Raw genomic sequence first — 1,126,915 nt, 5'->3', positions numbered from 1 at the left:
TCCAAGCCTAACAACATTACATGCTCATTGTTAGACCTGTCAGCCTTAGGGTGGGCTAATTAGGAGTGGGGTTTCACCCTCCTCAACCAGTATCCCAGCTTCTTACACTCACCTATGCCAGAGATCCTGCTAAACAGATTCAGAGGCTTACACTGGTGTTATCAGTGTTGAAATAAAGATCGATGACAGTCAGGGAAACAAATGTTAATTTGTAAGTAAAAGGTAGAATATTTGGGGCATTTCATCACATAATCTGGTATCTGACAAAAATTTAATTTGCTACATGCCATAAAAGCTGCTCCACAACCCACTGGTGACAGTCTTTTCTCCTCCTTAGGTCTAAGCCAATTTGTCCAAGGGTATTCTTAGTGCAACCTATGAGGGTTATACTGAAAAGGAAGCAAGGTTTGTACAGAGACTGTGAGTGAAACATTTGAGAAAGTTAAAGTTTTAGTTATAAATGCACGGTTAGTGAAGATGCCACCTCTGTGGAGTTAAGAGCTTTGTTGAGTCAGATGGCCATCTACAAGGAGAAAACTATGGCACCTGCAGCAAGGTCTCTCAGGTTTGCTGAATTCATAATCAGAAATATTGAGACACAGGCACTGGAGCATTCATGGGCTGTAGGAAAATTTGAAGCATTTTAGGGGGATAGAAGCTTGAGATGTTCACTGATCACAAACAAATCATCAATATGTTAAATAGGAATAGCAATCTTACAGTATCTTTGAAACATATCAGTCTGTTTACAAGAGTTCAATTTTGAACACAACTCTGTGCTGCATGGAAATAACAATTATAGGGAGATTTGCATTTCAAAATTGCTGGTGGTAGAGAAACAATACACTTGTGAGGAGTGTGTTCAGCAAGAATGTGTGGTATCACTGCTGGATGCAGTGATGGTGTAATATGTTTACAGAGGACAAATGATTAAACAAATGGGATTTAGATCCTGTTGTAGCACACACCAAGAAGTTAGTGACCAATCAATGGTCATGTGACACAAGTTAGCTGTGTGATATGCTCAAGTTGTACCTGACTTGATGATTGAGCATTGCATGGTTTTAAGGCAAGAGAGTGAATGTTCCAAGAACACATCACAAACTCCTGGTAGCAATTTGGGACCAGTATTTTTGCAATCAGTGTAGTATTTTGCTAACCACCCTTTGTACTAATAGGCCAGTTCACAAAATACTGCACAATATTGTGTTGCAGTTCAAACTACCTCATGAATAATAATGAGAAAGATCAAAATTTGCAACCCACTGTGATTCACAGCCATCACAGGGACAGTAGCCTGCTGGGGTAAGCAGGCCAAAAGGTCTGCAATTGCTGATAAATAAAACAATCACTTAAAAAACATGCATACACATACTGTTTTCCTTGACGAAGAACATGTTTAAAAGAAAATTAAATGTTTAACTAACATTTGTTTAAGAGTAGACCCTGGCCTGCTCTAAAAAGGGGTTTATTAGGCAATGGATTGCCAATACATTTGATTAGTCAATAATAAATTAATGTTTGTTTTATGACTGGATTTCGTTCGCAATACATGCCATACAGAATCAGTATTTGGACGGACAACTTAAACACACCCAGTCCAAATGCTGATTCAATATGTGCTTGCAAAAGAAATGGCACCAAGGCTTTAGTTACAGATACTGCATCTATTTTGTGTTGAGGGCAATGTAGAAGTTTTTAAGGAATAAAAACTTCTCTATCTGCTAGACTGGATGTGGAGTCTTACTTAAGAACCAAAGATTGGTGCTATGTGACCACTTAGCAATGCACTATAGGTGTGTCACATCACCCTTCTTTGAGAGGTAGGGAACCCAAAACAAGTTTAACTCTTGAATGGTAATGGAGGAATCTCTGAAATCGCTTTCAGTACCATTTTTCTGAGAACAAAAGAGAAACTGAGTCACGGAGAAACAAGGTACTAGAAAAAAAGCATAAGAATGTAAGGAAAAAGGATCAGGATATTGATTTTAAGGTTTGTCACTGGGTCAAGATTTTGAAACCCATGAGAGACCGTAAGGGAGACCGAGGTTTACCAAGCCAGTGAAGATGATGCGTGCTGCTGTGCGTCTGAATGGAAGAGGATGGTGGAAAAAGAGGCATATCCTGCCAGTGCCCGCACATTTTATTCCAAAGAGACCAGATTGTAGATGACAATAAGAGATAAAGACAAAAGGGAATCACTAATTTGCAGCCAATAAGTATGTATGAGAGTGAAATAGCACAGAATAATTTTAAGTGCTAAGGGTTGAGTCAGATGCACAGACTAATGTTAGATATGATGATAATGCAGTTACAGTTCTGGATATCCAGTGAAGATCCTAGAGAAATATGAAGACTTTACTTGTTCTAATAACCTCACATTAAATATTTCCTGATTGGATTTCTCCATGGTTTCTCTTTATTTTGCGTCTTTCAGTTCTGCTTTGTAAATAGATAGGTGATGTAGTATCCTCCATTATGTGAAGTTAGTTGTAAGCCATTTGCCTCATGGTATTGTAATGTTCACTCACCCTCTGATTATATATTCCATATTTGATGTTTGTGTATGTGCAAGTTGGCTCTGCGCTTGTGGCATTGGACCACCAATGTTCTATGTTCGTCCAGTAGTTCTTTGGTCAAACTGATTCCCTCATTAAACACAGAAAGCCCTGCGTCATGGTGGAGTGGAGACTATAAGGGACTCCTCTAGTAATAAGGATTGATGTAATCAGAAACAAGAAGTTCCCCCACCCCACTGGGCGCATGAGGTGAGACCTCGAGGTGAGCAGAAGTGGGATTTTACTTATCATTCAGTTTAGAAGAATTCAATAATGAGAATGCTGGTATAAAGTCAATTCCTTATTCAAATTGTTATGGTAATTAAGGGCCTGATTTAGAGTATGGCAGAGGGGGTTACTCCGTAACAAACGTGACGGATATCCTCTCCGCTGTATTACAATCTTATTATAGCCTATGGAGGTCGTAATACGGCAGAAGTGTTATGCGTCAGGTTTGCGATTGAGTAACCCGTCTGCCAAACTCTAAATCCGGCCCTAGGTTGTTTATTAGCATCTCATATTATTTTCAATGCAATTACAGAACAAAGCATGATTGCATTCCAGATATTTGTCCAAATCCTAGGCTAGATATAGTGAAATAGAATATCAGGAGAACCCAGAAAGAGTTTGAGGTTTGAGAGGTGAAAGCATAAGAGCTGTAATAGAACTTCCCATAAAGAGAAATTCAAGAAACTCAGAAAAGTGTCGGAACAGCATAAATTTAAAGTTTAAAAATCACAGGGCCTGATTACGATCTTGGCGGACGGAACACTCTGTTACAAACGTGACAGCTCTTCTGTCCGCCATATTACAATTTCAGTGGGATATGATGTAATCATAGTACGGCAATGAGGATATTTGTCACATTTGTGATGGAGTAGCCCCTTCGGCCAAGATCGTAATCAGGTCCATAGTCTTCCCAGAATGAACCTGAGAAATATCAGTCAAGAGTCTTAGTCAGAATATATCTATCTCTTCTTGTCTCAACCAATGGGATAATGATGTCTTTGTGGGAACAGGTCAGTTTCCTTTGATTTTGTAAGTTTAACAAAGAATGTCCTAAACACAAGATTCAACTGCTTTTCGCAGCACGGTTATTAAAATGGTTTCATGGAGTTTCCTTCTATAAGACAAAACAAGTCAAGGTAAGTACAACACATAACTTCATGAGATCACTACCATTCCCAAATGCTTCTGTTAACAAGCTCTAGTCATAAAGAAACAAATTCATAAGATTAGACTAACATTTTACTACATTATAAACTTTAATTCAGGTCAAATGGGAAGGCAAGCTGAATCCCAAACACAATCCCCATTCATACTGTAACTTCAAGAATGTATTTGCGTCATTAAAAGATATACACTACTGACTGTGAAAAAATGTGTCTGATATTTCATTTTTACGCAGTCGTAGTACAGTACTTGGATTCAAAATCTAAAATCTTTTAAGCGTCACATTCTCGGACGGCAAAATTTCTTGCTCATACTTTGTGAGCCTTGAATTGGTCACATATTGGGCTTTGGTTCTGGTAAGCAAAACCTCCACCGAGTGAGGGGCCATAACAGTTAAAGGATGTTCCCTTCATTATGTTTCACACCTCTCTAGGCAGATACTAACCGCTGGTACTAATTTTAGACAACCAAGCAGTCCTGCTGTGACAGGCTTTAAGGTGACTAAAAAACAGGCTACAGGTCTTCTTGCATTTCCATGCAACGGTGTATGCACTGCAAGAGTGGAGCCTTTCTCTCACTACAAAATAATGTGAAGTTCTTTGAATAATAAGGCATTCCCAGTGCTGGGGCATTACAGAGACTTTCTCTCAGCTCTAGTAAAACATTAATGCATTAGTTGACCCATGGAATTGAAGCAGGCACATCTCAGTGTGTCAGCCTCAGTAAAGACTTTGCCACCAAGGAAAAGTTGGGTATCCACTCTTTATATTAGCCAACCTTTCCTAAATGCATTCTGAATCCTCTTTGTGTTTCTGGAGGACCCATTTGCAGTATAGAATCTATTCTTTCTCATGGGACTTTTCTTGTTTCCTTTTCAATGAAATGCCCCAAATATTGGACTTCTCTTTGACAGTATTGCAATTGGCTTGGGACAGTTTATGTCCAAGGAGGGGTGGTTCAAAAAAGCAATGGTGTCTTATTTACAGAATTATTTTGTGCTTGATGCCACCAATAGGTCATCAATGTCCTGAACAAGGACTGAATTACAGGCCATTGTCAATGTTTCCAAGTTTTTGTTTAGAATTTGATGAAAGATTGAAGGACTCTCAAGTGTCCTCAAATGAACCTATTTTTGCCCTTCCCAATGTACCTTATAAAAGGGATTACTCTCTGAATTGTTGATGTCTTCAAATCAATCCTCAACACCCTTGATACCGTAACAAACCTTTCGACTTGCGTATTTCACTGCATAGGATTTTCCCTCAACTTAGAAAAGTTGTTTTTTAATAATGGAAGGTCTCCAGTACTCCAAGGTACATTGACATACTCTCCACTTGCTATTTCTCTTAATGGAAAAGATTAAGCTTGTTCATCATCAGTAGCATCTGAGAGTGACATATTCTCTAATTCAGTCACCTCTTCTGACTTATTTTTAGTTTCATGGTTCTTTGCCCGCTTATTTAAAAAAAAAAAAAATTCACCCCATCTGCAAGCATATCTCACCAACTCGATAATGTGTAGTCACATTCCTGAAGAACACATAATTTCTTTTGATTCATTATCTATCTGTGTTCTTAAACTTTTCTGGAATGGGACCCGTCTTGAAATATCAACATCACATTTATTTGCCAACCTAGTTAATCGTTCATGTATAGTTGCAGCTCATCTGGTAACTTCTTTGCACAAATACATTAATTATTTTTCTTGATACTCACATGTTCTACATCCAAACATCCTATAATTATTTTCTCCAATTCTCTGTTTTTGTTTTGTAATATTTAATGTTTTTTTCCCTTTCTTCACCTCATCTGGTACTCTGACTTCCTGGTCTTTCTATTTTAGCATTTTCTCTGACAGTCTCATTAAGTTCTGGTAACACAGTTTCACCTTCAAGCAAAATTGTCACACCTTGTCTTGGTTGTGTCATAAAGACAATTCTCTCTCCTTCCCCAAGTGCCTACGGAAGTGTCTATACAACAAGTTGAGAATTCTGTGAAGTCAAAATGAACCTGGTCACAGTTGCTCTTTGAGCAACTCCTAGAGCTACTACATTTGTGACAATAGAAGCGCATACCTCTATTGGTAGTGCTGATACAACCCTAGCAACAGGTTTTGGCACAGTCACAGTGGATTTATTCACATTAGGAGGCATTACTGCTTGAACAGGCTCAACTAGAACAGGTATATTATTTGAGATAACAGGTTGTGCAGCAGACTGTGTCATAACAGATTGCACTATGGCGGAGTGAGCTCTAACAGGCTGTGCCATTGGTAATGGTCTCTCACTTTGATGTGTGTTTAGATTGACAGGAGCAGTAGCTACTGTTGCTTGACCAGCCGTTGTCCCATCAATGGTTGTTCCAGCTACATCTGTCCTGGGACCATCACAGGGTGGTGGATGTGCAGACAATTCCTTTAAAATATCATCCACTTAATCAGTATCAGTATCTGATATAGCTTTATCATTTGTCCCTGATTCTCTTTTATTCTTTTTCTTTTAAGGATTTTCATGTTTTTTAGACTGCTCATTTTTCTCTTTTGTAATTGCAGGATATAGTCTAGCTCCCTCTACCACATTTTACCTCCATCCCTACTGCTGATTAGCCCAAATCACATCTGTAGAATTTCTCATTGCCCCTGTGGTTTATTTCTGATACCTTTCTCCATCCCTCTGGCAAGCCATTTTTTCCCATGAATTTAATGGTTCAAATTGTGCTGGTCTAAAAGGAGGTTTAATTTCAGAAAGTGTTTCTCGTAATCTGTCAATAATTCTCAAATTAAATGTATCCAATCTAGAAAAACTCATTGGAGCCTCTTTCTCAGTGATGTTACACCACTGGTGAAGCCATACACAAGTGTGTAACCCTTCCTTATCATATGATGTACTGGTGTACCCTCAGGAGTTGCCTCTTTTTCCTCTCAAACAGGAATAGTCACATGATCCCTCATTAAACTTCTAATAGCTTTCAAATCCAATTCAACAAAGCAAACACATAAAACACAACATTTTGAATGTTCGGTAATGTCAAATTTCAGTATGCCAGTCTTCAAATCCCAGTGCGGCTCAATGCTCTAACAACCAATCCCTGTGTTATTCTCCACACAGTTCAACCAATCTCAGCGTTGACTTTCACACCAACCGACCAATGCCAGTACAGCACAATATGATGCAAAAACTCACTCCCTGCAGCAGCTCACCCTCCTTTAAATTTTTTCTCATATTCACATAAGCATTGGTTATACAAAACTAAGCACCATAAAATAAAAATCTTTGTCTGCCTGTCTGCCTCTTCTAAAGAAACAAATGAATAACTAAACGACCAGAATTGGTAGGTTTTTAACACCTTCTAACCTTTCAATCAAAAGAGTTTTGTTACACACTGATGAAATCTAGACCTGCAGAAAATCACCTGATCAATGCAGTGTCACCTTTGCTCATCAGGTTTAGCTACACTGAAAGATTTTAGGATATTCACAACAATTTACTGCTGCCCCTATCTTAACAGAGCAGTTGACAACATCTCAAGACCTGCACCAAAATGTATTGTCAGACAAAAATACCATAAATCAACTTTTTTTCATCCATCCCAGGATCCTGGACTACTTCTTAGTCTGCAAAAGTGCATTAGCAACAGCAATTCATGAATTCATAGGCACAACTTTGTGAGCTTTGGTAACATTTTCAATGCAATATCAAATAATACAAATCCTGTAAACAAAAATACAATGATCAATAATTAACTAGAAATTTCGACATATCACCCTATTGATAATCAGTCACACATCTGAATCTGCAACTGCCTCAGAATGTCGCATATTGAAGCTCAGGCTTCTTGTGCATTGAAAATGGGCATTTACCTTTCTTGGGGCACTTTTTAATTTATGCAGCTCTTCCTTTCTCTCACCTGCATCCATCCTCTGCTACCAACGTTTGGTAGAGGGGGACTATGAGGGACTCCACTAGAAAGAAAATTGATGTATCAGGAAAGATGAAGTTCCCAGATCCCATTGGACCCAGGAGGCCAGACTTTGGAGGAGAGGAGAAGTGGGATAAAGCTGCAATTTACTCAACAGATTATCAACATTTTAATTATTATTCAGTTTAGTAGGAGTCAGTAATGAGATTGTTGATATAGTTTCAATTCTTTATTCAAATTATTTATGTAATTAAGAGCCTGATTTAGATCTTGACAGTGTTACCCCAAAGCCTCATTGGCAGTGGACCTCAAAACACCATCAGTTCAACGGTGTTCCACCAGCCGTATTTAGATGTATTACTGCTGAGCCGAAGACCACCATGACAGAGCGTTCTTCCCGTCCACCAGACAGGCGGGTTCCTGCTGACCATATTTAGCTGTTACAGCTGTGCAGGTGGTGTCACAACAGAGGATTGCTGACTGAGGGACCCCGTCGCTGGACCCAATGGACATTGTACAATGTCAGTGGCTATGAAATACAGGTAAGTCACACACAGTATACATTAGCCATACATTGCCATTCCAACACCACGTAACCTGTACATGCTGAAAACACACATTGCCATACACCCATGACACAACACACACACACTATTGACACTGCACCCACACACAACACAACCAACACAACTGCACACTCATTTACACGAACACAATCAAATGAGGCACAATTGCAAACATCACAACAACAGCCACCACATAACACTCACCTGAATGTGTCACATGGCAGCGCAATATACACAGCAACATCAAACTCACATGCAAGTGGCACACAACCACATAATCTACTCCAGCTCCCTCCACCTCAATCAGCCAATCACATTACACATACACACACTGACTCACATGCACACCAGGAAGGCACAACCTTATTGCTACAAGTCCCGTTGCAATGCACACACATGGACACAGTTGCTAAATATGATTGTACCATCATTGTGGTACCAGACTTCATTTGGCAATGAATGACACCACCATGGCAGTTGTGTATGTGTGCGATATGCGTTTTGAGCAAATGTGTCCCCATCCATGTGTGACACAAACATGTACCCGAGAGAATAATTAAAAAAAATTACTGTGACTGGTATATATGCCTGTAGTGGTCCCGAACTCACGTGCAGTCCCCACCCAATGTACCCTGGCAATGTGGCATCCATACCTTCAAGTCCAACCACGGGGGGAGGGTGTTTTCTCTGAGGTTCAGTGGCAGCAGCGATGGCAGGTCTCGTTCAGTCATGTCCAGTCAAAAACAGAAGTGGAATCGGGAGGGAAAAAGGAAAAATGTTATCTCATTTACCCCTCAATCCGCCAAACTCAAGAACTGACACCAACTGGCACATTTTGCTTGGTGGGAGGCACATCCAAATCTGTACAGTAGTGAAGTTAGCTGGAGTCCCACTGGAAGCCACTATTTCCAATGGCGCCATCAACTCGGGTGAAGTTTCTTGGTGGAGAAGGGGGCGATTTTGGGCTATCGTCGACATGTAAATCAGGTTGGTGGACCATCATGGCACTGGATGGATTTTCAGTCGAAAAAGCGACAGCGGGCCATTACAGCCAAGATCTAAATCACGCCCTAAGTTCTTTATTAGCATCTTATAATATTTGCAGTGTAATACAGAACAAAGAATAAAGGTCATACCAGAAAATTGTCCCTATTCTAAGGTAGATATAGTGAAATAGAATATCAGCAGAACCCATAAAGAGTTTGAGGTTCCAGAGGGTAAAGCATAAGAGAAATTCAAGAAACTTAGAGTGTCAGAACAGCAAAAATGTAAAGTATAAAAAGCATAGTCTTCCCAGAATGAATCTGAGAAATGTCAACAAAGAGTCTTAGTCAAAATGTATCTGAGTCAAAGTGCTCTTAAGAAAGTCTTGCAAAGGACTCACAAAAGGTCTAGAAAAAGGCTCCCCCAATCTCTAGTCTACAGACAAGCATGTATAAATTTTCAAAAAGCAGCATTCTGCAAGTCTCACGAGGATAGCTTCTGGCCCCCAATGGGATGATGATGTCTTCATGGGAACAGGACCGTTTCTGTCGATTTAGCAAGTTTAACAAAGAATGTCCTAAACACAAGATGCATTTAATTGCTATTTGCAACAAGGTTATCAAAATGGTTTCATGCTTTCAGCACTTCCTTCTGTAAGACAAAACAAGTCAAGGTAAGTAAAAAACTTAAGTTCATGAGATCACTCCCATATGCTTCTGCTAACCAGCTCTATTCATAAAGAAACAACTTTATAAGTTCAAACTAACATTTCAAAACATCATAAACTTTTATTCAGGTCAAATGGGATGGCAAGATGAAACCACAACACAATCACCATTCATACTGTAACTTGAAGAATGTATTTGCATCATGAAAATATATGCACTAATGACCATGACACAGGTCCGAACAAAATGAAGACATAAAAGAAAGGAAGAAAGAGAAATGCACTGCTCAGTGTTTTAAGCTAGATACATATCTTCATGAAAAGTATGCGTGCCACCTTTCTGCCTAGTTTAAACAGCATTATTTCCAGGTCTACATGGAATATCGTACAGATTAATTATGCCAATCTATTATTAGTAAAACGCTCTGAGAGTCACGTCTGGGCTCTTCCCTAATTTAACTTCTCAACTGTTCCTGGGTATTCATTTTCTATCATTGCACAGAACACTGTCGAAAGTCACCTCTATTGTTCCTGGCCACCTGAGAAGTCACCATGCTATGGACAGAGCCTATATGTGCAATTAGTGGCATGCTGGACAATATTTTATTTCTATTTGGAAAGCCATAGGGATGGACATATTTTACATCTCCTGAATAGTATGAAAGTCTACATAAGTGCTGGTTTTATGCATTTTGGTGATTCAAAGCAAACCGAAATTTATTTTAAATTATAAATCCATAACGTTTTGAAATTATTTAAAATCGGGGTTCAACTTTTTAATATTGCTAATTACCTGTAAGGTTATCGACTGAAGCTAAATAGGCACATTTTTGAAAATGAATTATATGAAACTGTACTCTAAATCTTTGGAACTGAACCTTACAATTTCCTCTTCTGTGGAAAATGGTTTAATTCAAAACGTTTGGAGTGCAGCAAAACAATGAAGTATTTGGCATTTTGTACAGTTCTATTAGATACGGACTGAATCTAAAAACGGGGCTTTCACTGGTCTTTAATAGCCTTCCAATGTAACGGGTTCTGTCACTAAATACTGTCCCTGTTGCTGTTGTGATTGTCACTCTTGTAACAATTCACTGAACTGAGTGGAGTAGATTCAAGCGTGATGCTGAGTTGCAGGATTTAAAGTGTCTTGTGATCTTTTCCTACAAACCAGGATTCTAAGCAAACCACATTATGATGTGGCCAGCTGTGTGACGTCACAGTATAGAATAGTAAAGCATTGGTGACAAACTTGAAAATGCTTTGATATCCATATGCAGATTCCAAAACCCAGGGACAAGACAGCCAGTAGAGGGAGGACATATGGAGGCCTGTAAAAATGTTTCTAAGGATGATCCCGTTTCCACTCCCAGCACATCTGAGAATTTTGCCATCCTTTGGCCTTCTGCTCAGGAGTTAACAGGTAACATGTCTCACTGCCAGCTCAGATTCTGCTTACTTCAGATTAGTGCCCCAAACATATGCAACAGAAGCTCGAACAGGGCACAGGTGATCATGAAATGTAAATACGAACTTTAAAGCAGTAAAAACATCCATTATGAGTGGTAGTTAAAGCATGCTAAAGGTTTGAAGTGAAACAAAGCACTTAAGTGACTATCTCCTCAAACGCGTGTCTCCTGGCCCAAATTTAGCTTATCGTGGCCCTCCTCCAGACAAGGAAAGACTTATGATGATACCGGAGGAGGTGATCTGCAGCTGAATACCCAGTTCACCTCTGTCTTGGGCAGAGCCTAATTTGTGAGAAACATTTGTGACGGGCCCTTGTTAGGAGGCCACTGCAGCTTTGCTTCTGCAAGCACCTCCAGTGAGAGAACCCACACAACTAAGAACCAACAAACCCTACAAGCGTGACACTTCAGATAATCCAGAGTCCCCAACGCTATAGAAATGGCATGGAAGACATGAAATAGCCATTTTAAGGTATATTGAATTAATAAACAACCGTTGTTGTGCTCATCTCTATATTAGACAAACAGCGCCACCATGTGGAAGACTGTCATAACCACCAGTGTTGACAATAAAGTGCTGGTGCTGAGCACCGGAAACCACCAGCTCAAATTAAGCACTGGCCTTGGGGCAGGAGAATTTCGAGCATCAGTGCTGCTGGCAGAGTTAATGCAACCCTGTGTTACTGCTTGCAAACCCAGTAAGCTGCTTACCCAGTGTCTGTTATTTATCCAATTAAATTAGATAAGTCTGTCATCATCTATGAAGAGCAGTAGACCATGCAAGAGGCATCCATGTATCAACCGTAGTGAAAGGCAGATAAAGGATGTGAGAAAAGATGACTATAACAAACTCTTGACTGGACTGTGAAAGGAAAGAAGTGACACTCCTAGTTTTCATTGGAGCTTCAAGCAGGCGTGCTTTGAGCTGTTTTCTTCTGAGAACAGTTTGAAGGCACTTGTCCAGAAATGTCAGCATCAATAAGCATTGGCAATGCCAATGGATCTGGCTTTAAAGGAATGTTGTATGGTAATGTGAAGCATTACAAATAGCATGGGAAGGATGTGTGTTGTATGAAAACAAAGAGCTGTAGAATAATACTGGTGTACGTTAAAAGCTCAGGTGACAGTTGCACTATCAAGCCAGACCTAAAGGTCTTGCCTCCTCCCATCTCTACTGCTGCCAGAGAAAAACACCATACATTGTCTAGTTATCTAAGACAGTTTAATAATAGCATTATATTAGCATGTTTATGCCCCTGAAGGTTCAAGCTCAGGCAGCTGTATAAATAATCAAAATGATCACAGCTGTGTGAAGGAAAATCACTTTTTTGAGGAAACACATAACCTCTGCCCAATCAAAACATTTACTCTTGGCTCCCAGCATGTGGGCAGAGCCAAAGCCCACCTCCTTGTGGTTCCCACATAATTGCCTCTCAACAGCCCCATTGTCAAGCCAGACCAGAAAAAGGGATTGTATAATTGTACTCTCTCCTTCTTATTAGAAGGAAACGGTGCATACATTGTCCTCTGTGTATTTGCATGCTTTTAGGGGCATCCATAGAGGTCTTGCAGCATCAAGAGCATGTTGTTTATTCCAGGGTAAGGTGTAACTATCCTAGTTATCTGCTTATGTATAACCTTGTACCAATGCTTTGGGATGAGTCAGAATAGAATCAGATTTTATTGTTAAAATAATAGCATGCAAAATACTTAAATACGTTTAAAACAATTATCTACGACTGAAACTAGTTTTGCATTGTCCAATTGCACAGACATTTGTCTTGAATATCTTGGAGATGTTAGCAAAGCACCTGTTGTATATGCTCGCTTGCACTGGTACTTCTCTGAAACTGCCAACTTTCATATAATAAAATAATTTACATATGTGCTTTGGCACCATCACACCATGACAGCCACAATTGTGAGCATGATTTCACCGATTACAAACACTGTGCCTGAGCTGTCATGCTGCCAGGGAAATGTCTATGCTTGAGCCGCAGCAAGAATAATGCAAGGGAGACCACCACTGTAGCAGTACCAGCATTTTACTGGTAATAACTACCAATGTACAAGGGTCAGAAATTTGCCAGGGATTACCACCATTGTGCAGGACCAGCATGTTACCAGGAATTAGCACAGATGTGCAACGGAACACGTTCCCAGGCGTTAGCAGGGTCACCACGTTGTCAGGGATAATCACCATTGTGCTTAGGCTTGCATTTTACCAGGAATTCCACCATTGTGCCACAGCGAGCATGTTCACAGTGTCAGGTGCAGTATTATACCAGAAATTACCACCATTGACCCAGTACGTTGCCAGAAAATACCACAATTTTGCCAGGGCCAACAGACTGCCAGGAATTACCACATGTGCCCACATCCGGGATTTGAGGCCAGGTGCAAAGGGTAAAAAATTTCTTCTGCATCTGCACACAGACATTCATGCACACTCACGAATGCACTTGTGCACACTGGTGCTGGAGGAATATTCAAACTGGGGGTGCCAGTGAGCATTGTCAGCTCACTCAATCATAAGATTTTTAAATTTCTTTATGTTAGCGGAAGATAATTGCCCACAGAACTCCAGTAGAAGGGTGTTGACAATGCAATTCTGCACAAGTCAATTACGTGAAAATAGAGTATAGCACAGGGCTTTTGTTGGCAAAATATCATTTGATAGCACTAAAAAATGCATCCTGGTAAAATAAAATAGTGTAAGGTGCACTGGTATGGAAAATAACTACCATCATAAGTACTGTGCAACCGTTAGAAATAATGGTCCATTATAGCCTTAGAACCCGCCGTAGCGGGCTTTTAACAAGGGAGAGGGACTTTAATAGCCGGTAGAGCCCGCTACGGCGGGTTCTAAGGCTATTAGAACATTCTGCCACACAGGGCAGAATGTTCTATTAAAAAAAAAAAAATGTTCACGGAGCCTGAGGGGATTTAAATCCCCTCGGGCTCCCTGAGGCTTTGTTCACAGCTGTTGCTGTGAACAAAGCGAACATTGGAATGTTGGTGCTGCGGGCTTTTACCGGCCAGTAAAAGCCCGCAGCCCTCCATTGTTTTCAATGGAGCCTCCAGCATTCCAATGTTCTAATATAATGTTGCATAATAGTCCTGTGCAGTGAAATAATATTCCTTAGAAGAATACTGTGCTACTTAACAATGTCCTTCAACATATTCGTCCATACCCTACCCATAAATTACAGGGACACCGAAAAATGCATTTGAAATATTCTGAAATATTATGTTTTGGAACGTAGTCCTCCTCAGCTTTATGGCAGTTGTTTCAGCCATGATTTCAACAGACCATTCTTGTCACCTGAAAACATTTCGAGTAACACTGAAGACTGTCAATGTCTTTAAAATATTAAGGAGGGTAATCTTTTAATATTCAGCGAATTGTTTATGCCATTCTATCTAGGCTATAATACAATCTTTAGTCTTTGGAATCGTCTACGCTACATACATATAATAATAAGCGTGTGTTCTTGTTGTATTGTTCTGTACTGCACATAATCAATCACATAGACATCAATTAGGATTATTGAGAGGTAGCTGTTTCTACCCGAGGCTAGTAATTTGATACCCCTGGCTCTACCCAGGATACTACTGGCTTTGTGCATCGTGTTGTGTGGGCAGGATGAGAAAGTAAACAGAACTTTGAGCCAATTTTACATGCTGTACTTTACTCATTTCGTTCATCTTCCTTTTCAAAAACGAGTGGGAGGCTAGTGAGGGGCCAAGTGTGGGATAATGGGTCAGCTTTGTGATGGAATTGGCGGTCACATGGTGGGTGGCCTCATATGCTACTCCTCGCATTATGGGGAGTCATTACATGTAACATGCAAAAAATGGATCAATGCATCACTCTTTGGTAAATTCCAGTCAGGTTTGAGGAATTTACCTCATGTTCTTTCTCTCTGCCCTGTGGTGTCCCACAAGGACCATTGATGAGCCCCACACTTTTTAATATAAATGTGGCTCCCATAGCCAAGCTGACCAGGTCATATGGCTTTTTAACCATTTCTTACGCCCACGACAGTAGACGATTGTAGTAGCCATCTCAAGTAAAGAAGAAGAGGTGGCACAACATTTCAACAGTTGTATGAGCTCAATAGTTACTGTAGAAGAAATTAGTGCCTATGCTGTATGTTCACAGATCCTCTGATTCAAATAAAATGGGAGTACCATTTTTCCAAACAATAAGTAAATAAGTCCAAAAGTAGCAAAACGAGTCCCCAGAGTGGTGCTCACATGGTAACAGCACCCAGCCACCTCAGGTGCGGAATTTAATTCTTAAATCAGTCTGAACAGCTTGAAGATAATTGTAACAAAGCACACACTATAAAGTGTTTCCATGAGTCCCTTGATAAGTAAGTACTCATCAGTCACAGGATCAAGTTTATCAACTTCATTTGTTTATTCATCCAAATCTTCTGTACATACCATGACAAGCTTGCTCCCAAATACACCCGGCATGTGTTTCGTCCACAGGATTTTTTCAAGACGATGTATGTTAAATGTCAAAAAACGACAACAGTAAGAAGGGCACCATCTGATAATGTTCAAAAATAATCCGACAACACAAACTGGGGTACTCAAGATATGGTCATGTAGAAAGTAACAAGTAGACTCAGAACAGCCACTGAGGCACCCTCAGCCTCTCCATTTGTGTTACTTTAAAGTACCGAAAGACAAGGAAGTATTACATTGAAATGCAAGTATGACGATCCGTAAAACCATGATAAGCTCAATTGAAGTGGTAGACAAAATGCCAAGTGACTCAGGAAAAAACTTTGTAGTGTGTGCTTTGGTGCCATTTTATTATGAGGTCAATAGTTACCTGGATGAGCAGTCACTGTTTGAAGCTAAATTCTGAGGTGCTTATTTTTGGGAAGGACTTCTCTTTCTCAAATACCTGAACGGTGGCCTCCTACACTGGGTTCGCTTCCTATTCCCGTGTCTAAAGCAGGAAATTTGGAGCTAATTTTCAACATACAACTTTATTTTACAGACCAGGCCAACAAGCTTATGTCATTGTGATTTTCTCTTTTAAGAAGTCTTAAGGAAATGTTCCCTTTCATACCACTTGAGTTGCAGATAATTTCACTACTCTTGTCAAGACTTGACTGCTGCACTACTCTCTATGTGAGCATAAAACAAGACCCCTAAATAAATTGCAGGGGTTACAAAATGTAGCTGCAAAGCTTCTCAGACAAATTCTGATGTTCCACTAGGTCTCTAATGCATTAAAGGAGCTTCACTGACTTCCAGTAAGAAAGAGAGTGGCTTTTAAAGCACTTTGCACAGTTCACAAATCCCTCTATACCTCTGGCCCAAAGTATTTGAACAACACATTTCTCTGGTACATTCCTATCAGATGCTTGCACGCTGGATCACCTCAAGAGTATTGTCTCTAAGATTAAAAAAGCTTCGGGGGGGGTTGTCTACTCCTGCTGCCCACTGTTGAATCGGTTGCCCAGCTACCTCTAACCTCAGCCAAACTTGAGTATGTTCAGGAAACATTTGAAAACCTGGCTCTTCTCAAGCTCCCTGTTGTTTTTTGCTCCTGCAATCTTGCAGACTCAAGTGCCAAGATGCTTTCAGGCATTCACTATGCTTTATACATTTATCAATATCATTATCATTTTGTGCTAAAATAGTGAGGAATATATATTTGCCACAAATAACAGCTACTCACGTTCTGGCTGTTTATATTTTTCCTGCACTCTCATGCTAGTGCTTTGCTGCAAACAGTGTCATAATGACGCAATGGGGCATGTTTTAGGAATTTCATGTAACAAACATAACCCAAAATTCCCAAAATAATGTGAAATATGCCAGCATAATATACATTTCAGCCAGGCCTACTTTTGTTCCATATATATGACCACTTCGCACACATGCATCATGTACAGCCTCCTTCATGGTGCATTCTTATCTTATGCAGAAATACTGAGGTACTGGGTTTTTCAGAACCGGTACTGATCCGGTAACCCAGTGGTGCCAGGGTACACCCAAAGACCTCTGGTACTTTCCTGATTCAGACCACAGAAACTCAGAGTCTTCTAGGTGAAGTCAAAGATCGAATTTATTGGCTGCAACCAAGTAACAAGCGTCCTAGAAGTACAACAGCACGGTTTGTATGTTCTCAGGAGACTGTGTTTCAATGCAAAGTCAGGTTTCCTTATATACAGTTTTTTAAGCTTCAGGCAAACATTCTTGACATTTTGGTTGGTCATTCACATGTTTTCATTACAAAGGAAAAAACAGTGTCATGATGAAACCTCATATTTCATGTCATCCAACCCATAATAAATTACCCGGCAAGGCCTAGTATTTTACATCAGATAAGTGTGGACCCCCAATAAAAACGGGCACCTCCCCCTCGTAAAGTAAGAAGAAGAAAAGAGCAGGTGCAGGTGTGAGCAAGATTAAGCAGGGTGTGTGAGCGATAATAAGGGTTTTATGGCATGGTGTGCCTTGATGCTATCTGATTCGGCCACTGGGAGAGGGACTGACCAAACAGGTTTGGCCTGAGGCAATGGTTCCAGCTTGCCCAGGTCAGAGAAAAGTCAATCAAGGTGTACGTGTCCTTGGAATCAAATCTGACTGTATTATAAGCCTATGTGAGGGCAACTTTTAAAAATGGCTGCCGTGTATAAAATGGGAGCCACGAGTGCAGGACGAAAATGGCGATTTCGAGGTGAAAACGCTGCTGGAATTGAGCGAAAATGCTCAAGCTTAGTGTACTAGTCATTATCGGTCTTTTGATACTAAAATCGTACTGCTGTGGCAAAGTAAATTACATGGGTCCAGAATTTTTAGAACCACAAACCCTCCTTTTGCCCTTACATAGGCAATAAACCTATTCTCATGCTAACCTGAGTCCAGGTCTATGTTTCTAAAGTCGTTGAGATGTTGCTGTAACATCATCCTAGTATTTAGCTCGTCTCTTGGTGCAGGTTTCCTTATGCATGATGTAACACAGAGGCCACATATCGCAGGAGCACACTGCACGCATAGACAGAACAGGAAAAGAATGGCCAAGATCATCCCAATGACCATCAGTATCTTCCATCCCCATGCTGATATCAGTTCCCAGAACTATCCCATTAATGACCAATCTCCTCTATCTAAATGAATAGATTCGGAAATTCTATGCAGTTTGGAGATGGCCTGGTATACTGTTGGAGCGTTATCTGGGACAAAAACACAGCAACTCGATTGGATCAATGTACATACTCCACCCCGGTCTGCAAGTATGACATCTAATACGACCCTGTTCTGAAGGGTCATAAGACGATCCGACTGGAGCTCAGCAGTCAAGTTACCAAGGGCACCAGCGGTTTCAGCCACGGTGGATTCAACCACTCTTATCAATTGCCTTATGCTCCTGCTGTTACCTATTTGTCCCCAGAACGGCAGAAAACCCTTTACGAAGTCCCCAAATTCTTGTCCTGCAGTGTCTTCTTCACTGAAGACGCCTCTAACTATCCTTGTCTTGTGGTAATCTGCCGCTGCTGTGTAGGTAGGGGGCAACAGGAACGAAACGAAGCATGTGCCCGAAAAGTCAGGGGGCAACCATGTAAAGGCTCTATCATGGCAGATGAAATAGGTACCCTTAGCTGCCAAGAGCGGAGGGGAGGTCTGAGATGCGAAGACATATGTCTCAGTGCAGACGCTTTCCCCTAGCTGAGCTCTGGGATTCTTGCCAGTACCTTGCAGACACAGGTGACCCTGATGGGGTATAACCCAAATCAGGGAAGATATCTTAGCTTGCTGTTTCTCACTCATTGTGGCTTCATATCCGGTCATGTTCCATCCTATATATGCTATTGTCTCATCTCTGGGGATAGTCTCGTAGAAGATATTGTCCTTCATCATGTCTATGATACCTTTAACTAAAGCATTTTTCTTAGGGTTGTCTTCCGCAAAACGTAGGGGGTAGTGTGCATAGATGAATATCGTTCTGAATGCCCACACGGAACCATTGTGGCTGAAAGGCAGGATCAGATAAGGGATACCTTTATCTGCTGTGTGAGGCATAAGGCCACACACCCAACAGTTAGTTGTATTTATCACTAGTTGGTGTTGGTGCAAAAGCTGGATGAAGGAGTTATTAATGAACTCTAGTCTCCTAGCAGATTCATGTTTAGGGAGGAGTTGAAAAGAATGTGGGGAAACAGTGGAAGGAGGAGGTGTAGACGAGGTAGTGGGTGCCAATATCACGTTAAAACAGAATAAAACATATCCTATAAAAAACATCAGTATACTAAATAACATAAAAATGCACAGCAGCAAAAACCGTTTCCTGGTTATCGTTTCACATATTCTCTTCTTGAAACTCAGTCTTTCAACTTGTTCTCCATTTTGGAAAGATTCCATCCTCTAACCGTTGCCGTTTGTGGCGGTTGGTTTACTTCACTTAGGAGTGTTCTGAATGTTCCAGGCCGCTCTAGAACAAACCAGACCTGTAGACCTTGTGTCCACAGGCTACCCCCCAAGTCTTTTCAGCCACGATCCTACAGCTGAACCCGGATGGAGGTTCAAAAAACACAAAAAAGCAAAAAGTCATTCAAAAATAATTTTCCATATTGGAGAACTTTGCTAAAGGGAAGAAAAGTAAACTGCTTTATTTGTCCTTTATTCTTGGTCGTAGATTATAACGGTTAGTCCCAGGTATCGTGTGGTCCTGAAAAAGGAGTTCAGGTTCTGTAGTGTCCAATCGAACTGACGGTGATACTGCTGATTGTAAAATGTCATCACTTTCTTTCTCAGTGAGTGTTCCTTTTATTCGTGCATCGCTGAAAGGCAGAAAACGTGGCACGGTTTCAGTCTCTCAGTCGGCGACACCTTCCTGGACCCACCGGTCATATGGCAGAGGTAGGGGTACCCTTTTGCAATGGGTCCCATGGATCCAGTGTTTCTTCCCTTCTACTCAAACAGCTGATCTTGTGGAGAGAAGAACGAGGTGCGGTCCGGTCCACCTGGGCTGCTCGTTTTTGGTTCGCTGAAAGTTCTTTATTAAAACCCAGGATCCAGGCTCAATGGGATGACCTGGAGATTCAGAGACCGGAGGCAGGGTGTCGTGGACCTGTTGATGTAAAACACGCAATTTAGCCGTCAATTCATACAGATAGTCAAGCAAAACAGGATGCTCTATCTCGCTAAACTTCTTGGGCCTGGGCACTCCCCATATATTGGCCGGGCGGCCAAAGACTATTTCATAAGGACTAAGTTTCACTCGTGAATGCACAGTCATTCTGGTTGATAGGAGTGCTAAGGGTAGAGCGTCAGGCCATTTAAGACCAGAGCTCGCTTGTATCTTGGCCAATTTTAGCTTTAGAGTGCCATTATAGCACTCCACTAATCCAGCTGATTGGGGGTGATTTGCAGCGTGAAACTTTTGGTTTATGCCTAGCCCTTTGCATACTTTCTTCATCACTTGACCCACAAATTCACTTCCATTGTCACTCCAGATCATTCTCGGCATTCCGAATCTAGGGAAGAACTCTTTCACAAGGGCTTTGGCTGTGGATAGCGCAGTATTGTCTTTTAGGGGATAGGCTTCCACCCATCTTGAAAAGGCACAAACAACAACGAGTACGTATTTTAAGTTGTTGCACCTCTCCATGTGGATGAAATCTAGCTGCAAAACCTCAAACGGATACGTAGGAGGTGCAAAATGACCAGCTGGAGTTGGGGTTCCTCTACCAGGGTTGTGTTTCAGGCATACCATGCAATTTTTAACCACATTTCCTGCGCACTTGGGAATTCCTGCATTTTGCCATACTGGGGCCAACAACTTACAAATCCCTTTCACACTGATGTGAGCCATTCCATAAGCCATTGTAACTACTGCAAGCACATACGCATCGGGTAGCAACCATCTTTGATGTTCTGACAACTCGACCCAACAACCATTCGCATCCAATTTACCTGTACTTTCTCTCCACACACTCAATTCTCTCTCTGTGGCTTCAGCTTGAATCGATTTCACGCTTTCTATCGTGTCTTCACACATTCCAACATCACCAATCCATCTTGCAGGGCCCGCGACATACATTCGGCTCATCACATTCCTTGCCGTTCCTTTTGCGACCTCGTCAGCAAATGCATTCCCACGACCAACATCATCAGTCACCTTTTTATGTGCGCTACACTTCACAATCGCAACTTGCAACGGTAAAGTAAGTGAATCAAGGAGCTCATTTACCAACTGACCATGCTGTATTTTAGTTCCATGCGAGGTGAGGAACCCACATTCCTTCCACAAACGCCCAAAACTATGGGCCACACCAAACGCATATTGGCTATCGGTATAGATAGTCACTTTCATTCCTTTTGATACTGTACATGCTCTTGTTAGGGCTATTAACTCAGCTGCTTGGGCTGAATTGTGTGGGATACGTGCAGCTTCAACAATCGTACACAAAGTTGTCACAGCATACGCCGCAGTCGTGTCACCATTCGTGAGCTTAAAGCATGAACCATCCACCCACAAAGTACCATCACTCTCTGCAACGGGAGTGTCCAGAAGGTCTATTCTCCCTTTCGTTTCTTCTTCTGTTCTATGGAGACAATCATGTTGTTCAGAAGTATCTAACTCCGTCACAATTGGCAATAACGTAGCTGGGTTAAGTGTAGTGCATCTTTTTATATGTACATGGCTTGCTAACAATGTCAACTCGTAACCTGACAATCGAGCACTAGTTAAATGCTGTGTCTTGGTTCTGTTTAACAACGTGTCCACTGCATGTGGAACCATTACGATTAATGTGTTATTCATCACTAAACCAGCAGACTGTCGGATAGAAACAGCAGTTGCCGCTGCCGCTCTTAAGCAGCTTGGTAGTGCCTTAGCTACTGGGTCTAAGGTTGAAGAGAAATAGGTGCATGGACGCTCCCTGTCTCCAAACTGTTGTGTCAAAACTGCTAACGCACAACCTTCTTTCTCATGGACATACAATGTAAAAGGCTTGCTGTAGTTGGGGGTACCCAACACAGGAGCTGAACATAATGCATCACGTAATTCGACAAAACTTTTCTGACAATCTTCAGACCATGGGACGGGATTTGGTGTATCTTTACAAGTTAATGCCACCAAGGGTTTGGCTATTAACGAAAAATTAGGTATCCATTGTCTGCAATATGATGTAATACCCAAGAAAGCACGCACTTCTCTCTGTGTTCTTGGCACACTCATTGCTGCAACAGCCCTGATTCTCTCTGGGGTCAGTTGCCTTCCCTCCTTCGAAAAGAGATGACCTAAATAGGTCACTTCTTTTTGACAATACTGTAACTTTGAAAGGGACACTTTGTGGTGTAAATCAGACAAATGACGCAATAATGACAATGTTGCTTCTTTGCAGATCTCCTTAGTATCTGCAGCAACTAGCAAATCATCGACATATTGAATGAGAGTGGCGCCATCAGGTAACATAAGAGTGTCAAGTTGTGCTTTCAAAGCCTGACTATAGATAGATGGACTTTCACAATAGCCTTGAGGAGCTCTCTTAAATCTGAAGCTTCATCCTCCCAAATTGAAGCCAAAAATGTCCCTGCTCTCTTCTGCTATAGGGATGCTGAAGAAAGCATTTTTCAGGTCTATCACTGAAAACCAAGTGGCTGAAGCTGGAATCATTGTCAACAATGCAGTGATATCGGGGACGACTGGAAACTGTGGCACAACTATTTTGTTCACCTCTCTAAGATCAATTACAAACCTATAAACATGTGGCTGAGTAGGGTCAGTATGCTTCAAGACAGGCAAAACAGGACTATTACAAACGTTGCCTCTTGTCTCTTCAATTACATCCTTCTCAATCAGATCACAAATAATTGCTAACAACGCTTTTTCCCCTTCACTAGAGATCTTGTATTGGGGAATACGTGGCATTTTAACATTGGCTTTTAATGTTATCACATATGGCTGAATTTCCAAAAGACCTACATCATTAGGTCCAGTAGCCCAAAGAGTATTAGGAAGAGACGAAAATTCTGGTGGAAATCTGTCCTTTGACAAATACATTGGTGAAACCACTTTCTTACCCAATGTGAGTTGTACTCCAGAAGGAGAGCAATACAATGTTGCATACAATCTCTTTAACAGATCTAATCCTAACAAGTTCTCGCCACAACCTGTCGTCAAAATAAGGGGTGTTTCAAATTTACAAGGTCCAACAGAAAGAGATATAGGGTTAGAAATCGGATTTCTAACTGGGGCGCCGGAAAACCCTACTGATACATTTGTTTCGCCAGACAAAGGTGCGCCAGGGAGTTTTGAGTGCATAATAGAACTCTTGGTAGCACCAGTATCCAACAGAAAAGGTTCTGACACACCTGATGCAATCACCTTAACATAAGACCCACTCTGATCTACTGGAACTGAAACAACTCCCTCTCTTTGTCTATGGCTGTCCTAGCAATCATTACTGTCCAAATGCTCATCCTCTGTATAGTAATCATCAGTATAGTACTGAGCCGTCCTACCAGATGCATTAACCTGTTGATCAAATCTGTTCATTGAGTTTTGAGGGAGGAATGGGTGCGCGCTCTGGGGAACATATCCACGTCCTCTTCCTCTAGGTGCAAGTGGAACACCTCGACCTCTTAAACCAGAAGTACCATTTGCGCGCTGTAGCAAAGCAGGGCAACTATACTTGAAATGACCCTCTTCCTTGCAATATGAACACTGATTGGGACCTACTGGGATACGTGGTTGAGCATACTCGGCTCTTTGCGAGTTTCTCTGAAACGGTTGGGGCTGATAGTTATTCTGATAGTTGTTCTGATAGTTACTCTGTGCACCACTATTTTGACCACCACGTGGCGGGTACGCTTGTTGTAACAGAACCTTCGTTTTCAATTCTTTAGTTTTCTTCTCTACTCTATCTCTCTCATCTTTATCTCTATTTTCGTAGTACTGTGCAGTAGCCAATATCTGCGCTGAAGAGGAAACTGCCCAAGAACTTTCTGAATCTTTTAACTTTTTACACAACTCAGGAAGCAGATTATGCACAAATTTATCGACGAACAAACGTTGACCACCTTGCGTGCTCATATCTTGACCACTGTGGTCCACAAACGTTTCTTCAAACCTGGTGAAGAAATCTGATACCGTTTCTTCTTTCTTTTGCTTACATGCAGACAATTTATCCCAGTTTACACGCATCGCAGGCATTATAGTTTTCATGTAATCAATAATCCTACCAGGAAGCTCTGTCACTAAAGGCTCAGGTTTAGCACCACCAATTTGTCGGGCATCTGCAGCAGCAATATTAGCCCATGTGTCACCTAACTCTTGAGCATGGTCTGTATGGCGAATCTTTCCCCATAAAGGCTGTGGAACAACATTCCCAAACAACATGTCTATGTCAGCTAAATTCATAATGCAAGACCCCGCAGTCTGTGACAATTCCTTGTAATACCCTGTAGGATTCTTACGGGGATCAGGCAATGTCTGCTTAAGGGCTAAAACTTCAGCTCGCTTCCATGAAACGTGTACCCATACACGCTGGAAATGAGGCAGGACAGGTGGATTAGCATTTGGGTCCCCTTCCCTCCATTGTGGGGGAACTTCTCTCATGGGGTACTGTTTCCCTTTCTTTTTAGCAGAAGAATCATATTTAAACAATAACCTGGAAACACCTTCAGTCCTAAACGACAATAACATCGCAACTGCTTTCTCGACATCTGAACCCACAATCAAACCTGTCGCAAAATCGAACCGTACACGACACAACTTAGGCGGATTGGGCTCCAAACCATTTTCCTCTAAATCCTCAGAAAGAAAAGTACACATTTTCTCAAAAACGTATCTCTGTTTCGGTTCTTCCCACTGATGGAAGACATCCATAACAGACTCTAGTTCATATCTCGCTGGTTCAGTAACCCATTTATGCGCCAAATAATTCAGTGTCTCTTTCTCCCTACCATCAGGCAATTGGCTACGCAATTGTTTACGCTCTGAAACTGGGATCGTAGCTAATGACCCAAAGAGAGGGGATAAAAGACTAGTCACAGTGTTTGTGTTAGGGTTTGTACACAGCAAAGAGCATGTCCCCTCTCACTGCACTAGTGGGTTCTGTAATAGCTCCCTTTTAAACTTACTATTGAAAGCCTTTCTTGTTATCTCACCTTCACCCCCCCCCCTAGGCTTCTGTGTATGTTGTTTAATGTTCTGTTTTGTTTACACATTGGGCCTTGCTTTTACCAAGGCTTCTTTAAAACACTCCTCCTTAGGCCATGTGTTAATCCAACTCATTTGCATAATAACTGAAAACTCTGCACACCTTTCAAGAACATGTGCAGCATGTGAGGACCACACCCAGCTCTTCAAACCACACCCAGCTCTGCACACCTTCCAAGAACATGTGCAGCATGTGAGGACCACACCCAGCCCTGTCTATAAAAGGCAGCCCCCGAGCCTCACCCAGTGCTTGTGCTCGTCTACCTCCCGCTTACCTGAGAACAGATCCCTCAGCGCTGGCACTCCTGCTCTTTACAGACTTTCATTGACTTCAATGGGCGCAGCTTCTGGCTCTTCCTTCATCCGGTTTCCGGTTCCTCCTTGCTTCAGCCTCTCTCCTATGAGTAACCTGCAAAAGAGAAAGAAGACAAGGTTAGACTGATCAGTATCTCTTGCCAGCAACAAGTAAGTGCAAAACCTTTTATTACCTGAAAGAACTTTGACAACAATTTCTGGATTCGTGTATAGACAATTTGAAACGAAATACCTTCCACGAACATTGTGATTCAAACTCTTTGTTACAAGAATATTTTGCAGAACTTTGTGAAGCAAACATTGTTTTTTCTCATGGAACTTTTAAGAATCGAACAGTGGAAACCATTAACAGCAAGGCAAACAGTAAATCAAGGACTTGCACAAATTACATGCTGTATTTTGATGTAAAAGTACAGTATTTGTTTTATAAAAGATTCTGGAAATATGGGAAAAGTGAGTCTGCTATTGGGAATTTAGGCTTTAGTTATATTATGATGAATGTTTGATATTGGTAATTCTGATAACGGTATTTGTTTAATGTTTTAGAAGCTTTACAGTAATAGAAAACACATCCTAGAGCAGTAACACATTCCAAACCTGGAAACTAGAGACCAGGATCCAAGAGGTACTTTTAAAAGAGAATTTCTAATAAATAAAGGGATAGTCAGGAACCCATTTAGGAATAGGTTGCACTTATCTGTTCTTTGTTTATGTTTCATTAGGCACCAGTTTCTACAGAAGTCAGAAAGGGCCGCAGATTTGTGCAGCACTTCAACAGTGGAAACGCAAGAACGGTGTTGTCTCTCTTTTTTATTTTATCCACTCCCCCCCCCCCTTCCCTTGAGCTTCTGTTCTTAGTGCACTGTTTTAAAAACTAGTGTGCTGGAACAAGCAGTTTCAGGGTGGGGTCGGATTGTCTTCAACCTCCATCAGAACTGAACAAGAACTCAGGTGAGCTGGGCTTTGACAGAAGCACAAGCCTTAAAAAATTTCAGTTCTGGTGGACGATGAATACCGGGGAAGAAATAGAGGGCATTGACGTCACGGATATGGCGCAGGCCCTAAATGAGGACTTGGCTCATAATGAATCAGTGTCTGGCATCTTGCAACATATGCAAGAGGAAATAGAGAGATTAAAGATGGAGAATACCTCTTTAAAACAGGATTTAAGCAGGTATAAATTTAGGGGATCTCAGTGGAACACAGCTTCTACGCCTTTGTTTAAAACCTCCTCAGAGACAGGGGCGCCATCAAAACATACAACTTTGCCTTCCCCAGTTGAGGTTACTGTTAATGTTCCTAATGTTGTGCCCTTAGCAGCACCTGAACGTTTTCATGGAGATAGTAACAAATTCCATGTTTTTATCAATCAATGTCAATTACACTTCATTTGTAAGCCACAACAGTTCCCTACTGATGATACGAAAGTGGCATTCGTCTTGTCTTATTTGGGTGGCACAGCAGCCAATTGGTCAATTCCTTTCGTGGATAGAGATGATCCCATCCTCCATAATTGGAATCAATTTAAACGTACCATGACCAGCCTTTTTGCAAAACACACTTTCATGAAGGCAAGTGATAATGAGCTTTTAAATCTTAAACAAGGTAACAAGGATTTATTGACCTATCTCACTAGTTTTAATCGTTTACTCACCGAGACACAGTGGCCAGAAGAAAAGCGTGTCTCCCTTTTTTATAAAGGTTTGAGAGACGAGTTAAAAGACGCGCTGGCTCATATCGTTGATTTGCCAAAAGACTATTCGGACTTTGTAGATTTAGTTGTGAAATTAGAACATAGACTAGGAGAAAGAAAGGGAGATAAATACAAACTGGAATCACGGTTAACTTTTATTAGACACGAGAAGAAAGACACAGATAATAAACTCCCTGAACCAGAGCCTATGCAAATAGGGACACTCAGAGGTCCACTCACATCAGAGGAAAAAGAAAGAAGGAGAAAATTTCAATTATGTTTATATTGTGGCAGGGCAGGTCACTTTGCCAGAGAATGTCCAGTAAAGCCTAAAACTCCACGAAAGGGTGCTGTTTCCTCCACCTCCTCAACTGAATCGGGAAACGATTAAGCTCGACAAGGGGAGAGGTTACTTGTTCGAGAAAACATCTTAATCAAACCTCTAATGCTGCAGCCTTCAGGGTACCGCACATACCTAGACATTTCATAATTCAGGTCGTTTTAATTGTTACTACCCAAGTGAGGCATTCTCTCTCTGTCCTACTGGACTCAGGCGCGACAGGAAATTTTGTGGATAATAAGTTAGCTGAAATCTTAGGACTTCCTATGTGCCTAAAGCCTTGTCCAGAAGCAGTATGTGCAGTGGATGGGTCAGAATTGACCTCTGGATTAATCACAAAACAAACAAGTCCACTTGTTATGGTCTGTCAGAACGGGCACACAGAGGTGATTAGCTTTGATCTGATAGATACTCCTAATTTTGGTTTGATTCTCGGGGTACCCTGGTTAACAACTCATAACCCAAAAATTGATTGGGTGAATAGAACTGTTACTTTGGATTCCTCTTTCTGTAGAACCAATTGCTATCAAGAAGCAGGTACAGAACAGAGCACAGTATTACACTGTGCTAGTGTTACACAAGATGAACCAAGTCTCCCTCCTGAATATTCTGACTTTAAAGACGTCTTTGATCCAGTAAAGGCTAGTGTGCTGCCCCCACATCGGTCTTATGACTGCCGTATAGATCTTATCCCAGGGGCCCCTTTACCTAATAACAGAGTATATGCTTTGACTGACGAAGAAACCAAATACTTAAGAACCTACCTAGATGACCTACTACAGTCTGGGTTCATCCGTCATTCCACATCTCCGGTGTCATCTCCACTCTTTTTTATCCCGAAGCCGGATAAATCCCTGCGCGCGTGTATCGATTATAAAGGACTAAATAAGGCTACAATAAAGAATAAATATCCTCTTCCTCTAATACCTGTGTTGTTGGATCAATTAAGACATTCTACTGTATACACTAAACTAGATCTGCGGGGAGCTTACCACCTGGTCCGAGTAAAAGAGGGGGATGAGTGGAAGACAGCTTTCATGACAAAGTTTGGTTTATTTGAGTACACAGTAATGCCCTTTGGGTTATGTAATGCCCCTGCGGCCTTTCAGTTCTTTATAAATGAGGTCCTACACGAATTCCTGGACGTTTGTGTCATAGTATAAATAGACGACATCCTCATTTACTCTTAGAACTCAGAAGAACATATCCAACATGTTCGTGCAGTATTATCAAAGTTAAAAGAAAATCATCTTTTTGCTAAGTTAGAAAAGTGTACTTTTAATGTCAACAAGGTGGACTTTTTAGGATACTGCCTGTCACCTCAAGGAATAACTATGGATGTAAAGAAAATCAGTGCTATTGCTGATTGGCCAGAACCATCCTCTGTAAAAGATATTCAGAAATTTCTGGGTTTCGCCAATTTTTATAGGAGGTTTATTGCACATTTTGCAGACATTGCGGCCCCAATAACTACCTTGTTGCGGAAAGGGCAACGATTTCTTTGGACTGATGAGGCGGCACACGCCTTTCAACTCCTAAAACAAAAGTTCACTTCAGCCCCAATTCTGAAACATCCTGATCCTGACTTGCCCTTTTTTGTTGAAGCGGATGCTTCACAGGTAGCTTTAGGAGGAGTTCTCTCTCAACGAGATGCAGTAGATGGCCAGTTACATCCTATAGCCTTCTATTCCAAAAAGTTATTGCCAGCTGAACAAAATTACACTGTGGCTGAAAGGGAACTACTAGCTATCAAAGTAGCCTTTTCAGAATGGAGGCACCATTTAATGGGAGCCAAGTACCCAGTTACAATCTTTTCTGACCATAAGAACCTACAGTTTTTTGGATCACTTAAAGCACTAACACCACGTCAGATGCGCTGGTTACATTTTTTTAGCACATTTGACTTTGTTATAACCTATAGACCAGGTGCACAACAAATTCAATCTGATGTGTTATCTAGATACGGACATACCTCAGACATGAAACAAGATAAAATAGGAGAACCCATTATTCCTCCCCAAAAGTTGTTGGCACCAGTACAACAGAAGGATTTCATCACAGATCTATATAATGCACACATGCAAATAGCACCTCAGGATTGGTTAAAGGATTCCCATAACACAATACAACGAGGTTTATTGTATCACGACAACATGCTGTTAGTGCCCACCTCTGAATTACAAACACAGGTGATAATTTGGCATCACGCCTCACCGTTGGCAGGTCATCCTGGTTGGGTAAAAACCCTGGAAAATGTGCAAAAACACTTTTGGTGGGACACTATAAGAAAGGACATTAAGCAATTTGTCACTACCTGTCCAATTTGTGCAAGACATAAATCTTCTCATAAGGCTCCTGACGGCTTGTTAATACCAATGCCAACACCCAAACAACCTTGGCACACTGTGAGCGTAGACTTTATTGTAGGTTTACCACCTGTAAAATCCTTCACAACAGTGTTGGTTATAGTAGATTTTTTATCTAAAATGGCACATTTTGTACCATTACGGAAATTACCCACGGCGGCAGAATTTGCCGATATTTTTATAAGGGAAATTGTGCGTTTACATGGTTTGCCAAGCAAAGTGGTGTCAGACCGAGGGAGCCAGTTCAACTCCAGATTTTGGAAAAAATTATGTGAAAAACTGAAAATAGATGTGGCCTTATCCACTGCTTTCCACCCAGAGACACTTGGACAGACTGAACGACTGAACCAAACCTTACTTCAAACGCTACGTTGTTTATTGGCTGATTATTCTAGTGAATGGTTGGAAGCTCTCCCTGTAGCAGAGTTTGTTTATAATAATACTGAGCATTCAGCTCTACTTTGCTCACCATTCTATTTCTTGCAGGGGTATCATCCAAGAGCTATACCCATTTTGTTAGAAGATTCCCTGTTGCCTACAGTAACGGATAGACTAACGAGGTTAGGTGACATACAAAACAAAGCCAGGAAACATTTATTAAAGTACAAGGAAAGCATGAAAAGACAAGCAGACAAACACAGGTCTGAGGCCCCAATGTATAAAATTGGTGACAAGGTATGGCTCTCCACAAAGAACCTAAACATAGAGGGATCCCGAAAGCTGCAACCACGTTTCATTGGACCCTTTAGTATAACTGCCATAGTAAACCCGGTAACAGTAAAATTAGATTTACCAAAAGAATATCCAGTACATACTACATTCCATGTGTCCTTGCTTAAGCCGTACAACTCAAAAACCCGACCTGAACCACCACCTCCACCCGTACCAATTAAGGGAAATCTGGAATATGAAGTGAAAAGCATAAAAGACTCAAAAAGAATTAGTGGACGTCTGTTTTATTTAGTAGAATGGAAAGGATATGATGAATCTGAGAATTCATGGGAACCAGCATCATATGTACATGCCCTACAGCTGATTAGACAGTTTTATTTAAAAAATCCAGGAAAACCCCGTCCTGTAGGAGGGCCTTTGAGGGGGGCAACTGTTAGGGTTTGTACACAGCAAAGAGCATGTCCCCTCTCACTGCACTAGTGGGTTCTGTAATAGCTCCCTTTTAAACTTACTATTGAAAGCCTTTCTTGTTATCTCACCTTCCCCCCCCCCCAGGCTTCTGTGTATGTTGTTTAATGTGCTGTTTTGTTTACACATTGGGCCTTGCTTTTACCAAGGCTTCTTTAAAACACTCCTCCTTAGGCCATGTGTTAATCCAACTCATTTGCATAATAACTGAAAACTCTGCACACCTTTCAAGAACATGTGCAGCATGTGAGGACCACACCCAGCTCTTCAAACCACACCCAGCTCTGCACACCTTCCAAGAACATGTGCAGCATGTGAGGACCACACCCAGCCCTGTCTATAAAAGGCAGCCCCCGAGCCTCACCCAGTGCTTGTGCTCGTCTACCTCCCGCTTACCTGAGAACAGATCCCTCAGCGCTGGCACTCCTGCTCTTTACAGACTTTCATTGACTTCAATGGGCGCAGCTTCTGGCTCTTCCTTCTTCCGGTTTCCGGTTCCTCCTTGCTTCAGCCTCTCTCCTATGAGTAACCTGCAAAAGAGAAAGAAGACAAGGTTAGACTGATCAGTATCTCTTGCCAGCAACAAGTAAGTGCAAAACCTTTTATTACCTGAAAGAACTTTGACAACAATTTCTGGATTCGTGTATAGACAATTTGAAACGAAATACCTTCCACGAACATTGTGATTCAAACTCTTTGTTACAAGAATATTTTGCAGAACTTTGTGAAGCAAACATTGTTTTTTCTCATGGAACTTTTAAGAATCGAACAGTGGAAACCATTAACAGCAAGGCAAACAGTAAATCAAGGACTTGCACAAATTACATGCTGTATTTTGATGTAAAAGTACAGTATTTGTTTTATAAAAGATTCTGGAAATATGGGAAAAGTGAGTCTGCTATTGGGAATTTAGGCTTTAGTTATATTATGATGAATGTTTGATATTGGTAATTCTGATAACGGTATTTGTTTAATGTTTTAGAAGCTTTACAGTAATAGAAAACACATCCTAGAGCAGTAACACATTCCAAACCTGGAAACTAGAGACCAGGATCCAAGAGGTACTTTTAAAAGAGAATTTCTAATAAATAAAGGGATAGTCAGGAACCCATTTAGGAATAGGTTGCACTTATCTGTTCTTTGTTTATGTTTCATTAGGCACCAGTTTCTACAGAAGTCAGAAAGGGCCGCAGATTTGTGCAGCACTTCAACAGTGGAAACGCAAGAACGGTGTTGTCTCTCTTTTTTATTTTATCCACTTCCCCCCTTCCCTTGAGCTTCTGTTCTTAGTGCACTGTTTTAAAAACTAGTGTGCTGGAACAAGCAGTTTCAGGGTGGGGTCGGATTGTCTTCAACCTCCATCAGAACTGAACAAGAACTCAGGTGAGCTGGGCTTTGACAGTTTGTCATTCTCTGACGGATAGAGGGAGAGGTTGACAAATGAACAGGAGGAAAAACAGAATGAGACAAGGCAGAGACAGAAGCAGTGTCAGAAACAATACCAGGAGTGGTAGTCGCTATAGTAGTCAAAGTTGTAGGAAGTAAAGGCAGAGCAGATTTCAAAGCCGGTGGCCCTTGAGGAGGCTGCACCGGAGGAATAGGAACCAACTGAAGAATAGCTGGTGGGTGCTGTGGAGGAGCAGGAGGCAATGCAACCACTGGTTATGCAACTAGAGGTTGCGGAGGTGCTGTGGCATTCTGCGCATAGGGTGGTGGCGAACTTAGCAAATGCGACATTAGGGGATCTTTTTCAGAGTCTTTTGCTGCATCTTGCTGAAGAGGCGGCAAAACTGGATAGCATTTATCTACTGTCATTTTATGTCGCCTATGCAACTGCTCATTCAACTGTTCTACTTCGTTATCTTTAAACTGTATAGCAGCTTGCATAATCGAAATACCTTTTTCTCTCTTATTTTTCTTAGCTAATTTAATTTCCTTTTGCTTGGCTTCCTTACGCCATAAGCGGAAAGAATCAAACATTGCCGGCCGGGCTTTCTTCTTAAAAAGTCTAACTTCGAGGTTATCTAAGATTTCTGTGTCAAAGCTACCATTTTGGGGCCATTTTAAAACACCATATTTTCTGGTGTAACGGATCCATACTTCATTATATGTGATGGGGCCTACTCCGTGCTTCACATATAGTTCATAGGTTGGAGTTCCAATCGGAGGAACCGGACATGAGTCCTCCAACCGGGAGTCCCTTTTACAATCAAGACAAAACAAATTTCCAAGTCTGCTAAGACCAGGCATCTTCGCTCACTAGTCTAGCTTCAAACTTCAAAGGATTATCGTTTACGATAGTCTCGTGAATACACGAGTCCTTCGGCTTTGGTACTTGCAAGTTCCAAATCAAAGTGATCCCGAAGGGATACCAAACCAAATGTCCAACTAAGGACCAAACCAAGTGTCCAACTAAGGACTGGGAGACGCTCCACTTATACTTAACTGAAAATATCGATGACGTCACCAGAAGACTCGTCTTATCGTTTCGCTCTACCAAACATCAAAGGTCCAAATCAGGGCGATAGCCAGGGTAGCAGTCCTTTGTAGCCGTCGGGAAGCGGGGAACCTCGCAGCAAAGACTTTCGGACCACGTCGACATGCAGGGGTCAATGAAGTGGCGGCCTTCCTCCAGAATTTTCACACGAAGCTCCTCACGGACCTCAGGCTTGGACCGGTACCGCTGGTATCGCCCCACGTTGGGCGCCAACTGAGGTACTGGGTTTTTCAGAACCGGTACTGATCCGGTAACCCAGTGGTGCCAGGGTACACCCAAAGACCTCGGGTACTTTCCTGATTCAGACCACAGAAACTCAGAGTCTTCTAGGTGAAGTCAAAGATCGAATTTATTGGCTGCAACCAAGTAACAAGCGTCCTAGAAGTACAACAGCACGGTTTGTATGTTCTCAGGAGACTGTGTTTCAATGCAAAGTCAGGTTTCCTTATATACAGTTTTTTAAGCTTCAGGCAAACATTCTTGACATTTTGGTTGGTCATTCACATGTTTTCATTACAAAGGAAAAAACAGTGTCATGATGAAACCTCATATTTCATGTCATCCAACCCATAATAAATTACCCGGCAAGGCCTAGTATTTTACATCAGATAAGTGTGGACCCCCAATAAAAACGGGCACCTCCCCCTCGTAAAGTAAGAAGAAGAAAAGAGCAGGTGCAGGTGTGAGCAAGATTAAGCAGGGTGTGTGAGCGATAATAAGGGTTTTATGGCATGGTGTGCCTTGATGCTATCTGATTCGGCCACTGGGAGAGGGACTGACCAAACAGGTTTGGCCTGAGGCAATGGTTCCAGCTTGCCCAGGTCAGAGAAAAGTCAATCAAGGTGTACGTGTCCTTGGAATCAAATCTGACTGTATTATAATCCTATCTGAGGGCAACTTTTAAAAATGGCTGCCGTGTATAAAATGGGAGCCACGAGTGCAGGACGAAAATGGCGATTTCGAGGTGAAAACGCTGCTGGAATTGAGCGAAAATGCTCAAGCTTAGTGTACTAGTCATTATCAGTCTTTTGATACTAAAATCGAACTGCTGTGGCAAAGTAAATTACATGGGTCCAGAATTTTTAGAACCACAATACAACAAATACTTTCCCACTCTCACATTACACAGAGACTGTACTCTCGCACACAATCCCACCCTACTTCTCCTTTAACATGCACAATTCACCAGTCTTTCTCACTAAAATCCTACACCTCAAGTCACTACTAAAACAACAGATAATACTACCCTACAAAAAACAAACCAAAATATCTGAACAAAATCTCACACATTCAATAACTCCCAACAATCTGAACATACCTACCCATATCCCCTCTACTCTGGAAACCAGCATAAAAAGCACACATTTAAACCCATCTCTACTTCACACTCTCCTTGCAACAAATACACCAATCATTCAGTCCACAAACAGACAACACTCACTCACACTTCTATCACCCATTGCTCAATTCAGAGCAATAAAATATGACCTTCATGTTCCACCACCACCCCTCACCCATACACCTTCCACCTTCAATTTTCACAATACAAGAAATCAAAAACACCCTCCATAACCTTGCATTCCCTTCTCTACTGCAAAACAAGCCTACCTTCCACACACAACTCTACTGCACACCCCATACATTTCAAGCAGACTCACTAGCACTCACATCACCAGACCCAAAACATGTCTTCTAAGCCTTCTGGAGTAAGATAATGATAAAACAAAAAGAACACTTTTTCTATCTCCATGCAGTTAGCACCACCAAGAAAAGCACACCACCCACAACCTCAAATGGCAATACTCAACTCACTCTCCTGCAGGAGAAACTCACATCACTTGCAAAATACATACTTTAGACTGCCTACGGATTAGTGCTGGTTCCATTTAGATAAAAACAAGTACCATCATCCTATTGATAGGCACGGAACCTGACTAAATTTTCATAGCTTAATCATTGGTGGGAGAAGATATGGCACTGGAATTGCATAAAGCTGTTCCACTAGGTTATTAATCTGTAACACAAAATTGCACAGGCAAAACAGTAGGTGGCTTAGCCATCATATAAAGGAACAACAAATCTCACCAAAATTGAGGATGTTTCTTTACAATGTTGTGAGGCCCTCCTTACCAGATGCAACCCTATCTCTACCTTATCATTTTACTTTCTCCTCCTCTACAGACCACCGTCCAGCAATGGAAAATACACATGCACATTGGTAGACACAATCTCCAACCTCAAAACTATACATTCTCATTGACCTCAAGATATGGTTTAATAAACCTAATATGCTACATCACAGAACCATCCTTACTGGTCTAGACACAGACAACTTCGCTCGTCCCCAATCCCACACACATCGCAGAACACAAATTTGATATCATTTACACTGAACCAGTCGCATTCAAAAGGATCACTCCAGTCACATGGTCAGACCACTACTTCATTGTCTTCTACCACAAGACACCACAACTCATACCTAACTAAAATCATTGTACCTTCAATTACACATTGACTTTGGAATACGCTGATTTTGGAGGAACTAGAAAACCTGCTTACCTACAACACAGATCTTGTCCCAACCAATTGTGTTATCAAAGCAAAACCTACCCTTGAGAATTCAAAACTCAGCACTTAAGAGGAACCAAGACAAATCACTCACCTCTCTACAACAATTTCACACACTTATCTCTCCTTGGAGCAAACAGAACTTATATTAAAAACATCCAAATATATCATAAACAGATAAAGACAAATTATACATCAGATTCCTGTCAACGTTATTTCTTTTTTTACCCTAAAATTAAAAACATCTCAGTTATGGCTCAAATCATTCAAAATCCTTCTACATAAACAATTAATTAAAAACATACAAAAAGGGAGAACCCCACAAGACAACCGTCATGTGTCTTTGACTTCACTAATCTGTTTGAATTACAATTCAGGATACAAGATGTACATAGATAATAATCATCTATTGTATTCCACAGTTCATCACATCTAGACCAAAGGTATCTGCTGATGTGTCTCCGTGGAATATTACAATGTACCCACCTTCTTCAGGACAAGAATCCAAATATTATCTCCCAAACATAAACTTAAAAACATGAAAACCTGTACAAAGAATATTAGTAATTTATACATATAATACTCTTCTAAGTACATTAAAAGCCTACACAACCTTGACACAGGAGTGGTACCACAAGCCAAAGATGAAACTCTAAGGAAATTTACTGTCATCTCCACTTTCATTAGCATTCACACTTTCCTCACAAACTAGTCAAAGGGGATTACCCTCATGTTCCACTTCACCCATGTCTTCACTACTTCACCAATGGAGGGCTCATTTAGATGTTCTGTTCATATTTCCATCATACCAACCACTTGACATTCTGCCACTTACACCCACCTTTAGTTCTTAAATGATCCTATTTGGGTTCCACCTCAATGTGCTGGAATCCCACTGTGCATGATAGCCCAATAATATAACAGTTTCAATTTCAAAGCCAAAAAGAAACCGTCTACAAAAAGGAAAGAGAGTAAAAATCTTACAACCCATGAATTAACATCCATCTTATTCTACTTCTCTTTTCCTTATTTATATTATTTACTAGGTCATACCTGATTAATGTAGTGTGTAAGTTATAATCAGTTATGATGTTGCCTCAACTATGGGGTCTAAATTTTAAGCAATATTTGAACCTTTCTTAAATAAGAAGTATAGGGTATGCCTTGGAAAGAACCTGTTCTCTTCATTAACAAGCTAATAGGGTTCCTTCTGCCTGACAGGTAGATAACAAAAGACAGACAGATCTTCATTTTTGTTTCTGTCAGTAAATTACCACTATCAACATGTTTCTAGCTTGTTAGCATTATCTATTTGATTATATAGAATAGACCGTTTTTAATTCTATATTTCTCTCAGTTTCTTATATTGTGTATTTTGATCCAACATATACTCATTTTATTAGTTTAACCCAATTACAGACATTCTTTGATCCATTACTATCCGGATCCTCTATCTCGTTTATGATCTGTTATTCTCAATTGATCTAAAAAACATTTTCATATTTAACATCTATTAGAAGCAATGTTTAATGAATTGTGTTACACAGTACCTGCTGAATTATCAAATTCTTTATCTCCTCGAACATTATCTTTACCTGAGAGTCTCACTAGATCCTAACCGCTATTGTCAATGAATCACCCAGAGGTTCTGTACACTTCTACATACTGTCTCATATATGTTCTAGTACACAAATCCTTAGCAAATCTAAGACAGAGTTTGGAACATAAATTCAACCGCATGCTCCACATAACTGTGTCCAATTTTCCACCGCCCGGTGTTTTAACACCAAACGACACCCAACCCGAACCGTATAACTTCAGCTCCCCTTTTTTGTAGTTCAGTCACCAAACATCCAACCACGTGTTGTATAATCAACTCATATGCGGCCTCGAACCTCATTTAAATACTTGCTGGGTTTACACCAATGTGGTACACCCACCTATACCCATGTCTTGTGTTTACTCAATCTGCCCACTTGTTTCAATGAGTGCCATCTTAAATTGTCTTAGGAGCTATTAAACCAATTCCTACTTCAATGGTTAGTTACATTACACTCTGTTCATATCAAAGGAGCTTCTCTTAAAGTAAAGAATAATTTGATAATTATCTTGTATGTTCCCTGACTACAAACCTACTGTTGTAGCTATGCACCTTAAGCTCATTCCTGCTAGTCTTATGGTTGCCATTTTGGGATAAGGTGCAATCCTAACCAAACTTCATAAATGCTAAAACTTTCTTTTAATACCTCTCCCAAATGCATATTCCTATAATGTGTTAATTCACTGTACACCTCCAAACTGATACAATATTGGGATAGCCCAATTCCTTCGCCTTTCTGCTAGTGTTAAAAAAATGTTTATCTTGCTTTGGTTTAAGAACAATTTTTGTCAATCGCCAGCCCACACATTTTTAAAAATCCATTCTATAATCATAGACAACATAAATCAAAAAACCCCAGGCACTAGCAAAGGTAAGGGAAGTAATTCATTGAGTCACCATATGCGTATTAAAAAATGTACCCATACAAACACATGTTAAATTACATGTTAACACACACTGTAAAAAGTAGCCCATGCCACACTTTCCATGCTATCCCACAATGCCTTATGGGAGTGGAAGTCCATACTCCAACAGTGCACTTAGAACAAATATTGCAGCATTATATCAGGGAAACTGTTTACTAAATATTGTAACTGTGAACAGAGACATAAAAAAGTATATTTTAACTGACATACTGCACATTGATGTTGCAGATAATCCTGCACCAATGCAGCAGAAACAGAAACAGAGGGGATTAAGTAAAGCCAGAACGGTCTGAGACCAACATCGTTGTGTTCATTACACCTACACCACCCAGACACAGGGCAACAGTGGAACCACTCGCTGAGTTTACTCAGGACTAGGATGACTTGCCTAAAGACACCCCCTTCTGATGGTAGCCATACCTGCAAATGACAGTCCCTTTTCCAGCACCAGTACACTCCCCTCTGGAGACAAAGAACAGATGTCAGACAGAGCTGAGAGGAAGGTGAGGACCCATCTCTGTTTGGTGGTCTGGAGGCATCCATGTTAAAGGTGCAGTGCCTACAATTTAAGCACATGAAAACAATGCACAGTCAGTTGGTGTTTCACAATCACAACTTGTGCCAGCTGAATGCAACAGTTCAGAAGGACAGAAAGCTACAGCAGACAATCTAAGGGAGATGACAAATGCAATTAAGGAACTCTGCACAGTAATGCAGCAGGACCATGTCACCCACTGTCGGCACCGTCACCAATAATTGGGCAGATTGGATGGGTTCAGCAGATCTGTCAATCACCTAATGCAACTGCTTTGCTGTCACGATGTGCTGTGGGCATGCCTGTGGAAATGGCACATTGCAGTAGGGACATTACACGGGGATTGGTGCAGGTTACCAATGCACTGGAGACCATACAGACAGCTCGGAGTGCCGCGAATAGGAACCTTGGTGGTGGGGATAGTGAGGAGCTCTCTAGCCTCAGTAGTGTGCCTGCCCCTGTGATGGATCCTATGCGTCACAGTTCCAGACACAGTACTGTCTCAGAACCTGCAACAACAGATGCCACTGAGCCTACTAACCATTCTAGTGGAGTGCGGGCGCAAAAAGTAATGTGGACATGTGCTGGGCCTTGCATATTTTGGGACATTGCATTGCTTATATGATGTTAATAGCATATCATTTGATTTGAGCACTGATAGTGCTTTTGCACTACCTATGTTCTATACCCACATTTTTGACTTGAAGTTAAGGCAATAAATGTGATGCCTGTAGCAAAAAAGGAACAATATGTGGTGCTTTCATTACTTACATCAAAAATAGTTGCACATCATGTCTGCATGTCTTTGCCTGCTGTAGGTGGCAATGAGCTGCCACCCTCATCTGACTCTGTATCTGTGGATTTCAGGGATATGTCTCCTGTTGTTGCGATGTTGTCCAACGTAGCACATGTGGCCACAATCTAACAGCACGCTTCAGGACTGTATTGCAGTGCCCGACATTTTTGCACAGCAATCGGAAGCAACTCTTCAGCAGGCCAAAGGTCCTCTCCATGACACTTTGCGTTCTCCTATGTGCTGCATTGTAAATCCGTTCACTTGTTGTGGCTGGATTGAGGTATAGTGTGAGGATGAAGGACCTCACTGCATATGTACTGTCTTCTACAATGACAGGAGTGAACATTGAGTTATTCTCATTTCACACCTGTGCAAAATGCAGCATTGTTCTGTTTGGAATTACCGAGTAGGTATCCTCCAAATTCTCCATCAAGTATATGCCACTATGTCTGAAGATATACGAGTCATGTGTTCTACCAGAGAATCTGGCCACTAAACCAGTGATGATGTGTGAAGCACTGCAGTTGACCTTGATGTTCATGAAATGGCTATTGTTTCTATTCCTGTAGATTTATTCAGTGTCAGATGGGGGACAGATTGTGACATGTCTACCATCAATGCAGCCAATGACGTGGGAATTGGGCTACCTCCTAAACATTTAATTTTGTGAGCTGCAAGTCCTGTGGGGTGTTGGGGAATTTTATGTGCTCATTGATTTGGAAGAAGCATGAGAGCGCATTGTTGAAAAGGGATGATGCACTCTGGGCCTCTTTTTATGGGTTGCACCTGATTACCACCTGATTTGAGTTGGTGGTAAACTGCACATGCAAAATCCTAGTTTTGTGACCAATCGCAATTTGCGAATGGTTCATTCATTTAATTTGCGATTCCTTATTTGTAAATCTCACTTTGCGATTTGCAAAATTGAGTCACAATTTTAGGGAATCACTGGTTTAGTGATTCCTTAATGTTGCACTGTGAATGCCTTTTATACATTCTTAATGGCTATTTTGCATTCGCAAACAGTGGAATTTTGCGATTTGAACCGTTTGCAAATGCAAAATCGTTTGTACATCTGGCCCTTAGTCTTTAAATATGAGGAGATTGTACAGAATGATCGGTCTTTCTTTCACCAGGATTGTTTACGTGTCTATGCTAGGCAAGGAGTACCACTTGATGTAGCTGCATCTAATAGTAGCTACGTTACTGGGGAGATATTATCAGGGTTAATGTGTTTTTAGTTTCAATGGATTTATTATTAGAGGGGTGGGTGGGCCAGGAAAACACCTTTGAGGTTTCTTGCTTGGCAGTGTCAATTGGAAAGTTGTTGTGATGAGGGAGCACACAGGGTGAATGAGCACAGCCCAGTGAGGTCAGGGCTACGGTAAGGGAGCAAGGAGATAGATTGGGCAAAGGTAAGGGGGTAGCTATTGGTGATGTAATTGGGTATGAGTAATATGACAGGTTTGGGTATATAAAGTGTAGAAGATTTTAGGAAGGGGCACTAAGAATTTAAATTTAAAAGAGATGGGTTGGTTTAGGAATTTTAGTGAGGCTAATTTTAGTTTTTAAGGCACTTTGCCTGGGAAGCTGGATATGTTTAGTCTTCCAGACCTGTTCTATTAAAGTGACATTTTACCCTTAAGATAGCGTGGAGACTCTTTTTGTGTGCTGTCCCACCCAAAAGAAGCCTGGGGAAGCTAGAAAACCTTCCCCTAGAGATTACAGGCAAATGCTGCTTTCTTGGGGTATCCCATGCCCACACTGATTGCCTGGGGTATGGGTGGAACACAAAATGGATTTAGGTAGGTATGGAGTGTTTGGACAGCCTCTTTGGCCTTTGTTACATCGAAGGGCAGAGCAGCTAGTTTGTGTCATCTGGTCCACCCTTCCCTCTTTTTCCTACTATGTTAATTTTTTTTTTTTTTCAGGTAGTAAAGTTTCATGCTCCCTTCATTGCACTTACTTATTTGTGTCTTTTAGGTGGTGACAGTTTTTTAAGTCTGTCATTTTATGGGCATGTGCATTAATGATAACCTTCAAGGTGTGTACTCAATAAGGCAGATCTATAATTTGTAAGTATTTTTTTATTTTTTCACTGGCAGGCAGGCCCGATCGGGTGAATACAGCCCAGTGACGTCAGGGTGGTGGCCAGGGAGCAAGGGGATGGATTGGGAAAAGGCGACAGAAGAGCATTTGGTGGCATCATTGGGTGCATGAGCAGTACGACAGGTTTGGGTGGGTGAGAGGTAATACATTAGAGGGAGGGCATTAAGATTTTAGAATGAGTTGGTTGGTTTAGGATTTTTTTAATGTATTAGTAAGGTTAATATAAGTTTGTAAGGCATTCTGACTAGGTAATTGGTTGTTGGTAAGTCTTCCAGACCTGTTCCATTAAGCAGCCTATTACCCTTAAGATGGCTTGGAGTGTTTTTTATACGCCGTCTCACCTGATGCCAGCTCTGAAACATGAGTCAGCTTGGTGACTATTTTATGTATGGATTATGCTTATGCAGATCACCTGTTCGAATTTATATATTTCTTAATGACACATGGACTTGAAATAAATAATTGCTTTTTATGAAATCCTGTGACACTTTAATGTACTTTTATTAAGAACATTATGTGATGAGTGTATCTTGAATAAGCAACTTGTTGGCTACGTGGATTACAATTGTGAGAATTGTTATCTATACCCACTACTCTGCACCAGCAACACCGACTAGGCAAGTATCACCATGTTGATTTGGATTTGGGATGTGAGTTGTTTAGATGTTTTATTACCCCTTATGTTTGACCCAATATGTCAGACTTTTCAACAGTAAATATAAAACTCATGTAACATATTGTTGGTATTTTTGGCTTGATATAATGTGAACTCAGCATCATTTCAACTCATATAAATACAATGATCTGCAGAAGCTCTGCAGCGCACTGGGGCTAAAGGCAGTGGTCTATTATGATGTGCTGGTGGGTTTGTAACTCAAAAATTCACATAATTAGATGAGGCAGCTGTAGTTTCATCATAAATACAAGGCAGGTGAAAAAAGCCAGGAATTAGAAAAAAACATGAGTAGTCAGTTCACCCCGGGGTTACTTATACAGTAGTTGAGGAATGGAAAAGAAGAGTTTGATGGGGTAAAAAGATAAGAATGTTACACAGTTCTACCACTCACTGTGTTTAGAAAGTAATAGTGATCTAGAAACAGAGAAAAGAGAGCATATTACAGTAATTAAAATGTAAAGGGAACTTGAAGTGCATCAGTTAGGTTGGGGAAGAAGGATGGACTTTGCAACCCGGATTTTTAGGGGGCACCAGGAAAAAAATTGCAAGAGGAAGTCTGATATGCATTTGTATGACATTCTATATCTGAGGAGCCAGAGAGGTTGAAAAACTTGTTTTAAGTCTTGAATTTCTTAGGTTTGAGAATTTCTAATGGGAGAACAGTTTTACTTTCTGGGTAGCTGAATGGTGATACACCTAGCTGTGTATGTGAAACAAGAGATCTTGAAGGAGATGTGTGTGCTTGGAAAATGCCATTGAAGAGAGAAGTGAATTATACATTACAGTATAAATTCCACATGATAGTTGTTGCAATTGGGTTCCTCCCATTTAGTACTCCTGGATGTTTTGCTTTTTAGATCACCTATTTTTTGGACTTCTTTCTGTGGGTGAGTCTCACTACAGGTGTCTCACCCACGGTAATCACATGGCAAATAGGCTGCCGTGTTTATCGCCAGTGGCCACCTTTTAAGATAACCCTGCTGTGAAGAAACAAGGGCACTTGGTTGTTTGCATGAGAACAATTGTGCACACGTGTGGGGCTGCACATGAGACTACGTTCATGCGCAGCCCAGTATCTACGCACAGGTAGCCTGGAACAGTGAGGGCTCTGCAGAACTAGGTATTGGCCTGGGGTAGGCCTTATAATGTTAGTGTTCACTAATAGAGAAAGTCAATGTAATTAAGTGAGTGTTTTGCCATAGTGACACTTTACTATGCACACAGGGAGAAAACTGCCTTAGAGTGCAATATCGCCTCCCTTTGGCCTACAGAGACAAGTGACATGTCAAACTGAGGTGCAGTCTGTGCTGGAAAATCAATTCTGGAAGATCCAAAAGGATAGTTGTATAAATTATGAGTCATCCATAATTGTCTGTCTCTGCTTCAGGATCACAGTCCAGATCTTTTGTCACCCTGCTGTGCCAGGAGCAAAGGCCTCCCCACACAAAGGAAGCAATTAACAGTGCTTCACTAAGCTCCTGAGGAGGTCTGCTCCAACTTCCCCTTGTGGCTAGAGCTCGCCATTAGGAGTAAAATGAGCCCATGATCGTCAAAATTTACCCTATGGGGCCTGAGGTATGGCATTTTGAAGAATGACAACATTTGACATTTGCCATCACAAATCGGGTGGTGTTCTTCTGCCATTTAACCATTTACACCCAGGGTAGGCCAGCACAAGATTTATTTCTTCTTTTTTTCTTAGGGAGGGGGCATGCGTGGGGCCCTTTCCTGGACTCTCTACTAGCCTGTGAACCCCAACCCCCAGCCCCCCAAAAGCAGAGAATGATGGTAGAGTGCAGTTGTGATCCCTAGTAGTGGTGGCCTGGCCCCCCGCTCCCAGTGCTGGCGTCTGAGCAAAGCAGGACGGACACAGCAGAAGACTGCACCTTGTCCCTAGGAGCGGGCAGGAAGTGAAATGCTGATTGTTCTTGTGGGCGCACATGGAGGTGCAGGCCTCTAGAGAGCTGGTGAGGTGGTGAGCGGAGGGCTCCCTCTGCCGCCCACTACATTAGGAGTCATGGGGGTAATCGGGTGGGACCAGGCACCCCCACAAAAAAACTGAAAGATTTTTTTTTTTTAAAAGACACAGGGCCTCCTAGCAAAGCTGGAGAGCTGGTGTTACAATATTCACTGCTCCAGGAGGAGCTCCCTATAATGCAGTGCGGGGCTCCTCAATTTTGCACATTTTCTCTGCTCATGCTAGTCACAGGATGGCAGGGGCACCACCAATGAAAGAATAGAAGTGTTGTGGCTGCAGGAGCGCAGCAGCGCGCCTTATGAGTTTATTGAATAATGATTGTATGTTTGCGTGGTCCTTGAAACCATGTAATATAATATAATTGCGATGGTGAGGGGCTGTTTTTATTATTGCAGTTTCACAGTTGAAAAAGTTACTAAAATACACAGATGCATGTTTTGCTCATTTTAAATGCTTTATTGTGACAATCATCTGGACAGTGTTTATTGGTCACAGTGACTATTCTTTATCAACATTAGTAAGTGCATTTACAAATGAATATTATTATTGATGGTTGCATGTACGCACTAAATTATGTTTTGGACATGTGGTTTGTGACATGTAAACCTCTGACCGAGCAAATAGACTTAACTTATATGTTTATATGACCCCCTATAGGGGTTCAAACATGGTTATGTAATGTCATCTGTGGTAGTCCATCTACCAATGTTTATATTTGTAAATTACTGCGTAGTATTCAGTGTGTGTGTGTAATAAATGTACTGCTTCTTTTTATGAAGAAAAAGTACTGACTGAACAATCATTTATTGGATGTTAATATTACGTGCCAATGAATGGAGATTATTACCCCACAACACCTCCCTTGAGTAGGCCTTGGACTGCTCTGCTTCGTTACCCAGAGAGAGTCAATCACTACAATGGGGTGCTTGGTTCCCATTAAGGAGAATTTGGATATATTACTTGTTAACCCCTTCTGTGCCCAGGACGTAATGGTTACGTCCTGAGGCACAGTACTGCTGTGCCCAGGACGTAACCATTACGTCCTGTGCACAGAGCCCAGAGGGAGCGCTAGCGCTCCCTCTGTGGGGTTCCCCCCCACCCCCCGAAGTCAGGGATGGAAGGGGAAGCCCTTCCCCTCCCACCCCCGACCCGCCCAACCCCCCCTGTGACGTCAGCGCGCGAGCGCACGCTGATTAGTCACAGGGTCTCCCCCATCGCGCTGGAAGCAGAGCTTCCAGCGCGATTGAAAGAGAAATGCTTTTGCATTTCTCTTTCAATGCCATGGGGGAGGCCCCGAGAGGCTTCAAAGGGCAGGAAATGTATTTCCTTCCCTTTGAAGTCTCTCACAGGTTTCAAAAGCCGGATTGCTTGCAATCCGGCTTTTGAAACCCCACAAGACAGCAGGGTTTTTTTTTTTTTCAATGAAATTGGCAAAAGGGAGCGACCCCTTGGGCAAGGGTCGCTTCCATGGGGGGCATTTTTTTAGGAAGGCCTTTTCTGCCCCCCCTGGGGGCAGATTGGCCTATTATTAGGCCGATCTGCCCCCAGTGGGGGCAGAAACCTCTAGGCACCAGGGACCTTTTTTTTTTTTTTTTTTTTTGTGATGTTTTCTTTTTTTTTAGGTGGGGAGCGACCCCTTAGGCAAGGGTCGCTCCCCTAGGGGGCAAATTATATTTAGGCCATTTCTGCCCCCCTTGGGGGCAGATTGGCCTATTTTGATGAGGCCAATCTGCCCCCAAGGGGGGCAGAAACCATTAGACACCAGGGAGTTTTTTTTTTGCATGAATTTCACGCAAGGGGAGCGACCCCTTAGGCAAGGGTCGCTCCCTGGGGGGGGGGGGGGATTATTTTAGGCCATTTCTGCCCCCCTGGGCACCAGGGATTTTTTTGTTTTTTTGTTTTACAGATGGGGAGCGACCCCTTGGACAAGGGTCGCTCCCCTGGAGGGGCAAAATGTATTTAGGCCATTTCTGCCCGCTTTGGGGGCAGATCGGCCGAATTTAGGGGCAGAAACCACTAGGCACCAGGGATATTTTTTTGGCGCCGTCATGCAAGGGGAGCGACCTTGTAGGCAAGGGTCGCTCCCCGGGGGGGGGGGGATAGGGGGGAAGCAAAATTATTTGCCCAGAAACCTCTGGGCGCCAGGGCAAATTTTTTTTTGGTGTTTTTTTTTTTTTTTTTCTTTTTTTTTTTTAGAGATGGGGAGCGATCCATCAGGCAAGGGTCGCTCCCCTGGGGGGCAAATTGTATTTAGACCATTTCTTCCCCCCTTGGGGGCAGATTGGTCGATTTTAGGTCAATCTGCCCCAAGGGGGCAGAAACCACTAGGCACCAGGGATTTGTTTTTTGTCGCCAATGTCATGCAGGGGGAGCGACCCCGTAGGCAAGGGTTGCTCCTGGTGGGGGGGTGGGGGTTGGGGGGCAAATTTATTTTAGGCCATTTCTGCCCCCCCTGGGGGCAGATCGGCCAGGGCAGAAACCTCTTGTTGCCAGGGCAAATTTTTGTTTTGTGTTTTTTTTTTTGTTTGTTTGTTTTTATAGAGATGGGGAGCGACCCATCAGACATAGGTCGCTCCTCTGGGGGGCAAACTGTATTTAGAGCATGGGGGCAGAAGTGGTTGATTTTAGGTCAATCTGCCCCCAAGGGGGCAGAAACCACTAGGCACCGGGGATTTGTTTTTTGGCGCCAATGTCACGCAGGGGGAGCGACCCCGTAGGCAAGGGTCGCTCCGAGGGGGGGGGATGGGGGTTGGGGGGACAAATTGATTTTAGGCCATTTCTACCCCCCCTAGGGGCAGATCGACCTATTATTAGACTGATCTGCCCCCAGGGGTGGCAGAAACCTCTAGGCGCCAGGGCAATTTCTTTTTTTTTTTTTGTTTGTTTGTTTTTTTAGAGATGGGGAGCGACCCATCAGACAGATTGGTCAATTTTAGGGCAATCTGCCCCCAAGGGGGCAGAAACCACTAGGCACCGGGGATTTGTTGTTTGGCGCCAATGTCACGCAGGGGGAGCGACCCCGTAGGCAAGGGTCGCTCCTGGGCAGGGGGGGTTTGGGGGGTGGGGGTCAAATTTATTTTAGGGCATTCCCCCCCCCCCCCGGGGCCAGCTGAGCTAGAGGTCAAAATCCACAGGTAGGCACTTTGCAAAAAACACCTCTGTTTTCTGTGAAAAAATATGTTGTGTCCACGTTGTATTTTGGGCCATTTCCTTTCGTGGGCGCTAGGCCTACCCACACAAGTGACGTATCATTTTTATCGGGAGACGTGGGGGAACGCTGGGTGGAAGGAAATTTGTGGCTCCTCTCAGATTCCAGAACTTTCTGCCACAGAAATGTGAGGAACATATGTTTTTTTAGCCACATTTTGAGGTTTGCAAAGGATTCTGGGTAACAGAACCTGGTCCGAGCCACACAAGTCACCCCATCTTGGATTCCCCTAGGTCTCTAGTTTTCAGAAATGCACAGGTTTGGTAGGTTTCCCTAGGTGGCGGCTGAGCTAGAGGCCAAAATCTACAGGTAGGCACTTTGCAAAAAACACCTCTGTTTTCCTTAAAAAATTTGGCTGTGTCCACATTGCGCTTTGGGGCGTTTCCTGTCGCGGGCGCTAGGCCTACCCACACAAGTGAGGTATCATTTTTATTGGGAGACATGGGGGAACGCTGGGTGGAAGGAAATTTGTGGCTCCTCTCAGATTCCAGAACTTTCTGCCACAGAAATGTGAGGAACATGTGTTTTTTTAGCCAAATTTTGAGGTTTGCAAAGGATTCTGGGTAACAGAACCTGGTCCGAGCCACACAAGTCACCCCATCTTGGATTTCCCTAGGTCTCCAGTTTTCAGAAATGCAAAGGTTTGGTAGGTTTCCCTAGGTGGCGGCTGAGCTACAGGCCAAAATCTACAGGTAGGCACTTTGCAAAAAACACCTCTGTTTTCCTTCAAAAATTTGGCTGTGTCCACGTTGCGCTTTGGGGCGTTTCCTGTCGCGGGCGCTACGCCTACCCACACAAGTGAGGTATCATTTTTATAGGGAGACGTGGGGGAACGCTGGGTGGAAGGAAAATTGTGGCTCCCCTCAGATTCCAGAACTTTCTGCCACAGAAATGTGAGGAACATGTGTTTTTTTAGCCAAATTTTGAGGTTTGCAAAGGATTCTGGGTAACAGAACCTGGTCCGAGCCACACAAGTCACCCCATCTTGGATTCCCCTAGGTCTCTAGTTTTCAGAAATGCACAGGTTTGGTAGGTTTCCCTAGGTGGCGGCTGAGCTACAGGCCAAAATCTACAGGTAGGCACTTTGCAGAAAACACCTCTGTTTTCCTTCAAACATTTGGCTGAGTCCACGTTGCGCTTTGGGGCGTTTCCTGTCGCGGGCGCTAGGCCTACCCACACAAGTGAGGTATCATTTTCATCGGGAGACGTGGGGGAACGCTGGGTGGAAGGAAATTTGTGGCTCCTCTCAGATTCCAGAACTTTCTGCCACAGAAATGTGAGGAACATGTGTTTTTTTAGCCAAATTTTGAGGTTTGCAAAGGATTCTGGGTAACAGAACCTGGTCCGAGCCACACAAGTCACCCCATCTTGGATTCCCCTAGGTCTCTAGTTTTCAGAAATGCACAGGTTTGGTAGGTTTCCCTAGGTGGCGGCTGAGCTACAGGCCAAAATCTACAGGTAGGCACTTTGCAGAAAACACCTCTGTTTTCCTTCAAAAATTTGGCTGTGTCCACGTTGCGCTTTGGGGCGTTTCCTGTCGCGGGCGCTAGGCCTACCCACACAAGTGAGGTATCATTTTCATCGGGAGACGTGGGGGAACGCTGGGTGGAAGGAAATTTGTGGCTCCTCTCAGATTCCAGAACTTTCTGCCACAGAAATGTGAGGAACATGTGTTTTTTTAGCCACATTTTGAGGTTTGCAAAGGATTCTGGGTAACAGAACCTGGTCCGAGCCACACAAGTCACCCCATCTTGGATTCCCCTAGGTCTCCAGTTTTCAGAAATGCACAGGTTTGGTAGGTTTCCCTAGGTGGCGGCTGAGCTACAGGCCAAAATCTACAGGTAGGCACTTTGCAAAAAACACCTCTGTTTTCCTTCAAAAATGTGGCTGTGTCCACGTTGCGCTTTGGGGCGTTTCCTGTCGCGGGCGCTAGGCCTACCCACACAAGTGAGGTATCATTTTTATCGGGAGACGTGGGGGAACACTGGGTGGAAGGAAATTTGTGGCTCCTCTCAGATTCCAGAACTTTCTGCCACAGAAATGTGAGGAACATGTGTTTTTTTAGCCACATTTTGAGGTTTGCAAAGGATTCTGGGTAACAGAACCTGGTCCCAGCCACACAAGTCACCCCATCTTGGATTCCCCTAGGTCTCTAGTTTTCAGGAATGCACAGGTTTGGTAGGTTTCCCTAGGTGGCGGCTGAGCTAGAGGCCAAAATCTACAGGTAGGCACTTTGCAAAAAACACCTCTGTTTTCCTTCAAAAATTTGGCTGTGTCCACGTTGCGCTTTGGGGCGTTTCCTGTCGCGGGCGCTAGGCCTACCCACACAAGTGAGGTATCATTTTTATCGGGAGACGTGGGGGAACGCTGGGTGGAAGGAAATTTGTGGCTCCTCTCAGATTCCAGAACTTTCTGCCACAGAAATGTGAGGAACATGTGTTTTTTTAGCCACATTTTGAGGTTTGCAAAGGATTCTGGGTAACAGAACCTGGTCCGAGCCACACAAGTCACCCAATCTTGGATTCCCCTAGGTCTCTAGTTTTCAGAAATGCACAGGTTTGGTAGGTTTCCCTAGGTGGCGGCTGAGCTAGAGGCCAAAATCTACAGGTAGTCACTTTGCTAAAAACAGCTCTGTTTTCTGTGATGTGTCCACGTTGTGTTTTGGGGCATATCCTGTCGCGGGCGCTAGGCCTACCCACACAAGTGAGGTATCATTTTTATCGGGAGACTTGGGGAAACATAGAATAGCAAAACAAGTGTTATTGCCCCTTGTCTTTCTCTACATTTTTCCCTTCCAAATGTAAGACAGTGTGTAAAAAAGACGTCTATTTGAGAAATGCCCTGTAATTCACATGCTAGTATGGGCACCCCAGAATTCAGAGATGTGCAAATAACCACTGCTTCTCAACACCTTATCTTGTGCCCATTTTGGAAATACAAAGGTTTTCTTGATCGCTATTTTTTACTCTTTATATTTCAGCAAATGAATTGCTGTATACCCGGCATAGAATGAAAACCCACTGCAGGGTGCAGGTCATTTATTGGCTCTGGGTACCTAGAGTTCTTGATGAACCTACAAGCCCTATATATCCCCGCAACCAGAAGAGTCCAGCAGACGTAACGGTATATTGCTTTCAAAAATCTGACATTGCAGGTAAAAGTTACAGAGTAAAACGTAGAGAAAAAGTGATGTTTTTTTCACCTCAATTTCAATATTTTTCTTTTTCAGTTGTTATTTTCTGTAGGAAACCCTTGTAGGATCTACACAAATTACCCCTTGCTGAATTCATAATTTTGTCTACTTTTCAGAAATGTTGCGGTTTCTGGGATCCAGCGTTGGTTTCATGCCCATTTCTGTCACTGACTGGAAGGAGGCTGAAAGCACAAAAAATCGTAAAAATGGGGTATGTCCCAGTAAAATGCCACAATTGTGTTGAAAAATTAGGTTTTCTGATTCAAGTCTGCCTGTTCCTGAAAGCTGGGAAGCTGGTGATTTTAGCACCGCAAACCCTTTGTTGATGCCCTTTTCGGGGGAAATACCACAAGCCTTCTTCTGCAGCCCATTTTCCCCATTTTTTTGAAAAAAACTAAATTTTCACTGTTTTTTGGCTAATTTCTTGGCCTCCTTCTGGGGAACCCACAAAGTCTGGGTACCTCTAGAATCCCTAGGATGTTGGAAAAAAAGGACGCAAATTTGGCGTGGGTAGCTTGTAGGCAAGGGTCGCTCCCCAGGGGGGGGGGGATAGGGGGGGGGCAAAATTATTTGCCCAGAAACCTCTGGGCGCCAGGGCAAATTTTTTTTTGGTGTTTTTTTTTTTTTTTTTTTTTTTTTTAGAGATGGGGAGCGATCCATCAGGCAAGGGTCGCTCCCCTGGGGGGCAAATTGTATTTAGACCATTTCTTTCCCCCTTGGGGGCAGATTGGTCGATTTTAGGTCAATCTGCCCCAAGGGGGCAGAAACCACTAGGCACCAGGGATTTGTTTTTTGACGCCAATGTCATGCAGGGGGAGCGACCCCGTAGGCAAGGGTTGCTCCTGGTGGGGGGGTGGGGGTTGGGGGGCAAATTTATTTTAGGCCATTTCTGCCCCCCCTGGGGGCAGATCGGCCAGGGCAGAAACCTCTTGTTGCCAGGGCAAATTTTTTTTGTGTGTTTTTTTGTTTGTTTGTTTGTTTTTATAGAGATGGGGAGCGACCCATCAGACAAGGGTCGCTCCTCTGGGGGGCAAACTGTATTTAGAGCATTTCTGCCCCCCTTGGGGGCAGAAGTGGTCGATTTTAGGTCAATCTGCCCCCAAGGGGGCAGAAACCACTAGGCACCGGGGATTTGTTTTTTGGCGCCAATGTCACGCAGGGGGAGCGACCCCGTAGGCAAGGGTCGCTCCGAGGGGGGGGGATGGGGGTTGGGGGGGCAAATTTATTTTAGGCCATTTCTACCCCCCCTAGGGGCAGATCGACCTATTATTAGACTGATCTGCCCCCAGGGGTGACAGAAACCTCTAGGCGCCAGGGCAATTTCTTTTTTTTTTTTTGTTTGTTTGGTTTTTTTAGAGATGGGGAGCGACCCATCAGACAGATTGGTCAATTTTAGGGCAATCTGCCCCCAAGGGGGCAGAAACCACTAGGCACCGGGGATTTGTTGTTTGGCGCCAATGTCACGCAGGGGGAGTGACCCCGTAGGCAAGGGTCGCTCCTGGGCAGGGGGGGTTTGGGGGGTGGGGGTCAAATTTATTTTAGGGCATTCCCCCCCCCCCACCCCTGGGGCCGGCTGAGCTAGAGGTCAAAATCCACAGGTAGGCACTTTGCAAAAAACACCTCTGTTTTCTGTGAAAAAATATGTTGTGTCCACGTTGTGTTTTGGGCCATTTCCTTTCGTGGGCGCTAGGCCTACCCACACAAGTGAGGTATCATTTTTATCGGGAGACGTGGGGGAACGCTGGGTGGAAGGAAATTTGTGGCTCCTCTCAGATTCCAGAACTTTCTGCCACAGAAATGTGAGGAACATGTGTTTTTTTAGCCACATTTTGAGGTTTGCAAAGGATTCTGGGTAACAGAACCTGGTCCGAGCCACACAAGTCACCCCATCTTGGATTCCCCTAGGTCTCTAGTTTTCAGAAATGCACAGGTTTGGTAGGTTTCCCTAGGTGGCGGCTGAGCTAGAGCCCAAAATCTACAGGTAGGCACTTTGCAAAAAACACCTCTGTCTTCCTTAAAAAATTTGGCTGTGTCCACATTGCGCTTTGGGGCGTTTCCTGTCGCGGGCGCTAGGCCTACCCACACAAGTGAGGTATCATTTTTATTGGGAGACGTGGGGGAACGCTGGGTGGAAGGAAATTTGTGGCTCCTCTCAGATTCCAGAACTTTCTGCCACAGAAATGTGAGGAACATGTGTTTTTTTAGCCAAATTTTGAGGTTTGCAAAGGATTCTGGGTAACAGAACCTGGTCCGAGCCACACAAGTCACCCCATCTTGGATTCCCCTAGGTCTCTAGTTTTCAGAAATGCACAGGTTTGGTAGGTTTCCCTAGGTGGCGGCTGAGCTACAGGCCAAAATCTACAGGTAGGCACTTTGCAAAAAACACCTCTGTTTTCCTTCAAAAATGTGGCTGTGTCCACGTTGCGCTTTGGGGCGTTTCCTGTCGCGGGCGCTAGGCCTACCCACACAAGTGAGGTATCATTTTTATCGGGAGACGTGGGGGAACGCTGGGTGGAAGGAAAATTGTGGCTCCCCTCAGATTCCAGAACTTTCTGCCACAGAAATGTGAGGAACATGTGTTTTTTTAGCCAAATTTTGAGGTTTGCAAAGGATTCTGGGTAACAGAACCTGGTCCGAGCCACACAAGTCACCCCATCTTGGATTCCCCTAGGTCTCTAGTTTTCAGAAATGCACAGGTTTGGTAGGTTTCCCTAGGTGGCGGCTGAGCTACAGGCCAAAATCTACAGGTAGGCACTTTGCAGAAAACACCTCTGTTTTCCTTCAAAAATTTGGCTGTGTCCACGTTGCGCTTTGGGGCGTTTCCTGTCGCGGACGCTAGGCCTACCCACACAAGTGAGGTATCATTTTCATCGGGAGACGTGGGGGAACGCTGGGTGGAAGGAAATTTGTGGCTCCTCTCAGATTCCAGAACTTTCTGCCACAGAAATGTGAGGAACATGTGTTTTTTTAGCCAAATTTTGAGGTTTGCAAAGGATTCTGGGTAACAGAACCTGGTCCAAGCCACACAAGTCACCCCATCTTGGATTCCCCTAGGTCTCTAGTTTTCAGAAATGCACAGGTTTGGTAGGTTTCCCTAGGTGGCGGCTGAGCTACAGGCCAAAATCTACAGGTAGGCACTTTGCAGAAAACACCTCTGTTTTCCTTCAAAAATTTGGCTGTGTCCACGTTGCGCTTTGGGGCGTTTCCTGTCGCGGGCGCTAGGCCTACCCACACAAGTGAGGTATCATTTTCATCGGGAGACGTGGGGGAACGCTGGGTGGAAGGAAATTTGTGGCTCCTCTCAGATTCCAGAACTTTCTGCCACAGAAATGTGAGGAACATGTGTTTTTTTAGCCAAATTTTGAGGTTTGCAAAGGATTCTGGGTAACAGAACCTGGTCCGAGCCACACAAGTCACCCCATCTTGGATTCCCCTAGGTCTCTAGTTTTCAGAAATGCACAGGTTTGGTAGGTTTCCCTAGGTGGCGGCTGAGCTACAGGCCAAAATCTACAGGTAGGCACTTTGCAAAAAACACCTCTGTTTTCCTTCAAAAATGTGGCTGTGTCCACGTTGCGCTTTGGGGCGTTTCCTGTCGCGGGCGCTAGGCCTACCCACACAAGTGAGGTATCATTTTTATCGGGAGACGTGGGGGAACACTGGGTGGAAGGAAATTTGTGGCTCCTCTCAGATTCCAGAACTTTCTGCCACAGAAATGTGAGGAACATGTGTTTTTTTAGCCACATTTTGAGGTTTGCAAAGGATTCTGGGTAACAGAACCTGGTCCCAGCCACACAAGTCACCCCATCTTGGATTCCCCTAGGTCTCTAGTTTTCAGAAATGCACAGGTTTGGTAGGTTTCCCTAGGTGGCGGCTGAGCTAGAGGCCAAAATCTACAGATAGGCACTTTGCAAAAAACACCTCTGTTTTCCTTCAAAAATTTGGCTGTGTCCACGTTGCGCTTTGGGGCGTTTCCTGTCGCGGGCGCTAGGCCTACCCACACAAGTGAGGTATCATTTTCATCGGGAGACGTGGGGGAACGCTGGGTGGAAGGAAATTTGTGGCTCCTCTCAGATTCCAGAACTTTCTGCCACAGAAATGTGAGGAACATGTGTTTTTTTAGCCAAATTTTGAGGTTTGCAAAGGATTCTGGGTAACAGAACCTGGTCCGAGCCACACAAGTCACCCAATCTTGGATTCCCCTAGGTCTCTAGTTTTCAGAAATGTACAGGTTTGGTAGGTTTCCCTAGGTGGCGGCTGAGCTAGAGGCCAAAATCTACAGGTAGTCACTTTGCTAAAAACAGCTCTGTTTTCTGTGATGTGTCCACGTTGTGTTTTGGGGCATATCCTGTCGCGGGCGCTAGGCCTACCCACACAAGTGAGGTATCATTTTTATCGGGAGACTTGGGGAAACATAGAATAGCAAAACAAGTGTTATTGCCCCTTGTCTTTCTCTACATTTTTCCCTTCCAAATGTAAGACAGTGTGTAAAAAAAGACGTCTATTTGAGAAATGCCCTGTAATTCACATGCTAGTATGGGCACCACAGATTTCAGAGATGTGCAAATAACCACTGCTTCTCAACACCTTATCTTGTGCCCATTTTGGAAATACAAAGGTTTTCTTGATCGCTATTTTTTACTCTTTATATTTCAGCAAATGAATTGCTGTATACCCGGCATAGAATGAAAACCCACTGCAGGGTGCAGGTCATTTATTGGCTCTGGGTACCTAGAGTTCTTGATGAACCTACAAGCCCTATATATCCCCGCAACCAGAAGAGTCCAGCAGACGTAACGGTATATTGCTTTAAAAAATCTGACATTGCAGGTAAAAGTTACAGAGTAAAACGTAGAGAAAAAGTGATGTTTTTTTCACCTCAATTTCAATATTTTTCTTTTTCAGTTGTTATTTTCTGTAGGAAACCCTTGTAGGATCTACACAAATTACCCCTTGCTGAATTCATAATTTTGTCTACTTTTCAGAAATGTTGCGGTTTCTGGGATCCAGCGTTGGTTTCATGCCCATTTCTGTCACTGACTGGAAGGAGGCTGAAAGCACAAAAAATCGTAAAAATGGGGTATGTCCCAGTAAAATGCCACAATTGTGTTGAAAAATTAGGTTTTCTGATTCAAGTCTGCCTGTTCCTGAAAGCTGGGAAGCTGGTGATTTTAGCACCGCAAACCCTTTGTTGATGCCCTTTTCGGGGGAAATACCACAAGCCTTCTTCTGCAGCCCATTTTCCCCATTTTTTTGAAAAAAACTAAATTTTCACTGTTTTTTGGCTAATTTCTTGGCCTCCTTCTGGGGAACCCACAAAGTCTGGGTACCTCTAGAATCCCTAGGATGTTGGAAAAAAAGGACGCAAATTTGGCGTGGGTAGCTTGTAGGCAAGGGTCGCTCCCCAGGGGGGGGGGATAGGGGGGGGGCAAAATTATTTGCCCAGAAACGTCTGGGCGCCAGGGCAAATTTTTTTTTGGTGTTTTTTTTTTTTTTTTTTTTTTTTTAGAGATGGGGAGCGATCCATCAGGCAAGGGTCGCTCCCCTGGGGGGCAAATTGTATTTAGACCATTTCTTTCCCCCTTGGGGGCAGATTGGTCGATTTTAGGTCAATCTGCCCCAAGGGGGCAGAAACCACTAGGCACCAGGGATTTGTTTTTTGACGCCAATGTCATGCAGGGGGAGCGACCCCGTAGGCAAGGGTTGCTCCTGGTGGGGGGGTGGGGGTTGGGGGGCAAATTTATTTTAGGCCATTTCTGCCCCCCCTGGGGGCAGATCGGCCAGGGCAGAAACCTCTTGTTGCCAGGGCAAATTTTTTTTGTGTGTTTTTTTGTTTGTTTGTTTGTTTTTATAGAGATGGGGAGCGACCCATCAGACAAGGGTCGCTCCTCTGGGGGGCAAACTGTATTTAGAGCATTTCTGCCCCCCTTGGGGGCAGAAGTGGTCGATTTTAGGTCAATCTGCCCCCAAGGGGGCAGAAACCACTAGGCACCGGGGATTTGTTTTTTGGCGCCAATGTCACGCAGGGGGAGCGACCCCGTAGGCAAGGGTCGCTCCGAGGGGGGGGGATGGGGGTTGGGGGGGCAAATTTATTTTAGGCCATTTCTACCCCCCCTAGGGGCAGATCGACCTATTATTAGACTGATCTGCCCCCAGGGGTGACAGAAACCTCTAGGCGCCAGGGCAATTTCTTTTTTTTTTTTTGTTTGTTTGGTTTTTTTAGAGATGGGGAGCGACCCATCAGACAGATTGGTCAATTTTAGGGCAATCTGCCCCCAAGGGGGCAGAAACCACTAGGCACCGGGGATTTGTTGTTTGGCGCCAATGTCACGCAGGGGGAGTGACCCCGTAGGCAAGGGTCGCTCCTGGGCAGGGGGGGTTTGGGGGGTGGGGGTCAAATTTATTTTAGGGCATTCCCCCCCCCCACCCCTGGGGCCGGCTGAGCTAGAGGTCAAAATCCACAGGTAGGCACTTTGCAAAAAACACCTCTGTTTTCTGTGAAAAAATATGTTGTGTCCACGTTGTGTTTTGGGCCATTTCCTTTCGTGGGCGCTAGGCCTACCCACACAAGTGAGGTATCATTTTTATCGGGAGACGTGGGGGAACGCTGGGTGGAAGGAAATTTGTGGCTCCTCTCAGATTCCAGAACTTTCTGCCACAGAAATGTGAGGAACATGTGTTTTTTTAGCCACATTTTGAGGTTTGCAAAGGATTCTGGGTAACAGAACCTGGTCCGAGCCACACAAGTCACCCCATCTTGGATTCCCCTAGGTCTCTAGTTTTCAGAAATGCACAGGTTTGGTAGGTTTCCCTAGGTGGCGGCTGAGCTAGAGCCCAAAATCTACAGGTAGGCACTTTGCAAAAAACACCTCTGTCTTCCTTAAAAAATTTGGCTGTGTCCACATTGCGCTTTGGGGCGTTTCCTGTCGCGGGCGCTAGGCCTACCCACACAAGTGAGGTATAATTTTTATTGGGAGACGTGGGGGAACGCTGGGTGGAAGGAAATTTGTGGCTCCTCTCAGATTCCAGAACTTTCTGCCACAGAAATGTGAGGAACATGTGTTTTTTTAGCCAAATTTTGAGGTTTGCAAAGGATTCTGGGTAACAGAACCTGGTCCGAGCCACACAAGTCACCCCATCTTGGATTCCCCTAGGTCTCTAGTTTTCAGAAATGCACAGGTTTGGTAGGTTTCCCTAGGTGGCGGCTGAGCTACAGGCCAAAATCTACAGGTAGGCACTTTGCAAAAAACACCTCTGTTTTCCTTCAAAAATGTGGCTGTGTCCACGTTGCGCTTTGGGGCGTTTCCTGTCGCGGGCGCTAGGCCTACCCACACAAGTGAGGTATCATTTTTATCGGGAGACGTGGGGGAACGCTGGGTGGAAGGAAAATTGTGGCTCCCCTCAGATTCCAGAACTTTCTGCCACAGAAATGTGAGGAACATGTGTTTTTTTAGCCAAATTTTGAGGTTTGCAAAGGATTCTGGGTAACAGAACCTGGTCCGAGCCACACAAGTCACCCCATCTTGGATTCCCCTAGGTCTCTAGTTTTCAGAAATGCACAGGTTTGGTAGGTTTCCCTAGGTGGCGGCTGAGCTACAGGCCAAAATCTACAGGTAGGCACTTTGCAGAAAACACCTCTGTTTTCCTTCAAAAATTTGGCTGTGTCCACGTTGCGCTTTGGGGCGTTTCCTGTCGCGGGCGCTAGGCCTACCCACACAAGTGAGGTATCATTTTCATCGGGAGACGTGGGGGAACGCTGGGTGGAAGGAAATTTGTGGCTCCTCTCAGATTCCAGAACTTTCTGCCACAGAAATGTGAGGAACATGTGTTTTTTTAGCCAAATTTTGAGGTTTGCAAAGGATTCTGGGTAACAGAACCTGGTCCAAGCCACACAAGTCACCCCATCTTGGATTCCCCTAGGTCTCTAGTTTTCAGAAATGCACAGGTTTGGTAGGTTTCCCTAGGTGGCGGCTGAGCTACAGGCCAAAATCTACAGGTAGGCACTTTGCAGAAAACACCTCTGTTTTCCTTCAAAAATTTGGCTGTGTCCACGTTGCGCTTTGGGGCGTTTCCTGTCGCGGGCGCTAGGCCTACCCACACAAGTGAGGTATCATTTTCATCGGGAGACGTGGGGGAACGCTGGGTGGAAGGAAATTTGTGGCTCCTCTCAGATTCCAGAACTTTCTGCCACAGAAATGTGAGGAACATGTGTTTTTTTAGCCAAATTTTGAGGTTTGCAAAGGATTCTGGGTAACAGAACCTGGTCCGAGCCACACAAGTCACCCCATCTTGGATTCCCCTAGGTCTCTAGTTTTCAGAAATGCACAGGTTTGGTAGGTTTCCCTAGGTGGCGGCTGAGCTACAGGCCAAAATCTACAGGTAGGCACTTTGCAAAAAACACCTCTGTTTTCCTTCAAAAATGTGGCTGTGTCCACGTTGCGCTTTGGGGCGTTTCCTGTCGCGGGCGCTAGGCCTACCCACACAAGTGAGGTATCATTTTTATCGGGAGACGTGGGGGAACACTGGGTGGAAGGAAATTTGTGGCTCCTCTCAGATTCCAGAACTTTCTGCCACAGAAATGTGAGGAACATGTGTTTTTTTAGCCACATTTTGAGGTTTGCAAAGGATTCTGGGTAACAGAACCTGGTCCCAGCCACACAAGTCACCCCATCTTGGATTCCCCTAGGTCTCTAGTTTTCAGAAATGCACAGGTTTGGTAGGTTTCCCTAGGTGGCGGCTGAGCTAGAGGCCAAAATCTACAGATAGGCACTTTGCAAAAAACACCTCTGTTTTCCTTCAAAAATTTGGCTGTGTCCACGTTGCGCTTTGGGGCGTTTCCTGTCGCGGGCGCTAGGCCTACCCACACAAGTGAGGTATCATTTTCATCGGGAGACGTGGGGGAACGCTGGGTGGAAGGAAATTTGTGGCTCCTCTCAGATTCCAGAACTTTCTGCCACAGAAATGTGAGGAACATGTGTTTTTTTAGCCAAATTTTGAGGTTTGCAAAGGATTCTGGGTAACAGAACCTGGTCCGAGCCACACAAGTCACCCAATCTTGGATTCCCCTAGGTCTCTAGTTTTCAGAAATGCACAGGTTTGGTAGGTTTCCCTAGGTGGCGGCTGAGCTAGAGGCCAAAATCTACAGGTAGTCACTTTGCTAAAAACAGCTCTGTTTTCTGTGATGTGTCCACGTTGTGTTTTGGGGCATATCCATGAATTGCTGTATACCCGGCATAGAATGAAAACCCACTGCAGGGTGCAGGTCATTTATTGGCTCTGGGTACCTAGAGTTCTTGATGAACCTACAAGCCCTATATATCCCCGCAACCAGAAGAGTCCAGCAGACGTAACAGTATATTGCTTTAAAAAATCTGACATTGCAGGTAAAAGTTACAGAGTAAAACGTAGAGAAAAAGTGATGTTTTTTTCACCTCAATTTCAATATTTTTCTTTTTCAGTTGTTATTTTCTGTAGGAAACCCTTGTAGGATCTACACAAATTACCCCTTGCTGAATTCAGAATTTTGTCTACTTTTCAGAAATGTTGCGGTTTCTGGGATCCAGCGTTGGTTTCATGCCCATTTCTGTCACTGACTGGAAGGAGGCTGAAAGCACAAAAAATCGTAAAAATGGGGTATGTCCCAGTAAAATGCCACAATTGTGTTGAAAAATTAGGTTTTCTGATTCAAGTCTGCCTGTTCCTGAAAGCTGGGAAGCTGGTGATTTTAGCACCGCAAACCCTTTGTTGATGCCCTTTTCGGGGGAAATACCACAAGCCTTCTTCTGCAGCCCATTTTTCCCATTATTTTGAAAAAAACGAAATTTTCACTGTTTTTTGGCTAATTTCTTGGCCTCCTTCTGGGGAACCCACAAAGTCTGGGTACCTCTAGAATCCCTAGGATGTTGGAAAAAAAGGACACAAATTTGGCGTGGGTAGCTTATGTGAACAAAAAGTTATGAGGGCCTAAGCGCGAACTGCTCCAAATAGCCAAAAAAAGGCTCGGCACAGGAGGGGGAAAAGGCCTGGCAGCGAAGGGGTTAAGGCCACACAACTAATAACCCAAGTTTCTATAGTTGTAAATTGTCATGGCAGTAGGAAACACAAACTGACATCTTTGAAAAGCCCACCATTTGCTCAAAGTTTTCATTAGTTGTTATCCGATACTCAAATTACATTTCGATTTTGCAATTTCTAACCTTGTTATGAAGTCTTCTTGATGTTATGGTTTGGTAGGTAATACACTGAAGAGGCAATCATGTGTGTGCTTAGGAAAAACATTACTTGAAACACTGTGTAGACTTCACAAACAGCACAGTGCTGCTCCTGGGATAATATTTACTCAAATATATAAATATTTCAAGAGTAGCCCTTCAAAACTGCATTTTCAACCACAGCTTGTTTTCCAGAAGTCACTTCATTGGTACGGTTTTGAGAAAGCACCATTGCAGTATTATGTGTGCTGGATGTTCTAGACAAAGAAGAGGTATCTTCAAAATCAAAATTATCAAGAGCAGCAAATGTAAATCCTTTCCTGGTAGAGTGACTTGGAAGTGGTGTGCTGTTGGATTCACAAGATTTTACAGCATGAGCTGCTAGCAAGTTCCTGCTCTATACCATGTCATTATAACTTGTTGATATACCAATCCTATTCATTGAAGTGATTAGCTCTCTACTTTTGTACTTGTCATACATTGTGTGGGCAGTCGTGTGTCTTTTTGCCTTGATGTATTTCAGAAAACATGATTTGGAAAAGACAGAATATTTGCACAGCATAAGCCTGTCAGTTCATGGGATTGCCTTCCACTTCTTCGCTGATATCTTCGAAGCCATCATCCATGTTGTCCACATCTGTTCACAACTTTAGTTTATAACAGTTTTGCTTTGTTGATATTAAACAATCATGTAAAAAAATGTTAAGACATCAGACATTCTTGTTGACTTACATGATTTGCAGAGCTCTGGGCCATGATATAATTTGGCATTAAGTTCAAAATCTAAATCTTTCAGGACATTTCTTAAAATGGTTCCTGTTGATTTTTTTGCATCTTGTGATCTTATTCTGACAGGAAGAGCTTCAGGAGCCAAATCAGCTGAGAAAACCATAAGTGGCTCATTCTTTTTGTTATACTGACAAAAACGAATTCTGTCATTGTACATTCTCACCAGAAGAATCTTAATTTCATTATTGTGGATTAACACAGCTTCATCAATGTTGACCATTTTTTCTCTGATCTCACTGAGTGAACCGATAGCCAGCACTCAAAAGTGGCTTTACAACTTAATTTGCTTTTTCAAACAGTGCAAACTTAACTGAAGGCTGGTGGTTACGTTGCTGCTGGGAGCTCAATGTACATACATATTTTCGAATGTAGGCATGCATGAAGTTCGGATGGGCATACACATCCGCTGCAAATACATTCACCTCGCCGTTTAAATCATCTACTCAGCTGAAAACTTAATCTTGGAAGAAACTAGCCGCAGATAAAAGCATGTTTGCCCTTTGAGCCTCACATACTATGTACCTTGATCTTACATCAATCTCTTTGGCCCTTGTTCAGGCTAATTCACAGATAACACATTGAAGACCCTCTGTTTTCCTATCAGTTGTTGGAGATGGCCGTGGGGTAACCATTGATCTTCTAAGTGGATGGGCATTGGGTTTAGTTGTTGTTGCTTTCTCAGAAGACTTGGAATCTTGTGATTCACTGGTTTCTACTATTTTTTGATGATGTTTTTTGTCCAGTCTTTTTTCCATTGTATACACTTATTGTTACAATGATAAATATTTGATCCTCTTCACCCATCAGTTTCAATCTTTTGTGAACTTCGCCTTGCCATATTTCTGCAGCATCTCAAACTCTCTTCTATCCAGCCGCAGTTAATTTTAGCTTTTCTTTCAGATTAGTTTGGCATACAACACATTTTTATTGCTGAAGGAGTCCTCAGATTTTGTAGGTAGTACACTCTGTCGGAAGGTAAAGATCCTCTGCTACCACCTGTTTTGCTCAAGTTTACAAATTTGAATCAATAGAAAACCTGAAACAAAAACAATATTAAAATAAATTACCATTCTAATGGCTAAAACACCTCATTATAGAGCTACCATTTTGGAAAATGGCTGAAGTGTTGCTCTGAGGAGTTATTTTCTGTCTCTACAAGACTACTTGACCTCGCAAAACCTATGTTTTGACACCAAAATGAAGTATATGGGTCACATGGTTCCTGAAATATTACATCATCACTGCAACACATCCGCCATTTTTTAAAATGTTGTCTAGAAACAATTGGTCCGGATTAGCAATGCCGATCCAAGCTAAATTTCTTCTCTAATGATACAAAAACAGAAATCTAAAATCTCTGGACAACACTTTTTTTACGGCAGTATATCAATGGGGCCGCAACTGTTATAGCCTTTACTTGGCTGGTCTCGAGATACAGTGAAAGGACCAGCTTACCTAATGCCGCTACCAGTCATGAAGGTTGGAGATCATTTGCAGTACGGAAATTAATTTCTCATCTCTTCTGATTCCACTCCTCATGCAGACAGGACATTTCATTGCTTAGGTTGAAAGCTCCCCAATGCTACTCTTAGGGTATGATCTGCAGACTTTACAGAGTTTCCTACAATGTTAGCGTTCTTGTGAAATTGACAGAAAAAAATTGATTTAGATGAAGCCATAGTTCCGAAAAATCCTAGCAAATTTTTAGGATTGGGCACAGTTATTAGCTAAGCAAAGTACCTTCCCGTGGACTAACTAGCTTATCCATAACCATAAGTGATAGACTGACTAATGGACAGCATTTCCATAGAACCCGCCACCCTTTAACACACTCTTTGTGTCCCTGTCACTATCATATTAGTCTATATACACACACTGTGGTTTAAAAAAATACAATTGTTTGATTTGATCACTTGAAGTCTGTCTCTCAAAAAGGACACAAGGAGCTGGAGTTAAGAAGCCAGAAGCCAACAAGAGTGCGAGTGTCCTTACAACATTTTTGTCTGCTTTCAGGGACAAGATATATTTGAGAAACTGTGGGGTACAGTTACTTAGCTTTGCACAGAAGCACACAGTGTGTGCATAATGAACTAATGCTTCTTTCAGTGTTCTCTTGCACCACACGAGTGTCCGAGCCACTCAAATATACCACAGTGACTTATCTTTCACACGCAAACGACATTTTAGAGTTGAAGTGGTAAGATGGAGGCTTTCACCCAGTGCTTAATTTGTGCTTGTTGTTTCCGGTGCTGAGCACCAGCACTTATTTTTTAGGGCTGGCGGTTATTCTTCTGCCTCAAGCATTTGCTGCGAGCAAAAGACACATATGGGAAAGACGGAGGAAGAGAAAAACGAAAAAGCGTCTCAAAGGTAGAAAGCAGAAAGCTGCAAGACTGAGCTGTAGGGTCAGGGAGTGGCTTTAAATGGATTAAAGAAGCCCGAGGAGGCTTCAGGATTATGCTGCTCGCACATTTAAATGCGGCAGCCCCATGTTTAAGAGGAGGGCTTTGGGCACCGGCACGTTTTTATTTACAAATTAAGCACTGCATTTACATTTAAAATAAGACAAGAAATTTCTTGTAGAATAATTCGTTGTTGCTTATTCTAACTGTCCTGTTGTCATGTTATTGGAGGCGCAGTACATTGTTTGGAAATATACAATTCCTTAAATATGTGTAAAAGCTGTGTTGCGTTTTCCATCGTCGTCTAATAAGAAAGTCCGAACAACTTTTCTCTTCTTTTTTTAGGTGCTGCTCAGATCCAAGCCCCATGCTGCTCTTACCCAGGACCCACACGGCGTCGTCTGACACGAGCTACAGCGCGCAACCAGACTACCTCAGAGGAAGAAAGGGGTGCTACGGGAAACTTTTCTGGGTCCGGTGGCAATGAAGGTATAGTTCTGGAAACAGGAGGCATTAAGGAGATCGGCTCTGAAACCATGGGTTTGCAGGACTGGGGTGCTGGAACTAGGCTCACAGCTTCCTCAGTATGCCATGAGGTAGAAGATTCCGTTCTAAAAACAGCCCAAGAGCCAGATGGGGCCCCAGCACAGTGTTCCACATGTCATGCCTCCGCTCACAGTCTGAGCCCCCGGCAATCTTCTGAGGATTCAGAGAAGACAAAGCTTATCCTTTCAGGAAAGTGTGAGAGGCAGTCAGAGCACAGAGAATTCCCATCTGTTTCTTGTGCAGGCCCTAAATGCTGCCTCCGGTCGAACTCCCCCAGCTCCGATAGATCCACCTGCCTCAGTAGCTTGGACATTTTGCATGCCTTTCCATCTTTGGTCCGACCAGGTACCGACTTGCCGTACAAGTGCGCTGCTTGCTGCAACTACTACCCAACAGGGGAGTTCCTGGTGTGCCACGTGCTGCAAGGGGTGAAAGGGGACTTCAGCTGCCGTGTGTTCTACTGCAAATGGAAAGAACTGAGGTGGAAAATTTACATGAAGGAACTGAGAGACAACATGGCTCACTACAAGGCTCAGTGTCACGAGAACAGCAACAGGCAGAAGAGGAAGCAGCAAGGTGGCAGCAGTCAGCACCCCCCAGCCAAAAGGCCTTTTCCGGAAAAGTGATTCTGCAGACCACTTACGCTGACAACCGGTAGCCAACTCAAGATCTTGTGCTCTTGGCAGTTTCGTCTTCTTCCTGCTGATGCGGTGTTTCTTAAATACATTTTACAACATTTCTAATGTTAGTAGATTTATAAAGCCCTTGTAATTTAGAAAATGTTAAACTCAGTGGTAGCCTCAGAACCAGCCATTGTCCCTTGGTGGAAACAGATAATCCACAACCAGCGAATCATAAGAAATCCTTCACTTTGTTTTATTCCTATAGTTTGAGGCCGCTATAATGCTGACATGATTTTGACGGGAGCAGCAGATTACCTTTAAGAAATAAGACAAAAAACAAGATTTGACTGATTTAGAAATAGAAAGACACTTTTAATAAAATTAGCCCAGCTCTCTTTCTGTTAAAGGTCCTGCTTGCAGTATGCAGCTAAGATAGAGTATCAAAATTGGAATTAATATAATTGACATTTCCAAGATAGATGTCGGGTAAAGCTATTTGACAGAACCCTGAGGTAAACAGTGATGTTCTTGTGAAAAAATTAGCATTGACTATAGACGGTGATCATTAACCGAGTCCCTCTAGGCTTTTTAGCTTATTAGCATTTTTGGCCTGGTCATGCTGGTGCACCATTTTTTTGGCAGTTTTATATTGAGCAATGTGCTTTTCTGGTCTCTGAGTACTCTCTTGTGGACTAACTAGCTTAACCATAAACATAAGTGATAGACTGACTGATGAACATCATTGCCATAAAACACGCCCCCATGTATTGTATTGTCTGTTTTTAAAACTACTGCATTTGTTTAATACCGTAAAAATGGCGGAAGACATGGACGTATCTAGTATGTTGTAGAGCAATCATAGCAACCCTCAATTAAAGATACTTGTAACCCATCTGTATTCTATGTAATTACCATTTAAAGGACTGAAACATACAGCTTTGTTTTCTTCAAGAAGATTGCCAGACAATTGGCAGAAGTACACCACACCTTCCTCCCATATTATTCAATATTTACTTGTGTGTTTTTTTCTTGTTCCACGATCTCTCCTGTGCAAATTAATACTTCTTCATCTTCTTGGCAGGTAGGTCGAAAACAAGTTTATAAGGACAAATGTTCATAAAACATTATAAACAAAGCATTAAAACAGTTTAAAATTGACTTAAACCCCAACCACCCCACCCATCATCCCTACCCTACAATAACCCATCATTAAAACTCTGTTTAACCTACGTAAAAATTGTGGAATTCCAACGGCTACATTTAAGTAACGCATTTCTGACAGCAACTCTACTTCATTCGTCCTTTGAAATGTTCTATATTTAAAAAGCAAAGGTCTTAAAAACGTAATCCTGTTAGGAAGATAAAAAGCAGAGTCCATAAATATATGCCACAAAGAACATTTTACATTCAGGGGCCAGGAACAAAGACTGTTATTATCCTGGATCATGGCCCAATGGGAGTGGGATGAGTAGATTGGATTGCATCTCACTTTGGCCCTTAAGATTTCATTCCACAGGCCGGGATCCAGTGCCTGCGACAAGTAGGGAAAAATTGTGTCATGGCCTTGGGAGGGTAAGGAAAAACGAATTGAGGATTTCTGACTCAGGTAGGCCAGGTCAAGAGTCCCAACCACCTTTGCTGTCACTCTTTTAATACTTGATGACCCCGGAAAGGGGGCCAGGTCATAATCATACCACATTCAGAATGTAGGCTCTTAATATCTCTTAGTCTTTTCCTTACTTCCCTTGCCCACCTTGTTTCTCTACCTTGGATCTCATCCCAACAGAGTTTGGAGACCTTTATCGCTTCACCATCTTCTGAGTGCCTGGTTAAAGCCTGGGAAAATGCTAACAGATTCCAGGAGGTAAGTTTCAGCTGCCTCCTTATGCCCTGGACCATGGTGCCTGGTGAAAGCGACAGGAGCCTCCGAAGACTTGCCCCCTCTAACCTGTCCCACTCACAGGAGAGGTCAAGAGAAGAGACCTTGGTGCTGTACAAACCCAGGGGGGTAGTTTTCCTTCATAGGCTGTCAATAAAGGAGTAAGGGAAAACTCTCCAAATTTCCAGTTAAAACTAGACAAGTAGTTAGCTTCCAACAACGACTTCTGCTTAACATTGTCCCAATGTGTGTCCCATTTTAATCTCCTAGTAAACCTCAAATCTAAGCATTAATAGGAGTCAACTAATTCCACTTCCCCAGCAAATAGGTAGCAGCTATTTTTTTTTGCTCACTTACCGAAGATCAACCCCTTAGTCTTAGCTAAATTGATTTTCAACTAGTTCTGCTTACTATATGTTTCAAGGAAGTATAACTTCGTCTTCAAGCCAATTGGGCTGCAGTCCGAAAGTATCAGGTAGGTTGCATAAAGCAGACAGGCAATACGCCGATTCGCGACTTTGGGAGAAAAGGACTTTGAGATATGAAAGTAGGAAGGTCAGCTAGGAATAGACTAAAATGTAGGGGGGCCAAAACACACCCCTGTTGAAGGCAATTCTTGATACAAATTTTCTGAGATAACCGTCCCGATTTATCTAGCTCCACTTGCGGCCAGTTGTCGGTGTGTAGAGTTTGCAGAAGGTCCACAGGAAGATCCCAAGCAGCAAGTTTCCTCCATAGGGTATCGCTGTCCACTGAATCAACAGCTCTCTGGAAATCAACAAAACAACAAGACAGCTTCTGATCCACTCCCAGTGCCTTCTGAAGGATAGTCCATAGAGCAAAGCCATGATCTATAGTCAAATGGCCCTCCCAAAAGCCCCATTCCTCAAATGAGATGATCTTAGATTCTAGAGTCTAGTCCTCCAACTTGGATAAAATGATTTTGGAAAACACCTTGACTGAAATTTCCAAATCGCTAATCAGCCTATAATGTGTAGGACCTGAGCCATTCCCTTTTTTTACTGTGGGTTTCACTATTGATCCTTTCCACAAAGGGGGGTAGAGGCCCATTTGATTTAATTATTACTACCAGAATATTATCAGGGCCGGAAGGCCCTTGAGAGCTTTATTCTATCAATAACTGCCCTTACCTCCTTTACTGAAACCCAGGAGAGGGGAAGCTTCTTGTCAGCAGTACCCTGGGGCCTATCTAGGGAGGAAGGGCTGCCATAGTAATCTACCAGATATGCTGCCCATATGTCTTCATGAACCGTACATACAAGAGTCCACCTATTTTGGCTACTGGACTCCTTAACGTTTGCCTAAAACCTTTGTTGATCTACTGATAAGCTAATTTCCTGCATCTCATCATCCCACTTACTATGATAGAAAGAGGCCTTTTTCCCTTTAACCAACTGCTTATATTGGGACTTAAGTTTGACCAACTCCTGGGATAGAGCACTGCCTGGGCATTGCCTGGCTTTCTTGGATGCCCATCTCACTGAACATTTCATCTTCTTGCAGGCTATATCAAATAAACCCTTCCCCTCATTATGACGGGTGGCCTGTGATCCACACTTTCTCACTTTTATAGCTATACAGTCCAGCACACTGGACACAATTTAATTCACACAATTCTGTTTTCAGAGCACAGAGAAAGCAGCTTGGGGTTTTCTGTTAATTAATTTGTAGGCAGCTAGAAGCTGGAGATGGGCCGAATCTAGATGAGATGTGAGCCTCCGCAGGTAACATACTTCCAATGGCAGTACCCTCTCTGCAGCCTCCAGTTCACAAAGGTTAAGAACTGCCACTGTGCCACTTTGAAATCTGAAAAAAGACCAAAGTGTCATGTGGGCATAAAACATTTAATCAATTGGATACACCAATAAGGCTCTGCTGGAATGTTGCAGCTGCAAGCATATCATTTTATTAAAGTAGGCATATAAGCAGATCAAACCATTATTCACCAACCTCTAACTGCCTACCAAATTTCATGCAGGTCCATCAAACAGTGCCAACGTTATTATCAAATAAACACTTTTATGACACACTGAGGCCCTCATTTTGAACATGGCAGTCTGCTCCATTACCACCAACAGCATGGCGGTCCAGACTGACATATTCTGAACATGGGGGAAGTGCCTCAGTGGAAATTCCACCACCACCAGGCTCCCACCACCAAGCAGCCTGGCGGTGGCGGCATTTCAGATTCCCTCCGGATAATGCGTCGCATTCCGCCAGCCTTTTCCTGGCGGTTTACACCGGCAGGGAAAAGCTGGCGGAATGAGTGACTCTGCGCCCCCATGCACAGCCCCGTTGCGCATTTCACTGCCCGAATTACGGGCAGTGAAATGCGCAACGGGTGCTTCTGCACCTGCCGCACTGCCACATTGGCGCCGGCTCCATTTGGAGCCAGCGTCAATGTTCAGGCCCTGTTTCCTGCTGGGCTGACGGGAAACCCTGGGCCGCCCGCCTGCCCAGCGGGAAGATCATTATGTGGCCGGGGGGGGTCTGTCAGGCTGGCAGTCGTCTGACGACCGTCAGCGCAGATCTCGGCGGGTTACCCCGCTGAGTTCATAGAGAGGGCCTGAGTGCTTAATATGAGACAGTTGTGGCTGGTCTGGCCCACCAGCATTCATTGTTAGGAACTAACACCTATTTTTCCTCAGAAGACTTTGACCCAGAGCCAAAGAGAGAAACACATACCAGGGGAAAATAAAGTGAAAGAGAAAGATGTAAAAACCGTGAGAAAGGGAAGAAAGCAGGAACCTGCAAGAGTGAGATGAAGGGAGAGGCAGAGTCCGATGGTAGATTAAAGAGGCATGAGGTGGATTAGGACTACAAAGCCTTAGTATTCTGCACACCAACATTCAACTACACCAGCCACAGGCTTCTGATCTAATATTTTGCTTTGGCACTTATTCTTTTACAAATCAAGCATTAGGCACACACCCTTTTAACTCTGCTCCTCTTGATGAAACTGCATGAAATTCAGTATATCAAGAGAATGCCTAACATGCTCAGTATGTACCAAAGTTCATTCAGATTCAGCATGCTGTACCAAATCAAATAACTGTGCCCTCTCCATCCCACTTAATTTTGTCTCCCTTGTCAGATTTATATTAAACCTGAGATTCCCATATTGAGCTTCACTTGACAACCTAGTGATAAATGTCATGCAGATTTTTCAAACAGTGCGTTCAGAAATAGTGTTAACGCTGAATTTACTAATGAATATTAATGTATTTTGAGTGTTGAATTTGCATAGAAAATGTATTAACTTAGAGAAAATTAATGCACGCATTTGAAGGAGTGCCCACCAGTGGCTGCGAACGTTCATGAAGTGTACTTATTAATGGCTTATTAATGTAAAATGTGGAGCTTATGTTTGAATAATGTAGTAATATGTCATATTAAAGGTTATGCATTATGTATTAGCTTTATTAATCGTAGGCCTTAACTTAGTGAGGTCTTGGCTTAGTTGCACGGCCTCATGTCAAGCTGCATTTTCTTAGGCGTTTTATAAATTGGCTGCTTAGAGAATTAAATTGTGATTTTCCACTGAATAGACCATGTGCACGGAGCTGAAGTTAGTTCTCATGAGAAACTGTTTGCTAGAAGATGCTGTACTAGCCAGAGAAACATTGTATATCATAGTATGTGTAAGACTGACCATCCCAGGAGAAGAAAATGGATGGCCTGACTGGAGTATAAGCTGCAACAATATTGATACCTGACAAGCACAATGGCAAGAGTGGGAGAAGAGGAGCCAATCATGGACATGTGAACCATGCACTAGAACATTTTTAGATTTTGGGGTTCATTTTCATTAGACTAAGCATAAACATGTAATTCTTTGACCAATAAGGACGTGGGAAGTAGTTTTAGGCAATCGAACTTACCCAGACTGCATCGAGAGAAGATACACTCTTATTTTCCTTGACAGTTTCGAGAAGAGACATGTTTAACTTTATTGCTTAAAGAGCCTAGGCTTTTTCTGAACATTGATGCTGAATCCTGATGTCTTGCTGACCAAAATGATGTCCTATTGACAAAGACTGTCACAGCTTGCTTAACCATACTGAGGCAAGGTATAAGACGATCTTACTGATTTTTATGTCTATTTGCTTTTGTCTCTAGGTACCAACCACTATTTTGATAGAGCTATCGTTAAATGTTTTCCGAATTTGTGTGACTAAATTGTTTTTGCATGAAGTCCAAACATGCTATTCTAATCTGATGATAGTTAGGGTTCTCACTGATGAAGTTCGCTACATGTAAGAACAGTTGATGCCTTTTCTTTGCTGAATCTAAATGTATGTTATTTTGTTTGGGCGGTTATTCTTGCTATTAATTTGTACTGTAATCTTAGAATGTGTAGTAGTTCGAGCTTTGATTAGATTGCGATTCTTTTGCCGCTTTGGTCAGCCAGTATTGTTTATGTATGTCTATCATTTGATTTTGAGACTAAGTTAAGTGACATTAGCATTGTTAATATAAGGAAATTAATATTATAGCTTTATATAAAGGTGTGGTTATTCATGGCCTAGAGGTCATGGCGTTTGGGCATTACTGACTCCTATTGATTATTGATGTAATTGATTGTTGTTGTTATTGATCTGTATTGGTACGGGGTTCATGGTGGGAAACACTCGAAGCACAGCCAAAAGGTCCATTGGCGATACACATCTCCCTTGTTAGTTTACTTAATAAGGTCTGATGCGCTCACAGAGATGGTAGCAGAGATTGATGGTTTGTCTCTTTAAGAGCCCATCATAGATGTCCGGTACATGGTTTGTTTCCTTAGGAGCCCATCATAGATGTCCAGTACATGGTTTGTCTCCTTAAGAGCCCATCATAGATGTCCGGTACCTTGTTGGTCTCCTTAGGAGCCCATCACACAGTCCAGAGATAGGTAGAAGAGTATTTCTCCCAGAGAATTTAAGCAAGAATGTAACAGGTGGTCACAGAGATGGTAGTGAGGTAAGGGTTAATATTCCACGAAGAGCAAAATAATTCACATATTTGAGGAAATTGATGAAAGTTTGGATTTTTAGATTCAGTGGTACAAAGTGGAAAGAAAGTGTGGCCCTAAGTACTTAAAATGACTTTCCCATGATCTTGGAGCCTGCCCATGATTGTTTGAGGATGTTCCTGGCGTTCTAGTGAATGATGTAGGTTTTGCACTTGCACAGCTTATGCAAATCGCAGGTGAATTGTGATGTTTGTGAGGGCTTAGGGAGTTTACGTATTCCAAATTAAGTTGTAGAAGGAGTGTACATACTCCGAAGTGTGGGAGTAGGGAAGTCTTCAAACTTCACATGTGTGGCGCTTTGTGCTGAAAAAATTTCCATGTGGTTTTTGGTATACCGACCCTGCGCGGTCTAAGACTCCGGAGTGTATTGAAAAGTGTATGGGACACTTAGTTTTGTTATAATTTGTCTGGTTTAATAGGTCGCTCGGGCGTGTTCGACAAGTCAGAGTGTGAGTTAAAGTGAGTGGAAGAATTTTTCGACTGAGATCTGGCGAGTCCTATGTGCACCAGGACAGACCCTCTGATCAGTTGAGAGTGAAATTTGCGATTCGAATTTTGCTTGAGAATCAGGGAAACTGAGAATGAAGGAGTAGCTTCTAGAGCGAAACTGTCAGTGAAAAATCCGTAAAGTTTCTGAAGCAAATGTGTTACCCTACCTGTAGTAAATGGTCAAACTGGGTTTTAATTTTGTTTAGTGCTTGCAATAATTTTGAATTAGTTTCGTGTGAATCTGAGTGTAGGAGGACAAGCCGCAAGACTTTGTCAGCCACTGTGCGTGTGAGTGTGATATCACTGGAGCCGTGCTGAGATAGGTTGGTTAGTGAGAAGAGTCGTGCACGGATTGGCAGCGATCTGTGAAGCCGAATTGGTCGAGAAGGTGAGTAAAGAGAATTCTGGAATTAAAAATCACTACCTGGTTTGATTTGAATAACATAGAGGTCGCAAAGATTAAATTTTCCAAAGCTTTATAGAGTGCTTTAATTGGAGATACGTGCATTACAACAAGCATAGGGAATATCGCACCACCAGAGGGTACACCAAATTGTAAAATTAGGAGCAGGATGTCGCAGCATGCCTTTAGCTGAAACAATGGTGCAACGTGACAGTGAAGGATGGGAATTTAGCGTTTTCTGCCCACGGAACATTTAATTTGAGGAGCTTAGAGAATCTGAGGAGGGTACTGTATGATCTGAAACCCCCTCCGAGACCAGCACAGTTCGAGGCATTAACAATCTGGGAGTTAATAGCCAGACAGCAACAGCAACAGAAATTTGAAAGGACGATGAGAAAGGCCGAAAAGACACTAACAGAGACCTTACAGGGGATTAAACTATTTCCAGCAATTACACAAGACAGCGAGAGCAAAGGAAGGAAAGCTACCAGAAAAATAAACAGGAGCCCTTTTGAGAGTAGGGAGCGGAGATCAAAAGAGTCCAGAGGATCTTTTATTCTTGAGGAAGAGTCAGACGATGAGTTTATTTTGCAGTTATTGAGAAATCGTCCCACACCATTTGCAGCACAAGAGAATGGTCCAAGCACCAGTGTAAATCCTTCAGCTCAGACACAGGTTAATGTAACAATGAGTCCAGAACAGATTACTCCTAGCATGACATAGAGGCTTATGCAGAGTAGCCTCGATGCCCCTATTACTCTGGTAGCACCAAATCAGGTGCCACAGTCAAATGTCCAGAGAAGTTACCCTGATGTACCCATAGTAGAAACTGCCACAAACCTAATAGTGTCAACAGTACAGGTTTTCCCGAAACTGATGCTGGTTCAGACACAGCCACCTCCACTTTTACTGCCTCGAGTGCAGTCACAAGCAGTGTCAACATACGTGCCAATAATAGGGACACAGTCAGATAGATCGGTACTGATGAGCCAGAATACGGGAACTAGGCACCCAGAGAACTTGAGTATCGAACCAAGGCCGGATGCTGTATCTGTAAGCATCACTATTGGTCTAGTTGTACGTTTGGTCGCACAAGAAAATATCAGTGCAAATGGACAGGGAGTCCTGAGTCAGAATTCAATGAGGGGAGGACTTAATGAGATTATCCAAGTAGTCTCTCCTATGAGACAGGCTTTTGACAGATCAAGATCATTGCTAGACCTTAGCCCATTCAAAGTTCTACCGGATACTATCATAGGGTTGAATGTTAATTAGAGCCTGAAATTACTGATGTCGCAGTCCCCAAATACAGTAGTGCAACAAATGCCACATGCCCAGGACAGCAATATTTTGCTGCAAGGTTTGACTGCCCAACAATTGACCAAAAGGTTAGACAAGCTGAAAGCCCCGCAGAATGCTCCTACGAGAGAGGAGTACTTCAACTATATGAGATTAGGAATGGCAGCATGTGAGCTCATTGAAGGAGCTATGGGTGTGAACAGACTAGAGTCCCACACAGAAGCAGAATTGAGATATCCATGCCCGAAAATTACGAGGGAAGTCAGCAATGTGCATCACAAGTTTGCAGACCTGGCACAGAAGTACGGCAGAGATATAAAGAAAACAAAGCATTTGAAAAGGAGTTACAAGTTAGATTTTGGCACTAAGGACTTCAAAAACACATGAGTTCTGCAGGGATGAGGGCACACCTTAGGGAGTTACTCCAAAGTGTCCAGACATGGGGAGCCTTAGACAAATGGGAAGGCAGATGTGTAAAGAAAAAAGACAAAAGAAAAAGGGATTCTGCAGAGTTGACTGCAAATGTGCAGCAGAGCAAGGATCCAGTCAAAATCTTACAGATGAAAGAGATTCATGTTCATGTCCCTTGTAGCACAAGTGACATTCTGGGGGTCATTCTGACCCTGGCGGCCGGTGGCCGCCAGGGCCACCGACCACGGGAGCACCGTCAACAGGCTGGCGGTGCTCCCACGAGCATTCTGACCGCGGCGGTTCAGCCGCGGTCAGAAGCGGAAAGTCGGCGGTCTCCCGCCGACTTCCCGCTGCTCGGGGGAATCCTCCATGGCGGCGGAGCGCGCTCCGCCGCCATGGGGATTCTGACACCCCCTACCGCCATCCTGTTCCTGGCGGGTCTCCCGCCAGGAACAGGATGGCGGTAGGGGGTGCTGTGGGGCCCCTGGGGGCCCCTGCAGTGCACATGCCAATGGCATGGGCACTGCAGGGGCCCCCGTAAGAGGGCCCCACTGTGTATTTCAGTGTCTGCAATGCAGACACTGAATTACGCGACGGGTGCAAACTGCACCCGTCGCACCCCTGCAACTACGCCGGCTCAATTCTGAGCCGGCGTCCTCGTTGCAGGGGGAATTGAGCCGGCGTCCTCGTTGCAGGGGCATTTCCTCTGGGCCGGCGGGCGCTCTTTTGGAGAGCGCCCGCCGGCCCAGAGGAAATGTTTGAATGGCCGCCGCGGTCTTTTGACCGCGGTGCGGTCATTTGGCGGCGGGACCTTGGCGGACGGCCTCCGCCGTCCGCCAAGGTTAAAATCACCCCCTCTGTCTTTTACAAGTGACTGTCCCAGGTTGAGAGAGAAGCCAGTAGAATGGTACCAGCAGACAGACATGTTTGTGAAACTTGCAAAATGACTGTGGAAAGACTTGAACACTCTATTAGAGAGAGTAGTCCCAGCTGATCTGTGGATGGAGTGTAAGAGGAGTATAGATTGGCTGACAAAAGAACCAGAGTCAGATCCGACTACAGGTGTGCCATCTCCTGAAGTAATGAAATATTATTATAAAGTGATTGAATTTTTAAAGACGAGAAAGTCACCCAAAAATATTGACTGGCAGAGAATTGATAAGACAGCTCAGGAAGCAAAGGAGTCAATACATGAGTATTATGAGATATTGTTACAAGCATTTAAACATTACAGTGGTACCGAAACGATTGACCAGAAAGACATGATTCATTTTGTGTTTAGATTTGTGGAAGGATTGAGACCTGAAATTGGCAGATGATTAAGAGTCATTTGATTTGCTGTCAAGCAAAGCCGATTGATGAGGTGTTGCAGTATGCAACGGTAGTGACGAGATTGAGTTGAAGCAGAGAAAGTTGAAGGAAAAGGCAATGGTGATGCAGATTAAAGCGGCACAAACAGGGATGCAGGGACATTTTCCACAGAAGCACCAAGAAAACATGTTGTTTCAAAATCAGATGAGAGGTAGAGGTCGCAGAGGAATTGGTGATAGAACCGTAGTCCCGATTTGGGTACTGTAGTGGTCCAGAATGATGTACAGGGAATGAAGAGATTGTTGCCTTGTCTCGCTTGTGGAGCGGTCAGATATTGGAGGCGGGAGTGTGCGATGATGGTGCAGGAAGATGTTATTCAGCAAACAAGTGACATCCATTTGTTCCAAAACATGAGAGGACCGAGAATGAGAGGTCATAATCCATATTTTCACAATAATGTGAATCAAATGCAGAATTTTCAACCCATGCAGCAGGTGCAAATGCCACATGTACAAATGACACAATTGCAGCCAATGCAACAGCAGGTTCAAATGGTACCTAGACGGCAAATTCAAATACCACAAGCCCCAATGGAACAGCAGCAGGTGATGCTTTCTCAACAGGTCGCAGGTCAGAAGTTTAACCAAAGTAATAACACAGTTCACTAATTCCCGTTACACAGTGAGAATGGAATAAATGACATTTGGGTGAGCAAGAGTTCAGATGAAGAGGAATGTGTTCTTGCAGCTTCTTTAGAAGTAGATCAGAAAGGCCCATATGTGAAGGGAAGGGTAATGGGTCACAAGGTTTCATTCCTGGTTGACACAGGAGCTACACGCTCTACAGTGAGAACCGCAGAAGTTCCAAACTTGCCCCGTTCAGGAAAGACAGTCCAGGTTGCAGTATTTGACAAACCCAATAACAGAACCGGTTCAGGTTAAAATTGGGAACTTTAAAGGATTGCACAAATTCATAATCTGTGATTCAAGTTCGGTATCCCTATTGGGAAGAGACTTGCTGTATAAAACCAGGTGCTTGATTACTTGTTCAAACGATGGAATCGAGATACAGATGAACAGTGATGATGAGGATGTCCCAGCTCCAGAGACAGAGTACTAGACAATAAATGAGAAGTACCCCCTGATTAATTTCTTTCCAGTGTTCACTGTGAAGGAGCTTCCTCCTGATTTACAGGGAATGGTTAAAGAAAAAGGGTGGGATTTGACAGGGAAAGAGATAGGTCTGATAAATGGAGTTGAGCCAGTTAAAGTTCCTGTAATTTTCCCCCAGATTCCTCAGTATCACATGTCACAGGATATCCTTATGAAGGTTGCTCACATAATTGCAGGATTTGTAAATCATGGGGTCTTGAAAGAGGTGTTGAGCAGCCCATGTAATTCACCAATAATGGGATTGAAAAAGGCCTGTGGGAAAATTCAAATTGTCCAGGATTAGAGAAAAATAAATTACACTGTGATCAAATGTTTCCCCGTGGTGCTAAATCCAGCCGTGATTCTATTTCAGATCCCATGTGATGCTAAATGGTTCACTGTTACAGACTTGTCACAAGCCTACTTTTCTGTGCCTCTTCACGAGGATAGTCAATTTCTCTTTTGTTTCAAATTTTTAGACAGAGTTTAATGTTGGTGTTGAATTCCTTAAGGGTTTTCTGAGTCACCTTCCATATTCAATCAGATCTTGAAAAATTATTTGGTGTCATTAGAATTGCCTTTCCACTCGACATTGGTACAGTACATTGATTATTTGCCGATTGCATCCAAACAAAGGAAGAGTGCAAGAATGACACGATTGCTTTGCTGAAACATTTGGGAAAGAATGGTCATAAAGTGTCTCCACTTAAATTACAATACTGTCAGAAAAAAGTAAAATACTTGGGTCACCAGATAGAGAAAGGAATAAGGAAAATATCCAGAGAAAGAATCAGAGCCATACTACAGATAAATCCCCCAACCACCCAGAGAGTTGTCAGGATGTTCCTAGGGATGGTAGGCTATTGTCGCCAATGGATTCCCTATTTTCAGTCATTTCCAAACGATTGCACAATCTGACCCGCAAAGAGGCTACCGATCCCCTAGTGTTCGACCAGGCTTGCATGAAAGCGTTTTCTGAGTTGAGAGAGAGTCTGTGCAAAGATCCAGCTATGGGTATGCCGGACTATACTAAGTCCTTCATGTTGTTTTGTCATGAGCATGATGCATGTTCTTGGTCTGTCTTGACGCAGGTCCATGAAGGTGTAAAGCGCCCAGTAGCATATTTTTCAGCTACTTTGGACCCAGTCGTAGCAGCTTTACCAGGCAGTTTGGGTGCAGTTGCAGCGGTTGGACAGAGCCTCACATAGTGGCACACTCTTTGACAATAATGATCCCTCACTCGGTTGACGTTTTACTTACCCGAACCAAAACCAAGTACCTGACAGGAGCAAGATTGACTCAATATGAGATGAACATTCTAGGGTCACCTAATGTGCCATTGAAAAGATGTACATTGCTTAACCTGGCAACCTTACTTCCCAACAAAAATGTTGAAGTTGAAAAATTGGAAGACATTGAACATGACTGTCTTGAAGTAACTGACCTGTGCACAAAACCGAGACCTGATATTAGAGACACTGGATTGGAAGAAAATGACCAAATTATCTTTGTTGATGGTTCCTGTCTAAGAGACAATACAGGAGCACTGAGAGCAGGATATGCCGTGTGCACAATTACGGGTATACTGGAAGCACCCTGGCTTCGAGGAGTATATTCTACACAAGTAGCAGAACTTGTAGCCCTTACTAGAGCTTGCCGTGTTTCTGCTCAGCTACAAGTTACCATCTATATGGATAGTCAGTATGGATTTGGAATAGTCCATGACTTTGGCCAATTGTGGTCACAGAGAGGTTTCATGACCTCTTTTGGTTCCCCGGTGAGGAATGGTGAGAGAATTTGAGAATTGTTGCAAGCTATCCAAACTATCCAAATGCTGGAAAAGATTGCCGTGGTGAAATGCAGTGCACATCTGAAATCGCAAGATTTTGTGTCAATGGGAAATGGATATGCGGATCAAGTCACAAGGTTTTGCGCATAGAACTGTATATCATTCAAGAATAAGTGGGAATTGTTACCTGAAGAAGATGAAACATGTCCAAGCTATGCATTGCATGTAATAGATACATTGGAAGAATTGAGAACACTGCAGAATAATGTTGATAGGGAGGAGAAACGATCATGGACCAAAATGAAATGTGTACAGCACCAGGATGAATTGTGGGTTTGAGAAGAGGGTCAATTGGTTTTTGCTGAACGGTTTATTGTCTCAAATGTGGTCAAGCACATGTTGGGAGGGATGCCATGATTCACCTTTTTAAGCAGAATTGGTTCATTTCAAGGTTTAGACAAGTTGCTGAAGCAGTCTGCCATTGTTGTGTCATTTGTCAACAAATGAATCTGGGAAAAGGGACAGTGGTTAATTTGAGCCACATTGGAAGAGCAGGAGGTCCATTCAGCAGAATGCAAATGGATTTTATTGAGGTGCCTGTGTGTGGAGGATTGAGATATGTGTTGGTGATTGTCTACACTTTAATCATTGGATTAAAGCATACCCTACACGTAGAAATGACAGCCTTACAGTAGCAACACTACTGCCTTGGGAACTGACACCACGTTTTGAGTTTCCGATGTCTTTAGAATCAGACAGAGGAAGTCGCTTCAACAATGAAGTAATTACATTACTATGTGCAGCCTTGTACATTGAGCAGAAGTTGCATTGTAGTTACCGCCCTCAAGCATCAGTACTAGTAGAACAGATGAATGGTACCTTGAAATCAAGAATGGCGAAAATGTGTGCGTCCATGAATCTGAAATGGCCTGACACACTGCCGTTAGTTCTGATGTCAATGAGAAACACACCCGACAGGAAGACAGGGCTGTCACTGCATGAAATCCTCATGGGCAGAGCAATGAGGTTGCCAGTGGCTCTTGCAAATGCTCTTGTGAACATAACAGATGATATGGTGTTGGACTACTGCAAAGGTCTGTCTGATGTGGTTCGCTCTTCCTCTCAGCAGGTGGAAGCCACCACACTGCAACCATCCCAGGATCAAGGACACAACCTGAGAGCTGGTGACTGGGTTGTGGTCCGAAAACATGTGAGGAAGACATGTTTGGAGCCTCGGTAGAAAGGCCCTTTTCAGGGAGTGCTAATCACTACCACAGCTGTGAAGTGTGCTGGAGTTCCAAACTAGATACACACAAGCCATACAAGAAAAGTGGCATGTCCTTTGGACAATGAAGAGGAGTTGTTGAGAGTACTAACAATGACCAAACAAGCCTCAGAGCCAGAAAGAGAAGAAAGTGGACCAGAGACCGGATCTGAGCACAATGAGAACGGTTCAGTCACTCCTGTGAGAGACGAAAGAGAAGACCTCCAGGAGAGTGATAGTGAGCCAAAATCGATTGAGACAGCAGGAGAGTCTAGTCAGAGGGGGCCTGTCCCAGAAGCAGCTGATTTTGAGAGACAAACAAAGCAACCGTCAGACCCCGAGGGGGAAGGAGTTGAGGCGGATCAAAGCCAATGTAATCCGACTCCTCCTGACCCAGTTCCAGGTGCGTCAAAAGAAAAACCTGCAGAGCAAGAAGTTTCAAGTTCAACACTGAAAAGAGCATTGACAAAAGGTCCACTGAAATGAGATAAGTGGCCAGAGTCACAAGCAAAGAGAAAGGAAGAAGTTGTTGTGAAATGAATTGAAGAAGTAGATACGACAAGAAGGGAAGACCTATGTGAAGGAGAATTGAATGGAGATAGAAAGTTGAAAAGAAAGAAAATAGCAGGTCGAAGGTACACAGGTCCTTAATGGGCATATGCAACAACAAGTGAATGGCAGGGAGAATTTGTTTGTTTTTGTTTTAATAGAGGCATTCCAGGTCAATATTTTGGCACATGAAGGATAGTAATGAACTGAACTGTTGAGACAAATTTGAGATAAGTACAAAGAAAATAGACTGTTGTGACCGGAAAATACTTTGATAACCTGATTTGACAAGCTGCTAAATTGATTTTGATTTCTGATTCTTTACAGATCATGGGTAACATTAGCCGGCAGGGGAGAAAGAACAGGTGCTGTAAATCCATGACTATTCGTTTAGCAATTGTATGTGTGATATTGTGTGTATGATATTGATTGTGAGTATGACTGTTCTAGACCAGAGTAAAGCCAAACATACTTCAGCTTGAGAGACAACTACTGCATTAACGGCGATTGAGAAGTTTAGGTTAGATGAGAAGTATTTGCACATAGACAATGAACAAGAAGAACTTTCTTCTACTGTCTTCTAACGCTTATTGAGTGAGTATGTTGAGGCGATGGATGTGAGGAATTGTTATGTATGTACGCAGATTCCTTCATCAGTTGGAGAAGGAGTTATCTATCATAGTTTGCCCTTCACTTACGGGATAAGTTGTAGTCTTTTACTAACAAGATTCTATAACCAGTAGCACATTCAGTATTTCTACTCCAACCATGATGTTGTATTTTCGTTTGTCCCCATAATTAGGTACCTGACTAGAGTAGCTAAGGACAATGACATAGTATTAGAAAGGGGTTTCTTTGAACCCACATTAACTTTTGGCATGGCATATGTGCACAAGAGTATTCTGACATGCTTGCTTACACCTTTAGAAAAGAGCGTCTTAGATCAGATAGATGACAGGAGAAAAGCTTTGAAGGAGAAGTAAGAAAAGGGCTTAGAGAAAAGGATTTTTTAAAATGATTATGCTTTTAGTGAAATAAAGACACAAGGGAAATTAGCTTTAGATGCGCCACACGTAGGGAAGCTTTGTGTATATAGACCTAAATTTAGTACTGACACTTTGTTTGTGGGAACGAGTGAATGTGAGCATGTGTTTTTGTTTCAGAGTAAATGGACATTTATGTTGAATGCACTGGATCCAGCGATTCCTGGTATATATTACATTTGTGGACCTAATGCTTATTACCGTCTCCCGAGAGGATGGTATGGCACATGTTTTTTGGGGATAGTGTTCCCAAAGATATTCTAGCTTGATGACTTGAAAAGATTACCAAAATTGACTGAGTTACATCACAGTAGAGAAAGGTTGAGTCTACTTCTGGTATATTAGGGGATATATTTGGGGCAATGATTCCCGCGGTAGGAGTTGTTCTGAATTCTATAAAGGTTCAAAAGTTCTCTACTATTGTGGATAACATATTGGCAAATTTGGCAGAAGCCATGATACTGATAGATACAGAATTGGCTGTAGAAAGAGCTATGCCTCTTTAGACCCACCTTGCGTTAGACATTCTGTTAGCAAAGGATGGCAGAGTTTGCAAAATGCTTAATTCGAAGCATTGCTGCTCGTATATTCCTGATAATAGTAAAAAAAATTGAATCTTACTTACTAATTTGACTGAGAGTGCTGATTTGAAAGAGTTGAAAGAGCCAGGTGTTTGGAAGAAAGTTGGCACAGGATTTGTTTCAATGGGAAATTGGCTCAGCAACATTGGGAAAGGGATATTATTGAAAATAATAAAAGGGATTTGATTATTTTGATTTGCATAATTGGAGCATGGGGAATGTTTAAATTGCGTAGGATATTAAATTGAAGAAAATGAAAAATGATCAGAGGAGGGAAGAAATGAAAAGGGAAATTGGTTCAGAGAGAATTCAAAAAGGGAAAAATGATTTCAAGGGATAGGGATGACAACATTTTAGCTGTAGCGAAGGAAAATTTTGTGTGGGAAAATTTAGGCCCTCATTCAACCTGGGCGGTTGGACGAGGCTGACCGCCAAGGCTGTTAAATCCGCCGGCTGCATTTGGATCTCCCCACTGGGCCGGCGGGCAGAAAAAGAGTTTCCGCCTGCCAGGCCAGCGGGGATGTCGGCCGTAACATTGCAGCCAGCTCCTAATGGAGCTGGCGGCAATGTGGCAGGGCTGCGGGTGCAGCAGCACCTGTTGTGCTTTTCACTGTCTGCCAGGCAGACAGTGAAAATCGCGACAGGGCTGTGCCTGGGGGCCCCTGCACTGCCCATGCACTTGGCATGGGCAGTTCAGGGCCCCCCAGGGGCCCTGTGACTCCCCTTACCACCAGCCCTTCCATAGCGGTGTCTACCGCCATGGACAGGCTGGCGGTAAGGGGAGTCAAAATCCCCAAGGCAGCGCTGCCCTGGTGGATTCTGACCGCCGGGACATCCATGGGGGTAAACCGCCGGTCCCGGCGGTGTGACCGCGGTGGTACCGCCGCGGTCATAATATGGCAATTCGTACCGCCAGCCTGTTGGTGGTTCGAATGCCACTTTAACCCTGGCGGTCGGTGACCGCCAGGGTTGTAATGAGGCCTTTAGTGTGTTGACACTTTTAGTCATCAGAGGAGGGATTAACTAATTAATATTCATGTATTTTGAGTGTTGAATTTGCGTAGAAAATTTATTAATTTAGAGAAAATTCATGCGCACATTTGAAGGTGCGCCTACCAGAGTGTCCGTCAATGTTCACGAAGTGTACTTATTAATGGCTTATTAATGTAAAATGTTGAGTTTATGTTTCATTAATGTAGTATTATGTCATATTAAAGGTTATGCATTATGTGTTAGCTTTATTAATCATAGGCCTTAACTTAGCGAGGTCTTGGGCTAGTTGCACGGCCTCATGTCAAGCTGCATTTTCCTAGGCGTTTTTATAAATTGGCTGCTTAGAGAATTAAATTGTGATTTTCCACTGTACTGACCATGTGCCCGTAGCTAAGGTCAGTTCTCATGAGAAAATGTTTGATAGAAGATGCTGTACTAGCCAGAGAAACATTGTATATCATAGTATGTGTAAAAGTGACCTTCCCAGGAGAAGACAATGGATGCACTGACTGGATTATAAGTTGCAACAATATTGATACCTGACAAGTGCAATAGCGAGAGCGGGAGAAGAGGAGCCAATCATCGACATGTGAACCATGTATTAGTAAAATTGTAGATTTGAGGGTTTATTTTCATTGGACTAAGCATCAATATGCAATTTTCTGACCAATAAGGACGTGGGAAGTAGTATTAGGAAATCTAACTTAGCAAGACTGCACCAAGAGGAGATACACTATTATTTTCTTTGACCGTCCCGAGAAGAGACATGTTTAACTTTATTGCTTAAAGAGGCTTTGCTTTTTCTGAAATTTGATGCTGAATCCTGATGTCTTGCTGACTGAACTGATGTCCTATTGACAAAGACTGTCAAAGCTTGCAGAACCATACTGAGGCAAGGTATAAGATGATGTTACTGATTATATGCTATTTTCTTTTGTTTTTAGGTATTAATCACTATTTTGATAGAGCCATAGTTAGTTATTTTTCCAAAATTTGTGTGACTAAAAAGTCCAAACATGCTATTCTTATCTGATGATAGTTAGGGTTCTCACTGATGAAGTTTGCTACATGTAATAACAGTTGATGTATTTTCTTTGCTGAATCTAAATGTATGTTATTTAGTTTGCACAGTTATGCTTGCTATTCATTTGTACTGTAACCTTAAAATGTGTGCTTTGATTAGATTGCGATTCTTTCATCACTTTGGTCAGCCAGTATTTTTTTTGTATGTCTATCATTTGATTCTGAGACTAAGTTACGTGACATTAGCATTGTTAATATAGGGAAATAAACATTCTAACTTTTATATAAAGGTGTGGTTATTCATGGCCGAGAGTTTAGAAATTACTGACTCCTATTGATTATTGATGTCATTGATGTCATTGATTGTTGTTGTTATTGATCTGTATTGGTACGGTGTTCATAGTGGGAAATACAAGAATCGCAGTCAGAAGGTCCATCGGCCTATACGCGTCTCCCTTGTAAGTTTACCTAATAAGGTCTGATGTCACTTTTTACTTTGCCACCCCTTAATACAGCTGCACTAAACTTGACTTACTTATTAAAAATAAAACATGCTAAAGGTTTGTCAAATTTCGTGCACAAAAGTTATAACTAAATTATTACTCTGTTTGATTCCTCCCTTTCAACTGAAACTTAACAGGTAAAAAGTGAGCCTGTTTTACCATTTGACTGGAAGGTTTTGTGCAGATTTGTCAGACACTGCCAACATTACAAGCAAAGAGAAAATTATCTTTTCAATGGAAACTCAAATCTAACCACAGCAAAATGTTTTCATTTTTTTTAAAACAACATTTATGTTGAGCCTAAAATGGCAAGCTTTCTGCAGATTCACTACTTAGTGGCAAATAGGGTGGTAGTAAAAGAATTCCATTTCCAGTTTTCATTTCCATAGTTTCCTGTGTACTTCTACACAGAAAAATCAGCTAACTAGTATTGAACCAAAGTTATTGGGAATGTACAACTTTCAAGCAAGAATTGTGTCTTTCTTAGCTAGGTTTAAATCCATTTAGTAGGTTTTGGGAAATTAGCATTTAAAAAGGTGCTCCAGGTGGACATAAAGAGGTTACATTTTAGTGATATCTGGCCCATTAACTTGCAGAGGACCCATTGCACCGGTATCACATTACATAATTAGTTCCTCCTCGCCACATAATCCTCTGACAATGGTAAAACTCTGCACAGTGTTTGGAGCACTGTTTATGGATATATATTTTATGCTAAGACAGTGAAAATAAATTTGGCTCAGTTTCTCATTATTTAGAGCAACTGTACCAATTAACGCATATCTGCAGATTTATTAGTGCAGGTCAGTGATCATACCCGACCTTTTTACCACAGTGCTGTAAAGTTGACATGAAAAAAAACAGTTTACTGCCTCACAGAATAGTTGTAACAATTTCTTTACTGTCAGGAGTCCTCTTCCATGTTGTTTTACATCACTGCACAAATTTAACCTCTTGAATTCTGGTTTTGGTAATAGCTTTTGCTAAAACAAATACACATGAAAATGTGTTTGAGGTGAGCAGATTCAGTGTGTCAGTGACCTTCTCCCACCTCGCCGCCAAAACCTGGAACTCCCTCCCCACCAACCTACCCAAGAACCAGGACCTCCTAACCTTCAGAAAGCACCTCAAAACATGGCTTTTCGAGCAGTAACCACCCCCCAGCGCCTTCAGACCCTACTGGGTGAGTAGTGCGCTTAAGAAATTTGTTTGATTGATTGATTGATTGATTGTACGATGCTCCATATAGAGGAGCAGCATCCACCTAAACATGGGACCTACCCAGAATTCCCTGCTTCCTAGGATTGTTCCTAACACTACATCCAAAAATCACCTGAAGCTCAATCAAAAAAAAAAAACAGTTAAAGCAAATAAAGCCATGGTTAGGAAATAAAAAATAAAAGTAAACAATCATCAGCCATGGTTAGCTCTGCAATCCGTAACTCACAAAACAGTCATGCAAATATAACTTGCATACTAAATGTACCTCTCATTACCTCCCCTTTAAGGGAACAGATGCAATTGCTTACAGGTTAGATTTTATTACATTATCATTAAAGATGTCACTGATACAACTTTAAATATAACATTGTTTATTGTTTTGAGTGTTGTGTAATAATGCTGCACTTTTACCTGCTGTCACTTATTTGTATAAGTATTGTGACATGCTGTCACATTGCTGAAGGTCTGAGGTAGTAGAGTGTCCTCTGCACCCGGGAAAGCTTTTCATCATATACATTTCAGGTTACCCTCCATGTGTTAAGCTGCTTCTCACCAGTAGATGTGTGAAGAACACCTACGTGCCTGAATATTTGCTATATTTTTTAACCTCTTTACTCTTCCCAAGGCATTTTACTTCTTCCTCTGGAACAGTAGATGTTCAAAGAATTTCACCATGACGTTCCCTGTCACAATAACTTCCCAAATGTAGCTGTGAATAAAAGTTGCACTGGTCCAGAACTGCATCTCTTTACGAAATGGTGGATGTGCCTACCGTTGCCAAGGAGGAAGCTACTTTTGACATGGTTAGCCCCCACTTTTTGCCTGATGTATAATGTAGCCTAGAAGTTGATAGTGCCCAGGGCCCCTGCCATCCAGGTTCCCTGGGCCAGAGCTCTTTTAAACTGCTGTGATGCATTGAAACATTTGGAGACACCCTTGGCTACCACCACAAGCTCCTAGTAAATGGTACTTAGGTGCCCAGTGCCTCAGCATCACTGATTGTGCCACCCTCTACGGCCGAGCATCCAGGTGCACCCAGCACTTCCATTGCAGGCTGAGTGTCCTGGTGCAAACCTAAAGTGACAATTCGACATGGCACACTGTGTGCCCTGTCCACTCCACGCTGCATACCATATAGTTAAGTCACCCCTCTGGCAGGCCTTCAGCCCTAAGGCAGGGTACATTACATTGAATGTGAGGGCATAGCTGCATGAGCAATATGCCTCACTGTGTCCTTGCCAAACCTAGGACAAAGTGAGTGAACAGAGCAACCATTTTAAAATACGTGTTCTGGACATTGGTCAGTACGGGTTTCACAGCAACATGATGGCCATTTTAAACCCTGCATTGTTTGGTATCAAACAACTCTGAATTATCAATTAACACTGGTCCCAGTGTTGGATTTATTGTAAAAGTACCCATGGCTCACATTATAGGTACCCCCTACAAAAGCTAACTACCCTGGCATAGTTGCTGACTGGTTCTATCCAGCCTGCCACCTCCAGACAGCCAATCTACAAACCTTAGGGTAGAGACTCATCTATCTGGTTTGTAAATCAGAGCCCTTCCTGGGTGGAGGTGCCAACACCCCCTCCCTCAGGAACATTCACTGCCCCGGCGACAAGCTTCGAAGTGCTAACTGCCTTTGAAGCTCGACCACCAGGCCTGCTGCTAGCAGCAGATGGTAACCCCCACGTTTGGTGGGAACAATGGTGGGAAACTCAAACAAAGGGTAGGAGGAGTGGCCCCACCTGGCATGCACCACCCCTAAGGTGTTGCCTGCGAGGTGGGTATTCCATTTCATTATCCTCCATCTTGGATGGAAGGAAATTAGCCAATCAGGAAAAGGGAAGTGACCCTTCCCACAGGAAGTAGTCACTTTAGTGGTGTAGCCACCCAAAGGTAGGTGACCCATTGGTCACTAACAGGTTCCCCCTAAAATGCCCACTAAATACAGTATTTAGCGGGCTTCCCTAGACCAGGAAATCAGATTTGATGGACAAAAGAAGATCTGCACAAAGAAGATCCGAAGCACAGGAACTGTGGACCTGCTGTTCCCAAGAAAAGGCTCCAAACCCTGCCTACTGTACCCAGGACCCGACAATCACTACTGAGGAGCTGCTTGACAGCTAGACAACTCTACAAGAACCCCAAAGGACCTCCATGCTTCACAAATCACCCAAGAACTCCGTCCAGAGTGGATGTACCACTCTTCAACAGCAAGAAACCCACAAGCCAGCGAGTGTCTCTTCACTGACCAGCCACTAGCTCCTACTCCAGACACTGCAGCTAGACCAATCTTCACCCCAACAACTAAGGCTAAGCTCTGTAAGGTTGCCAAGTTTGGTGACACTGTGACCCCTTGCAGCCAAACCGTGCCAATACCCTGGGTAACAGCTAACAACGGACAGTGAGCAAAACAGCCTGCCCGGCGCTGCAACCGAATCAAGAGGAAGCCCCAGTAGAGGGACTTCAGGAACACCCCAGTTCTACCACTAGAGTGCCCCAATTTTCCTGAAAACGACCCTTGAACCATTTTAGCTCCTGCCCCAGAGTGCATCCTTGTGCACAGTTACTGGCTCACCGATTTGCTCTGTACTTGGCAGCCCTGTGCCCTGCACGTAAGAACCTGCTGTGCCCTAAGGATTCCCCACTCCTTGCAAGCTTGATACTCCAATGGACCCCAAAAATCCAACGTTAAACTTACCTGTGCAGTGCTTTTCAAAGGGCTCCCCAGCAGTGTCTCTGCTCCAAATCCAGAGACCGTCTCCCTCTGCTCCCGCTGAAACTGGGCACTACCCAATCTTCTCTAGCTGGCACAGCCTGCCCACCGATTACATCAACCTTCTTACATAAGAAGAACTTGGTAAACCAACTGTGTGATTTTACGTGTATTTTTAAAGTTGATCCACCATTGATTCCTATGGTACGTAATTACTCACAAAAAGACCACTTTCATTAAAGTTTAAAAATTCATAACTCGAAAAGTACTTAACCAATTTTGTTGTTTTGGTCTTAAAAATTAAATAAAAATCTGAAGTTGTTTCATAAATTGGTCTTGAGTTATTAGTTTGAGTGTGAGAGTTGCAAGATTGATGCTGTGAGTACAAGAAATACTTTGCACTTCTCCAAGATTGGCCTAACTGCTCAACCAATCTACCTTAAAAATTAGAACATTAGGTGATCTAGTTTTTACCCCTGTAAACCAAGGGGTGGTTGCCTGAACCCCCTGCACACCGTGCCTAGCTGTGCACTCTACATAGAGGGCCAGGCTCCCACAATTGACAGATTGAAAATGCATCATCAAGATACAAATCAATACAATCAATATCTCATAAAACACAATTGATTAATTAAAATAGTAATAAAAACATTACCATCTATTGCATAGATAATTACAAAAATATATTGCATTACAAGAGCATCTCTATACCTCAATTTATTGCATTTTTTTCATTATTTTTGGCCTGACAGACCTTGACACATAGAGAAATTTGGAGACTGCCACCACAACCACAAATGAGGAATCACTCTTAAAAATATTAAGGGCATTGACTCAGTGTCTAAGAGATAAACTCCTACCTAGGGGAACAAGCCACCAATGCTTAGGAGTTACATATTTGGGACAAAAGAACATCAAGAGTTTCCCAGTTTCATCAGTGGAGGGGCAAAAGTTACACCTGTTTTAGGAGAATCCCATAGTGTGGTAAAATCAGCAATTGGCAAAATCCTGTATCTGAACTGCAGAAACAAAGCACAAGCATGCACTGGATGAATATAATCAAGAAATTCCTCAGCTTTAGGTACCAAATTATACATTAAAAAGCACCTTGAGAGCCTCCCTCTATGACTAAACTGTTCATTTTGTAAAGTTATCTTCTGCCAATACCTAAGTTTAATCATTTGGGCTGCACTGGCTTGAATGGATGAGCGTTCCTTCCAAAATTCTCAAAGACCCAGCTCTTTTTATGTGACTCAGCCACTTAATCTTGTAAGACAATTGCAGTGTCATAATATCAATAAGGCCCAAACTGCAATCTTGGAGATCCCTCTTAGTCCAGACGCGCACCCAGTATAACAATCATCTTAAAGCCACCAATTCTGCAACAAAATCAATGTCAAGAACTAATGATAGGGACAGCAGAGGAGTTGCCTTTCCTAACCCAGTAGTAGCTCTAAAAAAGTTGTACTCTTTGGTAGCCAAGGTGCTCAGATTACAGTAACGCCATAATTCCATCCTGTACAGTGCCACTCCTTGCGCCTGCATCTTATAAATCATAGCAGTGGTGAACCACTGAGTCTTTTTGGCCATCCGAAAGGTAGCCCCTGCCCTATGGCTTACAAAGGGGGAACTTTTTGTAATATGTGGTGCCCAAGATCTGGAATAAGCCAATCGGACAGCTAAGTAGTCAAATTCGGTTACCCTCTCCAGGACTTCATTACACAATTTTACTGTGCCATTCATCTGCTTCCTCTTGGTAAACTATCTGTTCAGTTTTGGCAGTATTCACCTCAAGCCTACAGTCTTCACAAAATGTATAAAGGCTGTCAACAAGGTTTTGATGGACACCCCTCGTTTTTGCCAATAGAAGTGTATCATTAGTGTAAAAGAGGCCCAATATGTTCTACCCAGCAATATAGGAGAATCATTGGCACAGCTAGTTAGGTATTTTACACGGATGTTAATGTACAAAATAGAAAGGGTAGGAATCAGGTTGCACCTCTGGTAAACGCTCTTATTAACACAAACTATTATGATCTTTAGCAGGTCACATGGACCCCCAATTCTCTGCAGGGTCACTCATAGCTTTTCCCTTGGAAGTAGATTGAAAGGCGGCATTAAGGTTGACAAACACCACATATAGGTCACCCTCCACCCCTATATCAACTATTTTCCACTTGACCTGTAGAATGAATACACCTGGTCAATCGAGACAGTCTTTGTTCTAAATCCTGCTTGCAAATTAGAGATTACATGGTTATCATGTATCCCCTCCAATAATTGTTCAAAAATTTGCTGACAAAAATCCTTCTGGGGATTACCCAGAAAGCTAATGGGGCGATTACTGGATGAAACACCTGGATTTCCCATCTTAAAGACAGGAACAATCTTGGCCCCCCCTCCATTCAGGCGGTATTGGTGCCCCTGATGCAATTGCATTAGTAAATGTGTTAACATAAGGACCCGGATGCTATCAGATTTATAGAGATCACCTGGGATTTTATCCAAGCCCTGTGCTTTCCCTTGCTTCAAAGATTTGATTGCTAGAGCAGCCTCTTCTAACGAGAACTCTATCTGAGCAGAGGGCTCATCCCAACTAGTTGAAACAGTAGGTGCAGTTAAGGGCAGATCCATGTCTAATGTGCATGAATAAAGATTTCTAAAATAGGGAACCTGCTCACAGGGCAATATGGAATTCTCACCAAGCACTAACTAACCGCCAGAAGTTTTTCTGGTCATTGGCCAAAGAGGTCTCCAGGTGGTTTGTCCAAAACTTGCATTCCCAGGTTGCTTTTGCTTGGTTTATTTCCCACCAATACTGTGCTGTACTCGCCCTGATCTCCTGACTATTGTCACTTTTAATTCCTTTTAGTAGTCTATGTTTAGCCTCTCTGCAGAATTTGTTGAACCACACAGACACAGTGCTTCCTCTTCCCATCTTGCTAGGCATAAAAAGGAAGAAATCCCTGATCCTATCAAAAAGTTTACTTTGTTCAACAATAATCCTTTCGCTATCCTCCACACTTGTCATTCATGACCTTCATCTGTGTAGCGAGGATTGAACACAAACTTGACAAGGCATTTGGAGAAGAATGCATTACCCCCATTTAACATTCCTGTGGTTGTTTCTGACCTTCAACTGCTGATCATAAATACCAATTGAGGATAGATAGATTAATGATAACATCTGAGAAATATAGGGCACTGGGGGATCATTATCACTCTCGTCACACGCAGTTACTACCACGTCATCCATTTGTCTCCAAAATCTAATATCTAGGAGAACATAATCAATAATACTTATCTAGTTCCTGCATGTAAAGTTTGGAGCAGGTATTGCATCAGAGGGCAAGAAGTCATTGCATGCTCTTAACCTTTATTCAGCACCTGAAGGGCAGCCCTGGATAGTCTTGTCCTCAATGGAGTTAACTCTGGGATGCCCCATAGTTAGTCTTCTTAAAAAGGATACATTTTGTGATATGGCATTTAGCTCATATGTAAGATTACAATCACCCACTACAATTCAGTAATGAGAGCCCAAAAAAACCACTAAGATTTTGTCAAATTTTTGGAGAGTTGGAGACTCACTGTCCATTCCTACACTTCTATTATAGATTACACAAGAGGTGTACCCTTTAGAAAATAAAATGAGTAGCGATTGGATGTCCTGAGACCCTGTCTGAAGTTTGACTACAAAGTGAAGTGCTCACCCAGGTGAGCAACCCGCCTCAGAGACTTCCCCCTACATATCCACTAGCTGGAATCCAAAATCTACCAAAACCACACCTAAAGATTGGATCTATAGCCCAAATCTTCTGGAAAAGGCATATTTGATGTTTGCCAATAAATTGCCAATAAACACAAAAGGGTATGGGGTTCACTAATGATACGGAGCTATAACCACGGGAGATTATCCACGGGCTCCTAGACCTCGCTAGGTGTCAAAAAAGTGGAGTGTGAGTGCTGTGGGATGGTGATTGGTAGGGGGAGGGGGTATTTCCTTTACGTACTAGGTGGCCTCACACACTATATAGTGTCATGCTTCATCATTAGACCACCTAGCCCCACCCAGGTAGGACAGTGCCACCTGGGCAGACTCAACCTCACTGTTAAATGAACGGGAGGGAGTGTTTAAATATATTTTTATCTTGAGTTAGTGGGATCCAGCTAAGCTAGGGGAAGATATAAAAACACCTAGGCAGCTTCCGGTATGTAATCTACACTTTTAATAGTGGTGTCTGCTGGTGTATTAAAAACAAGGATGGGACACCAAGGTGAGAGTAAGGACTCACTGGATCACCTATCTAAAAATTGGCCGGCATGTTTCTGCCCTCTACTATGAGCCAAGGAAGGTCTGGGGGCATTCTTCAGGGCCTAGGATCCCTAAACGTCATGCAATGCACAAACAGACAGACCACCCTTAATAAGAGAGTGGGAAGGATTTTTACCTGTGGCAAGGAAATACCTCGGGAGGCCCCAACACCTAAGGCTACTGGCCTCAGATTCCAGGAGAGGGTGTGTCCCCTTATAGTCACACTTACATCAAAGGAGGTGCTCGCTGTGCACCTAGCCCAACCCCTCGCTGGACCGCTTGAGGTGCCAATAAATTTCCCCAATGTTGGGTTGTCCGCCTTGGACCTGATCCCCGCAATATTCCAACTCAGGATACCTGCTAGACTAGCTGATGGAGTAACAGGAGGAACATCTGTAGCTGTAGCAAAAGAAGATTCCTGTACACTGAGACGTAATGCTAACAGACATTCTCAATCCCTTCTGGACTAAGATTAACTGATGTACCCTTAATAGCTAGCTTAGATCTGGCTGTACCATTAGTAGATGGCAGTAACATACATGGACATAAACAATTCATGAGTAAGAGGGGGTTAGTAGGAGTGGGAAATGTTGGACTGGGACTTCTGATAATCGGCCCTAGAACCAGGGGAATCAAGGTGTTCAAGGAGCCGTTACCAATATGTCAATCAATCTCGATCAGAAGGGAATGATCCTCACTATGAGCAGGAGTAACTTGGGAGTGTTTGCCTCTGTTTCCATTTCTGGAAGGCACCAGCAGCCTAGGTTGATAAATTATATTAGGAGTTTCAAGATACTCAGGAAGATAAAAATTATTCTGCGGTCTGAGAGACATACCAGAATGTGCACTACTGCCTATTTGGCAATTTAACAATAGTTTCTGAACAATAAAGAGAGAGCTGAAGTTGACAATCACCTAAGAACATACCTCAAGGGAAAGATCAATAACAGAATTGAGTATTTGTTTAGAATCAATTCTCCCATCCCAACTAACTCCCTGGCTCCCACATTCAACATCATTCCTTTTCTCAATCAAATATGTCTGTGTACCCCCCCTGTGCACACTTCTAATAAGTGGAGGATGCTGAGTGCTACCCCTATCGGAGGAACAATTTCCTGTGCAAGTAGTAACCCTTTCCTTTGTGATAGCAGATACAGGAGAGAATGAACCCATGCCATGTGAGGCAGTCGCTGCAGCCACAAAAGGCAACAATGGCAGCTTAAGGCTAGTAAGTTCAGTTTATATTACCAGTCATGTATTGGTTTTCATTTTGCTTCTAATTCACCTACAAGCCTTCCATAAAGATTCTTCAACCAGTCCTCAATCTTGTCCTTGCTAGAAGCCTCAGCTTCCTCTTGCAAGTGTTTAGGCATTGTCTGCTGGTTTTTGGACTTGTTGCATGTTTCCGCTCTTTTTCTTTTCCCTCTGGAGCCACTGCAGGCCAAAGGGACAGTTTCAATTTGAGGCTCCAGTGTCTCAAAGGATGCCAAGGTAGATGGAACAATGGGAGGAATATTAGCACTTGGGCCCACCAGACTACTTGAGGTTGCAACTTCCTAGCCAGAGCCCTACTGAATAAGGTTACAGAGGATCCAGGCAAGGAGGTGAGGAAAGAGAAAGATGACCCTCTGCCAATTCAACTTCCTTGCTGAGCACCCACAGAGCCTGCTGTAAAAACCCAACCTGGAAAGTGCTAGTGCAGGGTTTAATGGTGCTGACAGGGGGCTTGCATTTCCACACTGCGAAGTAAAATGTAGGTGAATGCTTTCTTACAGGACAAAGGTTTGTCCAGGAGACGTTATAAATTTTGAAGACAGTTTCCCCACCCCAGCCTCCTCTAATCAACAAATGGAATCAAGAGTTTTCCAAAGAGGACCTGTTACTGGTAACAAGTAAAAAAAATGTGTTCCAAGTTTAAGGTCTACCTTCTGTTCTTGCAGATTTCAGGGGGGGTTGCCCAGACCATCCTCCTCTAGGTGATTACAGGTGCAAGACGGGCCTACTCTTGGCCTGGGCGTGTCCCGCTTGATTAAGCAGAGTACTGAATAGTGTGGTGGTGCAGGGATCCAGCATGTGGCACCTCCTCCTAGGGTTCAGAGTTGTGAGACCTCAGAATCCTCTTTATGTTTACAAATAGTCCATAGACTCGACCAGAAGTCCAAAGACTTTTGAGGAATTCCTTACCTCATTGCCAAGTATGCCAAGTCGGCAATTTATTTTGTATACATTTATTTTTACATCTTTTTATTGGTTTCAACAACAAAAACAAATCAAAATAGAGTACTGTGAAGGAACCAAGGCATCGCGTGTTGGACTTCTTTGAAGCCATTTCTGTCTTGCAACCTTCACCTTTTTTGTTTGAGTCTCATCATTGCGTAGGGAGTTTCCCACAGCTCACTGGTCACAGGTGGCCACCGTACTCAAGGTATTACAAATAAACCCTCTGTAGTCATTCCAGTGCCCCATATCCTAATCCATTTGTGTGGGCAGCCCCTGCCTTCATAGACCACCTTTTCGGCCAACATGCATGAGTCTGTGTAGTGTTTCCAATTGTCCAACTGGGGCACTTGTTCTGATCCCCACATTTTGGCAATGTTTGGTTTTCCAATGATCAGCCCCAGAGTTAAGAAGATATACTCCATACAGATCAAGTCGGTTCTCCCCCAAACATTCAAGAGAGACCAGTAAGTACAGGTAGACCAAGGCACACAGAGAGGTAAAAGTTCAACAATGTTTCTGGGACGAAAGTAGAGCCCAAGTACAATGAATCCAAAGGCGAAGAGTAAAGCGATGATTCCGGGTAGGTGTTATAGGTAGAGTCTTTATTCACAGGTGTAGGTTTGTGTCGTCTTACAGGAAACAGCCAACACGTGTTTCGTCACACAAGTGACTTTATCAAGGCTGGGCCCGTCCGGCCAGAGGCAGAAGAAGACAGTAAGTTCAGTAAATAAAGAAATCGATGATTCCAGTGGTCGAGTAGAGGGTGATATCAGAGCCCTGATAAGCCCAAATATGTGAACCTGTATGCTGGTCCGGGAGTGTTCTGTTCCGCAAGAGAGACCATTTCACTGTCTGGGTGAGGGCCATTCCTGACACCCTGTACCCATACTCAATTATCACTTGCCAAAAACCCCATATTTTTTGACACTCTCAAATCATTTTGCAAAAAGGTACCCTTCTGGCCACAACCCAGTCTGCAACTGGCATTTGTTGTTTTACCTATTTTAAACAAAGTGATTGGGAAATAGTATGAATTTGGAGGACTTTTAACTGTACTAGACAAAAGGCTGAACGTATGTCTATCTCTCTGGGGGAGGTTATGACCGCCTGCCAGCCGTTTTCCTCAAAGCCCCCCAGATCATGAGGCGAACACTCATGCAGTTGCGTCAGGGCATCAAGGGTGTTTTGAAGTATTTTTTTGTATGTAAGTGAGATGGCCTTTCATGACATGTATTCGTCAAGCAGTCTGTCCTCCAGCAGTGAGGACTCTAGAAGTGCCATGGCCTTTGGTAGTACTCTTCTAAGAGCATGTCTGACCTGCAGGTAGCAAAATATCTCGGTAGGTGCCATCTGGTAGACTTGCTGTAAATCTGCAAAGGGGACAACGTCACCTTGTTGCCATAAGTCCCCCATCTTACAGATGCCAATTAGGTCCCACTTAGCAAACAGTGGGAAGCACCTAATGTTCCCTAAGTGGCAGTGACCCAGAAAGGTGTGGCCTGTGGGATTTTCCCCTTTCAACTCAGGATTGTGTGACTGTGTGCCAAATGTCTATCACTACTGTTGGACCCTTGAATTTCAAGCATCTGAGAGGTCTGTATAGCATTCCAAGGTAACCAACAGTGCAGTACTAGTTTATCAATCTGGTAGGCCATGTTCTTGGGTGGCCCACAGATCCAGCCATTGATAGTAGACAGCTCAGCTGCCCAGTAGTAGTTCTGAATGTTCGGCAGAGCCACTCCACCATCGTACCAACTCTTCGTCAGTTTGTGTTGCGCAAAATAACGCTGGGACACCATCCCATAGTAGTATTCTAATCTTACCTTCTATGGCTTTAAAGTGTTATCTTTGAACTGGGAAGGGCATATTTTGTAACATATTTAAAAGAAAGGGCAGGGACATCATTTTAAAGAGGGCAGCACGGCCCAGGAGCGTCAGTAGGAGGGATTTCCAATGTTGGACATCTCACTTTAGTCTTCCAGAGGCAGCACCAGGTTTGCATTGGGTTCATTGTGATACAAAGCCCAAGATAGCAGAAGCCCTCAGCAACCAGTACCGCATCACAATTGGGAGGTAATCAGGGTGGTTCTCCTCGCAGGTTCTAAATTTGGGATTTTTGCCAATTTCCTGTGTATCACGAGTGGTGGCCAAAGATATGGAATATCTGCATTAACCTGGCTAATGTGAGCTCAGGATCAGTCACATACAGCACTTGAAGGGAGATTCTGTCCTCCCATTGTTCAGTCCATTGCAGACCCCGGACCTATGGGTTGTATCTTACCCTGGCCACCAGGAGTTCCACTGCTAGTGAAAATATCAAAGGTGATTGGCAGCCCTGCCGCCTGCCCCACTACGGTTTAAAAACTCAGGATGTTCCTCCATTGACTCTCACCTGTGCAAGTGGATCAGTGTATAAAATGTACACCCACCTAACGTAGCTTGGGATGAAACCCATTTTAGCCAGAACCTCAAAACCCCCATTCAACTAAGTCAAATCCCATGTGTGCAACCAAGGAGAATACTAGAGCCCACTCTTGCACTTGGGGGACCCTGCTCAACACTTTATGGACTATGGAGAGCGAGGCCCCCCCATGGCCTATTAATTCACTTGGTTTTCACTAAACAAAACAGCCAGCCAATCGTGTGTTTAAATGTATCCTTTTTTATCTCATTGTATTCTTTCCCTAACTTTTCTTGTACAAAAACGCAGGACGCGGCGATGCTGGCTCTCCGATACCTGGAGCGGCAGCTCGACCGCGACTCGCAGAAGGGACGCTGTAGTAGAGCGTGGTGTCACAGTAGGTCCCCTCCCCGAGGCCCCAGGTTTGTCAGGAAAACAAGACTAAAAAAGGCGAACCAAATGGAGTGCATGGACTGAAGATGCATCCTCCCAAGAGCAGTCACTGAGAGGATAACCCTTCCAGTGGATCAAAAACTGCAGTTTGTTCAGAAGAAATCGAGAATCACAGATTACTTGCACCTCATACTCAGGATGACCATCCACAGAGAGGGGAGGAGGACATTGAAAACTTCAGTGATAGGGGTCAGGAATGAAAGGCTTCAACTAGGATACATGAACGATGGGATGAACCCTCCAAGTAGGAGGCAACTTTAGCCTAACAGAAACAGGATTCAACACCTGCAATATCTGAAAGGGGCCATTAAAGCGAGGTTTGAATTTGTTGTGAGAGAAACGTGAGGGCAGAAATCCGGATGAAAGCCATACTTTGTGTCCTGGTTGATACAAAGGTGCCAACGGGCGTTGACGATCCGCCTTCCTTTTCATGGCTTGTTTGGAAGCTAAAAGGATCGTATGGATTAGGCCCTGGATATGGCAGATTCGATGTGCAAATGAAGTGACTGCAGGAACAGATGAAGATTTACGGGGAATATTGGAAAAAGCCTTAGGATTTAAACCTTAGGTGTAATAAAAAGGTGTTGCTCCAGTTGCACTATGTACTGTATTATTGTAGGAACATTCTGCAAGAGAAAGAAAGTCTGACCAGTTACTTTGTGTGGCATTACAGAAGCATCGTATTGTTGGAGTTCTTGATTCAAGGGTTCAGTCTGACCGTTGGTTTGTGGATGAAATCCGGATGACAGTGACACATCAATATTCAATAAAGCACAAACATCTCTCCAAAAATGTGACACATATTGTGATCCTCTATCCGAAATAACCTCTTGTGGAAGGCCATGGAGGGGAAAAATATCTTGCATAAATATACAACTCATTTCAGGGGCTGTGGGTAATTTATTGAAGGCTGTGAAATGTGCCATTTTGGTAAAGGAATCCACAGTCACCGTGATGACATGATGACCTGAAGAGGACGGTAGAGAACATATAAAATCTGTGGACAGGGTACACCATGGTACTGAAGGAACAGGTAAGGGCATCAATAATCCTGCAGGTTTCGTTCAAGGTATTTTAGTTTGAGCGCATAAAGGACATGCTGATACATAAATTTCAGCATCGTCCTAAAGAGTAGACCATCAAAAAGAACGTAAAAGCAGCTCCTGGGTCTTTTTAACTCCTTGATGTCCAGCTACAGGAGAATCATGACACATCTGTAATGCCTCGGTATGAACCTTTTTGGTAGGTAGGAAAAGAGTGTTGTGATGATAGAAGTAATCTTGATCCTTTTCCTCTTCAAGTGGAGGAAACTGGTACTCAGATTTAACACGATCCAGGAAAGACTGAGGGGCATATTTATGCTCTGTTTGCACCGAATTTGCATCATTTATTTTTAAGAAAATCCGGCGCAAACCTAACTCCATATTTATACTTTGGGGAAAGACCCGTCTAGCGCCAAATTTATGGAGTTTGAGTCATGTTTTTACCAGTGAAACCTACCTTATGTTATTGAGATGCAAGGTAGACGTTCCAGGGCAAAAAATGACACACTTAAAAAGTTACTCTAAACCGTTTTTTAACGCCTGGGTCAGGGCAGGCGTTAAGGGTCCTGTGGCTCATTTCCATGGTCATCGACCATGGAAACAGTCCACAGGTGCCCTTCCCTGCCCCCAGGGACACCCCTGCCACCCTCGCCCACCCCTGGAGGAAACCCATGAATGGGGGGTACCATCTACGGGAAGTAGAGGGAAGTATTATTTTATTTACGTAGAAGTGGCATAGGGGGGACTAACTTGGGCCCCTCTACATGTCACTGTGCCCAATGGCCGTGCCCAGGGGACATGAGTATGGCTCTTGCGGACATGAGTCCCCTGGGCACGACCATTGGGCAGGGGGGCATGACTCCTGTCTTTGCTAAGACAGGAGTCATTTACATGGGGGTTGTATGTCAAAAAATTGCGCTAGTCAGGTTAGAGCCAATATTTTTGACTCTAACCTGACTTGCACCATTCTTTGGCGCACAATCCCCAGTCTTCCCTTCGCCTCCGCTGCCCGGTTACCGTCATTTATTTTGATGCTAACCAGGCCACAGCGCCGGCTACCACTGTTCCATAAATAAGGCACCCGGCTCGTGCGTTGGAATGTTGGTAACCTGCGTTAAACTTTTTGACGCAAATCTGCGATAGCGCAGGTTTGCGCCAAAAAGTATAAAAATGGACCTGAGTGACCTCGATGATTCGACTAGATTCAATGATGTTTGGGGAGGAGGTATTGGCACTTTCAGGATACCCACAGGATATTGCATCAGCCACCAAGTTCTGGGATCCAGGAATGTAGGTTATCACAAAATCATGTTGACTGAAAAAGAAAGCCCATCTTGCTTGACAACTGTTACGGCATTGGAAACTTCGGCGAGTTTGTAAATTACGATGGTCAGTTCTTGCTGGAAAAGGTTCTCTAGTACCCATTAAGAAGTGTCTCCATTCTTTACTGGCTACCTTTAGAGCAAGTAACTCTCGTTCTAATTCTGAGCAATTGCGTTCTGCTTCTGTCAGTATGTGTGGGAGGTAGAAGATAGGATGTTCCAATCCATCGTCGTCTTGTCTTTGAAGTAGAACTGCTCCTATGGCTCTTTCTGAAGCATCGGTTACTACTATCAATGTTATTTGTAGTATCAGGGTGTCGCAAGATAGGTGCTTGAGTAAAGGATCTCTTTAGATTTTGAAAGGCCAGTTCTGCACTATCGGTTCAGACAAATCCCTTCTTCGGATTTTCTTTTTTAATAGTCTGGGTGATATAACTTTGTTGATGGGCAAAGTCCTGAATAAATTGTCAATAAAAGTTCGAGAGCCCAAGGAAACACTGAGTTTCTTTAACAGAAGAGGGAGAGGGCCAGTCCAAGATGGCTCTTTCTTTGTCTTGATCCATGGCTTTTCCTGTCTGATTGATGCAGAACCCTAGATACTGTACTTCAGTCTTATGAAATTCACACTTCTCTGGTTTACAATATAATTGATTTTGTTTGAGTCTTTCTAGAACCTGCAGTACATGTTCAGTATGTTGTTCAGGGTTACAGGAATATATTAGGATATCATCCAGATTAATCACCACACATTGATTTAATAAATCAGAAAACACGGATTCCATGAATAGTTGGAAAATAGAAGGTGCATTGGTTTAGCCAAAGGGCATGACTCGATATTCATAGTGACCAAATGGAGTAAGGAAGGCTGTTTTCCATTCATCTCCTACCTTGATACGCAAAAGATGATAGGCACCTCTTAGATCTAATTTAGTGAACATCTTGGCTTCTTGGATGGCGTCCAGTATATCCGTAAATTAAGGGTAAAGGATAATGATCTTTGATTGTTATTTTATTGAGTCCATGAAAGTCAACACAGGGACGCAAGTCCTTTGTCTTCTTAGGAACAAAGAAGAGAGGAGCCCCAGCAAGAGATGAAGAAGGAGCAATTAAACCATTCTTTAAATTGTCATCTAAGTATTCTTTAAGTACCTTCTTTTCTTGATCAGTCAAGGAATACATCCAACCAAATGGAACCACTTTGTCCAGAACCAATGGAATAGCACAGTCATAGATACGATGAGGCGGTAAGACAGGGTTGCAAGGCTTCTTGAAAACATCAGAGTATTCCTGATAGCAACAAGGTACTCCCTGTATCGTATTAATAGCGTTATCATTATTCTTAGGAGAATGACAGAACCCTTTGGGAGACCAATATGAGTTTGTAGAATAGCAATTTTGTTGACAAAACTGAGATGTCAAAGATATGGTTCTTGTTTACCAATTGATATATGGATTGTGCTGAGTCAACCAGGGTGTTCCTAAAATCATTGTATGGTTTGGCGAGGATATGAGATCAAAAGCGATATGTTCCTGGTGCCTCCCAAAATGCTGACAGAGAGTAGGAGTAGTCTCCACCACAGGCCCTGAGGTTAAGGGGGAACCATCTACAGTGTGTACCTGTTCTGGCCTGAATTTTCTAATTACAGATTGCTGACTTATGCTCACTGAATCTATAGCGGAATTCCTACCCAATTTCTTCCACATTGCCAAGGCCACATGGGCACAACATTAGATGAACCATACTGGATGTTCTACAGTTGGTCATCTCTTTTAATGCTAATGGCAAAATGATATATCTCATGTCAGCAGTTGCAACAGCTCCTTGACACGCATGGCAGTGCCCACAGCAATTATTACCTATCACTGGAACCTCACCTGTAATACATGTTGGTAAGATGGTAGATTCAGTAATGGTTCTTGATCTCACTAATCTATCCTTCATTTTCTGGTTTCTGCAAAAAGCAGATAAAGGTTTGGAGACCTTAAGTTCTTCGCAGCTGTTAAGAATGTGCTACTGCAAATTGATGATTTGTCTAATCTTCTGATTCAGGCCAACATGCCATGTGACACACACCAAGCAATCCCTGTTTTCCTCTTGTGTTGGTTAAAACAAAGTCCCTCTTGAGGTATTTAGTTATTTTAAATGAGTCATGTCTTAAGAGTCTAGAGTAGCATCTTTCCAATAATTTCTCTTTTAGGATGTTGCAAATATAATGCTGTAAATCAGAACAATTTCTCCAAGTTCTCAGAAATTGACTAAATGATATACCTTGTTTACCACATCCGGGATGGAACCTTTCAATGTAGAACTATGTGTTTCTTGCTGTGGGCTTCGTATATAAAGAGAGCTCCAACCTGTGTTCCTGATGTTGACTCCATATGCCTAGAAATTAAACTTTGGTTCTACTAACATTAGGGGAGAATTTTAGGTGAGTACTGCATTCATTTATCCATGCACAAAATGTATTAAATTATTCTTCCTCTCCCTCCCAAATGAAGAAGATTTCATCAATGAAACGCAAAACAAAGCCTGATGTTTTTGAAAAATAGAGCAGTTTTAATGTAGAAGTACCACTCTTAAAAGAGGCCTCTATAAATGTGCACTACACTCTGGGTACACGCCGCTCCCATCCCAACTACTTTGATCTGTTAGTACTTTTTCCCATCAAATTCAAAATAATTTTCCCCCAGTACTATTTCCAGACATTGAAGGAGGAACACCCCTAGATTGTTAGGTACAGACCATACCAAGACAGAACCAAAAGCTTGAGATGTCCCTTGCTGAGGTTTATTAGCATACAGAGCCTCAACATCCATGTGACCAAACCTTCTCAACACTGATAAAATTGCAAACCCTCCAGCCAAAAGATCATGTGGCCTATATCTTTTACATATAAGGGAAATATAGTCACCAGTGGTTTTAAAATTAATCAACTTATTTGGACAATGGTTCTATTACTAAGCCTATAGTTGACACTTTTGGACATAGAGGGGGATCCTGTTGATCTTTATAGGTTTGGGACACCCCATAAACAGCTGGAGTCCTTGAATCACTCCTGTTCAGGAAATCAAATTCCAGCATACATGTGATCCATTAACCAGAGTTTGTATACTAATATTAGTAATTCACTTGATAATTTTCTTCAAGGGGCTCCCCAAGCTTTCTGATAATGTTCAAGAGACAGCATGGGTCTCAATTTCCTCTTGTAGTCTTCAGTGTCTGATAATACAATGCTGTCTCCACCACAAGTCCCTCCCCTTATCTCAATGTATTACTGTGATATGTTCCTTATGTTCTACTTTATTGAGTGTGCAGTTTTCTTCACAGCTAAGATTCAGCTCAGGTTTAGGTATATATCTGAAGGCCTTCTGTATTTTGCTTAAGTAAATTCTTTCAAATATGCCCACTTCCGGTCCTCCTGGGTCTACACTAGGAGCAAAGTCAGATGTTGGTTTGAGTCCTGTTTTATTGTACTCTTGCGGCAAACATCACCTGCAAAAAATATTTTGTAATCTAATGTGTTGAAAAAAGGCATGCAGATCTTTCATGAGTTCAAATGTGTTGACATTCTGACTAGGTACAAATGTGAGCCCTTTAATCTGTAGATTCATAGCAGAAGAATCAATTTCTGCCTTAGTGAGATTGAATATGGGGATATTACCTAAGGTTTTCAATATTGTTGTTGGCAAGTCTGTAATGAATGATGTGTCTGGTCTGTATTTTTATACCTACCCCACACCAGGCCCTGAAAGTGACCCAGATATCCTCCCATCTGTGTACTAAAAAAGACTTATTGGAGGTCTTTCCAGGACACCTTTCTTTATATTGATCACACTGATTCCCTCGCCCTCTGATTCTGATGTATCCGAGAGCATAACTACTTGTTTCTTACTCCATCCATAATTAGCCGAATCTTCAATGGGACTACTAGTAGTACAATAGTTTTCTTTCAGATATGGGTATAAAGATCTCTCTGGCACGAACGTGCTGCCATGGAACGAGATCTCTCTGGCACGAACGTGCTGCCATGGAACGCGACCTGCTTTCAAGGTCTGTAGAGTCCAACCCAGCTGCATGATGGACCGCGTCTGACTCTGCCCATGATATAAAGAAGACATGTCCGATTTAATAATGTCAATGGCAGAGGAAACAATGCTGTCAATCGTGTAAACACGTTCAGAAAGGGTATGCATGCCATTATCAACAACAGACAAAGTCTGCATCCGATTTTCTTGATCAATCTGCCTCAACCGGGCTGCAGCCTCCTGTTGTGAAAGCTTCCAAATCTCATTATAAACCTCGTATAAGAACCTTTTCTTTCGTGGTACTTTGGGTCCTGACAAAAAATCTTGTAAATCAGTATCATTAGACAGTAACGTGAGATGTGACTTAACTGCATCCAGCGTGGATGACTTCAACCATTGCTGACAAAGCTTCCCCACACTGTATGTAGTTATAATATCAGCATGTTCTGGTGAAACGTAACGAGGGTCTGCCCTACTAGTCCTGAACCCCCCTGAAGAGGTGACAAAACGTTGATGACACATATTAGTGTCCACAGGCCATAATAACCACCCGCCAGGATGTAACGATGAAGTGTTAAACGTACCATTCTGGACCCAATGTGTAAAGTCACTAAAAGTAGCATTCACATAGTGCTGCCAATTTTTTAATTTAGAAGTGACAGGTATACTAGGCAAAGTCAACTCCCTAATCGTCGCTAAGCCCAAACAGCTAGTCTGTTGTACTGTGTCATTGAGGAAAATCATCTGCACAGGGATAATACATGCTCTAAATAACGTGTCCCTGCCTTGCATCTGCCAATTTTTCGTACCCCAAACACTTTTCAAGTCAACAGTTTTGAACCAGTATTCATATCCCTCGACCGACAGTTTAGATACAAACAAATTGGAATACAGTAATTTAGTATCGGTCAATAACATTTGCTTATTAGAATACGGTGTAACTTTAAAATAGTAGGACCTAGCATTACGTGGATCATGCCCAGCAAAATATGCAAATTTTTCATAATACGTTTTTGAACTCCCTTGTGGAGGAGTCGAGCAATGTTCCCATTGCACATAATTAAACATGGGCTTAGGGCTACTAGCTTTATGAATAAAGTGGTGTCCATAATAGTTGTAACAAAACATGTCACCATGATTATCTCTAAACTGCATCTTCATCGTCATAGACAGTATAGTATTGCAAATAGAATCTACTGTCTTCACATCCCAATCATCAGAAACAATGCCAGGTATAACAATATCATTCATTGATAATTTGAGGACATACGGTATTTGAATCAATTCAGTGGGACCATATATATCAAACATTACTTTATCCCACACAATTCCATCCGGAACTGGTATAGCAGAAATGTTCACTGTGGACAAGTCTCTTCGAACCATATGAGACGAAAAATGCGGTTTTAACACAGTCTCCACGTGCTCAATGTCAGATCGATCAGGAAGAAAATGACCATGTATTATCAGAAAAAAAGTAACCACAAATCCCAACCATAATAAAATAGTCATCATGGCCAAAAACAGCCAAAAATAGTTCCAAGGAAAAACAAAATATGTTCGTTTAAGCCATCCCAGCAGCCGTCGTGGACCGTGGACAGAAGACATCGAGGACGAGGAGCCAGACCCATCATTATCAGCGTCGTTGAAGCAGCCAGAGCGGTTCTAGCAAAAGGTGCAACTGTGAACGAAGAAGCAGATGGAGGCTCTCGCCGTGGCACGCTATAAACCACATGTTCAGAAACGTCAGTAGAACGTACAGCAATTTGATCACAAGATTCCATATTAATCGCCGTCGGTGGAACAATCGCAAGATCATCATCCACCCTCCCCAAGCTCGGAGATGAAACAGTGTCGGTGAAAATCACCTGCAGCGGGACTTCTTCCCCAGTAGTGAGAGGGATTCCGGAACTACTGGGTGTCCCTCTTGGTCTGCTGTGCAGAATCGGCCACATGTTGTAACTTGACATTATCAATGGAAACAAAGCGATTTCCTTTGGCCCCTCGCAGCGGCGGTAAAATCACAGTTCTCGTGCCGCTCACCCCTAACACAGGGACAGGTTCTCGATAAGAAGGACCAAATTCTTTTTTAACTGCGACCTTTTCACGCACTAGATCCCCAATCCTGGGTATCCAACCAGTAGGTGTTACTGGCTCATCCTTAATTCCTGAGGAGGCAGCACTGGCAGAAGAGTTATCATCACGGAATTGTTGTAAATCCTGCAAAACAGTGACACGATCATTTATGTCAAAGGGCGTATCTGCCGCCTCCACACCAGGGCCATCTAGATCAGGAACATACATTTGTGTTCCAAACAGGCACTCATATGAAGTACGTCCCCCCAGTGACCTTCTAGGCAAGTTATTAAGTGCTCTCTGTACTCCATAGAGGTGGACTAGCCAACCACGACCCGTACCTATAACTCTGGCCGTTAAGGACTGCTTTAAATCACGATTTAAACGCTCCACGACAGAATTTCCCTCGGGATGAAATGGTGACGAGAATTGGAGTTGGACCCCCAACGAAGCCATGGTGTCCCTGAATGCCTTAGAGGCAAAAGCAGGGCCCTGGTCCGAATGAAAAGCCGCAACTGCAAATATATCGACAAAGATGGGCAAATCTTTAATAACAGTGCGAGCGTCAGCCGAGCGTTGTGGCCATACCCATACAAATCTGGAGCACGAATCTACAGCAACCAATATATATTTGTATGCACTATCTGGTGTCAGTGGACCACAATGATCCAAGTACACACACTGTAATGGTTTATTTGAAATCAGAAGGGGCGTCTGCTGCGGGCGTCTAGCCGACGACGCTTTAATTTGTTGACAAACGTCACAACAAAGGACATATTGCTTTGTCTCTTTATAGAGACCAGGCCACCAGTAACGAGCCTGTAAAAGTGAAATCGTGGCAGCCACCCCAGCATGTGCAGAAGCCACCCCCTCATGTGCTGCAGAAATCAATCGAGGTCTCTCAATTTTATTGGGAATTTCACGTACACCAATGCCTGCAATTGTAACAGTAGCATTTAGCGCACCATTCAAGCAGTAACTATATTTTGAAGGAAATCCTTTAGGAAAGGGCGTGCCATCAGCCGTAGCCTTTATGGCAGCTGAAATTTCTGTGTCTGGTTTGGAACTCGAACGAGTCACTGCGGCCACAGTGGCGACAGCCACTGCCGATTTCGCGGCTTCATCAGCCAATGTATTCCCAGCAACGTGTATTCCAACGCGCTGGTGTCCAAGTGTATGCACAACATGGACTTTAGGAAGCGTTTCCTTCAGATCCGCAACCTTACCCCACAACATTTTATGCTTAATGGTGTTGCCTTTAGAATCTCTGAACCCATTCATCTTCCAATAGTGTAAATATTCATTGAAAGACTGCACACAGTAGTAGGAGTCACAGACCAGCAAGGTTAAAAGTGCCGGATCCGCGTGCTCCAACGCTAACAATAGAGCTTTGAGCTCAGCCAGCTGTGCCGTGCAATTTCCCAAGGTTTTAGTATAAGTATGTCGGGGGCAGAACACTTCCCCCTCCATAGTGCCGCTCACCACCGCACATGCAGCAGAATACTGTTGTTTAGTCCCAACCGCTGGTTGCGCAGAGCCATCAGTATACATTACCACTTCATATTGGTCAATAGGCAATGTACCAGCAGGAACAGGGTATTCTATTTCGTATTGAAGAAACTCTTGAGTCTGCAGTTTAGGGTCAAATACATAATCTACATCAGTGGCTGTCAAAGACGTAGCCCATTGTATCCATCGGGGGTGTAAAGCTTTCTAATTAGGAACAGTCGCTTTTGTAACAGCCTCTAAGGCCGGAACCGGGGAAACGACAATTATGCGTTGACCCTGGGCCAGCGGTCTTTCTTTAATAACAGCCATCTGTACTGCAGTGAGAATTTTCTCAGTTTGTGCAAAACGTTGCTCTGCAGCAGAATACAAGTGAGACTTGTATGCAATCGGGACAGTCTCCCCTTCATTAAAGGTGACATAAGTAAACCCAACAGCCCCAGGTATCACCCTGATCACTAAATGTGTCTTATTGTCCCGTGTGTGTAAGTGTTTAACTGCTAAGAGATCACTCTGTAATCCTCGCAGTATGTGTGTATGTTCAATCGTCCAAAATGTACTCGAAAAATTCGGGCGAATCAACTCGTATAAGGGTTTTATACGCGTTGCATAATCAGGAATGTAAGTTCTGCCAAAATTCAGAAACCCCAACAATGACTGGAGCTTCCGAACCGTATTAGGAGGCTGCAATAAAGCACATTTCTCAAAAAAATGAGGCGCTAAGCTCTTGCCCTCACTCGACAACTCATATCCCATGAAAATGACGCTGAGGAAGGCAATCTTTGATTTCTTAAAATTAAACTTATAGCCAATATCAGCAAACCCCACAACAATGCGCGATACACGCCTTAGATGTTGTAGAATCTCATCATCAGTCAGATATATGTCATCAACATATGATAATGCTTCAGGGTCGAGCTCATGCAGCATTTCAGTCACACAAGCCGAAAACAGTCCTGGGCTATTCTTATACCCCTGAGACAAACGACAAAAAATTTTCTGAGAGCCAAACGCACTGAAACAGGTATAGTCCCGACTCTCGGGCGCTATATTCTGGCAGAAAAATCCATTCGAGATATCTAATGTTGATTTGTATTTTTTACGCACTATATTATTCATAAGCGCTGCGCTATGTGAATTCTGTATTGCATATGTGCGTGTATGACTATTCAAATGTCGGTAATCCACCACTATCCTATATGAATGGTCCGGTTTAGCAACCGGAAACAAGGGATTATTCATCGGCGAGACACAGGGCTCAATTACACCCTGATACTCCAATTGTGTAAGAATTTTCCTAACCGATGCCCTAGCTTCAAATTTGATAGGATATTGCGGTTGTGGCTGAGGTTCGCTCTTTATCGGAATTACATGATAAGGTGATTGTCTGTCCCACCCCACGTTATTTCTATACAAGGCGGGAGCCTGTGCTAGAGCCCATGATTTACTATAGGACTCCGCAAGTTCTCTCGGAACAAGTGGTGAGAAGGAAGGTGTAATAACCTCCTCCCCAACTGGACAGTCGCGAACAAAGTCAGGTGGCCAATCTTGTTCGGCCAACAGAACATCATATGATTTTACCACATGGTCCCAAAAAATGGCTTTTATAACACGGTCAATGTCCCCTTCCAATCGCAGAGTCACTTCATATACTCTATCAGGATCAGAGACACGCATATCCGCCGTCTCGACTTGTATGAAGTCATCAGTTGCTTTCACCTCCAGATGCTCTAGAAGACTCCGGCAAACTATTGTGACCTCTGCCGCGCTGTCTAACAGTGCTAACGCCCATTTCTTGTTCGTCAAGAGAACTCTCTTCTTGAGCGGCATGTCTAACTGAGACAGCTGCCACTTTCTTCTTTTTAAATTGCTGTTTCTGTTGCAGCAGTTTCTCTTCTTGTTTAATAGAAACCTCCGCTGAGCGTTGTGAATCCTGTCTCGGTTTCACGTACTCCGTCCTCCGCTCTGACCGCCCACCTCTCTCACTTCTCTTTTCCGAGGAGTCCTGAAAGGAACGAGATTGGCGTGTATCAGTATATTGATATCTATCAGGCGTCTTCAAAGTATCCCTATTCCTGGGATTTTACTTATTCTGTGGGGTCTCCGGTTGCGGAGACTGCCCACCATCTTTCTTCGGTGTTTGCTGTTTCTTTTCCCAGCGCTTTTTCGAACCCTCAGGTTGTTGCTGTTTAGCATTTTCTTTATTATTTTTACCCTGTAACTGGGGTTTTTGTGTTCTAGCCCCTAAGCTATCATGACTAATACTAGAATATGTTTCCGCTATTATTCTCGGAAGCTCCCGCTCCTGATTAAGCAGCGGTACATCCCCAAGACGCATACGCACTGCTAGTGCTACTGCCTCTCCTTTGAGATTACTCAAAATAATAGAAGAAACTGTGGCAAAATTGCCCAGCAACTGCATGCCCAAATCCAAGGCAGGGGCAGCCCCATATTCATCCTGAATCTGTTTAAGTAGGTCCGGTAAATTAGCTAATGTCGGTGTACCGTGTGCCGTAGTGTAGAGCGCGGCAAATACCGTGCCCCAGGTATTACAAAGGTCCACCGGAGGAACCATCCCGTACGGCAAACACATCGTCAAAATTCTATGTTTATCCTGAGGTCCCGTATGGGGAAATACTGCTTCCAGCGTATTAATTTTTTGCGCCAGCCAAAACGGAGTCTCCTCTCGTTTAGCCGGTACCTTACCCATAACTGAGTGTACAGTGGCCGGATTAAGACCCGGAACCACAGCCTGTGGGTGCGCTGGAGCAGCACGCGCTGCATTCGTATTTAATGTCTGCATCACAAACTGAACTAATCGTCTATATGTAGCCGTTAATTCCGTATATAAACGACGAACATCAACCACTGCCAATTGAGCAACCGCAGGATGTGGTGTATATGTAGCCAATAAAGGCCAGGTAGGACCATCATTACTCAGTGGACCTAACCTAACTTGTGCTATTGTGTGTGGGAGGGCGCCATCAAGCCAATTATGGTGTTCTTGATAAGATAGAGGTATTTCTAAATAAGCGTAAGCCCCGTATTGTCCAGGGACATTCGCAACTGTGTATTCGTGAAAAGTATTTGTTCCCCCATCCACTGCTGGAAATGCGACCCAAGAATAAAAAAAGTTCCGTTCTATAGGCTGCATGGGCGTCCACCACAAAAGTGACTGGACCCCCCTGGACTGTCAGTCCATGTGTCATCAGATGTCCCGTGAGCGGATGTCGCATATTAATTGCTATGTTCACTACATTAGGATTCGCCATTTTATAAAAAACGGCTTCAGGTTAGAGAAGGCACACCAATATCGGGGTCTTTCCTTTCAAAGTTCAAGCTTGAACAACCAACCACTAGGCAATAGGAAGCACCTATGCCGTGGCGGCGGAAACCCTCAGCCCCACGGACGTCTCCGTATACGGAACCGAGGAGTCAAAATATATATGAGACCATGTGAGTCAGTCGGACCTAATCATTAGAGCCAGACCAAACGTTGGCGGCGCCATGTCGCGTGGGCTCTCATTATTCTAAATGAGACTACTGGATTTCTAGGTAGCAGGATCTATAACAGTGTGGGGGACTGAGTCTGACCCACGTGTAAAGAACTCTGTCACCCTAAGTCCGGTTTTTGCTCTGGCTAACTAGCAGTGCCTCATTTCTCCCATGTGGAAGGAATGATTTGGCAGCCGAGCGCATGACATCTTTGGAACTTCTCAGGGAAGTCGTGGTTACTCAGATCCAAACCAACTCTCTTATTTCCAATATGATCTCATATACAAATGACAAAGACAGTATAAGTTTTATATAATGTTTTGATAAAACGACTGTATTTGAGATATTAAGGCGTGAGCCGCAATAACCAGAACGATACAACACAGTAGGATTGTAATAGTTACCAGGAGAGTAAAACATAAAAACAAAGCTATCATATTGTCAAACAGTTTCTACTCTCCCTCTGCTTGTTTTATCTAGAGCACAGCATGTTAAGCTTGTAGCTTGCCTATTAGAATCACTGTGGAGACATCAGCCCTCATACCTGAGCAAAGACCTGTGATCTTGGTTCAGCATCTGCAACGAGGCAGTCAGCGTCAAGTTGTGGTTCCCTGGTCGGAATCTCCCTCTTGCGTGTATTGGGACAAGGAAGTGATTTTATAACTAACATGTCATCGTGATCACAAAATGTCCCTACGCAGGAATGCCAAGTCTAAACTCTTACCACGTCTATCGGCAATGTACCAGACTGTATCCTTGACTGAAGCACAGAGTAAATATGTTATGGAGAACTCCAGTGCTGAAGTAGGCAAAACAGTGTGATATGAATAAAAAAACAACACCGTAGAACTGGCTATTTGAAAAATAACAGTACGAAGCCTAATAAAAAGCATGTAGAGCAAAGTGCACAGAGGCTCTAAGCTGTCAGCAAATGAATAAAATACATTCAGGGCAAAGTGCACAAAGGCCTAAAGCCTGAAGCTAAAGCGCAATGAATACATAAAACTAACCACACTACAGTCCTTGAGCAAAGAACTTTATAGCTTCCTTTTAATTTCTCAATTTTCTTCTTCAAAAGATAGTCATTAAATGAGTCTTACTCCACATTGACCTCATCCAGTTCCTTTCAAACACACTTCATAAACATGCCACACCCCATGGTTCATAAAGCAAAAAACATTTCCATAGACATTATTCTTGCTGCTTCCCAAACATCGTCACAGGGTACAACTTTGTGTCAATCATAGATATCACAAAGGTAACTACATCTGCATTCAATTCCAAATCAAACCTTTGATTGACTTGTCTCCTTGCTCTGTTCCTAACAAGCTACTCTCTCACCTCCTGATAATTGTTCTTCATGGTGAATGCCACCAAGGCTTCGGTGAGCTGTAACATCATCACAGCCCTAGGTTCCACATGTCCTCCATAATGCTGGTCTACATCTGATTCCAACCCATAAAATATTGTCCAGTGAAAGCACGCCAATGCACCCACCAGTTAATTAGAGTTAGGAAGTGCCATACTCAGAACATGACATTCTAATGCATACACTTCACCACCAATTCCCTCAACAGCCATTGCAACCAACAATCACTGGCTGACTCCTTGTTGATCACCCTCGCCACCAGCTCATTGTCAATGACCATTTCCTGTTCCTATGGGCCAGATGTAGGTAGGGAAAAATTAGCGACTCGCAAATTGCGAGTCGTTGCAACTCGCAATTTCCGACTCGCTAACTGCAATGCAAGAAGAAAACGCAAGGACAATTTGCGACTCGCAAATGCAGTTGCACCGCAGATAGCGAGTCCGCTGTTTGCGAGGTCGCTTTTTGCGACCGCGCAAAAAACGGACACGCAATTTGCGAGTGGGTGTCGCTAATTGCGACTGTGCCGCAAATTGAATGCAGGTGCTGCAGAACACTCTGGAAAACACTTCCTGGCACATGATGATGACATTACAGCCAGGAAGTTTACAAATACACCTGGGAGGAGGGAGGACCACACCCATTTAAACTGCAGCACTGCAAACACACAGAGCACCAGCTACCATGGCAGAGACCCCAAGGAAGCGGAAACTCAAGTTTGCAGAAAAAGAGTTGGAGGTGTTGACCGAGAAGTGTTGTCAGCACCATGACAAACTGTTTGGAAGGGCAGCCCTCACTGTGCCAGAGTCTGAGAAAAGGAGACTATGGATGGACATCCAGGAAAAAGTAAGCTCCCTGGGTGTCAGCCACCGGAGTATTGAGGAACTCAAGAAAAGGTGGTACGACCTGCGCTCCCGGACCAAGGAGAGGGTGGCAGAGCGGCTCCGGGAGATGAGGGGCACAGGAGGAGGACCATCAACAGTACCACCACCCACACCCCTGGAGGAAAGGGTAGAGGAGACCCTTGAGCCTGAGGCAGTATGCGGGATGGGAGAGCTGGACGCATCTGAGCCAGGACCATCAACCGGTGAGTACCATGAGACATTTATGTACCCTCATTAATGCCATACCCCCACCCACCTTGTACACAGGAGCATGCACAACCAAAACAGTTCCATTTCACAGTAGCAAACACCAGAATGGTGCATTATGGGCAATGTAGTCAAGTAGGCAGTTTATAGGCAACAGTTTATTAGGAAGTTGACAACAGATAGTAGATACTGACAGTGTGTTCCCTATGTCCCACAGGTCTCCCACAAGACACCCCTACCAGCCAAAGCAGCCAGGGGCCACTGGTCAGCCAGCAGCCATACGAGGGAACAGGACCAGCCACCACTGCGACCTGCACCACCGACACCATGTCCCCTCACGAGACACCAGTTGGCATATTGGTGTGTGAGCCTGCACCAGGTCCCAGCCAAAGTGCCACGGGAGACGTCACAGAGCCTCCACTGCGTCGCAGGCGACGTGGAAATCCATCCTCACAGTGGCAGGCAGAGTCAGGGGATGCCTCCATTTCACATACTGAGGCCGCACTCCTACGGGGTCAGCGCATGCAGACACAAGAAATCAGGAGGATTACCGGGGCATTGCGGCGCATTGAGCGCAATCAAGGAAACAGCATGCAGCTTGTACATTCTGAGTTGCAACAGATAAGTTCACAAGTGGGCGACCTTGCACTCTCCATGCGTCAACTCGTGGCAGGACTGCTAACGCAAAACAAAACACAAACGCTGTGGGATAGCGTAACTGGATGGACGGAATGCGGAACCAATCAAACATTCACCCCCAGTCACAGATCTGGGTTTAATCCATCCATTATTTTGCTCACCATGCCACCCCAGTTTGAACCCAGCCATATGCAAATCAGTCTTGACCCTGTTCCTCATGGGAACAGTCCAGCCCGAACTGCTAGGCCAGGTTCTCCCTGGACCGGAAACAAGCATCCTGGGACCGGTTTCAGGGTTTCACTCCTCATCAGCCAGGCTAGCTTAAATCCAGTGGCACAGTGAGCCCGGGACCCACGTCTGGGCATACCCGGCGCACTTAGGGCGGCAAAAGCAAAGCAAAACACAAACGCTGTGGGATAGCGTAACTGGATGGACGGAATGCGGAACCAATCAAACATTCACCCCCAGTCACAGATCTGAGTTTAATCCATCCATTATTTTGCTCACCATGCCACCCCAGTTTGAACCCAGCCATATGCAAATCAGTCTTGACCCTGTTCCTCATGGGAACAGTCCAGCCCGAACTGCCAGGCCAGGTTCTCCCTGGACTGGAAACAGGCATCCTGGGACCAGTTTCAGGGTTTCACTCCTCATCAGCCAGGCTAGCTTGAATCCAGTGGCACAGTGAGCTCGGGACCCATGTCTGGGCATACCCGGCGCACTTAGGGCGACAAAAGCAAAGCAAAACACAAACGCTGTGGGATAGCGTAACTGGATGGACGGAATGCGGAACCAATCAAACATTCACCCACAGTCACAGATCTGGGTTTAATCCATCCATTATTTTGCTCACCATGCCACCCCAGTTTGAACCCAGCCATATGCAAGTCAGTCTTGACCCTGTTCCTCATGGGAACAGTCCAGCCCGAACTGCCAGGCCAGGTTCTCCCTGGACCGGAAACAAGCATCCTGGGACCGGTTTCAGGGTTTCACTCCTCATCAGCCAGGCTAGCTTGAATCCAGTGGCACAGTGAGCCCAGGACCCAAGTCTGGGCATACCCGGCGCACTTAGGGCAGCAAAAGCAAAACACAAACGCTGTGGGATAGCGTAACTGGATGGACAGAATGCGGAACCAATCAAACATTCACCCCCAGTCACAGATCTGGGTTTAATCCATCCATTATTTTGCTCACCATGCCACCCCAGTTTGAACCCAGCCATATGCAAATCAGTCTTGACCCTGTTCCTCATGGGAACAGTCCAGCCCGAACTGCCAGGCCAGGGTCTCCCTGAACCGGAAACAAGCATCCTGGGACCGGTTTCAGGGTTTCACTCCTCATCATCCAGGCTAGCTTGAATCCAGTGGCACAGTGAGCCTGGGACCCACGTCTGGGCATACCCGCCGCACTTAGGGCGGCAAAAGCAAAGCAAAACACAAACGCTGTGGGATAGCGTAACTGGATGGACGGAATGCGGAACCAATCAAACATTCACCCCCAGTCACAGATCTGGGTTTAATCCATCCATTATTTTGCTCACCATGCCACCCCAGTTTGAACCCAGCCATATGCAAATCAGTCTTGACCCTGTTCCTCATGGGAACAGTCCAGCCCGAACTGCTAGGCCAGGTTCTCCCTGGACCGGAAACAAGCATCCTGGGACCGGTTTCAGGGTTTCACTCCTCATCAGCCAGGCTAGCTTAAATCCAGTGGCACAGTGAGCCCGGGACCCACGTCTGGGCATACCCGGCGCACTTAGGGCGGCAAAAGCAAAGCAAAACACAAACGCTGTGGGATAGCGTAACTGGATGGACGGAATGCGGAACCAATCAAACATTCACCCCCAGTCACAGATCTGAGTTTAATCCATCCATTATTTTGCTCACCATGCCACCCCAGTTTGAACCCAGCCATATGCAAATCAGTCTTGACCCTGTTCCTCATGGGAACAGTCCAGCCCGAACTGCCAGGCCAGGTTCTCCCTGGACTGGAAACAGGCATCCTGGGACCAGTTTCAGGGTTTCACTCCTCATCAGCCAGGCTAGCTTGAATCCAGTGGCACAGTGAGCTCGGGACCCATGTCTGGGCATACCCGGCGCACTTAGGGCGACAAAAGCAAAGCAAAACACAAACGCTGTGGGATAGCGTAACTGGATGGATGGAATGCGGAACCAATCAAACATTCACCCACAGTCACAGATCTGGGTTTAATCCATCCATTATTTTGCTCACCATGCCACCCCAGTTTGAACCCAGCCATATGCAAGTCAGTCTTGACCCTGTTCCTCATGGGAACAGTCCAGTCCGAACTGCCAGGCCAGGTTCTCCCTGGACCGGAAACAAGCATCCTGGGACCGGTTTCAGGGTTTCACTCCTCATCAGCCAGGCTAGCTTGAATCCAGTGGCACAGTGAGCCCAGGACCCAAGTCTGGGCATACCCGGCGCACTTAGGGCAGCAAAAGCAAAACACAAACGCTGTGGGATAGCGTAACTGGATGGACAGAATGCGGAACCAATCAAACATTCACCCCCAGTCACAGATCTGGGTTTAATCCATCCATTATTTTGCTCACCATGCCACCCCAGTTTGAACCCAGCCATATGCAAATCAGTCTTGACCCTGTTCCTCATGGGAACAGTCCAGCCCGAACTGCCAGGCCAGGGTCTCCCTGAACCGGAAACAAGCATCCTGGGACCGGTTTCAGGGTTTCACTCCTCATCATCCAGGCTAGCTTGAATCCAGTGGCACAGTGAGCCTGGGACCCACGTCTGGGCATACCCGCCGCACTTAGGGCGGCAAAAGCAAAGCAAAACACAAACGCTGTGGGATAGCGTAACTGGATGGACGGAATGCGGAACCAATCAAACATTCACCCACAGTCACAGATCTGGGTTTAATCCATCCATTATTTTGCTCACCATGCCACCCCAGTTTGAACCCAGCCATATGCAAGTCAGTCTTGACCCTGTTCCTCATGGGAACAGTCCAGCCCGAACTGCCAGGCCAGGTTCTCCCTGGACCGGAAACAAGCATCCTGGGACCGGTTTCAGGGTTTCACACCTCATCAGCCAGGCTAGCTTGAATCCAGTGGCACAGTGAGCCCGGGACCGACATCTGGGCATACCCGGCGCCCTTAGGGCAGCAAAAGCAAAGCAAAACACAAACGCTGTGGGATAGCAGAGAGAGAGTGCACGGCGTCGGGACAGACAGCTGCTGAACCGCCTAGACAGGATGTCATCATCAATTGTAAGACTGGCCTGAACACTACAGGTCTTTCTAGGCGCACGGTCAGCCTCCAAGTGGACATGGGCCACTTTGCCAGTGACGTGGCACTTGGACTGGGCCATCTCAGCCACGCTGTAGACTTAATGGAGGCATGGCAGGTGGCCAGGGGCACAGGCGACACGCCACAAGATAGTGAGGAGGGCTCCACTGTCAGCAGTGTCTCTGCCGGTGACACCAGGGTGCTTCGCAGTGGAAGCACAAGGCAGGGCACTGCTGACCCCCCTAGTACGAGCCATGCTGGCCGAGCCCGGCGTAGGGTTTGAGCTCCACACAGTCCTGGGGTTGGGGCACATGAAGTCAATATGTCCCATGCCAGGTGGACTTTTCAAGCCCCTGACCTGTTCCAAATGTATATAGTTTTTTTGTTTGCACTTATTAAATCACTTGTTCTTTCCACTTAACACATGGACTCTTTGTGTGTGACATTAGTGAGTATGGTAACAGTTAGCACGTACCTTCCAAAGTATTGGATTGCAATGTGTTCCTGTCTCAGTCTGCCTTGATTTGCTATGCTTCTATCCCCATGATGGCGATGTGGTAGCTCTTGCTCTTCATCCTAAGAATCAGGGTCTTCAGGGGTGAGAGGTAGCCCACGTCTGGTGGCAATGTTGTGCAGTATAGCGCATGCGACAACGATCTTGAAAGCTGTTATTGGGGTATACTGGAGGGCACCTCCACTTCTGTGGAGGCATCTGAATCTTGCTTTCAGCAGTCCAAAGGTCCGTTCAATAATATTTCTTGTTCTCTTATGTGCACTGTTGTATCGCCTCTCTGTCTCATTGCTGTGTGTTAAGTACGGGGAAAGTATCCATGGTCGGAGTGCATATGCACTGTCACCTGTTTGGCAAAAAATGTACAATGTTAGCTGGGCATGGATGGTTTCCACATTGACCTGTATGTATGTCTGCAAGGTGTTTTCAGCTATACCTAGGAGGTATCCGTCTCCAAACTCCCCATGTTCTAGGCGTTGGTGTATCCCACTGTGCCTAAAAATGTAGGAGTCATGAGTACTCCCTGGAAATTTGGCAACCATGTCAGTGATGACATAATGGGCGTCACATACCACCTGGATGTTGAGTGAGTGGGTACACTTACGATTGCGGAATAGATATTCCAGGATTGCAGGAGGGCATATTTGTATATGTGTCCCGTCTACACACCCTATGACATGGGGGAAGTTGGCAATCCTGTAGAATTCCAACTTGGTACTGTTGATTTCTGCCTCATTCCTGGGTAGGTATATGTATCTGGACATGTGTGTGAGTAAGGCGTCTAGGAATGCCCTAAAGAACCGTGAGAGTGAACTTTGGGATACCCCACCTGCCACAGCAATGACCCCCTGATAGCTACCCGAGGCCAAGAGGTGCAGTGAGCATAGCACTTGCACATGCGTAGGGATGGCGCAGCCACGCACAGTCTGGCGTTGTAGCTGTGGTTTGAGTAATTCTATTAAATCTAGTATAGCTGCGCTGCTGAGTCTATTTTTATCATAAATCTCCTCCTCAGTTTGTTGGAAAAGTGTCTGCCTGGTTCTGTATATCTTCTCCTGTCTCTGGCTCCTCCTCCTCCTCTGCTGTGCGGCGTGGGCTCTCCTCCTCACTGCTATCACATATATCTCTGCCATCTTGAGTAACCCAGATGCCTTCTGGGTCTCCTTTTATACTTTGGTAATGGTTAACCCCTGCTCTGAGTTAGTGGTAAATTGGAAGTGCAAAATGGGGTTTTTGCGACTAGTCGCAATTTGCGAGTTGCTGTTGCATATGGTTTGCGACTCGCGAATTGCGACTTCCTATTTGCGGGTCGCAAATTTTGCGAGTCGGTAATGGATCGCGTCGCATTTTGCGAGTCGGAAATGGGATTTTTGCATCCCATTTCCGATTTCGCGGGGTTGCAAATTGCGAATCGGGCCATTTGCGACTCGCAAAAGTTTGCTACATCTGGCCCTAAATCCCTACCCCCATTCTCAAATCCAGTACTACTGAACAAAATCCAGAAATGCAAAACAAAGCTAAGCTTGCACCTAATCTAGTCCACTAACCAAACCAATATCCTCTCTTGTATAGGCCAAACCATTGGCCTCTGATCAGTTGAGAGAGGTGTAAACCATCCAGGTAAACAGGTTCAAATGTAGCCACATTGTCTCTCCATTGTAGTCATCCAAGAATATCATCCATGGCAGCATGTTCTGCCTTGTCCCCTCCAAATCTTGATCTGATTATGTGGCTTCAAGGAAACCTGTGATATTCATTTTAGTTTTGCTGTATTAAAATTCCTTGCACATCCATATTCTTATCTGGAATGTTTAAGGCAGGGAGAGTTCTGGTCTCTTTGTCATGACTGCACTGACAGCCTCTCTGTATGGAATAAACCAAGGTTTATACCATAGAGTCTGCTTCATCATTTCTAGCTATACACTACCACAGTTGATGACAAGCAGAAAATTGAATTACGTGATCTCCATCAAGTTGACCTCTTCAACTCTGATGTATTCTTTACCAGTTCCATGGTGGTATAATCTTTTCCAGTGTGACTTTGCTTCAATCCTTCACTATGCCATTATTTGAGTATAAACTATATTGACTGTACTGGCGGTTATATTTATTGCTCATATAAAACATATTAAGTGTAAAATGCTCCTTGCACTTCTCCTGAATTCAATGTATTTAACTAACTGTAACTGTACTTTGCAGTCATTTAGTCAAAACTGTTTGGAGTGTGTGTGACTCTGCTTCTGTTCCAGTATGAAGCTGTTTCTGACTTTGACACTTTTCACTTAAGCATTCTTTTTATTTACACTTCCCAAAGACATTGGATGGGTTATTTTGCAGTCCAGTTTTTGAAAGCTTGTGCCTCAAGCTTTTACTGTGCACATCACCACATGCCTTTAGGATCATTAACATCCTTATGCAAACACCTACTTTGGAATTGTTAGAAATGGGGTTTTTGGTTGGCAGTCAGGTTGCCCTCTGTCCAAGCAAGAACCCTCACTCTAGTCAGGGTAAGTCACACACAATCCAAAATCAGCCTGTGCCCACCCTCTGGTAGCTTGGCACGAGCAGTCAGGCTTAACTTAGAAGGCAATGTGTAAAGCATTTGTGCAATAAATCATACAACACCATAGTATAACACCACAAAAATACACCACACAGTGTTTAGAAAGCAAACAAAGTCTCTTTCAAACACAAAGTACCTGGTTTCTGGTGGAAAATCTCCTCAGAGGGCCACAGGAGAAGAGATACGTGGAAAACTGGTGTGTGCGTCGATTTCTCCTCAGCACACACAGACTTGCGTCGTTATTTTCCACGCGGGAAGTTGTGCGTCGTTTTCCGACGCGCGGACAGTCTCTTTCTGTGGATCGCGGGGAGTACCAGATGTCCCGGGTCTGTGCGTGGATTTTCCTGCTTGTTTTCCGGCTGCGCGTCGTTCTGCGGGACTGCGCGTCGAAGTTTCGATCTCACGGCAGGCGTCGCGTCGATTTCTCTTTGGGAGTCGGGCGGCGTTGTCCTTGCGAGGCCGTGCGTCAAAGTTTTGATCTCACGGTAGGCGTCGCGTCGATTTTCCTGGGAAGTCGGCGGCGTTGTCCTTGCGAGGCCGTGCGTCTAAGTTTCGGTCGTCCCGAAGGCGTCGCGTCGATCAGCGTCGGTGTGCGGCGTTTTTCTTGCCGCGGAACAAGCTGTGCGTCGAAAATTTAGGTGCACGGAGCGTCCAAGTGGAAGAGAGAAGTCTTTTTGGTCCTGAGACTTCAGGGAACAGGAGGCAAGCTCTATCCAAGCCCTTGGAGAGCACTTTTACAGCCAGACAAGAGTTCAGCAAGGCAGCAGGCCAACAGCAAGGCAGCAGTCCTTTGTAGAAAAGCAGACAGGTGAGTCCTTCGAGCAGCCAGGCAGTTCTTCTTGGCAGGATGTGGTTTCTGGTTCAGGTTTCTTCTCCAGCAAGTGTCTGATGAGGTAGGGCAGAGGCCCTGTTTTATACTAAGTTGTGCCTTTGAAGTGGGGGTGACTTCAAAGAGTGTCTAAGAAATGCACCAAGCCCCCTTTCAGTTCAATCCTGTCTGCCAGAGTCCCAGTAGGGGGTGTGGCAGTCCTTTGTATGAGGGCAGGCCCTCCACCCTCCCAGCCCAGGAAGACCCATTCAAAATGCAGATGTATGCAAGTGAGGCTGAGTACCCTGTGTTTGGGGTGTGTCTGAGTGAATGCACAAGGAGCTGTCAACTAAACCTAGCCAGACGTGGATTGAAGGGCACAACAAGATTTTAGTGCAAAGAAATGCTTACTTTCTAAAAGTGGCATTTCTAGAATAGTAATATTAAATCCGACTTTACCAGTCAGCAGGACTTTATATTACCATTCTGGCCATACTAAATATGACCTTCCTGCTCCTTTCAGATAAGCAGCTGCCACTTCAAGAGTGTATGAGGGCAGCCCCAATGTTAGCCTATGAAGGGAGCAGGCATCACAGTAGTGTAAAAATGAATTTAGGAGTTTTACACTACCAGGACATATAACTAAACAGGTACATGTCCTGCCTTTTACCTACACAGCACTCTGCTCTATGGGTTACCTAGGGCACACATTAGGGATGACTTATATGTAGAAAAAGGGGAGTTCTAGGCTTGGCAAGTACTTTTAAATGCCAAGTCGAAGTGGCAGTGAAACTGCACGCACAGGCCTTGCAATGGCAGGCCTGAGACAGGGTTAAGGGGCTACTGAAGTGGGTGTCACAACCAGTGCTGCAGGCCCACTAGCAGTATTTAATCTACAGGCCCTAGGCACATATAGTGCACTCTACTAGGGACTTATAAGTAAATTAAATAGCCAATCATGGATAAACCAATCAATAGTACCATTTACACAGAGAGAATATGCACTTTAGCACTGGTTAGCAGTGGTAAAGTGCCCAGAGGTCAGAAGCCAACAACAACAGGTCAGAAAAAATAGGAGGAAGGAGGCAAAAAGTTTGGGGATGACCCTGTCCAAAAGCCAGGTCCAACAGGAATGCACTCGGAATAGACTCTCTTCGCACTCATACTGTTTACTAATCACCTCACAAGTCCTTCTATGCAATCTGGGCTTCACCTGGTGACTCCCTGTAGCTTACTGCTGCATCCCATCACTTCCCAAGTTTGTCACGCACTGGAGTCTTGATGCAGCGACTTCCTGAGGTCATCTTGTGCTACACAATCCCAGAAGGACTTTGACACCCCTCTCTACATTACACAATGGAGACTACATAATGTTTTGAAACGTATCCCAGCAAGGACAACTAATGCTTTAATTAACCATTTTTGTTTCACAGGTTTTTATACAGAATTTGGTATTAAACAGATACTGGAAAATACCTATGGTTACTTTAAAGCTGTGTTTGGTGGTTTACAAACCATTTTTTAATTGGTTTACATTTCTCTTTATGATGCAAACTATTTCTTCTCCTCCATTTTTTACCTTCTCCAGGAGAACCCATTTTTTAATTTTCAAAGTTGAAGAAGTTGTTTGCCAATTATTTACATTTAACTCCAGATAAAACATTGCTACATCTCCATTGTCTTGTCCCAGAAGGGCAAGAGTTTTTTTTTAAACTGCCAGATTTATCTGATGCCGATGATGATAGTGTTAAACCTAGTTTAAATTAATATGATGTTTACTTAAAAAAATCAGATAAGCACTATTTACCTAAAATGTAAGTAATATTAGAATTATATCATTTTGGTTTGGGTTCTCAGAGAAAAATTAACATCTCCATGCACTTTTGGAGATAATGTCAATGAAACCATTAGGGACTGATTCATGGTGAAAATGACAGGAGAAGTGTTGGGTTGTGATTATTAGAGGATCCCAAACTCATTGACAATGCAGTCGTGGCCAAACATCTTAAACAGTCATCAGCATGCATAGTAGACAAACCTTGAGTCCAACCAGTTCAAGTTTAAAAGTTAAATACAGTTTGAATGTTAGGAGCAGGAATCTCCAAAAATCCATTGGTGCCTGCTTTGTGTGTGGTAATGTTGGACATTGAGCAAATCCAGCAGTCAGGATTGTGGTTTGTGTGTGGAAAAGGGGACACTTTGGTAAATGCTACAGAACTGGACAAAAAGATAATGTGGAAATCAATGAGATTACATATGATAATGGGCAGTTTCTTTTACAAATCACTGACACTATTAATGGTATTCAAAATAATAACGAGCATGCCTCAGACAGCGGTGGTTAACAATATTGCAAATAAAATGATGATGGATCCAGGTGCACATTTAACTATATTATTTAATCTATATTTGTTTTAAAGGCAAAGGAAGTATGTCTGAATCTAATGTAAACCGTATGTGTACAGAGAAAGACTGATTGAGATGATTGCTATTTTATGTGACTTTTCAATTTCTGATGGAATAGGGCTGATGGTAAAGTCTATGTCCCTATCACTCGTGATACTGTTTGGAGATGGCTCCATCAAAAGCTCTTGGGTATTTTCTTGAATTCGAGTGCCACTCCACAAGTTCAGTTCAACAAAGTTAATCAAATACTAGAAAATCTCACTGATTATTTTCTAGTGTCTCCTCTGAAAAATGATGTACACGACACAGAAGTTTAGAAAGTATGCCATTTTTTCTGTTATAAAGTCAGAAATTTCTACCAGTGCCTTCAAAATGTAGCTAAATAGACTGTGCTCTGAAAGTGACATTTGACTGGGTGGAAGCCACAGAGTGGTTTGCTCCTGTAGTTGTGGCATGTAATGGTAATTGTGAGATTAGAGTCTGCAAAGAACTGAACAAAAGAATAATTGTGGCCACGTTTCTGCTTACTAATATTTCAGAGATGGTAGGTATGTTTGCTGGGCGAAATATTTCATCATGTTAGACCTCACATCTGCCTATTATCAGATTAGACTCATTGAACAATCTAAAGACTTTAATAGTTCATTATGCCATTTGTAATTTTTCAGTTAACCACATGCTGTTTCGTCTCTGTTCAGCTGCCTTTGTGTTTCAGAGATTGATGGTCAGGATGTTTGATGGCATTACTGGATTCATGTTTTTTCAAGACAATATTTTATTGTTTGGTAGATACATGAAATACACAGAGAGGGTCAGATCTGTGCTCAAGATTTTCAGTGAGAATGGTCTCATGCTAACAGTGAAGAAATGTAAGCTTGACTGTTGGGAAATCAATAAATATGGTCAGATAATATCTGATGGAATAAGAACGAATGAAGATTAAGTCAAGATTAAGTCAAAGCTGTACAAGTGATGTCAACAACTCAGATGAAAGAAGAAGCACATAGGTTTCTAGGCATGGCTGAGTTTTATTCATAATTTGTGCCAACGTTTACCAGTAGGGCAAGTGCTTTGTGAAGTTTATTGAAGAAAGAAGTTGAGTATGTTTGGGATGACGAATGTGAGCAAGACTTTGAGGATGTCAAGAAATGTCATAAAGATGCACAGAGTTTGGGCAGTTTCAACCTGGGCTTGCCTTGTTCCTTGGTTACTGATGCAACAGACAAAAGACTTTCATGGAGTCAAAGACAAGGAGAATGTGATGTGACAGTGGTTATGGCTTCTAGGGCAATACATAGGTCTAAATTTAAGTATTTGTCTATTTAAAAAGATGCCTCAGCTGTGTTCTTGGACATACAAATGTCAAAAGGTTTATATGTGGAGACAAGATTGAAGCATATTCTGATCACAGATTATTTTAGGAAGAAATTGGGAAGAAGAGTTTAGATGAAGTTTCATTGTGCACATGTACATGAATTGTCACTTTGCAAGACTTTCAAATTACAATGAAATATAACCTTAGTGTCTCAAATAGAGTGGTTGTTTACTTTCGAAGATTTGTAGATGAGAGTAGAGAAATAAAAGCATGTGATATTTGGTGAGTGGAGTGAACATAGATGGTTGGAGGAGTTAGATACTAGTAGAGTTCTTACAATGTGTACAAGAAGCTTCAGCTTGGTGGACATTGAACAAGCAGTAATAAAGGTAAGAAGATTTAAAATGAATTGTCAGTAAATAATGGGTTGGTTTTGAGAAGTTTATGTCTGAGAGTGTTCTTGGTAAGTTTAGCACACATTGGACATCTGGGTATGTGCAAAACCTAGAGAGGGTGAGGAGTGATTACTGGTTGACTGGCATAAACATTCAAATTGAACAAATAGTGAGGGAATGCCTTGGTTGTTGGCAAAATGATATAGTCACAAAGGTGAAACTCCTGCCAGTGGTAGGCAGAGAAATGTCTGTTGACTTTTGGAAGGTGTAGGATTGAACATTATTGAACCCTTATCCTTTAGATATTTAACATTATCCTTTAGTGCTGATGGACTTGTTTTCCAGATGGCCTGAGGATGTGCTTTCGAGTAAAATTACCACATCTGCATTCAAATGTCTAGCAGATGTTTTCAGTACAGAGAGCTATCATAAAACAGTTTCAACTGATAATGCAGTTTAGATTATATGAAGCTAGATGAAGGCATTTTTGAGAGATAGTGACATTGCTCAAAAGAAATACTCTATTATGCTCAAAATAGTGGGTTAGTGTAGAGGTTCAATAGGACTTTGAAGGAATGGACCTAGCTGTCTACATGTTTTAAAGATTTGAAAAGTGAATTGTGGAAAAGAGTGGAAGCATATAGGTGTACACCCTATTCAACTACAGGAGATACACCAGTCAAACTGTTTTGAAGAAAAGAGCCAATTACTAATATGTGCCCTTCGTGGCATAGAGTTCAAAATAATAATGAGCAGATACGGCATACCCAGAAAATTGCCAGTGATGTTTGAGGAAAAAATGAGATAAACAAATTCAGAGGAAGGTACATTACAACATACGCAAAGGTTTTCCTGATTGAAGTTTGACGTTAGTGACCTTGTGGTAGTGAAGTCTCCTGCACATCGTCAAAATGTTGATAAAGGGCTGGAAAGGGACGGAGTGATAGCAGCAGGGACAGCCCAGAGAGGCCAGAGGGCCCAGACTTTGCAACATTACAACAACAAGTGTAGGCCCAGGCAGGCAGGCACGCAGAGGTGAAAGACACTTAAAGGCTTCTGGGCTCCCAGGGGCCTCCAGATTGCACAGCTCAGATCCCTGGGGCAAAAGGACAAAGAAAAAAGAATATAACACACAGAGCACTGCAATACAGAGCCCCAGAGACCTAGAAATGAGGCAGAAAGCAGTGTAGAGACCGGTGGCATTTCCTTAAAACGCTTGGCTGTAGGCAGCCCTCTCAGCAGAAGTAGAAAGCAATATTTTGACTCATTGCGCAAATTTAAGCGTCTCTCATCTGAGAAAAGAGTTGGCTAGAACACTCAGACCCAGGGTCAGTAGCAGGAAGACATTAACACGTGGAAGGAAAAAGCAGCAAAGAGACAAAGGCAAGGCTCACCAGGGGAAGGCTGGTATGAGCCAAAAAGTGAGTCTATAGAAAGGAAAATACCTCCTAGCCTGGCGCAATAAAAGGACTCATTCCACAAATACCCAAGCCAGGGCAGAAAGGTAGGATATAAAATTATGGATTTCTTGCTTACAAAGAGGGAGTCGAGTTCCATCAACTCCTCAAAAGATTTGTTTTTCTCAAACGATACAGATATAAAAGACTTGGTTGTTGTGGAGACAGCACAAGACGTGGAAAGTTCTTGCGCTGATTTGGGAATAACAAATATACCAAACACCTTGCCTAATAAAACCGGCTTAGGGATCAATGCAGAAATTCACAGATGCGACCAAAATGACACTTTCTCTACTTTAAACTGAGCAACTGGAACAACTGGGGGGACAGGTCGTGCTGTACCTTATACCCTAAACAACCCTAGCAAGAAGATAATGATACTGACTGCATCATAATAGAGGAACATCCGCTAATAGACCTCTCTATCCACCAGACACTCAGATCGCAAATAACAAAGCAAAATTGAGTCCCAGCTGCAGATCAAGATTACGAAGGAAAAATTACTCACTTTGTAAAGCAACAACTCCAATGACACCTGACATGCATGTAACTCAAGTAGTCACGGTAAAGGAGCGACAACAGGAATCTGATGCCCCAGGGTCCACAAAATGGGGCCCAAATCAAACGGTGATCCATTAACATCAGGAGACAGGTGGAAAGCTCTGCTATCAACAATGGACGCAATGTCGGCAGCCATTCAATTTCAAGCCGACAAACAAGATACTCAGGTAGACTTACTTAATATTCTGGCTGTCCACATTGTGAGAATTGATTATAAGCTTCAAACATTGAATGACCTGACAAAGAGGGCTCAAAACCATTCATATACCCAGCAGGTGACATGCCAGTGTGTCACTAAAGGTGACAACTCACAAAGAACCCTTGAAATTTTAAATGACATTTTAAAAGAGGTAAAAGTCCAGACCCTTAGAACTCAAGATCACTTAAGCAGTAATTGTGATAAAACAGTAAGCAGGACAAAAGCCAAACAGACGATGGAAGAACTGCCAGCCGGCAAGGATAATCCTACGTGTGAATCATGCGCTCCCAGACATCAGAGAACATCTCAGCAACAGTCACCTAAAACTCCAGTCGGTGAGCGGGGCGGCAGGCCCGCAAAAGGAGAGGTGGTTTCAAGAGAACCACAGGGAAAAAAACAACGATCTGTCAGTGCCCACAACAGGGAACTCAGTGGGCTAATAGCAGGATGGAAACTGTCAAAATCGGGGAGTACAACCCCCAATGTGCAAGCACTGAATATAACACGATCACAATAAACCAGTCTGGGGGAAACAACAATCAGATTTTAGGCCAAAATCAATATCCTTGGTCAGACGTGAGTTTAAACAACTCGGCACAAAAAAGAATTCCAGGACACCAGACATCACACAATAAAGCAGTTTTAGGGGATAATAAACTACCCTTAATCCCTTGCTACAACATGAAGGGGGCATTCAATATTTTAAATAGAAGTACCATACTGAAGTTAATAAAATCAATTCCGCACCTGGCTCATATTTCTTCAACAGAATTGATGGCCTTTGAGTTTATGCCAAACCCCAGAAATAAAGACAAAGAGTCAACACTGACATCTTGGGCTATGTCAGCTATTATTGACCAAATTTTAGCATAACAAGAAACGTTTAGTGCATGGGGCATTGTCTTGCAAAAATTAGAACCACCTCGTTACCCCAACCCTTTGATACCAGAACAAAAGAAGAGCAACTCGATTTTAAAAGGGGCCGTGGGAGTAGTAACTTCCCAAAACAGAAGGGAACATCTAACAATAGTAAAGCACCAAAGTCTGCTTCATCAAGGGTTTCATTGGTATGCCCTCGACAGTCAGACAGGATGGAAGGCAACACTCAAACGATATTAGTCAGAATTGGTCCTGACGAAAAACCAGAAAACATCCATATATGCTCATGGAATACTCATGGTCTAAAAAACCTGGTTATTGATGAGGTAGCAGTAAGTTTCCTACAGCAGTTTGAAATCATCATGCTGCAGGAAACATGGTGTATGGAGCCAATACAAATTCCAGGATTTACTGGGACAGATGTCCCTACAAAACAACCTAAAAAACATGGACACCCTAAAGGGGGCCTCACACCATATTGCTCCACAAAAATCAACTGGGTAATAAAAAAGATTGACTTGGGAATCGATTGGCTGCTACCAATAAAGTTGGAACATCTGGTTTCATTGGGTAATTATAGAACTTTATTACTGATCAATGTATACATTCACCCAAATAAAACAAAAAACAGTGAAAACATGGAAACATTGATCAGCATCATAAAAACGCTACAAAGGTGAAAAAAGAATGCAATTTTTATTGTGCCCGGCGATTTCAACCTAGACTTAAGAAAGGTAAGCACAAAACATCTAAACGGAACAAATGTGAACACAAAGTTTGATAAGTTGTGGCTGTGCTGTCTTTTTGAGGATGCCAAATCCGCACATGTAACCTTCTCAAGCGGTTCCAAAAAATCTAATATTGACTTCACACTAATAAATGAAAGTGCACTGTCATTGATTTTGGCATACCGGATTCAACAACGCACAGAGAACGATCATTTCCCACAACTCATTATGATTAGGAACGAATGGAATCGGCTCCCCTCGGCAAATATTCTGCTCCAGTGACTTATGATATAAAGAAATTGAAATGGAAGGGATACGGGCTAGGCAAAGTAATGGAAGAAGTGCACCGCAATGCAGGCACACTTGTAGAGCTTAAAGAAATATGAAGAAATTGGGAACAAAAAGATAATTTACCAGGAGAACGAGTGGCAGCTTGGAAACAATTGAGCGATTCCTTAATTGCCAAATTTTCCATCAAAAAACGTCCCCCAATTTCGGTCATAGAGATAAACCAAAAGTTAAGAGTGGCGGAACAGAAAAGCCATAGTATAATAATGCATTGTGTTATCAGAAAAATCAAGTCTCAAGCGAATTTTAAAAAGTCCAAAAGGACAAACAATGGGCAGGAAATCTGGTAACACCAGGCTATTTGAATTAAGAGCCAAATACAAGAAAAATTGCTGGATGGCAAAACAGAGATACCAAGAGGACTTGTGGACTAAGCTACTCATGTCTAACAAAGAGAAAAATAATAAAAAGTTCTGGGAACTGATAAACGGATTAACTCAGGGAAAAAATCAACACATGAATGCAGGCATCAATGCTGCTACATGGGAAGCCCGCATACAAACAATGTTCTCACTTTCAGAGCTCCACGAGAAGGAGGAGGCCATTAAGGCAGCTGGTAACTTAGGTAAGATGAATTTTGCCTTCAGAGTGACAACACAGACTGATCTATCTCTATCAGATAATGAACTAAAACATGCGCTAATGAATATACACATCGAAAAGCTGCCTAGTCTCATTAAGAAACTAAAACTGGAAGGGGCATCTGGCTAAATAGGTATTCCAAATGGCTTTTTAGAGGCGATCCCTCATACTGGGCTCAGTTTCAGGCGTGGTTTTTAACAATCTTCAGGGCACCACGGGGCTACCAGAAACATGGAAAGGTAGCATTATTCATCCAATATATAAACCAGGAAATCCAGAAACTCCCTAAAATTATATGCAAATAGCCCTGATAGACATGGAAGCAAAACTCTATGCAGCCTGTCTACTGCAACAACTTGCAGAATGGATTTACGACAGACATCTAATGCCACAATGCCAGACAGGCTTTAGAGCAGGCATGGGAGCTATCACCAACCTGGCTGCCCTGGCCCTGCTGGGAAACAAAGCCAGACTAAAGAATAAAAGGCTATTTGCATATTTTATTGACCTGAAGGCAGCTTTTGATTGGGTACCAAGGCTCCATCTATGGGAGAAACTGCAAGTCTGGGACTTACCCTGCAGCCTTCTTAATGCAATGATGGATTTATATATGGGTACTTGGGTGCAAGTACAAATCAGAGAGGGCGGCCACCTTACCAACAGAATATCAACAGCAGAAGGACTAAAACAAGGGTGAGTACTAGCTAACACGCTGTTTAATTTATATCTTGCAGACCTAGTGGAGGCCGTCGCCCCTGTGAATAGTCATCCACCAATACTGGCCAGGAAAGGAATAGCATGGTTGCAATACGCAGACTACATAGTTTTACTCAGCCAAACACCAGTTGGACTACAGCATAGTATGGTGCATTTCACCTCTACATAACAAAGCAAAGTCTGGAACTGAATTTGAGTAAAACAAAAGTTGTCCGCCTGGTCGATAAGAAATTTTAATCTGCGTCATGGTACTTAAACGGAACTCGGGTGGAGGTCGTCCCCACATACAAATACCTGGGATTTACTATTGATCGCCTCTTGTCTTTTAAACCACAGCTTGCTGTCACTCACACCAAAGCCCACTCATTGACCTTTGGCTTCAAAGTACTAAAACAAAAATTGAACTGCCGTCATACACTCACCTACTTTCGGTCATGGCAGCAAGGCTAATGCCTTCCGTCACCTATGGAGCTGAAATTATGCTGGGGAAGGAGGTAGGTTTTTTCAATTGAGGCCAGACGAAAGCCTACAGATTGTTTTTTCAGATTAAACATTCAGCATCACCAGCCCAGGTTCGCTCAGAATTGGGTTTAAAAAACATTGAACATCAGAGTGAATGTGCCTTCATTAAACTATGCTGCAGAATGCGTGCAGCATAGACTGAGACCATTAACAACCTATGTTGGACTGAAATTGAGAAGCAAGAACGTCATAACGACAAAGGCACTTGGGGTCACAACCTAAACAATTGCATAAATGTGAGAGGTTTGCGAGACGCTTGGGAGCAGAACCTGGGTAAAGGGGAGTTTTATCAGAAGGCAAACGCTGTCACTAAAATTAAGTCTTTCACTTTTGATAAACATAAACTGCCAAGAAGACAGCATACATGGACTGTTTTAACATCATATAAAACTTTACGGGCTCGGGAATATCTAACAGCATCCGTCAACCAGTCATTGAAACATCGGTTTATGCTTTTTCAATTCGGGTTGATGGAAACGAAAGACATGGTCCCCTCATGGAGACAGCAATTACAGACACATCTTTGCCGACTGTGTGGGTATAGATTTGGATCATTAGAACACATTTCTTGTGTGTGCCCGGCTTTACTAGGCCTCAGGAAATTGTATTTGAAAAATACCCTGAGGTCATTAAATATTCGTTCATGTAGGCCAGCCATTATTAGTTGGCTTAGCGTTTGCTCAATCCCATTTTTTTGTTGAGGGACCATGTTTATGGTACAGGCCCAAAAAGAACTAGGTAATAAACTCTAGTAAACAATGAGTGCATGGTTTATTGATTGGTGTTAGAAAAGTTTTAAACGGCTAACTGCAGCCAAAAATCAGCTATAGGAACGGGTTAGGGAAATCTATTTTTAGCATTTAACAATGCTGTTGCAATATGGAAGCAAGAAAAAACGATTAAGAACAAGGCTGCAATTAGTGGAGCAGGTTTTAAAGACGTGCAATTTAATTATCACGATAAAGGATATAGGACCGATTTAGTGTTAATTATTTATGAATGCTCCCTGAAACTTATTTTGAGCCATTAATAGTGCAGCTGCAATATGGGAATAAGAAAACCGATTAAGAACAAGGATGAAATTAGCAGAGCAGGTTTTTATGACGTATAATTTATTATTATGATATGATTTAATTTTAAATAAGCAAATCATGTCTTTAAGAGCTTTTAATTTATTTAGTGAGTTGTTAAGTATTTATATTGGATGTACGCTTGAATTGTGATGGTTTTAATTAACCTTGTCAATAAACTTTTCTTCTTCTTCTTATGACCTCTTAGAGTCATTAAGTTGTTTATTGGTGTAGTCAAACTTCAAGATGGAGTTATTTGGAATTTGAAAGGTATTGCTGTAATTAATATATAATTGTAGTGGCTATTTTTAGTTTTCTATAAACATATATTTCATGTCATTCATTCTATGTGTTCCTCTTCTTTTCTTGTAATTTGTAGTTTCCTTCTTTTGGTGTTGTTTTGGTGGAGGCATGTGGTGTTCGTGGTATTTTTTTTCTGTCTATAGACTACAACTCTAACTTCATGGCAAAAGCCATTGGTCTACAGAAGGCTCCAAGTGGGACAAACACCTTAGATGCAAAGTTCAGATGTTTCAGTGTCATACATTATGGTCTTCATTACGATTTCGGTGGACAGAAAAGCCCGTCCGCTGAAATTCCAATGGGGAGGTTGCCACCATTGTGGCTGCCTCCCCGCTGGGCCCATTGCGAGTTTCCCACTGGGTCAGCAGGCAGAAACCTCAGTTTCTGCCCACTGGCCTAGCGGGAAACTGCCTACAACATTGTCTCTGGCTCGTAATAGAGCCAGCAGCAATGATGTAGTGTGCAGGATGCACCAGCACCCTCGCAGTGTTCACTGTCTACAAAGCAGACAGTGAACATTGCAGCGGTGGTGGCCAGGGGGGGCCATGCACTGCCCATGCCAAGTGCCTGGGCAGTGCAGGGTCCCACCTGGTGCCACCTGCACCTGTTCTCTGCCAGTCTTCTCATGGAGGTGTTACTGCCATTAAATCGCTGGCTGAGAAAAAAGTGATAATCCCCAGGGCAGCGCTGCTTGCTGTGCTGCCCTGCCGGAATAGGACTTCCATAACCGCCAGATCGTTGGCATGACTAATCCTGGCAGTGCTTGCAGTGCTTGCAGTGCTGGCAGTCTGACCACAGCCCGGCCACGCGGTCGTAATATGGTGACCACCAGGTTCGTAATGAGGGCCTATGTGTTCTATGTCTTTTGAATGCCTCACAGCAGATGTTGTGAATTTGTTTGTTTGCTTAGGCCATATAAGTAGTTATTAATTTGCAGAATCTGGTGCATTTGTTTTATTACTGTGAAACAATGTGCATTACATTGATTGCGTGTATTTTTATGCTTCTAGTTTGTACATTTATGTAGTCATTTGCATGGGTGGTGCTTATTTGAAAGCATAACAGCTTTAGCCTTTAAGATGAGTGTGAAAGGGAATTCTCACATTATTTCTCTCATCTTACACCACAATAACAAATGCTATTTTTGTCAAAATAAATGGTTTAGAAAGTTTATAATAGCTGTTTACAGTCCTCCCCATTGCTGGAGGATTTCTCTGTAATTAAACACATTCTGAATTTGTTCAAATTGCGGATGGGATTGTACGAATAAGAGTGAATGTTAGAGGTCCATTAACTCTATTGACAGCACAAGGATTTCCTGCTACTGGTGGGGAGGTCATCCTGGTAGTCACAGCGTGTCCAGCTTATCCTTTTGAAATATTTATGGGTAGAGTTTGCACCAGTTGAATCTGCTATTGGACATTTTTCCATCTAGAACTCATCATGTCTTCTTGAACAATATTTACCATATTAATGACAAGAGATCCTCATAAGATATCAAGAACATGCATTATGATTCACTTGGAAATTACCACCTGCGGTGGAGCCAATTAGAACAGATCCATGAAGGCTTCTAGGTTCTAAATGGCAAGTGTTAGCAGTTTATTTTCCACACCCAGAATTTGATTGGATATCAACTAAGGGACCTCGAACACAGATGATGAGTCCCCAGATTGTATAGTACAGTAGTGAGAAAACTACTGTCCACTAAACAAAATAGAATCCCATTCTGGATTGCTCAATTAAAATTAAAAAAATCAATTACAGGCGGTCTATCCTTGTACAAAGCCCCAAGACAAACAGAGAAAACTGACCAAGTGCCTTCCTTGGATGTATGACAGAAAATTAAATCCAAAAATATCTCTGTGGGCAGAATATCATGTCAAAAATATCAAGGGCCAAAATATTGAGAAGGTAAGTGGAAATAGGTAAGTATAGATTTACTGTTCTTAACCCTAAATGTACATACCTTAAAGATATACATATTTTGTCAAAGTATTTATATGTGGGTATAAGTCTTGTAAAACTTTGCTTACCCAAAGAAAGCTACCCACTGAAGAAGGCGATACTTAAGGAGCCATATTTACTAATGTATATACCATTACACACGTACCATTTTTGGCAGTATTACCAGATGTTCTAAACAAATACAAAATTAAATGGGGTCACTGGTATAAAACTGATGAGTAACTCTGAGGCTGTGTCTTTAACAGGTCTTAATAACATTTGAGGGAAAGTGGCATTGTTGTCATATGCCTGCATCGTTCTACTACATTGTTGCCTGAATGGGAAGGGAGTTGCTTAATATTATTTGGGAAATATATATCGCTGTAGTCTGAGACATGTTAGGTACTAGTACTTCAAAACTGCAACACAAGCAAAGTTTAAGGCTAAAGAAAACAACTTCTAAAGAAAAAAGAAGCAGACAGTTAAAAAAAGAACATTGACTGGATCACCACAAAAGCAGGAGTCTAATGGGGAAAGTTATATTTGAGGGAGTGTGTTAAAATAGAAAAGCCTAATTAGTATCAGTGGACTGATAGCAGTTATTCACAGGACTCATTGGATAGTAGGCATTGAGGGAAAAACTCTGGTGACAAAAGGAGCAGACAAACTGAGGATCAAAGAAGAAAAGAGTACGAAAGTTGGAAACCTGAAAAGGGGGAGTGCCAGAATACCAAGCAGTGTGAAAAAGGACAAAAAAAGGTTTGGATTCAAAAGCTCACTATAAAAAAAAAGAAAGTGGCAGGTTCAATCATGACAAGGAGGAACTATGCATCAGAAAATGAGAGTCATACTGGGGAGAGGGACATGGGTAGCAATGCTTCAGGACAGAGAAATAACAATAGTTTTGCACACATTCAAGAAGCATCTAGTCACAACTCCTGCTGATGAATACATTTGAACAGAAACCCCTGAACCCCCCAATACCGGTTATAATGTAAAAATACAAATTGAGGGTTTCTGTTTGTATTTTGCACAATTAACATAGGGTCTCATTATGAGTGTGGCGGTCCGAGGACCCACACACTCGCGTTGATGGTCAGACCGCTGCATTCTGAACGGTCCGACCGCCCAATTACAACCCTGACGGGCAGACCCGCCAGAGGACTACCGTCCCCATGGGAAACATGGTCCCTGATGTGGTGACGGTGGTTTGAGTTAAGCACCGCCTGGCTGATTACAACTCCCCTCACCACCAGCCTTTCCATGGCGGTTTCACCGACATGGAAAGGCTGGCGGTGAGGGTGTGCTGGGGGCCTATGGCATGGGCAGTGCGAGCTCCCCTGCCCAGCACCAGTGGATTGTGCACTGCCTGCTTTGCAGACTGCACATTCCGATGCTGCTGGTCCACTCCCTCTTACTATGAGATTGCACTGAGCTCCTTTAAGGGAGTCGAGTGCTATCTCATAGCATTGTTCCTGAAGTCTGAGAAACGTGAATGCTCTATTACAATGTTCCTGCCAGACAGACCAGAGGAAACATTGTTATAGTGTGGGGGAAGCCACTGCGCTGGCGTCCTCCCCGCAAGTTTGGCGGTCCTGCTTTGGGACAGCCAAACTCATAATGTGGCCATTAGTTTCCTGGTCATACCTGTCCGATGCCTATTCCTTCGTCCTAGTTGAGGATGACTGATACTCGTACTTTATAAGGGACACATACCTTGGACAAAAAGTAATACTTGAAAATTTTTCCTTTTTAGTACCGGAAGAACTCCAGGTCAATTATCCACGCAAGTGGAATTTGAATTAAGCTACAGTGTTGTATCAAAACTAGATGGGGTGGGCGAAAGACTCTGTGCCTCACCTTATTCCTGTTCAGTGTGTGTCAAAGGTATAGGTTTCATATCTGTTGAACATGGAGACAAAGAAGTGTAAAAACAAAATGACCCGGACACTATTGAGGTATCAGGAAGTGTTACTTTCTTATCTTTCAACCATGAAGTGGTTATGCCAGACAATTCCTATCACATTATACTGAATGATGTATATATATATATATATATATATATATATATATATATATATATATATATGATTTAAATTCACACAGACACGTGCAGAGCAAAAATGCTCGCACTACTAGATTGAATGTAGTGCCAACAAAAATACAATATAACTCTTAACATTGGTAATGGTTTTTATACTCAGAACAAAGCACCTAATCACAAAACTTGACAACTTTCACATTTGGTGGTATGCAGTATGCATAAAGAAGGTCCCTACAAAGTTCAGGTTCATTTGTGGTAAAAATAATAGAAATTCTCCAAAATCATACAAACATGCTGTTATACATTCATGACATAGATTTCACCAATTACTTAGGTGAATATTTAGAAAGGACAGGAAAAAGTGTGACTATTTTAGCCTGACTCCTACATGAAATAAACTTCCATAAATCAAAGCGTGTGCTTTCTCATCTTAATCCGCAAACAATAGATGACAAACGTCACTCACAATAAGCCTAGGCTTTCCAGTTTCACCATCTGCCCTATGTGGTTAATACGCTGTAACTAAAAGTGTACATTTACCTTCAACCTTGCTTAAAGACAGACCCTGCTTTGCTGGTGTTAGCACGCCTGGTCCTTAATAAGTAAACTTACAAGGGGACGCGTATAGGTCGATGAATCTTTTGATTCGCATGGAGTATCCTAGCTAGGCTAATGGCAGTCACACTAATGATTAATATGCAATTCAATAAACACTAGTCATCATCACCAATGAATCAGAAACATAACAACCCATGATCCTCCAGTCATGAATAACCACAACTCACTATACGTTTTAGTAGTTTTATTCCCTATTAGTTACAATACTAATTCATAAAACATAGTGCAAACTGTGAGTCAACAAATTCGTATTAATTCATTAAAAGGTACCAAAAACATAGCCCAATCAAAACTTGCATCAGAGTACATTCTAAAGCAGTTGCATAAGTCAACAATAGAATCAGGAATAAATAAGTCAACATAAGTAGCAGAGTTCAGCAAATCAGTTTGTCAATCATTTGTCTCTGTGTTTGTCAATGTCATAGGGTAGGAACCTCACCTAACCCAGATTAGCTTCAGCATGTGGGACTTCATGCGAAAACAGTTTAGAACATGAATTTGGAAAAACATCTAGCTAAGAGAACTAGTATTTAAAACAGCGCAGGTGGTACCTAGAAAGAAAAGGCACAAAGGTTAATTTAGTCACATTGTCATATCTACCTATCCTCGGTATGGATCAGCAACAAGTCAGTCTTCATCCTCAGGTCATTAATCGATCAGCATCACATCAGGCTCTCAAGAGCATGAGCCTAATGAAAGAATCTCAAATTGCCTTGACATCTCTCTCCATTCGTCCCATCTCATCTCATCTGAAGATTTCCCTCTTTGTCAAGGCATTACATCAAAGTCACCCAGACTATCCCCAATTCCTAGTTGGTCAATTAACCACACAATTTTACTCTAACCAATAGTTTTTACAATTCAAATCTCTGAATTCCAATATTACACAGTTCTCAGAATGTTGATTGGTTGACTTTGCAGTGTCCTCATCATCCGGCTAGTCAGGTATCGAAAATGTTGCATATTCTTCTCCAGTCAGTGTCTCTATTGTTCGAGTCCTGGGAAAGTACACTCTGAGCGCTTTACACACTACTGGATACATTTGTTCCATCGTCTCCTGTCTGTCGGTTCATGCAAAGGTTTCTGCTAAGCAAATTTTATTAGACAATGAGCAGTTCACGGTTAGTCTGATTTGTCAGCATCTTTTCATTGAACGCTAATATTCAGCTTCTGCACGAGGCCTGGCAAAACTAGGCCACGACTTTGGCTAAGTTAAGCTCTACAATATAATGCAAAACATAAGTTATATCTCTCAATATGACATACTACTATGTTATTCTAATAAATTTTCAATATTTCACATATGTTAGTCGTTCTCTTAATATAATTCGTGCCTTAGTGACCACTCTCCGAGGTCACAATTTCAAACGTGCACATTATTTTCTACGTTAACCATTTTCTATGTTATTCAAAATGTATAAACATTCATTAATAATTTCTTATTAAGACATTTGCGTTAACAATTCCTCCTCTGATGACTAAATATGTCATCACACTACTTTTACTGCCAATGGTTTCAAAGCTCAGTTTCATCAGTATTTTGCCTTCTCCTCAAATCTTCCCTATAGATTCTTTCTCTATTTCATTCTTCCCTCCTCTGATTATTTTTAGATCTTCTCAATTTAATCTTTTGACACAATTTACATAATCCTCTTATTCCTAATATGCAAGCAATTACAATCAATATTCCCTGTATGATTTTAGTAACACCCCATTCCAAATGTAACTAAGCAATTCCCCACTGAAGCAAATCCTTTCCCTACTTTTTCCCATACACTTGGTTCCTTCAATTCCTTCAAATCAGTACTTGAGTTAGTCAGGTTAGTAAGTAAGTCTCTTATCTCCTTACTATTGTTAGGAATGTATGAGGAACAATGCCTAGAGTTAATCATTTTACAGACTCCGCCGTCCTTCGCTAGAAGAATGGCTAAAGCAAGACGATTTTCAAGAGTCATAGCTCTATCCGCAGCCAATTCAGTACCTATCAGGAATATTGCCCCTGTAAAATTTCTCAGCATGTTATCCACAATAGTAGACAACTTTCGAATCTTGATCAAATTCAGGATGACTCCTAATGAATAATCACTGCACCAATATATCTCCCACTATTGCAGAAGAGGATTCCCTCCTCTTGGAAGATGGTAATAAGCATTAAGTCCACAAATATAGTAAATTCCCGGAATCACAGGGTCTTGTCCATTCAACATAAGAGTCCATTTACTCTGAAACAAAAACACATGCCTACATTCACTCATACCCACAAATAAAGTGTCAGTGCGCGGTTTTGGCTTGTATATACAAAGCTTCCCTATGTGTAATGCATCTAAAGCTAATTTCCCTTGTGTCTTGATTGCCGTATAGGCATAATCATTCTTGTAAATCCTTTTCTCTAAGACTTTCTAATTTCTCATTTAGGGCCAGATGTAGCACGCCGTTTGCATGGCGCAAACTGCGAAAAACGCAGTTTGCGCCATGCAAACGGCCTCACGCGATGCACATTCCCAAATTGCAAGTCAGTACCGACTCGCAATTTGGGAATGCGACTCGCAAATAGGAAGGGGTGTTCCCTTCCTATTTACGACTCGCATCGCAATTCAGAGTTGCTTTGTGACCGCGAATGCGGTTGCAAACCAACTTGCAGTTACCACCAGTGTCACACTGGTGGTAACACATTCGCAAAAGGGAAGGGGTCCCTATGGGACCCCTTCCCCTTTGTGAATGTCGACAAAAATATTTTTTCAGAGCAGGCAGTGGTCCTATGGACCACTGCCTACTCTGAAAAAAACTAAACCAAATGGTTTCGGATTTGTTTTCATTTTGCAACTCGTTTTCCTTTAAGGAAAACGGGCTGCAAAATGAAAAAAAAAAACTGCTTTATTTAAAAAGCAGTCACAGACATGGAGGTCTGCTGACTACAGCAGGCCACCATCCCTGTGAGTGCAGGGACTCGCTATGGGGTCGCAAAATGTGACCCACCTCATGAATATTGATGAGGTGGGTCTTTGCGACCCCATAGTGAGTCGCAGTCGGTGTCTGAGACACCGTACTGCATCCAGATTTGCGATTCAGAAATTGCGAGTCGCACCGACTCGCAATTTCCGGATCGCAAATCCAGACCTTCCTACATCTGGCCCTTAATGCCTTTCTCCTGTCATCAGTTTGACCTATGAAGCTCTTTTCTAAAGGTGTAAGCAAGCATGTGAGATGATTCCTGTGTGCATATGCTATTTCAAACGTTTGTGTAGGCTCAAAGAATCCTCTAACCAATATTATATCATTATCCTTAGATACTCTATTCAGATACCTAATAATAGGAACAAAAGAAAATACTACATCGTAGTAAAAGTACTGTATATATTCTTGATCATAGTACCTTGTTAGTAGCAGACTATAACTTATCCCATACGTTAGTGGAAGGCTGTGGTACGTAACTCCTTCCTCTACCGATGAAGGAATTTGCATACCACTAGACAATCCTTTGCATCCATCGTCTCAACATACTCACTCAACAATAGATAGAAGATATTAGAGGAAAGTTCTCTTTGAGCATTAGTATAATCATGCAAATATTTCTCATCTGACTTAAACTTCTCCAAAGCTGTTAGTGCAGTAGTTTCAAAAGCAGTAGTATGGATGGCTCCTTTCGTATCAAAAACAGACATTCCCACAATCACTACATTAAACAAAATCCCACTCATAATTTCCAATCCAGTGCTCAGGTATTTACAGTGCTTAGCATTCCTAACTTGATTATTGAACTCAGCCATGATCTGTAAAGAATCAGAAAGCAGAAGTAACTTAGAAAAGTGCAGCGAAAAATAAAAAATTAAAATATTCTTCTTTCAACAGTTCAGTTTCACATCCAGGAACCCTTATCCTTGTCAATATCGATTAGCAGCTTGTCACATCCGGTGTTCAATGTCAAATCAGGTTAGCAATGTTTCTTCCAGTTGTATTTCAACAGTCTCTTTTCTCAAAAAGGTTTTTCAGATTGGCTCAACAGTTCATCTTCTTGATCACCTTCAGGTTACATCAAAATATTCACTCAGAACCTCTCTATCAAAACAAAAAGACATACAGTTGTGCTGCCTTTCGTTTGTAGCTGCATATGCCCATTCAGGACCCGCATGTCTTCGAATTGCTATTCTCTTTCTTTTCAACTTGTGGTCACCATTTAACTCTCCTTCATTTAATTCTTCTTTTCTCGTGGTGTCTACTTCTTCCTCTATTGTTTCATTTATGACCACTTCCTTTCTTTTCTCTAGTCGTGACTCAGGACAATTATCTCCTTTCATCAAACTTTCTGTCCATTTTTTTCTCAGGATTTGACTTTTCTCCTTTTCTTTTTCTATGGTGTTTTCTCTTGATGGACCTGCAACAGGCTCAGGAGGAGTTAAATCACTTTGACTTTGATCCAACTCTACTCCCTCCCAATCTTGGCCTGGCACTTGCTTTGTTTGTTTCTCAGAACCATCTGCTTCTGGGAGAACCCCTGCTGAGCTAGGCTCTCCTGCTGTATCCGTCAAGATTGATTCTTCAGCACCCTTCTGTAAATCTTCACTCTCGTCTCTTACAGGGGTAATAGAACAATCTTTCACAATCTCTTGATCAATTTCAGGCTCTCTTTCTTCCTTTTCTGGTTCAAGTACTGCGACTTGTTTCAAGATTGTTGGTGCACTCAACAATGTTTCTTCATGATCCAGTGGACATGCCACTTTCTTCGGGTGACTCGCATGAATCCAATTCGGAAGTCCTGCATACTTTACAGCTATCATGGTTGTCAGGATCACCTGGTAGGGTCCCCACCAACGAGGCTCCAAACACACCTTGCGCACGTGCTTGCGGACGACAACCCAATCGCCAGCTCTCAGGTTGTTCCCAGGAACATGAATTGGTGGCAGTGTGGCAGACTCCACCTGCTGAGAGAAAGAGTGTCCCACATCAGCCAGACCCTTGCAGCAGTCCAACACCATATCATCTGTAATATTGACAAGTGCATTGGCTGGAACTGCTGGTAATCTCACTGCCTTGCCCAACAGAATCTGGTGGGGCGACAGTCCTGTTTTCTTGTTGGGTATGTTTCTCATTGACATTAACACCAAGGGCAATGATCAGGCCATTTCAAATTTGTAGCTGCACACATTTTTGCCATTCTCGACTTCAGGGTACCATTCATCTGCTCCACTAATCCTGATGCTTCAGGGCGGTAACTACAATGCAACTTCTGCTCGATGTTTAATGCTGCACACAATAACTTAACTCCCTCGTTGTTGAAGTGACTTCCCCTATCTGATTCTAAAGAGATCGGAAACCCGAAAAGTGGTATCAATTCCCAAAGCAGCAACTTCGCTACTGTGAGACTGTCATTCCTACGTGTAGGGTAAGATTCAATCCAGTGACTAAAGATACACACAATCACCAACACGTATCTCAGACCTCCACACACGGGCATCTCAATAAAATCCAATTGCATTCTGCTAAATGGACCTCCTGCTCTCCCAATGTGGCTCAAATTTACCACTGTCCATTTACCCGCATTCACCTGCTGACAGATGATACACCTGTGACAAATCACTTCTGCGGCTTGTCTGAACTTTGGGTTAAACCAGTCAATCTTGAACAACCTGATCATGGCATCTATCCCAATATGTGCTTGTCCATGGTAAAACCTTGCAAACTGTGACAGAAGACTGTTCGGCAAAACCATTTTCCTTTCGTCTGAAACCCACAAATCATCTGGTCTTTGTACACATTGCATCCTAACCCAAGAACGTTTCTCATCTTTGCTGGCACGTCCCTGCAACAATTTCAATTCCTCCAACGTGTCAACCACCCTTAGTGCGTAACCTGTGCATGTCTCATTTTCTGTTTCTAGTAACAATTCCCACTGATCTTTGAACGATATACAGTTCAATGCGCAAAAACTTGATCCGCATATCCATTTCCCATTGAAACAAAGTCTTGTGATTTCACATGAGTGCTGCATTTTACCACGGCAATTTCATGAGGTAACTGAATCGCGTGCAACAACTCCTTAATTCTTTAGCCATTTTTCACTGGAGAACCAGAAGAGGTCAAAAAACCCTCTGTGACCATAGTTGGCCAAAATCATGAACAATTCCAAATCCATATCTGCTATCAATATAGATAGTTACCCTCAATTCGGCAGCAGCATGGCAAGCTCTGGTAAGAGCAACCAATTCTGCCACTTGAGCAGAGTATACGCTCTCAAGCCAAGAGGCTTCCAGGATTCCAGTGATTGCACACACAGCGTATCTGACTCTCAGCAATCATACTGAGTCTCTCAAACATGAGCCATCAACAAAGATAATGTTGTCATTTTCTTCCAATTGGGTATCTTTAATATCAGGCCTCGGTTTGGTGCACATTTCTGTTACCTCAAGACAATCATGTTCTACATCATCAGCATCCTCAACTTCTGTATTTTAATTTTGAAGCAAAGTTGCCGGGTTCAGCACTGTACATATTTTCAACATTACATTTGGTGACCCCAATATGATCGTTTCATATTTCGGCAGTCTTGCATTTGTCATGTGCTGCGTTTTGGTACGGGTTAGCAAGATCTCAACTGAGTGTGGGATCATAACTGTTAAAGGATGTCCCATCACTATGCCTTCACATTGTGCGAGGCTTTGACCAACTGCTGCTACTGCACACCGACAACCCAGTAAGACTGCTGCAACTGGGTCCAAAGTAGCTGAAAAATATGCTACAGGTCAGTTTACACCTCCATGGACCTGTTTCAGGACAGACAGAGAACATGCATCACGTTCATGACAAAACAGAACAAAATGTTTTGTGTAATCAGGCATACCTAAAGCTGGAGCCCTGCACATGCACTCTCTCAACTCGATAAACGCCTTCATTTCTTTCTCTTTCAGCGTTAGGACATCTGGCCCATCCTTAACCGTCAGTCTCACCAATGGCTTGGAGATGACTGAGAAATTCGGGATCCACTGGCGACAGTAGCCCACCATTCCCAGAAACATCCTAACGTCTCTCTGTGTCATTGGGGGATTCATCTGCAACAAGGCGGTCACTCTTTCCCTGGATAACTTCCTCGACCCTTTCTCAATTAGATGACCTAAGTATTTCACCTCTTTTTGACAACACTGCAGCTTCTTTGGGGACACTTTATGCCCATTCTTTCCCAAGTGGTTCAGTAAGGCAATGGAATCGTACTTGCAGTCATCTCTCGTTTTGGATGCAATCAACAAATCATCAATGTACTGTACTAGAGTCGATTGAAAAGGTAATTCCAATGACTCCAAATCCTTCTTCAGTATCTGATTGAAGGTGGAAGGTGATTCTGAAAACCCTTAGGGAATTCGACTCCAACTGTAGACCTTGTCCAAGAATTTGAAACTAAAAAGAAATTGGCTGTCCTCATGAAGAGGCACAGAATAGAATGCTTGGGACAAATCTACTACTGTGAACCACTCTGCATCACATGGAACCTGGAACATAATCACAGCTGGATTTGGCACCACCGGGCAACATTTCACCACTATGTTGTTAATCTTTCTCAAATCTTGGACAATTCAAACTTTTCCCACAATGCTTTCTCAGTCCCATTATAGGTGAATTACATGGACTGCTCATCACTTTCTTCAAAACTCCTTGCTTCACAAAGTCCGCAATTAACTGCGCTACCTGTATAAGGACATCTTGCGCCATTTGGTACTGCGGTACCTGGGGGAACACAGCATTCGGCTTCACACTAACTTTAACTGGTTCTACTCCTTTTATCAGTCCCACTTCCTTTCCTGTCAAGCCCCAAACTTTCTCTCTGACTGTCCCCTGCAAGTCTGCTGGCAGATCAGTCACTGTGAACATTGGGAAGAAGTTAATCTGTCATCTCCGTCTCAGGCTCTGAAACCTGACCATCATCTACTTCATCGTCACTGTTTGTCTGCACCTTAATCCCCTCATTGGAACAGGTGATAGAACACCTTGTCTTGCACAGTAAGTCTCTTCCCAGTAGGGACACAGGACTCGAATCACAAACTACAAACCTTTGCAACCCCTGGAAGGTACCAATCTCAACCTGAACCGGATCTGTGATCGGATTAGCCAAGAGCTGATTCGCCACTCCTACTACCTTGACTGTACGTCCTGAAAGAGGCAGCTTTGGAACCTCTGCACTTCTGACTGTAGAGCGTGTAGCTCCTGTGTCAACCAAGAATGAGACTTTGTGGTCCATCACTTTCCATTGCACGTGAGGGCCCCTTCTGATCTACCTCTAAGGACACTGCAAGCCTGCACTCCTCACCGTCTGAGCTCTCATCCGACCATTCATCGTTTATTCCATTCTCACCACACAATAGGAATTGTTGTACTGCGTTATTTTGACTCATTCCTTGACTTGTGACCTGTTGAGGAAGCATCACCTGTTGCCGTCCCATTGGTGCTAAGGGCAACTGCATTTGCTGTCTAGGTATCAAAGGAACTTGCTGTTGTATTTGCTGCATCTGCATTGGTTGTACACGTGGCATCTGCACTTGTTGCATAGGTTGAAGACCCTGCATCTGAACCATGTTATTCTGAAAGTTCGGATTAGGACCTCTCATCCTTGGTCCTTTAACATTCTGGAATGCATTCACATCATTGCCTTGTTGAACAACACCCTCCTGCACCATCATCGGGCACTCCCGCTTCCAGTGTCCGACGCCCCCGCAAGCATGACAAGGTAACACCTTCTTCATCCCCTGCACATCATTTTGAACCACTACGGTATTCAAATCTGGACCACGGTTCACAAAACATCCTCGACCTCTGCCTCTCACTTGTGCCTGAAACATCCTGTTTCCTTGCGCCTGTTGCACTGTCTGCTGTAAACCATTTCCCTGCATCCCTGCTTGCGCTGCCTTAATTTGCATTACAATCACTTTCTCCTTTAACTTTCTCTACTTCAACTCAATTTCATCACTACAGTATTTCACATACTGCAACACCTCATCAATTGGCTTCGCTTGCCAACAGATCAAATGATTCTTAATCATCTGACTAATCTCAGGTTTCTGTCCTTCAACAAACCTGAACACAAGGTGATTCATGTACTTCGCCTCTATGACCTCTGTACCACTGTAGTGTTTGAACGCCTGCAACAACCTCTCATAGTAGGCATGCATCGACTCTTTGGCCTCCTGCGCTGTTTGATCAATCTTTTGCCAATCAATATTTTGCGGCGACACCTTCTGTTTCAAGAACTCATTCACCTTATAGTAGTAATTCAGGTACTCTTCCCTTTCCGACCGCTCTGCTGTCGCAGGAGTAGTCTGTGGTGAATTTAACTTGTCTAACCATTCATTCAGCTGTTGCGCAGTTAAACCTTGCAAGGAGATATTTCCAGACTGCATTATCGGTGTTTGCAGTACATTCGCACTTGAGATCTGCGGAGTCAGCAGTCCCAAACCTGATTGTCTCATGGTATCTGGAGGAACCCCAATCGGACTGAAGTCTAACAGAGATCTAGATCTTTCTATTGTCTGTTCCACTGGAGTCATCCCTTCAGAGCTCCCTACGAACCCTCCTCTTGTCACTTCTTGGGTCATTACTCCCTGATCACATACACCAGACTTTGCCTGTGCATATAATGGTACTGGCGGACCAACTGTAATAGGTAAGGATATGGCGGCTGGCAGCTGCCTGCTTCCCAAACCCTGTGGAGCTTTAGCTCCCATATTCTGATTCATTATCGGTGCTGTAGCTAACTGCGATCCTGTGACCGAAGTGTAATTCAGAACCATCTGTTGCTGTGCCTGAGGCAGTAAAAGTGGAGTTGGCTCAGTCTGTATTAGCTTTGGTCTTGTATATGCCGGATTTGACGGCACCATCAAATTCGTAGTAGTCTCTCATACTGGGACATTAGAGTAGAGCCTCTGAACCTGTGGTGGCTGCAGCTGTGTCTGCATCTCTGGAGCAGTAGACACACTGACACTGTTCAGTATCGGAACTGGTGTCGCAACAGTATTAACCTGTACCGTGTCCCCTGGTTTTGAGTCGAATTTATAGGACCTGCACTAGTAGTTGGTCTATTATCATCTAGGGCATATGTCGGTGGTCGATCATGTAGCAACTGATTAAGGAACTCATCATCAACTGAGTCATCTGCCTCTGCCCATGACTTCGTAGTCTCCTTTTCTTTACTAGAACCCTTATCCATCTTACAAGTGGCTTTACCTCCTCGGGTTCCGCCTTCTGGAGTTATTGCTGGAAACATCCTAACTCCCTCTACTATTTCTCGTCTCCAAACCCTCTGTGCGCTATCCCATCTAGCTTCTGCTAGTGTCTTTTCTGCTTTCCTCATTCTCCTCTCAAACTTCTGTTGCTGTTGTCGTATTGCCATAAGTTCCCAAATTGCTAGCGCCTCAAACTGTGCTGGCCTCGGAGGTGACTTTTGCTCATTTAACACCCTCCTCAAATTTTCTAAAATCCTTATATTGAACGTTCCGTGCTCCGGAAACGCAAAACACCCTTCTTTCTCTGTTGTTTTGCACCATTGCCTTAGCCAAAGACATGGCGCGACTCCCCTCTCCTCCATTACTGCATAAGCCGGTGTATCCTCTGGGGTGTAGCCTCCCCTACACTCACGGTAATGTACACATCTTCCCTCAAAGCGCTCTTTAGAGCCTTGAAAACTTAATTTTTACATCTTTTATTTTCTAACGATCGAATCAGGAAGTGACTTTAATTCCCAGAACTCTCTTCGCCCACCTTCTCAACCAATTGCCTCTCACGGACGGCTGCCAATCCGTGCGCGACCCTTCTTACTAACTGACCTATCCCCGCACGGCTCCAATGACGTCACACTCACACACTGCGGCTGACAAAGTCTTGCGGCTTGTCTTCCTCACTCTCATTCACACAAAAACTAATGCAATATATTGCGAACACTAACAAAAACTCAAACTTGCCGGTTTACTACAGGAAGGGTAACACAATCGCGTCAGATCTTTCCAGAGATTTAGCTTAGCCTCGCCCGCTACTCTCTCCTTCTCAGATCCCGCACTCGCAAGAAAAATTTGACCCGCAAATTATACTCTCGACTTGTCAATGGGTTGTCCTAGTGCACTTTAGAACTCGCCAAATCTTCGTCGAAGTTTTCATTCACTCACCTTGACTCAAACTCGACTTGTCAACCACGCCCGATTGACCTATTAACCCCGCAAATTACAACATAAACCATCAGTATACTCCGGAGTCTTAGACCACACAGGGTCCCTACATCACCAACAACCATGGGGACATTTTTTTAGCACAAAGCGTCACACCCACATGAAGTTCGCCGACTTCCTTACTCTCATACTGCGGAGTACGCACACTCCTACTAAAACATTACCTGGCCTAAAATTCTCACAAACCTCACAATTCACCTGCGATATGCATAAGCTGTGCAAGCGCAAACCCTACGTTACTCACACTATCACTAGAAAGCCGAAAACATACCCAACTCACTTCAGCAAGCTCTGAGATTCCGGGAAAGTCATTTGGGACTTAGGGGCACATCATATCTCCAATTTTCATTATTTCAAAAACAATTTTCAAACAGTGGTCCCTCATCCTAGGGCCCCAAAGGGCCGAAACCATCCTCTGCTACCAGAACTGATAATGCGTCAGAACCCTGATAAATAAACTCACAAGGAGACACGTCTAGGCCAATGAACCTTTTGACCACGTTTGGGGACTTCTCAGGACGAGATATCTTTTGGCATCACAATCAAAAGATCACTAACCTCATCAATATGCACAGTAACTAATCAATCCAGTTATTCAATAACCTTTAATATAGATCAATACAACGAACGCACCATGACCTTTCAGCCATGAATAACCACACCAAGCTAATTATGAGTTAAGATATTTATTCCCTATTAGTTACAATCTAATATCATGTTTATTCGTCTCAACAATAGCAAGCACATCAAAACCACTATAACTTGGCAACTCGAACAAAACTTTATCAAAGCATAGATCATGAACATTAGAATAAAGCACGACGTTAACATGAATCAACTTTAGCAGAGTATCATTAGTACATTATTCAACAAAGTAAGAATTCAGCCATTTGTCTATTTGCATCCGATATTGGTGAACTCCTTAACTAACCTCGAATTAGCATCAGCATGTTGGGCTTCATGCAAAACAATTTGGTAACATGAATTTGGAAAACATCTAACTATGGTCTCTATTAATAGAGCAGTTAGCACCTAGAAAGAAAAGGCAAACAGACAACTACAATTTATCATCAGATAGTTACCCATCCGAATGAGTAAGCAAGCGGCGTCAGTCTTCGTCCTCAGGACATCAGTCGATTCGCCATCAGCCAGGATAAACAGGTAAGTCTCAGTAGGGCATAGCAAGAAATGGCTCTTCCCACATAAGGAGAAGAAGTGCATAACAGGCAAGGAATAAGGTGAGGATGGTTTAAGGTATGAGACAAAGGCCCTCATTCTGACCCTGGCAGTTCTCTACCACCAGGGCCAACGGGGGCGGGAGCACCGCCGACAGGCCGGCGGTGCTCCCTTGGTCATTCTGACCGCGGCGCTTTGGCCGCGGTCAGAACGGGAAAACCGGCGGTCTCCCGCCGGTTTTCCACTGCCCCTTAGAATCCTCCAAGGCGGCGCAGCTCGCTGCGCCCGAGGGGATTCTGACCCCCCCTACCGCCATCCTGTTCATGGCGGGAAAGCCGCCATGAACAGGATGGCGGTAGGGGGGGTCGCGGGGCCCCCTAACAGGGCCCAACTAGGCTTTTCAGTGTCTGCGATGCAGACACTGAAAAGCGCGACGGGTGCTGCTGCACCCGTCGCACGCCTTCCACTCCGCCGGCTCGATTCCGAGCCGGCTTCCTTGTGGAAGGCGCTTTCCCGCTGGGCCGGCGGGCGATCTGAATCAGATCGCCCGCCGGCCCAGCGGGAAAGTCAGAATACCCCTCGCGGTCTATTGACCGCGGGGCGGTATTCAGGCGGCTTCCGACGGGCGGGCGGCAACCGCCGCCCGCCTAGGTCGGAATGACCACCAAAGTCTCTCAGAATGGCAAAGGGATGATGAGGAAGAATGGCGAGGAATGGCAGAGTAATAGCTCAATAATGGCTGATTTTCTCCTCGGGTCACGACGGTGTCTCAAAACTGTCGAACAAGTCTCTAATTTCCCATTGGGCAATATTTGGTGCATCGTTATCTCTGTCCAATAATCCTTCACACACCTTACTAGAATTTTCACCTAACACAGTTTGCATGCAGTTGATTGGCTCCTGTGATTGACGTTGTCATCGGGTGGAATGTCAGGTAAGAAAAGTTACACTTGTCGCTCCAGTCAGTAGTTCCATTGTCTTCTCCTAGTCCAGGCGACCTTGCACCTGTTGCGAATGTCTCCTTGAGCAAGTCGGGTCCCATGAGAAATAATTTACTACAGTTACACACATATCTCTAGCTTCTGGAAAAGTACAGCTTCGTGTCCTTCAGGAAAGCAGCACATTGCACGTTAGAAAAACACAATTAATATGAATCAAATCAAATCAAATCATAAACATTTATAAAGCGCGCTACTCACCCGTGTGGGTCTCAAGGTGCTAGGGGGATGGGGTTACTGCTGCTCGAAGAGCCAGGTCTTAAGTTGCCTCCGGAAAGCGAGGCGGTCCTGGGTGGTCCTGAGGTTGGTGGGGAGGGAATTCCATGTCTTGGCCGCCAGGTAGGAGAAGGATTTCCCACCTGCCGTGGTGCGGCGGATGCGAGGTACGGCGGCGAGAGCAAGGTTGGCAGAGGGAAGTTGACGGGTGGGTGTGTAGAAACTGAGGCGGCGGTTGAGGTATTCGGGTCCCTTGTTGTGGAGGGCTTTGTGTGCGTGGGTGAGGAGTCGGAAGGTGATCCTTTTGTTGACGGGAAGCCAGTGCAGGTGTCTCAGGTGGCTGTTGCGGGGTATGTCGAGGATGAGGCGGGCGGAGGCATTTTGAATTTGTTGCAGATGTTTCTGGAGTTTAGCGGTGGTTCCTGCGTATAGGGTGTTGCCGTAGTCCAGGCGGCTCGTGACGAGGGCGTGGGTCACGGTCTTTCTGGTGTCAGCAGTAAGATGTCGGCGAGGGGGCTCATGTAGACATTGAAGAGAGTCGGGCTGAGCGAGGAGCCTTGTGGGACGCCGCAGATGATCTCGGTGGGGTCTGAGCGGAAAGGTGGGAGGTAGACTCTTTGGGAGCGGTTGGAGAGGAAGGAGGTGATCCAGTCTAGGGCCTGTCCTTGGATCCCGGTGGAGCGGAGGCGGGATATTAGGGTTCGGTGGCAGACGGTGTCGAAGGCAGCCGAGAGGTCGAGGAGGATGAAAGTTTCTCCGTTGTCCATCAGAGTTCTGATGTCGTCTGTGACTGAGATGAGGGCGGTTTCTGTGCTGTGATTGGCTCGGAATCCGGACTGAGAGGGGTCGAGTAGGTTGTTGTGTTCAAGGAAGTTGGTAAGTTGCTTGTTGACGGTCTTCTCTATGACTTTGGCAGGGAAGGGGAGGAGCGAGATGGGGCGGAAGTTCTTCAGGTCGCTGGGGTCCACCGTAGGTTTCTTCAGTAGGGCGTTGACTTCTGCGTGTTTCCAGCTCTCGGGAAAGGTGGCAGAAGCAAACGAGCTGTTGATGATGGTCTGGAGATGCGGGGCGATGATGTCGTCGGCTTTGTTGAAGATGAAGTGTGGGCAGGGGTCCGAGGGGGCACCGGAGTGGATGGAGTTCATGGTGGCTTTGGTCTCTTCCGTGTTGATGTGAGTCCAGGCGTTGAGGGTGATGGCTGGGGTTGTAGGTTCTGTGGTGGTTGGCTGGGTCTGGTGTCCGAAGCTGTCGTGTAGGTCGGTGATCTTACGATGGAAGAAGGTGGCGAGGGAGTTGCAGAGGTCTTGTGAGGGCGTGATGGCGTTGGCGTTAGGGTTGGAGAGCTCTTTGATAATGTTGAAGAGTTCTTTGCTGTTGTGGGTGTTCTTGTCCAGTCTGTCTGTGAAGGAATTTCTTTTGGTGGCGCGGATCAGTTGGTGGTGTTCGTGGGTAGCGTTCTTGAGGGCAGCCATGTTATCTGCGGTGTGGTCCTTGCGCCAGGCTTTCTCGAGGGTGAGGCAGTTTTTTTTAGATTCCTTGAGGGTGTCTGTGAACCAGAGGGGTTTTTTGGTGTTGGTCTGTCTTGGGAGGCGTCTGAGGGGAGCGAGGTTGTCTGCGCAGTTGGTGATCCAATGCGTGAGGCTGAGGGCTGCGTCGTTGGGGTCGGTGGAGAAGGTGGGTTGTTTGTCGCTGAGAGTGGAGAGAAGCTGTTCCGCTGGGATTTTGTTCCAATGTCGGCGTGGGATGGGTTGTGTGCGGAGGTGGTGAGTCTCGAGTCGGAAGGTGAAGTGGACACATCTGTGGTCGGTCCAGTGTATAGCGGAGGAGTGGCTGAAGGATACGTGGTTGCTGGCGGAGAAGATGGGGTCAAGCGTGTGTCCGGCGATGTGGGTGGGAGTGTTCACCAGTTGCTTGAGACCGAGGTTGGCGAGGTTGTCGAGCAGGGCGGTGGTGTTAGGGTCGTTGTTCTGTTCCAGGTGGAAGTTGAGGTCACCGAGGAGGATGTAGTCCGGCGAGGCAAGGGCGTGCGGGGAGATGAAGTCAGTGATGGAGTCGCTGAAGAGGGCGCGTGGTCCAGGGGGTCTGTAGATGAGAGTTCCTCTGAGGGTGGTCCTGGGGTCGGTGTGGATCTGGAAGTGCAGGTGTTCAGCGGCGAGGGGGGTGTCTTCGGTGGAGGTGGTGACGTTGATGGAGTCCTTGAAGATGATGGCGATTCCTACTCCTACTTGGTTGGTGCGGTCTCTCCTGGAGATCTGGTAGCCGTCGGGGATGGCTATGGCGATGTCGGGGGCCGAAGAGGCGTTCATCCAGGTCTCAGTGATGAAGGCGACGCCCGGTGCAGTGGAGTCCAGGAGGTCCCATAGTTCAATGGCGTGCTTGTGGACGGAGCGTGCGTTGATCAGGATGCATTTGAGGTGGTTGTTGGTGCGTGGGCTGGCGGACGTGGTGGTTTCGCGGTGGAAGGAGAGTTTGCAGGTGTGACATGCGAAGGGTCCGTGGGTACGTTTCGGGTTGGCTTGGAAGCAGGTGCTGGAGCGCCCCGGGTTGAGGGCGTGGAGGGTGATGGGGTTGTAGCGGTGCTGCAGGGTTTGGGAGTGCTGGGGGCCAGGGGTCGTGGCGCTGGGCGCGGTCCAGGCACGGACGGGCACAGACGGGCTTGCCTTTGGCGCGCCAGCGGCGCGCCTGCCGCGCGCGGCCGCGCAGCGGCTGCCATAAGAGGGAGGAGGGGGGGAGGAGGGGTCAGCTGGGGGCAGGGGGCGGGGGACGGGAGGGGGGCGACGAATGGGAGCAGGGGGGGCGGGCCGAGCAGGAGGTGGCAGCGGGAAAGCGGAGGGTGGGGGGGTCAGGTAGAGGGGAGGGGAGAAAAGGATAGGGGAGGGGGGGTTAAAGGTGGAGGGGAGTAAGGAAGAAAGATAGGGGAGGGGGGCTTAAAGGTGGAGGGGAGTAAGTAAGAGAGATAGGGGAAGGGGGGTTAAAGGTGGAGGGGAGTAAGGAAGTAAGATAGGGGGGGTTGAAGGTGGAGGGGAGTAAGGAAGAGAGATAGGGGAGGGGGGGTAAAGGTGGAGGGGAGTAAGGAAGAGAGATAGGGGAGGGGGGTTAAAGGTGGAGGGGAGTAAGGAAGTAAGATGGGGGGGTTAAAGGTGGAGGGGAGTAAGGAAGAGAGATAGGGGAGGGGGAGCGACCTACCCTCGGAGTAGGGAAGAACAGAGAGAAGAGTCAGGAACATAAGAACAGAGGAGAGAAGAGTCAGGAACAGAAGAACAGAGGAGAGAAGAGTCAAGAACAGAAGAACAGAAGAGAGAAGAGCCAGGAACAGAAGAATAGAAGAGAGAAGAGCCTAGAAGAAGGGTAAAGAAGAAGAGGAGAGAAGAGTCAAGAACAGAAGAACAGAAGAGAGAAGAGCCAGGAAGAAGGGTAAAGAAGAAGAGGAGAGAGGAGTCAAGAACAGAAGAACAGAAGAGAGAAGAGCCAAGAAGAAGGGTAAAGAAGAGGAGGAGAGAAGAGTCAAGGAAGAGGAGTCAGGCAGATGAGGAGAGACCTGAGAAGCAGAGGATACGAAGAACACAGATGAAGAACACAGAAGAAGGACAAAGAAGAAGAGAGAACACGCAGGACGGGGTGCAGGGAGGAAAGAAGAACACAGATGAAGAGAGAAGAAAGCACACGCAGGTCGCGGTGCAGAGGAGAAAGAAGAAACACAGATGAAGTATACAGATGAAGAACACAGATGAAGAAAGAAGAAAGAACACGCAGGTCGGGGTGCAGAGGAGAAAGAAGAACACAGATGAAGAACACAGATGAAGAAAGAAGAAAGAACACGCAGGTCGGGGTGCAGAGGAGAAAGAAGAAACACAGATGAAGTACACAGATGAAGAACACAGATGAAGAAAGAAGAAAGAACACGCAGGTCGGGTGCAGAGGAGAGAGAAGAAACACAGATGAAGTACACAGAAGAACACAGAAGAAGGACACAGAAGAAGACCACAGATGAAGAAAGAAGCAGGAAGAGAACGCGGTGAGGAAGAGGAGCGGGGCTGAGGAAGAGCAGAACATGCAGCAAGAGGGCTGCAGATGTCGCGCTGCACCGCGCGGCGCGAGCCGAGCGTTCGGCACAAGCCGCGCGTTCGGCACAAGCCGCGCGTTCGGCTCGGGCCGCGCTCCGCGTCTCTAAGACGCGGCGCGCCCCGAGCCTTTCTTGCACCCTGCGAGGCCCCAGGACTTACTGGGGGCCTCGCGCTGCGCTCTCCCTCCGTCTTGTTGGGGTCTCCTGACCCCTCTTACCTGTTGGGGCTCCCTTTTCTTCTTTTCTGTCTTTCTTCCTTTTTGGGTCTGTTTTCTCCTCTGTCCTTTATGTCTTTTCCCCTTCCCAGGTTACCTCTGTCTTCCCAGCATTCCTCCTTTCCCTATTCTCTATGGTTTCTGCTCCAGTCTATTCTATCTACTTTTCCCTATTCAAGATGGTGTCCTTTTTCTTCCTGTGGGTCACTTCCTGTTTTATGGTATTTAAGGGTGGTTTTTCTTTTCCTCTTTGCGCTGCAACACTCTCTGTTCAGTTAGTGTCCTCGCTCCTGATTTCCTAGTCCTTGGCTCTGGATTTCGCCATTTCTGTGTTACGTCAGTTCCTTTGATTCCTGTTCCTCTGTTCTTGTTCCAGGAATCCCCTGCGAATCATCTGGGAGGTTTTTTCCTCTTCTTCTGAAGGGGTTTTTTCCCTCTGGCGCTACTTTCTCACGGTCACGGTCTGTCCTTGGCGTTTCCTCGCCTACAGCACCGTGGCTACCAGAAAGAGTCGCCCCTTTTTGGGCCAAAGTCGAACCCTCAAGATCCACGCCTCAAGATCTGCAAACTCCAGGCGCAAGCAGCACGTGAGTCGTGACAGATTGCAGCGCCAAACCATCCCGACGTCTTCTAACACCATGGAAGACACTGTGGTAGCTGCGGCGGATCCGGATCAAACTTTGCTAACTACAATTCAGCAACAAGCTCAAGAATTACAGCAACTACGCAGTGAGAATGCTGCGCTGCGACAGGCCTTGGCTTTCCGCAGTGGTGATGTCCCGACGCTCTCCGCCTCTACCCATCGTTTTTCGGGTGAACCAACCAAGCTGCGAGAGTTCCTTGACTCCTTGACAGTGTACTTTGCCTTCCGACCCACCCAATTCTCCCATGACAGAACAAAAGTGGGTTATCTCATCAGTGCCTTATCTGGTCCTGCCTTGGCCTGGGCAACCCCGATGGTATCATCTAACGATCCGGTATTGTCGGATTATTCCGCCTTTGTGAACCGCTTCAAGCTGATGTTTAGTCGTCCGGGATTGGAGGCTTCAGCAGAAGAGGCCTTATGCGATATTCATCAAGGTTCACAAGATGTCCTTCAATACATCACACGCTTTCGTCAACTAGCGGCAGAGACCACCTGGGTGGAACGTACTTTGGTGACTTTGTTTCGTAGAGGACTCAAAGAAGAAATCAAAGACGAACTAGTACATTCCACCAGAGTGGAAGATCTTCGTGGCCTGATGGATCAAGCCCTCTCCATCGAGTATCGCCTTCAGGAACGGAGAGCAGAGAAGAGAAAAAGCAGAGGGTCTTTTCAACCAAGCACCTCACGAGTTTTTCCGCATCGTTCTGAGGAACCTCGCCCTCCTGTCAGAGACACCGAAGGAGAACCCATGCAGGTGGATACAACTCGAGGCCCTCTCTCCCCTAGCGAACGAGAAGATAGACGAAAGAAGGGTTTGTGTTTATACTGCGGATCTGCCGGCCACATACTGCGTACCTGTCCAGTACGTCCATCAAGGCCATCGGGAAACGCCGCTTCCCGTCCTCTGTAAGAAGGGAGGGGACGGGATTAGCAGCTATACCTTCCATCAGTTCTTTCAACGACAATACCACATCCTTGTTCATTTTACCAGTAATGTTACAATTACCTGATGGCCGTCAAGAGAAGACTATGGCACTACTAGATTGTGGAGCTAGTGGCATTTATATGGATAAGAAGTGGGCCACCACTCAACAAGTTCCTATACAACCTAAGGAGGTTCCAGAACAAGTTCACACGGTGGATGGATCTTTGATATCATCGGGTCCAGTAGATACAACTACCCTGATGCTGAATCTACAGATCAGTAACCATCAGGAACACATTTCCTTTGATCTTATAACTTCCCCCAACCATACCATCATTCTTGGAATCCCGTGGTTCATCAGACATAATCCATATGTGAACTGGGCTACCCGGACGGTTTCCTTGTCTTCACAGTTCTGTCACGAGCACTGTTTTGCTTCAGACAAGTATTGGTCGCCTAAGAGGTCAATAATCACGGAGGGTACCACCGGTTCGACCATAAATACAGTCCAAGGAGTTCCTGAACACTATTTGGATTTTCAAGACGTCTTCCAAAAACCTTCCAAACCTGTGTTACCTCCACATCGAGATTACGATTGTGCTATTCCCTTGGAACCTGGCACTATCGTTCCTTTTGGCAGGATGTATTCCCTCACGGAAACTGAAAAGGAAGTACTAAAGGAGTATTTGGATGAAAATATTCAAAGTGGTCTTATTGTTCCATCGTCTTCTCCGGCCGGGGCTCCTCTCTTTTTCGTACCCAAGAAGACAAAGGACCTTCGCCCTTGCCTGGATTTTCGAGGCCTGAATAAAATAACTATTAAAGATCGTTATCCTTTGCCTCTCATAAGGGACATTTTAGAGGCAGTCAGAGGGGCCCAACGGTTTACCAAACTAGATCTACGGGGAGCCTATCACCTCTTACGCATTAAAGAAGGAGATGAGTGGAAAACGGCCTTTAGGACTTCATTTGGTCACTTTGAATACAGGGTAATGCCTTTCGGTCTTACTAATGCCCCGGCAATTTTTCAGAGATTTATGGACTCAGTATTCTCGGATCTCCTGAATCAGACAGTTGTAATCTACCTTGATGATATTCTTATTTATTCCAGAAATCCCGAACTCCATTCTTCCCATGTTAAACAAGTCCTTCAACGACTCCGGGCACATCAACTATTTTGCAAACCCGAAAAGTGTGAGTTTGACCAGACGGAAGTCAAATATCTAGGATATCATTTAAGTACCACCGGAGTAGCCATGGATCAAGAAAAGGTACAAGCTATCCTAGATTGGCCTTCTCCATCTTCCATTAAAGAAACACAATGCTTTCTAGGATTGGCGAACTTCTATCGACAATTCATCGCAGACTTTGCTAAACAAACTAGCCATATAACTCACACTTTAAAGAAGGAAAATCTTGTTAAAGGGTTTGTCTGGACTAAAACTGCTGAAACAGCTTTTCAGGAATTAAAGAAGGCATTTACACAAGCTCCCATCTTAAGACATCCAGAGACCAACAAACGATTTATTGTCGTCACCTATGCTTCTGAAAAGGCCATTGGTGCCGTTCTACTCCAACAACAAGAGGACGATGGTCTTGAACATCCTGTTTTCTATTTGTCTCATATACTCTCTATTGCAGAACAACATTACTCAGTATTGGAAAGAGAATTGTTGGCTCTGAAAACAGCTTGTATTGAATGGAGGCAGTTTCTGATGGGTTCCAAGGAACCTTTTGAAGTGAGAACAGACCATCGAAACTTACAATGTTTACGAAATTTCGTATGCCAAAATAGTCGTCAAGCTCGTTGGGCCTTCTTCTTCAGCCAGTATGATTTCTACATTACATATATTCCTGGCTCCCAAAACATTCTGGCTGATGCTCTATCGCGTCGTTATCCAGATTGTACTCCTGTCCCAGCTCAACCCCTACTGGAACCCAGTAAGATCATTGGGGTAGCCCAGTCTTTTCTGGAGGAGGTACAACTGGAGTACCCCAATCTATCTGATGATGAAATAGAGAACTTAAGGCCTCTTTTACATAAGAGACAAGGATACTATTATTATCACGATCTGTTATTCATTCCCACTAACAGAGTGAGAGAAAAGGCATTACAAATGTGTCATGATTCACCGGTTGCTGGTCATAGAGGCATCAAGGCCACACAAGAACTGTTATCACGATTTTTCTGGTGGCCTACTTGGAAAAAGGATATTGAAACATACGTTCAGGCTTGTCCCACATGCGCTCAAGTCAAGATTCCCCGAACCAGACCTGCGGGTTTACTCCAGCCCTTGCCGGTTCCGCCAACTCCATGGCACACCATCTCCACCGATTTCATGTGTTCGTTACCACTCTCAGCAGGAAACCGGGTAATCATGGTCACTGTGGACTCTTTTACTAAGATGGCTCACTTCACTGCCTTGAAAAAGCTACCTACATCCCAAGAATTAAGCCAGATATTCATTGAACATATCTTCCGTCTTCATGGACTTCCTCATACTCTTATATCTGATAGAGGACCTCAGTACATTTCCCGGTTTTGGAGGTATTTTTGTAAGACACTAAACATCGATAGAGCTCTGTCATCGGGCTTCCATCCTCAGACCAATGGACAGACCGAGCGTCTGAACCAAGGCTTAGAACAATACCTTCGTTGTTTTTGCAACTCAACTCAAAGCAACTGGAACACTTATCTCCCTATCGCTGAATTCTCTTATAATAACTCAGTCCATAGTGCCTCCAAGACCACTCCTTTTTTCTGTTCTTATGGTTTTCATCCTACCTCTTTTCCTACTTCTTCTCTGTCTCCCACTCCCTTACCCGCTATTACTCATTTTTCCAAACGTCTTCTACAAATCCATAGACTGATTCGTTCTAATCTCTTACACACCAAGAGATATATGAAGAAAGTAGCAGACAAGAAACGTAGGGCCACTCCGGACTACCATCCACAGGATAAAGTTTGGCTTTCTTCTAAATTCTTACCCTCACGTCTTTCTCAGAACAAATTCACACCTCGCTATTACGGGCCTTTCCGTATTCTCCAGTTACTTAATCCTGTCACTGTCCGTCTTCACTTGCCTCACACATGGAAGATTCATCCAGTCTTCCATGTCTCCCAACTCAAACCTTATGTACCAGATCCGTACTCCCGTCAGTTTTCCTGTCCTCCTCCTGTCTTAGTGGATGATGTTCCTGAATATGAGGTTCAGGAGATTTGTGACTCTCGTCTTTTTCACACCCGTCTGCAGTATCTGATTCATTGGAAGGGTTATCCTCTCAGTGAGTGTTCTTGGGAAGATGCATCTTCGGTTCATGCTCCTCTTCTGACTCAGCGCTTTCACCGTTTATTTCCTTTCAAACCAGGGCCTTCGGGAGGGGGGCCTACTGTCGCGCCGCACCGCGCGGCACGAGCCGAGCGTTCGGCACAAGCCGCGCGTTCGGCTCGGGCCGCGCTCCGCGTCTCTAAGACGCGGCGCGCCCCGAGCCTTTCTTGCACCCTGCGAGGCCCCAGGACTTACTGGGGGCCTCGCGCTGCGCTCTCCCTCCGTCTTGTTGGGGTCTCCTGACCCCTCTTACCTGTTGGGGCTCCCTTTTCTTCTTTTCTGTCTTTCTTCCTTTTTGGGTCTGTTTTCTCCTCTGTCCTTTATGTCTTTTCCCCTTCCCAGGTTACCTCTGTCTTCCCAGCATTCCTCCTTTCCCTATTCTCTATGGTTTCTGCTCCAGTCTATTCTATCTACTTTTCCCTATTCAAGATGGTGTCCTTTTTCTTCCTGTGGGTCACTTCCTGTTTTATGGTATTTAAGGGTGGTTTTTCTTTTCCTCTTTGCGCTGCAACACTCTCTGTTCAGTTAGTGTCCTCGCTCCTGATTTCCTAGTCCTTGGCTCTGGATTTCGCCATTTCTGTGTTACGTCAGTTCCTTTGATTCCTGTTCCTCTGTTCTTGTTCCAGGAATCCCCTGCGAATCATCTGGGAGGTTTTTTCCTCTTCTTCTGAAGGGGTTTTTTCCCTCTGGCGCTACTTTCTCACGGTCACGGTCTGTCCTTGGCGTTTCCTCGCCTACAGCACCGTGGCTACCAGAAAGAGTCGCCCCTTTTTGGGCCAAAGTCGAACCCTCAAGATCCACGCCTCAAGATCTGCAAACTCCAGGCGCAAGCAGCACGTGAGTCGTGACAGCAGAAGAGGAGCAGAGAGCGAAGGGAAGAAGGACAGCGGAGGTGCGGAGAGAGGTAGGAGGGGAGAGCGGAAGGCAGAAGACAGAGGTACAGAAGAAGAGGTGAGTAGCGCGGGCCGGGCGAAGGGCTGGGCGGGGGGAGTACTGACTGTTTTTTAGCAGGACTTGCTGGGAGGTTTCAGGAGCCTGGGCTGGTGGAGCTGCAGCGGCAGGGGGAGCGACCTACCCTCTGGTCAAGGGTCGCTCCAGACCAGGAGAGCAGGAAGCTAGGCCCAGACCCTTGCTAGGCCCAGACCCTTGCTAACTAAGGCCTAGTGATTAATTTAGCATAACCGAATACAGAACTCTTAATGCTAATACAAAGTCATACATTAGTACATTGTTAATTCATTATTAGTCCGTTTCATTAATCATCGCATACATTGGTGGCCACTCCCCGTGTGCACATTTCAAACGCATACATTATTTTTCTGCCAAGTTAACATATCTTCTATGCGGCTTCATTACACATAATATTGCAAGCTTTTCATGTTAATATTAATTTTAAAAGTCACACTCCAACGCCAACCAGTGGGCCAGGCTGCGAATGCAGTGTTCTGTGCTTGTTCCCCTCTATGAACAACTTACCGCTGTGAGGCCTCCCAAGGTAAATAGCCAGTCTGTCACGCTGCGGTGGCCTTTCAAAAACACCATAAACTCCAATCACTTGCCTCTTTCACCGCCATGCTGCAACAGTCCTTGTTTGTTGGGTGAAGGGAGGTGGGTCTTACAAAATCCAGGGACACTGTCCCAGCCCAAATCAGTGGCTGACCCCGCATTTGCAACCTTTTAGTATGGGCACATTTTCAAAACATGCTCAGCCTCCTATTGGCCGGCAATTTCACAGGCTCTGCTGGCTTTTGTCACCGTTGCCCTTCACCCCTCTCCTACCCACCTGAGGGGGAGGGGGTTCCACTTCGGCCCCATTGCCCCTCCTCCTATCAGGAAACACTGTTACCGGGCCTTTAGTGCCGTTTATTGGTCCGGCCCCTTATGCCCCCGGCACTTTGGTGGGCACCATAAAGGAAAACAAAATTTAAGGTGCTGCAGCCCGCAGCCGGAGTGGCTGTCTCTGGCTAACTATAACCCTGTATTGTGGTGACAGCGTAGGGCAGGCACGTCTTGCCGGAAAAAAACAAGAGGCAAAGCACCACCGCCTGGATCCACGTGGCCTGTGCGCTGTCTGCAGGTGATGGCAGTTCTGTTTATCAACAAAAGCACAGCAGCCACGCACTCCGAAAAGACACAAGTCAGCCTCAGCTACTCATAAAGATGTATTCATTCTTCTGTACTAGGGCAGAGTTCATTGTTGCTAGAAAAACACTGACATAAAATAAAGAAGTGTCTCACGCACCCCTAGGATTCACATTGTGTTGGTCTGACCATGTACGGTGTGTCTTACATCACGTTACATGGTTCACCCCAGCACTGATCATCTGTTTCATTAGTGTGGCACTGTTGTGTGAATATTAATGATATCTAATCATATCCCATGGTGCGCACCAAGACTTAATTAATGTGTATTGAGATGGCATGTATGCTCAGAATAGTGCCGACCAGAACTTGAGTCGAGGGTAGACCCTGGTAGATGGCATCTACCCATTTTTTCACAGGGTGGACGCTGTCTACCCTGCAAAAAATGTATGCCCCATAGAAATATGCTAACCTTGCCCCCGATGTAATTTTTGTAGACACGGGGGCACATTCAGCAGAGCCTACAGTTTGTCTGCTTTTCTTCCGAGCAAAGATGTGCAGGCTGGGAAAGGGCTTGTAAGATTCCAGCTAGGCGCATAACAAAGGCCTAAGTTAAGGGGCCATCAGGCCTCCTTTTGTTGAAGTATTGAAGCTATTGGAAGCCTCACACCTAAAAGCAAACTAGGAGAAACAAAGGCACACAGCTTATCTCTTCTAAGGTACTTGAGAGGGATGTTGTTTTGCTTTGTTCAGACCCTGTATATAAAAAATAAACATGCACTGTAAGAACGTCGGATGGATTGGTTCGTCCCATTATTTACACAAATAAAGATATAAATACCACTATTTTGTTTAATTTCTTTTGTAGCGCATTAGCGATACTCATCCCAACGCGGGGTGTAAGAGCGCTTTACATCACACATATATTTTATGCACGAACAATCAATCATATGTGAGTAAATCAATGTCCTGAATGTGTTACATAAGACAGCAAGGGTTACAAGGTATAGGAGTGACGTGCTTCATAGCTCACTGTGACTTATGATTTATTAACTGCAAGTAACAAAAGGATCTCAGTGTTGAAAGAAGTAACCCACTTACCCATTTATATAAAACAAAATGTGGTACATAATGTGGTTTGCTAGGGACATATTATCTCTCTATGCTACTTTGATTCAAAACTGGAACTAGACAAAACACAGATTTCTCTCTCCAGCAAATGTGTTAACCACCAGAGTTATCCTACCATTATTAATAGTGCCTGAAATTCAGTTGCCACACAAACATCTCTGCAGCAGGGAGCTCAACTCCATAAGATATAGATTTACTGCCACATTTCTCCTTTTTTCCAATTTCTTTTTGGCAGGGTTTAAAAAAATATACATAAAAGTTGAGATCAAGATTTTGCGTTGGGGTTGCTTTGCTTTTTTTGGCACAACCCTGATGCAAAATCTCATTTGTAAAAAAATTGTAATGTGCGCAAATGTACTTATGTTACACCTGCTAAACATAGGTGTTAGGTCTTAGGGTCTGATTTCACTTCTTGTGATGTCAGTTCCTGAGAGGTCATAGGTTGTGATGCTATTCCCTGTGATTCCACATGCGATGTCACACGTCATGATGTCAGGCACCATGATGTCACTAACATACCATCTAAGTTGGTTAGTCCCCCCACTTCTTTTTTTAGGACTTGTTCCCTGCTACCGACGCACTGGCTGCAGCTCCTGTAGGGTGGCTAGGGGATGACCCTGGCCGCTATAAATGCGTAACTAATGGATTTTAGTGAGGTGACGTGGACACCAGCATTAAAATACATTAGTGTAACCCCTGATGCATGATACTTGGCAGGGCTGAATTAGTTTAGTGTTTTATGTTCTAAGCAGCCCAGCGGTCTCATGTCATGCATACTTCTTCAGCCGTTTTATGATATATATATATATATATATATATATATATATATATATATATATATATATATATATATATATATTATGAAATGCACTGAGCAGAAATGATGGAAATAATGTGATCACCCATAAAGTTTGAATGTCAGCAAAATTAGCAGAAAGTGGAACTTTGGAGAAAGGGCTAATTAGCTACAGCGGAATAAGGACTCTGAGAGGAGGTACCTTGTACTATAAATCCCAGAATGCTTCTGAGATGATAACAGGCATGTTAATGAAAACCACTTGAGAAAGACGGAATGTTGAAACTTGTGGTGTTTGATGCTGCTCTGTGGATGAACGGAATCTGCTAAACAAAGCCCCAGGGAGTGCAGCATTGATTGACTGAAATATATATATATATATATATATATATATATATATATACACATAATTAATTATGGGAGGTAGCAAATCATGTGCTGCTGCACATCAAATACATATGTTATTAATGAGTTAAACTTGTGAAAACATATCATCATAAAAATAACTTTACAAAAAATATGCCACTTTACCAAAAAGAAGCACTGTTGCGAATGATGTAAATGTGTTATTAATGAGTTAAACTTGTGACAACATATCATCAAAAAAGCACTCTACTAAAAATAAGGCACTTTACCGAAAAAAAGTACTGTTGTAAATTACGTAAAAATGTAATTTAAGAGTTAAACTTACGCAAACATATCATCAAAGAAAAGCACTTTACTAAAAATAAGACACCTTACCAAACAGAAAGAAGTATTAAAATAGGGAATAAGTCATAGTAAAATTGTGATGTTGTTATGAATTATGCAACCATGTCATTAGTTAGTTTAGTTTGTGATACACTTTACCAAAAGAAACACTGTAAGGAAAAAGGAGCGTTGTACTAATAAACAAGTTAATTTAAGCTAAATCATTTACATGTCATTTTACATGGTCGTTGTATGTATATATACCCTTAGGAAAAAGGTGTGGACAAAAGGGAGGATGTTCCTTTAAATTTGTGTTTTGCACTGCACTATGGGATGGCCAAGTCGAAGGCTTTTGCCGAAATGGGTAGGCCATTTTTCTTAGGTGATACCTCGCACTTTGCACTTTTGATTGTTAAGAAATGAAATAATAAATCTCTTGTAAAAGCAATAATTCCTACCGGATTTGTGCCGTCTCCTGGAAATGCTCGAAGAATAAGCTACGGAGTGCAGCAGGCTCCCTAGGAAAGGACCATAACGAATGCGGTTGTTGGACCATACGAGACAGCACCCAGACATGAGGGATGGGCTTCTTTTCCGGCGCAGAGGAATTGATTTGAATCGGAGTAAATGTCCATTGTCTCTGGCCAGGCCATGACCCAAGGATTGAAAGGAACTTTTCCATGCAAAACAAAGAACAGGTAATGGGATAAGGGGGAAGTTATAACTTTCGTCGAAGGAGGAATCCTGTTGTGTATTGCATCACGGGAACTTGTAGAAGGAGAGGCGGCCACAGTCCGGAATCCCAAAATATAAAAAAAAGTATAGATGAAACGGGGCCAACTAAACACAGTGTGGATCAAAGTAACACCACAGTGTTTAAAGAAGGAAATCTGGTACGGTGTGCTAATTTGGGAAAATAATAAACATTACATGATGTGAGGTCAGCCGGAAGTAATAATGCAGACCACGGTCAATGTCATAAATTGAAAGGGAATGAATGATGATAAAAGGAGAAATAGAGATCAGAACCTAAAATCGCAGGACAAAAATAGTAATGGGCACATAAATATTTGAAATGGAATGTGACAACTGCTCTTGTAGAGAAAACATGTGATCTTAAACAGAAATTTCATCGACAGTGAAACCTTAGCGCCATATGAATTGGGGATAAAATTAGAGCTGCACTGCCATCTACAGTCGAAAGGTTGAAAGGAAGGACTATTCACTAGAGTTTATGTTTCTAATTTGAAGTAATAAGGAACTAAAAAGATATTAGAGCAACGTTTTGTTACACTAATACTCTTGGAATAATGGCTGAAAATAGAACAAAGCGTGATGAGTTCATCAGTGAAATGTTTGATACAGATGGCAGCGAAGTCTCTCACAAAACATGGATGCAAGGAAATGTAAGAGGAACTGATTTCAAAACATTACTGAAAGAGTTGGAAAAAGCACGCACTATGGAAATAAACAAATGGTGGGAAAGTGTTACTCTCAAAAAGTACATTGAATGTAATCGAATCCCAAAAGGATTACCAATATTTATTTTGCAAACATTGAATGATATGGATCCTGACTTATTGAAACAATGTCAAATAGATACAGTGGAGTGTTCAAACACATTAATGAATACCTTAATCATTCATGCTGAAAGGAGGCTTGCACAAGCCACAGAACAGAAAAAATCAAGGAGCTGGAAAAAGCCTTGGAAAAATACAAGGGCACTGAAGAAGGGGCTAGAGGTCTTGAGGAACTTGAAAATAACTGGAGAAGCATGAAAAAGAAGTCCAACCGAAAAAGTTTTAAAAATTCGACAGAGATAAAACTGACTATTTGGCTGGGTAGGTGTATACGTTTGCAAGATGATTTGACGCGTATATAGCAGGCAAGTGATGGATCAAGTCCAGGATAAGCCAGGAAGATCTTCCAGGGTGAAAGGCTCTTAACCTGATCTGTGCCGCGGACGTAATGGTTACGTCCTGCGGCACAGTGCTGCTGTGCCGAGGACGTAACCATTACGTCCTCGGCACACAGCCCAGAGGGAGCGCTCCCGCTCCCTCTGTGTGCTTCTCCCCACACCCCCAAAGGCAGGGATGGAAGGGGAAGCCCTTCCCCTTCCACCCCCACCCCCCCACCCTCCTGTGACGTCAGCAAGCGAGCGCGTGCTGATTTGTCACAGGGTCTCCCCCATCGCGCTGGAAGCTCTGCTTCCAGCGCGATTGAAAGAGAAATGCTCGGCATTTCTCTTTCAATCATGTGGGGGAAGCCCGGAGAGGCTTCAAAGGGAAGGAAATGTATTTCCTTGCCTTTGAAGTCTCTCCCAGCGTTTCAAAAGCCGGATTGCTTGCAATCCGGCTTTTGAAATCCCACTAGACACCAGGGATTTTTTTTTTCTGAAATTTACATAAGGGAGCGACCCCTTGGGCAAGGGTCGCTCCCAGGGGTGGGCATTTTTTGGGAAGGTCTTTTGGGCAGATTGGCCTATTTTTATGAGGCCAATCTGCCCCCAAGGGGGACAGAAACCCCTAGACAGCAGGGAGTTTTATTTTTTTACGTGAATTTCACGCAAGGGGAGCGACCCCATAGGCAAGGGTCGCTCCCTGGGGGGGGGAATTATTTTAGGCCATTTCTGCCCCCCCGGGGGGTAGATCAGCCTATTTTGATTAGGCTGATGGCACCAGGGATTTTTTGTTTTTTTTGTTTTACAGATGGGGAGCGCCCCTGGAGGGGCAAATTCTGTTTAGGCCATTTCTGCCCGCTTTGGGGGCAGATTGGCCGATTTTGGGTCAATCTTCCCCCAAGGGGGACAGAAACCACTAGGCACCAGGGATCTTTTTTTTTGCACCGTCACGCAAGGGGAGCGACCTGGTAGGCAAGGGTCGCTCCTGGGGGGGAGGCAAATTTATTTTAGGCCATTTCTGCCCTCGCGGGGGCAGATCAGCCTATTGTTATTAGGCCGATCTGCCCCCAGGGGGGGGGGGGGGCAGAAACCACTAGGCACCAGGGATCTTTTTTTTGGCACCAATGTCACGCAGGGGGAGCGACCCCGTAGGCAAGGGTCGCTCCCAGGAGGGGGTCGGGCGGCAAATTTATTTTAGGCCATTTCTGCCCCCCCCGGGGGCAGATCTGTCTATTGTTATTAGGCCGATCTGCCCCCAGGGGGGGCAGAAACCTCTAGGCGCCAGGGCAATTGTGTTTTTTTTGTGTTTTTTTTTTTTTTTTTTTAGAGATGGGTAGCGACCCATTAGGCAAGGGTCGCTCCCCTGGGGGGCAAATTGTATTTAGACCATTTCTGCCAGGGGCAGATCGGCCGATTGCAGGACAATCTGCCCCCAAGGGGGCAGAAACCACTAGGCACTTGGGATTTTTATTTGGGCGCCAATGTCACGCAGGGGGAGCGACCCCGTAGGCAAGGGCCGCTCCCGGGGGTGGGGGTGGGGGGGACAAATTTATTTTAGGCCATTTCTGCCCCCCCTGGGGCCGGCTGAGCTAGAGGCCAAAATCCACAGGTAGGCACTGTTTTCTATGAAAAAATGTGATGTGTCCACATTGTGTTTTGGGGCATTTCCTGTTGCAGGCGCTAGGCCTACCCACACAGGTGAGGTATCATTTTTATCGGGAGACTTGGGGGAACGCTGGGTGGAAGGAAATTTGTAGCTCCTCTCAGATTCCAGAACTTTCTGTCACCGAAATGTGACGAAAATGTGTTTTTTAGCCAAAGTTTGAGGTTTGCAAAGGATTCTGGGTAACAGAACCTGGTCAGAGCCCCACAAGTCAACCCATCTTGGATTCCCCTAGGTGTCTAGTTTTAAAAAATGCGCAGGTTTACTAGGTTTCCCCAGGTGCCGGCTGAGCTAGAGGTCAAAATCCACAGCTAGGCACTTTGTAAAAAAAACAGCTCATTTTTCGTTCTGAAAATGTGATGTGTCCACGTTGTGTTTTGGGGCATATCCTGTCGCGGGCGCTAGGTCTACCCACACAAGTGAGGTATCACTTTTATCAGGAGACTTGGGGGAACATAGAATAGCAAAACAAGTGTTATTGCCCCTTGTCCTTCTCTACATTTTTTCCTTCCAAATGTAAGACAGTGTGTAAAAAAGATGTATATTTGAGAGATGCCCTGTAATACACATGCTAGTATGGGCACCCCGGAATTCAGAGATGTGCAAATAACCACTGCTCCTCAACACCTTATCTTGTTCCCATTTTGGAAATACAAATGTTTTCTTGATAGCTATTTTTTACTCTTTATATTTCAGCAAATTAATTGCTGTATACCCGGTATAGAATGAAAACCCACTGCAGGGTGCAGGTCATTTATCGGCTCTGGGTACCTAGAGTTCTTGATGAACCTACAAGCCCTATATATCCCCGCAACCAGAAGTGTCCAGCAGACGTAACAGTATATTACTTTTGAAAATCTGACATTGCAGGAAAAAGTTACAGAGTAAAACGTAGAGAAAGATTTATGTTTTTTTCACCTCAATTTCAATATTTTTCTTTTTCAGTTGTTATTTTATGTAGGAAACCCTTGTAGGATCTACACAAATTGCTGAATTCAGAATTTTGTCTACTTTCCAGAAATGTTGCGGTGCCTGGGATCCAGCGTTGGTTTCATGCCCATTTTTGTCACTGACTGGAAGGAGGCTGAAAGCACAAAAAATCGTAAAAATAGGGTATGTCCCAGTAAAATGCCAAAATTGTGTTGAACAATTGGGTTTTCTGATTCAAGTCTGCCTGTTCCTGAAAGCTGGGAAGCTGGTGATTTTATCACCGTAAACCCTTTGTTGATGCCCTTTTCAGGGGAAAAAACACAGGCCTTCTTCTGCAGCCCCTTTTTCCCATTTTTTTGAAAAAAACGAAATTTTCACTGTATTTTGGCTAATTTCTTGGCCTCCTCCTGGGGAACCCACAAAGTCTGGGTACCTCTAGAATCCCTAGGATGTTGGAAAAAAAGGACACAAATTTGGAGTGGTTAGCTTATGTGAACAAAAAGTTATGAGGGCCTAAGCGCGAACTGCCCCAAATAGCCAAAAAAAGGCTCGGCACAGGAGGTGGAAAAGGCCTGGCAGGAAGGGGTTAAATAAGTTCCGGGGACGAAGGATCATTGGTGACACAGACCACCAGGCTTCTTTAAATGTACTAAATGTAAAGCCTGCCGGTATGGCAAAAATATTACATAACTCAAATGTCTTGACGGGTCTATGAGAATTAAAGAACAAATGTCATGTGAAACACCATTTGTCGTCTATATCCCAGAATGTTGGTGTGGCAGAAAGTACATAGGGAGTACTGTAAATAACCTGAAATGATGTATATTGTAACATTTGAGAGCTATAGCAAAAAGAGACTACTCATGTGTCATTGTCAAACATATTTGGGAACACCATGCTGGAGATTACAAGGATTTCCGTTACTCTGGTATCCATCATGTGAGGACTAATATGATGGCGTGGGGATCAAGCACTAACCCTTAGGAGAGCAGAATCTAGGTAGATCATGATGAATGGAAAGGAGATACCTTGGGGTCTGAATACAGGTGCAGAACTTCATGTCCATCTGTAAATGTATTTGCTAGGTTTGACAGGACATTTCTCATATCTTATTGGTGAATATCTGGAAATTTGAACTGTAGAGAAAGTGAAAAAGATGCTATTCTTATGCTTATGTTTTTCAATATCATTTAAAGTAGATGATGTAGCTAGGGTAAGCTTGGGAGAACCTCACTGGGAGTGTAATTATGGAAGGGAGTAACCCCATTATCAAAAAGAAGTTAAATTACAAAACTGGTGTATGGTTGTGTCTCATGAAGCTAACTGATAATTTAGTGAAGGACTAACTCCTGGTACTTTACCAGGATTGTAATTATGGGAGACAGCACAACATGTGCTGCTGTGAATCATGTAAATATGTTATTAATTAGTTAAACTTGTGAAAACATATCATCATAAAAAGCACTTTAGTAAAAATAAGGCACTTTACCAAGAAGAAGTACTGTTGTGAATTACGTAAATATGTTATTAATTAGTTAAACTTGTGAAAACATATCATCATAAAAAGCACTTTAGTAAAAATAAGGCACTTTACCAAGAAGAAGTACTGTTGTGAATTACGTAAATGTGTTATTAATGAGTTAAACTTGTGACAACATATCATCAAAAAGCACTTTACTAAATATAAAGTACTTTACCGAAAGGAAGTACTGTTACAAATTATGTAAATATGTCATTAAGGAGTTCAACTTGCACAAACATATTATCAGAGAAAAGCACTTTACTAAAAATAAGAGACCTTACCAAACAGAAAGAAGTATTGAAACAGGGAACAAGTCAAAGTAAAATTCTGATGTTATGAATTATGCAACCATGTCATTAGTTAGTTCAATTTGTGATACACTTTACCAAAAGAAACACTGTATGGAAAAAGGAGTATTGTACTAAGAAACATGTTAATTTAAGCAAAATCATTTAAATGGCATTTTACAAGGTCATTGTATGCTTATATACCTCCTGGAAATGCTCGAAGAATAAGCTACGGAGTTGGGCAAGCTTCCTGGGAGAGGACCATATATATATATATATATATATATATAGCTTAAAGCTCACAGATGGGAGAGGACCATATATATATATATATATATATATATATATATATATATAGCTTAAAGATCACAGAATCCAAAGTGTTATTGAACAAAAGGATTAAAAGGTTGAATATGTCACACAGAAGGGGAATCTATATTTATTCTTGTTATTCACAATTGACAGCAATATGGTTGCTGGTTGATGCTTGGTCAACAATCCCCTCGCATAAACTCCCACTGGAAAGAGGGACGTTATCATTATTTCCCATCCTTAATATGTACTTACTTCTGCCCTTGACAGGATTGGATTTGTCTTCACATCCAGTGAGATAAATACCTTGCAAACAGTTACTACCCGCAAAACTGATGTTTGGGAGTGTCGTTTGCTATGCCAAACCCTTGGAGTTCCAACAGTCCCATCATAAGCACCACAAATTAAAATGCAATCCATTACTATCAAAAGGGTCTTTTGCTCACCCAAATTCAACATAGATACTCAATAGCATTGACAATCTGAACAATTAGGCTACTTTAGTATTTGGAGAATAAGCAGAAATGACTTTAATAGTTTTAGCTGAATTGTTGCCTCAGGATCCATTGAAATTTCTCCATCTTATCATTGGTGCAGTTGCTCGGTTCATACCACTTCCTTTTCATTTGGACAGTTTGACTTTTATTAGTATGTCTATGAATTAACCAATTGATACCAACAAATGTCAAAAAAATATAAATAATTTCTTTATGTTGATACACACATTTTAGGATTGTTGGGCGTTATGGTTTAGGAGATGATTCACCCCTGAAAAAATACTGATCCCTTCTTAATTAATAAACCATGTGCAATTTTCCACAGTCACCCTACTGGATCTAAGGAGTTACTGTGTTCATACCTGTATTTACCTGTACACTGGATAGTAAGGGGTGAAGACCCAGCTGAGTAACTGCCAAAAAGTCCTGTAAAAAATGGCCTCTCAACTTCTCATACTATGGTAGCACTGCCATATGAATTTTAAAACTCCTTTCTAAATCAGGGAAGTGATGAAGGGTGGTGGAAGGAAGTTGAGAGAAGATGGTGTGTGGGAGACATTAAGAGAAGCTCCATCCACAAAAGGGCAGACTCTCTTGCATCCACAAAAAAGAGGCCTGCCATGCGTTTTAACAGCCAGTTTGTGCTCACTGAATAGATGTGGCAGATGTTGGAGCAAAAGGGTAAAAAAAAGAAGATATGCCAAGCAAAGCTGGTTCGAGTAGAGTGCTATGTTCTCAAGAAAGGCACAGACTGAAATGAAAAGGCAATCATGTGATGATACGTGCTGAACCTGAACAAGGCAATAAAATATATATGATAAATGTAAGAGTTTGGGTTATTAGTTGTGCAAGATGTGAGGCCTGCACCAGTAAAAGGTCCACAATGTCTCCCTACTGAGAGCAAAGCACCCCATTGTAGCACTTGACTCTAAGTGTGGAGAAACAGAGCAGTCTAAAGCCTACTCAATGTAGGAGGTGTGGGCTAGTAATCGCCATTCACTGGCACACAATAATCTCACTCAATAAATGATTGTCCAGTCAGTGCTTTATCTTTAAAATAGGGAAAGTACATTTATTACACACACTACTAGATACTATGCATTAATTTCCAAATATATACATCAGGCAGATCGAAATAGCTTTGGTGACAGGCTGAAATTACATTTAACCTCTAAAGGGCCATGACCCCCAAAATCACAGTACCCCCCCAACTATCCCAAATAGAACATAATATTGAGGCTCCCCCTGCAGTTCCCAGCAGAGAAGTGTTTATAGACACACACAGGTCACTGGAGATGTTACCTCAGGTTCCTTTACGTATCTTTTGTGTAGAATATGCACTATACATTTTACCTATCGAGGTAGCACTTACTAATTAGCCAATAGAAAGTACTCTAGTTGGGTAGACATTTTGCACAATACTGTGGCCTCTTCTAAGCAGGTCATAATTCGTTCTGTCAGTGGTGCTCACGTCACAGAAATTAAACCTCAACAGGAAGCACTTACAGTATAAACAAAGCATGTGCACCAGTTGAAGTCTGCTTCCGTAAACTGCAAATCATCCTATCTTCTTGCTCTTGGCCAAGGCGAAGCAAGTTTGTTTTATCTGCAGTTCCACCCTGAAAAACTATCCGGAATCCTTGATGGAGATGAATGCATTGTTGCTCTTTCAAAGCGCAATATTATCTATAGTGACTGTGACAAGTGCGTTTTGTTCTTGTCATCTCTTGTTGAAAACAGAGAATGACAGTCTCCTACCACTACGAGTATGCAAATGTGCAAAATAACCTAGAAGCCCATCCCCTTGGCCAAAGGCCCTGTGTGGCGTGGGTTTGGATGCCGATGAGGAGTTGGCCCTTGCAATGCACAGCTAATTACCCCACATATTCCATCATTGATGTCATCTTCTATGGCATCATTGATATTACCACTGCAACATTTGCAATAAAATTTTATGTCAAGCCTGGATCCTCCTATTATGCTTCTCTAATCTTGCTTTAATTGAATAGCAGCAGTCAAGAAAACTACAATTCCCATGAGGCAAGACAACAAATAGCCAATGGGAATGCAAAACGTAGCGTAAGAAGTACTAATCATAAATCACCGTATAGTATAATCATAGTACTTGACTGCGACCAGCCCTCTTTTCTTGCTGCTCGCACTCAAGATAAGTACTCCCTTCTCATATTTTATACACAGTATAGATCGTTTTCTTCATTTATTTTAGTCATTGGTATTGTCTATTTTATAATTTGATTACTGCTCTGTTTTGACACGCTCTCTGGGTGATATGGATGAGGCCATTGATCATTTGGGTACTAATGACAATTCTTACCCTCCTCCCAAAAGAACTATGTTGTCGTTTTCTTCCCCTGCCCCTTATGTTGGCAAAACTGTCTTAGACTCAGAAGACACCCCTATGTTTGACCCCTCCCTTTTACACCATTCTCATTCAACAGAATGGTTTACTTCTTCCCAGTTTAGGGATTACATTTCCTCCCGATTAAGACTACCATTAGATAAGCAGACAAGGGCCAAATTAAAATCTGAATGCCCTAAACCTTCTTTATCTTCCAGTATTACATTCACTCCTTCTATATACCAAACCCTCCTTACCTTCTTTTCCAAATTCATCAAAAATCCCTGTAAAGGGGTAGGTAAAGTATGGTCGACTTGCCAGGGCAAATTGCTCAGCTTAGTAGGTCCTTTGGCCCGTAGTTTCGATATGGTGGAGTCAGCAAGGCTAGAGAATTCAGACATTGATCCATTAGACCTTTCTCTGTGGATTCAGAGAGCTTTCTGCCTTTTTGGGGAAAGCTAATGCAGCCATTACTCATGAGAGGAGAAAAGGACTTTTGTGAAATCTAGATCCGAAGTTAGCTAATTTAGCGACTCTTGATCCTGGCATTGAGGCACATGGTCTACTATTTGGGGAATCCTTAAAGATCTGAGCAGACATGTGTTCACATTTTCCTCTATTGATAAAGCTCAGCAATCCCTCAAGACGTTTTCAACCGGCACGTTTTTGCATGGGCTGGTAGAGGCAGGAGCCACTTTCCCGCCCGTTATTTTAATTCACAAGGACACAGAGCTCTTTCAACTCTTTGTATAGAGTGCAAGAATGCAAACCCCATTTCTACCCTCAAAGGGGCAGAGGTTATCAGGGTCGAAGACAATGCAGCTTCAGGACAGTAACCAACAAGGTAAGTCTTCTTTCTGGCCTTCCTCCAATAGGGGGCCGTCTTCAATTGTTTTTAACAAAACAAAAAATGATAACTGCAGACCTGTAGGTTCCAAATACAATACAGGGTTACCTGATTGAGTTTTACTCTATCCCATTTCAGAGGCTCTTTCCTCCCCTCTCCTGTTTCTCAACGGAAATGTCCACCCTAGCTTCAGAGAAAGTCAATTCTCTTCTATCAAAGAATGCCATTCAACTCACACACCCAGACCCTTCAGGTTTTCTAAGTTCCCTTTTTCTGGTAAAAAAGAAAAACAACAAATTGAGACCAGTTATCAACCAACGAGATTTCAACCAATTTGTTGTCTATTGTCACTTTAAGATAGAAAAGATAGCACAGCCCAGAGATGCTCTTCTCCAGTACTATTACATGGTACGTTGAGGCCTGCAAGATACATACCTTTCCATTCCAGTTCACACAGGAAGTTCCTCCAGTTCCAGTGGCACAAAAAACTTTCTCATTTTTTTCCCTTCCCTTCCGCCTTTCGTCAGCAACTAGGTGCTTTACAAAGATAATAATGCCTGCGGTAGCATATCTCAGATCTCTGGGCACTAGGTTAATCATATATCTAGTCGACATTCTTCTCATAAACCAAAGTCATCACATGCTTCTATCTCATCTCCACCATTACTTGTTCCCTTCTTTCTCAGTTGGCTTTCATAATAAACAAAGGAAAATCCATTATGATTCCTACTCAACAAATAGAGTTTCTAGGTTTCGTGGTGACTCTTCAACCACTACTCTCCATCTACCTCAGCAAAAAGTAAAAATTATCAAAACAGAGATTCTTCGAACATCTCTCTCAGATCTCTAGCCAGGATAGTAGGTTCATTGATTCAAGCTATATTTCTCAGACCTCTTCCCTATAGAGCCCTTCAGGCATTAGAAATTGGTAATCTCAGAAAAGGTCTCACCTATTCAGATGTTATCGGTTTTGATCAAGAGTCTCATTCAGAACTCCAGTGGTGGATAGACCATTTAGATGCCTGGAATGGCAGGACTATCTTCCTATCAGCCACGGATCTTGTGTTGGGATCAGACGCAAGCCTGACGGGCTGGGGTGCCTGTTGTGGTCCAATCTCAACTGGAGGGACTTGGTCCATTGAGAAGTCCAAATTGCATTTCACCTATTTAGAGATTTTAAAGATGCTTGCAGGCTCCTTTGCAATCAAAAGCCTAGCAAGAGATAAAATTCAATGTTCTTTCCTCCTTCACATGTACAATGTTTGGGCTGTCCATTATATCAACCATTTCGGAGGTACCAGCACAAAACCTTAGGTGTATCTCGCAAAAACCCTGTGAGATTTTTGTCTCCACACCTGGATGTCTCTTATAGTGGAGTATCTCCTGGGCAGACTCAATGCAACCGCATACTGGCACTCTCATTCCTCAGAGATTTCCGTGACTTGGAAACTTCATAATTTACTATTTCGGTCTCTTCTCAACAAATGGGGTCCCTTTTGCATCGGCCTCTTTGCTTCACACCTGAATTCCTAATTACCTCAATTCTTCAGGTGTCCAGATCTCCAGGCTTTGGCCACAGATGCTTTCCTACAGGACTGGTCCACTTCAGTCAATTATGCCTTCCTCCCTTTTCTCATGATCACCAGAGCTCTTGCCCAGGTCAGACATCAGAGAGCGGCATTGGTGATAGTAGTACCTTTCTGGCAATCACATGTGTGGTTCTCTCCTCTTCTAGAGCTAGCTGTCGACTTCCCAGTCCTGCTCCTACCCTTTCATTCCCTCCTCCTAGACCCCTTAAGTCATCACCACAACTTAGTCCTCAACAAATCTCTCACCCTTTCATCATGGTCAGGTCAGACCAATCTGACATCCCTATTTCAACGTACGCTTCAGACTTTATTAATAAAGCCTGGGCTCCACGTACTAGAAAGGCATGGAGTCCCATTTGGTCTATGGGAAGGAATCTCAACCCCACTTCAGCCAATATAAATTACATTATAAATTTCTTAGTTACGGAAGTCAGTGCAGGTAAGTCTTACAGAACAATTAATCTTTACAGATCTACAATTTCCATTCATCACACTTACGTTAATGGGAAATCAGTGGGAGAAAATCCTCTCCTTTGCTGTCTCTTAAAGGAAGTAACATTTTCTATTCCTCTACCCAAATATTCAAAATCATGGGGTGTTAATGTTGTTTAATTTTTTTTTTTATCTTGGCTGGATAATACAGATCATTTGCTGAAAATGCTTTCTGACAAACTCACTATGTTGTTATGTTTTCTTTCTATTAAACGTCTGTCAAATGTTAAAGCTTCAGATATCTCCTCTCGTCAGTTTACTCAAACTGGAGTATTGTTTTCTGTCAACAAACATACTAAAACTAATCTCTGTACTGTGTTCTATCCTTACTTTCCTAATCCACCTAAACTTTGTGTAGGTCAATGCCTAAAGATTTATGAAGAGCACACAGCCAATCTCATTCTCAACTTCTTTTTTCTTTCAGCAAACCTCACAAACCTGTTTCTTCAGCTAGCATAGCCGGATGGGTCTGTTGGGCAATGTCCTTGCAGTCATTAATACTTTGGTTTTTGGGGCTCATTTCTCTAGGGGAGCCATGGCCTCCAAGGCCTTTTTGGTGGGTTACAGTCTTGAAGACATTCTGAGATCGGCTCATTGGTCCAATGTTTATGTTTTTAGAATGTTTTATTATAAACCAGTACATACAGGCACTTCTGTAGTGATTAACATGCTTTAAAAAATCATAATAGGAGCCTCCAGGCTTAATTTTCCTATAAACTATTATGGAAAGTATTCATTTTGAGCACAGGATTGGGTGGTTATAAGGGCTTGGCTGCATGGGGCTGGAATAACGAATAGTAATTAAAATTACTTATGTTAAAAAAAAAATAGATATTCGCTGAAAAAAACCTCAAAGGTTACAGGGAGGTTATAATTAGCAGGTAGTTGCAGAAGCATGCAGAGGAAGAAACTTCTCAGATCCAGAACTTATTCCAAAAAAGCAATCTATAGCATGGACGTTTTTTGCTACCCTTCAGGGGAAAAAACTGTGGCGAAGCTTGTAAAATGCACTGTATGTGACAAATACTTTCACGACTACAACAAGTATGCTGTATCATCTCAAGGCATATCACAACCGGAACTATCAAAGAGCTGTGAGGGAGGAGAGAAGTGGAGAAAAGTCACCTTGTACTACTGCACGTGTAGGGAAACGTGCCAGAAGAGTTAGAGAATCATTTGTCAGACCTTGCTCCAGAATTCAATTGAGTGGGGAGCTTCTGCTTGGATTGCGAAAGTGTGCTAACAATAGGGGAGCAGTCAATTAGTTACTTTGATGAAGAAAGATGATAAAGATCACAAATGTTATTTTTTTTGTTTTGTCATGTCCTTTTCCTACTTTTAAGGTCTTTGTTATCGGCTAGTTGCCATTTGATTAAAAAGACATAACAAAAAAATGTACAAAACTATAAAAAAATAAAAAATCCCCAAGTTCCACAAAAACGATTCTCTTTACAACTGCCTTTCCTGGTTTAAAAATAGGTACGATATATATGTGTGTGTGTGTGTGAGTAGATGTATTGGTGAGTAAATGAATGTATGGGTGGAGTATGTGTGAGTGACTGAGAGTATGAATGTTGCATGGGTGACTTACTGTGTGTATAAGTGCATGTATGGAGGAGTGGCGGAGTGCAAGAGTTGTGCATGGTAGCTTCAGTGAGTGTATGAGTGAGTATATGGGTGAGTGAGTGCATGAGTGCTTATATGGGTGAAAGAGTGCATGATTGCTGTATATGTGAGTGATGGCATGAGTGCTGCGTGGGTCAGTGAATGAATCTGTGAGTGGTGTATAAGTGAATATATGGATGAATGCGTGCATGAGTGGTGCATGGTGCATTGAGTGATGTGTGGGTGAGTGAATAAGTGTGTGAGTGATGTATGGGTGACTGAGTGACTGCAGACTTAGTGTACGAGTAAGTGAATAAATGTATGGTGGCTGTATGCTTGAGGGACGGAGACTACAAATGTTCCATGGGTGACTTAGTGTGTGCATAAGTGCATAAGTGCGTGAGGAGTGCATGAGTTGTGTATTGTAGCATGAGTAAGTGCATGAGTGCGAATATGGGTCAGTGGCTGAGTGTATGAGTGCTGTATGAGTGAGTGAGTGCATAAGTGGTGCATAGTGCACTGAGTGAGTGAACGAGTGCATGTATAGGTGAGTGAATGAGTGCATTTGTGGTATGCAAGTGACTGTAGAACTGCTGTTTGGGTGAGTGAATGAACATGTAGGTGGTGTATGCATGAGTGTTTTAGACTATGAATGTTGCATGGATGACTTACTGTGTGTATAAGTGCATGTATGGATGAGTGATGGAGTGCAAGAGTTGTGCATGGTAGCTTATATGGATGAGTGAGTGTGTGAGTGCTTATATGGGTGAGTGAGTGCATGACTGCTGATTGTGTAAGTGAGGGCATGAGTGCTGTGTCAGTGAGTGAATGAATCTGTGAGTGGTGTATGAGTGGGTGCGTAATTGCACAAATGGTGCTTGGGTAACTGTGTGTGTGTATGTATGAATGTATGGGTGAGTGAGTGCATGAGTGGTGCATGGTGCATTGAGCGAGTGGATAAGTACATGTACGGGTGAGTGAGTGGTGTGTGGGTGACTGAGTGCAGAATTAATGTTTGGGTAAGTGAATGAATGTATGAGTGGTGTATGCATGAGTGACTGAGACTACAAATGTTCCATGGGTGACTTATTGTGTGTATGAGTGTATGTAGAAATGATTGAGGGAGTGCATGAGTTGTGTATTCTAGCATGAGTGAGTGCATGAGTCCAAATATGGGTGAGTGGTTGAGTGTAGGAGTGTTGTATGGGTGGGTGAGTGGTGGATAGTGCACTGAATGAGTGCACAAGTGCATGTATGGGTGAGTGAATGAGTGCATGAGTGGTGTATAAGTGAGTGACTGTAGAAGTGCTGTATAGGTGAGGTCGCTGGACCCTGGGGAACGCGTCACTGTTGCAGTTTCTCTTGAAGAGGGGAGACAGGCCGGTAGGGCTGGGGCCAAAGCAGTTGGTGTTTCCGTCTTGTCTGCAGGGCTTTCAGGTCAGCAGTCCTTCTTCGTCTTAGGTTGCAGGAATCTGATTTCCTAGGTTCTGGGGTGCCCCTAAATACTGAATTTAGGGGTGTGTTTAGGTCTGGGAGGGCAGTAGCCAATGGCTACTGTCCTTGAGGGTGGCTACACCCTCTTTGTGCCTCCTCCCTGAGGAGAGGGGGGCACATCCCTATTCCTATTGGGGGAATCCTCCAAAATCAAGATGGAGGATTTCTAAAGGCAGGGGTCACCTCAGCTCAGGACACCTTAGGGGCTGTCCTGACTGGTGGGTGACTCCTCCTTGTTTTTCTCATTATCTCCCCTGGACTTGCCGCCACAAAGTGGGGGCTGTGTCCAGGAGGCGGGCATCTCCACTAACTGGAGTGTCCTGGGGCATTGTAACACGAAGCCTGCGCCTTTGAGGCTCACTGCTAGGTGTTACAGTTCCTGCAGGGGGGAGGTGTTAAGCACCTCCACCCAGAGCAGGCTTTTGTTTCTGTCCTCAGAGAGCACAAATGCCCTCACCACATGGGGTCAGAAACTCGTCTCTCAGCAGCAGGCTGGCACAGACCAGTCAGTCCTGCACTGAACAATTGGTTAAAATACAGGGCGCATCTCTAAGATGCCCTCTGTGTGCATTTTTTAATAAATCCAACACTGGCATCAGTGTGGGTTTATTATTCTGAGAAGTTTGATACCAAACTTCCCAGTATTCAGTGTAGCCATTATGGAGCTGTGGAGTTCGTTTTTGACAAACTCCTAGACCATATACTTAATAAGGCCACACTGTACTTACAATGTCTAAGAATAGACTTAGACACTGTAGGGGCATATTGCTCATGCAGCTATGTCCTCACCTGTGGTATAGTGCACCCTGCCTTAGGGCTGTAAGGCCTGCTAGAGGGGTGACTTACCTATGCCACAGGCAGCATTTTGTGTGCATGGCATCCTGAGGGGGATGCCATGTCGACTTTGCCTTTTTCTACCCACCAACACAAACAATCTGCAATGGCAGTGTGCATGTTAGGTGAGGGGTCCCTGAGGGTGGCACAACATATGCTGCAGCCCTTAGGGACCTTCCCTTGTCACGAGGACCTTGGTACCACCTTTTACAAGGGACTTATCTGTGTGCCAGGGGTGTGCCAATTGTGGAAACAATGGTACAATTTAGGTGAAAGAACACTGGTGCTGGGGCCTGGTTAGCAGGGTCCCAGCACACTTCTCAGTCAAGTCAGCATCAGTATCAGGCAAAAAGTGGGGGGTAACTGCAACAGGGAGCCATTTCCTTACAGTAAGTCACTGGCTGTAGGAGAAAGTGTGTAATTGACTGAGTGCATGACTTTATATATGGGTGAGTGAGTGAATACATGTATAGATGAATGAGATAGTGTGTGAGTTTGTTCATGAGTGAGTGATTGTGTATGAGTGTGTGTATGAGTGATTGTGTGAGTGCATGAGTGTGTCAATAAGTGAGTGACTGAGTGTTTAAAAGTGTGTATGCCTGATTGACTAAGCATATAATTGTCTGTATGGGTGAGTCACTAACTGCATGAATGTATGTATACATGAATGAGTGAGTGTTTGAGTGCGTGCATGAGTGAATGATTGAATGTATGAGTGTGTATGGCTGTTTGACTGAATATTTTAGTGGATGTATGGGTGAGTGAGTGAGTACCAGTATGGGTGAGTGAGATAGTGCATTTGTTTGTTTTTAAGGGAGTGACTGTATGAGTGCATGTGTGGGTGATTGAGTGAGTGATTGAGCACATGCATTAGTTAGTGATTGAATGTATGATTGTGTATATGAGTGATCGAACGCAGGAGTGCATGTATGGGTGAGTCAGTGAGTGCATGACTGAAGGCATAAGTGAGTTTCGCAGTGTAGTAGTGTGTGTCTGTCCATTTGAGTGAGTACTTGAATGCTTCTATGAGTGAGTAAGCAAGAGCATGAGAGAATATATGGGTATATATGGGTATGATTGTGTGGCTGATTGACTGATTGCATGAGTGCACGGATGGGTGACTAAGGTAATCTACAAGTACACATATGAATAAGTGAGTGGGTGGACTAATACATGCATTCAGTGAGTGATTGGATATGTTTTTGGGTGTATAAGTGACTCAGTGTATAAATGTATGTATGAGGGACTGAATGAGTATATCAGTGTTGTATAGATGAGGGATTGAGTGGTTTAGTACAAGGATGGGTGAACAACTGAGTGCATAATTGCATGAATAGGTGAGTGTCTGAATGGAACAATGTGTGTATCTGTGAGTAAAGGCATCTTTTAATATATGGGGGAGTGACTCATTGGAAGAGTGCATGTGTAAGCATGTGAGTGTATGAGTGCTGTGTGCATATGATCATTTAAATACAACATAAGCATAGAAAACCTAGGGAAATGTATAGCATAAGGACTGTATATTTAAAATCATTGTCTATACCTATCTGTAACCAATATGTGTATGTTAGAAAAACGTTTTTTTAAAAAAGTTGTCCAACTACACCAGCTGATGGAAAAGCGAAAGAGCATACAACAAACTTAAACAAATATTACAATTTTCATGACTTAAAATGTAAGAATAAATTGCACTCTATAATATATATTATATTGATTGTTTTACTCTTCTCAACTTTTATACTCATTCATCTAAAATGATGCTTTGTATAATCATTCAATAAAACACAACTAAATGTCACTGCTACAAAAAGATAAAGCAATTTCTGGTTTTCCTTCTAAGAATGCATCTACTAAGCTTTAACTACAGGTTCTTATCCAATGGGGGGTACTTCCTTTTTGGAAGAGGAAGCCTCACACACCAAATAGTGTCATGCTTCATCATGGGCTTCCTCTCTCCACCTGGGTAGGACAGTGTCACCAGGACGCACTCAACCTCCCGATGGATTCTGAGCTGGAGGGAGTTCTTATATAAACTAAGTATAAACCATTTTTCCAGTGGGGAAAAAACAATCAATGGCTAGTGAAAAAAAACAAAGCTGCACAGTGGATCACTACAAACAAGTAATACTATGCTTCACACTCACGTTTCATTCATCACTACCCTAAAGTGCAGTTACTATATTATTCTTAGCAAGCTGTTTGTAAGATTATCGTTCAATTTTACATCTGGTACAATATCTGAAAATAATACGAAGAGCTGTTGAATTTTAAAGGTGCAACTGAAAACATCATCCTTTCTAGGCCAAATAATCTGTACGGTGTTGACAATACATATTCACATAAACATATCCAATACAATTTTATGTTACATAGCATGGACAAGTTTCCTTAAATAAACAAAAGGGGACCTTTTTCTTAATTTAGAATTTGTTGTATTGTTTCAATTTGAGACTGTTGTAATTACAATATCCCTCCAATTTCAGAATGTATTTTGTCTGTGTTCCATTGAGTTTTTATATTGACTTCTTTATTAAAATGTCTTTTGTGATTTGAACATCTTTTTTAAAGAAATTATCCTTAATAGGCTGAATAATATCTACAAAACAGGTAACCCGTGTTTCATTAGAACTTTGGTTGGAGAATACGAAGATAAGAATTCAGTCATTTGAAGGGGAGTTTCTGTTTGTATGTTATGTTTACGTCATTACAGAGTGTCTGTTAGAAATGGGGTCTTTGTTCGGCAGTTAGGTTACCCCCTGTCCAAGCAAGGACCCTCACTCTAGTCAGGGTAAAAGAGAATCACCCTCAGCTAACCCCTGCTTAACCCCTTAGTAGCGTGGCACAAGCAGTAGGCTTAACTTCAGAGTGCTTGGTGTACAGTATTTGTACCATCACCCACAGTAACTTAATGAAAACACTACAAAATGACACAACACAGGTTTAGAAAAATAGAGAATATTTATCTAAATAAAACAAGACCAAAACGACAATAATCTACAATACACAAGTCAAGTTATCAATTAAAAAGCAAAAAGATACTTCATGTAGTTTTAAACACACACTAACACTGTTAGCGTGAAAATGTACCTTGGGTGCATCAAAAACAACCCAGCAAGGGCGAATGTGTGTCAAAAAGGGCTTGCGATGTGCCGATTTCACTCACGAGCGAGTCTTTTCGTAGTTTCTCCTTTTGTCGGGTCAGGCGTGTTGTTTCTTCTCTCCGCAGGAGAGCGATGTGTTGATCCGGTCAGCACTCTCGGGTCCAGGCAGGCCTTGCTTTGTTTTTACATGCCCAGCGGTGTTTGCGTCGCAAATCCAGCCGCAAGATGATCCGAAAACCACACAGCGCGGGTTGTGATCTGACCAGCCTCCGCCAGCGATGCTGCACATTGTTTCTCCAGCTCTGTGCGTCGATTCTTCGGTCGCATTACAAGCGAGTGTCGATTTTCAGCCGCAAAGCTGGCGGCGCGTCAATTTCCCAGCCGCAGATTGGAGTTGCGTCGATCTTTTCCCCGCACGGCATTCTGTGCATGGATTTCTTCCTCTTAGGCTACTAGCTTCTCCTTTCAGGGTCCCACGAACTGGATGGGCACCACAGGGCAGAGTAGGAGTCTCGCCAGAGACTTCAGGTGCTGGCAGAGAGAAGTCTTTGCTGTCCTTGAGACTTCAAACAACAGGAGGCAAGCTCTAAAGCAAGCCCTTGGAGATCTCCACAAGATGGAAGGCACACAAAGTCCAGTCTTTGCCCCCCTCTTACTCTGGCAGAAGCAGCAACTGCAGGATAGCTCCACAAAGCACAGTCACAGGCAGGGCAGCTCTTTTTCCTCAGCTCTTCAGCTCTTGTCCAGGCAGAGGTTCCTCTTGGTTTCCAGAAGTGTTCTCTAGTCTGTGGTTTTGGGTGCACTTCTTATACCCATTTTCTCCTTTGAGGTAGGCCTACTTCAAAGCAAAGTCCCTCTTGGCTGTGAAATCCTGCCTTGCCCAGGCCAGGCCCCAGACACTCACCAGGGGGTTGGAGACGTCATTGTGTGAGTGCATGCACAGCCCTTTCAGGTGTGAGTGACCACACCTCCCCTCCCTCCTAGCACAGATGGCTCATCAGGATATGCAGGCTACACCCCAGCTCCCTTTGTGTCACTGTCTAGTGTGAGGTGCAACCAGCCCAACTGTCAAACTGACCCAGACAGGGAATCCACAAACTAGCAAAGTCACAGAAATGGTATAGGCAAGAAAATGCTCACTTTCTAAAAGGGGCATTTTCAAACACACAATCTCAAAATCAACTTTACTAAAATATGTACTTTTAAATTGTGAGCGCAGAGACCCCAAACTCCACATGTCCATCCACTCCCAAAAGGAATTTATACTTTAATAATATTTAAACGTAGCCCCCATGTTAACCTATGAGAGGGACAGGCCTGGCAACAGTGAAAAAATAATTTAGTAATATTTCACTGTTAGGACATATAAAACACATTACTATATGTCCTACCTTAACTAACACTGCACCCTGCCCTTGGGGCTACCTAGGGCCTACCTTAGGGGTGTCTTACATGTAAGAAAAGGGAAGGTTTAGGCCTGGCAAGTGGGTACACTTGCCAAGTCGAATTTACAGATAAAGCTGCACACACAGACACTGCAGTGGCAGGTCTGAGACATGATTACAGAGTTACTTATGTGGGTGGCACAACCAGTGCTGCAGGCCCACTAGTAGCATTTGATTTACAGGCCCTGGGCCCCTCTAGTGCACTGTACTAGGGACTTTCTAATAAATCAAATATACCAATCATGGATAAGCCAATTACATAACATTTTGTAAAGGAGCACTTGCACTTTAGCACTGGTTAGCAGCGGCAAAGTGCCCAGAGTAACAAAAACAGCAAAATCAGAGGAAACAGAGGCAAAAAGTTAAGGGAGACCACGCCAAGGATGAAAAGTCTAACAGTGTCCATCTGGTTTTGCATGAGAAATATACAGTATAGTGTCCTGAGGTTATAGTCATACCTTCATGAAAGATGATAGTAGTAAACTTTATTCCTGAAAATGATATTTTACCAGCTTTGAAGTTCGCAATTTCAGTTTGTAATTTAGAACCATCTGCTCTGCATCGTTGCAGCATTACAATAAAACATGTTTCTGTATTCTTTGTAGAAATAATGAAGAGGCAAGGTCTGATTTACAGTTTGGACGGCTCATAGTTTGGTAATCATTTCTATACAACTTCTCAAAAGCCACACTTTTATAATCCGGTAATGTTAAGTACAGAAATCGTTCAGAGTCAATGTCATTGGCAGAGGTCTAAGAGCACTCTTCACACTCATTGGTGCATTTGTAACTGAGTCCAAAAACATCATCAATATTTAGGGCCTCATTACAACATTGGGAGGCGGCAACCACCGCCCGCCAAGTTGTAACCGCCGTGTGGCCGCACTCCCGCGGTGTCCATTATGACATTATAACAGAGTTTCCGCCCGCCGGCCCAGCGGGGATGTGGGGCGCAACATGGGAGGTGGCTCCAAATGGAGCTGGCGGTGTTGCGGCCGTGCGACGGGTGCAGTTGCACCCATCGCGCTTTTCACTGTCTGCTGTGCAGACAGTGAAAAGCTGTGTGGGGCTGTGCCAGAGGGCCCCATGGGCCCCGTGACTCCCCTTTCCGCCAGCCTTTCCATGGCTGTTCCTACCATGGAAAGGCTGGCAGGAAGGGGACTCGTAATCCCCTGCAGCGCTGTCCTGGAGGATTAAAACCGCCGGGACCATCGTGGCGGAAAACTGCCAGGACCACTGTGGCGGTGCGACCGTGGTGCTTCTGCTGCAGTCGTAATATACAAGTTTGTACTGCCAGCCTGTCCGCCAGGGTTGTAATGAGGGCCTTAGTCCTTCTTCTAAAACTCCAAGCATCACCATAATGTATTCCTGGCATTTTGCTGAGTATTCAGAGTAAGTACTATAGATTCAGTACATATGTCTAGAATATTTCAGATTCCTGAAGCAGAATGTGTTACAGTTCTGGTATTTAACAAACGTTGTATCAAAGTATGTAGAGCAGAACACACTCATCGAAGTTTTGTTCAATTTGGTTTACTTTGTGGGGTAAATTAAAGAGTACACTGAGAACGAAATTGGCATAGCAGTTGACTTCTGAACTATTTTCTAACTGGTATCCAAGAATTTCACTATCATTTTCCAGTTTTCTTTTCTTAGCACTGTGTTCTCCTTCTGTTGGTTCTTTCTTTCAGCATCCGTGGCCTGTTTTGTAATCTTCCACTTTGGGCACAGTACATGTTTTTCATAAATAGGGTACTGGCCGAAATGAGTAGTTTGAAGACTTCTTACACAATTATACTCACATACACATTTTATATCAGCACTAACCTTACTCTCACCAAAGTTAATTCAAATTAAAAAAAAAATGTTATGATTTATGGATTGTTACTGTATATCCTTATGACTGCTGTCTTCAAATGTATAAATATTTTACAAGTAAAAAACATAAAACACATGGCCAATCTGTTTAACATCATCTAACTGATCATATTCTACCTCATTTCCATTTGTAAAGGTAATAAAATCAACAACCTATCTGATTGCACCATTTACTAACCCTTCCCTAAGATTTAAAATTGTGCCACAAAATACCTCTAACAGTTCTTGCAGTCTCGGAAACGCTTTTCTAGTCCTGCTGTTTTTGATACTGATTTTTCCAGAGAATCCAATTTTGTTTGTAGTTTATTTGAGAGCAATATTGTAGCTCCTTGATGTACCATTTTATCAATAGCTGTTAATTCCAAAATGTCTAATTTCTCTAGTTGAAGTAACTTTTCATTAAAGTTTGAGCTCTCTTGAAGGGTTGATAGTTAAGAAACGATATACTTTTGTTCTTTGATGAAATTGAACATTAGTACTGTTGCAGTTACCGTAGATGAAAACAGAGTCTTAATTAGGTGACTTTGTAAAGCATGTTTCCCCTCTTTTGTAAGAACTCCTACTCTAATGACTTTTAGTATGTGTCCATATTCAGTATCTAATGCTTGACGGATATTTTTAACTAATTCTTTGTACTCAAAGTTTAGCCAGATGGCAATATGTTATAGCGAATGTCTTGTTTCATTAAGCAGATGGGTTTGGAAAATTGGTTGTCATTTTACAGGGGTAGGTTGTCGGAGGTCACCAAAGACAATTAGATGTTTTTTTCCAAATAATAGATTGTAGTCAGTTCTTAAAACTTGCTGCATCCCTAAGTGTATGGAAGCAAGCATTATGTTTGATACCATGCTTACTTCATCAATGATAAGAAGAGTCATCTTTTTCAATACTCTCAATACTTCATAACAAGCATCACCAGATAATTTCTAATACTCAAGTTCATTGTCATGTTCTACAAGGAGCATTAAAAGCCGATGCAAAGTAATTCCCTTAAATGTTCTGCTAATCCTGTTGGTGCTGTCACAAGATATGACAAATTTGTATTGGCACTTTTTTGTAGGTAACTGGTGATAACTTTAATCAAGAAACGTTTTCCAGTACCAGATTGTCCACTAATATACAGTAATACTGTTTTTTTATGTTAAACAGTCACATAGGGGGTCATTCTGACCCTGGCGGTCATGGACCGCCAGGGCCAACGACCGCGGGAGCACCGCCAACAGGCTGGCGGTGCTCCCATGGGCATTCTGACCGCGGCGGTAGAGCCGCGGTCAGAAACGTAAAACCGGTGGTGTCCCGCCGGTTCCCGCTGCCCTGGGGAATCCTCCATGGCGGCGCTGCAGGCAGCGCCGCCACGGGGATTCCGACCCCCTTACCGCCAGCCTGGTTCTGGCGGTTTTGACCGCCAGAACCTGGCTGGCGGTAACGGGTGTCGTGGGGCCCCCTAACAGGGCCCCACTAAGATTTTCAGTGTCTGCATAGCAGACACTGAAAATCGCGACGGGTGCAACTGCACCCGTCGCACCCTTCCCACTCCGCCGGCTCCATTCGGAGCCGGCTTCCTCGTGGGAAGGGGTTTCGCGCTGGGCGGGCGGGCGGCCTTCTGGCGGTCACCCGCCCGCCCAGCGGGAAACTCAGAATAACCGCGGCGGTCTTTTGACCGCGCAGCGGTATTCTGGCGGGTCCCGTTTGGCTGGCGGCGACCCCCATAATGTTTTATCATGAAATAATCCATGTTCAATTTTTGTTCTAACTTCATTGAAAATGTATCTTTTTTCATAATTTAGTTGTTCAACTAACTGTTCTAAATTCATAGTTTCATCTTAAGCTTGTAGCATTGCAGTCTCTACTTCATTCATGGCTATGGCTACTTCATTTTGAAGAACAGGTTTTCCAAGGTGATCTTGACTTGCTGGTGGATAACTTTGATTGCTCTGTGAACTCTCCCTAGCTATTTCAGCTGCAATAGTTTCTTCTTGTTCAGTCTCATCTTTCAACATCTGGTATCTTTTACAGCATTGAATGAGTCTTCATAACAGCCGTAGTGTTCAAATAGTTCTGATTAATTTCTCCATGGTTTGAATAGTTGTAAAAGTACCAAGTAGAAAATGTATTTTCTGTCTGGAGTTGGCAACTCAACTTCCTATGATCAATTAGGTTTCCTTTGTTGAGTCTTACCAGACAACCATCACATCCAGTAACTCCAAATCTTCCTTCTCCAATGTTTCCTGTGACTTTACTTCTATATGGGTAATGCTGTAGTACCTCTTACAAACACATATTTTCAAGATGGTGACTTCTTCTTGGTAGTATATGTCCAGCATATTAGCCTTCAAAACGTATCTACTCTCTGGATCAACTTCTACAAGATACTCTATTTCTGGGAAAGGCTTTAATACTCTGTTACGACTTTCTGGTAAGGCCTAGACTTACCCATGCAATCCTTCTAGACTGGGTGAACAAACTTGCTGAGCTCAACCTAGCTCCACATTCCTAAGAACTTATTTCTCTGTGCGAAAGCATTTTCTAACTAAAAACGTACAATTAAGTGTAACTTCTCTGCTGAAATCTCTTTGCACATCTCTTTCATTTTCTGTCTTTTTCGCCTTTGTTATGTAAGAAGTGACATAGCAAGCTACAGCAAACGAATTATCAGCAACAAATTAAATGTCCATTTTTGCATTCCACATGTTTAGAATAACAGGATTATAGTCATTAATATATTTTGAAGCTTCTTTTCTTTTGATGCTGTAGGTATTTTTTGATGATCTCCTTTTCAAGGTGTGTCTCAATGCAGACAAGAGGCTGTTTCCTCTTCCTAGAGAGACTAAAGGATGAGGAAATCCAAAGCAACTTTGTGTATAAATTGCTCCTTTTGATTTGTATTTCCAATTACAATATTATCACACCTGTGATTTTGAAATCGAAGAACTTGTCTCTATCTCTTGCCTGCATTTGCATTTAGGATGGTGCATGTCACATACTGTTCTATAAAGGACAAGACTGATTGATTAGTGTCTGTTCCAATCTTTGGGGGATCCTTTACTCATAATAGCATATGAATTTGTGGAGCACCTCTAGCTCTAGTACTCTTTGTGACAGAAGAAATCAGTGACTTCACCTAGAGGTGGAATAGTTTTGTTACAAATGAAAGCGATGATTGCCTAAAAATGATGGTTAAAATATCTGCAAACATTTGCAGGATCCAAAGAACAGAGTTCTTCTGCTGTTTTCAAATGGATATATTTTATGTTTGAGATTGCCTCACGTGAAAATTCAAGAAGCTCATCCCATGCACATTCAGCACAACTGAGTTTCACAAACCAAGCACGTGGTCTTAGATTCCCTAACATGCATTTTACTTCACTATGACATTGATACCAATATTAATTTATACCACGTTGACATGCCATCAAGGTGATTAAGTTGTATTCAAGATGTTCATCTTTTCTTTGAACTTTATCAACAAATTTCCTTGTTGTGAGATTCTGGAGGTTTACTCCTGTTTTTAGAATGTGATTCACTCAAGTGTCAAGGCACTCTGAAATAGAAAGTGAAATATATAAGGAATACTTTGCCAAAATCTAGGATCATCTGAATAAAGTCTGGTAGATCTGTATTAAGCTGCTGGTATTTCTATAGGGCATACCTACCGCCAACTCTACTAAGAAACAGATGTGGAAAACAACATGCTTGTAAACTTTTCTCCCACATACTCAATAGAGCTTTTTTTGCTTTTTTCATTTGAAATAGCGCAAGAGCATCTCCATTAATCTCTTTAGAATGTAGAGTACGTATACTGCAGTGTTCATAACTTTTTTCAGTTTTTGTTCAATCACTCTTTTCAATTTGGCCTTTGTTCAAGTCTCTACCATCATCCATATGTTAAATATCTTTTTAGAGTAAATGTTATTCTGTACCAGATATAGGTGGTCATTATAAACATGGCAGGAAAGACCGCACCATCGGCGGTGGCAGTAACTGCCGCCAACAGGCTGGCGGCCCGGACCGCCAAATAATGAAGCGCATGAGAAGATCCAGGGGGAAAACCACTCACCGCCAGCATAGGAGTGCCTACATCGACAGAAGAGGCCGCCCACAGGCCGACTGAAAGGCCCCACCCGCCCAACAAATAATGAAGCACAAGACCACCGTCAATGGAAACAAACTAAATAAAAGGAAACACTAACCGTAGGCACACACAACACGCCGAAGCAGACATGGAGAGAGAATTGGAAATCATGCCAGTGCTGCTCCTTGCCATATACCTCCACGACCGTGACCGCCGACGAAGAAGACGATGGTAAGTACCGCAACCTACTAAACAAGGGAAGTAAAGGCACAGTTACACACCCACCCACCCTACCAACCCTGCAATGCACCCTCATACCCTCACACCATCACAAGCCATACACACCAGAACAGAGGTACTTACTCAACACAAGGCCAATACAATCTGCCCAAAGCACACACATGCACACCACAACCCCAGAATGAAACAATGAACCACTTCTCCAGATTGTGCCAACAGCAACACTCAGCACTCAAACTTTAATAAATAATGAAATGTAATGTCCAAATAAGGCCGTTGGCCAGTCCAACTGCAAAAGGCTGAAGGGCCCAAATGGGCCGAACTTGACTCCCACATGTGCACATGGTACTTTGCCACAAAAGGGACATCAATGGGGCAGCCAGGCACCTCAGGGAACAGGGGCAGTAGGTGGCGGGGGTGGGGACTTACGTCTGGGGGGGCTTGGTCTTACGTTTGGGAGCTGGAGGGGCTTGGGTTTGCTCTTGGAAGGTGGAGGAGGGGGCTTGGAATGGGGGGTGGCAGATAGACCTGGGCCATTACGGGGCTTCTTGCTCACTAGGGAAGGGGCACAGGAATGGGGAGGGACTTCGATGTGGAAGGAGTGGACAGGGCAAGGATGTGGGTACGTTTAGGGACGAGACAGGGTGGGCCAGTGGGTTCGAACAGGTCAACACGGGACAGGAAAAGTTTTTTAGGGGCAGTTCGGGTGGACATGGAAGAAGGTATGGGAGTGGAGGTTGAGGGAGAGCATGTAACTGGTGTAAGTGTGCTGGACGTGGATGCAATGGCTGTACAGTATGCTGAGGTGTGGTGGATGTGTGTTGGGGGGCGTCTGGGCACGTTTGAGTGTTTTGGGAGGAGGGGGGTGGACACAGTGGGCCAAGACAGGCTGCCAGTGTACATGGATGTTGTCTGTGTGTCTGCAGGTCTGGTGAGTGTGCTGCATGTGTCAGTCAATGTCGTTGTGGTGAGTGCAGGTGTGGTGTCTGGGGTGCATGACTGGATATCTGATGTTGTGGTGACTGCAAGAATGGGGCCAGCAGCAGTGACTGAATGTGCAGTGCTTGTGGGTGTGCATGTCGAAGTGACAGACAGGGAGGCGGGAGAGGTGGACACACTGGGGGAAGTGGATGTTGTCGTGTGTGCTTTTGTATGTTGGCTGTGTGTATGCCTGTGGAGGGAAGTGTGGTGCTTGTGTTTCTGTGTGTGCATCTTATGTGTTTCTGTTTGTGCATGGCTGTCTGAACGTGTGCTTGGGAGGGGTGAAAGGAGTAGGGTGCTGGAAGGGGCAGAGGTGATTGGAGGGGGGACGGAAAGACCAGGGACACTGGCTGCCATCAAAGAGGAGGCCTGAGCCTGAAAAGATCTCTATAGGCCAGACATGGCACCGCAAGTGCGTTCCATGGTATGTATTGCATTGCTGCATCTGGGATGCTAGCCCCTGGATGGCATTCACAATGGTTGTCTGCCCTATAAATATGGTCCTCAGGAGGTCAATAGCCTCCTCTGTGAGGGCACCAGGGCTGATTGGGGCGGGATGAGGTGCCTGGGGCAAAGGAGACCCCCACCCTTCTGGGTGAGCGGGCACGGGCAACTGGGTAGGGAGCAACTTGGAGGGGGGTGATGGTATGGGGGGTCGTGGAAGATGACACAGAATGGGTGAACCCACTAGGGTCCACCACCACCAGGGAGCTCCCATCGGAAGAGGTATCAGAGTCACTACCTCCAGTGGTAGTAGCCTCCCCAGTGGTACTCCCCTCGCCCACCAACCCACTGATCCCCTTTTACGTTGGTAGACCCTGCCTCCTTGGAACCGTGGGCTTCTGCATTCCCACTTGCTGGTGCCACTGCTCCCTCGCCAGATGATGCTGATGTACACAGACAACACAAGAGTACAGGGGTAGGGAGACAAAACATGAGAGATATCTGTAAATACCTGAATGGATGTACAATTATGATACACATACACTCCCATCCACCTTATACACCAACATGCAGCACCTACAACTATAGTCATGCCTATGCCCCTGACTAGTGGCCACATCCCTAGTATAGAACTCTTCTCCCACATGACACAAGGACCTGATGAACTGCAGACCTGCCCCTAATCATCTCACTGCCCATGGGGACAGGACTGCTGGCAGACACCTGGCAGAGTACCTAGCACTAGACAGCATATATACTACAGCACCCTCAGAAATCCATCAAAGAGGCATGAAATGGTGTGGTGGTTCTCACCCCCTTGTGGCTGCTGTGCAGTCTTCAAGCGCCCATCCAAATCTGGATATGCCATTGCCAGAATGCAGCACATTAGGGAGGTCAGGGCCCAACGGGCACCCCTTCCTCACTGGGAGGGCTTCCCTAGCTGGGCCTCGCAGGTCTTCCTGGACCAGGCCCGCAGGTCCTCCCACCGCTTCCAACAGTAGATGCTCCGCTGGTTTTAGACCCCCAGGGTCCGCACCTCCCTGGTGATGGCCTGCCAGAGTCCCCTCTTCTGATGGGCCACGACCTGTATGGGACACACAGAAAAGAAAACAGAGTTCAGGATATGGCCATGTGATACTTCTGACTATACGTACGTCCCCTATGGGACTGTCGTAGGCTGGCCGATATCAAGTACACATGACTGATTGTGTCTATAGGTAAGTATGGTTTATTTTTGTTCTACAGAGTACTTTATGGTGAGTAAGTCCGTGGTAGTTGGTTTCCGATGTCTCCTCCCGTCTTTGTGGACTAATCTCGTCTTCTTCTTTCTGTTCTCTCCACAGACCTCTCGGGAAGCATGTGGGGACAGAGGAAGAATAGGCACGGTAAGTGTTTAAGTAAATCGCTCTCTTTTCCCTTCCTCTCTCTTTTTCTCTCTCTTAGTCTCCTATTCTCTGCTCCCCCTTCTTTCCTTCCTGTCTTCCGCTCTTTTCTCCTCTTTTCTTGCTTGCTTTCTCTCTTTCTTCCTTAGCCCTGGGTTCTGCTCTTTCCTTTCTTCTTCTATCTTCTTTCTTTTCTCAGACCTATCTGTTTGGGCTTTCTTCTGGCCATTTTCTTTTTATCTCCAGTATATTTCTCCTCTTTCCCTTCTTCTTAGGCTCTTGAGTCTTCTTTTCTTTATATTTTTAGTTTTCTCTGTTTGGTCCTTCCTGCCGGTGGCTGACCCTGTTTCTTTCCTAACTTTCACCTGTTTTGGACTCACAGTGCTTCCCTGCTCGTGTTTTCCCACCCCTTACAATATACCTCCCGCCCAGTGCCCGTGCTCGTGTTCGTTGCCCGTGTACCACCTCCTCCTCCCCCCTCCCGACCTCCCTACCCGTCCCTAGCTCCGTACCTGGCTTGGCCACGCTTCTCCTGAAGCGTGGCGGGTCCTAAGCGCATGCTTCCTGGGGCCGGCGGTCTTTGTCCTGGGTTGGGACCGTGAGGATTCTATGTTCCAGTCGAGGTCTGTCCTCGGGGATTCCCGACGGTCGTAGACTCCTCTCCTCCTGGATCCTTTCGAGCCTTCGAGTTCACTCCACTGCCGCTTCCTGGAAGTCTCTGCTCCAGCCATCCGCGCTCTCTGGGAACACTGAGACTTCCCCTTTTACGTCCCTCGCGTCACGCGGCTACAGTGCAGAACCAATCAGAAGGGCTGCCCTCTAGGTCGCTTCCAGGTCATCACAAGCAGAGGAAGCACTGGCCGCAAGAGTGTGCGGGTCGGATCGGTCCGACCCGTCACAGACACTCCCCCTAGAGAGCGGCTGTCGATGACGCTCAGGAGCAGGGTAGCGGGATAAGTAGTCAGCATTCAACATGTGGCGGCCCCGAGAGTGAAGTATCTGGAAGGAAAAGGGTTGCAAAGAGAGAAACCATCTTTGAACCCGAGCGTACGAGTCTTTGTTGCGAGCGAGCCAGGTGTGAGGTGCATGGTCCGTAAGAAGTGTAAAGGTTCGCCCACTGAGATAATAGCGCAATGCTTCAACAGCCCATTTAATAGCCAAACATTCCTTCTCAATAGTGGGGTAGTGCTTCTCTCTCGGGAGCAGCTTCCTACTAATGTACAATAAAGGGTGGATGGACCCATCCATCTGAGTTTGAGATAACACAGCCCCAAGTCCTACATCAGATGCGTCTGTCTGTAAAAAAAAAAAAAGGTTTTGGGAAATCCGGACAGCATAATACAGAGTTGGTGGTTAGGGCGTGTTTTAGACGGTCAAAACTGTGGCGGGCAGCTTCGGGAAGCGAGGAGAAGGTTTTAGGAGTAGTGTTTTTAAGTAAGTTGGTGAGAGGTTCGGCCACTGTTGAAAATTGTGGAATAAACCGCCGGTAGTACCCCACAAGACCGAGGAAAGCACGTACGTCCTTTTTTGACTTTGGCACGGGTATCTGTTGGATAGCGTCTACTTTTTCTATCTGGGGACGAACCATTCCCTCCCCCAAGACATATCCTAGATACTTGATCGTTGTAAACCCTAGTCTGCATTTCTCAGGGTTAGCTCCTAAATGGGCTTCTCTCAATGCCTGTAAGATCGCCCTCAAGTGTTCTAGATGATCAGTCCATGTCTGGCTATATATAACTATATCATCTAGATACGCCACTGCATATAACTGATGGGGACGTAGTACCTTATCCATTAGTCTTTGAAACGTGGCGGGGGCCCCATGCAACCCAAAGGGGAGAACAGTAAATTGGTATAAACCGGATGGGGCTGCGAAGGCGGTCTTTTCCTTATCAACTGCTTTCAAGGGGATCTGCCAATATCCCTTTGTTAAATCCAGGGTGGACATGAACCTGGCTTGTCCCAATTTTTCCAACAGCTAATCAATGTGGGGCATGTGGTAGGCATCAAAATAAGTCAGTTCATTGACCCGCCTGTAATCTGCGCAAAACCGAGTACTCCCATCCGGTTTTGGGACCAGTACTACCGGAGAACACCACGGGCTGTTGGAGGGTTCTATGATTCCCGCTTTCAACATGGTTTGGTCCTCTTGTTCTATTAAGGTTTTTTTTGCCTCTGGGATACGATAGGGTCTTTGTCTCAATATAGTCTCGTTCTTAGTTCGAATTGTGTGTTCCGCTAACTGGGTATGTCCGGGCTGTTTGGAAAAAACATCCCTATATGCATTAATAACGTTTAAGAGGGATACCAGCTGTGTATACGGGAGGGATGTATTAGTTTGTGGTGTAGACTCCTCCTGACAGTGTGGGAAGGAAAGGGCTGGGTATGGGATATCCGCTGTACTGTTATTTGTGATGTATCGGACTGGTTGGACACTAACGGGATCCTGACATTTTTCAAGATGTTTATGTGATATATTTGTTCCCTACCGTGGCCGTGGGGAAGAGCCAGTTTATAGGTAGTGGGGTTGATCTATTCAAGCACCTCGTATGGTCCCTGCCATCGTGCCAATAATTTGTTCTCACTACTGGAAGGAGGACCAGCGCCTTATTCCCTATTTTTAAGCTACGGAGCACACTCCTGGTGTCATACCCCTTCTTCTGTTTTTCTTGGGCGTTGCGTAAGGTGGTGTGGGCCTTTTCCCACACTGACTGTAGGCTCTCTCTCAAGTCCTTGGTATAGGTAAGGAGGTCTTTAACCTCTTCTGTGCCTTGGACGAGATGATCTTGTCCAAGGCTACAGTTCCCCTGTGCCTTGGACGAGATCATCTCGTCCATGACACAGGGGAACTTGGGGGGGCGCTAGCGCGCCCCCCGTGCACCACCCCTCCCCCCCCAAGTCGGGGATGGAAGGGGAAGACCTTCCCCTTCCACCCCCGACCCCCCCAACCCCCCCTGTGACGTCAGCGCACGCGCGCGCGCTTAGTCACAGGGGCCTCCCTCGTCACGCTGGAAGCTCTGCTTCCAGCGCGATTGAAAAAGAAATGCAAAAGCATTTCTCTTTCAATCACTTGGGAGGCCCGGAGGGGCTTCAAAGGGAAGGAAAAGTATTTCCTTCCCTTTGAAGTCTCTCCGAGGGTTTCAAAAGCCGGATTGCTTGCAATCCGGCTTTTGAAACCCCACTAGACACCAGGGATTTTTTTTTTTTTTTACTAATCTTCACATAAGGGAGCGACCCCTTGGGCAAGGGTCGCTCCCATGGGGGGCATTTTTTCAGGAAGGCCTTTTCTGCCCCCCCTGGGGGAAGATCGGCCTATTATTAGGCCGATCTTCCCCCAGGGGGGGCAGAAACCTCTAGGCACCAGGGACCATTTTTTTTTGTATTTTTTTTTTTATGTTTCATTTTTTTTTTTTTTTGGTGGGGAGCGACCCCTTAGGCAAGGGTCGCTCCCCTTGGGGGAAATTTATTTTAGGGCATTTCTGCCCCCCCCTGGGGCCGGCTGAGCTACAGGCCAAACACCACAGGTAGGCACCTTGCAAAAAACACCTCTGTTTTCTGTGAAAAAATATGTTGTGTCCACGTTGTGTTTTGGGCCATTTCCTTTTGTGGGCGCTAGGCCTACCCACAGAAGTGAGGTACCATTTTTATCGAGAGACTTAGGGGAACGCTGGGTGGAAGGAAATTTGTGGCTCCTCTCAGATTCCAGAACTTTCTGTCACCGAAATGAGAGGAAAAAGTGTTTTTTGGGCCAAATTTTGATGTTTGCAAAGGATTCTGGGTAACATAACCTGGTCAGAGCCCCGCAAGTCACCCCATCTTGGATTCCCCTGGGTTTCTAGTTTTCATAAATGCACTGGTTTGCTAGGTTTCCTCAGGTGCCGGCTGAGCTACAGGCCAAAATCCACAGGTAGGCACTGCTTTTTATAAAAAAAATTGATGTGTCCACGTTGTGTTTTGGGCCCTTTCCTTTCGTGGGCGCTAGTCCTACCCACACAAGTGAGGTATCATTTTTATCGGGAGACTTGGGGAAACGCTGGGTGGAAGGAAATTTGTAGCTCCTCTCAGATTCCAATACTTTTTGCCACAGAAATGTGAGTAACGTGTTTTTTTAGCCAAATTTTGAGGTTTGCAAAGGATTCTGGGTAACAGAACCTGGTCCGAGCCCCGCAAGTCACCCCATCTTGGATTCCCCTAGGTCTCTAGTTTTCAGAAATGCACAGGTTTGGTAGGTTTCCCTAGGTGCCGGCTGAGCTAGAGGCCAAAATCTACAGGTAGGCACTTCGCAAAAAACACCTCTGTTTTCTTCCAAAAATTTGGATGTGTCCACGTTGCGCTTTGGGGCGTTTCCTGTCACGGGCGCTAGGCCTACCCACACAAGTGAGGTATCATTTTTATCGGGAGACTTGGGGGAACGCTGGGTGGAAGGAAATTTGTGGCTCCTCTCAGATTCCAGAACTTTCTGCCACAGAAATATGAGGAACATGTGTTTTTTTAGCCAAATTTTGAGGTTTGCAAAGGATTCTGGGTAACAGAACCTGGTCCCAGCCCCGCAAGTCACCCCATCTTGGATTCCCCTAGGTCTCTAGTTTTCAGAAATGCACAGGTTTGGTACGTTTCCCTAGGTGCCGGCTGAGCTAGAGGCCAAAATCTACAGGTAGGCACTTCGCAAAAAACACCTCTGTTTTCTTCCAAAAATTTGGATGTGTCCACGTTGCGCTTTGGGGCGTTTCCTGTCGCGGGCGCTAGGCCTACCCACACAAGTGAGGTATCATTTTTATCGGGAGACTTGGGGGAACGCTGGGTGGAAGGAAATTTGTGGCTCCTCTCAGATTCCAGAACTTTCTGCCACAGAAATGAAGGGGAACATGTGTTTTTTTAGCCAAATTTTGAGGTTTGCAAAGGATTCTGGGTAACAGAACCTGGTCAGAGCCCCGCAAGTCACCCCATCTTGGATTCCTCTGGGTTTCTAGTTTTCATAAATGCACTGGTTTGCTAGGTTTCCTCAGGTGCCGGCTGAGCTACAGGCCAAAATCCACAGGTAGGCACTGCTTTTTATAAAAAAAATTGATTTGTCCACGTTGTGTTTTGGGCCCTTTCCTTTCGTGGGCGCTAGTCCTACCCACACAAGTGAGGTATCATTTTTATCGGGAGACTTGGGGAAACGCTGGGTGGAAGGAAATTTGTAGCTCCTCTCAGATTCCAATACTTTTTGCCACAGAAATGTGAGTAACGTGTTTTTTTAGCCAAATTTTGAGGTTTGCAAAGGATTCGGGGTAACAGAACCTGGTCCGAGCCCCGCAAGTCACCCCATCTTGGATTCCCCTAGGTCTCTAGTTTTCAGAAATGCACAGGTTTGGTAGGTTTCCCTAGGTGCCGGCTGAGCTAGAGGCCAAAATCTACAGGTAGGCACTTCGCACAAAACACCTCTGTTTTCTTCCAAAAATTTGGATGTGTCCACGTTGCGCTTTGGGGCGTTTCCTGTCGCGGGCGCTAGGCCTACCCACACAAGTGAGGTATCATTTTTATCGGGAGACTTGGGGGAACGCTGGGTGGAAGTAAATTTGTGGCTTCTCTCAGATTCCAGAACTTTCTGCCACAGAAATGTGAGGAACATGTGTTTTTTTAGCCAAATTTTGAGGTTTGCAAAGGATTCTGGGTAACAGAACCTGGTCCCAGCCCCGCAAGTCACCCCATCTTGGATTCCCCTAGGTCTCTAGTTTTCAGAAATGCACAGGTTTGGTACGTTTCCCTAGGTGCCGGCTGAGCTAGAGGCCAAAATCTACAGGTAGGCACTTCGCAAAAAACACCTCTGTTTTCTTCCAAAAATTTGGATGTGTCCACGTTGCGCTTTGGGGCGTTTCCTGTCGCGGGCGCTAGGCCTACCCACACAAGTGAGGTATCATTTTTATCGGGAGACTTAGGGGAACGCTGGGTGGAAGGAAATTTGTGGCTCCTCTCAGATTCCAGAACTTTCTGCCACAGAAATGTGAGGAACATGTGTTTTTTTAGCCAAATTTTGAGGTTTGCAAAGGATTCTGGGTAACAGAACCTGGTCCGAGCCCCGCAAGTCACCCCATCTTGGATTCCCCTAGGTCTCTAGTTTTCAGAAATGCACAGGTTTGGTAGGTTTCCCTAGGTGCCGGCTGAGCTAGAGGCCAAAATCTACAGGTAGGCACTTCGCAAAAAACACCTCTGTTTTCTTCCAAAAATTTGGATGTGTCCACGTTGCGCTTTGGGGCGTTTCCTGTCGCGGGCGCTAGGCCTACCCACACAAGTGAGGTATCATTTTTATCGGGAGACTTGGGGGAACGCTGGGTGGAAGGAAATTTGTGGCTCCTCTCAGATTCCAGAACTTTCTGCCACAGAAATGTGAGGAACATGTGTTTTTTTAGCCAAATTTTGAGGTTTGCAAAGGATTCTGGGTAACAGAACCTGGTCCGAGCCCCGCAAGTCACCCTATCTTGGATTCCCCTAGGTCTCTAGTTTTCAGAAATGCACAGGTTTGGTAGGTTTCCCTAGGTGCCGGCTGAGCAAGAGGCCAAAATCTACAGGTAGGCACTTCGCAAAAAACACCTCTGTTTTCTTCCAAAAATTTGGATGTGTCCACGTTGCGCTTTGGGGCGTTTCCTGTCGCCGGCGCTAGGCGTACCCACACAAGTGAGGTATCATTGTTATCAGGAGACTTGGGGGAACGCTGGGTGGAAGGAAATTTGTGACTCCTCTCAGATTCCAGAACTTTCTGCCACAGAAATGTGAGGAACATGGGTTTTTTTAGCCAAATTTTGAGGTTTGCAAAGGATTCTGGGTAACAGAACCTGGTCCGAGCCCCACAAGTCACCCCATCTTGGATTCCCCTAGGTCTCTAGTTTTCAGAAATGCACAGGTTTGGTAGGTTTCCCTAGGTGCCGGCTGAGCTAGAGGCCAAAATCTACAGGTAGGCACTTCGCAAAAAACACCTCTGTTTTCTTCCAAAAATTTGGATGTGTCCACGTTGCGCCTTGGGGCGTTTCCTGTCGCGGGCGCTAGGCCTACCCACACAAGTGAGGTATCATTTTTATCGGGAGACTTGGGGGAACGCTGGGTGGAAGGAAATATGTGGCTCCTCTCAGATTCCAGAACTTTCTGCCACAGAAATGTGAGGAACATGTGTTTTTTTAGCCAAATTTTGAGGTTTGCAAAGGATTCTGGGTAACAGAACCTGGTCCGAGCCCCGCAAGTCACCCCATCTTGGATTCCCCTAGGTCTCTAGTTTTCAGAAATGCACAGGTTTTGTAGGTTTCCCTAGGTGGCGGCTGAGCTAGAGGCCAAAATCTACAGGTAGTCACTTCGCAAAAAACACCTCTGTTTTCTTCCAAAAATTTGGATGTGTCCACGTTGCGCTTTGGGGCGTTTCCTGTCGCGGGCGCTTTGCCTACCCACACAAGTGAGGTATCATTTTTATCGGGAGACTTGGGGGAACGCTGGGTGGAAGGAAATTTGTGGCTCCTCTCAGATTCCAGAACTTTCTGCCACAGAAATGTGAGGAACATGTGTTTTTTTTAGCCAACTTTTGAGGTTTGCAAAGGATTCTGGGTAACAGAACCTGGTCCGAGCCCCGCAAGTCACCCCATCTTGGATTCCCCTAGGTCTCTAGTTTTCAGAAATGCACAGGTTTGGTAGGTTTCCCTAGGTGCCGGCTGAGCTAGAGGCCAAAATCTACAGGTAGGCACTTCGCAAAAAACACCTCTGTTTTCTTCCAAAAATTTGGATGTGTCCATGTTGCGCTTTGGGGCGTTTCCTGTCGCGGGCGCTAGGCCTACCCACACAAGTGAGGTATCATTTTTATCGGGAGACTTGGGGGAACGCTGGGTGGAAGGAAATATCTGGCTCCTCTCAGATTCCAGAACTTTCTGCCACAGAAATTTGAGGAACATGTGTTTTTTTAGCCACATTTTGAGGTTTGCAAAGGATTCTGGGTAACAGAACCTGGTCCGAGCCCCGCAAGTCACCCCTCCTTAGATTCCCCTAGGTCTCTAGTGTTCAGAAATGCACAGGTTTGGTAGGTTTCCCTAGGTGCTGGCTGAGCTAAAGGGCAAAATCTACAGGTAGGCACTTCGCAAGAAACACCTCTGTTTTCTTCCAAAAATTTGGATGTGTCCACGTTGCGCTTTGGGGTGTTTCCTGTTGCGGGCTCTAGGCCTACCCACACAAGTGAGGTATCATTTTTATCGGGAGACTTGGGGGAACACTGGGTGGAAGGAAATTTGTGGCTCCTCTCAGATTTCAGAACTTTCTGCCAAAGAAATGTTAGGAACATGTGTTTTTTTAGCCAAATTTTGAGGTTTGCAAAGGATTCTGGGTAACAGAACCTGGTCCGAGCCCCGCAAGTCACCCCTCCTTGGATTCCCCTAGGTCTCTAGTTTTCAGAAATTCAAGGTTTGGTAGGTTTCCCTAGGTGCCGGCTGAGCTAGAGGCCAAAATCTACAGGTAGGCACTTCACAAAAAACACCTCTGTTTTCTTCCAAAAATTTGGATGTGTCCACGTTGCGCTTTGGGGCGTTTCCTGTCGCGGGCGCTAGGCCTACCCACACAAGTGAGGTATCTTTTTTATCGGGAGACTTGGGGGAACATAGATTAGCAAAACAAGTGTTATTGCCCCTTGTCTTTCTCTACATTTTTTCCTTCCAAATATAGGAGAGTGTGTAAATAAGACATCTATTTGAGAAATGCCCTGTAATTCACATGCTAGTTTGGTCACCCCGGAATTCAGATATGTGCAAATAACCACTGCTCCTCAACACCTTATCTTGTGCCCTTTTTGGAAATACAAAGGTTTTCTTGATAGCAATTTTTTACTCTTTATATTTCAGCAAATGAATTGCTGTATACCCGGTATAGAATGAAAACGCACGTCAGGGTGCAGCTCATTTATTGGCTCTGGGTTCCTTGGGTTCTTGATGAACCTACAAGCCCTATGTATCCCCGCAACCAGAGGAGTCCAGCAGCCGTAACGGTATATTGCTTTCGATAATCTGACATTGCAGGGAAAAGTTACAGAGTAAAACGTAGAGAAACATTTATGTTTTTTTCACCTCAATTGCAATATTTCTCTTTTTCAGTTGTTATTTTCTGTAGGAAACCCTTGTAGGATCTACACAAATGACCCCTTGCTGAATTCAGAATTCTGTCTACTTTTCAGAAATGTTTAGGTTTCTGGGATCCAGCATTGGTTTCATGCCCATTTCTGTCACTGACTGGAAGGAGGCTGAAAGCACAAAAAATTTCAAAAATGGGGTATGTCCCAGTAAAATGCCAAAATAGTGTTGAAAAATTGGGTTTTCTGATTCAAGTCTGCCTGTTCCTGCAAGCTGGGAAGCTGCTGAGTTTAGCACCGCAAACCCTTTGTTGATGCCATTTTCAGGGGAAAAACCACAAGCCTTCTTCTGCAGCCACTTTTTCCAATTTTTTTGAAAAAAATGAAATTTTCACTGTATTTTGGCCAATTTCTTGGCCTCCTTCAAGGGAACCCACAAAGTCTGGGTACCTCTAGAATCCCTAGGATGTTGGGAAAAAAGGATGCAAATTTGGCTTGGTTAGCTTATGTGGACAAAAAGTTATGAGGGCCTAAGCGCGAACTGCCCCAAATAGGCAAAAAAAGGCCTGGCACAGGAGGGGGAAAAGGCCTGGCAGCGAAGGGGTTAATCTCATCGTCAGTCTTTTCCCATTGTTCAGCTAGCATTTCGAGAAGGGTTCGGCGTGGCCGCCCAAATAACAATTCAAATGGACTATGACCTAGGGAAGATTGAACATGCGTGCATATTGCATACAATACCAGGGGTAGTTTTTTCCCCAATCCCTCCCATCTTCAGTGATGCTCTTTCGGAGCAAGGACTTAATAGTCCGATTATATCTTTCCATGAGACTGTCGGTTTGTGGATGATATGCTGATGTTCTGATCTGCTTTACTCATAAGGTCTTGCTTACTTCACCCATGAGTCTGGACATAAACGGTGTGCCTTGGTCGGTTAAGATCTCCTTAGGAAAACCCACCCTCGAAAAAAACTCAATCATGGCTTGTGCGATTACTTTTTTGTGCATACTGGGAGGGGAATAGCTTCTGGATACCGGGTGGCATAGTCAACCAACACCAGGACATACTGTCTTCCTTTACTGGATGGGTTAAGAGGGCCGATTATATCCATGCCTACGCGGGAGAAAGGGGTCTCTATGATTGTAGCGGCTATAATGGAGCAGGTGGTTTTGCAACGGGATTATATAATTGACATTTCGGACAATCCGAACAATGTCTACGGAAATCCCCGAAAACCCCTGGCCAGTAGAACCGCCACAGTACGGCCTCCTCGGTCTTCTCCCTACCTAGATGCCCTTCCCCCTTGTCCCCATGAGCCAGATGCAGGACTTGTTGTCTGTGACTACTGGGGACTAGCAATTGTTTCTGCCTTTCATCGTTAGACTGGGGAATTCTGTACAAGAGATGGTTCTGGACGAAGAATTTTGGACCTACCACATGTTCCTCGTGATTCAAGGCCTGCTGCCATGCATTCTTTAAGGAGGGATCGTCCCTCTGACTCTGTCTAAAATCTCCTTCCACCGTAGATACCTTGCCTGTGGCTCCTGGATCCATCTTGGTGACTTCATAGTATTTTACCGCGTATTGTTGCCGTTGTATTCTTTTCTGTCGTTTACTTAGATGCTTTCTAGGTTGCTGACTAGCTGTCTCCCCAGCGTCATATGGGACCTCTTTCCACCACGTTTTCAAAGTGTTTTCTTGTCCTGCTTTTGTCAACAAAAGGGAAAAGGCCGCATAGTCAGTTCCAATAATAATATCCTCCTCCAGGTGAGGTAACACACCCACCTTGAGGGTTTCTTTATCTTCTCTCCACTGGAAGTTGATGACTGCTACTGGATAGTACCTCTGATCCCCGTGGACACAGGCGATCAATACTTGTGCCTGGGGTAGCCCTTGTCTGGGTTCGATCAATTCCTGACGGATAACACTCTGGCTGCATCCTGGGGCCAACAGGGCCACCCTTTCACTGCCATTGAGAAGGATAGGGAGGGTGTATGTAGGTTTGGTTTCCCCTTCCCTTTGCAACTCCAATCCCCATCGGTTCTTCCATGTCCTTTTTCTGGGGGAAATATTGTGCTATGTGACCCCACTCCGAGCAGTGGTAACACTGAGGACCTGTAGTGGGAAAAGTCATTTGTAGAGGATGGGGTATCCGTATCCTTTCTGGATCCTGCGTCCCCAGTGGTCTTGGGGCTGCTCCTTTTCCTATGGTAGGCCGCACAAGGGAGGGGACTGGGGTTCTACTGGAGGTAGCTCTTAAGTCTGGACTTCTGTGGAAAGCGCAAGCCAGGTCAATGGCTGTGCCATTGGTCAACCCAATTACAGATCGTGTTAAGTAGGGAGTCTAAAAATTGTTCCAAGTCGATTACATCAAACATCTCTCCTCTGTTTTTTCCGTGGGATGTAACCATCGACCAGCAGCATGTTGTACCCTGTAGTAGAGGGTACGCGGGTTCTCCTGTGGTTGCCACTTAGTATGGCGGAATTTGGACCGTTAACTCTCACTGTCAAGCCCTACCCTTTCTAGGATGGTCCTTTTGATTTCTTTATAGGGGAGAGTACCACTAGGATTGATTGCTTGGTATGTTGCTTGGAGATGCCCTGTTAGTAACGGGGCAATATACTGCCCCCACTTATCTTCTGGCCAACTAGCCGTGCTTGCCACTATTTCGAAATTGAGGAAAAAGGAGTCTGGATCTTCCTGGTCCTGATATTTTTGTAAGACACTGCTTGGTACGTTAGGATGCACCTTAATGTGGGCTATTGTGTCAGTTAGTTTTCCTAGGGCTGTTTCATGGACTAGTTGGTTGTTTGCCATGATTGTGGCCTGGCTCTTAAGGGCTGTCTGTATGGCCTCGCGTTCCTCTCATGCTTCCTTCATCTGTTGTTCCCACATTAATTGGAGGTGACGTTGCCCTTCCTCTAACTGCGCTATGACGTCCGCCATGGTGGTTTTTTCCTCCATTATGGGAGTCTTCCAGTTGTCCCACTTCTGACACCACTTTGTCATAGGCTGGCCGATATCAAGTACACAAGACTGATTGTGCCTATAGGTAAGTATAGTTTATTTTTGTTCTACAGAGTACTTTATGGTGAGTAAGTCCGTGGTAGTTGGTTTCCGATGTCTCCTCCCGTCTTTGTGGACTAATCTCATCTTCTTCTTTCTTTTCTCTCCATAGGCCTCTCGGGAAGCATGTGGGGACAGAAGAAGAATAGGCACGGTAAGTGTTTGAGTAAATCGCTCTCTTCTCCCTTCCTCTCTCTCTTTCTCTCTCCTAGTCTCCTATTCTCTGTTCTCCCTTCTTTCCTTCCTGTCTTCCGTTCTTTTCTCCTATTTTCTTGCTTGCTCTTTCTCTCTTTCTTCCTTAGCCCTGGGTTCTGCTCTTTCCTTTCTTCTTCTATCTTCTGTCTTTTCTCAGACCTATCTGTTTGGGCTTTGTTCTGGGCATTTTCTCTTTATCTCCTGTATATTTCTCCTCTTTCCCTTCTTCTTAGGCTCTTGAGTCTTCTTTTCTTTTCTTTATATTTTTAGTTTTTCTCTGTTTGGTCCTTCCTGCCGATGGCTGCCCCTGTTTCTTTCCTAACTTTCACCTGTTTTGGACTCACAGTGCTTCCCCGCTCGTGTTTTCCCACCCCTTACAATATACTTCCCACCTAGTGCCCGTGCTCGTGTTCGTTCCCCGTGTACCACCTTCTCCTCCCCCCTCCCGACCTCCCTATCCGTCCCTAGCTCCGTACCTGGCTTGGCCACGCTTCTCCTGAAGCATGGCGGGTCCTAGGCGTATGCTTCCCGGGGCCGGCGGTCTTCGTCCCGGGTTGGGACCGTGAGGATTCTGTGTTCCAGTCCTCGGGGATTCCCGACGGTCGTAGACTCCTCTCCTCCTGGATCCTTTCGAGCCTTCGGGTTCGCTCCGCTGCCGCTTCCTGGAAGTCTCTGCTCCGGCCATCCGCGCTCTCCGGGAACACCGGGACTTCCCCTTTTACGTCCCTCGCGTCCTGCGGGTACAGTGCAGAACCAATCGGAAGGGCTGCCCTCTGGGTCGCTTCCGGGTCATCACAAGCAGAGGAAGCAGTGGGCGCAATTGTGTGCGGGTCAGATCGGTCCTACCCGTCACAGGGACGGACACTTCACAAGATCAATTCACCACCTCACTCACAGTACTTGCCACACAATCTACGTCTGTGCAGGTACATACCGACCACACATGCATACAGGCAACCGCCACCATCACACACATCCATGCACGTTATCCACCTACTCACCTGCACCTCTGGTCGCCCATACAACTTGGCACCCAGGGGTAGGACCCCGTCTACCAGCTTCTCCATGGTGAAGGCCGGGGCCCTTTCCCCTGTGACACATGCCATTTGAGTAACCAGAGTCAGGACACAGCAGCACACTCAGTGGAGTACTTCCATGCACGGGATCCGGGAGTCAAGTGAACTTGGGGGGATGACATGGTGTACGCTCTGCAGCGGTGTTCACCCACACTGCCGGTGGTGATCATGATAGGCCCAGGTTCCCCATTGACAACCATGTTAACGAATGAATGGGTGCACGGCGGTGAACACCGGCTTACGCCATAACAACAACCTCCAGCGGAATTAGGTCACTTCCACTGCTACATATTTGGATGGCAGGAGGTTGCCGTTTTGCTAGCATGATGCAGTTATTTCCTGGTCATGGGCCCCATTCAGGCCCTATGGACCCCAGCCCTTAGTTGCATGCCCACATGAGTGTATGTTCCCCAAAACAGTCCAGACATATCACTTCATACATGTCCCTACTGTTGTACATCATACATCGCTTGTGTGTGTAACCTACATATTGTACAGCAGTTATTCATACACATGTTGTTCATATGTATGTGTGTCCCTCACATGTGTTCTCCCCCCCAGGTACAGACCCATATGGCGAGGGAGGGCCCCATCTGTGTATATACCTCTTGTTGATTTGATGACAATGGTGGAACGTCACATCATTGTCAACTACACACTCACTGGTTCAACAATCCATGAGCTATGTGCATTACCGGATCCAGTACTGAGACCGGCTAATAGGAATCAGTATGCCATCCCTACTAAAGAGCAAGTGCTCTCTGTACTCCATTGCTTGGCCACAGGCTCATTTCAGGTGACAGTGGGCATGGGTGCAGGGTTCTCACAGCCAATGTTTAGCCTCACTCTGTCCAAATTCCTGGATGCATTTGTAGTATACCTGTAGACATATGTAAAGTTTCCCCAAAGGGCTGAACTTCCTGCCATCAAGTCTGACTTTTATGCCTTTGCTAACATTCCCATTGTGATAGGTGCCATCGATGGCACCCACATAGCTCTCATCCCCTCAAGACTAAATGAACAGATGTACAGAAACAGGAAAAACCTCCACTCAGTGAACATACAATTGGTGTGTACTGCAGACCAGTACATATCACATGTGAATGCCATGTTTCCAGGATCCGTCCATGATTCATTTGTCCTGAGAAACAGCAGTGTACCACACATGATGGATCAACTACAAGGGGACAGAGGATGGCTCATAGGTGAGTGTGTATGACACTGGATCTGCACATAGCTGACAGCCGGGTTGTCTGCAAGTAATGGCAGTTTGTTACAGTCCTGTTTCAAACACTTTTGAAGGTGATTTTGGCTACCCCAACATGCAATGGCTCCTGACACCTGTGAGAAATCCCAGGACAGATGCAGAGAGGAATTACAATGAGGCCCATGGACGTACTAGGAAGGTGATAGAGCGCAGTATAGGTCTCCTGAAGGCTAGATTCTGTTGCCTCCATCTCTCTGGGGGTTCCTTGTGCTAAGGCCCTGAGAAGGTGTGTAGAATACTGGTGGCCTGCTGCATGCTGCCCAACGTGGCTGTGAGGAAAGCTATCCCCCTACTGGAAGTGGAGGGTTCTGTATATCCAGACCTGCTTCCTCTGAGAGGGAATGAGTGTGATGGTGAGGATGATGAGGGGGAAGATGTCCACTCCAGGAACCAGCTGATCCAACTATACTTCCAGTGACTATGAGGTACTGTTCACTGATGATGTTGTCTGCAATGCATAATGTCTGTATGACTTATTCACTATGGGGATGAGGGGTCTGTAGTCATTGACACTGTTACCTGAAGAATAAGGTGGCATGTGCTATGGATACAAACATGGTGCACATTTCTGTTTACTCCACACAATGTTGTGTGTGGGGTTGCCATCCCTACAGTAAAGGTCTAATTATGGAATTTACTGGCAAATGCATTCACATTTACAATTGATTCATGATTATGACAGGAGATATACGAATTGGTGTACATGTGTTTTATTTGGTGTCCTAAATGCATTGGTGCGCTTTACAGAGATAGGGACTGGGCTAATGGTAGATGTCCATACTAGGTACATGGGCTCAGCGATTGGTGGCAGTGGGTATAAGTCTATCTGTCCGTTGCAAGTTGTTATGTTTCTATTGGCGGGTGAGGATGGTGGCACAGTGGCACACTTGGGAGACAGTCCATGTCAGAGTCACTTCTTAGTGGGGGCCTTGGTCTTGGCAGGTGTTCCTCTGGCATATCTGGGTCTGAGGGACTGTTTGAGTGTCTGGTGCTGGGCTGCATGGGTAGGGGTGCTGGTCTTCTGTGTGACCTTTGCCAGTGTCACCAGTCCAGTTGCTGCTGCTGATGTTGATGGCTGGTCTGTGTCCTGGGCAGTGGTAGGGGCTTTCTGGTTTGTGTGGATCTCAGGCTTGGTTAGGTAGTGGTGCTGCAGCACCCCTGCTATAGTGGCAATGGTGGCATTCAGTTGTTTCCACTGATCCATGGTCTCTTGATGTTGGTGTCAGGAATCCCCAAGGTACCTCCTGGGTTATCTGTCAGCATTAGCGTTAAATCATATCTCTGTTCTTGGTTAAACCTTCATCTTTCTAAGTAAACATAATGTGCTGTGTTACACACTTGGTTTTATCAATGCTTGTTTTACCAATGCTTGTTTGCTAATGTGAGCAAGTGTAGACATGTGCTTCTAATAGGGTGTGGTGTAGACATGTGCTTCTAATTGGGTGTGGTGACTCATCCACATGTGAAAACTCAACTGCTTTCCTGATTGGTTATAAATAGTAGAGTGAAGCATGCCTCCCTGCTTGGCTTTGTTTTGCTTCCTGATCTCAGCATCTGATTTGGCAGTCTAGCCCCTGCTGTCATCCTCGTATTCAGGACTTTTGAGGCAATTCTTTTCTTCATTCCTGTACCAGCTGACACCAGGCATTCCTCCAGCTCTCCGGAAAAGACTGCAGCTAAGTGACTAGTATTCTCCAGGGAGTTTGTTCTTTGAGCGCTGTGTTTCCTTGAACAGCTGGTGTATTTCAGACCTCCTATTTTGGCAGAGTGCTTATCTTGAAGAGACAAATGCATTTCTCAACATTCTACAGTATTATTGTAGTTACTTGCCTAAATGTGCTTCAGGAAATCTGCTTCAGCTAAAGTTCTACAAAAAGTGACAGTGCAATTTTAAAAGAGCATTTACGTGACTTTTCTTTCTCTAATAGCATAACTCTTGGATTTAAATTGTGTCATTCATGCCTGTGTTTCAGGTTTGAGGAATTTGCTTTTGAAGGGTTTTTCACACACACAGTGAAACCAAACCAAACGGTGCCACCCTAACTGTTTAAACCCAGAGTGGACATTTGTATTTCTTGGATTGTTTTTGTTCCTTTTAGTTTAACCCTATGAATGCAGGAAAGTTATACGTGATATAATTAATGCCTTTGTTTGTCTTTCTTGTGCATGATAAGTGCAACCACAGTTCTAATTGTAGTGTGCAACAGTGAATCTCTGGGAAGCCAGCCCTAGTTTCGCAGTACTTATTGTTATGGTACTCAGTTTGGGTTTTTGGTAATGCAGTGTTAGTAATTGAGCCAACAGTTATTATTATCCAAGAAAAGTGCTGGAACATCCCGGTATTCTTCTACCGCTCCCGTGCCCATATCAGAAAGAGAGATTCAGTTTGAAGGATGTTGAGTGCACTAACTCTACTATCACTCTGTCAACAACGACCTGCCCCCCAAAGATACAGGGGGCCTGGCTGGACCAGCAAGACGTGGCAGTGTTTTGTCTCTTTCTCTTCCACTCCCCCTTTCCTTTTGGGACGCCTGCCGGGGTTTCTGTGTCCACCAGGAAGTGCCGAGAGGTGTTCCAGGAGGTCAGGGGCATACCATCGTCCCTGCAGACATCCTGCTTTTCAGGTGAGTGGCCCCGTCTCGACATAAAGCCAAGCCACAACATACAGGGCCGCTTGGTGATGGATTCCTCAATGGGTACTTTCAAAGGTTTAGCACAGGCTTTACCAGCTGATCCGGATGCTCCATCTTTATTAGATTTAATTAGGGCCCTAGCAGGATTACAGAAGGAAGTTCTTTCCTTAAAGAAATAGAACCTGGAGTTTCACAATGAACTACAGCGGTATAAACCACAAGACACCCCCTGGGGAGGAGTCAAATTAAAACAAAGATCTCCAGTACTACAGGCTCCTCAGTTTGACCCGTCTAATCATGTTCCTAGACCCGATTCAGGCCCAACTACTTCCACCACACAACCCCTGCAGGTAATGGTCACAACACCAACCCCTGTGCCCTTAGCTCCTCCAGAAAGGTTTTTTTGGAGATAGTGGCAAGTTCAACATGTTTCTTAACCAGTGCCAGCTACAGTTTTTGTGTCGGGCAGCTGCATTCCCCAACAATGCTTCAAAGGTAGCTTTTATTATCTCTTATTTGGGAGGCAATGCAGCTAACTAGTCTATTCCGCTGGTGGAGCGCAACAATCCTATACTGTATGATTTCAACCGGTTCTAGGAAGCCTTGTGTAAATTGTTCACCAAACACCTCTTTGTGCAAGCCAGCGACAATGAGTTGCTGAATTTGCGCCAGGGAAACAAGGATCTACTGTCCTATATCACCTCTTTCAATCGGGTGGTGGCAGAGACTGAGTGGCCCAAGGAGAAGAGGACCTCCCTCTTCTATCATGGCCTTCAGGATGATCTCAAGGATGTTCTAGCCCAAATTGTGGAACCTCCTACGGCGTGTTCTGAGTTCATTGGCCTGGTGGTATGATTGAATCACCACTTGAGTGAACGTAAGGGAGAAAAATTCAGGGGTGACACACGCTTAGTGGTGCTCAAAACTGAGAAAAAGGAGTCCACCATTCCTACTCATGATACACCTGAGCCCCTGCAAATTAGCAGTGTGCTTGGCCCACTATCTAAGGAAGAGAAAGAACGTAGGAAAAAATTTAAACTGTGTTTATACTGCGGTAAGGCAGGGCATTTTGCTCGGGAATGTCCTAACAAGCCTACTGTTCCAAAGAAAGTCATTGGAGCGGTAACAGGGCCTGAATTCTCTCTTCTTGACCAGGTGGAAAACTAACTGGCTCGATAACTTCTGAGACCATTTTATTGAGCGCTTCTTTCAATATGGTCTCACATCTTCTGGCTAATACCACCAGTCCAGTACCTCAACATCTAACTCTTATTGTGACGTTAATGTTGTCCCCTCAGGTTCGTAAGGTCATTCCCATATTGCTTGACTCTGGGGCTACCGGAACCTTTTTAGACTTGGGTTTGGCTAAAACCCTAAATATTACGACTGTCAGAAAAGACGTCCCTGAACCAGTCAGAGCCGTGGATGGCTCAGAATTGTCCTCCGGGCTTATCGTTTATCAAACAACACCCTTGTCCATGCTTTGTACAAACAACGATACAGAACAAATGCAGTTTGACCTTATAGATACCCCAGTATTTGGAGCCATTTTGGCGATACCGTGGCTTCAGTTACACAATCCCAAAATTGACTGGGCAGCAAGGAGAGTGACATTGGACTCTAAGCATTGCTGGCACTCCTGTTACCAAGACAAACCACTACTAGTGGCACCCTTGCATTGTGGGTCCACACATAGGCCCTCATTACAACCCTGGCGGTCAGTGTTAAAGCGGCGGTAATACCGCCAACAGGCCGGCGGTATAAAAAATGGGATTTTGACCATGGCGGTTACCACCATCTAAAACTACCACTTTAACACACCGACCACCAGGGCGGTAATGACCGCTGGGCTGGAGATTTCAGTATCCAGCCCGGCGGCCGTCGCTAGACCGCCAGCGGTATCAGGACCCCACATACCGCCATGGATTTCATGGGGTTTTGTACCGCCACTAAATCCATGGCAGTAGGCACTATTAGTGCCAGGGAATTCATTCCCTGGCACTGATTGGCATCTCCCCCTCCCCCTCTCCTGAGTCCTCCCCAACACACACGACCCCCCTACCACTCCCCAAAGGTGGTAGGACCCCCTCCCCACCCCCATGGAAACCCACACACATACCCCCCACACCTCCCTACACGCACGCTCACACCACACACACACATGCACACATACATACATGTTACATTTTCCATACACACATTACACCCCTGCATGCATAGACGCACTCACACAACCCCTCTACACATTCACACGCACACCCCCATGCACACACACACCACCACCCCACTCCCCTAACAGATGATCACCTTACCTATTCCGGTGATCCTCCGGGAGGGAACAGGATACATGGGAGCTGCTCTGAAGCCAGCACCCCGTCACCAGAACACCACCACGCTGAATACTGGGCTGTATTACGGTGGGCGGTGTTCTGATGACGTGGCGGTGATGGTGGAGCAGCCTCCACTCCATCGCCGACCACCAGTATGGCTGCTGGCGGCTCTCCGTCCAAAAAAGGGCGGAGGGCTGCCAGCAGTCATAATATGGTTGGCGGAAGACCGCCACCACTGGCGGTCTTCGGCCCGGCGGAACCTCAGCAGTCTTGTAAAAAGACCGCCAAGGTTGAAATAGTACGGCTATCAAGCCGGAGGACACACTGGCCATTCCTGCACCGTATAAAGACTTCCATGATGTCTTTAGTGAACAGAAGGCCACCCAGCTCCCGCCACATAGGTCATATGATTGTTGTATAGACTTGATTCCAGGGGCAACGCTACCATTTAGTAGGGTGTATGCTCTTTCTGAGCCTGAGAATCCACACCTGCGAGACTACCTGGATGATCTATTGGCTAAGGGTTTCATTAGTCATTCAACATCACCAGTATCATCGTCTTTGTTCTTCGTACCCAAGAAGAATCACGAGCTGCGCGCCTGTATAGATTATCGCGCAGTGAACAAAGTGACCATATAAAATCGGTATCCACTTCCGTTGATCCTGGTACTTTTAGATCAGGTACGTCAGTCGACAATTTATACTAAACTAGACCTCCGGGGCACCTACCACTTGATCCGAGTGATGAAGGGGGATGAGTGGAAGATGGTGTTCCAAACTGAATTCAAACTCTTCGAGTACACAGTGATGCCCTTCAGGTTGTGAACGCTCCTGCAGCATTTACATTTTTCATCAATGAAGTGCTGCAGGAGTTTCTGGATATCTCTGTAGTGGTATATATAAACAACATTTTGATCTATTCGTCTTCCACTGAGGAACATATAGGGCATGTAAGAGCGGTTTTACAACGGCTTCGTGAGCATCATCACTTCGCCCAGCTGGAAAAATGTGTTTTTCACGTTACAACTTTAGAATTCCTGGGATATGTGATCACTCCCGATGGAATTTCCATGGATAGGTCCAAGGTACAGGCCATCCTGGATTGGGTAGACCCAAGATCCATCAAGGAAGAGCAACAGTTTTTGGGCTTCGCAAATTTTTATCGGAGATTTATACCCCACTTTTCTACTGTGGTATCTCCCATAACTCGTCTCCTACGAGAGGGGGTTAAGTTTCTCTGGGATGCAGAAGCTGAGAAAGCCTTCCAACTTCTTAAAAACACATTCACTGAAGCACCCATCCTCCATCATCCCGACCCGGTTCAGCCATTTTTCGTGGAAGCAGACGCTTCCCAAATGGCAGTGGTCGGTGTCTTCTCCCAACGAGATCCTGAGTCTGGGCATTTCCATCCAGTAGCTTACTTCTGAAAGAAATTGCTACCTGCAGAGCAAAATTACACGGTGGCGGAGCGGGAACTTCTGGCCATCAAACTTGCCATCCAGGAATGACGTCACCACCTACTAGGAGCTAGACACACCATAACTATTTACACAGATCACCGTAATTTACAGTTTTTTCAAGGGACCAAGACCCTTACACCTCGTCAATTACGCTGGCTTCTATTCTTTAATGAGTTTGACTTTGTAATCACCTATAGGCCCGGTACTACACAACAAAAGGCAGACAGGTTGTCTAGGATGGGTTTCTCCTCTGATGTTGCGCTAGAACAGGTCAGAAGCATTATACCCCCAGAAAAAATTGTGGCTGTGTGCACTTCTCAAGAGTTCCTTGAGAAAATACGGGTAGCCCAACACAAGGTTCCCTGTTCAACTGATGTGTATGAAAAAGAAGGTTTACTATACCATGCTGATCAGTTGTACGTCCCTACCAAAGAATTACGGGATACAGTGTTACATTGGGGACATGATTCTGTTCTCGCAGGTCACCCAGATGGGAAAAAGATGTTAGATCTCTGTCAAAGATGGTTTTGGTGGCCCACACTTGTGCAGGATGTCAGAAGCTACGTCCAGACTTGTTCCACCTGTGTTCGGGCTAAAACCCCACATACTCCAGCCACAGGATTGAAACTTCCAATGCCAATTCCGGTGGCCCCATGGCATACCATAAGTATGGATTTTATTTCTGATCTCCCAGCTTCCAATGGACACACTGTCATATGGGTGGTTGTAGATTATCTAATTAAAATGGCTAATTTTGTTCCATTAAAATGCCCCCCTACGGTGTCCAAGCTATCTGATTTGTTTGTCCAACACATTGTCCGGCTTCCTGGGTTGCCCAACACAATTGTTTCCTATTGTGAGCCCCAATTTATATCACAGTTTTGACGTAGCTTCTGTTCCTCTGTCGGAATGGACGTCCGCTTGTCCTCTGCATATCATCCAAAAACGGATGGTCAGACGGAATGTGCCAACCAATTGCTGGAGCAAATCTTGAGATGTTACATTGACACATAGTCTACTGAGTGGGATAAGGCTTTACCTCTTGTTGAATTTGTATATAACAACAGTGTCCACATGGCTACAAGAGTATCCCCATGTTACTGTTTGTTTGGTCTGCACCCAAGACTGCTACCTATAACTGGGTCCCAAACATCCACAAGATTCCTATCAGTACAGAAACACCATAAAGAGTTACAGGAGATTTAAAAACAAGTACAACACCATTTAAAACTCTACCAAGCTCAAGTAAAAAAAAGCAAGCAGACAAAAGACTGAGACATGCTCCCTCTTATCAGATAGGAGATCAGGTGTGGCTCTCATCAAGAAATCTCCATTTTGCAAGATCCAGTAAATCAAACCACCAATTTCTAGGCCCCTTTCCTACTGCCAAAATCATCAATCCTATGGTAGTAGAACTGACATTGCCAGATGATTTCAAGGTACACCCCGTGTTTCATGTGTCGTTACTCCATCCCTATTCCCCTGATACCCGCGATGCCCCACCACCTCCCCTGGTAAAAGTACACGGGCAATGGGAATTTGAAGTGGCCAAAATTCTTGACTCCAGGTCCGTCCATAGTGTTCTACACTATTTATTGGCTTAGAAAGGCTATGGGCCTGAGGACAATTCCTGGGAACCCGCGTCCACAGCTCATGCTCCATGTCTTACAAAAAAAATCCAACTCCTGCACCCTTTCAAGCCCTGCCCTTTGAGAGAGTCCTTGGTGGGGAGGAATGTCAGGAATCCCCAAGGTACCTTCTGTGTTATCTGTCAGCATCCCCAGGGATTAGGGTTAAATCATATCTCTGTTCTTGGTTAAACCTTCATGTTTCTAAGTAAACATAATGTGCTATGTTACACAATTGGTTTTATCAATGCTTGTTTGATAATGTGAGCAGGTGTAGACATGTGCTTCTAATTGGGTACGGTGTAGACGTGCTTCTAATTGGGTTGTGGTGACTCATCCACATGTGGAAACTTAACTGCTTTCCTGATTGGCTATAAATAGCAGAGTGAAGCGTGCCTCCCTGCTTGGCTTTGTTTTGCTTCCTGATCTCAGCATCTGATTTGGCAGTCCATCCCCTGCTGTCATCCTCGTATTGAGGACTTTTGAGGCAATTCTTTTCTTCGTTCCTGTACCAGCTGACAACAGGCATTCCTCCAGCACTCCGGAAAAAGACTGCAGCTAAGTGACTAGTATTCAGATGGTGTATTTCAGACCTCGTATTTTGGCAGAGTGCTTTTCTTGAAGAGACAAATGCGTTTCTGAATATTCTACACTAAGGGGGTCATTCTGACCCTGGCGGTCTAAGACCGCCAGGGCCACGAATGACGGAAGCACCGCCAACAGGCTGGCGGTGCTTCCTAGCCCATTCTGACCGCGGCGGTAAAGCCGCGGTCAGAAAACCGGGGCCGGCGGTTTCCCGCCGATTTTGCCCCGTCTGGGCTAATCCGCCATGGCAGCACTGCAAGCAGCGCTGCCATGGGGATTCTGACCCCCTTCCCACCAGCCTGTTTCTGGCGGTTGTCACCGCCAGGAAGAGGCTGGCGGGAACAGGAGTCTTGAGGCCCCTGGGGGCCCCTGCACTGCCCATGCCACTGGCATGGGCAGTGCAGGGGCCCCCTAACAGGGCCCCGGCCGGCTTTTCACTGTCTGCCTAGCGGACAGTGAAAAGCGCTACGGGTGTAACTGCACCCGTCGCACGGCCGCAACACCGCCGGCTCCATTCGGAGCCGGCTTCTGTGTTGCAGCCCTCCTTCCCGCTGGGCCGGCGGGCGCTAACATAGTTAGCGCCCGCCGGCCCAGCGGGAAGGTCAGAATGCCGGCAGCGGTCTTCTGACCGCGTAGCGGCCAAATGGCGGTTCCCGCCTGGCGGGCGGCAACCGCCGCCCGCCAGAGTCGGAATGACCACCTAAATGCTTCAGGAAATCTGCTTGAGCTCAAGTACTACAAAAAGTGACAGTGCAATTTTAAAAGAGCATTTATGTGACTTTTCTTTCTCTAATAGCTTAACTCTTGGATTTAAATGGGGTCATTCATGCCTGTGTATCAGGTTTGAGGAATTTGCTTTTGAAAGGTTTTTCACACACACAGTGAAACCAAACCAAACGGTGCCACCCTAACTGTTTAAACCCAGAGTGGACATTTATATTTCTTGGATTGTTTTTGTTCCTTTTAGTTTAACCCTATGCATGCAGGAAAGTTATACGTGATATAATTAATGCCCTTGTTTGTCTGTCTTTCTTGTGCATGGTAAGTGCAACCATAGTTCTAATTGTAGTGTGCAACAGTGAATCTCTGTGAAGCCAGCCCTAGTGTTGCAGTACTTATTGTTATGGTACTCAGTTTGGGTTTTTGGTAATGCAGTGTTATAATTGTGCAAACAGTTATTATTATCCGAGAAAAGTGCTGGAGCATCCCGGTGTTCTTCTACCGCTCCTGTGCCCATATCAGAAAGAGAGATTTAGTTTCAAGGAAGTTGAGTGCACTAGCTCTACTATCACTCTGTCAACAACGACCTGCCCCCCGAAGATACAGGGTGCCTGGCTGGACCAGCAAGATGTGGCACTGTTTTGTCTTTTTCTCTTCCACTCCCCCTTTCCTTTTGGGACACCTGCCGGGGTTTCTGAGTCCACCAGGAAGTGCAGAGAGGTGTTCCAGGAGGTCGGGCCATACCATCGCCTCAGCAGACATCCTGCTTTTCAGGTTAGTGGCCCCGTCTTGACAGTTGGGCTATCTGCAACCTTTGACTCTTTTCCAGAGTGGCCAGGATCTGGCCCATCCTGTCTTGTGTGAGGTGCTATGCTCCCAGGACCTCAGAGATCACCTCCTTGGCTGCAGCATCCATCCTTTGGCCTCCCCACTGGGCCACTGATACCCTCCCACTGGGCCTAGCCCCCTGTGCCTGTGTCCCCTGCACAGGTCTGGCAGTACCACTTGTACTGGGGCGGCATCATCCTGCCTGTTAGTAGGTGAAGACTCTGTACTTGTGTTCCACCAGTCTGTGGCCTGGAGACACTGGTGTGGGGTTGTTTGGCCAGAGCTGATGTTGGTGGCTGGGTGGTGGTGGTGTCAGTGGTGTCCTGGGTGGGGCTGCTGGAGGGTGACACTCCAGGACTGTGTGACGGGCCAGGGTATTCCTCACTGTCCACACTTCCCTCTCCAGTGTCCTGAGTGGGGCTCTGTCTCCATGTGGGGCGCTGGCACTCCCTGGCCTTTCCGTCAGGGTGGCATGGGTGGTGTTGCCTATGGGGGGGAATGGACATGTATGTTACATGTACTAATTTGAATAAGGATGCACAGCTATGCCCTCTTTGTGCAGTTTATTCCCCTGTTGGGCCATGCAGGAACCTATTGTGGGGTTGCCATTGCATTTTTGCATGGAAATGTGGAGGTGCATTGTGGGTGGTGTAGTGCCATTGTGATTCCTTGCAGGGGTAGGTGGCTATGCACTGGGGGAGGGATGTGTGCCTGTTATTGTGTTTGTAGGCATGCAGGGTTACTGGATGTAGTGATTGTGGTCTGGGTGGGGTAGTGGTCCTGGTGGTAGTTGGAGGGGTGGTGTGGTGCATGCATTACAGGTGTGGTGGATTTGGGGTAATTGTAGATGACTTACCCAAGTCCATTCCTCCAGTGAGTCCAGTGAGGCTCTCAGGGTGCAGTATGGCCAGTACCTTTTCCTCCTAGTAGGTGGAGTCAGGGGGTAGATGGGTGTCCTCCCCCAGTCCTCTGGACCGCAATTTGTGCCTCGATACCATCGCCCTCACCTTCCGCGGCAGGTCGTTCTTTCTCTTGTGGATGTCGTCCCTCGTGCGTGGATGGTTTCCCACTACATTGACCTTGTTGACAATCGTCTGCCATAACTCAATTTTCCTGGCGATGGGTGTGTGCTGTACCTGTGCCCCGAATACTTGTGGCTCGACCTTGAGTATTTCGTCCACCATTGTTCTTAGCTCCTAGTCTGTGCAGCGTGGGTGCTTAGGGGGTGCCATGGTGTGTTTTGTGGGTGGTGTGTTATGTGGATATTGGTGAGGGTGCTATTGTGTGGTTGGGTGTGTGACTTGTATGATGTTGCGTTCTGTGTATGCTTGTCGTGTTGTCAGTCTCAGTTGTCCTATTGGCAAAGCAAAGGATTGTGGGGTGTGTATGTAAGTGTTTTATAGTGTTGTGGATATGTAGCAGGTGTGTGGGTTTCAAACTTGCCAATGTGTGCATTTCTTGCTGTTGGGTCCACTTGCTGACCGTGACGGTCAGTTCCGCCAGTGGTCGTTCGACATCCACTATCCGCTGCAGTGATTTGTGCATTGTTATTTGGGAGGCGGGGGATTTGTCTGCTTGGCCGTGGCGGGTTGGGGTGTGCAGCCTTTCTGCCATCAAGGGCCCTGGTGGTGGCTGGCAGTTGCAGAATTTTTGGTGGTTTCTGTATTTGGCATAATTATTTGGCGGGTTTCTGTTCACCGCCAATGGTGGTCTTCTGTTCACAGTTGCCACGGCGAGCGACGGTGTTTGCCTCCATGTTCATAATGAGGGCCATAATGTTGTTTTCTTCACTTTACTAACATCTACTAACTCTTGCCATAACTTTTTATTCTTTGTAGGCACACCATTCACTAGAATCACAAGTCCTTCTTCAACATCTCTTTCCACACCTACAGTTTCAATATTCTCTTTGAAATCTAATGGCAAATAAACAACTTTACCTTTCAGACCAATCTGAAGGTCACTAAAAGGTAACTTTCTTGTTTTTGGTTCCATCCGCACTATTGCTTGGAATGGATGTACACATTGTATAAGTATAGACTCATAAACATTCAAATCTTGCAGTTCTTGTGGAATAGAAATAAGTTCTAACTTATTATACACTACTCTAGCGATTGTGTTATTCTCATCTAATTTATTATAACAGTACTTACATATAACTTGTCGTCCACAACAATCAAAGCGTTCTTCTACAAATAAATAAGCTGCAAAATTGTCACTATTGTCTTCTTCAGTTTTGGAAGAGACATTAACATACCAAGTTTGAATTTTGTAGTGAGTGTGTCTACAGCATATGCAAATATAGTCAGGTCTCTCTGAACAGACTGTTTTGAACTTTGTAATTTCTACACTAAACTTATCAAGAGTAATACATGTCTCCTGTTGTGCTACACTTGCAGGTTCCATGTGTTCATTTTCTATGATGTGCTGTTCAGGTCCAAAGAAACTGAACTGGACTTCATCACTAATCTTTTCTAATTCTGCCACTGCCCATACAGAAGAACTCTATTAATTTCCCCTAAACATAGTGCTGGACTCTTTATGTGGCAAAGACTTCTAACTAGAGTACGTATTTCTGAGTGGTGTACAGCCAACATTCTAAAACGATGAAAAGTACTTTTCACAGTTTCCTTGATAAACATGCATGTCCCTGTAGAATTGTGTACTTTTTTACTTTGCATGGGTCCAGTCTTTGTAGAACTGCAATTTTCTGCTTAAGAGTTGTACATCAGAACTTCTGTAAAAATTCTCTCACTATGTCAATTGCCGAGCAGTACAAATACTGCTACACTTCCACTTATATACAAGAGCCTGTCTATGCTTTCCTTGCACTTCTTTAGCTACAATTTCTTCAACATTTCTAGGTACCATTACCTCTTTCTCAATAGGAGCACCGTGGTTCATCCAATAATAACGTCCGCATTCATCAACCGCATGTACTAATCTGTTCTCTTGCAAGTAGCTTTCTTCATTAAAGAAAGACTCAGTACTAGAAGTATGGATCCATTCCCCTCTAAAAACTAAAAACTTTGCAAAAGGTAGCTCTGTTTATAAGTCTTTTCCATTGGCTCTTTCTCCTTATAGTTAACACTATCTTCTCTAGTGTTTTTATTCTCTTCACAATCAAAATAAACAGCTTCCTCTTCCTTATAAATGCCTTATCAACAATAGTCTGAACACATTCCTTTTGTCTGACAGCATCTGTCCTCCTTTTATACTTCTTCATACTTTTAATTAGATTCTTGATCACTCTGCTACAGAACATCCTAACTTATTTCGTTGAACTGGTGCTGCCTTCTAGTTAAAGTCTTTAGTTCTTTGCAGGATTTTATATCTTTAATATGATGAACATTCACTACTTTTTTAGTAGACCTCAACCTCTCTGTTCTGTACTCTTCATTTTGCAGTTGTTCAAGCCTACGTACCATTTTAAGAAACGTTTTTGTTCTCTTACCAGCAGCTTGTTTTTGGCTCTCACTAGATTTTCAAAATTTGCCCCTTTTGTTTCTCAGTTCTAAGGACGTAGTATATCTGCCTTTCTTTCTTATTTTGTTTACTTTTTGACTACATTGCAACTCAGTGTAGCTGATTAGGATCTTCCATCTGACAACTAATAACAAAAGGCACATTTAATTCCTATTTACTTGTAAATTAGATATTGTTTACAGTTCAGTGTGATATCAAAAAAAATCTTATTGTACTTCTAAAGATACAGGTACCATATTCCATAGAAATTCTACTTCTATAAAAAGATAGTTTTAGGATTTTACAGACAGTCTCTCCTTAAAACTAATTGACTAGCTGCTTATACAATACACTGATTTGACAATGCTACATCTCACTCATTATTGCATAATCACAACTGTATTTTTACAGGTCGGTTTCGGTGGCCAGTGACAGAACAGAGGCAGGGTCTGCTGCACTACGCCTCACCATTTTGAAAAGTACCATTTGTCTAAATAGAAGACAATATCATATATTTGACACTTGATAAATGGGTTTTACAGGCCAATCTTACTAGGCAGTGACACAGTACCCACAGTCCATGTAGTACTAGGCCTCAGGCATGCTTAAAGCAGTATTTGACTCAATAAGTGCCAATATTATGTCACTACTTGCCAATATAGGTCAGTGAAAGTATGTGTTCATCTGTAATAGTGCCATGGGATGTTTTAGTATATTTGCTGGTATGTCAGTACCTGTTTTAGTATCTGTATGTCTCTCTAAATGTGTATGTAACAAACTAAAAAAATACATTAGTGCCTGTTAAAATATATAGGGGTAGGTGAGTGTGTGTGTGCAAATCGGCACCACATGTATAAGTGCTTTCTGAGTATGACAGTGAATGCAGAAGTGTCTCTGTCAGTTTGGCTGTACCCAAGATACAGAATTACTGGTTTGAAAACCTAAGTATCAGTTTCTTGGTAAGTGATATGCTATATGTAGTTCTTGGCTTAGAGGTCTGCAACTGCCTACTGCATATCACAGAGGTGAATTATTTGTATTAAAATATAGGTTTGAGATCTGAGAAAGGGGTTTTACATGTGAACTTTAGTTAGACAGTAAGAGAGCAGACACACACTCTGCACTACTGTTCCTCAAGCCTGTTTGAAGCAGAATTTCTCTAGATACATGACAAGATTTTATCAGTAGTTCCTGTATATCTGAGTGAATATAGGTGACTACCAGTAGTACCTCTATGACATGTTTTAGTTCATATGCCGGTTTGTTAGTGTATTTTAATAGCTGTATGGTTCTGTAAATGTGTACACAAGTGGCTAAATAAATACCTTAGCACCTCTGTACTGTAAGCTAGTACAATGCTATGCCAGTGTATTTGGAATCACGTTTAATAGTGGTGCACATATAATTACTTTCTCAATATGTAAGTGAATGTAGTAGTCTCTCTGTCACTGGTTGTGACATAAGTTCCATACTTTGGAAACATAAATGTCATTTGCTTGGTCAGTTCTATGCTCCCTGTAGTACTTGGCTTAGGGGTGTGGAAGTGCATGACTAAGTTTATAGAACTGAAGAGTACATTTCATACCCACTTCAGTATAATACAATATGCTTGATAGTATACCTCCAGACTATTACAGATGTGAGTTATTTGGAATAAGGTGTGAAATTCAGACTTGACAAAGGGGTTTTATGGACCAACTTTACTTAAGTAGTGAGAGAGCACACACATGCTCCCCACTAGTAAGTCTCCCCTATAATTATGGCAATATTTGTCTAAATACATGACAAGATTGTGTCAGTACTTGTGTACATATCTCAGTGAATGCAGATCTCTACCTGTAGTAGTGGCTGGAGACATTTGAGTATATCTGCCTGTGTATGAGTGCTTGTTTTAGTACATGTATAGCTCTGTAAATGTATGCATAAGTGCCTGAACAAATACCTTAGTGTCTGTTTTAGAGAAGACAGAGGTATGCGAGTGTGTCTTCAATTGCCTTTAATAGTGCTGTATATAAGTACTTTTTGAGTTTTTAAGTGAATGTAGAAGTGTCTCTGTTGGGCTGTCACTGGCTGATACATAGGATCCATGCTTTGGAAAGATGAATGTTAGTTCCTTGGTGAGTGGTATACTCAATGTAGTGTTTGGCTTAGAGCTCTGGAACAGCATGAAAAACTTTAAAAAACTGAAAAGTAAATTTCTTAATCACTTAAGCTCAATGCACCATGATTGATAGCATACCAATAGCATATCACAAAAGTGAGTTTTTTGTACTAAAACATGAGTTTGAGACCAGACAAACGGGTTTTAGAGGCCAACTTTAGTTAGGCAGTGACTGAGCACGCACAGACTCGGCACTACTAGGCCTCACGTATGATTAAAGCAGTAGTTGTACACATAAATGACAGAGTGTCTCAGTGCTTACCTATAGCTCAGTGAATCTAGTTGTTCATCTGCATTAGCACCTTGAGATTTCTGTGTACATGTCCTGGCATGAGAATGTCTGTTTTAGTACCCTTATTGCTCTCTAAATGTGTACATACGTGCCTGAACAAATGACTTAGGGCCTCATTATAACCCTGGAGGTCAAAGACCGCCAGGGCTGTTCTGGAGGTTGTACTGCCAACAGGCTGGCGGTACAAACTCGTGGATTACGACCGCCAGGACTGGCGGTTTTCCGCCACAGTGGTCCTGGCGGTTGTGATCTGCCAGGGCAGCGCTGTTTTCAGCGCTGCCCAGGGGATTACGAGTCCCCTTCCCGCCAGCCTTTCCATGGCGGTAGGAACCGCCATGGAAAGGCTGGCGGAAAGGGTAGCCGCGGGCCCCTGGGGGCCCCAGCACTGCCTATGCCTTTGGCAGGGTCCACCTGGCACAGCCCCACACAGATTTTCACTGTCTGCAAAGCAGACAGTGAAAAGCGTAACGGGTGCAACTGCACCCGTCACACGGCCGCAACACCGCCAGCTCCATTTGGAACTGGCTCCCATGTGAGTGTGTGTGCAATTGTGTTTTATACTGCTGCAGTTATAAGTACTTTCTGACTATCTCAGTGAATTTAAAAGTCTCACAAAGTAACACACAGGATGCAGGTTTTGGAAAGATAAAGTTCCTTAGCGAGTGCTATACTCTACATAGCGCTGTCGAGATATTCATGAGTAATTTTCTAAAACGGAAAAGTTCATAGCTTAATCACTTAAGGACAGTGCACCATGCAACATGTCATATTTACAGCATATCACAAAGGTACATTATTTGTATTAACCCCTTCCCCGCCACGGACGTAATGGTTACGTCCATGGCAGCGCCCGTGTGGCGCCATGGACGTAACCAATACGTCCAGGGACTGGCAGTCGGGGGAAGCGCTAGCGCTTCCCCCGAGGGCCGCCCCCCAACACCCCCAGGCCAGGGCTGAAAGGGGAATCCCTTCCCCTTTCACGCCCACCCCCCCCCAACCCCCCCCATGACGTCAGCGCGCGATCGCGCGCTGATTTCATGGAAACGGGGAATGACGCGCTGGAAGCCATTTGCTTCCAGCGCGTCAAGGGAGAAGGTGAGTATTTCACCTTCGTGCGGGGTGGGGGTGCTCTCAGAGAGGCATCGAGGGAAAGGAAAGGGTTTTCCTTTCCCTCGATGTCTCTTTGAGCATTCCTGCTGCCCGATCGCGATGCGATCGGGCAGCAGGAATGCCCACTAGACACCAGGGATTTCTGTATGTGTGTGTGTGTGAGTGAATATTAGTGTAGGGGAGCGACCCCTTGGGCAAGGGTCGCTCCCCTTTGGGGGCACATGCTTTTTACGTCGTTTCTGCCCCCCCTGGGGGCAGATTGGCCCTATTTTTAGGCCGATCTGCCCCCAAGGGGGGCAGAAAGCCACTAGACACCAGGGATTTTATTGTTGCTGTGTATTTTTTGTGTTGGGGGGCGGCCCCTTGGGCTAGGGTCGCTCCCCTTTGGGGGCACATGTATTTTACGTCGTTTCTGCCCCCCCTGGGGGCAGATTGGCCCTATTTTTAGGCCGATCTGCCCCCAAGGGGGGCAGAAAGCCACTAGACACCAGGGATTTTATTGTTGATTTGTATTTTTTGTGTTGGGGGGCGGCCCCTTGGGCAAGGGTCGCTCCCCTTTGGGGGCAAATGTATTTTACGTCGTTTCTGCCCCCCCTGGGGGCAGATTGGCCCTATTTTTAGGCCGATCTGCCCCCAAGGGGGGCAGAAAGCCACTAGACACCAGGGATTTTATTGTTGATGTGTATTTTTTGTGTTGGGGGGCGGCCCCTTGGACAAGGGTCGCCCCCAGGGGCCCTCATGTATTTTTGGGCAGTTCTGCCCCCCTTGGGGGCAGAGAGGCCTATTTTTTTTAGGCCTTTCTGCCCCCAAGGGGGGCAGAATCCCAATAGCGCCAGAAATAGTATGTGTGCTTTGTGTTGGGGGGTGGCCCCTTGGGCAAGGGTCGCTCCCCCAAGGGGCGCAATGTATTTATTGTCGTTTCTGCCCCCCTTGGGGGCAGATTGGCCCTATTTTTAGGCCGATCTGCCCCCAAGGGGGGCAGAAAGCCACTAGACACCAGGGATTTTATTGTTGATTTTTATTTTTTGTGTTGGGGGGTGGCCCCTTGGGCAAGGGTCGCCCCCAGGGGCCCACATGTATTTTTGGGCAGTTCTGCCCCCCTAGGGGGCAGATATGCCTATTTTTTAGGCCTTTCTGTCCCCAAGGGGGGCAGAATCCCCATAGCGCCAGGGATACTATGTATGTGTGTGTGTGCTTTGTGTGGGGGTGTGGCACCTTGGGCAAGGGTCGCCCCCCCCCAAAGGGTGCAATGTAATCTGGGTGATTTCTGCCCCCTCCCCTTGGGGGTAGATTGGCCTATTTTTTTTTTAGGCCCATCTTCCCCCAAGCAGAGAAGACTAGACACGGGAAAATGAAAAAATGGTTAGTGGCGGAGTGTTTGTCAACTGGCGAAGTATTTACTTTTATGATAATAACAGTTTTTCTCCTTTTTGTTTTAGTTCAAAGCTTTTGCTGACTTTGCTGTGGCTTGTTGCAGTTTTGGCAGTAGTTGTCCTGCGGTTTGCGTAGTTGCATGTTTTAGGTAAGTAAATAAATTTACTCCAAGTGAGTATTGTTGCAATGCATGAATGACATGTTTGTAGGTGGTGTACTGAATGCAGGATTGTGTGTGAAATTGTCCTTAGAGTTATGCACAATGATTATTGTGTTGTCTTATGTCTAATTTGCTTTTTTTTTTCTCTTTTTAGTGGGATATCGTTGGTGATTGCTGTGGCTGTGCAGAGTAGTTGCTGGTGAGTCAAGCTTTTTCAGGCAAGTGAGCAGTATAGTTTTTGAGTTTATAATTCTTAGTGATAAACCTATACTTTGTTACTTATCTTACACAGTGCTGGTTGTTGGTGGTGTATTTGTCCAGTTAATTTTAGTAGGAAGGATCATGGCCAGCCGTAGGATGACCGCTCAGCAGGTTGTTAGTGTGCTTTTTGAGTCATCTTCTGACCATGAATATGAGACTGACTCTGCATCTGAGGCGGAGGAGGAAGTGCAGGATTCTGGAAGTGAATTTTCTGTCAGAGATGAATCATCTGATGATGAAGCCACTCTCAGTGCTGATGAAGGGCCTGTTTTAGAGGAGGACAGTGATGTGCCAATGGTGCAGGAGCCAGCGGCTGAAAGGCTTCCCATTGGAAGACCTGACGCATGGGTTGCACCAAACATGGAGCAGCCACAGTTGCCTGCGTTTACTGGTTTTCCAGGGTGTCGAGTTAATACGGAAAACTTTTTGCCCGTCAACTTTTTTGAGTTGTTTATGGACGATATATTTTTGGAAGAGATTGTTGAGCAGACTAATTTGTATGCAGAGCAGTTTTTGAGGGACAACGCTGCCAGACTTAGGCCGAACTCTAGAGCTAGCCGGTGGATTCCCACAAATCTGGAAGAGTTGAAAAAGTTCTTGGGTTTAACTTTTTTGATGGGGCTGATAAGGAAGCCGTCGCTGTCTTCATATTGGTCTACTATTCCCTTGATGGCAACTGCTATATTTCCTGTCAGCACGAGTCGTAACCGGTATGAGCTTCTTCTTCGGATGTTGCATTTTGTAGATAATGCTTTAGCCTTGCCACGAGATCATCCTGATTCTGACCTTCTTTTTAAGATTAGACCTGTCCTTGATCATTTGGTAGATCGGTTTTCAGAGATCTATGTTCCAGGGAAAGAAATATCTGTAGATGAGTCTTTGGTCCTGTTCAAGGGTCGTTTGGTTTTTAGGCAGTACATTCCTAGCAAGAGGGCACGGTATGGAATTAAATTGTATATGCTGTCAGAAAGTAGTACAGGATATGTTTATAATTTCCGGGTCTACACTGGTAGGGATTCCAATATTGACCCCCCTGGTTGTCCTCCCACTTTTGGAGTTAGTGAGAAAATTGTGTGGGAACTTGGTAGACGACTGTTTAACAAAGGTCACCATTTATATGTAGATAACTTCTACACTGGAGTTCGGTTGTTCAAGGAGTTGTTCAGAGTGGACACTGTTGCTTGTGGCACAATCCGCTCTAATCGGAAAGGCTATCCAAAAGAGCTTGTCTGTAAAAAACTTGAGAAGGGACAGTGCAGTGCCTTGCGGAATGATGAGCTGCTAGCTCTGAAATTTGTAGACAAGAGGGATGTATACATGCTAAGCACCATCCATGATGAGAGTACTTCACCTGTGGCTGTTTGGGGTCAGGTTGCCGAAGTGCGCAAACCTGTGTGCATCTTAGACTATAATAAGCACATGGGTGGTGTTGATAGAGTAGATCAGAGGTTAGAACCTTACACTGCTGCTCGTAAGTCTTATGTGTGGTATAAGAAATTAGCGCTTCACTTGTTCCACTTGGCAACTTTTAATGCTTTTGTTGTGTTTAAGGATAGTTCTCCAGAGTCAAGGATGACATTTGTGAAATTTCAGGAGTCTATCATAGCTAGCCTTGTTGTGCTGGAACAGGCAAGAGTTCCTAGAGAAGCAGTGGTGGAGGATGTGGCTAGATTGAAAGATCGTCACTTTGCTGAGCACATTCCTCCCACGGCCAAAAAAAACTTTCCTGCTAAGAGATGTAGAGTCTGTGCTCGAAGAGGTATCAGGAAGGAGACTAGGATGTACTGCCCTGATTGTCCTTCAAAGCCTGGGCTGTGTGTGGGTGGCTGTTTCAGGAGCTACCACACACAGAAGAATTATTGGGAAATTCCGTGAGCGTAAACTGGTGTTTTATATTTTTATATGTTCGGTTTCACGGTTGGCATTAGTCATGTATTCAGTTAGAGCTTTTGTGTTTGTAGTTTTGTACTAATTTATGATTAGTGGTTTCTTTGTTGTTTAAAAACAAAAAAAAGGGGATGGCATGTGTAGAGTGGCGCTTGGCTGGCGGCGTGGGTGTGGTGGCGCTTGGCTGGCGGTGTGTGTGGGGTGGCGCTGGGCTGGCGGTGTGTGTGGGGTGGCGCTGGGCTGGCGGTGTGTGTGGGGTGGCGCTTGGCTGGTGGTGTGGGTGGGGTGGCGCTTGGCTGGCAGTGCCGGCCAAACGCCAGTCCACACACTCATCAGCTGGTGTGATTGCTGTATCAGGCATGTGGGCGTATGAAAGTGATGGGCCCTTGACTGGCGCTGTCTGTGGATGCGAGTCTTGTAATGTGCTGGGCCCGTGGCTGGCGGCGTGAATGGTCTAGTGCATGTCATGTATGAAAGGTGTGTGAACGGACTGTAAAGCGGTTGGTGCCTTGTCGTGGCTTTACAGCTCACGAGCTGTGAGTCATTGGTTCAGTTTTTTAGCCTTTCAGTTATTACCAGTGCATTTCACTTTTGTGAAATCTCTTGTAAATAAAATTTGATCTACTGAACCATCACTCACCCTCGTGCCAAATCCAACCAGTATGTGTGGTACAAATGACAAAACCTGCTCCGCTGTAATCAGGCGTCGCAGCACACTTGAGACACGCTAGGTGCCTCAGGTGGGACCCCGATGATGAAGCATGCCACCAACTTGGTTGGTGGGTGAGGGGTCTTCTTCACATAACCTAAGTGTGTTTCTTTTCACAATTTTAGTGTTTGGCACATCACGGACGTATGTGCACACATCAAAGTGATATATTCCAAAAATACCTGTGTTTGGGCCCACCTATGTTTTTGGTCCTGGGTGCGGCCGTCATGTAGGGAAACCTACAAAACCCAGAAACTTTTTAAAACTAGGCACCCCAAGGAGTCTAGGGAGGTGTGGCTTGTGTGGCTCCCCCAACATTTTCTTACCCAGACTCCTCTGTAAACCTCACAATTTGCATAAAAAAGCATATTTTCCTGATTTTTCTTAGTAGGATCACCGCTCCAGCACAAAATTCCTACTCCCCAGTTTTCCCCTCAGTCGCCCAAGTAAAATGACACCTCACTTATGTGGGTCCCCAAAGCAGAGTCCGTCTAAAGATGTATAAAAGAATATGCCCTTATAAACTTGCTGTGCTATCCCTTCTATCCCTTCAGGTTTTGGGCCTTATTATGTTGCAGGCACCTGGGCCACCCACACAAGTGAGGTATCATTTTTATCGGGAGACTTGGGGGAACGCTGGGTGGAAGGAAATTTGTGGCTCCTATCAGATTCCAGAACTTTCTGCCACAGAAATGTGAGGAACATGTGTTTTTTTAGCCAAATTTTGAGGTTTGCAAAGGATTCTGGGTAACAGAACCTGGTCCGAGCCCCGCAAGTCACCCCTCCTTGGATTCCCCTAGGTCTCTAGTTTTCAGAAATGCACTGGTTTGGTAGGTTTCCCTAGGCGCCGGGTGAGCTACAGGCCAAAATCCGCAGGTAGGCACTGTTTTCTCCCAAAATTGTGGATGTGTCCACGTTGCGCTTTGGGGTTTTTCCTGTCGCAGGCGCTAGGCCTACCCACGCAAGTGAGGTATCATTTTTATCGGGAGACTTGGGGGAACGCTGGGTGGAAGGAAATTTGTAGCTCCTCTCAGATTCCAGAACTTTCTGCCACAGAAATGTGAGGAACATGTGTTTTTTTAGCCAAATTTTGAGGTTTGCAAAGGATTCTGGGTAACAGAACCTGGTCCGAGCCCCGCAAGTCACCCCTCCTTGGATCCCCCTAGGTCTCTAGTTTTCAGAAATGCACAGGTTTGGTAGGTTTCCCTAGGTGGCGGCTGAGCTAGAGGCCAAAATCTACAGGTAGTCACTTTGCTAAAAACAGCTCTGTTTTCTGTGATATGTCCACGTTGTGTTTTGGGGCATATCCTGTCGCGGGCGCTAGGCCTACCCACACAAGTGAGGAATCATTTTTATCGGGAGATGTGGGGGAACGCTGGGTGGAAGGAAATTTGTGGCTCCTCTCAGATTCCAGAACTTTCTGCCACAGAAATGTGAGGAACATGTGTTTTTTTAGCCAAATTTTGAGGTTTGCAAAGGATTCTGGGTAACAGAACCTGGTCCGAGCCCCGCAAGTCACCCCTCCTTGGATCCCCCTAGGTCTCTAGTTTTCAGAAATGCACAGGTTTGGTAGGTTTCCCTAGGTGGCGGCTGAGCTAGAGGCCAAAATCTACAGGTAGTCACTTTGCTAAAAACAGCTCTGTTTTCTGTGATATGTCCACGTTGTGTTTTGGGGCATATCCTGTCGCGGGCGCTAGGCCTACCCACACAAGTGAGGTATCATTTTTATCGGGAGACGTGGGGGAACGCTGCGTGGAAGGAAATTTGTAGCTCCTCTCAGATTCCAGAACTTTCTGCCACAGAAATGTGAGGAACATGTGTTTTTTTAGCCAAATTTTGAGGTTTGCAAAGGATTCTGGGTAACAGAACCTGGTCCGAGCCCCGCAAGTCACCCCTCCTTGGATTCCCCTAGGTCTCTAGTTTTCAGAAATGCACAGGTTTGGTAGGTTTCCCTAGGTGCCGGCTGAGCTAGAGGCCAAAATCTACAGGTAGGCACTTCGCAAAAAACACCTCTGTTTTTTTCCAAAATTTAGGATGTGTCCACGTTGCGCTTTGGGGTGTTTCCTGTCGCCGGCGCTAGGCCTACCCACGCAAGTGAGGTATCATTTTTATCAGGAGACTTGGGGGAACACTGGGTGGAAGGAAATTTGTAGCTCCTCTCAGATTCCAGAACTTTCTGCCACAGAAATGTGAGGAACATGTGTTTTTTTAGCCAAATTTTGAGGTTTGCAAAGGATTCTGGGTAACAGAACCTCGTCCGAGCCACACAAGTCACCCCTCCTTGGATTCCCCTAGGTCTCTAGTTTTCAGAAATGCATAGGTTTGGTAGGTTTCCCTAGGTGGCGGCTGAGCTAGAGGCCAAAATCTACAGGTAGTCACTTTGCTAAAAACAGCTCTGTTTTCTGTGATATGTCCACGTTGTGTTTTGGGGCATATCCTGTCGCGGGCGCTAGGCCTACCCACACAAGTGAGGTATCATTTTTATCGGGAGACGTGGGGGAACGCTGGGTGGAAGGAAATTTGTGGCTCCTCTCAGATTCCAGAACTTTCTGCCACAGAAATGTGAGGAACATGTGTTTTTTTAGCCACATTTTGAGGTTTGCAAAGGATTCTGGGTAACAGAACCTGGTCCGAGCCCCGCAAGTCACCCCTCCTTGGATCCCCCTAGGTCTCTAGTTTTCAGAAATGCACATGTTTGGTAGGTTTCCCTAGGTGGCGGCTGAGCTAGAGGCCAAAATCTACAGGTAGTCACTTTGCTAAAAACAGCTCTGTTTTCTGTGATATGTCCACGTTGTGTTTTGGGGCATATCCTGTCGCGGGCGCTAGGCCTACCCACACAAGTGAGGTATCATTTTTATCGGGATACGTGGGGGAACGCTAGGTGGAAGGAAATTTGTGGCTCCTCTCAGATTCCAGAACTTTCTGCCACAGAAATGTGAGGAACATGTGTTTTTTTAGCCAAATTTTGAGGTTTGCAAAGGATTCTGGGTAACCGAACCTGGTCCGAGCCACAAAAGTCACCCCTCCTTGGATTCCCCTAGGTCTCTAGTTTTCAGAAATGCACAGGTTTGGTAGGTTTCCCTAGGTGGCGGCTGAGCTAGAGGCCAAAATCTACAGGTAGTCACTATGCTAAAAACAGCTCTGTTTTCTGTGATGTGTCCAGGTTGTGTTTTGGGGCATATCCTGTCGCGGGCGCTAGGCCTACCCACACAAGTGAGGTATCATTTTTATCGGGAGACGTGGGGGAATGCTGGGTGGAAGGAAATTTGTCGCTCCTCTCAGATTCCAGAACTTTCTGCCACAGAAATGTGAGGAACATGTGTTTTTTTAGCCAAATTTTGAGGTTTGCAAAGGATTCTTGGTAACAGAACCTGGTCCGAGCCACACAAGTCACCCCTCCTTGGATTCCCCTAGGTCTCTAGTTTTCAGAAATGCACAGGTTTGGTAGGTTTCCCTAGGTGCTGGCTGAGCTAGAGGCCAAAATCTACAGGTAGTCACTTTGCTAAAAACAGCTCTGTTTTCTGTGATGTGTCCACGTTGTGTTTTGGGGCATATCCTGTCGCGGGCGCTAGGCCTACCCAAACAAGTGAGGTATCATTTTTATCGGGAGACTTGGGGGAACATAGAATAGCAAAACAAGTGTTATTGCCCCTTGTCTTTCTCTACATTTATTCCTTCCAAATATAGGGGTGTGTGTAAAAAAGACATCTATTTGAGAAATTCCATGTAATTCACGTGCTACTATGGTCACCCCGGAATTCAGAGATGTGCAAATAACCACTGCTCCTCAACACCTTATCTTGTGCCCTTTTTGGAAATGCAAAGGTTTTCTTGATAGCTATTTTTTACTCCTTATATTTCAGCAAATGAATTACTGTATACCCGGTATAGAATGAAAACGCACTGCAGGGTGCAGCTCATTTATTGGCTCTGGGTTCCTCGGGTTCTTGATGAACCTACAAACCCTATATATCCCCGCAACCAGAGGAGTCCAGCAGACGTAACGGTATATTGCTTTCGATAATCTGACATTGCAGGGAAAAGTTACAGAGTAAAAAGTAGAGAAAAATTGATGTTTTTTTCACCTCAATTTCAATATTTTTCTTTTTCAGCTGTTATTTTCTGTAGGAAACCCTTGTAGGATCTACACAAATGACCCCTTGCTGAATTCAGAATTTTGTCTACTTTTCAGAAATGTTTAGGTTTCTGGGATCCAGCATTGGTTTCATGACCATTCCGGTCACTGACTGGAAGGAGGCTGAAAGCACAAAAAATTGCACAAATGGGGTATGCCCCAGTAAAATGCCAAAATTGTGTTGAAAAATTGGGTTTTCGGATTCAAGTCTGCCTGTTCCTGAAAGCTGGGAAGCTGCTGAGTTTAGCACCGCAAACCCTTTGTTGATGCCATTTTCAGGGGAAAAACCACAAGCCTTCTTCTGCAGCCCCTTTTTCCAATTTTTTTGAAAAAAACGAAATGTTCACTGTATTTTGGCCAATTTCTTGGCCTCCTTCAGGGGAACCCACAAAGTCTGGGTACCTTTAGAATCGCTAGGATGTTGGAAAAAAAGGACGCAAATTTGGCTTGGTTAGCTTATGTGGACAAAAAGTTATGAGGGCCTAAGCGCGAACTGCCCCAAATAGGCAAAAAAAGGCCTGGCACAGGAGGGGGAAAAGGCCTGGCAGCGAAGTGGTTAAAAAGTGTTTGAGACCTGAAAATGCATTTTAAAGGCAAATTTTAGTTATGCTCTGAGAGAGGAAACAGACTCTGCACTAGTAGGCCTCATACATTACTAAACCACTATTCCTCTACACACATGAGAAAAATGCATCAGTATTTCCCTCTATATACATGAATCAGTGTGTACACCTCTAGCTATGTCCGTACCTCTTTTAGGACATATATAACTCTCTAAAGATCTGGATACATATCTAAACAGATATGTTAGTATTTCTCTTATTGAATACAGTACTATGCCAATGTGTGCCACATTATGCTACATACTACTGCAGATATAATTACTTTCTGAGTATCTCACTGAAAGTAGAAATTTCTCTGTCAGCCTGTCACTAGCTGTCACAGGATCCATGCTTGGGAAAGATGAACATCAGTTCTGTGGTCAGTGCTATACTCTATGTGTTGCTTCTCTTGGAGATCTAGAAGACCATGTCTAGGTTTGTAAACTGAAAACTACATTTGTTAATCAGTAAAGCACAATGAGCATTGCTTGTAGGCATACATACAGCATGTCACAGAGGTCTGGTATTTCTACTTAAACATGAGTTTGTCATCTGAGAAAAAGATTTTACAGCCCAAATTTACTAATCCACTGAGAGAATAGATACAGTTTCTGCACCACTACACCTCACACATGATTAAAGCAGTACTTGTCTGGATAGATGACAAGATTTTCTCACTACTTTCCTATATGTATACTTTTGGTCTCTACTTCCCAGGTTGTTTCTGTGTGCTGGAATCTGTTTTTGCTGTTTGGTTTGATCTGGAAACTTTTACCACTGCTGGCCAGTGCTAAGGTGTAAGTGTTCCCTGTATAAATTGTATGTGTACATTGGCTATCCACGATTGGCATATTTGATTTACCAGAAAGTCCCTAGTAAAGTGCACTAGAGGTGCCCAGGGCCTGTACATCAAATGCTACTAGTGGGCCTGCAGCACTGGTTGTGCCACCCACATTAGTAGCCCTGTAAAAATGGCTCAGACCTGCCACTGCAGTGTCTGTGAGTGCAGTGTTAAACTGCCAATTATACTTGCCAAGTGTACTTACCTGCCAGGACTAAGCCTTCCCTTTTTATACATGTAAGGCACCCCTAAGGTAGGCCCTAGGTAGCCCCATGGTCAAGGTGTGGTATATATTAAAGGTGGGACATGTACTTATGTGTTTTACATGTCCTGACAGTGAAATACTGCCAAATTTGTTTTTCACTGTTGCCAGGCCTATCTCTCTCATAGGTTAACATGGGGGCTGCCTTTAAATATGATTAAAGTGCAGATGTCCTTTGGGAGCAGATATACATTTGGAGTTTGATGTCTCTGAACTCACAATTTAAAAATACATCTTTTAGTGAAGTTGTTTTTTAGATTGTGTGTTTAAAAATGCCACTTTCAGAAAGTAGGCATTTTCTTGCTTAAACCATTCTGTGGCTCTGCTTGTTTGTGGATTCCTTGTCTAGGTCTGTTTGACTGTTGGGCTGTTTGCACCTCTCCTCTAGACAGTGACACAAAGGGAGCTGGGGTGTAGCCTGCATATCCTGATTGGCCATCTGGGCTGAAGGGAGGGGAGGAGTGGACACTTACACCTGAAAGGCCTATGCCAGCCCTCACACAATGCAGTCTCCAACTCCCTGCTGTGTGTCTGGGGCCTGGCCTGAGCAAGGCAGGATCTTGAGAACAACAGAGACTTCTCTTTGAAGTAGGCCTACATAAATTAACTTGTGTATGTTGGATTTTTGTCGTTTTGGTCTTGTTTTGTTTAGATAAATATTATCTATTTTTATAAACCTCTGTTGTGTGATTTTGTTGTGTTTATACAGAGTTACTGTTTGGTACAAATACTATATACCTTGCTTCTGAAGTTAAGCCTACCTGCTTGTGCCTAGCTACCAAAGGGGTGAGCGGGGGTTAACTGAGGGTGATTTTCCTTTACCCTGACTAGAGTGAGGGTCTTTACTTTTACAGGGGGAAACCTGGCTGCCAACCAAATACCCCATTTCTAACAGTCTCTTTTATTACATGTATGACTCTGTAAACGTATACACAACTAACTCCACAAATACATCTGTCCCTGTATTACAGTATACATGAGTATACTTCATATACCTCTACTGCACATGTTCTTCACTTTCAATACTGAGTCTTATACATCTCCTCTCAAAACAAATAATTATAACTACAAGTCCCAGAATTCCAAGCAAAGCATTGCCTGTGAATAGCACATTATGGCCCTCATTACGACCCTGGCGGTTTGTAACCGCCAGGGCCGCTGGACGCGGAGGCACCGCCGACAGGCCGGCGGTGCCCCGCGGGGCATTCTGACCGCGGCGGCTTAGCCGCGGTCAGAGAAGGGAAACCGGCGGTCTCCCGCCGGTTTCCCGCTGCCCCCAAGGAATCCTCCAAGCCGGCGCAGCTTGCTGCGCCGGCTTGGGGATTCCGACTCCCCCTCCCGCCATCCAGTTCCTGGCGGTTCTCCCGCCGGGAACCGGATGGCGGGAGGGGGAGTCGCAGGGCCCCTGGGGGCCCCTGCAGTGCCCATGCCAACGGCATGGGCACTGCAGGGGCCCCCGTAAGAGGGCCCCAAAATGTATTTCACTGTCTGCCTTGCAGACAGTGAAATACGCGACGGGTGCAACAGCACCCGTCGCACCTTCCCACTCCGCCGGCTCTATTACGAGCCGGCATCCTCGTGGGAAGGGAGTTTTTCCCTGGGCTGGCGGGCGGTCTTTTGGAGACCGCCCGCCAGCCTATGGAAAAACTCATAATACCCTCCGCGGTCTTCTGACCGCGGAGCGGTATTACGGAGAGCGGAATTCTGGCGGGCGGCCTCCGCCCCCCGCCGGAGTCATAATGAGGGCCTATGTATGGAAATACCCAATTTCCATTACATTGTTAAGGATTAGTTAAGGATTAGTTTAACACTTAGCAAACATGTTTTTCCTACAATTTCCTACAATTAGACTACGCAATAAAGCACAACATATATATTATGTAGTTCCATATGAAGCAAATTCTCACACTTATCATGCTCAGAAGAGAAATGGTATCTTATTTACCTATTAATAAATATATAGAACCACTCACACTACCATACAGAGATGGTCTCGGCTACTTTCAATACTCTCTTTTGACAACCTCACATACACATATGCATTTTTAATTAATTTTCTTTTTTTCAAAAGTAAAACTTACTGACATACCTGAAAATTGAGTATGTTGATAAAAGATTTTTTTTCACGTTTTATCAAATATATTCAGCACTCTCAGGAACTGTGAAGACTAAGCATAAGAATGTGTGAGCACTACTACACATAGGAACCATAAATGGCAACCTTTTCAATTTTGCTCTGTCTGATAATGCAGATAACAACAAATAAAAGCATATATTTAATTGTTCAGTTATGCAACAACACTTCTGAATGGTTACTGTGTGTTAACCCTCTCATGAACTCTCCTGTGTAACCCACCATACTAGAGTTTTTTTCTAATCATGACATAGTCGCAATGATCACAAAGAAATTGCAAATAAAAACATGTGTGCAAAAACACATATAGCTTCATTATTTTGTGAGTTTAACTACATAGTACCCTTTACTGGCATTTCCTCTCTTGGAAACAAATCACTTTTTATAAACTCTTTTAAAATTTGGAATCACAGGAGTCTCTCCTTTACACCTTTCATCAGTGCATACTTAGCACAGTCTCCATTGAAACCCACTAGAACCAGTAGGTCACGAGTTCAGAGCACATTCTACAATGGGCATATTTGTTGCAACTTGACCTGCAGCAGGTGTGGTTTACTACACAGAAGCAAAACCCTATCTAAGTCCCCATTACAAATTAAAAAATTTCAAGAGCCAATGCAAAAATTACCTATTTATCCTGATAAACTATTACCTAACTCCACTCTCCTACGTGGCAATACCCAATCAAAACAATGATTTTTTTTTTACTTAGCAGCACACCTCCATTTTAACTGCATCTCATTTTCAACAGTGCATCATTCAGCTCCAGCCTTCTCCTGTTTGCTTCTATTGCATCACTTCACAATGGTTAGAGTGTGCATTATTGGGCACAGCTATGTCTTTTGGGCGAAGGAGGCTGCTAGGAAGAGTCGAATTGACAGGGACTTGGGTTTGCCTAATGTGGACATTAAGGGCCTGATTACGACCTAGGTGGATGGGATATTCCATCACAAACGTGACGGTTATCCCATCCGTCATATTACAAGTTCCATTATATCCTATGGAACTTGTAAAACAGCGGGTGGGACGGAGTATCGCATCCGCCAGGGTTGTAAACAAGCCCTAAGTGGGTTGGCTACAGAGGGCTAAAGTGTCATCAATTGCTGCCTTTGGTTAGAAGCATTGGAGAATACCATCCCCCTGACCTCATGATTGCGCACTGAGGTGTAATGCCCTTGAAATATTGGATAGGATAGGAAATCTTAATGAAACAAACCCTTCAACAATTAATTAGACTTTTCCCCCACATGGTCTTGATATACTCCAACATATGCCAAAGACAGAAATTGAAATCAGCTAGTCAATTCTGCCCACAGATTGACAAGGCCAAACATGTTGAAAAAGCTGCTTCTGAATTTCTCAGGGACCATCAGATGGGATGTGTATACGACAACAACAAATGCTTTAACAGTACTGGCATATGTAGATGATGGTGTGCACTTTACAGATGAAGACAAGAGTCTTTCTTTCAAACCTGAAACTCTGCATCCAGTCTTACATGTAACTATCTCATATTAACAATGAACACAAGGACCTTTCTTAGGGCCACCCTATTGCCCCAAATTATTGTTCATGTTTTTAGATGGAGATTTTTTCTTAACATTTTTGCATATTTGCGATGATGTTGCAATGATCGTGACATAGTCGGGAAATGAAAAACAATAGCAAGCTTCCAATGCACACAAACCCATTTATAATTCACATCTACATCTATTTATATGTGTATATATACATATACAATTTTCAATAATATACACCTAAATTAGTTTTATTTAAAACTCCGCAAACATATCCATGACTAGGTCTCTAACCCCATAGATAGTCTAGATCTGTGAGTGAGTGCATGACTGTCTTAGTCACTCTGGCACTGCATACATCAGTGAATGATATGGTCTGTGAGTTGGTGTGTGACTGGGTCAGTGAGAGGGTCCATCAGTGTCTGAGTTGGTCTGTGAGTGGATGCATGAAGCTCTGAGGGGTATGAGAGTGTGAGTATGAGTGTCTCAGGGGGTCTGTGAGTGGGATGCATCAGTGTCTGAATGAGTCTGTGACTGGGTGCATGAGGGTCTGAGTGAGTCTGTGAGTGGATGCATCAGTTGGTCTCTGAGTGGATGTGTGAGGGTTTCAGTGGGTCTGTGAGAAGGTGTGTGAAGTTCTTAATGGTCGGCGAGTGGGTGTATGAGTGTCTCAGTGGGTCTGTGTGTGGGTGCATCAGGGTCTCACTGGGTTCGTGAGTGGGTACATTAGTGTCTGAGTCGGTCTGTGAGTTGGTGCATGAGGGTTTGAGTGGGTCTGTGAGTATATGTATCAGTGTCTGTGTCGGTCTGTAACTGGGTACATGAGAGTCTGAGTGGATTTGTGAGCGGGTGCGTGAGAGTCTCAATGGGTCTGTGAGTGGGGGTGTGTGTGTTTGAGTGAGTCTGTTACTTGGTGCATGACGGTCTGCATGGGTCTGTGAGTGGGTGCGTCAGTGTCTGAGTGAGTGCATCAGTGTCTGAATGGGTCTGTGAGTGGGTGTGTCAGTCTCTGAGTGGGTCTGTGAGTGGGTTCATGAAGCTCTGAGTGGTCTGTGAGTGGATGTATGAGTGTCTCAGTGGGTCTGTGTGTGGGTGCATCAGTATCTCACAGGATCTGTGAGTGGGTGCATCATTGTCTGAGTGGGTCTGTGAGTGGGTGCATCAGTATCTGAGTGAGTCTGTGAGTGGGTGCATTAAGGACTGTGTGGGTCTGTAAGTGAATGCGTCAGTGTCTTAGTGAGTTTGTCTGTGGTGCATGATGGTCTGAGTGAGTCTGTCAGTGGGTGCATCAGTGTCTCAGACGGTCTGTGAGTGAGTGCATGAGGGTCTCAATAGGTCTGTGAGTGGGTGCATGAGGATCTGAGTGGGTCTGTGACTGGGTGTGTGAGGGTCTGAGTGGGTCTGTCAGTGGGTGTGTGAGGGTCTGAGTGGGTTGGTGAGTGGGTGTGTCAGTGTCTGTGAGTGGGTGCATGATGCTCTGTGTGGTTTGTGTGTGGGTGTATGAGTGTCTCAGGTGGTCTGTGGCTGGGTGCATCAGTGTCTCATTGGGTCTGTGAGTAGGTGCATTAGTGTCTGAGTGGGTCTGGCAGTGGGTGTGTGAGGTTATCAGTGGGTCTGTAAGTCGGTGTGTAAGGCTCTGAGTGGTCTGTCAGTGGCTGAGTGGGTCTATCAGTGGGTGCATGAATGACTGTGTGTGTCTGTGAGTGGGTGTGTCAGTGTCTCAGTGGGTCTCTCTGTGGGTGTATGACAGTCTGAGTGGGTCTGTGAGTGGATGCATCAGTGTGTCAGAGGGTCTGTGAGTGGGTGCATGAGGATCTGAGTGGGTTTGTGACTGGGTGTGCAAGGGTCTGAGTGGGTCTGTGAGTGGGTTTGTGAGGGTTTGGCTGGGACAGTGAATGTGTGTGTCAGTGTCTGAGTGGGTCTCTGAGTGGGTGCATGAGACTTTCAGTGGATCTTTAAGTGGGTGCATGAGGCTGTGAGTGGTCTGTCAGTGGGTAAATGAGTGTCTCAATGGGGGTCTGTGGCTGGGTGCATCAGTGCCTCACTGGGTCTGTGAGTGGGTGCATCTGTGTCTGAGTGGATCTGTGAGAGGGTGCATGAAGGTCTGAGTGGGTCTGTGACTGGGTGCGTCAGTGTCTCAGTGGGTCTTTGGGTGAATGTGTGAGGGTTTCAGTGGGTCTGTGAGCAGGTGTGTGAGCAGGTGTGTGAGGGTCTGAGTGGTCCTGAGTGGGTGCGTCAGTGTCTGAGTGAGTCTGTCTGTGGGTGCATGACAGACTGAGTGGATCTATGAGTGGGTGCATCAGTGTCTCAAAGGGTCTGTGACTGGGTGCATGAGGGTCTCAATGGGTCTGTGAGTGGGTGCATGAGGATCTGAGTGGGTTTGTGACTGGGTGTGTGAGGGTCTGAGTGGGTCTGTAAGTTGGTGTGTAAGGGTCTGAGTGGGTCGGTGAATGGGTGCATCACTGAGTGGATGACTGTATTTTTTTGTTGTCGCAAAGATGAAGAACTTTAAAAGTTTGTCTATATTGTGGAAAAAAAGTTCAATTCCTACGTGACTGTCCAGTTAAACTTAAGAGAAAAGGAGAGGTGGGAAACTAGAGCACTGGGAACCCAGTGAGGCTAGCATTACAGGTGTACCGACTGATCCAGCCTCAAGAGCTCTAGCACAAACATCATATATCCAACAATATCGTCAGCCCTTTATAACTGCTCACTCCAAATACTGATAGATTTAGGAGCCACAGGAAATTTCATGGAACGCACTCTAGCATCATTCTATGGTATTCCATGTGAACAGAAAGGTCGGGCTGACAAAGTTAAAACCATTGATGGAAGTGCCCTAAAAGTCAGTTCCCATATACATGCTCCAACCTCTTTGTGGCCTAACATTCAGGGTACTCATACATAGCAGACAAAATCCGTTTTAGGGAATATCTAGGTGAAATGTTAAAAATAGGATTTATCAGACCGTCCCGTTCCCCAGCCTCTTTTCTCTTTATTCTTTGTACCCAAAAAGGTGGGGTCAGTTACGCATCTGTATTTAGCTCTCAATGATGTCACTGTGAAGAACTGCTATTCTCTGCCTCAGATTTCCAGTCTAATAGATCAAGTAAAGGATGCTTGCGTTTTCACCAAATTAGATTTAAGAGGAGCTTATCATCTAGTGAGAGTGAGGGAAGAAGATGAGTGGAAAACTGCATTTCATACAAAGTGCGGTTTGTATAAATACCTAGTAATGCTGTTTGGTTCATGTAGCACCCCTGCTGTCTTCCAGTTTTTACATAAACAAAGTTTTGATGGACATTTTGGATGTGTGAGTGGAGGCTTATCTTGATGACATCTTAATATACTCTCCATCCATGACTGAACATGAGAAACATGTCAGAGCTGTGATGAAACGGTTAAGAGGCCATAAGCTCTTTGTCATAATTCTGAAGTATCCTTCACAAGGGGTTAGGATTAACCTGCAAAGAGTGGCAGCTATTTTGCAATGGAAATCCCCTAAAACAGTGAAAGAAGTACAGAGCTTTTTCAGATTCTGCAACTTTTACCAGCGATTCATAGACCATTTTTCCATTTTGGTATCACCCATAACTCAGTTGCTAAAAAAGGAGTCGTTTTTTAATTGGACTGAGGCAGCAGAACAGGTTTTTCAGCAATTAAAACGTGCCTTTATGAATGTTCACATTCTACAGAACCCTGACACTACACAATCATTTATTGTCTTAGGTGGCAGTCAGGGGTTCTATCGTAGAGAAACAAGGAGACAGAGGGGGTTATTCCAACTTTGGAGGAAGTGGTAATCCGTCCCAAAAGTGACGGTAAAGTGACGGATATACCACCAGCTGTATTACGAGTCCATTATATCCTATGGAACTCGTAATACGGCTGGTGGTAAATCCGTCGCATTTGGGATGGATTACCACCTCCTCCAAAGTTGGAATAACCCCCAGAGTGTAGGAGGCTGGCCTGGTTTGTAGTGAGTACCAATGGGTACTTACACTCTGCACCAGGTCCAGATATCCCTTATTAGTGTACAAGAGCTGTCTAGCAGCTTTGGCTGATAGAAAAGGGTAGCTTAGCAGAGCAGCTTAGGCTGAACTAGGAGACATGCAAAGCTCCCACTATACCACTGGTGTCATATGCACAATATCATAAGAAAACCCAATACACAGATATACTAAAAATAAAGGTACTTTATTTTTATGACAATATGCCAAAAGTATCTCAGTGAGTACCCTCAGTATGAGGACAGCAAATATACACAAGATATATGTACACAATACCAAAAATATGCAGTAATAGCAATAGAAAGCAATGCAAGCAATGTACAGTCACAATAGATTCCAATGAGAGCACATAGGTATAGGGGCAACACAAACCATATACTCTAGAAGTGGAATGCGAACCACGAATGGACCCCAAACCTATGTGAGCTTGTAGAGGGTCGCTGGGACTGTAAGAAAACAGTGAGGGTTAGAAAAATAGCCCACCCCAAGACCCTGAAAAGTGGGTGCAAAGTGCGCCTAAGTTCCCCAGAGAGCACAGAAGTCGTGATAGGGGAATTCTGCAAGGAAGACCAACCCCAGCAATGCAACAACTATGGATTTCCAGACGAGAGTACCTGTGGAACAAGGGGACCAAGTCCAAGAGTCACACTCAAGTCGTGAGTGGGCAGATGCCCAAGAAATGCCAGCTGAGGGTGCAAAGAAGCTGCCACCGGATGGTAGAAGCTGTGGATTCTGCAAGAACGAAGAGGACTAGGAACTTCCCCTTTGGAGGATGGATGTCCCACGTCGTGAAGAAGCTTGCAGAGGTGTTTCCGTGCAGAAAGACCGCAAACAAGCCTTGCTAGCTGCAAGGGTCGTGGTTAGGGTTTTTGGATGCTGCTGTGCCCCAGGAGGGACCAGGATGTCGCCAATTGCGTGAGGAGACAGAGGGGGCATCCAGCAAAACAAAGAGCCCACTCAGAAGCAAGCAGCACCTGCAGAAGCGCCGGAACAGGCACTACAAAGAAGAGTGAACCGGAGCTCACCCGAAGTCACACAAGAAGGTCCCACAACGCCGGAGGACAACTCAGGAGGTCGTGCACTGCAGGTTAGAGTGTCGGGGACCCAGGCTTGGCTGTGCACAAAGGAAATCCTGGAAGAGTGCACAGGAGCCGGAGCAGCTGCAAATCACGCGGTACCAAGCAATGCAGTCTAGCGTGGGGAGGCAAGGACTTACCTCTACCAAACTTGGACTGAAGAGTCACTGGACTGTGGGAATTACTAGGACAGAGTTGCTGAGTTCCAGGGACCCCGCTCGTCGTACTGAGAGGGGACCCAGAGGACCAGTGATGCAGTCTTTTGGTGCCTGCGGTTGCAGGGGGAAGATTCCGTCGACCCACTGGAGATTTCTTCGGAGCTTCTAATGCAGAGAGGAGGCAGACTACCCCCACAGCATGCACCACCAGGAAAACAGTCGAGAAGGCGGCCGGATCAGTGATACAAGGTTGCAGTAGTCGTCTTTGCTACTTTGTTGCAGTTTTGCAGGCGTCCAGAGCAGTCAGCGGTCGATTCCTTGGCAGAAGGTGAAGAGAGAGATGCAGAGGAACTCTGATGAGCTCTTGCATTCGTTATCTAAAGAATTCCCCAAAGCAGAGACCCTAAATAGCCAGAAAAGGAGGTTTGGCTACTTAGGAAGGAGGATAGGCTAGCAACACAGGTAAGAGCCTATCAGAAGGAGTCTCTGATGTCACCTGCTGGCACTGGCCACTCAGAGCAGTCCAGTGTGCCAGCAGCACCTCTGTTTCCAAGATGGCAGAGGTCTGGAGCACACTGGGGGAGCTCTGGGCACCTCCCAGGGGAGGTGCAGGTCAGGGGAGTGGTCACTCCCCTTTCCTTTGTCTAGTTTCGTGCCAGAGCAGGGCTGGGGGATCCCTGAACCGCTGTAGACTGGCTTATGCAGAGATGGGCACATCAAAGCATTTCCAGAGGCTGGGGGAGGCTACTCATCCCCAGCCCTGACACCTTTTTCCAAAGGGAGAGGTTGTAACACCCTCTCTCTGAGTAAGTCCTTTGTTCTGCCTTCCTGGGCCAAGCCTGGCTGGACCCCAGGAGGGCAGAAACCTGTCTGAGGGGTTGGCAGCAGCGGCAGTGAAACCGCAGGAAAGGTAGTTTGGCAGTACCCGGGTCTGTGCTAGAGACTCGGGGGATCATGGAATTGTCTCCCCAATGCCAGAATTCCATGATCTTAGACATGTTACATGGCCATGTTCGGAGTTACCATTGTGACGCTATACATATGTCGTGTCATATGTATAGTGCACGTGTGTAAGGGTGTCCCCGCACTCACAAAGTCTGGGGATTTTGCCCTGAACAATGTGGGGGCACCTTGGCTAGTGCCAGGGTGCTCACACACTAAGTAACTTAGCACCCAACCTTTACCAGGTAAAGGTTAGACATATAGGTGACTTATAAGTTACTTAAGTGCAGTGGTAAATGGCTGTGAAATAACGTGGATGTTATTTCACTCAGGCTGCAGTGGCAGACCTGTGTAAGAATTGTCAGAGCTCCCTATGGGTGGCAAAAGAAATGCTGCAGCCCATAGGGATCTCCTGGAACCCCAATACCCTGGGTACCTCAGTACCATATACTAGGGAATTATAAGGGTGTTCCAGTATGCCAATGTAAATTGGTGAAATTGGTCACTAGCCTGTTAGTGACAATTTGGAAAGAAATGAGAGAGCATAACCACTGAGGTTCTGGTTAGCAGAGCCTCAGTGAGACAGTTAGTCATCACACAGGTAACACATACAGGGCACACTTATGATCACTGGGGCCCTGGCTGGCAGGGTCCCAGTGACACATACAACTAAAACAACATATATACAGTGAAATATGGGGGTAACATGCCAGGCAAGATGGTACTTTCCTACACAACCCCCCCCCCCCAAACGAAGGACAATAAGACTAGCCATGACCTGATGAGTCTTCATTGTCTAAGTGGAAATATCTGGAGAGTCCATCTGCATTGGAGTGGGTACTCCCAGGTCTATGTTCCACTGTATAGTCCATTCCCTGTAGAGATATGGGCCACCTCAACAATTTAGGATTTTCACCTTTCATTTGTTTTAGCCAAAGTAGAGGTTTGTGGTCTGTCTGAACAATGAAGTGAGTGCCAAACAGGTATGGCCTCATTTTCTTCAGTGCCCAGACCACAGCAAAGGCCTCCCTCTCAATGGCAGACCAACGCTTTTCTCTAGGGGTCAACCTCCTGCTGATAAAAGCAACAGGTTGATCCTGGCCCTCAGAATTAAGTTGTGATAAGACTGCCCCTACCCCTAATTCAGATGCATCAGTTTGGACAATGAATTTTTTGGAGTAACAGGGGCTTTTTAGGACAGGTGCAGAGCACATGGTCTGTTTCAGCTCCTCAAAAGCTTTCTGACAGCTAGCTGTCCACAATACCTTTTTAGGCATCTACTTTGAAGTGAGGTCATTAAGAGGGGCTGCAATGGAGCCATAGTTCTTTATGAACCTCCTGTAGTACCCAGTGAGACCTAAGAAGGCTCTCACCTGGGTCTGAGTTGTAGAGGGAACCCAATCTATGATAGTTTGGATTTTCCCCTGAAGTGGTGCAATCTGTTCTCCACCTACAAGGTGTCCCAGATAAACCACTTTCTCCTGCCCTATCTGGCACTTTGAAGCTTTGATAGTGAGGCCTGCCTTTTACAGGGCCTCCAAAACTTTCCACAGGTGGACCAGGTGATCATCCCAGGTGGAGATAAAGACAGCTATATCATCTAGATATGCTGCACTAAAAGCCTCCAACCCTTGCAGGACTGTATTCACCAACCTCTGAAAAGTGGCAGGTGCATTTTTCAACCCAAAAGGCATTACTGTGAATTGGTAGTGCCATCCAATGGTTGAAAATGCAGTTTTTGCTTTAGCATCCTCTGATAACTTGATCTGCCAATACCCTGCAGTCAAATCAAAGGTGCTTAGATACTTGGCAGATGCCAGTGTATCTATTAGCTCATCTGCCCTGGGTATAGGGTGAGCATCAGTTTTAGTTACTTGGTTGAGACCTCTATAATCTACACAAAATCTAATTTCCTTCTTTCCATCTTTGGAATGAGGTTTTGGTACAAGTACCACAGGAGAGGCCAATGAACTTTCAGAGTGCTCAACCACTCCCAGTTCAAGCATTTTCTGAACCTCTTGTTTTATGCAGTCCCTGACATGGTCAGGCTGCCTATAGATCTTACTTTTGACAGGCAAGCTGTCTCCAGTATCTATAGTGTGCTCACACCAGGAAGTGGTGCCTGGCACAGTAGAAAAGAGTTCAGAAAACTGACCCAGGAGATTTATGCAGTAGTCTTTCTGCTCAGCAGTAAGACAATCTGCCAAAACCACACCTTCCACTAGAGCATCTTGTTCTGTGGAAGAGAAGAGATCAGGGAGAGGGTCACTCTCTTCTTCCTGTCCTTCATCTGTTGCCATGAGCAGGGTGAGATCAGCCCTGTCATAGTAGGGTTTTAGGCGATTGACATGGAGCACCCTAAGGGGACTCCTGGCAGTGCCCAAGTCAACCAAGTAGGTGACTTCTCCCTTTTTCTCAACAATAATGTGGGATCCACTCCATTTGTCTTGGAGTGCTCTTGGGTCCACAGGCTCCAAGACCCACACTTTCTGACCTGGTTTGTACTGAATCAGAACAGCCTTCTGGTCATGCCATTGCTTTTGGAGCTCTTGGCTGGCCTGAAGGTTTTTACTGGCCTTTTTCAGGTACTCAGCCATTCTGGATCTTAGGCCAAGTACATAGTCCACTATGTCTTGCTTAGGAGCTTTTAAAGGTTGTTCCCAACCCTCCTTCACAAGTGTTAGGGGACCTCTTACAGGGTGTCCATATAGGGGTTCAAAGGGGCTGAAGCCCACTCCTTTCTGGGGTACCTCCCTGTAAGCAAAAAGGAGGCAAGGTATCAGGACATCCCATCTCCTCCGGAGTTTTTCAGGGAGTCCCATTATCTTTCCTTTGAGAGTTTTGTTAAACCTCTCAACCAGTCCATTTGTTTGTGGATGATAGGGTGTGGTGAACTTGTATGTCACACCACATTCCTTCCACATGGCCTTTAAGTAAGCAGACATGAAATTGCTTCCCCTGTCTGATACCACCTCTTTTGGGAAGCCCACCCTGGAAAAGTTCCCAGGAGGGCCTTTGCCACTGCAGGAGCTGTAGTGGTCCTTAGAGGAATTGCTTCAGGATATCTGGTGGCATGGTCCACTACCACCAAGATAAACCTATTGCCTGAAGCAGTAGGAGGGTCAAGGGGGCCAACTATGTCAACCCCTACCCTTTCAAAGGGAACCCCAACCACAGGCAGTGGAATAAGGGGTGCCTTTGGGGTGCCAGCTGTTTTGCCACTGGCTTGACAGGTTTCACAGGACTTACAAAATTCCTTTGTGTCCTCTGACATTCTAGGCCAATGAAACAAGGGAACAAGCATGTCCCATGTTTTCATTTGTCCTAAATGTCCAGCCAAGGGAATGTCGTGGGCTAGAGTTAGGAGGAACTCTCTGTATTGCAGGGGAATCACCAATCTCCTGGCTGCTCCAGGTTTTGGATCCCTTGCTTCAGTATACAAGAGGTTGTCCTCCCAGCAAACTCTGTGAGAGTCACTGACATCCCCATTTTGATGTTTGACAGCTTGCTGTCTTAGACCCTCTAGTGTGGGACAGGTCTGCTGTGCCACACTCTGCTCCTCCCTGGCAGGCCCCCCTCCACCCAAAAGCTCAGCAGCGTCTGCTTCCAGCTCCTCTGGTGTAGGTTCTGCACAGGGTGGAAATTCTTCTTCCTCAGAAGTTGAATCCACTGTAGAGGGAGGGATAGTAGGTACTGTTTTACCTTTACTAACCCTAGCTTTAGGGAGCACTTGGTCCATTGTTCCAGGATCCAAGTCACCCTGTCCTTTTTGCTTTTTGGCCTGAGCCCTTGTCAAAGCAAAAATATGCCCAGGAATGCCCAGCATTGCTGCATGAGCCTCCAACTCCACTTCTGCCGAAGCTGATGTCTCTAAATCAGTCCCTAGTAGACAGTCTACAGGTAAATCTGAGGCAACCACAACTTTCTTTGGACCAGTAACCCCCCCACCAGTTGAGATTCACAACAGCCACGGGGTGGCTAAGAGTGTTGTTATGAGCATCAGTCACTTGGTACTGGTGACCAAGTAGGTGTTGTTCAGGGTGGACCAGTTTCTCTATTACCATGGTAACACTGGCACCTGTGTCCCTGTAGGCCTGAACCTCAACACCATTTTTTAGGGGAAGTTGTTTGTACTTATCCATATTAAGGGGACAAGCAACCAAGATGGCCAAATCAATGGCACCTTCAGAGACTAATACAGCCTCTGTGGACTCCCTAACAAGACCAACCCCAACTAAATTACCAAAAGTGAGCCCAGCTACTCCCTTGGATTGGCTATTAGTAGGTTTGCTCCCACCACCACTGCTATTACTAGGGGCACTAGGTGTAGCAGCAGGGGTTGTAGTGGTGGGAGGCTTGGTGCTTTTCTTTGGACAACTGGCATCAGTTGTCCAATGGCCTTTTACTTTACATAAATGGCACCATGGGTTCTTTACTTGATTAGAAGAGGATTTGGGCCCACCACCCCCACCAGAGTCTTTTTGTGGGCCTGATGAAGACTCATTTTTAGATTTGTCCCCACCCTTGTCTGAAGACTTACCATCCTTCTTCTTGCCATCCTTGTCACCCCCTGTATGAACTTTTCTGTTCACTCTTGTTCTGACCCATTTGTCTGCCTTCTTTCCCAATTCTTGGGGAGAGGTCAGATCTGAGTCCACTAGATACTGGTGCAACAAATCAGACACACAATTATTAAGAATATGCTCTCTCAGGATTAAGTTATACAGGCTTTCATAGTCAGAAACTTTACTGCCATGTAACCACCCCTCCAAGGCCTTCACTGAATGGTCAACAAAGTCTACCCAGTCTTGTGAAGACTCCTTTTTGGTTTCTCTGAACTTGATCCTGTACTGTTCAGTGGTTAAGCCATAACCATCTAAGAGTGCATTCTTAAGAACTGTAAAATTATTGGCATCACTTTCCTTCACAGTAAGGAGCCTATCCCTACCCTTTCCACTGAAAGATAGCCATAGGATAGCAGCCCACTGCCTTTGAGGGACCCCCTGTACAACACAGGCCCTCTCAAGTGCAGCAAACCACTTGTTAATGTCATCCCCCTCCTTATAAGGGGGAACTATCTTGTGCAGATTCCTAGAATCATGCTCTTTTACAGGATTACTATCTGTAATACTGCTGCTGCCACCATGGGGTCCAAACCCTAACCTCTGTCTTTCTTTTTCTAAGTCAAATGCTTCCCTGTCTAGATCCAGCTGTTGCTTTTTCAGCTTCAGCCTGGACTCTTCCACTCTCAATCTATTGAGTTCCCTTTCTAACACTCTGTCATCAGGGTGGGTGGGTTGGGCAATCCTTGACACAGAAGAATGGTGTGAATGGACAGAGGGAGACCTGTCCCTAACAGATGGCACCCTAACAACCTGGCCTAAAGGAGTAATCTCCCTACTGTGATGAGAACTCACATCAGTACCAGCCCTGCTAGGTGGCCTGCTAAGGGGCAGGTTGGGAAGGTTCCCATCTAACATTTTTACTGGGGCTACCCCAGAATCTGAGTGTGAACCATCAGCTAATCTGTCACCTGATGTGCCAGCTATGGCCTTATCATTTTCTATGAGCATATTAACTAACAATTCTCTAGAGTGATTCTTTCCTACCCCTAAACCTCTATCAATGCAGAGACTCCTTGCACCTTTCCAGCTAAGGTGGTCATAAGCAGTGCTGGTCAGATCCAGAGTTTGACCTGTACCAGACATGATAGAAAAAGGTTTAACGGACAGAAAAAGAAAGAAAAAGTTTCAGAACTTTTTAAGGAACAGAAAAAAAACTTTTTCAACTTTTAAGAAACTTTTTGAAAGTTTTGAGGTACTTTTCAGCACTTAGCAATAGAGTAAGAGAAGAAAAGCAAAACTTTTTGGTTAGGTGTACATACACTAAACTTGTTTTGTATATTTTTCTCTTATGAAAAGTACAAAATGGCAAAGTGGTAAGTAGTTGCAAGTACTTATCCCACCGCTGCACAACCAATGTAGGAGGCTGGCCTGGCTTGTAGTGTGTACCAAGGGGTACTTACACTCTGCACCAGGTCCAGGTATCCCTTATTAGTGTAGAAGAGGTGTCTAGCAACTTTGGCTGATAGAAAAGGGTAGCTTGGCAGAGCAGCTTAGGCTGAACTAGGAGACATGCAAAGCTCCCACTATACCACTGGTGTCATATGCACAATATCATCAGAAAACACAATACACAGATATACTAAAAATAAAGGTACTTTATTTTTATGACAATATGCCAAAGGTGTCTCAGTGAGTACCCTCAGTATGAGGATAGCAAATATACACAAGATATATGTACACAATACCAAAAATATGCAGTAATAGCAATAGAAAGCAATGCAAGCAATGTACAGTCACAATAGATTGCAATGAGAGCACATAGGTATAGGGGCAACACAAACCATATACTCTAGAAGTGGAATGCGAACCACGAATGGACCCCAAACCTATGTGAGCTTGTAGAGGGTCGCTGGTACTGTAAGAAAACAGTGAGGGTTAGAAAAATAGCCCACCCCAAAACCCTGAAAAGTGGGTGCAAAGTGCACCTAAGTTCCCCAGACAGCACAGAAGTCGTGATAGGGGAATTCTGCAAGGAAGACCAACCCCAGCAATGCAACAACGATGGCTTTCCAGACGAGAGTACCTGTGGAACAAGGGGACCAAGTCCAAGAGTCACACTCAAGTCGTGAGTGGGCAGATGCCCAAGAAATGCCAGCTGAGGGTGCAAAGAAGCTGCCACAGGATGGTAGAAGCTGTGGATTCTGCAAGAACGAAGAGGACTAGGAACTTCCCCTTTGGAGGATGGATGTCCCACGTCGTGAAGAAGCTTGCAGAGGTGTTTCTGTGCAGAAAGACTGCAAACAAGCCTTGCTAGCTGCAAGGGTCGCGGTTAGGGTTTTTTGGATGCTGCTGTGGCCCAGGAGGGACAAGGATGTCGCCAATTGCGTGAGGAGACAGAGGGGGCATCCAGCAAGACAAAGAGCCCACTCTGAAGCAAGCAGCACCCGCAGAAGTGCCAGAACAGGCACTACGAAGAAGAGTGAACCGGAGCTCACCCGAAGTCACACAAGAAGGTCCCTCGACGCAGGAGGACAACTCAGGAGGTCGTGCACTGCAGGTTAGAGTGTCGGGGACCCAGGCTTGGCTGTGCACAAAGGAAATCCTGGAAGAGTGCACAGGAGCCGGAGCAGCTGCAAATCACGTGGCATCCAGCAATGCAGTCTAGCGTGGGGAGGCAAGGACTTACCTCCACCAAACTTGGACTGAAGAGTCACTGGACTGTGGGAGTCACTGGGACAGAGTTGCTGAGTTCCAGGGACCACGCTCGTCGTGCTGAGAGGGGACCCAGAGGACCGGTGATGCAGTCTTTTGGTGCCTGCGGTTGCAGGGGGAAGATTCCGTCGACCCACGGGAGATTTCTTCGGAGCTTCTAGTGCAGAGAGGAGGCAGACTACCCCCACAGCATGCACCACCAGGAAAACAGTTGAGAAGGCGGCCGGATCAGCGATACAAGGTTGCAGTAGTCGTCTTTGCTACTTTGTTGCAGTTTTGCAGGCATCCAGAGCAGTCAGCGGTCGATTCCTTGGCAGAAGGTGAAGAGAGAGATGCAGAGGAACTCTGATGAGCTCTTGCATTCGTTATCTAAAGAATTCCCCAAAGCAGAGACCCTAAATAGCCAGAAAAGGAGGTTTGGCTACTTAGGAAGGAGGATAGGCTAGCAACACAGGTAAGAGCCTATCAGAAGGAGTCTCTGACATCACCTGCTGGCACTGGCCACTCAGAGCAGTCCAGTGTGCCAGCAGCACCTCTGTTTCCAAGAGGGCAGAGGTCTGGAGCACACTGGAGGAGCTCTGGGCACCTCCCAGGGGAGGTGCAGGTCAGGGGAGTGGTCACTCCCCTTTCCTTTGTCCAGTTTCGCGCCAGAGCAGGGCTGGGGGTTCCCTGAACCGGTGTAGACTGGCTTATGCAGAGATGGGCACCATCTGTGCCCATCAAAGCATTTCCAGAGGCTGGGGGAGGCTACTCCTCCTCAGCCCTGACACCTTTTTCCAAAGGGAGAGGGTGTAACACCCTCTCTCTGAGGAAGTCCTTTGTTCTGCCTTCCTGGGCCAAGCCTGGCTGGACCCCAGGAGGGCAGAAACCTGTCTGAGGGGTTGGCAGCAGCAGCAGCTGCAGTGAAACCGCAGGAAAGGTAGTTTGGCAGTACCCGGGTCTGTGCTAGAGATTCGGGGGATCATGGAATTGTCTCCCCAATGCCAGAATGGCATTGGGATAACAATTCCATGATCATAGACATGTTACATGGCCATGTTCGGAGTTACCATTGTGACGCTATACATATGTTGTGACATATGTATAGTGCACGCGTGTAATGGTGTCCTCGCACTCACAAAGTCCGGGGATTTTGCCCTGAACAATGTGGGGGCACCTTGGCTAGTGCCAGGGTGCCCACACACTAAGTAACTTAGCACCCAACCTTTACCAGGTAAAGGTTAGACATATTGGTGACTTATAAGTTACTTAAGTGCAGTGGTAAATGGCTGTGAAATAACGTGGACGTTATTTCACTCAGGCTGCAGTGGCAGGCCTGTGTAAGTATTGTCAGAGCTCCCTATGGGTGGCAAAAGAAATGCTGCAGCCCATAGGGATCTCCTGGAACCCCAATACCCTGGGTACCTCAGTACCATATACTAGGGAATTATAAGGGTGTTCCAGTATGCCAATGTAAATTGGTGAAATTGGTCACTAGCCTGTTAGTGACAATTTGGAAAGAAATGAGAGAGCATAACCACTGAGGTTCTGGTTAGCAGAGCCTCAGTGAGACAGTTAGTCATAACACAGGTAACACATACAGGGCACACTTATGAGCACTGGGGCCCTGGCTGGCAGGGTCCGAGTGACACATACAACTAAAACAACATATATACAGTGAAATATGGGGGTAACATGCCAGGCAAGATGGTACTTTCCTACACAGAAGAACTCCATCCAGTAGCCTATTTTTCTCATAAAATCAGTCTAGCCGTAAGATAGTGACAATGAAATTCCTTTGAGGAATGGCAGCATTTTTTGATGGGCGCGTTGCATACTGTCTCTGTCCTCACTGATCATCCAAATCTTACTTTTCGGAAGTCTGTTAATACTTTATCCATGAGGCAATTAAGCTGGACCCAATCTTTTACTGCTTATGATTTTGTTATTAAATTCCAACCCGGAAGACAGCATGGTAAAGCAGATATCTCTTCACAAATTAAGTTCATGAGGTAGAAGAACAAGAATCCGAAAGTCCTCCAATCATACCCTCTGACTGTGTCCTAGGGGCTATACTATCTGAAAAATGCTTTGTGGCAGTTCTAGCTGCCGCACAACATAGCAAAGAAGCATAACAGATCTTACAAAAACAGGAAAACTAGGTTATACACAATATATACTATGTACAGAATGGTCTATTTATTCCCAGTATGATTTTACAGCAACAGGAAATATACAGGTGATATAATCATATATTGGGAGGGCATCTAGGAGCTATAGTTAGTTAGTCATTTTTGGTGGCCCACACTTGTGACTGATATGAAACAGTTTGTACCAAGATGTGCTATTTGTGCTCAGAATAAAAGTCCACATTAAGTACCTGTTGGCCTACGGCATGCCTTACCCACTCCTCCACACCTATGGCGTACCATCTCTCTAGATTTTGTAGTGGAATTACCCAAAGCAGACCGTGGGTACACTACAATCATGGTCACAGTAGTCATGTTTTCTAAAATGGCACATTTTACACCATGGACTGGTTCATCAACTTCTAAGGCACTCACAAACATCTTTTTATAATCTGTAGTATGTTTGCATGGATTATCCTCCATAATTGTATCTGATTGGTGCCCTAGATTTCTTTCAAAGTTCTGGAAAGCCTTGTGTGGGGTTTTACAGATAGAAATCCATCTGTCTACTGGTTACCCCCCACAAGCAGATAGTGGGACTGAAAGGGTGAATCAACGTTTAGAGTAATACATTTGGTGTCAAGTTTGGAGCATTACTGCAGAGTGGGATAAGTTTCTTTGGGCAGCAGAGTTTGCCTATAATAATGTGCAACACTGTTCTACCAAGGTTACACCACTTCAATTTAATTATGGTCTACATCTTCGATTCCTATTATCCTCCCCCACTCCTACTACTGGAGTTCTGGCAGTTCAGAATTAAGCAGATCAAATTAAGGTGATTCAGCAATTTGCACAAAATTGTTTGATCAATTAATGTACCAGAGGAATGCAGATGAACACCGGAGAGCAAGCCCTGAATATCAGGTTGGTGATCAAGTATGGTTATCAATCTAACATCTCAATTTGAAGGGCCCACAAACATTTCAACCATGCATATAGGCCCTTACTCGATTATCAAGAGAATTAATGATGTTACAATGAAATTGGAATTACCTTCACATATACACATTCATGTGTCTTTGTTAAAACCAGTTTCCCTGGAACTGAACTTTCTAGCAAACCCCCAGTTGTTATGGTGGCTAATGAATCAGAATTTGAAGTGGAAGTGATCCTGGACTCTAAATGGGTACATCACAGACTATTTTATTTGATTCACTGGACCAGAGGATTGCATATGGAGCATGCGTGTCACATGCATGCCCCTGTTTTATTCACCTTTTCACCGATGATACCCTGATAAACGCAAACCTGTGGGGAGGACTCTTGGAGGGATGGACTGTCAGGCACACTGCCCCAATCTGTTAGGTGGCATGCTGGGTGTCCCCTTTAAGAGGTGGAGCATGTAGCCTTTAAGGCTGCGCTCTGCACAATGATAACTGCTTATGGTCAGTGATTCCTTCCCTTCCTCTACACTCACCTATTCAGTTGGGCGTCCATGTTGGCATTCTCCACTTAGTCTCATCATTATCTTTCTGGCAGCTACGTTCCCCGACCTCTCATTGAGCGATTGGTGTCCTCATCCCTGGTATTGCAACGTGTTTGTCCTTGGTCTCAGGTTCGTCTGTTTTTTTTTTTTCCTCCTTCCTTTGTGGTACTCCTGACTACCTTAGAAAAAAACACAAGAGAAAAAACAAAGTTAAAGTGGCAGTCCCTTCAGGCTGGAAAATAATTGTGACAATATGGAATATATAAGGATATACTTATGTAATGGAGTATTGTGGAAGTGACTAGTGATCATGACCATTTATTGCCTACACAGGAAAAGAGATCTATGTACCTTGCTCAAAGTTTAGTTGAACATTATTTATAAGAGAAGCTATGTATATTTAAGTTGTGTATTATTATTATGATTTCCTCAAGGATTTAATGAAATGATATTCATTAACTGCATGAGGAAAATTTAGTTAAGGTTATACCAATAATGAACTGATGAACATTTATACTCCATGAGATGAACGCTGATTAAGAGTATTGAAAATTAGATATTTCTCAGAAAGAACTGTAACTTCTCTTCCATTCTAATCCCAGAGTCTACACACCGTTGGTAGGTGGTGGTGATTACTGACCTATTCAAAAACATATATATGGTGTGTATTTTCTTTCTAATGGTTTTAATCTTGTTTTCTAGATTTAGCTCACAGTAAATTCCAGCTTACAAGGAATCTGCCTCTTAAAGGGGAAGAAGGGACATTAGGTATGTAGGAGGGGTGACAGTGTTTGGGTAGAAAACTTGTTGAAAACATTCTAAGTACTAAGTCATGTTATTTATATTGTAGAGTCTGAATACCTACCTGACATCATCAGGTGCGAATCAGGTATTAAACTTGGTCAAGCTTCGTCCCTTTGTCCCTTCATCCTGTCTTTACACCAATGTATAAAAATAGGTTGAATTTTTATAAGAAATTATGCACTAGAATAAAAAAGATCCACCAGAGAGTTCCAAAGATGTTGATTTTACAACCAGTAATAAATCAGTGCAATTTCACTCAACATCAAACATGCCTTGGCAAAGTCAACGAATTGGATACAGAAACCTTTTCAAAGGAAACTTAGGTAAGTGTCAATTCAATTGGTTTGAAGAATGCGGGGCGACCATCTCTGGCAGGGAGCCAGTCAGAGGGGCCAGCTAGGTCTTCAAGAACAGTTATCTTCACAGCAGAAGGAGCCCTTCAACAGTTTCAGGCGCTTTATTCGCATTATAAGGGATTCCTATGAAGTGATCCTGATGCAAGGGATGAAGGATGTAGAAGATCCCTTGAGTATGTGAAGCGGTCAAAGGGGGTCTTTCTGCAGGGATTCCTGCAGGGTTTCCTTGGTCCTCAATGATGGTGAGGGGCCCTGGTTGCAGGGTTGACGTCCCACAAAGTCCTCCATGGTCTGGTCGAAGTCCAGACACCATTGGACTACCAGTCACCCGTTATCGCGGTCACAGGCCAATACTTCCTGCATCAATAACTTCCCTTTTGAGGATCCCAGGAACTCTTTGACAACACTCCTGAGCTCAGTGAACTCAGGGGCTACTCTGTGCATCAGTTCTTATTTCAGGAATAAACTCGTAAACTGTACTTACCTCAGAGGCAGACCCTTTTCCTTTATTCACAACAGTTTTGGCGATGAGTGTCAGGAAAGCGGCAACGCGACCTAGGTCAGCCCTGCTCTTCGTTGGATCTCGTTGGTACCGTCCCCGATCGCACTTTCTTCTCAAGTGCCCTGAGTTCCCTGGGACGGCGGTGTACAGAGTTGTTTTCTTTCTCCCTCCTATGCGGGAGTGGCGCTGATGCTGATTTCTGGCTGGCTGGCTAGCGCGTATTCGGACCATCTCTAGATTACCGGCCTGGTCGGTCCGCACTCACCTGGCACTAAGGGGTGCTTCCTGCTCTAATTGATGTTCTCTTTTATGCCGCAAGGTGGACGAGCAGCCGGTCGGCTTTCTTCTTTCCGATACCGATGCCGACCTTCACACGTTTGAACTGAGGAAGGACTCCATCTGTGCTTCCGGGGGAGCAGGCTGGTTTACATTATACCAGTGCTCCTATTGGAGGAGGCAGATTTTGGGGGTGGCACCCTTGAAGTTAAGTGGAAGAACACCGAGTAAAAAACATAAAATAAAAAAAAACAACGCACTGTTGGAGCCTCGTTGGGTCACATCGCTGCACAGGAGCACGGAAGCATGAACTAGTGGAGAGGAGCCGGCATTTTTCATGTACTGGAAAATAAATGACTTAGAAAACAGAGCATAGTGAGAGTTTCGAAGAAACAATATACTGTTATTTTCAATTCTACTTCTAGTTGTATGGGTATTGTATTTTAATGTTGCACTGTATTGTTTAGCACTCAAATTGCATTTTTATTATTTTACTGGGTACATGTGTTATGGCTACTCAGACCAGTATTTCTCCGCCACCATTATTTCTACCATTTCCAGGTACTCCAACTCTTCCTTGGGAAGATTGGATAGAAATGTTGGATAATTATATTGTTGCGTTGGATGGACAAGGTTTTTTGCCTCAAAGGAAAAAGGCTATTCTCTTAAGTACTTTGGGGTGTGAAGGTCAAAGAATTTTTAAATATCTTCCCCCTTCCATGGGGCCAAATGGACAGCCTATGGATGATGTTTTTAAAGAAGCCATTAAAAGGTTGGAGAATAGGTTCGCTAAGGAGACTAATTTGTTACTAGCTAGGTCTAAATTTTATACCCAACCCCAGGATTTTCATGAATCCATTGATTATTTTGTGTCAAGGTTGAGAGAGTTATCGGTCAAATGCAGGTTTGGAACCATGACAGATGAACTAATACGGGATCAACTTATTGTTCAGTGCTGCGATAAAAAGATTCAGGAGAGGTTATGGGCGGCAAAGGATCCCACGTTGCAAGAAGCAATTGACCTGGCAAAAGTTATGGTAGAATCGAGACGCTGTATAAAAGAACTAGAAAGAAAAGAGAAAACTGTGGACTGTACCAAAGAAAGGTGGGTATACCAGAAGCAAGGGGAAGGAGTGTTTTCAGTGTGCCAGTACTTTATATTTGGGGGACTCCAAGAAATGTTTTGCTGCCAATAAGGAGTGTCGCAACTGTGGTCGCAGGGGGCATTATGCTTGTGTTTGCAGGGAAAGTAACCGATTTGTTAAGGAATTGAAACCCCGAGTATGAATATAGTTGAGGAATGCTGTGAATCTGCTTGTGAGGACAGGATACTAGCAGTTGAGAACGATGTGACCGTGCATGTGAATGGGAGTGACCGCAGATGCTCTAGACCAATGGCTCTTTTCTCTATTGGGGAGGTTCAGGTAAATCTCATGGTGGACTCTGGTTCTTTGTACACCATATTCCCTGAGAGCATTTTTAGACGCTATTGGCGGAAGGAGAAATTGTTACCAAAAGACATATCCCCGGGTAGGTATCAAGGAGTGGAAATTCAATTGCTTGGGTATATGTTGAAAGAAATTCAGTTTGGAAAAAGAAAAGTTCTTGGAAAATCTATGTGGCAGTTGATGGTCCACCCATCGAAGGATGGATGCATCAATTTGACCTCAACATCGTCATCCGTCCCAGGGCATCCAGTCAAGTTTTGTTGGTAGATAATATGCAGTTGGAAGACATTTTGGAGGGGGCCAGGGATGTTTTTAAGAAAGAGTTGGGATGCTTAAAAGTTTATGTACATAAAATTACGTTGAGGGATGATGCTCACCCAAGTCAGCACAAGGTTCGCAAGATACCATTTGTAGTTGGCAGAGGTTACTATTGAACCTATTGAGGTTTCTCCATGGTTTTCTCCGGTTGTCATTACACGGAAATCAGATGGGAAGGTAAGGTTGTGTGTCGACTTGAGGTCTGTCAACCAGAATATTGTGGTGGATATCTACCCCTTGCAAAATATCAATGAGTTGTTAACCTCGGTCAAAAATGGTAGGTTTTTCTCGAAACTAGATTTGAGAAATGCCTTCATCCTGAATCCAAACACATTACGGCGTTTGTCACTCCAGAAGGCACATTTCAATTTACCCGCATGCCTTTTGGTCTGGCATCCGCTGCGAGTGTGTTTCAACGGATGATGGTCAAAATGTTTTGAGATGTTAAAGGTGTATTATTTTTCCAGAATGATATACTAGTGATGGGTGAAACAGTTGGTGAACATAATATCACACTCAGGAAAGTCCTCAAGGTCATTGGCGAAGCTGGCTTGAGTTTGAATAAAGAGAAATGCACTTTTCTTGTGGAGAAAATCGACTACTTAGGGTACTCTATTTCTAAAGGGAGTATCAAACCAAAGAAATGTTTATTAGAGGCCATTAGGTTGGCGCCAGCACCTACTGATAAGGAACAGTTGAGGTCCTTTTTGGACTTGTGGACTACTACTCCAAGTTTGTGGATAAGTTTGCAAGAAAAACTGAGGATCTACGAAAATTGTTGAGAAAAGGGAGTAAGTTTTGTTGGTCTGGTGAGCATTTGACGATTTGCTTCAACAAGATCAAAGAGGAAATTTGTGGAGCAGGTATCCTAACAGCTTTTGACATTAATTTGTGCTCCTTCTTGACTGTAGATGCCAGTGGTACTGGTTTAGGAGCGGTGTTGTCACAAATGAATGGGAGGCGAGAGAAGACTGTGGCATTTGTGTCTCAAACTTTGACCCAGACAGAACGGAACTATTCTGTTATTGAACGAGAGGCCTTGGTGGCTGTCTGGGGTAGAGAATACTTCAGAACGTATTTGTGGGGTTGGAGTTTACTTTGAGGAGTGATCACAAACCATTGTTAAGGATATTGTATGCTGGTGGTGCGGGGAAGGGGTCAGCGAGGTTGGACAGACTTTCTGCAAGATTGCAAGAGTATTTATATTGTGTTGAGTATGTCCAAGGTTTGAAAAATGTCCAGGCTGATTTCCTGTCCAGATTGTCTCTTGACTGGAAGAAAGTTGATTCTCAATCGATAAAGTGTTGCGATACGGATGATGCTGTGGCCTCCATTGTTGATGTGGTTGAGTGGGGTTTGGGTACATTTACGCTGGAGGAGTGGAAGAGCGAGATGGCTGCTGATGATTGTCTTAAGTGTGTTTTCCAACTAGTTTCTTTAGGGGCTAGAAGAGAGAGTTATTTTCTGCTGTTTATGAGACCATTTCTGGATGTGTTGGACGAATTGTCGTGTTGTGGGGACAGTGTGTTGATGTGGGGAGAAAGTTTTGTTCCACCAGTTGGGTTAAGGTTTAAATTATTTTCCCTAGCTCATGAGGGTCACTTGGGTCAAGGAATGACAATCAGGAGGTTGAAAGAGTTTTTTTGGTGGCCGGGCTTAGATGGTCAGGTTAAGTGTTGGGTGGAGCAGTGTAGGCTGTGCAGGGAGAGTAAAAAGAGGTTGAAAATTGGTGTGGGCAAGGTGGAAGGACACATTGAAGATCCTGGGAAGCCCTGGCACACTATTTGTTTGGATTTTATTGGTCCATTATTGGAACTTCCTCTTCAGATACGTTTTGCAGTTGTGGTGGTGGATGTACATTCAAGGTGGCTAATAGTTAGGTTTGTACGTGATGTGACCACAACTACTACCATAAGAGTTTTGGAGGAAATTTTTATGGAAGAAGGTGTTTCACTGGTTTTGATCAAAGACAATGGGACTCAATTAACTTCAAAGGAGATGTGTGCATTTCTGAAGAATTATGGAGTGCGTCACGCCAGAACGTCCCGGTATTATCCTCAGGGTAATGGAATTGTTGAAAGGGTCAATAGATGAATCAAGGGGACAGTGCAGTAAGCTCTTGCTAATCATTGTTGTGTCCGGAAAATGATGGTTGATGTGGTACAAGCTTATCGTTCCACAATCCACAGTGTTACTGGAGAGTTTCCTTTTCGTGTGATGAGTGGGCGATCAATAGACTCGAAATTGATTCCCTCCTGGCTTCAAGAGTGGGTTGCTTCAGGTGGAGACAAGATGCAGAGTGGTGATTTCTCACAACAACCATAAATTGAAGGTGGGGGATTGGGTTAAGGTCAAGTCAGGTAGAGTCAAAGGGGGCGTTTCGAGATTTAGAGGCCCTTTTTGTGTGAAAGAGGTGGGAAAGTATCAAGTTGGGATTGAAGGAGGAGAAAAGTGGAATGTGAGAAATGTGGCTTTGAATCAGAGAGGAGGAGCGTATGCTCGAAGTCAAGCGGTGGAAGAGTGTTCTAGCTCCTTTTTCTTGGGGAATGAGGGCAAGAGGGATGTTGTCTCTGAAGACTAAATCTGTGAAGAGGATGGAGGAGTTGAGGTACAAGGTGCAAGTACAGTTCAAGAAGGTGTGTTACAAGGCACAAGAGCAATTCATGAGAGTGAGGAACAAGGTGCAAGTGCACCCCAGGCGGGGACAACCATTCGTAAGCAACCGATAAGGGTACATAAGTCCCCTAATTGTTTGAAGGACTATATTGTGGAGTAACTTTTGTCCTAGAATGTTCCTCTACTGTGCGTTCATTAATTATTTGAAGAGCTATGTTATTAGTAACCTGTATGCTTAAGTACAACTTGTTTTTCATTTCCCTTTTTGTTTTTTTATTTGTCATTCCTTATTAGTTACTCAATATGAAGACAAGAGGATATGTTATGTTCTGATTCTTGTTGTTCTGGAGAATGTAGGCGTCCAAACATTCTGGAGATGACAGTTACTGCTGCCTTCCCAGAGTGGCTGGACGCTAGGTCGCGTTAAGGAATAAACTCGTAAACTGTACTTACCTCAGAGGCGGACCCTTTTCCTTAATTCACAACAGTTACCCTGTGCAGATTTCACAAATATTGGTTGTGTATAGGCCTGGGCAGGAGTTCAATTACGCCGCAGTAATCGAATTAGTTTCAGTAATTTCGCATTACTCTTTGAGGAGGACTGTCATAAGGGCTGGTGTTAACAATTAAGTGCCGGTGCAGAGTTCCGTAAAGCACATGCTCAAATTAAGCACTGGCTATAGATGCTTGGGGAAAATATTTTAAAGATAAAAAAGGCAGACACCATTGCCCTATTTAAGGGGAGGCCTTACATCAATGATAAGACCCCCAATATCCCGGGGAACAATCTTGATCCCAACAATCCAAGAACATGCCTAGGAATGTCCATCACACATTCTGAAGCACTTATATCTAGACTGCTCCAATGACAGTTATTGATCTCCATCTAAGGTGTACAGTCCATTAGTCTGTAAGAAAAGGCCGGCCCCCCTAACCTAACAAAAGGTAAAAATAATTTTTCTGTAAAGGATTAAACATCCTTCTCTCACAGAGCGTAAACTGGTGTATACTATGGGGAAGAAAACCCTTCAGGGTTGGCAGGGAGGGGATATACAGTGACATGTCCCACTGCACAGAAGAAGAGTCGATCATACAGAGGATAGTGATAAGCACCAGTGCACATGGGAAGTATAAGGCACCCGCAAGGTTATCTACATGCTGTTTGTTTGCTTTTGTCCAGCTCTAAAAGCTTTACAGCAGCCAGTCTTCCACCACAAACTGTACGATACAATGAAGAACTTAACTGATCATTTTTTAATGTTGTATTCATGAATTAAACAGATTGTCAGACGTTGTCAATATTCATGATGAATTGGGAGAAACTGTTGTGCTTGCAGCAGCATTAACAGATGTTTCACAATGTATTCATTCATTCCTTGAAATTAGACTTGTTCACTCTGCTGGTAAAGGACATTTTTGGAAGAGAGCTTTAAGAGCTGAAATAGGGGAGGCAGGGCTTGCCAAGATGGCCGATGGGTTGTGAATCCTTTCGACTCCGCTGTTGCCCACAGGAAAGTTGGGCAAAAGAAGACGCTTTCCAGAGTGGAGACACTGACTGAGGAAGTGTGAGATGTGGGGGTGACAGATGAGCCCCCATTGACTCAAAGGAGGAGCTCCGGAAGCAAGAAAAACACTGAGCACGACCGGGGGCTGAGGCCAAGGAGAAGCATCTGCGGTGGACTAATCCTCAGGAGATGGGAGTCAGGAATGATGCCTGACCATAATATTCCGATTGAATCTGGGCGGCTCAGGTACAAGAAGGAGAGACACTGAGACATGGGAAGAGGGCAAGAGAGCTGCCTAAGGAGACTCTGCCATACAGTGACACAAGCAGGGTGGCCCTCTGTGTTTAAGCTAGGAGACGCACTAACAATCGGATATAACAACCTATATCAGCAGTTAACCAGAGGTCCCAATTTTAAAGGGACAGGAGAGATGGCTATAGTCTGACAGGCGGAGAATGTTTTGAGGAAGTGTATGTTGTGGGGGAGGACGGAGGCACAGAATAAGGGGCCCTGATCAGAACGCTCGGCTGCAGAACATTTCCTACTCAGGAGTAACGGGGAAAAGGGCCGGCACTGATACTGAAAGGCTTACTAAGTCACAGGATTGAAGTAGGCCTCCCAGAACGCAACTAGAAACTACATCAACCCATACATTATGCCCTAGCCGCGCGGGTGAATCCTGAAGGTGCTGGCTCCAGGTGGGATATCAGAGTGCCTCCCAAAAAACAAATACCAACAGGGTTTCTAATTACTTTGCCCTATCATAGTGAAAACGGCCCCATCTGAGGTCGCCAGGATGGCCCTCACACAAAAAGAACTGCTTGCCTCCTTGAGAGACTTTAAAAAGGAATTAAGAGAAGAACTGAAGGCAGACATTACTTCCTTGTAAAAACTGTGAGCAGGTCTCAACGATAAACTGTTGATGCTGCAGCAAGATGTGGAATCCTTGGCACCAGGATGCTGGATGCAGAGGTGAAGACTGGGGAGCTGAAAGCCCGTTCCAGCCAATTAACTGCAAAAACACAGTTTCTCCAGCTCCAAGAAGAAATGGAAAACAGGGCACGGCGTGACAAGATCAGGATTAGGAATCTTGCTGAGGAGGGGAAAGGTACTGATCTTGAAGTCTTCGTAATGGGCCTGTTCCAAGAGATAATGGGTGAGACACAGCTGAAGATAAAAATAGACAGAATCCACAGGGAAGGCATCAGAACTTCCACTGATAAGCGAAGGCCAAGAGATTCCTTCACGGTCAAGGAAGCCATACTCCAGATGGCAAGAAAGGCAGATAAAGTTACATTCCGGAGAGAATCACATGTCCTTTTCCAAGATATAGCTCAAGCCACGCTAGCTCAGAGACAATAATTCAAGCCAATAATAGACAAATTAAGGGCAGACCAAGTCCGGTACCGATGGACCTTACCCTTTGGCCTGGCCTTTGAGTTACATAACAAGTCATATCACGTTACTGACCTCCCAGAGGCAATGACACTGCTTTGTATCCCCCACTCAGGGGAGACTGGTGAGGGGGAAACTCCAGAGACGAGGTCGGAAGAAGCGTCCAGATCCTCAAGTCCCAGTCATCATTAACCCAGAAGAACACTGATAGGTGAGAGGGAGCCTATGTCATGTACCAGAAAGCTATCTCGACAGCTCAACAAAATCTGTGTGAACTGAGAGGGAAGCAATAGACCCCATTTGTCAAAGAACAGAGTCCTTGCTAGACTGGACGGTGAGGAACACACTAAATCGATTAAGGAGATGCATGTTTAGCTGTGACTCTTTCACAATAGCTCAAGTTGTTGCACACTTAACTATCATCTCATTTACCTCTGTGGTTGATCCCAAAACCACAAGAACACAAAGCGACATAAGCAGTATTAAGCCTCAGCTCAAGCTGTTGCTAGCAACACCGTTGAGATTTCAAAGTTCTGGATCAGTTGTTCCTACATGGTTTAATGTTTATTCTTCACTAGGGTTTAGGAGACCTGGTATGGTTAACAAGGAGTATGAAGCATATGACTGTCGGGAGGGTAGGAGGAGAATCAGTCTCTACTGCTTATTTACTGGTCTGCGGGGAAAGGACCCGAGGGCAGGAAGGAGTGACCACTAGTCTCCTCCTTTATTAATATCACAGATAATAATGTACCCTTGAAAATATTATGGTAGTGACGCTAATTATATGGAACATTAAAGGGCTAAATTCACCAGCGAAATGCCATAAAATGTCAAAGTACTTAATAGACCAACACCATGATGTAGTAGCGCTGCAGGAGATCCACCTTAGATGGCGGGGGAGAATCATAGGCTGAAACAGAAACAATACCCACAAACGTTTAAATCTTCAGCCATGGCGAAACATAGTGGGGTTGCACTCATGTTTCACCAGGCTTTACAATTCAATCAAACAGTCATCACACAGATAAAGAAAGGTGCTTAGTTATGTTGAAAGGGATGCAGCAAGGATGCCAAGCCACCTTCGCTTCAGTTTATGTCCCCAACACTAACTAAGAAAATTTCCTCCATGGGTGCTTGAAAGTACTGGGGGCCTTTGCGGAGGGAGATGTGTTTATGATGGAGGACTTCAACCTCACTTGGCACGTGATCCATGATAGCACATACCCTCACCACTCACCAACTGGCATTTTTTTGCACGCACTGAAACACACAATGCAGGAAATAGGACTGGTGGACACTTGGAGAACACTTCACCCTAACGATAAACACTACGCATTCTTTTTGCACACTCATTGCACAAATTCTAGAATTGACTATGTATTGTCCAGTCAGGGGGTGGTCCAGGAGCTCCGTAAAGCAGCAACTTACTCTATCACCCTTCCAGATTATGTCCCAGTAGAGGTCATACTAGATTGGAGTGGGACGTGATTGAAGACCCCCCGATGGTACTTCCCCTCCTCTTTGATAAGCGATAAGCCCTCTATAGATGACATATGCTGCACCATTAGGGAATATATTTCCCTTAACAACCCTGAAGACATTAATCTGAGTATTATATGGGCCGCATTTAAAGCAGTGCTCCGAGGGATAAGTATCTCCCTGCTGGCAGCACTGAACAAACAGAGGAAAAAGGAACGCCTTGTACCGGAGATGGAACTACGCACTGCTGAAGAAGCACACAAAGCACACCCAACCCTACCCCTCCAATGCTCTGTTGTGGCTCTAGGAGGTAAACTTAACGCTATATACTCGAACAGAGCGGAACTTACATTGCTATGTCTATGTCTTATGAATAAGGGAATAAAGTTGGTTCACACTTAGCTAGACAACTAGGGGTGAAAAGGAAAAGAAAATATATAGGGGACATATGACAACCCACAAATGAACTGACCAGTTAAGTCGTGGAAAAAGCAAACATATTCGGGAGGTTCTATTGAGATCTTTACAAAGTGCCACCCTCCTCTGATATTACCCAAATACAGTACAGTACAGGTCACAGCAGCACACAATGAACAGATGGGGCACCCATTGAAGAGAATGAGGTACAGATGGCGATTAACCACCTCAAACCTCCCAAGTCACCAGGGCCAGATGGTCTGACAGCACGATTTTATAAGACCTTCAACTCGAGCTGACACCAAACTTGACCACCCTATTCAACTACATAGGCACCTCAGGAGCTACCACAAATAATGGGTAAAGCTCTTATTTCGGTCATTTCTAAGCCTGGGAAGGACCTTCATGAATGTAGCTCCTTTAGACCTATAGCCCTCTTAATGCCAGGATACTAACATCCCGACTTGAAGACTTGCTTCTTGATCTGGTTCACCCAGACCAATCTGGTTTTGTTAAGGGTTGTCAGACGCACGACAACATTCGTAGGGTGATACACCTAGTCGAAAAATCTCATAAGAAAAAGATCTCGCCCATTTTTTTGAGCCTTGGTGCTGAAAAGACATTAGACCAGGTTGATTGGGCCTTTATTACCCATGCACTTAGCGCCTATGGATTCTGTGAACAATTCATCAGGATGATTAAGGCCAATTATGCAGCACCCTATTTCAGAGTTTCCGTGAATGGCACCAGTTCCAAACCGTTCTCTTTGAGAAGAGGGACAAGACAAGGATGTCCTCTGTCCCCATTGTTGTGTACACTCAGTGTAGGACCCTTGGCAGCACGTATTTGCGCGTCACCGACCATTCGTGGGATCACCTTTGGGACGACAGAGCATAAAATGTCATTATTAGCTAACAATGTTCTCTTGACACTGACTGACCTTGCCTCTTTGATCTTCTCCCAACCAGAGGAACTTCAACTTTTCAAGGCAGTAGCGGACTTCAAAATTAACCTCTCTAAGTCTTATATGAGAAATCTGACCATGTCCCTACCAGAGATGGAAATGCTTGCAGCCTCTGCACCCTTTCAGTGGACAAAGAAGGAAATAACATATCTATGTATTAAAATCACACCAAACATAGCTGATCTCTTTATGGCAAATTACCCCTTGCTACTGACAACCATAAAAGAGGATTTGAAACCTTGGGTTTCGTCTTATCTCACATGGCTAGGGAGGATCAGTGCCATAAAAATGATACTTCTGCCCAAGATACTTTACCTGTTTCAAAGCCACCCACTAGACATTAACCGTGTATTTTTCTTAACTCTGCGCACCCTTATTGTACGCTTTATCTGGCAAGCGAAGAGAGCCAGATTATCTTATAAAATTTTAAGAATGCCAAAGAAAACCCAGGGCCTGGGACTACTGGATTTCCAGTTATATTACAAAGCCGCCCAGCTAAAAGTTGTTATGGAATGGTCCCTCAGAGAGTCTGACAAACACTGGCTACATATGGACTGGGCCAAAGTGGGGAGGGTTATATAGGACTTACTTTGAAAGCCAAAGACAGACCACCCCTGCAATGCATATCTTAGTACACCAATAAAAACTACTGTAAAGGTCTGGGATGAAGTGACAAAAACAATAGGCTGGACAATCTTTCCTTCACCGTACACACCACTACATCACAAGCCTTTCCCCCAGCCCTTCGACTGGGGATATTTGATATGTGGAGAGCAGGAGGCTGTCTTACATTAGCAGACCTTTTGCACAATAATGACATATTAACATTTGAAAATTGTAAAAGAGAATTTGGTATCCCACACACAGAAATCTACCACTACACAAAGCAGCGGCACTAGGCACATAAACCAGAGAATCAACTTGCATCCACATGGGACTTAACACCATTTGAGCACTTTGTCTGCCAGGCGGCCCCCCCCCCTACGGGACTATTACCCGCCTTTATGCCCTACTACCTACTATAGTGAGCGTGACACAACCTCTCACCTCCTAGGGCTGACACACAATGGGATCGATTGTCTCGAGACTTACAAACATGTAACCGATCCATGGCCTTGAAAGAAGCTCACTATAATATCCTGTATGACTGGTACATTTACCCTACCAAACTGAACAAAATATTCCCAGCTACATCTGACCTTTGCTGGAGAGGGTGTGTACTACGCGGCGACTTTATACATATATGGTAGGATTGCCCCACGATTCGCTACTTTTGAAATGAAATTTTAGCCCACATTAAAGATATACTGGGATATCCCATTCCTGATACAATGACCTGCATCCTCTTGGGACTAAGAGATAAGATTCTGCAGCTTCAAACGGGAAGTGATAAGACAACTCTGTGGCTCTGCTTGGTGCAGCTAAAATGGCGGTAGCGGCAGCCTGGAAAAAGAAAGAAGCAACATTGCTTACTCAATTGCATGACCGTCTTTGGAGAGCACAGAGGATGAACAGGATGGCAGACATCTTTGCAGATGACTTTAAAACCTTTGAATATAAATGGGGACCTTTAGCGTAATATTTATAAAGGGGACTCACGCCGTTTGTTTGTCCCACTGGAACCACAGCCTTGCTTTTGTTTCCATTATGGAGGGGTAGAACCCCCCATAGGACTGTATCCACCTCCTAGCTCAGGAGAACATGGGGTAAGATCTGAGACGATCCCCAGAGATTTCATTAGAAGGATGGTCTCCACAGCCACATGTTCTACCCTTGCTGTGTCATATTCCGGATTTTGACTATTCCTGTCTCCCAAGCTCCATATTATGTTTGAATATTGATATTTGTTGCACTTTTCTTCTGTGTTATTATTACTTAATGAAAACGGTTGGAAAATTCGATATATGACAATGTGGATGAGAATCCTTGTCTCATTAAACACTGTGTACTTTTTATAGCAACCTTGCCCAGACAGAGTGAACAAAGTCAAGTTTCTATTTTAATGCCTGTATTAAATTTCAACCTAATAAAAATAAATTTGACAAAAAAAAGAACTGAAATGGGTGGAAATCATTTTGCATCTCTTTTTAAGGCCAAAGATTGTATCCAAGTGAAAGATGGATTATAAATATGTACCATGCAGTACTGTCTGACAGTTTTGTCTGTCTTTAGAAAGGAGTGCTTACAGGTGTCTTATGCCATGAACAAAGATTGAACCAATAGTGAGATGCAAGGTATGCATTTTGAAAGAAAGATGGGATTGGAAGAATAATTAAAATAGGGCACATTTAATGACAAGAAGTTTGTATATCTAGGTTTGTGTGCAACATTGTATATGGTTTACACAAACTATTCTACCTTGGAAGGAAGGAGTTCTAGCTCTGTCATGCAATCAAAATCATTCCTGATTTGAATATATGCTAATTTTGTATAGTATTTTTTCTCTCTTAAGACCTTTGTGTGCTTTCCAAAGAATTGGGAAAGAATTTGTATTAATAATCGTATGTGCTAACACAGGAGTCTCCAACCTTTTCTATATAAGAGTAACATGTTCACTGAAAATCATCCAGAGTTATCATTATTATTTGTGTTCAACAGTGGCCACATCCAACAAGATTACATTAATGGCCAACCTATGCAAGATTATCAGCAGTGGTCACCTCAGAGCATTAGGCAGGATTGCCAGCAATAATGTAAATAAAAAAGCTTTATCAATTTGGAATGGCTATATGTGGGTCAGATATATCAGTCACAGATTTAAGGTGCTAATATAAGTAATAAGCCTACCCAATGCAGCATGATTTATCACTCAAATGGCAGCTATAAATATGGAAATGCAACCATTTTTCCTAAAATATACACATATTTCCATTTCAAATACACACTTTTCAACTATGTTATATAGGGGGTCATTCCGACCCCGGCGGTCATGGACCGCCGGGGCCGGGGATGCGGGAGCACCGCCAACAGGCTGGCGGTGCCCCGCAGGGCATTCTGACCGCGGCGGTTTGGCCGCGGTCAGACCAGGAAAACCGGCGGTCTCCCGCCGGTTTTCCGCTGCCCTGGGAATCCCCCATGGCGGCGCAGTTTGCTGCGCCGCCATGGGGGATTCCGACCCCCTCACCGCCATCCTGTTCCTGGCGGTTCCGACCGCCAGGAACAGGATGGCGGTGAGGGGTGTCGTGGGGCCCCTGGGGGCCCCTGCAGTGCCCATGCCAATGGCATGGGCACTGCAGGGGCCCCCGTAAGAGGGCCCCACTTTGAATTCCAGTGTCTGCTCAGCAGACACTGGAATTCGCGACTGGTGCAACTGCACCCGTCGCACCTTCCCACTCCGCCGGCTCCATTCGGAGCCGGCTTCCTCGTGGGAAGGGGTTTCCCGCTGAGCTGGCGGGCGGCCTTCTGGCGGTCGCCCGCCAGCCCAGCGGGAAAGCCAGAATGGCCTCCGCGGTCGGCGGTTCCCTCCAGGCGGGCGGCTCCCGCCGCCCGCCGGGGTCTGAATGACCCCCATAATGTATTAATTCAACCAAGCTAAAATTTGTAATTTAGTGGGCTAGCCTACACACAGGAGAGCTATGTACAGGTAGGTAGAGAGCTACCAGTAGCTCACAAGATACTCGTAAAAGCCAGTGCTAAAATTACGTAATATCTAATAAATAGTTCTCTCAAAATAGATATGATTTTCTTTTACTCTTGTGATTCACCTTCTAATTAGCATTTTCTTGCTGTATAATTAGGGCTCTGTGTTTTATGGTATTGATTTTTTACAATTTTTCTGTATCTATCAATGTACATTACCTGCAAAACGCATTTGCATTTACCCATTTTTTTGTCTGTTCTTTCAAAACTGTTGCACCTTACATTTTAGGTTTTAATGCTGTGATTAATCAAATATAATAGAACAATACACTCATATCACAGTTTTAGTAATACAGTACAACCAAATGCACACTTGTACTGTTATGTATGCTTTATTGGGAAATCTCAATGCGTTTATTAGCCTTCAGTGATGTTTATCTGCATAGATTTCGGTCTTACAATCCTTACCCATAGCATGAAAAGCTTGTTAAAGAAGATGTAATTTATATTTTTTCTGTACTTAAAAATAAATAATAATGGAAAACAGAACACGTTCTGGCTGCCTTCATATGGAAAAAGCAGTAAAAAGTATTTGCAAAGCTAATATATCTGACTTTTATTAGTATACGTGTTATGTAAAAGTTCGGTAACTCCAACAGCAGTTGCACAAAGAAAACCCCTTATTGAATAAACATCATGGTCTACTGCAATAAGGAAACCAAGAAGCAGTGTCCTTGCTGAGCAGACTGCATAAGTGGAGTTAAGCTGTATACTCAATGAGGATAGGCATGAACTAATAAGGCATATTTGCACCATATTACATGGTAGTTCTTTTGACAAAGGGTCAATATTTTCCTTCTGTTTTTAAGAAATGACTATTTGCACAAACTTCTTTGGTTTGTGAAAAGAAAGCCACTCCGCCAACAATGCTACAATGTCAACTGAGTACAACAAGTGAACGTAAAAAGGTGAGTAGTGAATAGCACTAGCTGTATGAGATTTCATAGAAGAACAATTTTGTGGAATACCATTACTGAGTAACCATTTCACCTAAAATGTTCTGTGGAACTTTTTAGAATGAATGGCATTTAACATTTCAATTCATGGAATGTCTTTTTGTTTGAAATTACCTTTTACACACATAGGCCTCTATTTATGAAAAGTCTGTGCCACCTTTGCGTCATTTTGTTTGACGCAAAAGCGTAGCAAACATACCGCCCCATTTATATTTTGACACTAGACCCATCTATCAGAGTTAGCATCATTTTTTGGGAGCGCCAACCCACTTTGCGCCGTTTTGCGACAATGATATGCAAGATAGGTGTTTTCTTCCAAAAGATGACGCTAGCCCTGTAGCACCATATTTACCCCCAACGCTAAAACAATGTACAGAAAGGAACTGGTCCCAAAAAATGATGCAAAGCCCAATTTTCGTCAAATTGTAACGCCTGGTCAGACCAGGCTTTAAAATGAGGCCCACACACTACTACTTAAGGAAAACACACAATGAGCATTGGCAATCTCCTGGACAACATGGAACTGTTACTGCTCCAGCTTGGCACACGTCACAGACATCAGTTATGACAACAGGTCCCTCCAGCACCACTGCAGCAACCCCAAACACCACTGCAGCAGCCACAAAGGCGGCGCAGAAGGCGGAAGAGGATCTTTTGACAGCATACAACCATCCTTGGGCTCAGGGAACAAGATGTCATCAGGAAATACGGTCTGAACCGGGAGTCACTTGTACGCCTGCTGCACCACATAGTGCCAGACATCACTGCAAGGGTGGAACTCCAACAAACATACCACCCATGACTAAACTCCTCACTGTCCTCCATATGCTGTCATAGGATCTCTTGCAGACAACATGCGCAGAAGTGGGTGGTATCTCCCAGCCATCCCTATCAGCCCTCCTATCAAAGGTCCTGGATGCAGTCATCTGCCTCACACCTCACCACATCTGCTTCCCCAACACCCACCAACTGCAGCAGGAGACCAAGCAGGGTTTATATCTAATTGCAGGGTTTCTGCATGTGCTCGGTGCAATGGACTGCACCCATGTCCAATTGATGCCACCTGGAGCAACGGATCACCTATACATGAACCACAAGCACACCCATTCGATAAATGTGCAGGCCTTTGTGAACCACCATCCTTGCCAAATACCCCAGCAGTGTCTGTGATGCATACATATTCCGGCATTCCACCATCAACGAGCAGTTCCAGGATGGGCGATATGTCAATGTCCTACTCATAGGTAAGCCACCATACCAGTCAGTACACAGACAACACATCAATCTTGTAGGACAAACAAGACATACACCACACCAAACATACATGGGCAGGGGAACACAGATGTACAGACAACAACACATATGCCACATGCCACACTACACCGCAATCATTGCACATCACATAGATCTACACATACATGTACATAAAACAGTCACAACCTGTCCAGCACACCACGTGAGGACAGGTGGAGCTATGCCTACTTTGCATACTGAGGCTGGGCCCAAACCACTACTAGTGTCCACTGGTTGACACCTAAATACAGATCCCACACACATTACACCAAACAATGAATAGCTCAGCTATGTCAATGGCATAGGCCTTGTCAATGTAAAGAAAGTCACATATGGGCACAGCCCCACATTATACGGGATAGCACGCCAGGGTAGGTTACCTTGCGCATTGTCGGCACTGAACAATAGTGACCGCTTCCGGCATGCTACGTCCCAAGGGGCCCCCCGTATAGCAAGGGATGGGCGACTGTTTTGTTCCTTATTTTTTGACAGACTGTGAACTTCAATGTAAGTGACTGCATGATTTGTTTTGATTTCTATGATCTAACTCCCTCAAACTTATTAAGAGTCAGGAGAAGTTTTGTCAATTGTTGGTCCTGAAGAAGTGTCATAGGATCTTTATAGACCACCGTACGCGAAACATGTTGACCATATTATAGGAGATTTGTGATAATTTCCCATCTCCAACTCCAGGTAGAAAGTGGTTGAGCATGAACTCTCATTTTCCACTTTCCTTATGTTTTTAATCTTGGTCTCAGTCCTATCCTTTTGATATATTAATTAAATTGCCTCATTGGGGCTGAGAACTAATTTTAATATGTTACTCTCCTGCCAGGAATAGTGCCTGAGCGTGACACTGTCTAGTGTGTGTCCATCACTACGGCAGCCACCTAAAAGATCCCCGGCAAAGAGCCCCCTAACGGGGAGCCCGTCAGACATTGCAGCGCCGGTCTGATGAGGAGCTACCCGATAATGAAGCATGACATTCTTTCAGGATGTGTGAGGGCTCTTGCTCCTGAACACTAACGTTCCCTAGCTCTATCCTCCCTTGGAACAGTGTACACTTTAATTGCATTACAGCCCCACATTAGTCATGGGGTTCAAGCCTCTAGCAGCACCAATATCAAATGCCACCCAAGTGTTGCCATTACCAACATCATATCACCAGCACATACCTGACATACCTGCAGTGTGCACATTCACCTATCTGCTGCATTGTGTCGCGCACATAGGAATACAACATTACCTGCCATGAAAGACCATGGGGAAGAATAATGAGAAGTGGTGCAGCACGTAGTAGGACTCTGCAGGAGTACAGAGGACATACCTCACCTTTTATACACCATGCATAGGGACCCATGTAAAAAATGGTGTGCCCCCTCCGAACGCCTGCACTGTGCATGTGTTAATGTTTCTGTGATAAATCATGTATAGGAACCTAGGAGATTCCACTGTACCAATTTGCTCATCCTCCAATTGTGTGATTCACAATCTAGTACACTTGATGGCTGGCACAGCCATCATCTGCCACAAAGGGTGACTAAGGGCCTTATTACGGCCCTGGCGGCCGCAAGTACACCAGCAGTAACACCGCCAACAGGATAGCGGTATACTGGTAGTGTATTATGACCGCGGCGCATTAGTCATGGCCATACCGCCGGCCCCTCCAACTGACTGCCAGGCTTCCGCCAGGCGGTCATAATCCCCAGGGCAGCGGTGCAAGTTATAAACACCGCCATGGAAAGGCTGGCGGTAAGGGGAACTCGGGATGCCCCTGGGGGCCCCTGCACTGCCCATGCACTTGGCATGGGCATTGCAGGGGCCCCCAGGCACAGCCCCATCGCACATTTCACTGCCCGAAATTGAGCCGGCAGTAATATTGATGTGACTTTTCCACTGGGCCAGCGGACGGAAACAGCGGAAAAGTAATAATAGGGAGCCACATATACCGCCAGCACTGGCGCCTGCGGCTTCGGGGGTCTTTTAGTAAGACCGCCGAAGTCGTAAGGAGGGTCTAAGTGTTGCACTGCATGCATAGTGCCACATGGTAACATGGAGGCCAGAGTTTGGCTTTGTAGTGCTCTCAGTGTCTCTACATATGACACCACTGTGGTACAAGAAGGTGCCTGGCCCTGACAGGAGCAACCTGTTGTATGCACCACCACTGGTATGCAAGATGATACTGGTATGTGCAATCTTGCATAATATATATATATATATATATATATACAGACCAATGTTACCTGGGATGAACAGGTAGATGTCCCCAATAAGGAGGAGGATAACAATGGTGCTGCCCATTTGGAGGGGGAACTACAAAACACTGCTGCAGCAGTTCGCAGGAGACTACAAATCATACATAACTTCTACACATAGTCACTGTACAAACATTTTCCCTTTGTAAATATCACCAATAAATAACTTTGCACCAGAATGTCTATGGTCTACTCATTCTCCACTACATATACCATTGTAATGATGCTCATACATCAGAGAGCAGGAAAGAAACACAACAGTTACAAGTATGGTTGCAACATAGTTTGGGGTGTAAGAGGGTCTAGCTGCTCCATGCCACACATCAGTGTCACATAACTCACAGCCATGTAGCTATCAAAGGCCTAGATCTATGCACCACAAAATATAACATGGCATTAAGTGGACAATGTGCAAAATCCTAACCCTTTCCCCACATCATCCCCATGCCTGGCAAGATGTATGCAAGGGGGGCATGCATAAGGTAGGGCTGTCGTCAAATGGTGCTTTTGTAATGTAGGAATTATACTGTGTCACATCTCAGGTGGATCGTTGTTATGCCAGCACTGTGCATGTGTGACAAGGTGGGACAGCATTGGTAACAATGGGCCTTCATTTACTGTTCAGGGTTAGTAACCAACATTAGAGCCAGAGCCTGCACTGCATATCAATTGGCTTATTCCTGGCACTGCCATTGGGCCCAACCCTGGCACATGGTGTGCTGTACCTCAAATATGGCACACATAAGTTGGCTGTGCAGTGCGCTATGGGTTGCTAGACAAATGAAGCAGCAATGGGTGCTGAATCACACTCCATACATATGGCCCATTTTCAGAATTTATGAATAAAACGAGACAATCCACCAAATTAATGTCTGGGTGGAATGTAGGCAGAGTGTGTTCCACTCCCTATGTACATTCTATACATACTTGTCACACAAATCTGCTGTCTTGACACATGCCTGCAGCTAATCCAGACGTACATGTGAAGACTGATGTGCCGATGTATGGCCTAGGTAGAAAAGGGTATGCAATTACCTACAATGGTTGACATGTGTCAGCAAGGTAACCTAGTATAGTCTGTATTACACCATCACACACCACATATCAATCTACACCTCGCATTGACACTCACATGCCAGACCAAGAGAAAGTTACCAAAAGTGACACAATTCCCTATTATGTCTAGGTCTCTAACATGCCCTCAGTTGTGGGATGTGCAAATATGTCCAGCAATGTCTACACATGTCACAGACCCATCCAAAAATGTATGGGAGAAGAAGCTGACAGATATGTTGCATGTGGCTAATAAAAATACCAGCACTGAGATGATTTCACACTCTAACACCATACCCTCATGGTGAAAGTGACATAGTTTGTGAAAGATTTAGTGCATACACATGTACAACGAAGGACAGCTGAGAGATACCCACAGATACTTGGAGATATAACATGGGGAGGTGCCTTGGAGACGACACAAGTGCTGTGGCAGGTGTAATGTCATGTGTGTGTGGAAGTCATGTAACCTCACAAAGCCAGGCAATAGGATGATGACTATCATGTAACCAGTAGTACAAGATGTGTACATCTTCAATTTACACATGTCACACGTTGCATCCTGTCCATATATGACTGGACAATGTTACTGTAGAAGATGTGTCCAAAGTGTAAGCAGCCTAAAGATTGGAAGCAATGTAGGACACAAGTTATTCCTAAGAAGATATGTAGTAAAAGATGGAGAAGGAACACAAAATGATCAACACTGACTGTGCAACACATCAATATCACCATGTGATCACCCAACATATGTACACAGAGGATGCCTTGGTCAGTACATAACCCACTCATGTGTGCCACTACAATAACCTGCTAGTTGCCCATCGCATTCTATTCTGACAGGAGGCAGTGACAGGTGACATAATTTGTCTCCTGGCTCGTTCCAAAATTAAATGTCACAACAAAGATACAAGCTCTAACCAAGCTGCTCATGGAAATATCTAAGAATGTAAAATCATGTCTGTCAGACCATGGCAAATGATGAGATATATCCTACACGTACAAGTGGCCAGTCCTCAGTAGATGATAGGGCAAGACTGACATCAAGTACCCCTAAGGAAAAAAAATAAATCATGTCTTTTTAATCACAATTGTGCAAGTGTCTGTCTGCAGGGGACTGGCCATTGCTCTGCTGAAGAGCTATCATGAAGAGACTAGATCCCGGCCTAAAACCTCCTAACCCCACTGATGAAGCTACATTGACTATTGACATAGTCAGGGGGCTTATGCATGTGCATAGTGGACTGAGTAGAGAGGAGGACTGTAAATCTGTGCCTACACATGCAACAATGGGTCTGTGTGGGCATAAAAACTCCCACAGTAGTGATGATGACTAAGCTGCCATCTTTGCCTGACTATAGTGGCATACCGTTGTATGTGACAGTCATAACAAACATGATGTCGTCGATTGTAAGTACCTAGTTGGTGGCCTGCACACATATGCCAGATATCTTAGCACACATGTGCCACTTAAATGGCGCAGAACTGGTAATGTGCAATGGAGTCTGCACAAAAGGCAACTTACCACAAATGAAAATGCATATTTATCACAAGATTATTCACAGAATAAAATGACTTTCACATGTGTTTCAACATACTGAAACATAGGTGGCACTGATATGAGTACACAGGCATTTGACAAAGTCCAACATTTGTCCATGCAGGAAGATAGATATGTGAGGTTTCATATCCCATAAAAGATATGACACTACACATGTCTTTCCACAAAAGGCACATACAAAGCTTCATTGACACATGTGTGTACACCATCTCCTGCATCTAAGATGCATGGGGTCTCTGGATGGCAGTCAGTTTGCACTCCGTCCATGCAGGGACCCTCACTCTAGTCAGGGTAAAAGGGTTACAGTATAAGACATCCACTTCTCTCTCCCTTGGTAGCTTGGCACAAACAGTCAGGCTTATCTCAAAGGCAATGTGTAAAGTATTTGTACCAACACACACAGTAATACAGTGAAAACACTACAAAATGGATACCACACCAGTTTAGAAAGATAGGCAATATTTATCTAAATCAAACATGACCAAAATGACAAAAATCCAACATACACAAATAAAGTTATGAATTTTCAAAATATTAGTATGTTACCCACCAGAAAACAATGGAAATGCTGTTTTTACATAAAGTACCTTGTTTACATCAAAAATAAAGCAGCACGGGCAAGTGTGCATTGTAAAAGTCAGCGATGTGTTGATTCCTTACTCACAATTGAGGTCGTGCGTCGTTTCTTCTCCAGTCAGGTAGGCAATGTGTTGTTTTTCTCTCCCACAAGAGAGCGATGTGTCAATTTCCAGACAAATCACCTTGGATCCACGCAGGTTCACAATGACTTTGAAGCCCAGCGATGATGCATGGGAAATCCTGGTCGCACAGTGATGGAAGACTGCCCTGCATGGGGTTTGCGTAGTTTCCAGAAACTGCAAGTGGATGTTGCGTCATTTCTCCAGCCGCGATGCAGGTGATGCTTTGAAATCAGCTGCAAGGTGGGTAATTTTTCAGCTGGGTTATAGGAGGTGCATCAAAATGTTCCCTGCACGGCTCCCTGTGAGTGGATATTAGTCCTTGTTCTACCAGCTTCACCTTTCAAGGACCAGGGACTGAATAGGGAACCACTTGGCAGGGCAGGAGTATCAGCAGAGTCCAAGTGCTGGCAGAGGAAGTCTTTGAAGCCCTGAGACTTCAAAACAGGAGGCAAGCTCAGTCCAAGCCCTTGGAGGTTCTTCACATGCAGGGAGATAACACAAAGTCCAGACTTTGTCCCCTTTCACAGGCAAAAGCAGCAACTGCAGGATAGCCCGACAAAGCACAGTCACATGAAGTGGCAGTACTTCTCAGCTCTTCAGCTCTTCTGCTTGGCAGAGGTTCCTCTTGGTTCCAGAAGTAATCTAAAAATCTGGGGGTTTGGGTCCACTACTTATAACCCTTTCTGCCTTTGAAGTAGGCAAACTTCAAGGAAAAGTCTAAGTTGTTCACAAGATCCTGCCTTATCCAGGCCTGGCTCCAGACTCATACCAGGGGGGGTGGAGACTGCATTGTGTGAGGGCAGACACTGCCCGTTCAGGTGTAAGTAACCATTCCTCCCTCCACTCTAGCCCAGATGGCCCATCAGGATATGCAGGCTACACCCTAGCTCCCTTTGTGTCAGTATCTAGAGGGGATTCACAAACAGCCCAACTGTAAGCTTGACCCAGATAGGGAATACACAAGCAGGAAGAGTAACAGAATGGTTTAAGGAAGACGGCAAGAAAGTGGCATTTTCAAACTGACAATTTAAAAACCAACTTTACCAAAAGATGTATTTTAAAATTGTGAGTTCAGAGACACCAAACTCCTTCCTATCTGCTCCCAAAGGGAAACTCTACTTAAAAGATATTTAAATACAACCCCCATGTTTACCTATGAGAGTGATAGGCCTTGCAACAGTGAAAACCGAATTTGGCAGTATTTCACTGTTAGTACATCAAATACACACCAGTACATGTCCCACCTTTACCATACACTGCACCCTGCCCATGTGGCTACTTAGGGCCTACCTTAGGGGTGCCTTATATGTATAAGAAGGGAAAGTTTGGGCCTGGAAAGTGGGTACACCAGTCAGGTCGAATTGGCAGGTTAGAACTGCACACACAGACACTGCAGTGGCAGGTCTGAGCATGTTTATATGGATACTCATGTAGGTGGCACAATCAGTACTGCAGGCCCACTAGTACCATTTGATTTCCAGGCCCTAGGCACCTCTAGTGCACTTTACTAGGGGCTTACTAGTAAATCAAATATGCCAGTCATGGAAAAGACAATTACACATACAATTTACACAGGGAGAACTTGTACTTTAGCACTGGTCAGCAGTGGTAAAGTGCACAGAGTACAAAAAAACAGCAAAAACAGAGTCTAGCACAGGCAAAACATTGGAAGCAGAGGCAAAAAAGACAGGGGAGGCCACGCTAAGGATGCCAGGTCTAACAGGATCTATATGTCACACGTATAGCAGAGCATCATGAAGGCTGAACCTAACTGCACACCACAGTGTGGACACACATGCACTCACATTGCAAGTGGTAACGTGAAATCAACCTAGCCATAGTCCACTGCATCCTCTGAGTACGATTTGTCATGGGTATCACAAGCATTACCATGTATTGGACATAGCCCATCTTATCTACTGTGTTGTTGGTAAAATTACATTAGTATATCAGACATTGCAATGTGGTAGACCCACAAATATGTGTTAGATCACATATGTACATGCCTAGTACACATGTGGTAACGTCTATGTCGACACAGTCTAACAACACATGCACATATGCACACTCTATCAGTCATTGCATGCATCACACACATATAGAAACATATTGGTAACACATACCAATGTTACCGTAAAGATATACATAGACATGCACACAGAGGTAGGCATACCATACTGGCTATATACATGCATTGCCCATGTGACATGGCATGTGAATCTGGGAGTACTGTAAGCCTTTCCAAAAAAAGCCACTCATTCCCGTCATTCACCAAAATATTTTGATGCAAACAGCAATATTCCATACTCTGCAAGGCCAAAACAATGACATCTGGCCTCTGCGCGTCAATCGCAAGTCCACAGGCCTGGTCAGGCTTCATGGGAAGAAATACCATGCATGACTGTCATGCATCAAAATTGTAGACGTAAATGCCAAAACTTCATAATTTCTTATTCAGAAAAATGATGCCTGCCCCCTGTGCATCAATCACAAGTCTTGAGGCCTTGACCTGCTTTTAAGGTCAGGAGAAGCTCCCCACACCGCACAGCTCCACTCGACAGCGCACGTGTCCTTGTCCCCACCCTCGCTACTGCTGCGAGTTCGAGGACCTCCTCCACCCGCAGGCTCCCGCCTGCACCTCATCCCTGGTGGCCAGTGGTGACCAGTAAGTATTGTGTGTCTGCCTTTGTGTCTGTTTTTATCAATTTTTGTCCACTTCTTGCCTCTTACTTTTTTTTTCTCTGCTTTTGCCTTTTTCCTCTGTTTTCTCTGCCTTTTTACGCTCTCCTTCTGCTGGTTTTCCCACTGCTGCGTCCCCTGTGGCCACACCTCCCTCGGGCGCCCATTCGCGCTATGATCCCACCTCGCAGCTGCTCCTCCCTCCCACCTCCCCTTCTTAATGGCGGCCACTGACCGGTGAGGAGAGCAACCCTTGACCTGCTTTTAAGGTCGGGAGAAGCTCCCCACGCCGCGCTGCGCCACCCAACTGCACCTGTGTCCTTGTCTCCGCCCTCGCTACTGCTGCGAGTTCGAGGCCCTCCTCCACCCGCAGGCTCCCACCTGCGCCTCATCCCTGGTGGCCAGTAAGTATTGTGTGTCTGCCTTTTTTGTCCACTTTTGTCCACTTTTTGCCTCTTTCTGTTTTTTTCTTTGCTTTTGCCTTTTTCCTGTGGTTTTTCTGCCCTTTCACCTTCTCCTTCTGCTGGTTTTCCTGCCACTGCGTCCCCCTCGCTCGTCCATTCGCGCTTCGCTCCAACCTCCCAGCTGCTCCTCCCTCCCACATCTCCTTCTTAATGGCGGCCGCTGTGCGGACACACCACTGGCGCCCCAGAGGCAAGCCTTCTGTGCCCATTCGTGCCGGGACCGTGCCCAGCGCCAGTCCCCCTGGCCTCTGTGACCGCCACGTTGCCCGACGCTATTATGATGCCAACACTCTCCATATGCCCTCAACGCCGGACGATCAACCATCTGCTTCGAGGCCTCACCAAAGCTCATCCATGGACTCTTCTCCTGCCGGAGCTGCAGCTTCACCAGCCCCTGAACTGCCGCCCCGACCGCCAGGGCAACTACATCAGATGCACCCTTCTCAACACCCGCTCAGTCCACAAGTACGCCATAGAACTCTGGGACCTTCTCGACTCATCCTCCCAAGACATCGCCTTCTTGATGGAGACCTGGATAAACCCATCCTCAGCACCTGACATCGCTATAGCCATCCCGGACGGCTACAAGATCACCTGCAGGAACCGCACCAACAGACCTGGAGGAGGGATCGCCATCGTCCACAGGAACACCATCAGATCCTCGACCAACACCGAAGACACCCTCAGCACCGCCGACCACATGCACTTCCAAATCCACATTGATCCCAAGACCACCCTCAGAGGCACCCTCATCTACAGACCCCCTGGACCGTGACTACAGTTCAGTGACTCCATCGTCGAGATTGTCAGCACTCAAGCCCTTGCATCTACAGACTACATCATCCTCGGAAACCTGAACTTCCACCTCGAGAACACCAATGATAGCAACTCCACCACCCTGCTCGCCAACCTCGCCAACCTCTGACTCAAACAGCTCGTCATGTCACCCATCCACTCCCCCAGACACACGCTCGACTCCATCTTCTCCACTAGCAGCCACGTCACCTTCAGCCACACCACTGGACCAATCACCATTGCATCCACTTCACCTTCGAGAAACCCACCACACACCACCACCCGCAACCGATTCCTCGCCACAGCTGGAGCAAGGTCACCAATGACCAGCTGATCTCCACCCGAGCCCCTCCACCCGACACTACCAACACCAACACAGCTGCCCGCAATGGATCGACGACTGCGCCAACACCCTCACCCCGATCAAGAAACCCCCCTGCAACCGCACTGTCGGAAAGGCCACCTGGCTCACCACCAACCTCCGGACCTCAAAACAGACTTGCCGAAAACTCAAGAAGAAGTGGCGCCAAGAACAGAATCTGGCCACCCACGCGGCCCTCAAGAACGCCATCTGCAGGCACAACCAGCTTATCCGGACTGCCAAGAGAACCTTCTTCAAGGAACGCATCAACAACAATGCGCTCAGCAGCAAAGAGCTCTTCAACATCGTGAAAGAGCTCTCCAACCCCAGCTCCAGCACCGACATCCCACCTTTGAAAGACCTCTGTGACTCCCTTGCCACCTTCTTTCACCGCAAGATCACAGACATCCACGACAGCTTCAACTCCAAGACCCCACCGCAGTTGCCAACACCTCAGACTCACCGCCTCCTAGCCACACCAACCTCCTACTCTCCTGGACCCACGTCAGCGATGACATCACCAAAGTCATGAACACCATTCACTCCAGATCACCTTCCGACCCCTGCCCACACCACATCTTCAACAAAGCGAGCTCCATCATCACCCCCAACTCCGGATGATCATCAACAGCTCCTTCAAGACCGCCACCTTCCCGGAAAGCTGGAAGCACGCGGAGATCAATGCCTTACTCAAGAAACCCAAGGCGGACCCACAGGATCACAAAAAGTACCAGCCCATGTCCCTGCTCCCGTTCCCGATGAAGGTCATTGAGAAGATCGTCAACAGGCAACTGACCCACCTTCTTGAGGAAAACAACACTCTGGACCTGTCCCAATCTGGTTTTCGTAGCAACCACAGCACCGAGACCGCCCTCATCGCCGCCACCCACGACATCAGAACCCTGTTGGACTAAGGCGAAAACGCGGCCCTCATCCTCCTGGACCTCTCGGCCGCCTTTGACAGCGTTTGCCACCACACCCTACGCACACACCTCCAAGATGCAGGGATCCGTGACAAAGCCCTGGACTAGATCACCTCCATCCTCACCGGCAGAACCCAGCGAGTCCGCCTCCCTCCCTTCCGATCTGAAGCCACCAAGACCATCTGCGGCGTACCCCAAGGATCTTCCCTCAGCCCAACCCTCTTCAACATCTAAATGGCACCGCTCACCAACATCGTCTGATTTTACAACCTCAACATCGTCTTGTACGCCGACGACACCCAGCTGATTTTCTCCCTCACCAAGGACCCCGCCACCGCCAAAACCAACTTCCATGAAGGAATGAACACCTTCGCCAGCTGGATGGAGAACAGTCGCCTAAAACTGAACTTGGACAAGACGGAGGTCCTCATCCTTGGCCCCACCCCTCCTCCTGGGACGACTCCTGGTGGCCGACCACACTGGTAGCCGCTCCGACACCCACCAACCACGTACGCAACCTGGGTGATCCTAGACCCATTGCTCTCCATGACCTAACAAGTCAACCCCGTCTCATCCTCATGCTTCAACACCCTCCGCATGCTCTGCAAGATCTACAGGTGGATCCCCACCGAAACCAGAAGGACGGTCACCCAGGCCCTCGTCAGCAGCAGACTGGACTAGAGCAACGCTCTCTATGCGGGAACCACAGCCAATTTCCAGAAAAGACTACAACGCATACAGAACGCCTCCACACGCCTCATCCTGGACATCGCCCGCCGCAGCTACATCACAGCCCACCTGAGAGACCTACACTGGCTCCCCATCAACAAGAGGATCACCTTCAAGCTCCTCACCCATGCCCACAAAGCACTCCACAATGCAGGACCAGCATACCTCAGTGAACGATTCTCCTTCTACACCCTGAACCGACAGCTCTGATCCGCCGACCTCACCCTAGCCACCATCCCACGCATCCACAGGACAACAACAGGTGGCAGATCATTCTCTTACCTTGCGGCCAAGACCTGGAACACCCTCCTGATCCACTTATGGCAGACCAAGGACCTGCTGACCTTCAGGAGACACCTCAAGACCTGGCTGTTCGAGCAGTAGCAGCTCCCCCATCCCCCCCACAAGCACCTTGAGACCCTCACGGGTGAGTAGCACGCTCTACAAATGTACTGATTGATTGATTGATTGTCAGCCTCAATGGGGAAACAATTGATGCATGACCGTCATAGTTAAAAAAAATTACACATATCTGAAAACGTGATGCACAGGCCCAGGAGGTGATGAAACAGGACATCCTGTCTGCATACATGGTACAGTGAGTTCACTTTCACTTCACAGTCTTTTTGTCTGTGACTGTGTGAGGATGTGTGACGCTGGTGTTGCTGAAGGACTGGAATTGTAGGAGAGTTTTGTGCTGTGTCCTATTGCTGTTGTGTTATATTTGTAATTTCCTCAGTCTTTTGAAGTATTTTTGTACTGTATTTGGCACTGCATTGTGGGGTGTTTGTCTAGGGGTAGTATAGTTTGTTGGTGTATTTTGGGTAGGTGGGGTCGTTTTATAGTAAATTTATTTTTGAGCACTTACATTTGCAGTATCCTAAAACTGCATTATGTCTGGTAAAGAAAGGATGACGGCTGATGAACTAGGAGGGTTCAAATGGCTCGTGAAGCATTACCCTCCGATGATGCTGGTTTTTGGTGGCCGCGTGATCCAAGGCACGGAAGATGTGGTGGGGCAAGGTGTTCCATCACTTAACCGAATATTTGGAGGAGGACACACTGACCACCAGCTGAAACATCGTTGGGCAGTCGTGATCTCAAGGGAGCAAGACCTACTGGATCACCTGGGGATTCAGATTGGTGGACCAGTTAGTAAGTATCCCATTTGCATAGCTACACCATTATTTGCATGTTCATGACAGTCGGACACAAGGTTTAGTGCATGTTTTATCAAGGGATCTGGACAGGTTGTTTGGGGCCTGATTAAAGAGCCCCAGCACCACCTTATGGCTGCCATTGTGATTTTCATTAACGAAGCTGAAGCAGGGCAGAAGTGCCATCTTCCCTGCGCCATAATAACAAAGTGGTGTGAAGCGTGTAATGCGCCACTCAGTTGAGCCTTGCACAACATGATGGCTGCACCAGGCATCATGTATGCGAGGGGGGCCTACCGCTGTATGGGGGGTTACAGTACATGGCTCTGGGAAATATTATATATTTCCAAGTGCCATAATTCCCGCACTTTGAATGTCTGCTCAGAACAGGTGTTAAAAGGGGTCATACCATTGTATATGATGGGCCCCTATTTTCTCAGTAGAAGTCGTGTAAATTGTTGCGGTGCTACTCCTGCTGAGTATATCATCTGCGTCCATATAATTTGATGCGTTTGCACCCTCCCTGCACCATGTTGTGCCATATATTTTATACGGTGCACACATGGCAGGGGGAAACAGGGCGCTAAGGGGCACAAGGACAGTAGTGATGCACTAGGTGTAGCACCACTTTCCTTAAATTTGCCTTTTGTGTCATTGGCCAGCTGCATTTAAGGGAGCTTGTCTATGCATCGGGTCTCGACTACTAGCACATTCCTCTTCCTGTACATTGTGTATCACATTCACCCCATAATGTGTCTATTACCCCACACACATGCTGAATTTGTACCACAGGCCTGCCACATCTTACAGGCAGTATGGGGCAGGCCTGCATCTGCGCCAGCACTAGCACTTTAACTCAGAAGCCTGCACCAACACAGGCATCCTTGGACCACAGAGCAAGTGTGTCTGTGTTGAGGGGAATGTATATGTGCATGTTGGTATCCCTTCCTGGACAAGAAATGGTGTGCCATGGCAACAATGGCTGGCCACACAGTATTGGCAAGACATTCGTAATGTTATTCAGTTAATGTGCAGGTAGCGAAAACTAAATGAACATTAGTAAACTACCATGGCATAATAGCTCAAGTGTGTGTGCCTTGTAATTGCATACACATAATAGAAACAAAAAACAATGATGTATCAATGCATTCCTCAACACTTTGCAATACTAACACAACCCCTAGGCAGTTGTCAGTCTTTTAGCGCTGATAATGAGTTAGATATCTTCAACATCTAGGGCAGGGTCAAAAGCAATGGGTGTTACAATGGGATAGCCACTGCAACAACCATTGCCTGTCCCTCAGATGCAGACAATTCCATGTACATATGGTGCAGTTAAATGCACAACAGCAGTGTCAGCAAAAGTGATGTATTGTTGGTGCCAGGGTCTCCATTATCTGGCCCTATGCCTCACATCAGATTATAGATGTTTGACAGTTGTTCAGATCTACCACTAGGTTGACTTGCTTACTCAGCTTAACAAATGTATTTTTCAACTGTGTCCATGCACATAAATGTCCAAATATCACTAAGCTATGTTTTTCTTTCATGTATTGCTGGTGGGCCTCCACCCTACACCAGAGGAGAGGTGTCCAGATTTGAAGACCCCAATGCTGCCAGTAAGTGTCACATTGTGCGTCATGTGTGGCATTCCAGGGTTTTGTGCGAGACAATCTGATGTGTGCAATGCAATGATTAAATGTATTGTGTGACCAATTATATGAAATCGTCTGAGTTAGGATGTTCACATCATGTCTGATGCAATGTTAAGGACTGAGAATGGGTTGATTGAAGCACACGTGGCAATGTGTGCTGCTATGGAATTATGGGTGTTAGGAAATGGAAAGCATGTCCACTGATGTCAATCTTGATAGGTGTCAGAGCTGCTCTTTATCTGATTAGCATGGCTGTTGCCAATACAGTAAATGTATTGAGGTCTCTAGGGGACACTTGCACCACTGGCGCCTCACTACTCTTCAGCTTTCAATTGAAGCCACAGTCATACAAGGAGCATTATTGTGCTGGCAAACAGTCAGTAAAGTACACAATGAGAATACTCAGCTCCAGATGGTTGTGGGATAACTATGGGCCAGATGTAGCAAGTCGGCAATTTGCGACTTGCAAATTGCGAGTCCCTGCGACTCGCAATTTGCAAGTCGCAAATTGCTATGCAGTACGGTGTCTCAGACACCGACTGCGACTCGCCATGGGGTCGCAATGACCCACCTCATGAATATTCATGAGGTGGGTCGCAAATTGCGGCCCCATTGCGAGTATAGGCACTCGCTAACATGGAGGCCTGCTGACGTCAGCAGGCCTCCATGTTAGCGACCTGCTTTTCAATAAAGCAGTTTTTGTTTTTTGAAGTGTAGCCCGTTTTCCTAACAGGAAAACGAGCTGCACTTCAAAAAAAACGAAACCTTTAGTTTCGGTTTTTTTTCAGGGCAGGGAGTGGTCCTTTGGACCACTCCCTGCCCTGAAAAATAATTTGGGGTCCAGTCACAAACTGGAAATGGTCCCATGGGGACCCCTTCCAATTTGCGAGTGTGTTACCATCCACTTGAAGTGGATGGTAACTGCGACTCCATTTGCGACCGCGTACGCGGTCGCAAATGGAATTGCATCCCACTGCGAGTCGCAAATAGGAAGGGAACACCCCTTCCTATTTGCGAGTCGGAAATGCATTTTGCGAGTCGGAGCCGACTCGCAAAATGCATTTCTGAATGGCAAAGTGGCTTTTGCGCCTCGCAAACGGCGATTTTCGCCGTTTGCGAGGCGCAAACACTTTGCTACATCTGGCCCTATTTGGGCACTTTGCATGAATTGTACATTGTGAGCAACGGTGTACCGCTTTGTAACATGTGATTTGAGAAGGTGTTAATCTAGGACACATGAATGAAGCCTTACCTAACCTTAGAATTGCCGGTGGGAAGTTTCCTGTCCCCATGTCAGCAGATGCCCATCTTGCATCCATAATGCCTGGGCAAGGCTTGATGTAGCACCAGGGGTGTCAAAGTGGTAGATTGCATGCAAAGTGCTGCGTATTGACAATGGCAGTGATTCTGGACTTGTTGGGCCACTAGGTCCTCACTAGTCTGATCACACAAATGTTGAACAAGTATGCAAAACTTCTATTGGACCTACATCCTTGGCGTGGTCGCCCCTAGCTTTTTGCCTCTGCTTCCCAGGTTGTTGCTGTGTGCTGGACTCTCGTTTTGCTGTTTTTGTTACGCTGTTACTCTGGGCACTTTAAAACTGCTGACCAGTGCTAAAGTGCAAGTGCTCCCTATATGAAATTGTATGTGTAATTGGCTTTTCCATAATTGACATATTTGATTTACTAGGGAGTGCCTAATAAAGTGCACTTAGGGTGCCTAGGGCCTGTAAATCAAATGCTACTAGTGGGCCTGCATCACTGATTGTGCCACCCACACAAGTAGCCCTATACACATGGCTGATACCTGCCACTGCAGTGTCTGTGTGTGCAGTTTTTAAACTGCCAATTCGACTTGGCAAGTGTACTTACTAGCCGAGCCCAAACCTTCTCTTTTTATACAACTAAGGCACCCCTAAGGTAGGCACTATGTAGCCACATGGGCAGGGTGCAGTGTATGTTAAAGGTAGGACATGCAGTGATGTGTTTTTTCATGTCCTAGCAGTGAAATACTGCCAGGTTTGGTTTTCACTGTTACAAGGCCTATCTAATAGGTTAACATGGTGGTGTCCTCAAATATACTTTAAGTGCAGTTTCCCTTTAAGAGCATGTAGGAATGTGGAGTTTGGGGTCTCTGATCTCACAATTTAAAAATACATCTTTTAGTGAAGTTGTTTTTGAGATTGTTAGTTTGAAAATGTCACTTTTAGAAAATAGGCATTGTCTTGCTTAAACCATTCTGTGACTGCCTGTTTATGGATTCCCTGTCTGGGTCAGACTGACATTTGGGCTGTTCGTGAATCTCCTCTAGACAGTGACACAAAGGGAGCTTGGGTGTAGCCTGCATATCCTGATGAGTCATCTGGGCTAGAGTGGAGGGAGGAGTGGTCACTTACACCTGAATAAGCTGTGCCTGCCCTCACACAATGCAGTCTCCAACTCCATAGTGTGTGTCTGAGACATGGCCTGGGCAACGCAGGATCCTGTAAACCACAGAGACTTTTCTTTGAAGTTGGGCAACTTCAAAGGCAGAAAGTGGTATACGTATTGGACCCAAAACCCCAGACTTTAGATTACTTCAAGATTTACTTCTGGAACCAAGAAGAACCTCTGCCAAGGAGAAGAGCTGAAGAGCTGAGGAGAAGTGCTGCCTTTGCCTACGACTGTGCTTTGCTGGGCTATCCTGCAGTTGCTGCTTCTGCCTGAGGAAGGGAACAAAGGCTGGACTTTATGGTATATTCCTGCTTGAGAAGAATCTCCAAGGGCTTGGTCTGAGCTTGCCCCCTATTCTTAAGTCTCAGGGCAATCAAAGACTTCCTCTGCCAGCACCTGGACTCTCTGTTGAGTCTCCAGCCCTGACAAGTGGTGCCTAATCCAGTCCCTGGGCCCTTGAAAGAAGCTTGTGAAAAACCAAGAAAATCCAAGAAAACTGACTTCGGACAACTCCAGACTGATGCCGCTGCTGAATCCTGTGACGCCGCCTGCAACCGAAGCCGTGGTCCTCGCTGGAGTGTGACGACCACGCAGGCGCGATGCTGCTGCAGCCTCGCTGAAGTCGCGAATCCTTGGAAGTCGCTGCACCACATCGTAACCGCAGGATATCGATTCCGCCGGAAGTGCGTGGGTCCAACGTTTGGCACCGACGCCGCCTGACCTCAGCTACTTTGGAGCAACGACCTGATGCCTCTTTGTGACTCCCTTGTTCTGCAGCACCAGAACCAACGCCTACCTCCACCCAAAGCTGTATCTAATACTTTATTCTCCTCGTATTTCAGTTGCCAATATGACCCCAGCAGAACAACATGCTTTCAAGAAGCGGGCTGACAGGTACAGGCACATATTGGAGGTGAACGCCAGGTACCAAAGGATGGAGAGGAGATTTAGGAAGGATAAAGCCACTGGGGCGTGGCATGTATTCACACACGGGGACCTGCGCAATAGCCAACAACAAAGCAGGCCACATCAGGAACAGAAATCTGGGGTCTGTGGGGCCTCAGCAGGTCCGACCCTCTCCACATCTGCAACACCTGTCTCCAGCCAGACACCCCTATAGCCACCTGCTCCTGCCACAACATCTAGCTTCGAATCAGACATGAAAATGTACATGGCCGCCATGATAGCCAGATTAGAAAAGTTGGAGAAATACAATGAAAAGAATCATAAGTTGCTCAAGTACTGCAAGAAAAAAATGGAAAAAGCTGTGAATTGTTGTGTGCCACAACTTCCCAGTTCCTTCCCTCTGCCTTTTACTGATATTAAATATTTATAGTGGGTTTAGATTGGTAGTGTTAGGTCAGTAAAATAGTGTAGGGTAGGCTTAGGTTAAAGTAAGTATAGCTGGGGAGATGGTTTTTAGTAAAAAAAAATATTTTGGGAGGCTGGTGGGGGTTATGTTGGGGTTTATATGTAAAACAATACAAACAAAATTATAAAATCTAAAAAAATACTTTAAAAAATACATATATTTGTTCAGGACATAGGTTAAGTGAGTAATTGTGTAGCCTTAGTTTATGTTGTCCTACTTGTATCTTGTCACTTAAGGGGGCTGGGGGACAATGTTTAGAATGTGGCGTTACATGTGTAAGATTAGTTTAGAATAGGATAGATAGGTGTAGATGTTATTTAAGTTAGGTTAGTTTAGTGTAGGGTAGTGTATAGGATAGATGTTGACATTACATTTTTTATATGTTTTAATAAATCCTGTTAGTATTAGACAAATTAGACTAATTAGTATCAGACAATTATCTGGGTGTTCTCATGTGTGCACGGGCCAAGTAGGAGGAATTGCTTAGGGTATGCTTTCTGTCTTTCTTTCCATTGATGACCATGTGCATCCCCTATGACCAAGGAGCTGTCAGATTGGCTGCTGAATGACATCAGCTAGTCGAACATTTGTCATCCACAGTTCCAGCCATTCACATTGTGTATGTATACAGTATCTTGGACATGCAAGTATGGAACTCCAACTGTCATTGGTGGGGTCTAGCAGCATTATAGTTGGAAAGTGTGGCACATATGACATTAGCCATCGGGGTCTGTGTCCTGCAACACTGACAGCTGTCTGTCACTGATTAGATTTGCCTCTTCTGAACCACACATATTAGTTGTACTGATGCTCTCATCTGGGTAAATAACCATACACTTGGTTCAGCCCCATACATGCCATGTGTCAACTTCCATGGATATCTGTTAACATGTATTTTAGACTCTGTAAGTCAGTTGTAGCCCACAACACCATCATTCACCTTTTTCATTTTAGGATCCTAGTGTGTGGCTTTGTGTCTGACAGTAATGCACACATTAACTTATGTTCTGTTCTCATTGACATAGCTTCACACAATGCATATATTTAGCTGAGTTGATGGATCACAGTAAAAGTAGAAAAGTTACATGTGAACAAGGTTATTTATTTACAGGCGCAAGTGTATTTTCCAGTGCTATACAATGTGCAGTTCACAGTCCCCATGAGAGATCCTGAGTCATTTGTTGTACAATCAGAGTCCAGGGGTGAGGGACTTGTCATGGGACATGGTTTGGAGAAGTGTGCATTAGTGAGGAGGTGTCCAAATTGCCAGTAGGTAAGATTTGAGACAATGACAGTCCATAGCAGACAAGTCAACAGTGGTTGAGTGAAGAGGGCACATTGCCTGTTGTCACAACATTGGCATGATCTTAAGCACATAACTAAGGAGATACTGTCCATGTGGCACAGACTGGTGCTACCGGGAGGTTTTCCTTGTGAATGTTGTTCCTTTCACATCTTCATCCTCTGATGTGTGTGGTGCCTCCTGTGCCATGGGTGGTGCTGTTGCTGAAATTGAGGGGGCCACACACACATCGGGGGATAGAGATGTGGAGTCAAAGGTCCCAGCAGCTGCCATTTGTGGGAACACATAAGGCATCACTGCAGCAAGGAGGAACTGCTGATTTCTCAACACTGCAGCAACATCACTGTGGAAGGCAGCCATGTTTTTCGTGAGGGAGGCCACTTTCCACTGTATGGACTCCAGGGTATTCTGTATAGCCCCCAGCCTGTTGTCTATCATGCTGCTGCCACTTTGAGAGGGCAGTTGTTGAAGCCTCTTCCTCATGACAGAAGCTATGTTGGCCAGGGACTGCTGGAGCCCACGTAGCAGGGAGTGGGTGCCTCTAATGGCAGCTGAGTTGTCCTAAATTGTCCTGAAGCACCTCTGCACTCCTTCTAGGCTTCCTGCCATGGTCTCTATCCCCACCCACACCTGCTTGGCCAGCTCCCACTGGACTCCTACCACTGTCCTTTGGAAGGTGATGTCTGGGTCCTCAGAGTCCAGGGCTGTGTCAGGCCTGGCTGGTGCTGTGCGTTGGTAGCTGGGTGGTTCATATGGATACCCCTCAACTCTGTGTGTCCCCCTGGGACTGGAGGTGGTGTCTGGAGGGAACCTAGGACATCCTGGAGAGTCTCTTTATTGATGGTCGGCAGCTGGTCATCCATATCACCTGTAAAATCCAGGACAGGCAGGTCGGCAGGAGGTAAGGCATCCACCTCTGCAATGAGATAGTGATATGTTAATCTTTGATTGTGGTGGCTGTTGACATGGTACATCATTTAGTTACTACTGGAGGCTCAGTGGCATGTTACAGACCCCAGGTTGTAGTTGTATATCAATTGTGGAATTGTGCATCACACATGGGGCAAGCTCACAAGGTATTTTGGGGCATAATTAAGAGCTCCATGCGCCACCAGAGTGCCACTTTTCGTGACGCTCCGGTGGCACAATGCCATGCGCCCTATTTAAAGGTGGCGTTAAGCCACTTTTTGTGGCTTAATACCATCTTGTAAATACGACCCCTTCACACGCAACACTCTGCGTGGAAAGGGCGTGCAATGGGTGTTGCTGTGGGTGTGCCACAGCAACACCCATTGCAATTTGATGCTGCCTCAGATTTAAGAGATTTCATAAACCTGAGGAAGCACCAAAATCAAACGCCACCCCAGGGGTGGCATTAGTATGGCACAGCAAGGAGAAATGCTTTCTTTTCTCATCATTTTTTGCTTTTTTCTATGTGTGCTATGTGTGCTCCAAAATGCAGATCAGAAAGAGCAAATCACCATTTAGGATTGTTTTGTACAGGAAGGTGTGCCTTCCTGCACAAAAACAATCTTCCCCTCAATGGAGCCATCCTTGCACTATGGTGCAAGGGTTGCTGCGTTGGCGCACAACAGCTAATTAAGTGCTGGCGCAGGGGGAAGTGCAGAGGTGCACCGTATTCTAGTAAGTACGCCACATCCCTGCATTTTGAAAATGATAGGGCAGTGTCATGCACCATCATTTTCTATTATATCTGGCCCTTTGTGCTTTTATCCCACACCACCTGCTTCCTTGCAGTCTCCTTGTCCCTGCCATAGACACCATGATGGCATGTAATTTGCCTTCCTATTCATCATTGTGAACATTGCCACAGTAGTGCAATGTGTGCTGTCATTCTTTTGGTGCTATGATGTTTTGGCATCATGAATGATAGCACTAGTGCTTTGCTACATTCTCATCTGCCTATAGCAGGCCACACATGTGCTAACTGGTAGGTACAGTGCAGCCATTCGGACATTTCCTTGCACACAACATATCTGCAACAGGCATATGTTGGAGTAAGGATGTAGAATGTGGATTGATGCATGCATTTTGAGACTTTGTTGATGTGGCACAAGGGGAATGTGCAGCTTGGATCCACATGGACAATTATTTGTATGATGATACAGTTGCATTTACGGGCTAGTGACATTGTGCTAGTAGTGCAACTTTGATGCCACTTGTGCCAGTTCTTACGCATGTTGATTGTACTACTAAGCACTATAAATACCAATCACATAACACATAACACACTCAATCTTGTCAGATGGTGAGATTGCAGCTACTTGTTCAGCTGCAAATATGATGTTCACAGACATTTCCCATGTATTGTATGAGTTGTCTTTTGTGGCCATTCCCAAATGGTGCATTGAGTTGTATGAGGGTTTTTGTTGGTTCACCCTCTGCAGTTTGCATGCCACAGGTTCCACACTTAAGGACTGATTTTTTTTCAAGTGACACAGCTCAGTGCAGCAGCAATATGTGTTGCAAGGCACAAACGCACAACGCAAGTTTTGAAATGCAGGGATGTGCCATGTTTACTGGAATACGGCACACACCTGTGATTCCCCCTGAACCTGCGCAGATTTATTTTCCCTGCACCAACGCAGGCATTGTTGCAGCATGATGAAGGGGCGCCTGCGTTGAAGGGATAGATTGTTTATGTGCAGGAAGGTGTCCCTTCCTGCACATGTACAAACTATTTTGTCAAGGTGGCATTCCAATGTGTGCTGCAGGAACTTCACCCATTCTTGATTGCTAAAACCCCTTTCTATGCCTGGCCCCTACAAACCCCTCAGCACACTTAAACATTACTCATCCCGGGATGCAAAACCACTCATAGTCCTAAACTCCACCAAAGTATAATATAAATGTTGAAAAGATGAGTACCCTGATGTTTTAAGGTAGACAATTTATTGAATAACAGGTATCTCTGAGCCACATCAACAGACTAGCTCTAATCTTCTTCCTATTCAACTGCCAAACCTAACTGCCCATAGAAAACAGCATGTTCCAACTGTAGGAAGGGACAGGTGAATAAGGAAGGGGAAAGCGGCATGTGAGGAATATCTGAGTGGAGATTTATAAATATAGAATTATATTTTACAGATTTAAATTACAACATTTGTCTTAATTAATGGAAAACATAGTCCTTATGCCACACGGGTACAGTACAAACCCTAATGAGGTGGTATGTTTCATTTAAACTCAACTCCTCTGGTGATTCAGTAGTTACCTATGAACACTCTACCATTGGGAAATGATTACAGATTGCAATTCTGTCCTTGCTCCATGTCCTGCCATCTTGTAAGACTACAACATTTCTTCTCACTTGAACTATTTAGGCTGGTTTTGAAAATCTACTACTTTTTTTTCTAGTGGGGGCCAGGAAGTTTGACCACTACCAAATATCCCCATCTTCCATTTACCACTTTGGGTACAGTGTTTCAAGTCATACTTCACTTAATATACCTCCTGTTGCGACTTAACCTTTTTGTTCATTTGATTTCTGTGCACCCATCTGGGTTCCCCCCACGTAGCAAAGTGGGAGTCAATTTAGTGTCAGGAAGTCTAACTTTAAGTGCTAGGAAAGGTGAGATATTTGTAACTCGGTGTTGTCTGATATGACCATAACATTTGTTGGAGAGCCGTGCCAGCTAGATTACCTGACATAAGCACCAGTTGAATGGATTCTCTAATCATTCGATTAACACGTTCCACTAACCCATTTGCTCTGGGAAAGTATAGTGCTGTTTTGTGATGTTGTATGGACAGTTTTTCTAACAATTCCTTCTTTTCTTCTGATGTAAATTCAAATCCATTATCTGTTACTACGGTGCTGAAAATCCAGTCATAAATGTGTTAGTGAGGAAACATGAGAATTTGTGTATTAATGTTGTTGACCACTTCAGTTACTATCCAGTGCGAATGATAGTCTACTAGCACAAGCATAAAATTACCTGTCCACATGGAAAATTTTAAATGACCAATGATGTCCAACCAAAGTTTATCCCAAGGTTTGAGTGGTATGTTTACAGGAGACAAAGGCGTTCCTCTTGTGCTTTTAAATTTATCGCCCATAGCACAGGTCAGGCACTCTTTGACTTTATTCTCCACCACACTATCCGTATCTGGGAACCAGTATGTAGCTCTCACCTTGGATTTGGTGAGGCTTCTATACAAATTACCTTTATTGGCTAATTCTGCTATCCTATCCCATAAGTCCCTCAGGGGGGCAAATTTATCTTTCCCCTATCATTACTCTGACATTTTTATGCTTAATTACCAGGTTTAGTTGGCCAATCCTCTTTCATATTGTCAGAAATTTTAACTAACTGTCAGAGTCACCAGATCCTCGGGGTCTGCGCACGTTCCCAACACGTCCACCACTGAACAGCTCCAAGACTCTGATAGATAAATCACAGAGGCTAAGGGAGTTCAAGAGTGGAAGAGGGGATTAGGAAGGGAACAGCTGGGAAGGAGACCTGTAGTAAGAAAAAGGTTAAAACACACAATATGAAAATTACATCTCATGAAATCAATACTAGACTATGACTCTAAGCCTAGTCATTCTGAAAACATGAACAACCTAAGAATTAGGCTCAAAACTACTAAGTTTCAAGATGGCCTGATACCTGTAAGGGAATCAAGATGGATTAAATGAAACTTTCAAATTCAAATACTTTCCTTTACATGAGAATCAGGAAAACATTCTGACTAAGTTCTCAACCAGTCATATGAATCCTTTTTTTAAAATGCATACTAGGACCATGCAATATTGCATTTAGAAACTCTGGCCTTCTGTGTTCTCTTGAAATGTTCCAACACGAATTGCGCACATTGCAGATTTTCATATATATATAGTAAACACCATAAAAGGATTGTGCACCATGAATAATAGAATATGGATTCAGGAAACAAATGTCTTAGAATAGTGGCATACAATGAACAATATTAATTAAACTAGAGGAGAGAATCGTGCGTCTTGACGATTCGAGTGCCACCATGTAAAATGTCAAGAAATGGTAGCACGCAATGAATATCAAGGTTAAATCACCATTAAACGAATTGCGCGTCTTTGCGATTCGTAAACCACGATGTAAATGCCAAGAAATAACAGCGCGTAATGAATAACAAGATTAAAGCTCCATAAAACGAATCGTGCGTCTTTTGCCGCTTCTTAAGCCACCATGTAAATGTCAAGAAATGGTAGCGCGCAATGAACAACAAGGTTAAAGCACCATGAAACGAATTGCGCGTCTTGCCGATTTTTAAGCCACCATGCAAATGTCAAGAAATGGTAGCACGCAGTGAATAACAAGATCAAATCAACATGAAACGAATCGCGTGTTTTGCCGATTCGCAAGCCACCATGCAAATGTCAAGAAATGGTAGCGTGCAATGAATAACAAGATCAAATCAGCATGAAACAAATCGCGCGTCTTGCCGATTCGTTAGCCACCATACAAATCTCAAGAAATTGTAGCGCGCAAAGTAATCTGTTAATCATTAAAGAATTAGGCCAATAATATGAAAGTTCTCGATAACGGCGCCGGGAGGCTAGCCCAACCACCGTCTTACCGCCCAGAACAAGGATCACCAATGAAGAATGAAGGGCAGAGGCCTGGAAGATCAAATAGGCCACTCGGACAGGAGATCAGGAAGTAGCTGCTGCTCTGCACCCGGACCTCTGAATAATGAGCACTTGGATCTGGGCTGGCTCCCTTTTATAGAGTCTTGGCCCAGCCCACAACCACACCCCGGCATGCTGCAGGGAAAGTCTCAGGAAGGCCCTGGAAAGGGACCACACCCTAACACACTCTGAAAGCCTGATTCAATACATTGCAAATGAACAGTATTTGTAAACACATTAAAAATAAGTCTTCAGGATTAAACTCTGCAATGCAAAAGGTTAAACAGCAATATATCAGCACAATGCATCAATTACATTGTTTTGAGAGTGCTGGGTTTTTGCATTCTAGTCGCCAATAGAGCGCGCACTGCCCTGGTGTTGACAGTACTCCCCTCTCCCAGACGCGCTCTAGGGCCTGGTTTGCCTGGATTAAGACGATGAAAGCATCTCACAAGTACTGGAGCATGAACATCAGATGCGGAAACCCATGAGTTACTTTCAGGACCATAACCTTTCCATGAGATTAAGTACCATAGATTACGCCATCTCAGTTTAGAATCCAACACTTTCTTAACTTTGTATTCTTCTTCCCCTTGTACTAGAACAGGAGCTGTATGAGGGTGGACCTTTTGGACTGCCTTTTTCAAGAGGGAAGTCTGGAACACGGGATGAATCCGTAAGGATTTGGGCAATTGTAGTTTATAGGTCACCGGATTGATTTGCTGGAGGACAGTGTAAGGACCTATGAAAAGCCACACTTTGTCACCTGGTTGATATTGCGGTCCCTCACAATGTTTCTTGTCATAATGCCTTTTGTATTTTTGTTTGGCTTTTTCTAAATGCTGTTGAATCAGTTTCTGGGTTTGATGCAAATGCTGAATGGTTTCTGACACAGCTGGAGTAAGAGAACTTTCTTGAGGAATTGTGATGGGCAAGGTGTCAGGATGACAGCCAAATAAACCAAAAAAGGGTGTAACGCCAATAGAAGTGTGGAATGAGTTATTGTAGGCTAATTCAGCTAACCAGAGCATAGATGTCCAAGAATGAAGTGCCTTTTCAGCATAGGCACGTAGGTATTGTTTCAAAGTCTGATTCAGTCTCTCCGTTTGACCATCTGTTTGAGGATGGTGACTAGTAGATAGTGTAGATGTCACTTGGAGTGTTTTACACCATGTCTTCCAGAAATTGGAGGCAAAATGCGACCCCCGATCGGAGAGGATAACTTTTGGCAGTCCATGATAAGGAACCACTCTGTTCAGTAAAATAGTTGCCAATTCACTAGAAGTGGGCAATTTCTTACAGGCAATGAAATGTCCATATTTCGTGAGACTATCTACTACCACCAGAATTACTGACTGCTGTTGAACTACTGGCAGACCGGTAATAAAGTCTAAAGAAATGTGTTCCCATGGACGACTTGGGGTTGGAAGAGGATGTAACAACCCTTTTGGTTTTGAATGACTTGTTTTAGTGCGAGCACAGACTTTGCAGTTGTTTACCACTGCTTTTACATCTTTTGTTAGGGTAGGCCACCAAAAATAGCGTTGGATCAATTCAAGAGTTTTAGGAGTACCTGGGTGACCTGCCGTAGATATAACATGCAGCCAATGAAACACTATCTTGCGAAGTTTGGTAGTGGGTACGAACAAACGAGCATCATGAAAGGGTAGTCCTTGCTTGATTGACCTTTTGGGGTCTGCTTGGGCCCATGTTTGCCATTTCTCAACAGTGAAAGAGTTGCGAATTTCTTCAAAGAAATCTTCAGTTTTTATGACACATAGAACCTTGTCAGGAGCAATGATAGCTCTGGAGGCTTGAAATGCAGGCAACGTGGTAAACTCTTGGCGGGACAAGGCATCAGCTTTGCGATTATCTTTACCAGGCCGGAAGGTTACTACAAAATCAAATTCGGCAAAAAACAGCATCCAGCGTAACTGCGGAGGAGTCAAAAGTCTGGTGGAACTCACGAATTGAAGATTACGATGATCAGTATATACTGTGACAGTGTATTGGGCACCCAACAAATGATGTCTCCATTCTTTAAAGGCGTCACGAATCGCCAGAAGCTCTTTTTCAGCAATGACATAGTTCTGTTCGGCTTCGTTCAACTTCCGAGACATATAAGCTACAGGATGGAGTTGACCAGTGTCTTTATTTCGTTGCGATAAGACGGCGCCAATTGCTACATCTGAAGCATCAGCTTCCACTATGAAAGGTCGATTCGCATCAGGATGAATCAAGACTGGGGCAGTGGAGAAAGCTTCTTTCAAAGTAGAGAAGGCTTATTCAGCTTCTGGGGACCATACAAACTTTTCTTTCTTTCTTAATAGCTTAGTGATTGGAGCCAATGTCTGGGAGAAATGATTTATGAACCTCCGGTAAAAGTTTGCAAACCCCAGGAAACATTGTGCAGCACGAACAGTCTTTGGAGTGGGCCAATCAGATACGGCTTTTACTTTCTTTTCTGCCATCACCATACCTTGAGGGGTAAGAATAACCCCTAAAAACTCAACTGTGGCCTGATTTCGGCCAAGAGCTCGCTCCCCAACGTCCGCAGCACCACCTTGCTGTGTCCGTGTCCCTGACCCCCGCCCACGCTGCTGCTAGCGTGTTCGAGGCCCGTCTAGAGGGCTTCTGGTAAGCTTTGTGCCGTTTTCACTGTATTTGTGACTGTATTCTGTGCCCTGCTTTAATCTGACTTTTGGCCCCTTTTGCGTCGATAGACTTGTGTGCATTGTGCCGTTTTCGCCATATTTGTGACTGTATTCTGTGCCTTGCTTTTTTGTGCCTTTTGCTCCATTTTGCCTCCATTTGTGTTTTGCTTCCTTTTGTGCCTTTTTTAACCGCTTTTTTGCCCCTTGGGCGCTCCCCCTTGCCGCTTTCCCCTGCCGCTGCCTCCCTGCGGCCCGCCCCCCTTGCGCCCCCATTCGCCGCTCCCTCCCGCCTCCCAGCTGCTCCTCCCTCCCCTCTCCCTTCTTAATGGCTGGCGCTGTGTGTCGAGGGTGAGCAACCTCTGACCTGATTTCGGCCAAGAGCTCGTTTCCCCACGTCCGTAAGCACTACCTTGCTGTGTCCATATCCCTGACCCCCGCCCACGCTGCTGCTAGCGTGTTCGAGGCCCGTCTAGAGGGCTTCTGGTAAGCTTTGTGCCCTTTTCACTGTATTTGTGACTGTATTCTGTGCCCTGCTTTAATCTGCCTTTTGGCCCCTTTTGCGTCGCTAGACTCGTGTGCATTGTGCCATTTTCGCCGTATTTGTGACTGTATTCTGTGCCTTGCTTTTTTGTGCCTTTTGCTCCATTTTGCCTCCATTTGTGTTTTGCTTCCATTTGTGCCTTTTTTAACCGCTTTTTCACCCCTTGGGCGCTCCCCCTTGCCGCTTTCCCCTGCCGCTGCCTCCCTACGGCCCCGCCCCCCTCGCGCCCCCATTCGCCGCTCCCTTCCGCCTCCCAGCTGCTCCTCCCTCCTCCCTCCCTTCTTAATGGCTGGCGCTGTGCGTCGAGGGTGAGCGACCTCTGACCTGATTTCGGCCAAGAGCTCGCTTCCCCACATCCACAGCACCACCTTGCTGTGTCCATGTCCCTGACCCCCGCCCACGCTGGTGCTAGCGTGTTCGAGGCCCGTCTATGGGCTTCTGGTAAGCTTTGTGCCGTTTTCACTGTATTTGTGACTGTATTCTGTGCCCTGCTTTAATCTGCCTTTTGGCCCCTTTTGCTTCGCTAGACTCGTGTGCATTGTGTCGTTTTCACCGTATTTGTGACTGTATTCTGTGCCTTGCTTTTTTGTGCCTTTTGCTCCATTTTGCCTCCATTTGTGTTTTGCTTCCATTTGTGCCTTTTTTAACCGCTTTTTCACCCCTTGGGTGCTCCCCCCTGCTGCTTTCCCCTGCCGCTGCCTCCCTGCGGCCCCGCCCCCCTCGTGCCCCCATTCGCCGCTCCCTCCCGCCTCCCAGCTGCTCCTCCCTCCCCCCTCCCTTCTTAATGGCTGGCGCTGCGCGTCGAGGGTGAGCGACCTCTGACCTGATTTCGGCCAAGAGCTCGCTCCCCCACGTCCGCAGCACCACCTTGCTGTGTCCGTATCCCTGACGCCCGCCAATGCTGCTGCTAGTGTGTTCGAGGCCCGTCTACAGGGCTTCTGGTAAGATTTGTGCCGTTTTCACTGTATTTGTGACTGTATTCTGTGCCCTGCTTTAATCTGCCTTTTGGCCCCTTTTGCGTCGCTAGACTTGTGGGCATTGTGCCGTTTTCGCCGTATTTGTGACTGTATTCTGTGCCTTGCTTTTTTGTGCCTTTTTGCTCCATTTTGCCTCCATTTGTGTTTTGCTTCCATTTGTGCCTTTTTTAACCGCTTTTTCACCCCTTGGGCGCTCCCCCTTGCCGCTTTCCCCTGCCGCTGCCCCCTGCGGCACGCCCCCCTCACGCACCCATTCGCCGCTCCCTCCCGCCTCCCAGCTGCTCCTCCCTCCCCCCTCCTTTCTTAATGGCTGGCGCTGTGCGTCAAGGGTGAGCGACCTCTGACCTGATTTCGGCCAAGAGCTCGCTCCACCACATCCGCAGCACCACCATGCTGTGTCCGTGTCCCTGACCCCCGCCCACGCCTCTGCTAGCGTGTTCGAGGCCCGTCTAGTGGGCTTCTGGTAAGCTTTGTGCCGTTTTCACTGTATTTGTGACTGTATTCTGTGCCCTGCTTTAATCTGCCTTTTGGCCCCTTTTGCTTCGCTAGACTCGTGTGCATTGTGTCATTTTCACCGTATTTGTGACTGTATTCTGTGCCTTGCTTTTTTGTGCCTTTTGCTCCATTTTGCCTCCATTTGTGTTTTGCTTCCATTTGTGCCTTTTTTAACCGCTTTTTCACCCCTTGGGTGCTCCCCCCTGCTGCTTTCCCCTGCCGCTGCCTCCCTGCGGCCCCGCCCCCCTCGTGCCCCCATTCGCCGCTCCCTCCCGCCTCCCAGCTGCTCCTCCCTCCCCCCTCCCTTCTTAATGGCTGGCGCTGCGCGTCGAGGGTGAGCGACCTCTGACCTGATTTCGGCCAAGAGCTCGCTCCCCCACGTCCGCAGCACCACCTTGCTGTGTCCGTATCCCTGACGCCCGCCAATGCTGCTGCTAGTGTGTTCGAGGCCCGTCTACAGGGCTTCTGGTAAGATTTGTGCCGTTTTCACTGTATTTGTGACTGTATTCTGTGCCCTGCTTTAATCTGCCTTTTGGCCCCTTTTGCGTCGCTAGACTTGTGGGCATTGTGCCGTTTTCGCCGTATTTGTGACTGTATTCTGTGCCTTGCTTTTTTGTGCCTTTTTGCTCCATTTTGCCTCCATTTGTGTTTTGCTTCCATTTGTGCCTTTTTTAACCGCTTTTTCGCCCCTTGGGCGCTCCCCCTTGCCGCTTTCCCCTGCCGCTGCCCCCTGCGGCATGCCCCCCTCACGCACCCATTCGCCGCTCCCTCCCGCCTCCCAGCTGCTCCTCCCTCCCCCCTCCTTTCTTAATGGCTGGCGCTGTGCGTCAAGGGTGAGCGACCTCTGACCTGATTTCGGCCAAGAGCTCGCTCCACCACATCCGCAGCACCACCATGCTGTGTCCGTGTCCCTGACCCCCGCCCACGCCTCTGCTAGCGTGTTCGAGGCCCGTCTAGTGGGCTTCTGGTAAGCTATGTGCCGTTTTCACTGTATTTGTGACTGTATTCTGTGCCCTGCTTTAATCTGCCTTTTGGCCCCTTTTGCTTCGCTAGACTTGTGTGCATTGTGTCGTTTTCACCGTATTTGTGACTGTATTCTGTGCCTTGCTTTTTTGTGCCTTTTGCTCCATTTTGCCTCCATTTGTGTTTTGCTTCCATTTGTGCCTTTTTTAACCGCTTTTTCGCCCCTTGGGCGCTCCCCCTTGCTGCTTTTCCCTGCTGTTTCCTCCCTGCGGCCCGCCCCCCTCGCGCCCCCATTCGCCGCTCCCTCCCGCCTCCCAGCTGCTCCTCCCTCCCCCCTCCCTTCTTAATGGCTGGTGCTGCGCGTCGAGGGTGAGCGACCTCTGACCTGATTTCGGCCAAGTGCTCGCTCCCCCACGTCCGCAGCACCACCTTGCTGTGTCCGTATCCCTGACCCCCGCCCACGCTGCTGCTAGCGTGTTCGAGGCCCATCTAGTGGGCTTCTGGTAAGCTTTGTGCCGTTTTCACTGTATTTGTGACTGTATTCTGTGCCCTGCTTTAATCTGTCTTTTGGCCCCTTTTGCGTCGCTAGACTCGTGTGCATTGTGCCGTTTTCACCGTATTTGTGACTGTATTCTGTGCCTTGCTTTTTTGTGCCTTTTGCTCCATTTTCCCTCCATTTGTGTTTTGCTTCCATTCGTGCCTTTTTTAACTGCTTTTTCGCCCTTTGGGCGCTCCCCCTTGCCGCTTTCCCCTGTCGCTGCCTCCCTGCGGCTCTGCCCCCCTTGCGCCAACATTCGCCGCTCCCTCCCGCCTCCCAGCTGCTCCTCCCTCCGCCCTCCCTTTTTAAGGGCTGGCGCTGCGATTCGAGGGTGAGCGACCTCTGACCTGATTTCGGCCAAGAGCTCGCTCCCCCACGTCCGCAGCACCACCTTGCTGTGTCCGTGTCCCTGACCCCCACCCACGCTGCTGCTAGCGTATTTGAGGCCCGTCTAGTGGGCTTCTGGTAAGCTTTGTGCCGTTTTCACTGTATTCGTGACTGTATTCTGTGCCCTGCTTTAATCTGCCTTTTGGCCCCTTTTGCGTCGCTAGACTTGTGGGCATTGTGCCGTTTTCGCCGTATTTGTGACTGTATTCTGTGCCTTGCTTTTTTGTGCCTTTTGCTCCATTTTGCCTCCATTTGTGTTTTGCTTCCATTTGTGCCTTTTTTAACCGCTTTTTCACCACTTGGGCGCTCCCCCTTGCCGCTTTCCCAGCCGCTGCCTCCCTGCGGCCCCGCCCCCCTCGCGCCCCCATTCGCCGCTCCCTTCCGCCTCCCAGCTGCTCCTCCCTCCTCCCTCCCTTCTTAATGGCTGGCGCTGTGCGTCGAGGGTGAGCGACCTCTGACCTGATTTCGGCCAAGAGCTCGCTTCCCCACATCCACAGCACCACCTTGCTGTGTCCATGTCCCTGACCCCCGCCCACGCTGGTGCTAGCGTGTTCGAGGCCCGTCTATGGGCTTCTGGTAAGCTTTGTGCCGTTTTCACTGTATTTGTGACTGTATTCTGTGCCCTGCTTTAATCTGCCTTTTGGCCCCTTTTGCTTCGCTAGACTTGTGTGCATTGTGTCGTTTTCACCGTATTTGTGACTGTATTCTGTGCCTTGCTTTTTTGTGCCTTTTGCTCCATTTTGCCTCCATTTGTGTTTTGCTTCCATTTGTGCCTTTTTTAACCGCTTTTTCACCCCTTGGGTGCTCCCCCCTGCTGCTTTCCCCTGCCGCTGCCTCCCTGCGGCCCCGCCCCCCTCGTGCCCCCATTCGCCGCTCCCTCCCGCCTCCCAGCTGCTCCTCCCTCCCCCCTCCCTTCTTAATGGCTGGCGCTGCGCGTCGAGGGTGAGCGACCTCTGACCTGATTTCGGCCAAGAGCTCGCTCCCCCACGTCCGCAGCACCACCTTGCTGTGTCCGTATCCCTGACGCCCGCCAATGCTGCTGCTAGTGTGTTCGAGGCCCGTCTACAGGGCTTCTGGTAAGCTTTGTGCCGTTTTCACTGTATTTGTGACTGTATTCTGTGCCCTGCTTTAATCTGCCTTTTGGCCCCTTTTGCGTCGCTAGACTTGTGGGCATTGTGCCGTTTTCGCCGTATTTGTGACTGTATTCTGTGCCTTGCTTTTTTGTGCCTTTTGCTCCATTTTGCCTCCATTTGTGTTTTGCTTCCATTTGTGCCTTTTTTAACCGCTTTTTCGCCCCTTGGGCGCTCCCCCTTGCCGCTTTCCCCTGCCGCTGCCCCCTGCGGCCCGCCCCCCTCACGCACCCATTCGCCGCTCCCTCCCGCCTCCCAGCTGCTCCTCCCTCCCCTCTCCCTTCTTAATGGCTGGCGCTGTGTGTCGAGGGTGAGCAACCTCTGACCTGATTTCGGCCAAGAGCTTGTTTCCCCACGTCCGTAAGCACTACCTTGCTGTGTCCATATCCCTGACCCCCGCCCACGCTGCTGCTAGCGTGTTCGAGGCCCGTCTAGAGGGCTTCTGGTAAGCTTTGTGCCCTTTTCACTGTATTTGTGACTGTATTCTGTGCCCTGCTTTAATCTGCCTTTTGGCCCCTTTTGCGTCGCTAGACTCGTGTGCATTGTGCCATTTTCGCCGTATTTGTGACTGTATTCTGTGCCTTGCTTTTTTGTGCCTTTTGCTCCATTTTGCCTCCATTTGTGTTTTGCTTCCATTTGTGCCTTTTTTAACCGCTTTTTCACCCCTTGGGCGCTCCCCCTTGCCGCTTTCCCCTGCCGCTGCCTCCCTGCGGCCCCGCCCCCCTCGCGCCCCCATTCGCCGCTCCCTTCCGCCTCCCAGCTGCTCCTCCCTCCTCCCTCCCTTCTTAATGGCTGGCGCTGTGCGTCGAGGGTGAGCGACCTCTGACCTGATTTCGGCCAAGAGCTCGCTTCCCCACATCCACAGCACCACCTTGCTGTGTCCATGTCCCTGACCCCCGCCCACGCTGGTGCTAGCGTGTTCGAGGCCCGTCTATGGGCTTCTGGTAAGCTTTGTGCCGTTTTCACTGTATTTGTGACTGTATTCTGTGCCCTGCTTTAATCTGCCTTTTGGCCCCTTTTGCTTCGCTAGACTCGTGTGCATTGTGTCGTTTTCACCGTATTTGTGACTGTATTCTGTGCCTTGCTTTTTTGTGCCTTTTGCTCCATTTTGCCTCCATTTGTGTTTTGCTTCCATTTGTGCCTTTTTTAACCGCTTTTTCACCCCTTGGGTGCTCCCCCCTGCTGCTTTCCCCTGCCGCTGCCTCCCTGCGGCCCCGCCCCCCTCGTGCCCCCATTCGCCGCTCCCTCCCGCCTCCCAGCTGCTCCTCCCTTCCCCCTCCCTTCTTAATGGCTGGCGCTGCGCGTCGAGGGTGAGCGACCTCTGACCTGATTTCGGCCAAGAGCTCGCTCCCCCACGTCCGCAGCACCACCTTGCTGTGTCCGTATCCCTGACGCCCGCCAATGCTGCTGCTAGTGTGTTCGAGGCCCGTCTACAGGGCTTCTGGTAAGATTTGTGCCGTTTTCACTGTATTTGTGACTGTATTCTGTGCCCTGCTTTAATCTGCCTTTTGGCCCCTTTTGCGTCGCTAGACTTGTGGGCATTGTGCCGTTTTCGCCGTATTTGTGACTGTATTCTGTGCCTTGCTTTTTTGTGCCTTTTGCTCCATTTTGCCTCCATTTGTGTTTTGCTTCCATTTGTGCCTTTTTTAACCGCTTTTTCGCCCCTTGGGCGCTCCCCCTTGCCGCTTTCCCCTGCCGCTGCCCCCTGCGGCACGCCCCCCTCACGCACCCATTCGCCGCTCCCTCCCGCCTCCCAGCTGCTCCTCCCTCCCCCCTCCTTTCTTAATGGCTGGCGCTGTGCGTCAAGGGTGAGCGACCTCTGACCTGATTTCGGCCAAGAGCTCGCTCCACCACATCCGCAGCACCACCATGCTGTGTCCGTGTCCCTGACCCCCGCCCACGCCTCTGCTAGCGTGTTCGAGGCCCGTCTAGTGGGCTTCTGGTAAGCTATGTGCCGTTTTCACTGTATTTGTGACTGTATTCTGTGCCCTGCTTTAATCTGCCTTTTGGCCCCTTTTGCTTCGCTAGACTTGTGTGCATTGTGTCGTTTTCACCGTATTTGTGACTGTATTCTGTGCCTTGCTTTTTTGTGCCTTTTGCTCCATTTTGCCTCCATTTGTGTTTTGCTTCCATTTGTGCCTTTTTTAACCGCTTTTTCGCCCCTTGGGCGCTCCCCCTTGCTGCTTTTCCCTGCTGTTTCCTCCCTGCGGCCCGCCCCCCTCGCGCCCCCATTCGCCGCTCCCTCCCGCCTCCCAGCTGCTCCTCCCTCCCCCCTCCCTTCTTAATGGCTGGTGCTGCGCGTCGAGGGTGAGCGACCTCTGACCTGATTTCGGCCCAGTGCTCGCTCCCCCACGTCCGCAGCACCACCTTGCTGTGTCCGTATCCCTGACCCCCGCCCACGCTGCTGCTAGCGTGTTCGAGGCCCATCTAGTGGGCTTCTGGTAAGCTTTTTGCCGTTTTCACTGTATTTGTGACTGTATTCTGTGCCCTGCTTTAATCTGTCTTTTGGCCCCTTTTGCGTCGCTAGACTCGTGTGCATTGTGCCGTTTTCACCGTATTTGTGACTGTATTCTGTGCCTTGCTTTTTTGTGCCTTTTGCTCCATTTTCCCTCCATTTGTGTTTTGCTTCCATTCGTGCCTTTTTTAACTGCTTTTTCGCCCTTTGGGCGCTCCCCCTTGCCGCTTTCCCCTGTCGCTGCCTCCCTGCGGCTCTGCCCCCCTCGCGCCAACATTCGCCGCTCCCTCCCGCCTCCCAGCTGCTCCTCCCTCCGCCCTCCCTTTTTAAGGGCTGGCGCTGCGATTCGAGGGTGAGCGACCTCTGACCTGATTTCGGCCAAGAGCTCGCTCCCCCACGTCCGCAGCACCACCTTGCTGTGTCCGTGTTCCTGACCCCCGCCCACGCTGCTGCTAGCGTATTTGAGGCCCGTCTAGTGGGCTTCTGGTAAGCTTTGTGCCGTTTTCACTGTATTCGTGACTGTATTCTGTGCCCTGCTTTAATCTGCCTTTTGGCCCCTTTTGCGTCACTAGACTCGTGTGCATTGTGCCGTTTTCACCGTATTTGTGACTGTATTCTGTGCCTTGCTTTTTTGTGCCTTTTGCTCCATTTTGCCTCCATTTGTGTTTTGCTTCCATTTGTGCCTTTTTTAACCGCTTTTTCACCCCTTGGGCGCTCCCCCTTGCCGCTTTCCCCTGCCGCTGCCTCCCTGCGGCCCCGCCCCCCTCGCGCCCCCATTCGCCGCTCCCTTCCGCCTCCCAGCTGCTCCTCCCTCCCTTCTTAATGGCTGGCGCTGTGCGTCGAGGGTGAGCGACCTCTGACCTGATTTCGGCCAAGAGCTCGCTTCCCCACATCCACAGCACCACCTTGCTGTGTCCATGTCCCTGACCCCCGCCCACGCTGGTGCTAGCGTGTTCGAGGCCCGTCTATGGGCTTCTGGTAAGCTTTGTGCCGTTTTCACTGTATTTGTGACTGTATTCTGTGCCCTGCTTTAATCTGCCTTTTGGCCCCTTTTGCTTCGCTAGACTTGTGTGCATTGTGTCGTTTTCACCGTATTTGTGACTGTATTCTGTGCCTTGCTTTTTTGTGCCTTTTGCTCCATTTTGCCTCCATTTGTGTTTTGCTTCCATTTGTGCCTTTTTTAACCGCTTTTTCACCCCTTGGGTGCTCCCCCCTGCTGCTTTCCCCTGCCGCTGCCTCCCTGCGGCCCCGCCCCCCTCGTGCCCCCATTCGCCGCTCCCTCCCGCCTCCCAGCTGCTCCTCCCTCCCCCCTCCCTTCTTAATGGCTGGCGCTGCGCGTCGAGGGTGAGCGACCTCTGACCTGATTTCGGCCAAGAGCTCGCTCCCCCACGTCCGCAGCACCACCTTGCTGTGTCCGTATCCCTGACGCCCGCCAATGCTGCTGCTAGTGTGTTCGAGGCCCGTCTACAGGGCTTCTGGTAAGCTTTGTGCCGTTTTCACTGTATTTGTGACTGTATTCTGTGCCCTGCTTTAATCTGCCTTTTGGCCCCTTTTGCGTCGCTAGACTTGTGGGCATTGTGCCGTTTTCGCCGTATTTGTGACTGTATTCTGTGCCTTGCTTTTTTGTGCCTTTTGCTCCATTTTGCCTCCATTTGTGTTTTGCTTCCATTTGTGCCTTTTTTAACCGCTTTTTCGCCCCTTGGGCGCTCCCCCTTGCCGCTTTCCCCTGCCGCTGCCCCCTGCGGCCCGCCCCCCTCACGCACCCATTCGCCGCTCCCTCCCGCCTCCCAGCTGCTCCTCCCTCCCCTCTCCCTTCTTAATGGCTGGCGCTGTGTGTCGAGGGTGAGCAACCTCTGACCTGATTTCGGCCAAGAGCTCGTTTCCCCACGTCCGTAAGCACTACCTTGCTGTGTCCATATCCCTGACCCCCGCCCACGCTGCTGCTAGCGTGTTCGAGGCCCGTCTAGAGGGCTTCTGGTAAGCTTTGTGCCCTTTTCACTGTATTTGTGACTGTATTCTGTGCCCTGCTTTAATCTGCCTTTTGGCCCCTTTTGCGTCGCTAGACTCGTGTGCATTGTGCCATTTTCGCCGTATTTGTGACTGTATTCTGTGCCTTGCTTTTTTGTGCCTTTTGCTCCATTTTGCCTCCATTTGTGTTTTGCCTCCATTTGTGCCTTTTTTAACCGCTTTTTCACCCCTTGGGCGCTCCCCCTTGCCGCTTTCCCCTGCCGCTGCCTCCCTGCGGCCCCGCCCCCCTCGCGCCCCCATTCGCCGCTCCCTTCCGCCTCCCAGCTGCTCCTCCCTCCTCCCTCCCTTCTTAATGGCTGGCGCTGTGCGTCGAGGGTGAGCGACCTCTGACCTGATTTCGGCCAAGAGCTTGCTTCCCCACATCCACAGCACCACCTTGCTGTGTCCATGTCCCTGACCCCCGCCCACGCTGGTGCTAGCGTGTTCGAGGCCCGTCTATGGGCTTCTGGTAAGCTTTGTGCCGTTTTCACTGTATTTGTGACTGTATTCTGTGCCCTGCTTTAATCTGCCTTTTGGCCCCTTTTGCTTCGCTAGACTCGTGTGCATTGTGTCGTTTTCACCGTATTTGTGACTGTATTCTGTGCCTTGCTTTTTTGTGCCTTTTGCTCCATTTTGCCTCCATTTGTGTTTTGCTTCCATTTGTGCCTTTTTTAACCGCTTTTTCACCCCTTGGGTGCTCCCCCCTGCTGCTTTCCCCTGCCGCTGCCTCCCTGCGGCCCCGCCCCCCTCGTGCCCCCATTCGCCGCTCCCTCCCGCCTCCCAGCTACTCCTCCCTCCCCCCTCCCTTCTTAATGGCTGGCGCTGCGCGTCGAGGGTGAGCGACCTCTGACCTGATTTCGGCCAAGAGCTCGCTCCCCCACGTCCGCAGCACCACCTTGCTGTGTCCGTATCCCTGACGCCCGCCAATGCTGCTGCTAGTGTGTTCGAGGCCCGTCTACAGGGCTTCTGGTAAGCTTTGTGCCGTTTTCACTGTATTTGTGACTGTATTCTGTGCCCTGCTTTAATCTGCCTTTTGGCCCCTTTTGCGTCGCTAGACTTGTGGGCATTGTGCCGTTTTCGCCGTATTTGTGACTGTATTCTGTGCCTTGCTTTTTTGTGCCTTTTGCTCCATTTTGCCTCCATTTGTGTTTTGCTTCCATTTGTGCCTTTTTTAACCGCTTTTTCGCCCCTTGGGCGCTCCCCCTTGCCGCTTTCCCCTGCCGCTGCCCCCTGCGGCACGCCCCCCTCACGCACCCATTCGCCGCTCCCTCCCGCCTCCCAGCTGCTCCTCCCTCCCCCCTCCTTTCTTAATGGCTGGCGCTGCGCGTCAAGGGTGAGCAACCTCTGACCTGATTTCGGCCAAGAGCTCGCTCCACCACATCCGCAGCACCACCATGCTGTGTCCGTGTCCCTGACCCCCGCCCAAGCTGCTGCTAGCGTGTTCGAGGCCCGTCTAGTGGGCTTCTGGTAAGCTATGTGCCGTTTTCACTGTATTTGTGACTGTATTCTGTGCCCTGCTTTAATCTGCCTTTTGGCCCCTTTTGCGTCGCTAGACTCGTGTGCATTGTGCCGTTTTCGCCGTATTTGTGACTTTATTCTCTGCCTTGCTTTTTTGTGCCTTTTGCTCCATTTTGCCTCCATTTGTGTTTTGCTTCCATTTGTGCCTTTTTTAACCGCTTTTTCGCCCCTTGGGCGCTCCCCCTTGCTGCTTTTCCCTGCTGTTTCCTCCCTGCGGCCCGCCCCCCTCGCGCCCCCATTCGCCGCTCCCTCCCGCCTCCCAGCTGCTCCTCCCTCCCCCCTCCCTTCTTAATGGCTGGTGCTGCGCGTCGAGGGTGAGCGACCTCTGACCTGATTTCGGCCAAGTGCTCGCTCCCCCACGTCCGCAGCACCACCTTGCTGTGTCCGTATCCCTGACCCCCGCCCACGCTGCTGCTAGCGTGTTCGAGGCCCATCTAGTGGGCTTCTGGTAAGCTTTGTGCCGTTTTCACTGTATTTGTGACTGTATTCTGTGCCCTGCTTTAATCTGTCTTTTGGCCCCTTTTGCGTCGCTAGACTCGTGTGCATTGTGCCGTTTTCACCGTATTTGTGACTGTATTCTGTGCCTTGCTTTTTTGTGCCTTTTGCTCCATTTTGCCTCCATTTGTGTTTTGCTTCCATTTGTGCCTTTTTTAACTGCTTTTTCGCCCCTTAGGTGCTCCCCCTTGCCGCTTTCCCCTGCCGCTGCCTCCCTGCGGCCCGCCCCCCTTTCGCCCCCATTCGCTGCTCCCTCCCGCCTCCCAGCTGCTCCTCCCTCCCCCCTCCCTTCTTAATGGCTGGCGCTGCGCGTTCGTGCCGCTGGCACCCCGGAGGCACGCCAGAGGCAAGCCTGTCTGTGCCCGTCCGTGCCTGGACTGCGCCCAGCGCCACCCCCCCTAGTCCGCACGCCCCCCGCACCACTAGACGTCGCTACTCGGCCAACCAACTCAGCACCCTCAACCCCGGCCGCTCCACAACATGTTTCCAGTCACCTCCAAAGAACACCAAGGGACCCTCGCCTGCAACTTCACCTGCGACAGAACAAGGAAACCTGCCACAAGCGCAACAAACCACCTCCACTGCATACTCCTCAACACACGCTCCGCACGCAAACACGCCATCGAGCTCTGGGACCTGCTCGACACCACCGCCCCAGACGTAGCCTTCCTGACCGAAACCTGGTGGAACGACTCCTCAGCACCTGACATCGCCATAGCCGTCCCGGATCGCCCCAACGGAATCGGAGGAGGAATAGCCATCGCCCACAAATCCACCCTCAAAATCCAAACCCACACGGATGACACTCTCAAGACCGCCGAACACCTACACTTCCGGATCCACACTGACCCCAACACCACCCTCAGGGGAATACTCATCTACCGACCCCCAGGACCACGAGCACCCTTCAGCGACTCCATCGCCGACCTCATGAGCACCCAAGCGCTCACCTCTACGAACTACATCCTCCAGGGAGTCCTCAATTTCCACTTGGAGAACAACAACGACGCCAACACCACATCCCTGATCGACAACTTCTCCAACCTCGGCCTCAGACAACTGGTCAACGCACCCACCCACATCGCCGGCCACACGCTCGATCCGATCTTCTCCGCAAGCAACCACGTCACCTTTAGCCACACCACCGAACTCCACTGGACTGACCACCACTGCATCCACTTCACATTCAAGAAGCACACCGAACACCACCGCACCCAACTACCACCTCACTGCCGCTGGAGCAAAGTCACCGAAGACCAACTGACCAGCACCCTCGCCCAGAACCCGCCCACCGACTCCACCGACCCAGACACCGCCGCTCTCAACCTACAACAGTGGATCAACGACTGTGCCAACACCCTCGCACCACTCAAGAGGTCCACCGACAACCAAGGAAAGAAAAAAGCCGTCTGGTTCACTGATGAACTCCTCACCTCCAAACGCACCTGCCAGAAACTAAAGAAGAAATGGCTCCTCGAACACACACCCGACATCCTGGCAGCCCACAATGAGGCCACCCGCAAGCACCACCAGCTAATCTGACTCGCCAAACGATCCCACTTCACAGTACGCCTGAACAACAACGCACACAACAGCAAAGAACTCTTCTCCATCGTGAAAGAGCTCTCCAACCCCAGCGCCAACGTCAACGACATCCCACCATCCCACCATCCCAAGAACTCTGCGACGCCCTGTCCACCTTCTTCTATCAGAAGATCACCGACATCCACGACAGCCTCAACACCACGCCTCCGCCAGACCCCACCCCCGACAACTCCACCTGCGCCAACCGCCTCAACGCCTGGACCCACGTAGATGGCGCTGAAACTTTCAAGACCATGAACTCCATCCACTCAGGATCTCCTTCAGACCCATGCCCACACCACGTCTACAACAAAGCCGACTCTACCATCGCCCCCCAACTTCGAAAGGTCATCAACCTATCCTTCGAAACCGCGACTTTCCCGGACGGCTGGAAGCATGCCGAAATCTACGCCCTCCTCAAGAAACCCTAGGCAGACCCAAACGACCTCAAAAACTTCCACCCGATCTCCCTCCTCCCCTTCCCGGCGAAGGTCATCGAGAAGACAGTCAACACCCAGCTCACCCACCACCTCGAGGACAACTCCATCCTGGACCCCTCCCAGTCCGGTTTCAGACCCAACCACAGCACCGAGACTGCTCTCCTCGCTGCCACAGATGACATCAGACAGCAAATGGACAACGGCGAAACATCAGCCCTCATCCTCCTGGACCTTTCCGCAGCCTTTGACACATTTTGTCACCGCACCCTACTAACACGCCTCCACGAAGCCGGAATTCAAGAAAAAGCCCTCAACTGGATCTCCTCCTTTCTCTCCGGCAGAATCCAGAGAGTCCGACTCCCACCCTTCCGCTCCGAAGCCACCAACATCATCTGCGGCGTACCCCATGGCTCCTCTCTAAGCCCAACGCTGTTCAACGTCTACATGGCCCCCCTCGCACAACTGGCCCGTCAGGACAACCTCAACATTCTCTCCTACGCCGACGACACCCAGCTCATCCTCTCCCTCACCAAAGACCCACACACCGCCAAAGCCAACCTCCACGAGGGAATGAAGTCCATCGGCGAGTGGATGAGAAATAGCCGCCTGAAGTTGAACTCCGATAAGACGGAGGTCCTCATCCTCGGACGCACCCCCTCGGCCTGGGACGTCTCCTGGTGGCCCACCACGCTGGGACCCCCTCCAATGCCAGCCAACCACGCACGCAACCTAGGTTTCGTCCTCAACTCCGCCCTCACCATGTCCAAGCAGGTCAATGCAGTTTCCTCCTCCTGCTACAACACCCTCCGCATGCTCCGTAGAATCTACAAATGGATCCCGACGGAAACCAGAAAAACGGTGACCCAGGCCCTCGTCAGCAGTAGACTAGACTACGGCAACGCACTCTACACAGGCATCCCAGCAAAAGACATCCGATGCCTCCAACGCATCCAAAACGCCTCCGCCCGACTGGTCCTCGATGTACCCCGCCGATGCCACATCTCCCTCCACCTGAAAGACCTCCACTGGCTCCCCGTGGACAAGAGGATCACCTTCAAGCTCCTCACCCACGCTCACAAGGCACTCTACAATGCCGGACCAGCCTACCTGAGCAACAGACTCAACTTCTACGTCCCCTCCCGCCAACTTCGCTCCGCCAACCTCGCCCTCGCCATCATTCCCCGCTTCCAACGCAAGACCTCCGGCGGCAGATCCTTCTCCTACCTCGCCGCCAAGACCTGGAACACCCTCCCGACCCCCCTGCGGCAGACCCAGGACCTTCTCACCTTCAGGAGACTCCTCAAGACCTGGCTCTTCAACCAGTAGCAGCAGCCCCCCCCCCAGCGCCTTGAAACCCTAACGGGTACGTAGTGCACTCTATAAATATTGTGATTGATTGATTGATTGATTGGTAACATGAAACTCACATTTGGTTAGTTTGCAATATAAATGATGTTTTCGAAGGGCTGCAAGAATTTTCTTGACATGTTCGTTTTCATTGTCTGAGTAGATCAAAATGTCATCAATGTATACTGTGGCAAATATGTCGAGGTACTCTCTAAGAACGTCATTCAAGAAAAATGCTGCTGGAGTATTACACAGACCAAAAGGCATGACGGTGTATTCAAAAAGGCCATATCTTGTCTCGAACGCTGTTTTCCATTCGTCACCCTCTCTCATTCTGACCAAATGATAAGCACCTCGAAGGTCAAGTTTTGTGTAGATTTTTGCTTTCTTTACTTGTTCCAATAAAACCGGAATTAGGGGTAAAGGATATTTATTCTTGATGGTGACTTTGTTCAATCCCCTATAGTCGATACAAGTTGGAAGTTCTCCATTAGCTTTTGAAACAAAAAACAAAGGCGAAGTTGCAGGAGACTTAGAGGGGCGAATGAAACCATTCTCCAAAAATGTATCTAGGTATTTTCGTAAATGTTGATTTTCATGTTCTGACAGGGCATACACACGACAGTTGGGAAGTATCGCACCTGGGGCTAGATCAATTTGACAGTCATAAGATCTATGAGGAGGTAGGCTCCTTTCTCATCAAATACATCTTTGTAAGATGAATACTGTTTGGGCAGCTGAATTTCTTTCTCCGCCGCAGTAGCTATGTAAGAGTTGCAGACTTTTGGTACTTGAACCTTTTGGAGACATTGTTCTTTCCATAGCGCAGATGAGAACATGATTTTTCGTTCTGCCCAATTGATCTCTGGATTGTGATGAGTTAACCATGGCAAGCCAAGGATAATCCCATATTGGGGAGCATGGATCACGTCAAGGATGATTTTCTCTTTATGTTTCTTTCTTTGATTCTTATCTTCACAAATCATCAACAAGGGAATAGTCTGAAGAGTTACTGGACCTCCAGTCAAGAGTTTTCCATCGACTTCCTGGATGATTTCTGGGGTCTTCTTTTCAATACATGGGATCCCCCATGCACGAACCAATTGGGCGTCAACAAAGTTCCCAGTAGCCCCAGAATCGACTAGAGCTTTTTTGAAATAGAGCTTTTTCTTCACCTGAACTCTTATTTCCAGTTTAAGATGTCTATATTGTGAAGGGTCCACGGTGACACCCAAGAGCAATCCGTCTCTGCATCTCGGGTGTTTTAGTTTTCCAACTCAACTGGTGCATTGGCTGCGACCTTCTGAACTGGACCTTGCTTGCTCTTTGGTTTGATTGGACAACCTTTGGCAAAATGACCCTTCCGCCCACAATAAAGACATTGTCCATTTTTTCTGCGTAGGTCCTTTTCATCTTTGGTCAAAGGTCTTCTGATGGTTCCAATTTCCATCGGTTCCTGCGTTCTTTCTTTCGGAGTTCTTGAGTCTCTGTTATCATGAACACGCCATGAATATTTTTCAGTATTTTTGCGCATTCCTTTACGTTCTGTTAAACGATGATCAAGCCTCAGGACAAGGTTTATTAATTCTTGACAGTCTGTAGGTTGTGGGTCGATTTGCGCTAAGATATCTTTTAGTTCCTCTTTGAGTCCCTTGTAAAACAAGACCGCTTGTTTTTCTTCAGGCCAGGATGTCTCGGCAACCAGCCGGTTAAAGTTGGCTAAATACGACACTAGGTCCTGATTCCCTTGGCGTAAATATAATAATTCACGATCTGCTGACTGTGTTACAGTTCTACGATCAAAAACTCTCTCAAACTCACGAACAAAATTTCTCCAGTTGCACAACAAGGGACTATCTTTACGCACAAGAGGAATTGCCCAGGTAGCTGCATCCCCAGACAGATATGATAACAAGAAAGCTACTTTGGACTGGGCATCTGGGAAAGTATGTGGTCTACAGGTGAAGTACAGTTCCACTTGAACCAGGAAAGATTGCGCTTTCAAAGGGTCACCTGAGAAACGTTCTGGGGGAGCTAAAGCAATTGTGGAAGGGACATTGAGGGAAATGCTTGTCGGATTACTTCCAGAAGTCTGAGAACAAGTACCTGGCCAAGACACACCTGTGGGACTTTGTTCCTTCTTCTCTACCTTATCTTGTAACTGACTCACTCTCTCAGCTAGGCTAGTTGTCAATTCTTTGGATGATACCACCTCTGCCTGGAGCTGGGTGATAGCCTTAACTAACTTGTCCAGCGTGGCCATGCTAAGAACATCCACAAACCAGGAGGATAATAATTAGTGGGCTCACTATTCTGTCAGAGTCACTAGATCCTCGGGGTCTGCGCACATTCCGAACACGTCCACCACTGAACAGCTCTAAGACTCTGATAGATAAATCACAGATGCTAAGAGAGTTCAAGATGGGAAGAGGGGATTAGGAAGGGAACAGCTGGGAAGGAGACCTGTAGTAAGAAAAAGGTCAAAACACACAATATGAAAATTACATCTCATGAAATCAATACTAGACTATGACTCTAAGCCTAGTCATTCTGAAAACATGAACAACCTAAGAATTAGACTTAAAATGACTAAGTTTCAAGATGGTCTGATACCTGTAAGGGAATCAAGATGGATTAAATGAAACTTTCAAATACTTTCCTTTACATGAGAATCAGGAAAACATTCTGAATAAGTTCTCAACCAGTCATATGAATCCTTTTAAAAAAATGCATACTAGGACCATGCAATATTGCATTTAGAAACTCTGGCCTTCTGTGTTCTCTTGAAATGTTCCAACACGAATAGCGTACATTGCAGATTTTCATATATATATATAGTAAACACCATAAAAGGATTGTGCACCATGAATAACACAATATAGATTCAGTAAACAAATGACTTAGAATAGTGGCATACAATGAACAACATTAATTAAGCTTGAGGAGAGAATTGTGCGTCTTGCCGATTCGAGTGCCACCATGTAAAATGTCAAGAAATGGTAGCACGCAATGAATATCAAGGTTAAATCACCATTAAACGAATCGCGCGTCTTGCCTATTCGTAAACCACAATGTAAATGCCAAGAAATAACAGCGCGTAATGAATAAAAAGATTAAAGCTCCATAAAACAAATCGCGCGTCTTTTGCCGCTTCTTAAGCCACCATGTAAATGTCAAGAAATGGTAGCGTGCAATGAACAACAAAGTTAAATCATCATGAAATTAATTGCGCGTCTTGCCGATTCGTAAGTCAACATGTAAATGTCAAGAAATGATAGCGCGCAATGAACAACAAGGTTAAAGCACCATGAAACGAATTGCGCGTCTTGCTGATTCTTAAGCCACCATGCAAATGTCAAGAAATGGTAGCGTGCAATGAATAACAAGATCAAATCAACATGAAACGAATCACGCTTTTTGCCCATTCACAAGCCACCATGCAAATGCAAAGAAATTGTAGTGCGCAATGAATAACAAGATCAAATCAGCATGAAACAAATCGCGCGTCTTTCCGATTCGTAAGCCACCATACAAATGTCAAGAAATGGTAGCGCGCAAAGTAATCTGTTAATCATTAAAGAATTAGGCCAAGAATATGAAAGTTCTCGATAACGGCGTCGGGAGGCTAGCCCAACCACCGTCTTACCGCCCAGAACAAGGATCACCAATGAAGACTGAAGGGCAGAGGCCTGGAAGATCAAATAGGCCACCGGGACAGGAGATCAGGAAGTAGCTGCTGCTCTGCACCGGGACCTCTGAATAGTGAGCACTTGGAGCTTGGCTGGCTCCCTTTTATAGAGTCTTGGCCCAGCCCACAACCACACCCAGGCATGCTGCAGGGAAAGTCTCTGGAAGGCCCTGGAAAGAGACCACACCCTAACACACTCTGAAAGCCTGCAGCCATACATTGCAAATGAAAGTATTTGTAAACACATTAAAAATAAGTCTACAGGATTAAACTCTGCAATGCAAAAGGTTAAACAACAACATATCAGCACAATGCATAAATTACGTTGTTTTGAGAGTGCTGGGTTTTTGCATTCTAGTCGCCAATAGAGCGTGCACTGCCCTGGTGTTGACACTAACATTACAAGTTCCTCTACTTTGGATCCCTCCCGCTCCTCCCCCATGCAGGGTAACCTAGATAAACAGTCAGCAACTAAGGGCTGATCTAGATCTTGGTGGAAGGGAATACTCTGTCACAAACATGACAGATATCCCGTTTGCCATATTACAACCTCATTATATCCTATGGAGATTGTACTACGGCGACAGGATTTCCGTCACATTTGTGATGGAGTATTCCATCTGCTGAGATCCAAATCAGGCCAATTTGTGCCAGAAACATATTCCATTTGAAAATTATAACCTTCTAACCCCATGATCCATTTAGCTATTCAGGAGTGGCCTTTTCCCTTCCTTTGGTAGAGAACAGATACACAAGTAGTTTATGGTCTGTGCACTCTGTGAATGGTAACCCCCATAAGAAAATTTTGAAACGAGAAATGGCCCAAGTGCATGCTAGGGCTTCATGCTCTACTGTAGAATAATTGCACTCAGCATCTTTTAGTGCCCTAGAGGCAAAAGCTACAATCATCTCCTTCCCATCTACCACTTGTGTTAAAGAGGCACCAATTCTTTTTTTACTGACATCTGTGGTTAAGATTGTTTTGCATCTGGAATCAAAATTTCCTAACAATGGGGATTGTATAATGGCTTGCTTTATCAGATCAGAGATTTTACATTCTGAATTCCACTCAAAATGAATCCCTTTTTTAAATAAGTTTCTGGGTGCAGTGATGTCAGCAAAGTTTTTTTACAAATGTTGTCATATACTCAACTAAGCCTAGAAATAATTTTAATTCCTCTTTGTTAATTTGTAGGGGGGTGCTTCTCTTACAGTTTCACCAAGAAACAATTTAGTTTTAATTTCAATGTGTGAAATGGTGTGACCTAAGTAGTCAACTCACTCCACATTTTTCTTTTCAAATTATCAACCTTGCATCTTTGAGTGCTGATAAAACCTGCCATAGAGTTTTATCATGATTCTCTTCAGATGTACTATAGATTAGTATGTTGTCCTGGAAAAATATGTTTCTCACTTCCCCCAGAACTTGATGCATAACCTTTTGGAAGACTGCAGTCACCGAGGCAAGGCTAAACGGCATCCTGCAGTACTTGAAGGCTCCAAAAGGAGTTATAAAAGAAGGAAATGATTTGGAATCTACGTGCAGCTTGATCTGATGGTAGACTGAGCGAGATAGAAGAGATAGATTATGCTAAATAATTTGCCCATCCGCCTTTCGTGTTGATCATGTCATTTATTCTAGGGAGTGGAAAGCTGTCCACCCAAATTAGGTCTCTTAAATCAACACAGAGGCAAAGACATCTGCCTCCAGATTTTTGAGTTACCACTATCAGGGCAAATCATAGGGAGCTCTCAGTAGGTTCTATAATACCCTGTTTGACGAATTGTCCTGCAATGACTTTTGCATTAAATGGGGTATTGGTCTCACTTCATGGATTGCAAGTATGGCATTGTCCTTCAGTTTGATCTTATGTTGACATTTTTTTAAATTATCTAACTCTTCTGAAAACAGTTCAGGTAACTCTTTGCACCACTTGGTATCTACCATTCCCTCTTTTATAACCATGACTGGTTCTACATTGTTAGGATCAAGCTTGATTCCTAATTTTTTCAGATGCCCCCATCCCAACAACCTTGCTTAATTTTTTGCAGTGTAAACTATTCTGTTAGTGGAATGGTCTTTGAAACTTATTAGCATAGTTAACATTCCTGCTAGGGGTATAGGGATTTTGTTGTACCTCCCCGCCCCCGGGGTTGATGTCCGCCTTCTGAAGAACATAGCCCTTTCCCTTAAATTTCTCATAAAAAACATCATAATCAGTGAAAGTATAAAGCAAGTACGAATCAGTATAGACATTTCACGTAACCTCCATCTAATGGTATATCGCAGTAGAGTTGCTTCCACTTCCAATCTCATTGTATGTTACTTGGGACACATATTTGCTCTCCATCTCCTGTTTCTTCAATTACATGTATACTCCTTTCTTCTACTTTCAAATTCTTACACATTCTAGCATAATGCCCCCTCCTATCACGTTTCCTATAGACACAAAGCCTAGCAGAACTGTTAGGATTATTAGCTGATGATTATAGTTCACACAGGGATTGTACTTATTTATCTCTCCTTTTTCATTATCAACTTTCTTCCTTAATTGAGATTCTGTGGGGTTTTCTCATCCTACACCTCACCAATTTGATCTTCACTGCTCGAATGATTCTTCACCATGTGGATCATGCATGGTTTCATTTCTCTGATGCACTCTGCTGTGTGCTCTGTAATGTCCATCACATCCTTCAAGTCTAGATTTCTTGCTAACAGTTTCTCTTGGACTTTTTAGGGTTGTTGGTGCACTAAACTAATTGGTCCCTGATCAGTGAATCACATAAGGAACCAAGGGCCAGATGTAGGAACATTCCGAATTTCGACCCACAAATTGCGTGTCAGAGCAACTCGCAATTTGCGAGTCACAATTCGGAATGTTGGATGGTGTCCCTGACACCATCTGCGAATCGCAAGGGGGTCGTAAAGGCCCACCTCATGAATATTCATGAGGTGGGTCGCAATTTGTGACCCCCTTGTGAATGCCGGCCCTCACAGGGATGGTGGCCTGCTTTTTGTAATGCAGCCCGTGTTCCTTAAAGGAAAACGAGATGCGTTGCAAAAATGAAAAATGAAACGTTTTCGTTTCATTTTTTCTGAGCAGGCAGTGGGCCATAGGACCACTGCTTGCGCTGAAAAAATGTTTGCAGTGTCATTCTCAACGGGGAAGGTGTCCCATGGGGCCCCCCTCCCTTTTGCGAATGGGTTACCACCCATTTCAAAAGGGTGAAAACTACGATTGGTTTGCGACCGCATTTGTGGTCACAAAGCAATCCTGCATTGCACTGCAACTCGCAATTAGAAAGGGAACACCCCTTCCTAACTGCGACTCGCAAACCCGTTTTGCGATTCGGTAACCAGGTTATGAGGTTTGTGCTTTGCAAAGTGCTTTTTGCACGTCGCAAACAGCAAAATTTGTTGTTTGCGACTTGCAAAAAGCTTTGTACATCTTGCCCCAAATGCGCACAAATTTGCCACATCTCTCAAATGTGCAATGTGACTAGTGACGCTTTCACTTTTCCCTTGAATTTGTGTCTTTCTAACACAATATTCACTCTCTGACCAAAATGTTTCTCCAATTTATTAACTGTCATTTGATCTGAATCAACTAGATTTTCATACACCATCCTTCCCTGGATTCCTAAATTGTGTAGAAGTAATATGTGCTGCTTTCTTTGCGATGAGAACTTTTCACCTCCATTCGCAATGAGGTCTAACTGGAACAATTTTGTCCACTCTTTCTAGGGAATAACAGGCCCTCCCACTACATTCAAGAATGGTGAGGGCTGCATCATGCAAGCTGCAGCCATTTTGGCATAATTAATGTTTTATACGGTCAATCCTTATATAGTAGACTGCCAAAGTACTGAAAAATTCAGTGTTAAATGTAAAGTCCTAGTTTTCTTTCTCCTGGATCTACACTTCCAATACATTAAGCATTACAGTGTTCAGCATATACTCCTGTTTTCCTTTCTCTCCAGACTACTGAAATGAGGGAGTTTCTAAGCGTAGGGTAGGCAGAGACACTAAAAACAAGCATTTGCAATGCAATGAGTTTCACATTTGCTCGAGCTAGAGCTATTAGCGCTGTAAACACCTAACTGGAATTTTCTTGCCACATAAACTGATAATGAAAAGTAAAACAGTTTCACATATGTGAGCCAACGGTCGCCATGAGCGTGAAGGAGACACAGAAAAGGAAACAGAAGTTCGCTCGCAGTGAAACGTATCAGCAGAAGTGCAATTATCCATGTAACCGGCAAAAGTAGAATTATCCATGTAACTAGCAAAAGTAGAATTATCCATGTAAAAGGGTCGATGTCATGCAAAGCGCTCGACTACCGCCCAGCGAGACCACGCTGCACAGGAAATAAAAAGAAATAGTGCAGAAGCCATTCGGAATACACGGAGCCTTGTATGTTTTCAGTAGTTTACGGTGCTGTATAGGAGGGCTCTACACCAGAGAAGGCATGACATATGCATGCCTTTCACTAATAAAATCAAGCAATTTTTTTTTAAAGGCAAGCCAACTAACCAACCAAACTGATGGAAATGGTTAAAAGCCCACAGAGAGATTACTACAGGGCAGTGCTTAATTTGTAAATAAGACTACACAAGGCTGCTGCAGTTAAATGTGGCAAACATGGAATACTGAGGCAGCGTAATCCTGAAGCTATCTCGGGCTTCTTCAATCGATTTAACGCCACTCCCTGTCCCATCAGCTTACTCAAGCAGCTTTCTGCTTTCTCCCATTGTGACGCTTTTTCGTTTTTCTTTCGCTCCGTCTTTCCCAGATGTGCCTTTTGTTCGCAGTAAATGCGTGAGGCAGAAAAATAAGTACTGGTCCTAAAAAATAAGTGCCGGTGCCCCGCACCGGAAACAAGCACAAATTAAACACTGGTACAGGGGCCAGAGCGCTTGGGCGCGCTGGACTCTAAAAAACTGTGGGGGTCATTCTGACCCTGGCGGTAATTACCGCCATGGCGGAGGTCGGCGGTAGCACCGCCAACAGGCTGGCGGTGCACCGCTCGGCATTCTGACCGCGGCGGTTCAGCCGCGGCCAGAAACGGAAAGTCGGCGGTGTCCCGCCGACTTTCCGCTACCCTTGAGAAACCTCCATGGCGGCGGAGCGCGCTCCGCCGCCATGGGGATTCTGACACCCCCTACCGCCATCCAGTTCCTGGCGGTTCTCCCGCCGGGAACAGGATGGCGGTAGGGGGTGCCGCGGGGCCCCTGGGGGCCCCTGCAGTGCCCATGCCATGCCCGTAAGAGGGCCCCAAAAAGAATTTCAGTGTCTGCCTAGCAGACTCTGAAATTCGCGACGGGTGCAACTGCACCCGTTGCACCTTCCCACACCGCCGGCTCAATTCTGAGCCGGCGTCCTCGTGGGAAGGGTGTTTCCCGCTGGGCTGGCGGGCGGACTTTCGGCGGTCGCCCGCCAGCCCAGTGGGAAAGCCAGAATGACCGCCGCGGTCTTTTGACCGCAGAGCGATCTTTCGGCGGGAACCGCGTGGCGGGCGGCGACCGCCGTCCGCCGCGGTCAGAATGACCCCCTGTGTCTTCTCTTGCTAGTATTGGCATTTATTCAGGCTGCCGGCCGTGTAGGTTGGAAGTACCTCACACTGCCGACATTAAAACTTGCCGACAAGGTTGGCAGGGCAGATTCCTGCGGGGAGCGCAGTCTAGTCTCCTGATCCCCATGGTGGAAAGGACAGCCGCGCATCTCCCTCTGATTCCCTCAATAGAGTAGAGCAGCCACGTAGAATCAAGTCACTCACTTCCTAAATTCCCCTCGAATTGAACACATTTAAATCATCCAACAAGGGGACTGTGAAATGCTTCGCCTACACAACTGTCCCTGCAGCTCTGGCACACAGGTGAGGGGCGCGCTAGTCAAGTTTCCTCGCCTCACAAACTATTCCCTTCAGGGTGAAAACGATATGGGGAGTGGCGCAGCTCTCAATTCAGGCGCGGAAACAATGCACTGGAGTGGCACAATCGAAATGTCTAGTGCCAGAACTGGTGCCCCCCACTCCTCACCTCTGATACTTGACTATTGAGGAAAAATAAGGTACCGCAAACGGAACGTTCTGCTTCGATAATGGTGCATCCCTTTGACTATTGCACCAATGCTCCCAGACGTCAGGAACTTCAGAGTCAGCTTCCAAAGAGGTGAGGGCGGAAAACCTTTTCTTGATCCCAACACATGGCAGGCACAGCTCCTCTCACTATTTCTTAAGAACGCCTCAGACGTCAAGGGCAGATGTGACGTAATTTGCAATAGTGGCTCTTCTAAAGTTCCTCAGGAGAGAGGTTGCCACGGGCTGTCCCCTGCACAGCACACATCTCATCGCCAATGTTGAAAAGATTGCCAATGTTGAAAAGATGAGTACTCTGAGGTTTAAGGTAGAATATTTATTTAATAACAGATAAGAGCTTCTGAGTCACATCACCAGTCTGCTCTAATCTTCTTCCTATCTGCCTGTGAAGGGGGCATGTGAGGAACACCTGAGTGGAGATTTATATATACACAATATATTTAACAGATTTAAATGACAACAGTAATTTTGGATTTTTCCTATAATTATATTTCATTTGCAATGCTTCCTTTAATTGTGAATATTTTGTATTTCCTTAAAACTGTCTTTCCTGAAACTTGGTTTTCCATGATTTGGTTTCCTCCAATGTTGTTTCTCAGTTTTCATTTTTCTATTAAGTCACATATAACATATATCAAATATCACGGCGTCTTTAGGACAGGGTAACACATCCAAACAGTATGCACTGCACAAACAAAGAAGCCATCTCAGCAAATATAATGCCATCATATCAACAAAGTAAAACCATCATATCAACAAAGTAAATACATCAAAGACTGCAATGGCCTTCTTGTTGCATTTGCAGTCTGATCAAAACCCAGTGAGAACACAAAAGAAACAATGTGACCATCCTTGAAGAGCCATGGGTTTGAGGGACTGTTGATCTGAGCAATGACAAAACTAGGCCTGGACACAGAACTCTGCTCCGCCAGCAGAGTTTGTGGAATTCAGGCATTTCACCATTCATGAAGTAGCATGGAGTTGCCGAATTCCACAGTCCGGCATGCAGCAGATTTTGTTCGCGCTCACAAGATGGGGTTATGGCACTCTCTCGTGAGCGCCACAATACTACCAGGCTGCTAGACCGCATGTGAGAGGCTTTGTGTTTGCTCGCACTGCTTCCGTACATGCCGGCAGCCACAACAGTGCACCTCGCAAGAGCGAACTCATTTCTTGAGTCGATTTTCTATTTCAGATCATACTAAATCTAGTCAAAAAGAGTTTTTTGACTAGATTTTCTTCTCCAATGGACCCTGAAATTTGTTTTACAGATTCAATGTCAGGACCGGAGGCTCCAATTATGCTTCTCAATCTTTACTACTCAAAAAATAGCAGCCAATAGTAAAACAGTAAAAACAGAAAACACATTATAACACTGAGGCTTTGAACCACGCCTCTCTATGAACCACCAATAGTATGTCATAACAGTCTTCAAAATAGAGAGGCACCATCTTGACTCACTCTTTCTTTGCTGCTCCGCAGTCAAGACAAGTGCCTCTCTATTTATTTATCTAGATTTACATTACATAAGGTGATGATTTATGTGATTATGTCATTGATTTTATATAATATGTGGAGCACGTGAGCTACAGAATGCGTCTGGTGCAGTCCGCGCCTCCCATCTTACTGCCAGGAGCGTGTTGCACCTCTATCACACCCTGCCACCCTCCCCCCCATTTCCTCACCCTCTTTGAATTTTCTCTATTACTTTCTTCCTGCAGCGGACCTCCGACCACTCCGGGCAGTCAGGACGGTTCTGACAATCTTTGCCGCGGCACTAAATTCAAGGCCCAACGTCCTTGGCCTCTCCTTTTGAAGCTGGTGCACGCACCGCAACTCTGCGAGTTGGGTGGGATGCTGATTTGGAGGAGGGGCAGCCAAACGCTCACTCGCGCTCTGCTGTCCATCTCTACAAGTCGCATGATGTCTCCCCGGGCTGCAATAACGAGGAATTTCATTTGGTTGCAGTAAACCTGGTTTATTTTGATCGGTTGGTCTTCCCAACTAATTTTTGGAAACGTCTGTTTTATTATCGGCTGCTGTTTTTTGAGTAGTAAAGATTGAGAAGCATAATTCTTGCCTCCGTGTCCTTAATGGAATTTAAAATTCTTGACGCAAAGCTAGAAAATTTTGTATTGAGAAGCCTTTTTTTTCAAACAGGAAGGAAGAGCGTCAGAGACTCCAACTTCTTGTTGCTGTCTATCAGGCTCCTCCCAATACTTTGTCCATCTCCTGGTCACTTTTCACTTGGATTTCAAGGTGGAGGGATCATTCTCTTTGTCTCCTGGATATACCTTTGGATTTAATGACTTTGTTTTTGTTGACTCACACAAGTAAGTTAAAAAACTATTGTATGAGAGGGTTGTTTGTTTGCTTGGGCATGCACTAGTATTTATTTGTACTTTATTTAGATTTTAAAATTTTATAGTAGGCTGGAGCTTTATTATATGCCTAGTTATTCATTATTTTGCATTTCATTGATTTTTCACCTTTTGTAAAGGAGAATTGTTACACAGCTCAGTACCTTTTTAACATGGTTGTAACATTTGCAATATTATTTTAGTAGTTGGCCTAAATTTCCAAAGGGCCATCTAGCCAGTAGTCGTCATCAGTGTATGAAATAAAGTTTTCAGTGGTATATGATTTTAAAACCTTTATTTAGGGCAAGGATGCCATTTGAGTAAATACAAATGTTGGCTATTGTTTGCATTTCATTTTTTTTTGTTGCAAAAAGTGTATATGTTGTGGGGTAATATTCGATGGTGTAGGAGGATGTGTGTTGTTGTGAAATTTTTATAGCTCGGTTAATTTTTTAAAGTTTTTCATTGCTGAATTAATGTTGGTGACTGGTCTTCAGTGTTACCACCACCATGCCTCCTTATGGCCAGTGTGTGTGTGTGTGTGTGTGTGTTTGTGATCATCCACCATTTCTCTTTGTTTTCCGTGCAGTGTGGCCAGGGGCCATTTTCTGTGCATGTGTTCTTTGTTCTCCATGCCTCTTTGCTTGCAGTTGTTGTTTGGCGATGTGGCTGTTGGCCATTTTGCCATCCATTCAGTGTTCCTTTGCCATAGGCTTGCATGTGTTCTATGTCCCCATGCTTCCTTGTTTGCAGTTGTTGTTTGACCATGTGGCTGACCATTTGACTAGTTGTTGTTTGACCTTGTTTGCTGTGCATCCTTGCTCTTTGTTGTTTTTTGATCATGTTGCTGGCTGGCAGCCATTTTATCCATCCAGCCAGTGTCCCTTGCCATAGGCTTGCAATTGTCCTTTGTTTGCCATGCCCCCTTGCTCCTTGTTGTTGTTGTTTGGCCATGTGGATGGCTGACAGCCATTTTGTGCATGCAGCCAGTGTGTCTTTGACATAGGCTCACATACAAACATTGCTAATTTTTATCATTTGTTTTTTAAGTTTCTATTTTTGTTCTTTTTAAAAAAAATATATATATTTTTTATTTTTTATTTCAGTTTTTATTTATATTTATTTAATGTCTTTTTTGTTTTAATTTTTATTTTTTTATAATTTCCTATTTTTTGTTTGTAAATTTTTTATTTTAATTTTTGTAATTTCTTTTTTTATTTTATTTTTATATTTTATAATGCTTTATTTTTATTTTTATTTAATTCTGCATTTTGCCTTGATCCATCCCTTCAAATCCATCAAATTCTCCATCCATCCACCAAAGACGCACAACTGCACTGTAGCATTCAGTTTCTTTAGATGTAATTCCATTTCCTCCAGGACAGCCTGGCTACAGAGCACAGCAGACAAATCAACAGCAAAATTATTTTTGTTAATGATTATTCCATTTCCCCTGGCTCACCTTGCCCCCATAGGTTATTTGAAGGATTATTCCATTTACCCATTCACCTCTCTCTGACTACCCCAGGTGTCATCTTTAAAACAGATGGAGATAAATCAAAGAACTAGATGTGCCTGTTGTGCTGTCTGATTTGAAGTGTAATTTTTGTATGGTGTGTTGGTGTGGTTTGTCTTTACAATGTTTGAGTAAATTGATATTTACTATATAAGTAGCCAACCACACTAAGATTGCATTTGTCTGTACTATTTCAACCTGCAACAATGCACATTTCACTAACTACATGTTTTTCTTGCTTGGTTCTTTTTAGATGCACAAGAGAAGAGACCCCATATCACCCGCAGTACTGCCAAAGAGAAGGCCTTACAGTTACTTCTGTCCTCTAAACCCTTTCACATGTTCATCTTACTGCCACTGCCAAGCTCTAGTTTAAGATGGCCCCAAAAAAAATTGCTCCCAAGAAAGTGGCCAGTGAGAAGAAGTCCTAACCTTTTTCAGGATATGTGGCTGCCAAACCGACACCCAGAGAGGAACCTGGAAGCAGCATCCCGCATCAACTGAACCACCTCAACCTAAGCCCAAGACCATGTCTGTCAGTGAGGCAGCCACCGCAATCATAGAAACGTCAACGAGCAGTGATATTGGATTTGTCCCTTTCTCAAAGTAGTACCCAATTATTTCAGGAAACTGAGCAAAGTAGACAGCAGCCGCAACCAGCAATAGTAGATCTTCGCAAAGTTAGAGCAGAACAGGAGGTTGAGCTTTCTGTAGAGTCTGAACCTCCTCTCTTAGAATCAACGGCTCCAAGATCTCCAGCAAGAAAAAGGAAGGGTACTGCTCCACCATCTTCTCCAAGCACCACTTCTGATGACAAGATAAGGACATGGAGAGGACCCCAGCAGACTCCTGGAGACACCAGAAGAGGCATGGGAGAAGAAACGTTCTAGAAAGCCTTAGAATCATGGAAGGTGATGTTGATGATGAGGAGGAGGATGGTGACGAAGAGCCAGTCATTGTGGAAGCTGGCACAGCCACAGAGGAGCCCAACATTATCCAACCTCCTCTGAGGGATGTAGCACAGGAAGCACCACCAGCTCCCATATTTGTAAGGCCCAAGCAGAGACCTGCACCAACCCATACCTCGGTAAAGGTATGCACTGCAGAGAGACAATCAACACACCCACTTACCTCCAGTTCCTCTTCAGGCATTGGTAGTGGCCCAATAAAAAAGTACTCCTCCCCAGTTTTTCTTTTTTTACGATTAGCCAAAAGGAGAAGAACATTGAGATATGCTCCATTTGCCACACAAGTGTTCGTCAAGGTAAACCTGAGAAGAAGAAGCAGCTTTCCGTCAGTTTACATTATGGTACTGGATGCCTGGTTCACATTATCGTACTGGAGGCCAGATGACCCATAAGGAAAAACATCACACAATTTTGTGGGAGGAGCATCTTAAATAAATGGCTGAATGTGGTTGCAGTGGTGAAGGTGAGGAGAGCTGGGAAACATCAGCTATAACTGTTGAAATCCCAGGGGAAAGTGAGGAAGAAGAGGGTGACATCAGCCTAATGCAAAGCAGCCCAGTCCCCAGTAGTGCATCAGAATCACCTGCCTCAGCAACCTCACAATGCCACAAGAAGACTCAGTTAGATGGAGAGTGAGGCACCACGGCATATAGTAACTGCCCCCTGACGCACATTGAGTCTACCACCACCTACTACTTCTCGAAAGTTGCCTGCGTCAGTCGCCCCAGAAAAAAAGCAAATCCAGGCTAATATTATGGGCATGTTTAGGCAGAAGGAGCCCTATGATCGCATCCACCCAATGGCACATTTATACAATGGGAAGCAGGCAAAAATGTCAGCGCTGGGCCTCCTCCCTTTTTCTTTTGTGGAAGGAGTGGGATTCTTAGAGTTTGTGGCAGTCATCTGCCCGAAATGGAAGGTTCCAAGCTGGACCTATTTTTCCAGAGTTGCTGTTGGAGCACTGCATCATGATGTGCTGCAGTTGGTTGGATAAGCTGTGCAGCAAAGTGTTGTCCACACTATCCACTTGATGACAGATATGTGAACCAGTTGTCAGCCGATTGATTACATGTGCATCACTGCACACTGGATCTTTTTTGGGGAGGTAAAACAAAAGCTATCTGCAGGTCTTGGCCCTGAAGAAAGTTTTAAGAGCAGTTAGCGGGATGCAACAGTAGCCATGTTCGCCATGGAGAAATCACACATAGCTGCAAACATCTTGGACAAATGTAATAGTAAGGTGTCTGAATAGCTGCAACTCAGAGGTCTTTGAATTGGATTTGTTGCCATAGACAATGGGAGTAACAGAGTCAAGACCACGGCAGATGGTGGCTATTTCAGGGTCCTGTGTTTGGTGCACTGCATCAACTTGGTTGCCTAAGACTTTCTTTAAAAAAACAAGACATAGGGGGTAATTCTGACCCTGGCGGTCTTGGACCGCCAGGGCAAGAATGACGGAAGCACTGCCAACAGGCTGGCGGTGCTTCATTCCCTATTCCGACCGCGGCTCGCACCGCCGGGGCCGGCGGTGTCCAGCCGATTTTCCCCCGGCGGTGATAATCCCCCAGGGCAGCGCTGCAAGCAGCGCTGCCCTGGGGATTATGACCCCCTTACCGCCAGCCTGTTTCTGGCGGTTTACACCGCCAGGAAGAGGCTGGCGGTAAGGGGTGTCCAGGGGCCCCCTAACAGGGCCCCGGCCTGCTTTTCACTGTCTGCATGGCAGACAGTGAAAAGCGCGACGGGTGCAACTGCACCCGTCGCACGGCCGCAACACCGCCGGCTCCATTAGGAGCCGGCTCCTGTGTTGCGGCCTCATTCCCTCTGGGCTGGCGGGCGCTAACATGGTTAGTGCCCGCCGGCCCAGCGGGAATGTTGGAATGGGGGCCGCGTTATTGCGGCCGCATGGCGGGAGGCGGTAGCCGCCCGCCAAGGTTAGAATCACCCCCATAGTCAGCAACATACTGACCACCTGCAGAGACATCTGCACTCATTTCAGCCATTCTGTTAAAGGCCAGAAATGATTCTGGATTATTCAGCATGATAACAGAGTACTAGTTAAAGCCCTGATACAGGAGGTGCCAACACATTGAAACTGAACCTATTATATGATGCAACATCTTTTTGAGCAGTACAAACAGATCAACGAATATGTTGTTTAAAAAGGAGGGGATCCAATTGGGAAAGCTATGACCATGGATGTGGACAAATGGGGCCTAGTCAATTGCCTCACACAGATGCTGCTCCCTTTTGAGGTTTTCATGCAGAAAATTAGCAACAAGGATAGTACAATGGGCCAAGCTATCCCGTAATTGTATCTGCTACAGGAGCAGCTAAAGGAGATGTCTGAAAGGTCCGCATTCGGTGCTGCAAACAAAAACCCAGAAGTGCATGACTTAGTGGTGAGCATAAGCTATAGCTTGACTTGCAATGCAAAGCTGCAAAATGACATTATCTCCTCCAAAGAGTGCATCTGTGCCACCCTACTCGATTCACGTTAAAAAGATATATTTCCACTTTCATTCCTTTTTCTGAAGGGGATGATTCACAATACAAGAGGTGGATTGTTGAGCAAGCAAGAGAACTGGAAGAAGAATGGCTGGAACTTAGGATCCCACTCCGCAGTTCTTGGGTGCCGCCTTTAACTCCCAGAGAGGGCAATCTTGTCTCACATCCACCAACTCCACAAACAAGAAAAACAGCAACAACAGCAACAGAAGATTCAGACCCATCCTCTGCACTGGCTAGGCTTCAAGTGGCAAGTCTTAAGTCCAGTGCAGAGGCGAAGGCAAAAGTGGTTGAGCAAGTGGCAGCACCAATGGCCATTCAGAGGATGTTCCAGGAGTATCTGAATGACCTGAAAAAGCTGTATGTGGATTAAAATCCATTGGTGTATTTGTAAAGAAATGCCTCCTTGGCATGGTTGCCCCCTGACTTTTTGCCTTTGCTGATGCCAATTTATGATTTGAAAATGTGCTGAAGCCTGCTAACCAGGCCCCAGCACCAGTGTTCTTTCCCTAACCTGTACCTCTGTTTCCACAATTGGCACACCCTGGCATCCAGGTAAGTCCCTTGTAACTGGTACCCCTGGTACCAAGGGCCCTGATGCCAGGGAAGGTCTCTAAGGGCTGCAGCATGTCTTATGCCACCCTGGAGACCCCTCACTCAGCACAGACACACTGCTTGCCAGCTTGTGTGTGCTGGTGGGGAGAAAACGACTAAGTCGGCATGGCACTCCACTCAGGGTGCCATGCCAACCTCACACTGCCCATGGCATAGATAAGTCACCCCTCTAGCAGGCCTTACAGCCCTAAGGCAGGGTGCACTATACCGTAGGTGAGGGCATAGGTGCATGAGCACTATGCCCCTACGGTGTCTAAGCAAAACCTTAGATGTTGTAAGTGCAGGGTAGCCATACGAGTAAATGGTCTGGGAGTCTGTCATACACGAACTCCACAGCACAATAATGGCTACACTGAAAACTGGGAAGTTTGGTATCAAACTTCTCAGCACAATAAATGCACACTGATGCCAGTGTACATTTTATTGTGAAATACACCCCAGAGGAAATCTTAGAGATGCCCCCTGAAACCATACCCTACTTCCAGTGTGGGCTGACTAGTTTTAGCAGCCACACACCAGACATGTTGCTGGCCACATGGGGAGAGTGCCTTTGTCACTCTGTGGCTAGTAACAAAGCCTGTACTGGGTGGAGGTGCTTCTCACCTCCCCCTGCAGGAACTGTAACACCTGGCGGTGAGCCTCACCCCCTTTGTTACAGCACCCCAGGGCACTCCAGCTAGTGGAGTTGCCCGCCCCCTACGGCCACAGCCCCACTTTTGGCGGCAAGGCCGGAGGAGATAATGAGAAAAACAAGGAGGAGTCACTGGCCAGTCAGGACAGCCCCTAAGGTGTCCTGAGCTGAGGTGACTCTGACTTTTAGAAATCCTCCATCTTGCAGATGGAGGATTCCCCCAATAGGATTAGGGATGTGCCCCCCTCCCCTCAGGGAGGAGGCACAAAGAGGGTGTAGCCACCCTCAGGGCTAGTAGCCATTGGCTACTAACCCCCAGACCTAAACACACCCCTAAATTGAGTATTTAGGGCCTCCCAGAACCCAGCAAGAGAGATTCCTGCAACCTAAGACCTAAGACGAAGAAGGACTGCTGACCTGAAAGCCCTGCAGAGAAGACGGAGACACCAACTGTTTTGGCCCCAGCTCTACCGGCCTGTCTCCCCACTTCAAGAAAACTGCAACAGCGACGCATTCCACAGGGTCCAGCGACCTCTGAAGCCTCAGAGGACTACCCTGCATCTAAAAGGACCAAGAACTCCCGAGGACAGCGGCTCTGCTCCAAAGAAGAAACATCTTTGCAACAAAGAAGCAACTTTTAAAGAACACACGTTTCCCGCCGGAAGCGTGAGACTTTGCACTCTGCACCCGACGCCCCCGGCTCGACCTGCGGAGAACCAACACTACAGGGAGGACTCCCCAGTGACTACAACCCTGTGAGTAGCCAGAGTTGACCCCCCTGAATCCGCCCAGCGACGCCTGCAGAGGGAATCCAGAGGCTCCCCCTGACTGCGACTGCTAGCTTTAAAGAACCCGACACCTGGTAAAGACACTGCACCCGCAGCCCCCAGGACCTGAAGGATCCGACCTCCAGTGCAGAAGCGACCCCCAGGTGGCCCTCTCCCTTGCCCAGGTGGTGGCTACCCCGAGGACCCCCCCCCCTTGCCTACCTGCTTTGCTGAAGAGACCCCTGGGTCTCCCATTGAACTCCATTGTAAACCTGACGCCTGTTTGCACTCTGCACCCGGCCGCCCTCGTGCCGCTGAGGGTGTACTTTTTGTGCTGACTTGTGTCCCCCCCGGTGCCCTACCAAACCCCCTGGTCTGCCCTCCGAAGACGCGGGTACTTACCTGCTGGCAGACTGGAACCGGGGCACCCCCTTGTCCATTGAAGCCTATGCGTTTTGGGCACCACTTTGACCTCTGCACCTGACCGGCCCTGAGCTGCTGGTGTGGTAACTTTGGGGTTGCTCTGAACCCCCAACGGTGGGCTACCTTGGACCCAACTTTGAACCCCGTAGGTGGTTTACTTACCTGCAAAACTAACAAACACTTACCTCCCCCAGGAACTGTTGAAAATTGCACTGTCTAGTTTCAAAATAGCTTATTGCCATTTGTGTGAAAACTGTATATGCTATTTTGCTAATTCAAAGTTCCTAATGTTCCTAAGTGAAATACCTTTCATTTGAAGTATTACCTGTAAATCTTGAACCTGTGGTTCTTAAAATAAACTAAGAAAATATATTTTTCTATACAAAAACCTATTGGCCTGGAATTGTCTTTGAGTGTGTGTTCCTCATTTATTGCCTGTGTGTTTACAACAAATGCCTAACACTACCCTCTGATAAGCCTACTGCTCGACCACACTACCACAAAATAGAGCATTAGAATTATCTCTTTTTGCCACTATCTTACCTCTAAGGGGAACCCTTGCACTCTGTACATGCTATTTCTTATTTTGAAATAGTACATACAGAGTCAACTTCCTACATTGGTGGCAGCGGTGGGATACAAGACTTTACATTTGCTGGACTACTCAGCCAATGCCTGATCACACGACTAAAATTCCAACAATTGTCATTAGAAACTAATTTTTGAAATTTGAGCTAGTTTTCTAAATTTTTAAAAGTCCTGCTAGGGCCTTGTGTTAGTCCCTGTTAGCATTTCTTTTAGAGTTTAAAAGTTTTGTAAAAGTTTGAATTAAGTTTTAGAGATAGTTTTAGATTCTTAAAAAGTATTCCAACTTTTAGAAACATAATGTCTGCTGCAGAAGAGATTGTGATGGAACTCAACCTCACCCCTTACCTGCATCTTAGGATGTCAGAATTAAGGTCTCTCTGCAAAATAAAAAAGATAAAGACTGGTTCAAACCCTACCAAAAGTACAGCTCCAGGAGCTTTTGGCAGAGTTTGCTAAAAACAACCCCTCTGATGATGCCCTCACAGAGGGGGACCCTAGTGATGTGGAGGATTTCCCACCTCCAGTCCTAGATAGGGAGCCCAGGGTCTCTCAAACCCTGTCTCCACAAGTGATAGTCAGAGATGCTGCTTCTCTTACAGGAGGGCAGCCTCAATGAAGACGACCTCCTGTTGGCCAGGATGGTCAAAAGATTGGCTTTAGAGAGACAGCTCCAAGCCGTAGAAAGTGAAAGACAAGAGATGGGCCTAGGTCCCATCAATGGTGGCAGCAACATAAATAACTAAATATGAAGATGGTGATGACATCACCAAATGGTTCACAGCTTTTGAGAGGGCTTGTGCAACCAGAAAAGTAAACAGATCTCACTGGGGTGCTCTCCTTTGGGAAATGCTCAATGGAAAGTGTAGGGATAGACTCCTCACACTCTCTGGAAAAGATGCAGAATCCTATGACCTCATGAAGGCTACCCTGATTGAGGGCTTTGGATTCTCAACTGAGGAGTACAGGATTAGGTTCAGGGGGGCTCAAAAATCCTCAAGCCAGACCTGGGTTGATTTTGTGGACTACTCAGTTAAAACACTGGATGTTTGGATTCATGGCAGTGGTGTAAATGATTATGATGGGCTGTACAATTTATTTGTGAAAGAACACCTATTAAGTAATTGTTTCAATGATAAACTGCATCAGCATCTGGTAGACCTAGGACCAACTTCTCCCCAAGAATTGGGAAAGAAGGTGGACCATTGGGTCAAGACTAGGGTGACCAAGACTTCCACAGGGGGTGACCAAAAAAAAGGGGTCACAAGGACCCCCCAGGGGAAGAGTGTTGAGTCATCCAAGGGAAAAAGTAAAGAGTCTTCTATAGGGCCCCAAAACCCTGCACAGGAGGGAGGGTCCAAAGCCTCTTCACAATCCAATTTTGGGTACAAGGGTAAAAACTTTGATCCCAAAAAGGCCTGGTGTCGTAGCTGTAATCAAACTGGAGACAAGGCCTGACCCAAGAAAGGTTCCACTTCTAACTCTACTCCAGCTAACACTGGAATGGCCAGTATCCAAGTGGGATCAACAGTGTGCCCAGAGCAAATCAGGGTTCACACTGAAGCTACATTAGTCTCTGAGGGTGGGGTGGATTTAGCCACACTGGCTGCTTGGCCCCCTAATATGCAAAAATACATGCAGCAACTCTTAATTAATGGGACAAGTGTAGAAGGCCTGAGGGATACAGGTGCCAGTGTGACCATGGTGACAGAGAAACTGGTTTCCCCTGGTCAATACCTGGCTGGACAAACTTATCCAGTCACCAACGCTGACAATCAGACTAAAGTACATCCCATGGCTATGGTAACTTTAGAGTGGGGAGGGGTCAATGGCCTGAAACAGGTGGTGGTCTCCTCAAATATCCCTGTAGACTATTTGCTTGGAAATGACCTGGAGTCCTCAGCATGGGCTGAGGTAGAACACAAAACCCATGCAGCCATGCTGGGTATCCCTGAACTGGTGTGTGTCAAGGCAAGGGCACAGTGCAAGGCTCAGGGTGAAAAAGTGGTGTTGGAGCCTGGAAAAAGGGCCCAACCCTCCAAGAGAAAAGGAAAGAAGACTGGGGAACCAGCTTCAACACAACAAGAGAAAGAGAACCTCTCTTCCCAGGAAGAAGTTCTACCCTCTGAGGGAACTGAGCCCATGGAGTTAGAACCTTATCAGGTTGAGCTCCTAGGCCCAGGGGGACCCTCAAGGGAACAGTTGTGTAAGGGGCAAGAAACCTGTCCCTCTTTTGAAGGCCTTAGACAGCAAGCTGCTGAAGAGTCCAAAGGAAAAATTACTGGAACACATAGAGTCTATTGGGAAGATGGACTCCTCTACACTGAGGCAAGAGATCCCAAACGTGGTGCCACTAGGAGAGTGGTAGTGCCTCAGGAGTTTAGGGAGTTCATTCTAACCTTAGCTCATGATATTCCACTTGCTGGGCATTTGGGACAGACCAAGACTTGGGAGAGATTAGTCAGCCATTTCTAATGGCCCAACATGTCCCAGAAGGTAAAGGAGTTTTGTGTCTCCTGTGCCACCTGTCAAGCCAGAGGTAAGACAGGTGGACACCCAAAGGCCCCCCTCATTCCACTTCCAGTGGTGGGGGTCCCCTTTGAAAGAGTGGGTGTGGACATAGTGGGTCCACTTGAACCTTCCACAGCCTCAGGGAACCAATACATACTAGTAGTAGTGGATCATGCTACTAAATACCCTGAAGCAATTCCCCTTAGGTCCACTACTGCCCCTGCAGTAGCAAAAGCACTCATTGGTATTTTTACCAGAGTGGGATTTCCTAAGGAGGCGGTGTCTGACAGAGGTACCAAGTTCATGTCAGCATACTTGAAGCATATGTGGAATGAGTGTGGGGTGACTTACAAATTCACCACACCATACCATCCACAAACCAATGGTCTTGTAGAAAGATTTAACAAGACATTGAAAGGCATGATCATGGGGCTCCCTGAAAAACTCAAAAGGAGATGGGATGTCCTCTTGCCATGTCTGCTTTTCGCTTACAGAGAGGTGCCTCAGAAGGGAGTAGGGTTTTCCCCCTTTGAACTTCTGTTTGGCCATCCTGTAAGGGGACCACTAGCTCTTGTAAAAGAAGGTTGGGAGAGACCTCTTCATGAGCCTAAACAAGATATAGGCCCTCATTCTGACCTTGGCGGTCGGCGGAGAGGCGACGGTCGGACCGCGAACAGACCGGCGGTATTAAAAATGGCATTCTGACCGCGGCGGTCACCGCCGCGACCGACCGCCACTTCCCCACTCCGACAGCCACGGCGGTCATGACCGACGGGCTGGAGTCTGCGCACTCCGGTCCGGCGGTCGACCCAAGACCGCCAACGGTATCATGACCCTGCTTACCGCCGCGGTTTCTGGCGTTCGGGAACCGCCATGCGAACCATGGCGGTAGGCACTATCGGGGCCAGGGAATTCCTTCCCTTGCACTGATAGGGGTCTCCCCCACCCCCCACTGCCCCCCCGAGTCCTCCCCCCACACCCTCCACCCCCCTGCCACCCCCCAGAGGTGGTACGAACCCCCTCCCCACCCCCACCCCGACATGCACATACACGCACCCCGACATGCACACACCCCCAACATGCACATATACACACCCCCTACACACACACATACACAACGGGGACACATACCCGCACACATACATGCCGACATGCGCACCCGCCGAACTACACACATTGCCCATAGGCACAGCAGCACTCCCCGCCCGCATGCACGCACTCACACACCCCCTCTACACACTCACACGCACACCCCCATGCACGCACACATCACACAACACCCCCCCACCCCCTCCCCTCACGGACGTTCAACTTACCTTGTGCGTTGGTCCTCCGGGAGGTGACGGGAGCCATGGGGAGGTGACCGCCAACAGAAGACCGCCAACAGAAGACCGCCACACAGAAATGTGGGTCGTAATTCTGTGGGCGGTGTTCTGCTGGCGTGGCGGTGGAGGTTGACCAGTCTCCACTTTCCCGCCGACCGCCAGTGTGGCTGCTGGCGGTTTCCCGGCGGAACGCTCCCAGCGGTCAGAATGCGCACAGCGGCATACCGCCGCGGTCGGCGGTCTTCACCGCGGCGGTAACTCAGCGGTCTTGCGAAAAGACCGCCAAGGTCAGAATGACCCCCATAGTGGACTATGTACTAGGCCTACGTTCAAGGATGGCAGAGTACATGGAAAAGGCAAGTAAAAACCTTGAGGCCAGCCAACAACTCCAGAAGATGTGGTATGACCAAAAGGCTGCTATGGTTGAGTTTCAGCCAGGGCAGAAAGTCTGGGTTCTGGAGCCTGTGGCTCCCAGGGCTCTTCAGGACAGATGGAGTGGCCCTTACCCAGTGCTAGAGAGGAAGATTCAGGTCACCTACCTGGTAGACCTAGGCACTAGCAGGACCCCCAAAAGGGTGATCCATGTGAACCGCCTCAAACTCTTCCATGACAGGGCAGATGTGAATCTGTTGATGGTAACAGATGAGGACCAGGAAGCTGAGAGTGAACCTCTCCCTGATCTCCTCTCCACAGACCCTAAAGATGGCTCAGTTGATGGAGTGATCTATTCAGACACCCTCTCTGGCCAACAGCAATCTGACTGTAGAAAGGTCCTGCAACAGTTTGCTGAGCTCTTTTCCCTAACCCCTGGTCAGACACACCTGTGTACCCATGATGTAGACACAGGAGACAGCATGCCTGTCAAAAAAAAAAAATCAGACAGTCTGACCAAGTTAAGGAAAGCATCAAAGTGGAAGTCCACAAGATGCTGGAATTGGGAGTCATTGAGCACTCTGACAGCCCCTCGGCTAGCCCAGTGGTCTTAGTCCCCAAATCTCACACCAAAGATGGAAAGAGAGAGATATGTGGACTACAAAGGACTTAATTCTGTCACCAAGACAGATGCCCATCCCATTCCAAGGGCAGATGAATTAATTGATAAGCTAGGTGCTGCCAGATACTTAAGTACCTTGGACTTGACAGCAGGGTACTGGCAAATCAAATTGGCACCAGGAGCAAAAGAAAATACAGCATTCTCCACACCTGATGGGCACCATCAGTTCACTGTGATGCCCTTTGGTTTAAAGAATGCCCCTGCCACCTTCCAAAGGTTGGTGAATCAAGTCCTTGCTGGCTTGGAGTCCTTTAGTGCAGCTTATCTGGACGATATTGCTGTCTTTAGCTCCAGCTGGCAGGATCACCAGTATTGGTTTGGGAAGATGTGTCAATGGGAAGAGCTCAGCAGGCTGGCAATAAAGTTCTGGCTTGTCTTGTAGCCAGTTTGTCTACTGAACCTGTTTTCAGTGCAGCTGGTGCAGGTGTTACAGTGAGAAGGACCAGCACTTTGTCTCAAAACGTGGAGAGATTAACCATGATGAAAATGAGCCAGCATTTTATACCACCTTATTACACCGATCCCAAAACACCACAGGAGGAGGAAGAGGATAATTGGTCAGAATCAAGTGTGTTAGCTGACCAACTTCTGGGTGAACCACCAGAGTTTGAAAACAAACTCTAATTCCCGGACCGAGTATGCCAGTGCCACCATAGAACTTTCAAATTATTTCTTACTGAACTTCTTTTTTCATTCATTCTTTGCAAAAACAAAAATGCTAGTGCAACATTATGTTTATGTGGGATTTATTCTGCCCCACCATTTTATAGTGACATAAAAGCCCGGATTGGGGTTGGACCCGTGTGAAGTGAAGGGACCCTCACATATTCTTCAAGGTATTGGAGACAATGCCTGCCTCCCTCACATGCCATTGCCTATCCTATTTTTTATATCACCTAGCAGGGCTGCCCTAGAAGATCATTGATTAAAAAACTGCTAGTGGCAATGCAAAATTCCAATGTGTTGATACCATCAAAGAGGGGATATTTTGCTCAACCACTATGCTTGGATTGGATGAGGTAACTACTAAGTAACTATTGCACCAATGGGTGGGGTTGTATTGAGTGATTGTGAGTTTGTGAGTGATGGCAGATGTATGTTGTGGCTGACAGTGAGGGAGGGAGTTCAACACATTTGTAAACTTGTTTCCAATGATTTGCAATGTTTGGGGGGCTGATGGGTGATCTATTTTTCCTGAAATGATTGACCTTTCAAATTTAGTTAAATTTACCTGCAAGGTCCACTCTTTTTTTCTGGTTCCTCAGAACAGACCAGCAACTTTAGTTGCCAAACACAAATCTACAGAAAATACTCCAGTTCTGTTTCTCTATTTGTTCTTCAACAGCAGTGCGCTTCACAGGTCTACCTTGGTCTGTTTGGAACTGGGACAGAGTGACACAGAATCTGGAGCAGGAGGATGGAAGGACTCAGGGCGGGACTACCTCAATGGCTAGAAGGAGAAAGCTATCTCCTTCAAAGAGAAACCATGATGATGGCGTAGACTCTGAGGCTTAGTATTGGCTCAGTTTTGTGAACTGGAGAGAAGTGCGTTGATTTGGAAATGCTGCTGAGTATGTGTCTGCTGTATTGCTTGCTCAAATGTGAAACTACTCTTATGTTCTTGCTCTGCCTCTGAGTCTTCTTGGTATACTCCTGACTCCTTATGAAGCTTACCTTGCTTTCTTTTGTCTTTCTCCTTAACTCAATAATACAACTATTGTTTTTTTTCAATATGCAGGTCGTCTCCTGGTTCTTTCCTGCACAAACAAAACTTGGGGAAAGCTCAAACCTCCAGCTTACCTACTTGACAGGTTCAGACAGATATCCAAGAGTGACAGAGATCCCTAAAAGAATGGGGATGCATTGCCCATTTTGGCACTACAGTATCATTTTCCTTTTAACAATCATATTTTTTTAACTGGGTGGGTTAAATTCAATCTTCCATAATTTGTTTATTTCAAAACTAGAAGACATAACACTTAGGATATATTATCTAGGGTCTCTCTGGCACAGAAGAACTGCCTGCAATGCATTTAACTGAACCGTGTCATACTTTTACCTTTGTTTCCTTCCACAACAGATTGATGATGGTGTGCTTCTCAGCACTGCAATGAATATTGTCGTGGTTTCTTTGGTGTAATGTTTGTCTTTGTCACTCTTTTCCCTAAATCCCCTTTCCTATCAATTCATTAAGCCTCTAACCCTCTTCCCCCGGCTGTGTGATTGTTTTGAGGTGTGACCCAAACTTAAATGAATCACACACTTGCTGGGGAGGATGTGGTGAAAGTGACACCAACTCACTGCATGACCTTCTCACCTTCTATTATCTGAGCAATATTCCACACAGGCGCCTATCAACATCATCATTCATGTCTTGTGTGTGTGTTCAATAAATGCTTAACCTGGTCCAACCACTCTTGAGTCTGAGCCCACTTCTACTGACTCCATGTTTTCATTTCCTAAGTTTAGTTTATAGCTCCACACCATTGCTAAGAAGAAATTGATATTGCTAGGTTTTATTATCATATGGTCTTCTTTGTTGTGTGAATAATGTTGTAATTGTGGTAGTCTGGTCTCAGTCTTCCTAAAGTTATGATATATGACCCACTAGCTCACGTTTTCTTTCAATCTAGTTGAGAATGACGGCTTTTCCTTTGATTAATCCTGTAGTTGGAGTTTGCTTAGGTGGGAGTGGCAGCTTCTGTCTTCCCTATTAGCGCGCTAGCCTGCTACTACTACTCCCATTACCACCCCCTTAAGATGCCACCTTAGGAAAAACCCTGTATTAAGAAGACTCCCTTGCTTCATCTATTCAGGTAGGAGAAGAACTATGGATTGAAGTAAACTTGTTTAGTTAGTAATTAACTGCTACTAAAGAAGATGTCTGTGTGTACTAGGTTTTTGTAGGCAAAATAGGCATGGGCAATCATTCATAAGTGGTCAATATATAACTGCAGAGGGCAATAAAGCAAGGCTATAAGTTAACAACATACACTTTTTAGCAGATTAAAAAAACAGGTTACACTAAAATACAGCAATGCAAACTAAAATACTAAAATAAAGATTTGCGACACAAATTAAGTTTAAAAAATCCCATTTAATTATTTACAAATAGAAAACCCTCCCTCTCTACGCACAACAGCCCCACACCTCTCCACTAGTAAATAATAACCCTGCCCCCAAAAAGACCAATGAAAAGTCCAAAGTCAATCCCAAATCCCTCCCCACTATCTCCACCCACAAGAAGTCCCACCCACCAAAAAAAAAGAAAAAGGGCTTCAAAGAGGGCACTGTCAATATGGGTTTGGAGATGGTCCAGGATCTGCTCAATGCCGGCGTGCTGGCTCTCCATGTGGTCAGGCACTTCAGGATGCAGTTGAGCAATGCACTATTGGAGTGGGAGGATGCAGTAGCAGGTGCAGCCAGGGACCCTGACTGCTAATGGTGGTGACGGATGTGGTGGCGGCGATGTACTAGAACTCACGCTGGGGCTGGAGTGCTGCTCTGCTGGGTCCTGGGTCCGAGGCAGCTGTTTCAGCCTCTTCCTCCTCCATGATCAGCAACTTATGATATTCAGCCTCAATGTTCCCCAGACTCTGTTGCCACGGATGGGCCACTATCTCCTGCCTGGCTGGAGCTGGTCATCGAGCAGGAGTAGCTATATCACGAAAAAGAATAAAAAAGACAAATTGTAAACAAAGCTCTGAACACTTTTTCAGAAGATAGGTAGTGGGTGGCACAGTAGCACTAAATTGCTGGTCCCCTAGGGGCATTGGAATTTGATGTGACTATGATTAGGAGTGTCAGAAGCCAATTTTATTTGTTTACATATATATGCCTCAAATAAAAAGCACACACTGTCTGATAGAAAAGAATTAAGGAAGAATCAGACCAGATTAAACAAAAAACTGTGATTTCATTGTTTTCTTTTAAAGGCTGTTCCAGTAACTAAACAGACACATTCAGTGGAAAAATAAAAATGAATTGCCTCACATTTATGATGAATAAGGCATTATGCACCATGGAGAACAAGTCGTTGTGTCAAATAACTGGAGGCATGTTGGCCAGCACTTTGAGTTGATTTGGGGATGCTGTATCTGACCATTATCTATCTTTAATTCCAATAGCCCTGCTCTTCCCCAAATACCTTTCACTTAGCTTCACCGCTGACTCCAAAGAGACAAATGAATAAATACGATACATCACATATGTCATGTATAAAATGTGGATATATTTATCCTGTCCGCCGGAAGTAGACAGTGAGAAAATGTTGCACTGCACTACAGGGAAAGGAATGGGATATATAGATTGTATTTGGCACGTTCCTCACAGAGTAGCCCCTACGACAAACTTGAAATCAAATTGGGCACTTACTAACGCCACTTTACTCACCGGACTCACCCACCATCGCAAATTCTTTCCAACAAATTTATTTGCTGGGAAGTAAGGAAAGGAAAGAAACTTGACTCACTCTACTGCAGAGTAAAGCAGAGGGATTAGGCAGGTAGGTATAACTTTGCCTATAAAAGAATAGAGGGGCGTCACTGATCATCGATTAATCATGTGCCTAAGCTTTGGCTTATTCAGTCACTGTATAGCAAAAGTCTAAAGGTAAAAATATGAACAGGCGTAAAAGAAATTGGTCATGGGTGGTGAAATGCCATGGGCAAAGAGGGGATTGATAAATGATGATGGGGTACATATTTGCCTCATTTAACAAATATAGTGAGTCAAGGCATTAGAAAACAAATTAAAATACCCCCCATTTTTAACCATAGCTTTGATAACCATAAATGATAACACAAAAAAAGTAAGTGAAGTAGGTGAGAACTAAGCATGTGCCTCTACAGAAGAGCTCTCTTCTTTATTCATCCAAGCAATTATTCAATCATTCTTTCGTTCTTCCTACGATATTCACTCATAGCCATCATGATTTAAGCTGTACTTTTTCTCATCCAGTCTTTCACCTGAATTCACAATCCTTTATCCATCCATTCCGTACCCACTTTCCACCCTTTCTTTCAATCATCCTTTTACCCTTCCATCCATTAACCCAATACTCACACACGCATCCTTTTTCATCCACCCATGCATGCTTTCCTTTCACTTTATTCACCCATTTTTTCTCTTAACCTTCTGTTCTTCCATGTTTCATCAAGCCATCATTTTTAGTGTACATTTTGTGTGCTTTTGTTAAGTTGCAGATAGAAGAAGCCTAACCACCGCTGTAGCTGTAATGTGGGGGGGTGTTCACAAATCCAATCACAACAATGCCCTTATAGCTAGTAATAATAGTTGTCAATAAGCACCAATGTGACTTACCATCACCCATCCCTGCCACCGTGTCTCCGCCTGCTCCATCTGCTGCTGCAGGGGTGGACTTTGAGCCGGCTCTACTTGTGACACTGGTCGGTGTGGCTACAAAAAAAAAACAATAATCAGTTTTTAGGTGCCAGGTATACCTCTCTTCTTAATTTTTTTTTATCAAACAAATTCAACCACAACACATTGTTGCAGTTCAGTTAGCACTGCAGTATCTTCAATCAAGAATATCTCCTGGGCATTTTGTTGGAATGTTAGAAACGCCATGCAGTCAAGCCAACCAAAACCTTTGTGTAATGAAGGGGCAGAACTATAGCCTATGATTGATGATGACTCAGAATCATTGAAGCGCAAAGTAGGGGTAGAATGCAAAATGGTCAATGAAAGGCAGAAAAAAAAGTTAATGCTGGGATAACAGGAATTAAACAAAATTTGGATGAAGTGTTGGAAAAAGGGAGACAGTATAAAAAAGGTAGACAAGGCAAAATTAAAAGTAGTTTACAAGAGGGGAGAGGTAAAAGTTAGGGAAATAATTATAATAATGTTAAATAATAGGACTTACTGGGATGAGCAAAGCCATCAGCATTGGCGCTGGTGGTCAGCGCCTTCCCAGCTCCTGCCAGACCCACCGGTGTAGTGCCCTTCTTCTTTACTTTGGGTGCAGATGTAAGAAATATAGGAGCTTAAAAAAAAATACCGCTATGGTACCGCTATTCTCCACAAAATTAATATATATCAGGCAAATGCAATAACATTGTACTTAAATAAGATTGCCTATTGTACTAGTATGATCAACTATTGTTGTGTTGGTTATACTCCTAAAATCTATATTCCAAATTTACTTAACAAAAACTACATTTGGAACTAATGCATTGAAATGAAAGATCTCTCATTCTGTTCTCATTTCCCAACCCCGTTGATGGACCAACTCATTTACCCTTTTTTGCAATGCATAGCTGCATACTCGAATCACTGTGAAAATGCGTGGGACTGTACGAACTACATAAAGTCACAGAGAACGCTAACTCACTAATATCACTAATACACTATGGAGACAGGGCGAAGTCTGTGTTGCAATGGCTTCTTAAATAATCAGCCAAAGTGACTGCCTACGATTATGATAATGTAGTGCTGAGCTCCTGCCTAACTCTAACTGGATCACATATTCTTAATGTAAACTAAACGTAACTTGCCTCTGAGGGCAAGCCGCATGATATTCAGAAAAAAAAGTTAGCATTGTAGAACACGAACACAATAAAAATATAATACTCACCAACCCCCGGAATCTCGACACCTACCAGGTCAAGCAGGTCCTGCACATGGTCAATTATATCTGCCCAGAGGTGCGTCAGCTGCTGGGTGGTGCGCTGGACCTGGGTGATGGAACTGACACACTGGTGCACCCTAGCCCAAGGCAGCTGATGCTCCAGCAGGGGGTAACAGTTCCCAGGCCTGTCACCTGCTGCCAGCATGGAGCGGAGGTGGCGCTGCACATAAGACACCAGTGTTGCCACCTCCTCCTCGCTAAAGATGGGCTGAGGCTGCAACCCTTAACCGCGCTGTTGCCCAGAAGGTAAGCTGCTTCTGTTCCCCTGCTTTGCCATAGTGCTGGGAGGAGTACGGTGAAGAAGAGAAGAAAAGAAACAGGAGGAGAAGGATGGAAGGAAGAAATAAGAGAAAAATAAACAAAAATACAAAAAAGTCACACAAAAAAACACACTTTTTTAAAAACGTAACAATAATCAGACACAAAAAGACACACTAATACAATAAATAAACAAGCATTTACAATGCAATAGGTTCTTGCATTTTTCCGAATTACAGCTATTAGCAGTTGTGAACTCCCAAACTGAGTTTTATTGCCACATTAAAATGGAAAAAAACAGCGTGATCGCGCTGCTACATTTCACTCCTAAGCACAGTTGAAGATGGCATGCAGGTAGAAGAAAAAAAATGCAAAAAAAGAGCGCGATCACACTGCTACAGTTCACTCGTAGTGAAACCTATTGGCAAAAGTGCAATTAACTATGTAACAGGGTCGATGTCATTCAAAGTGCTGGACTTCTGCCAAGCGAGATCGCGCTGCAAAAAAAAGATAAAAAATAGTCCACAAACCGGACGGAAAACCGAGGGCCTCGCATGTTTTCAGTACTCAGTCGCTGTGCTCGAGGGGGGCTAACCACCGGAAAAAGCATGACATATACGCGCCTTGCACTAATGAAAGCAAGCAGATTTTGAAAGGCAAGGCCACGAACCAATGAAAGACACTGATGTGAAATGCACGGGGCTCCGAGCCCTTTTCTATCTACTAAAGCGTCTTGTGAGCGATACGCATGCGCAAGCGCATGCGATGCAGGCTCAACCATAAAAATAGGGTTAGATTACCTATAAAGGTGGAGGTATAAAAAGATTGATGTGGGATGAAAATACAGGAACAGCACCATATACAGAGTGAAAAACAAGATGGCCTTGGCCATGCGAACTGCGTGGTGTCGTTTGTGCATGATTTTGAATGTGAGTACGTTCTTCGCATTGCATCTGACATCAAAAGCAACACAAACAGGTGCAACGGAGAACTCTGTTCGCTCGTGGAACTCCGCACAGTGCATCTGAGTTTTTTGTCCACTTCACAGAGTTCCACATAGTGCAACTCCAAGCACTCTGCCCCGGCCTTCACAAAAACATCAAATACACTTGAAAGACAATGTCTAAAGAGGGCTGACTCACACACCCTGTACTTCTCAGAGCAGTGGTTCTCAACCTTTTCACCTCTGTGGACCTCCACTTTATCATTACTGGAGCCCGGGATCTCAAGTGAACCATTATTGGAATCCGGGGACCTCCATTGAGTCATTACTGAAAGCTGGGGACCTAATCTGTTAATATTATTTAATTTTCTATGCAGTCGCGAACCCCAGAGGAGGCTTTGCGGACCCCCGGGTTCCCCAGACCACAGGTGGGAACCACTGTCTTAAAGTATTTTGTAAAGTATTGATAACTTGAGGCCACTAGACCAGAAAATGGTAAACTGGGAGCCTTCAGTATTATCCAGTCAACCCCTACTCCCCCCGAACTTTGAGGTCCCGCAATATCACGTCAGTGAATGTGATGTTAACATAGTGGTTTAACTCAATACGTATAACCCACTCCATCTTCATGCTACTTCAATTCACTGAACGCTATCCTATTGCAAATACACAGTGCTGTGACCCCACTCTTGTGCCATAAAGCACTAATGTAAACACAAAATGAAGGCATAAAATTGAATGTACTTGAATGGATTGTAACAGCTGTTTTAGTCTAGTTTCATGTTAAATGCTAGCCTGAATGTACTGAAGTGGCCCATGCCAGAGAGTTACGTCTGCCTCAGTCTCTATAAAGCGCCCGCATCAGCAGACGCTCGGACAAAGAACGCATAACACGTGGCTTGGCGGACCAAACGTTCCAAGAAACAGGAAGCTTTGTCAGTATTGTTATCCTTTTCCTCGCACTTCCTGATTCTGAAGTTGCAGCTGAGCTTTAAATTTACATTCAAACATGTTTGTCACCCAACTGTGGGTGTCAAAGGATTAAACATTAGCCAGGAGTGGCGCGCCTCTGTTTTCATATCACATAGTGGGCTCCTTCCGCCGACCCTTGCAGGGTATCTCACATTCTTACAGGTGTACTCGCCTGTCTGATCCACATAGAGTTAAAAATAAATATTCCAAACCATGTCAGGAGCTGCTAGTCGCTTGTGTCAATATTACGCGTCTTTTGACTTCACCGAAGCAGCGTGGAACTTGTTTTTCTGGTGGAGCCTGCCAGCGGCTTAATGCGTCCGAAGGCAGCCTTCAGTCTGTACACTTAAGCTCACATCTCCAGCTGCTTTTCAAAGGGTGACACGGGCCAGGTACGTCTTTATATTTGACCATCTTTGTTTGCTGTGTTACACCGACGATTCCTTTGCGCAAAAGCGTCTTTCTGAAGCTGTGATCAATGCAAAAAAATACATTTGTCAGCTATGGCAGGTATCTGGACAGCCTTACTGGAGATCGGCGGAGTAACTGGAGAGAGAGGGCTAACGTTAGTTTTGTCATGTTGTGTCCCACTGCTTTGGACACTGACTTGACAAGATGAAACGTGCCAATTTACAGAGAAGGCCTATTGTCCACTGAACAAGAGGTGCCAATGTATTTTGTGGAACTTTATGGCAGGAAGGAAGACTGACTCATGAGAAAGCAAATCTGCCTTCCACTGTATGGTATACCGTTAGCAAATACAACGACGGGCGGGGTGTTAGGAACAGCACTGCCTCTAATCGCTGTACTCCGCTGCATGGAATATTAAGGTGATCTACAGAAGGCGGTCGACGGGGACCGCTACACCGTGGACATCAGTTAGGGGTCTCAGCTGCGACCCCTGGCTTGCCCCTTGCGACTCCTGCCCTCAAAGGTGGCAAAATCAGTCCCAGGCACACAACGGCAGACCCACTTTCCTTGTTTTTTTGTCAATTCTTTATTACACCAATAGTGAGTAATATGTGATCATTCACATTTAGTGTAATAAAGAATGAATTACATTTTACTGGAATATGACCTTCTCTAGCACCTGTGGTAACTAAAACATGACTTCAAATGTATGTTTTGTGCTCGCTTGCTGGTGAAAGTGTGTTGTGTGACAACGAGTGTGTGTACATGTAAATATATGTGTATGCGTAAGCATGCGTGTGTGAGTGGAAGTAAACGTTAAATGGCATGTGATATCACCTCCGCTATCCTTGGCATTTTGGTAAATTGACGTTCATGCGCTACACCTTACTTCTGTCCACCTCTGCATGGTGCAAGGTATACTGTGTTGATGCAGTGAAAGGGATAGCAGAGACTCTTGCACCCCACCTGTGGCCTCCACTGAGTGACATACTTTAGTGGTCCAGAGAAGAGGTCGTGGGGACCACAGCACCTCATCTCTGTTCTCCACTGTATGGTATATTATGGTAATGTAGAGAAGGTGATCAGCGGAGGCCACTGTACCTCATCTCTGTCCTCCACTGCATGTTATTTTATGGTGATTTAGAGAAGGTGGTCAGCGGGGACCACTGCACAGATCTGTCCTTCACTGCATGGTATACTATGGTGATCTGGAGAAGGGGTTTAGTGGGGACCACATCACCTCATCGTTGTTTTCCACTGTATGGTATACTATGGTTATCTCTGTCCTCAGCTGCATGGTATATTATGGTGATCGATAGAAGGGGTTTGTTGGGAACTAGAGCACCTCATCTCTGTTCTCACCAGTATGATATACTATGGTGATCTAGAGAAGGGGGACAGTGGGAGCCACTGCACCTCCTCTCTGTCCTTCGCTGCATGGTATATTATGGTGCTCTAGAGAAGGGGGTTAGCTGGGACCACTGCACTTCATCTTTGTCCTCCACTGGATGGTATGTTATGGTGATCTAGAGAAGGTGGTCAGCAGGGGCCACTGTACCTCATCTCTGTCCTCAGCTGCATGGTATATTACGGTAATCTGTTGAAGGTGGTCAGCAGGGGCCACTGTACCTCATCTGTGTCCTCAGCTGCATGGTATATTACGGTAATCTGTTGAAGGTGGTCAGCAGGGGCCACTGTACCTCATCTCTGTCCTCAGCTGCATGGTATATTACGGTAATCTGTTGAAGGTGGTCAGCAGGGGCCGCTTCACCTCATCTCTGTCTTCCACTGCATGGTATATTATGGTTATCTAGGTTAGGAGGTCGGCAGGGGCACGTCACTGCATGGCATACCATGATAAGAGATGCATCCATTCTCTACTCCACTGCATGGCATATAATGAAACTGTATGGGCAGGCACGTTTTTGGTGCACTACCACTGCATGGTTAACATGGTCCCTATATATGAAAGATAAACCCTTGCCTCATGGAGTCTTTCAGTCACTGGAGAATAATAGATGTAGGTCAGTAGATCATGGTGCATAATGCTCCGTAAAATATATGAATCCTTTTATACCATGAGGTTATAGAGACTTTTGGCCTATACAGCATATTCTTCGACTAGAGTATGCAATTTATTAAAATATTTAAAAAGAGGGCCTATAGCTCATGCATTTTTAACTTGCTGCAATGACATGGGCCAACAACTGCAAAAATATTTTAAGAGCCATTGCATCTGTACATTTCTCTGTGGTATAGCATAGTTATGTACTAGGGTCCATCTAATATGTCTGCCACTGGTATGCATTGGATAAAGGACTTTGCATTTCTATCTTTTCACTATCTCATTGTATGTTTTTAATAGGTCATCTGTTGATTCCTACATGGTTGGAAGTTTGTGTTTTCACAGCTAAGAGTTGTTGCATTGGATTATTCCTGTCAGCAAAATGTCACGAATAATGGAAGAAGTATGTGATAGTATGCTCACTTGTGCAGTGTTGATGTACCACCATAAACTAACTCATAAAGTGAGACAAATAGGGGTCTGAACACAATGTTTGGTGTTCTGAGTAAGATGTAGCTAGATTTTACCTAAAGTATCACACAAGGCATCGTAAAGATTGCTCTTTTATGCACCATGAGATTGTAACATAACTAGATACATCGTATTCATCCATGTTCCTGTTTACATCCCTGCACGGGGATAGGAACAGAAAGCCAAAAAATATATGCATACCAAAGGATTATAAAAGCTATATACGACCTCATGATGCAAAGGTATTTCACATTTACGAAACCAGCAACCAGGTAATTGCTTAAAGTACTATCCCTGCTGAGGTATCTCTGACCCATCCTGTTCACACCTCATAAAACAATGGGCGGTCCAGGGATAGGGCTAAAAGGCCAGCAGGACAGCCCTCCTTCTAACTAGCCCCATACCCACCTGAAACATAAAACTGTGTGCAATCCCGAAGTAGGACCAGAAAACCTGGACCACCAGCAGGTCAACCATCCTTCTAAGCAGTCCTATACGCACCTGAAACTCTCACAAAGAGAGTTGGGGCATTTGACTCTATGTTACAGAGTTCTAAATTTTGGCAAGAATATACTGTACTCATCAAATAGAGATGCGGCGGGACCGACCAAATTGTTACAAAAACACTTCTGCGATCTGTTGAGCATTCATTTTGGTCATGCCCTTGTTAGTATTCTCAAATTTCCCACGTGTGCACATATTTTATGAGATACATGTAGTCAATTAACAGCCACTCTGCTTTAGTGACACTGTCAAATCTATATGCAACCCATTACATTTAAAAGGACAGGTCCCGTTTTACTATCATTCCTATGGCACCAGCTTTTAAGTACAATTTATCAGCTTTGGGCGTGTGCATAATGGTCAGCACAGCGTGGTATTAGGCTGCCCTGACTTTACCCAAATGCTATTTAATTCTTGCGGTGTGATCCTGGATCAGCAGTGTTTGATCCTGTGCCACCGTTGTGCGATGTTACGCATAATGCATGCATGCCAAAACATGCGATGGAGGCAGGAGACTCAGCTTAAAATTATACTTTAACTTTCGCCTGCTTTATTCTTCATCCTGCTAAAAACTAGCAAGAAAATAACATTATTAAGACGTGTGTTTTCTGAAATTAACTCTTAGGTTTTTTCCAATATGTTTTTGTGTATGCAAAGGATCGGTAATGTTAGGAGTCATGGTCCTTCCTTTCCATTTATTATTAATTCCAGGGAGGTAAATTGAGGAGCAGCTCCCGTAAATTAACCTCAACACGTACGTTCACATATCACTGCTTTTCCATTTTTTCTTTTATACCAGGTGACACAGTCAATATCTGTGAAGTCTGGAAACCATTTATCTTCAACCCCACGGTTTCGAGTGCGCTTCATTCGAGGGGCTCCATCCTCATTTCCTTACACGCAAAGGACATACTCGTGCAGTCCGTTGTGTTTACATCGACTGGCCGCATCACATTATGCCAAAGGATCCCCAGAACGAATTTTACATATTAAGAACTGTGCACGGTATATATGTCACAGTGTACAGTGTTAGGTCAGCACAGGCCAGTAGAATGGGGGCTTGGGCATTGGTAGGATGCCATGTGAAGCTGGGGAATTGCTGTATATTGGGTGAGCGCTGCGTCATATTGGATATGTACTTTGTGATGATAGGGCCACTTTGGGTGATTCCACCACTGAGCCAAGGGCGCTGAACCCCCCCGCCCCCCCCCCCTCGCAACCAGGAGTTGCAGCGGGACTGGGGCCCTTTATTGGCCTCTTCTGTCTGCAACTCGGCAGACAAAACCGCATCACTAACACTGGAATACACCTCAAAAGACGAGCAACCAGGAGCTAGGAAAAACAACAGCTGGGTAAATAGGACTGGGCAAGAAAGAAATGGATATTGGAAGGAAGGGTGAAAAGAAGGACGTATGGATGAATGAGTGAGTGAAGGGATGAGTGAACAATAGGGAGATGTGCTAGTTAAAGGATGGCAAAGTAGAGGGATGGGTGGATGGATGACTGAGTGAATGGATAAATGGGTGGACAGATGAAAGGGTGCCAGAGTAAAGGGATGGACGGATGAAAGTGAATGGATAGGTGGAGAGCACAAAATGATGGTAAAATAAAAGGTTGAATGGAGAGGTCGATGAGCAAGTGAAAGAATGTCAGAGTAAAGGGATGGATGGATGAGCGAAAATATGAGTGTTTGGATGGCAGAGTGGCTGGGTGAATAATGGATAGAATGGGAAAAGAGTGAATGATGGAGAATGGAATGAACGGATGACAGAATGTAAAGGCAAAATAGTGAATATCAGCAGGAGGGTGGAAGGGTGAAAGAATGAATGGATAGATGCTGGGATGGAAGAGACGAGGAAGCTGTTCTCTGGAGGGTTCAGCACACTTGCTTTGCTTGCTTGGCTACTCCCCTGCACATCGCTGTGTTATTTTGCCCTACCACTGTGTGTGTGTGTATGTGTACATATATATATATATATGCTGATCCTATGCTTAAATACTTTGCTAGATAAGCAGACATTTGAGGTGAGCAAATCTAGAGTGTCGCTGGTGTTGCAGGGTGTTCCTTACTAGAGCAGCTCTCCACCTAAAATTGGGAACTTCCCAGAGTTCTCCTTTGTTGTTTGCATAATTTATGTGTCACTCTAATACTGAAAGGGCCTTGGTTTGACTTACACTGGGTTCTCCCTTGCGTCTGGACAAAGCTATACCCCTCTGAAAAGCTCTAATGAGAGTGAAACACGTGTCAGGGGTTGCTTTACTCATTCCAGGTTGGCTTGGACGGTATTTGACCAGTCCAAAGCTGTAATACTGTGCCTGGAGTGGTAAATGGCTTTTGTCATTTTACAGCTCAGCGAGGATGACACTATGTCAATCCTATGCTTAAAGATTTTGCTGTACAAATGGCAAAAGACTTTGTCACTATCTAGCTCGGCAAGGATAGCACTGTGCTGATCCTATGCTTAAAAACTTTGCTAGATAAGCAGACATTTGAGGTGAACAAATCTAGAGTGTTGCTGGTGTTGCAGGGTGCTCCTTACTAGAGCAGCTCTCCACCTAAAATTGGGAACTTCCCAGAGTTCTCCTTTGATTTTTGCATAATTTATGCATCACACTAATCCTGAAAGGGCCTTAGTTTGATATATATATATATATTCTATATATATAGAGAGATATTTATTGAGACAAGCACTTCTAGGACAATAACATTTTGTATATGGAATTGACTGTACATCTCATTAAATGTTGACTAGCCTTGCTAAGAAGTGACCGTTTGATTATGTGCACAACTCTGGTCTATATGAAGAGAACCTTAGCTCTTTTACAGTTAAATCAATATGAGATAGTCAATATAATTAAAGTCTGTGCTTATTTCCTACCTAATAACTTTCTATAGACAATATAAATGAACATGGGACATTTCAGTACATCAATGTATACAAAGCAGATATACGAAGCAGAAAAGCTTTTTATAGCTAGCTAGATTGATAAAAGGTGAAGAAGAAGCCTATGAAGCCTTGGAACTTACTCTAAGTGTGCTCCATCAGACTGGTATTGAGGCTAGCCCCAGCATTTGGCAGTCATGTCCAGTGAGGACTATGCTGTTGAAAGGAAAGTTGCTACTTTGAGGCTCTTGACACCATGTGCCGAGCAGCAGAGTGCCTCCCTCTGGCGCTATCCCAGACGTGCGCCCAATTGGACCCAACTGTCAGTGTCTCACAGCGCCTCAAAGCAACACGACTGCTGCCCTCGGACCTGTACCTGGAGGAGGACTGCTTTGATGCCTTGACCCTAAGTGCTCCAACTAACTGAACCAAGGACTCACCCAGTCCAGGGTGAAGAGACTCGACTGCAGTCTATGTCCCCCTATTCCCTCGGTCACAGCTTGACAGCAGTCACCCGCTGTGGCCTCCAGCACATAGTTCCTCAGGTTGCTTTTGCCTGCTGGGAGCAGGGCAGCCACCTGGCCTGAATGTACCAGCATACCTCCTCCCGTATTGAGGGAAGAACACAGACTAAAGTTCGGTATGCTGATATCTGGCCTACTGCTGAACCAATTGAGAATGAAAGTCAGAGTGCTTGGTATTATCTCATGAGACTGTTATCCAAAAGGAGGTAGCGCTCAACTGCTTAGAGCAGCCTGACAGTAACGGAGGTGGGAAGGGTCAGGGAGTATCCTAGCCTTAAAGTAATATCCTGTAACCTAAGGCTGTTACCTCAGGATCTAATACTTTTTGTGATATTGTGTAGTATTGACTTTTTTCCTTTAATAACGCACTTTTCATTTGAAAAGATAAGCATCATGCACGCAATCACTTCATTGAGCTGTTTGGTATCTGTTGAGCTATGAGCCTGTTGCACCCCTACTTGAACCTACCTGAGAAGCCTTTGACCGCATGCCATACCTACCAATGACAGTCAAGTGCTTAATGAGTTGTACTTGTTCCAGTTTCCAGAGCCATAGTAGGCCGAACCCCTGGACATGAGAGGCAAATGACCCCAGACCCTACTGCTTTGGCCCAGTCAGAGACAATATTGGACTGGCCTATCTGGCAGTCTGACTATGTTGCACTGCCAGATGGTGCCACCTTGAAAGAACCAGTGTGTGGGGTATTTTTGGTCGACTAATGGTTTATTCAACCTACAAAGGTGGCTCCCCCACTGACCCTTTCATGATGGCCCCTCTGGAAGTGCCCGAGTGCCATCTGCATGACAAGCCAGTACAGCACTTGCCCAGTAGCCCCTGCTTACCCGTACTCCAAACGTGGCATGATACTCTGTTTTCTAGGAGGTAAATTATGTATCAGAGTGAAATTAACATGCACCCTGTATGATATTGAAGACTGAAACAGTGCATCTCACGAACAATCTTGTCAATTTCTCCACGATCTGGTAAAAAAGATAATATAATCATACCCAAGTAAGCATGTCGTGCCTTTTTACCCAGTACAATAGGATCATATCTTTATAAAGCATTTTGCTTGAGACAAAAGAAAAAATAAATAAAAACACAAGACAATTCTCACACATACTACTACTGAGTAGTGAAAATATCATACTTAAATATTGCTTTTATCTCAGATACATACGATGGCATTATTATTCGCTGTGTCTTGCGTATCACACAGCAGACTCACTTTCTTTGTTCATTCTGATTTCACATTTTCTATCAAGTGGCCAAAGGAGATCTAAACCATAAATGATTGGAGATATAAAGTATTTGGCTCTCCAGTATTGTCTTCCATGACAATTTCAGCCACAAGATAATGCTTTTATTTTAGAAATAAGGTGCTAATATAATGATTAGGATGTTAGTATGAGCGTTTTTCAAGATTTGTAAAACTCTGACCATCCAGGAGGGTGGATTGACTTCGATAAACTCGCCCTGAAACTTGGAAGAAATAAGAGCACATCTGAGAGCACAAGACCCTCGGCTCTGAGCAAACAAATATCATCTCAAGGACCAGTTTAATGAAGCCTTTCCTGTCAAGGCGATTGTGACCACGCTCTGCACCGTAGGGTGAAGTGGGCAGCAGCAAATAGCAAAGAAATTGTTAGTGTCTGTCAACAGTTTATATCAAGCACAATTGTACTGAACTCAGCACAATATAATGTGCTGACTGTAAATAGAACATGCCTTTTGGGATGTATTATTGCTTAAAAAGCAGCCTGGATGGAACCAGAGTGAATGCTAATATGACAGTACTCCCCCACTCAGGCTGCATCTCAGGTGGGTGTTATAGATTTAAATGAAAAGAAGATAAAACTGAAGTACTGGTTATCAATGACAGCTCAGACTAATAGCTTGATGCCTACTGGCTGCCAAAATATGTGTCCTCTACCCACCCCCACATCATCACTAAAAAGCTTGGCAGTTAAAATGGACAACCAACTGAAATTTCCTCAGTATTTTTGACTTGTGTGTTTTCGCCGAAAGAACTTAGAATGAACTCTCCATACTTGACCTCTGAGGGATTGAAAACAGTGATTATATAATTGACTGCAGAACAGGCTAGACCAAGTCCTGGTTTCTTGAGCTCTCCAATACTCTATTAAACAGACTACAAGTTGTAGCCTAACGCAGCAGCTATCCTACTTGTAAAAGTGTCTAAACGGTCTCTTTCTCAGCCACTTTAAAGCACTTCAGCGGGCTTCCAATCAAACACAGGATTCAATTCAAGTGTCTATGCATAATGTTTAAGGCCATTCCTGGACTGGATCTCATCTTTGTTTTTAAGCAACTGGCCAAATAGAATCCTAAACGTTCTATTTGATCTTCATCTGCAAATTGTTTGTTGGTACCTAAATTTTCCAGATCTAGAGGATTGAGTCGTAGCTTTTCAGTATGTGTCCCCAGACTTTGGAAGTCACTGCCTGCAAATCTGTAGACTAATTTGCTTTCCTTTAGATGTTCCCTCAAAACATGGCTCTTCAACCAAGCAGTTCTGTCCTAACCCAATAAATTACTAGATTTTCACGAGTTGGTGCATATGCGCTTTGACAAGTTGCGTTAACATAACATAACAATGCATCACATGAAGTGTAAACAGGTTGACTGAGAGTACAGGTTTGGAGTTCAAGAGAGAGAAGGTGGGCTAGAGTGGGTAGTTCACATGTGTATCCAGGGATGTTAAAACTTCAGAGTGTGTTGCTCTGCTGGGCTCCCTGTGTTCATCCTTTACAACCCATCATCATCCCTTGCCACCACTTCCCCACTGGAAAAAAATATCCATGGGGGGTGGGTGGGAAGAGAGAGAGAGAATGCATGTGGTGCTTCAAGAGTGCCTGACAGGCAGCTAACAATATGGTGCCAAATTAGATCCTATTTCCTGAAGAGATCGAATATTTGTGGACCTATTGTCAGATGAAGAGATGAGATGTTGAGCAGCCTGTGGGCCTCATTACAAGTTTGTTGATTCACAGACCGCAGAACTCACTGTAGCGGTCGGACCGCCACACTCCTGGCGTTCCTACCACCATTTTACGATCCTGGCAGTCGTACCGCCAGGAGACGGCCGCCTTAGCCATGATCAGGGATCCCCTATGGGTTGGCGGCAGTCCAAGTCATGATCAGCCGCGGCGGTGCCGAGTTCAGCACCTCCGTGATTATCACAAATTTCCAACAGCTTTTTCATGGCGGAGTCCCTGCAATGAAAACGCTGGCAGAAAGGTAGTGCAGGGGCCTCCTGCCAACACCCTCACAAACTGTCTGCAATTGCATACAGTGCGCATTCTGAAGGTGCTCTGTGCGACGGCATAGGCCTTAGCTCACTACGGGAGCTGACGCCAATGCCGCTGCACTGTTTCCACCAGGCTGACTGTCAGAAACTTCATAATATGACGTTTACACCGGGCAGCCTGGACTTGATGGAAACCTCACCCCTGCCATATTGGAGTTGTGGCGATTCAGCCACCCAACTCGTAATAGGGCCCTTTATCATTTTGCCCAGTAAAGGTCACTGTGTTGGACCACCAATGGATCTAACAAATCCTTTGGTTTTCTGTACAATTTGAGTTTGCTTATTAGGATCCCTTGGGTATATACCCAGCTCCCAAGGTATAGTAGTAACCCCATACTTACATCCCCTCACATTAAGGATTCTAGCTGTCCAAACAAGTAGGAGATCCATTCAAGGGTAAGGGGGTTCCTTTTCTCAATTTATAGGCAGGTTGCATGTGGGGTCTCAAAGCTGTCTGTAGTATGCTGTAGACACTATCACATCTATATTATGCGCATTGACCCTCATTGTCTTGCCCTTTCCTCTTTCCTTCCTTTCTACGTGTGTCTGTGTGTGTGCTGCCTCACAAGCTGTTCACACTATGTTTGGGTTTGTAAAGTTGAGTATGGGAGTGTGGCAGGCAATGATCAATGTCATCATGCTCCCTGTATTTGTGACGTGGAATTAATAACCATGTTGTGCTCCTAAATTCAGCTCAGTCACTACTACACACCTTTTCTGGTGATGAGGGCAGTCTCTACAATACGCTGTCTCCTGTCACCATGTTCCTGTTCCCTGCTCTGAGTGCCTGTTTCATTCTTGGTGCTGCTCTGCTGTCACCCTCCTGTTACCACACCGTTCTGGGTCTCAGAGGAGCTTCACTTCCCAATCTCCTCTGAGGATTGACGAACTGACTCCACCTGCTCTTTTGTGAGTCCAAGACCTGCCTTCTCATGACGTTTGCTCCTTAGCAATGGCATCCCCAGCCCACTGAGGTGTCCTTGGACATCATTAGCCATATCACTTGCTTTCACCAAGAGCCTTCTGCTATGCTGCACATCGTTTTACAGTTACAACTATTGCACAGCTGCCTAGCAACTTATGCCTTGCCTGTGGACCACGCAGTCACAGGATTTTGTATTTATTCTACCATTGCTGAAGGTGGGTTTTGTCACTCCCTTGACAATTATTACTTCTGTTCAACCAAGGATTTCTTCTGCAAACCTACTCACAACCTCCAGTTTGTTTATATTTTGGCAACAAATTTTGCAGCTTGGGTGGGTATCGCTGGAGTCATAAACACTGTATCATCACCTAATGTTTTCCTTTAGGTTCCTGAGCACCAAGACAATGGTGGGACCAATGGATCAGAAGTTTTAAGATGCAATAGGATTGCCATTAATAGAACAGGATATAGTGTTGGTAGAAAGCAAGCAATACTGTGTTATTGCTATAATTACTTAGGGGCAGAGGGGAGCTGCTTATTTGACAATATCGCACCCATGGAAACATCCAAAGGGGAAGCCAAACGCAAATTGGAAATTCATAAGGCAAAACAACGTATGGAGAAGCATTTTGATACTACACTCAGTATCGTTATGGAACAACATAATTTTAATTCAGACATCAGGCACCAGGAAGATCAGTGGAGTCTTACGCAGCAAATTCACAGAAGCTCACATTACATTCACAATATGCATTCAGGGACACTTATGAAATGATTTGTGACCAAATAGTCAGGAGAACCACGAATGCAAAGGCACGGGAGACATTACTTTGCCACAAAGATCTCAGTTTAAGTAAGATAATAATAACAATCAAGAGAGCAGAACATTCTGTTAAGGGAATAAGGATTCTAAGGAAGCCTGAATCACAAGCCACCATTATCAATCTGAGGGCCAAAAATGGTTTAACCATTGCAAGGTAGAAAAGTTTGTCATCTAAATCCAAGGACGGAATATCTGAATAAGTGTGTGTGTTATTGTTGTGGTGCCGGCTACCATCTGACTTGGTTCAGGAATTTCCCTGCACTAGGCAAGGACTGTCACAAATGTGGCAAGAAAGGCTATGTTTAAAGAGTATGACCCAAAAGGGCCCTGCGAAGAGGATGAAGACCCCACTAGTCTGAAAGAGCACATATAAGATCACCATTCTGGGGAAGGAACCCTACAAATGTCAACCCAGATGTATGGTGCATATGAATAAAGTGAACAAAGAGCTGCTTGTGGACACAGGTTCAAGTATCAGCATTATTTCTGAGGAAACAGAAGAACTTGCTGAGAAGGAAGAATTGAAATGCAACCACCTACTTCTTCGAGCCTATGGTGGCACATGGTCAAACTAGAGGGTGTGTTCAAGGTAGAGTTAGGCTTTGAAGCAAGGTACATCATAGCAAAGATTTATGTTGTCAACCATGGTGTGAATATTTCAAATGTTTTGGGCTGGTCAGAACATCATAGTCTGCTCCTGTTGATAAACCTTAGCAAGTGATCAGATGTGTTCTGTGTGATAAAGAACCTTTTGGATGGTGTTGGGTTTGGACACAAAGGAGTCTTCGGGCAGAATCAAAGTTGCTTAAAGGAGTTTAAGCTCTGGGTAACATTAAAGGAAGGATCACCACCAATCAAGCAGAAAGTATGCAACCTTTTTTGTCAGTAAAGAAAGAAGAAAAAAGTTCTGGACAAAAGGCAAATAGTATCACTGAAACAATTGCAACATCCCAATAGTTATTGTAAGAAATCGGGGGATTATATGAAGGGGTGAGAACGACTTCAAATATTAATCACAATCCTTGTCAGGGTACACCACAAAAGTCACTAAATAAACCTAAGCATAACCCTTTATAAGCCTGGCACAAAAGTAGTTAGGTTTAACCTAGAGGCAATGTGTAAAGTATTTACTCAATTCTCAAACAGTAATAATTTAAAACACAACATAAGAAAAATCTCAAACCAAGGTAGAAAAATAGTGTAAAAATGTAATACATATAATCACAACAAAACAACAAAAGCTATGAAATATAACTAGAGATATGAATTTTTTAAGTTTTAAGTGAAAATAGTGGCTAAAAGCACAGAAGCACCAAGCACGGTTATCTGGTCAGGCTACATTGGATTAAAGTCAAAAGTTCAGGCTGACCACTATGGAGCATGGGTCGGATGCAGGGGCCAGGTTTATCCCAGTGGAAAGTTTACCTTCTGACTTTCTGAAGAAAAAATGGTCATTGATGAGTTGTCAGAGGGGCCACCTGGATACTAAACAAGGCTTGACACTTCCCAGTGTGGTCATTGATAACAGTAGGAAGGCTCTAAGAAGCCACCTACCTTTGGACTTAGAAAGGTTTCTGGAAGTCAGATCTCCTTCAGCAGGGTAAACCAACAATCTGAGGCAGATCGTCGATTCAACATCAATGGCTGCTGCTTTGAAGGCATCCCTAGTGCCTGATGATTCTGCAGAAAGAAAGTCGGCAAAAAGTTTCCTAAAACCAGGTCTTGGCTTTTGAGTATAGGAGGAGAGCACTCTAACACCATAGAGTCCAGCAGCAGGTCCAGTGCACATTCAGTTAGAACTGGCCAGCTGGGCACTTCCATGGTGCGTGGGCTCTGAAAGTTTGTTGTGTGCTTGTAGCTCAAATAGGTCAGCCAACTGACCCCTGGCGTCACTTCCAGGGTTCTGGGTTCAAGGCAAGCAGGTCCAGTCTTCCTTCAGGTCCTTCAGACAGCAGGGTAAGCCTTTGGCCAACCCCCTACACCAGTTCTGGTCAGTTCCTCTACCCCCACTGAGTTTAGTGCTGGTCTGACTAGAGAGACAAAGAACAGGTAGACCCAAGTGAGAGCTGCATATTCTAGTGACAATCAGGAAGGGGCTGAGTACAGCCCAGGCTACCCTTTGAAGCTAAGGCCAGGTCTCGGTACAGCACCCAGGCCATCCTAGTCAGGAGACGAACACCCCTTCCCACAACCAAGACCCTTTGTCCAGTGTATGGGAGCAATACACATAATAGCCGACCAGAGCCACCAGTGGTCAGGTGACACTGAATGTTGGCAGAAAGGCACATTTGGCTTAGGCAGAAAAATATTGACTTACTATAAGTATACTTTCCAAAATAGCAATATAAAATCCAGTTTACCATTAAGTTGGATTTTAAATTACTATTGCAATGAGTCCTTGAATCATGTTCCTTGCTGTTTATAACACTGAGGTTAAGCATTAAAATTTGTTATAATACAACCCATTGTTTTTCTATGGAAGAGCATGCCTTGCCAAAGTGGAAAACAACGTTGTATGTTTTTCACTGCCAGGACATGTAAAACATAAGATATATATGTCCTAATTTTTAAATACCATGCACCCTCCTCTATTGGAATTTATGGCCTACCTTGGAGGTGAATGCTGGGTTTGAAAAAGCATGGTTTTGGCCTGACTGGCGGGTTGTTCCTCCCCTATGGACAGCACGGCAGAGCTGGTTACTTCAGCTAATGACATTGCGTCCACATTCGCAGATTACTACAAGCATCTCTAGGTTCCTTGACCGTGGCCTTCCTATGAGCTTGACTGTCTGCTTCTCTCTGACATTCTTCTCCCTCTTCTGACGCAGTGACAACAATGCCTTAGAGAAGCCAATTACAAAGATGAGATCCTGGCAGCTATCTGGCATTTAAACAGCGGTCAAGTCCTGAGTCCTGATGGCTTCCCCCTCTAATTCTACTCTGTTAGTCATTGTTAGAAATGGGGTCTATGCTCGGCAGTCAGGTAACCCCCTGTCCAAGCAAGGACCCTCACTCTGTGACGGCAAGAGGACCTGCGCCGCCCCACTTGCGGACTGCGGTCAGATCAGCGGTCCGAGTCCTGGACAGCCGTTTCTGCAGCAGGCCGCGTTTTGAGCCACATTTTGGGCCGCTGTCTATTTTTCGGTCCACAGCGTGACCAGTCAATCTTTATTTGGGTGCTGCTTAGCGCTGCGCCTGTTTTTCACCCTTATAATCTCTCTTACTTATTCTTTCTGCCTTTTTTCCTTTTTGTTGTTTTCTCTTTCTTTATGGTTTTCTTCTTAGCCATCTTTTCTTCGTCCCAGGAGTCTATGTTTCCTTCCCTGCATGCTTTGCTTCCTCTTTTACACCATGGCTGTTTTTCCATTCACTCAAATGTGGCTTTTCCCAATTCAAGATGGTGTCTTTGGAACTTCCTCCATGTCACTTCCTGTTTTCCAGTATGTAAGCACAGTTGGTCTTCTGTTCCTTGCGTTGCAAACACTTCTGTTCTGGTGGTGCTCCTCGCTCCTATTTCCGGTGATTTTTGGACTTCTCCTGTTTTTTCTTGGCTGCAGTATTGCTGTTTCCAGTTTATATTACGCTTCTCTTTTTTCTTACCTCCTTTCCAGGAGTTCCTTGCTTCTGAGGTTTTTCCCAGGACTGGGTTTTTTTCCTCTGGGACTCCTTCTGGAGGTCACTGTCTGCTTGGTGTTACTCTATCAGCAGCACCATGGCTACTGGAAAGGGTCGCCCTGTTCTGCTTTCCTACATATCTCCTATCAGAGCTTACAGAACCTCTCTGGAATGCACTTCTGGGTTCAAAGAAGACCTTTATTGTTGTTAATTCTCCCCCACCCACAAGTTCTTGAGAGACGAAATACGTAGATTTCAAGCACACAACGTAGTCGCAGCAATGAAAGCTAAATATATCACAGTACTTCTCAGTTGCAATGTACACAGCAAATATATATGATTATAGCATAGCAAAGCATAAAAGTCAAATTCATCACCGTATGGGCAAGGCGGCAGGGCCTATATATTCAGCTTCATCTTTCTGGGGTCTGCAAGTTGATGACTCCGGTCAACTGCGAGAAAGAGATTATCTACCCAAACGGGAGACTGGCAACTGACGTCTAGCTCCAGCCTGAAGTCAAGCGGATTCGAATCCAACTCACTGTAGCCCAGAGTCATCCTTAAAAGCAAACTCAGTGTGAGATTTGAATGACCTTGGAGAATGGCCAGTTCTCCGAGCCATTCCGGTCTCAGACTGGATTGCGAGGTAAACACAAAATCTACGTGCTCTTATCAGCTAAGGTCTGGTGTGAAGAAAACAGCGTGGTCCATCTTGTGGAAAAACACAGCTTGGAAGAATACAGACATCTGTAATGTCTCAACTGCAATGTCTAACTCCACGTTAAAGCCAATAGGCAGCTAACCTAAATATCAAATGTGATGTCTAATGTCATGTCAAAGCCAATAGGCAGCTAACCTAAATATCAAATTTAATGTCTAATATCATGTCAAAACCAATAGGCAGCTGAGCTGAATACAAAATGTAATGTCTAATATCATGTCAAAGCCAATAGGCAGCTAAACTGAATACAGAATGTAATGGCTAATGCCATGTCAAATCCAATAGGCGGCTAAACTGAACAAAACATATAGGGCCTGATTCTAACTTTGGAGGACGGTGTTAAACCGTCCCAAAAGTGGCGGATATACCACCTACCGTATTACGAGTTCCATAGGATATAATGGACTCGTAATACGGTAGGTGGTATATCCGCCACTTTTGGGACGGTTTAACACCGTCCTCCAAAGTTAGAATCAGGCCCATAATGTGCTACTGGTGAACATTGAGAAACTAATATGCGCAGTGGTGAAACACAAAGTCATTGGTCAAACACAATTAATAGCATCACATGCCCTTACCTTGGTCAGTCCAGAATCAGCAAGAGACCAGGTGATGGCTCGAGATTGACAAACAATCGTGGTAAGAAGCATTCAGATCGTGACACACTCTAGTCAGAGCAAGTCACACACAATCCAAATTATCCTGTGCCCACCCTCTGGTAGCTTGGCACTGAGCAGTCAGGCTTAACTTAGAAGGCAATGTGGAAAGTATTTGTGCAATAAATCATACAATAACACCATATAGCACCACAAAAATACATCACACAGTGTTTAGAAAAATATATAATATTTATCTGATAAGATCCAGGTCAAAATTATTAAAATGCAATAAGTATATGTTGCAATATCACTGAAAAGTGATATAAAGGCGGTCATTCTGACCGCGGCGGGCGGCGGTCGCCGCCCGCCATGCGGTCACAGCCGAATGGCCGCTCCGCGGTCAGGAGACCGCGAATGCCATTCTGGCTTTCCCACTGGGCCAGCGGGTGACAGCCAAAAGGCCGCCCGCCGGCCCAGCGGGAAAGCCCCTGTAACATAGAAGCCGGCTCCGAATGGAGCCGGTGGTGTTGCAGGGGTGCGACGGGTGCAGTAGCAAAGCAGACAGTGAAAATCTTCATCGGGCCCTGTTAGGGGGCCCCTGCACTGCCCATGCCAGAAACAGGCTGGCGGGAAGGGGGTCGGAATCCCCATGGCGGCGCTGCTGCAAGCAGCGCCGCCATGGAGGATTCCCTGGGCCAGGGGAAATGACTGCGGCTTTACCGCTGCGGTCAGAATGGCCCTGGAAGCACCGCCAGCCTGTTGGCGGTGCTTCCGTTGCCCTCCACCCTGGCGGTCATAGACCGCCAGGGTTGGAATGAGGGCCAAAGTCTCTTCAGTCTTTTAAAAGCAAACAAAGTCTCTTTCAAGCACAAAGTACCTAGTTTGCCTGAAAAATCTCTGCAAAGAACCGCAGAGTTGGAGATGCGTGGAAACAAAGGGGATGTGCGTCGATTTCTCGGGCCGCACACAGCGATGCGTTGTTTTATTTTCACGCAGGGGTGGCTGTGCGTTGATTTCCGGCACTCGGTCGTGGATCCTCTTCAGGTTGTGGGGTTTTTGGACGCCTCGGGGACGATGTGTGGATTTCCTGCACTGGCAGGACAAAGTCACAGGAGCTGCTTCGATTTGTTGGCCGTTGCGTAAAATTTTCTACCGCACGGCAGGCGCTGCATCGATTCCTCTCTGGAAGTCGGGCTGCGTTGTTCTGGTTCGGCTGTGCGTCGTTCCGGAGGGTTGAGTGTCGAAGTTCTGGTCGCTACACTGGTGCTGCATCAATCTTCTCGATGCGAAGTTGGGCTGCGTCGTTCTGGTTCAGCGTGCAGTGCAATTTTCACCGCGGTGCAGGCTGTGCGTCATTTCTGGCAGGACGTGCGTCGCATTTCACCGCACAAGGAGTCCTTTTTGTAGTGATGAAGTCTTTCTGGTCCTGAGACTTCAGGGAACAGGAAGCATGCTCTATCCAAGCCCTTGGAGAGCACTTCTTCACCACAGCCAGAGAGCAGCAAGGCAGCAGGGTAACAGTAAGGCAGCAGTCCTTCACAGAAAGCAGACAGGTGAGTCCTTTGGGCAGCCAGGCAGTTCTATTTGGCAGGATGCAGGTTCTGGTTCAAGTTTCTTCTCCAGGAAGTGTCTGAGTTGGTACGGGCAGAGGCTCTGTTTAAATACCCAAATGTGCCTTTGAAGTGGGGGAGACTTCAAAGAGTGGCTTAGAAGTGCACAAAGTCCCCTTTCAGTTCAATCCTGTCTGCCAGGGGCCCAGTAGGGGGTGTGGCAGTCCTTTGTGTGAGGGCAGGCTACTGTCCTTTGACATGCAAATGTCAGGCCCTCCACCCTCCCAGCCCAGGAAGACCCCTTCAAAATGCAGATGTATGCAAGTGAGGCTGAGTATCCTGTGTTTGGGGTGTGTCTGAGTGAATGCACAAGGGAGCTGTCAACTAAACCCAGCCAGACATGGATTGTAAGGCACAGAAAGATTTAAGTGCAGAGAAATGCTCACTTTCTAAAAGTGGCATTTCTAAAATAGTAATATTAAATCCAACTTCACCAGTCAGCAGGATTTTGTATCACCATTCTGGCCATACTGAATATGACCTTCCTACACCATTCAGATCAGCAGCTACTACCCAAACAATGTATGAGGGCATACCCAATGTTAGCCTATGCAGGGAGCAGGCCTCACAGCAGCGTAAAAATGAATGTAGGAGTTTTACACTCCCAGGACAGGTAAACTACACAGGTACATGTCCTGCCTTTTGCCTACACAGCACCCTGCCCTATAGGATATCTTAGGGTATACCTTAGGGGTGTCTTATATGTAGAAAAAGGGGAGTTTTAGGCTAGGCAAGTACTTTTAAATTCCAAGTCGAATTGGCAGTGATACTGCACACACAGGCCTTGCAATGTCAGGCCTGAGACAAGGTTAAGGGGCTACTTAAGTGGGTGGCACAATCAGTGCTGCAGGCCCACTAGTAGCATTTAATCTACAGGCCCTGGGCACATATAGTGCACTCTACTAGGGTCTTATAAGTATATTAAATAGTCCAATTGAGTATGATCCAATTTTACCATGTTTAAAGGGAGAGAGCATATGCACTTATCACTGGATAGCAGTGGTAAAGTGCGCAGAGTCTAAAAAACAGCAAAAACAGTATCTAAAACGTGGAGGGAGGCAGGCATAAAGGTAGGGGTGACCACCCTAAGGCTGTCAGGTCTAACGTACTCCAAATTGTGTGACATTGTGACTCCTCCGGCTCCTTAAATTTAACTTGGAGGCCATGAGGCAGGGCTTCTTCCCTCTGGAGCTCGACCTGGCCACCATTGTGGCCATCCCCAAAGTGAACCAGCCATAGTTGGATTGCATGTTCTAGCTGCTTATTTCTTTAATCAATGTGCTTATTAAAATATACGTGAAGTTCTTGGTGAATAGGCTCTTGCTAGTCCTTGGCTCCTTGATTTATCTAGATAAGTGTGGTGTTAGGCCACGCCGTAGCACTAGACACTGTATCCAGTAATTACAGATGGCGTTGGCCCCGTGGGAGAGCTCTGAGAGGTGGCAGCTCTGTTGCTCGTTGACTTTGAAAAAGCATTTGACACTGTTGACTGAAGCTATCTCACATAGGTGCTGAGCATGCTGGGCTTTGGCTCCCAATTCCGGACCATGGTAGCGCTGTTGTACTCTCACCCAAAAGCACAGGTCATGGTCAATGGGGTCTTATTCTGTGAGTTCCTGGTCAAATGAGGTACCCACCAGGGTTGTCCTCTCTCTCCGCTCCTCTTTGCCCTAGTAAGAGAACCCCTGGCTCGTTTGATCTCCTGTGATGCAAGGTTGGAGTTGGTGGGATGCTGCTGAGGATAGAATTGCATTATATGTGGACAATATCCCATTCCTGTTCTTTGCAGATCTGACAGAATATGGCCTATGAGCCCTTGAAATCCTCCACCTCTTCGAAGATGCTTTGTGCCTGTGGGTCAAAAGGAGGAAGTCACTGCTCATCCCCTTGCAGGGGGACGGTTTGTGAGATGACTGGTAGCCTGAAATCCCTATCTGCTGCCTCAGTTTTAAGTATTTAGGGGAACATATCTCTACACTTCCAGATCTTAGGCTTGCACTTATTCTCACCCCCCTTTTGAAGGGGACTAGAGCTAGTCTCCTAGCATGGCAAAACCTCCCACTTAATGTCTTGGGCAGCGTAACACTGATAAAAGTGATGGTTTTACCCTGTTTCCTCAATTTCTTGCAGTCTTTTCCACTCCACATTCTTAATACATGGTTTACAGAGGTCGCTGCATTGTTTTGGTCCTTTCTTTGGAGGGGCCATCCCCCTCGCATTAGTCAAACTAAATGTCGCAGTTTGGTATATGATGAGGGCATCTGAGCAGTAGACATCCGTTTGTACTATTGAGCCTCTCAATTACTAGTAATAAATGACTGGCTGACGGGTGGATGGGACGACCCAGCATAATAGCTGGAACTTACTGGCCTTAATCTTGATTGGGTCCTGCACCACTTGTATGGTAGTTCAATTTCTCTTGCTCTCCCAGAGGTTACCAGAGTGGTATTTTTGGCATGGAGGGGGCACTACGATTCACAGGTTGAGATGGGCGTTTAACCTTGCAAACCCCCCTGTGGAGAGGGCACTGGCTGGAGCATCTGGCACGCCTAGAAGGGTTTCACCAATGGGACTCCATTGGGATCACTGTGCTAGGTGATGTGTGTCAGCAGTCTCATCTGTACTCCTTTTCTAACCTCCAAGAGCAATTCACTCTCTCCTGCACTCAATTCTTTAAATATTTGCAGTTGCATAACGCCCTGAGCCACTACAGCGCCTGCCTACATGAGGTAGCGGAATTCAACCCCCATGAGGCTTGTTTGTTGATGGGGACGTTGGGTAGAGGAGGCATCACCCAGTTATATCGTGCCCCTGTATGCAATGTCCTGGAGACATTAGATGTACTAAAACAGAAAGGGGAGGACTGGGCTGGGCGTGTTTGCTGGAGGAGGTTCAATGGAAGGAGGCTTGCATGGCCCCTAGGGAGCTGGTGATCCCTTAGTGGCTCCTTCTTGTCCAGTTACACTGTCTCCACTGAACCTACATGAATCCCAAGCAGTTGGGACACACTGGTATCCTCTCTGATACTAGATGTGCTCACTGCCATTCTTCAACCACAGATTTATACCACATGGTCTTGCTGTGTCCTCTGATTGCCCGCTACTGGTCACGTATGGGTATGGCCCTCTTTGAGATTCTGGGTGTTTTAGTAGAAGTGACCCCAAAAGCTAGCCAAGATGACTTTGAGGATACTTGGGGAGAGCGAGCTCTTGAGAGACTAGCAACTCTGGTGTCCAAGAGGGACATTTTGCGAAATCCTGGAAACAGCCAGGCCCGCCGACCCTGAAAGTGTAGCACACAAACATGAATTGGTATGCTAAACAGGAAGGACCAGTTTATGTGACCCAGGGATGACCACAGAAATTTACTAAGGTCTAGGGAAAATGGTGGGACTATTACTGACTAGCGATTCGAATTCCACACTTGAATGATGTCTTGACTTGTTGTTTGATTACTGTGTTTGGGTGCGGGCAGGGGTGGAGGGACAGGTATGAGAAAGTGCAGCAGTAATTCCAATTTTATTTTTGTTGTATTTCGATTTACGATCACAAAAACTAATAAAATGCGTTTATTTAAAAAAAAACTTTTAGTCCTGCCAAAAGGTTTATTGTGCCTAGTTAAAATGGCAGAAGAAAAAGCACACACAGGCTGCAGACATGTTTTACATTGCTACTTTAGTGGATGGCATGATGAGTGCTGCAGCCCACTTGTAGCATTTAATTTATATCCTCTAGGTACATATATTACTATATATTAGGAACTTATAAGTAAATAAATGTGCCAATTAAGTGTATGTCAATTTTATCTTGTTTAAAAGCACTTTACCATTGGTTAGCAGGAGTAAAACTCACAAAATCCTATAACTACCAAAAAAGGCTCAACTAAAGAAGGCAACAGTCAGGGATGATCCAGCAGAAAGGGCACATTTCCAACATTTGTCATCAGTGGTTGCGGCAAACAAAGAAGCGTGATGAAGTAAGACTATGCATAGAACTTTGTCAAATGTACCACCAAGTGAAGCCTGAACTCGACTTCCACAGTTTTTCAAAAAGTAATTAGCTATCTCTTCTGTGTATTCCAAGATGTTGTTTCAATTTATTCCACAACTGAGGATCTGTATGTGGTCAAGCCACATGAAATCCTGCATAGAATTCAAACTAGTGAACTCATGTTCAGGAGGCAGAAGTGAAAGTTTATGATAAGTGCTGAAGAAACAACACCTAAAGCTTCCCTGGTGTTTGCAATCACAGAACCCCCTAGACTGAGAAACAAAGAGGGATGTGCATTCTGCCTTGGGCTGTGGTAGTTCCATGCAATTCTAATAAGGAACTACAAGGAGTGGGGCCGCCAGAGTGCCAGACTCTAAATCCCAGCCCCCTGATATACCTCCGTAAATGATTGTTGGCCAGAGATTTTCATTTTTGATTTGTGTTTTTGGATTATTAGAGAAGTAATTTAGCTTGGGTAGACTTTGCTGATCAGGGACGATTTTTACCGGACAGCGTTTTAAAAATGGCAAATGTGTTGCAGTGACGATGTAATATTTCAGGAGCCATGAGACCTATATACTTCATTTTGGTGTTTTGGGGGTCAAGCAGTAGCATAGAGACAGAAAATAACTCCTCGGAGAAACGCTTCTGCCATTTTCCCATTTGGCGACTGTAATAGAGGAAGAGACATATATACAAATTAAACAAATAATAATTTTGAACTCTTTTATGTATTCACCAAACAATGTTTATGATCTGAATCTGAAAAAAAATAATGTTTGTCACTCCTGTTTTAGACACATTTTCATAATTCACTCTATATATTTGTTTCGGCAATCGCTCATGGTACATTTGCACAATGTTGAACATTTGAGAAGAGCAGGGACATCTTTTTGTAGCACAGGTTTGGCAAGTACATGTATGTATAAGTTCTGCGGGTAGAGGCTTTAGAAATTTTCCAAGTTTTAGGACCCCATCAATATCTTCCCAATCAAATTCACACAGATGGTTCTCTACATATGCATGATCCAAAACATTTACACATCTTCTGATCAAGTAGAATGCTCTTTTAATGTGTCTACGCGCAGAATATGACATCAGTGGAAGGTCACTTAGCGGGACTGATCTCTTGAACTCATCGTACTGAAGTTTGTCAGATGTGTGACAGTCAGAACTCATTTTCCATACACGCACAAGGTATTTTTCTACACCTTTGATGTCACATTCTTCTTCCGTCCCAGCATAACCTTCTAAAAGCTCCACAGGTTTAGTAGTTAAAGCTCCAAGTTTTGTTCCAATTTTGCACATAGTGTCATCACCTGTAAGAATTTGTGCCTTGATAAGAACACTGGGCATCTCTAGGTCAGGTTTCTTGTACAGAATATGAAGCAAGATTAGGTGTCTTTTCTCACTTAATACATAACGTATCCATAACTCTGACAATCCTTGACTTATGAACATTGCAACAAATCTACGTACCACAATAATAACATCTGTGTCATTTGACAATACAATTACTCGATAGGAACCATTTAGAATGGCCCACTCAACATGTGGCACAACACGAAGGTCAACTTCCTCCAACTTGCTATTAATTTTTTTAACAGTACGGCCCGTACCTTTTGGATATATCTCTGCAGGCACCAACACATCCTTGACAATCAGTCCACTTGAAATAATTGGAAATTCAGTGTTCTCTGAGGCATCAGCAATGTTTTTGCGAGTTAACATCTCCAAGTTCATCTTGTTCGATGTTGATGACCAGAATTTATCAATTTGAACAGGTATAGGTGTTGAATTTTTGATGCAGGCAAGATTAATTGTTCCACTTGTAGAAATGTGTATGATTCTCTCACATTCATTGACAGATAGCTCAAGATAACTGTCAAAGACAATGTGCAGTTTTTGCGAGGTGCACACTGATTTTGATATCTGAAGAACACTCTGAACGACCTCTCTGAAGTTTTGCATTGATGAAGTCTTGACCATTCACAATTGTGACACACAGTCCACAGCAACAGCAGTTTTCAATAAGGACACCTTTTCAAATTGAAATTCTTCAGGGGAAAGGTTTTTTTCGAGCTCTTGTACAAGTTTGTGCTTCACTGGTTTGGTGCAGCACCTCCATCAAATAATGAATTTGTTGGAAGAAGATCATGCAACAGAATGTCCTTGATAAATCCACCCCTTTCTTTTGCTACACCCATCTCTCTATGTGCTTACAAAAGTTGTTTTTTTGTAACCTGTTTTGTAGTGGCTAGTTACTATGGCAATTAAGGTGTGGAAGTTTATCTTTAGTGATTATGTCAAATAGCTTTTTCTCTTTGAATACAAATATCTCCTGCTTCAGTTCTACGTATAGTTTCGATCCATGATCTAGGACATCTAGTAGATGTGTGTTTATATTGTTACCCACATATTGTTTGGTCACGAAGTTGTGTAGTCGCACAGGCTCGGTAATTTCAAAGAGGTTTCCTTGCTGCTGCATGAAATGAACAAGGCGGTCAACATGTTTATTAAAACGTTCCCCTCTCTTGCCCACAAGTTTGTGGTGAGGAACAGTTTCATGATGGTGCATTAATTTTGAATTCGTCATCTCTCTGAAAACGTTGTAAGTAGAAAGGACTTCATGGTGAACTAGCTGTCACTGAGCAACATATTCATTTTTACGTGTCTGACCAACAATTTCCTTGGTGCTTTTCTGTGATCTCTAGATCATCTGGTCCAGTTTCATATCTGGAGCAACAGCATTGAACGTTCCCTCTTTGTCTTCCACCACAAAGTGTATATGGATGAATGTTCTGTAGAGATGTGTTTTTTCTACATCTAGCTTCTTCACTCTTTCCAAATACCAGGACCCATATCTCTGATAGATTATGCAGTTGAATTTGCATAACACAGTAATCAGTGACTCCACAGTCTTTACGTGCAGCTCCCAAGCACCTTCCTGATCAGCATGTACAAAGTTATTCATTAGAGCTATCATTTGTAAAACATATCCCCAGTTCTTGCAAAGTTCTGAATTTTTCTTCACATTCTTTGACAAACTCTACAAACTTGGTTTTAAGGTTTTCCTGTGTATTAAACATGCCTAGCTTTGGATTATGTCTTTTGAATGAAGTGCACCATATGCATTATTCGCTTTTGAGATAAGATATGCAAAACCTAATTCGTCATGTTCCAGAAATCATTCCAACGCAATGTTTCTACAGCCTCAGATATGATGAGAATACCTTGTAATGAACTAACATAATGAGTTCCGCTCAACACTGACTGGAGAGTTTTGCTTCCAAAGAATCATTGTACATTCTCACCATAAAATTTTTAATTTCATTATTATGGATCAATACAGTTTCATCCATGTGGACCATTATTTCTCGTATCCCGGTGAGTGTGAACCCATAGCCAGTACTCAAGAGTGGCTTTAAAACCTAATTTGCTTTTTTAAAGAGTTCAAACTTAACTGAAGGCTGCCTGATATATGTTGCGGCTGGAAGGTCACTGAACATTCATATTTTCGAATATATGCATGCCTGCAGTTTGGGCGAGCATACAAATCTGCTGCAAATACATTCTTCTCGCTGTTTAGATCAGTTACTCGGTTGAAAACTTCATCTTGGAAGAAACTAGCTGACAATAAAAACATGTTTGCCCTTTGAGACTCACATACTCTGTACTTTGCTCTTTCGTCAATCCTTTAGCCCTTGTTCTGGTTAAACTGCAGATAAAACTTTGAAGATCCTCTGCTTTCTGATCAATGGGTGGAGGTGGACAATGGGTAGTAATTGATCTAAGTGGATGGGCATTGGGTTTGGTTGTCGTGGCTTTCCCGTGAAGACTCAGATTTTTTTGGTGATTCACTGGTTTCAGTTTTTTTTTATGTTTGTTTTACCAGGCTTTGTTTACCATTATATATGACTTGTAGCCCTTGTTCTTACAATGATAAAATATTTGATTCTCTTCACCTATCAGTTTCAGTCTTTTGTGAACTTCCTCTTGCTGTATTTTTGCTGCATCTCAAACTCTTTTCTGTCCAGCCGCAGATTAGTTTGGCATCAGATTAGTTTGGCATATGACACATTTTTCTTTGTTGAAGGATTCCTCAAATGTTGTAGGTAGCAGCACTCTGTCAGGAGGTAAAGATACTCTGCTACTACCTGTGTTGTTCATGTTTACGAATCTGAATCAACAGAAAACCTGAAACAAAAACAATATTAAAATGAATTACCAATATGATGGCTAAAACACATCATTATAAAGCCACCATTGTGGAAAATGGCAGAAGGGTTGTTTTGAGGAGTAATTTTCTGTCTCTATAAGACTGCTTGACACCCAAAACCTATGTTTTGACATCAGAATGAAGTATATAGTTATTATAGTTCCTTAAATATTACATCATCACTGCAACACATCTGCTGTTTAAAAGAATGTTGTCCAGAAAAAATCAGCCCGAATGAGCAATGTCTACCCAAGCTAAATTACTTTTCCAATGATGTAAAAACACAAATCAAAAATAAAAATCCCTGGATAACAATTTTTTCACGGATGTATATCAAGGGGCCAGGACTAAGATGAGCATAACTCTGTGAGGCTCTTGGCTTGGAAGACAAAATCTGCTCTGATGCCATCTCTTCTATAAATGCTAACCCTTTGGATGTGCCGGGATATGACCACAGTAGACGGATGGTCACAATTTTCTTAATCTGGGGTTACCTACTAAATTTAAAGCCTGCCTAATGGGTTACATTTTCCAAAGAATAAAGTGTGGAGATGCTGTATGCTGTGGAAACTATAAATTGTATGTTGTGCACATACACAATTGTTCTCTTTCCCTCTCCCCTTACCTTGCTTCCCTGTGGGAAATAATGTACAGCTCCAAAGACATGGCCTTTGGTTCCCAGGGGAATTCCCATTCTTATGGAATTTCCATTCTTATGGAAATCGACCATATGAGTACATGGCCTTTTCTGGAATTCCAACATATGTGAATGCTGCCTTGCCTGGAATTCCACCACATATGTGAGTGCAGATTTCTTTGGAACTCCATCTTATTTAGTGCAGGTTTTTTCTAGTGAGCATGTAGTCAGGCACTGCAAAGCATCAACATTTTCATCAGTCAAATGTTGCCATCTGGGCCTGGTCCCGTGGATGACTAAGGATGTAGGAGTGACTCTCAGCAGTGGGAGAGAAGGAAAACTGTAAAGTATGAAGAGGCAATTCACCTTGCCCTCCGCAGCCTGGTTCTGTGATTTTCTACTTCAAAAATATGTGTTTCTTTTGTAAAGGGAGGCTTCCCAAGGCATGGTTTTCCTTTGAAGTTTGGAGGCACCCAAAGGTAAATAGGCCATTCTGAGATTTTCTGTGGTGTCTGGAAAGAGCTTTTCCCCAGGTGAAAAATGCTTTCCTTGTGGAAAAAAAAGTAGAAAGAGAAGAAAGCTGTGCATTTGCTAGTTTTCCCCTGTGTGAAATTTTAAACTTTGTATAATTCTGCACAGTAGGAATAGGAGACCAAGGGATTTATCACGACATTCGCTGTAGAAGTTCTGCAAGCCTGCTCCTAGAGCCACTTTCCTGTATGTTAGAAATAGGATTTCTGGTTGGCTAGGGTATCCACCTAAGAACCCACCCACTCTAGTCAGGGCAAGGGAGTGGGCAAGGGAGTTACACGTCCAAGATAACCCATGCTCACCCCATTGGTAGCTTGGCACGAGTAGTCAGGCCTATCCAGAGGCAATGTGTAAAGCGTTTGCTCAACACACACAACACATGTGATGCACTATCTCCACCACAAAGGAAACACAATACCAAGTTATATGAAAATATACTGTATTGTACACAACTCAATTATTAGTCCAAACAAAACATGTCAGTAATATCCTGCTGCCTTAGCAGTTGTCAGAGTGTTACACATTAGTCTCTCTGCAGAACCAGCAGTAGTCACATATAACACACAGGTTACTTAGTATTCTGCAACATAAGCAGTAGTCAAGCCATTACTACACCAATGCACTTGTCATAAATGCCCATATCAGGAACATTATAAAACATATGGGAAGTCAGGAAAACATATTAGCAGAGCATGTCCATAAAAGGAACATTAGCAAAACATATATGTAGCACATCATTAAGCAAAACAGGTTAGCATATAAACCCATAAAGTCCATATTAGGAACATAAGAAATATGGATGCCTGTAGAAAGTACCTGTTTCCTTGATGGAAGGCACTTCCAGTGCCAGAATGCTCCAAAAAGGGCCCACAACGCTCCTCTGCGCCAGATGGGGGCCTTGCCCTTATTTTGGGGATGACCTGCACCCCCTTTGGTTTATGCAACGGGCACCTCCTGCAGCATACGCTCTCTAGGGGCCCCTGTGCCTCCACTGGCCCTCCAACCGTGGGGGGACAAACAATGCCCAAGAAACAACAGGGCGCCCGGTGGTGCAGGGAGCCTCCGATGAAGCTTCCACACCTCGTGCCCTTTGAAATATTTGTATTGGGCCCCTCCTGGGGTCTGAGACCACTGAGGGGGCCACAAAGAGGGACCAGAGGCGTGGGGGGCCTCCGGCGAGGCTTCCGCCCCGCATGTGGTCTCTGCAGATGATTGGGGCCTTCGTTCGGGCAGGGGAGCCTCCGCTGAGCCTTCCTTCCCCCTGCCCAGCTTCCAAATGCTGGCTGCGGCCTGCCCGGCCGTAACAGAGGGCAGGCACCAGAGTGGGTGCCTGACTGTGCCCTGGGGGTGCTCCTCAGAGCGTGCTTCTCCCCAGGGGCACGACAGGAGTGCGCTCGCTCCTCTTCTTCAAACGATGGTGCCCCGGAGGCAGAGGGGAGCAGCGCGCCCTCGCGCTTAAGGTCAGCAGCGCACCTGGGCTGCGGCGGTGATTGTGGCACAACAACAAACTTTTCTAATCGCTATGGCATTCTCATTAGCCTGGGTTGCAGCAGTGGTTCCAGGTTTTAAGCATGCACTCTACTAAGCGCAAATAGGTAAAAGAAAGCGCTCAAGGCACTACATCAGAGGAGGAGAAAGTGCTCCTCATGCACCTCTGAGTGTTGCAGTGGTCAGGGGCCACAGCACCCTGCCCCTGGGGTACAAGGTCCATGAAAAAGGCGCACAGGTGACAGGGCCCAGCAGCAGGCCAGCACAAGGGGGATGCAGGCAAATGGCAGATCCTCAAGGTGACCAAGCAGGTCACAGGTCAGCACAGAAGCAGCAGTCCATGCCGGTTCCTGATGAGTCCCTCCAGCAGCATTGTGGTCAGTTCCAGGTAAGTTCCAAAGAGTCTCCAAGAGTTCCCAAATTGTGGGAAAAACTCTTCTACAACTGGTTCTGGGAGTGCCCTCTCTCTCCTCCAGAACAGGCTCCAAACATCAGTTGGTGGTAAATGACCCTATTGTGTGAGGCCAAGGCACAGCCTTTACAAATGCAGGTGTGCCCCACCTCTCCCTTCTCTCAGCCCAGGAAGACTATTCAGCATGCAGATGCACCTCAGTGACACCTCCACCTTCCCTGCGTACAGGCTGTCTGAAAAGTATGCACAAAGCCCAACTGTCACTCTGCCGAGACCTGGATTGGAGTAAAGCTGCAAAACACCAGAGTCATATAAACACAGAGAAATGCTCACTTTCTAGAAGTGGCATTTCTCTAATAGTTAAAAAAAATCCACTTACACCAGTAAGCAGCATGTCTCATCACCAATACAGCCATACCAAACATACCTACGTTACCCCTCATAAATCAGACAATACACCCTACACATAAGGCAGAACATTTCCAATGCAATTCTATGAGAAGGCAGCACTCACAGCAGTGAGAAACCAAGTTAGGCTGTTTGTCACACACAGGACAGGCCACGCAACCAGGCACATGTTCTGCCTTCTACATACATAGCACCCTGCCCATAGGGCCAGCTAGGGCGTTCCTTAGGGGTTACCTACATGTAGTAAAAGGGGAGTTCTGGGCCTGGCGCACACAGGACCTTCTCTAGCAGGCCTGAGACAGGTTTGAAAGGCTACTTCAGTGGGTGGCGCAAGCAGCGCTGCAGGCCCACTAGTAGCATTTAATTTACAGGCCCCGGGTATAGAGATGCCACTGTGCAAGGGACTTACAGGTAAATTAACTATGCCAAATAGGTATAGGCCAATCATACCAACTTTAGAAGGGAGAGCACCTTAACTTTAGCACTGATCAGCAGTGATAAAGTGCTCAGAGTCCTAGAGCCATCAGCGAGAGGTCAGAAAAAATAAGAGGAAGGAGGCAAAAATTCAGGGGATGAACCTGCCACAAGGGCCAGGACCAACACTGTACAACTGGGAAAATTAGTGAATTTCAAACAAGTAAAGTTCTATTAAAGAATTGTAATGGTTAATCAGGGTGTATGACTTCCAAGACTCTGGAAATTATATTTGACCTTTACTTACCTTTATTTACAGGCAGCATTACTGTAGATTATAGCCCTTTTGCACATATATTACTTATGTGTGTTTTGTAGAAATACAATGTCTGCAAGTTTTCAACGCTTAATTGTGCTTTTATTCCCACCAAAAAAGCTTTTGCTAAGGGTATGTGTTTTTAAACTGCAATGTAATATTACTGTATTTGAAATGCAGGATTTGTTAATACATAAATCGGTTGAGTTGCTGCACGTTTATGTCGTTTCCGGGTCACTGTAAGTGAAGACTCTGGAGTAGTGCTCCTTAATATGAAATAAATTCACTGACTTTATATGTGGCCTGGAGTTCAGAGGTGTTCTTTGTACACAGGATGAAGGCCCCAGTGAGGACTATGCCTCTGGATGTCTGGACAGTGACGACTTACCTGGCCCATCGAGGACTTCTAGTAGGTCCATCACTCCTAGCCTCACCCTGCCAACATCAGATCTCCCACCCTCTGTGGCATCAACAGCACAGCCAACCCCTCGTCCCCAGACCTGTGTCCCAGGGACTGTTCAATCAGCAGTGTGCCCCACAGTACAGGGACCAGAGTCGACCCCTCAAACCAAAGATGATGAAGGCCGTGGTGTGACTGGGAGTGGTCACACCGTGCCAGGGGCACATGCACAGGGGGGCACGGTGCATGGAAGGGATGCTGTGGGCCAGAGGATGGGCCCCCCAAGGCACTCAACTGACCAGGAAACCATCTCACAAGTCCTGGGAGCGTACCAGCAATCCCAGGACAAGATGGGCCACATACTCACCATCTTGCAGTAAAACCAGAGGCTGTAGAGGGAAAACCACCAGGAGGCTATGCAGCAGTGGCAGGCTCACAATTCCACCATGGCCTCTATTGCAGGGGTGCTAATAGAACTCACCACCATCCAGCATGTGAATTCCACCCACCAGCAGACCCCTTCCACTAGCCACATACCAATGGAGCCTTCAACATCTGCCACAGCTAAAGGAATGGAGGCCCTGCCTGAGGAACCACAGGCCACTGGCACCCCTCCCTTTGTAGCTGAGGAACCCTGGCACAAACATGGTCGTCCATCCAGATATCCTGTAGGAGCTGATGCCAAGACAAAATTCTCTGCCAGGAAGTGACCCTCATCCGAACATTCTCCCTTGTGTTCCACTGAGAAACCCTGTTGACTGGCCAGATGTCATGTCTCAATTATTCCATTGGCCCTTGGACACTGGACCTGCACTACCTACACCTGTACCACGTACACTGATGATTTCATCCACCATCTCCTCACATCACCTATTGGACAATAGAATCACAATAAACACCATAACACACAGGTACCGCATTTCTGTCTTTAACTTAACATGTTCAGATCCCCAAGTGGCTTCTATACCTGAACAAACTGTTCCATCTGTAAACTTGGACTGACCAATTCTAAAACCATCTTAATCAATGATCAACTATTTAAGATACGTGAGTTTATTAACTGTGAGTGTACTAATACAGTGTACCTCATCATTTACCCTTGCAATATGGCTTATGTAGGCAGCACTACCAGAGCCCTCAAAAAATGTATTCAGGAACATTATCGCAACATACGGAAAGATGATTTTAAATTTCCTCTAGGTGAACACTTTGTGAAATGTCATCCACATACATGATCTTTTACCTTCTGTGGGTTAATCAAACTTAAACAACATCCACGGGGAGGCAATCTTGAACTCAAACTAAGTCAAAATGAAAGTAAACTCATCATTCACTTTGGTACTGTCCGACAGGGTCTTAATAAGGACCAGAATGGCATTATTGGCCACTGATGATTATTAACAGTATATATCAGTGATGTAAATCATATTTTAAAGGATTTTGAGCCATTTTTTCTGAATAACCTAACAGCTCTTTAACATTAACACTGCTCATGTATAGGATGTCACAAATGTCTTTTTACACACAATTATAAATAACGGCCCACACTATCCAATAGTGTGACATAATTACAAGGAGTTTGGACAATACTCTATACCAGTGGTTCCCAACCTGTGGTCCGGGGACCCCTGGGGGTCCGCGAGGCCTCCTCTGGGGGTCCGGGACTGCTTAGAAAATTAAATAATGTTAACAGATTAGGTCCCAGCAGCCAGTGGAGGGGGTCCCTGGATTCTAATAATAATTCAATGGGGGTCCTTGGGTTCCAATAATGAGAAAGTGGGGGTCCACAGAAGTCAAAAGTTTGGGAACCACTGCTTATACTCCATGAACATCTCCTTTAGTTACTATAATATGTTTAAAGATCAGCCAAATGTCTTGAGCCACTAGACCATGATTAACTACTCTTGTTCCTTTTAGCTTTAACTACCTATACCTTTTAGGTCATATGGATCTCTTAAGCCATATCCGAACTACTCAATATGTTTATAGACTCATTTTGGCCATCTCATCTCTGTTGACATTTCATAAATATAACGTAGGACATGTCCCTCTAAATTTAATTATGAATTAATCATGCACAATGGCATTTTATTAATAATGATATATAAATTTGAACTATTAGTCAAGGCGGCTATATTATACAATAGTACAATAATTAATTTATTTTCCTGGTACATCATAAGTCTGCGTATTACATTTCTGGGATTCTCTCTATAGACAAACATGATCGACCTAAGATGGTCAACTCATTTCTCTTACATCTTTTTCGATTCCATCTGGGCCAGGTAAATAGTGGCAGGACTTGGTCTTCCACTGTCAAATAGAAATAGGAGAAGGACTTTTTGAATCTTTTTATCCAACATGACTCTTTCTATAGTTAAACACGATCGACCTAAGGTGGCCGACGTATCTCTCATTCATCTCTTCCGATTGCAACCGAGCCATGAAAATAGTGGTAGGACTTGCTTTCTCACTACTCTACAAAAATAGGAGAAGGACTTCTTGAAACTTCTTATTGAAGATGGTGCCCGGCTAGAACGCCGTACGAGAACTCACAGTATTTATCCCGAGATTCTGCTTGCCTATAACATTGGTGAGTGTAACCCTCAAGGTATCCAATAATCTATCCATAATTAATATCCATATGGCCCAATAGAATATTATAATTTTTCTGATTGCGATACGCTTGCTCACACAATATGTACTGAAATCACAATACCTCATACACCTTACCTATTAGACGCTTTGTATTCTTCTTTCCCTAACAACGAGTAAACTTTGTATTAGTCCCATTCGACCTATGTAATGTTGCTTTAAGAATGCTAAAACACGTGTGTTTTAACATCACCATCTGAATGGACTCAATATAATAAGCGCCATCTAGAAGCTTTTGATACAGGATGTGGTTCATCTATAATATCACATCAATTTAGTTTGCCCTGTAAATATGACAGTGAGATTTCTATGGGTTCTCTTGAACTGACTTGATTAAGCCCTCCCTGTTTTATTGACTAACTCATAATATAACATTAGCTTTGCTCACTGCGAGAATACAATAGTGAGCTTCCAACGTGAATCTCAGAATTGACTTGAACCAATCTAGCCTTTCTTTGATTTGTTAACTCTCTTGACACAGGAGTTAGACAGGTTGTAACACCCTATAATACTACATAAGTGTCTCAGTATTGGGCAAATTATATAAATCCTGTAATATTTGATTGCTTCGTTTAAAAAATAATGTTTTCTATTATGAGAGTGTATCATACTTGTTTGTAATTAATTATGAGGGAAATATGTACTTGTGATCCAATGTCTTTATTCAGATCTATCACAATTATTTAAGAATGGATGTTTTATTATGAACAAAGTTTAGGTATGATACTTATTTATTTTTATTTCTATTGTTCACTATATACATTTCTTTGAGCAATTTTCATTAATACACAAATCACTTATGGGATAGAAATCACTCCTCTTTCTTCGCTAGAACCAGTCTCACGCTGTATAACATTATCAAAATCCTAGAAATATCTATCCTTCTTTCTTTTATGGACACCCATTTACATGTTACTTTGTTGTATAGGTTGAGGAATACGGGACTATTGCTGATCCTTCTTGCTATTTTCTTCTTCTCTTTTATCACTGAAGTAATGGGGTACTCAATGTTGGCTTTCTAACTTTGCATTTTACTTTTTTATCTTTACTATTTTACTGTTTTACTGTTTCCCTTAATCAGTACTTCCCATTTGCTGCCTTGAAAAAGCCTCAGGTGAATTTACCACAAGGGGGCGAAACACGTGTCAGCTGTTTTGTCCGATATCTTCACGATCTCTACACAGAATAGGATCTCAACAGATTCTTAAGTCAAACTACCATCAATAAATGCACTCAAATTGAAAGTAAGGACTCGATGCATCATTATTGATTTCAAACTGAGGCACTTCTACAACAATGATACCTTATATGAGTGTGTTATCTACCTTCTTGGAGTTCTGTGTTTGAATGTGTGTTCACCAGGAAGTAATGTGTGTCAATCCACATTCACCATGTAGGAGGCTGGCCTGGTTTGTAGTGGGTACCTTGGGTACTTAAACCTTATACCAGGTCCAGTTATCCCTTATTAGTGAAGTAGTAGTGTTCTAGCAGCTTAGGCTGATAGAGGTAGCTATAGCAGAGCAGCTTAGGCTGAACTAGGAGACATGCAAAGCTCATGCAATACCACTTATAGTTACAAGGTAGTTATATACAAGTAAATACAATACTCAGTGTTACCAAAAATAAAGGTATTTATTTGGGTGACACAGTACCAAAAGTAACTTAGAGGCAATACTCTCTCTCGAGGTAAACATAATATATAAACAAGACACGAAAATTAGACAAGTAAATAGTCATAGAACAATGCAAACAATAGGAAATGCTATAGAATGCAATGGGAGAAAGTGGGTCTAGGGGCAACACAAACCATATACTAAGAAAGTGGAATGTGAATCACAAATTACCCCCTAGACAAGTCTACTGTGTGCAGAATTGCTGGGAGAGTAAGAATACAGTAAAGGTAAGTAAATTACCCCACCCCAGAGCCCAGGAAAGCAGGACTAAATTACTGCAAGTTTCCTTAGGGGACACTACACCTCGTTTTGGGGATTTTGCAGCAGCCAACCAAGTCTGCAAAGAACAGCTGCTGGATTATGGGACCTGAAGACCTGCAAAGGAAGGGGACAAAGTCCAGAAGTCAAAAGAAGTTCCAGGAAGGACAGGAGTCCCTGCCAACCCAGAAGATGGTGCAAAAGAAGAGTCCATGGTTAGTTGAAGACTACAGAATTGCACCCTAGGAAGATGCCAGCAGGTTTCTGCATGATGCAAAAGATGTCCCATGGTGTGAAGATCGTTGCAGATGAGATTTCATGTTGGAAGTCACCAACAAGCCTTGGCTACGCCAAAAGTGTGTTTAGCATCAAAATGGTGTTCGATGGACCCAGGAGGGACCTGGGGGCCTCAACTCTGTGTGAGGAGGAAGAGGAGGCTCTCTGCACTTTAGAGAGCCCTGAGGATACCAGCCAGCACCCCCAGGAGTTGCAGGATCTGGGTTCAAAGGAGGTGCAAAACGCAGTTGATGCAGCACAACAAAAGAAGGGCCCACAACGCCAGAGAACAGCTCAGCGAGTTGTGCGTCGCAGGATGGAGTGCTGGGGACCTGGGCCAGGCTGTGCATGAAGGAATTTCGCAAAGAGTGCACAGAGGCCTCAGGAGGGGAAGAAGACACAATATACAGGGGTACCCTTGTTCTCAGGGAAGGCAAGGTCTTATCTCCTCCAAATTGCATCAGCAGGGCCACAGAACAGTGTATGTCGATGATGTCCACCCTCTGTGTCCTTAGGAGCATGCTCATCACTGCGAGAGGAGGCCCAGTGTACCGGTCGTCGTCTTGGAAGGTGCCTGCTTGGAGCAGGGGAGTTACTCCATCACTCCACGGGAGATTTCTTCGGTCCTTCTGGTGCAGGATGAAGACAGGGAGTCCCCAGAGCATGCACACCATGGAAACTTTGCAGTTGCTGACTTGGAGCTGAGGTTGCTGAAGAGAAGTGTTTCTTGTAGACACTTTGTTGCAGTTACAACGTTTCTTGGAGCAGGCTGGGAGTGATCCGAGGTCAGAAGAGTCTGAAGTTGTTGCAGAGGATTCCTGAAGGATACTTGCAAGCAGAATCTGAGGAGAACCCACAGGAGAGACCCTAAATAGCCTTGAGAGGGGGATTGGCTACCTTATCAGGTATTGACCTATCAGAAGGGGTCTCTGACGTCACCTGCTGGCACTGGCCAATCACAACCCTCCAGAGTGCCCCCACACCTTGCAAAGCAAGATGGCTGAAGTCTGGGACACACTGGAGAAGCTCTGGGCACCACCCCTGGGGTGGTGATGGACAGGGATGTGGTCACTCCCCTTTCCTTTGTCCAGTTTCCCACCAGAGCAGGGGAGAAGGGGTCCCTGAGCCGGTGTAGACTGGTTTATGCCAGGAGGGCACCATCAGCATTTTCAGAGGCTGGGGGAGGCTACTCCTTCCTGTAACATCTATTTCCAAAGGGAGAGGGTGTAACACCCTGCTTTCAGCGGAAATGCTTTGTTCTGCCTTCCTGGGACTGGGATGACCAGACCCCAGGAGGGCAGAACCCTGTCTGTGAGGTGGCAGCAGCTGTAGCTGCAGTGAAAGCCTCAGAGAGGTGGTTTGGCAGTACTGGGGGTCCATGGTGGAGCCCCCAGGATGCATGGAATTGGCTCCCCAATAACAGATTTGGAATGGGGGGACAATTCCATGATCTTAGACATGTTACATGGTCATATTTGAAGTTACCATTGTAAAGCTACATATAGCTATTGACCTATATGTAGTGCACACGTGTAATGGTGTCCCCGCACTCACAAAGTCCGGGGAAATGGCCCTGAACTATGTGGGGGCACCTATGCTAGTGCAAGGTTGCCCTCACACTTAGTAACTTTGCACCTAACCTTCAGCAAGTGAACGTTAGACATATAGGTGACTTATAAGTTACTTAAGTGCAGTGAAAATGTCTGTGAAATAATATGTGCGTTATTTCATGCAGGCTGCAGTGGCAGTCCTGTGTAAGGGTTTGTCTGAGCTCCCTATGGATGGCAAAAGAAATGCTGCAGCCCATATGGATCTCCTGGAACCCCAATGCCCTGGGTACCTAGGTTCCATATACTAGGGACTTATAAGGGGGTCCAGTATGCCAATTGAAATTGGTAAATGAAGTCACTGGCCTACAGTGACAAATTTAAAAGCAGAGAGAGCATAAGCACTGAGGTTCTGGTTAGCAGAGCCTGAGTGGCACAGTTAGGCACTACACAGGCATACACATTAGGCCACAAACTATGAGCACTGGGGTCCTGGCTAGTAGGACCCCAGTGAGACAGGCAAAACACACTGACATACAGGTTTTTATCTATGAGCCTTGGGGTCTTGACTAGCAGGATCCCAGTGACACAGTAAAAACACACTGACACACACACTAACAGGCCAAAATTGGGGTAACCATGCCAGAAAGAGGCTAATTTCCTACACACCATACGTCTGTTACATGGACAGGAGAGGGAGGATTCACCAGCAGGTTACACTGTACCCCTGACACGTTCCAAAAGCCATTCGTTCTGGGAGTTACTAGTTTAGGCAGATACCAGAGTAGCTTCACTAAAGCGACCTGCAAATAGACCAAAACAGGGACAACCATCAGAATAGAAGTCATGGCGCCACACACAACACATATGCAGTACATTTTAGATGGCCACAGTTTGAATTGTGAAAAAGTATTCCATGCCACATTCAAAATCTCCAGAGACCCATTGCCATTTCACGCTAGCTCACAGCTGGGTGAGGGAGAAGGTGCACCGGCAAGTGGGACAGCAGCAGCCCATGGGACCAAGGAGGGTGATACCAGCAGAGCCATGAGGACCTGTGGGATGGAGGGCACGGGGAGTGTCACAGGGGAGCCCAGATCATCCACAACATCTTCGGATTCCTCCTCTGATGGATGCTCCCTGGCAGTGATGAACCTATCTGGGACCAGCCCAGCACCATCCTTGTCCACCACCCTACTTACCAGCACCACCCTCCCTGTTGCTCCCCACCCAGTTGCCCATGCCTGCTCACCCAGGAGGGTGGGTGTCTCCTTCGCCGCAGGCACCTCTGCCTCTGTCCGAGTCAGTCCTGCTGCCCTCAGTGAGGAGGCTATTGGCCTCTTGAGGTCCATCTCTGTGGGTCAGACAACCAATGTGAATGTCATTCAGGGGCTGGCAGCTCAGGTACAGCAGAGCAGTGCTTCCCTGGAAGGCATTCACTGTGCCGTGTCTGGCCTGCAGAGACCCTTTCAGGCTCTGGCCTCCTCACTGATGGCAGCCAGTGTCCCTTTGTCTTCCGTCCCCCCTCCAGCTACCTCAGCCCAGTCCCATACCCCACTCCTCACACCCATCCAGAACACAGAGTCAGACCACCATTCATCCACCTCAACAGACACGGTTCGCAGTGACAAACAGGAGCACCAACACAAGCACCATAAAACCCACCACCGGCATGCACACAGACCACACCCTCCTGCACACAAAACAACAACCGCTCCGTACACTAACCCCCTCACCACCCCTTCCTTCACAGACACTATACCACTCACACATGCTGCCACAACACCAACACTCCCTGATCCAGCCACAGGTCCCATGATACGCACAGTCACCACACTTCCAGACCCGCATACATCCACCTCATTTACCACATGCACACTCACAATCGCTACCAACACCTCCACATGCAGCACATCCACCTTACCTGCAGGCACCACCCCAACAGATGGTCACCCATCCACCATGGCAGCTCCCTGCACCTCATCCCTCCCTCTTCCCAAAATACCTATACGCCAGCGCTTACCCATCTAGTAGACACCCAGCACACACATGCCTTCATCCTACCGACCTGCACCTAAGACACCTACAAGAACACACCTCACAACCACTTCTTCTCCCTCCACTCCCAAACGCTTTCCCCATGACCGCCCTTGTGCCCCTAAGAAAAGATTCCTGTACAAGTTTTCCCTCTTCCCTACCACCCTCCCACCCCGTGGTTCCATACGTGTCCTGCCTTTCCTTCAACATGGATGTGTTGCATTTGTGCGATTTGGTTTGTGTGTGTTATGTGTATGTGATGTGATTGTGTTGCAGCATGAGTCGTGTACCTAACTTGTGCATTTTACTTGGTGTGATGTGTTGTGATGGTGTTGTGTGGCATTATGCGGTTGTTGTTTGTGTGGCCATGTGTGTGGTGATGGATATGTCATGTGTGTTGTGTGGACCTGGTGTGACATCTGACATGGTTGGCAGTGTTTTGGTATTTATTAGTTGTGTGTGTTTGTTACGTGTTGCTGTCAGAATGTGTTGTCATGTGGAGGTGTGCTGTGTTCTTCCTTGCCAATGCGTTTGTGTGGTTGCGGTTGTGATATTGTTGTGTGACTCTGTGGTGTTGTGTATGACTGTGTTAGACAGTGGCGGTGATGTGTATGTGCGGGGTGGTGTGTGTATGGCATGTGTATTTTGGCATTGGTATATATAGTTTGTGTGTGTATGTTGGTGTGTGTTTGTGTTGGTACGGGTGTTTGCGTGTGTTTGTGTGGCCGTCCCTAGCCGTTCCGGCTGTGTGTGTTGTGTCTGCGTGTATACTAATGGCCTTCCCTCCAGTGTGTGCTAGGTGGGTGTACTTACAGTTGTTGCCTTCGTAGCTGGGTCTGGAGTCGTAGTGCCATCACGAGCAGTGGGAAGGCTTCAAGTTCAGGTTCCCAGCAGCTCCAGGCGTGTCTGTGTTCCTGAAGGTGAGTGTCCTTTATACTGTTCTTTTCCACCAGGCTTTTGGTGATGGCCCGACCTCCCCGTAAATCCTGGTGGTGTGCAACTTCATAATATGGTCGATGGCAACATGGTCCCCATCGGACTGGAGGTGCCTGCACCATCCGCGGCGATCCATCTGCACTGGCAGTACTAGAGGTATATTGGCTGTGTTTTGTTGGGAACACCGCCATGATCATAATATGGCGGTCTTCTCTGGCGGCCTACAGCAGTGTGGCCGCAGACCGCCAAACTCGGAATGAGGGCCTGAATCTCTGCAAATGGCCATTTTTATTTTTATCACACCTGGTATATACTGGGTATGTTAAAAGGCTTACTCCCGTTACATTTCGGCAGGTCAAACCTACCAGAATATAAAGGGAGGAAAAAGCCCAGAAAATATAGGAAGATGATCATTTTTGTGTGATGAGCACCAAGACCCGCATTCTATGCCCCATTTGAGAGGAAAACTTGAACCATGTGTTATCTATTGCACTGGATAAATAACGTACCCCAGGGTATTGTTATATATCAGGTGTGATAAATATCGCACATCATAAAAGGCCACTTGTCATGAGAGCCATTATATCAACTTTTTCGAGAGACCAATTTGCATTTTAAACCTTATACATGTTCTCCATTTTACTGCCAGAAATGGAAAAAAATCTCGCAATGCATAATCTTGCATGATGAAGACAACCTCAATCAGTATTTGTTGTAGTTGCCCCTCTACGTTCCAACCGCTCAGCCCTTTTCTGACAGATGCTTGATGGGAATGACTGTGCTATGCATAAAACACAAACATCGTGTAACTTTACTCGGCACATCAGAAAGTGACTGTCAAAGTTAAACAACTGAGTAAATTCCTATATGCTTTTGTTATAGCTCACACTTTTCAGAATTCTGACCCTGGAAAGGATCATAAGAAGGACCCTTGCTTGTACCTTGACAGTTGTGCATCTCAGACATTTTTACTGTCAGGGTACAGGATGGTGTGATCCACCACAAACAAGATATCATATCTGCTTAAATGGTAGAGGATTCAATGGACCAACTATGTCTATGCCTACTCTCTTGAATGACACACCAACCACTAGCAGGGGACGGTTGATTAGTTTGGCCTCTAGACATGCCACTCATGTAACAATCTGGTCACATTCTGTAGACTCCTTCTACATCATCTCATAATTGGCCAGCAGAAAAAAGGCTGCAGCCTGCCCTTAACTTTCATGAAGCCCAGGTTCTCAGCTAAGGGGGCTAGCAACAACAGAAAGCTTCTTGCTAGCTCCAGTTCTGGGTCCAAACTCTCATCATACAACAAAACATTTATTTATTTATATACAGACCACTCTGTAAGCTGCTCCAGTGCCAATCGGTTCCACAGAGATCCTGTGTAGAGCCACTAGAGTAGGAAATTCCCCCTGTTACCAATAGAACTCTTGCCATGACAGTTCTCCAGTAATAGCAACACCTGCAGCACTGGCAGTGACCACTCTACCTCACACAGCCTGCTTTCTGCAACCTCATCCTCATCTCTGTCTGACGAAGGGGTGATGGACACCACAGCCAGTGTGTTTTTACAGCCCAAATCCACACTACACTACTCTTTCAGATTCCTCCACACTAGGAGTGATCACAGTTTCCTCTTCAGGCTGATGTGCTGCCTGTGTCCTTGTAAGCACTGCTGAGGTTGTCCAGGCCATGTAGGACTCCAGTCCTGACACTAGCCTGGGTGCAATCAGGTCATTACCAAGAAGGCACCAAGCACCTTTTTTCTCTCACACTGCCATGTCGGTAATGGCAGCCTTCCTGTGAGAAAGTCATCCTTTTACCATGTTCACCCCAATTTGTCTGACTGATACTGGTGGTAACTGACTGTGACTGTGCCCTGGGCTCTGCTAACCAGGCCCAGGGCCAGTGCTCTGAATAAAATGTACATGGTAAAAGTGGTACAATTACAATTGGCAATAACAGACTAATGTAGTCCTTAGTAGATAATAGGGCAAGGGGGATTCAAACTACTTATATGTCCATAGTATATACTAGGGCAGGGAAGCTTAGAGGCCCAGTAGATTTATTGAACTGGAGTTTGTATTGCTGTGTTGCCTGCTGTCATCTTTAAAAAGTAAAATGTATGCAAATTCGACTTTGGAATTACAAGTACTTCCAAAGTGATAGTCTACCTTATTTTTACAAATAAGCCATCCCTAAGGTCTCCCTAGGTGCTGCAGGGGTAGAGTTTCACGTAACTAAGCATGGTCATTATAAAATATGTTTTATATGCCCTGATGAGGGAGTACTTTACCTTTCATTTTTTTCTCATTTTTTCTCATTGTAGGTACTTAGTTCCTGATTTATACTTTTTTTGCCCCACATTTGCGTCATTTTTTGACAAGATGTTGTAAATGTACACCGCATTTGCGTAAACAAATTACGCAAATGTGGCACAAACAAAAGTATAAATCAGGGCCTTAGTTCCATAGGCTAGCATGGAAATATTTCACATAAGCATAAGTATTGCTGGGAAGGAGCTAAATGGGTCATGAAAGGACTCAAGTGATTGATAATGATAAATCCAGCAACTTGTCACTGTTGAATTTATCATAACTAATACAGGAAAGAAGTTATAGGACTTTCCTTTCTATAAGCCAAATTCCAGCTTGCTAGAGGCCTCTCCTGATTCGTCAACCTTAACAAGATTAGCCAGGCTTCTTTGATGAGGTGATAAGTGGCCTGCAGAAGTTATCTGACAAGGGGGTATTCTGCAGCTTCAGTGGCTAGGCCAGGAAGGGGGCTGGGTAATCAAAATGGGCTTTAAAGTAAGCAGGCCATAAAGTAATGCCAGCCAGTAATGCCCTCTCATCCTGTAGCCCACAGATAGATAGCAGGCCCAGGAAAGAAATTTGCAGATGTTCTTTAGGGGGAGTGTTAATGGAAATGAGCAACATCAGTTGGTTGGTTTAACCAGATCTTGCTCCTTGGAGAAAAAATGTCCATCTTAGATTTTAAAGTGCAGTGCTTTATGGCACAAGAAAATGCCACACTTTAGAGAAAGCTGCCATGCTTTTGGGTGACACCCTGCATCTCAATGGATAAGGATGCCCCCTTGTTTGTCCCACACGATGATTAAAAAAAGTGGCAGATCTGCTTTTCAACTCAGGTCTTCTGTCTGAAACCACAAGAAGAACTGCCCTGCTGGAACCTTGGTCTGCATCCCAAAGGACTGCACGCTGAAGTACTTCTCCTGTTGCCCACTGGAGCACCAGCCCTAAGGACTTTGCCTAGCTTCAAAAAGTACTCCAAAGTGGACTCCCTGAAAGCAACAGGCTAATAGAGCCTGCCTGCACCAACTATCACAAAGGTCCCCAGGCTGGAGTGCATCCAGTGGAATTTTAGGGATCTGGCCGGGTGCATTGTGGGAACTGAAGTCCTAAACTTGCAAGGACCATCTCAGAGTTTAGAGATCCTTGGATCTGTGTCTTGGACACTTTGTACCCTCAAGCGGAACTTCAGGAAGAAGTTCCAGAACTTTGAAGAAGTTTGGAGCAACTTTTTGAAAAAGCTCCATAAGTGGACCGACTCACTGTCGTGAGTCAAGCCAATTACCTTCAACGGTGACCTGGCTAGGATTTCAGGTTTGTCCCGCTGAATTCTCCAGAGCTACAGACTTCCAGGATTTCACTGGGGCCTTGTGGAAAAGCAGTCTGACAATGTCACATCTAAAATGTTTTGCTGAGGAGGACCACACTAAGTCAAGAGAGAAAAGCTCCAGAAAAGCTTATAAGTGTGAAGGTAAGATTTTGACCAAGGCCTCTCGCTCAGTGTAGCAATTTCATACCTGGCAGTGGAAGTCTAAAGGCATCATGCAAGGCAACCCTTTGTTCCCTCTTTTTTTTGTCAGCGTGGAAGCCCTGCAGGGCTTGACTTTGAGGCACCAAGCGGGTAGGACTGAGCAGTAGGTGGGGCACTAGACAACCCAGAGCCTGGGCTTGCTATCCAAGAAGTAGCACGTGGCAGTCCTGGCCCTATTCCAGGGGAAGGCTGCATGCAGGCATGCATGCAACTGCACACTACACCTTCAAGTCATGTGTGGGCAGATGGCCGGACGAATGTCAAAAACACAGGCCCGTATTTATACTATTTTGGCGCCGCATTTGCATCGTTTTTTGACGCAAAATCGGCACAAACTTTCAAAACACAATTGTATTTTGTACGTTTGCGCTGATTTTGCGTCAAAAAACGACGCAAATGCGGCGCTAAAAAAGTATAAATATGGGCCACAGTGTCCTAAGCCTAGGAGCCAAAAATTAAAATGACAGAGGGCCCAGGGTGGGGGGAAAGCTTTGTGACGTCAGCTTCATTGTGTGACCTTCAGATTGGTCACAATACAGGGGGTAGGACAGCAGATCAAAAGCAGGGCCTTCTTAGGTAGCTCTTCATTAGCTAATGGCTGTGTGAACTGTGGAGGTGTGTTAAGATTCTTTTCCCCTTATCCCCTACAGTTGTCTCCCAAGTCTATACTTTGGAGGGTAAATCTCTACATTCCCACACTTGCTATGCCCATTATCATTAAGTCTTTGCAGGTGACTAGGCTGCTCCTGCCAACTTGGTGTGGGCTGCTCCTGCTACAAGTAGTATGTCGTCCACACGGACGACCCAACAGGATCACACTGATTCTGCTGAGGTCTAGCCAAAACAGCTGCTCCATGGTTTACACACACTTCCGTCTGATGGAAGGAGGTGGGACAGAGTAGGGCTAGTAGAAGAGAGGGTTGTACTTCTCTGGCTTTGATTGCTGTTCGGTGAATCCTTGCTGGGAGATGTTCCTTGAACTCGACCAAAGAAACACCACCCACTGAAAAACACAAAATTTCATCCTGTGTTCCAATAATGATCCAAATTAAAGCACAAGTCACCTCTGACTGAGTGAGCCATCTGGGTCTAGCAAAAGCCTAGCAAACCACTTTTGTTATATTTGTTGAGACCACCAACCTGGGGAGTGACTTTCTATGCATAAAGCTGTCACAGGCACTACCTCGTTTTAAAGAGAAAGCCACAAGATCTGTTTGTGTCCACTGTGATTACTAGTCTGTCCCAGGCACTACTGTGTCTGTACATGTTGCTGGTATACCAAAGTTTCAAGGGCTCATCACTTGGCCTGAGGGTGCAGATCCTATCCTGTGTTGCACAGCTTCAAGGTATTTCTGCCTCAGCTTCCCACAGACCAGCTTTTCTAGTCAGCATTCTCCTTGTGCAAGGTTCCCTCCAGCATCCCCAAACCCGTGTCCTGGCATTAGTCAGTCAGCTTCCCTCAAAGCAATTCTTTTCCTAGAAAGCTGCAGAACTTCGAGGTTCCCTTTCCCAAACTTGGCAGTCAGCAACCCATCCATGAAGTACAGAAGAGTTTCTTCATCTCCCCTACGATGGTTTACCAGATTCTGGCTGTAGAAAAATCTTGACACACTGAATTGTCATTTCTGCCCTAACAAAATACCAATTCTATGGTCAGAGTTTATGGAATCCAACAGGCCCAATCTAGGGCATGTTTTGGGTAGTTCCTGGCTTTTGTGTATTCGTCCCAGACTGGTCCAGCCATAGTGTTGGGCTCACATTGATAGCAGGAAATTGGGGTGGAATCCGGACACTACTATGAGAGAAGACCCTTAATATAGTCACTAAAGGGTAGGGACATCTATCTCTTAGTGTCTAATTCAATACAAAGGACCTCAGCAATGTTCTGGAGATAACCTGTGTTAGAAATGGGGTTTCTGGTTGGCTAGGGTATGCACCTAAGCCAGGCAGAAACTATCACTCTAAAGGGCGAGTCAGTTACACACCAAAGATAACCTATGCTCACCCCCATGCTCACCCCCTGGTAGCTTGGCACACAGCAGTCAGGGTTATTCCCAGAGCCAATGTATGAAGTGTTTGGGCAACACACACCAGAGACACTATAAATGCACTACAAAAGAGACTCAACACATCATTATGTTTACAAGTATCATCTATATTGTACATATATCATCATTTCACAAAAGCTCATAGGGCCTAAGTGGGATGCAGTTGTGCGGTTACTGATTAGCTCCTAATGTCCTTCGAAATGCATGCCCAAATGATACATATTATGACATAAAATACAATCAGAAATATTAAAAGCAGCAGGATGTCATCACATTAGGGGTTCCCTGTAAGCCCCTGGGGTCAGAAAAACAATATACATAAATAGCTAGAAGGCATCATAAATCCTAGAGGTTGGGGAGATCATGTAAGGATTGGGAATCCTTATACAGATGATTTACAAAAAAAGAGAGATGATGTACACCCCATCATCAGGATATGTAATGCAACCTGCGACATGGATCATTAAATGGTTCTCTACCCGAGCAACGAGTACAGTTCTGCTACACTCACTCCAGAAGTAACACAGTAATTCTCTTATAGCTTGGTAGGGCAGAACTGCATGGGTTATTGCAGGCAATACTAAGAGGCAAGTTGGCGTAGCTACCGCTAGATTTGCACCAGCTAAATCACTTGCCTGTTTCTGACATCAGTCCCTGGGTGCTATATAGGACCAGGGGCAGCAAATACATATCAGTAGTCTCATGCTGGCCCCTGGGAAAACACATGGGATGGGGACACAGGGCAAAAAGGCAGGCCAGCACACAACACAGTGTTCAAGTGGCGGTTCCTCCTTGTAGGGCCACAGTGTCTCTATAGGAACACAGCCAGGGACCGGCTGGCAGCAGGGCCACAAGCAGAAAAAACATCCAGTGAGGCCTATGGCCACCCAGCAACAGCAAATAGCAGGGCAGTCACAGAAGAGCAGTCCAAATGAGTACCTTGTGCACTCCAGCAGTCCTTCCAACAGAGGTTCAGTCCCAGTTCCAAAAGTGTTCTAAAACCCTGGGGTTACAGTTCCTCTACTTATACTCAAAATGCCCAGTTTCTAGAAGGTGAGAGAAGGTTCCAGCCAATTCTGACCAGTTCCAAGAATTTCCCTTCTCCCCTGACCTGGTTCCAGACATCAGTAGGGAGTGAACTAGCCCTTTGTGTGAGTGCACGACACAGCCTATACAAATGTAAAGTGCTCCCCACCTCCCTCTCTCCCAGCCAAGGAAGACCATCACTATGCAGGTGAAACCCTGTCACACCTAACCTTCCCTGATGGATGGCTGTCTGAGGAGTATGCACAAAGTGGAGCTATCGCCGTGCCCTAGATGTGGATTGGATTCGTGGGAAAAAGCACCAGAGCTATAAGCACAGAGAATGCCCACTTTCTAAAAGCTGCATTTATAAAATAGTAATGTAAATCCACCTACATCAGTAAGTAGGATTTCTCACTACCCAAACATACCAACATCAGAAATTACCACTTAAACATATATAAAGCAATTCTCAATGCAAATCTATGAGAGGAACAGCACCAACAGCAGTGAAAAACAGAATAGGCAGTTTGTCACTACTATGACATTTAACACATAAAAATATATGTCCTACTTTTTATATACACAACACCCTGCCCATACGCTATCTGGGGCCTACCTTAGGGGTGACTTAGGGATAGCAAAAAGGGAAATTAGGCCTTGCAAGTGGTTTGACTTGCAAAGTCAGTGTGGCAGTAAAGTGCACATGCAGGCCCTGCAGTGGCAGGCCTGAGACAGGTTTGAAAGGCTACTTATGTGGGTGGTGCAATCAGCGCTGCTGGTCAACTAGCAGCATTTAATTTACAGGCCCTGGGTATATGGTATACTACTTCACAAGGTAATTACAAGTAAATTAAGTAAGCCAAATAGGTTTACACCAATGATACCAAGTTTTAGGGGTGAGAGCACATGCACTTTAGCAATGATGAGCAGTGGTCAAGTGTCCAGAGTCCTAAAGCCAAGAAAGAGAGGGTCGGAAAAATAGGAGGAGAAAGACAAAAAGTTTGGGGATAACCTTTCTGAAAAGGTCATTTCCAGCACCCTGAAATACACATTGCTGACTGCTCTTTTGCCAATCCCCATCTTAAATTGATTTCCAGTGCAGGAAATCAAAATGGATTGCTGTGTGGCCACAGCCAAATGTATCTCACACACTTTATGCACTTTGGTCCTCATATGCATGCACCCACACATGCACTGCATGGATGTAGTGAAGGACACTGTTGCAACGGACTGGTAGAATAATTTAATATCACGGAGAGGTCAATAGGTAACTCGCCATAGCAGGCATCAGTCAAAAAGGTCTATTCTGCCACTGCCTGGTGAGCTGACAATAGCCATGCTCCGTAAAGGAAGTTGCACATGGTGTGCCCGTCATAACATTTGAGCGACTTATAGCTAGTCTGGTTGTCTGTCTTGTTTTTCTCTGAACTCCCCCCCCCCAACCCCTGTTGGTAACATTTTAGTTATATATTTTCTTTTTTTTCTTTTTACTATAGTGCACTCCAGTCACACATTGGAGATTCAAATCATTTTACTATGTTGATCCATAAAATCATAAGCAGTCACGGTTTCAGTACCATGCATATCATAAAGGGGAGAAATTCGAACTAAATATTGTTGTTTAAATGACAGTCTTGTAGATGATGGAGCAGGTCTTGAAAATGATGCAGGCTTGCAGGGGCACACTATGTAGATCCTTCAGGGTCAGGATTACATGATCATATATTAGTCATTTAATGAGAAGAGCAGCAAAATGCTAGAGTCACATCACACATTGCTAAAGTTGAGTCAGTTTTGGCAGCAAGTTGAGTGTTGCCATGTTTCAGATGGGAGAGAGCTAGATTTGGAACAGTGGCTGCAAACGCTGTTAAAGGGGACAGCTTATTCTGTCAAGAAGTGTTGGGGTAGGGCAGAGTGAGTTCATCTTTTCTGAGACTTTAGTTTTATATCCTTCCAAATGCACATTGATGCCACCGTCTTGAGTGTGGGCTGAATTTGAGAATTTGTTAGCCATACAGATGAGATCTTCTTTTGTTGTACTGCACACAAGTTAAATGCCTGACATCCATGTTTGTATCAAGGAAATATCCATGTCTGTATCAAGGTGAAGCCTTCTTTTGAATGGTGAACAACTTTGTATTGAAAGGCATTTAGATACCTTGTGGAATCACCAATAGACTGGAGCTCCTGTGATTAGCAAAGTGGTCCCAGTGCGGAAGCTAATGTAAAGGTTAGGTTTCTCTTACATATTTTTCCAACTGAGGGCTAGAGTAGGCACAGCAGCTGTGAGGTTAGTCATCAGCTACCATTGCTGATAACAGTAGGTCTTGACAGTGCATGGGATCGACCACCATGGTGCATGTGAGCTCCATGTGTAGTCTAAGGTGTTGAGGCTGGGATAAAGTAAGATATTCCTTCTGCTTAGATAAACACTGTGTGAATTTTGTTGTGTCTATCTGTAAAATGCTTTGGAGATGCTCTGAAAAGTATAGGGAACTTATAGCTGTTTGAAGAATTTACTATACAGTCTGTTAAAACATGTGTTAGTACTTTTTATATTGTTTTGATAATAAAGTACTTTGGACACAGTCTTTATGATAGGGTTTGTACTTTGCAGCAGGTTGGTGTAGGAGGCTGGACTGGCTTGTAGTGAGTACCAAGGGGTACTTACACCTTGCACCAGGCCCAGTTATCCCTTATTAGTGTATAGGGTGTCTAGCAGCATAGGCTGATAGATAATGGTAGCTTAGCAGAGCAGCTTAGGCTGAACTAGGAGACGAGTGAAGCTCCTACAGTACCACTAGTGTCATATGCACAATATCATAAGAAAACACAATACACAGATATACTAAAAATAAAGGTACTTTATTTTTATGACAATATGCCAAAAGTATCTCAGTGAGTACCCTCAGTACGAGGATAGCAAATATACACAAGATATATGTACACAATACCAAAAATATGCAGTAATAGTATTAGAAAACAGTGCAAACAATGTATAGTTACAATAGGATGCAATGGGGACACATAGGGATAGGGGCAACACAAACCATATACTCCAAAAGTGGAATGCGAACCACGAATGGACCCCAAACCTATGTGACCTTGTAGAGGGTCGCTGGGACTATTAGAAAATAGTAAGGGTTAGAAAAATAGCCCACCCCAAGACCCTGAAAAGTGAGTGCAAAGTGCACTAACGTTCCCCAAAGGACATAGAAGTCGTGATAGGGGAATTCTGCAGGAAAGACACAAACCAGCAATGCAACAACGATGGATTTCCAAACGAGGGTACCTGTGGAACAAGGGGACCAAGTCCAAAAGGCCCAAGCAAGTCGGAGATGGGCAGATGCCCAGGAAATGCCAGCTGTGGGTGCAAAGAAGCTGCTACTGGACAGTAGAAGCTGAAGGTTCTGCAGGAACGACAAGGGCTAGAGACTTCCCCTTTGGAGGATGGATCCCCCACGCCGTGGAGAGTCGTGCAGAAGTGTTTTCCCGCCGAAAGACCGCCAACAAGCCTTGCTAGCTGCAAATCATGCGGTTAGTGTTTTTGGATGCTGCTGTGGCCCAGGAGGGACAATTGCGTCTGGGGACAGAGGGGGCATCGAGCAAGACAAGGAGCCCTCTCAGCAGCAGGCAGCACCCGCAGAAGTGCCAGAAACAGGCACTACGAGAATGTGTGAAACGGTGCTCACCCGAAGTCGCACAAAGGAGTCCCACGTCGCCGGAGGACAACTTAGGAGGTCGTGCAATGCAGGTTAGAGTGCTGTGGACCCAGGCTGGACTGTGCACAAAGGATTTCCGCCGGAAGTGCACGGAGGCCGGAGTAGCTGCAAAAGTCGCGGTTCCCAGCAATGCAGTCTGGCGTGGGGAGGCAAGGACTTACCTCCACCAAACTTGGACTGAAGAGTCACTGGACTGAGTTGCTGGATTCAAGGGACCTCGCTCGTCATGCTGACAGGAGACCCAAGGCAAGATGGTACTTTCCTACAGTTGGGCCATAAGGTCAAGAATATAGACTGTCCCTGAAAAGGGCTAATCAAAATGAAACACAACACACACACACATTGACCTAACCCACCCCTTTTTTGTTGCTTTTTGTTTGTTGTAATCCCTATGAGAAAATTAAAGGTGCATACCTATTATTCTCCATGCAGATCTAACACTAAAAAGACCTAACACTGCACACTTGTATTTGAGGACTTTGTGTAGGCATGTAAGAGGAAGATTTATTTGGACGTTTGAACAAGGTACTGAAGCAATTCTTTCTGTGGGCATGTTTTCTGTTTGAGGAGACGTTAATGTACTCTTCCATTACATTAGAGCTTTCTCTTTAGAAGTGTAGTGAATTTTCATTAAACTATGTGACATGATGTTTCTCGGGTTAGCTGAACAATCAATGGACAAGTGAAAATTGTATTTTACGAGCAGCTGTTGAATGTGTTTGACGTACTGAAATTATATCAGTTGGTACTGAAATATTCAGTATGTTCTCTGATGATGCAGAAATATTCAGTATGTTCTCTGAGGACGCACAGTAAAATTATGCACATATCATCAGGGAGGTCTTCTGAAGAAAGTTCAGTTGGTGTACCACCACTGCATTGGATCAATAACATTTGGGAGTCAGTAACTTGAAAGACCTTCCTCTGCACATCAGAGCCTCCTCCTCACTTCTTGAGATCCACAAAAATCTATACAATTGCCCAAGCACATTGATACCCCCAAAGGTGATTAGTGCGTTATACAAATTGACAGAACATAACCATCAAAGTCAATCTAGAATAAGTACAAAACACCTCAACACACGTTTCACTCTGGTTATATATCATCGATAAAACATTAATTTTCTCCAGATGTTATAGGCCTGATTAATAAAGGTAAACTTACACTTTTGTGTAAGTTTACTATGTGTTTGATATTCACAAACTATGAGTTAATAGTAAGTTTACAAGTGCAGAGACTCCACAGTCTGGGTGGAGACCTCAGTACATAAAAAGATAGGGTTATCCATTGGAGTGCTGCAGCAACAGATATTGTTATTTTTTAACCTTATTTTCTCTGAACTGATTCACACCAAATCATAAATAACACACTTTCTGGATAAACATCTAACTTTCTTGCAAATTTGATATAATCCTTTTTATGTATTCCTGTGCAAATTGCATGGAGAAAAAAGTGTTTTGAGACCTTCCTATTTTTCTTGGACCCCGCTTGATAGATCTCCCCGAAAGTTTATAGGGAGGAGCTGAGGTGGATGAACATTTCTTTGAAAAGTTTCATGAAGATTCATCAAATATCGCCTAAGTTATTAGCAAAACAAAAAACGTTAGTCCTATGGAAAATCTGACTCATGTAGAACTACTCAGTGGATACCGCTTGTGACACTGATTTTTGTGTATATGCAATCAAATGCACATGTAAATTTTGATGGATAGGGAGTTTGAAATGTACAATTATGTGACCAATAATTTTTCCTGCAGATGTTACAGTGATGGTATCTGTTAGAAATGGGGTCTTTGGTTGACAGTCAGATTACCTCCTGATTAAGCAAGGACCCTCACTCTAGTCAGGGTAAAAGAGAATCACCCTCAGCTAACCCCTGCTTACCCACTTGGTAGCTTGGCAGAGCAGTAGGCTTTCATATCAGAGTGCTAGGTGCAAAGTATTTGTAACAACACACACAGTAACTGAATGAAAACACTACATAGTGACACAACACCAGTTTAGAACAATAGGAAATATTTATCTAAACAAAACAAGACCAAAATGACAAAAATCCACAATACACAAGCCAAGTTGTCAATAAAAATGCAAAAAGAGTCTTTAGGTAGTACCAAACACACACTAACGCTGTCAGCGTAAAAAAGTACCTTTGGCGCATCACAAAAACTCTGCACGGGTGAGTGCATGTCAAAAAGGTCTTGTGATGCGCTGATTCCACTCACAAGCTGGACCGTGAGTCGGTTCTCCTTTCGCCGGGTCGGGCGCTTCGTTTCTTCTCTCTGCAGGAGAGCGATGCGTCGATCCGGTCAGCACTCTCGGGTCCAGGCAGGCCTTGCGTGGTTTTTCCACGCACAGCAGTACTGGAGTCGGAAATCCAGCTCCACGATGATCCGAAAACCCCGCAGGGCGGGTTGTGATCTCCCAGCCTCTGTCAGTGATGCTGTGCATCGTTTCTCCTGCTCCGTGCATCGATTCTTCAGTCGCGTTTCCTGCGAGTGTCGTTTCTCAGCTGCGGAGCCGGCGGCGCGTTATTTCTTCAGCCGCAGATCAGAGTTGCGTCGATCTTTTCCCCCGCACGGCGCTCTGTGCGTGGATTTCCTTGTCTTTAGGCTGCCAGCTTCTCCTTTCAGAGTCCCTGGAACTGGATGGACACCACAGGGCAGAGTAGGAGTCTCTCCAGAGACTCCAGGTGCTGGCAGTGAGAAGTCTTTGCTGTCCCTGAAACTTCAAACAACAGGAGGCAAGCTCTAAATCAAGCCCTTGGAGATTTCTTCTCAAGATGGAAGGCACACAAAGTCCAGTTACTCTGGCAGAAGCAGCAACTGCAGGATAGCAACCAGGCCCTGCAGCCAACTCATATAAACACCCAACCTTGTGCCGCTCATGGCCTTCGACCATGCTCAGGGGGTTGGCCAAGCCCCTATAACAACCCAACCTTGTGCCAGGCACAGCTCTCGGACAGTGTGAGAGAGATAGAGAGTTTTGAAGAATTACATATATAGAATGAGATATTTCCATGAAAAGAAAAATGTATTTGTCAATTGAAAAGAGTGAGATCACCTTTCAGTGTGTACCTTAAATATTTCAAGTAGAAAAGAATCTAAGGCAAGTAAATGACCACAGACTAACCAAGACTGGAGCCCTCAACTTCAGTGTGAGGTTCTGAGACCTTAACCACTAGGCTAGAAGTGACTGCCTACTGTGCTTTCTCCAGACTTACCTATGATATTGAACCCACAGATTTTGATGGGAAAAAGACTTCAATATTTCACTACTAGAAATGTTTAACAGTCAAAACACTTGAAAATAAACTTGAAAATAAACAGACATACTGCCATGAGATACTAGCATTTGAACTTTCAACCGATTGAGTGACAGTCCAATAGATTTACTATTTGGCCAGAAGTGTCCATGGTCTGTTGTTCATCAAAACGTAACCATACAATTTGAACCAAACATGTTGCCAGTGTGACACTTTGAAGTTATTGCATGGAGAGACCATTGCAATAACAATCGATCTTTCTCTCTCCCGTCCCTTTATGGGATCCCTTTATGGGATGGAAGTGAGAGAGAGAGAGGGACGGACTGCGGGGGGAGCCTCAAGGCCCCTGCAGTCCTAGCCAGCTCCCTGCGTCCTGCGGGAACCAGCATTGCTCCCACAAGTAGGGAGATGCTTTAAATAGCAGCTTCCTACTTTGGGGAGCAATGTTTTCATCTGTTTCTCTGCATGCATATTGGTGTCCAGGGAAACAGATAAAAACTCTGCTTTCTGCAAGCAGGAGCTGTTTTACAGGCTCCTGCTTGCAGAAAGTGGAGTTGTGTTTGCTTTTGCTTGGCGGGAGCTGGAAGCTCCCATGAAGCAAATGTAAACAGCTATGTCCCAGGGGTGGATATCCCAGGACATAGCAAGAGCAGGCCCCAAGGGGTGGGAGTCCCCTAGGTTTTGCACTCTGCCACTAGATTCAAGCTAGCCTGGTTGATGAAGGGTGATACTCTAAAGCCGGTCCCAGGGTGCTTGTTTTCGGTCAAGGGATGACCTGGCCTGGCATGGCCATGGGGAACAGGGTCAAGATTGATTTGCAAATGGATGAGTCCAAACTTGGGTGGCGTGGTGAGCAAAAGAATTGATGGATTAAACCCAGATCTGTGACTGGGGGTGAATATTTGTTTGGTTCCACACTCCGTCCATCATTTGTGTTTGCTTTTATTTAAAAAACAGTCACAGACATGGTGGTCTGCTGACCAGCGCAGGCCAGCTTCCCTGTGAGTGCCAGCCATTCCCAAGTGGTCACAAATTGCCACCTGCCTCATGAATATTAGTGGGGCAGGTCCCTTGCCATTTGGGAATCGCAAAAGTGTCTCAGACACTGGTGTACAATAGAGATTGCAAATCGCAATTTGCAAATCAATAAAATTAGCAAACTGTGAGATGCAATCTCTAATGATTGTACATCTGGCCATTGGTATTTACATTCGATGATGTGGTCAAAATGATTGCAGAATGTGAACTAGTTAAGGTCCCAGGCCCAGATGGCCTTGACGCATTGAAGTATTCAAACACAATATTGAATTGTAGGACTGTATTGTCACTACTGTACTGAATGCAGCTAATAAAACTATGCTGCCTAAATATCGGTCCCAATCAATTATTATCTCCATATTCAAGAACGGAGATTTCAGTGACCCATGCTGCTAAAGGCCAATCTCTTTTCTGAAAATGGATGGCAGAGTTATAGAGGGTATAATGTTATCTCATACAAACTCTAACAGTATTTTGTTGGTAACACAGTACGGTTTTGGAAGCGGGCCATATAAAGCAGAACAGTGCCTTAATCTCAAATTATTGATAAGTAAGTACACTGTGACCACGAAGGGCAGGATTCAAGTATCCTTCATGGATCTCGGTTCGACTTTTTATTCTGTCAAAAGGGGTAAACTGTGGAGTATTCTGGCAGATTTGGATATTGAGGCAGAGATAATAAACTTTCTACATGCTGATTTATCTACTATAGTCCAGTTTGGCTCAAATGAGTAAAGACCTTTGGTGTTTTAAGGGGGGCAGAATGGCCCCACTTTTATGCACTTTATACACAAATGGTTTGGCAAATGTTTAGAATTTTCTTAAACAGGACGTCCCTAAATTAGAAACAAGGGGTGTGTCAAGTGCTTCTTTATGCAGATAATGTTGTGATTAAGGCAAAAACAGCAAATGGGTTGCAAAGGCTACTAGAAGGGTATGTGACATTTATGAACAAAATGGACTGAAAAAGAAACAGATCAAAACCACCTTTTGTTTACTGGGCCACAAAATACCCCCCATTAATTGGCTGTAAATTGGACAAGGTCAGGACTGTTAAATATTTTGGGTATCCTTTATGAGCTTCCAAACATGGAGTAGGCCTGTTAAATGTATGTTTGGATTCTCCCGAAGAACATGCCTGTCAAAGGCACTGGGTCTTCCATCTAGCACTTCTATCTATGCCTGCCAATAGGAACTAGTTGTCTCCTACATCAATGATAAGATCACATTGGCCACCGTTCAGCTTTGGCTCTCAGATTGGTCCAATACAGACACTTTTTTCAATCGCAATGCTCTTGCATTTTGTTTGAGGATGGATAATTCCCATAAGATACCCTGACTTAGTTATAGCAAAATACCTAAGTGCTGACTTGGACAGGACAGATCTTTTTTTTTAAACCCTGGAATATCACTAGTAAGGAGACATTCTGGGTGAAAAATAAAGGTGTATCTCTCATTAGACTGAAAAGGGAACAAAAGGAAGTATAAATTAGCACTTTTAGAGTAAGTACTGGACTACACATGTCAAATCTCTGGTATTTTATTTTCTTCCCTTAGAAAATAGTAGGGGTAGGGACTTAAAATAAAACCCCTTGGAAAATAATGTTAGATCAAATTAAATTATTTAAAATATGTAAAATTTTAAATTATTGTGAAAAAATATCAAAATAGTACATATTTATTATTTAATTTTAAGACATGCAATAACCTCTTTTGAATTTTAAAAATAGGTTATTAAATATATAGTAATAAATAATAAGCATGTACAATGTTTTAATATTAATGTATATTTATTTGTATTTTAAATCATTTTTCATTATTTTATGGGTTTTATTTTAAATCCTTACCTCCATTATTTTCTATTGGAGGGTGTTGAGGTAAGAGTTGTTGGCCATGCATAGTAGTGGACTTTTTGAAAAAAACTAAGTTACTTCAAAAGTGCAGATTGTGAATAAAATACAGAAAAGTAATAATTTACTCCAAAATGCTGTTTATGAATCAGGATATACTTATAGAGACGTTTTGGGAGCTGTTGTTATGATGATAAAATCCACATTCCACAGAGAACTATTGACTATATTTCCAATATTTCATGGTTTCCCTGCAAAGTAGGAGTTTGCAATAGAAGCACACAAATCAAGCAAATCCCATTGGACAAGGCAGCCTTTTCTCCTGGTGTCCCTTCCAGATCCGCAATATGTGAGTAGGAGTTCAATGGTTGTCTTGCGGCAGACATTTCAGGATTTGGGTCAGTTCATATGAGGCCATATTAAAGTAGGCACTGTCTGACTCCCCCATGCTATGGTGTATGGTGCAGTTAAAAATCAATTTTAAATAATTACAGGCGTCACAGATCATTTTCTGGATTAAAAAATCCCTGACACCTAAAATGCCAACAGGGTCAATGGTACAGAGACAGGTACCACAGGCCCTGACTGCCATTGTAGGTGCTGAGATCAATGAATCTACAAATACACTGGGTACCACAAACCTGGAGCAAGCTTCTCTGGACCATGCATTACCTATAAAAGAATAGTGAATAAGGATTAAGAGCGGTGAACCTCCGAAAGGAGCCACATGGGTCAGAGAATCTTCCTCTGGGTCTGTGATACCCAGGCATGAACCTTCCCCAGGATTTGCAGGACCAAATTTGGATCCCCAATACAAAAAAATCAAGACACAGCCAGGCAGAAGGCCAACCTCTATGATCCAAACCTGATTTCAGACAGGGTTGGCCACATGTAGCAGGCTGGGTGCAGGTAATTGGTGCAAGGTTGCAATGTCATAAGTGATGAGGCTTGTGATGTTATCAATGATGTCATGTGTGACATATGCAGCAAAAGGTAGTGGCACCAATTTCAGTGGATTGACACATTTAAGTATAATGAAAAAATCTCCCATTTGGAATCAGGATGGCACACAATGAATACAATAAATCACTCACAACATACATCCACTCAATGTACTCCCCCAATAGTCGATACGGTACTACATTTTTTATGACACAGACAACCAAAGAGGAAATTTCTATAGCTCTGTAATAGCATGAAACCTGTATAAAAAATAAAATACATTAAAAACTATAGAAAATGTTAAAAACAAGACTTTTCAAAACCCCCAACAATAGCTATGCAACAAATTGCAAACAAACACATAGGGGGTCATTCTGACCCTGACGGGCGGCGGAGGCCGCCCGCCAGAGTTCCCCCCTCCGAAATAGCGAGGGTATTCTAAGTTTTTCCCTGGGCTGGCGGGCGGTCGCCAAAAGACCGCCCGCCAGCCCAGGGAAAAACTCCCTTCCCACGAGGATGCCGGCTCGTAATCGAGCCGGCGGAGTGGGAAGGTGCGACGGGTGCTGTTGCACCCGTCGCGTATTTCACTGTCTGCCAAGCAGACAGTGAAATACTCGTAGGGGCCCTCTTACGGGGGCCCCTGCAGTGCCCATGCCAGTGGCATGGGCACTGCAGGGGCCCCCAGGGGCCCCGCGACCCCCCCCTACCGCCATCCGGTTCCCGGCGGGCGGACCGCCGGGAACTGGATGGCGGTAGGGGGGGTCGGAATCCCCTCGGCGGCGCAGCTAGCTGCGCCGCCTTGGAGGATTCAAAAGGGCGGCAATACACTGGCGGGAGACTGCCAGTGTTGCCGGTCTGACCGCGGCTTTACCGCCGCGGTCAGAATGCCCTGCGGGGCACCGCCGGCCTGTCGGCGGTGCTCCGGCCGACCCTGGCCCCGGCGGTCTAAGACCGCCGGGGTCAGAATGACCCCCATAATATATAATCAGATACAATAATTCCTATTTTGATTATTGTTTCTGAATATATATTATTTGTTCGTTTGTAATTTGTTGCGTCTCCCCTTGAGAAGCCACAGATGGCCCTGGGTACCAACATCTCCCAGGACTGGCTCCTGCTATGTTCCAGGGTGGTCACCTTGGGACATAGCTATTTTCTCTGACTTGGCGGGAACACTGACCGCTCCTACCAAGTCAGAGCAAACACTCAGCTTACAGTGAGAAAGAGCCTTCTAACAGTTCTCCTCTACTGCAGGTGGAGGCTTCCTCTGTTTCCCTGACCCTCGGAGATGCAGGCAGAGAAACAGAGGAAACATTGCTCTTACAGAGAGCGAGCTCCATTAGTATTAAATATTTATTTAAGATTTAGACTGGGACCCAGGGGATGGGGTCCCCTGGGTCAAGATCAGCTTGTGAAGAAGGGCTGCATGGCCCTCCTCCCTGCAAAAAACTAAGGCGGTCATTCTGACCGCCGCCCGCCATGCGGTCACTGCCAAATGGCCGCTCCGCGGTCAGGAGACCGCGGATGCCATTCTGGCTTTTCCGCTGGGCCGGCGGGCGACCGCCAAAAGGCCGCCCGCCGGCCCAGCGGGAAAGCCCCTGCAACATAGAAGCCGGCTCCGAATGGAGCCGGCGGTGTTGCAGGGGTGCGACGGGTGCAGTAGCACCCGTCGCGATTTTCACTGTCTGCAAAGCAGACAGTGAAAATCTTCATGGGGCCCTGTTAGGGGGCCCCTGCACTGCCCATGCCAGTGGCATGGGCAGTGCAGGGGCCCCACGACACCCGTTCCCGCCATCCTGGTTCTGGCGATGTAAACCGCCAGAAACAGGCTGGCGGGAAGGGGGTCGAAATCCCCCTGGGCCAGGGGAAAACCGGCGGGAAACCGCTGGTTCCCCTTTTCTGACCGCGGCTTTACCGCCGCGGTCAGAATGGCCCTGGAAGCACCGCCAGCCTGTTGGCGGTGCTTCCGTTGCCCTCCACCCTGGCGGTCATAGACCGCCAGGGTTGGAATGAGGGCCTAAATGCTTAGGCCTGGTCCTGGAGATCGGCTGCTGGAGGTGAGCCATGCAGACCTGCAGCCACCCCCTGTTTTGCACGGCCACGGGGTGGGTGGTTATATGGGCTGGCTGTAGGATCTGGCCACAGGCAAGGCCCTCTGGCCAACCCATGCTGCAGATGGCCAAAGGGATGGTATGGGGATAGTAATGAAAATTACTTTATGTTAAAAAAAAAAATTTAAAACATTGAAATCAATTGAAAAAAACAAAGGTTACAAGGACATTATAGTTAGGAAATAGAATTTAAAAAAAACATAGAAATTCACTTTAAAACCAAAGGTTATAGGGACGTTATAGTTAGGCTCACATTTTATACATACAAAACCATAGAAATTCACATGTTATAGTAAGAGTTATTTCAAGTAACTATAACTTGCGCAGTAAGGTAACTATAACTCGGGCCCTCACCATGCACTGCAAATTTTCCCACAAATTACAGCACTCTTGTTATCTTTGATAACCTAATTGATAATGTCACTGTAATATCTGCAGTCAAATTGTTGATCAGATAACTGCGCATGGTGGGGCGTGAGTTATAGTTACCTTAGATCGTGAGTTATAGTTACTTAAAATTACTCTAACTATAACATGAATTTCTATGGTTTTGTACGTGTAAAATGTGAGCCTAAATAACTATAACGTCCTCGTAACCTTTGAGATTTTTTAAGTCAATATATATATATATATATATATTTAGGCAGACTGAGATATCATTTTACAATGAGTAACAACAATTAATACATGTGTATCTATATTTGAAGCATTCATCTGAATAAATGTACTTATATCATTCAAAAAGGGGATAACAGAGGAGATATATGATAACTATAATGACCCTTGCTAGAAATGGGGTTCTTGGTTGGTAGTCACGTTACCCCCTGTCCAAGCAAGGACCCTCACTCTAGTCAGGGTAAGTCACATACAATCCAATTGTCCTGTGCCCACCCTCTGGTAGCTTGGCACTGAGCAGTCATGCTTAACTTAGAAGGCAATGTGTAAAGTATTTGTGCAAGAAATCATACAATAACACCATATAGCACCACAAAAATACACCGCACAGTGTTTAGAAAAATATATAATATTTATCTGGATAAATGCAGGTCCTCGCACCGCCGCCCACTCCGCCTCCACTTGGCCGTTCCCTTTTGCTTAAAATCCCCACCGATGCGGACCGTCCCGCCTCCCCCCACCTCCTCACTGTCCTTTTTCCAATCTTTTCTCTTTTCCCTTGCCGCTGCGTCCCCGCGGCCCTTCCCACCTACCCCCACCTCCCCATCTCCTCACCGTCCTTTTTCCAATCTTTTCCCTTTTCCCTTGCCGCTGTGTACCCTGCGGCCCCTCCCGCCTCCCCCACCTCCTCACCGTACTTTTTCCAATCTTTTCCCTTTTCCCTTGCCGCTGCGTCCCCGCGGCACCTCCCGCCTCCCCCCACCTCCTCACTGTCCTTTCTCCAATCTTTTCTCTTTTCCCTTGCCGCTGCATCCCCGCGGCCCCTCCTGCCTCCCCCGCCTCCTCACCGCCCTTTTTCCAATCTTTTCTCTTTTCCCTTGCTGCTGCGTCCCAGTGGCCCCTCCCGCCTCCCCCACCTCCTCACCGTCCTTTTTCCAATCTTTTCCCTTTTCCCTTGCCGCTGCTGTTCCCTGCGGCCCCACCCCCCCAGCCTTCCCATTCGCCCAGTCCTCCCTCCTCCCAGCTGCCACTCCCTCCCTCCTCCCCATTTATGGCAGCCGTGGCGTGGACGCCCAGCGCCAGTCCCCCTGGCCCTCTCAGACAAATCTACTCCCCACTCACCCTTCACTCACTCAACCCAGGCCCTCGCCCCACCTGCACCCTTTCCAGCCCCACACACACTCATGGCCCCTTCACCTGCCACACCTGTTATTTCTCCTGCTCCTCATCCCTCACACCACACACCAACCATAGCGACCCCCGACAACAAACACAACACCCCCAACCAAATACACACCTGCTCTGCCCCCACCCCCCCAACCAGCCCCGCAGCACACCAGCACACAACCAGAACACACCCGCAACAACACCCTCATGCACCACACCAACACCACCCACCACAACCACCTCAACTGCCTGCTCCTCAACACCCGCTCCCTCCACAGACATGCCATAGAACTCTGGGACCTCATCACATCACACTCACCTGACATTGCCTTCCTCATGGAAACCTGGACCAACCCCTCCTCGGAACCCGACATAGCCACCGCCACCCCCACCCCCAAGGGATACAAACTCCAACGCAAAGACCACCTCAACAGGCCAGGTGGTGGCATCGCCATCCTACAAAGGGACACCATCAAAGCCACCAGCAGCTCCCAAGACACTATCGACAACACAGAACACATGCACTTCCTAATCCACATTAACAACAACTCCACCCTCAGAGGTACACTAATCTACAGACCACCAGGACCATGCCTGTCTTCTGCGACACCATCGCCGACACCATCAGCTTGCACGCCCTCACCTCCACAGACTACATCCTCCTCAGTGATTTCAACTTTCACTTGGAGAACCTTCAAAACCACAGCACTACCTCCCTCATAGACAACCTCACCAACCCTGGACTCAAACAACCGGTCACCGCACCCACTCAGTAGGACACACGCTCAACGCAATTTTCACCTCAAGCCAACACATAGCCTACACCCACACCACCGAACCCCTCTGGACTGACCACCACTGCGTCCACTTCTCCTTCACAAAACCCCCCACACACCACCATCAACACACTACACCCTACCGCATGTGGGACAAGTCCCCACAGAACGCCTGAACTCCCAACTGGCTCACAACCTCCCCCCCACACCACCGACCCCAACGCAGGAGCACACAACCTCTCTAAATGGATAACTACCTGTGAAGACACACTAGCCCCCTCAGAAAACACATCGCCACCAACAACATCAAGAACGCCCCATGGTTCACCCCCGAACTCCAAGACTCCAAGCGCAAATGCCGCCAAGCGGAAAAAATATGGCGACAAGAACCCTCTACAACCAACTTCTCCACCCTCAAAGCAACCATTCGCACCCATCACCAACTCATACGCTCCCCCAAAAGAGATCACTACAAGACACGCCTTGACAACAACTCTCAAAACAGCAAAGAACTCTTCACCATCATTAAAGAGCTAGCCAAACCCAAAGCCAGCAACATAGACCCCCCACACACATAGCCCCTATGTGACGGCCTCTCCAACCACTTCCACCACAAAATCCTAGACATCCACAACAGCTTCATACCACACACACCCACCACACACACCCCTCACTCACCCAACTCAACCCCCACTCACGACCCCCCCACCACACTCACCACCTGGGCCCCCACCACACACGAAGAAACTGAAAAAACCATGAACTCCATCCACTCCGGATCCCCCTCCGAACCCCTGTCCACATCGTATCTACAACAAAGCCAGCCCAACCATCGCCCCCATACTCCGCGACATAATCAACTCCTCTTTCGACTCCGCCACCTACCCAGACCCTTGGAAGCACATGGAAATCACTGCTCTCCTAAAAAAAACAAAGCTGACCCGGAGATCCTCTTCAACTATCGCCCCATCTCCCTCCTCCCTTTCCCCGCCAAGGTTGCTGAGAAACTAGTCAACGCCCGCCTATCCCACTTCCTCGAAGAAAACAACACTCTTGACCCCTCACAATCCGGGTTCTGCAAGAACCACAGCACGGAAACCACCCTCATCACATGCAATCACGACATCAGGACCAAAGTCGACAAATGCGAGACCTTCGCACTCATCCTCCTAGACCTCTTCGCAGCCTTTGACACTGTCTGCCACCACACACTCCGCACACGCCTCCACAACATAGGAATTTGCCACAAAGCCTTAGACTGGCTCACCTCCTTCCTCACCGACCGGACCCAGAGAGTCCTCCTTCCACCTTTCCACTCCACCGCTACCAAGATCATCTGCGGTGTCTCCCAAGGGTCCTCCCTCAGCCCCACACTCTTCAACATTTACATGATCCCCCTAGCCAACATCCTCCGACCACAGGGAATCACTATCCTCTCCTACGCAGATGACACCCAACTCATCCTCTCCCTCACCCGCAACCCCACCACCGCCAAAACCAACCTACACGCTGCTCTCCTCGACACCGCCAACTGAATGACAACTAACCACCTAAAGCTTAACTCCAACAAAACCGAGATCATCATCTTCGGCCCCAACAAAACCATATGGGACGACTCCTGGTGGCCCACCGCCCTAGGCCCCGCACCCACCCCCGCAAACCATGCCCGCAACCTCGGCATCATCATGGGCCCCTCCCTCTCCATGACACAATAAATCAATGCACTAACCTCCTCCTGCTTCCACACACTCCGCACTCTAAAAAAATCCTTCAAATGGAGTCACCCATGCACTCATCAGTAGCAGACTTGACTACGCTAACGCCCTCTACGCCGGCACCACACTCAAACTCAAACGCAAACTCCAGAGAATCCAGAACACAGCTGCACGCCTCGTCCTTGGCCTCCCGCGCCACAAACAAATCTCATCACACCTCAAATCTCTTCACTGGCTCCCCATAGACAAGAGAATCACTTTCAAGATCCTCATCCACGCACACAAATCCCTCCACAACACCGGCCCAACCTACCTCAACGAAAGAGTGAACTTCCACACTCCCACCTGCAACCTCCAATCAGCTGACCTCGCACTAGCTACAGCCCCTCGCATCCACCAAACCACCACAGGAGGCAGGGCCTTCTCCTACCTCGCCCCCACAACCTGGAACTCCCTCCCCACCAACCTCCGCAAAACCAAAGACCTCCTACTCTTCAGAAAAAACCTCAAGACATGGCTGTTCGAACAGTAACCCCCCTCACCCTCCCTCCACTAGCGCCTTGAGACCCTCACGGGTGAGTAGCGCACTCTATAAATTTTTTAGATTGATTGATTGATTGATTGAAAACAATTAAAATGCAATAAGTATATGTTCAGATAACACTGTAAAAGTGATATAAAGTGTCTTAAGTCTTTTAAAAGCAAACAAAGTCTCTTTCAAGCACAAAGTACCTGGTTCGCATGCAAAATCTCCGCAAAGAACTGCAAAGGTGGAGATGAGTGGAAACAAAGGGGGTGTGTGTCAATTTCTCAGGCCGCACACGGCGATGCGTTGTTTCGTTTTCATGTGGGGACGGCTGAGCGTCGATTTCCGGCGCTCGGTTGTGGATCCTCTTCAGGTTGCTGGGTTTGATGCGTGGATTTCCTGCACTGCCAGGACGAAGTCACAGGAGCTGTGTTGATTCGGTGGGCGTTGTGTCAAATTTTCTACCGCTCGGCAGGCGCTGCGTCGATTCTCTCTGGAAGTTGGGCTGCTTCGTTCCGGGTCAGCTGTGCGTCGATCCGATGGGCAGTGCATCAAATTTCTGGTCGCTACGCTGGTGCTGCGTCGATCTTCTCGATGCGAAGTCGGGCTGCGTCGTTCCGGTTCGGCATCCGGTGAATTTGTCACCGCGGTGCAGGCTGTGCCTCATTTCTGGCAGGCTGTGCATTGAATTTCGCCACACAAGGAGTCCTTCTTGTAGAGATGAAGTCTTTTTGGTCCTGAGACTTCTGGGATCAGGAGGCAAGCTCTATCCAATCCCTTGCATAGCACTTCTTCACCACAGCCAGAGAGCAGCAAGGCAGCAGGGCAACAGCAAGGCAGCAGTCCTTCACAGAAAGCAGACAAGTGAGTCCTTTGTGCAGCCAGGCAGTTTTTCTTGGCAGGATGCAGGTTCTGGTTCAAGTTTCTTCTCCAGGAAGTGTCTGAGTTGGTAGGGGCAGAGGCCCTGTTTAAATACCCAAATGTGCTTTTGAAGTGGGGGAGACTTCAAAGAGTGGCTTGGAAGTGCACAAGGTCCTTTTTCAGTTCAATCTTGTCTGCCAGGGTCCCAGTAGGGGGTGTGGCAGTCCTTTGAGGGCAGGCTACTGTCCTTTGACATGCAAGTGTCAGGCCCTCCACGCTCCCAGCCCAGGAAGACTCATTCAAAATGCAGATGTATGCAAGTGAGGCTGAGTATCCTGTGTTTGGGGTGTGTCTGAGTGAATGCACAATGGAGCTGTCAACTAAACCCAGCCAGACATGTACTGTAAAGCACAGAAAGAGTTAAGTGCAGAGAAATGCTCACTTTCTAAAAGTGTCATTTTTAAAATAGTAATATTAAATCCAACTTCACCAGTCAGCAGGATTTTGTATCACCATTCTGGCTATACTAAATATGACCTTCTTATTCCTTTCAGAGCAGCAGCTACCGCTCAAACAATGTATGAGTGCAGCCCCAATGTTATCCTATGAAGGGAGCAGGCCTCACAGCAGTGTAAAAACGAATTTAGGAGTTTTACACTACCAGGACATGTAAACTACACGGGTACATGTGCATCCTTTTGCCTACACAGCACCCTGCCCTATGGGTTACCAAAGGCATACCTTAGGCGTGTTGTATATGTAGAAAAAGGGGAGTTTTAGGCTTGGAAAGTACTTTTAAATGCCAAGTCGAATTGGCAGTGAAACTGCACACACAGGCCTTGCAATGGCAGGCCTGAGACAAGGTTAAGGGGCTACTTAAGTAGGTGGGACAATCAGTGCTGTCGGCCCACTAGGAGCATTTAATCTACAGGCCCTGGGCACATATAGTGCACTCTACTAGGGACTTGTAAGTAAATTAAATAGTCCAATTGGGTATAATCCAGCGTTACCATGTTTGAAGGGAGAGAGCATGTGCACTTTAGCACTGGTTAGCAGTGGTAAAGTGCACAGTCTAAAAACCAGCAAAAACAGGATCTTAAATGTGGAGGGAAGTAGGCAAAAAGTTAGGGATTACCACCCTAAGGCTGTCAGGTCTAACAATCCTTAAATGATAATGAGATCTGCACTATGGTTATATGAATGTGTTTATACACAATAATAAATGAAAAAACTAGGCTACTTTATATGTTAAAAAATTGCGCCAAGATACAAAAAGTTGAAAGCAGTAAGCTGCATAAAATATTTTATCAACTTTAAAATAGAAGCTTATAAGTGCTTCTCTTAGATTCCTGTAATTATTATAATGAGTTTTAACATGGAAGAAATGAAATATTTTCAGATTATCGTGCAAATTCTTGAATTTTCTCCAGATGTGGATGACTGTGAAGTTGCCATTAGACTCTCAAAAAGATGAGGACTTTGAGATCACAGGTGAAAAAAATGTAATTGTTGATATTGGTGATTAAACCAACGCATTTGGCAAAACCACACAAATTAAATTGAGAACTGCAGAAATTATAGAGGTTGATGCATTTTTTCAGAATTGGCATAGGTGGTGATGACCCAGGTAAGAAAACGTAGTAGATAAATGTACCTCCTATGCTAATATTTGGCAAGCCTTTTTAAAATGTATGTAATTAAATCTATTGTCTAAAATTATTCAATCACATAAATTCAATAGTAGGTTTAAAATGATGTAATTGCATTATATCAATGCAGGAGCATATATTCAATATTTTCTATTCTTCTGAGACAATACTCTATGAAACTTCAAACATGATAGATAATTCTAGAAACAGAATTTAGCACAAAATAAACAATTTGTGATTGGGAAAGAAAAGTAAAAACATAATCATAATCTGTGTAAGTGATCAGAATGAATAAAATATTAAAATCAAGTAGATTGCCTTTCTTTACAGTCTCCTTTTATTAAATAATTCCTGGCCACCTGATATACTTCTGTTAAAAAATTGTTGTCCATAGATTTTCATTTTTGGTTTGTGTTTTTGGATTATTAAAGAAGTAATTTAGCTTGGGTAGACATTGCTGATGCGGGGTAATTATTTCTGGATGAAATTTTTAAAAATGTCTGTTACAGTGATAATGTAATATTTCAGGAACCTTGAGACCTACCTACTTCATTTTGATGTCACAAAATAGGTTTTAGGGGTTAAGTGCTCTTATTGAGACAGAAAATAACCCCTCAGAGCAATTCTGCCATTTTCCAAAATGGTCGCTATAATAGAGGAAGAAGAGAAATATATAGGAATGAAACAAATAATAATGTTTTTAATCCTTTTATGTATACACCAAACTATACTTATGATCTGAATATGAAAAGAAAATGTATTGCTCCTGTTTTAGACATATGTTCATAGTTCACTTTATTTGTTTTAGCAATCACTTGTGGTACATTTGCAAAATGTTGAACATTGAGAAGAGCATATCGACAGAAACACTTTTGTTGCACAGGTTTTGGAAGTACATGTACGTGTAAGTTCTGTGGGTAGAGGCTTTAGAAATTTCATAGGTTTTAGCACCCCATCAATATCTTCCCAACCAAATTTATACAGATCTTTCTCAACACATGCATGATCCAAAAGATGTACACATATTCTGATCAAGTAGAACGCTCTTCAAATGTGACCACACACAGAACAAGATGTCAGTGGAAGGTCACTTAGCTGGACTGATTTTATGATTCACTGTACTGAAGATCGTCAAATATGTGACAGTCAGAACTTGTTTCCCACACATGCACAAGATATTTTTCTACGTTTTTAATGTCACATTCTTCTTCTGTCTTAACAAATCCTTTTAGAAACTTCACAGGTTCAGCAGCTAAAGCTCCAAGCTTTGTTTCAGTTTTGCTCATTGTGTCATCACCTGTAAGAATATGTGCCTTGATAAGAACACTGGGCACCTCTGGGTGAAGTTTCTTTTACAGAATATGAAGCAGGATTAAGGCCCTCATTATGAGATTGGTGGTAAATCCCACTTACCGCCATGCTGACAACATACCGCCCCGCAGCGGATATCCATTCACCATATTATGATACACACACACCAATCCGTCACTATTCAGCCACACACACAAATCCGCCAGACCAAAGGCCAGTGATAAACTGGCGGTATCAAAACCCACACCTTCACAACCACACAGCAACGCCCACAACATTATGACCCACAGTAAACCATTGGCGGTACATACTGCAGCGCTCAAATACACACACACTAACAAAACAGCACCACATTGGATAATTCAAACTACACACACCTGACACCCATACACACACCACACCCACACACCCACACCACTATCAAACACACTCCCACAGTACCCACAACCCTTTACGACTAGAAATAATTGCCAGCAGAGAGAGACAGCAAGAGCACTCACACAACCAGAGCCACATACCACCATCACCTATCCACCACTCACGCACCTTACATCACACACCTCAACACATCATCCTACACACCCTCACACACACCACTCACACTACACTCCTGGCACCATAACGACACCCCAGATTCTCTGAGGAGGAGCTAAGGGTCATGGTGGAGGAAATCATCAGGGTAGAGTCACAGCTATTTGGAGCAGAGGTGCAGCAGATATCCATTGCTACTAATATGGAGATATGGCGGAGAATCTTGGACAGGATCAGCGCCGTGGGACACCACCCCAGAACAAGGGCTGACATCAGGAAGAGGTGGAACAACCTATCGAGGAAGGTGCGTTCCATTGCAGCAAGACACCAGCTCGCAGTACAGAGGACTGGCAGTGGATCCCCACCTCCTCCCCCACAACTAACAACATGGGAGGAGCACGTCTTGGCAATCATGCATCCTGAGGGCCTGGCAGGAGTAGGAGGAGGACTGGACTCTGGTAAGTCAATTCTCTATTACTATTACCCCCTAGCTGCATGCCATCACATACCCCCACCCTTACTTTCACTCCCATCACTCCACCACCTCCCACACACCCCACCATCACATCTTACTCATCCCAATGCCAAGCCCTACATGCCATACCTATTCATGGACACCACTCACAGACCTGCATGGACACCTACCACTACAGCATGCACACTAGAGACAATCAGCTAGCCCACCAAATAACAACTCACACAAGGCACAGCTGCCAGGGCAATAACAACCATCGAGGGCAACCCACCCATGCACAATATGTCACACACAGAAACAATAACACTGCATTTACATTCCCAAAGGTATCCCAGCCAATGTCACCAGAGAAGAGGTGCCAGCAACATCCAGTCAACCCACAGAAGAGGCCCACAGTGATGACAGCAGCTCTGCTCGCCTGGATCTGGATGACCAACCTGGCACATTAGGGACCTCCGGGCAGTCGGTTACCCAGGCACAGTCTCACACCACCACAGGGCCTCCTCCCTCAGGAACCACCACCACAGCACCCACCCAATGGGCTCATACCTCTGTCACCAGGACACATCTATCAGCAGTGTGTCCACCTCTACAGGGACCCCAGGGCACCCCACAAACCCAGGACGATCAGGGACCTGGGGTCAGTGGCAGTGGGCACACAGTTCAGGGGAGAGAGGCACAGGACAACAGGGAAGCTGGGAGGACTGCTGTGCGCCAGGGGGAGGACAGGCCCAGGGAACCTACTCTCCAGGAGGCACTGACCGTGATCCTGGGAGCATACCAACATTCCCAGGATATGCTGGGCCAGATCCTTGACAAGATGCAAGAGAACATGCTGCTGCAGGAGGGACAGTACCTGGGGATCACAGAGGACTTGAAGTCCATTAACACCACCCTGGTCTCCATTGCATGGGTGCTGGCAGACATGGCCAACAGTATGAGGGAGGCAGTGGCACACCAGCGGGCCCCTGACACTAGCCAGACTACTGAACAGCCCTCCACCTCCGCTGCCGCTAGTGGACAGGAGACCCTGCCACAGGACCAACAGGCCACCAGCACCCCTCCAACTACAGAAGAAGAACCATCCCACAAACGTTCCCTGTGATCCAGGCAGAAGCCAGAGACAATTGCCAAGACCCCTGTCAGGAAATAAGACTCTCCTGATTGTCACCCTTGTGTCCAACTCTGTCACCCTGTCCACCTTGAACTGCCATTGTTCCCCTTCCTATGCCCCCTTGGACAATGCACCTGTGCTACAAATAAAATGCACTCTAACCTGGACTTTCCTCCATCATCACCCCAGCCCATTGCACTTCCACATTTTCGTCAGAGCACTGCAATAAACACACTTACAAAACATACAAGTATGAAGTATGCCACATGATTTCAAAATGTATTCGTTTAACAAGGTTCTTAAATTGCAATTCAACTGTACAGTAAATTTTACATAGGAAAGTCCTGTAATTGCCTGCAGTGAACACACCAGGAGCAATAGTGGGGCACCAACATCTGCAAAAGGAGATGCCAATGGGTACAGTGAGTGGCCATAGAAGTAGGAATTCTCAGCCTGCCAGTGACAATGTCACACATCAAACTGTCAATGAATTGTGAAATAACACTGTCTTACATGTGTTTCATTGGAAGTATTGACGAATGACTGCACTTCTGTTGTCCTCATCCTCATGCTCTGCCTCCTCATTTTCACTGTCCACAGGGTCCACTGATGCCACACAGCCATCTCCAGCCTCCTCCTCCTCCAGAAAAGGCACAGTGACTGAGGAAAGGGCCCCTGCCTTCACCTCAGCGGAGTTGGAGCGATTAGTGGACGGGGACCTACCCCAGTACCGACTGCTGTATGGGCCTCCAGACCAACAGGTGAGTACACTGTGAGTACGATGCATGGGCATGAATGCATGGAGTGCTGTGTGTGAAGGCCTCTTGTGGGGGAGGGGTTGGTGCACGGGCCCTGGGCAGTGTGCAGCATGAATGCCGGGCCATGCCTGTGCTAATGGGGATGGTAAGGGGAATGGTGGGCCATGAGTGTAACAGGCAGGTCGGTCTGACTAATACCTTTCCCTATGTGTATTTCTTCATCGCCAAGGACGTGCGGATCCTGGGGGTCTATGGCAGGTGGAGCACCCACTGTCACAAACGGTGGGAGGACCTGAGACGCTGGGCACGGAAGACGGCGGAGGCCCAGCTGGGAATGGCCTCCCAATGAGGAAGGGGTGCCCGTCGAACCCTGACCCCCCGATGGCCTTCATACTGATGGTGGCTTATCCAGAGCTGGATGGGCGCTTGGGGGCATCACAGCAGCGACAAGGGGGTGAGTACAGAGCCCTTCATTTCTACTTACGCCTGGTGGGGTGGTATCCGGGTGGGGTATGTGTGTCTGTGGGTGCCCCTAAGCCAGGCCTGACATTGCGGAGTAGGTCCAAAGTTGGCCATGGTTCTGAAGTGTAATTATTCCAACCTTGATAGTAGGCATCCACTACTGGGCAGTGGTGTGTAGGTCTCAGGTATGCTGCAGTTGGCGGCATGTGTCCCTACCTATTGTCTGGTGACTAGCATTGTACCTGGTAGTGCATTGCCTAGTGCGTAGGGCTGTTCCCTGTGTGTGTGTGTGAGTGTGTCGTGTACGCCAATGGTAGTGTTGGTGCCGCCATTGACCAAGTGTATCCTTTGTCTCTCCCCCCCTTTTTGTTTTGTCACCCTGTCCTTATGTGCATTAGCATCATATAGGCGACGAGCAGTGGCACCTGTAACGGTGGGAGCTGCATCACACGGGACCCAGGAGACAGAGTCCACCGATGATGGGGGCACCAGTGGGACAGAGGGCAAGGGGAGCACCACGGCGGAGACTGGAGGGGACAGTTCGGACACGGATACCTCCTCCGATGGAAGCTCCCTGGTGGTGACGGGCACCTCTGTGCCCACCCAAGCTACAGGTACAGCCGCCACCCCCTGTACCAGCACCACCCTCCCAGCAGCCCCTCAGCAAGTTGCCCGTGCCCGCTCACCCAGGAGGGTGGGCATCTCCTTCGCCCCAGGCACCTCAGGCCCTGCCCCAGTTAGCCCTGCTGCCCTACAGGAGGAGGCTATTGACCTCCTGCTGTAACGCCACGCCTTGACGTGGTGTCTCTCTCTGCCTCCGCAGTAGGAACGCGCTGCCGATATTCAGAGCGTCGTTCCCCGCGTTTTCTGGTTTCCTTGGTAGTGCGTCCTGGGAAGCGTGTATTACGCTCCCGGTCGCGTTACCCTTACCCGTAAAGCATTTTTCTTCTTTCCTGTTGGTGTTGGCTTTTCTCTGGTCTTTTTTTCCTTCTTTTTCCTTGCCTTTGTCTTCTACCTTTTTCATGTCCATGTTGTGTCCATATTGTCTTCTTCCTGTATGTATTTCCCAGCATGCTCTCTTTCTTATATACTGCTTTCTTTTTCCTATTCTTGTCTATGGGCTTTTCCCAATTCAGGATGGTGTTCTTTTCCTTTCCTGTGATGTCACTTTCCCTTTTTCAGTATATAAGCCATTCAGTCTTGCTCTACCTTGCGTTGCAAACACTTCCCTTTGGTTGTGCTCTTCGCTCCTGTTATTCATTCCTGCTTTTTTGCCTTGGAGTATTTTTGCCTTGTTTTGTTCCTGTTGTCAAGTCCTGTTTTTTCTTTTTCTTTTTTTAGGAGTTCTTGTTTCAGGTTTTTCCCCAGTTCTTGGGGTTTTTTCCTCTGGGACTCCTTCTGGAGGGTACTGTCTGCTTTGGCATTTCCTGTCAAGTGGCACTGTGGCTACTAGAAAGGGTCGCCCCTATCTGGGATTATCCAGAACCTGTAGAAGACCGGGTGTGTTCTCCAACCCTGTATCCAGAGGTGAGAAGTCAAGTGCAGTTCGTGACACCTGCGATCCATCTCTGTTGGGCAGTCAACCATTGTGGCAGGGGCCGGCAGCTCAAATAAAGTAGTCCAAAGCATTTCTGGAGGTCATTCACACTGGCTTGGCGGCTCAATAGAGATCAATCCAGGCTCTGGCTTCCTCTCTGATGGCAGCTATTTTCCCTGTTTCCACCCTCACCCCTCCAACTTCCTCTACCCAATCCCATTCTCCTCAACCCCAACCTATCCCAACCACACAGGCAGACCAGCATGCACACAGGACAACACACAAGAGTGGCACAGGCAAACACAAGCACCACACTTCATCCCATAGGCACCCACACAAACACCATCCAGGTGCAGACATACCAACATCCACTGCCTCCACTGTGGTCCCCTCCTCCTCTTCCTGCACCTCCCTCCCAGTTGCGTCTCCACTCACACCTGCATGCACTACATCCTCATTCACTACCTCTATCACCAGCACACCTATCAGAACACACACCTCACTGGCAATCACCACCCCCACATCCATGCACACATCCCTGGTGTCCTCTCCCACTGTGTCTGTGCTCCCTCCTCCCAAAGTACACAAACGCAAGCAATCAGACACACAACAGCATCCAGCCCATGCACCTGCACCCAAACACCGCAGGCTGACACCTCCTACAACCACTCCCTCTTTCTCTACTCCCAAACCTTCTCCCTCTTCCCGCCCCAATGTCCCTAAGAAGCTTTTCCTCTCCACCATTGACCTCTTCCCTGCCCTTCACGTCAGGCCAGGGTGGTCAAAACCCAGACAAGCACCTCAGCCACCCAGTCCAAGGGCACAGTAGTGTCCCCAGAAACTCCAGGTAGGAAAGGATCCCGGCCACCAGCCATCCAGACGGAAAGAGTGCCTGCCCCAAGTGCTGCAGGAAGGAAGGGCAAGGAGCCAGGCCCAAGTGCTGCAGGAAGGAAGGACAAGGAGTTAGCCTCAGGAGCTGCAGGAAGGAAGGGCAAGGAGCCAGCCCCAGGTGCTGCAGTAAGGAAGGGCAAGGAGCCAGCCCCATCTGCAGGATGGAAGGGCAAGGAGCCAGCCCCAGCTGCAGGAAGGAAGGGCAAGGGGCCTGCACCAGCAGGCAGTAAGGACAAGGAGCCTGATGCTGGGACTCCGTTGGAGACCCCACCACCAACCATGGTGATGCAGGGGATGGGCTGGAGCCTCCCCCCAACACCAGCAGCACCGCCACCACAAGCAGTGGGCAGCAGTCTGAGGCTGCAGCGGATGGGCTGGAGTCTCTCCTCACCACCAGCACCGCCACCACCAGCAGTGGGCAGCTGTCCAAGGCTGCAGGGGATGGGCTGGAGCCTCCCCCACCACCAGCTCCACCAGCAGCACTGCCACCACCAGCAGTGGGCAGCAGTCCGAGGCTGCAGCAGATGGGCTGGAGCCTCTCCTCACCACCAGCACCGCCACCACCAGCAGTGGGCAGCTGTCCAAGGCTGCAGGGGATGGGCTGGAGCCTCCCCCACCACCAGCTCCACCAGCAGCACCGCCACCACCAGCAGTGGGCAGCCGTCCGAGGCTGCAGGGGATGGCCTGGAGCCTCCCCCCACCACCACCAGCAGCAGCAGCACCACTGCCACCACTGAGCAGCCGTCACCGCCGGCGGACATTCTGTAGACCTGCGTCCATGTGCTGTTGTGAGGCCTGCCCCCTGCAAATCCAGTGGGTATGGCACCCAGCTGGGAGACTGTGGCCTTGCACTCCCCACGATCTGCATCACAGGGCACAATGCCCTCTCCCGAACCAGTGGAGAAGCCATTCACTCACCCCATCCTCCCTAGGATGAAGATCACATGGCACTATGCCCCCTCCGAACCAGTGGAGATGCCATCCAATCACCCCATCCTCCCCAGGATGAAGATCACAGGGCACAATGGCCCCTCCAGAACCGGTGGAGATGCCATCCACTCACCCCATCCTCCCCAGGATGAAGATCACATGGCACTATGCCCCCTCCAGAACCAGTGGAGATGCCATCCAATCACCCCATCCTCCCCAGGATGAAGATCACAGGGCATGATGCCCCTTCCAGAACTGGTGGGCAGGTCACCCACTTGAGAGACTGTGGCCTTGTACTCCCAAGGACAAAGGGCAGTGGGCATGTTGCCCACTCCAGGACCAGTGGTGTTGTTCCATCTACTGGCTGAGGTGCTCCCCGTTCCCCATCCCCCTGAGGTGCCTGCCTATTTTCCATATGATGCCCCTGAAGTATTCTCTCCGTGTTGGTGCAGGAGTGAAGTGGGGCCTTGGACTTTGCAATGTGGCCCTGTGGCCCACGAACATTGAGGACTGGTCTGTGTCCCTACATTTGTAAATATGTATATACGTTTTGATTTGGATGCACTTATCTTATTACACTCTTTTTAATCTACAGTAGTTGTCCTTGCATTATTCCTGAGGGGTACGGGTGTATATGTTATGTTACTGCAGCTGTATGTATGTATGGTGTTGGGGGTGGGGGTGTTGCGTGTGTGTGTCACTCTCTTTTTCCTCCCCCTTCCCCTGTGTGATAGGTGGCTGTACTCACCGTGGTCATCTTCGCCGTCATTGGTGTTCGTAGTGGAGCAGCACGTAGAAGAGCATTGGGAAGATATTCAGCTCGGGCTCCATGGCGGAGTGGTTCTTCCCAGAGTCCCCAAAGGTGACCCTTCTGTGCAGTGTTTCCACCAGGCTTTTGATGTCGTTGGTACCGCCCTAGAAAAGGTGGAGGATTGGACTGTCTTAATACAGTGGGCGGAACATTGTCTTCCGCCTGGCTGTAGGCGGCTACCGCCGTGGTGCCTGTTGCTTCAGTCCTGGCGGTCGGTGTGTTAAAATGGCTTTCTGTCTGAGCTGTTTCCGCCATGGTCATAATTTGGCAATATTTACCCCAGCCTGTTGGCGGTATTACCACCACCTTATCACCAACCGCCAGGGTAGTAATGAGGGCCTAAGTGTCTTTTCTCGCTTGTTCCATAACTTATCCTTAACTCTGACAATCCTTAACTTATGAACATTGCAACAAATCTAAGTAGCACAACATTAACATCTGTGTCATTTGACAGTACAATGACTTGATTGGAAACATTTTGAACAGCCAGCTCAACATGTGGCACAATACAAATGTCAGCTTCCTCAAATTTGCTGTTCAGTTCTTGAACAATATGGCTCGTACCTTTTGAATGTATTTCTGCAGGCACCACCTCCTCATTAACAATCGTTCCACTTTCAATATTTGGAAATTCAGTGTTCACTAAAGCATCAGCAATGTTTTGGCGAGTTAACATCTCCAAGTTCATCCTGTTCGATGTTGTTGACCAGAATTTATCAAGTTGCACAGGTATAGGTTTCGAATTTTTGATCCAGGTAAAGTCAGTTGTTCCACTTGTAGACATTCATCTGATTCTCTCACATTATTTGACAGATACTTGAAGTAAACTGTCAAAGACAATGTGCAATTCTTGCAAGGTGCACACTGACTTTGATATCTATAGAACAGTCTGAACGATCTCTCTGAAGCTTTGCATGAAATCTTCACCATTGGTAGTTGTGACATATAGTCCACAACAACAGCAGTTTTCAAGGAGGAAGAGATTTTTTCAAGCTGTTGTACACGTTTGTGCTTCACTGGTTTGGTTGCAGCATCTCCATCAAATAATGTGTTTGTTGGAAGAAGATCATGCAACAGAATGCTCTTGATAAATTCAACCCTTTCTTTTGCTACATCCATCTCTCTGTGCTTGCGTAAGTTGTTTTTTGTAACCTGTTTTATAGTGGCTGGTTAGACAAAACTCTTACTATGGCAATTAAAGTGTGGAAGTTTAGCTTTAGTGATTATGTCAAACAGCTTTTTCTCTTTCAATACAAATCTCTCCTGCTTCAGTTCTGTGTATAGTTTTAATCCATGTTCCAGGACATCTAGTAGACATGTCTTTATATCGCTATCCACATATTGTTTGGTCAGTCAATCAATCAATCAATCAATCATAGCATTTGTAAAGCGCACTACTCACCCGTGAGGGTCTTAAGGTGCTGGGGGGTTGCTGCTACTGCTCCAACAGCCAGGTCTTAAGGTGTCTACTGAAGGTTAGTAGGTCCTGTGTGTGTCGCAGGTGGATAGGAAGAGTGTTCCACGTCTTGGTGGCGAGGTGGGAGAACAATCTGCCACCGGTGGTTGTTCTGTGGATGCGAGGAACAGTGATGAGGGCAAGGTCAGCGGACCGAAGCTGGAGGGTCAGGGTGTAGAAGTAGAGTTGTCTGTTGAGGTATTCTGGTCCGGTGTTGTGCAGTGCTTTGTGATCGTGGGTGAGGACCTTGAACGTGATTCTCTTGTTGACGGGGAGCCAGTGCAGGTCTCTCCTGTGGGCTGTGATGTGTCTGGGGCAGGGGATGTCCAGGATGAGGCATGCAGAGGCGTTCCGTATGCATTGCAGTCTTTTCTGGAGCTTGTCCGTGGTTCCTGCATAAAGGGCCTTGCCGTAGTCCAGTCTGCTGCTTCCGAGGGCTTGGGTGACCGTCCTGGTTCCGGTGGGAATCCATTTGTAGATCTTCCGAAGCATGCTGAGGGTGTTGAAGCAGAAGGAAGAGACGGCGTTGACTTGCTGCGTCATTGATAGTGATGAGTCCAGGATGAACCCCAGGTTGCGTGCCTGGTTGGTGGGTGTCAGTGCGGTTATTAGTGTGGCAGGCCACCAAGAGTTGCCCCAGGCAGAGCGGCAGGAGCCGAGAATGAGGACCTCAGTCTGGTCAGAGTTCAGTTTCAGGCAGCTGTTCTTCATCCATTCAGTGATGGCCTTCATTCCTTCGTGGAGTTTGGTTTTGGCGACGGCAGGGTCACAAAGTTGTATAGTCGCACAGGCTCAGTCATTTCAAAGAGGTTTCATTTCTGCTGCATGAAATGAAGAAGGCTGTCAACATGTTTATTAAAACGTTCCCCTCTCTTTCCCACAAGTTCGTGGTGAGGAAAAGTTTCACTATGGTTGATAAAATTTGAATTTGTCATCTTTCTAAAAACATTGCAAATAGAAGGAACTTCATGGTAAACTAGCTGCCATTGGAGTTTTTCTGTGATCTTTGGATCGTCTGTTCTGGTTTTATATCTGGAGCCACAGCATTGAATCTTCCCTCTCTGTCTTTCAGCACAAAAAGTATTTGATGAATTTTCTGTGGTGGTATGGTTTTTCCACCTCTGGCTTCTTCACTCTTTCCAAATACCAGGACCCATATCTCTAGTAGTCTATGCAACAGAATTTGTGAAACACAGTAATCAGTGATTCCCCAGTTTTCAAGTGCAGCTCCCAATCACCTTCCAGATCAGCATGTACCTAGCATGGAACTCTACAAAGTGGGAAAAAACTCCACCGCGCTATGTGGAGTTCTGCTAGCAGGCAGAGCTCTCCGTTGCACCTGTTTGTTTGGCTTTTGACGTCACAAGCAATGCAAAGTGCTTACTCGCATTCAAAATAACAGAGGACACCACACTGTTCACAAGGGCACTGCCATCTTGTTTTTCACTCTGTGGTGCTAGGACTTCCTCTTCTATGTGACCTCAATCTTTGTAATTCTTTACCCCAAACTTCATCTACCCCTATTTTTTTTACTTATTATATTAGTGTTTCTTTTTGTGTGTCATTATTTTCAAATTGTTTACATTTTGTGTGTGTTTTTTGCAACTTTTTGTATTTTTGTTTATTTTTCCATTTTTCCTCCTTTTCCTCTTGTTTCTTTTTCTTCTCTCATACCCACCCAGCACTATGGCAGAGCAGCAGCTGGGCAACAGTGGCATCCTGCTATACGGGCGTGCACCGCCACCAAGGGGTGCAGCCTCACCTGATCTTCAGTGCGGAGGTGGCAGCACTTGTTTTTTATGTGCAGCACCACCTCCCCTCTATACTGGCAGCAGGTGGCAGGCCTGGGAGCGGTTATCTCCTGTGGGAGAATTGGCAGTGTTGGGCTAGGGTGCGCCACATGGTCATGGCCGCCACCCAGGTCCAGTGATCACCCAGCAGCTGACGCACAGCTGGGAAGATATTATTGACCGTGAACAGGACCTGCTCGACCTGCTAGGCATGGAGATCCCGGGACTTGGTGAGTATTATATTTTTATTGTGTTTATGTTCTACAATGGTAACTTTTATTTCTGAATAGCATGCAGCTTCCACTAAGTTATGTTTAGTTTATGTTAGATTATTATTTTTTGTTTTATTCAGTCAAGGCAGGTGCTCGGTGCTACATTATTGATTTTTATACTACTAGGTAGGAATTCGCTTTGGCTGATTAATTAAGAAGCCATTGCAGCGCAGACCTCTCTGTCCTCCGAAGAACTCCATAGTGATATAAGTGAGTTAGCATTCCCTGTGGCTTTATGTAGAGTGTACAGTCCCAAGCAATTTAACATTGATGCAAGTATGCATGTATTGCAAACAAGGGAGACTGAGTTGGTCTATCAAGGGGCTTGAGAAATGAGAATAAAATGAAAGATCATTAATTGAAATGCATTAGTTCTAAATGTAGATGTTCTTAAGGAATTTTGCAATAGGCATTTTAGGAGTATAGCCAACTCAACAATAGTTGATCATACTAGTATAGTACCATAGCCAATCTGCTTTAAGTACAATGTTATTTCATTTGGCTCTCATATAATAATTTTGTGGAGATTAACGGTACCACTAATGTATTTTTTCAATCTTCTTCCTAATCCTAAATCGCCACCAAAGGGCAAGAAGAAGGGCAATGCACCGGCGGGTCTGGCAGGTGCTGCAAAGGTGCAGATCAGCAGCGCCAATGCTGATGGCTCTGGTCATCCCAGTAAGTCCTATTATTTAATATTATTCTTATTATTATTTTCCTAACTTTTACCTCTCCCCACTTTTATAAACCTTTAATTTTGCCTTGATTACTTTTACTTTTTCTATACTGTCTCCCTATTTTCCAACTACCCTATCCAAATTTTGTTTAATTAAATCCTGTTAACCCTGCATTATCTTTTTTTTCTGTCTTTGATTGACCATTTTGTAATCCACCCTTTTGTTACACTTCTCATGATTCCAAGTCACTGTCAATCATAGGCTATAGCTCTGCCCCTCTATTAGGTGATGCATTTGGTTGGCTTGTCTGCCCCTCCATTACGCTAAACCTTTAGTTGGTTTGTCTACCTGGCTTTTCTAGCATTCCAACAGAATGGACAGAAGAGGCTGCAGTCCTAACCGAACTGTAAAGATTGCGGTTGCATTTTTTTAGTTTTAAAAATTAAGAATGGGATCTGGCATCTAAAAACTGTGTGCTGTTTTTTATAGCCACACCAACCACCAGTGGAGTAAGAGGAGCTGACTCAAGTTTCATTGCTGCAGGAGCAGATGGAGCAGGGAGACGTGGCAGCAGGGATGGGCGCTGCTAAGTCAAATTTCTTGGTTATTGACAATCACTGTTACTAGCTATAAGGGTGTTTACGTGATCGGATTCATGAACCCCCTGCATTACTGTTACAGCAGTGGTTGGGTTACCTATGGCCTCTGCTATCTGCAACTCAGAAAAAGCACACAATGTATGCTAGAAATTATGGGAACGGGATGGAAGGCTAAAAAAAAGGATTGGTGAGAAAACTGAAAGGTAAAGAATGCATTGTTGGATAAAAAGTAATGCGTGGGTGAGTATTGGTATTGGGTAAATAGATGGATGGGTGAAAGGATGATTTAAAGAAAGGGTGGATATTTTGGGTACTGAATGGATGGATAAAGGATTGTGAATTTGGGTGGAAGACTGGATAAGAGAATGTAAAGCTTAAATCATGGTGACTATGGGTGTATACTGTATATAGAATGAAAGGACAATTGAATAATTGCTTGGATGAATAAATAAGAGAGTTCTTCTTTTGTAGATAGGTCTGTGATGCCCCTCTATTCTTCTATAGCAAAATCTCTACCCACCTGACTAATCCATCTGGCTTACTCTGCGGTAGAGTAAGCCAAGTATCTTTACTTTCCTTACTGCCCAGCAAATCAATTTGATGGAAAGAATTTGTAATCGTGGGTGGGGCCAGTGAGTGAAGTGGGACTAGTAAGTGCCCGATTTGATTTCAAGTTTGGCCTAGGGGATACTCTGAGAAAAACGTGCCAAATACTATCTATGTAGCCCAATCCTTTCCCTGTAGTGCAGTGCATCGTTTCCCCCTCATCTACTTGTAGCAGAAAATAAAATATACCCTCATTTTATACACAACATGTGTGATGTATTATTTATTTATCTGACTCTTTGGAGTCAGGGTACAAACTAAAAAAAGTGAAAGGCATGTGGGGAAGAGCAGGGCCATTCAAATTAAAGATAGATAATTGTCAGCTACAGCTGCCCAGGCTGCAGACAGTAGCAACATACTTGAAGCACTGGCTAGCATGCCTTCAATAATTTGGTACAGCAACTTGTATACCATAGTGCATAATGCCTTACTCATCATGATGAGAGGTAAATCTTTTTTATTTTTCTACAAATGTGTGTCATTAGTTACTAGAAAAGCCTTTAAAAGAAAAAAAGAAAATAAATCACCAGCTTTTTAATCTGGTCTTATTCTGTCTTACTTATTTTCTACCAGACAGTTGGTGCTTCTTATGTGAGGCATTTATAGGTAAACAAATAAAATATTGGCCCTGAGACTCTCCTAATCATAATTAATAATCACATCAAATTCCATTGTCCCTAGGGGACCAGCAATGTAGTGCTACCTTGCCACCTACTATCTTTTATTCGAACAAGTGTTTATTCAGATCATTGTTTACAATTTGTCTATTGTTTTTTTCTTTTCCTCAATATAGCCACTCTTGCCTGATGACCACCACCAACTAGGCAGGAGATAGTGGCCCGTCTGAGGCAGCAGACGCTGAGGAACATTCGGGCCGAGTACTAGCGCCTGGTGATCCTGGAGGAGGAAGAGGCCGAAACAGCTGCATAGGACCTAAGACCCAGCAGGAGAGCACGCCAGCCCCCATCCTCATGCCCACCACATCGCCAGTGCCGGCGCCAGCAGTCAGAATCCCTGACTGCACTTGCTCCTGCACCCTCCTGCTCAACCAGGACATTTTGAAAATGCACCCTGAAGTGGATAGACAGTTTGGAGAGCCGGCTCACCAGGATATAGCAGAGCCTTGACCAGCTTTGGACCCATATGGACAATGCCCTTTTTAAGCCTTTTTAATTTTTTGTTTTGGTGGGACGGACTTGTTGTGGGTGGAGATGGGGAGGGAGTTGGGATGGAGTTGAAGTTTGGACTTTTTGTTGGACTTTTTGGGGACAGAATATATTTGATCAGTGAGAGGAGTGGGACTGTTGTGGGTGGAGACGGAGGGTTTTATAATTGTAAAGAAAAAAAGGGGAATATTATTTTTTTTTACTTCATTTGCATCTCAAATCATTTTGGTGTTTTAGACTTTTAATTTACACTGCTGTCTTTTAGTGTTGCCTGTTATTTTTAATCTGCTAAAAAAAATGTATGTCATTTACTTGGACCCTTGCTCTATTGCCCTCTGCAACTATTATTGACCACTAGGGGATGATTACCCTTGCTTAGTTTGCCTACAAAAACCCAGTACACACAGACATTCTTCAGTCGGAGCTAAATACTAACTAAACAAGTTTAATTCAATGCATAGTACTTCTCCTACCTGAATAGATGAAGGGAGAGAGTCTTCTTCTTACTGCAGGGTTTTAACCAAGATGGCTTCTTAATGGGGTGGTAGGTAGGTAGTAGTAGTAGCAGGCTAGAACGTTAACAGGGAAGACAGAAATTGAGAGAAAGTGCCACTCCAACTACAGGATTAATCAATGGGTTATCCATCACTGTCAACTTGATTGAAAGGAAGATAGAGAGTTAGTGGGTCATCATCATACATCATAACTGTAGGAAGACTGAGACAATACTACCACAATGACAGTATTTACACACAGCAAACAAGAAGACCTGATATGATAATAAAATATAGGAATGTCAATTTCTTCTGAGCAATGGTGGGGAGCTATAGTATAATAAGACTAAACTTAGGAAATGAGATCATTGAGTCAGAAACAGGCTCAGGTTTAAATGTGCTTTGACCAGGTTAAGCATTTATGGAACACACACAAGGCATGAATGAAGATGTTGATGTGGCCGGTGTAGAATATTACTCAGGTAATAGAAGGTAGAAGGTAGAAGGTCATGCAGTGAGTTGGTGTTGCTTTCTTGCTTTCTCCACATTTACCCCAGCAAGTGTGTGATTCATTTATGGTATAAAATTAGGTCACACCTCAGTAAATAACACCTCCTTGGCGAAGAGGGTTAGTGGCTCAATGAATGGATGTGAAAGGGGATTTGGGGAAAGTTATGACAAAGACAAATACTACTCAAAAGAAACCATGACAATATTTGTTGGCCTGCTGAGTAGCACACCATCATCAATCTGTTGTGGAAGGAAATAAAGGAATAAGTAAGAAAGAATGACACAGTTCAGTAAATTCATTGGAAACAGTCCTTCTGCCCCAGAGAAACCCCAGATAGTATATCTTAAGTGTTATGTCTTCTAGTTTTGAAATATAGAAGACTGAATGTAACCTACCCAATTCACAAAATTATGACTGTTAAAAGGAAACAAAAACTACTTAGTGCCAAATTGGGTGATGCAGCTCCATTCTTCTTGACATGTCCATCATTCTAGTGCCTGTCTGAACCTGTTGGGTAGGTAAGCTGTAATCTTGAGCTTTGCACATCTTTTGTACAGGAGAGGACTAGAAGAAGGCCTGTGTATTGAAAAAAAGTAGCTGTATTATAGAGTAAAGGAAAAGGACAAAAGAAAGCAAGATAATCTTTGTGAGGAGTCAGGAGGACTCAGGAGTATACCACGAAAACTCAGAGGCAGAGCAAGAACACAAGAGGAGTTTTACATTTGAGCTAGCAATGCAGCAACCACATACTCAGCAGCATTTCCAAATCAACACACCTCTCTCCAGTTCACAGAGCTGAGGGAGTACTAGGCCACAGAGTCTTCACCATCATCATGGGTTTTCTTTGAAGTCAAAAGGTTTCTCCTTTCTAGCTGTTGAGGAATTCCCGTCCTGAGTCCTTCCATCTTACTCCTCCAGATTCAGAGTAACTCCGTCCTAGTCTCAAACCAAGCAAGGTAGACTAGTGAAGTGCACTACTGTTGAAGAACAAATAGAGAAACAGAACTGGAGTATTTTATTGTCTAGATTTGTGTTTTGTAAGTAAGGTGGCTCGTTTGTTATGAGGAACCAGAAAAAAAGAGTGGACCCTGCAAGTAAATTTCAGTACTTTTGAAAGGCCATTCACTTTCAGGAAAAAATGATCACCCATCCGACCCCAAACATTGCAAATCATCAGAAACAAGTTTGCAGTTTTGCTGAACTCACTCCCTCACTGTCAGCCACCACATACATCAGTTATCACTCACAAATTCACATGTAATATATCACCACTCATTGGTGCAATACTTACTTAGTTACCTCTTCCAATCCAAGCACAGTGGTTGAACAAAATACCTCCTCTTTAATGGTATCCACACATTGGAATTAGACATTGGCACTGGCAGTCTTGTAATCAATGATCTTCTAGGGCAGCCCTGCTGGGTGATATATGGGATAGACAATGGCATAGGAAGGAGACAGGCAGCATCCAACACCCTAAAGGGTATGTTAGGGCTTCTTCACTGCACATGGATTCAACTCCAATATGGGCTTCTATGTGACTATAATATCAATGGCGGGGCAGCATAAATCTGACACAAACATTGCAGAAAAAGAAGCTGAATGAGAAATAATGAAAAAGTTCTGTGGTGGCACTGGCATACTCAATCCGGGAAAGAGGATATGTCCTCAAACTTTGATGGTTCAGTCAGAAGTTGGTCATCTAGCATGCTTGATTCAGACCAATCATCCTCTTCCTCCCCTGTGGTATTTCAGGAATGGTGTAATCAGGTGGTATGAAATGCTGGTTAATTTTGATCATGGACAATCTCTCCATGTTATGAGGAGAGAGACTGGTCCTTCTCACTGTAACAACTGCACCAGCTGTACTGAACACAGGTTCAGCAGACACCCTGGCTGCAGGACAAGCCAGAAACTTTATTGCCAGCCTGCTGAGCTCTGGCCATTGACACATCGTCCCATGCCAATACACCAATGGGTTTTGATCAACATACACCTCTTTCGGGTCATCCAGATACTCCTGGAACATCTTCTGAATGGTCATTGGTATTGCTACCTGCTCGATCGCATTTTCCTCCGGCTCTTCACTGGACTTAAGACCTGCCACTTGAAACCAAGCCAATGCAGAGGTTGGGTCTGATTTTTCTGTTGCTTTTGTTGCTGGTTTTCTTGTTGGTTGGGTTGTCGGCTATGAGACAAGACCGCCTTCCCTGGAATTTGAAGGCGGCACCCCAGAACTGCGGAGTGGGACTCTAAGTTTCAGCTGTTCTTCTTCCAGTTCTCCTGCTTGCTTAACAATCCACATCTTGTATTGTGAGACATCCCCTTCAGAAAAAGGAATGATAGCGTGAAGAATAGTTTTGTAGCTTGGATCAAGTAGGCTTGCACAGATGTACTCTTTGGATGAGATTCTGTCATTTTGCAGCCTTGCATTACAAGTCAAGCAATAGCTTAGGCTAGTAACCAAGGCATGCGCTTCTGGGTTTTTGTTCGCATCCCCAAATGTAAACCTTTCAGACACCTGCTTTAGCTGCTTCTGTAGCAGATGCAATAACAGGGTAGCTTGGCCCATTGTTCTGTCCCCCTTGCTAACTTCCTGTGTGAAAACCTCAAAAGGGATCAGCATCTATGTGAGACATTTGACTAGGCCCCATTTGTCCACATCCATGGCCATAGCTCTGCCAATTGCATCAGCCCCTCTTTCAATGACAGTCATTGATCTGTTTGTACTGCTCAAACAGACATTGCAACATATAGTAGGTTGAGTTCCAACGTGTTGGTTCCTCCTGTATAAGGGCTTTAACTGGTACTCTGTTATTACGCTGAATAATCAGCAACTGTTTCTGGGCTTTAGAAGAATGGCTGAAATTAGCGCTGATCCATTTATAGGTGGTTAGTATGTTGCTGACTATGACTTGTTTTTTAAGCAAGTCTAGTCTTGCACAACCAGGTTGGTGCAGTGCGCAAAACACAGGACTCTAAAATAGCCACTGTCTGCCATGGCCTTGACTATGTTATTGCCATTGTCCGTGGCTACAAATCCAACTCAAAGACCTCTGGGTCACAGCCATTCAGACACCTTGCTGTTAAATGCCTCCAAGATGTTTGCAGCTGTGTGTGACTTTTCCATGAGGAACATTGCATGATGCTGAATGCTCTTAAAAATGTATTCAGGGCTAAGACCTGTAGATGGCTTTTGCTATACCCCCAGAAAAGAGATCCAGTGTACAGTGATGCACATATAATCAGTCGCCTGATAACTAGCCCACATGTCTGTCATCAGGTGAACACTTTGCTGCAAAGTTTGTCCAACCAATTGCAGCACATCATGATGCAGTGCTGGAACAGCAACTCTGGCAAAATAGGTCCAACTTGGAACCTTCCATTTTGGGCAGAGGGCTGCCACAAACTCTAAGAATCCCACTGCTTCCACAAAAGAAAAAGTGAGGAGGTCCAGCGCTAACATTTTTCCAGTCTGCCATTGTACAAACGTGCCGTTGGGTGGTTGCAGTCATATGGCCCCTCCTGCCTAAACATGCCCATACCTGTAGCCTGGATTTTCTTCTTTTGTGGGACCACTGAGGTAGTCGATATTTTCAGATGTAGGTGGTTGTAGACGCCATGAGCATTGTGGTGCCTCCATCAGACTCTGAGTCTTCCTGTGCCACTGTGAGGTCGCTGAGGTGGGTGATTCTGGCACACTGCTGGGGACAGGGCTGCTTTGCATGAGAATAATGTCACCCTTTTCATCCTCATGTTCTACTGTGATTTGACCAGGTCTAGCTGATGTTTCCTGGCTCTCCTCACCTCCACCACCACAACCACGTTGAGCCATTTGTTTAAGGTGCTGCTCCAATTGGACTGTATGATGTTTTTTATATGGGTTGCCTGGCCTCCAGTACCATAATCTGAAACAGGCTTACCTCGACAAACACTCACTTGGCAAATGGAGCATATTGCAATGTTCTTCTCCTGTTTGCTAATCGTAAAAAGGTCCCAATCTGGGGAGGAGTACTTTTTTATTGGGCCACAGTCAATGCCTAAAGAAGAACTGGATTTAGGTAATGTGGGTGTGTTGATTGCCTCTCTGCAGTGCATACTTGTACTGAGGTAGGGGTTGGTGCAGGTCTCTACTGAGGCTTTACAAATATGGGAGCTGGCAGTGTTGTCTGTGCCACATCCCTCTGAGCAGGTTGGATAGTAATGTCGAACTCATCTGTGCCAGTTTCAACAATGACTGTGTCGTTGTCATCATCCTCATCATCCCCTTCCATGATTTGAATGCTTTCTGGAACTTTTCTTTTCCCTTGCTTCTCCTGGTGTTTCCCAAACTCTGCCCAGATCCTCTTCATGTTCCTATCAGCATCATCAGAAGTGGTGCTTGGAGAAGATGGTGGATTAGTACCCTTCTTTTTCTTGCTGGAGATCAGGGAGCCTTTGATTCTAAAATAGGAGGTTCTCGCTTGACAGAAAGCTTGACCTCTTGTTCTGCTCTAACTTCGGGAAGATCTGACTGCAGCTGCTGCCCACTTTGCTCTATTTCCTGAACTAATTAGGTACTACTTTGTGAAAGGGACATATCCAATTCAACATCACTGCTTGTTGGGGTCACCATGTTTGCAGTGGCTGCCTCACTGACAGACATTGTTTTGGGCTTGGGTTGTGTTGTTGATGCAGGAGTACACCCAGGTTCCCCCCCATAGGCTGGTGCAGCAGCAGGCACACGTCTCCCAAAAAAGGTTCCGGTTGGCTATGCCACTGCAGAAAGCTGTTTCTTCTCTCTGGCCACTTTCTTGGAAGCAACTTTCTTTGGACCATCTTAACTTGCCCTAGGTTGGCAGTAGCACTAAGATGCACAAGCAAAAGAGTTTGGTGCCTATGGTCTGAAATAACTGTAGGGCCTTATCTTTGGCAATACTGTGAGTGAAATGGGGTCTCTTCTCTTGTGCAGTTGATTACTTATGTAATATACCTTGTAGTTATTGTAAAGACAAACCATACCACCACACCATACAAAAATTAAATTTCAAATCAGACAGCATAGCAGGCACATCTAGCTCTTTGCTTTATTTATGTCTGTTTTCGGAGACACCTGGAGTAGTCAGAGAGAGATGCATTGGTAAATGGAATAATCTTTTAAATAAAATAACCTATGGTGGCAAAGTGGACCAGGGGAAATGCTTTGGTGGATGGATGGAAGGAGGAATGGAATGGATCGGATGTATGGATCAAGGCAAAATGCAGAATTAAATAAAAATAAAAATAAAACAATTATTTTAAAAAGTTCAAATATACCAATTAAAAAAAAGTAAAACAAATTTTTAAAAATTACAAATTAAATATAACAATCAAAGATAAAAAAAGGTATTAAAAATTAAATATAGAAAAGTAAAACAAATATACAAAATAAAAGTGAAATGTAAACAGTAAAATAAAAAAGTAAATTAAAAAAGAGATCTAAAAATGACCAAAAAATGTAATTATTTTCAATGAAAAGGAAATCCAAGTGGCACTCCAAACAACTGTAGTCCTTAATTTAACGTTCAACATAATGGTCAACAGAAGAAGCTTGCTTCAGCGGCTAACGCGTTTCAACCAAACGGTCTTCTTCAAAAGCCTCAGTTACTCCTAATCTGCAACTCACATATAGGAAAAGTAGTTCCTTACAGGACATTTTGGTACACAGTTATCAGTTAAGAAATCAGGAGACCTTTCCTGGAAAACAAAAAGGTTTTTACAGGTGTATGAAATGTAAGGCCTGTAGGAACAGTCCAAACTGTAAAGAGTATGTGTTAGCTACAGGAGAGTCAGCTAGAATCAAGAAGTTTTTGAATTGCAACACTGAGTTTGCCATTTATGTAATAAGATGTCCATGTGGCCTACAATATGTGGGCAGCACAATAATTGTCCCTTAAAGAAACGGTTCCTGGAACATTGGCGAGCTATTAGAAATAATGATGAAACATATCCGGTAGCACGTCATTGTAATTTGGTACATGAAGGAAAGGTTGAGAATATGGTGTTTTTTGGAATTGACAAGGTATTATCAACACCTAGAGGGTGCGACAGGGAGCTAATACTGAGAAGGATGGAATCTGAATATATAATTCGATTAAATAGTAGATACCCATGGGGTTTGAACAAGGATGAGGAATTCTTTGTACACTTAGGTTAAATGGAATGGTTTTGGATTTGCTTAGAGAATGTTTTTATTGTGGTTCACAGAAGGAAACTGTTTGGAATCTAGAAAGAAGCTGATGATCTGTTTTTGGATTTTCATTTTTTAATTTTTAATTTTACTTTGTTGGTCATCCCTGCTGACAGTATGATTGGATGTGAATGGCTACGTGGCCAGTATAGGATGTTTCTAAAAAGTGCAAAAATAGAAAAAATGAAAATAAGAAAAAAATGAAAAACATTAAAAAGAAAAGAAGAAAACACAAAAAAATAATGAAATAAAAATATTAATTATGGAATTGATGGAATAATTTGATAAGGCAGAAGAATTTAGACAATAGTTTAGATACAGGTGGGATGTTAGAAAATGTATGATAATTTTGACATAGAGAGTGAAGTAAAATGGTCTTTTATAGAGGAATAATATTCTTAGTTGGATTTTGAGCATCTTTGTTTAATGGTTGTAATTGTGTTGAATTGCATCTTTTTTCACAGATTTATGTTTGCATTGATTAACTGAACATGGTAAGAAATAGTGGAAAGACTTTAACGTGTAATGTGAATTTCTCTAAGGAGGAGCTTGTTAGTATTTCTTCTATGTTTAGTAAATTGAAAGGTATATTATACTGGGAAAAGAGTGGGGGCATTTGTAATAACTGAGGTTTTGAAGAAGACCATTTGGTTGAAACCCGTTAGCCGCTGAAGTAAGCTTCTTCTGTTGACCATTATGTTGAACATTATGAATTAAAGACTACAGTTGTTTGGAGCACCGCTTGGATTTCCTTTTCATTGATAATATGATTTACAGGTCCTACGCCCGTAGCAGTGCACCGACCCCGATTCATGGAACCAGGAAGAACAGCAGGGAGTGTTTGGACAAAAATTTAATTACAATTAAAAAATAAAAATAAAAAAAATAGAAAAAAATAAAAATAGAAACTTTAAAGACAAACGATGAACAACTAACGATATTTGTACGTAAGCCTATGTCAACTCAAAGACACACCAGCTGCACAGTGTACACACAAAATGGCTGCCAGTTAGCCAAATGGTCAAACAACAACAACAAGGAGCAAGGGCCAAGCATGGAGAACAAAGAAAACATGCAAGCCTTTGGCAAAGAGCACTGGCTGCAGGGAGAAAATGGCTGCAAGCCAGCCACATGGTCAAACAACAACAGCAAGGAGGAAGCCCAGAGAACAAAGAAAACATGCAAGCCTTTGGCAAGGAGCACTGGCTGCAGGGAGAATATGGCTGCCAGCCAGCCAGCCACTTGGTCAAACACCAAAGAGCAAGGAGGCATGGCAAACAAAGAACACATGCAAGCCAATGGCAAAGGGACATTGGCTGCATGCACAAAATGACTGCCAGCAACATGGTCAAACAACAACTACAGGGAGCAGGGAGACATGGCAAACAACAACAACAAGGTGCAGGGCAAAAGCATAGAGAACAAAGAACACATGCAAGCCTATAGCAAGATACACTGGCTGCATTGACAAAATGGCTGCCAGCCAGCCACATGGTTAAACCACAACAACAAGTAGCAAAGAGGCATGGCAAACAAAGAACACATGCAAGCCTATGGCAAAGGGACACTGGCTGCATGCACAAAATGGCTGCCAGCCAGCCACATGGTCAAACAACAACACCAAGAAGCAAGGAGGAAGCATGGAGAACAAAGAACACATGCAAGCCTATGTCAAGGGAAACTGACTGCATGGACAAAATGGCCACCAGCCAGCCACATGGTCAAGCAACAACAACAAGGAGCAAGGAGGCATGGCGAACAAACACATGAAAGCCTATGGCAAAAGGACACTGGCTTCGTGCACAAAATAGCTGTCAGCCACATGGTCAAAAAACAACAATAAGGATCAAGGAGACCTGGCAAAAAAGGAACACATGCAAGCCTATGGCAAAGGGACACTGGCTGCATGCACAAAATGGCTGCCAGCCACATGGTCAAACTACAACAATAAGGAGCAGGGAGGCATGGCAAACAAAAAACACATGCAAGCCTAAGGCAAAGGCAAAGGCCTAAGGCAAAGGACACTGGCTGGATGGACAAACTGGCTAACAGCCAGCCACATGGTCAAACTACATCCTCCTATGCCTTCAAATTATACTACCCCATAAAATATAAAAATATTGCAAATAATTGAAATGCAAACAATAGCCAACATTTTAAATTTAAATTAATCCAGTGCCATCCCTGCACTAAATGAACTTTTAAAAACATATACCACTGAAACATTTATTTCATGCAATGATGATTACTAGTACTGGCCTGGGACAACTGTCTTAATGGCCCTTTGGAAATCTAGGACACATGCTAAAATATTATTGCAAATGGAAACATGTAGAAAATGTACTGAGCTATGCCTTTTTCTTTATAAAAGGTGGAAAATCAATGAAATACAAAATAAATAATTACTAGGCCCATACTTAATGTCCAGGTTACCCACCACCACTATACATTTTAAAATCAAATTAAAACACAAAGAAATACTGGTGCACGCCCAAGCAAAAAAACAACAACACATTTATTCAATATAGTTTTAGAACTTACTTGTGTAATGATTTCATAAAAACAAAGTCCTAAAATCCAAAAATATATATAGGAGACAAAGAGAGTGATCCTACCAACTCAAAATCCAAGTGAAAAGTGACCAAGGGATAGACAAAACACTGGGTGAATGCTTCTGGACAGGAACAGGAAGTTGGAGTCTCTGACACACTTCCTTCCTGTTTGAAAAAAAAGTTTTCTCAATCTGAAAAACAAATTGCAGGGTCCATTGGAGAAGAAAATCTACTCAAAAAAGCTCTTTTTGACTAGATTTAGAGGCTCTATAGTAGAGAATCTATTTTAGAAGTAAATTTGTGCTCGCGAGCAGCCAATTTTGCCCGCTGACACAGCTGGAAGCAACGTGAGAGAACACAAGGTCTTGTGAACACTCGCTAGTGGTCCAGGAGACTCATTGCGCTCGTGAGAGAGCACCAAAACCCAATCTCGCGAGTGAAAACGAACTCCACAATGTGCCAGAGAGTGGAATTTGGGACTCCGTGGTACCTCATGTAGCGCGGAGTGCCCGAATTCTGCAAACTCCACCAGCGTTTTTCTGATTTTGAACTGACTGTACTGAACATTGCCTGGCTTTGCAATATATCTTTTGAATGAAGTGCACCCTGTGCCTGGTTCACTTCTGAGATAAGAGATGCAAAACCTAATTTGTAATTTTTGTTCAAGAAAGCATTCCAACGCAGTGGTATTACTGGTAACAAAAAAACATCCTTCTTTAGTGGGACAGTGTTAGAAATGGGGTCTCTGGTTGGTGGTCAGTTTGAGCTCTGTCCAAGCAAGGACCCTCACTCTAGTCAGGGTAAGGAAGATACACACTTGGATAACCCCTGCTCACCCCCTTGGTAGCTTGGCACAAGCAGTCAGGCTTATCCCAAAGGCAATGTATAAAGTATTTCTACCAACACACACAGTAATACAGTGTAAACACTACAAAATGGACACCACACCAGTTTAGAAAAATGGCCAATATTTATTTAAATCCAACAAGCAATACAATAAAAATCCAACATACGCAAGTAAAGATACAAAAAAGTGAAGAAAGAAGGTGTTATCCAGGGGTCAGGGAGCTAGGCGTCGCTGGATACGATGCAGCGCTGGTTCCAGTGCTGCAGGGTGAAAGAGCGAAGGCATCAGTGAGAGGCGTTGGGTCCGTTCTGCGGAGGGGTGGAGGTGAGGTGGCGTTGGTGCGAGGTGTCAGTCCCTTACGCCTCCTGCAGGGTCGATGTCCAGTGGGTCAAGACGTTGTAGGGCAACCTCATGGGGTTGCGATCATGCCACAGGGTCGCAAGCGCTGCAACAGAGTAGGGTATCACAAACGTGGGTGCCACTCTGATCTCACAAGTTCTCAGGACATTATCGACTGCTGTGACGTTGCACCTCCGTTATCGGTGGGGTTGTTGCGCTTCAGCGAGGTCCACGGCTTCTGGTGCAGGCGATGTTGTGGGTTTCGTGCAGCGCCATCCTTGTGAAGTTGCATGGAGTCATCTGAAGTTGCACCACCTGGCAAGCCAGAGTCAACAGCACGTGAACTCAGATACTGGTTGATCAAGTCTTTGCTGTCCCTGAGACTTCAAAACAGGAGGCAAGCTCAGTCCAAGCCCTTGGAGATACCTCTCAAGCATGAACATACCACAAAGTCCAGTCTTTTTCCTCTTTTAGGCAGAAGCAGAAACTGCAGGCCAACCCAGCAAAGCACAGTCACAGGCAAAGCAGTAGTACCCCTCCTCCAGTTCTTCAGCTCTTCTCCTTGACAGAAGTTCCTCTTGAATCTAGAAGTAATCTCAAAGTCTGGGGTTTTGGGTCTACTACTTATAACCCTTTCTGCCTTTGAAGTTGGCAAACTTCAAAGGAAAATCTCTGTTGTTGACAAGATCCTGCTTTGGCCTGGCTCCAGACTTGTACCAGGGAGTTGAAGACTGCATTGTGAGAGGGCAGACACAGCCCTTTCAGGTGTAAGTGACCACTCTTCCCTCCAGCCTAGCCCAGATGGCCCATCAGGGTAGGCAGGCTACACCCTAGCACCCTTTGTGTCACTGTCTAGTGGAGATTCACAAACAGCCCAACTGTCAGTCTGACCCAGACAAGGATTACACAAGCAGGCAGAGTCACAAAATGGTTTCAGAAAGAAAATACCCACTTTCTAAAAGTGGCATCTTCAAACTGACAATCTAAAACCAGCTTTACTAAAATGTGTATTTTTAAATTGTGAGTTCAGAGACCCCAAACTCCACATCTTTATCTGCTTCCAAAGGGAAAATGCACTGAACAGTTATTTAAAGGCAGCCCCCATGTTAGCCTCTGAGAGAGATAGGCCTTGCAACAGTGAAACACAGATTTGGAAGTATTCATGTAGAAACACACAAGTACATGTCCTACCTTTTACATACACTACACCCTGCCCACGGGGCTACCTAGGGTCTGCCTTAGGGGTATCTTACATGTATAAAAAAGAGAAGCTTTGGGTCTGGCAAGTGGGTACACTTGCCATATCAAATTGGCAGCTTAAAAATACGCAGAAACTGCAGTGGCAGGTCTTAGCCATGTTTACAGGGCTACGCTTGTGGGTGGCACAGTCAGTGCTGCAGGCCCACTAGTAGCATTTGATTTACAGGCCCTGGGCACCTCTAGTGCACTTTACTGGAGACTTACTAGTAAATCAGATATGCCAATCATGGAAAAGCCAATTACACACATACAATTTACACAGGGAGAACTTGCACTTTAGCACTGGTTAGCTGTGGTAAAGTGCCCAGAGCACCAAAAGCAGAAAAAACAAAGTCCAGCACACAGTCAAAGCATAGGAAGCAGAGGCAAAAAATAGGGAAGACCAAACCAAGGATGCCAGGTCTAACACAGTATTCTGGGAGATCAGAGCATGAATCCCATCCCACAGAGAAATTGGCTTTTCATTATCGTTCAGTCCATACCAAATAAGTGATATTGTTAATTCAGTTAAATCAGCTTTGTGGACTACAGCATCAGGTAGAATAAGATCCATGTTCTCAGTCACTTTGAAACTTTCTGGTAGACTGGGACGTGTTGATGGCTTGTAGTGATTTTGCACACGTTGGCAAGACAATTTGGTTATAAGTGGACAGCCTCGTTTGTATGTGCCTACAGCTGACACTGCTTGTTTTCCAGCTGCTAATTCATTGGAACAGTCTTGCAAAAAGAACCATGGCAGTACCACGTGTGCTGGCTGGATGTTCCAGAAAACAAAGAGCTGTCCTCAAAATCAAAATTATCAAGAGCATCAATTGTAAATCCTTTTCTGGTAAAGTGACTTATAAGTGGTGTGCTGTCAGATTTATAGGATTTTACAGTATGAGCTGCTAACAAACTACTGCTCTGTATTAAATCATTATAACTTGTTGATACAGCAATCCTATTCATTGAAATGATTAGCTCTCTACTTTTGCACTTCTCATAGATTGCTTGGGCAATCATCATGTGTAGCAGAGTTTTAGTTCTGCTGTGGTGTAATTCATGAAACATGATTTGGGAAAGACAGTACATTTGCACAGCATAAGCCTGTTGGTCCATGGGATTGTCTTCCACTTCAATTATATCTTCAAAGCCATCATCAATGTTGTTGTCTTCTGTTCCAAACTCAAGAGCTTTAGTTTGTAACAATTTTGCTTTGCTGACATTAAACAATGGTGTAAAAATTGTTAAGACAACGTTAAGCATTCTTGTTGACTCCCGTGATTTGCAGAGCTTTGGGTCATCACAAAATTGATCATTAAGTCCAACATCTGAATATTTCAGGACATTTCTTAAAATGGTTCCTGCTGATTTTACTGCATCCTGTGGCCTTATTTTGACAGCAAGAACTTCAGGAGTCAAATCAGCTGAGAACACCATAAGTGGCTCATTATTTTTGTTAGATTGACAAAAATGAATTCTGTCATTGTACATTCTCACCAGAAAATCTTTAATTTCGTTGTTATGGATCAACACAGCTTCATCAATGTTGACAATTATTTCTCTGATCTCACTGAGTGTAAACCTGTGGCCAGCATTCAAACACAGCTTTAAAATTTCATTTGCTGCTTCAAAGAGTGCAAACTCAAGTGAAGGCTGGTGGTTATGTTGCTGCTGGGAGCTCATTGTACATTCATATTTTCGAATGTATGCACGCATGCAGTTTGGGTGGGCATGCACATCCACTGCAAATACATTCACCTTGTTGTTTAGATCAGCTACTGGACTGAAAATGTCATCTTGGAAGAAACTAGCTACAGATCAAAACATATTTGCCCTTTGAGACTCTCATATTCTGTACTTTGTTCTTTGGTCAATCTCTTTGGTCATTGTTCTGGATAAATCACGGATAACACATTGAAGATCCTCTGCTTTCTGATCAGTTGTTAGAAGTGTACAGCGGAGACCCAACAATCTTCTAACAGGATGGGCAGTAGGTTTGGTTGTCGTTGCTTTCTCTGAATACTCAGTTTTTTTGACACATTTATTCCAGGCCTTTTTTCCATTGTATACGCCTTGAAGCAGTTGTTACAATAATAAAATATTTGATCTCCTTCATCCATCAGTTCCAGTCTTTTGAGAACTTTGGGCCTGATTACAACTTTGGCGGAGGGGGTTAATCCGTCCCAAATGTGACGGATATCCCGCCCACCGTATTACGAGTTCCATAGGATATAATGGACTCGTAATACGGCGGATGGGATATCCGTCACATTTGGGACGGATTAACCCCCTCCACCAAAGTTGTAATCAGCCCCTATGTCTTTCCCTATTTCTGCAGCATCACAAACTCTCTTCTGTCCAGCCACAGTTGAGATTAGCTTTTCTTTCGAATTAGTTTGCCATATGACACCTTTTTTCTTTGTTGAAGGAGTCCTCAGATTTTGTAGTTAGCAACACTCTATCAGGAGGTAAAGATCCTCTGCTATGACCTGCTTCGCTCATGTTTATGAATTTGAATCAATATAAAATCTGAAATGTAAACAATGTTGAAGTAAATTACCATTATGATAGCTAAAACACATCATTATAGAGCCACCATTTTGGAAAACAGCGGAAGGATTGCTCTAACAAGTTATTTTCTGTCTCTATAAGACTATCTGACACCAAAATTAAGTAATGACGTATATAGGCCTTGTGGTTCCTGAAATATTACATCATCACTGCAACGCATTTGCCATATTAAAAATGTCGTCCAGAAAATATATGGCCTGAATTATCAATGTCTACCCGATCTAAATTACTTCCCTAGTGATACAAAAACACAAATCAAAAATGAAAATCTCTGGACAACATTTTTTTTACAGCAGTATATCAAGGGCCCGGTCTAAAATGTGACTGATGATGGAATTTACAGTATTTAACCAAACATAGTGATCTCACTATAAATGTCCTTAGGTTAAGCGTAGGACCTCTGGATTCCTTGTTACGGTGAACCAAGGTTTAAAATGATTGCCAAATTGTGTTGATTTAATTGTATGCATTTTGGTCCTGCTTACCTTGACACTGTTGTGTCAACGCATTTCAACCCCAAGCATTTTAGGGGGTCTCTTCAGGACAAGGGATGGTGTACTGGGTTTGGCAAACTTGATTGGGAACTGTACCTCAGTTGATTTTGAAGGAGAAGACTTTATGATACTATTCTAATGTTTTATTCAACTGCTGTGCTTCAGCAAGACCTTTTTTTTTAATTTAATTTCTTTGTATTGATTATCAAGATCCAGCAAAATAACAAAAAACATTACAATTCCATACTTTGTCTTAAAAATCCTTCCCAATAATTTCCTGTAGGATAACTCCAGATAAATACAATCAGGCTAGATAGCAACCCAGATTTGTTTTGTAATTAACCCTGAATATAGTTATGCATAATTGTCTCGAAAGAGCTCGCCCCAATTACGAGAAAACTTTTTACCGCCACCCACTCTCCTTGCATATCTCATTTCCTGCTTTCTGACCTGTACCAGTTTACTCAGCCATTCTTGGGGGGAAGGAGTTAGATTGGTGTGCCAGTTTCTTAACAGGAGAGATCTAACAATCACAGTGGCAATAAAAACTAGTTTTTTCCCACCTGGGTGGAAGCCTTGCCCCGGGGTCACAGCACAAGCCCAACAGCCAGATACTGGGAATTCTAGGTATCTGAGCAATAGTTGATAATATCTTAAATACTGCATCCCAGTATTCCTGAATAAGTTGACATTTGCCAATCGCGTGTATCGAACTAGCCACCCCTGCTGCCTTACAAAGAAAACAGAGATCAGGGCAACTGGGCACCATCCGGGATACAGCTTGCGGGGTGCGATATAATAACCATTTACTAAAAAATATCATGCTGTGCCAATTCGCGCCTCTAGTACTGTAAAATTGAAATGATTGATCTTCTCCCAACACTCCCTCGACAAGTCGAGGCACTCTTGGCGATCCCATTTTCTCGTTTCTTTTGCCCAGAGATCGGTCTTTGTCCGCTCTAGGAGTAACCTTCTCTATGCGCCAGCTCGCCTTACCCCAGGAGGCTCTACTAGTTCAGCAACTAATGCCTGTGTATTAATAAATAAATCGATATCCAGTTCCCTTAAACTATGGAGCATAATACTATAGGATCCCACCAGGAAAACGTCATTTTGGACGGCCATCTGAATATTCTAACAATCCCCAATTTTACTAAATCCTGCGTTATCCCATCTCCTCGCTATCTCTAAATCGAGCTGAGAACCAGAACGCAACATAAACTGTGTGAGAGGAGTAAGAAAGTGCAGATATGGGATTGAATACCTTCCAAAAAAAAAATCCTATTTTCTTCTAAAGAGCCATTTAAGAATCTTGTGCAGGAATCCGAATATCATGCTCCCTACCGATTAATTCACGAAAATCTTTAGTAAATAGGCAGCCCACAGATTGGTTAGCTTTGAAATTGGTCAATTAATGTGCAAAAAAAGTGAAATAATAATCTTTTAAGTTTGATAGTACTATGCCACCCTTTTCTTTATCAGCATATAATGTACTTAATGCAGCCCGTGCCTTCTGATTTTGCCAGATAAATGGGCCAAACATAGACTCTAATTTCTTAAAAAATAGAGACATTAATACACACGGGATAGCCGAGACCATAGTTAAATAATGGAAGTATAGACATTTTGATCAATGGAATTCGCCAAGTATAGAAAGGGAGAGAGACCCCCAGCGTGCAAGCAGGGCCTGGGTTTTCAGGAGCAAAGGAAAGTAATTGAGATTGTACAGATCTCCTATTTCAGGTGACAAATTAATCCCAAGGTATCCCTTTGGCCTAGTATTCACACAGTGCTTTAATTCGGGAAGCAGTCTAATAGAAGTAGTGCCACAAAGAATAATATCGGTCTTACTCATGTTGATCTTGTAGCCACCAATTTGCTCAAATTCGGCGAACACCTTAAGAGCCTCCTCCTGGGAGAATCGCTCTTCATCTAAAAACATAATAATATCATCAGCGTAGAGTTTAATCTTACCCATTGACTTCAGCGGGGAATGAATCCGATTAGTCTGTCTGATTTTAATCGCTAAAGGTTCAATAAAGAGAGAAAAGACAATAGGGTATAGGGGGCACCCTTGCCGGGTCCCGCGTCAAACTTGAAGTTGACCAATACAAGCAGAATTAATTATGATATTGGCTTCGGAGCTTTGATACAGCCTTTGAATTAATGCGGAAACCTGGGAGGGCACCTTGTATCTAGACAATATTTCAAACAGTGTGTCTCATACAACCAGATCTAGAGCTTTTTCCGCATTTAATAAAAGAATAATGGCAGAAATTTTATTAGAAGCAAAATAATCGAGAGCCTCGGCTAAATAGTGCGTATTAGTTACAAACTGTCGACCGGCAATAAAACTGTTCTGATCGGGGTGCACCAGTTTAGTGACAAGCCTGTTGAGCCTATTGGCCCAAAGTTGTCATTATTTTATAGTCCGTATTTAGCAAAGAAATTGGACGATATGCATTAGAGTTTTCCATGTCCTTATTCTTTTTGGGAAAGCTAACTACATTCCCTGAATGCCAAGAATTGGGGATCCACTCACCCTTGAGCAAGCCATTAATTAAAGATAAAAAATTGTCTATAAATATTTTGAGAAAAAAATTATAAAGTTCAGCCGGGAAGCCATCCGGTCCAAAAGCTTTCCTCATGGGGAGGTTCTTGAAAACCTCAAAGAGTTCTGACTTCCTTATTGGCTGCATTAGAGCATCACTGTCTTCTTCCGTAAGAGTAGGAATATCCAATTTCCCCAAGAAATCCCTAATGGTCTTACGATCAATATCCAGGGTTTGGCTATAGATTTGTCTATAATGTTCTAGCATGATTTTATCCACAACTCTGGGGTCAGTATGTCTTACCCCAGAGACAGGGCACCTCAGTGCATGCATCATATTACTTGCAATTTGGGGCCAGATGTATCATGAAATGGGTTTGCGAATCGCAAATAGCGATTTTTAAGAAATTGCTATTTTCGAGTCACAATAGGCCATGTATCATAATTGAGATTCGGAATTAGCGATTTCTTAAAAATCACTATTTGTGGTTTGCGAGGCCCAATTACCGAATCGCAATTAGCATTTTCGCAAATTGCAAATCAAAAATTGCGAGAAATTGCGAGAACGCACACCTGGAGGAGCCTGATGACATCACAAGCAGGAAGTGAGTCATCCCAGGCAGTTTGCAGGTGCCACACCCAAACCAGCACTCAGAGAGAGTCAGCCCAGCCACACTGAGCAAGTCTCTGAAGAAGGCAGCACAGCAAAACAAACATGGACACCTCTGCCCAGGGAAAGGAGAAGGGAGAAAGGAAGCGCAAGCTGAAGTTTAGTGAGCAAGAGCTGGAGGTGCTCACAGAGGCGGTGGTCAGGAGCCATGACCGGTTGTTTGGCAAAAGCTCACTCCAGGTGTCTGAGAGTGAAAAACACAGACTCTGGTCAGATATCCAAACAAAGATCTGCGCTGTTGGAGTGGCGCAGCACTCTTTTGAAGAAATCAAGAAGAGGTGGTACGACCTGCTGTCCCGTGCAAAGGAGAGGGTGGCAAGACGACTGCAGGAGGCCAGGAGCACAGGAGGCGGACCACCCACAGAGACACCCTCCACCCCGATAGAAGACCTAATGGAGTCCACATTCCTCCCGGAAGCAGTCAGTGGGGTCACTGACATTGACACATCCGGCACACCAAGTACAAGTAAAGTGCAATATTGAAATGTAACCCCATATGTGTATGCACAAAAGCCCCGTAGGAATTAGCAAGTAATGTAAAACATTGTGAGAAGTAGTCCATTCCACATCTTAGAAGCAGCACAACAATGCCTTATGGGAGTGGTAGTCCACAACCCAGAGTTGAAAGTAGCACATACAAGTAATAGGCAGAGCGACACACAGTAGAACACAACACCCACAACATAGTGATGAGAAGTAACTGTACATTTATTATCATTGTGTGACCTTTATTGTAACAAACATAACTGACATGGTGCATATTGTCGTTGCAGGTGGCCCAGGCCCAGCAGCTACAGCATGTGCCAGTGCAGGGGATACAGACACCCATCCTGCTTCAGACTCCAATACAAGTGAGTCTCAGAACATTGAGCCACTCCACCACGGGCCTAGGGCACTGCCACTGCCAGCACTGAGTCAGGACTCTGATGAGCAGCAGGAAGACTCACAAACACCGTCCCCAACTGGCAGATCTACTCGGATGCAGGAGCCCCGTTCGCAGCAGAGCACAGCACCCCACAGGATGCCTACATATGCAGGCAAACAGGCTTTTGAGGCAGGTGAGGGAACATCGATATTTGGTGGCCTGGAATCGGCTATGTTATAGCAGCAGCGCCTGCAAAATAAAAAAATCACGGCATTACAAAGGCAGATGCAGCAACATAATGCAAACATGGGGGGCCTGCATCGCCAGCTAGAGTGCCTCAATGCCAACACTGAACAGCTGCATGAGGGACAGGTCCAGGCATCTCAGGATACGAGGGAGCTGACTACTGCTGTGAGGGAACTATGTCAGGAGCTGCGCCATGACAGGGTAAGCCACCGCAGGCGGGAGCGACGTTTCATGAGCATGTTTGGAGGTTTTTGTCGCTCTGTGACTAGGCTGGCTAATTCTACCTCCCTAATTTCACGTCGTGCTGTGGCTGCACAGGTTGAGGCAGCACACAGCAGCAGGGATGTTGCCCAAGGACTTGTATAGATCACTAATTTGATAGACAATATAATGGGTAATCGGTCAGCCACGCCTAGTGAACTTGGACTGGGGGACACGGAGGACACATTAAGCCTCAGCAGCCTAGCTTTGCCCGCAATGGACACCAGACGTCGCAGTGCCAGGCATAGCACTGCCATAGAGGCAGACACTCGAGGTGCCAGTGAGGCAACTGCGCACTCGAATGGCGTGCGTGGCGGAAAGAAGTGAGTGTAGTGGCCACAGGGGACTATATATATTTCATGAATGAGGACACTATGAAGGAATAGTGCTTTACTGTGAACTGCTATTGTTTTTTTTTTAACAATAACTTTTGTTGGTACTTGTGGAACTTATATTACCTGACATTAAGGTAATAAATTTACTCACTACAGGTACATTTGTCAGTGGTTTCGTGTTTTCATACTTACATCTGAAATGGTGTGTGTGATGTCAGCACGCCTTTGCCTTCCCTCTGCTGCACTGGTCCTGTCTGCTGGCTGTAGGGGTGGTATGGGATCATCATCCTCTGATTCCGAATCACATATTTTCACAGGTATGCCCCTGGTGGTAGCTATATCTCTGGGCTGTACTGTAGTGCCCCTCCACTTTTGTGGAGGCACCGGAAGCGACTCTTCAGCAGGCCAAAGGTGCGCTCATCTCCGTTCTTCTGGTGTTGCAGGATTTAGGTAGGGCGTCAACATGTAGGTGCGCACTGCGTAGGCACTGTCTCCTGGAAGGGACAGAGGGTATAATAAGTAACTGAGCCATTTGACGTCACACTGCCATCAATACACCATTGTACAGAGGGACAATACCTAGTAGATATCCTTCACCATACTCCCCAGCTAGCAGTCTTGTGTGAATGCCACTGTGGCGAAAGATGTATGAATCATGGGTGCTCCCTGGGTACCTGGCCACCAGATCAGTTATGATGTATGAGGCATTGCATATCACTTGTATATTCATTGAATGTTGGTATTTACGGTTGCGGTACACATACTCTGTGGCTGGTGGTGGACAGATTGCAACATGTGTCCCATCTATGGCACCTAGGACATGGGGGAACTGTGCTATCTGGTAGAAATCTATTTTTGTCTGCTGTATTTCCTGTGGGGTGTGGGGGAATCGGATGTACTGGTGTATCCTGCTCAGCATGGTGTTATTAAATGCATTGAAAAATCTAGAGAGGGTTCTCTGTAATACCCCTCCAGCTGCTGCTATGACCTCTTGATAGATCCCTGAGGCGAGTAGGTGGAGGGAGCATAATACCTGCACATGGGTGGGTATGCTATGAGTCCCATGTGTTCTGCGCTGCAGTATGGGTTGTAGCTCAGCTATCAGGTCGAGTATTATGGCAGAGCTCAACCTATACCTCTCAAAAATTTCCTCCTCAGTCTGGTCAAAAAGTGTAATGCGCACTCTGAAAATGCGCTCCTGTCTCCTCCTCCCTCTCCTCAAACCTGCCAAGATCCTCCTCGCCATTTCATAGAGTGCAGCCATTGTGGAAAAGAGTCTGAGGCATTCTGGGCCTCTTTATATAGGTTGCACCTGGTTACCACCTGGTTTGACTTAGTGGTATTTTGCATGTGCAAAATGCCATTCTGCGAAAAATCGCAATTTGCGATTTTTTGATGCATTGAATTGCGACTTGGTTTAGCGATTCACATTTTGCGCCTCTCAATTTCATACTTGAAATACCGAATCGCAAAATGTGAGTCGCAAAACCAGGTCGCAACGCAAAAAATCACAATTTTTGCGATTTTGTTATTTTTGGTCTGCGAATGATTCATGCTTCCCAGACCACGTTTTTGCATTCGCAAACGGCCAAATTTAGCGATTCGCACCGTTTGCGAATGCATTAACTCTTGATACATCTGGCCCCTGGTCTTGAGCTTGCCATGCCAAACATTTGCCTGTAAAATTACTCTCTTCATACACCTTCTGTCTGTGAGTCTGATATCCTATGTCAACCTTCTTAAGAAAACTATTAGAGAGTGCCCATTTAGCTAGTTAGAAACATTTTCTGTTGTTTTCCATGGGGGCATGAAGATAGATAGCTAACATCCTCTGCACTGCTTCTTCCAGTACCCTAGCTTGTTGTCTCTGATATATTGTATCTGCCGCCTCATTAGCGATTACCAAGCCCCTAAAAAAGGCCTTAAACGCATCCCAAACCATAGCTGGAGTTGAAGATCCCTGATTGTATTTGAAGAATTCACTTATTTCGACTCTAGAGGCCTATACCCATCCCTCGTCTTGGAGAAGTTTCTGGTTGAACACCCATGTTCTAGGTTGGGACGTAAAGTGTCCTGGAAAAAGGGCCACTTCCAACACCAGAGTGGCATAGTTGGATAAACCAGAATGCCTCACCAATTGGCTCTTAAAGTGCATTGTTTTGGATATTAGAAAGAAATCGATTCGGGAGGCACTTTTAAACCGGCTTGAGATACACGTATACTCTCTCTCATTTGGGGTATTTATTCTCCAAGGATCACAGAGCATCAACACTTTGACGTAATCTTTAAAGATTTTAGTGACTCTAGGTTTGTGTTGTTTGTTACCCTTAGCAGTGGTGTCCATGAATGGATCCTGAAGAAAGTTAAAATCCCCACCAATAATAATTTTACCTGGAAGTTGCAAAAGGGATTAAGACAGTTCCACATAGGAAGCCGGATCATCTATCAGAGGTGCATAAAAACTTACAAAAATAAACCTTTCTTTGGCAATTAGGCAGTGCACCCAGTACTATCACCCTTCAGGGTCACTAAGAGAATCAAGTGCCCGAGCACCAAGATCCCTAGCTAAAAAGATCACCACACCTCTGTGAGCGGCTGGAGCTGCAGCAACCACCTTGGGATCAATGAATCTCTTGAACATATTGAAGCCCGCTATTTTTTTTGCCGGAATATGAGTTTCTTGTAATGAAATGACTGAGGGGTCTAGAGCATTTACCCTCTCTTCAATTGCAGTCCTCTTCCTCTGATTATTTAGCCCATTGACATTCCAGGAGACTATTCTTAATGGGGATTTCAACCTTGCCATTGGATTTTTATGAAAGATTGCCTAAATATTGAGTAATCTGAAAGCACCAGAAAGCTTGGACTCTGGCCTGCGACGGATGGTGTCATCCGCGCTATAGACTTAATCATTCTACTTTGCACATAGATACATTTTAGTATGGTAATAAAGGATCTTGTACCCCTTGCCACCTCCCCCACCCATTTCCCTTTACCCTCACCCCACCCCTTAGGTGGCCAACAACTGGGGCCCTCCTGTCTGGACAATCCGGGACCACCGCCCTCCCCCTGACCCTTTCCGTCCCTAATCGGGTGCCTTGACAAGGCCCCTCAATGCCATAGACTGCAAAGAGGATTGGAAAGTAAGTACAACAATAATGTGTTATGTTACACTCTGCGGGATCCACCATTCTCAAAACAAATTCACCCCTCTTAGTGCATAATGTGCCCACTACTTCCATCCTCTTATTTATATTTTTCTGCCTCCCTCTCCCCTCCCCTTTGTCCTAATCCATCAGGGTTTTTGAATGGAATGCAGAAGAGTTTTAGCAGCATCAACTGTGTAAACTAAATTTGAGTGTCCCTGACAAAAAACGTTAAGTTCTGGAAAGTAAGTGCTGAGATAATGCTTTATGTTACACTCTGCGAAATCCACCATTCTCAAATGAATTCACCCATCTTAGTGCATAATGTGCCCGCTCCTTGCATTCTCTATTTATATTTTTTCCCCTTGTCTTCCTCCCCCCTTTGTCCTAATCAATCAGGGTTTTGAATGAAATACAAAAGAGTCTTAGCAGCATCAACTGTGTGAACTAAATTTAAACGTCCCTAAAGGAAAACTTTAAGTTTAGATTGCTGCACAAGTCCGGCTGGAGCTCTGGCTTTTTGAAATGCCGGGATCATCCCCGTTCAGTTCCCTCCTACGATGTGCAGCAGCCACAGACATATCTGAATTTTTTTTAAAGGCATAATCAACAGGTTTCTGATGTATTTTATTCTTGATTGCTTGTTGAAGAATGCGTTCCTTGACGTGAAAGTCGCCAAAGTTTACAAGAATAGTTCAAGGGTATTTTGCATTGGGTGGCTGTACTGCAGGAACCCGGTGGACCCGCTTGATGGTAAGATCTAAGGCCCGTATTTATACTTTTTTTGCGCCGCATTTGCGTCGTTTTTTGACGCAAAAACTGCGCAAACTTGCAAAATGCCATTGTATTTTGTAGGTTTGCAGCGTTTTGCGTCAAAAAGCGGCGCAAATGCGGCGCTAAAAAAAGTATAAATACGGGCCTGAATGTTTATCACTTGGTTCTGAAAGAACATGATGTAAGATAAGATTGGTGAATAGGTCTGTAACAGTCTGCCCATTTTTGCGTAAATCTGAGATTAGATCTGCATGAGCAGTTCTCAGCATCATCTAGCCGAATCTGTAAGTCTAACAGATCGGCTTAACATTTTGCCACTGACGGCTCCAAAGTAGAGTGTACATCCTCCAGACCTGATACTCGCTGCTCTACCTCTTTGATATGTGAGTTGAGTTTCCGTATATTACTGCATATTAAATTTTATTGTGATTCTGTTCTCTGGTGTGCTTCTTCTTGCGATATTGTCAAGATTTTTAGCTCACTTAAAATCTGAAGGAGCAGATTTTCTGAAGGGATACCAATGCTTGCCTTGTCTTTAAGCTCCTGAGATGGATGCTCAGCTTGTAAGTTCGGCTCGGGGGTCCATTTACAATGGAATTCGGAGGGGGCCCAATTGCAGTGCTAATCCTGGAAATACTTATTGGCTCGCAAAATGTATCAAGCAAGGAGCTGGAGCCACTAATCGGCGGAGGAGTAACATCTTTTTGGCCCCTCCCCACACCACGACTAAGCAGGGGATACAGCAACTTGGATGCAGGGCCAGTATACTGGACTTTACTGTAATTAGCCTCAGAATTAGGGCCAGAGGTTGATTGCTTCAGAGGTGAGCAAACTTTATTAGATGACTCCATATTCGAGTCCAGGTCTCTGACCTCCTCAAACAAAGAGCCAGAGCCAAGACGCAGACCTGTCATGTTGAATATAGAGGGTGGTGAGTTGTGAGGCAGGGTTGAGCTGAGAGATGAGTCAGTGGTTGGCAGAGGGACAGTGTTTATATGGTTATCGCAGGGAGCTGGACACTTTGCTTTGATACTCTGTGTTATTTTGGCCACCCTAGAAGCAGGGCGTCCTTTGCCCTCAAATTGATGTGGAGATCACCGCATTGTAGATGTTGCTCCTTGTCCTTTTTTACCCCCTGCGCAATTGACTCTAACTCTAACAGAGGAGTGCTTGTCACATAGCAGATTACACCAGATTACACCAGAGGTAGTGAACACTATACTGCCAGGGTTAGGGTCTTTTACCAAGTAACTTTAAAGATCACAGTGTACTGAGCGTAGAGAGCACTGAAAAGAAGCTAAAATCATTTAAGGAGGGTTTTTGAGACAGGTAAAAAGCGAAGCTGCCGCCTCTATTTAAGTCTGTTTAGGTCTCGTAACCCGTGCTTCACCTCCCTTTTTCTGCAGATCTGGTCTCCTTTCTGGAGGCAGGACAGAGTTGGGCATCTGTACACCTTTCTGCTGAGTCAGGTTCCAAGTACTACGAGGCAGCGGCGACGCAGCTTTCCAATCCTTTCCACAATTTTGCAGTAAGTAAGGGGGAGCAGGAACCCCCTCGGTGAATTTTGCGGCTTCAGAGCTATCGGAAATGCTGCAGCACGAACATAACGCGTCCTGCTCCCAACGCACGTCCTTCCCTCTGCATCTGTGGCTAGCTGAGGAGCATGACGGGAGCTCTGACGCAACTCTTCATCCTAAGCTGTGCTTCAGCAAAACTATGTGTGTCCTACATATGTTTGTTCATTTGGACCTCGGGATTTCTTTATGGCCATTCATTTTATGTTGCAAGGGGGAATTGTTGACACAATCGGAAATGGGGGACTGTAAGCACCTGTGTCTGTTGAGCTTGAGTGCATCCTGCTGATATGATTGAGCTCACAATTTGGTCTATAGGTCCAATCATAGTTACCCTAATGGGACCTAACCCTATTTGTGTGCAGGTCCAGGTGATGACATTGTTGGATTTTCAAATGTAGCTCCTCAAATGATATGCAACTGCATTGCAGTGCAATACATATGATGCTCCCTCTTTGGTTTCAATATTTCCCCAATGTCAAGGTCCATTATTTGTGGTTGTTCCAATTGAATGTAAAAAAAACTGTTTCAAAACAAAGCATGCACCAGAAAGCAGGTTTCACTTCAGGAGCTTGAAACTTTTGGAATAAAAAAATCCAGTTTTCACTTTTCTGCTTCAACAGGTTTCCTCCAAAGTAGAATGCCATTGCTTCATGATATTTGTGTTCAGTCGGATGGAATTCATTTTTATCCACATTGACATTCATGCTGACTTTATTTCTTTAGAAAGAGAAAACTAATTGCTCAACTATCAGAAGTGTAGTTGAGATGGCATGAATTCAACAATAGTCTTAAAATAAGTCAATAGGCCAAAGACAATGGTTTTAACAACATGGATTGTGCCTGTTGCATTTAATGAATTAAAAATAGTGTGCAATAAATCATCAAAATGTGTTGAGAACTGAATCTATAGAACAAAATATCTGCATTAACTTTAGAGATCGAGTTAGAGCAGCTGTTGTAAAGGTTTGCACCACTGTCTTTGCATCCAAGTCTGCTGCACAATTTATTTTAGAGGAATACTGGTGTATGCCATGGGACTTGCCTGTCCCTCATTGTAAACTACATATGTATAGTCTTAGGATCTAGGAACAATCCTAATTATTAAAATTGTTTAGTTGTCCAATGTCTGTCATGTCCCATTTTATTTGATGCCAATGTGGCCCAAAGAGGCCAAAATCCTCGGGCCACATTTGCAAAGTTGTGCAATGGATGCATTATGCCACTTTGTAACCCTTTGCGCTACATTATGCCTGCACTAGGCATAATGTATGCAAAGGGGACATTCCCCCGTTAGGGGGGCTGAAAAACTGGTGCAAGGAAATCTAAGATTTATTTTCATTATTTTGTATGGCACTTTTAACGCCTGCTCAGAGCAGACGTCAAAAGGGGCTTTCATTATTTATAATGGGCCCCTGTGTAATCTGCAGGAGTAGCACCAATATTTTGGTGCTACTCCTGCAGAGTACATCAATAACGTCATGAAAAATTACACTATTGCCCCCTACCTTGCACCATGGTGCACCGCATTTTAAATACGGCGCACACATGGTGGCGGTAGGGGAGCAGTAAAGGGCACAAGTTAAGTGACGCTGCACACAGATCAGCACCACTTTTCTTAATTATGCCCCTTAGTCTCTATTATGTTTGCTTGTAGTTGACATAGGATAGCTGTGTGTGCTCTCTTCCAGGTTTTTTCAGCGAACGTGCGAGAAATTAATTCCTACATGAGCTTAACTCATTCAGTATAGTGTGGCAAGTAAGTTCGTCCAAAGTAAAAAAGGGTTTGTAACGTCTTTAATGTATTTAGAGGTTGCAGAGTAGTAAACCTCTGCAGGAAGTCAGCTGCCAAACCTTTACCCTCACTGGATAATTCTTCTCAAGGAAAAATCACATTACAAAATGTTTGCTTTAAAAAAAATATATTGTAACCCCATGTCGTGCTAAGAGTGTCACTATCCTGCTCATCCTAACCTGGTGATCGGTCCAGTCATCATCTGTAATGTAAATTGTATCAATATATGATAGCACCCCAGGATCATCTTCAAGAGCTTCATAATCCTTGCTGCAAAATGTCCAGGGCTTTTCTTTTACACCTGAGGTGATCTTGTATAAGCCTTCTGAAAACCACTGAGTGAAAAAGTGGTTAAACACTAGGATTTGGATGCTATATTTTGACTAAAGAATCCATTACATATATCCATTGTTGTTTTGTATTTTCTTCTGACTAAATTTGTCATCAGCCCAGTGCTGTGAGCATTTTGTACAGCAAGTGTGCATGCATTTCTATAATCTATGTTTTTTTCTATGTGAATTGTCAGGTTTTAACTGGAAATAGGGGGACTATTCATGATAGAACGACAAGGCATTATTTTACAGTGATATTGTAATAGAACTAAAATAGCTTTCATGTAGCTTCTGGTTTAAGATGATCTTGAGCCTGAATCTCGGCCTTAGTCCTAAAGGGAACCACATGTGGAACAGCTTCATTGTCTTACCCCGCTTGATACAACAAAGGAATTTACTTCATCTCCGATTTACTTGCATATTTTTCCGTGGGGTTTTCGAGAATTAAGTAGAAAAATGCTTACATTATTATCTCCTTGCCTCAAGGTGCATTTCGTATAAAAACTAGAGACTAGCCACCTTCTGCAAGGATGGCATGAAAAGAAGCTGACAAATGAGACAAAAATACAGTTTTCCTTTCGAGCAATATATCACCCTCAATCAGAATTTGTTCATTAGAAACTCTGTCTGGAGGGTTTGCATATCCATCCGGTTCCTCAACCTGTATATATTCTTTATTTAGAGTCTCCACCAGATGCAACTTAAGAGCCTGATGAAATATTGTCACTATTGTTGTGTTGTCTGGAAGCACTACTGCCCAAGTCCGATTCCGCAGAAGTATCTGTAGCCACCAAGGCATTCGTTTTTTGCTAAACCAGGTACCTTTTTCTTCTAAATATGTATCTTTGTCTGAAACTTTCTCTTACTTTTTTATACTAACTTCAGTGCTGGATTACTTTTCTGTTTAAGAATCTTTGTCTTTTCAGGTATACTCAGTCTGTCAATTCATTTCTGTGCAATTACTCCAGAATTATGTAAACAACGGGATGAATGACTATCTGTATACTGATACCAATCTACCTTTCTCATTTCATCATTGTCTCTCAAATGATATCCACCCTAGCTGGTTTTCTGCAATGAATGGTATCCAGTCCTAGGTTTTCGTTTTGATCTTGGATTTTCTTTCCTGCAGCACAGGTTTCCCTTTACGGAAGCCCTCAAGCTGTTTTTTTTAATTTGAGTTGCAGCTCAAGAACCTAAAGTATCACCATGGCCCACGAAGGTTTAAACAGCTGTCAGATTAACTGTGTCAAGATATGATGTATATCGAGCTAACACGGGGCAGGGAGACCCTGCATTACTCAAAGAACCCAGTCCGACACAGATGAAATAGTAAATGTTGCAGAAAATGCCCTGTCTGGGTTCTTAGTATGGGGCTGTTTTCCCCACACTGTTGGGACACAGCTCCTCATCCTTCTTATATCACAGAAACTGCCCTGTCCCACAAGTTAAAAAGCAGTATATAGAAACAAAAATCTGTATTACTGTCAATTTATTAAAGATTTGGAGAAATGTAGTATTTTCAAGGAGATTCAGAATCCAGGAAATTGCCCTCCTTATTGAGTTGTTTGAGGATTGGGCTATGTGGTGAGGCTGTACAAAAGAAAGTTTGAAATATCAACTACATTAACAACGAGTTGAAATTGTCATGGTAATAATATTGTGTCATTTGTTATGGCAATTTTAAAACTTCAAATTTTAAGTCATATTTATGACATGCATTAATTAACATATCTAACTGTACCCTAATGACCCCTTGGTACACCTTAACACCAGGGGTCGTTTCTCTTTTAGGGTTGAGGGGCTGCACCACTCTAAAATTCCTACACAGTCATATATATATAGAAAAAATAAAAAAAAAGATTTATTTAGAGATCTAAACAAATCAATGCATTTAATTCAGGGCTGTGTGTCCCAGGCTGCCTGCCCCACTTCGCTTTGAAGCACAAGACGGAAACCAGGTGATAAACCAACTTTCGCCACTGTGAAGCACGTTGCAGGGCTGACTGCTATAAAGCCCTTTATTTCCATTGTTGTGTGTGGCAGTATCCACTATAGGCCAGTGACACTTTTAGAGTCATTATTTTAAGCATTGGAGTCTTCATCCTTGCATGAAGGCAGCCATCTGCCATTCACCGGCATTGATTCCCACCCTTTCCCCACTGGTCACGCAGTAGGAGTGGATGCAAGTACATGTGATTTAGTGCCTTGTCTTCGGTAGGTGATATAATGCTAATCTTGTGTTATTGTTATTGTACTGAGACTCCTTGTCACACTAACCTCCCTCATGTGACACCCCAGGCCCTGGCTGCAGATTGCTGGTTTCTTTAGAAGTGGAGCTGCTGTATTTGTTCCTTGCGTAATTGTTCCAAATATAAGAGTCAAGCACAATGGGAGAAATAAGTGCTTACAGAAAAGGCAGTTATCTGCTGTATGGAGTTAAAACTGGCCCTGTCTTCATGACTTTAACAATAATGGCAAAACATGGATTGATATGCAAACAATGGATGTTTAAATGTGTGTAATGTGTGTCAGCCATTTAGTCCCACTTATTTCACATGATTTACTTAATGTTGCATTCCCCAAGAGAGTTAGGTGTTTCATCATGCTGTGAATCTGTGCATTGTATTACTCTTGCATGGTGCATACTTTGACACATGATTATGAGGGGCTTTGATTGAGAACGCTGATGCTGAGGCTGAAGGAAAAGCAAATTGTCAGTAGGTTGGTCTCTCTGCAGAACAAACAGAAAAATGGTTGCATATTCCAGTTGCAAATTAAATTCTGTGTATATGTGTGTGAAGGGGTGCGCAGGGGTTAAAATATTTAGAAGGCAAAAGTTAAATGAAATAAAGTGCTTAAATGTGAATGAGTGCAGTGTATGTTTGGGGTGGTAAAATGAGAGAGACGGGAGAGAGTACATTGAGGGGGGAGTGAAAAGAGGGTGCGAAGGAGGAGAGAGAGGAGGTTGAAAATGTGCAGATGGATGAGATGTGAAGAGAAAAGGGGCATACATATCTAACTGAAATCACACATAACTGAAAGCCTCAATAATATTTATTTCACAGTCTTACAATTTCAGAATTGTAACATTTCCATTGTTAATTAATTATAACTATTCATTGTTGTTACTCACTTATCTTAATCAGCTAACAACCACTGACAAAGCTAATGGTACTGACAGCGTTTAGGTGTATGTCAGTTGTTGTGTTATTATTCTGGATGCAATAACATCTCAGACAGACACCATCTCAGACAGAAACCAAAATACAGGCCGGGTGGTGCACTATGGGAATCACAGAAATTAATTTTTCATGTTCCCTTTTAGAGAGCCCCCACTTTTTTCATTCCACTGCACATATTTCTGTATGATTGACTGCAGCCATCAGCTGTGGTTCCTTCCTGATGCCTAGTTAGAGGACTTTCTTCCAAAGTGCAAGACACTGTGCAGGCACACACTTTGAAGGGCCTGAAGTTGTTGCGTTGTGAAATTTCCACATTAAAGTAACTGTTGAATGTATTATTGCAGTAAGATATGGGGCAGTTTTCAATGTGTTGTATATTTCAAGAATATATGTTCCCACTGCTTTATAAACCTTGCTTTCTTACTAAATTAATTTGCTTTCAAATGCACCATTTGTCAATCTTTGTTTAAAATTTTCTTGGGAGGAGAACCCACCTTGGACCCCGCGTTTGTCCATTAAGCTTGCTCGCTTCATTCGCTACATAAAAGTCATACCCAACTTTTACGCCCCATAACTTTCAAATGTTGCCAGACGCCACTGCCTAACACTACCCATCTGAAAACGTTTAAAACCCCAAATTATCCCTTAATGCTAACCCTTCTTTGAATCTAAAACCCCCTAAAAATTTATAAACACCACCAGTTCCTGAACTCTGAAGCCCCAAAGGTATCCCTTAATAACATTTCATGAACCCTAAAAACCCTTTAATACTCCTTAATGCGACCCTTCCCTGAACCCTAAATACCCCATACTACCTTTTAAATCTAACCTTCCATGAACATTAAAAACTCTATCTACCCTCTGTACTCTGGTGGAGCCTTTTTCAGTTATGCCCTAAACAGGTTGACTGAGTCTTTTCACCTGACTAGGAGATGGTAAGACCTAGGACACACAACAATTTCAATAATTAAATAAATGCATGGCCAATTTGTTTACACAAGGAAAACCCAAGTCGGAAATAATGTTAAAGGGGTATATTACAAACTCGAACTCAGGTTAATGTAGACAATCCTAAAGACAATATCATAAAGATACAAAATTACCATAGGATGTCCCAATCTCTGGAACAGCTGAAGCTTAACTAACATTCAACAGACTAAACACTCTATCTGTGCAATACAGAACAAAAGCATCAGAACCTGATGCTTGGAAAATAGGTGTTGATCATTTCTTCTAAGCATTTGCAAATCTGAATCTCCAATTTATTCCTCTAAGCAATGGGAATCCCTGAAAGATACAAAATTTCCAATTTACATAGGCTGGGCTACAAGCCATGGGGAAGGAAGTAAAAATGAAATAAAGGACAAAAAGAATTTCGTAAAATGACATCTGGGACAAAACGAAGCATACTAAAGTTGGCAAAAAGTAGGTTAAAAGGGAAAGGGAAGGTGTCAGCATTTCAGAAGCTCAGTCAAGAGTCTTCTCCTGGGTCTGAAAAAATCCATTGTAGCTCATGAAAATCGTAATACAGTGGAGGGAGTAACCCGTCCGCCATACTGTAAATCATGCCCTAAGTCTTCTCTCAGCAAAGCATTTGGGAAAGTGTGGGTAAAAGTGAAAAGGACTGTACTTCTCACAGTCCAAATGATGTCTCCTTCAAATCCAACTGGAGAACAGTAAATGAAAATCCCAAGCCTCTATTATATATAGGCTGGTATACATTATGCAACACCTCACACGCTTAGTGGAAAGATCATATGACAAAAACATGAATCATAAGTACTGTGCATTGGAGCAATTCCTGTAATAGGACTCTGGGTCCTGACAATGCAAGAATCAACAGTGACCTACAGCATGATACTAGTCAATACCCTGGGTATATAATGCAGCAGTAAACACATAAACCACTAAGTATCACCTTGAGTATGTAACCACCCTAACTGATTGCAGAAACTGTTATCAGGTAATGCAGCAGGTAGAGGTCACAAAACACATGGATCACAATAGGTAACCTCTGGTACAGGAACACCTGGGCCCCTATTAGTAATGTTATGGTAATCTCTGGACAAGAGGTGACCTTGCACCTCTTACTAGCTGTTATACTGTAGTTTTATGAAAAGCTGTAGGATGCAGGAGAGCCCGTGTGAGGTAATATGGTTAAGTGTTCCCCAGTGATCAGTTCGAGAGTGGGGGACCTCCTTGAGGACTCAGCCTGTAAGACCACCACCCGCAGGTGCCAGTGCCCCCAGGTATGGCCCAATGGGGAGGAGGAGAAGGGGACAACACACATTGTAGCCCGGAGTGACGAGACTCTCCAGGATCCCTCAGGCAGACTCATGGCATGATAAAGAGCTAGAACGGTAGGAGGCCATCTTCCAGTGAAGGGATTCCCTTCAGGCTATGGAAGGAGGTTGCCGCTGCAGAGATCCTCATGGGTGGACTGTGCCCCCTGCAAGAATGTAGCTCCGAAGCATGACATGCTCCCCCGAGAGAAAAGCAGCTGGTGAACTCAGCACACCCATCCCCTGCTGTGCAAGTCAGGAAGGCATAGGCCGGTGGAGGGGCTGCACTTTGCCTTTCCGGTTGCTCTAAGACTTTTGCTAGAGTAGTGTGTGGCAGCAATTATATCATCAGTGCCATGTGGAAAGGCCCCCATCATGCACTGGTGTTCAGGAGAGGGCACAGCGCTCAACACATGCTAAAGAGAACAGCAAACCATTCCCCACAAGCTGTTCATCAAGGAAGGAAGAACGAGCTCTCCTTAAGTGCTGATCAGGAGGAAGTATGGCATGAAGGGTCCATCATGCACTAGTTTAAAAAGGTTAGGTTGGTCAGCCTCAGAGTCCCATGGCAATCTCACTGGTGTAAGGGCTCTGAGGGAGCAGGGACCAACCAGCAAGCCCCTGGAGAACACTAGGTGCATGTGCAGAGGGTGGTAGTAAGCAGCAGGCCAACACACTGGGCAGGTCCCCATGGTGGTCCCTCCTGGCAAAACAGCAGTCCTGTGGCAGAACACAGTCAGGGAGCAGCTGGCAGCCAGGCAACAGCAGAAAATCACTCTGGAGAGTCCTATGGCCCACCCAGCAAGGAGCAGGCAGCAGGGCAACAGCAGAAGGGCAGTCCAAATGAGTCCTTTGAGCAGCACAGCAGTTCTCCTGGCAGAGGTTCAGTCCCAGTTCCAAAAGTGCTCTAAAAACATGGGGTCAGAGCCCCTGTACTTGTACTCAAAAATGTATTTGATGTAAGGGGTGACTTCAAATGAAACCTTTCAAGTGTAACACAACCCCTTTCAACCCAGCTCTGGTTCCAGACATCAGTAGGGTGTAAATCAGCCATTTGTGTGAGAGCAGGTCACAACTTATTGACATGTAAGGTGTGAATGACCTCTCCCTCTCCCAGCCGAGGAAGGCTATCAGTATGCAGATGGATGCAAATGCCTCTCCATTCCCACCCTGTGTTGTGACTGGCTGGAAAGTATGCACAATATGTAGCTGTCACTCTGCCCTAGATGTGGTTTGGAGTCAGGATGCAAAGTACATAGAGTTCTAAGCACAGAGAAATGTCCACTTTCTAAAACGTGTCATTCCTAAAATAGCAATGTAAAATCCAACTATACCAGTAAGCAGGATTTCCTATTACCATCCCAACATACCAAACAGGCCAACGTTACTCCTTTCAGTTCAGAAATTACCACTTAAAAATATATAAGGGAAATCCCAATGCTAACCTATGAGAGGAGCAGCCCTCACAGTAGTGAAAAATGAAATAGGCTATTTGTCACTACTAAGGACATGTAAAACATAAAATTACATGTTCTACCTTTTACCTGCACAGCACCCTGTCCATAGGGCTACATTGGACCTATCTTGGGGTGACTAAGGTGTAGTAAAAAGTAAGTTTAGGCCTTGGAAAGAAGTTTGAAATGCCTTGACAATGTGGCAGTAAACTGTGCACGCAGACCATGCAGTGGCAGGCCTGAGACAGGTTTGAAAGGCTTCTTCTGTAGGTGGTGCAATCAGCGCTGCAGGCCCACCAGTAGCATTTAATTAACAGGCCCTGGGTATATGGTATACCACTTTACAAGGGGCTTACAGGTAAATTAAATATGCCAAACAGGTGTAAGCTAATCATACCATGTTTTAGGGGAGAGACCGCATGCAGTTTAGCACTGATTAGCAGTGGTAAAGTGCCCAGAGTCCTAAAGGCAACAAAACGAAAAAAATAGGAGAAAGGAGAAGAAAAAGTTTGGGGATAACCCTGCAGAAAGGGCCATTTCCAACAATCATGTTACAGTAAATATAAAACAAAATGCCTGAAAATATAAAATGATGTATGATTCCCTACAATATTTATAATTGCAGGCTAATACATTGTATAACAATTAGCCAAGTTCTTGGTACTTAAAGAATCAGCCTTGTAAAGATGAAAATCTGATCTTTCTACTTGAATTCAGACTTGTGAGAACCAGGTTATATGCAGCGCTCTTAATTAGCCTGCTAGGTAATTTGCATAAAGAGCACTCTCGTAAATCTTCAGGCATATTGTGAACTTGGACAGACATAATACACACTGATTTTTTTATTTACCATAATGAAATAATGTAAAACAAATCACAGATATAATGCTCTTTCATAATTTACTTTAGTCTTAGATCACTTTTTATTTTTACATAGCCCTAAATAACATCAATAGCCTCAGAGCAGTAAGAAAGCAATACAAGCCATTACTAATGCATATGGATTTCCTGATTCCTACACATTTTCATTCACTATTTCGGACTCCTTTTCCATTGTTTAAGAACTATGGGCCACAAGTACGTACCTCTTTTCTTGTCGCAATAATCAGGCTGGTTTGCGACGAGAAAAAAGCATTTTGGTATGTACAGACCCATCTTTATGATTCGATAATCTATTCACCAAATCGCAAAAAGGTTTTGCAAGTCGCAATTAGGAAGGGGAATTCCCTTCCTAATTGCGAGTCACAGTCCAATGTTTCAGGTCCTGAGCTCGCCCCCCACGACCGCAGCGCCAACCTGCTGCCTCCTGCCTCTGTCCCCTGACCACGCTGCTGTTTGCGTGTTCGAGGCCCTCCTCCACCCGCAGGCATCCTCCTGCGCCTCATCCCTGGGGTCTAGTGGGCTCTGACTAGCTTCACTTGACCCGTGTGCCGCTTTCCGCCGTCCCGTAAGTGTTTTTCGTTTTTTTCACTTTTTTCAGCGCCTCGCAACCGGCGCTTCTGCCCCCTTTGTGCCCCCCTGATTGCTGTCTCCCCGATCGTATATTGTGCCATTTTGTTTTTCTGATTGTGTGCTTTTCTTATTGTAACTGCTTGTATTTTGCTCGTTTTCAGTGTTTTGCCCCTTGTGCGCTCCCCGTTCCCTGCCGCTGCCTCCCTGCGGCCCCGCCCCCCTCGCGCCCCCATTTGCCGCTCCCTCCCGCCTCCCGCCTCCCAGCTGCTCCTCCCTCCCCCCTCCCTTCTTAATGGCTGGCGCTGCGCGTCGCGAGTGAGCGACCTCTGACCTGTTTCAGGTCCTGAGCTCGCCCCCCATGACCGCAGCGCCAACCTGCTGCCTCCTGCCTCTGTCCCCTGACCACGCTGCTGTTTGCGTGTTCGAGGCCCTCCTCCACCCGCAGGCATCCTCCTGCGCCTCATCCCTGGGGTCTAGTGGGCTCTGACTAGCTTCACTTGACCCGTGTGCCGCTTTCCGCCGTCCCGTAAGTGTTTTTCGTTTTTTTCACTTTTTTCAGCGCCTCGCCGCCGGCGCTTCTGCCCCCTTTGTGCCCCCCTGATTGCTGTCTCCCCGATCGTATATTGTGCCATTTTGTTTTTCTGATTGTGTGCTTTTCTTATTGTAACTGCTTGTATTTTGCTCGTTTTCAGTGTTTTGCCCCTTGTGCGCTCCCCGTTCCCTGCCGCTGCCTCCCTGCGGCCCCGCCCCCCTCGCGCCCCCATTTGCCGCTCCCTCCCGCCTCCCAGCTGCTCCTCCCTCCCCCCTCCCTTCTTAATGGCTGGCGCTGCGCGTCGCGAGTGAGCGACCTCTGACCTGTTTCAGGTCCTGAGCTCGCCCCCCACGACCGCAGCGCCAACCTGCTGCCTCCTGCCTCTGTCCCCTGACCACGCTGCTGTTTGCGTGTTCGAGGCCCTCCTCCACCCGCAGGCATCCTCCTGCGCCTCATCCCTGGGGTCTAGTGGGCTCTGACTAGCTTCACTTGACCCGTGTGCCGCTTTCCGCCGTCCCGTAAGTGTTTTTAGTTTTTTTCGCTTTTTTCAGCGCCTCGCCGCCGGCGCTTCTGCCCCCTTTGTGCCCCCCTGATTGCTGTCTCCCCGATCGTATATTGTGCCATTTTGTTTTTCTGATTGTGTGCTTTTCTTATTGTAACTGCTTGTATTTTGCTAGTTTTCAGTGTTTTGCCCCTTGTGCGCTCCCCGTTCCCTGCCGCTGCCTCCCTGCGGCCCGCCCCCCTCGCACCCCCATTTGCCGCTCCCTCCCACCTCCCAGCTGCTCCTCCCTCCCCCCTCCCTTCTTAATGGCTGGCGCTGCGCGTCGCGAGTGAGCGACCTCTGACCTGTTTCAGGTCCTGAGCTCGCCCCCCACGACCGCAGCGCCAACCTGCTGCCTCCTGCCTCTGTCCCCTGACCACGCTGCTGTTTGCGTGTTTGAGGCCCTCCTCCACCCGCAGGCATCCTCCTGCGCCTCATCCCTGGGGTCTAGTGGGCTCTGACTAGCTTCACTTGACCCGTGTGCCGCTTTCCGCCGTCCCGTAAGTGTTTTTCGTTTTTTTCGCTTTTTTCAGCGCCTCGCCGCCGGCGCTTCTGCCCCCTTTGTGCCCCCCTGATTGCTGTGTCCCCGATCGTATATTGTGCCATTTTGTTTTTCTGATTGTGTGCTTTTCTTATTGTAACTGCTTGTATTTTGCTCGTTTTCAGTGTTTTGCCCCTTGTGCGCTCCCCGTTCCCTGCCGCTGCCTCCCTGCGGCCCCGCCCCCCTCGCGCCCCCATTTGCCGCTCCCTCCCGCCTCCCAGCTGCTCCTCCCTCCCCCCTCCCTTCTTAATGGCTGGCGCTGCGCGTCCGCGCCGCTGGCGCGCCAGAGGCAAGCCCGTCTGCGCCCGTCCGCGCCTGGACCGCGCCCAGCGCCACACCCCCTGGCCCTCGCGCCCCCCGCATCCGCTACTCGATCAACGAACTCCGCGCCTTCAACCCCGGCCCCTCCACTGAATGCTACCGGGCATCCCCGAAGCACACTAAAGGACCTTTTTCCTGCCGTACCTGCAACTTCTCCTGCATCAGAATGACCAATCCAACTACGAAAACATCCAACCCCAACCACCTGAACTGCATCCTCATCAACACCCGCTCCGCACGAAAACACGCCATCGAGCTCTGGGATTTGCTCGACACCACTGCTCCTGACGTGGCTTTCCTGACCGAAACCTGGTGGAACGACTCCTCGTCTCCGGACATCGCCATCGCCATACCGGACGGCTACAAAATCACCAGAAGAGATCGAACCAACGGAATCGGCGGCGGAATAGCCATCGCTCACAAAGCTACCCTCAAAATCCACACCCACTCGGACGACACCCTCAGGACAGCCGAACACCTCCACTTCCAGATCCACACGGACCCCAACACGACCCTCAGAGGAACCCTCATTTACCGCCCTCCAGGACCAAGACCCCCCTTCAACGACACCATCGCCGACCTTGCAAGCACCCACGCCCTCGCTTCCCCGGATTACATCCTCCTGGGAGATCTGAACTACCATCTGGAAAATGCCAACGACGTCAACACCGCGTCACTGACCTCCAACCTCCTCAACCTCGGTCTCCACCAGCTAGTCAACACACCTACCCACATCGCCGGTCACACCCTTGACCCCCTCTTCACCTCTAGCAACCACATTTCCTTCAGCCACACCTCCGAACTCCACTGGACTGACCATCACTGTGTCCATTTCACCTATAAGAAAACCACAGAGCAACACCGCATCCAGCTACCTCCCCACCGCCGCTGGGGCAAAGTCACCCAAGAACAACTGACCAGCACCCTCATCAACAACCTTCCACCCGACGCAATCGACCCGAGCACAGCCGCCATCAACCTCCATCAATGGATCCTCGCCTGCGCCAACACCCTTGCCCCTCTCAAGAAACCCACCACCACCCAAGGAAAGAAAAAACCAGCCTGGTTCACAGACGATCTCACCACCTCCAAAAGCAACTGCCAGAAACTCAAAAAGAAATGGATCCAAGAACGCACACCCGACAACCTCGCCGCCCTCAAAAACGCCAACCGCGAACACCACCAACGGATCCGCACCGCCAAGCGCGCCCACTTCACCGAACGCATCAACAACAACGCCCACGACTGCAAAGAACTCTTCGGCATCGTGAAGGAACTCTCCAATCCGAAAGCCAACTCCAACGACATCCCGCCCTCCCAGAAACTCTGCGACGACCTCTCCACCTTCTTCCACCAGAAAATCACCACCATCCACGACAGCTTCATCACCGGTCCACCGCCAGACCCCACCCCCGACGTCTCCTCCCGCGACTGCCGCCTCACCGCCTGGACCCACGTGGACGAGGCAGAAACCATAGCAACCATGAACACCATCCACTCAGGCTCCCCTACGGACCCCTGCCCCCATCATGTTTTCAACTCAGCCAACGCCACCATCGCCCCCGAACTCCGCAAGATCATCAACCTCTCCTTCACTTCTGCCACCTTCCCGGACAGCTGGAAACACGCAGAAATCCAACCCCTCCTCAAAAAACCCAAGGCTGACCCCAACGACCTCAAAAACTTCCGTCCGATCTCTCTCCTCCCTTTTCCAGCGAAAGTCATCGAGAAGATCGTCAACACTCAGCTCACCCACTTCCTCGAAGACAATTCCATCCTGGACCCCTCACAATCCGGATTCAGACGAAACCACAGCACTGAGACCGCCCTCCTCGCCGCCACAGATGACATCAGACATCAAATGGACAACGGCGAAACCTCAGCCCTCATCCTCCTCGACCTATCAGCCGCTTTTGACACCGTCTGCCACCGCACCCTACTGACCCGCCTCCAGGAAGCCGGCATCCAAGATAAAGCCCTCCACTGGATCTCATCCTTCCTCTCCGACAGAACGCAGAGAGTGCGTCTCTCCCCTTTCCGCTCCAAAGCCACCAACCTCATCTGCGGCGTCCCCCAAGGATCCTCCCTCAGCCCCACGTTGTTCAACGTCTACATGGCCCCCCTCGCTCAACTGGCCCGCCAACATCATCTCAGCATCATCTCCTACGCCGACGATACCCAGCTCGTCCTCTCCCTGACCAAAGACCCGCTCACCGCCAAAACAAACCTCCACGAGGGACTAAAATCCATTGCCGATTGGATGAACAACAGTCGCCTGAAACTCAACTCCGACAAGACGGAAGTCCTCATCCTCGGACGCACTCCCTCGGCCTGGAACGACTCATGGTGGCCCTCCGTCCTCGGACCCCCACCCACCCCTGCCAGCCACGCAAGAAACCTCGGCTTCATCCTGGACTCCGCCCTCACCATGTCCAAACAGGTCAGCGCCGTCTCCTCCTCCTGTTTCAACACCCTCCGAATGCTCCGCAGAATCTTCAAGTGGATTCCAACAGAAACCAGAAAGACGGTGACCCAGGCCGTCGTCAGCAGCAGACTTGACTACGGCAACGCACTCTACACAGGCATCCCAACCAAAGACATCAAACGCCTCCAACGTATCCAAAATGCCTCCGCCCGACTGATCCTCAACATACCCCGCCGAAGTCACATCTCCCCTCACCTAAAGGAACTCCACTGGCTCCCGGTAGACAAGAGGATCACCTTCAAACTCCTGACCCACGCTCACAAGGCACTTCACAACACCGGACCCTCCTACCTCAACACCAGACTCAACTTCTACACTCCAACACGTCAACTCCGATCCGCCAACCTCGCCCTCGCCATCGTACCCCGAATCCAGCGCAAGACATCGGGCGGCAGATCCTTCTCCTTCCTCGCCGCCAAGACCTGGAACTCTCTCCCCACATCCCTTCGCCAGACCCAGGACCTCCTCGCATTCAGAAGGCTCCTCAAGACCTGGCTCTTCGACCGCTAAACCAGCAGCGCTCCCCCCTCCCCCTCAGCGCCTCGAAACCCTGACGGGTACATAGCGCGCTTTATAAATACTATGATTGATTGATTGATTGATTGAATGCGGTCACAAAACAATCGCATTTAGCACCAGTTTCAAATTGGTGCTAACCCATTCGCAAAAGGTAAGGTGTCCTGATGGGACCCCTTCCCCTTTGTGAATGCATTAGAAAACATTTTTTCAGAGCAGGCAGTGGTCCTATGAACCACTGCCTGCTCTGAAAAAATTAAAAGAAAACTTTTCATTTTTGTTTTTGAAATGCATTAAATTTTCCTTTAAGGAAAACAGGATGCATTTAAAAAAAGAAATACTGCTTTAATGAAAAGCAGTCACAGACATGGTGGTCTGCTGACCCCAGCATGCCACCATCCCTGTGAGTGCCGCCATTCCCAATGGGGTCGCAAATTGTGACCCACCTCATGAATATTCATGAGGGGGGTCACTTGCGACCCCATTGAGAATCGCACTCGCAAATAAGTCGCAAATTGCGAGTCGCAAAACTCAAGGTCCTACATCTCGCCCTTAATGAAGTGGTATTCTATTATATCTTTGTATCTGCCTCGCAATGATGTCTTGATGGTAATCACCAGCCCTTCTCCTGCATCTTACATCCACACACAAATGTTTATTATTTGTATTTATTAAGTCACAATAAAATGACTACCAGCCAAAGATATCTACAAAGCAACTAAAGAATCAACCACGAAACATTACTGTTTATTGATGATCCTATAGAGGATGTGGAAGTTACTCACACTTCCTGTCTTAACAATCCATTCTTTGAGTAATGCACCAACAAGACATAAATCCTAAATGACACACTATGTTTCAGAGGCAATACACAACAATATCACAGAAATTTACACAATTCTATTATAAGCCCAAATGTAATGGGAAAGTGAATTTTCCAGCGCTTGTCTGCGTAAGTCTATTATATTGTGTATTCCCCCATTGAGTATTCTGTCTAAGTATCTAGATAGGAATATATCTTTATACATTTAATACTGTGTGTTCCACTTCTGTGTTCAGGCACCGCCAACACATTGGCTCTGTATCACCCTCTTTGACACAGAACACTCTGGAGTTTCAGTGCCTCTCTTGCTCCCACTGCTTTTCTGTTCCTTCCCATTACCCCTCCAGTTTGCTGCCCATCCTTTACTGCTGTTGGCTTTGACAAGGTTTATAGAATTGTGACGACCAGGATTGGCAGTCAGCCATCTTGCAATGGTATTTTTCATAATTCAGATGGTCGTCACATTGGCCAACATGGTGGGCATCTTGTATGTAAGATAACATTCAAAGATGGCCAGCTACAGCTCGTGGATGTGCCATTTGCTCGTGACACAATACTATAAGCATTGGCAAATCCATATGCTGCAGCTGTGGCTGTCCTGGAACATTATTATCAGTGCTTTCGAGATAGTTGCCAAGGTGAACTTGGATGCAACGTGGCTAGACTGTTAACTATATTATGACTTCTCATAAAATTAATATTACACAGCTGAATTCTGTGTCAATAACTAGTATTTGTATTAGTGGCCCATTATTTATATATACATATATATACCAGACAGATAATGGTCTTTCAGGGAAGAAGCTGGGGACATGCAGGCATATAGATCTATCTGTTTCTAAAGGGGTCCAGAATCCCACAGTGCTGGGAAAGGCCAACAATACCAATGGGGGGTATCTGCAGCTCCGGGCTTTCACTTCTACATCAGGGAGCTGAGTTTCTGAAATTCCCTGTACTTTAAACAGTTACCTGAATAGTCATTATTTTCTAACAGGAGCATGAGACTATCCCTTTAAAAGCTGTTTTAGTGATCTGTTTCAGGACTCCGTCGAAGGAGCGCTTTGTGCTTCTGTTTTGATCTTGCTACCTGTTGTTCCTGACCTTCTGGTTAGCTGTGTGTGCCTGAATTTCTGTACTTATTGTTCTGTTCAACCTGTCCTTATATCTCTCCTTGGCAAGGTCTTGCTGAGTTGTCTGAATACTCTTTGACAGAATTATCCATCACAAAAGCCTTCCCATAATTCAGTCGTTCCGTAAATCTCCAGTATTAAAGACTTTAAAATATCCTAGGACCCAGATTTGAAAGTTTTATGGTATACAGAATCAAAACTCCTGAGAGGAGAGTCTTGTTGAAATGAGAGTCACTTGCGAAGCTTATTATAATGAACAATATTTCTTCGTGTTACTACCGGCCCTGTATTTAATTACAAAATATCTGCATTTCGGATGTTTTTCAGAATACCAAGTTTTCACTTCAGTGGTGTGTGCACCCATTAGCTTCAATTCAGGCCCGAGTCACTAGGGAAACTATTGACAACAGACTGGTTTTCTATTGTAGAAAGTTCAAACGAAACAAATCACTAACAATACACTGCACAATATAACTAATTGGAGTACTTAGATTTGGCCTGGCTGTGAGTGAGGATTTGGTTGCAATGATTAGCAAATGTTATCATGTGTAAATTCAACGTGTTCAAAGTGCAGCCAATGTACAAGTGTACTTTCCCAACGAGTATGAAAAGTAAATGTATTTAAACAATTATTGTAGACGAGGCACATGGCATGCAATGTAAAGATGATGTGTACTCATATAAATTCAAGATAACAGACTACTAGCTACATGTTTTCATCTGCGTTGCAATATACACAAAATTGTGGTTTTTCTCCCTTCCGACTCCCATCAGATTGTATCCAGGTCATTCTACGTTCTCACCTGGACTACTGCAACTAACTTTGCTTAAGATTCCCGCCTTTTTTCTGCAGCCTTTGCAACTCATTCAGAGTTCAGTGGTTCTTATTTTGAGGCTTCCTGCAAAACTGCCTATCTCAACCCACCTCAAACAGTTCCATTGGCTCAGGGTTAAAAGAATAAAATGTCAGGCCCTTCCTATCTAGATAGATCGATCGATAGATAGATAGATAGATAGATAGATAGATAGATAGATAGATAGATAGATAGATAGATAGATAGATAGATAGATAGATAGATAGATAGATAGACCTGTTACATCTTTGAAACAGAGATTTTCTGTTGGCTGTGTTTGATTGTTTTGAAAAGTTGATGGAATGGAATAAAATAAATAAATTGATTTGGAAAAAACATTTGGGGTACACCATCCTTGATTTACGAATGACAACAATTATTATGGAAGAATATTCAATCATCTCCTTTGAGAAAGTTGAAATTGCATGACGTACCACTGGAGATGGTGCTGGAGGATTTAGGTAACAGGCTTATTTTCTCCTCACCCAAAGTGCAACTTAGGGCCTGGTTTAGAGTTTCGTGATAGCTACTCCGTCACACAGATTTCGGGTATCCAGTCCGCTCTATTACAAGTGCATTGTATCCTATTGGCTTTTTATCCAGTCTCTTGAGACCCAGTGCATCTATTTTTTAAATTGGTATTTCATTCTAAAAGGCAGGGTGCACAAAATCATGGTTTTCCATTAGTTACTATAATCTTATTAATCAGTTTCACTCAAGAATGTAAAATCAATTACAGAAGTTCTTGCAGTCAACATCAAGGATTTTTAGGTTTTGGTTTGGTATGCCCTTCTAAGATTCGCATAATTGCACTATTAAATTAGGAGAACAGGCTTATCTAGTTTGTAAAAAATGTTATAATGGTTGAGGGGAGTGGAAGCGGCACTCAGGCAACAACCACAATCCTTGTCAAGGTGAATCACAAACGTTACTAATTTAACCTGTGTTTAACCCTTTTGTAGCTTGGAACAAAGCAGTCAGGCCTAGTTTAGGGGCAAATTGTGAAGTATCCATTCACCACTCAAATAATAATTAAGTGAAAAACACAACATAACACAGGAAAAATCCTAAACCAATTTAGATAGAGTATATTTTAATACATAAAATGATACCAGAATGACAACTATCCAATAAGTTGAACCAAAGCTAGGCAATTTGAAATTTTGAAGTAGATATAGCACCAAAAAGTATAAAGTACCACTCGCAGTCATCTGGTCTTGCTGAAAATGGGGAAGGTCACAAGTTGAGGATGACCACAGTGGAGTGCGGGTTGAATATAGGGACCAGATTAGTCCAGCTGAAAAGGTTACCCTCAATAGCTGGCACAAAGACTTCTGTTCGCAGTGGAAGAGTCCATGACGAGCAGGGAGAGCGTCAAAGATGGTCGCTGCAGTAGCGAGAAGGGCAGGCCTTGCATAGCGGATGGTCATCACTGTAGCACAAGGTTCCAGTCTGGTGTTGCAGATGGTCATTGCTGGAACTGCGCATTGGCAGACACTGTGGACTGAGTTGCTGTAGCGCAGATTGCAGTTCTTTAAGGACATTTGCTGTAGTGCAAAGAATCGGGTTCATTGGAGCTTTGCATCGCCGATTGTCATAAGCAGCAGAATCTCAGGGCACACCGGCTTGTACATAGTCACTAATAGCCCAAATCACAGAGGATTTCACCTTCTTTCACAGGAGGAGCTCAACTGATGCCAGCCGAGGGTCCAGGACCTTAGGAGGCAGTTCTTGGGCATTAGGAATTCACTTCAGCAGAGGCCAGCAGTGCTTAGGCGGGTACAGTTGCTGGTCCAGGCAGGTCCAGTGAAGCAGGTCAGCTTCACTGGACCTGACAAAGGACACTTGGAGGCACTCTAGTAGCCTGGGATGAAGGGAGCAGGTCCAGTCTTCCCTCTCAGAAAGCAAGGTGGTCCTCAAGCAGCAGGGCAGCCCTCTGGGGGTCAAGGCAGTCCCCAAGCAGCAGGTCAGTCCTCTGGTAGCAGCAGGGCAGTCCTCAAGGGAACAAGTCAGGCCTCAAGCAGCAGGACATCGCTCTGGGGAACAAGATAGTCCTTCTTCTACAATGTCCACAGGTCCAGGAGTATGCTCAAGAGTGGCCCTGAAGGTATAATATTTAAACCTGGTACAAACCTTTGAAATGGGGGGGGGAACCTATATGATCCCCACATGTTGTTCTGGAAAGCTCTTACCTTCCCTTGTGCAGGCTGCAAGAGATCTGGGTTGGAAAAGGATTGACAAAGGACAAGTGTCAGGCAACATTTCTGCGTGGTGGAGACAAAGCCCTTTGAAATGTAAGTAGGGCTGGGTACAACTCAGCCCCAACAACACAGAAAGGATGGCCCCTTTGTGTATTTGTCTGGAAGGAATACACAAACCCCCACAGCAGAACCATTGACAGTCATATGACAACCAAGGATACTGGCAGAAGGCACAAATCATTAGGACAAGAAAATATCAACTTTCAAAAAATGGCATTTTTAGAATTGTGACTTAAAATCGAACTTTACCATTCAAGACGTTTTTAAATTACAATTCATTTGAGTCTAAACAAAATATCTCCATCTGTTCTCAATCAAATGTTATCACTTATTAAATGTAATAAGGTAACTCCATGTTGGTGAATGGAAGAGATGGGTCTTACCATAGTAAAAAATAACTATAGGAGCTTTTCATTACCAGGACATGTAGAACTTAAACACACATATCCTACTTTTTAAATGCAATGCACCCTTGTGAGAAATTGAGTTGTTGGTTGGGGAGGAGGGGAGGTGAAACAATACTCAAGCAACAACTACAATCCTTGTCAGAGTGAATCACAAAAAGTCACTAAACTTACCTGTGTTTAACCCTCTGGTTTGCTTAGCACAGCAGTCAGGTTTATCTTAGAGGCAATGTGTAAAGTATTTATACAGCACACAAACAGTAATAAAGTGAAAATAACACAAGAAACATTCCACACCAATTCAGAAACATATAGTGAAATTTAATAAATTATTTGACACCAAAACAACAGAAATCCAATCAGTAGAACCACTGTTATGAACTTTTAAAGTTTAAAGTGAAAAATAACAGCTGGACGGTGAAAAAACCCGCCACAGACATATGTGAAACCAGGGTAAAGTGAAACGTTATTGCCAACAGCGATGGAGCCTGGGTCGGATCCACAAAGTGGATTGGGCCTGGTCTCTACTTAACTTCAGACTTAGAAGAAAGTTTGAAGAAAAATGTCTGAGCAGGTAAAGTTCACTATAAAAAGGCAGCTGCCAGTGTATGAGGCGCTGTTGCCCGGGAGCCACTGAACAAAGTCATGGTGGGGATTCCTTTTGGAAATCGACAATCTCCAGTGTTAAGAAGCTGCAGGCTGTAGCCAACAAGCGGTCCACAAGGGAGGATACCATTTCCGCAAGGAGTCACTGAACAAGATCTGTTCCAGTAGGAAACAACACAGTGGAAGCAGTCATGAAGTCAGGCTGAGCAGCGATGCATCTTGGGCCATGGACAAGCAGGTAGATCCCATTCTCAGAGCAATTTTGGTTGAAACTTTTCTAAGTCCCAGGTTTTGGATTTGGGCTATCTGGGCACCTTTAGCATCACATCGAACGGCGCTGAACTGGAGGGGCATGCCTCGGAAGGTCAGCACTCACTTTTCTGTTCTTGAGGCTCCGATCAGGAAGCTAGTCAACTAGACCTTGGAGTCACTCTGGAAGTCCTAGATTGAAGTAGAAGAACTCAATGACTCAGACAGGCTTCAGACAGGAGAGCAGGCCGTCTTGGTACAGCAAAACAGTTTTCTGAAGTACACAGCAAGCCACAGCAACAGGCAGTTCTCTGAGAGTCCTTTGAATTCCAGAAAGTGAAATGAAGAGTGGGTCTGAGGGTCCTATTTTATACCTGGTGTCTCCTTTGAAGAGGGAGAAACTCCTAGAGGCTGCTCCTAAAATATGTGTGTGGAATGTCCTGCCTTCCTGTCCTGGTTCCAGTCTGGCTGCAGGTACGATTGGCTAATGTGAAGTTCTTTGTTTGAGAGCAGGCCACAGTCTTTTGTAGTACTAGTGGGACTGTGGACAGCTCTGCCCCCTCATCCTGCCTTAGATTGCCCATCTAAGCACACCTAGTCCCTGTATTGTCTGGCAAGAATACACAAAGGCCAACGGCCAACTACACAGACACTTGACCCAAGAACAGGATGCAGACACTAAATGGTTAAAAAAGAAAATGCCAAGTTTCTAAAAGTGGCATTTCCAGAATTGTGACTTAAAATGTAACTTTTCCATTAATGAAGATTTTAAATTACAATTCCTCAGACACCAAATATGGCTCCCTACCTGTCCCAATCAAAAGTTATATAAATATAACATGGTAACCCCATGTTATCCTGTAGGAGAGATAGGCCTCACAATAGTGAAAAACACATTTTTTAGACTTTCATTACCAAGACAAGTAAAATTTAAAAATGCCTGTCCAACTTTTTAAATAGATTGTCCCCTCCACTGTGGTCTGTCCAGGGTCTACTTTAGGGGGTGACTGTGGTATAATAAAATGGGAGTTTTGGATTTGGCAAAGGAATTATTTTGGCAAGTCAAATTAGCAGTTTAAAACTGCCATCAGTCTGCAATCTGCAATGGAAGGCCTGGGACATGTTTTAAGGGGCTAGTTAAGTGCATGACACAATTAATGCTGCAGGCACACTATGTAATACTTAATTTATCAGTCCTGGTTATTTGGTCTGCACTTTGCTAGGGAATTATTAGTAAATTAGATATGTCATCCAGGTGTAAACTAATGTTACCATGTTTTAGGGAGTGAACGCAAGCGCTTTAACACTGGTTAGCAGTGGTAATGTACACAGAGTCCTGAGGCCTATGAAAACAAATTCAAGAAAATAGAAGGGGTGAAGGCAAAAAGGTTGGGTAAAGACCACCCTAAAGCTGACAGGTGTTTAGCAACCCTGCCTTTTGAACTGTTAAGGCCTACTTGAGGGCTGACTTGTACGTATTAGAAAGGAAGTTTTAGGCCTGGCTAAAGGTTCATTTTGTCAGGTCAATGTGGTAGTTTAAAACTGCACAACAGGCTGCAGTGGCAGGTCTGCAATATGTTTTAAAAGTCTACTTCAGTGGGTGGCGCAATAAGTCTTGCAGGCTCACCAGCAGCATTTAATTTACAGATCCTGGGTACATGTAGTACCATTTACTAGGGACCAACATGTAAATTAAATGTACCGCATAGGTGTATGTAAATTTACCAGGTTTGCAGGAGAGGGCACAAGCACCTTAGCACTGGTTAACAGTAGTGAGGTGTGCAGAGCCAGAGAGCCAACGAAAACTGATTCTGCAAAACAGGAGGGGTGAAGGAAAAATGTTTGGGGGAATGTTGCACCAAGGATGTCAGGTCTAACACCGTTGCATTGCATTGTTTGAGTGGCATAAGAGTAATGTTACCTTACTTAGGGTATTTAGCTTGTACAAGATTCTTAGTAATCGGTGAAGAGGGAATTATGACCTTCTGCTCAGAAAACACGTGTACAATCATTGTGATCCTTTTTGACAAAGGAGAAAGGAGGTCTACACTTAGAAAAAGCCTTCATGTGTTTCTAAGAGTTAATGAGCCACAGATTTTGATACTCTTGTGAGTATACCAATATGTAGGTGGGAGCGGAGTAAAGAACAAGTGTCTTGTGCTGCCAAGTCGTAATTTTGGTGGTGATCTATAAAAATTATTTTAGAGACATCAATGTAACAGGACAATTTTCTTACTAAAGGTGCTATATTGATGCAGAAATGCAAAAATGTTTTTGTGGTGTGCTAGTATTTATTTACTTTATTTTGCATCTGCAAGGAGCGTAGCTCTGCCAAAACCTGTTAAATTGAAATGGCAGATTGACAACTGACTATGATGCAGGAAGTCAGTTTTCAAAACCCATGATCTCAATCACATGGAGCATATCTTTCAAGTTTTTTTTTTAATTAATTGTTTGCTATATGTACCTTTATAAAGGCCGGGTGTGTTATTTACTGGTCACAAAACACTGGCTGCAATTTGTGACCTGTATTTTTGCAACCGATAAAGACTTTTATGGAATACCGTAGGGCGAATAGGTTGTTTCATAAAATTCTATATTGGAGTAGATTCCAGATCTGATTTACCTCAAGACTATTAATGAGGTAGGCTGTAGATTACGGCTCACTCCAATTGGAGGCCATCACACGGGCGGTGAAATTCTAGGGCCAGCACCATGTCTGTGATTGTATGCTTTCCTTAAAGGGAATGGGACTGCATTAAAAAACGTTTATTTTTTTAAAGTTTGTTTGGCAGTGGTAGCCTGGGCCCCTGCCTATTCTCCAATAAACTTTTTATGGGTTACCAATCCAGCTTGTGAGTTGGTAACTTTTCAATGTTTTGTGACTAGATTCCAGTCTCAAAACATTGATACATTGTATACGAAATTGCTATTTAGACGCCAACATGCCCCTTTCAAATAGCAATTTGATAAAAATTTGAAATAGCATTTTAGCAGTCCCTAAAAGATTACGACTTCTAAAATTGGATCTGGACATTAGAAAAGGCATTTTTGCAGTTGCAGACTCCGAATTGCACCTGGAACCATAAAGATTAATTTGACCTCTGCCCATACGTCCTTTATTTATGGCTCCATGTGACTTGGCCAGTCCATTTTAAAAGATCATTCCTGCAAGCAAGCACAGAACATTAGGGCTTTGTTCATTTTGTTGTGTACATAAGCACTAAATACGTCCTGCTCCTACCAACGGGAGTGCCAGCGTTTTCCTTTTCAGAAAAACCACTGAACTGTTCATATAATGGTAGATGCCTGAACTGCCACCAGCACCCGACTCATATTCTCAGGCTTCTTTGTTTTGCTTGTATAAACCTACATACATATATCTATATAGATGTACATGCATAGGGTTCACATGATATTTATTATAGTTATTGAGTGCCTTGCCTGTCCATGATGACCCTCCCTTTCCTCAACAATGGTAATAAACGGCATATTATATCATTGGCGTATTATATCGTTTACATTTTTTCATGGATATTTTGTTTAGCAAACGTTAATTAAACAAAACCAGGATACAAGAGGTTAATTAGCGTTGTGAGTTAAAATCACATTAAAGAGGTTTCCTCCCTACAAGGAGAGTTGTATACCTGTGTTAAGTAATTAGTACATGTACTCTGTTTTTGCTGTACTGGGGTAATAAACCCAACTTCGACCTTTGCACTGTATTAGTATATGCAGTTCTTAATTTGTAAATAAAGAAGTGCCAGGACCCCCGTCAGGAGGCCACTGAGGCTTGCACCACCCATTGCTCCTGCCAGCGCTGCTAATGACAGTACCCACTGAACTACTAACTTGCACTCCTACAAGTATGACAATTCCATGTATTCCATAATATTGGCGTGGGTAGCAGGTATTAGTCATTTTTAATGTATATTTAATTAATATACAACTGTTGTTGTGTTCATATCTAAATGAGACAAACAGCCACAACATGTGGCAGACTATCATAAGTGCCGGTGTTGACAATTAAGTGCCGGTGCCCAGCAATGGAAATGACCAGCTCAAATTAAACAGTGAGTTTATGCATGAATATTTGTGTATTTGTACAGTTGCTCTGAATAGCATGGGTTATTAGGCCACATTTATTTTAATTGCCATTTCATCTATAATATATATGCAAATGTTCAGAGTGAAATATGCTATTTCTTAACATTGTTGAGTGTGGAGAAGGGCCAATACTCGTGAGAGCAAATGATGCAATTAAGAGCAGGGGACGGAAATTAAGTACAATGTAGAAAACTAATGCAATTCACATAATTAGCCACAATTTAAGGATGACTTGTGGTACTAGGTTAAACACTACAAACAACTGAAACTCATCAGTTATGGGTAAACAAACACACAACACACTTGTGGCATCCACCGTGCACAAAACTCTGATTTCCCAACACCATAAAAATACTAAAACAGTTATTCAGTGAATAGCATTGCATTTGGCGTGAGTTATGGTCTGTGTTGTGTGTGTCACATCTCAGCCTGAACCACTACTCAGTTTCTAATTGTGGTGTTTATCAGTGAATATTTATTTATCAATAAACCATGACTTTGTGCTTAACACTGACATCTCTCTTAATGGGAAATATGATTTATGTACCCTTAATCAATTTGTTCCCTCTTTGACCAGTCCTCATCAAACGTGGGAAAAATATTTTGCAGGGCAAATAGGAGCATGCCAGACTTGTTGCACATGGGACAAGCTGTTCAAAATGATAAGGGTTCCCTACATCTGTTTTTCTGTTGGCAATATAATGAGATTTTCCATAGGAAATGTGTGTGTGGCATAAATTCGAAACCATCAACCACAGCCCGACCTATTGGGCGGAAGGAGCCACACCCCCCTCAACTTTTGCCACACACCCTCAACTTCTGCCACACCCCATCAACTTTTGTCCAAAAGAAACGTGTCTGTCAGGCTGAGCAAAGGTCAGCCTGAGAGACACTATTTATTTTCAGGTCAGGCAGCCAGAAGCTGGACATGCAATAAATGTGCAGGTTCCTGGATTCCAGAGCTGAACTTTGCTGGGCAGGGGATGCCACGGCTTCTGTAGGTGCGACTGCTTCAGCTTGACAAAACTCCTTAAGGCCCTCCCCCTTGTGATGAGGGGAAGCGTTGTAGATTAAGTGGAACCTGGGCACTTCACTACTGAGCCCTGAAGTGACCAGGGCTGAGTGTCCATTCCTGACATCTCGTCACAGAGAGGGGTGGGGCTACTAACTCTCACTGACCCCATCCCACTCTGTGACAGGTAGGGACTGATGCCTTCCCTCACACCCAATCCTCCTGGGACCTCTTAGGCAGAGCTGAATGTTTGGTACATGCCTGCATGAATATTTGGGAGTGTATGTTGTGAATGGATGCGGGCGTGTGTGTGCGCATGTGTGAATACATGGGTGTGAGTTAGTGTTTCTATGTGAATTTGTGTCCCATACGCCTCTATCCCTGCTAAAAGTACTAGCCTCCAAAGGAACCATTGAATGGATGGCCACTAAATCTTGAAGGCACAGTGTCCTTTCGTTCAAGTGTTGCTTTTTCTTGATCAGGAGAGATTGATTCAGCCATTTTGATGAAACAATGTCTATTTTTTAAATAGGTTTCAAACATCAGAATGTTCCCAATTGAGAACATGGTGCAGGAGACTGTGTCAGTGCTTACGTTGTGTTTTTTTAAGCCCCCTCATACTTAGACAAGATGAAGGGGGAGGGTTCTACTGCCTTCAATCACCCTCAGTCAAGGTAAAATTAGAGTTGTCATGTATTACCCTCACCCTTAGTAAGGCAAGGAAAGGCAATAATCATTAAACATAAACCACCATGCTTTGGGTGGGTTTGGCGGCTCAGGGTGCCCAGGGTGAATATATTAAACCCCTTCCCCTGAAGCATTTTTTAAAAATCTCTTCTGACGCTCACGTGGGCATAGAATGAAGGCAATGGTACAAGGGGAGACTGCAGAAGGTTTGAGGGGCACTGACGGACTGCACAGCAGAGGCAGAGTTGCACACAGAAGAGTGGGAGGGGGCAGGTGCAAACAGGGGAGCTTCAGGGATGTGGAGGGGGCACAAATAAGGGTTGCAGAGCAGGTGAGGATTGCACACAGCTGCTAGGGTGAGGGTCACACAAAGGGGCAGTAGGCGCAAGGCAACACAGACTAGAGGCATGGTAGAAGCACACGGACATGGTGCTGGGGACTGGGGCACATAAAGAGTAGTGACAACTGCAAGTACAAATTCTTCTAATAGTTTTTAAGCATACCTCACCTTTGTGCAAAGGGCTGGGGTGTATAGGGCCCAGTGAGGGACAGGCAGGTCAGGCTGCATACAGAGACTGCAGGGGGAATTGGTGACACACAGGGATTAAGGGGCATGAAGAGCAGATACATGAGAGGCGGTGGACAAGGTTCAGCATGAGTTGGAAGGGCACAGAGAGGTCCAGCAGCAACAGGCAGGGTGGCAAAGACGGGTGAAGGTGGCATCATAAGGGATGCAAGGGGATGGGAGAGGCACAAAGAGGGGATGCACTTGAGGCACGGGACACAGAGCAGCCAGTGGCGTAACAAACCTTGAGGAGGCCCCCCTGAAAGGTACATGGAGGGGCCCACCTCTGAAATCACGCACGTAGAGTGATGCATGTCTGGCTGACATGCAGTGGCTGTAGAGTGCTAAAGGAAGACAGAGGGGCTGTGTGAGGCTAGGGAAGATAGAGGGGAGGTGATGGCACTCAGATGGGCAGCAGGATGAGTAGGGCAAAGAGAGGTTTTTAGGTGTTAAACAGAATGTCACCATGAGCTACCATGAGTGGCTGAAAGGGGCAGAAACCCACAAAGGGGCTGCATTGGGGCATTAGCACAAAGGTGTAATGGAGGATAGACTGGAATCATGCTGAAGGGCTGCAAGAGGCACACAGAGACAAGTTTCGGGAAGTATTCAGGGGCAGAGTTGCTACACAAGACTAGGAGCTCATAGAGGCAAGGTGACATTATACAGAGGGGCTGATGCTGTATGTGGACGCAGAGGAGATGGAATATGTAGAAGGGCTGCAGGGGCATGGCAGGATTGCACACAGGGAGTGTGAGTGGACACACTTAGGGGCTCCAGGAGGTAAAGGCAAAAAGGGAAATGCAAAGGAGATGGATGACACAAAAGATGGGCTGCAATAAGCGTAGGGCTTGCAAATGGGCCGAAGGCAGAAAAGAACACAAAGGTGTTGATCAGGCAGAGCAGCACAAAGGGGCTTTAGCAACTGGAGGCACATACAATAATCCCAGCCCCTTTATATACAAAAAATGTGTTCTCCAGAGATTTTCATTTTTTATTTGCATTTTGGGATCATTAGAGAAGTAATTTAGCTTGGGAGGCACTGCTGATCCGGGCCAAATTTTTCTGGATGACATTTTTTTAAATGGCAGATGTGTTGCAGTGATGGTGTAATATTTCAGGAACCATGGTTGTCTTATACATACAGAAAATAACTCCTCAAAGCAACCCTTCTCCCTTTTTCCAAAATGACAGCTATAATAAAGCGAGAAGAGACATATATAGAAATGAAACAAATAATAATGGTTTCTAATCCTTTTATGTACACACCAAACAATGTTTATGATTTGAATATGAAAAAAAGATAATGTTTATCACTCCTGTTTTTGACACATTTTCATAGTTTAGTATTTGTTTTGGTAATCGCCTGTAGTACATTTCCAGAACGTTGAACATTTGAGAATACCATATCGACAGGGACGTCTTTTTGTAGCACAGGTTTTACAAGTACGTGTACGTGTAAGTTCTGTGGGTAGAGGCATTAATAATTTCATAGGTTTTAGCACCCCATCAATATCTTTCCAACCAAACTCACACACATCTTTCTCTACATATGCATGATCCAAAATATGTACACATCTTCTGATCAAGTAAAACACTCTTTTAATGTGTCCATGCACAGAATATGACTTTGGTAAAAGGTCACTTAGTGGGGCTGATCTCTTAAACTCACCATCCCGAACATTGTCAAATATGTGACTGTCAGAACTTATTTTCCACACATGCACAAGGTACTTTTCTAGGTCTTTAAAGTCACATTCTTCTTCTGTCTCAGTAATCAGAAACGTCACAGGTTCAGCTGTTAAAGCTCCAAGCTGTGTTCCAATTTTGTTCATAGTGTCATCAACCATACGTATATGTGCCTTGATAAAAACACTACCATGGGCAACTCTGGGTCAAGTTTCTTGTACAGAATATGAAGAGGGATTAAGGCCCTCATTATAACATTGGCGATAAAAAACGCCTACTGCCACGGCGAAGGCCGCCAAAAGACCATCGCCGTGGCTACCAGCCGTCTGCCATATTATTACCACAGCCGGATTTCCGCCACAAGAAGGGCGGACATCCGGCTGTGGCCATCCTGGTGGATGGCGGTAAAGTGGCACTGCTCCACCAGCAGCGCCACACCAGTAGACCGCCGCCAGCTGTATTATGGGAAATAATACGGCCTGGCAGTGTACTGCTGGCGGGCGCTGCTGGCGGTAGCAGCGCCCCATCCCGTCTCCTGCTGGAAGACCCCCTGGCTCCAGGTAAGTCGGGTCTCTAACAGGGCAGGGGGCGGGGGTGTTGTGCATGTGTGGGGGTGTGTGTGCATGTATGTGTGTGCATGAATGGGGGTGTGTGTTGAGTGTTGATTCCGTGTGTGCATGTATGAAAGTGTGACTGTGTGTATGTTTAGAAATCGTAATATGTGTCTGTGTGTATGTTTGGAAGTGGGTACGGATGTGTGTGTGATTGGATGTATGCATGGGTGTATGTATGTGTGAATGAGAGTGTGTGAATGCGTGTGTGTGAAGGGGCGTGTATGTAGGTTGGGTGTGGGGAGGGTTTGGAGAGATAGGGGGTGGGGGACTCTATCAATGACAGGGAAGGAATTCCCTGTTACTGACAGGGCCTACCGCCACAAAAACCATGGCGGTAGGCAGGGTCGTAATACCGCATGCGGCACAATGGCGGTTGCAGAGCTGGAGATGGTTATCTCCAGGCCGGCGGCTGCTACCGTCATGGTGGTCGGAGTGCTACATTGGCGGGTTGGCCTAAGCAACCCGCCAATATCATAATGTGGCGGTAAGTACCACCAGCCTGTTGGCGATACTCCCACCACATTACCGCCGACCGCCGGGGTCATAATGACTCCCTAAGTGTCTTTTCTTGCCTGTTCCATAACGTATCCATAACTCTGACAATGATGTATGAACATTGCAACAAATCTAAGTAGCACAATAATAACATCTGTGCCATTTGACAGTACAATGGCCTGATAGGAACCATTTCTAATAGCTCACTCAAGATGTGGCACAACACAAAGGTCAGCTTCCTTCAATTTGCTGTTAAGTTCTTGAACAATATGGCTCGTACATTTTCAATATATCTCTGCAGGCACCAACTCCTCATTGAGAATGATTTCACTTGAAATAATTGGAAATTCAGTGTTCACTGAAGCTTCAGCAATGTTTTGGCGAGTTAACATCTTCAAGTTGAACCTGTTCGATGTTGATGACCAGAATTGATCAAGTTGCACAGTTATAGGTGTTGAAATTTTGATGCAGGCAAGGTCAAGTGTTCCAGTTGTAGACATTCATCTGATTCTCTCACATTCTTTGGCAGATAGTTCAACATAACTATCAAAGATAATGTGCAGTTTTTGCAAGGTGCACACTGACTTTGATATGTGTAGACTCGTCTGTAGGAAAGTACCATCTTGCCTGGCATGTTACCCCCACTTTTTACATGTATGTCAGTTTGTTTTTGCCTGTCTCACTGGGATCCTTGTTAGCCAGTACCCCAGTGCTCATAGTTTGAGGCCTGAATGTGTATACCTGTGTAGTGACTAACTGTGTTACTGAGGCTCTGCTGATCAGAACATCCATGCTTATGCTCTCTCTGCCTTTAAAATTGTCACTATAGGCTAGTGACCATTTTTACCAATTCTAATTGCCACACTGGAACACCCTTATCATTCCCTAGTATATGGTACCTAGGTACCCAGGGTATTGGGGTTCCAGGAGATCCCTATGAGCTGCAGCATTTCTTTTGCCACCCATAGGGAGGTCAGACAAATCTTACACAGGACTGCCACTGCAGCCTGAGTGAAATAATGTCCACATTATTTCACAGCCATTTTACACTGCACTTAAGTAACTTATAAGTCACCTATATGTCTAACCCTCACTTATTGAAGGTTAGGTGCAAAGTTACTAAGTGTGAGGGCACCCTTGCACTAGCAAAGGTGCCCCCACATAGTTCAGGGCAATTTCTCCGGACTTTGTAAGTGCGGGGACACCATTAAACGCGTGCACTACATATAGGTCAATACCTATATGTAGCTTCACAATGGTAACTCCAAATATGGCCATGTAACATGTCTAAGATCATGGAATTGTCCCCTCATGGCAAATCTGGTATTGGGGTGCCAATTACATGCATCTCCAGGGCTCCACTATGGACCCTGGGTACTGCCAAACCAGCTCTCTGGGGTTTTCTCTGCAGCTACCGCTGCTGCCACCCCACAGTCAGGGTTCTGCCCTCCTGGGGTCTGGGCAGCCCAGTCCCAGGAAGGTAGAACAAAGAATTTCCTCTGAGAGAGGATGTTACACCCTCTCCCTTTGGAAATAGATGTTAAAGGCTGGGGAGGGGTAGCCTCTCCCAACCTCTGGAAATGCTTTGAAGGGCACAGATGGTGCCCTCCTTGCATAAGCCAGTCTACACTGGTTAAGGGAACCTCTAATCCCTGCTCTGGTGTGAAACTGGACAAAGGAAAGGGGAGTGACCACTTCCCTGTCCATCACCACCCCAGGGCTGGTGCCCAGAGCTCCTCCAGTGTGTCCCAGACCTCTGCCATCTTAGATCCAGAGGTGTGAGGGCACTCTGGAGGCCTCTGAGTGGGCAGTGCCAGCAGGTGATAGGTGCTTACCTGACTAGATGGCCAATCCTCTTCTGAGGGCTATTTAGGGTCTCTCCAGTGGGCTTTTCCTCAGATAACCCTTGCAAGAATTCACAGGTGTTCCTCTGCACCTCTCTCCTCAACTTCTTCCAAGTATCGACCGCTGACTGCTCCAGGACACCTGCAAAACTGCAACGAAGTAGCAATAAGACTACCAGCGACATTGTAGCGCCTAATGCTGCCGGCTTTCTCGAGTGTTTCCTGGTGGTGCATGCTTTGGGGCTGCCTGCCTTCATCCTGCACTGGAAACCATGAATCAATCTCCAGAGGGTTGACAGAGTCTTCCCCATGCTCCAGAAGTCACCAAACTTCAGCGTCACTAGTATTCTAGGACCCGCTCTTCCTGACGAGCGTGGGCCCTTGAACACAGGTGGTAGACCCAAGTGATCCAGACTGTTCAGTGGTCCAACTGTCCAAATTTGGAGGAGGTAAGTCCTTGCCTTCCCTCTCCAGACAGTAATCCTGTGCACTGCTTGAACTGCAGCTACTAGGGCTTCTGTGCACATTTCCACAAACTCCTTCATGCACAGCCAAGCCTAGGTCCCCAGCAGTCTGTCCTGAAATGCTCAGCTCCCTGAGTTGATCTCTGGCTTCGTGGTACCCCCTTTTGTAGTGTTGAGATGACTGCTGTGTTTAGACTTCTTGAACCCATGTTCAAGTGCTTCTGTGGGCGCTACCTTCTTATGCATGGGCTCTCTATGTTGCTGAGGGGCCCCTCTGTCTCCTCTCCCAAGTGGCGACATCCTGGTCCTTCCTCGGCCTGGACAGCACCCTTTTTCTTCAACCGCAACTCTTGCAGCTAGCAAGGCTTGTTTGTGGTCTTTTGCCAAAGAAACAACTCTGCATCCTCCAGATCTCCGTGGGACATCTTCTGCATGAAAGAGAAGTTCCTAGCACCTTTTGTTGTTGCAGAATCTTCAGCTTCTTCCATCCAGAGGCAGCCATTTTGCACCTTCATCTGGGGTTTAGTGGGCTCCTGCCCCCACTGGACACTTTCACGACTCTTGGACTTGGTCCCCTTCCTTTGCAGGTCCTCAGGTCCAGGAATCTGTCTTCAGTGCTTTGCAGTCCGTTGTGGTCTTTGCAAAATCCTCTAACAAGAGTTAGTTGTGTTTCTGGGGAAATAGTAGTACTTTGCTCCTACTTTCCGGGATCTTGGGGTGGGGTATGTTGGACATCCTTAGTGTTTTCTTACACTCCTAGCGACCCTCTACACACTACACTAGCCTAGAGGTCCATTCGTGGTTCGCATTCCACTTTCTTAGTATATGGTTTGTGTTGCCCCTAGGCCTATTGCATTCTACAGTGTTTGCACTACTTTCTGACTGTTTTACTTACCTGATTTTGGTTTGTGTGTATATTTTGTGTATTTTAATTATCTCCTAAGGGAGTATATCCTCTGAAATATTTTTGGCACATTGGGCCTCATTCTGACCCTGGCGGCCGGTGACCACCAGGGTCACCGGCCACGGGAGCACCGCCGACAGGCTGGCGGTGCTCCGAAGGGCATTCTGACCGCGGCGGTTCAGCCGCGGTCAGAAAGGGTAAACCGGCGGTCACCCGCCAGTTTACCGCTGCCCTTCTGAATCCTCCATGGCAGCGGAGCGCGCTCCGCCGCCATGGGGATTCAGACACCCCCTACCGCCATCCTGTTCATGGTGGGAAACCCGCCATGAACAGGATGGCGGTAGGGGGTGCCGCGGGGCCCCTGGGGGCCCCTGCAGTGCCCATGCCAATGGCATGGGCACTGCAGGGGCCCCCGTAAGAGGGCCCCGCAAAGTATTTCAGTGTCTGCTATGCAGACACTGAAATACGCGACGGGTGCCACTGCACCCGTCGCACCTTCCCACTACGCCGGCTCAATTCTGAGCCGGCGTCCTCGTGGGAAGGTTGATTTGCCCTGGGCTGGCGGGGGCCTTTTGGCGGCCGCCCGCCAGCCCAGGGCAAATCTCAGAATCACCGCAGCGGTCTTTCGACCGCGGTGCGGTGTTCTGACGGGGTTACTTTGGCGGGCGGCCTCCGCCACCCGCCAAAGTAAGAATGACCCCCATTGTCACTAAAAGCAAGTACCTTTATTTTTAGTAACTCTGAGTATTGTCTTTCTTATGATATAGTACCTATATGATATAAGTGGTATAGTAGGAGCTTTGCATGTCTCCTTGTTCAGCCTAAGCTGCTCTGCTAAAGCTACCTCTATCAGCCTAAGCTGCTACAACACTACTAATCTACTAGTAAGGGATAACTGGACCTGGCAGTACCATCAAGTACCCACTATATGCCAGGCCAGCCTCCTACATCGTCTGAACGACCTCTCCCAATTTTTGTATGCATGAAATCTTGACCATTCGCAATTGTGACATATAGTCCACAACAACAGCAGTTTTCAATGAGGATACCTTTTTGAGCTGAAATTCTTGAGGTGAAAGGTTTTTTTTCTCACTTTTGTACAAGTTTGTGCTTCACTGGTTTGGTTGCAGCATCTCCATCAAATAATGCGCTTGTTGGAAGAAGATCATGCGACAGAATGTCCTTGGTAAATTCACCCCTTTCTTTTGCTACATTCATCTCTCGATGTGCTTGCAACAGTTGTTTTTTTGTAGCTTGTTTTTCAGTGGCTGGATGGAAGAAACTCTTACTATGGCAATTAAAGCGTGGAAGTTTAGCTTTAGTGATTATGTCAACTAGATTTTTCTCTTTCAATACAAATCTCTCCTGCTTCAGTTCTGTGTATAGTTTCAATCCATGTTCCAGGACATCTAGTAGACATGTCTTTATATCCTTATATACATATTATTTGGTCATGAAATTGTGTAGTCTCATTTCAGAGGGGTTTAATAGCTGCTGCATAAAATGAAGAAGGCTGACATGTTTATTAAATTGTTCCCCTCTCTTTCCCACAAGTTCGTGGTGAGGAACAGTTTCACAATGGTCCATTAACTTAGAAATTGTCATCCCTCTAAAAACATTGTAAATAGAAATGACTTCATAGCACACTAGCTGCCATTGAGCAACATATTCACTTTTACGTGTCTGGCCAACAATTCCCTTGGACCTTTTCTGTGATCTCTAGATAGTCCTCTCTAGTTTCATATCTGAAGTCACAGCATTGAACCTTTCCTCTCTGCCTTTCACCACAAAATGTCTTTGGATTAATTTTCTGTAGAGGTATGGTTTTTCCATGTCTAGCTTCTTCACTCTTTCCAAATACAAGGACTGATATCTCAGGTAGTTTATGCCATCAAATTTGCGAAACATAGTCATCGATATAATTGAGCACTGCCTGGCTTTGGATTATGTCTTTTGAATGAAGTGCACCCTGTGCCTTGTTCACTTCTGAGATAAGTTATGCTAACCTAATTTGTCATTCTTGTTCCAGAAAGCATTCCAACGCAATGTCTCTATAGCCTCAGGTATGATGGGCATAACTTGTAACGAACAAACATAATGAGTCTTCTCCAAACTGACTGGACAGTTTTGCTTCCAAAGATTTCAGCTTCAATAAGTGCATTGTCTATGCCACATCCACTGAGATAACTTCCTGCACACTGCAACACAGATTTTGTCATGTGGATAATTCCCTTCATTGGATAAAGATCATCAAGTTCTACTGGATTGCTCATAAAATTGTTAGCTGCAATACAGAAAACACCTTCATTGTAGAAAATTACCGGGCTAGGCAGGTCTTCAAGCTGAGCACACACATTTTGGACATTTTTAGAGCTGTGCATACTGTTGAGAAGTATGTGACTGGAGATGGTATTACTGGTAAAAACCCAACCTTCTTCAGTGGGACGGTATTCTGAAAGATCAAAGCATGAATTCTAGCCCAGGGAGGAACTGGCTTTTCTTCATCCTTCAGTCTGCACCGACTAAGCGATATGATAAATTCAGTTAAATCAACTTTGTGTACCGCAGCATCAGGTAGACGATCCATGTCCTCAGCCACTTTTAAACGTTCTGGAAGACTGGGAGATGTTGATGGCATGTAGTGAATTTGCGCACATTGGCAAGGTGGGTGGGTTATAAGTTGCAGCCTTATTTGTATATGCCCACAGCTGACACAGCTGGTTTTCCAGTAGCTACTTCATTGGTTGTCTTGAAAAAGCACCATGGCAGTATCATGTGTGCTGGATGTTACAGACAAAGAAGAGCTGTCCTCAAAATCAAAATTACCAAGAGCAGCAATTGTGAATTATTTCCTGGTAAAGTGACTTGGAAGTGATGTACTGTCAGATTTACAAAATTCTACAGCATATGCTACTAAGTTCCTGCTCCCTCCTATGTCATTATCATTTGTTGATACACCAATCCTATTCATTGAAGTGACTGGCTCTCTACTTTTGCACCTGTCTTTGATTGCATGGGCAGTCATCATGAGTAGCAGAGTTTTCTTTTTGCTGTGATGTAATTCATAAAACATGATTTGGAAAAGACAGTACATTTGCATAGCTTAAGTCTGTTGGTTCATAGGATTGTCTTCCACTTCTTCGCTTATATCTTCAGAGCCATCATTAATGTTGTAGGCTTCTAATCTGAACTCAAGAACTTTAGTTTACAACAGTTTTGCTTTGCTGATATTAAACAATGATATAAACATGTTAACACAAACTCAAGCATTCTTGTTGACTCCCATGATTTGAGAAGCTGTTGGATATCACAAAATTTGTTATTAAGTCCAAAATCTAAATCTTTCAGGATGTTTCTTAAAATGGTTCCTGCTGATTTTACTGCATCCTGTGATCTTATTTTGTAAGCAAAAACTCCAGGAGTCAAATCACCTGAGAACACCATAAGTGGCTCATTCCTTTTGTTAGACTGACAAAAACTAATTCTGTCACTGTACATTCTCACCAGAAAAATCCTAATTTCATTATTATTGATCAATACAGTTTCATCAATGTTGACCATTATTTCTGTGATCTCACTGAGTGTAAACCCGTAGACAGCACTCAAGAGTGGCATTAAAACTTTATTTTCTTTTTCAAAGAATGCAAATTTAACTAAAGGCTGGCTGTTACATTGCTGTTGGGAGCTCATTGTACATTCATATTTTTGAATGTATGCACCCATGCAGTTTAGGTGGGCATACAAATCCACTGCGTATACATTCACCTTGAGGTTTAGATCAGCTACCTTGAGACTCACATACTAGGTACTTTGTTTTTTCATCAATCCCTTTGGCCCTTGTTCTGGCTAAACCACAGATTGGTTTGTTGAATCCAGAATACTAATTGAGACATTGATTAAAGGATTATCATTTTTTATTTGAAAGAGTGCTTAAGGGGGCATTCCCCCAGGCAGGGGGTTCACTGTTTTGATTTTTGTGCACCATGCTCCCGGATCAGAAGGCGATACCCTGTTTGCACCTAGTGTATTATCTCAACGATATAGACATAGATGGAGAAATTTTGAACAAATTAGAGTGCAGATATGTCATATCTGAAACCACCGATAACACATTGAAGATCCTCTGCTTTCTGATCAGTTGTTGGAGGTGGACGAGGGGTAGCCATCGATCTTCTAAGTGGATGGGCATTGGGTTTGGTTTTTAGCACTTTCTGTGAAGACCCATATTCTTGCTGTGATTCACTGGCTTCTGCTATTTCTTTGACAATTTTGTTCAAGCCTTTTTCCATTGGATACTACTAGTAGCACTTGTTGTGACAATGATAAAATATTTGATCCTCTTACTCCTATCTGTTTCAATCTTTTGTGAACTTCGTCTTGCTGTATTTCTGCAACATCTTGAACTCTCTTCTGTCCAGCCAAAGTTCATGTTAACTTTTCTTTCGAATTAGTTTGGCATATTACACATTTTTCTTTGCCCTCAGATTTGTCCTCAGATTTTATAGTTAGCAAAACTCTGCTAGGAGCTAAATATCTTCTGCTACCACCTGCTTCGCTCATGTTTACCAATTTGAATCAATGAAAAACATGAAACAAAAACAATATTAAAATAAATTACCAATATGAGAGCTGTCATTTTGGACATTTTGGTTATTTTGGATATTTACTATCTCTATAAGACCACTTGACCCCCAAAACATATGTTTTGACACCAAAATGAAGTATATACGTCTCATGGTTTCTGAAATATTACATCACTGCAACACATCCACCATTTTTAACCCCTTCGCTGCCAGGCCTTTTCCCCTCCTGTGCCGAGCCTTTTTTTGGCTATTTGGGGCAGTTCGCGCTTAGGCCCTCATAACTTATTCTCCACATAAGCTACCCATGCCAAATTTGTGTTCTTTTTTTCCAACATCCTAGGGATTCTAGAGGTACCCAGACTTTGTGGGTTCCCCTGAAGGAGACCAAGAAAGTAGCCAAAATACAGTGAAAGTTTTGGGTTTTTTTTTAAATGGGAAAAGGGCTGCAGAAGAAGGCTTGTGATTGTTTCCCTGAAACTGGCATCAACAAATGGTTTGTGGTGCTAAAATCACCATCTTCCCAGCTTTGAGGAACAGGCAGACTTGAATCACAAAACTCAATTTTTCAACACAATTTTGGCATTTTGCTGGGACATAACCCATTTTTACTATTTGTTGTGCTTTCAGCCTCCTTCCAGTTAGTGACAGAAATGGGTGTGAAACCAATGCTGGATCCCAGAAAGCTGTACATTTCTGAAAAGTAGACAACATTCCGAATTCAGGAAGGGGTCATTTGTGTAGATCCTACAAGGGTTTACTACAGAAAATAACAGCTGAAATAAAAACACATTGAAATTGAGGTGAAAAAAACAGCAATTTTTCGCCACGTTTTACTCTGTAACTTTTTTCTGCAATGTCATATTTTCAAAAGCAATATACTGTTATGTCTGCTGTGCTCTTCTGGTTGGGTTAATATATAGGGCTTGTAGGTTCATCAAGAACTCTAGGTACCCAGAGCCAATAAAGGAGCTGCACCTTGCAACTGGTTTTCATTGTATACCGGGCACACAGCAATTAATTTGGTGAAATATAAAAAGTGAGAAATAGGTATCAAGAAAACCTTTGTATTTCCAAAATGGGCACAAGATAAGGTGTTGACAAGCAGTGGTTATTTGCACATCTCTGAATTCCGGGGTGCCCATACTAGCATGTGAATTACTGGGCATTTCTCAAATAGACGTCTTTTTTACACACTGTCTTACGTTTGGAAGGAAAAAATGTAGAGAAAGACAAGGGGCAATAACACTTGTTTTGCTATTCTGTGTTCCCCCAAGTCTCCCGATAAAAATGGTACCTCACTTGTGTGGGTAGGCCTAATGCTCGCGACAGGAAACGCAACATGGACACATCACATTTTTACATTGAAATCTGGTGTGTTTCTTGCAAAGTGCCTAGCTGTACATTTTGGCCTCTAGCTCAGCCGGCACCTAAGGAAACCAACCAAACCTGTGCATTTTTTAAAACTAGACACCTAGGGGAATCCAAGATGAGGTGACTTGTGCAGCTCTCACCAGGTTCTGTTACCCAGAATCCTATGCAAACCTCAAAATTTGGCTAAAAAAACATTTTCCTCACATTTTGGTGACAGAAAGTTCTGGAATCTGAGAGGAGCCACAAATTTCCTTCCACCCAGCGTTCCCCCTAGTCTCCCGATAACAATGATACCTCACTTGTGTGGGTAGGCCTAGCGCCTGTGACAGGATATGCCCCAAAATACAACGTGGACACATCACATTTTCCCAAAGAAAACAGACCTGTTTTATGCAAAGTGCCTAGCTGTGGATTTTTGCCTCTAGCTCAGCCGGTACCTAGGGAAACCTGCCAAACCTGTGCATTTTTGAAAACTAGACACCTAGGGGAATCCAAGATGAGGTGACTTGTGGGGCCTCTCCCCAGGTTCTGTTAACCAGAATCCTTTGCAAACCTAAAAATTTAGCCAAAAAACACTTTTTCCTCACATTTCGGTGATAGAAAGTTCTGGAATCTGAGCGAAGCCACAAATTTCCTTCCACCCAGTGTTCCCCCAAGTCTCCCGATAAAAATGGTACCTCACTTGTGAGAGCCAAAAACATGTCGAAATTGGGGGTAACCAAAGCGGGTCCAAAAGGGCAGTTTGAAAAAAAAAATTTTTAGGCTGACAAGTGCAGCAGCCTTTTTATGAGTATAGATGAGACACTGCTGGGTGGTAGGAATTTTGTGGATTCCTGCAGATTCCGGAAGGTTCCATCACAAAAATGTGGAAAAAATGTGTGATTTCCAGCAAAGTTGGAGGTTTACAGGGCATTGTGGGTAAGAAAATGGTGCGGGTGCCTGTGAAGCACACCACCCTGGAATCACCCAGATGTTTAGTTCTCAGATGTGTCTAGGTCTTGTGGATTTTTCTACATGGCAGCGTCCCAAAGTCCATAAAGTGCAGCCCTCACTATTCCAAGTGGGACGATTTTGAAAGTTAGCCAAGCTCTCATGGCCCAAATGTTAAACGAAAACCTAAAATAATCAAATGTCCTCTTGCTTGCCAGGGATAAGATGTTTTAGTGTGCGGGTGAGAGCTGAAAGACTGTTACCCTCTTCAGTTGGGGTGGGGGCACAACCAGGCCCACATTGGTTGGTAGCCACCACCCCACTATTAATTTATTTGTTTTTTAAATTCCCTGGCATCTAGTAGACTTTCTGCCCCCCCCAGGGTGTGGATCGGGGGTAATTGCCCTATCTGCCCACTGGTGAGCAGAACTAGTTTGTCCCCATTTATTTGGGGTGGGGTTATGACCATACCCCCACCCTCTTATTTTGAAAAAAAAATCTTCCCTGGTCTCTGGTGGGCTTTCTGCCCCCCTTGGGGTCAGATGGGCCTTCCAAAAATAAGCCAATCTGCCCCCAAGGGGGGCAGATATGGCCAACAGTAATGTGCCCCCATGGGGAGCGACCCTTGCCCAAGGGGCTGTCCCCCCCAAACAAAACACACACTTACACACACACACCAATCCCTGGTGCCTAAGTAGTTTCTGCACCCCTAGGGGAAGATCGGCCTAATAGAAATAGGCTGATCTGCCCCCAAGGGGAGGAGATATGGCCTAAAAAAAATGTGCTCCACCCCAGGGGAATGACCCTTGCCTAAGGGGTCACTCCCCTTGCGTGAAATTGGCGCAAAAAAAAAATCTCCGGTGCCTCGGCCTAATAAAAATTGGTCGATCTGCCCCCAAAGGGGGCAGAAATGGCCTAAATACAATGTGCCCTGCCAGGGGAGCGACCCTTGCCTAAGGGGTCGCTCCCCATCTGTAAAACAACAGAAAAAATAATCCCTGGTGCCTAGTGGTTTATCGGCCTAATTAAAACAGGCTGATCTGCCCCCAGGGGGGCAGAAATGGCCTAAAATACATTTGCCCCCCAGGGGAGTGACCCTTGCCTAAGGGGTCGCTCCCCTTGCGTGAAATTCGCTTTAAAAAACAAACTCCCTGGTGTCTAGTGGTTTCTGCCCCCCTTGGGGGCAGATTGACCGTATAAAAATAAACCAATCTGCCCCCATGGGGGGCAGGAATGGCCTAAATAAAATTTGCCCCCTAGGGGAGCGACCCTTGCCTAAGGGGTCGCTCCCCACCGCTAAAAAAATAAAATAAAAATAATAATGATCTGTGTCTCCTAGAGGATTCTGCACCCCCTGGGGGCAGATCGGCCTAATAATAGGCCGATCTGCCCCCAGGGAGTGCAGAAAAGGCCTTGAAAAAAAATGCCCCACCTGGGGAGCGACCCTTGCCCAAGGGGTCACTCCCCTTATGCCAATTTCCTAACAAAACAAAAAAACAAGCTCCCTCTGAGGTCCAGGCCGAGGACGTAATGGTTACGTTCTCGGCACAGTAGCACTGTGCCGCAGAACGTAACCATTATGTCTGCGGCACAGAAGTGGTTAAAAATGTCATCCAAAAAAATTGGCCTGGATTAGCAATGTATACCCAAGCTAAATTACTTCTCTAATGAGAGAAAAACACAAATCAAAAATGAAAATCTCTGGACAACAATTTTGTACGGAGGTATATCAAGGGGCCAGGACTACAAAGGAGGCAGGGGATGCACAGAGGAGCTGCAAGGCCACGGAATATAGATACAAAAGCAGATGGGGCGGGGGACAAAGCAATATAAACATAAGCAAATGCCCTTGTTGAAAAGATGAAATCCCCCGCCCCCAGAACAACCTCAACACATAAACACCACTGCAGTGATAGTCTTTTGTATTTACATTGACATTACCATTAAAACAACTTGTAGTGATCAAGAAATGATTCAAGAGCCGAAACGTATGCCTCTTTAGATTTGAACTCTGTGTATAATCAGTCAGAATACACCCTTATTTCAAAGACTTCGCAACATGTAGCACTACTAAAGTGAAGATTAGGACCAAGGACGTAATGATTTAATGATCTTCAGTGTAGCACAGGTGTTCTAAATTATAAAGCATTATTTATTATGTGAAAAAACAACCAGTAGAAGGTTTCTAGTATGATGAACTAATATACATAAAAATGTGGATTGGAAAGGATATACTCAAGAAATATTGAAGCCAATGCAAAGGAATACATATTAGTTACCCTTAAATGAGAGAAAATGTTTTTTTAAACACAGGTGGTACATCTTAGAAATACAATATCTAGTTCCCGAAAAAAATGTAAAAGTATGAGTGGATATTTACACAAGCATTCCCAAAAGTATGTCTGGGAAGCTGTGCCAGACATACTACTGAGACTGTCAAATGGCATCTCCTATGTGATCCTATCTCTCCTCTGCAGCAATCGACAAAGCATGGATTCCAGCATAGATCAAATGGAGTTTCTCTGTTGAATGTGCAAATACATATTTTTTCTTATTTTTTCTTTTTGTGGAAAGCATGTTTCTCTGAAGCGAAAGCTCGGGCCTGATCCGTTCCCATTTCTATCCTGGAAAGGGATCTTTGCAACCATTTCCATGTATGGAAGTTTCAAACGTATGTGTTTGAAAGTTTCACAATATTAAACCCCAAAACTTGCATAGGATTTACTTTTGCAGACCAAACCCATTTACAGCTGCCACAAATATATTTTTTGAATTTCTGGAGAGTGGAGATGAGATATTTCCAGCAATAAACATATGTTTACCAGCAAAAAAATACCTTTGTGAATAAGGCCTACAATTTTGAAAGAAAGAAGGCTTAGGGACAGATTTAGTTTTAGATCGTTGGATAGCTGCAGCCCTTAAGGCCTCTGCTCCCCTCCCTGCCACACATGTGAGTATCTTGGTGCAGGAATGCCTGTAAAGGCTGTGAATGCTTATGAATGATGCATCCATATGGCATGTTTTTTTGTTTTTCAAGAATAAACTTCCAAAATAGGAGCCTAATGCTCATGAGGAACTGTCCCTGAGTCTGGGGACCAATGGGAGCGCTCAGTGCCCCGGATCCCTATGACTCGCATTGTGGTCCCAGGCAGGAAAATATAGGTCCTTATTTAGAGCTCAGGATGGGGTACTCCATCATAAACATGTTGGATATCCCGTCTGCCATATTGGAAGTGGTGTACAATATAAAGCACTTGTAATGCAGAGGACAGGATGTCCGTCATATTTGTGCTGGAGTATCCTGTCTGCCAATCACTGAATGAGGCACTTAGCCACAGTCACCCTGCCCTACATAGGGCAGGGTGACCATCACTAAGATATAGTGGCATAACGAAACTTGAGGGGGCTCCCCTGCCAAGTACATGAAGGCCCATCCGGGCCTAGTCAGGAGCTCTCAGGACAGAGGCCTACCGCCCGTGCACAGTGTACTGTGATGAGGGGGCCCCCTGGAGCTCAGGGGCCCACTGCACCATGGGGGCTGTGGGGGCTAATGTTACGCCCCTGTTAAAATGACCATCACCCAGTGACAGACAGGCCACTGCGTCAACAAACCGTTGAGCTCGGGGGCCCCCTGCACTGCAGGGGCTGTCGGGGCTAATGTTGCGCCCCTGCTAAAATGACCATCACCCAGTGACAGACAGGCCATGCAGTCAACAACAGCAGAGCTAGCTGAGGCTTTGCCTTCAGAACCCTAGCACATCAGCAGCCCTATACAGATCAGGGTAGCTATGATGTTGTCAGAGAATCGGTCCTCCCACTTGGTCAGACTCAATGCTCCCTTAGGTTGCTGCGTGGAGGACCTGTCCCATACTAAGAACAATGGCCAACTTCTCTCTTCTATTAGTCTATGTCCATGTATCTACAAGTTTTTACCATAAGACTGAAATCACAGGAAACTACATAGGTTGTTAAAAACATTTAGTGAGGTCGATAAACGGCTGTAGAGTTTGAAAGAAGAATTGTTGAAACACCAGCTCCTCATCCAAATGAAAGCATGCTGTTACTTCTTAATACAGCTCACCCACGTTTGAGGCTGTTCTTTCTTAAAGTCTTAAAGAAAAGTATGGGAAGAGGTCAATAAAGCATTTGGGTCTATTTGATTACAGAGTGAGAGCCCCTTGCCTGTTTGTAGCAGCATGGCATTTCCATTGGTTTATTTGAAGTGGTTAGTTTATCCTCAGAGTGGATCAATAGTCACAATGACAGGTATTGCCTCTACCGAATGTGAGACATCCATAATCGTTCATGCATATTTGGATTCTGAAATTTAGAAGTATTACTACTTTGCGAGCATGGACCAGGGAAGCATTGACCCTTAGGATGATTAATCTCCTCGTAAAGGTAGCCTAATATGGAGCATGGATTTCTTGCAAGTGGTAAGTGGCAGTGCAAAACTGAGAGAGAAGGAATCATCAGTGGGATGGGTTGTAAAGTTCACAATATTTTTCTGCCCTCTATACCAGAAACCTCTAATTAAATGTCAACTAAATTGCACATTTGACTTGTCCAGTTTAGCTAATTATAAAGCCGTTTATTAAACTTCTTTAAAGCATACAATGGCTGTAGGTGAGGCAAGAGAACCTAATGGGAGGAATTAAACAATTGATCAACTCCTGACATACTAGTTGATATTTGCTACTTGATCAGTAGACCGTGGCTAGCTTCATGAAGTAATGTCATGACATTATGTGTAAAAGCTGCTACGTAGTCCGTGTTTAAACAGAAATTGATTGTTTAGTTATAAATCAAGAGAAAGAGCACTCTAAAGTTGTGACCAGAAAATAAAAGACCTACCTCTTTGAGAACGGATTAATTTTGTCACATAAGTATGTAATGGGAACTGTGAAGTGCAACACAAAAGGCATTTAAGAAAATCACGTTGGATTGAATTGACTAGATAGAAAGTAACACAAACAAATCCATTGTGATCTCCTTGCAGGTTCTCAATTAAAACCAAGGTAGATTTTTAAGGTTTTTGTTAATTTTATTTTTTGGCATTTTCAGATATGGAACATCATACAGTCAGCAAAAGATCAGGAGGCATTGCGATTCACCTTTTGCATACAGACATTAGCATCGACAAGAACCAATAGAGTTATCCTCTGTATGTGCAACATCTCTTAGCTTAAAGTTAAAGTCAAACTGAAAAGCAATTAATATCGAACTTTAGGAAATAGATAACAACTCATGCCCCCCACCGCTACTCAATTCGGTGCCATCATGTAGCGACATTGATGCTGAGATCCCAGCTGTATAGTACGATTTTCAAAAGTACAACACTGAATCTTATCAATGGTAGCAGAGCAAGCCTATAATCCCTGTGTGTCCCTTCCCAATAGAGTGTTTAAGAGCCTTCCAATCTGCAGTCGCCCGTACCCATTATACCCCTGCCTCTATGCAGGGGCGTCCTCACCAAACGACGCTAATTCCTGCACCATCATACGCCATGAGAGAAGGTCATAAGTCTCCCTGTCATCTCTCCTTGTCCTCCTCATGTGTGTCTCTTCTGCTCCAGGACATTCCAAGAGGTCAGTCCTTCCAGTCTGCACCTCAGAAGGTCGGACACTTAACCAATGAATTGCTATGCCTGGCTTGACCACCACTGGGGCCAGTTGTGCAAACTGGGCAAGAGAGCCAACAAGCGTTATTTGTTTGTTTGTTCAACCTCCCACTCCGTAATAGTTTTAATATGTGCCAGGACGCCAATCCAGAATGTTTTAATAATTGGACTTTTCTTCACTACTTTAAAGAAATCTGCGTTGGGCAGTGGACGCATCCGGAGAATCTAGTAGAGTATATGCTGTGCCATTCAATAGCTTCCGCGATATAGATTTTTAAGGTTGCTCAGTTGCAACTTCTATGTTTTTTACCGAATCAATCAATCAATCAATAATTTGTTAAGCGCGCTATTCACCCGGTAAGGTCTCAAGGCGCTGGGGGGAAGGAGGGGTTGCTACTGCTCGAAGAGCCATGTTTTAGGCACTTTCTGAAGGCTAGGAGGTCCTGGGTCTTGTGTAGGTGGTGGGGAGGGACTTCCAGGTTTTGCCGCCGAGGTGGGAGGAGGATCTGCCGCCGGAGGTGGTGCATTGAAAAGCAGGGACTGTTGCGAGGGCGAGGTTGGCGGAGCGGAGCTGGTGTTTCGGGATGTGGAGGTTAAGTCGGTCCACTGTCGTGGAGTGCTTTGTGAGCGTGGATTAGGATTTTGAAGACGATCCCTTTGTTGATGGGCAGCCAATGTAGGGATCTGAGGTGGGGGGAGATGTGCTCGTGGTGAGGGAGGTTGAGGATGAGATGTGCAGCGGCGTTCTGGATGCGCTGGAGTTTTTTCTGATGCTTGGCTGTGGTCCCCGTGTAGAGGGCGTTACCGTAGTCCAGTCTGCTGCTGACGAGAGCGTGGGTGACCGTTCATCTGGTTTCTATCGGAATCCACTTGAAGGTCTTGCATAGCATACGGAGGGTGTTGAAGCAAGAGGATGATATGGCGTTGACTTGCTGACTCATGGAAAGAGACGAGTGTAGTATGAAGCCGAGATTGCCTGCGTGGGTGGTGGGTGTCGGGGTGGTCCTAGGGTGGCAGGCCACCATGAGTCGTTCCATGCTGTCTTGTTGGGTCCGAAGATGATGATCTCGGTTTTTCCTGAGTTCAGTTTGAGGTGGCTTGCTGTTATCCAATTAGCGATGGTGAGGAGTCCGACGTGGAGGTTGATCTTGGTGGCAGAGGGGTTCCTCTTGAGGGCCAGGATGAGCTGGGTGTCGTCAGCGTAGGAAATGATGTTGAGCCCGTGGGTGGCTGGCGATGCTGGCGAGTGGAGCCATGTAGATATTAAAGAGGGTAGGGGTGAGTAAGGATCCTTGGGGAACTCCACATATGGTCTTGGTGGCTTTAGACCGGCATGGAGGGAGGTGAACACTTTGGGTTCTTTCGGAGAGGAAGGAGGTGAGCCAGTCCAGGGCTTTGTGGCAAATTCCGGTGTCGAAGATGCGTGTGTGAAGGGTTTTGTGGCCTACGGTGTCGAAGGCTGCGGAGAGATCGAGAAGGATGAGGGCAACGGTTTCACCCTTGTCAAGTCTGGTCCTGTTGTCGTCAGTGCAGGCGATGAGGGCGGTCTCAGTGCTGTGGTTTTTGAGGAATCCAGACTGGAAGACATCAAGTATGTTGTCCTTTAGGAAGCGGTACCGTTGTTTGTTGACTTTCTTCTCTATGTCCTTCGCGGGGAAGGGGAATAGAGAGATAGGTCGGTAGTTTGTGAGGTCTTCTGGGTCTGCTTTCGGTTTTTTGAGCAAGGCTTTGACTTTGGCGTGTTTCCAAATATCTGGGAAGGTGGCGGTCTCGAAGGAGCTGGGAAGCAATAATTTGGCTGGCCTTGTTGAAGACGTGGTGGGGGCAGGGTTCTGTTGGAGAGCCTGAGTGGATGGAGCTCATGGTTTTGCTGGTTTCTTCATCGTTGGCGGGGGTCCAGGTGCTCAGTACGTTGGTGTGGCAGGGTGCTGTGGGGTTGGCTGCGTCATTGGTGGTGATAGTGGGTGGCGGCGTTATGAAGCTTTTGTGTATGTCTGCAATCATGCGGTGGAAGTAGCTAGAGAGGGAGTTGCAGAGGTCTTGCGAGTGCGGAGGGTCAATGGCGCAGGATTTGGGTTTGGTGAGTTCCTTGATGATGGTGAAAAGTTCCTTGCTGTTGTGTGCGTTGTTGTCTATGCGTTCTTTGTAGAAGGATCTTTTGGTGGTCCAGATGAGCTGGTGGTGTTTGCGCATGGCTGATTTGTGGGCGGAGAAGTTGCTCACTGATGGTTCTTGGCACCAGGCTTTCTCAGTTTTCCGGCATTCTTGTTTGGAGGTCTGAAGTTCTGCGGTGAACCAGGGAACTGTCTTGTTGATGCGGGTGTTGCTGGTTTTTTTGAGTGGAGCAAGGGAGTTTGCGCACTCGTCGAATCATCGTATGAAGTTGAGGGCGGCGGTGTTGGGGTCATTGGTAATGGGTGGTGTAGATTGGGCGAGGTAGGCGATCAGTTGTTCCATGGAGATCTTATTTTACTTGTGGTGAGGGATAGGATGTTGTTGGTGGTGGGTGGTGGGCTTCAGTAAGGAGAAGTGGACTCAGTGGTGGTCGGGTCCAGTAGAGTTCAGTGGTGTGAGTGAAGGCGATGTGGCTGCTGGAGGAGAATATGGCATCAAGCGTGTGTCCGGCTGAGTGGGTTGGCGAGTTGACCAGTTGCTTGAGGCCGAGGTTTGCAAGGTTTTCCAACAGGGCAATGGAGTTGCAGTTGCTGGCTCTCTCCAGGTGGAAATTTAGATCGCCGAGGAGCAGGTATTGTTGAGGTGAGGGCGTGGGAGCTGATAGCATCGGCGATGGCGTCACAGAATAGGGGACGGGGCCTGGTGGTCTTTAGACGAGGGTTCCTCGCAAAGTGGTGTTGGCATTGATGTGTATCACAAAGTGTAGCTGCTCTGCGGCGTCCAGGGTGTTGTTGGTGTTGGTGGAAATCCTGATGGAATTTCTGTGTATTATGGCGATTCCCCCTCCTGGTTTGTTGATACGGTCTCTTCGGGTGATTTTGTATCCCTCTGGGATGGCTATGGCAATGTCGGGTTCCAATGAGGGGTTCATCCATGTTTCAGTGAGGAAGGCGATGTCGGAAGAGGCTGTCATGAGTAGGTCGCAGAGGTCGATGGCATGCTTGTGGACGGAGCGGGTGTTAAGGAGGATGCATCTGAGGTGGTTGGGGTGTTTGGTGTTGTTGTGGTGTTTGTTGGCTTGAGTGCAGGAGAAGTGGCATGAGTGACATGCGAAAGGTCTGTGGGTGTGTCTCGCGTCGGCCTGGGCGCAGGTGGTGTGCTGGCTGGGGTTGAGAGCGTGGAGCTCTGTGGTGGAGTAGAGGCGTATGGGGACATGGGAGGTGCGTGGACCAGGGGGACGGGTGCAGACGGGCTTGCCTCTGGTGCGCCTCTGGCACACCATCGGCGCAGCCGTGCAGCAGCTGCCATTAAGAAGGGGAGGTGGGAGGGAGGAGCAGCTGGGAGGCGGGAGAGTGCAGCAAATGGGGGCGTGAGGGGGGCAGGGACGCAGGGGACACAACAGCAGGAACGGGGGAAACCGGCAACAGCCGGAAAAAAGGTCACAAAGCGAAAAAAGGCAAAAAGGCAAAAACGGGCAGAAACGAAGTGGAGCAGACACAGCAAATGGGCACAAAAATGAGCGCAACAGTACAGGAAAAACAGAATACAAAACAGAATACAAAATACAATATACAGAAGATATGCCTACCACTAGACACCAGGGATAAGGCGCAGGCGGGTGCCTGCAGGTGGTGGAGGGCCTCGAACTCTCTTCAGAAGCAAGGGTGGGGTCTGGGGCATGGAGGCAGGCTGGTGGAGCTGTTAGCCGTGTCGAGTGACTCCTGGCCTCAAGGCAGGTCAGAGGGTCACTGAATGAAATATGAGCAAGAGGCTCTTCAAATGTGATTGATTTGTTTCAAAGTTCTTCAAAGTGATTTATTCACTTTCAAAAATTAGTTGCCATAGTTCACCGAGCAATCAACAACTGAACTGAATCTGAGCATCGCTGGTATTCCTGGAATTTGCCCTATGTCACAGAAAATGACAGAAAGCAAATTGTAGCTTAATCTTATGAACTTCCGGGTCCCCTCATTTTTTCTGGCTTTTGCTGTTTTATTTCCGTTTAGCAACGGTTACTCGAAACAGTTCTCTTTACCTTCTAAACACCAGTCTTGTCCTAGGAGTAGATGTAAGTTGTCTGCAGCACATCCAGTGCAATGAGTACTTTCTGTGTTCTATTACAAATAGCATTTTGGGGCTGCTTAGGTTAGTCTTTTAACTCCGATCCTTGAGTATTTGGGGGAAGTGCTTGACACAGCACCTCAACAGAATGCCAGAAAACCAGAGGGTTATTTACTTCCGTGGTGCGCTCTGAAAGCAATCTTTATCAGTCAATGCCCATTTAGACCCGAGGGAAGAAGTTTAGAGTGCTCGTATGGCACCTGTAAACCCATCCCTTGTAGAGTAACCCAGCAAGTTATTTCATATCACATCATCCAAGACCTTATTGAGGGCTAAGTTGAAAGTATGTTTAGAGTGTTAACTATGAAGAATATTGTGGTTTAGCTATGCTACAGTATTTTTCAATTTGTCACATGAAACAAGGCACTATGATTGCAAAGCTCTGTGACACGCTCATTAGTGTTCCCTCGATTGGTGGCTTTGATTTTCTTCCCACGGGCTGTTTTGAGGCAGGTCACAGGCTCAGGCCTGCAGACACACCCATGTGTGATTAGCAAAGTGGCCATTTAGTTCGGCGGATAAGAAGCATAAGGATAAGGCAGGGCCCTGGCGCTGTGCGCATGATGTATACGTACAGTCTTGTGGAGCATCTTCTGCAGTACGAGCAGCAGCAGCAGACCAACCATATCGTGCTGGCGACCTCATGCCTAACACGTGGCACAATGAACACGGTAGATGTATATTCAGGTGAGGAGTCCAGAAATCACTCAGATTGGATCCCAATAGTCAAGTCTTGTAACCTGCACATACGATCTCTGTTATGGGGATTAGTGCGTTTATTGAGGAACATTTTATGATTGATCGATTTCTATGAGCTCAGCAAGAAAGAGGAACTAAATCTTACAATTTGAATGAAAAGTGGCATAGGGTCTGGGAGGTTAGGGCCTTATCTCGCTATAATGCATCTTACAACAGGACCCAGTTGAGTAATAACAAAAAACAATCTTCTAACTAATTACTTTTTGTCTCCATGACTAGTAGTGATGAAGACAATCTTAATGGAAATACTGTTTTTTGTATAAAAACTGAGACTGACATTGCTACCAGTCTTGAGGATTTGCAGATGTTTAGCCCATTATTTCAAACATATGAAGAGAGATAATGGGGGACTGATTTGCATTTCCACTCAAAAATACTTAAGACGTTTGGAAAACAAAACCTTTAAGGCATGGGGGTAGTATTTAGCCTTTAGTAGAACAAAACCAACAATTGTGCAGTCTAAGATCGTAAATAACAGGCATGATGTGGGGATCTGCTATAACTAATCTTTAAATTTAACATCATATCTTATCTTTCAGTGCAATTGACTTATGTGTGGTACTCAGGATGTCCGTATCCCTCTTCCTGACGCTCCCCAGCACAGTGAAGTATGAACTCTTGGCACTGGCACTGTTCCTGTTTCTGATTGCTGTCCTGATTTTAGCATGCCAGACGTACAGGTATTACAAATACCGTGAAGGAATCAAGAAGGGAGGTAGGTCAAGTTCTCATAAGCAAAGTACATTGTGATAAGTGTGACTCACCCTGAAGATATTCATAATACCCATAAATATTTGTAACACTTTACGGTCTGTCTTATGAACAAAATACAACTTTTTCATATTCATTTTATCCCAGACATAGCTCGCATTTCTGAATATTTCGAAATATTTTATTTTGGTGTATCTCAGGTGCTCCCACTATAAGTGACATGATCTTTTCAGAATAGAATTGAAAACCTGGGTGTTCCTGGGATAATTGCAACAACTGCTGCCCCTAGAATAGAACCAAAGTAATACACAAGCAAGTTAAGAGCTATGGAAGAGTCCCGACACTACAGCAAGAAGAACAGACACATGCACTTCACCCACGCGGGGACTGCCACCCAATATAGTCTTGAGTGACCTTGACTTATAGTTGGGATATAAAAGCTATGCCATCCCAACTATAAGATATGCCTCTCTACTGAACATTAGAAGCAACTGCTACCACTCCATCCCTGAAGACCAGTTTACTGGTTGATGATATGAAGACTCTAACCATAGTCCACACCAAACATAACTAGCACAGTGAACAATGTCTGCTCTACCTCTTACATCTAACCATATGATGTAAGGCCATAATCCTAGTCTTTCTGATGGTCTTCCCTATCTTATTCTGATATCATTTGGGTCACTAAATGTTATCATGTACCAGTTCACACCCTGATCTCTCATCATCAACAGCACAGTCATATAATGTACTAAAGGACCTCTGGAAACTTGCTGGCAACTGGAGGACACAGATATTGGCCTTAACAGCCTGCTTAACTTACCACTCAGTGCTAACTAGAAAGGTCTAGAAAGGCAGGAGAAAGCTGCCGCATATTGCTGGTCACCAGATAACTCTAATGCAATCCACCTTGCTAGTCCTGACTAGTCACATACGCTGAGCACCCATATCCTAAAATGTCAATGATAAAAATGATGGATATAATGCAGTGCATCTTGGGAAATCTCCTTACCTCACATCTCATGATGGCGACCATATAAAGGAGGATCATAATACAGTCTGTCCGAGCAGATCTCTGATTCCCCTTACTCTTTCTCTATACCTACCAGCTCCCCTGGATGCAGAATAACTCATAATGGACTGAGAACATAATGCAAAAAACAATTGGAAAAGCTTGAAGATCTAACGTTGCAATGGTGTGACCCGACCTTTTCTCTTTGCCAGAGCTTTTTGACAATTCTGTTCTGCATCAACAAAAATAAATACATGCTTATTTACTGATGTGGCAAAGCATCAGCGAAAACAAAAACAGATATCACAATTTGACAACATACATGCCAGCGTGTGTTTGGGTGCATTATCTCTTAGATAATCTGTCTGATTGTAGCGCTCAGATCACGGTTATCTAGGACGATTTTGACCTCAACGACTATGAGGCAATGTGTACTTGACAAGATGTGAACAGCATTTCAAAACACAGTTAATAAAGAAAAGATAGGCTCAAAAAGGGAGTTTGAGATCAGTAATTTAGAGAGAAACATGAAGATTTATCAAAATAATGAAAGGTTTAAAGTGTATTAACATAATAAAGAACAATACAGAAATCAAGCATAAAGCTCAGTTCAATAAATCAATAATAGAAAATCAACTGCCGTGAAGGCCATCAGTAATAGAAATAAAAGCAATAATGAGCAACATCCGAAAAATAATCTAAGTTCAGAGTGTGCAGCAAATCAACAAGAAATCGTGCAGCATTCCTAGCAGAGACTAAAAAGGTATGACTCTCCTCTAAATTTGAGCATCTTATATACCCATTTCTCGCACAGAATGCAGTGAATCAACATTGGATGAGCAAATATATCTTATTCAAGAGCAAATCACAATACAGTATTCTAAAATGTCATATAAACGCACTATCCCCTAATATGAATATATTAAACTCTTTCTGATCTCATGCCATCGAGAGTGGCAGAACGAAAATGTTGCAATAAACAATACCAAGACTCATAGTTGTACAGTCTTCAGCAAACGACCAGGAAGAGCCTTGGGAGTAACAAATAACCTTCCTGCGAAGTTTCTTCGAGAACAGTAATTCACTGCAAAACAAAAAGTGCATATTTTGCTGTATGCAGTGTCAGATGAGAAATGTAAACATACAATGATCATTATGAAACAGATGCCATTTTTAAAAAGGAGTCGAGGCCTACTGAGGCCTTGTTTAGTATAAGCCAGAAAAACACATCCTAACAATTTTGTTTCTATAGCAATAGCTAAAGATGAATGCACATATATAAATCAAATGTGCACTAACTTAATTTCATGGGGCACCGTACAAGTGCAAGCATACATCAAGACGTGGACATTTTTAATTTACCATTCCAAAATGACAGACACCAATCTTGGAGCGATAAATTAAAAAAAACATTGTGCTAACATACATCAAAGAGAAAAGAGCAGCACAGTAGCAAATTGCAGCTACCTGGCCCTCTAAAAAGATAAATAAATAGAAGAAACAATGGGGAGTGTCTGGATACCAACAGAGGGGGGGTAGGGGTTGCAGGGGCAAATTAAATCCCCAGTGCAGAAGGAGCAGCAGGGGTGGCAGGCAGCAATTTCAAAGTGGTGGAAAATTCAAGAAAAAAATTGGACGTGGAGAGCCGCGGAAAACAAGACAGGTTAAATGATGGGTGAAAAAACACGGAGCCTTGGGGTGGTAGGTATTTGAAAGTGGAAGCAGTGCATGAGTAAGAGAGCAAAAAACATGTGCACTCCCATGAAGTGCTCAAGCAAAAGAAATACGTAGTTCTCAGTGTTTTGATACAAATGATTGATTCATTCAAATGGATGGTAATGAAGTTGTACTCCAGGGGAAGGAAAAATACAACATGAGGAAGGAAAGCATTGAATAATAAGAAAGCAAATGAGATTTTCAATAAAACCAACTAATAATAAGAAATGGGCTGCTCCTTTAGAGACAATGGGGGTCATTATGAGTCTGGTGGTATCATGATCGTCATTTTGGCTCAGCAGTCGTACATCCAAGGGGCAGGCAGAGAAGACCGACAAATTATGAGCCTCGCGGTCTTCCCAACAGAAGACAGCCAAACTACCGCCAGTACCTCCAGTGCAGTCATGCCACCACGGATGACAGTAGACACCTTCAGGCCAGCGGGAACCATGTTCCAGTCAGACACATTATGAGAGTACACAACGTCAAGGTTTCTGCCGTGGTCGAACCGCGCGAAAAACCTGGTGGAAACCAACTCTATAAAGGGAGACATTCACCTTCAGGAACACATACCAGACTGGAGCCACCAGTGAACTTGACCTGTAAATCCCTCCCCTGCTCCTGCTCTCACAACGACTCCGGAACCAGCAACAAAGACAATAACCGTGAGTATACACACCTACCTGACACTGTAGGGAAACCCAAAGTACACACACAACATACACATCCAGGACAGCAGGTGACGCAGACACACACATGTGAACACACACCCATACGCACATACACACCTACATGCACACACGCACATCCATACTACACACACACACACACACACACCCACACTACACACACCATGCCCAACACACGTGCAAGACACAGCAACTCACAGATATACAGCATCAGCACAGTTGAACACAACAATACACAACAGCACTGATCCACACAACGACACCACAGCCGTTACTACACAAACGCGTCAACAAGCGATTACAGTACACACCTCCACATGACACCACATACATTCTACAACACATAACAATATCTGACATTCAATAAACACAATCACACAGCCATACAATGAAACATACGCCATAGCACGCTAACACAACACACAACGCAAACACAACCACAAAAGGACACACAACACCACCAGTACACATCGAAACACAAACAATACACAATGTATCAACACGCATGCATGCACCAAACACAACCATATCCTATAAGCAATACACAGCCATCACAGCGGGACAAACGACAGGGCCACCCACACATGCAGGCCAGACACTACAGCGAGTACAACCGCCACATACATACAGGTCACACACAAACAAACTAAAGGTACCAAATTCAATACAGCCATGTTAAAAGAAAGGCAAGACAAGTATGTTACCTTCGAAGCCAACAAAAGGTTGGGCCAGATGTATTTCAAATATTTTTTTCTGTGAGATAATAAATAACTATATACATGTATCAGCCCATTGGCAGTCCAAGTTACAAAAAGCCCAAGGCACAAATAGCACCTACGTGTGCCCCTACTTGACTCCTGACTGCCAAATGACCTCCACAGGATAAGGGCATCAACGAGGCAGACAGGCACCTCAGGGCCCGGGGGCATTAGAGGGGTGTTGGGTTTGGGCTTGGGCTTTGAAGAGGGTCCTTAGGCTTGGGCTTGGGTTTGGGGTTGGGAAGGGTCAACGTCTTGGCAGGGGGAGGGGCATGGGTGCTAGCAGGGGGCTCAGGGGAGGACTAGGAGGTGGAAGGAATAGACTTGGGGAGGAACACAGACCATTTGTGGGTATCACAGGGTGGGAGAGGAGTAGGGAACAGGGAAAACTCCACGAGGAAATGCTTTTTTGACACACGGCGCAGTCATGGCAAAAGCGTTTGGGAGTGGAGATAGAGGGAGCGGCTTTAGGAGATGTTTATGTGGATGTTTTGGGTGCAAGTTCCTGTGAAGAATGTTTGTGGGTGGTTGGTGTCTGTTGGGTGGGTAAGTGGGGTGTTTATGTGTTTTAGGAGGAGGGTGGAGGAGGTGCTGGGAGATGCCATGCTGGATGGGTGACTGTCTGTTGGGGTGGTGACTGAAGGTATGGCAGATGTGCTGCATGTGGGTGTGTCGGTGGTTGTGGTGGTAGCAGATGTGGTGACTGGGGTGGACGTCTACGGGTCTGCTATTGTGTTGATTGTGGGTAAAATAGGAGTTGTGGCTGGATCTGTGAAAGTTGGTGTGGTGGGTGCAGGTGTTTCTGGTGTAGTGTCTGTGAAGGAGGGGGTGGTGGGTGAATCAGTGCAGGTAGTGGATGTTGGTGTGTCTGCAGGTGGGTGTTGTCTGTGTGCATGCCGGTGGTGGGTCTGGTGGTGCTTGTGTTTGACTGCGGTACTTTTGGCTGTTGAGGTGGATGCATGCTTGTGTGTCTGTGTGCTTTGGCTGGGTTTGGGAAGAGGGGTTTGGGTTTGGGTAGAGGCAGAGGTAGGGAGAGGGACAGTAGACTAAGGGTGACCGGCTGCCATCAGTGTGGAGGCCTGAGCCTGAAAGGATCTCTGGAGGCCAGCCAGTGCACCATGAATGCCCTCCAGGAACGCATTGCTCTGCTGGACTCCTCCCATGGCTTGCAACAAAGGGTGCTCTGCTGGCTAAGGACCCCCAGTGTCGTCACTTCCTTGGTGATGGCATGCCAGATCCCTTTCTTCTGATGGGCATTCACCTGCATAAATGACAGCAAACAAAAGGAGAAAGTCATGTAAACTGTACACTGGTACCATACTAACAGGAGAGGCCTATACACTTCAGACTCACCAAGTGCCCACACATACCCATCCTCACTGCCCACACGCATTCACTCCATGCCCTCTTCAGGCACCTATACTACCTCAACGGTACACTTACCCCATTCACCGTCACACGCATCCCTATCACACATGATTATGGCATTGCGCTCACCTGTTTCTCTGGTCCCCATATAGCTGTTCATACAGGGGTAGGACCCCATCCACACGCTTCTCCAGCTCTTCTGGTCTGAAAGCTGAGGCCCTATCACCTCCAGGACATGACATGATGGATCCCAGAGACAGTACACAGCAGCTCAGGCCTTGCTGGCAACAGTGTCAGGACTCAAGTGAGCAAGGCTGCAGAAAATTGCGGTCACAGCTGCCATGTACATGAGCGTCACCGCCAGTGGTCATCGCCATTGGCCCCAATCCCCCATAGGCAGCAATGTTAACCAATGACAAGTTGCACAGCGGTAGCGACCGCCTCCCGCCATGATGACATACGCCGGTGGAGTTAGCTCACTGCCATCTGTCCAGTGCTGCAGGACAGGTGGCTGCCATTTTGTGCACATCTCATGCAATGATGTGCAAATATATGTGTGCCATATACATATTGGGATAAATTGGGGAGTAACCCTATGTTGTGCCATCATGGTAGTGCTGACACATGTGACAAGTGTCCTAAAGGACTTACACGTTCAGCATTGTGCTGTAAGACTGGTGTCCAAAGTCCATCAGGATGCCCATTTTTGTATATGTCTGCAGTGCTATGCATGTCTGACAGTGTTAGGTATGTGCTAATTTTGAATTGTACAGCCTACATATGTAAAATCCTTTTATCAAAGAACATAATCTCCTCTCTACCTAGGTTTGATTCCATGAGGAGAATGAGACAGCCACCAGTGTACCGTCCACTAGTTGACCTTGCAACCCTGGAGAACAGGCATATCATACAAACCTATTGTCTGAATCGTTAGACCATCTTGGATCTATGTACACAGTTGGAGCCTGATCTGTTACCAGCTATACACAATCCCTATTCCATCCCTCCCACAGTACAAGTCCTGTCAGTTCTGCACTTTCTTGTCACAGGCTCCTTTCAGAATACAGTGGGTATGGCAGCAGGAATGTCACAGCCATTGTTCAGTCTAGTGTTGAAGTATGTTCTGTGTGCATTGTTAAAACACCTGGACAGTTACATCAGGTTTCCCAAATGTGCAGATTTGGACTATGTGAAGGCAGACTTTTATGATATGGGACACACCCCTCATTTGATAGGGGCCATTGATGGCACCCATATAGCTTGGGTTCCTTCCAGTGCCAATGAACAGGTGTTTAGGAACAGGAAGCACTACCACTATCTTAATGTTTAGGTGGTGTGTCTGGCAGACCAGTACATATCTCAGGTCACAGCCATGTTTACTGGATCTGTACATGACTCCTTCATTTTAAGGAACAACAATGTCCCACACATGATGGCACGTCTACAAACAGAGAGGGTTTGGCTCCTTGCTATGTATCCATCACAATGTACTCCACTGTAGTTGCTTCTGTCATCATATTCTTCCCTGTCACTGTACCTGTTATGTCAATGGTCCTATATTTTATCACACCGGTGACTCTGGCTATCCTACCCTTCCCTGGCTGCTGACACCTGTAAGGTACCCTGCCATGGATGGGGAAGTCCATTTCAACGAGGCCCACAGGAGGACAAGGCGTGTAACAGAAAGGACATTGGCCTCCTGAAAGTCAGATTCAAATGTCTGGACCTACCTGGAGGTGCCCTCCTCTACTCACCCCAAAAGGTATACCAGATAGTAGAAGCCTACTGCATGTTCCACTATCTACCCTGAGATGCCAGATACCATTACTAGCTGATGAGGGTGAGGCAGCTGGACCAGTGGCTGGTAATGCTGACATGGCAAGTGATGAGGTGGCAGAGGAGGAAGGTGCAACTGACTCTATGACTAAGCTCATCAGTCAGTTCTTCCAGTGTAATAAATGTATGCTGATTAGGGTTTGGCAAGTGTTGAATGTCCTCATAAAATGCTGTACCTACCGAAGTGTCCATGATGATAATCTCCGATGTACTGACCAGTAATGAACAATGTGTGCAGCATTCTCCTGTAGTCATGTCATTCCACCTACTGAATGTGTTATGAATACATGTTGCTCTGCTACCTATGGCTTGGGCTTTCATAGTCACTAGGCATTGCTAAGTGATTAGAGAATTGAGAGTTGTAAATGACAAATGCTAGTTACAGTGCTACATGATGAATATTCTGTGACTTGTGATCTATAGGTAATCTCTGGGGGAGCCTGATCAGGTGGTATCCTACACTGGGGATGCCCTCTATGTGCTCTATATGTTGTTTGTGTGGCTCCATGCCTTCCATCCTGATGGTACTCTCTGTAATTGTCTTATTGCAGTTTTGCATGCTGACTATACTCTTATGTGGCTCAGGAATGTGAATTGTCTGACATATGTCCTGGAACATATCTCATGTAATGTGTCTTGTGCTAAGGATCCCTCCTTCTCCTGTCCATTTCTGTGCCTGTTGGATGTTGGTGTGCTTAGCCATCTCACATATGGCACTCGTGACTTTTGTTGATGCTGTAATGAAGACACTAATACAGTAGATGTGTTCCATTGGTGTTTATTGTGCATATTTAGAAATGGTAGCAAACATAATTAGTGCAAACATTGTCCAAGAGGTGATGAGTGGGGTCATGGTAGATTAAATCATCAGAGTAGGTGGTACAGCTGTTGGTTGCACAGGTCCATTGTCCAACTGCCAGTGGGAAGATGGAGTTATGTCATTGAACAGTCAACAGGGAGTCTCAGTGGCACACAAGGGAGGCACATCAGGTGAGGGTCACTTCCTGGCAGTGGGTGTGGTCTTGTCTTCTGCTCTAGCCAGATGTCTGTATGGACATCCACGTTTCCAGGGGAGGGTTCATCAGCTACAGAGGGAGGGGTGTCTGAGGCCTGTGGTTCCTTGTTTCTGGTCCAAGGAGCGCCTGGCCTGGCAGTTCGGGCAGTGTCAAGACTGATTTGCATATGGATGGGTCCAAACTGGAATGGCATCACAAGCAAAAAACTGATGGATTAAACCCAGATCTGTGACTGGGGTGAATGTTTGATTTGTTCTGCATTCCGTCCATCATCTGTTGTTTTGCATTTGTCACCCCAAGTGGGAAAGGTATGCCCAGACGTGGGTCCCGTGCTTGCTATGCTACCAGATTCAAGCTAGCCTGGCTGATGAAGGGTGATACCCTGAAACCAGTCCCAGGATGCTTGTTTTTGGGCCAAGGAGGGCCTGACTTGGCAGTTCGGGCTGGACTGTTCCCCTGGGGAACTGGGTCATGATTGATTTGCATATGGCTGGGTCCAAACTGGAATGGCATGGCACGCAAACAAAATGATGGATTAAACCCAGATCTGTGACTGGAGGTGAATGTTTAATTTGTTCTGCATTCCATCCATCATCTGTTGTTTTTGCATTTGTGGTTCCCCTGGTAGGGCCGCCATTCTGCTGACTACCGCTCATGTTGATAGGTCTGATATAATGTTGCTAGTGGAAGGGGCCTGCTGGTGGGTAGAGGAAGCACAATGGGTGGTGTTGACATCCCTCAGTACCCCTGCAATGGAGGCCATGGTGGCATTGTGTGCCTGCCACTGTTGCATGACCTCCTGGTGTTATTCCCTCTGCAGCCATTGGTTTTCCCCCAACATGAGTTTTATCCGGTCTATCCTGGGATTATTGGTATGCATCCAGGAGTTGGAAGATGGTAGCCTGGTCAGTAGAGTCCCTTGGGGGCCCCGTCCTCTGGCCCACAGCTTCCCTCCCATGCCCCTTGCCCCCATGAGCCTGTGCCCCTGGCACGGTGTGCCCACTCCCAGTGTTCGCAAGACCTTCATTGTCTGGGATGTGAGGGGTCGACTCAGGTCCCTGTACTGTGGGGCACACAATAGTTTGATCTGTCCGTGGGATACAGGTTCGGGGACAATGGGTAGGCTGTGATGTTGAGGCCACAGGGTTTGGAAGTTTGTGGTGGGCAGGGTGAGGAAGGGAGGTGCATACTGACCAGATGTCCCAGATGGGCCAGGTAGGTTGTCAGTGTCCAGACATCCAGGCTGTTATCCTCACTGGGGCCTTCATCCTGTGGTGGGCTGGCAGTTTCTGGTATCCTCTCCATGGTGGCACTGGCATGGGTACCTGGTGATGGAGCGAGAGTGGAAGTTATATATTGAAGATGTGTTAGGTTCACTGTTTATCATATGCATACATCACCTTGACATGATTCCCACCAATGACGGGGCATGGCCAAGCCGGCGTTAATGGCGGACGTGAGCTGAGGAAGCTCTCCGTCTCGCCCAGCTTATCCAATGCCAGACAGGGGTTCGGAGGCTGGCGGCACCTAGTTGGAGGAGGTGCTGGGCAGCTGTGGGGCCCCGGGCCGTGGCGGGACTGGGCGCCGGCTCTCTGAAGTGGCGCAGAGCAGATTCGGGCCGGGCCCACGTGGATCTGCGGTCCGCCGAGCTCAGGTGAGCGGCGGGCGCGGACTCGCAGTGGCGCGAGAGCGTGATGCGGTGGGGCCCGTTCGCGGGAGCCTGCCTGGAGGAGGCCCCTGATGGTACAGTGCCCCATCGGGGGCAAAGAGGAGCCTGAAAACCTTGTAGGAGCGTGGTGGGGGGCGCCGTCTCCCGCACGGGGCACTTAGGCGCTGAGGGGAAGGGCCAGGTCCACCGACCGTGCAGCCTGGATTGCTGGCCTGTCCCTGCCTAAAATACTTGTCTGGGGCCTTAGAGGCCTGGAGTTGGTGCCCAGTGGCCTGGAGGCGGGCGGTAGGAGGAAGGCACCGGTGCAATCATGAGCTGGGCTGCTCGTGCTGCTGCGCAGCGCCGTCCTGGGTGCACAAGCAAGCGGACCCAGCCCAGTTTGGAGATCTGGTGAGGTGCTGGTCCGATCGACATCGGAAGCGGCTGGGTGGCAGATTTGTTCCCGGCTATGAAGTTAGCGGCGGGGAGTCGTTCCCCCTTGGTATCTGGTGCTGAGGAACCAAGCCAGTGTGGTAGCTGAGTGTGAGGAGCTAGAGGCTGCCCTGGACGGCCCACTTTGCCACGTGGCTACCGCATTGGTTGCAACGGTCTCCTGGCCTGGTATTTCCACGCAAGTTGGGTGTGCCGGGGGGCTCTATGCTGCCGGAGCTGGTGGTGTGTCGGCTGGTGAGTGGAGTGGCGTTGGCTGGAGCCCACAGCGGCCCTGATCATGGTGGGGACGGGCCGCCTTCGCTCTGGCACTGGAGCTGGGAGGTCGCAGGATGCTGCGGCGCAAGACAGCCAGAAGTTAGATGCTGTGCTGGCTGCGGTGGAACGCATTGGCGACTTGCTGGAGCGGGCTCGCACATCCTTGGAAGCTAAGATCGACAGGGTAGCCAGCGACCTTGTCTTGCTACAGGCTGACCACCGCAAGCTGGCGGATAAAACAGGTACGATAAAGGCGCGAGTGGATGGGCTGACATCGGTGGTGTCTCACTTGGAGTCTACGGTGGGGGATACTCTAACACGTGTGGCGGAGTTGAAGCGTCGTGTGGAGGACGCGGAGGGCCGCACCAGAAGAAATAACATACGGGTAGTTGGATTACCGGAAGGCACGGAGGGCCGTGACGCAGTGGCATACTCTGAGAGCTGGCTTCGGGGACTGGTACCGGTTGGTACCCCCTTTTTTTCGGTGGAGCGGGCTCATTGAATCCCCACGCGGCCAAGGCCTCCGGGAAGTGGTCCTCATCCTAGTATAATTTGCTTGCTCCACTTTGCAGATCGAGATATTATACTCAAAACTGTGAGATCCTCCCTGCCGCCTCGAGTGGACGATGCACAAATAATGCTGTTTCCGGACTATACTCTGGCGGTACAAAAGTACCCGGCCTTCTACTTGCCCTTGAAGCGTAGACTCCGAGCTCTGAGCCTGGAATACTCTCTACTATTCCCCGCCAAACTCCGCATCGTGACTGAGAATAAATCTCACTTCTTCACCACACCAGAAGCGGCGTGGGAGTGGCAGGAGTCAACGGGCCACGCTTCGGGCCGCTCTTTGGGCCGTAAAGTGGAGAGAAACCCACCCGCATCAAAGAGCAGGCACAGTTGGGCAAGGCATGGTTGTAAGGGCGGTGGTGCGACCACGGAGGCCGCGACCCATGCTCCTGACTTGGAACAGCTCATACAGGAGCGGCATGAGGAGATACAATCGGCTGCGGCTATCAGTGCCTCTCCAGCGGCGTCGGGATCGGAAACTGAAATTTCACAGCCTCCCAGTGACAGGCCTGCCACACCGGATCGGCTCTCAGAGTTGGGCTTTCCGGAGTGCCCGTCTGTAACACCTGCCACTGCGGACGAACTTTTCTAGGCCCTGCAGGGGATGATTCGGATGGCCCGGTAATCCTGTAACCATCTGCTTGGAGTAAATGGGCCGCCTGGACTACAGAGATGATATATTGCTTAATAAGTGCTGATAGTTGGCCCGGCTGCCAGGCATGGGAAAGGCTGAGCAGGTTGTTGCCGGTACTGTAGCTGTCTTCGCTTGCTGTTTAAGACTGAAGTTAGCCGCTCCCCCCTCTCTTATCCACTGTAGCCGGGTCGACTGGCTTAGTGAGTGCTTGCTTCCTTGTGTGATTTGGCCTACCCCACTCTCCTGCTAACGGAGAATTAGAATGTGTGATTATGTTGTTGAATGTCCAAGTTGTTATATATATATATAGAGCGCCTGACCGCGTGCTGGGAATCTGCTACTGCACGCAGCATTACGCTTAAGGGCGGGACGGGCGGTGGGTGGGCGTGCCAGAATGGTGCCGGCATGAATCCATGTATCGCGATCACTTGGAACGTGCACGGCGTACACACGCCTAGGCGCAGGTACTCCACATACTCATATCTTAAAAGGCACTCAGTCCACATTGCTTTTTTGCAGGAAACCCATTTGGCGCTCTCAGAGCTCCCTAGCTTGCAGCGGCGCTGGAGAGGGCAACTGTATGCAACAGGTTACTCCACTTATGCCAGGGGTGCCCTGATCTGGATTAAAGCAGGTGTCCCCTTTGTAGCAGAGGAGCAGATCATAGATTCGCAATGGAGATTCGCCCTGGTCCTTGGACGGCTTGCGGGCCGGGCCATAGTGCTGAGCTCTATATATGCCCCAAATGTAGATCAGGCTTCCTTTCTGCATAATCTGTCCCACCACTTGGCGGGTTGGAGTGACTACCCCTGGTTACTAGGAGGTGACTTTAACAGTGTGCCAGATATTGACTTAGATCGTTCCTTCCCCCCACTGCCTACATCCCCTGCTGTGGCAGCCGCGCGCGGGTTGGTGAATTGGACGCAACATTGGCACCTGATAGATATATGGCATCAGCGGAATGCTGCAGACAGAGTTTACTCGTATTATTCTGCCCCGCACTCCATCTGGATAGAATGCTCTGCACGCAAAACTTGACCTCTGTGGTCGTAGGCGTAGATTACTTAGGGACGCATGCACTCATATCACAACCAGCAGATTGCGCGTTTGGGTTTGGATTTTTCCCCCCCAGCTGTCCCTACCTGGAAACTCAGGCCTGAACTCTTAGAGGATGCTGCTTTTAAAGCATCACTGGACACGCGATCCCTGAATTTTTTTAGCATAATGATGGTACTGCCTCTATAGGCATGCTGGAGTGGGATGCCTTTAAGGTCTTCATCCGAGATCACTGTATGGGAACTCAGTGGAATTTGCGCCACTCGATTGAACATGACCTAACTTGTATGGAGCGAGACTCGCTGCGCCCAGAGAGGGAGGCTGCTAGGAGCCCCGCAGAGGAGGCCTTGTTATCCAAGGCCCGTGCTGAGCGTTTGTCGCTACTTGAACGGCTGCGTCGTCTGAATTATGCTGCGCACTCAGCGAGAACGCATGCTTCAGCAGACAAGTCGGGCAGACTTCTGGCCTGGCTGGTTAGAGGTGATCGTGACCATGGCCCGATTATGGAGGTCCGCTCGGAAGCTGGTGGTCTGTTGCATACGCCTGGAGAAATACATTCTGCGTTTACACAGCATTACCAGGCGCTGTATGCCTTGAGGGCGCTTTCCCCTGAACAGTCTTGTAATGAGTTTCTCGTTAGTGTGGAACTCCCATGTCTGACTCCGGACCAGGGGAGGGCACTGGAGGAGCCTCTTGATCTTGTTGAAATATAGGCCAGTATTCGCGAGCTAGCGTCTGGCAAAACGCCGGGCCCGGATGGTCTGCCGGCTGACTTTTACAAGACATTTACTTCAACTCTTGCACCCAAGCTACTCCGTGTTTATGAGGAGGCAGTACGGAGAAGATGCTTGGCGACATCTCAGAGGGAGGCGCTGCTTGTGTCCCTTCCCAAGCCTGGTAAGGACCCGGTAGAGTTGGGCTCGTACCGACCGCTAGCAATGCTCAATACGGACTATAAAATACTGGCCAAAACGCTAGCAATGCGTCTTGCGCCTATAACACCAGGCCTGGTACACCCGGATCAAAATGGGTTTGTGCCGGCGAGGGATACATCGCACAACATCAGGCGGCTGTTTCGCATCATGCACTATGTGAGACGGGCCACGGGCGGGATGTCTTGTCCTTGACCTGGAGAAGGCCTTTGATTCACTAGAGTGGCCCTATCTTTTTAGGGTCTTGCGGCGGTTTGGCATTGGGCCCCACTTCACTCGGATGGTTAACTTGCTATACACTAATCCTCAGGTCCGGGTTAAGCTGGGGGGCATTGTATCAGAGTCAGTCAATGTGTGCAGAGGTACAAGGCAAGGTTGCCCCCTTTCCCCGCTGCTGTTTTCCATTGCCATGGAGCCACTGGCAGCGGTTTTGCGCAACAAGGGGACTGGTTGGGGTATTACCCTGGGGGACGCCCTGCACGTGGCATCGCTGTACGCTGATGACCATTTGTTGTATTTTAGGAATATTACGCAAATCCCCTCAGAGGTTGGGACCCTGTTGCAACGATTTGCTTTGTTATCTGGCTTCAATGTCAATTGGTCCAAATAATGCCTCTTCCCTTTTGACTCTACGCTTTGAAACCCAGAGCTTTGTCTTGCTGGGAGTATTGTCCCATGGCAGCCACATGCATTCAGGTACCTAGGCATCCGTATTTATCACCGGGAGGGAGACCTAGTTGATGGAAATCTTAAGAGAGCGGTGTCTTCGATCAAATCCCAGATGGCTTTTTGGTAGACGCTGCCGCTGTTGGTGGCAGGTAGGATAGCGCTTCTAAAAATGATAGTCTTACTGTGCCTATTATATTACTTTTCTAACCTCCTGCACTATATCGCCCCCAACTTCTTCAGGAGTCTGGAGTCTACATTGAGGGAATTCATTTGGAATGAGGGTCGCTGCAGAGTTGCGCTGAAAAAAATTTGTTTGCCTGGAGAGAGGTGGCCTGGCGGTTCCTAATCTGGAACACTACTATCTGGCCTCTCAGCTCCAGTGGGTGTCCAAGTGGCTGGCGGGTCTTCATCTCACGGACACGGCGACCACGGAAGGCCCTTGGTCCCTCATGCAAGTGTCTCACTTATTTCACCCACTCACACGCGTGGCATTGCCGGGAAAATATTCCTTAAGGTGGCTTACAGCTGTTATCGTAGGTCCCTGCGCCTCACCGGGGGGTTGGTCCCATTTGCTCCTGCCGTGGTGTTGTTGGGTACTCCTCGTGGCCCTAAGATTACATCAGGTCCCGAGCTGCGTGCGTGGCATGCGGCGGAGTTGTATACACTGGGTGACCTCTATGATGATAGTAAGCTAATTCCGTTTCCTACACTGGTTCAGGAGTCGGGGCTGCCTGCAGGACAGTTTCTGTTATATAACTCATTGTTGAGGTCTTTAACATCCATGAGGGGTGACGTGTCAGTAGCCCCTCCCACGCATTTGCTGATACAGTACATACAGGTGATGGGGCAGGGGCGGCACCTGATTAGATGGTTTACTGATGCGTTGCGCATACACACTGCCCTAGAATGCTATGCGCTGCGTGCGGCCTGGGACAGGGATGCGACCACCTCAGTCACAGATGCGCAGTGGAAAGCAGCTCTCTCCGGCCACATTAATGTACCCCACAACTCTAGATTTTGCTTGATCCAATTCTATATCATTCACAGGGTCTACCTCACTCCAGCCCGAGTGAACAGATATTTTGCTCGTCAAGATGCAGCCTGCCCCCCGTTGTTCTTATATATAGATGCAGACATGATACACATGCTGTGGTCCTGCCCATCCTTGCATTGCTTCTGGAGGACAATGGTAGGCCACCTATCTGAGTGCACGTCGCGTCCAGTTCCATTCACCTGGGAGGCTTGTGTGCTAGGCCTTTTTCCCAGGGGCAAGCGGCATAGAGCTGCGGCGCGATTTATGGATCTGGGCCTGATAACGGCTAAGCGGCTGATAACCCGCAGGTGGAAGTCAGCCGATCCACCAGCTGAGCAGGCCTGGAAATATTCATTCGGAGGGAGTGGCGTTGAAAAGAGAAGACGCGCTGGGGCTACGCAAGTATCCGTTGTCAGACAGCTGGGAAGAGATGGGGCCCTGATGCGGAGGAATCAGTTTAATTGCTGGGGTGGATGTGCACCTGCACTCGGTGCGGGAACGTGAAGGGGGGGTGCTGGTGTCTGGGTGGCCGGTCCGGTCTCTTTTTGGGGGATGGGGCTGGATGTTATCAGGGTGGAAGGTGTTTGTGGCTTCCATGTACTCCCGTCCTACACTGGTGCAAATGGATAATGCAGGGAGGCTCCCGCACCTACAGCGGCGCGCTTTAATTGCAATCTATTGACTGTATAAATAGTACTCCAGTGGTTGTTCATGTTTTTATTGTAATCTGTGATTTGCTTAAGCTATATACCTGCCAGCAAAAAATGGTATGGACAAGCTGATCCTCAGGAATGGTTTGCAGAGATGTGGAGTTATTTGCTGTCCTTCTAATTGTTTGTAGGCTTCAGGACTCTAATATATGAATCCTCTCTTTGGACTTTGTATGTCCGTTAATCCTGCGCTATGTGAGCTCAGGTAAACTATGGTTAAATACTCTAACTGGAGGTTTAGTTATCAGCTGTTTTGACGCCTAACTTCTTCTGATGTGCGTATTCAATCAATTTGTAATTGCACAAATTTGTTATCCTAATGTTGATGTAAGTCAAAATGTTACAGTATGCTGAAAATAATAATAAACAGATTTTTGAAAAAAAGAAAGAAAAAAAAGATTCCCACCAATGACAGATGCTGCACAGCATTCCATTGGTGTTAGGTGCTGGTGTGTGACATGTGTTCCATGCTCCTTTTAGGTAGGTGTCAATCAGGTTTAGTACATCTGGCTGTGTGGATGGGTACTTGTACAGACTGATAGTTCACATGACTGTTCTGCACTGTTAGATAGTGACAATTCAGCCCTGGTAGTTGTCAGTGGTAGAAGGCTGGACATAGCAGCATGGTGTCCCAGTGGGCGGAGGGTATGGGAGTATGCAAGGGAATTGTCCTGTCTGGGCATGTTGTGCATGTTCATGGAGTCTGCCATCTCACATTTCTTACCATGGTGGCTGACTTTCTGGGTTGTGGGTCCTGAATAGTGGCCAATTGGATTGATCACAGTGCTGCAGCTGTGTTTAGCCTTGTTTGGCATTGTGGTGTTCCATTGCATTGCTGTCATTGCATGTGGTAAATCCGCAGGCCCAGGTGGGTTTCTTACAAGCTTCTGTAAAAGATTTTTATTGGAACATATGGAAAAGCTATTTGCACACTCTAGGGACTCTGAGAAGATTGGCGGAACAGCCTTCGAAGTGACCAAGAGGACAAAGATCCCAGGGAAACCAAGAATTATAGGTCCCTACCCCTATTCAAGGTAAACTGTAAAATGTATGCTCAAGTACAAGCCTCAAGACTTTAAAAGGTCTTCTCCAAATCAATACACACCAAGCAGGCAGGATTGGTCAAGGGTAGACTTGCTTCAGATGATCAAAAGTTGTTTGGTCAGACATTGGAAAAGCCACATTTCCACCCTCTCCTAAAATTGCCACAGCTCTAAATGCAATGATAGTTCCAACAACGTTTTATTGACCTTCAGCGCTATGCAATTTTAAGTTAGGTCCTTTCTTTGAGTGCATAATTTTTGCTCTCTATGCCCAACCCTCAGTTTGTATCACAGTCAACCGATACTGGTCAATAAAATTAGTCTTTTACAAAGCATGAGACAAGGCCTATCACCTTTGTTTTTTTTTATAGATATAGATCCCCTATTAGTCACCATCTGCTTGAATGCAAACATCAAAAAGGTTCTATTTCTCCCTGGTATTCTTAAACAGGTGGCTTATGGAGGTGATGTTTTAATTTTCTCTGAAGATGAGGAAGTAGCCATCCCAGAAATGCTCACAACAATTAGCTCCTATATGAAATTATCAGGTTACTTCCTGAAGGCAATAGAAAACAGAAGTCATCCCTCCAGATAACATATACATACCAATAGTTGTAGAGAATCCTGGCCTCCAGTAGGCATCCAGACAGATTTAATATCTTTGGCATACAGTTCACAAACTGTTTAGAGGACTCTATAAAATATATTGGAATACTCTATATTCCAAAACCAAGACTTCAACAAACATATGTTCCTTCAAATTTGTAACAAGGTGGGGTTGATTACAAAGCATTAAAGTGATAATTGCCTCCCAGATTAACTTCATCACCAGTATGTTTTCCTTGCAGCGGTCTACAAACCTTTGTAAAAGATTGGATAAGCTTATCTTGGAATTTATCTGGAAAAATTAAAAAAAAGCTAGAATCTCACTCAAACTTGGAATGAGTAGAACAGAAGGTGGTGTCAGCTTATCTAACTTTTTCCAATACCAAACTGCCCTTTTAACTAAACATGCTGCAATACTTAGATAAACAATTCCATAAAAACTAAGAGGCTCTGAACTAGCTTCACTTTGGGGCAACCCACACATTAAAATAGAAGTGCGAATGATCCAGTGGGAAAATGGGCTGAGAAAGGGATTTTACAAATAAACAACCTAGGTTCTCATGAAAGTCCCCCATCCTATGTGATGCTACAGCAAAAATAGAACTTGCCTAACCTTGATTTCTATAGTTTCCTTAACTTGAAAGTTGCACTGAGCAAGCTAAATCCACTCTACACCCCGTATCTTATCACCTATGTGAAGAAAATGTTCAAGCAGAGACATATTGCAGCAAAAATGTATACATTTCTGGCTATAAATATAAAAAAGAACTCCCTCATTTAGATGAAATGGGACAACTCATGCTCCAAGTTGAACCTACATCTTCCTCCTGAACAGATGTAATCTGTCATTTGGAAATTCTGCACCAAAGCTAAAATATCCCTATTATCTCAATGTAATACACTGGCCATTCTGGACCCTAGGTAAATTGTTTAAGGCATGTCTATTAAAATCTGTTATATGGTATAAATGTTTAAAAATTCACAGGGAATATGGAACATATATGCTCTCATTACAACCCTGGTGGTAAATCCCACTTACCGCCGTGCTGAAGGCCGCCAACATACCGTGACCACGGTGAAAATCCGCTACAGGTATTATGACCCACATCTCGGAATCCGCCACAATACAGACACCCACACAAGTCTGCCACACCGAAGGTCAGTGATAAACTGGTGATAGCAAAACCTACACCGTCATAACAAGAATACGCCCACACTATCACGACCTACGAATCAACATGGCGGTCTTTCAACCGCGGTAAACCATCGTCAGTACACACTGCCGCACTCAAAATAAACACACACTTGCAAAACACAACTACATTGAACAATTCGAAATACACACACCTGATACACATACACACACCACACCCACACACTCACAACACTATAGAACACACACCCACATTACCCACAAACCCTTACAACAACATATTTTTGAAAAAGCAGAGAGAGAGAGAATAGCAAATACAACACCAGCATCCACAGGCACACCACAACATCACTCATACAACATCCACCCACCTCAAACAACACACCCCAACACAACACATCACACAGCACAACAAACATCACCTCACACATCACCCACACCACACTATGGCACCTCAAAGACAACCCAGGTTTTCTGAGGAGGAGCTCAGGGTCATGGCGGAGGAAATCATCCAGGTAGAGCCACAGCTATTCGGATCACAGGTGCAGCCCGCACACGGTCCAGGAGATCCAGGAACAAGACAGAGAACATTGCAAAGACCCCTGCCAGGAAATAAGACCCTCCTGATTGTCACCCTTCTGTCCCACTCTGTCACCCTGTCCACCTTAAACTACCATTGCTCTACTTCCTATGCCCCCATGGACAATGCACCTGTGAGACCAAGAAACTGAACTCTACCATGGACATTCCTCCACCATCACCCCAGCCCATTCCACACCCCCTCCACTTATTAGCACAGAAATAAACACCCTTGAATCACAAATCAATCTGGAGTCAGTCTGTACTTTCACAAATGTGTAATTGCAACCTATCTGAAATATAGCAATGTCAATGTTCATTTTCACATAAGAATGTTAGACAGTTGTTGGGCAGCAGAAAACATAGCAGAGGGCACAAAGTGGGACCCAGATCTGTGAAATGGAAAGACAAAGTGACATGTCAGGGTCCATACACAGAGGTCAAAAGGCAGATTTATTCTGTGTCCTACAGTAGTATGAGATGTGTTAAGCAGTGCCATCCACTTACCTGTGTCTCACTGGAAGTATTGCATGATGATGTTGTTTCGGTTGTCTATATCTTCTTCTTCTGCCTCCTCTTCTTCACTGTCCACAGGCTCCACAGCTGCCACAAGACCAGCATCAGGCCCATCTTCCTGCAGAAAACGCACCAGGCATTGCAAAGCCAGGTTGTGCAACATACAGCATGCCACGATTATCTGGCACACCATCTTCGGTAAGTAGTATAGGGAGTCAGATGGAGGCACCGGAATCTGGCCTTCAGGAGGTCGAAGGTGCGCTCTATTATCCTTCTAGTTCGCCCATGTGCCTTATTGTAGCATTTCTCTGCCCTTGTCCTGGGATTCCTCACTGGGGTCAGTAGCCATGACATGTTGGGGTAACCTGAGTCACCTGCAAATATCGAAGGACAACTGTTAGACATCCTCCAACCCTTAGGGACTCTTCCATACCCAGACACCTATTTAAACTGTGTGGGGACCTTGGGCTCACCTATTAGCCACACCCAGTGCCTCTGGAGTTGCCCCATCACATAAGGGATGTTGCTATTCCTCAAAATGTAAGCGTCATGCACTGAGACAGGATACTTGGCATTCACATGGGAGATGTACTTGTCTGCCAAACACACCATCTGCACATTCATAGAATGGTAGCTTTTGCGGTTTCTGTACACCTGTTCATTCCTGCGGGGGGGACAAATGCCACATGTGTTCCATCAGTGGCACCAATGATGTTGGGGATATGTCCCAGGGCATAAAAGTCACCTTTCACTGTGGGTAGATCCTCCACCTGAGGGAAAACGATGTAGCTGCGCATGTGTTTCAGCAGGGCAGATAACACTCTGGACAACACGTTAGAGAACATTGGCTGTGACATCCCTGATGCCATGGCCACTGTTGTTTGAAAGGACCCACTTGCCAGGAAATGGAGCACTGACAGGACCTGCACTAGAAGGGGGATTCCTGTGGGATGGCGGATAGCTGGCATCAGGTCAGGCTCCAACTGGGCACACAGTTCCTGGATTGTGGCACAATCAAGTCTGTAAGTGATAATGATGTGTCTGTCTTCCATTGTCGACAGGTCCACCAGGGGTCTGTACACCGGAGGATGCCGCCATCTCATAACCTGCCTCAGCGGACGTGCCCTATGGAGGAGAAGGGTGAGCAGAGGGTCATACGCCACATAGGTTTCACAAGGCTGTTTAGCACAATCGTGAAATTATCTCTGTGTGCCTTTCTCTGTCCGTATTCCTGGCCACAATAGCTGTGATGCAGTTAGTTGGCCTGCCATGTGGCCCCCTGAAATGGCAGCTGCCTGACCTGTAAGGAGGGACAAGGGGAAATGAGGTAACTGCGCTGGCGTTGTGCAGCATCGCGGAAAGTGGTCTAGACCGCTGCGCAAATCAGCTTTGGTTAATATTGGGCCCTATGGGTCCCAGGAGCCAATGACGATGTACGCCGGCGGTGACTGGACGCACCGCCGTGGACGTGACCGTCATTTTCTATCTGTTCCCTCACTTGATACCTGACCTTCAACAGGAGAGGACCTACACTGCAAGTGCTGCTGTGACCTGTGTCTGGAAACGACAAAAGTTACAGTGTCTGAGGAAAGGGCCCCTGCCTTCACTGTGGAGGAGTTGGAGAAACTGGTAGATGGGGTCCTCCCCCAGTACACGCAACTCTACGGTCCTCCAGACAAACAGGTGAGTGAACCTTGTGCATGATGGATGGGACATGATTGTATGGAGTGTCGTGGATGAAAGAGATAGGGGTGGGGGACAGGCCAGCATTTGAGGATGGTGAGTGTATGTTTTTCTGGAACAGGGTGGGAGGTTTGTGGCCAATGTGTGAGAAGAACTGTGCGGGGGAGTAACATCCTTTTTTTACTTCACTATTCCTCTAGGTCAGCGCCAACCAGAAGAAGGGTATTTGGGGTGCCATCGCCAAGGGAGTGCGGAACCTGGGGGTCTACGAGAGACGGAACACCCACTTCTGGAAAAGATGGGAGGACCTGCGTCGCTGGAGCAAGAAGACAGTGGAAACCCAGCTGGGGATGGCCTCCCAACGTGGAAGGGGTGCCCGTCGCACTATGACCCCCATGATGTACTGGATCCTGGCGGTGGCAAACCCTGAGTTGGATGGGCGCTTGAGGGCATCACAGCAGCCATAAGGGGGTGAGTACACTCTCATTCAGCTGACTCTGCGCGCTTAACGAGGTAAGTGGGTGGGGGAGGTGGGCTGGGGGTTCCCCTAGGCCAGGGCAGGCACGCAAAGGTAGACCCATTGATTTGCAGGCTCAGTCCCACTCCAACCCCAAAAGTGGTAATTGCCCTCTACACCTAGTCAGACTCCTATGGGTTCCAGCTGTGCATGAAATGGGTCTAGACAGAGTCCACCATGGGCATGTGCTTCTCCCCTGCACTGTTAGTGCATGGCTTAGTTCATAGGGCTGCTCTGTGAGTATTGTGTCCTCCAACGGTAGTGGTGTTGCAGGCATTTTCCATGTGTCTCCTCTGTCTTTCCCCCCTTTTTGTTTTGTCACCCTGTCCTTGTGTGCATTAGCATCATCTGGTGGAGGAGCATTAGCACTGGAGCAGGAGGGAGCTGCAACCCACATGGCCCAGGAGGGTGAATTTACAGAGTCAGAAGGCACCAGTGGGACTGAGGGCGAGGGGAGCTCCACGACGGGGACAGGAGCAGACACCAGCGACAGTGACTCCTCCTCTGATGGGAGCTCCCTTGTGGAGGCGGGCACCTCTGTGTCCACAGCAACAACAGGTACAGCCGCCACCCCCCCACCAGCACCTCCCTCCCAGCAGCCCCTCATCGAGTTTCCCGTGCCCGCTCACCCAGGAGAGTTGGCATCTCCTTCGCCCCAGGCACCTCAGGCCCTGCCCCAGTCAGCCCTGCTGCCCTCAGTGAGGAGGCTATTGACCTCCTGAGATTCCTCTCTATTGGGCAATCAACCATTTTGAATGCCATCCAGGGTGTTGAGAGTCATTTGCAGCAAACAAATGCATACCTGGATGGCATTCATTCTGGTGTGGCGGCCCAACAGAGAGCATTTCAGACTCTGGCCTCAGCACGGATGGCAGCCATTGTCCCTGTGTCCAGCCTCCCTCTAACTTCCTCTACCCAGACCCAATCCCCTGTACCTCAGCCTATCCCAAGTACACCATCAGACCAGCATGCACACTCATCAACACACAAGAGTGTACATGGCAAACATAAGCACCACACATCCCACAGGCACTCACACAAGCACCATCCCCATGCAGACACAGCAACATCCACTGCCTCCACTGTGTCCCCCTCCTCCACGTCCTCCTCCTCCCTCCCTGTCTCGTCTCCACTCACACCTGCATGCACTACATCTTCATCCACTACCTTCATCACCAGCACGCCCATCACCACACACCGTTCATGTGCATTCACCATCCCCACTACCATTCACACATCCCCTGTGTTCTCTCCCAGTGTGTTTGTGAGCCTTCCTCTCAAAATACACAAACGCAGGCACACACCCACCCAACAGCCATCCACCTCACAAGAGCCTCCAACCCATGCACCTTCACCCAAATGCAGCAGATGTACACCTCCTACAACCACTACCTCATCCTCCACTCCCAAACCCCCTCCATCTTCCCGTCCCAGTTTGTCTAAGAAACTCTTCCTGGCAACATTGACCTCTTCCCTACACCCCCCGTCCTTCCCCTAGGGCCAGGATGTCCAGGTCTCAGCCCAACACCTCAGCCACCAAATCCTCCAGCACTGTGGTCTCAGCAAGTCCTGTTACATCGTGTGCGGCACCCCTCAGGGCTTCCAGTGTGCCACCTAGCGAGGCCAAGGATCAGCCCATTCCGCCACCTGCCAAGGTGAAGAAGGTGCCCACATGCCGTATGGAGAAGCCGCACCAAACACCAAGCAAGGGCTCCTCCAAGCCAAAAGGGGACAGTACCAAGGGACCAGCAGTGACATCAAAGGTGGGGAAGGGACACAAGGCGAAGGGCAAGTCAGGACAGGGCACGGAGCCTCTGGCTGAGGGACCAGAGTCACCCCTTGTTGCAACCAGAACAGCAACCGGTAAGGCGGTGGACACCGCCACCTGCACGCCACCTGCATGTCTGCTGCCTCAGCAACAGTCCCCAGGATCATCCCCAGTGGGCAGCCACCCGAGGCTGCAGGAGACATCCTGCTGTGTCCCTCCACAGGTGCTGACACATTCACCACCGCCAGCATCTCCGCTACAGACACCGCCGCAACCACCGCCACCAGCCCCATGACGTGCTCAGACAGTGCCACCACAGCTGACATGGCTATCATCCCCAGTGGCCAGCCGTCCAAGGCTGCAGGAGAAGTCCTGGACCCTGCACAGCGTACATGAGGCACGACACCCAGCACTGTTTGTACCTGCAGGTGGCAGGCGAAGTCGCAGCAGGGTGGAGTGTGTCTCTGCCTCCATGGAATATCATGCTACCTGTTCCGGGGGGAATCTCGAGGCACACACATCCAGGTGAGGGAATGGGACCTGCCACATTGCATGTGAAGCACTCTGGGCACAATGCCCCCTCCAGAACCAGTGGAGAAAAGCATCCACTACCCCAGTCCTTGGCAGGATGAATCACTCTGGGCACAATGCCCCCTCCAGACCCAGTGGAGAAAAGCATCCACTACCCCAGTCCTTGGCCGGATGAAGCACTATGATGGGCACAATGCCCCCTCCAGAACCAGTGGAGAAAAGCATCCACTGCCCCAGTCCTTGGCAGGATGAAGCACTCTGGGCACAATGCCCCCTCCAGAACCAGTGGAGAAAAGCATCCACTCACACAATCCTTGGCAGGATGAAGCACTCTGGGCACAATGCCCCCTACAGAACCAGTGGAGAAAAGCATCCACTACCCCAGTCCTTGGCAGGATGAAACACTCTGGGCACAAAGCCCCCTCCAGAACCAGTGGAGAAAAGCATCCACTCACACACGCCTTGGCAGGATGAAGCACTCTGGGCACAATGCCCCCTCTAGAACCAGTGGAGACTGACATCCACTTGTGAGACTGTGACTTTGCACTCCCCAGGATATTGCAGTGGGCAAACCACCCACCGGAGAGACATGTGAGACTGTGGCACACTGGGACGGGAAGATGGAGAGGGTTTTGGAGTGGAGGAAGAGGTAGTGGTTGTAGGAGGTTTACGTCTGCTGAGTTTGGGTGAAGGTGCATGGGCTGGAGGCTGTTGGGAGGAGGGCTCACAGACACACTGGGAGAGGACACAGAGGATGTGTGAATGGTTTTGGGGGTTGTGATTGCTCTTGAGCGGTGTGTTGTGATGGGCGTGCTGGTGATGGAGGCAGTGGCTGATGATGTAGTGCATGCAGGTGTGAGTGGAGACGAGACTGGGAGGGAGGTGGAGGACGTGGAGGAGGGGGACACAGTGGAGGAAGTGGATATTGGTATGGGTATGGTGCTTGTGTGAGTGCCTGTGGGATGATGTGTGGTGCTTATGTTTTCCTGAGCCACTTTTGTGTGTTGATGTGTGTGCATGCTGGTCTGAAGGTGTGCTCGGGATAGGCTGAGGTAGAGGGGATTGGGCCTGGATAGTGGAAGTTGGAGGGGGAGGCTGACACAGGGACAATGGCTGCCATCCGTGCTGAGGCCAGAGCCTGAAATGCTCTCTTTTGGGCCGCCACACCAGAATGAATGCCCTCCAGGTATGCATTTGTTTGCTGCAAATGCCTCTCGACACCCTGGATGGCATTCAGAATGGTTGACTGCCCAACAGTGAGGTATTTCAGGAGGTAAATAGCTTCCTCACTGAGGGCAGCAGGGCTAACTGGGGCAGGGCCTGAGGTGCCTGGGGTGAAGGAGATGCCCACCCTCCTGGGTGAGTGGGTACGGGAAACACGCTGAGGGGCTGCTGGGAGGGCGGTGCTGGTAGGTGGGGTGGCGGCTGTACCTTTTGTTTGGATGGGCACAGAGGTGTCCGCCACCACCAGGGAGCTTCCATCAGAGGAGGAGTTGCTGTCACTGGTATCCCCTCCTGTCCCGGTCGTGGAGCTCCCCTCGCCCTCCGTCCCACTGGTGCCTTCATCCTTCGTGGATTCACCCTCATGGGCCATGTGGGATGCAGCTCCCTCGGTCGCCAGTGCCTTAGCTCCTCAGCCAGATGATGCTAATGCACACAAGGACAGGGTGACAAAACAAGAAGGGGGGAAAGACAGAGGACACACATGGTCAATGCCAGCAACACCACCACCGTTGGCAGACACAACACACACTGAGCTGCCCTATGTACTAGGCCTTACACAACCAGTCACTATTTTAGTCACCAGCCAATGGGGTACAATGCCTAACCCCAGCTCCTCCCATCTCTTGCGGCAGTGGGTGCTCCGTCTGTGATAGACCCCCAGGGTCCGCACCTCCTTGGCGATGGCACGCCAAATTCCCTGCTTCTGGTGGGCGCTGACCAGTAGGGTAAACAGAACAAACAAATATAATTACTCACCCGTCCGGACAGTCATACTCATTGACCACTAGTTCCCACCCATGCCCTGATGCACATACACTGACCACGTCAATGCAGCACTCAGGCCACCCCCCAACATGTGGCTTCCATGCACACCACTCCAAACAGGCATTGCCCACGCATCATGCTCACAGTGTACTGACCTGTTTGTCTGGAGGACCGTAGAGTAGCGTGTACTGGGGGAGAACCCCATCCACCAGTTTGTCCAGCTCCTCCGCAGTGAAGAGAGGGGCCCTTTCCCCAGGCACTGTAGCCATTGTCCCTTCCAGACTCAGGTCACGGCAGCACTTGCAGTGTAGGTCCTCTCCTGTTGATGGCCAGGTATCAAGTAAGTGAAGAGATAAAGAATGGCGGTCACGTCCGCGGCGGTGCGTACCATCACCGCCGGCATCCATCGCCATTGGCTCCTCTGACCCATAGGGCCCAATGATAACCAATGCGGAGTTGCACGGCGGTCTTCGACCGCCTACCGCGACGCTGCACAACGCCAGCGCAGTTACCTCATTTCCCCTTGTCCCTCCTCACAAGTCAGGCAGCCGCCATTTCAGGGGAGCACATGGCATGGCACCTAACTGTGTCACAGCACATATTGGCACATATACGGACTCACGATTTCACACACGGATTCTGTAACATTAGTTCAGACACAGTTGTGCTATCTATGTGGTAAATGACCTTCTGCTCACCATTCTCCTCCATAGACTACAACCGCTGAGGCAGCATATGAGGTGGCAGCATCCTCCGGTGTACAGACCCCTGGTGGACCTGTTGACAATAGAAGACAGAAACATCATAATCACATACAGACTTGATCGTGCCACAATCCAAGAGCTGTGTGCCCAATTGGAGCCAGACCTGATGTCAGCTATCCATCAGCCCACAGGTATACCCCTCTTGTGCAGGTCCTGTCAGTGCTCTATTTCCTGGCAAATGGCTCCTTCCAAAATGCAGTGGCCATGGCATCAGGTAAGTATCAGCCAATGTTCTCCAGCGTGTTGGCAAGAGTGTTGTCAGCCCTGCTGAAACACATGTGCAGCTACATTGTGTTCCCCCAGGTGGAGGATTTGGCCACAGTGAAAGCTGACGTCTGTGCCCTGGGACATATCCCCAACATCACTGGTGCCATTGATAGGACACATGTGGTATTTGTCCCCCCCCCAGCAGAAATGAACAAGTGTACAGAAATAGAAAAAGCTAGCATTCGATGAATGTGGAAGTGGTGTGGTTTGGCGGACCAGTACATCTCCCATGTGAATGCCAAGTATCCTGGCTCTGTGCATGACTCATATATCTTGAAGAATAGCAGCATCCCTTATGTGATGGGCCAACTCCAGAGGCACCGGTGTGGTTAATAGGTGAGCCCAAGGTCCCCATACAGTATGAGTAGGTGTGGGTATGGGGTAGTCCCTAAGGGTTAGTGTGTGTCTAACAGGTATCCCTCGAAATTTGCAGGTGACTCTGGCTACCCCAACCTCTCATGGCTACTGACCCCAGTGAGGAATGCCAGGACAAGGGCAGAGGAACGCTACAACGAGGCACATGGGCGAACTAGGCGTATTATTGAGAGGAAATTCAGCCTCCTGAAGGCCAGGTTCCGGTGCCTCTATCTGACAGGAGGCTCCCTGTACTGCTCACCCAACAAGGTGTGCCAGATCATCGTGGCATGTTGTATGTTGCACAACCTGGCATTGAGGCACCACGTGCCTTTTCTGCTGGAGGTTGAGCCTGGTGATGGTCTTGTGGCAGTGGTGGAGCCTGTGGACAGTGAGGAAGAAGAGGCAGATGAAGAAGATATTGACAACAGAACAAACATCATCCTGCAGTACTTCCAGTAACACACAGGTAAGAGACTGTAACTCCTCCTCACATATCAGTTTACTTTAGGACATTGTACATGGCAGCCTCTTAACCTCTGTCTATGGACACTGACTGTTCCCTTTGGATTTCCTTTTTTCAGATCTCTGTACCCCATTCTGCCTTCTGCTATGCGTACTGCTGTCCAACAACTGTCATACATTGGTATGAGTAAATGAACATATACCTTGCAATTTTTTGCTAACGTTGTAGTAATACGTTTGTGAATCATCAGACTGACTCCACATTGGTATTTGATTAAATGGTGTTTATTTTGGTGCTAATGGGCATAAGGGTATGTGAAAGGGGCTGGGCTGATGGTGGAGGAAGGTCCATGGTAGAGTCCAATCTCTTGGTATCACAGGTGCATTGTCCAAGGGGGCATAGGAAGGGGATCAATGGCAGTTCAGGGTGGACAGGGTAAATGAGTGGGACAGAAGTCTTGGCAATGTTCTCTGTCTTCTGCCTGGATCGCAGGTGGTTCTCCTTCTGCAGGGGGTGGGGTGCTGGTGGCCTGTTGTTCCTGTGGCAGTACCTCCTGTCCACTAGCGACGGCGGAGGTGGAAGGCTGTTCCTTGGGTTGACTAGTGTCAGGGGCCCTTTGTTGAGCCACTGCCTCCCTCATGGTCTTGCCCATGTCAGCCAGCACCCCTGCTATGGTGACCAGGATGGTGATGATTTTGGTGAGGTCCTCCCTGATACCCATGTACTGTCCCTCCTGCAGCCGCTGAGTCTCCTGCAACTTGGCCAGTACCGTGTCCATGGTCTCCTGGGAATGGTGGTATGTTCCTATGATGTTGGAGAGTGCCTCGTGGAGAGTGGGTCCCCTGGGCCTGTCCTCCCTCTGTCGCATAGCAGTCCTCCCAGCTTCCCTGTTGTCCTGTGCCTCTGTCCCCTGAACCGAGTGCCCACTGCCACTGACCCCAGGTCCCTGATTGTCCTGGGTTTGTGGGGTTGCCTGGGGTCCCTGCAGTGGTGGACACACTGCTGATTGACGTGTCCTGGGGACAGCGGCATGGGCCTGCTGGGTGGGTGCTGTGGTGGTGTTCCCTGAGGGGGAGGCTCTGGGACTGTGCCAGGGGAACCGACTGTCCAGAGGTCCCAGGTGGGCCAGGCTGGTCATCCTGAATCAGGCGTGCAGAGCTGCTGTCATCACTGTGGGCCTCTTCTGTGGGGGGACTGGATGTAGCTGGCACCTCCTGTCCGGTGGCGTTGGGTAGGGGTCCTGTTGGGATGCAAATGCATTGTTATTGGATCTGTGTGTCCCATCCTGTGCAATGTGTGTGTTTCCCTAATGGATTGTGCTTTCCCTGTCGCCTTGGCCTTGTGTGAGTGCTGATTGTGTGGGGTGGGTGAGTCTCTCTAGTGTGCATGCTGTGATGATGGGTGTCCATGCAGGTCTGTGATTGGTGTCCATGCATAGGTTTTCCATGTAGGGCTTGGTATTGGGATGTGTGGGTTGTGATAGTGGGGTATATGTGAGGTGGTGGAGTGATGGGGGTGAGGGTAGGAGTTAGTGAGGGCATGCAGGTAGGGTGGGGGGATATAGTAGTAAAGATTTGCCTTACCAGAATCCAGTCCTCCTGCTACTCCTGCGAGGCCCTCAGGATGCATAATTGCCAAAACCATCTCCTCCCATGCTGTCAGTTGTAGGGGAGAAGGTGGGGGTCCACCGCCAGTACTCTGTACTGCTATCTGGTGTCTTGATACCACGGAACGCTCCTTCCCCGTAGGTCGTTCCACTTCTTCCTGATGTCATCCCTGGTTCTTGGATGCTGTCCCACGGCGTTGACCCTGTCGAAGATTCTCCACCATAGCTCCATCTTCCTTGCAATGGAGGTCTACTGCACCTGTGATCCGAATAGCTGTGGCTCTACCTGGATGATTTCCTCCACCATGACCCTTAGCTCCTCCTCAGAAAACCTGGGGTGTCTTTGAGGTGCCATGATGTGGTGCGAGATGTGTGAGGTGATGTGTGGGGTGCTGCGTTGTGATGTATGATGTGATGTGCGTGGATGGTGTATGAGTGATGGTATTCTGTGCCTCTGGGTGAAGGTGTGCTCTTTGCTTTTCTCTCTCTGCTTGTTCTAATTTGTTTGTGGAAAGGGTTGTGGGTAATGTGGGTGTGTATTTTATAGTGGTATGATTGTGAGGGTGTGGTGTGTGTATGTGTGTCAGGTGTGTGTATTTTGAATTGTCCAAGGTGGTGTTGTTTTGTAAGTGTGTGTGTATTTTAAGAGCGGCGGAGTGTACCGCCAATGGTTTACCGCAGTTGAAAGACCGCCACGGTGATTCGTGGGTCGTGATACTGTGGGCGTATTCCTGTTGGCTATTGCCATTTTATCACTGAACTTTGGTCTGGTGGACGTGTGTGGATGTCTGTATAGTGGCGGTATTCTCTGTGTGGGTCATAATACCCGTAGCGGAATTCCACCGCGGTCACGGTATATTGGCGGCCGACGGCACGACGGTAAGCAGGATTTACCACCAGGGTTGTAATGAGGGTCTTTGTGTGTTCTCACCTGAAACCAAACACATTGCTTTTCAAATAGTGTATTCTTCATAAAAAATTTCAATAAAAGAGTGAAAGAGAAAAATAAGTAAATTAAACAGGGATGAAAAGAAAAGAAGCAGAAAAAGAAAGATTGCAGAATGGAATCCATTACGATTATTTACAACATAGAGCACATCTATGATTACTTATCAGTAATCTTCATAACAGCACCAGTCCTCATATTAGTAATTACTTGTGAGGTAAAGTACCATTAGACAATAAAGGAATAACAAGAAATTCTGTCTAGCAGGTCCTATCCATCCCTCCTATCCCTCGGGCACTATAAAGGACGTGGCTTACCCAGCATCCCCCTGTAAAGCTAAGCAAGACAAAGGCTGGGAAAGGAAGATTGTGATTGGATGTGTGGGTTTGTAATGACAGGTACTAGAACTTCAGGAATAATAAAAAATAATAATAATAACAATAACGATAATAATAATAATAATAATAATAATAATAATAATAATAATAATAATAATAATAATAATAATAATTACGTTTGAGAATCCTTAATATTTCCTCTACATCCACATTCAAGACATTACTTGAAAGGGATATCCAAGTAAGAACTACATCTTCATCTAAGGAAAAAAATAAACAGAACATTGAGAATTGGCCATACCTAGTTAACATTAATATATCCTTGTAAATTATGACAGAACTGAACTCAGAATTCCAACATCAAAGTTTCTTTTCATCACTCTCAGTACCCTTCAGTATGCAAGGCCGGACAAAGTTATCTGGAGAGGTCTATGTTGGACACCCTTCAGCTCAGTCCAAGAGGCAGCCAACCCCCTAGTGAAACTTAACTTGAGAACCTTCTGTTACATGATGAAACACTACTGAGTAGGCCAAGGCAATTGTCATAGAGGGGGCTATTCTTCCTTGTCCAGCTGTCCCATGCGTCCCCAAGAGATGATTTGATTTCCTAAAGGGTTAGGATGCTTGTAGAAAAATCAAGAGTACTCTTCTGACATGGAATAAGTGCAAACATTCTTCCTCTGGGGAGGAAGGAGATAAAAAATCACAGGTAGCCTTTTTGAGCTTTAATAGAAGGCATAGAAATGATTGGCAGAAAAGCAGGATCTGGTTTTAAAATTACCAAGTCCACTGAAGTAGTCAGAAAGGACCACATTATAACAAAGGTGCCAAACTCTTGCATGATTCTGGCTGAGGTGGCCATGATCATAACTTTCATCTTCATTGTTAAGAATTTTATGCCTACTGACTAGACTCAATGGGCCTAAATAGAGGTCCTAACAAGGCCCAAATGACTAATAATAAATCCAATGGGGGAGGCCATCATCTTGATCATGCATAGATAATTAAAAAGTATTTAACAGACAAGATGCCAAGTTCACCTAAGATCTTTAAAGGTACAAATTGATGACCACTGAGCCTTGAGAAGAGAAATAGGTTTTTTGAAAACCCTTCCCACAAAGAGGGCAGAATCATAAAAAGTTCACAATTCAAAGGTGATATGAATAATACCATTTCTAGAAATGTTTACAATGTTTGAAATATGGTTTTAATGTGAAAGTTCTCCACTATCGCTAGATTGATTCTGCTAAATGTACGAGAAGCTTGTTTCTTTGCAACCAAAATTTACAGCTATTTTAGAAGTGCATCCAAATTGGACTGAAGAGAGAATTGTTCCTAAGGAATTTTCTGGGAGGACCTAGAGCCAACAAATTCAAGAGATATAACCAAGATCTCCTTGGACGGAATAAAACAATCCCTACCACTTCCTCAGCACATGAACTGATCCTTTCCAATAACTTTGGAATTAAAGAAAAAAGGAGGAATGCATATAGAGTTCTTGTGACCATTGTGCTGAAAGGGTGTGCAACCCGCAGGCTTCCCTTTGATGATAATGGAAGCAAAACCTCTAAACTTGTTTGTTTCTCTGGGATGCAAACAGATCCAAGAATATTGTCCCAACCCTTTTTCAAATCTTTTGACAAACCAGAGGAGTCAAATCCATCTCCTGATAATGAGGACATAGGGGGTTATTACAACTTTGGAGGAGGTGTTAATCCGTCCCAAATGTGACGGATATACCACCAGCCGTATTACGAGTTCCATAGGATATAATGGACTCGTAATATGGCTGGTGGTATATCCGTCACTTTACCGTCACTTTTGGGACGGATTAACACTTCCTCCAAAGTTGTAATAACCCCCATAGTCTGCTGATATAATTTCCAGCAATATTGTCCACCCCTGATGCATGTCGTGTTCAATGTCAAGAGATAAATCTTTGATGAGGTTCTCAACTGAAATTTTACTGAACACAGAGAATTCATGAGAGTCCCCCTTTGTTGGCCACATATGAAACTGTCACCAAGTGGTCTGACATCACCAGTAAACATTTCACATGAGTCTGATTCTGGAACTTTTTCAATGCTTTGGACACTGCTGACAACTCTCTCCAGTTGGAAGAACAGAGGCTCTCTCTCAAATACCAGCACACTTAAATCAACAGACTCCCACAACTTGCATCTGTTGTTATGGTGCAAGGATCTCCCTGATGCAAGGGGAGTCCCTTCTCCTAATTCTGTGAATTTAGCCACCATTGTAGAGCTTGTTTGATCTGGTCTATTACTGGAATGAGGGTTTTGAATTCCTGAGAAGCCATTGACCATAATTTATGAATATGAAAAAGAAGTGGTTACAAATACAGGCAACACTCCGATAAACATTTGGCCTTTTAAGAATTGAGCTGGCATTTGCTACAATAGAGCAGAAACCCTTGAAGATCAAGGTAGTTCTGAATTGCGTCCAGGCTTTCTCTAGCTTGAGTTTCTGATGAAGCATGAAGAAGCCAAAATTTCAGAGATGGATACACAGTATCAAGTTACAGATGTAGAAGAACCACAAAGGGAGTCATCATCTTTGTGAATCAGTATTGAGGCAAAATGTTGACTTCAAACTGGAAATGTAGGTTGCGACAACATAGCTCAAGTACTTTTGATTAACTAGTTCTATGGTAATGTGGAAATATGCTTCCATCAAGCCCACGGTTATCACAAAACTGTGTGTCTGAATTAATGGAATAATCTTTTAAAGCATCTCCATTCGGAATAAATTTTCTTCACTACTGAGTCAGACATTTAAAATCTATCCCCGTCTTCAACCCCTCCCTACTCCACACCCCCTTAACACTTCAGGGACTAGAACAATGATAAAATAAACACTTGACCCTTGTTTCTGCTTTGGAACTGGCATTATCACATTCTTTGTCTGTAAGTCCTGTATGACTTTCTGTAATGCAATATCTTTAACAGATTCTTAGGCCGGGGGTGATCTTGAGCCTCACCTCTGAAGAGGTAGATATCAACTGTATCCTGTAGCTCTTTTTGATCATTTGAACCATCTATTCGTCTGGAGTGGATTTTTTCCAACTTTCCAGAAAAAAAGAATCCGAACCCCAGCTGACACTGTTGAAAGAATATTGGCATAATCATGAATGAGCCTGCTTAGATGAGAATGTAAGTTTCTGCTGATTCTGAATATATACTTCTTTAAGGAGTTGAGTGTGCTCTTGCCTGGAAAACGTCGAAAAAGTACTAAAACTTGCTGTTTGTTGTTGTTGGAAAAAGACAAATGTTACTTCTTCTTCACTGCCACTTCTGTCAAGGTTGAAACTCACAGCGCTGAAGGAAACATCAGACAAGACCTCTGTCTCTCTATTCCTTCCAGAAGCACAGAGCACTCCGACCCTTCTTCAGGTGACATGGAGAGATTTCTCGAAATGGGAAATTAGCGATTCAGCACTGTATGCCCACACATTCCAGTTGTAAGCACTAGGTGAAAGTCTATGTAGGATTTCTTCAAATAAGAATCCACTTTTTTATCTGTTAAATCTTTAATAATAGCATACCCCGCCATAGATGTTCTGCCCACCAAACCCACACATACAGAGCCCATGTGCTTAGCCTCTGTTTCTTGCAGCAGATATGGCTGGGCAGACTGGTTTTATCATGATTCTTCCATTTATATGGAAGCAAGATGGCTCAAACTGTGAGGGTCTTTGGAGTAGTCTCAGCAACGTTTCTGTAGGATTCTCAGGGAACCCCATATTTTGAAGAACACAAAACAAACATCTTTGACAATATATTTCTCTTTCTGTCGTTTGAGGATAATTTCTTCATCTGAAACGCCTAACCTCGACAAATAATATTCTTCAGGCATGCTTGAGCGTTCTGTGACCATGTCCTGCTTAGATTTCTTTTTAAAGCACAATGGCCTCTGACAATCCTCCTCATTTTCACCTCCAAAACTTCTTTCTCACGTTTACCATCTAGAGAAGGAGACCTGCTGCCAGAAGTAAACGTGGAGCCCTCTAACTGCTTCCTTTTCATAAGAGTGGGTCTTAACCTGTGGTCTGGGGACCCGGGGGTCCACAAGGCCTCTTTAGTGGGGACCGTGGGTGTTTTACAAACTAAAATTATACTAAAATTTATTAATTACAATTAATAAATTATATACAAATAAAGAAACTACGTTGAAAATGTGAAGACTTTCTACATTTGTGAATTAAAATACAAATTCCAATATTTGTGCATTTGTATAGTGTAGTGTATTCTGTATTTTTGTGTATTGTTTTGAGGTTCTAATCATAGACATTGCTTAGGCTGGGGTACCTTGGATTCCAATAATAACTCAGTGGAGTTCCCTGGATACCAGTAATGGTTCAGTAGGGGGTCCATGGCAGTCAAAGGTTAGGAACCTCTGTTCTAGAATGTGCCCTAATTTTAAAACAAATATCTTTCCAAAAGCAACAAAGTATTTGAATTACCCAAAATTTCCAACAAAACCAGCCAAATATACTTACCCACTCAAGATCTGTAGAGCTTTATGCATCAGGCAGCAAACAAGCCTTCATGCATGTGTATTATTACACCCAGGACAGTATGCATGCGTTAAGGAGAAAAACTGAAGACTCAGTTAGCAAAGTTTTCAATGTGTTTTTTTTCATTTTATAGAAAAATGAAGAAAACTATTTTCTTACCTACAAGCCTCATATGCTTCAGCAGCGACACCACACACTCTCCCATGTTCCTGCTATGACTGCAATGTACAGTTTAATGTCGCTCCACTGACTTAACTGGAATGTTGATCCAGTGGTGTTTAAGTTGCATCACCTGCACCGCAAGTATTATTGTGTAGTCCCTTCCCCACGTAGGACACAAACAATAAATACAGGGCTGGGCAGGCAGAGTCAGGGAGCCCTAGACGTCCATGCTATCAATCACACTAACATCTCTCTGTTGTATTCTGGGCCTTTCGCACCGTTCACATGAGCACCTGATGATAAATGTGCCAGCACTCATCCTGACATTGAGTGGACAACATAAAATTGGGGAAGAGGTGTTGTCTCATATCCGACCTGGCATGCACATTGTCTCGGCAGCCCTGTGAGTGGCGGCAGCGTACTCCCTCCTGGAGGGCACGGTGTTCGTGCCACTAAAGCACCTGTGACATCTGGTAGAGCGGTGTATTGCCGCATACAACTGGGGTGCAGCCCTCTCCAGCCTTCCTGCTCCAGCGCCAACATCACCCGTTTGGTGACCATGTAGGCTGGCCGATCGCTAGGAAGGATTGTGGTGCGTGCCATCAGCCCGATGAACCTGCCATTGGTGAGTACACTTGCTGCGGCATGCAAAGCCTCTAATGGGGCTCCACAAACATAAAGAAGGGACAACTGGCTTTGAGCACGTGGCTGTGCATTATAATAAGTGCCATGCCTGTGCCACTGTGCAAGAAAGACACTGCAGCTGCTGTTTTAGATCACAATTTCCAGAGGGAAGGAGGCAGCTCTCAAGAAGCTGCGCATTACGTAAGTGCCAAGCTCAGGCCCCCACGCTCAAAGCTTAAGGTGCCTTTAGCTGTATCAGCCCACGTGGCTCACACCCAAAGCCATGGAAAGTAGCGCTGATTGCCAGCCAAGCGTCACCTGATCTAACAGCAATCTCCAAGGAACGTACTCCCATTATGGCGAACATCTCTCCAATTAAACCCTTTATGGTGGAAGGTACCCCTTCAGCGCAAGGGCCCAGGTGGAAAGACTGGGTAGAAAGGGTAGAGCTATATTTTGAAGAAACTGAGATTGAGGATGAAAGGAAAGGGGGCATGATTCTATGCTCGGGAGGCCAGACCATCCATAGAATCTCCAAAGCTATCACAGAAGCCACCCCAAAACCCACATGTAGCACTCATAGTGGATCTAAATGCGTATTTAGGGCCAATGGCCAGTCAGGACCATAAAAGATTCATATTTCGCCAGGCAACACACGAGGAGTGGATAGATATTTTCTACACCCGTAAAAAGAACTGGCGATCATGTGTGGGTTTGCCGATGAAAGAGAGGAAATACGAGGGCAAATAATACAATGCTGTGCCTCAGCGAAGCTCAGGGAGCACATCCTAGAGAAATCAAGCAAATCACTGATTGATATCCTGACAATGGAAAGGAAATGTAGATAGCCAAAGCCTGCACGTCACACATGGAAGCGGGTTTGCAAAGGAATCACTGAAATATAAAACCACAACATGGACAATGATGAAATGACAGAATCTGTCATACATTCTGTTTTCACCATAGGCACGGAGAACCGTCGCAGTGCCACCTACCCCAGTGCCAAATACATGTTGTGGTACAACTGATAGTAGCCACGGTGGACACTGGAGCATCAATAAATCGAATATCCGCAGAGACATATCACACCCTTAAGCCCGCCCAACCTTTCCAGAAAACATCAATCAGGGTGTTCTCATATGGGCAGGACAAACCTCTGCTTATTCAGGGGGAATTCCAAACACCAATTGCTCAAGGATCTTAAGTCATAGAGTCCCTGGTATAAGTTACATAGCAGAGTCATGGCATGTACTAGGATGCTGCACCATGGAGGCGCTGGGAATTGTCCCCTTCACATTTGGGGTCCACCAAGAAGGAGTATCCTATGTTGTTATGGAATTCCCCGGAGTGTTTGAGGGCATAGGGCGCTTAAAAGGGATAAAGATCAAACTACATATTGATCAATCAGTGCAAGCAGTAGCCCTGTGACATTGAACAATTGCCTTCCATCTGAGGCCTCAAGTGGAGAAGGAGATGGAAAAACTGGGAGCAGCAAGTATAATCGAAAAGGTGTCAGGACCCATCCCTTGGGTTTCCCTCTTTGTCATGACCCGCTAACTGAAGCAACCGGGCAAAGTCCATATATGAGTGGACATGCCGATACTGAATGTGGCCATAAAAAGAGAACGTCATCTGACACGCACCATTGATGACTTAATTGGAGAACTTGGTGGAGCTAGTTAGTACTCTAAGATAGATCTCAGATCCGGCAACCACCAGCTCACATTCGTGGAAGAATCCAGGTACATAATGGCGTTCTTCACTCATGCTGACCTCCTGCGTTACCAGAAACAGAATTTTGGTATCTTAAGCTCCACTGAGGTGTTTGCTAACACCATTCAGTAACTCCTGGTAGGCCTGCCAGGAGTAGTCAATGTCAGTGACAACATCCTGGAGTATGTCAAATCAGTGCAAGAACATAACACCAGACTGTGACAGGTTGTCCAACTAATACGAGACTCCGGGCTCACCCTCCGTCACAGCAAGTGCGAGTTCCTCAAGCAGCAACTAAACTTTTTCTGCCACTTATCCTCAGCCGAGGGCGTGGCAACAGACCCCAAGGGTGTCTGAGACATCAAAGAGGCCTTTTTGCCCTCCATTCTATCGGAAGTCTGGAGCTTCTTAGGTATGGTCAATTATTGCGGTTGATTCATCAGAGACTTGACCACACTGACTCAAACTCTCCAGAATCTCGCAAAGTTGGCAGTACCCTGGACTAGGGCCCAGAGCAAGAAGCTTTTGTCAGCCAACATGACATTAGTCTATTTTGACCCGAAGTAAGAATCCTCAATAGCTGTAGATGCTGGCCCCAAGGCCAAGGAATAGTGTTGATGCAGCTCTCTGACTGCAGAGAATAGATGCCTGTGGCGTTTGTGAGCTGGTCTCTCACTGTCACAGAACAACTGTACTCACAGATTGAAAAAGAGGCAATAGCTATACAGTGGGGGTGCCATCACTTCCAGCTGTACATATGTGGGCGACCTTTCGTGGTCACCACAGACCACAAACCTCATATTGCACTGTTCAGGGGAACAGCCTCTATACCACTGCCTCAAACTGAGAATTAGATGCTACAAATTCAAGATTACAACTGCCAAGTGAAGTACCACCCTGGAACAGCCATCCCTGCTGATTATTTGTCCTGGTATCCCAGGGTGTGAGAAAGTAGCCTCTTTCTAGTCTTGTTACCCCCACTTTTGGCCTGTTTGTGAGTGTATGTCAGGGTGTTTTCACTGTCTCACTGGGATGCTGCCAGCCAGGGCCCAGTGTTCATAGTGAAAACCCTATGTTTTCAGTATGTTTGTTATGTGTCACTGGGACCCTGCTAGCCAGGACCCCAGTGCTCATAAGTTTGTGGCCTATATGTATGTTTCCTGTGTGATGCCTAACTGTCTCACTGACGCTCTGCTAACCAGAACCCCAGTGGTTATGCTCTCTCTTTACAAATTGTCACTAACAGGCTAGTGAAGAATTTCACCAATTCAGATTGGCATACTGGAACACCCTTATAATTCCCTAGTATATGGTACTGAGGTACCCAGGGTATTGGGGTTCCAGGAGATCCCTCTGGGCTGCAGCATTTCTTTTGCCACCCATAGGGAGCTCTGACAATTCTTACACAGGCCTGCCACTGCAGCCTGAGTGAAATAACATCCACGTTATTTCACAGCCATTTACCACTGCACTTAAGTAACTTATAAGTCACCTATATGTCTAACCTTTACCTGGTAAAGGTTGGGTGCTAAGTTACTTAGTGTGTGGGCACCCTGGCACTAGCCAAGGTGCCCCCACATTGTTCAGGGCAAATTCCCCAGACCTTGTGAATGCGGGGACACCATTACACACGTGCACTATACATATGTCACTACATATGTATAGCGTCACAGTGGTAACTCCGAACATGGCCATGTAACATGTCTAAGATCATGGAATTGTCACCCCAATGCCATTCTGGCATTGGGGAGACAATTCCATGATCCCCCGAGTCTCTAGCTCAGACCCGGGTACTGCCAAACTACCTTTCCCGGGGTTTCACTGCAGCTGCTGCTGCTGCCAACCCCTCAGACAGGTTTCTGCCCTCCTGGGGTCCAGCCAGGCTTGGCCCAGGAAGGCAGAACAAAGGACTTCCTCAGAGAGAGGGTGTTACACCCTCTCCCTTTGGAAAAAGGTGTTAGGGCTGGGGAGGAGTAGCCTCCCCCAGCCTCTGGAAATGCTTTGATGGGCACAGATGGTGCCCATTTCTGCATAAGCCAGTCTACACCGGTTCAGGGATCCCCCAGCCCTGCTCTGGCGCAAAACTGGACAAAGGAAAGGGAAGTGACCACTCCCCTGACCTGCACCTCCCCTGGGAGGTGCCCAGAGCTCCTCCAGTGTGTTCCAGACCTCTGTCATCTTGGAAACAGAGGTGCTGCTGGCACACTGGACTGCTCTGAGTGGCCAGTGCCAGCAGGTGACGTCAGAGACTCCTTCTGATAGGCTCCTCCAGGTGTTGCTAGCCTATCCTCTCTCCTAAGTAGCCAAACCTCCTTTTCTGGCTATTTAGGGTCTCTGCTTTGGGGGATTTTTAGATAACGAATGCAAGAGCTCATCAGAGTTCCTCTGCATCTCTCTCTTCACCTTCTGCCAAGGAATCGACCGCTGACTGCTCTGGAAGCCTGCAAAACTGCAACAAAGTAGCAAAGACGACTACTGCGACCTGGTAACGCTGATCCGGTCGCCTTCTCGACTGTTTTCCTGGTGGTGCATGCTGTGGGGGTAGTCTGCCTCCTCTCTGCACTAGACGCTCCAAAGAAATCTCCTGTGGGTCGACGGAATCTTCCCCCTGCAACCGCAGGCACCAAAAGACTGCATCACCGGTCCTCTGGGTCTCCTCTCAGCACGACGAGCGAGGTCCCTTGAACTCAGCAACTCTGTCTAAGTGACTCCCACAGTCCAGTGACTCTTCAGTCCAAGTTTGGTGGAGGTAAGTCCTTGCCTCCCCACGCTAGACTGCATTGCTGGGTACCATGTGATTTACAGCTGCTCCGGCTCCTGTGCACTCTTCCAGGATTTCCTTTGTGCACAGCCAAGCCTGGGTCCCCGACACTCTAACCTGCAGTGCACGACCTCCTGAGTTGTCCTCCGGCATCGTGGGACCTTCCTTTGTGACTTCGGGTGAGCTCCGGTTCACTCCACTTTGTAGTGCCTGTTCCGGCACTTCTGCGGGTGCTGCTTGCTTCTGAGTGGGCTCTGTGTCTTGCTGGACACCCCCTCTGTCTCCTCACACAATTGGTGACATCCTGGTCCCTCCTGGGCCACAGCAGCATCCAAAAAGCCTAACCGCAACCCTTGCAGCTAGCAAGGCTTTTTTGCGGTCTTTCTGCACGAAAACACCTCTGCTTGCTTCTTCACGACGTGGGACATCCATCCTCCAAAGGGGAAGTTTCTAGCCCTTGTCGTTCTTGCAGAATCCACAGCTTCTACCATCCGGTGGCAGCTTCTTTGCACCCACAGCTGGCATTTCCTGGGCATCTGCCCACTCCCGACTTGATCGTGACTCTTGGACTTGGTCCCCTTGTTCCACAGGTACTCTCGTCTGGAAATCCATTGTTGTTACATTGCTGGTGTTGGTCTTCCTTGCAGAAATCCCCTATCACGACTTCTGTGCTCTCTGGGGAACTTAGGTGCACTTTGCACCCACTTTTCAGGGTCTTGGGGTGGGTTATTTTTCTAACCCTCACTGTTTTCTTACAGTCCCAGCGACCCTCTACAAGGTCACATCGGTTTGGGGTCCATTCGTGGTTCGCATTCCACTTCTAGAGTATATGGTTTGTGTTGCCCCTATCCCTATGTGCCCTCATTGCAATCTATTGTGACTGTACATTGCTTGCATTGCTTTCTATTGCTATTACTGCATATTTTTGGTATTGTGTACATATATCTTGTGTATATTTGCTATCCTCATACTGAGGGTACTCACTGAGATACTTTTGGCATATTGTCATAAAAATAAAGTACCTTTATTTTTAGTATGTCTGTGTATTGTGTTTTCTTATGATATTGTGCATATGACACCAGTGGTATAGTAGGAGCTTCACACGTCTCCTAGTTCAGCCTAAGCTGCTCTGCTAAGCTACCTTTTCTATCAGCCTAAGCTGCTAGACACCCCTCTACACTAATAAGGGATACCTGGACCTGGTGCAAGGTGTAAGTACCCCTTGGTACCCACTACAAGCCAGGCCAGCCTCCTACACAGGGCCACAACACCGGAGGAAGAAGTAGAAGCAAACAAGACTGAAGAGTGCATGAGCTACATTACTGACCGCTCACACCCGCTCCCCATCTCAGTTAATGCCATCTGTCAAGCCACCGCCCAAGATGAATGTGTACAGAGAGCTATAGATGCTGTCAGAGGTGGTCAGTGGCATCAGTTCAAAACCAACTGGGCCCAGTGCATTCCAGATGCCCATCGCATTCTGGAAAGCTTCTACAATGTGTGCCGTTAACTAGCTGCAGACCCCGTTGGGTGCCTCCTGGGAGGTCATCGCCTGGTGATCCCCATCCGTCTTCAGGACCATGTAATACAACTTGCCCATGTTGGGCAACAGAGGATCATAAAACCCAAGAGCAGACTCTGCACCAAAGTGAGATTCCCCCTCATTGATGAGCGAGTCGAGACCATGGTCCAGTTCTGCCTGCAGTCCTGCCTGTGTTGCCAAGCTACCAGAGGGTCAGATCCCCCTTCCCTGATGCTAATGGGGAGGGGACCTCAACAATCCTGGGTGTGTGCAAGTCTAGATTATGAGAGTCTACTGAATGGGAGGTATGCCATGGTGATAAATGATAACTATTCTAAATTCCCTGAAGTAGCGATCATCACATCTCAAGGACCTAATTATGTGCTGCCTAAACTTGAAAATATCCTTGCAATGCACAGACTACTCAAAGAACTAACGACTGACAATAGATACCCATCTAAAGCACACGAAGTAGCAGAGTTTCACCGGTCTCTGAATATCACCCAGGCCAACAGGGAGGTAGAACATTTAATGAGAACCTTAAACAAAAGTCATAAACATTGCGCATGCCAGTCAACAAACCTATGAGTGGGCCATCAATTCATTCGTACGTAAATATCGCCAAACCCCAGACTCCACTACTGGGCAGGCTCCTGGGCAGGCTCCTGGGCACCTCCCCATGGGTTGAGTAGTACAAGACTCCATCCTGCACCAGCCTGAATGGATTCGAAACCAAGTTAATGATCAAAGAGTTCTGACCAAGAGGCGTGTTGCAAACACTCGCACCAGTTGGCGCAGAAATGCAAGATCCTCTCGTCTCCAAGATGGGCATTTGGTGCTAGTGAAAGGCAGGTTTCCAGAAAGTAAGTTCTGAATGGCTTTTGAACGCCACCCCTGGACCATCCTTCAACGTCATGGTACTAAAGTGGCAGGGAGTGGCTGTAAATGAATTAAAGAGGCCAGAGAGGGCTTTAGGATTACAGCTGCCTCAGTATTCTGTGCTCGTACATTTAATTGCTGCAGCCACATGTTTCAAAGGAGAGCTTTGGGCACTGGCACATTTTTATTTACAAATTAAGCACTGTGTAAAATCCCCCGTGCCAAGAAACCAGTGAAGAAGCGGACAGGAAACTCCAAGACCTAGAGGATGCCCCAGTACCTACTGGTCATTCTCCCATCTCTTCTGACCGTGACAATGGTAATGACGGAGGGAGTAACCTTCCTCCTGCAGTTGCTGATGAAGTCGAATGAATGACCCTTGCTGTTTCCAGAGGTAGGAACAATTGCACGAGGTATGAGTTTCATAGCAACCCTGCGCCATTGTCCTGTCTGTGGGACCACGTAATGTAAAATTACAGACTGGTAAGCTACGTAACTGTACATGACCCAGTTGTGTCCTTGTTGGAGCCATTTATAATTAATATGTTGAGCCAGTGTATCTCCAAACTTGATCTTGCCATCTGGTACTACCGGGTTTCCGTACTGCTTTATATTTGTTTTAAAATAAGGGATGAATGTAATGTCGTTCCAGTGACGTAACTGGGGTGTGTTAGTGTAGGCCCTTGAATGTTGATCCAGAGGTGTTTAAGTTGTATCCCCCACACTGCCGGTGTTATGGTGTAGCCCCATCCCCTCGTGGGACACAGGCAATAAGTGCAGGGCTGGGCAGGGAGTCAGGGCGACCCCGATGACCATACCATCAACCACACTACTGTCTCCGTATTTTATTCTGGGCCATCCTCACAATCCACTCGAGTACCTCAATAAATGTGCCAGCACTCATCCTGAAATAGAGAGCATGACATAACACAAGGCATAATCTTCTCTTTAGGGCCCATCTAATTGACCCCGTGGGAGTTTCATTTATTCATACCCCTTTTACACCACACACAGCAAGGCACAAACAAAGGAGCATAGCATAGGAGTCCAAGCCCAGAAGAATTTGGCATTTCCTGCATTCATTTTCGCAGAGGCAGGAAAAATAAACCAGCAGAATGCTAGGTAAGCCAAGTCCTTTACAGCACCAACGGGGAGCGGTAAGGGGGTGGCGAGACTTGGTACAGAGTATTTCCTATTTGTTTTTCCTGTCTACAGGTGCTTAACCTCACAAGTAATAACTGGAACATGTATATAGGACGAGGTAATTAAGAGGCCAGTAATGTGTGAGTTTTAAGGCTGTTAAAATAGTCAAACGTCAGTGGCCAGGTACTGAGAAGTGAAGGCATCCACACACGAGTGACAGCGAGAGATTGGCAAGGAAACTACTAATAAAAGTAGTAATTAGCAAAAGAAGGCCGAAATAAAGATGAAATGTGATACCAGAGAAAGCGCAAGTCAGATTTAGCAAAAGGAGGCTGGGGAAACAAAAGGTGCTCTGAATTGGTTCGGCAAAGGAAAGAATTAGCAGAATCTACATATTCATGTCAGGAGGAGAAGGGGGCCAAAAGGGGAGCCGTGACGAGCTTGAATGGCCCTTGTTGACAACAAAGGAGGGTCAAAGAGGCAGCAGGGTGGGCACCCAGAGAAGGCCTTTTTATTGCGGCTTGGCTTGACAGCTCAATTATGTGAGAATCACCAAGAAAGGGGTGTTGGCTCCACCCACATGCCTGGAGCCAGGAGTACATGTTTTGATTGGGCAGAAGTTGTGCTCTTCCCCAAAAATGTGATTGCCCTCAACACAGCTGTGATCATTTTTTTATTTTTTATCCAGCTGCCTGTGTTGGAACTTTTAGAGGCACACACATGGCATTGCAGTTCTATTTAAGTGTCTTTAATAACTAGTTAATTTTGGTGTTTGTCTTTATCTGGCCACGGCACGAACAGGGCAAGTCCTGTATTGAGGAATATTTTGCAGCCCCAGCACTCTCACCTTCAAACTTTAACTTTAGATTTCTCAGTGCTGATTTGTGTTTGAGAGCAGTATGGGATGCCCTAAGCTACTAGTATGCATAGATGTTTAGGTCTGGCTTGACAGTGCAACTGTTGCCTGAAGCTATGTGATCAGATTGAGACCCCCCCACTATTATTATTTCCCCTACTGCAGGACCGACCAGTGACAACATAACCTGTGAGAGGAACAGCTCTTGCAGTGCGTTAGGTGCATAGATGTTAATAAGCATGAAGGGAGTGTAATTGATTAGCGCTCGCATTAGCAAGCTCCTACCTTCCTTGTCTCTGTGAGTGGAGTGCATCTGGATGGAAAATTCCCTTTTGAATAGTATTGCTACACCCGCTGTCCTGGTGTTTCCAGAAGCCTAATATTGTGAGGGATAATTCTTATGTTTCATTCGAAAGTGGCCTTGTTTCAAGAGGTGTATTTTCTGCAAGAATATTATGCCTGCCTGTTAGTGATTAAGATAACTCCAGATCATGCATCTCTTTCGTGGTGAGTTAAATCCCCATACATTTAGAGTTCTAATCTTAATGATGATGGTTTGTACATGACAGCTCCGAGGGTCCCTGAACCCTCTATACTCCAGTCCGAGTGTCTCATGTTGTGTGATTCCCCAAACAGTAACATTAGAAGCAAGCATTGGCAAAGTCAATAGATCTGGCGTTGTCTCCCAGCATTTTAGCAATTCTTTTTTGTCATATCGTTTTCAAAACTATATTGTTTGGAAAGTTGCCTGACATTTGTCAATGTAAACAAAAACATTGACTAAAGGCAAAAATTATTTTTGGTTTCACAAATTCACACATTTCCATAGTATTCTCTTGCATGAAGGGAACTATTTTGTGTGTGGATGTGCTCCTTGTGAAAGGGCAATATTTCAAAACTTATAGTGAAGTCAGCCAGTGGCTGAAGCGGGTTGACACATTGCCCCTTGATGCATGCTTGAATGGGTTGGAGAAAAATGTGAATGTCAGAAACACAGACAAAAGGATAAAGTGTGGCTGAAAGCCACTATAATTACCTATGCTATAGACATAGTTATAGTAAAATGAAAAGGTCTTGGCTAACTCAGACCTAAAAAGCCATTGACTGCAAGCCCCTTGCCTTTGAGAAAGAAAGAAAGAAAGAAAGAAGGATTGAAGGAAAGAAAGAAGGAAGGAAGGAAAGAAAGAGAAAGAAAGAAGAAGAAAGAAAGAAAGAAGGAAAGAAAGAAAGAAAGAAAGAAAGAAAGAAAGAAAGAAAGAAAGAAAGAAAGAAAGAAAGAAAGAAAGAAAGAAAGAAAGAAAAAGGGAAGAAAAATGAAGAAGGAATGAGAGAAGGAAGGAACTAAATACCAAAAGCAAGAAAGAAGGAATGAAAGCCAGAAAGGAGGAAAAAAGGAATGAAAGAATGAAAGAAAAAGGGAAAAGGAATAAAAGGAAAAGAAAGAAAGAGGAAAAAGGAATGAAAGGAAAAGAAAGAAAGAGGAAATTAAAAATGAAAGAGGAACAAAAGGGAGGAAGGAATAAAAAATAAAGGAAAGATAGAGAAAGGAAATGGGAACAGAAAGAAAGAGAAAGAAAGAAAAAAGAAAAAGTGCTGCAAATTAAACACAATGAACATTGGTTTTCTTCTTGGGGAACGTTTATTAAAGTACCATTGGTGAAATTAAGCCCACAATCAACGTGTTCTGAAGAATTATCTGCTTATAAATTCGCATGTATAATATTGAAGCTTTTGATAATTTAATACAGAGCAGTTTCAAATGGATGCAATCTGTAATGCTGAATACCAGCAGTCAGACAAAGGAAATTTCCAACAGCATCGGCCAGAGACAAGAACTCATAAAGTGTGGAATGTGCCCTGTGCCATTGCCTGACTCACTGGAATAAAGCTTCCTGATGTTACATCAGACTTCAAACCCAAAGGTAACATCTATGTCATACATTAAAAACAAAAACATTTGCACAAATGGTAACTAGCTTGTGTGTGGATGTGCTCCTAGTGAAAGAGCAAAATGCAGTCACTCAAACTGAAGCTATCAGTGGCTGTCCATGGCTGACCCCTTACCCCATGCTTTATGCTGTAGTGGGCAGGAGCAAAATGTGAATGACACCCTAACAGACCAATGGATGAATAAAGCTGGCTGAAAGCCACTTTAAATAAGTGTACACCACTTCAATCATGAAAACTGTACACTCAAGGGCCCACACGGACTCTTGCCCACATCATATCTGCAACAAAGAAGGACCTTTGGTCAGAGAATTCCTCACTCACATCATCAACTCTTCCATCATTTCCACTACCATCTACGAGACCTCCTGCAGTCACAGGCCTCCTCAACAAACCTTCAGTAGACCACAATGAGAAGAGCAACTTCTGCCCCTTCACTATACTACCATACCCAGCAAAAGATATAGTGAAGGCAATCAACGATCAACTCACCAGCCACCTAGAATTCCACAATCTTTTTGACCACACCCAATTCAGATTTCAAAGCAACCATAGCATGGAGACAGCACTCATCGCCACCACAGATGAGATCCACACCTTACTGGACCAAGAAGAAACAGCTGCCTTCATACTGCTGGACCTCTCTGCTGTGTTCAACCCCATGTCACACTCAAGCATCATCGAAAGACTTTACACAACAGGCATCTAAGGTCCAGTCTTTAAATGGATATGCTCCTTCCTCATAGAAAGAAAACAAAAAGTCACAATCTAGCCCTATAGCTTAGAGCCCAAGAAGGTGATCTGTGGAATCCTTCAAGAAGGATCTCTCTCTCTCAGTCCTACCCTGTTCGGCATTTAGATGTCACCACTTGCTGATGTCATAAGATCTCACAGCGTCTCCATTATTTCCTATGCCAGTGATACCTATCTCATCCTCTCAATGTCCGACAAATCCTCCACAACCAGATCCAATGCATGATCTGCGTAGCAGAATATATGAAAACCAGCTGCCTGAAACTCAACTCAAACAAGATCAAAGTGCTGATTTTTGGGAACAAGAACTCCCCCAGTGGCCATCAGAGCTTAGTCCCACACCTACACCCACTAACTATGCAAGAAACCTGGGAACCATTTTAAACGACAAACTCAACATGGCTTCACAGGTGAACATAATCAGTTCCTCATGCTTCCACATATTACACATCCTCAGAAAAATGTTCACAAATGTATCCCCATGAGCACCAGGCCTCTCATCACTCAAGCCCTTGTTCAAAGCAGACTAACCTATGGAAACACACTCTATGCTGGAATCTTCAACCTCCTACACTGGGTTCAATTCAGCTAGAATGCCCAGGCTAGACTCATTGTGAACCTCCCATGTCAAACACACATCATGCCACACCTCAGAGACCTCCACTGGCTGCCGATTCATAAAAGCTGCCAATTTAAACTCCTCACACATGCATACAAGTTACTGCACAACATAGGACCAACATACCTTAGCTGCAGCCTTCACTTCCACCAACTCACCAGACTCCTATGCTCATCTTCACTCTCCCTCGCACACACCCTCTCCATCTACAAAAGAAGAACAGGTGGCCTAACCTTTTTCAATATCGCACCAAAAACGTGGAACAACCCTCCTGCACACATCAGGGTCTCCACCTTGCTTCTTGAATTCCGCAAGAGGCTGAAGAACTGACTCTTCAACTAACCCCCCAGCAGACAATCTTTACCCTTGCTCCAGCATCTGAATACCCTCCGGCGAATAAGTCGTACTCTACAAATCCGAAAAACATTACATACATAGCACATATATATTTTTTTAAAACAAAGGTCTTGAATAACACCATATCTAAAAACAACAGACAATTCACGTTCCATTCATGGAGGAAGACATTTCAATTCCTTATGCTAGCGAGATCAGGTAGCTGATATCCTTGACTATGGCCCCTCCAACCCAAGTTGGTTCGGTTCACACAGAAGAGACATCCTGTGTAGTAATCACCTAGTAAGTAATTATTTGGCCCACTCATCACTCCACAACCCCTTGGTTTTCATCCCCATGACTGTAGCATCTCATCTGCCCCATGCATGCACTGTACCATCTCATCAGCCAGGCAGGTTGTTGTACTGTGCCATTATGCTCCATGTCCCTGTATTGCCCTTTCTCATAAGGAGTACCTCTTGTGTATAGTCCTCAGCAGTCCAGCTTGTCGCCATCTGCACTCAGCTGGTCACCATTTGGGGACACCAGTGGTCCACTCTCTAGTCTTTCGTGTGCATGTCTCATTGTGGAAGCCGGCTGCTCCTTCCTCTCAGTGCAGTGGTTCTGCACACCCATAATTCCTTGCGCGGTGGCCAACATTCTTGATCACTTTCTAAAATGTGATTGTGCAGGCCAGTGTAGTCTTTCCTCACTCTGGTTTTTGCCCAGTGTGCTTCATCCTGCCAAGGATAGGGTGAGTGGATGGCTTCTTCCACTGGTTCTGGAGGGGGCTTTGTGCCCAGTGTGCTTCCTCCTGCCTAGGAAAGGGTGAGTGGGTGCATATCTCCACTGGTTCTGGAGGGGGCCTTGTGCCCAGTGATGCAGCATTGGGGTGTGGAAGTTCACGTTCCCTCACCTGGGTGTCTGAGGCACGAGATTTGCAAGGACCAGGTAGCATGATACTCCACGGAGGCAGGGCCAGACTCCATCCTGCAGCGACTAAGGCTGCAAACTGGTGGTAGTGCAGGTGTTGGTGGGGATGCTGCCAGTGGTGGTGGGGGGCTCCAGCCTATCTCCTGCAGCCTCGGACAGACGCACACTGGGGCTGCTGCTGCTGGTAGTGGTCCTAATGTCAGCAGTGCAGGTGGCGGTGCTTGTGGCAGTGCTTGCGGCGGGGATGCTGGCGGTACTGGCTGTGGTGCAGGTACCGGTGCTGCCAGTGGTGGAGGCAGGCACCAACCCGTCTCCTGCAGCCTCGGACGGCTGGCCACTGTGGATTCTGCTGCTGACAGTAGTGGTGGCAGTGGCGATGCAGATGGCAGTGCTTGCAGCGGGGATGCTGGCGGTGCTCGCCGCAGTACAGACGGCGGGGCTGTCGGTTCTGATGGTGGCCACCAGGCCCTCACCTGGAGCCTCCGACGCCTGAAGTGCCTTGGCTTGGCTTTTCTGCCCCTTCCTCACCTTGGCAGATGCTGTTGAGACCTTGGCTCTGGCGGAGTGTTTTGGAGGAGGCCTTGCTGGGTGGGTCGTGCTCCTTGCCCTTGCTGTATGCTGTCCCCTTCTTCACCTTGGCAGGTGGCGGAATGGTTTGGTCCTTTGCAGGGGTAGGTGGCACACTGGCTGGCCTGACGGGTGCCCCCTTCGAGCCTCTGGGAGATGCAGGAACCACAGCGGACGCCGACTTGGTGGCTGAGGTGCTGGCCATGTACACCCTGGCCCCAGGGGAAGGACGAGGTGGGGTAGGGAACAGGTCAATGTTTGCCAGGAAAAGTTTTTTTAGACACACTGGGACGGGAAGATGGAGAGGGCTTGGGAGTGGAGGAAGAGGGAGTGGTTGTAGGAGGTGTCTGTCTGCTGAGTTTGGGTGAAGGTGCATGGGCTGGATGCTGTTGTGAGGTGGATGCCTGTTGGGTGGGTGGGTTCTTTCATTTGTGTACTTTGGGAGGAGGGGTCACAGACACACTGGGAGAGGGCACATGGGATGTGTGCATGGTTTGGGGGTGGTGACTGCTCGTGAGGGGTTTGTTGTGATGGGCGTGCTGGTAATGGAGGTAGTGGATGAAGATGTAGTGCATGCAGGTGTGAGTGCAGATGCTACTGGGAGGGAGGTGGACAAAGAGGAGGAGGGGGACACAGTGGAGGCAATGGATGTTGGTGTGTTTGCATGGGTATGGTGCTTGTGTGAGTGCCTGTGAGATGAACTGTGGTGCTTATGTTTGCCTGAGCCACTTTTATGTGGTGATTTGGGTGAATGCTGGTCTGAAGGTGTGCTTGGGAGAGGCTGGGGTTGAGGGGACTGGGTCTGGCCAGAGGAAGTTGGAGGGGGGAGGCTAGGAACAGGGACATGGGCTGCCATCAGTGCTGAGGCCAGAGCCTGAAATGCTCTCTGTTGTGCCACCACGCCAGAGTGAATGCCCTCCAGGTATATACTTGTTTGTTGCAAATGTCTCTCAATACCCTGGATGGCATTCAGTATGGTTGACTGCCCAACACTGAGGGATCTCAGGAGGTAAATAGCCTCCTCACTGAGGGCAGCAGGGCTGACTGGGGCAGGGCCTGAAGTGCCTGGGGCGAAGGAGATGCCCACCCTCCTGGGTGATCGGACACGGGAAACACGCTGAGGGGCTGCTGGGAGGGTGGTGCTGGTAGGGGGGTGGCGGCTGTACCTGCTGTTGGGGTGGGCACAGAGGTGTCAGCCACCACCAGGGAGTTGTCTGTGGTCTCCCCTCCTGTCCACTTGCCCTCCGTCCCACTGGTGCCCTCACCCTCGGTGGATTCAGCCTCCAGGCCCCTGTAGGATGCAGCTCCCTCCGTCGCCGGTGCCTCTGCTCCTCTGCCAGATCATGCTAATGCACATAAGGACCAGATGACAAAACAAAAAGAGGGGGAGAGACAGAGGAAACACTTGGTCAATGCCAGCAACACCACTACTGTTGGCGTACACAACACGCAGGGAGCAGCCCTATGCACTAGGCCATGCCCAACCATTTACTAAGACAGTCACCAGCCCATGGGGTACAATGCTTAACGCCATCATCTGCACACCAGAAACCCCCAGGACCCTGCCCAGTAGTAGATGTCCACTTACAGTATTGGGGTAGGAGTGCTCCAGAGCCTGCCCAACAAGGGACCTACCCTGCCATGTTTGCCCTGGCCTACAGGCACCCACAGCCCACATCCCCCACCCAGGTACCTCCTAACGCGTGCAAAGTCAGGTTTCAGAATCTGTACTCACCTCCTCGTGGCTGTTGTGATGCCTTCAAGCGCCCATCCAACTCTAGATAGGCCACCGCCAGGATGCGGAACATCAGGGGGGTCATGGTGCAAGAGGCACCCCTTCCTCGTTGGGAGGCCAGCCCCAGCTGGGCCTCCGCCGTCTCCTTTGCCCAGCGGTGCAGGTCCTCCCATCTCTTGCGGCAGTGGGTGCTCCGCCTGTCAAAGACGCCCAGGGTCCGCACCTCCTTGGCGATGGCACGCCAAATACCCTTTTTCTGGTGGGCGCTGACCTGAAGGGAAAAGACAGCCGAAAAGGCAATTAGTCACCCATCCAGACCATCACACTCATTGCCCACCAGATCCCACCCATCCCCTGATGCACATAAATTGACCACCTTACATGCTACACTCTGGCCAGGATGCCTCTGCCCCCCCTACATGTGGCTTCCACACACAGCAATTCCTACATTCATGGCCCACGCATCATGCTCACAGTATACTCACCTGTTTGTCTGGAGGACCGTAGAGTAACGTATACTGGGGTAGTACACGTCCACCAGTTTCTCCAACTCCTCCGCAGTGAAGACAGGGGCCCTTTCCCCAGACACATGAGCCATGGTCGGTTCCAGACACAGGTCACAGCAGCACTTGCAGTGTAGGTCCTCACCTGTTGAAGGTCAGATAGCAAGTGAGTGATTAGATAGAAAATGGCAGTGACGTCCGTGGTGGTGCGTACCGTCACCGCCAGCGTACATCGCCATTGAGTCCTGGAACCCATAAGGCCCAATGATAACAAATGCGATTTTGCGCATCGGTTATCGACCGCCTACTGCAACGGTGCACAAAGCAAGCACAATTACATTAATTTCCACTTGTCCCTCCTCACAGGTAAGGCAGCCCCTATTTCAGGGCATGGCACTTAACTGCGTCACAGCAGACATTGGCACATCAACTGACTCTCGAGTTCACATACTGTTTCTGTAAAGTAAACAAATCATCATTAGTGCAATAGACGTGTGAATATGACCCTCTGCTCACCGTTCTCCTCCCTAGGCTTCATCCGCTGAGGCAGAATATGAGATGGCAGCATCCTCCGGTGTACAGACCCCCGGTGGAACTTGCGACAATGGAAGACAGACACATTATTATTACCTACTGACTTGATCGTGTCACAATCCAAGAACTGTGTGCCCAATTGGAGCCAGACCTGATGTCAGCTATCCGCCAGCCCACATGAATCCCCCCTCTAGTGCAGGTCCTGTCAGTGCTCCATTTCCTGGCAAGTGGTTCCTTCCAAACAACAGTGGCCATGGCATCAGGGATGTCTCAGCCAATGTTCTCTAACGTGTTGACCAGAGTGTTCTCTGCCCTGCTGAAACACATGCGTAGCTACATCGTGTTCCCCCAGGTGGAGGATTTGGCCACAGAGAAGGCTGACTTTTATGCCCTGGGACATATCCCCAACATCATTGGTGCCATTGATTGTACACATGTGGCATTTGTTCCCCCCAGAGAAATGAACAGGTTTGCAGGAATAGAAAAAGGTATCACTCTATGAATGTGCAGATGGTGTGTTTGGTGGACCAGTACATCTCCCATGTGAATGCCAAATACCCTGGCCCTGTGCATGACGCCTTTATCTTGAAAGAATAGCAGCATCCCATATGTGATGGGCCAACTCCAGAGGCACTGGGTGTGGTTAATAGGTGAGCCAAAGATCCCCACCCAGTATAAATTGGTGTATGGGTATAGGGTTGTCCCTAAGGGTGAGTGTGTTGCTAACAGGTATCCCTCGATATTTGTAGGTGACTCTGGTTACCCCAACCTCTCATGGCTACTGACCCCAGTGAGGAATGCCAGGACAAGGGCAGAGGAACGTTACAATGAGGTACATGGGCGTGCAAGGAGGATTATAGAAAGGACCTTCGGCCTCCTGAAGGCCAGGTTCCGGTGCCTCCATCTGACAGGTGGATCCCTGTACTACTCACCCAAGAAGGTGTGCCAGATCATCATTGCATGTTGCATGTTGCACAACCTGGCCTTGAGACGCCAGGTGCCTTTTCTGCAGGAGGATGTGCCTCGAGATGGTCTTGTGGCAGCGCTGGAGCCTGTGGACAGTGAGGAAGAGGAGGCAGAGGAAGAAGATGTTGACAACAGAACCAATATAATTCAGCAGTACTTGCAGTGACACACAGGTAAAAGTTCACTTTACTTTTCAGTTATCTGTTGGACATTGTACAAGGCAGCCTCTTTCCCTATGTCTATGGCCACTGGCTGTACCCTTTGGCATCTCTATTTTCAGATCTCTGTATCCCACTCTGGCTCCTGCTATGTGTACTGCTGCCCACCAAAGGTCATTCCAAAGTACATTTCACTGCTTTGATAATGTTATACTAATACATTTGTGAATCGTTTGACAGACCCCAGATTGGTATTTGTTCCAAGGGTGTTTATTTAGGTGCTCATAAGGAAAGGGGAGTGTGCAAGAGGTTGGGCTGCTGGTGGAGGAAAGTCCAGGGTAGAGTCCAGTCTCTTGGTATCACAGGTGCATTGTCCAGTGGGGCATAGGAAGGGGAGTAATGGCAGTTCAAGGTGGACAGGGTGACAGAGTGGGACAGAAGGGTGACAATCAGGAGAGTCTTATTTCCTGGCTGGGTCTTATCAATGTTCTCTGGCTTCTGCTTGGATCGCAGGCACCGTTTGAAGGGTGGTTCTCCTTCTACAGGGGTGGGGTGCTGGTGGCCTATTGGTCCTGTGGCGGGGCCTCCTGTCCACTAGCACCAGCGGAGGTGGAAGGCTGTTCCTCGGTTTAGCTGGTGTCAGGCACCCGTTGTTGTGCCACTCCCTCCCTCATGGTCTTGCCCATGTCAGCCAGCACCCCGGAAATGGTGACCAGGATGGTGTATATTTTTGTTAGGTCATCTCTGATCCCCAGGTGCTGTCCCTCCTGCAGCTGCTGGGTCTCCTGCAACTTGGGCAGTATCTGGCCCACCGACTCCTGGGAATGGTGGTATGCGCCCAGGATGTTGGAGAGTGCCTCGTGGAGAGTGGGTTCCCTGGGCCTGTCCTCCCCCTGTCGTACAGCAGTCCACCTAGCTTCCCTGTTGTCCTGTGCCTCTGTCCCCTGAGCTGTGTGCTCACTGCCACTGACCCCAGGTACCTGATCGTCCTGTGTTTGTGGGGTTGCCTGCGGTCCCTGTAGTGAGTGGTGGACACACTGCTGATGGACGTGTCCTGGGACAGTGTCATGGGCCCGCTGGGTGGGTGCTGTGCTTGTGTTTCCTGTGGGGGGAGGCTCTGTGGTGGGCTGGGACTGTGGCAGGGGAACCAACTGTCCAGAGGTTCCGGATGGGCCAGGTTGGTCATCCTGTTCCTATCGTGCAGAGCTGCTGTCGTCACTGTGGGCCTCTTCCGGGAGAGGGGAGACTGGATGTGGCTGGCACCTCCTCTCCGGTGACGTGGAGTATGGGTCCTGTGGGGATGCAAATGCATTGTTAATGTGTCTATGTGTGCCATCTTGTGCAGGGGTGTGTTTCCATGTATGATTGTGATTTGCCTGTCAGCTTGGCCTTGTGTGAGTGGTGATTTTGTGGGCTGGGTGAGTCTCACTACTGGGCATGCTGGGGTGATGGGTGTCCATGCATTGGTGTTGCATGCAGGGCTTGGTATTGGGATGGGTGGGTTGTGTTAGTGGGGTATATGTGAGGTGGTGGAGTGATGGGGGTGAGGGTAGGTATAGGAGTTTGTGTTTGGCATGCAGGCAGGGTGGGGTGATAAAGTAGTTAAGATTTGACTTACCAGAATCCAGTCCTCCTGCTACTCCTGCGAGGCCCTCAGAATGCATGATCGCCAAGACTTGCTCCTCCCATGCTGTTAGTTGTGGAGGAGGAGGTGGGGGTCCACCGCCAGGCCTATGTACTGCTACCTGGTGTCTTGCTATCACAGAACGCACCTTCCCCCGTAGGTCGTTCCACCTCTTCTTGTTGTCATCCCTGGTTCTTGGGTGCTGTCCCACGTCGTTGACCCTGTCCACGATTCTCCGCCATAGCACCATCTTCCTTGCAATGGACGTCTGCTGCACTTGTGATCCGAATAGCTGTGGCTCTACCCGGTTGATTTCTTCCACCATGACGCCTAGCTCCTCCTCAGAAAATCTGGGGTGTCTTTGGGGTGCCATGGATGTTGTGCGAGTGATATGTGTGAGGATGTGTGGGGTGATGTGTTGGGGTGGATGCTGTGATGTGCGTGAATGGTGTATGGGTGATGGTGTTCTGTGCCTCTGATTGAGTGGGTGCTCCTGGCTTGTCTCTCTCTGCTTGCTATCTTTTTTTTCGCGGTAAGGGGTTGTGGGTAATGTGGGTGTGTATTTTATACTGGATTGGGTGTGTGGGTGTGGTGTGTGTATGTGTGTCAGGTGTGTGTAGTTTGAATTGTCCAATGTGGTGTAGTTTTGTTAATGTGTGTGTATTTTGAGCGCAGCGGTGTGTGCCGTCAAGTGTTTACTGCGTTTGAAAGGCCGCTGCGGTGATTCATGGGTCGTGATACTGTGGGCGTATTCCTGTTGGCGTAACGGTGTGGGTTTTGCTATCGAAAGTTTGTCACAGACCTTTTGTGTGGCGGACTTGTGTGGGTGTTGGTATAGTGGAGGAATTCTTAGTGTGGGTCATAATACCCATGGCGGAATACCGCTGATGGCACGGTATGTTGGCGGCCGTCAGCACGGCGGTAGGCAGCATTTAATGACACAGTTGTAATGAGTGCCATAATCCGGGCTAAGATAACAGCTAATAATAGGCAGTTCAGAGGGGGCGGAGCTTGAAGAGGGAAGATGTTGGCCGTCTGAAACAAGGGCTCTGGGTCGGCCCGTCAAAATCCTGTCTCTGCACTGCGATGCGGCCCCCGCTGGGTGGAAGGAGGATCGGGGGCCGGCGGGCATGCGACTGTGGCGAGTGATGTGGCCCGAGCGCCAGGGGACCACCTGCCTGACTGTCGTCGCTGGGGCAGCCTGCCTGGGAGCGGGGAAATGGATGAGGTCGGGCCTGTCCTTATCCCAGCCGTCCTGGTGTTGAGCCAGCCCGACAGCGGTGAGGAGAAGCAGAGGGCGGACAGAGTGACTGAGCTGCCCCCCTCCTACTGGGGGGTGCGGTGGGGTCTCCCTGCACAGTGCACCGCTGAGGATGAGGAGGCTGGAATCGAGGAGCAGGACACATGTGCGGGCCCCCTGCTCGCCACGGGGAAGATGGTGAGATCTGGCGAGAGGGCCTAGGGACCTGGCTGGGTCTGAGCCGGCCATGGTTGAGGAGGGACGAACCTGCTGGGAGAGGACACCAGGAGTGCGGGCCCCTCCCCCTTGCCGGGGCTGTTGGTGATAGCCCGGATCAGATAGGATGGGGGGCCTGTGACGCCTAGGCAGAGGGTGACCCAGTTGGGGGCCTGGGAGTAGACTGAACCTCACTGGGGCCGTGCAGGCTGTGACTCGACCGGCAGAGGGGGTGCCTGAAGGGATGCAGGCCTTGCCCAGGTCACGACGAGCGGGGGTCCCATGAAGTGGGACTGAGAAACAGTGGGCCCAAACCTGCCAAGGTGGATTGCTTCCCCACGCTGGATCCTTGACCTACCAGACGATGGAGGGGATGATGTTTAAGGGGGTCCACGGAGTGGAGTGCAGTTGCTGAGATGGACCCCCTTGGACTTCCAGTGGTGTGTCGTTGGAGAATGCTGGTGGCACACTTTCTGGGGCGACTGTGCACACTGAGGGGGCCTCAATCGTTTACATCTGTTGGGCCACTGTTGAAACTGCAGCGCTGAGGGCCCTGCATGCTGTGGTGAGACAAGGGGGATGGGGGTCCATGAGGGGCCTCTTGCTGCCCTGGAATCTGCCTCGATACAAGGTGGTCTTGGCCCTGCACTTGGGGACTGGCATGCGTTAACCATGGGGAAGGCCTGTTTTAAATCACAGGGTCAGGGCCTGGCTGTCTGGCTGGCTAGTAAAATGGGGGAAGAGCCTGCGCCCCCCAACGTGCAAGACACCCTGAATAAGATCCTGGGGGCCATTAAGGACACAAAAACAACCCTAAGCCAAGAGATAGGCAAAGTATCGGCTGAGTTTGGCCAGCTACGCACTGATCATCATAAGCTGTCAGATCGGGTGAAGGATACAGAAAAGGTGCTGACGGATCTGTGGCCTGCACACCAGGCAATGAAATCCCAACTGGCCCATTGAATTCAAAAACTGCAATACAGAGCTGAAGATACATACGTGGTCATTACAACCCTGGCGGACGGTGTTAAAGCTGCGGTAATACCGCAAAGAGGCCGGCGGAAAAAAAAAGGGAATTATGACCGTGGCGGAAACCACCAACATAGACAGCCACTTTAACACTCCGCATGCCACGGCGGTACAGACAAGCAGCGCGGCGGTCACCGCCAACAGACAGGCGGAAAACAATGTACCACCCACAGTATCACAACCCGCCAATCCGCCACCTTTTCCAGGGCGAATTCACCGTGGATAAAAACACGGCGGAAACAGCTTTTGCAATGGGAAAACGCTCACCTTAACACACTCCACGAGGAAGGAGGCCACCATGGAGCTGGAACTACAAATACCCCCTGCCCTTGTCTTCCTGCTCGTCTACGAACACCAGCAATGGCGGCACCAAAGGCAACGGTGGGTACTGCACCTACGACATAGGTGAGGGGGGAGGCAAAAGTCAGGGGGACACACATGCAACACCCCCACCCCCACCCTCGCACATTACAACACACACACCAATACATTTCCAAACATCACAGTAACAACCCACAACCACCCCGGAAGAATGCAAAGACAAAAGGAAATCAGTTCAAACATTGTAATGTATCAAAATACAGTTACCAAATATATACAGATATATATACACATTCCAAATTTTATACATTACGAGAAGTAGTGCAGGTATGCACATATCAATGTCCGTGCACCACTGGGCCCAAAATGCATGGGCGAGGCCCACACTAGATACCTGTCCACAAACGGAGAGAACACTGCAGGGGCATCAGATAGAAATACAACAGGCACCTCAGCGGGAAGGGAAGGGGGGGGGCACCTCAGCCGGATTACAGCACCACACCAGATCCACGACGGGGCTCAATGCCCATTGATGTATCCTGGGGAGTGCAAAGCCACAGTCTCTCAAGTCTCTACAGTGGGTGGGTTGCCCACTGTACCATCCTGGGGAGTGCAAAGCCACAGTCTCTCAAGTCTCTACAGTGGGTGGGTTTCCCACTGTACCATCCTGGGGATTGCAAAGCCACAGTCTCTCAAGTGGATAACAGTCTCCACTGGTTCTGGAGGGGGACTGGTGCCCAGAGTGCTTCATCCTGTTAAGGACAGACGGAGTGGATGCATGTCTCCACTGGTTCTGGAGGGGGACTGGTGCCCAGAGTGCTTCATCCTGTTAAGGACAGACGGAGTGGATGCATGTCTCCACTGGTTCTGGAGGGGGAATGGTGCCCAGACTGCATCAGGCTCCCCGTGACGGTTCCTGTTCCGTCACTGTCCCAGCTGCACATGGGATAACGATGCTTGATGTGGCGGTTTTTTCCCTGTCCAGCGGTGCTTTGGCATGTCGGTCTCTGACCTGTTCAGCGGTGCTTTGCCATGGCGGTCTCTGACCTGTTCAGCGGTGCTTTGCCCTGTTCAGCGGTCTTCACCATGGCGGTCTTTTCCCTGTTCAGCAGTGCTTTGCTATGGCGGTCTCTGACCTGTTCAGCGGTGCTTTGCCCTGTTCAGCGGTCTTCACCATGGCGGTCTTTTCCCTGTCCAGCGGTGCTTTGCCATGGCGGTCTCTGAACTGTTCAGCGGTGCTTTGCCCTGTTCAGCGGTGCTTTGCCCTGTTCAGCGGTCTTCACCATGGCGGTCTTTTCCCTGTCCAGCGGTGCTTTGCCATGGCGGTCTCTGACCTGTTCAGCAGTGCTCTGGCCCGTTCAGCGGTGCTTTGCCCTGTTCAGCGGTCTTCACCATGGCGGTCTTTTCCCTGTTCAGCTGTGCTTTGCCATGGTGTCTCTGACCTGTTCAGCGGTGCTTTGCCCTTTTCAGGGGTGCTTTGCCATGGCGGTCTCTGACCTGTTCAGCGGTGCTTTGCCATGGCGGTCTCTGACCTGTTCAGCGGTGCTTTGCCCTGTTCAGCGGTCTTCACCATGGCGGTCTTTTCCCTGTTCAGCAGTGCTTTGCCATGGCGGTGTCTGACCTGTGCATTGGTGTGTGGCATGACAGTCCCTCATTGCCCAGCGGGGCTGTGGCTGCCGGGGCCCTCTTGGGCACTGACTCCGGCGGTGGTCTCCTGACCAGTGACGATACTGCTGCCCTCCTGGGCAATGACTCTGGCGGTGGTCTCAGGACCAGTGACGACAGTGCTGGCGTCCCGGCCGCCGGGGAGGATGGCGCCCTTCTCCGCCGTGCTGCTCTTCCCCGACTGTGCAGACTTCCTCTGGCCCTTCACCACCTTTGGAGGAGTCACAGCTGACTCGGCACTCCCCCTGGGGCGCTTTTGAGCAGGTTTTCCACCAGGAGTCTTCACCCCGTCCCGTCGGCCACTTTCCAACTTGAGGTGCTTTACAGGGGGTGGACTGGCAGTGCTTTGGCTCCGTGTCACACTGGCTGCCCTGGTGGCCGGTGCACTCCACACACCTTTGACATGCACCACTGGTACTGGACTTTTTTTGGCTGAGGTGCTACTACGGGACCTATCAATTGGAGAGGTGGGGGTGGGGCAAAGAGGTCAACTTTGCTGAGGAAGAGTTGCTGACGAAGACTGGGATGGGTAGCTGGAGGGGGTCTGGGAGTGGAGGAAGAGGAGGTGGTTGTAGGAGGTGTAACTTTAGGTGATTTGGGTGAAGGTGCAGGTGCAGGTACTGGAGACTGTCGTGAGGTGGATGGATGTTGGGTGTGTGAGTGGCCACGTTTGTGTACTTTGGGAGGGGGCGTCACAGACACACTGGGAGTGGACACAGGGGACGTGTAAATGGTAGTGGGGGTGGTGAGTGCTGGTGAGCGGGGTGTGGTTCTGGGTGTTCTGGTGCAAGTCCTAGTGCCTGTAGATGTAGTGCATGCAGGTGAGAGTGTAGATGACACTGGGAGGGAGGAGGGATACGACGAGGAGGGGGACGCAGTGGAGGCAGTGGAATTTGCTGTGTCTGTATGTGGGTGATGCTTGTGTGAGTGCCTGTGGGATGTGTGGTGCCTATGTTTGCCTGAGCTACTTTTGTGTGTTGGGGTGTGTGCATGCTTGTCTGATGGTGTGCTTGGGATAGGCTTGGGGTACAGGTGATTGGGCCTGGGTGGAGGGGGGAGGCTAGACACAGGGACAATGGCTGCCATCAGTGCTGAGGTCAGAGATTGCAGGGTTCGATGAAGGGTAGCCTGACCAGAATGAATGCCCTTCAGGAATGCATTACCGTGTTGCAAATCCCTTTCTACACCCTGGATGGCATTCACAATGGTAGACTGCCCAACAGTGAGTGACCTGAGGAGGTCAATGGCCTCCTCACTGAGGGCAGCAGGGGTGACAGGGGCAGGGGCTGAGGTGCCTGGGGCAAAGGTGATGCCCACCCTCCTGGGTGAGCGGGCACGGGGCGAACGCTGAGGGGCTGCTGGGAGGGCAGTGCTGGTAGGGGAGGTGGCGGCTGTACCTGTAGAAGTGGGGGGCACAGATGGTACCGCAACCACAAGGGAGATCCCATCGGCGGACGAGTCTGTGTCGCTGTTTGGTGATCCTGTGACCGACATGAAGCTCCCCTCGCCCTCCGTCCCACTGGTGTATTCAGAGTCTGTGGTGTGGCCCTCCATGGCCATGTGGGATGCAGCTCCCTTGTGCTCCGGTGCCACTGTACCTCCGCCTGATGATGCTGATGCACAAAAGAACAGGGAGAGCAGAAAAAGGGAGGGGGGACGACAGAAGAAAGACAGGTTGAGTGCATGGCTTACCGCTACCGTTGGCGGACAATACAGACACAGCAGCCCCCTGCACTACGCCGTGCTCTTGGCCTCTACAGATGCAATTCCTGGGATCTGGCCTACATGGCTATGGTGGACATCTGCACACATAGATGCCAAAGGGACATGTATACCTGTACTTGGCACTCTACTGAGGTGGGGTGGAGTGACACATGGTCTGCATTACGGAGGGGCCTGGCATACGTAACTCGCCCTGGCCTAGGGAAACCCACACCCCTCCTCCCCCACCCAGACCCCTCCACTGCGCGCAAAGTCCCCAGAATGAGAGTGTACTCACCCTCTTGTGTCTGCTGTGATGCCCTCAAGCGCCCATCCAACTCCGGGTAGGCCACCGCCAGGATCCGGAACATCAGGGGGGTCATGGTGCGACGGGCACCCCTCCCACGTTGGGAGGCCATCCCCAGCTGAGCCTCCGCCGTCTTCTTGCTCCAGCGGCGAATGTCCTCCCATCTTTTCTGGCAGTGGGTGCCCCGTCTCTGGTGGACGCCCAGGGTCCGGACGTCCTTGGCGATGGCACTCCCAATGTCCTTCTTGTGGTAGGTGCTGACCTACATGACATGCACAGGGGAAGAAGAGAAGTCATTACCAACTGCACCATCGATGTGAGTGGCCCCCATCCCTACCCTTGCCATGTGGCACTTGCATTCACACTCCTTCATGTTCCCTGAACTCTGCCCCCTTCCAACTCACATCCAGCCCTCTCCACCCAGGCATAGCCCATTCAACGTGCTCCCTGTGTACTTACCTGTTGGTCTGGAGGACCGTAGAGTAGCGTGTACTGGGGGAGGACCCCGTCAACTAGCTTTTCCAACACCTGAGCAGTGAACGCAGGGGCCCTTTCCCCAGACGCAGCAGCCATTGTCTTTTCAAGACCGAGGTCACAGCAGCACTTGCAGTGTAGGTCCTCTCCTGTCGAAGATCAGGTATCGAGTGATTGAACAGACAGAAAATGGCAGTCACGTCCGCGGCGGTGACGTCCGCGGCGGTGCGTGTCATCACCGCCGGCGCACTTCATCATTGGCTCCTGGGACCCATAGGGTCCAATGTTAACCAATGCAGCATTGCGCCGCGGTCTACGACCGCCTACCGCGACGTTGTACAACGCCAGCGCAGATACCTCACATCCCATTGTCCCAGTTTAGAGGTCAGGCAGCTGCCATTTCAGGGGCCCACATGGCTTTATTTACTACTGCGTCACACATACCTAGGCCTACACTCAACACACATACAGGAACAGTTTTGTGTTTTGTTTCGTGTTCTGTGTATCTGTGGGTACATACCTGGGAATTTGTTGACTCTGTGGTCGCTGTTGTCCTTCCTAGGCACCGTCAGCTGGGACATGTGAGGAGATGGCAGAATCCTCCGGTGTACCAACCGCTGGTGGACCTGTTGACAATGGAGGAGCGACATTTGATCATCACCTACAGGTTTGACCGTGCCACTATCCAGGAACTATGTACCCAGTTGGAGCCAGACCTGATGTCACCAATCCGCCATCCGACTGGAATCCCCCCTGACGTGCAGGTGCTGTCTGTGCTCCATTTCCTTGCAAGTGGGTCTTTTTTCAAACAACAGTGGCTATGGCATCAGGGATGTCCCAGCCTATGTTTTCCAGCGTGTTGTCCAGAGTGTTGTCTGCCCTGCTGAAACACGTAAGGAGCTACATCGTTTTCCCTCAGGTGGAGGATTTGGCTACAGTTAAAGGTGACTTCTATGCCCTTGGACATATCCCCAACGTCATAGGTGCTGTTGATGGGACCCATGTAGCTCTGGTCCCCCCCGCAGGAGTGAACAGGTGTACAGGAACCTGAAGAGTTATCATTCGATGAATGTACAGATGGTATGTTTGGCAGACCAGTACATCTCCCAGGTAAATGCTATGTTCCCTGGCTCTGTGCATGACGCCTACATCCTGTGGAATAGCAGTATCCCGTATGTGATGGGTCAACTCCAGAGGCACCATGTGTGGCTATTAGGGGACTCTGGTTACCCTAACCTGTCATGGCTATTGACCCAGGTGAGGAATCCCAGGGCAGAGGAATGCTACAATGAGGCCCATGGGCGGACTAGGAGGGTGATCGAACGCACCTTCGGCCTCCTGAAGGCCAGGTTCAGGTACCTCCATATGACAGGTGGTTCCCTATTCTACTCACCGAGGAAGGTGTGCCAGATCATCATCGCCTGCTCGATGCTTCACAATCTTGCTTTGCGACGCCAGGTGCCTTTTCTGCAGGAGGATGGTCCAGATGGCGGTGTTGTGGCAGCTGTGGAGCCTGTGGACAGTGATGAGGAGGAAGCTGAGGAAGAAGACATAAACAACAGGGAGCCAGTCATACAGCAATATTTCCAGTGACACACAGGTGAGAACATTTTATTTTACTATTACATTCACTTTCACACTTCTACCTCTATCCTGTCTGTCATTTAGTAGCAGTATTTGGTAACTGAGTTGTACCTTTCCATTATGGTTTCACAGGTGTGGTTACCAACGTGTGTCATCTGCTTGCATCCTTCATGGACTTGTGATGTGTGACATAGGTATGTTGGCTTTACAATTGAGAACAAATTTTGACACTGTCATTGATAATACAAATTTACCAAATCACAGACTGACTCCAGATTGTTTTGTGCTTCAAGGGTGTTTATTTAAGTGCTCAAAAATGGAGGGAGGTTGTAAAATGGTGATGGGGGACGGTGGAGGAATGTCCATGACAGAGTCCAGTCTATTGGTCACACAGGTGCACTGCCCATATGGGCATAGGAAGTGGAGCTGGGGCAGTTTCAGTATGGACAGGGTAACAAAGTGGGACAGTGGGAGGACAATCAGGGTGGTCTCATTTCCTGGCGGGGGTCTTGCCATCTTGCTCTGTCCTGTTCCTGGATCTCAGGGACCGCTTGCGGGGTGGTTCTCCATCTGCAGGGGGTGGGGTGCTGGTGTGGTGGTCCTGTGGCGGGGCGTCCTGTCCACTAGCGCCGGCGGAGGTGGTGGGCAGTTCATCGTCCATGCTAGTGTCAGGGGCCCCTTGGAATGCCACGGTGTCCCTCATGGTCTTTTGTATGTCCTTCAGCACCCCTACAATGGTGCCCAGGGCGGAGCTGATGGTTCTGAGCTCCTCCCTGAACCCCAAATACTGTTCGTCCTGCAGGCGCTGGGTCTCCTGAAACTTGGACAGGACCGTAGCCATCGTCTCCTGGGAGTGGTGGTATGCTCCCATGATGGAGGAGAGGGCCTCGTGGAGGGTGGGTTCCCTTGGCCTGTCCGCCCCCTGTCACACAGCAGCCCTCCCAGTTCCCCTGTGTTCCTGTGCCTCTGTCCTCTGGACCGTGTGCCCACTACCACTGTCCCCAGGTCCCTGTTGTTGTTGGGGTGGTGGGTTATCCTGGGTTCCCTGTAGTGGTGGACACACCGCTGATTGACGTGTCCTGGGTACGAAGGTATGGGCCCGCTGGGTGGGTGCTGTGCTGGTGTTACCAGAGGGTCGAAGGTCAGTGTTGGGCTGTGCCTGTGCAAGGGGAACCGACTGTCCCGAGGCCCACGATGGTCCGGGCTGGTCATCAGTATCCAGTAGGGCAGAGCTGCTGTCGTCACTGTGGGCCTCTTCTGTGGGTGGAGTGGAGATGTCTGGACCCTCCTGTGTGGTGACGTTCCGTAGTGGTCCTGCAGGGATATAAGAGCATGATTATTGCATGTGTGTGTGTAATGGTGTGCAATGGGTGGGTGTGCGTGTACCCCAGTGCAAGCATTCCTGTGTGTGGGTTTGTGTGATGATGGTTAGGGGGTTGTTATGAGTATGTACAGTGAGCATGCTTTGGTGAGGGGTGAGCATGCTTAGTTGTGTCATGCAGGGCTTGGTGTTGGGATGAGTGGTTTGTGTTATTAGTACATTAGTGAGGAGTTGTAGTGATAGGGGAGGGGGTGGGTGGGGGTGTGTGATAGCATGCAGGTAGGGTGGGGGATATGATAGTTAAGATTTGACTTACCAGTGTCCATTCCTCCACCGACTCCTCCGAGGCCCTCAGGATGCATGATGGTCAAGACTTGCTCCTCCCATGTTGTTAGTTGGGGGGGAGGATGTGGGGGTCCGCTGCCAGTCCGCTGTACCGCGATGTTGTGCCTGGAGACCACAGAACGCACCTTCCCCCGTAGGTCGTTCCACCTCTTCCTGATGTCCTCCCGATTTCTTGGATGCTGTCCCACAGCGTTGACCCTGTCCACGATTCTGCGCCATAGCTCCATCTTCCTGGCTATGGAGGTGTGCTGCACCTGTGAGCCAAATAGCTGTGGTTCTACCCGTAGGATTTCCTAAACCATGACCCTAAGCTCCTCCTCGGAAAACCTGGGGTGTCTTTGGCGTGACATGGGGTGGTGTGGGTGATGTGTGGGGTGGTGTAAGTGTGGATGTGTGTGGTGATGTGTAGTGGTGTGTGGTGTTTTGTGCGTGGAATGTTGTAAGGGTGATGGTGTTGTGTGCCTCTGTGTGGTGGGGTTCTCAATTGCTGTGCTCTCTGTCTCTCAGCTTCCTCAAAATTTCTGGTCGTAGGGGTTTGTGGGTGATGTGGGTATGTGTTTTATATTGTATTGGGTGTGTGGAAGTGGTGTTTGTATGTGTATCAGGTGTGTGTATTTGGAATTGTCCAATGTGGCGGTGTTTTGGAGATGTGTGTGTATTTTGAGCGCGGCGGTGTGTACCACTAATGGAATACCGCAGTTGAAAGACCGCCGTGTGGATTCGTGGGTCGTAATAGCATGGGCTTGTTTCTGTTGGCGTGACGGTGGAGGTTTTGTTTTCGCCAGTTTAACACTGACCTTTGGTGTGGCGGACTTGTGTGGGTGTCTGAATTTCGGCGGATTCCGAGATGTGGGTCATAATAGCTGTGGCGGAATTCCACGGCGGTGTACTGGCGGTCTTCTGCACGGCGCTAAGCAGCTTTTACCGCCAATGTTGTAATGACCCCCATAATGTATGTATCATAGGACTTCCCGAAAATAAAGAAGGACCGGATGCAGTGACTTACCTGCAGCAATGGCTGAAATCGATCATGAAAGACCCACTCCTTATGCCGTTTTTTACAATGGAAGGGGCGCACCGTGTGCTGGCCCACCTGCCAGCACCGGGGAGGCTTTAAGGCTGATCGTGGCCAAACTCCTACACTACATGGACCGTGACCTCCTGCTGCAGAAGGCGAGAGAGGAGGGACCGTTCAAAGTAGGGGGTGCTCGGGTCACCCTATTCCCAGATTTCACGGCGGCAGTCCAGGCCTAACGAACCATCTTCACTGCAGTGATGAGGGAATCAGATACTTGTTTCCGTCAAAACTGAAGATTATGCTAAAAGGCCGAACTCAGTTTTGCCAAGACCCAGATGAAGCCTGGACATGGCTGGAAACGTATTGGACCGGTACAAATAAAGCACAGAACGAGGAGCCTGGCCCATCTTGCCACAGGGGTAAGAAGCAGAGAACACGTGGCTTAATGGGAAAGACCCGAGTGACGAAACCAACTCAGCAGAAGATAAGCCAAGGGAAGAAAGCAGCCCTGCAGGCAGTTGCCTCCCTTTTGGAGGGGGACCTCTCAGAAGGTGAACCCAGGCCTGACCAGGACTCCCCTGTGATGGGAGAGTCCACAGATGATGACTCTGTGATGAATATCATGGAGGGGCTTCCCCGGGTGACGCCCCAGACCACAGATGATATTGCTTGATGAGTTGGGTCCCTGCCCTGGGCTTGCCCGTGCCTGTTGTTGGACTGAGAGCATGGGCTGACCCGCTCTGCGGGGGCAACCCTGATTTTTTTTAATACCACCCCCGATCACCCGTTGGCTTCCACAGCGGAAACATGATATTGAATCGTTACACCTTGGTTTATATGGTTTGGACAGTCAGTGGTTGCTCTGCTGTTCCTGGGGAGGGGAGTTGGGACGCATTTATTTTCTTGTTTTAATCTGTGGCTATAGGAGACATGCTGTGATGCTGGGGGACTGTGGAGGGAGATGTGGGGTTAAGGAACGTGATACAGACAGCACCTATTAATAAGCATGGTGGGCACACATTCTCAGTTTAAAATAATATCCTGGAATATCAGGGGATTAGGCTCGGTGGCCACACGTCATAAAGTACTCTCATAAATGAAACGTAGAGGTTTGCATATTGCTATGCTGCAGGAATCGCACCTAACTCAGGTAGAGGTAGAATGCCTTCGAAGGTACTGGCGGGGACAGATATTCACAACTAAATACTCTGCATATGCAAGGGGGATGGCAAGCTGGGTGAGAGCAGGGGTACTCTTCGAGGCCTCCTCGGTGGAGGTGGATAAAGAAGGTTGTTATGTGCTAGTGGGTGGACGGCTTTATGGCAACCCTGTAGTGTTGGGGAGTGTATATGCACCAAACCAAGAACAGATTCCCTTTCTACACTCTGTGTCTGCCAGTCTGACAAGATTAATTGACATCCTGTTCCTTATAAGGGGGGGGGTTTAACAGGGTACTGAACCCCTCATAAACCGCTCAACACCGCCACTGCAGAGTGCGGCAACTGTGAGAGTAGCGGCAGGCATGACAAACTGGATAACACAGTGGGACATGGTAGACGTCTGCCAACGGAGGCCCGTCCGCTGATCCTGATCTGGTGGCTGTACTCTAGTGCCCTAGAGGATGAGGTCTTCCGGGAGGCATTGACATCCAGACTGTCTGAATACCTGTCCTCAAACCCAGGGATGGCATGTAGCTGGGGAATTGAGTGGGAGTAATTAAAAGTGGTATTGAGAGGTCATTGCTTGGGACAAACGGTGGGCATCAGATGGGACCTTGAATGGGACATCTTACGCCTGGAGTCCACACTCCATCAGTGTGACAATGATCTTAATGGCACCCCTGGGGCGCACACAAGTTTATTGGAGACCAGAGAATTATATAATACTGCACTGGAGCACCTCAGATGCCACAATTACAAGAAATATATTGATAGGGTGCATGAAGAGGAGGGGAGAGCTGGGAGGTTACTGGCCTGGCTGACTCACCCGGGGGCAGGGGGGCCTCCGATTACTAGACTGGTAACGGCAGAGGGTACTATACTCTACTCACCTAAAGAAATAAACTCAGAATTTATGACCTACTACACATCCGTGTACAGTGCATTGCTGATAGTCAGGCCCAATGCCTCAGAGGACTTCCTTGCCATGCTCCCTCAGAGCGTGCTTTCAGAGACGGGCAGGGATACATTGGGGGCAGCATTGACGCTAGACGAGGTCAGGGCAGCCATAACTACTCTGGCGTCAGGAAAAACACCCGGCTCAGACGGCCTGCTCCCAGAGCTCTACAAATTGTACAAAGGAACCCTAGCACCACGGCTTGAGGAGCTGTATACTTAGGCTTACACAGCTAAGGTGCTGCCAGCCTCAACCCTGGAAGCCATGGTGGTGCCACTGCCTAAATCCACGCACTTGGATGTGGGAGTCGCAGACTTACGGCCACTGTCCATGCTGAATACAGATTTTAAGATAATAAGTAAATCCCTTGCTTTTAGACTGCTGCCCCATATGTGCACTCTGATACATGGTGACCAAAATGGATTTATACCTACAAGGGGCACCTCCCATAACCTCCTAAGGCTCTACTCTCTCCTCCATGACAGCGGACATCCCTCAATCCTGACAGATATGATTGTTTCGGTGGACCTCAGTGGAGGACACCATGTTACAGATGGGACTGGGGCACGCCTGGGGGGACTGGGTCAAGTTACTGTACTCGCACCCTACTGCAAGGGTTAGGAAGGGACGGATGATCTCCAGTAGCTATGAGATACATAGAGGAACCTGACAGTGATGCCCGCTGTTGCCACTGCTATTTACTATGGCTATCAAACCATTAGCAGCGAAACTCCAAGAGGTGGGACAGGACTGGAGAATATACAGGAATGGGAAGTTTCATATTGTCTCCTTATATGCAGACAACCTCCTCATATACCTCAGAGAAGGGAGGAGAACGTTGCCCCGGGTGTTTGATCTGCTAGATGACTTCAGCATTTGCTCAGGCCTCCACCTGAACCGCAGGAAAACAAGTGTACCCCTGATGTGCCGCAGCATAGCCCGCCCAGTCTCTTGCCCGGAGGATATTACCTGGGAACCCCACTCGTTCCGCTACCTGGGTATACAGGTCTACCATGACCTTCAAGATCTCCGGGAGGGCAATGTGGGTTAGGCACTCCGAGCACTGTAGTCAGCCTTCACCTTCTGGCGCTCCCTCCGCTTACCCATTATGGCTCGCATTTCCCTCACCAAGATGGTAATGTTCCCTAGGCTACTCTACTATTTTGTTAACCTGCACATTTTGCTTCCGGCAACTTTGTTTGGGTCACTAGACATACTGGTTCGGGAATTGTTGTGGGATGCCAGACGTCTGCGGGTGGCCTTGGCCACTCTTCCTCTGCCACCGGAGGAAGGAGGGCTTGGGGTACCTGAGTTTGAGCTCTACCTTTTGGCAGCACAACTGCAGTGGCCTGCTCGCTGGGAAAGTGGGGTGGACATCGTCGCGATCGATCCAGCTGCAGGGGACCCAGATCAGAATAGACTTCTCGCCTCAATACTGAAACCTAGCCTTCAGTGCCCCCCGGCTGGGGGTGCTACTGGCATCAGCCCTGGCTGGCTGGCGGAGGACAGTCAAGAGAACAAAGACCAGGGATCCATATGCGCCAGCGATTCCACTAGTGGGAATCCCTCATGGGGACCCCTCCACCTGCTTCACAGAGAGACAGATACACCATTGGTTGGTGGCAGGGATACAAACGGTGGGCGAGATGCACTGCCAGGGAATGTTGATCCCGTTTGGCGACCTGGCGGAGCAGACCTGCTTACCCCAGGGGCAATTTTTGACATACAAAGCTTTGGTGAGGGCTGTTAGGGACCTCTGGAGATTAACGCCAATGGAACCCACTACTTATGAGGTCCTTCATACTATGCTGTCCATCGGAGATGGTTCTCATCTTGTCTCCTGGGTATAGAAAGCACTGCTTGGAATGATACACAATCCATTAGTTAAACTTCGGACTAAGTTTGAAACTGACCTGAACAGGTCCCTCACTGACACAGAGGGGAAGAAGGTGGTAGCTTACGCTCCCACAGTATCCAGAAATACACAACTGAAATATATCCAATATAACTCTACCCATAGGAAGTATCTTACCACACGTCGGATTAGGCTTATATATGGGGGGACGCGGTGAACTGTCCAAGACGCAGACTTTAGCCATATGACCTGAGAATGTCTGCTCTCTGCAGGTATTTTGGGATGGGGTCATACACAAACTTAACCTGGTACTGCAGGGAAGCCTTGAAAACACCATGGCAACCTGCCTGATGGGATTGTACAGCAGGCCCCGTGCCAGAAAGGTTGGTAACAGGTTTGAGGACCTGGCCTTGATCCTGGCGAAACACAGGATAGCCCTGACTTGGAAGCAGAGTACAGACCCCAATCTCACCACATGGGAAAGAGACGTAATATGTTGGGCAAGAGCGGAAGAGAGGGCCCTGGGATGGGAGGAGAGTAAAGGAATCAGGCGCAGGCCGATAGCCCCTCAGTGGTCTGAAGTAATATATGAGTGGGAAACCTTGGGTTCAGAAGAGAATTCAGGCTCCAGAGACACTCAGAGAATGACGACAGGACCAAGAGGTGAGAAGGTGTGGGAGTTGGTATACCTCCTAGGGAGATAGCCAATAGCGGAGTTGGATGCCGGGAATCCGCAAGAGCCTGCCCCCTTTCCTCCTCCCGCGTTCCTCTCCCGCACACACAGTCTACACAGTTCTTACAATCCATACTACATAGTTGACATACGATGCCTAGATATGGCTACTTGTGATGCTCAATAGCACCTCTTCCATGGGTAGGTTTCCTTAGTTTTCAGTTATTAACTTTTAAATTTCATATACCAGGCAAGACTCATTTAGCCTAGACCACAGCACAGTTAATCCTCCCGGAGGGTAGGAGCATCCCAACCCTACCCGGACCATAGAAACCCATAAACCAACTTGAAACAAAAATGACAAAATATACCCAGAATACAGTGGACACGCGTAGCAAGTTGGTTGAGAAAAAAAGTTTGCAGACTACTTTATGCAAATAAAGGACATAAGAAGACTGAACATCAAGGAATTTGTTAATAATTACTTTGGAGTACTTGGGAACTCTTTTTCAAGTTATGGACATTGTTCCTATTAAATAAGACTTTGTGCCTCTCTGTCTTCGTGCACTTATGATTTTTTGAGGATCAATTAACTGTTGTGCTATGTTTGATATGATACTCTGAATATGTGTGCACTCAAAAAGCCAGCCATCATTGGTTTCTTTGTATTTTAACCTGTGATTCTAGGCGGTAAATTGTGGTAATGACCACCTGGTCCATTTCTTTTGCTGCCACCATGAAATCCTCTGCTTTAACAATGCACTGTCCCATCAGGTGCAGGTAGTTCTTAATGCCTACCACATCTCTCCCAATGTCCTCTCATAGTTTTTGGAGATTATTGTAAAAGGTTTTCTCTAGGTCACGTTGCATCTCCATAAGGCAAGACTTTAGGTCTTTCTTCATTAGCGGAGGGCCTTTTGCTGCCATGTCAGCCGATAAAGGTATGTTTTTGCAGTTGTTGGCTTGCTGTTTTAGGAAGAAGCCTGTGATTGGCTTATGCCTGCGTTGTTTCTGTGCTTGTGGCATTTGCTGTGTGCCCTCCCTTCGGTTGTTGTTCCTCCTGGTTAACTGTTGTGGCTCAGTCCGTGGAATTTCATGCAATCCTGTGGAAAGGCATAGTCAGTGTTTCTATGGGTGTGCTGTCACCTCTAGATATTGCTGACACACACCAAAGGTTTTCTCTGACCTAGTCAGTGCATCCCCTGTGTCCTCTGACACCATCATCCATCTTCCTCTGCCATTGCTACTAAGGGGTAGTCGCCCTTCACAGTCCTTCTGTACTCCAGGATCCTCTCCTGGACGGTATTTGAGGGTTGTTCCCCTGTTGTGGGTCTTGCCAGCACTGCCTCTAGTCTCCTGGAGCTACCTCTGGTACAGCTCCCAAGTCCTCATATGTTATTCAGCACAGTTGCCCCACAGGGCCACCAGTGAGCCACATGATTCAGTGGACCGAAACAAGCCTGGTCCACCACCCAGGCCTCGTTCTTTGTGGGACTGACTTATCTGCTCCGCAACAGTCCTGGCCCTGAATCGCTGCAGCCAACTCACTGGGAGTGGCCCGCTTCCCTGGTGCTGTTGGCCTGTGCATTGAAGCTCCATTTGCATGGGAAAGACACTGTGTACAGTCAGGAATGTGGACGATAGAGTCCCTGCTGTCCCCTCGCCTCGTTCTTCCCCATGGGAGATTCAAGCTATGTTGCCTCGCCTACTCCTAAGGAGCTCTCCTCACACAGCGACCACTGCCAAGTATGATTTGCACAGCTTGCGGTGTAGGCTCTCTACTATACCTGAAAGTCTTGTTCTGTTACGCAGAGCCCAATCAGCTCTCCAGTTGTGTGACCACAGCCTGACTCAACCACACTGCTCTCTCATCTCTGACAGCACGAACATGGGCATCATTTAGGGGTCCCCCGAGGTCACAGCTGCGGCCTCTGGGTTTCTTGGTTGCCCTTTGCTATCCCTGACACTGCCTTTGCGGCCTATGGCCTCATAGGTGGCAAACTCAGTGCCATGGACACAGAGTCAGCTTGTCCTCTAGGACATCAGTTGGGGCTCCACTCTCTTTGTTTTCTGTCAATTTTTATCAAATAGTGTTTGAAATGGGGTTTTTGGTTGGCAGTCAGGTTAGCCCCTGTTCAAGCAAGGACCCTCACTCTAGTCAGGGTAAAAGAGAATCACCCTCAGCTAACCCCTGCTTACCTCCTTGGTAGCTTGGCAGAGAAGTAGGCTTAACTTCAGAGTGCTAGGTGTAAAGTATTTGTTCAGACACACACAGTATCTTAATGAAAACACTACAAAATGACACAACACAGGCTTAGAAAAATAGGAAATATTTATCTAAACAAAACAAGACCAAAACAACAAAAATCCACAATACACAAGTCAAGTTATCAATTAAAAAGCAAAAAGAGTCCTTATGTAGTTTAAAACGCACACTAACACTGTTAGCATGAAAATGTACTTTGGATGCGTCAAAAATAACCCTGCACAGGTGAGTGTGCGTCGAAAAGGGCTTGCGATGCGTTGATTTCACTCACGAGCGAGACCTTGCATCGTTTCTCCTTTCGTCGGGTCTGGCGCATCGTTTCTTCTCTCCGCAACAGAGCGATGCGTCGATCCGGTCAGCACTCTCAGGTCCGGGCAGGCCTTGCGTTTTTACACGCCCAGCGGTGTTTGCATTGGAAATCTAGCCGCACTATGATCTGAAAACCACGCAGCGTGGGTTGCGATCTCACCAGCCTCCGTAAGCGATGTTGCGCGTAGTTTCTCCAGCTCTGTGCGTCGATTCTCCGGTCGCGTTACAGGCAAGCGGCGATTTTCAGCCGCTAAGCGGGCGGCGCGTCGATTTCCCAGCCGCAGATTGGAGTCACATCGATCTTTTCCCCGCACAGTGTTCTATGCGTGGATTTCTTCCTCTTAGGATGACAGCTTCTCCTTTCAGGGTCCCAGGAACTGGATAAGCACCACAGGGCAGAGTAGGAGTCTCTCCAGAGACTCCAGGTGCTGGCAGAGAGAAGTCTTTGCTGTCCCTGAAATTTCAAACAACAGGAGGCAAGCTCTAAATCAAGCCGTTGGAGATTTTCACAAGATGGAAGGCACACAAAGTCCAGTCTTTGCCCTCTTACTCTGGCAGAAGCAGCAACTGCAGGATAGCTCCACAGCACAGTCACAGGCAGGGCAGCTCTTCTTCCTCAGCTCTTCAACTCTTCTCCAGGCAGAGGTTCCTCTTGGTTTCCAGAAGTGTTCTAAAGTCTGTGGTTTTGGGTGCCCTTCTTATACCCAATTTCACCTTTGAAGTAGGCCTACTTCAAAGTAAAGTCTCTTTTGAATGTGAAATCCTGCCTTGCCCAGACCTGGCCCCAGACACTTACCAGGGGGTTGGAGACTGCATTGTGTGAGGGCAGGCATAGCCCTTTCAGGTGTGAGTGACAACTCCACCCCTCCGTCCTAGCACAGATGGCTTATTAGGATATGCATGCTACACCCCAGCTCCCTTTGTGTCACTGTCTAGTGTGAGGTGCAACCACCCAACTGTCAAACTGACCCAGACAGAGTCACAGAAATGGTATCAGCAAGAAAATGCTCACTCTCTAAAAGTGGCATTTTCAAACACACAATCTTAAAATCAACTTAACTAAAAGATGTATTTTTAAATTGTGAGCTCAGAGACCCCAAACTCCACATATCCGTCTGCTCCCAAAGGCAATCTACACTTTAATCAGATTTAAAGGTAGCCCCCATGTTAACGTATGAGAGGGACAGGCCTTGCAACAGTGAAAAACGAATGTAGCAATATTTCACTGTCAGGACATATAAAACACATTACTATATGTCCTACCTTAACCATACACTGCACCCTGCCCTTGGGGGCTACCCAGGGCCTACCTTAGGGGTGTCTGACATGTAAGAAAAGGAAAGGTTTAGGCTTGGCAAGTGGGTACACTTGCCAAGTCGAATTTACAGTTAAAACGGCACACCTAGACACTGCAATGGCAGGTCTGAGACATGATTACATAGCTACATGTGTGGGTGGCACAACCAGTAATGCAGGCCCACTAGTAGCATTTGATTTACAAGCCCTGGCACCTCTAGTGCTCTTTACTAGGGACTTTCTAATAAATCAAATATGCCAGTCATGGATAAGCCAATTACATATACATTTTGTGAAGGAGCAATTGCACTTTAGCACTGGTTAGCAGTGGTAAAGTGCCCAGAGTCTCAAAAACAGTAAAATCAGAGTCCAGCACTCATCAACCACCTGGGGAACAGTGGCAAAAAGTTAAGGGAGACCACCCCAAGGATGAAAAGTCTAACACGTGTCCCCCACAGCTGAAAGTGGGGACCAACTACCCAACCTCATGGGAGTTCTCATCACTAAGGCGGAAGAACCTGGACAGACCATCAGCATTGGCGTGCTCTGTACCATGACGGTGTTCCACTGTAAAGTCCATCCCCTGTAGGGAAATGGTCCACCTCAACAGTTTTGGATTCTCACCTCTCATCTGCATTAACCATCTGAGGGGCCTGTGGTCAGTCTGAATTCGGAAGTGAGTCCCAAACAAGTAGGGTCTTAGCTTCTTCAGTGCCCAGACCACAGCAAACGCTTCACGTTCTATGGCACTCCACCTACGTTCCCTGGGTAGTAACCTCCTGCTAATGAAGGTTACGGGTTGATCTAGGCCCTCTTCATTAAGCTGTAAGAGTACTGCTCCAATATCATGCTCTGAGGCGTCTGTTTGCACAAAAAACTCCTTGGAGTAGTCAGGTGCCCTCAGCACAGGTGCTGTGCACATGGCAGCCTTCAGGGCATCAAAAGCGTTCTAGCAAGCCTCTGTCCAGATCACTTTCCTGGGTTGCTTCTTTGAAGTCAACTCAATTAAGGGGGTAACAATGGTACCATATCCCTTAACAAGCCTACTGTAGTATCCTGTGAGACCTAAAAAGGCTCTCACTTCAGTCTGGGTCTTGGGAGGCTCCCAAGCCAGAATTGTGCCAATCTTAGGCTGTAGGGGCAGCACCTGGCCACTCCCCACCTGGTGTCCTACGTACAGCACAGAACGCTGCCCTATTTGGCACTTGCTCGCCTTAATAGTGAGGCATGCCTTCTGCAGGGCCTCTAACACTCTCCAGAGGTGTTGCAGGTGTTCCTCCCATGTGGAACTAAACACAGCAATGTCATCCAGGTAGGCGGCACTGAACTCATCCAGCCCAGCCAACACTTGGTTTACCAACCTCTGAAAGGAGGCAGGGGCATTCTTCATCCCAAATGGCATCACTTTAAATTGAAAGTGTCCACCTGGGGTAGAGAATGCTGACCTCTCCTTGGCCCCCTCAGTTAAGGCAATCTGCCAATACCCAGATGTTAATTCAAACGTACTGAGGTACTTGGCAGCTCCCAACCAGTCAATGAATTTATCAGCTCGGGGGATGGGGTGTGTGTCAGTTTTGCTGACGGCATTGAGTCCCCGGTAGTCCACACAGAACCTGGGATCTGTAAACATGTAACAATAATGATAACACAATGTATTACTGAACAAATGAAATCTGCGGGGCAGGTATTATCTGCTAGATGTAATTCAGAAAAGGCACAAAGAAGGTAGAAAGCACGCATGTAAGCATTGCTACCTTCAAATAATGGGAAATATGTTATCAGACATGTAACAAATAAAGAGCCCTAAAAGGATGTATCAATAGGTGTCCTTTGCCAAATGCCACTCAAACACAGAGAATGTGCAATATACCAAACAATACAGGTGGTCACAACTTTCTCCATCATCAGCTGTGTAATGTAAAAAATGTTTTAGATAATGATTATATGGTTCATTATATGAACATAAATGTTGTCTAGATTTCTGTCTGGAAGCAAACAAACAACATATGGTGGCTCTTGTCTAAGATCACAAAAAATAGTTTGCAGCAGGAGTGCTTAGAAGTTGAAGCAGGTTTCCAACAGATATATACATTTGCAATTGGAATTGGTGGATTATACCGTCCACTTTCATGTCTGCTTTTTATGTCTTTCTAATTTAACTACACAACTACTGAAAAAATAACTTGCAAGTCTGGTGTTATTAACACCACAAAAGAAACAAAGAGGCACGGGAGAACAAACGGTATAAGTCAGGGAAGAACACAGGGGTCATTACGATTTTGGTGGGCAGAAAAGGCCGTCCACGAAACTCCCGCTGTCAGGTTACCGCCTCCACGGTCCCCTTCCCACAGGCCTCATTACGGGTTTTCCACTGGGTCAGCGGGCAGAAACAGTTTTCACTCGATAGTCCAGCAGGAAGCAGCCCACAACATTTACATCGGCTCATAATGGAGCTGGAGGCAATGCTGCAGTGCATATGGTGAACTAGCACCAGTCGTGCTTAAGCGCAAGAATGCTGGCCACGGGCCCACTGCACTGCCCATGCCAGGCGCGTGGGCAGTGCAGAGGCCTCCATGGGGCCCCATGCACCTTTTCTCCACCAGCCTTTACATGGCAGGGCTACCACCATGTAATCGCCAGTGGAGAAGGGACTTATAATCCCCAGGGCAGCACTGACCTGGTGGATTTGGACCGCCAGCACTGCCAGACCATCGTTCAGTCGTAATTGGGCAGTGCTGGTGGTTCAACCTTGGTGAGACCGCCATGGTCGTAAAGTGGCTGCCGGACCGCCACGTTGGAGGCTGTCCGACCACCACCATGACTGCCACAGTCGTAATGTGGCTGCCGGACCGCCACCTATGAGTGTCTGAAGACTGCCAGGGTCATAATAACGCCCTCTGTCTCAGTTCCATCCATAAGTAAAGCCCTTGATGAATTCTGTATTCATTACAAATGAGAAATCTCTATTACATGGGGTGGAGGGGGGCCTCAAAGGAGGAACATACCATGACCTTCAGGGGGCCCTGGATGTCATGTATTGTGTTAGATAATACTAAATATATGCTGCAGTGCTTTGTAAAGAAATATGCATTTAAAACAATATGAGCATGTTAATAATGGGGAGGGGAAGGGGCCCTTTGGTGCATGAGACAGTGTTGTTTCTTTAAGCGAGCACTATGTAACCAGACATGACATTCAGAGGAAGATACAGCAAAATAACACATCACTTGTAACATTTTAAAGCGCAATGCGACAAGCATTTAAACAATTCATGAAGCAAAATATAGCAAACGAGAAGTATTCAGGGAGATAATATTTCACAGCAGTCAAAGAACAACGGGAACCCATCCTCTCAACCCATGGATAAAAAGTGAATCGTTTGTTGATAATTTCAAATGAACGTCTAGGATATAGTTCATGTATCCAGCTAGAAGAGAAAGAGCTCTCGCTCCCTCCTACAATGTCTGCCACAAACACTCCCCATGCATGCAGCCGAATCTGCTGGCCTCAGCATGATCACTTTTATGTAACTTCCATGAAAAAAGAGAAGCACAACCTGTTTGTGTCCTCAGGGTGTGCTATTACCCACAGTGAACATTTACCCTTCTTCTTCACTAGCATTTCTAGATACAAGGACAAGTGCTGGGTTGGGGGGAGCGGAAGGTAGGACGCTGTAGTGTTGTGTGCCAGTGACGTAACTGGTCACCGGACACTACCATTGGTGTGACGGTGTGGTGAGAGGGAGTGTTCTCATTTATCTGTAACCAAATGTATGTACCCCCATTTATTTTATGATTATTGGTTTGCCCTGAGGTCGCAGGTTAAGGTATAAAAATAAAGGGCATGGTCCGCAGTGAGGAAGAAGCAGGCGATAAGGCACAGAGCGTGAGGTCGGTGTAGCAACGCAGCCGCTGCCAACCACCCTCAGCCATGGTACATAAAAGCAACCGTTGTGATACTCTCTTATTTATGTGCAATACCCGAATGACGGAAGGTGCCGACATTACATTTTGGCGACGAGGAGGGAGCGACTCACCATGCTGCTTCACCCCATGACAGCCGCTCAAGTCTCGGAGCTCGTGTCATGTGGGTTGACGCGAGCCAGCGTTATTTCCTCCTGCCAGCCTCCCAGCGGTGGATCCCTGCTGCTGCCAGTGACCACGGAGGTCTGTCTCCACCCCACGATCCTGCTGTGCAAGGAGCTGGCTATGCTTGAAGGAGCCAGCTGTCTTCTGGTGCGGCCTGTGCCGGCGGCCCCGCCCATCGCGTCCTGCCAGGCTCTCCGCTCGATGCTGCTGCCTCCCTCTCACTGAGGCCCCTGGCTGAGGCCGTTTTTCTCCTGCAACAGCGGCCCCCACCTGCTCCTCGTCATTGCAGAGGGGCATTCACACGCCCCCAGGCCTCCAACACAACGGTTTGCCGGGAAACTTACCTCCCATTCCAGCACCTCGCTCATCTGTGCTGGCAGAAGCCTGGTGAGTGCAACAGACTACAGTTTTGCCCTGCCACTGCCCAGGTTCACTGTAGGTGTAACCTTTCACCACTGCCATGTCGACAGTTCCGCCCGTGGAGCCATTCCTCGTTCATGGGGCCCCTTCTGCACAAGCCCCTAAGTGGAGAGACTGGGTGGAGAGGGTCCTACTATTTTTTGAGGCAACCAAGGTGGAAGACGCTCAGAAGCGCCCCATGCTCCTGCATTTAGGGGGAAAGGACATCTACAAGATATCATACAGACTATGAGCACTTTGTTTTCAGACAAGCTCGTCAAAAGCAGAAGAGTCAATATACTCCTTCCACATGAGACTGAGGCATCTGGCCAGTACATGGAGATTTGCCGACGAAGCAAAAGAGATAAGAGAGCAAATCATTCAAGGATGTTCATCAATAAAACTCAGAGAACGAATCCTGGAAGAGTCAGGAAGGTCCCTACCCAACATCCTACAGATGGGACACACAAAAGAATTATCTAAGGCCCGGGCGTCTCATATGGAAGCAGCCCTACAGAGACCCATGAAAGTGGAGGCCGCCAACACAATAGCTCCAACCACGAGCAAAACAAGATACCGCCCAAACAAACAGCCGACAAGACAATGTGGGTACTGCGACGGACCCTCACACAGACCAATTGAATGCCCGGCAAGGGGCAAGAAATGTGCTGGCTGCTGTACACTACACCACTTTGTAAAGGTGTGTATGTCAAGCAAAACCTGAACAGGAAATGCCTCCATCAACGTGACGACAGGCAAGTCCGAACACAGTAGCAACATGGATGACGACAAAGCCGAAGTTCACGTCATTCATTCATTGTTCACGGTTGGAAACACTACCCCATTGTCGACAAAACTACCAAAATGCCAGGTCCAAGTAGGCACCAACGAGATTCTGGCAGTGGTCGACATGGGAGTATCAATTAACATTCTGGCCACCAGTGAACACCGTAAAATGACTCCCATTCCTGTACTGACCAAAGCCAAAGTCAAAGTCTATGCCTACGGACAGAGCACGCCACTCACCCTGAAGGGTGTGTTCCAAACAGCCATCACACATGAGTCTAAAACAATTCTGGCAAAAATGTATGTAACAGAAGAAGGACGCGGAATGCTGCTAGGCTGCAAGGCCGCGGAACACCTGGAGGTAGTCACTTTCGCATTCATCATACATCTGGAGTCGATAACAGAGCTGCTGGCCCAGTACCGAGGAGTTGAAGAAATTGGATGCTTGAAGAGCAAAGCGGTTAAGCTACATATCGACAGGACAGTGCAACCCGTCGCCCTTCGCCACAGACGCATCGCGTTTCACCTCCGACCCGAAATAGAAAAGGAGTTAGATCACCTTGAGAAAGCAGGCATCATAGAAAGGGTGACAGGACCAACGCCGTGGGTTTCACCAATTGTTGTGGCACGCAAACCCAAGCAACCTGGAGAAGTCCGCATTTGTGTGGACATGCGCCTCCCAAATGCCGCCATCAAACGTGAGAGACATTTGACACCCACGATCTATGACATTATAGGTGAGCTCAGCGGGTCTTGCTGGTTTTCAAAACTGGACCTATGATCAAGGTACCATCAATTAGTATTATCAGAAGAGTCGCACTACATCACAACATTTTCTACTCACATAGGGCTGAGGAGATACAAACGTCTGAACTTTGGGAACTCCAGTGCCGCTGAATTCTTCCAAAATGTGAATCAGGAACTATTAGCAGATCTACCACGGACGATTAATGTCAGCGACGACATCCTGATCCACGCACCTACCATTGCGGAACATCACTCCCGCCTCAGAATCATGCTACAAAGGATCCAAGAGTCTGAGCTAACGATACAGCGCAGAAAATGCAAATTCTTGTAAGACAAAATACAGTTTTTTGGATATGTATTCTCAGCCAATGGCGTTGCACCGGACCCAGCAAAAGTGCGTGATGTCAAAGATGCACCTCCTCCCACTTGTGTGCTCGAGGTTCAGAGTTTCATAGGCATGGTAAATTACTGTGGCCGATTCATTAAGGACCTTTCCACTCTCTCCTAGCCCCTCTGAAATTTGACCAAAGTATCAGAATTGTGGACGGGGGCTCGGTTGAACAGGCAGCGTTTGAAGTTATCAAGGACACTTTGTCCTGTGAAACCACCCTGAGGTACTTTGACCCCAGTAAAGAGACCAAAGTTGCAGTCGATGTAGGGCCAAAAGGACTAGGAGTCATGTTATTCCAGGAACAGAACGAGAGGAATTGGTACCCAGTAGCTTATGCCAGCAGATCTTTAACTGAAACAGAACAAAGATATTCTCAAATAGAAAAGGAAGCAATCGCTGTGCATTGGGGTTGTAAACACTTTCATATCTATGTCTCCGGATGCCCCTTCGTAGTAACGACTGACCACAAACCCCTAATACCTGTGTTCAATGGCACTGCGTCAAAGCCTCCTCCCAGGATAGAGAAATGGATGCTCCAATTACAGGACTACAGGTGTCAGCTAGAGTACCACCCTGGGTCTGAGAATCCTGCAGACTATCTGTCAAGACACCCCCGAGCAGCTTCAGACAAAGAAGTGCATGACGCCCAAGAGACGGAAGAATACGTCAAGTACGTTTCAGACTGGTCTAGGCCGTTACCCCTCTCGGTGAGTTAGATAATCCAAGCTACAACAGGGGACGAGTGCCTCCAGAAGGTGTTAACCGCTATCCCGACCAATCTGTGGTACGTCGTAAAGAAACAACTGCACACCTTAACCTCTGATTCCCAGCATATTCTGGGAAGCTTATACAATGTTCAAGATGAGCTCACCGTGGACGCGGATGGATGTCTGCTCAGAGGGTGCAGGTTGGTCATACTGTCGTCTCTTACCGCAAGAGTGGTGCAGCTTGCTCACAATGGTCACCAAGGCATGGTCAAGACCAAGAGCCGCCTGAGGTCAAAAGTGTGGTTTCCCCTCATCGATGAGCAAGTGGAGGATGTAGTGAGATCATGTGTGTGGTGCCAAGCCTCTGGGGAGCCCAGCCGACCAGTCCCAGTTGAAACAGAGCCCAGCCCTGAGGAACCATGGGTGTCAGCAAGTCTTGATTTTGGGAGCCTCCCAGATGGTCGCCACACCATGGTTCTGATCGATGACTTTCCAAATATCTAGAGGTGGAGATAATACCTGCTCTCAAGGCTGAAGTGGTGAAATCCCACATGTATGAGATCATGGCCACACATGGTCTCATCTCTGAAGTCAAAACCGAAAAAGGGCCACCCTTCCAGAGTCAGGAAATGGCTGGTCTACTTCGAGAACACAGGTATTCAACATCGTAGGATTATGCCACGGTGGCCCCAGGCCAACGGTGAAGTCGAGCGCTTCATGAGAACCCTAAACAAAGTGATACGCATCGCTCATGCTAGTGGCCAAACCAGTGACTATGCCATCTACTTGTTTTTACGGAACTATCGCCAGACCCCTCATTCCACGACAAATCGAGCTCCTGGACATGTAGTTTTTGGGCGAGCTGTAGTTGACTCCATCCTGCATCACCGGTCCTGGGTCCCTCCGTCCATAAACTGTGACCGAGTCCAAGAGTGGGAGTCGGCCACGAACAACTATGCAAGCCGCAGGAGACGAGCGGTGTCATCAGACCTCACTGTCGGGGATAGAGTACTGCTGAGGGAACTGTCGTCAGGCAGTAAGTTCCGCATGCCGTTTGATAGTGCTCCTTGGACCATCATCCATCGGAGCGGATCATCTGTAGTAGCGCAACGTGGGGCTGATGTTGTTACCCGCAACATATCCCTATTCAAGAGGTTCCATCCTTCAGCCGATGTCGCCTGGGACACGGCTCCCCCAGCTGTGGATAACGAAATGGTGTCCTTACCTGACGGAGACGCTGTTGGTGACCCATACCCAGAGGTGTCAGAAGATACCACTCGGGTTCCGGTCCACAATGTTGTCCCTTGTAGTGATTCCAGTAAGAACCCTGATCTAGGAAGGTCAGAGGCTAGGAGATACAATCTGCACAGCAACCCACCTCCTTCTATAAGACTGCGTGACCATCCAGTCGATGGGTGACTCAGTACTCCGTGATATATTTACACTACCATTGGTGTGAGGGTGTGATGATAGGGAGTGTTCTCATTTATCCATAACCAAATCTATGTACCCCTGTTTATTTTATGATTATTGGTTTGCCCTGAGGTCACAGGTTAAGGTATAAAAATAAAGGCCGTGGTCCGAGGTGAGGAACAAGTAGGCGATAAGGCACGGTGCATGAGGTCGGTGTAGCAACGCAGCCGCTGTCAACCACCCTCGGCCACAGTACTTAAAAGCAACTGTTGTGGTACTCTCTTATTTACGTGCAATACCCGAATGTCGGAAGGTGCTGACATTACAGACGTCTCTGCTTAAGTACCTGCACGTTTGAAGAGATTCATGAAACTCTGGTTGTGAGCAAAATGAGATGATACGGAGAATGCCAAATAATTGGGTTTAATCCTTGAGAGCTGTCTTAACCTTGAGAGGAAAATCTATGCCACGGCCCAAAGCTCCCACCTCCAGTTTTGACTGCTCTGGGGCATTAGACAGTTCATGTCTGACCAAGCCTTGAACGCTGCAGTCCAAGCATTGGTACTTTCTAGACTGGACTATGGGATTTCACTCCTTTCTCCAGACTCCATAATGTACATCTAGCTCCCCTGAGAGCACTAATTATCACAGTTCCCCTTCGTAGCCTACAATGGCTCCTAATCCAAGTAAGATGACAATTAAGACTGCATGCATAAGTCAAAGTTCTTCACAATACCCTACCCTCCTATTTCATTGTGAAACAAAGTCTGTGGCATTCAACAGGGATCCTGACATGCTGAATTCCTCCTCCTGGAACCTCCAACATTCAGGCAGGAATCCTATGAAACATGCCTTCCCTTTGTTGGCTTGACTTTTCTGTCCTGATATGAACTGCTTGTGCTCTGTTTTTTCTTTTGCTGCTATTTGTTGTTTTATAATGATTGTTAGTCACTTGTGAAGCACTCTAATGCCCTTCGGCCAAGTTAACCAATTTGCGACTATGGAAAACTGTAAATAAATAAAAATATAATAGTCAGAAAAGACAACATTAGGCTGGCAGCTCACCCAGGCTCGGGAGAAGATACCAGGTCTGGGCAGTGGCCATTAGCATCCCCATGTGAAAATGAAAGAGAACATACCTTTTTCGAGAACCCAAATACTTTATGAATTTTTTATATGTTGTCTACAGGCATATATGTCTAAATGAGTTTCGTGACTGTATTTTCCTGCTCTATGTCATTATATCAAAGCATGGTACTAAGAAGGTATGGAAATGTAGGTTTAGGAAAAGTCAAGATATCTAGAGGTGCATGCATCCGGAGCCACAGAAGCAAGCAAAATTACATCTTCTAATGCAGCCAAAACTAAAACTACACCCACAGCACGTGCACTGTTGATATTTCTAGATATATATAAACCAAAGACCAGATAATTGAGATGCATAGGAGAGTTTAAAAATCACTCCCTGTTTTGGGGGGAAAATGCACGCATGACTTAAAATCTCAAACAGCTTAAGCTTTTCCAGAAAGAGAAGCCATAAAATGAAGCCTTCAAATGTAAATTAAATAAGTCAATTCATTTTTAAAAAAATAGAAAAATTTCAAAATGTCAAAACCAGACTTGTAACAAGGCAATGCTCCGTTGACCTCCCTGTCCTAAATCTCTCTTGTGAACACCTCCTGTGCAGGTGATCTCCACCATGTTTGCAGAGGAGGTCTGTGGGGGTGCATAAGGTCTTGTGAGCAAGGATAATCCTATGGCAAGTGACCTGCTACCTGCTGAGTTGATCTTTCATCAAGAGAAGCATAAAGAGTAACGTGTTCAGATCATTAGTGGCTCTCCCATTTCAGCTCTGGCAACACGTGGTACTATTGTTCTTGATAATCCAGTGGTGCTCTTTGCAAACTGAAGTGTTGTGACCCTCCCAGTTTAGGGTGGGGGATTAGATTTCCTTAGCCCAAGGGTCAATGTATGTTGCACCCTATTCAGAGAAAAGTAGAACAGCCGGGTCTCTCTCACTCTTCTCTTTGAAGAGTTGAGCTAATTCAGATTTAGAGTGTTATAAATCGGCCATCCCTACCAGAGAAACTCTTTTCTGCAGGGGGTATATGTAAATGCATAAATCCTAACATCGGCCCCTAAAAACAGCACATGGCTGTTGGTATTTTGTAATAAACCACTGGTTTCAACCAACATGCCGGCATACATTACAAAGCTGTCTGACCCGCAGTTGGATAATGGTGTTCCAGCATCTACCCTTAAACAATGAGCCAACCCATATATACACCTCCCAAAACCACTTTGTTCTCTCTTCCTTATTGAGCCTCTATGGAGAGGAGAGGGGAAATTGCTGTTCAGTCTTTCATTATATGTACCATACGGAACAAATAATGTCTCACTCACAGACATGTTCCTAGGGCAAGCAAATATATTGAACTTTGCTTCAATCCAGAGTTGTTCTGTATAATGGTGGATGCTTTACAACGTTAATCACTACATGCAGCTCTCCAGATAGCAGAATAGAAGATTCCTCTCCCCTGTGTTTCTGTTATTTATGTAGCACAATTAATGGCAGCCTGCTGCTATAATAGCATGGTGATCTCTCAAACTCCTTTATTTATGGCCACCACTCAAAGTATTAGTTACTGGAGCCCTAAGCCTTGCACATATAAATTCTAGGGAACTAATGTGTCTAAGGTATGTCATACAATTAGGCCTGATTTGTATGTAACGTATGTATTATTGGGTAAGCCCTGCCACATATGTCAAAAGAACTTCAGTCATACGACCGCAGACCTATGTTACTGGGCAATTCAAACAATGATCTGCAAGGTGGTAAAAGGAAGTTTACTACAAACACATTAAACCACAGATAACTATTTCTGGGATATGAGCCTATGACAGATGGGTTAGATGCAGTAAAGTGGAGACCTCTAATTGATTTTGGGATGATTCAAACCTGTGACCAGTAGAGAAAACTCAGAATCCTGCTGTAGGAAAGTACCATCTTGCCTGGCATGTTACCCCCATTTTTGACTGTATATATGTTGTTTTAGTTGTATGTGTCACTGGGACCCTGTCATCCAGGGCCCCAGTGCTCATAAGTGTGCCTGAATGTGTTACCTGTGTAGTGACTAACTGTCTCACTGAGGCTCTGCTAATCAGAAACTCAGTGGTTATGCTCTCTCATTTCTTTCAAAATTGTCACTAACAGGCTAGTGACCAATTTTACCAATTTACATTGGCTTACTGGAACACCCTTATAATTCCCTAGTATATGGTACTGAGGTACCCAGGGTATTGGGGTTCCAGGAGATCCCTATGGGCTGCAGCATTTCTTTTGCCACCCATAGGGAGCTCTGACAATTCTTACACAGGCCTGCCACTGCAGCCTGAGTGAAATAACGTCCACGTTATTTCACAGCTATTTTACACTGCACTTAAGTAATTTATAAGTCACCTATATGTCTAACCTTTACCTGGTAAAGGTTAGGTGCAAAGTTACTTAGTGTGAGGGCACCCTGGCACTAGCCAAGGTGCCCCCACATTGTTCAGGGCCAATTCCCCGGACTTTGTGAGTGCGGGGACACCATTACACGCGTGCACTACATATAGGTCACTACCTATATGTAGCTTCACAATGGTAACTCCGAATATGGCCATGTAACATGTCTATGATCGTGGAATTGCCCCCTCTATGCCATCCTGGCATAGTTGGCACAATCCCATGATCCCAGTGGTCTGTAGCACAGACCCTGGTACTGCCAAACTGCCTTTCCTGGGGTTTCACTGCAGCTGTTGCTGCTGCCAACCCCTCAGACAGGCTTCTGCCCTCCTGGGGTCCAGCCAGGCCTGGCCCAGGATGGCAGAACAAAGGACTTCCTCTGAAAGAGGGTGTTACACCCTCTCCCTTTGGAAAATGGTGTGAAGGCAGGGGAGGAGTAGCCTCCCCCAGCCTCTGGAAATGCTTTCTTGGGCACAGATGTGCCCAATTCTGCATAAGCCAGTCTACACCGGTTCAGGGGACCCCTTAGCCCTGCTCTGGCGCGAAACTGGACAAAGAAAAGGGGAGTGACCACTCCCCTGACCTGCACCTCCCCTGGGAGGTGTCCAGAGCTCCTCCACTGTGCTCCAGACCTCTGCCATCTTGGAAACAGAGGTGCTGCTGGCACACTGGACTGCTCTGAGTGGCCAGTGCCACCAGGTGACGTCAGAGACTCCTTCTGATAGGCTCCTCCAGGTGTTGCTAGCCTACCCTCTCTCCTTGGTAGCCAAACCCTCTTTTCTGGCTATTTAGGGTCTCTGTCTCTGGGGAAACTTTAGATAACGAATGCAAGAGCTCATCCGAGTTCCTCTGCATCTCTCTCTTCACCTTCTGCCAAGGAATCGACTGCTGACCGCGCTGGAAGCCTGCAAAACTGCAACATAGTAGCAAAGACGACTACTGCAACTCTGTAACGCTGATCCTGCCGCCTTCTCAACTGTTTTCCTGGTGGTGCATGCTGTGGGGGTAGTCTGCCTCCTCTCTGCACTAGAAGCTCTGAAGAAATCTCCCGTGGGTCGACGGAATCGTCCCCCTGCAACCACAGGCACCAAAAAGCTGCATTACCGGTCCCTTGGGTCTCCTCTCAGCACGACGAGCGAGGTCCCTCGAATCCAGCAACTCTGTCCAAGTGACTCCCACAGTCCAGTGACTCTTCTTCAGTCCAAGTTTGGTGGAGGTAAGTCCTTGCCTCCCCACGCCAGACTGCATTGCTGGGAACCGCGACTTTTGCAGCTACTCTGGCATCCGTGCACTTCTGGTGGAAATCCTTTGTGCACAGTCCAGCCTGGGTCCACGGCACTCTAACCTGCATTGCACGACCTCCTAAGTTGTTCTCCGGCGACGTGGGACTCCTTTGTGCGACTTCGGGTGAGCACTGTTTCACGCATCCTCGTAGTGCCTGTTTCTGGCACTTCTCTGGGTGCTACCTGCTGCTAAGAGGGCTCCTTGTCTGGCTCGACGTCCCCTCTACCTCCTGGAGCAATTTGCGACATCCTGGTCCTTCCTGGGCCACAGCAGCATCCAAAAACACTAACCACACGATTTGCAGCTAGCAAGGCTTGTTGGTGTTCTTTCGGCGGGAAAACACTTCTGCACAACTCTCCACGGCGTGAGGGATCCGTCCTCCAAAGGGGAAGTCTCTAGCCCTTGTCGTTCCTGCAGAAACCTAAGCTTCTTCTGTCCAGTAGAAGCTTCTTTGCACCCACAGCTGGCATTTCCTGGGCATCTGCCCATCTCCGACTTGCTTGTGACTTTTGGACTTGGTCCCCTTGTTCCACAGATACCCTCGACTGGAAATCCTTCATTGTTGCATTGCTGGTTTGTGTCTTTCCTGCAGTATTCCCCTATCACGACTTCTTTGTCCTTTGGGGAACTTTAGTGCACTTTGCACTCACTTTTCAGGGTCTTGGGGTGGGCTATTTTTCTAACCCTCACTATTTTCTAATAGTCCCAGCGACCCTCTACAAGGTCACATAGGTTTGGGGTCCATTCGTGGTTCGCATTCCACTTTTGGAGTATATGGTTTGTGTTGCCCCTATCCCTATGTGTCCCCATTGCATCCTATTGTAACTTTACATTGTTTGCACTGTTTTCTAAGACTATACTGCATATTTCTGGTATTGTGTATATATATCTTGTGTATATTTCCTATCCTCTCACTGAGGGTACACTCTGAGATACTTTGGCATATTGTCATAAAAATAAAGTACCTTTATTTTTAGTATAACTGTGTATTGTGTTTTCTTATGATATTGTGCATATGACACTAAGTGGTACTGTAGGAGCTTCACTCGTCTCCTAGTTCAGCCTAAGCTGCTCTGCTAAGCTACCATTATCTATCAGCCTATGCTGCTAGACACCCTATACACTAATAAGGGATAACTGGGCCTGGTGCAAGGTGCAAGTACCCCTTGGTACTCACTACAAGCCAGTCCAGCCTCCTACACCTGCAAAACATTAATTTGCAACAAAAGCTTTCTGACCAGTATTAACACTCAAAACCTCCGGGATACAAATAGATCTCTGCAACAAATGCCTTCACATCCTAAGCAATTGTAAAATATGATCTATCCATGACTAATGAAGCCAGAGCAACTGTTTTCTTACTCTACAATGGGCCACATCTCAAAACACTGTTAGTAAATAATGCAGTGTTTGGGGCAAACAGCTTTTACTAACACTTGATAAAAGTGTGTCGAGTCAGAGGAACTGTGAAACAAGAGTGTTTGTGCATATTTAAGTAGATGGGCAGCAGTTGTGGTACAAAGATCAGAATACTACAAAGAAACAAAACATCACCATATTGCAACATAACATTAAGGCAACACCAAAAACAATGCAATCAATTCACAAAAGAAGAAGAAAGAACATAAGTAGGACAACTTAACTACACAAAAGAATAGTGCGGCACACAAAAACATTATCAAAGCAAAATATTTGAAATATATAGCATTAAGACAACACAAAACAATAACACACAACATAGAAACAACGCAACAGAAAATCCGAAAATATCAGCACTCCTGCTCAGCACACCAATGAAAGGCAATGATATAAAACATCCACAAAACTGCAAAGCAACAAAATATCAATAGAACACACACGTCAATAAAATACACGAAAACAACACAAAACTACTCAACAACACAGCAACAAAGGACAATGTAACTCAATTCACGAACACAAAAAAATACACCAACATAATAATACAGTAATGCAAACTAACACAGTAACATAACCCATCACAATCATAACATACTCACACAACAAATCAGTTAGTCAAAGCAACAGGACAATTCAAAAGGTTTATAGAACCGTGCTTGAAAGCATGATGGAGAGTGTTAACAGATGACTGATGGTCAGTTTAGGAACGGGCATACTTTGTGTAGCGTGTCTATATACAGTCTGCTGTTTTTCACTTTAAAGATGTTTTTAAACAGGTCACGCGATCATTTCGTTTTTGGTCGCCCGTATCAAGAATACATCTGTCTTTAAAATGTATTTGATGTCCTAGCACGAGGTACGTTTACATACTACAGTCAGCAGCAACAGAGACTTTGGAAAGCCAAACACAAACCCTCAGTATGTCAGTCACACTGTAGAATCCCACCTACTACAACTGAAGCTAACTGGCGCCACCCTAGGCACTGATTTCACGCGCCAATGTCCCAGCATCCGGGAACAAGAGAGAAAGTAACCCGTTTGACAATTGTCTTCCAGTGGGACGGTAGTTACCACAGGCACGTAACACACATCTTGGGTTATTATAACTAACAATTCAGAAACGTTAAAATGAGTTTGGCTCATAAAGAGGCACTTGGCACGTAACATAAAAGTTGCGTCATAGCTGCAAATTATTGACGCTTCTTTCACATTTATTCAAAATGTTAACATTACGCCACTTTTTCACTCCGGCTACAGTGTCAGTCATGCCAGAAATGTATCTCCACATCCCTCACTCAAGAACTCCAATCACTCAAGAAGATAAACGTTAGTATTTTCGACACATTCACAGGCGGAGGTGTACGACCCAAACATTAACAGATAGAGCCCAGTGACCGCCCAAGCATGGGTCTGGCTTGGCTCTCAGGTCATGTGCACGAGTCGAGCAATGAAAATACTTGGCATGTAATTTCTGCAACAAACATCTAGTAAAATATGGTATCTTCATTTTAAAATTCAAAAAGTGTATTTCTGTAACGTGGAAGTGTTTCACCTAAGTATATCAGATTATATAATTGTATTGAAGACATTTATGAAAAGTGATGGTTTGTCAATATGAACTTACAAACATTTTGAACTGAACAGAGGCAAGTCAGTTGTCATTTGCTTCCAGAGCCCACCTTTGGTACCATAGCGCCTTGGGCAAAAATACATTTGGCGCCCTCTGTGCTCTTGTTGAGTAAAGCGAAATAGCAGGGGACCTTTTTGTATTCAGAGGTCAACTCCTGACTCATAACATCACAGTAGTGTCTAGCCCCTGAACACAAATACCTCCGTACCTCCCCCAACTCACCTGAATCACTCACAGCACGGGTCTGTCACACTGGTTCCAAGTTGTTTGTTGGGGTGGTGTTGGTGCTTGGAGGCAGGAGCTGAGTGACAACGACAAGAAAACATGCTGATGGGGTATTAAAAAGCACCAGCTGCACCTTAACAAGGAATTAAATGCACTTAAAACCAGGGGTGGCCCCTCTTAAGACAGCTGGGTTAGAGAAGTCACAGGCCTCTAGCACTCTGGTGAGCGCTGAGAGAGGCTGCTCCCACCAATCCAGACACTGGTTTCATCCCAGCATGAAACCAGCGTCAGGATTTGGTAGTGCTGTCTCCTGGTCCCCGCGCCAGAGCCAAAATAAGAGGGAAGCAGTGAGAGAAAGGGAGACCTGTCGCGTCAGGCCAGTGCCTTTTAAAAAATATATATTATTATTGTATCCCACTCTTACCTCCCCCTACCCCCGCCGTAAGTACCAACTGCTTAAAACGGAATCACTGGAGTCTCTGGTCTTTGCTGAGACTTACCAATTACCAACACAATAAAGGGACCTACAGAGCAAACCAGCATACCACAACAAACTATAAAAATGTGCATCTCTCTCACACTACCTCATCTATCCCACCCCCAAGAGCTGTGTCCCATAAAATGATAAGTGCACCTAGGTGGGCATCATGTATGACATGGAGTCACTTCCCACATATGCTTAAAGTCAAGACAGTATGCTTCCAACCACACAACCTACCCACTGGCATGGCGCGGGGTTGGTTGCCTATGGGGGGGGGGGTTTGGTGCAAGGCATGGCACCCTAGGGCACAACATATAGTTACTTGAAATAACTCTGAATATAAAAGATGAATTTCTATGGTTTTGTGTGTGTAAATTCAGAACTTAACTTTAACGTCCCTGTAACCTTTGTTTTTTGAGTGAATTTCTAAGGTTTTTTAAATGTTAATTTCTAACTATAATGTCCCTGTAACCCTTGTTTTTTTCAGTGAGTTTCTATGTTTTTTTTTTAATGCTGTGGGGGTTTGGCCACAGAGCCTGGCCTGTGCCCAGACCATGTGCCAAACCCCCATGTGCTGCTAACCTCAAGCCAGACACAGCCTTTGGTCATGCACAGCATGGTGTTGGCCAGAGGGCTTAGCCGGTGGCCAGGCCCTGTGGCCAACCCCTTCTGAATTCATCAAGTCCCACACTACCCATGGCCTTCGGCCGTGTGTGGCAAGGGGTTGGCCACAGGAACTAGCCTACGGCCAGGCCCTGTCCCAACCTCCCACATTCTTCATCTGTAATCGGCAGGAGGTTGGCCCCTGGGCCTGCAGCAAACCCCCTGTGTGCTGCCAACCTCACACGGGGTTGGTTGAGTGAGTGTGTGTATGGTTTTTCAATGCAGCAGGGGTTTGGCCGCACAGCCTGGCCATAGGCCAAGCCCTGCGACCAAACCCCCCACATGTTGCCAACCCCACGCTATGCATGGCCTTTGGCCATGTGCAGCATGGTGGTGGCTGCAGGACCAGGCCCTGCTTCCAAGTCCCAACCCTCCACATGCTGCCAACCCCATGCTGTGCACAGCCTTAGGCTATGTTCAGCACAGTGTTGGCTATAGGGCCAGGCCTGCAGACAGGGTCCTGCTGCTAACTCTCGCATGCATTCAGTCTCACACTGTGCACGGCAGGGGGTTGGCTGCATCCATTAGGATGAAATTGAACATGCCTTTGGCTGTAGGAGGCGCCAACCCCATGCAGTGTTGGTTGAGTGAATGTGTGTATTTGTTTTTTCATTGGCCTCCGGATATATATATAAATATATATTATTATATATATATATAAATAGGGACGTTGCAGTTAGGTTCAGATTTTTCATGCAGAAAACCATAGAAATTCAGCTGTTATAGTTACAATTATTTCAAGTTACTATAGCTATAACTCGCGGCCTTGCTATGCACAGTTTTCTCATCAAAATGTTTACAGCAAATGTTACAGTGATATTATCAACTATGTCAAAGAAAATGTCATGAGTGATGTAATATCTGTGGTAATTAGCAGTGCGGGGTGAAGGCATAAGTTATAGTCACCTTACTGCACGAGTTATAGTTACTTGAAATAAGTCTAACTGTAACAGCTAAATTTCAATGGTTTTGTGACAATCTGAACCTAAGTATAAAATCCTTGTAACCTTTGTTTTTTTAGCAATTTCTTTAAGTTCCCTTTCCTATTACATCCCTGTAACCTTTCTTTTCTTTTGTGAATTTCTAGGGATTTATTTAACGTTAAGTAAGATGTCCATTGCAACGCATGATGGGGGGGGCGGGAGGGATGGATGCAGGGCCTGGCCTGGTATTGTGCTGCCCCCACCCAAGCTTGCTGCTCCTGCCCCACCTCCTCCTTGCCATCTATTGTCCAGGTCCATGCCCTGCTTCCTCATTACAGCCCTGTGTGGCTGTTGTTCTGCTACTACCCTTTCCGCCTAACCTGAACACTTCCCCATTCACCTCCTCCCTACCCTCTGTTGTCCAAGTCCATGCACCAGCTCCCTCCCTCCCGACCTGCATGGTCTGATGTGCTGCCACTGCCCTCCATTTAGCTTGATATCCCCGCCCACTCCACCTGCCCTCTGTTGCCAAATTCTATGCCCCCTCATTGCCCTCCTGCTTAGCCTCGGTGCTTAGCTTGTTGTCCCCCACTCTCCTTCCCCCTGCCCTCCAATGTCTGTGGGCATGCTCCTGCTCCCTCCTTTTTGCCCACTATGTTCCATGGGCCTGCCGCTGCCCCTCATATCTACTCTGAGTGTTCTGTTGAGCTGTCACTGCTCCTCCCACCTGCCTAGTATGGTCAGATGGCTGTCGCCTGTTCCTGCCACCTCCACCCTGCCTGTCTGAGTTCCATGTCCCTATCCATGTCCTCCATGTTAATTTTGCTGCCACTCCCTTCCACCCTCCATGCTCTATTGTGCTGCAGCTGCTCCTCCTGCCTGTCCTGTGTTCTCTGTTGTAAAGCCCCCTTCTTGTCTGTGTCCAGTTCCTACCCCTCCCTTCTGTCTTCCATGGTACTTTGTGTACACCCCTGTCCTCTCCCTCTTGCCCACCATGGCCGTTGTGCTGCCACTAATCCTCCCTCTTGCCATGCATGGTCTTCTGTGCTGCCACAGCACCTCCCGCCTTCCCTCCGTTGTCTGTGTGTATGCCATTATAATCTCACTGTTGCCCTCCACAGTGTGTTGTGCTTCCAGTGCCCATCCTGCCTGCATTCCATGGTTAGCTTGCTGCTCCTGCCTCTTTTCCCTCTACTCTCTGTTGTTGATGTGCATGGCCTTGTCCCCTCCCTACTACTTTCCATGGTCAGTTGTGCTGCACTGCTGTCCTGCTTGCCCTGTGTGGTGTATTGTGATGCTGCAACCCCTGACACCTGCCCGGTAAGGTCAGTTTGGTGCCCCTGCCCATCTCCCTCCTGCCCTCTGTTATCCAAGTCCATGTCCCTACCCCATTCCACCTGCTCTCCGTGATCCAATGTACCATACTTGACAACATTTTGCACTTGGTAAGAAGGAGAATTTGTAAAAATAAAACTGGCAAATTGATTTTCTCCATAGACTTACATTGAATTAGAGGAGGTTTTAGGTAGGAAAAAAAAACTTTTGGGCTTAAAAACATTGGGAGTCTCCTGCCTGAATCGGTCTGTTGGCATGTATTTGTTGTACTGCCACTGTCTCTAGCTTCTGCCCTCAATGGTCTGTTAAATTGCCACAGCATCTCTTGCCTGTCCTGCATGGTTGGTTTGTTGCCCCTGCTCCCCTTTCCCCTGCCCTCCATGGTCCGTTGCACTGCCACTGCCCCTTCTGCTGGCCCAATGTGGTCAGCTTGCTGTCTATGCACCCTCTTCACTGCCCTGAGTCATCCGAGCCAGTGCCCCTGACCTCTGCCTCCCAACAGTATTCTCATGAACAACTAGATTTCTAACATTGATGAGACCTAGAGATGTTTCCCCTGACCCAGAGAAGAAGACTCTTGACCGAGCTTTTGAAATGCTGACACCTTCCCTTTTTACTTATTTTTGGCCCATTTTAGTTAGTAACCTGTTACCCCTGATTTCCTTTTTCCAAATTCTTTTTGTCCTTTTTGTGCTTTGTGTCTTTTTGCCCACATGGGTTTAACTCAGCACATGTTAATCCTTGATAGGCTAATCTGTAGGGTTTCCATTGCCCAAATGAGCTAAACTGATTTGACTTTAAATTGCTTAAATGCTTGCTAGATATTTTGAATCTCTTCCATCGACTTGGCCAACCCTTGGTGATTTTGCATCTTTAAAATTTTGTATCGAGAATTGTCTTCCTGACTTTGATTTTGAGCTTGTAATAAAATCCTTAACTTTATTTCACACTGGAGTTTTCCTTGTGTGGCCTCATTAGTCATATTGTTGTATTTGAATTGATATGCTGTGAAATGTAATGCCTTTTCCTCCTCTCCCTTATGCTAGGCCAAAAGATTCATTGACTCTGTTTAAAGCATTATCCTACAAAGGCGAAATGCTACAACAAATTTGATAGCAGACTGATGGGTTGCCCCATTAGGGGGGAGGAGAAGTTAGGCATAGCGTTAGGAAGATAGGACTAGTCACATGGGATCTGCCCACTTGAATTTTGCCCACCCCAAATTCTGTCCTATGGTTTGTTCCAAAGATTGAAGAATTCCAGTGCTGTTCCTGCGAGAGATGAATGTGTAGGTATTAAAAGAGTTTGCGCTTGCATTGCTTTTGGCCTGAGATTGCTGTAAAGTGTGATGTTTATTGCAGAGTTTCTGCAGTTGTTTGATTATGGCGTTTGTTGATTTAAAATGTCCACTCTTAGAAATGGGATATTTGCTTGGCAGTCAGGTTACCCCCTAGAGCAAGGATCCTCACTCTAGTCAGGGAACACTAGCACAGACAGCTCATCAGGATATGCAGGCTACACCCCAGCTCCCTTTGTCTCACTGTCTAGCGGGGATTCACAAACAGCCCAGCTGTCAAACTGACCCAGACAGGGAATCCACAAACAGGCAGAGTTACAGAATGGTTTAGGCAAGAAAATGCCTACTTTCTAAAAGTGGTATTTTCAAACTAACAATCGAAAAACCAGCGTCACTAAAAGATGTATTTTTTAATTGAGAGTTCAGAGACCACAAACTCCATTTTTGTATCTGCTATGAAAGGGAATCTGCACTTTAAAGTTATTTAAAGGCAGCCCCCATGTTAACCTATGAGTGAGATAGGCCTTGCAACAGTGAAGACTGAATTTAGCAGTATTTCACTGTTAGGACATTTAACACACATCAGTACATGTCCCACCTTTAACATATACTGCACCCTGCCCATGGGGCTACCTAGGACCTACCTTAGGGGGGTGCCTTACATGTATAAAAAGGAAAGGTTTAGGCCTGGTAAGTGGGTACATTTGCCAAGTCGAATTTGCATTTTAAAACTGCACACACAGACACTGCAGTGGCAGGTCTGAGCCATGTTTACAGGGTTACTCATGTGGGTGGCACAACCAGTGCAGCAGGCCCACTTTAGTGTTTGATTTACAGGCCCCTCTAGTGCACTTTACTAGGGACGTACTAGTAAATCAAATATACCAATCATGGATAAGCCAATTACAAACTCACTTTACATAGGAGCACTTGCACTTTAGCACTGGTTAGCAGTGGTAAAGTGCCCAGAGTATCAAAAACAGCAAAAAGAGTCCAGCACACATCAACAACCTGGGAAGCAGAGGCAAAATGTTAGGGGAGACCACGCCAAGGATGCCAAGTCTAACATCCGCAGTTGTTGCTGTTGTTGGCGGGTCCATCACGGCCTAAGATCCCGTGATAACGCACATGTGTAGAAGAGATAGTGAGGTGCTTGTCGTGAGAAGTCATTGACAGTGCCAATAGTTTTTCTTGAGTTAAAATAGGTTTGGTTGGTATTAAGTGAATCTTGAGTGCACATGGAGGATCTGTAGCAACCGGAGTGAGATTTGCTGGTCAAGTCTCATTCGTTGTGTAATTGTGAAAGCCATAGTTGAGAAGTGTATCTCCGTACTGCTTTGAAGGGTTTAGTTACCCTATCCTGTAGGAAGCAGACAGGTTATTGGTTTTTCACTCGCAATATTTTGCATTTGGTGTGTGTGATAGCAATTATGTGAAAGACTATTACAAAGTGAATGCATCGCTGAAAGGAGTGAGTTTGATATCATCGTGTGTTGTGCTGGTATAGGTCAGTTGGTGTGAAGCCACACTGGTATTAGTGGACAGTGTTGTGTTTCTAGTGGCTGAGAACTCTGAGAAGAGAATTGTGGGATTGCAGATATTTCCCGATTTGAACAAAATCTTTACTGAGATTTATTGAATTTTGACTGAAAATCAAGGACCAGATGTACCAACACGGCCCATTGCGATTCGGTAGTGGCGACTTCTTAAAAATCGCAAATGCTATTACCGAATCGCAAATTGCGATACCGGCCCCATTCGCAGCTATGGGCCTGTTGGCCCATAGCTGCGAATTTTTTGCATTTCCAAAATTGCAATTTCGGAACCAGAAATCGCAATTTTGAAAATGCAAAAGGCCAGGGAGCTGGGGGCCTAAGGCCCGCTCTCCTGCACCCCAATTTTTTTTTTTTTAACATGTAAGGTACACACATGCCAAAAGGGCATGTGTGCTTTACATGTTTAATTTAAAAATGCAGTTTTACTGCATTTTTTAATTTTGCACCAGGTTACCACCTGGTTGTAGATCATGGTATTTTGCATGTGCAAAATGCCATTCTGTGAAAAATCGCAATTTGCGATTTTTTGCAGCATTGCCTTGCGACCTGGATTTTGCAAATCACGAATTGCGATTCACAAAATCCAGGTCGCAGCGCTAAAAATCGCAATTTTTGCGATTTCTACTTTGTGGTCTGCGAATGCCTTTCATGCATTGCAGACCACTATTTTGCACTCGCAAACGGCCGATTTTACCGTTTGCGAGTGCAAAATATTTTCATACATCTGCCCCTAAGTTCTTTAAAGCATTGAAATGTGCATTGAGGGGAAATGTATTTATTCTGGTTAAAGAAGGTATAAAGACCCCACCCGAAGGTACTCCAGGTCATTATGTAACATCCGGAAAAGTTCTTCATGCATGTTTGTGTATTGAGCAATGGAACAAAATTACTGAAAAACAAGGTTTCCTTGTTGTGGAACCTTTAATATAAGAAGTCTTGAGAACGTGTGGAGAGTACTTTATGAGATGAAACCGTCTCCAAGACCTGCATAATTTGAAGCACTCAATATTTGGGAACACATAGCATGTCAGAAACTGCAAAACAAGTATGAGAATAAAATACGGAGAGCATTAAAGACATTAGCAGACGTAAGATGGGTTGAGGAGTAGAAATCTTGGAAAGCAGAAATTATTGCTGGAACTAGATTGTATGCAGCTATTTCGAGAGAAGAAGGAGAAAAAAACTAAACCAAAGAGTAAGAAAAGGACAGGAAAAACATAACGAACAAAAGATACTGAGACAAAAAAGATTGAGACATACAAGAGTGATTTGGATGATGAGTTTATAAATCAGATATTGTTAAATCATTGATCTCCATATCATTCTACAGGAGTACTCCAGGTCATTATGTAACATCCGGAAAAGTTCTTCATGCATGTTTGTGTATTGAGCAATGGAACAAAATTACTGAAAAACAAGGTTTCCTTGTTGTGGAACCTTTAATATAAGTAGTCTTGAGAACCAGTGGAGAATACTTTATGAGATTAAACTGTCTCCAAGACCTGCATAATTTGAAGCACTCAATATTTGGGAACACATAGCATGTCAGAAACTGCAAAACAAGTATTAGAATAAAATGCCGAGAGCATTAAAGACATTAGCAGACACAAGATGGGATGAGGAGCAGAAATCTTGGAAAGCAGAAATTATTGCTGGAACTAGATTGTATCCAGCTATTTCGAGAGAAGAAGGAGAAAAAAACAAAACCAGAGTAAGAAAAGGACAGGAAAAACAGAATGGACAAAAGATACTGAGACAAAAAAGCTTGAGACATACAAGAGTGATTCGGATGATGAGTTTATAAATCAGATATTGTTAAATCGTCCATCTCCATATCATTCTACAGGAGTAGGACCAACAAGTGAAGCAGAAAGAGATGTAACCCCTAATGTGCCTACTGCTCTAGTTGCACAAACCCCAAATCAGATAGCGCCAGATACATTTGTGAGTTTAGTGACACAGATACCTAGGGTGAATCAACCAGTTCAGAGCTTTAGCACTGTTCAGCCTGTACAGAGTACTAATAAGAATCAGATTGTACCGAACTCTAATGTGAAATAGCCGGTGCGGACACCTTACATGAATCTGCCTGTACAAGATGTTAGTCAAAGTCAACCTGTACAAATGTTAAGTCCAAATCAGCCCATTCCAAATGTTTCTCCAACTCAGACAGGACAGAGTTTCAGTACTGTCTTGTCAGGACAAAGTGTAGGGATGCCAATTCCTCAGAACCAGACAAATTATATTAGTCTATATGCTTTAACAGTTCTTGTAACAATAGGTCCAGGTGTCCCTTTGTACGCTCCAGGTATGTCTGGAAGTAATGCGCATTCATTAAATGTCCCAACTGTGCCCGATACTTCAGTTACATCTGACGGGATGACACCAAACAGTATATAGAAATTAGTATATTCGAATGACTCGGGAATGGAGGAAATCAATTCTCTTCAGATTCAACGTCAGTGACAGTCAGGCAGGATTTACTCTTGATACGAGGTTTCCTAAGAGATCTTCACCATATTTTGTCCCCAGATCAGAGCAGATGCCGAATGTTAATTGCAGTGATTAACAAGAAAGAAATACCTTTTAACATCTGAGAAAACATGTCTATTTCAAATCCCACAACCCAGCAAATTGTAGGTCCTTCAAGAGCAGACGTATCACAGAATAATCCTGAGAGTTTGTGAGGTTTTACTGCACAGCAGTTAAATGATTGGCTAAATAATTTGAGCCCTGAAGGTGCAACAGGTGTAGCAAATAGCAGTGCAAAAGCAGACAACATTCCCCAGAGAGAGTCGACATTGAATGTGCCCAGATTAAAAATGTAATTAAATGAAATGATATTCAAAACTTTAGACACTGCCCAATTAGAGATTTACACAGAGGATGACCTGTGGTTCTTGTGCAAAGACATTACCCAATGTGCAGGACAGGCTAATGAAATATTATGTGAAGTGTCTGAGACATATGATGTAGATTTGGAGAAATCAAAGCCCTTAAAGTGAAGTTCCAGACTGCAGTTTTAGTGTAAAAGATATAGTTAACATGAGATCCCCTGGAGCGAAATTGCATATTAAAGAATTGTCACGTACATTAATAAATGGTAGTGATAGACAAGTGGGAAGGTAGATGGATAAAGAAAAGAGATCAGAAGAAAGCTAAGCCAGATGTGCCTCCAGTAGGAGCAAATCAAGCTGTTTGATATTGTGGTTCCAAGTGACTTGTGGACTGATTGCAAGGTTTTTGTTTATTGGCCTGAAAGAGCACCTCCAAGAGATCCAGTAACAGGTGCGCTGTCTGAAGAGGCGATGAAAAAGTATTACAAGGTAATTGGCTTTTTAAAGGAAAAAGTATCTCTAAAAGATATTGATTGGGTGAGAATTGACAGAATGACTCAGAAATCGAAAGAGTCAATTCATTCCTATTATGAGAGATTGTTGCAGGTTGTCAAACATTACAGTGGCCCAGAAACGTAGGAGCTAAAGATATTGGTCATTTTGTGTCCAGATTTGTGCAAGCATTGAAACCAGAGATAAGTGAAATGATTCAGCAGCATTTGATTTGATGGCAGAACAAACTGGTTAATGAAATCCTGCAGTACGCAAAATATTGCAGTGATGAATTGAAATTGAAGCAGAAGAAATTAAAAACTAGTCAAAGTCTGCAAATAGTGGTGACTACTGGTGGCATACAAGGAGTGCAGAGGACATAGTGTTCAGGTAGATCAGACTGGTGGTGTTGTTGTTGTCCAAACTTTGAAAAGGACTAATCTGTGTAATTCACGTAGAAATGTAGGACGTTGGAGGAGGGAGTAGCCCCTTAATATTGTGAATAATCAGGTACAGAGTAATGGAACTGTTCAAGTACAAGATAATAATCAGGTTCACATATTGAGAGTTCCGAGACCCCAAATGCAGAATATAAATGTACCCCAAGGACAGCACATGTATATACCAGAAGCTCCGATGACTCAACAGCAGATAAACGTTCCCCTACAGAATATACATCAGGCTGAAAATGTAGATGTGAATCAGTTGGCATCACAGTTTCCCTTAATGGATTTGAGTGCTGAGGATCTTTCAGAAATTCTTCTGGTGGATAGCTCAGATGACGAGGATTGCATGCTAGGTGTTTCCTTAGAAGGAGATCAATATATAAAAGCTGATGTAATGGGTCACCATGTGTAATTTCCGGTTGACACTGGGGCTACATGCTCCACTGTCGGAACAGCTCTTTTCAGGAAGGAAAATTCAGGTTGTAGGAGTCGCAAATAGACACTTGCCCAACCCCGTAACAGAATCTGCCCCTAACAAAATATGTGCTTTTGAAGATGAGCACCAATTCGTGGTCTGCAATTCAAGTCCTGTAAGTTTGCTTGACATGACCTACTGTGCAAGCTAAACTGTTCCATTAGCTGCACATCCCAAGGAATTGAGATCCAAACAAATGATGAGGATGTGCCATGTAAAATTCTGAGACAGTACCCGAGTGTCACATTGCAACCAATGCTGACATGTAATGACTTGCTCGAGGATTTAAAAGACACTGTACCACCTGAAGTTAGGGATTTTTCAGGAAAACAGATAGGACTTTTTAAAGGAGTCTGTAAAAATAACAGTGAAGCTAAAATCAGTGTATCTGAAAATGTCCCCATATAGTATGACACAGAAACAATAACAGGAATTACTCCCTTGATTAATTGTTTTAGTGAACAAGGTATTCTGAAAGAGATAATGGGAAGTCCATGTAACGCTCTCATTATGGGACTGTGAAAGCCCAATCGAAAAAACTGCATAGTCCAGGACCTTAGAAAGGTGGACGACATAGGTGTCCCATGTTGTCCTGTGGTACAGAATCCAGCACTGATTTTATTTCACATTCCATGTGAAGCAGAATGGTTCACCGTGATTGACCTTTGCCAAGCATTCTTTTCCATACCGTTGCATGAGGAGAGCCAGTTTCTCTTTGCATTTCGGTTTGGCAGTCATGTTTTGGCATGGTGCCGAGTTCCACAAGGTTATACTGAGATCATTCAATTTTTAACCAGATCTTGAAGAAGAATCTTGAGTCACTTAAAATGCCCTACCATTCAGTTTTAGTCCAATATATTGATGGCCTACTTGCTGCATCAAACATGCAAGAAGCCAGTAGGAGAGCTACAATTGCTGTCTTGAATCACTTAGAAGAGAATGGACATAATGTTTCCCCTGCTAAATTACAGTAATGTAAAAGAGAAATTCTGTATCTAAGTCACCACATTGAGAAAGGTGTACAGAAGGACATTGAGAAAGGTGTACGAGAGGTGTTACAAGAAAGAATCTCAGCAATTTTCTAAATGAATACTCCCCTACCACTCAGAAAAAAGTCAGAATGTTCCTGGGAAAGGTTGACGACTATTGTCAGTGGATTCCTAACTTTTGGCCCTTTGGCCAAAACTTTACAGAGGCTGACTCACAAAGATGTGACTGATCGACTGATCGGGTACCTTTGGATGACAAATGCAAACATGCCTTCACAGAGCTGAGAGTAAATCTATTTTGTGCCCCTGCTGTGGGAATATCTAATTATACCAAATAGTTTTCATTGTATTGCTGTGAGGGAAGAGGGATGCACCCTCTCAGTTTTGACTCAGTTGCAAGGAAATGCAAACAAGCCTGTGGCTTATTTTTCTGCGAATCTTGATCCTGTCGCTTCAGCTTTTCCTGGTTGTTTAAAGACAGTTGCAGCCGTAAGCATCAGCATTGAGCAGTGCGAAAGCATTTTTATGGGTCACCCCCTCAATGTTTTTATGCCCCACTCTGAGGAGATATTGTTAACCCGAACCAAGACCCAACATCTCCTCAGTGCACTTTTGACTCATTATGAACAAGTCATCTTCGCCGCTCCCAATGTCCATATGAAGAGATGGACTGTGTTAAACCCCTCATGTTACTGAACTATGCACAAGCAAGACCTGATATTATAGATGTTCCCCTACCTGAAAATGACTATGTAATGTTTGTTGATGACTCCTGTTTCAGAGAACAAAATGGTATACTGAGAGCTGGTTATGTAGTTTGCACAGTATCAGGCGTGATTGAAGCTTCCTGGCTTCATGGAATCTTTTCTGGCCAAGTAGCCAAATTAGCCGCTCTTACTAGAGCATGCTGTGTTTTTGAACAGCTGAATGTGACAATTTTCACAGATAGTTAATATGGCTTTAACGTCGTTCACAATTTTGGACCATTATGGTCCCAGAGAGGCTTTATGACCTGGGGATAAAATCTATAATTACTCGCCCACATTGCTGTTGTGAATGTGCTGCACATCAAAAGTCCACTGATTATGTAACTTTGGGAAATACATATGCAGATGAAGCGGCAAGATATTGCCCCCTAAGCTGCACTTTCTGTAAAAGGGGAGTGGAACAATAAATCAAATCATGAGACAAGTCAAAATTTCCTGTTAACTACTTGAGAAGAAGTCGAAAGATTGCAGGAAGAAGTGACAGAAGAAGAACAGCAGAGTTGCGTTAGAGCAGGATGTGTCAAGAGAAATGAGGATGATATTTGGGTTTCAAGTGATGGAAGAGCTGTTGTGGTCCGGCAGCCCACAAGTCAGAAGGAAACGCGTAGGCAGTGTACTGATTGTTTAGGTGTTTTTTTACAGAGGCCAAGGCCTAAATAGGAGACAGTCACCAAACAGTAGAAGAAGCAAAAGTCTGTGCTTTGTTATTTTCCCTCGTCTCCAGGGTTTCACAGCCCTCAAAGGATGGTGTGACGGTCCTCAGACAGAGAGAATTGCAGGCCCTTTTGGTGCTCTAGTGACAGTGTCCTCCAACAGGTACTTTACAACTAGTGATTTATAGTGGTTTATGCAACACACCACATGCCTCAATTGTGGACCTGTAAACTCCCCACCACCACTTATGCAAGAATCCCACATGCAGCGTCTGGACTTGCCAGGGCCATAATACTCCTAGGTTGTGGTTTCAGGAGTCACAGCATCTACACCTCCTTGGGCTTCGCTGGAATCACACGCAGTGCTCCTAGAGTGACTTTCTTCCTTTGCTTCCCTGACGTTGTCTGTTTCTTCCTTCTTCTGTTTGCGGGTCGTCACCACACACTGTCCCTTATCCTGGTTCTTGTTCAGTGTCTACTCTGTCTTCCCAGAGTCGTCTTATTCTTGGATCGCGCTCTCCTCCTTCATTCTGACCACCTCCCATTCGGAAAGTCCTTCCTATATTTCTGTGGCCGATGAAGGTATCTCTTCTCGCGCGGCTGGCGTGGGCTCATTGTCTCACTGCAGCAATTACCGGAAGCTATGTTAGAAGTCCCAGGTATGTCCCGTGCCATTTTATACTGCCTTCCTTCCAAGAATGGACGATCAGGCCATTCTGTGACAGGCCACCTGGACAGGATATGTGGTGGTTTGGAGATTCCCTGGACGTGGAAAGTCTGGAAGAGAAAGGCTGTAAGGCAAGAAAATAGTGCAATACTTTCTGGTTTGTGTCCTTATGCTGGGCAAGCCAGGTGAGGGGAGCATGATCGGTCAAAAGAATGAAGTGTCTACCCAGGAGATAATATTGTAAGGCCTCCATGGCCCATTTAATTGCCAGACATAGTTTTTCTATGGTGGCATAATGAACTTCTCCAGGAAAAAGTTTACGACTTAGATACAATATCGGTTTTAACTCTCCCTGGTTATCTGGTTGTGACAGAACAGCCCCTAATCCCCAACCCAAGGCATCAGTCTGCAACATAAATGTTTTAGCAAAATCTGGACCCATGAGAACCGGGGCATGGCACAGACTGCCATCCAACAGTGTGAAACTGGAGCTCTGAGCTTTAGTCCATTCTATCTTTTCCCCATGGTACTTTTGAGTCAAGAGATCTGTGAGGGGACTTGCAATTTCTGACAACTATGGTATGAATCTACAATAATACCACACTAGGCCGACAAAGAAACATACCTCATGTTCTGTGGTGGACCACAGGATATTTTGAATTGCCTCTACCTTGTTCATTTGGGGACAAAAGACCCCGGCTTGTATGGTGAATGCTAGATACTCTATGCATTCTGTGGCGCATGTGAGTTTTATTTATATTTATTTATATTTAACGTTAGACCTGCTTGTTTTAGTGAGTCCAAGACGTTTCTAAAGTGTTGTAAATGTATCTCCAAGTTGGAGCTATATACTACTATATCGTCGAAGTATGACAGCACATTTGTCTTGTGCGCTCTTAAGAATATATCCTTGAGGCTTTGGTAGGTGACAGGGACTCCGTGTAGACTAAAAGGCATTACTTTGAAATGGTACAACCTAGAGGGGTTACAAAGGCTGTTTTCCAGAGTGGAATCTGCCAGTATGCCTTCGTTAGGTCTATAGTCAACATCACTTTGGACACCCCTACTCTTTCCACCAACTTGTCAACTGAGGCATTAGGCATGTGTCAAATTTTGAGATGACATTCAATTGATAGAAGTCAATACAGGACCTAACACTTCCGTCCCCTTTTGGCACCAATACCGTGGGTGAGGACCAAGCACTCTAAGACGGCTCAATGATATCTGCCTTGAGCATAACCTTGACTTCCTGTTCTACTGCCTTCCTTCAGGCTGCATGGATGCGGTATGGTTTTAGTTTCACTACTCATGTCCCTACCATAACAATGTTATGGGATACCAAAATAGTTTGCCCCGGGCACCCTTAACATGAAATCAAGATAGTGTTCTCACTCATCTAGTAGTTTATGTTTCTGCTCAACTGTTAACATGGTCCCTATGTTTACTGTTTCCAGAAAGCTCTTCCGAAAAGGTTGAAGAGGTATGTCTAGGGGTTTGGTAGTATTCACATATTGCACCGATGGTCCAATGTTTGTGCAATTTGCAGGTACCTCCTCCCAAGCATTTAGTAGATTCATATGATATATCTGTCCCAATTGCCCTCTATGAGGAATGGCCGCCTGATATGTAACAGGTGTCACTTTTTCTAATATGGGATAAGGACCTTGCCAGGATGCTAGAAGTTAGTTCTTTGATGTAGGAAGCATGATCACTACTTTATCATCTACTTCAAACTCTCTCATTTTAGCACCTACTTTTGATTTGACTGAGTCTTTGCCATATATCTGTGTATCTCCTCCCAGAGGGTGGACAAAGTGTCCTTTGAGGTGGCACTATACAGTACTGTAGGAGTGGTTGTCCCTCATCTTCTTCTTCCATCCATTGCTCTGCTGCCATATAAAGTATTGTGTGGGCCTTCCTTCCGAACAGAAGCTCAAAGGGAGTCAGTCCCATTGATTGTGTTCATGTGTCCGTATGGCAAAGACTACCTGGGGTAATTTACGATCCCAGTCCCTAACAGTTTCATGAATGAATATTTTTTAATATGGTCTCGATGGTCTGATTTTACCGTTCTACAAGACCATCTGTCTGTGGGTGATAGACAGTGGTCTCAATCTGGTGAATACAGTATACAGATCTGATTCATTAGTTTTGGACATAAAGGGTATCCCCTGATAAGTTAAGAGATCCTGTGGAAACCCCACCCCTGCAAAGCAAGAAACCATGGCTTGAGCGATTGCTATGGGGGACATACTATTGAGAGGTATTGCCTCGGGATAATGAGTGGCGTAGTCCACAAGAACAAAAAATATTGATGTCCCCAGGCAGAGGGAGGTAAAGGCCCTCACAGATCCATTCCCACTCATTGAAATTGAATCTAAATGATCGGAAGGGGTTGGAGGAGAGCTCTGGCTGTCTCTGCAAGGTTAATCAACTGACACCGGTGGCAGAACTTAGCTACCTCCCGGTATACCCCAGCCAATAGAACCTTTTTAATAAGTATTTTAAAGTATGTTCCTGCCCATAGTGTCCCCACCACCTCACTATGAGCAAGATGTAGCATCTGGTCTCGAAAGGCCAATGGCACCACCAGCTGTTCTGTCATGTGAATGTCTTTCTAAGTGACTCTGTACAATAAGCCTCTCGCAACAATAAAACATGGGCCTACCTATCTCCTCTCGCCCTCTGCAAACTGCTCCCATACATGCTTCAGGGTGCTATCATCCCTTTGTGCTGTCCAGAAATTCCTGTGGACCGACTGAATGTCTTCTGTGGATGAAAAGAGACATTTTGATGGGTATTGACAACACATCCGAAAATGCACATGCTCCCTCTGTGTCTCACTACGGGTTTTCCCTCTTTTTACCACTGGGGCCTGGATCTCTGTGTCACAAAATGAGGCATCCTAATACCAACCAATCAAAGGATTCTGGGGAGTCTCTTTTGAGACATACTCCTTGAATTGCAGCAGATCACGTCCTCAAAAGACATTTTCAGGTAATGATGGTAATACTCCCTACTTCCTCACTTGGGGGTCTCTGTTTACTTAGCTAATGGATAGTTTTTCTTGTCCCCATCAACACAGTTTATTTGGACATATTCTCCTTCCTTAAGTTGTGAGGCTGGAACCAGGTCCTGGATAACTATTGTATGATGACATCTTGTATCCAAAAGGGCAAGAACAGAAGGACCATTTATATAGATCTTTTTCTTGTATGTTGGCACTTCTTTTCCTGTAACCAAGACTTTACTCTTAGTATACCCAATCTTCATGGGCTCGCTGGGAGGCACTCTTAGAGGGCAACTATAGGCTATGTGTCCACATTGGGAACAGTGAGAACATTGGGGTGTCAGTAGTTGCCCTGCCCCCATCCCCTGTTGGTTTCACGGCACCCCTTGTAGATGGCAGAGCCTTGCTGTCTCCTAGGACTCCCCCTCCCTGAGTGCTGGGCTTTAGAGAGATCACTGGAGCCTGTGTAGGGTGCACCCTAAAATCAACAAAGCGATTGAAAGCATAGGCATGGTCCACTGCAGATAGGACCCTGAGGTTTGGGTGCTGTTTAACCGAAGAGCAGGTATTGCTGGGAAGAGCCTCTAAATACTGTTCAAAGTAAACCTATTCAGTGACTTTTTTGATAGTAGGTGAGGAGGGTTGTAACCATCTATTACCTAGATCCTGAATGTGATAATAAAGTGCACTAGGGTTGTCCCTTGCAGTTCATTTATCTTTCCTGAAGCGATCCTGATGATGCTCCTCATTACAACCCAGTCATTCAAATATGGCTCTTTTTATGTCTTCATAGGATGTGACACCAGTGAGACTGGCCTCTTGATAAGCAGCTTGCAATTCCCCTGACAACAGCGGAGCCATAAACTGCCCCCACCTCTCCTTGGGCCACGTTGCAGTTCGAGCCACCTTCTCAAAATAATACAAAAATAGTCAGGATCTTCCCTCTCTTGGTATTTTTGCAACACTGTCCCTGGCACATTGGGATGCACCCTTGCACTGGAGATCGTATCTGTAGGCAAGAGAATAGCGGTATCTTGTACTTTCTGGTTTGCAGCCCTACTGCTTGCTATTTTAGAGCTTCCTGAAATGCCTTGCAGTCTTTTTGTGCTGTTTGGGTCTGTTGTTCCAGTACTAGCTGCAAGCGGCGTTTATCCTCCGCTAGTTGAACCACCATGGCCCCCATGGTACTGGGTTGGGTCACGATGACAACTAACCACTAGCCCACTTCTGACACCACTGTGGTCTGGCAGCCCACCAGTCAGAAGGCTATGGGGAGGCAGGGTTTAATTATGCAGACCAGGTGTGAGAAAAAAAACTCTTTTGTCATGGTTAGCCCCCACTTTTTGCCTGGCATTTGATGTGGCTTCAAAGTAGTTAGTGCCCAGGGCCCCTGCTAACCAAGTTCCCTGGACCAGATATCTTTCCCCAAAACTGTTCTGATGCTTTGGCACAATTGGAAACACCTTTAAGTGCCCCTATAAGTCCCTAGTAAATTGTTGTATGGTATCAAGTGCAATCCTAAATTGCAAAACTGACATGGCATACAGCCTGTGTGCGCTGTCCACTGCATGCAGTATAGGTAAATCACCCCTCTGGCAGGCCTTTAAGCCCTAAGGCATGGTGCACTATATTGCATGTGTGGGCATGGATCGATGAGCAATATGCCCCAACTGTGTCCCTGCCAAACCTGGGGCGGTAAGTGAACATAGCAGCCATTTTACATGCATCTGCTGGACACTGCTCAGTATGAGTTTCACAACTACATGATGGCCACTTTGCACCCTGGGTTGTTTGGTATCAAACAACTCAGAATGATGAATCCAAATTGGTACCAGTATTGGATGTATTGCAAAATGTAGCCAGGGGCCACCTTAAAGATGCCCTGGGATGGTTGCTGGCCGGTCACAATCAGCCTGCCACCACCATACAAGGTTCTGGAACCCTGGGGTGAGAGCCTGTTCTCTGGGTCCAGAGAACAAAGCCCTTCCTGGGCAGAGGTGTTACACCTCCTTCCCCAGGAATGTGCACAGCCATGCCTATGAGCTTCAAAGGGCTTACCACCCTTGAAACTCAACTCTCAGTCCTGCTGCAGGAGCAGATGACCACCATTATTGTAAACCCCCACTTTTGATGGGAGCAACGGTGAGAAAATACACAAAGGACAGGAGGAGTGACTACTCCCCAGTTTGCACCACCCCTAAGGTAGTGCATGCGAGAAGACTTCTCCATTTCATGTTCCTCCATCTTGCATGGTAGGAAAATAGCCTATCAGGGATAGTAAAGTGACCTCTGTCCACAGGAAGTGGTCACATAGTGGGTGGAAAAACCAGGAACTGCTCAAACTCCTTTGGCTGCTCCACAGGACTCCTTGATGATCTTGATCTATTTTCAAAAGGAAACATTGGTAAACATATTGCCTGATTTTATATGCAATTTTAAATTTTAAAGTTTTCTCTCATTGATTCTTATGGTACGCAATTACGCACAAAAAGACAATTTTTACTAAACTTTGAAAAATCATAACTTAAAAAGTGCTTACCTGATTTTGATTATCTTGGTCTTAAAAATGTTATAAAAATCTAAAGTTTGTTTGTAAATAGGTCTTAAGTTATTCTTTTGAGTGTGTGTCTTCATTTATTGATACTGTAAGTACAACAAATGCTTTGCAATTATCCAAGATTGGCCTAACTGCTTGACCAAGTTACCAGACAAATTACAGCATTCAGTGGTCTAGTTTTTACCTCTGTAAATCAACGTGTGGTTGTCTGGACTTTCTGGACAGTGTGCCTGGTTTTGCACACTACATAGAGAGCTAGCCTCCTACATCAAAGCCTAATTAGGAGGCAGTCACCAAACAGTAGAAGAAACAAAGGCCTGTGCTTTTTTCTTTTCCTTCCTCTCCAGGGTTTCCCAGGACTGTTTCCAACTGCAGCTTGTCTGCCGCTGGCATCTTTCACAGCCCTCCAAGGATGGTGTGACTGCCCTTGGACAGAAGAAACAAAACTGAGTCAGATTAGTGAAAGTGTCCTCCATCTGGTGCTCTATAACCAGTGATTTATAGTAGTTTATGCAACACACCACATGCCTCGCTTGTGACCCTGTAAACCCCCATCATCTATGCAAGAATCCCATATACAGCATCTAGACTTGCCTGGGACCACAATGGTCCTCAGGTGTGGTTTTGGAGGTCACAGCATCCACACCTCCTTGGAGCTCACTGGACCCACACACAGTGCTCCTAGAGCAACTTTCTTCCCTTGCTTGCCTAGTGCCATCTGTTTCTTCATGGTTCTCCCTCAGCGTCTCCTCCATCTTCCAACAGTTGTCCCTGATCGCGCTCTTCTCCTTCCTTCTGACCACCTCCAAATTGGAAACTCATTTTATTTCCTTGGCCAATGCAGGTATTTCCTCCCACGCAGCTGGTGCAGGGCTCGTTGCGTCAATGCAACAGTTACGGATGGCCATGTTGGAAGTCCCCAGTGCGTCCTGCACTGTCTTACAGCTGTGTTATGGAATAGCCTCTTATCCCCTATTGCTAGACATTATCATGAACAAGCACATGTAGTTTTAGACACAATGATTAGAACCTTTAGACAGACATGGTTTAACCCCAAATTGATAGCAGAAGCTGTGTGACATAGATGTGTCACATATGCCAGCAGATGAATGAAGGAAAGGGCACATTAGTCACATTGAGTCACCTAGGCATATCAGGAGGACCATTCAACAGAAAGCAGTTATATTTTATTGAGATCCCTGTATGCAATGGCCTGAGATACATTTTAACCATTGTGTGCATTTTCTCTTGTGAGGTTGAAGCTTACCCGACCAGAAGAAACACTAGTCTCACAGTAGCAAAGCTGTTACTTAGGAAATTGATTCCAAGGTTCAGCTTCCTGACTTCTCTAGAGGTTGACTGAGAGACACACTTCAACTGTGAGGTCCTAAAATTGTTATGTGCGGCATTGCAAGTTCAGCAAAGACTGAATTGCAGCTACAGACATGAGGCATCTGGAATGGTGGAGGAAGTCAATGGTACTCTGAAGTCCAGACTGGCATAAAGTATGTGCATTCACCCTTTGAAATGACTAGATGTATTGCTCTTGTTTTGATGAGTATACAAAATATGCCTGAAAGAGGAGACTGGGCTGTCACCTAATGAAAAAATCATGAGGAGAGCAATGAGATTGCCAGCTGTGCCTGTGTATGCACTTGGGAACATTACAGATAAGAACTTCTTTTATTCTGTTTCGTCTGCACCACATTTTTTGTTTAGGTTTACCTAATCTCTCCCTGCCTGCACATATTTGAAGCATGCTTGTAATCTCTCCCTGCCTGCACGCACATGTTTTTCACAGTGCTTGCTCCAGTATGCGAAACCCCTCCATTTTTACATTATTTTTACTTTCTTGCTACTCACCCCAATAAAGTAAAAAAAGCAAAAGCCCTACTACTCTAAGTTGTTACCACAACACAAACAACGGTTTGACTCGTCTGGAGAAGCAGATTGAAAAGATATCTCACTCTGCTTTTCCGTAATGCGCCTTTCTAAAAGATGTGTGATGGAAAAGGCAACTCGTAAATATTAATTAAAAAAAACATAAAGACGCAAACCAAAAAGAGAATACCGTGCATGAGATGAAAAGCTTACTAGGCGAACACACATATACCCGTAGCTCAAGCCTTAAGCCAGAACACGACAGTGACGGCGTTGGCTTGACTCTTCTGCAAGACAGATTGGGTTTACCTCAGTAGTGTGGCACTATCTGCAGCCGAGAGCCACCCAGCCCGCTTTGCGTTGCGGCTTTCTTACAGTTGTTGTCCCCTGCCTGCTTCCAGTCTGTGTCAGCTTCCAGATATGCAGTACGTTTTGTTTGTATATTACTTACCCTAGAAGGAACATCTCTCTATGGGGACCTAACTAGCCGTTCACGTTTCCGTTGGCAGCTGCTAATTTCCACATGCCAAAAAAGGTTGACTACCTTGTTTACATCCGTTTCTGCAAATTCGTGTTTAGGGTTTTGTTTGTGCACGCTGTAATATAAAGCATGCAACAAATGCTTAGACCTGGCGCAGCGCCCCTGCCATTAGGATGAAGGTGGGCTTGTGCCATCTGCAGTAGTGGTTTACGGCGTGTGTTAGGGGCGGGGCGGCGTGCAGGGGTGTGTGAAAAAAAAGTAATATAAAATATATAAAAGTAAAAAATTTTTTTTTTCAAAACGTACTTGAATGCGCCTCCATCGCGTAGCTCCTTTTTCCTTTTAATTTGCCGCAGGCACAGGCTCCCGGCCTACCCTGCAGCCAATCTGACTTCTGCTGTCATGCTGCTAACCGCATGACCGCATGACAGCGTTTGGATGGCTTGGAGCACCCAGACAGGGCGCTCCGAGGCAGACTGGGAGAGTCTGCCTGTTCTCTCCAATCCAGCACTGGGTTGCCGGGTTGGAGAGAGCTTAGTGCGCCTGTATGTTTAGCCGGCCTCAGATGGCCAGCCAAACATACATGCGTTCTGCTACAATACAATGATAATAAATGTTTTTTATTATCGTTTTATTGTAGAAGTTTGGAAAATGCTGCTGCTGGTGGGGGGCGACGCATATCCGCCCAAACGGAAGAGCCGCCCCTGGCCATCTGCCCCCTGAGTGTTGCATGATGAGAACTACACAGGCTACACCAAGAAACGTGTTCCTTCACTTACTGGGAACTGTCTGTGTGCTGCTCATGTCAATTAAAACATGCATCCACTTCATCTTATCTTTGTTTTCCTTTCTGGTACTTTCAAACATGCATCAAGAATGGGACTGTGCAAACTACAAATTCCAGAATGCAAAAAGGTATAAGGAGCGTCTTCGCAGAGCCTGGTTCCTCTATTTATATAGTGCTTACTACCCCTGACGAGGCATCGAAATTATCAATAGTGGTGCACTGCTTAGCTCCCCTGGTGACAAGTCTGTTGGCAACACCCCTGTTGGAACACCTTATTCTCTCTTTTTATTAATATGGATAACCGCACATCTTCCGTAGTGCAGAACTATCAGGGTTTTCGCTGCGGAACACCTCATGCCCATGGTAGTGTATTTCGCCCTAGGGATATTTTATCAGCCCTCCAGATGCCATTCACTTGACAGACAGTCTGGCTCAGGTGTTGCCTTAGGGTTCAGACCAGTGCTGCACAATAAAACTTAGAGAACACTCCAAGGTGGAACAGGGCTCACCACTCCCCTCAAGCACTCCATAGCAGGTTGTGCGCCGCCAGGGAATGGCTGTCAACACCACTCGTATGTTACACAGTAATAGGTAGGACACACTGATGCCCCTGAGACATGAGTACTGTAGCGAGAGTAGTTGCAGGATGTACTGTGTGCATCTGAGAATCCTTTAAAAAGATAACTAAAGTCTTGGGATAAAATATTTAAGTCACATTGAAGTTTATTTTTTAAGGCTACAGATGTAGAGCTTGGGTGACATGATGACAGAATGTATTCTACCTACACACTGCTGTCAAATATGTAATTTGACTCCTGTTTCTTCTGCATGTCGTTTTGCTATGCCTGGACAAATAAATAATAAAGAGTGGGCCATCTGCCAGTCCTCAGCACTGAAACACTTTATCCTGATGCTCTATGCACTTTGTTTCAAACTGTCATAGGCAGCAACCTAGCCCTACTAAACCACAGATTTCAATGTTCAAGGTTTCACAGTGCATGCTGTTTATGAATGAGAATCTTCTGTCTCTGATGTACTCCAGTGGGATGTCTTTCCAGAAGAAGCAGGCACATCCCAATGCAGGAAAGCCACTACAGTACATGTCTGAAGACTACACGCATATAAAGTATGCCTTCAGACATTTTATTTCTATGCATTGTTTGGTTTTTCATCCACCCTTTACCTGTCCTCCCCATAGCTGCACCAATCTCAAGCCTACTTATCAGGTACATTCTTTTTTTTAAATCATACTACTAACCAATTTACCTAATCTCTCCACTTTAAAATAACACCACTAACAGTGCAATATATTACCTTTCTTAAAAAAACAAGTAATAACACTTGAACAGACTTGCAGTAACTTATATTGCACAACTATTCACCAAGCTACAACTTACAACAAAAAAAGCTTATTATTAATCACATAGGCGAAATCGAATGCATTTACCAATGCTTGTTTCTTTCCTGCCTGCTGACGCTCTTCCTGCTCGTGTACGGGGCTCAGGAGGACAGCTCTGAAAATGCCAGACGTCTGAGCTGATTAAGAGCCAGAGCAGGTGTCTCAGCCCCACGCCAGTGCAGATTTGCGTGTCGGGCACGAGGAGGCATGGAGGTGCCAATTTATAGTGGTTGATTCTTGTGGAGTACGAAAAGTGTGGGACGGCATCTTCTGTATAAGAGACGCTGCTTACAGCAGGTCCTGGGCCGTAATCTCTTCGGAGTGTTTATCATGTCCACAGACTGCTATATAGCAAGCCTGTACTTTTTTGGCCAACAGAGAAGGATGAAAAGGTTCTCCGAAACAACTTTATATTGAGCCAGTACAGGATGATGAAGATGACCTGCAGACATTGAGAGCAGATTTACAAGCCCTGATTAAAGAATCGGTTTACTCAGTCCTTACAGAGCCTAATGCAAAGAAGCTTAGGGAGGAGCAGAAAGATGATTGAGAGGATGATCATAGGAGAAAGTATAAAAAAGGCAGTCAATTTTGCGACCTGCTTACACATATCAGAGGTGTACTCAAATTTGAAGAAAAATCCCAGCAAGAGGAGGGGTTCTATTCTCAATACAGTGCAGTCCAATTGGATGATCCCTCCTTGCATGACATCATAAAGCAAATTCTTATTAAAGAATTAACAAACACTATCAAGGCATTGATTTTATAGCAACAAGACGGGAGGTTAGCATAATGCATAGACCCTTTTATTCACCACTTCCAAGCAGCGACCTTCAAAGCTTAATATTAGAGCCAAGTATGACAACTTAAACAAAATAGAACTTTCAGTCCATAAAACTCCACAACACTGCAACATCCTAATCTTCTGTTTGCTGCTTCTGAGCACATAAGTAAGTATACCTTACATATGTTTCTTTAGAAAGATTATATATTTGGTATATTTAATGTTATTGTGTTTCGTTTTGACAATTTGTATGTTTAATCTAGTTTTAGTAAGGATGTAATGTCAGAACACAATTTATGGGATCTGCAATAGGCTTAGTTGTTGAAGGTAATTTTCTGTAGGCCAAAGGTTCTTTTTTCCAATGTGAAATACAGAAGTAGGCAATTTTAGAAGGCAAAATAATTTGTTTTTGTTGAGTATCAGGTCGCGACTTTAGGAAATGTAAAACTCTTAAGTAAGAGATTTATTTGTACTGTAAAGGCACCAGATGGTTGGTTAGGAACACTGCCTTGAGTTTTAGCTTGAGCCGCTCAGTCCACACGTAGGACATTTTAAAAGAGCAGCGCAAGTACAAAAACAGTTGCCCTTGGTGCCAGCAATGTACCCAAGGTCTCATGGCTGGCTCGCGGATCATTCCTTGCGCATGCAACCTCGGATATTAATGTTCTATTTTTAGGCAGCATTTGCATAAATGAATAAGCTGCAGCATCTCTTACCTGCCACAGTGACTCCTCCCTAGCGGACAAGAACAGATTAATTAGCTCGTAGCGCATCTCCTGCCCTTAGAGACGAGATCGCTTCAGTGAATCTCCAGTTTGGAAGACTGGTTAGTTTTACACTAGTTAAAAAAAAACAGGAAGCAAGAAGCGGAAGAGTTCTTTCTTCTATAGCTTATCTACTTTGTTTTTTTAATTTAGTTCGTTTTGAAGGCTGAATAGAATGTTGACTGTGATCTTTTTAGACAATACCCTAGGGGTGTAATGATAGTGTTCTTGTTCAGATAAGTGCATTCTTGGAAATAAAGTTAATATTTTGTCAAAGTAAAATATATATTATATATTACACGATGTCATTATGTCAAAGGAGCAGTCTGTAAAAGATTTGCAGGAGGAAAGAATGAGGTGAGAGATATAAGGCAGGAATTGAAGGAGAGTGTAAAAGAGACAGTTTGTAATTTATTCAAAATAGAAAGAGAAAGGGAATGAATGATGATCAAGAGTAATGGACTTTGTCTGAAGAGGAAGGTTCCACCAATAAGGGACCATGGGCAAATGTGTCAGTAAAAAGAAACATGTAATGGTAGAGGGGGTGTCTCTATCATCAAAAATAGAAGCCCTGCTTGGCTCACAAAAGAAGGTGAGCCATAGAGGGCAAATTGAAGGCAGGTTAACCCTGCACAAGATTCCCATATGAGGAGAGAGAGATTGAAGCCAATCCAGAGCTGGATGAATATATATTTGATATGAACTATGATGATGGGGCTACATATTCTGTAGCAGATTTAGGAGATAGTGAGAATTTCACAAAAAGACTGAAAATGTATGAAACACCCTCTGGGACAGAAAATGTTTCACCCTTAAGAGATACTACACCCTAGAAATTCTGAGTGCCGATGGGGCATGTGGCGGACTATATGAAAACAAAATTAGAAAGCCTCAGGAGAGGGAAGAAAAGAATATCATAAGAGCTGAGTGTTTAAGGTCAGAAATTAAAGAAAAAGTCACTATCAGCTCAAATGTAGACCAAGAACTTATTACCTATCAGTTTAAACTTGAAAGGGATCCAAAAAAGGGTTTAGAACAATTGCTGAAACAATGAAAATACAAATTATTGGATGTTTTAGGTCCCCTAACACGTATTTTTGATTTAGTAGAGGATGCGCCCATAAATGGAAGTGAGATTGACCTAGAGTTACGCAGAGGTTGGAGCCAAAGGGCAATATGTTTTTTTGCAAATGCTAACACTAGTAATGAAGCGGAAAGAAAAAAGGCAGTACTATTTAGGATCAGCCCAAAATTCTGCGATCTGGCTAAGAAGGAAAAGTGGTGAAGTTACTAAGGAACTCTTTGGGGGAGGAATGGTCAAATCTTTATGAAAGTTTGTGGCTACGCTCACTGCTTTGGACAAAGCTCAAACTCCCATGCCAAACCTTTTCAGTACAACCGAGATGGGATATGGAAGAACCAATTACAGAGCAAATCAAGGTACCTCAAGTTTCTATCCCCAGAATGGAAGAAGAACCAGAGGAAGATCGTCAAGAGGTAGAACCTCCACAGGTGAGTATGGAGATAACTTCTCGTTCTTCCCAGTTAATGTTGGGAGGAAGGTTGAGGTTTTCCTTAAACGAATGGGAAAAGATAACAAAAGATCAATGGGTCCTTACAACAGTAAGTGGATTCAAGATAGAGTTCGAGAGTATCCCTTTACAGGACAAAGAATGAAGGGAACATCAGTTCAAAGAAGACCAGAAAAAGGTGGTAAGACAAGAGATAATGCAGATGTTAGAGAAGGATGCAATAGTACAAGTTAGAGAAGAACAAAGAGGTTTTATGAGTACCTTATTTTTAGTAAAGAAAAAAGACAAATGTTGGAGGCTGGTGATAAAACTTTGTCAAGTGAGTCAGTTACTTACCATCCTTTCAAGATGAAGGACATACATATGTTGAGAGATACTTTACAGGAGAAGGATTGGCTGGAGAAAAAGAATCAGAGATTTCTACAGTTCAGATGAAATGGAAAACTTTACCAATTCAATTGCCTGCCATTTGGACTTTAATCAGCCCTGTGGTGTTTTACAAAGATTTTGAAACCTGCTGTGGGCCTGTTGAGAAAACAAGGGGTAAGGATGGTAACTTATCTGGATGACATCCTTGTCATGAGCCTGAACAAGGCGGTCTTGGAGAAACATTTGAATATGGTGAGGCAATTATTATAGAAAATGGGTTTTGCAGTGAACATGAAAAAAACAATTTTTATCCCAGCTCAGCAATTGGAGCTTTTCGCATTCATTACAGACACAGTGAAGGTGCAGCTAAGGTTACCGGAGAGGAAAATAAAGTTCATAAAGAGAGAAGTTTGTAATTTACGTATGAAACAGGAAGCATTGTTGAGCGATGTAACTCAAATGGTAAGTGTTTTGTCTTCTTCAGTTCAGGCTGTTTTCCCAGGTCCTTTGCATTACAGAGCTCTCCTGAGATTGAAGAGTTCAGGTTTGCCAAAGTGTTTATGGTACAGAGACAACATGAGTGTGTATTAAGAAGCAAAGGAGTAGTTAACTTGGTGGTTGGAAAATTTGGAAGCAAGGAATGGTCGAGCAGTGTTTGGGACAGTTCCAGATTATGTTTTGAATTCAGATGCAAACACATTTGGATGTGGTGCAATTTGCAGAAGTCAAAAGACGGAGGAAATAAAATATGTCAGAGAAACAAGAACATCTAACATATTTAGAGATTAAAGCAGTTTTCTTTGCTCAAGGAGATGTTGAAGGGTCATTGAGTCCTTCTGAGGATGGACAATGTCCCTGCAGTTTCTTATATGAAGAAACGTGGAGGAAGCAGGTCCTTGAAATTAACAGGGATAGCAATGGAAATATGTGAATTTTGTCAGGAACAGGAGATAGGGTTGCAATATTTACCAGGGAGGTAGAATGTAATAGCAGATTGGAATTCCCATTTTATTAAGGTTTACAGTAAATGGATGTTGAGCAAGGAGATTTTCAGGGAGACCGAGTATTCTCTAGGTCCAAGAGAAGTAGAGCTCTTGGCACCTTGATTAACATACCAGAAAAGGATTATTTCAGTTGGCGTCCAGATCCGGATACATTAGCAGTGGATGCTTCTGCTCAGAACTGGACAGATTTGAAGGGGTAGATATGACAGCAGAAATTCCATTACTAATAGCGTGTTCTCTGGAATGTTGAAGGTGTAGCTGGAGTAGAACATCATCTTGAGGAAGAGGGTATGCTCAACCTTCTAGCTAGAGAAGATCAGGAGTTCAGAGAGATTGAGAGGACTTTCGTGGAAAGCTTCTGAGCACCTCAATGAGTCTTGGGCTCCAGGGACAAAGAAGAGGAACTGGGGAGCATGGAATGTTTGGGCACATTGGTGCGTGGAATTGGGTTTGGATTTTGTGGAAGTGGATGAGTTTGAGGTGGCCAATTTCTTGTATGAGCAGGATTTAGTGTTAAGAACTTTGAATTCCTATGGATCACTATAGCACGAAGACATTCTCTTTTGGAGGGTTTGTCTGTAGGTAGGAGTCTGCTGGAATGTAGAGTGCTGAAAAGTATTAGTTTAAAAACCCTCCCAAGTCAAGGTATGTTAAATTATGGGATGTGAATTTGGTTTTGAATTTGTTTGACAGTTGGCCAACAAATAGGTATTTAGGTTTGAGGGCGTTCTCATGGACATTGGTGACTTTATTGTGTTTGATATCTTTTAGGAGGATATCAGATGTTCAGGAACTGGATTTGGAAAGTAGATTCTTCCAATCGGAAGGAGTATTGATTGAGGTGTGGAGAAGGACTAAGACCATGTCAAAATTTGTGTTTTATCCATACTTTGAGGAAAAGCAAAATGTTTGTGCTATAAATTGTACCAGGGAATATGAGAAGAGTATGGGAGAGTTTAGAGCTGATAGTGTAACTCAACTGTTGATTTCTTATGTGAAGCCTTTTGAAGCTATTTCAGTGTCAACTATTACACGTTGGGTGAAGAATGTTAGGACAGAAGCTAGAGGAGATGTGGAAAGGTTTAAAGTGCATTTTATAAGAGGAACAATGTCTTCACAAGTGTTTTGTACAGGAGGAAGATTGGAGGAAATATTGAAAGCTGCAGATTGATCTAATGCAGGGGTATTTAGGAAATGTTATTTTAAACCAGTAGAGCGTGTATCTAATTCCATATTAAGAAGCTTTGAACATGCATAATGCCAGACTCCTGTCTTGCCATAAAATGCTGATTCTCATAGCTTTAATAAATAGAGAACTGTGATTTTATTGAAGACAAGAAGACTAGCATTACCCTCCCCATCCCTTGGAGGGAGTTAAAAAAAAGTAAAGACGATATGCAATGTAATAGAGTGTATATACATTGTTCATATTGTTACAGCGATGATTATGTGTTTAGGAATTCAGTAGACATATCACAGGAAATTATATCTTATTATATCAATTATGTTCTCTTTAGATAATTTAAATTTAGTTTTGGAAGAAATTTGCAAGAGATCGGGCACGATGATCAGAGCAGCACCAATTGAGGAGGATGCTGGACTGTTGGGGAGTTTTATGGACTGAAAGTTCTATTTTGTTTATGTTGTCATCCTTAGTTCCAATATGGACCTTTGAAGTTTGCTGCTAAGAAGTGGTGAATAAAAGGGTTCATGCATATTTCTAGCATCCTTGTCTTAAAAAAAATCACAATTATCTATTGATTAAAACTATGTGAATCGAGATTCCTCTGTTCCTTTCAAGAAAGTATTATCTAGAGGACTTTGTTACTAAACTTCCACAAACCCCAAAGGTCAACCTCAGTGGCCTCTACTTATGCTTTGGCATCTGAAGACACAACTTTACCTGATATGGCCAATAAAATGGTGGAATCGACTCTCAAAAGATAATTTGTAGCATCTAATTTTGCTATTGCAGCTGGTAGAGCGTCCGTCCTTAATAAGTAAACTTACCAGGTGATGCTTATAGGTCGATGAACCTTTTGATTTGCTTGGAATGTCCTAGTTATAATGTGACCATAGCTCACAGTAATCAATTCACGAGAATCAATAATCATTAGACAAATCAGTTATCAATAATCAATAAAAAGCCAATAAGCATCACACCATGACTTTTAAACCATGACTAACCACACCTCAGTATACGTTTTAGTAATTTTATTTCCCTTTTAGTTACAATGCTAAGTCATAAGATATTAATTTAAACTCAATTCAAATGCATGTAAGAACAGTATTAATTAGCTAGAAGACACCAAAAACATAGGCCCTCCTTACGACTTCAGCGGTCTTGAAAAAAGACCGCCGAAGCCATGGGCGTCACAATACCGCCAGTGCTGGCGGTATGCGTGGCACCATATTTTGACATTTCCACTGGGCCAGTGGATGGAAACAGCGTTTCCGTCCGCTGCCCCAGCGGAAAAGTCACTTCAACATTGAAGCCAGCTCATAATACAGCTGGCGGCAATGTTGATGTGCAGTGGGTGCAGCAGCACCTGTCGCGCATTTCACTGCCCGAAATTCGGGCAGTGAAATGCTCGATGGGACTGTGCCTGGGGGCCCCTGCAGTGCCCATGCCAAGTGCATGGGCAGTGCAGGGGACCACAGTGGCACCCCGAGTCCCCCTTACCGCCAGCCTTTCCATGGCAGTGTTTACCGCCAAGGACAGGCTGGCGGTTGGGGATTATGACTGCCTGGTGGTATAGTGGACGGGCCGGCGGTATGGCCGTGGCTAATGCGCCACGGTCATAATACACTGGCGGAACCGGTATTACCGCCAGTGTTCCGCGATCCGCCAGGGTCGTAATGACCCCCATAATCTAATCAAAGCTTGCATCATAGAACACATTAGAGCATTAGCATCGATCAATAAAAGTATCAAATTCAATACTCCAACTTTATCCATGAAGTTCAGCAAAACAGATTGTCTCTGTAATCTGTCAATCGTCATGTAGAAAATCCTCATCTAACCCAGATTAGCACCAGCATGTGGGAGTTCATGCAAAACAATTTAAGAACAAGAATTTAGAAAACATCTAGCTAAAGAATACTACTAAGACAGCGCAGTTGGTACATAGGAAGAAAAGGCACAAAAATACAATTAAGTCATATTGTCATGTCGACCTATCCACGGTATGGGTCAGCAACAGAATCAGTCTTCGTCCTCAGGTCATCAGTCAATCAGCATCAGATCAGGCTCTCAGTCAGAGAGTATGAGCCCAATGACAGAATCTCGAGACTCTTCTTCTCCCACTGTCTCTCTAGATCTCTAATCTCGTAATCTCTCTCCTAACATCATCTAAAGTCTTTTGCCTCTGTCACGTTGTTATATCAAATTCACTCAAGCTATCCCCCAATTTCTATTTGTTCAATTAATCATACGTTATCACTCTACCCAATAGGTTAACCTTCCAAATCTATGAATTCCAATATTTCACAGTTCACATGTAGTTGATTGTTTCACTTTATGATGTTCTTATCATCCGGCCCGCCAGGTATCAAAAATGTTGCATCTTCTTCTCCAGTAAGTGTCTTCATTGTTTGCGTCCTGGGAAAGTACATCTCACGCATATTACACATAAGTCGATACATTATTAGAGACATCATCTCCTGTCCGTCGATTCCCATAGAAAGCTTTGACTAAGCATTTCATTAAAACAATGAGCAATTCACAGTTAGTTCATTTTGTCAGCATTTTCCATTAAAGGTTAAGTAATACAGCTTTTGCATGAGGCCTGGCAAGACTATGCCAAGACACTCGCTAAGTTAAAACCTACTTTAATAAGTAAGGACATAATTCATAACTCTCAAAATTACATATTACTACATTAATCTAATTCGTTTTCAATATTTCATATATGTTAAGCATTCATTTAGTACCTTTCGTGAACACTGGTGGCCATTCTTCGAGGTCACATTTTCAAACGTGCACATTATTTTTTTACGTTATTTTATTTCTACCAAATTCATTATGCAAAATACATAAACATTCATTAGTAATTTCTAATTAAGATAACTGTGATAACACAGCTAACACGTACTCGGCATATGCCAATCAAGTCCTCCGATAGGCACCCAGCTCCTCTATCATTGTCTGCAAGAAAATGGAGATCCTGTTATGATTTTAGTGAAGATGGAACTACTTTACAAATGTTTGTTCAATGTCTCATTTGATGGACTGTGGGGGCAACCAACTTTTGCCAGGGCGGCTGTTGCAGGGAGACGGTTGCTGTGGTTGAAGTCCTGAAAGCTCAATCCCTCTCAAAGATCTCTACTACAAAAGCTGCAATTCACGGGCACATGACTGTTTAGTGAAGATGAATTAGATACCATGGTTCAAAAAGCAGCTGACCAGAAGAAGATACTCAATCCATTGAAGCTGCTTTCACGAAAGAGGTCCTCATTTTAAAAACAGCTGCCTCAGGGAAGATTAGAGAGGCGTACGTTTTGTGGCCGGGCCCAAGGCTGTGTTCGCTGGTATAGCTCGATCAGTCAACCCCTAAGAGCAAGGATCAATACTGAACCATTTTGCCCATCAGTGAAGGGAGTGCATTTTGGATGCCTGGGTTTTAACCATCATCAATCAAGGGTACTCCATTCTATTTTCTCGCAAACCTCCAAAGCACCGATTTGTTCCCCTCGTCCGTACAAAAAGAAGCATTAACAAAACTGTATGCTTCAATGCATCCAGATACTTCTGGAGAAGGGAGTAGTAATCCTTGTCTCTGAACATAAAAGGAGAACAGTCTATTCTCTTTTTAGTGCCAAAAGCAGACAGCAGATAGTGGCTGGTATTGGAACTACAGACATTAAACAAGTATATACTAGTGGAGACGTTCTGCATGATGTTGATCTAGTCAATCATGCTATTAAGAGCAGAGGGCAATTTTCAGTATGCTGGGAAAAGAGACCCTCATCCCACAGAGGACATTACCACATCAGTGCAAGGAGGGAGTGTAGGAGGCTGGACTGGCTTGTAGTGAGTACCAAGGGGTACTTACACCTTGCACCAGGCCCAGGGATCCCTTATTAGTGTATAGGGTGTCTAGCAGCTTAGGCTGATAGATAATGGTAGCTTAGCAGAGCAGCTTAAGCTGAACTAGGAGACGAGTGAAGCTCCTACAGTACCACCAGTGTCACTTGCACAATATCATAAGAAAACACAATACACAGATATACTAAAAATAAAGGTACTTTATTTTTATGACAATATACCAAAGTATCTCAGAGTGTACCCTCAGTATGAGGATAGCAAATATACACAAGATATATGTACACAATACCAAAAATATGCAGTATAGTCTTAGAAAACAGTGCAAACAATGTATAGTTACAATAGGATGCAATGGGGACACATAGGGATAGGGGCAACACAAACCATATACTCCAAAAGTGGAATGTGAACCACGAATGGACCCCAAACCTATGTGACCTTGTAGAGGGTCGCTGGGACTGTAAGAAAACAGTGAGGGTTAGAAAAATAGCCCACCCCAAGACCCTGAAAAGTGAGTGCAAAGTGCACTAAAGTTCCCCAAAGGACATAGAAGTCGTGATAGGGGAAATCTGCAGGAAAGACACAAACCAGCAATGCAACAACGATGGATTTCCAGTCGAGGGTACCTGTGGAACAAGGGGACCAAGTCCAAAAGTCACAAGCAAGTCGGAGATGGGCAGATGCCCAGGAAATGCCAGCTGTGGGTGCAAAGAAGCTGCTACTGGACAGTAGAAGCTGAGGATTCTGCAGGAACGACAAGGGCTAGAGACTTCTCCTTTGGAGGATGGATCCCCCACGCCGTGGAGAGTCGTGCAGAAGTGCTTTCCTGAAGAAAGACTGCCAACAAGCCTTGCTAGCTGCCAATCGTGCGGTTAGGGGTTTTGGATGCTGCTGTGGCCTAGGGGGGACCAGGATGTCGCCAATTGCGTCTGGGGACAGAGGGGGCGTCGAGCAAGACAAGGATCCCTCTCAGAAGCAGGCAGCACCCGCAGCAGTGCCAGAACAGGCACTACAAAGAGGAGTGAAATGGTGCTCACCCGAAGTTGCACAAAGGAGTCCCACGCCATCGGAGGACAACTTAGAAAGTCGTGCAATGCAGGTTAGAGTGCCGTGGACCCAGGCTTGGCTGTGCACAAAGGATTTCCGCCAGAAGTGCACAGAGGCCGGAGTAGCTGCAAAAGTCGTGTTTCCCAGCAATGCAGTCTGGCATGGGGAGGCAAGGACTTACCTCCACCAAACTTGGGCTGAAGAGTCACTGGACTGTGGGAGTCACTTGGACACAGTTGCTGGCTTCAAGGGACCTCGCTCGTCGTGCTGAGAGGAGACCCAGGGGACTGGTGATGCAGTTCTTTGGTGCCTGCGGTAGCAGGGGGAAGATTCCGTCGACCCACGGGAGATTTCTTCTGAGCTTCTAGTGCAGAGAGGAGGCAGACTACCCCCACAACATGCACCAGCAGGAAAACAGTTGAGAAGGTGGCAGGATCAGCGTTACAGAGTTGCAGTAGTCGTCTTTGCTACTTTGTTGCAGTTTTGCAGGCTTCCAGCGCGGTCAGCAGTCGATTCCTTGGCAGAAGGTGAAGAGAGAGATGCAGAGGAACTCTGATGAGCTCTTGCATTCGTTATCTAAGGAATTCCCCAAAGCAGAGACCCTAAATAGCCAGAAAAGAGGGTTTGGCTACTTAGGAGAGAGGATAGGCTAGCAACACATGAAGGAGCCTATCAGAAGGAGTCTCTGACGTCACCTGCTGGCCCTGGCCACTCAGAGCAGTCCAGTGTGCCAGCAGCACCTCTGTTTCCAAGATGGCAGAGGTCTGGAGCACACTGGAGGAGCTCTGGACACCTCTCAGGGGAGGTGCAGGTTAGGGGAGTGGTCACTCCCCTTTCCTTTGTCCAGTTTTGCACCAGAGCAGGGCTGAGGGGTCCCTGAACCGGTGTAGACTGGTTTATGCAGAAATGGGCACCATCTGTGCCCATGAAAGCATTTCCAGAGGCTGGGGGAGGCTACTCCTCCCCTGCCTTAGCACCTTTTTCCAAAGGGAGAGGGTGTAACACCCTGTCTCTGAGGAAGTCCTTTGTTCTGCCATCCTGGGCCAAGCCTGGCTGGACCCCAGGAGGGCAGAAACCTGTCTGAGTTGTTGGCAGCAGCAGCAGCTACAGTGAAACCCCTGAAAAGGCAGTTTGGCAGTACCCGGGTCTGAGCTACAGACCCGTGGGATCATGGGATTGTGCCAACAATGCCAGGATGGCATAGAGGGGGCAATTCCATGATCTTAGACATGTTACATGGCCATATTCGGAGTTACCATTGTGAAGCTACACATAGGTATTGACCTATGTGTAGTGCACGCGTGTAATGGTGTCCCCACACTCACAAAGTCCGGGGAATTTGCCCTGAACTATGTGGGAGCACCTTGGCTAGTGCCAGGGTGCCCACACACTAAGTAACTTTGCACCTAACCTTTACCAGGTAAAGGTTAGACATATAGGTGACTTATAAGTTACTTAAGTGCAGTGAAAATGGCTGTGAAATAATGTGTGCATTATTTCACTCAGGCTGCAGTGGCAGGCCTGTGTAGGATTTGTCAGAGCTCCCTATGAGTGGCAAAAGAAATGCTGCAGCCCATAGGGATCTCCTGGAACCCCAATACCCTGGGTACCTCAGTTCCATATACTAGGGAATTATAAGGGTGTTCCAGTATGCCAATGTGAATTGGTGAAATTGGTCACTAGCCTGTTAGTGACAATTTGGAAAGAAATGAGAGAGCATAACTACTGAGGTTCTGGATAGCAGAGCCTCAGTGAGACAGTTAGTCATAACACAGGTAACACATTCAGGCACACTTATGAGCACTGGGGCCCTGGCTGGCAGGGTCCCAGTGACACATATAACTAAAACAACATATATACAGTGAAAAATGGGGGTAACATGCCAGGCAAGATGGTACTTTCCTACAGGGAGGGGGCATAGGGACTCATCCCACCCCCTCATAAACTCTATTGAGAGCACTCTGCCATCTCATTGTGCAGGACGCCAACAGGCCAGGAAAGGGGACTCCATTACACAGAGGGCAGAGGTGGAGGAACTAATACAACCCCCCCAAAGCTCTATTTAGAGCAGTCTGCCATCCTGCTGCACAGGATGGTCGCAGACCGTACCAGGGCACACCTTGGTTCAAGGGCAGGCCCATCCAAGCTGGGCTGCCCCCCTTGGTTCTTACTATTGGGGTCGACTGGCTAAGGCCTTAAAAGTACTTTTAGGTGTAATAAACTTCTGAACCTGATTGGTTCAAGAGAAAAAGACCCTGACGGTGACTTGGGGAGTAGGGCACTATAGTTCTCTAGGTTTTCGACCCTGACTGCATACACTGATTCTGTTTTACCATAGTTGAAATATAGTGTATGTTTTAAAGTTGTTTTAACAAATAGCTGCATTTTTTCTCTGGGTTATTGTTATGCACACATTAGAAGAATTTACTAATCAGATTGTCAAGGAGTCTGAATTGTGTTTTTAACCATTTAATTGATTTTCTAAAGACTAATGGACAAGATGCCTATTTCCATGTCCCTATCCATCTGGACAATCAGAAGTTACTTTGTTGTGTTGTGCCGAACCAGAGTCTACAATTTCAAGCTCTTCCCTTTGAACTTACAACATCTCCCAGAGTCTTTACCAAGCTAGTGGCTTGAGTTGTTTCTTACCTTCAAACAACAGGTTTCTCAATATTTCCATATCTTGATGACTGGCTGTTATCTGGTTCTTCTCTTTCAAAGATCCAGTGAGATGTCAAGAAGGTGACTAAATTATTGTCAAGGTTAAGCTTTGTTATCAATCTTCAGATGTCAAAGCTTCAAACCTTAGGGGTTCACGACTTTTATTAGAGCAGAATTCAATACAGACCTGAGTTGGGTCGTTTTCTACTTCCCAACAGGATTGTGGAAATCCAGAACAATCCGACTGTTCTGCTGAAGCAACAATCACTCCTGGCGAGGAGATGGGTGAAAGTCCAAGCACTGATGACACCAGCTACAGCAGTAGTTCTCTGGGTCCATTTTTAACTCAAGCCTCTGGCAAACCACTTGTTTCTCCATTGGTCCCCACTATCTCAACAGTTCAACCAACAGGTTCCTGTGACCCCTCAGATATGTCAGGATTTACAGTGGTGGTTATTGGAGGACAACCTCTCAAGAGGTGTTTTGCATCAACTGTCTCACCGAGACAGATCGCCACAGATGCCAGTCTATGGGAGTCTGATGCAACCTTAAATGATCTAGAGATAAAGAGCCAGTGGTAGGAGGAAGAAAGATTACACTCCTTGAACTAGAGGGACACAGCATCATGTGAAAGGCACTACAGGCATTTGGTCACCGCTTAAAGGATTCCAATATTGTAGTCAGGACTGACAATCAGGTAGTGAGAGCCTATTTGAATTGACAATGAGGGATGAAGAACTCCAGTCTCAACCTACTAGCGACACAAATATTCTGTTGGGCAGAGTGTAACCTTTTTGCATTAACAGCTGTGCTTTTATGAGGAAGATTGAATTTCAGAGCAGATGAACTCAGCAAGAACCTTCCTTCCTTGGAGATGTATCATTCAGTTGGACATGTACGCAGTTTGGAGCATTGTGGCTAGATCTCTTTGCATCAATACACAACTCCATTATTTTGACATTTTGTACAGAGACATGGTGTTCTCTAGCATGGGCGGTAGACACCCTGTCAGTCTAGTGACCCAAGAGAATTCAGTATGCCTTCCCTCCGATTCTCCTCCTCCCAAAGGTGCTTTGGAAGATTTGGGAGGGAAAGACTTTGGTAATTCTCGTGACACATTTTGTGCTCTGTCAGCTTTGGTACTGCCTGCTAATGTCTCTGTCTAGGGAACACTTTTTCACCTATCAGTCCAGCCTTCCTCTCTCCATTCTCTGGTACTACTATTAATCCAAATCCAACATCTGAGGTTTACGGCTAGGAATTTGAGAGGCTAAGATTACAAGATTTAGGCTGTTCTGAGAAAGTTGCCAAAGATATCCAATCTTCCAGAAGGTTGTTTACCTTGCTATCTTATAAGAAGCACTGGGGTCATTTCAGAAATGGTGCACATCAAAGGATTTTTATCCTATATCGTTAGATTCTTTCAAGGTCCTAAAGTTCCTCAGGGATGGTTTTGTGAAGAGATTATCACAATCTACTCAGTGGACAGACATTATGGCCCTTAAATTGGGTACAAATTGGGCAGGTATTTCTCTTTTGTTTTTTTGACTTTTAAAGATTTTTAAGTTAAAGAGACCAATGGTGGAAACTTCAAACCCCAACCTGGGATATAGTTTTGAGAGGGTTATAGGAAAGCCCTTTTGAGCGCTTAGAGGATGCCAATCTTGGTTGTCTTCAAAAACAGCCTTTTTGCTTGCTGTCACCGCAGCAAGACGGCTAGGAGAATTGGGTGCATTGAGTGTCTCTTATCCATATCTAAACTTCTTCTCAGATAAAGTAGTCCTCAGGCTGGATCCCAAATACATTCCAAAGATAAATTCCCTGTTTCACCACTCCCAGGAAGAGGGAGAAGAAGAGTTCCAATCAGAAACAGATTCCAAAATACTTTAATCTCTAGATACCAGGAGAGCCTTATCCATTTATTTAAAGCATATTAAAGAGTTCAGAATATGCAATTCTATATTCATTCCGTATGGCTCTGAAAATAACAGTAAGAAGACATCTTCCCAAATGATTGTTAGATGGGTGAAACAAGCTATTTTGCAATCATATAAGAGTATAGGAATTTCTATTCTGGCATTGGTCCAAGTGAGGTCCACAGGGGCAGTTTCTGCTTCTTGGGTGGAGTAGGATGGTGCATCTCGACAGGAGATATGTAGAGCTGCTACATGATTGTCACATTCAGTATTTGTGAATCGCTATAAAGTGAACATAACGGATAGCCAAAACTATAACTTTGTCTTTACAATGTAGATGGCAGCAATGTAGTTATTGTCACCTGAATCAATCAGTACAGAGTCAATGCAAGTTCCTAGGGCTTGTTAACTCCTCATTCGGTAATCACTGAGATGAGGGCAAAGGGGATGAGGGGGTAAGGAAGACATTACGTACCAGTAATCTTCATTACCTCAATTCGAAGTCTTCCGCGGCCCAATCCACATCCCCCCACCTCCCATACTTGGAAATCTGGGTGTTTGCATGATATACAAGAGGTGGGATTGGGGAGGATCATTCTACTACTCCATATCATGGTGAAAGAAGAAAGGATATGTAATAATGGATCACAATACCAGAAGTGTCTTTGGAAGGCACAAATGCCTCATTCACTAGTGACTGGGACAAGTAGGACTCTGAATCGGAGTAATAAAAATGACTAATAAATAATGCCCCCCTCATTACAACCCTGGCGGTCCGTGATAAAGTGGCGTTAATACCACCAACAGGCCGGCGGTAATACATGCAGGATTATAACCACAGCGGAAACAGCTCAGACAGACAGCCACTTTAACACACTGACCGTCAGGGTGGAATCAACAGGCACAACAGCGGTAAGTGCCAACAGCCAGGCGGAAGACAATGTTCAGCCCACTGTAATATGACACACCAATCTGCCACCTTTCCTGGGGCAGTACCAATCACATCAAAAGCCTGGCGAAAACACTGCACAGAAGGGAAACAACTCACCTCTGGAGACTCAGGGAACAACCATGCCGCCATGGAGCCTGAGCTGCACATATTCCCGATGTTGTTTTACGTCCTGCTCCACTACGAACACCAATGATGGAGAAGACGACCACAGTGAGTACTGCCGCCTAGCACACAGGGGAGGAGAGAGGAAAAAGAGAGGGTCACACACACGCAACACTCCCACCCCCAACACTATACACACAAGCAGATGCAGTTACATAACATATGCACCCCGCACCCCACAGGAATAATGCAAGGGCAACTACTATAGAGCAAAAAGAGTGTAAGAAGATAAATATAGTACAAATATGTGCATCGAAATCAAAAACTATATACATATTTACAATGCAAGGGACACTGCCCAGTCCTCAATGTCCGTGGGCCACAGGGCCACATCACAAAGTCCAAGGCCCCACCTCAATCCTGCAACAGCACAGAGATAACACTGCAGGGGCATCAGATCGAAAATAGCCAGGCACCTCAGGGGGATGGGGAACGGGGGGGACACCTCAGCCGGAAGATGGTACAACGCCACTGGTCCTGAAGGGGCCAAAATGCCCTGTGCGCTGTCCTGGGGAATGCAAGGCCACAGTCTCTCACGTGGGTGGCTTGCCCACTGGCTCTAGAAGGGGCAACATGCCCATTACTCTGTCCTGGGGAGTGCAAGGCCACAGTCTGTCAAGTGGGTGACATGCCCACTGGTCCTGGAGGGGGGGGGGGGGGGGAGATGCCCTGTGCTTGGTCCTGGGGAGTGCAAGGCCAGAGTCTCTGAAGTAGGTTTCTTGCTCACTGGTCCTGGAGGGGGCATCATGCCCTCTGCTTGGTCCTGGGGAGTGCAAGGCCAGTCTCTCAAGTGGGTGACTTGCCCACTGGTCCTGAAGGGGGCAACATGCCCTGTGCTTGGTCCTTGGGAGTGCAAGGCCACAGTCTCTCAAGTGAGTGACTTGCCCACTGGCTCTGGAGGGGGCAACATGCCCTGTGCTTGGTCCTGGGAAGTGCAAGGCCACAGTCTCTCAAGTGGGTGACTTGCCCACTGGCTCTGGAGGGGGCAACATGCCCTGTGCTCTGTCCTGGGGAGTGATAGGCCACAGTCTCTCAAGTGGATGGCTTCTCTACTGGTTCTGGAGGGGGCATTGTGCCCAGTGAGCTTCATCCTGGGGACGATGGGTGAGTGGATGGCAACTCCACTGGTTCTGGAGGGGGCATCATGCCCAGTGAGCTTCATCCTGGGGAGGATGTGGTGAGTGGATGGCTTCTCCACTGGTTCTGGAAGGGGCATCATACCCAGTGATGCAGAACTTGGTTAGTGCAAGGTCACAGTCTCTCAGCTGGGTGTCATGCCCACACGATCCACAGGGGCAGGCCGCACAACAGCCGACAAACGCAGGACTACACACTGTCCACCAGCGGTGACAGCTGTTCAGTGGTGGCAGTGGTGGAGCTGCTGCTGCTGCTGGCAGTGGTGGGGGGAGGCTCCAGCCCATCCCCTGCAGCCTCGGACGGCTGCCCACTGGGGCTGCTGCTGCTGGTGGCAGTGCTGGTGGCGGTGGTGGGGCTGGCAGTGGTGGGGGGAGGCTCCAGCCCATCCTCTGCAGCCTCGGACGGCTGCCCACTGGGGCTGCTTCTGCTGATGGCGGTGCTAGTGGTAATGCTGGAGGCAGTGGTGCTGCTTGCGGAGCTGGTGGTGGTAATGGTTGGGGGAGGCTCCAGCCCATCCCCTGCAGCATCAGTTGGCTTCCCACTGGGGCTGCTGCTTCTGGTGGCAGTGCTGGCAGTGGTGGGGGAGGCTCCAGCCCATCCCCTGCAGCCTCGGACAGGTGCCCACTGGGGCTGCTGCTGCTGGTGGGGGTGCTGGTGGCGATGCTGGAGGCAGTGGTGCTGCTTGCGGAGCTGGTGGTGGTAGTGGTGGGGGAAGGCTCCAGCCCACCCCCTGCAGCCTCAGACGGCTGCACTATCATGGTTGGTGGTGTGGGCTCCGACTGAGTCCCAGCACCAGGCATCTTGTCCTTTCTGCCTGGTGGGGCAGGCCCATTGCCCTTCCTGCCAGCAGCTGGGTATGGCTCCTCGCTCCTTTTGGGAGCAGCTGGGGATGGCTCCTTGCCATTCCTTGCAGCAGCTGGGGGTGCCTCCTTGCCATCCCCTGCAGCAGTTGGGGTGCCTCCTTCCCCTTCCTTGCAGCACTTGGTGCAGGCACCCTTTTCATGTGGCTGCCTGGTGCCCGGGGTCCTCTCCCACCTGGAGTAGCTGTGGACACTACTGTGCCCGTGGACTGGGTGGCTGAGGTGCTTGCCTGGGTTTTCGTCACCCTGGCCTGATGTGAGGGAGGCGGGGTAGGAGGGGTAGGGAAGAGGTCAGTGGTGGAGAGGAAAACTTCTTAGGGACATTGGGGCAGGAAGAGAGAGAAGGTTTGGGAGTGGAGGAAGAGGAAGTGGTTGTAGGAGGTGTCGGTCTGCTCTGTTTGGGTGCAGGTGCGTGGACTGGATTATGCTGTGAGGTGGATGGCTGTTGGGTGTCTGAGTGCTTGCGTTTGTGTACTTTGGGAGGAGGGGGCACAGACACAGTGGGTGAGGACACAGGGGACGTGTGCATGGATGTGGGGGTGGTGACTGCCACTGAGGGGTGTGCTCTGAGAGGTATGCTGGTGATGGTGGTAGTGGATGAGAATGTAGTGCATGCAGGTGTGAGTGGAGACGCTACTGGGAGGGAGGTGGACGAAGAGGAGGGGGACACAGTGGAGGCAGTGGATGTTGGAAGGTCTGCATCTGGATGGTGTTTGTGTGAGTGCCTGTGGGATGATGTGTGGTGCTTGCGTTTGCCATGTCCACTCTTGTGTGTTGTCCTGTGTGCACACTCGTCTGCCTCTGTGCTTGGGATAGGTTGGGCTTGAGGGGAATGGGACTGGGTAGAGGAAGTTGGAGGGGGGAGGGGGGAAACTGGGACAATGGCTGCCATCAGAGAAGAGGCCAGAGCCTGGATTGATCTCTGTTGGGCCCCCAAGCCAGTGAGAATGCCCTCCAGAAAAGCATTTGGGCTGCCAGCCCCTGGATGGCATTCACAATGGTTGACTGCCCAACAGAGATGGATCTTGCGAGGTCAATAGCCTCCTCAATCAGGGCAGGGCCTGAGGTGCCTGGGGCGAAGGAGATGTCCACCCTCCTGGGGGAGCGGGCACGGGAAACTCGCTGAGGGGCTGCTGGGAGGGCGGTGCTGGTATAGGGGTGGCGGCTGTACCTGTAGCTGGGGTAGGCACAGAGGTGTCCACCACCACCAGGGAGCTTTCATCAGAGGAGGTATCCGTGTCCAAACTGTCCCCTCCAGTCTCCTCCATGGTACTCCCCTCGCCCTCTGTCCCACTGGTGACCTCACCGTCGGTGGACTCGGCCTCCTTAGTCCTATGGGATGCAGCTCCCTCCATCCCCGGTGCCTCTGCTCCTCCGCCAGATGATGCTAATGCACATAAGGACAGGGTGACAAATCAAAAAGGGGGGGGAGACAAAGGATACACTTGGTCAATGGCGGCACCAACTCCACTGTTGGCGTATACAACAAACTCACACAGGGAACAGCCCTATGCATTAGGCAATGCACTACCAGTCACAATGCTAGTCACCAGCCCATGGAAAGGGACACCTAATGCCAATTGCAGCATACCTAAGACCCACAGAGCCCGGCCCAGTAGTGGATGCCTACTAGCTTGTTTGGAGGACTTTCAAATCAGAACCCTGCCCAACATGGGACCTACTCTGCAATGTCAAGCCTGGCCTAGGGGCACCCACATGCCCACATCCCCCTCCCGAGTACCAATCCACCAGGCATAAGTAGTAATGAAGGGCACTGTGCTCACTCCCTTGTTGGTGCTGTGATGCCCCCAAGCGCCCATCCAGCTCTGGATAGGCCACTGCCAGTATGCGGGCCATCAGTTTGGGTCAGGGTTCAACGGGCGCCCCTTCCTCGTTGGGAGACTATCCCCAGCTAGGCCTCCGCCGTCTTCCGTGCCCAGCGTCTTAGGTCCTCCCACTGTTTCCGACAGTGGGTGCTTCACCTGCCGTAGACCCCCAGGGTCTGCACGTCCTTGGCGATGGCACGCCATACACCCTTCTTTTGATGGGCGCTGACCTGCAGAGGTAATATACACAGGGAAAGGTATTGGTCCGACCGTCCTGCCCGTTACACTCATGGCCCACCATGCCCCATCCCATCCCCATTATCACAGACATGGCCCAGCATACATGCTACACGCTGCCCAGGGCCCATCCACTCACCCCCTCTACATGAGGCCTTCACAAACAGAACTCCATGCATTCACACCCCATGCACCGTACTCACGGTATACTCACCTGTTCGTTTGAAGGTCCATACAGCAGTCGGTACTGGGGTAGGACCCCATCCACCAGTCACTCCAACTCCATTGAGGTGAAGGCAGGGGCCCTTTCCCCATTCACACGAGCCATGGTCGGTTCTGGACACAGGTCACAGCAGCACATGCAGTGTAGGTTCACTCCTGTTGAAGGTCAGGTAGCAAGTGAGTGAACAGATACAAAATGGCGGTCATGTCCGCGGCGGTGCGTACCGTAACCGACAGCCTACATCACCATTGGCCACTGTACCCCATAGGGCCCAATATAAACCAATAAGGAGTTGCACGGCAGTTCTCGACCGCTTCCCGCAACGGCACACAACATCAGCGGAATTACCTCATTTCCACATGTCCCTCTATACAGGACAGGCAGACGCCATTTCGGTTGGGGGCAGGCCATGGATCCTAACTGCATCACAGTACACAAATACACATTATGGACATATCCCACCACAATATTGTAACAATCAGAAAATGCATGGCACTGTAGTGGTTAGAATGTACAGATAATGACCAACTACACACTCTTTTGCCCCATGGATTGCAACCGCTGCGGATGAATAGGAGATGGAGACATTCCCCCATGTACAGACCCCAGTTGGACTTGGCAACAATGGAGGACAGGCACATTATCCTCACCAATAGACTTGACAGGGCCACAATCACAGAGCTGTGTGCGCAGCTGGAGCCTGACCTGATATCTGCTATCCGTCACCCCACTGGGATCCCCCCTCTTGTGCAAGTGCTATCAGTGCTCCATTTCCTGGCAACTGGTTCTTTCCAAGTGACAGTGGGCTTGGCAGTAGGAATGTCACAGCCAATGTTCTCAAACGTGCTGACCAGAGTGTTGTCTGTCCTAATTAAACACATGTGCAGCTACATCGTTTTCCCCCAGGTGGAGGATTTGGCCACAGTGACAGCTGACTTCTGTGCAATGGGACATATCCCTAACATAATTGGGGCAATAGATGGGACACATATTGCATTTGTCAACCCCTGGCGAATTGAACAGGTCTTCAGAAATCGAAAGAGTTTTCACTCCATGAATGTCCAGATGGTGGGCCTGGCGGACCAGTACATTTCCCATGTTAATGCTAAATATCCAGGATCTGTGCATGATGCTTTTATCCTGCGGAATAGCCCAACTCCAGAGGCACTGGGTGTGGCTAATAGGTGAGCCCTGGTTCCCACCCAGTAGATGTTGGTGTATGGGTATATTGTGGGCCCTAAGTGTGAGTGTGTGGCTAACAGTTGTCCCTCGATATTTGCAGGTGACTCTGGTTACCCCCAACCTCTCATGGCTGCTGACCCCTGTGAGGAATCCCAGGACAAGGGCCGAGAAACTTTACAATGGGGCAAATGGGCGAACAATACGGATTATAGAAAGGATCTTCGGTCTCTTGAAGGCCAGGTTTCGTTGCCTCCATCTAACAGGTGGATCCCTGTGCTACTCACCCAAGAAGGTCTGCCAGATCATTGTGGCATGCTGTATGCTGCACAACCTTGCCTTGCGCCTTCATGTGATTTTCTGCAGGAGGAGGAGGATGGAGATGGCTGTGTAGCAGCAGTGGACCCTGTGGACAGTGAAGATGAGGAGGATGAGGATGAAGACAACAGAAGTGCAGTAATTCGTCAATACTTCCAATGAGATACAGGTAAGACAGTCTAACTTCACTTTCCATTAACAGTTTTTGGTTTCACATTGTCACTGGCAGGCTGTGAATTCCCACTTCTATGCCTGCTCACTGTACTTTTCTGGCATCTCTTTTTGCAGATGTTGTTGCCCCACTATAGCTCCTGGTGTGTTCAGTGCAGCCAACTACAGGTCTTTCCTATGTAGACATTAGCGTACAGTTGAATTGCAATTTTTGAACCTTGTTAATTGAATACATTTTTAAATGATTTGACAGATACCATACTTGTAATTTTTCAAAGGGTGTTTATTTAAGTGCTAAGGAGTAGAAGGGCAAGTGCATTGGGCTGGGGTGATGACGGAGGAAAGTCCAAGATAAAGTCCAGTCTATTTGTAACACAGGTGCAGTGTCCAAGGGGGCATAGGAAGGGGAGCAATGGCAATTCAAGGTGGACAGGGTGACAGAGTAGGACACAAGGGTGACATTCAGGAGAGTCTTATTTCCTAGCGGGAGTCTTGGCAATAGTCTCTGGCTTCTGCCTGGATTGCAGGGAACGTTTGCGGGGTGGTTTTCCTTCTGCGGGGGAGGTGTGCTGGTGGCCTGTTGTTCCTGTGGCGGGACCTCCTGTCCGCTAGCAGCAGCGGAGGTGGAGGGCTGTTCAGTAGTGCGGCTAGTGTCAGGGGCTCGCTGTTGTGCCACTGCCTCCCTCATAGTGTTTGCCATGTCAGCCAGCACCCCTGCAATGGAAACCAGAGTGGTGTTAATGGGCTTCAAGTCTTCCCTGATCCCCAGGTACTGTCCCTCCTGCAGCTGCATGTTCTCCTGCAACTTGTCCAGGATCTGGCCCAGTGTATTCTGGGAATGTTGGTATGCTCCCAGGATCACAGTGAGTGCCTCCTGGAGGGTCAGTTCCCTGGGCCTGTCCTCCCCCCTGTCGCACAGCAGTCCTCCCAGCTTCCCTGTTGTCCTGTGCCTCTGTCCCCTGAACCGTGTGCCCACTGCCACTGACCCCAGGTCACTGATTGTCTTGGGTTTGTGGGGTGGCCTGGGGTCCTTATAGTGGTGGACACACTGCTGATTGACGTGTCCTGGGAACAGAGGTATGGGCCCGCTGGGTGGGTGCTGTGCTGGTGTTTCCTGAGGGGGAGGCTCTGTGGTGGTGTGCGAGTGTGCCTGGGTAACCGACTGTCTGGAGGTCCCTGATAGGCCAGGTTGATCATCCAGATCCAGGCGACCTGAGCTGCTGTCATCACTGTGGGCCTCTTCTAGGGGGGGAATGGATGTTGCTGGCACCTCTTCACCTGTAACATTTGCTGGGTTACCTGTGGGGATGTAAATGCAGTGTTATTTTATCTGCGTGTGGCATCATATGCATGGGTGTGTTGCCCTCTATGGTTGTTATTGCCTTGGCAGCTTGCCTCGTGTGAGTTGTAATTTGGTGGGCTAGGTGATTCTCTCTAGTGTGCATGCTGTGGTGATAGTTATCCATGCAGGTCTGTGAGGGGTGTCCATGCATTGGTGTTACATGCAGGGCTTGACATTGGGATGAGTGGGTTGTGATGGTGGGGTGTGTGGGAGGTGGTGAAGTGATGGGTGTGAGGATAAGGGTGGGGGTATGTGATGGCATGCAGGTAGGGGGGTGATAGTAATAGAGAGTTGACTTACCAGAGTCCAGTCCTCCTCCTACTCCTGCCTGGCCCTCAGGATGCATGATTGCCAAGACTTGCTCCTCCCATGTTGTTAGCTGTGGGAGAGGAGGTAGGGTCCACCACCAGTCCTCTGTACAGCCAGTTGGTGTCTTGCTGCAATGGTACGCACCTTCCCCCGTAGGTTGTTCCACCTCATTCTGATGTCATCACTTGTTCTGGGGTGCTGTCCCACGGCGTTGACCCTGACCACGATCCTCTGCCATAGCTACATCTTCCTAGCAATGGATATCTGCTGCGTCTGTGATCCAAATAGCTGTGGTTTTACCCGGATCATTTCCTCCACCATGACCCTTGGCTCCTCCTCAGAGAACCTGGGGTGTCGTTGTGGTGCCAAGGGTGTAGTGTGAGTGGTGTGGGTGTGTAGGGTGATGTTGTTGGGGTGTGTGATTTGGGGTGCGTGGGTGGTGGATAGGTGATCGTGGTGTGTTGCTGTGGATTTGTCTATGGGCTTTCTAGCACTCTTTTGGCAATTGTTTGTATTCGTAAAGGGTTGTGGGTAATGTGGGTGTGTGTTTTATAGTGGTGTGGGTGTGTGGGTGTGGTATGTATATGGGTGTCAGGTGTGTGTAGTTTGAATTGACCAATGTGGAGTACTTTTGTTTGAGTGTGTGTATTATGAGTGTGGCGGTACGCACCGCCAATGGTTTACCACCATTTAATGTCCGCCCTGGTGATTCGTAGGTCATAATGTCTGCGTTGTTCTGTTGGTGTGTTGGTGTAACGGTGTGGGTTTTGATAGCGCCACTTTATCACTGACCTTTGGTGTGGCGGACTTTTGTGTTTGGCTGAATATTGATGGATCACTGTGTGTGTGTCATAATATGGGGAGCTGATATCTGCTGCCGCTGTATGTTGGTGGCAGTTGGCATGGCGGTAAGTGGGATTTACCGCCAATGTCAGAATGAGGGCCAATGTGTTCATTCCTTGTTTTCAACACATAATTTCTGTTATGTCAGTACAAATGTGAAGTACCAGCTTAGTGTGCAGGAAACTAAGCATTTAACATCATGATTCAGCAGGATAAGTTGCCATTTAGTTTCTACAACACTTGTACAGCGAGCACTGATAAACTCTGTGCCCTCTTTTATGAACATAGATTTCAGGGTCATACAAGCAAGTACTTTGTGAAGTTAAGTCAGGCTTTCTTTTGGCAGATAAACTGCCTCAAAATTATACTACCTGCACTGACCCTGTCCTTAGAGTTCTGCCATGACGCAAGCCTTTTCCTAACCCACTTATGTGCATGCATGAACACCAGTTGCTGGATTACCAAACATAAACAGGGCTTTTTTTGTCGATAGGCACACCCCTGATCAGATGTACCATGTGTAGACTGGGACCATGCTTTCAATTACCAAAAAAGCATTGTTTCTCCCCACTAGCGAACCGTCAATGTTAGCATATATGCAGAAGTGTGATCTACAGCCAGACACTGAGGGGAAGATGTACGAAAGGATTTTACCCATTCTGTGTCTATGGGAAATAGCTTTCGTACATATGGCCCTGAGTGCAGTGTCAATCAGTTGTTTCATGTCTGCAAGGCCTTATCTTGGTCATTGATATTGGAGGGGTGTGTGAGTCTAAGACTTCCCAACATTGACCACGTTGTACCCAACTTAGAAAACGTTAGTGTAACCAGCAAGGGTGGGAGTGTTTGGCAGCAAGAGGTAGGAGTGTGACTATGATTAGGTCAGCAGATATAGTGGCACTTGAGGTTTAGGAGTGTGAGGTTCCCACTGAAACTCAACTATAGCTGTCTTTTCCTACACAAACCCATGTCCAATGGGCCAATTTTCATTAATGTTATTGAGCCCATGGCACCCCTACTACACTACTAGGAAGGGAATTAGGGCTGACATTGAGGAGAACGATATTATTAAAACCTGTCAGATCTAACCAAGCAGTTACGTCTCTGAGTTGTATAAAACACACTTAAGAAAAGATGACAATAAATCAGTGAACTGAGCATATGCAATAAAGTGAATGGCAGCCAGCTTGTGGAACCTGAATATCACCTGAAGGTTACAGTCTCCAAACTCAAAGCATTCGCTCAGGAGGTTGCTCTTGTGCTGCAGTGTTTGTGTTTAACCTGTAGATCACAGGTTCCAGTGGAGTAAAATTGTTTGGTGAATAAATGTGTATTAACACCAAAGACTTGAGACAACACCTCCCGCCACTGGCAGCCAGCCAACCCCCAGCAGTGCTTGGATGTGTGGGATGGGGGTTTGGCCACAAGGCCAACCCCTCACAGGCACCCAAACCCCCATGCACGATATGGAGTTGGCAGAGTTTCCAAAATGCTTAATTCTAGGCATTGCTGCTCATTTATTCTTGATAATAGTAAATAAATTGGAAGCTTGCTTACTAATTTGAGTAATGAAAGTGCTGATTTGAAAGAACTGAAGGAACCAGGTGTTTGGGAGAAAGTTGGCAAAGGATTTGTTTCAGTGGGAAATTGGTTCAGCAACATTGAGGAACAATATTATTGAAAATCATATAAGGGATATTGATTATTGTGATTTTCATAATTGAAGCATGGGGAATATGTAAATTGTGTAGGAGGAATAATTTGAGGAAAATGAAAAATAATAATAGAAGGGAAGAAATGAAAAGGGAAAATTTGTTTAGGGAAAATTCAAAGAGAGAAAGAAGATTGAAGGGGACAGGGATGACTGAATTTAGCTGAAGCAGAAAATTTGTGTGGAAAGGTTTAGTCATCAGAGGAGGGACTGTTAACGCTGAGTTGTACTAATTAATATTCATGTATTCTGAGTGTGGAATTTGCATAGAAAAATGTATTAATGTAGAGAAAAATAATGCACCCATTTGAAGGTGCGCCGATCTGAGTGGCCTCCAGTGTTCACAAAGTGTACTTATTAATAGCTTATTAATATGATATTAATATGAAATGAAAGCTTATGTTTTATTAATGTAGTACTATGCCATATTAAAGGTTATGTATTCTGTATTAGCTTTATTAATTGTAGGCCTTAACTTAACAAGGCCTTGGGCCTAGTTGCACGTCCTCAAGTCAAGCTGCATTCCTTAAGCGACATAAAATGGATGCTTAGAGAATTAAATTGTGTTTTCCACTGTGCTGACCAAGTGCTCGTAGCCGAAAGGCTTTCTCATGAGAACTGCTTCCTAGAAGATGATGTACTAGCTTGGATACAGTGTTTAATGTAATTTGTATAAGACTGACCTTCCCAAGAGAAGACCATGGGTGCACTGACTGGAGTATAAGCTGCAACAATATTGATACCTGAGAAGCCAAACTATGGGAACGGGAGAAAAGGAGCCAATCATCAACATGTGAACCAATACACCAGTGAAGTTGTAGATTTGAGGTTTTATTTTCATTGGACTACGTGTAAACATGCAAATTAACTGACCAATAAGGATGAAGGAAGCAGCTTTAGGAAATCTAACTTAGCCAGACTGCACCGAGAGAAGATAGGCCATTATTTTCTTGACCGTCCCAAGAGGAGACATGTTTAACTTTATTGCTTAAAGAGACTTTGCTTTTTCTGAACTAATGCTGAATCCTGATGCCATGCTGACCGAATTGATGTTCTATTGACGAAGACCGCCTACCGCCGTGGTGACGCCCACCATTATGCCATCGCCGCAGCTACCTGCCGTCAGCCATATTATGACCGTAGCCGGAATTCCGCCAGAAGGATGGTGGAATTCCGGCTGCGGCCATGGTGGCGAATGGCGGTAAGGTGGCGTTGCTGACAGCAGCAGCGCCATGCAAGTAGACCGCCGCAGACTGTATCATGACACATGATACGGCCTGGCGGTGTTCTGCTGGCGGACTCTGCTGCTGGCAGCAACGCCCCCTCCCGTCTCCTGCAGGAGGACCCCCTGAAATCAGGTACGTTTGGTGCTCCGACAGGGGACGGGGATGGGGGGTGTTGTGTGGGGGTGTGGGTGTATGTTTGTGCATGCGTGAATGCAGGTGGGTGGAATGCATGTGTGCATGTATGGCTGTGAGTGTGCCTGTATGTTGTGTTGTGTGAATGCGTGTGTGCTTGTATGTATGTCAATGTGTGTGGATGTGTGTGTGAATGGATGTATGCATGCGTGGGTGAATGTGGGTATGTGTGTGAATGCGTGTGTATGATGGTGCGTGAATGGTGAATGTGCGTGTATGTCGTGGGGTCTGGAGTGGTGGAGGGGGTGGGCGGGAACCAGGGGAGTGGGAGGAGGCGGGGGAGTCCCTATCAGTGACAGGGAAATAATAATTCCCTGTCACTGATAGTGCCTTTCGCCATGGTTATTCGTGGCAGTAAGGAAGCCACGAAAACCATGTCGGTAGGCAGGGTCATAATCCCACGGGTGGGACAGTGATGGACGCCTGGCTGAAGACTGAAGTCTCCAGCCAGGCGACTGTTATCGCCGTGTCTTGAGCTTGAGCCAAACCACCAATGTCATATTTTGGGAAAAGGTACCGCCAGCCTGTTGGCAGTACTTTTCTCCAATATACCGCCGTCCGTCACAGTCATAATGAGGGCCTATGTAGCTGATTGTTATGTCTATTTGCTTTGTTTCTAGGTACCAACCGCTACTTTTGATAGAGCCATAGTTAGATGTTTTCCAAATTTGTGTTGACTAAATTGTTTTGCATGGAGCCCAAACATGCTATTCTAATCTGACGTTAGTTAGGGTTGTCACTGATTATGCTTGATACCTGTAACAACAGTTGATGTCTTTTCTTTGGTGAATCTAAATGTATGTTATTTCATTTGTGCAGTTATTCTTGTTATTGATTTGTACTGTAACCTTGTGTGGTGGCTCAAGCTTTGATTACATTGCGATTCTTTCGCCGCTTTGGTCAGCCAGTATTGTTTCTGTACGTTTATCATTTGATATTGAAACTAAGTTACGTGACATTAGCATTGTTAATTTAGGGAAATAAACATTCTAACTTCTACATAAAGGTGTGGTTATTCATGGCCGCATGGTAATGGTGAGTGGAAATTACTGACTCCTATTGATTGTTGATGTCATTGATTGTTATGATTATTGATTTGTATTGGTACAGGGTTTATGGTGGGAAAATTTTGAAGCGCAGTCAAAAGGTCCATCGGCCTATTCACTTCTCCCTTGTAAATTTACTTAATAAGGTCTGACGCGCTAACAACAACTGACAGGCATGAGCGAAGTAGGGGAAAGTCCTGAACGGCTATGGACTTCTGAAGTAGAGACAGTGACTATTTTGCCAGGGATGATGAGGAGCTCTTTAGGTTAGAGGACAACTTTATCGTCTCTTTCCACCCTGCATGACTTTCTGTCAGGCATATCAGACAGCAGCAGTGTCACCAGGCACAGCATTCTAGAGTTTGTTTTCTTCTGGCACCTGTCACCTTGACAGAATATTCTCGACTCATTTTCTCTTAAAAGTACTTTATGTAGGCAATGTTACCTTGGCACTGCAATCTGGGTAACGTGTTCTCTTGGCACTACAAATTAGGTCACTTTTTGTACTAAAATATTTTGGAAGCAAAAAACTTTTGGCAGAGTCATTTAATCAACATGACTTGTTTTTTGGCACTATAAGTTGAATTACTTTTTTTTTTTACTAACCTACTTTAGAGGCAAAAAACCTCTGGCACTGTAATCTACCTGCAGTCTTCTCTTAACACAATACATTAGGTCACTTTTTTGTACTAATATATTTTGGAGGCAAAATATTCGGGCAGTCTTAGATGGAACTGTGTTTTTGCCATTGTTTGCAGTGGTATGTCTGCAGCATTAGTCTGACGGCAAATAATTTCTGAATAAATATAGCAATTAATAATTCATTGACGAGACAGAGTGACAACTGTCATCCGAAAAGACAAAGAAAGCAATAATTGTATTGAAATATGAGAAAACCCTAAGCGATAACCTTATACCAAATTGTTTCATTAAAGATTCCAAGTGTAGAGGACACCAGTTAAGGCATTCTGCTGCAAATCAGTTATTCCAGTGTAATGGAATAAGAGCACCATTGTACCTTTACACAAAAGTCCTATAGACAACCCCACCTCATACAGGCCTATTTGCCTTAACAACAGTGAGGCCAAGTGTGAGAAAGTAGCCTCTTTCTAGCCTTGTTACCCCCACTTTAGGCCTATTTGTGAGTGTATGTCAGGGTGTTTTCACTGTCTCACTGGGATCCTGCCAGCCACGGCCCAGTGCTCATAGTGAAAACCCTATGTTTTCAGTATGTTTGTTATGTGTCACTGGGACCCTGCTAGTCAGGACCCCAGTGCTCATAAGTTTGTGACCTATAGGTATGTGTTCCCTGTGTGATGCCTAACTGTCTCACTGAGGCTCTGCTAACCAGAACCTCAGTGGTTATGCTCTCTCATTTCTTTCAAATTGTCACTAACAGGCTAGTGACCAATTTTACCAATTTACATTGGCTTACTGGAACACCCTTATAATTCCCTAGTATATGGTACTAAGGTACCCAGGGTATTGGGGTTCCAGGAGATCCCTATGGGCTGCAGCATTTCTTTTGCCACCCATAGGGAGCTCTGACAATTCTTACACAGGCCTGCCACTGCAGCCTGAGTGAAATAACGTCCACGTTATTTCACAGCCATTTTACACTGCACTTAAGTAACTTATAAGTCACCTATATGTCTAACCTTTACCTGGTAAAGGTTGGGTGCTAAGTTACTTAGTGTGTGGGCACCCTGGCACTAGCCAAGGTGCCCCCACATTGTTCAGGGCCAATTCCCCGGACTTTGTGAGTGCGGGGACACCATTACACGTGTGCACTACATATAGGTCACTACCTATATGTAGCTTCACAATGGTAACTCCGAATATGGCCATGTAACATGTCTATGATCATGGAATTGCCCCCTCTATGCCATCCTGGCATAGTTGGCACAATCCCATGATCCCAGTGGTCTGTAGCACAGACCCTGGTACTGCCAAACTGCCTTTCCTGGGGTTTCACTGCAGCTGCTGCTGCTGCCAACCCCTCAGACAGGCATCTGCCCTCCTGGGGTCCAGCCAGGCCTGGCCCAGGATGGCAGAACAAAGGACTTCCTCTGAGAGAGGGTGTTACACCCTCTCCCTTTGGAAAATGGTGTGAAGGCAGGGGAGGAGTAGCCTCCCCCAGCCTCTGGAAATGCTTTCTTGGGCACAGATGTGCCCAATTATGCATAAGCCAGTCTACACCGGTTCAGGGGACCCCTTAGCCCTGCTCTGGTGCGAAACTGGACAAAGGAAAGGGGAGTGACCACTCCCCTGACCTGCACCTCCCCTGGGAGGTGTCCAGAGCTCCTCCAGTGTGCTCCAGACCTCTGCCATCTTGGAAACAGAGGTGCTGCTGGCACACTGGACTGCTCTGAGTGGCCAGTGCCACCAGGTGACGTCAGAGACTCCTTCTGATAGGCTCCTTCAGGTGTTGCTAGCCTATCCTCTCTCCTAGGTAGCCAAACCCTCTTTTCTGGCTATTTAGGGTCTCTGTCTCTGGGGAAACTTTAGATAACGAATGCAAGAGCTCATCAGAGTTCCTCTGGATCTCTCTCTTCACCTTCTGCCAAGGAATCGACTGCTGACCGCGCTGGAAGCCTGCAAAACTGCAACATAGTAGCAAAGACGACTACTGCAACTCTGTAACGCTGATCCTGCCGCCTTCTCGACTGTTTTCCTGGTGGTGCATGCTGTGGGGGTAGTCTGCCTCCTCTCTGCACTAGAAGCTCCGAAGAAATCTCCCGTGGGTCGACGGAATCTTCCCCCTGCAACCGCATGCACCAAAACGCTGCATCACCGGTCCCTTGGGTCTCCTCTCAGCACGACGAGCGAGGTCCCTCGAATCCAGCAACTCTGTCCAAGTGATTCCCACAGTCCAGTGACTCTTCAGTCCAAGTTTGGTGGAGGTAAGTCCTTGCCTCACCTCGCTAGACTGCATTGCTGGGAACCGCGACTTTTGCAGCTACTCCGGCCCCTGTGCACTTCCGGCGGAAATCCTTTGTGCACAGCCAAGCCTGGGTCCACGGCACTCTAACCTGCATTGCACGACTTTCTGAGTTGGTCTCCGGCGACGTGGGACTCCTTTGTGCGACTTTGGGTGAGCACCATTTCACGCATCCTCGTAGTGTCTGTATCTGGCACTTATCTGGGTGCTACCTGCTGCTAAGAGGGCTCCTTGTCTTGCTCGATGTCCCCTCTATTTCCTGGTCCAATTTGCGACCTCCTGGTCCCTCCTGGGCCACAGCAGCATCCAAAAACGCTAACGGCACGATTTGCAGCTAGCAAGGTTTGTTGGCGTTTTTTCGGCGGGAAAACACTTCCGCACGACTCTCCGCGGCGAGAGGGATCTGTCCACCAAAGGGGAAGTCTCTAGCCCTTTTCGTTCCTGCAGAAACCTCAGCTTCTTCTGTCCAGTAGAAGCTTCTTTGCACCCACAGCTGGCATTTCCTGGGCATCTGCCCATCTCCGACTTGCTTGTGACTTTTGGACTTGGTCCCCTTGTTCCACAGGTACCCAAGATTGGAAATCCATTGTTGTTGCATTGTTGGTTTGTGTCTTTCCTGCATTATTCCTCTATCACGACTTCTATGTCCTTGGGGGAACTTTAGTGCACTTTGCACTCACTTTTCAGGGTCTTGGGGAGGGCTAATTTTCTAACTCTCACTATTTTCTAATAGTCCCAGCGACCCTCTACAAGGTCACATAGGTTTGGAGTTCATTCGTGGTTTGCATTCCACTTTTGGAGTATATGGTTTGTGTTGCCCCTATCCCTATGTGTCCCCATTGCATCCTATTGTAACTATATATTGTTTGCACTGTTTTCTAAGACTATACTGCATATTTTTGGTATTGTGTACATATACCTTGTGTATATTTCCTATCCTCTCACTGAGGGTACACTCTGAGATACTTTGGCATATTGTCATAAAAATAAAGTACCTTTATTTTTAGTATAACTGTGTATTGTGTTTTCTTATGATATTGTGCAAGTGACACTTGTGGTACTGTAGGAGCTTCACTCGTCTCCTAGTTCAGCCTAAGCTGCTCTGCTAAGCTATCATTATCTATCAGCCTATGCTGCTAGACACCCTATACACTAATAAGGGATAACTGGGCCTGGTGCAAGGTGCAAGTACCCCTTGGTACTCACTACAAGCCAGTCCAGCCTCCTACATTGGTTGTGCAGCGGTGGGATAAGTGCTTTGAGACTACTAACCACTCTTGTCATTGTACTTTTCATAAGAGAAAAATATACAAAACAAGTTCAGTGTGTGTACACATAGCTAAAAAGTTTTGCATTTCCTCTTTTCACTCTTTTCTAAAGTGCTGAAAAGTACTTCTAAACTTTCAAAAAGTTCTTAAAAGTTTAAAAAGTTTTTTGCTGTCTTTCTAAAAAGTTCTGAAAACTTTTTTCTCTTTTTCTATCACTTTAACTCTCTCTAAAAATGTCTGGCACAGGCCAAAATGTTGACCTGTCTAAGATTGCATATGATCACCTTAGCTGGAAAGGAGCAAGGAGTCTCTGCATAGAGAGAGGTTTGAGTGTAGGGAAGAATCCTTCCTTGGAATTATTACTTAACATGCTTAGAGAACAAGATAAGGCTAAAAGGGCCCCATCTGTTGAAAAAGTAGCTAATGGTTCCCAATCTGATCCAGGGACTCCCCCAGGAAAAGATTCAGGAAAGAAACTTCCTAGCCTGCCCATTACTAGACAGTCTAGCATAGTTGGTAATGATGAAGAGCCACACCATACAAATAGTGTTGTCTCACATCATAGCAAAAGCATTTATTCTCACCACAGTGGTACTGATGTTTCTGTTAGCCAAGCTGTTAGGGTGTCCTCTGTAAGGGACAGGTCTCCTTCTGTCCATTCTCATCATACTTCTGTTTCAAGACATGTCCCTCCCACCCACCCTGATGACAGATTGTTAGAAAGGGAGCTCAATAGATTGAGAGTGGAACAAACCAGACTGAAGCTCAAGAAGCAACAGCTGGATTTGGATAGACAGACTTTAGAAGTAGAGAAGGAGAGACAGAAGTTGGGTTTAGAAACCCATGGTGGCAGCAGCAGTATTCCCCATAGTCATCCTGCAAAAGAGCATGATTCCAGGAATCTGCACAAGATAGTTCCCCCTTATAAGGAGGGGGATGACATTAACAAGTGGTTTGCTGCACTTGAGAGGGCCTGTGTTGTACAGGATGTCCCTCAAAGGCAGTGGGCTGCTATCCTATGGCTATCATTTAGTGGAAAAGGTAGGGATAGGCTCCTTACTGTGAAAGAAAGTGATGCCACTAATTTTACAGTTCTTAAGAATGCACTCCTGGATGGTTATGGCTTAACCACTGAACAATACAGGATAAAGTTCAGAGAGACCAAAAAGGAGTCTTCACAAGACTGGATTGATTTCATTGACCATTCAGTGAAGGCCTTGGAGGGGTGGTTACATGGCAGTAAAGTTACTGATTATGACAGCCTGTATAACTTGATCCTGAGAGAGCATATTCTTAATAATTGTGTGTCTGATTTGTTGCACCAGTACTTGGTGGAATCTGATCTGACCTCTCCCCAAGAATTGGGAAAGAAGGCAGACAAATGGGTCAGAACAAGGGTGAACAGAAAAGTTCATACAGGGGGTGACAAAGAGAACAACAAGAAGAAAGATGGTGAAAAATCTCAAGATAAGCATGGGGATAAGGGTAAAACCAAAGATCCCACTTCAAATCTTAAACACTCTTCAGGGGGTGGGGATAAACCTAATTCTTCCTCTTCTTCTCAACCTACACAATTTAAAAAGCCTTGGTGCTTTGTGTGTAAAAACAGAGGCCATAGGCCAGGGGATAAGTCCTGTCTAGGTAAACCCCCTGAGCCTACCACCACTAATACATCAAGCTCTAGTGCCCCTAGCAGTAATGGTACTAGTGGTGGGACTGCTGGCAACAGTCAAGTTAAGGGTGTAGTTGGGTTCACTTATGGGTCCATAGTAGAAACTGGGGTAGTCAGTCCCAAGACAGTTTCTGTCACACCTAGTGGCATTGGCCTTGCCACACTGGCTGCTTGTCCCCTTACAATGGATAAGTACAGGCAGACAGTTTCAATAAATGGTGTTGAGGCCTTGGCCTACAGGGACACAGGTGCCAGTATCACTTTGGTGACTGAAAACCTAGTGGCTCCTGAACAACACATCATTGGACAACAGTATAAAATTATTGATGTCCATAACTCCACTAAGTTTCTTCCCTTAGCTATAATTCAGTTTAGTTGGGGTGGAGTTACTGGCCCTAAGCAGGTGGTGTTATAACCTAGCTTACCTGTAGATTGTCTCTTAGGTAATGACCTAGAGGCCTCAGGTTGGGCTGATGTAGAGTTTTATGCCCATGCAGCCATGCTGGGCATCCCAGAGGAATTGTTCCCTCTCATTTCTACTGAACTGAAAAAGCAAAGGAGAGAAGGCCTGAAAACTCAGGATCCCTCTCCATCAACAGGTAAAAAGGGTATCACAGTATTCCCTACCCACCCAACCATTCAGGATAACATTCCTGTGGTGGGAGAAACCTCTCCTGGGGTGGCACCTGTTCCAAGGGAATCATCAGCTGGCAAAGCTGGACTCCCTGAGGTAGAAGTACCTCTCTGTGGGATAACTAACTTTGGTGACAAAAAGAGCACCATTTTAGTTAACATGGAGCATCCCTCCAACCCTCCCAGAGAAACTTTAGTGCAGAAACCCTGCACTGCCTCACAACACTTAGGACAGCATCCCTGCCCTAGTGTGGAGCTCATAGGACAGCATCCCTGCCCTGCTCCAACTCAAGAGAAACAGCATCCCTGTTCTCTCTTCCAGCCATATGGACAATTTTTTTGCCCAGCTATGGCTTTACTGAGACAGCATCCCTGTCTGGCATTTCCATCATTACAAATAGGTTCAGTGGATAATTCCCACTGCTCTAAACTAAAACTTACTGATAAAAACTCTGAAAATACATCTTCACATTGTTGCTTAGCTAAACAAAACTTCAAACAGGGTGGTTTACATCCCCACAGGGAAGTAACCATATAGTGGATGAAAATATAATGAGGCAGATAGCAGGCTCCGCTGCCACGACTATAAATATTACTTAACCAGGTTGCAAACGGAAGGAGATAGATCAAGCAGAATGCTAGCGTGGCTACTACGTGAGGATAGACAGCAGGCCCCGATAGGGGCCATCCGGGTGGGCGCGCAAGAAATGGCTACTACACAAGCAGAAATAAACGAGGTGTTTAGGAATTATTACTCTAACCTATACACTAAACGTACTGCGTGCACGGCTACACAACTAGAGGCCTTTCTGGCAGACTCCTTCCTACCCCAGCTACCACAACCAGATAGAGATGGAATTTAAACCCCTATAACAATAGCAGAAATAGAACTAGCCCTTGCACAGCTACCCAGGAACAAAGCGCCTGGCACTGACGGTCTCCCTTCGGAGTATTATAAAGCCTATTTACCCAGTTTGAAATCTCATCTGCTAGGAGTGTTCCAAGAGGCGTGGACTACAGAAAGCTTGCCCACATCTCAAAGGGAGGCTCTGATAGTAGTACTCCCTAAACAGGGTCGAGACCACACAGATGTGAAATCTTATAGACCACTATCGCTGCTGAACACAGACTGCAAAATATTGGCCAACAGGTTGGCCCCCCTCATGCACTTACTGATACATGCAGATCAGAGTGGCTTCATTCCCAAACGTAACACCTTCCTGAATATTCGAAGATTGTTGGGCATAATAGGAGACACCCCCAAGAATGCACAGGAGGAAATGGTGCTCTCATTAGACATAGAAAAGGCCTTTGATACGCTCGAGTGGGACTTTCTGTTGGCCACGATGGCCCGTATGGGAATAGGCCCTAACTATATCCGCTGGGTTCGGACATTGTACTCTAGCCCGAACGCGAGGGTGAAATCAGGCGGGGTGATTTCTGATAGTTTCCCGATCTCTAGGGGGACACGGCAGGGATGCCCCTTATCCCCGCTACTGTTTGCCATAGCAATGGAACCATTAGCGGCAAAAGTTCGCCTCATGGAGCATGAATGGGGAATTATTAGGAACGGGGTACATCACAAGATTTCACTATATGCAGATGATGCGTTGATATATATCAGGAACGGCTGTGCAGTTATCCCATCTGTAATATCTTTACTGGCTGAATTCGGAGGCCTATCTGGCCTTGTGGTAAACTGGGAGAAGTCGTGTGTCTTTCCCCTGGTAAAAAGGGCTCCTAATAATCATGATCCCCCAGAGACAGGACATCTTAAGTGGTGCCCTACAACATTTAAATACTTAGGGATAAACATATATCATGCCACGGAAGACTTAAGAGATGGGAACCTGGGGAAGGCGCTAACATCTATAAAAGGCTCCCTACAATTCTGGAACAAGCTCTCTCTCTCGCCACCCGGCAAGGTGGCGATTGCTAATATGTTGATTCTACCTAGGCTTTTATATTACTTTGCGGCCCTACCGATAATTATTCCCAAAAGATTCTTCAGCAATCTAAACACAGCATTGCTGCAGCTCATTTGGGGAGGTGGCAGAGCGCGAGTGGCGCTACCCACACTACAATGTCCGCTGGACAATGGTGGCCTAGGAACCCCGAATTTTGAAAAATACTATGCAGCCGCACAACTTCAATGGGTCCAATATTGGATCCACAGACCAGAGCAAGCGGAACCTATGAGCCTAGAGCCTCGGCGGAACGGGACTCCCCTTTTAAATTGGCTGTCGACGAAGCCCCCCAAAGTGGCACTGGTCAACCCACTGCTTGCAGCTGCGTACGCGTGCTGGGCCAGATACGTGCAAAAAAGAGCGGATAAGCTCCCATCCTCTCCACACGTACCGCTGAATTACCTGTTAGTGGGGAACGCAGCCAGAATGCAAGCTGCAAAGCAGTGGAACGAAGCAGGAATACTGACCGTAGGGGATTGCTACGAAGACGGTAAACTAATGACGTTCGAGGCCCTTCAGGCCCTCACGAAGATAAATCCGGGACAGTTCCTGACATATCATGCCATATGTCACGAAATCAGGAAAATTTGGGGAATGGGCACCTCGGAACCAGAGATCTCCCCTGTGCTTCACCAGCTTCTACAACACAGCGATCAAACTAAAACAATATCCAATCTATATAGAATCCTCAACAAGACCCCTGTTACACAGACAGGGAAAACATGGGATAGATGGAACGCAGTACTCCCCACCCCGATCCCACTGGAAGACTGGCCTAAGGCCCTATCCCACATCAGAGGTGTGTCAAGGAATCCCAGATTTAGATATACCCAATTCAATTACACGCATCAAACATATCTTTCCCCAGCCAGAATAAAGCGCATGTTCCCTGATGCAGCATCAATGTGCCCCAGATGCAGATTGCCGTCAGCATCCTTTTTCCACATGGTATGGGATTGCCCGAATATACAAACGGCCTGGGCGGAGGTGGTAGAGGAGGTATCTGGGCTTACGGGACTGGCACTGGTAGCAGACCCCGGGTCCTGCCTGTTGGGACTTAGGAAGAGACCCAAAAAACAAAGACATTTACATAAATGTATAGACCTGGCCTTTTTAATGTATAAAAGGTTAATGGCAATGCATTGGAAAGCCTCTATGGCTCCCGATCTGAAATCCTGGCACTCTCCAATAACACGCTGGGCGCGCACTGAATATCAGGTACTAAAAAGAATGGTGCGTGAAGGGCGGCAACACACAGGTTGCTCTATATGGGAGGATATGGTAACAAAGCTGGAGGCCAAAAACGATGAAAAGCCTCCTTAAATTGGGGCGCGCGTATTCGCAACAACCACAGCATAAATTCACCTGCACCCCTCATCACGGGAACAGAATTCATAAGACACCCAGACAACACAGTGCACATGCATCACACCCGCCCATCTCTCTAGCAATAAATGCCCACTAAGACTATGTCACCACAGTGGTGACGCGGCGCGGGGAGCAGAAAACCAGGGGAGCCACTCGCATACACTAACCTAGTTGATGCCCCTTCCCTCAGACACTCAGGGAACCCATGCACGTAAAGCAAGGTCCACACTGGTCTCAAACGAATGCCTATATAAAATAAACAGTGAAGGATAAACCTAGGGAGGGTGCAGCCAGGAATGATATTGCAAGACCAGAAGCGTTCCGTGAAGTGCATAGAGGGGTTGTGTGTATTTTTTTCAAGACTTAGATAATTAATCATCGTTTTGGTTTATCCTGTGGTTGCAAACTGAACAATTTGTATCATATTTCGAAATATAAAACCAATAAATATATTTTAAAAAAAAAACCATATAGTGGATGATAAAGGGAGTAACCAGTCTATTGCAGAGCTACTCTCTACTTATCACCACTTAGACAATAAAGTCTCAACTGGCCAAGGTTAGCCTTATTGTCCTTCGTTTGGGGGGGGGTTGTGTGAGAAATAGCCTCTTTCTAGCCTTGTTACCCCCACTTTAGGCCTATTTGTGAGTGTATGTCAGTGTGTTTTCACTGTCTCACTGGGATCCTGCCAGCCAGGGCCCAGTGCTCATAGTGAAAACCCTATGTTTTCAGTATGTTTGTTATGTGTCACTGGGACCCTGCTAGTCAGGACCCCAGTGCTCATAAGTTTGTGACCTATAGGTATGTGTTCCCTGTGTGATGCCTAACTGTCTCACTGAGGCTCTGCTAACCAGAACCTCAGTGGTTATGCTCTCTCATTTCTTTCAAATTGTCACTAACAGGCTAGTGACCAATTTTACCAATTTACATTGGCTTACTGGAACACCCTTATAATTCCCTAGTATATGGTACTGAGGTACCCAGGGTATTGGGGTTCCAGGAGATCCCTATGGGCTGCAGCATTTCTTTTGCCACCCATAGGGAGCTCTGACAATTCTTACACAGGCCTGCCACTGCAGCCTGAGTGAAATAACGTCCACGTTATTTCACAGCCATTTTACACTGCACTTAAGTAACTTATAAGTCACCTATATGTCTAACCTTTACCTGGTAAAGGTTGGGTGCTAAGTTACTTAGTGTGTGGGCACCCTGGCACTAGCCAAGGTGCCCCCACATTGTTCAGGGCCAATTCCCCGGACTTTGTGAGTGCGGAGACACCATTACACGCATGCACTACATATAGGTCACTACCTATATGTAGCTTCACAATGGTAACTCCGAATATGGCCATGTAACATGTCTATGATCATGGAATTGCCCCCTCTATGCCATCCTGGCATAGTTGGCACAATCCCATGATCCCAGTGGTCTGTAGCACAGACCCTGGTACTGCCAAACTGCCTTTCCTGGGGTTTCACTGCAGCTGCTGCTGCTGCCAACCCCTCAGACAGGCATCTGCCCTCCTGGGGTCCAGCCAGGCCTGGCCCAGGATGGCAGAACAAAGGACTTCCTCTGAGAGAGGGTGTTACACCCTCTCCCTTTGGAAAATGGTGTGAAGGCAGGGGAGGAGTAGCCTCCCCCAGCCTCTGGAAATGCTTTCTTGGGCACAGATGTGCCCAATTCTGCATAAGCCAGTCTACACCGGTTCAGGGACCCCTTAGCCCTGCTCTGGCGCGAAACTGGACAAAGGAAAGGGGAGTGACCACTCCCCTGACCTGCACCTCCCCTAGGAGGTCTCCAGAGCTCCTCCAGTGTGCTCCAGACCTCTGCAATCTAGGAAACAGAGGTGCTGCTGGCACACTGGACTGCTCTGAGTGGCCAGTGCCACCAGGTGACGTCAGAGACTCCTTCTGATAGGCTCCTTCAGGTGTTGCTAGCCTATCCTCTCTCCTAGGTAGCCAAACCCTCTTTTCTGGCTATTTAGGGTCTCTGTCTCTGGGGAAACTTTAGATAACGAATGCAAGAGCTCATCAGAGTTCCTCTGCATCTCTCTCTTCACCTTCTGCCAAGGAATCGACTGCTGACCGCGCTGGAAGCCTGCAAAACTGCAACATAGTAGCAAAGACGACTACTGCAACTCTGTAACGCTGATCCTGCCGCCTTCTCGACTGTTTTCCTGGTGGTGCATGCTGTGGGGGTAGTCTGCCTCCTCTCTGCACTGGAAGCTCCGAAGAAATCTCCCGTGGGTCGACGGAATCTTCCCCCTGCAACCGCAGGCACCAAAAAGCTGCATCACCGGTCCCTTGGGTCTCCTCTCAGCACGACGAGCGAGGTCCCTCGAATCCAGCAACTCTGTCCAAGTGACTCCCACAGTCCAGTGACTCTTCAGTCCAAGTTTGGTGGAGGTAAGTCCTTGCCTCACCTCGCTAGACTGCATTGCTGGGAACCGTGACTTTTGCAGCTACTCCGGCCCCTGTGCACTTCCTGCGGAAATCCTTTGTGCACAGCCAAGCCTGGGTCCACGGCACTCTAACCTGCATTGCACGACTTTCTGAGTTGGTCTCCGGCGACGTGGGGCTCCTTTGTGCGACTTCGGGTGAGCACTGTTTCATGCATCCTCGTAGTGCCTGTTTCTGGCACTTCTCTGGGTGCTACCTGCTCCTAAGAGGGCTCCTTGTCTTGCTCGACGTCCCCTCTATTTCCTGGTCCAATTTGCGACCTCCTGGTCCCTCCTGGGCCACAGCAGCATCCAAAAACGCTAACCGCACAATTTGCAGCTAGCAAGGCTTGTTGGCATTCTTTCGGCGGGAAAATACTTCTGCACGACTCTCCACGGCGAGAGGGATCCGTCCACCAAAGGGGAAGTCTCTAGCCCTTTTCGTTCCTGCAGAAACCTCAGCTTCTTCTGTCCAGTAGAAGCTTCTTTGCACCCACAGCTGGCATTTCCTGGGCATCTGCCCATCTCCGACTTGCTTGTGACTTTTGGACTTGGTCCCCTTGTTCCACAGGTACCCAAGATTGGAAATCCATCGTTGTTGCATTGTTGGTTTGTGTCTTTCCTTCATTATTCCTCTATCATGACTTCTATGTCCTTGGGGGAACTTTAGTGCACTTTGCACTCACTTTTCAGGGTCTTGGGGAGGGCTAATTTTCTAACTCTCACTATTTTCTAATAGTCCCAGCGACCCTCTACAAGGTCACATAGGTTTGGGGTCCATTCGTGGTTCGCATTCCACTTTTGGAGTATATGGTTTCTGTTGCCCCTATCCCTATGTGTCCCCATTGCATCCTATTGTAACTATACATTGTTTGCACTGTTTTCTAAGACTATACTGCATATTTTTGGTATTGTGTACATATATCTTGTGTATAATTTCTATCCTCTCACTGAGGGTACACTCTGAGATACTTTGGCATATTGTCATAAAAATAAAGTACCTTTATTTTTAGTATAACTGTGTATTGTGTTTTCTTATGATATTGTGCAAGTGACACTTGTGGTACTGTATGCATCTGCCTTCGATATGACGATCGGAAAATGATTATGGGAGAAACCCAAAAACAAAATACCACTCAACCTCCATTTGGTCTAATTAATGAAAGAGGTGCATATAAACACAACTAACTGCCCAAGTCAGACCTGGAAGTGCAGGAGTTGCCGAAACATGTGCACCAACTGCTGTAAAGCAAGGCTGCCTCTTTCCTCTGGCTTGTTCAAAATATATACCAACTCACTCACTTAACCCGCAATGCAGATAAAGTCTGCTTATACAAAGGATGAGTGAAAGTATCAAGGCCTGCAGTACAAAGAGAACTCCTTCAAGCTCAGTCAGACGGCCGATTCCTACCATATGCTGAAAAGGATACACATCTACTCTGCAAAAATGCTATCTGCATAAACTAATCAAAATCCAAAGTGAAATTGTGAGGCACGAACGTGTGACAGAAACACAAAGACAGTTTTCATCAAAGGAAAACCGACAGGAAGAATCAATGTTTTTTTTTTTACCTTGGGCTTTTAATTTTCGCCCTGTCGACCTTGAAAGGACCTATCATCAGTGGTAGCAAATACAAGCCAGGCAAACCATGGGGTGGCTTGATTTTTTAAAGGATATGGGGCAATGATATTATTGTACACAAACCTGGAAAGCACATTGTTATTCGGGCCAGACATATGAGGACTTTCAAAAACATAAAGACGATAGAAGTCCTACAGAAACAATTTTGAAGGAGGATATTACAAATTCTCCAACTCAAAGAACACCAAACAGTATTAAACTGTATTATCAAAGCAGACTGCGACTTCTCATGAGTTGGTGAAGGCAAAAAGGAAGTGAGTGAGCTATGCAGCTAAACAAAGGGGTTCATTTACAAGCTCCTTGTGCTGCCGTAGCATTTTTTCAACATTATGGCAGAGCAAAACAGTCCCCCACCCCATGCCGTATTTACAAACTGGCGCAATGTCACAATTGTGCCAGTTTGTAAACCCTTGCGCCACATTATACCTACGCCAGGTATAATGTATGCAAGGGAGGTGTTGCCCCACAGGGAGGTCCAAAAAAAATGGTGTACTGAAATTTACAAGATTTCTTTGTGCCATTCTAGCTTCATTTTTCAAACGCCTGCCAAAGGCAGGCATTAAACTGACGCTAGGCTCTTTTCAATGGGCCTCCCAGAGCTTTGCTGGACTACCTCAATATTTTCAAAGCTAGTCCAGCACAGCGCTACAACAGCGTCAAAGATGTTGACGCAATTGTGCTTACAGCGCCATGGTACACGGTATAATTAATACAGTGCTACCATGGTGTTGTTTGGGAGGCTCAGGGCGACACAAGGAAACTGGCGCATTGGAGCTGATGCGCCAGTTCCTTGTAAATGGGGCCCATATTACGGCAGTAACAAGTCATTTGTTGACATATGTTGGGATGAATGGAAAAGTTCAACCAACCCAGACAAATCAGTGATCAAAAGAGAATTACAGAACTTGGATCTGTCAGAATCTGTTTTTCTTTTTAGTAATAATTACCACAGTCTTCAAAAAATAAAAGCACTTCTGAAATTAAATGTCAATTAGGAATTCAAACTTAAAAGTGAAAATGGAAAAGCTGAAAACATAACCCCTGCGAAGAAATCTTCACCTTGACAAGCCAGACACAACCGTAGAAAAGAAGTGTCTTCATTCTGGCCGGTGCCAATTTACTGGACTGCAGTGAATGAAAGACTAGCCAGAATCCTGACATACATGTAAATTCAAGTGTCAGTGTGACTAAAGAGCTATAGACAACTTGTTCCACGCTCCGAATTTCTGCAAATGGCATACAAACAATGCGACAACACACAAAGTAGCTCTCTTCCTGAAGCATGCCATAAGGAGCTGAAGGACAGACTGAGCAGAGAGACCTGCTGATACACCGAGTAGGAAGAATGAAAGGTTGCTACGATAAAAGTGACTCCAGGAACAGACTAATGAAAACAGACGGTCATGTTGGAAGGTCTATATGGATACCCAATAAACAAAAATGAGACAAAAACAGTCATCACAACCAAGAAAACATTTTTTTTTTTTTTTTTTTATCACCACTTTTCCATTTTTGAATTTTGACAAGTGATTATTTATTTGTTATCTATGGATGTCCTAGACAGCCATTAGTATAAATAACTGGATTCTAGATCCTGTAATTCACTACTACGGTGTAGCAACGGTGGGTAGCAAAACCTGCTACCCACTGTTGCCATCTTATTAAGGACTGCCAAGCTGCTGTAGCTGGACTTTCTGAGAGAAGGTAGAACGGGTGGTGAGGGTAGGTGGTAGGAGTCCAGGCTTTATTTTTGCACGTGGGAAGTTTTTGAAACAATACATAGCATAGATGGCATAGTAATTTAGGCAAATGTGGCATATGCCATCATATTTTGTAGTTTGCCTGTCTCATAACACAGACATATCAAACTGCACAGTGCTATGGGGCATTCATTCTCTTAAAACATTATTTAATGGTATTTGCATAGTTGGTACTAGTTGGTACCAGTTTTCGAAACATGTCAGAGTGGGGGTTACGACCATAAGAAGAGTTGTGGCGCTCAGCGCTCTCTGCCATGACATGTTTACCTACTTAGCATTGTCAGAGCGTGATGCTATTGGAGCTATACATATAGGAGAACATCAAACTTCTCCATTTATGTCCCTCATCACTATGGCAATAGGGCTTCTTCTGACAGCTGGAAAAGTAGCTAGACTTCCGTTCCCATTCAGTTGCCACTTTTGCAGATCTCCACCTAAGGCCTCAATACAATAAGTGCTCTTCGTTAAGGGGGCATCAGAGTTTACGTGGATTTTACAGTGTCTAAAGGGGGGACCCTCAGAAATGACAAATTATAGAGGAAATAAGAATTCGATACATGACCCCCCAAGTAATTGCCAATTTTCCCCCAGAGCTTCACTTTGGCGTCTTTCAACAGATGAAATATCAAGGTGAAATACACCAGGTCTGCTGAGGAGCTACTAAAGATCTCAGTTCCAATGGAGCCAGAAACTTGTGCAATCGGCCCTATCAGGAATACTGTGGGACTCGTAATGAGGTCCTTCATGTACCACCGATGGCACTAATGTCAGTATGATAAGTGAAGAGGACAATGGAGTCCTGCCTAAGGCCGCAGTGTATTAGATCTAGACTCTAAAAAATGATAGACTGATATACTAAGAGTAATATTGTCATAGCCTTTGTGCAAATCAGATAGACTTAAAGCAACATATTAAAATGTAAATGTTCTCGTTTTTCCTGTAGAGAAGAAATTCCTAAATGGAATGTATCCTGCAAGAAGCAATGAAAGTACAATCCTGGGAAAGAGTCTGAATGCCTCTCTACTGGAAGTTTCGAAGAAGAACAGCGATGTCAAGGCAAGTGATGTTATCATTTCTACAGTTGGCCCTGTAGCATGCTACAGGCATTGATAGAAACAAAGGGCCATATGTGCAAAGCTTTTTAGACACCACAAACAAACAGTGCAGAAACTGGCCATTTGCGACTGCTAAAAAGCATTTTGGGATGAACTAAGGCCAAATTGCGTCTTGGTAACCTACTACCGAATCGCAATTTGGCTTTGTGTTTCAGTAATAGGAAGGGGCGTGTTTAGGGCGTCTATTCCAAATACCGAATCGCATTGGTATGTGTGAATGTTTTGCGACCGAAATGCGGCTGCAAAACATCCTCAGTTTACCACTAATTTCAAATTGGTGGTAACCCATTTGTAAATGGGAAGGGGTCCCCAAGGGACGCATTCCCCTTTGTGAATGTCTATAAAAGCATTTTTTGAGAGAAGACAGAGGTCTCATGGACCACTGCCTACTCATAAAAATGAAAAGAAAACTCTTCATTTTCTTTTTTAAAATCATCCCGTTTTCTTTTAAAGAAAGTGGGCTGCATTTACAAAAAAAATATTGTTTTACTTAAAAGCAATCACAGACACAGTGGCCCGCTGACCCCAGCAGGCCACCGTCCCTGTGATTTTTGCGATTCCCATTGGGTGACAAAGTGAGACCTACCTCATGAATATTAACGAGGTAGGCCTATTTGCGATCCGCTAGAAATTGCAATTTCCTAATTCTGTTCTGCATGGAGTCAGAATTAGGAACTCGCAAATTCAGACGTTGGTACAGGAGACCCTAGGTGCAGCCAACGGTAGAAGATACTACCACTGGGTTGTCCTTTTTTACCCGACACTGTCCTGCCAAACCTTTGGACTTATGGCCAATGACAGCTGCAGCAAAAAGGACAGGTAACAAAAGTCTCCTACAGCTCTGTTTTCTCTCCAGAGTTTCTGATATGAGGGATGCCACTCAAATTACCCTATGTGAACACATCAGGATGTTGTTTATAACATTCTCAAATTTAAAATAAGAAGGGAAACACCGAGGCCGAATGCCATCACCCTGCGTTCATGGGGCTGGCTTCCCAACGTCAAACAGGGATACTTCCAGTTTGAAAACAGTTTACTCTGGGTAATTATCACAGAAGTTATTAGAACCGGTAATCTAACCGGCCATTGTTTAATTACATTCACCACAACCTCAAATGCAGCAAGTGATATGGTTCACAAGCTTTCAGATGTCACATCAAGAACATGGGAAACGGTAGGTTCTTCAACGCAGTGCTTTCTTCTCTATAGTAACAGGCACAGGGGTGTTATTTGACATTTTGACCATGTCAAGAATCAATAAGCAATGACACAGCCAGTAGGAGTCAGCTTTGCAAAGCGTGTGGAAGCAGAGAGAGACAGCATACCGGTGCGCATGGACGTGTAGAGCATGCACACCTACAGACGATTTCTACGCAGTTCAACAAAGCACACAGAGCAACACATCGATACAGACAAACATAAATAAAAGATAAAGGCACAGACCAACAATTCTTCTGACATCACCGCACACACACCAATAGCCATACATAACCATGTGCAGAGAGGGCAGAAGGTAACGTGTATTAGCAGAGTACCGGATGATTATGTAAGACAATGCACACAGGATCTACGGGAGCTCTCTGTGATGTGCACCAGAGAAGCCCAACTTATTCAGTTAGGAGATCACTGTGTTACAGTCCTCAAGGGACACTGAGTAATGTTACTCAAAGAACCATTGAGTGATGTGCATCAGTGGATCCATAATTATTGTGCATCATGGGAGAAGGGGCGATGGATAATCTAAGGGGAGTGATCTGCAGTATAGGGCACAGATGAAGTAAGAAGTGAAGGTCAAGTCCATATGTCCCTTGGCATCTGTAACACCTTCAGTCAATCCTGTTTTTTTTCTGATCAGCAACATGCTGGGATTTCTAAGGTTGTACTTATAAAACGAATCTACAAGTCAATGAATGCATAGGTGCCTTGGCTAAAAAACCAGACTGCCGTATATTGTCACACACGACAAGGAACACTTGGCATCTACTCACACTGACTGATTAATAAGGAAATTAAAAACATACATTCCTGCTCAATCACAATTTAAATTTTGTTTACTGCTTTTAAGCTTTCACTGCTTGTTCAGTGTCCCAAACGTTAAACAGAAAACATAGGGTTTCAAGTCTCGTCTTCCGTGATCCACTGAAACATTTTTGCTCCCGGTGCCCAGGATACCATGTGTTTGGGACGGAACAGTCTTCTGCCTGATCCCGGATGTGCACCCCTGCCCTGAGTGGCCTAACTCTACTGATGTCTTCATCCCTAATGATGATTTTTGTTGGCATAGGTAAACACGGATCCTGTGTGAGTGACATGCAATAGCCCTGAGTAACAGATTCCGGTCTTGCTGGACTGAGAGGGGCACCCAAAGCGCAACACTCATAGTGGAGTTAAGCAGCACGAGTGTGGTGGTGGCAAAATCCTGTGTAGTGAGCAGGAGTAAACAGGTCTTTTTCAACCTGTGTCATTGTAGTGAGGCCTACAGGTTCACTCATTCAAAGTTCCACTGCTGTGTGCTTAAATCACACCTTGGCCTACATCTGATTGATGTGGAGTGCTGTGCAGCTTATGAGTGGTGTATCTGAGCTTGGTGTATGTATGCTTGAGAAAGGTATAATAGAGGGATAATGCCGTACTCTGCAGTGCATGCATGGTGAATGCATCTGCTGGGTTATGTGTGCCTGCGAGTGGAACAGCACATGAAAGATGTAGTGCTGTGCGTGCATGTTGAATGCGCGTTTTGGTTGTATGTGTGCCTTTGAGTGGTACAGTATATAAAGGATATAGTGCTCTGCAGTGCATGCCATTAACATGCATGTGCTGGGTGTAAGTGTGCCTGTGAGTGGAACAGAACATGAAGGACACAGTGCTGTGCACCACGTGTATGTGAAATTAATGTACTGGGTGCATGTGTGTCTGTGAATAGTACAACACATAGCAGATTCTGAGTTCCATTTTGGGAGACCAAGGGCTGCATGTTGAAGCATGGAGAGGAGGTAGAAAAATCCCCCTGACAGATTTGTGTATTGCTGCATTTCTGTAAGCTAGGTGGGACACCTGGAGATCAGAGAGCCAGGCTTTCCCCGTGCACTTCAAAGGATGATCTTTAAGTCAGAGAGCAGTCACAAGGAAGGGTCCTGGGCACATCTCAGGAAGATGATGGGGCTGATAAGGGAATCATAAAAAGTAGGGCTGAGGCCATAGGCTAACCTTTTGATACACATTAGACTGTGGCTGACTTCCAGGTGTAAACTCTAGTAACTCCCATGGCCTGTGTTGCGGGGCTATTACCTTTGGATTCGCTCCTGCTCAGACAGACTGCTATCAAGAGTGCACACTTCAAAAAGAAGCAGACCCCTACCACAAACTTCAAAGACTCAGACCTTAAATCACATTTGGTGTCTGAAAATGGAGTACAAGAAAGGGGGCTTAAGACACCAATAATTGTCAACTGCCGAGCCGCCAGTCGGGCTGTGCAAAAAGAAGCTCTGCAAGCCTTCTGCCTGTGACCAGGACTGGTGGCCAAGGCCTGTTAGTCTCCCTGCTGGACAAGGAGATACCACCCAAGAAATCCAACCACCTGCCCTGGAGCACCAGTGCCTGTGTGCTTGTCAAGACCAGTGTGTCCTGTGCAGAAGAAAAGAGCATTGGAGGAAGCGAGGTTGAGTGGGGAATCCTGTTGAGTGGTTTCACCAAGCAAGGTGTGAGGAAACGGCTGCTGCACCTATTGGGTCATTGCCTGTGTGCAGGACAAAGTCAGTAACCCCGAATGCCACTAGAGGCCGGCCATGAAGTGAGCCAAGGATATCGATATGCAGATCAAACCGGAGTCCTATGCAGTGAATTGTCAGTGACCCTGTATGCACGGAGGGGCAAATGAAAGTGAGCCATAACCAACTCAGTGCCGATCAGGTTGTAACCCATGTAGAGTGCAGGATTGGTGACCAGGTATAGCAGGAGGGGCTGCTGTGAACAGTTTGCCATGTGGACTGGGTCATAGCCCTTGCGTGGTGAAGAGTCGCCGACCCTGTATGCCAGGTGGGGCTGCTGTGCAGACATCTGCTGTGTTGATCAGGTAAGTTCCCAGGTATAGTGGCGATACGGCTCTCTGTATGCCAGAAGGGCTCACCGAGACAATCAAGAAGTGTGACCTGACCCGAAACATTGCTGGAGGAGTAAGGCCATTGTGGGAACCCATGTGCACCTAGACCAAGAAAAGGAATCTGTATCAGAAACTTTGCATCCCATCCCTCCCTACCCACTTGGGACGGAACAAAGACTTATCCTGCAAGGAGGTGCTGCAAGGATCCACCTGCCACTGGGGTGCACAACCACACTTGAGGACCTTGCAGATCATTGATTGCAGCCCATCTGGGCAGCATGCCATGAGCTCACCTGAACCAGCCGCTGCCACACTAGCGCTCGCAGAGGGGGCATGCTCACGAACACCGGATGTTCCAATCCTGCAGTCGAGGGTAAGACTGAATTTGGGCCAAATTGGCCACAGAGGAGCTTGCTTGCTAGATAGCACTGCGGCAATGGGACACTTGCCATTTTTACAGTAGAGTCGGAGCGGACTCTTGAGACTCGGACTACTAGTGGGTCTTCCCCTGGATGTTGCCTAAAGTGATTGGGGAATAAATGCAATCGCTAAAGCACGGAAAGAGTGGAACACAGTGAATTGCCTATGAAACACTAGAGCGTTGACCTCAGGGGGACTGTGTAGCTGTTTGTGAATAATACATTTACCTTTGTGTTATTAGCAGTAAAATAAAGATACTTCTCTTTTTTCATGAAAGTGTGTAATTGGCCAGAAATAATCTATTGCTGCTTTATGTACTTTGAGTCATGAGCCTGTGTTTACTCCCTGTATTCACCTTCACCTAGGAGAGCCTTGAACTGTGTGGACCACGCTATTACTGAGAGTCGAGTGCTGAAGGGGTACTTGGCCCAGTTGCTCTGAATCTTTAGTAAGATGGGCCCAAGGACATTGGGAGAAAAAGCCTCAACCCACATGGTTGGGCCCAGTAATCCCTGCTTGCCCAATGGCCCTCTGATAGGGGTTGTGACAACTGGCTGCAAGCGGTGGGCCACCTAATATTTAGGAGCCTTAATACAGAAGTAGCAATGGCCATTTCTGATTTATGCGAGTAGTGCAATAAGTCCACTTTTTTCTGCACAAAGGCGACATGCTTAGACAATGGAAAACATAGGGTTGGAAATAAATTTCAGTACCATGTCTATAGAGCAGATAAAAGATTTATGTAGGGACGAAAAGTGGAGTTTTTCCAGGAGTATGGACAGAAAGGTCTGTGCTAATTTTATTACAGACCAGTTTCAGACACTGGGTGAAAAGGATAAGATTGTAGTAGACTCTGGGGAGGGAACTATGGTCGGAACTAGGAAGAGAGCACTGTGGATTCTTGTCTTAGGACAGATCCATCCCAGACACATGCCAAGTGTGTCCCCTAATCCATTCTCCAGCACTTCACCAAGACACTCACCACCTTTAGTCTATAGAATACCTCAGGTATGTACACCACCTGAAATTTCTAGGGTAGCACGGTCACCAATTCCAGGGCTAAATCCCTTGGGTGGGTTGAGTTTTGCAGAAACCCTGGGCTTCCAGTTGGTGCTTCAGAAAGCTACAGCTGAAGACTATAAGAAGTGCAGAGAGCTATTGAGGGAGAAGCTAAAACGAGCTCACCAGGAATAAGAAGAGAGGGCACTGGAGGGACAGGGGGAATGGGCCTGGGAAGAGAATTTGCGAGAGAGCAAGGAGAACCAGAGAGAAAGCGAGGGCAAACAGAGAGAGCAGGAGGAGAAAAATATAAAGGAAAAGAGCTGGAAATGGAAGAGATAGCCCTTGAGATAGAGAATATTTGGATGGTATCAATGACAACTCCATCTGGGATAAGTGACTCTACATCCAGTAGAGGCTAGACTGTGGCCAAGGTTCCAAAATATCTTGTGCATCTGTATGTGGAAGGTCAGGACAGTTTGGAATGGTTTATGAGCTTTGAGGTCACTTGTAAGGATTCAGACTTAAACGAAGTGTCTAATGCAGATGCCTCACGAATCAAGGAGGTCAAGCAGCGAGTATCGGACCTTGAGGACATGCGTGTGACTGTAGAGCTGTCCCTGACAAAATGCCAGGCAGATCTGCTAGATCTACAGATCCGGCTCGATGATGCTGAAAACCGATCACACAGATCTCATCTGAGATTCACAGGGGTTACCGAAGGACGTGAAAATGGACAGACGGTTACAGACTTAAGTCTTATTCAACATCATGTTCTATCAGAACCAACGGACAAGCACTTAGATCTTACCATCATGCGGGCCCATCGGGTCCCTGCAGTACAGCCATCTAACGCCAAATACCCTCGCACTATTCTTGTGAATTTTGGTGATTTTCGTATCAAGGAACGTATTCTTCAGCAAGCAATTAAGAGTAAAACTCACCAGATTCCCGGCGACTATGCCTTTAAAATTTTCTCAGATATGTCGGTGCCGGCTGCGCACCAGAGGAGAGAACTGAAGGGGATGATCCCAGCATTTCAAAAAGCTGGGGCCCAGGCTGGACTTGTGCAGCAATCCAAACTCATAGTGTTTTTTCAGGGTCATTTTAATGTCATTCTGTAGGAGGCTGGACTGGCTTGTAGTGAGTACCAAGGGGTACTTGCACCTTGCACCAGGCCCAGTTATCCCTTATTAGTGTATAGGGTGTCTAGCAGCTTAGGCTGATAGATAATGGTAGCTTAGCAGAGCAGCTTAGGCTGAACTAGGAGACGTGTGAAGCTACTACAGTACCACTTAGTGTCATATGCACAATATCATAAGAAAACACAATACACAGTTATACTAAAAATAAAGGTACTTTATTTTTATGACAATATGCCAAAGTATCTTAGAGTGTACCCTCAGTGAGAGGATAGGAAATATACACAAGATATATATACACAATAGCAAAAATATGCAGTATAGTCTTAGAAAACAGTGCAAACAATGTATAGTTACAATAGGATGCAATGGGGAAACATAGGGATAGGGGCAACACAAACCATATACTCCAAAAGTGGAATGCGAACCACGAATGGACCCCAAACCTATGTGACCTTGTAGAGGGTCGCTGGGACTATTAGAAAATAGTGAGAGTTAGAAAAATAACCCTCCCCAAGACCCTGAAAAGTGAGTGCAGAGTGCACTAAAGTTCCCCTAAGGACAAAGAAGTCGTGTTAGAGGAATAATGCAGGAAAGACACAAACCAGCAATGCAACAACTGTGGATTTCCAATCTAGGGTACCTGTGGAACAAGGGGACCAAGTCCAAAAGTCACAAGCAAGTCGGAGATGGGCAAATGCCCAGGAAATGCCAGCTGCGGGTGCAAAGAAGCTTCTACTGGACAGAAGAAGCTGACGTTTCTGCAGGAACGAAAAGGGCTAGAGACTTCCCCTTTGGTGGACGGATCCCTCTCGCCGTGGAGAGTCGTGCAGAAGTGTTTTCCCACCGAAAGAACGCCAACAAGCCTTGCTAGCTGCAAATCGTGCGGTTAGCATTTTTGGACGCTGCTGAGGCCCAGGAGGGACCAGGAGGTCGCAAATTGGACCAGCAGAGAGAGGGGACGTCGAGCAAGACAAGGAGCCCTCTCTGAAGCAGGTAGCACCCGGAGAAGTGCCAGAAACAGGCACTACGAGGATGCGTGAAACAGTGCTCACCCGAAGTCGCACAAAGGAGTCCCACGTCGCCGGAGACCAACTTAGAAAGTCGTGCAATGCAGGTTAGAGTGCCGTGGACCCAGGCTTGGCTGTGCACAAAGGATTTCCGCCGAAAGAGCAGTCCAGTGTGCCAGCAGCACCTCTGTTTCCAAGATGGCAGAGGTCTGGAGCACACTGGAGGAGCTCTGGACACCTCCCAGGGGAGGTGCAGGTCAGGGGAGTGGTCACTCCCCTTTCCTTTGTCCAATTTCGCGCCAGAGCAGGGCTAAGGGGTCCCCTGAACCGGTGTAGACTGGCTTATGCAGAATTGGGCACCTCTGTGCCCAACAAAGCATTTCCAGAGGCTGGGGGAGGCTACTCCTCCCCTGCCTTCACACCATTTTCCAAAGGGAGAGGGTGTCACACCCTCTCTCAGAGGAAGTTCTTTGTTCTGCCATCCTGGGCCAGGCCTGGCTGGACCCCAGGAGGGCAGATGCCTGTCTGAGGGGTTGGCAGCAGCGGCAGCTGCAGTGAAACCCCAGGAAGGGCAGTTTGGCAGTACCAGGGTTTGTGCTACAGACCACTGGGATCATGGGATTGTGCCAACTATGCCAGGATGGCATAGAGGGGGCAATTCCATGATCATAGACATGTTACATGGCCATATTCGGAGTTACCATTGTGAAGCTACATATAGGTAGTGACCTATATGTAGTGCACGCGTGTAATGGTGTCCCCGCACTCACAAAGTTCAGGGAATTGGCTCTGAACAATGTGGGGGCACCTTGGCTAGTGCCAGGGTGCCCTCACACTAAGTAACTTTGCACCTAACCTTTACCAGGTAAAGGTTAGACATATAGGTGACTTATAAGTTACTTAAGTGCAGTGTAAAATGGCTGTGAAATAACGTGGACGTTATTTCACTCAGGCTGCAGTGGCAGGCCTGTGTAAGAATTGTCAGAGCTCCCTATGGGTGGCAAAAGAAATGCTGCAGCCCATAGGGATCTCCTGGAACCCCAATGCCCTGGGTACCTCAGTACCATATACTAGGGAATTATAAGGGTGTTCCAGTAAGCCAATGTAAATTGGTAAAAATGGTCACTAGCCTGTTAGTGACAATTTGGAAAGAAATGAGAGAGCATAACCACTGAGGTTCTGATTAGCAGAGCCTCAGTGAGACAGTTAGTCACTACACAGGTAACACATTCAGGCACACTTATGAGCACTGGGACCCTGGGTTACCAGGGTCCCAGTGACACATACAACTAAAACAACATATATACAGTGAAAAATGGGGGTAACATGCCAGGCAAGATGGTACTTTCCTACACATTCATACAGTCGACGCTGCTAAATATTTGCTGCATTTAATTCAAAATCCTAAGCAGTCAGGATGAATGAGGGGGGGCAGAGCCGGAGGGAGGAAAAAGTATAATAAGAGAATGGGAGGGTTAGACACATTTAGCACTAAGACCACTAAGAGGGAGGCTGTTGCTGCGTGAAAATGGGAGATCACACTGAGAGCGAACACAACGCACCACCAGGGTACTTACACTTTAGTCCCTCTCTAGTCTTTGGCGTAGGGTGCTATGTCAAGACACCAGGTTAGGAAAGGAGAGGGCAGGGAGTGCGGGGTGGTGTTGGGTTGCCCAGACGGGAGGGCTCCAGGTGTTGGCCACCCAGGCTGTGGGAGGTGGGGTAGGGGTGGGGACGGGAGGGGGGATAAGGATGTCAGGATCCGTTGTTGCCATTCTAGAGTGCCACTATGTTTGTTATAGAATACTTAAGCCCATAGTGTGGGTGATATCATTCAAAGCAGGTCAAGGTTTCAATCAATGGTAGGGGTGTATTTTCCATTAAGAATACTCTCCTGAAATGGGTTAAATAACCGTAGGAAAAGGTCCGTAATTGAGAAAAGGGTAGCTGCTCTAAATCCTTCAGTTATTCTTTTACAGGAGACTCATAATCTGGTCAATAAAGTTTTGGGTTTCCATATATTTAAAAAATTGGCCGACTTTAAGGTGGTTGCTGCAGCCTCTGCTGCACATAGAGGCGTCGCGGTCTTTCTAGCTAGAGGCCTTAATGCACAACCACTTGATTTCCTTGCTGATCCTGGGGGGCGATGGTCCTGGGTGCAGTGTTTAATTAATAAAGAAAGATTCATCTTTGTTAGTTTTTATGCTCCCCTGCTAGACAACCCAGCTCCTTATGTAGGGCTGTTTCAATCCCTTTTGCAATTAACAGGCAAAATTATTATTGGGGGAGATTTCAATTTCCTTCAGGATCCAGTTCTGAATACCACTGTTTGGGGTAAGAAACAACACAACCCTAGAGCTGCAAAAATTTTTGAAGATTATGTTAAGGTATTGATGCTCTGTGATCCTTGGAGAACGAACGTTCCTAATGTGAGGGAATATACTTGTATCTCAACTCAGTTTAAAAGCTCCTCACGTATTGATTTTTTTTTGGTATCAGAAACTTTGTGTTTTAAATCTCAGTCGGTGCAGCACTCTGGCCTATCTGATCATGCCTCCCTGGTACTGGAAGTGTCTCTTTATTCCAAAGCCCCTAGAACTCAGACTAGAAGGTGGGTCTTCAACCTGCAGCTTCTTTTGGATGAGGGATGGGTACAGATCTCCCAGGGTGAAATAAGTGAATTTTTCAAACGCAATCAGGGTTCCTCAACTCCTGCTGTAATTTGGGATTCATTTAAGGCCTTTTTCAGGGGCTTGGTAATTGCCAAGGAGGCAGCAGATAAATCTTATCTGAGACAACAAATTGTCTGGAAGAGGCAGTCCAAAGATGTTTAACTGCTTACCTTTATGCCCCTTTGGAAACTAATAGACAGGCCTTTGAATCTGCAAAAAAGGCTTTGGTAAACAACTTTTCTAAGAAGGTTGATATAGAATAACGGACTTATAAACAAAAGATCTACGAAGAAAGTAACTTTACAGGTAAATTTTTAGCATGGCAAGCTCGAGATCGAATTGCTGGTAATATCATTCACGCTTTAAGATGTCCTGTCACCGGGTCTAGACAAACGGATCCTAGAGCCGTGGATGAAATTATGTTGGAGCATTGTAGACAAATTTATAGCCAGGCGCCAGGCATTGATCCTAGGTCCATTAAAGAATTTTTGGGGAAACTGGATATCCCCAGTCTTACAGAAAAAGACAGTGATGCTCTGATACAGCCATTCACGAAGATAGAACTTCTTGAGCTTGTTAAGAACCTCTCCATGGGGAAGGCTTGTGGACCAGATGGCTTCCCGGACTAATTTTATAAGGCTTTCATTAAAATATTTGCCGGTTATTTTTTGGCTTTAATCAATGGTCTATTGATGGGCGAGCAAATTCCCAAGACCTGGCATTCAGGAAATGTGGTTAGCTTTCCTAAGAAGAACAAGGACAGGAAGGACCCTAGTGCATATCGTCTAATTTCATTGTTAAATACAGATTATAAAATTATTACAAAACTTCTGGCTAATAGGCTTAATGGGGTAGTTAACAAATTGGTGCACCCTGACCAAAATGGGTTTATAGCCGGTCGGCAACTTGCTACTAATATGCACCTATTGGCTGAGGCTCTTGACTATTTCGCTTCTAATAAAGTTCCTGCCATCATTCTTTTATTAGACGCAGAAAAAGCATTTAATTTGGTTGTATGGGATACACTTTTTTCAATATTGTCTAGCTATAAGGTCCCCTCCCAGGTTATTGCGTTAATTCAAAGGCTGTACTTTAACCCGGAAGCTAATATTATTATAAACTCAAAATGCGTTGTTCAACTTCAAGTACAACGGGGGACTCAGCAGGGTTGCCCTTTGTCCCCTATACTCTTTGCTCTTTTTATTGAGCCGCTAGCCATTAAAATTCAACAACATAATCAGATTCAACCTCCTTTAAAGTCTATGGGGAAGATCAAACTTTACGTGGACGACATTATTATGTTTCTAGATGAAGAATGTATCTCTCAGGAAGCAGTTTTTAATGTATTTACTGAGTTTGAGCAAATGGGTGGCTATAAGATTAATATGAGTAAGACCGATATTATTTTGTGTGGCACCCCTTCTATTAAACTGCTTCCTGAACTAAGACGGTGTGTGAATGCCAGGCCAAAGACATAGCTTGGGATTTATTTCTCAGCCGATATAGGAGACCTGTACGATCTTAATTATGCCCCATTGCTCGCGAAAACTCAGGCTTTGCTGGCTCGTTGGGGGTCTCTCCCCCTTTCTATATTAGGTCGAATTGCATTAATTAAAATGTCAGTTCTGCCATTGTTTAATTTTCCGTTTTCGGCCATTCCGTGTGTTTTAACACAAAACTTTTTCAAAAAATTGGAGTCCATACTACGCCCAATTATCTGGCAAAATCGGAAGGCTCGAGCCTCACTAAGTATATTGCATGCGGATAAAAAATAGGGGGGGTTAGGTCTGCCTAATTTTAAAGAGTATTATTCTGCTTCTTTTGCACATTATTTCACTAGCTTTAAAATAGATCAATCAGCAGGTTGTGGGTTCTTCAATGACTTTTGTGAATTAATATGTAGAGAGCATAATATTCGGAATCCAGCACCCTTGGCGAAATCTCCTCAAAAAGTTTGTTATAAGATTGTCAAATGGCTCTTTAAGAGAAAATCTGATTTTTTCAGAAAATATTCAATCTCATTTGTGCATTTCGACACCCCCCTTACACAGATCACGTTACACTCTGGTGTTCAGCTTAATGCAGACCTAGTAAGGAGATGGGAACACGCAGGATTCAGTAAAATAGGGGATTACCGTGTTAATGATAACTGGGAGCTCCCTTAAATATCCTAAATACTGTCAAAAATAACTTTTTTTTGGTGGGATCCTATACTTTTTTGCTACACAGTTTAAGGGATTTGGATGTCAATTCTAATATTAATGCCCAGATGTTGATTTCAGAACTGGTGGATCCTGCAGGGATAAGGACTGTGGGGTCATGAAGAAGGCTATTGACAGACAGGGATAAGGCCGATCTTGGGAAAAAAGTGCAAAGGAAATGGGCTCGTCAGGAGGGCCTGGATTTCTCAAGTGAATGCAGGGAGAGAATTAATCATCTGAAATTCTCAGTTTTCAGAGGGGCAAACTGGCATCAAATGATATTTTTAGGAAATGGTTACTATATCGAACCCCGCAGGCCCTATCCCGCATGGGGCCCAGCTGTCCTGATATGTGTTTTCGTTGTAAGGAAGTAGGGGTGGCTGCCTGGACACATGTGATTGCAACATGTCGATGTATACAGGAATACTGGGCCTGAATATTTAAGATGCTAACAACTATGGCGCATGTTTCCTTAACTCCCAGCATTTGGCTAATTGCTTAGGGTTCGATCCTGAGGCAAGGCTCCCTTCCAGGTGGGAGAAACTCGTATTTATTGCCACTCTGGTCGCTAGATCTCTTTTGTTAAGAAACTGGCGATCTGAGCTGTCTCCCACTTGTCAAGAATGGTAGAACAAAATGACGCAAGTCAGGAATCAGGAAATGAGATATGCTAATAGAGTAGGAAGCGGTAAAAAGTTTTCACTGATTTGGGGTGAATGTTTTTTAGATAAGCCTGGGTGAATCTGAATGGTTAAATTTACTATTTATTACTGAAAGAGCATGCATAGTTATTTATTTTCATTGTAAGTGGCAATGTATTATCTTTGTTACTAATTTGATCGATCCTGAAATAAAAAAAATAAAAAAAATAAAAAAGGAGGGAATGGTTTATGAGCTTTGAGGTCACTTGTAAGGATTCAGACTTAAATGAAGTGTATAATGCAGATGTCTCAAGGCAACCATGCCCTTGGAAGGAAATGCCTCTGGCAGGCCAGATGGTTCATGCGCGAATGAAGGAAGTTCTTCATAGGTGGTTTGGACTGAAGCGAGCTCAGTACCGTCAGAGATTCAGGGTCTGCAAGGGAGCGGGTGGTGTTTGGGTTGAAACTGGGATTCATGGTGTATTGCTGGATTGAAATGAGTGGATTAGAGGGATGGAGGCCAAGGACTTTCAGTGATACCAGTTGCTGGTGACAAAGTAACTCAAGAAAGCATTCTCTACCCCACTTAGGCAATGCCTGTCTGCTTTAACAGAGGGAGATTCAGAGATACTTGCAGTGTTGGCTGACAAGTGGTTAGCTAAGAGGGTTCACAAAGGGCTATAGCAGCACTGTTCTGCACCAAAGTAGGAGAGGACCTTTCCACAGACTGGTTCCAAACCAGAGGGCAAGCAACAGGGTAATTCTCATAGGAATTGAGGAGTGTTCAGGAAACATGGGAATGTTAATGGTGTGTCTGAGAAGGAGTATCATGAGAAGGGAGGACAGGGAATTTCTTCCAAGTTCAAGATGATGACTTGTTTCAAGTGCCACAAGGTGGGACAAGTTAAGAGAGAAGTACAGAATGCCTGACCGGGTTCAGGGCTGGATTAAAGCCAAAATGTAGCACCTGAAGGTCATTGAGAGATCTTGTAGTCCATGGTCTAGTCCTGTGGTTCTAGTACCAAAGCAAGGATCTACTGATTTGTGGTTCTGTGTGCACTACCAAGCTCTCAATGAAGTTACCAAAGCCAATTCTCATCCAATTCCAAGAGTGGATGAGCTTGTGGATTGGTTAGTGTAGGAAGTTGGCTCTGTATATATTATCTCAATTTGAGAGATAGTGTTCACAGAGTCCAAGGGTTCCCCTTAGAGGTTGATAGTGGCAAAATTAGATAATACGAACGCTCAATTTTGTGGCAGTGTGGTCAGGCAGGTTTTTTGAGTCTGGAGACAGGCCAGTAGGGCTGGGGCCAAGTCAGTTGTCATCTCTGCAGGGCTCTCAGGTCAGCAGTCCTTCTTGTTTCAGGTTGCAGGGATCTGGTTTCCTGGGTTCAGGGTCACCCCTAAATACTAAATTTAGGGGGGCGTTTAGGTCTGGGGGGCAGTAGCCAATGGCTACTGTCCCGGAGGGTGGCTACACCCTCTTTGGGCCTCCTCCCTGAGGTGGGAGGGGGGGGCACATCCCTATTCCCATTGGGGGAATCTTTCCAATCTCAAGATGAAGGATTTCTAAAGGCAGGAGTCACCTCAGCTCAGGGCACCTTAGGGGCTGTCCAGACTGGTGGGTGGCTCCTCCTTGTTGTTTTCCTCATTATCTCCTCCAGCCTTGCCGCCAAAAGTGAGGGCAGTGGCCGGAGGGGCGGGCATCTCCATTTGCTGGGATGCCCTGGGGTGCCGTAACAAAAGGCGTGAGCCATTGAGGCTCACCTCCAGGTGTTACAGTTCCTGCAGGGGGAGGTGAGAAGCACCTCCACCCAGTACAGGCTTTGTTCCTGGCCACAAAGTGACAAAAGCTTTCACCCCATGTGACCAGAAACTTGTCTGGTTGTGGCAGGCAGACAGAAACTGGTCAGCTTAGCACTAGGAGCTGGACTGGTTTTCAGGGGGCATCTCTAAGATGCCCTCTGGGTGTATTTTACAATAAATCCCACACTGGCATCAGTGTGCATTCATTGTGCTAAGAAGTTTGATACCAAACTTCCCAGATTTCAGTGAGCCATTATGGAACTGTGGAGTTAGTGTCTGACAAACTCCCAGACCATATACTGTTTATGGCTACCCTGCACTTACAATGTCTAAGGTTTTGCTTAGACACTGTAGGGGCATAGTGCTCATGCACATATGCCCTCAACTGTGGTATTGTGCACCCTGCCTTAGGGCTGTAAGGCCTGCTAGAGGGATGACTTACCTATGCCACAGGCAGTGAGGGGTGGGCATGGCACTCTTTCGGGGAGTGCCATGTCGACTTAGTCATTTTCTTCCTACCAGCAACACAAGCTGTGAGACAGTGTGCATGTGCTGAGTGAGGGGTCCCTCAGGGTGGCATAAGACATGCTGCAGCCCTTAGAGACCTTACCTGGCAACTGGGCCCTTGGTACCAGGAGCACCATTTACAAGGGGCTTATCTGTGTGCCAGGGCTGTGCCAATTGTGGGGACAAAGGTACAGTTTAGGGGAAGAACATTGGTGCTGGGGCCTGGTTAGCAGGGTCCCAGCACACTTTCAATCATAACTGGCATCAACAAAAGGCAAAAAGTCAGGGGGTAACCATGCCAAGGAAGGCATTTCCTTACAGTTTGGTTACTCAAAGTACTTGTACACCTTGAATGTGACCAGCAGGTATTGGCAGATTCCTTTAGCACCAAATGCCAAGGAAATGTCTTCATTTTCTATGCCAGACAGGCTGTATCAGTGCAAGTTGATGCCCTTTCATTTGAAGAATGTTCCTACCACTTTTCAGCACCTAATGAATCATGTTCTCACAGTGCTAGAAGGGTTCTGTGTAGCCCTGGATGACATTGTGTTTTTTAGCATTTTATGGCAGGACCACCTAATACAGCTAGCTAAGATATTGACTAGGATACAAGAGGCAAAACTAACCATCGAGAAGACCAGGTGTCAGGTGGGGCGGTCCTTTGTAGTCTACCTTGGACATGACGTGGTGAAAGGGAGGATTTGTCCATTAGATGCCAAGGTTCAGTCTGTGATGGAGTGGGAAGTGCCTTCTGCGCAGACTGAAGTGAGGGTCTTTTTAGGACTCACCTGATATCATAGGAACTTTGTGGTGAACTATGGAAGTATAGTTGCCCCGTTGACTGCTTTGACCTCCAACAAAAAGCCTAGGAAAGAGGCATGGACTGAAGAGAGCCAAAAAGGAATTGAAGAACTTGAAGAAGGAACTATGTACTGCACCTGTAGTGAAAACATCTAACTACAGTCAACCTTTCCTTGTACAGACGGATGCCTTTGACAAAGGAGTTGGAGCAGTGTTAGCTCAACTGGATGATAAAGATAGAGAGCGTCCTGTAGCCTTTATTAGTAGGATATTACTACTCAAAGAGCAGAACTGGGTGGCTTTTAAGAAGGCGTGTTTTACCATAGTGTGTAAGTTCAACCCTTATTTGTTTGGCCTTAAGTTTGAGGTGCAAATGGCTCATAAGCACTGAAATGGCTAATGGCTACGAAGGGAAAGAATCATATGTTGCTGAGAAGGAAAAGAATCATATGTTGCTGAGATGGTCTATATTTTTGCAAGGGTTACACCTTGTAGAGGGGCACAGAGCCAGAACCACAGGAATGCTGAGGTACTTTCCCATCAGTTTTACCATTCTGACCACCCAACCTTTCTAGGTTAGGGCTGGTTTGGGGTGTTCTGAACAGAGAGGAGTGTTTGTTGGGATGGCAATGGGCTTGTAGTCCTGCCGTAAGTGCCCCAGCTGTACTGATGTCCACATCCTTAAGGCATTTTTTTGTGCATTTTTTAATTGTCATGGGCAAACATGGATCATGCGTGTGCACCATGACATAGGCCTGTTTCACAGATTGACCAGAAGGGAAGGCCAAAGCGCTACCCTTGAGGTGGTGAAAGGCTACTGCCTTTACAAGGAGTTAAGAAGCACGAACACTGGTGGTGGCAGCATACTGTGTAGTGACCAGTAGGAGTAAACAGGTCCTTTTTAATCTATGTCACTGGAGTGAGGCCTTCAGGCTCCCTCATTCAAGATTCCACTGCTGTGTGATTAACTTACCCCTTTGCTCACATTAGATTAATATGGAGTGCTGTCCAGCGCGAGTGGTATATCTGCGCAGGAGATATGTGTGCCTGGGAAAGGTACCCGGTAACCTACAAAAATAATGCAGTACTGTGCAGTGTGTGCATGTTGAAAACATAAACTGAGTGTATGTGTGCCAGAGAGTGGAAGGATACAGCGCTGTGCAGTGCATATATGTTAAATGCATGTGCTGTGTGTATGTGTGCCTGTGAGGTGCTTTTATGTGAAATACATGTACTGGGTGTATGTGTGCCTGTGAATGGTACAAAACATAGCAGATTATGGGTTCCATTTTGGGAGACCCAGGGCTGCATGTTGAAACATGAAGAGGAGGTAGAGGAATCCCCCAGACCGATTTGTGTATTGCTGCATTCCCGTTAGCTGGGTGGGGCACACTGGAGTGGGGAGAGACAGGTTTCCCCTGTACACTTGAAAGGGTGCTTTTTGATTCAGAGAGAGGTCACAAGGAAGGAGCCATGGCATAATACGGGAAGGAGACAGTGCTCATAAGAGAATCATAAAGAGTAGAGCTACAGCTCTGGGCTAACCTTTTGATACGCATCACTGTGGCTGACATCCAGGTGTTCACTCTAGTCATTCCCATGGCCTCTGTTGTGGAGCCATTAGCTTTGGATTTGCTCCTGCTATCAAGAGGAAGAGAGGGCAGAGCAGAGGGCACTTCAAAAGGAGGCAACCCCCAACATAAACTTCAAAGACTCAGACCCTAAATTACATTTGGGACCTCATTTACAGTCACCTTGTTGTGCTTCCCTACACTGAAGTGAAAAGGCAGGAATGCACCATATGTATGCAATTCAATGCATTCCTGTCCTTTCCCCCTGTGCTGGTGCTGTTTTGGCAGCCTAGTACCAACGCAGGCACCCTTGCACCATGGTGCAAGGGAGCATGTGTTGTCGGTAGGATTGCAGACAGGGTCGCTGTCCTGCACAAACACAATCCTTAGAGGTGTTTTCCTCTTTCTATGTGTGCTGCGAAATGCAGCACACATGGAAAGAGCAAAAAATTAGGAGAAATAAAGTTATTTCTCCTCATTATGCATCACCGTGGGAGGAGTACATTTTTGGCACATTCCCAAATTTACATGCGTTTGTAAATCTGGGGAAGCGTCAAAATCCATGGGTTTTGTGTGGGAACACCACCCACAACACCCATGGCACGCCTCCTGAGTGTAGAGTAAGGCAATGCAGCGAAGTGCACTGCCTTTCCTTACTCCATATCTATGAGGCCATTCAAACCACACAAAGTGGCTTTGTGTTGCCTCATAAATATGATTTCATAGTTTAAGCCAGAGCGTCACAAAAAGTGATGCTCCTGCAGAGCAAGGGACTCATAAATATGTTCCTTGGCGTCTGAAAATGGACTATGAGAAGGGGAGCTTGAGACCAAAAACATTTTCAACTGTCACACAGCCAGCTGGGCTATGCGAGGAGGTGAAACTCTTCAAGACTTCTACCTGTGGCCAGGACTGGTGGCCTAGGACTGCTAATCTACCTACTGGGTGAACGGACACCTCCCAGGAAATCCAAGACCAGCTGCCCCGGAGCCAAGAGCACCAGCCATTCCTGATTGCCAAGACCAGTGTGCCCTGTGAAGAGGACAGAGTTGGAGGGAGTTTCAGTGTAGAATCCTGTTGAGTGGTTTCCTAGAACAAGGTTTGAGGACACACCTGCTGAATCGATCGGGCAGTGGCCTGTATGCAGGACAAAGTTGGCGACCTTTGTATTCCAAGAGAGAGCTATCATGAAGTGAGACATGGATATCACTGTGCTTATCAGGTTGGAGCCCATGCAATGAGGCATGTGGGACCCCATATGCCAGGAGGGGCTGCCAGAAATTGAGCTGTAACCAAAACTGTGCCAATCAGGTCAGAACCCATGTACAGTGAAAGATTGGTAATCCTGTAAGCGAGGAGGGGCTGATGTGGACAGATTGCCATGTGGAGTGGACCGTTGCCCTTGTACGGTGACGAACCGGCAACCCGTATGCCATGAGGGGCTGCCATGCAGACATCTGCTCTTCTCATCGTGTTGGCGCCCATATACAGTGGAGATATGGTACCAGATGGACTCATCCAGACTAGCAAGAAGCGTGACCAGACCCAGAACATCACCAGAGGAGTGAGGCCGTTGTGGGATATCCTCCACACGTGGATCTGGACAAGGAGTCATGATCTAGAAGTTCATATCATCTTCTCCCCACATGGAATGGACCAAAGACTTACACTGCAAGGAAGAGCCGCAAGGAGCCTCTGGTCACTGGGGGTTCGTGACCACATGTGAGGACCTTGAGAATCATTGAGCAGAGTCCACATGGCCTGCATGTAGTGAACTCACCCGAGCCAGCCACTGTTACTCCAGCACCCGCAGAGGGGTAGCGCTCCGGAACTACAGATGCTCCAATCCTCCAGGTGTGTGTAAGTTTGAATTCGGGCCAAGTCAGCCCGGAAAACTTGGTTGTTAGGTAGCGCTAAAGCTGGAAAACATTTGGCTTTACAGTAGAGTTGGATTGGAATCTTGAGATTATCTACTTGTGGGGCTTGCCCTGGATGTTGCCTAAAGTGTACGAACAAACCGACAAAAACTACAATTGTACACAATATACAAATATGGAGATGTACATTTTAGATTCTCGGCTTGATTAGATCATAAAAATAGCTATGATGATGAAAGTGTGCACTGTGGGTGTGAATGTACACGGAATTACCAGGGGATGATTGCGATTCAGATATCATGCACATGGAGAAAACAGCCCAGTGGGCCTGCTTTGTTTCATCAGCTAAGCAACTTAACCACCAAATAAATGCCTGGGGTATTAAGGACCTCCGACTTTCTTACTTCTGAAAAGTGCAGGAGAACTCATTTCAGATGACGATTTGGCAGACATCAGGCACCTCCTTACCTAATTTAAACACACATTGGATACAGGGGTCATGAAAATAGGAATGAACTGTCCTAAACCATGCTGTTTGCTCCACCGTCCTCTGGTCGGCTTAATTTGTGAATACGTGCAGGTGCCCAAATCTCTACTCAGAAGCCCACAGCCGGCGCGCAGAATACCAGGACCACGTAGCCTTGAATCCACGTCATCGCTATTTAAAACAATAAACAGACACTATCTGCCCCTTTATCTTACTTTTGCGGGTTCCACCTCTTTCTCATTCTTACCGCTTGTGCGTTCTTCCCTCTCTTGTTTTGTTCCCGTTATATGTCTGATGAGGAAATGTAAATGTGTCAGTGGGCCCCACCAGGACCCACCGGCTCAAATTAAGCACTGTATCGAGATGATGGCACAGTTCGGGGCGTACACTTTTTTTTAAAGCGTGAGGAAATGTGCAAGCACTTATCTGCAAGGGTGTATGTATTTGCATGCTTTTTCTGAAAGAAGCGACGATGGCAATTTTGGGATTAATAATATGAAATATACTGGATGCACTTGTCTGATAAAATCTGATAATTGTTCTTCTTTAGATAAAAAAAATACAAGAAGAAATGGAAAAACTTGAAGTTTGTCTTTCGCCCTCACCCCCCAGTACGGAGTACCTGGATGACGTGGGCACCGAGGAGGACGGCCAAGATGTTTCCAGAGGGACATTGCGGTTCTCCCTTCTATATGTCAAGAAAAAGCGTCAACTGCATCTAAAGGTCATCGAAGCCATCAACCTCGCGTGCCAGGGGGCCGACCTCTTTGTTAGGATCAGGCTTTTTTCCCGGGAGACTTCACAGGAGTCTGATCTGCGGTACATTCTCCATGAATGGGAAACTAAGGTAGTCAAAAACAACAAAAAATCTCATTTTGGGGATGAGTTCACGTGTTCCTTGCGGGAACCTGAACTGAAGATGGTTGCTGTTAAGTTAGAGGTAAGTCCTATGGTGTTTAACTCTATTCCACTTCTTTCTTTTAAAAGAAAAGTGTCTAATTGGTATTTGCATTGAAACTGACACACGTTTTGATCACAGAGCATCATAAGACTCTCAAAGAAGCCCATATCAGTTCAAGAATTTGCAAACAACTCGCACCATAGGCGTGGAAGATGGGCGTAAATCGATTCAGATGGAGACAATATTGTCCAGCATCTTTTCAGATTTCCTGTAAAGCCGGTCTTAATGGCAATCCCAAAGTTACTCAAATTCTGGAAGAAAAAAAAAACTCTTTCTGTTCAATCATTTTCCAGATACGACTATATTCTGCCACACTATTTTCTTCCCATCATATTTTCAGCTTTCTCTACACGAGTAGGGTCACGTCACTTAGGTGACTTTTTCACTTAGGTAGGTTCTTTTTTCAAGGATGTCACATACATGGTCAGTGTAGATGGCAATTACATGTTCCACTGTACAAGAAGTAATTTGAGAAACATGGCCGGTTTCCGACAGAGCACCTGTCCTTTGCAGGTGGTACGGAGTAACTACTTGGCAGTTTGTCACTTGGACACTCCTCTTCCGATAGGTAATTTATGAGGTCATTTGTTGTGACCTGATACACTCTTGTGGCTTCTTGTGGTGGTGTTGTAGAGCAGTTGCCTATATTGTCTTTAATGTACTCCAGCCCCGCTAGCAACTGTAATGCCATGAGCTCTCGAGCCAGCTACAGAGTTTGATCTGTGGGGTTTGATAGCACCTACACTGTTTAAACCGATGTTCACCAGGAGGATGGGGCGGCATTAGAAGAGGCGAGACTTTGCTCCACAAAAGTGACCCAGAATCCGCGTTGAGATCAGCAGCTGTGCGGAACAGTAAGCAGCTTCGTCACTGCAGCGGTCACAGGTTACGAAACAGCCGAGTGACCCGCCACTGCACCGGTCGAAGGTCACAAGTATTTCTTAGGATACGGGCGGTGGGAGTTAAGCAGCTCAGCTAAATAATCCAGCACGCAGCTGTGTCTTTCAGGTTTGAGCTGTTTTCAGATGCCGCATTCACCTGCCTCTAAAACAACTGGTTTGCTCTACATAAAACAGGAAGAGTGGTATACATGCAGTTCACGATGCCTATGTGAACTACCGCCTATATCCAGGCATGAATGTATCGCCTCAGGTGTGAGGTACCACACAGATCATGGGACCAACCAGCTTCACAAAACAAATGAATGCAGGAAAAAACTGTTCACACAAATAGTTTTTGAATCATCATTATTAATGCTGCTGGTACACACCTGCCAGGCCATAGCAGTTCTTTCTTATGATTATGTGGGTTTTCTGCACCATACCAGTCCTTAACCTGACACGATGGTTGCAGGTACTCATGTTTAGAGACCGCACTTACTTTTCCTCATCAGACTTTGACCCACATCAAGAGAGAGAAAAACACAAAATTAGGAAAGGAGGAGGAAGAGAAAACTGGAAAAGAAATGACAACGGGAGAAAGCAGGGATGAAAACTTGCAAGAGTAAAGTAAGCGTCAGGGCGGTGGTGCTGTATTGCAGAGGCATGAGGTTGAATCAAGGCTAGGCAGCTTTGATATTGGTCAGTCCAGACAGTCGTCAGCGCTGGCCGCTAGCTTCTGAGAAAAACTTTGGCCAACAGCCCTTATTATTTTACAAATTTAGCACTGACTAAAACTGTGATATAATGTGCAATAAAGTGCGAGCTGTGATATAATGTGCAATATAGTACGAGCATGCTATCATTTTATCTAGATGACACCACAAACTCAAATCAGTCAGTGGTCTTATGCTGCTGAAAATAAGCATTTCCTACAGGATCATACACTGTTTATGAATTCGTATTTGAAATTGGACTTGTAAAAAAATGAGAACAAAACCTCTGGTTAATTTTGTTATGGTAATGCATATCTCTAATCAATTTACTGCCGGTTTCTATGCATAATATGACATATTTATACATCATGATGGAAGTGAAAGGACCACAAAGATTACAATTGAAAGAGTGTTGCATATGAGGGCAACATGTCATTTTAGAGCTCCATCATCATCAGACTGTCTACCCTCTCTCTCTGCATACTTCCTAAAATTAGAATTCAGAAGTTAGGACAATTTTCAAAAATAAATCAGGACATTTTCAGCCTTTCAATTTTATGCATCAGAAAGTTGGTTTGTAAAGGCAAAATATCTAAATATCTATTTGTAAAAAGATGTCTTACTTAAAATGACCTAGCTTTGTCTGTCAGCCTCTTGTAACTCACATAATAAATAATATATATATACATATATATTTATTTATATATATATATATATATATATATATACATACATAAATAAATATATACACACACACACACACACATATGGATAAAGGTTTAGTTTTAGTTCAGCCTCCTTCAATCTTTGCCATGTTTGTGTGTCATTCAACTTTTGAGTCAACCCACAGGACTGTATCCACACAGTTGCAGAATGGCAGTGTCATTTTCTCCTATTCACTTTGGATCAGCTCACAGGACAGCCTTCGATAATTAGAGAATCAGTCATGAGGAGTGACAGTATTTTGTCCACTTTTACGTCTGTATCCACTTTGTGTGAGCATCAGAGGCACAGAAATCCTTCTTCTTTTATTGTTTTGCATTTTTATATAGCGCAAACTTAACCCGAATGTAAAGGAACGCTCTCCTTGAGCACCAGTTGAATTACACAAGTTTACAGTCATGTTTTTAGGCAGGGAGAGATTAAACTATTTGACTAGAATCACAGGATATTGAGCCAATGTAACGTGTCGATCCTGATTCCCTAGTTTCAAAGTTAGCAGCTGTTGCCAAAATGCCACAGCCTCTTCTGGAGCCATCACCATAGTGCACTTCACAGCAGCCCTCCACGAAGCTTTGCTGGGGAGACAGCAGTGTGGTCTTACACTTGGAGGAAAACTTAAAGCAAGTTTTTGTTTCATTTGGTGAGGAGCAACATATATGGTGTTGTTTGGCATTGAGAACTGTCTGAACTTTACAGATATCATCTATATAGCACTGCAGCCTCCATAGCATTGTATTTGAGATACAATCGGAGCATCACACACTATCGATGGAGTCCTAACACAATGCTGTGCCACAGTATGACGGGTTCCCACAGTCGTCATTTCTTCTTCATATATCTGACCATCAAAAGCACACCAGCACTACCCAAACCACATGACCGCTTGCTTGTGCAATTCTTCTGAAGCGATCCTGAGGCTGCCAGAGCCTCCTAACTCAAGCGGAGCGCTCTGAGCCTCTATTAGAGATGATCAAGCTATTTGAGGCTTAAGTAAGACTTGAGCCCGAGATCTTTTTCGGGCTCAGTTTGAGCTCCTTTTGGACCCTCAAGGCCAATCCGAGACAAGCTTTAATGTGGTTCAGGACATAATCATCGACACACTTGACCAGTGTAAAAGGCCATTTATCAGGACAGGATTGCTAATTATAACATAACATTAACATAATCTGGAAATTCAACTTATAAACTTTTCAACACCACCCTTTGAAAACTCCCTTGATCTTTCATTTTCACTTCATTCTCCCACTTTTGCCTTTGTTCACCCAGCCTCCACTTCCATTCACATACACATCCCCCTTCTCCTTTCGTCCCCTACCTGATTCAGGCATCCCCCACGCTGTAGTCCTTCCCCTGCTTCTTCTTCCCTCCCTTGAAGGGAAGCCACACCCGCACCTGACTCTCCACCCTCCCCCATCTACTGCCACCCAGCACAAACCCCTTGGGCGTTTTGCTGCCCCACCAGCGAACCCACTGCAACACTGCACATCCCTTAAGCAGTCGCTCTCAGCCATAACTTTTCACCCCACAAGTCCCCCAAAAAGAAACCCAGCTCCACAATATAATACGCATTGCCCATATCTGACAGGTGCACTCAGTCATCTCTGAAGAGCACCGCTTCTTTTTCCTGAATCCCTTCATCAGAACCAGTCAGAACTTTAATGTCATGAGCCCAACAAAAAACTCTCATTGCCCTATCGAGCTTCCTTCGAGCCCTCTCAATAGTACCATGCTTTATAGCCCCTCTCCATTTTCTCCTGGGCACAAATTCCATGTGTACCAGGCAATCTCATGCATTTTTTGTCAAAGCAACACCATATCCCATTGCATGTGTTGCAGTTGAGTGAGCCCAGAGAGCCGCACCAGATCATTCTCCCCAGGTGCAATACCAAAACATCAGGACATTTCCAATTCAGCATCATTGATGTTAGAAAAAGAAGGAAGTTGCCCCACCTCATTCCGCTCTTTCCCCACCACAAAACCTCGTGACGGCTACTCGGCAGTCCCAGAGAACGTTCATAAATCTGTTTTTCTGCATATTTTGCTGCCCAGTGTATAAATGAGTGCCCGACCAGCCATGTAACCACTTTCGATTTTCCCGGGCCACTCATACAACCTGCAAAGGAACACAAATTTCAGTAGGGGACAACAACCCCCCCACCTGTTCCCAAACCCCACTGTTCCCCTACCCTCTACCCTGAAATCCAAGGCTCAGGCCCTCACATATCGCTCACAGTATTTAGACCGCCACCTCCCAATACGCCTGATCTGAGCCCAGTCGAAACCTAACCAAGCCTCCGCTGCTGCTGCCCCAATCCTGAATGAATGTGTACCAAAAGGACTCTCCTGCCACCCAATCCATCACAAGGCCATCTGCAAGATCGACAACAACTGAAATGCTGTAAGTTTCTCACCATTCGCGTGACATAAAACACCTCCCCGATTCGGCACCCTATGTATCCTGAAACTGTTGCATTCCAACACTGGATATGCTGCTGTACCACCCCCGTTGCACAACCACAAACATTTACCCCGACCCAGTTGATCCGTTTTGGACTTTCGTATCCAGATGCCCAAACGCTCCTCTCGCAGGCACACCTCGCCCTCCTTAACGCCAAAAGACTTCCTCACACCCAACAATTCAGACACCCGGAAAGCCCTAAAAACATCCATACCATGCACAATCTAAAGAGGGCAACCTCATGTGCATCCGCACAGCAAACCGGCAGTATGTGCAACAACTCAAGAAGAAAATCAAATGTAATGGCTTCCCTCACTGCATTGCCTGACCCCAACCCAATCTTTCTTCCCCCTAACCTTTCAACATATTCCCCAAAATGTCATCATTCACCGGATCACAACCAAAAAACAATTTCCCTAAAAAGACACACCCGCCAACTGACAACAAACGTTTATTAATCAAGAACAATACAAAACACAACACTCGTTACTCAAGCGCACCATGATCCTGCAACCAAAATTGCCCTTCAAAACCTTCAAAATTCTGGATCTCCAACCATGCCAAGTGATAACTCTTCTGAGTCGATTCCACTAGCGACATCTCCACAAGCCTAATGACCATCACAGCCCCCACTCTCATATGCCTGCCAGGACTGCTGTCTTGTGCTCCTCCGCGCCTGGTGCCAAACTGCGGAAACGTTGTCACTGTGAACGAGACAGCTAATCTGCAATAGAATTGTTGACCTCTGGAATATGTGCTGCCTTAAATATTATATTTAAAGTTGAACATCGAAGCATAAAACTCCTCAGCAGCCGCAGTACCTGAGATCCCTTGGCCTCTGTCTATTCACCAATTCTACCACTGTCAAATTGCCCATGTGAAACATTACAGTTCTGCTGGCCACACTGTCGATGCCACAAGCAGCAGAAAGAATTCCAGAAATGCAATACTCCTGCCCTGCCTCAACCATTCATTGCTCTGGCCACACCTCCGCGCACCACCGTCCATCCAGAAAAGGCCAATACCAGAGGCTCCAGTCGCGTCAGAGAATATCTGCACCTGCCAGACAGTGTCCTCCTCCCAAAAAACCACTGAGACCCCATTGAACTGCATCAAGAAAATTTCCTATACTGACAACCGAATCCTGTGATGAGGGAGGGATGCACTCGACATCGCAAGTCCCATATGCCTTCAAAAATTCCTGCCTCACCAAACCACTCTGCAGGCACAATTGAGAAACCCCAGAAGCTGTTGTGCCATGTGCAAATCGATCTTATGTTGTAACCTGATGTGTCGCAGAAAAGTCAGAATTACTTCCACTTTTTCTGCCAGCAGTCATGCCATAAGGGCCACTGTATCAAGTTTGATACCCAAGAAGGTCAATGCACACCTTGGGCCCTCAGTCTTTTCGGGAGTCAAAGGGACTCCAACTTCCAGTACTAGCTGTTCAAAGCACTTCAAAGCCCTGCCACATGACCCGGATCCTGGATTACCCACAAAAAGGGAATCGTCTAAGTAGTGTGACACCGCCCGATGCCCACTCACCTGCATGAAAAACCATTGTAGGAATGTACTAAAAGCTTCAAACAATGCACAGGAGACTGTACACCCCAAAGGAAGCACTCTGTCCACGTATATGGCCCCTTCTATTGCATCCCCAGCAAGGAGAAATCCTTAGGATGGATGAGCAAGAGCAGAAAAGCCGCTTTGATATCACACTTAGCCAACTCAGTTCCCCTGCTGCACCCGCAGATGAACCGAATGGCTTCATCAAGCGACACGTCACTACCCGCGTATCCTCTGGCGCAATTAAGTCATTTACAGACTCCGGCCATGACAAATGGTGTATGAGTCGGAACTACCCTTTGCTCTTTTTTGGCACCACACCCAAAGGTGAAATCATCAGGTCTTCCATGGGCCACTCATAAAATGGGCCCGCAATTCTGCCCTCTGCCACCTCTTTACTCAATTTTGTAGCCACCACATCCGGCATTTCTTGGACTGACTGCAAATTGTCAGCCCATCTTTGCACATGCGGCCCTTGGTATCCCACTCAAAACCCTTCCTTGAAACCCCATTCCAATTTGCGCACTATATCCGTATCAGGGTACATGCACAACCAGGGCAGTAACCTATCTAACTTAATTGGCCTTGGAGAGCCTTGCACCCCTCTGCCCCTGGTAGAACTCCACTTTTCCACCGGGCTGGTAAGCGAAAAACATTGCATAATTGGGTGTCCCACCCCACATTTTGAACACTCATGTTTGAATGTGCAAGGGTGTCTAACGGGCTCCTGAACTATGCAGTACCCACTCCCACTTCTTGAGCAGGACGAGATTGAAAAGGCTTATACACCACCGGCAAACCACTAGCGGTTTGCGTCAATGCCATCTGCTGCATCCATAATTCCAAATCCACCCCATGGCTTTTCAGGATTCACACTCACTCTGACCCTGAACTCCTCATCGTAGCTCAACCACGCAAAAACCCCAAAATGCATTTGAGCCTTGCGGGTAATATCCATATATATAAACATTGCAATGGCCCTGTTCAGATATTTCGCAGTAAATGCTAGCGTAGATCAGAAAAGCAGAGATCCAGTTATCCATATGTGTTGGGACTCTAGGCCTACGCGCAAGTTCCCACTCCTCCTCTTTAGATCCCTCCTTCACCTGTATGTCCCTAAGAAGAAGCTTGAATACATCAAAGCATTTGTGCCTCCAAATCCTCGCTTTCCTTTTCTCTGCTATATCGCCAGCCCCATGTATGGGAGCCGTTTCTTGTGCCCCCCTCCCTCTTTGTTGTCGCCATCCATCTCTCCCTCTACCACTTTATCCCCTGAGTAGGTCTGCCGGCCGGCTTCACCTAATACGGCCCAGACAGCTTCAGCGTTGTGGCCTGATGCCATGACGCTCGCCATTTAAAAAAAATAACTCTCCCAAAAAGACCCTAAACTACCTATGGCCAATTTCTGTACAGCATGACAGGCTGGCGTGGAAGAGGCTGATGCCTTCCCTAACTTCCTATTATATACCCGACCCCTAAACCCTCCCCAGCTTATCCCCCCACCAATCCCTGGCTGTTTGTCTGCTTCCAGTCCCGAATGCTCCCGTGGAGAGCCTAGACTGCGTCTGCTCTCCACAGGGCCCTTCATTCTGCCTACCATTGACACTCAACAATTATACACCAAGGGGGAGTGGCTTAGCGCTCAACAAAATGGCCGCAAATTAACGAAGCGTGGCAAGCCTAAATCCTAAACCCCACCATCCGGCCTTAATCCAAGGGCATCTATGAGCACACTTTGAAGTGAGCACCTGGGGAAGCAGTGGGGAGTTACCGGAGGCGACCGGGGAGAAAGATCTCCCCACCTACACTGAGATCCGGGACGATCGAGGCGCAGCCGCGGGTGTGACCGAGGAGGTGGCGCCCACCTCAGCAGAGACAGGAGTGTGAAAAAGCCATGATGAGGAGAAGCTTGATCGAGGGCAGGAGTAGGGTGGAGGAGAGCTGTTTATAACCATAACTCCTGTCATGGAACGAGGCGACCGGACCGGTGAATCGAGTGGAGAAGTACTGCCGCGACTAGGCTGGGAAGGTTGGGGAATTCTGGAAGACCAAGCAGCGGTAACTGCTTGTAGGCCAAGCTGGGAACCGGTTGCAGGTGGGCAGGTGAGATCACAAAATAGGGGCTGAGAGTATCGTCCTCCGCAGCGAGAGGTGAGCGTTCCATCCCTCGCAATTCCTTCTGCACGGCCAAGGGAAGATGACGGGACCAGAGGGGGAGCCCAAGATCTAAACAGCTGTGAAGCATCAGGGGTGAGCCAACAAAGATGGGATTCAGACCCCCCACCCCACTGGGAGGCCCGGGGGGAGAGACGGAAGGGGTAACCGTTTATAACCCTCACTCTTGTCGTGGAACGAGGTGACCAGACCGGCGAATCGAGAGGAGAAGTACTGCCGCAACCAGGTCAGGATGGTTGGGGAATACTGGAGGACACAACGGCGGGAACTGCTTGTAGGCCAAGATGGGAACCGGACGCAGACGAAGAGCAGGTGGGACCACAAAATAGGGGCTGAGAGGAGCCTCCTCTGCAGCGAGAGGTGAGCGTTCCACCCCTCTCATTTCCCCCGCCTGGCCGAAGGGAGCTGACGGGAACAGCGGGGGAGCCGAAGATCCAAACAGACATGGGGCCTCAGGGGGGTGAGCTGACAGAGATGGGATTCGTACATCCTACCCCCACTGGAGGGGAACGAGACAGAGGGGGAAGTCAGTGGCTGGACAATGCAGCATTGGACGTGCCCGTGGAACAGGGACAGCATACTAGGCTTGGGCATGGCTCTAAGCAAGAGTCTGGGGTGATGGCCATCCTGATAAAGGAGGGGCGGAAGCTGAGCTTTTAGGGGGGACATTACAATGGGGCACCTTTGGACCTGAAGACGGGGCCCCCCGGCCTTAATTTTGGGTGCTGGGGGTGAGCGAGTGGGGACCCCCTGCCTCTGCTAAGAGGTGTAGGATCAGCACAGTAGACATGGTCAAACCAAAGGGCCAAATCAGGCACAGCTTAATAAAATTGACAAATATGCAGTACCTAGGGTAATGGCCCCATCCAGAATCTCAACCCCAGACACTATTGAACCCTCATTAAGCACCATCATGGCTGCCATCTCAGATATGAAACAGACATTGGAACTCAAGCTAGACGCGGTGACAATAGATGTCTCCCTCTTAAGAGCTGACTTTAAAAAAAATGACAGAGAAAGTTAACAGAGCTGAAACGCATATTCAGGCCCTACATTCTACGTCTAAATGCCTAGAGGAACATGTCCAATTACTCACCAAGCAACAGTCCGCCATGGAGGCCAGGCTTGAAGACCAGGCTTGAAGACCAGGAAGGAACAACATCAGAGTGGTTGGTGTACCGGAAGGGGCAGAGGGCCCTAGTATGGATTTCTTCCTGTAGGATCTTATTGTTAACAAACTACGACCGAAGCGCCTATCCAACTTCTTTTCAGTGGAGAGAGCCCATCGGGCATCGATCCCGTCGCTGAAACTGGAGGCTCCACCAAGAACAATTATAGCATGGATCCTCAATTACAGAGACCAAGACACCATCCTACAGGCAGCACATACTCAAGGAGAACTACTCTACGAAAATGTCTAAATTAGAATTTTTCCAGACTTTACACAGCAGGTCCAAAATCTGAGGCGTAGCTTCGAGGAAGTTAAAAAAGTCCTGCGTAAAAAAGAAATCAAATAAATGATGCTTTTTCCAGTGAAGCTGCAGATAATCACAGGGGGCAAGTCCTGTTTCTTTACCCAACCTGAGGAGGCGTGGGATTGGATTGAAGGCTGGCAGAAAGTCGGACAACCTCAACGAGGAGTGACAGCGAGGAGCGAACATGGCACCCGAAGATCTGACGATCCCTCAACACAGCGTGCAGATGATGCAGAGACAGAAAGAGGCTGAGAGTTACGCCAGAAGATCGTGCAATACAGATAAGACATGATTATGCAGGGGGGAAAAGAGAGGCTAGATATATCTCACATGGTTAAAGACCACCCGAGTTAGGAAGACTGTATTTCCTGACAAACACAATGTAGTTGTTAAGCTCACATGTTATAGATATCTACCAGTTGCCAACTAATCGACACATCAGAGGGGTTCACATCTAAGTAACTATTCCTTAGTTAGTATAGGTGGAGCTTACCAACCCTTAGTACAGTTTATGTTAGAAAATGGCCGACACATGCTCTGCAAGTTGGGGGTGTGTGCAGTTCTAAGCCTACTAAGCAGGGTTGCAGGGAAGGGGGAGTTTTATTGGGAACTGGTCATTGTTGATATCTCATTGTTTCTTGCTCAGATCAACTTTACTAAATGGAGGGGTGGGTACTGAGGGCGGGCGGGAAGGAAAAGCGGTTCTCCGTTGTCATATCAGCCTAAGGGACTAATCATACAGACACCCATGCTATGAAATCAACTAACAGAGGGCAGCTGAAGGCCATGACATGGAATGTCAATGGACTTGGCAACAAGATTAAACGTACCTTAGTCCTGCAATTTCTTAAACGCCATGCCCCAGATATAGTCCTACTACAGGAAACCCACCTAAAAGACAATAATCATCAGTGGCGGCTCCTCTGCTAGGGCGGGGGAGCGACGCCCCCCACGAGCAGCAACCGCTGCAAATCCTTTCACAAGGAAAGGATAATAAACCAGGTTTATTATCCTTTCCTTGTGAAGGGGGCGGGCCTTGTGGGCTGACCTGGACGAGGGGAGTGCACTGTGCACTACCCTCAGAGTGCATGTGTGTTTGGCCGGCCGTCTCAGGCTGGCCAAACACACACTCGCAATAGGCTGTCTTCAGCTCAGCAACTGTGTTGCTGGGCTGGAGAGAGCCTGCATAGGCTCCCAGTCTTCCTGGTAGCACACTGGCTGGGCGCTCCCAGCCAATCCTGACACTGCTCTAAGCAGCATCAGGATTGGCACAGGGCAGGCTGGGAGCCTGTTCCTGCAAGCGATGTCGAGGGAGAGGAGCAGTGCGTCGCAGCAACGGAGGAGGTAAATGTAATTATTTTTTTATTTTATTTTATTACTTCCCCTCACACACTCATCCCGCAACCCCTGCGCGCCATCCCGCCCCCAGTTACATCTGCAAGCCACAACTGATAATCATAGGGTGCTAAGTCGAATGGGATACACTCTACTGGCACATGTGGGATTTACCTGTAATTCAAGGGGAGTAGGGATCCTACTCATAACGTCCACACCATTCATTCCAGGTCATGTCTGGACTTACCCCCTAGGCCGCTTTGTGTCACAGACTGGCACCTGGAATGGTCAGACACTAAATATTTGCTCAGTATATGTGCCACCGAAGCTACAGGACTAAACGTTTCCAGCTCTGGGAACAATACTGCTGGAAATGTGATTTGGCACCTTACTATTGGGGGGAAACATGAATGACACCATCGACCCAGAATGTGACAGACTGACCCAGAGCTAAGTCCTTGACTTCCATGAGCCAGCTGAGATCATTCGCAGACTCCATGGGACTGGTGGACCTGTGGAGAGACCACTACCCCCAAGCCCAACAGTTTACATACCTCTCAACATCACACAGCAACCTTTCCCGTCTGGATTATTTATTCACACATGTGGCAGATGCAGGAAGATTCCACAGTGCAAGACATTGGCACGGGCATCTCAGATCATTCCCCAGTGGTTGTCATACTAACAGGATCGATGAAAGTCACGACCTTACTTCCCAGGATAGCTACATGGCACCTCAAAGGTAGCAAACTGCAAGGGAAAATTAGAGAGGGGGCAGAACACTATTTCAAGGAAAACATAGGGTCCGTAGACTCAGCAGGCACTCTCTGGGAAGCATATAAAGCAGTATTAAGAGGCCACACACAGGCAGCAATTGGGGGAGTAAACAAAGAGAAATAAATTAAATATGAGAGAATAGCGAGAGAGATCACAGACTGGAAAAAAACGATGATAATGAGTGCCGAACAGACCACAGACAAAGGTTACCGACGATGGCTCAAACAACAAGAGCTCAAAGACTTGGCCAAAAATGCAGCTAGGAAACACGCTCTAGCAGTGTAAAGATGACTATATGATGTAGGGGACAAGGCTGGCAAATGCATAGTGTGGTTAGAGGGGAGGGATATGGGTCACAACTGGATGGTAGAACTACAGGGTAAGGAGGGGGAGAGGCTCACCTGAGGACCAGTAAAAACAGAGGCATTCGCCTCATACTATGAGCAGATCTACACCTCCAGGATGGTTCACACGGAGAGGGACTGTGGGAAACTTCTGGGAGACCTTCAGCTTCAGGTCTTATTGGTGGATGATAGAGCAGCATTGGATCAGGATCTGACAGTGGAGGAGGTGCAGGAGGCTATTGTGGGGTTGCAATTGGGCAAGGCAACGGACCCTAATGCCCTACCAGTCGACTTGTATAAATGTGTTGCCAACATACTGGCCCGACACATGCTAGCCCTGTTTCAGGAGGCTAAAACGGTGGGGTCCCTCCCACCAGACCAGAGAGAGGCCACAATTGTAGTGATACACAAAAAGGGCAAGCCGCAAACAGAGTGTAGCGCCTACCGGCCTATATCACTAATTAACCTAGAAGCGAAGGTTCTGACTAATTCTGAGTAAAAGGCTCCAGTTAGCAATAACAAGTTTGGTGTACCCAGACCAGTCGGGCTTTATGCCAAATAGGAGCACCAGACTTAATCTTAGAAGACTATATGGGATTCTCCATACAACACATGCATCTGGCACGGGCGCTGCTATGGTACTATCACTGGACCGGAAAATGTCCTTCAATAGAATATAATGGCCTTTCCTCTTCGCAGTACTCAGTAGAATGGGATTCAGCACTGAGTTCTGCTCGTAGGTCCAATTACTATACCATAAACCAAGGGCCAGGGTTAAAGTCAACGTGCAGTCTTGCACTCCTTCATGCTCCACAGAGGCACAAGACAGGGATGCCCATTATCTCCACTCTTACTTGCCTTAGTGATAGAGCCATTGGCCACGTGGATACGACAGGATCCATTCATATGGGGAATACGAGAGGGGAACAACTGGGAAGCACTGATCTCCTTATACGCAGATGATATCTTACTGCACATCACAAAACCAAACTGTTCAATAGACAAGCTATTACACATTCTACATACCTTTGGACAATATTCAGGATACCAAATAAACTGGGATAAGTCCCAGGCCTTCTCGTTGACTGAAGAAGAACAAACTTTGCCACCCTGATGTGAGATTCCCCTGACCATGGAGGGGTTTACATATCTGGGAATATATATCACAAGGAGCCCAGAGGCTTTCCTCAAGGGAAATCTCTACCTACAACTAGATCGCCTTCGGAACGATGGGTCACACTGGTGGACACTCCCGATATCCCTAATGGGTCAAACAGCTCTATTTAAAATGATGACCCTCCCTCGAATGCTGTACGTCCTACAAAATACTCCATATCAAGTGCCCTAAGAGTTCTTTAACAAAATCAAATGTGAAATGCGCATCCTTCTGTGGGACGGGGGGCAGCTCACATATTTCACTTCATAAGCTTCGGAGAGGGGTTTATGAAGGAGGATTAGCGATCCCAGATATTCTGGCCTATTATTGGGCATCCCAGTTGGCCACTGTGGGTGAGTGGGTATTTGCAAACAGTGAAGAACCAGCGTACAGTGTGGATAAAGCCAAAATGGGAGAAAGTGGATACCCTGCAATCTTGTATACTAGGAAAAAAGAGGCAGGGCTTCCCCCATACCCTAGCCACGGTCCGAGCATAGAGAGAGGCAACAAAGGTATTGGGTTGGGAGAACGCACTGACGAACGCAACCCCATTTTGGACTAACGACTAATTGAGCGAACTAGGCATATTGGGGGGTTTTAATAGATGAAGTCTCATAGGCATAGAGTGGCTGGGAGATGTGTGGAGGAGCGGGAGATGTATTTCCTTTGAGGAGCTGCGCACTGAATTCTCCATGGCAGAATCAGAGAGAAATAGATATATACAGTTGAGACATGCACTCAGGTGACACATAAAAGAAGGGGAATCACCCCCAGATGCAGCCCGGTAAGAGGACAGATTGCTACTGGAGCCACTTCCAGGCAAGGCAGTATCAGTGATCTATAAAAAGATATTGAATAATACCCCAGATCCTTTGCGTACACTCCGAGGGGTCTGGGAACGAGACACAGGTCCCATTAGAGACAATGACTGGCAGGAAGCCCTACAGAGCCTTCGTGAAGTGGCGATCCGGGCCCAATTTTGCCTTATACAACTTAGGCTCCTGCATAGGTCATATTACTCCAAATCCCTGTTACACCGTATGGGCCGCAGTGACTCTAATTTATGTAGCAGAGGCTGTGGCCTATTGGGGACTTTCTTTCAAACCTTGTAGAGTTGCTCAATCATCAAAGGCTTCTGGTCCCCGGTAGCAGCAGTGATGACCCGAATGATGGGCCTGGAGGTGCTGCTAGAGGCCCGTTGGCTTATCCTAAATATCACATGGGAGGAAAATTGGCTCTGACAACAACATAGTTGAGGCTAGCAGTGGCAGTCACCAAAAGAGACATAGCCAAAGCATGGGGAGCAAGTGGACCACTGTTGGTTAGTGAATGAAAATATAACATAGATTGGTGTCACCAAGACAAACAGGAGGTCTATAAAGGCAGAGGCTGTACCAAGAAATACGATAAAATCTGGTCCCACTGGCATAGCTATAGAGGTCTATGAACACAGATACGTCATAGGGCAATACTATGTAACACATTGGAGCACTGATTGGGAACTTTGGTTCTGAAAATATATGATTAATAATGGACTGAATGATGAACTGTAAATATACTAACTTGCTGAAATGTCAGATTGAAATACTATACCCTTTTCATCTAAATGCAAATTGTTATCCATGTGATGATGTTGACATGAACTTCATTCTGAGTATTTGAGTACTTCAATAAAAAGAGTTTAAAAAAAACCAATTATACGCCAAGAAGTAAAAAGAAAGCATAAACCTTTGGCATTAAAAGGGACAAAAAGAGGTGGCCTTCCGGTGAGTGAATTGCATAATGTGAAAAAAGAAAACCTAGGACCAATCCTAGCTTCTTCACTTGACCAAATGGTGTGATTCTAGGCAAGTATTTTATTTTACAGAGCCTGCTTTTTCTTTGTTGTCAGATATGTGAGCAATGTCCAATATGATAGTTCAGGGTGTGCCCTGTACTAAAATAATGTTATGTATCAAGGTAAAACAGTTCTGCTTGTTAAAGAAATACCTTTTTTAATTGTAAAGAAAGAACCATATTTTGCATGATGCATGTTGCATGATTTAGATGCCAACTGCTTTCAGGGCTCTTGCATGGGATCTTAGGGCCCAGCTGAATCCTTGGTTCAGCTCAGGGTTGGTTCTCCTTGTTAATACATCTGCTCGCCCACCTCTAACCACAGTGCCGGGATACGAACCCTGATGACCCAGTACTGTTTTAGAACAGACTCACCTCTGTTATCCATTCTGCTATTTCGAGGTCACTGCGCATTACCAAAAAAGTTCACAACATCCACCGAGCTCCAAAATGTAAGTGCAGCATTCAGTAGTCACGATCACAGCTGCCAGGAGACAGTTGGACTCTGCACCTAGGGACATACTATTACCAGAGATGCTTCATGCCCCTAAACTTTCGCTCACCTCTCTTAGCATCTGCTGTATCCCAGTCATCAACTTCACATTCCAATACCACTTTTATTCTTTAGTCTTTATTCTCACTGCCCCATAAGTTCTTCTGCTTTGGCACTCTTCACATCCGAGGGGTTACAACTGTACCTCACGCACATCTAGCACCACTCAGGACAACTCACAAAACTAAAGCATACAAAAAGTGATAGATGGAATGCTTGAATTAATCTCAGCCACTGGTAATTACCCCACATCCAAATCCATCGTTATTTTGCACACCATGCCACCTCAGTTTGGACCCAGCTATATGCATATACATATAAAACCAGACCGCATAGGAACAGCTAGAGGTCAGCAGTGGAGTGTGCATGTGTGTAATCGACTGCAACACAACACAGCTTGTCTTAACACAACACGTCAAAGTCCATGGAGAGGGCAATATATTTTTTTACGCTTCTGTTTTATTGTTTTTTTAAACAAGCATGTGCATTCAAAAGTAACATAAACAGAGTTCAACTTAAATAGTAAATCTAGTTGAGCAGGAGCAAACAAAAAACAAAGGGATGAGGATCGATTGTGTCTCTAACAGAGCAAGTAGCGATGTTAAAATTAGTTGGTGGAGGAAGGGAAGGAGGGGTGACCCACATCCATCATTACCGCTCTGACGGGAGCACATCCCAAAAAGTTGCATTAATCTGCAGCATCATGTTATCATCTAACATCATCCAGTTGCAGCCATGTGAGCTCTGAATCCACCTTAAATGTCCAACGCAGCTCCATAATGCACATGGCTGCAAATTAATTTATTCTGCAGCCCTTGGTAGTGTATGGTGGTAGGTGGTGTTCCCCACAGAGCTGAACGTGGGATAGTGGTGCGTGTGTGCCGCTTCTTTAATAGCACACACAAGCAAAAGGGGATACAGGGACTCCTGCTTTGGCTGAGGAGCAGTGTGCTGTGAGGGAGGGATGTCTGAGTGACTTGCTTTCTGGGTAGAACAGCAGATCCTTCTTGAAAGCAGCCTCCCAGCCACCAGTGAAACAGGGAACTAGCTGCTTACAATCTAGTGCATGGGTACTCGCAAACATTTTCCCAGGGGTGTGTGATGTGACCAAGGGGCGCATCAATGCCAGCGGAATGGCAGTCGGGCAAGGGGGTTGGGAGGACTGGCAGTTAAGTATTGGTAGGTGAAGCGAAGGGTATACATCTAGTGGCTGAATTGAGCAATATGAAACTAGAAAACCTGGGATTAATCAGCTTCCCCACTTTTCCAAATTGTGTGATCCTAGGCAATTGCTTAATTTTAGGTTCAGGGTCTGCACAGTACAAATCTGCTTCTCTGTTTGATTTAATAAACTATATTGTTGTTCATCTATAATAGGAACCCAGGCCACTCAAAAAGTGCACATAACATCTGACTTACTTGTTTAATTCACTATTGGCGTATTTGTCAGGGTAGAAGTGAAGATTAATGTTTCTAAATTATTGTTTGAAAACTATCACATTTAAATTAATACTTCTCATTGCACTGATACAATAAATTATACTTAGGTGAAATGGACTGCATGTTAACTTAATACACTTTTGAATTTTGAAGTGACTGTTATATTTGTTGACTTTTGCTGCAAGATGTCTTTAAAAATGAACTTGTTTTTAAAGTGAAACTCAGGACTCCTTGGTTACTTTCTTTCCTTAACACCAGTTAACCTTGAAATAAACCATTGTCTCTTTATTTATGATCGAGTTTGGAGCAACCCTGTACTCCTGTTGTACAGGGGGCCGCATGTAAAGGTCAAGTGGGCTGCATGCGGCCCCCGGGCCGTACTTTGAGTATCCATGATCTAGTGGATCAGCCCCTCTGCATATGTCCAAACCCTGTGACACATACTAGGGGTAGTTAGATAACACTTGGAACCGCATTACATTTTGGAAAATACATACAGTAACATGGTCTAGTAATTATGTTCAGTGTTATTTCTGTTTTGGTACCTGCTTGTACAAGTTTATAGTTGTCGTTTTTGAATTCTCGCACTCTGAGGCAGTCCGCAAGTTCCATGTGGCGGCGATATCTATAAAACACCACATAATAAAATACAACATATTATCGGATAACTGCACACAGGACTACGCAGTGGCCTAGTCAAGGCAGAGTTGAAATGAACTATGAGGAACTCAGTTAAAGAGCTGAGATCCCTCACTTCAGTGGCTACATTGCTTTGCTGGAATGTAACCAACCTTAGTTTTGCAGTGTTTTAGCATTATAGGGCAAACACGACCCAAAGGTACTGGATTGCTTTATGTTAGGAGACATTCATTTTTGGGAGGCACAGGGAGATTAAGGGGGTCATTCTGACTCCCGCCGGCCGCGGTAACCGCGGTGCCGGCGGGAGCCGCCAGAATACCGCTGCGCGGTCAGAAGACCGCCGCGGTTATTCTGTGTTTCCCGCTGGGCTGGCGGGCGACCGCCAGAAGGCCGCCCGCCAGCCCAGCGGGAAACCCCTTCCCACGAGGACGCCGGCTCCGAATGGAGCCGGCGGAGTGGGAAGGGTGCGACGGGTGCAGTAGCACCCGTTGCGATTTTCAGTGTCTGCATGGCAGACACTGAAAATCTTTTAGGGGCCCTCTTACGGGGGCCCCTGCAGTGCCCATGCCATTGGCATGGGCACTGCAGGGGCCCCCAGGGGCCCCACGACACCCCACACCGCCATCCTGTTCCTGGCGGTCAAAACCGCCAGGAACAGGATGGCGGTGAGGGGGTCGGAATCCCCATGGCGGCGCAGCAAGCTGCGCCGCCATGGAGGATTCCTCAGGGCAGTGGAAAACCGGCGGGAGACCGCCGGTTTTCCGTTTCTGACCGCAGCCATACCGCCGTGGTCAGAATGCCCTTGGGAGCACCGCCAGCCTGTTGGTGGTGCTCCCGCGGTCCCCGGCCCTGGCGGTCAAGGACCGCCAGGGTCGGAATGACCCCCTAAGTGATTTGCCCAGAATCACAGAAGGTTCAGCCGACACTGAGGCTCGAACCTGGTTACCCAGTTCCAAAGCAAGCAGCTCTGACCATTACACCACATCCTGGCAACATCAAAATATCACTGTATGTGAATGTTCACAGATGGATCTAACATGCATGGCATATTTAGCATTGCCCCTGTTGTTCCAGGGATGATCTGCAGTGATCCGAATGTGAACCATGGGATGCCATTGCCAACCCTCAGCCAAGTCTTCAGGGTTCTCTCTAGAATGGCCAGTGTTATTTCTGCAACTGGGCTAAACCAAGTGACTCTTGAAGAAAAGCAACAAGCCAGATTTGTTGAAAAAAAGCCACCTCTTGCCAGTCTCCGCTTACGCTAATACTATCAACAAGGCAGAAAACGAACATGGAATTTCCATTTCATTTATGCAACGCTTAATACCTACACTTATCTCTGGGCCTTCTACCCTGCGTCATCATGTTGCATCCGTGACGGTGACACGAGTCCTTAAATCATGAGACATAATCTTATGATGTTCCATTACTTCATGTATTGGTACGATTACAAAATCATTACTTACCTCCTTTTATTAATCTGGGGCCTGGTGCGTGCTGCTGACCTGCTGTTTGCTTCATCTGCCTTATGCTGTGGTTGCCCACTATGCTGGCGTGGGCAAACACAAAGCGGGGACACTGATCACATTAGTCCGACTAGGGACACTTGACTGTTCAGCGCAAGCTAATAATTATTTGCAAGTGGTGATTGGTAAGACACTAGCACTACTATGATTGAAGATGGACGGACCTGTTACGTTCGCTGAGGTAGGGACCCACCCAGGCAGTTTCTGGCGGTGTGTGCCTCGTCATAATAAGGTGGCGGCGTCAAATTAAAAAAAAAGTGTATGCACTGTTCGGCACACAGGACCAAATCCATCCCAAACAGTGACCCAATGGTGCTTTTTCCTGCATAGATGAGAAAAATGTCACCCATTTGTGGATTTACTGTCTGTGTGGGATTGACTCTTCCCTGGGAGTCCGGAGACGGTGCGAAGTGAGCCGATGTTGTGTGTGACACACGTTGCCACCATGTGCTGATGCTAAGCGGAGGAAACCACCGGTACAAATTAAGCACTAGATCGGTGAAGAGTACAGCAAGAAGTGAACATAAGGGGCAGAACATCAAGAAAGAGCAAGGTGCTGAAGGAATGAGAGATAGGGGAAGGAGTGATGTGTATGTAAGGATGGGATCGGTGAGAGAGGGAAAGGATCTGGATAGAGGTAAGGTAAAAGGAATAGCATGCAAAGGAGAGGAATGTAAGAGGGAGAGAATACTCACAGACATGTAAGAAGCTTGGGGAGAGCGGAAGGATGGAAAGGGAGAGATAGATGTCAAGTAACACAAGAGCAGCGCTCGACGTGCATAAAAAAAGAATGGGAATTGTGATGCTGCATGCAGTGGAGACGGGGGTAGTGAGCATGAGGGCGGGGTGAAGGGTGCAGGAAAAAAAAGATATTCTTTGCGTTTTTTTCTTCTTTCACCGTTAAGTAACTACATATAAAATAATACACAGCTTAAATGAAAAATAAATAAAATACGTTGTTACTCAGTGGCAAATGCACGATAATACATTATGAAACCTATTAGCTCATACACTGAAAAGGTATTTGTGTAACCACAAAGCTGCAGAATGAAATCTTGGTTGGTGCGGTGGAGAGTAGTTGCTTTTCTATTTGTAGTGCTAGGATGTCAAAGCCTGTGACAGAAAGCACTGTGAAAGCACATAATTTCAGTCTTGCATTACACACAATATAAGATAGACTGCTACAAAATGCACAAAAAAGTTTAGGATAAAATAGTGCTTCCAAAATATAGAGTTTAGTAATACCTAGACTGGACGGAAATCATTATTTAGATTACAGTCCTTTCAACACCTCCAGGGCTAGCAAGCACTATATAAAAACACTTACAATTAAAAGCACGCACTTCACAGCTCAGTTGTTAACTTTTTGCACTACCATTCTAAAGAAGAAATCTTTGTCATCATAAAGCGTCAAGTGTTTCGATCAATTAAAGCAACTACCAGTCCCCAAGCATCCTTTACATTTGCAGATCACCCTTTACATTTGCAGATTAATTAGTCGCTCACATTTGCATTTCTTTCAGGCACCCTAGCAGACAGGCTTCTTTATCTGCCTGCCTGACTTCGGTTTCACAGCACAGGAGACTCACTGAATTACACTTCAGCTGAAGCATTTAGGCTTAAATTGAATTAACTGTCCCATGATGGTTGTTTTTTTTTTTAGAATTTTTTATTTTTAGAATTTTTTTTTTTCATAAATCAAAATGTATAGGCACATCCTGCCCCTCCGAGCCCGATCACTTTGACCTCTGCACAAGAGCAGTGGTGTAACACAGAATAATGAGGCCTCTCTCCAGAATGTGATGATGGGCCCCTGAGTGTCCCACATCTCACAGATATTCATTGGTTTTGGAATGGAAGCCCACTGCCAGGGTTGGGGGTATTCCTGAAGTGTTGGGGGGGCAATCTGCGCCACAGGGGCTGCAGGGACCTGTGCTACACCCTAGTACAAGAGGTGATGCAAGGTAAGGGGCTGGGGGGGGCAGTGCTGAATAGCAGTGCATGTAGGGGAGAGGGGCAGAACCAGTGAAAGGAGGTTAGAGGCGAGACAGAGATGAAACAGGAAGGGTAGAGCATGGCGGGGAGGTGTAGACGTAAGAGGGGCATAATCAGAGAGAAGAGGCTAGAGAAAAAGGAGAAGTGGACATAAAGGAGACAGAACCAGTGAACAAAGTTGAGGCTGGAAAAGACATGAAAAGTGAAAGGCAGTACTTGGACAGTAAAGGGAGATATAAGAGAGGCGGAACCATCAGGAGAACCTAAGTAGCATGGAGAAGGAATGGAGAGAATTTGATGTAAGAGGGCAGGACAACCAAGAGAAGGTAAGAGGCTGGAGGGAGAGAAGCGGAGGAGAGATAGATGTTAGGTGGAACCAGTAAGAGATGGTTAGAGTCTGAGAAGAGATGAGAGGTGAAGTGTGCAGCAGGGAGGAGAGAGGTGGATCTAATAGGGGCAGAATCAGTGAGAAAGGTTGTAGTGAATCCTAGTTTGTTTTAATGAGATACAGGAGTTAGCTTAGCCTGTGGCTTGCAGACTCGTGCCCCCGTCACCCAGTGACTTTTACCCTACTTAGCTTGCTCTGTTTTAGCACATTTATTTAATTAAATCTCTTAAGATGGATGCCTTGTTTTGAGTTAGGCCCATGTTTTAGTTTGCGTTATCAGTGTCACCGCGCTAAGGTGTCAAGATCAAGCGACAAAGACAAACTGTAGGTATTCACTGTAGGTACTTTCCCTCTTCATGCTTTCGAGGGAATTGTTTATATTAATTACCATCCCAAGCACACTTTGTTATCTATTGTTTGGGAACACGCTCACATCAATGGTCCAAGTAGATCTATATAAATACTCCTCACTTTAACAGATAGTCAGAGGGATTCTAACCAGATGTCATTGCTGCTATCAATGCTGCACATCGCCTTGACGCTGACCCAGTCTTCGTGTTCCTACGGAGTCTGAGCTAGATACCTCATTCCAAGGTAACAAGGGTTGGGGGCTCTTCTCATGGACATGGCATTGGCAGATTAGGTTTAACATACCTAGCTCTCTTTTAGGCTAGAGGTTAGGCCTATCATGCTAGCGTATTAGGACATATCACACACTTCATGTTATTTCATGATATGGCAAGATGGTGGGGGGTCTTTGTATTAGTGACTCTTGTCTTTACCATTCTTTTTCTTGCACTGTTCATTATCCTAATCATTGTAGCCCATGCAACTTATCGCAGATTGCAGTTTTACTAAAATAAAATCTATTGAAACTTTACTGCATCTTCTTCATTGCCTGTGTGTGATTGAGACATGTTATTAATGTGAGAAAGGAGTAATCTCCGTTTAACCATGATGCTCCCTGAGATGTCATACACTTGAGTCCATTTGTAAAGGCTACCATAAATCACCTTTTACTGTTTTTGGTTTTTGGTGAGGTACTGCTTGTGAGCCGGAAGGATTGGGACGACAGTTGGGATTTGTTGTAGGACTGGCATAGTCGCCTACAAACATAAGTACTGTCATCCTTAAACCAGCAGTCTTGCCTAGAGCAAGAGTCCAAATACGACATGGCACCAACAACAATGGTGTTTAGGCACTATTTTACGGATACCCTGATTATCACTGCCTCACAGACAACAGGTACCCTAAGTACCATTACACGGAGAAGTCCGTGGTCTTGGGGAAGATCCTCCTCAGCTGAACAGGGACCCCCTAATTAGTTTGTAGGTTGTTCGAGCTCGAACTCATAAAAGGACTTTACTCCCCACTTGGTGTTCCATCGCTTTACTAATTTTTTACAAAATGGCTAACACCATAGACATTTCTGAGAATGCTAGACAAGCACTAACACTATACCTAATAGCGCAGGGCTTAAGAGAAGAGGGTGGGGATGTTACATTCATAGTGGAAGCTAATGAAGCTTACCAAGCAGAAATATTTTATTCTTGAGTCACCTTTCCTGTAAGACCGCAGATCAGTCACCTTCCACACATATAATATTGTGAACGTACCTCAACGGTACCAAGCATACCAGTATCTTGAAATATCGCTCACTTACCAAGAGCATCAGAACTGGTTTGAAGGCGCCCTACCACATGTGATACAACACATGAGATTAGGTCCTTTAGGTAATGATGGACCAGTGTGGCCTATGTTTTCCACACACACCCGTCACCCAGGAATACAAAACATGCAGGCAGCATGTGAAACTTATATCTTGAATTAGTAACACTTTACAGACAACTAGTTCAGTTCGTAATGTGAACCTTGAACACAATACCAGCGCATCCAGCACCACCAGCACCTGCTGGATACCAATTGGCTACTGGGATTATTCCGTAAACAGTACATACCGTCATTCATAAGGTACCCCCAGAACGAGAGTGTAGGAGGCTGGCCTGGCTTGTAGTGCGTACCAAGGGGTACTTACACTCTGTACCAGGTCCAGTTATCCCTTATTAGTGTAGAAGAGGTGTTTCTAGCAGCTTAGGCTGATAGAAGGTAGCTATAGCAGAGCAGCTTAGGCTGAACTAGGAGACATGCAAAGCTCCTACTATACCACTGGTGTCATATGCACAATATCAAAAGAAAACACAATACACAGATATACTAAAAATAAAGGTACTTTATTTTTATGACAATATGCCAAAAGTATCTCAGTGAGTACCCTCAGTATGAGGATGCCAAATATACACAAGATATATGTACACAATACCAAAAATATGCAGTAATAGCAAAAGGAAGTAATGCAAGCAGTGTATAGTTACAGTAGATTGCAATAGGAGCACATAGGTAAAGGGGCAACACAAACCATATACTCCAAAAGTGGAATGCAAACCACGAATGGACCCCAAACCTATGTGAGCTTGTAGAGGGTCGCTGGGACTGTAAGAAAACAGTGAGGGTTAGAAAAATAGCCCACCCCAAGACCCTGAAAAGTAGGTGTAAAGTGCACCTATAACCCCCAGAGAGCACAGAAGTCGTGATAGGGGGTTTCTGCCAGGAAGACCAACACCAGCAAAGCAACCAAAGTGGATTTCCAGACCTGAGTACCTGTGGAACAAGGGGACCAAGTCCAAGAGTCGCGACAATGTCGAGAGTGGGCAGATGCCCAGGAAATGCAAGCTGAGGGTGCAAAGAAGCTGCCACTGGATGGTAGAAGCTGTGGATTCTGCAGGAACGAAGAGGGGTAGAAACTTCCCCTTTGGAGGATGGATGTCCCACTTCGTGAAGAAGCTTGCAGAGGTGTCCCCACGCAGAAAGACCGCAAACAAGCCTTGCTAGCTGCAAGGGTTGCGCTTAGGGTTTTTGGGTGCTGCTGTGGCCCAGGAGGGACCAGGATGTCGCCACTTGGATGAGGAGACAGAGGGGGCGACCAGCAAGTCAGGAAGCCCTCATAGAAGCAGGCAGCACCCACAGAAGTACCAGAACAGGCACTTGGAAGAGGAGTGAACTGGAGTCCAAACGAAGACACAAAAGGGAGTCCCACGACGCCGGAGGACACCTCAGAAGGTTGTGCACTGCAGGTTAGAGTGTCGGGGACCCAGGCTTGGCTGTGCACAAAGGAAATCCTGGAAGAGTGCACAGGAGCCGGAGCAGCTGCAAATCACGCGGTACCCAGCAATGCAGTCTAGCGTGGGGAGGCAAGGACTTACCTCCACCAAACTTGGACTGAAGAGTCACTGGACTGTGGGAGTCACTTGGACAGAGTTGCTGAGTTCCAGGGACCACGCTCGTCGTGCTGAGAGGGGACCCAGAGGACCGGTGATGCAGTCTTTTGTTGCCTGCGGTTGCAGGGGGAGGATTCCGTCGTCCCACGGGAGATTTCTTCAGAGCTCCTGGTGCAGAAAGGAGGCAGGCTACCCCCAGAGCATGCACCACCAGGAAACAGTCGCGAAAGCGGCAGGATCAGCGATACAAGGTTGCAGTAGTCGTCTTTGCTACTTTGTTGTGGTTTTGCAAGCGTCCTGAGCAGTCAGCGGTCGATCCTTTGGCAGAAGGTGAAGAGAGAGATGCAGAGGAACTCTGGTGAGCTCTTGCATTCGGTATCTGAAGAATTCCCCAAAGCAGAGACCCTAAATAGCCAGAAAAGGAGGTTTGGCTACCTAGGAAGGAGGATGGGCTAGTAACACAGGTAAGAGCCTATCAGAAGGAGTCTCTGACGTCACCTGCTGGCCCTGGCCACTCAGAGCAATCCAGTGTGCCAGCACACCTCTGAATCCAAGATGGCAGAGGTCTGGGGCACGCTGGAGGAGCTCTGGGCACCTCCCCTGGGAGGTGCAGGTCAGGGGAGTGGTCACTCCCCTTTCCTTTGTCCAGTTTCGCGCCAGAGCAGGGCTGGGGGATCCCTGAACCGGTGTAGACCAGCTTATGCAGAGATGGGCACCATCTGTGCCCATCAAAGCATTGCCAGAGGCTGGGGGAGGCTACTCCTCCCCAGCCCTGACACCTTTTTCCAAAGGGAGAGGGTGTAACACCCTCTCTCTGAGGAAGTCCTTTGTTCTGCCTTCCTGGCCTGGCCAGGCCTGGCTGGACCCCAGGAGAGCAGAAACCTGTCTGAGGGGTTGACAGCAGCAGCAGCTGCAGTGAAACCCCGGGAAAGGCAGAATGGCATTGGGGTGACAATTCCATGATCTTAGACATGTTACATGGCCATGTTCGGAGTGACCATTGTGACGCTATACATAGGTAGTGACCTATGTATAGTGCACACATGTAATGGTGTCCCCGCACTCACAAAGTCCGGGGAATTTGCCCTGAATGATGTGGGGGCACCTTGGCTAGTGCCAGGGTGCCCACACACTAAGTAACTTAGCACCCAACCTTCACCAGGTGAAGGTTAGACATATAGGTGACTTATAAGTTACTTAAGTGCAGTGGTAAATGGCTGTGAAATAACGTGGACGTTATTTCACTCACGCTGCAGTGGCAGGCCTGTGTAAGAATTGTCAGAGCTCCCTATGGGTGGCAAAAGAAATGCTGCAGCCCATAGGGATCTCCTGGAACCCCAATCCCCTGGGTACCTCAGTACCATATACTAGGGAATTATAAGGGTGTTCCAGTATGCCAATGTGAATTGGTGAAATTGGTCACTAGCCTGTTAGTGACAATTTGGAAAGCAGAGAGAGCATAACCACTGAGGTTCTGGTTAGCAGAGCCTCAGTGAGACAGTTATTCATCACACAGGAAACACATACAGGGCACACTTATGAGCACTGGGGCCCTGGCTGGCAGGGTCCCAGTGGTCACATACACTAAAACAACATATATACAGTGAAATATGGGGGTAACATGCCAGGCAAGATGGTACTTTCCTACAGAGAGAAAATTCCGTTCTGGATAGCCCAGAAAACAAATCAGCTGGAAGATGTGTTTTCCCATACGGGACCACAGGAGAAACAGAATTCTCACTATTTGTTTGACCTTCGGGATGGTTCCTTCGGTGGGTGACTGCGCCACATGGGGTACAGTCTTCCCTGCAATATATACTACCACACACGGTACCCCGACACTTGCCAATTTACCTGAAGTGTTCAAATAAATACAAATGAGCACGGGGCTTCACCAGCCCTAGATTTGGGGAGGAAATTAATGCGTAACTTCGACGTAGTCTCCTCAATCATACTCAGTAACATTAAATGGGGAAGCGGTAGCACCGGCTACATGCCAGCGTCTCTGAGTGATTCCACATTTGGACCAGGAGAGAGAGCTACTGAAAGTTATTTCTGATACCTATACTAGTATACGACAAGGAAAGAGACAGTAAGAGAGCAAAGGTGAAATAAAGAGCTTGGAAGGGAGAAGTGGATGAAAGAGGCAGAACAGTGAGACAAGGTAGGAGGCAGGGTCTCAAAGACGAGATGTGGATGTAAAGGGGGCAGATCATCAAAAGAAGTTAGGAACCTGAAAGAATAAATGAGAGTTAAAGGGCGGTACATTTATGGAAGATGTAGATGTAAGAGAGACAGAACAATGAAGATAGCTTACAAAAAGACAAGAGAGGGAATGGTGAGAGGTGGATGTGGAAGGGCAGAGTCAGTGAGAAAAATAAGAGGCAAGGGGAAAAAGGAGGTGAAATGTACAGCATGGAGAAGAGAGGTGGATATAAGAGGGATAAAATCAGAAATAGAAGCAACCAATCTGGGGATAGCGGAGAGATCAATGTAAGGGGGACACAATCCACAAAATAAAGTTAGAGATTGGAGAAGATGAGAAAAAGAGTAGAGCATGAAGGGGAAGAGGTGGTGTAAGAGGTCAGAATCATTAAGAAAATATTAGGAGTTTCAGAAGAGTGAAAATGGAGAGAAGATGTAAATGGGACAAGAACCAGTGAAAAAAAGGTATGAGGTTTGGGATGAAAGGAGTAGTGAAGGTAGTGCACTGATAAGAGGCATGGTGTACGAGAGGCAGACCAGCAAGAGAGGCAATAGAGAGCGGTAGATGAAAGAGAGTAGAACCACCAAGATATAGTAAGAGGTTGGAAGAAGAGAGTGAGAAGGGGAACGGGGATGTTAGATGTGCAGAACCAGCAAGAGAAAGTTAAAGGCTTGGTGAAAAATGAGAGCTGAAGAGTAGATCAGGGAAGCAGAGTTTGATATAAGAAATGCAGAATCAGCATGTGCATGTAAGAAGAGAGAGGGAAGTAGGAAGGGACGAGGTGTATGTAATGGGGGTAAAAGCAGCAATTGAAGATTAAAGGAAAGGAGACAAGGAAAAAAGATATCTGGATTTAGGGTGGTAGAACCAGCAGATAAGATAAAGGCTGGGTGAGAGGTTGAGAAGTGAAGAGCAGGGCAGGGAAGAAAGATGTGGATGTAGGAGGTGCAGAACAGGCAAGAGAATTGAGAGACTGGCTGGAAAGATGAGAGGTGAAGAGTAGAGCATGGAGGAGAAAGATGGATGTAAGAGTGGCAGAACAGAGAGTAAAGATAAGAGGTTTGGGTAGAAATGATAAATAAAGATATGAGTTCAGTTACACGGCTGTGAACCCTCTGTAATTTGGCAAGTATCTTCTCAAATATTAGGGATATGTGACTTAAAATCTTTAAAACTGAAAATCTCAGGGATTATGGTAGCTTTATTTTGAAAGTCCACCACTACCTTCCCCAACCTATTCACATTGGTATATTTAATTTCCTTGTGGGGAAAGACTGCATTGAGTCACCTATAATAATGCCCACTTGTTTTTTTGCTTTAATTTACCAGTCTGTTTAGTGACTGGCTCCAGTATAGCTTTTTGCAGTTTTTCCCCACATACAAGTTGTTGTCCCTCTTTAGCCAGCCCATCTTTATATTTTTAAGTTAGGTCAGCTCTTTGCATCATTTAAAAATGAAGTTTGAGGATAATTGCTGTGCTTAGGCGCTCAATTTGCAGGTGTGGTCCAGTGCTGTTTCATCCTCTTATCGTCTGCAATCAGTGTTTTCTGTTGATTGCTGGAGCACTTGCAGATCACTCATCCAGACTAGCATGTATCCCTTTGTGGTGATGTCTCATCTCTGTTGAAAACCAAATGCCTTATCTTTGAACTTCACTGATTTAACCTGGAGGGTTGAGGAGTGCATGTGAAAACCGCTGTACAGCACTGGAACAATCTGTTGAAATTCAATCATGTACTAATCTGGAAACAACTAGTGCATTAGAGTAATAATTTCAGTTTTCGAGAGATCTAGGCCTTGCTTGGCGCCCATTTTGATGTATTGTATTTTCACATAAGAGCTTTCAAATATTTGTACTTACTTTATTAGGGTTAATATTTGTATTTGTAGCCATTTCACTGATATCCACACTACATACGTAGTTTCTTGCAAATGGTCAATTGATGTCACTTCCTGTGATGTCAGTCCCCATGATGTCGCAACCTATATAAACAAAAGAGGCCTCGCATGGGCCTATTCTGCCCTGGGATCCACACATCCTAGAACTGGCCCTGCTGGTATGGACTTCTTGAAAAACCCATCAGAAAAAGATTGCTGGGACTGTCCCTTTCCCCCAGCCTCTTACCTTGTATTACCTCTTGTGCCAGGTTGCAGCACAGGTCCCTAAAGCCTCTGCGAAGCAGATGGGTCCCCAACACTTCAGGGGTCCCCCCCAACCTGGCAGTGGGCTGCCAATTAGCCTCAAAACTAATGAATATATGTGCGATATGGGAAACTCAGGGGCCCATCATCACATTTTGGAGAGGGGCCCTATCATTCTGCGTTACATCACTGCTCTTGCGTTACTTTGCATCTATCTCTCCTCTTCCACTCTCCCAAGCTTCTTACATTTCTGTGAGGATTCTGTCCCTCTTGCATCCCTCTCCTTTGCATGCCATTCATTTTACCTCACCTCTATCCAGATTCTTCCCCTCTTTTACCGATTCTGCTCTTAGATAAACATCTCTCCTTCCCAGATCTCCCATCGCCCCCTCACCGTGCTCTTTCTTGATGTTCTGACCCTTACGTTCAATTCTCACCTCTCTGCTGTACTTTTCACCTATCATCTTCCCCACTTCTTACCTTCTTTTGTATGCCTTACATCTTTATATTCGCCTGCCTCCTTGATACTATTATTAAAAACAAAAGCGGACACCGACCTCCTTAGGTGCCCCTGGTAACACTAAAATAGGATGATATTAGATGTAAACAAACATGATGCTGCAGGGTAGTGCATCTTTTTTGGATGTGCTCCCCTCAGAGTGGTAATGATGGATGTGGGGTCACCCCTCCTTCCCTTCTCCACCAACTAAATTTTATCATCTCTACTTGCTCTGTTACAGGCACAATTGTTCCTTATTCCTCTGTTTTTTTGTTTGTTTCTGCTCAATTAGAGTTACTATTTATGTTGAACTCTCTTTATGTTACTTTTGAATGCACATAAAAACACAATACAAGAGAATTGTAAAATAAATATTGGCCTCTCTCTCCATTCTCTGCTCTTCTCCCTTTCCCTTGTTTGGAAGTGAGCAGCACCCATTGTGATGCGAGGTTGGTTTTTATGTTTTTTTGTGTTGTGAGCCTTGCAGCAAGGTCTACTTCTCAATCAAACCTGGGCAGAGCTCACTATACACCCTCAAGTACTCGTCTACTCAGTATTTATCATGGACATTGGGCTGAGAGAGGTGCCAGCAAAGGAAAGCTGATATAAATAAATAGGAGTCATTTTGCACTTCCAGCCCATGGCTACAGGGCCTAGGAGAGGAGGCTCCTTTCTTGGGCCTCACACTCCATGGCATGGCTGCAAAACCCAAAGTACAGGGCTACCCACCTGGAACTCATGGAACTGGTGCCATTTTAAAAAGGCAATGGACTGGTGCGGGCCTTGTGTTAGAAGGTGTGGGGCCCTGGGCAGAGCAGCTGAGCGCTGGTTTTGTTTCCAAGCACCGTACGTGTACTGCTGACTTCAGTGACGTTGAATTGATGTCTTCGAGGGGGCATCCATGTAAGAGAGAAGAAAAACATGGTATCCCAAGGAGGGACTACTTACGTCTGAGGCATCTTCTGAGCAGAAAGCACACACCATAGACACTTACACAGTTCATTTGGTGCTTCAAATTCAAGTAAGTGAGAGGCAGTGGCGGCTGTTGACATTTGAAAGTGATGGGGAGTAAAAGTTGAGCATGGCTTTTATGTAGCGAGCAAAGCAAGCAAGCTTAATGGACAAACCTGTCGTCCAGGTTGGGTCCTCCTCCCAAGAAAAATAAAATAAAAAGATTGGCAGGAGCTGCTCAACTGCTGCTTACAAGCAGTCCTGAAAGCTCCTCTTAGCTAATGCCCCGCCAACCTCCTCCTCCTTAAAGTGTAGATTAGGCGGTATTGGTGCCCCACACAGGGGTAGTAAGCGCTATATAAATGTTACAGTATAGTACACTACTTCTACAACCAGCACTGATTGGCTATAGCTGCTTGTATGGTCTCCAAAGAGGGATTTATGATAATAATCAACCCACACACTATCTCTCTCACACTCTTGATCTTTCATAAAAGGTTCCTAGTCACTCAGTCTCTCAAGTATCCATTCTTCTGCTCACCCACGTAATCAGGTATGGATCCAGTCACTCATCTACCTAGCCGCTCACTGATAACTCACTCACCTACTACCATACACTCCTATTCACTGACTCATTCCCTCGATGAAGATGAATTTGCACGTTCACTCTCTTATTCACTCATATACCTCATAAATGAGGTAGTTGATCTCCCGCCTAAGGAGTAATTCAGTTGATCACTCACATTTGTCACTTATTCAGCCACTTTTTGAGGGTGGCTGCCAACAACGAACAATATCTCTGTTGTGTGTAGACACAAATTGGATGTAAAAAGGACGTTCCAAAGTGTGCATCAGTACACAATGTTGGAGTCTTTTTTAATTTGAAATCCTTATGGAGAACAAGATTATTTGAAAATAATGTTATAGGTTGTTCACTTTCGAAGTACAAAGGTGACCAGATCTTTTATGAGAGATGATGTCATTAAACGTAATCTGGCAATCACAAGAGAAATCTTAGCATAGTTTCAGCTGCACACTTGCTTTTATATTTAGCTGGGTGTTATTAAACGTTCATAAGTGGCTATAAATATCACATGTACATTCCAGGGGCGGCTCGCCTCACTAGCAGCAGCTGCAAAACCTTTTCAAGAAAATGATAATAAACTTTCTTGAAAAGGGTAGGGCGATTGGGCGTGACGAGCACTTGAGGGGAGTGCACAGAGCACCCAAACATACATGCACAGTAGGCTTTCTCCAGCCTGGCACTGTGTTGCCGGGCTGGAGAGAGCCTGCACAGGCTCCCAGTCTGCCTGGAAACACCCTGGCTGGGCGATTCCAGACAATCCTAACGCTGTTCTGAGCAGCATCAGGATTGGCCGCAGGACAGGCTGGGAGTCTGTGCCTACAGTGAGATGAAGGATAGCAGAGCGGACGGAGCAGGGGAGCGCGGCACCTCTCCACCCCTTTTCCCTCCAGCGAGCTGCACCTGCTACATTCCCTTTTATAGCCATTATCTTTTCCTCTCTGTACCCAGACATCAGTTGGATGCAGTGCAGATCTCAGCCTACAGCACCTCTGATTAATTGCGCTGGTTTGGCTGCGTATGTGATTTGGTGTTGATTCACCCTGTGAGAATGGGGTGTGCTGTTGTTATTGACGCTCTGGCGCAACAGTAGACATGGACTTTTTTCACCTGTGTTTACCTTGCAGGCATCAAGGTGAAGCCCTGAGTATATTAAGCAAATAAGAAAACAAGTAAATGGGGAGACTGGGCTGAGAAGGCTATGTGGAAATAGCCCTTAATAGAATAATTATGCTCAAGTCTCTTTGTGGAATAGCCACATTAAATACCAGGCAAACAAAATTGCTATTTCTGGATACCAATAAAACCGGTGATTGCTGTGTCATATATGGCCACTAGAAATTTTGATATTCACGCTCTTGTGATTTCCAATAGTATGTTGTTGGTGTGTCCACTTTCCATCACAGTTGCAATCAGGTATTGTTAATGCCATGGGACTGCTCACAGGGAAGCAACACTTTGACCTGTAGCAACTTGCACCATACCCACTCATCACTTTCTGTAGCCTGCCCGTGCATTTAAGGAATGTGATTTGCGTTCACAACAACTGACATATTTAAAAATTACTCAGTAAGATTAATGCTGATCATGGGAAGGGTGGCTCAGTGAGCTCAATGTTCGCTGCTGACAAACGGTTAACTGAGGTGACGAGTTTGGATCGTGCCAAGGCTGACTCTGCCTTCAGTTCTTTTGGGGCCGGTAAATTTAGTACAGTACATTGGATAATAATAATGCCATTTATTTACGCTGCATGGAACTAACATAAGTAAATCAAGATAATCACTCATAATGGTGATGATTCAGTAATGGAACCAAGTCTTGCTTCCTGAGTGGGGTACAGCTGCGAGCAGCCTGGATTGTCTCAGTGAACGCACGGGAAGAATAAAACTAAAGATTACTTACCTCCTGCCAGCTGCTGCCTCACTGCTCTTCTCCTGTCCCATCAATCCATGGGGGTGCACAAGCTCCCAGACTCCCCTACGCCAATTCAGACACTGCTCTAATGCTGGTAATAGTAAGTGCTGGGGCTGGTCTGAGAGGTCTGGTTTTGCACTCACCCAGGACTGGGAGCCTGTTCTCCACCCAGTTGTCCTACACAGCTCGTGTTGGAGAGATCTAAGTGCGCATGTCGGTTTGGCCATCCCAAGACAGCCAGGCAAAGCGACATGTGCACTTTCAGTGCCCACCACTTCTCCTCCCTGCTGCTGTCTGTCAGGGTAACCCCACCTCACCCTAAAACTGGCTCAGCTGCTCAGTCGGCTCGGCTGGTAGCCTGAAGGATGAAAAATAAAATGATAGTAAAAAAGTTTTTATCATATTAATTTTCATGCCTGAATTTGCTGGCTTTCAGCATTAAGGTGATGCTCCTCCGCCATAACAGAGGAGCTGCCCCTGGTGAGAGGGTTTGTGACTCACCCTATGAATTAAACTTGGAGCGGTTAGGTAACATGTCTGGAAGACGTTCTGAGATGCATATGTCCCTAAATCTGAACAGACATGTTTGCAACCCATTGTAACACATTTTTGAACATTTTAAGATTCCTTAATTGACAAAGGAGACTAGGCAGGGTGTTTCACGAGAGGGCTCCCAGCTTGCAGAGGCCTTTGCTTGCCTTCTTGAAGAAACACACTTTGCCATGCCTGTTTGTAGGAGGTTACATGGGTTGGAAGGCTCATAATACCCGAATTTATATTTTGGGAAATAGTTGGTTGAATTAACTTGTGGCCATCTTAGAAAAGACTATGGTGCCCTCTAAGAGTACTGATGTTTGGAATGGAGGGAAGCACAGATCTACAGCTCTCTTCATTTCATCTGTCATTTTCTAAAAATTAACTAACTATATATTAAATACAGGAGTAAAAATGTATTGGATTATTCTCATAGAAATATTTTCCTGTGGAAGAAAACATCAGGTGTGTGTTTTAAAATATCCTTATTGCTTTAGCCAACTATTAATTCATTGGTAATAACACTGAAAAAACATGCATTCAAGCCTGCTACACTGACGGAAGCCATGTTTGACAACTCCTTCATACTACAGATCTGGAAGTGTGACAATATAGAAGAAATGCATTGTATGCTGGGTCATACTGGCCTATAGGGGAATAGGGTAGGTCTGGCAGGGTATGCTATGATATATGTTATATATGTTACTTGTTATGTTAGATCAGTGTGTGGACTTTTTCTGGCTGTATATGGGCCTGTTAAATAGTCTGCTGGTCTGGTTTTTATTGTTGATTTCCTTGATAGTAAAACAAACATTCCCTGTGTCAAGTTCAAATCAATGCAGTCTTCCAAACCACACAAAACAAGTATACAGTGTGTCTTTAAAAAGTTGAAAACTGCCACAATTTGCAAACATGGGCCACTTTTTTAGCTATCTAATTCACTAATGGAGTCACATTTATTTTAGTGCCCAAGGCTATTTTTTGTCCTAGTGCGACCCTGATGGTATGAGTTACTATGCAGGAAGATTGACAGCCAGCAGATGGAAATTGGTATTGTAGGATTAGATTCACAATTTTGTAATAAAATGACAGAGCCGCTCGTGTAACAACTCCACTGCAGTACTAACAAGAGAAGCGAAAATCCAAGAAACTGAGACAAACTTGCAGGTGAACACCACCTCATCACAGAAAAAACACATCATTGCCAACTGCTCTATCAAGAAAGGAAAACCTCCTGGCCAAGATAATCTGAATGCAGAAATGTTCAAGGCAGGCCCTGAAACATAAGCCACGATCATCCAACTACTATTTACATCAATTTGGGAGGGAAAGAAAGTACCAGACAGCTGAAACTAAGGCATAATCATTAAGATTCCAAAGAATGAATCATTAACCAACTACAGCTGTCTATAAGACATATATTGCAAAATATTATTAGGCATAAATAGGCATTACAAACACATCTATTTTACAACAAATATATAACTCTACATTTTAAAATAAAATAATGAACATCAAAAGAATTTGAAACTCTTTATCACACAAGGAGATTGGGTTCAAAAGAGATTATTAAAAAATAAGGACACAAATAAATAGATTTAAAAATACCTAGAGGAAATTACTACCTTTGCTGTGATTTCCCCTATATCTAATTTGCTGGATTTAGAAAGTGCACTTCACTCCTGCTAAACAGGAGTAATGTGCCTGTGTTTCCCCATAAACATGGTTAAACTGGATTATATCAATTTGTCATGTTTATTTTGCCTACAAATCCCTAGTATATGGTGTAGAAAATGTACCCAGCACCTGTTGGTTAAATGCCACCTGTGGACTGCAGCACCTATTGTGCCATCCACAGAATGGGCCTGTAAAACATGACTTAATGCTTACCATGTGTAGCCTTGCTGCTGCAACCTACAAAAACTGCCAACCTGTCAAAATAACCCATTCTTAAAGGCGGGAAATCCAGCTTAAGTATTAACAAGCCACCCTAAATCCACCGCATTTTCCACAAGGTAGGGTGCTGATTCAAAAGAAGAATGTGTGTCTAATTCAATTTGGCATGTTCTTCCAGTGACTAGCCCGCAAAAGCTATTTTCACTGGCAGAGCTGTAGCTGGATCCAGAGAAATGTCAAAGTACACATAATAAACTTTAAACGCTAACGTTTGAAAGGAAACTGCTAGAATAGTCATTCAAAGACTATTTTTCATGTTATAGAAATCCTTTTCATTGGTGAAGTTAGATTTCTAACACATATTTAAGGAAAGTAACTTGTAGGAAGTTCCCCTTTCACTACCTGAAGCTCCTCGGTGTTGATTTTGATCAGCCTGCCATCAACCACCCAGTCACGTCTTGACTGTGCTGAGGTGTAAAAATTGCTCCCTGAGCACATCAATGGCTTCGACTTGATGACAGGATGGAGAGGGGATGGGGCATGTGATCCCTATCAGCTCACGAAGGACAGTTGGAGTAGGGCAAGGAACTTCAATACATGGAAAGAGATAGAGGAGAGGCCCCTCCCATTCATAGTTTAGTGTAAGGAGAGACCTGAGGAAAGCAAACCCATTGTCCCCCAAGCTCACACTAGCTAGGTTGGCTCTAAACCCAGTGGGTGGGAAGCAGTGAGAAAGTGATCTTTTAGCAAGTTCACCCCAATTTATCCGACTGATACGGGTGGTAACTGACCCTGACTGTGCCCTTGGCTCTGCTAACCAGGTCCAGGAGCAGTGCTTGATTAAAAGGTATATAGCAACGTGGTACAATTACAATTGGCAATGACAGAATCCTGTAAGTCCCTAGTATATAATAGTGCAAGGGGGATTCAAACTACATATAAGTCTTTAGTATATAATAAGGCAGGGATGTTTAGAGACCCAATTGATTTCCTGCAGTGTGCATTGCTGTGTTGCCTGCTGTCATTTGTAAAGGCAGCACTACCTTGCAGACTGTCTTTAAACAGTAAAATGTGTACAAATTCGACTTTGGAATTAAATGTACTTCCAAAGTGATAATCAACCTTATTTTTACATATAAGTCACCCATAAGGTCTCCACTGGGTGTCCCAGCGGTGGGGTGCAAAGGAACTATAAGCAAGGACATTATAAAATATGTTTTAAATGCCCTGGTGAAGGAAAAACTGCCCCTTTCATTTTTCCTCATTGTAGATACTTATCTCCATAGGCTAACATTGGAATATTTCACATAAACATACATATTGCTAGGAAAGAGCTAAATGCATCATGAAATGACTCAAAAGATTGATAATGATAAATCCAACAACTTGCCACTGTTGAATGTATCGTAACTAATTCTGAAAATAAGTTATAAGACTTGTGGTTCTTTAAGCCAAAATCCAGCCTGCTAGTGGCTTCTCCTGATTGGTCAGTCTTAGCAGCATTAGCCAGGCTGCTTTGATGAGGTGATACGTGGCCTGCACTGAGCAAAGGTTATCTGATGGGGGGAGTTCTCAGCCTCAGCGACCAGGCCAAGAAGATGTCTTGGTAAATCAAACTGGGCTTCAAAGAGAACAGGACAGAAAGGAATGCCAGTAAGGCCTGCCCTCTCACCCTGTACCCCACAGATAGATAGCAGGCCCAGGAAAGGAATTTGCAGATGGTCTGGAGGGAGAGTGTTAATGGAAATGAGCCACACCCGTAGATTGGTTTAACCAGGTCTTGCTCCTCTGGTGAGAAATTATCTATGTTTGATCTATGCAGTGGTTTATGGGACAATAAATTGTCACACTTTGGAGTAAGCTATCATGCCTTTGGGTGGCACCCTGCATCTCATTGGATAGGGGTGCCACTCTGCTTGTCCCTCAGGATGACTGGATAAATATGGTTAATCTGCATTGCAACTCAGATCTGCTGCATGAAACCACAAGAAGAAGAAGGACTGCCCTGTTGGAACCATGGTCTGCAACCAAAAGGACTTCACTCTGAAGTACTGCTCCTGTTGCACACTGAAACTACAGCCTTAAGGACTTTGCTTTTCTTCAAGAAGGAGTAAGGACTGAAGTCCCTGAAAGCAACAGGTTAACGGAGCTTGTCTGCACCAACTCTCACAAAAGTGCCCAGCCTGGAGTACATCCAGTAGACTTTTAAGGATTGGGCAAGGTGTATTGTGGGAGTTGCAGTACTAAACTTTCAAGGACCATCTTAGCTTCTAGACCCTTGGATTTGTGTTTTGAGCACGTTGAACCTTCAAGTAGAACTTCAGGAAGAAGTTCCAGATGTTTGTAGACGTTTGGAGAACATTTTGGAAAAAAGCTCCATAAGTGGAATGACCTGACATCCTGAGTCAAGCTGAGAACCTTCAACCGCAACCCGGGCTGGATTTCAGGCTTGTCCTGCTGAAAGCTCCGAAGCTCCAGACTTCCAGAATTTGACCATGGCCTTGCAGAAAAGCAAACCAACGACGCTGCATCGAAATCAGCTTGCTGGGGAGGACAGCAGAGAGAAAATCTCCAGAAAGGTTTCCAAGGGCGAAGGTAAGATCAAACTTTGACTTTTTCCCAATAAAGTGCAACCAGATGTCCCTGGTTGGCACTATTGATGTCTAAGCACTAGAAAGTATTTTTTTTATTTAATCTTTAAAAACTAATAAATCTGGTTCCCTATATTGGATTTTTAGGTTGAGCATAGCAGCACACAATCGCTGCTTTTCCAATGTGTTGGTATCTATGTGGGCTTTTAACCATGCCCATGTCACGGCCATCACTTTCATTCATTTGCAGGCTTGCCTTTTAAGACCCTCTTGGTTTCATTTGCGAAAGGCATGAAACCTCATGCCTTTTCCGGTGTTTTGCCCTCCTCGAGAGCACCGGTCAACTACTGAAAACATACGCAGCTCCATGTTTTCAGCGTGGTATCTGGGTTACTTTTTCTTTTTATCCCCTACATAGCAGTATTGGAGCTATCTGCATGCCGATCAGTTTACTTCCATTGTTTATTCCTGTTTTAGGTTGTTTCTGTCACAGATTAAAGTACATTTATTTTTAAAAGCATATGATTGCTCGTGTGTCTTCCATTGTGTTTGTTGTTGTTTTTACATTGTTTTTCAGTAGTGTTTTTGTTTATGTCACAGTTGTTTGTTTGTGTCGCAGTTGTATGTAAATGTATTTTATAAAACAACTTTTTGTGTGTTTATATGGTAAACAGAGCTGTGTAATGACAAAATAAGCAGATAAACACACAAAAGGTTGCTTTTAAAAATACATTACGCAGAACTAGACATCAAACAAAATCTAATGTTATAATGTAGCAACTGTAATATAGCGCTATAATGTAGCAGCACTTTCTTTTGTGATTGCGTTTGTACACAAAAGAAAGCTCTGCTACATTATAGAGCTTTATGTGCTTTTCACTTGTGCTACCACCTGGAATAAAACCACTGTTTTTATCCAAAAACATAAGTGCACACCATGGAGTACATGTTCCAGAGTAACCTCAAAAGAAAGCGCAGCTACTTTATAGCGCTTTAATACAGTTGCAACTGTAATAAAGCGCTATAAAGTAGCAGTACTTATCCATGTTTTGGACTCACATTGCTGAATATAAACACTGGTTTTGTCCAGGTGGTAGCACAAGTAATAAATCGCTACATGTTGCAGTGATGTTTAAATACATTTTAAACAACACATTTTTATGTGTTTATACTGTAATTGGAGCTGCGTGGTGACAAAATAAGCAGATAATCACTTAAAAGGTTGCTTTTAAAAATACATTTACGCGGAACGTGACATCAAATATATATAATGTTATATTGTAACAAACGTAATAAATTGCTATAATGTAGCAGTGCTTTCTTTTAAGATTGATTTTGTACGCGCAAGAAAGTGCTGCTACATCATAGCACTTTATGGTCTTTTGGGCTGGCATTTTGTGGCATCATAGTTCGTTTTCCAGTTGGTGAGTACTTTTGAGATAGTAGTATGATAGAGCTTGTTTTAAAAGCGATCTTTGAATTAACACATTTACGTCAAATAAATCTAATTAATTCAGCTCTAGTTTAAAAGATTTTACCCGTGTTAATTGATTATATTTTTTCATAATTTAAATTATTACCATTCGTCGTAGGATTTGCATTTTTTATCTTACTCCGTGTCCATAATATGTGACAGTAGGGCTTAAATTGTAAATATTCACATGCTGGTGCCAAAAGCTTTCCTTTGCAATGCGCAGGTGTTGCAGTTCAATGTGGATACGGAGGCACCATTATTCTAAAGCCACCTCTAGCATTTTAAATATATATGTACAGCCACTTTTAACCTCTTTAGCAGAGTGCTTAATTTGTAAATAATCACATGCCGGTGCCTAAAGGTTTCCTTTCCTTTACAATGTGCAAATTTTGCAGTTCAATGTGAATACTTAGGCACCATTATTCTAAAGCCATCTTGAGCCACTTTTAACCCATTTAGAGCAATGCTTAATTTGAAAATAATCATGTGCCAGTGCCTAAACCTTTCCTTTGCAACACACAGAATTTGCACTTCAAAGTGAATACTAAGGCATCATTATTCTAAAGTCATCTCTGGCATTTTTAATGTATGTGCAGCCATTTTTTAAACCCTTTATCTCACTCTTGCAGTGCTTAATTGGTAAATAATCATGTGCCAGTGCCTAAAGCTTTCCCTTGCAACATGTGGCTGTTGCAATTCAATGTGAATAATGAGGCTCCATTATTCTAAAGCCATCTCAGACATTTTAAATATATGTACATCCACTTTTAACCCTTTTAGCTCGCAGTGCTTAGTTTGCAAACAACCAAGTGCTGGTGCCTAAAGCTTCCCTTTGCAACTCGTGGTTGCTACAGCTCAATGTGATTACTGAGGCAGCGTTTTTCTAAAGCCATCTCTGCATTTTTAATGTATGTACAGCCACTTTTAAGTTCTTTAGCAAGGTGCTTAATTTGTAAATAATCACGTGCCAGTGCCTAAAGCTTTCCTTTCCTTTACAATGCATGGCTTTTGCTGTTCAATGTGAATACTGAGGCACCATTATTCTAAAGCCATCTCAGGCATTTTTATTTTTAATATATGTACAGCCACTTTAAAGCCCTTTAGCGAGTGCTTAAATTGTAAATAATCACATGATGAAAAAAGCTTTCCTTTACAACACGCTGCTGTTGCAGTTCAATGTGAATACTGAGATATGTACAGCCACGTTTAATGCCTTTAGCTCACTCAGAGCTTAATTTGTAAATAATTTTGTGTCTTTTTGGGGGGGGAATTGTGTTAGCCAGCCAGCAACTCTGATGGTGGGGTGGTGAAAGTGGTATTCTATTTGAATAAGCATGGCAGATTTAAATTAGGATGCAAAATGGCAACATTTTCATTTTTTGCTGCAGATAGAGGAATAAGGTAAATGGAAGTGCTTTAGTTATATGCAGGGCCACTGGAAATGTGTGGCTAGAAAAGGTCAAATTATGAGGCAGGATTGACCAATTTATGTGGCAAGAAATGTCCAGTTATGAATTTACAACGCCAATAGCTCTAACTCTAGCAAATGCAAGACCTCTTGCATTACAAATGCTTGTTGTCGTTTTGGTGTCATTTTAAAGATAAAAATGTTTCCTGTTTTTATAAACTGGTGTGGGATTTTTACTGTGTGTTATTTCTTACTTATTTACTGTATTGGTATATTTATATGCTTTACATGCCTGTCTCCTAAGTTAAGTTTGCCAGCTCATTGCCAAGCTACCAGGGTTTGAGGCAGGGGCTGATGTTTTGAGACCTTGATTGGACCGAACATTGGTTTCGCGGCATTATTGCTAGTGGTAGTGTTAGGTGTGTACTTACCTCTACTAATAACCAACCTCCGACAGAAGCTACCCCCAGAACCAGTTTAGGGTGGACACAAGAGAGGGGACTGCTCATTTCCATGGCCTGGTGACAACACCGGGTAGAATAATGGCTCTGCATATGAGAAGAAGTGTTCCCCCTTCTTTGATTTTAGGAGCAAGGTGTCCCATTGGGTCGTTTACAGTAGTACAAGCAGGAACTACTGAAAAAGTGGGTTGGGCTATCCCTGGGAACTTTCATCTCATGGTCAAGAAGGGTAGGGAGCCCCCCACACCACCCCATTGGCTAGTGCAAAACATAAATGTAGCACACCTAAAAGAATACTTTCTGGACCTGTGGAAGATCAGGAGAGGACTGGGCATTGGTTGCTATAAACTGAGAGGTGACCTGAAGGACTGGACCTACTGCCTCATGTACCCAGGACAAAGAAGTGTAATCCAAGGGCCAGTTGGCTGACATTTTGAGTCCTGGCACCTTTTGCTGTCCTGAGAACCTATCGGCTTAGAAGTGACTGAAAGGAGCTGCTCCAGCAACTGTGAAAAGTTGGAACGTAGGAACGTGTTGGACTTCATGGACTTCCAAGACTTCTGGAGTATCAGCAGGAGCTCACAGAAAAGGTGTCTGATTTTGATGCCATTTCTTCAGATACAGCTTTAGGCTTAACCCACTGGAGATATTTCGGAAGGTATAATCTTTGACTGAGATGAACCCACTTGGTGTATCTGACCTGCGCTTAATCTCAGTTTGCCTCAAATCATGTCTAAGGGTTTCATTTAGAAAACATAGAAACATAAAAAACAATGGTATTTCGATTTTTGGCAGATGGGATATCTCTCACTTTTGCGATTGAGTAACCCTTCAACCAACCTGTAAATCAGGCCATGATGGGATATCTGTCACTGTTGCAATGGGGTAACTACTCCCTTGAGATCTAAGGCAAGCTCTAAGTCCTGTTATACCAAATCCATAAACCATCATTGGCACTTGTTCCTATTTGGTGCTTTGAAAATTCATATCTCAAGTTCCCCTTGTTGTATTTTTGGTGTTTTGTTGTCATTCATGTTTTGAAAATATACTCTATTTTTATAATTCACTTTGGGATCATTATTGTTTAGTGTATGGACATTATTACTGTTTTGGTACTGAAGAAATAGTTTACACATTGTCCTAAGGTAAGCCTGTCTGCTCTGTGTCATAGCTACTTAGGGGGTTGAGCTCCAGTTCATTTAGTGACTTTTGGGTACATCCTGACAAGTTAGTGTTATTTTTCCTTGAGGGGGTGATCGCCTACCACAAATAATAATCCACTTTCCTACAATAGTGAGCAGCAAATGACATAAGAATCTTCTACTTTTGTGCAACAAAGGTTTTATCTTAAAAGTGTAGGTACACTACAGGCAAAATTAGCTGTGTATGAGAGTTTAAACAGCTGAAGTGGCAAACATTTTTCTAAAAATTAAATAAAAAATGGGATCTGGCATTTATTAACATTCTCAATACATGGGGATAAAAGCAATAAAAGCAGACTCTATCAAAAGAAGGGATATTTAGATGTTAGGAGTTAGGGGGACAGAAAAAAGTGAAGGCACACTTAAGCCAGTAGCTGAGAAGTGAAAAAAACACGTGGACATGGGAAGCATGAGCATAGGAGAGACATGGGCTAGGTCAAATAATTTCATGCTTAGTATTAGACACCTGTCAGTGTGGAGTCAAAAGAGGGGCACTTGCAGTGGCGAAAGTAAATAGGTGCATGGGTGGAATGAAGAGAGGCTCTGAGTACATCATCAGCTGAAAAAAGCAAAGGGGACACTTTATTACGAGAAGCAACTCAAATACAGTAAGGAAACAAGGACATAGAGACGAAGGTCAAGGTGGGACCTAAACACTGGGGGTGTTGAAATAAGGGGAAGTACAAAGGGCCAAATTTACTACGAAGTGGCGCAGAGCAGCACTGCTGCAAATTCTGCAGCGCCGCACTGCATCATTTCAGAAATGTAGGGATGTGTTGTATTTACTCCTATACGGGACACCCCTGTCTTTTCCTTAGCGCTGGTGCTAAAATAAGATGCCTAGCGCCAATGCAGGGACCCTTGCACCGTTGTGCAAGGTTGCCTGCATTGCATTGCAGGGAATGATTGTTTATGTTCAGGAAGGTGTCCTTTCCTCCACATAAACAATTAATACTGGTGATTTGTAAATTCTTTGTGTGCTGCACATAGAGTAGGAAAGTGTCATTATTTAAAGAATTGTTTATGTGCAGGAAGGGACAGCTTCCTGCATATAAACAATCATTAATGGTGTTTTGCTCTTTCTATGTGTGCTGCTGGGTCTCATATTTAAAGTCAGTTGAACAGGGGGATATGTAAAAGTGAAGACACTTTAGAGTAAATGTCAATTCTTTTAAGCAGGGTACAAATAAGCAAGAAGTATTTATACCGGGTTGTATCTCGATAGGGCAGAGGGGGCAGAGAACATCCCAGGTCAATTACATGGTGTGCTTCAAACTCAATGGGTGTGACCTGTGAGGTTAAGCCCCAAAATGATGCTGTATCTTCTGGCGGCCAGACTCCCCTGAACTGGTGAATTCAAGGAAAAGAGTAAAAAAGTAATAGAAAGAGTGAGAGGGGGGATGGGGAGAGCTACCCATCTGTTAACTGTTAATTTACATGCAAGATCTATGATCCTAAGATATCAAAAGGCATTCTGTGTGGACTATGGAGATCTCACCAGAAGCCTGGTGCAGGGAGTGAAAGTGATGCTTTAATTGTTTCATAAACAACCCAATACAGGTCTAAGACCCCTGATCCCACAACAGAGCTAGTAAATTGGGCAGATGTTCGTTGCAAGAACATGAAATCAAATATCTAACTGTGTGCATGGCCTTTCTGTAGTTAGTGGGGAAAACCTTAACTTAAAGTGGCCGGTGAGTGAATGATGGCACTGTAGCTCTCAAAACTCAAGCAGACATCATCAAACAAACTAGAATGCTTCTGTTGGTTAAAGGTCCAGCACTGGCAATGAGAGCTGTTTATTTCTCCACACTGGACAGCCCCATCAACATCGTGTCGCCAGCAGTGCTGTCCAAATGGCTGCTTCCAAGTATGTCCTAGCAATCCAGAGATTGGTTCTGATTTTTAACTTATATTCTTTGGCAACAAAGAAGCTTGCAACCATGATGAGGAAGCAAGAACTGACTAAGCATCAGCTAATGCCTCTTTGATATTTATTGGCTTGCCATTCAAATCTATTGTTGACTTTAAAATAAATAGGCATTGGCAATCCCAATAGGTCGAGCCTTTGGGACCCATTGGGTTTGCCAATGGTTTTTAGAGATGCTATAGCATCTCAAGTGCTGTGCAGTATTGCTAAAGAGGAGACAAGAAAGGAAGCTATGCCACAGCCACGTCATTTGGTGGGCATGCACACTACACATTTGCGTGCCTACAAAATGATATATTGCTGTTTTTTATTTACTGATCTAAGTTGGATCAGTAAATTAAGACAAAAAACAGTAGAATGTAAGCATTTTTATTTTTCCAAAGTGGGGCAACATTGAGGGCAGGCCATAAGCAACATGGAGAATGGAGGTGTAAAGAACACAGAGAGTGTGGGATGCAACAATGAGGGCAGGGGCAGAAGCAAGGTAGCAGGTAGAGAAAGCAACATAGAGAGCAGGGGAGAGTATGCAACATGAGCGACAGACTGCAATGTGGAATTAGGGGGAAAGACGTACATGGGTGACAGAGAAACGTGGAGCTTTGAGGGAGAAACACAGATGAGAAAGCAATGCAGGGGAGAAAAAGGTGGACTGGGAGACGCACAGCACTGAGAGTGAGCAAAATGGAGCATGCTTGAGGAGGGAAGATAAGTAAATGAAAGAGATTGCTGGAAAAAACTTGCTCCCTTTTGTTCTGTAGTGCTTACAAAGTAAGCAGTGTAAGGACACAAATAATGAGGCTACATTTACAGGGGAGGAAAGCACACACAAGCCAACATATCAAAAGCAAAAAGATGAGTGACAGTCATTCCAACCAATGGCAAGTAATTAACAGACTCTAAGCATACTGTAAGCTGACACTAGATCTTTTCACAAACAGCCTGTGCTGTCTGGTAAGAGAGGCCTAAAAGTGGGTTTGTGGCTTCATTTCTTACACTCATTATGGAGGAAACCTATTTAGTTTGCAATGTCAGTCCACAAGACTACATTTAGGCCCTGATTCTAACCCCGGCGGTCTTTGACCGCCGGGGCGAGGGTCGGCGGGAGCACCGCCGACAGACCGGCGGTGCCCCGCAGGGCATTCTGACCGCGGCGCTTTGGCCGCGGTCAGAAAGGGTAAACCGGCGGTCTCCCGCCGGTTTACCGCTGCCCTCTGCGCCGCCATGGGGGATTCTGACCCCCCCTACCGCCATCCTGTTCATGGCGGGAAAGCCGCCATGAACAGGATGGCGGTAGGGGGGGTCGCGGGCCCCTGGGGGCCCCTGCCGTGCCCATGCCAATGGCATGGGCACGGCAGGGGCCCCCGTAAGAGGGCCCCGCAAGGTATTTCAGTGTCTGTCTTGCAGACACTGAAATACGCGACGGGTGCTACTGCACCCGTCGCACCTTCCCACTCCGCCGGCTCGATTACGAGCCGGCATCCTCGTGGGAAGGGAGTTTTTCCCTGGGCTGGCGGGCGGTCTTTTGGAGACCGCCCGCCAGCCCAGGGAAAAACTCATAATACCCTCCGCGGTCTTCTGACCGCGGAGCGGTATTATGGGGGCGGAATTCTGGCGGGCGGCCTCCGCCGCCCGCCAGAATTAGAATGACCCCCTTAGTTTGGCCACAGTGAAGAAACAAGTGCAAGGGCAATTGTTGGCTGAATTAGCATCTAATGGGCACAGTCAGCTCACCATTGTGCATGCGGTCCTGAAATGCTGACCAAAATCCAAACATGATGCAGCACAGAGCATAGTTTGGTGGTACACACAGTCTCCATTACAATATCCTTAATCTGCACCCAGTCCAGAGTTTAGTAACACCTGGCTGGTACGCTGGTCACATATTACTCTAATGGATTTGCTAAATTTAAGAGAGTTTAAATTATTTAGTTTTCAAGTCAATGCCACTGGTCTTCCTCTCGACCTCGTCAGGATTCCTCTTTAGAGATAAACATGCAGTAGCTTGTGCTTGTAGGCAATCGACTCAATGGGTCCAAACCATCATGATTAAAATGACGCAGTCTCTATTTCGGAGGTGCGGGGGAGAATGCACTTGGAAACATGCCATTTGGACAATGATGGCCATTGGCACTCAACAGTGGAAGGTCATCGAGCTGCAGTCCAGTGGCAGGCAAGGTAAAAAAATCACAATGCCTTTAGGCTCAAATTCCAAAGCTCTTAATTATGGCTCGTTATTATATAAGGCTGTGACTGACAGCTCTGAATTAAAGCTGAAGGCAATGTGAGTTTCTCACAGTGCCTGTCAGTGGGTCAAAAGAAAAAAACATGTACTTATCCACCCTCTTGCACCTTGTCCTCGTCTTCATCTTCGTGCAGTCAGCACAACAGCACTTCCTGGAGCCTCAGGCAGTTCCCCTCTCCAAATCCCAATGCTGCTTTCATGCAGCAGATGAGCTGCATGAGAGCAGTGCCAGGATTGGCTGGGGCGGGCTGCCTCGACGCTCCAGCATGCACAGGGGGCCTGTGCATGCTCTCCACCCAGCTGTCTCAGACAGCTGAGTGGAGAGGTTAAGACTGCGCATGTGAGGCTGGCTAGCTCAAGAAAGTCGGCCAAACTGACATGCACAGTGTAAACTGGGGGAGTGAGTGTCACTCCCCTATTGGCAGTCAGCACCAATGCCCAGCCCCCAAAGACTGCTCAGGCTGGGAGCAATGAAAAATAAAATAGTAATTCAATTTATTATTGTTAGAACTGGGGTCTCTAGTTGGCAGTCGGCTTGCACCCTGTCCAAGTATGGAGCCTCACTCTAGTCAGGATAAGGGAGTTACCCACTCAGATAGCCCCTGCTCACACCCTTGGTAGCTTGACACGAGCAGTCAGGCTTATCTCAGAAGCAATGTGTAAGGCATTTGCACATAACACACAGTAATAAGTGAAAACACTACAGAAGGACACCACACCAGTTTTAGACAAATAGCCAATATTTATCTTTGCAAAACAAGACCAAAATGAGACAAATCAAACATACAGTACTAAAGATATGAATTTTGTAAGATTTAACTTAAAAATACAGTTCCTTGAAGTAGGTAGCTCCACCTGGGGCTATCACAGCGTCGTGACCAACAAAACCAACAAGTCGAGCCAGCCCAGCATCGTGGGCCAGCTACTATGTCGGGAAGACTGGTAAACAGCATCTTTGGATTTGCAGGCATCACTGGAATTGCGGTGTCAGTTCTGGAGTCAGTGCGGGAGTCGTCGAGCCCGTGTCACACGCATTGCAGATCGAACTCTGCCCGATGAAGTCAGGAGCGATGGCATCGGGGCTGTGGTGCGAAGCAAGGCGATACAACATGCAGTGCCCACAGGTCACGATGCAGGCAGCAGCTCGGTGACAGGACCCAGTGACGTTGGTGGCACAAGGGCTGTGGTGTGAAGCAGGGCAGTGCGTCGTGCAGTGTCACCAGGTCACAGTGCATGCTGCGATGTTGTTGTTGCTGAAGCACTGTCGTAAGTAGGCGGTGGTGCAGCGCGGGACAGCTCGGGCAGCATCTACTGGTCGCGGTGCAGACAGGGACGTCTGATGACAACACTGGAGTCGATAGTGCTGGCATCGGCGGACCAGGGCTGCAGTGTGGGACAGGACAGTGCTTTGTGCTCCTCACAAGCGGTGTCCACAGGCCACAATGCATGCCGTGGCGCCAGTTTCAGCAGGAGTGGCATCATTGGTGATGCCCAGGGTGCAGTGTGAGCAGGCGATGCCGGAGTCTAGTGCCCACAGGTCGCGGTGTGAGCAGTGGCTCGGTGAAGTCACCTGATGACAACATCAATGAGACCAGGGTCATGGTGCGAAGCGGGGCAGTGTGGCGGCGGCAGATCATGGTGCAGGCCAGTGGCTTCGTTGACGATGTTGCAGTGGTTTTTCTTCTTTTACAGCACAGAACACACAGTTCCCGGTGCTGCAGGTTGCGGAAACTGAAGTCTTTGGTGTCCCTGAGACTTCTAGTAGGAGGTAATCTCAACTCAAAGCCCTTGGAGAACTTTCTCAAGCAGGATACACAGCAAAGTTCACCCTTTGCTCTCTCAAGACAGAAGCAGCAACTGCAGGCCAATCCAGCAAAGCAACACAGCAAAAGGACAATACTCCTCCTCCTCCTCCTCTCCCTCTTCAGTTCTTCTCCTTGGCAGAGGTTCCTCTTGACTCCAGAAAGATTCTAAAAGTCTGGGGTTTTGGGGCCAATAATTAAACCCCTTTCTGCCTTTGATGTTGGCAAACTTCAAAGGAAAGTCTCAGTTGCTTGCAAGATCCTTCCTTGTCCAGGCCAGGCCCCAGGCACACACCAGGGGGTTGGAGACTGCATTGTGTGAGGGCAGGCACAGCCCTTTTAGATGTGGGTGACCACTCCTTCCTCCAATCTAGCTCAGATGGTTCATCAGATATGCAGGCTACACCACAGCTCCCTTTGTGTCACTGTCTAGTGGGAATTCACAACAGCCCACCTGTCAAACTGACCCAGACGGGGAATCCACAAACATGCAGAGTCACAGAATGGTTTAAGCAAGAAAATGCCTACTTTCTAAAAGTGGCATTTTCAAACTAACAATCTAAAAACCAACTTCCCTAAAAGATGTATTTTCCCTAAACTCCAAATTTATATCTGCTCTCAAAAGGAAAATGCAACTTAAGGATATTTAAAGGCAGCCCTCATGTTAACTCACGAGTGGAATAGGCCTTGCAACAGTGAAAACCGAATTTGGCAGTATTTCACTGTTAGGACATGTAAACCACATGAGTACATGTTCCCCCTTTAACATACATTGCACCTTGCCCATGGGGCTACCTAGGGCCTACCTTAGGGGTGCCTTACCTGTAGTAAAAGGGAAGATTTGGGCTTGGCAAGTGGGTACACTTGCCAAGTCGAATTGGCAGTTTAAAACTGCACACACAGACACTGCAGTGGCAGGTCTGAGACACGTCACAGGGCTAATCAAGTGGGTGGCACTAGGGACTTACTAGTAAATCAAATATGCCAATCATGGATGAACCAATCAACAGTACAATTTACACAGGGAACACTTGCACTTTAGCACTGGTCAGCAGTGGTAAAGTGTGCAAAAACAATGAACCAGCAAAAACAGTGTCCAGTACACCATAAAAACAGGAGGTCAGATGGCAAAAAAACAGGGGAGACATGCCAAAACCTGCCAGGTCTCACAATTACCATTTCATTTTCTCACGTTTGCTGCACTGGCAGCATGGGGTTGATGCTCTTATGCCCTAATAGAGGGGGGTGTGCCTCTGCATTTGGAAGTGGCAAAGATGGAGGGTTTCAAAAATAAATCGGGGGAATTGATTTTCTCTATTGAGTTGGGAGTAGTTTCAAATGGACAAATCTATGAAGGTGTCATTTTGGCCTTTTGGGCTATAAAAATCGGGAGTCTCAGTTGTGTTGGCGTGTATGCTCTCACTAACCGTGAGTATGGCCCATGGATTTCATTAAGGAAGTGATTAATCTGAAATGATAATCAGAAAGCAGGCCTCTGATTGCCTCTGTGCCATGAAGCATTTAGGCTGCCTGCTAATCAAAAATGTAAAAAATCTGCAGGCAGCTTCCTCTGGGGGTTCCTCTAAAGGGGCTTCTGTGCACAGCCTTGCCACCGGTGAGGTGGCACATAATGTTGCGAGTCTTTGCCCACAATGCTTATTGTTTAACTTAGCAGTGTTCTCAAAACACAACTTCTGTGTTGAGGGAGAGAGTGAGAGTGAATGAGACAAGAGTATAAATGAGAGTGAGTGGGAGTATGAGTGTTTTTGTTAGCTTGTTTTATGCTTGTGAGTCTGCTGCTGGTAATGGCATACTCAAGATAAGTCTTGGTTTCCTGGGGACACCTAAGATAACCTGGTGTGTCTGACTTGTTGACTGTAACTTTTGGCATAAAGAAGGGCACCCTAACATACTGGTTGTAACTCTTGCCATACGGGGGTTACCTAAGGCAAAATGATGGTGCTAGCATACTGAAGGTAATACTTGGTAACCATGGCACATTGAGGGTGAGATGTCGGGCTGGGGGAAGGAAACCAAGATACAATACTGACTCTGACATACCAAGGTTAAGTTGTGCCATATGGGTCACCATGGGAGGTGTCAATGGCAAAGTTCTGAAATTGACATATTGTATGTAATTCATGGCACTAAAAGGGACCCATGAAAAAATTCTGGCAATGGGACACTCAAGGTAATTCCTAACATACAGGGGGCACCCAAGGCAAAATCAGAAAATAAGATGTACCAATGACAAGTATAACACCCAGCTACTTTCAGGGATCACCAGCCACCACTGAGAGCAACCCCCAGCTACCCCAGTGGTGCAATTTCCCAATAATAGAACACTATCTACCCCTGCGCCATTTACTCAAAACAGGAACTGATGCTTTTGTGGCACTATAACTCTCTTGCAGAAATGACACACAATCTCTAAATTTAGTTTTTATGTTTCAGAAAATAACCATCATGGTGGAAATGGCATAACTGCACAAAGCATTTACTCCAAAATAAGAATACTTTTCACTAGAAATATGTATGACCTTCTGCTGTTGTTCATGGAGTCATTTGGGCCTCTTTGAAAGGCACTGGCACTTTGTGTGCTCTGCAGCAGATCATTATGAACATTGCCAACAACCTCCTGGGAGTGCTAGCCTTGGGACATAAGTGGACAGTTTGGGGGAAAGAAGCAAGGAATTATCAGTAGAAAGAGTGCCGCTGGGGCACTGCTGATGCTGCAGTCTGTAGATGAGTGGGGCTGACAGGAAGGTGGTTTCTGGTTAAAGAGGAAAGGAATGCCTTGGGGTTGGGGGGAGGAGAGTGAGCAGGTGTTGGGCTAGTAGGCGAACCTTCAGATTTTCAACTGTATTGGGCCTAGCTCTAGCCTGCCATTGTACACCCGACGGTGCCAGCACAGGTGGTTTGTTGTGGCGTCCATGTCTTTATCATGGGGGTGCCTTTGCATATCGCAGGTGTCTAGATCTAGTAAGGTGTCAACAGGTTGCTCCATAGGCAAGTTTGAGAATTCCAGGTCTGTGATTCCTGCGTATTGCACACACTGAGTCAGCCAAAAGCAGGACCACGGGAATTATGCGACAAGGGACTACCAAATTATGTGGCAGGTTTAACTAAATTATGCAGCAAGAAAAGGAAAATTATGTGGCATAACACAGCAAGATTGTTGATAGTATTACTTCATTATTGTATACTGCTTTTGAGAGAGAGATGTTTTTGTTACGTGTAGTAGCAATACTTCTGCTACAGCACAGTGAGCTATGAACCAGCATCACAGAGCTGCATGCAAACCAATAGGCATAGGTTTCTGTAATTACTCATACAACTACATTTGACATTCTTATAGTGCATCCATATCTCTTCCGTACATGAGATGAACAATGTATAAAACCTACCTCCAAATCATAGTTTCTCTCAAGTACTTGTAAATTAATAACAAGCTATGGTCCTGGCCTGTCCCTACAGGGGGCATCAAAGTGCAAAGATCACAGCTTGTTACGATGTCATAATTGCCTTTGTTTCCACCCAGTACCGTGGCATCTGGGTGTTAGGCTGCAGATCGCTCCCAGCCAGGACAATACCCCCTATAATGAGGGCTGATGGTCCTTTAAAATAGGCTTTTGTTTTGGATGCAGCTGTAAGTGAAAATAACAAAGCCGCCTGCAGGTTTCTCCTCGGAATGGAAAGTAGACGTGTGGGCGCTGCTGAATGTGTCCCAGTGGCAGCAAATTGCACTGGGGAAGATTCAGCATACTTCACTGGGGCCAGCCAGGATCTGATAGCCAGCTTAATAATTGCTGCAGGATCCAGCTGGATTACCATCATTTCCTGCACAGTGTACTCTAAGTCAGCAATGATTTTGAGTGAGTGGGGGGGGAGGGTTCTTGTGAAGTCCATTGTGTACTGAGTACATCTAGGTGATCCAGTTATTGGACGTATAAGCTCATGCATCACATCAAATAATGGCCCTCATTACGAGCCTGGCAGTCCAAAGACCACCACATTACAAGTGTGGTGGTTTGGCCTCTGCCAAACCGCCACATCTTTGCTGGTAACGCCAGGCCCGCTGACAGCCGGGCCTACTGTCCACTGCAGACCACCTGCGGTATAATGAGTTGACTCTTCTCCAGGGTTTCCGTGGCAGTAGCACCTCCACGAAAATCCTGACAGAAAGGCCTCCGGCGACAGGAAATTCCTTTCCTGTCACCGGCAGATGACTCCCTCAACCCCCTGCAAATACAATACCCCCCTCCATGACATCACCCTCCTCCCCTCATCCCTCTTCTGTGACAGCACCCCCCTCCCCACATACACACCCACACGCAACCCGCATACATGCATACAACAGCACTACCATACACGCATACACCAACACTTACATACACGCATTCACCAACACGCATATATACACTCATTCACTCGCACCAGACACGCATTCACACTTACATTCCAACACCCACTCACTTCAACAATCACACACACATTCACACTTACATTCGCATACACACACACAGACATACACCCACTCACACACAACACCCCGCCACACACAGCACCCCCCCACACTCCCACCTCCCTCCCTTGTCGATCGACTTACCTTGTACAGAGAGGAGGTCGTCCGTCAGGGAACAGGACCCGGCACTTCCACTGCCGGCAGCGCCCACCATCAGGACACTGCCACGCCGTACTACTGCTCTTAATACGGCAGGCGGAGTCCTTTTGGCGTAGCGTGGCAGTGATGGCAGTGAAAGTGCCTCTGCGCTGCTGACCGCCAGCACGACTGCTGAAGGATTTCTGCCAAAATTGTGGCAGAAATTCTTCAGTACTCATAATATGGCAGTCGAGAGACCGCCAGCACTGGTGGTCTTCGGGCGCCCACGGCTTCGGCGGTCTGTGTAAAAGACCGCCAAAGTCATAATGAAAGCCAATGTGTATATATATGGGTGGGATGTAATATATAGCTCACCACATATATAACACCTGGAGGCATGTTGAAGTATTTTTGCTCTAGGTTTGTTGCACATTGAGCAGCTGTATGTTGAACTTGCATGCAGGAAGAGGGGAGCTTGTGGTCACTTAAGGGAAAGTTTACTTTTGGAGTAGTGCTCATATTGATGTATTGAAGTGTGCATAACTGCCACCTAGTGAGCAGTTTAAAGCGCCCTGAGACAGTGTGGCATTAAACAGAAGCAGGGACCTGAAAACTGTTTTCCAAAGGGCAGAGTGATTGGAGAAAACGTGGTTGGGAAATGATGTGTAAAGCTGCAGATTGGGTAGGGGCGACATTGAGAACATACACCCCACAAACTGAACAGACTGTAAGCCCCTGTCTGCCATCATATTGACTGGACCTGTTTCTTTGTAGTTATATATTGTCCTTTTAAACATAAGTGTCAATGTCAGAACGGGTATAGTATCTGAAGTCCCCAACAGTTCACATACATGTGGAAGGCAAGCAGAAAGTGTGATGGATTGTTTGTGAGTAAAACCTAAAACCAACCACCTTAAACTGTACTTGCACACCTATCGTTATGCTACAGTTGCTTATCCATATCAAACAATCCCTTTAATGAGCTGTCCTATGTTCAGGGCCACTGTTATTATGCAATTGTGCAGTGGTTTTCGCATGATTATAGATTTGCTGCATTTGCCACATAATTAATCATCTGCCACATAATATGCAGATTTTAACAAAAAAATTGTTTCTAGCTCAAATGGTTCTATAGTTACAAAAAATGCTGTGACGTGTTGGTGCACAGCAGAAGGCCCTTTGCAAAGCTGAATTTACCACCTTTCTTTTGTTTAATTCTATATTTGGGTATTAAACTGGTACTAACGAGGTGCAACCAATGCCCAGACTGTGATACAAAGTTTAAAAATTGTGAAATAATGAAGTAATAGTATTACAAACTATGCTACATTATACTGCACAATTTGGCTTTTCTTGCCTTATAATTTACTCAACCCTGCTGCATCATTTGGCCTTTCCTGCAGCATAATTCCAGTGGCCCTGCCTAAGTTATATTGCCGTACTCCTATTTCAGTTTTGTTTTGAGCAAACTAAGAAAATGCATCTATTTTTGAGCGACTGGATCATTATGACAACTAACGGTGTACCTGCAAAGTGTGCCTCCCCTGTTGATCATGGACAGATCCTTCACCACCAGCAACCTCCGTTCCCCATTAGGCCCCTGCACTGCTGACTCCTGTTGTCTCACTTGCATCACCTGCAGCAGGACTGACAGGCAGACTTTGTGCTTGACATTTGTTCAGAAAGTCTGCAAGGCTCGGTAGCCACACAATGAATAGACTGTTGTGGGAACGTGATGGCTTCTCCCTAGAGCAGCCGTAGTTTGGTTTGTTCAAACTCTGCCAGAAGGCCAAGAAAATCTGTTTCATTTTTATCTCTGAGGGAAAAGGAAACAGACACATTCAATTTGAAAAGCAAAATAAATGTTTGTGAGCCAACAATAGCTCATTCTCTCAGCAATTGATACTGCAGTGTCTGTTGTGCAGAACCAGTTTCTTTTCAAGTGTCCCTCCTCCATCTTGTGTCTGTTTCAAAAGTGCCTTTTTGTAATGTGCTTGTGTGCTGTAAAAGTTTGTTAATGGAAACTTGGGACTTGTGACAACACAGGTGCAGGCTATGGGTGGGCTCAACCCAGATATGTAACCTTGGTAGAATATTGTTTTTGCTTTAACTAGGACCTTGGAGATTAAGATAAGTGTGATAACGTATAAATGAATCATTCCCTGAACTTTGTTTGAACATTCTGAGACGGACTCTTCATTCTCTGCTTGGAGGTTGCTTTTCAATTAGTAGTTTAGGCAGACAATTGGAAGGTTTCCATTACTCACTTGCAGTTATCAGTATGCAGGTGCAGAATATGGGTGTCCAATTACTTTAAGAATGCAAGAATAGGCACATAAAATCTGCTGTATCTTGGAAATGCCTGATCAGGGCCTAGAAAACTAAGGCAGCTAATTAGCTGTAGACAACAAATTTACTGCCAAGCCACATAAATGCCGAAATTGGTGCTTTCAAGTGCCCAATAAGAGTGACCTTGTATACGCAAGTAGTAGATTATTAAGCTCTTCTAATGTATTCCTATGTATTTACTCATGTATGAAAGGCTCAAAGTAACCCCAGACAGGCGGAACTCTTAGCAGATGCAAACTGCGGCTTCACGCTCGAGCTGAGCAAATAAAATGTGTCTTTTATTATGGCTGTACTTGACTGTCTCTTTAGAAATTGTACTTTCACAAATGGTGCTGTGACATGGATGCACTGACTGGCGTTCCAGCTGGATTTTGTTCCACGGTCAAGGGCCTGGGGGATTCCAGCTGCCTTGGAAGCGCATCTGCTAAATGGGACTTCCTGCCCAGCAGCCCAGTAGAAGGAGTTCCCACGGGAATACCAGAGACATGTTATCCCATCAGCTACATCCAAAGAATGAGGCTTGGTTGCCTCTACAGCAAAGTCTTTAAACTGGGGTGCGGGCCCCTCTAGAGAGCCTCAAGTGATCCCTGGGGGGGGGTGCCAGGCTCTGGCCAAAAGAAGCATTATAAGGATAACAAGGCTTTGTTTTAAGCAGAAGCATGTTACTGCATTTTAAAAAGGTAACAGTGCTTAACTGCAATGTTTAAATAGGTCTAGACATATTTAAAACATTGCCATCTTTATAAAATAATTGTGAAAAATTCTGAAGGGGAGCCCAATGATTTTTATTTTTCAACTGGGGGGCGTGTGGTATTAAAAAGTTTGGAGACCACTGTTCTACAGGCTTGTGCAGCCATCGTGGACAAGGTATAACAAGCAGGACTGGGTCCTTGGTGATGGGTAGGACCGGGTCTCATGCTCGCTCGTGTTCAGAGTAAGTGTCTGGAACACAATTCAGGTCTCTGGGAGGGATGATTGAATACTTAAGGGAAGAACCAGGGGTTCATGAGAATGTTTGCAAGTGGGACTTGGTAGACAGGAAACTGCAGTACAAAAGTATACTAATTTGGTACTGTGATCACATTAGACCATGGGTATAAACGTCAGTAAGGTATTTTACTGTATATCCAAATGTTGTAGAAAGTCTAGACCAGTCTCAACCAATGCCTAGGGAAGGCTCGCTAGCAGGGTATGTTCCGAGAAAGAAGGGTTATGATACAGGCTTATATTTGGAGGACTGGGTTCATGGTGCATTAATGGCAACTGGGCTCCACTTTGAAGGATTGTTGGTTTATTGGTTCAAAATGACTTTACAAAGGATACAGAGGGTAGAGCCCCTCGCCTGAGGTGGGGATTGAGTCCCTACCTCAAATATGGTTAGAGTCCCTATTCTTATCCTGGGAAGGGTTGAAGTCCCCAGGTACAAAATGGTGAAGATAGATCCAACACCCTGGAAACAGGTACATGTTGCAAACTAGATTAAGCAAAACTTAAAATGGCAGTATAAAACAATTGTTGTTATATTGCAATTGGTTGTCTGTGCAGATTATAAGATTCTACCACCACCAGAGCCTGATACACCAATATGGTATGTGGTTAAAAGGGTTTACCACATGCCTATGTATTTAGACAGTTGGGTTTACATCACATGCAAAGACCCATACAGACAATGGCTAAATTGGGGTAATTTGAGGAAAGTAGAATAGGCTATTTAGAAGATTGTTTGCGAGAATGTGACCAGAAAGGGAAGAAGGTAAAGTTATTACAATCGGAGGCATTTCATGCATGGAAATATTATGCAGTAGGGAGACAGTGAACGGAGTCAAGAGATACTATTGGGAAAGCAATGAAATATGATGGGAAATGATGGAAGAGATGCATGGTGCAGCCTGTCCAGAACAGGACCTGGCAGTAGGGAGATATTTTCTACAAAAGGGACAAGAAACAAAGGTAACAGTACCCGTGTAAGAAGACTTAAGTAGGGGTGAGTTTATGGAATAACATTACCACATTGTCCAATAACACCACCTCATTCATGATTTAAAGTAGTACATTTGTCGCAACAACAAGAACAGTTAATGGAAGGTGTTAGAAATGGGGTCTTTGGTTTGCAGTCACGTTACCCCCCCTGTCCAAGCAAGGACCCTCACTCTAGTCAGGGTAAAGTAGAATCACCCTCAGTTAACCCCCGGTTACCCCTTTGGTAGCTTGGCATGAGCATGAAGGATTAACTTCAGCAGAAATGTGTAAAGTATTTGTACCAACACACACAGTATTACAGTGAAACACTACTAAATGGTCACCACACCACTTTAGAAAAATAGGTAAGATTTATCTAAATTAAACAAGACCAGTACGACAAAAATCCAACATAAACAAGTCAAGATATGAATTTTAAAAAGAATAAGATTCTTAGGCCCTCATTTTAACCCTGGTGCATCTCTGACCAAGCGGTCCAAACCTGATCGCCAGCTGTATAATCAGCCGGCGTACCGCCAGAGTTTTCGCGGTGGTACCACTGCCACGAAAACCATGGCGGTAGGGCTACTGGTGACAGGGAATTCCTTCCCTGTCACCGGGTGAAGGCTCTCCCATCCCCCCAGCAATCACCTAACCACCAGCAACCTCCGGCCCCCGCACCCCTGCCCCCCTGGAATCACAGCGCCCCCCCAAACCTCCACCTCCCCACCCCCCTGGAATCACAGTGCACCCTCAACCCCAACCCCCCTTCCTCACAATCATGCGCACACATATGCATGACGCATGCACCACCACTTCCATACACGCATTTACTCACACAGGCTCACACGCATACACACTGACATGCAGACACGCACTCACTAACATTTATACATGCATTCACTCACATGCTTACAACCACGCATATGCCACAACACTCACAGACGCATGCACACAAACATATACATACACAATCAGACACCACACACTCACACACAACACCCCCCATCCTCCAACGCACTCCCCTGACGGACGCCCGACTTGCCTTCTTCAAGGAGGTTGTCCGCTAGGGAACGGGAAGGGCTGCTGCTACCCCCAGCAGGACCCCGCCAGCAGTACACCTCCATGCCACAATATGGCCATTTCATATGGCCTGGCAGCATCCTTCTGGTGAGGCGGTAGCACCGTCCAGGCGCCTCACCCGTCATCATGGCTACTACCAGATTTCTGCCCTAATTGTCTTGAGAAAAGACCGCCAATGTCATAATGTGGGCTTTAATCCTCAGAAAACAGTGAAAATGCTGTTACACAAAGTACCTGGTTAGCGTAAAAAATAAAGCCGCACAGGCGAGCGTATGTCAAACAAAACCAGCGAAGTGTCAATTTCTCACTCGCAAGAGAGTGATGCGTCCATCCCAGACGGGAACCTCGGGTCCGGGCAGGCTTTGCAATTATTTTTCACGCCAAGCGATGTTGCATTCGAAATCCGGTCGCATGGTGTCAGGAAACCATGCTGCGTGGGGCTTGCATCATAATCAGCAGCCACTAATGGGTGTTCGTTTGTAAAAGCCACAATGCGTCGATCTCCCAGCCGCTATGCAGGTGAAGTGTTGATTTTAGCCTCGAGGCCGGCGGCACGCAGTTTATCAGCCACGTTTGGATGGCGCATAGAAGGTTTCCCCACACGGCGGTCTGTGCATGGATATCTGTCCTTTTCCACCAGCTTCACCTTTCAAGGGCCCAGAGAAAGTTAGGGCACCACTTGGCAGGGCTGAGACTTCAACAACAGGTGGCAAGCTCAGTTCAAGCCCTTGAAGATTCTTCACCAGTGGGAAGTCACACAAAAGTCAGTCTTTTTCCTCTTTCAGTTAGAAGCTGCTACTGCAGGCCAACCCAGCAAAGCACAGTCACAGGAAAATGGGCAGTACTCCTCCTCCAGCTCTCCAGCTCTATTCCTTGACAGAGGTTCCTCTTGGTCCCAGAGGTAATCTTGAAGACATCTAAAGTCTGGGGTTTTGGGTCCACTACTTATACCCCTTTCTGTGACGCAGCAGACTACTGCGGTGACCCTCTTTCAGACCGCGGTCAGGCCAGCAGTCTGCATTTCAGGATGCTGGAACTGCCGCAGCCCGTTTTTTTGTGCTCGTTATGCTGCGATGCAGCCTAGAAGGCACATTTCGTGCTCTGGGTCGCACCGCAGCCTCTGACGTACCTCCTTGGGTCTTTCCTCTTCTTTCCTCCTTTTTATTTTTATTTTTTTTCTGTCTTAGTTTCTTCATTCTTCTTGGTCTTCCATATTGTCTTCCTCCTTGGTGTTCTTCCCAGTATGCCTTTTTTCCTCTTCCTTTTCTACTTGGTCTTTTTTCTCATTCATTTCGATGTGGTCTTTCCCAGTCCAGGATAGTGTTGTACTTTCTTCCTGTTGTGTCACTTTATGTTTCATGGTTTATAAGTACTAAAGTTCCTTTCTTCCTATTGTTGCAAACGCTTCCATCTTGGTGGTGATCCACGCTCCTGTTTCCAGTTTTCTCTGTGCTCCTGCTTCTTCCTGCAGAGTTATATTCTGTTGTTTCCATTTTTCATAGTTTTTTCCTCTTTATCAAGAGTTCCTGTGGTAGAGGTTTTTTCCCATTTTTGGGTTTTTTCCTCTGGGACTCCTTTTGGAGGGTACGGTCTGCCTTGGCGTCTTTTCCAGTCAGCAGCACTGTGTGTACTAGAAAGGTTTGCCCCTATCTTGAACCAGTCCAGAACCAGTAAGCAACCGGGCGTGCCTTCAAGTTCTTCAGCCTAAGGTTGTAAGAGACGTGCAGACCAGGACACTTTCTGCCTTTGAAGTTGGTAAACTTTAAAGGGAAGTCTCTTTTGTTTACAGGATCCTGCCTTGCACAGGCCAGGCCCCAGGCACACACCAGGGGGTTGGAGACTGCATTGTGAGAGGGCAGGCACAGCCCATTCAGGAGTAAGTGACCACTCCTCCCTTAACTCTAGCACAAATGGCTCATCGGGATATGCAGGCTACACCCCAACTCCCTTTGTGTCACCGTCTAGATGGAATTCACAAATAGCATAACTGTCAAACTGACCCAGACAGGCAATCCACAAACAGGACAGTCACAGAATGGCTTAAGCAAGAAAATGTCTACTTTTTAAAAGTGGCATTTTCAAACTAACAATCTAAAAACTAACTTTGTTAAAAGATGTATTTTTAAATAGTTCAGAGACCCTAAACTACATTTTTCTATCTGCTCTCAAAGGGAATCTGAACTTTAATAATATTTAAGGGCAGCCCCCATGTTTACCCATGTGAGAGCTGGGCCTTGAAACAGTGAAGACTGAATTTAGCAGTATTTCACTGTTAGGATGTGTAACACACATCCCACCGTTAACATACACTGCACCTTGCCCATGGGGCTCCCTACTGTCTACCTTAGGGGTGCCTTATATGTATAAAAAGGGAATGGTAAGGCATGGCAAGTGGGTACACTTGCCAAGTCGAATTGGCAGTTTAAAACTGCAGACACTGCAGTGGCAAGTCTGTGCCATGTTTACAGTGTGACTAATGTGGGTGGCACAACCAGTGCTGCAGACCTTCTAGTAGCATTTGATTTACAGGCCCAGGGCACCTCTAGTGCACTTTACTAGGGACTTAATAGTAAATCAAATATGCCAATCATGGAACCAATCAACAATACAATTTACACAGAGAGCATATGTATTGTAGCACTGGTTAGCAGTGGTAAAGAGTCCAGAGTCCTAAAGCCAACAAAAACAGGTCAGAAAAAATAGGAAGAATGAGGCAAAAGGTGTAGGGATGATCCTGCAAAAAGGGTCATTTCTAATGGAAGGACAAGGAGAACAAAATATTTATCAGAATGCAGAAGGTGCAGACAGGCAAACATTTTAGTCTGATGCACTAAAGAAAAGGACTGAATAAGAACTAACATTGAAAATAGCTACACAATTATTATTGTTTCAGATAGGTTGCTTAGGGTCATATTGACAGTTTGGTATTTAAAAAGAAAAAAAAATTGATACCCTTACATGTTAATAAGATAAGCAATGGTGGAGTACATAAAATAAATGATTTGTTATTGTCCAGCACTAGTAAAGAGCAGTGCACAACACATACTGAATTTCTTAGCAATATTTTGAATGCAGTTACACTACTACTTTGTGTTGAAAGTGCACAGCAACCCGTTGATAATCATGACTGCATTAACAGAATGGAGATGCAGACAAAGGACAGAATAGATATGCAGGATGAGCTATTTGAAGATGCCGAGGGGGAGTTACGTTATGGATGGATTTATTCATGCTTGCATATGTACACACACTGGAATGGTTTTTATTATAATTCATCAACAGGGTAAACTTCAGGGACCGCATATAATGTGCAGGTCCAGAATACAAATAAACATCATGTTGTTCCCATCAGAGTGTGTTACAGCTTGGAAAGGGAACACAACTGACATGTCTGTTTCACAGGGCCAATTTAACAAAGTTGTGTTTGAGAAATATTCTGTACTACTTGACAACTACACAATGTATGACTTTTTAGAGTGTTTTACTTCATGTACTGATATGAATTCATAGGCCACACGGATTTATTTTTCCTAACATTTTCTATCATGAAACAATTTGGTATTTATTACAAATGTTTAACAGCCAGTTTGGTAGGTCTTTATTTTTTGTTCCAGATCGTAATTCCTTCACAATGCCAGCAATATGCTTTCTGAGTCTGTAGATAAATAAAATGTTTCTTGATTCAGCCTCACAAAATTAAATGTAACGCTTTCATCATTTCCATATATACCTGTCTGCCACGCAACATGTGTTTTTTTCTTTAAAATAAATGTAATTGTGATGTGACCTAAATTTCCATTCACAGTGGCAAGGTTTAAACAGAGGCATTTACAATGGCATACTATTTGCCGTGGGTATGGAAGGAGAAGCCATCATAAGATAAAAGGACGTAACTGAATTCTTAGGTGCAAATTTCTGAACTTTTATATATGGCTTCATAAAGTGAAAAAAACTGTTTTGTAATGAATTCAAGGGGTAACCTAAATGACCCACCAACTAAAGATAACAGGTTGCGACTTCATTTAGAGAGATAAATCTTGCTGCCAATGTATACCAACTTATAACGGTTTTGCATTTCTCCAATCTGCTGGCTTATTAAGCAACAGAAAATAATAATGCTGTCATATTAACAATAATTGAAAGAACTGATTATGTAAGTAAGTTTACCATTTTCTGAGGAAGGAAGGTATGAAATTTAAGCAGACATAATACCTTAATCATAAGAGTAAACAGTACAATATTGCCAGTAGCATTATTATAAGATAAATAATATGAGGCACTAGGGCTACCTTTCCACAATGCAAACTGGTGTACTGCTGGAAGAGTTTATGAATGACAAAAAGCAGTACTCACATTTGTAGGAATTGTTCTATTAAAGATGTTTGTAACTCAGGTAACTAAGGAACAAATGATTATTGATACAACCTTGGAAGGTGTACAGAAAATGCAAAAGGATGCTACAGAGGAGGAACAAAAACAATGGTCTGTGACTAGCACACATTAGAATGGGTGCTGGATGGACAAAACAGGAATATGGTACATGTTGTCAGACAAGTATCTTATCAAATGACAGTAACATTGCACAGCCCTGCACACATTGGTAGAGATGATTTCATGAACCGTATGACCATATTTTGGCTTACCAAGAACATTAGAAAAAAATATGCAATGGACGTATGTCAGAGTTGTATGGTGTGTAAAGCTCTATGGATGAGCCAAAGATCCACTGTGCAGAAACATAATTAACATGGATGGACGCTTTGCCAATTGCACTATTAAGTATGAGAAACACCCCCGATCCAAGAAGAAAATTGAGCCTTATGGAATAGTTATCAATGACATCTTGGGGGAGTTCCAGAAAGAAATGGCAGGTGTCATGTCATCCAAATTGATGGGATTATTGTTTTGCCTTGACTAAACGTCTTGCTTCTATTAACCAGCAGGTGAAGGTAGCCTTGTCAGAATCTTTGCAAGGTAGTGGGCTTTGCTTCCAGCCAGCTTCCAGAGGCTCAACTGTCTTCAACCTCATGGAAGGGGCCTGAGTAGGGCCTGTTAGCCACGCAGACACCGGTAAAATGTACTAACAACAAGAATTGGATTCATGTGCCCCATCTGAAGAGGGCACCGCCGCAAGCAACACTGCCACCATCTACCACAGTGAAAGGATTTCAGCAACACCCACAACCACTCAGCAACAAGGCAGCACCTTACAATCTGAGATCACAGATAAAGAAAAACACCTGAAAGAGCTGGATGAAATATTTGGGCTACTATCACAGGAAGAACCAATGGATGCAGTGAGTACAGCCCTTGCTCAGCCAATACCAGAAGTAGCTATCTACTTTTACAGTGGGTAGGTACATAGCTGGTGTACACTTACTTCGGCTGGAACAAGGACAATAGAGGTTGAGGAAGATGACAAACAGACACTGGGGGAGATATTGCACACATTAGGAATAAACCCAGACCATGGTACATATGTTAATATCAAGAAAATAGCAGACAGGGTCAAAGTTGCTAAAAGTCCATCTTGGTGGCACAAACAAGGTAGTGAATGCTCCAGGAGTGCCTTTCTAGGCAGTAGCTGGTATGTGCTAGCTAACATCTGCCAGCCTTCGCTATGGTAAAGAAAATCTATTCACCTGTTGACCCTTCCAATTAAATTATTGACAAACTAGGAACAGCAGCCAGACTAGCCACCAAGAGATGTGTGTAAAAGAAAATATGCAGGAAATTGTACCTTGCTACTGTGTTCACATTCTTTATTTCTGTTGGACTTTTTTGCTTATATGCATGGTCATCCCCAATCGTTTTGCCTCCTCCCTCCTATTTTTTCTGACCTGTTGCTGTTGGCTTTTGAACTCTGAGCACTTTACCACTGCTAACCAGTGCTAAAGTGCACATGCTCTCTGTGTAAATTGTATGGTTGATTGGTTTATCCATGATTGGCATATTTGATTTACTAGTGTAGGAAAGTACCATCTTGCCTGGCATGTTACCCCCATATTTCACTGTATATATGTTGTTTTAGTTGTATGTGTCACTGGGACCCTTCCAGCCAGGGCCCCAGTGCTCATAAGTGTGCCCTGTATGTGTTACCTGTGTTATGACTAACTGTCTCATTGAGGCTCTGCTAATCATGACCTCAGTGGTTATGCTCTCTCATTTCTTTCAAATTGTCACTAACAGGCTAGTGACCAATTTTACCAATTTACATTGGCATACTGGAACACCCTTATAATTCCCTAGTATATGGTACTGAGGTACCCAGGGTATTGGGGTTCCAGGAGATCCCTATGGGCTGCAGCATTTCTTTTGCCACCCATAGGGAGCTCTGACAATTCTTACACAGGCCTGCCACTGCAGCCTGAGTGAAATAACGTCCACGTTATTTCACAGCCATTTTACCCTGCCCTTAAGTAACTTATAAGTCACCTATATGTCTAAAGGTTGGGTGCTAAGTTACTTAGTGTGTGGGCACCCTGGCACTAGCCAAGGTGCCCCCACATTGTTCAGGGCCAATTCCCCGGACTTTGTGAGTGCGGGGACACCATTGCACGCGTGCACTACATATAGGTCACTACCTATGTGTAGCTTCACAATGGTAACTCCGAATATGGCCATGTAACATGTCTATGATCATGGAATTGCCCCCTCTATGCCATCCTGGCATTGTTGGCACAATCCCATGATCCCACGGGTCTGTAGCACAGACCCGGGTACTGCCAAACTGCCTTTTCAGGGGTTTCACTGCAGCTACTGCTGCTGCCAACCCCTCAGACAGGTTTCTGCCTTCCTGGGGTCCAGCCAGGCTTGGCCCAGGAAGGCAGAACATAGGACTTCCTCAGAGAGAGGGTGTTACACCCTCTCCCTTTGGAAAATGGTGTGAAGGCAGGGGAGGAGTAGCCTCCCCCAGCCTCTGGAAATGCTTTCATGGGCACACATGGTGCCCATTTCTGCATAAGCCAGTCTACACCGGTTCAGGGACCCCTCAGCCCTGCTCTGGCGTGAAACTGGACAAAGGAAAGGGGAGTGACCACTCCCCTGACCTGCACCTCCCCTGGGAGGTGCCCAGAGCTCCTCCAGTGTGCTCCAGACCTCTGCCATCTTGGAAACAGAGGTGCTGCTGGCACACTGGACTGCTCGGAGTGGCCAGGGCCAGCAGGTGACGTCAGAGACTCCTTCTGATAGGCTCCTTCAGGTGTTGCTAGCCTATCTTCTCTCCTAAGTAGCCAAACCCTCTTTTCTGGCTATTTAGGGTCTCTGCTTTGGGGATTTCCTTAGATAACGAATGCAAGAGCTCATCAGAGTTCCTCTGCATCTCTCTCTTCACCTTCTGCCAAGGAATCGACCGCTGACCGCGCTGGAAGCCTGCAAAACTGCAACAAAGTAGCGAAGACGACTACTGCAACTCTGTAACGCTGATCCTGCCGCCTTCTCGACTGTTTTCCTGGTGGTGCATGCTGTGGGGGTAGTCTGCCTCCTCTCTGCACTAGAAGCTCCGAAGAAATCTCCCGTGGGTCGACAGAATCTTCCCCCTGCTACCGCAGGCACCAAAGAACTGCATCACCGGTCCCCTGGGTCTCCTCTCAGCACGATGAGCGAGATCCCTTGAATCCAGCAACTCTGTCCAAGTGACTCCCACAGTCCAGTGACTCTTCAGTCCAAGTTTGGTGGAGGTAAGTCCTTGCCTCCCCATGCCAGACTGCATTGCTGGGAACCGCGTCTTTTGCAGCTACTCCGGCCTCTGTGCACATCCGGCGGAAATCCTTTGTGCACAGCCAAGCCAGGGTCCACGGCACTCTAACCTGCATTGCACGACCTCCTGAGTTGTCCTCCGGCGACGTGGGACTCCTTTGTGTAACTTCGGGTGAGCACCGTTTCATTCCTCTTTGTAGTGCCTGTTCTGGCACTTCTGCGGGTGCTGCCTGCTTCTGAGAGGGCTCCTCATCCTGCTGGGCACCCCCTCTGTCCCCTGACATAATTGGCGACATCCTGGTCCCTCCTGGGCCACAGCAGCATCCAAACACCCTAACCGCACGACTTGCAGCTAGCAAGGCTTGTTTGCAGTCTTTCTTCAGGAAAACACTTCTGCACGACTCTCCACGGCGTGGGGCATCCATCCTCCAAAGGGGAAGTTTCCAGCCCTTGTCGTTCCTGCAGAATCCTCAGCTTCTACTGTCCAGTAGCAGCTTCTTTGCTCCCACAGCTGGCATTTCCTGGGCATCTGCCCATCTCCGACTTGCTTGTGACTTTTGGACTTGGTCCCCTTGTTCCACAGGTACCCTCGTTTGGAAATCCATCGTTGTTGCATTGCTGATTTGTGTCTTTCCTGCAGAATTCCCCTATCACAACTTCTGTGCTCCTTGGGGAACTTTAGTGCACTTTGCACTCACTTTTCAGGGTCTTGGGGTGGGCTATTTTTCTAACCCTCACTGTTTTCTTACAGTCCCAGCGACCCTCTACAAGGTCACATAGGTTTGGGGTCCATTCGTGGTTCGCATTCCACTTTTGGAGTATATGGTTTGTGTTGCCCCTATCCTTATGTGTCCCCATTGCATCCTATTGTAACTATACATTGTTTGCACTGTTTTCTAATACTATACTGCATATTTTTGGTATTGTGTACATATATCTTGTGTATATTTGCTATCCTCATACTGAGGGAACTCACTGAGATACTTTTGGCATATTGTCATAAAAATAAAGTACCTTTATTTTTAGTATATCTGTGTATTGTGTTTTCTTATGATATTGTGCATATGACACTAGTGGTACTGTAGGAGCTTCACTCGTCTCCTAGTTCAGCCTAAGCTGCTCTGCTAAGCTACCATTATCTATCAGACTAAGCTGCTAGACACCCTATACACTAATAAGGGATAACTGGGCCTGGTGCAAGGTGTAAGTACCCCTTGGTACTCACTACAAGCCAGTCTAGCCTCCTACAACTAGTAAGTCCCTAGTAAGGTGCACTAGAGGTGCCAGGGCCTGTAAATCAAATGCTACTAGTGGGCCTGCTGCACTGGTTGTGCCACCCACATAAGTAGCTCTGTAATCATGTCTCATACCTGCCACTGCAGTGTCTGTGTGTGCAGATTTAACTGTCTATTCGACTTGGCAAGTGTACCCACTTGCCAGGCCTAAACCTTCCCTTTTCGTACATGTAAGGCACCCCTAAGGTAATCCCTAGGTAGACCCAAGGGCAGGGTGCAGTGTATGGTTAAGGTAGGACATATAGGTGATCATTACAACCCTGGCGGACGGTGTTAAAGCGGCGGTAAGACCGCAAACAGGCCGGCGGGAAAAAAAAGGGAATTATGACCGTGGCGGAAACCGCCAACAAAGACAGCCACTTTAACACTCTGACCGCCACGGCGGTACAGACAAACAGCGCAGCGGTTACCGCCAACAGACAGGCGGGAGACAATGTACCGCCCACACTATTACAACCCGCCAATCCGCCACCTTTTCCGGGGCAGATTCACCGCGGATAAAAACACGGAGGAAACAGCTTTTGCTATGGGAAAACGCTTCCCTGAACACATCCCACGAGGAACGAGGACACCATGGAGCCTGAACTCCAAATACTCCCTGCGCTTGTATTCCTGCTCCTTTACGACCAACAGCTACGTAGGCGCAGAAGATACCGGTGAGTACTGCACCTACGACATGGGGGAGGGGGTAGGCAAAAGTTAGGGGGACACCCACCAAACACCTCCACCCCCACCCTCGCATATCTCAACATACACACCAATGCAGTCACAAAAATAACAGTAACAACCCACAATCCCCCCGGAAGAATGAAAAGACAATGCAAAATTGGGGCAAACATTGTATTGTGCCAATATACATGTCATACAAAAATATACAGATATATATATCTCAAAATCACTCTTATTTACACATACAATCCGAGAAGTAGTGCAGATATATACACAACAATGTCCGTGCACCAACAGTCCAAAAATGCATGGGCGAGGCCCACAATAGATACCTGACCAAAATCGGAGAGAATACTGCTGGGGCATCAGATAGAAAGAAAACAGGCACCTCAGGGGGAAGGGAAGGGGGGGCACCTCAGCCAGATGAATGCGAAGCCAGATCCACGACGGGGCTCCATGCCCATTGATGTATCCTGGAGAGTGCAAAGCCACAGTCTCTCAAGTCTCTACAGTGGGTGGGTTGCCCACTGTGCCATCCTGGGGAGTGCAAAGCCACAGTCTCTCAAGTCTCTACAGTGGGTGCTTTGCCCACTGTGCCATCCTGGGGAGTGCAAAGCCACTGTCTCTCAAGTCTCTACAGTGGGTGGTTTGCCCACTGTGCCATCCTGGGGAGTGCAAAGCCACAGTCTCTCAAGTCTCTACAGTGGGTGGTTTGCCCACTGTGCCATCCTGGGGAGTGTAAAGCCACAGTCTCTCAAGTGGATAACAGTCTCCACTGGTTCTGGAGGGGGACTGGTGCCCAGACTGGATGAGTCTCCACGTGAAAGTACCTGTCCTGTCACTGTCCCAGCTGCAAATGGGATAAGGATGCCTGATGTGGCGGTCCATTCATTCCTACACAGTGCATGCCCTGTTCAGCGGTGCTTTGCCATGGCGGTTCAGGACAGTTCAGCGGTGCTTTGCCATGGCGGTCTTTGCCCTGTTCAGCGGTGCTTTGACATGGCGGTCTTTGCCCTGTTCAGCGGTGCTTTGACATGGCGGTCTTTGCCCTGTTCAGCGGTGCTTTGTCATGACGGTCTTTGCCCTGTTCAGCGGTGCTTTGACATGGCGGTCTTTGCCCTGTTCAGCGGTGCTTTGCCATGGCGGTTCAGGACAGTTCAGCGGTGCTTTGCCATGGCGGTCTTTGCCCTGTTCAGCGGTGCTTTGCCATGGCGGTTCAGGACAGTTCAGCGGTGCTTTGCCATGGCGGTCTTTGCCCTGTTCTGCAGTGCTTTGACATGGCGGTTCTGATACGGACATTGGTGTGTGGCATGACGATCTCCACACTGGACATTGGTGTGTGGCATGACGATCTCTACACTGGGCATTGGTGTGTGGCATGACGTTCCATCATTGCCCAGCGGGGCTGTGGCATCCTGGCCCCTCCTGGTCTGTGACTCCGGCGGTGGTCTCCTGACCAGTGACGATACTTGTGCCCTCCTGGGCTGTGACTCCGGCGGTGGTCTCTGGACCAGTAACGATACTTGTGCCCTCCTGGGCTGTGACTCCGGCGGTGGTCTCTGGACCAGTGACGATACTTGTGCCCTCCTGGGCTGTGACTCCGGCGGTGGTTTCTGGACCAGTGACGATACTTGTGCCCTCCTGGGCTGTGACTCCGGCGGTGGTCTCTGGACCAGTAACGATACTTGTGCCCTCCTGGGCTTTGACTCCGGCGGTGGTCTCTGGACCAGTAACGATACTTGTGCCCTCCTGGGCTGTGACTCCGGCGGTGGTCTCTGGACCAGTAACGATACTTGTGCCCTCCTGGGCTGTGACTCCGGCAGTGGTCTCTGGACCAGTAACGATACTTGTGCGGCGGTGGTTTCTGAACCAGTGACGATACTTGTGCCCTCCTGGGCTGTGACTCTGGCGGTGGTCTCTGGACCAGTGACGACAGTGCTGGCGGTTGTGTCTGGACCGCTGGAAATGATGGCGCACTTCTCCGCCGTGACACTCACAACAGGCTGGGCAGACTTCCTCTGGACCTTCCCCACCTTTGTTGGAGTTACAGCTGACTCACCAATCCCCTTCGATCCCATGTCACTTGTTGTCCCACCAGGGGTCTTAAGACGGTCCCGTCGTCCACTCTCCATTTTCAGAGCCTTTACAGGGGGTGGGCTGCCAGTGCCTTGGCTCCGGGTCCTACTGCCTGCCCTGGTGGCCGGTGCACTCCAAAAACCTGGAACACGCACCACTGGTACTGGAGGCTTTTTGGCTGAGGCGCTACGACGGGACTGATGAATTGGAGGGGGGGGGGGAAAGGTCAATTTGACAGAGGGACAGTTTCTGACGAACACTGGGATGGGTAGCTGGAGGGGGTCTGGGAGTGGAGGAAGAGGAGGTGGTTGTAGGAGGTGTCACTTTAGGTGTTTTGGGTGCAGGTGCAGGTACTGGAGGCTGTTGTGAGGTGGATGGATGTTGGGTGAGTGATTGCTGGCGTTTGTGTACTTTGGGAGGGGGCGTCACAGAAACACTGGGAGAGGACACAGGGGACGTGTAAATGGGAGTGGAGGTGGTGAGTGCAGGTGAGCGGCTTGTGGTGCTGGGTGTCCTGGTGCGAGTCCTAGTGCCTGTAGATGTGGTGCATGCAGGTGTGTGTGTAGACGAGACTGGGAGGGAGGAGGGAGAAGAGGAGGAGGGGGACACAGTGGAGACAGTGGATGTTGCTGTGTCTGTATGTGGGTGAGGCTTGCGTGAGTACCTGTGGTGTGTATGCTGCCTATGTTTGCTTAAGCTACTTGTGTGTGTTGACTTGTGTGCATGCTGGTCTGTAGGTGTGCTTGGGATGGGCTGGGGTACAGGAGATTGGGTCTGGGTGGAGGAAGTTGGAGGGGGGAGGCTAGACACAGGGACAATGGCTGCCATCAGTGCTGAGGCCAGAGATTGCAGGGTTCGCTGAAGGACAGCCTGACCAGAATGAATGCCCTCCAGGAATGCATTACCGTGTTGCAACTCCCTTTCTACACCCTGGATGGCATTCACAATGGTAGACTGCCCAACAGTGAGTGACCTGAGGAGGTCAATGGCCTCCTCACTGAGGGCAGCAGGGGTGACTGGGGCAGGGCCTGAGGTACCTGGGGCGAAGGTGATGCCCACCCTCCTGGGTGAGCGGGCACGGGGCGAACGCTGAGGGGCTGCTGGGAGGGCGGTGCTGGTAGGGGAGGTGGCGGCTGTACCTGTAGAGGTGGGGCGCACAGGTGGTGCCACCACCACAGGGGAGCTCCCATCAGCAGACGAGTCTGTGTCGCTGGTTGGTGATCCAGTGGCCGACGTGAAGCTCCCCTCGCCCTCCGTCCCACTGGTGCATTCAGAGTCCGTGGTGTGGCCCTCCATGGCCATGTGGGATGCAGCTCCCTCGTGCTCCGGTGCCACTGTACCTCCGCCTGATGATGCTGATGTACAAAATGACAGGGAGAGCAGGAAAAGGGGGGAGACATAGGAAAGAGAGTTTTAGTGCATGGCATGCCGCTACTGTTGGCGGACAAGACAGACGCAGCAGCCCCCTGCATTAGGCCGTGCTCCTGACCTCTACACATGCAATTTCTGGGACATGGCCTACATGGCAATGGTGGAAATCTGCGCACATGGATGCCACAGGGGCAACTATACCTCAACTTGGAACTCTGCTGAGGTGGGGTTGAGTGCCACATGGCCCACATTACAGAGGGGCCTTGCCTAACTAACTTGCCCGGGCCTAGGGACACCCACAGTCCACCTCCCCAACCAGACCCCTCCACTGCACGCAAAGTCCGCTGAATGAGTTTTTACTCACCCCCTTGTGTCTGCTGTGATGTCCTCAAGCGCCCATCCAACTCCGGGTAGGCCACCGCCAGGATCCGGAACATCAGGGGGGTCATGGTGCGACGGGCACCCCTCCCACGTTGGGAGGCCATCCCCAGCTGAGCCTCCGCCGTCTTCTTGCTGCAGCGGCGAATGTCCTCCCATCTCTTACGGCAGTGGGTGCCCCGTCTCTGGTGGGCCCCCAGGGTCCGGACCTCCTTGGCGATGGCACGCCAAATGTCCCTCTTCTGGTGGGCGCTGACCTACATGACATGCACAAGGAAAGAGGAACCAACTGCACCGTCAATGTGAGTGGCCCCCTCCCTACTCTGGCCATGTGGCCCATTCATTCCCATTCATAACTGATCTATGTACTCTGCCCCCTTTCCTCTTCCACCCAGCCCTCTCCACCCAGGCCTAGCCCATACAACGTGCTCCCTGTGTACTAACCTGTTGGTCTGGAGGACCGTAGAGTAGCGTGTACTGGGGGAGGACCCCATCCACAAGTTTCTCCAACTCCTGTGCAGTGAAGGCAGGGGCTCTTTCCCCAGACGCAGCAGCCAGCGTCGCTTCCAGACCGAGGTCACAGCAGCACTAGCAGTGTAGGTCCTCTCCTGTCGAAGGTCAGGTATCTAGTGAGTGAACAGATAGGAAATGGCGGTGACGTCCGCGGCGGTGACGTCTGCGGCGGTGCGCATCATCACCGCCGGCGCACCTGTTCATTGGCTCCTGGGACCCATAGGGTCCAATGTTAACCAATGCAGCATTGCGCCGCGGTCTACGACCGCCTACCGCGACGGTGTGCAACGCCAGCGCAGTTACCCCACAATCCCATTGTCCCAGTTTAGAGGTCAGGCAGCCGCCATTTCAGGGGCCCACATGGCTTCATTTACTACTGCGTCACGCATAGCTAGGCCTATACTCAACACACATACAGGAAGGCTTTTTTGTCTGGTGTAGTCTTGTGTGTAACTGTGGGTACATACCTGGAGGAATAGTGACTGGTTCTTCGCTGTTGTCCTTCTTAGGCACCGTCAGCTGGGACATATGAGAAGATGGCGGAATCCTCTGGTGTACCGACCGCTGGTTGACCTGTTGACAATGGAAGAAAGACATATCATCATCACCTACCGGTTTGACCGTGTCACAATCCAGGAACTATGTACCCAGTTGGAGCCAGACCTGATGTCACCGATCCGTCATCCGACTGGAATCCCCCCTGACGTGCAGGTGCTGTCAGTGCTCCATTTCCTTGCAAGTGGGTCATTTCAGACAACAGTGGCCATGGCATCAGGGATGTCTCAGCCTATGTTTTCCAACGTGTTGTCCAGAGTGTTGTCTGCCCTGCTGAAACACGGAAGGAGATACATCATTTTCCCTGAGGTGGAGGATTTGCCTACATTGAAAGGTGACTTCTATGCCCTTGGACATATCCCGAACATCATAGGTGCTATTGATGGGACCCATGTAGCTCTGGTCCCCCCACAGGAGTGAACAGGTGTACAGGAACAGGAAGAATTATCATTCGATGAATGTCCAGATGGTCTGTTTGGCAGACCAGTACATCTCGCAGGTAAATGCAATGTTCCCTGGCTCAGTGCATGACGCCTACATCCTGCGGAATAGCAGCATCCCTGATATGATGGGTCAACTCAACCGTGTATGGCTATTGGGGGACTCTGGTTACCCCAACCTTTCCTGGCTATTGACCCCAGTGAGGAATCCCAGGACCAGGGCAGAGGAACGGTACAATGATGCTCATGGGCGGACTAGGAGGGTTATCGAATGCACCTTCGGCCTTCTTAAGGCCAGGTTCAGGTGCCTCCATATGACAGGTGGATCCCTATTCTACTCACCGAAGAAGGTGTGCGACATCATCATCGCCTGCTCCATAATTTAGCATTGCGACGCCAGGTGCCTTTTCTGCAGGAGGATGATCTAGATGACGGTGTTGTGGCAGCTGTGGAGCCTGTGGAGCAAGTGGACAGTGATGAGGATGAAGCTGAGGATGAAGAAAACGACAACAGGGAGTCAGTCATACAGCAATGTTTCCAGTGACACACAGGTGAGAACATTTTCTGGTTTAACATTACATTAACTTTCACACGTCTACCTCTATCCTGTACCTACATTTCACTCACTATTTGTTAATTGAGTTGTACCCTTCCATTTCAGTTTCACAGGTGTGGTAACCTACATGTCAACTGCTTGCATCCTTGAAGGGCTTGTGATGTGTGACATTGGTATGTTAGCCTTACAATGGGTAACCCATTATGACACTGTAATTGATAATACAAAGTTCCAAATCATAGACTGACTCCAGATTTTTTGGACTTTCAAGGGTGTTTATTTAAGTGCAAAAAAAATCAAGGAAGGTTGTAAAATGGGGATGGGTGATGGCGGAGGAATGTCCATGGCAGAGTCCAGTCTATTAGTCTCACAGGTGCACTGACCATCTGGGCATTGGAAGTGGAGCTGGGGCAGTTCCAATCTGGACAGGGTGACAAAGTGGGACAGTGGGGGGACAATCAGGGTGGTCTCATTTCCTGGCGGTGGTCTTGCCATCTTGCTCTGTCCTGTTCCTGGATCTCAGGGCCCGCTTGCATGGTGGTTGTCCGTCTGCAGGGGGTGGGGTGCTGGTGTGTTGGTCCTGTGTTGGGGCGTCCTGTCCACCAGCGCCGGCGGAGGTGGTGGGCAGTTCGTCATCCTGGCTAGTGTCAGGGGCCCCTTGGAGTGCCACGGTGTCCCTCAGGGTCTTTTGAATGTCCGTCAGCACCCCTACGATGGTGCCCAGGGCTGAGCTGATGGTCCTGAGCTCCTCCCTGAACCCCAAATACAGTTCGTCCTGCAGACGCAGGGTCTCCTGCAACTTGTCCAGGACCGTGGCCATCGTCTCCTGGGAATGGTGGTATGCTCCCATGATGGAGGAGAGGGCCTTGTGGAGAGTTGGTTCCCTTTGCCTGTCCTCCCTCTGTCGCACAGCAGCCCTGCCAGTTCCCCTGTGTTCCTGTGCCTCCGTCCCCTGGACTGTGTGCCCACTACCACTTCTCCCAGGTCCCTGTTGTTGTTGGGGTGGTGGGTTAGCCTGGGTGCCCTGTAGTGGTGGACACAACGCTGATTGACCTGTCCTGGGTAGGGAGGTTTGGGCCTGCTGGGTGGGAGCTGTGCTGGTGTTACCAGAGGGTGGCAGCTCAGTGTTGGGCTGTGGCTGGGCAAGGGGAACCGACTGTCCTGAGGCCCACAATGGTCCGGGCTGGTCATCAGGATCCAGTGAGGCAGAGCTGCTGTCGTCATGTGGGCCTCTTCTGTGGGTGGAGTGGTGTTGCCTGGACCCTCTGGTGTGGTGACGGTCCTTCGGGTTCCTGCAGGGGTATAAGAACATGATTATTGCATGTGTGTGTAATGGTGTGCAATGGGTGGGTGTTTGTGTACCCCAGTGCAGGCATTCCTGTGTGGGGGCTTGTGTGATGATGGTTGTGGGGGTCTACTGGGTATGTGCAGTGGGCATGCTTTAGTGAGGGGTGCCCATGCTTAGTTTTGTCATGCAGGGCTTGGTGTTGGGATGGGTGGTTGGTGTCATGGGTAGATTAGTGAGGATTTGGGGTGATAGGGGAGGGTGGGGGTGTGTGATAGCATGCAGGTAGGGGGATGTGATAGTTAAGATTTGACTTACCAGTGTCCCATCCTCCACCGACTCCTCCAAGGCCCTCAGGATGCAAGATGGTCAGGACTTGCTCCTCCCATGTTGTTAGTTGTGGGGGAGGAGGTGGGGGTCCGCCGCCAGTCCGTTGCACTGCGATGTTGTGCCTGGAGACCGTGGGACGCACCTTCCCCCGTAGGTCGTTCCACCTCTTCCTGATGTCCTCCCTATTTCTTGGGTGCTGTCCTACGGCGTTCACCCTGTCGACTATTCTGCGCCATAGCTCCATCTTCCTGGCTATTGATGTGTGCTGTACCTGTGAGCCAAATAGCTGTGGCTCTACCCGTACGATTTCCTCCACCATGACCCTGAGCTCCTCCTCGGAGAAGCGGGGGTGTCTTTGGCATGACATGGGGTGGTGTGTGTGATGTGTGGGGTGGTGTATGTGTTGATGAGTGTGGCGAATGTAGTGGTATGTGGTGTTTTGTGCATGGATGTAGTGTGGGTGATGGTGTTGTGTGCCTCTGTGTGATGGGTTTGTCAATAGCTGTGCTGTCTCTCTGGCCTTCTCTCAGATTTCTGGTTGTAGGGGTTTGTGGGTGATGTGGGTGTGTGTTTTATATTGTGTTGGGTGTGTGGGAGTGTTGTTTGTATGTGTATCAGGTGTGTGTATTTCGAAATGTCCAATGTGGCGGTGTTTTGTAGATGTGTGTGTATTTTGAGCGCGGCAGTGTGTACCGCCAATGAAATACCGCGGTTGAAAGACCGCCGCGGGATTCGTGGGTCGTAATAGCCTGGGCGTGTTTCTGTTGGCGTGGAGGTGGAGGATGTGTTTCCGCCAGTTTATCGCTGACCTTTGGTGTGGCGGTATTGTGTGGGTATCTGAATTTCGGCGGATTCAGTGATGTGTGTCATAATAGCTGTGGCGGTCTACCGCGGCCACGGCGGTGTATTGGCGGTCTTCTGCACGGCGGTAAGCGCCTTCTACCGCCAATGTTGTAATGACCCCCATAGTAATGTGTTTTGTATGTCCTGACAGCGAAATATTGCTAAATTCGTTTTTCACTGTTGCAAGGCCTGTCCCTCTGCGGGCTACCTTTAAATCTGATTAAAGTGTAGATTCCCTTTGGAAGCAGATGGACATGTGGAGTTTGGGGTCTCTGAGCTCACAATTTAAAAATACTTCTTTTAGTAAAGTTGATTTTAAGATTGTGTGTTTGAAAATGCCCCTTTTAGAAAGTGGGCATTGTCTTGCTTACACCATTTCTGGGACTCTGCCTCTTTCTGGATTCCCTATCTGGGTCAGTTTGACAGTTGGGCTGGTTTCACCTCACACTAGACAGTGACACAAAGGGAGCTGGGGTGTAGCCTGCATATCCTGATGAGCCATCTGTGCTAGGAGGGAGGGGAGGAGTGATCACTCACACCTGAAAGGGCTGTGCCTGCCCTTACACACTGCATTTTCCAACCCCTGATGAGTGTCTTGGGCCTGGCCTGGGCAAGGTAGGATTTCACATTCAAAAGAGACTTTACTTTGAAGTAGGCCTACTTCTAAGGAGAAATTGGGTATAAGAAGGGCACCCAAAACCACAGACTTTAGAACACTTCTGGAAACAAGAGGAACCTCTGCCTGGAGAAGAGCTGAAGAGCTGAGGAGAAGTGCTGCCCTGCCTGTGACTGTGCTTTGTGGAGCTATCCTACAGTTGCTGCTTCTGCCTGTGCAAGGGGACAAAGACTGGACTTTGTGGTATATTCCTGCTTGAGAAGGACTCTCCAAGGGCTTGGACTGAGCTTGTCCCCTGTTCTGAAGTCTCAGGGCCATCAAAGACTTCCCTTACCAGCATCTGGACTCCCTGCTGAGACTCCTTCCCTGACAAGTGGCGCGCTATCCAGTCCGTGGGCCCTTGAAAGGAAAAGCTGGTGAATATTCAAGGAAATCGACTTCGGACAACTCTGGACCGCTGCTGAATCCGGATCCACTGCAACTGACTCCGTGATCTTCGCTGGAACGTGGCAATCTTGGCAGGCCTGAAACTGCTGCAGCCCCTCCCAAGTCCGCGACTCCATGGAAGTCGCTGAACCACGTCGTGACTGACGCCACTTTAAGTGCGCAACTTCAACATTTCGCACGGATGCCGTGATCCCCAACTTGATGCATTGGCTTGTTTTCACTATTCACCAAGATACTGTACCTGGGGTCTGCGTGACTCCGCGGCCGGCGCTGCTGGTGTCAGATTGTTGGGAACGACCCCGTCACGACGCTGTGTTAACACCTCATCGAAGCATTTTGTGTTTCTAAGCGCAATTTTGGGATTTTGGATATTTTCTATTTTTCTAAACCTGTGTTGTGTCATTTGGTAGTGTTTTCATTAAGTTACTGTGTGTTGGTACAAATACTTTACACCTAGCACTCTGATGTTAAGCCTACTGCTCTGCCAAGCTACCAAGGGGGTAAGCAGGGGTTAGCTGAGGATGATTCTCTTTACCCTGATTAGAGTGAGGGTCCGTGCTTGAACAAGGGATAACCTGACTGTCAGCCAAAGACCCCATTTCTAACAATTTCCATGTCAGCACTCTGTGCACTGTATATAGCTGAAATAACACCGGTGAAAGGGAAGCTTGTAAGAGATACAGACAAACAGATAACAGAGAACAGCAATGGCCCATGTAATATTTTAGTAGATGATCATGCCCATGTTTATGAGCACAATGATTCTGTGAAATTACTGTATGTAAAACATAGGGTTTAAAAGTGACTGATTTTACATTTGCGTAAAGCTTCCTCCAGCCTCTAGACATGAGCAGGATTTCCTCAAAATACCAATAACAGGAAGGGACTCTTGCATCGCAAGTCTAGAGAGTGATTTTGATTTTGGATACTTCTATAAGTATCCCAACAATATTGTCTCTGTTGCTCCTCCATTTCTGCCACCCTACAGCCAAAGCCTGTACAGATAGCTGTGACCAATGCAATGGTAATGCAGGATGTTGGACTAGACGAGCTGTGTAAAATAGAAAGTGACTGAGAAATGATACTAGTAACGTTAGAAGGAAGGTTCAAAAGTCTGTTTTGTGAAAGTAGAAAAGAACAAAAATAAGTGAACCATCGTTCAACCACCTTTGAAATTGGTCCTCTATCTTATGTCTGTCCCAAGAGGGCATTTTTGTAATGTGCTTCTGTGCTGTAAAAGCTTGTTCATGGAAACTTGTGACTTGTCTCTTGCTAAAACACCGGTGCAGGCAAAGCGTAGGCTCAGCCAAGATATGCAAACTTCGTAATGTTTTTGCTTTAACTAGGAACTTGGAGAATAAGATAAGTGTGCTAAAGTATGAATGAATCATTCCCTGAACTTTGTTTGAAAATTGTGAGACTTACTCATCATTCTCTATCTGTTGGGGGTTGCTTTTCATGTAGTAGTTTAGGCAGAAACAAGTAAAGTTTCCATTACTCACTTTCAATTATTAGGATGCAGGTGCAGAACGTGGGTGAGCCCCTTCGACTGAAAGTTTTCACTCCCTGTCCAATTACATTAAGAATGCAAGAATAGGCACGTAAAATCTGCTTTATCTTAGGAATGCTTGATTGGGGGCCTAGAAATCTAAGATAGCTATTAGGCTGTAGGTAACATATTTACTGCCAAGCCCCATAAGTGTCGAAATTAGTGCTTTCAAGTGTCCAATAAGAGTGACATTGTAGATGCAAGTAGTAGATGATTAAGCTCTTCTAATGTATTCCTATGTATTTACGCTGCACAAAAAGCTCAATGTAACCCCAGCCAGGCGGAACTCTTGTCAGATGCAAACTGTGGGTGTACACTCAAGCTGGGCAAATAAACTTTACCTTATTATTATACCATGGCTGTAGGAAGCTGGCCTGGCTTGTAGTGCGTACCAAGGGGTACTTACACTCTGTACCAGGTCCAGTTATCCCTTATTAGTGTAGAAGAGGTGTTTCTAGCAGCTTAGGCTGATAGAAGGTAGCTATAGCAGAGCAGCTTAGGCTGAACTAGGAGACATGCAAAGCTCCTACTATACCACTGGTGTCATATGCACAATATCATAAGAAAACACAATACACATTTATACTAAAAATAAAGGTACTTTATTTTTATGACAATATGCCAAAAGTATCTCAGTGAGTACCCTCAGTATGAGGATGCCAAATATACACAAGATATATGTACACAATACAAAAAATATGCAGTAATAGCAAAAGGAAGTAATGCAAGCAATGTAAAGTTACAGTAGATTGCAATAGGAGCACATAGGTATAGGGGCAACACAAACCATATACTCCAAAAATGGAATGCGAACCACAAATGGACCCCAAACCTATGTGAGCTTGTAGAGGGTCGCTGGGACTGTAAGAAAACAGTGAGGGTTAGAAAAATAGCCCACCCCAAGACCCTGAAAAGTAGGTGTAAAGTGCACCTATATTCCCAGAGAACACAGAAGTCGTGATAGGGGAATTCTGCAAGGAAGACCAACACCAGCAATGCAACCAAAGTGGATTTCTGGACAAGAGTACCTGTGGAACAAGGGGACCAAGTCCAAGAGCCGTGACAAAGTCGAGAGTGGGCAGATGCCCAGGAAATGCCAGCTGAGGGTACAAAGAAGCTCCCACCGGATGGTAGAAGCTGTGGATTCTGCAAGAACTAAGAGGACTAGGAATGTCCCCTTTGGAGGATGGATGTCCCACGTCGTGAAGAAGCTTGCAGAGGTGTTCCCACGCAGAAAGACCGCAAACAAGCCTTGCAAGCTGCAAGGGTCACGGTTAGGGTTTTTGGATGCTGCTCTGGCCCAGGAGGGACCAGGATGTCGCCACTTGGATGAGGAGACAGAGGGGGTACCCAGCAAGTCAGGGAGCCCTCACAGAAGCAGGCAGCACCCGCGGAAGTACCGGAACAGGCACTTAGAAGAAGAGTGAACCGGAGCTCACCCGAAGACACAAAAGGGAGTCCCACAACACCGGAGGACAACTCAGGAGGTTGTGCACTGCAGGTTAGAGTGTCGGGACCCAGGCTTGGCTGTGCACGAAGGAAATCCTGGAAGAGTGCACAGGAGCCGGAGCAGCTGCAAATCACGCAGTACCCAGCAATGCAGTCTAGCGTGGGGAGGCAAGGACTTACCTCCACCAAACTTGGACTGAAGAGTCACTGGACTGTGGGAGTCACCTGGACAGAGTTGCTGAGTTCCAGGGACCACGTTCATCGTGCTGAGAGGGGACCCAGAGGACCGGTGATGCAGTCTTTTGTTGCCTGCGGTTGCAGGGGGAAGATTCTGTCGACCCACAGGAGATTTCTTCAGAGCTCCTAGTGCAGAGAGGAGGCAGGCTACCCCCAGAGCATGCACCACCAGGAAAACAGTCGAGAAGGTGGCAGGATCAGCGATACAAGGTTGCAGTAGTCGTCTTTGCTACTTTGTTGCGGTTTTGCAGGCGTCCTGTCAGTCAGCGGTCGATCCTTTGGCAGAAGGTGAAGAGAGAGATGCAGAGGAACTCTGATGAGCTCTTGCATTCGTTACCTAAAGAATTCCCCAAAGCAGAGACCCTAAATAGCCAGAAAAGGAGTTTTGGCTACCTAGGCAGGAGGATAGGCTAGCAACACAGGTAAGAGCCTATCAGAAGGAGTCTCTGACGTCACCTGCTGGCACTGGCCACTCAGAGCAGTCCAGTGTGCCAGCAACACCTCTGTTTCCAAGATGGCAGAGGTCTGGAGCATACTGGAGGAGCTCTGGGCACCTCCCCTGGGAGGTGCAGGTCAGGGGAGTGGTCACTCCCCTTTCCTTTGTCCAGTTTCGCGCCAGAGCAGGGCTGGGGGATCTCTGAACCGGTGTAGACTGGCTTATGCAGAGATGGGCACCATCTGTGCCCATCAAAGCATTTCCAGAGGCTGGGGGAGGCTACTCCTCCCCAGCCCTGACACCTTTTTCCAAAGGGAGAGGGCGTAACACCCTCTCTCTGAGGAAGTCCTTTGTTCTGCCTTCCTGGGCCAGGCCTGGCTGGACCCTAGGAGGGCAGAAACCTGTCTGAGGGGTTGGCAGCAGCAGCAGCTGCAGTGAAACCGCGGGAAAGGTAGTTTGGCAGTACCCGGGTCTGTGCTAGAGACTCGGGGGATCATGGAATTGGCATTGGGGTGACAATTCCATGATCTTAGACATGTTACATGGCCATGTTCGGAGTTACCATTGTGACGCTATACATAGGTAGTGACCTATGTATAGTGCACTCGTGTAATGGTGTCCCCGCACTCACAAAGTCCGGGGAATTTGCCCTGAACGATGTGGGGGCACCTTGGCTAGTGCCAGGGTGCCCACACACTAAGTACCTTAGCACCCAACCTTTACCAGGTAAAGGTTAGACATATGGGTGACTTATAAGTTACTTAAGTGCAGTGGTAAATGGCTGTGAAATAACGTGGACGTTATTTCACTCAGGCTGTAGTGGCAGGCCTGTGTAAGAATTGTCAGAGCTCCCTATGGGTGGCAAAAGAAATGCTGCAGCCCATAGGGATCTCCTGGAACCCCAATACCCTGGGTACCTCAGTACCATATACTAGGGAATTATAAGGGTGTTCCAGTATGCCAATATGAATTGGTGAAATTGGTCACTAGCCTGTTAGTGACAATTTGGAAAGCAGAGAGAGCATAACCACTGAGGTTCTGGTTAGCAGAGCCTCAGTGAGACAGTTAGTCATCACACAGGGAACACATACAGGTCACACTTATGAGCACTGGGGCCCTGACTGGCAGGGTCCCAGTGACACATACACTAAAACAACATATATACAGTGAAATATGGGGGTAACATGCCAGGCAAGATGGTACTTTCCTACAATGGCTGTGCACAACTATTTGCTTCTTTAGAAATTGTGCTTTCACAGTTCCTCTCAGGCTGCCCTCCAGAGACAGCCTTAATGTAAAGTGATGCTTACCACCGCCACTAGCAATGTTGTTGTTTCCCAGCAGAGGTAACTGCAACAGACACACACATTGGTGTGATAACTCTGCACCTGGCTATCACCTATCTCACTGAAGTAGCAAATAGGGACTGGCAAAACAGAGCTCAAGCCTAGAAATCTACTCACCTTGAGCGATGGAAACTGCAGTCCCAACCTCACTCCTATCATCCACCAAATGCAGTGCTTGGGAACAACTAATCAGTAACCCCTGCCTAACAAAGTTTTCATGGAATTTTAGGAGTAGCCCTGTTTCCATCATCCTCCCTTCTATGTCTGGGTCTCCACCCTCTAGGCACCGGAATTCAGGCAGTACCCTTCCACTGTCTTGGGAGGCTGTGCTTACTTTTGTATTTTGCTATGTTAAACCAGAGGCAATCAAAATGGATTCCACCTTGCTTTTGTAATTAATACTGTGAGCAACTAATGAGTGGATATCAGAAGACATCCACCACAGCATTTGCAGAAATTCCTTTTTGATGATTGCATTATTTACGAGTATAGTCGTTCACTTTGCTATGATCATTAGATTTTTGCTTCCATGGAGTCTTAAGCTCTCAATATTTCCATTAATATTTGACTAACCATTTCAACCTCTGAGCTGATCAGCTGTCTTTGCTAAAGGGGTGCCCTAGCAGTAGCCTAGCAGTGGATAGTGTTTTCAACTGATTTTAATGTCTATTAAAAGTACCTAATACAGTACTATGAAACATCCATCCAAATAATGTTTTCTTTCTACAGTTTTGCTACTTTCAATTACCGCGCATCCTCAAAAGGCTTCTTCGCTATTCCTAAAAACCTGCATGAAAAATGAACCTTAACTTAAAACTTCCATTAGTGCCTATTCTTTTTCTCTTTTGAATTACACATTCCTTTCCTTTCTCTGCATGCCTCCTCTCTGTGAGCACAGTATCATTTAAGTTACATGCAATGTTACCTTACTCTCTTTTATAGTAGTTCTGCAAATTACCCACACCTTATTTAAAAAATCACAATTACTCCTTCTTTGAATGACATGCCCACATCCCCTAACAAAACCTAATTTCTTTTAGCTCATCTATTATTTCCACTAATCACTTGCATAAACTCCTATACTGTCCCTAATGGTCAAACATAAGTCCTATTAATTTAATCTATCACAAAGAAATTGGCATAAATGCATGGACTACTGCACATGACTATTCTTGATAACCAGCAAAAAAACATTCAATTAAGCATTACTCTTGGCTTCTGGAGCAGCGTGATGCCAGGCATAACGTACTTCAACGCTGCATCATATGTAATAAGTGTTATATCACAGAAATGACAATACAATACATTCTTGCCATAGTGTTATAACATTCTCTAGTCCACTACTGCAAGCAACTAGTGATGGATGGAATTCTCGATTAATCTCTGCAACACACTCTGACTGCATTCTAGACCATTGTTTTTCACCACAATTCCACTCCAGACAGGCACCAACCATATGCAAATCAGTCTTGGTGCTGTTCCAGTAGGAAATGGTGTGGCAAGGGATGGTCCCCTCTAGAAAGTTTCAGCCAATTTAGGCCTCATTAGTGAGGTATAGCTAGCTTAAGCACGTTTGGAATTTCCTACCACACTTAAGGTGTCTCTTGGAACCAATAAACTGATGGAAGGAATACTTGAATTAATCATAGCAATGACGATTACTCAGTGATGCATCACAATCCATCATTTTTTACCCACTATACCACTCCGACACTGTATCTGCCTATATGTTTTATTCCACCTGCTGCCAAAACTGGGCTGACTGTAACATAGAAGATCCAGCCAAATTCCTGCATCTAACAAAGAGAAATCATGAAATGTAGCATAGGGCTTGCAAAATAAATGATATCTGCTAGAGCATAAGAATGATCATTTGCACATTTATCTCTCTTAATTCTTACTCCACTACACTGCTAAGTAGGGTGTCCCAGGACAAGATTAGCCAAAAGCACCTCTCAGGTCACTCATGCATTAAACCAAAAGGTTTCCTATATAAGGTTCATAAAAACAAATACACCACTTTGCCAACCACAGACTCTCTCACAGTGTAGAATCCTATCCATCCAAAAATGCACTTGGGGTTTTTGCAACTATGTAAATGCTAAAACACAATACCGTATGCAAAATGAGTGGGTGGTCACTCTTAAAGTTTCAGGAGAGAGCTCAAACGCTGTCTCCTTTTGGAAACTAACCCCCAAAGTAGCACAGAGTCCTTGGAGTGCCAGGTTGCACTGAAAGGTGGGTGACCCAAGCAAGACACAAGCAAAATGCTGGCTCAACTCTAATCTCATTAGGACTGGCTTAAAGCCAGAGTCTGCACAATCACCTCAGGCACTGCCCACATCCCTTTGTAATGTAGTTTTTGAAGCCCCAAAACTGTTGATTGAAGGACAGCTGAGCATATTACATTATTCTTTATATACATGCTTTTCTACTTTATGTAAAAGCAGAACATGGAAATGAATATATTTTCAGAGTCAGCTGCACTTCCTATGTGTCTTTTGAAAACCTGTAAACAACAGCAACCTCTGTACTATCTCCAGGCTGCTTAAATTTGTTAATCTATTAAATTGCCTTAATTAAGGTGTTGAACCACACCTAAAATGTTTTTTGTGTATTCAAAGAAGCTAGCCGTATTATTATAAACATTTTAATATACTAATCTCCCATTCGATTAATACAGCCCATGAACGAATTGACCACATTGTTGTTAAATGGGTGTTTAATAATTGCACAATGTGTAAACATGAAATTTGGGCTCAAATTCCAGCTTCCTCACTTGACCAAATTGTTTGATCCTCCGTAAATCTTCTCCAAAATTCCCTGTTAAATCACATATTTTTAAGAATATTGTTTTTGAAATTTTAAGAGTTTTAATCATATTTTTACTTGAATTTGTTGCCTGTTTACATGTCAATTATTGTGGTGTCTCGACTCGTGATTCGGCTGAACTCTGTATGAACTTGCTGGCTTGACAAATCTCAAAATATGAATGCCCTTGCTTTAGGTCATCTTTGGAAAGAGGGGCAACTGCCATGTCCTGTGCACACTAAACCTCGCAGCTGACTCAAGCAATAAATACGGAAAAGAAATATAATGCTTTTTCATCATTGCTTAACTAACATTGGGAGTGACTGAGAAGACCTAAAGGGCAGCTCGCGAAAGATTCATTGTATCTGCTACTGCACATTGAATGAATTAGGAAAACTTATTTCTTCTGTACTTATCTCTAACCAGTGGTTCGGAGTTGCCAAACGTACAGATTAAGATGCTTGAGTCGCAAGGTCATTGAAAGCACAGTGCTTAATTTGTAAAATAATAAATGCCAGTGCTCAAAGTCATTCTCAGGAGCTGGCAGCCAGTGCTGACGAATGTCAGGATGGCTGAATACCAAGGCTGTGTCTTCTGCATTCCACCTCGTATTTCTATCGTCCACCACAAGTACATGCTACACTGCTTTATCTCTCTCTGGCAGTTTCTTTTTTATCTCTACTTCCTCCCTTTGTCATTTTTTTTCTGTCTTTCTCTTCATCCTCATTTCCACATTTTTTCTCTCTTGCTCTGAGTCAGTGTGATGAGGAAAAATAAGTGCCAGTTCCCAAAAATGAGTGTCAGTGAACCCTGTGTGCAACCACTGGCTAACATTTAGCACTCAGTGCACTTTGCCTAAATATACAGATATGATAGTCAGAGACTATTAGAGAAACAAATACCAAGATGGTTTATCATTTTTAGTTTTGCGTCACTCATTTATTTTCTCCCTTTCTTTTATCTGTCTCCTTTTTATTATCTTTATGTTTTGCAATGCAGTCTTCATTCTTTTGGCCCATTGTTGTATAAACCATTCCTCATTTGCTTTGCCCCTTCCTTCTTAGTTATGTATCTGTTTTGCTGTAGTTAGGCTTCCCCTTCGCAACTGAGTTCAACTTTAGATTATGTGTCTAAGTATAGGTGAAGCTTTGTTCTCCATATGCTTTGCCTTTTGCTCTTCGCCTTATAACACCATTTGGTTAATTTTAGGGGTAGGCAAAGAATTCCGCTCCATCGGCAGGGTTCGCGGAATTTTCCTCACTCCACACGGAGCGTGGAGTTCCGAAAAACTCTGTGAAGTGACGCTGAGAGGAGTTTTTTTCTCTCGCTAGCGCTCACCAACATTAAGTTGGTGACTGCTCGCGATGAGAAAGCTGCCGCTCGCGAAGAGAAAGCTGCTGCTTGAGTAGAAAATCAGCTTGAGTGGTAGAAAGAAGTTAGCACTCCGCGTGATGCAGTTCACACTAATTTTACAGTGCGGGAGAAATTTCTGTGCTGAAAATCAGTGCAGACAGCGAGACTTACCCAAACTCCTCCACTCCCGGAACTCCGCGGTTGAGTTTTTTCAGCACTTCACAGAGTTCTGCATAGCAGAACTCCACGAACTGTGCCCAGGCCTAGTCAATTTCCGACCTGTACATTTGAACTATCACTGTAGAAGTCACTAGCTGAGTTCAATATTTTCTTATTAAATTTGGGTCTTCCATATATGTGTGAATGATCTGCATTTTTTCTTTGTTATCTGTATTCTCTTTATAACAAACTAATACAATATTTGGAACACAAAAATAAAAATATACAGAAATGAAAAAATTAATATGAGCACTCTAATCTAGCTTTAAATACTAAAATTCTTGTTGTTTAAAGAGTTCCCTAAAGTGGGTTAAGAGTTCTGTGCTAGTCAATGGTGTAGCCTTAATGCACCCCTGACTATTCAGCTTCTATGCAGAGGAGCTTAATTTAACAATAAATATTATATTGTTGAGATAAAGAAAAGTTGGCGTGCACGTCTGCTAGCAATTAGGTTTGCACGCCGACCAAATCTGGAAATTACTTTAAATGTCTGCTTCCAAGCCCTTCCCTTAACCTCCTTCTACCCATCCCTCTCAACCCCTAAACTTACCCGTAGCCCACAATATACACACGGTTTAGAGTATAAATGTACATAATTGTTCCCAGTTAAAGCTCTGATGTTACCCATTATCTTGATCGGGCACTTAATCAATCCTTCAGACTTAACTGTTGTGCCGGAAGAATTTAGATTGTTTCTTGTCTAAAACCGTTCTTTGGCTCCTTTTTGCATAGAAGAAGTTTAAGGAAACAATTAACTGTACCAGTTTAGAAAGTCATTGTGAGCCATGTGAGGCTTAGAGCTACATGTACGAAAGATTGGATTTGCGACTCGCAAATTGCGAGTTAGAGCGACTCGCAATTTGCGAGTCACAAAATCTTATGTTGAACAGTGTCAATGACACTGTTTGTGATTTGCAAGGGGGTCGCAAATGCCCTACCTCATGAATATTCATAAGGTAGGTCGCAATTTGCGACCCCTTTGGGAATAGCCGCCCTCACAGGGATGGTGGCCTGTTGGAGACAGCAGACCACCATGTCAGTAACTGCTTTTAAATAAAGCATTTTTTTTACATGCAGCCCGTTTTTCTTAAAGGAAATGCAACAAGATGCATTTCAAAAACAAAAAAATAAAAAAATGTTTTTATAGCCATTCACAAAGGGGAAGGGGTCCCGTGGGGACCCCTTCCCATTTGCGAATGGCTTAGCACCAGTTTGACACTGGTGCTAACTGCGATTTGTTTCCGACCGCATTCGCGGTTACAAAACAATCATACATGGGACTGCGACTCGCAATTAGGAAGGGAACACCCAATTGCCCAATTGCTTGATAAGACCCTGAGCCCTTTCATCAAAAATGTATATACAGATATTTAATTGAAAGCAAGCTTGCAGTTAATAATAAAAATAGGGTATAGGGCTACACCGCTATATGGCATCAAATGACCTGTTTTCTCTTCTACTGGAACCAATTTCATGTTTTTTAATACTTTGGAAGAAGCGTCTAGCAGGTATGTATTGTGTTTCAGCCCCAGACCTCACAAAGACTTCTGACAAGCCTATTGGCAAACTCTGCTTGAGAAGCTGTATACAAAGGGTTCGTCATGAGGAGGACAGAAGTGGAAGAGAGAAAAAGAAAAGAGATGGAGACTGGAAGGAAGTCGAATGAAGAGAAATAAAGGGAGAAAGGTGATGAGGAGGAGAAGCAAAGAGAAGATATATATATCAAAGAGAAAAGGACAAAGAGGACAAAATTGACACAGAGATAAAAGGGAGACGGTTAGGAGATAGATAAAAGAAGATGATTGTGGAGAGAGGATAGAAGGAAAGAAAAAAGAGGTGCGGATAAAGAGAACAAGGCGAGGAGGATTAAAAAATATCAAAATGAGGGAAGAGAAAGACGAAGAGAGAGTGGAAATGGGTAGGGAGAATACCTAGTAAAACTGCAGGAGATCAGAGGAGATGGGAAGGAGAAAGGGATTAAAAGGAACAGACCTGATGCATTAAAGGATTTTTCCCAATCGGTGTTAGGGTGGTCAACTTTCCATTATCATTTTACCAGACACTTTCCGTGTATGGAGACAAATTAATGTGCACAGAGACGTCAGAAGACATATTGTGGAGTAGGGAGCTATATGGGTGGCATGTAGACATTTGTTTGAGTTTCATTCTAAATCCCTGTCCTCTAAATGAATCATCTTAAGAGATCCAACGTGGCTGGAAATTGAGCATATCAGGTGTGGCTACTATTCATACTGTAATTATGTTAAATCCCCTTTACTACCCCCTGAAGTTAGCCTTGTGATTGTATGTTTTGAGAGACAAATTTAGAAGATGCAATACTCTGGTACCAAACGGAATGAAATAGCCTTAAGCTTTGAAACACCAATAATAAATGTAATAATCTAACGTTCATGCTGCCCAGTAGCCATCTACTGCCACAGGACCTGGTCCAGTGAGCATTTAGCCATGGAACTAAGATACTTAACATCTCATCTCAGTTGTACCACTCCACATAAATATGTTGGAAGCAAACACTGTAATTTAAAGCTGGGCAGGATCCACAACATAGTGGCATTTTCCTGTGAATGGCAGAACCTTGGCCTTGCCATCAGAATCACTGCCACCCCAGATGTGGCTCAGCTAGAAGCGCGGAACAGGAGATACAGTTATTCATCCTAGCATCCTGTTTGGCCAAAGTGTGTGCTCTTATTCTTAAACATACTCCTCTGCCCCCTTTTGGCCGATAGGTAGCATGTAGAATAAAAGTAAAAGCTGCCAGTAAGTATTTGGTTAAAAAATGAGACAGGATATTATTTTAGGCAGGAGAGAAGTTTCCAGTCGCATGGTATTTTGCAATATGGTTGCAAATATATAGAAGCAAGTAGCAGTCTCCTGCAGTCCTGGGCTTCTACTTGAACAAAGTATTTGATCGTGGACAAATCATACTCTCCCTGTGCTTCTCTCTACTCATCTGATACTAGGAAAGCACTTTGAAACAGGCTTACTGGAAGAAATAAACACCAAGAGCATATTCCCAGGATAGGTCAACAGCACGATTTTTATTCACATATTCAGGGTTGTTTATATACAGGTTGCTGGATAGACCTTGGATCACCTGAACATGTCCCAGAAGCTGCATTGTGCAGGACCCTTCATGTGCTGCAGCCCCTCCCTCCCAGCCAGGGATAGCTTCTTCTTCATAAAGGGTGTAAGGGCTTGTGCAGGGGTGCGGTGCGGGGAGGGGGTTAAACACCCCCCACCCTCCAAATAAACATATTCTTGGCTTGGTAGTTGCGTCTGCTGTCTCGTGTGTTTTTTTTGGTCGTGAGCCAAGAATGAAAGACAAAACAGTGACCTTTTATGCAAACGAGGGAGACATACTCACCGAGTGGCTGAATTTCAAAATATGAAACCAGATACCCTCGTTCAAATTGTGTGGTACCAGCATGCATTTTATTTCTCAGAGCCTTCTTTGTCTTTATTATCATATATGAGCACTGCTAGGAAGGAATAGTCCCTCGCATGGTGATGGACATATTCCCCTGCCCTGAGTGTCCCCAGCACCAATGATGTGTGGATCCCTGGTGCTGATTTTTGCAGCCATGGGCGAACACAGATCATGCGGGTGCGCCCTTGATATAGGCCTGTCTCACGGATTGCTGTCTGTTTGGATCGGGATGGCCGATATGATTAGTATAGTGGCTACAATGTAATTGGTGCACCCGTTCAGTTGCAGACCCACTGCAACTGAATTATGGCTTGCTATTGCATGACTCGCATGGACTCTTCCTTTTGGTTTCCTCAAATGTGGTCCCACAAATGGCAAGAATTCAATAATTCAGCGATTGTTATTGGGAAAGCTACTCAAGATTGATGTATATTAGCCCTCCTTCTACCTTGGTGTGGAAAAAGTGGCCCGTCTGTTTCCATTGGGAAGCGCGCCCTCACGTGGATAAAGTCGAAAAGACGTTCTTTGTTCTACTAAAAAGAAAAACTAGCACGATGGCTGACTGTGATTTGAAAAAGGAAAAGGGTACGGTACGAATAGAGCGCTGATATAAGTAGCATGCATTATGGCATACATAATGTGTTTAACATAATGTGACAACGCGTACTCATTATTCAGAGACTCTTTTAAATCAAAAACCTCTTTTTTACTCAAACATTTTGCCAGTCTGTTAAGTTAAAAAAGTAGACACAGAGCATTCCTGTTTTAGGATCAATCACATATGCATTTACTCTTGTCTGTCGGGTTCTCCATTTGCATGTGTTGCAATTTTTCGTCTTATATTTTTTTCATACGAATTAGATTGTTATACGGTTTAAGCAATAGTTATCCATAAACATTTGTCAGTAAACGTTTACTTCTCAGCCGATTGCGTTGTGCAACTCCATGAGAACCACGTTCGCAAAATTATTGGAGAGGCTTAGTCATATTACTATCTCCATCGAAGCAAATACTGGTGGTGGATGACAAATTCCCTGTTCCACTTGTCTGTTGAACAAATACCAGGTCCAGGAAGGACCTTCATGAAGCATGCTTCAACAACTCATGTAACCATTAAATGAGGCGCCATCTAAATAGTGGCAGAAAACGACACTGCCCTTTATGGAGCATAACACGGGGAATGCGTCCTAAATAATTAAGTGGAAGATTAAACAGTGTAGAATGTGTTAGGATGTCATTGTGCCACAAGAAGTGATGTCACAGAAAGTCGTCACAACCCAATCATACACTTCCCTTTAACAAGAGCCTGTTTACTTTCCGATCAAAGGAAGTATTATATGGGTACAATGTATGTGTTCAGACACAAACCACTTTGACACAGAAGAGCTGCACACTTGTTTGGCATATGTGTTTAGAAATATTTGCGATTAACAAAATTGTGACCTGGGTTGCAAATTGCGAATGCAACTGCAAATACTGAAAGACACTTCCTGGTTATAGGCAATGACCTCAAAACCAGGAAGTGCTTCTTATTTCGCATTTGGAAAGTAGCCAAAGTGGAGATACAGAACAGCCGCCTGTGCTGATTGTACCTTGGACCAGCATGCCACATCTTTGAAACCCAGCAATGTCTAGTCAAAACCCAGAGAAGGAAGCTGGAGGAAGAAAAAGGAAACTAAAATTTTCAGAAAAAGAACTTGAGATCTTGACTGAGGAGTGCTGCAACAACCATGATCTCCTGTTTGAAAGGTCATCAGTGACTGTCTCGGAGTCTCCGTAGCAAAATAAATCTGTCAGGAGATGCAGCAGAAAATCAATGCTGTAGGGGTAACCCAGTGCTCCACTGACAAAAGTAGGAACCGGTATGACCTCAGGTTGAATACAAAGGAGAAGGTAGTGAGCATGGAAACCTCCCTGAAAGGTGTACTGGGGCAGCATTGTTTGGCAGGCACCCCCTGTGGAGCAGGCCGGTAACCTTCTTACTTGGGCCCTGGGTGCGGTCGAAAGTGGGTGCATCTTGGGAAGGGGCCAAATATCCACCTGAAAGAAGCTACAGCTGGGCCTGCCACCTGTAACTGAGGCCTTGAACATAGCTGAGAGTGGCATGAAAATCAAAGAGGACAATGCTTGTATATGTCCCATCCCTGGTAGTTAGCAAGTGACCAAAAAGAACTGCTCTTTGGGGGAGAGGTGGAGAGAGGGGGCGGGGATATATGCAACTGGCCTGGTGACACAGCCGAGACCGTAGGAGTTGCTCTGGGGGCAATGCCCCTCCCTATGAAGATCCTTTCACCTGTGGAACAGGTTAATTACCTTCCTATACGGAGGAGAGGGGACAGGCACCTCGCGAGTGCAGAGATGACTGAGAGTGCACAGCAGGGGTGCACTTGAAAGACTGAGAAGGTACCCAGACCAGAGCTGGGCTGCCCCCACGAGTGGACGTCAGTGGGCATTGCCTTCACAATGTTGAGAGACAAGGGCTTGTAAGCAGTGCAAACCAATACCATAACACAGTATACTGTGCCTGGGCCTGGTCCACAGGAAAAAGGACAGGGGAGCAGGATGGTGCAGGAACCTGCAGAACTTGCAAAAGACATGGCTGAGATACTGGCTGCTATACAGGGCTCTAGGCAGGCGCTGAAATCCAAAATGGACATGATGTCCATGGACGTAAACCACCTTAGGCTGGATCTTTGAAAGGTGGCTGAAAGAGTCACAATCACTGAGAAGAACATTAGTAATCTTAAAAGGATGTCAAAGAACTACAGGCTGTTGTCACAGGACTAGTGCGACACACATGGAGAAACGCATGGAGGATGTGGAAGGATGCTTGAGAAGGAACAACTTGCGCTTCTTGGGATTTCCGGAATGTGAGGAGGGGCTCCTCCATAAAACCTTTCCTCGAAGATTGTATCGTCAACATGCTGAAACCCAAATGCTTCTCTAAATTCTTCTCTATAGAGTGTACACACAGAGTGCTGGCTGCAGCCTCGCGCCCAGGAGCACCCCCAATAGCAATAATAGGTCAGCTGTTCAATTACAGGGATTGAGACCTAATCCTCAACATGTCTGTATGCATAGCCCCCCTCATTATGAGGATAGGCAGATACAGATCTGCCCTGATTACACAAGAAGAGCACAAGACCTTCGGAACACTTTTTGTCAGTTAAGAGACCGCTGCAAGAGCATGACAAAGTGCAGCCTAATGTTCCCAGCCGGGCTCCATGTCCAACATGAAGGAAAGGTTCATATCCATGAATCGTCACAGGAGACTATGACATGGCTCAAGTCATTGGGCCTGGGTCGAGAACAGAGTGCATTAGAATGGCATGAACCACAACATCACGGAGTGTGACGCTTAACAAAGAATTAAACACAGGCAAAGATACAACCTGACTCCCCTGATCAGCAGGGCAAGATCGTGTCCTGGTCGGTCTGGATGTTATATTACAGACTACTCTGATGACACTGAAAAGTCTGAACCATTTTTCGCAGCTGAGTCATATTGCCAATACTCAGAGCGACAGTGCACAATCAGGTAACATCTTATACACTGGGTGCGAGATGTACAATAGACACTGACAATGTGTCACGGGCTTCTTCTGCTGGGATTCAAACTGATACTCTTGGACTATCGAGCTTGTACACACTATACCTCTGTGTTGGGAGGAATCAAGGTTGGGACAGACGTGGGTTGTTGAGTACATTTCTGGGGCTTGTGTCTCATGGAGGTCTTGCAATTCAGACTGATTCTACATCCTTTGCTTATAGCAAGCGAGTTTGGTGAGAGAGGAGAGGGAAACTGGGGCAGAGTTTGGGATCCCCCTCGGCCATTGTTTGAGTCAGGGGTGGATAAATTCTGCCTGTGGGAGGAAAGGGGAGGTAAAGGTTACTGTTACGGTGGTTGTTCTTTTAATTTATTGCTGTAAACATGGTTTTAAAGGTTGATTTCTTTGTAGGGGTAGCTTCCATCATCGTATGGCACCTTGACCAGGTCAAACGAGTTGATAGTAAAGTACTGGACACTTACCCAAGAGGAGTATGGCAGTCCTGGAAACAAAATATAAATTACTGATCTGGAATGTGAAGGGTTTGCAGGGTCCAGTGAAAGGAAACAAAGTTTTTGCATATCTATTATAGACCCCCTATGGGACAACTGCATTAAAAATCAGAAGAGAGGGTGGAGGGGACAGGTATTTACCATGTCCTGTTCTGAATATGCTCAAGGTGCCTTAATATGGGAGGCCCCTGGATTCCCATTTAAACACTTGCAGGTGCCAACGTACAGAGACTGGGAATATGTTGTTCTGGAGGACACACTGGACGCGTACGAGTTATGTTTTATTAATGCCTATGCCCCCAACATTGACGATGGTGTTTTCTTTTAATACAATGTTGGCGGCAGCACAGGTGCCCCTGATGAGGGAGGTAGTCATGGCAGGTGAGTTTAGTTGTGTCCTGAATCTACAGCTGGACAGATCCCACCTCGGCAAGACACGAAACCCCGCATGACATCAGCATTGTTGCAGAGACTGACGGGTTTCAGGCTTATCGACATATTACAGTGGCAACACCTGCACACACAAGCATATTCATGTCATACCCCAACAGCAAACACACATAGCCTACTTGACTACTTCTTTACCCACTCGAAAGCCACACATAGGGAAGTAGAAGTGCACTATCTGGCCCGCTATATATCAGACCACTCATCCCTGCTGCTCACATATTCACTGGAGTGGCCAACGCTGAGGGTACCACTGTGGAGACTCCGGGCTGACGCCTTTACTGATCAAGTATTTTGAGGTACGCTATCAGAAGCCCTGACCAAATATTTTGAACCTAACTGGGAAAGCAGGGTGACAGAATGGGATGCCATGAAAGTGGTGATTTATTGGGTGTGTATGGCAACTACAGTCGGTTTACTCAACATGCTGGAGGGCAATTTGGCATGGCAGGAGACTGCCTGGAGGCCCTCAAGAAAGCACTATCCTTTAATCCAGCAGCCTTGCAAGACTCGGACAAACAACGTAGTAAGTTCTGTGAGGTGTGGGACTGTCTGGAAAAACATATTCGACATACTGGGCAAAGGAGGTGGTATATTGTGAATGACAAGGGGGACCACTTATTGGCATGTTTGATTAGATCTGCGATGCAGCCAATTTTTGCAGTCATGGATAAACTACGGGGTGTGATGTGCACCCAACAAGCAATAAATGAAGTTTTTGTGGCCCATTTGAACAAAAATATACTGCGCAGAGGAGCAGAATGGAGGCACATCTGCTTCTGGATTATCTGGCAGAGCTCCCATTGCTGTGCCTCAATTCGAAGGACTGTGACCGGCTGGGGCTCAGTTGACGCTACAGGAATTGATGGGGTGAAGGATGCCTTGAAAATGTCTATGGGAGATGGATTCCCAGCAGAATTTTATAATGCCTTCTCGGGAAGCCTTGTGGATAGATTGCTACAGGTATACACTGAAGCATTAAAGATATGGTTCCTCCCAGATTCTATGAGAGGAGCACTTATAGTCTTAATATTGATACCTCATAAGGACTCCCTTGAAGCAGACTCCTATCGACTGCTTTCCATGTTAACTGTTGATCAGAAACTCTTTAGTCATGTCTTAGTGCCCTGTCTACCCAGCTTGGTCCACACGGATCAATCTGGATCTATACCATAACAGAATACACAAATAAACCTGCGCCGATTGATGCATGTCTTGCATCACCTGAAATGGATGATGATTCCTATAAACCTGCGTTTTCAGACATAGAACAAGCATTTGACTCAGTACAATGGAATTATATATGGCAGCTCCTGGACAAAATGGGAGTAGGTCCAAATTTCATCCGGTGGGTTAAGTTGGTCTATTGCGGCCCAACAGTGAGGATGCGAATTAGGAGTTAAATGTTTGCAGAGACCTTGTTACAGATGAGTAGACGCCAGAGGCGCCTGTTGTCCTCCTTGATCTCGCTCTTGCCATAGAGCCACTGTCTTGTTGTAGGAAAGTACCATCTTGCCTGGCATGTTACCCCCATTTTCACTGTATGTATGTATGTTTTAGCCCCTGTGTCACTGGGATCCTGCTAGGCAGGACCCCAGTGCTCATAGTATGTGCCCTGTATGTGTTCCCTGTGTGGTGCCTAACTGTATCATTGAGGCTCTGTTAACCAGAACATCAGTGTTTATGCTCTCTCTGCTTTCTAAATTTGTCACTGCAGGCTAGTAACTAAATTTACCAATTCTCATTGGCACGCTGGTACACCCATATAATTCCCTTGTATATGGTACTGAGGTACCCAGGGTATTGGGGTTCCAGGAGATCCCTATGGGCTGCAGCATTTCTTTTGCCACCCATAGGGAGCTCAGACAATTCTTACACAGGCCTGCCAGTGCAGTCTGAGTGAAATAACGTCCACGTTATTTCACAGCCATTTACCACTGCACTTAAGTAACTTATAAGTCACCTATATGTCTAACCTTCACCTGGTGAAGGTTGGGTGCAAAGTTACTTAGTGTGTGGGCACCCTGGCACTAGCCAAGGTGCCCCCAATTCGTTCTGGGCAAATTCCCCAGACTTTGTGAGTGCGGGGACACCATTACATGTGTGCACTTTACATAGGTCACTACTTATGTATAGCGTCGCAATTGTAACTCCAAACATGGTCATGTAACATGTCTAAGATCATGGAATTGTCACCCCAATGCCATTCTGGCATTGGGGGGACAATTCCATGATCCCCCCGGTCTCTAGCATAGTACCCAAGTGCTGCCAAACTGCCTTTCAGGGGTCTCCACTGCAGCTGCTGCTGCTGCCAACCCCTCAGACAGGTTTCTGCCTTCCTGGGGTCCAGGCAGCCCTGGCCCAGGAAGGCAGAACAAAGGATTTCCTCTGAGAGAGGGTGTAACACCCTCTCCCTTTGGAAATAGGTGTCAGGGCTGGGGAGGAGTAGCCTCCCCCAGCCCCTGGAAATGCTTTGATGGGCACAGATGGTGCCCATCTCTGCATAAGCCAGTCTACACCGGTTTAGGGATCCCCCAGCCATGCTCTGGCGTGAAACTGGACAAAGGAAAGGGGAGTGACCACTCCCCTGACCTGCACCTCCCAGGGGAGGTGCCCAGAGCTCCTCCAGTGTGTCCCAGACCTCTGCCATTTTGGAAACAGAGGTGTTTGTGTCACACTGGACTGCTCTGAGTGGCCAGTGCCAGCAGGTGACGTCAGAGGCTCCTTCTGATAGGCTCTTACCTCTCTTGGTAGCCAATCCTCCTTCCTTGGTAGCCAAACCTCCTTTTCTGGCTATTTAGGGTCTCTGCTTTGGGGAATTCTTTAGATAACGAATGCAAGAGCTCACCAGAGTTCCTCTGCATCTCCCTCTTCACCTTCTACCAAAGGATCGACCGCTGACTGCTCAGGACGCCTGCAAAACCGCAACAAAGTAGCAAGACGACTACTAGCAACCTTGTATCGCCTCATCCTGCCGGCTTTCTGGACTGTTTCCAGGTGGTACATGCTCTGGGGGTAGCCTGCCTCCTCCCTGCACCAGGAGCTCCAAAGAAATCTCCTGTGGGTCGACAGAATCTTCCCCCTGCTAACGCAGGCACCAAAAGACTGCAACACTGGTCCTCTGGGTCCCCTCTCAACCCGACGAGCGTGGTCCCTGGAACTCAGCAACTCTGTCCAAGTGACTCCCACAGTCCAGTGACTCTTCAGTCCAAGTTTGGTGCATGTAAGTCCTTGCCTCCCCACGCTCGACTGCATTGCTGGGTGTGAGAAGGTAGCCTCTTTCTAGCCTTGTTACCCCCACTTTTGGCCTGTTTGTGAGTGTATGTCAGGGTGTTTGTCACTGTTTTCACTGTCTCACTGGGATCCTGATAGCCAGGCCTCAGTGCTCATAGTGAAAACACCATGTTTTCAGTATGGTTGTTATGTGTCACTGGGATCCTGCTGGTCAGGACCCCAGTGCTCATAGGTTTGTGGCCTATATGTATGTGTCACTGGGACCCTGTCACACAGGGCCCCAGTGCTCATAGGTGTGCATGTGTATGTTCCCTGTGTGGTGCCTAACTGTCTCACTGAGGCTCTGCTAACCAGAACCTCAGTGGTTATGCTCTCTCATTTCTTTCCAAATTGTCACTGACAGGCTAGTGACCATTTTTACCAATTTACATTGGCTTACTGGAACACCCTTATAATTCCCTAGTATATGGTACTGAGGTACCCAGGGTATTGGGGTTCCAGGAGATCCCTATGGGCTGCAGCATTTCTTTTGCCACCCATAGGGAGCTCTGACAATTCTTACACAGGCCTGCCACTGCAGCCTGAGTGAAATAACGTCCACGTTATTTCACAGCCATTTTACACTGCACTTAAGTAACTTATAAGTCACCTATATGTCTAACCTTTACCTGGTAAAGGTTAGGTGCAAAGTTACTTAGTGTGAGGGCACCCTGGCACTAGCCAAGGTGCCCCCACATTGTTCAGAGCCAATTCACTCAACTTTGTGAGTGCGGGGACACCATTACACGCGTGCACTACATATAGGTCACTACCTATGTGTAGCTTCACCATGGTAACTCCGAATATGGCCATGTAACATGTCTATGATCATGGAATTGCCCCCTCTATGCCATCCTGGCATTGTTGGTACAATTCCATGATCCCAGTGGTCTGTAGCACAGACCCTGGTACTGCCAGACTGCCCTTCCTGGGGTTTCACTGCAGCTGCTGCTGCTGCCAACCCCTCAGACAGGCAGCTGCCCTCCTGGGGTCCAGTCAGGCCTGGCCCAGGATGGCAGAACAAAGAACTTCCTCTGAGAGAGGGTGTGACACCCTCTCCCTTTGGAAAATGGTGTGAAGGCAGGGGAGGAGTAGCCTCCCCCAGCCTCTGGAAATGCTTTGTTGGGCACAGATGTGCCCAATTCTGCATAAGCCAGTCTACACCGGTTCAGGGACCCCTTAGCCCCTGCTCTGGCGCGAAACTGGACAAAGGAAAGGGGAGTGACCACTCCCCTGACCTGCACCTCCCCTGGGAGGTGTCCAGAGCTCCTCCAGTGTGCTCCAGACCCCTGCCATCTTGGAAACAGAGGTGCTGCTGGCACACTGGACTGCTCTGAGTGGCCAGTGCCACCAGGTGACGTCAGAGACTCCTGCTGATAGGCTCCTTCAGGTGTTAGTAGCCTTTCCTCTCTCCTAGGTAGCCAAACCCTCTTTTCTGGCTATTTAGGGTCTCTGTCTCTGGGGAAACTTCAGATAACGAATGCATGAGCTCAGCCGAGTTCCTCTGCATCTCCCTCTTCACCTTCTGATAAGGAATCGACCGCTGACCGCGCTGGAAGCCTGCAAACCTGCAACATAGTAGCAAAGACGACTACTGCAACTCTGTAACGCTGATCCTGCCGCCTTCTCGACTGTTTTCCTGCTTGTGCATGCTGTGGGGGTAGTCTGCCTCCTCTCTGCACCAGAAGCTCCGAAGAAATCTCCCGTGGGTCGACGGAATCTTCCCCCTGCAACCGCAGGCACCAAAAAGCTGCATTACCGGTCCCTTGGGTCTCCTCTCAGCACGACGAGCGAGGTCCCTCGAATCCAGCGACACCGTCCAAGTGACCCCCACAGTCCAGTGACTCTTCAGCCCAAGTTTGGTGGAGGTAAGTCCTTGCCTCACCTCGCTGGGCTGCATTGCTGGGAACCGCGACTTTGCAAGCTTCTCCGGCCCCTGTGCACTTCCGGCGGAAATCCTTCGTGCACAGCCAAGCCTGGGTCCACGGCACTCTAACCTGCATTGCACGACTTTCTAAGTTGGTCTCCGGCGACGGGGGACTCCTTTGTGCAACTTCGGCGAGCACCGTTTCACGCATCCTCGTAGTGCCTGTTTCTGGCACTTCTCCGGGTGCTACCTGCTTCAGTGAGGGCTCTTTGTCTTGCTCGACGTCCCCTCTCTCTGCAGGTCCAATTTGCGACCTTCTGGTCCCTCCTGGGCCCCAGCAGCGTCCAAAAACGCCAAACGCACGATTTGCGTGTAGCAAGGCTTGTTGGCGTCCATCCGGCGGGAAAACACTTCTGCACGACTCTCCAAGGCGTGGGGGATCCATCCTCCAAAGGGGAAGTCTCTAGCCCTTGTCGTTCCTGCAGTATTCACAGTTCTTCAGCCTAGTAAGAGCTTCTTTGCACCAACCGCTGGCATTTCTTGGGCATCTGCCCCTCTCCGAGCTGCTTGTGACTTTTGGACTTGGTCCCCTTGTTCCACAGGTACCCTCAGACAGGAATCCATCGTTGTTGCATTGCTGATTTGTGTTTTCCTTGCATTCTCCCTCTAACACGACTATTTTGTCCTTAGGGGAACTTTAGTGCACTTTGCACTCACTTTTCAGGGTCTTGGGGAGGGTTATTTTTCTAACTCTCACTATTTTCTAATAGTCCCAGCGACCCTCTACAAGGTCACATAGGTTTGGGGTCCATTCGTGGTTCGCATTCCACTTCTGGAGTATATGGTTTGTGTTGCCCCTATCCCTATGTTTCCCCATTGCATCCTATTGCAACTATACATTGTTTGCACTGTTTTCTAAGACTATACTGCATATTTTTTGCTATTGTGTATATATATCTTGTGTATATTTCCTATCCTCTCACTGAGGGTACACTCTAAGATACTTTGGCATATTGTCATAAAAATAAAGTACCTTTATTTTTAGTATAACTGTGTATTGTGTTTTCTTATGATATTGTGCATATGACACTAAGTGGTACTGTAGTAGCTTCACACGTCTCCTAGTTCAGCCTAAGCTGCTCTGCTAAGCTACCATTATCTATCAGCCTAAGCTGCTAGACACCCTATACACTAATAAGGGATAACTGGGCCTGGTGCAAGGTGCAAGTACCCCTTGGTACTCACTACAAGCCAGTCCAGCCTCCTACATTGGTTGTGCAGCGGTGGGATAAGTGCTTTGAGACTACTTACCACTCTTGTCATTGTACTTTTCATAAGAGAAAAATATACAAAACAAGGTCAGTGTATATACACATAGCCAAAAAGTTTTGCATTTCCTCTTTTCACTCTTTTCTAAGTGCTGAAAAGTACTTCTAAAACTTTCAAAAAGTTCTTAAAAGTTTAAAAAGTTTTTTCTGTCTTTCCAAAAAGTTCTGAAAACTTTTTTTCTCTTTTTCTATCACTTTAACTCTCTCTAAAAAATGTCTGGCACAGGAAAAAATGTTGAACTGTCCAAACTTGCATATGATCACCTTAGCTGGAAAGGAGCAAGGAGTCTCTGCATAGAGAGAGGTTTGAGTGTAGGGAAGAATCCTTCCTTAGAACTGTTAATTAATATGCTTAGAGTACAGGATAAGGCCATAAGTGCCCAATCTGTAGAAAAAGTAGCTAATGGTTCTCAATCTGATCCAGGGACTCCCCCAGGAAAAGGTTCAGGAAAGAAACTTCTCAGCCTGCCCATTACTAGACAGAGAGGTTGAATCACACCATACTAATGGTGTGCTCTCACATTATACTGGTAGCCAAGCTGTTAGGGTGCCCTCTGTAAGGGACAGGTCTCCTTCTGTTCATTCCCATCATACCTCTGTATCTAGAAATGTCCCTCCCACCCCCCCTGATGACAGATTGTTAGAAAGGGAGCTCAATAGATTGAGAGTGGAACAAACCAGACTGAAGCTCAAGAAGCAACAGCTGGATTTGGATAGACAGTCTTTAGAAGTAGAGAGGGAAAGACAGAAGTTGGGTTTAGAAACCCATGGTGGCAGCAGCAGTATTCCCCATAGTCATCCTGCAAAAGAGCATGATTCCAGGAATCTGCACAAGATAGTTCCCCCTTATAAGGAGGGGGATGACATTAACAAGTGGTTTGCTGCACTTGAGAGGGCCTGTGCTGTACAGGATGTCCCTCAAAAGCAGTGGGCTGCTATCCTATGGCTATCATTTACTGGAAAAGGTAGGGATAGGCTCCTTACTGTAAAAGAAAATGATGCTAATAATTTCCAAGTTCTTAAGAATGCACTCCTGGATGGTTATGGCTTAACCACTGAACAGTACAGGATAAAGTTCAGAGAGACCAAAAAGGAGTCTTCACAAGACTGGGTTGATTTCATTGACCATTCAGTGAAGGCCTTGGAGGGGTGGTTACATGGCAGTAAAGTTACTGATTATGAAAGCCTGTATAACACAATCCTGAGAGAGCATATACTTAATAATTGTGTGTCTGATTTGTTGCACCAGTACCTGGTAGACTCTGATCTGACCTCTCCCCAAGAATTGGGAAAGAAGGCAGACAAATGGGTCAGAACAAGGGTGAACAGAAAAGTTCATAAAGGGGGTGACAAAGATGGCAATAAGAAGAAAGATGGTGAAAAATCTCAAGATAAGCATGGGGATAAGGGTAAAACCAAAGATCCCACTTCAAATCTTAAACACTCTTCAGAGGGTGGGGATAAAACAAATTCTTCCTCTTCTTCCCAACCTGCACACATTAAAAAGCCTTGGTGCTTTGTGTGTAAAAATAGAGGCCATAGGCCAGGGGATAAGTCCTGTCCAGGTAAACCCCCTGAGCCTACCACCACTAATACATCAAGCTCTAGTGCCCCTAGCAGTAGTGGTACTAGTGGTGGGACTGCTGGCAACAGTCAAGCAAAGGGTGTAGTTGGGTTCACTTATGGGTCCATAGTGGAAACTGATGTAATCAGTCCCAAGACAGTTTCTGTCACACCTAGTGGCACTGGCCTTGCCACACTGGCTGCTTGTCCCCTTACAATGGATAAGTACAGGCAGACAGTTTCAATAAATGGTGTTGAGGCCTTGGCCTACAGGGACACAGGTGCCAGTTTCACTTTGGTGACTGAAAACCTAGTGCCTCCTGAACAACACATCATTGGACAACAGTATAAGATTATTGATGTCCATAACTCCACTAAGTTTCTTCCCTTAGCTATAATTCAGTTTAGTTGGGGTGGAGTTACTGGCCCTAAGCAGGTGGTGGTATCACCTAGCTTACCTGTAGACTGTCTCTTAGGTAATGACCTAGAGGCCTCAGGTTGGGCTGATGTAGAGTTTTATGCCCATGCAGCCATGCTGGGCATCCCTGAGGAATTGTTCCCTCTCATTTCAAGTGAAATGAAAAAGCAAAGGAGAGAAGGCCTGAAAACTCAGGATCCCTCTCCATCAACAGGTAAAAAGGGTATCACAGTATCCCCTAACCACCCTACCATTCAGGATACTATTCCTGTGGTGGGAGAAACCTCTCCTGGGGTGGCACCTGTTCCAAGGGAATCATCAGCTGGCAAAGCTGGACTCCCTGAGGTGGAAGTACCTCTCTGTGGGATAACTAACATTGGTGAGAAAAACAGCACCATTTTAGATAACATGGAGCATCCCTCCAACCCTCCCAGAGAAACTTTAGTGCAGAAACCCTGCACTACCTCACAACACTTAGGACAGCATCCCTGCCCTAGTGTGGAGCTCATAGGACAGCATCCCTGCCCTGCTCCAACTCAAGAGAAACAGCATCCCTGTTCTCTCTTCCAGCCAGATGGACAAAGTTTTTGCCCAGCTATGGCTTTTCTGAGACAGCATCCCTGTCTGGCATTTCCATCACTACAAATAGGTTCAGTGGACAATTCCCACTGCTCTAAACTAAAACTTACTGATAGAAACTCTGAAAATACATCTTCACATTGTTGCTTAGCTAAAAAACTTCAAACAGGGTGGTTTACATCCCCACAGGGAAGTAACCATATAGTGGATGATAAAGGGAGTAACCAGTCTATTGCAGAGCTACTCTCTACTTATCACCACTTAGACAATAAAGTCTCAACTGGCCAAGGTTAGCCTTATTGTCCTTCGTTTGGGGGGGGGGTTGTGTGAGAAGGTAGCCTCTTTCTAGCCTTGTTACCCCCACTTTTGGCCTGTTTGTGAGTGTATGTCAGGGTGTTTGTCACTGTTTTCACTGTCTCACTGGGATCCTGATAGCCAGGCCTCAGTGCTCATAGTGAAAACACCATGTTTTCAGTATGGTTGTTATGTGTCACTGGGATCCTGCTGGTCAGGACCCCAGTGCTCATAGGTTTGTGGCCTATATGTATGTGTCACTGGGACCCTGTCACACAGGGCCCCAGTGCTCATAGGTGTGCATGTGTATGTTCCCTGTGTGGTGCCTAACTGTCTCACTGAGGCTCTGCTAACCAGAACCTCAGTGGTTATGCTCTCTCATTTCTTTCCAAATTGTCACTGACAGGCTAGTGACCATTTTTACCAATTTACATTGGCTTACTGGAACACCCTTATAATTCCCTAGTATATGGTACTGAGGTACCCAGGGTATTGGGGTTCCAGGAGATCCCTATGGGCTGCAGCATTTCTTTTGCCACCCATAGGGAGCTCTGACAATTCTTACACAGGCCTGCCACTGCAGCCTGAGTGAAATAACGTCCACGTTATTTCACAGCCATTTTACACTGCACTTAAGTAACTTATAAGTCACCTATATGTCTAACCTTTACCTGGTAAAGGTTAGGTGCAAAGTTACTTAGTGTGAGGGCACCCTGGCACTAGCCAAGGTGCCCCCACATTGTTCAGAGCCAATTCACTGAACTTTGTGAGTGCGGGGACACCATTACACGCGTGCACTACATATAGGTCACTACCTATGTGTAGCTTCACCATGGTAACTCCGAATATGGCCATGTAACATGTCTATGATCATGGAATTGCCCCCTCTATGCCATCCTGGCATTGTTGGTACAATTCCATGATCCCAGTGGTCTGTAGCACAGACCCTGGTACTGCCAGACTGCCCTTCCTGGGGTTTCACTGCAGCTGCTGCTGCTGCCAACCCCTCAGACAGGCAGCTGCCCTCCTGGGGTCCAGCCAGGCCTGGCCCAGGATGGCAGAACAAAGAACTTCCTCTGAGAGAGGGTGTGACACCCTCTCCCTTTGGAAAATGGTGTGAAGGCAGGGGAGGAGTAGCCTCCCCCAGCCTCTGGAAATGCTTTGTTGGGCACAGATGTGCCCAATTCTGCATAAGCCAGTCTACACCGGTTCAGGGACCCCTTAGCCCCTGCTCTGGCGCGAAACTGGACAAAGGAAAGGGGAGTGACCACTCCCCTGACCTGCACCTCCCCTGGGAGGTGTCCAGAGCTCCTCCAGTGTGCTCCAGACCTCTGCCATCTTGGAAACAGAGGTGCTGCTGGCACACTGGACTGCTCTGAGTGGCCAGTGCCACCAGGTGACGTCAGAGACTCCTGCTGATAGGCTCCTTCAGGTGTTAGTAGCCTTTCCTCTCTCCTAGGTAGCCAAACCCTCTTTTCTGGCTATTTAGGGTCTCTGTCTCTGGGGAAACTTCAGATAACGAATGCATGAGCTCAGCCGAGTTCCTCTGCATCTCCCTCTTCACCTTCTGATAAGGAATCGACCGCTGACCGCGCTGGAAGCCTGCAAACCTGCAACATAGTAGCAAAGACGACTACTGCAACTCTGTAACGCTGATCCTGCCGCCTTCTCGACTGTTTTCCTGCTTGTGCATGCTGTGGGGGTAGTCTGCCTCCTCTCTGCACCAGAAGCTCCGAAGAAATCTCCCGTGGGTCGACGGAATCTTCCCCCTGCAACCGCAGGCACCAAAAAGCTGCATTACCGGTCCCTTGGGTCTCCTCTCAGCACGACGAGCGAGGTCCCTCGAATCCAGCGACACCGTCCAAGTGACCCCCACAGTCCAGTGACTCTTCAGCCCAAGTTTGGTGGAGGTAAGTCCTTGCCTCACCTCGCTGGGCTGCATTGCTGGGAACCGCGACTTTGCAAGCTTCTCCGGCCCCTGTGCACTTCCGGCGGAAATCCTTCGTGCACAGCCAAGCCTGGGTCCACGGCACTCTAACCTGCATTGCACGACTTTCTAAGTTGGTCTCCGGCGACGTGGGACTCCTTTGTGCAACTTCGGCGAGCACCGTTTCATGCATCCTCGTAGTGCCTGTTTATGGCACTTCTCCAGGTGCTACCTGCTTCAGTGAGGGCTCTTTGTCTTGCTCGACGTCCCCTCTCTCTGCAGGTCCAATTTTCGACCTTCTGGTCCCTCCTGGGCCCCAGCAGCGTCCAAAAACGCCAAACGCACGATTTGCGTGTAGCAAGGCTTGTTGGCGTCCATCCGGCGGGAAAACACTTCTGCACGACTCTTCAAGGCGTGGGGGATCCATCCTCCAAAGGGGAAGTCTCTAGCCCTTGTCGTTCCTGCAGTATTCACAGTTCTTCAGCCTAGTAAGAGCGTCTTTGCACCAACCGCTGGCATTTCTTGGGCATCTGCCCCTCTCCGAGCTGCTTGTGACTTTTGGACTTGGTCCCCTTGTTCCACAGGTACCCTCAGACAGGAATCCATCGTTGTTGCATTGCTGATTTGTGTTTTCCTTGCATTCTCCCTCTAACACGACTATTTTGTCCTTAGGGGAACTTTAGTGCACTTTGCACTCACTTTTCAGGGTCTTGGGGAGGGTTATTTTTCTAACTCTCACTATTTTCTAATAGTCCCAGCGACCCTCTACAAGGTCACATAGGTTTGGGGTCCATTCGTGGTTCGCATTCCACTTCTGGAGTATATGGTTTGTGTTGCCCCTATCCCTATGTTTCCCCATTGCATCCTATTGTAACTATACATTGTTTGCACTGTTTTCTAAGACTATACTGCATATTTTTTGCTATTGTGTATATATATCTTGTGTATATTTCCTATCCTCTCACTGAGGGTACACTCTAAGATACTTTGGCATATTGTCATAAAAATAAAGTACCTTTATTTTTAGTATAACTGTGTATTGTGTTTTCTTATGATATTGTGCATATGACACTAAGTGGTACTGTAGTAGCTTCACACGTCTCCTAGTTCAGCCTAAGCTGCTCTGCTAAGCTACCATTATCTATCAGCCTAAGCTGCTAGACACCCTATACACTAATAAGGGATAACTGGGCCTGGTGCAAGGTGCAAGTACCCCTTGGTACTCACTACAAGCCAGTCCAGCCTCCTACACTGGGTACCGTGGGATTTGCAGCTGTTCCGGCTCCTGTGCACTCTTCCAGGATTTCCTTCGTGCACAGCCAAGCCTGGGTCCCCAACACTCTTTCCTGCAGTGCTCAACTTTCTGAGTTGTCCTCCGGCGTTGTGGGACTCCCTTTTGTGACTTCACGTGGACTCTGGTTCACTTTACTTCCAAGTGCCTGTTCAGGTACTTCTGTGGGTGCTGCCTGCTTCTGTGAGGGCTCCCTAACTTGCTGGGTGCCCCCTCTGTCTCCTCCTCCAAGTGGCGACATCCTGGTCCCTCTTGGGTTACAGCAACACCCGAAAACCTCTACCACAACCCTTGCAGCTAGCAAGGCTTGTTTGTGGTCTTTCTGCATGGGAACACCTCTGCAAGCTTCATCGCAACGTGGTACATCCGTCTTCCAAAGAAGAAGTCCCTAGTTCTCTTTTTTCTTGCAGAACTCTAAGCTTCTTTCATCCAGTGGCAGCTTCCTTGCACCCTCAGCTGGCATTTCCTGGGCTCCTGCCCACTCTCGATACTGTCGCGACTATTGGACTTGGTCCCCCTGTCTTACAGGTACTCAGGTCCAGAAATCCACTGTTGTTGCATTGCTGGTGTTTGTTCTTCCTGCAGAATCTCCCTATCACGACTTCTGTGCTCTCTGGGGGTAGTAGGTGCACTTTACACCTACCTTTCAGGGTCTTGGGGTGGGCTATTTTTCTAACCCTCACTGTTTTCTTACAGTCCCAGCGACCCTCTACAAGCTCACATAGGTTTGGGGTCCATTCGTGGTTCGCATTCCACTTTTGGAGTATATGGTTTGTGTTGCCCCTATACCTATGTGCTCCTATTGCAATCTATTGTAATTCTACACTGTTTGCATTACTTTTCTTGCTATTACTTACCTAATTTTGGTTTGTGTACATATATCTTGTGTATATATCTTATCCTCATACTGAGGGTACTCACTGAGATACTTTTGGCATATTGTCATAAAAATAAAGTATCTTTATTTTTAGTAACTCTGCGTATTATGTTTTCTTATGATATTGTGCATATGACACCAGTGGTCTAGTAGGAGTTTTACATGTCTCCTAGTTCAGCCTAAGCTGCTTTGCCATAGCTACCTTCTATCAGCCTAAGCTGCTAGAAACACCTCTTCTACACTAATAAGGGATAACTGGACCTGGCACAAGGTGTAAGTACCTCTGGTACCCACTACAAGCCAGGCCAGCCTCCTACAGGGTACTCACTGAGATACTTGTGGCATATTGTCATAAAAATAAAGTACCTTTATTTTTAGTAACTCTGAGTATTGTGTTTCTTTATGATATTGTGCTACATGATATAAGGGGTAAAGTAGGAGCTTTGCATGTCTCCTAGTTCAGCCTAAGCTTTGCCATAGCTCCCTTCTATCAACCTAAGATGCTAGAAACACCTCTATTCTACTAATAAGGGATAACTGGACCTGGCACAGGGTGTAAGTACCACAAGGTACCCACTATAAGCCAGGCCAGCCTCCTACACTTGTCACCCCCATCAAGCATTACATGGCTGGGGAGTGCAGGTTGCCTGCACTGTACATGGGGTGTCGCTGTACAAGGAGGATGCCATGATCTACCTGTGCCAGCCTGACGTATCGGCCCCACTCCTGCTTAATGTTCACGTGAGTTCTAGGAATTCTCTGGACTTCGGGTTAACAGCGCTAAATTGGCTTTCTTCCCGGTGGGACAGTTGATGGAATTACTGGTTGAATGCCTATCAGATGTGGGACTGCTGTAGAAGACGGATAGTGTAAAATATCTTGGGAACAATGTGCATACGAGCTGAATATGGAATGTAGGATTTCTAATCTGCGCACCTCCATTGCTTTCTGGAACACGCTGAAGCCATCACTAATGGGAAACATAGCGCTTATAAAAATAGTGGTCCTGCCTCAATGTTTATATAGCATGCAGAGAGCCATGCATGAGATCCCACACAATGTGTTCTGTGAATTGGACCGCTAGTTGTTAGGACTCAGCTGCGCGGGTAAATGCTGTAGAATAAGCCTAAACACCTTTAATAGGGAATGGGACGGGGTGTGATGGATGTTCCAGATCTGGAACTTTATTATTTGATGCCACCCCTGCAGCATGCCGTAAACCGGGTGGATGTGGAGGCTAACTGGGAGAGGGCACTGTTGGAGGGCACTCATTATGGGTACAAACTTGGTACCCTGCTGATGAGCGGGAGGGACATATCCACTACTTTTCCACACCTAATACACCTTCTGGGACATCTCTGGGAAACACCAGTGAGGAGAGTGATTAGGCATGCGCTGTATGCTCCGGATCTTGACGTATGGAAAGTGAGTCCCTTCAAACAAACAGCTCGGAGAATGGCAATTTGACAGGTGACAGGTAGGGGATTGTATCATGTTGTGAGACCTATGTCCGGCAGGCTGCTTTATCGCACTATAGAATGCAATTGAGACGTATGATTTGGGGAAAGGAAAAATCTTCAATATGCAAAGACAGCAAGATAGTTGTGGCCATCCGTTCTAGAGGCTTCTGAGCCCAGACAAACACTAGTGGCCATGCTCTGCATGGTGGGTGGCCACAGGTTCTTAACGCACAAATACTGTGCACTGATGACTGGCTTCGCTACAAATAGAGGACATTTGGCAGGGTTTGTGCGAAGAGCCCCTCACGCCCAGGGATTGGCTTACAATACATGCAGGAGTTCGCATGTTGTCAGTGCGAGATTCAAGTTGACACAGTACTATATGGTGCATATAGCGTATCTCTCCCCTGAATGGGACCTTTTTGGGTACATGGTGTGGATCCTGAGTTGTGCCAGGTGAAGTGCACCTGTGGCAGACTGTCTGCATATAGTATGTCACTGCCTAGATAGTGCGGTTTACACTGTATCTCATCAAGCACACCACGGGCTGAGAGGTACAATACACGATCTGGCAGTGCGTGTTGGGACTCCTCCCAGATAACCTGAAGAGGAAACTGAGTAGGCCCTTTGCAATGTTAGGGCTTTCAGTGGCTAAGCGGCAGATCGCGATACGCTGGCTGAGTGCTAGACCCCCTGCACAGAGAGACTTGAGAAAGGACATGCTGGAGTTGGCAGGTACTGAGGAGTTACATATGTGGAGAACCCGCAGGGACGAGAGGGTGGCAGATGACTTGCCATCTTGGAGTACCATGAAGCAGGTGCTATTGGAATCCTCGGAAGAAGTCCAGACGGAGATGGCTGAATATTGTACATCAAGCGGCGGGTTGGCATTCTGGTGGGGAGAGGAAGGGAGACGGATGATATACTAGGGACTTCCTAAACAACAAGGGACAAGATAGAACACCAGTTTGTTCCTAATACCGTATTTTTAATTTTGACCTGCTAGATGATTGGAAGCTGGGGGCATACAACTGACTATACTTGGTGCTGACAGCAATGTTATATGGGGTGCAGTCCAGTTCTGTTTCTCTTATTTTCTATGACAATTTTAGGGATGGACTAAAAAGAACTGCAACATACACCAGTTGTATTGATGGTAGCTGTAACCTGTCGACAAGGAGAAATTGTGTCCTACACAAGGGGATATAAAGTCATGATCCATGAAATGTATATTGAGATGGTATGAATACAGGCCCTGAGATTCTATACTGAGCAATGCTGCTGTCATGAAGTGTTCATTGCTGTTGGCTATTTGAAATGTTAATAAAGAAATTAAAGACGCACTAACAATGCCCTTTAAAACTTATTCCAACAAATGGCAGAGGATAATGCTAAACAAAGGTGTAGAGAGAGAATCACTGCAGCCAGAATGGATAGTGCAACCAGTATAAATGGGAAATTGTCTTATGCCACTTCAACCTTATCCAGGCGGACAGTTACTCTCCAGTTGGAAATGAGTCCACTTTAGTGGCGACATCTCAAGGGGCTAAGGGCAGATTACTTCTGCAGTTGAGGCACTACAAACTGTCCATGTAGCTGTTGGGGTAGGTGCTGAACCTCAAGGCAGTAAGGAAATCTCCAGGATCAGCAGCCTCTGTGCCACAGATACACGCTCACTGCAATGCAGCAGCTGCCATACTCATGTTGCTCGACATGTAGGCACAACCCATAGTGACAGAACTGCAAGAAGCAGTGAATGGCACAGTACATGAAGTACCACTAGTACTGTATGTTTCTCTTGTCCACGATGTAACCAACATTGGATGTTGACATTATGTAACATTTCCATGTGACAATTAAACATTGGTTTGAAAATGTAAATAAAACCTCATAATAAAGGTTGCTGTACTTTAAAGCATCAAACAAGCTTTGAACATTTTATTCTACCAATAATTTCACATATGACTTACCTTGAAAAGTAATTGTTGGCTATGTGCTCTCAGCGCAGGCTCCCCTCCTCTGCTGTACTCTCCTCTGTAGTCTGCTGAACAGGTGGCTTGGGATCTTCATCCTCTGAATCAGAGTCTGACAAGGAGATCTGCAGGCCCTTCGCAATAATGTGTAGAGTGGCAAGCTTTCCCAATAACTTCCATGAGGTTTCCTCAGCATATTTTAAAGCACCACCACTTTTATGTAGGCACCAGAACCGGTTTTCAGCAGCCCAAATGTCCTCATAATCACAACCCTGCCGCGACCATGTGCTGTGTTGTATTTCCTTTCATTTTGGGTTGTGGGGCATAGGTATGGTGCCAAAATCCAAGACTTGGGGTATATTCATTGGCTGCTCCTATGAGTATGTGTCCAGCGGGGGCGAGTGGTCTGATATCACCTGAGACAAACAAATAACTGTGAGCTTTCTTTCACTTTTCATTTGATTACCACAAACATATGTGCTATTATATTTAATATTGTTATCTAATAAATAGCCATCATCCAATTCACCTCTTTCCAGCCGTCTGTGCCTAAACATGAAGGAGCCATTGATGCTTCCTGGGTATTGTGACACAATATCAGTTATTAAGTTGTTTGCATCACACACCAATTGAATATTCAGATAATGTGTGTTTTTTCGTGTTTCTAAATAGATACTCCAGATTAGATAAGGCACAAATACAAACATGTGTTCCTTCTATACTCCCTTATGACATGAAATTTAGCAATCCTGTAAAATTTAAATTTGGTGGTTTGTATTTCCTGTGCATTTCTGGGTAGGTATATCTAGCGGTTGATATAGAGCAGCATGGTATCTAGAAATCTGCAAGACAAAATATGAAAGCACACTTTGAGACACCCCACTAGCAACAGCAATCAGACTCTGGTAACTGCCAGAGGCCAAAATGAGTAAAGAGCACAACACTTGAACGTGGGTGGGAATAACATAGAAGTGATGCGCAGAGCACTGCTTTCTAGAGATAGCTTTAAAAGTGCAATTAGCTGACATATTACAGTGCTACTTAGGCTGTATGTGTCAAAAATCACTTCCTCAGTTTTTTGGAAAATGGTCAGCCTGAATTTGAAAATCTTCTCCGGTCTGGCTCCTCCTCTGCTGTGCAGCCAGTATTCGCATCCTCCTCGCAATCACATACAATGCAGCCATTGTGGAAACCCTTGATGCATTCTAGGACAGCTGTTTTTTTTACTTTGCACAGGTGCCACCTGATTTGAATAGGTGGTAAATTGCATGTGGAAACTGGCCTTTTTGCAACTTGTCGCTAATTGCGACAGCAATGATCATACCATTTTAAGTCAGAAATATAGATTCTATAATTGCAACTCACAAACTTAGGCTGCAAAAATTCCCGATTAGCAAAATGATTGGATCACAAAAAAAGATTGTGAATGGCTTTCGTACATTGCAAATAGTGAAATTTGTGAATTTCTAATTCATAGTACATCTGGCCCCTGCTTTCTAATTGGGTATAATTTGGTATTGCCCCACATATTTTACATGTTAGCCATTTATATTTTTTTCTCCTTCCAAAGCACCACCTTAAGATACAGAATTTATCCTATGACACAATACTTTTATTTTATATCGTGGTAATGTGAATGGACAGAAAAGTAAAAAGAGCACATCAAAAGCACACATTCTAAGTAGTAGAACTGTAGTACTCTTCAGAGTCTAATATATATATAATGATTTTGACATGTAACATGTTAAGCTGGAATATGATTTTGTAAAGGGGAAGAATTCAAAACTCCTTACTGTCTCTGAATTATTTTGTCAGCAAGATCATCTGAACAGGCCTCTCATGAACTAGATGGATTACATGTCCATGGCAGCATTTTCATTGCTCTCTGCCCGTGGAGCATACTAACATGAGGTGAGAACCTGGATAAGCTACTTATTAGAGCACTATAACCTGCTACATCCAGACATTTGCCATGGGTGGCAGGAAGCTAAGGACTGCAACAATCCTTCTCTCCAAGTAAACCAATCAATCTTAGCTCGATTGTTTTATTGTCATGGTGTATGGTTCTCCAAGAGCATGCATCAGGGCTACTATTAATATATCAACATGAGTTTGAAAAACAGCCTTCAGTGTACTGCTTCTATTTCTATTAAAATGTAGTGGTTTGTGTGGTACAACATATTCCTAACATAAACAATTACTTTAAAAAATTAAAGTAATACATTTTATGTGCTCAGTGGCTGTGAAAAGTTAATACTTTAGATGTAATAACATAGGTAATTTTGTTTTAAAATGCTTTAACTTTGAGCGGGGGTTAAGCTCACTTACTGTTTTATGTGTGATTGGCAATACATGAAAATGGTGTTGCATTTGCTCATGTGAGTTGTGTTAACACATGTTGGGATAGGGAAGGCTTGATAGGGCACTGAGTACTTATTCACATCTCTTGTCAGTTTAGTGGTTCACACTGCTGACTCCCTCGGTGGATTTGTAAGGATATATAGCATTCTTGTGTGAAGGCAAAGCAATTGTAAAGACATTTGTATGGTTCAGTACCTGCCATTTTCAACAATCTGTGCCCACAAATATACAAAATATACAAAATAATTTACCTTTCAAAACATGTATACTGGAATTGAAGTACCAGACTTTTTGATCAGCCTTCCATCATGAAAATAGGCCAAAGCGTGGTTGCAGGACTGCTTTGGCGAAAGCAGCTTCGGATCCCAAAAACAGGCAAAAGCATGGTTTGATAGCAACTTTGGTGAAAGCACCCTTGATGCTGAGTTGGTCTGTGACCAGTGCCATAAAACAAAGAGCATGAATGTTCAGAGCCTCTGGAGATGACTCACTTACTACGAGCAAAAGAGGTGTAACATCTCGTAGCAGTTTGCTCTTACAGACATTCTAGGGCTTAACATGTCCTGACATAAAATAAAATGTTGTCTGCTTTGAGGTCACAAATTCAGCACTATCTGAAAAGTAAAGAGTAGAATATTAATTTCCTGGGACTGCCCTATCCCGAGATTCAGGTCTTTTGACATCATTACTTCTACATTGATATTAAATCACCAAAACACCACAATAGTCGGTGCCCTATATGCCCCGATAGAGAATGTAGTTAATTTTGAAACCTTGGTGAACTCATGAACTCGTTAGCAGATTGCAATACTCCAGTTTTCATAATGAGAGTTTTTTACCTGTAAGCAGACAAAGGTGATCAACACATAGGTGTTCCTTTGAGTTACCTGGCAGCACTAGGGTTTAAAAAGTGGGTATTATCAGCCACCTATGTAAAGGGACATATCCAGGACTGGGTCTAAACATCAGAGTCCACGTACATCAACCGAACATCATTTGATTTTTGTCAGCTCCACCACCACACTTCCAACAGTGGTGCACATCAAATTGGAGAAAATTCAGAAGCGCAATCAAATAAACTACAGTCTGCTCATCAAATAGCTTTCTGGGATAGATTAAAAGCCTCAGTGTCCCCTGAATCTACAATGGAGCTCCTAGAGCTATGCAGTGATATATTTTGAATATCACTTACTAATTCCCCTAACACGAATAAAAGCCAAGCTAAGTACAGCAACCAGCAAATCACCGAAACTAATTTCTGCCCCAGATAAATCCTTGCTAATCTGGCTAGGTGAGCTATGATTCAGGCAGATCATCTGCATCAAGCCACACTCAAACACAAGACAAACTTGGATACATGGTGTAGACCGAATCGGGTCCTAAGTATAGTTCGTACCTTTTATGTCCAGCTCTTGATTTTTCACAAAGAAAATTATTTGTGAAAAGAATAAAGCTCTACATCAGTTGGCTATTGATGGTGCCATGATCTCCTAATGGTCATAAACATATTTTGTCTGGCAAAGCAGGAAAGTTCATGAATGGACTTCATTTAGATACAGACATAACTCTCTATTACGTGCATCACAGCACTACCAGCAACAAGAGCCTTGTTCCACATTTTCCCTGACTTGAATATTGCATTAGCTACAGTACTTTACGCGTATTGGTTACCAGTACTACTTGCACTACATATTAACATGTGGAACACTCTTTTATATGTGACTGTCAATGTTAATATACATCACAAGCCATAATGCATGCTAACCTGCTCCAGGTTTTTGTAAAATATGCTTACTTACAATGAGTGCATTGGGCCTGAAAAACAGGTCTCACAAAAGCTTTATAGCTTTATTTTTTGTGCAGCCTGTTGACATGTTTAACAGGTGCTAAACTGCCAAATCTTCTGTTCTACATTGTTTCAGATAAAGGAAAAATATTCATTTAGGCCAAATTACCGTTGTCTGTGATTATGATGCAGAGCACTCTCTGTGGAGTGACCTTGTAACAGGGTTTATCTGCTGAGCTAATGAGAAACAAAAGTAACAAGAACCAATATTCCCATGCTCTTGAAGATGCTTTGAATGAAAAGCATTTTTTGGACCTTGGTGTTACAAACACGGCCTTCAGGAGAGTAAACTCGCACCTCTCTACAAAGCTAACTAAGCATAACAAAATATATAAAATGCCTCTAATTAAGGAGAGTAAAGAAGAAAGGTGCATAACCAGAAAACCCAAGCACCCTGGGCAGACTAAATAGCAACAAAACAGTGTTTCCTGCAGAACAAAAATATTTCCACTCCTGTGTTTATTTCATATACTTCAGTTGCTTGAAACCTAGACTTCTCTTATGATCAAGGCCACAGCATGCACATCTGTTTTCATTTCAAAAGAGGCCACAGTCAAATATTATTTGTCAAACATAAATACTGTACTGTAATGTTTTGGTTTGTATCCATAATAATCCAAAGAACGCGGTTGTACAAAGGTGCTTCATGTGAACAAACAATGCAATGCAAATGGTCTGTGAAAGTGATAAGACAGCGCAGAGCGTGTGAATCATATATAGCAAAACGGAATCATTTTGGTTATAAAGCAAAATAAACTGTGGGGCAGAGGAGCATGTGCTATATGGTACTTTCTGTCATTCTTCTCCAGTCTTGCTATAGGTAAATATGTAAATATTTTGGGTCTCCCACCCATCACTTTATGTTAAATTGTCACAGTGCCCACAGGCTGAAATATTAAAATATTAACTATGATTGTGAGCATTCTGGTGACTAGACGTTAGACGTTTTCTGTGCATATATCACTTCCAGCATGTGGAGGTGCTTATCTATGTATGATTGCTCGATTAGTACCTTACCTGAGATACGTGTATGATCAGGGGGGTGGAACAGGCTTTTCTGAATGCCATGGTAGCTGTGAGAGCAGCCATTTTGTGAGGCAGTTATCAGTGCTATCTCAAGGTCTGTGGGAGCCGCTGGCAAAGCATATTTTGGGGGGCCCTGTATGGAACAAATTTAAGTTTTGTTACCCCATTCCTCATACTTCATATCCTCCATGATGCCAAACAAAAATAAACTATATGTTAAACTTTAACAGGGTCACTGTACAGTTGAAATATGTCTTGCTCTGGGCCTCAAAAATCCTTAAGATGACACTGGGTAGAGAGACAGAGTTAGGGTACAAGTAGGCAGATGGAGAGAGGTTTAAAGAACGTGAAATAGAATAGCCAGAGATCAAACAGAGAAATAGTTCACTTTCACAGGGAGCCTGTTGGAAGGTGGGAGGCTTTGGGTGATTTCCCACTTTGTCCATGCCTTAAAATGTCTCTGGCAGTTATATGCAACAAAAACAGGAGTTAGGAGTTGGGATCTGTGGAGCCTAGAAGGTAAGCGATTACTGAGCAGAGATGGAAAATTTCATCATGGACTCAACATCTTTTTAGGTTGTGGTCTTTTCTGGTGTGCCACTGTCTAGGATAGAGGGAGGATAGACACCCAGCTTGCTTAGGAGTTGTTACTTACTGTTAAATCTGGCGCTAGAACACTTTTTTTTTTTTTTTTTTACTTAAAAATGCATCGATGTAGACACCCAGCTGTATCGTGCCTCAGGCATTTCCCCGGGAGGCTGGAAGGGTGGGTGTAGGAGGCTGGCCTGGCTTGTAGTGGGTACCAAGGGGTACTTACACTCTGTACCAGGTCCAGCTATCCCTTCTTAGTGTAGAAGAGGTGCTTCTAGCAGCTTAGGCTGATAGAAGGTAGCTATAGCAGAGCAGCTTAGGCTGAACTAGGAGACATGCAAAGCTCCTACTATACCACTGGTGTCATATGCACAATATCATAAGAAAACACAATACACAGATATACTAAAAATAAAGGTACTTTATTTTTATGACAATATGCCAAAAGTATCTCAGTGAGTACCCTCAGTATGAGGATGCCAAATATACACAAGATATATGTACACAATACCAAAAATATGCAGTAATAGCAAAAGGAAGTAATGCAAGCAATGAAAAGTTACAGTAGATTGCAATAGGAGCACATAGGTATAGGGGCAACACAAACCATATACTCCAAAAGTGGAATGCGAATCACGAATGGACCCCAAACCTATGTGAGCTTGTAGAGGGTCGCTGGGACTGTAAGAAAACAATGAGTGTTAGAAAATTAGCCCACCCCAAGACCCTGAAAAGTAGGTGTAAAGTGCACCTATATTCCCCAGAGAGCACAGAAGTCGTGATAGGGGAATTCTGCAAGGAAGACCAACACCAGCAATGCAACCAAAGTGGATTTCCAGACGAGAGTACCTGTGGAACAAGGGGACCAAGCCCAAGAGTCGCAACAAAGTCGAGAGTGGGCAGATGCCCAGGAAATGGCAGCTGAGGGTGCAAAGAAGCTGCCACTGGATGGTAGAAGCTGTGGATTCTGCAAGAACGAAGAGGACTAGGAACTTCCCCTTTGGAGGATGGATGTCCCACGTCGTGAAGAAGCTTGCAGAAAGACCGCAAACAAGCCTTGCTAGCTGCAAGGGTCGCGGTTAGGGTTTTTGGATGCTGCTGTGGCCCAGGAGGGACCAGGATGTCGCCACTTGGACAAGGAGACAGAGGGCGCGCCCAGCAAGTCAGGGAGCCCTCACAGAAGCAGGCAGCACCCCCAGAAGTGCCGGAACAGGCACTAAGAAGAGAAGTAAACCGGAGCTCACCCGAAGACACAAAAGGGAGTCCCACGACACCGGAGGACAACTCAGGAGGTTGTGCACTGCAGGTTAGAGTGTCGGGGACCCAGGCTTGGCTGTGCACAAAGGAAATCCTGGAAGAGTGCACAGGAGCCGGAGCAGCTGCAAATCATGCGGTACCCAGCAATGCAGTCTAGCGTGGGGAGGCAAGGACTTACCTCCACCAAACTTGGACTGAAGAGTCACTGGACTGTGGGAGTCACTGGGACAGAGTTGCTGAGTTCCAGGGACCACGCTCGTCGTACTGAGAGGGGACCCAGAGGACCAGTGATGCAGTCTTTTGTTGCCTGCGGTTGCAAGGGGAAGATTCCGTTGACCCACGGGAGATTTCTTCAGAGCTCCTAGTGCAGAGAGGAGACAGGCTACCCCCAGAGCATGCACCACCAGGAAACAGTCAAGAAGGCGGCAGGATCAGCGATACAAGGTTGCAGTAGTCGTCTTTGCTACTTTGTTGCGGTTTTGCGGGCGTCCTGAGCAGTCAGCGGTCGATCCTTTGGCAGAAGGTGAAGAGAGAGATGCAGAGGAACTCTGATGAGCTCTTGCATTCGTTATCTAAAGAATTCCCCAAAGCAGAGACCCTAAATAGCCAGAAAAGGAGGTTTGGCTACCTAGGAAGGAGGATAGGCTAGCAACACAGGTAAGAGCCTATCAAGAGGAGTCTCTGACGTCACCTGCTGGCACTGGCCACTCAGAGCAGTCCAGTGTGCCAGCAGCACCTCTGTTTCCAAGATGGCAGAGGTCTGGAGCACACTGGAGGAGCTCTGGGCACCTCCCCTGGGAGGTGCAGGTCAGGGGAGTGGTCACTCCCCTTTCCTTTGTCCAGTTTTGCTCCAGAGCAGGGCTGGGGGATCCCTGAACCGGTGTAGACTGGCTTATGCAGAGATGGGCACCATCTGTGCCCATCAAAGCATTTCCAGAGGCTGGGGGAGGCTACTCCTCCCCAGCCCTGACACCTTTTTCCAAAGGGAGAGGGTGTAACACCCTCTCTCTGAGGAAGTCCTTTGTTCTGCCTTCCTGGGCCAATCCTGGCTGGATCCCGGGAGGGCAGAAACCTGTCTGAGGGGTTGGCAGCAGCTGCAGTGAAACCCCGGGAAAGGTAGTTTGGCAGTACCCGGGTCTGTGCTAGAGACTCGGGGGATCATGGAATTGTCTCCCCAATGCCAGAATGGCATTGGGGTGACAATTCCATGATCTTAGACATGTTACATGGCCATGTTCAGCGTTACCATTGTGAAGCTATACATAGGTAGTGACCTATGTACAGTGCACGCGTGTAATGGTGTCCCCGCACTCACAAGGTCCGGGGAATTTGCCCTGACCGATGTGGGGGCACCTTGGCTAGTGCCAGGGTGCCCACACACTAAGTAACTTAGCACCCAACCTTCACTAGGTGAAGGTTAGACATATAGGTGACTTATAAGTTACTTAAGTGCAGTGGTAAATGGCTGTGAAATAACGTGGACGTTATTTCACTCAGGCTGCAGTGGCAGGCCTGTGTAAGAATTGTCAGAGCTCCCTATGGGTGGCAAAATAAATGCTGCAGCCCATAGGGATCTCCTGGAACCCCAATACCCTGGGTACCTCAGTACCATATACTAGGGAATTATAAGGGTGTTCCAGTATGCCAATGTGAATTGGTGAAATTGGTCACTAGCCTGTTAGTGACAATTTGGAAAGCAAAGAGAGCAGAACCACTGAGGTTCTGGTTAGCAGAGCCTCAGTGAGACAGTTAGTCATCACACAGGGAACACATACAGGGCACACCTATGAGCACTGGGGCCCTGGCTGGCAGGGTCCCAGTAACACATACACTAAAACAACATATATACAGTGAAATATGGGGGTAGCATGCCAGGCAAGATGGTACTTTCCTACAGTGGGGGCCGCTTTTGTTACTGGGAGCCGGCTTTGTAGCAGTGCATCAGTTTTAAAAGCACTTCAGGGTTCTCGTATACCCAACAATTTTGAGGCATCAATAATAGTACCAAGATGAATCTTGTGATTAATGTACCTCCTGGAGAGAGATTGGAGTTTTGTCTAGAGGCAGTTTTGACTCATCTAAGGTAGCACAGAGTGTTAATATGTCTGCTGCAAAGAACGTGTACTATGCAGATCATAGAAGAGTATTTTATTGCATAGCTAAGTGGGATACTGCTTTTCTCACAGAGATGCTTTTGTTCCTGTGCAGTTCATAAATAACAATCCTAATCAAGCTCAGTGAGCTATGAACTGCAATCACAGAGCTGCGTGGTACAGATTAGAAAGGTATTTTTTTCCCAGTCTTCGATTATTCTAATTCTGCTTAAAAGAGTTTGTTTTGGTAGAAATAAACTCATTAGTAAAGCCAAGCCTAACCACTGTGTTACATTCTGAATCCTGAGTTTAGGCTTCCCCAGACCAAGCAATCTTAAAAACTTTCTACCAGTATGGGAGACATGCAAATCCTATACCTTGTAGTCCCCTTTGTCTTATGTAGCATTTTCTATTCACGAATGTACTCATGTATGATTCATTGTCTCTGTATGAGTGTGTGATGTAAAGTGATCCAACACCTTACACTGGTAAGAGAGGCACTATAAAACAAATAAAATACACATTAGAGAGGATTGTCATATCCTTGTGCACTATAAGGTAATCATTTACTGTGCTTTAACCCTTTCGCTGCTAGGCCTTTTCCCTTCAGGTGCCTGTCCTTTTTTTTTCTCCACATGAGCTGAACAAGTCAAATTTGCGTCCTTTTTTCCAACATCCTAGGGATTCTAGAAGTACCCAGAGTGTGTGGGTTCCCCTGGAGAAAACCAAGAAATAGGCCAAAATATAACTACAATTTTGTTTTAAAAAAAATGGGAAAAAAGTGCTGCAGAAGAAAGCATGTGTTTTTCCCCTGAATATGGCATCAACAAAGGGTTTGCAGTACTAAAATCAACATCTTCTCAGCTTTCAGGAACAGGCAGACTTGAATCAGAAAACCCCATTTTGCAACACAATTTTGGCATTTTACTGGGAAATACCCCATTTTTACTATTTTCTGTGCTTTCAGCCTCCTTCCAGTCAGTGCCAGAAATGGGTGTGAAACTAATGCTGGATCCTGGACAGCTAAAGATTTCTGAAAAGCAGGCAGAATTCTAAATTCAGCAAGGGGTCATTTGTGTAGAGCCTTAAAGGGTTTCCTACAGAAAGTAACAGCTAAAATTAAAAAAATATTGAAATTGAGGTGAAAAAAAGAGCCATTTCTGTCCACGTTTTTTTCTATAACTTTTTCCAGCTATGGCAGAGTTTTGAAAAACAATACACCATTACGTCCGCTGGACTCTTCTGGTTGTGCGGATACATATGCCTTGAAGGTTCATCAAGAACCCTAGGTACCCAGAGCCAATAAATGAGCCGCACCTTGCAATGGGTTTTCATTGTATACTGTGTATACAGCAATTCATTTGGTGAAATATAAAGACTGAAAAATATGTATCAAGAAAACCTTTTTATTTTTAAAATGGGCACAAGATAAGGTGTTGAGAAGCAGTGGTTATTTGCACATCTCTGAATTCCGGGGTCCCCATACTAGCATGTGAATTACAGGGCATTTCTCAAAAAGACATATTTTTTACACACTGTCTTACATTTGGAAGGAAACATGGAGAGAAAGACAAGGGGCAACAGCACTTGTTCTTCTATTATATGTTCCCCTAAGTCTCCCGATAAAAATGGTACCTCACTTGTGTGGGTAGGCCTAATGCCAGCGACAGGAAACGCAACATGGACACAACATTTTTACATTGAAATCTGACATGTTTTTTGGAGACTGCCTAGCTGTGGATTTGGCCTCTAGCTCAGCCGGTACCTAGGGAACCCTACCAAACCTGTGTATTTTTTAAAACTAGACCCCAAGGGAAATCCAGGATGTGGTGACTTGTGGGGCTCTCACCAGGTTCTGTTACCCATAATCCTTTGCAAACCTCAAAATTTGGCAAAAATAACACTTTTTCCTCACATTTCGGTGATAGAAAGTTCTGGTATCTGAGAGGAGCCACAAATTTCCTTCAACCCAGCATTTCTCAAGTCTCCTGATATAAAAATGGTACCTCACTTGTGTGGGTAGGCCTAGTGCCCGCGACAGGATCTGCCCCAAAACACAACGTGGACACATTACATTTTCCAAAAGAAAACTGACCTGTTTTTTGCAAAGTGCGTAGCTGTGGATTTTGGCCTCTAGCTCAGCCGGCACCTAGGGAAACCTAGCAAACCTATACATTTTTGAAAACTAGACACCTAGGGAAATTCAGAATGGGGTGATTTGTGGGGCTCTCACCAGGTTCTGTTACCCAGAATCCTTAGCAAACCTCAAAATTTGGCAAAAATAAAACACTTTTTTCTCAAATTTCGGTGCTGCAAAGTTCTGGAATCTGAGGGGAGCCACAAACTTCCTTCCACTCAGCATTTTCCAAGGACCCCCAATAAAAATGGTACCTCACTTGTGTGGGTAGGCCTAGTACCCGCAGCAGGAAATTCCCCAAAACACTATGTGGACACGTCAAAATTATCAAATAAAAAACTACCTGTTTTTGCGGGTGCACCTGCTTTTTTGGTCCTGGGCTCAGCAGCCATCTAGGCAAACCTAGCAAACCCAGACATTTCTGAAAACTAGACACCAGCGAGAGTTCAGGGAGGTTTGACTTGCGTGGATCCCCCAGTGTTTTCCTACCTGGAATCCTCAGCAAACCTCAAATTTGGCTAAAAAACAAAAATCTAATTTTTCCCACATTTCTGTGTGGGCTCACTGCACTGGCACAAATTTCCCACCACCCAACATTCCCCTCAGTCTCCCGATAAAAATGATACCTCACTTGTGTAGGTAGGCCAAGTACTTGTGAGAGGGAAGAACCAAAAACATGTTGAAATTGAGGGGGAACCATAACGGGTCCAAAAGGGCAGTTTAAAGACAAACAATTTTAGGCTGACAAGTGGGGTAGAATTTTTATAGGTATAGATGTGACAATGCTATGTGGTAGGAATTTTGTGGATTCTTGCAGAATTTTCTACATGGCAGTGTCCCTAAGTCCAAAAAGTGCAGCCCTCACCATTCCAAGTGGGACGAATTTGAGAGTTATACAAGCTCTCATGGCCCATATGTAATACCAAAACCCAAAATAGTCAAATGTCCTCTTGCCTGTTGTTGGGATAAGATCTTTTAGTGTGTGGGGGGAGAGCTGAAAGACTGTTATCCCCTTCAGTTGGGGTGGGGGCATAACCATGCCATTACTGGTTAGTAGCCACCACCACACATTTCTTTTTTAATTCCCTGGCATCATATGGCCATACCCGCACACTCTTTTTTTGAAAAACAAATCTTCCCTGGTGTCTGGTGTGCTTTCTGCCCCGATGGGCCTTACAAAAATAGGCCTATCTGCCCCGAAGGGAGGCAGAAATGGCCAACAGTAATGTGCCCCGATGAGGAGCAGCCCTTGCCCAAAGGCTGCCCCCCACATAAAACACACACACACCATTCCCTGGTGCTTAAGTGGTTTCTGCCCCCTTAGGAGGCAGATTGCCTAAATACAATTTGTCCCCAGGGGATCGACCCATCGCCAAGGGGTCGCTCCACACATGTAAAAAATTGGTCCCTGGTATCTAGTGGGTTCAACCTCTCCCCCTGGGGGCAGATTGGCCTAATTAAAATAGGCTGATCTGCCCCCGGGGGAACAGAAAAGGCCTAATACAAAACCGCCCCCCCTGGGGAGAGACCCTTGCTCAAGGGGTCACTCCCCTCATGCCAATAACACAAATAAATACCACAAAACAAAAATCCCTGGTGTCTAGTATGCATTTCTGCAGCTCGATCGCTTCACGATTGGGCTGCAGAAATGCTCAGAAAGACATCAAAGGAAAGGAAATGCCTTTCCTTTCCTTTGATGCCTCTCTGCCTGCCCCCACCCCTCAATCGGAAGAGAAATGCCAGCATTTCTCTTCCACTCATGCTGGAAGCTGAGTTTGCAGTGCGATTGTAGCATCTTCTGATGAGGTCAGCTCACGATTGCGTGCTAACGTCATCAGACGTCAATGGGGGGGGGCCGGAGGTGGAAGGGGAAGCGATTCTCCTTTCATCCGTGCCCAGGGAAGGGGGGTGGGAGGCACACCGGGGGAGCGCCAGCGCGCTCCCCTGTGGGCTGGGTGCAGGATGTAATGGTTACGTCCTCGACACTCGACGGTGCTGCCAAGGACGTAACTGTTACTTTCACGGTACACAAGGGGTTAAAAACAAATACTATTGAATATATAATGAAAGATGTGTTGTAGAAAGAACCGTTTTTGCAATTTTTTTGCGAATTTTCTTGAGAGGGAGAACCACCCTAAACCCATTGTAGTGGTCAGGCTCACTCCCTATGCAATCTATGGCGACTGGTCCGGCAAATTTTGCCAGGGCTGCTTTAGGGTCCCCGTATGGGGACTGTCGTTACGCTGGTGTGGTGTAGAACATCTGTCTTTTCGACACTCTTAATCTTAATGTCTATTGTATATTGTGACATTTCATGCGTTCAACTTTGACCATACCACTGAAATAAAAGATACATTTGGAACTTAGGAGAATAGAAAAGCTACCTTGACATTCAAGCAGGGTTTGGCACCCATGTAGAACAGCGCATTATAGCCTCAGGCCGCCTAGACCCTCACTGTGATGAATGACTGCAGCCAGTCCACTGCTCACTCCGCATTACTGAATTCATACATACTCTAGTTCCAAGTATTTTTGTTCACTGGAGTATTGCGAAGAAGAAAGGCATAGAAGGAATAGGATGTGGAGAATACAGTGTAATGAAGGAGAAGGTGGGAAATCTTTGAGGGCAGAGAGAGGACATGGAAGACATGGGGTATCAGTAGCCGTAGTTCAGGGCATGGCAAACAACAACCCGGTTGCAAACACAGAGACCGAGACTTACTACATTGGCCACAAACTTGAACTACAGCAGTAAACCAAAGCCCAGGTAGAAGCAAGCTTCCACTTCGACCTCAAAACATGTTCTACTGCTGCATTACTGGACCTCCAGGTCCAACACAGATGGAGGACAATATGCAACTTCCAAGACCTGAGAGGTGAGGAGCGCTGAATGCAATCATCATGCATGCATTCTGTTGTTAACAGGCTAGAGGGCACAAGCGCAGCAAAGCAAAAGAGACAGTATGAGTAGTATTTAGGAGTGTCATCCGACCAGTATTTTACCAGCCTAGCAGGTATTGGTATGATAAGACCAGTAAAAGTAGATTGTGAGCTGGCAAACCTAGAAGTAGTTTCACAATTTGTGGCTAAAGAGAACTGAAGAGAAAATGTAGACATATATTGCATTGAAAAATGTAGAAACATGAAACATTTGGGTCGTGTTTTCTCCTTTGTTCAAGTATATATGGTGTCACTGCATATAGACACAGTGGAAAGAATACTGTCTGTTATGTATAATCATTCTTTGTTAACAAAAACTAAAAACTAGCGTCTATCTATACAATGGGGAGACTGTAGTATTCCTTTTTTTTCTTTTTTTTTTAGCGAGCTCATATATATATATATATGTATATAGGATACAAAATACATTCATTTTATGATCGGCTGAAGACATCCTGGATACTAAAAAGATGAAAAATCAAATACTGGCAAAAATATTGTTAAAGTGCAAACCATCACAACAATTATAATTGTCACTTACATATCCAATGCTTATTAAAGTGCATTTGATAAAGTGCCATGTGCTAAAAAAAGGGGGGAAAATGCATCCTATAAATAAACAGGATAAAGTGCTATGTGTAACCAAAAGAGAAGCTGAACACCCAGTCTGACATTGCATGAGCAAAAGGATTACCTATGACCAAACAGATTAACGCACTAAATACATCTGAAAAAAATGAACACAGAGAAGGAAAACAAACAATTGCAATAACCTCAATACAGTGCAGACAGTCACATCGATTAAGTATGCTGCTGTCATACCGACTCGAACACATAAAAGTGCTTGAAAAAGGTGTTGTGTGCTGAGTGCAAAAAGAGCAACCTATGATCATACCCAATAGAATACTGTGTGCCACTGAGTCTCCACAAATCTTTTCTGATAAAAAACTGAAGCAAGCAGCATTAATCAAAGTGGGGTAAAATAAACTATATGCTGCAAAGAATGTTTAAAGTTACATAATGGAACACTTAAGAGACTCGTAGTGGGGCAGTCTTTACCTGGTCTAAGGAAAGTCGCTCTATATTATATATACAGAAAAAACTCAAAGAGATTGCTGAACAACACCCCTCAGGCCCGAGATGGATTCTGGGGGCTCATAATGAGACCAGACTGCTACAAATCCATTAAAACACCCAACATGCCTTACATAGGCTTCTTCACATTTTCTTGTGCTAGACATTTTATCCCATCATCTCTGCAATGTAGTGGCCTAGCTTGTCCTCCAATTTTGAAGAATTAAGGACCGGGCTACTATTAGTGAGAGTGAAATATAGTACTGTCCTCCTCTGTTGATTCTCTGGCTTTCCTTGGATACTCCAAATAGTGCTAGGCTGGCCTCAGGGGCTACAGTGATTTTAACTCCGGCACTTATGGCACAAAACAACTCCTCCCAAAAACAGTTCAATTTTGGGCGTGTAAAAAATACATGAGGCCGGTCCCCTGTATCATCCCGATGACACAAAAACATTGGTCGAGGACATCAGGAAACATCCTTTGCAAGACATTAGGGATGTAATACGCCATCCATCGTGAGAGTAAAGTCATTCCTTTAAACTTTGCCACTCTCCATGAGCTATCCCCCATCTCTGAAATAACCTGCCAGTTATCCTCTGTGAATCGACAGAGTTCTCTCGTAAATTCTTTCAAGAAACCTAGGAATGATGTCCTGCTTTGAAATGCTTTGTAATAGCCTGTACCAACTGCCAACCCCTGTGAGCCTGGTCTTAATCAGTGAGCGCATAATCTGGTGTGGTTCCTGGCTTAAATCATTGGAACTTGAAAAAAAAGTGGGTTAGCTGAAGATAACTCCACATAAAATTATCCCTTTGGTACCGACACCTCTGCCTTACCTCATTCCAGGTTATTATTTTTGCCTCTTATGGCAAAATCCCCTAGCTCCTTTAAACTTTGGGAAACCCAGAATGAAACCACTGCCTTCGACAGAGATAAGTCAAAATAATTGCATTCCTGAATCTGGAGATAATTAAAACCTGGTTGTACCGGATACAACTTGTGTAGGACAATCATCATACTCCCCCACTCCTGCAGTGTCTTATACCTAGTTTTCTTTGGCAGTTTTGCAATTTTAATAAAGACAGGGAGGCTGATTGCGGATTCCTGCATCATTTTCTTAATTAAAAAAATAATCCAGTGCTCCCCTGTCTCCAAGTAATCTCCCTGTTAAATCCCAAAAAGCTGCTTGATAATACTACCAGATATAAGAAAGAGCAAGTGCTCCCTGCTCCTTCTCAAGCTGTACAATAGCAAGGTTAGCCCTAGGGGCTTTCTTGTTCTAAGTAAAGCTTCTCAAAAGAAAGTCGGGATCCTGAAATTAGTTATTGTTAATTTTGATAGGAATGTGAGAGAAAAGAAACAAGATAGGCGCAATATTGACATATGCCACCCATCCGATCAGCATCAGAGGTAGGGGAGACCACCTATATAGAAGATCTTGTGCCTTTCTCCGCATGGCAACATAATTTAGCTGAATAACTAGGAAAAGTCTCTAGTAACATATATACCCAAATACCTGACTGGGCTTTGGGCCCTGGCCAGTTATTGTAAAAACACTGGCAAATCCTCGGCTGAAGCATTAAAAAGCAAAACTTTCATCCTGCTTGGATTCACTTTATAGCCTGCAATGCCTGTGTGCTCTTCCAACAGATCAAAGCCTGCTGCACATTTGCTAAATCAGGCTTGAGGTACAAGACCATATCTTCAGCAAACAACTTTAGTGTGGACATCTCATCCTGTGGCGCTTTGATCTCGAATGCACTGTGTAACATGAGTGCTAATGGCTCAATAAAAAAGGCAAATATGAGGGATATGAGGCATACCTGACTGGTGCCCTGATTAATGGACCCACCACACTAGAATGCACACCACCTTAGCCTGTGCTCCCTGGAATAATTTTTTTAGCATTGTTACAAATTGCAGAGGAAGCAGAATTGCACCAGGCAGAGAAATAGAGCGTCCAAATTGATAAGGTGAATCTCATTCTCTGCATTGTCCATAATTATTGTTGCAGGTGTTTGATGACATGAAAAAAATGATCGCATGAATCAAAAAATTTGTATTTGCAGCCATGAGACGATTAGGAACAAAACCGCTCTGAACCACATGGATAAGTGCTTGGCCTGCAGGAGTAACACGTGTAGCCCAAATTCTAGTCAAAAGCTTATAATCTGCATTACGTAGACTAATGGGTCTATAAGAATTGACATTTGATGGGGGTTTTCCCTTTTTCATGAAAATAACTGTAATAGATTCCTTGAAGGAGAGGGGAGCTAGCCTACCCTCCCTGATGTAGTTGAATAGCTCAGTTAAGAAAGGCACCAGTTGCTATGCGAATATCGTATAAAATTCAGAGGGCAACGCATCAGTGCCACAAGCTTTCGCACTGGGCATTTTAGCTAGGGCTTCAAAAACCTCAGACTCCATTATTTTCCTCATATCTGCATTGTCTAAAGAACCAGAAACGTGTGGCAGTGCTGGCAAGCAGAAATACTCCACTACATTTATAGAATTGTCTAAAATGTTGCAACTTCATCCTACTCTGATACCGTGCTAAGGGCCAGATATAGCAAAGGGTTTTACCCATTCTGTGTCTATGGGAAAATGTGTTATGTACATATGGCCCTAAGTGTGGCCGGATCCTTACTTTTCCTGACAAATGATTTTTCCTGCTTAACCCAGGTCAACCACACAAGAAAGTTTCCAATCTGCTGGCCTTCTTCATAAATTTGTTTTAGAGCTATTAATTTCCTCTAGTCTATAAAAATCCCTTATGCTTTTTTTTAATCCTCTCCAAACCCTTTACTAAAGGCTCCCATCCTGGAGAATTAATAACAGCCCTCATTGCCATGTCAAGCTTTAATTGTAGCTCCTGTACTTGCCTGATGTGCTCTTTATTCTGATTGGCTTTGTAAGTGACTATACAGCCGCGTACCATGGCCTTAAAACCTTCACAAACAGAGAAGAGCAAAGCTGTGTTTTTGTTACATGTGAAAAACTCAATTAGAAATACTCACATTCCTTGCAGCCACTCCTGATTAGTTAGTTAGTGTCCTGTTGAACTGCCACCTAGACCTTTCCCTTGAAGGGGCAGCTACCTCTACTGAAATTGCGACTACCGAGTTGTCTGAAAAAGCATTCAACAAGATATCTAATCCCACTGTCTAAAGTGACTGAGAGGCCAAGAAAAAAATCAAGACGAGAGGTACTTTTAAAGTGCTGCGAAAAGCAAGTCTACTGTTCCCTAGCCGGATTCACCAGCCACCAAGGATCTATAGGCCTAAAATCCTACCTTAAGGCAGAAAATCACCAGTTTAGTCTTAGGCTTCAGCTGTCTTTTCGCCTTGTTAGACATTTCTAATGGAAGATCTTGGATGAAATTGACCCCCTCCACCCCACATCAACGGACCCACTGCCCCCACGGAGACATTATAAGTGGATACTAATGGGTTGGGCTCATCACTAATAGGGCCATAGTAACAGAGACTTTGGAGCATGCCGGAAAATGATGTAAGGTCCTATCTTATTGGCCAAAGCATGGACAAATCTCTGGATAGGTGTGATAAAACAAAGGAAACTTTGGGCATACTAAAAAAGTGTTCCAGTGTTGCAACGCAAGTGTCACAAGTCACCAAATTAAAAACAATATAAAAGAACAACCAGGAGATGGAGAGTTATGTTCAGTCCTTGCAGAGAACAGAGCTGGAGTCTAGCAGAGAATCTGGAAGGTGATAAGGAAGGCATAAACCAGCATAGCATGCAGCAAAGTTCCATATCCAAGGAAGAAGCTATAAGACTGGAGGATTTGTGCTCGCTCATGGAAAATTCACTGTAATTGGACTGAAAGTGCTAATTTCCCTTTTAACCTTTTAAGCTAAGCCTGCAGCTGCGCAGTTAGGGCAAGATGTTCTGGAATGGTTACCCTTGAATATGTGAGCACACACATGTGCGGGCTGCACATGTGAGACTACCGTCAAATGCAGTCTGTTGTTTGAACCCAGGTTTTCCCACGCAGAAGGGATTCTTTAATGATTCATACTGACTTGGGTTAGGTATTAAAATATGAGTGGGCATTTATACTGTATGTCCATACTACCTACTGAAGATATGTGGTGCTTATACAGTACTACATAGGTGAAATCTATCCTAAAGTATAGTTTAGCTGTATTTTAGCTACAGGGTCCAGCAAGGTATTAACTAGGATATAGACATGCACTCTGAGTGTGAATTTATAGTCCCTAACATTCCACATACACAAAATATCACACTTAAGGTCTGTCATATTTTCCTGGCTGAGTGTAGAATCATATTCCTGGACTTTGTCATCTCTATTGGGCTAAGTTAATTACTCTGCTCCCCAGCATAGGATGAAAGCCTCCCAACATGATAGAGTAACAATTAGCCAGAGGGGTGGGGAGGAAATCTTCATCTGTTAATGAAAATGTCACGCTACACTTGGCCTGAGACAGCCCACTGGAACAAAGTAGAAGAGCCATGACTCTGGAGCCATCACCAGAAGTTTGCCTTTGAAGTTTTGGTAGAAAGGGTTCAGGCAGCAGTGTTATCTAGGGCTCTTAGGGTTGCTCTTTCCATAGACAACTTTAAGTTGTCATATTCGATTTTCCCTGAATGCTACACAGGAGGGTTGGGACAGGAGTGGAGTGAAGATGTGTCACCCTGGGATTCTGCAGAGGTCCCAGGCATATAAAACTTTCCACCCCCACTTAAAAGGCCCTGCACAAGGAAGAGACAATTCGGAAGTATTCCCCTAATCCTTTTGCCTTCCTCCTCCATTTTTTCGGATCTAGTTTTAGTGATCTTATGACGCTGCTCAGTTTAACACTGTTGACCAGTACTAAAGTGCATGTGCTCCTTAAAAGATGGTAACACTGATTTATCCCCAAGTTGGCATCTTTAATTTACTTTGCAGTCACTAGTAAAGTGGTACTATATGTACCTTGGCCCTGTAATTTTACTGTTACAAGTGGGTGTGTAGTATTGATTGTGCCATTGGTTTAAGTAGCCACTTTAAACATGTCTCAGGCCTGCCATTACAGCCTGTGTGTGAAGTTTTTAAACTGCCAGTTTGTCCTGGCAAAATAAACTTTTTGCCAAGCCCAAACCTTCCTTTTTATTACACATAAGTCACATCTAGGGTTGGCCTTGGACAGCCCAAGGGGCAGGGTGCAATATATTTCAAAAGTAGGACATGTACTTTTAAGGTTTACATTTACTGACAGTGAAAAACTCTTTAAATTCATTTTTCACTACTGTAAGATCTACTTCTCCCGTAGGAAATAATTGGAATTTCCTTATTACATGCAATAAACTTTAATTTCCAAATGGGAGCAGTTCATGTTCGGTGTCTTTGGAAATGTAATGAAAAATCCTTTTTTATGATAAAGTCAGATTTTAAATAAAAAATTTGAAAGTGACACTTGGAAAGTTGGTATTTTCCTGCCTTAGCCATTTAGTGACTGAGTTCAGCTAACAGGCTTTGTGTATTCCTCCTCGACAGCTACACACAATGGAGAGCTTAGGTGTGCCTGGTTGCATAATCACTCACAGGATGGGAGGGCTGAGCCTGGCCCAGCCCTGCATACACAGGGGTAGACTGTGTCCTGCCTCCACATAAAGGGCTACATCCTCCCTCTAGTTAGTCTAGAGCCAGGACAGGGAAGATAGGGAGGCTGGTGACTTCAACGAGAAACCACTAGAAGTTTCTTCCACCTTCTAGAGGAAGGGAACCTGGTATAAATATTGGACCTCAAACCTCAACTCTTCAGTCAACTTCTTGACCTGTGGATACTCTGCCAGGAAGAAGGACCGCTGTGCTGCTGTATTCACATGCTGCCCTCTTGCCTGAGTGAGAAGGACTAGACCTGCATCTGTTGAACCCAAGACCCCAAAGTAACTCCAAGGGCTAGTTGGCTGGCCTCCTGGTTACAGCCTCAGGGACAGAAGGCTCCAAAACCTTGAACTCAGCACCTGGACTCTTCCATCTGTGAGTCTACATTGTGAATGGTGCTAAACCAGTCCTGGACCCTTGGAAGTGGGCCTAAGGTGCTCTGCCATACTCTGTGGGTCTAGCGGAAGCAGTGAATCTCCTCTGCTGCATGGTGTAATCCCTAGCAGAACCGACATCACTACTGCTGCATGGATCAGTTCCGCTGCAAAGACCCGCATCGCATTGCGGCTCTTCACTTCATCACACCCGCTGCTGCCCGACACATCTTCGGCCCTTGCCTCCCTCATTGACAGCAGCCTCAATGACATCAGACTGTACACTGCAGCCTTGCTGCCCCTCCAAAATGATGTATTCCCTCAACTGCACAGAGCATCCTCGATGCCAGACTTTGCATCACAAGCCCACGACAACGGCGCATGACTTCACTCTACAGCCTCGCCACATTTCGGAACCAATGCATCACTTTGGCTGCCCAATGCATCTTCGATACAGACCCTCACAATGCCCTGCAAATCAGGATTTAAGGTACTTTATTCAATGGGCCTAACTGGTCCCCAGTAGCCGGCCTGGGCTCCATCATGGTTAGCCTGAACTAGTGACTTTGTCCCGGTCCGGTGTGAACAGATTTCCAGAGTTTACATTTTCTGCTTTCAGGTGCCACTATTCTTACTAAAAACTTTAAAGCTGAATGCCTCGAGTTCTACTGTTTGGATTTTTGTCATGTTGGTCTGTTTTATTTATTAAAAAACACTCTAGTTGTCTAAACAGGTGTGGGCCCTTTTTGGGGTGTGTTTTCACTATGCTACAGTTTCAAGTGTTGCACAAATAATGTTGCCTCTGAGTTAACCTTGACTGCTCCATGCCAAACTATGTGAGGGCTGAGCACAAAATAATTTATATTTGCTTGCAACTTGACCCTGAAAAGGATTCTGGATTTTGCTCGAGTAGGGCTTACCCCCCCCCCCCCCCCCCCCCCAACCAGTAACCTAATTTCTTACGAGAGAAAATGGAAATGAAAGCGACAGCAGACGAAGGATGGCCAGCTAGAAGGAGAAGTTACCTCGGACGCCTTGTAAGGATGGACTTTTAGACTTTGACTCCAACTGACCCCACGACAAGGATGGGTCTCTCCAGGGCCAGTCACTCTTGTCTTTTTATGTGCCTTGAGGAAAACTTGGGGAAATGGACCTCCAGGGGTAACCCGGAGAGTTCCCCTTGAGACTTTTGTGGACTGGTTCTGGACTCCTCTGACATTCAGATACCCTTCAAGAAGCCAGGAAGCTTTGGGACCTGGGCAGTGCAGAAGGGAGGGTGTTTTCTGGCTGGCTGAAGAAGAGCTGCACATGATAGACCCACCAGCAGAGCAAGAGCACCAGGAGTCAAACAGAGAACAGACCTGGCACAAGGAGCCCTTAAAAACCTATTTCCTCACAAAAATCATCTTGAAAGGCCGGGAGGCATGAAGAGAATGATTCTGGTGGCTAGGGCTAGCCGTCAGGGGTAAAGCAAGCCCAAAATTTGTTATAATTGTCCCAACAAGGCTGGGCAAAATAGGCCTGAGTAGCACCTGGAGTAGGACCCTGAAGAACAAATCAGGAAGAAAACAAACTGCATGGTGCTCTGCAGCAATTTAGAGATTTTCCCCAGTGAGGGCCAACCCCCTGGTGGTTGCCATAATCCTTATTGCTCATTTCCGATGGGGAGAGTGTCTGTGTGGGACCTCCTCCCACTGCTTATTTCATGCTTCTGTCCCCAGTCTTCCTGAGAGCTGGTGCATTGAAACGACTGTTCTGGGGATCTCATGTCTCAGGACAGAGCAGACATCGAGGCCCAAAGAGAGAACCACTTTGAGCACCACTGCGCTCCTGCTTCACTGCTCTTGGGGTGGCCAAAGCGATCAGGTGTGCCTCACCCCCCATACCTGACCCATATGCCACACAGTCTGTTCCCTGTTCACAGTCTTGGCAGGTGTGCAGAAGAGGTATGGCTGGGTCCTGTGCCGGTTACTGAGAGTGAGCTGGGCGCAAGCGAGCCAGCCAGGGATGTAGGAGCTTTGAGGCTCCCCCAAGAAAGAAAGGCCCATTGCTGCCTTTGGTGGCACTGCAAAAATAAATACAAAAGATGCGGCTTGAAGCCGTCTTACCCCCACGTGCCTATGGGGACACTGATCAAATATTCACTGTTGCGGTGAAAAGCGCCCCATAATCTCACACAAAGAGGTTGCATTTACATCTCTGTTCCTTCTGGTGCCCCAAGAAGGGGCAGGGACAACATTAATTTTTACGCTAACCTATGTTTTCTGGGGCCTTAACATTATGACCGAGAGAGAGGTTTTCATTGATTTTAAGCACCCCTGAGCTGGAGCTTTTGGATTTTGTGGTTATAGGATTCAGGACCCACTATGGGTGTAAATGGTGTGAGGGTATCACCAAAGGTATTTTCATTTATTTAAAGTACATATTTGTAATTTAATGTGCAGCATTTAGTAGTGTGTGTGTGCAATAAACATATTCTTCCTATTCAAAATAAAAAGAACATTGACTGGTTAATCATTTATTGGATGATATTGTTGTGTAGCAGCAAACTGTGGTTACTAGTCCACAACACCTACCCTGACTTAGTCTTGGACTGTTCTGCTTCACTACTCTGAGAGAGTCGAGTGCTACAATGGGGTACTTGGTCTCAGTAAAAAGACGATTGCTGACTTTTTTACTTGTGAACGACTGACATCATTTGCAACCAGCTCGTGGGTGGGGTGCTCCTGGGCACTCATTCACCAATGTGGTAAAAGTATCTAAAGGCAACCCTTCCCACCTTTCAGTAGTTTGTTTGCTTTACTCTAAACAGGCCCAAAATATTGTGTGCCGGGCATTTTCAAGATGGCAAAATTCTTCATCCATATTAAACTTGGGCTTTGAGAAGTGGGAGTGGGAGGTAAGAGTGTCATAGGGAAATCACCAGTGTCCTCCCATATCTAATACTAAAATCCAGTTTGAAGTAGGCACTAAACCCATAACAAACCAAGAAACCTAGGACTGCTAGGGAAAAAGCAGTCATTCTTCCACAAAACTGTGTACCCAAGAATTGTCTTGTTATCCTGTTCTCTCCCTTATTAGAGTGCTCCAAGTGTTATATGTGGTTCAACAGATCTGTCAAGCAGGATTTGAGAGTGTGGTGTCACAGGATGCCCTCAGCCCCCAGTCTGAATATTCTGTGCAGTTCAGAGACTCATCTCTGTCCATTAAGGGCAGTCTTTCGCTTGCTCCTGGGAGGCATTTCACACCCATACCCAGGTTTGAACACAGACGGGGAACTGGCAAAGGCTTATGCTAATTTCCCTTCTGATAGTTCAGACAGGTAAAGGGTAACTTTGAAAAACCTACTTCCTTTAAATTTATTAAAAATCCGACTTCTCCATTGAATTGGATTTTAATAACTATTAAATTAGTGGTTTTTATTAATTTTCTAGCTTCTCCCATACAAGAGATAACCATATTAGTATTTTAATATATACTCTGGTTTTCTACATAGCACAGCTAGACAAGTCAAGTGAAAATAGGTTTTAGGACTGTCACTTTAGACCCGTCGTTATATTCATTTTAATTTCATAGTGGTGACTTACTAATATTTTTAAGGTCATTTTTACCTGTTAAAAAGGGTTATTTTAACAAGTCTCACTGCTTGTTGTACACTGCAAAAACCAAGAAGGTGATGACCGCACCCCAATCCATCATTTTCACCCATCATGCCACCTCAGTTTGGAGGCAGCCATATGTAAATCAGTCTTTACCCTGTTCCTCGTGGGAACAGTCCAGCCCAAACTGCCAGGTCAGATCTTCCCAGATCCAGAACAAAAACAACCTAGGACCTGTTTCACCCTACTTAGGGCTCCCAGCCAGGTATAGCTAGTTCTTTTGAGTTTTACACTGCAGCATTCAGACTACAATGATAGGCCCGGAGCCATGTTTTCCATTGGCATACTACTGGATAGCTCAATAAGCACTGCAGTCCACAGGTGACATTCAACTTCCTGTGCCATTGGGGCAGTTTCTACAACATATATGTTGGCCGTATAGGAGAGTTCAATATCCTAATCATAATTAGCCAATTTCCTCATGTTTTAGGGGTCAGAGCACATACGCTGGGCACTGGGCAACTGTGCTCTTGTGTTGAGTCTGAAAACCAGCAATAACATTCAGCAACAAATGGGGGTGATGACGTTGTAAAGGGCAATTTCTCCCAATAATAGTTTACAAATTACAAAAATAGAGGAAGAACAAGTTGGAAATGTATTAGGTAACAGGCTGAGAATTTGTACAGAAAGGCAGATGCAGGCTTGTTGAAGAGGCTTCATTTTCCTTGGTTTCTCAGACATACCCTTGGTGTGCTCCTTGTGGAATGGATTCTACCTCAGTAAGGATTTGTAAGGTGAGTTAGGAATGTTGGTGGAGGTACATACCCTTGTTGATGTTACAGCACAGCTTGAAGGTAACCTGGATTGGTAGCCCGTGACAAATTCTGAGTAGAGTTCTGATAGAATCTGATTATTTTTTTCTTGTGAAAAGGGGATGGGTGTAATGGAGCATTGCTTTGAGAGGAACAAGGACTGATATCTGAAAGCTTGTTAACAGAGGGTTACTCCATTGATGTAAATGAGAGCTACATATTTGCTAATGAATGCAACTGGATATTAATGAGTCAACCAATATATATTCCAATTTATAATTCATGCAATTTAGGTCCACATCTGTGAACCAATAAGAGGGGGTACATTTCACCCACACTCAGTAGCGACTTTTGAAGTGACAGCTTTAGAATACAGAAATATCCAATATTATTCAATGAAGGGTTTGTCTAATGGACAGTGGTCTGTTATGTTGAATGTTAGTTTTCATTTTGTAAATGTTTACATTGGTAGTCATTCCATCTATCTCACAACCCACTCGCAACCTTGTTGATACTTATAAGATGCCAGAATAGCGCTTCATTGATAGAAATATCAACGAGTGCTAACAAGACTGACTTGGTTGAAGAGTGATACCTACGTCTCTAACCTTTGTGTTCTATTCCATGTATGCCCACTTTACTTTGTTCATGAAATTTCCTTGTTAAGGCACCATACCTGGCTTGTGTTTGAGAACCTTGCTATATGGTTCCAGAAGGGGTGTTTTAGAGAAGTCAGATGATGGACACAGCATGACGAGATCTGTGTGCTACAGGACATGGCTGCCATAAAGGAATTACTTACAGGCCTTTATTACTCCACGTGGTGTTAACTAGCTGACATTTCCTCACATAGAACATAGTGGGGGCCAAGATTTGAGGATCCCAATATGTACTGCCTGCTCTTTTAGAGATTCTAACACCCGTTTTATAAAAACATTATCAACAGTGTACCTATGATAGTAACAATGATCAGTACACTTATGTAGTACGGGAATTGTCAATAGACACTGAAGCCATAGCATTTTTAAGCTGCTTAATGGTACTTCATCCATCAACGTGGGAAGAATGAAAAGATGAGATACAAATCTGAGCCTTTCAATAGACTTTTGTGGAAATCCCATTTGAAACACTGATATACCTTCAATTTCTAGACTAATGCTACGAGAGCAGAAAACAAGGAAGTACTCTCAAAGGCCAGTGACATTTACAACTAAGCTGTAACATAAAACTAGCATGTAATTCATTTTGCGTTGATGGTCATGAGTAAGAGACATATGATTAATTTGACACACCAATTAGAGGAAACATTTTTAGAATGGTTTCTGAGCATGGTGTAGACATTGGAATGTACCTGGGTGTGGCACATATCTACACTTGCTCCAATAGTGGAAGGCTTCTACATTTTCCGTACCCATCAGGTTCCTTGGAGTTATAGAAGGCAGCAGTGGTGCATTCCTTTAGATTCCTATTTCCATTCTTCAGGGCACACTGCTCACAAAGGAGGCCAGAATATATGGCTCTGTCAGTTAGAAAATATTCCCTTCACAATAGTGTTTGCATTAGGGTTCCCTTCGAGAAGTCGGTCCTTGCAGACAGAGCTATGCAGCCTGGATAAAACATATGTATGAAACTTCATTCCATCGCTTTAGGTCGGAGTTTGAGTATTCGTAGGCGCACGCCAGAGAAAACTGGCAGAGCCAAAAGGTTTTGCTTAGCGATGTATTTATTCTTATGGCACTGGGCGTCAACGAAGGTAGAACTGCAGAGTGTTGTTGCTGGGGGGGAATTGTTGGTCTTAATCACACGGAAAAAAGACGATTTTGGCTGTCTTTTATTAAGACGATTTTGATCAGATTCACTCACAAGAGCTGCTTTCTAAGACCTAGGTACTTATAATTGACTGGACATGAAAGAAGGACTACAGACACTCCACCACTTTGTGGTCTATTCGGTGTGTTTTGTGAGACCTTCTAAAACGGTAAGTACAAAATCTTCTTCGACAGAAGTCAAAGAGGCTGTAGTTGATTGCTTGCTCCTGAACCATGACAGATAATATAGGAAATAACATTAATCAGAAGATAAGAAATTAGTTAAATGTCAGAAAAGCATCATCGCCATTGCCCAGAATAGAGGAAAGACAGACAGGCAGCCAAAACGAATGTGCAAAAGTATGACAACGAAAGCTGTTCTTAAAATTATATGGAGGTCTCTTATTATAATACTGGCGGTCCTCACCCGCAAAAAAGCAATGCTTGGTCAGGGTAGTCAATGATGGCACTTCTTATGCATCCCTCTTGTCCAGAGACCTGTGTATATCCCATAGGGAGATTGAGAGTTCATATCTACGACGCCCTCACACAACTGATTGTCCATAGACATTGGACTGGGTCATATTCCCACTACGAAGACGTAGCTGTCAATCGGTTTAAGTTCTGCTATACAAAGGATGCTGCTATTGTTTATGCTCACCTTTTCTGAAATCCTAATCACGTTTCACTGTTCTGTGTCTCTTCTAGGTCAAAAAGTTTGACAACTACTCGCGCCAGAGTGCTCTGGGGGAGGTGAGGACAAACCTCAGCAATCTAAAGAGCTCTAAAACAGTGGAATTCTGCGAAGAGTTACAGAAAGTGACAAAGGTTGTACCTCATGTGCTTTATCTCAATTCGTTGCTTTTGTCTGTTCTTCAGTGTCATGGAGACAATGTAACTATTATTGCGCGGTCTTGCTAAACTGAGTCACATTACCACAATCTGCTTTTTTTTTTTTTTTAAGAATCACTGCCTTTCTTTCTGATGCACCAGCAGTGGAGCTTTGCTGACTCATCCTTCTTAGCTGCGGGAGAGGATCTGCTCTCACTTGGATACAGTATGACAACCAGCGTGTACAACGCTGCAGCCTAAGTAGAAATGTTACAATTTGGATTGTTTATCCCAACCTGCAACATAACAAGTATGTCTTTGACATACGTCTCCACAAATGCGAGTAGAGACAAGAGAAGAATGATATACAGGGAGTGCAGAATTATTAGGCAAATTAGTATTTTGACCACATCATCGTCTTTATGCATGTTGTCTTACTCCAAGCTGTATAGTCTCGAAAGCCTACTACCAATTAAGCATATTAGGTGATGTGCATCTCTGTAATGAGAAGGGGTGTGGTCTAATGACATCAACACCCTATATCAGGTGTGCATAATTATTAGGCAACTTCCTTTCCTTTGGCAAAATGGGTCAAAAGAAGGACTTGACAGGCTCAGAAAAGTCAAAAATAGTGAGATATCTTGCAGAGGGATGCAGCACTCTTAAAATTGCAAAGCTTCTGAAGCGTGATCATCGAACAATCAAGCGTTTCATTCAAAATAGTCAACAGGGTCGCAAGAAGTGTGTGGAAAAACCAAGGCGCAAATTAACTGCCCATGAACTGAGAAAAGTCAAGCGTGCAGCTGCCACGATGCCACTTGCCACCAGTTTGGCCATATTTCAGAGCTGCAACATCACTGGAGTGCCCAAAAGCACAAGGTGTGCAATACTCAGAGACATGGCCAAGGTAAGAAAGGCTGAAAGACGACCACCACTGAACAAGACACACAAGCTGAAACGTCAAGACTGGGCCAAGAAATATCTCAAGACTGATTTTCCTAAGGTTTTATGGACTGATGAAATGAGAGTGAGTCTTGATGGGTCAGATGGATGGGCCCGTGGCTGGATTGGTAAAGGGCAGAGAGCTCCAGTCCGACTCAGACGCCAGCAAGGTGGAGGTGGAGTACTGGTTTGGGCTGGTATCATCAAAGATGAGCTTGTGGGGCCTTTTCGGGTTGAGGATGGAGTCAAGCTCAACTCCCAGTCCTACTGCCAGTTCCTGGAAGACACCTTCTTCAAGCAGTGGTACAGGAAGAAGTCTGCATCCTTCAAGAAAAACATGATTTTCATGCAGGACAATGCTCCATCACACGCGTCCAAGTACTCCACAGCGTGGCTGGCAAGAAAGGGTATAAAAGAAGGAAATCTAATGACATGGCCTCCTTGTTCACCTGATCTGAACCCCATTGAGAACCTGTGGTCCATCATCAAATGTGAGATTTACAAGGAGGGAAAACAGTACACCTCTCTGAACAGTGTCTGGGAGGCTGTGGTTGCTGCTGCACGCAATGTTGATGGTGAACAGATCAAAACACTGACAGAATCCATGGATGGCAGGCTTTTGAGTGTCCTTGCAAAGAAAGGTGGCTATATTGGTCACTGATTTGTTTTTGTTTTGTTTTTGAATGTCAGAAATGTATATTTGTGAATGTTGAGATGTTATATTGGTTTCACTGGTAATAATAAATAATTGAAATGGGTATATATTTTTTTTTGTTAAGTTGCCTAATAATTATGCACAGTAATAGTCACCTGCACACACAGATATCCCCCTAACATAGCTAAAACTAAAAACAAACTAAAAACTACTTCCAAAAATTTCAGCTTTGATATTAATGAGTTTTTTGGGTTCATTGAGAACATGGTTGTTGTTCAATAATAAAATTAATCCTCAAAAATACAACTTGCCTAATAATTCTGCACTCCGTGTATACGATAAAATACTCTCAACTACACTCTGCGCTCCATAATGTTAGACAACCGTCACTACACCCCACACTACATTGCATTTTCACCTCAGAGGAGCACATACACCATCCCTAGGGTTTTTAGGTCTTGGCACAGCAAGGTTACTATGGGTATTAATGAAAACAATGAAACTGGGCACCACTATACCCAGTTACAATGTTAAAAATAGTCATAACTGGGAAGCAGTGAGCATCTCACACCTCTGAGCCCCAGTGCCACTGTACTTACTAGACTATTTATAGCTAAGCCTCTGGGAGATGGTTGGACACTCAGAGACTATGCTCCTGAAGGAGGCATGGGCAGGTAAGCCATCATGGCGGGTGTCCATTGATCTACTGATAGCCCCCCTTCCGGGAGAGTGGAGTGAAGCATACTGACAGCATGATTTCTGGGCTACCCTGCACAGATGTTGAAGTTGGGCATAGGCGCACCAAGCAGAGAGAAGATCTGCTGTCAAGTCCTGGGCCTGCAGTGTGTGTCGGAGGGTTGCTGTGTTGTGTTAGGAGCTAGGAAAAGGGAGGGGTTATCCTCTGAGCCAAAGACAAAGAACAGTCCTAAGATCACACGGGATCACTGTCCCACCTCCCCACCCCAAATTGTAGCAAAGTGTAGGAGGCTGGCCTGGCTTATAGTGGGTACCCAATGGTACTTAAACCTTGTGCCAGGTCCAGTTATCCCTTATTAGTAGATTAGTAGTGTTCTAGCAGCTTAGGCTGATAGAGGTAGCTATAGCGAGCAGCTTAGGCTAAACTAGGAGACATGCAAAGCTCCTACTATACCACTTATATCATATAGGTACTATATCATAAGAAACACAATACTCAGGGTTACTAAAAATAAAGGTACTTTATTTTAGTGACAATATGCCAAAAATATCCCAGAGGATATACTCCCGTAGGAGGTAAGTAAAATACACAAAATATACACACAAACCAAAATCAGGTAAGTAAAACAGTTAGAAAATAGTGCAAACACTGTAGAATACAATAGGATGCAATAGGCCTAGGGACAACACAAACCATATACTATGAAAGTGGAATGGGAACCACAAATGGACCCCTAGGCTAGTGTAGTGTGTAAAGGGTCGCTGGGAGTGTAAGAAAACACTAAGGGTGTCCAAGATACCTCACCCCAAGACCCTGGAAAGTAGGAGTAAAGTACTACTATTTCCACAGAAAGACACTAATCTTGTGATAGAGGATTTTGCAAAGACCACAACAGACTGCAATGCACTGAAGAAGGATTCCTGGACCTGAGGACCTGCAAAGGAAGGGGACCAAGTCCAAGTGTTGTGAAAATGTCCAGGGGGAACAGGAGCCCAGTAAACCCCGGATGAAGGTGCAAAATGGCTGCCTCTGGATGGAAGAAGCTGAAGATTCTGCAACAACGAAAGGTGCTAGGAGCTTCTCCCTCATGCAGAAGATGTCCCACAGAGTGCTGGAGGATGCAGCATTGTTTCTTTGGCAAAAGACCGCAAGCTGCAAGAGTTGCAGTTGAAGAAAAAGGGTGCTGCCCAGGACCAGGATGTCACCACGTGGGAGAGGAGACAGAGGGGGCCCTTAGCAACATAGAGAGCCCACGCACAAGAAGGTAGCACCCCAGAAGTACTTGAACACGGGTTCAAGAAGTCTGAACACAGCGATCGTCTCAACACTGCAAAAGAGGGCCCCACGAAGCCGGAGATCAACTCAGGGAGCTGAGCATCGCAGGACAGAGTGCTGGGGACCTAGGCTTGGCTGTGCATGAAGGATTGGTGGTAATGTGCACAGAAGCCCTTGCAGCTGCAGTTCACACAGTGCATAGGATTACTTTCTGGAGAGGGGAGGTAAGGACTTACCTTCCCCAAATTTGGACAGTTGGACCACTGGACAGTTTGGGTCACTTGGATCCACCACCTGTGTTCCAGGGGCTACGCTAATCAGGATGAGAGAGGTCCCAGAGTACGGGTTACGCTGAAGTTTGGTGCCTGCTGGAGCAGGGGGAAGATTCCGTCGACCCATGGGAGATTTCTTTGTGGCTTCCAGTGCAAACAACCCCCAAAGCATGCACCACCAGGAAACAGTCGAGAAAGCCAGCAGGATTAGGTGCTACAATGTCACTGGTAGTCTTCTTGCTACTTTGTTGCAGTTTTGCAGGCGTCCTGGATCAGTCAGCGGTCGATCCTTGGCAGAAGTCGAAGAGAGAGGTGCAGAGGACCTCTGGTGAAATCTTGCAAGTCGTTATCTGAGGAAAAGCCCACAGGAGAAACCCTAAATAGCCCTTAGAGGAGGATTGGCCACCTAGTCAGGTAAGCGCCTATCAGGAGGGGTCTCTGACATCACCTGCTGGCACTGGCCACTCAGAGGCCTCCAGAGTGCCCTCACACCTCTGGATCCAAGATGGCAGAGGTCTGGGACACACTGGAGGAGCTCTGGGCACCCCCCCTGGGCTGGTGATGGACAGGGGAGTGGTCACTCCCCTTTACTTTGTCCAGTTTCGTGCCAGAGCAGGGACTGGGGTTTCCCTGAACTGCTGTAGACTGGCTCATGCAAGGAGGGCACCATCTGTGCCCTTCAAAGCATTTCCAGAGGCTACCCCTCCCCAGCCCTTAACACCTATTTCCAAATGGAGAGGGTGTAGCACCCTCTCTCAGAGAAAATTCTTTGTTCTGCCTTCCTGGGACTGGGCTGCCCAGACCCCAGAAGGGCAAAACCCTGTCTGTGGGGTGGCAGCAGCAGTAGCTGCAGAGAAAACCCCAGAGAGCTGGTTTGGCAGTACCGAGGGTCCATAGTGGAGCCCCAGGGATGCATGGGATTGGCACCACAATACCAGAAGTGGCATGGGGGAGAATTCCATGATCTTAGACATGTTACATGGCCATATTCGGAGTTACCATTGTGAAGCTGCATAAAGGTATTGACTTATATGTAGTGCACGCTTACAATGACATCTCCGCACTCACAAAGTCCGGGGAAATGGTCCTGAACTATGTGGGGGCACCTTTGCTAGTGCAAGGGAGCCCTCACACTTAGTAACTTTGCACCTAACCTTCAGCAACGGAAGGTTAGACATATAGGTGACTCATAAGTTACTTAAGTGCAGTGGAAATGGCTGTGAAATAACGTGTGCGTTATTTACTCAGGCTGCAGTGGCAGTCCTGTGTAAAGGTTTATCTGAGCTCTCTATGGGTGGCAAAAGAAATGCTGCAGCCCATAGGGATCTCCTGGACCCCCAATACCCTGGGTACCTTAGTACCATATACTAGGGAATTATAAGAGTGTTCCAGTGTGCCAATTGAAATTGGTAAAAGTGGTCACTGGCCTATAGTGACAAATTTAAAGGCAGAGAGAGCATAAGCACTGAGTTTCTGGTTAGCAGAGCCTCAGTGACACAGTCATTACACAGGTACACACATTCAGGCTACAAACTAGGAGCACTGGGGTCGTGGCTAGCAGGATCCCAGTGAGATAGGCTAAAACCTACATACATGTAAAAATGGGGGTAACATGCCAGGCAAGATGGTACTTTCCTACACAAAGTAGCAGCAGCAATCCTGCAGGTGGGGCCTCAACCAAAGCCTTCTGGGTTCACTGCAGGCCTAGCAGGAGCATTCCAGCCTGCGGGGCGTAATGTCCCAGACCAGCAGAAGCATAATTGGACTGTCCCTCGTGAAAGAGTTCGATCTGCAGTCAACTGATGCCCTACACAACTCCCTCCAACTGCAGAAGTAGGTGCGCCAGCGAGACACAGACCTACATAGTAAGGGGGGCTATGGGATTGGCCACACCTGCATGCAGCAGGCCCTGTTTTAGGCCATGGACTACCCTTCTGGGCTGTGCCCCTCCCTCTCCATGGATGAGGTGGTAGTAGGGTCTTGGTGGAGGCCAGAAGGGAGGTCCATGGTGGACCTATGGGCAATACACAATAATCATGCAACCTGGGCCTTGCAAAAAATAGCAAGGAGAATATTTCAAACACTGCCACATTGCCTGTGGAGAAATAGTGCTCTGGAGGCATTGTGTATGGCCTGGTACATTGTATGAGCCCCCACTAAGGCAGAAAAAGGAGTAGTAGAAAATGGGCTAAGGTATTTCTGATGCCCTACATTTCAGTTATAGGAAGCTGTACATTGGGGGGGTGAGTACCAGATGAATGTGCCACCTCTGGATCCCTCCTGTGTGGCAAATAATAACTGGTGGGGCAGAGGAGGGTGGGCTGGACGACAGACTTTATAGCAAGGCCCAGCTAGGCTTCAGCCTATCCAAAAACAAGAGTGAGGACCAATGCAATGAAAAATAGCCAAAAAAACTATTTCTGGCAAAGGTTACTCACACAACTAAAAGGAATCGGGCACCCTGAGGGACCCTGGCACCCACACAGTGAAACCTATGTAAAACCTTGGGAATCTGGACAAAATACTAGAAGCCATAGCGGCCTCCAGAGAAGCCCTTGGAATGAAGGTAGACACCTCTGGCATTAGACTTTGGGATCCATCGGGTCCCAGCCCACAGATGACTCTTAGGCTCTGCCCACAGGGTGGTGCTGATCAAGCATCTACTCTACTAGGACAGAGACCTAGTTGTGTGGGAAGTAAGAAAGCTAAATATTTCATGGTTGGTAATGGCAAGGTGCTCTTTCCCACTTATATCATACCTGTTCAGAACCAGAGATTATCTTTCCTAGAAGATAAACAAATCTAGAGATCTGGATCTGATCTATGCTGTATTATTCCCAGCCAAGCTGAAAGTAACCATGGAGCAACTAACCTCTCTTTTCACTACAGTAGAAGAAGCCTGGAACTGGGGGGAGAAACATGAGAACTCTGATAGGCAGAATAGCTCCATACAGACTCAACCACTGCAGAAACAATGATGGTGCAAATTCAGAGGCCCCACATAACAAGAAATGAAGACATGTCAGTGACCCTCTTCCCAGAGCAGTTGAGGAGTTACAAGCTGAGAGCACTTGCAATGGTGTCAACTCTGTGTGTTCTATGGAAATAGAAATGTTTGAAAAGCTTGCAGAAGATCTCCATTGAAGACAAGGAGACTGAGGAATGGAACCAGCAGAAACGTTTTAAAGCATACTTAAAGTGTGCAATTGCCCAGGGTCCCCTCCTTTCAGGGGGCCCCTTGGTAATACATTGGGTAGTCCCATGGTGCTGGTGCAGTGTTAAACAGATACTGTCAGGATTTTTTTTTTTTTTTTAACAAAACAAACAGATTGGCCGACTTTATCAGCCTTTTTACAGTTAGCTGGCACACACGGTCATTAGGTAAAGGTCTTCCTGGTCGTAAACTGGAAATCACAACAAATCAACACAAACATGTGCAAACCCAGACAGACCATTCTCTGGACTCAGCCTCCTCATTATTTATAGAATGGGAGACTAAACATGGTTGTTAGGGGCCACTGTATTCGCCCCATGGTAGGCAACAGAAAAGCAAAAGGCTAGAATTAAATGTAGTGGAATTATGGCTGGTGGACTTAGAGAAACAGACAATAAGGGATAATTCCAAGATGAATCCCCTAAAAACTCCTAGGGAAAATTACACCACCCTAGTGGAGTGACAACAGTGAATTGAATATAGCACAGAATGGAAAAGACAGCACACTGGAGGAGACCAGTCTGGATGATTTCTGGTGTGATTGTTGAAAGCACAGATTGGGGAGGGCCACTTGCTGAGGTGAACAATAGCAGGGGGACCACCCTGTGAACCCATGAAGACATTAACAAAGCCTTTTGTGAGTTCTACACTAATTTATTTGTGGTAGGGAACTGTGTGAGAAAGTAGCCTCTTTCTAGCCTTGTTACCCCCACTTTTCGCCTGTTTGTGAGTGCATGTCAGGGTGTTTTCACTGTCTCACTGAGATCCTGCTAGCCAGGGCCCAGTGCTCATAGTGAAAACCCTATGTTTTCAGTATGTTTGTTATGTGTCACTGGGACCCTGCTAGTCAGGACCCCAGTGCTCATAAGTTTGTGGCCTATATGTATGTGTTCCCTGTGTGGTGCCTAACAGTCTCACTGAGGCTCTGCTAACCAGAACATCAGTGGTTATGCTCTCTCTTTACAAATTGTCACTAACAGGCAAGTGAACAATTTCACCAATTCAGATTGGCATACTGGAACACCCTTATAATTCCCTAGTATATGGTACTGAGGTACCCAGGGTATTGGGGTTCCAGGAGATCCCTCTGGGCTGCAGCATTTCTTTTGCCACCCATAGGGAGCTCTGACAATTCTTACACAGGCCTGCCACTGCAGCCTGAGTGAAATAACGTCCACGTTATTTCACAGCCATTTACCACTGCACTTAAGTAACTTATAAGTCACCTATATGTCTAACCTTTACCTGGTAAAGGTTGGGTGCTAAGTTACTTAGTGTGTGGGCACCCTGGCACTAGCCAAGGTGCCCCCACATTGTTCAGGGCAAATTCCCCGGACTTTGTGAGTGCAGGGACACCATTACACGATTGCAATATACATAGGTCACTACCTATGTATAGCTTCACAATGGTAACTCCGAATATGGCCATGTAACATGTCTAAGATCATGGAATTGCCCCCCCCCAATGCCATGCTGGCATTGGTGAGACAATCCCATGATCCCCCGGGTCTCTAGCACAGACCCGGGTACTGCCAAACTACCTTTCCCGGGGTTTCACTGCAGCTGCTGCTGCTGCCAACCCCTCAGACAGGTTTCTTCCCTCTAGGGGTCCAGCCAGGCTTGGCCCAGGAAGGCAGAACAAAGGACTTCCTCAGAGAGAGGGTGTTACACCCTCTCCTTTGGAATAAGGTGTCAGGGCTGGGGAGGAGTAGCCTCCCCCAGCCTCTGGAAATGCTTTCATGGGCACAGATGGTGCCCATTTCTGCATAAGCCAGGCTACACCGGTTCAGGGATCCCCCAACCCTGCTCTGGCGCGAAACTGGACAAAGGAAAGGGGAGGGACCACTCCCCTGACCTGCACCTCCCCTGGGAGGTGCCCAGAGCTCCTCCAGTGTGCTCCAGACCTCTGCCATCTTGGAAACAGAGGTGCTGCTGGCACACTGGACTGCTCTGAGTGGCCAGGGCCAGCAGGTGACGTCAGAGACTCCTTCTAATAGGCTCCTTCAGGTGTTGCTAGCCTATCCTCTCTCCTAAGTAGCCAAACCTCCTTTTCTGGCTATTTAGGGTCTCTGCTTTGGGGAATTCTTTAGATAACGAATGCAAGAGCTCATCAGAGTTCCTCTGCATCTCTCTCTTCACCTTCTGCCAAGGAATCGACTGCTGACCGCGCTGGAAGCCTGCAAAACTGCAACAAAGTAGCAAAGACGACTACTGCGACCTTGTAACGCTGATCCTGCCGCCTTCTCGACTGTTTTCCTGGTGGTGCATGCTGTGGGGGTAGTCTGCCTCCTCTCTGCACTAGAAGCTCCGAAGAAATCTCCTGTGGGTCGACGGAATCTTCCCCCTGCAACCGCAGGCACCAAAGAACTGCATCACCGGTCCTCTGGGTCTCCTCTCAGCACGACGAGTGAGGTCCCTTGAACTCAGCAACTCTGTCCAAGTGACTCCCACAGTCCAGTGACTCTTCAGTCCAAGTTTGGTGGAGGTAAGTCCTTGCATCCCAACGCTAGACTGCATTGCTGGGTACTGGGTGATTTGCAGCTGCTCCGGCTCCTGTGCACTCTTCCAGGATTTCCTCTGTGCACAGCCAAGCCTGGGTCTCCGGCACTCTAACCTGCAGTGCACGACCTCCTGAGTTGTCCTCCGGCGTCGTGGGACCTTCCTTTGTGACTTCGGGTGAGCTCCGGTTCACTCCACTTTGTAGTGCCTGTTCTGGCACTTCTGCGGGTGCTGCTTGCTTCTGAGTGGGCTCCTTTACTTGCTGGCCGCCCCCTCTGTCTCCTCACACATTTGGCGACATCCTGGTCCCTCCTGGGCCACAACAGCATCCAAAAACCCTAACCGCGACCCTTGCAGCTAGCAAGGCTTGTTTGCGGTCTTTCTGCACGAAAACACCTCTGCAAGCTTCTTCATGACGTGGTACATCTATCCTCCAAAGGGGAAGTTTCTAGCCCTCTTCGTTCTTGCAGAATCTACATCTTCTACCATCCAGTGGCAGCTTCTTTGCACCCACAGCTGGCATTTCCTGGGCATCTGCCCACTCCCGACTTGATCGTGACTCTTGGAATTGGTCCCCTTGTTCCACAGGTACTCTCGTCTGGAAATCCATCGGTGTTGCATTGCTGGTGTTGGTCTTTCTTGCAGAATTCCCCTATCACGACTTCTGTGCTCTCTGGGGAACTTAGGTGCACTTTGCACCCACTTTTCAGGGTCTTGTGGTGGGCTATTTTTCTAACCCTCACTGTTTTATTACAGTCCCAGCGACCCTCTACAAGGTCACATAGGTTTGGGGTCCATTCGTGGTTAGCATTCCACTTCTAGAGTATATGGTTTGTGTTGCCCCTATCCCTATGTGCCCCCATTGCATTCTATTGTGACTATACATTGTTTGCACTGTTTTCTATTGCTATTACTGCATATTTTGGTATTGTGTACATATATCTTGTGTATATTTGCTATCCTCATACTGAGGGTACTCACTGAGATACTTTTGGCATATTGTCATAAAAATAAAGTACCTTTATTTTTAGTATATCTGTGTATTGTGTTTGCTTATGATATTGTGCATATGACACTAGTGGTACTGTAGGAGCTTCACTCGTCTCCTAGTTCAGCCTAAGCTGCTCTGCTAAGCTACCTTTTCTATCAGCCTAAGCTGCTAGACACCCCTCTACACTAATAAGGGATACCTGGACCTGGTGCAAGGTGTAAGTACCCCTTGGTACCCACAACAAGCCAGGCCAGCCTCCTACATTGGTTGTGCAGCGGTGGGATAAGTACTTGTAACTACTTACCACTTTGTCATTTTGTAATTTTCATAAGAGAAAAATATACAAAACAAGTTCAGTGTATGTACACCTAACCAAAAAGTTTTGCTTTTCTTCTCTTACTCTTTTTCTAAGTGCTGAAAAGTACCTCTAAAACTTTCAAAAAGTTCTTAAAAAGTAAAAAAAAAAAAAAAATCTGTTCTTTAAAAAGTTCTGAAACTTTTTATTTCTTTTTCTGTCCCTTAAACCTTTTCTATAATGTCTGGTACAGGTCAAACTGTTGATCTAACTAAACTTGCATATGATTACCTTAGCTGGAAAGGAGCAAGGAGTCTCTGCATTGAAAGAGGTTTAGGGGTAGGGAAGAATCCCTCTAGAGAACTGTTAGTTAATATGCTCATTGAACAGGATAAGACCTTAGTTGGCACATCTGTTGAGAAATTAGCTGATGGTTCACACTCTGACTCTGGGGCACCCCTAGTAAGAGAGTTAGAAGGGAACCTTCCCAGCCTGCCCCCTAGCAAGCCACCTAGCATGGCTGGTACTTATGTGAGTTCCCATCACAGTAGGAGTGTTACTTCTGTAGGCCAGAATGTTAGAGTGCCATCTGTTAGGGACAGGTCTCCCTCTGTCCATTCACATAATTCTTCTGTGTCAAGGCATGCCCAACCCACCATCCCTGAAGACAGAATGTTAGAAAGGGAACTCAATAGAATGAGAGTGGAAGAGTCCAGGCTGAAGCTTAAAAAGCAACAGCTGGATCTAGACAGAGAAGCATTTGACTTAGAAAAAGAAAGACAGAGGTTGGGGTTTGGACCCCATGGTGGCAGCAGCAGTATTCCAAATAGTCATCCTGTAAAAGAGCATGATTCTAGGAATCTGCACAAGATAGTTCCCCCTTACAAGGAGGGGGATGACATTAACAAGTGGTTTGCTGCACTTGAGAGGGCCTGTGTTGTACAGGAGGTCCCTCAAAGGCAGTGGGCTGCTATCCTATGGCTATCCTTCAGTGGAAAGGGTAGGGATAGGCTCCTTACTGTTAAAGAAAGTGATGCCAATAATTTTACAGTTCTTAAGAATGCACTCCTAGATGGTTATGGCTTAACCACTGAACAGTACAGGATCAAGTTCAGAGAAACCAAAAAGGAGTCTTCACAAGACTGGGTAGACTTTGTTGACCATTCAGTGAAGGCCTTGGAGGGGTGGTTACATGGCAGTAAAGTTTCGGACTATGAAAGCCTGTATAACTTAATCCTGAGAGAGCATATTCTTAATAATTGTGTGTCTGATTTGTTGCACCAGTACCTAGTGGACTCTGATCGGACCTCTCCCCAAGAATTGGGAAAGAAGGCAGACAAATGGGTCAGAACAAGGGTGAACAGAAAAGTTCATACAGGGGGTGACAAGGATGGCAAGAAGAAAGATGGTGAGGAATCTCAGGATAAGCATGGGGATAAGGGTAAAACCAAAGATCCTTCTTCAAATCCTAAACACTCTTCAGGGGGTGGGGATAAAACAAATTCTTCCTCTTCTTCACAACCTGCACACATTAAAAAGCCTTGGTGCTTTGTGTGTAAAAACAGAGGCCATAGGCCAGGGGATAAGTCCTGTCCAGGTAAACCCCCTGAGCCTACCACCACTAATACATCAAGCTCTAGTGCCCCTAGCAGTAGTGGTACTAGTGGTGGGACTGCTGGCAACAGTCAAGTTAAGGGTGTAGTTGGGTTCACTTATGGGTCCATCATAGAACCTGGGGTAGTCAGTCCCAAGACAGTTTCTGTCACACCTAGTGGCATTGGCCTTGCCACACTGGCTGCTTGTCCCCTTACAATGGATAAGTACAGGCAGACAGTTTCAATAAATGGTGTTGAGGCCCAGGCCTACAGGGACACAGGTGCCAGTATCACTTTGGTGACTGAAAACCTTGTGGCTCCTGAACAACACATCATTGGACAACAGTATAAGATTATTGATGTCCATAACTCCACTAAGTTTCTTCCCTTAGCTATAGTTCAACTTAGTTGGGGTGGAGCTACTGGCCCTAAGCAGGTGGTAGTATCACCTAGTTTACCTGTAGACTGTCTCTTAGGTAATGACCTAGAGGCCTCAGGTTGGGCTGATGTAGAGTTTTATACCCATGCAGCCATGCTGGGTATCCCTGAGGAATTGTTCCCTCTCATTTCTACTGAAATGAAAAAGCAAAGGAGAGAAGGCCTGAAAACTCAGGATCCCTCTCCAACAACAGGTAAAAAGGGTATCACAGTATCCCTTAACCACCCTGCCATTCAGGATACCATTCCTGTGGTGGGAGAAACCTCTCCTGGGGTGGCACCTGTTCCAAGGGAATCATCAGCTGGCGTAGCTGTACTCCCTGAGGTGGAAGTACCTCTCTGTGGGATAACTAATATTGGTGAGAAAAAGAGCACCATTTTAGTTAACATGGAGCATCCCTCCAACCCTCCCAGAGAAACTTTAGTACAGAAACCCTGCACTGCCTCACAACACTTAGGACAGCATCCCTGCCCTAGTGTGGAGCTCATAGGACAGCATCCCTGCCCTGCTCCAACTCAAGAGAAACAGCATCCCTGTTCTCTCTTCCAGCCATATGGACAAAGTTTTTGCTCAGCTATGGCTTTTCTGAGACAGCATCCCTGTCTGGCATTCTCATCACTAGAAATAGGTTCAGTGGACAATTCCCACTGCTCTAAACTAAAACTTACTGATAGAAACTCTGAAAATATATCTTCACATTGTTGCTTAGCTAAAAAACTTCAAACAGGGTGGTTTACATCCCCACAGGGAAATAACCATATAGTGGATGATAAAGGGAGTAACCAGTCTATTGCAGAGCTACTCTCCACTTATCACCACTTAGAAAATAAAGTCTCAACTGGCCAAGGTTAGCCTTATTGTCCTTCATTTGGGGGGGTTGTGTGAGAAAGTAGCCTCTTTCTAGTCTTGTTACCCCCACTTTTGGCCTGTTTGTGAGTGTATGTCAGGGTGTTTTCACTGTCTCACTGAGATCCTGCTAGCCAGGGCCCAGTGCTCATAGTGAAAACCCTATGTTTTCAGTATGTTTGTTATGTGTCACTGGGACCCTGCTAGACAGGACCCCAGTGCTCATAAGTTTGTGGCCTATATGTATGTGTTCCCTGTGTGGTGCCTAACTGTCTCACTGAGGCTCTGCTAACCAGAACCTCAGTGGTTATGCTCTCTCTTTACAAATTGTCACTAACAGGCTAGTGAACAATTTCACCAATTCAGATTGGCATACTGGAACACCCTTATAATTCCCTAGTATATGGTACTGAGGTACCCAGGGTATTGGGGTTCCAGGAGATCCCTATGGGCTGCAGCATTTCTTTTGCCACCCATAGGGAGCTCTGACAATTCTTACACAGGCCTGCCACTGCAGCCTGAGTGAAATAACGTCCACGTTATTTCACAGCCATTTACCACTGCACTTAAGTAACTTATAAGTCACCTGTATGTCTAACCTTTACCTGGTAAAGGTTGGGTGCTAAGTTACTTAGTGTGTGGGCACCCTGGCACTAGCCAAGGTGCCCCCACATTGTTCAGGGCAAATTCCCCGGACTTTGTGAGTGCGGGGACACCATTACACGCGTGCACTATACATAGGTCACTACCTATGTATAGCTTCACAATGGTAACTCCGAATATGGCCATGTAACATGTCTAAGATCATGGAATTGCCCCCCCCAATGCCATCCTGGCATTGGTGAGACAATCCCATGATCCCCCGGGTCTCTAGCACAGACCCGGGTACTGCCAAACTACCTTTCCCGGGGTTTCACTGCAGCTGCTGCTGCCAACCCCTCAGACAGGTTTCTGCCCTCTTGGGGTCCAGCCAGGCTTGGCCCAGGAAGGCAGAACAAAGGACTTCCTCAGAGAGAGGGTGTTACACCCTCTCCCTTTGGAATAAGGTGTCAGGGCTGGGGAGGAGTAGCCTCCCCCAGCCTCTGGAAATGCTTTCATGGGCACAGATGGTGCCCATTTCTGCATAAGCCAGTCTACACCGGTTCAGGGATCCCCCAGCCCTGCTCTGGCGCGAAACTGGACAAAGGAAAGGGGAGTGACCACTCCCCTGACCTGCACCTCCCCTGGGAGGTGCCCAGAGCTCCTCAAGTGTGCTCCAGACCTCTTCCATCTTGGAAACAGAGGTGCTGCTGGCACACTGGACTGCTCTGAGTGGCCAGGGCCAGCAGGTGACGTCAGAGACTCCTTCTGATAGGCTCGTTCAGGTGTTGCTAGCCTATCCTCTCTCCTAAGTAGCCAAACCTCCTTTTCTGGCTATTTAGGGTCTCTGCTTTGGGGAATTCTTTAGATAACGAATGCAAGAGCTCATCAGAGTTCCTCTGCATCTCTCTCTTCACCTTCTGCCAAGGAATCGACTGCTGACCGCGCTGGAAGCCTGCAAAACTGCAACAAAGTAGCAAAGACGACTACTGCGACCTTGTAACGCTGATCCTGCCGCCTTCTCGACTGTTTTCCTGGTGGTGCATGCTGTGGGGGTAGTCTGCCTCCTCTCTGCACCAGAAGCTCAGAAGAAATCTCCCGTGGGTCGACGGAATCTTCCCCCTGCAACCGCATGCACCAAAGAACTGCATCACCGGTCCTCTGGGTCTCCTCTCAGCACGACGAGTGAGGTCCCTTGAACTCAGCAACTCTGTCCAAGTGACTCCCACAGTCCAGTGACTCTTCAGTCCAAGTTTGGTGGAGGTAAGTCCTTGCCTCCCAACGCTAGACTGCATTGCTGGGTACCGCGTGATTTGCAGCTGCTCAGGCTCCTGTGCACTCTTCCAGGATTTCCTTTGTGCACAGCCAAGCCTGGGTCCCCGGCACTCTAACCTGCAGTGCACGACCTCCTGAGTTGTCCTCCGGCGTCGTGGGACCTTCCTTTGTGACTTCGGATGAGCTCCGGTTCACTCCACTTCGTAGTGCCTGTTCCGGCACTTCTGTGGGTTCTGTTTGCTTCTGTGTGGGCTCCTTTTCTTGCTGGGCGCCCCCTCTGTCTCCTCACACAATTGGCGACATCCTGGTCCCTCCTGGGCCACAGCAGCATCCAAAAACCCTAACGGCAACCCTTGCAGCTAGCAAGGCTTGTTTGCAGTCTTTCTGCACGAAAACACCTCTGCAAGCTTCTTCACGACGTGGGACATCCATCCTCCAAAGGGGAACTTTCTAGCCCTCTTCGTTCTTGCAGAATCCACAGCTTCTACCATCCGGTGGCAGCTTCTTTGCATCCACAGCTGGCATTTCCTGGGCATCTGCCCACTCCCGACTTGATCGTGACTCTTGGACTTGGTCACCTTGTTCCACAGGTACTCTCGTCTGGAAATCCATCGGTGTTGCATTGCTGGTGTTGGTCTTTCTTGCAGAATTCCCCTATCACGACTTCTGTGCTCTCTGGGGAACTTAGGTGCACTTTGCACCCACTTTTCAGGGTCTTGGGGTGGGCTATTTTTCTAACCCTCACTGTTTTCTTACAGTCCCAGCGACCCTCTACAAGGTCACATAGGTTTGGGGTCCATTCGTGGTTCGCATTCCACTTCTAGAGTATATGGTTTGTGTTGCCCCTATCCCTATGTGCCCCCATTGAATTCTATTGTGACTATACATTGTTTGCACTGTTTTCTATTGCTATTACTGCATATTTTGGTATTGTGTACATATATCTTGTGTATATTTGCTATCCTCATACTGAGGGTACTCACTGAGATACTTTTGTCATATTGTCATAAAAATAAAGTACCTTTATTTTTAGTATATCTGTGTATTGTGTTTGCTTATGATATTGTGCATATGACACTAGTGGTACTGTAGGAGCTTCACTCGTCTCCTAGTTCAGCCTAAGCTGCTCTGCTAAGCTACCTTTTCTATCAGCCTAAGCTGCTAGACACCCCTCTACACTAATAAGGGATACCTGGACCTGGTGCAAGGTGTACGTACCCCTTGGTACCCACTACAAGCCAGGCCAGCCTCCTACAAACTGTACTTTGGATTTACCCTCATGAGCAAAGCAAGATGATCTACCTGCCCAAATTTCTGTATGTATTACAGAACACTACTGTCCTTGTACCTTAGGGCTTCTTCAGGTCAATGAATGCCGTCACAAGAGACCTCCCCAAAAATAGCATGGGCATCCCTCCTGAGGATACCATTCGATGGAGGCATAGCTCTCCTTGACCTTTGATTATTTTACTCAGCGAGCCAAATACAGACAACCAGCAACTGGGCTTTTACATCTCAACAGGAGCCATCTCTGATGGCAAATAGGACAGCAATGGATCTGCAAGGGTAATTTGGCAATTGTATGATATCGATGGACTACCTACACTGAGGTGGTGGTGGAAACCCCAACAACGCCCTGAGCTAGAGGGGTAAAATGACATTGAATTTATATGCGGTCGGGAACTGTACTTTGGATTTAAAAGCATTCATTGCAAAGGTGGAACTCACTCAAGTGGGTACGAATGCTACAGAGAAAAGGGACCACCCCATTAGAGTAGAGGAGGTTAGATGGACAATACTGTAAAAAGGATCTAGGGATAAATGGACTCCTCCAGTTGTTATACAGCACATAGAAATACCTCTAAATCAGCTGCATTATCCACTAAGGCAACTGCTGTAGGACAGTTGCCTCCCAATAGGACTCAGGTCTGTGTACTCTGGGAATAACCATCAGGCCATCCACTATCGATCCTAAACAATGGCTAAAAGATCTTGGTGGCGATACTGGCCTACAGACTACTAGTGTGTATGCCCACATTAATTCAGCCACACCAAAATGTGCCATCCCCACCAATAGCATGTCCTGGAATATTAGAATGGTGTTCAACTATATGAAGGCTCTGGCACAGAACAGCCATTTCCGGCTTTCTTGACTTTCGATTTGGAGAGAGCCATTGAGTCCTTAAGTTGGCACTGTTTATTCCAAGTACTCAAATGGTCTGTTCAGGGGAATACCATGATCCAATGTATTCCTTTAGACTACTATAAGCCAACGGCAAGATTCAGAGCAGAGGAATTTATCCCATCACAATACTGTATTTTAAACTAGCACGAAACCTCCCCACAGCTGTTTGCCTTGCTAATAGTATCCTTTGCAGCAGAATTGAAGGCAGAGTGACCAGATTGGAGTAACCTCCTAAGGGGTGACACTTAGGTGGTCATTACAACCCTGGCGGTCGGTGTAAAAGCGGCGGTTAGACCGCCAACAGGCCTGCGGTAAAAAATGAGCAATTACGACCGTGGCGGAAACCGCCAACAAAGACAGCCACTTTAACACTCCGACCGCCACGGCGGTACAAACAAACAGCTTGGCGGTCACCGCCAACAGACAGGTGGAGGACAATGCACCGCCCACAGTATCACAACCTACCAATCCGTCACCTTTTCCGGGGCGGATTCACGCAGACAAAAACACGGCGGAAACAGGACTTCGAAGGGAAACGCTCACCTCTACACACCCCACGAGGAATCCGGACGCCATGGAACCCGAGCTCCAGATCCTGCCAGCCCTCATATTCTTGCTCCTCTACCAGGAGCACGAACGCCAGCGGCGAAGACAACAGTGAGTACTGCACCTATGACACAGGGAGGGGGAGGGAAAAAACAGGGACACACACACGCAACACCCCCACCCCCACCCTCACCCACTACAACACACACTAATACAGCATGATACATCACAGTTACACCCCCCAAACCCCTGGAAGAATGCAATGACAAAAGCAAATGAGTGTAACCATTGTAATCTATTAAAATCCAGGACGCAAAAATATATATACACTATAAACAAATATATACACCAAGAATAGTAGTCCAGGTAGTGCTCCATTGAAGTCCACACGGCATGGGCGAGGCCCACACTCAATCCCCGAACATGACGGAGAGAACACTGCAGGGGCATCAGATAGCAATAAAACAGGCACCTCAGGGGGAAGGGAAAGGAGGGGCACCTCAGCCGGTTGAGTGCACGACGCCAAATCCACGAGGGGGCCACATGCCCACTGTTCAATCCTGGGGACTGCAAAGCCACAGTCTCTCAAGTCTCTACAGTGGGTGGGTTGCCCACTGTTCCATCCTGGAGAGTGCAAAGCCACAGTCTCCCAAGTCTCTCCAGTGGGTGGGTTTCCCACTGCATTATCCTGGGGAGTGCAAAGCCACAGTCTCTCAAGTCTCTACAGTGGGTGGGTTTCCCACTGTTCCATCCTGGGGAGTGCAAAGCCACAGTCTCTCAAGTCTCTCCAGTGGGTGGGTTGCCCACTGCTTTATCCTGGGGAGTGCAAAGCCACGGTCTCTCAGGTGGATGCCTTCCTCCACTGGTTCTGGAGGGGGCCTTGTGCCCAGAGTGCTTCATCCTGCCAAGGACTCAGGTAGTGGATGTATCTCTCCACTGGTTCTGGAGGGGGCCTTGTGCCCAGAGTGCTTCATCCTGCCAAGAACAGAGGTAGTGGATGTATCTCTCCACTAGTTCTGGAGGGGGCCTTGTGCCCAGAGTGCTTTATCCTGCCAAGGACAGAGGTAGTGGATGTATCTCTCCACTGGTTCTGGAGGGGGTCTTGTGCCCAGAGTGCTTCATCCTGCTTGTGACGGACTCAGTAGCATCAGTGCCCTTGGCGCTCATGGCCAGTGGTGCTTGTTGCGGCGGTGTCCTGTTCAGCGGTGCTTGTTGCGGCGGTGTCCTGTTCAGCAGTGCTTGTTGCGGCGGTGTCCTGTTCAGCAGTGCTTGTTGCGGCGGTGTCCTTGGCAGCAGTGCTTGTGGCGGCGGTGTCCTTGGCAGCGGTGCTTGTGGCGGTGGTGTCCTGTTCAGCGGTGCTTGTGGCGGCGGTGCCCTGTTCAGCGGTGCTTGTTGCGGCGGTGTCCTTGGCAGCGGTGCTTGTGGCGGCGGTGTCCTGTTCAGCGGTGCTTGTGGCAGAGGGGTCCTTGGCAGTGACTCAGCTGCTGGCAGTCCTGTTTGGCCCAGCGGGGCTGGTGCTGGCAGTCCTTCATGGCCCAGCGGACCGCCAGCGGGACTGGTGCTGGCGGTCCTGTCTGGCCCAGCAGGACTGGTGCAGCGGGCCTGTCTGGCCCACCTGGGCTGGTGCTGGCAGTCCTGTCTGGACCAGCGGGGCTGGTGCTGGCAGTGGCCTCCTGGGCAGCTGGTGCTGGCGGTGGCCTCCTGGGCAGCTCGGCTGGTGCTGGCGGTGGCCTCCTGGGCAGCGGGGATGATGGCGGTGGCCTCCTGGGCAGCTCAGCTGGTGCTGGCCTCCTGGGAAGCTGGGCTGGGGCCGGCGGTGGCCTCCTGGGCAGCCGGGATGATGGCGGTGGCCTCCTGGGCAGCTGGGCTGGTGCTGGCGGTGGCCTCCTGGGCAGCGGGGATGATGGCGGTGGCCTCCTGGGCAGCAGGAATGATGGCGGTCTTCTCCGCCGTACTGCTCTTCCCAGACTTGCTGACTTTCTTGTGGCCCTTCCTCACCTTGGGAGGTGTCGCAGCTGCCTCCACACTGCCACCTGTACCCCTGGGAGCGGCTTTGGTGGCTGGAGTAATCCCCCTCTCCCGCCAGGCACTGGCCAACTTTTGATGCTTGACAGGTGGGGGACCATCTGTGCTGTGGCTCCGTGCCACACAGGCTGCCCTGCTGGCCTGTGCACTCCAGATTCCGGTGACTACAGGCACCACTGGTCCCGGAGAAGTTGTGGCTGAGGTGCTAGGTTGGGACCTGGAGAGTCGGGCCCTAGGAGACTGACGGGGTGGGGGAGGTGAGGGAAAGAGGTCAAGGTTGGACAGGAAAAGGTTCTTGGGAACACTAGGACGAGTAGCTGGAGGGGTTTTGGGAGTGAAGGAAGAGGTTGTGGTTGTAGGAGGTGTTCGTTTGGTGACTTTGGGTGAAGGTGCATGCGCTGTAGGCTGTCGTGAGGTGGATGGCTGTTGGGTGGGTGTGTGCCTGCGTTTGTGTATCTTGGGAGCTGGAGTCACAGACACACTGGGAGAGGACACGGGTCGTGTGAATGGCAGTGGGGGTGGTGACTGCACATGAGCGGGGTGTGGTGGTGTGTGTGCTGGTGATGGAAGTAGTGGCTGTAGATGTAGTGCATGCAGGTGTGAGTGTAGACGAGACTGGGAGGGAGGAGGGAGACGAGGAGGAGGGGGACACAGTGGAGGCAGTGGTGGTTGGTGTGTCTGCATGTGTGTGATGCTTGCATGAGTGCCTGTGGGATGGGTGGTGCTTATGTTTGCCAGAGCTTCCCTTGTGTGTTGACGTGTGTGCATGCTGGTCTGAAGGTGTGCTTGGGATAGGCTGAGGTAGAGGGGATTGGGTCTGGGTGGAGGAAGTTGGAGGGGGGAGGCTAGAGACAGGGACAATGGCTGCCATCAATGCTGAGGCCAGAGTCTGAAAGCTCATTGAAGGGCTGCCTGACCAGAAGGAATGCCCTCCAGGAATGCATTTGTTTGTTGCAACTGCCTTTCTACACCCTGGATGGCATTCAAAATGGTGAACTGCCCAACAGTGAGGGACCTGAGGAGGTCAATGGCCTCCTCACTGAGGGCAGCAGGGGTGACTGGGGCAGGGGCTTATGTTCCTGGGGCAAAGGTGATGCCCACCCTCCTGGGTGAGCGGGCACAGGGCAAAGGCTGAGGGGCTGCTGAGAGGGCGGTGCTAATAGGGGGGGTGGCGGCTGTACTTTTAGATGCGGGGGGCACAGATGTTGCTGCCACCACAAGGGAGCTCCCATCAGAGGATGAGTCTGTATCACTGGTCTCAGCTCCTTTCCCCGCCGTGGAGCTCCCCTCGCCCTCCGTCCCACTGGTGAACTCTGAGTCCGTAGTGTCGCCCTCCAGGGCCATGTGGGATGCAGCTCCCTCCTGCTCCGGTGCCACTGCTCCTCCGCCTGATGATGCTAATGCACACAAGAACAGGGAGACCACAAAAAGGGGGGGAACGACAGAAGAAAGACATGTTGAGTGCATGCATAACCGCTACCGTTGGCGGACACGACAGACACAGAAGCCCCCTGCACTGCGCCGCGCACTTGGGCTCCACTGTTCAGTCCCTGGGACATGGCCTACAAGGCTATGGACGACATCTGCACACATGGATGACACAGGAGCCTGACTAGGTGTACTTGGCACTGTACACAGGTGGGGTGGGGTGCCACAGGGTCTGCCAGAACAAGGGGACCTAACTAGCACACTCGCCCTGGCCTAGGGAAACCCACAGCCCACCTCCCCCACCCAGACACCTCCACTGCGCGCAAAATCAGCAGAATGAGAGTGTACTCACCCCCTTGTGGCTGCTGTGATGGCCATCCAACTCCGGGTACGCCACCGCCAGGTTCCTGAACATCAGGGGGGGTCATGGTGAGACGGGCACCCCTCCCACGTTCCATCCCCAGCTGGGCCTCCGGCGTCTTCTTGCTCCAGCGGCGAATGTCCTCCCATCTCTTACGGCAGTGGGTGCTCTGTCTGTGGTAGACCCCAGGGTCCGGACGTCCTTGGCGATGGCACGCCAAATATCCTTTTTCTGGTGGGCGCTGACCTACATGAATTGTACATGGGGAAAAGAAAAGTTATTACCAACTGCACCGTCACAGTCATTGGCCCCCATTCCTACCCTTGCCATGTGGCACATGCACTCACCGTTGTTTCATGCACGCCTCAATCTCCCCCCACCCCCCATCTTTCATGCACCCCACTCCACACAGGCATAGCCCATACAGCATGGTAACGGTCTACTTACCTGTTTGTCTGGAGGACCGTAGAGTAGCGTGTACTGGGGGAGGGCCCCATCCACGAGTTTCTCCAACTCCTCCGATGTGAAGGCAGGTGCCCTTTCCTCACACGCACGAGCCATTGTCTCTTCCAGACCGAGGTCACAGCAGCACTTGCAGTGTAGGTCCTCTCCTGTCGAAGATCAGGTATTGAGTGATTGAACAGATAGAAAATGGCGGTCACGTCCGCGGCGGTGCGTACCGTCACCGCCGGCGTACATCGTCATTGGCTCCTGGGACCCATATGGTCCAATGTTAACCAATGCAGAATTGCGCCGCGGACTTCGACCGCCTACCGCAACGGTGTACAACGCCAGCGCAGTTACCTCACATCCCATTGTCCCACTTTACAGGCCAGGCAGCCGCCATTTCAGGGGCCCACATGGCTTAATTTTTAACTGTGTCACACATACCTAGGCCTACATATCTAGGCCTTGCCTCAACACTCATACAGGCCAAATTTCGGATTATGATTCCTGTTCTGTGTAAGCTGTGGGTACGTACCTCTGAGTTGGTTGACTCTGTGCTCGCTGTTATCCTTCATAGGCACCGTCCGCTGGGACATGTGAGGAGATGGCAGCATCCTCCGGTGTACAAACCGCTGGTGGACCTGTCGACAATGGAGGAAAGACATGTGATCATCACCTACAGGCTTGATCGTGCCACAATCCTGGAACTGTGTGCCCAGCTGGAGCCAGACCTGATGTCAGCTATCCGCCATCCCACAGGAATCCCCCCTCAAGTGCAGGTGCTGTCAGTACTCCATTTCCTTGCAAGTGGGTAATTCCAAACAACAGTGGCCATAGCATCAGGGATGTCCGAGCCTATGTTTTCCAATGTGTTGTCCAAAGTGTTGTCTGCACTGCTGAAATACATGCGGAGCTACATCGTTTTTCCTCATGCAGAGGATTTGCCTACAGTGAAAGGTGACTTCTATGCCCTGGGACATATCCCCAACATTATAGGTGCCATTGATGGGACACATGTGGCTTTGGTACCCCCCGCAGGAGTGAACAGGTGTACAGAAACCAGAAGAGTTAGCATTCCATGAATGTGCAGATGGTGTGTTTGGCAGACCAGTACATCGCCCATGTTAATGCCAAATTCCCTGGCTCAGTGCATGACGCTTACATCCTGCGGAATAGCAGCATCCCTTATGTGATGGGGCAACTCCAGAGGCACCGTGTGTGGCTATTAGGTGAGCACCTGGAAGCAAGTCAGTGGGAATGGTCTTCTGGGTCGGGGGATATCCCTAGAGGTTAGTTTGTGTCTAACAGTTGTACCTCGCCCTTTGCAGGTGACTCTGGTTACCCCAACCTGTCATGGCTGTGGACCCCAGTGAGGAATCCCAGGACAAGGGCAGAGGAACGCTACAATGAGGCCCATGGAGGAACTCGGCGGATTATAGAGTGGACCTTCAGCCTCCTGAAGTACAGGTTCAGGTGACTCCATATGACAGGTGGATCCCTATTCTACTCACCAAAGAAGGTGTGCCAGATCATCGTGGCCTGCTGTATGCTTCACAACTTGGCCTTGCGACAACAGGTGCCTTTTCTGCAGGAGGATGGTCCAGATGGCGGTGTTGTTGCAGCTGTGGAGCCTGTGGACAGTGAGGACGAGGAAGCAGAAGAAGAGGACATCGACAACAGGAACTCGGTGATCCTGCAATATTTCCAGTGAGACACAGGTAAGAATACAAACCTGCTTACTACATGTACTTTAACACTACTACCTCTCAACTGTCTGTCGTTTTCACCCAGTGTATGGTCACTGAGTTGTCACTTTCCCTTACCATTTCACAGATGTGGGTCCCAGTGTGTGACATCTGCTTTGTTTCCTCGTGGACTAGAGCTGTGTGACATAGGTATGTTGAAATTACATTTGAAAGAGCATTTTGACACTGTAATTGCTAATACACTATTTTTGAAATCACAGACTGACTCCAGATTGTTTTGTGCTTCAAGGGTGTTTATTTAAGTGCTCATTATTGGAGGGGGTTGTAAAATGGTGAGGGGTGATGGTGGAGGAATGTCCATGGCAGAGTCCGGTCTATTAGTCTCACAGGTGCATTGCCCAAATGGGCATGGGAAGTGGAGCTGGAACAGTTTGAGGATGGACAGGGTGACAAAGTGAGACAGAAGGATGACATTCAGGGTGGTCTCATTTTTTGGCGGGGGTCTTGGCATCGTTCTCTGTCTTTGTCCTGGATCTCAGGGACCGTTTGCGGGGTGGTTCACCCTCTGCAGGGGGTGGGGTGCTGGTGTGGTGGTCCTGTGGCGGTGCCTCCTGTCCACTAGCGCCGGCGGAGGTGGTGGGCAGTTCATCGTCCAGGCTAGTGTCAGGGGCCCCTTGTTGTGCCACAGTGTCCCTCCTGGTGTTGAGGACTTCCTTCAGCACCCCTACGATGGTGCCCAGGGTGGAATTGATGGATCTGAGTTCCTCCCTGAACCCCAAATACTGTTAATCCTGCAGGCGCTGGGTCTCCTGAAACTTGGCCAGTACCGTTGCCATCGTCTCCTGGGAATGGTGGTAGGCTCCCATGATGTTGGAGAGGGCCTCGTGGAGAGTGGGTTCCCTTGGCCTGTTCTCCCTCTGTCGCACATCTGCCCTCCCAGTTCCCCTGTGTTCCTGGGCCTCCGTCCCCTGGACCGTGTGCCCACTGCCACTGCCCTCACGTCCCTGTTGTTGTTGGGGTTGTGGGTTAGCCTTGGTTCCCTGTAGTGGTGGACACACTGCTGATTGATGTGTCCAGGGGACAGAGGTAAGGGCCCGTTGGGTGGGTGCTGTGCTGGTGTTTCCAGAGGGGGGAAGCTCTGTGGTGCCCTGTGAATGTGTCAGGGTAACCGACTGTCCAGAGGTCCCCGATGGGCCGGGCTGGTCATCTAGATCCAGTTGGACAGAGGTGCTGTCATCACTGTGGGCCTCTTCTGTTGGTGGTGTGGACATGTGTGGACCCTCCTGTCCGGTGACGTTGGGTAGGGGTCCTGCAGGGGTCTAAAAGGATGTTTATTACATCTGTGTGTGGCATGGTGTGCAATGGGTGGGTGAACGTGTACCCCAGTGCTTGCATTCCTGTGTGGGTCCTTGTGTGATGGTGGTTCAGGGGGGTGTATGGGTATGTGCAGTGGCCATGCTTTGGTGATGGGTGTCCATGCTTTGTTGTGGCATGCAGGGCTTGGGTTTGGGATGTGTGGTTTGTGATGTTGGGACATTTGTGAGGACTTGCAGTGATGGGGGTGAGGGTGGGGGTATGTGATAGCATGCAAGTAGGGTGGGGGGATATCATAGTTGAGATTTGATTTACCAGAGTCCATTCCTCCATCTACTCCTGCGAGGCCCTCAGGATGCAGAATCGCCAGTACCTGCTCCTCCCATGTTGTTAGTTGTGGTGGAGGAGTTGGGGGTCCGCTGCCAGTCCGCTGAACCGCAAGGTGGTGTCTTGAGACCACGGAACGCACCTTCCCCCGTAGGTCGTTCCACCTCTTCCTGATGTCATCCCTATTTCTTGGGTGCTGTCCCACTGCGTTGACACTGTACACTATTCTTCGCCATAGCTCCATCTTCCCAGCTATGGAGGTGTGCTGCACCTGTGATCCGAATAGCTGTGGCTCTATCCGGACGATTTCCTCCACCATAACCCTGAGCTCCTCTTCAGAGAACCTGGGGTGTCTTTGCTGTGCCATGGGGTGGTGTGGGTGATGTGTGGGGTGGTGTGTGTAGTGATAAGTGGGGACATATTTAGTGGTGTGTTGTGTGAGGTGCGTGGAAGTTATGTGGGTGATGGGATTGTGTGCCTGTGGATGCTTGGTAGTTGTTTGTAGTGTCTCTCTCTTGCCTTCTCTCTGTAATTTTGTCGTAGGGGTTTGTGGGTGATGTGGGTGTGAGTTTTATATTGTATTGGGTGTGTGGGAGTGGTGTGTGTATGTGTATCAGGTGTGTGTATTTCGAATTGTCCAATGTGGCTGTGTTATGTGGATGTGTGTGTATTTTGAGCGTGGCGGTGTGTACGGCCAATGGAATACCGCGGTTGAAAGACCGCCGCGTGGATTCGTGTGTCGTGATAGTGTGGGCGTATTTCTGTTGGCGTGACGGTGGAGGTTTTGTTTTCGCCAGTTTATCACTGACCTTTGGTGTGGCGGACTTCTGTGGGTGTCTGAATTTTGGCGGATTCCGAGCAGTGGGTCATAATGACCGTGGCGGAATTCCGCTGCCGCAGCGGGGTGTTGGCGGTCTTCTGCATGGCGGTAAGCAGCTTTTACCGCCAATGTTGTAATGAGGGCTTTAGTCTCCCTCCGTGCAGATGATCTTTTTTACATATAAGATTTGATATATGATGTGTATCTCCGTAGTGAGGCTTTGGAGATGTATCAGACTCTGGGTAAGCTGGTCGAAATCCTGTTTTTATCTACTGAGAGCAGGCCTGTGGGAAGACATGGTCAGGCCAGGAGGAGAGATGATTGAACAAGAAAAAGTTACTTTTAGTTACTTTGTGGGAAAGATATATTCTACGGAGGCAGACTCACTGGAGGTAAACCTTGGATGCACCATTGTAGCACTGATGTCACAAATCACCTTCTGGAAATCCCCTCTACTACCTGTGGGTGAAGAATATCACGCTCTAAATGGTGAGGCTCCCTCTACTGGTCTGTTATGTCAATAACATACCAACAAGTAAATATTCCCAAGAAAACCTTTAAGGAACTAAATGCACTCTGAGGCAGAGTTAAATTTAAGCTGGTGGTTTCCTGTACCGGGGAACTGGACTTAATTGTCGACACCGGCACATGTACAGTTGTCCAAATGGTGGCGCTGTTTGTCCAATTTAACAAAGAGCACAACATCAGTTATTATTTCAATATGACTAATACCTGTGGTCCAAGCCAGTTTTACAACTTTGGGCACCTGGAATAGTCTGAATTGTCACACTTGTAGAAGTGTGATGTTTAGCAAATATGTTGGTAGCGTCATTGGCAGTGCTGGACTGGGCAGTGGGTGGTGCAAGCTGCAGTGCCCTGATGAGGACCCTGGACCTTATGTTTTATTCCCAAACTAAGCACTACGCTTAGGGGACCATATTTGGCATGCAGGGAGGCTGAGTTGCACTGGGAAATCTGAGGTTGCTGGTGGGTCGCAGTGGAATGGGGGCCCTGATTTTGAGCTGTATTATATAGCACCCCAATGCAGTGGCTTGCCCGATGACTAGACAGTCGTAATTTGCCTAAAGTGGGGGAAAAGATGGCAGCTAATTGGCGCATCTCTATATAATTTATTGTTACAGACTTTAAGAATATAAAACTCCCATCGTTTTCTTCTAGGCAGATGCATTTTGCTCACAACTGCCTCCAAAACTGTTAAACCATATGCACCATTAATCCCACTACGTACTATACAGCGCGACATGTAATTTCGATGTACCAGAGAAAAAGAGTGTTGGGAGTTGCCCGAAATAACTAAACTGGGTGAAATGTTTGGGGATTGCATACTGGCTACATTTGCAATGTTGGTATAGGATTTCGGCCCCCCCTGGGCCAGTTCTTTAGCTATACCGATCTGTTATTAGGGATGCACAAGATCTGGGGAAATATCAGCCAAAAACCCCTAGCACATGACTATATTTGGCTCTATGTGATGGGCAGAGAGAGAGGAGTATTACATAGATATATAGAGCACTAATAGGGGCAGCTGGGGTCTTTTTGGGGCTCTAGAAAAATAAATAGGAGACAAATCTTTGCAGGGCCCTGGATGACAAGGAATGGGGCAAAGCCTTACAAGACCATCATAAAATGTCCTGTAATATTATACTCCAGCATATCCAGTATAATCACCTCCATAGAGCCTAGACCACCCCATGACAGTGGGCAAAAATAACCTTCCCTACTATTTGCCTTAGATGTAGTTTTCAATTGTTTTTTCTCATATGGTTTGGGCATTTCTGGCTAGAGGTGAGATCACTAGTGGTGACAGCTGTGGGTTGAAAATGCTAATATTTATTTGAAAATTGCATGCTGAGTCTTACTTCTCATTCCAAAACTAGAAGTGCAGGCCCATGCTTGGCACTGAGTGAGAGTCAGTTCTCACACTGGGACTCAGGGAATACCTGTTACCTCTTACATGGGAGGAGTTGATGGCATTAATTCAAGACTCCAGGAGGATGAAAGATCCCTGTGATGTGTGGACCCCAGAGATATGTGGAGAACTCAGAAGATGGCCCTTTGAACAATCCCCCCAAGCTCCCTGCAGAATACACCCATTGGCAAACAGGATAGATATGATACTGGTGCACTATCACCCGTGAAGGTATCCTGGCAATGAACATGTGTGTGCTTAGCCCTGCCTATGATAGGTTGGTTAATTGGAAAGCCAGGTCTTCAGCTTCTTGTGGAATTCAAGAACGGAGGGGAGAAGCCTCTGATGTGGAGTGGGAGCTTGTTCCACAGTTTAGGAGTGATGTAAAAGAACAACCATCCACCTGGTTCTGTGTATTCTTGGGATGTATGTGAGTAGGAGTCCTACAGAGTGGAGCTGTCTGGGTGGTTGGTGAAAGGTGGTTCGACTGTTCAGGTAGATAGGACCTGAGTTCTGTAGGGACTTGAATATGTGTGAGAAGTTTGAACTGAGCATGTTTGTGCATCGGGAGCCAGTGTAGTTCTCTGAGGTTTGGTGTGATGTGAGTTCTATGTGGGAGTTTGAGGATGAGTCTGGCTGAGTTCTTGATGGTCTGTAGTCTTCTTGTGAGTTTCTTGGTGATCCCAGCTTAAAAGGTGTTCCCATAGTCCAACTCGCTGTTGACTAGGACACGAGTGACCATTTTTCTAGTGCTAATTGGGAACCTTTTTAAATTAAGCTCTTCTCAGCATCTTCAGAGTGTGGAAGTAGGATGCAGTGATGGTGTTGACTTATGAAGTCATGTCCCGTTTGCTGTTGATAATTATTCTGAGGTTCATGGCATGGGTTTTTGGGTGTGGGTCTGAGTTCGGCTGGCCACCAGTTGGAGTCCCATGTTGAGGTGTTTGTGCTGAAGTTCACTACTTCTGTCTTGTCAGTGTAGAACTTAAACAGTTGGTTCTTATCCAGTTTGCAACTTTGGTTATACAGGCAGTGAACTTGTTTTTTGTACTGGGGGTCTTGTCTGAGAGGGAGAGTATAACTATCATTTGCTCTGTGTAGGACAGTATGTTGATGCTGTGTGCACTGATGATATAGGCCAGAGGGATAAGCATGTGTTGGAGAGGAAGGGAGAATGAGGGAAGAGCTTTGAGGTACTCTGCAGATGAGTCTGGGGCCTTTTGAGGAGTAAGGTGCTAGGCTGTCAGCTTGTGTTCTATCAGTTAGGAAGGAGCTGATCCAATGGAGACCATGTGCTGGAGGCCAAACTCTGATGAGGATGGGGTGTCAGACTATGTCAAATGCTGCAGAGAGGTCCAGGACAATGAGGGCTGCAGTGTCTCCTCTGCCAAGGAATATAATGATGTAATCTGTAGCAGTGATGAATACTGTTTCTGTACTGTGTACGCAATCACCTTGGTGTCTGAGACACAGCGACTAAGGCCCTGACTACAATCTGAGGGTTAAGGCCCGTCAAGTATGAGTTTGCTGAAGCAGAATCCTGTGCTGTGTGATAAATATTGCCCGCTGTTTCTCCCTGATACTAGTCAGCAGGTCAAAGGCCCTTGGTGTAGTTGGTGACAGCAGCTAGTAATGCTATGGACTTGAGCGCTATTTTCCTGCTTCTGGATCTAAGACATCCAAAGCACTTGACTATTGCCTGTTCACGTCTAACCAAGGCCCAAGTCTGAATTGTAGGTGAGTGGTGATGTTATGGTTCCGTAGTATTCCAACTCTCTTTTTATTTTCAGGACACCGTTGGAGAAGTGCTCATATCACTGAAGTGCCTTCCAACCGCCCAGAGAATTGAGGTTGGACTTCTTAAAGTGAAATGTGCCTCCTTGAGCATCAGTCCACATAAAGGTACCTTTACTTCAGCAGCTAAGGTTTCTTGGTTGTAACTTATTTGCAAACACTGAGGTGCATCACAAATAACTTGTTTTGGATTGCAAAGGTTTGAGGAATGCGTTTGTATATGACATTGTTCTGTTTCTAACTCAGTCCACACATTCCTTACCGAATACTCCCAACCAGAAGTATAAAACCTCTTATGTTTTTAAATGTTGTCGAAAATGTTCATGAGTCTGTGGTTGGAGGGTGGGATGTACGATACATTTTGGAAAGGTGCATAGAGATTTTGTCTATTAGAAAAGGTGCATTTTTCGTTTCCGGTACAAAGGTAGATATTGGTGAAATGTAAAACATGTAAATTGAGATCCCTGAATTTGGGGTGCCTTCATCTACTTGTAACTTATTATAGACATGTAAGGATTTATCTGATCTCTCACTCCCCATGGGGAAACCACTTAGGGCGGTTAGGCTCCTACAGGGTTTGCGGAAAAAGAAGGCACAGAGAATAGGACCTATGGATTGGTGAATGATACCATAAAGAAGATAGGAGGAGGAGTAGGGCACAGGAAGAGCCTAACATGATAAGGGCACACGTAAATGGACCAAGTGAAAAAGCAAGTTAACATCAGCAACTTGAGAGGAAGGCAGCACTTGTAGTGATCAGAGCAGATTGGGCACATACCAAGGCAAGGACGAAATAAGCTCTGTGAGAGTCGATTAATATGCAGTGGGTCGCCCAATAACCTGGGGACAGAGCAGGACGGGGCAGAATTTCAGATGCTAGCAAGAAATGCTGTACATTTAAACTAAGAAGAGCAAGCTGCAGGAGGGTTTTCGGTAGAACAAAGGCGATGTGGATAGAGAGCAGACAGCGAGTGGTGGGAGGGCTGGTGCATGAAGTGGTTTTATGGAAAGGATCAGACAAAAGGATTCTGGAGAGATGTGCAAAAGAGGACGACACAAAGGACATGTTTCGGTAAGGAGAGACAGACTCTCGGGCAACCCTGAGACACAGATCTAAACACTACTTACAGATAGTGAGTGGAAGATAGCATGTGCTCCGGTGCAGGCGGTATCTAGCAATGAACGCTTTAAAAATAACACGTTTTCATTACCTGCATCACCCCTATATCACACCAGTTAAATTGAACACGTTGTCCACATGTGGCCTTTGTTTGTAGCACATGTGGAGAAACAGAGGCTTCATTCCTACATGTGGCGCACCATGCTACACCACCTTTGGCGTAAGATAGTGACCAAGGTGAAAAAGGTGACAGGTGTGCTTTGAAGGTTCAATATAGATTTGCCTTGGGGTTGGCCAGAGTGCACATAGCGATCAGATGGTGACACCAACAACCCCCTGAGGTCTTGCATTGGGAAAGAGATGTGTTGAAATGGGCCCTAGCCGAGGACAGTGCTTAATTTGAGAAGATGGTGTATGGTGCGGGGCACCGGCACTTATTTTTGAGGGCTGGCACTTATTTTTCCCCCTCACGCATTTACTTCGAGCAAAAGACACATATGGGAAAGACGGAGGATGAGAAAAACGAAAAAGCGTCACAAAGGGAGAAAGCAGAAAGCTGCAAGAGTGAGCTGAAGGGGCAGGGAGTGACTGCAAATGGATTAAAGGGGCTCGAGATGGCTTTAGGATTACGCTGCCTCAGTATTCTGTGCTTACCCATTTAAATGCAGCAGCAGCTTTGGGTAATGGCACGTTTTTATTTGCAAACTAAGCACTGGCTGAGGAGATACAAATGCGAGAGAGCTGAACAGGTAATCAAGCATCACATGATGTGCATGTATGTGCTGAACTGATAAATGTTTTTGCAGGGCGAGTGAAGTCTTTGGAGGTACTGTGCTAGGGATCCTGCTCGGAGGGTGACACTTTTCCATTTATATGAAAATGTATCAAAATACATAAACGTTTTTTTAACAGTATGGTAAAGTCCAATGTAATTATGATGTTTGCAGTATCTTACATGTGATATAGCAAAACATGACAATCAGATGCAACGAAGGAGGGCTCAAAGTCCAAATGTAAAAGTGCATGCCTCAGTGAAACAAATGTTATTTTTTTAAATCACCATACAATGTGGAAAGAAAATTGAAAAAAAAAAAAAAATTAAAAGGAAAGACAAGGTATGCTAGGATTATTTGGCACTTCAAATTCACGTTCCAAAAATTATGGGCGTGGTCAAGATGGCGGATGAAAGAGTTGCGCGTAGACCATCCTACTGGATTAACTGGCTTCTGGTGACAGCACATCTCCAGAGTGGTGGAGCGGCCACAGCTACAGAGATGGGGGCAAAAACACGACCCAGCACTGCTGGCCTGGATGAATCCAGCAGACACAGGAGACAGTGCCTTCCCATATTGGATCCGAGGAGTGCTAGAAGTCCCTGACACTTGCATCCTCCAAGATAGGACTACAGAAGCTGCTGCTGCATTTTTCAGGATGGCGGGCTATTGCCCAATCAATCACTCAATCAATCAACCAATACGTTTTTATAAAGCGCAACTACTCGCCTGTGAGGGTCTCAAGGTGCTGGTGGAGGGTAAGGGCCTCATTCGAAGAGCCATGTCTTGAGGTTTTTCCTGAAGATGGTGAGTGATGGGCTTTGTCTGAGGTGCATGGGTAGGTTGTTCCAGCTCTTGGCTGCGAGGTAGGTGAAAGATCTTCCTCTGGCAGTGGCTTTCTGAATACGTGGAATGGTGGCTAGTGCCTGCTGGGTGGATCGGAGGGATCTGGCGAGGTTATGGAAAGAGATGCGATGATTCGGGTGGGCCAGTCAGATGTTGTGAAGGGCCTTTTAGGTGTAGTTGATTAGTTTGAAGTTGATTTGCTTCTCCACCAGGAGCCAGTGGAGGAGTCTCAGGTGTTGGGAGATGTGTTCCTGGTGGGGGAGGTTCAGGACAAGTCTGGCAGCGGCGTTTTTGATGAGTTGCAGCTTCCTGATGGTCTTTGTCTTGGTGCTGGCATAGAGTGCATTGCCGTAGTCAAGCTTGTTTGTGACTAGGGCATGGGTGACTTTCTTGCGGCAGTCATCCGTGATCCTATTGAAGATTTTGCAGAGTTGGCAGAGGGTGTGCCAGCAGGAAGGGGTAACTGCATTTACCTGTCGGGTCTTTGTTAGGGAGGAGTCGAGGATGATTCCCTGGTTGTGGGCGTGGTCAGTAGGAGCAGGTGGGACTCTGAGCGATGTGGGCCACCAGGAGTCATCTCAGGCTGAAGTGGAGTTTCTGAAGATGATGAGGAGGGTCTTGTCTGAGTTGAGCTTGAGGCAGCTCTCCCTCATCTAGAGGGCGATGGCTTTCATTCCGGTGTGAAACTTCCTCTTAGCTTTGTGCGGGACTTCAGTGAGGGATAAGATGAGTTGTGTGTCATCGGCGTATGACATGATGTTCATTCTGTGACATCTGACGTTGGCTGCAAGGGAGGCCATGTACACAGAAAGGACAGCTATAGACAGGCACAGGAAACAGGAAAGTAAAAGCAGAGCAACCCTTGTGTGAACAAATAGGAAACGGATTACAAATGGACAAACACGCTGGGGATGTACACAGAGTAGGGAGCAGAACCTCCCACAGTGACAGGGAATGTCAATGCCTCTGTGCAGTTTGCTCTTACAGATAGTCACCCTGCCAGCCTCATAGAAAGGAGGCAGCAGAAGTGATTCTGTCTCTGGACCCTAGAGCACAAACAAGGATAGTACTTACATACACACAACAAGCTCTTGTGGGTCCAGCTGGAAACACAGTGGCGATTCCTGGAACAGCAATAGCACACTGTAGCACACTGTCACTGTTAGGCACGAAAGACAACGTATAACACTAGACAAGGATGGGGGCTGGAATTGCCTCCTGGAAACCAGGAGCCAACCCCAGTACAAAGGAGGACACTTATACACTAGTGAAGTCTGATAGAACACTTACCAAACACAACTACTGAGAGGAAACAGCAACAGAAGGGACAAACTAAGAGACCGAGGCAGGATCTGGGAACAGGCTCAGGCTGAAGCAAAGGCAGGACTAGGACTGGAAAACAGGGCGCAAACTTCTGGCTGGGATAAACTGAGACAGGACTTGTAAACAGAGAGCAGGCTCTGGCTGGAACAAGCAAGGACAGGGCTGGAATACAGGGAGTAGGAATAAGCAGAAAATAGGACTGGGAAACAGAGAGCAGGTTCAGGCTGAAACAAGGCAGGAGCAGAACAGAGAAACAGGGAGCAGGGTCTGGAAGAAACAAACAGGTACAAGACTAAGAGATAGGTAGCAGGCTCTGGCTGGAACAATCAGGAGCAGGGCAGAGAAACAGGAAACAGGATCAAGCTGGAACAGAACAGGAAAAAACTGGAACACCATCCGATAAGGGGTCTGTAACACAAAGGAATCGAACTCCAATGCACGACGGGGATCTTGAGGAAATGGCTGCTTATAAGCAGTTCCAAGCTGGGCTGCACAGGAGAGGTCTCAGGTGTGTGTAGTTTCAGACACTTGTAAGTCCTGGAGGAGAGCATCCAATGAAAAGGAGCAACTGGACTTCTCCCAAACAATGGGTAACAGAATCCAGGCTTTCCTGACTACCAGTCTGTGCATTCTGGGATTTGCAGTTGCAAGAAGCAAATGTAGTACTACACAAGTATACCATGGCGAAAAGAGAAACAAACAGGAGTCAGCAAGGGACTCTAGATAAGTGTTCAAGGTGATTCCCAGGCTTCCGACAGTCCCCTTACAGCGCCCCCTAGAAATGGGACGACAGAGTCATAACAGGATGTTGGTGGCTTCGGAGGGAGGATTGGTGAGATTTGTTGATTACCACGAAGAGCTATCCTGTGTTGTGCGGGGAGGTGTTGATGCATTCCCGGAGTGCAGCTTTTTTTGCTTTCTTGATGTGTTGGTGATGGGTGGCAGTGACAGCTCTGAAGGGGACGCAGTCTTTGCTGGTTTTTCTGTTTCTCTATTTCTTCTCTAGGCGCCTGCAACTGCACTTGGATTGTTGGAGTTCTGTGGTAAAGTATCTGGCTCTTTTTGGGATGCGCTTGACCAATGTTGATCAGAGGAGGGCTAAGGAGTTGGTGCATTCGGTGATCCAGGCGTTGAGGTTGCATGCTGTGGTGTTGACGTCGTCGGTGGGGGGGTGGGAGTGATTTGGCAAGGGTCATCATGACTCATCTGTAATTTCGTTCCATTTCCTGTGGGGGAGCCCTGGGGACATGGAGGCAGCTGTTGGGTGCGGTGATGGCGGTGATGGTCGGTTCAGTCTGGGATCGAGATATTCTTGATGGTAATCCGGTTGCTTGAGGTGAAAATGGGCTCTCGCGTGTGTCCTGCGGTGTGCGTGGGTGCTGTGATTAGTTGTTGGAGTCAGAGGGTGGCAAGATTGTCGAGTAGGGAAATGGTGTGGGGGTGGCGATGTCTATAATGGTGTAGATGAAGGCTGGGTGGGGGCTGGGCGGTATGTAGACCAGGGTGCGACAGAGGGAGGAGTTGTGAGTGGCGTGGATCAGGAAGTGTAGGTGTTCCATTGTGGTGCAGTGTTCCTCCATGTTGACTGTGATGTGGAGTGAGGACTTGTATACGATGGCCAGACCTCTGCCTGGACGGGACGGCTGATCCTTCCTTAGGATGTTGTATCCAACTGGGATTGCGATGACGATGTCTGGTCCGGAGCTAGGGTTGGTCCAGGTCTCGGTTAGGAATGCGATGTCCAGATGGGTGGAGTCGATCAGGTCCCAAAGATCAGTGGTGAGCTTATGGAGGGGGTGTATATTTAGAAGGAGGCAGTTGATAAGGTCGTGGCGGGCGTTGGTGGTTTCAGGTTTGGGGTGTTACGGTTTTGTCAAGGCCTCAGTTTGCAGCATTGAGACAAAGGCAAAGGTCAGACACGTGACCTTAGAGAAGCTTTATTTCAATGGAGGATGCATCGGGGAGGCCCAGCCAGACAAACGCAGCAGCAACCCCAGATGGCAAGATGAGGCCGAAACAGGAAATGGTGACCCTGAGGCCTTGAGGACCATGTGGCCCCCAGGAACAACAACAGCAGAGAACGTGAGACTGGGGCTGTGAGGGGCCCTGACTTGAGGCACGAGGAGTGGCAAGGAGACCAGGGGCTCTGACTAGACTGGCAGACAAGCAGCCTTGAGAGCCCGGATAGAGGCTGGGATAGCTGGCAAAACGTAAGGCACGAGTGTAGGAGGCTGGACTGGCTTGTAGTGAGTACCAAGGGGTACTTGCACCTTGCACCAGGCCCAGTTATCCCTTATTAGTGTATAGGGTGTCTAGCAGCATAGGCTGATAGATAATGGTAGCTTAGCAGAGCAGCTTAGGCTGAACTAGGAGACGAGTGAAGCTCCTACAGTACCACTAGTGTCATATGCACAATATCATAAGAAAACACAATACACAGATATACTAAAAATAAAGGTACTTTATTTTTATGACAATATGCCAAAAGTATCTCAGTGAGTACCCTCAGTATGAGGATAGCAAATATACACAAGATATATGTACACAATACCAAAAATATGCAGTATAGTCTTAGAAAACAGTGCAAATAATGTATAGTTACAATAGGATGCAATGGGGACACATAGGGATAGGGGCAACACAAACCATATACTCCAAAAGTGGAATGCGAACCACGAATGGACCCCAAACCTATGTGACCTTGTAGAGGGTCGCTGGGACTATAAGAAAATAGTAAGGGTTAGAAAAATAGCCCACCCCAAGACCCTGAAAAGTGAGTGCAAAGTGCACTAAAGTTCCCCAAAGGACAAATAAGTTGTGATAGGGGAATTCTGCAGGAAAGACACAAACCAGCAATGCAACAACAATGGATTTCCAGTCGAGGGTACCTGTGGAACAAGGGGACCAAGTCCAAAAGTCATAAGCAAGTCGGAGATGGGCAGATGCCCAGGAAATGCCAGCTGTGGGTGCAAAGAAGCTGCTACTGGACATAGCATAGCAGGCAGTGAAAAGCGCGACAGGTGCAACTGCACCCGTCGCACCGCCGCAACACCGCCAGCTCCATTTGGAGCTGGCTCCTCCCATGTTGCGGCCATCATCCCCGCTGGGCCGGCGGGCGGAAACTTGGTTTCTGCCCGCCGGCCCAGCGGGGATGTCGAAATGGCCGCTGCGGGAGTGCGACCACATTGGCAGCCACATGGCGGTTGTAATGAGGGCCTTAATGTGCACTTTTTCTAGCTTTATCTTTATCTTTTTAACTATTATTTATAAAAGAAGTGTGAATCTGCATGTTACTATGCACAGTGGCACTTTCATTTTAGCCATTTTAAATTGTAATTGTAATAAACAAATATTGTTCTTGTGTTAATTAACTAAAACAATAATTTTTGATATATCACTGAAATTTGTCATGCTGGATGTTGAAAATCCAGGACTGTACCAGCAAATTCATACCTGTGAAAAAGCAAAAAAAAACAAGCACAACGGCCTTAAAGCCTTGTATAGAAAAAACTGTTATGCAGACAAGAGCGGCCATGCACATTGTACACTTTATGTACTAGGCAAAGGTTCGTTACGCTAACTGTTTGCCATACTGACAGCCGGGGGGGAGGATGTTTGTGTTTTTGACAGGTGATCACATTTTTTCAGTGAAACCGCTCTGTAGACCATAGAATTGTGCTTCTCTTTTACATAGTAATAGCTGAACCAGGAAGACTAAGTCAAAGAATGTTACAATAGTCGATCCACGAGAGCACACAATATGAAACTACACCTTGAAATGAAGGTCCGTCTGTCAAAACGGGAGTTTCTTTTCTGTGAGGCGAAGTACAAAAAATACAAGAAAGCACCACAGAATTAATTTGTGCTTTGAAACAGAGATCCTCATAGAAATTTGGCCTTGTTGCCACGATGCAAGGGGACCCTAAGGACTGAAAGGTATCACGCAACAATTGCAGGCAACAGCTCTACTTTGCTGTTATTCAATGAAAAAGGTTATGCCCCAGCACTATCAATGTAAACCAGGCAGTTGGTCGGATTTGTTGTGCAGCTAGGCACTAAGGCGGTGTAAACAGCTTTTAATTGGGTATCATCTGCATACAAAACTATGAAGTAGGCTAAAGATCTTATAAGCCATGCCAGTGATCTTCCAAATGCGTGACGAGGACAACAATGGCCCTTTATCTCTCCTGCAGTGAAAAGTCTTTTAAAAGGAAAAGGTGGCAGGGCAATAGTCGGTCAGTGACCTGGAAGAAAGGATGAAAACCAGCCTTCCATGATTCCAGAAACACAGATTTCTGCGAGCCTGGCCAGTAGGATGGGGTTGCTCTGGTATTGAACTTAGCAAATATATCCAGTAAGGTCACAACCGCGACACTCAGGCATCCAGGATCATCATCAGCTGTCAAGTGCTGTTGATAAGGCAGTTTTAGTACTCCTGCATGAGTGAAAAGAGCTGCCAAGGTCATAGAATGACAAACACTTCCAGGTAAGGTGGAAGAAACTACATTTGTTTCTGTTACCGTGCACAGAATGGGAGATAATGTAATGAGACAATGATTTTCAGCAGTAGTCTTATCTAGGATAAACCCCTCAGTTTCCATCCCTAGTAAAAATGTCATCAAACGTGGCTGCCCAATTAGGCTGATCTGCGAAAGTGCCCACTCTGAGTGGTTGCTTCCAAAGGCAAAGTTATTTAAACCCAATTTTGGTAGCTTGTTGAACCTCCCAAATCAATGCATTCCCTTTACAGTCTCAGAACTTGTTGACAAAAAGAAGACTAATGATATCCAAGCACAAGGTGAGCTATTGATAACCACAGTAAATAACTAATGATGGTTCTCTTTGCACAATGATGCATTTGAATGTTACACTTGGAAAGTGATCCCGATTTTTACAGTGCTGGCGATCATGGTTAGTTTCAATGATTTTCTGTCCCCTTCACTGGACGACGAATGCTTGTAATGCATCAGAGTACTTCCAAAGGGTTTTGATGTCCCTCTTTAGCTAGACCTGACTCAGTGTTAGATTTGAAAATGTGATGTCCTCCTTTACTGGACAATGAATCAGAGCGCTTGTTATGAAAACTGATGCTTTCAGCTACATTGCAACGAACCGATCTTAGTTATGATGATTTGATGCATCTATTGACATAGTGCTGAATAAGAGGGTTAGCTACGAAAGTTGATGCCTTTTTTGACGCCTAGGAATTAGTATTGTTAGAGGTTTTCGATGTATGTGGTGTGATTCTTTTCATTACAGATTAATCAATCTGCAGTTTGTATCTAGAGAGTGATGCTGATGTTGTGGAGTGCGAGTTACAGAGATCTGATGCCCTGCTTTATGGGCCACCAAATGCAATGTTAAGATGTAAAAATGATGCCCTTCTTTCATCTTGTTTGATTTTCCAGATGTGTATGCACGAATAGATATCTTTGGGAACCAGCGGAAGCAGAAGCACCAGAAATCCACCTTACGAGCCAAGTCCAATCTCATTGTTTTCAATGAAACATTCCAGTTCACTCTTCCTGACCCTGTGACAAAAGAATGCCTCGTCCTGATATCAATGTACCAAGTGCAATCAACTGGAAAGTCACTGATTGGACAGGCTTCACTGGGATCCGGCAGTAATGAGGACGACCACTGGCAGCTCATGATGCAGTCTGCCCGGCAGCCTGTGGCTAAGTGGCATCCACTGCTTATTTAAGGCAGATGTGCTTAGTAGAAGTAGCTGACATGGTCAGATTAATACTCTGAGGTGCTCGCCGTTTGTAAAGAGACAGCATAAGCTTATCGACAATTTCACAAAAGAGTACTGTCCATTCTAATTGGTTAAAGAAGAGACCATCAATGAATACAGACAGTCTGCTATTACTGTATATTAGACAATACTGAATATGAACAGTCTGATATTATTATAAATTATACAACACGTGATAATAATTTAAATTATACAACACGGTCTTGTTCATACTCTAAGGTGCTTGCCTGTTGGAAAGAGACAGCCGAAGATCAACGACAATTTCACGAAAGATAATCGGTTAGAGAAGAGGCCATCAATGAATACGAACAGTCTGGTATTACCATAAAATACATGACACTGGTGTAAATAGGCCTTCGTTCTGATGAAAAACTGTGGTAAGAACATCAGGCACCCGCATTTGTGGTGATTCTGGTTGATCCTATTTCTGTCCAACTGGAGAAATGTGACATGCATTTGCCATTAGTTACTATCTCTGAGTGAAAGTGATGTTAAGGAATGGTACTTCTGAGTAGACTGTCCTGTTCTTCAATTACTGTACATTACTGCCATCCAGTTCTTGGTGTTAAGCCAAGTACCAGCGCAGCTTAGTTTTGTTCTAAAAAACAATTTTTTGAATGCGCACAAGCATTTCTGGTAGGGCACCTGCCTTTCCCGAGGCACCAGCATGTTTACAGTGTTCCAGCTCTTTATGGATCATGGCCAAACCCTAATGGAGATTCAGCTTAGCTACACCATCTAGCAAAACTCTCATTTCTTGTAAGTCACAGAGAGAAAAGCTTTTTAACCTTTTCTGTATACCTCGTGAAAGCTTTTCTGACATTTTAATGCACTGTAATCTTGAAGTTAAGCTTTGCTGCTTCACTACTCTGCAAGCGAGCAAAACTACTCCACATTGATGGGCCCCAAACAGAATGCCTTTGTGGTTGTCGTACGTTTTAAAGAGACTGGACATTAGCTTTTTACACGTCTTGAAGGATTATAGAGGTACCAAAATGACTCAGAAAACAAGATGGGGTGACTTTATGGATGTAGCACAAGGTTTGGGTGTAAGACTGGTGAACACCTGTAGTAAGAGTAGAGGAGGGCAATGAGTAGATTGATGACCACCCTGAAACGTTCCTATAGTGTTAGGCGTCATTTTGAGAAATGGAAGGGCGCTTGTGAAATTTCTATACATTTATTACTTTCAAACATTTAGAAACTCCATAAGGTCTTGAATTTGGCGCATTCTTGTTAATCTGTAGAGCATTAAGGGAAAGAATATTGATGTGTGATCATTGTTATCTAGAGTTTTTGAACATTTCCATTTCAGAGTACCATTGTCTAGAGATGTTTAGGGTTGGAAGCTGCATTTTGATATGTACAGTCAATTCTTTCTATACTTGTTCGGTCGTGCTCTTTAGCACATGTTTTGAATACCCTCTTGAAGCAGTCCATTGCACTAGCAGTGCAAAAAGAACTAGGAGCTACTTTTTCAGCTCACTATAGAACCTTTCTTTCAATTCTTGTCTCTACATATACTTTTGTTGTTTTTGTGCTTAGACATGCACTTCTAAGAACACTTTAATCACTCAGAGAATCAGCTGAGAAGTCTATGCACCCTATGGGGCACTGTCCAGGAACTGAGAACCCCAAGTAGGGTTTGTGAGATGAGATAGTGGAACTCTGGCCTCATCTGACAAAAAAGTTATCAAACTTTTAATTTATTAACAAAGCAAGTGGAATCAGGGCTATAGTTAATTATCCTCTCTTGGTTCCAATGGCACTGTCCCATTCTATTAACTGTGAAGTTCCCAGCCTGTTATTTAGAGGCAGCAAATCATTCTATAGTTCCCAGGGAATGTTTAGGGGTAGTAGATTGGGTGCCAATCATAGGTCGTGCCATACAGCACATTCATGGAGCTAATGTGGTCAGCGAGCGGGGCAGCCACTTTTGGCTAGGGAGACAGCAATCTTTGCACCGTCCATGATCTCAAAGCTACTGTGAGAGGAAGCATGGCATTTTTGCACAAAATATTCACTTAGATCAAAGTGGTTCAGCACATACTCAGGAGGACTCGATCCATGCAGATGTTTTCATAACCACTGACTGTGTACACAGTGTCCTTTTGCAGTACTGTATGTACATTCATCTGACAAGGACATCCAGAAAATCTGTCGGATCTGGCAATCCCGAACCTATCCTGGACCCTCCTATTGTAGATGCATGAAGAATTTATAACGCTTCGTTTTAGGAGAATATAGCTTTTGCCACAAAAGCTGCAAATGTACACAGGTATAACTGCTCGTTAAAAACAGATTCAAATGAATTATCAGGGTTTCTTGATATATTGTACCATTTTTGAATGCTCTCATTGTAAATACATCAAGTCTTCTTGTAAATAAAGGATAATGTACTGTAAATAGTTTGGTTTATCCAGAATGATTGTTTATCATCGATTTCTCAAGGCAATTGAAGAAGGAACTCCTTGTCCGACTGCATTGAGTTGAATGTTACCAAACATCGCCAGCGCTAAATTTTGTGTTTTTAGTATAGTTAGTTCAATACAAAATAGTTCACTATTGTAGGAAAGTACCATCTTGCCTGGCATGTTACCCCTGTCATAGTTTGGACTCTTGCTCTGAGCAAGACTGCTGGTTTAAGGATGACAGTACTTTTGTTTGTAGGCGACTGCGTCTTTCCTACAACAAGTCGCAACTGTTGTCCCAACCTTACCGGCTCAATAGCAGCACCTCAATAGTAAAAGGTGATTTATGGCAGCCGTTTACGCATGGACTCGAAAATAAGATATCTCAGGGAGTGTCGTGGTTAAACGGAGATTACCCTTTTCTCACAGATATATTATGTCTCATACAAACATAGGCAATGACACAGATGCAGTAAAGTTATAATAGCTTTTTATTTAACATAACTGCAATTTGCGATAAGTTGCATGGACTGCAATGATTAGGATAATGAATAAAGCAAGTAACAGTATTGTGAAGACGAGAGTCATTGTTACGAGGACCCCCACCATTTTGCAATACATAGAAAAGATATATGTGATGTAAGATGCCCTAATACCTAATGTTAAAAGGCCTAACCTCCTACCTAAAGGAGAGCTGGGTTTGTTAAACCTAATCTGCCAATGCCATGTCCATGAGAGGAGCCCCCAACCCTCGTTACCTTGGAATGAGGTCTCTATCTCAGACTCCGCAGGGACACGAAGACTGGGTCAGCGTCAAGACGACTGCAGCATCGGTATCAGCGATGGTGGCGATGCCCTCTGGTCGGAATCCCTCTGATTATCTGTCTAAAGTGTGATGTATTTATACAGATCTACAAGGTCCCCTGACGTAGGTGTATTCCTAAACAATAGATAACAGGCATGCTTGGGATGACAATATCAACAATCCTTCGAAAGTATAGAGAGGGAAAATCCCTAAGTGTGAACACCTACTGTTTGTTTGTCTTTGGTGCTTGATCTTGACGCCTTGGCGCGGTGACACTGATAATGTAACTCATAACAAGTGGCCTAACTATAAACAAGGCAGCCATCTTAGAAGAAATAAATAATTAAATGGGCTAAGACAGAGCAAGCTAAGTAGGTTAAAAGTCACTAGGTGACGGGGGCACGAGTCTACAAGCCAGAGGCTAAGCTAACTCCTTTTATCCCATTAAAACGAACTAGGATTCACTACACCCTCCCCATTGCTGTAACAGGTATGATGAAGGTGCTGGAACACCAATGCTAAAAAGTTGCTTCTGAACTAAAAGCTAAAAGCAAAAACAAGCTAAAAAAGCATTTGCATGTGTAAAAACTATGTTAAAACAAATCTGTTAAAATACATACAGAGATGTTAATGTCAACTATGACAAGCACAGCGTGCAACAGCAAACTTCAATTTAAATGCATAATTTGGAATCGGGAATGGCAAGTCAATTCATCAAATTATTTGTTATACCCATGATCTTGAAGAATGTCATCGAAGTCACCAGTCAAGGATCTCAAAAATGAGTTAATATTGTCCGAAGTTAAGTCGAGTGCTGGGCGGACAAACGGATCCACAGAGCAGAAGTGAGCCGTATTTCCTGGTGTGTCGTTATTCGTTGCAGTGTCCTCATCCATGGTAGATCTAACAACGGAAGGCTCATAGGTGGCCTCGCGGAGCAACCTCAGTCTCAAGGGGCATGACTATGTATGAACCCTCATGGGGACATCAGCAGTTCGTGGTCCACAGGAGATGTCGGTGCAACAGCAAGACAGACCATAGGCAGATGTTCAAAGAGACACCATATGCAGCGGAAGACTGGTTGTACACACCAGAGAAGTGGCCGAAATGACAACGACCAGTCAAGCTCCAGTTCCACCAGCAAAGGTGCACCGAAGATCCGAACCATGCGCTCACGGCACAGTGGAGTTGGCGGGAGCGGCTCCATTGCTCTGCGTTGCTGGAACAAAACAACTACTGCAAATCAGAAGAAATAGCAGCAGTAGTCCGCCAATCAAAGCCAAAATAATTGAAAAGCCACCAAACACACTTGAAAAGAGAGAATGGATGGCTGATGGGATGACTCCGAAGACAGTCTGAAAGATGGACACAAAACCAGACCCGACAGCCTTAAAGAATGAACAATCCCAGTGGTGCTCGAAGCATTGAATATTCTGGATACCAGCTCTCCAAAGTGTTTGGGGAAATTGGTATTTAAAAGGGATTGTATCTCGGCTGATGATCTCGCAATCTGGAGAGCATACGTCTCTTTTGCGGATGTCAAGGCGACCTGTTTCTGAAACAATAACGCCTTTAGCCTACTCAGCTTGTCATAGTTCACATTAATAGTATCTATGTGGGGCCACATGTCAGATACTTTTATCTCTCGTGTGGGGGGAAACAAAGCATGTCCACAACACGTAACGACCTTCGTGACCGAGATTGCGTAGGCAATTCCAGGTCGCATGCCGCAACAGCTTTGATCGTTCAGCACCACATAACTTCCATTGGAAAGTACATGAAACACTGGACGAATCAAGGGGACGGGAGTACCCTTCAGAAAACAGGCCAAATTTGCGACCCCCGCATTGCAAAGACCGTGAAGAGACACCTGTTTGCATATCATAGAATGACGAACAGCAGTCTCACATTCGCTTCCGCTAAGAAAGACCTCCCTTTCGCCGTTCAGACATCTATAGTCAAAGGGCAACTCCCACTCTTCCTTAATAAAGCTATCTCCTAGTTGCTCATATCGTCCCACTGCAAGATGTTTCAGGCAGCTCGAGAAACGAAAGGTCGAAATCGGTAAATTAATAATGCCATGTAAGAGCCAGATAGTTGAAGGACTCTCTGCTACCGTGAAGGGCAACTTATCTAATTTCTCTACTTGAAGCAGGGTGAAACTAGCCTCCCTTTTAGCCATTGTCTCTTGTTCCCTGGAAAAATTAAAAGCAGTGAAGAATTCACTCCCATTCATATACTTCCATGGAATGTGGCCACTTTTCAGTGTCTGCAACGTCCAACCTAGCTGCATGATGGAACGTAGCTGTGTTTGCCCATGATATAACCGGGACAAGTCTGTCTGACTGTCTGTCATTAGCAGGCAACACTATATTTGATAGTGAATAAATCCTGTTGGACAGTGTATTCATGCCATTGTCGACAACAGCTAATGTTTTTTCCAAATTTTCCTTATCTAGTTGCCTTAAACGCGCAGCAGCCCCAATTTGGGAAAGTTTCCAAATTTCATTGTACATAGCATATAAAAACCTTTTTGAGCGCTGTTTTCTAGGACCCAGCAGAAAATCCTGCAAGTCGATATTTTCAGAAAGAGTGTTCAGGTGTTTCTTAACTGCGGCTAGCGTGTTTGTTTGCACCCATTGCTGGCACAGCTTACCCACACTGTATGTTGTAACTATACCTGTATGTTGACCCGATATTAAGCGAGGGTCTGGCCTGTTGATTGAAAAACCCCTTGAAGAGTTAAAAAAATGTCTTTGACACTCATTAGTGTCTGTGGGCCATACCAACCACCCGCCGGGACTGGAAAGTGAAGAATTTTAGGTACCAGCCTTAACCATTGCATCTAGCCTTTCCTCTGTGATATTAAGGAAGTGTTGCCAATCTTTAAACCTTGCCGGAGTAGGGAGACTGGGCGTGTTCAGATCTTTAATTTTTGCTAACCCCAGACAGGATGTCTGTTCAATAGTGTCATTTAAGAAAATCATTTGCACAGGAATCAGGCATGCTTGAAACAAAGCCTCCCTACCCTGTATCTGCCAATCTTGTGTTCCCCATACACTTTTCAAGTCAATAGTGCTCTTCCAATATTCGTAACCCTCAATCAAGAGCCAGGAAACAAAGGGATCTGAATAAATCAGTTTTGTATCTGTTAACAATATTTTCCTAATTTGTGCCGGCGGTATTGTAAAATAATACGACTCTGCTTTTCTTGTGTCATGCCCAGAAAAGTATGTAAATTTATCGCTAAAATACTTTGGACTCCCCACCTGTGGTGTAGAACAGTGTTCCCACTGTGTGTAGTTCAAGAGAGGCCTATATCTAGAGGCACAGTGTAGGTAGTGATGTCCCCAATTGTTATAGCAGAACATTTCCCCATAATTCATTGTATAATCATATACATCATCACTTTCAAAAGCAGAATAGTCCTTCATTTCAGTTAGCATGGAATCAACTGTTTGGACATCCCAATCATCAGAGACAACATCAGGTGTAATAACATCAGACATTGAAATTTTGAAAACGTATGGTATTTGAATAATCTCAGCAGGCCCTTATATATCGAATGGAACTTTGTCCCACACAATCCCATCAGTAATTGGTATAGCTGTAATATTTACAGGGGATAAATCTCTTCGGACCTTATGTGAAGAATGATGTGGTGTTAAAACTTAATCAACAGGCTCCACTGAGGAGCGATCAGGAATATAGTGACCATTTATGAGCAAAAAGAAAACAGTCACAAAACCAATCCAAAAAAATAATGCAATAAATGTCAAACAGAACCACAAGTAGTTCCATGGGTAGATCAAATAGTTCTCTTTAAGCCATCGATACAGCTTACAACTTTTTGAAATGTTGTCTATCACTGTAGAGGATGAATCCGAAGAAAAATCATCAATGTCAATGAAATAGCCAGAGGTAGTCTCTGCAAACACAGGAGCAGGTGTACTCTGATCCACTGCACGTGGAGGCTCTTGGTAGACAACTTCATTAGTCGTAGAAGTGTTTCTGTAAAATACAGCCAAATCTTGAAGCGGGGTAGTCACTGAAGACGTGATTGGAACCAACAAAAGTTCATTTTCCGCCCTCCCCATGGTCGAGGAAGTGTCTGGAACAGCACTTGACATCGTTGCATAGTCTGTAGTAGTGATGTTCATCCTACTATGTAGATGGATGTCCTGTTGGGTAGTGAGAGGGGATCGGGAACCACCCAAGGGACCTCCTGGTCTACTGTGAAGGATCGGCCACATGGTGTAATTTGATGTCATCAATGGAGATTAATTTGTTCGTCTTAGAACCAGACAGTGATGGTAAGATGACAGTCCTAGTGCCTTTTATTCCCAAGACTGGTACCGGTGCTCTGTATGATGGACCGAACTCCTCCTTCACAGCGATCTTCTCACCAACCAGATCCCCAACTTTAGGAATCCAGCCAGTTGAAGTTTTCGCCAGTTCCCTTATTCCTAAGGTGGCAGCAATTGTAGATGATTTATCATCACGAAATTGTTGAAGCTCCTGTAAAACAGTGAGACGTTCTTTTATGTCAAATGGTGTTTCTGCTGCCACCATACCAGGGGCATCAAGATCTGGGACATATATAGGTATCCCAAAGAGAACCTCATATGGAGAGCGTCCCCCCAAGGACCGTCTTGGCAGATTATTCAGTGCTCTCTGGACCCCATATAGGTGGTGTAACCAACTGCGACCTGAACCTAATACTCGAGCTGTTAAGGACTGCTTTAGATCACGATTCCGCCTCTCCACAACCAAATTTCCCTCGGGATGGTATGGTGAGGAGTAATGGAGTTCAACACCCATCGTCCCCATGGTGTCCCTGAATGCCTTAGAGGCAAATGCAGGGCCCTGGTCCGAATGGAATGCTGCAACCGCATATGTACCGATAAAGATCAGCAAATCTTTTATAACAGTCCGGGTGTCAGCCGACCGCTGTGGCCATACCCACAGGAATCTAGAACAGGAATCCACAGCCACTAAAATGTATTTGTATGCACCATCAGGCTGTAAGGGACCACAATGGTCTAGGTACACACACTGAAGTGGCTTGTCAGACACTAAGAGAGATGTCTGCAGAGGGCGTTTGATATTAGAGCCTTTAATCTGCTGGCATATGTCACAGCAAAGGACATACTGCTTAGTTCGTCTGCATAGACCAGGCCACCAGTAGCGTTGCTGTAGAATTGTTATTGTGGCCTGTATACCAGCATGTGCAGAAGCGACACCCTCATGTGCTGCTATAATCAGCTCTAATCTCTGGTCTTCATTGGGGATCACTCGATCTCCAACCCCAGGAATCGTTGTATAAGCAACATTCTGTGCACTGATATGGTAAGTATAGTTTGTAGGGTATCCTTTCGGAAGGGGCTTGCCTGCAGCCGAAGCTTTAACGGCAATCAGTATTTCATTATTCAATCTCGTCCGAGAACGAGTCATTGCAGCCACAGAAGCCGTAGCTACTGATGCTTTGGCCGCTTCATCAGCCAATGTATTACCGGTAACGTGAACTCCTACACGTTGGTGTCCTAATGTATGAACTACATGGACACATGGTAGCTTATCATTAAGATCAGCCACCCTCTCCCACAATGTTTTGTGTTTAATGGTGTTCCCCTTTGAATCTCTAAACCCGTTCAGTATCCAATGATTGAGATATTCATTGTATGACTGGATGCAGTTATATGAGTCACAGACTATCAAAGTCTGGCTTCCTGTCTCAGTATGTTCGAGCGCTAGAATAAGAGCTTCAAGCTCAGCCAACTGTGCCGTGCAGTCCCCTAAGGTCTGCGTGTAGGTATTGTGAGGGTGGAAAACTCCGTCTTCCATCACTCCGCTCACGGCTGCGCAAGCTGGCGAGTATTGATGTTTAGTACGTACAACCGGTTGTGCTGATCCGTCAGTATATATGATAGTATTGTAACTGTCTAGTGGCAAAATATTTAGAGGAGCGGGGTACTCTTGTTCATACTGGAGAAATTCTTGTGTTTGAAGTCTTGGATCGAATATATAATCAACATCAGTGGCTGTCAGAGACGTTGCCCATTGAATCCAATGTGGATGTAATGCCTTAGCGTTCGGAACGCTCGCTTTAGTGACAGCCTCTAAGGCCGGCACCGGGGAGACAACAATAATGCGTTTCCCCTGGACAAGTGGCCTCTCTTTTATGACGGCCATCTGAACTGCCGTCAGAATCTTTTCTGTCGGTGCAAAACGTTGTTCAGCATTTGAATATAAATGTGATTTATATGCTATCGGTATCGTGTCATCCTCATTAGAGGTGACATAAGTAAATCCAAGGGCACCAGCAATTATTCTGATGACCAAGTTTGTTTTATTGTCACGTGTGTGTCAGTGTTTAGCTTCTAGCATGTCCTGTTGCATGTCCCAAAGGATGTGTGTGTGTTCAATCGTCCAGCGTCTGCTAGAAAAATTGGGCTGAACTAAGTCATAAAGTGGTTTGATGCGTTCTGCATAATCTGGAATGTATGTTCTGCCAAAATTGAAGAAACCCAGTAATGACTGCAATTTCTTAAGTGTATTTGGAGGCTGTAGTTGAGCATACTTCTCTAGAAAGTGCGGGCCATTCTCTTCCCTTCGCTTGATAGCTCATATCCCAGGAATAACACACTAAGAAAGGCTATCTTGCTTTTCTTAAAATTGAATTTGTAACCGAGGTCTGCAAATCCCAAAATGATCCGATCGACCCTCGCAAGATGAATGTCGAGGACGTCGTCTGTGAGATAGATGTCATCCACATAGGACAATGCCTCGGAATCAATATCATGTAATATTGATGTTACACGGGCTGAAAACAGGCCTGGGCTATTTTTATAGCCTTGAGGTAAACAACAAAAGCCTTTCTGAGAGCCAAATGAAAATGCACTTAGGTCCCGACTTTCATATGCTAAATTCTGGCAGAAAAATCCATTAGATATATCTAATGTAGTTTTATATTTTTTATGCACTATATTGTTTATCAGTGCTGTGCTGTGTGAATTTTGTATAGAATACGTGCGTGTATGACTATTTAAGTGTCTATAATCAACTACTATTCTATATGAATGATCTGGCTTTGCAACGGGAAATAATGGATTATTCATTGCAGACGTACAGGGCTCAATTACTCCCTGGCACTCAAGTTGTGATAGGATCTCCTTTATCGGAGCTTTCGCTTCATGTTAAACAGGGTATTGTGGCTGCGGTTGGGGTGTAGACCTAACGGAATAATATGAGAAGGAGACTCCTTGTCCCAACCTACATGATTGCCATATAGTGCAGGTGCCTGCGCTAAAGCCCATTCAGCAGCATAGGCTCATTTTGCTGCTTCCGGAACAAGATTGGAGAAAGAAGGCAAAATGACATCTTCCCCATTCGGGAGCTTGCGGACGTGTTCTGGTGGCCAGTCTCTCTCAGACAATAGGATATCACTAGTAAGTTAATCCCAAAATATTACACTAATAGTGCGCTTCACGTCTCCTATCTGAATTTTAAAATCATAAACCCTATCGGGGGGAAGAACGCGGCCATCCGATGTTTCAACCGCGATATAATCGCTAGTTGCTGTCGCATCCAGATGACCTTTCAGACTCTGGCGACATATCGTGACTTCTGCCGCACTGTCTAACAGAGTCACTGCCCACGTCTTGTTCCTCAACAGCGTTCTCAATTTTACTGGCATTTTTAACTGTCAGAGCTGCCACCTTCTTCTTTTTAAACTGTGGCTTTTGTTGAGGAGTCTTTTCTTCTTTTTTAATGGTAGACTGTTGTGAGTCTTTCTTCTCTTTCACGTATTCCGGACGTCGATCTTGACGGCCCCCTCTCTCGCTACGTCTATCCGGTGCGTCCTGAAAGGAACGAGAGGGCAGGAATCAGTATATCTGTCTTGAGTTTTAATGTTCTCCCTATTTCTGAGATTATGGGGGTCATTACAACCCTGGCCGACGGTGTTAAAGCAGCGGTAAGACCGCCAACAGGCCGGCGGTAAAGAAATTGGAATTATGACCGTGGCGGAAACCGCCAACAAAGACAGCCACTTTAACACTCCTACCGCCACGGCGGTACAGACAAACAGCTTGGCGGTCACCGCCAACAGACAGGCGGGAGACAATGTACCGCCCACAGTATCACAACCTACCAATCCACCATCTTTTCCGGGGCAGATTCACCGTGGATAAAAACACGGCGGAAACGGCTATTTCAAAGGGAAAACGCTCACCTCTACACACCCCACGAGGAAAGACGACACCATGGAACCGGAACTCCAAATTCTCCCTGCGATAGTCTTCCTGCTCCTATACGACCATCATCAATGCCGGTGGCAAAGACAACAGTGAGTAATGCACCTACGACATAGGGGAGGGGAGGCAAAAGTCAGGGACAAACACACGCAACACCCCCACCCCCACCCCGACCCTCACCCACTACAACACACACACCAATGCATATCCAAACATTACAGTAACAACCCCCAACCCCCCCGGAAGAATGCAAAGACAAAAGGAAATGAGTTCAACCATTGTAATATATCAAAATACAGTAACCAAATGTATACAGATATAATTACACATTCAACAAAATATACATCACGATTAGTAGTGCAGGTAATGCACCATTCATTATCCGTGGACCACTGGGCCCAAAATGAATGGGCGAGGCCCACATCAGATACCTGATCAAAACGGAGAGAACACTGCTGGGGCATCAGATAGAAATACAACAGGCACCTCAGCCGGATGAGTGCACCACGCCAGATCCACGAGGGGGCTCCATGCCCATTGATGTATCCTGGGGAGTGCAAAGCCATAGTCTCTCAAGTCTCTACAGTGGGTGGGTTGCCCACTGTACCATCCTGGGGAGTGCAAAGCCACAGTCTCTCAAGTGGATAACAGTCTCCACTGGTTCTGGAGGGGGACTGGTGCCCAGAGTGCTTCATCCTGTTAAGGACAGAGGTAGTGGATGCATGTCTCCACTGGTTCTGGAGGGGGACTGGTGCCCAGAGTGCTTCATCCTGTTAAGGACAGACGGAGTGGATGCATGTCTCCACTGGTTCTGGAGGGGGACTGGTGCCCAGAGTGCATCACTCTCCCCGTGACGGTCCCAGTTGCGTCAATGCCCCTGCCGTTCATGGGCTAGCGGTGCTTGAGTTGGCGGTCCTTGCCCTGTTCAGCGGTGCTTGCCCTGTTCAGCGGTGCTTGCCATGGCGGTCTTTGCCCTGTTCAGCGGTGCTGGGTGGGTGCTGTGCTGGTGTTACCAGAGGGTGGTGGCCTGTGACTGGGTGTGGGGAACCGACTGTCCCGAGGCCCACGATGGTCCGGGCTGGTCATCTGGATCCAGTTGGACAAAGCTGCTGTCATCACTGTGGGCCTCTTCTGTGGGTGGGGTAGAGATGTCTGGACCCTCCTGTCTGGTGACGTTGGGTAGTGGTCCTACAGGGGTATAAAAGCATGATTATTGCATCTGTGTGTGTCATGGTGTGCAATGGGTGGGTGAGCGTGTACCCCAGTGCTAGCATTCCTGTGTGGGGGTTTGTGTGATGATGGTTGAGGGGGGTGTTATGGGTATGTGCAGTGGGCATGCTTTAGTGATGGGTGTCCATGCTTTATTGTGTCATGCAGGGCTTGGTGTTGGGATGGGTGGTTTGTGTTAGTAGTACATATGTGAGGAGTTGGAGTGATAGGGGAGGGGGTGAGGGTGGGGGTCTGTGATAGCATGCAGGTAGGGTGGGGGATATGATAGTTAAGATTTGACTTACCAGGGTCCATTCCTCCACCGACTTCTCCGAGGCCCTCAGGATGCATAATAGTCAAGACCTGCTCCTCCCATGTTGTTAGTTGTGGGGGAGGAGGTGGGGGTCCACCGCCAGTCTGCTGTACCGCGATGTTGTGCCTGGAGACCACGGAACGCACCTTCCCCCGTAGGTCGTTCCACCTCTTCCTGATGTCGTCCCGATTTCTTGGGTGCTGTCCCACTGCGTTGACCCTGTCGACTATTCTTCGCCATAGCTCCATCTTCCTAGCTATGGAGGTGTGCTGCACCTGTGATCCAAATAGCTGTGGCTCTACCCGTACGATTTCCTCCACCATGACCCTGAGCTCCTCCTCCGAGAACTTGGGGTGTCTTTGCCGTGCCATGGGGTGGTGTAGGTGATGTGTGGGGTGATGTGTGGGGTGATGTGTGGGTGTATGTGGTGATGAGTGTGGTGATATGTAGTGGTGTGTGGTGTTTTGTGCGTGGAAGTAGTGTGGGTGATGGTGTTGTGTGCCTCTGCATGGTGGGGTTGTCTATGCTGTGCTGTCTCTCTGGCCTTCGTCTAAATTTTTGGTAGTAAGGGCTTGTGGGTGATGTGGGTGTGTGTTTTATATAGTATTGATTGTGTGGGAGTGGTGTGTGTATGTGTATCAGGTGTGTGTATTTCGAATTGTCCAATGTGGCGGTGTTTTGGAGATGTGTGTGTATTTTGAGCGCGGTGGTGTGTACCGCCAATGGAATACCGCGGTTGAAAGACCGCCGCGTGGATTCGTGGGTCGTGATAGCATGGGCGTGTTTCTGTTGGCGTGACGGTGTCGGTATTGTTTTCGCCAGTTTATCACTGACCTTTGGTGTGGTGGACTTGTGTGGGTGTGTGAATTTTGGGGGATTCCGAAATGTGGGTCATAATAGCTGTGGCGGAATTCCGCGGCCGCGGCGGTGTGTTGGCAGTCTTCTGCACGGCGGTAAGCGGCTTTTACCGCCAATGTTGTAATGACCCCCTATATCTCCTTTCGGAGTTCTCCGGGTGTGGAGAATCAGCTCTCTTATTCCTTCTTTCTTTGAAATCTTTTTCTTTGTCCCAGCGCTTCTTAGAGCCCTCTTATGCCTTCTTCGTACCCTCCTTATGGGCGGTACCTTGTAACTCCAATTTTTTAGGTTTGGCTCCCAAACTATCCCGTCCTATAATAGTATAGGTATCGGAAATTATTTTCGGTAGCTGTCTCTCTTGTTCCTGATTTGGATTTTCCCGGAGACGCTGGCGAATTGCCAGTGCTACCGCTTCCCCTTTAATATTACTTAGTATGATTGAGGATACGGCATCAAAGTTACGCATTAATTTCACCCCCAAATCCAGGGCTGGTGCAGCCCCATGCTCATTTTGTATTTGTTTTAACACTTCCGGTAAATTGGCAAGTGTCGGGGTACCATGTGTGGTAGTATATATGGCAGCGAAGAGTGTACCCCATGTGGCACAGTCATCCACTGAGGGAACCATCCCAAAAGGCAAGCACATAGTGAGCAATCTTTGTTTTTCCTGTGGTCCCGTATGGGGAAACAGCTTCCAGCTGATTTGTTTTCTGGGCAATCCATAATGGTATTTTTTCCCGTTCCGTGGGCACTCTACCCATAATAGTATGCACTGTTTGTGGATTAATCCCAGTAGCCAATTGATAACCACCAGCTACTGGCGGTGCTGGACGCGCTGGTGTTGTGTTCAATGTTCGCATTACGAACTGAACTAATCGTCTATATAATGCCACTAATTCATTAAATAAAATTCGTAAATCTGCTATCGGCATATTCTGTCTGCCTGGGTGAGGTGTGTATGTGGCGAACATAGGCAGGTAGGTCCATCATTACTTAAGGGACCTAACCTCACTCTTCGTAGTACATGTGGTAGGGCGCCTTCAAACCAGTTCTGATGCTCCTGGTAAGTGAGCGAAATTTCATGATACTGGTATGCTTTGTACCGTAAAGGTACGTTTGCAACTTCATATGTGTGGAATGTTTTTGTTCTTTGGTCAACCTCAGGAAAGGTGACCCAACAGTAAAATGTTTCTGTTTGGTATGCTTCCGTAGCTTCTATTATCAGAGTAACATCCCAGTCCTCATCTGTAAGGCCATGCGTTAATAAATGTTGTGTTAGTGCATGTCTAGCATTTTCAGGAATGTATATGATATCAGCCATATTTGTTTAGAGAAATGGAACACCAGATAGGGGAAGTATTTTTCTTTTATTAGTTCGAGCTCGAACAACCTACAGCATAATCAGGTATTACCTTTTCAGCTGAGGAGGATTCTCCCAAAGACCACGGACGTCTCCGTATAATGGCACTTAGGGTACCTTTTTGTCTGTGAGACAGTGATAGTCAGGGCATCCGTAAATTAGTGCCTAAACACCATCGTTGGTGGCGCCATATCATAGTTTGGACTCTTGCTCTGAGCAAGACTGCTGGTTTAAGTATGACAGTACTTTTGTTTGTAGGCGACTGCGTCTTTCCTACAACAAGTCGCAACTATTGTCCCAACCTTACCGGCTCACTAGCAGCACCTCACTAGAAACACAATAGTAAAAGGCGATTTATGGCAGCCGTTTACGCATGGACTCGAAAATAAGATATCTCAGGGAGTGTCGTGGTTAAACGGAGATTACCCTTTTCTCACAGATATATTATGTCTCATACAAACATAGGCAATGACACAGATGCAGTAAAGTTACAATCGCTTTTATTTAACATAACTGCAATTTGCGATAAGTTGCATGGACTGCAATGATTAGAATAATGAATAAAGCAAGTAACAGTGTTGTGAAGACGAGAGTCATTGTTACGAAGACCCCCACCATTTTGCAATACATAGAAAAGATATATGAGATGTAAGATGCCCTAATACCCTAATGTTAAAAGGCCTAACCTCCTACCTAAAGGAGAGCTGGGTTTGTTAAACCTAATCGGCCAATGCCATGTCCATGAGAGGAGCCCCCAACCCTCGTTACCATGGAATGAGGTCTCTATCTCAGACTCCGCAGGGACACGAAGGCTGGGTCAGCGTCAAGACGACTGCAGCATCGGTATCAGCGATGGTGGCGATGCCCTTTGGTCGGAATCCCTCTGATTATCTGTCTAAAGTGTGATGTATTTATACAGATCTACAAGGTCCCCTGACGTAGGTGTATTCCTAAACAATAGATAAAAGGCATGCTTGGGACGGCAATTAATATCAACAATCCCTCGAAAGTATAGAGAGGGAAAATACCTAAGTGTGAACACCTACTGTTTGTTTGTCTTTGGTGCTTGATCTTGACGCCTTGGCGCGGTGGCACTGATAATGTAACTGTAGGAGGCTGGCCTGGCTTGTAGTGGGTACCAAGGGGTACTTACACCTTGCACCAGGTCCAGGTATCCCTTATTAGTGTAGAGGGGTGTCTAGCAGCTTAGGCTGATAGAAAAGGTAGCTTAGCAGAGCAGCTGAGGCTGAATTAGGAGACGTGAAAAGCTCCTACTATACCACTGGTGTCATATGCACAATATCATAAGAAAACACTATACACAGATATACTAAAAATAAAGGTACTTTATTTTTATGACAATATGCCAAAGTATCTCAGTGAGTACCCTCAGTATGAGGATGGCAAATATACACAAGATATATGTACACAATACCAAACTATGCAGTAATAGCAATAGAAAACAGTGCAAACAATGTATACTCACAATAGAATGCAATGGGAGCACATAGGGATAGGGGCAACACAAACCATATACTCTAGAAGTGGAATGCGAACCACGAATGGACCCCAAACCTATGTGAGCTTGTAGAGGGTCACTGGGACTGTAAGAATAGGGGTTGAAAAATAGCCCACCCCAAGACCCTGAAAAGTGGGTGCAAAGTGCACCTAAGTTCCCCAGAGAGCCCAGAAGTCGTGATAAGGGAATTCTGCAAGAAAGACCAACACCAGCAATGCAACAACGATGGATTTCCAGACGAGAGTACCTGTGGAACAAGGGGACCAAGTCCAAAAGTCACGATCAAGACGGGAGTGGGCAGATGCCCAGGAAATGCCAGCTGTGGGTGCAAAGAAGCTGCCACCGGATGGTAGAAGCTGTGGATTCTGCAAGAACGAAGAGGGCTAGAAACTTCCCCTTTGAAGGATGGATGTCCCACGTCGTGAAGAAGCTTGCAGAGGTGTTTTCGTGCAGAAAGACCGCAAACAAACCTTGCTAGCTTCAAGGGTCGCAGTTAGGGTTTTTGGATGCTGCTGTGGCCCAGGAGGGACCAGCATGTCGCCAATTGCATGAGGAGACAGAGGGGGCGTCCAGCAAGACAAAGAGCCCACTCAGAAGCAAGCAGCACCCGCAGAAGTGCCGGAACAGGCACTACGAAGTGGAGTGAACCGGAGCTCATCTGAAGTCACAAAGGAAGGTCCCACGACGCCGGAGGACAACTCAGGAGGTCGTGCACTGCACGTTAGAGTGCTGGGGACCCAAGCTTGGCTGTGCACAAAGGAAATCCTGGAAGAGTGCACAGGAGCCGGAGCAGCTGCAAAACACGCGGTTCCCAGCAATGCAGTCTAGCGTGGGGAGGCAAGGACTTACCTCCACCAAACTTGGACTGAAGAGTCACTGGACTGTGGGAGTCACTTGGACAGAGTTGCTGAGTTCAAGGGACCTCGCTCGTCATGCTGAGAGGAGACCCAGAGGACTGGTGAAGCAGTTCTTTGGTGCCTGCGGTTGCAGGGGGAAGATTCCGTCGACCCACGGGAGATTTCTTCGGAGCTTCTAGTGCAGAGGGGAGGCAGACTACCCCCACAGCATGCACCACCAGGAAAACAGTCGAGAAGGCGGTAGGATCAGCGTTACAAGGTCGCAGTAGTCGTCTTTGCTACTTTGTTGCAGTTTTGCAGGCTTCCAGCGCGGTCAGCAGTCGATTCCTTGGCAGAAGGTGAAGAGAGAGATGCAGAGGAACTCTGATGAGCTCTTGCATTCGTTATCTAAAGAATTCCCCAAAGCAGAGACCCTAAATAGCCAGAAAAGGAGGTTTGGCTACTTAGGACAGAGGATAGGCTAGCAACACCTGGAGGAGCCTATCAGAAGGAGTATCTGACGTCACCTGCTGGCCCTGGCCACTCAGAGCAGTCCAGTGTGCCAGCAGCACCTCTGTTTCCAAGATGGCAGAGGTCTGGAGCACACTGGAGGAGCTCTGGGCACCTCCCAGGAGAGGTGCAGGTCAGGGGAGTGGTCACTCCCCTTTCCTTTCTCCAGTTTCGTGCCAGAGCAGGGCTGGGGGATCCCTGAACCGGTGTAGACTGGCTTATGCAGAAATGGGCACCATCTGTGCCCATGAAAGGATTTCCAGAGGCTGGGGGAGGCTACTCCTCCCCAGCCCTGACACCTTTTTTCAAAGGGAGAGGGTGTAACACCCTCTCTCTGAGGAAGTCCTTTGTTCTGCCCTCCTGGGCCAGGCCTGGCTGGACCCCAGGAGGGCAGAAACCTGTCTGAGGGGTTGGCAGCAGCTGCAGTGAAACCCCAGGAAAGGCAGTTTGGCAGTACCCGGGTCTGTGCTAGAGACCCGGGGGATCATGGGATTATCTCCCCAATACCAGGATGGCATTGGGGGTGGCAATTCCATGATCTTAGACATGTTACATGGCCATGTTCGGAGTTACCATTGTGAAGCTATACATAGGTAGTGACCTATGTATAGTGCACGCGTGTAATGGTGTCCCCGCACTCACAAAGTCCGGGGAATTTGCCCTGAACAATGTGGGGGCACCTTGGCTAGTGCCAGGGTGCCCACACACTAAGTAACTTAGCACCCAAGCTTTACCAGGTAAAGGTTAGACATATAGGTGATTATTAGTTACTTAAGTGCAGTGGTAAATGGCTGTGAAATAAAGTGGACGTTATTTCACTCAGGCTGCAGTGGCAGGCCTGTGTAAGAATTGTCAGAGCTCCCTAGGGGTGGCAAAAGAAATGCTGCAGCCCACAGGGATCTCCTGGAACCCCAATACCCTGGGTACCTCAGTACCATATACTAGGGAATTATAAGGGTGTTCCAGTATGCCAATGTGAATTGGTGAAATTGGTCACTAGCCTGTTAGTGACAATTTGGAAAGAAATGAGAGAGCATAACCACTGAGGTTCTGGTTAGCAGAGCCTCAGTGAGACAGTTAGTCATAACACAGGTAACACATACAGGGCACACTTATGAGCACTGGGGCCCTGGCTGGCAGGGTCCCAGTGACACATACAACTAAAACAACATATATACAGTGAAATATGGGGGTAACATGCCAGGCAAGATGGTACTTTCCTACAGTAACTCATAGCAAGTGGTCTAACTATAAACAAGGCAGCCATCTTAGAAGAAATAGATAATTAAATGGGCTAAGACAGAGCAAGCTAAGTAGGTTAAAAGTCACTAGGTGACGGGGGCACGAGTCTACAAGCCAGAGGCTAACCTAACTCCTGTTATCCCATTAAAACGAACTAGGATTCACTACACCCCCATATTTCACTGTATATATGTTGTTTTAGTCTATGTGTCACTGGGACCCTGCCAGGCAGGGCCCCAGTGCTTATACGTATGTGCCCTGTATGTGTTCCCTGTGTGATGCCTAACTTTCTCACTGAGGATCTGCTAACCAGAACCTCAGTGGTTATGCTCTCTCTGCTTTCCAGATTTGTCACTAACAGGCTAGTGACTAAATTTACCAATTCACATTGGCATACTGGTACACCCATATAATTCCCTACTATATGGTACTGAGGTACCCAGGGTATTGGGGTTCCAGGAGATCCCTCTGGGCTGCAGCATTTCTTTTGCCACCCATAGGGAGCTCTAACAATTCTTACACAGGCCTGCCATTGCAGCCTGCGTGAAATAACGTCCACGTTATTTCACAGCCATTTACCACTGCACTTAAGTAACTTATAAGTCACCTATATGTCTAACCTTCACCTGGTGAAGGTTGGGTGCAAAGTTACTTAGTGTGTGGGTACCCTGGCACTAGCCAAGGTGCCCCCACATAGTTCAGGGCAAATTCCCCGTACTTTGTGAGTGCGGGGACACCATTACACGCGTGCACTGTACATAGGTCACTACCTATGTACAGCGTCACAAAGGTAACTCCGAACATGGCCATGTAACATGTCTAAGATCATGGAATTGTCACCCCAATGCCATTCTGGCATTGGGGTGACAATTCCATGATCCCCCAGGTCTCTAGCATAGTACCTGGGTACTGCCAAACTGCCTTTCCGGGGTCTCCACTGCAGCTGCTGCTGCTGGCAACCCCTCAGACAGGTTTCTGCCCTCCTGGGGTCCAGGCAGCCCTGGCCCAGGAAGGCAGAACAAAGGACTTCCTCTGAGAGAGGGTGTAACACCCTCTCCCTTTGGAAATAGGTGTGAAGGCTGGGGAGGAGTAGCCTCCCCCAGCCTCTGGAAATGCTTTGAAGGGCACAGATGGTGCCCATCTCTGCATAAGCCAGTCTACACCGGTTCAGGGAACACCCAGCCCTGCTCTGGCGCGAAACTGGACAAAGGAAAGGAGAGTGACCACTCCCCTGACCTGCACCTCCCAGGGGAGGTGCCCAGAGCTCCTCCAGTGTGTCCCAGACCTCTACCATCTTGGAAACAGAGGTGTTTGTGGCACACTGGACATCTCTGAGTGGCCAGTGCCAGCAGGTGATGTCAGAGGTTCCTTCTGATAGGCTCTTACCTCTCTTGGTATCCAATCCTCCTTCTAAGGTAGCCAAACCTCCTTTTCTGGCTATTTAGGGACTCTGCTTTGGGGATCTCACCAGATAATGAATGCAAGAGCTCAGAGTTCCTCTGCATCTCCCTATTCACCTTCTGCCAAAGGATCGACCGCTGACTGCTCAGGACGCCTGCAAAACTGCAACAAAGTAGCAAGATGACTACTAATAACCTTGTATCGCTTCATCCTGACGGCTTTCTCGACTGTTTCCAGGTGGTGTATGCTCTGGGGGAAGCCTGCCTCCTCTCTGCACTAGGAGCTCTGAAGAAATCTCCTGTGGGTCGACGGAATCTTCCCCCTGCAACCGAAGGCAACAAAAGACTTCATCACTGGTCCTCTGGGTCCCCTCTCAGCTCGACGAGCGTGGTCCCTGGAACTCAGCAACTCTGTCCAAGTGACTCCCACAGTCCAGTGACTCTTCAGTCCAAGTTTGGTGGAGGTAAATCCTTGCCTCCCCACGCTAGACTGCATTGCTGGGCACCGCGTGATTTGCAGCTGCTCCGGCTCCTGTGCACTCTTCCAGGATTTCCTTCATGCACAGCCAAGCCTGGGTCCCCGACACTCATTCCTGCAGTGCACAACCTTCTGTGTTGTCCTCCGGCATTGTGGGACTCCCTTTTGTGACTTCGGGTAGACTCCAGTTCACTTTTCTTCCAAGTGCCTGTTCAGGTACTTCTGTGAGTGCTGCCTGCTTCTGTGAGGGCTCCTTGACTTGCTGGGCGCCCCCTCTGTCTCCTCCTCCATGTGGCGACATCCTGGTCTCTCCTGGGCTACAGCAGCACCCAAAAACCTCTACTGCAACCCTTGCAGCTAGCAAGGTTTGTTTGCGGTCTTTCTGCGTGGGAACACCTCTGCAAGCTTCACTGCGATGTGGGACATCCATCCGCCAAAGGAGAAGTTCCTAGCTCTCTTCTTTCTTGCAGAACTCCAAGCTTCTTCCAACAGGTGGCAGCTTCCTTGCACCCTTAGCTGGCATTTCCTGGGCTCCTGCCCACTCCGACACTGTCGCGACTATAGGACTTGGTCCCCTTGTCTTACAGGTACTCAGGTCCGGAAATCCACTGTTGTTGCATTGCTGGTGTTTGTTCTTCCTGCAGAATCCCCCTATCACGACTTCAGTATTCTCTGGGGGTAGTAGGTGCACATTACACCTACATTTCAGGGTCTTGGGGTGGGCTATTTTTCTAACCCTCACTATTTTCTTACAGTCCCAGCGACCCTCTACAAGTTCACAAAGGTTTGGGGTCCATTCCTGGTTCGCATTCCACTTTTGGAGTATGTGGTTTGTGTTGCCCCTATACCTATGTGCTCCTAATGCAATCTATTGTAACTTTACACTGCTTGCATTACTTTTCTTGCTATTACCTGCATAATTTTGGTTTGTGTACATATATCTTGTGTATATATCTTATCCTCATACTGAGGATACTCACTGAGATACTTTTGGCATATTGTCATACAAATAAAGTACCTTTATTTTTAGCACTCCTGTGTATTGTGTTTTCTTGTGATATTGTGCATATGACACCAGTGGTATAGTATGAGCTTTACATGTCTCCTAGTTCAGCCTAAGCTGCTTTGCCATAGCTACCTTCTATCAGCCTAAGGTGCTAGAAACACCTCTTCTACACTAATAAGGGATAACTGGACCTGGCACAAGGTGTAAGTACCTCTGGTACCCACTACAAGCCAGGCCAGCCTCCTACATCGGTTGTGCAGCAGTGGGATAAGTACTTGTAACTACTTACCACTTTGTCATTGTGTACTTTTCATAAGAGAAGAATATACAAAACAGTTCAGTGTATGTACACTTAACCAATAAGTTTTGCTTTTCTTCTCTCAAACTTTTTACAAAGTTCTGAAAAGTTTTCTAAAACTTCTAAAAGTTTTCTAAAAGTTAGAAAAAGTTTTTTCTCTGTTCTTTAAAATGTTCTGAAACTTTTTCTTCCTTCTCACTGTCTCTAAACCTTTTACTATCATGTCTGTAGAAGACTCTACTCTTAAAATGGTCAATACTACTTATGACAATTTGAATTACAAGAGCCTAAGGAGTCTCTGCTTAGGTAGAGGTTCAGTGATAGGAAAGAACCCTACAAAAGAGTTTCTATTTAACATGCTTATTGTGAATGATGAGTCCCAAGCAGGCACTTCAAATGAGAGGTTAATAGAAGGTTCCCATTCTCACTCAGGGGATCTCCTTGAGGGAGGTGGGGAGGGTTCAGTACCAGATCTTCCCCCTAGCAGGACACCTAGTAATGTTGGTAGTAATGGAGGTTCCCATCATAGTAGGGGAGTCTTTATTCCTGGAGGCCAAGTTGTTAGGGCTCAGTCAGTTAGGGACAGATCCCCCTCTGTTGTTTCCAATTTATCTTCTGTGTCCAAGCATTCCCAACCCAATCACCCTGAAGACAACATGTTAGTAAGGGAACTCAAAAAGTTGAGGGTTGAAGAGACCAGACTGAAGGTTAAACAGCAACAGCTGGCCTTAGATAGGGAATCCCTAGACCTGGAGAAGGAAAGACAGAGATTGTGGTTAGGACCCCATGGTGGCAGCAGCAGTATTCCTGATAGTAATCATGTTAGAGAGCATGATTCCAGGAATCTGCACAAGATAGTCCCCCCTTACAAGGAGGGGGATGACATCAACAAGTGGTTTGCTACACTTGAGAGGGCCTGTATGGTACAGGGGGTCCCTCAAAGGCAGTGGGCTGCTATATTGTGGCTATCTTTCAATGGAATGGGTAGGGATAGGCTCCTTGCTGTTAGAGAAAGTGAAGCTATCAATTTTGCAGTTTTGAAGGATGCACTCTTGGATGGATTTGGCTTAACCACTGAACAATACAGGATTACGTTCAGAGACACCAGAAAAGAGTCCTCACAAGACTGGATAGACTTTGTTGACTGTTCAGTGAAGGCCTTGGAGGGGTGGTTACATGGCAGTAACGTTTCTGACTATGAAAGCCTGTATAATCTTATTCTGAGAGAGCATATTCTGAATAACTGTGTGTCTGACTTGTTACACCAATATCTTGTGGACTCAGATCTGACCTCTCCCCAAGAATTGGGAAAGAAGGCAGACAAATGGGTCAGAACAAGAGTGAACAGAAAAGTTCATATAGGGGGTGACAAGGATGGCAAGAAGGATGGTAAGTCTTCTGACAAGGGTGGGGACAAAAGTAAAACTGAGTCTTCATCAGGCCCACAAAAATCCTCTGGTGGGGGTGGTGGGTCCAAATCCTCTTCCAATAATCAACCTAAAAAGCCTTGGTGTTATTTGTGTAAAGTCAAACGCCATTGGACAACTGATGCCAGTTGTCCAAAGAAAAACACCAAACCTCCCACTACCACAAACCCCACTGCAAATTCTAGTGCCCCTAGTAATAGCAGTGGTGGTGGGAGCAAACCTACTAATAGCCAATCCAAGGGAGTAGCTGGGCTCACTTTTGGTAATTTAGTTGGGGTTGGTCTTGTTAGGGAGACCACAGAGGCTGTGTTAGTCTCTGAAGGTGCCATGGATTCAGCACACCTCTGAATCCAAGATGGCAGAGGTTTGGGGCACGCTGGAGGAGCTTTGGCACTCCCCTTTCCTTTGTCCAGTTTCGCGCCAGAGCAGGGCTGGGGGATCCCTGAACCGGTGTAGACTGGCTTATACAGAGATGCCATCAAAGCATTTCGAGAGGCTGGGGGAGGCTACTCCTCCCCAGCCCTGACACCTATTTCCAAAGGGAGAGGGTGTAACACCCTCTCTCAGAGGAAGTCCTTTGTTCTGCCTTCCTGGGCCAGGCCTGGCTGGACCCCAGGAGGGCAGAAACCTGTCTGAGGGGTTGGCAGCAGCTGCAGTGAAAACCCCGGAAAGGCAGTTTAGCAGTACCCGGGTTCTGTGCTAGAGACCGGGGGATTCGTGGAATTGTCCCCCCAATGCTAGAATAGCATTGGGGGGACTATTCCATGATTCTAGACCTATTACATGGCCATGTTCGGAGTTACCATTGTGACGCTGTACATAGGTAGAGACCTATGTACAGTGCACGCGTGTAATGGTGTCCTCGCACTCACAAAGTCCGGGGAATTTGCCCTAAATGATGTGGGGGCACCTTGGCTAGTGCCAGGGTGCCCTCACACTAAGTAACTTTGCACCCAACATTCACCAGGTGAAGGTTAGACATATAGGTGACTTATAAGTTACTTAAGTGCAGTAGTAAATGGCTGTGAAATAACGTGGATGTTATTTCACTCAGGCTGCACTGGCAGGCCTGTGTAAGAATTGTCAGATCTCCCTAGGGGTGGCAAAAGAAATGCTGCAGCCCATAGGGATCTCCTGGAACCCCAATACCCTGGGTACCTCAGTACCATAGACTAGGGAATTATAAGGGTGTTCCAGTATGCCAATGTGAATTGGTGAAATTGGTCACTAGCCTGTTAGTGACAATTTGGAAAGCAGAGAGAGCATAACCACTGAGGTTCTGGTTAGTAGAGCCTCAGTGAGACAGTTAGTCTTAACACAGGGAACACATACAGAGCACATACTTATGAGCACTGGGGCCCTGCCTGGCAGGGTCCCAGTGACACACAGACTAAAACAACATATATACAGTGAAATATGAGGGTAACATGCGAGGCAAGATGGTACTTTCCTACACAACCCCCCCCCAAACGAAGGACAATAAGACTAGCCATGACCTGATGAGTCTTCATTGTCTAAGTGGAAATATCTGGAGAGTCCATCTGCATTGGAGTGGCTACTCCCAGGTCTATGTTCCACTGTATAGTCCATTCCCTGTAGAGATATGGACCACCTCAAAAATTTAGGGTTTTCACCTTTCATTTGTTTTAGCCAAAGTAGAGGTTTGTGGATTGTCTGAACAATGAAGTGAGTGCCAAACAGGTATGGCCTCAACTTCTTCAGTGCCCAGACCACAGCAAAGGCCTCCCTCTCAATGGCAGACCAACGCTTTTCTCTAGGGGTCAACCTTCTGCTGATAAAAGCTACTGGTTGATCCTGGCCCTCAGAGTTAAGTTGTGATAAGACTGCCCCTACCCCTAATTCAGATGCATCAGTTTGAACAATGAATTTCTAGGAGTAACAAGGGCTTTTTAGGACAGGTGCAGTGCACATGGCCTATTTGAGCTCCTCAAAAGCTTTCTGACAGCTAGCTGTCCACAATACCTTTTTAGGCATCTTCTTGCTAGTGAGATCATTAAGTGGGACTGCAATGGAGCCATAATCTTTAATGAATCTCCTGTAATACCCAGTGAGGCCTAGGAAGACTCTCACCTGGGTCTCTGTTGTAGAGGGAACCCAATCCATGATTGTCTGGATTTTCCCCTGAAGTGGTGCAATCTGTTCCCCACCAACAAGGTGTCCCAGATAAACCACCTTCCCCTGCCCTATCTGGCACTTTGAAGCCTTGATAGTGAGGCCTGCCTTTTGCAGGGCCTCTAAAACTTTCCATAGGTGGACCAGGTGATCATCCCAACTGGAGCTAAAGACAGCTATATCGTCCAGATATGCTGCACTAAAAGCTTCCAGCCCTTGCAGGACTGTGTTCACCAACCTCTGAAAAGTGGCAGGTGCATTTTTCAATCCAAAAGGCATTACTGTGAATTGGTAATGGCCTCCAATGGTTGAAAATGCAGTTTTAGGTTTAGCATCTTCTGATAATTTGATCTGCCAATACCCTGCAGTCAAATCAAAAGTGCTTAGATACTTGGCAGATGCCAGTGTATCTATGAGCTCATCTGCCCTGGGTATAGGGTGAGCATCAGTTTTGGTTACCTGGTTGAGACCTCTGTAGTCTACACAAAACCGCATTTCCTTCTTTCCATCTTTGGAATGGGGTTTTGGTACAAGTACCACAGGAGAAGCCCATGGACTTTCAGAGTGCTCAACCACTCCCAGTTGTAATATTTTCTGCACCTCTTGCTTTATGCAGTCCCTGACATGGTCAGGCTGCCTATAGATCTTACTTTTGACAGGCAAGCTGTCTCCAGTATCTATAGTGTGCTCACACCAAGAAGTGGTACCTTGCACAGTAGAGAAGAGTTCAGAAACTGACCCAGGAGATTTATGCAATGGTCTTTCTGCTCAGCAGTAAGACAATCAGCCAAAACTACACCTTCCACTAGAGCATCTTGTTCTGTGGAAGAGAAGAGATCAGGTAGAGGATCACTGTCTTCTTCCTGTCCCTCATCAGTTGCCATGAGCAGGGTAAGATCAGCCCTGTCATAGTAGGGTTTCAGGCGATTGACATGGAGCACCCTAAGGGGACTCCTGGCAGTGCCTGAGTCAACTAAGTAGGTGACTTCACCCTTTTTCTCAACAATTGTGTGGGGTCCACTCCATTTATCTTGGAGTGCTCTTGGGGCCACAGGCTCCAAGACCCACACTTTCTGCCCTGGTTGGTACTGAACCAAAACAGCCTTCTGGTCATGCCATTGCTTCTGGAGCTCTTGGCTGGCCTGAATGTTTTTACTGGCCTTTTTCATATACTCAGCCATCCTTGATCTGAGGCCAAGTACATAATCCACAATATCTTGCTTTGGAGCTTTTAAAGGTTGTTCCCAACCCTCCTTGACAAGTGTTAGTGGACCCCTAAAAGGGTGTCCAAAGAGGAGTTCAAAGGGGCTGAAGCCCACTCCTTTCTGGGGTACCTCCCTGTAGGCAAAAAGGAGGCATGGTAACAGGATATCCCATCTCCTGCGGAGTTTTTCAGGGAGACCCATAATCCTGCCTTTGAGAGTTTTGTTAAATCTCTCCACAAGTCCATTTGTTTGTGGATGATAGGGTGTAGTGAACTTGTAAGTCACACCACACTCCTTCCACATGGCCTTTAAGTAAGCAGACATGAAATTGCTTCCCCTGTCTGATACTACTTCCTTTGGGAAGCCCACCCTGGAAAATATTCCCAGGAGGGCCTTTGCCACTGCAGGAGCTGTAGTGGTCCTTAAAGGAATTGCTTCAGGATATCTTGTGGCATGGTCCACTACCACCAAAATAAACCTATTGCCTGAAGCAGTAGGAGGGTCAAGGGGGCCAACTATGTCAACCCCTACCCTTTCAAAGGGAACCCCAACCACAGGCAGTGGAATAAGGGGTGCCTTTGGGGTGCCACCTGTCTTGCCACTGGCTTGACAGGTTTCACAGGACTCACAAAATTCCTTTGTGTCCTCAGACATCTTAGGCCAATGAAACAAGGGAACAAGCCTGTCCCAAGTTTTCATTTGTCCCAGATGCCCAGCTAGGGGAATGTCGTGGGCTAGAGTTAGGTGGAACTTTCTGTACTCCTGAGGAATCACTAACCTCCTGGCAGTTCCAGGTTTAGGATCCCTTGCCTCAGTGTACAAGAGGTTGTCCTCCCAGTAAACTATGTGAGAGTCACTGACATCCCCATTAGCTTGTTTGACAGCTTGCTGTCTTAGACCCTCTAGTGTGGGACAGGTCTGCTGTGCCACACTCAGATCCTCCCTGGCAGGCCCCCCTTCACCCAAAAGCTCAGCAGTGTCTGCTTCCAGCTCCTCTGGTGTAGGTTCTGCACAGGGTGGAAATTCTTCTTCCTCAGAATTAGAATCCACTGTAGAGGGAGGGATAGTAGGAAGTGGTTTACTTCTACTAGCCCTAGCTTTAGGGAGCACTTGGTCCAGTGTTCCAGGATCCAAGTCACCCTGTCCTTTTTGCTTTTGGCCTGAGCCCTGGTTAAAGCAAAAAATATGCCCTTCGATGCCCAGCATTGCTGCATGGGCCTCCAACTCCACATCTGACCAAGCTGATGTCTCCAAATCATTTCCTAGTAGACAGTCTACAGGTAAATCTGTGGCTACCACAACTTTCTTTGGACCAGTAACCCCCTCCCCAGTTGAGATTTACAACAGCCATGGGGTGGCTAAGTGTGTTGTTGTGAGCATCGGTTACTTGGTACTGGTGACCAAGTAGGTGTTGTTCAGGGTGGACCAGTTTCTCTATCACCATTGTGACACTGGCACCTGTGTCCCTGTAGGCCTGAACCTCAACACCATTTATTAGGGGTAGTTGCTTGTACTTATCCATGTTAAGGGGACAAGCAACCAAGGTGGCTAAATCAATAGCCCCCTCAGAGACTAACACAGCCTCTGTGGTCTCCCTAATCAGACCAACCCCAACTAAGTTACCAAAAGTGAGCCCAGCTACTCCCTTGGCTATTAGTAGGTTTGTTCCCACCACCACTGCTATTAGTAGGGACACTAGGTGTAGCAGTAGGGGTTGTAGTGGTAGGAGGCTTGGTGCCTTTCTTTGGACAACTGGGATCTGTTGTCCAATGGCCTTTTATTTTACATAAATAGCACCATGGTTTCTTTTCTTTGTTTTGATTAGAAGAGGATTTGGGCCCACCACCCCCACCAGAGTGTTTTTGTGGGCCTGATGAAGACTCATTTTGAGATTTTTCCCCACCCTTGTCAGAAGACTTACCATCCTTCTTCTTGTTGCCATCTTTGTCACCCCCTGTATGAACTTTTCTGTTCACCCTTGTTCTGACCCATTTGTCTGCCTTCTTTCCCAATTCTTGGGGAGAGGTCAGATCAGAGTCCACCAAGTACTGGTGCAACAAATCAGACACACAGTTATTAAGAATATGCTCTCTCAGGATCAAGTTATACAGGCGGTCATAATCAGTAACTTTACTGCCATGTAACCACCCCTCCAAGGCCTTCACTGAATGGTCAATGAAATCAACCCAGTCTTGTGAAGACTCCTTTTTGGTCTCTCTGAACTTTATCCTGTATTGTTCAGTGGTTAAGCCATAACCATCCAGGAGTGCATTCTTAAGAACTTTGTAATCATTGGCTTCACTTTTTTTCACAGTAAGGAGCCTATCCCTACCTTTTCCAAATGATAGCCATAGGATAGCAGCCCACTGCCTTTGAGGGACATCCTGTACAGCACAGGCCCTCTCAAGTGCAGCAAACCACTTGTTAATGTCATCCCCCTCCTTATAAGGGGGAACTATCTTGTGCAGATTCCTGGAATCATGCTCTTTTGCAGGATGACTATGGGGAATACTGCTGCTGCCACCATGGGTTTCTAAACCCAGTTTCTGTCTCTCCTTCTCTACTTCTAAGGTTTGTCTATCCAAATCCAGCTGTTGCTTCTTGAGCTTCAGTCTGATTTGTTCCACTCTCAATCTATTGAGCTCCCTTTCTAACAATCTGTCATCAGGGTGGGTGGGTGGGACATGGCTTGAAACAGAAGTATGATGAGAATGGACAGAAGGAGACCTGTCCCTTACAGAAGGCACCCTAACAGCTTGGTTAACAGAAACATCACTTCTACTGTGGTGAGAATGAATGCTCTTGCTATGATGTGAGACAACACTATCTGTATGGTGTGACTCTACATCAGTACCAACTATGCTAGACTGTCTAGTAATGGGCAGGCTATGAAGTTTCTTTCCTGATTCTTTTCCTAGGGGAGTCCCTGGATCAGATTGGGAACCATTTGCTACTTTTTCAACAGATGTGGCCCTTTTGGCCTTATCTTGTTCTCTAAGCATGTTAAGCAATAATTCCAAGGAAGGATTCTTCCCTACACTCAAACCTCTTTCTACACAGAGACTCCTTGCTCCTTTCCAGCTAAGGTGGTCATATGCACGTTTGGACAGATCAACATTTTGGCCTGTGCCAGACATTTTAGAAAGAGTTAAAGTGATAGAAAAAGGATAAAAAGTTTGTCAGAGCTTTTTAGAAAGACAGAGAAAAAAACTTTTTTAACTTTTTAGAACTTTTAGAAAGTTTAGAAGTACTTTTCAGCACTTAGAAAAGAGTGAAAAGAGGAAATGCAAAACTTTTTATTTATGTGTACACACACTGAACTTGTTTTGTATATTTTTCTCTTATGAAAAGTACAATGACAAGAGTGGTAAGTAGTCTCAAAGCACTTATCCCACCGCTGCACAACCAATGTAGGAGGCTGGGCTGGCTTGTAGTGAGTACCAAGGGGTACTTGCACCTTGCACCAGGCCCAGTTATCCCTTATTAGTGTATAGGGTGTCTAGCAGCATGGGCTGATAGATAATGGTAGCTTAGCAGAGCAGCTTAGGCTGAACTAGGAGACGAGTGAAGCTCCTACAGTACCACAAGTGTCATATGCACAATATCATAAGAAAACACAATACACAGATATACTAAAAATAAAGGTACTTTATTTTTATGACAATATGCCAAAAGTATCTCAGTGAGTACCCTCAGTATGAGGATGACAAACATACACAAGATATATGTACACAATACCAAAAATATGCAGTAATAGCAAAAGGAAGTAGTGCAAGCAGTGTAAAGTTACAATAGATTGCAATAGGAGCACATAGGTATAGGGGCAAGACAAACCATATACTCCAAAAGTGGAATGCAAACCACGAATGGACCCCAAACCTATGTGAGCTTGTAGAGGGTCGCTGGGACTGTAAGAAAACAGTGAGGGTTACAAAAATAGCCCACCCCAAGACCCTGTAAGGTACGTGAAAAGTGCACCTACAACCCCCAGAGAGCACAGAAGTCGTGATAGGGGGATTCAGCAAGGAAGACCAACACCAGCAATGCAACAACAGTGGATTTCCAGACCTGAGTACCTGTAAGACAAGCGGACCAAGTCCAATAGTCACAACAGTGTCGAGAGTGGGCAGGAGCCCAGGAAATGCCAGCAGAGGGTGCAAGGAAGCTGCCACCGGATGGAAGAAGCTTGGTGTTCTGCAAGAACGAAGAGGACTAGGAACTTCCCCTTTGGAGGATGGATGTCCCACTTCGTGAAGAAGCTTGCAGCGGTGTTCCCACACAGAAAGACCACAAACAAGCCTTGCTAGCTGCAAGGGACGCGGTTAGGGATTTTGGAGATCTATGTACAGTGCACGAGTGTAATGGTGTACCTGCACTCACAAAGTCCGGGGAATTTGCCCTGAACGATGTGGGGGCACCTTAGCTAGTGCCAGGGTGCCCTCTGTTGGAGGCTGGCCTGGCTTGTAGTGGGTACCAAGGGGTACTTACACTCTGTACCAGGTCCAGTTATCCCTTATTAGTGTAGAAGAGGTGTTTCTAGCAGCTTAGGCTGATAGAAGGTAGCTATAGCAGAGCAGTTTAGGCTGAACTAGGAGACATGCAAAGTTCCTACTATACCACTGGTGTCATATGCACAATATCATAAGAAAACACAATACACAGATATACTAAAAATAAAGGTACTTTATTTTTATGACAATGGGGGTCATTCCAACCCTGGCGGTCGGTGTTAAAGCGGCGGACAACCCGCCAACAGGCAGGCTGTTAAAAAAAATGGAATTCTGACCCTGGCGGGAACCGCCAACACAGCCCGCCACTTTAACACTCCGACCGCCACGGCGGGACAAACAAACAGCGCAGCGGTCACCGCCAACAGACAGGCGGCAGACAATGTACCGCCCACCCTATCACGACCCACCAATCCACCACCTTTTCCGGGGCGGGTGCCCCGCCGATAAAAACACGGCGGAAACAGACTACGAACGGGAAAACGCTCACCTATACACACTCCACGAGGAATCTGGACAGCATGGAACCCGAATTAAACATCCTACCAGCCATTGTCTTCCTGCTCCTCTACTTGGAGCACGAACGCCGGCACAGAAGACACCGGTGAGTACTGCACCTACGACACAGGGGAGGGGGGAGGAGAAAAGCTTACGGGCACACACATACGCGACCCCCCCCTACCAAATCCCTACACACAAATGCAGAGCAACAAGTCAGAGTGACACCCCCCAAACCCCCCGGAATAATGCCAAGACAAAATAAACTGTTTATTAAAATTGAAGTATATTAAAGCATATTTGAACTGAAGTGAAAAATGAAATTTATCAAATAAATATATTACAACATTAACAATACATCCATAGTCCAAAAGACCGGCACATATTGCCTACATTCCATTGTTCGTGGGCCAATGTGCATAAACACAGGGGCAAAGCCCACACACGAGACCCGTTTCCATTGGAGAGAACACTGCTGGGGCATCAGATGATAAAACCACAGGCACCTCAGGGGGAAGTGAAGGGGGGGCACCTCAGCCACATGAGTCCACGACGCCAGATCCACGAGGGGCCTCCATGCCCACTGTACCATCCTGGGGAGTGCAAAGCCACAGTCTCTCAAGTCTCTACAGTGGGTGGATTGCCCACTGTTCCATCCTGGGGAGTGCAAAGCCACAGTCTCTCAAGTCTCTACAGTGGGTGGATTGCCCACTGTGCCATCCTGGGGAGTGCAAAGCCAGAGTCCATCAGCTGGATTACAGACTCCACTGGTCATGGAGGAGGCATGGTGCCCAGAGTGCTTCATGAAGCCCTGCCCGACACAGATCCGGCCCTGCCAATGGTCCAGCGGTGCAGAGACGGCGGTACCCAGCGGAGCGGTGCTTGAGATGAAGGGCCCAGCAGAGCAGTGCTTGACAGGAAGGGCCCAGCGGAGCGGTGCAGAGACGGCGGTGCCCAGCGGAGCGGTGCTTGAGATGAAGGGCCCAGCAGAGCGGTGCTTGAGATGAAGGGCCCAGCAGAGCGGTGCTTGAGATGAAGGGCCCAGCGGAGCGGTGCTTGAGATGAAGGGCCCAGCGGAGCGGTGCTTGAGATGAAGGGCCCAGCGGAGCGGTGCTTGAGATGAAGGGCCCAGCGGAGCGGTGCTTGAGATGAAGGGCCCAGCGGAGCGGTGCTTGAGATGAAGGGCCCAGCGGAGCGGTGCTTGAGATGAAGGGCCCAGCGGAGCGGTGCTTGAGATGAAGGGCCCAGCGGAGCGGTGCTTGAGATGAAGGGCCCAGCGGAGCGGTGCAGAGACGGCAGTGCCCAGCGGAGCGGTGCTTGAGATGAAGGGCCCAGCGGAGCGGTGCTTGAGATGAAGGGCCCAGCGGAGCGGTGCAGAGACGGCAGTGCCCAGCGGAGCGGTGCTTGAGATGAAGGGCCCAGCGGAGCGGTGCTTGAGATGAAGGGCCCAGCAGAGCGGTGCTTGAGATGAAGGGCCCAGCGGAGCAGTGCTTGAGATGAAGGGCCCAGCGGAGCAGTGCTTGAGATGAAGGGCCCAGCGGAGCGGTGCTTGACAAGAAGGGCCCAGCGGAGCGGTGCTTGAGATGAAGGGCCCAGCGGAGCGGTGCTTGAGATGAAGGGCCCAGCGGAGCGGTGCTTGAGATGAAGGGCCCAGTGGAGCGGTGCAGAGACGGCGGTGCCCAGCGGAGCGGTGCTTGAGATGAAGGGTCCAGCGGAGCGGTGCTTGAGATGAAGGGCCCAGCGGAGCGGTGCTTGAGATGAAGGGCCCAGCGGAGCGGTGCTTGAGATGAAGGGCCCAGCGGAGCGGTGCTTGAGATGAAGGGCCCAGCGGAGCGGTGCAGAGACGGCGGTGCCCTGTTCAGCGGTGCTTCTCTTGGCGGGGCCCTGTTCAGCGGTGCTTATCACAGCGGGGCCCTGTTCAGCGGTGCTTCTCACGGCGGGCCCTGTTCAGCGGTGCTTGTCTTGGCGGGGCCCTGTTCAGCGGTGCTTCTCACGGCTGGGCCCTGTTCAGCGGTGCTTCTCACAGCGGGACCCTGTTCAGCGGTGCTTGTCTTGGCGGGGCCCTCTTCAGCGGTGCTTCTCACGGCGGGGCCCTGTTCAGCGGTGCTTGTCTTGGCGGGGCCCTGTTCAGCGGTGCTTCTCACGGCGGGGCCCTGTTCAGCGGTGCTTTTCACGGCGGGGCCCTGTTCAGCGGTGCTTGTCTTGGCGGGGCCCTGTTCAGCGGTGCTTGTCTTGGCGGGGCCCTGTTCAGCAGTGCTTCTCACGGCGAGGCCCTGTTCAGCGGTGCTTCTCACGGCGGGGCCCTGTTCAGCGGTGCTTCTCACGGCGGGGCCCTGTTCAGCGGTGCTTCTCACGGCGGGGCCCTGTTCAGCGGTGCTTCTCACGGCGGGGCCCTGTTCAGCGGTGCTTGTCTTGTGTTCCTAGGGAACCAGATCTGGCCAATAATTCCCGCTCAGTCTCCATCCGACTTTTCGCTTGCGGGGCCCTCCTGTGCTGGAGTCCTGGGCCCGTGGGTGTCCTCCGTCACACCCCAAATGGGGCTGGTGGGGCCCTCCTGGGCAGCTCGACTGCTGCCGGACTTGTGCGCCCTGCTGCCCTTGCCCTCCTTGGCAGAAACTCTGGGGCCCTTGCCTCCCTTTCTGGATGGGCCAGGTGACGGTGCAAGGGTGGTGTCCTTGGGGGCATCCGTCTCAGGCCTGTTGCGCCGGCCCTTCCCTTTTCTGCTTCTTTTCCCAGGGGGTGGGCTGGCTGTCCCCTTGCTGCTGGCCGATGTTCCTGCCCTAGGAGCTGGTGGACTCCAATAGCCCTGAACGATGGTCCTTGTAGGTGCAGGGCTTGTGGTGGCTGAGGTGCTGGTTGGACTCTTACGAGATGGAGGGGTGGGTCAGGTGATGCAAAGAGGTTAATTTTGGAGCAGTGGGAAGGGTAGGTGCAGTGGGTATGGGAGTGGAGGGAGAGGATGTGGTTGTAGGAGAGTCAAGTGTGCTGTCTTTGGGTGTAGGTGCTTGTGCTGGAGGCTGTAGTGAGGTGGATGGCTGTTGGGTGGGTGACTGCCTGTGTTTGTGTGGTTTGGAAGAGGGGGTGACAGACACACTGGGAGAGGACACAGGGGACGTGTAAATGGCAGTGGGGGTGGTGACTGCACGTGTGCGGACTGTTCTGGTGGGTGTGGTGGTGATGGACGTAGTGGCTGATGGTGGTGTGCATGCAGGTGTGAGTGGAGACGTCACAGGGAGGGAGGAGGGAGACAAGGAGGAGGGGGACACAGAGGAGGCAGTGGTTGTTGGCATGTCCGCATCTGGATGTTGCTTGGCTGAATGCTTGTGTGATCTGTGGTGCTTATGTCTGGATGAGCTGCCCTTGGGTGTTGAGGTGTGTGCAGGCTTGTCTGTAGGTGTGTCTGGGATAGGCAGAGGAGCAGGGGAGTGGGACTGGGTTGAGGAAGTTGGAGGGGGGAGGCTAGAGACAGGGACAATTGCTGCCGTCAGTGCTGAGGCCAGAGCGTTGAACGATCGCTGATGGGCAGCCTGACCCGAATGAATGCCCTCCAGGTATGCATTGCTCCGATGCACCTCCCTTTCTACCCCCTGGATGGCATTCAAAAGGGTAGACTGCCCAACAATGAGCATCCTCAGGAGGTCAATGATCTCCGCACTGAGGGCAGCAGGGGTAACTGGGGCAGGACCTGAGGTGCCAGGGGCGAAGGAGATGCCCGGCTTCCTGGCCGAGCGGGCACGGGGCGAACGCTGAGGGGCTGCTGGGAGGGCGGGGCTGGTGCGCTGGGTGGCGGCTATACCTGTTGTTGCGGTGGGCACGGATGTTGCCGCCACAACAAGGGAGCTCCCTTCTGAGGACGTGTCGGTGTCGCTGACGTCTCCACGGGTCCCCGTTGTGGAGCTCCCCTCGCCCTCCGTCTCACTGGTGTACTCGGAGTCGGTTGCATGGCCCTCCGGGGCCATGTGAGATGCAGCTCCCTCGTGCGCCGATGCCACTTCTCCTCCACCTGATGATGCTAATACACACATGAACAGGAAAACCAAATTAAAGGGGGGGGGAAAGAAAGACATGTTGAGTGCATGCATTGGCGGCACCGTTGGCGGAGAGGACAGACACAGAAGCCCCCTGCACTACGCCGCGCACTCGGGGTACACTACTCAATTATTGTGACTTGGCCTACAAGTCTATGGACGACAAATGCACACATAGGTGAGCCCGGACCATGGATAGCTGTACTTAGCACCCTACAGAGGTGGGGGGTGGGGGCACAGGGCCATGCCTAACGGAGGGGCCTAGCCTACAGAAACCGCCTTGGCCTAGAGATAGCCACAGCCCTCCTCCCCCACCCAGACACCTCCACTGTGCGCTAATATAGTAGAATGTGCTGATACTCACCCCCTTGTGTCTGCTGTGATGTCCTCACGCGCCCATCCAAATCGGGGTAGGCCACCGCCAGGATCCGGGACATCAGGGGGGTCAATTGCCGTGTGGCACCCCTCCTAGGTTGGGAGGCCATCCCCAGCAGAGCCTCGGCGGTCTTTCTGCTCCCGCGACGGATGTCCTCCCACCTCTTGCGGCAGTGGGTGCCCCGTCTGTTGTGGACCCCCAGGGCCCGGACGTCCTTGGCGATTGCACGCCAAATGTCGATCTTCTGATGGGCGCTGACCTATGAGACATGGACAGGGTGGAACAAGAAATATCATCACTCTTCTGCATGGTCGATGTGAGTGGCCCCCCCTCCCCAACCTTGCCATGTGGCACATACTCTCATCTGTCGTGCGTTGCACTCCTCATTCGCTCCCCTCCCCACCATCTTACATCCACCCCACTCAACACAGGCATAGCCCATACTACGTGCTCCCTGTGTACTTACCTGTTGGTCTGGAGGACCGTAGAGTAGCGCATACTGGGGGAGGACCCCATCCACAAGTTTCTCCAATTCCTCAGAAGTGAAGGCAGGGGCCCTTTCCCCAGTCGCAGCAGCCATTGTATCTCCCAGACCGAGGTCACAGCAGCACTTGCAGTATAGGTCCTCTCCTGTGGATGATCAGGTCTTGAGTGATTAAGCAGTTAGAAAATGGCGGTCACGCCCGCGGCGGTGCGTACCGCGGCGGTGCGTCCCGCGACCGCCGGCGCATATCGTCATTGGCTCCTGAGACCCATAGGGTTCAATGTTAACCAATGCTGCTTTGCGCTGCGGTCTTCGACCGCCTACCGCCACGGTGTGCCACGCCAGCGCATTAACCTCACATCCCATTGTCACACTTCAAAGGTCAGGCAGCCGCCATTTCAAGGGCCCACATGGCTTAATTTCTACTGCGTCACACAGACCTAATCCTTGCATTGCCACTCATACAAGCCATTCAATGCATAGCGAAACATGTACTGTGCAAGCTGTGGTTACGTACCTGTGGGTTGCTTGACTCTGTGCTCCATGTTGTCCTTCCTAGGCACCGTCCGCTGGGACTTGCGAGGAGATGGAGGAATCCTCCCGTGTACAGACCGCTGGTGGACCTGTCGACAATGGAAGAACGACATGTCATACTGACATACAGACTTGACCGAGCCACTATACATGAACTGTGTGCCCAGCTGGAGCCAGACCTGATGTCCCCCATTCGCCAACCCACAGGGATTCCCCCTCTGGTGCAGGTTCTGTCAGTACTCCATTTTTTGGCAAGTGGATCATTCCAAACAACAGTGGCCATATCATCAGGGATGTCTCAGCCTATGTTTTCTAAGATTTTGTCCAGAGACTTTTCTGCCCTGATGAAATACATGCGGAGCTACATTGTTTTCCCTGAGGTGGGCGATTTGGCTACAGTGAAGGGTGATTTCTATGCCCTTGGACATATCCCCAACATCATTGGTGCCATTGATGGGACACGTGGCTTTGGTCCCCCCCAGCAGGAGTGAACAGGTGTACAGGAACAGAAAAAGTTATCATTCTATGAATGTCCAGGTGGTCTGTTTGGCTGACCAGTACATCTCCCATGTAAATGCCAAGTTCCCTGGGTCTGTGCATGACGCGTACATCATGCAAAATAGCAGCATCCCTTATGTGATGGAACAGCTACAGAGACACCGTGTGTGGCTAATAGGTGACTCTGGTTACCCCAACCTGTCGTGGCTACTTACCCCAGTGAGGAATCCCAGGACAAGGGCAGAGGAACGCTACAATGAGGCCCATGGGCGAACTAGGAGGATTATAGAAAGAACCTTCGGCCTCCTGAAGGCCAGGTTTAGGTGCCTGCATATGACAGGTGGATCACTAATATACTCACCAAAGAAGGTGTGCCATATCATCGTGGCCTGCTGTATGCTTCACAACCTGGCTTTGCGACGCCAGGTGCCTTTCCTGCAGGAGGATGGTCCAGATGGTGGTGTTGTAGCAGCTGTGGAGCCTGTGGAGAGTGAAGAGGAGGAAGACGACGGGGACGACACAGACAACAGGGACACAGTGATACAACAGTATTTTCAGTAGCACACAGGTACGAATCAACCACGCCATTTCACATTTACTTAAAGTCTCCTGCCTCTCTACTGTCTGAGTTCCCCCCCCAGTTCCTGTTAACTGAGTTGTGACTTTTCCTTCCGTTTTCAGAGCTGTGGGCCCCACTGCGTGACCTCTGCTTTGTTTGCCCATGGACTACAGCTGTGTGACAGTGGTATGTGGTCATCACAATGTAACTGAAAATTTTTGCACCGTTATGTCTAATACATAAGTTCAAAATACAAGCAGACTCCAGATTTCTTAAGTGCAATAAGTGAATTTATTAAAGTTCTAATATTAGGAACATGATTGTAATACGGTGATGGTGGAGTAATGTCCATGGCAGAGTCCAGTTCTCAGTCTCACAGGTGCATTGTCCATATGCCTGTGGAAGGATGGAGCAGGGGCTGTTCAAGGTTGGACATGGTGACAATGTGGGACAGTGGGATGACATCAGGGGGTATCAGGGGGCGGGGGTCTTGGCATCCTACTCTGTCTTCTTGTGAGATCTCAGGTTCCGCTTGCGGGGTGGTTCTTCTTCTGCAGGAGGTGGGGTTCTGGTGGCCTGTCGTTGTGTGGGGGCCTCCTGTCCACTAGCGCCGGCGGAGGTGGTAAGCTGTTCCTGGTCCAGGCTAGTGACAGGGGCCCTTTGTGGTGCCACATGGTCCCACAATGTGGTGACTATCTGGTTTAGGGCCAGGACGATGGTCCCCATTGCGGAACTAATGCTCCTCAGTTCCTCTCTGAACCCCATGTACTGTTGCTCCTGCATGACCTGGATCTCCTGGAACCTGGCCAGTACCGTAGCCATCGTCTCCTGGGAGTGGTGGTATGCTCCCATGATGGAGGAGAGGGCCTCTTGGAGAGTCGGTTCCCTGGGCCTGTCCCCCCCCTGTCGCACAGCAGCCCTCCCAGTTCCCCTGTTTCCCTGGGCCTCTGTCCCCTGGACGGTGTGCCCACTACCACTGCCCCCAGGTCCCTGTTGTTGTTGGGGTGGTGGGTCATCCTGGGTGCCCTGTAGTGGTGGACACACCGCTGATTGACGTGTCCTGGAGACAGAGGCATGGGCCCACTGGGTGGGAGCTGTGCTGGTGTTCCCAGAGGGGGTTAGGTCTGGTGTAGCCTGTGGCTGTCTGTGGGGAACCGACTGTCCCGAGGTCCCCGATGGGCCGGGCTGGTCATCTGGGTCCAGGGAGACAGAGCTGCTGTCATCACTGGGGGCCTCTTCTGGGGGTGGGATGGACATCTCTGGACCCTCCGTGGCGGTGTGGTGGCGTTCGGGTCCTGCAGGGGTATAAGAGCATGGTTATAGCTTCTGTGTGTGGCATTTCGTGTAATGGGTGGGTGGCCGTGGACCCCAGTGCTGGCATTCCCTTGTGGGGGCTTTTGTGAGGGTGGCTTGTGGGGGAGATGGGTATGTGCAGTGGGCATGCTTTGGTGATGGGTGTCCATGCTTTGGGGACGCATGCAGGGGTAGGTTTTGGGACGGGTGGGTTGTGATGGTGAGCCATTTGCAAGGAGTTGGTGTGATGGGGGTGGGGGTATGATTTGGCATGCAGGTGGGGTGGGGGGAATGAAGTAGTGGAGATTTGCCTTACCAGAGTCCATTCCTCCGCCTACTCCTGCGAGGCCCTCAGGATGCAGGATGTGCAAGACTTCCTCCTCCCATGCTGTGAATTCTGGGGGAGTAGGTGGGGGTCCGCCGCCAGTCTTCTGCACCGCGATGTTGTGCCTTGATACCATGGAACGCACCTTCCCCCGTAGGTCGTTCCACCGCTTTCTGATGTCGTCCCGATTGCGTGGATGCTGTCCCACAGCGTTGACCCTGTCCACTATTCTTTGCCATAGCTCCATCTTCCTGGCAATGCTGGTGTGCTGCACCTGTGCCCCGAAGAGCTGGAGCTCTACACGAACTATTTCCTCCACCATGACCCTGAGTTCTGCGTCAGTGAACCTGGGGTGTCTTTGGGGTGCCATGGGGTGGTGTGGATGAGGTGAGGGGTGGTGTATGTGTTGTAGAGTGTGGTGAGTGTGGTGGTGTATGGTGTTTGGTGCGTGGAAATTGTGTGGGTGATGTTGTGATTTGCCTCTGTGTGATGGTCTACTCTATGCTGTGCTGTCTCTCTCTGTCCTTCAGTCGCAATAGTGGTCGTAAGGGTTTGTGGGTGATGTGAGTGTGTGTTTTATATTTAATTGGGTGTGTGGGAGTGGTGTGTGTATGTGTCTCAGGTGTGTATATTTTGATTTGTCCAATGTGGCTGTGTTTTGTAAAGGTGTGCGTATTTTGAGCGCGGCGGTGTGTACCACCAATGGAATACCGCGGTTGAAAGACCGCTGCGGGGATTTGTGGGTCGGAATGGTATGGGCGTATTTCTGTTGGCGTGACGGTGGAGGTTTGGTCATCGTCAGTTTCCCGCTGACCTTTGGTGTGGCGGACTTTTGTTGTTGTCGGGTTTTTGGCGGTTTGCCAGTTGCGGGTCAGAATGACCGTGGCGGTTTACCGCGACCGCGGCGGTGTTATGGCGGTCTTCTGACCGGCGGTAAGCGCCTTTTACCGCTGAGGTCAGAATGACCCCCAATATGCCAAAAGTATCTCAGTGAGTACCCTCAGTATGAGGATGCCAATTATACACAATATATATGTACACAATACAAAAAATATGCAGTAATAGCAAAAGGAAGTAATGCAAGCAGTGTAAAATTACAATGTATTGCAATAGGAGCACATAGGTATAGGGGCAACACAAACCATATACTCCAAAAGTGGAATGCGAATAACGTATGGACCCCAAACCTATGTGAGCTCGTAGAGGGTCGCTGGGACTGTAAGAAAACAGTGAGGGTTAGAAAAATAGCCCACCCAAAGACCCTGAAAAGTTGGTGTAAAGTGCACCTATATTCCCCAGAGAGCACAGAAGTCGTGATAGGGGAATTCTGCAAGGAAGACCAACACCAGCAATGCAACCAAAGTGGATTTCCGGAGGAGAGTACCTGTGGAACAAGGGGACCAAGTCCAAGAGTCGTGACAAAGTTGAGACTGGGCAGATGCCCAGGAAATGCCAGCTGAGGGTGCAAAGAAGCAGCCACCGGATGGTAGAAGCTGTAGATTCTGCAAGAACGAAGAGGGCTAGAAACTTCCCCTTTGGAGGATGGATGTCCTATGTCGTGTAGAAGCCTGCTGAGGTGTTCACACGCAGAAAGACCGCAAACAAGCCTTGCTAGCTGCAAGGGTCGCAGTTAGGGTTTTTGGATGCTGCTGTGGCCCAGGAGGGACCAGGATGTCGCCAATTGTGTGAGGAGACAGAGGGGGCGCCCAGCAAGACAAGGAGCCCTCACAGAAGCAGGCAGCACCCGCAGAAGTGCCGGAACAGGCACTACGAAGAAGAGTCAACCAGAGCTCACCCAAAGTCACAAAAGAAGATCCCACGACGCCGGAGGACAACTCAGGAGGTTGTGCACTGCAGGTTAGAGTGACGGGGACCCAGGCTTGGCTGTGCACAAAGGAAATCCTGGAAGAGTGCACAGGAGCCGGAGCAGCTACAAATCACGCGGTACCCAGCAATGCAGTCTAGCGTGGGGAGGCAAGGACTTACCTCCACCAAACTTGGACTAAAGTGTCACTGGACTGTGGGAGTCACTTGGACAGAGTTGCTGAGTTCCAGGGACCACGCTCGTCGTGCTGAGAGGGGACCCAGAGGACCGGTGATGCAGTCTTTTGTTGCCTGCGGTTGCAGGGGGAAGATTCCGTCGACCCACGGGAGACTTCTTCGGAGCTTCTAGTGCAGAGAGGAGGCAGACTACCCCCACAGCATGCACCACCAGGAAAACAGTCGAGAAGGCGGCAGGATCAGCGATACAAGGTTGCAGTAGTCATCTTTGCTACTGTGTTGCTGTTTTGCAGGAGTCCTGAGCAGTCAGCGGTCGATTCCTTGGCAGAAGGTGAAGAGAGAGATGCAGAGGAACTCTGATGAGCTCTTGCATTCGTTATCTAAAGAATTCCCCAAAGCAGAGACCCTAAATAGCCAGAAAAGGAGGTTTGGCTACTTAGGAAGGAGGATAGGCTAGCAACACAGGTAAGAGCCTATCAGGAGGAGTCTCTGACGTCACCTGCTGGCACTGGCCACTCAGAGCAGTCCAGTGTGCCAGCAGCACCTCTGTTTCCACGATGGCAGAGGTCTGGAGCACACTGGAGGAGCTCTGGGCACCTCCCCTGGGAGGAGCAGGTCAGGGGAGTGGTCACTCCCCTTTCCTTTGTCCACTTTCACGCCAGAGCAGGGCTGGGGGATCCCTGAACCGGTGTAGACTGGCTTATGCAGAGATGGGGACCATCTGTGCCCATCAAAGCATTTCCAGAGGCTGGGGGAGGCTACTCCTCCCAAGCCCCGACACCTTTTTCCAAAGGGAGAGGGTGTAACACCCTCTCTCTGAGGAAGTCCTTTGTTCTGCCTTCCTGGGCCAGGCCTGGCTGGACCCCAGGAGGGCAGAAACCTGTCTGAGGGGTTGGCAGCAGCAGCAGCGAAACCCCTGGAAAGGCAGTTTGGCAGTACCCGGGTCTGTGCTAGAGACTCGGGGATCATGGAATTGTCACCCCAATGCCAGAATGGCATTGGGGTGACAATTCCATGATCTTAGACATGTTACTTGGCCATGTTCGGAGTTACCATTGTGACGCTATACATAGGTAGTGACCTATGTATAGTGCACTCGTGTAATGGTGTCCCCGCACTCACAAAGTCCAGGGAATTTGCCAAGAACGATGTGGGGGCACCTTGGCTAGTGCCAGGGTGCCCACACACTAAGTAACTTGGCACCCAACCTTCACTAGGTGAGGGTTAGACATATAGGTGACTTATAAGTTACTTAAGTGCAGTGTGAAATGGCTGTGAAATAATGTGGGCATTATTTCACTCAGGCTGCAGTAAGAATTGTCAGAGTTCCCTATGGGTGGCAAAAGAAATGCTGCAGCCCATAGGGATCTCCTGGAACCCCAATACCCTGGGTACCTCAGTACCATATACTAGGGAATTGTAAGGGTGTTCCAGTATGCCAATGTGAACTGGTGAAATTGGTCACTAGCCTGTTAGTGACAATTTCGAAAGCAGAGAGAGCATAACCACTGAGGTTCTGGTTAGCAGAGCCTCAGTGAGACAGTTAGTCATCACACAGGGAACACATACAGGGCACACTTATGAGCACTGGGGCCCTGGCTGGCAGGGTCCCAGTGACACATACACTAAAACAACATATATACAGTGAAATATGGGGGTAACATGCCAGGCAAGAAGGTACTTTCCTACACAACCCCCCCCCCCCCCCAAACGAAGGACAATAAGACTAGCCATGACCTGATGAGTCTTCATTGTCTAAGTGGAAATATCTGGAGAGTCCATCTGCATTGGAGTGGGTACTCCCACGTCTATATTCCACTGTATAGTCCATTCCCTGTAGAGATATGGACCACCTAAACAATTTAGGGTTTTCACCTTTCATTTGTTTTAGCCAAAGTAGAGGTTTGTGGTCTGTCTGAACAATGAAGTGAGTGCCAAACAGGTATGTGTAGGAGGCTGGACTGGCTTGTAGTGAGTACCAAGGGGTACTTGCACCTTGCACTAGGCCCAGTTATCCCTTATTAGTGTATAGGGTGTCTAGCAGCTTAGGCTGATAGATAATGGTAGCTTAGCAGAGCAGCTTAGGCTGAACTAGGAGACGGGTGAAGCTACTACAGTACCACTTAGTGTCATATGCACAATATCATAAGAAAACACAATACACAGTTATACTAAAAATAAAGGTACTTTATTTTTATGACAATATGCCAAAGTATCTTAGAGTGTACCCTCAGTGAGAGGATAGGAAATATACACAAGATATATATACACAATAGCAAAAATATGCAGTATAGTCTTAGAAAACAGTGCAAACAATGTATAGTTACAATAGGATGCAATGGGGAAACATAGGGATAGGGGCAACACAAGCCATATATTCCAAAAGTGGAATGCGAACCACGAATGGACCCCAAACCTATGTGACCTTGTAGAGGGTCGCTGAGACTATTAGAAAATAGTGAGAGTTAGAAAAATAACCCTCCCCAAGACCCTGAAAAGTGAGTGCAAAGTGCACTAAAGTTCCCCTAAGGACAAAGAAGTCGTGTTAGAGGAATAATGCAGGAAAGACACAAACCAACAATGCAACAACTGTGGATTTCCAATCTAGGGTACCTGTGGAACAAGGGGACCAAGTCCAAAAGTCACAAGCAAGTCGGAGATGGGCAGATGCCCAGGAAATGCCAGCTGCGGGTGCAAAGAAGCTTCCACTGGACAGAAGAAGCTGCGGTTTCTGCAGGAACAAAAAGGGCTAGAGACTTCCCCTTTGGTGGACGGATCCCTCTCGCCGTGGAGAGTCGCGCAGAAGTGTTTTCCCGCCAAAAGAACGCCAACAAGCCTTGCCAGCTGCAAATCATGCGGTTAGCGTTTTTGGACGCTGCTGTGGCCCTGGAGGGACCAGGAGGTCGCAAATTGGACCAGGAGAGAGAGGGGACGTCGAGCAAGACAAAGAGCCCTCTCAGCAGCAGGTAGCACCCGGAGAAGTGCCAGAAACAGGCACTACAAGGATGCGTGAAATGGTGCTCACCCGAAGTCGCACAAAGGAGTCCCACGTCGCCGGAGACCAACTTAGAACGTCGTGCAATGCAGGTTAGAGTGCCGTGGACCCAGGCTTGGCTGTGCACAAAGGATTTCCGCCGGAAGTGCACAGGAGCCGGAGTAGCTGCAAAAGTCGCGGTTCCCAGCAATGCAGCCCTGCGAGGTGAGGGCAAGGACTTACCTCCACCAAACTTGGACTGAAGAGTCACTGGACTGTGGGGGTCACTTGGACAGAGTCGCTGGATTCGAGGGACCTCGCTCGTCGTGCTGAGAGGAGACCCAAGTGACCGGTAATGCAGCTTTTTGGTGCCTGCGGTTGCAGGGGGAAGATTCCGTCGACCCACGGGAGATTTCTTCGGAGCTTCTGGTGCAGAGAGGAGGCAGACTACCCCCACAGCATGCACAAGCAGGAAAACAGTCGAGAAGGCGGCAGGATCAGCGTTACAGAGTTGCAGTAGTCGTCTTTGCTACTATGTTGCAGGTTTGCAGGCTTCCAGCGCGGTCAGCAGTCGATTCCTTGGCAGAAGGTGAAGAGAGAGATGCAGAGGAACTCGGATGAGCTCTTGCATTCGTTATCTAAAGTTTCCCCAGAGACAGAGACCCTAAATAGCCAGAAAAGAGGGTTTGGCTACCTAGGAGAGAGGATAGGCTAGCAACAACTGAAGGAGCCTATCACAAGGAGTCTCTGACGTCACCTGGTGGCACTGGCCACTCAGAGCAGTCCAGTGTGCCAGCAGCACCTCTGTTTCCAAGATGGCAGAGGTCTGGAGCACACTGGAGGAGCTCTGGACACATCCCAGGGGAGGTGCAGGTCAGGGGAGTGGTCACTCCCCTTTCCTTTGTCCAGTTTTGCGCCAGAGCAGGGCTAAGGGGTCCCCTGAACCGGTGTAGACTGGCTTATGCAGAATTGGGCACATCTGTGCCCAACAAAGCATTTCCAGAGGCTGGGGGAGGCTACTCCTCCCCTGCCTTCACACCATTTTCCAAAGGGAGAGGGTGTCACACCCTCTCTCAGAGGAAGTTCTTTGTTCTGCCATCCTGGGCCAGGCCTGGCTGGACCCCAGGAGGGCAGATGCCTGTCTGAGGGGTTGGCAGCAGCAGCAGCTGCAGTGAAACCCCAGGAAGGGCAGTTTGGCAGTACCAGGGTCTGTGCTACAGACCACTGGGATCATGGGATTGTGCCAACTATGCCAGGATGGCATAGAGGGGGCAATTCCATGATCATAGACATGTTACATGGCCATATTCGGAGTTACCATTGTGAAGCTACATATAGGTAGTGACCTATATGTAGTGCACGCGTGTAATGGTGTCCCCGCACTCACAAAGTTCAGGGAATTGGCTCTGAACAATGTGGGGGCACCTTGGCTAGTGCCAGGGTGCCCTCACACTAAGTAACTTTGCACCTAACCTTTACCAGGTAAAGGTTAGACATATAGGTGACTTATAAGTTACTTAAGTGCAGTGTAAAATGGCTGTGAAATAACGTGGACGTTATTTCACTCAGGCTGCAGTGGCAGGCCTGTGTAAGAATTGTCAGAGCTCCCTATGGGTGGCAAAAGAAATGCTGCAGCCCATAGGGATCTCCTGGAACCCCAATACCCTGGGTACCTCAGTACCATATACTAGGGAATTTTAAGGGTGTTCCAGTAAGCCAATGTAAATTGGTAAAAATGGTCACTAGCCTGTTAGTGACAATTTGGAAAGAAATGAGAGAGCATAACCACTGAGGTTCTGATTAGCAGAGCCTCAGTGAGACAGTTAGTCACTACACAGGTAACACATTCAGGCACACTTATGAGCACTGGGGCCCTGGGTTACCAGGGTCCCAGTGACACATACAACTAAAACAACATATATACAGTGAAAAATGGGGGTAACATGCCAGGCAAGATGGTACTTTCCTACACAACCCCCTCCCCAAACGAAGGACAATAAGACTAGCCATGACCTGATGAGTCTTCATTGTCTAAGTGGAAATATCTGGAGAGTCCATCTGCATTGGAGTGGCTACTCCCAGGTCTATGTTCCACTGTATAGTCCATTCCCTGTAGGGATATGGACCACCTCAACAATTTAGGATTTTCACCTTTCATTTGTTTTAGCCAAAGTAGAGGTTTGTGGTCTGTCTGAACAATGAAGTGAGTGCCAAACAGGTATGGCCTCAACTTCTTCAGAGCCCAGACCACAGCAAAGGCCTCCCTCTCAATGGCAGACCAACGCTTTTCTCTAGGGGTCAACCTCCTACTAATAAAAGCAACAGGTTGATCCTGGCCCTCAGAATTAAGTTGTGATAGGACTGCCCCTACTCCTAATTCAGATGCATCAGTTTGGACATATAGGGGGTGATTATGACCTTGGCGGACGGCGGAGGCCGTCCGCCAAGGTACCGCCGCCAAATGACCGCACCGCGGTCAAAAGACCGCGGCGGCCATTCAGACATTTCCTCTGGGCCGGCGGGCGCTCTCCAAAAGAGCGCCCGCCGGGCCAGAGGAAATGCCCCTGCAACGAGGACGCCGGCTCAGAATTGAGCCGGCGTAGTTGCAGGGGTGCGACGGGTGCAGTTTGCACCCGTCGCGTATTTCAGTGTCTGCATTGCAGACACTGAAATACACAGTGGGGCCCTCTTACGGGGGCCCCTGCAGTGCCCATGCCATTGGCATGGGCACTGCAGGGGCCCACAGGGGCCCCGCGGCACCCCCTACCGCCATCCTGTTCCTGGCGGGAGACCCGCCAGGAACAGGATGGCGGTAGGGGGTGTCAGAATCCCCATGGAGGATTCCCCCGAGCAGCGGGAAACCGCCGACTTTCCGCTTCTGACCGCGGCTGAACCGCCGCGGTCAGAATGCTCGTGGGAGCACCGCCAGCCTGTTGGCGGTGCTCCCGTGGTCGGTGGCCAGAATGACCCCCATAATTTTTTAGAGTAACAAGGGCTTTTCAGGACAGGTGCAGAGCACATGGCCTGCTTCAGCTCCTCAAAAGCTTTCTGAGAGTTAGCTGTCCACAATACCTTTTTAGGCATCTTTTTGGATGTGAGGTCATTAAGAGGGGCTGCAATGGAGCCATAGTTCTTAATGAACCTCCTGTAATACCCAGTGAGGCCTAGGAAGGCTCTCACCTGAGTCTGAGTGGTAGGGGGAATCCAATCAATAATTGTTTGGATTTTCCCCTGAAGTGGTGCAATCTGTTCCCCACCAACAAGGTGTCCCAGATAAACCACCTTACCCTGCCCTATCTGGCACTTTGAAGCCTTGATAGTGAGGCCTGCCTTCTGCAGGGCCTCCAAAACTTTCCATAGGTGGACCAGGTGATCATCCCAGCTGGAGCTAAAGACAGCTATATCGTCCAAATATGCTGCACTGAAAGCTTCCAGCCCTTGCAGGACTGTGTTCACCAACCTCTGAAAAGTGGCAGGTGCATTTTTCAAACCAAAAGGCATTACAGTAAACTGGTAATGTCTTCCAATGGTTGAAAATGCAGTTTTAGGTTTAGCATCTTCTGACAATTTGATCTGCCAATACCCTGCAGTCAAATCAAAAGTGCTTAGATACTTGGCAGATGCCAGTGTATCTATGAGCTCATCTGCCCTGGGTATAGGGTGAGCATCAGTTTTGGTTACCAAGTTGAGATCTCTATAGTCTACACAAAACCGCATGTCCTTCTTTCCATCTTTGGAATGGGGTTTTGGTACAAGTACCACAGGAGAAGCCCATGGACTTTCAGAGTGCTCAACCACTCCTAGTTCTAACATTTTCTGGACCTCTTGCTTTATGCAGTCCCTGACATGGTCAGGCTGCCTATAGATCTTACTTTTGAAAGGTAAACTGTCTCCAGTATCTATAGTGTGCTCACACCAAGAAGTGGTACCTGGCACAGTAGAGAAGAGTTCAGAGAATTGATCTAGGAGATTTATGCAATGGTCTTTCTGCTCAGCAGTAAGACAATCAGCCAAAACTACACCTTCCACAAGAGCATCTTGTTCTGTGGAAGAGAAGAGATCAGGTAGAGGATCACTGTCTTCTTCCTGTCCCTCATCAGTTGCCATGAGCAGGGTGAGATCAGCCCTGTCATAGTAGGGTTTCAGGCGGTTGACATGGAGCACCCTAAGGGGACTCCTGGCAGTGCCTAAGTCAACTAAATAGGTGACTTCTCCCTTCTTTTCAACAATTGTGTGGAGTCCACTCCATTTATCTTGGAGTGCTCTTGGGGCCACAGGCTCCAAGACCCACACTTTCTGCCCTGGTTGGTACTGAACCAAAACAGCCTTCTGATCATGCCATTGCTTCTGAAGCTCTTGGCTGGCCTGAAGGTTTTTGCTGGCCTTTTTCATGTACTCAGCCATCCTTGATCTGAGGCCAAGTACATAATCCACAATCTCTTGCTTAGGAGCTTTTAAAGGTTGTTCCCAACCCTCCTTTACAAGTATGAGTGGACCCCTAACAGGGTGTCCAAAAAGAAGTTCAAAGGGGCTGAAGCCCACTCCTTTCTGGGGTACCTCCCTGTAGGCAAAAAGGAGGCATGGTAGAAGGATATCTCATCTCCTGCGGAGTTTTTCAGGGAGACCCATAATCATGCCTTTGAGAGTTTTATTAAATCTCTCCACCAGTCCATTTGTTTGTGGATGATAGGGTGTTGTGAACTTGTAAGTTACACCACACTCCTTCCACATGGCCTTTAAGTATGCAGACATGAAATTGCTTCCCCTGTCTGATACTACTTCCTTTGGGAAGCCCACCCTAGAAAATATTCCCAGGAGGGCCTTTGCCACTGTAGGTGCTGTAGTGGTCCTTAAAGGAATTGCTTCAGGATATCTTGTGGCATGGTCCACTACCACCAAAATAAACCTATTGCCTGAAGCAGTAGGAGGGTCAAGGGGGCCAACTATGTGAACCCCTACCCTTTCAAAGGGAACCCCAACCACAGGCAGTGGAATAAGGGGTGCCTTTGGGGTGCCACCAGTCTTGCCACTGGCTTGACAGGTTTCACAGGACTTACAAAATTCCTTTGTGTCCTCAGACATTCTAGGCCAATGAAACAGGGGAACAAGCCTGTCCCAAGTTTTCATTTGTCCTAGATGCCCAGCTAGGGGAATGTCATGTGCCAGGGTTAGGAGGAACTTTCTGTACTCCTGAGGAATGACTAATCTCCTGGCAGCTCCAGGTTTAGGATCCCTATGCTCAGTGTACAAGAGGTTGTCCTCCCAGTAAACTCTGTGAGAGTCACTGACATCCCCATTAGCCTGTTTGACAGCTTGCTGTCTGAGACCCTCTAATGTGGGACAGGTTTGCTGTGCCACACTCAGCTCCTCTCTGGCAGGCCCCCCTTCACCCAAAAGCTCAGCAGTGTCTGCTTGAAGCTCCTCTGGTGTAGGTTCTGCACAGGGAGGGAATTCTTCTTCCTCAGAAGTAGAATCCACTGTAGAGGGAGGGATAGTAGGAAGTGATTTGCTTCTACTAGCCCTAGCTTTAGGGAGCACTTGGTCCATTGTTCCAGGATCCAAGCTTCCCTGTCCTTTTTGCTTTTTGGCCTGAGCCCTTGTCAAAGCAAAAATATGCCCTTTGATGCCCAGCATTGCTGCATGGGCCTCCAACTCCACATCTGACCAAGCTGATGTCTCCAAATCATTCCCTAATAGACAGTCTACAGGTAAATCTGAAGCTACCACAACTTTCTTTGGACCAGTAACCCCCCCCAGTTGAGATTAATAACAGCCATGGGGTGGCTAAGTGTGTTGTTGTGAGCATCGGTTACTTGGTACTGGTGACCAAGTAGGTGTTGTTCAGGGTGGACCAGTTTCTCTATGACCATAGTCACACTGGCTCCAGTGTCCCTGTAGGCCTGAACCTCAACACCATTTATTAGGGGTAGCTGCTTGTACTTATCCATATTAAGAGGACAAGCAACTAAGGTGGCTAAATCAATAGCCCCCTCAGAGACTAACACAGCCTCTGTGGCCTCCCTAACAAGGCCAACCCCAACTAAGTTACCAATAGTGAGCCCAGCTACTCCCTTGGATTGGCTATTAGTAGGTTTGCTCCCACCACCACTGCTATTAGTAGGGACACTAGGGGTAGCAGTAGGGGTTGTAGTGGTAGGAGCATTGGTGCTTTTCTTTGGACAACTGGGATCTGTTGTCCAATGGCCTTTTATTTTACATAAATAGCACCATGGTTTCTTTTCCTTGTTCTGATTAAAAGAGGATTTGGGCCCACCACCCCCACCAGAGTGTTTTTGTGGGCCTGATGAAGACTCATTTTTAGATTTGTCCCCACCCTTGTCAGAAGACTTACCATCCTTCTTTTTGTTGCCATCTTTGCCACCCCCTGTATGAACTTTTCTGTTCACCCTTGTTCTGACCCATTTGTCTGCCTTCTTTCCCAATTCTTGGGGAGAGGTCAGATCAGAGACCACCAAGTACTGGTGCAACAAATCAGACACACATTATTAAGAATATGCTCTCTCAGGATCAAGTTATACAGGCTGTCATAATCAGTAACTTTGCTGCCATGTAACCACCCCTCCAAGGCCTTCACTGAATGGTCAATGAAATCAACCCAGTCTTGTGAAGACTCCATTTTGGTCTCTCTGAACTTTATCCTGTATTGTTCAGTGGTTAAGCCATAACCATCCAGGAGTGCATTCTTAAGAACTTGGAAATTATTAGCATCATTTTCTTTCACAGTAAGGAGCCTATCCCTACCCTTTCCACTAAATGATAGCCATAGGATAGCAGCCCACTGCCTTTGAGGGACATCCTGTACAACACAGGCCCTCTCAAGTGCAGCAAACCACTTGTTAATGTCATCCCCCTCCTTATAAGGGGGAACTATCTTGTGCAGATTCCTGGAATCATGCTCTTTTGCAGGATGACTATGGGGAATACCGCTGCTGCCACCATGGGTTTCTAAACCCAGTTTCTGTCTCTCCTTCTCTACTTCTAAAGTCTGTCTATCCAAATCCAGCTGTTGCTTCTTGAGCTTCAGTCTGGTTTGTTCCACTCTCAATCTATTGAGCTCCCTTTCTAACAATCTGTCATCAGGGTTGGTGGGAGGGACATTTCTAGAAACAGAGCTACGATGGGAATGAACAGAAGGAGACCTGTCCCTTACATAAGCCACCCTAACAGCTTGGCTAACATAAACATCACTACCAGTATGGTGAGAATAAATGCTTTTGCTATGATGTGAGACAACACTATTTATATGGTGTGGCTCATCATCATTACCAACTATGCTAGACTGTCTAGTAATGGGCAGGCTAGGAAGTTTCCTTCCTGAATCTTTTCCTGGGGGAGTCCCTGGATCAGATTGAGAACCATTAGCTACTTTTTCAACAGATGGGACACTTCTAGCCTTATCCTGTTCTCTAAGCATGTTAAGTAACAGTTCCAAGGAAGGATTCTTCCCTACACTCAAACCTCTCTCTACACAGAGACTCCTTGCTCCTTTCCAGCTAAGGTGGTCATATGCAAGTTTGGACAGATCAACATTTTGGCCTGTGCCAGACATTTTTAGAGAGAGTTAAAGTGATAGTAAAAGATAAAAAGTTTGTCAGAGCTTTTAGAAAGACAGAGAAAAAAAACTTTTAAAACTTTTTAGAACTTTTTAGAAAGTTAGGAGTACTTTTCAGCACTTAGAAAAGAGTGAAAAGAGGAAATGCAAAACTTTTTGGCTATGTGTATATACACTGACCTTGTTTTGTATATTTTTCTCTTATGAAAAGTACAATGACAAGAGTGGTAAGTAGTCTCAAAGCACTTATCCCACCGCTGCACAACCAATGTAGGAGGCTGGACTGGCTTGTAGTGAGTACCAAGGGGTACTTGCACCTTGCACCAGGCCCAGTTATCCCTTATTAGTGTATAGGGTGTCTAGCAGCTTAGGCTGATAGATAATGGTAGCTTAGCAGAGCAGCTTAGGCTGAACTAGGAGACGTGTGAAGCTACTACAGTACCACTTAGTGTCATATGCACAATATCATAAGAAAACACAATACACAGTTATACTAAAAATAAAGGTACTTTATTTTTATGACAATATGCCAAAGTATCTTAGAGTGTACCCTCAGTGAGAGGATAGGAAATATACACAAGATATATATACACAATAGCAAAAATATGCAGTATAGTCTTAGAAAACAGTGCAAACAATGTATAGTTACAATAGGATGCAATGGGGAAACATAGGGATAGGGGCAACACAAACCATATATTCCAAAAGTGGAATGCGAACCACGAATGGACCCCAAACCTATGTGACCTTGTAGAGGGTCGCTGGGACTATTAGAAAATAGTGAGAGTTAGAAAAATAACCCTCCCCAAGACCCTGAAAAGTGAGTGCAAAGTGCACTAAAGTTCCCCTAAGGACAAAGAAGTCGTGTTAGAGGAATAATGCAGGAAAGACACAAACCAACAATGCAACAACTGTGAATTTCCAATCTAGGGTACCTGTGGAACAAGGGGACCAAGTCCAAAAGTCACAAGCAAGTCGGAGATGGGCAGATGCCCAGGAAATGCCAGCTGCGGGTGCAAGGAAGCTTCCACTGGACAGAAGAAGCTGCGGTTTCTGCAGGAACGAAAAGGGCTAGAGACTTCCCCTTTGGTGGACGGATCCCTCTCGCCGTGGAGAGTCGTGCAGAAGTGTTTTCCCGCCGAAAGAACGCCAACAAGCCTTGCTAGCTGCAAATCATGCGGTTAGCGTTTTTTGACGCTGCTGTGGCCCTGGAGGGACCAGGAGGTCGCAAATTGGACCAGGAGAGAGAGGGGACGTCGAGCAAGACAAGGAGCCCTCTCAGCAGCAGGTAGCACCCGGAGAAGTGCCAGAAACAGGCACTACAAGGATGCATGAAACGGTGCTCACCCGAAGTCGCACAAAAAAGTCCCACGTCGCCGGAGACCAACTTAGAACGTCGTGCAATGCAGGTTAGAGTGCCGTGGACCCAGGCTTGGCTGTGCACAAAGGATTTTCGCCGGAAGTGCACAGGGGCCGGAGTAGCTGCAAAAGTCGCGGTTCCCAGCAATGCAGCCCAGCGAGGTGAGGCAAGGACTTACCTCCACCAAACTTGGCCTGAAGAGTCACTGGACTGTGGGGGTCACTTGGACAGAGTCGCTGGATTCGAGGGACCTCGCTCGTCGTGCTGAGAGGAGACCCAAGGGACCGGTAATGCAGCTTTTTGGTGCCTGCGGTTGCAGGGGGAAGATTCCGTCGACCCACGGGAGATTTCTTCGGAGCTTCTGGTGCAGAGAGGAGGCAGACTACCCCCACAGCATGCACAAGCAGGAAAACAGTCGAGAAGGCGGCAGGATCAGCGTTACAGAGTTGCAGTAGTCGTCTTTGCTACTATGTTGCAGGTTTGCAGGCTTCCAGCGTGGTCAGCAGTCGATTCCTTGGCAGAAGGTGAAGAGAGAGATGCAGAGGAACTCGGATGAGCTCTTGCATTCGTTATCTAAAGTTTCCCCAGAGACAGAGACCCTAAATAGCCAGAAAAGAGGGTTTGGCTACCTAGGAGAGAGTATAGGCTAGCAACAACTGAAGGAGCCTATCACAAGGAGTCTCTGACGTCACCTGGTGGCACTGGCCACTCAGAGCAGTCCAGTGTGCCAGCAGCACCTCTGTTTCCAAGATGGCAGAGGTCTGGAGCACACTGGAGGAGCTCTGGACACCTCCCAGGGGAGGTGCAGGTCAGGGGAGTGGTCACTCCCCTTTCCTTTGTCCAGTTTCGCGCCAGAGCAGGGCTAAGGGGTCCCCTGAACCGGTGTAGACTGGATTATGCAGAATTGGGCACATCTGTGCCCAACAAAGCATTTCCAGAGGCTGGGGGAGGCTACTCCTCCCCTGACTTCACACCATTTTCCAAAGGGAGAGGGTGTCACACCCTCTCTCAGAGGAAGTTCTTTGTTCTGCCATCCTGGGCCAGGCCTGGCTGGACCCCAGGAGGGCAGATGCCTGTCTGAGGGGTTGGCAGCAGCAGCAGTTGCAGTGAAACCCCAGGAAGGGCAGTTTGGCAGTACCAGGGTCTGTGCTACAGACCACTGGGATCATGGGATTGTGCCAACTATGCCAGGATGGCATAGAGGGGGCAATTCCATGATCATAGACATGTTACATGGCCATATTCGGAGTTACCATTGTGAAGCTACATATAGGTAGTGACCTATATGTAGTGCACGCGTGTAATGGTGTCCCCGCACTCACAAAGTTCAGGGAATTGGCTCTGAACAATGTGGGGGCACCTTGGCTAGTGCCAGGGTGCCCTCACACTAAGTAACTTTGCACCTAACCTTTACCAGGTAAAGGTTAGACATATAGGTGACTTATAAGTTACTTAAGTGCAGTGTAAAATGGCTGTGAAATAACGTGGACGTTATTTCACTCAGGCTGCAGTGGCAGGCCTGTGTAAGAATTGTCAGAGCTTCCTATGGGTGGCAAAATAAATGCTGCAGCCCATAGGGATCTCCTGGAACCCCAATACCCTGGGTACCTCAGTACCATATACTAGGGAATTATAAGGGTGTTCCAGTAAGCCAATGTAAATTGGTAAAAATGGTCACTAGCCTGTTAGTGACAATTTGGAAAGAAATGATAGAGCATAACCACTGAGGTTCTGATTAGCAGAGCCTCAGTGAGACAGTTAGTCACTACACAGGTAACACATTCAGGCACACTTATGAGCACTGGGGCCCTGGGTTACCAGGGTCCCAGTGACACATACAACTAAAACAACATATATACAGTGAAAAATGGGGGTATCATGCCAGGCAAGATGGTACTTTCCTACAGTATGGCCTCAACTTCTTCAGTTCCCAGACCACAGCAAAGGCCTCCCTCTCTATGGCAGACCAACGCTTTTCTCTAGGGGTCAACCTCCTGCTGATAAAAGCAACTGGTTGATCCTGGCCCTCAGAATTGAGTTGTGATAAGACTGCCCCTACCCCTAATTCTGGTGCATCAGTTTGAACAATGAATTTATTGGAGTAACATGGGCTTTTTAGGACAGGTGCAGTGCAAATGGCCTGTTTCAGCTCCTCAAAAGCTTTCTGACAGCTAGCTGTCCACAATACCTTTTTAGGCATTTTCTTAGAAGTGAGGTCATTAAGAGGGGCTGCAATGGAGCCATAGTTCTTTATGAACCTCCTGTAATACCCAGTGAGGCCTAAGAAGGCTCTCACCTGCGTCTGAGTTGTAGGGGGAACCCAATCTATTATAGTTTGGGTTTTCCCCTGAAGTGGTGCAATCTGGTCTCCACCTACCAGGTGTCCCAGATAAACCACTTTCCCCTGCCCTATCTGGCACTTTGAAGCCTTGATAGTGAGGCCTGCCTTTTGCAGGGTCTCCAAAACTTTCCACAGGTGGACCAGGTGATCATCCCAGATGGAGCTAAAGACAGCTATATCATCTAGATATGCTGCACTAAAAGCCTCCAACCCTTGCAGGACTGTATTCACCAACCTCTGAAAAGTGGCAGGTGCATTTTTCAAACCAAAGGGCATTACTGTGAATTGGTAGTGCCCTCCAATAGTCGAAAATGCAGTTTTTGCTTTTGCATCCTCTGATAACTTGATCTGCCAATACCCTGCAGTCAAATCAAAGGTGCTTAGATACTTGGCAGATGCCAGTGTATCTAGGAGTTCATCTGCCCTGGGTATAGGGTGAGCATCAGTTTTAGTTACCTGGTTGAGACCTCTGTAATCTACACAAAACCTCATTTCTCTTTTCCCATCTTTAGAGTGAGGCTTTAGTACAAGCACCACAGGAGAGGGCCATGGGCTTTCAGAGTGCTCAACCACTCCCAGTTCAAGCATTTTCTGAACCTCTTGTTTTATGCAGTCCCTGACATGGTCAGGCTGCCTATAGATCTTACTTTTGACAGGCATGCTGTCTCCAGTATCTATAGTGTGCTCACACCAAGAAGTGGTGCCTGGCACAGTAGAAAAGAGTTCAGAAAACCGACCCAGGAGATTTATGCAGTGGTCTTTCTGCTCAGCAGTAAGACAGTCTGCTAACACTACACCTTCCACTAGAGCATCTTGTTCTGTGGACGAAAAGAGATCAGGGAGAGGGTCACTCTCTTCTTCCTGTCCTTCACCTGTTGCCATGAGCAGGGTGAGATCAGCCCTGTCATAGTAGGGTTTTAGGTGACTGACATGGAGCACCCTAAGGGGACTCCTGGCAGTGCCCACGTCAACCAAGTAGGTGACTTCTCCCTTCTTTTCAACAATAATGTGGGGACCACTCCATTTGTCTTGAAGTGCTCTTGGGGCCACAGGCTCCAAGACCCACACTTTCTGCCCTGGTTGGTACTGAATCAGAACAGCCTTCTGGTCATGCCATTGCTTTTGGAGCTCTTGGCTGGCCTGAAGGTTTTTACTGGCCTTTTTCATATACTCAGCCATTCTGGATCTTAGGCCAAGTACATAGTCCACTATGTCTTGCTTAGGAGCTTTTAAAGGTTGTTCCCAACCCTCCTTCACAAGTGTTAGGGGACCTTTTACAGGGTGCCCAAATAGGAGTTCAAAGGGGCTGAAGCCCACTCCTTTCTGGGGTACCTCCCTGTAAGCAAAAAGGAGGCAAGGTAACAGGACATCCCATCTCCTCCTGAGTTTTTCAGGGAGTCCCATTATCATTCCTTTGAGAGTTTTGTTAAACCTCTCAACCAGTCCATTTGTTTGTGGATGATAAGGTGTGGTGAATTTGTATGTTACACCACATTCCTTCCACATGGCCTTTAAGTATGCAGACATAAAGTTGCTACCCCTGTCTGATACCACCTCTTTTGGGAAACCCACCCTGGAAAAGATTCCCAGGAGGGCCTTTGCCACTGCAGGTGCTGTAGTGGTCCTAAGAGGAATTGCTTCAGGATATCTTGTGGCATGGTCCACTACCACCAAGATAAACCTATTGCCTGAAGCAGTAGGAGGGTCAAGGGGGCCAACTATGTCAACCCCTACCCTTTCAAAGGGAACCCCAACCACAGGCAGTGGAATAAGGGGAGCCTTTGGGGTGCCACCAGTCTTGCCACTAGCTTGACAGGTGACACAGGACTTACAAAAATCTTTTGTGTCCTCTGACATCCTAGGCCAATGAAACAGGGGGACAAGCCTTTCCCATGTTTTAATTTGCCCAAGATGTCCAGCCAAGGGAATGTAATGGGCTAGAGTTAGGAGGAACTCTCTGTATTGCAGGGGAATGACCAATCTCCTGGCTGCTCCAGGTTTAGGGTCCCTTGCCTCTGTATACAAGAGGTTGTCCTCCCAGTAAACTCTGTGTGAGTCACTGTAGGAGGCTGGACTGGCTTGTAGTGAGTACCAAGGGGTACTTGCACCTTGCACCAGGCCCAGTTATCCCTTATTAGTGTATAGGGTGTCTAGCAGCTTAGGCTGATAGATAATGGTAGCTTAGCAGAGCAGCTTAGGCTGAACTAGGAGACGTGTGAAGCTACTACAGTACCACTTAGTGTCATATGCACAATATCATAAGAAAACACAATACACAGTTATACTAAAAATAAAGGTACTTTATTTTTATGACAATATGCCAAAGTATCTTAGAGTGTACCCTCAGTGAGAGGATAGGAAATATACACAAGATATATATACACAATAGCAAAAATATGCAGTATAGTCTTAGAAAACAGTGCAAACAATGTATAGTTACAATAGGATGCAATGGGGAAACATAGGGATAGGGGCAACACAAACCATATACTCCAAAAGTGGAATGCGAACCACGAATGGACCCCAAACCTATGTGACCTTGTAGAGGGTCGCTGGGACTATTAGAAAATAGTGAGAGTTAGAAAAATAACCTTCCCCAAGACCCTGAAAAGTGAGTGCAAAGTGCACTAAAGTTCCCCTAAGGACAAAAGAGTCGTGTTAGAGGAATAATGCAGGAAAGACACAAACCAGCAATGCAACAACTGTGGATTTCCAATCTAGGGTACCTGTGGAACAAGGGGACCAAGTCCAAAAGTCACAAGCAAGTCGGAGATGGGCAGATGCCCAGGAAATGCCAGCTGCGGGTGCAAAGAAGCTTCGACTGGACAGAAGAAGCTGAGGTTTCTGCAGGAACGAAAAGGGCTAGAGACTTCCCCTTTGGTGGACGGATCCCTCTCACCTTGGAGAGTCGTGCAGAAGTGTTTTCCCGCCAAAAGGATGCCAACAAGCCCTTGCTACACGCAAATCGTGCGTTTGGCGTTTTTGGACGCTGCTGGGGCCCAGGAGGGACCAGGAGGTCGCAAATTGGACCTGCAGAGAGAGGGGACGTCGAGCAAGACAAAGAGCCCTCACTGAAGCAGGTAGCACCCGGAGAAATGCCAGAAACAGGCACTACGAGAATGCGTGAAACGGTGCTCGCCGAAGTTGCACAAAGGAGTCCCACGTCGCCGGGGACCAACTTAGAAAGTCGTGCAATGCAGTTTAGAGTGCCGTGGACCCAGGCTTGGCTGTGCACGAAGGATTTCCGCCGGAAGTGCACAGGGGCCGGAGTAGCTGCAAAGTCGCGGTTCCCAGCAATGCAGCCCAGCGAGGTGAGGCAAGGACTTACCTCCACCAAACTTGGGCTGAAGAGTCACTGGACTGTGGGGGTCACTTGGACAGCGTCGCTGGATTCGAGGGACCTCGCTCGTCGTGCTGAGAGGAGACCCAAGGGACCGGTAATGCAGCTTTTTGGTGCCTGCGGTTGCAGGGGGAAGATTCCGTCGACCCACGGGAGATTTCTTCGGACCTTCTGGTGCAGAGAGGAGGCAGGCTACCCCCACAGCATGCACAAGCAGGAAAACAGTCGAGAAGGCGGCAGGATCAGCGTTACAGAGTTGCAGTAGTCGTCTTTGCTACTATGTTGCAGGTTTGCAGGCTTCCAGCGCGGTCAGCGGTCGATTCCTTATCAGAAGGTGAAGAGGGAGATGCAGAGGAACTCGGCTGAGCTCATGCATTCGTTATCTAAAGTTTCCCCAGAGACAGAGACCCTAAATAGCCAGAAAAGAGGGTTTGGCTACCTAGGAGAGAGGAAAGGCTACTAACACCTGAAGGAGCCTATCAGCAGGAGTCTCTGACGTCACCTGGTGGCACTGGCCACTCAGAGCAGTCCAGTGTGCCAGCAGCACCTCTGTTTCCAAGATGGCAGAGGTCTGGAGCACACTGGAGGAGCTCTGGACACCTCCCAGGGGAGGTGCAGGTCAGGGGAGTGGTCACTCCCCTTTCCTTTGTCCAGTTTCGCGCCAGATAAGGGGCTAAGGGGTCCCTGAACCGGTGTAGACTGGCTTATGCAGAATTGGGCACATCTGTGCCCAACAAAGCATTTCCAGAGGCTGGGGGAGGCTACTCCTCCCCTGCCTTCACACCATTTTCCAAAGGGAGAGGGTGTCACACCCTCTCTCAGAGGAAGTTCTTTGTTCTGCCATCCTGGGCCAGGCCTGGCTGGACCCCAGGAGGGCAGCTGCCTGTCTAAGGGGTTGGCAGCAGCAGCAGCTGCAGTGAAACCCCAGGAAGGGCAGTCTGGCAGTACCAGGGTCTGTGCTACAGACCACTGGGATCATGGAATTGTACCAACAATGCCAGGATGGCATAGAGGGGGCAATTCCATGATCATAGACATGTTACATGGCCATATTCGGAGTTACCATGGTGAAGCTACATATAGGTAGTGACCTATATGTAGTGCACGCGTGTAATGGTGTCCCCGCACTCACAAAGTTCAGGGAATTGGCTCTGAACAATGTGGGGGCACCTTGGCTAGTGCCAGGGTGCCCTCACACTAAGTAACTTTGCACCTAAACTTTACCAGGTAAAGGTTAGACATATAGGTGACTTATAAGTTACTTAAGTGCAGTGTAAAATGGCTGTGAAATAACGTGGACGTTATTTCACTCAGGCTGCAGTGGCAGGCCTGTGTAAGAATTGTCAGAGCTCCCTATGGGTGGCAAAAGAAATGCTGCAGCCCATAGGGATCTCCTGGAACCCCAATACCCTGGGTACCTCAGTACCATATTCTAGGGAATTATAAGGGTGTTCCAGTAAGCCAGTGTAAATTGGTAAAATTGGTCACTAGCCTGTTAGTGACAATTTGAAAGTAATGAGAGAGCATAACCACTGAGGTTCTGGTTAGCAGAGCCTCAGTGAGACAGTTAGGCACCACACAGGGAACATATACATGCACACCTATGAGCACTGGGGCCCTGTGTGACAGGGTCCCAGTGACACATACATATAGGCCACAAACCTATGAGCACTGGGGTCCTGACCAGCAGGATCCCAGTGACACATAACAAACATACTGAAAACATAGTGTTTTCACTATGAGCACTGAGGCCTGGCTATCAGGATCCCAGTGAGACAGTGAAAACAGTGACAAACACCCTGACATACACTCACAAACAGGCCAAAAGTGGGGGTAACAAGGCTAGAAAGAGGCTACCTTCTCACAGTCACTGACATCCCCATTTTGCTGTTTGACAGCTTGCTGTCTTAGACCCTCTAGTGTGGGACAGGTCTGCTGTGCCACACTCAGCTCCTCCCTGACAGGCCCCGCTCCACCCAAAAGCTCAGCAGTGTCTGCTTCCAGCTCCTCTGGTGAAGGTTCTGCACAGGGGGGAAATTCTTCTTCCTCAGAAGTTGAATCATCTGTAGAGGGAGGGATAGTGGGTAGGGATTTACCCTTACTAACCCTAGCTTTAGGGAGCACTTGGTCCATTGTTCCAGGATCCAAGTCACCCTGTCCTTTTTGCTTTTTGGCCTGAGCCCTGGTTAAAGCAAAAATATGCCCAGGAATGCCCAGCATTGATGCATGAGCCTCCAACTCCACTTCTGCCCAAGCTGATGTCTCTAAATCGTTCCCTAATAGACAGTCTACAGGTAAATCTGAGGCAACCACAACTTTCTTTGGATCGGTAACCCCCGCCCCCAGTTGAGATTTACAACAGCCATGGGGTGGCTAAGAGTGTTGTTATGAGCATCAGTCACTTGGTACTGGTGACCAAGTAGGTGTTGTTCAGGGTGTACCAGTTTCTCTATTACCATGGTAACACTGGCACCTGTGTCCCTGTAGGCCTGAACCTCAACACCATTTGTTAGAGGAAGTTGCTTGTACTTATCCATATTAAGGGGACAAGCAACCAAGGTGGCCAAATCAATGGCACCTTCAGAGACTAGCACAGCCTCTGTGGTCTCCCTAACAAGACCAACCCCAACTAAATTACCAATAGTGAGCCCAGCTACTCCCTTGGATTGGCTATTAGTAGGTTTGCTCCCACCACCACTGCTATTACTAGGGGCACTAGATGTAGCAGTAGGGGTTGTGGTAGTGGGAGGCTTGGTGCTTTTCTTTGGACAACTGGCATCAGTTGTCCAATGGCCTTTTACTTTACATATATAGCACCATGGTTTCTTTACTTGATTAGAAGAGGATTTGGGCCCACTACCCCCACCAGAGTGTTTTTGTGGGCCTGATGAAGACTCATTTTTACTTTTGTCCCCACCCTTGTCTGAAGACTTACCATCCTTCTTCTTGCCATCCTTGTCACCCCCTGTATGAACTTTTCTGTTCACTCTTGTTCTGACACATTTGTCTGCCTTCTTTCCCAATTCTTGGGGAGAGGTCAGATCTGAGTCCACTAGATATTGGTGTAACAAATCAGACACACAGTTATTCAGAATATGCTCTCTCAAGATTAGATTGTACAGGCTTTCATAGTCAGAAACTTTACTGCCATGTAACCACTCCTCCAAGGCCTTCACTGAATAGTCAACAAAGTCTACCCAGTCTTGTGAGGACTCTTTTCTGGTTTCTCTGAACTTAATTCTGTATTGTTCAGTGGTTAAGCCAAATCCATCCAAGAGTGCATTCTTCAAAACTGTAAAATTATTGGCATCACTTTCTCTAACAGTAAGGAGCCTATCCCTACCCTTTCCACTGAAAGATAGCCATAGGATAGCAGCCCACTGCCTTTGAGGGACCCCCTGTACAACACAGGCCCTCTCAAGTGCAGCAAACCACTTGTTAATGTCACCCCCCTCCTTGTAAGGGGGAACTATCTTATGCAGATTCCTAGAATCATGCTCTTTCACAGGATTACTATCTGCAATACTGCTGCTGCCACCATGGGGTCCTAACCCCAACCTCTGTCTTTCTTTTTCTAAGTCTAAAGATTCCCTGTCTAGAGCCAGCTGTTGCTGTTTAAGCTTCAGCCTGGTCTCTTCCACTCTCAATCTATTGAGTTCCCTTTCTAACATTCTATCATCAGGGTGGGTGGGTTGGGCATGCTTTGACACAGAAGAATGGTGTGAATGAACAGAGGGAGAATTGTCCCTAACAGTTGGCACTCTAACAACTTGACCTGCAGGAATGACATCCCTACTGTGATGAGAGCTCACATTAGTACCAGTTATGCTAGGTGGTCTGCTAAGGGGCAAGTTGGAAAGAATACCATCTAACATTCTTACTGGGGCTACCCCAGAATCAGAGTGTGAACCATCTGCTAACTTCTCAACTGATGTGCCAGCTAAGGCCTTAACATTTTCAATGAGCATGTTAATCAACAATTCTCTAGAGGGATTCTTCCCTACCCCTAAACCTCTATCAATGCAGAGACTCCTCAAACTTTTCCAGCTAAGGTTATAATAAGCAGTGCTGGCCAGATCAAGAGTAGGACCTGTACCAGACATGATAGAAAAAGGTTTAGGGACAGATAAAAGAAAGAAAAAGTTTCAGGACTTGTTAAGGACACAGAAAAAAAAACTTTTTCAACTTTGTAGAAATTTTTTGAAAGTTTAGAGGTACTTTTCAGCACTTAGCAAATAGAGTAAGAGAAGAAAAGCAAAACTTTTGGTTAGGTGTACATACACTGAACTTGTTTTGTATATTTTTCTCTTATGAAAAGTACAATATGACAAAGTGGTAAGCAGTTACAACTACTTATCCCACCACTGCACAACCAATGTAGGAGGCTGGCCTGGCTTGTAGTGGGTACCAACGGGTACTTACACTCTGTACCAGGTCCAGATATCCCTTATTAGTGTAGAAGAGGTGTTTCTAGCAGCTTAGGCTGATAGAAGGTAGCTATAGCAGAGCAGCTTAGGCTGAACTAGGAGACATGCAAAGTTCCTACTATACCACTGGTGTCATATGCACAATATCATAAGAAAACAATACACAGATATACTAAAAATAAAGGTACTTTATTTTTACGACAATATGCCAAAAGTATCTCAGTGAGTACCCTCAGTATGAGGATGCCAAATATACACAAGATATATGTACACAATACAAAAAATATGCAGTAATATCAAAAGGAAGTAATGCAAGCAGTGTAAAATTACAATGTATTGCAATAGGAGCACATAGGTATAGGGGCAACACAAACCATATACTCCAAAAGTGGAATGCGAATAACGTATGGACCCCAAACCTATGTGAGCTCGTAGAGGGTCGCTGGGACTGTAAGAAAACAGTGAGGGTTAGAAAAATAGCCCACCCCAAGACCCTGAAAAGTAGGTGTAAAGTGCACCTATATTCCCCAGAGAGCACAGAAGTCATGATAGGGGATTTCTGCAAGGAAGACCAATACCAGTAATACAACCACAGTGGATTTCCAGATGAGAGTACCTGTGGAAGAAGGGGACCAAGTCCAAGAATCGCGACAAAGTCAAGATTGGGTAGATGCCCAGGAAATGCCAGCTGAGGGTGCAAAGAAGCTGCCACCGGATGGTAGAAGCTGTAGATTCTGCAAGAACGAAGAGGGCTAGAAACTTCTCCTTTGGAGGATGGATGTCCCACGTCATGTAGAAGCTTGCAGAGGTGTTCCCACGCAGAAAGACCGCAAACAAGCCTTGCTAGCTGCAAGGGTCGGTGTTAGGGATTTTGGATGCTGCTGTGGCCCAGGAGGGACCAGGATGTCGCCAATTGTGTGAGGAGACAGAGGGGGCGCCCAGCAAGACATGGAGCCCTCACAGAAGCAGGCAGCACCCGCAAAAGTGCCTGAACAGGCACTATGAAGAAGAGTGAACTGGAGCTCACCCAAAGTCACAAAAGAAGATCCCACGACGCCGGAGGACAACTCAGGAGGTTGTGCACTACAGGTTAGAGTGTAGGGGACCCAGGCTTGGCTGTGCACAAAGGAAATCCTGGAAGAGTGCACAGGAGCCGGAGCAGCTGCAAATCACGCGGTACCCAGCAATGCAGTCTAGCGTGGGGAGGCAAGGACTTACCTCCACCAAACTTGGACTGAAGAGTCACTGGACTGTGGGAGTCACTTGGACAGAGTTGCTGAGTTCCAGGGACCACGCTCATTGTGCTGAGAGGGGACCCAGAGGACCGGTGATGCAGTCTTTTGTTGCCTGCGGTTGCAGGGGGAAGATTCCGTCGACCCACGGGAGATTTCTTCGGAGCTTCTAGTGCAAAGAGGAAGCAGACTACCCCCACAGCACTCTTCCAGGATTTCCTTCATGCACAGCCAAGCCTGGGTCCCCCACACTCCTTCCTGCAGTGCACAACCTTCTGAGTTGTCCTCTGGGGTCGTGGGACTCCCTTTTGTGACTTTGGGTGGACTCTGGTTCACTTTTCTTCCAAGTGCCTGTTCAGGTACTTCTGCGGGTGCTGCCTTCTTCTGTGAGGGCTCCCTGACTTGCTGGGTGCCCCCTCTGTCTCCTCCTCCAAGTGGCAACATCCTGGTTCCTCCTGGGCCACAGCAGCACCCAAAAACCTCTACTGCAACCCTTGCAGCTAGCAAGGCTTGTTTGCGGCCTTTCTGTGTGGGAATACCTCTGCAAGCTTCATTGCGATGTGGCACATCCATCCTCCAAAGGAGAAGTTCCTAGCTCTCTTCTTTCTTGCAGAACTCCAAGCTTCTTCCAACAGGTGGCAGCTTCCTTGCATCCTCAGCTGGCATTTCCTGGGCTCCTGCCCACTCTCGACACTGTTGCGACTATTGGACTTGGTCCCCTTGTCTTACAGGTACTCAGGTCCGGAAATCCACTATTGTTGCATTGCTGGTGTTTGATCTTCCTGCAGAATCCCCACTCACGACTTCTGTGCTCTCTGGGAGTAGTAGGTGCACTTTACACCTGCCTTTCAGGGTCTTGGGGTGGGCTATTTTTCTAACCCTCACTATTTTCTTACAGTCCCAGCGACCCTCTACAAGCTCACATAGGTTTGGGGTCCATTCATGGTTCGCATTCCACTTTTGGAGTATATGGTTTGTGTTGCCCCTATAGCTATGTGCTCCTATTGCAATCTATTGTAATTTTACACTGCTTGCATTACTTTTCTTGCTATTACCTGCATAATTCTGGTTTGTGTACATATATCTTGTGTATATATCTTATCCTCATACTGAGGGTACTCACTGAGATACTTTTGGCATATTGTCATAAAAATAAAGTACCTATATTTTTAGTACTCCTGTGTATTGTGTTTTCTTATGATATTGTGCATGACACCAGTGGTATAGTAGGAGCTTTACATGTCTCCTAGTTCCACCTAAGCTGCTTTGCCATAGCTACCTTCTATCAGCCTAAGCTGCTAGAAACACCTCTTCTACACTAATAAGGGATAACTGGACCTGGCACAAGGTGTAAGTACCTCTGGTACCCACTACAAGCCAGGCCAGCCTCCTACATAGGTTGTGCAGCGGTGGGATAAGTACTTGTAACTACTTACCACTTTGTCATTGTGTACTTTTCATAAGAGAAGAATATACAAAACAGTTCAGTGTGTGTACACTTAACCAATAAGTTTTGCTTTTCTTCTCTCAAACCTTTTACAAAGTTCAGAAAAGTTTTCTAAAACTTCTAAAAGTTTTCTAAGAGTTAGAAAAAGTTTTTTCTCTGTTCTTTAAAAAGTTCTGAAACTTTTTCTTCCTTCTCACTGTCTCTAAACCTTTTACTATCATGTCTGTAGAAGACTCTACTCTTAAAATGTTCAATACTACTTATGACAATTTGAATTACAAGAGCCTAAGGAGTCTCTGCTTAGATAGAGGTTTAGTGATAGGAAAGAACCCTAGAAAAAAGTTTCTATTTAACATGCTTATTGTGAATGATGAGTCTCAAGCAGGCACTTCAAATGAGAGGTTAATAGAAGGTTCCCATTCTGACTCAGGGGATCTCCTTGAGGGAGGTGGGGAGGGTTCAGTGCCAGATCTGCCCCCTAGCAGGACACCTAGTAATGTTGGTAGTAATGGAGGTGCCCATCATAGTAGGGGAGTCTTTATTCCTGGAGGCCAAGTTGTTAGGGCTCAGTCAGTTAGGGACAGATCCCCCTCTGTTGTTTCCAATTTATCTTCTGTGTCCAAGCATTCCCAACCCACCCACCCTGAAGACAACATGTTAGAAAGGGAAATCAAAATGTTGAGGGTTGAAGAGACCAGACTGAAGGTTAAACAGCAACAGCTGGCCTTAGATAGGGAATCCCTAGACCTGGAGAAGGAAAGACAGAGATTGGGGTTAGGACCCCATCGTGGCAGCAGCAGTATTCCTGATAGTAATCCTGTTAGAGAGCATGATTCCAGGAATCTGCACAAGATAGTTCCCCCTTACAAGGAGGGGGATGACATCAACAAGAGGTTTGCTGCACTTGAGAGGGCCTGTATGGTACAGGGGGTCCCTCAAAGGCAGTGGGCGGCTATATTGTGGCTATCTTTCAATGGAAAGGGTAGGGATAGGCTCCTTACTGTTAGAGAAAGTGAAGCTAACAATTTTGCAGTTTTGAAGGATGCACTCTTGGATGGATTTGGCTTAACCACTGAACAATACAGGATTAAGTTCAGAGACACCAGAAAAGAGTCCTCACAAGACTGAATAGACTTTGTTGACTGTTCAGTGAAGGCCTTGGAGGGGTGGTAACATGGCAGTAAAGTTTCTGACTATGAAAGCCAGTATAATCTTATTCTGAGAGAGCATATTCTGAATAACTGTGTGTCTGACTTGTTACACCAATATCTAGTGGACTCAGATCTGACCTCTCCCGAAGAATTGGGAAAGAAGGCAGACAAATGGGTCAGAACAAGAGTGAACAGAAAAGTTCATACAGGGGGTGACAAGGATGGCAAGAAGAAGGATGGTAAGTCTTCTGACAAGGGTGGGGACAAAAGTAAAACTGAGTCTACATCAGGCCCACAAAAATCCTCTGGTGGGTCCAAATCCTCTTCCAATAATCAACCTAAAAAGCCTTGGTTATTATGTAAAGTCAAAGGCCATTGGACAACTGATGCCAGTTGTCCAAAGAAAAACACCAAACCTCCCACTACCACAACCCCTACTGCAAATTCTAGTGCCCCTAGTAATAGCAGTGGTGGTGGGAGCAAACCTACTAATAGCCAATCCAAGGGAGTAGCTGGGCTCACTTTTGGTAATTTAGTTGGGGTTGGTCTTGTTAGGGAGACCACAGAGGCTGTGTTAGTCTCTGAAGGTGCCATTGATTTGGCCACCTTGGTTGCTTGTCCCCTTAATATGGATAAGAACAAGCAACTTCCCCTAATAAATGGTGTTGAGGTTCAGGCCTACAGGGACACAGGTGCTAGTGTTACCATGGTGATAGAGAAACTGGTGCACCCTGAACAACACCTACTTGGTCAGCAGTACCAAGTGACAGACGCTCATAACAACACTCTTAGCCACCCCATGGCTGTTGTGAATCTCAACTGGGGTGGGGGGGTTACTGGTCCAAAGAAAGTTGTGGTTGCCTCAGATTTACCTGTAGACTGTCTACTAGGGAACGATTTAGAGACATCAGCTTGGGCAGAAGTGGAGTTGGAGGCTCATGCAGCAATGCTGGGCATTCCTGGGCATATTTTTGCTTTGACAAGGGCTCAGGCCAAAAAGCAAAAAGGACTGGGTAACTTGGATCCTGGAACAATGGACCAAGTGCTCCCTAAAGCTAGGGGTACTAAGGGTAAATCCCTACCCACTATCCCTCCCTCTACAGATGATTCTCCTTATGAGGAAGAAGAATTTCCTCCCTGTGCAGAACCTTCACCAGATGAGCTGGCAACAGACACTGCTGAGCTTTTGGGTGGAGGGGGGCCTGCTAGGGAAGAGCTGAGTGTGGCACAGCAAACCTGTCCCACGTTAGAGGGTCTCTGACAACAAGCTGTCAAACAGCAAAATGGGAATGTCAGTGACTCACATCGAGTTTACTGGGAGGACAACCTCTTGTACACCGAGGCAAGGGACCCAAAACCTGGAGCAGCCAGGAGATTGGTCACTCCCCTGCAGTACAGAGAGTTCCTCCTAACTCTTGCACCTGACATTCCTTTGGCTGGGCATTTGGGCCGGATCAAATTGAAAGGCTTGTCCCCCTGTTTCACTGGCCTAGGATGTAAGAGGACACTAAAGATTTTTTCAAGTCTTGTGTGACCTGCCAACCCGGTGGCAAGACTGGTGGCACACCAAAGGCTCCCCTTATTCCACTACCTGTGGTTGGGGTCCCCTTTGAAAGGGTGGGGGTTCACATAGTTGACCCCCTTGACCCTCCTACTGCTTCAGGCAATAGGTTTATCTTGGTGGTTGTGGACCATGCCACAAGATATCCTGAAGCAATTCCTCTAAGGACTACTACAGCTCCTGCAGTGGCAAAGGCCCTCCTGGGAATCTTTTCCAGGGTGGGTTTCCCAAAAGAGGTTGTATCAGACAGGGGTAGCAACTTTATGTCTGCATACTTGAAAGCTATGTGGAAGGAATGTGGTGTAACCTACAAATTCACCACTCCTTATCATCCACAGACTAATGGACTGGTAGAGAGGTTTAATAAAACTCTCAAAGGTATGATAATGGGACTCCCTGAAAAACTCAGGAGGAGATGGGATGTCCTGTTACCTTGCCTCCTTTTTGCTTACAGGGAGATAACCCAGAAAGGAGTGGGCTTCAGCCCCTTTGAACTCCTCTTTGGACACCCTGTAAGAGGTCCACTAACACTTGTGAAGGAGGGTTGGGAACAACCTTTAAAAGCTCCCAAACAGGACATAGTGGACTATGTACTTGGCCTAAGATCCAGAATGGCTGAGTACATGAAAAAGGCCAGCAAAAATCTTCAGGCCAGCCAAGAGCTCCAGAAGCAATGGCATGACCAGAAGGCTGTTCTGATTCAGTACCAACCAGGACAGAAGGTGTGGGTATTGGAGCCTGTGGCCCCAAGAGCACTCCAGGACAAATGGAGTGGACCCATCTAATTGTTGAGAAAAAGGGTGAGGTTACCTATCTGGTAGACCTGGGCACTGCCAGGAGTCCCCTTAGGGTGATTCATGTCAACCGCCTAAAACCCCACTATGACCGGGCTGATCTCACCCTGCTCATGGCAACAGATGAGGGACAGGAAGAAGAGAGTGACCCTCTCCCTGATCTCTTTTCCACCACTCTAATGCAATGGTTCCCAACTTGTGGTCCGGGGACCCTTAGGGGTCGGCAACGTCTCCTCAGGGGGTAGGTGGCTGCTTAGAAAAGTAGATAATATTAACAGATTAATAAAGTGAATATAAATAAAGTGGCTAAATGTACAATTGAAAATTTTAAAACGTCCTGGAAATGTCAGGAATTTGAAATTGGAGGCTAAAAATTAAATTAATATCCTCAGATTGATTCGTGGGAGAAGTGCAGGTACATCAAACTGAATATAGTATAGATGATGTGTGGCAATTGAATTTAGAAAAGCTCCAGCCTTCCTATTAACATTTATTTTTGTATTTAAAATTGTTTGCACATTAAATAAAATGTGTTATAATTTGTGTATGTGTTTGATGAAGGCCTGTTTCTGTCTTTCTATGTTTTATAAGTGTTTCAAATCACTGACTGTTTAGTCTGGGGTCCCTGGCTTCCAATAATGACTTAGTGGGCGGGCCCAGATTCTAATAATGATTCAGTGGGGGTCCCCGGGTTCTAGTAATGATAAAGTGGAGGTCCACAGAAGTCAAAAGGTTGTGAACCACTGCTAGAAGAGAAAAGAAAAGAAAGTAAGTACAGAGGGAACTGAAAATAGCACTGGAGAGAGAAAGGCACATATGAAAAAATAATGTGTGAAAATAAAGAATTTTTTAAGTCCGAAACTGGAAAAGAGGAAACAGAGAAGAAAGAACGGGTGAAAGTAATGAGAGGTCCAAAGAAGGAAGAGAAGATGAAAGGCAAAGGGAGAAGAATTGTGGGTTAAAGAAAAATGCACGGATGGTTGAAATGTGGCGAAAGGATGGAAGGGGGAAAGGACTGATGGAGAGATAGCTAGGCAGATGAAAAAGTGGACAGGCAAATAGAAGGTCGAATGTTTAGAACAGTCAAAGGATGATAGATCTGTGTGTGAAGAGAATGGTCATGGATGGATGAAAAAATGGAAAGGTGAATAGGTGGGAACAGGACTGAAGCACCTACACACAGATGGATGGGTGGAGCTTCAGTGCATGGTTAGAGTTATGAAAAGATGGACAGAGTAATCAGAAGATGGACAAAAGGTTGGAAAGGCAAAAGGATGACGGATGGTTGGAAAGATGAATGGACAGATGGGTAGATCAAAGGATGAAGGGAATTATTATCAGAAGGATGGGTCTTACTTTCTTTGCTCACTTGGTGTCATTATAGGTTTGGTTCAAAGTGGGGCTTATTTTAATTTTCTGGGTACTCTCTTGGTGGACATGATCAGAATTGAAGCCGTTTGGTCCACTGAAGTCACCCATGAAGCAGATTTATGGGGCTTTGGGAGAAGAGACATCTCTTAGTCATGGCAAGTATATCTATTGTCTATTGTCTCCAACACCAATTGAGAAGCAACCAGTCTCTCCCTCCGGGGACCTTTGAAGCTTTTGTGTGCCAAGGTCTAAGTTTTCTTGCAATACGTGGAATGCGAGAGATAAAATAAAAACAACCTTTATGGTCTCTTTTGTCATACTCAGGCAAAGATTTACCTATTGCTGTGCTTTTACAGACAAGTTGGGAGGGGTGGGGAGCAGCATAGAGGGCAGGGCCAGATATTTGAGGAGTGAACGAATGAAACCTAACAAAGGCCTGCTGCATCTGTCATCTCCTGTGTTGGCACACAATCAGGCTACCTAAGGCCCCACACAACATTTGCAACATGGTGCAGTGGTTTGTGCATTAATTGTAGCATAGGATTTCTACTGGAAGCATATCCTCCCAGTACAAAATCCTATGCATTGATAAACGATGGTACTTTCCATATACTGGATGAGTGCGGTATACTGCAACACACGCAAGATGTGTGGAAATCTTGGAGAAATTAAAAGGTTTCTCCTGGTTGACTTCTCCTCGGTCTGCCAATCTTAGTAGAAAAATTATGAGTGCTTGCACTGATCAGCCCAAGTTATACCAATGAAGAGCTCTGTTGACATGAAACAGAACAAAGAGCAATTTATGTCAAGAAAAAAACATCTTTCTATTGTAAAATGCCTTTTACAATTGTATGTAAATACTCTTCCAAGACTTTGAAGTCCCCCCACCCCCCCACCTTTGTGGTTGAACTACTGCTGCATTGCAGAGCTACAGAGGCATTCATTTCACTGTGACATTACATCAGAAGTCCTTAAATCACAGGTAGATTTTCAGTATTTAACATTGTAGACCTCTACTTCATAGGTAAGCTAATTTGAATAGTTTTAAATGATTATACAATATATGCATATGTATGTAGTTCAGATAAATCACTTGAAATAATAAAAGTAATTTAATTGAATGTAAGCAATTTTTAATTAAAAATGTTATTATAAGTAATAAAAATGATATTTAACAATAAGTAATAAGTAAATATTTTACATTAAGTTTAAGTAATAATAAAACATAGGGGGTCATTTTGACCCCGGCGGGCGGCGGGCGCCGCCCGCCTGGAGGGAACCGCCATATGGCCGCTACGCGGTCGAAAGACCGCGGAGGCCATTCTGGCTTTCCCGCTGGGCTGGCGGGCAACCGCCAGAAGGCCGCCAGCCAGCCCACCGGGAAACCCCTCCCCACGAGGAAGCCGGCTCCGAATGGAGCCGGCGGAGTGGGCATGTGCGACGGGTGCAGTTTGCACCCGTCGCGTATTTCAGTGTCTGCTAGGCAGACACTGAAATACCCAGTGGGGCCCTCTTACGGGGGCCCCTGCCGTGCCCATGCCATTTGCATGGGCACGGCAGGGGCCCCCAGGGGCCCCGCGGCACCCCCTACCGCCATCCTGTTCCTGGCGGGCGAACCGCCAGGAACAGGATGGCGGTAGGGGGTGTCAGAATCCCCCATGGCGGCGCAGCAAGCTGCGCCGCCATGGGGGATTCCCAGGGCAGCGGAAAACCGGTGGGAGACCGCCGGTTTTCCCTTTCTGACCGCGGCCAAACCGCCGCGGTCAGAATGCCCTGCGGGGCACCGCCAGCCTGTTGGCGGTGCTCCCGCCGACCCTGGCCCCGGCGGTACTGAACCGCCGGGGTCAGAATCACCCCCATAATGTACTTTTAAGTAGTAACATACATTAATCAGTCAATAAATATAAAATATATAAAATGAATATATGTGCAAACGGTCAAACTTTTTTAAAGTTCGTTTAGGAGAGCAAGTAGTTTGTAGGGTTAGGGATGCATTGGATAGAAGAGTAGTAATGAGTTTTTAGGGTATATGGGTGGACAAGATACAGAGGCAGTAAGCAGTGTTTAGGGTTAAGGGAAGAGTAGAAAGAGGCTTTTGACCTTCAGGGATGGGTAGTGCATAAGGGTAGTAAGGGAGGTTTAAATTAAATTTCAATACATTAATGTTAAAAATAAATACGACATGTAAATTTATTTAATTTTTAATCCATACATAAATACTTTATATTATTTAAAATGACCTACTGGCCTTTGCCAGTAGGTAGGTATAATAAGAATCGAGTTTCTCGTAGGAAAAGCATTTTTTGTTTTGCTACTAACTTTGGCGTGGTTTGATGAATTTTCATGAAAAGTTTCAAAAGTAGTTTTCCAGTCACTTCAGCTCCTGTCTGGAAAGTTTCAGAATGATTCGTCAAGCAGGGGCTGACAAAAAGGGGGGCTAAAAACATGTTTTACCCAATGCAATGTCCCATAGGGATTTTAAACATGACTTCAGCCCGAACCTCTGAATGGAATTACACCAAATTTGGCAGAAAGCAAGATCTTGGTCAGAAAGATCTCTTTTTGCAATTTGGTGTGAATCTGTTTAGTATTTTCAGAGTTATTAAACCTGAGAAAAAAGTTCTACCCACCATTTTGTGTATCAGGATTCGGTCCCAGGTTTGATAGAAGGGATCGGGGTACCCTGACCCCAGGAGACTGATGGAGAGGTCTGTGCGGGACCCCTCAATGGCAAGAAATTGCCCAAACACATCTTTTGGGGCATGCAAGGATCTGCGGATCAACAGCGGTGCTCAGCGCAGCCCCCGTGTGAATCCGCAAATGATCCGCAGATCTCAATTAAAAAAAACATACACCCACTCACAGATCCACTCACACATGTTGAAGGATCAAGTAGAGTCCTACAGTGGAGTATCATCAATTCAAGTGTGTAAAGTACAGTGGGGAAGAGTGTCAGAGTGGAGTGATGTGTCTAATAGTGGAGTAGCAAACCGTAGAGAGGAATGGAATGGCATGTCTTCACATGTCATACAGTGTAGTACAGTGGCTCAGAGTGGATGTGCTTAGAGTGGAGTAAAGTTGCATTGATTGTAGAGCAGTGTTGTTACACAAAGTGGAGTAGAGTGTCGGGCAGTGGAGCGGTGTAGAGTGGAGTATGGTGTAGAGTGGGATAAATTGTAATAGAGTGGAGTATCGTGGAATACACTGGAGTTGGGTAGCGTAGAGAGGAGTAAAGTCAGAGTTGAGTTGAGTGGTGTGTCAGACTACAGTGGGGTGGGGTGGAGTGCAGTAGAGTGGAATGGCATAATGTTAGAAATGGGGTCTTTGTTTGACAGTCAGGTTACACCCTGTTCAAGCAAGGACCCTCACTCTAGTCAGGGTAAAAGAGAATCACCCTCAGCTAACCCCTGCTTACCCCCTTGATAGCTTGGCGGAGCAGTAGGCTTAACTTCAGAGTGCTAGGTGTAACGTATTTGTACCAACACACACAGTAACTTAATGAAAAAACTACAAAATGACACAACACCAGTTTAGAACAATAGGAAATATTTCTCTAAACAAAACAAGACCGAAACGACAAAAATCCAACATACACAAGTCAAGTTATGATTTTTTAAAGATTAAACTAGAAAATAGCGTTTAGAAACACAAAATGCTTCGATGAGGTGTTAACACAGCATCGCGATGGAGTCGTTCACAACAAGCTGACACCAGCGGCGCGGGACACGGACTCACGTAGACCCCCAAGTACAGTACCTTTGGTGAAGAGTGAAAACAAGCTGATACGCAAAGTCGGGGATCGCGGCGTCTGTGTGAAACGTTGAATCCGCTCACTTCGAGCGGTGTCAGTCACGACGTGGTGCAACGACTTTCACGGAGTCGCAGACTTCAGCGGGGATGCAGAGGCGTAGGGCCTGCGAAGATCGTTGCGTTCCAGCGAAGATCACGGAGACGGGTGCAGGCGGCGTCACCGGATTCAGCAGCGGCGTCGGTCCGAAGTCGATTTCCTTGGATTTCCACCAGCTTTCCTTTCAAGGGCCCAGGGACTGGATAGGGCACCACTTGTCAGAGCAGGAGTCTCTACAGAGACACCAGGTGCTGGCAGAGAGAAGTCTTTGCTGTCCCTGAGACTTCAAACAACAGGAGGCAAGCTCTAAATCAAGCCCTTGGAGATTTCTTCACAAGATGGAAGGCACACAAAGTCCAGTCTTTGCCCTCTTACTCTGGCAGAAGCAGCAACTGCAGGATAGCTCCACAAAGCACAGTCACAGGCAGGGCAGCACTTCTCAGCTCTTCAACTCTTCTCCAGGCAGATGTTCCTCTTGTTTCCAGAAGTGTTCTAAAGTCTGTGGTTTTGGGTGCCCTTCTTATACCCAATTTATCCTTTGAAGTAGGCCTACTTCAAAGTAAAGTCTCTTTTGAATGTGAAATCCTGCCTTTTCCAGGCCAGGCCCCAGACACTCACCAGGGGGTCGGAGACGGCATTGTGTGAGGACAGGCACAGCCCTTTCAGGTGTAAGTGACCACTCCTCTCCTCCCTCCTAGTTCAGATGGCTCATCAGGAAATGCAGACTACACCCCAGCTCCCTTTGTGTCACTGTCTAGTGTGAGGTGCAACCAGCCCAACTGTCAAACTGACCGGAATCCACAAACAGGCAGAGTCACAAAAATGCAAGAAAATGCTCTTTCTAAAAGTGGCATTTTCAAACGCACAATCTTAAAATCAACTTTACTAAAAAGGTGTATTTTTAAATTGTGAGCTCGGAGATCCCAAACTCCACATGTCCATCCGTTCCCAAAGGGAATCTACACTTTAATCAGATATAATGGTAGATCCAATGTTAACCTATGAGAGGGACAGGCCTTGCAACAGTGAAAAACGAATTTAGCAATATTTCACTGTCAGGACATATAGAACACATTACTATATGTCCTACCTTAACCATACATTGCACCCTGCCCTTGGGGCTACTTAGGGCCTACCTTAGGGGTGCCTTACATGTAAGAAAAGGGAAGGTTTAGGCCTGGCAAGTGGGTACACTTGCCAAGTCGAATTTACAGTTAAAACTGCACATACAGACACTGCAATGGCAGGTCTGAGACATGATTATAGAGCTACTTATGTGGGTGGCACAACCAGTGCTGCAAGCCCACTAGTATCATTTGATTTACAGGCCCTGGCACCTCTAGTGCACTTTACTAGGAACTTACTAATAAATCAAATATGCCAATCATGGATAAACCAATTACATACAATTTACACAGAGAGCATATGCACTTTAGCACTGGTTAGCAGTGGTAAAGTGCTCAGAGTTCAAAAGCCAACAGCAACAGGTCAAAACAGTGGAATAGAGCAAATTACAATACAGTGGAGTAGCGTACAGCTGAGTGTAGAAGAGTGGAGTGGCAGAGTGGAGCGGTGTACAGTGGAGTGGCTTAGAGTGGAGTAGGGTATAGTGGATTACAGTTTCTCCAGATTTCACAAATCAACGCAGGGCCACACATAGAGGCCTGACATTGATTTGTGTATCTGACTATGCATGATGCAAGGGTACCACAATACTATAATACAGCTACGTTTTAGCTATATTTTGGGCCACAGTACACTGTTGCAACTTTGCGGTATACCATGGTACATGGCAATGACAAGTCAGTATATAGTTGGGTAATGGCTGTTTTTAGAAAACTAAGAGACAGTCATATTGTTTTTATTACACTTTGGGTGTATTCTGTGTAAGGCCCTTAGATGTAGGTAAGTCGTAGGTTTTATTGTAGTTTCCTACCTATTACAACTTTATTAAAGGTAGGGAAATTTATTTATATATAATCTTTTTACATATTTTCAAATAAGTTTACGGAGTACTGTGCTAGCAGGTAGTAAGTGCTGTATTCTTCAGGAAAGAAAGTTGGGTTTTTTTACATTTTTTTTTTAAGTTGTGCAGTATTTGTGCGGCATGTTTTTGATATTACTGTGGTATTCGGTACTCTTGTTTCACAGAATTAAATATGTTAAAAATTGTAAATACACCTTACTGCACTATGTTTGTGAAATACAGTATACTAGTGTTTTTCCAATTTTTTAAGATTTCGTTTTTTGATAAACTCAGTACTTCCTAGGTAGTACTGTGGTACTTTAACACTTTTCAAAAATATATAGAAATTCATAATTATTTTTCTCTACCTAGTACCACTTTAGCAAAGTGGTAATAAGCAAGGAAAAATATTAAAACCGAATACCTTTATCTAAGGCCATAAGCCAGAACACTGGCAAAGTGACCTTAAAGCAACATGGGTGCCTTAGACTTTTGTGCAGGCAGTAATTATCCAATCAGATAATGGCTTGTCATCGCCATGTTCCGCAGTAGTTTTGCAAACTTTTTCAAAAGTGAAAGTACCACTGCCTCAGATATCACTATGTTTTAATGCCTTATAACTTAAAATTGCTTACTCTACTTACCTGCAGTCCGCACAAAAATCGTCTCCACACCATAATGTATAATCCTGCAAATTTCATTTAAATCTGTTAAGTTGTTTTTGTCTACCTCAAAAAGAAATTGTTTGTGGAAAATGCATTGGTGGAAAAACACGTTTTAGGACCTCACATTTTATCTTTGCACCCCTTAACCCTTTAGCTGCTAGGCCTTTTCTCTCCCAGCACTGAGCCCTTTTTTGGCGACTTGGGGTAGTTTGCCCTTAGGCCCCCATAACTTTGTGTCCACATAAGGTATCCACACAAAGTTTGTGCCCTTTTTTTCCAACATCCTGTGGATTATAAAGGTACCCAAGGTTTGTGGATTCCCCTGGAGGGTACTGAGAAATTAGCCTAAATAAAGCCACATTTTGTGGAGGGGTGGGGAATGGGGAAAAGGGCTGCAGAAGAAAGCATCTGTTTTTTCCCCTGCAAATGTCATCAACAAAGGGTTTGCTGTGCTAAAATCACCTTCTTCCAAGCATTCAGAAACAGGCAGACTTGAATCAGAAAACCAAATCTTTCAAATCAGTTTTGTCATTTTACTGAGACATAGCCTTTTTTTTCTATTTTTTGTGGTTCCAACCTCCTTTCGGTTAGTGGTAGAAATGGGTGTGAAACCAATGGTGCATCACAGAAACTATAAATATCTGAAAAGTAGACACATTTCAGAATTCAGAAAGGGGTCATTTGTGAAGATCCTTCAAGGTTTTCCTACAGAAAATAGCAGTTGAAATAAAAATATTAAAATTGAACTGAAAACAACAGCCATTTGTTTCTACGTTTTCATCTGTAACTTTTCAGCTATGCAGATTTTCGAAAGCAAGATTTTGTTATGTCAGCTGGACCCTTCTGGTTGCAGGGATCTATAGGGCTTGTACATTCACCAAGAACCCTATGTACCCAGAACCAATAACTGAGCTGCACCTTGTAATGGTTTTTCATTGTGTATCAAGTATGCATTTGGTAAATATAAAGAGTGAAAAATAGGTATAAAGGAAACATATGTATTTCCAAATTGGGCACAAGATATGGCGTTTAGAAGCAGTGGTTATTTGCACATTTCTGAATTTTTGGATACCCACACTAGCACGTGAATTAAAGGGCATTTCTCAAAAAGACTTTTCTGACACAGTCTTACATTTGGAAGGTACAAATGCAGAGAAAAACTATTGGTAATAACACTTGTTCTACTATTCTGTATTCCCCCAAGTGTCCCAATAAAAATGGTACCTCACATATGTTGATAGGCCTAGTACCCACAACAGGAAATGGCCTAAAACGCAATGTGAACACAGCACATTTTACCACAAGAAGCAGACCCTTTTTTTTCAATTTGCCTAGCTCTGGATTTGGGGTCTTAACTCAGCTGGCACCTAGGGAAACCTAGCAAATTTGTACATTTTTGAAAACTAGATACCCAGGGGAGTCCAGGATGGAGTGGCATGTGTGGCTCTCACTAGGTTCTGTTACCCAGAATCTCTTGCACACCTCCAAATGTGTCTAAAATACATTTACATCACACTTGTATGATGTAAAGTTCTGGAATCTGAGGGGAGCCACAAATTTCCTCCCACCTAGCCCTCCCCCAAGTCTCCTTATAAAAGTGGTACCTTACTTGTGTAGATAGGCCTGGTGCCCATGACAGGAAACGGCCCAAAACGCAATGTGACCACATCAAATTTTCCCCCCCAAAATTGACAATTGTTTTGTAATGTGCCAAGCTGTGGATTTTGGGTCCTAGCTCAGCCGGCACTTAAAGAAATTTAGCAAGCCTGTACATTTTTGAAAACTAGACACCCAAGGGAATACAGAATGGAGTTGGTTTGTGTGGCTTTCATCAGGTTCTGTTACCAAGAATCCCTTGCAAACTTAAAAATGTGTCTAAAGAACACATTTTCCTCACAGTTCGGTGATGGAAAGTTCTGGAATCTGAGGAGAGCAACAAATTTCCTACCACCCAGCACTCCCCTCGTCTTCTGATAAAAATTATACCTCACTTGTGTAGGTGGGCCAAGCACCTCTGACATGGAAGGACCAAAAACGTGTTGTAATTGAGGGGAAACCAAAGTGGGTCAAAAGGGCAGTTTTTTCCATAAATTTTTAGGCTGCCACTGCTTTGGGTACCCCCAAAAGTGGGGCAGAGTTTTTATCAGTTCAGATGGGGCAATGCTGGGTGGCAGTAATTTTGTGGATTCTGGAAGTTTTCATCACACAGATGTAGGGAAAATGTGTGCTTTCAGGCAAAGTTGGAGGTTTGTAGGGCATTGTGGGAAAGAAAATGGTTTGGGGTGCTTGTGAAGCACTCCACCCTGTACTCTCCCAGATGTATAGTTTTCAGAAGTGTTTGAGTCTGGTAGGTTTTTCCAGGTGGCAGCGTACCCAAGTCCAAAAAGTGCAGCCGCTCACCAATGGAAGTGGGACGATATTGGGAGTTAGCCTAGCTCTCCTGGCCCATATGTAAAATCAACACCCCAAATAGTCAAATGTCCTCTTGCTTGCCATTGGGAGGAGATGCTTTAGTCTGCGAGAGGGAGCAGAAAGACTTGTGCCCACTTCAGTTGGGTTGGGGGCATAACCATGTCCATGTAGCGGGCAGCCCCCATCCCTTTATCTTTTTTTTGTTAAGCCCTATCATCTAGTGGGCTGTCTACCCCCATGGGTGGCTGATCAGGGATAACCTTCATCTACCCCCTCCAGTGGAGCAGAAAGCCTGTGTCCCCATTTATTTGGGATAGAGGAATGGCCATGCCGAGCAACCCCTATTCCCTGGTGTCTAGTGGGCTTTCTCTACCCTTGGGGTGGCAGATCGGGGGTAATTACATTATCTGGCCCCCCAGGGGACAGAAAGACTTTGGTCTCTAATTATGTGGCGTGGGAGCATGGCCATGCCCATGGTGGGCAGCCCCCGCCCTTCTTTTATTTAAAAAAAAAAAGAAAAAATAGGTGTATAGTGGGCTTTCTGCCTCCCAGGGAGGAGCAGAAACACTGCCTATTTTTCAGGAGGTAGGGGCATTGCCATGCCCATTCTGGGCAGCCCCCACTCCTAGACTTTTCTTTAAAAAAAAAAATCCCTGGTAGGTGGTAATAACCCCCACTTGGCCCCTGGGGGGCAGAAACACTGTGCCTACTTTTGGGGATCGGGTGCGGGTACTGCCTGCCCATCCCAGATATATATAAAAAAAATACCTGGTGTCTAGTGGGCTTTCTCCCTCCCTCCCAGGGTGTAGGTTGGGGGTAAGTACCGTATCTACCCCTCGGGGCAGAAAGACTATGGTGGGTGGGGTCATTACCTTGCCCATTCTGGGAAGCCAACCCCCTTTCCTAAATATAAACAAAAATACCCTGTTTGCAAGTGGGCTTTTTGCCTCCCCCTCCGGTGGGTGCAGATTAGGGGTTATTGCCCCTATCTGCCACCCAAGGGGGGCAGAAAGACTATACTGTGCAAAAAAATGAAGGTGGAGCAAGGGGCCACTCCCACCTCCCTGGTGGCCTAGTGGAGTGGATCACTGCTTGTGGACTGCCCTCCTGAGGCAATCCCCCCACAGGGATCCACTTGAGAAAGATACATTTGGAAAGGGGAGATTCTCCCCTTCCTAATGGTACCCCTCCCATTAAAATCGGTGCTCAGGGGGCTGAGATATGCACCTGAGCACCAAAGAAAATGAAAGCAAATAAGCCGGTTTGGTCATTTTAGTTTAATGTTCTCCTGAAATGATGTCAGTGCCCATGGCGCACCGATCGTCATTTCAGGGTGGGGATATTTTTAATCTTGGTTGCTGAGAAAGCTCTTCCCCAGCCACCAAGGCTAAAATATCCAAATAAAAACCCTCTGGTGTCCGCACCAGAGAAATTTCAAGTGCCCTGTGTGTGGACAGCTTAGAGCTGTCCGATGCACATGAGCACTACAGCTAGGAAGGGCTGCTAGCTGTCCTCCGCACACAAGAGGTTAATGATTCGCCATAAACGTTTACATCACAAAATTTAAAAAATGCACTATGTCTGGAAAGTTTAGCGGTGATTCATCAAACAGGTGGAAAGTTATTAGAGAACAAAAATCAAGGGAGTTTCTGTTTCTAGGGATCCTAACTATAACTACATAGAAGCAAACAGATACAATGCAGCCTCTTTCTTTTTATCTGTTGTATTTGGTATGTTTTTATTGGTTTACATATTCATGTGACTATAAATGTGTTTTTTAGTTGTTCCTGTAGGAACTGTGAAACTTTACATATGCCTTCCAGTTTATTATTTGGGCTTCCTAAATACTTTAGTGGTATTGTGGTACATATGAAACCCAAAGAGAATGAAAGCCAATCATAGTTGTTGTTATAAAAAAATCCAACATGATTTTTTTCCTAGTTGTCAATTATCCTGTTCTCCATGTTCTTTTCCTTTTTGTTGCACAGGAGTGCATAAGGAAGATGGTTTTTGTTTGGCTTGCTGGGCATAGTCAAACAAAGAAAACTCATGTAGATTAAGATGTGTTCTGTTTGTTATTTTGTTATTGATTGATTTCCATTGGCATGTAACCATAAATGGGGCTTTCAGTTGTTCATGTAGTAAGCCTAAAAATGTACATATGCAGTCTAGTTTTTTGGGGGGCTTCCTTGCTACTTTTAGTAGTATTGTGTTACATATTTCACCCTTATAAATTCATGAACACCTCATAACACTTTCAAAATCAAAAAGGAACATCTACATAGTGAAATGTACATTGCTGTGAAATTTAATTACAAACCGTTCAGTTACTTTGCCACTATGTCCAATACAAAAGGTCTAGTAAAATTCAATGAGGCCTGTTTTGGGACTCCTTTTTTTGCACCCCAATGACCAATAGGACCTAATAGTACTACCATTTGATAGATACTGGGGGTGAAGGGGCTGCAGTCTGTTGTTCAGAGTGGGAAGGGTATTTTAGGTAAAACCACCATTTTGTCTTTTTCCTGATCACTCTTTTGTGTCTGTGCATAGCCAGGATTAGATAATTCACACCTCTCTATGCCTCTGTTGTGGCTGCTCCAGGCTGGAGTCTACCATGGTGTGAGGAGCATCCTCCCCACACAAAGGCTGTGTCTGCAGAACTGCATAGAGAGGTGCTAGAAAAAGGAAGCCACCCCAAACAAGTTCTCCTGCCTGAAGAATTCTGAAAAGAAAAAAAGGACTGATTTCTTTGGAGTGAAGAGCTACCATCTGATCACTGGCTTCAGACCTGTAACTCACTCTCACACACAACCTAGAAGATGTGGACAAATTGGGAGCAGGCTGTGTTGCATATGAATTGGGCGAAATAGTGAAGACAGCGGTGTGAGAGTCATGAAGAGGTTGCGTAGTGACACGTACTCAAGAAATGTATTGTTAAAAGTTCTATTTGGGGGTGAGGGGTGCATATGTAAGTACCACTACCACCAGGCTGAAAAGGTAGGACCTGGCTCCTTGCTGTTTGTGGTATAAAGATGTTGGGACAGAGCCCCACCCTCATGCTTTGTGACCTCCCCCTTACTGCAGATGGTCTCCCAGGACTCATAAATCTTCGGGCCCGGGACAGTGACGGTTGCAGCTATTGCCTTTGGTGTGCTTGTACTGAGATCAGAGCACATAAAATGGAAGAGAACTATGCCATCTTCATCCGACAGCCTCACTGGGGAGGAAGGAGCGGTGTTGCAAAGCAGGCCTATGTCTGCACCAGGCAAGTTCCATTCTGCCAGGCTTGCATAGATGTAAACCCTCACGATCCTCTGTCCTGGGCCAATTTCTACAACTCCTTCACACTTATGTGTTACCTTCCAGCAGCTCACTCGCTACAGTACCGATCTTCCCCTGATTGGCTCCTCTCCTTCCAGGTCCTGGTAGACCCTTATGCTGCACCCCCATACCCCTTCACAGCCCCATCCACTCACCGGTGTTAGCCACATTTTGCAGATCCTGGTCCTCTTTGCCAAATCTTGCTAATAAGGCAGAATGGACTGCAAACTCCTCAATAACACCACAAAAATAGAAGACAGTACATGTATTTGGCTCCCACACTTTAGATGGAGTAATGTGCTCACCTGTTAATCGGGATGGCTCAAACAATATGGCTCTTCCACACAGAATTACCACATGATAAACCTCAGAAACAGAACCACATGAGTTCACAACCTATTGATACCAAATTCCCATAGCCAGCTGCACTCTACAGCTAGAAAGCAGGTCAAGAATTGACATTAAAAACTGCACATGCATCACAAGACACAATTATTGGATAACTAAGCAAACAGACATCACATTGCTTCCTCAAGCAAAATAATTTTAATATTTAGTATACAACAGTCACCACACAAAGGAAATTGTAAGTTGCATACTGGAGGAGAAATGGGCTTCACTGTGGCTTGTACGAAATCCAATGCACTGCAGCATGGCTTCTGAACCAGACTGGAGATGGCTAATTAGCCTTCTGACAGGTCATTCAGCTAAAGTATAACTTTCTAAACGTTATTTTTCTTTTAATATTTAATAAACGTCCAACTTCACCATTGAACTGGATTTGTAATAACTATTAGTACTTTAATCAAGTAATCTAGTGGACAGCTAGGACTGTCACTCTGAAATTAGCTTTTAGGGCTTTGTCACTGTAGGGACATGGTTACATTCATTTTCTACATGTCCCACTTTTAAATACCATACTGCCTACCTCATGGGCTACAAGGCCTGAATTGGGGTGAATTGCTAATATTTAACGAAAGGTTTTTACTTGACAAGAAGGGCTTAGTTTAACAGGTTGAAGTACATGTTTTGCATTGTTAAATTCAGTCTACACTGGAAGACCTGCAGTCATGTTTGCACTGCCACTACAGTGGATGGCACAATAGGTGTTGCAGTCTACTAGTAGCATTTAACTTTCAGGCGCTTTGGGTACATTTTATACCGTATACTAGGGACATACAGGTACGATAAATATACCATTTAAGAGTATGAATTTGACCACATTTAAATGGAGACAGGAAAGCTTTACTACTGGTTAGCAGGGGTAAAATGCAGAGAGTTCTAAAGCCAGCAAAAATATAGGGTTGAGCAAAAGATTTAAAAAAAATAAAGGGGGGTCGATGCAGAAAATGCTGATTTCCTGCAGAGGAGTATCCTTCAGTGAGTCAGGGAGTATTTGTTACCCCTTTCATACGCAGCAGCTCCCTGAAGACAGCTAATAGCATCCATGGATGCAGTAGTGAGTGCATCTGCCTTGATATTCCTTTAAAGCAAGTGCCCAAGAAACTCATTTAGAGGCATATGTAAGTCATCCTTTGTTGTCCATTGCAGACTAGTTCCATTGACTGGTTCCATTAATGCTCACTCCACTAAAGGTGGTCCTGGTTTATGGGAAAATGTGCTGAATCAGGAAAATTCTGCTTCTTTGGCATAGTTTTCCTAACTCTACAGCGCAGTCACCAGTAGGAGCACAGAATGAACATAAGGAAGAAAGCCTGTCAAAGCATGAGGACTGAGCAACTGTTAAATGTAACTGATTGGTTTGACAGAGCAAGGCAAAATTAAATATATGTTGAGGCATGCTTCCTCTGGAGAATAGGGGTTTTGTCCTGAACTTGAGGATACATGTGATGTTGAGCAGAAGGATACATATATTGTTAATGGAGTACAAGCTGTGATAGAGAGTTTGTGACAATATGAGCTTTTGGGCCCCTGAAATTAACAGTGCTTTGTCGGGGTCAGTGCAGAAAGATTAGCCAATATTGTTCCATCAGAGATGTGATCATGAAGAAGGAACACAAAAAAAATATTTACACATCATATGGTCCAACTTTGTCCGCTTCTACAATTGGACAATGAAGACCTGCCTGACTATTTTAGTAGATTCTTTAGTAGTCAGTCGTGTGGGCAGTGCCTTAATAGCCACCAAGGATGCAGCCCTCAGAGACATTTTAGATAGGAAAGTGGATGTGGTTGTAGGAATTCAGGGGACGTCCACTGCACAATGTTTTTCTGCCTGACGTTGAGGTCCTCTTTAAGGTGATTGAAACTGAAGTGGAGAATTTGCAGGGTGGGACATCAGAGGAGTTACCCATTGTTGGACCTGGCTTTTTGACAGGGACATCCCCCAACTTTTTGCCTCCTTCCTCCTATTTTTTCTGACCTGTTGTTGGTGGCTTTTGACCTCTGGGCACTTTATCACTGCTAACCAGTGCTAAAGTGCATATGCTCTCTGTGTAAATTGTACTACTGATTGGTTTATCCATGATTGACTATTTAATTTACTTGTAAGTCCCTGGTAGAATGCACTACATGTGCCTAGGGCAGGTAGATTAAATGCTACTAGTGGGCCTGCAGCACTGGTTGTGCCACCCACCTCAGTAGCCCCTTAACCCTGGCTCAGGCCTGCCATTGCAAGGCCTGTGGGTGCAGTTTCACTGCCACTTCGACTTCGCATTTAAAAGTACTTGCCAAGCCTAGAACTCCCCCTTTTCTACATATAAGTCATCCCTAATGTGTGCCCTAGGTAACCCCTAGAGCAGGGTGCTGTGTAGGTAAAAGGCAGGACATGTACCTGTGTAGTTATATGTCCTGGTAGTGTAAAACTCCTAAATTCGTTTTTACACTACTGTGAGGCCTGCTCCCTTCATAGGCTAACATTGGGGCTGCCCTCATACATTGTTGAGGTGGCAGCTGCTGATCTGAAAGGAGCAGGAAGGTCATATTTAGTATGGCCAGAATGGTAATATAAAATGCTGCTGACTGGTGAAGTCGGATTTAATATTACTATTCTAGAAATGCGACTTTTAGAAAGTGAGCATTTCTTTGCACTAAAATCTTGTTGTGCCCTTCAATCCACGTCTGGCTAGGTTTAGTTGACAGCTCCTTGTGCATTCACTCAGACACACCCCAAACACAGGGTACTCAGCCTCACTTGCATACATCTGCATTTTGAATGGGTCTTCCTGGGCTGGGAGGGTGGAGGGCCTGCCCTCACACAAAGGACTGCCACACCCCCTACTGGGACTCTGGCAGACAGGATTGAACTGAAAGGGGGCTTGGTGCATTTCTTAGAGACTCTTTGAAGTCACCCCCACTTCAAAGGCACAACTTAGTATAAAACAGGGCCTCTGCCCTACCTCATCAGACACTTGCTGGAGAAGAAACCTGAACCAGAAACTACATCCTGCCAAGAAGAACTGCCTGGCTGCTCAAAGGACTCACCTGTCTGCTTTTTTACAAAGGACTGCTGCCTTGCTGTTTGCCTGCTGCCTTGCTGAACTCTTGTCTGGCTGTAAAAGTGCTCTCCAAGGGCTTGGATAGAGCTTGCCTCCTGTTCCCTGAAGTCTCAGGACCAAAAAGACTTCTCTCTTCCTCTTGGACGCTCCGTGCGCCGAACTTTTCGACGCACAGCTTGTTCCGCGGCAAGAAAAACGCCGCACACCGACGCTGATCGACGCGACGTCTTCAGGATGACCGAAACTTTGACGCACGGCCTCGCAAGGACAACGCCGCCCGACTTCCCGGGAGAAATCGACGCGACGCCTGCCGTGAGATCAAAAATTTGACGCACGGCCTCGCAAGGACAATGCCGCCCGACTCTGCCGGAGAAATCGACGCGACGCCTGCCGTGAGATCGAAACTTTGACGCACGGCCTCGCAAGGACAACGCCGCCCGACTTCCCGGGAGAAATCGACGCGACGCCTGCCGTGAGATCAAAACTTTGACGCACAGCCTCGCAAGGACAACGCCGCCCGACTCCGCAGGAGAAATCGACGCGACGCCTGCCGTGAGATCGAAACTTCGACGCGCAGCCCCGCAGAACGACGCGCAGCCGGAAAACAAGCAGGAAAATCCACGCACAGACCCGGGAAATCTGGTACTCCCCGCAAACCACAGTAAGAGACTGTTCGCGCGCCGGAAAACGACGCCCGACTCCCCGCGTGGAAAATAACGACGCAAGTCCGTGTGTGCTGAGGAGAAATCAACGCACACACCAGTTTTCCACGCACCTCTTCTCCTGTGGCCCTCTGAGGAGATTTTCCACCAGAAACCAGGTACTTTGTGTTTGAAAGAGACTTTGTTTACTTTCTAAAAGACTTAAGACACTTTCTATCACTTTTCAGTGATATCTTTACAAATTCGTATTGCAACTTTGATCGTTTTGACCTGAAGATACCCAGATAAATATTATATATTTTTCTAAACACTGTGTGGTGTATTTTTGTGGTGTTATGCTATGGTGTTGTATGATTTATTGCACAAATGCTTTACACATTGCCTTCTAAGTTAAGCCTGACTGCTCGTGCCAAGCTACCGGAGGGTGAGCACAGGCTGATTTTGGATTGTGTGTGACTTACCCTGACTAGAGTGAGGGTTCTTGCTTGGACAGAGGGCAACCTGACTGCCAACCAAAAACCCCATTTCTAACACCCATCATGTGTAGCTTTTGACGGAGTAAGACCTGTGCCTTGACCAGAGATGCCAATTCCATGCCCAAGCTTGGCACACAGGTGACTCACTGTAAAGCACCCAAGAGCATATTGTTTGGTGTCACGAATAACAAGTCTACTTGTTTATTTTATCCACAGGATGCAGAGTAGGCTCAAGATGCTGCATCACATGCTCTTTAGCTGCCAGTTTACAGTGCCATACCATGGCCAGTGGGAAAGAGGATTATCTGCTGCTAACATTTAAATTATTTACTGGTAACTGTCCTACTCACCCCCGTTTAAGTTCATTAAATTATGAGGCAGTCTTGCCTCCACAGTCACCACCAATGACAAGACTTCACCCCATGTGGACAAAAAGTGCTCACTCCTCACACGTCCTGTTTTTGAATTAAGTATCAGACAGAATATTTTAAGTGAGCCTGATGAAGACACTGTAAATATTAATGAACTGAAGCGAGACAGTGGGACTCACAGTAATGTAATCACAGATAAGTAATTGAAACATATCAATGTCCTCCCCCTGCTTAAATTTGTTCCATTATGAGGTATAACAAAGCAATTGCAAGATGACAAATAGAATGCAGAGTACTTTAATAGTATATATAATGAATGAATGTTGGGATTTAAAGCACACAGCTACTCCAAGGAGTGTCCCAGCGCTAAATGGAAAGTAGAGTCAGAGGTTATGAAGAGACTTGTTAAAGAGTGAAAAGCTAGGTCTTAAATTGCTTACTAAAAGACCATTCATTGTCCACTTGGCATAGTTCAGCAGGCAAGCTGTTCTAAGCTTGAGGGCCCATAAAGGAGAAAGATCTGCCTCCAGTTGTTGCTTGCTTTCCCTTTGGAACTTTGACATAGTGGCTGAGTGATGAGTGCAGAGTCCTGAGGGGAGAGTAGAATTGAATCCTGGAAGACAGATATTCTGAAGCAGCCTGATGCAGAGGTCTGTGCATAAAGGTCAAGGTCTTAAACATGATCATTTTTTCTTTCTTTTTTTACAGGAAGTCAGTGCAAATTCTTCAAATGAGAAGAAACAGAGGCTCACTCAGGTAACTGGATAGTCACACAGGCTGCTGTGTTCTGTACAGTATGTAATCTTGCAGTAGGTATTGCGGGAGTCCAACTTAAAGGGTATTGGGATAGTCCAATCTGGACACCACCACAGCCAGGAGAATGGTAATCCTTGCAGGCAAGGAAAGGATTTGCAGAAATATTTTGGCAGTTAGCATTAGACTAAAGCATGTACTGAACACAATGTTTATTTGAGTTTGTAGAGTTAGCTGTTTGTCAGTCTTAACACCCAGGGTTTTCACTACTTCAGTTTGGATGTTAGGTGAAGGAGCCTCATCTGGCCAATGAGCTTGTAGGTTAAAAGTACAATTATGTCTGAAACTGAGAATTTCAGTCGTCAGTGTTGCATTTGAGTTGATTAGAACTCATCCACTGAAAGACCACAGATAAACAGGGTTTGATAGAGTCTTGATCAATTGGGTAATCTTTCTTAAAAGAGTAACTGGCTCTCATTTGTGTAGGACACTATCTTGGACCCAAAGCACTCAACCAATATAGCCAGAGGAGTCATGTAGATGCTAAACATAGTTGGGCTGACGGCCAAGGCCCAGGGCACTCCCACAGAAACACTACTCTTACTGAATGAAAAATGTGGAGGTCAACCCTCTTAGTATCTATCCTTGAGGAATGATGTCAGCCAATTAAGCGCTGTGTCCCTGATGCCAATATCATACAGACGGGCGAGCAGCCTGGAGTGTGGGACCGTATCAAAAGCGACAGAGGTCTTACAAGACCAGGATTGCTTTACCACCAACATCTAAAGTGTGTTTGATCTCTTCAGATACTTCCAGGAGGGCGGTTTCAGTGCTAAATTTAGGTCTGAACCTTGACTCAATGTAATTTGAAAGCTGCCAGTTCACAAACTTTTCCTCAATTCTTGACAGAGCTGACGACAGAGAGATGGGTCTTTAGTTACTTTGAACATTGAGGTCTGCGTTTTTTTTTTTTTTTTTAAGAGCGGCAAAATCTTAGCCTGCTTCCAGATGGAAGGGACAATCCCAGACACCACAAATCTTTTAAGAAGGGAGTTCAGCACTGGATTGATGATATAACTTGCAGTTCCAGTCCATTTGCTTCACAGGAGAAAGAACTTAAGAACTGAAATCCTCCTTCATGTTCACTTCTGGCATAACTCTGTAATGGTTAAAGGATGAAAGAGTTGGCCAGGGAGCTGACCTATATATCTCTGAGAGGGGTGCTCCAGGGCCCTCAGCCTAAGTAGCAGACACATCCCTAGTAGGTCTGCCATGAAGCCCTAATGCTGACGAAAAACCTGCAGCCTTGTACACTAAGGAATTCAAAAATCATATCCATCTGCTTAGCTTCTTTACTTATCTCTTCTTTGTGCCAGTCAAAAAGTAACCCATAAAGTGTTTGCATCTCTGAAACAGGATACAACCCTTCTCATGTGCAACCTTACTTCTTCTGAATTCACCAGGGAAGGGAACAACTCCAGCAATATCACTTCTTGTTACCAGCAAAAGAATAGTTTATTTTGAGGACAAAAGAAGGGCTCAGATGTAGGATAACCATATCCTTGAAAACTCTAAAAAGAAAATTGGCGTTTGCAAGATAAGGATCCAAGCTCACCAAGCTTTCTAGCAGAAGTAATTACGGTCTTCAATATTAGAAGCCAAATTTCCACCTAGTCTAAAGACCCAAATAGAGGTGTGGGAGAATTGTGGCTTTTAATAAAAGGTGGTCTAAAGAGGAAAGTAAAGACTTTGAGGAAGGTTGAATGTTATTATATGCTTTAAATAACGGATGGACTAGGCCATCAAATTCTGAAATGTTTCCCATGCGCTAGCTTCTAGTGGGTATTCCAATGAAGTACAGGGAAAGCAAGAAGGGAAGGAGATGTCAGTAACACAATTTTCCAACAGGATCTCACTTATCAGGAGAGGATCCACAATATGTGTAGGGTACAGCTGATACAATCGTCATCGCTAACGCTCACTCCTTTAATATCAAGAACTTGACGAAATTGAGGGAAGGACTATAATAGACCCTAGGTCTAGGGGCAGGACAGAGCATCAACCCTCAAGTTCCTTTCTGTCATGATCAGACACATTTACACCATGGCCCTTTTTAAGTAGTAGAAGAGGACAGAAAGGAGCCTTTCCTAAGACAGTGTCACAGGACGAAAGAGGCAGAATTGGCAAAATAATATTAAGCAGGTTAAAGGAGGAGGCATTGCAGAATTTATTACACCTACACACCAGCATACAGGTTGCGACTCCGGGGAGGCTCCATAAATATTATTTGGGTTTCAAACTTTAACTTGCTTTTTTCAGCTAAATAAAGTTCGAGTTCCAATCATCACATGGTGCCTGCAAAGCTCTGAAAACGAGAACGATGAGCCATCTTCCAAGGACGCCTGCCTTCAAAATACGCAAGTTACAAAAGCCTTCTGCTGCTCGTAATACATGTTTTTATTTCAAAAATGTGAAACCGTTTTATTTTGCTTGTTTTTCTGATCAGAAGATGTATGCTCCTCTAACTCTAGAGGAAGCAGGAGAAATTATATAAAGTAACTGTTGTTTACACAGAGCTAACCAAAGCTAAATTAGCTCTGAGACAGGTTGCTAAATTTTTCTTTGGATTTTTTTGTCAACTCTTCAATATCATTTAAAGTTTAGTTTATTCCTGCCGCCACTCCTGTTCTGCTAGTTTTGTGTTTTTAACGTTACATACTGATTTTTAAACTGAAAACAATATGCATTTAAAAAGACCTTACATTTGTTATTTACCTTTTAGGAGCATTTTTTGAAAGACATGGCGGTGCAGCGGGTGCAGCAGCACCCGTTGCGCATTCCACTGCCCATAATTCGGGCAGTGGAATGCACGATGGGGCTGTGCAGGGGAGCCCCTGCACTGCCCATGCCAATTGCATGGTGTAAGGAAATGCCTCCTTGGCATGGTTGCCCCCTGACTTTTTGCCTTTGCTGATGCTATGTTTACAATTGAAAGTGTGCTGAGGCCTGCTAACCAGGCCCCAGCACCAGTGTTCTTTCCCTAACCTGTACTTTTGTATCCACAATTGGCAGACCCTGGCATCCAGATAAGTCCCTTGTAACTGGTACTTCTAGTACCAAGGGCCCTGATGCCAAGGAAGGTCTCTAAGGGCTGCAGCATGTCTTATGCCACCCTGGAGACCTCTCACTCAGCACAGACACCCTGCTTGCCAGCTTGTGTGTGCTAGTGAGGACAAAACGAGTAAGTCGACATGGCACTCCCCTCAGGGTGCCATGCCAGCCTCTCACTGCCTATGCAGTATAGGTAAGACACCCCTCTAGCAGGCCTTACAGCCCTAAGGCAGGGTGCACTATACCATAGGTGAGGGTACCAGTGCATGAGCATGGTACCCCTACAGTGTCTAAACAAAACCTTAGACATTGTAAGTGCAGGGTAGCCATAAGAGTATATGGTCTGGGAGTTTGTCAAACACGAACTCCACAGCACCATAATGGCTACACTGAAAACTGGGAAGTTTGGTATCAAACTTCTCAGCACAATAAATGCACACTGATGCCAGTGTACATTTTATTGTAAAATACACCCCAGAGGGCACCTTAGAGGTGCCCCCTGAAACTTAACCGACTAGCTGTGTAGGCTGACTAGTTCTAGCAGCCTGCCACAAACCGAGACATGTTGCTGGCCCCATGGGGAGAGTGCCTTTGTCACTCTGAGGCCAGTAACAAAGCCTGCACTGGGTGGAGATGCTAACACCTCCCCCAGGCAGGAATTGTCACACCTGGCGGTGAGCCTCAAAGGCTCACCTCCTTTGTGCCAACCCAGCAGGACACTCCAGCTAGTGGAGTTGCCCGCCCCCTCCGGCCAGGCCCCACTTTTGGCGGCAAGGCCGGAGAAAATAATGAGAAAAACAAGGAGGAGTCACTGGCCAGTCAGGACAGCCCCTAAGGTGTCCTGAGCTGAAGTGACTCTAACTTTTAGAAATCCTCCATCTTGCAGATGGAGGATTCCCCCAATAGGGTTAGGATTGTGACCCCCTCCCCTTGGGAGGAGGCACAAAGAGGGTGTACCCACCCTCAGGGCTAGTAGCCATTGGCTACTAACCCCCCAGACCTAAACACGCCCTTAAATTTAGTATTTAAGGGCTACCCTGAACCCTAGAAAATTAGATTCCTGCAACTACAAGAAGAAGGACTGCCCAGCTGAAAACCCCTGCAGCGGAAGACCAGAAGACGACAACTGCCTTGGCTCCAGAAACTCACCGGCCTGTCTCCTGCCTTCCAAAGATCCTGCTCCAGCGACGCCTTCCAAAGGTACCCGCGTCTTCGGAGGGCAGACCAGGGGGGTTTTGTAGGGCACCGGGGGGGACACAAGTCCACACAGAAATTTCACCCTCAGCGGCGCGGGGGCGGCCGGGTGCAGTGTAGAAACAAGCGTCGGGTTCGCAATGTTAGTCTATGAGAGATCTCGGGATCTCTTCAGCGCTGCAGGCAGGCAAGGGGGGGATTCCTCGGGGAAACCTCCACTTGGACAAGGGAGAGGGACTCCTGGGGGTCACTTCTCCAGTGAAAGTCCGGTCCTTTAGGTCCTGGGGGCTGCGGGTGCAGGGTCTCTCCCAGGCGTCGGGACTTTAGGTTCAAAGAGTCGCGGTCAGGGGAAGCCTCGGGATTCCCTCTGCAGGCGGCGCTGTGGGGGCTCAGGGGGGACAGGTTTTGGTACTCACAGTATCAGAGTAGTCCTGGGGTCCCGCCTGAGGTGTCGGATCTCCACCAGCCGAGTCGGGGTCGCCGGGTGCAGTGTTGCAAGTCTCACGCTTCTTGCGGGGAGCTTGCAGGGTTCTTTAAAGCTGCTGGAAACAAAGTTGCAGCTTTTCTTGGAGCAGGTCCGCTGTCCTCGGGAGTTTCTTGTCTTTTTCGAAGCAGGGGCAGTCCTCAGAGGATGTCGAGGTCGCTGGTCCCTTTGGAAGGCGTCGCTGGAGCAGGATCTTTGGAAGGCAGGAGACAGGCCGGTGAGTTTCTGGAGCCAAGGCAGTTGTCGTCTTCTGGTCTTCCGCTGCAGGGGTTTTCAGCTGGGCAGTCCTTCTTCTTGTAGTTGCAGGAATCTAATTTTCTAGGGTTCAGGGTAGCCCTTAAATACTAAATTTAAGGGCGTGTTTAGGTCTGGGGGGTTAGTAGCCAATGGCTACTAGCCCTGAGGGTGGGTACACCCTCTTTGTGCCTCCTCCCAAGGGGAGGGGGTCACAATCCTAACCCTATTGGGGGAATCCTCCATCTGCAAGATGGAGGATTTCTAAAAGTTAGAGTCACTTCAGCTCAGGACACCTTAGGGGCTGTCCTGACTGGCCAGTGACTCCTCCTTGTTTTTCTCATTATTTTCTCCGGCCTTGCCGCCAAAAGTGGGGCCTGGCCGGAGGGGGCGGGCAACTCCACTAGCTGGAGTGTCCTGCTGGGTTGGCACAAAGGAGGTGAGCCTTTGAGGCTCACCGCCAGGTGTGACAATTCCTGCCTGGGGGAGGTGTTAGCATCTCCACCCAGTGCAGGCTTTGTTACTGGCCTCAGAGTGACAAAGGCACTCTCCCCATGGGGCCAGCAACATGTCTCGGTTTGTGGCAGGCTGCTAGAACTAGTCAGCCTACACAGCTAGTCGGTTAAGTTTCAGGGGGCACCTCTAAGGTGCCCTCTGGGGTGTATTTTACAATAAAATGTACACTGGCATCAGTGTGCATTTATTGTGCTGAGAAGTTTGATACCAAACTTCCCAGTTTTCAGTGTAGCCATTATGGTGCTGTGGAGTTCGTGTTTGACAAACTCCCAGACCATATACTCTTATGGCTACCCTGCACTTACAATGTCTAAGGTTTTGTTTAGACACTGTAGGGGTACCATGCTCATGCACTGGTACCCTCACCTATGGTATAGTGCACCCTGCCTTAGGGCTGTAAGGCCTGCTAGAGGGGTGTCTTACCTATACTGCATAGGCAGCGAGAGGCTGGCATGGCACCCTGAGGGGAGTGCCATGTCGACTTACTCGTTTTGTCCTCACTAGCACACACAAGCTGGCAAGCAGGGTGTCTGTGCTGAGTGAGAGGTCTCCAGGGTGGCATAAGACATGCTGCAGCCCTTAGAGACCTTCCTTGGCATCAGGGCCCTTGGTACTAGAAGTACCAGTTACAAGGGACTTATCTGGATGCCAGGGTCTGCCAATTGTGGATACAAAAGTACAGGTTAGGGAAAGAACACTGGTGCTGGGGCCTGGTTAGCAGGCCTCAGCACACTTTCAATTGTAAACATAGCATCAGCAAAGGCAAAAAGTCAGGGGGCAACCATGCCAAGGAGGCATTTCCTTACACAACCCCCCCCCAAACGAAAGAGGATGAGACTAACCTTTCCCAAGAGAGTCTTCATTTTCTAAGTGGAAGAACCTGGAAAGGCCATCTGCATTGGCATGGGCAGTCCCAGGTCTGTGTTCCACTATAAAGTCCATTCCCTGTAGGGAGATGGACCACCTCAACAGTTTAGGATTTTCACCTTTCATTTGCATCAGCCATTTGAGAGGTCTGTGGTCAGTTTGAACTAGGAAGTGAGTCCCAAAGAGGTATGGTCTCAGCTTCTTCAGGGACCAAACCACAGCAAAGGCCTCCCTCTCAATGGCACTCCAACGCTGCTCCCTGGGGAGTAACCTCCTGCTAATGAAAGCAACAGGCTGGTCAAGGCCATCATCATTTGTTTGGGACAAAACTGCCCCTATCCCATGTTCAGAGGCATCAGTCTGCACAATGAACTGCTTAGAATAATCTGGAGCTTTTAGAACTGGTGCTGAGCACATTGCCTGTTTCAGGGTGTCAAAGGCCTGTTGGCATTCCACAGTCCAGTTCACTTTCTTGGGCATTTTCTTGGAGGTGAGTTCAGTGAGGGCTGTCACAATGGATCCATATCCCTTCACAAACCTCCTGTAATACCCAGTCAAGCCAAGGAATGCCCTGACTTGAGTCTGGGTTTTTGGAGCTGCCCAGTCCAGAATAGTCTGGATCTTGGGTTGGAGTGGCTGAACTTGGCCTCCACCTACAAGGTGTCCCAAGTAAACCACAGTTCCCTGCCCTATCTGGCATTTGGATGCCTTGATAGAGAGGCCTGCAGATTGCAGAGCCTTCAAAACCTTCTTCAGGTGGACCAGGTGATCCTGCCAGGTGGAGCTAAAGACAGCAATATCATCAAGATAAGCTGTGCTAAAGGACTCCAAGCCAGCAAGGACTTGATTCACCAACCTTTGGAAGGTGGCAGGGGCATTCTTTAAACCAAAGGGCATAACAGTAAACTGATAATGCCCATCAGGTGTGGAGAATGCTGTTTTCTCTTTTGCTCCAGGTGCCATTTTTATTTGCCAGTACCCTGCTGTCAAGTCAAAGGTACTTAAGAATTTGGCAGCACCTAATTTGTCTATGAGCTCATCAGCTCTTGGAATTGGATGAGCATCTGTCTTGGTGACAGAATTGAGCCCTCTGTAGTCCACACAAAACCTCATCTCTTTCTTTCCATCTTTGGTGTGAGGTTTGGGGACTAAGACCACTGGGCTAGCCCAGGGGCTGTCAGAGCGCTCAATTACTCCCAATTCCAGCATCTTGTGGACTTCCACCTTGATGCTTTCCTTAACATGGTCAGACTGTCTAAAGATTTTGTTCTTGACAGGCATGCTGTCTCCTGTGTCCACATCATGGGTACACAGGTGTGTCTGACCAGGGGTTAAGGAGAAGAGTTCAGGAAACTGTTGTAGGACTCTCCTACAATCAGCTTGCTGTTGGCCAGAGAGGGTGTCTGAGTAGATCACTCCATCTACTGTGCCATCTTTTGGGTCTGATGATAGAAGATCAGGGAGAGGTTCACTCTCTGCCTCCTGATCCTCATCTGTTACCATCAACAGATTGACATCAGCCCTGTCATGGAAGAGCTTAAGGCGGTTCACATGGATCACCCTCTTGGGGCTCCTGCTTGTGCCCAGGTCCACCAGGTAGGTGACCTGACTCTTCCTTTCTAGTACTGGGTAAGGGCCACTCCATTTGTCCTGGAGTGCCCTGGGAGCCACAGGCTCCAGAACCCAGACTCTCTGCCCTGGTTGGAACTCCACCAGTGCAGCCTTTTGGTCATACCAAAACTTCTGGAGCTGTTGGCTGGCCTCAAGGTTTTTGGTTGCCTTTTCCATGTACTCTGCCATTCTAGAGCGAAGGCCAAGTACATAGTCCACTATGTCTTGCTTAGGCTCATGGAGAGGTCTCTCCCAGCCTTCTTTAACAAGAGCAAGTGGTCCCCTTACAGGATGACCAAACAGAAGTTCAAAGGGTGAGAATCCTACTCCCTTCTGTGGTACCTCTCTGTAAGCGAAAAGCAGGCATGGCAAGAGGACATCCCATCTCCTTTTGAGTTTTTCTGGGAGCCCCATGATCATGCCCTTTAATGTCTTGTTGAATCTCTCAACTAAGCCATTAGTTTGTGGATGGTATGGTGTAGTGAATTTATAAGTCACCCCACACTCATTCCACATGTGCTTTAGGTATGCTGACATGAAGTTGGTACCTCTGTCAGACACCACCTCCTTAGGGAAACCCACTCTGGTAAAGATACCAATGAGGGCCTTGGCTACTGCAGGGGCAGTAGTCGACCTAAGGGGAATAGCTTCAGGATACCTGGTAGCATGATCCACTACTACCAGGATATACATATTTCCTGAGGCTGTGGGAGGTTCCAGTGGACCAACTATGTCCACACCCACTCTTTCAAAGGGAACCCCCACCACTGGAAGTGGAATGAGGGGGGCCTTTGGATGTCCACCTGTCTTACAACTGGCTTGACAGGTGGGGCAGGAGAGGCAAAACTCCTTAACCATGTTGGACATATTGGGCCAGTAGAAGTGGTTGACTAACCTCTCCCACGTCTTGGTTTGTCCCAAATGTCCAGCAAGGGGAATGTCATGGGCCAATGTTAGGATGAACTTCCTGAACAGCTGAGGCACTACCACTCTCCTAGTGGCACCAGGTTTGGGGTCTCTGGCCTCAGTGTACAGGAGTCCATCTTCCCAATAGACCCTATGCGTTCCATTTTTCTTGCCTTTGGACTCTTCAGCAGCTTGCTGCCTAAGGCCTTCAAGAGAGGGACAGGTTTCTTGTCCCTTACACAGCTCCTCCCTTGAGGGTCCCCCTGGGCCTAAGAGCTCAACCTGATAAGGTTCAAGCTCCAAAGGCTCAGTTCCCTCAGAGGGCAGAACTTCTTCCTGAGAAGAGAGGTTCCCTTTCTTTTGCTGTGTTGCAGTTGGTTTCCCAACTGACTTTCCTGTTCTCTTGGTAGACTGGGCCATTCTTCCAGACTCCAGCTCTACTTGTTCACCCTGTGCCTTGCACTGTGCTCTTGTTTTCACACACACCAGTTCAGGGATACCCAGCATTGCTGCATGGGTTTTTAGTTCTACCTCAGCCCATGCTGAGGACTCCAGGTCATTTCCAAGCAGACAGTCCACTGGGATATTTGAGGAGACCACCACCTGTTTCAGGCCATTGACCCCTCCCCATTCTAAAGTAACCATTGCCATGGGATGTACTTTTCTCTGATTGTCAGCGTTGGTGACTGTGTAAGTTTTTCCAGTCAGGTATTGGCCAGGGGAAACCAGTTTCTCTGTCACCATGGTGACACTGGCACCTGTATCCCTCAGGCCCTCTATTCTAGTCCCATTAATTAAGAGTTGCTGTCTGTATTTTTGCATGTTAGGCGGCCAGACAGCTAGTGTGGCTAAATCCACCCCACCCTCAGAAACTAGAATAGCTTCAGTGTGGACCCTGATTTGCTCTGGGCACACTGTTGATCCCACTTGGAGACTAGCCATACCAGTGTTACCTGGATGGGAGTTTGGAGTGGAACCTTTCTTGGGACAGGCCTTGTCTCCAGTTTGGTGTCCATGCTGTTTACAGCTATGACACCAGGCCTTTTTGGGATCAAAGTTTTTACCCTTGTACCCATTGTTTTGTGAAGAGGCTCTGGGCCCACCCTCCTGTGCAGGTTTTTGGGGGCCTGTAGAAGACTCTTTACTATTTTTAGTTTTGGCTGTCTCATCACCCTTCCCCTGGGGAGTCTTTGTGACCCCTTTCTTTTGGTCACCCCCTGTTGAAGTCTTGGACACCCTTGTCTTGACCCAATGGTCCGCCTTCTTTCCCAATTCTTGGGGAGAAATTGGTCCTAGGTCTACCAGATGCTGATGCAGTTTATCATTGAAACAATTACTTAACAGGTGTTCTTTCACAAATAAATTGTACAGCCCATCATAATTACTTACACCACTGCCTTGAATCCAACCATCTAGTGTTTTCACTGAGTAGTCAACAAAGTCAACCCAGGTCTGGCTCGAGGATTTTTGAGCCCCCTGAACCTAATCCTGTACTCCTCAGTGGAGAATCCAAAGCCCTCAATCAGGGTACCCTTCATGAGGTCATAAGATTCTGCATCTTTTCCAGAGAGTGTGAGGAGTCTATCCCTACACTTTCCAGTGAACATTTCCCAAAGGAGAGCACCCCAGTGAGATCTGTTCACTTTTCTGGTTACACAAGCCCTCTCAAAAGCTGTGAACCATTTGGTGATGTCATCACCATCTTCATATTTTGTCACAATCCCTTTGGGGATTTTTAACATGTCAGGAGAATCTCTGACCCTATTTATATTGCTGCCACCATTGATGGGTCCTAGGCCCATCTCTTGTCTTTCCCTTTCTATGGCTAGGAGCTGTCTCTCTAAAGCCAATCTTTTGGCCATCCTGGCTAACAGGAGGTCATCTTCACTGAGAGCATCCTCAGTGATTTCAGAAATGTGGGACCCTCCTGTGAGGGACTCACTATTTCTGACTAACACAGTTGGAGACAGGACTTGAGGGGTCCTGTTCTCCCTATTTAGGACTGGAGGAGGGACATTGGCCTCCAAGTCACTAATTTCTTCCTCTGTGATGTCATCATCAGAGGGGTTGGCTTTTTCAAACTCTGCCAACAGCTCCTGGAGCTGAATTTTGGTAGGTCTGGAGCCAATGGTTATTTTTTTGATATTACAGAGAGACCTTAGCTCCCTCATCTTAAGATGGAGGTAAGGTGTGGTGTCGAGTTCCACCACATTCATCTCTGTATCAGACATTATTTTGCTAAAAGTTGGAAGACTTTTTAAAGAATCTAAAACTGTTTCTAGAATCTAATTTCAAACCTTTAACAAACTTTTAAACTCTAAAAGACAATGCTAAACAGGGACTTAACACACAAGGCCCTAGCAGGACTTTTAAGAATTTAGAAAAATTTTAAATTGCAAAAATGAATTTCTAATGACAATTTTGGAATTTGTCGTGTGATCAGGTATTGGCTGAGTAGTCCAGCAAATGCAAAGTCTTGTACCCCACCGCTGATCCACCAATGTAGGAAGTTGGCTCTGTATGTGCTATTTCAAAGTAAGGAATAGCATGCACAGAGTCCAAGGGTTCCCCTTAGAGGTAAGATAGTGGCAAAAAGAGATAATACTAATGCTCTATTTTGTCACTATCTTACCTCTAAGGGGAACCCTTGGACTCTGTGCATGCTATTCCTTACTTTGAAATAGCACATACAGAGCCAACTTCCTACACATGGGCAGTGCAGGCACCCCCAAGGGCCCTCTCAACGCCCCTATTCCACCAGCCTTTCCATGGTTGGTGGTATGTGGACTTGTAATCCTAGGGCTGTGCTGGAAGCAGCGCTGCCCGGAGGATAAAAACCACCAGGACCGCCAGGCTGTCAGCTTGCGGCAGCCTGCCGGTGTCAGTGGTCCGATCATGGCTGCTCCGCCACAGTCATAATGTCACGGTCCCACTGCCAGCCTGTTGGCGGTGGGACCGTTAGTCTGGCAGTCATACAACTGCCAGCCTCGTAATGAAGGCCTTAGTCTGATTCTTATTAGAACGCTTACATAATTTTTTCTTGCAACTTCCAAGGTGGTAGTCACTGAAGTGTGCTGTATGGGCCACAATCAGAAACACATCAGAATCCGCTACACTTCCAGCATGTGTTTCTCTTTCTCCCCACCCCTTCCCTCTCCCCCCCCCCGGAATGTCCTTTAGTACATTTGTGCATTTTGAAATAACTGCTGAAGACTCAGGAAGGACAGTGAGGGTATTTACGTTTTTTCCATGATAGTACTGTGAAGGTGAATCAGGTGAGAACTGTGACACCTTCTCTCTTGTTCTTGTACAAAAGACTGAAGGTAGGCAGTTGTGAAGAGAGGCAAAGAGGTCTATCATATTTATCCACATGCAAAGCTAAGCAAACACAATGGAAGGATAGTCCTGCTCAGTTTGTCTGCTACAGAGTTCAGCACTCTGAACATGAAATTACTGATATTTAGGCCACTGTCAGCTCCCCCTACCTGAATACCTGGTCAGTAATCTTGGACAATGGTAACAGTTTTCCCCACCTCGCCTGTCATATTGTTTGATATGGTCAACCCTTCCCTTTCTATTAGATGATGGGGGACATGTTACTGCCAGACAAATGGTTTCCAGCTTTCGCCAAATGGATGAGTTAAACTTCTGAGAAAGAGCCCATGAATCTACTGACTGTCCATTCAGGCTCTCCTCACTAATGAACATGGCATCTGTTATGACACTTTCAGTAGTAGGGGAGCATAGGTAATTCCTCTCAACAGATACTTGTGGTCCATCCACCAAAGCAGCTCCTGAAATAAGGCTGGGTATCGCAGAATCTATAGCATAAAGTTCAGAAATATGGGGCTCCAGTGCTGAAAAGGAAAAGTTACTTAAATGTGATAATCTTTCTGGTAGATTATCTACCTGCTGATTCCTCACCTGTAGAGCAATCCCAGGTGTCAGAATGGATCTGGAAACTTCAATGCTTTGTGGTCACCAGTAGAGGGTACTGGACTCGGTCAGCGCTGGAAGTGTCTTCATATGACACCACTGAGGCCATATGGTGCCAGGAGTGAGGTCAGTAATCCTACATTTTTGGAAGCCTTCAGGGACGGAGGGCAGAATGACATTTGGTGAAAACTGAGCAGTACCAAAAGAATGGAAAAAAATATCTTATTAATGTTATCAATTGCCCATTGAACGGAGGCAGTGGGTTGGTGAGGGATCTGCAAGTAGCTAGAGTATTCACCAGAATGATAATTGCCGGAAGTAAGCAACTTTTTCTTTTGATGGATACTTCTACCTGCAAATTCCTCACTTGTAGAACAGATTCCACAACCATATCGTATTTATAAGGAGAGTTGATGGATGATTATACTAGGAAGCCATGCAGAACCAACTTAGTGAATTGACTGTCTCGTCTCATTTCTGAGCCCAGACAACAATGTTTTACAAATGTGTAACAGGGGCCCAAGTCGCTGCCTTACAAATATCTGCAATTGGAATGCCTTATGCAAGAGCAGAAGTGGTAGATTTGGCTCTGATGGAAGGATCACGGATCCCGTCAGTCAGCTCTTTCTTTCCCAAGCCATAGCAAGTTTTACTGCAGAGATTGACCTATCTTGATAGAGTTCTTTGCTAAACTACCTTTGCCTTTTTGGCACCACCATCGCCAATAAAGAGCTGATCATTCAACCTGTGTTGCTTGGTGCTATCTAGGTAGTAGTTGATTGCATGTCTAGAATCTAACCAAAGCAACTGCTCCTCCCCCATTGTAGGACAAGGGGGAGGGTAAAATGTCAGAAAAGGGATGGACTGAGCATAATAAAAGGGAGCGATTACCTTAGTAAGGAAAGCAGCCCTGGTACGTAAAATCACTTATCTGGGAAAAAAGTAGTGAAAGGTGGCCAAGAGCTAAGGGCTTCTAACTTACTTAGCCTCCTAGCAGACATTATTGCAACCAAAAACACAGTTTTGAGAGTTAACATATTAATAGTACAACTGTTAAGGAGCTCAAACTGAGTCCCCATCAAAAATGTAGGAACCAAATTTAAGTCCCATGGAGGAACCACAAAGGGAATGAGAGGAAAAAGGAAAGGTTGGGCAGGTCCTTGAAGAAACACATGAACACAGGGGACTTAAACAGAGATAGCTGAACCAACACAGAGAGAGGAAGACAAATAATGAGGGTAAATAACCCTTCACAGTGCCAATGTCTCATCCCCTCTGAGTAAGGGAGAGGCCACATTGCAGCGTGTGTGATAAATTGTCCTGCAAGGGATCCACAACTTTGTCCACATACCATGCAACCAACTTGCACCATCTTCAGAAATAGACCAACTTAGAGAAGGAGTGATGTGCAGATATGATGATGTCTACCATCTCATGTGTCAGCTGAAAGAAGCTCTGTTGTCCCTGCTTCAAGCATCTAAGAGGCGGTCTCAGACATCAGGGTACAGAAGCATTCCACCCAACTGAGAGAGAAGATCCAGCCTGAATGGAAGGATGAGTGGAGGACACGTGGACAAGTGCAGGAGGTATGCATACCACACCCTTGTCTGCCAACCTGGGGCAATGAGAATGACTTGTGCCTGGTCTTTGTGTATCTTCTTCAGAACCCCAGGAATTAAGGGTATGCGTAGTGCAGCTGAAAGTTCTGCCACACCTGAAACACATCCACTAAGGACCCCCTCAATGGATAATGGAGGAAGCAAACAAGTCCACCTGAGGAGTGCCCAACTGAGCAATAACATCCTGAACTACCTCCAGTAAAAGACACCACTCATGATTGGCAAGATGATGCCAGCTCAGACTGTCATCTCTGACATTCAGAGACCCTGTGTCTCATCCTGCCTCAGAACATATACTGACGAGCTGTGCACGCTTTTGCAGAGATCACACCTAAGGGTCAGTTAACTTGGTCACTCACTTCTGCAAAAACTAGACAGCTTCACCCATTTAGCATTTTTAGCAAGATCTAGCCATACGCTGTGCTATCATGTAAACATATTTTTGCTTCGCCTAAACTCCAAGAACAGAAACCCACATGAGGGATTTTTGCTTATTGGCCTATTTACCAAGTGTGAGGATGCCCCCCAAAACATCACAAAATTTGACTGTAAGCTGATCTTAGAGGCATCACATGGAGTCATGTACGGCTCGTCCTGGTCCATATATAGGAATCCAAGATTCTGTTGGGGAGGGGCAGCTTTATTCCACAAGACTCACTCTTTGGTCCCTGTGGATGATAGCAAGGGGAGATCATTTGAACTCTTGTAATGATGTTGGGACGCATGGTGTTATCTGTGATGTAATGTTAAACGATGTTTGTATTACTTATAATGCATCTCATGTGGGAACAGTTGGGGAATTATGAAAAACAAAACGTCTTACAAAACAAAAAATCAATAAAGATCCCAATGTTTAAGAAAGTCATGAATGTGTAGCAGTAGTTCTATATCCTTCCATTGGTTAGATTTAAGACTTTCATGACTTCACAAGCATTTATAGAAGTAGGCGTTGACATTAGTGTCTTTTGCAGGTATAGAGGTCTACTAGCAAACGTTTGAGGATTCCATTTTTGTATGAGCAAATATAGATGCGGTTATTTTCTCATGCAAAAATCTGCAAAGCAAGTGATACATTTACCTGTTTAAACTTTTATTTCTTTGTTCTACAGATCATAAATATTGCACCGACCTATGGAGAAACCCCCTCCCCTCCCTATAAAAAGGGGTATTCCTACCTTTGTCAAGAGTAAATTTCCATGGGTTGGGGTGCCAGAGGACACCAAACAAGATCAATGCAGACTAGCTGAGCTTCACCATCTGTAGTGCTATTTTTTTTTTTTTTAATACTGCACCCATACGTGCTTATTTTTTTATCCGAGCTCTGGTGATGGAACAGTAGAGCTCGGAGATGCTGCTGGTTGCCATATTGCCTGCTTTGCAACTCCATGAGAACTGATTTGGCAGTGACGTGCCTGGCCTTTGAGCTGGGGCCTGTCTGGATGCACGCAGTCTATTACCTGATGGTGGATGAGGCCTTGTGGGAGCCTGGGCACCAGTCCTGCTCTAAGGACCCTGGTTAGGACCACCTTTCTCCAATAGGGATGATCTGAGAGGAGTAGGCGCACTGGCCCCTGAATCACAGCAGGGATGTAATAAAGATAGTACTCTCCAGAATGAAGACTGGAAACACAGCTTAAACTACAAGATGTTTTTTTAGATAAAGAGAAACTGAAAATCATCCTAGCTATCTTCTCCACTTCGAGGTCCAGGAACAACTGACCTTTCATGTTCCAATACAACCTTTCCAACAGCATGTTCTAATAACATACTAAGAACCATTTAACACATACCTCCCTTTCTTTACATAATAGCACAGAGTTAAACTAATGGCAATGACTTACATGTAACTAGTTTTAAAAAACTTTAATTACTATATCCTTGGAAAAATAATATAAAAGCTATAAATAGTACTATTATACAAAGAAAAATACATAATAATCAAGAAATTGTTGGTCTTAAACTCTTACTCTTGCGTACATTAGTTTCTTGCATACATAACACCATTTATACCTCACAAAGTCCTCCAACGACTTTGAAGCCTTCACATTTCTTTAAACTCTTTCCTTTTTTAAATCATTTTCTTCTCTCACTCTCTTTTGACTGTTTTGTTTGTTTACATTCCTCTCCCTCTCATTCTTCTTGTTCACCTCTTTCTTGTGCATCCTTTCACTCACTTCTTCTTTACCATATCTTAAAACTACCACTGTTGAGATTCCATATTCTGGTATCTGTAGTTTTCCCTGCATTCTTAAAATGTTTCATCATCTGAATAGGATCAGAAAACTTGTGGCTCCCACCTGGCAATCTGATTCTCATCCAAATTCCAACTTACACCTTAGTTATTTCTACAGCATTCTTGCATCAAAGTGTTTTTTCTCACAATCATTCTTCTCATTTTCCTCAATCTTTTCTCTGATTCCTCAGGATTCCCCTTCTTCTCATTACATTTCTCAATGTCCCATATAGGTGTCGCCACACAGTTAGGTTTCCTTTTCGTGAAAAGCTCAAACATATTTCTCAGTGATAGTATGTGGACCTAATCAATACACTTCTACTTTCTTCCGCACCTCCACCTTCCAAACTTGTGCATTATCCTTGGCCATTCTGATAGTTTTTCAGTACCCTCTTAAATCGTTCCACAATGCCATTTGTCTCGGGATGGTAAAGAGCACATTTTTTTGTGTCTTGTACCCTTTTCTTTTAAAAATGCCTCCATTTCTTTTCAAGCTAACTGCATTCCATTAACTATAAGCAGTTTACCTGGAATACCTTTTCTGCTTATTATTTCTTTTAAGAATGCTACAACATGTCTAGGCTCTATTCCATGTATAAAAAACAACTCTGGCCATTTCAAAAATAAATCTAATAATGCATTACATAACTAGATTCATTCTTTGATTGAATAGGATCTAGAATGTTAGGTGATGCTTCTTCCCAAGGGCCCTTTGGCAAATTGCGTGTTACCATCGGCTGTATTCTACACTTGATAATTTTAGCACTTGTCATAAACTGTACATATTCTCTTATAAATGTATCTGTCTCAATACCATTCCTGGTCACCGATAATTTGTTCTCAACAATTCCTTTGTCTCGTATATTTCTTGATGTCCCTCATGTGATAACTTTATAAAGATACTGCCTCAAACTTATGGGTGGAACCAACCTTGTCCCTCTAAAAAGAAGACCTTGAGTTTCTGATAGATCCTCTTTTAAGTTCCAATATTTTTGAACTTCTTTATCCTCACAGAATTTCTTATTCCACCCTCCCTTCAACAACATGCACACAGTTTGTAACACTTTGTCATCATCTGTGTCTTCTTCCATTCTTCTTCTGAAACACTTCTTTCCATCAAGCACACTGATTTGCTCTTTACTTTATCCTCTGTCTCCAAATACAGTCCTCACCTACTGCGCTCTCACCTAGTCTAGATAAGGCATTAGCAACAACATTTCTGGCCCCTGAAATGTACTCTATGGAGAAACTGTATTCTTGCAAATCCACCACCCACTTTGGGATCCTTCCTGACACTGCTTCAATCCCTTTCTTATGAGAAAAAAAAAATCCTTTAACGGTTTGTGGTCAGTCTTTATTTTAAACTCACAACCCCTCAGAAAAGTTCTCATTTTCTTTATTCCCGAATAAATTGCCAAGGCTTCCCTCTGAATAACTGAGTATCTTATCTCAGGACCTTTCAAATTTATTGAAACACATGTGATTGTCTTAGCTTTGCTCCATTCACCTTGCATTAGAACTGCCCCTAACACTTTACCACTAGTATCTGTAATCAATGTAGATTTAATCTTTGGATCAAAACTACTCAAATTCAGAGTGATGCTTAGTTCCTTCATTATTAATTCAAATTCTTCTTCACAAGCTTGGTCCCAATGAAATTCTACTTCTTTCCTTAGTAAATTCCTCATTCCTGCACTCTGCATGGATACATTGGAGATTAACTTACACTAGTACTCAGCCATCCCTAAAAACTTTAGTAACTCCTCTTTGATACTTGGCGGTGCTAACTTGTTAATTGGTGTCAACTAAAGATATTTTAAGTTTAATCCCTTTGTCCGAAATCTCAGGTACTAAATATTCAACATGTTTTATCTGAACTTACACTTTCCACCTTTTCTTGTTAAGTTACTGCCAGTAACCTCCTCAGCACAGATCTTAGTTTTTCAATCACATTAGACCCATAGATAAGCATGCCATCTTGATAAATCTTAATGCCTTTCATCCTTTCTCTATGGTTCTTTGGAAAACTGAGGCTGCTGACACCAATCAGAAAGGCATTCTCTTATATCTAAATGTGCCGAATAGGGTTACAAAAGCTGTCATGTCCTTGGAATCTTGTCTAACTCAATTTGATGATAAACTGATTTTAATTCTATGGACGAGAACACTTTAGTTCCTCTTAAGGATGTCAGCATATCAGTGATGTTCGAAATGGGATATCTATCCACCACTACCCCTTTGTTTTATTCTCTGAGATCAACATAGCCTCACCTCTCCATTACTCTCTCTTGCTACCACTACTGGTGCCAATCACTTTGTTCCTTCAACTTCCTCTATCACACCTTCATTTTTTGGGTTAGTCTCTCCAAATCCTGTTTCATGCCAGTCCCCACTGTGAACAGAACATTATGTACTTTACAACATACTGGTTGAACATTTTCTTTCAACTTAATCATATGTGTATGATTCTTCAAGCATCCTAATTCAAATTCCTCCTTCAAATTGGACACAAACTCTTCGCCTCTTACTCACTCTTCAGTTTGCTTAACACTCTGAATTGTTTCTTAATTTTTGGTGGACCACTGTTAGGATCCAGCATGACTCCAAGATCTTTCTGATGAAACCAGCTTAAAATAATATTACCTTTCGTTGAAATGTATACTTTGCCCGTCGTTAACCTTTCTTTGTTCTCTATCATGCCCATAAAGAGTCTTTTCATCATAACAGACTCTCCACCATATGCATATAGTCTGATGCCTGGTTTCATAAGTTTGACTTTCCCTGCAAGTTTTTGATTAAAAAACACATTTTACACTAAAGTTATCTTCGCACCAGAATCAAACAAAACATTGGTCTTTTCTCACTCTACCAGGATCTCATCAATTAGACACTTCCTATTGCTACACCCCATTTGTATAACAATTTGTCCACACACACAGTCTGAATCAACTTCGTTTATAACAATTTCTTTGATCTTTGTCTTATCCTTTTCTTTTTTTGTTTCTGCACTCACTCTGAAGTGTCCTTTTTTCCACAGCCTTTACAATTTACTTTTAATGCTGGGCACTCTTTATACTATGCAAAGTTATGTTTACTGCCGCTACTAAAACATTTCCTCTGGTTTTTGTTTTGTTCCTTCAATGGCCTACTGTTAACAAGCAACTGTTTTTTCTTTATCACACTATCATCTTGCCTTAATTTTTTATTCATTATATCTACACATTTTTAAATAGACTGTTCAATTTTTCTTCGCTATCATCACTGACTTTCTCCACACTACATCATAGCATAAATTGATCCTTTATGTGCTATTCTATATTACCCACAATCTTACTTAAAGAGGCAAGTTTCCTCAGGTCAGTGACAATTTTCTACTGACTCTCCTTCTCTCCGAGTTCTTCTGCCAAAGTGGTACAGCTCCAATATTGTGCAAATGTTTGGTAAAATAATGGTTATCCAATTTTTTTATACACATTTCATACTCACTCACACCTTCATCCTCATTTCCAGCTGTAGGTGGAAGATGATCAAAGACTTTCTGCCCTTCTGAGCCTAAACACAAACAGTAATGCTGTTTTAAGTTCTGAGCTCAGAGACACAAAACTGCAGAATCTCTCTCAAAGACTTTCTTCCATTGGTTTCATTTTATAACTGGATCACCAGGGTTTGACAAAAAAAAAAACTGGAGGTGCCATTAAATTCTGCATCCTGTCCCCTCAAAATAGGTAATCAGCACACACGTAATGCAAATGAAACTCCTTGTATATAATATCACTGAAGCGTTATATAATTTACTTATTATTTTCTTCTTTCTTTTTTAATATCTATAGCTTCTGGTTAAAATGTACCAACAAGACTAAAACAAAAATTACACATATGTACAGACGATCGAGTAGTCCAATGCATGTATGTCACTGTATACACATGCAGGCAATTATAAACTCCAAAGTGTGCCTGACGCTGTGCTGCAGTCCAAGTTTTTTGCAGATTGACACTGTTGCTGAGACACCAAATTCCCACTGTAAATGATTTTTAAAGTTCGACTGTCGCTGTGAAGTTGCAGACTAGCAATGATGTTCAAGTGCGCTTGTTACTGAGAAGACTGTCATCAAAGCCTGCCTGTTGCTGTGAGGTTACAGACATTAAGAAGGCAATGTGTCGAGATTAACACTAAAACAGGCAACATGTACAGCTTTAAGTGCGTGCCTGTCACTGTATGTTGCAAAGTATAGTATAAGAGTGCTTTTCGCTACAAAACAACGTACTAAGCATAGAAGCTAAGGCACTGTGAATCAACCACTAAAATGGCCGTCGCAGCATTGCTGTATGTAAGGGTTTACCGGCAATAGGGCTTGTTTTGTTTATATTCACATGTGTACATCGTTTCAAGGATACTCCTCACATCAGACGTATACTGCTCCCTCGCGCTTCCTGCAATGTTAGAAGACTTCACCCGAGGCTCGCGTACAGTAAGGCTTCTATCTTTGTTTGTGATTGTTCTCACGCATTTCAAATGTTGCTCGTACGAAACAGAAATTCTGATTACTTTCACAGTTTACAAATGTCGCAAGATGCCAAAATATAGTATTGTGCTTGCATAGAGAGTACCTGTACAACTTCTTTACCCTGACAGTAAACAGAACAAGCATTTGCAATGCAATAGGTCTCACATTTGCTCGAGTTAGAGCTATTAGCGTTGTTAACTCCTAATAGGGCTTTTGTTGCTACATAATTTTGAAGAAAAAAAAAATGAGCGCTGAAATTGAAAACCCCCCCAAAAAAGCGCTGTAACAATAAAAAATAAAAAAAAGTTCGCCCCATAACAGAAGAGGAATGGAAGTGCAACGAAACTGTAGTTGAGCGATGCGCTGCTGCAAAAAAAACGGAAGTGATGTATCGCTGCCTGAACCACCTCTGAGGCTGCACAGAAGAGAGACACTGGACTAGACCAATGGTAAGCAGCAGGTGGGAGAAAAGTCTGTTATACAATACAACAGGTCCTCCAGACAGCGCATGCGCGCTGCCTAGGCTCGACCTAAAAAATGAGTTTATCAAACTCATTGATTCTGGGATGATTCCTTTTAAACAGAAGATTCCTGTGTGATGTTTACTTTGTCCACCAATTCCAATGTTCTCTGTCATCACCAGTGTAATAAAGATAGTACTCTCCAGAATGAAGACTGGAAACAAGGCTTGAACTCCAAGATTTTTATTTAGATAACTGGAAATCATCCCAGCAATCTACTCCAGTTCAAGGTCCAGGCACAACTGACCTCTCACGTTCCAATAGAACCTTTCCAACATCATGTTCTAAAAGAACCACAGATGTCATACAGAACATACTAAGAAGCATTTACCACAAGTGACATCCAGGAAAACTGCCCGAGGCTCTGGGTGCTAGATATGCTGAGACAGAAGCAGGCCTGGTGATGCGTTGGACCGCTGGAGGGTGCATCTGGATATGGAGTTGTATCTGGTATGGTTGGCCAGCTCACCCCATTCCGTAGGAAATGTAGAGCAGCAGGCTCTTACTGAGTAAACGTGGAGTGTGAAGACTAAGAAGCAAAATGGTGACATAGTTAGAGTTCAAATTCAAATTTGAGGGGGAAAAGGACAGACTAAAAGTCTATAACTCAGCACATGTGTGAAGTGCCTGGTGGCTAAACAAGAGAAACATGCTATCTCCCTTAACAGCCACACTGGGGCCAAAAACAATTATGTGGTATGCAAATCAGAAGATTGGACAACCAAAAGCACCTCTGGCACATGTGCTAAGATCTTAAGAATAGCAGGAGAGTGGCATCAGCAACTCATGTCTTGGCATCTGGGTGCTGTGCCACGAATGCAGTGGCCCTGACATCAGAAGTGAGCCTGGCTGGGTCATACTTGCAGCTGGCATGATGGGAAAAATGAACAAACAGGCTTGCCTTCCTTTTGAGGTGCAAAAAAGCCAGAAAACTACAGAGGGAGAAAATGACGGCCAGCAGATTACTAGTAGGGTGCTGAGCCAGGGGGCTTATATGTTGCTAGATGTTCAACAGCTCTTATTGGAGATGAGGGGAAGCCAAGCCACGTAGACTCAAAAATACACTTGTTCACTGTAGGAAGTTGGCTCTGTATATACTATCTCAAAGTGAGAGAGAATGTGCACAGAGTCCAAGGGTTCCCCTGAGAGGTTAATAGTGGCAAAATTAGATAATACCAATGCTCAATTTTGTGGTACTGTGATCGAGCAGTAGGCTTATCAGAGGGTAGTGTTAAGCATTTGTTGAACACACACAGGCAATAAATGAGGAACACACACTCAAAGATTGAAGTAAATACCTAAAATGCAAGGTACTCCACATGGGTAAGTAAGGAACTTTGAATTAGAGCAGTAACCTACACAGTTTTAGTTAAAATGGCAATAAGCTATTTTAAAAGTGGACGCAGTGCAAAAATCAACAGTTCCTGGGGAAGGTAAGTATTGGGTAGTTTCTCAGGTAAGTAAAGCACTTACAAGTTCAGTTTCATGAGCATAGGCAGCCCACCGTTGGGGGTTCAAGGCAACCCCAAAGTCACTGCACCAGCAACACAGGGCAGGTCAGGTGCAGAGGTCAAAGGAGGGCCCAAAACACATAGGCGCCTATAGAGAACCGAGGTGCTCCTGTTCCAGTGTGCCAACAGATAAGTACCTGCGTCTTCGAAGGCAGACCAGGGGGGTTTTGTAGAGCACAGGGGGGACATAATTAGGCACACAAAACACACCCTCAGTGGCACAGGACAGCTGGGTGCAGTGTGCTTAGCAGGCATCAGGTTTTCAATAGAAGTCAATGGAGGGACCCGGGGGTCACTCTTGCGGGGCAGGCAGGGCACAGGGGGCTTTTCGGGCCAGCCACCAACTGGGCTAGGCAGAGGGTTGCCTGATGGTCACTCCTGCACTGGAGTTCGATTCCTTTCAGTCCTGGAGGCTGCGGGTGCAGTGCTTGGTCCACGAGTCGTGTCCTTTATTCCAGGAAGTCACGGTCAGGGGGAGTCTCAGGATCTTATCTGCAAGCGTCGCTGTGGTGATGCAGGGGGGTTGTCTCAGGTTACTCACGAGGTTGCAGTCGCCTGGGAGTCCTCTCTGCAGTGTTTGTTCTCTGGAGCTTGAGCCAAGGGCGTCAGGTGCAAAGTGTGAAGACACAGTGAGTTCTTTGGAAGTTGGTAAAAAGTTGCAAAGTTGTTGCTGTTTTTGAGCAGTGCCACTGTTCTCAGGAGTTTCTTGGTCCTTCAGTTTCAGGGCAGTCCTCTGAGGCTTCAGAGGTCGCTGGTCCCTGTTAGATGCGTCGCTGTGCAGGTTCTTTGAGTCTGGAGACAGGCCGGTAGGGCTGGGGCCAAGTCAGTTGTCATCTCAGTCATCTCTGCAGGGCTTTCAGGTCAGCAGTCCTTTGTGTAGGTTGCAGGAATCTGATTTCCTGGGTTCTGGGTCACCCTAAATACTAGATTTAGGGAAGGTTTAGGTCAGGAGGGCAGTAGCCAATGGCTACTGTCCTGGAGGGTGACTACACCCTCTTTGTGCCTCCTCCCTGAGGGGCAGGGGGCACATCCATAATCCTATTGGGGGAATCCTTCAATCTCAAAATGGAGGATTTCTAAAGGCAGGGGTTACCTCGGCTCAGGGCATCTTAGGGACAGTCCTGACTGGTGGGTGACTCCTCTTTGTTTCTCATTATCTCCTCCAGCCTTGCCACCAAAAGTGGGGGCAGTGGCCAGAGGGGCGGGTATCCCCACTAGCTGGGATGCCCTGGGGTGCTGTAACAAAAGGCATGAGCCTTTCAGGCTCACCGCCGGGTGTTACAGTTCCTGCAGGGGGAGGTGGGAAGCACCTCCATCCAGTACAGGCTTTGTTCCTGGCTACAGAGTGACAAAGCCACTCTCCCCATGTGGCCAGAAACTCGTCTGGTTGTGGCAGGCTGGCAGAAACTGGTCAGCCTAGCAGTCGGAGTCGGACTGGTATTGAGGGGGCATCTCTAAGATGCCCTCTGGGTGCATTTTACAATAAATTCCACACTGGCATCAGTGTGCATTTATTGTGCTGAGATGTTTGATACCAAACTTCCCAGATTTCAGTGTAGCCATTATGGAACTGTGGAGTTCGTATTTGACAAACTCCCAGACCATATACTGTTTATGGCTACCCTGCACTTACAATGTCTAAGATTTTGCTTAGACACTGTAGGGGCATAGTGCTCATGCACATATGCCCTCACCTGTGGTATAGTGCACCCTGCCTTAGGGCTGTAAGGCCTGCTAGAGGGATGACTTACCTATGCCACAGGCAGTGTGAGGTGGGCATGGCACTCTGAGGGGAGTGCCATGTCGACTTAGTCATTTTCTCCCCACCAGCACACACAAGCTGTGAGGCAGTGTGCATGTGCTGAGTGAGGGGTCCACAGGGTAGCATAAGACATGCTGCAGCCCTTAAAGACCTTCCCTGGCATCAGGGCCCTTGGTACCAGGAGTACCATTTACAAGGGACTTATCTGGGTGCCAGGGCTGTGCCAACTGTGGGAACAAAGGTACAGTTTAGGGAAAGAACACTGGTGCTGGGGCCTGGATAGCAGGGTCCCAGCACACTTTCAATCATAACTCTCATCAACAAAAGGCAAAAAGCCAGGGGGTAACCATGCCAAGGAGGCAATTCCTTACACTCACTAAAAGTCTTGATGTTATGAACAACAGGTTTGCACAGGCAGCAGATGTGTCTTAATGTGAGATTGTAGAATAACAGCTATAGGGGATGAGACAGTGATGCATGAGAAAGCCCAGAAAGACCTACATGCAGAATTGGTAAAGAGCTCTTGTAGAAGTATTGTTTGTATGGCAGGCCTACCTGATTCCACCGCAATGGGCAAGGTTGAGGACTTTCCTGAAATAATGGTCTGTGAGACATGTGGGAAAGAAGCCTAACTCCATTGTTTACAATAGAGTGAGCATTCTGCTTGCGTGGGCCCAGACCAGTTCCAGAAGTTCATTCTAGGCTCATAGTGGTTACATTTTTCAACTATCCAGATTAGGGACGAGTATTACAGCTAGCACTGGAGATTAAACCAATGCAATACCAGGTTCAACATTAGCCTTTATGCCAGATTCCACCCAAGCAATTCAAGATGTAAGAAGGGAATTTGCTCCTGTGAAGAGAAAACTGTGTGAACTTGATATTCATTATTGTAGGAGGCTGGCCTGGCTTGTAGTGGGTACCAGAGGTACTTACACCTTGTGCCAGGTCCAGTTATCCCTTATTAGTGTAGAAGAGGTGTTTCTAGCAGCTTAGACTGATAGAAGATAATATGGCAAAGCAGCTTATGCTGAACTAGGAGACATGTAAAGCTCCTACTATACCACTGGTGTCATATGCACAATGTCATAAGAAAACACAATACACAGAGTTACTAAAAATAAAGGTACTTTATTTTTATGACAATATGCCAAAAGTATCTCATTGAGTACCCTCAGTATGAGGATAAGTTATCTACACAAGATATATGTACACAAACCAAAATTAGGTAAGTAATCGCAAGAAAAGAAATGCAAGCAGTGTAGAATTACAATAGATTGCAATAGGAGGACATAGGTATAGGGGCAACACAAACCATATACTCCAAAAGTGGAATGCGAACCACGAATGGACCCCAAACCTATGTGAGCTTGTAGAGGGTCGCTGGGACTGTAAGAAAACAGTGAGAGTTAGTAAAATAGCCCACCCCAAGACCCTGAAAGGTAGGTGTAAAGTGCACCTACTACCCCCAGAGAGCACAGAAGTCGTGATAGGGGGATTCTGCAGGAAGAACAAACACCAGCAATGCAACAACAGTGGATTTCCGGACCTGAGTACCTGTAAGACAAGGGGACCAAGTCCAATAGTCGCGACAGTGTCGAGAGTGGGCAGGAGCCCAGGAAATACCAGCTGAGGGTGCAAGGAAGCTGCCACCGGATGGAAGAAGCTTGGAGTTCTGCAAGAAGGAAACGGACTAGGGACTTCTCCTTTGGAAGACGGATGTCCCACGTCGCGATGAAGCTTGCAGAGGTGTTCCCACGCAGAAAGACCGCTAACAAACCTTGCTAGCTGCAAGGGTCGCGGTAGAGGTTTTTGGGTGCTGCTGTGGCTCAGGAGGGACCAGGATGTCGCCACTTGGAGGAGGAGACAGAGGGGGCACCCAGCAACTCAGGGAGCCCTCACAGAAGCAGGCAGCACCCGCAGAAGTACCCTTACAGGCACTTGGAAGAAGAGTGAACCGGAGTCCATGCGAAGTCACAAAAGGGAGTCCCACGACGCCAGAGGACAGCTCAGAAGGTTGTGCACTGCAGGAAGGAGTGTCGGGGACCCAGGCTTGGCTGTGCACGAAGGAAATCCTGGAAGAGTGCACAGGAGCCGGAGCAGCTGCAAATCACGCGGTACCCAGCAATGCAGTCTAGCGTGGGGAGGCAAGGACTTACCTCCACCAAACTTGGACTGAAGAGTCACTGGACTGTGGGAGTCACTGAGTTCCAGGGACCACGCTCGTCAGCATGAGAGGGGACCCAGAGGACCAGTGTTCCAGTCTTTTGGTGCCTGCGTTAGCAGGGGGAAGATTCCGTCGACCCACAGGAGATTTCTTCGGAGCTTCTGGTGCAGGGTGAAGGCAGGCTAACCACAGAGCATACACCACCTGGAAACAGTCGAGAAAGCCGGCAGGATGAGGCGCTACAATGTTGCTCGTAGTCGTCTTGCTACTTTGTTGCAGTTTTGCAGGCGTCCTGAGCAGTCAGCAGTCGATCCTTTGGTAGAAGGTGAAGAGGGAGATGCAGAGGAACTCTGGTGAGCTCTTGCATTCGTTATCTAAAGAATTCCCCAAAGCAGAGACCCTAAATAGCCAGAAAAGGAGGTTTGGCTACCTAGGAAGGAGGATTGGCTACCAAGAGAGGTAAGAGCCTATCAGGGAGGAGCCTCTGACGTCACCTGCTGGCACTGGCCACTCAGAGCAGTCCAGTGTGCCCCCAACACCTCTATTTCCAAGATGGCAGAGGTCTGGGACACACTGGAGGAGCTCTGGGCACCTCCCCTGGAAGGTGCAGGTCAGGGGAGTGGTCACTCCCCTTTACTTTGTCCAGTCTCGCGCCAGAGCAGGGCTGGGGGATCCCTGAACCGGTGGAAACTGGCTTATGCAGAGATGGGCACCATCTGTGCCCATCAAAGCATTTCCAGAGGCTGGGGTAGGCTACTCCTCCCCAGCCTTCACACCTATTTCCAAAGGGAGAGGGTGTAACACCCTCTCTCTCAGAGGAAATCCTTTGTTCCGCCTTCCTGGGCCAGGGCTGCCTGGACCCCAGGAGGGTAGAAACCTGTCTGAGGGGTTGGCAGCAGCAGCAGCTGCAGTGGAGACCCCGGAAAGGCAGTTTGGCAGTACCCGGGTACTGTGCTAGAGATCCGGGATATCATGGAATTGTACCCCCAATACCAGAATGGTATTGGGGTGACAATTCCATGATCTTAGACATGTTACATGGCCATGTTCGGAGTTACCATTGTGACGCCATACATAGGTAGTGACCTATGTATAGTGCACACGTGTAATGGTGTCCCCGCACTCACAACTCACAAAGTCCGGGGAATTTGCCCTGAACGATGTGGGGGCACCTTGGCTAGTGCCAGGGAGCCCACACACTAAGTAACTTTGCACCCAACCTTCACCAGGTGAAGGTTAGACATATAGGTGACTTATAAGTTACTTAAGTGCAGTGGTAAATGGCTGTGAAATAACGTGGACGTTATTTCACACAGGCTGCACTGGCAGGCCTGTGTAAAATTGTCAGAGCTCCCTATGGGTGGCAAAAGAAATGCTGCAGCCCATAGGGATCTCCTGGAACCCCAATACCCTGGGTACCTCAGTACCATATACTAGGGAATTATATGGGTGTATCAGTATGCCTATGTGAATTGGTGAATTTAGTCACTAGCCTGTTAGTGACAAATTTGGAAAGCAGAGAGCATAACCCCTGAGGTTCTGGGTAGCAGAGCCTCAGTGAGACAATTAGGCATCACACAGGGAACACATATATATAGACCACAAACTTATGAGCACTGGGGTCCTGGCTAGCAGGATCCCAGTGAGACAGTGAAAACACCCTGACATATACTCACAAACAGGCCAAAAGTTGGGGTAACAAGGCTAGAAAGAGGTTACTTTCCTACAATTATGCAATGCTATAACCAGCAAAACCACATTTTGAACACAATGGTGCCACAATTCAAAGTCCTTTCACACATAAGATTAGTTAGTTATATAATTTCCTTTGCTATAAGGTAGCGACCAGTCAGTGTAAGCTCCAGACTTCAACTGCCCAAGAACATTTTTTACACTTAAAACATGCCAGTTCTAGAATGGACTGGTTCTACATATCAAAAACACAACACATTCCCTTATCCCACTATTGACCATATTGAAAGAATGAACTAATTTTGCAGTAAAGGAAATAAACAAAAGGAAGAAACAAATAAGATAAAATTACACACCAACATAATACTATGAACACTGTTGCATACAGTTAGTTAATCCACACCAATAATACTATGAACAATATCGTATATAGTCAAAATTGATCACAGCTGGATATTATATACGTTCAACCAATATACATACATATGTAACTCACCTAGAGCTGTTAATTTTACAGATATTTTCTTTTGGTGCACACTTCTTTGGCACATTCCATCCTGTGGCGTAAGTTGATTACACTTACTTAACGACCTCTGCACTCCCTCCAATCTCAACACTATCTCAACATTACCCTTAACTCACATTCCACGTTTACCTATCTTCCAAAATTACAGTAAATTTACTAGCATCCACTAACTTTCTTGGCACAGACCATTTAGATGTGCCATTTTTCACTCCAACCAATTATCTGACACGCACCCAATCCCCAGCCTTCAATTCTCATGTTTTTCCGTCACATTGGCCATTTACATGCTTTCCCTGTTTTTCTTTTATGGTCTGTCGCATCTAAGCTACATTAACCTCTGATGATTTTTCTTTGTACATCCTATTGGGAACTGCTTTGGAGAAGGACACTGGACCTCTCAGCAACACAAAGGGTGACACCTCAGTAGCAGAGTGTGGCGTTATTCTATAGCTCCACACCAAACCCCCCAAAACCCTATTGAACCTTTTCACAAGGCCATTTTCCCCAGGATATCCTATTGCTTTTTTTATATGTTTCACTCCATTCATTATAAGGTATTCTTCAAATTCTCCAGATACAAACTGCTGTCTATTATCAGTAACACCTTTCTCTGGGTACCCTGCTCTGCAAAATACTTTCTCACAAAATTCCACTATCACTTCTGACTTCATGTCACTCTCCAAAGTCACTTTTAGCCATGTCGAGAAATAGACTGTAAGCCCTATGGCATGCTTTCTTCAGTTTCCTTTCAATTATAACACACTACATACATTCATTGCTGCCTTCTTCCATGGCCTCTCAGGAAGTTCTATAGGAATTACAGCCGTTTACAAGTGACTTTTGTCACTGCAGACAAAGGCTAAACATCCTCTCACAAATCTTCCCACCTCCCGATTCATACAAGGCCACCGAAAGTTCTATCTCACTTTGCTTTTCATGGAGGACATGCCACCATCAGTCTTTTGCTCAAGGCTCTTGGCACCAACAATTTGTTGCAACGCTTGACAATACCATCTAGGAAGGACAACTCAGACCAAATTAGTTTATAATTGAACAACCCAGGATCTAATTTCTGCTTCCAGGCACTCTATTGTGGCAAAAGCACCACAATCGTATTCATTTCTTCTTTCACCTCTATGGCTTGTTTTCATTCTTCCTCAGTGACAGCCTTTTGACTAGAACTTTCAACATTAGATACCACCCAATCATTTTCCTCATCCTCTCCGGGTATTGGCAAAAGGGACAGCCAACATTAATTTTTTTAACACCAGGAACATAGCAAACATTGAACACAAACTTGTGCAATAAATACATCCATTTAGCAATTCAGGGCATGGCCTTACCAGCACCGTCTGTGGTAAATAAGTCTACAAAAGGCTTATAGTCCATTCTAAATTCAAATTCTGTTCCCCGCACATAGTTCTGAAAGTGATTAACCCCCCACCAAGTCAGTGCTTCCTTTTCTATGGTGGAGTAGTTCCTTTCCCCTTCTCTAAGTATTTGGGAGGCAAATGCACAATCCTCTTTCCATTATCCACCTGCATCAGGACAGCATCTAGTCTGTACATACCAGCATCAGGGCATACAATGCTAGGATTTTAAGAGCCAAAAGGTTTCAACTCAACCGCTTGTACAATACAATTTGTTATGTCCCAAGGGTAGGTCGCTCCCCCTGCCGCTGCAGCTCCTCCAGGTTCCTGAGTTCCTGAGACCCACCTCACAGTAAGTACCCTGCCCTCCCAGCCCCTCGCTCTGCCCCGCGCTACTCACCCTCTCTCCTGCTCCTGCTTCTTTTCTTCTTCTCTGTTCTTCTGTTCTTCCTCCTCGCTCCTCGTCTGTAATCTTCTTCTGTACTCTGCTTTCCCCCGTCTTCACTCTTCTTCTCTTCTTCCTCATCTTCTTCTGTGGTCTTCCTCTGTTCTTCTTGTCTTCGGCTCTTCTGCCTCCTCCGTCCTCTTCTCCCCGCGCCTGCCCTCCTGCTCCTGCCTCATCCCCCTCCCCCACTCGCATCCCCCTCTCTATCTCTCCTATCTAACCCGTTCACTATCTACCTCCCTCACTCCTCCTATCTACCTATCTCTCTATCTCTCTATCCCACTATCTAACTCCCTCACTCTCCACCTCCTCCTATCTTCCTATCTCTCTATCTATTTCCCTATCTATCGATTTCCCTATCTATTTTCTCTATCTATTTCTCTATCTCTCCCCCCTCCCTCACCCCCTCTATTACCTATCTTCCTATCCTCTCACTCTACCTCTCACCCTCACCCACCTCTACAACCCCCCTCCCGTATCTTCTCAACCCTACTCCTATCTTTCTCCCTTATCTCCTAAACCTCCTAACACTCACCCCCCTCCACCCTTAAACCCCCCTCTCCCAGCTCTTCTCACTCTACCTGTCGCCCCTCCCTCGCGCTTTCCCGCCGCGACCTCCTGCACGCCCCCGCCCCCCAGCTCCCATTCGCCCCCACCTGACCCCTCCCCCCCCTCCTACCTCATATGGCGGCCGCTGCGCAATTGCGCAGCGGGCGCGCCAGAGGCAAGCCTGTCTGCGCCCGTCCACGCCTAGCCCGCGCCCAGCGCCACGACCCCTGGTCCCCAGCTCTCCCAAGCCCCGCTGACCCGCTACGACCCCACCACCCTCCACGCCCTCAACCCAGGACGCTCCAACACCTGCTTCCAAGCTCACCCCAAATGCACCCATGGACCCTTCACCTGCAACTCCTGCAAACGCACCTTCCACCACGCAACAACCACGACCACAAGCCCACGCGCCATCAACCACCTCAAGTGCATCCTAGTCAACGCTCGCTCCGTCCACAAACACGCCATTGAACTCTGGGACCTCCTGGACTCCATAGCACCGGACGTCGCCTTCATCACGGAGACCTGGATGAACGCCTCCTCGGCCCCTGACATCGCCACTGCCATCCCCGAAGGCTACAAGATCTCCAGAAAAGACCGCACCAACCAGGTAGGAGGAGGTATCGCCATCGTCTTCAAAGATTCCATCAGCGTCACCACCTCCACCGAAGACACCCCTCTTGCCGCTGAACACCTGCATTTTCAGATTCGCACCGATCCGAGGACCACCCTCAGAGGATCCCTCGTCTACCGTCCTCCTGGCCCACGCGCCCCTTTCAGCGACGCCATCGCCGACTTCATCTCCCCGCACGCCCTCGCCTCGCCGGACTACATCCTCCTAGGTGACCTCAACTTCCATCTGGAACAAAACAACGACCCCAACACCACCACCCTGCTCGACAACCTCGGCCTCAAACAACTGGTGAACACCGCCACCCACATCGCCGGACACACGCTTGACCCCATCTTCTCCGCCAGCAAACACGTCTTCTTCAGCCACGCCTCCGCCCTACACTGGACCGACCACAGCTGCGTCCACTTCACATTCTGACGCGAGACCCGCCACCTCCGCACCCAACCCATCCCTCGTCGACAGTGGAACAAGATCCCCGAAGAGCAACTCTTCTCCGCACTCGCCGCCAACCAACCCACCCTCACCACCGACCCCAACGACGCAGCCCTCAACCTCACAAACTGGATCTCCAACTGCGCAGACATCCTTGCTCCCCTCAAACGCACGCATCGACAGACCAACACCAAAAAACCTCTCTGGTTCTCTGACACCCTAAAAGAATCAAAGAAAACTTGTCGCGCCCTTGAGAAAGCCTGGCGCAAGGACCGCACCGCTGACAACATGACCGCCCTCAAGAACGCTACCCGCGAACACCACCACCTGATCCGCGCTGCCAAAAGGAACTTTTTCACCGACAGACTGGACAAAAACAGACACAACAGCAGAGAACTCTTCAGCATCGTCAAGGAGTTCTCCAACCCCAGCGCCAACGCCGTCACGCCCTCACAGGATCTGTGCGAATCCCTCGCCACTTTCTTCCATCGCAAGATTAGCGACCTCCACGACAGCTTCGGACACCAGACCCAACCATACACCACCGAACCGGCATCCACGGCCATCACCCTCAACAACTGGTCCCACATCAACACGGAAGAAACCAAATCCATCATGAACTCTATCCACTCCGGCGCCCCTTCGGACCCCTGCCCGCACTTCATCTTTAACAAAGCTGACGACATCATCGCCCCGCACCTCCAGACCGTCATCAACTCTTCTTTTTCTTCTGCTACCTTCCCCGAATGCTGGAAACACGCCGAAGTCAACGCCCTACTAAAGAAACCTACGGCTGACCCGAGCGACCTAAAAAACTTCCGCCCCATCTCTCTTCTGCCTTTCCCAGCCAAAGTAATAGAGAAGACCGTCAACAAACAGCTGACCACCTTCCTGGAAGACAACAACCTGCTCGACCCCTCACAAACCGGATTCCGAACCAACCACAGCACTGAAACCGCCCTCATCTCAGTCACTGATGACATCAGAACCCTGATGGACAACGGTGAAACAGTCGCCCTCATTCTGCTCGACCTCTCGGCTGCCTTTGACATCGTCTGTCACCGCACCCTAATCACCCGCCTCCGCTCCACCGGGATCCAAGGCCAGGCCCTGGACTGGATCGCCTCCTTCCTCTCAAACCGTTCCCAAAGGGTTTACCTCCCTCCGTTTCGCTCAGAACCCACCGAGATCATCTGCGGCGTACCCCAAGGCTCATCACTCAGCCCGACACTCTTCAATGTCTACATGAGCCCCCTCGCCAACATCATACGCAAGCACGACATCACCTCCTACGCCGACGACACCCAACTTATACTCTCCCTCACCAAGGACCCCGCCAGCGCCAAGACCAACCTACAAGAGGGTATGAAGGACGTCGCAGATTGGATGAGGCTCAGCCGCCTAAAGCTGAACTCTGAAAAAACGGAAGTCCTCATCCTCGGCAACACCCCGTCCGCCTGGGACGACTCCTGGTGGCCCACGGCCCTCGGCACCGCACCGACCCCCACAGACCACGCCCGCAACCTCGGCTTCATCTTGGACCCTCTTCTCACCATGACCAAGCAAGTCAACGCAGTGTCCTCCGCCTGCTTCCTCACCCTCTGCATGCTCCGCAAGATCTTCCGCTGGATCCCCGCCGACACCAGAAAAACCGTGACCCTCGTCACGAGCCGCCTGGACTACGGCAACACCCTCTACGCCGGGACCACAGCCAAACTCCAAAATCGCCTGCAACGCATTCAAAACGCCTCGGCCCGCCTCATCCTCGACATACCCCGCAGCAGCCACATCTCCGCACACCTGAGACACCTGCATTGGCTCCCTGTCAGCAAAAGGATCACCTTCCGACTTCTCACCCACGCACACAAAGCCCTCTACGACAAGGGACAGGAATACCTCAACAGACGCCTCAGCTTCTACGTCCCCACCCGCCTCCTCCGCTCCTCTGGCCTCGCACTCGCTGCTGTCCCTCGCATCCGCCGCTCCACGGCGGGTGGGAGATCTTTCTCCTTCCTGGCGGCCAAGACCTGGAACTCCCTCCCCACCAGCCTCAGGACCACCCAGGACCACTCCGCTTTCCTGGAGACTCCTAAAGACCTGGCTGTTCGAACAGCGATAACCCCCCCCTTTTTCCCCTAGCGCCTTGAGACCCGCACGGGTGAGTAGCGCGCTTTATAAATGTTAATGATTTGATTTGATGTCCTCAAACACATTTTGACATTCAGGTGTCCAGTCGTACCTCTCTTACTTTATTAATTTTCTCATGGGTTGCACCCTATTGGCAAAATGATCTGCAAACTTTGCATAATACTATGCCAAGCCAAGGAATCACCTCAACTGATCTTTTTTCTGGGGACATACTGCCCTTTCTAATTGCCTTCAACAACTTCTTCTTTGGCTTCATACCTTATGGCCTAGATATTCCATTTCCTTCACAGCAAATCTGCACTTCTCACTCCCAATAGTGAGTCCTGCCTTTTCTAAAGTCTCCAACACCTCACACAAACATCTATTGTGATCATCCCTGTCCACTCCCCCACACCAGAAAATCATCCTGAAAGTCCATTACATTATATAAATCCCCTAGCAACTGTTGCTTAATGCATTGAAAAATGGCTGATGCCGAAGCCAAACTGAATCGCTTTTGCACGAACCTGAAGGCTCACTCCCAGGTCACAAATGAGGCCAAGTGTTTGGACCGAGGATGTAGCAGTATTTCATGATACGCATTGGACAAATCCATGGTGGAATAATATTGTCCCTCCCTCACATTTGTTAACATTTCATTTATATTAGTCAGAGGATTCTGATCTGCCCAGATGTTTTTGTACAGATCTCTAAGTTCTAAGCACATACTGATTTTTCAATTGGATTTTTGGGTTATCACTATGAGACTCAACCATTCTGATGACTCAATTGCCCCTATCACATTTGTTTACTGCAACCTTTACAATTATTCCTTTAACAAACCTCTGAAGGCATATGACACACTATGTACCTTTTGTACCACTGGTACTACAGTTTACTTCAGAATAATCCTGTGAGTAAACTTCTTTAAACATCCTAAACTCTTCTGATGTAGGTTTGGAAATGGCTGCACCCACTGCCAGAACTTGCTCAGCACTTATGGGATCCAATCTTATTACCAGTGCCTTTTGCTGTTTCCAACCCAATGATGTCCTACCTCTCTCCACAACATAGATACATCCTGCTTCTGGCTTTTCTCTGAGAGATAGTTGTGCTGTGAAACAGCCTATAACAGGTAATTCTGTCTCATAATATCCGTCAGGTTTTGCTTTGGTTTCTTCCACATCCTCCTTACTTAGCTTCTCCCAGATGTCCTTTCCTATAAGCGTACAAGGCGAACAAGAGTCAGCCCACATTGCAACAAGTTTTCCACAAATCTTCACCTCACATTTAGGTGGGCGGTATGGTTCTAATACTACATTCAAATCTGTACTGAGTGCATTTTCTATAATTACATTGGTATTATGTGCTTCTTTCATATCACACACAACCAACACTTCCACTTCGTCAGTGGACTCCAACTCCCCCATCCTGTTATCACGCGACAACCCATGTTCCTGCAGCATAATTACACACTTTTCACTGTCAGCTTTGCAGAGTCTGGAAAAGTGGCAAACTTTTTTTGCATTTAAAACATTTCACTTTAACAGATGGACAGTTGTTGGAAGGAAGTAGCACATCTATAGCGTGCTTTTTTTCTAAGTTTGCACGCTGCCTTCCTGCCAGTGATGACCCATCCAGGCACACCTAAGTTCTCTATTGCGTATGGCTGTCTTGGAGGAAAGACCAGCTGCCAGCTACTCACAGTTATGTGACCCAGAGACAGGCTGCAGACACTAATGAAGGCAGGAAAATGCTTACTTTCTAAACATAGCACTTTCAAAATTACGATTTAAAATCAGACTTTGCAATTATGCATTGAGGTTATGCATTGATTTTCTTCATGAATTTGAACGCACATTTGTTCTAAACAGCGGCTTTAATGTGCCATCCCATGTTTTTACTGTATGCATGTCAACTTTTAAACATAGACAGGAATTATTCAATAAAAAGAAAAATCGACTTTTAGGAAATTCATTTTGTTTTTTAATGAGGCGCCTAGTTTACTTCTTCCGTGCTTTAGGTTTGTGCAGTGTGGAATTTTTGTAATTTATTTTTGGTACATTTACAGCTATTTGTTTCATTGATTACTGTGGCGCATATTTTATTGATGCAGTGTTTTGATTTTAAATATCGCAGTACTTTTAGATTGTGTTTTGAGTGTGGGCAGAAGGATTACTCTGTTTAAATAATTTTGTACATGTGTGCACACACTATCAAAATCCACAATCAACGTTTTGCGTTCACTAGTGTTTTGTCACCCTTCCTACTTTCACAGGAATGCGAACCTGGGGGGCCTATTTGTATGTAATATCCTCTTTGTTATTACTATTCTAATGTATACGCACTCTGCAAATCTGGTTTACCTGTACTAATGTCACTCTGGGCTCCCCATGGCATATTCACGACTGTTTGTTTCATAGATTAGTGCGGCTCATGTTTCATTGCTGCGGTGTTTTAGTATTCAACATTGAGGTACTTTTGGATTGCGTTTTCAGGATGGGCAGGCGAATTATTCTATGTACATTTTTTTTGTTTACATTATAACGCAGTCGTGCATTATTTTATTATTGATTGTGAAGGTAGTGTAAGTGCTTTGTGCAGACTGACGGCTTTTTGATAATGCATAGACTAACTTTCCAACGAAAGGCAAAGCTAATGTGTGTGCGCTTTTAGGAGCAACTACTGCATATGTGCATAAACTGTATAAGCTCCAAACGTGTACAGCAAGATACATTTTAAGCAAACAAATACCAATTTTTACAGACACAAATTGTTCTTACAAAAAAAAAGTGTTTCTAGGTTGTTGCACGCACGATAATATACGGGTTTGATTTTTGGCAGAAGGGTTAGTACAGGGTAGTATTATATATGTTAATATATTTATAAAAAATAATACTTACACGTTTCAGTTTGAGACAGTAAATAAAGAAAGATCTATAAAACTCGCACAGACGCATATTTTGCGGAGAAATAGTGATGTATGGTAATTGACCCCATTTTGTTTGTGCCTACAAAGAACCCAAATGCAATTTGTAACCGCAGTAACAATCCTCACGGTCATACTAATGTATTGACAAATACACTCAAGCAGGCTCCTTTGGGAACAAAGCCTGCAATAATTCTTCCAACTTAGGTCACATATGATTTCATCCTGGCGCCGGGTCGATTCAAAAGGCGACTCCCGGAAACTCTTGTAAGGTGCAAAGGAGTTGCCTCAAGCGGTGCTGTCACACTAAAGAGGTTTTAAATCATGCGCAACAAATGTTTTTTTACTTTTAACTTCAAACGGACTGCGTTTTGGAACAGCAATCAGGAAAAGCCTTTTTTTTTTTCTTTTTTAAGTCCGTGTTTTTTTTTCTTTCCATATGTTGCAAAAGGAGTATGTGCAGGTGTGCGCTTTTGGAAGTGATTGCTTTATATGCTGCAAAGTTGTAAAGCGCGATGCATTAGAAGCAAATAAACTTTAACAAGCATTTGCAATGCAATGGGTCTCGCGTTTGCTCTAAGTTAGAGCTATTAGTGTTGTAAATTCCTAACTCGACTTTTCTTGCCATATAAATTGAAAACGAAAAGTAAAACAGTTGACATAAGCAGGCTGATTCAAAGTGCCAGGGCTGCCATGAGTGTGAAGGAGAGACACAAAAGGAAAACGAAGTTTGCTCGCAGTCAAACGTATCGGCAGACGTGCAATTATCCATGTAACAGGGTGGATGGCCAAGGAGGTAACATAACTGCCCCAAGGAGGGATAAACGTAAACCATTTACCAATGATAACAAAGGATTTTTAAAAGGCAAGCCCATGAACGAGTGATAGGGATGGGAGTGCAGTGGGTGGTATTAAAAACCCACGGATACATTACAACAGGCCAGAGGACTTGTGCACTCAACCTAAAAAGCACTGCTTCTCATTGAGCTCTTAGCTTCTCCTTATTGTCTGCTGCTGTAGGCCTCTGTGCTACGTACAGCGAAGGCGGCTCATCCACTGGACTGTAAGAACAAAGCCCCACCATAAACTGATTGTGTCAATCACAGGCGAAAGATGACTGCAGGCTGTATAGCAAACTTGTGCTGGATGTAAGTGAGGTTTTCTTGCCGAGCCTGTACTGTTTGTTTCAATTTAGTGCATAGCAACAATGCGTACATAATCTAGATGGGATAGTTTCCATTTGGATACTTCTGCATTGTATTAAACCAGTTAATACATTACCACTCCTCTCACATGATGAAAGAGCTGGCGAATTAGCTCTGTCATTACACTACAGTGTGTACTGATGTCTGTACACTTAGCACTTGTGCGCAATGGTTTACAGTGCATTGTTGATTGACAAGAAAAGCTGTGGAGTCAAAGTAAAACTTCATTTAAAACACATACACATAGGCACACAAAGTACTTCCTCACCACTCACACACACACACCCTTCCCCCACACAAAAACACTTACCTCTACTAATAGAATCGCCACCGCTTCTTCTTGCAATATGCTGGGCACTCTATCGTTTAGAGTAACTCCAACCTATGCATTTGATTCCATCAGTATACTTGGGTGGACTGTAGTGCCGGAGCACACACACGTTTCTTCTTTGTTCTATTTTTTTGTTGAATTGGAGTGCCTTCTGTTGCTCTGCATTGTATTGCAATGGATTGTACTGTATGGCACTGTTTTATTTTGCATTGTATTGTATAGTAGTTTTGTGAACACCATCCTCCTGAGGAGTGGTGCACATCAAAATATCATTTGGACTGAGCACATCTAAGTGTGTACCATGTATTTCACCACACAGGGCTTAAGCTGGACTTTCGACTGCATATTCTTGAAAATCAGCCAGTTATGTAGGGTGCTGAGCATAATTGTTGCCTTATGTGTTTCATTTCGGTATACGTAAATAAACGAATCTGCACATTGTTGTACAGAGTGCAGTCAAACATGTACAAACGCTGTTGCGCTATGGTAATTGACATATTACACACAAACTGATACATTGGTATTTCACATATTTGGCCATAAATCAAGATGCAGACAGACGGGATTTACATGCTGCGGTAGACCGTTTGTAGAAACAAGCCTGAAGTATGTATTTTCAGCTCCCCTGCTAAGAAGTCTGATTGCAGCTTTTCTAGTCCCCCTGCCTGCGTGTCTCGGAGCTTACATCTGCACTTTGTTTTAATCATGGCTCCTTATTTGGAAAATGGTCATGTGCATATATAGTGATAGCTATATAAAATCAATAGTACAAAGCTCGGGGTTGGCAGTAAAATGACCACCTGCGATATGTAAAAGATAGTTGAGAAAGTGCTGAGCGCCCAAGTCGAGAAATGTAATCTCGTTGGAATCTTTGTCCCATGGGGCCCACAGCTTCACCTCCCTGGCTTCAGACCACGGAGAAGTAGCTCACTTAATTAAACAAGCTTGTGTTTCCTGAAAATGTGAGGACGTGTAGTTGCAGACAGCGGAAGGCTCTTCCAATAAGTTATCTAGTCATCTTTCATTTCTTTCAGAGTCAGATGTGTGGCGGTCTTTCTTGGACTCCAACAGACTTTCTACTAGAGCTGATCGCGTTGTAAATTCTTAACCCGACTTTTCACCTATCGGGCAAAAGTGTATTTATGTTCACAGCCCGAAAATGTGAATTCAAGTATGTAAAGCGCTCGACTTCTGCCAAGCGAGATCGCGCTCTAAATTAGAGAAAAAAAAAGTCCTCGAGCCCGATGGAAAACAGAGCCTCGCATGTTTTCTCTACTTGGTCGCTGCGCTCGAGGAGGGCTTGCCACCGGAAAAGGCATGACCTATGCGTGCCTTCGACTAATGAAAGCAAGAAGATTTTATTAGGGAAGCCCACGAACCAATAAAAAGCACTGACATGAAGTTGACAGGGCTCGGAGCCCTTTTCTAAATACTAAAGAGTCTCCCTGCGTTACGCATGCGCGCGCATGCAACGCAGTCTCGACCCTAAAAAGGGTACAGATGCAAATTGTGCTTACCAAAACAAAGTTTTTCTCGGATGGTGGGCACACTATTACACGAGTTTGCGTTTCGTCAAAACGGTTTCATGTACTCAGAATACAAAGCGTGGTTACGTTTCTGTTTGAGAATAACATCGCTGTTTAACTCCTCACGGACTGCACTCGGTGATACACTCAGATACCGTTCTCTCGCCACACCAACTTTACGAGTCACAGCAACTATCCTTTAAGATATTAACCTTTCCTGGTCAGTGAAAAACCTTTTTTAATATCCTGCTCCTCTCAGTAAATACAATTCCTCTGCTGCTGACAACAGATTTTCGGATATTAAAGACAGCCTCTTTCCAAACCACTTTTTCACTTTCATAAAGCCCACGCAGCGTTTCGTCATCTGATGGCTCCTGGTCACTATGAGGGGGTAGAATCCCTGGAATCACCCTTCACTCACAGGGAGTGGCCTCTCTTTGTTACTGATTGTTTTTTCTCGGTCTTCCTCTTCCACCTCACACCCTTGTGTGCCTACAAAGAAAGCCAAATGGCACTTTTAACTGCGCTAACAGTCTTTATGGGCATGCTAATGTATTGGCAAATATATTCAAGCGGGCAGAACAAGGCCTGCAAGCATTCTTCTAACTTAGGTCACATTTGACTCCATCCTGGCGCCACGAATACAGCTGCTCACATTACACACATTTTATCTGTCATAGGTTCTGTAAACTTGGGGTTAATTTTCATCTGGAAATTTTTTGGTAACTGACTGGCTTAGTTTTAACATTTTATTTCAGTGCTTTTTTAGAAGTTGCAAGGCAGCATACATCTGCTTTTGAAGTAATTTACCTATTATGTTGGAAAAGAGCTTTTCTAGTCAGTGTTTAAAAAACGTGCATTTGGTCAAGGTCCACCCCAGGGAATAAGGGGTGAATGATCGGATTAGCGAAGTCACTCGAAGCATAAAGCAGTTTGCAGCGTAAGTTAATTAACTCTTACCAAAAAAAAAAAAGGTTTCATGTAGTTATCACAGGGAGTGTGTTTTGTTTTACTCTTGTTTGCTCAGTAGAAGTAATGACTTGACATTTGTGTGGGGCTTCTTGGCGCCTGTCTAACTTTTAGCTGTTTTAGAGGGTAATACATCCAATTCAATTCAATGTTTTTTGTTGTTGTTTTTTTTAGGTTTTATTTAGCACTTACTCGACCCAAAAGTATTGGAGCGTTTTACATGAGAACCACTCCTATTACACTAGGACTCATTCTTTTGTTTCCTTTTAAGACACTGATCAGTTTGCACAAAAACACAGTATGTTTTTGGTTATGTCCATACAAAATAAGCTTTTAGCCCCACATGTTTCTGTACAAAGTTAAGCTAGATCAGTGGGTCGCCATATGTGACACTAACTCATGCTACCTCCTGCTGTGCTCGTGGTTGCTGTCTATTTTAGGCTGCCTGCAAGCAAAGCATGTGCTTTGGGGGAGAAGGGGAAGGGATGGCAACTTTTGAGAGGTTTGGGGGAAGGAGGAGGTAACAGTACTTAAAGGGGTGCCAGGCTCAAAACTAGTTTGTGTACTCTGCAAAGCATATATTAGTGATGGCACATGCCACAAATATATAATTCCATGGGTGCTCTACCCTCTGCGGTTAGTAGTAGGTCAGAAGATGTAGCAAATAAGCTTGGTACATTTGGTGTATCAGGAGACTTTACCTTTACCCCTCCTTCCCACGCCCAAAAACATGATTCTGTTCAATTTGCTTAATCATCTTGTCTTCAAATCCGTATCAGCAACAAATAGGAGCACATAGAAATTGAATTATTGTCATTTAAAAGGTGAAAATTTGCCAAAAGTACATCAATTCATTAGGAACAACTGGATTAGTCGCCTATGCGATCTTACACATTCAAACAATTAGAGGGCTTCTCATCTTCTTTGCAATGAAAGTTGTTCCCCAAAAAGTTTTATGTTCCATATTATCAGTTCCACACAGTGCTCATGAGCCGACGCTGCTTACTGCTCACATTTTTTCCTTAAAAGCCACCCACTGCTGGCTGCTCCCACTGGCTTCTATCCACGCTGCCTTCTCCACATGCTTACTCTTGAAAAGCACATGCTTTCTTGTGGACACAGTTGGATGTCTATTGCACAAACATGCTGCTTTGCTAACACATCTGTTTTACCTCTTTGCATGGAGAGCTAGCTCAGTGCACCCCTTTCTTGCTAGTCAAGGCTTATTACTCCTTCCAGGTCTGCAGTGCTCTTTCGTTCTCAGTCTGACCAAGCACCCCTCCCCACCCCTGTTAGTTGGGGCCCCCACCTCTTAGTCTGAGCAGTTTTTAGGGTCGAGCCTGCGCTAGCATGCACTTGCACATGCGTATTGCTTGCAAGACGCTGTAGTAGTTAGAAAAGGGCTCGGAGCCCCGTCCATGTCACGTCAGTGTCTTTCATTGGTTCGTGGGCTTGCCTTTTAAAATCTGCTTGCTTTCATTAGTGGAAGGCATGCATACGTCATGCCTTTTCCAGTGGTTAGCCCTTCTCGAGCGCAGCGACCAAGTACTGAAAACATACGAGGCTCGCTGTTTTCCATCCAGTTTGTGGACTACTTTTTATCTTTTTTCGAAGCACGATCTCGCTTGGCAGAAGTCGAGCGCTTTGCATGACATCGACCCTGTTACATAGTTAATTGCACTTTTGCCAGTTATGTAAATAATTGCATTTTTGCCGATAGGTTTCACTACGAGTGAACTGTAGCAGCACGATCGTGCTCTTTTTTCCATTTAATGTGGCAAGAAAAGTCCGGTTGGGAGTTTACAACTGCTAATAGCTCTAACTCAGAGAAATGCGAGACCCGTTGCATCGCAAATGCTTGTTACTGTTGCTGTGCCCCCACTTCCCAGTACATGAAGTGGCCTCTGAAGTACTGCCCTCTGTCTCCCACTAAGTGCATGTGCACCCTGATGCTTGGCCCATGACTCCCCTCTCTCCTGCTGGAGTTTTTAAAGCCCTCTAACAGTTCGTCTTCCTATGAGATCGTGACTTCTGGGAAGTCACGTTCCGTTCATTTTTTCCTCATTCATTTCAGGTTCATTGCTGCTTTCCAGTAGAACCTTCTAATGCCTGTGGGGGTATCCTGCCCTTCAATTCTGCATTGTATTAGAATGCATCTTGTGTGTGGCTATGACGTCCTACCTTTTCCAAGAGAATTACAATTTTCTCACCTCCCAGGTTTTGGCACCTTTTTAAAATTACAGGCATAGGAATATTTTATTAGTCTTATTCATATGGTATCTTAGGCAGTGGATGACTTGGGTATTATGGCCTCTGATCATTCACTCAAAAATCAAGTGACCCAAATTGACTAACCCTGCTACTGCTAACTAAAATCCTTTAAAGACAGTAACACAATAGCTCTGGCTAACCACATTCGAGGTCCCAAAAGCCAGACCTATTGGCTTTGCCAATGCTTGTTCCTGTATTGCTTCTCAAAATGTCCTATGACAAAACATTTAGTGACCCATTCACCCCACCTTTTCCCTTGTCCCCCTTTGACGGATCACCCCAAAACTTAACATGAAGAAGCAGGGGTCGATGCAAGTCTTTATTTAAATAAAAGAAAACAAAAAAAAAAAACGTACATGAAGGTTTTTCAAACGGTACCAAAGTTATGAGTGAAACAAAAAACACTACTGACAGATTAGCTAACTATAACTACACTGTGCTGAATGCATCTGTATTATATATTATTACACAGTTATGGTACAACTGTCCCTGCACCCCGATGTGCTCCTGCAGGAGTAGCGGAGGACTATAAAAAAAAAGCCAAGAAATTTTGAAAACCTGCCCGTGTTCAACCTCCACACCGTGCACAGTGAAGGGAAGGGAAGGGCATCATCTGGGTGTTAGGCCGAAGGCAACCTGATGCCACGCAAATGGGAGTGTTTGCTGCCCACAGGAGGTTGGGCACAGGCTGAAGAAAAGGCCCTGCGGCCAACCCCCCCTGCCATACCCGGCTAAAGGACTGGTTGGTCATCCCTGTGTTGCCGGGCGCAGGCCAACTGCGCATTGCAGGTGTTTGTGCCCTGTTGGTGCATCTAATTCCCTCAGGGCCCCGTCAGTGAGGGAATTGGTTAAATATGATGAAAAATCGCCTGAAAATCACTGAGAAAGCAAAGGTTCATGTCAAGGGATGGTAAGGGATGGTTACAGGATCTTACTTTACTTAAAAAATAATAATACTGAAATTCACTAAAAAAACAAAACAAAGGTTAAAGTCAAGTATGGTAATATTTTACCTTATGTTAACACAACTCACTAAGAAAAATAAAGGTTAAAGTAATATTATAATAGCTAAGGTACTTAAGAATTTGGGTTAGATTAAAAATTAAAACCTTTGAATTGACAGAGAAAGTGCTCGTTATAAAGGGGCTTTGTAGCCAGAATTTTAAAATATTAAAATTCAGTTATACTTTTCTGAGTTCACTATAACTTGTGCCCCGGCATGCACTACTTGTGGCCTCACATAGTACCTCACACAAGACATGCTCAATGAAATAATTGATTACATCATTCAATGAGTGTGAGAGTTTGCTATACTCTTATACTGTTTAAACACAACTGGACCCGTGGATGTTCAGAAGAGGACTGAGCCTGCGACTGAGACTTCGAAGAGTCTAGAAGGATGGACCGGTTTTTCCTCTTGTACTCAAAACACAGAAATGGACGCCAAGGGCCATAAGGATGGCCTCTTGTTACAGGGGGACAACAAGATACAAGAGGCCTTTTCTTGCAACTGCCCAGTTGACCAGTGGCAACTGGCCCTGAAATGGACTCTGCTGTTTGGTCTCTGCCTGCCACCCTGTGAGTCTTTAAGTGCCTCTTCTCAGGTCGTGGGAGGGAGGGGGGTTTTCAGAAGTGTACTCTTGTGGAGGATTGGGACTTCAAGGACTAAAGTTGGAAGGTAAAATATTTGACCAGGATGAAACTAGTTAGTATATTCAACTGCACTTAATTGCGGTCAGCATCAAACTATGCCTAGGTCCTGGTCTACTTCCTCTATCATTGACACTGAGCTTTTTGTCGCTATTTCTGCTTAAAACTTTAAACATGCATATCCCTAGTTCTCCTTATTGGATTTTTTGTCATTTTGATGCTATTATGCGATTACTTTTCTCTATTTTTCTGTTTTATTTGGGGATTTTTATTGTGCATTTCAATTTTATCACTGTTTTGGTGCTGCATAAATACTTTACACATTGCTTCTAAGTTAAGTCTGTCTGTTCTGTACCATAGATCCCAGGGGTTGAACTCAGGTTAGTTGAGTGACTTTAAGGTTCATCCTCACAAGGACTGTGATTATTTCTTGAGGTGACAATGTACTCATCTCAACTATTTAGCCATTCTCTCACAGTAACCCACTCAAAAAACAATATGGGTTACTTCTAAGGATGAAAAGCCAATATACTGAAGGATCAAACGAGAGTGCAGGTTAACACTGCATAATCCAGATCTCCCTTAAAGAACACACTGTAACCTTTTGCAACTCTTGATTGGAGAATAGTCTGTCTTCTCAATAATATGTTGTGTCACAAAAGCTTATAGGGATCAAGAGTAGGCATACTTAACCTCGGCATATTTTCTTATGGAATGTATAGAGCTGAAAGCATCAACACTCAGTTGTTGAATTTCCTAAAATTATTAGGATCATACCAAACATCTTAAACACTAAACGTAAACAACAACATTGTTAGAGAAAGGGAAAACTGGCAGATGTTTCCCATCCCTCCCAACGAGTTATACTCTTATTAAGGCTCTGAATTACACACATTTGCCAGGAATCTCTTCTCTGCTGTTGATTGTGCAGCAGCTCACCCCAAAATCAGAACACACAGAAGTATTTAAACAAACTTGTTCATCAAGTACTATTCGTCCACAAATCACGCAAGAACTAATAATTATGAACTCAGTAAACAAAATATTTAAGTGAACCCAAAATATGCTCAATCATATTTCATCACACATCCCTACACAGTTGGTCTAAAACCGAACCAAGTTACTAACAGCTTTCATCTCTTCTAGCTCTAGTTATATGCCGAAAAAAAGTATATTTGTTATTGGTATCACAATCTTTATTACTTCACCACTCAGGTTTATAATAGCACATCCAGAAAAAAATGACTATGTACAATACTGTTAGACCTGACAGCCTTAGGGTGGTCACCCCTAACTTTTTACCTGCCTCCCTCCACTTTTTGGACACTGTTTTTGCTGGCTTTTAGACTCTGCGCACTTTACCACTGCTAACCAGTGCTAAAGTGCATATGCTCTCTCCCTTAAAACATGGTAACCTTGAATCATACCTGATTGGACTATTTAATTTACTTATAAGTCCCTAGTAATGTGCACTCTATGTGCCTAGGGCCTGTAGATTAAATGCTACTAGTGGGCCTGCAGCACTGGTTGTGCCAACCACTTAAGTAGCCCCTTTTCCTTGTTTCAGGCCTGCCACTGCAAGGCCTGTGTGTGCAGTTTCACTGTCACCTCGACTTGGCATTTAAAAATACTTGCCAAGCCTAAACCTCCCCTTTCTCCACATATAAGTCACCTCTAATGTGTGCCCTAGGTAACCCCTAGAGCAGGGTGCTGTGTGGGTGAAAGGCAGGACATGTACCTGTGTAGTTTACATGTCCTGGTAGTGTAAAACTCCTAAATTCGTTTTTGCACTACTGTGAGGCCTGCTCCCTTCATGGGCTAACATTGGGGCAGCCCTCATACAGTATTGAAGTGGTAGCTGCTGATCTGAAAGGAGTAGGAAGGTCAAATTTAGTATGGCCAGAATGGTAATATAAAATCCTGCTGACTGGTGAAGTTGGATTTAATATTACTATTCTAGAAAGGCCACTTTTAGAAAGTGAGCATTTCTTTGCACTTAAATCTTTCTGTGCCTTACAATCCACGTCTGGCTGGGCTTAGTTGACAGCTCCTTGTGCATTCACTCAGACACACCCCAAACACAGGGACTCAGCCTCACTTGCATACATCTGCATTTTTAATGGGTCTTCCTGGGGTGGGAGGGTGGAGGGCCTGCTCTCACACAAAGGACTGCCACACCCCCTACTGGGACCCTGGCAGACAGGATTGAACTGAAAGGGGACCTGGTGCACTTCTTAGCCACTCTTTGAAGTCTCCCCCACTTCAAAGGCACATTTGGGTATAAAACAGGGCCTCTGCCCTACCTCATCAGACACTTTCTGGAGAAGAAACCTGAACCAGAACCTGCATCCTGCCAAGAACTGCCTGGCTGCCTAAAGGACTCACCTGACTGCTTTCTACAAAGGACTGCTGCCTTGCTGTTGCCCTGCTGCCTTGCTGAACTCTTGTCTGGCTGTAAAAGTGCTCTCCAAGGGCTTGGATAGAGCTTGCCTCCTGTTCCCTGAAGTCTCAGGACCAAAAAGACTTCTCTTTTTCACTTGGACGCTTCGTGCGCCGAAATTTTCAATGCACAGCTTGTTCCGCGGTGAGAAAAACGCCAAACACCGACGCTGATCGACGCGACGCCTTCGGGATGACCGAAACTTGGACGCACGGCCTCGCAAGGACAACGCCGCCCGGCCTCCAGAGGAGAAATCGACGCAACGCCTGCTGTGAGAGCGAAACATTGACGCCCAGCCCCGCAGAACGATGCGCAGCCGGTAAACAAGCAGGAGAATCCACGCACAGACCCGGGACATCTGGTAATCCCCACGATCCACAGAAAGACTGTCCGCGCGCTGGAAAACGACACACTACTTCCCCGCGTGAAAAATAACAGCGCAAGTCCGTGTGTTGTGGGGAGAAATCGACGCACACACCCTTTTTCCACGTATCTCTTCTTCTGTGGCCCTCTGAGGAGATTTTCCACTCCAAACCAGGTACTTTGTGCTTGAAAGAGACTGTTTGCTTTTTAAAGACTTAAGACACTTTATATCACTTTTCAGTGATATCTCTACAAATTCACATTGCAACTTTATTAGTTTTGACCTACAATTATCCTGATAAATAGTATATATTTTTCTAAACACTGTGTGGTGTATTTTTGTGGTGCTATATGGTGGTATTGTATGATGTATTGCACAAATACTTTACACATTGCCTTCTAAGTTAAGCCTGACTGCTCGTGCTAAGCTACCAGAGGGTGGGCACAGGATAATCTTGAATTGTGTGTGACTTACCCTGACTAGAGTGAGGGCTTTTGCTTGGACAGGGGTTAACCTGACTGCCAACCAAAAACCCAATTTCTAACAAATACCATGAGGCTTCTGAAGCTAATCTTACTTAAATGCACTTCATAAACCTTTATTGGCTTTTTTGAAATGTGAAACTACCCTTTTTGCATCAGAAGAATGTAAAATAGTGTCCAATATGCCTCTGTAAATGTTGAAGAATGTTACCTGTATTAGATTCTTTTTTTTGTGTTACACTATTCAATTATCCAGATATGCAAGACTCAGTGGCTGCTCTTAGCATTATACCCTGCCTCACTAATATGGAGGGTGAGACAGCTAATTTATGAAGGTTTGCATATGGGAATGTACCAGTATTTGACTAATAATGCCATGCAGTCGCCTCGAGGCAGTGGAAACACATTATAATCTCAACATTCATTGACCCATATTAACCATGTATGTCCCTCTACCATGACATGATACTTTGCATCTAATTTGATATGTTCCATTCTTCATTAGTGAAGATTTCTCTGCTTATTTCCTTTGGCGACACATTCAAACGCATCATGTGGGTGTGTAGTATTAAATTCAGGATGTATTACGGTTTCTTTACTATCATTGATGCTCCTTAAGAGTTGGTGCACTCTTTTATGGTTAAGAAATAGTGTATAGAAAATGTAACTTGCCAGTATTCCAGACTACCACTCCCATTTCTTTCAGCATTAAATAGCCTTCAAACTGCAAAATATGTATGCCTATTCAAATAATCTGATGGATAAATCATATGATACCAGGTTTGTCATATGAGGCAAAAGGAGAAAAATCGAACACCTATACAGGGGCCAAATTGTATCTTGAGCCTTTTGCCTATAGTTCTTGCTTAGCAGTCAGGGTTTATAATGTTACATGACACGAGGTGCATTTTCTGCAACTGTAATGAAGGCTTCAATGCAAATATAGTTCTGCATTATTCCTGCTCCTTTTTTCTAGTCTGCTAAAGTTTCTTTCACAGTTTTGAATATTGTTGTCAACTGTGAAACTGCATATTTTTTCCAACATTCTAGGGTCACTATTATTCCATGTGAAGCTGGGGCCCCTTTTGCTTCTCTTATGATATAAAAATGAGCTTTAACAGGTGTTGAAACACATAGAAACCCTGAAGTCAAAAGATCAATATACATTTCCCTGATTCTCCTACCCATCTCTTTAGCAAACCAAGATCATTTTTGTACGAGAGCCATGACTGCAAGTATTAGGTCTCAAGGAGACCTCTCTTTCTTTGGACCAGCAGGAAATCATCATCATCCATATGTTCATTTGAATATTCAATGTGATGTATTATCTACAGCTAAAGAGAGCCCTTTAGATCAATCCAGATAAGTTATCACATATGGGATCTCCTTTTTTAGCTCGAGGGCCTGCAACATCTTTGGCAAACTGTCATATTCAGATCTATGAAGGTTTCAAATACACGTATCTTTGCATTCATTGGTTATCTTTTGGAAAGTGCAACTGGCAATGAAATGGCTACTATCTTGGCTACTTAATATTCAATCCCATTTCCAATTTAGAAAATGAGAATATTTTGACGTGATACAATTGGAACTATCAATTCCCTGGTATTTGCAAAACGAAAGTTAGTTGTTTGGTGAGTAGTATAGTTTGAAAATGTAAAATCTTTAGAAAGAATCTTGGAGTAAAATGTCGGTTCCGTTTATCTGCGATTTTCACATCTCCACAAGCTTTGCAGTGAAATATTCACATATAGATCTGTATCAAATATTACAAGGTGCAGGGCTATATATCTAATTGGAGATTCTTTTGCCACTGACCAGCAAAATGGCCGTGATACGGTGTCACGTATGAGAATAGGAAATGTGTGTGGCATTTAAATAGTCTCTGCCACTCCCAAATAGCTGGTAATCAATAATTTTTCTATCCAATAGGCACCATATTTCAGCAGGCAGTTAGTAGCTTGACTGTATGAACAAGGTGATGGATGAAATGCTTGAATAACTCTCAGCGACTGCAATCACTAGGGGTTGCAACCCAGTCCATAGTTTTTCACACACTGTGCCACTCTACACAAAGTCCTGCCTTTTGCAAATCAGTACTGTCCCTGCTCCTCATGGGAACAGTCTGTCCCAAACTCAAAACTGTATTCTTAAGAGATTTTCCACTGGCAAATTACTATGCTCGGTCATAAAAGACGATCTGCACTCAGACAGCCCTGATTCTGAGCCTGGGGGTTTTGGTGGATTGTTTATTTAACTTAGCAAACCTTTCTGAAACATGTGTCTCTCATATCGCTGCTGGTACTGCTGTAAAGTTTGCTTGGTGCCCACACTCATTTTCAACCGCCAGGGCACTTACCACCTGATGAGCTGCACTCGGACCTGCATTTTTTGAGGGAAGTTCTCCAACTTTACATGTGTCTGTACGGAGACTAAAGAGGATGGGTCGCATAGAAAGGCTTCACAGAGTCAACAGAAACGACTCTTTACTTCATTGAAGGGGTAATAATGTAAAAGTTAATATCTAATCCTGCTGCCGGTCTTTTGCATACGCTCCAGGGGTCAGGCTGGGCCAGAAAAGCTTGTCCCTGCTGTCACTGTCTAGTGCATCTAGACGGCACCATGCACGTCCAGCCAGGACTCCACGCACAGGACGCAATGCCACTGGCGTATATTAGATTCCAAACTATGCACTCTCAGTTCTGGATATTTTTTTTCCATGTCCAAGCAGGCATGAAGAGACTCACCAAGACAACAAAGACCGTTAGAATAACAGCCCACAACACAGTCCAATACCTTAGGATCTTAACTGTGTACAACACTGACAGTGGTTGGGAGGGTGGTGATGATCCTGCCGGAAGGTTTTGTATTTAGCAAAAATATCACTGAAGACAAATCATTTACTTCTGCTGGATGCATCTTCCGATAAGTACCTCACCTTCAAAATGATTCTGAAATGCAATACCCTGCCAGGGGTGGGAATAACCTGTATTGATTAAGTAAGCAATTCATCCAACACAGTCCTGGCAAAGTACCTATCACGGCATGCTTGGGCTGTGGAGCAGTAAAGGCGTGACGTAAAGAGATCCAAAACATCTGACCAAAGCATTGCACAAACGTGTTCCAACAGTGTGCATCAAAGGATGTAGCAGTTTTTCTGGACGGCTAGTTGAAGTCTGCAACTTCATCAGGCTGACAAATAGATTCTAGCTGGCACCGCCCAACCTCCACGCATGCAACCACAGTATCTGGGACATTACGATGGAGGACCTGACCATCTTACTGAGGAAGTCCACCGTGTTCAGAAGGAGGGAGGAAAGGTGGTTGAGTACCAAGTGCAAACAGATGGGCATATCTGCCCTTCCTCAATCGAAGATGATTAGGCTCAACTGCACTTGATCTTCCACCTTCTGCACAAGTTTCACCTGAAGAGGAATCAGCAGAATTGCGTATAGCAGGCCCTGAAACCAACAGAACTTTACAGCAAACATTCGGAGGGAAAAGTAAGGCACCAAACAGAAGAGATGATGAAGAGGTTTGCAGATATTTACCACTACTTTGAGGATTTCTGTCACATCGAGGTGTAATTCTAACTTATGATCCTCCGGTGGAAGGTGAATAGGCATGCCCTCTCCCACTGAGAGATGCCGCAAACTGGGCTGTTTCTAGGAGAATTCTCCTACACTACACCCACAGCGAGATGCCGCCTAACAAAGCTCACAAACCCACACCACCCTCTCTTAATAACGGGCAGAGGAGGTGTTGTCCCTTTTCCGGTGCTGAAGAAAAAAAAATGCCTCCAAGCAAGACACATCACCTGCAGCTCTAGCACATTTGCAGATACTGCTCAGATGCAGATCAAAAGCCCAACCCAAGACAACACGGTAGTCCGGGCATGTGGAAAGCCGAATAGACAATTCATCTCATGGTTGAGAGATCCGAATTTGAAGCAAGAGACATTTACGTGGAAGCAACTACTGTTGCAGGCACCACTGGAAGGTCCTCGTGTGCCATCAGCATGGAGAACCCACTGGAAGGCCATCATGTGTCATCAGCATGAAGAACCCACTGGAAGGCCCTCGTGTGCCATCAGCATGGAGAACCCACTGGAAGGCCATGTGTCATCAGCATGAAGAACCCACTGGAAGGCCCTAATGAGTTTTCAGCATGGAGAACCCACCGGACGTACAACACCATACAGCGCTGGATTGAGGGAGGGCTTTTGGGAGTTGATGGGGAAGGCTAGGCCATGCTGGAGTCACTGTGCAGCAAGGATATTCTTCAACTAGTGACTGGGGCTCTGCCTTTACAAGTCAGTTGTTCAAGTACAGAATTAGGACACCCAGCGTGCTCCAAGAGACCATCACAACTGCCAGCACTTCGTGAAAACAGGAATGTCATCACCTTGAAGGGCAAGCCAGTGAAATGAGAGTGAACCTCAGTGGGAGCTCAGCTGGTCAAACATTTCCAAACTGTTCCCTACCGTGCATAAGAACAAGTTATGGAGCGGTTTGGATGAGTGATCAGTGCATTTCCTCTATGGAACAAAGTAGGTCAGGAAAGCACCAACTGCTCATCTCAAGGACTTACATGCAACTGGACGTTTCCTTCGAACTCCATCATCTGAACGACCCGATTTAAATGGTTTTCGTGTACCACTTGACTTCTGATATTGAGTTTTTGTTCGCTTTCGTGAACGTGGCATCTTCCTGCCTGCGATCGGGTGGTGAAATTTCTCCCCGAAAGTCCGACCTTGTGACAAGTATTTGGAAAGGACAGATAGGCGTGAAGTCCACTGTGTCTTATCCGCCCGTCTTTTAAATTATGAGTGCATAACAGCTTTAAGGTATTGATTGACTGTGTAGTGCCCTTTCCCCGTTTTTCAAGTCCATGCTGTTGCTTTACACTGTCATCCAGAGTGAACAGTCGTGGGATAGTTATGCACTGAAACGGAAAACGACAGATAAACAAGACTACCACCAACTATTTATTGTGTAGAAATAGTTTACATCAATGAAATGTGGCTTGTCCTTTGAGCATACGTCGTACAGATTAAGGATCACATTATTTGTGCATCTGAATGATTTTGACAGAATTTTTTGTGAACAGCTCACCGCTAAAGTGTAGGGTTGAATTTGGGGTGCAGACATTCATATTTTCTTTCATGTGCTTGTAGTCATCTGTTCTTATCCTTTATTCAATGTACTTTGCTAAAATTGTGTTTTTGAAACATCATGAACCATCAGAATGGCGTGGACTGCTCCTCAAAATCCGAAGGAACGCAACCAGGCATGGCAGTGTAACGTGGCGGTCTGTCAATTCACACAAGGAATGGACATAGCAGCCCTTTGCCATTCAAGAGTATTACTGCCCGATGCCAAATTCTTTTGACCCCTGCCATCCAAATTTTTATATCCTTTGTCTGGAAAGGCAACAGGAATGGCATTTGGCACAATAATTAATTTGCCATGCCTGGATGCACTCCACAAGAGAATACTTCCTCTGTCAGGGCTTTAGAGAAGCAAGGAATGCCCCCTTCTGGGAAGTGTCTAGGCTACTGGGATTTTGTAAATCCATTTGAAGACCTTCATCAGAGTAACAAGGATGAAGCAGACTATCGGCATCTGAATTATAATTCTTCATGCGCAAATAGACCTCATCAACCACGGCTAGAGTAGGAGTCTCATTCATTTGGGGATTATTGCGGAGTTCTTGGAAAAGACTTATTCACGGCAGGTTCTGACTTACTATTGCACCACCCAGCTAATTTCAGACGACTAGGAGGCCTGTGCCGGCAATTACTGATCCGAAGGCCTAAACTCAGACAAGGTGAGGCGACTGTGACGGACAGGGAACAGTGCCAAGGACCACAACTTCTTGTTAGAAGTTAGGATATAAGACTGTGGAGGCGGAAGGCATCAGAGTCACTGGAGGAGTTGTGTCCAAAAGAACGGTTCCACTCTCAGGGAGTGGCCGAGCGGGCACTGGAAAAGTCCTACATGGAATGGCAAAAAGCCTCAAAGGTGCATGGCGCAAACAGAGATTTCCAGCTCAATCTTCTGTGCCTTTGTAATGTGCTCCGGCAATGGGGTCGGGGAACAATGCTGGGATTCCAAATGATCCTGGGACAGTTTACTCGAGGAAGAGGTGTTCTCCATTCTATACTACTTTGTGTATTTTTTTTTTTTTTAAATGGAAAGATCTTTTGAGTAACTGTTTCATCACAGGAAACTTACCCGTAGGAGAAACAGTACGCTTTGTTGTATCCATCCAGCCCTTAGCCAGAAATCACTCACACACCGTGGTGGCCTTAAGGTGCATCAGACAACAAGTCACAAGCTAGAGAGCCATAGTCGGATCCAAGATACCACATGAACCTGTCGTGAGGATCCAATCAAGTAATCTGTGAATAAGTTTTAAAGTAGGAATCAGAAAGCTTTGGAGAAGACATTTAACATACTCAGAATTGAATTTGAGGCAAAAGTAATATCTGTGAAGCACTGACAGACAGTCCCACATGGAAGAAGAAAAAAAAAAAGGAACTGACAGCCTGCCCTCCTGCACCTTTCATGCTCAGGTGGCTTTGTGCACGATGGCTGGAGTGAAGACGACACGTGGCACCACCTGGAGGTGCTAGAGAAACACTGCTGGGAAAAGCTTTTCAGGACAAGTCTGGCACATGGGAAATAGCCTAAAAGTTAAGAAAGTGCAAAAACGATGGATCCAACATAAGTAATTGTTCAAAGTACCTTCTAGTTTTATGGGTGAGCGCAAAGCTTTTATTATTTAGACAAGGTGCCTCCTTATACACCCCTTAAGTCAAAGCTTTTTTTAATGCTATTACCTTCTACTACTCTATGTGAAATAGGTTAGAAGGCAGTAGAGAACTGAAGCTGGGCTCCAGGGTCAGCCAGTGTGTCTGCTTAAACCTAAGTAAAAACTGGCTTCTGGCCCCATGTAAATGTGCTCACTATACTCATCTCGATTAAGCATAAGTCTTGTGATTTGCGGACCGTGGCTTAGTGATGAGGACACATCCACATGAAGAGACTATTACTACCAATATCTATATTTATTTATTTAATGGGTTAAGCTGACCAGTGTAATAGATACTCAAACGACTGTGCTGCTTTAGTCAAGAGCATTTGTGAGGCCCAGTTACTGACAGCTTTGTTGATTGACCGATTGCGCACTAGTACCCGCCTGGGCTAAACTAAACGGTTAAGTACTAGCCGATTCAGTTATAACATCTCTATCTCCAACTCTGGGGATTGTAATTTTAGAAAGCCTGTCTTGACTCACTAAATTATCATGCTTCACGAGAAAGAAAGGAGGTGGGACAGTTGTAAAAAAAAAAAAGAAAAACACAAAAAAAAAAAACTTGACTTTCCAGGCAGATTTTCACTTTGCGACCGAGTTACTGCTATTTCATGTAACTGAACTGTAGATTTTGCAGCTTGTTCAGCAGCACACTAGCTTTTTAATTGGATTCAATCACTTTGGTAGGCCAGTCTGCTACACATCCAGCAATGTATGCTTTCTTTCAAGCATGTTGGGATGTGTTTATTAGTGTATCCTGTACACCTTGTGGAGATTTTTGTTTAAATGCCAATAAGGAAATGTAAACAAAAAATGGATGCTTTCTTTTATAGGCAGCTATTTCTACACAGATGCTTTGCACTTGCAGTTTCCTGTGAATCATTGTCATTCCCAGTGTGTTCGATCAAACCTACTTCTACAAACCGTTGACTTGGTGTCAATGTTGTTAGCAAGGCGGTCTCTAGTTGGCAGTCAGTTTTGCACCCTGTCCAAGTAGGGACCCTCACTCTAGTCACAGTAAAGGAGATACACAGCTCAGATAACCCCTGCTCACCTCTTGGTAGCTTGGCACAAGCAGTCAGGCTTATTTCAGAGGCAATGTGTAAACTATTTGCACAACACACACACACACATTAACACAGTGAAAACATCTCAAAATGCCTCAACACCAGTATAGAAAAATAGCCAATATTTACTTAAATGAAACAAGACCAAAATGACACAATCCAACATACCCAAGCAAAGATATGAATTTCGTAAAGTAATAAGTCTTAATCCATAGAAATCAATGGATGCGTTGTTTTAGCACAAAGTACCTAGTATGCATAAAAAATAAAGCCACATGAGCAAGCGTGCGTTGGAAAAGCAAGCAATGCGTTGATTTCTTACTCGCAAGTGAGGCCATGTGTCGATTCTTTCTCCGCAGGTAAGCAATGAGTCAGTTTCCAGACAAGCAGCCTAGTGTTCATGCAATGACTGAAGATTTTGATGCTCAGGAATGAAGCGTGGAAAATCCGGATACACAGCAGTGATGAATCTGCACTGAGCTGGTGATGCATCGATTTCACTGGTGCTGTGTCAATTTTTCAACCACGGTGCAGGCGCTGCATAGATTTTTCTGCCACTCTGCTCCAGTTCGGGAATTTTTACCCTGGTTCTGCCAGCTTCTCCTTCTAGGGTCCCAGGGACTGGATGTGGCACCACATGGCAACTGAGGGGCCTCAGCAATAGATCCCAGGTGCTGGTAGATGAAAACTTCGATGTCCCCGAGACTTCTTAACAGGAGGCAAGCTCGGTCCAAGCCATTGGAAAATCTTCACAAGCAGAATACACAGCAAAGTTCAGTCTCTGTTCTCTCTAAGGCAGAAGACAGGACTGCAGGCCAACCCAGCAAAGCACACACAGCAATGGGGCAGTACTCATCCTCACAGTTCTTCCGCTCTTCTCCTTGGCAGAGGTTCCTCAGTGATCCAGAAGTGTTCTAAAACTGTGGGGTCAGCAGTCCAATACATAATCCTTTCTGTCTTTAAGTAGGCAAATTTCAAAGGAAATTCTTTGTAGTGTACAAGACCCTGCCTCTTCCTTGCCCTGCCCCAGACATACTTTAGGGGGTTGGAATCTATATTGTGTGAGGTCAGGCACAGCCCTTTCAAGTGCAGGTGTCAGCTCCTAACCTCCCACTCTAGCCCAGGAAGACCCATCAGAATATGCAGGACACACCTCAGCTCTCTTTGAGTTACTGTCTAGAGTGAATTCACAAACAGCCCAACTGCGAGTCTGACCCTGTCACAATGCTCTTTCCTCGGGATCTGCAAGCTGCTGAGCAAAAGGCCCACCTCCCGGCGTCACCAACTCAGAAGGCTATTATAGCACAGAGTTATGAAGAGGCCAGGGAGGGGAAGGGAATTAGGGTAGGGAACGGCAGGGAGAGAGAGAGATCTGAAAAGAAATGGTTAGAACAAATATGCTTACATTCATTCATAACAGTATAACTCACCAATAGACTCTTGAATAAAGGCGTCTCCGTGACATCAGATTGAGACCCTTTGTTAATTGGGCGTAGCCCCTTCTTTGAATCATGGAACAAGAACAAACTGCAAACTCTAAACCTAGAGATGGCAAGAGCCTTGGGCTATGGTCATACTCTAAATATCAATCATGTAACAATTATGCATTCATAAGGTAAACCTTTGATCTACACCTAGAAATTCTCAAAGACTTAAATATGTATCTCACATATTCGGTTTCCCAAAAAACAATGAAACTAATATTTGCTTATCTCTGAAACGTTTTCACATTTACTACCTAGGCCTGAAAATTTACTCATTGAACTTGAAGAGTTTTGTTCACTGGGCATAAGTGCCTTGCTTGTTGTTCATGAAGCGCTTTGATCATCATACATGAAGCGCCTTTTCCATTATGCCAGAGAGCGCTTTTACTTGCTTTGTCTGAAGCGCTACGCTCGTTATGCCAAGGGGCGCTTTACTCATATGGACTGAAATGCTTGGATTATCGTGCCAAGGGCGCTCTATACGTGTGGCCTGAAGCGCTTTGCTCGTTGTGCTAAGGGGCGTTTTACTCCTGTGATCCGAAGCGCTTTGATCGCGCCAAGGCCGTTTTACTCTTAGAACAGGAAACGCTTTGCTCGTTGTGCTAAGGGGCGCTGTACTTTTGGAAGTAACCACTTCCTTCAAGATTGGGCTTATCAAGACCTTACTGCTACGAGCACGACCTAATCGTATCTGAATTCACCATGGAAACAAGGATACTCCGACTTGCTTTCAATCCACCATGCAGGAAATCTGCTCTTCTTCAGAGAAACCCCCACGAGGTCTGACTGCATCAAAGTCTTCAAAATAGTGAGCAAGGGGCTTGGGTGTGGCTGGGCTTTATAGGCCTGCCACACCCCAAGTTGGCCGCTGCCTCTAAAAACCTGGGAATTGTAGTCCCTTCTTAGAATAGCACTGATAAGTGCATCTTGTCCACCAATGTCCTGACCCTGCAGCTACGTGAGCTTTACCACAAGGCAGGCAATGTTGAGGACCACTTTTATAACAGGAAGGGATGACCAGTGTTGCGCACGAAGCGCCGCAAATACGCGCAGCGGAATTTCAGGCGGGACCTGGACCGCGCACAGCCTCATTCCTGACATTACACCCCTCTCCCAAGCGTGGTCCAGGGCCCAGCTTATCAGGATGGAGGAGATGAAAGCGGCACACCAAACGTGGTGCATGGACATGTCTTACAGGTTCCAAGGAGTCATTTTCCGGTCCGTATCCTTTCCAGGACACTAAGTACCAAAGGGAAAACCCACAATATCTGGAGCCTAAGATAGATCACACCTCGTACTCCCAATGACCTTGGACTAATAGAGGAGCACGTTGTGTGACACTTGAGGGCGAAGCAGGTTCAAGAAGTGAAGTGGGGAAACACCAGATGAACTTAAGGACAACGGCAATTTTACTTTATATGTAACTGGGTTCACTTGTCGCAGAACTTCATAGGACCCTATGAATTTTGGAGGAAACATTTTTATTTTTGAATACAAAGTTTTTCATGCATAACTAAACTCTCTTTGTCTGTATACTGAGGACCAGGCTGGTGTTTTTTGTCATATCGCATTTTATATTTTGACTTTGCTTGGTGTAGATTTGTTTGCAACTGTGAATGTACCTTTTTCATGTGTGTTAACATGTCCATGACTGCTGGAGTGGTTTGGGTAGAAATAGGTACAGTAACTGGCAAAATGTGCGGATGACGCCCATATAAACCATAGAAAGGAGCTGAGTTTATTAAAAGAGTGGTGAGAGTTGTTATAAGCCAGTTCTGCAAGCCACAAAAGATAACATCGTAAGTATTGTTTTAGAGTTTGGTTTAATTTCTCTGTTTGACCATACGTTTGTGGATGATAACTAGTGGATTAAGTCGAATCAATTCGTAAAGCCTTGCACTATTGCTGCCAAAAACGTGCAGAAAATTGTGTTCCTCTATCAAAGAGGATGACTCTTGGAAGTCCATGAAGGCGAACAAGGTTTTCTAAGATGATAGTTGCTAAGGTGTCAGAGGTTGGGAGACCTTTACAGGCAACGAAATGAGCATATTTGGTAAGACTATCCACCACCACTAAAATGGTTGTAAATTGCTTTACTTGAGGAAGACCAGTAATAAAATCCATAGAGATGTTCCCATGGATGATTGGGAACGGGTAGAGGTATCATCAGACCTCTGGGCTTGTTGAATTCGCTTTTGCATCTTGCACATACTTCACATGATTGTAGCATTTGTTTTAAGTCATGAAGGAATGTAGGCCACCAAAAATACCTTTTCATGAGTTCTAGTGTTTTTTGAGGACCTGGATGACCTGCCAGAGGATGGCTATGCAACCAATAAAAAGCTGTCTCTCTTAACTCCTCAGTGGGCAGGAATACTCGAGATTCGTGTAGGGGTAGGCCTTGTTGAATGGACCTTTTGGTGTCTTGCTGTAATCACTCTTGCAACTTGGTGATGTGAAAATGATTATGAATAAGATCAAAGAACTTCTCAGCTGTTATTAAACACAACACTTTTGAAGGTGTTATAATAGGCATGGGTTTTTGTTCAGTATGTGTGATCGAAGAATCTTGCCTAGACAATGCATCGGCCTTACGATTATCTACTCCTGGTCTAAAAGTCACTATGAAATCAAATTCTGCAAAGAATAGCATCCATCTCAGTTGCCTGGGAGTTAGTAGTCTGGCGGAGCTCATAAATTGTAAGTTTCTATGATCAGAGTATACAGTTATGGTGTGTTTTGCTCCCAATAAATATCTCCATTCCTTGAAAGCATTGCGAATTGCTAGTAATTCTTTTTCTGCTATGGTGTAATTTTGTTCTGCTTCATTCAGTTTTCTTGACACACATGCTATGGGGTGCAATTGTCCAGTTTCTCGTTGAAGTTGGGCTAGGATGGCCCCAACAGCGACCTAGGATGCATTGGCTTCCAGAATGAATGGTTCCTCCACATTGGGATGAGATAGAATGGGAGCGGAAGTAAAAGCCTTTTTTAAGTCTTGAAATGCTTCCTCTGTCTCTTGGGACCAGTTGAAGACGGCTTTTTTCCTTAGTAATTTGGTAATTGGTGCCACCTTTTGGGAGAAGTGATGGATGAAGCGTCGATAAAAAATTGCAAAACCCAAAAAACATTGGATGTCACGTACTGATTTTGGAGTGGGCCATTCTGATACTGCTTGAATTTTTCTTTCAGTCATTTGCATGCCGTCAGGTGTTAAAATGACTCCCAAAAATTAAACTTTAGTATGAAATTCGCATTTACTTAATTTGCGAAACAAATTATGGTTTCGTAGAGTTTGTAATACCTTTTTTTACATGTTCTTCGTGTATTTCTTCAGAGTTTGAATAGATCAATATATCGTCAATATAAACTATGACAAAGATGTTGAGGTATTCTCTCAGAACATCGTTTAGGAAATATTGGAAAGCTGCTGGAGCGTTACATAGACCAAACGGCATCTCTAGATACTCAAAGACCATAACGAGTCTTAAAAGCCATTTTCCATTCATCTCCCTCTCGAAGTCGAACTAGGTGATAAGCACCTCGTAAGTCAAGTTTGGTTTAAATAATGGCGGATTTCACCTGGTCTAACAAGACTGGTATGAGAGGTAGTGGATATTTATTTTTAACAGTGATCTTGTTTAATCCTCTAAAATCAATACAAGGTCTCAATTCGCCATTCGCTTTGGGGACAAAAAACAGCAGAGAAGCCGCTTGAGATCGTGATGGCCGAATTAGCTCCTTGGCTAAGCACTGATCAAGATATTCTCGTAGGACTTGATTTTCTTTCTCTGATAATGCATAGATTCTACAATTTGGTAAACTGGCACCTGGTACAAGCTTGATCTGGCAGTCGTACGGCCAGTGAGGTGGTAAGGAGCTCGCTTTCTTTTCACAGAAAACGTCAGTATATTCTGAATACTGTGGTGGCAGCTCAATTTCCTTCTTGACTCCTGTAGCAATAGACTGTTGAAGATTTCCTTCTTGGTCTCATCTTGGTTGAAGACTAACAAGAAGAAGAAAAACGCAAAACCTGGTTAAGCCAGTCTATGCATGGACTGTGTAACATTACGCATGGCATTCCTAAGATAAAACCATAATGGGGTGCTTGGATTATATCGAAGCGAATTCTCAGTGGTTTAGATTCTCATCATCTTTGAAAATCATTTGTATTTGTGAGGTTTGTATAGTAACGGGGCCTCCTGCCAATTCACTAACATCAACTGCATAAACAACTTCAGGAACCTTTTTCTTGACACTGGGTATATGTAAATCTAGTGCAGTCTGTTGGTTCACAAAATTTCCTGTTGCCCCTGAATCAATTAGAACTTGTACATTATGTTTTTTTCCCTGTACAGTCAGTTGTACTAAAATTAAAAAATGTTTGACATAGCGATTGTGCAAGAACACTGAAGGGATTGTCAATTTGCCCAAGAGGTCCCCTTCGTTTTTTCTTGGGCACTTTAGTTTTCCTCTGAATTTTCAAAAGCAATCGCTATCTTTTTCTTTGTCACAAATGTTGGATCAATTTTATCTTTTGGTTTCTTTTGACATTCCTTTACGAAATGACCCTTCTTTCCACAATATAGACACTGTCCATTTCTTCGTCACATGTCTTTCTCCTCTTTGGTCAATGATGGGTAAACAGTCCCGATATCCATCGGTTCTATAATAGGATTTGAGGACAACTGAAGGTGTCTGGACCTGTCCATTCACCAGTTGGGTTTTTCCCATTTTTTCCTTACTCCTTTTCTCCCTGAGAGTCTATGATCTATCCGCAGGGTTAGATTAATTAAATCAGTACAAGTTTCCAGTTCAACTTGGGCCAATACATCTTTTAGCCCCCGATAAAATACTGCTGACCTTTTTTCTTCTGGCCAAGCGGTTTCCACTACTAACCAGTTGAAGTGTGATAAATACGTTATCAAGTCTTTGTTTGCAGACAAGGAGTTACTAGAACTATGTCAAGGAGACAGTTATTGTGCGCCTGTCAAATACCTTTACAAATTCTTCTACAAAACAACGCCAATTATACAAAAGGGGACTGTAATTGGACTAATGGCACTGCCCAAGTAGCTGCATCACCATTCAGATATGATATAAGGAATGCAATTCTAGATTGCGCGCCCGGAAAGGCACTGGGACAACACGTAAAATGTAATTCCACAATATTTCTGGTGCAGCTGCACTTTCACAGCTATGTTAGTAGGTGTTGAAAGCGTAGGACGAGACTCCGATTCAGAACCATCCACCTTACTCTGTAACTGGGTTACAGTAACTAAATCGTCTAACATTTTTTGAGTGTCAAATCCCTTTGCATTTGAGTAACTACTTGCATAAGGGTGTCTAAGGTGGCCATTTTGCGCAGTTCACATACAGACCAAGAGGAAAGTATAAACCTCGTGGGCTCACTAATATGTCACAGTGCCCTGTCCTCAGGATCTGCACGCTGCTGAACAAAAGGCCCACCTCTCGGCGTAACCAACTCAGAAGGCACAGAGTTATGATGAAGCCAGGCGGGGGAAGGGAATTAGGGTAGGGAACTGCAGGGGGAGAGAAATCTGAAAAAAAGCATTATTCATGTGGACTGAAACGCTTTGTCGTGCCAAGGGCGCTTTACTCATGTGTACTGAAACGCTTTGATTGTCGTGCCAGGTGTGCTTTACTCATGTGGCCTGAAGCGCTTTGCTCGTTGTGCTAAGGGGCGTTTTACTCCTGTGATCCGAAGCGCTTTGATTGTCTCACCAAGGTAGCTGTACTCTTAGAACTGGAAATGCTTTGCTCATTGTGCTAAGGGGCGCTGTACTTTTGGAAGTAACCACTTCCATCAAGATTGGGCTCATCAAGACCTTACCGCTACGAGTACGACCTACTCTTATCTGAATTCACCATGGAAACAAGGATACTCCGACTTGCTGTCAATCTGCCATGCAGGAAATCTGCTCTTCTTCAGAGGAACCCCCACGAGGTCTGACTACATCGAAGTCTTCAAAATAGTGAGCAAGGTGCTTGGGTGTGGCTGGGCTTTATGTGCCTGCCACACCCCAAGACGGCCGCTGCCTCTAAAAACCTGGGAATTGTAGTCCCTTCATAGAATAGCACTGATAAGCACATCTTGTCCACCAGTGTCCTGACCCTGCAGCTACAGGAGCTTTACCACAGGGCAGGCGATGCTGAGGACCACTTTTAGAACAGGAAGGGATGACAAGTGGTGCGCAGGAAGCGTCGCAACTACGCGCAGCAGAGTTTCGGGCGGGACTCGGACCATGCACAGCCTTATTCGTGACAGACCCAGATGTGTATGCAGCAGTCAAGCAGAGGCACAGAATGGGTAAGCAACCAATTGCCCACTTTCTGAAAGTTGCCTTTTCAAACAATTTAAAAAACAACTTTATATGAGAGTTCAAAGACCACAAACTCCTATCTCTATCGGCTCCCAATGGGAAACTGAACTCAAAAGGTATTTAAAGGCAATCCCCATGTTAACCCATGGGAGGGATAGGCCTTGCAATATTGAAAACCGAATTTGGTAGTAATTCACTATCTGGACACCAGCAGATGTCCTACCTTTTAAATACACTACAACCTGCCCTTGGGGCAACCTAGGGCCTACATTAGAGATGACCTACATGTAGTAAAAGGGAAGGTATGGGCCTGGCAAGTGGGTACACTTGCCAGGTCGAATTGACAGTGCCAACCTGCACCCACAGCCACTGCAGTGGCAGGTCTGAGACATGTTTACAGGGATACTCATGTGGGTGGTACAATCAGAGTTGCAGGCTCAGTAGTAGCATTTGATTTACAGGCCCTGGGCACCTCTAGCACTCTTCACTGGGGACATACCAGTAAATCAAATGTGCAAATCATGGAAAACCAATCAGGATCACAATTTACAGCAGCATATGCACGTTAGCAATGGTTAGCAGTAGTAAAGTGCCCAGAGTCCAAAAGCCAACAAAAACAGGTCAGGAAAAATAGGAGGAAGGAGGCAAAAAGTTTGGGGATGACCCTGAAAAAAGGTCCAGGTCCAACATATGTGCATCCAGTTTCTTTACTTTACTGTTAGTTTCATTCTCAGATTTAGGTTTCAATTGAGTCTTTTTGGTTTGGTATCCACTGTCCTCTTCCAAAGTGACAGAGGAGATATATTTTTTGGCAACTCATTCTTTTTTTTTTTTAACCTTAGGAGTAGCCACATCCATGCGTTGCTCTTCATATCAGAGAACAATTTCTGATACAATCTATTCTCTTTTAGTTTCATATTTAGGACTACAGCAAGTGATGCTAAGTGCTCCTTCTGTATTTGTTCAAAGACATTTGTTATACCGCTATACAAGGTACCATGTGTGGTAGTATAGAGTTATAAATATGCTTCCCTATTATCTAAAACTGTTGGCTTTTAAGCATCATTCCCTTCGGTAAGCACATATCCTACACCACAGACTAAACAGAATCAGGAATGTGGATACACTGTCAAGCTGCTAGGGTTTTCCTACAACCCTAAATAGAATTTCCTTCAACATGGGTGGGCAGTGATCCATTACCACATTAAGTCTGCCAATGGTAGGTTATTGAGTGTCTGCATACAATTGCACAATGCTTGTCACTTATATTGCTACCTGTTGCTGTATATATAGCATTAACTGTAATTGCATTCATATTATCTCAGTAAACATTTCTCTAGTCTCATTAGGTTACGCCCACATGGGTGAGCTATATATATGCAGCTATTGTGGCTCATAACAAAACTGATGACAAAAAAAAAAAAAAAAGGCCACACACAAATTAACAGAACAGGGACTGTGATCCAAGAAAATGGACCAAGTACTAAAACTACAACCAAAACACACATACATATGGCACAAAAAAAAGGTTATGTAATTAAATTGCCCACACATACTTCCAGAGTAAATGAAAAAGTAAAACAGATACTCACCAATGGTCCATTCCTGCAGTGGCACCTTGTGTTTTCCAAGTTACCAAATAATGAGTGAGCACAAACCCTTTAGCATGCAAACTGGGTGCAACTTCCTAAGTCACAGTAATGGCATTGGATTTATCTTCTGTTTGTTATTGTGGCCAACACGTGACACATCCTGCACTTTAAACTAAAATGACAGGAGTCATTCACTAGAAAATAGATTTTTAAAATTATTAGAAAAAAATATACTATTTACCCTCATCAATTTACTAAAAGAATTCAGTACACCAGATTGATTTTAACAGGGATGGATAGCACCTGATAGTACTCATAACTGAGGTATGACATAGGGGCAAATGACGCTGTGTGTTTAATGGCGTCATCAAGCTACACTCCCAAGGAAAAAAACAGAAACGTGGGCGACGTAGGACACCAAATAGCCAAGGAAAGCAGATGATTCCGCCCGCTCACTGCCAACATTGGGAATGGATAAACCTTAAACAGAATTAGAGTATACTACGAGGTAGTCTAAGGAATGACAAAGTGTTCAGCCTTAGCACATCTAATCCCAGGATGCAACTTTTCAGAATAAGCTAATGTAGAAAACTAATCAGTGTGTTCACTGGTTACAATTACTCAAGATAACCAAAGTTTGTACTTTCATCAAAAGAAAACGAGAAAGAAAATTTGGCTTGGACCATAATTAAAGCCTTGACAATACAACTACACTTCCTGGAGGACATTAATAAGTGGCTGAGTGTTTTTGGGGGGGGGGGGGGGTGTTGCCTGGGCAAACACGCAAGGAGTCCAGAACCCAACTAAAGTGTACAGGTGTTTTTCTGTTTGTGAACAACCTGAGTACATTGGTTCCATGATCTCTATTCCAGTTTCCCTACTTTACACTCCATACACATATGAGCAAGGGACTAGATTTCATGTAGGACACAGTGTTCAAGGTTTGACAAATGTCAGACTTTGGTAGATTTGACAGCAGAAACCTGTTTATCCTGCTATGGAACAGAGGGTCCACCAAGCCCACTTTTGTATTTAGTTGATCTAGCCTAGATACAGCTCTACCTGCTTCCCTTAGCCTCACGTAATTAAAACAAATGCATAAAAAAAATAATGCATGCCTACATAGAGGTGCTTTAGTTTAGTCATCATCCATTGGCCTGTACAACTGCCATTCATATTCTGCTTCTACCAAAAAAACATATGACATGGGGTAATCGGTTAGACCAACTCTGCCAAATGTGGTGGCTGTCTTGACTTCATTACAAGTGCATTATAGCCCATAGCACTTGCAATACAGTGGACGGGATATCTGTCACATTTTGAATGAGTATCTCCACCAAACTCTAAATAATGTCTTGAAGAGTTCATAGTAAACCAAATGCACATAACTACACAGTAAAGTTGGCTCAAGGATGAAGCATGTCACTAAGATTGAGAGTTCAGCATCCTTTTTTGAAAATCCTGAACTTGGAGACGTGTAGTAAAGCTGGAATGTAACAGGAAGGTTTCCTGAGTATTATGCTTACAACACAGTTCTCTTTGTTGGATGTCAAAGTAAAGCTGCAGATTTGGGAGGAGCACTGGGTCCCTCACATTCATGTACCCATGTGTTGGACTTGGCCCACCCTGTAGGGTCACCCCAAACTTTGGCCTTCTCCCCTTCTATTTTGTGAACCTGTATTTGTTGCCTTTTAGGACTCTACAATTCTACTACTACTAACACATGCAGATGTGCTTGTGCTCTCTACTTTAAACATGGTAAAATTGGCTAACACCCAACTAGTACATTTAATTTACTGGCAAGTCACTAGTAAAGCAGTACTACATGTACCCCCAGGCCTGTAGATTAAATGCTTCTGCAGCACTAATTGTCACCCACTACAGAAGCCCCTTAACCGTTTCTCAGGCTTGACATTGCAGCATGCATGCAGTTTTCAACTGCCATTTTGACTTTGCAAAATAAGCCCTTTGACAGTCTTAAACCTTCCTTTTTAAATACAAATACATCCCCAAGGATAAGCCCTAAACAGCCCTCAGGGAAGGGTGCAGTGTATTTAAAAAAATAAAAAAGTTGGGCATGTACTTTTAACTTTTACATGTCATGGTAGTGAAACTCTTAAATTTGTCACTACTGCATGCCCTACCTCTACCATAGGATAACACTGGGTTACCTTATTACACATGTTTGGGATCAGGTAGAAATATCCAGTTCAGAGTCCAAGGAATTGTAAGCTAAAATTCTCTGTATTGGTAAAGTCGGATTTTAAGTCATAGTTGTGAAAATGCCATTTTTAGAAAGCTGACAAACTTGTCCTATTTGGTGTCTGCAGCTTTATCCTGGGTCACATGACTAGGTGTAGTGGGGCTTTGTGTATTCCTCCCAGACAGTGTCACAAAGAGGGGTGAGAGTGGGGTGGGGTGGGGGGGGGGGGGGGGGGGGGGGGGGGGGGGGGGTTAGTGGGTGTTGGCAGAGGCCAATCCTGACAGGATGGATGGGTGCTGAGCCATCACCTACCACACTTGCAGTTTAATGGGGACTGCTTCAGCACACTCAAAACGGACATCACACTAGTCTATTACACCTACTCCTCGGCGCCAGAGGAAGGAAGAACATTTCAGAACCAGATGTTTGGGCGTGGGAGGGAGTATAGACATTTTTCCCACTTCAAAGCTGGTACCAGAAATAAATATTGGACCCTTAGACCAGCTCTTCTGATCACTTATGAACCTGTGGAAGACTCAGAAGAACTGTTCTGTTACACTGCTGCTGGGAGCACTGCCCTGCTGCCTGAGGAAAGAAAACCTTGAACCCAGAAGCACCAGAGTGACTCCAAGGGCTAGCAGACTGGCCTTCTGTTCTGAGCTACAGGGACATAAGCCCCAGAGACCTACCCTGTATCACCCCATACTCAGCTGCTCCTGTCTGTGCCTTGTTTCTGGCCTTTGCTGAAGTGGGTCCTGAGCCTTAAAAGGAGCAGGCAGGTACTAGAACCTTGGAAGGCATCAAAGTGTACTCCTCCTGACCAAACAGTGGGCTCCCTCAGAACCAAAGCAGGACCTCGCATTGCAGCACCTTGTAGTTCCTGGTCAGCAGCTTCATCAGAACCTTACAGCATCTTGCAGTGCCAGCTCGGTGACACCATCAAAACAAACACAGGACCTCACATATCAGTCCAAGTACAACCAAGTACCTTGCCCAGCAGGCCCAAACTCTGGCCTGTACCCGGCCTCTGCTCCATCGAGGTCTGATTGAACTTATGACTTTGTCCCAGTCTGGCACAACCAAATAACCATATTTGGTGCTGTGTGTTTTTTTTGAGCTACTGGTACCTAAGACTTTGAAATTGCATATCTCCAGTTCTATTGATTGGATTTTTGTGGTTCTGGTATTTTATTTAATAAAACCTACTTTATTTTTAGGGTCGAGCCTGCGTTGCATGCGCTTGTGCATGCGTTTCACTTGCGAGACGCTTTAGGAGTTAGAAAAGGGCTCGGAGCTCCGTCCATGTCAAGTCAGTGTCTTTCATTGGTTCGTGGGCTTGCCTGTTAAAATCTGCTTGCTTTCATTAGTGGAAGGCATGCATACGTCATGCCTTTTCCGTGGTTAGCTCACCTCGAGCGCAGCGACCAAATACTGAAAACATGCAAGGCTCACTGTTTTCCGTCCGGTTTGTGGACTACGTTTCCTTTGTTCGCAGTGCGATCTCGCTTGGCAGAAGTTGAGCGCTTTCTATGACATCGACCCTGTTACATAGTTAATTGTACTTTTGCCGGTTATGTAGATAATTGCACTTTTACCGATAGGTTTCACTACGAGTGAACTGTAGCAGCGCTATCGCGCTTTTTTTTCTCCATTTAACGTGGCAAGAAAAGTCCGGTTGGGCGTTTACAACTGCTAATAGCTCTAAATGCGGGACCCGTTGCATTGCAAATGCTTGTTCTATACTGTGTGGGATTTTTCTGGTGTGGTGTTTACACTTTATTAATGTTTGTGTGCTGCATAAATACTTTATATATTTTGTCTCAAAATTAAGCCTGACTTTTTTTGTGCCAAGTCACCAGAGGGGTAAAAAAAAAAAAAAAAAAAAAGCTTTAGTTATTGACTTTTGTGGTTTTCCCTGACAAGGATAGTGGTTGTTGCTTGAGAAGGGTTAATAACCCCTTACCCAAGAAAGCAACTTCTTGCACGATGCTTTACATGAAACAGGAGGTCAGAGTAAGGTCTTGTTAACCTTATACAGCAGTGGTTCCCAACCTGTGGTCTGGGGACCCCTGGGGGTCTGCAAAGCTTCCTCAGGGGGTCCGCGTCTGCTTAGAAAATTCAATATTATCATCAGATTACATCCACAGGTTTAAGTAATGACAGTGGGGTTCCCCGGATTCCAATAATTTTATTCAGTGGGGGTCCCCCCGATCCAGTAATGATAAAGTGGGGGTACACAGACATCAAAAAGGTTGCATATCTTGCTGAGAGTAATCTGTATAGCAGTGGTTCCCAAACACCATACGCTCAGACACAGGTTTGTGAATTCAGAATGTTAGGCTTAAATAAACAGTATATCATTATGTTCCTGCCTATCAAAAACTGCTACATGAAAACTGCTCTATGTATACAATAATTGAAAATTGCCAAATCAAATACCTGTCGATGGAAATCAACACGCTTGATTAACCAGACCACAAAAAAAAAAAAAAACACCTGCAAGTGCTCTGAAATAGTGTGATTAAAATGTTAAGTATGCTAACAATATTCCAATCTTCTTTCTGTTTGCTTAGGGGCTAGTGTGCATTTTTCTTAAAGTCTTCAAAAGTCAAGAACCACATCACCAACAATCTCAAATGTTTATTTTTATTCTTAAACGTACAAATACGCAAAAGGGTAGCATATTCTTAAACGTACAAATACGCAAAAGGGTAGCAATTACAAAAACGTGCTTTAGTTTGCTAACAAAATAAGCTTCTTAGAGTTCCAAACAATTTCAAGATTGGCTGCAAGGGAAAAAACAAGTTAAAAAGCATACAAGTCATCAAATTGAGAATGTACCAACAGCAGATTCACAGTACACATACATATCACAAATATGTATTTCAAAAGACCATTTCTAAGAGGGTTGAAAAGTTTCCCCTACTTCCCCATCAGCAGTTACTACCCAGAACACCAAAGGCTCATAATTAAACCACATTTTAAAGCTGTAAAATATTTTTTACGTGTTTGTTAGCATGTGTCACTTAACTCAACAGATATTTGCATCGTTGGAATATGTATGGCCTGCATTTGTAACCAGGCTGCAGAAAAACTAATTAAACACAGGTCTTACTAAATGAAGATAGTTTAGCACTGGCTTCTGAACGCCTAGTGGCGAAACGTGCTGGTTACAGAAATATTCCAACAGTAACCTGGAATATTAAGTGTGCAAAATTCCAAGTAAATACGGGAAGAGTGCAGGTAAATCAGAGCATCCTCAGCAAATACAATTGCCCCAGCAAAAATAAGTGAAAAGGCGACTCTTTCCTTTAAACTCCACTGCAGAAATAGAAGACGTTTTACCCTTTTAACGCCTTTCATATCCTTTCCAACTAGGGATTCTGGAAGTTGACGCTATCTGCTACTTATATGAGACAAATTCATCTGGACAGCTGTATTTGTGAGTTCTCTGCTAATCCGACAAGAAAACAAGGACAAATATTTTGTTGTGAGGCCATTAGTGAATAAAAAAAATGTAGTAATTACCAATGTGCATCAGAGTTGTAGGCAAATTCATTTTCTATCAAAGTCTGTTTTGTTATATCAAACACTGGTTGTTACAAACTTATAAAATGTGTTATCCAACATATTAAACTATAAAATACGCAGCCAATATCACAGTTAAATTTTCTATGTGCAGCTTACTTAAACCTCCTGAGAGTTAGGAGTTGAGTTTCCCTCTGACAGAAGGCATTTGTACAAAGTGCACTGTAGCCAATGCAAAAACAAATAATTTTGATGCAAAAATTTGAAGCATAAAAAAAAAAAAAAAAAAAAAGAAATGATAACCGTAACGACAGACTAGTTTACAAGAATACATTCACCATCATACAAAGTGCATAAGTGGTTGGTTTAGAGCTAGTGGCAACACTGTTCACCAGGCCAGGAATCAAATTGCACTTTTGTTTTTTAGTGGCCAACGGGTCAGAAACAAAACAGTTACTTCTAACGTCAGACCTAGTCAGAATCATATACAACTGGATAGGTTTTTCGTTAATATGTAGTTTAATGCATTTATACACCCAACCATTTGTTTGGCTGTAAACAAAGGTTGCCTTCTATATTTCTGTACACTAAATGCATTTCGTATTCAGAGGTGCCTAACCACTAAAAGAAAATACTATGTGATATGCAACACTTTCTCCAAAGCAGTAGTGTTTACAGTGTGAACTGTAGAGCACTACATGCAGGTTATAACAAACCAAACAAAAAAAGAAAATACCACCAGAAGCACGTGTGCTTGAGGCTTTTGAAATGTCTGCGAAGTGGAACACACAGGATACCAAGCTCCTATATAGCATTACACCTATTACAATGTAAGCCGCTTGATAAGGTTTTACCAAAACTAGTTTCAAGAAAGATTTAAGGGAACCTGGTGATCTAGGCACGAGTTACAATCCACGTGTGCACTTTAATGCACACAACCAACTGCATGATCTTTTTAAAGCAATATATGTTTGCCTTGGTTGACCTAGAATGTTAAGATGGCCACTGAAAGTTAAATTAGTATCTGCAAGAAAATTGTCGGCGTTCAATATCCCTAAAAAGCGGCATTTTTACAAAAACGGCCAAAATGCCACAAATTGCATTATAGACAGCAGGGAAAGTGAGATGTTTGTACTTAAACAAAAGAACACGAGCCACTAAAACATACCTACTCTCCACCCTTGGCTGGTCTGACAGATCAATGTGGGCCTATTTTTTTTTTAAGCAGTTTGTGGACCTGATTTATGGCCACCTGGGTCAGGTTTTACTATACACTTCCCCAACATTACCTCAACCATAGCCTGTAGCAAGCACAAATGCTTCCGGTTTCACAGACCTTGCAAAATACTTAAGTTTCTTTGGAAGTTTAAAACTGGGCTGGTTTGCAAATGCGGGCCGCTATATTTTTTTTAGTTATACGGTTCGATAATTGGAGCCACTTTTATTTTGGTGCCCAGGCATATTTTTTGTCCCATTGCGACTTGGTCGACTCTTAGACATTCCAAATTAAAATGCAATATGTAGACAGTACTATGTGAGCAAGGGAACAAAAGACTGCATTATAAAACAAAATATCTTTCAAGAGAACCAAAAGATATATGTTGAGGCTGTTTTTTTGGCTGGGTCTGCACCACATAAGAGGTAGACGACTCCAGTCACAAATGTTTTTTGCCACCTCTTCTACATGAAATCGGCTAGAAACTTCAAACTATATTCTCTTGAGAAGCCAGCAAGGGCAAAACAGAATAAAGGTTTCATTTTATGTTTGCTTACATCAAAACTGACTTTCGGTCACGTGGCTAGACGGCTGTTACACTGAAGTGTATTTTTTTTTTTTTTAACTCGTGCCCTGATGCATCATTTCATGCTTTCAAGACGCCATTTTAGGATCCTATTCAAACAGTAAACAAGATGCCAAATTATGTCTTTCTTTCTGGTCTTCACTTCACAGTATATCCACATTCACTGAAATCAGTCAAATATCACCCATCAATAGAGTACAAATTCTGGGGCGACGTTCCTGCATATTAAGTTCAGGATATGACAGATTTTAATTGTCTTTCTGTGAAACATCCTGAGCTCACAGACCCAGCTTCCGTTTCTGCAGAAAGTATGCGTCAAATCTTGCCATCGCATATTCCTGCAAGAAAAAAAAAAATGGTAGAATAGTTTAGTAATATTCAAAGAATTATGAAATTCTATTGAAAGTATTAATTTTGGAGATTCTGTCAGCCTCACTACAGAATGGTTTAGTATAAACCAGAGGGGAAATGTTACTTACCCTGTAAGCATCTCTTTGTGGTGTGTAGTGCAACAGACTAATATGCTATGCATACTCTAGCCAACTATTGTTGGGACTTGTACAACTTATTTTCCTTGGAAGAAGTGCGAGTCACTGGACCTAGTGGCTCCCCCTATTGCCGGTATTGTGCATGGGTATGAACTCCAGTGATTGTCCTACCCTCGCCCCCCGCACAGAGGGCAAGATTGTTGACTGCGCATAGCGATATAGCAAAGATGACAATGCAAAGTTATTCAAAGACAGCATTAGTAAGGGATGTCTCAACACCAGGCGACTGGGGAGTAGGGTGGACACATGCGAATCTACAGCACTACACACCACAAACAGATGCTTACATGGCAAGTACCATTTTCCTTTTGTGGCATGTGTGGCTGCAGACACACGATGAGCACAGACTGAAAAGCAGTCCTCCCAAAAGTGGTGACTTCACCTGAGGATGTTGCAGAAAATAGGAAAAGTGGACACAATACAGTCTGGCCAACATTAGCTTTCTGTTGGGCTGGGACAGCAACACAGTAATGTTTAGTGAAGGTGTATAGACCTGCTTTGCAAATGTCAACTAGAGGTATATTACCTAGGAAAGCTGTAGAAACCGTTTCTTTCAAGTGAAATGGAATGTCAGAGGGGTGTGCAACACATGCGTTGGAAGTGGCATGCCCCTAATTGGGTCTGATGGATGGGCTTCTTTGGAAAGAAACTTCGAAACCACTTTGAAGAGGACGTTAGGATTTGGTTCTGAGGCACACTATCATGATGGCCTTGAAAGAAACCTTCTTCCAAGTTGAGAGCGCGAGTTCCACTAGCCCACATGGGGGAAGTTATGGCTACCAGGGAAGCCACCTTCCAAGTAAGGGTTTAAAGTGAAATGGTTAAAAAGGAGGGTTCATGATCCTCATGAGAACTATGCTGAATGTCCTCACATTGGGAGGTGTCCGGGGAGTAAAGGTCCGTTTGAGACCTATGGAAGGCTAAATGGCTAGGAGGCTATTCTGTAAAACATTGACACAGCCAAACGTAACATAATGAGGGTGTAATAAGACCTGCTTTCAGCAGGTGTAAGTATCAGGCAGTGTCCTGTACAGACGTGAAGAGGAACGCCACATGTAGCAACACAGTATTGCAGGAAGCATCGCCATCTGACTGTGCAGCGGGCCCTAATGGTGGACTTGCTTGACATCTTCAGAACAGCCGTGCACTCTATCGGGAGGTTAAGCTATGTAAACTATAAGATCCCAGTAACCTGACCAGAAGATTTAGCTGCTGAGCGGTGAAACCTTGACAGGTGTGCAAATGTGAGAACCGATAATAAGAAAGTGAGTGATAGTTGACACAGCCTTAGGGCCATCAGACCGAGTGGGAGGGGCGGATAAAAAGTAAACCAATACTGGTGACCCATTCACCTACAGTGAACTGCTTATGGACTGTGGGTGTGAATGTCATGTGACTAAGCTTCAGAATGTGTTCTTAGCTACAGCTGACGAGTGAGCGCTTTCCTCTCTTATTTCCAATTAAAAACAGGACAGTAGTAAAGTCTACTTGGACTAGGACTACTGTCGTGTTAGAAGCAAGGGCCCAGAGGGCAGCTGAATAGAGGACATAGCTGAGTGGTTGGTGTGGGAGGTATGTGGGACAGAGGTCAATGTGTCTCAAATAGTGAAATTATTTAGGTACCCTCTCCTCAGCCAGTGAGTGAGGCGACCATGGTGACAGACTCCTGCAGAATGGGGTTGACGAAATGAAGGCCATCCCTGCAACAGATTATCTGCATTCATCTACTGCAAAGTGATATTTACAGCCCCAAATACCAACACTAGATTCTCTAGAAGACCATATGTATGATACCCTGGTGCCCTACACACTTTGCAGTGGGGGCCTGTGTAACCTGGCATGACCAAGTATAGTGATCATGGATGCAATCATAAACAAGTGCAACCCTATGCTGACTGTTACCTGGGAAACTGTCTGAAATGATGCTGGATGTCAGAGTGCTAGCAATATTGTGCTTGCAAATACTGGAGGGGGAAGCTCGGCCACTGATTGTGGACCCTAGGCTGAGGTAGTCTGAGTGGGTGCTAGGCACTGGTGCTGCCTGGCTCTTGATCAGCCAGTCCTCCAGCTAAGGGAAGATGCTGCTCTTTGAGAGGTAAGCAGGCCCCGCAGCTGGTAAACACTTCGGAGGCAGTAATTACACCGAATAGTAAAAATCTGAACTAATATCCAAGTCCACTCACCACAAAACCGCATGTGTTCTAGATGCACTTGTTAGATGGGTATGTGTAAGCAGACATCCTTCAGGTTGACGGTAGTTATGAGGTTGCCTCCCTGTAGAAGTGGTGTAACATCCTGGATCACCACCATGTGAAAGTGCTTATAACAGTACAAATACTGATCTGAGGTAGAAGATAGGGCTGAGACCTACCTTCTTGTAGTAAAAGAAGGTGTAGTAGCGTAGTCCTAGGCCTCATTGTTTGGGGTGGCCAGGATCTATGGAGTCTTTTGTGTAAGCATCTTTCCTTGTAGGAGGCACTGTTGCCTGTGGACGTGTTTGTAGGAGGGTTGTATGGTGAGGTTTGTGGGCATCCCAGACAGGGGCCCTGAACTAGAACATCCAAAACTCCCTGTTGTGAGGCAATCTCTGTACAGTGGTGGGGAGAAAGGGATGGAACCTTCCGACTGTGTATAGAAAGAACAAACAGGTGGTGGAGGGCACTGGAGTCAGTATTTAGTAGGAAGCCCCTTTGGGAGCTGCACCCTTCCACTGTCCAAACCAATATTGGCTCTGCACCCTCTTCCCTAACGATCCCAGTAGGTTGATTGTTGCTAATACTGTATGTGGGGTGGGGATGTGAGTTTGAGGGAAAGACTTGCTTTCTCATGAAGAGGCTAGCCAGGAAGGGACAGTTAATCCGAGTGAGTCAATGAGTCACCCCTAACTTTGGCTGTCCTGCAATCATTAAGCTCTCAGGTCCACCTGAAGACCAAAAGGATGCATGCCGTCTGAGGGTGAGTGAGCCAGATGTTGAACTTCTGGCTTTAAACCAGAAATTCGCAGCCAGGAGTGTCTGTGTAGAAGGATGCCGGTATTCAGGCCACAAGAAACCATGTCTGTTGCATCTAGGACACCTTTAGGGTAATATTGGAGATGGCCATCCCCTCAGTGACTAGTGCACGGCCGCTGTAAGGTAACAGTCCAAGAGTTGTTTTAATAGCTCAACCTCATCCCACCGGGGCATGGTTGTACCGAGAGAGCAGCCAATCGAATTAGCAATGCGCCAGTGCAGCAGATTGCGTTGCCACCCTTTCATCTGCTGCATCTATTTTCTAGCATTCCCAGTCCAGTGGGGGAAGCACCCCATGTTCGCCAACCCTGCGGGTTCATGCAGGGCATACCACGACAGTGTCTGGCAGCATTTGATCTGATGTACAGAGGGTCAGTGGGGGCAGCTCTAAACTTTGTCCACCCTCGGCACAACACGAGCATTGACAAGCTCCTTAAAGTGATCAGTGGCCGATGTAAGCATGCCTTGGTGCATCAGAAGGAAAATGTCACTTACCCAGTGTACATCTGTTCGTGGCATTAGTCGCTGCAGATTCACATGCTGTGCAGTCCACCGTCTGGTGTTGGGCTCGGAGTGTTACAAGTTGTTTTTGTTAGAAGTGTTCTCGAGTCCCGAGACAGAGGGGCTCCTCCCACTTCGGTTCCATTGCGCATGGGCGTCGACTCCATGTTAGATTGTTTTCCCCGCAGAGGGTGAGGTAGGAGTTGTGTATGCTAGTAATAGTGCCCATGCAATGGAATGAATACGTATGTACAAAATGGAGGTTAAAGTAATATATTTACAAATGTACAAATGTTGAAGATCTACTTCTAAACGGCTACAGGCTCCCGGGGAGGCGGGTGGGCGCATGTGAATCTGCAGCGACTAATGCCACGAACAGATGTACACTGGGTAAGTGACATTTTCCGTTCGGTGGCATGTGTAGCTGCAGATACACATGCTGTGCACATACTAGTAAGCAGTTATCTCCCCAAAAGCGGTGGTTCAGCCTGTAGGAGTTGAAGTAGTTTGAAATAAAGTTTTTAGTACAGCTTGACCTACTGTGGCTTGTTGTGCAGAGAACACATCTACACAGTAGTGCTTAGTAAATGTATGAGGCGTAGACCATGTTGCTGCCTTACATATTTCGTTCATTGGAATATTTCCTAGAAAGGCCATAGTAGCACCTTTCTTTCTGGTTGAGTGTACCTTTGGTGTAATAGGCAGCTCTCTCTTTGCTTTAAGATAGCAGGTTTGAATGCACCTAACTATCCATCTAGCAATGCCTTGTTTTGAAATAGGATTTCCTGTATGAGGTTTTTGAAAGGCAATAAATAGTTGTTTTGTCTTTCTAATTAGTTTTGTTCTGTCAATGTAGTACATTAGTGCTCTTTTGATGTCTAATGTATGTAGTGCTCTTTCAGCTACGGAATCTGGCTGTGGGAAGAACACTGGTAATTCTACTGTTTGATTTAAGTGGAACGGTGAGACAACCTTTGGTAAGAATTTTGGATTTGTTCTTAAAACTATTTTATTTTTATGTATTTGAATAAATGGTTCTTGTATGGTAAATGCCTGAATCTCACTCACTCTTCTTAGAGATGTGATGGCAATGAGAAATGCAACTTTCCACGTTAAGTATTGCATTTCACAAGAATGCATGGGCTCGAAAGGTGGACCCATGAGTCTTGTTAAGACAAAGTTGAGGTTCCATGAAGGAACAGGTGGTGTCCTTGGTGGTATAATTCTCTTTAGGCCTTCCATAAACACTTTAATGACTGGTATTCTGAATAGTGAAGTTGAGTGAGTAATCTGCAGGTAAGCAGATATTGCGGTGAGATGTATCTTTATGGAAGAAAAAGCTAGATTAGATTTTTGCAAATGTAGTAAATACCTACTACATCTTTTGGAGATGCGTGTAATAGTTGAATTTGATTGTTATGGCAGTAACAAACAAATCTTTTCCATTTATTTGCATAGCAGTGTCTAGTGGAAGGTCTTCTAGCTTGTTTTATGACCTCCATACATTCCTGTGTGAGGTCTAAGTGTCCGAATTCTAGGATTTCAGGAGCCAAATTGCTAGATTCAGCGATGCTGGGTTTGGATGCCTGATCTGTTGTTTTTGTTGTGTTAACAGATCTGGTCTGTTGGGTAGCTTGACATGAGGTACTACTGACAGGTCTAGTAGTGTTGTGTACCAAGGTTGTCTTGCCCATGTTGGTGCTATTAGTATGAGTTTGAGTTTGTTTTGACTCAATATGTTTACTAGATATGGAAGGAGAGGGAGAGGGGGAAAAGCGTACGCAAATATCCCTGACCAATTCATCCATAGAGCATTGCCTTGGGATTGATGGTGTGGGTACCTGGATGCGAAGTTTTGGCATTTTGAGTTTTCTTTTGTTGCAAATAAGTCTATTTGGGGTGTTCCCCAAATTTGAAAGTAAGTGTTCAGTATTTGGGGGTGAATTTCCCATTCGTGGATTTGTTGGTGATCCCGAGAGAGATTGTCTGCTAGCTGGTTTTGGATCCCTGGAATAAATTGTGCTATTAGGCGAATGTGGTTGTGAATCGCCCAATGCCATATTTTCTGTGTTAGGAGACACAACTGTGTTGAGTGTCCCCCCCCCCCCCCGTTTGTTTAAATAATACATTGTGGTCATGTTGTCTGTTTTGACAAGAATGTATGTGTGGGTTATCATGGGCTGAAATGCTTTCAGCGCTAGAAATACTGCTAACAGTTCTAGGTGATTTATGTGAAACTGCCTTTGATGTATGTCCCATTGTCCTTGGATGCTGTGTTGTTTGAGGTGCTCCCCACCCTGTCATGGAAGCATCTGTTGTTATGACGTATTGCGGCACTGGGTCTTGGAAAGGCCGCCCTTTGTTTAAATTTGTACTGTTCCACCATAGAAGCGAGATGTATGTTTGGCGGTCTATCAACACCAGATCTAGAAGTTGACCCTGTGCATGTGACCATTGTGATGCTAGGCACTGTTGTAAGGGCCGCATGTGTAACCTTGCGTTTGGGACAATGGCTATGCATGAAGACATCATGCCTAGGAGTTTTAATACCATCTTTGCTTGTATCTTTTGTGTTGGATACATGGCCTGTATTACCTTGTGAAATGTTTGAACCCTTTGTGGACTTGGAGTGGCTATCCCTTTTGTTGTGTTGATTGTCGCTCCTAAGTATTGCTGTGTTTGGCACGGCAAAAGGTTTGACTTTGCATAGTTGATGGAGAAACCCAGCTTGTGAAGGGTCTGTATGACATACTTTGTGTGATATGAAGACTTTGTTAGCGTGTTGGTTTTGATTAACCAGTCGTCTAAGTAAGGGAACACGTGTATTTGCTGCCTTCTGATATGTGCAGCTACTACTGCTAGGCATTTTGTAAAGACTCTTGGCGCGGTTGTTATTCCGAATGGCAACACTTTGAATTGGTAATGTATTCCTTTGAATACGAACCTTAGGTATTTCCTGTGTGAAGGATGTATCGGTATATGGAAATACGCATCTTTTAGGTCTAACGTTGTCATGTAGTCTTGCTGTTTGAGCAGTGGGATTACGTCTTGTAATGTGACCATGTGAAAGTGGTCTGATTTGATGTAGGCATTTAGTGTTCTGAGATCTAGTATTGGTCTCGGAGTTTTGTCCTTTTTTGGTATTAGAAAGTACAGTGAGTAAACTCCTGTGTTTTTCTGTAGACTTGGTACTAATTCTATTGCGTCCTTTTGCAGTAATGCTTGAACTTCTAGTCCTAGAAGATCTATATGCTGTTTTGACATTGTGTGTTTTCAGTGGGACGTTTGGAGGGAATTGGAGAAATTCTATGCAATAACCATGTTGGATAATTGCTAAGACCCAAGTGTCTGTTGTTATTTCCTCCCAAGATTTGTAGAACTGGCTTAGTCTTCCCCCCACTGGTGTTGTGTGAAGGGGTTGTGTAACTTGTGAGTCACTGTTTATTTTGAGGGGTTTTGGGACCTTGAAATTTTCCCCGATTTCTTGGGAATTGGCCTCCTCTGTATTGTCCCCGAAAACCTCCCCTTTGATATTGTCCCTGGTAGGTAGGTGGTCTTGTTTGTGAGGTGTTGGTTTCTGTGGGTTGACCTCGAAACCCTCCCCTAAAAGGTGTCTTCCGAAATGTGCCTCTGCTCTGAGGGGAGTACAGTGCGCCCATGGCTTTGGCTGTATCGGTGTCCTTTTTTAGTTTTTCAATGGCAGTGTCCACCTCCGGCCCAAACAATTGCTGTTCATTAAACGGCATATTGAGCACAGCCTGTTGTATTTCTGGTTTGAACCCAGATGTGCGCAGCCATGCGTGCCTCCTTATTGTGACTGCAGTGTTTATTGTCCTTGCAGCTGTATCCGCTGCATCCATGGAAGACCGTATCTGATTGTTCAAGATACTTTGTCCCTCTTCCACCACCTGTTGCGCTCTTTTTTGGAACTCTTTGGGTAGGTGTTCGATGAGATGTTGCATTTCATCCCAATGAGCCCTGTCGTATCTCGCCAAGAGTGCTTGCGAGTTGGCAATACGCCACTGATTTGCTGCAACCCTTTTTCCCGCTGCATCAAATTTGCGGCTCTCCTTGTCCGGAGGTGGTGCGTCGCCTGATGTATGCGAGTTGGCTCTTTTACGAGCTGCCCCCACAACTACCGAGTCCGGTGTCAGTTGTGTTGTAATAAATATAGGGTCTGTGGGTGGTGCCTTATATTTTTTCTCCACCCTTGGAGTTATGGCTCTGCCTTTAACTGGCTCCTGAAATATTTGTTTCGAGTGCCTTAGCATTCCTGGGAGCATGGGAAGGCTTTGATAATGGCTATGGGTGGAGGACAGAGTGTTAAAGAGGAAGTCATCCTCAATAGGTTCTGAATGTAGTGATACATTGTGGAATTCGGCTGCCCTAGCGACCACCTGTGCATATGATGTACTGTCCTCAGGTGGTGACGGTTTAGTTGGGTACGACTCTGGGCTATTGTCCGATACTGGAGACTCGTAGAGGTCCCATGCATCTGGGTCATCCTGGCTCATTGTGGTATGAGCTGGTGAGTGTGTTAATGGTGGAGTTTGCGCCGGTGATGCAGGAGTTGATGGTGGTGGAGAAGGTGGTGGAGTTACTTTCTTTACCACCTTTGCTTGTGGTTGCTTGTCTCCTTGTTGGAAGGCAAGTTTCCTTTTCATCTTGATTGGGGGAAGAGTGCTGATCTTCCCTGTATCTTTTTGAATAAAGAGCCGCCTTTGCGTGTGATCTGGCTCTATTGTTTGAAATTCCTCTTCAAATCTGTGTTTTTTCATTTGCGAGGACAGTCCTTGTTCCTCTGAGTAGGAACTAATTCTCGGTTCGGATGCCGGGTGTTTCGGCACCAAAACAGTTTCGATTGATTTTTTCGGCTCCGACAAAATCTTTTTCCTTTTCAGCGTCGTGCCCTCTCGGTGCCGACCAACATCGGTGCCGCTGTCTCGGTGCCGAATCCTTTCTGAGCCACTCTCTCGGGCCCGAGATTGCTGCGTGCCTGTATCTCGACCGGAGTCGGATGACTTCGACACCAGCTCGCCCTTTTTCGGTGCCGATGGACAGTCACCTACTTTTTGGGTTAAGCCATGGCCTGTTGGCGGTGGCGTCCCCTGGGCTTTGTCAGTCTTTTCGTGAGCTTTTTGTTTTGACGTTTTACTCACGGTTGACGTTTCTTCGGCGTCGAGGTCTTCGGAATCCGACTCGTGGATGGAGAAAGTTTCTTCTTCTTCCTCCTCGAACTGTTGTTGTCCTGTCGGCGTGGACGCCATCTGCAATCTCCTGGCTCTTCGGTCTCTGAGTGTTTTCCTCGACCGAAATGCGCGACAGGCTTCGCACGTATCCTTGTGCTCGGGGGACAGGCACAAGTTACAGACCAAATGTTGATCCGTATAAGGATATTTATTATGGCATTTAGGACAGAATCGGAACGGGGTCCGTTCCATCAGTCTTGAAGTCGCACGCGGTCGGGCCGACCAGGCCCCGACGGGGGATCGAAATTACCCCGAAGGGCTACCGGAGCTTTTCAAGATTCGGTGTCGATTTGTTCTAACTAACCCGATACTGAACGAAACAATACCGACAAATTTTTCCGAGATTCTGACTAACTTTCCGACCCGAAACACGGAGCGAAAAGGAACACGTCCGAACCCGATGGCGGAAAAAAAACAATCTAAGATGGAGTCGACGCCCATGCGCAATGGAACCGAAGTGGGAGGAGCCCCTCTGTCTCGGGACTCGAAAACACTTCTTCTAAGAAAAACAACTTGTAACACTCCGAGCCCAACACCAGACGGCGGACTGTGCACAGCATGTGTATCTGCAGCTACACATGCCACCGAACGGTAATGTATACACTGCTGCATGGAAGACAAGGTCTCTGTGAGGAAGTCAGCATCCTCTGGCTCATTATGATTACCTTATGGTAAGCAGCAGTCCTATGCAGCACCTCGGTATGCAGTGGTTTTCTCGGGTGGAGAGGGTTGAGCTGGATATAGATCCATGCCGGTATCACCTGGGGGGTCCACTGTATAATCCTCCCATGTAACGCTGTAGGGTCAAGTTGTGTCAGACGGGTCATGGTAGTGGTAAGGAGACCTAGAACTATCCCCTCAAAATCTAAAGGAGAACCCTGAGGGGACAATGGGGTTCAGGACCCTGTAAGCATGGAGAACAGTGGGCATGTATCAGGTGACAAGGCCCTGGGAGGAGATGGTGAGGAATGGGGTAGAGGAGGCAAGCTTTGGAGTCATGGTGTCAGAGTTCAAGGGTGGACTGATGGCATCCTCAAAAGTCTGCTGTCTTTGAAGAAACCGGCTTAGACAGAATATGTCAATTTCAAGGTTGGATGTGAGCTCGGTGTAGGAGGCTGGCCTGGCTTGTAGTGGGTACCTTGTCGTACTTACACCCTGTGCCAGGTCCAGTTATCCCTTATTAGTAGAATAGAGGTGTTTCTAGCAGCTTAAGTTGAACTAGGAGACATGCAAAGCTCCTACTAAACCACTTGTATCATATAGCACAATATCATAAGAAAACACAAACTCAGTTACTAAAAATAAAGGTACTTTATTTTTATGACAATATGCCAACAGTAGATCAGTGAGTATCCTCAGAAGGTAAGTAATATACACAAGTCATATGTACACAAACCCAAAACAGGTAAGTAATAGTAAGAAATGTAATGCAAACAGTGTAGAATTGCAATAGGATGCAATACGCGAACATAGGTCTAGGGACAACACAAACCACATACTCCAAAAGTGGAATGCGAATCACGAATGGACCCCAGACTTATGGGAGCTTGTAGAGGGTCGCTGGGACTGTAAGAAAACAGTCAGGGTGTCCAAGATACCCCACCCAAAGACCCTGAAAAGTAGGAGTAAAGTTCCCCTACTACCCCAAAAGGACACAATAGTCGTGATAGGGGGATTCTGCAAGAACCACAAACACCAGCAAAGCACTGAAGACGGACTCCTGGACCTGAGGACCTGCAAGGCAAGGGGACCAAGTCCAAGAGTCACGATAGTGTCCACTGGACTGTGGGGGTCACTTGGATCTAGCTCCTGTGTTCCAGGGACCATGCTCGTCAGGATGAGAGGGGACCCAGAGGACCGGTGATGCAGTCTTTTGGTGCCTGCGTTAGCAGGGGGAAGATTCTGTCAACCCACGGAGATTTCTTCTTGGCTTCCAGTGCAGGGTGAAGGCAGACAGCCCCCAGAGCATGCACCACCAGGAAACAGTCGAGAAAGCCGGCAGGACGAGGCGCTACAATGTTGCTGGTAGTCGTCTTGCTAGTTTGTTGCGTTTTTTTAGGCATCCTGGAGCAGTCAGCGGTCGATCCTTGGCAGAAGTCGAAGAGGGAAGTGCAGAGGAACTCTGGTGAGCTCTTGCATTCGTTATCTGAAGAATACCCCAGAGGAGAGACCCTAAATAGCCAGAAAAGGAGGTTTGGCTACCAAGAAAGGAGGATTGGCTACCAAGAGAGGTAAGAGCCTATCAGAGGGGGTCTCTGACGTCACCTGCTGGCACTGGCCACTCAGAGCAGTCCAGTGTGCCCCCAACACCTCTGAATCCAAGAAGGCAGAGGTCTGGGACACACTGGAGGAGCTCTGGGCACCTCCCCTGGGAGGTACTGGTCAGGGGAGTGGTCACTCCCCTTTCCTTTGTCCAGTTTCGCGCCAGAGCAGGGCTGGGGGGATCCCTGAACCGGTGTAGACTGGCTTATGCAGAGATGGGCACCATCTGTGCCTATAAGAGCATTTCCAGAGGCTGAGGGAGGCTACTCCTCCCCAGCCCTTCACACCTATTTCCAAAGGGAGAGGGTGTAACACCCTCTCTGAGGAAATCCTTTGTTCTACCTTCCTGGGCTGGGGCTCCCCAGACCCCAGGAGGGCAGAATCCTGTCTGAGGGGTTGGCAGCAGCAGCTGCAGTGGAAACCCCGGAAAGGCAGTTTGGCAGTACCCGGGTTCTGTGCTAGAGACCCGGGAGATCATGGAATTGTCCGTCACAATTCCATGATCTTAGACATGTTACATGACCATGTTCGGAGTTACCATTGTGACGCTATACATAGGTAGTGACCTATGTATAGTGCACGCGTGTAATGGCATCCCTGCACTCACAAAAGTTTGGGGAATTTTCCCTGAACGATGTGGGGGCACCTTGGCTAGTGCCAGGGTGCCCACACACTAATTAACTTGGCATCCAACCTTCAAGTGAGGGATAGACATATAGGTGACTTATAAGTTACTTATGTGCAGTGAAAAATGGCTGTGAAATAACGTGGACGTTATTTCACTCAGGCTGAAGTGGCAGGCCTGTGTAAAATTGTCTGAGCTCCCTATGGGTGGCAAAAGAAATGCTGCAGCCTATAGGGATCTCCTGGAACCTCAATACCCTGGGTCCCTAAGTACCATATACAAGGGGATTATATGGGTGTACCAGTGTGCCAATGAGAATTGGTAAATTTAGTAACTGGCCTGCAGTGACAAATTTAGAAAGCAGAGAGAGCATAAACACTGAGGTTCTGGTTAGCAGAGCCTCAGTGATTCAGTTAGGCACCACACAGGGAACACATTTAGGCCACAAACGTATGAGCACTGGGGTCCTGGCTAGCAGGATCCCAGTGACATATCAAACATACTGACAAAATAGGGTGTTCACTATGAGCACTGGGCCCTGGCTAGCAGGAGTGAGACAGTAAAAAAACCCTGACATATACTCACAAACAGGCCAAAAGTGGGGGTAACAAGGCTAGAAAGAGGCTACTTTCCTACGCTCGGTGTTGCCTGGAACAGACGAGAAAAGAGGCTGCACTGGCAGCAGTCTTTTTCCAAGCCGAGGAGGGTTGTCTCGGCTCAAAGTTTAGGCATCGATTCTGGCATCAAAAAACTTGGAGCAGTCAGCTGGTGCTACGTGGAGCTGTGCTTCGATGCGGAGACTGCCTTTGATGAGCTGGCAGATGTTGCTCTGAAGTCGGTGCCAAGGAGCTTGTAAAAGCCACTGGGTGGGGTTTGATGCTGAGCTTCCATGCCAAGTGAGTCTTGGAGGAGCTGGCTGAAGTTGACAGGTGCGGCTTGGAAAGGGCTTTAAAGCTGAGGACAGCTTGGAGGAGTGTACTGAAGCCAACGGGTGTAACTTGCAGCCCTGCTTTGAAGCAGAGGATGGTTCCTTCAGCTCCATCTCGGTTGCTTGATGCTGGCCATGGCTGTGAGGCAGTGGCAGACTGGAGGCCTTGTGTTTGGCCTGCACACCCAAAATTAGACCCTCCTCGAGGGTAATGCTCAGGGTACTGAATGACATTGAGGAATAGGAGGAGGGATGTTGGTACTAATTGTGGGTGATTGGTTGAAAGGGCGTTGAGCAGGTGGAAACTCATTGACTTCGGAGTCCGCTCGTGGATGTGAACTGCTCAAGAAACCCTTAGGAGTTGCTCCGCATCGAACACCTGTTCCTGGAATTGACCAGGTGGGTCTTCCAAACGGTGGTGCGCCATCACTGCTGATTTGAGACATTGATCTTGACAATATTGAAAGGTCCTGTTACACCGGAAGGCAAGATATGTCATCTACAACAATTCTTGATGGTCTGGCCACAGAGGTTGCAAACCGGATTGAGTTCTGTCCTGGGGTACTCCGCTCGACAATTCGGGCAGAAGCGGAATGTAGTTCTGTCGATTTCTTGTTTATTCTCTGAAGCTGAGGCAGTGGAAGGAGACAAGAGGTGCTATCCCTGCATGAGGCCTACAAAGAATTCGACCACAGTCTGGCATTGAGGTGTGAAGACAATGGGAACTGACCGAGAAACAGTTTCTTCGACAAACAGGGGAAGAGAAACCCTAACAGGTCCAGTAGGAAAACTACAACATTTAATTGGAGCCTGAAAGACGCACATCAGAAACATTTGGCTGAGAAAAAACAATCTAAAAATGGAGTTGATGTCCAAGCAATAGGCGATGTCACTAGGTCCTGTGACGCAAAAAGAAAACAAGCTGTACATGTCAGAGCCCAACAGTAGATGGCAGGAGTATGCACAGCATGCATATCTATGGCCACACATGCCAAAAACACATAGTAGGATGGATTCAGTCAACTGTTGCAACATGAGTGACAACTGTAGTTCACAGGTCTACATTTAACCTAGATCTCTTCAGCCTTTCATCCTACTAAGGTTGATAAAATAAGAAGTGCCTAGCTGGGAAATGTAATGACTGTGGCAGCAAGTGCTTTATTAAGACTTCTGTATTTGGGTTAATGTGTCCCAGAAGAAGCATGTTTTCACAGCACAGAGAAAGAATAATGTAATTTTTCTGTAACAGTATTAACAGAAGGACATTACGAAGCTATAATGCATTTTTATAGAGGCATGCTGTATTGGAATATATTTACTGAGGTCAAAACACACAGTAATAAGTAAAATATTCATATACCTGTATATGAGAATGCTCATATGTTGAGATTCAGATAACTGAATTCTATGACCTCAGTGGCCAAATCACAAGTAGGTTTTTTCATCCATAATAAAAACTGTAAAAGTTGACCCAACAGTCTAGGATTTCAACTTTGTGGTGATATCAGTACTGATTTTGTAACAGAATAAAGAATAAAATTCCCAAAAAGTAAAACTAATGTACCTGGACTGGGTAAACTACTAATGCAAGGACCTCGAACCATTAAAAAAACAGACTATGAAGGATACTTGATGCATAAAAGGTATGGCCACACAAGGCTGAAAGGAATATGTTACTTACCCTGTAAGCATCTGTTTGTGGCATGTAGTGCTGCAGATTCACATGCTTTGCATACTTCTGCCATCTAGTGTTGGGTCTGGATGAGTAGAAGCTGTTTCTTTCAAGAAGTCTGAGTCACGAGGTAAAGTGACTTCTCTTGGCGATTATGCGCATGGGCATCAACACCATTGTTCGACTGTTTTCCCACATGCGGGTGAGAATGGAGTGTGAGTAATCATCAATAAAGTGATGTCCATGCATATACAATTGTAAAATTAGGAACTGCAACAGACAGGTGTCTAGGAAACAGGGTGGGTGTGTGTGAATCTACAGCACTACATGACACAAACCGATGCTTACAGGTTAACATTCTGTTCGGGGCATGTGTGGCTGTACATACATACACTTTGCATAGACTGTAAAGCAGTGCCCTTCAAAAGCGGTGGCTAACCTGTGGGTGTTGCAGTTGTTTGGAGAAGTGCGCTTAGTATTGCCTGTCCTACATTAGCTTGTTGCCATGCTGAAACATCCACACAATAATGCTTAGTGAAATTGTGTGGTGTGGACCATGTAGCAGCCTTATAAATGTCAGTTATTAGGATCTTACCCACAAAAGCCATAGAAGCCCCTATTTTACGAGTACAGCGTCTGCTAAGGGATGTAGGTGAAGTCCTTTTAGTTTTAGCGTAACACATCTGAATGAATTTAATTATCCATCTACAAATGTCTGATTTATATATGGGCTTTTCTGTGTGAGGGGGGCGAAAATGCAGCAGTTGCTTTGTTCTACAGAAATATTTGGTTCTGTCAAAGTAATACATTAGAGCTCTTTTTACATGAAGGCGCTTTTCGCAACTGAATCTTGTTGAGGAAAGAAAACCGGCAACTCGACTGACTGGTTGAGGTAGAGAGGGGAAACCACTATTGAAAGGAATTTCGGGATGGCGTGAAGGACCACCCTATCCTTATGTAGTTGGAAGAAAGGTTCTTCCAAGCTTTGTGGCTGGAGCTCACTGACACACCTAAGTGAAGTAATGGCAACTAAAAAGGCGACCTTACAAAACAGAAATTGGAAGGGACAGTTATGGAATGGTGGACCCATGAGTGTGGTAAGTGCAATACTGATATACCATGCTGGTGGCAATCTGGAGGGAAATATTCAAGGTTTTCCATAACTGCCTTAATAACTGGTACTTTGAACAAAGACAAGTGTTGTCTGTTCTGTAGATAGGCAGCCACTGTAGCTAAATGTAAGCGTATTGAAGTTCGGGCAAGGCCAGAAAGCTGTAAATGGAGAAGGTAGCAAACAATGTTTTGCACAGTTGCATCAAATGGGTCAATGTGTTTACTGCGACAGTAAGAGACAAACTATTTCCACTTAGCTGCATAAAATGCTCTAGTTGTAGGTCTACAAGCTTCTTTGAGAATGCTCATATGCTGGGATTCAGATAACTGAATTCTATGACCTCCGGGGCCAAATCACAAGGATGAGGTCCTTTGGCTTTAGATGCCCGATTTTCCCATGGTTCTGAGTGAGAAGGTCCGGGTTGAGGCGAAGTTTCACATGAGGGAACTATGGAGAGCTTGAGTAGTATGGCAAACCATAGCTGACAAGCCCAAGTGGGAGCTACTAGAATGAGGGAGGGAAATGTTTGCCCGAACCACAAACGGAAAAAGAGGAAGAGGCAGAACAGTGTAGGTAACTATCCCTGGCCAGTTCATCCACAGAAAATTGCCCTTAAATGTGGGAAACTGGAGGCGAAGTTTGGACATCTTGTGTTGCCTGGGGTTTCGCACAGGTCTATCTGTTTAACTCCCCAACCTGTGAAGTATGGGAGTAGGACCTGAGGGTAAAGTTCCCAGTTGGGGACTTGTTACCACATCCAGCTGAAGAGGTCAGCAAAGTCGCTGTCTGTCCCTTGGAAGTGATAGGCATAATAACTGTCGATAGTGCGTTTCCCCCACTTCTTCCCCATTTTTGTAAATAATACATGGCTGTCATATTGTCCGTCCGGACTAAGACAACTTTGCCTATCAGGTGAGACGGAAATGCTTTTAATGCCAGATGAAGAGCTTGGAGCTCAAGGTAGTTGATATGGAGGCCCTGGGGTTTGGTGTTCCAGAGATTCTGAAGGTGAGCACCCCATTCTGTGAGGGATGCGTCCGAGGTGAGAATGATCTATGGAATAGTGTTGAAGAACAGTTACCCCTTTAAGAGGTTGTGTGTTCCACCACTGTAGAGTGACAAGTGCGGCTGTCTAACACTAGATTTTGTAACTTACCCTGAGACTGAGACCACTGGCATGCCACACATTCTTGCAGCAGACGCATGTGTAATCGTGCATGTGGCACTATGGCGATACATGATGCCATCATACCTATGAGGCTCATGACTGTTCTAACTACGAGGCTCATGACTGTTCTGACTATCAGTTGTTGATTGGGTTGAAATTGTGAAAATAATCTTGAAGTCTTGAATCCTGGCTGCATTGGATAGGCTAATCCCACTTGTTGGTTCAAAATAGCCCTTACATATGACTAAATATGTCAAGGTTGAAGGTGTGATTTTTGTATATTGATGGTGAACCCTAGTTGGAGCAGATCTATGGGGACTGGAGTGTGTTGGGGACAGAGGAAACGTACAGGCTTTGGAAAGCCAATCGTCCAGATACAGGAGGACACGAATGTTATGCCTACCTGGACTTGCTCCTACTACTGCTAAGCACTTGATGAACATGTGGGGTGCAGTAGGGATTCCGAATGGGAGCACTTTGAGCTGACAGTGTTTGTCAGCTATGATGAACCGGAGGTATTTGAGGTGTGCTGGGTGGATTGGGATGTGACAGTAGGCTTCTTTTAAGCCTAGTGCAGACAGTCGCCTTGTTGGAGCAGTGGGATCACATCTTGAAGGGTGACCATGTGGAAATGCTGAGAGGATGTAATGATACAAGGGCTTGAGATCCAAAATAGGTCGTAGTGATCCTCCTTTTTGGGGATGAGAAAGTATACAGAGTATACCTCCGATCCTTGATGTTATAGAAGGACGGACTCTATAGCTCCTTTGAGTAAGAGTTTGGACTTCCTGTTTGAGCAGGTTTTGGTGTTCCACAGAGTTTGCGAGGTGGAATGTTTGGAGGTGTGATGAGGAGCTCCTGACAATAACCACAATCGCTAATGTCAAACACCCACTGATCCGATGTTATGGATCGCTAGGTAGGGAAAAATTGTTGTAATCATCCGGACAGATGTTAAATGGTCGGGGGGGAAGGAGAAGGGATTCACTGTTTTGAGGTGGATGGTGCAGAATGTGTGAAAGCACCTTTGTCACGTCCCTTGGAGTTAGTACCCCTGTACATGCCCCGGTAATAGGCCCATGAAGGGGAGGTTCGACTCCGCTACTTGTGTGAGGAGGAAGAGGCACTGGAAGATGCTGTTTTGGCGCTTGTTCTATATGAGGAGTGGCAAAAGAAGCCACGAGGAGTGAGGGCATTTAGTGCCCCCATGGATTTGGCAACATCCGTGAGCTTTACCTTCTCTAATGCTTGGTCCACTTGAGCACAAAATAGGTGCCCCTTGTTAAAAGGGGTGTTTAAAATGTTTGCTAAACCCCTGGCTTGAATCAAGATATCTGTAGCCAAGCATGTCTGCGCAGCAATACACTTAGCAGCTGTATCTCCTGAATTCAGGGCGCACCTGATGGGAATTGTTGGGAATACGGTTGCCCTCCTGTACCATTTTCTGTCCCCTTTTTTTAATGCTGCTTCGAGAGATACCGGAGGAGTTCCTCCATTTGGTGATCGTACTTGGATAACAAACTCTGTATTGGCGATTCACCAGTGATTAAGAGGCTTGTGCTGCTACTTCTTTCCCCAAAGCATCAATTAGCTTAGACTCTTTATCAGGAGGTGGAGTGTCAGCTGTGGTTTGTGTATTATCCCTTTTCCGAGCATTAGACATAACTAATGAGTCAGGGGGGGGAGGGGGGGGGGGGGGGGAGTTGACCTCTGATGTAACTAGTGTCAGAGGGTGTGGCTTTGTATTTTGAGAGGGATGATGCTTGCTGGTCCATTTAAAGACCACCTGTGTGACACAGCATGCCCTTTACCATAGTAAGGTATTGGGAAGACCTAGGTATGCTAAAGTCTTAAAGAGGAAATCATATTTGACAGGGTCTTTATGTTGAGGGACCTGGTGGTGCGTTGCAGCCCTTCTGATGACCTCCTGATAGGAAGTTATCAGGGGGTGATAGTTTGGCCAGATACGTATCTGGGTCAGTATCCCCCAGGGGATCAACGTCCTAACTGGTCCAGGGATCTGTGATGCGTAATCATCTGCTCCCCCATGCTCGCCTACGAAAAAGTGTGGGGATTCCTGTGGTGTAATGTCTAAGGGATCACCTTGAGAACGAGGTGGTGAAGGGGTTGGTGGTGTAATGTAGGGTGGAGGTGGAGAAGCAGGTAGAGGGGGTTGCAAGGAGCTAATAGCCATATCCTTTTTGGGAGGCACCAGCAAGACTCTTGCTTCTGCAAAGGAAAGTTGACACTTTGCTAGAGGTGGCTAAAATACGCCCAGTCAGAGGATGTATGTTCAGCTGTTTTTGATGTGGACCGAGCCACTCCTGCATTGTTTGGAGGAGTGGTTCAGGAGCAGGTTTCGGTGACAGTTTTCTGTGCAAAAATGATTTGGGTTTTGGAGCAGAGGCAGACTGTTCTGGTGTGCTCGGAGCCTAAGAGGCATATGGTCGTCTTAGTGCGGAAATCAATGGTTTCGACTTTGTTTTCAGTGCAGAGGGCTGGGAGTCTGTAGCAGATGGTTGGTGCCTAGCATGGCATGTTGCCAGTGGTGATCCTGGAGCCATATGTTCTGTCAGAAACGAGTTTGTTGGGTGGCAGGACAGGGGCATTAGTGCTCAAGATACGCTGACCCAGTGGAAGGTCCTGCATCTGGTGGTCGATCCTAGACTGGAGTTGACACCAGAATCTTTGATGGAAAGACCCATTCTTCAACCACAGATGCCTTGTGGAGTTCTTAATCCTTTTCTACATCTTCTATCCAAAGATGTCAGGTATTTCCTCGACCTGCTTGCACTGCATCTCCTTGCAATGAGCCCTTTGGTCCGTAACGTTTTCTTCAACTGGAATGATCTGCAGGCCTCGCAGTCCTCTTCCCTGTGACCCTGTTGAAGATCAGTCCTCAGGTACTTACCGTAGCACTTGGGAGAGAAGTGGAATGAGTCTGTCCCATTAGCAGCATATTTTAATGGGAAGCGGACGAGATGGAAGATAGGCCTGGGAGGGTGAGGCCCGAAGGCTGCGGTTGGAGCATGTCAAACAGAAGAGCAATAGTTTTCTATCCATTCAATACTTAAAGATGGAAGCACGATCAACAGCAATACAGATGAGGGTAAGGGTGGATTACGAACCAAAAGGAGCCCGAAACGGCCTCGAAACGGAGAACAGCAATACACGTCCGATCCAGACAGCAGAAAGAAAACAATCCCACTGTGGAGTCTATGCCCATGCACATTATCACCAAGTGTATGAGTCACTGCCTTGTGACTCAAAAGACTTCTTAGAAGAACTACTTTACACATCCAGACCCAAAACTAGATGGCAGGAGTACGCAAAGCATGTGTATCTACAGCAGCACATGCCTCGTACATATATTTCTCGATGTCCAAGTTTCATTTGGTCTTCCCTACTCTCGACAAGACTAAAACTTTTCTTCCCTTTTTAAACATCTTTATTAACATGCATATTATATGAAGGTCAATTCAGATGTATGTACCAAACAGCAGTTCCACAGAACAGGAAGGAGGGAAGGTGATGAGCAACCAGCCATCGATGGTAAGAGTAGCCACTGTAAGAAATAAGCTACTTACCCAGTAAGCATCAGTTTGTGGCAAGTAGTGCTGTAGATTCACATGTTTAGCATAAACCCACCATCTAGTGTAGTGCTAGGATGTGTGAAAGTTGTTTTTCTTCAAAGAAAGTCTCAAGTCCCGAGGCATGGGGACTCCTTCTCTTGATAGAAATGCGCATGATCAACTCCATTATTTTCCTGCAAGACGGGTGAGAAAAGAATGTGTAAGATAATGCGATGTTCATGCTGAAAGAGTGAAACAGCGGGTGTCCAGTAAAGAGGGTGGATGCATGTGAATCTACAGCACTACAAGCCACGAACAGATGCTTACTGGGTAACATTTTCTTTTCGAGGCATGTGTGGCTGTAGATACACATGCTCAGCGTAGACTGAAAAGTAGTCCACAATAAAGTGGTGGCTAGCCTGTGGGTGTTGCAGTTTGGAATAAAGTATGCAGGCCTGGTCGGCCGACATTAGCTTGTTGACGATCCAGTACATTCATACAGTATTGTTTTGTAAATGTATGTGGTGTAGACCAAGTAGCTGCTTTACATATGTCAGGTATATTTCCTAGGAAAGCCATATAAGTTTTATTTTTGTAAGTGGAGGGAGCTCTAGGAGCAATAGGTCTTTTAGCTTTGGCATAGCATATTTGGATACATTTTACAATCCAACGTGCAATACCAGGTTTAGAAATGGCTTGTCATTTGTGTGGGTTAGAGAAAGCAACAAAGCTGTTGTCTTTCTAAATGTATTGGTTCTATCAAAGTACGAGGGCTCGTTTCACATCTAGGGTGAGTAGAGAAAAAAGTCCTGGCAGTTCAATAGATTGAGGTGAAATTGAGATAGCATCTTAGGAAAAAAAATGTAAGGTTGGTATGTAGTACCACCCTATCTTTATAAAGATAAAAGAATGACTCTAAGACCTATTTGATGAATACAGATACCTACAGAAGAAAATCAGGAAGTCTTCTGGATTTTCCATCTGGACACTTGAGAAAGTTCTTAATGACAGAATTCCTTCGGGGAACACTTTTTGAACTAAAACAGAATTTTGAGAAACAGTTTAGTGGTTTTGATATGTAGTTTAGACCTGTGCCTTAGATTTGCTTGTGATCCCTGCATATCTTGAGTATGCCCTGGGCTTCCTCAATGTTTTTCTTGTTCTCTCCAAGGCCCATTACTATGGTTATTTGTGTCTGAGATCTTGTCCTTTCTCCTTCATCTCTATGCTGGTTTAAATGGAGAGCTGAAGTGGCGCCTATTGTGGAGGTTCTAGAATTGGCTACCACTGGCTGGTGAGTCCCCGTCTGCTGATAAGCATGTAGGTGCCCTGCAAGTGAGAATTCAACAGGCGTGACATCTCCATGTTCTGTTGTGTTGTAGAGACGGGGTGGAAATGTGTGAAACTGGTGTAGTGGCACAATAATTTACTGCTTGGTGGGGAAGCTTTTGATTCAGATGACATCAATCGAAACACTTGCCTGTCATGGGACTTTTTAATAGCTGAGTTTATACATCATTTTTAGTTTAGAGGAAATAGAATATTCAAATTTAGACTGAAGACGGTCCCCACAAAACAACTTAGTTAACTTTTGGTGGGCACAGTATTTACATCTTTGCCCCTCGTATTCTAATACTACACCTTCAAATATGACAGCCAAGTCTCCTCCCTTTCTCCATTTTTTACGTCTGTTCGGGGAAACATGACGTAGACCCCCTTTCTACTTCTACTGCCTCTTCTGATTGCAATCAGGTGCGGAAAAGACCCACACCGGCTTGGTGTCCTGTGAAGCCAGTTTTTGGATGAGTGGCGAGAGGGAGATGCCGTGCTGCCTGGAGGGGAGACTCGTGGATTAGATACAATCGGCTGAAGGAGCTCTCCCTCAAGTCATTGGGAAGTAGCTGTACTGGTCGGATTTAAGTATAAGTGGTGGCTGTGTACCTTGCTGGTCAGATGGGCTTTTTAGGTGTTATAGGCTTTGTTGGGGGTTAGCGACTCACTGCTCAAGGGTGAAGTACACAATTTAGATGTTATCAGTTGCAACATTTTTGTTTTGGGATGGTTTAATTACTGAGCATATAGAGTTTTCAGTATTTTTTAGGGGCTGCATATGCCGCCTGACGGAAAGGTTTTGCAGTAAAAGGCCTCTGTTATGGAGAGTTCCTTGCCACTGACAATCACAAAGTTCTTCATAAGTAACATTTTTATATGAGACATTTATATATTTCGCAAGGATGAGGCAATGACCATGAGGCTGGTAATAATCGAACAGAAAGGGCATGTATGCTTAGGGGCGTAATGAAGTGCAGTTGAGGTGTTGATAAGTGATTGGATGGTAGGATTAAGTGCTGTGAGACAGCAGAATGTGATGGCTTAATGCCGCCAGACTCGAGAGTCCTTCTCTGGGACCAATATGAGTTTACCCTATAGGAAGAATGCAATATGTGAAGCACTTAATTCAATCAACACTGGATTCAGGTTGTCTTGAGGAGTCAGAGTATTACACTCCCCTGCTTATCCAACTTTCTCCATCTAGTGGAATTTACGGCTTCGTTATATATAACTATTCCATTAAATTCATAGTACAAATAATATGGAGTTTGAGACCTAGCGATCGGGATACATTATCTTTATGGGCCACTAATCCATTTGATTTAATGTGATGTGTACCACAGGATATACAAGAGGGGGCCTTCACTTGATATTGTAGTCTTACCTGGATAACTTCTTTGTGCCTGGGGGAACTTAGACACCCCCTTTTGATATATAATCTACAAGGAAGATGTGGACTTAAGAACAAAAAGTTAGATCAATATATTTATATTCCGGTCTCTAGATTCTTTATTGACCAATCAGAAGCCTCGGTTGGTGGCAAGTATTGGAGCTTGCCATTTTGAATAAGACCTTTACTGCAAGAGAGCAGTAGGTGAGCAGGTTTCTTTTTTCCTTCCAGTTCTTTTTACATCTTCCTTTTTTACTTCTCTTACAAATTGCTCTTCTTCCCTTTTTTTCCCCTTTTTGGATCCCTTCTTGGTCTAATTAACAATGACCTTTTTGGTTGGGAGAGCACTATACAAATGTTATCACACGGTGTTCCTATTTCACTTATCATTGCTTACAATCGGGATCCACAAGTCTGTTTTTGGTTAAACGCAGCACAGATATGAATGGGCCCACTTTACTAACCAACATGGTGGAAGAAAAAGTCATTTAAATAGGTTTTTGATCGAGCAAATAGTCATCTTGGCTTTATAAAACATTTGATATTTTCTAGATGTGTTAAAAGATAGGACCATACTCCCATGTGTAATTTTAATCAGCAAGTATGGATACCGAGCCCTGAAGAATATTACTTCTTGATGCTTCTCTTTGAATCCTTCAATATTCATCTGATAGAGACAGACGTTTGGAGGTTGTTTCATTGAATGATGGGATCAATATAACATGACTGACTTTTAAAAATACAATAAGACTTGTGATGAATATACAATGTTTTGAGTCTAATTTGGAAAATTATCTATGTGCAGTAAATGTAATGATTGATGCTACTGTTTTTGTTATCAGTGGAGGGACACGAGAGCAATTTCCATTAGACCATTTGTATTTTTAAAGCCTTTTTGAACTGGTGGGAACGAGGAAAGTATGGGGGTATGAGTGATTTTGATAGGAGGTATTAATGTAGGCCCTTCTACTTGTGATATAGATATAAAATGTAATTGAATAATAATTTGTATAGATACAAATAAAAATAACCATGTTCAATATTCTTTTTGCAAGTATACGTTTATGCTCGATGTTTAGGGAATCACCATGAGGTTACCGGTATTGGAACCAATTAGGAGGTGGGTTGTTTTTCTTTTTCTGAACTTCAGGCTTAAACCCAGACACCCTTAGCCAGGCATGTCTTCTAAGGAGCAGGCTTGAATTAATGCCCCTAGCTGCTTTGTCAGCTGCATCGAGGGCACAACATATAGCTGTGTCAGATAGAAGTTTACCATAGGAAGCTAGCTCTTTATATGGTATATCAGAATGATATATACCGTGCAGAGAGTCCAGGGGTTCCCTTACTAGAGGACAGGGGCTTACTCTAGTAATCCCAAGGTGCCTTTGTAGGGGGGTAGTGTGGTTGAGCAGCCTTAGGCTTATCAGAGAGTAGTGTCAGAAGTTAGAAAATACACAGTCAATAAATGAGACACGACTCCATAAGGAGATTTACACCAATTTACAAAAACAACAAGTATCTTTATATGTCTATATATGTTTTGGCACCAGAATCAATACATTCAGTTAAGTATGATTTGTAAGAAAAATCTTTCCAGTTTAGAAAAGTTGACAGTGATATTCTTGAAAGCTGCAATGTTATCCAATGAAGGAAAAAGATACTGCATACAAGTAAAGTACAGCGACTTACAGGAGCAATCTCCTGGACTTAAGGTAAGGGGCAAGGTCCAAGATTGCATTAACAGGTCACACAGGGCAGCCGGGTGCAGGGCTATAGTACAGCGTTGGGTGCTCAATGCAGGTCAATAGGGATCTGTCAGTTTGAAATGAAGCTACAGGTTATGACTAGGGTCCAGTCAGGACGAGCCATCAAGTGGGCTCGATCCTTGCGATGCTCAGGATGTAGGGATACCAGTGTTTCTCTTCTCCTTGGCCCAGGGTGTCTGGGTGCAGAGGTTTCTTGGACCGTCAGGTGTCCATCATTGGTGGCGGTCGCAGTGGATGGGGTTCACAGTAACAGGCTTCAGGCATGGACTGAGGGACTAGTCTGGATGAACCAACAAGTGTGCTCAAGAGTGTCAAGCCTGGGGGACGCAGACACCAGTAGTCCTCTTCTCCTCGGTCTGGGGTGTCCAAGTGCAGAGGTTCAGTGGACCATTGGGTTGCAGTCTCTGGAGGCAGTCCTGATTGATGGGGGGCCTGCACAATGAGGCTGCAGGAGTCTGTGTGAAGGTTGCAGCGGGGAAACTCACAATGGATTTGGTCTCGAGAGGCTGGTGTCCATGTTGGCACCGATGGCCCACTGACTCAGGCTGTGGGCCAGGTGCAGTCCGGCATCAGGTTTTGGCAATCCAGAGTCCTCTTCAGTGTTTCTTTGGTGCCTGCAAAGGAGCAGGGAAGCACCGCCACTGGAGTGCCTTGTGCAGGGGTGAAGGCTAGCAGTCTCCCTGGGTTTTTGGAAGTTTCAGCAGCTGGAGGACAAGGTGTCTTTCTCGCAACTGTTGAAGTCAGCTGGCAGGAGTGGTGCTGAGTTTGTCACAGATCTTCAGTTCTTGCCCTTTTGCATCTCTGGAGTGTCCTTCAGATCAAAAGGGATCTGATTTCCTGGTACCAGGGCTGCCCCTAAACAGTGAATGTAGGGGGGCTAGGGCAGTGTAGGGTATAGGCTACTTACCCCTGGGACCACTATTAACCCTATATGACCACTTCCAAGTGGGCATAACCCTGTTACAGAGTTCCTAGTTCTGCCATCACTAAGCTGGTAGGCTTTCAGAAGTTGTGTCCACATCAGGCTGCTCCTGAGAGGTGGGCACACCTCTCTGACTACTAATTTACTAGACTGTACAGGTACCAAATGGGCCCTGGATGGGGGAGGGGAGGGCATCATCTCCTTTGAGGGAAGCCAAATCTACGTATCAAGGGCGATGGGCTTCTTTGAAGCACCCTGCCTTGGAATGCACACTTGCAGGTCATCGCAGTCTTTGTTTCCGTCCACTTGAGAGCTCCCATCCCCTGGGGGTCAAACGTGTCTGGTGGTGCAGGCCAGTTAGTTCAAGTCAGCCAGCACACGTGTAAATGGTAGGTTTTTCAGGGGGCACCTCTAAGATGCCCGCTGGGTGCACGTATTAATAAATCCATCACTGGCATCTAAGATGTTTGATACCAAACATCCCCTATTTTCAGTGAAGCCATCATGTAGGTAGGGAAACCCGTATTGACCAGTGTCCAACACAAACTTAAAATTACTTTCCCTGTCTACTCACTATGTCTGAGAATCGACAGATTTAGCAGGGGCATATCTGATCTTGTCCTCACATGTAATATAGTGCACCCTGCCTTAGAGCTGTAAGGCCTGCTGTAGGGGTGACTTGCATATACTGCATCTAGTGCTTAAGGGACATGGTACAGAGGCTGTGTGCCATGTCATGTTTTCACTTTTAGTTGCACCAAGACACCACCTGCAATGGCAGCCTGTGTGTGCTAGGGGAGGGGTCCCTGAGGGTGGCATAATACATGCTGCAGCCCCTATGGACCCTCTTTGGTACCCATGCCCTAGGTAACCGGGGTAACATTTACTATGGACTTATAGGAGTGCCAAAGGTATTGCCAATTGGGTAACAATTGCACAGTTTTAGGGAAAGATCAGGCACTGGGGATCTGGTTAGCAGGAACCCAGTGCACCTTCAGTCAAAACTGCATCACATACCAGGAAAAAAGTAGGGGTGACCATGTCAAAAAGGGACACTTTTCTACATCTACCATTCACGGCAATCGGATGTACCATTTTTTGGTGCGCTCCAGGAAGATGCTGGAGAATCTCCATCTCGTCCCAGTGGGCCATGTCATAGCGCAATAAGAGATCAATGGAGTTTGTTACTTGGTGAAAGCTTATGCATATATATATATATATATATATAATATCACTTACCCAGTGTACATGGGTATCTTAGATTGTTTTCCCGCAAAGGGTAAGGTAGGAGTGATAGAGTGAGAATAGTAAAGATGTCCATGCAATGGGATAGAGATGTATGTACAAAGCTGAGGTAAAGAAATGTTTTACATATGTACAATTTCTAATTGCAACTTAAACGGCTACAGGCTCCTGGGGAGGTGGGAGGGCGCATGTGAATCTGCAGCGGAACATGCCACAAACAGATGTACACTGGGTAAGTGACATTTTCCGTTCGGTGGCATGTGTAGCTGCAGATACACATGCTATGCATAGACTACAAAGCAGTAATCCTCCCCAGAGCGGTGGTCAGCCTGTAGGAGTTGAAGTTGTTTGAAATAATGGTCTTAGCACAGCCTGTCCTACTGTGGCTTGTTGTGTTGCTAACACATCTACACAGTAATGTTTGGTAAAAGTATGAGGTGTGGACCAAGTGGCTGCCTTACAAATCTGTCATTGGTATGTTTCCTAGAAAGGCCATTGTTGCTCCTTTCTTCCTAGGAGAGTGTGCCTTTGGTGTAATGAGTAGTTGTCTTTTAGCTCTCACGTTTGTATACATTTCACTATCCATCTGGTTATGCCTTGTTTGGATATAGGGTTACTAGTATGGGGTTTCTGGAATGCGACGAACAACTGTTTAGTTTTACGAAATGCTATTGTTCTGTCAATATAATACATTAGAGCTCTTTTTATATCTAAAGTATGCAGTGCTCTTTCTGCCGCTGAGTCTGGCTGTGGGAAGAAGACTGGGAGAGTTCCACTGTTTTGTTTAAATGAAACGGTGAAATGACTTTTGGTAAAAATTTTGGATTTGTGCGGAGAACAACTATGTTTGTGTACTTGTATAAAGGGTTCTTCAATAGTGAAAGCCTGTATTTCACTAACTCTTCGTAATGAAGTGATTGCTACTAGAAAAATCGGATCTGACAAGTGTGCATGGGTTCAAAAGGTGGACCCATGAGTCGTGTAAGTCCAATATTAAGATTACACGAGGGTACTGGTGGAGTTCTTGGAGGTATGATTCGTTTTAGTCCTTCCATGAGGGCTTTAATGACTGGTATCCTAAATAGGGATTTTGTGTGTTTAATTTGCAAATAAGCCAAAATTGCATGGAGGTGTATTTAGATGGATGAAAAGGCTAGATTTGCTCTTTGTAGGTGTAGTAAATATCCTACGATGTCTTGTATGGACGCATCCAACGGTGTGATGTGTTTTGCTTGGCAGTAGAAGACAAATCTTTTCCATTTGTTAGCATAACAATGCTAGGTTTTCTTGCCTGTTTAATGACTTCCATACACTCGTTTGGAAGATTTAGATAGCCAAACTAAGATTTCAGGAGCCAGATTGCTAGATTGAGCATTGCTGGATTGGGGTGTCTGATTTGCTGTTTGTGTTGCGTTAACAGATCTGGTCTGTTTGGAAGCTTGACGTGAGGTACTACTGAGAGGTCCAACAGTGTGGTGTATTACGGTTGGCGTGCCCACGTTGGTGCTATAAGTATTAGTTTGAGTTTGTTTTGACGCAGTTTGTTGATGTAGGAAGTTGGCTCTGTATGTGCTATTTCAAAGTAAGGAATAGCATGCACAGAGTCCAAGGGTTCCCCTTAGAGGTAAGATAGTGGCAAAAAGAGATAATACTAATGCTCTATTTTGTGGTAGTGTGGTCGAGCAGTAGGCTTATCCAAGGAGTAGTGTTAAGCATTTGTTGTACATACCCATAGACAATAAATGAGGTACACACACTCAGAGACAAATCCAGCCAATAGGTTTTTGTATAGAAAAATATCTTTTCTTAGTTTATTTTAAGAACCACAGGTTCAAATTCTACATGTAATATCTCATTCGAAAGGTATTGCAGGTAAGTACTTTAGGAACTTCAAATCATCAAAATTGCATGTATACTTTTCAATTTATTCACAAATAGCTGTTTTAAAAGTGGACACTTAGTGCAATTTTCACAGTTCCTAGGGGAGGTAAGTATTTGTTAGGTTAACCAGGTAAGTAAGACACTTACAGGGCTTAGTTCTTGGTCCAAGGTAGCCCACCGTTGGGGGTTCAGAGCAACTCCAACGTCACCACACCAGCAGCTCAGGGCCGGTCAGGTGCAGAGTTCAAAGTGGTGCCCAAAACACATAGGCTAGAATGGAGAGAAGGGGGTGCCCCGGTTCCGGTCTGCTTGCAGGTAAGTACCCGCGTCTTCGGAGGGCAGACCAGGGGGGTTTTGTAGGGCACCGGGGGGGACACAAGCCCACACAGAAATTTCACCCTCAGCAGCGCGGGGGCGGCCGGGTGCAGTGTAGAAACAAGCGTCGGGTTTGTAATGGAAGTCAATGGGAGATCTAGGGATCTCTTCAGCGCTGCAGGCAGGCAAGGGGGGGGTTCCTCGGGGAAACCTCCACTTGATCAAGGGAGAGGGACTCCTGGGGGTCACTCCTCCAGTGAAAGTCCGGTCCTTCAGGTCCTGGGGGCTGCGGGTGCAGGGTCTCTCCCAGGTGTCGGGACTTAGGATTCAAAGAGTCGCGGTCAGGGGAAGCCTCGGGATTCCCTCTGCAGGCGGCGCTGTGGGGGCTCAGGGGGGACAGGTTTTGGTACTCACAGTCTTAGAGTAGTCCTGGGGTCCCTCCTGAGGTGTTGGGTCGCCACCAGCCGAGTCGGGGTCGCCGGGTGCAGTGTTGCAAGTCTCACGCTTCTTGCGGGGAGCTTGCAGGGTTCTTTAAGGCTGCTGGAAACAAAGTTGCAGCTTTTCTTGGAGCAGGTCCGCTGTCCTCGGGAGTTTCTTGTCTTTTCGAAGCAGGGGCAGTCCTCAGAGGATGTTGAGGTCGCTGGTCCCTTTGGAAGGCGTCGCTGGAGCAGGATCTTTGGAAGGCAGGAGACAGGCCGGTGAGTTTCTGGAGCCAAGGCAGTTGTCGTCTTCTGGTCTTCCGCTGCAGGGGTTTTCAGCTGGGCAGTCCTTCTTCTTGTAGTTGCAGGAATCTAATTTTCTAGGGTTCAGGGTAGCCCTTAAATACTAAATTTAAGGGCGTGTTTAGGTCTGGGGGGTTAGTAGCCAATGGCTACTAGCCCTGAGGGTGGGTACACCCTCTTTGTGCCTCCTCCCAAGGGGAGGGGGTCACAATCCTAACCCTATTGGGGGAATCCTCCATCTGCAAGATGGAGGATTTCTAAAAGTTAGAGTCACTTCAGCTCAGGACACCTTAGGGGCTGTCCTGACTGGCCAGTGACTCCTTGTTTTTCTCATTATTTTCTCCGGCCTTGCCGCCAAAAGTGGGGCCTGGCCGGAGGGGGCGGGCAACTCCACTAGCTGGAGTGTCCTGCTGGGTTGGCACAAAGGAGGTGAGCCTTTGAGGCTCACCGCCAGGTGTGACAATTCCTGCCTGGGGGAGGTGTTAGCATCTCCACCCAGTGCAGGCTTTGTTACTGGCCTCAGAGTGACAAAGGCACTCTCCCCATGGGGCCAGCAACATGTCTCGGTTTGTGGCAGGCTGCTAAAACTAGTCAGCCTACACAGATAGTCGGTTAAGTTTCAGGGGGCACCTCTAAGGTGCCCTCTGGGGTGTATTTTACAATAAAATGTACACTGGCATCAGTGTGCATTTATTGTGCTGAGAAGTTTGATACCAAACTTCCCAGTTTTCAGTGTAGCCATTATGGTGCTGTGGAGCTCGTGTTTGACAAATTCCCAGACCATATACTCTTATGGCTACCCTGCACTTACAATGTCTAAGGTTTTGTTTAGACACTGTAGGGGTACCATGCTCATGCACTGGTACCCTCACCTATGGTATAGTGCACCCTGCCTTAGGGCTGTAAGGCCTGCTAGAGGGGTGTCTTACCTATACTGCATAGGCAGTGAGAGGCTGGCATGGCACCCTGAGGGGAGTGCCATGTCGACTTACTCGTTTTGTCCTCACTAGCACACACAAGCTGGTAAGCAGGGTGTCTGTGCTGAGTGAGAGGTCTCCAGGGTGGCATAAGACATGCTGCAGCCCTTAGAGACCTTCCTTGGCATCAGGGCCCTTGGTACTAGAAGTACCAGTTACAAGGGACTTATCTGGATGCCAGGGTCTGCCCATTGTGGATACAAAAGTACAGGTTAGGGAAAGAACACTGGTGCTGGGGCCTGGTTAGCAGGCCTCAGCACACTTTCAATTGTAAACATAGCATCAGCAAAGGCAAAAAGTCAGGGGGCAACCATGCCAAGGAGGCTTTTCCTTACAGTTGACTAGAAATGGAATGAGTGGGCGAGGGGGAAAACGTAAGCAAAAATCCCTGACCAGTTGATCCATAGAGCATTGCCCTTGGACTGAGGGTGTGGGTACATGGATGCGACGTTTTGGAATTTTGCGTTTTGGTTTGTGGCAAACAGATCTATGTCTGGTGTCCTCCACTGACGAAAGTGCCTTTGTAGTACCTGGGGATGTATTTCCCACTCATGAGTTTGCTGGTGATCCCGACTGAGATTGTCAGCTAACTGGTTTTGAATACCTGGGATGTATTGTGCTATTAGGCGAATGTGATTGTGAATTGCCCAATGCCAAATTTTTTGTGCTAAGAGACACAGTTGTGCCGAGTGTGTCCCTCCTTGCTTGTTGAGGTAATACATTGTCGTCATGTTGTCTGTTTTGACAAGAATGTGTTTGTGGGCTATCAGTGGTTGAAATGCTTTCAATGCTAGAAACACTGCCAACATTTTTAAATGATTTATGTGCAGTTTTTTTTTAATGTTCCATTGTCCCTGTATACTGTGCTGGTTGAGGTGTGCTCCCCACCCCATCATGGAAGCATCTGTTGTAATCAAGTATTGAGGCACTGGGCCTTGGAATGGCCGCCCTTGGTTTAAATTTATAGGGTTCCACCATTGAAGCGAGAAGTGTGTCTGGCAGTCTATCAACACTAGATCTTGGAGTTGACCCTGTGCTTGTGTCCATTGTCATGCTAGGCACTGTTGTAAGGGCCGCATGTGTAGTCTTGCGTTTGGGACAATGGCTATGCATGAAGACATCATGCCTAGAAGTTTCATTACCAACTTCACCTGGTAGTGTTGATTTGGCTGCATGCTTAATACTATATTTTAGAACGCTTGTACCCTTTGCGGACTTGGAGTGGCAATCGCCTTGTGTGTTGAGTGTTGCTCCCAAGTATTGTTGTATCTGGGATGGTTGTAGATGTGATTTTTGGTAATTTATAGAAAACCCTAGTTTGTGTAGAGTTTCTATAATGTATTGCGTGGGAAGAAGACACTGTTGCGGAGTGCTGGTTTTTATTAACCAATCGTCTAAGTATGGGAATACGTGCATGTGCTGTCTCCTTATATGAGCGGCTACTACTGAAAGGCATTTTGTGAATACCCTTGGGGCTGTTATCCCGAATGGTAACACCTTGAATTGGTAATGCACGCCCTGGATTACAAACCTTAAGTATTTCCTTTGAGAAGGATGTATGGGTATGTGGAAATATGTATCCTCGAGATCTAACGTTGACATGTAGTCCTGTTTTTTGAGTAAGGGAATCACGTCTTGAAGTGTTACCATGTGGAAGTGATCTGATTTGATGTAGAGATTCAGCGTTCTGAGGTCTAATATGGGTCTCAATGTTTTGTCTTTCTTTGGAATTAGGAAATATAGTGAATAGACACCTGTTCCTTTTTGATGGGTGGGTACTAGTTCTATTGCTTGTTTTTGTAACAATGCTTGGACTTCTAGCTGTAACAGGTCAAGTGTCTGGACAGTGTGCTCTTGGGGGCACATCTGGTGGGAAATTTCTGAATTCTATGCAATAACCATGTTGGATAATGGCTAGGACCCATGCGTCCGTAGTTATGTTTGTCCAGTTTTGGTAGAATGCAGTAAGTCTCTCCCCCACTGGTGTTAAGCGTTGGGGGTTTGTGACATTGAACTCACGGTTTGGCTGGAGTTGTTTTAGGGCTTTGGAATTTTCCCCTTGCTCTTGGGAATTGACCACCCCTGTATGAGCCTCGAAACCCTCCTCTCTGGTACTGCTCCTGATCGGTGGATCTGGCTTGTGATGTGGAAGGCTCTGCGTTTTGTGAACAAAACCCCCCTCTAAATTGTGGCCTTCTAAAAGTGCCACTGCTTTGTGGGGAGTAGAGAGTGCCCATGGCTTTGGCAGTGTCTGTGTCCTTATTTAGTTTCTCAATTGCTGTGTCCACCTCCGGCCCAAACAATTGTTCCTGGTTAAATGGCATATTTAACACAGCTTGCTGGATTTCCGGTTTAAAACCTGAGCTCCGTAACCATGCATGCCTGCGAATGGTTACTGCAGTGTTCACTGTCCGTGCTGCTGTGTCTGCCGAGTCCAGTGCAGACCTTATCTGGTTGTTGGAAATCGCTTGTCCTTCCTCAAAAACCTGTTGGGCAAGTTTCTGGTGTTCCTTGGGCAAGTGCTGTATTATATGTTGCATCTCGTCCCACTGTGCCCTGTCGTAGCGAGCCTGTGAATTGGCAATCCGCCATTGATTGGCTGCCTGTGCTGCCACCCGTTTGCCCGCAGCATCGAACTTTCGACTTTCCTGGTCAGGCGGTGGTGCGTCTCCTGATGATTGGGCGTTTGCCCTCTTTCTGGCCGCTCCCACGACCACCGAATCTGGTGTCAGTTGCTGTGTTATAAACACAGGGTCCGTTGGGGGGGGTTTATATTTTTTCTCCACCCTAGGCGCGATAGCTCTGCCTTTCACTGGGTCCTGGAATACCTGTTTGGCGTGCTTGAGCATACGTGGGAGCATTGGCAAACTTTGATAAGAGCTGTGGGTGGACGCCAAGGTGTTAAATAAGAAGTCATCTTCTATTGGCTCCGCATGCATTGCTACTTTGTGGAAAGTAGCTGCCCTTGATAACACCTGCATATATGCAGTGCTGTCCTCTGGAGGGGACGGCCTTGCCGGGTAACAATCTGGAATGTTGTCAGAGACAGGTGCATCATGTAAGTCCCATGCATCCGGGTCATCCTGTGTCATCCCCGTGTGTGTTGGTGACTGCATTGGGGGTGTTGTTACCGGGGACAGCTGTGGTGACTGCAGTGGAGAAGGCTGTGGCAAAAACCTTGGTGGTGGTGTTTTGTCTCTTGCCACCTTTGCCTTGGCCTGCATTTCCGACTCCTGAAATGCTAGCTTTCTTTTTATTTTTATTGGAGGAAGAGTTTGAATTTTACCAGTCTCTTCCTGGATGTGCAGCCTCCTTTGAGTATGGTCTGGCTTTCCCATACTTAATTCCTGCTCAAATCTGTGCTCTTGCATTTGGCTGGAAAGTCCGTGCTCTTCTGTGTGGGACGCTGCCTTTTTCGACACCGAAGGTTTCAGAACAGTCTTTTTCAGCTCCGAGGAAACCTTTTTCACCTTGGGTGTGTCGAACTCTCGGTGCAGAGATGGTTCGGAGCCGGTATCTCGACCTGAGTCGGATGTCTTCGGCTGTTGGGAGGCCTTTTTCGGTGCCGATGGTTGGTCACTGTGTTTTCGGGTTAAGCCATGGCCAGTTGGCGGTGGCATCCACCTGTCCTTTATGATTTTGGAGTGAGTCTTGGCCGGGGCAGTTTTACTCAGTTTTTTGCTGTGCCGTCAGTAGCTCACTTTCAGAGTCATCAGAGTCCAATTCTTGTATGGAGATTCTTTCCTCCTCCTGGACGTCGATCTGTTCGGCCGGTGTCGAAGCCATTTGAAGTCTTCTGGCTCTTCGGTCGCGGAGGGTCTTTTTCGATCGAAATGCCCGACAGGCCTTGCAAGTATCCTCCCTGTGTTCCGGTGATAGACACAGATTACAGACCAAGTGTTGGTCTGTATAAGGATACTTGGCGTGGCAATTCGGGCAGAAGCGGAAGGGGGTCCGGTCCATGAGTTTCGATGATGGACGCGGTCGGGCTGGCCAGGCCCCGCTGAAGAGTGGAAGCCCCGAAGGGCTGCCGGAGTGCTTCTACAATCGGTGTCGATGTACTAACACTAAACCGGTACTGAGTGCGAACAATACAGTCGAATTCTATGATTAGCTAACTTTCCCGATTCGAAATACGGAGCTAAGAGGAACACGTTCGAACCCGATGGCGGAAAGAAAACAATCTAAGAGTCGACGCCCATGCGCAATGGAGCCCAAAGGGAGGAGTCCCTCGGTCTCGTGGTTCGAAAAGACTTCTTCGAAGAAAAACAACTTGTAACACTCCGAGCCCAACACTATATGGCAGGATAATGCACAGCATGCGTTTCTGAGGCTACACATGCCATCGAACATATAGATATATAAATAAATCAACCCTGGTAAGGATTACTTTAGCTCTAAAAGCGTAGTTGAAAATGTCATGAGTGCCCAAGCAAAGCCTTCAGTATTGACAGATACTGTGCCAAACACTAATTGGATGAGAGTTGAGAATAAAAAATAGTCTTCTAGAGACTATGTATGTAGAAATACTTTATGGAATGTAGCTGCTCTACATATGAGATCATGGTAAGCTGTTGGATCATCCGGTGGGGAAGATCTAGCTGGATATAGATCCAGGTCCATGTTATTAGGTGGCTCTACATCATGGGAGTCTCAAGGTTCGTCCTGAGGTGGGGTTGAGTATTGGTCTGCATCCTTCCCATCTACTGTGCAGGAAAGAAGTGAACTCTCAGGAGACTTAATAATACGAGCAGGTGAGAGTTGTGGTGATGTGGTGTCCACAGCAGGCTGTGATGGTCGACTGGTGTGCAGTGGGCTAGTTGTCCAATTCTTATTTTTGAGGATAAAGAAATCCCAAAGCCTCCTCAAAAGAGCTGTCTTTTTGCAAGTTGTGCCCCCTGAATGAGGGGGGTCTGGTGATACGCTCTGTAGCTGGATGAATCATTAGGTGCTTTGCCTTGATTCTAAATCCTGGTGAGGTTTCTTAAGCACAGGCTGCACTGTTTCCAAGAGTATTTAGCAGCTGACAAATTTCGACTCCGATGTGGGTTTAGGCTCCGGTATTTTCGGTGCTGATGCATTCGGCTCCGAAGCAGATTCTCAGTGCAGAGGTGGATTGTTGTTTCGGCTCTGAAGCTTTTGACGCCGAAAGTCGACTTGCGTCCGATGTGGAGGGCTTGGGGGTAAACAATGTGCTGCTTAGGCTGTATTTTTCGGTGCCGAGGCTGGGAGTGTCCGAAACAGTCAGTGCCAATAATGGTTCGAAGACAGCGGTGGCCCAACACCAATCTTTGCTTGTTGGTGTGATGGTAGTCTAGTTTGCCAAGGTTTGCTGTGGTTGGGGTGGAGAGCGTACAATACTCAGTTTGCCCTGCAGTGATGTCCGGCATTTCCATAATGGATCCGGAGCTCTCCTAAGGAGAAAGGTTGCCCAAGTCATCAGCCGAACCATGGGCCCCCACCTCGAGTTCTAGGCCTTCTAAACCAAAAAGGTCCAGAGTGTCCTCAGTGCTGCTTCGAGACATTTCCAGTCTTCTGGCTCTTCAATCTGAGGGTCTTTTTCAACCGAAAAGACTTGCAGGCCCCGCAGGTTGTCTACTTGTGTTTGTGAGACAAGCACAAGTTGCACTCCTGTTGTAAATCGGTGTGTGGGAACTTGGCATAGCAAGACAGGGCAAAAACTAAAAGTTGTCTGCTCTATCACCAAGTGGGCATCTCTTGGAGTAACGTCGATGAAAGATTGTGCTCAGAAGAACAAAGGCCCATGAGGACTGTGGCCGAATGGGAAAACCCAGACAAATTTAGATGATGTTGATGTTATACAGTAGAGAATACCAAATGGTTTCAAAGGAATAACCAATGATGGTGTTGAAACGGAGCAGCAGGAGCATATGTCCGATCTTGACGACGGAAGAAAACCTAACAATGGAGTTGATGATTTTGCACATTGCTAGCAAGAGGAGTCACTATACATCGTGACTCAAGACTTTCGTTTAAGAAAAACTAGCACACATCTGAGCCCAAAACTAGATGGCAGGATTATGCTAAGCATGCATCTCAACAGTTGGTCATAAATGCCTCAAACAGAGCATTACCAAAGGTAACTAACTTGTTGTTCTGATGGACGCCTCTGACGAAGATTCCTTAACGGTTAGATAGATAACATCCGTTGTGGATTTATGCTAGAGTCCTGGAAAACTGAGCCGGTGCAATTGCCCTCTCTGCAAACTTGAGAATCAAGGAAGTAATGCCAGAAGGTTATTTTTTTAACACCTGTTTAAAAAGAAAAAAAAAAAAAAAAAAAGGCCAGCTCATCCACCAGATAAACAGTCTTGTAGATGGTAAAGCCACTTGCCCTCTTGGGGTTTCCACCTCCTTAGATAAATGGGTCAGAGAGAAGGAATGGTTTCTTACCTGTAACTCCAGTTCTCTCGTAGGGGTATTTCCATGATAGTCATAAGCACTGAATAGTTCCGCGCGCCTGCGGGGACCCCGGAGCACTGTTGTGTAGTATATTCTTAAGTGCAATCATCAGCTCCTTGACAAAAAAGGTCTGTGAAAAACACTTAAGAATAACAATGTGCAGCCTATGTGAACAGCTACACAGGCCAAATTGTTAGAAGAAAAAACAGTTGTAGTGTAAATTCACGTTTAAACCTCTATTTATTCTATAAATACATAAATAAATACATTCTCATATTTTATTTACACCTCTCATGAGAATAAAACAATGTAGGGCAGTGTAGCCCATAGGCTGCCATTATACAGAATGAAAATAGAGCTGTGCCTTTAAGAAAGTAAAGACTTCCTGTTTCCCATCATGCACAGCAAAAGGCATCTGCCTCAGTTCTTTTTTGGAGGCTATTAACCTGACATGAAGAAAAACAAAACATTTGTTGGAGTACCAACCTCCATAACATTCATGTTCTATGTCAACTCCACCGGGGAGGAGGGAGGGTTGCTTATGACTATCATGGAAATACCCCTACGAGAGAACTGAAGTTACAGGTAAGAAACCATTCCTTCTCTCGTAGGGGATTTCCATGTATAGTCATAAGCACTGAATAGAGTAGCAAGCCCATCCCCATAACCGCGGTGGAGTAGATATAAGAATACTGAGAAAAACATGAATCATGCAAACAAATTCTTGAGCAAAGCCTGTCCAACCTGAGCATCTGCCCTAGCGTCTGTATCAAGGCAGTAATGCTTAGTAAAGGTATGGATCGACCTCCAAGTGGCAGCCTTGCATATTTCTGCCAAAGGGACATTTCTCATCAAGGCTACAGTAGCTGCTTTCCCTCTGGTAGAGTGGGCTTTTGGCCTACCACCAAGGGATTTGTTTGCTAACTGATAACATAACATTATACATGAAACAATCCACCTGGATAACGATTGTTTAGATGTGCCCAAACCTGTTCTGATTGGGCCATAGTTAATAAAAAGCTGTTGTGATTTTCGAAAGCTTTTTGTCCTGTCCAAGTAAAATTTCAAGACTCTCTTTACATCCAGAGAGTGCAGAGTTCTCTCAGCAGGAGTAGCTGGATTCTGAAAGAAAGTCGGTAATGAAATTGTTTGGTTCACATGGAAGTCGGAGACTACCTTAGGTAAAAATTTTGGATGAGTTCTCATTACCACTTTCGCAGAATGAAAAACCGTGTAGGGTTCCTGAGCGCAAAGGGCCTGGATTTCGCTGACCCTACGCGCTGAAGTGATTGCCACCAGAAAAGCAGCTTTCCATGTGAGATGCTGCAGCGATGCCTTATGTATCGGCTCGAATGGCGGCAGCATCAGACGTGATAAGACAACGTTCAGTTCCCATGGAGGAGAAGGCTTTCTAATGGGAGGAAAAACCTTCTTTAAACCTTCTAGGAAATCCTTAATAATCGGAATCCGAAAAAAGGAAGTTTGTGAAGGACTCTTTCTGTATGCCGTTATCGCCGCCAAGTGAACTTTTATTGACGACAGTTGTAAGCCCGATTTTGCCAAACTTAACAAGTATGGCAGGATAGATTGTTCTCCACAGGAAACCGGGTCAATGTTGTTGTGTAAACACCAAATGCAGAATCTCTTCCACTTGCTTGCATAGGCTGATCGTGTGGAAGGGCGCTTTGCTTCCTTCAGAATTTCCATACAGTCCTGAGGTAGGTTCAAGTGTCCATATTGCACTAGCTCAGGAGCCATGCTGCCAAACTCAACGATGAGGGGTTGGGATGAGATATCTGCCCTCTGAACTTCGTGAGAAGGTCCGGACGATATGGTAGCCTGATGTGTGGTTTGAGTGACCGGTGAAGAAGGTCTGGGAACCACCACTGGCGTGGCCACTCCGGAGCAATTAGGATCATTTTGGTCTGAGCATTGGACAGCTTCTGGAGGACCGCCGGAATCAGGGGAAGCGGTGGAAAGGCGTAAAGAAATGCTCATGACCAGCTTATCCACAGGGCATTCCCCAGTGTCCCTGGATGGTAATATCTGGAGGCGAAGTTTTGGCATTTTTTGTTTTCTGGGGTTGCGAATAGGTCTGTAGAGGGGGTACCCCAGAGTGCAAAAATGGAATGAACGACGTCGTCGTGTAGTACCCATTCGTGGTTCTCGTCCATTACCCGACTGAGGGCATCCGCTTGAACATTCTGGATGCCGGGCAGGTGAGTTGCCACTAGCGACAGGTTCCTGGCTAGAAGCCAATGCCAGATTGTCTGAGCCTCTCTGGATAAAATTCTGGACCTGGTGCCTCCTTGTTTGTTCACGTAGTACATAGTGGCCACGTTGTCTGTCTGGAGAAGGAGAGTTTCCGTTCTCAGAGAGGGAAGGAAGGCTTTGAGCGCAAGATGGACTGCGTGAAGTTCCAGCAGGTTGATGTGATAGAGACTCTCTCTCTGTGACCACTCGCCTTGGACTCGAAGATGTTCCATGTGCGCTCCCCATCCGAGCAGTGACGCATCTGTTACGATGGTTTGAGATGGAGGCCGTTGTTGGAACGGAATCCCCACCAAGAGATTGCTGGGTAAACACCACCACTTGAGGGATTGTAGGGTGTGAGGAGAAAGAAGGACTTTGTTCTCCCAATTGTCCCTCAGTTGACACCACTGATCCTCCAGATTTTCCTGCAATGGTCTCATATGGAGGCGAGCATTGGGAACCAGATGGATACAAGACGCCATCGAGCCCAGTAGAGAAGCTATTATTCTTGCAGTGGCTTGAGGTCTTTCCTGCAGTTGTTTGCACTTTTGGAGAATCGATAACCGTCGTTCCTCCGAAGGAAACACCTTTCCTAGCCTGGTATCTACAATGGCCCCTAAGTAATGCAACCTCTGAACAGGTGTTGCTGTAGATTTCAGGAGATTGACTTGAAGACCAAGTTTTTGCAGCAGTTGTAGAGTCCATTCGAAATGTTGCTGTGCCTCGAGACAACTGGAGGCCTTTATGAGGCAATCGTCTAGATAGGGGTAGACGAATATTCGCTGTTTCCTCAAGTGGGCGGCTACCACCGCCATGCATTTGGAAAAAGTTCTTGGCGCTGATTTTAGGCCGAAAAGTAGAACTGCAAATTGGTAATGGCGTTTTCCGACGGTGAACCTTAGGAATTTTCGATGTTTCTTTGTTACTGGGATATGGAAGTAAGCGTCGCAAAGATCTATCGCACATAGCCAGTCGCCCTGACGTAGATGTGGGTAAATTTGGTGTAAGGCTAACATCCTGAATTTTTCTTTGCAAATCCATTTGTTTGCTGTCCTCAGATCTAAGATGGGACGAAACTCTTGTTTGTCTTTTTTCGGTACAAGGAAATATCTCGAATAAATCCCCTTCCCTTGTTGGCTGATGGGAACGGGTTCTATGGCTCTTTTTTGCAATAGGATATTGACCTCTAACTGTAGAGCTTCGAGATGGTGGTTGGCTGTTTTGGGTGGAACAGATGGTGGAGAACTGGTGAATCTGAGAGCGTAACCATGTCTCACAATATTCAATACCCAGGCGTCTGTTGTGATGCGTAGCCACTCGTCCAGATGATTTGAGATACTTCCCCCTACCGGAGTGGATAACGGAGGAGGGGGAAGCAAAGATTCAGGGCTTAGACGTGGGAGCCTGTCGAGTTGCCTGAGTTTGAGGTGTTGAACGACCCCTTGTCGACCTTCGCTGAGTAGAGAAACCCCTTTGATGCTGCTGTTGTTGTTGCTGCTGCTGGGGGCGCGAAGACATCCAGTGTGGCGACTGATACCGGTGGGTGAAAAGTCGTCGTTGATATGGCTGGAAAACCTTTCTTTGTTCTTTCGGTCTTTCCATGCCTACCGCTTTCAGGGTATCTAGTTCAGCCTTCATTCTAGCCATCTCGTCATCGGCATGAGAACCGAACAAGGTGGAGCCCGAGAAAGGCAGGTTTTGTATTCTCTGCTGCGCTTCAGGTTTGAGTGATGCAAGTCTCAACCATGCATGCCTTCTGAGAGCTATCCCGTGTGCATAATTGTGTGCGGATAGCATCGAAGAGTCAGCTGCAGCACTTATAATTTGGTTAGAAACCATGGCTCCCTCACCCACGACCTCCAGGAAATCTTCCCTTTTATCCTTAGGAAGATGTTCCGCAAACTGCATTAAAGAGTCCCAGAGGGCACGGTCGTACCGCCCTAATAACGCAGTAGCGCTGGCTGCCTTCATCGTGACGGCTGCAGTAGAACATACTTTTCGTCCTGCAGCATCTATCTTTCTGCTCTTTATCTGGAGGCGAAGAAGAAGATGGTGAGGTTGAATGCAGTTTCTTTGCCGCTACTATGACCACCGAATCAGGTACTGGGTCCGACCTCAAGAATAGAGGATCTTGTTCTGGTGGACGATATTTTTTAATAAGTCTGGAAGGAGCAGACTTTGTTGCGGCCGGTGCAAGGAAAATATCCATTGCTGGTTCAAGGAGACCTGGAACCAGTGGAAGCAAAGGTCTGGAAGATGTCCTGTGATGCAAGGTCTCGAAGATCACTGACGTCGATGGGGCAGGTACCGCCAGCGGGATGTTCAGCTTGGTCGCCCCTCGTACTAAGACCTCCTGGAACGTATTCACATCATCTATGGGGGACACTCTCGGGGACGGTGAGTCCGATAGGGTTGGAGAGTAGTCCCGTGTACACGAAGAAGAACGCCTATGATGTGAATGCTGAGATCTCTGTGATTCATGACGGTGCCGAGAGGAAGAAGAGCGTCTAGAGGAATGTCCCGAACGTCTTACAGACCGCGTTGGAGTCCTCAAAACAGACTCTGAAGGCGGAGCCGGAAGAGGCGCCGTAGGTGTTACCGGCGTCTGTGGCAATGGTGATTGTCGAGAAGAGAGTTGTGGGGACGCTGGAAGGAGGATGAGTGAAGCCGAGGATTCTGAGGTTGTATAAACCCTTCTAGGTCTTTTTGATTGTCTCGACGTCGACACTCCTCGACGTCGAAGTGCGGTGACGGCGAGTGCCCTTCGCCGTCGATTCTTCTCGCCGTTGAGAATCTCTCGACGACGACCCTAGACGTCGCCGTGATGACGGTGAACGCCTACGACGTCGAGCACCCCTCGACGTTGATCGCTCTCGCCGTGTCGACGCCGAACCAGATTCAGATCTCCTCGACGTGGAACGTCCTCGCCGTGTCGACGGCGACCCAGATCTCGACGGCGAAAGTCCACGCCGTCTCGACGGCGAAATCGTCGTCGACGGCGAGTGATGTCTCTTTCTCGCCGGCGAACCACTCCTCGACGGCGAGCATGTTGGCGCCGTTCCTTGCCTCGACGTGGACGCCCTCGACGTCGGAGACCTGTGCCGTTTTTGAGCCGGTCTGGTCGGAGTTATAGAGGAACCAGTGTGAGCCCTGGTAGAAGACTGACCTTCTCCTCGCTCTGTAGTAGAATGACCACTTTTCCTCCTGTCCTCTTTCGCCTGGAGTCAGATCTTCTCCCTGTCACGAAGGGTCCTTCTGGAGAAGGTTTTGCAGATGTCACACGACTCCGGTTTGTGGCTGGATGGAAGGCAAATTATGCAGACCCGATGTGGATCTGTTTTGGCCTTTTTTCTGCCACAAGAAGGACATTTGTCAAACAGTGAAGGCATTTCTGAAGTAGAAAAACCTCAAAATTCTGTCAGAATCTAACAGAAAAAAGTAGAAAATGATCACTCAATGTTAAAAACATCGAGTGAAAATGAAATTCAAAAGATTTTAAATGAATTTCTGTCACAAAAGGATTTTGTGAGGTAGAGCTCAATGCTTCAGGGTCCTGTCAGAAAGGAGCCGGAAAAAAGAACTGAGGCAGCTGCCTTTTGCTGTGCATGATGGGAAACAGGAAGTCTTTACTTTCTTAAAGGCACAGCTCTATTTTCATTCTGTATAATGGCAGCCTATGGGCTACACTGCCCTACATTGTTTTATTCTCATGAGAGGTGTAAATAAAATATGAGAATGTATTTATTTATGTATTTATAGAATAAATAGAGGTTTAAACGTGAATTTACACTACAACTGTTTTTTCTTCTAACAATTTGGCCTGTGTAGCTGTTCACATAGGCTGCACATTGTTATTCTTAAGTGTTTTTCACAGACCTTTTTTGTCAAGGAGCTGATGATTGCACTTAAGAATATACTACACAACAGTGCTCCGGGGTCCCCGCAGGCGCGCGGAACTATTCAGTGCTTATGACTATACATGGAAATCCCCTACGAGAGAAAATGGGAACATTTTAGAACCAACCCACGTGGAAGGGTTCCACTACCTTCAATAAAAAAAACATACATTTGTCAGGGGAGTAGATTTTATATAGAGACTAAGGGGAGAAGATTGTATACAGAGGCTACACATACTTTTGTGGGCTCTGACAGTGAAATGCTGTAACTGCAATGAGGAAATGTTTTTATAGTCAAAAGCCAAATCAAAGATGTGTACAGGTTCATAAGGTGTGCAAAGCAAATACATGACAACTAAGATAAGTTCCCACTGCAGCATAATAAAGAGACCTTTCAGGAAACGACTCACCAGAGGTGAAGTTGGTCAGGCAAACAGTGGCCACAGCAACATCTTGCCAGTTGAAGTGAGTTGGCAATCAAGTCCTCACACCAGGTCACTAAGTGGCCAAGGGAATGCACAGATGGGGTCCCTTGCTCAATGGGCCAATGGAATCATGCCACACCCAAATGAAGGCACCCAATCTGACCAAAACTGGTATTGGGTTGCTTATGTTTCGATTCAGAGAGGGTCTGGCTTGGCAATTCAGCTGGAGTGTGTCCCTATAGGAAGACACTGATTTGAATATGGCGGAGTCTAATCTGACAAGGCCTAGTGGGCAAAAGAATGTTGGATAACTACCCCAAGCGATTGCCAGTGGTTAAAATTATTGCAAACATCCTCAGTTACTTTTGTGTGTTTGATTCAAGCATTCATTGCTGCCTTTATTTTTCCACAAGGCTCAACTGCAACAATCTAGTTGATGACTGTAGATTTACTGGAGTTAGCATTCAGGTAAGAAGTGTCATTTATAATCGTCAGTGAATTAATTTACACAGATGAAGAGACTCAGAAAAAGTTACCTTCAGTAACACTCGAGGATCTAAAAGCATATTCCTCACCTTAGACTATTCCCCAGGTGCCAGACTGGATCCAGAGATTTTTCATGCCATTTATCTTGCAAGTTGCTAGGTTGTGTGTTTTCATCCTGTCCCAGAAGTGACAGATGGGAACAGCACACAAGCAGCACCTCTGAAGTGACAGATGGGAACAGCACACAAGCAGCACCCCTGCACCCTGTCAGTTTCTTATGTTAACCGCAAATTGTGAGCAATTGTTGGTTAGAGTACTGACTTGGGACCTATTTAGATGTTGCAAAGAAGTGCGAGGTTGGTGAGCAATCTACAGTCAGAGTACCACAAGGAGTTACCGAAGGTAAGTAACTTGTTCCTCTGATGGATTCTTCCAAGCAAAATCCTCACCATAGAATAGATGCCTCCCCAAGGTTAAGTATTTCCTTAAGGTGGCCAGTTTCTGGAGTGGACAGACCAAAAAGTCCTGCAAAACGGAGTAAATCAAAATTAAGTAAAGAAAATAAAAATTGTAGCCGTTCAACCTCTGTGCTTGGAGATGTAGATTGGATACATTTGGGTGATGACAGTACCCTGTTGCTAAGACAGAGGGTCTTCCCAAAGTGGCAGCCTGATCAGGAGATGGAAGCTCATGCTTAGGCGCTCCAGGTAGTACACTGCCTGGCCCAACCTGAATGACTTGTGTTTCGTCATTCCTGATCTTCACAAGTCAGGCCAGGAGAAGTAGTACTGGGAAGACATACAAGAGTCTCATGTTCCATTTCAGTCGGAATGGGTCTCACAATGTGTGCACTTTGGGATGCAGCCACTGCTATCTACAGAGATGCAAGGTTTGCTAGAACTGCTTTCTGCAGTACCACATGGCAGTGGTGTTGTCTGCGAGAACTTGCATCAGCCTCACCTTGATGGGTGGCAGCGCGTCCTTCAGAGCCAGGCGAATACTTCGCAGGTACAGGAGACTGATGGCAGAGCCGGCCCTCCAATGGAGATCAGAGTTCTGTTCTCCACTTCCCCTAGGCGACCCCCTAATGATTTCCTAACCCAGCATCTGTCACCAATGTAAACTCAAGAGTAGGGAAGGGAGTGTGGCCTGCCACAGGAAAGTCTGTGGTCATAAACCACCACTGTAGACCTTTAGTGGTCCTCTGAGATATGGATGGTGTTGGAAATGCAGGCTTGTTGCTGGCCCCACTGGGACTTTACGTTCCATGAAAGGGCCTACATGTGCCACCTCGTGTGGTTGAAAAAGGAAGATGCACACGGCTAAGAGGCCAAGAAGCGGCAGAACCACCCTCACCTGGATCCAGGAGCAAGCCTGAAACCTCAAGATTATAGCTTGAAAGTTCTGGGAAAGCCCTTTTTTCCATGGTATTTGGAAACATCCCAATAAATCGAAACTTATGACAGAACATCCAGTGGGACGTCAACTCATTTATGATGAACTCAAACAATGTGAGGAGTTCCACTATAGTCCAAAAGTAGTCCACGACTGAACTGCGGTGAGCCCACTTTCAGTATCCATTTTATCAAGGTATAGAAATACTGCAATTCCTAACCTTCGATGACTGGCAGCAACCAATGCCATCACTTCTGTAAACACCAGAGGGGCACTGCTGAAGCCAAAGGGGAGCATGGAAAACTGAAAATGGTCCTGGCCCACCTTAAACTGCAGGAAACACCATTGGGAATGCAGGAAGGGAAATTGAAAATACACGTCCTCTAAACCTAGGGGCACCAGCCAGTCTCCTGGGTCCAAACAAGATGATCTGGGCCAATGTGAGCGTCTTAAATCAGACCTTCTGTATGAAGGTACTGAGAGGACGGACGTCCATAACAGGCCTGAAGCCCCAAGAAAAATTGTGGGTGTACCAACCCCTGCCTTCTCCAAGTCTGGTGCACTCTCTGTAGGAGGCTGGCCTGGCTTGTAGTGGGTACCAAGGGGTACTTACACCTTGCACCAGGTCCAGTTATCCCTTATTAGTGTAGAGGGGTGTCTAGCAGCTTAGGCTGAACTAGGAGACGAGTGAAGCTCCTACAGTACCACTAGTGTCACATGCACAATATCATAGGAAAACACAATACACAGATATACTAAAAATAAAGGTACTTTATTTTTATGACAATATGCCAAAGTATCTCAGTGAGTACCCTCAGTATGAGGATAGCAAATATACACAAGATATATGTACACAATACCAAAATATGCAGTAATAGCAATAGAAAACAGTGCAAACAATGTATAGTCACAATAGAATGCAATGGGGGCACATAGGGATAGGGGCAACACAAACCATATACTCCAAAAGTGGAATGCGAACCACGAATGGACCCCAAACCTATGTGACCTTGTAGAGGGTCGCTGGGACTATAAGAAAACAGTGAGGGTTAGAAAAATAGCCCACCCCAAGACCCTGAAAAGTGGGTGCAAAGTGCACCTAAGTTCCCCAAAGAGCACAGAAGTCGTGATAGGGGAATTCTGCCAGAAACAACACCAGCAATGCAACAACGATGGATTTCCTGACTAGAGTACCTGTGGAACAAGGGGACCAAGTCCAAGAGTCACAATCAAGTCAGGAGTGGGCAGATGCCCAGGAAATGCCAGCTGTGGGTGCAAAGAAGCTGCCACCGGATGGTAGAAGCTGTGGATTCTGCAAGAACGACAAGGGCTAGAAACTTCCCCTTTGGAGGATGGATGTCCCCCGTCGTGAAGAGTCGTGCAGAAGTGTTGCCGTGCAGAAAGACCGCAAACAAGCCTGGCTAGCTGCAAGGGTCGCGGTTAGGGTTTTTGGATGCTGCTGTGGCCCAGGAGGGACCAGGATGTCGCCAATTGCGTGAGGGGACAGAGGGGGCGCCCAGCAAGATAAGGAGCCCTCTCAGAAGCAAGCAGCACCCGCAGAAGTGCCGGAACAGGCACTACGTAGTGGAGTGAACCGGAGCTCACCCGAAGTCACAAAAGAGGGTCCAACGACGCCGGAGGACAACTCAGGAGGTCGTGCACTGCAGGTTAGAGTGCCGGGACCCAGGCTTGGCTGTGCACAAAGGAAATCCTGGAAGAGTGCACAGGAGCCGGAGTAGCTGCAAAACACGCGGTTCCCAGCAATGCAGTCTAGCGTGGGGAGGCAAGGACTTACCTCCACCAAACTTGGACTGAAGAATCACTGGACTGTGGGAGTCACTTGGACAGAGTTGCTGAGTTCAAGGGACCTCGCTCGTCGTGCTGAGAGGAAACCCAGAGGACCGGTGATGCAGTTCTTTGGTGCCTGCGGTTGAAGGGGGAAGATTCCGTCGACCCACGGGAGTTTCTTCGGAGCTTCTAGTGCAGAGAGGAGGCAGACTACCCCCACAGCATGCACCACCAGGAAAACAGTCGAGAAGGCGGCAGGATCAGCGTTACAAGGTCGCAGTAGTCGTCTTTGCTACTTTGTTGCAGTTTTGCAGGCTTCCAGCGCAGTCAGCAGTCAATTCCTTGGCAGAAGGTGAAGAGAGAGATGCAGAGGAACTCTGATGAGCTCTTGCATTCGTTATCTAAAGAATTCCCCAAAGCAGAGACCCTAAATAGCCAGAAAAGGAGGTTTGGCTACTTAGGAGAGAGGATAGGCTAGCAACACCTGAAGGAGCCTATCAGAAGGAGTCTCTGACGTCACCTGCTGGCACTGGCCACTCAGAGCAGTCCAATGTGCCAGCAGCACCTCTGTTTCCAAGATGGCAGAGGTCTGGAGCACACTGGAGGAGCTCTGGGCACCTCCCAGGGGAGGTGCAGGTCAGGGGAGTGGTCACTCCCCTTTCCTTTGTCCAGTTTCGCACCAGAGAAGGGCTGAGGGATCCCTGAACCGGTGCAGACTGGCTTATGCAGAGATGGGCACCATTTGTGCCCATCAAAGCATTTCCAGAGGCTGGGAGAGGCTACTCCTCCCCAGCCCTGACACCTTTTTCCAAAGGGAGAGGGTGTAACACCCTCTCTCTGAGGAAGTACTTTGTTCTGCCTTCCTGGGCCAAGCCTGGCTGGACCCCAGGATGGCAGAAACTTGTCTGAGGGGTTGGCAGCAGCTGCAGTGAAACCCCGGGAAAGGTAGTTTGGCAGTACCCGGGTCTGAGCTAGAGACTCGGGGGATCATGGAATTGTCTCCCCAATGCCAGAATGGCATTGGGGTGACAATTCCATGATCCTAGACATGTTACATGGCCATGTTCGGCATTACCATTGTGACGCTATACATATGTCGTGACATATGTATAGTGCACGCTTGTGTAATGATGTCCCCGCACTCTCAAAGTCCGGGGAATTTGCCCTGAACAATGTGGGAGCACCTTGGCTAGTGCCAGGGTGCCCACACACTAAGTAACTTAGCACCCAACCTTTACCAGGTAAAGGTTAGACATATAGGTGACTTATAAGTTACTTAAGTGCAGTGGTAAATGGCTGTGAAATAACATGGATGTTATTTCACTCAGGCTGCACTGGCAGGCCTGTGTAAGAATTGTCAGATCTCCCTATGGGTGGCACAAGAAATGCTGCTGCCCATAGGGATCTCCTGGAACCCCAATACCCTGGGTACCTCAGTACCATATACTAGGGAATTATAAGGGTGTTCCAGTATGCCAATGTAAATTGATGAAATTGGTCACTAGCCTGTTAGTGACAATTTGTACAGAGAGAGCATAACCACTGAGGTTCTGGTTAGCAGAGCCTTAGTGAGACAGTTAGGCACCACACAGGGAACACATACATATAGGTCACAAACTTATGAGCACTGGGGTCCTGGCCAGCAGGGTCCCAGTGACACAAACATACTGAAAACATAGGGTTTTCACTATGAGCACTGGGCCCTGGCTGGCAGGATCCCAGTGAGACAGTGAAAACACCCTGACATACACTCGCAAACAGGCCAAAAGTAGGGGTAACAAGGCTAGAAAGAGGCTACTTTCTCACACTCTCTACTGCACTTTTGAAAAGCAACAGGAACACTTGCGGATGGAAGATGGGCAGGTGCGTCTCTGAAATCCATTCTGGTGTGGGAGGTATATTGGTTGGGGATGAAAGAAAGGGTAAGGCACAGCATTTTTAAATAATCAGCAAGTGCCATCCGTTGGACATGATAGATCACCAATCGGAAGCGAATGCCGGATCTGTCTCCCAACTGTGTGGGCATCAGCCTCCATAGGCGAGTGAAAGTGGTTTGTTGACTGGTGTGGAAGAGGATGAGGTGTTGAAAGACTTGGCCCTGCTGTGCCTCATACTGTCTGCCAGTTCTGAGTCCCTGAAGGATAGGGTCGCCTGATGCATAACTCGCTGTGAAGCCTTTGTTTATGAACTGTCCCCTAGAGTAACTTCTACATTTCCAAAAGTGGTGCAGAGTTTTTTTTGCACAAGTTAATATTTCTAAGGCAGCTCTACTATCTTTAAAACATTGCAAAGCGGAGTCCACCTCTTCTATGAAGAGGTGGGCCCATCGACAGGCATGGTCATCAGCAAAGCATGCACATTGCTGAAGAATCCAGTAGAACTCATCCAGTCATACTGACAAAGGCCAACACAGTTTCCTGCCAAGGCAATTCATAGTATCCAAATTTGCACACCACATTTGTCCCTTTATAGTCCAATGTGTATCATCTGGGCCAAAGAAGCCCTCGGTTCTTCTGGGACTGCCAGCAAGAGCTCGCTGCCCATGTCCAAAGAGTATGGATATAACAGCTCAACAAGCAAACTGGATTGATAAACCACAAGGCGAAACTAGCTAAAAAAATAAATAAAAAAAACATGTGCTTGCCAAAATCATCATTCACTTACATTCCCTAGCTGAAGGAGTGGTGTAGAATAAATTGGATTTGCTTTACTGGCAAAGGACTGTACAATAAGGCTCTCTGTAGTAGGATACTTAGGGAGAAAATTCTGGCACCAGGCATCTGTCTATGATGTCTGGCCACCTCCCTGTTCACAGGTGGGCAAGAACACTGTTTTTATCAGGTAGCGATCTGATTATCTGTAAGAGCATCACTGAAATGAAGGAAGTGCTACATTCATTTGACCCAGGCTATAGGCTACTAAAACATCTGTTTTAGTCTCAACTCTAGCAAGGGCTGTCCTCCAAACCACCACTCCAAATGAGGTGATCTCATCCATTCCTATATGTGGTGCAGCAAGCTCTGTCTCGGGTAAGGTACTTGTAAATCAAGGTATAAGGCATCAGTGTGATGTAGGGCAAGCATGCAATCCCCACTCGGTCAACAGGATCACGGAGTGCACCCTGCTCAGGCACAGGATCAGTGTTAGACTTTTCATCCTTGGCGTGGTCTCCTGTAACTTTTGCCTCCGTTTCCCAGATTGTTGATGTATGCTGGGCTCCGGTTTTGCTGTTTGTTATTCTGGGCACTTTACCACTGCTAACCCTTGCTAAAGTGCTCCTATATATTATGTGTATGTAATTGGCTTATCCATGATTGGTATATTTGATTTACTGGTAAATCCCTAGTACAGTGCACAAGAGGAGCAGAGGGCCTGTAAATCAAATGCTACTAGTGGGCCTCCAGCACTGGTTGTGCAACCCACATAAGTAGCTCTGTATTCAAGTCTCAGACCCGCCACCGCAGTGTCTCTGTGCGCAGTTTTAACTGTAAATTCGACTTGGCAAGTGGCCCCACTTGCCAGGCCTAAACATTCCCTTTTCTTACATGTGAGGCACCCCCAAGGTAGGCCCAAGGTAGCCCCAAGGGCAGGGTGCAGTGTAAGGTTAAGGTAGGAAATATAGTAATCTGTTTTATATTTCCAGACGGTGAAATATTGCTAAATTTGTTTTTCACAGTTGCAAGGCCTGTCCCTCTCATAGGTTAACATGGGGGCTACCTTTAAGTATGATTAAAGTGTAGATTTCCTTTGGGAGCGATTGGACATGTGGAGTTTGGAGTCTCTGAGCTCACAATTTAAAAATACATCTTTTAGTAAAGTTGATTTTAAGATTATGTTTGAAAATGGCACTTTTAGAAAGTGAGCATTTTCTTGCTTATACCATTTCTGTGACTCTGCCTATTTGTGGATTCCCTGTCTGGGTCAGTTTGGCAGTTGGGTTGGTTGCACCTCACAATAGACAGTGACACAAAGGGAGCTGAGGTGTAGTCTGCATATCCTGATGAGCCATCTGTGCGAGGAGGGAGAGGAGAAGTGGTCACTCACACATGAAAGGGCTGTGCCTGCCCTCACACAATGCAGTCTCCAACCCCCTGGTGAGTGTCTGGGGCCTGGCCAAGGCAGGATTTCAAAGTCAAGAGAGGCTTTGCTTTGAAATAGGCCTACTTCAAAGGAGAAATTGGGTGTAAGAAGGGCACCCAAAACCACAGACTAGAGAACACTTCTGGAAACCAAGAGGAACCTCTGCCTGGAGAAGAGCTGAAGAGCTAATAAAAAAGAGCTGCCCTGCCTGTGACTGCTTTGTGGAGCTATCCTGCAGTTGCTGCTTCTGCCAGAGTAAGAGGGCAAAGACTGGACTGTGTGCCTTCCATCTTGTGAAGATCTCCAAGGGCTTGATTTAAAGCTTGCCTCCTGTTTGAAGTCTCAGGGACAGCAAAGACTTCTCTATGCCAGCACCTGTAGTCTCTGCAGAGACCCCTACTCTGCCCTCTGTTGCCCATCCAGTTCCTGGGACCCTGAAAGGAGAAGCTGGCAGCCCAAGAGTAAGAAATCCACGTACAGAACGCCGTGCGGGGAAAAGATAGACGCAACTCAGATCTGCAGCTGAAAAATCGACGCAGCCAGATTCGTGGCTGAAAATAGATGCTCGTCTGCAACGCGACCGAAGAATCGACGCATGGAGCTGGAGAAACGATGAGCAGCATTGGTGACTGAGGCTGGGGGATCGCAATCCGCGCTGCGTGCTTTTTTTGAATCATCGTGCGGCTGGATTTCCAACGCAAGTACCGCTGGGCGTATAAAAACAATGCAAGGCCTGCCTGGACCAGTGTGCTGACCGGATCGACGCATCGCTCTCCTGCAGAGAAGAAATGACCCGTCCAGACGAAAGGAGAAACAACGCAGTCTCGCTCGTGAGTGAAATCGACGCAGCGCAAGCCCTTTTTGACACACACTCGCCCATGCAGAGTTATTTTTGACGCACCCAAGGTACATATTCACGCTAACAGTGTTAGCGTGTGTTGAAAATACTTTACACAGTTAAGCCTACTGCTCATGCCAAGCTACCAAGGGGGTAAGAAGGGGTTAGCTGAGGGTGAGGGTGATTCTCTTTTACGCTGACTAGAGTGAGGGTCCTTGCTCGGACAGGGGGTAACCTGACTGTCAACCGAAGACCCCATTTCTAACAATCAGTCTGACCTAAAAATATAATGGAGCCTCTGTTGATAGCTGTGATGCAATACAGGCACAGTATTAGAGTCCGGCTGCATGACTACAAGTTGCGCTTTTGTAAGGTTGAGGCGGACATCTGTTTGTGATCACACAGACATTGAGTCATCTTGCGGCACCAGCAGCACCAGTGTCTAGGTGGCAGAAACTGGTACGATTGTGCAGTCAATGTGGCAGTCTGTACTCAAGTAGGTAGGGCCAGGCAGCAGGTCCCAAAAGGGCAGACAGCACCAGGGGAGAACCCACTGACAGCAACCCAACTGCAGGCCCCTGCAGTTTCTTGGGATCTGAAGGCATTAAAGCACCTTAAATTTGCAGAAAAATTTAAATTGAAATCAAAAAGGTACATGATGCCTGTAAGATTCCAGACTGATCCGGCCATCAAAGGTTTTGGCAGGCAGGCTTCAGTTCATCTTGAAACTTGAACGAAAGTTCAAGTAACTTACCTTTGGCATTGACTTCTCTAGTAGAGACTTGAGAGCTGCAGATTCCTTACCTTAGAATTATTCCTAGGCTTCAGTCTGGATTCAGAACTTTTTTTTCGTGAGCAGTACCCCTGCACACCAGAAGTGATGTGTACGGTGCCTACATAGCATCACCCCTGCGTGCTGACATATTTGTATTTATAAAACACATTAAGACCGAAGGCATCTAAGCTAGCACTGAAAGCACCATTAAAGTTGAGAGAATAATCGGGTTTCAAGTTGCTTACGAAATACAATGCAGGAATTTAGACTCACAAGATAACATGGCTGCTGCCACAGAAAGCACGTCCTCCCCATCAAACTTTCTGTAACTTGGGAATGATCACCTTTCTTTGTGCTGCAGATCTAAGCTGTCTGTTAGGAGACTAGCAGTAGAAAGTGGTTCTCCAGTTACATGGGCCCTGCTGGTGAAGAGCCTTAAGGCCCATGCATAGGGATTTAAAAATCACACGCTTCCTCACAGGAAGCCAGTGAAAAGAATACAATTCATTACCTGAGATGTGCCAGGGACATCCAAAACCACCTGGGCCGCCGTATTTTGAATGACCTACAGTTTGTTCAGAGATTAATGGTCAGAATTTAAATATAGAGCATTACAGAAGTCAAGACGAGATGTGATAAGGGCCATAACCACTGAAACTCTTAATTCCCCTGGTAAGAAGGGAACATCTTAATAATGACGAAGCTCACCTTCATGTTAACCTGCAAGTTAAAGGTTAAGGGTGTTGCAAAAACCACTCCAATATTTTTAACGGTGGGGAACAGGCATAGGTAAAGGGCTGCATCTCCTGCCATCAGAGCTTGAACTACACAGAATTTTCCACTCTAAAGACTACAAGCTCAGCCTTCTCTGTAATAGGTTTTAACTAGTTCGCCTTCTTCCAGTTGCTGATTTCAAGCATACAGGACCTGAATTTGCCTGCCATCAGTGCCAAGTTGTTCGGTATGGAGACAATTTGAGTGTCGTCCACACAGGACAGCACCTAGAAACCAAAAGATAAATTTTACCAACAGGGCTACGTAAAGATTAAACAAAGTGGGGCTGAAGGAGGTCCCTTGCAGTACTCCACAAGGAAGCTGGAAAGTTTTAGCTCCATAGTCCCTGCAGTTGACCGTTTCGGTCCTATTCTCCATGAAGGATTCCAAGTGATTAAAAGCAGTGACCCTCAGCCCAGCCTGTCTCAATCTTTGCACCAAGAGGTAGGGAAATAGTGTGGTAGGCTGTGGACAAATCTATCATAACTAGAACAGTTGAGTCCTGATCCACTTGGCAGTGAACAGAATCTGCCACAGTGACCAGTGAAGATTGTGCTTTGGAACCCATTCTGAGAAGGATCCAGAAGATCATGAGCAGTTAGGAACTGAGCTAAATCGTGACTGATGCACTTCAAGAATTTTAGCCAGAGTCAGCAGGAGAGAAATTGGGCAAAGGTTTTTTATGTCTCTTGGAACCCCATTATGTTTCTTTTTAAGGGGAATGGCGATTGCCTCTTTCCAGCACTGAGGGAACACTCCAGACTCATGAATCTGGGTATAAACCTTCTCCAAGAAGACTGCAATATGGTCAGACATGTCACTTTGTCACAACTTTCCACGCCAGGATCACAGAGCCAAGACCACTACTGACCACTTGTGTGAAACTAGGGCCCTGAAAAGGGAACAGCCCTATACCTCGAAATACATTTGGAGAGCGGGGAGAATGGGTGGGTCGTTAGGAAATCTCTGGCTAGACAGAACCTCTACCAGATAAGGTGTTACCGAAGGGAAGTAAATTGTTCACATTATAGAGACTTCTAGCGGCAGATTCCTTACCTTAGAATAGATACCCAAGTAATACCTCCCCGGAGGAGGGTTTGCAAACCCGATATAGACTAGACAGTCCATAAGGACCAAACAGGCAGAGTGCCCATTTTGACTCACCTGGCTGCTGAGGCAACTGTGCATAGAGAAGGTGTGCAGCTAAGCCCTCATTGCAGCCTGACAGATGTCCAGGACCGGAACTCTGCATGCAAATGCAGTGGTTGCAGCCTTTGTTCTGGTGAAATGAGCATGCAAACCCTCTGGGGATTGCTTGTTGACCAATGTGTAGTAGATCTTAATGCAGAGTACAATCCATCAGGATATGGTTAAATTCTGTACAGCCTTCCCTTTCATGGTTCCTACATATCTCACAATGAGTTGATCACCCACGGGTGACAGTCGTGTGCGGTCATAGTAGAATGACAATGCTCTTTTTGCATTCAGCCAGTGGAGTCTCTCCTCTTCCTTAGAGGGATGAGATGGTGTGTAAAAGGTAGGCAATGTGATGGACTGTCCTACGTGGAATAGGGTGACTACCTTCGGCAAGAAGGATTCTCAAATCCCAAGGACCAGTTTGGGTAAAAAGAAATGCACTGAGGCTAGGAAACGCCTGCAGTGCTCTGATCCTTTGAGCAGATGTAATTGCCACCAGAAAGGCCATCTTGATGATGAGGAGCCTAAGAGGGCAGTTTTGAAGCGGCTCAAATGAAGCGCACATTAGAAAAGTAAGAACGAAAGTAGGTCGCATTGAGGCCTAACGAAGGGAGCAGGAGGAACATGAAGACCTTTAAGGAACACATTTCTAATAGGGGGCTTGAAAAGGGAGGGCTGATCTGGCAGCTGCATAAAAGCTAAGATAGCAGATACATGACCCTTCAATGTGCCCAATGCAGGGCCCTACTGGGCTGGGGTAAGAATAATCAAAAGAACTTTGGGAAGAGGTTCAGATAAACTTTATCTGTACACCATGGCACAAACTTTCTCCAATGGCCCGTGTATACCGTCTTGGTGGAGGGTGTAAGGAAATGCCTCCTTGGCATGGTTACCCCCTGACTTTTTGCCTTTGCAGATGCCAAGTTATGATTTGAAAGTGTGCTGAGGCTTGCTAACCAGGTCCTAGCACCAGTGTTCTTTCCCTAACCTGTACCTTTGTTTCCACGATTGGCACACCCTGGCATCCAGTTAAGTCCCTTGTAACTGGTACCCCTGGTACCAAGGGCCATGATGCCAGGGAAGGTCTCTAAGGGCTGCAGCATGTCTTATGCCACCCTGGGGACCCCACACTCAGCACAGACACACTGCTTGCCAGCTTGTGTGTGCTGGTGGGGATAAAATGACTAAGTCGACATGGCACTCCCCTCAGGGGGCCATGCCAACCTCACACTGCCTATAGGTATAGATAAGTCACCCCTCTAGCAGGTCTTACAGCCCTAAGGCAGGTTGCACTATACCAAAGGTGAGGGCATAAGTGCATGAGCACTATGCCCCTACAGTGTCTAAGCAAAACCTTAGACATTGCAAGTGCAGGGTAGCCATAAGAGTATATGGTCTGGGAGTCTGTCATGCACGAACTCCACAGCACCATAATGGCTACACTGAAAACTGGGAAGTTTGGTATCAAACTTCACAGCACAATAAATGCACACTGATGCCAGTGTACATTTTATTGTGAAACACACCCCAGAGGGCATCTTAGAGATGCCCCGTGAAACCATACCGACTTGGTGTGGGCTGACTAGTTTTAGCAGCCTGCCACACACCAGACATGTTGCTGGCCACATGGGGAGAGTGCCTTTGTCACTCTGTGGCTAGTAACAAAGCCTGTACTGGGTGGAGATGCTTCTCACCTCCCCCTGCAGGAACTGTAACACCTGGCGGTGAGCCTCAAAGGCTCACCCCCTTTGTTACAGCACTCCATCTAGTGGAGTTGCCCGCCCCCTCCGGCCACGGCTCCACTTTTGGCGGCAAGGACGGAGGAGATAATGAGAAAAACAAGGAGGAGTCACTGGCCAGTCAGGACAGCCCCTAAGGTGTCCTGAGCTGAGGTGACTGACTTGTAGAAATCCTCCATCTTGCAGTTGGAGGATTCCCCCAATAGAATTAGGGATGTGCCCCCCCTCCCCTCAGGGAGGAGGCACAAAGAGGGTGTAGCCACCCTCAGGGCTAGTAGCCATTGGCTACTAACCCCCCAGACTTAAACACACCCCTAAATCGAGTATTTAGGGGCTCCCAGAACCTAGGAAACTAGATTCCTGCAACCTAAGACGAAGAAGGACTGCTGAGCTGAAAAACCTGCAGAGAAGACGGAGACACCAACTGCTTTGGCCCCAGCTCTACCGTCCTGTCTCCCCACTTCAAAAGAACTGCTCCAGTGACGCGTTCCACAGGGTCCAGCGACCTCTGAAGCCTCAGAGGACTACCCTGCATCTAAAAGGACCAAGAACTCCCGAGGACAGCGGCTCTGCTCCAAGAAAGAAGCATCTTTGCAACAAATAAGCAACTTTGAAAGAACACACATTTCCCAGCGGAAGCGTGAGACTTTGCACTCTGCACCCGACGCCCCCGGCTCGACTTGTGGAGAACCAACGCTACAGGGAGGACTCCCCGGTGACTGCGAGCCCGGGAGTAGCCAGAGTTGACCCCCCCCTGAGCCCCCACAGCGACGCCTGCAGAGGGAATCCAGAGGCTCCCCCGGACTGCGACTGCCTGCTTCTAAGAACCAGACGCCTGGTAAGGACACTGCACCCGCAGCCCCCAGGACCTGAAGGATCCGACCTCCAGTGCAGGAGCGACCCCCCAGGTGGCCCTCTCCCTTGCCCAGGTGGTGGCTACCCTGAGGAGCCCCCCCGCCCACCCATTTGCCTGCATCACTGAAGAGACCCCTGGGTCTCCCATTGAACTACATTGCAAACCAGACGCCTGTTTGCACACTGCACCCGGCCGCCCCCGTACCGCTGAGGGTGTACTTTTTGTGCTGACTTGTGTCCCCCCGGTGCCCTACAAAACCCCCCTGGTCGGCCCTCCGAAGACGCAGGTGCTTACCTGCTGGCAGACTGGAACCGGGGCACCCCCTTCTCCATTGAAGCCTATGCGTTTTGGGCACCACTTTGACCTCTGCACCTGACCGGCCCTGAGCTGCTGGTGTGGTAACTTTGGGGTTGCTCTGAACCCCCAACGGTGGGCTACCTTGGACCCAATTTTGAACCCTGTAGGTGGTTTACTTACCTGCAAAACTAACAAAAACTTAACTCCCCCAGGAACTGTTGAAAATTGCACTGTGTCCAGTTTTAAAACAGCTTATTGCCATTTGTGTGAAAACTGTATATGCTATTTTGCTAATTCAAAGTTCCTAAAGTTCCTAAGTGAAATACCTTTCATTTAAAGTATTGCTTGTAAATCTTGAACCTGTGGTTCTTAAAATAAACTAAGAAAATATATTTTTCTATATAAAAACCTTTTGGCCTGGAATTGTCTTTGAGTGTGTGTTCCCCATTTATTGTCTGTGTGTGTACAACAAATGCTTAACACTACCCTCTGAAAAGCCTACTGCTCGACCACACTACCACAAAATAGAGCATTAGTATTATCTCTTTTTGCCACTATCTTACCTCTAAGGGGAACCCTTGGACTCTGTGCATGCTATTTCTTACTTTTAAACAGTACATACAGAGCCAACTTTCTACAGAGGGATACCGAGCAGCCAAAATAACACTTCGGGCAGAAGGACAAAAGCTGTCAACTGTCGCTGCTAAATGTCCACACATTGAAGGTGAACTGCTGGCAGCTTCTGATGGAATATGCTGCCCTGCTGCTGCAACAGGAGATCCTCCGAAAGAGGCAACCTATTCGGAGAACTGATGCACATTCCTAATAGCTCGGAATACCAGACTCTCGGAGCCCAGTCTTCAGCCAAAAAAGATGACTTGGGCCTGGCCAGTCCTGATCTTGAGAACTCTGGGAGGAAGTGGTATTGGTGGAAAGCGTATAAGAGGCTGGAGATAGATTGCAAAGTGTCCCCTAGCAAGAGCAGCCTTGGAAACTCCAGCACACAGAACTGGTGACTGCGCGTTCTTGGTGGTGGCGAATAGATCTAACCAAGGACCTCACTGCAGAAAGAACGCTTTCACCGCCCCACCTTGTTTTTGTAGCACCACATGGCCAGGATGCTGTCTGAACACCTGCACTAGCTTACCCTTAATGTAGGGTAGAAAGGCTTTTATTGCCAACTGGATCGGTTGGAGCCCCAACTGGTCTGAATTCCTCCGGAGAACAGAGTCCTCTGATCTCCACCTCTCCCAGATGGTCACCCAAGCCCAGGAGAGACATCTGTTTCTACCGTCAGATATGGTTTGGAAAAGGAGTCTGCCACTGACCCAATTGTGGTTCGTCAGCTACCAATGCAGATCATTTGCAGTGCCCTACGAGATCTGGATCACATCAGAGAGATTTGTCTGATGCTGCACCCACTAAATCTTCAGGTCCCACTGTAGAGCCACCAAATGCCAGCGGGAACAAGTCACTGGCATGATGCAGGAGACCATGAGGCCCAGCAGCCTCAGTCTCACCGAAATCCAGGATAGAGCTTAAAATAACAGTATCGTAGCCTGAATATCCTGGACTTGCAGCTCAGGACTGTACTGTGTCCAGAACAGCTCAGATGAAAGGCAGCATCTTAGAAGAAATAAGGTGTGACTTCGGCATGCTGACAAAGAACCCTAGCGAGTGCAGGAAGTCCGCCTTAGTCTGGAGAGGACTGGATGGGGATGGGGATGGGGATGGGGATGGGGCTGGGGCTGGGGACCCCCCCACCCCCCCAAACAGCCAGTCATCGAGATATGGAAGACTTGCACCCTGATCTCTGCAGATCAGCTGCAATCCCCCACTACTCCATCATCTTGGTGAACACCCGAAGGGGTATGGTAAGGCGAAATTATAGCACAGCAAATTAAAAGTGCTTGTGGCACACAGTGACCTGTAGGTAAAATCTCTGGGCAGGCAGGACAGGGATGTGCAAATAAGTATGTGCCCTGCAAGTCCACAGCTACCACCTAATCTCCCAGGTCCAGAGCATACAGGACTTCCACAGGTATTTTGACCTTTTTTCAGGAAGAATAGGGTGCAAGTCTAGGACAGGACAAAGGCCTCTGTCCTTTTTGGCCATCAGAAAGTAGCAGGAATAAAAACAACCTACTTCTGATGCCAGCCTACTCACTTGCTATGGCTCCCTTGGCCAAGAAAGCCTGCACTTCCTGGTGGAGTAATCAGATGTGTTCCTCCATCATCTGATTGTATGTGGGTGGCATGGATTATCCTTTGAACAATCTGATAAACCAAGTAGTCAGATGTTATCAATCTCCAGTGGTGCAGGTGATGGCATATCCTGATGCTAAACTGGGTGGCTATGATGATCGGAGGGCAAACTAAAGGGGCTTGGAGGCTGTGGTGGACTGGCCAGACCTCTGGCTGCCTGACCCACGAGGCTTGTGGGTTCCACGTCAGACATTCAAAAACTGAGAAATCTGCTGGCCAGTTAGATACAAAGATGGAAGCCCCTTCCATTGCAACGAAAGGAGCCAAAGGAAGGCAATAGTTGGTGAGGGGCCATGGAAAGGTCTAGAGACCTGGCTGTAGCCCTGCTGTCCTTAAAGCGCTCCAGAGCTTAGTCCACCTCGTCTCTGAAGGGATGGGAGCCATCAAAGGGCATGTCCATGAGTGAGGTCTGGATATCCCCAGAAAAGCCAGTCATCCTCAGCCAGGCATGAGGCTTAAGGCCAGGCGATGAAACCACTGCCTAGCGAGTTGGTTGCATCCAGCCCACAGCATATGGCGATCTTAGCTGCATCTCTCCTATCAGCAATAGTCTGAAAGAGTATGGATCTGGCCTCCTGAGACCAAAGGTAGGACCTGTGCAACTCAGTCCCACAGCAAGAGGGAGTATCGGCCCAAAAGGTATCTTCCCCAAGGTCTCCAACCTCTGATTCCAGGTCCGGGGTAGGGAATGCATCAGGATTCAATATGGAAGCAAAAGCTTGGACCACCAAACTCTCCAGAGTGGAGTGTGTTGTAAGTAAACTTGGGCCCCCTGGGGCAGGGCGACGGTGGCAGCCATCAACCTATTCACAGGAGCTCCAGTGCAGGGCTTGGATCAGGCCTAGAGTAGGACTTCTGTGAGGACTTTGTTAAACAGGAGGTGTTTCAGATGTGGTGACTCCTGGTTGAAGTGTTGTAGGAAAGTACCATCTTGCCTGGCATGTTACGCCCATTTTCACTGTATGTGTGTTTGTTTTTGCCCTTGTGTCACTGGGATCCTGCCAGGCAGGACCCCAGTGCTCATAATGTATGCCCTGTGTGGTGCCTAACTATCACTGAGGCTCTGCTAACCAGAACCTCAGTGTTTATGCTCTCGCTGCTTTCTAAAAGTGTCACTGCAGGCTAGTGCCTAATTTTACCAATTCTCATTGGCACACTGGTACACCCATATAATTCCCATGTATATGGTACCTAGGTACCCAGGGTATTGGGGTTCCAGGAGATCCCTATGGGCTGCAGCATTTCTTTTGCCAAGCATTGGGAGCTCAGGCAATTCCTACACAGGCCCGCCACTGCAGCCTGAGTGAAATAACATCCACATTATTTCACAGCCATTTTTCACTGCACATAAGTAACTTATAAGTCACCTATATGTCTAACCCTCACTTGGTGAAGGTTAGGTGCCAAGTTACTTAGTGTGTGGGCACCCTGGCACTAGCCAAGGTGCCCCCACATCGTTCAGGGCAAATTCCCTGGACTTTGTGAGTGCGGGGACACCATTACACGCGTGCACTGCACATAGGTCACTACCTATGTGTAGCGTCACAATGGTAACTCTAAACATGGCCATGTAACATGTCTAAGATCATGGAATTGTCATCCCAATACCATTCTGGTCACTAGCACAGAACCCGGGTACTGCCAAACTGCCCTTCCGGGGTTTCCACTGCAGCTGCCAACCCCTCAGACAGGATTCTGCCCTCCTGGGGTCTGGGCAGCCCAGGTCCAGGAAGGCAGAACAAAGGATTTCCTCTGAGAAAGGGTGTTACATCCTCTCCCTTTAGAAATAGGTGTGAAGGGCTGGGGAGGAGTAGCCTCCCCCAGCCTCTGGAAATGCTTTGATGAGCACGGATGGTGCCCATCTCTGCATAAGCCAGTCTACACCGGTTCAGGGATTTCCCCCAGCCCTGCTCTGGCGCGAAAGTGGACAAAGGAAAGGGGAGTAATCACTCCCCTGACCAGTACCTCCCAGGGGAGGTGCCCAGAGCTCCTCCATTGTGTCCCATACCTCTGCCATCTTGGATTCAGAGGTGTTGGGGCACACTGGACTACTCTGAGTGGCCAGTGCCAGCAGGTGACGTCGGAGACCCCTCCTGAGAGGTTCTTACCTCTCTTGGTAGACAAACCTCCTTTCTTGGTTGCCAAACCTCCTTTTCTGGCTATTTAGGGTCGCTCCTCTGGGGTATTCTTCAGAATGCAAGAGCTCACCAGAGTGCCACTGCACTTCCCTCTTCGACTTCTGCCAAGGATCGATCACTGACTGCTCCAGGACGCCTGCAAAACCGCAACAAAGTAGCATGATGACTACCAGCAACATTGTAGCGCCTCATCCTGCCGGCTTTCTCGACTGTTTCCTGGTGGTGCATGCTCTGAGGGCTGTCTGCCTTCACCCTGCACTGGAAGCCAAGAAGAAATCTGTGTCGACGGAATCTTCCCCCTGCTAACGCAGGCACCAAAAGACTGCATCACTGGTCCTCTGGGTCCCCTCTTGTCCTGACGAGCGTGGTCCCTGGAACACAGGAGCTGGATCCAAGTGACCCCCACAGTCCAGTGATCCTTCAGTCCACTTTTGGTGGAGATAAGTCCTTGCCTCTCCACGGCCGACAGCAAACCTGTGTACTGCATGATTTGCAGCTGCTACGGCTTCTGTGCACTTCTCCAAGGATTCCTTTGTGCACAGCCTAGCCTGGGTCCGTAGCACTCCATCCTGCAGTACTCAACCCTCTGAGTTGGACTCCAGCATCGTGGGACCCTCCTTTTGTGAATCTGAGTTCACAGATCTTCTAAGTGTTCAGGTACTTCTGCGGGTGCTGCCTGCTTCTGCGGGGGCTCTGAGTTGCTGAGCACCCCTGTAAAGAAATGGCTCCCTGTTGCAGTTACCCCCCACTTTTTGCCTGATACTGATGCTGACTTGACTGAGAAGTGTGCTGGGACCCTGCTAACCAGGCCCCAGCACCAGTGTTCTTTCACCTAAAATGTACCATTGTTTCCACAATTGGCACAACCCTGGCACCTAGGTAAGTCCCTTGTAACTGGTACCCCTGGTACCAAGGGCCCTGATGCCAGGGAAGGTCTCTAAGGGCTGCAGCATGTCTTATGCCACCCTAGGGACCCCTCACTCAGCACAGACACACTGCTTGCCAGCTTGTGTGTGCTGATGGGGAGAAAATGACTAAGTCAACATGGCACTCCCCTCAGGGTGCCATGCCAACCTCCCACTGCCTGTGGCATAGGTAAGTCACCCCTCTAGTAGGCCTTACAGCCCTAAGGCAGGGTGCACTATACCACAGGTGAGGGCATATGTGCATGAGCACTATGCCCCTACAGTGTCTAAGCAAAACCTTAGACATTGTAAGTGCAGGGTAGCCATAAGAGTATATGGGCTGGGAGTCTGTCAAAAACGAACTCCACAGCTCCATAATGGCTACACTGAATACTGGGAAGTTTAGTATCAAACTTCTCAGAATAATAAACCCACACTGATGCCAGTGTTGGATTTATTAAAAAATGCACACAGAGGGCATCTTAGAGATACCCCCTGTATTTTACCCAATTGTTCAGTGCAGGACTGACTGGTCTGTGCCAGCCTGCTGCTGAGAGACGAGTGTCTGACCTCATGCGGTGAGAGCCTTTGTGCTCTCTGAGGACAGAAACAAAGCCTGCTCTGGGTGGAGGTGCTTCACACCTCCCCCCTGCAGGAACTGTAACCCCTAGCAGTGAGCTTCAAAGGCTCAAGCTTCGTGTTACAATGCCCCAGGGCACTCCAGCTAGTGGAGTTGCCCGCCTCCTGGACCCAGCCCCCACTTTTGGCGGCAAGTCCAGGAGAGATAATGAGAAAAACAAGGAGGAGTCACTGGCCAGTCAGGACAGCCCCTAAGGTGTCCTGAGCTGAGGTGACTCTGACTTTTAGAAATCCTCCATCTTGTAGAAGGAGGATTCCCCCAATAGGATTAGGGATGTGACCCCCTCCCCTTGGGAGGAGGCACAAAGAGGGTGTACCCACCCTCAGGGCTAGTAGCCATTGGCTACTAACCCCCCAGACCTAAACACGCCCTTAAATTTAGTATTTAAGGGCTACCCTGAACCCTAGAAAATTAGATTCCTGCAACTACAAGAAGAAGGACTGCCTAGCTGAAAACCCCTGCAGCGGAAGACCAGAAGACGACAACTGCCTTGGCTCCAGAAACTCACCGGCCTGTCTCCTGCCTTCCAAAGATCCTGCTCCAGCGACGCCTTCCAAAGGGACCAGCGACCTCGACATCCTCTGAGGACTGCCCCTGCTTCGAAAAGACAAGAAACTCCCGAGGACAGCGGACCTGCTCCAAGAAAAGCTGCAACTTTGTTTCCAGCAGCTTTAAAGAACCCTGCAAGCTCCCCGCAAGAAGCGTGAGACTTGCAACACTGCACCCGGCGACCCCGACTCGGCTGGTGGCGATCCAACACCTCAGGAGGGACCCCAGGACTACTCTGATACTGTGAGTACCAAAACCTGTCCCCCCTGAGCCCCCACAGCGCCGCCTGCAGAGGGAATCCCGAGGCTTCCCCTGACCGCCTGGGAGAGACCCTGCACCCGCAGCCCCCAGGACCTGAAGGACCGGACTTTCACTGGAGAAGTGACCCCCAGGAGTCCCTCTCCCTTGCCCAAGTGGAGGTTTCCCCGAGGAATCCCCCCCTTGCCTGCCTGCAGCGCTGAAGAGATCCCGAGATCTCTCATAGACTAACATTGCGAACCCGACGCTGGTTTCTACACTGCACCCGGCCGCCCCCGCGCCGCTGAGGGTGAAATTTCTGTGTGGACTTGTGTCCCCCCCGGTGCCCTACAAAACCCCCCTGGTCTGCCCTCCGAAGACGCGGGTACTTACCTGCAAGCAGACCGGAACCGGGGCACCCCCTTCTCTCCATTCTAGCCTATGTGTTTTGGGCACCACTTCGAACTCTGCACCTGACCGGCCCTGAGCTGCTGGTGTGGTGACTTTGGGGTTGCTCTGAACCCCCCACGGTGGGCTACCTTGGACCAAGAACTAAGCCCTCTAAGTGTCTTACTTACCTGGTAAAACTAACAAAAACTTACCTCCCCCAGGAACTGTGAAAATTGCACTAAGTGTCCACTTTTAAAACAGCTATTTGTCAATAACTTGTAAAGTATACATGCAATTTTTATGATTTGAAGTTCCTAAAGTACTTACCTGCAATACCTTTCGAATGAGATATTACATGTAGAATTTGAACCTGTGGTTCTTAAAATAAACTAAGAAAAGATATTTTTCTATATAAAAACCTATTGGCTGGATTTGTCTCTGAGTGTGTGTACCTCATTTATTGTCTATGTGTATGTACAACAAATGCTTAACACTACTCCTTGGATAAGCCTACTGCTCGACCACACTACCACAAAATAGAGCATTAGTATTATCTATTTTTACCACTATTTTACCTCTAAGGGGAACCCTTGGACTCTGTGCATGCTATTCCTTACTTTGAAATAGCACATACAGAGCCAACTTCCTACAACCCCCCGCCCCCGTCTCCTCCTCCAAGGGGCGACATCCTGGTCCTTCCTGGTCCCCAGCAGCACCCAAAAACCTCTACCGCGACCCTTGCAGCTAGCAAGGCTTGTTTGCGGTATTTCTGCGTGGAAACACTTCTGCAACAGCCAGCACGCCGTGGGACATCTTCCATCCAAAGAAGAAGTTCCTAGACTCTTGGACTTGGTCCCCTTGCTTTGCAGGTCCTCACGTCCAGGAATCCGTCTTCAGTGTTTTGCTGGTGCTTGTGGTTCTTGCTGAATCCCCCTAGCTGACTATTGTGTCTTTCTGGGGTAGTAGGGTAACTTTACTCCTACTTTTCAAGGTCTTGGGGTGGGGTATCTTGAACACCGACTGTTTTCTTACAGTCCCAGCAACCCTCCACAAGCTCCCATAGGTCTAGGGTCCATTTGTGATTCGCATTCCACTTTTGAAGTATATGGTTTGTGTTGCCCCTAGACCTATGTTCACCTATTGCATCCTATTGTGATTCTACATTGTTTGCACTACTTTTCTTACTGTTACTTACCTGTTGTGGGTTTGTGTACATATAACTTGTGCACATTACTTACCTCCTAAGTGAGGGTTTTCTCTGAGATACTTTTGGCATATTGTCAAAAATAAAGTACCTTTATTTTTAGTAACTCTGAGTATTGTGTTTTCTTATGATATTGTGCTATATGACATAAGTGGTATAGTAGGAGCTTTGCATGTCTCCTAGTTCAGCCTATGCTGCTTTGCCACAGCTACCTCTATCAGCCTAAGCTGCTAGAAGCACCTCTAGTCTACTAATAAGGGATAACTGGACCTGGCACAGGGTGCAAGTACCACTATAAGCAAGGCCAGCCTCCTACAAGTGTTGTGTAGCCATTTTAGAAATAGCTCCATGCACGTTAGTTTGACACATTAGGCCGCTGTGCACTTTAACCTAGATATATTTTATTTGGCTTCGCATTATTATTTTTACAATAACCGGTTTTACTGTCTTGTTTTATTTTCATCTATTTAACTGTTTTTGCTCAATTCAGCACTGTGTTCTCAAACAAGACATTCTTGTCAAGGCTACAGTTTGGTACATTGCAGGTGAACGTGGTAGAAGTTTAGTCTCCAACATTTGCCGAAAATACACATCCTTACGTAGGGACATTTTCTTAGAACATCAGCTATGTTATTATAAAAACACTTCATAGTCCCATTACACGTTAAGAGGGAGATTCCAGCCAGGGAACCACAACTGTATGCTGATTGCTGAATGCTTTGTTTTATTAAACCTGCCATTGAAACATATACTGCTTCTGTCTACCATTTGTATATGATACTGTATTGTGAATGAGAGAACCGGATGTGACCTGAGTGACCACGACTTCCCTGAGAAGCCTAATATGTCATGCACTTGGCTGCCCAATCATCCCTATCTTCTAGTAGAGATGAGGCACTGCTAGTTAGCCGGAGCAAAACCCGGATTTAGAGCGACAGGTGTCACCCACCATGGGCCGGACTCAGTCTCCCACACTGTGGACAATCTTTCTGCTCAAAATCCAGTAGTCTCATTAGAATAATGAGCGCCTACTCGACAGAAGGACCTCAGTCAAGACCATCAACAGCCACAGTGGGTGGACAAAGGACTGAGGACTCAGCATCACCATAGCAAATGAGGCTCCTTCCTCCATAGCCAGTATCTGGGGATGGGTTTAGTTGACTGGCATCTGCCAGATCCTCCCAACAGGTGTCTTTGGTGACCTCTAGGGCCTGGTATTCATCAGCCCCCAGTGGGCCCTGCCAGTCATCCCCACGTCCTAGCCCAAAGGAATACAACACAAGCTCTGATCTGGGTGGTGAGCCCCCAGTCAGTGCCAAAATCAGACAACATCCATCTATTTTAGAGTCGGGATGAAGTATGGGGACCATGTTGCCAGTGATTGCCAGGGACGTAGGTAGTGGAGCCAGGGAAAGTTGATGTGGCACAACCAGTGCCACTCAGGACCCATCCAGAAGAGGACAGAAGGGGCCCTCCCAAGTCTGTGGGGCCGACGGTGCTGCAGCGGGGGACAGGCTGCCTAAATATGAGGTGTATGGGCTAAAAATTCACAAAGTTGGGCAAGGGTTGCTCTGGCACTAGGAATGTGTGGGAGACGTAAAGACCCAGCACCACAGAGCCCACCTTGAACGCTAATGCTCCCTTGTTGAACAAGGCAAAGACCTCTTGGAATGGCTTTGCGACAGATCCCAGGATCTTCCTCCCGACTGGGATTGAGACTGGCGCTGTTGCACATCGAAAAGCAAGGAGCTGGAGAGGCCGCTCCCTCGAGGCCTTTGAGAGCACGGCCTGACAACTGACACAGGTCTTCGTGTTGTAGTTGCTCTTGAGGCACTAAAGAGATGAAGTGCAGGTCCATCACCGACATTTGTTGGTGACAGGTGCCACAGGGCTTGAAACCAGCCTTCCTTATGGATATCCCAGCCACACCGGGAGGCAGTCTTAAAAATCTGTTAACAAAAAGTCGAAAAGGTCAATAAAAAAAAAAAAAAAAAAAAAAAAAAAAAACACTGGTTTGCTCTTCTCTGGATCAGCAATGACCGTTGTGGAAAGAAAAGAGCCAAAGCCAGTGTGCTAAGGTGGGGTTGTATATCGAAACCACACATTCCGTTGCAACACACGCCGTTACCATGAGTGTTTGAGAATGCCATTACTACGCATATGCTTTAGCACGCACCTGCCCTAAAACTTAACTTTCCCAACCCTCCCTAAATAAGTACCCCCAAGACCCAATGCCCCCCCACCCTCTGCCCCTTCCTAAAAAAAGTACCCTGCACTGAGCCCAACACCAACCTTTGCACTTAACCTGAAACCACTCCCCACCCTAAAGCATAACCCCTGCACATCCCTAAAGCATTACCCACCAGGCCCAATACCCCTCAAGCCTGAAAACCACTCCCCCCCCTTAAATCCTAATACCTCACCCCCACCCCTCCATAAAACAGTACCCCCTAGACCCAATCCTCCATCTAATCCTAAAAACCGACCCCCTGCCCTAAAACCTAATCACACTCCTCCCTAAAACAGTCCCCCCCCACACCCAGAAGCCCAACCCCCCACTCTGCACTTAAGCTACAAAATGGCCTCACCCTAAAACATAACCCCCTGCCCCCTCCCTAAAACAGTACCCTGAGGCCCAATACCAATCCCGGAAACCTCCCCAGTCCTAAAACCTATTCTCCCACCCCGCACTCTCCCTAAAACAGTCCCCCCACCCCCCAAGCGCAACCCCCCCGCACTTAACTGGAAAACTGCCCAGTCCTAAAACATAACGCTCCCCCCAACACCCTCTCCCTAAACCAACAGCCCCCAGACCCTAAGGAGTAAGGCACGTTGCAGCTCGTTCTGAGGAAACAGAATGATCGTTCAGTTTCCTCTAACGACGCCAATAGCCGTCACCATCATTATAGCAAATAGCCCATACCATTACAATCGATGTAATGGTATGCATGGTAAAGGCTAATCGAGGAAACATCCACTGTTTACCCCAGGCACCCTTATAGGTACTGAGCACGTCACTTGCAGTGCTGATGACACCAAGTAGATCCGAACGTCACAACCAACCAGAATGCAGGGGTACTGCTCATGAACCTATTTCTGGATCCTATCTGGCACCTGGGGATAATTCTAAGGTAAGGAATCTGAGACTAGAAATCTATCGGATAATAATATTTCGAGGCCAACTGCTGCTATTTTGTTCAACAATTTGCTTTGTTTACTGAGGAGGTGGGTAGGTTGTGTATGAATTCAGCAACAAGTCCCATGATGGGCAAGACGGATTACCAGTTATGATTCTTTCTCCAACAAGGATTTTCATGAACACAGAATAGAATATGGTCAAATCTCGTCATTTTGAAAAATATTAGGAGAGCAATGCGGAAAGACACCTAGTAATTCACCTATTTGCAGAGACGCCTATACCATTTTGGCATCCAGACAGAACTCCAGATATAATCTATATACTGATGGTAAGGCAGAAGTTCTGCAAAAGCCTGCAATAGTTATGTTTCAGAGTATAGATGCACTAGCTGCCTTTCCTTCTGTGGTGTGAACGTTCAGTCTTGGTGGCATTACAAAGGACACAATATATCGTAATAAAGACTCCACAGATATTGAGATTGGAGTACAGGCAAGACAATATTTAAAGAATCGTTGACTTCAATTTTTTTGTCTTAGTGACTTAGTGTCGTGTTCACACTTGTCCTCGCAGGAGAGGACTAATGAGGGAAGAACAAAAATCAAAATGGTCTTATTTATGAAGATCTGTTGCATTTGTCGGGCTAAATGTGCCAAAACGTCCTTCAGGGTAAATTATTTGCAGTGGTAAAGCAAACTCAGTCACATTATCAAAACTACAGTTTTTAAGTCCTGGAGCACTTTCTGCTGGAGGGCACCTTCAGGAGTTGCCATTAACAATATGCACTTTGAGAACACCCCCTATTTATTTGAAGACACAGGGTTCTCTCTTTTGGCCTCATAATGACACCAAGTGTGCTCCTGTAAAGAGGACATATAAACCTCAGGACTATGGCCCTCATTCTGACCTTGGCGGTCTTTTCGCAAGACCGCTGAGTTACCGCCGCGGTGAAGACCGCCGACCGCGGCGGTGTGCCGCTGTGCGCATTCTGACCGCTGGGAGCGTTCCGCCGGAAAACCGCCAGCAGCCACACTGGCGGTCGGCGGGAAAGTGGAGACTGGTCAACCTCCACCGCCACGCCAGCAGAACACCGCCCACAGAATTACGACCCACATTTCTGTGTGGCGGTCTTCTGTTGGCGGTCTTCTGTTGGCGGGCACGTCCCTATGGCTCCCGTCGCCTCCCGGAGGACCAACGCACAAGGTAAGTTGATCGTCCGTGAGGGGAGGGGGTGGGGGGTGTTGTGTGATGTGGGCGTGCATGGGGGTGTGCGTGTGAGTGTGTAGAGTGGGTGTGTGAGTGCGTGTATGCGGGCGGGGGGTGCTGCTGTGTCTATGGGTAATGTGTGCTGTTCGGCAGGTGCGCATGTCGGCATGTATGTGTGCGGGTATGTGTCCCCGTTGTGTATGTGTGTGTAGGGGGCGTGTATATGTGCATGTTGGGGGTGTGTGCATGTCGGGGTACATGTATGTGCATGTCGGGGTGGGGGTGGGGAGGGGGTTCGTACCACCTCTGGGGGGTGGCAGGGGGGTGGAGGGTGTGGGGGGAGGACTCGGGTGGGTAGTGGGGGGTGGGGGAGACCCCTATCAGTGCCAGGGAAGGAATTCCCTGGCCCCGATAGTGCTTACCGCCATGGTTCGCACGGCGGTTCCCGCCCGCAAGAAACCGCGGCGGTAGGCAGGGTCATAATACCCTTGGCGGTCTTGGGACGACCGCCGGGCCGGAGTGCGCAAACTCCAGCCCCGCGGTCATGACCGCCGCGGCGGTCGGAGTGGAGAAGTAGCGGGCGGTCGCGGCGGGGACCGCCGCGGTCAGAATGCCATTTTTAATACCGCCGGTCTGTTCGCGGTCCGACCGCCGTCTCTCCGCCGACCGCCAGGGTCAGAATGAGGGCCTATGTTTCTTGGTGATGAACATATACTTTTTAGAGATCCATGGAACACACAAACCTATTTAAGAGGACGATTCAGTGAAGCTCTATCAATACACATTTTTCCCTTTCACCCACAAGTTGACTACTCTAATTCAGAATATATTTGAATTCCCTCCTAAGGCAGTTTTATCTCAATGTAAAGTACCTCTAAGTGAAACTTTGTTCTTGTACACAAGGAGTACTTCTTTTCTCAATTTGTCTGTCCTAGGTTGTTTGCCTATTATAAGCTGTCTTCTTAGAGGTCATGCTTTGAGTCTGTGTGCCTTTGTTCCATTTGCCCTCCAAGTATGCTGAACAGTCTCACTTACCAATTGATGGTGAGGGAGTAGAGAGAAGCCACTCTTTGGCATTAGTCAGTATTTTTCGGCTAGGGCCAATAGCTATGGCCTCCTTAGTACGAAGGTCACTGCTAATGGAATTTAGATCTCAATTAATACTTCTGGAACCAATCTTCAGGAGAAAGCCAGGAACAGTGATTAAATGCCAATGGCATCTGCATTGTGTGTGCCAGAACCAAGTACAAAGGTATTCTTAGCCACCTTTCCACCCTATTACCTTAAGATTAAAGCTGAAGTTAACACACTAATCTCATTATCAGATTGAGATCCTCAATACAATGTTAACCCTTTCATCAGGCTCCACAGCCTCCATCAGTCCAATGACAAAATTCGAACTTATTTAATAGTTCTACTGATTTCATACTTCAATTAAAACAATTTCAGATTTATGTGATACACTTTCTTCATAAAGGGTAACAGGGGAAGGATGTTTTTACTTACCATGTATCCAAATTCGATGGACGAGATCTTTGCCTGCACTACGCCCCAGAGCCCCCAGAAGAAATGGGATGCTAGTGCAAACCTGCCAATTAAAAATCAAATAGTTTTCAAAATATATTTTCAAAGAAAAATCTACAACTTTAGCAATGGTATTGAATCAGCCAATGTTCACCTCTTACTCAAGTAATCTGGAGTACGAAGAATGCAAATCAGGTAAAGTTAAAATACTCATGAAAGTATGGGCAATTAGCGTCAAAGCTTTAGGCATTAAATAAAGTTGAGTGTCTCCTTACACAGCTTCAAACTCAAAAAGGCTACTTTTTCAGCTTATATGTAATAGCTAATACTCGAGAAATACGTTTAAGATTTTCTTTACATAAAGAATACAGTGCAGTCTATCACCATATCTTCACAACACACCGTCCCTTCAGAGCATTCAATATTAAAATAAAATATCCTGTAATTAATGAAAATTAAACGTTGAATAAACCCTACTTTTAGTGGGAGATTGTTTCCTGCGTTAAAACCTTCTAAACAATAGCTACCTTCTTAAAAATGGTATTGTAGTTTGCAGTCTTAAAATATGTCAGTAGTAGAAGTTTGCTAAAAATTACAGCAATATCTAACACAAAATGAGCCACATTTAATTGATACAACTAAAATGTGAAAAGGTAATACTACGGCACTGGAATAACTTCTAATACATTTGTAATCATTATTTTACATGAATTAATTTATAAGTCTCGCCTGGGACAGCACATGCACTGTCACTTACTAGACATTTGGCTAACTTAAATGAGGCTTTCAGCCTGGCCATTGCTTACCACTGGTTGGCTTCATAGACACTCATATTTCCATGCTTTTGTTTGGTTAGCACCCGCTGCTTATATTTCCTCTTTATACGTTTATCTATCCCGATGTTCATGTCCCAAGTACTGCTTTTGTTCCCACTGAGTGTCCTTCACCTGCTTGAGCTTTGACTACGTTCCTATTTTTTTTCTGTAGAGAAAGAAAATAAGTTACTTACCTGTAACTGTAGTTCTCCAGTATTGGAATCTTTCATAGATTCACATGCTTGAATCATTCCCCGTCGTCGAGCTGGGAGCCCCTGGTATAAATTACACAAGTAGTGTTAAAATATATTAACAAAGAAAGGCCCTAGGCCTCTTCACTTTAACAGTCTATCAGAATCATTTTAGGAAAAGGACCAAACTTGAGTACCCACCAATCAGGCGACCGAATCCTCCTGAGAGAAGCTCCAGCACCTCATATTTTCCAAGCACAAGTGTGTTAAAGATAGGAAAATGAGAGAGAGAGACAAATGTGAAGTGAGCTTATCTGGGGATGTGGGTGGGTCGCATGTAAATCTATGAAAGATTCCAATACTGGAGAACTACAGTTACAGGTAAGTAATTTATTTTATTACTCCAGTATTGGACCTTTCATAGATTCACATGCTTGAAACAGAGTAGAGAGCAGTAGTTATGCACATTGTACCATAATAACCATATCTGATACAAAACATGCGCATAAATAAAAGATCAATATTGAAAATGTCACTTACCCAGTGTACATCTGTTCGTGGCATTAGTCGCTGCAGATTCACATGTTTGGCACAGTCCGCTGCCTGGTGTTGGGCTCGGAGTATTACAAGTTGTTTTTCTTCGAAGAAGTCTTTTTTGGTCACGGGACCGAAGGACTCCTCCCTCTTCGGCTCCATTGCGCATGGGCGTCGACTCCATCTTAGATTGTTTTCCCCGCAGAGGGTGAGGATGGAGTTGTTTGCTATAAATAGTGCCCATGCAATGGAGTGAATATGTATGTACGTTAAGAGTTTATAATAATTATTTACAAATGTACAAATGTTTAAGATTTATGATCTACTTCTAAACGGCTACAGGCTTCCCGGGGAGGTGGGAGGGTACATGTGAATCTGCAGCGACTAATGCCACGAACAGATTTACACTGGGTAAGTGACATTTTCAGTTCGATGGCATATGTTGCTGCAGATACACATGTTTGGCATAGACTATAAAGCAGTTACCTCCCCTAAAAGCGGTGGTTTAGCCTGTAGGAGTTGAAGTAGTTTGGAATAATGTTCTTAGTACAGCTTGGCCCACTGTAGCTTGTTGTGCATTTAGTACGTCTACACAGTAGTGTTTAGTAAACGTATGAGGCGTAGACCAGGTTGCAGCCTTACATATTTCGCTCATAGGAATGTTTCCTAGAAAGGCCATTGTAGCACCTTTCTTTCTGGTTGAGTGTGCCTTTGGTGTAATAGGCAATTCTCTTTTGGCTTTAAGATAGCATGTTTGAATACATCTGACTATCCATCTAGCAATGCCTTGTTTAGAGATTGGATTTCCTATGTGTGGTTTTTGAAAAGCTATGAACAGTTGTTTTGTTTTCCTGATTAGCTTTGTTCTGTCAATGTAGTACATTAGTGCTCTTTTGATGTCTAATGTATGTAGTGCCCTTTCAGCCACGGAATTTGGTTGTGGGAAGAACACTGGCAATTCTACTGTTTGATTTAAATGGAATGGTGAGATTACTTTTGGCAGAAATTTTGGATTTGTTCTTAGAACTATTTTATTGTTGTGTATTTGAATAAATGGTTCTTGTATGGTAAATGCCTGTATTTCACTTACTCTTCTGAGGGATGTGATTGCAATGAGAAATGCGACTTTCCAGGTTAGATATTGCATTTCACAGGAATGCATGGGTTCGAAAGGTGGACCCATGAGTCTTGTTAAGACGATGTTAAGATTCCATGAAGGAACTGGTGGTGTTCTTGGTGGTATAATTCTTTTTAGCCCTTCCATGAATGCTTTAATAACTGGTATTCTAAATAGAGACGATGAATGAGTAGTTTGTAGGTAAGCAGATATTGCTGCGAGGTGTATTTTTATAGATGAAAAAGCGAGATTTCTTTTTGCAAATGTAGTAAGTATCCTACTATGTCTTTCGTAGAGGCATGTAATGGTTGTATTTGATTGGTATGGCAGTAGTAAACAAATCTTTTCCACTTAGATGCATAGCAGTGTCTAGTGGAAGATTTTCTAGCTTGTTTTATGACCTCCATGCATTCTTGTGTGAGGTCTAAGTGTCCGAATTCTAGGATTTCAGGAGCCAAATTGCCAGATTCAATGATGCTGGGTTTGGATGCCTGATCTGTTTGTGTTGTGTTAACAGATCTGGTCTGTTGGGTAGTTTGACATGCGGTACTAGTGAAAGGTCTAGTAGAGTTGTATACCAAGGTTGTCTTGCCCATGTGGGTGCTATCAGTATGAGTTTGAGTTGGTTTTGACTCAACTTGTTTACTAGATATGGAAGGAGAGGGAGAGGGGGAAAAGCGTATGCAAATATCCCTGACCAACTCATCCATAGAGCATTGCCTTGTGATTCGCGGTGTGGGTACCTGGATGCGAAGTTTTGGCATTTTGAGTTTTCTTTTGTTGCGAACAAATCTATCTGGGGTGTTCCCCAAATTTGAAAGTACTTGTTCAGAACTTGGGGGTGAATTTCCCATTCGTGGACTTGTTGGTGGTCTCGCGAAAGGTTGTCTGCTAGTTGGTTTTGTATTCCTGGAATAAATTGTGCTATTAGGCGAATGTTGTTGTGAATCGCCCACTGCCATATTTTTTGTGTTAGGAGGCACAATTGTGTTGAGTGTGTTCCTCCTTGTTTGTTTAAATAATACATTGTTGTCATGTTGTCTGTTTTGACAAGAATGTATTTGTGTGTTATTATGGGTTGAAAGGCTTTTAACGCTAGAAATACTGCTAACAGTTCTAGGTAATTGATATGAAATTTTGTTTGGTGTATATCCCATTGTCCTTGAATGCTGTGGTGATTGAGGTGTGCTCCCCACCCTGTCATGGAAGCATCTGTTGTTATAACGTATTGAGGCACTGGGTCCTGAAATGTCCGCCCTTTGTTTAAATTTTTGCTGTTCCACCATAGAAGCGAGAGGTATGTTTGGCGGTCTACCAACACCAGATCTTGAAGTTGACCCTGTGCCTGTGACCATTGTGATGCTAGGCACTGTTGTAAGGGTCGCATGTGTAGTCTTGAGTTTGGGACAATGGCTATGCATGATGACATCATGCCTAGAAGTTTTAGCACAAATTTTGCTTGTATCTTTTGGTTTGGAAACATAGCACTTATTACCTTGTGGAATGCCTGCACTCTTTGTGGACTTGGAGTGGCAATTCCCTTTGATGTGTTGATGGTTGCTCCTAGATATTGTTGTGTCTGACACGGTTTTAGGTGTGATTTTGTATAGTTGATGGAAAACCCCAGTTTGTGAAGGGTTTGTATGACACATGTGGTGTCGTTTGCGCATTTTTTTACTGTGTTGGTCTTGATTAGCCAATCGTCTAGGTAAGGGAACACATGTATCTGTTGTCTCCTGATGTGTGCTGCTACTACTGCTAGACATTTTGTGAACACTCTTGGTGCAGTTGTTATTCCGAATGGCAACACTTTGAATTGGTAATGTATTCCTTTGAATACGAACCGTAGGTACTTTCTGTGAGAAGGGTGTATTGGTATATGAAAGTACGCATCCTTTAGGTCTAATGTGGTCATGTAATCTTGCTGTTTGAGCAGTGGAATGATGTCTTGTAGTGTGACCATGTGAAAATGGTCCGATATGATGTAGGTATTTAGTGTCCTGAGTTCTAATATTGGTCTTAATGTTTTGTCTTTTTTTGGAATTAGAAAGTACAGGGAGTAAACTCCTGTGTTTTTTTGTTGTACTGGTACTAACTCTATTGCATCCTTTTGCAGTAGTGCTTGAACTTCTAGTCCTAAAAGTTCTAAATGTTGTGGTGACATTTTGCGTGTTTTGGGAGGGATGTTTGGTGGGAATTTGTGGAATTCTATGCAATAGCCATGTTGGATTATTGCTAATACCCAATTGTCTGTTGTAATCTGTTGCCAAGATTGGTAGAATTGGCTTAGTCTTCCCCCCACTGGTGTTGAGTGAAGGGGTTGCGTGACTTGAAAGTCACTGTTTAGGTGGAGGTGTTTTTGGAGTCTGGAATCTTCCCCTACTCCTTGGGAATTGACCCCCTCTATATCCCCTGAAACCTCCCCTTTGGAAGGAACCCTGATATGGTGTGGTTCTTGTTTGTTGGCTGGTGGTGTCTGTGGGTTGGCCACGAAACCCCCCTCTAAATGGAGTTTTTCTAAAAGAGCCTCTGCTCTGCGGGGAGTAGAGTGCGCCCATGGCCTTGGCCGTGTCTGTGTCCTTTTTAAGTTTTTCAATGGCTGTGTCCACTTCAGGGCCAAAAAGTTGTTTTTCGTTGAAGGGCATATTAAGGACAGCCTGCTGGATTTCAGGTTTGAAGCCTGAAGTGCGGAGCCAAGCGTGTCTCCTTATGGTGACAGCAGTGTTGACTGTTCTCGCTGCAGTATCGGCTGCGTCCAGTGAAGAGCGGATTTGATTGTTTGAGATTGTTTGTCCCTCTTCAACTATTTGCTGCGCCCTTTTTTGGTATTCTTGGGGAAGATGGTCTACGAGAAGTTGCATCTCATCCCAGTGAGCGCGGTCATATCTGGCCAGCAGCGCTTGAGAATTTGCGATGCGCCACTGGTTGGCTGCCTGTGATGCTACTCTTTTTCCTGCCGCATCAAATTTTCTGCTTTCTTTGTCCGGAGGTGGGGCGTCGCCAGATGTATGGGAATTTGCTCTTTTGCGAGCTGCCCCTACTACTACGGAGTCAGGTGGTAACTGCGAAGTAATAAACACTGGATCTGTGGGTGGTGGTTTGTATTTTTTATCCACCCTTGGGGTGATGGCTCTTGATTTTACGGGCTCTTCAAAAATTTGTTTTGCGTGCCGTAACATCCCTGGTAGCATTGGGAGACATTGATATTGGCTATGTGTAGCCGAGAGGGTGTTAAATAAAAAATCATCCTCTATAGGATCGGAATGCAGTTGGACATTGTGGAATTCTGCAGCCCTAGCCACCAGTTGTGAGTATGAGGTACTGTCCTCTGGCGGTGACGGCTTTGTGGGGTATGAATCTGGATCATTGTCCGGCACTGGGGTGTCGTATAGGTCCCAAGCGTCTTGATCCTGATTATCTTGACTTATGGTAGTTTGCGCTGGTGAGTGCATTTGTGGCGGTGTTTGTGCCGGCGATGCCTGTTGTGGTGGAGAGGGCGGAGGCGTGACTTTTTTAACCACTTTGGCTTGTGGTTGTGCGTCATCCTTGAGGAGACTGATCCTTCTTTTCCTCATTATTGGGGGAAGGGTTGATATCTTCCCTGTGTCTTGCTGGATGTACAGTCTCTTTTGTGTGTAGTCTGATTCTACACTTTGGAGCTCTTGTCCAAATTTGTGCATCTGGCCACTCATTCCTTGTTCCTCTGTGTAGGATGAAGGTGTGGTATTTTTCGGCGCCGAGAGAGAATCTTTTTTCGGTTTCGGCACCGACAGAATTTTTGTTCCTTTCGGCATGGATTCTCGGTGCCGATGTTTTTGGGTGCCGGTATCTTGTTTTTGTCTCTCGAGCCGCTATCTCGGCTCCGAGGTTGCTCCATGGCGGTCCCTCGACCGGAGTCGGGTGTCTTCGCTATGGGCGTGCCCTTTTTCGGCGCCTTCGACGGGTCGCCTGTTTTATGGGTCGAGCCATGGCCTGTTGGCAGTGGCGTCCCCTGGGCTTTCGTTTTCTCGATGGTTTTACTTTTCGACGTCTTACTCACAGTTTGTTGCTGTTGTTCGACGTCGGAGTCTCCGGATTCTGAGTCCGGAACCGAGAATGTTTCCTCTTCGTCGTCGAAACGTTGTTTTGTCGGCGTGGACGCCATTTGTAGACGCCTGGCTCTTCGGTCCCGGAGTGTTTTTCTGGACCGGAAGGCTCGACAGGCCTCACAGGTATCCTCCTTGTGCTCGGGGGACAAGCACAAGTTACAGACCAAGTGCTGATCTGTATAAGGATACTTACTGTGACATTTTGGGCAGAAACGGAACGGGGTCCGTTCCATCGGCTTCGATGTCGCACACGGTCGGGCCGACCAGGCCCCGATGGGGGAATCGAAGCTACCCCAAAGTCTTCCGATGATCGGTGTCGATGTACCTAACTATCCCGATACCGAACGGAACAATACCGACGCTTTCTTCCGAGATTCTGACTAACTTTCCGAACCGAAACACGGAGCGAAAAGGAATACGTCCGAACCCGACAGCGGAAAAAAACAATCTAAGATGGAGTCGACGCCCATGCGCAATGGAGCCGAAGAGGGAGGAGTCCTTCGGTCCCGTGACCAAAAAAGACTTCTTCGAAGAAAAACAACTTGTAATACTCCGAGCCCAACACCAGGCAGCGGACTGTGCCAAACATGTGTATCTGCAGCAACATATGCCATCGAACATACATATATATATACATACACATATATATACATACACATATATACACATACATATATATAAAAATCTAGATCGATTTACAACAAATAATATCCCAAAGCACGTATCGTATATGAATACTATCATTAAATATGTCCACTTATCTGTTTGTCATATTGTTCTATTTTCTTTTGTTTACTTTTTTTTTTTTTTTTTTTTTACTCTGTAAGAGAACATAAGGGATATAAACAATGTGCATACTTGTTCTAGGATGGAGGGACGGAGAAGAGATGGCTCACCTTCACCTGAAGAGATTCCTGAGAACTGCTTGACCCACTGCTACCTCTCCCTGAGAGAGATTCCAAGCAGTAGTGCTTTGTGAATGTATGACAGCTCCTCCATGTTGCTGCCCTACAAATGTCTTGTAGGGAAACTCCAGCGAACAGCGCTGCTGACTAAGACTGCCCTCGTGGAGTGAGCATTTACAGATGAGTGCAGAGGTTTACCCACTGCTTGATGGCAGAAGCGAATGGCTGAGGCGATCCATCTGGAAATACTCTGTCTGGAGAGTGGATGGCCTTTTCTAGGCGCACTGTATGCTACGAATAGCTGATTGGAGCGTCGAAAAGATTTAGTTCTGTCAAAATAGAATTGAACACATCTTTTAACGTCTAAGCAGTGTAATGCCCTCTATGCCGGAGTAGAAGGATGAGGAAAAAAGGATTTGAAGACTAAAATGTTCATTGATGTGAAAGACTGAAGGAACCTTTGGGATGAAATGCAGATTAGTCCGCATCAGCGTGTTTAAGCTGTAGGAACGGCTCTTGAATGGAGAGGGCTTGCACCTTGCTGACTCATCTGGCTGATGTGAGAGCCACCAATAAAGCAACCTTCCACGAAAGGAACTTGAGAAGCACGATGGATTGGCTCAAACGGATGTTTCATCAGTTGTGCTAAGACGATATTTAGGTTCCACAAAGGAGGTGGTGGTCTGAAAGGAGGGAAAACCCTGAAAAGCCCTTTCAAGAACCTCTTGATCAGACAAGAGGAATAGAGTGAGGGTGAAGCATCCGGACGTCTGCATGCTGGTAGATGAACTTTAATGGAAGAATGTGCCTGGCCAGCTTGAGCTAACTGCAATAAGTACGGTAATATTTCCTCTGGCGGTGAAGCTAATGGGTCAACCTGCCGCTGATGACACCAGACACAGAATCGTTTCCATTTACAAGAATAAGCCTTATTAGTGCTATCCGCTCTAGCTTTGGACAAGATATCCCTACACTCCTGTGGAATATTCAAATGTGCGAACTCCCTGTGCCCAGGAGCCATGCTGACAAACGCATCGACTGCGGATCCGGGTGCCATACCTGCCCTTTGTTCATTGTTAACAATTGGGGTAACGGCTTCAGCGGAATGTGAGGCTTGATTGACAGAAGAAGTTCCACAAACCAGTGTTGACGCGGCCAATACGGAGCTATCAATATCAGAGTGCATGGCTCTGCTTTCATCTTCGTGAGGACTCGTGGGATCAACGGAATTGGGGGAAAGGCGCAAGCAAAGATGTCTGACCAGACGATCAAAAACGCATTCCCCCAAGATCCCTTTTGGTGATGCCAACTTGCGAAGAAATGGCATTTGGCGTTGTGCTTGTTGGCAAACAGGTCTATTATTGGTGTTCCCCACTGGGAAAAGATGTGGTCCACTACTGACTGGTCCAGCTCCCACTCGTGGCAGCTTGACTTCTGCCTGCTGAGTGCATCTGCTGTTTTGTTGTTTATTCCCGGCAAATGCACAGCTGAGTGTGTGATGCCTTGCTGCGAGGCCCAATTCCAAATTGTCTGGGCTTCTCTGGCGAGAGTGAGAGATCTTGTGCCTCCTTGTTTGATGAGGTAATGCACCGTTGTGGTGTTGTCTGTTCTTATTACCACTTGAGATCCTGAGATTTTGGGGGAGAAAAGCCTGTAGGGCAAGGTACACTGCTCTGGGCTCTAGCCAATTGATATGCATCGTTGTCAGTTGCAGTGGCCACTTGCCACTTACTTGAAGATCCTGTAGCACGGCTCCCCAGCCTTCCAGAGATGCATCCGTACTGATGGTCCACGGAGCCGGCTGATGTAGGAACGAAAGGCCAATTGATAGATCATGCCTTAGAGACCACCATCTCAGAGCCCTGAGTATTGTTGGAGTTATGTGTATCTGAACCTCGAAACTCCCTGAAACCTGGAGCCATTGACGATTCAGTTGCTTCTGTAAGGGGCGCATCTTTAGCCGGCATAGAGGAACTAGAGGTATGCATGACGACATCATGCCCAACAGAGACTTGAATAGATGGACAGAAACCCAGCTTCTTTTTTGAACTTGTTAGTACCAGTAACCTTTGTTGCCTTTCTAATGTGGGACATGCCATGGTGGATTGCGTGTCCAGGTTTGCCCCTAGAAAGGTAATACTGCGTGCTGGTAGAGGTTTGGACTTCTCCCAGTTGATGGTGAGTCTGAGGTTGGTTAGTAAGGAAACGCACTTTCTTGCTGATCTGTGCGCCCCTGTGTAGGTATTTGCCTTTATCAGCCAATCGTCTATGTATGGAAAAATTTGGTGTTTCCTCCTTCTGAGGAAGGCTGCGATTGGTGCTAGACATTTGGTAAATATTCTGGGAGCGGATTTCAGGCCGAAAGGAAGGACATGAAATTGAAAATGGCTGCCGGCTACGGTAAATCTCAGGTATTTTTTGTGGGCAGGGTGGATGGGAATGTGGAAGTATGCGTCTTTCAGGTCTAGTGTAGACATGAAATCTCCCTGGTTGAGGCGCAGGAGGACGTCTTGTGGGCTGATCATACTGAATGATTGCTTTTTTAAGTAGGTATTCAGTTCCCGTAAATCGAGGATTGCCTCCAATCCTTCCACTTTTTTCGAATGAAGAACCTGGAATAAAATCCTCTTCCCCGTTGAGTTCGAGGCACCTTCTCTATAGCTCCTTTGAGAAGCATCTTGTCGATCTCCTTTTTGAGTTGTTGAGGGTATCTTGAAGGAGTCCTGCGGGGGGTTTAGAGGGAGGCAGTTGGGTGAATTCTAAAGTGTGGCCCTGTTTCACTAATTGGGGGACCCACATGTCTGATGTGATGGCTTGCCATTGTTTGAGGAATAGGGATATCTTTCCGCCTAGACTGAAAGGAAGGGAATTGGATGTAGCCGGAGCCTCGGATGCATCAGGCTCTCCGAGCAGAGTCTTTGGCCGGACGGGTTGAGCGTCCTCGACCACCCGATCTACCATAGGCTGGTTGCGGAGGCTGCCTCTGGGGTAGTACCGACGGTATTGTTGGGAAGAGGAAGGATAGGTGGAATATCTGTACTGTTGATATCCTCCTCTGTATGAAGGTTGGCCACGCCCTCTAGATCGAAAGGAAGGCTTTCGATATTGTAGGGTCCCTAGTGACCTTGCTGTGTCCGACTTAATGGATTGTAAGGCGTCATCGATGTGTTTTCCAAATAACACCTGGCCATCAAAAGGTAAGTCCAAGATCTTATTCTGCACCTCTGGACGGTAAGAGGTAGCTTTAAGCCAACATTGCCTTCTATGAACAGCTGCACCAGCGAGCTGACGAAAAGCAGTGGTTGCTATGTACATTGGACAGTCAATAAGTTCTGCTGACATGCGTTGACCTTCCTGTACAGTTTTGTTTGCGTCTGATCTTGTATCTTCCAGCAACTGGCTAATATGAAGTGCAATTTCCGCCCAGAGCTGCCTATCAAACCTAGCCAATACAGCCAATGAGTTGGCAGCTCTAACCACTAGGCTAGCCATAGAGGAAAATCTTTTACCGATATTATCTAACCGTCTACCCTCCTTGTCTGGGGGTACGGAAATCGGGGCAGAAGGATTCTTGGATCTTCTTTGTGCTGCTTGAGCTACCACTGAATCCGGAGGAGGGTGTCCAGTTAGACATGCTGGTGCATCGTCTGGTGCCTTGTACTTTTTATTTAAGCGAGGCAGTACTGCTGTAACTGTAGCCAGATTTTGCATGACCTTTAGACCCTCTTCCCACAGATAGTTAACCATCGGGATTGAGCGCACTGATTTTTGGAAAGGCTCTTTAAAGTCGTAGAGGAAACAGTCTGTTTGC

General features: G+C 46.0%; 3 protein-coding genes across 4 annotated transcripts in view; 1 reads left to right on the top strand and 2 right to left on the bottom strand.

Moving 5' to 3' along the window:
- Nucleotides 1–17,620: 17,620 nt before the first annotated feature.
- Nucleotides 17,621–167,219, bottom strand: LOC138284362 (endogenous retrovirus group PABLB member 1 Env polyprotein-like). Its single transcript, XM_069223055.1, has 4 exons — nucleotides 166,821–167,219; nucleotides 31,785–31,918; nucleotides 25,810–25,943; nucleotides 17,621–20,437 (listed from the first exon to the last, which is right to left on the bottom strand). Exon 4 carries the CDS (start codon nucleotides 19,726–19,728, stop codon nucleotides 18,448–18,450), a length of 1,281 nt encoding a protein of 426 aa, XP_069079156.1. The 5' UTR covers nucleotides 19,729–20,437; nucleotides 25,810–25,943; nucleotides 31,785–31,918; nucleotides 166,821–167,219; the 3' UTR covers nucleotides 17,621–18,447.
- Nucleotides 167,220–353,787: 186,568 nt separating this feature from the next.
- On the top strand, nucleotides 353,788–879,188 carry LOC138284361 (synaptotagmin-5-like). 2 transcript variants are annotated; one of them, XM_069223054.1, is made up of 8 exons: nucleotides 353,803–353,893; nucleotides 465,215–465,350; nucleotides 514,588–514,763; nucleotides 676,624–676,736; nucleotides 697,579–697,968; nucleotides 838,607–838,726; nucleotides 869,183–869,294; nucleotides 878,657–879,188. In XM_069223054.1, the coding sequence occupies exons 3-8, from the start codon at nucleotides 514,616–514,618 to the stop codon at nucleotides 878,950–878,952; spliced, it is 1,179 nt and encodes a 392-aa protein (XP_069079155.1). In that variant the 5' UTR covers nucleotides 353,803–353,893; nucleotides 465,215–465,350; nucleotides 514,588–514,615; the 3' UTR covers nucleotides 878,953–879,188. The 2 variants fall into 2 exon arrangements, with proteins under 2 accessions (XP_069079153.1, XP_069079155.1); XM_069223052.1 differs by lacking the exon at nucleotides 465,215–465,350 and having other exon boundaries at nucleotides 353,788–353,893.
- Nucleotides 879,189–1,040,140: 160,952 nt separating this feature from the next.
- Nucleotides 1,040,141–1,126,915, bottom strand: part of CHKA (choline kinase alpha) — a 288,141-nt gene continuing 201,366 nt past the window's right edge. The window contains exons 11-12 of the mRNA XM_069223051.1: nucleotides 1,115,437–1,115,518; nucleotides 1,040,141–1,043,176 (exon numbers count right to left, since the gene is read on the bottom strand). Of these exons, the coding sequence (XP_069079152.1) occupies nucleotides 1,043,117–1,043,176; nucleotides 1,115,437–1,115,518 (142 nt within the window). The 3' untranslated portion in view covers nucleotides 1,040,141–1,043,116. The remainder of the gene's footprint in view (nucleotides 1,043,177–1,115,436; nucleotides 1,115,519–1,126,915) is intronic.

Source organism: Pleurodeles waltl, chromosome 3_1 (genome assembly GCF_031143425.1).
Source record: "Pleurodeles waltl isolate 20211129_DDA chromosome 3_1, aPleWal1.hap1.20221129, whole genome shotgun sequence".
NCBI classification, from domain to species: domain Eukaryota; kingdom Metazoa; phylum Chordata; class Amphibia; order Caudata; family Salamandridae; genus Pleurodeles; species Pleurodeles waltl.
This window is presented reverse-complemented; position numbering and strand designations above follow the sequence as displayed.

Bases quoted from the DNA above. Each gene is read 5' to 3' on its own strand.
- LOC138284362 (XM_069223055.1), bottom strand. From the start codon at position 19,728: ATGGAATCTTTCCAAAATGGAGAACAAGTTGAAAGACTGAGTTTCAAG.
- LOC138284361 (XM_069223052.1), top strand. From the start codon at position 514,616: ATGTCCGTATCCCTCTTCCTGACGCTCCCCAGCACAGTGAAGTATGAA. The intron at 676,737-697,578 runs GCAAGTGATGTT...GTTCTTCTTTAG, and splicing joins AGAAGAACAGCGATGTCAAG to ATAAAAAAAATACAAGAAGA. The intron at 869,295-878,656 runs GTACCTTTACTT...TTGATTTTCCAG, and splicing joins GAGCATCAGTCCACATAAAG to ATGTGTATGCACGAATAGAT.